This window comes from Pleurodeles waltl, chromosome 1_2 (genome assembly GCF_031143425.1).
Source record: "Pleurodeles waltl isolate 20211129_DDA chromosome 1_2, aPleWal1.hap1.20221129, whole genome shotgun sequence".
Classification (NCBI taxonomy): domain Eukaryota; kingdom Metazoa; phylum Chordata; class Amphibia; order Caudata; family Salamandridae; genus Pleurodeles; species Pleurodeles waltl.
In genome coordinates this window covers 451,952,067-453,105,499 of record NC_090437.1, presented here as the reverse complement: position 1 = coordinate 453,105,499, position 1,153,433 = coordinate 451,952,067, and positions in this window count along the sequence as shown.

Sequence of the window (1,153,433 nt, the reverse complement as noted above, 5' to 3'; positions counted from 1 at the left end):
TCTATGGGCTCAATTATTCCCTGATCAACCATATCCTGTAACTACTGTTTGACCTCTTGTCCAGCGAAGATTGGCACTTTGCGCTTTTATGTTGAATTGGTATGCCCCCTGGTTTGACCATTATCTTTTGAACATATTTTTTAAGCTCTCCCACCTCACTGGAGAACACTTTAGCAGCTCCACTCATTATCTCATCCACTGTGATTTCATCCACCACTGTAACTTGATTCAGAGCTCTAGGATTGATAATTATGTGTAAGTCATACTGGCTTTCCCATCCTATTTTCGGGGAACCACTTTCAGCAACATAACTTTTCCCACTTACACATCTCTCTTGTAACTCAATTCCTGTCGACATATATCCTATTATGTCGATCTTCTTCCTTTGGTACCCTCTCAAGTTAATGTCCTTGGGAAGAAAGCGTACTTTAGGCCAGTGTAGTACAAACATTTCTTTAGGTATGATTGTATATAGTGATTCCAAATCCACCATAAAATGAACTACCTTCTCTTTAATTTTAAATGCAGCCTTTGGTCTACATCATCTTCCTACACTGTCTCGGCCATCAGATATACATAGACTTCTGTCTACATCTTGTTCATCTTCTCCATTTCCTTGTACTGCTCCTACCTTAAACTTGGTATTTGACTTGCACATGCAGGCAAAATGGCCCTGATGGCCACACTGCACTCTTTTCCAATAGTATAACAGTGTTGAATATCCCCATTATGAAAACTACTCCCTCACCTTGTACACTTTTTTCTGCCTCTTTGGAATTACTTACAGCATTATTTACATTCTGTTTACTAACTGCACCCTTCTTGGTGCCTTTAACATACCCTTTGTCGATGCTGCGTTCCTCTGTATTAACTTGTTCAACACAAGAGACACTAGTGTTACCTTCCTTTTTCTCCATTTCTTTAATGCTTCAATCAGATTGCTCGACCACCTTTGCAATCTCAATTGCATCCTTCAATGAAGGATTTATTGCTGCCCTTAACCTCTCCTACATCTTCTTACTTCTACATCATACTATTAGCTGGTCAAGGATTAATTCATCTCTCATTGCTCCAAACTGACATTTGGCAGATAATTCACGTAACCTCCCCACAAATTTGTCTACTGTCTCATCTCCTTTTTGTGGTTAGGTATAAAACCGGTGTTTACACATAACTATATTGATGTCTCTGGCAAACCGCTTCTCCAAACTTGCCTTAGCCTCTACATATACATTTTTAATTGGTTGTCCATCATTTTCCACAGAGACTGGTAAATATTTAAAGACATGCTGGCCGTCCTTACCCAATGTACTCAACAGGAGTGATATTTCCTTGAAGCTCGGCACTCTCTTCCATCTATTACTGCTAAATAATTCCACCCATTCTGCCCATTTAATAGGTGGGCTTCCTGGTTTAGAAAGAAATAGTGGGGCCAGTATTATTGCCGCATCCATTATATTATTATTGAATACCACTACACATATGCCTGCAATATCTCTGCAAAACACTGCTTAACAAATACGTCAGATAAATACCAATATATCAATGTTCTTAAAGTGTTGTTCAACTGGTGCGTGCATGGACAATAAACTGTTCTTTGTTGTTGTATGCCTGCTTGGCTACTATGAGTAGTCTCTCTCACCAGATATTTCATGATAGCAGTACTCAAAAATTAGGTTGTAGTCCTCTGTGACATTGTTTGTCCATCACTGTTAAAGCAAAATCCAACATTAGACAAACACTTCCAAGATTTGCCATTTTCTAATAAATATCTTCTTTGTCTCCGCAGATTTCATTGATCGTCACGAAAAAATATGTGCTGTATAAACAAATATCGTATCCTTCTTTGTGTTCAATCTGCGGTGACCAATCTCACAAGATGGCTGAAGCAATGTTGCATTGTGTTATGTTCCATGGGCAGTTGGGCTTGTTTTGTTGAAACACAACGTCAGTGTGGTGTGCTGCTCCACGTCTGTCTATGTCAGTTTGTCTTGCAGCCCTGTACAAGCTTCACCTTGTGTCCTTGCATGACCAGTAGACAATGGCATGCTATACCACAGAGTCTTGACCAGGTACACAATGAGGTACAAGCTCTCCCTCTTGTGCATTGACCATTACACCACTGCACCGCTATGATCAGATGTCACATCACACCAGGTTAGTCGTTAGATGCACTCTTCCTTACACGTGTATTACAATTTAGACAAAAAATATACAATCCTAAATTGACTGTCCTAGCCACACAAATAAATTATCCTTGGGGATCTCACCTGGTTTGGGCGCGCAGGATCAGTCTTACCAAAGTATGGTCAAGCTCAACATAGTAGGTCCTCATCCAACTACCTGTTGGGTCTTCACACCATTCATGTTGTTCCTGTGGTTGGAACTCGTCGCCATTCTTGTGATACACCTTCAGGAGACAGTAGATAGTTTTGACACACAAGTGTAATAGCACAAAGGTGACTGAAGCTGTTGCTTTCTCTCAAGCCAGCCAACAAATGCCTTTCAAGAGAACTCAGCCAATTCATAGAACTTGAACTGTAGAAGTGTACTAGAACAAGAGTTCATTAACATTCCACCACTGTGTTTAAAGGTACAATTATTTTGTATTTGTAATTTATTGTTTCAGTTCATTAAAACCATAACAATTATACAGTTTACATAATAAAAAGAAGACCTTACACTAAAATGTAAAAGTTTCCTACCAGAGAGGTCTCCAGTTCATGAGAATCCGAAAGTGCAATGCATAGCCAAAAGGAATCATTTGTTAATTACCTAAAAAACAAATTGGGTTCGTACCCTAAGAGCCTACTACATCTTCGAAGTATTCAAAAATATAAAGCCAGCTAATATGCTTGAATTAACTGAACCCCCAACATGTAAAGAGCAACATCTCATGCTTTTGGAGTCTTTAATTTAAGACTGAAAAGTGCCTATGGTACTCTGTGCGTTCTGCTATGGTCTTTGTGCATGTCCAAAGTGCGATTGCTGTAGCCTCAAGATATGCTCTGAAGATTAAGGGTTATGCTATTTTTGTGATCCCATTCAATTTGACTATAAACTTGTAGGACCCTTTTGTTGCATCTCTGATACCAAAAACTTGACAAACCTACAGTATAGTTGGGGGCCATGCAGATTGAAGCAGGCTACTAGAGCTTCTCTACAAGTCTGAATGCCTCTATCTTTGAACATACTTCTGAGAAGCCTCCTTCAAAGATCTTACAGGCCTGGGCAAATACAGATTATTTGAATGAGCTCTTCCTTACGACATGTGCAGTGCCTGCAGGGCTCCTGACTTGCGTTCCTCCATAATGGAGCAGTCGCTAAGGTGGGCAGATTGCCCAGACACATTACCATTAGCCGGTGTTTCATTTGTGGCGCATAGGGTATGGAAAGATAGGCAGCAGGCTCTAGTTTTAGGAAGTGCCTTATGATCATCCACGCATGGGTGCGAGCACTGAATTTGGCTTATTCATGGGTTAATCATGAGGCCTTACTGACACCTCTCGTAAATGAATTATATATTGGTGCTGCCTCCCACAGGTCTTACAGATGTAGTTGGCTGATGGATGAGCGTAGATACTTGTAATAAGCTGACTACTGGTCAGTTTCTAGAGCCAGCCAGAGGGTACAATTCAATTTGTCAGGTGAGCGGCTAATTGTATACCAGGTTTTCGCTACCTCAGCCTTTGCTGCCAGGTCTTGCAGTAATAACCCAAATTCTAGGCAAAGCTGCACTGGCGAGACTGACTGGGGTAATTAAAAAACTTGCCTAAAAGCCTTAAGCTGAATTTTGTCTATAAGAGGTGCTTCCAAGCCACAAATACCCACTCTAGAATAAGTAAGTGGAGGAAGCAGTTTGGAGGCAATAACAGTTAGCAGTGGATGAAATGAAGGGCCTCTAGCCATTTTGTCAAAAGAGAGTAGGCATAAATTAATGCTGATGCTCTTTGAACTATATATCTCCTCTGCTGGCTAAATGTGCCTTGGGCATCTAGGTTTACTCCTAGTTATTTGTAGTGTGGCACCACTTCTAGCAAGACATTATTTAAGGTCATCCTAAATGTAGAAAATTGCGTGTGGCCTACCCCCATTATTTTGGATTTTGACACATTAATTTCTTGTTGGTTGAAGTAAACATAGTTGTTCAAAATTTTAGGGATCTTTGTTGGCCAATCTCAGTACAGCAAATCAAGACCAGATTGTCTGCATATAGTAAGTGTGTCAATGAGATCCATCCCACGAGGGGTGGGTGCACATTTTCCACGTGTAAGGCTGCGTAAAGATCTGCCTTAAACAGATTGAACAAATGTGGGGCAAGCACACAACCTTGCTTCAATCCAACAGTTGTAGGAATTTCCCTTGAGAGCCTTGTGCCGTCCCTGATTTTTATTTGTGCCCATGTATCAGAATATGGGGAGATTATTGCATTCAGGAGGAATGCCAGGAGACCCCATCGTTTTAGTTTACTCCAGAGCAGCTGTCTGTTCACTCTATAAAAGGCGGCCTTGAAATCTACATAACCAAGGTGTAACTTGCTGTACCACCATTTGCTCTGTTCTACAAGGAAGGAGGTTATTAGAATATTCGTTGTGGTGCCCACCCCTTTTCTAAAATCGTTTTGATCAGAGGAGATGATATTGTGTTTTTCTGACCAGGCTGTTAATTCGGCTAGAAGTAAGGAGGCATATTTTTTGCCTCTACATCAATAAGGGCAATTAGCCTGTAATTAGCTGGGCGCTCTCTATTGCCTCCCTTGAAGATTGGATTAATTATAGAGCCTCGTCATCTCTTTGGAATTGCTCCCTCAGGTCTGACTTCCTGATATAAGGAACTCTGCACCTCAGATTAAAAGGTGGCCTCTTCCCTAAAGATAGCTTGTGGAAGGCAATTAGGCCCTGGGACTCCTTCTCAGTGGGCTTTGAGAAGAGTTCTATATGTTCTATCGACTGATAGAGTGGAGTCGACTATCTCTTCGTTCATTACTGGAAGGATATGTCCCCTGCTTGATGACCATGATGTTATTGGGGGACTATTTCCACAAGGTTGGTCGTTTATTGAGGAAATTGACTTAAGATAGCTTGCCCAGTCATTGTCAGTTATGTTTGGGTTGTTAATTACATTTCCTTGATTATTTAGGCGATTTATGATTTTCCAGATTTCCCTGGGTTTCCTTTCTTTAGCAGCATGCATCAGTTTTAACCAAAAGAGGCATTGCCTTCAGCTTTTTCCTTCTTTATTTGCCTTTTATATTTATTTTTAATATTGTTTAGTTGTGCCCAGAGTTTCTGGTTACCTGGGCATGCCTTCAAACATCTTGCCTGCTTCCTTTGAACTTTTTTAAGAAGATTGCTTGATTTTGAGAGACGGGCGGGAATGTTTTCGGTAGCTCATCGAGAAGGCCATGGTAGATTAAGGGAGGAGAGCTGATCATGCATTCACTTTCCAAAATTTTCCCAGGCTGTCAATATATGACCGTGGGACTTAAGACCGTCCAGCATGATCTGCTTGGCAGATGATAATAGGGCTACTATTGTTCCGGATGGCCAATGTAATCTCCTCAAATTTGTTGACTCTGTGGTGCCCACCTGTACCGGAGCTTGAGGGTGAACAGGTGAACAAGACCCTATGGTGAATATTTGGAAGGAGTGTTCACTGGATGTACTATATTTCATTTTAAATTGCTGCACCAAGGAAATCAGGGGAAATGTAGCAAAAGTATAGTCTAATATGGACCGTGAGTTATGGCCATGGTAAGTATAGCTTGGTGAAGAATCTCCTGCGAATCTTCTACTATTAATAAACTAGGTACAAAAGTACAACAGTGCAGTACAGTATACTGCATGGGACAGTGGGTCAAACCACTTAAGCCATTTGCTAATTTCACTCATGAATGACAGTATTCTCCTTTCACAAGGAGCACATCTACACAAAAAGTAGTTCAGTTTCATGCCACACTTTGGAATGGTAGCGTGCTCTTTGAGACCAAAAAATATTCTTGTTTTTAGCCATTTTTTTTTTTACATTGGTGAGGTCATAGAAGCTCCCCAATGATAATGTTTTACTAAAACCATGAAAAAGCAAAACAAGCATCAACAAAGAACAAAGACTGGAAACCAACACCAGACCTACTGGCTTTCGTAGTGCTTGTTTATTTTTTCATTATAGCAGTGAGCAATAATCACAATGGCTATTTTCTGGAAAAGCAGGGTTTGGAAGGTAAGCAAACCTAGGGGATTGTCAGAAATGCCTAGCAACATGCATTGAATCCTGTTTCATATACAAAATATAGATTTTTGTGCATTCACATTTTTTTTAACAGTCCTTCCTCAGCTTATTTGAGCAGCAAACTAACACTATAACGTATGCCATAGCCATGCACTGCTAATGACCCCACAAATTACAGCACTCATGACATCTTTGATAATATCAATGTAATATTTGCAGTCAAATTTATGCATAAAAAATTGTGCATGGCTAAAGTGTGAGTTATAGTTACCGGGAAGCGTCCTAAACAACGACTCCTGAACAACGAAGTCGTGGAAAACAAAAGCGGAACAACACTTTCGTTTTCCACGCTTCCTTGTTCAGGGCCTCAACCACGCATGTGCTGACAATGGTTAAGGCACAGAAGAAGGGAGTCGGCTGAGGAGAACGACACGATCAAGGAGGAGGTAAGTTGGGCTGGGTCTGGGGCTGTTTTAAGGGCAGGGCGTCGGGGTATTTTTTGTTTTAGGGGGAGGGGTGAGGCTGGGGTGGTTTATAGGCAGGGGGCGGGGTGGGGAGTCGGGGTAATTTTAGTTTTAGGGGCGGGATGGGAAGTCGGGGTATTATTAGTTTTTAGGGGTGGGGTGGGGGCTCGGGTGATTAAGGTTTAGGGGCAGCGGAGGGGGGTCAGGGCATTTTTAGTTTTAGGGGCGGGGGTGGGGGGTAGGGGTATTTTTAGTTTTTGGGGGTGGGGTTGGGGTGGTTTAGGTTTAGGGACGGGGTGGGGGGTCCGTGGCATTTTTAGTTTTAGGGGCGTGGGTGGGGGTGGGAGGGTCATTGTATTTTTAGTATTTGAGGGTGGGGGTTGGGGTGCTTTAGGTTTTAGGGGTTGGGGTACTTTAGGTTTTAGGGGTAGGGGTTGGGGGTGGTTTTAGGTTTTAGGGGTGGGGTGAGGGGTTGCAGTAATGTTATGGGTGGGGGTTGGGGTGGTTGTGGGGGTGAGGGGTTCACAGTAATTTTTAGGGGTGGGGTGGGGGGCCAGGGGGGACGCATGCTGGAACCACGCATGCAGTTCACTAATGCCTTTACCAGGAATGCCTTTACAATGAAAAATCGTTGTTAAGGCATTCGTGGTAAAGGCATTAGTGGTAACAACAAGGTCATTGTTCCGACCTCGTTGTTCAGGCATGCGTGGTTCCAGCATGCGTTGTTCTGACGTATAACCATAGTTACCTTATGGCAGAACTTACAGTTACATGAGGTAATTAATCTGACCACTGCCGTGAACGGCCTTTGGCTGTTCACGGCGGCGGTTGGCCACAGAGCCTGGCTAGGTCTATTATCAATTATGGAAGGACAGTTGTGTAAGATTCAAATGTTTAGAGGGGCTTATCATGCTTATAAAGATCCCCAAGAAATATGCTGTTCCAGAAAAATGGTGAAATGACACTGAGTAAATTGTCCATGTCAAAGTCATCGCCCTAGGTCTTGCTTCCATAGAACATGGTATAAAAGTGCCTGCATTGCAGGTAGGATTGTTTTTGTGCAGGGACGAATACCTTCCTGCACAAAAAACAATCCTTTGAGCTTTTTTCCTCTTTCTATGTGCGCTGCAGAATGCAGCACACCAAGAAAGAGGAAAAACTAGGGGAAATGGAGGTATTTCTACTGGCTATGCCGCCCCTTCGAGAGGAGTAGCATTTTGGTGCATTCCGAGGTCTACCACTCATGGTAAATCTGAGACTATACCAAAACCCATTAATGGATACATGAGAACACCCATGGAACACCTTCCTGGGGCAGAGTAACACAAGGCGGCGACTTGCACTGCCTTCTGTTACTCCAGATTTACCAAACGCCACAGGGCCATCCAGGGTGGCCTTGCGTGGCTTGGTAAATTTCATCTAGGTTTTGCGTTACCCTTGCGTTACCTTGCATGGTGCAATAGAGACGTAAAACATTGATAAATATGGCCCCATGCTTTTTCACATTATCCTTAAGCACTTGCATTGGAAAACAATCTTTGTTGCGCATAAATCGCTGCCTCAGCCAGGAAGGGATTCTCATTTCTGCTCTGGTTCCATCTTTATTCAGAAGAAAATGCTTCCTTGTCTGCAGTTTACATTTACAAATACAGCTGCCTGGTGACAATACAATTATGTTATTAAAAACTCGGAGGATAGAATAGTGGTGGTTTATGCAAGAATATATAACCATTTCACATTTTTGATGTTGAAAAACAACAACTATCAATTCCAGTCCTGCAACTAATGCTGCCTGGAAGTTTTAAATCGTGTAATATTCTGGGGCAAGGCATACATTGAAGAATTTGTAAAACAAAATATTTCCACAGAACATGATTTGAGGAAAATAAACTATAGGCTGCTGGGAAAAAGAAATAAACATGAGCAAGAAAATTAGTTTTCTAAGTTTGCCACAGCCTAATATAAATCACATAAGCTATGCAACTGGAGAAAGTGAAAATAACGGACATGCACCAAACCATATATCCATTGCTGCCAATAAAGGGTTACTATGCAGCCAACTAAAATATGTCAGTTAGACAATGTAAAAATGAAATACTTTTATCACGCTAATTTCCTGCCACCTGTGCTGCTGTCATTCGCAATGGCCAGAGCTCATCTTAAATTTATTTACACTTCTCCCTAACCAGCTATTTTTCTTGTCGAGAGGGACCTATCCAGGAAGTAGAAGGTGGCAGAGGAGGCTGCTTGGATTACTCAAGCATTCTTATTGGCAAAGTGAGGTGTAAGGTCTTTTCCAAACCTTTCGATTGTCCTAATGAAAACTCCTCGTGATTTAAACTGATTTCGGTTTCAGTGCACCTCCCCAATAGGGTCTGGAATGGATAATGATGATGATCACAGCATGAGGTATGACAAATTGTTTTTTTATGTGTTTTAGTCTGCTCTCCTTTAACCATCCAAACCTTCATGAACTCAAGAGAAATGTTGAGAGAATAAGCCAAAAACTGACAAACAAATCTATAGATTTGTGGGAAACGCTATCCAGACTGCTCATTGTTAAAAGATTACAGTGAGTCACTACATTTCCCACAAAGCGTTAAGATGCTTGACAATATAGGCTATCACACAAACACCACTTTATCAAGAGTTATTACATTCATTGATGATACGAAAATATACTTAACTCAATAGGTTTTAACAGTAACACAGCATAAAACATTGTCCTAAAGATTTGCTGTCTCTGTGCCTAAATTCTTATTCCTAAAGTGACTCTTTGGCCCCATGATTTGGAAGGTTTATTGTGCTGTGAGTGTCACATTAATGTCTGCAGATTCACAGTTGGTGGAGTGTTCGAATTGAGGGTCGGTGTTTTTTTGACAAATATAATACATGTGTAGCTTGTTATTACATATAAAATGGTTTTAACTCTTATTTCTAAAGGGTAATTGCGAGGAAATGTGTTTATTACATGGTGTACTGTGCGACCTCACAGAATATTAAAGGTATGAATCCATAATATGTGGAGTCAGGTTTGTTTGAAAAACCCTAGCTCAACTCTGGGTAGCTGTGGCTCTGAGAAGACAGACCTTATCAAAGGACCAAGTGTAAAGCATTAGGAAGTACCAAAACAGTCGAATAAGAAGAACATGTGACACAATAAAAATCCAACATCAATTTATAAATATAGGTTACATCCCTATCTGTAAATAGACACCTCAACAACAAAAATCCACCAGAAAATTCTGGAGATATGAATAAAAAAAAGAACAATGAATCACATATTTTCACTCAGTTCAATAAATCATGGTAATCTACTGCGACTTACATTATAGGGCTAGCCACAACAAGTAACTTGGAAAAAGCTATAAAGGCTCTTTTGTGGTGATCAGCTGCAGCAGGGAGCCAGTCATTGGGACATATAAGGTCGAGTAAAACAGTTACATTGCAAAGAAGTCTCTAGACCAGCTCCAGGTTCTTTGGGTGAACTGCCATGGACTTTCATTGAGTGTTTGTGATGCAAGGGATGAAGGATGCTGAAGATTCTCAAAGATGCAGCGGATGCTGAGCCGGTGACGGGGTCTTCCTGGGGCTACCCTTTGTTCCACGAAGATGGTGGGGCAACCTTGGCTATAGAGGCAATGTCCCTCAAAGTTCAGGTGAAGTCCAGCCAAAAAACAGTTGCCACAGGTCTACTGGTCTCCGGTTACAGCAAAACCAGCAGCACACCTGAACTGGTGGTAATTTCCTTGATGGACAACCAAAATACGTTCTGAAGACTCTACTGGGTCCAGCTGACTTGAGTGCAACTTTTAAAGGCCGGAACTCGGTCTCCCAGGTTGCACTTCAGCAGTCAATGGTGGTCAAACATTCCTGGCTACCAACTCTTCAAGGCAGGCTTCTCAGATTTTATGGCAGAGTAACTATAATTTAAAGTCAGCCAACTAACTTTTTTTTAGATACTGTCAAGAATCATGTGCGTACATGTAGTTAGTCACTATCCTGTTCTTTTCACAATATGATATGAATATTTTAGTCACTAATCATGTTGCTCTCATATATCTGTATGTATATATTTGATCTTACGTGTGTTCAAGTCCTAGTTGATGGGTGGTACAATTGTTATGTGGGTGATTCATACAAAAAAAAAAAGCCAAAGACACCCACTCAAATCTTCCAACATGAGTCATCTAGAAACGTGCCAAAGACACTCATTCGAATCATCCTCATGAGCCATATGCCTTCCTGCATGACTCATCCCACTGCAGCAAAGGTGGGCTATTGAAACTCTCAAACCAGCTGACAGTGCTTTGTGTTGAGTCATCAGAGTCCTGCAAAGCTGTCGGAGTCTGAGAGAAGATATTAGAACCCCGCAGTTCCAGAAGCTCTCATTTACCTCTGGATCTTTCCAGCCTTCCTCGCTCCCTCAGTCTCCAGAATCTGCGAGGTTCCTGTAAAAGAAGAAAAAGATAAGTAAGGTAAAGCAGATCAGCAGTGCTGCACAGCGATCTGTGAACGGAAACAATGCGCACAACAGATCCTACAAGTCATGCACATCATTTCTTGAACTAATTTAATTGTGTAAGTCGTGCACTTCAATTCTTGAACTAATTTCATTGTGGAAATATTGTTATAGAGAAAACGAATACCAACCCAGGAATTTGAAGATTTTATTTCTGGAAACTGTTGTTGTTAAGACATTATGGACACTGCTGACCAAAAAGACATTGAACTGATATGTTTTCGGCAGTATGTAGAGACATTTGATTATGATACTGTATTAAGGAACTGACGTAACTTCCCAAAATAAAAAAAAATAAAAAATCCAGGGAAGTGAAAGTGTATGTAAATCTGGTTACTTCATATATTTAATGTGAACAATAACAAAGTAAAGTGATTGCTAACACTTCGGAACATATTTATACTTTTTGACGCAAAACTGCGCCAACGGACAGGGGGAAGACATATGTCACGGCTAGTGAAATTCACCCTCACAGTCAGAAGAGGAAATGGAACACTGCTAGGACCATCAGTGCAATCCAATGTAGCACACATTCCCCAACATCAACATTACACACTACCAATGCTGACATATGTAGTGTTCGATGCCAATGCTGTACATACTACATGCTAGGTCTCAGCAACATATAGCTGGATGGGAAATATCTGAGACTGGGGCAGTTCCAGATTGTGAAGTGTGGTGCAAGTGCCTTCAGAACAACCACAGCCAGTGCAAGGCCTCACCATGAGAATGCAAGTAGACGGAGGGTTGAGTAGGACAAGAAGGTGGCATTTCACCATTTGGCCAGAACCAACACCTAGAGGATGTGATGCTGCCAAGTCCCCAAACTGACCACAATACATGTGGCACGCAAGTGGGGCATAGGCCATGGGAGAATGCTAATATGAAAGACAGGAGTAATGAACAGGAACCAAGATCACAATGTGCAACAAATAGGAAGGCAGGCATGTCACATTTCAAATGCCAGAAAACAGACACACTAATTGTACAATATCTCATTGCAGAGGACGATGGCTCTCCTGGGGATATTCCTGTCCTGAACTTCCCTGATGACATGGATGACGAGCTGACATACATCAGCCAGCAGACCCTCCAAGATGTCCTTGGGACCCTCCAGACCACACCTTCATTCGCAAGGAGGAGCACAGATACATCAGCCATCACAGAGGACCCACCCACCACCCCAATTGTACGACCTGCCATCTCCAACCCAGCTGAGGACTCTGATGACACTGGCACCAGCTTTGAGAGAACTGTAGTTGGAGTACAGCGGGAGCTGGCCAAGGAGGTGCGGTGGGGATGGAAAATAAGGTAGCCAGCCTAGAGGGGGTGCGTTGGTGCATGATGTCAACTGCAGAACAGGCAGCAGCCATGCAAGGGCGAATATCAATCTTGCAGGAACTTGAAAAAAGTTTGAAGGAAATCAGCACAGCTGTAAGAGAGTTGACACAACACCTCCATCAACAAACTTTTCAATGTGTGCACGAATGCAATATTGACCACCTCAGGGCCGACCTGGCTGCCTACCACAGTGATGTGGCTGCTCTTCTTAAGAACCAGCAGCTCCTCCTTGCTGCAGTACTGCCCTTAATAGCCCCACAGGTGGCAGTTACCGGGATGTCTGACTCCACGTCTTCAAACATTGAGGTATGTGTTACTCCGTCACACCAACCACCACCAAGGGCAGAGCAGACAACACACACATCAGAAGATGAAGACGTGGAACAGATCACCTTCACCCGTAAGAGTACCCGGTAGCACTAGTCCCTGCCATCTGGCACTTATAACCAAGGTCCTGTGCTTTGTAATATTCCAGTCTTGCAACAGCTGCTCACAAGCACTGTTCTCCATCCCACTGTTTATCTTGTCACCCTGCCCTGATTGTCTCTCACTAACTCATTGGCAAATCCTGTCCCTCTGCACTGTCTGACACTTCACCCTTGCATGTCCAATGACATGTCCTTTTGCACTTGTGTAGGATCACAATGGAAGCTGTCACACTAATGGACTCACAATCATGGACAATGTACATGTAGCACTACAGCACTTTAAAATAAATAGCACTTACACAACAACTTTGTCTCTGTGCAATGTGACACATCAGCCCTGATGGAGATCAGTTATGTTTACCTCAGGTCAATGATTATAGATTGTCAATACAACTGCCCTGAAAGAATGTGGCTGATAACTATGCACTGTGGTCTGGATTGTACCATCATCTGCCCTTCCTGAGGGTTAATTATGAGGGAAATAGATACTATACAGCATAATGATGTGTTGGACAGAATACCGCTTCCTCAAGGGATGTCTAAGCCAAAAATTCAAATATTTCTTCAAGCCAATCTTTACATATGTGACATTTGACCCAAATTTTTCCTGAGACACACCATACAGCATGAATGGATGTGTATGAGTGTACGTACAAAGATGTAACCTGGCTGAACAATGTAACAAATGATAGGTGTGAGTTATGTATACCATACTACATGAGATCATACTACCACTCACCTTATAAGGATTCACTTGAACATCAGGCTGCAGGCAGACTTCACACAGTGTCCTCAATACCAAATCTGGTCCCAAAGTATGTGAGATTGAAAAACATACATCAAACATTAACAACACTTTGGGATCCATAGTAACCTTGAGTGATGGGTTCAATGGATGGCAGATTCTTGGCAAAGTAGCTCTGATGTAGTTGCCAATGTAACAGCTCAATTGGGATTTGGTTGCAGGATGGGACACAAATGCAAATACTAAAGAGACACTGTTCACCCATGCCAAGGCCCTGATCCCCAAGCATGTGACACATACTGTAAAGGATTACCTAAATATTTATTTAACAGTAAAAAAAGGTAGCTAAAACCTGGGGAAACACCTTACCTAACCTAACCTATCCTAAGTTCACATTACCCACAACCGGCCCTAACTAACCTAAGCTAAACTTATTTATCACATTTAACGAAATTATCTAAACATAAACCCCCCACCCCCCTTATAAGACGGGACACATGGAGGACAACATATACTAACCTAAACACATACTATCTTATACTAAACAAATATATATATTTTTTTTTGTTGGGATTTTTATATTTTACATATATATATATATATATATATATATATATATATATATATATATATATATATATATATTATTTTTTTTACACCAAAACCCCAACATCATCAACACATACAATAAAAAACAGATATTAAAAGTATCATACCCCTCCACCCACTACTACTAACTAAATTAACAGCCTATTTTAACCTAACACTAAGCCCCCTAAACCCACTAATTGAAAGAACCAGGAAAGAGGAGGGAGGGGAGGGAATCATGCCTGAGGGTAAATTGTTTACAAGTTCGCCCCCCGCAGGGTCTTCTTTATGGCATGCACCCTCCTATTAACTTGTGCCACCTCCTGCTGCAGCCTGTTAATTTTCCTCAACATACATTCAATGTCACATTGCATCTGTTGAAAATCTGCAGGGTCAATGACTGCAGCAGGGGTGGTCTGGGTGCCAGTTGAAGATGTATGTTCCGTTGTCGGTGCCATATGTGTAGGAGGAGGTGCAGGTGGTGCTGTGATAGGTCTGGGAGCAGTGGAGGTTGACGGTCCTGCAGTGGTGCCTGCTATGGTTGGTGCCACCTGGGTGGTAGTGGTGGTGCTGGTGGTGGTGGCTGTGGTGGACACCGAAGGGTCCCCTTCAGCAAATGCCCTCCACACTCCAGAGGCTCTTTAATGGCGATAACGCTGTGCCATGTTGCGGAACCCAGACTCCACATCCAGAATGTGGCAGTAACGCATCGCCCGGCGCTGAAACCCCCGAATCTGGATGGGATTCATATTGGCTGCTGTTAAAAAAAAGATGAAACCAAACATTAGGTACTTCATTGTGTGATATGGCTCCTGAAGTAAAACAGACAGTACATCCAATGTACCAGATACAGGCCATATCATCATACAGATCACAGAGTGTCCCTGAGGAAGTACATGCCAATGCAGCCTACACATGTCCTATCTAACAGCACAGCAATGCTCTAAAAGATGTGTAACAACTTAAATGACCTATGCATCATAGTTCAGCCATTTGTCACGTAAAAAATGCTGCAAGTCCTCCACATGTGACAGGCCAACTAATGACTAACTTCTGGATGACAATCAAAGGCCACAAGATCTGTTATTTGGAAATGGAATTGCCAGGATAGAATGCGGTTGCTAATCATGAGTGGGTATCCTAGTTTTGGACAAGTGATTTACAGATTTACAAGTCTGTGTACTAAACTTGGATCATCAGTCATAGGTACACATTTCATAACCCTACGCCTGTGCCTGGGGGGGGATGGACAAGCAACAAATACTTTCCAACATCTAGGACACCCAGGAAGCTTTGGACAGCTGTACATGGGATTGGGCAGTCCACCACAGGTAAGGAGGATGTCCAACTAGGATACACCCAAACCTTGGACAATCCCATCCACATTTATGTTTGGAAATGCAGACAATTGTCAACATCATTTCATACCAGTAATACATGACTTACAACAAGCAGATAGATGCAAGCACACATCTGGCCATGAGCTGCATGCACACCTATGACATTGTACTCAAGTGCCACATACACGTAGCACAACATGTGGAGCTACATGCTGCTAGGAAGTCAAACATACAGTCAAGCATGTTGATCAGGGAGGCTCAAGTCTGTGGGTAAGACTTTGGCATCCCTATTCTGTGAGATTCAGGGTCTGACTTGCTGACTAAATCATAAATATGGTCCTCAGCTAAATTTTCTTAATAAAAGTTTTATCAACAAATGTCACCCTATTCACACGTCCATGCCTACAGGGCGGCACTACAATCCCAAAATATGACTAGACTCTAATGATTGTCCAACTCAAAGAAGGAAAACAAAATGATACTCCACTCAAGTAACATATCCGATCATTTACCAGTGCATCATACCTTGCTGTGTGTCCAACACACAGGAGTCAATCACACAACAGCAGCAAACACAACACAGAACAGAAATATCAACACTTACTGGAGATGTCTGGGTCCGCAAATTGAGCCACCTCTCCGATTGTGTAGGGAGCTGGTCCACCTGTAAAGCATGGAAGGGAGAAATGTGCTCAATGTCTGTGCACTGTACAAGACTTCCAAATACAATTACTGTGTGTAAGATTAACTCTGAAAGTCCAGCCTCTCAGGCATGATGATACTGCAACCGACATACCACTGCAAACATGTACAGACCCGGTCACTCCAGTGAGTGATACACACATATCTGCACACATGCAGTGGCCCTAACTATCATGTTGTGGCAAAGATGCTCCATCATTTGTTTGCAGACTCATTTATGGAGTGTACTCCTCTCATCATGTGTATCAATGAGAGACATGCAAAGCCACTTTCCTGGAGCACTGCAATACCAGTCACTCAGGTATTGTGGCTTGGGCATCAAAGGTCAATCCTTTACTGTGTGTCACACCTCTAGGTTGAATTAAGGTCATGATTTATCATGCTTTCTATGGCCCCTTACATGTAGGGCCTGTGTTGTGTCTAGGTTACATATGCTACATTAACAGGGTACCGTGAACCACATATGCCCCCTATTACACCATAATGGCAGGGATCCTTTGCATTATTTGGTGACAGTTTGAGGCTAGCCATGGATTGACCAGTTTTCGTATTCAGATACAACAAGGAGATAAATGTTGACAGTGTATTTTGTAGTCATCCATGATAGACTGCATGGGCACAGGTGTAGTCATTGCACCTGAAATGTGTCTCTCATTGCCCTGTGTCCCCAATATGGGTTTAGGAAATCACAGATGAGCCACATTCATCATCTTACATTTGCCAATTTGGTTGATCAGTGGATATATAGCAAACTGACACTGTGATATTATTAATACATGGTTTAGCAAATGTACCAGTGTGTCAATCATGATGATGTAGGTTTCAATTTGTATGTACCTTCGGAATGACATCAGTCGCAGGAATGCTGGTCTTCTGATCTTAGCATACACCCATGTCAGTGATAACCTCCATACTGGGAGGTTAGTTATTAAACACATGCTGCACTTGATCAGCATGGATGTGCCAAACTAAACTAGCTAAGTATTAGTCAACTTTATATGTATGATGGAATTGGTCAGTGGTCCCTTGCATGACATCATGCACTTAATCCATTGTGATCATGCATTCCCCAACGTCATGTATCCCATGATGATCGCATAACTTATGAGAAGTACATGGCAATAGAGTAACACAGATGGCAAATGCTTTAGTTCGGGCCAGCTATTGTGACTAAGACCAATGTAAAACACACAGGTACAATAAACAGAGGGCAATGGATAGTTGTTACCCCTCAATTTGTATCATTTGCTTCATTTTATGTGCCACAGCTATGGTAAATTGCACAACACATTTTGATATGAACCCGTGTATATTACTTTTGGCATCCATCCCTAATTTAATTGCGGCACAACCAATTCCAACTATCAGCCTAAGATGTTATCTGAGGTCAGAAATAACTTTATCAGAAATAATTGGGGGACACATTATTTCTTAAAAATATCTGGATTAAAAAACATGTCTTTCCTGGTACACTCACAGACCATATATAAAACATATGTTAGAGCCACATTTGCATCATCGATTGACGTGAAGGTAGAAATAATTTACAGGCTCCAGTTGTGTTTTGTAAGTTAGAGCAGTTGTTGCATCAACAAATGATGGTAATGTGTAGGAATTATTGTATCACTCAAGGCAAATGTATGTTTAACTTGCATTCCACATGTCCAAAAACATTGCCTGCAGCATATGAACAAATCTGCTACTGTCACTACAGAGCATTTAAATGTGCACATTACTCTGTATTGCACTCACCAACAGGGCCACCAATCACAATCCCCAGGTGGTCCAGCAGGTCTTGCTCCATGGCAACCAGGTCAGCCCAACGGTGTTTTAGCTGGTGGTCGTTGCGCAGTGTGCTGTATATTCTTTTAAGATGATACAGGACCTTTGCCCACCGGAGCCTCCTTTCCTCTGTGTGATACCGCTGTATCACACGGCCACCTGCTTCAATCATTAATGGGAGGCACACCAGCCAAATAAATCCCCCCAGCTCCTCCTCTCCCATCCTACCAAGACGTGGCCTACATGCTTGTAAAAAAAGAAATAATTAAGGGGTACAGATGATGATGAAGGGAAAGGAGGAGAGAGAAATGAAAACTAAGTAACAGTAAAACAGCCCAACTATCCCCAAACTAACACTACCCACAACAGATTCCCAACAGTTCAAAGACAAAATTAGACACCACAAATGACAAAAATACACTTACACAGGATAACACAGACACTTAGAAAACACCAAAAGACAATATAAAGAGCACACAGGAGACAAATTCACAATATGCACAGAGACAAGTCCAAACACAGCCACACAGTCAAGAAAAATCACAGACTGCAAAGTGAAAGTGAAAGTACACCCACTGTACCAATTCTGCGTTTTTATTCTTATGTGTAAAAATATTATAACGCTTACAGTCTGTGTGTCATTTTTTTTTACGCACATGCTTAGAAATTACCCTGTATCTATATTTTCAATTATTTTTCATAGTTAACCAATTTCATGGGTACAATATGGGAATTACCACTCAGGGCCAATGGATGTATCATGGCAGTTAGCATCATTTTTCAATGCATATGCAGCATTTTTATACACATGCGCGTCTTTTTTGACATTCATGCATCAACATTTCTGTCTTTTACTGGGTTTGGGTCATTTCTCATGACAGGTGTGACTATACAGAGATACGCTGTTTGCACCTACATTGTGCATCCCGGTGTATGGGTACATGTGGCAGATCATACTACTGCCGACCATGATCCTCTAGTTGTTGTACTGGATTAGCATTCTTCACTGACGCAATAGATGCCCAAACTTGTGGAATACAAATTGGTATTACCCAGTTTTAGCATGTTGTGCGTCAATAGAGGATAGCAAGGCTACGAAACTCAATACAGTAACTCATTGCCTGTGTGTCAATGTGTGTGAATTGGCTCTTACTAATGTAGTTGTCCCACTGTGTGAACATCACAAGACGTGTTTTCTTAAATGTGCTTGTATGCATGTGTTCTCAATGTGGCCAACCATCAGATGTATTCAGTGTGGAAATGAGAAAGGAAATGTGTTTGTCATACACGTAGCAACAAATGCTGTGTGAACTTCCCATGTTTTTTGGGACATAAGCATCTCCAATGACAAACCATGCACAGGATAGATAGAAGACGGTTGATCAAGGCAAAGTTCCAAGACTAGGCCATCGCATGTCCTGGAATGTTGGATACCACTTCCTGTTTGTATACTACCCATGAGTCAGGCATTGGAAAATGCTATGTGGGTACGGTGGTTGTGATACCAAGTCCCAAAACCAATCCACAAATGTAATGTCACACCACAGCTTGAGTCATATAAATGACCTATGTTTCTCCTGTGGCAGTGGAGGACCAGCAGACCAAGCAGCACGTGTTCACATATTTTCAGTGGTTAATTGCACAATGGTGTCCAGTTCAATTGTGTGGGCCAATGTTTAGCCTGTATCATTATTGGGGTCCATGTTGTCACAGTTACGTGCAGGTCTAGTCATGAGTCTGTGGAGCCATTCCCTGCATTAACAAAGTATCCTTCACAGCTGAATTGAATGAAAGCCGAATAGAAAACACACATGGGGATAGTCCAGCTATGGAACAGCTATGGCACAGCAGAAGTTTTATGAGACTGACAACAAGGCAACCTTGGTGTCCTCACAAAGTTAATGAATCAGTAATTTTTAACCGGCAGGTTTCCTCACAACATTTGTACACAGGGTGGCCTCTAAAAAATTCCCACTGCATCCGGGAACATCAGTGCCTCTGTGCTGATTAATCTCACAGCTATTCACCACGCAAGCCCCATCAATATGTTTGGGGCAATGTGAATTAGTGTGTGGACCGTCAGGGTACAAACATGTGTTTACATTTCATGCACATTATCTAAAGTTGTTTTTTGTGCTCGAGGCACCATTCCCAATCCATGCATACAGCCATGGTACACTGTCACTATTTGTCACTCATGCATACATGAAACCCAGACAAGGGATGGGCCATGATTACGCTATTTGAAGACAAGTTCCACCACATGATACGATAAGTAAACTGATTACGCTATACAATGTGTTTGAGTATTCATTGTAGACCTACCTGACACAATACCCCAGGAGGAGAGTGAGGGCATGGAAAGCAACTATGAGACAAATGTAGCCACAGGGAACCTTTATGGTAACGCAAAGACAGGAACCAGTCAGGCTAACAGGATGCAGGGTCAATCAGGAACAAAAATTAACAAGGCAAATACACGGTGAGCAGACTGAGACTGGTCAAAGCTGGAACAACACTGTGGAAAATGAAAACTGTAATTGTCCTGTGTGTTGCAACGTTACACAATAACCTAAGTCCTGTGTTACCCAAGTGATTTATACGGCAATGCATAACAGTGATATACATATAATAGCAGTTTCTATGCCGCTTCAGGCAGCTGCAAGGGCAGTGCATGTTCAAATGGCTGGTCTGCATGGAGGTGCACACAGGTGTGTGCAGCTTCAGTCTCTCACACGTCCTGTAGGTGAGAATCAAGTTTAAAGGCCCAACAGTGCTTTTCACATGGGAAGCAAAGGACTGGTGATTACAGGTCCTACAGACTACTAGGCAGTGCATCATCCGACCAGAAGTCCATGCAGACAGAAGAACAATGACTATGGCATACATACTAAAGAGGGAAGCACACTGGAGTCAGAATGTGAGTCTGGGTGTGTGTAGATGACGGATTATCTGGGTACAAATAGTCCATTTCCAGGGCCCCCTCGAGAAGGGTGGGGTGAGACAGAGAACATGGCAGTGACAGGACTTATGACCCTGGATGGTATGTGCAGGGGATGTCTTGTGAGCAATGCTAGTCATACCTGGAGCACTCGTGTTATACATTTGCTGCTTACATGCTTACTTGAATTTCTTGTCACACATACCCCTTGCAAAGATAGCTGATGTCACACTTACTGCTGTCAAGGGTCTGGTCATACCTTCTTGTTACCAATGCTATAGCACATCCACTGCCCCATGCATGAGGCATTTTTTCCTTACTGAATGATGGTGTCTTAGTTGTGTGCCATATGCTGCAATGAACCCTGTTGCCAACATGTATGTGTGAAATAGCTGTGGTCCTCTGCTATTGCCCTTTACATGTGAAATGGACAAGATATATGTCATTTACAGTGTATGTGAAGTTGGGTGTACATTCATACCCATCAAATGTGATGTGGATTTTTCAGTATCCTAATATGTATTTCTGCAATGCTCCATGAGGCTATACTCTGATTATGATTCTTAGGAATAATGTGATGCAAAAATGATTACCCAGACAAAGATATAGGGGGTCATTACGACCCTGGCGGCCGGCGGTATGTTGGCGGTAACATTTACGAGCCGGCTGCAATGTTGATGTGACATTTCCGCTGGGCCAGCGGAAATGTCATAATAGGGAGACAGGAATACCGCCGGCAATGGTGGTATTCTGTCTCCTGCGGCCTCGGCGGTCTTCTCAAAACCTCAGTGTCTTCTTGGCCACGTGTCAATGTATTGGTGAATGTGCTGTTTGTCCTGGAGGGTTGCTGTGCAGTGTGTATATAACTGGGTTTCTGTACTTACCAACAAGTACGCCATTGCTATATCGTCCATCCTGGAAGTGTTGATTGATGGTGCAGTGGCGGAAGATGAATGAATCATGTACACTCCCAGGATACTTTGCCACTATGTTGGTGATCAATCCCCGGTGATCGACAATGGCCTGCACATTGATGGAGTGTGTGTGCTTCCTGTTGTGGTATTTATGCTCGGTTGCAGCAGGTGGCACAATGCATCCATGTGTGCAGTCAATGGCACCAGGCATGTGTGGGAAGCTGTTGATTTGGTAGAAGCACTGTTTGGTCTCCTGCTGCTTCTGCTGTGTGTTGGGGAAGCTGATGTAGCGGGGTGTGAGGGAGATGATGGCATCCAATGCCTTAGGCAGGAAGGCAGAGAATGAGGGCTGTGAGATCCCTGCAACCAGGGCACCAGTGGCTTGAAAGGAGCCACTTGCCAACATGTGGAGCACAGCTAGCAGCTTGGTTTCTGGTGGAATGGTGTGGGGTTTCTGTAAGCTGGGTGCCAACTGTGGCTCAATGTTGCGCAGCAGCTGCTGAATGGCTTGCCCGTTGAGTCTGTACCTCTAGATGATGTCTTGTTGCCGGAGTCCCAGAAGGGTTGTCCTTGTGCAGAATATCCTCTCCTGCCTTCTGCATTGCCTTTGGGGTCCCTGCTGGTGTTGTAGAAGCTGCTGTTGTTGGTCCTGTGCTCTGCGTCGGTGTGCATGCTGGATGAAAAGCACCTCCATGTCTTCTTTATGGAGCTCTGCTGTTGCTTCAGTGTGTTTTCCCTAAGTACTGGTGTGTTTGCCCCATTTTAACGCCTGCCCTGACCCAGGCATTATTTTTTTACGCAAATCAGGCTGTGTGTCATTTTTTCGACTACCCCTCCCGTTCGTGCTGGATTTTTGCGCGGTAGCATAAATATGGCGAACGGGTGTTTAAGTCATTTTTTGGACGGGAATGCCTACCTTGCATGTCATTAACGCAAGGCAGTTTCCCGCATCCAGAAAATGATGCACACGGTGGACTTTTGGCGTTCGCGGGCTCAGGTGTCATTGTATAAATATGGTGCAAGGTTTGCGCCAAATGTGCGTCAAACATTTTGACGCACATTCGGCGCAGACAGAGTATAAATATGCCCCTTGGTGTTTGTTTATGTTTAGAGAGTGTCAGGGACCTCCAGTGCATTCATTTAACACAGGCATCCCCCTCTAGTGCAAATTACTTCCCTTACAAGGAGGCCTTCCAGTCGTTCGCAGGTACAAAATCTCAAGGGGCTTCTAGAGCAGGGTGGCGTACAAGAAATTGGGGAATCGAATAAGGGGTGAGAGATTGTAGAAACAAGCATAGCTAATTCCCCAGAATTTCCCAGAATTACAAGCATCCCAGGTGATAGGTAGGGAGTTGGCAGGTGGGTCCCTGTCATCCTGTAACACAATGGCACTTCTCTCGAGGTAGGAGTGTCCGACCATACCTTGTTAGAATGTGAAGACCACAAACACAAAAAGCTACCTCGACGATATGAATCCACAAGTCACCCTGCAGGATTTGGCTGCCATGTTACCTGCTATTCAAGCAGAAAACTCAGCCATGAAGCAAGAAATGGCCTACATACAATCCCAGTTAGCACAAAGGGCAAACTTGCTGGTTCAGGGGGAACTCCAGCTCCCCAGGGAGCTGCAGCTTCTCCATCTCCTACACAACTCCAGGTTATTATTACTCAAATTCCAGTATCATTAGCCCACCCCACCAAACACTTTAACGGGGATAGAAAAAAATAAAATTTTGAATATTTATGAATCAATGCCATTTGCCTTTCATGGTAAGACCAACCTCATTTTCAGACAGTGTTTCTAAGGGGGCTTTTGTCCTTTCCTACCTAGAATACGATGAGGCCTTGTGGTCTATAACATTAGTGGAACAGGATGGTCCTCCGTTATTTAATGATCAATGTTTTATAGAAGTAATGAGAAAATTATTTGCTCGTCATGCCCTTTAGCAGTCTGCTGGGAACAAATTAATAAATCTCAAACAGGAATCCTCAGGTTTACTGCATTATAAAATCACTTTTAACCTGTTAGTCATAGAAGCACAATGGCCTGAAGATAAAAGGGTGTCCTTTTTCTATCGGGGTCTTAGGGAGGAACTAAAGGATCTACTTTCGCAACTCCTGGAAGTTGATTGTGCAGAGTTTATTTACCTGGTGGTCAAACGTAATCACAGGCTTCAGGAAAGAAAATCAGAAAGAGGGACGGGTCTTGATCATAAAATAGTTTCAAAATGAAAACAAAAGAGATGTTCAAATCAAACAGTCTAGTAATACAGGGGAGCCTATTCAAATAGGGTCAGTGAGAAGCCCTTTTTCTAAGGAGGAGAAAGAGGAACAGAGACAATTAAATCAATGCCTATGTTGCAGGAAAACTGCATACTTCATTAAAGAGTTTCCAACTGATCCACAAAAGAAAAAGAGTACCATGATAAATTCTTCTGCATTGCTAATACAGTCCCCAGAACCATCAGAAAACAAAGACACTCAGTAGGTGAAGGGGTCCATCTATCAAGGATAACCACTCAAAAGACCTATTTTGTTCGTCCTTGTTCAGCTTACCATCATTTCACAATTACAATAAAACTATATTCACAGTCGTGTAGATCTAGGAACACAGAAGGGTTAATAGATTGCAGAGCTACAGGCAATTTTATTGATATTCAGTTTAATGAAAATTTAGGTATGCAGGTTATAAACAAAACACAACCCAAAATCACCTGGACAGTTGATGGTAAAGAACACACCTCCAGCCTAGTACAATTTATGAGAGAAACTCTTACTATGAAATGTGATAATAATCATGAGGAACAATTTTTGGGGGATATAATCAATGCACCACAGTTCTGACTCATCCTTGGGTTAACATGATCAGTGAAACATAATCCTCACATCGATTGGCATACGCAAGTCATAACTGTGGGGTCTCTTTTCTACATTCAGCACTGCTACAATTCCACAGTACAAGGTTTCCCAAAAATTCAGGCCAAGAACAAGGTGAAAAATGTATCAAGTATTTCACAAGTTGACAGTTTACCAGATGTTTACGCTGATTTAGCTGACGTTTTTGATTTTAAAAAAAGGCAAATACCTTGCCTCCCAATTGGGAGTTTGACAGCAGAATAGATTTAGTGCCAGGTGCCAAGCTAACTTGCAGTTAAATATACACCCTCACAGAATGAGAGAAGGAAAATCTTCACCAATATTTGGATGAATATTTAGGAAAAGGCTTTCTCAGCCACTCTAAATCTCCAGTGTCGTTGCCTCTTTTTTGTTCATCAAAAGGGGGGAGAACTGCGCTCTTGTGTTGATAACTGTGCACTCAATGACATCACCATTAAAAATAGATATCCACTCCCACTAATTCTGGAATTAATAGACCAGGTGAGGGTCTCAGTGATCTATACCAAACTAGACGTTAGGGGAGCATACCATCTAGTAAGTGTAAGTCTAGGAGACGAACGGAAGACAGTCTCTCGGACTAAGCTTGGTTTATTTGAGCACCAAGCCCTTTGGGCTTTGTAACACCCCAGCCTCTTTTCAGTTCTTTATTAACGAAGTCCTACGAGATTTATAAATATCTGTTGCATAGTGTATATAGATTGTATCCTAATATACTCTAAAACAGATAATGAACATGTAAAACAAGTAAAAACCATTCTTCAACAGCTGCAAAACACCAGCTTTATGTGAAACTGGAAAAAATTGTATTTAACAAAACATAAGCAGATTTCTTGGGATACGTTCTAGGCCCGTGGTGTCACGGTTTCGGGCGGGTCTGATCAGGACTTTGGTTGGGACACCCCTTGAGGTCACCGAATATCCTAAAGAGGTAGTACACTGGGGCAGAGGAGCAGCTAAAGGCATACACGGAAAGGACAGATATGGATAGGCACAGGAAACAGGAAAGTAAAAGCAGAGCAACCCTTGTGCGAACAAACAGGAAACAGATTACCAGTGGACAAACACGCTGGGGTTGTACACAGAGTAAGGCGCAGAACCTCCCACAGTGACAGGGAATCTCAATGCCTCTGTGCAGTTTGCTCTTACAGATAGTCACCCTGCCAGCCTCATAGAAAGGAGGCAGCAGAAGTGATTCTGTCTCTGGACCCTAGAGCACAAACAAGAATAGTACTTACATACACAGGACACGCTCTTGTGGGTCCAGCTGGAAACACAGTGGCGATTCCTGAGAAAACAGCAATAGCACACTGTCACTGTTAGGCACGAAATACAACGTATAACACTGGACAAGGATGGGGGCTGGAATTGCCTCCTGGAAACCAGGAGCCAACCCCAGTATACAGGAGGACACGTATACACTGGTGAAGACTGATAGAACACTTACCAGACACAAAGAACCAAGAAGAAACAGAAACAGAAGGGAACAAACAAAGAGGCAGAGGCAAGAACTAGGAACAGGCTCAGGCTGAAGCAAAGGCAGGACTAGGACTTGAAAACAGGGCGCAAACTTCTGTCTGGGACAGACAGAGACAGGACTGGGAAACTGAGAACAGGCTCTGGCTGGAACAGGCAAGGACAGGACTGGAATACAGGGAGTAGGAAATGAGCAGTAAACAGGACTGGGAAACAGAGAGAAGGTTCAGGCTGAAACAAGGCAGGAGCAGGGCAGAGAAACAGGGAGCAGGCTTTGGAAGAAACAAACAGGTACAAGGCTAAGAAATAGGGAGAAGACTCTGGCTGGAACAATCAGGAGCAGGGCAGAGAAACAGGAAAAAGGATCAGGCTGGAACAGGAACAAAACTGGAACACCATCCGACAAGGGGTCTGTAACACAAAGGAATTGAAGTCCGATGCACGACGGGGAGCTTGAGGAAATGGCTGCTTATAAGCAGTTCCAAGCTGGGCTGCACAGGAGAGGTTTCAGGTGGGTGTGGTTTCGGACACTTGCAAGTCCTGGAGGAGAGGATCCAGTGAAAAGGAGCAACTGGACTTCTCCCATTGAAAACAATGGGAAACAGAATCCGGGTTTTCCTGACTACCAAGCTGTGCATTATGGGATTTGCAGTCCCAAGAAGCAAATGTAGTCCTACACAAGTGTACCATGGAGAAAAGAGAAACAAACAGGAGTCAGCAAGGGACTCTAGATAGGTGTTCAAGGTGATTCCCAGGCTTCTGACAGTCCCCTTACAGTGCCCCCTGGAAATGGGACGACCGAGTTGTAACAGTATACCCCCTCCCACCAGTCTGCTCAAGAAGAGAAGGCGATCCTTTGGCTGAAAAAAGTTGAAGAGGAACAGCCACAGCAAGAAAATCCAACACCAACCTTGGTGGATAAGTTTACAGTCCTGCCATAGGTGAAACTTCCAATGAGCAAAGCATGTATTAATACCCATATGGGCTCCGATGTCTTTCCTCTCTATTGTTCGATTGATATGGGAGAAGTGCATAGAGTTGGTTTCTGGTGAAGTAGATTCAGGAGCAAGGAGATCTGGAATGGCATTACGGGCAGTTATCTTTATGACATTAGTTTCCTGTTCAATACTTTCCTCTTTGGAGGAGCTGATTGGTGTATTAGTAACTGTCAGGTCTGTAACACCTTCTGACAAGCAGGATTTGTCTGTTTCTGCAGCAGTATTTGCATCGATTGTGGTCTGAGGCTTGCAAAGCATAGAGACTTGGGAGACATGGGTAACTGGTGTTCTCAAGGTAAACATGAAAAAGTCAGAATTTTCTTTCATCTTGGATGAATTCGGAGTATCAAATTCAGGAGGAACAAGAGTTTTCATGTCTTTAGAAACTGGATTAACATCTGAAAATGTAGAAGTTCCACAAACTAATTCTTTAGGGTGATCTTCAGACAAGACTGGGATTTCTTCATTGCAAGTGCTCTGTGGCGTGTTCGTGGTATCAGAAATGGTTTCTTTGCAAGGTGTTTCTACTACAGGTAGTTGATCTTCAACTCTGTTAACATTGAAAGGTTGTTCTTTGGAAAGAAATAGAACTGGAGTCTCTTCAGAAATCACCTTTACACTGTTACCTAAATTTTCAGCTCTAGCCTTTGAATTGATGATGGTTTCTTGCAATAAAACACTAAGAACAGTACTTATCATCAGATCTTCGAATACAAGATTCAAATTCAAGTCTTTAGTTTTAGTGGGACATATTATATCTTTCAGTACTTGAGCTTCGGTTTCAGATTGCTGGTTTTCAGGAGTCTTTAATTTCAGAGACACAGCAGGTGGCATTGGTGTGGCTGATTTTACATCAAAATCAGATACCGGTAGATCAGAGATCTGTTCTTCACTAACTGTTGAACTGGAAACAGGAAACGCAGTGGCAGGGAAAAGCAACTCAGAATCAGTGGTTGAGGCTGCAACTGTGTCCTGTTCTAGGAGAAGGCTCTCATTTCTTATGGCAGGCTGTTCAGTTTCAGATTGCTGGCTTTCTTCCTTGTCTGAAATCTCCACGGTTTGCTTTGACACAGAAGAGATTTTTAAACTTTCTGAGAAGTCCATTACATTCTTAGTAATTGCGGGTATTTCTTCACGGTCAGAAAAATACATTAATTCACTTGAAACAGAAACTGTCTCTTCATTATCTGAAAATTCTATGATATTGTTTGAAAGGGCAGGAGTATCCCCACAATCTGAAAATTCTGGTGTGTGCGCCATTTGAACAGCACTATCTGCAGGTTTGTTCACAGCAAGGCAGGAACCACTGTCATCACTAGATTCAGATTCTTCAACACTGTTGCACAACTTGCCATTAATCTCCAGAAAAGTCATATCTTGGTTTCTTAAGGTGCAGCTATTGTAGTCTGTATCAGAACTCTCTTCTTCCTTTGGCTTTATTTGTTCTGATAGAGGGGCTGAGACACTTCCTTCTGAAGACTCTGATCCATCCTTTGAATCAAGAGGTGTCAAATCTCTCAGAGATGTCAGAGATTCAGTCAACTGTACAGGAATTTTCACTGGAGAACTACAGGCTGAGAGAGAGTCTGAGGAAGAGGCTGATATATTTATAACTGGAGCTGTCTTTTGACTGTCATAAATAGAAGGGACAATCTGCTCGATAGAAGTCTTTGGAGAGGCACACAAAGTAGCATACTGTTCTTTAAGCCAAAGCTGGTGATCATTTTCTTTTTTCAGGTTTTCAAATTGCCTTGCAGTAGTTTCCATCAGCTGCTCTGTTACTTCTTCTACCTTACAGATAAACAGAATGTCTGGTTCTGCCAACAGTGAAATATGCATTGATGAAAAGAGCCCATGTGCAAGATTTCTTGTGTATGTTACAACATATTCATCATAGAAGTCTGATATCTGCCTTTTAATCTGCCAAAACTGCTCTTTTAGTGTGTGTATGTCCATATTGTTATCAAACCCACTCAGAATAGAAAAGGGTTTAGCAGAGCGTTTAGGGATTGAGACTGGTATATTATCATCCAGTTTGGGAAGAGCACAAGCTTTTTGAATTGAACTAAGGAATCCCACAGTCTTTACTGTTCCCTTTGATACAGGTTCTATCCTGCTCACTTGAAAGCACTGAGGGACTGGTAGATCTTTACACGAGTCAGCACAACACTTAGGAATTGAGACTGATGTACTTTCATCCAATTTGGGAGGAGCACAAGCCATTTGAGTTGAACTAAGGAATCCCACAGTTTTTACTGATCCCTTAGATACAGGGTCTAGCCTGCTGACTTGAAAACTCTGAGGGACTGATAGGTCTTTATAAGAGTCAGCACTGCACTTTGAATTCTGAGAAATTGGCCTAGATGGGCTGAAGCACTCAACAGAAAACAAGGGAATCGGTAGTGTGGCTTCTTGAACAGTGTCAGGGTTCTTTGTTTTGGCAGAATGCTGGAAGTGAATCTGGGATGCACTAGCATGAGGCAAGGAATTAACCAGGTTTTCTTGAGAGTAAATGTCTTGTGCAGAAGTAGCAAAAGCACTTTCACTGTTAGGAACATTCTCCCCTGTTTGAGGTAATAGAACCTCCAAAAACTCATTATTACTTTGTAATTCTTCTACAGACAGGGATTGGGGGTCATAATCACATATATTATAATAGCTGAACATTGAGGAATCAGCAAGCCACGCAATGTAGTACTGCATTTGCAATCTTTGATTTTCTTTAACAAGTCTATCCTTTAAACTAAGGCCTTTTTTAGAGGTCTTCTGAGAAAGTCTAGGTTTAGAAAGGGGTGTCTTAACATGATAGGAAAGCATTTTAGGTTTGTGTGTGCCTTTACTGCCAGGAGAGCTTGAAATGTTTGGTTCGTGCATTCTGTCACGGTTTCGGGCAGGGCTGATCAGGACTTTGGTTGGGACACCCCTTGAGGTCACCGAATATCTTAAAGAGGTAGTACACTGGGGCAGAGGAGCAGCTAAAGGCATACACGGAAAGGACAGATATGGATAGGCACAGGAAACAGGAAAGTAAAAGCAGAGCAACCCTTGTGCGAACAAACAGGAAACAGATTACCAGTGGACAAACACGCTGGGGTTGTACACAGAGTAAGGCACAGAACCTCCCACAGTGACAGGGAATCTCAATGCCTCTGTGCAGTTTGCTCTTACAGATAGTCACCCTGCCAGCCTCATAGAAAGGAGGCAGCAGAAGTGATTCTGTCTCTGGACCCTAGAGCACAAACAAGGATAGTACTTACATACACAGGACACGCTCTTGTGGGTCCAGCTGGAAACACAGTGGCGATTCCTGAGAAAACAGCAATAGCACACTGTCACTGTTAGGCACGAAATACAACGTATAACACTGGACAAGGATGGGGGCTGGAATTGCCTCCTGGAAACCAGGAGCCAACCCCAGTATACAGGAGGACACGTATACACTGGTGAAGACTGATAGAACACTTACCAGACACAAAGAACCAAGAATAAAACAGAAACAGAAGGGAACAAACAAAGAGGCAGAGGCAAGAACTAGGAACAGGCTCAGGCTGAAGCAAAGGCAGGACTAGGACTTGAAAACAGGGCGCAAACTTCTGTCTGGGACAGACAGAGACAGGACTGGGAAACTGAGAACAGGCTCTGGCTGGAACAGGCAAGGACAGGACTGGAATACAGGGAGTAGGAAATGAGCAGTAAACAGGACTGGGAAACAGAGAGAAGGTTCAGGCTGAAACAAGGCAGGAGCAGGGCAGAGAAACAGGGAGCAGGCTTTGGAAGAAACAAACAGGTACAAGGCTAAGAAATAGGGAGAAGACTCTGGCTGGAACAATCAGGAGCAGGGCAGAGAAACAGGAAAAAGGATCAGGCTGGAACAGGAACAAAACTGGAACACCATCCGACAAGGGGTCTGTAACACAAAGGAATTGAAGTCCGATGCACGACGGGGAGCTTGAGGAAATGGCTGCTTATAAGCAGTTCCAAGCTGGGCTGCACAGGAGAGGTTTCAGGTGGGTGTGGTTTCGGACACTTGCAAGTCCTGGAGGAGAGGATCCAGTGAAAAGGAGCAACTGGACTTCTCCCATTGAAAACAATGGGAAACAGAATCCGGGTTTTCCTGACTACCAAGCTGTGCATTATGGGATTTGCAGTCCCAAGAAGCAAATGTAGTCCTACTCAAGTGTACCATGGAGAAAAGAGAAACAAACAGGAGTCAGCAAGGGACTCTAGATAGGTGTTCAAGGTGATTCCCAGGCTTCTGACAGTCCCCTTACAGCGCCCCCTGGAAATGGGACGACCGAGTTGTAACACGTGGCATGAAAATGGACAGTAAAAAGATATATGCAGTGTTAAATTGGCCATCATCCACATCCATAAAACAGGTCCAAAACCTTTTAGGTTTTGCAATTCTGAGATTGTCCAGCCCATTCATTACATGCCTCTTACATAAAAATGTGCCCTTTCACTGGTCTAAAAAGGCTGAAAAAGCCTTTTGGTTGTTAAAACATATGTTTACTGAGGCCCCAATTTTAGCACATCAAGACACAAGATTACCTTTTATAGTTGAAGCCGATGCCTCCCAAAATGCCTCAGAAGGAATCTTGTCTCAAGATAACAACGTCACAGAGAAATACATCCAGTTGCATATTATTCTAGAAAACTACTCCCCCGTGAGCAAAATTATCCCATCACAGATCAAGAACTCTTGGCAATTAAAGCAGTTTTTAAAGAATGGAAATTTACTTGTTAGGCGCCCAACATCCTGTAACCATGTACTGATCACCGGAATCTTCAGTTCCTACTCTCAGCTCTCATGGCTAGACAACTAAGGTGGACCTTATTCTTTAATGATTATGATTTCATAATAATGACTATGGACTTTGTTGTAGAACTTCTTAAGTCTTCTACAGGCCACACGATCATTCTAATGATTGTAGAATGTTAGACCTGACAGCCTTAGGGTGGTCACCCCTAACTTTTTGCTTGCCTCCCTCCACTTTTTAGATACTGTTTTTGCTGGTTTTAAGACTCTGCACACTTTACCACTGCCAACCAGTGCTAAAGTACATATGCTGTCTCCCTTTAAACATGGTAACATTGGATCATACCCAATTGGACTATTTAATTTACTTATAAGTCTCTAGTAGAGTGCACTATATGTGCCCAGGGCCTGTAGAGTAAATGCTACTAGTGGGCCTGCAGCACTGATTGTGCCCCTTAACCTTGTCTCAGGCTTGCCATTGCAAGGCCTGTGTGTGCAGTTTCACTGCCAGTTCGATTTGGCATTTAAAAGTACTTGCCAAGCCTAAAACTCCCCTTTTTCTACATATAAGAAACCCCTAAGGTATGCCCAAGGTAACCCATAGGGCAGAGTGCTGTGTAGGCAAAAGGCAGGACATGTACCTGTGTAGTTTACATGTCCTTGTAGTGTAAAAATCCTAAATTTGTTTTTACACTGCTGTGAGGCCTGCTCCCTTCATAGGCTAACATTGGGGCTGCCCTCATACATTGTTTGAGTGGTAGCTGTTGATCTGAAAGCGTAGGAAGGGTATATTTAGTATGACCAGAATGGTGATACAAAATCCTGCTGACTGGTGAAGTTGGATTTAATATTACTATTTTAGAAATGCCACTTTTACAAAGTGAGCATCTCTCTGCAGTTAAATCTTTCTGTGCCTTACAATCCATGTCTGGCTGGGTTTAGTTGACAGCTCCTTGTGCATTCACTCAGACACACCACAAACACATGATACTCAGCCTCACTTGCATACATCTGCATTTTGAATGGGTCTTCCTGGGCTGGAAAGGCCTGACACTTACATGTCAAAGAACAGTAGCCTGCTCTCACACAAAGGACTGCCACTCCCCGTACTGGTATCCTGGCAGACAGGATTGAACAGAAAAAGGACCTAGTGCACTTCTAAATCACTCTTTGAAGTCTCCCCCACTTCTAAGGCCCATTTGAGTATATAACAGGGCCTCTTCCCCTACCAACTCAGACACTTCCTGGAGAAGAAACTTGAACCAGAACCTGCATCCTGCCAATAAGAACTGCCTAGCTGCCCAAAGGACTCACCTGTCTGCTTTCTGTGAAGGATTGCTGCTGTGCTGTTGCCCTGCTGCATTGCTGCTCTCTGGCTGAGGTGAATAAATGCTCTCCAAGGGTCTGGATAAAACTTGCCTCCTGTTCTCTGAAGTCTCAGGACCAAAAAGACTCTACAAGAAAGACTCCTTGTGCAGCGAAATTCGATGCACAGCGTGCCAGAAACGACGCACAGCCTGCACCACAGTCAGAAATTCACTGCACGCCGATCCAGAACGACGAAGCCCAACTGTGCATCGAGAAGATCGATGCACCGCCAGCATAGCGACCGAAAACTCGACACATGGCCCACCGAATCAATGCACAGCCGAGCCAGAACGAAGCAGCTCGACTTCCAGAGAGGAATCAACACAGCACCTGCCGTGCTGTAGAAAATACGACGCAACGCCTACTGAATTGATGCAGCTCCTGTGACTTTGTCCTGCCAGTGCAGGAAATCCACGCATCGTCCCCGGGGTGTCCGAAAACCCTGCAACCAGAAGAGGATCCACGACCGAGCACCTGAAATTGACGCACAGCCGTCCCTGCGTGAAAACTAAATGACACCTTGCCGTGTGTGGCCCGAGAAATTGACGCACACCCCCTTTGTTTCCACGCATCTCCTCCTCTGTGGTTCTTTGCAGAGATTTTGCACGTGAACCAGGTACTTTGTGCTTGAAAGAGACTTTGATTGCTTTTAAAAGACTTAAGACACTTTACATCACTTTCACAGTGATATCTGTACACATACTTATTGCATTTAATCGTTTTGACCGGCATTTATCCAGATAAATATTACTTATTTTTCTAAACACTGTGTGGTGTATTTTTGTGGTGCTATATGGTGTTATTGTATGACTTATTGCACAAATACTTTACACATTGCTTTCTAAGTTAAGCCTGACTGCTCAGTGCCAAGCTACCAGAGGGTTGGCACAGGATAATTTGGATTGTGTGTGACTTACTCTGACTAGAGTGAGGGTCCTTGCTTGGAACAGGGGGTAACCTGACTGCAAAGCAAAAACCCCATTTCTAACATAGATCATCTTTCAAAAGCAGTGCATTTTGTGCCCTTGGAGAAACTCCCCAGTGCTCAGGAATTCACACAAAAATGTCTACAAAATGTAGAACGATTACATGGTTTGCCTTCAATACTTATTATTGATCATGGCTCCCAATTTATCTCCAAATCTGGGTCAGCCATGTGTACTTCCTTCTCTTAAACAGTAATATGGGAATAACATGCTTAGTGACTAAAATATTCATACAATATTGTGAAAAGAACATGATAGTGACCAGTGTTTAATTTGTAAATAAAGAGGTGCCTCTTTATTTACAAATTAAACACTGGTCACAAGCATGTTATTCCCATATTACTGTATGTATATATTTGATTTTATGTGTGTTCAAGCCTCAGTTGATCTGTGGTATAATCCTTATGCGGGTGATTCATACTCAAAAAACGTGCCAAAGACATCCTCTCAAATCATCCAGCATGAGTCATCTAGGAACATGCCAAAGACACTCACTTGAATGATCCGCATGAGCCATGTGCATTCCTGCATGACTCATCCCAATGCAGCAAAGGTAGGGTATTTAAAGCCCTCCCAAACCAGCTGACAGTGCTTCTCGTCGAGTCACCAGAGTCCTGCCAAACTGTTGGAGTCTCAGAGAAGACATCAGAGCCCCCAGAGTTCCACAATGTCTCACTTACCTGTGGATCATTCCAGCCTTCATCTCTCCCTCAGCCTTCCGAATCTGCAAGGTACCTGTAAAAGAAGAAGAAACATTAGTAACGTAAAACAGAGTGACAGCACTGAGCAGCGATCTGCTAAAGGAAACAATACGAACAATAGACCCTATAAGTCACACGCCTCATTTCTTAAACTAATTTCGTTGTGGAAATTTTGTAATAGAGAATACGAATACCAACCCAGGAATATGAAGATATTATTTTTGGAACCTGTTATTGTTAAGAGGTCACGGGCACTGCTGACCAAAAAGACATAGAACTGATATACTTTTGGCAGTATGTAGCGACATTTGAATACAATACTGTACTAAGGAAGTGAACTGCCTTCCCAACTTATAAAAAAATCCAGGAAAGTGAAAGTGTATTTAAATCTGGTTTGAGTCTAGATATTCAACGTGAACAATAATGGAGTAAAGTCATTTCTAACACTTTATGTTTGTTTATATTTAGAGAGCGTGAACTCTCCAGCTGCAGCCTGTCCTTTAGGGTGGATGGGCCATGCCTCCCACCTTTTGCCCCTCATGAAGAGTACCTGTCAGGCTGAGCAAAGGTCAGCCTGACAGACACTCTTCATATTCAGATCAGGCAGCCAGGAGTGAGACATACGCGATTTGTGCAAACTCCTGACTGCCTGAGCTGAACTTTGCTGGGCTAAAGAGATCACAGCTCCTATGGGCGTGACCTCTGAGGCTCAGCAAAGGTGCCTCGAGGCCCTTCCCCTTGGTGACGAGGGAAGCGTCACCCATTGACTTCGACCTGGGAGCTTCAGGTTTAAGCCCTGAAGCGCCCAGGGCGAGTGTCAATCAGTGACACCATGTCACAGAGTGGGGAGGGTTCAGCAGTTTCACTGACCCCATCCCACTCTGTGACGAAGTTGGGACTGCAGCCTTCCCCCACTAGTTGACCACATGTCAGCCAGTGAGGGAAGGCAACAGTCCCAACCCTCCTGGGACCTCCAAGGCTGAAGGTAAGTATGTGTGTGTGTGTATGTGTGTGTGTGTCTGTGAGAAGGTAAGTGTGTGTGTTATTTAAATGAATGTTTGGTGCATGTGTGTATGTTTGAATGTTGATGAGTGTTGTGAATGGATGTGCGTGCGTGCATGTGTGAATGAATGAGTGTGAGTATGCTGCCCGCCTCCCTCCCTCCTAAAATTACCTGCCGCCACTGGAACTCTCCTGAACCTCCAGTGCATTCCTTCAATCAGGCATCCCCCTGAGGTGCAAATTAACCAAGACTTTGTCTCCAAGGAGGCCTTCCAGCCATTTGCAGGCACAAGGGGCTTCTAGAGCAGGGCAGGCCACGAGACATTGATGAATGGGATATGGGGTGAGAGACTTTAGAAACAAGTATAGCTAAAAGAGCTTTTCATTACCTTTTAAAAGGTCGACAATCGGATGAGGTGCTGAGAGGACATCTTCCTGCAAGGCCCTCCTCCCAGAGTCTTATCTATTTTCCAGAATAACAATCATCCCAGGTGATAGGTAGGAAGTTGGCCCCTATTGTCCCTGCAATGAAGTGGTGCTTCTCTCCAGGTGGGAGTGACCCACAATACCTTGCCAGATACTTTCCCTGCCTGGCACTTGGGACAACTTTTCCTTGAGCGGTATGCCACAGACACAGTACCTTCTTTACTAGCTCAAGGTGCAGCATGTGCATTCCAACCTTTGGTGCAGGTTCTCTCCTTAGGGTCCTAGGAACAGAAGGAGAGTCCTTTCTCCAGTGCACACACGATCTGTAGTCTGGGCCCTGGGGTGCCATTTCTATACCCAGTTTGTGTCCCCCGGTGGATGTGTCATCTACTAACCAATGTCCTACCAGGTTCCTTCCTGCCTAGTGATAACTTCCTGTGAAATGTGGCATTTACAGACATTCCGTCCACTCACAATAGGGACAAACCCTTCTCTTGGTGTGTGGTGTTCCCTCGCTCATCCTAGATGTGTGGCTATATGGGGGCATGTATGTACAACATCCTGACTTAGGGTTCACTAGACCTGACTCAAAGATGACTTATATATTAAAAAGGAAGTTTGGGCTTTGCCATTACTTCAAATGGCAAAGTTGAGTTACCAGTTTAAAACTGCTTTGCCAGTCAGCAATGGCAGCTGGAAGTCATGCTTTGGTTTTCAAACTCGCTGGGGCGCAATAAGTAACTCAGTCAACAAGGGACACTTTAACTTTCAGGCCCTGGGTACCCTTCGTACCATATACTAGGCACTTATAAGTAAGGTAACCTATGCCAATTGTGGGTGAGCCAGTTAGACATACACTTTTAAAAGGTCAGAGCACCAGCAGTAAGGCCTGTTTGGCAAGGTTTAGTGCTCTTTGAGTAAAGAAAACAGCATCCCAAATACCAAAACATGGGGGTGATCATACAAAAAGAGGCATTTCCTTACAGCAATTGAATAAGTTATTGATGCAAAAATGTTATTACCAGGAATGACATAATTCCCCTGAATTAAATATACATCTTGCAAGGCTATTTTTTTATATTTTATATATTTATATATATATATATATTTTGCAACTCTATATATTGGTTATTTTAAACTGTACAAAAATATATAACTAAAGTGCGAAAAATAACATCATTCAGTACTCTGATTTAAGAGGCTTGTGACATTTACACACACATACAAGTTCCCATTTTCGAAATTCAGAAGCAGAAAAAAATAGATGATAAAAAAGCTAATGGCGTATCTGTAAAATATTGTGATTTCCCCAACTACCAGTACAACAAATAACTAAGACAGTCCTGTTTTGCAACTTTACATTTCACACTCTATGGCATGCAGTACAACTGACAATTAAGCAGCTTGTCAAAAAATGCCGCTCAGGAGATGGGGAAGAAGATATAGGCCATTTGAATAGGATAATAATAGAAGTGAGGGTTATTTTATGAAACATAAAATCTTTTTCTATTGGAAGGGAAAGATTACTGCTAAAACATGCCAAACAATCTTAGAAGATATACGAAAAAAATTAAAAAGTAGTTCGAGAACAGATAGGAAAAGAACATTTAATTAAAAATAGGCATGTCTCTCAAATGTGCCAACCATTCACTCCTCCTTCAGGCTATCATGACCACAATTTGATCCAAGCAACAATGCTTCTGGAAATCATGATCTACCGCCTCTCCAGGCTCTTGCTCAGGCATATGTCTCACTCCATATAACAGTGTGCACATCATACAGTGATTCATCATTGTGAGCCTCTTAAAAATAATTTTGTCATAACACTCTCATATTTTCTTTCTTCTCACAAATTGCATTTGACTGTCTGGCTACATTTCCACACATAGGACCACATTTTGCTTTGATTTAGGGCCTAATTTAGATCTTGGCGGAGGGGTTACTTGTTCACAACTGTGACAGATATCCCATCTGCAAAATATAAATGCCCTTGTTTTCTATGATATTTCAATTTCGGCAGACAGGATATCAGTAACCGTTGCAAGGGAGTAACCTCTCCAAAGAGACCTAAATCAAGCACTTAGGCCCTCATTCTGACCCTGGCGGTTTGAAACCGCCAGGGCAGAGGGCAGAGGAAGCACTGCCAACAGGCTGGCGGTGCTTCCTGGCCAATTCTGACCACGGCGGTAAAGCCGCAGTCAGAAAAGGGGAACCGGCGGTTTCCCGCCGGTTTTCCCCTGGCCAAAGGAATTCTCCATGGGGATTCCGACCCCCTTCCCGCCAGCCTGTTCCTGGCGGTTTACACCGCCAGGAAGAGGCTGGCGGGAACGGGTGTCGTGGGGCCCCTGGGGGGCCCTGCACTGCCAATGCCACTGGCATGGGCAGTGCAGGGGCCCCCTAACAGGGCCCCATAAAGATTTTCAGTGTCTGCTTGGCAGACACTGAAAATCGCGACGGGTGCCACTGCACCCGTCGCACCGCAGCAAATCCGCCGGCTCCATTCGAAGCCGGCTTCATCTTTGCTGGGGCTTTCCCGCTGGGCCGGCGGGCGATCTTTTGCAGATCGCCCGCCGGCCCAGCGGGAAAGTCGGAATGTCCCCCGTGGTCATCTGACTTAATCTTTAGCAGATTTGGCTTCATCTCAATTACAGGAGAGCAATATGTAGTCTTGATTCCACCTCATGCCTCCTTAATCCACCACAAGACACTCTGTGCCTCGTTATCTCACTCATACAAGTTAGTTTTAGCTCTGCTTTCTCCCTTTGTCACTGTTTTTCTATCTTTTGCTTCCCTCCCTCTTTCCCTCCTTTGTGTTTTGCTAATTTTTGCTTTGGCTCTGTTGAGGAAACATAAGTGCCAGTCCACACACTGAGTGCTGGTGGGCACTACCTGTAACCAATGGCTCAAATTAAGCAATGCCTAGAGCTCCGTGCTGCCTTGGGGACCAAGAGCAAGTTCAGTATCATCTCACTCGTTACAATAGTCCCTGGGGAAAGCCTTCCCTTTGGGGACACTGAAGAGTGGAAGAACTCCTGTGCTCTCATTCCAGAAGTCCCATGGGATGCCCTACCATGGGACACAGGTGAGCATGAGCACTGTGGAGCTATCCATGCCACTCTCAGGGATGCCCAAGATGAGAACACCTTAGCACACCACCCCAAACGCCTCCCTGTTTAGTGGGAGTAGGAAGGCAGAATTAGGACATATAGGCCCTCATTACAACCCTGGCGATCAGTGATAAAGCGGCGGTAATACCGCCAACAGGCCGGCGGTAAAAAAAAATGGAATTACGACCATGGCGGAAACCGCCAACACAGACAGCCACTTTAACACTCCGATTGCCACAGCGATAGAAACAAACACGGCGGCGGTAACCGCCAACAGACAGGCAGAACACAATGTACCGCCCACACTATTACAAGGCACCAATCCGCCAGCTTATTCGGGGCGGTACCAATGCCATCAAAAGCACGGTGGAAACAGTACACAGAAGGGAAACCACTCACCTCTCGACACTCAACGAACAACCAGGATGCCATGCAGCCCGAGTTACAGGTCCTGCCGATGCTGGTCTACCTCCTCATCTACCAGGAGCATCAAAGACGGCGGCGATGACCACAGTGAGTACTGCACCTAGCACACCGGGGAGGGGAGGAGGGAAAAGAGAGTGACACACGCACGCAACACCCGCACCCCCTACCCACAACAACACTCACACACACATATCTAATCACATCACAGATCCACCCCGTCACCCCCTGGAAGAACGCAAGGACCAAACGAAATGAGGTTAACAAGTGTAATATTAGAACAATCAGATCGCTCAAGATAACTTTAAATCATCAGTCTATACAAATATTTACAGCAAGTACACAAGTCCGTACACTGTCCCAATACATGTCCGTGGACCATTGGTCCCAAAAAGCATGGGCGAAGCCCACACATGACACCTACCTCAAAATGGAGAGAACACTGCAGGGGCATCAGGTCGGGAAAAAAACAGGCACCTCAGGGAGAAGGGGAGAGGGGCACCTCAGCCGGATGATGGGACGACGCCACTGCTCCTCGAGGGGGCTCCATGCCCACTGCTTGCTCCTGGGGAGTGCAAAGCCACAGTCTCTCAAGTCTTCAAGTGGGTGGTTTGCCCACTGCTTGGTCCTGGGGAGTGCAAAGCCATAGTCTCTCAAGTCTCCCACGTGGGTGGTTTGCCCACTGCTTGATCCTGGGGAGTGCAAAGCCACAGTCTCTCAAGTCTCCCAAGTGGGTGGTTTGCCCACTGCTTGGTACTGGGAGTTCAAAGCCACAGTCTCTCAAGTGGGTGGCGTCTTCCACTGGTTCTGGAGGGGGCTTTGGGCCCAGAGTGCTTCATCCTGCAAAGGACTGTGTTAGTGGATGCTTTTCTCCACTGGGGGCTTGGTGACCAGAGTGCTTCATCCTGCCAAGGACTGTGTTAGTGGATGCTTTTCTCCACTGGTTTTGGAGGGGGCTTGGTGCCCAGAGTGTTTCATCCTGCCAAGGACTGTGTTAGTGGATGCATTTCTCCACTGGTTCTGGAGGGGTCTTAGTGCCCAGAGAGCTTCATCCTGCCAAGGACTGGGCTAGTGGATGCTTTTCTCTACTGGTTCTGGAGGAGGCTTGGTGCCCAGAGTGCTTCATCTTGCCAAGGACTGTGTTAGTGGATGCTTTTCTCCACTGGTTCTGGAGGGAGCTTTGTGCCCAGAGTGCTTCATTCTGCCAAGGACTGTGTTACTGGATGCTTTTCTCCACTGGTTCTGGAGGGGTCTTGGTGCCCAGAGTGCCTCATCCTGCCAAGGACTGTGTTAGTGGATGCTTTTCTCCACTGGTTCTGGAGGGGGCTTGGTTCCCAGAGTGCTTCATCCTGCCAAGGACTGTGTTAGTGGATGCTTTTCTCTACTGGTTCTGGAGGGGGCTTGGTGCCCAGTGATGCTGCACCAGGGTTGTGGCAGCTCCCATTCCCTCACCTGGGTGTCTAAGCAACGAGATTTTCCAGTAACAGGTAGCATGATCCTCCATGGAGGCAGAGCCACACTCCACCTTGTGACGAGTTAGCCTGCTAACTGCTGGTAGTGCCAGTGTTGGTAGTGTGTGCAGGGTCCAGGACGTCTTCTGCAGCCTCAGACGGCTGCCCACTGGGTATGCTGCTGATGTCCGCTGTAGTGGCACTGGCTGGGCACGTCGCAGGGCAGGTGGCGGTGGCTGCAGCAGTGTCTGCGGCGGAGATGCTGCCGGTGCTGCCCCTGGTGCAGGTGTCTGTAGCAGTGGAGGGAGACACCAGGCGGTCTCCTGCAGCCTCGGAAGGCTGCCCACTGGGGATGATGCTGGTGACTGTAGTTGTGGCAGCTGCCGTGCATGTGGCGGTGCAGGTGGCGGTCGTTGCGGCGGAGCTTACCGCGGTACAGGTTGCTGGCCTGTCTTGAAAAATGGGGGTCACCAGTCCCTCACCGGAGGTTCCGTGCCCTGAGGTGACTTTCCTTTGCTCTTGTGTCTCTTCTCCACCTTGGACGTTACTGCTGGGACCTTGGCACTGTTCTCCTTGGTTCTGGATGAGGCCTTGCTGGGTGGGTGTTGCAGCTTTTCTCTTCTGCATGCTGGCCCCTTCTTTACCTTGGCAGGTGGCGGAATAGGGTGGTCCTTGGCTTCAGTAGGTGGCACACTGGTAGCCCTGATGGGTGCCCCCTTCGAATCTCCCGGACTTGCAGGGACCACAGTGGACGACGATTCGGTGGCTGAGGTGCTGATCTGGGCTCTAGACAACCTGGCCTTAGGGGAAGGACGGGGGGAGGTGTAGAGAAGAGGTCAATGGTAGCCAGGAAAAGTTTTTTATACACACTGGGACGGGAAGATAGAGGGGGTTTGGGAGTGAAGGAAGAGGTAGTAGTTGTAGGAGGTGTACGTCTGCTGAGTTTGGGTGAAGGTGCATGAGTTGGAGGCTTTTGTCAGGTTGATGGCTGTTGAGTGGGTGTGTGCCGGCTTTTGTGTACTTTGGGAGGAGGGCTCATAGACACACTGGGGGAGGACACAGGGGACATGTGAATGGTAGTGGGGGTGGTGATTGCACATGAGCGGTGTGTAGTGATAGGCGTGCTGGTGATGGAGGTAGTGGCTGAGGATGTAGTGCATGCAGGTGTGAGTGTAGACAAGACTGGGAGGGAGGTGGAGAAGGGGGTCACAGTGGAGGCAGTGGATGTTGGTGTGTCTGCATAGGGATGGTGCTTGTGTGAGTGCATGTGGGATGTGTGGTGCTTATGTTTGCCTGAGCCACTTTTGTGTGTTGATGTGTGTGCATGCTGGTCTGATGGTGTGCTTGGGATAGGGTGAGGTAGAGGGGATTGGGTCTGGGTAGTGGATGTTGGAGTGGGGAGGCTAGACACAGGGACAATGGCTGCCATCAGTGCTGAGGCCAGAGCCTGAAATGCTCTCTATTGGGCTGCCACGCCAGAATGAATGCCCTCCAGGTATGCATTTGTTTGCTGCAAATGCCTCTCGACACCCTGGATGGCATTCAAAATGGTTGATTGCCCAACAGTGAGGGATCTCAGGAGGTCAATAGCCTCCTCACTGAGGGCAGCAGGGATGACTGGGGTAGGGCCTGAGGTGCCTGGGGCGAAGGAGATGCCTAACCTCCTGGGTGAGTGGGCACGGGAAACACGCTGAGGGGCTGCTGGGAGGGCGGTACTGGTAGGGGGGTGGCAGCTGTACCTGTTGTTCCGGTGGGCACAGGGGTGCCCGCCACCGCAAGGGAGCTCCCATCAGAGGAGGAGTCACTGTCACTGGTGTCCCCTCCTGTCCCCGTCGTGGAGCTCCCCTCGCCCTCCGTCCCACTGGTGCCTTCAGACTCCGTACAGTCACCCTCCTGGGCCATGTGGGATTCAGCTCCCTCCTGCTCTGGTGCCTCTGCTCCTCCGCCAGATGATGCTAATGCACACAATGACAGGGTGACAAAACAAAAAGGGGGGGGAGACAGAGGAGACACATGGTCAATGCCAGCAACACCACTACCATTGGGGGACAGAACACACAGGGAGCAGCCCTATGCGCTAGGTCATGCACTAACAGTTCGTAGGAAAATCACCTGCCCATGGAGGACTGTGCCTAACCCCATTTGCTGTACACCTGGAACCCACAGGAGCCTGACTAGTTGTAGATAGCCACTACCACTATTGGGGTTGGAGTGCCACAGAGCCTGCGTAACAAAGGGACCTACCCTACCAAGTTCGCCCTGGCCTAGGAGAACCCACAGGCCACATCCCCCACCCAGACACCTCATAAAGCGTGCAGAGTCAGCTGAGTGAGACTGTACTCACCCCCTCGTGGCTGCTGTGATGCCCTCAAGCGCCCATCCAACTCCAGATATGCCACCGCCAGGATCCGGAACATCAGGGGTGGTCATGGTGCGACGGGCACCCCTTCCATGTTGGAAGGCCATCCCCAGCTGGGCCTCCGCCGTCTTCTTGCTCCAGCGGCACAAGTACTCCCATCTCTTGCGGCAGTGGGTGCTCCATCTATGATAGACCCCCAGGGTCCGCAGTTCCTTGGCGATGGCACGCCAAATACCCTTCTTCTGGTGGGCGTTGACCTAGAGGAAAGGTAAAGTATGAAAGTTACTCCCCCGTCTGGTTTGTCATACTCATTGGCCACCAGTTCCCACCCATGCCCTGACACACATACACTCACCATCCTCACACGCAGGTCTCAGCCCTCCCCTAAACAAGTATCTTCCATCCACACCACTCCATACATTCATGTCCCACGCATCATGCTCACAGTTTACTCACCTGTTTGTCTGGAGGACCGTAGAGTAGCGTGTACTGGGGGAGGACACCATCCACTAGTCTCTCCAACTCCTCCGCAGTGAAGGCAGGGGCCCTTTCCCCTGACACTCAAGCCATTGTCACTTCCAGACTGAGGTCACAGCAGCACTTGCAGTGTAGGTCCCCTCCTGTTGAAGGTCAGGTATCAAGTGAGTGAACAGATAGAAAATGGTGATCACGTCCGCGGCGGTGCGTACCGTCATCGCCGGCATAGATCGTCATTGGCTCCTGGAACCCATAGGGCCCAATGATAACCAATGCTAAATTGCGCGGCAGTCTTCAACAGTCTACCGCGACGCTGCACAACGCCAGCGCAGTTACCTCATTTCCCCTTGTCCCTCCTTACAGGTCAGGCAGCCGCCATTTCAGGGTGGCACATGGCAGGGCCCCTAACAGTGTCACAGCACATTTGGGCACAAATACAGACAGACAATGCCACACACAAATTTAATTACATTAGTGCAAAAACCTTTGTGCATCCTATGTGGTACATGACCCTCTGCTCACCATTCTCCTCCACAGGGCACATCTGCCATCTGCATATGGCATCATCCTCCGGTGTACAGACCCCTGGTGGACCTGTCGACAATGGAAGACAGACACATCATTATCACCTACAGACTTGATTGTGCCACAATCCAAGAACTGTGTGCCCAATTGGAGTCAGACCTGATGTCAGCTATCCGCCCATCCCACAGGTATTCCCCCTCTAGTGCAGGTCCTGTCAGTGCTCCATTTCCTGGCCAGTGGTTGCTTTCAAACAACAGTGGCCATGGCTTCAGGGATGTCTCAGCCAGTGTTCTCTAACGTGTTGTCCAGAGTGTTATCTGCCCTGCTGAAACACATGCGCAGCTACATCGTTTTCCCCCAGGTGGAGGATTTGCCCACAGTGAAAGCTGACTTATTCCCAACGTCATTGGTGCCATTGATGGTACACATGTGGCATTTGTCCCCCCCCGCAGGAAGGAACAGGTGTAAGGAATCGTAAAAGCTACCATTCAATGAATGTGCAGATGGTGTGTTTGGCAGACCAGTACATCTCTCATGTGAATGGCAAGTATCCTGGCTCTGTGCATGATGCTTTCATTTTGAGGAATAGCAGCATCCCTTATGTGATGGGCGAACTCCAGAGGCACCGTGTGTGGCTAATAGGTGAGCCCAAGGTCCCCACACAGTATGAATAGGTGTCTGGGTATGGGGTATGGGGTAGTCCCTAAGGGTTGGTGTATGTCTAACAGATATCCCTCGACATTTACAGGTGACTCTGGTTACCCCAACCTCTCATGGCTACTGACCCCAGTGAGGAATGCCAGGAAAAGGGCAGAGGAATGCTACAATGAGGCACATGGGCGAACTAGGAGGATTATTGAGCGGACTTTCGGCCTCCTGAAGGCCAGATTCCGTTGCCTCCATCTAACAGGTGGCTCCTTGTACTACTCACCGAAGAAGGTGTGTCAGATCATCGTGGCATGCTGTATGTTGCACAACCTGGCTTTGCGACACCAGGTGCCTTTTCTGCAAGAGGATGGCCCTGATGTTGGTCTTGTGGCAGCAGTTGAGCCTGTGGATAGTGAAGAAGAGGAGGCAGAGGAAGAAGATATTGACAACCAAAACAACATCATCATGCAGTACTTCCAGTGAGGCACAGGTAAGAGACTGGCACTGCTCATCTCATATCTGACTACTGTAGGACATTCTGTAAGTCAGCCTTTTTACCTCTGTGTATGGACCCTGACAGTTCACTTTGGCTTTCCTTTTCACAGATCTGGGTACCACATTCTGTCTTCTGCTATATTTACTGCTGCCCAACAACTGTCATACTTTGGTATGTGCAAATGAACATTTACATTGATATTTGTCTAATAGGTTGTAATAATACATTTGTGAAAGTACAGACTGACTTCAGATTGTTTTGTGACTCAAGGGTGTTTATTTAAGTGCTGATAAGTAGAGGAGGATGTGCAATAGGTTGGGGGTGATGGTGGAGGAATATCCATGTTAGAGTCCAGTCTCTTTGTATCACAGGTGCATTGTCCAATGGGGCATGGGAAGTAGAGCAATGGCAGTTCAAGGTGGTCAGGGTGACATCGTGGGACAGAAGGGTGACAATCAGGAGAGTCTTATTTCCTGTCAGTGGTCTTGGCAATGTTTTCTCTGTCTTGTGCCTGGATCGCAGGGACTGTTTGCGGGGTGGTTCTCCTTCTGCAGATGGTGGAGGGCTGGTGGTCTGTTGATCCTGTGGCGGGACCTCCTGTCCACTAGCGCACATAGAAGGATGTTCATTGTTCGGGCTCGAGTCAGGGGCCTGGTGGTATGCCACTGTCTGTCTCCCTCATGGTGTTGGCCATGTCTACCAGCACCCCTGCAATGGTGACCAGGGTGGTGTTAATGGACTTCAAGTCCTCCCTGATCCCCAGGTACTGTTCCTCCTGCAGCCACTGGGCTCCTGAAACTTGGCCAGTACCGTGCCCATTGTCTCCTGGGAATGGTGGTATGCTCCCAGGATGTTTGAGAGTGCCTTGTGGAGAGTGGGTTCCCTGCGCCTGTCCTCCCCCTGTCTCACAGCAGTCCTCCTAGCTTCCCTGTTGCCCTGTGCCTCTGTCTCCTGAACCGTGTGCCCAATGCCACTGACCCCAGGTCCCTGATGGGTTTGCCTGGGGTCCCTGTAGTGGTGGACACACTGCTGATTGACGTGTCCTGGGGACAGTGGCATGGGCCCGCTGGGTGGGTGCTGTGGTGGTGTTTCCTGAGGGGGGAGGATCTGTGGTGGTTTGGGACTGTGGCAGGGGAACAGACTTTCCAGAGGTCCATGATGGGCCGGGCTGGTCTTCTTGATCCAGGCGTGCAGAGCTGTTGTCGTCACTGTGGGCCTCTTCTGTGGGGGGACTGGATATGGCTGGCACCTCCTGTCCGGTGATGTTGTGTAGGGGTCCTGTTGGGGTGTAAATGCATTGTTATTGTATCTGTGTGTGCCATCTTGTGCAATGGGTGTGTTTCCCGCTACAACTGTGCTTGCATTATCGCCTTGGCCCTTGTGTGAGTGGTGATTGTGTGCCCTGTGTGAGTCTCTCCCTTGGACATGCTGTGGTGATGGGTGTCCATGCAGGTCTGTGATGGGTGTCCATGCATTTTTGTCACATGCAGGGCTTGGTATTAGGATGTGTGGGTTGTGATAGTGGAGTATCTGTGAGGTGTTGGGGTGATGGGTGTGAGGGTAGGGGTAGAAGTTTGTGATGGCATGCAGGTAGGCTGGGGGATATAGTAGTAAAGTTTTGCCTTACCAGAATCCAGTCCTCCTGCTACTCCTGCGAGGCCCTCCGGATGCATGATCGCCAAGACTTGCTAATCCCATGTTGTTAGTTGTGAGGGAGGAGGTAAGGGTCCACCGCCAGTCCTCTGTACGGCTACCTGGTGTCTGGATACCACGGAACTTACCTTTCCCCATAGGTCATTCCACCTCTTCCTGATGTCATCCCGTGTTCTGGAGTGCTGTCCCACTGTGTTGACCCTGTCAACAATTCTCTACCATAGCTCCATCTTCCTTGCAATGGACGTCTGCTGCACCTGTGATCCGAATAGCTGTGGCTCTACCCAGATGATTTCCTCCACCATGACCCTGAGCTCCTCCTCAGAAAACCTGGGGTGTCTTTGAGGTGCCATGATGTGGTGTGGGTGATGTGTGAGGTGATGGTTGATGTGATGTGTTGGGTGATGTGGTGGGGTGTGTCTTTTGAGGTGCGTGGATGGTGTATGAGTGATGGTGTTGTGTGCCTCTGGATGCTGGTGTTGTCATAGCTCTTCTGTCTCTCTGCTTCTTCCAAAAATGTCGTTGTTAGGGGTTGTGGATAATGTGGGTGGGTGTTTTATAGTGGTGTGAGTGTGTGGGTGTGGTGTGTGTATGTGTATCAAGTGTGTGTATTTTGGATTGTCCAATGTGGTTGTGTTTTGTAAATGTGTGTGTATTTTGAGCGCAGCGGTGTGTACCGCCAATGGATTACCGCTGTTGAATGACCACCATGTTGATTCGTGGGTCGTGATACTGTGGGCATATTCCTGTTGGCATAACGGTGTGGGTTTTGGTACTGCCAGTTTATCACTGACTCTTGGTGTGGCAGACTTGTTTGGGTGTCTGTCTTGTGGAGGATTTCTAAGTGTGGGTCATAATACCCATAGCGGATTTCCGCTGTGGACACGGTATGTTGGCGGCCATCAGCACAACGGTCAGCAGACTTTACCGCCAGGGTTGTAGTCAGGGCCATAGTACCCAGCTCTGTCTCAGCTCTTGAGTACTGTGCTAGGCAGGGACCGCATGGGGTATGGGGCTCTACCTGTGATCCCCAGTGTGGACAGTATCAGATGCACCATCAAAGGTGCCTGATTAGAGAATAAAAGGAAAAAATGTGTTGCTGTCCGAGACCACAGTTCTAAAAAAAATTAAAGCCCAAAGCAAAGGAATGCCCCAGCAGGCACTGGGGCTGCCTAATTAACATACCTTGCATTCAGTGCCGGAGAGGGCAGGGGAAAAAAAGAACAAGTTATTTATATAAATCTCTGTCTACATGTGCGATGTAAGTAGTAGTAACTTTACACTCATAAGTTCTTTTGTAGAAGGTGGTAGTGCCTGTTTTGAAATCTGCATCTGGGAGTAAATCTACACCCCAAAATGGGGACTAATAAAAAATGTGTAAAGTTACACCTACATGTAGTAATAACTTTACAAGGGCCTCATTCACAAAGGTAAATTTACATCAGTAGATTTACCCACATGTAAATGTAACACTACATCTAGGTGTAACTCTACACTTTTTTGTTAATCAGCATTTCAAAAGGTAGATTTATGTTGTAAATGAAGTTACCACTCATGTAGGCATGAAGTCAGATAGCTAGTCACAAAGTTAAAAGATGTAGGTTATTTAAGATAAAGGACCTGATTATGACATTGGCGGTCTGAGGACAGCAAATGCAGCCTTGGCAGTTGGACTGCAACATCACGAGGGTTGCTTGCAGACCTGCCAACCTACTGCCATCCCTGCCAGGATCATCGATCAACCCGGAAACACCCATCTGCCAAACTCCCCGTGGGGTGGTCACCCCTCTGCTGGCGACCTCCCCACTGGCCCCATTATGACTTTCCCACTGGGCTGACTGGCATAGACCAAGGTATCCATCGCTCATACTAATGGGTACGCTGAGGCAGCATTGTCGCGGGCTCATAATAGAGCCTGCGGCAATGCTGCCAGAGGCAGGGGGCAGTAGAACCCTTGGAATGCGCAATGTCTGCAGAGTAGACAGTGTGCATTTCAAGGGTGCTGGGTAAGGTGACAGGCATGAGCAGTGTAGGGGCCCCGTGTCCCGCTGCACCTGTTCTCCACCAGCCTTTTCATGGCAGTGATAGTGCCATGAAAAGGCTGGCAGAGAACAAGGTTGTAATCAGCAGGGCGGCGCTGACTTTGGGATCAAAGATCCTGGCGGGCTTGCAGTAGGTTGACGGGCCTTCCCGCCAACCTTGTAAAGTGACGGTCGGACCACTGCATCTGCCACCGTGGCATTGCCTGTCCTCGGACCATCAATGTCGTTATCAGGCCCAAAGTCTCTTAGGTTAGAAGTTACAAATAATTAAGTAAATGGGTAAATGCCCCACCAGGAGCAGCATCCTACTGCTCAGCCCACTCTCACCAACTAACACTCCTTCCACTCAAGCACTCATCAACATTCCATTACATCAATTTCCTTACATCACACACACTGGCTGAGCAGCAGGGAACTATGTAACCATGGAGAGGATGCATTACAACAACATCAGGTTACAACACATCCCCTCTCCTTAGAAAACAAATAAAAATACAACAGGACAAAAGATGGAAATCCTGAAAATATTCAAACACATAAATTATCAAGCAAGGAAATACACTTTCAGATTAACATGACAGATAAATGCATGACAAGACAATGGACAAGCACCCTTTACTGCACCTACTGATCCTTAACCCATAGGGAAAGGCTAATACTACATCAGGGTGCAGAACACAAATCCCCTTCTGCTTAGGGGTAAATAACCACTTCACTCTTTACTCCATACTTATCACTACACACAGGCCATCTTGTAAGAATTAAACAATGGGTGTCTTTCAACCCAACCAATGGGTCTCTTCCAACCCTTACACATTCCCACACATAGGGAATCTTCGCAATGAGTGTCTTTCAACTCACACATCGTCACACATGGGGCATCTCTGCAATGGGCATCTTTCAACTCTCACACATCCCCACCCACAGGGAATTTGCACAATGGGTGTCTTTTCAACCCTCACACATCCCCATACACAGGGAATCTTCGCAGTGGGTATGTTTTCAACCCTCACACATCGCCACACATAGAAACTCTTCGCAATTGGTATCTTTCAATCCTCACTCATCACCACACATAGGGCATCTCTGCAATGGGTATCTTTTCAACCCTACACTCATCCAAATGTATGCACACATAACAAAAGCACAAAACACAAGTATACCCTACAAGAGCATTTTCACTAAACATTTACAAAAATAGAAATAAATAAAAAACACTTAATGGCATATGTAAAGAAAACAGCATGAAGAGCTATTCACTGGAAGAAAAAGTCTTCCACCTCAGTGAGCGACTTCTCACCTGAACATACAACCCGGAACACAGACTGCAAATCCAATTAACACAACGTGAGGATAAGCTGTTTAAAAAATTGAGAAATAGTTTTCTAGAAGGCTGGCAGAGCCCAAACACTGTATGTGCGTCAAAATTCAGTTTGCTTTGTTCTGGGACACATGCTGCAATACATCCCAAAAAACAGCTCAATGATTTGCCACTCTCACACGTGTATAAATTCCTGGCTGAAATTGTTCCTGTTTTCCATTAGATATCTTACACAATGTTCTTCCACCATGAGTCCTTGCTGGTTAAATTCTACTTTAGTGTTCACAGCCAAAGTGTAATAAAGCTGTAGTCCTTCCTCATTTTCCACAACTTATCCTCCAGAGTAACTTCCTGCACAACGTAACTCTCATCAAGCAGAACAGCTGCTCTCAGGAACCTTCCCCACTAATGTCAGGCCTGCTGATGCGTGCTTTTCCAGGGGTGCACATGCCAAAATTGTCATGTGCTGCCTTGTCTGATGAAGCACGCTGCACTTCTCACCCGAACACTTTACCACAGAGCCATCTACACTGGTGAGTGACACCTCACCCGAATCTTCTCTTAGTACACTTGTATGCTATTTGTAAATTAAATTAGTTTAAGGGCCCACACACCACTCAATCTCTGCCTTAAATCTCCGAAGTCCCTTAAAGCGCAGCTCACCTTTCTTTGATCTTTTTTTTTAAAACACTGTATGCTACATTCACTGTAAAACTAACCCCAGCACACTCACGTAGTAGAAAAATGTAGAATTATTAGGATAAAAGCCCTCATTTTAACTTTGGTGCTAAAAACCGCCTACCGCCGCAGCAAAGGCCACCAAAAGACCGTTTCTGCAGCTATCAGCTGTCCGCCATATAATGACCACAGCCAGATTTCCGCCACAAGAATGGCGGAAATCCGCCTGTGGCCAATGTCATAATATGGCAGTCAGTACCGCCAGCCTGTTGGCGACACTTACCGCCACATTATCGCCGACCGCCGGAGTCGTAATGACCCCCAAAAAGGTGTCTTGGGTTACAAGTTACAACTAATTAAGTAAATAAATGAGTAAATGCCTGTGAGAGAATAGGGCTGATTGCAGAGGCCCCCTAACTTTTTGCCCCCCTTTTCCACTTTTTGCTGGTGTTTTCTTGACTCTGATGGTGCTCTGGGTACTGCTAACCAGTCCCAGGGCCTGTGCTCTGTATAAAATCAGTATGCAAATTAGGCTAATTATAATTGGCAAAATTAACCTACCTATAAGTCCCTAGAATATGGAAGGGCATGGAGGTTTAGGGACCCCAGCATAGGTAGTGCCTCCATAGGTGCACTGCTGAGGTAACCCATTGTCATTTTAAAGGCAGGCCCGCCTTTCTGGCTGCTTTTAAATTAAAGTTACATGCAAATTCGACTTTGGAATTAAAAGTAGTTCCAAAGTCTTAAACTACCTTATTTGTACATATAAGTCACCCCTAAGGTGTGCCCTATGTGCCCCTATTGCTGGGTGCCATGTAACTATAAGCAGGGACCTTATAAAAATTGTTTTATAAGCCCTGGTGAGGTAAAACAGCCACATTCGTTTTTCATTTTCATTATAGTGAATGGCCTCCATAGGCTAGAATGGGGAGACTTTATTTTAATTTTAAAAGTCCCCTTAAGTAACAGATACCAGAAGTTTGGTATCAAATTAGTTGTTATAATAAATCCCACAACTTCCAGTTGTTGGATTTAATATAACTTGTTCAGGTAAAGAGTTTTAAACTTTACCTGAAACGTTGCCAACTTCAGCCCTGCAGTGTTTTTGCTGCTGTGCTCTGATTGGCCAGCCTCTGGCAGCCTGGCCCGGCTGCCTTGATGAGGTGTGAAGTGGCCTGCCTCCACACAAAGAGATGTGCCTGAGGGAGGAGATCTCCCCTCAGCAGTTGGTGAAGCAGGAAGGGGGAGGGCTGCCAAACTGGTCTTCAAAGGCAGAGAAGGACATTTGGAGCAACCCAGCAACTCCCTCACATCCTGCAAACCCAGACAATTAGGTGCCCCGTGATTAGATTAGGAGAGGGCAGGAGAAGGGTGCTTTTAGGATTTTTAGCCACACTAGTGGGTGGGCTCAGCCACATGTGACCTCCAAAAATCACTTTCAGCCATGATGAATTTTTGAGGAATGTTGCTCTCCGGGATTGATTTTTGCCACACTTCCCAGGAAGTGGTCATCACAGGGGGAAGGACCCTGCCCCTGATTGGAGAACCAGGACCCCCCTGTTTTTCACCCAGGAGCAAAGATAAAACTGGCAGACCTGCACCCACACCTCAGTTCCCTACCAGATCCACATCAGATTCCAACAAGGAAGAACTACAGAAGAAGGAGGACTGCCATGCCGGACCCCTGGCCTGCACCTGGACCCTGCACTCTGAAGGACTGCACCAGCTGCACACTTGGGCTTCACCACAAGAAGGACTTTGCTGGGCTTCAACTGGTTCAAGGAGGGACTCCTTGTTTGCTATAGGTGAAAACTTGCTAACCAGAGTCTCCTGCACCAACTCCTGAAGAAACCAACCAGCTGACCACTGTCCAGTGGCTAAAAAGGAGTTTGTGCCAGGTGCATTCTGGGAGTTGTAGTCCACACCCCCTAGAGCATCTCAGAGCTTCTGGAACCTTGGGATGAGCTGTGGACCCCAAATGAACCTTAAAAGAACATCTGGAAGAAGATCCAGAACTTTGGAGAACTTTGGAGAACTTTTGGATAAAAGCTCCATATAGGGACCGACCCGCTGCGGCAACTCTAGCCGGCTTGCCTCAACCGCGACCCGTTCTGACTTGCAGGTTCGTCCCGGTGAAGAAAATCTCCAAAAAGAGACTAGGTCCGAACGTAGGAAGTTGACCGGGAGCTCCCAGCCAGCGTATCCGAGAAGGGCTCCAAGGACGACGGATCAAGATCCAGGTTTGCATTGGTCGAAGGATTTTCACCTCGAAAAAACAACTAGGTCCGAAGGTAAAAATCTCCACCGAGGGCTCCCTCTATGCGTATCTGAGGAAGAATTCCAGGAGGTCGGATTGGACTGGCAGGTCCGCTGAAGAAAATCTTCGGAAAAACAACTAAGTCCTACGGTAAACTTTTGATCGAGGCCTCCTGTGGCCTGTAGCCGAGCCAGACTCCATCGCGGTCGACCTTAAACTTTGACTTTGCCCCTGGCGAGGTGCGACCAGATGACCATTTGGCGCTTTTTGTTTCTATGCGCTAGAAAGTAATAATTCTTTAAAAATTCATATCTCTGGTTCCCCTTATCCGATTTTGTCTGTTTTTGTGTCATTTTAAAGCTAAAAATATTTCCTATTGTTCATAAATTGATTTTGGATTTTTAAACTGTTTCCTGTGTTTTATTTAATTGCTGTTTTGTGATATTTGAATGCCTTACGCTTTGTCTCCTAAGTTAAGCCTTGTCGCTCATTGCCAAGCTACCAAGGGTTGAGCTGGGTTTAATTTACTGAGACCTAGCTGGACCTAAGTGGAGGTTGGTGGCCTATTGCTAAGTGTAGGTACTCACCTGCCCTTACCAATAACCCATTTTCCAACAATGCCCCACCAGGAGCAACCCACTCTCACTAACTGATACTGTCTCCATTCAAGCACTCATCAACATCCCATTCCATCACACTTATTGACGTAGCCTTCCAGGGAACTACATACCATGGAAAAGATGAATTACAACAACATCAGGTTACAATAATTTACACCAAGGTGTAGACATACATGTCTCCTCACCCCCCCCCCCCCCCATCTGGTGGATCCTGCCTCAACAGGATTTACAAGTCTACTTGTACCTTTTCTATTACTACTAGCATCTTTTCTCATGTAGGTGGAGATCTCAGCCATTATGGCAAGCAATATATTAAGGTGTATTATTCATTTTAAAAATGTTTGTTTTAATACAAAATATAAATGCAAAACAATCTAAAATATTATATTTATTATATTTATATTTATTATAAACCTAGAACTCATAAAATAAATTGTTACAGAACATTAACTCACTAAATCAAATGCAGTTATATACTTACACTAAATTATAATTGCTTATACTATAAATAATAGTTCTTAACAAATACATTTTTTTAAATCCCACCCATTTAAAAAATTAATTTTTATTTAGCATGCATTAAATTTAATTAAATGTTATGAGTAGAATTAGTTGATAAATTTTACTTATTTAGCAATATTTTTTATGGTTTGTTATTTTACGTCTGTGCCTCTATTATTTTCTGTGTGAGAGTGTGTTGTGCTACCCTGAGAAGCCACATGTGGTGCTTTATTTACTCCAAGGCTGTTCTTGACTACAGTTACTACTGCTTTGTCACCTTTAGGATGGTAGTAACTTAGAAGTGTAGTTTGTGAATAACAATGGGCTCATTGCTTTGCGTGTGGGGATTTGTAGTACTTTGTCCCTCTCTAGTGCCTCCTTTAGTTTTTCTTACACCACCCCCTCTAGATAGCATTTTCCATTTTCCAGTCACTCCCTTTTGCCTTTCTCACATTTACTACTAAAAAGTAGGGTTACGAGTACGGAGAGTTCCACCACCGTGGTGGAGATCTCTACATTGACAGGATGGAAAAGGTGGAAATGAAGGTCTTATTGTCTTTTTCACTTGCCACCACATGTCCAATATAGTGTTGACATTTCATAAACCATTTGGGATCCTAGTTCTCACGTAATGTACAAAATCAAAAGAACACGAAGTGGGAACATTTATTGGACTGGCAGTAGAAACCCTTCCTCAAAAACCATTAATGTTTTCCCTGAAAACAATGGTGGCATATGAAAAGACAATCAACTATATGTCACACCAGGGTGCATCTAGTGTGCCTGTACTATGCTTAGATGTCACAGGCAGACATAAACAGCATTTGAGTTTCTGTAAACGATTTTTAAAAACCTGACAACACTACATAACTTAATCGTAGAGCTAAGTTTTTTAAAATCCTACTTTACAAAATGTGCACAGTTTAAATATCACCACCTTCTTTTCTCCGTTCATTGGTGATGGATAGCCAAGCTCATTCATTAGCTTCGCAATCACCTTTGCCTCGAGCACCTATGGCTCTCCGTTACATACTATTTGTCGCACCAAGGTGGTCCTTGAGAATGCAGTGACATGTATACTGTCCACAAAAATGATCCTAAAAAGATTCTCCTTTGACAAGGAAAGTACTAATACTAACAAAGTTAGAACAAGAACAGGCAGGTAGCATCAGTGGTTGTGCTGGGGATGAGGCTGTCAGAGTGGAGCATGGCTGTGTGCAATCCTGGCTGCTTCTGCCAATCTAGTCATGCTCGGGGCCTCATTTCCATTGTGACAGTACTGCCCTAGAGAGGTCATACATCACGGCGTGATTGACAGTAAACTCAAGCCTTGCCCCGTCCATCACGGTGTATGTATGATGTAAGGTCTGTGTATCCCACATTATGTGCACTGTGGAAAACCAGGTTGTGATGAGGCAGTCAGTTCCTAGAGGGAATCATCCCGGGAGTGGTATTAAAAATGTCTGCAAGGCTGCATGTCTGTCTGTCTGTTTGTGACCACCTGACAGTGCCCGCCCCTGATAAAATTCTGTTCCTCGAAAAACTGCATGTCAAATAAATAATAAAAGAAACGTTTGGCCTCCTGAAGCTTGTATTGCAGCTACCATAACGGCAGCTTTATATATGATGAAGATTTTTGGGATTTGTAAAGCTAGATCAGGCGGATGCAGCTGCTGTTGTTGTAGTCCCATGTTGTGGAACTCTTTACCATATCTTCTGCGCTCAGAAGTATCTTTGATGGAGTTTAGACGGGCTTTACAACCTGGTTGTTCGGTTAAACTTTCCCGTAAACCTTAGGGTGTCATCCGTACTACGGCACAGCTCACTCACTCGTTTAGAGACCCCCAGTGAAAGTGTGCAATATAAATACCAAACAAATAAATAATTACATAAACAAAGACATAAGTAAATGAATAAAAAATAAATAAAATACGTGGCTTTTATTTTTTAATGTAATGCTTATATTGCTATTCATTTGTTACTCTTGCTACTGAAATAACAAAAGAATTGTAGAGTTTCAGACTGTTACTCACAGGAGGTACGAGGACGCATTTGATTCCTATATTTTAGTTAGGTGCTGATTTGTCTTCTTGTTTTAGTATAATCAACAATATCTCTGTAGAAGATTTTAATCTTATATTCCATGTGGGTTTGGAAGAAAGCGTTTGTTTAAACATTGTGTCAAGGCCTGCCCTAGAGAAAGCATGCAATGAAATAGCAAATGCCCATCCCCTCTTTCAAGAGATGCTGGCCCGAGATCACACAATACTAACTCAAGGTGACTTAGTAGTCGGGCGAAATCACACAGTTCTGTCAAAGTCCATGAAGTTCTGATTCCAGGTCTCACAGAATCAAGACAAGAACACATACTGCTGGACATTAATTACTTAGCATGTGCCCTAGATCATACAATACTTGCCCAAGATCACCCAGTCAAAGTGAGGCAGTATCAATCAGCGCTGGCCCCGCACCAGCGCTGGTCCAAAGTCTTTCAGTTCTGGCCCAATACTATATAGGACTTACCACTGTACATAGCTTCCAGTTTGTAGTGATACTGGGGCGACAATTAACCACCATAACAGCTTCTAAATGCAATGGATTTCATAAATATTTCAGAGACTCACAACTGGTTATTTATTTTCTGAAAATAAGACTCAGTCTTTTCAAATGTCAGTTATTTGAAAAATGATCTGCAGAATACTACATGCATATGGTCTTGGGGTTTCCTTAATTTATATTTCAGATGAAATGCTGATATATTGATTGCAGAGAAATTGAAAGGCCCAAGAGCATAAAGGCAGGCGCAGGTCTCACAGGAATTTGGGATGGTCTGCTTCTGCTTCCTGGCCAATAATTCTACACATGAAATCCTACAACATTATCACCTCTACCTTACAATGCAGTAAGTTCTTTATATTAAGACTCTACACATTACCTCCTCGTACATCTTTATGAAGAAGGCCTTAACATTGAGAAATCTCTTTCCAACAGCATTTATTCCCTAACTAACAAAAAATAGTTCCCCGAATATGGCTAGCATTACCCATCAGCCCCTAAACGGTAGGAACTTACTCCAACACTTCCAACACTTCCTGTTTTTTTTCTTTTCTGCAGACAGGACGTCCCCTAGCTGACGAGAACGAAGTTGCTTAGAACCCCACCTGAAACAAGAAGCTTGCTGGCAGTTCCTTCTGTACGATTTGATTTGGAGGACAAAAAGGCCTGATTAAGAAACATTTCCCACAGTTGCGCGCCTTTCTTTTGGTGCAGGTGTTTGGAGAATTTCTGTTGCATGGAGAAACCGTTAGATGAGGCGGCAAACTCTTCCTCAATTTTTCCAACCTTACAGCAGATAATTGATGCAGAGTGGAGGCTGCCTTCAAGACAAAGGAAAATCTACCTCCTCCTAAGGTCCCTAGAGCAAAGGACACTGATGATTCAGTCACGGATCCTGATGAAGAGGAGAGACTGGGCCGTTTCATTCAGGGCCCTGAGCTTGCGGGGATTCTGAAACACTTGCATGATAAGTTAAGTCTGCCAGTTGCTGTTCCTTCCCCAGACGAGGATGATTTCTTCATGTATTACCACCAATTAGACCCAGACCCAGACCCAGAATCTGTCCTAGTGCATGGGGCTAATCTACGCGTGCTCTCCCATGAGTGGAAGGAGGTGGACAAAACCACTTTTCCTAGATTCTTGTCCCAGTGCTATCCTGTAGACAAGTTTGCAGATGAATTCCCTGCAATTGAGAAAATGGACAACCTCATGGCTTCCCTGCCTCCAAAGGGTACCATAATATCCAAAGCTACCTTAACTCCAATTTCTGTTGACAAAAAAAGATTGAGAGTGTGATAAAGAGATTGCATTCTGCCTCCATCCTGTTCGCAAGATGAAACACATATACAATCTCTAGCATGCAATCTCTACTCAGAGATGTCCAAACCCAGTTGAACAGTTGAATGAGGGATTAGATTGTTCTGCAGTTTTGGCTCTCATGGAGCAACAGGTCTGTTTCCTTTAGGACATATAGGGGGTCATTCCAACCCTGGCGGTCATTGACCGCCAGGGTGGAGGACCACGGAAGCACCGCCAACAGGCTGGCGGTGCTTCCCTGCCCATTCTGACTGTGGCGGTAAAGCCGTGGTCAGAAAAGGCGATCCGGCGGTTTCCCGCCAGATTTCCCCTGTCTGGGCTGAATCTCCATGGCGGCGCTGCTGATTACTGGGCTGAATCTCCATGGCGGCGCTGCTGATTACCGGCTTTTTACTGCCAGGAACAGGATGGCGGGAACGGGTGTCGTGGGGCCCCTGGGGGCCATGGGCAGTGCAGGGGCCCCCTAACAGGGCCCCAGCATGATTTTCACTGTCTGCATAGCAGACAGTGAAAATCGCGACGGGTGCAACTGCACCCGTCACAATCTTGCAGCACCGCCGGCTCCATTCGGAGCCGGCTTCTATGTTGCAGGGCCTTTCCCACCGGCCCAGCGGGAAAGCTAGAATGGCCTCCGCGGTCTTTTGACCGCGGAGCAGCCGAATGGCGGTGACCGCATGGCGGGCGGCTACCGCCGGCCGCCGTGGTCAGAATGACCGCCATAGTTTGATAACGTCTGTGTATCTGCAGCATCATCAGGAGCAGCGATTGCAGTACATCGTCACCTGTGGATGCATTCCTGGAAGGCTGATTATGCACAAAAGACAATTATGATGGGATTGCCTTTTGAGTGATCCAAGCTCTTTGGGCAGCAACTCGAGGAAATGGTAAACAAATCAGCAGAGAATAAAAGCTCCTGCCTGACCCTTCTTGAGAGGAAGGGGGATTGAATACAGAAGAACGCTTCCACTTGGATCTTCACAGAGTCATTTTCACCCTTACAAGGAAGGGGTGTCATGGCTGGTGGGCCCCAATTCCAGCCAAGTCCCAGTTTCCACCCGCCTCAACTTCTAAAATCATGTTTACCTGGAAGAGTGCCAGTGGGAGGTCACATGCTTCTGTTGCAGGACATTTGATAGGATTCATTGGCAGATGCTTGGGCTTTGGAAGTAGTATCAATGGGTTATTGAATAGAGTTTACAGAGACTCCAGCCTGATTTTTAAGACAAACTCCTCTCCCAGGGGATCTGCTTTGTCAACCAGCCCTTTTAGTGGAGATCTAGTCACTGATCCAGTGACCATAATTCACTATAATTTCTGCCCCTTTTGACAAACAGTTCCAAGGATTTTACTCAATACTTTTTCTTGTTCAGAAGACCTCAGGAGATTTCCGTCTAGTCCTAGAAATCACGGCAGTGAATCAGTGCTGGACCTGTCAGCCTTAGGGTGGTCTTCCTCAAACGTTTTGTCTTCCTCCTCCATTTTACTGACCTAATTCTTGTTGGTCTTAGGACTGCTAACCAGTGCTAAAGTGCTTGTGTTCTCTCCTCTAAACATGGCAATATTGGCTTATCCCAAATTGAGATATTTATTTACTTATAAGTCCCTAGTAAAGTGGCACAATATGTACCCCTGGCCTGTAAAATACATTTTACTAGTGGGCCTGCAGCACAGTTTGTACCACCCACTTAAGTAACATGTCTCAGACCTGTCCTTGCAGAACCTGTGGGTGCAGTTCTAAACTGTTAATTTGACCTGTCAAAATAAACCTTTTGTCAGGCCCACACCTTCCTTTTTCTTACATATATCACCCCAGGGTAGGTCCTGGACAGCCCAGAGGTCTTGTAATGCAATGCATTTAAAAAGCAGGACATGTACTTTTAAGTTTTACATGCCCTGGTAGTGAAAAACTCTTAAAGTTGTTTTTTATTACTATAAGTATAGGCGTTGCTTTATTACATTTTATAAGTGTAGTTTCCAAATGGAAGGGATTACCAGTTCATGTTTTGTCTCTATATTCACAATTTAAAGTCATAACTTGTGGTGAAGACGGATTTTAAATTGCAATTCTGGAAATGCCACTTTTAACCAGTTAGCATTTTTTTGCATTCGCCATTTAGTACCTGTAGCCTGTCTCTGGTCACCTGACTGGATGTAGCTGATGTCTGAACTTTGTGTATTCCTCTTAGACAGCCACACATAATAGGGAGCTTAGGTGTGCCGGGATGGGCCGTCACTGGCAGGATGGGAGGGAGGCATTTGGCACAGCCCCACTTACCCCTAAATAGGCTGTGTCCTGCCTTCACACAAAGGGATGCATAACCCTTGTAATTAGCTTGGAGCCAGGCAGAGTAGGTATGATGCCTGGGGACTTCAAAGGTAAACCTGTAGAGGCTTATCCCCAACTTCAAAGACACACCCAGCTATAAGTACTAGACCTCAGACACCAACTCTTCAGAGCACTTCTGCACCTGAGAATACTCTGCCAGGAAGAAGGACTGCTGTGCTGATGAGGAACTGGCATTCTGCTGGACTCCTGCTTTGCTGGGCAACCTGCTTTCTGCTCTCCTCTTGCCTAAGTTAGAAGGACTGAACCTGCATCTCTTGCACCCAGAATCTGAAGTGACTACATGGGCTAGATGGCTGGCCTCCTGATCTGAAGCCTCAGGGACATAAGGCTTCCAAACAAATTTGCATCTGCACCTGGACTCTGCTATCTGTGAGTCTACCCTGCCAAGTGGTGCCACTCCAGTCCTAGACACTTAGAAGTGGGCTTAATGTGCTTTGCTAGCTTCTGTGGATCCAGCAGAACTGGTGCATCTCCTCTGCCTTGCAGTACAACCCCAAGCAGAAGCGATGCATCTCCACTGCTGCGTAGATTGGACGTGTTGCAAAGACTCGCATTGCCGCCATAGCCCACATCACATTTTGAACCATCGCTACACAACACATCCTCGCCGCTGGCCCTTGCATCTCTTGTTGATGGCAGCCTCGACAACGACACCAAACTCCACATCTTAGCCTTGCCGTTCCCTCGGAACCAGCTTATCAACCTTACTGTGCAGTGCGTCCCCCACCCTGGAATTCGTACTGCAAGCCCTTGTTGAAGGGACTCTTGACACAACAGGACTTCGCACACAGCCCTGTGGCGTCTCGGAACGACACATCCAAACAATACTCCGCAAACCAGGATTTTGGGTACTCTGTTCAGTGGGTTCTACTGGGTCCCCGTAGGTGCCCACACTCCATCGTTGTTGGCCTGAACATGTGACTTTGTCCCAGTGCAGCATGACGGAGTACATGGTGGTATTTTCTCCAAAAAAAAATACGTTTTTTCCCCAGTTCTACTAATTGGATTTTTTTTGTTTTGGTCTTGTTTTTTTTAAATCACTCTATTTTTCTAATACTGTTGTGAGATTCTTTTGTGGTGTGTTTTCAGTATTACTGTTTAAAATGCTGCACAAGTACTTTACACATTGCCTCTAAGTTAAGCTTGACTGCTCTGTGTCAAGCTACCAGGGGGTTGAGCACAGGTTAATTTGGGGTTTGCTTGTGCCTTATCCTGCTAAGACTTGTAGTTGCAGCTTGACCAGGGCTCAAACCCCAGTCAACCAGTAAACCAATTTCTTATAATCAGTTTATTTGTCATCAAACTTTCAAAGTGGTAACTCTTCAAAACATCTTTCCATTGATGCAGAAGAGAAATTATCTAGCAACCTTCAACAAGTTGGATGCACATGCATCTCTTCATGTACCAATGCATGCAACCCACCAGAAGTGCCTGTGATTTGTGGTAGAGGATCAGCACTACAATTTTTGGGTTCTTCCACTTGGTCTGGCTTCAACACCTAGAGTTTCACAAAGCTCTTGGCCTCACTGGTGGGTATCCTTCATGCTAAAGGAATTCAGATGTCTCCCTATCTCAATGACTGGCTTCTGCAAGATCACGGGCTCCTTAAGAACCAGAAGAAATCTAAACTTCTTCCATCTCAGTCCCTCCAGTTCATTGGGGCACACTTCTGCATGGACAAATGATAGGTTTTCCTGAACTCTAAAAGAAGGGACAGACTAATTGCTCACCTATCGTATCTGTTGGGAAATGCAGCAGTCTCAATGAGAGTTTGGCTCTAGAGTTAGGGGTAGATGGCTTTAACTCTGTCAGTTCATCTGCTTCATCTCTATCCAATCGTATACCATATCCTCTAGCACTGGGATCTGACATCCTAGGATTACGAGGCCTTGATTCCTGTGACTCTTTGTATTTGTCTAGGTCTTCAGTGGTGGCTCAGTTCAGCCATCCTGGACCGAGGTCATGAAGAAGTGTTTCCACCTCTGGGGACCACCTCTACAAATGCCAGCAAAGTGGGGTGGGGTTCAGTTCTATGAACTGCCCAGGTGCAGAGTAAATGGGGCAGCAGAGAATTCCACAACTCATCCAAATGGAAGGAACTAGGGTTTGTTCGGGAGCCATGTTCAATTCTTCTTCCCTGATTAGGAGTCAAGCAGGCTATGTGCAAACAGACAATTAGGTGCTGAGAGCTCTGCTGAACCGCCAATGAGGTCTCTTTCTTCTTCTAAGCTAAACAACATCTTCCGTATCCTTGTGCTTCTCCTACCACATGTTCAGGAGGTCTTTCAGAGATTTAGTCATTCCTGGTTGGCCACAGTTGAGGAGTAAAATATACACACTCCTGATCTGCACAGAGCCTGATCCATTAATCGGATAGAAATTCCTCATTTAGGAAGATAGACTTTTTCTTTATTGTCTTTGGTTTTCCCCATACAGGTACTCACCCATCTACATCAATTATTTCAATATGGATCAAATCCACCATCATCAAGAGTTATAAGATTCCAATCTCAGAGTTAACCAATCAGTACAGGCGAGATCAAAAGGGGAATGGCAGCCTCATGGGTGTTCTTCAAGGGTGCCTTTTTGAGAGACCTATGTTATGCAGTAACATGGAAATCCCCTCATTCTTTCCTTTCCCTTTATCATTTACAATTGGTTGTGTGTTTGCATCCAACTTTGGGGATCAGGTGCGATCTTTTATATCTGACGTGTACAATTTTCTAAAAAGTACCGAAGATTTCAGTTAAAATACAAAAAAAGAAATATGTGATATGATAAAGAATTTTGATTTGAATCACGAGTGTTGCAGTAAATATGATGGCTCTTTTTTTAATATGGTAGTTTGCAAAATAAAATATTCAATCGTTTTCTGCTTGGGCATGGTCTCAACATGTAAGGACTGCCTTGTGAAAGACAGGCGGCGAGGTAATGGCCTGGTTACTTATTGGCCATCTTCAATACTCCAAGTCCAGATCTTCCTCGATACAGTCCTGAAAACCTTCCCCCTTCTAGGGCATGGAGATCGATTATTGTTTTCTTCGATTAGGTTTAAGAGCTTGAGAATCAACAGGAAGTGTTGGAGTAAGTTCCTCCCTTTTAGGAGCTGGTGTGTAACAGTAGCCGTACTGGGAAACTATTTTCTGTTAGGTAGAGAATAACTTCTGTTAGTAACTCTCAATGTGTAAGGACTGTATCGGGTAAGACCTGCACTCGAAATAATGCAGATTACTGGTAAGTAATTGGGCCAGTATTGGCATCTGCAAAGTCAGACGCTGTGCAGTTAGACAAGAATTTTGTGATTCCTAAAACATTTTGTTGTCTAACCTCTGCAGTTTGTGAAAGTGATGAAAGATATAGTACAAAGCCTCCCTGGTGTAGTTTGTATACATGTATCCATCCATCTCATAGATGGACTGCTTACTCTAGAAGAAAAGAGAATGTGAGTTCAAAACGAAGGCAACCTTGCAATAATGGGCACCGCTAGGGCTCACTTGAAGTTTTGGCTGCTCCTAACAAAAAACATGTTTTGTGCTACTGGATACAAGTTGCTCAGGATGAGTGCAGCCAGTCATTTTACCTAATTAAAGCAGAATTATGTTTGTTGCCAAAATGTGACCTTTGCACAAGCTCCTAGAGTAAATACACTGAGAAAAACACTACACTGAGTGGTGCGTATATGTTGAGAGTTTGGTGCATCATTTTTGTGAAAATAGTTTGATTCTATTTCAATCGCACAAATATCTAAAGGACTTTTTGTCAAGGTTTGGGAGATTTCTGATAGGTGTCCATTGGGGCAGCACACTGTCAGGGGCCAGGAACTTCCACCTACCCTTAGAGATCACTTAGATTTTGATGGTAGGTATCATATTCTCAATGCACATATTTTAGTAGTTTTTAGCTAACTTGTGCCCTCCATCATATTATTAAATATTGCTATTGTATTAAATCTTAGTGAATTGGCTTACGGAGTAAAAGAGGACTGTGTTTTAAAGCAGCTGCCACTGACAGCCAATGAATAAAATAGAAAATCCTAAAGATGTTACACAGACTAACATAGAGACATGGTAGTTTATTATTCTGCTTCTTTCTTAAATTGCCCACCAGTAAACGCGATTGGGCATTACGTCAATATTCGAAAGTCTTTCATTTACCATGTGTGCTGAGGTAATCGGCACTTGTGAAATTTGAAATAGAATGTTTAATGCGTTCTTTTAAACACGTTTTGATAAAAGGAGTTTACATGAAATAAATATCTTTGTATTTACATGCCTGCATCCAAGTCCGCCTATAATCCCACATGTAGCCCCACCCCAAAGCCACCCCACTCAAGAGGCAATGATTGATATTCTATTGAAAATTGATAATTGAAAATCGTAAGAAGAGCTACTCTTGTACGTCCTATAGGCCCCTGTCACTGATAAGTAATGATACCAAAATTCTCACTAAAATTATAGCCTATCATCTTGTTGCATATGCCAGACATTGCACTGTCTGACAGAGCTGGGTTCATTACATCAGTGGTGAATAGCTTATGCACCTTCTTTGCAATGGTAGATCTGCGCTATTAAGATGTTCAAGCTGCGGTGGCATTTTTAGATGCAGAGAAAATGTCATTTAGTGGGAACACATAATTGCTCTCCTAAGTAGGATGGCAGTGGGGGTGGCTTGTTGTCCTGGATCTCTCTACTCTGTAGGAATTTCACACCAGGATTAGAGTCAATAGATTGGTGCCTGATCCCTATGGGTTGTCCATTATTTCCATCACTATATATACGCCTACAACTACAACAGAAGCACTACCATGTCCTATTCACAAGTTGTATGCCCTGAGGATTATACTCTTTTCTGGGCACTGAATGACGATTTCGCCTTACACAGATGACATTCTCATTTATGTTGTGACCAAGACGAATTTATCATCTGTCCTGCAAAACATCTCAGTCCTTCAGATTAGCTGGGGTAAATTGATTATTTTCATGCTGACATAGAGCACCTAACAGTGAAGAATGGAATTCTGCCACATTTTGACGGAGGAACCTGTCCATTATCTAGCTTCCAAAGTACATTGTAGTGAAAAGGTTGTTTTGAAAGATATCTATGACAGCACTGAGCAAGACTGGACACAGTTGAAAGGTGGATTGGACTACCTCTCTTTCTGATAGGGCATTTTGTCCTCATCAAAACAAGGATCTCCTCGGGTACCTAAACGTATTCACAAATAACCCTATAATTCTGCAGAGAGCCTTCGTGATGATAAAACCTGTATAAGCCGCATAAACAAACTCAGATTTGTATTAATTCATCAAGTTATTTATTGCAGATTTATATGGCACATACGAGACCTAACGGGGTGTTACAGGGCTTTACATCATTAAGCAAATATGGAAAACAAATGCAAAGGGTTATAGAGTAATTATGCCTTCCAGGAGTTCTCTCTTGCTTCCTTGATTTTGGTGAGCGAAAAACAGAGAATGTCAGAGTGAAAAATAGTCATGAATGGAAGATGTGAGAAAAAGAAAGAATTTAAGTTCTTTCTTGAAAAAGGTGTGAGATGGGTTAGTTCTTAGGAGTATTGTGAGAAAGTTTCAGATCTTTGGCAAGTTGCCTGTGAAGTACTGGTTCAATATGCAGGACTTTTTAAAAGTGGGGTTTTGCTACAAAAGAAGTTTGAGCTTTGGAATTCTCAGGATCCACCCAAGATGGCTAGTTTTCAGGCAGCTAATTTGGTGTCCCTCGGTGAAAAGCCTTGTGGATAATGCAAGTTAATTTTAATTGGCTTCTGGTTTCCAGGGGAAAATAATTGTGGGGGATCAGTATGGGTGACACTATATCACAATGTAGTAACAGTCTACAAACCAGATACCTGTTTTATCACTCATTGACTTTACAGTGGATTTTGATCATGTACAGTGCTCCACTGCCTTTTGGCTATGTTTGTGCTATAGAAATAGCATTTATATTCATACATACATTGATTTTTTTAGATCTAATGACTCCTAAAACCCAGTCCAGAAAAACTGGTGAATTACAGTGGGAAGCAAAACACAATGTACATATACTGTTACAAAATTGTGTCTTTTGCATCGTTACAAATGTACTGTAGTCTTTAATGCAGGACTTGGTTCCTGATGTGTGCACATGTGTGTGTGTGTTCGCGAATACTGTTTGTTGCAGGAATTATCATGCCAGATACAGATGCTGTATGGACATCATAAAGATATACATTGACAAGAGGAGGCCCACCAACTAGGGTTTCAGTGGCAACTGTGTGACTAAGCATTCAGGGACTGATTCAGAAACGTTAACTTACACGTTATGACTGCTGAGACTTCGCCTAAAGGGCAGAGATTCAGTCTTGAGTGTTGAAACTCCCAAGTTATAAAGATACACTCATTAACGCCTCAATGAATAGCCAAAAATTGGAAACTTATAGAAAAGTGTAAACTTACCCTTATGGATCAGGCTTGTAGAATTTAGCATCTGGTAATCTGTGCACATCGCAATGACATACAAATAGCATATGTTGTTGGAAAGATTGTGCCACTGAGTAATTTGTTAAAAGAATTTGTGCACACCATAGAATTACAAAAATCAAAAGTCTTATTAAATAAATATCACTCCACATTAGAATAAATACCATACCTCACAAGACAGTTCCACCAGTGTGAACATTTTTTGCAGATTAAAGATCAAAACGACCTTGAAATATGTGTTACAGAAAGACCGAAAATAAACTGAAACATCCATTAACAGAATTTGGCACTTCACATGAACCAATTTTCAGGAGCCGAGGCAGAGTCCACTGTGAGCAGAGTCAACTCATCAAGAGTGGGCTCACCGTGTTAGAGTGCCCACCCAGTGTAGTGTTGAGACAGCAATGAAGACAGCATGGGTGCAATCAAGTCCTGAGCGAGCCTGGCTGCAGCTACACCATAACAGGACATCTGAGGGGCATACCTAGGGCCGGATTTAAGAAGGCCTAGCGCCTCCTTGTGCCACATTAGTGGCATTTTTTATGCTAATGTGGCTTAAGGAGGCAAGTTTCATTGTGTCATATTGACAAAGTGGTGCAATGCATGAGTCAGGCATAATGTATGCAAGGGGGGCGTTCAGGCATTAGAAGGCATTCAAAAATGTGCAGTGAAATCTAGAAGATTACACTGCACCATTTTGGTGTCATTTTTAATGCCTGCTCCAGGGCAGGCGTTAACATGCTCACCCATTGTAATCAATGGGCCTCCGTGCACTTTGCTACAATAGCGTCAACATTTTTGACGTTAGTGTAGCAAAGTGCCACAATGGCATAAAAAATATTGACGCTATTGTCCTAACTACCGCCATGGTGTGCCATATGTTAAATATGGCAAAACCATGGTGTCATTCGGTGCCGGTAGGGGGGGGCGCTGAAAAAGTGACACATCAGAGCTGATGTGCCACTTTTTTCATAAATCTGGGCCTTAGTAACCCATAATCCTGATAGCAATCACTGCTATAAAAGTCATTGAGTGATTTCAAGTAAATCGTATTTTAGGCAACGACCATAGTTTGATGAACAGTTCAAGTATGTTGTTTTTCGGCAAAGCCACTCACATATATGTCTATTTGTATGTGAAATAATTTAAAACAAACGTCCAAGCCCCGAGAAACAGTGTACTACCGAATACATCCTTAGAATGTGCTAAATCACAGCTGTGGGCAAAACATATACATAGTCGTTTCGCCAGAGAACGCAATAATTTCCAGATTCCAGGAAATACAACAAAGGCAAGTGTAGATGAAAGTATGAGGGTGTGTGGAAAGATGATGCCGCAGTGCAATGCTTTGAAAACGTTCCAGATTTAAGATTGCATTGAATTTCTTTCAGATCTGTGGGAGGATTAATGGCACAGAGGTCAATATATATTATTGTTGCCATTTTACTTTTACATCATGAGATGAGAGTCAATTCAAATGCACACAATTACTCTACAAAACAGCAGGTGGTTTCTGAAATGATCCATCGAAGTCGGCTTAATGGCTGTGTTTTTGTCTGATGCCTGATAATGTTTAATATTGAAATATGTTTCAAAGGATTCAGCGAACCTCGCCTTCTCCCTTCAGCTGCTTTCCATCCCCAGACTGTTTTATCACATGTTTCTATCATTGTTTTATTTGACAGGAAATTTTAAGTTTTAGTTGTCTTGGTAACCTGTGTTTCTTTTTCTACTATTAGATATAGCAGGAGAGCAGAACGTAAAATTGTTTTTCGTCCAATAGATGAAATATTTAACGAGTGCAAAATGTGAAGATCTGAACAAAAAATCTGTCAGGAGCTTTTTGACATCTTAGGGGCTCGTGTAGGCTGAGATGACTGTAGTCTGGAAAAGGCCAGTTTGTAAAAACTGGAAATTGACTCTTCTATTGATTTATGTGTTTGTGTCTTTTAATGGTCAGCACTGAAGCATGGAGTGTGGTTAATATGGACAGCTCCTTACTTACTCTTATTTTTGAGAATACAAAATTATAGCTATTCTAGTCTCCATGAGGTTTAGACAAGCAGACACCTTTAGATATCAGGGAATTAAGTAGGTCAGCATCTGAACCCTGTGGATAGAGAACCGGTAACATCCTTATAATGTCACTATTGTTTGAAAGTCTGAATACTACAAGATGTTGATACTGTAAGGCCACAATTACAAGATGGCAGGATGTATGTGCGATGGCATAGTGCAGCCATAAATACAGTTTCTCTCCTGTGCTCAGACATAAATGAAGCTATTATAAGTATTTCGCCAGGGCATGGAGAATAACATACGAACCCGGAATTATTGGATCCAAATCAGTATGGGGTGACCCCATCACGGGAACAAACAAAGTTTAAATTTAACACGTTTTCAGTGTGGTGTGGGCGAGAAGGGGGCCAGGGTATAGCAGAGGCTGTGGGTAGCCAGGGGGGAGAGTGCTGTTCTCCCCATGCAATAGGAACGGGTCAGGCAGGGGTGGAGAGTCTGGGTCAAAGTTCGGTGGTGGTTGCAGCCCGAACCTCATGTAATTTTACTATCTATATCTTCCGGTTGTTCGAATCGGGTCTGGTGTACTTGATGGTAATTAATCTCCCAGTTGTTGGGTGCTTTAAAATTCCAATATCGATGGCCTGGCAGGGCTGGATCCTGGTGGCAGCACGTATTAGATTTGATGTTGTTTGAAGGTGTGGTTGGCAGATTCTAGGTTGTGAGTTAGACCGTAGAATGGCAGGGTGTCAGAGAGATAGTTCAGGGCCAGGATACTTTCTGATTTTACTATCCTTATTTTAGCATACGTTGCCCACTACTTGATTGTGTGCAAGAGTCGGATAAAGGTATGTGGATGTGTGTGCCTTGCTGCGTTGCTGTGCGCCATTTCTTTGTAAATATGCCCACAGTTAAAAACCAGGCAGGGAAGATATAGGATCATCATATTATAAATAAGTTAGGTATAGTAGTGTCCCGGCTACCACAAAAGACCCCAACATTTATTTTAAATTGTTTGTTAAAAAACCAATGTACGGACCCTAAACGTTTCTTTGTTGAAAGAACAAGGACATTATGTTTTTGATACGTGATAACATTTCACAGCATTGAAGAAATCTACTGAGCATGCGCAGGTTTAAGTGATTGTTTTGTCCTCCCCTCAAAACATGAGGCGATATCCATAAAGTCACACATCGAACAATGCAAATTCTTGTTAAATGCGATTCATGGCGTGTCTTCAATCACCGCGTAATGACGAACTGTTTGTTAATGCAAATAGAATTGTGTGAAAGCCTTTCAAATTAAACTCAGATCTCTGATTGATGTCAAAATAACAGCAATCAGTTTCCCATTGGTATGCGCGTAGGGAATATTGTTGTGCAATGTTTAATGCACAATGCAGATAGCAGAGAACATTATTCATTTACGCTTTATCCAACTGCCTGGTGCCCTTGAGATGGTCAATATTTCTGTATCTGCTTCTTTTTTAGTATTGGGTTAGAAGGTATTTGCATTTGTTTAACAGTGCATGATTTCAAATGTTTGGCAATTTGGCAAATCACTAGGGGAATCAGAACATACTTGCAGGCACTGCTTCACAAACATACAAAGATAAGTGGTGCTTTGATGTAGTGATATACAATTTGCAGCCCCTCTCTTCGTTAATTTCGCAAACGGCTTCCAGGCGCCATACAAGTGTATCCCATACATGCAGTTATATGAGGAAGATATGAAAGCCGCACCCATATGGTCTTGGTGCTGTGTGGCTAAATCGACATGATTTCATTGGAAACTCCATTCAAACTTTGAAAGCGTTGATTTACTTTGTCTTGTTGCTGATCCTTTACCTATTGCTTACACTTTGCCGATCGTATTAAATTCCTACAAAATAATATTTTTCAGTAACACACAAGACCAGCAGAGACATCACTGCTGAACGAAGGTGTGCACTGTACAATGTCATATGTATCATTACTTATTTTGCACACATCTGTATTGGATGTAGAGTGACCAACAAGAATGGGTGCACATTCAGGATATTGATTGTAACATTCAGGACAAAGGGTCAAAATTCAGTACAAATATTCAAGACAGAAGGTCAAAGTTCAGGACAAAAGGTAAGTTTTATAGACACATCAGAAAAGGTCATGCAATAATATATAAGTAAGTAAATAGTACAAGTCAAAATAAGCTTATATTAGGTTAAGACAACCTTGCACTTCATGTTTTTTTGGTATGCGTGCAGCTTTGAGCAACTGTGCAGGGCTTTTTGTGTATTTCATATGATCATAATCTACTTATATGGTTACTTCACTGGGTTGTCCAGTCTGATATTTTGTTTACAGTTCGTGGTCCTGAGCAGGCATGTTTGTTGAGAGAAGTAGTCCAGAAGGTCTGCTCGTATGGACTTTGTTACTAGCATCTCATATCTGAGTGCCATTGTGAGATGCAAAGCAGCATGCATCGAATGCAGCTAATTGTTACCTGCAGTACTGGTCAACAGTGCAGTCCTCCGAATGGCCAGCTTTATGTGTCAGATCGCTTCTGGTATTCCATGTCTGTTCAGCTGGTGATGAGTGGCTTAGGGGCTGTTACAGTACTGAGTGATGGACCCATAGCAGACAGGTCTTGTGTGAGCGTAAGAGCATTATGCGGGAAAAAGGAGTTCTTAACTGTTAGAAATTAGGGGGCATATTTTTACTCTGTCTGAGCCGACCATTGTTGACGCAAATTCAGCACAAACCTTACACCATATTTATACTTTGATGCCCGAGCACGCAAATGTAAAAATTCAGCAGTGTGCATCATTTTCTGGATGCGGGAACCGCCTTGCGTTAATGACATGCAAGGTAGGCGTTCCTGTCCCAAAAATGACTTAAACACCCGTGCGCCTTATTTATACTCCTGCGTCATTTTGACCCACAGGAGGGGGCGGGCCTTAAAAAATGGCGCACAGCCTGATGTGCGCTGTTTTTTAACGCCTTGGTCAGGGCAGGCGTTAAGGGACCTGTGGGCTAATTTCCATTGTCTCTGACCATGGAAGCAGTCCACAGGTGCCATTTCCTGCCCCCAGGGACACCCCTCACACCCCTGGAGGACACCAATGGAGAGGGGGATCCATCCCAGGTAAGTACAGGTAAGTTGAGGTAAGTATTTATTTTTATTTTTTTAAAGTGGCATGGGGGGGCCTAACTTGGGCCCCCCTACATGCCACTGTGCCCATTGGCCATGCCCAGGGGACAGAAGTCCCCTGGGAAGGGGGGCATGACTCCTGTCTTTGCTAAGACAGGAGTCATTTGAATGGGGGTTGTGCTTCAAAAAATGGCGCAAGTCCGGTTAGAGCCATGATTTTTTACTCTAACCTGACTTGCACCATTTTTTGATGCACAACCCCCATTCTTCCCTATGACTGCGCTGCTCAGTTAGAGTTATTTTTATATACTCTAACCAGCCCGCACCGTCGCCTAACGTCTATCCATAAATAAGGCACCCGCTTGGCATGTTGGAATGTCGTTAGCCGGCGGTAATTGTTTTGATGCAAACCAGCGCCAGTGCTGGTTTGCATCAAAAAGTATAAATATGGTCTCTAGTTGGCAGAGGTATACACCCTTGTCCAAGTAGGGACCACAATCCTAATCATGGTAAGTCACAACACAATCCAAATTATCCTGTGCTCACCCTCTGGTAGCTTGGCACAGAGCAGGCAGGCTTAGCTTTGAAGGCAATGTGTAAAATATTTGTGCAATAACTGATACAGTAACACAGTGAAAACAGCACAAACAGTTCTCCACACCAGTTTAGGAAAATAGAAAATATTTATCTGAATAAAATAAGACAAAAACAACAAACATCCAATATGCACAAGTCAAGATATCACTTTTTAAAGGTTTAAATGTCTCTCCATCCTTAAGAATCAGTGTTTGAATCCTTGTAAAACACATTACCTGGGATGCTTAAAAAATAACAACACATGGGGTCGCAGAGGGGGAAATGTGTAAAAAAAAGTGCCTCTTCAGATTTTCCGGTGCAGCACAGGCAATGCGTTGTTTCTTTCCACGCTGCAAAGGGATGCGTTGATTTACAGGAGTGCAGTCTTGGTTCCTCACTGCAATGCAGGGATACTTTGACGCCCAGGAACAATAAGTTGAAAGTCCTTGAAGTGCTAGTAAGAAGGTACAGGTGCTCCATTGATCCGGTAGGTGATGTGGTGATTTTTCAGCCACAAGGCAGGTGCTGCGTCAATTTCTGCAGACGTTGCATCGATTTTCCAATACAAGGGGATTTTCTTATCTTTTGTGAAGTCTTAATGGCCCTGAGACATCAGAACAGGAGGCAAGCTCAATCCAAGCACTTGGAGAGCACCTGTGGGGAGGGCACAAGCAAGGCAGCAGCCCTTTGCAGTAATCAGTCCAGATGGGGCATTTAGACAGCCATGCAGTCCCTCTGACAGAGTCTGGATGTAGATCGAGAAGTGTCTGTTTTGGTGGGGTCAGAGACTCAGTATATATGCCTCAAAAATGCCTTTGTAGTGGGAACATCTTCAAAGAGTGGTTTTGAAGTGCACTAGCTCCCATTTTAACCCAGCCCTAACTGTCAGGATCCCTGTGGGGGGTTATCAGCCCTTTGTGTGAGGGCAGGCCACTGGCCTTTGAAGTGTAAGAGATAGCCCCTCCACTCTTCCTGCCCAGAGAGACCCAATCAGTATGCAGATGAATGCAGATGTGAATGAGTGTTCTGAGTTTATGGCTGTCTGGGTGGAATACGCAAGGTGACCTGTCAACCAGCACTGCCCAGAAGTGGATTGGAGACAGGCTGTAAGGCACAAATGGCAGTAAGTACAGAGAAATGCCCACTTTTTATAAGTGGCATTTCTAAAATAATAATATTAAATCCAACTTCACCATTAAGCAGGATGTTCTATTACCATTCTGGACATATTAAACATAACAGGGCTACTCCTTTCAGATCAGAATCTACCACTTAAAAGTATGTATGGGCAGTTCTAATGCTGGCTTATGAAAGGAGCAGGCCTCACAGTAGTGGAAAACAAACTTTTGAGTTTTTCACTACCAGGACATGTAAAACACATAGGTACATGTCTTGCCTTTTACTTACACAGCATACTGCCATATGTGTTACCTAGGGCCTATCTTAGGGGCAACCTATATGTAGAGAAAGGGGAGTTTCGGCTTGGCAAGTAGTTATAAATGCCATGACGAAGTGACAGTGAAACTGCACACACAGGTCTTGCAATGGCAGGTCTGAGACATGGTTAAGTGTCTACTTATGTAGGTGGCACAATCACTGCTGCAGGTCTACTGTAAACATTTCGGGCCATATGTACAAAGACATTTTCTCACAGACATAGAATGGGTAAAATCCTTTGATACATCTGGCCCTGCATTTGTTAGCCCTAGGAGCCTCTAGTGCATGTTACTAGGAGCTTACAGGTAAATCAAATATGCCAATTGGGTAGTGTAGAAGCCAATGTTACCATGTTTAGGGGAGAGCGCACATGCACTTTAGCACTGGTCAGCAGTGGTAAACTGTACAGAGTCCTAAAACCAGCAACAACAGGGTCAGAAAAGTGGAGGGAGGCAGGCAAAAAAGTTGGGAGATGACCACCCGAAGGCTGTCAGGTCTAACATTAACTAGCCTGCATGAGCTGTAATTGACTGTACACTGCTGAGTGAATGAATTAACAATTGAATAAGGTATTGTACAGTTGATTAAAGCCATTACAAAAGCATGCATTTTATCACAATAAGAAGACATTATTTCTAATTTTCATAAAAATACAGTTCATAAAATTGTAAAACAGATCCAAGCATATAAACCTGAAATGTCCATCAATTTGTTAAACCTTTATCTATATAACTTTACATTTGTTCAAAGTGCAGTAATGCAATATTTAAAAACAAACTTACATACATATATATCTCACAAATAAATTAATTTTCTTACTGTTTTGCACTTGCACCGAATAGGTAAAATGAAGCTCTCAATTCACTATTGTTCAATACTGGAGAAGTCTACACATCTACCAAATCAATCCAGTCTCTTAATATATTGCACTATCAGTCTTATTCACTAAACACACTGCAGCTGAAGAAGGTTACTTTCCATTTGCCCACATCATATTACTGACATCTTGCAGAGCCATTTTCTTTTCAGCCAGTTTTAAGAATTTTGCCATGCAAGAGTTTGATATTGGATCTATTAGTTTGAGACATGCTATCACTGCTTGCCTAAATGTCCTTATGCCGCGTTGATTAAAATCTGGCTTTATCAAAAATCTTCTTTCCTGCGCTACAACTGGACAGATACATCGGATGTGTATAAGATTCCGCTTTCCATTTTTATATAGCCTACAACTCTCCATCAATGTCTCCTTGTTACTTGTTTCACCCAGCAGCTTTCCCAGACAGAAATAGAAGAAGGCTAAAGAGTGAGACCATCCGGTTCCAAAATACGACTGGGGGGAAGGATCTTATAATCATTTAGGACCCCCCACACATGAGACCTTTTTGATAATATTTCTTTATCCTTCAATAATGATAACCTCTTCATGTTACTGTTTACTACTCTCTTAATACATGCCTCTGATGGGACACTTTCCCAAATACCATACAGACCCAAATCACACTGCTGAGTGTTTTGGTATTATTGTGGGCCAGAACAATTAGATAGGGGTTGACATTATTATATAATGCCCTGGCTAGCCATATATCAGCCCTCCTTATTTTGCCTATATATGGGAAATAGTATGCTGACTGGGATGTTTCATTTCTGTGAGCTGTACACTGCAGCTTCTTATTGATGCACAAAAGTGTGCTACGGATTAGAAACTGTATACGTTGTTGAGGCATTATTGTAGGTCAGAAGGAGGCACCGTCTTTAACATACAGGACATTATCCATTGAAATGTAAGAAAAATGCCAACATGCAGTTTTACTGATAATACTGTATAGCACACAAATAATGTGTGGGAATTTGGTTTCAGCAAAATGCATCATTTGAACATCACCAAGTAAAATGTCTTGGTTGTTTTGATTCTATGACAACTCTGTTTTCAGCACTCTTCTGAATTACAAACAAATGGTCCATTTGTGGTTTCCTAACTGCTAATATGTTTTGAAACATTTGCACATTTCATTTACAGGTATTTAAAAGGTGGTGTGTTACAAAAAAACTCACAGCTTAAAAGCCTTTGTTTTCACGTGCCCTTTACCACCACAACAAGACTGCCAACTAGTCCACTTTACTATTCTGTCTTTGACTGCAAAGTTAGAGGATTTTGTAAACACCAATCCACATGGTGAAGGGATAAGAAGACATTTGTCAGACAACACAGGCTGACATTTGCCCTCTATTCTTGAACACATAGCACTTGTGGCAAGCTCAAAAGAAAATGTAATGGCATCTTCATTTCCTATTCACCTTCTAAACTCAAACTCATAAGACTGGGTGGTATGTGTGACAGTTTGCTAGACTTTGTGCTCTTGGACCTAGGCTGGTTGAGCAAGGGTGTAAAGTTCATAGAGTTAGGGTGCTCTTGTGGGTGATGCTATAGAGAAAATGCATGATGTTCTTTTGCTCATTATCTCATTAATTCTGATAAAGAGGAACATTTTGCCATTATGGGTACCTCATTTTTTTACGTAAAAAAGGTGAAGGCTAAAGGCAGCATTAACGGGATTGATACACATCTTATATTGCGATTCTGTGAAATAGGTACATGGTGGCAGAGATGGACATACCAGATGAAAGCATCCTACCAAGATTATGGCCCTCATTTCAACATTGGCGGTATTGACCGCCTACCGCCACGGCTACCAGCCGTCTACCGGTATCGTGACTGCCAACGGTATTCTGCCAGAATGCTGGAGGAACACCGCCGACGGTCATGGCGGCGGACGGCAGTAAGGGGCCGCTGCTGACAGTAGCACCGCCACGCCAGCAAAACACAGCCGACCGTATCAGGAGCAATGATACGGCCTGGTGGTGTTTTGTAGATGGACGCTGCTGCTGACAGCAGCGGACCATCTCCAGACGGAGGACCCCCTGCAAGCATGTAAGGCGGGGGTTGGGGGGTGCTGTATGTATGTGTGGGGGTGTGTGTGTATGTATTGGTATGCGTGCATCTGGGTGAGAGTCATGTAGGATGCATGTGTGAATGAGTGTTTGTGAGTGTTGTGTGTTGTTAATGCATGTGTCTGACAAGGTATGTTGGTGTGTGTTGCGGTGTGTGGGTATGTATGTGTGCATGCAGGGGTGGTGGTGGGTATGCGTGTGTGCATGTGTGTATATGGGTGCACATGTGGGTGTGTATATGTACGGGGTCAGGAGCGGGTTTGGGAGGGTGGGGGAGGACTCAGGTGAGAGGGTGGGGGCCAGGGGAGACCCCTATCAGTGCCAGGGAAGAAATTCCCTGGCACTGATAGTGCCTACTGCCATGGTTTCCATGGTGGTAAGTTTGGCACGTAGGCCGGGTCATAATCCCGAGGGTGGGATTGTGGTGGCCGCCGGTCTGGAGACAGAAGTCTCAAGCCCAGCGGCCAATATCACCCTGGCAGTCGGTGTGTTAAAGTGGTGGTTTTGGATGGCGGTAACTGCCATGGTCCAAATCCCACTTTTGTACTGCTGGCCTGTTGGCGGTATCACCACTGCTTTAACACCGACCGCCAGGGTTGTAATGAGGGCCTATATGCCTTTGTAAAAAAAAAAAATATATATATATATATATAAATATATATGTTGGCTTGTCTCAAATGGGCCTATAGGTGAATCACAACTTTGGCATCTAACATTAAGGGCATTACCCATCACCTGTTAGAAAGTGAGGAGTGAATTTCTGATCTGCCACATATGTCCAATTTAAACAATCAGACACCTTGTTTCCAAACTGTATAAAGTTCCTCCCATTATACAATCATGTTTGAATGGGAAAGTAAAGTGGTTTAAACCTGGGGTGATTAGCACAGACACTGCAAGTTATTTTGATATGAAAGATGGTTAAGACATCTGTGTAGTAGGCTCTGTCTTCAGATCACAATGGGGTCTGATTCACAAAGGTAAACTTATACTGTTGGTCTAAGTTTAGACCAAAAGTCTAATGCCCAAATTTATACTCAGTTTGCGCTGAATTATCGTCATTTTATTTGACGCTAATTCAGTGCAAACTTAACTCCATATTTATATTTTGATGCTGGACTGGTCTAGAGTCAAAATGTAGCAGCTAACGTCACTTTTTTGAAGCGTGAAACCACCTTGGGTAATGAGATGCAAGGTAGGCGTTCCCATCCAAAAGATGACTCTATGCCCCTAGCGCCATATTTAACCACCTGTGCAGAAATGACGCACGGGTGGGAGGCGGGCCCAAAAAATGACTTAAAACCCCAATTTGTGTCAAATTTTAATGCCTGGGTCAGACCAGGTGTTAAAATGAGGCCCACACACCACTACTTAAGGAAAACACCCAGAAGCAACTTTGGCAACCCACAGGACAAGATGGAAGTCTTCCTGCTCCAACTTGGGACAACTACAACAGCAACCGCCACCACTACTGCAACAACAACAACCACCACTACGGCACCCACAAAGGCAACACAGAAGGCAGGAGAGGATATTCTGGAACAGGACAACCCTCCTTGGCCTCAGGGAACAAGACCTCATTAGAACTTACCCTCTCAACCACAAGCCGTGCTATGCCTGCTGCACCATTCCAGACAACGAGTGCACTGATTGCTGGTGTGTCACAGCCGTCTTTCTCGGTCTTCCTGCCTAAGGTATTAGACGCAATCATCTCCCTGACACCCTGCCACATCAGCTTCCCCAATACCCAGGAAATGTAGCAGGAGATAAAACAAGGCTTTTACCAATGTGCTGGCTTTCTGCATGTGCTGGGTGCAATAGACTGCACCCATTATGACTTGTCCAACCTGCAGCAATAGAACATTTGTACAGGAACCGGAAACATACGCATTCCATAAATGTGCAGGCCATAGTGGACCACCGTGGACTATTTACAAACATTTTAGCCAAGTATCCTGGTAGTGTCCATGACGTCTACATATTCAGGCACAGCAGGATCAATGAACACTTCTAGGATGACCAATATGGTAATGGCCTACTTGTGGGTAAGTCATCAAATTCAGAACGATACACACAACACACCAACCCTGTAGGACACACAAGACATACACCACTCCAAAAACACATGGCCAGGGCAACACAGATGTGCAGGTAACAATACATATGCACCATGCTGTAGTACAGCACAATCAGTGGACAGCACAAACACATACACCCAAATCCTAACACACCCACAACTTGACAGACACACCATGTGAAGGACAGGTGGAGTTATGGACCCTTTGCTAAGAGAAGATATCCACAAACCACTACAAGTGCCCACAGGTTAGCTACTAAATACACTTCACACACACATTACACCAAACAAAGAATAGCACAGCAATGTCAATTGCACACACCATGGTCATGTAGGAAAAGTCACACATAGGCACAGACCCCTTAAATTATGCTGGGCAAGTAACATACATCAAATGCCAGACAACTGGTGCCAATACCAACTACATCTCATCAACACATACCTGACTTACCTGTAATGAGCAAATACATCTGCCTGATGCATTGGGTCACACACATAGGAATACCAAATTAACAGCCATTACATACTGTATGCCAGATTTGTGAGAAGTGGCACCACACCTACTGTAGTGCTGCCTCACATGCACCAATTACTGACCCACAACACCATCATGTCTGTACCGTAAAAGATAAATGGCCCACCGTGGGGCAGAGTCACTGTTAGACAGTGCAGATCATGAATGCTTTAGTGGGACCCTTTAGGAGTATTTAGGACATCACTGACCTTACATGCACTGTGCTAATGGACACATTTGTAAAGTAGCTGTGCCCCATCCCATAGCCTGCACTGTGCACGTGTTGACAGTATAAATGCTGATTCATGTATTGGAAGATAGGAGAAACACTGGTAGTAATGTTGCTCATCCTGAATGGGATACACACCCTTGGACACCTGATGGCTGGCATAAACATCAGCTGCCACTCAAGATCACTAAGGGACATATGTGAGAGCCCCTAGTGCCATCGTCATGCCCTGCACTGTATGTACAAGTTGTCGGATGACCACTCTTTTGTGACTTGATGCCACATTGTAAATAAAGCCCCCTCCCACGCAGCACTTTGAGTGTAAGAGGCGTGCAATGTGTGTAGCCCTAGGTGTGTCACCGCAAGATACATAGCATGATGACGTTGACTCAGATGTAGGTGTCACCTAAAACCCGAGGCAGTGCCAAACATCAAACACCACCCCAGGGCTGGCGTTTGCAGGTTGCAATCAGGAAATAGACTGTGATTTGACCTCATATGAATGTGCAACCTACGTGTGCTGCATACTGCTGCACATACAGAAAGAGCAAATTGCCCTTGAAAATAGTATATGTATAGGAAGGTGTCCCTTCCTACACAGATTTATCCACCTCCAAAGGGCAGCCAACCAAGCACCCTGGTGCAAGGTTGGCAGTGTTTGTGCATGGCTGCATATTTGGTGTTGGCGCAAAGTACCACAAAGGGTTGCCTTGTAACATTTTACACATGGTGCATTCCTGCATAGTGAAAATGATGCAGCACAACACTGACAATTTTGGTCATTTACTCTTCAAAATAGGCCTAAGTTTTGCACTTCATCTGTACTAACACATGTCAAAATGGTAGGGATGTCCAGGCTTTGTAGGGCTACCATGTTGTCACTACATCTGACTCCATTGTGTTGCAAGGATGTGTCACATCTCCTGTAGTGAGAGCACACTGCTACAAAGATGCACTACAGAACACATAGTACATACATACTGAGCATCAGTTAGGAATCCAAATTATATGTCCCAGGTCCTTGAACCAATACCCAAGATTGTCATGTCCAACAGCACAGTGCTAGTAAAACTTAGCAAAAGGCCAGGAACTCACACCATACCACAAACATGTCTGAGTTACAACCAACGCCAACTAACAACTGCCATGCTAGATACTAAACCTGTTGCAAACTTTAACAACAACTTACATCTTTTACCTTTGCAGAGGATCAGGGTTACGTCATACAGCCTTGGGTGATGACCCCATTTGCGAACCATAACACAGCAACAGAGCGTGCCTACAATGAGGGACACAGTCAGACATGCAATGTGGTTGAAAGGACATTTGGCATTCTTAAATCCAGATTCAGATGCCTGGACCTGACAGGAGGCAGCCTCCTCTATGCCCCACACATTGTGTGTAAAATAATCCTCACATGTGCCATCCTGCACAACGTATGTGTGCGAATGAACGTGCCATTGTACGGCCAGGTTGCTGACCTGCCTGAGGAGGAGGAGAAGGATGGTGCTGACGATATGGAGGGGGACCAGCACAACACAGCAGAACTACAGAACTACAGAAATCACCATGTAAAATTTGTAAATAAATTGTTCACATTTTCCACCAATCCTGCTTTGGTTTATTCAAACTCCACTACATATACCTTAGGAATGTGACTCTAACATCAGGGAGCATGTAACAAACACTAAACTGACAAGTATTGTAGCAACATCATATGTGATGTGTTAGATCATACTGCCACCATCACACATATCACTTACAGTCTTATCACTGGTATGTGACAACTGAAGGACAATCTATGGACCACAATATATTTTGTACATTCACGTTGCCAACTTTCTAATCAATAGCCCATCACACCCAACTACATCATATCCTAATAGGATGTTTGCAAGGGGCCCACACATGAGGTAGGGGATGTCAAACAAATTAAATTAAGTAATGTTGGAACTGAACACTGTCACAACTCAGTGTAAGTGTTGCAATGGCTGCATGGAACATGTGTGATGAGGAGGGACTTCATCGATAACTATGGTTATCATGATTTGGCCAGGGATAGTAACCAATGGAAGAAGTTGAGCCTGCGCAGTTTATCCATGATCAACTGTCCTGCCACTGCCATGGGGCACAACCTCGACACAGGGTAAACATGATCTCACTCATTGCACATGTCTGTGGAATGCACATTAGTATGGATGAGTGTACATGCAGCTAGGGCAGCAGGTTCACAATACTAAAACAACAACTATTGGTAAATACAATGAGTTAAATCAAAAATGTGTGATCAAACCATATTCTGGGTGGAATGTAGACAGAGTGTGTCATACACACTATGTACCAAAGATGTACACGTCAGACAAATATGCTGTCTTCACACTTGTCTCCAGAAACTCTAAATCTAAATACAGAGACAGATGTTGGGTTATATTTCCTAGTTAGCAAAAGTTCACCCATCATCAACAATGCCTGACCTGTGTATGCAGCTTTAAATAGTATGATCTGTATGACAACATCACACATCACATACCAAAACACAATACACAATGACAATTGCATGGTACTAAATGTTAAAATGATTTCCCATACATGTTATGGACTTCAAAAGCACAATCTGGAGTCTGTGCACTGCTATGTTTGCAATGTCCAATACGATCAGATATCCAACATCACATTGAGTCCGAGTACACCTAGCCATGTATTTAGGTTGTTCCAAGAGATGAATACAGACCTGAGATAATTTCTAACCGTTACATCATACAGTCATGGTTAGAGTCAGCTCGGTTGTGGGATGCTGGAAGGATTGCATGACCATGTTCAAAGGAGGGTGTGGATGGACAGCTCAGAGATACCAACTCATAGTTCCAAATAGCACATGCCATGTCACCTGAAGACCACACAAGTGCTGTGCCATAAGTCAAGATATGTGTGTGTGGCACTCATTACATCTCACAAATACCACCAATGGTATGGGGACTAACAAGTTGCCAGTAGGAGGAGGAGGCAACATCCCAATATCACACAAGTCATATGTTGGATTCTGTTCCCACATCACCACACAATGTAGTTGTAGAAGATGCGTACAAAGCAGTAGCTGCCAATTATCTGTGATTGACGGAGGACATCATACATAACTTCATAGTAATGCCAGACAATAATAGGGGAAATGAACAGAGATACTCCAAAACAGAGAGTGCAACACATCAATGATTGCAGGTATATCCTTCACATATGTATATTGAGGCTGGCCAGGTACATACATTACCCAGACATCTTTTACACTACCACAACATGACAATTGGCCTACACCTGGCACCGTGACATGAGCATATTACATGGAACACCATCTGTACCATGCCATTAGTTGATCGTTGAGACAACTACACACATCCAAACCCTACACATGCTGCAAATGGAAACAGATGAGGAGTCCCATGAATGTGACATGTCCTACATGTGCAAGCATCTGAGCACTGTACCTGAGAAGGGAAGGCCTGACATCAAGTGCTGCATAGCAAAGCAGCACATCCTGGTATGTATGAACACATTTGTGCATGTGTAGAACCACTGCAGAGTCAGCAAAGGCTGCTGAGTTGCAATCATTAATGGCCAAGATCCCAGCTTTGTTACTCCACAGACCACTGTCCTGACTACATCAACATATGACATAGTCAGGGGCCTGTTGTAGCTGCACAGGGGCAAGAAAAAGGTGGAGCACCAGGGACTTGCAGTCTCCCAAACAAACATGTGTTTCTATTGCCATTCATAGCAACACAGTGATGATGTGGAGTAGCCCTGAAAACTGTGCCACACTGCAACAGTGGTACCTTGTGGTACAGCAGAGTATATGACAGTAAGGATAAACATGAAGGAGACTAATCTGAAAGTCCATTTGGAGGCTAGCACGTACAACATATCACTGCACACTTTCACCCATAATGGCCCTAGCATTGTAACATGTCAGGATTCAGGACAGTGAACAACCTATCAGTGCTATGATGGCATAGGTAGCAAAACACTTGTGACATCCATATATGATCTCCAAATGTGTACCCAAATACATATTGAATAAGTGCCAGAGATGTGACTGCATATGTAATAGTCACATTCCAATATCTACCCATGCTGTAAGATTGATATGTGGCCTTGAACAGCCCCTTCATACACCAGTCTCATTTGTATTACCAAAATGCACTTACACTTGTTTCTACACCCACAGGGCATATCACACGTATGTCACAAATACTGGTATACATTACATCACCAGCAACTGAGATGCATGGGTAACCACATGACGCATGTGTACCTGAGCAACAAGATGGAACATACAACTACAAACCACAGAGTCAACACACAATGCCACGTAACTCATTAGTGGAAATGTGATGTTAAAGCAGGACAAGTACACTGCACACTCTGAGTCCAAATTGCAATGGCAGACACATGACAGAGCATGTGTTGGAGTCAGGCCATCTAATATCATCAGTCATGGGTATGTCTAAACACTATTGTCACATAGTTTACTATGTGGTACACCCACACATTCAGAGACCTACACATATCTAAATATCACACATGTGCCAAATATCTGTTGACACACTGTTGTTACACATACATATACAACGTGCAAATGATTGCATGCTGTTGACTCCGTAACACACTAATTGGTGGAACCAACCAATCACACCCTTATCACATTGCTGCATGAACTTCCACATGCAGCCATATCCTATATGCCACATTGCAGCACAGTCCATGTCATATGTATCATATGTAAGGTGAATCAGGGTACACTCAAGGACAATGGAAAAAAACATGCAATCAAGAAATGAGGGACAAAAATATGACGCAAATGCGTCAAAAGCATCCGCAAATGTTAAGAAAATGACATACAGGCCTTTAGTGTGAATTCTACGTTACTACTCCTCTTAATGCAGCCTTCTGTGAAATAGATGCATAACCGTCATGCATCAATGTAAATGACACACGTGCATTATGCGTCTAAAATAAACTACACATATGCCAAATGCATCAAATAAAAACACGCATAACTGAAAAACGGGACGCACACGCCAGGAAGTGATATAATAGGAAATCCTGACTACAACCATGGTACAGTGGTTGTAGTTTCACTTTCTCTTTACAGTCTGTGCCTTTGTGACTGTGTGTGGTTGAGTATTGGAGCTGGTGGTGGATTGTTGGTTGTAATTGGAAGTTTGTGGTGTCCCTTGTACCGTGACCTGTGAAATTTTGTGCGCATTTTCGTCCTAGAAGTTGTGGTTTTGTGTAGTTTTCATCCACTTTTGTAATTGTACTGTGGGGTGTCGGTCCAGGGTTGTTAATTAGTTGAGATAGAGTTGGTTAATATAGTGGGGTTAAGTTTCCTTTTATTTTGCATCATAATTTATTGGGGTGAACTCTGAACATCTGTCGACATGTCTGGCAAGGGGAGGATGATCAGAATGTCAGCGGGTGAGCTTGGAGGATTCATTTGGCTAGTTGCACACTACCTTCCAATGTTACTAAAAATGGGTGGCGGGCGATCCTCGGCTACCGGACAGAGGCCAGGCAGCTGCGGTGGGGCAAGGTGCTCCACCACCTAGGACGTGTATATCAAACAGGCCGGAATGACCACCAGATGAAGCATTGCTGGCAGATCTGGTAGCCAGGGAGCAGGATCAGCTAGATAACCTGGGGATCAAGATCAGCTGAACTGTTGGTAAGTCTCCCATTGTCATACTATTGACTGTTTACTGCTTTTGAATGACAGTAGCAGATAAGTTGGAATGCTGCATGCAATGCTTGCCAACAGGTTTTGTGCAACCGGTATGAAGAGTATCTACGTCAGATCAGGCCTGGAGTTCACATGTTCAGCAATGATACAAATGCAGGTCAGATGTTTGATGAGTCCTACACAACCATCACGAAGGCATGCATTTCAGAGCCCGTAGCGTCACCTTTCCACCGGCATAGTGTCATGTATGTAACACCAAGGCACTGCCAGCCTACCATTTTTTCTAGGATTGTGTCAACAAAGTGGCGCAATGCATGCGTAGCTCAACTTTGTCAACATTTCACACATATGAGCCCTGCCCCAGCCATTATGTGTGCAAAGAGGGCTTACCCGCGTTAAGGGGGCAATGAATATGGCACATTTGATTCCATGAGACAACCTTGACACATCAGTCATGAAATCAACGCATAATCATTGCAAACTTTTAATAGAGCCGCATTTCAATTACAAAGCGCCTTTGGGTGTCTTGCAGGACTAGCTTAAGTACTTGAGTTGTAAGTCTTCCAAAGCTCCAGGTTAGTGTCATGTATTTAGTACACAACTCCCCCTTACAAAATGTTGCGCTGTTTTGTATAGGGGACCACACATGGTGTGGTCAGGGGTGTGCTGGGGGCAAACATCATGTGAGGCAGCACTAGGGGCCAGATTCATGAGAGGTTAGCACCGCCCTTGCATCATTGTGTGATGCATTAGCAGCCCAAAATTAACATCAAACACATGATTTGTAATTTAGCGTTGCTTTTGTGTCGGAAAATGACACAAAGGGGGCGCTCACTTTTCATTACTCAATTCCAAGGTGCTGCGCCACTGTTGTTCTATTGTCCCCTTTGTATCATTAGGCAAAGCTATTTAAGGGAGATTGAACATGAATTGGGAAGAGAATACTGGCAGTTCCATGTTCCAGTTCATGTTCTGTCACGGACAGCCTCTACTGCCCCCCATACCACACACATGGGCAGAGTTCACTGGCCTACAACTCCTCAATGACAGTGTGAAGCTGCCCTGCATCAGCTCCATCTCTACCACATCACTCACTAACCGGCAACTCCATATGCATCCTCTGACCACAGAGCATGTGTATCTGTGTTGAGCGCTATTTCTATGCCCATGTACTTCTCCCTCACTGGATTGACAATATTGTACATGGCAACAATGGCAGGCCACCCACTATTTGCAATATATACATGTCACAATGCAGTCAATGTGCAGGTAGGTAAAGCAACTGCACATGAGTCCACAGCCATAGCAATTCCTTAAGTGTGTCTTGCTTGTGATGGCATGGCACACATTTAACTGTGCTCATTGCAGGGCATAATCCCGAGAGTAGGATTGTGGTGGCTGCCGGCCTGGAGACCGAAGTCTCTAGCCCAGCGGCCGTTACCACCCTGGCGGTCAGTGTGTTAAAATGGCAGTTTGGGATGACGGTAACCACCCTGGTCCAAATTATTATTTTTTTCCCGCCGGCCTTTTGGCTTTATTACTGCCACTTTAACACCGACCGCCAGGGTTGTAATGAGGGGTATAGTTGTTTCCCATATCTGTTGCAGGCAGAAATGCCATGGGTGTGACAATGGTCCTGCCACTGCTACAACCATAGCATGGCCCTCAGATGGAAAATACAAGATCTAACAGTCCCATTTGGCAATGGAGGTGCTGTGTCCACAGACAGCTGCATGACAATGCCATGTATAAATATTGCAGGGTGTAGCACCACAGGAATCTCTGGCCCAGTGCTAGTGTTCGGATTTGTGGCTCTAACTCACCTGAGTGTATGTGTCATTGTGTGATCTTAGTAGTGTGTCTTTTGCACTGATTGGCACTAGGATAACTAGCTCACTCCTCTTAACTAGTTCACACTGAAATTTGTTGCCCACTTGCAGTGATTATGATATGACACTAGCATGGTTTACCATTCATGTCTTACAGGTGGACCAGCCCCCTACACAATTGTGAAGTGGCGTGTTTTGAAGACCCTGATGCATCCAGTACATGTGAGAATGTGTGTCCTCGGAAGTAATCCAGGGTTTGGTGTGAATGAGTCGTGTGTGTTGAATACAATGCCAGATGTGATAAACTGTCCAAAGATCAGATATCAAATAGGCTGTATGGTGATATCATGGCCCATTTTAAAGAGCCCCAAGCACCTCCAGAGAGTCACGTCTTGTGAGGCTCGTGGTGCGCAGTGACCAGCATTGTGTATACGAGGTGGTGACAAGCCACATGTAGGGCCATATGTAACTAAGAATGACAGTGTGCAACGGGCTGAGAAAATTGGCAGTGACACAATCTGTCTTTTTCACAACACAGGGATGCGCTGTATTTAATTGTATACAGTGCACATCTGTGTTGTCCCCTGTGTTGTTGCTAAATTTGCAGCTAAGCCCCAACGCAGCCACCCTTGTGCCATGGTGCACGGATGGCTGTGTTGAGAGGGGGGTTAGTTGTTGTGCAGGAGGGTGTATTATCTACATATGTGATTTGCTCTTACTCTGCGTGTTGCACGCATAGAAAGAGCAATGAACAAGGGGATATGCCAAGTTTTCTCCTTATTGCACCCTGCTAATGTCACCACTGGCATGGGTTTAGCCAAATTTGCTCTGACTGAGGTGTGAGTAGACTTCAATGTCTGGGCAGCGTGATAAGCTGCAATGGGTGTTGCTGTTGCACAACTACAGCAACACCCGTTGCATTTATACACAGTCCCAGATTAACAGATTTGCTCACACCAGAGTCAGTGCCAAATTCAGCACACACCCCAAGGGGGGGCCTTAGCAATGCGCAATAAGGATGAATATTCTCATGTATCCTCTGATTGGGATCTTTCAATGACTGATGCATTAGGCAGCAAACATTTATTGTATATCCTCTTTCTCTGTTACTGAAATGTGTTGGAAGGTGTCCCTTCCGGCACATAATCAAACTCCTCCTCAATGCAGCCAACTATGCACCACGGGGCAAGGCTCCCTGGATTGACATATGTTAGCAAAAAGAGCCCAGGCATAGGTGACAACACAGCGGTGCACCATATTGATCCTAATTTAGAGCATCCCTGTATTGTCATGAAGGTGGAGAACTGGGCTGGCAATTGTCCCTCAGAATGGCACTCTATCTCTTGCACTCCATGTATGTTTCATTTTTGTGGAATGCCATTGGCTGGCATGCAGGTCAAGGCCCAATGTGTGCTGGCATGGAACTGTGTGAAAGGAATAGTTATGGCAAATCCTGTATTGATAGGTGTCTACACCTGGACACATGAATGTAGATGTGATTGACATATGGATACCAGCTTTTTAGTTGGCAGCCCTCCTAACATATGGTCCACTCCTTGAATCCATGTATGAGTGGTCAGGCCTTGGTGGATGACCAGGACTGTTCAGATGATGGATAGCATGGCCATCCCCCTTAGGCTCAGGGGGAGAGGAATACCAAATTTGTAGGGAGATGTGATGCTCACAGTGTAGGTGACAGCTATGTTGATCAGGCTTGCATGTATACCTATCAGCTCTGACCCCTTATGGTTACCAACAGCATCCCATACTGCCAATGACATGTCCAAGTTACTGGTGAAGTATGGTTGGAATTAGACACAGATGAGGATGAGATTTGGGCCTGATCAATGTAAAGTTAGTGCCACCTTTGCATCATTTTTTTATGCAAAAGCGGTGCAAACTTACAAAATATAAGTTTAGATTGTACGTTTGTGTCACTTTATTGTAAAAAATGTGATGCAAATGCAGAGTTGACGTTACATTTATTAGGGCCTTTGTCTTTTCTGGAATGTGATTTGGAGTGCATGTGTAATTAGATGTAGCAGTGTAAGCTAGTAATCTGTACAGACTCCACACAATGCTGACACTGATGGTTTCTTGTCTCCATATTAAAGCTGCCAACATGACAAATGAGGAGAGGCGTGAGTTTCAGAAGATGGCATCCTGGCAGTGGAGTCTGGGTACAGACGTATGGGTCGCCGTTTTCAGGCAGAGAAGGCTACAGGGGAATGGCGGGCATTCCCACATGGGGCCCCCACACTGCCTAAAAAGGCTCAGCAAGCTTCAGGCTCCTCAGCAGTGCAGGGAGGCACAGCTAGCACCACACCAATGACATTGGCTGCAGCAGTCACCACACCAGAGCAACAGCCCACACCACCTGCTGCCATTGTAACACAGTTGTTGCAGGATCTGCAGAGGGACGTGTCCCTCGTTCTCAAACGTTTGGACAGATTGGAGGAAGGAGTTGCAGGAAATAACAAGATCTTGAAATACATCAAAAAGAAACTGAAAAAGGCAAAAGTTTGACTGCAATGTGATTTGCCATTTCCAAGTTCAGTCCCTTCCCTTACGATGTTCTTTGATATTTTATGGTGGGTTTTAGAGGTTTAGTGTTAGGGTAGGTTAATAGATTAGTTAGGATATGTGTAGTTGGGGGATGTTTTTTTTTCTTCTTATGTGTTTATCTGTGGGTGGTTGGCTGGGGGGGTCATGTTGGAGTATCTATGTGTTTTATTAAACAAAATAATGGAGAAAAATAAACTTACAAAAAACATGTATTTGTTTAGGATTAGTAAGTAAATGTGTAGTATTAGTATTTGTTGTCCTGCATGTGTCTTGTAACTTAAGGAGAGTGGGGGGCCTATGTTTATAGTGTGGTGTTCAATGTGTAAGTTAAGGTTAGCATAGGGTAGACAGCTTTAGTTGTTGGATAAGTATAGTTAGAATAGGTTGGTTTATGATAGGGTAGGTTTTAGTTTTTTTAGGTTACTGGAATTTTAATTAAAAATGTTTGCATTCTCCCATTCAATGTGTGTTATATGCTTGAGTCTCAGGGTCTTCCCATGAGTGCACAGGGCAAATTGGGGGTTGGCCTAGGGATTCTGTCCTGCCTCCAAATACCTCTCTTGACATGTGTGTCACCTATTGAAAACTGAGCTGTCACATTGTCAGCAACATCACATCTACTAGTCCACACATCTGCCATCTAGTGTACCTACCACTCATGGCGACTATGTTTACTTTGTATTGGACAGGTAGGTCTGGTACTTCAGCTGTCAGTGTTGGGGTCATGTGCAGGAATTTCAGGAACTGTGGCACATCTGTCAACAGCCTAAATTAGAACTCTATTCTGCAGAGTTGACCCCTGGCAATCACTAATGAGATTAGCTACCTCTGTATCACACCAATGAGTTCTACTGGTACTCCCAGTTGACGATATTGCCCTAGACTTGCTTTAAAGCCTTCCTGCTGTACATAGTGAGGGAAGCATAGATGTGTTCTTCATTTGTGACATACTCAATGAATTGCTTGTAGGTGATGAGGCCAGCATACACATTTGTCATGTTAGTGACCTTCTGTGTAGCTTTGTGCCCCCACAGTCCTGCACTCTTGTACTGATATTCTGTGACCAATGACATGGATTCACACATAACAATTATTTAGCTAAGTCATTTGATTACAATAAACGTAGACATGCTGATTGTGTAGAAGGTGTTTATTTACAAGTGGAAGTGTTGTAGTGAGATGTTTACAATTTCCAGTTCAATTACCCCATTTGTGAAATCCATACATTTGTGACACAACACAAGTCCAGGGTTGAGGGACATGCCATGGGACATGCTTGAGAAAAGTGTTGTTAAGTGCGGAGGAGCAATAATTCCTAATTGGTAAGTGAGAGACAATGAAAGTCCACAGCAGGCAGGTCAACAGTGTGTGGGTGAAGAGTACACATACCTAACAGTGCTAACACTGGCATGATCTCAAGCACAGGACAAAGGAGAACACTGCCCATGTGGCATAGGCTGGTGCTACTGGGAACTCTTATGGTAAAGCTGATCCGTTCCACCTCTTAATCGTCCGATGTGTGTGGTGTCTCCTCTGCCCTTGATGGTAGTGGTGGGGACCACACACACTTCAGTGGTTGAAGATGAGGAATCTCAATTCCCTGTAGCTGCCATTTGTGGAACAACATATGGCATTACTGCAGCAAGGAGGAGCTGCTGATTTTTCAAGATAGCAGCAACTTCCTGGTGAGAGGCAGCCATGTCTGCCCTGAGGGCAGCCGCTTCCAGCTGCATGGAGTCCCGCTTGTTCTCAATCATGCTGCTGCTAGTTTGGGAGGGCAGTTGCTGTGACCTCTCCCTCATGGCAGCAGCTATGTCCCTCAGACACTGCTGGATTCTATGCAGTGGGAGTGTGTGCCTCATTTGGCAGCTGTATGTTCATTGGGCATCACAAGACATGTGTGCATTTTCTTTAGGCTGGCTGCCACAGTCTCCATTCCAACCTGCACCTGCTTGGCCTGCTCCCGCTGGACTCCTACTACTGTCCTCTCGAAGCTTGTCCATGGGTCCTCGGAGTCCTCAGCTGTGTCGGTGCTGGCAGGTTGTACTATTGGGGTGTTGGGTGGGGCATCTGGGATGGCTGTTACATTAAATGTCCTCCCTGCAACTGCAGGTGGTGTCTGGAGGGATACAGGACATCTTGGAGGGTCTCTTGGCTGATGGTTGTCAGCTCGTCATCCAGGTCAACAGGGAACTCCAGGGCGGGCAGATCAGCAGGCGAGCCATCATCCTCTGCAATGAGATGGTGTAAAATCAATCTTTCTATGTTTTGACAGTTGACACGTCATGTCACTGACTTGCTATTGGAGGCTCAGTGACAACTTACAGCCCAAACATTGTTCCTATACATCATAGACGCAATCTAGCAGCCCTTTTCCCCACCTGAGTGTCACATAAAGGGAGGCTCAGGTGGCACAATTGGCTGCGTCATATGTACTAGGTGTGATGTATTTCCTTTTGGTGGCTTGACACCATCTTGTTATTGTGGACCCTTTGTATGCATCCATTTGCATGGTAGGGCCTTGCAATGGGTGTTGCAGTGGTCAAGCCACAGCTATAAACATTGCAATATGCCCCAGTCTCAGTTTTACATGTTTTACATACACCAGGGCGGTACTGAAACCTTACACCACCCAAGGGATGGCACTACCAGGGTGCTATGTTGTTGTTTCCTTTGATTGCTCCTCATGTTGATGTATGTGTGCAATTGTACAACACACATTGACCTAGCAGATTGCCTTTTTAGTGTCTGGTTGTGCTGGAAGGTGTTCCTTCCTACACAACTATGATCTCCCCCTCAATGCAACCATCCTTACACTATGGTGCAAGAAATGGAACATTGTGACAGTGCAGTAAATTGAACACAGGCACAGGAGTGAACCTGGATATGGCCATCACGGGTATCATTTGTTGATGTGTACATCATTTTCTACATGACAATGCCTGATGCCACAAAATAATAGACATAGCCAGTTGACTAAAGTTTAACTTAGATCAGGGCCTCGAGCCAGTTTGATGGAGATTTTGCAGGTGGTTGTACTGGTGCATACATGGACCCTCATTACAAGTCCGGCAGTCCTATGACCACCAGACTGCCATTGTCAATATGACCACCGCCAACAGTGCAGGTTGAAGTGGCACATGTTGTTCATGGGGAATGTCCCATGGCTCAATGGCCTGGCACTGGGAGGTTGCCGGCGGCTTACAGACTGGCAATGCCACCTGTCTTGTGACACCAGACCAGTATTATAATCAGCGCTACCCTACAGGTATGTTTCTCCTTTTCCACCAGCCTTTGCATGGCAGTGAAATCCCCATACAAAGGTTGGTGGTAGTGTGGTGTGCCCCTGCACAGCCCATGCACCTGGCATGGGCTGTGTAGACGGCCCCATGCGCAGGCCCTTTGCGCTTTCCACTGCCTGATACGCAGTGCTAAGAGCAGCGTGCCCTGTCACACCCAATGCACCCCAAGATTGGCAATGACTCTAATTGATCCATAATCAATGTAGTTGTAAGTGCCCCACAGAGTTGACATGAGCAGACAGGTTTCCACCCGCCATCCCAGAGTGTAACTTATACTGCCAACCGCAACGAGTACACTGCACTAGCAGTCTTACCAACACCAGACTTTCCCATGCACCATTCCCCACCCGTCAATGTGTCATTGTACACCATGATGTTCACAGACATACACCATGTATTGTGTTTATGTGGTTATTTCCCTATTCCTATGTGTGTCTCACATGGCTGTGCCAGAGTAGTTGTGGGCTCAGCCTGTATGTGTTGTGACCTACAGATTGCAATCTGTAGTACATATTTTCTCTAGTAGCACAGCTCTGATCAGCGTCAATATGTGTGGCTCCACAGTACTCCAGTTTAGTTACACTGGGTAGTGCCATGTTTCCTGTGAAACAGGACCACCCTGCAATTCCCACAGGGGCTGCCCAGATTACTTTTCCCTGCACCCAGAGAGGCATCCTTACTGTATGACGGAGAAGTGGCTGCCTTATCAGGATGTGTTGCTTATGTGTGGGGTGGTGGTGCTTCCGGCACATGTCTGAGTAATGCTGGCTAAGGTTGCATTTTATTGTGTGCTGTAAGATGCAGCACACGTGTTTTTGCAATGGACCAAAGCAGTTGCAAGGTGTTTCTGCAAGGGACACCACCATGACGTAACCCTAGGAATGGTATTGACTGACTTCCTAGTCTTGGATGTCTTGGTCGTGTTGGTAGGGTTTGTTTGACTATATGCAAGGGATGTTGGATGGCACAACCACAGGCACAGTAATTAGACATGCCTTGCATCCTATGTGCTGCATATGCACATGTTGGTATGTAGCCCTGGTGATTAACATATGTCCAGGTTGTGTATGTGTTGTGCTGCAAGGCACAACCAAGGCATATGTACATGTGTTGCTTACATTTGAATGGTGCAACTTGATTCATGTGCAATGTGTCCCTCTGCACTCCATTCACATGCATTAAGTGTGTCCTATGTGCCTCCACCTTCTTGTATTTGACAATTTTGCATTAATTTCCCCCACAGAACTTACCCTGCGTTTGTGGTGGTTCCTGGTAGTCTGTGCTGTCCTATCCCCCGATTCCAGTGACCAGTTTCTTCGAGATGACCACTGCAACCATCTCCTCCATCTCGTCCAGGTCCACTTGTGGTGCTGGACTTCCACCTCCAGTTTGCAGTGCTGCCTTCCTGTTCCTTGCCATTTTCTCCTTTGTCCTTCTCTTACAATCATGCCAGCGTTTCTTGCACTCGGTTACAGTTCTCCTCACCTCTGCCACACTGTTGATCTTGTCAACTATCTGCTGCCATATTGCCTCTCTCGTGCCAATTGGCAATTTGGAGGTGACAAATAGTTGCTGCTGGTGCTCCATCACCTCTCTCACAAGGATTTCATGCTCCTCTGCACTAAAACAACACTTGTGCCTTTTCTTCTCCCTCCCCTGGGACTTGTGTGTGTACTCCTGACTGGTCCCTGGTTGAATGGGGTCTCTCCTGGCTTGATGGGTCAATCTTGCCTCTCCTTTGCAATGTTTTCTGCATTAGCGTCTGAAGTTGATGCTAATGCAGTTTAGAATGGTGCATATCCATTTTGCGACATATTTACGTGCCGTAAAACTGGTTAGATTAATTTTTGCAGCATTAACATCATTTTGTCTTACGACAAGGAGCAAGGGTTAACGTCAACATGTTTGACTCTAACCAGTTTTTACTGCCACTGTGCGTCATGATATAACTATGACGCCCAGATGACGCTACAAAATGGCACAAGCCAGTGCTAAACGTTTTGATGCAAAACTGCATTTGGGCAGTTTTGCGTCAAAAATTATAAATATGGGCAATGTTTACGACTGTTTGGTGTTCACAAAGGTAAGTTAAGAGAGCTATCTTTACGTCCGTACTTGGGTCTGATCATCTGAACTTGGGACGGATCATCCGCACTCAGGACAGATCATCTGAACTCGGGGGGGTCATCTGCACTTGGCCCAGAATCATTGTAATTACATGCACCTGTACATTATTAATGCCACGTGCAACCCTGCAGTAAAAACCAGATTTAAGCAGCCCACAAGCAAAGTTCAGGTTGCTCCACAACAACACTGTGCCTGACTGCTCTGCATCTACAGAGGTCATGTTACCTACAAGGAGGAAGAAGAACTACATGGATGAGGAGAGCACCATGATCTTCCAATAGATCATCAGGAACTACAAGAGAATGCATGGTCTCCCACCCTACAGCAGCAGTTCCACACAAAAGGCAGCCCTATGGCAGCAGTTTGCTACAGTGGTCACTGCATTGGGGGAGGAGATAAAACAGTCACTGACATCAAAAAGAAGTGGCAGGATGAGAAGAGGAGGGTGAATGAAAAGTGCACCAGGATAGAGGTGGCTAGAGGTCTCCCTGGTGTATCAACTGGAGCCCGCCTCCAACTCACCCCACTTGAGAGAGATGTCCTCTCCACCATAGAACCCCTACCTGCTCCATGGCCTGCCTGTTAGTGATCACCTCAATGTGGTACCAGGTAAAATGTGATGATACTAACAATAATTCTAAATAAGCAATGGCAGTGATACTCCACAAATGTGACCCCAACGAATGTTATCCCAAGTATGTGCAATCTGCATGGTGAGTCAGACCCTCATGTGTCTCATCTGGTCCAGTGCACTGCAAGTCTCAGAATCCTTTGTGATGGTAAGTGAAAAATCCAATTCCCTAGTCCCAAACTGGCCCATCACTGTTGCCTCATGCATTAAACATTGGTAAATGGCAATAGATAATGTCCCTCATTCACTTACCACTGCTGTTGGCATGTAGATGCAATGAATTATAAATGTAACAGGTTGCACATATTCAAATAACTTGGTTGTATCTGATGACCTTTCCCTCTTGTTGCCACATACAGCCAGAGTACAGTCACACACTGGAGAAGAGCTCCCTGCACCATCAGGGAGGCAATGTCACAGAGCACATCAACCAATACCATCAGCACAAACTGGTATGTAGAGTTTGCCAGGAGAGGGCAGTGACTCCTACTTTGAGATCAGTTAAGTCATAGATAAATTACATGGAATCTATAAACTGTGACAAACAGATGAAATGAACTAGTCAATGTTGTATATCACATGTGTCAACCAGAATGTAAACTGAAAACAAGCATATCATTATAGGCCCTGTGACCTTCTCCAGAAAGACACAGCCTGCATTGACCTCTGCAACATGTATGGGTGTGACATCTGGTCAGGCACAACACACTGGGCGGATGTCAGACACTGGTATGGATATATACAAAGAAGTATCCTGAATGCTCATGCTCTTGAACTGTGGTTTACATGTCAGCAGCATGTGTTGTGTGTCTAATATCACCGTTGTCACTCATTTCCACATCTTCACATATGACTCAAAAGAGTCAGCGATTTTACAGACCCCATCCATTCTGGTGAATGAGGGTGCTGGACCTTCGGGTCCCACCAAGGAAGAATGGGATAAACTGTCCTCACTGAAACGAGATTTGGTTAAAACAGTTTTACATGGGACAATCATGACAGAATACCTGAGAGCCAACATAGCCCCCAATGGACTACTTGTGTCCAACATGCCTAGGATTTTCCTACAAGACTTGGGGGCATATTTATACTCTGTTTGCGCCGGATTTGCGTCGTTTTTTTTTTACACAAATCCGACGCAAAACTAACTCCATCTTTATACTTTGGCGTTAGACCCGTCTAGCGCCAAAGATCTTGGAGTTTGCATCATTTTTTAGCGTGGACACCTTCCTTGCGTTAATGATATGCAAGGTAGGCGTTCCCGTCTAAAAACTGACTCCGAGGCATGTGCGCTGTATTTACACTCCTGGGCAAAAATGACGCCCGGGAGTGGGCGGGTCCAAAAAAATGACATCCAGCCGCTTTAGCGTAATTTTTTAACGCCTGGTCAGGGCAGGCGTTAAGGGACCTGTGGGCTCGGAAGGAGCCCAGAGGTGCCCTCCCATGCCCCCAGGGACACCCCCTGCCACCCCTGCCCACCCCAGGAGGACGCCCATGGATGGAGGGACCCATTCCAGGGAACTGAAGGTAAGTTCAGGTAATGATTATTATTTTTATTTTTTTGGGTGGCATAGGGGGGCCTGATTTGTGCCCCCCTACATACCACTATGCCCAATGACCATGCCCAGGGGACATAAGTCCCCTGGGCATGGCCATTGGGCAAGGGGGCATGACTCCTGTCTTTGCTAAGACAGGAGTCATTTAAATGGGGGTTGGGAGTCAAAAATAATGGCGCTAATCGGGTTGAGGTGAAAATTTTGCCTCAGCCTGACTTGCCCCATTTTTTGGCGCCCAAGCTCCATTTTCCCTTACGCCGGCGCTGCCTGGTGTAAGTCATTTTTTTTTACGCACACCAGGCAGCTCCGCCGGCTAACGTCATTCCATAAATAAGGCGCTCGCATGGCGCTTTGGAATGGCAGTTGTGCGCCAAAAAGTATAAATACGGCCCTTGGTCTTTAGGAAAGACTGGGCACAGATCGCCTGGAAATGCACCCATGACTGGCTGGAACTTATCATCAATACTTCCTGACGATTAGCAGAATCCATGGCCATACAGATTACCTTTATGGAAAACACACTGAAAACCACAGTTTCCATTTCAGCATTCAAGAGTCGATTAGCGGAAATCATTTCTGACCTTAATGAGTCAAAAGAGTTTTTGACTCAGCAAAAAATCACTAAACTACAGAAAGATATCAGCAAATTTAATAGAGAAAAAGTCTATCCCTACATCAAGGAAGACTACACTACTGATACTCAATCCGTCTCCTCAGATGAATCTTCTACCTCACTTAGAAGACCTCGCAAATACAGCCACAGCTCTTCATCTGATGGGTGGAGTACGGATGACGAAAGACCGCAACCGTATTTCAATTTCCCTCAATATCACCCTGGTCAGCCCCTTGGGTGGAAACAACCCATCCCCTTCTATCAACCCCGTCCCATGTTACCATATATGCCTTTTTTAGGCCACGGCAGGGGCAGGGGAAGAGGCAGAAGGAGAGGAAGAGGCAGAAGAGACCACTGGGCCCAGGAGGAACCGCAGATGATCACTCAGAGCCAGGGCAAAGTCCAGCAACCAAAGACTTAGTTGTCAATTTGTCTGCTAGACCCCTCTCCCCTGATGTGATTAAGGTTCTCAATAGAGGTTTGGGTTTTGTACCAACTCCCAGAGAAGACTTTTTCCGCCTCCAATGTGAACTTTCACAATTCTTTAGGAAAATCAGACTACAGGCCTTTTTTAGAGACAAACCCACTGACATTGCACCATCAGATTCGGGCCTTAAAAAAACGTCTAAATTCATGCCACCCACAGCCTCAATACCTTGTGAGGTCATGGCATTTGAAAAGGCAGTCACCACTGACATTACTAATCTGCGACCAAAACAGAGTTTCATCAATATACCCAAAGTTGAGAGCGACGCTCTTAAGAGGCTGGCAGCTGATAACAGCATCATCATAAAACCAGCAGATAAAGGTGGGGCTATAGTCATAATGAATACAGTAGACTACAGGCAAGAATGCCTTCGCCTCCTTGGTGACTCTACGTATTATGCTCGAATTGATCATGACCCGACAGCCAGAATCCAATCTGAGATTAGAGGAATGATAGAGGAATCTTGTGGGAATGCGTGGATTTCACAGAAAGAAGCAGAATTTCTGGACACTGTGAATCCGAGAACACCATAGTTTTATGGTCTCCTGAAAATTCACAAAGGTAAGACCCCTCCTCCGGGTCGCCCAATAGTTTCAGGGATAGGATCTATCCGTGAACCCTTATCCACATTTTGTGATCATTTTTTGCAACCCCTTGTACAGCAGTCTACTACATATTTGAGGGATACTAAAGATGTCCTCAATCTCATAGAATCTATCAATTCTACAGTTGAAGTTCATGCACTGATCACCTTAGATGTCGAAGCATTATATACTAATATCCCACAACAAGCGACTTTGACAGTAGTCGAGACATCCCTTCTATCTGCCAGACTTGATTCAGCCACCCCTGTGCACTTTATAATGCACTGTGCCAGTCTAGCCATGACAGGGAACATTTTCCAATTCGAAGACCTACTCTTCCATCAAATTCGAGGGACTTCGATGGGGAGCACCTTTGCCCCTAGCCTAGCGTGCCTTTATATGTATGATTTTGAGAAACGATTTATACTACCTGATTCCAATCCTTTTTTTGATAATATCAAATTATGGTGTCGATATATTGATGACATTTTGGTTATTTGGCAGGGTCCCATCACCGAGGTGGAAGCTTTTACAACTTGGGTCAATGACCTCGATCCTTTTTTTAAATTCACCTCTTCGGTCTCGACCACTAAGATTCCTTTTTTGGATCTGGTGATTAGTATTGATGGAGGTAAATTGAAGACCTGTACACATCAGAAAACCACAGACCGTAATAGTTTATTACTATACGACAGTCACCACCCGAAAGCGCTCAGAGACAATTTGCCTTATGGCCACTTTCTGCGGTTGCGCCGTAATTGTAGTAACATTCGTTCATTTGACACACAAGCTTTAGAATTGAAAGATAAACTATGCGATCATCACTATCCCAAGAGAGTGATCAATACCGCCTACAAACGAGCTAAGTATAGTGACAGAGATACATTACTACAGACGGCACCTAGGTGTTCAGAGACTAAACTGACTTGTGTGTCTACCTTCACACCACTATCTAATACCATCAAGAAGATCATTAACAAGAGATGGGACATTCTCTGTAGTGGAGGTGAGAATGTTTCTAAACCAATGTTTGCTTTTAAAAGTACCACCAATTTAAAAGACATGTTGATCCACACCCGGCCCAGATCCCGGGTTGTTTCCAGTAGACAAGGGTCCCTGTGGGATCTTCCACCAGTCACTGGTCATTTCCCTTGTGGGAACTGTAATGTATGTTCACTCACCAAACGCACAGATTCATTAGAATTAGAACCTATCGGGAATTAGCGGCTACTCAAACATACCAATTGTAATACCCGCAATTGTGTGTATTTGATTACCTGCCCCTGTGGTCTATAATATGTAGGGGTGACTACAAGAGCGGTCAAATTAAAAATCAATGAGCACCGCAGCAATATTCGCTGTGGTCGAACCTCGACTAAATTAAGCATTCACTACATAGAAGTGCAACATAGCCCTGAAGACATGTGGTGGGTTGTACTGCTCTCAGAAAGGAACGGAACATCTTTTTGAACTAGAGCAATGTTGGGTATTTAAACTTGGCACACATCGCAAAGGCTTGAATGATGATATTCCTTGGACTAATTTCTCGTCCTGATGCATCCTTGCAGTGTAAGGAGTATCATCCGAGGTGGTCCACCGTATATATGAGTAATTCTGAGATCACTTGACCACACACCCACTTCTAATACAATGAATGACTACCAACTTTTTCATATTTATGACAATAATTGGGTGAATAACGTTGATTCATGACTAGCCATGACTGGTTTTCTTTTTCTTTCTTCTCCTTTATTACATATTGTTAAGGAACGTTTATCGTCCATTTACTTATCTTTTTTTACTATTATTAGCCCTGTATAACATTACTCCATGATGGCCGCCGTTTTAGCCTGTGTAGAGACAGGAGCGACGTGAGCCCTTTATCTATTTCCATTTTTTACCGCTGTTGGGCTCGGCACTCACTGCCATTGCCGAGCAACGCGCGCGTCAGTCGCTTTTGCTGACTTCCGGGCGCAGGAGTATTTCTTCCCCAGGGTTCGCGTCTCCCATTCACCTATGGGAGAGCAACCAGGGGTAGGTTACTGTTCCCGCCCCCATGATCTGCCAAGTAAGTGTCCCGGGTGTGAGCTTTTGGTCCCTTTACGGCTTGGGATATTTCATGTCCACTGACCGAGTTGAGGAGTTTGAAACGCGGCAACTTGTTGTGTGCATGCGCGATCTGAAGTTTTGAGTGCATGCCCCTTTTGCCGGTCCTTCTCAGATGATCGTTTGGGTGAATGAGAACCGCCTCTACATATGTTTGAGAACTAATCTGCTCGACACCTCCTGTCCTTTGCTGATTTGTTTTTCCTTCCTGTCAACCTTGATCGTAGATACTACCAGCTGTTATACAATAAGTAGCAACATGCCCTAGGCCATACGATTTCCCCTCCATGTTTGATAACGACGTGTCATAGTATATTGATGCAAGTTGATTACTACAGTCACATTGAATAGAGGGAAATGACCCCTTTATATTTGTTTCCCATTGCTGCTGAACATGTTTAACATTTTTTCTATTTTATGGTTTGAGTTTTGATACTATAACATTGGTGTTTGCCCCCTTGCTATGTCTTTTTTCCATATGACAAGTAGTGTGTTTGTGAGCCTGGATTACGGCCTGCGTGATCCCATGAAGCCCTGTCTCAATTTGGGAGGGTAAGCATATCTTTGTCTATTTATTTGGCATGGGTGTGTTATCACCGACACCATCACCGTGTGCTACACAGTTTATCATGTGTTTAGGGTCTTTTGATTGAAAAAAGGGTATTTGGTATATAACCTATGTATTGATACCTTTTATACATCTCCAGGGTGACGAATAGGAACGGAAACCCGGGTCAGATTGGACTCGCGTAAGTGACTGACAATACTTTTTGACTGTCAGCTATGGTGTGCAAGAGCCAATTTAGTTTATAGTTGGAGAAGTTCAGAATACATTAGGTCCTGAAGAAGCGTCATTGGATCCTTGTGGACCACGGAGACGCGAAACATGTCGACCCTATTCTGAGGTGGGTCTTGTTGTTAGATATAGTGTTAGAGAGTGGTCGAGCATCATCTCTATCTCACTCTCCTGTTAATTGTTTTAATCTTGGCCATCACCCCACACAGACAAATAAACATAGTACTTAGTGGGGGTCCTGAGCCAATTTTACTCTATTTCTTTGAACTCTCCCCCCTCTTTTTCTCCTTACTCACTTGCGGGATAGTGTGGCATCATCGAGAAAAGATCTCCGGCAAAGAGCCCTCCCGATGGGAGGTGCCCGTCAGACATTGCAGCGCGGGTCTGACGAGGAGCTCGTCCGATGATGAAGCATGACACCCAACTGGGTGTGTGAGGACTCTTGCTCCTAATAAATAGGACTCCCTAGTACTCACCCTTCTTCCTCTTTTTTACTTTCTTTTTGGAACAGTGTATTGCATTATTAAGTAACTTTCATTGGAGGGTATACACGGGACCATTAATCCTCCGAATCCCCCTCTTGTTTTGATGTCATAAGAGTATACCACATCCTAAGATGCTGGCCAATGTAAGCTCAACTCAAAATGTATGTGTATAGTACCTACCTAAGGGTTCATATTGGCCCTCATGTAGATGGGTTTTGCGTAGGTCAGTGCAGCAAGTCTATATGTTACAAGCCATCATTATTCACCTCACTAACGTGTTATTGCTCATCAGGTGTACATGGTTTTGTCACTCTGGGAAAGTATCACAATCCATAGGTGTTGTGTGGTAACACCCTGCATCCCCATGATAGAATACCACTCAAGCGCAGAGAAAGGCAACACAGTGATTTGTCCAGCCTTAACACACTTCATAACTAGGAGGCCATTCCAAATCATGCAAAGTGGTTTTGCGTAGCCTCATAGACATGATGTACTAGTGTGGGAGCTGGAGTCTACAAAGAGTGAGACTCCTGTGCCTTGAGGGGCTCATAATTATGTTCCCAAGTCTCTCATTGAGAGGAGTAGTCTTGTTTGTAAGTCTATGACATGAATAATAGCTGACAAAATCCCACAAACCAACATCTAAAGTAATGATGTGGTTGAGGGGTGCGCTGATACCAGTAGACTTGCATTTGTTGAGTGGGGCTGTGGCTGGCAAGGTGGTGTAGAGGAGCCAAAGCCTGTACATCTAATGGGTGAACTGCACAACATGAAATAAGTAAAGGTGAGGATCAGCCCAGCTTCTCCACTTGAACAAATTGTGTGATCCCAGACAAAAGTTTATTTCACTTTGCCTCTCCCTCCCCATAAACACAAATGAGTAAACCGTAGAATACAGGACTTCAGAAAGTGTGCTGTACATAACCGTATCCAATGTCAGTTAAAATACACCATGATGTTCACGTACATTGAGAGCACAGACCAGAAGAAGAGTGCAGAGCAGAAATGGGTGACCTCACAGTCTACAATGGGCAAAGTTGGCCTGTTGGGGAGGGAGTAGAATGATTGCAAGCAATGCCTTGGTTGATAATTTAGTATCTCAAACATGTACTCTTTAATGCACTGACATAACCTAATGCGAAAAGATGAACCAGCTCTGCATGTTGTGGAAGACTCCTTTACAAATTAGCAGATACCACATCATACGTAGGATGCATGTTGCCCCTAAAAATGAAGGGGTTTCCAAAGTTAGGCAGTGGAAGATACCCTAGTTGTTTCCGTTCTGTAGTTCTCAGTAACCTCCAAATACATGCTTGCCTGTAAGTGTAATATCTGTTTGATATAAGTACTACCTGTAACTTGTAGTATATGTAGAATCATCACCATCATCTTTTGCACTTAGGTACGGAATTGGATGTTACATCACAGCTGCTGCCAGGAGTACTTCAGTGATACGGATGACACCATCCAGGGGAATTGGAGACATCCTGGCTGCAGCAGTCAAAACCACTACCATCCATCAGGTAATTGTGCTATATAGTGTTGTAGATTATTGATTCCCTACCCATGTACAGTAACCAAATCCATGTGGAAGGGGATGTGTAGATATTGCTACTTCATAATTACATCTGAAGTTGATGTGTCAAATGTACCCAACAAAATCAGTGATATGTGTGTGTGTCAAGTGTGCATTTTCACATGTCAATCATGCAGGACATTAACTATGGTGTCACTTCTTCCACAAGCTGCTGGATCAAGGACTGTATGTTCTGCCACACACTCAAGGAGCCCAGTCCAGCTGCTGTCATCAAAGGGGACCTCAATGCCACACAAAGCTGTGTTTGGAACTGGTGAGTTTGCTTTTGCATTTCACATCTGCATTGACCACCTCAATGCCACAGTGTGAGCTTTCACGTGTAGGTGTACACAAACCAGGTCACATGTGGAACATCCATTGATGTGAAGATGTTTTGACTTAATTCCTGTGTTCCACCACATGATGTTGTAAGGCAAATAATTAGCCAATTGCAAACTCTGTCTCACGGATGGTGAGGAGGATGACTTGAGTCCGGAGGAAAGACCGCCAACCAGTGACAGGCACCAGGCAGTCAGAGGTGAGAACCCACTCCTCTTCCAAGCTGCCTTGCCAGCTGCCAGAACAGGGCCTGATTCTAACAGATGTGGAGGCCGATCCCCTCAGTACTATTATTGACCAATGGAGCATACCATCAAAGCCTACATCTGGTCTGGTCTGGTCAGCATGGTGCATCCTCATAGATCTCTAAGGATTGCCCATTACTCACTCACCACCAAACAACCATCACCTCCTCACAGCCTTCACATCCAAGTCAGACGTGTTGGTTCCCCTACACACTCCTACTCTGACAGTGTCTCCCAGGCCTTCTCTCCAACATCTGAGGTAGATGCCAGCCCTGGTGAGGAGCAGGTAGCCCCTAGGCAAAAATGTCATCCTCACAACCACCTTCTTGCCACACCCCCTGCTGATAGATCTGCCGGTCACATCCGAGGCCGTCCCAGGCAGAGAGGGTTGGCAGGCATTAATGGTGGAGAGTGGGAGGAGGATTTCTTCCAACAGCAGTCAGATGTGAGGTGGGACATTTGTGATGTAGGGGAATACTGTTTGACATGTCTGCCTCACTACCGGACATTCACCAACTCCCACAGTTGGTTCACATAATGACCCAGGTGTTGGAGAGGAGGGATACATCCTGGAAAGATATTGGGAAGAGGCTGAATGACACAATGGCCATGCAGAAGGAAGAAAGTGCAAAACACCATGCATTGGCTATGAAGTTGATGGAGGGAATACTTAAAATGATACCAGATCAGCCTTCACAGTCAATGTTTGAAGGGGAGCAAACTCATCTACCTGCACCACAGCACCCCCAGGCCCTGCTTATGACACTTGCACAAGGCCCCCATCAATCTATGACAGAAACACTCTCCTTGTACATGCCCCCCACTGCAAAGTCATGCCCTCTCTCTTGTACATGCACTACCCCTCTCTGTACAGGAACAACCACCCCCTGTCCAGGATGCTCTGCCTGCCCAGGAATCATCACCTCCTATCAGGATGCACCTGAACAGGACCCACCATTCCCTGTCTAGGATGCACCCCCTGTCCAGGAACCATTACCCCCTATCCAGGATGCAGCCCCCTGCACAGGACGCACCACTCCCTATCTAGGATCTACCCCCTGGACAAGACCCACCTGCCCCTGTTCAGGATGCATCCCACCTGTACAGGACCCACCACCCCCTGTCCAGGATGCACCCCCCATACAGGACCCACCACACCCTGTCCAGATTGCACCCCTGTATAGGACTCACCTGCTCCTGTCCAGGATGAACCACACTCACCTGCACCTCTGAAACCCAGGAAATGCCCAACCTCACAACATTCCTCACCACCAAAATTGAGAAGGCGCAAACAAGATCCCCATTGAGCAATGTAAATATGTTTGCACAGAACAATCTAAATAAAATAACTATTCCCCATTTAAATTGAGTTGATTACTAGTTGATGATGGTCAACTGCTTAATGTGGTTGTAGGCCATATGTGTGGAGAAAACTGGCTAAGACATGTCTATTTGCAAAGGCATCTGTATTATGTTGAAGGCACAGCTAAACAACTCCAGACATATACTTCCATACTTTGATTCCAGAAAATACAATGAACTACACAACTCAGTGCTCTTTCTTTTTTTATGAATATGATTCAAGTTAAAATAAAATAATACCACCCATTGGGAAGGGAGAAACAAAAAAAGTAATGCACTTCATTCAGAATGGGCAGAAGATTTGAAGGGGGTTCGACAAAATAAATAAAACATGTCAGGGAAATGTCAGGGGAATCAGTCAATGTACAAGGGGAAAAAGAAATGTCCAGTCATCATAAAATGTACAGTCAAATGTCATTCTGGTTATCCTCCTTTTTCACCACAGCAAGTTCCTCTACCTCTGTGGCCTCTTCATGGCTGGCCAGTGGAGGACCTGACACCCCACGGGAATGAGAAGCACAAAGGGTACGGGGAAAAGAGAGTTGGAGACAAACAGAGAGACACATGAAGGGTGGTAGGGGAAGGATGCTGGGACAGGACAGAAATCATGGCTGCACCTAAGAAAGCAAGGGTGGCCATAGCAATGACCTGCTGTAGGAGCCGAGAGGAAATGCAATGCTCCCCCTTAGATGGCACCATGCCTTCTTGGGATGCAGCCACAGGGGTGATGTAACAGGGAGGGGTTTGTGTAGAATACAAGGGATGTGGCGTGTCGGGGTCAGGGATGCTTCTTGGGGCACTGGGGCAGGCACTTGGAGGGGGACTAGTGGCAGGGGGTGCAGCTGTGGCCCCTGATGGTCTAGGGGCCTCAAGATGAAAGGAGGGGTCTGTGGCAGGCCCAGGCGTTGATACGGCCTGCCATGGGGACACATCTGGCAGATCAGGTTCTTCTGTGTCAGGGAGAGGGTAAGAATCCTCCACTCCAGTCAGAGGTGTCTACTTCATTGCCTCCCTGCAGTGTCTGCAGCCCCCAACCAGTCTGTGGCTGATGTAGTGTCCGTCTGGGTAGGTGCACTAGAGCTGCCTGAAGATGTTTCTGGTCCCTCCTCCTCCTTTTCCGCTTCTGTCGATTAAATAGGCTGTGCCCGCTGATGTTTCAAGGACACTCTTCACCATCCGTGGTCCTCTCCTTGGTCTTCCTGGCCATCAGTATCTACTGAAATGGAAGTGAAAACATGATGTAGCTGTTGTAGCAATCAGGGCACAGCACATAAGTACATGAAGCAAGTGCTGACTTTGTTCTCCTTTGATATCACTAACCTTCTATGGGTGACTTAGATCCCAAATGTATCTGTACTATCACTGCAATGTCCTGACATTACTCACTCATTGACATCTGACATCTGACACAATTGTGGGGTGTAAACACTCCTGTGGTGACGAAGCCGTACCCTCAGCATTATTGCAATACTGAGGCCCAATTCACAAAGGTAAACTTAGCTCAAATGTCTGAGTTTACCTTTGTAAATTGGGCCCAGTGTCTCCTGTCTTTGCTACTTAGTCATCTTCCAAAGTCAGTCTACAAGTGGAGATGGGACACAGTATGGATGGATCGGTCCACACCAAAGCATGTATCTATGATCATTCTGTAATGTGCAGACTGGAGAGTCTTACACTGACTACCACTTGTCAAATGATGTGTGGCATGGTCTGATTCCACAGAATGCTTGAATGGGTGTACATATACAAACATTGCCTTGGTTATGACCTGTGCTTGGGTCTATGTGTTGGAAGGTCCCTGACAACATCAGTCGATCTGTATGGCAGGTGCCACATTTGGCATTCCAAGACTGCCTGTTGGTGCTGTGAACCAGTTGGCATGTGTGCATAGTTGATACAGCTAGCTAGACACTACATGTGACATGCAAGTCACTGTTGTGGAGATGAGTGCATTTGCTTTCCTTTGGAAATGTTGGTATCATTTTGTGTGAGACAAGTATCCCAAAGTCATGATATGATACTTTACACTGACAAAACACACAAAAAGCATGCATGATACCATATCCGACACCCAGAATCTTTACCCTACACTGGACATTGCCTGGCTCATCCCTTTGCCCTTGCACCCAGCAGTGATAAGGCACTTGGATCAACATTCGTGGTGTTGGCATTGCTTTTCATCCTCCGAATGCACAAGTGAGCCCCATTTCCCCAGTAGTATTCAGAACACTACAAGACCCAGGATGCACCCTGGTATGTGCATCCAATGGGCTCCAATGAGACATAGCCTTATGACTGCTGCAGCAGTTGCTGGGATTAAGTGAAAGGAGACATGAGAGACACACAAAAAGCATGCATGATACCACATCCAAAACCCCAAAATAGATCTTGACACCACTGTGGTCATTGTATGGCCCATCTCTTTGTCTTTGCACCCAGCAGTGATAAGGCCCTTAGATCACCAGTCATGTTGCTGGTGTTGCATTTCTTCCTCTGAATGCACAAGTGAGCCCCATTTCCCCAGCAGTGTTCAGAAAAATACAAGTCCCATGATGCACCCTGGTATGTGCATCCAATGGGCTCCAATGAGATATTGGCCTTATGACTACTGCAGCAGTTGCTGGGATTACGTGAAAGGAGACATGAGAAACACACAAAAAGCATGCACGATACCACATCCAACACCCCAAAATAGATCTTGATCCCACACTGGGCATTTTCTGGCCCATCCCTGTGCCCTTGCACCCAGCAGTGATCAGGCCCTTGGATCACCAGTCAGAATGTGAGCATTGAATTTCCTCCTCAGAATGCACAGGTGAGCCCTTTTTCCCCAGTAGTGTTCAGAACACTAGTAGTCCCAGGATGCACCCTGGTATGGGCATCCAATATGCTCCAATTAGATATTGGCCTTATGACTGCTAAAGCAGTTGCTGGGATTAAGTGAAAGAAGACATGGGAGACACACAAAAAGCATGCATGATACCACATCCAACACTCAAAAATAGATCTTGACTCCACACTGGACAATGTCTGCCCCATCCCTTTGTTCTTACACCCAGCAGTGATAAGGTCCTGTGATCACTGGTCCTGGTGCTGGCATTTCATTTCTTCTTCCAAATGCACAAGTGAGCCCCATTTGCCCAGTAGTGTTCAGAACACTACAAATCCCAGGATGCACCCTGGTATGTGTAGCCAATGGGCCTCAATGAGATATTGGCCTTATGACTACTGCAGCAGTTGCTGGAATTACCTAGAAGGAGACACGAGAGACACAGAAAAAGCATGCATGATACCACATCTGACACCCAAAATTAAATCTTGATACCACACTGGACATTTTCTGGCCCATCCCTTTGCCATTGCACCCAGCAGTGAAGAGGCCCTTGGATCAACAGTCATAGCATAGCAGTTAGCATTGACTTTCTTCCTCGGAATGCACAGATGAGCCCCTTTCCCCAGTAGTGGTCAGAACACTAGTAGTCCCAGTATGCACCCTGGTATGTGCTTGCAATGGGCGCCAATGAGACATTGGCCTTATGACCACTGCAGCAATTTCTCAGATTGTGCATACCGTGACATGAGACACATGATGGCACAGCTCAGTCACCACTCAATTCATACTGACAGACATATCATGCAGCCCATGCACTTAGCAGGTCTCTGCTGCTCCAACTCCTCCAGCTGGGTTTGGAGGAGGGTCAGCCAGCGTGCCCTCAGGACCCTCCTGTACAGTGGAGTAAGGCGGGGCTGGTGCACATGGGACTGGGAGGACTGGCACAAAAAGTTCCTAGGCCCTCAGTCGGGCCCAGCATTTAAGTTCCACCCAGCGCTTACGACATGTCCTGGCCAACCAGTGGTACACGACCACTGCACTGAAATACTGTGCAATTTCGGCCCAGAGTAGAGTTCAAGCTGCATTTCTCAGCTGGTTCATGGGGCCCCCATAAAGCTGAGAGTAATTGTCCAGCCCCCCCCCAGTTGAAATGTCCAATTCTTGTTCGCTGAAGGGGGGTTCCTCTCATCAACTCCCTCAGCCATGTTCGGGGCAGTCAGGATATAGAGAACAGCAGGAAGGCAGAGAATGCTATCTGTAGGTAGGGATGACTCAGAATGACAATAAAATGGCTGCCAGCAACTTCCTGTCATGAACTTCCTGCCTTGCATTTGCTCTGTGTCATTTCCTGGAGAAATTCATTAGGTTCTGGCCTGTCTTCATATTCTACGCCCCGAGTTTGGATTATCCGCACCTGGAGAGTACTCTACTCACTCAGGTGTAATCTACGTATTCGGTGCGTGGGCGGTGCATTCGGAGAGTAGAATCTGTACTCAGGGCAGTAGACAAGGTCAAACGAGTGTAACATATGCAAACAGGTGTAAAAAGGGCAGGAAGTTAAATTGAGGAATAGAAAAGTATGTAGATACACGCCACACTACATTAATGGTCAGCACAGTTTGGCCCTTTGCATTATGGTTCTTGTGGTAAACATATGGAACTTAAATCAGAGTAGACTGGAGCATATCACCAATCTAGGTGCAGGTAGTGGTGCTCATCCCTGTACACATGAGGCCAGCTTCACACAGGGCCAGAAGGTGAGAGCAGGACTGGTGATTTATGGCAGCATGATCAAGTATATCAGACCAGCCCCCACATAGAGACAGGAAATTCAAATGTGTAGATCATGCAGGAGTGCTGCCTTGTTACTGGGGGAACCCATTGCGGCACCAGTTCAGAACCAACACACATCGACAAAACCAGGACACACCCCTCCAGGACCCCAGGGAAATGTCACATTCCCCACCTGGCCAGTATGGCCCTACATAAGCCTGCGCACCAGTGGCAGAGGTCCCTCAGTATTTACACTTAGGACAGAAGGTCCACAATGAGACTTCCAAGTGTGGGGGCCCATTGTGTGTTTGGCTCATATATATGGTCTGTAGTTTCTCAGAACAACAGCAGTAAGCAGCATTCCAAACCCCCTTCAATATTTTGAGGGGCTGACATCCATTTATTGGTCATTCAGAGCCAGCCTCACCTCCAAACAAGATCATCTGCCATCCTGTTGTATTGTTGAACCCACCTCATTCAACATGACTAAGTGGCCTGTGGACACGGCCCCCACACATCCAGTGATGCTGATATGGACATACGCACTGAGGGGGTGATTGATAGGTAGTCTCAGAATTATGTGGGACTAAAGAAACAGAAGCATGCAGCTGTCCACATTGGTAACTGGGACCACATTACACATGAGACACACTTTCTCTGTTTGCACCATGATGGAGCTTAAAAAAGGTGCAGAGCAGAAAAGTGTGCCCCAATAGATTGAATGCATTCCCCCCAGGGCAGAAACACACTTGCGCTGGCCTAGGGGTAGTGAAGTGGAAAAAAGAGCTGTATTAAAGCAGTTGCTCCACATAGCACTGCGCAGACGTCAACCGGTATACACATTTGAGGGGGATTAGTGACACCTTTGCAGGCAAATGCAGTGAGTGACTACACCCACCTGCAAGGGTCTGTAGGACCTCCTGTCTTCCCTACAGAGGGCTCCCATCAGGCTATGCATTAACAGTGCCCCACCTTTTATGTGGCACACTCTAAGTGCATTACCTGACAGTTTCTTTGCCTCTGCACTAGCATCTAATCTGTTGTGCGGATGCACTGGCAAAGGGATTCCATAATTTACATGGGGTTATGCCCCCATGCATATGAGTGAACATCTTCTGGTGCAAGTACAGGCACTTTGCCCCTGATTTATACTTTTTGACGCTAACCTGCGTTAGCGCAGGTTTGCGTCAAAAAGTATACCGCCGGCTAGCGCCATTCCTGGATGCCAGCTGGGCATCACATTTAAGCTATGATACTAGCCAGCGGTAAAGCCCAGTTAGCATCAAAATTATTGAAGCTAACCGGGTGGGAGAGGCGTAGGGGAAACTGGAGGTTGAGCGTGAAAGAATGGCGCTAGTCAGGTTAGAGTAAAAAAGAGTTAAAAAAATAACTTCAACCTGATTGGCGTCATTATTTTCAGGCACAACCCCATGGACATGACTCCTGTCTAAGTAAAGACAGAAGTCATGCCCCCCAGCCCAACGTCCATGCCCAGGGAACTTAAGTCCCCTGGGCATGGCCATTGGACACAGTGTAATGTAGGGGGGGCCAAGTTAGGCCCCCTCAAATAGCACTTTGCAAAAAAATATATATATACTTACCTGGACTTACCTGGGATGGGTCCCCCCATCCTTAGGTGACCTCCAGGTGTGGGCGCGGGTGGGTGGGGGTGTCCCTGGGGGCAGGGAAGGGCACCTGTGGGCTGTTGCCATGGTCTGTGACCATGAAATAAGGCCCACAGGTCCCCTAATGCCTGCCCTGACCCAGGCATTAAATAATGGTGCTAAGCAGGCTTAGCGCCATTATTTAAGGCCCACCTCCTCCTGTGCATGATTTTTGCACAGGAGGATAAATAAGACGCTAGGCTCTTTGAGTCATTTTGAGCCCAGGAACGCCTACCTTGCATCTCATTGACGCAAGGCAGTTTTCCACAGGCAAAAAATATCCTTAACTCCAATATTTTGGCGCTAGACATGTCTAGCATCAAAATATAAATATGAAGTTAAGTTTGCGCCGGATTTGCGTAAACAAATGATGCAAATCTGGCGCAAACAGAGTATAAATATGTCCCTATATGTACACCAGCAATATCCGTATTTCAGTAAGGGCTTCAAGAGTGTCTGCTGCCCTTTCTGTACTACAGAAGTGCCTTGGGGTAGCACAGAGTGGGTTTACATTTACAAGTGCGTACTTGGGACTCTTTGTAGAAAATGGCATATGGAGTTAGTTTACTGTGTGCGGCAGGGTAGTGTGTCTTTGTATCTGTGATAGGCCTAGGCTTTACATTTGGAGTAGAGTGTGTGTGTTAGAATAGCATTACCTAATCAGATTGTGGCAGCCATTCCATGTCATTTGTCATTCAAGGTACCTGTAGAGTAGACAAGAAACAGTGACCTATCATCATAGGGGTACAAGAGACCTGCATGTGTGATGCGTTATCCCTTACAATAGTAAAGGGCTACACATTATGAATGTGACCAATGGGTGTTAGTATGATTAGTGAGCAAGCCCATTTGTGATCATGGAGCCCTTCTAAATTTCCCAGGTCCATTCTTGATATGCTGATCCAGGCCAGATTACGATGCATTCTGTGTCTTGTAGTCTCTTTCTTTCCATAATGTAACAGGAACAAAGGTCCCAGTCTCCACTATGATTAACCACAGGCCTGGAGTGGCACATCCCATGAGCAGTTGCCAAACACGACAGCTATGAGCACAGATTATCCATGTCTCTACACTGGTCAGCTTGTTCCATGGTGTACAATTGTCAGACATATGGCTGCACTGCCACATGATTTGCCACACACACCTACAAGGGACCTGGGTCACAAAGGGCCTGTGCCCTTATGTCAGAGCCACACAGTTGTGGGTGAGTCACCACTCTTGGGCCAGGATCACTACACTGTGAACACCCATGGCAGCAATTTCCTCTTGTGTCCAATGACACACCCTCTAAAGTAGCACCTTCACCCCGAAGGGAGAGACCCTTTGTGAAGAAGACCCCTCGTGTGAAACTGTCCAGGTAGGTCTGACACATACAAACATTTATTCCCCAGAGTCAATGAAGCCCTCAGAGACGCTGTCCATGCTAATCCCTGACATGAGCACATAACATATTGCACGGCCAATCTTTTGATTCTCAACAACAGTTGTTTACAGACATCATGTATGGCTTACAAAGTTGTTTTAGGATGGAATATATGAACACAGTGCCAAAAGTCCAACTATCATCCTTGACAACAGACTGCACCACATGAATGCCATGGCGCAAGAATTTGCTCAGGTGAAGAAAGTGTCAACCAGTTTGTCACGCACCTGCATACCCTGCCCTCTGTTTTGTACAATGGCCTGATTGGCCAGATTCAAACCTAGATGAGGGTCCAGAGGTATGTATAAGCCATGATTTAATGCTATGTTGTGCAAAACAAAACAGGCTACTATAATCTTGCACACAACTTTAGGTGAGTACAGCAACACACCCCTGTATGGTTGAGACATCTGACTTTAGGAGACCAAAAGTGCTCTTGGTGATGCCTCGTGTACATCTGTGTGCTCTATTGTACCGCTGCTGAGGTACAGTGGTTGCATGTCTGTATGGTTTGAGGAGATTAGGGGAGAGTGCATATACAGCATCATCTGAGGAGGGAAATGGAGTGATATCTGTAAATGTCCCTCTTGCATTAGTATCATATATGATGTATGGAATGGTACATACTGTGTCTGTTGGGGGCATGTATGTGGCATGAGAACTGGTGTTATTTAATGGTGTGCATCTTAAAAAACAATAACACATGTCATATTTGTGTGGTGCTTGGTACTTACCCAGTAGCCACATGTTGCCAAATTCTCCCGCGCCAATCTGACAGGCAAGAGCTGAATACGTAGCTATCATGGGTACTGCTTGGGAACACTGCATGCATATCAGTGAAGCTACCACTGGCATCACAGACACCCTGCATGTTGATGGGGTGCTAGTGGTGTCTGTTGTGGAAGATGTGTGCATTATGGTTAGGTGACTGAAGAACCACATGAGTGCAATCAATAGCACCCAGCACACATGGGAAGTGGGACATGAGGCAGAAATCCCTAGCTAACCCTTGCCTTCTGGCCAGCGTATGGTGATGTGCTCCTCTATTGATGCATTTCAGTACCTGAGGCAGGCATCGGGACTGGGTTGTATGGGAGATGGCCACAAGATTACCAGAGATCCTCTGGAAAGACCCCATAGCAAAAAAATGGAGAGTTGCTAGGATCGTGATGTAGGCTGGGATGGCAAGGAAGTGGCAGGTCAGAGTCAAGATAAGATCCTGCTCCCGCTCACAAACCATCTCTAAGATGATATCAGGGTAAAAATGGTCTCTGACAATGACATCTTGGCTGGACATCCCAAATAGGTTGATGCTTTGACTGAAGATCCTCTCAACTCTCCTCCTCCTCTTTCTTCTCATATGCTGCTGTTGCATGGCAAGAGCCAAACCAACAAACACATGCAGAAGCATGTTGAAAGGTCTGAAAAGGTTTGTTTGTTGCAGCTCTGCGTTTGTGTGTGCAGCAAGGCTGGGATTGGGTGAGGGCTGAGGACTTTCAGCTGGAGCTGGGTGGCAGGCACTGACACAGGTGTGCCATATGCAGGGTTACCTCCTCCAGCCCGAGTACGGGGAATTCGCCTGAATGCAGATGATCTACCACGAGTGCGGATGATCCTCCTCAAGTGCGGATGTGAAGATATTTCTCTTAACCCCTTCGCTGCCAGGCCTTTTCCCCCTTCTGTGCCGAGCCTTTTTTGGCTATTTGGGGCAGTTTGCGCATAGGCCCTCATAACTTTTTGTTCACATAAGCTACCCACGCCAAATTTGCGTCCTTTTTTTCCAACATCCTAGGGATTCTAGATGTACCCAGACTTTGTGGGTTCCCCTGAAGGAGACCAAGAAATCAGCCAAAATACAGTGAAAATGTAGTTTTTTCCCTGAAAATGGCATCAACAAAGGGTTTGCGGTGGCAAGATCACCATCTTCCCAGCTTTCAGGAACAGGCAGACTGGAATTGGAGAACCCAATTTTTCAATAAAAGTTTGACATTTTACTGGGACATACCCCATTTTTACTATTTTTTGTGCTTTCAGCCTCCTTCCAGTTAGTGGCCAAAATGGGTGAGAAACCAATGCTGGATCCCAGAAAGCTAAACATTTCTGAAAAGTAGACAAAATTCTGACTTCAGCAAGGGGTCATTTGTGTAGATCCTACAAGTGTTTCCTGCAGAAAATAACAGCTGAAATAAAAACATATTGAAATTGAGGTGAAAAAAACTGCCATTTTTCTCCACGTTTTACTCTGTAACTTTTTCCTGCAATGTCAGATTTTTGAAAGCAATATACTGTTACGTCAGTTGGACTCTTTTGGATGCAGGGTTATATAGGGCTTGTAGGTTCATCAAGAACTATAGGTACCCAGAGCCAATAAATGGGCTGCACCTTGCAATGGGTTTTTATTCTATACAGGGTATACAGCAATTAATTTGCTGAAATATAAAAAGTGAAAAATAGGTATCAAGAAAACCTTTGTATTTCCAAAATGGCCACAAGATAAGGTGTTGAGAAGCAGTGGTTATTTGCACATCTCTGAATTCCGGGGTGCCCATACTAGCATGTAAATTACAGGGCATTTCTCAAATAGACGTCTTTTTTATACACTGCCTTACATTTGGAAGGAAAAAATTTAGAGAAAGACAAGGGGCAATAACACTTGTTTTGCTATTCTAAGTCCTCCGATAAAAATGGTACCTCAGTGGTGGGGGTAGGCCTAGCACTCACAAAAGGAAATGGCCCAAAACACAACGTGGACACATCACATTTTTTCACAGAAAACAGAGGTGTTTTTTACAAAGTGCCTACCTGTGGATTTTGGCCTCTAGCTCAGCCGGCACCTGGGGAAACCTAGCAAACCAGCACATTTTTGAAAACTAGACACCTATGGAAATCCAAGATGGGGTGACTTGTGGAGCTCGGACCAGGTTCTGTTACACAGAATCCTTTGCAAACCTCAAAATTTGACCAAAAAAACACTTTTCCCTCGCATTTCGGTGACAGAAAGTTCTGGAATCTGAGAGGAGCCACAAATTCCCTTCCACCCAGCGTTCCTCCAAGTCTCCCGATAACAATGGTACCTCACTTGTGTGGGTAGGCCTAGCGCCCATGAAAGGAAGTGGCCCAAAACACAACGTGGACACATCACATTTTTTCACAGAAAACAAAGGTGTTTTTTATAAAGGGCCTACCTGTGGATTTTGGCCTCTAGCTCAGCCGGCACCTAGGGAAACCTAACAAACCAGCACATTTTTAAAAACTGGAAACCTAGGGGAATCCAAGATGGGGTGACTTGTGGGGCTCTAACCAGGTTCTATTACCCAGAATCCTTTGCAAACGTCAAAATGTGGCCAAAAAAACACTTTTTCCTCTCATTTCGGTGACAGAATGTTCTGGAATCTGAGAGGAGCCACAAATTTCCTTCCACCCAGCATTCCCCCAAGTCTCCCGATAAAAATGGTACCTCACTTGTGTGGGTAGGTCTAGCGCCCACGAAAGGATATGGCCCAAAACACAACGTGTACACATCAAATTTTTCACAGAAAACAGAGGTGTTTTTTACAAAGTGCCTACCTGTGGATTTTGGCCTCTAGCTCGACCTGCACCTGGGGAAACCTAGCAAACCAGAACATTTTTGAAAACTAGACACCTAGGGGAATCCAAGATGGGGTGACTTGTGGGGCTCTGACCAGGTTCTGTTACCCAGAATCCTTTGCAAACCTCACAATTTGGCCAAAAAAACACTTTTTCCTCTAATTTCGGTGACAGAAAGTTCTGAAATCTGAGAGAAGACACAAATTTCCTTCCATCCAGCGGTCCCCCAATTCTCCTGATAAAAATGGTACCTCACTTGTGTGGGTAGGCCCAGCGCCCACGAAAGGAAATGGCCCAAAACACAACGTGGACACATCACATTTTGTCACATAAAACAGAGGTGTTTTTTACAAAGTGCCTACCTGTGGATTTTGTCCTCTAGCTCAGCCGGCACCTGGGGAAACCTAGCAAACCAGCCATCTTTGAATACTAGACACATAGGGGAATCCAAGATGAGGTGACTTGTGGGGCTCTGACCAGGTTCTGTTACCCAGAATCCTTTGCAAACCTCACAATTTGACCCAAAAAACACTTTTTCCTCTAATTTCGGTGACAGAAAGTTCTGGAATCTGAGAGGAGCCACAAATTTCCTTCCACCCAGCCTTCCCCCAAGTCTCCCAATAAAAATAGTACCTCACTTGTGTGGGTAGGCCTATCGCCCACAAAAGGAAATGCCCCAAAACACTATCTGGACACATCAAAATTATCAAATACAAAACTACCTGTTTTTGCAGGGGGGCACCTGCGTTTTTAGTCCTGGGCTAAGCAGCCTTCTAGGAAAACCTACCAAACCCAGACATTTCTGAAAACTAGACACCGAGGGAGTCCAGTGAGGTGTGACTTGCGTGGATCCCCCAATGTTTTCTTACCCAGAATCCTCAGCAAACCTCACATTTAGCTAAGAAATCAATTTTTTTCCCACATTTCTGTGTGGGATCACCGCACTGGGACACATTTCATACCATTCAATGTTCCCCTCAGTCTCCCGGTAAAAATGATACCTCATTTGTGTAGGTGGGCCAAGTGCTTGTGAAAGGGAAGAGCCAAAAACCTGTCGATATTGATGGGGAAGAAAAGGGGTCCAAAAGGGCAGTTTGCAAAAAACAAATTTTTAGGCTGACAAGTGCAGCAGAATTATTATCGGTATAAATGAGACAATGCTGGGTGGTAGGATTTGTGGATTCCTGCAGATTCCGGAAGGTTCCATCACAAAAACGTGGGAAAAATGTGTGATTTCCAGCAAAGTTGGAGGTCTGCAGGGGATTGTGGGTACAAAAGTGGTGGGGGTGCATGAGAAACACACCACCCTGGAATCACCCAGATGTTTTGTTTTCAGGTGTATCTAGGTCTTGTGGATTTTTCTACATGGCAGCGTCCCAAAGTCCATAAAGTGCAGCCCTCACCATTCCAAGTGGGACGATTTTGAGAGTAAGCCAAGTTCTCGTGGCCCAAATGTAAAACTAAAACCCCAAATAATCAAATGTCTTCTTGCTTGCTGTGGGACAAAATGTTTTAGAGTGGGGGGTAGAGCTGAAAGACTGTTATCCCCTTCAGTTGAGGTGGGGGCATAACCAGGTCCATACTGGTTGGTAGCCACCACCCCAATATTTTTTGTTTTTTTAAAATTCCCTGGCATCTAGTAGACTTTCTACCCCCCCCGGGGTGTGGATCAGGGGTAATTGCCCCATCTGCCCACTGGTGGGCAGAACAACTTTGCTCCCATTTATTTGGGGTGGGGGTATGGCCATACCCCCACCCTCTTATTTTTGAAAAAAAAACTTCCCTTTCCTCTGGTGGGCTTTCTGCCCCCCACCCTTGGGGGCAGATGGGCCTTCCAAAATTAGGCCCATCTGCCCCCAATGGAGGGCAGATATGGCCAACAGTAATGTGCCCCCATGGGGAGCGACCCTTACCCAAGGGGCTGCCCCCCTAAAGAAAACACACGCATACACACACATCAATCATTGGTGCCTGAGTGGTTTCTGCCCCCATGGGGGCAGATTGGCCTAACAAAAATCAGCCGATCTGCCCCAAGGGGAGCAGAAATGGTCTAAATACAATTTGGACCCCAGGGGAGCGACCCTTGCCTAATGGGTCGCTCCCCATCTCTAAAAAAAAAAAAAAAAAAAAAATGTGCGTTGGCACCTAGAGGTTTCCACCCCCCTAGGGGCAGATCGGCCTAATAACAATAGGATGATCTGCCCCCCGGGGGGGCAGAAATGGCCTAAAATAAATTTGCCCCCTCAAGCCCCCTTTTGGAGCGACCCTTGCCTACGGGGTCGCTCCCCTTGCGTGACATTGGCGCAAAAAAAAATCCCTGGTTGTTTCTGCCCCCCTGAGGGCAGATAGGCCTAATAACAACAGAAATGGCCTAAAATAAATTTACCCCCCCCCCCGGGGAGCGACCCTTGCCTAGGGGGTCGCTCCCCTTGCGTGACATTGCTGCAAAAAAAAAGATCCCTGGTGTCTCGTGGTAGATTGGCGTAGCAAAAATCGCCCGATCTGCCCCCAAAGGGGGCAGAAATGGCCTAAATTCAATTTGCCCCCCCCAGGGGAGCGACCCTTGCCTAATGGGTCGCTCCCCGTCTGTAAAACAACAACAACAAAAAAATCCCTGGTGCCTAGTGGTTTCTGCCCCCCTTGGGGGCATATCGGCCTAATTAAAATAGGCTGATCTGCCCCCCAGGGGGGCAGAAATGGCCTAAAATAAACTTGCCCCCTAGGGGAACGACCCTTGCCTAAGGGGTCGCTCCCCTTGCATGAAATTCACAAAAGAAAAACTCCCTTGTGTCTAATGGTTTCTTGTCTAAGGGGTCGCTCCCCACCTCTAAAAACAAAAATAAAAAAAATGATCCCTGGTGCCTAGAGGTTTCTGCCCCCCCGGGGGCAGATAAGGCCTTAAAAAAAAGCCCCCCCTGGGTGCGACCCTTGCCCAAGGGGTCGCTCCCTCATGCCAATTTCATAAAAATAAATAAATCCCTGGTGTCTAGTGGGCATTTTAGCAGCCGGATTGCTTGCAATCCGGCTGCTAAAACGCTCAGAGAGACTTCAAAGGGAAGGAATTTCCTTTCCTTCCCTTTGAAGCCTCTCCGGCCTCCTCCACATGATCGCGATGGGAGGAGGCCTCTGTGACAAACAGAACGCTGACATGACAGGGGGGGTTGGGGGTGGAAGGGGAAGGGCTTCCCCTTCCATCCCTGCCAGGAGCACTGTGCCTCAGGATGTAACCATTACGTCCTGAGCACAGAAGGGGTTAAGAACACAGTGCTGTCATAGGCAAATAATAGCTAGCTAGAGAGAAATTAAAGAAAGACCACTAATGTAGAAATACTTAAAATAATAAACAAATCTGAATAAAATATATCCAGGTTAATGTGCACAGCGGCAGGCCAAGTTCGCTAAAATAACGTGTATGAAGCTATTACTAAAATGGCTACACAACAGAAATGCTAGTACAACCATCAGGAGGGCCGACTCCTGTCTGTGGTGGCAAAGGCTCACAAGAGCCTGCCAAAACAGCAGAGAGCTTGGTAACACGGTGCCACCCTGGCCCATGCTATTAAATCCTGAGCATGGGCATTATGTTCAGGGTTCAAAAGCAAGATGTTTGATAACAAACACGAGTGTCATCAGCCAGGCCATCACGGAGCTGGACATGTTATCCTATCAATCGCTGATTACTTGTGGTAGCATTGCATTTCAAATGCTATCACAGGGTCATGAATGCTTATGCATATAGGCCCTCACTCATAGTACTGTGCACCCTGCCTCCTGGGCTAGAGGAGGCCTGCCTTAGTGGTTACTGATCCATACAATGGTCAGCAAAGGGATTCTGCCTGCAACTGGTGCGGAAAGAGTCGCACTCGTGCAGCATGCTGCTCGTGCAGGCTGACATGGCAGCTCTGCAATCTCACTGTCACTCGGGTCACACAGGGGGGCACAATTAGTGCTGCGGCCCTGGTGACCCCTTTACCACCATTGCCCTGGGTACCACTGGTACCAACTACTAGGTACTTACAGGGGTGGTAAAGCCCTTGTCACTTGGCCTATGTAATTCAATACACTAACAGGTCAAAAACAACAGCATCAAGCAACAAAAAGTGGGGGGGTGACAATCCAAAAAGGGCACTTTACAACACTTAGCCAATATTCAGTAGACAACATGAATACTGTGTTTTTAAAGCAATAATTCTAACAATGTTATTAAAACTATAGGTTTTTAGGCTAACCTATATTTACAACTGCTAACTTTCAAATCACATCATAGGAAACATCTTCTGGAGTTTTATAGCAGAAAGCTGTGTATTTGCAGGTTCATGCAATAACTGTTTTGTTTTCAATGCTCAAAAAGATTGAAAATGTGGAATTTCAGACACCTAGGCTTTGCTCTAAGTTTGGAGCCACTATTGACCTCAGCTGTGTTAGTGCTGGTCTGACGCCTAGCGAGTTAACACTCCCTCTTGTCATCTTTTCCAAACTGCAGGTAAAGACTTTGAATCCTGGCAGAGCTTTCTCACCCTTCCAAGGCTGATGAAACAGGATTCATAAAATTACAATGAATAATAGTAATGCTTGGTATTTAAGGCATTTAGGGCCATATGTATTAACACTTTTTCCCATAGGCACAGAATGGGTAAAAACCTTTGCTACATCTGGCCCTTAGAGACCGGAAACTCGTGTGAAGCGCTATATGAAAACAATTTAATATAATTATTATGGGAGGAACATTATCACTGCTAAAACACTAAAAAAAAATGCCATAAATATGTGATTTAAATGCCTTTCTCAACTAAATGCACAACCTCTGCGTGCTCTCACCAATCCCGCAGAACAATGAGGAAATGGGCCTGTTTTTTACTTTGTATTTCGCTAATTCATATCACTAGAAGAAAATAACATTAGGATTTAATGAACACATTTCAGATACGATAGCTGGAATAAATTAGACTCCAGTAATGATAAGGAAAAAGCTATGAAATGAAGTGTCCGTGCTCCCTTCAAACAAATGCGCGATTTTTTCTCAAATTACAATTTCATTGATTTCTAGATTTGCTGCGAAGAATAGCCCCTTTGTCGTCACTCTCGCCGTGAAAATAGGATCAGCACATTAGCTTCGTAATTAGCTCATTGAACTCTTAGAGATGCGATTAATATTGCATGGGTGTGGGAGGTCAGGAGGTTGTTATTTGAAAGGTCTTTACGTTCGCACTGCAATGTAACTATGTGAACATTTTCCACTACTGAGAATCGCACCGATTTTTAGCTTAACATGTCAAAATACAAACGTGTTTTTGTTAAAAGGAAAATGGCGTGGTATCGTAATGGTTGCCTCCTTACACGCGGGTGATACAATGGACAATACTCCTCTGAAGATTTTGCTTTAAAACGCTTCACTTACAAGTGTTCTTTACAGTAAATGCTGAATTGTTAATAAGATACAATACAAGGTATGAAACCAAGAAAGTTCCCGCTCCAAGTTTTATGGTTATTGCCACACAGCACCCCACTGAGAGTCAAGCGTGTTTCCACTGGGACCTGGATCAAACCTACCTTGACCAATGTTAAAAGTTCCTAATCCCAAAAGACATGAGAGTGCATTAAACAGTCAGATAGTCCATATCCCGCACCCCATGTGGAATGTGGTACTATCCTGTGGTTGCACCTAACACTTGCTTTGCATTACTGATTGTTAACTGATAAGTACGATTAAGGTGTGTGTGATGTTTGCGCGTCAAGAGAACAGCGCGTGCTATCTCCGTGGTGATCGGAGAGAGCGCGAGGTTCTCGAGACGCGAGACCGAGGAGAGGAGAGTTGGACGGTTGAGGAGGCGGATGGCTGGGGCGACAGGAAATAAAGAAGATAATTGAAATCCAGCATTGCCTTGCACATTTATTTGACGAAGGAACGGATCTTCACAGTGTGCACCTAACTAAGCAACTCATTAGGAGCATGCCTTATCCATGACTGTCGTGTGGTTGGAGCAAGTGGAAACAGTCATCATAGTTTTTATTTAGCCTAGGGATTCTCTTTGAATCCACAACCAGTAGATTGTTTACCCCAAACTTATTTTAAATATATATTTTTCAACGTAAAAATTGCACCTAAATATGTATTTTGTTTATACATTTTATTACCTTGTAACGCACTTGCTTGTGACCAAAAGCAGCATGTAACACTGGTGGCATTGTAGAAGGGCCATTCTCAAGTTGATCAAAACTATGTGAAACCTTGCCTGTGTGTAGTCAGGCTCTCATGTGGTTAGTCAGACACAAGACTCCTTTGTGCTTGAACTCCCTTCATGGGGACCATGTCCTTTTCAGAAGGGTGCAAGGGGTAGTTTGGCAATATTACAAAGGTGTCATCTTGTGGTTTGGAAATAGATCCTGCAAGAAATTTAGGCCAGTGCCCTCAGAAGTTTTCAAAATGGTACTGGGAATTTTAAACGTTAGTCTTTGTGCCACGGAGAGTCAATGAAGGGCTTGAAGCTGATTTATTTAAGTTAAGACAGAGTCTAGTTGCATGACTTGGTCTTGAATTTCACATAAATTTTCACTGAGGCTCCGCATAGACTTTGTTGGAGTACTTCTATTTTGATACCACCATGGTCATGCTCAATTCGAAACATTGTAATAATTGGAGCAACAGGAGAAATTTTCTCAGCACTATGGTATAGTCTTCTTCTCTTTTTAAGTCTTTATCAGGTTTACAGAAGAAAATTGGTATTTTTAACTACTGTTGAGATTGATGGACAAATGATTATTTTGTATTCCTCTCTGTTAGCGCGTCAAACCTTAAAAAGTAAACTTACAAGGGGACGCGAATAGGTCGATGAACCATTTGACTCGCAATTAAGATGTTCCCACCGTAACTCAAGTGCATGCAGATCAATAATCAATAATTATTCAATAACATTAATGATCAATGATAATCAATAGCATTGGTAATCAATGGAGTCAGTAATTGTCACACAGCATGACCCTTTAGTTCTTTAGTAAAAGTTAGAATATTTATTTCTCTATTTAAACAATGCTAATGTCATGTAAAACAATCTCAAATTCAAATAATACACACACAGAAACATCACTGCCTGTCCAAAGCAGCAAAAGAAGTGTAATCTAATCAAAGCTTGAGCCACTTCACATTCTAAAGTTACAGGGTAATTTGATTAACAAGAACGTTTTGTGCAACTGATATCACATACATTTATTTTCAGCAAAGAATATACCATTAAAAGTTACGCTCTATAGTATAATTCATTAATGAAGAATCCTTATCTAACACAAGATTAGCATCAGCATGTTGGGCTTCATGCAAAATAATTTAGTAAACACAAATTTGAAAAACATCTAACTGTGGTTCTATCAAAATAGTGTTGTTGATATCTAGAAAGAAAAAGCAAACAGTCTTAAGAAACACATCAGTAATAGTATACCTCTCCTCTAATGGATAGGCAAGCTAAGATAGTCTTCAAAAGATCAGTTCATTCAGCAAGACATCAGGATTCAGCATCAAAGTTCATAAAACGCAAAGTCTTTAAGCAGTAAAGTTAAGCACGTCTCTTGTCAAGACGCTCAAGAAAGTAACGGTGGTGGCAAAAGCACAATGGCAACTTCTTCTCAGTGTAGTCCGGCTAAGTTAGATTTCCTAAACTACTTCCCAAGTCCCTATTTGTCAAGGGATCACATGTTCACACTTTGTCCAATAAAACAAAAATATTAAATCTATACTTTCTACTAGTACTCGGTTCACATGTCGCTGATTGGCTCCTCTTGTAATGCCCTCATCATCCGGCTCGTCAGGTAACAATGTTGTTGCAGTTTATACTCCAGTCAGTGTCTCCATTGTTCTTCTCCTGAGAAAGTCAGTCTTACACACATTACATTCATATTGTTACATTTAGCAAGAACAGCATCTTCTAACAATCGGTTTTTCATGAGAAAATACTTTTAGCTACGATCACATTTGGTCAGCACAGTTGAAAATCACAACTTAATTCTCCAAGAAAACGTTTCATTAATCAGTTTAGAAATACAGCCTGACATGAGGCCGTGCAACTAGGCCAGGACCTCTGCTAAATTAAAGCCTACAGTTAACCACTTCGCTGCCAGGCCTTTTCCCCCTCCTGTGCCAGGCCTTTTTTTGCCTATTTGGGGCAGTTCGCGCTTAGGCCCTCATAACTTTTTGTCCACATAAGCTAACCAAGCCAAATTTGCGTCCTTTTTTTCCAACATCCTAGCGATTCTAAAGGTACCCAGACTTTGTGGGTTCCCCTGAAGGAGGCCAAGAAATTGGCCAAAATACAGTGAAAATTTCGTTTTTTTCAAAAAAATTGGAAAAAGGGGCTGCAGAAGAAGGCTTGTGGTTTTTCCCCTGAAAATGGCATCAACAAAGGGTTTGCGGTGCTAAACTCAGCAGCTTCCCAGCTTTCAGGAACAGGCAGACTTGAATCCGAAAACCCAATTTTTCAACACAATTTTGGCATTGTACTGGGGCATACCCCATTTGTACAATTTTTTGTGCTTTCAGCCTCCTTCCAGTCAGTGACCGGAATGGTCATGAAACCAATGCTGGATCCCAGAAACCTAAACATTTCTGAAAAGTAGACAAAATTCTGAATTCATCAAGGGGTCATTTGTGTAGATCCTACAAGGGTTTCCTACAGAAAATAACAGCTGAAAAAGAAAAATATTGAAATTGAGGTGAAAAAAACATAAATTTTTCTCTACTTTTTACTCTGTAACTTTTCCCTGCAATGTCAGATTATCGAAAGCAATATACCGTTACGTCTGCTGGACTCCTCTGGTTGCGGGGATATATAGGGTTTGTAGGTTCATCAAGAACCCGAGGAACCCAGAGCCAATAAATGAGCTGCACCCTGCAGTGCGTTTTCATTCTATACCGGGTATACAGCAATTCATTTGCTGAAATATAAGGAGTAAAAAATTGCTATCAAGAAAACCTTTGCATTTCCAAAAAGGGCACAAGATAAGGTGTTGAGGAGCAGTGGTTATTTGCACATCTCTGAATTCCGGGGTGACCATAGTAGCACGTGAATTACAGGGAATTTCTCAAATAGATGTCTTTTTTACACACACTCCTATATTTGGAAGGAAAAAATGTAGAGAAAGACAAGGGGCAATAGAACTTGTTTTGCTAATCTATGTTCCCCCAAGTCTCCCGATAAAAATGGTACCTCACTTGTGTGGGTAGGCCTAGCACCCGCGACAGGATATGCCCCAAAACACAACGTGGACACATCACAGAAAACAGAGCTGTTTTTAGCAAAGTGACTACCTGTAGATTTTGGCCTCTAGCTCAGCCGCCACCTAGGGAAACCTACCAAACCTGTGCATTTCTGAAAACTAGAGACCTAGGGGAATCCAAGGAGGGGTGACTTGTGTGGCTCGGACCAGGTTCTGTTACCCAGAATCCTTTGCAAACCTCAAAATTTGGCTAAAAAAACACATGTTCCTCACATTTCTGTGGCAGAAAGTTCTGGAATCTGAGAGGAGCCACAAATTTCCTTCCACCTAGCGTTCCCCCACGTATCCCGATAAAAATGATACCTCACTTGTGTGGGTAGGCCTAGCGCCCGCGACAGGATATGCCCCAAAACACAACGTGGACAAATCACAGAAAACAGAGCTGTTTTTAGCAAAGTGACTACCTGTAGATTTTGGCCTCTAGCTCAGCCGCCACCTAGGGAAACCTACCAAACCTGTGCATTTCTGAAAACTAGAGACCTAGGGGGATCCAAGGAGGGGTGACTTGCGGGGCTCGGACCAGGTTCTGTTACCCAGAATCCTTTGCAAACCTCAAAATTTGGCTAAAAAAACACATGTTCCTCACATTTCTGTGGCAGAAAGTTCTGGAATCTGAGAGGAGCCACAAATTTCCTTCCACCCAGCGTTCCCCCACGTCTCCCGATAAAAATGATACCTCACTTGTGTGGGTAGGCCTAGCGCCCGCGACAGGATATGCCCCAAAACACAACGTGGACATATCACAGAAAACAGAGCTGTTTTTAGCAAAGTGACTACCTGTAGATTTTGGCCTCTAGCTCAGCCGCCACCTAGGGAAACCTACCAAACCTATGCATTTCTGAAAACTAGAGACCTAGGGGAATCCAAGGAGGGGTGACTTGTGTGGCTCGGACGAGGTTCTGTTACCCAGAATCCTTTGCAAACCTCAAAATTTGGCTAAAAAAACACATGTTCCTCACATTTCTGTGGCAGAAAGTTCTGGAATCTGAGAGGAGCTACAAATTTCCTTCCACCCAGTGTTCCCCCAAGTCTCCCGATAAAAATGATACCTCACTTGCGTGGGTAAGCCTAGCGCCGGCGACAGGAAACACCCCAAAGCGCAACGTGGACACATCCTAAATTTTGGAAAAAAACAGAGGTGTTTTTTGCGAAGTGCCTACCTGTAGATTTTGGCCTCTAGCTCAGCCGGCACCTAGGGAAACCTACCAAACCTGTGCATTTCTGAAAACTAGAGACCTAGGGGAATCCAAGGAGGGGTGACTTGCGGGGCTCGGACCAGGTTCTGTTACCCAGAATCCTTTGCAAACATCACAATTTGGCTAAAAAAACACATGTTCCTCACATTTCTGTGGCAGAAAGTTCTGGAATCTGAGAGGAGCTACAAATTTCCTTCCACCCAGCGTTCCCCCACGTCTCCCGATAAAAATGATACCTCACTTGTGTGGGTAGGCCTAGCGCCCGCGACAGGATATGCCCCAAAACACAACGTGGACATATCACAGAAAACAGAGCTGTTTTTAGCAAAGTGACTACCTGTAGATTTTGGCCTCTAGCTCAGCCGCCACCTAGGGAAACCTACCAAACCTGTGCATTTCTGAAAACTAGAGACCTAGGGGGATCCAAGGAGGGGTGACTTGCGGGGCTCGGACCAGGTTCTGTTACCCAGAATCCTTTGCAAACCTCAAAATTTGGCTAAAAAAACACATGTTCCTCACATTTCTGTGGCAGAAAGTTCTGGAATCTGAGAGGAGCTACAAATTTCCTTCCACCCAGCGTTCCCCCACGTCTCCCGATAAAAATGATACCTCACTTGTGTGGGTAGGCCTAGCGCCCGCGACAGGATATGCCCCAAAACACAACGTGGACATATCACAGAAAACAGAGCTGTTTTTAGCAAAGTGACTACCTGTAGATTTTGGCCTCTAGCTCAGCCGCCACCTAGGGAAACCTACCAAACCTGTGCATTTCTGAAAACTAGAGACCTAGGGGGATCCAAGGAGGGGTGACTTGCGGGGCTCGGACCAGGTTCTGATACTCAGAATCCTTTGCAAACCTCAAAATTTGGCTAAAAAAACACATGTTCCTCACATTTCTGTGGCAGAAAGTTCTGGAATCTGAGAGGAGCCACAAATTTCCTTCCACCCAGCGTTCCCCCACGTCTCCCGATAAAAATGATACCTGACTTGTGTGGGTAGGCCTAGCGCCCGCGACAGGATATGCCCCAAAACACAACGTGGACATATCACAGAAAACAGAGCTGTTTTTAGCAAAGTGACTACCAGTAGATTTTGGCCTCTAGCTCAGCCGCCACCTAGGGAAACCTACCAAACATGTGCATTTCTGAAAACTAGAGACCTAGGGGGATCCAAGGAGGGGTGACTTGCGGGGCTCGGACCAGGTTCTGTTACCCAGAATCCTTTGCAAACCTCAAAATTTGGCTAAAAAAACACATGTCCCTCACATTTCTGTGGCAGAAAGTTCTGGAATCTGAGAGGAGCTACAAATTTCCTTCCACCCAGCGTTCCCCCAAGTCTCCCGATAAAAATGATACCTCACTTGCGTGGGTAGGCCTAGCGCCGGCGACAGGAAACACCCCAAAGGGCAACGTGGACACATCCTAAATTTTGGAAAAAAACAGAGGTGTTTTTTGCGAAGTGCCTACCTGTAGATTTTGGCCTCTAGCTCAGCCGCCACCTAGGGAAACCTACCAAACCTGTGCATTTCTGAAAACTAGAGACCTAGGGGAATCCAAGGAGGGGTGACTTGCGGGGCTCGGACCAGGTTCTGTTACCCAGAATCCTTTGCAAACCTCAAAATTTGGCTAAAATAACACATGTTCCTCACATTTCTGTGGCAGAAAGTTCTGGAATCTGAGAGGAGCTACAAATTTCCTTCCACCCAGCGTTCCCCCACGTCTCCCGATAAAAATGATACCTCACTTGTGTGGGTAGGCCTAGCGCCCGCGACAGGATATGCCCCAAAACACAACGTGGACATATCACAGAAAACAGAGCTGTTTTTAGCAAAGTGACTACCTGTAGATTTTGGCCTCTAGCTCAGCCGCCACCTAGGGAAACCTACCAAACCTGTGCATTTCTGAAAACTAGAGACCTAGGGGGATCCAAGGAGGGGTGACTTGCGGGGCTCGGACCAGGTTCTGTTACCCAGAATCCTTTGCAAACCTCAAAATTTGGCTAAAAAAACACATGTTCCTCACATTTCTGTGGCAGAAAGTTCTGGAATCTGAGAGGAGCCACAAATTTCCTTCCACCCAGCGTTCCCCCACGTCTCCCGATAAAAATGATACCTCACTTGTGTGGGTAGGCCTAGCGCCCGCGACACGATATGCCCCAAAACACAACGTGGACATATCACAGAAAACAGAGCTGTTTTTAGCAAAGTGACTACCTGTAGATTTTGGCCTCTAGCTCAGCCGCCACCTAGGGAAACCTACCAAACCTGTGCATTTCTGAAAACTAGAGACCTAGGGGGATCCAAGGAGGGGTGACTTGCGGGGCTCGGACCAGGTTCTGTTACCCAGAATCCTTTGCAAACCTCAAAATTTGGCTTAAAAAACACATGTTCCTCACATTTCTGTGGCAGAAAGTTCTGGAATCTGAGAGGAGCCACAAATTTCCTTCCACCCAGCATTCCCCCACGTCTCCCGATAAAAATGATACCTCACTTGTGTGGGTAGGCCTAGCGCCCGCGACAGGATATGCCCCAAAACACAACGTGGACATATCACAGAAAACAGAGCTGTTTTTAGCAAAGTGACTACCTGTAGATTTTGGCCTCTAGCTCAGCCGCCACCTAGGGAAACCTACCAAACCTGTGCATTTCTGAAAACTAGAGACCTAGGGGGATCCAAGGAGGGGTGACTTGCGGGGCTCGGACCAGGTTCTGTTACCCAGAATCCTTTGCAAACTTCAAAATTTGGCTAAAAAAACACATGTCCCTCACATTTCTGTGGCAGAAAGTTCTGGAATCTGAGAGGAGCTACAAATTTCCTTCCACCCAGCGTTCCCCCAAGTCTCCCGATAAAAATGATACCTCACTTGCGTGGGTAGGCCTAGCGCCTGCGACAGGAAACACCCCAAAGCGCAACGTGGACACATCCACAATTTTGGGAGAAAACAGTGCCTACCTGCGGATTTTGGCCTGTAGCTCACCCGGCGCCTAGGGAAACCTACCAAACCAGTGCATTTCTGAAAACTAGAGACCTAGGGGAATCCAAGGAGGGGTGACTTGCGGGGCTCGGACCAGGTTCTGTTACCCAGAATCCTTTGCAAACCTCAAAATTTGGCTAAAAAAACACATGTTCCTCACATTTCTGTGGCAGAAAGTTCTGGAATCTGATAGGAGCCACAAATTTCCTTCCACCCAGCGTTCCCCCAAGTCTCCCGATAAAAATGATACCTCACTTGTGTGGGTGGCCCAGGTGCCTGCAACATAATAAGGCCCAAAACCTGAAGGGATAGAAGGGATAGCACAGCAAGTTTATAAGGGCATATTCATTTATACATCTTTAGACGGACTCTGCTTTGGGGACCCACATAAGTGAGGTGTCATTTTACTTGGGAGACTGAGGGGAAAACTGGGGAGTAGGAATTTTGTGCTGGAGCGGTGATCCTACTAAGAAAAATCAGGAAAATATGCTTTTTTATGCAAATTGTGAGGTTTACAGAGGAGTCTGGGTAAGAAAATGTTGGGGGAGCCACACAAGCCACACCTCCCTAGACTCCTTGGGGTGCCTAGTTTTAAAAAGTTTCTGGGTTTTGTAGGTTTCCCTACATGACGGCCGCACCCAGGACCAAAAACATAGGTGGGCCCTCCCCCCCAAACACAGGTATTTTTGGAATATATCACTTTGATGTGTGCACATACGTCCGTGATGTGCCAAACACTAAAATTGTGAAAAGAAACACACTTAGGTTATGTGAAGAAGACCCCTCACCCACCAACCAAGTTGGTGGCATGCTTCATCATCGGGGTCCCACCTGAGGCACCTAGCGTGTCTCAAGTGTGCTGCGACGCCTGATTACAGCGGAGCAGGTTTTGTCATTTGTACCACACATACTGGTTGGATTTGGCACGAGGGTGAGTGATGGTTCAGTAGATCAAATTTTATTAACAAGAGATTTCACAAAAGTGAAATGCACTGGTAATAACTGAAAGGCCAAAAAACTGAACCAATGACTCACAGCTAGTGAGCTGTAAAGCCACGACAAGGCACCAACCGCTTTACAGTCCATTCACACACCTTTCATACATGACATGCACTAGACCATTCACGCCGCCAGCCACGGGCCCAGCACATTACAAGACTCGCATCCACAGACAGCGCCAGTCAAGGGCCCATCACTTTCATACGCCCACATGCCTGATACAGCAATCACACCAGCTGATGAGTGTGTGGACTGGCGTTTGGCCGGCACTGCCAGCCAAGCGCCACCCCACCCACACCACCAGCCAAGCGCCACCCCACACACACCGCCAGCCCAGCACCACCCCACACACACCGCCAGCCCAGCGCCACCCCACACACACCGCCAGCCAAGCGCCACCCCACACACACCGCCAGCCAAGCGCCACCCCACACACACCGCCAGCCAAGCGCCACCACACCCACGCCGCCAGCCAAGCGCCACTCTACACATGCCATCCCCTTTTTTTTGTTTTTAAACAACAAAGAAACCACTAATCATAAATTAGTACAATACTACAAACACAAAAGCTCTAACTGAATACATGACTAATGCCAACCGTGAAACCGAACATATAAAAATATAAAACACCAGTTTACGCTCACGGAATTTCCCAATAATTCTTCTGTGTGTGGTAGCTCCTGAAACAGCCACCCACACACAGCCCAGGCTTTGAAGGACAATCAGGGCAGTACATCCTAGTCTCCTTCCTGATACCTCTTCGAGCACAGACTCTACATCTCTTAGCAGGAAAGTGTTTTTTGGCCGTGGGAGGAATGTGCTCAGCAAAGTGACGATCTTTCAATCTAGCCACATCCTCCACCACTGCTTCTCTAGGAACTCTTGCCTGTTCCAGCACAACAAGGCTAGCTATGATAGACTCCTGAAATTTCACAAATGTCATCCTTGACTCTGGAGAACTATCCTTAAACACAACAAAAGCATTAAAAGTTGCCAAGTGGAACAAGTGAAGCGCTAATTTCTTATACCACACATAAGACTTACGAGCAGCAGTGTAAGGTTCTAACCTCTGATCTACTCTATCAACACCACCCATGTGCTTATTATAGTCTAAGATGCACACAGGTTTGCGCACTTCGGCAACCTGACCCCAAACAGCCACAGGTGAAGTACTCTCATCATGGATGGTGCTTAGCATGTATACATCCCTCTTGTCTACAAATTTCAGAGCTAGCAGCTCATCATTCCGCAAGGCACTGCACTGTCCCTTCTCAAGTTTTTTACAGACAAGCTCTTTTGGATAGCCTTTCCGATTAGAGCGGATTGTGCCACAAGCAACAGTGTCCACTCTGAACAACTCCTTGAACAACCGAACTCCAGTGTAGAAGTTATCTACATATAAATGGTGACTTTGTTAAACAGTCGTCTACCAAGTTCTCACACAATTTTCTCACTAACTCCAAAAGTGGGAGGACAACCAGGGGGGTCAATATTGGAATCCCTACCAGTGTAGACCCGGAAATTATAAACATATCCTGTACTACTTTCTGACAGCATATACAATTTAATTCCATACCGTGCCCTCTTGCTAGGAATGTACTGCCTAAAAACCAAACGACCCTTGAACAGGACCAAAGACTCATCTACAGATATTTCTTTCCCTGGAACATAGATCTCTGAAAACCGATCTACCAAATGATCAAGGACAGGTCTAATCTTAAAAAGACGGTCAGAATCAGGATGATCTCGTGGCAAGGCTAAAGCATTATCTACAAAATGCAACATCCGAAGAAGAAGCTCATACCGGTTACGACTCATGATGGCAGGAAATATAGCAGTTGCCATCAAGGGACTAGTAGACCAATATGAAGACAGCGACGGCTTCCTTATCAGCCCCATCAAAAAAGTTAAACCCAAGAACTTTTTCAACTCTTCCAGATTTGTGGGAATCCACCGGCTAGCTCTAGAGTGTGGCCTAAGTCTGGCAGCGTTGTCCCTCAAAAACTGCTCTGCATACAAATTAGTCTGCTCAACAATCTCTTCCAAAAATATATCGTCCATAAACAACTCAAAAAAGTTGACGGGCAAAAAGTTTTCCGTATTAACTCGACACCCTGGAAAACCAGTAAACGCAGGCAACTGTGGCTGCTCCATGTTTGGTGCAACCCATGCGTCAGGTCTTCCAATGGGAAGCCTTTCAGCCGCTGGCTCCTGCACCATTGGCACATCACTGTCCTCCTCTAAAACAGGCCCTTCATCAGCACTGAGAGTGGCTTCATCATCAGATGATTCATCTCTGACAGAAAATTCACTTCCAGAATCCTGCACTTCCTCCTCTGCCTCAGATGCAGAGTCAGTCTCATATTCATGGTCAGAAGATGACTCAAAAAGCACACTAACAACCTGCTGAGCGGTCATCCTACGGCTGGCCATGATCCTTCCTACTAAAATTAACTGGACAAATACACCACCAACAACCAGCATTGTGGAAGATAAGTAACAAAGTATAGGTTTATCACTAAGAATTATAAACTCAAAAACTATACTGCTCACTTGCCTGAAAAAGCTTGACTCACCAGCAACTACTCTGCACAGCCACAGCAATCACCAACGATATCCCACTAAAAAGAGAAAAAAAAAAGCAAATTAGACATAAGACAACACAATAATCATTGTGCATAACTCTAAGGACAATTTCACACACAATCCTGCATTCAGTACACCACCTACAAACATGTCATTCATGCATTGCAACAATACTCACTTGGAGTAAATTTATTTACTTACCTAAAACATGCAACTACGCAAACCGCAGGACAACTACTGCCAAAACTGCAACAAGCCACAGCAAAGTCAGCAAAAGCTTTGAACTAAAACAAAAAGGAGAAAAACTGTTATTATCATAAAAGTAAATACTTCGCCAGTTGACAAACACTCCGCCACTAACCATTTTTTCATTTTCCCGTGTCTAGTCTTCTCTGCTTGGGGGAAGATGGGCCTAAAAAAAAAATAGGCCAATCTACCCCCAAGGGGAGGGGGCAGAAATCACCGAGATTACATTGCACCATTTGGGGGGGGGCGACCCTTGCCCAAGGTGCCACACCCCCACACAAAGCACACACACACATACATAGTATCCCTGGCGCTATGGGGATTCTGCCCCCCTTGGGGACAGAAAGGCCTAAAAAATAGGCATATCTGCCCCCTAGGGGGGCAGAACTGCCCAAAAATACATGTGGGCCCCTGGGGGCGACCCTTGCCCAAGGGGCCACCCCCCAACACAAAAAATAAAAATCAACAATAAAATCCCTGGTGTCTAGTGGCTTTCTGCCCCCCTTGGGGGCAGATCGGCCTAAAAATAGGGCCAATCTGCCCCCAAGGGGGGCAGAAACGACAATAAATACATTGCGCCCCTGGGGGGAGCGACCCTTGCCCAAGGGGCCACCCCCCAACACAAAGCACACATACATACATACTATTTCTGGCGCTATTGGGATTCTGCCCCCCTTGGGGGCAGAAAGGCCTAAAAAAAATAGGCCTCTCTGCCCCCAAGGGGGGCAGAACTGCCCAAAAATACATGAGGGCCCCTGGGGGCGACCCTTGCCCAAGGGGCCGCCCCCCAACACAAAAAATACACATCAACAATAAAATCCCTGGTGTCTAGTGGCTTTCTGCCCCCCTTGGGGGCAGATCGGCCTAAAAATAGGGCCAATCTGCCCCCAGGGGGGGCAGAAACGACGTAAAATACATTTGCCCCCAAAGGGGAGCGACCCTTGCCCAAGGGGCCGCCCCCCAACACAAAAAATACATATCAACAATAAAATCCCTGGTGTCTAGTGGCTTTCTGCCCCCCTTGGGGGCAGATCGGCCTAAAAATAGGGCCAATCTGCCCCCAGGGGGGGCAGAAACGACGTAAAATACATGTGCCCCCAAAGGGGAGCGACCCTTGCCCAAGGGGCCGCCCCCCAACACAAAAAATACACAGCAACAATAAAATCCCTGGTGTCTAGTGGCTTTCTGCCCCCCTTGGGGGCAGATCGGCCTAAAAATAGGGCCAATCTGCCCCCAGGGGGGGCAGAAACGACGTAAAAAGCATGTGCCCCCAAAGGGGAGCGACCCTTGCCCAAGGGGTCGCTCCCCTACACTAATATTCACTCACACACACACATACAGAAATCCCTGGTGTCTAGTGGGCATTCCTGCTGCCCGATCGCATCGCGATCGGGCAGCAGGAATGCTCAAAGAGACATCGAGGGAAAGGAAAACCCTTTCCTTTCCCTCGATGCCTCTCTGAGAGCACCCCCACCCCGCACGAAGGTGAAATACTCACCTTCTCCCTTGACGCGCTGGAAGCAAATGGCTTCCAGCGCGTCATTCCCCGTTTCCATGAAATCAGCGCGCGATCGCGCGCTGACGTCATGGGGGGGGCGGGTGGGGTGGGCGTGAAAGGGGAAGGGATTCCCCTTTCAGCCCTGGCCTGGGGGTGTTGGGGGGCGGCCCTCGGGGGAAGCGCTAGCGCTTCCCCCGACTGCCAGTCCCTGGACGTAATGGTTACGTCCATGGCGCCACACGGGCGCTGCCATGGACGTAACCATTACGTCCGTGGCGGGGAAGGGGTTAATAAAGCTAATACATTATGCATAACCCTCAATATGATGTATTACTACATTAATCAAACAAAAGCTCCATATTTCATATTAATAAGCCATTAATAAGTATACTGTGTGAACATTGACGGCCACTCACGTGGACACATTTTCAGATGTGTGCATTGTTTTTCTCTATATTATTACATTCTCTATGCAAATCCATTACTCAGAATACATGAATACTCATCAATAATTTTTATTAAATTACCTGCTTTAGCATCCACTCTCCAAGGATTTTTGTTGTTTATCGGGGCAAGGGTGACTCCTAATTCTTCCTGCCATTTGAATGGTAGGTTATCATCTGACGTTTCTAAGGGCCATATGTACACACACTTTTTCCCATAGACACAGAATGGGTAAAAACCTTTGCTACATCTGGCCCTAAATCTCTGAGCATTTTAATTTGTTTTACGATTGTGGGTGTGCCAGACGTTATTCGCGTTTATATTATTATGATAAGGTGATACATAAGGGGTAAGTCATCTATTACCCTCAGAGGTCGACTCGGACCTTTTGACTCAGACAGGAGTGTCTAACCATCCAAACCATCAAAAAGAGCATCAAATAATCAACATAATAAATTGGAGTCAGTAATGTAAACACACCTTGACCTATGTGGCCATGAATCACTACACCAGTTTAGTAAAGTTTAAACATTTAGATTAACAATGCTAAGATCATGTAAATCATGCACAACACCAAATGATAGAAATACAGAAACATCACAGGCTGTCCAAAATTCCTGAAAAATCTCAATCTAATAAAGAAATTCAACATTAGATTCTCCAAAAGAATAATGCTGAGTAGCAAAAGAATCAAGTGAAATAGAGAAACAGCATACATTCAATTTGTGCAGTTGTTACCAACAACAATTATTAAGCAGTCAAATTTAGACATAAAGTCAGGCATCCCTAACTAGCACTCTAATTAGAAAGAATGTGTGGTCTTCATGCAAAAAGAAAAATAAGACAAAAAATTATTTGGAAAACATGTATTGTGCTCACCAAAATAAGCGGTTGGATTTTCTAAAGAGAAAACCTGCAAAGAAAACACAAATGCACATTGGTTATACTTCTCTTTAATGGATCAACAAACAGAAGAAACTTTTCAGCAGAGCATAGGAACACAAGGTCTTCATTATTCAGCATCAGGACATTAGAGGGGAACAGTTCAGGAAAGTTGGACCTAATATAACTGAACTGTTAGAATCATAAGCAAAGATAGAAACACATCTAACTCAGAATAAAACTGGAACAGAACTAGCTCACATCACCTGAAACATTGCTATATTAAAGTCACAAAAGTTACCAACCAAGCTTCTATTGAACATGACTATGGGGTGTTTTAGTTTGCAGCCAATGATCTTTTCCTGCGCATCAGATGTATCTCTTCATGTTTTCTGCAGCAAGGATTTGATTAATGCTGTGACTCCTCTCTCCTCTCCAGACAGCAACTTTCATGATTAATTACAATGTAAAACTATGTAGAAACATAAAGGCCCTCATTACAACCCTGGCGGTAAATGCCGCCTACCGCCGTGCCGACGACCGCCAACATACCGTGACAGCGGCGGTAATCCGCAACAGGCTTTATGACCCACACAGAGAATTCCGCTACAATAAAGACACCCACACAAGTCCGCCACACCAAAGGTCAGTGATAAACTGGCGATAGCAAAAACAACACCGTTACACCAACAGGAATACGCCCACAGTATCACGACCCACAAATCAATGCAGCGGTCTTTCAACCGTGGTAAACTATTGGTGGTACAAACCGCTGCGCTCAAAATGCACACACACTCACAAAACCACACTACATTGGACAATAAAAAATACACACACCTGACACACATACACACACCACACCCTCACACTCATACCACTATAAAACAGACACCCACATTACCCACAACCACTTACAACAAAAAAAGAGACAAAGCACAGAGAGACAAGCAAAGAGCACCCAATCAATCAGAGGCACAGAACACAATCGCCCATACACCATCCAAGAACATCACAGTATACACCCCAACACATCACCCAACACATCCTCACACATATCACTCACACCACATCCATGGCACCCCAAAGACACCCCAGATTTTCTGAGGAGGAGCTAAAGGTCACGGTGGAGGAAATTATCCGGGTAGAACCACAGCTATTCGGGTCACAGGTGCAGCAGACGTCCATTGCTAGGAAGATGGAACTACGGCAGAGAATCGTGGACAGGGTCAACGCTGTGGGACAGCACCCAAGAACAAGGGATGACATCAGGAAGAGGTGGAACGACCTACGGGGAAAGGTGCGTTCCGTGGTTTCAATACACCAGATTGCTGTACAGAGGACTGGCAGTGGACCCCCGCCTCCTCCCCCACAACTAACAACATGGGAGGAGCAAGTCTTGGCGATAATGCATCCTAAGGCCTCGCAGGAGTAGCAGGAGGACTGGACTCTGGTAAGGCAAATCTCTATTACTATATCCCTCACCCTACCTGCATGCCATCACATATCCCCTCCCTAACCCTCACTCCCATCACTCCACCAACTAACATATATCCCACTCTCACAACCCACCCATCCCATTACCAAGCCCTGCATGCAACAACAATGCATGGACACCACTCACAGACCTGCATGGGCACCCATCACCCCAGCATGCCCAATAGAGAGACTCACCCAGCCCACAAAATCACCACTCACACAAGGCCAAGCCGACAGGGAAAGCACAATCATACAGGGAAACACACTCATGCACAAGATGGCACACACAGATACATTAACAATGCATTTGCATCCCAACAGGACCCCTACCCAACGTCACTGGAGAGGAGGTGCCAGCTACATCCAGCCCCCCCCATAAGAGGGCCACAGTGATGACAGCAGCTCTGCACGCCTGGATCATGATGACCAACCTGGCCCATCAGGGACCTCTGGACAGTTGGTTCCCCTGCCAAAGTCCCAAACCACCACAGACCCTCCCCCCTCAGGAAACACCACCACAGCACCCACCCAACGGGCCCATATCTCTGTTTCCAGGACACGTCAATCAGCAGTGTGTCCGCCACTACAGGGACCCCAGGCAACCCCACAAACCCAGGACCATCAGGGACCTGGGGTCAGTGGCAGATGGCACACGGTTCAGGAGACAGAGGCACAAGACAACAAGGAAGCTGGGAGGACTGCTGTGTGACAGGGGGAGGACAGGCCCAGGGAACCAGCCCTCCACGAGGCACTCTCAAACATCATGGGAGCATACCACCATTCCTAGGAGACCATGGGTGAGGTACTGGCCAAGTTACAGGAGACCCAGCGGCTGCAGGAGGGACAGTACTTGGGGATCAGGGAGGCCCTAACCAAAATATATACCATCCTGGTCACCATTGCAGGGGTGCTGGCTGACATGGGCAAGACCATGAGGGGTGCAGTGGCACAACAAAGGGCCCCTGATACTAGCCAAACCGAGGAACAGCCTTCCACCACTGCCAGCGCTAGTGGACAGGAGGCCCCGCCACAGGACCAACAGGCCACCAGCACCCCACCCCTTGCAGAAGGAGAACCACCCCGCAAACGGTCCCTGTGATCCAGGCAGAAGACAGAGAACATTGCCAATACCCCTGCCAGGAAATAAGACTCTCCTGATTGTCACCCTTCTGTCCCACTATGTCACCCTGTCCACCTTGAACTGCCATTGTTCCACTTCCTATGCCCCCTTGGACAATGCACCTGTGATACCAATAGACTGGAGTCTAACTGGACATTCCTCCACCATCACCCCAGCCCCTTGCACTTACCCCCATACTTATTTGAACAAAAATAAACACCCTTGAAACATAAACCATACTGGAGTCAGTGTAATGATTAGAAACATTTATTATCACAATATTATCAAAGCATTGCAATGTCTATGTTCAGTGAAATATACTACAGGATGACCTTTGGTGGGCAGCAGTACATATAGCAGGACCCAGAATGGGGTACACAGATGTGAAAATATAGAATCCAAAGGGAACAGTCAGTGTCCATAGACAGAGGGTAAGAGACTACCATGTACAATGTCCAAAAGATTACTGTAATGTAAAGTTGAGTTACAGTCTCTTACCTGTGTGTCACTGGAAGTACTGCTGTATAATGTTTGTTCTGTTGTCCACATCTTCTTCATCTGCCTCCTCTTCCTCACTGTCCACAGGCTCCACCGCTGCCACAAGGCCATCTCCAGGCTCATCCTCCTGCAGAAAAGGCACCTGGCGTCTCAAGGCCAGGTTGTGCAACATACAGCATGCCACGATGATCTGGCACACCTTCTTGGGTGAGTAGTATGTGGATCCACCTGTCAGATGGAGGCACTGGTACCTGGCCTTCAGGAAGCCAAAGGTTCTCTCAATAATCCTCCTTGTACACCCATGTGCCTCATTGTAACATTCCTCTCCCCTTGTCCTGGGATTCCTCACTAGGGTCAGTAGCCATGAGAGGTTGGGGTAACCAGAGTCACCTGCAAATATCGGGGGACAACTGTTAGACACACACTAACCCTTAGGGATAACCCCATAATCATACAATTAGACCATGTGGGGACCCTGGGCTCACCTATTAGCCACATCCGGTGCCTCTGGAGTTGTCCCATCACATATGGGATGCTGCTATTCCTCAAGATATACACGTCATGCATAGAGCCAGATATTTGGCATTCACATGGGAGATGTACTGGCCCGCCAAACGCACTATTTGCACATTCATCGAGTGATAGCTTTTTCTATTCCTGTAAACCTGTTAAATTCTTCGTGGGGGGGGGCAAATGCCACATGTGTACCATCAATGGCACCAATGATGTTGGGATATGTCCCAGGGCATAGAAGTCAGCTTTCACTGTGGCCAAATCATCCACCTGGGGGAAAACAATGTAGCTGCGCATGTGTTTCAGCAGGGCAGACAACACTCTGGTCAACACATTGGAGAACATTGGCTGAGACATTCCTGATGCCATGGCCACTGTAGTTTGAAAGGAACCACTTGTCAGGAAATGGAGCACTGACAGAACCTGCACTAGAGGGGGTATTCCTGTGGGCTGACTGATAGCTGACATCAGGTCTGGCTCCGATTGGGCACACAGTTCTTGGATTGTGGCACGATCAAGTCTGTATGTGATGATAATGTGTCTGTCCTCCATTGTCGACAGGTCCACCAGGGGTCTGTACACCGGAGGATGCTGCCATCTCATCATCTGCCTCAGCGGTTGTGGCCTATGGAGGAGAACTGGGAGCAGGAGGTCATATTTCCACATAGATGGCACAACTGTTGTTGAATTTATGTCACAGAAGCAGTGTGTGAAGTTGAGAGTCAGTTGATGTGGCAATGTCTGCTGTGACACAGTTAGGTGCCATGCCATGTGCCCCCCTGAAATGGCGGCTGCCTGACCTGTGAGGAGGGACAAGGGGAAATGAGGTAAGTGCGCTGGCATTGTGCTGCATCGTGGTAGGTGGTTGATGAGCACCACGCAACTTCGCATTGGTTATCATCGGGCCCTATGGGTCCCAGGAGCCAATGGCAATGTACGCTGGTGGTGACGGTATGCACCGCCGAGGACTTCACCGCCATTTTCTAGTGATTCACTCACTTGCTACCTGACCATCAACAGAAGACCTACATCGCATGTGCTGCTGTGACCTGAGTCTAGAAGCAACTATGACTAGAGTGTCTGGGGAAAGGGCCCCTGCCTTCACTGCAGAGGAGTTGGAGAAACTGGTGGATGGGGTCCTACCCAGTACACGTTACTCTACGGTCCTCCAGACAAACAGGTGAGTACACTGTGAGCATGATGTGTTGGCAATGCATGTTTGCAGTGGTGTGGATGTAAGCCACATGTTGGGGGGTGCAAAGGCGTCCTAGCCTGAGTGCTGCATGAGAGGTGGTCAGTGTATGTGTGTCAGGGCATGGGTGGGAACTGGTGGGCAATGAGTATGACAGTCCGGACGGGTGAGTAATTTCCTTTTCAGCTGTCTTTTCCCTCTAGGTCAGTGCCCACCAGAAAAAGGGTATTTGGTATGCCATCGCCAAGGAGGTGCGGACCCCGCGTGTCTATCACAGGCAGAGCACCCACTGCCGCAAGAGATGGGAGGACCTGCGCCGCTGGACCAAGAAAACGGTGGAGGCCCAGCTGGGGCTGGCCTCCCAACCTGGAAGGGGTGCCCGTTGCACCATGACCCCTCTGATGTTCCGCATCCTGGCGGTGGCCTTTCCAGAGTTGGATGGGTACTTGAGGGCATCACAGCAGTCAAAAGAGGGTGAATACAGATTCTGAAAGCTGACTTTACGCGCTTTAGGAGCTAGCAGGGTGGGGGATGGGGTGGTGGTTGCCCCTAGGCCAGGGCAATCATGGCAGGGTAGGTCCCTTGTGTGCAGGCTCTGAAGCACTCCAAACCCAATGGTGTTAGTGGGCAACTACTACTGGGCGGGGTCCTGTGGGTGTCAGGTGTGCAGATGCTGGTGTTAGGCATTGTACCCCGTGGGCTTGTGACTAACTTAGTGACTGGTTGGGCATGGCCTAATGCATAGGGCAGCTTCCTGTGTGTTGTGTATGCCAACTGTAGTGTTGTTGCTGGCACTGACCAAGTGTATTCTCTGTTTCTCCCTCCCTTTTTGTTTTGTCACCCTGTGTGCATTAGCATCATCTGGCGGAGGAGCAGAGGCACCGGCGACGGAGGGAGCTGCATCCCACATGGGCCTAGAGGCTGAATCCACCGAGGGTGAAGGCACCAGTGAGACGGAGGGCGAGGGGAGCTCCACAACAGCGACAGGAGGGGAGACCAGTGACAGCGATTCCTCCTCCGATGGAAGCTCCCTGGCGGTGGTGGACACCTCTGTGCCCACCCCAACAACAGGTACAGCTGCCACCCCCCCTACCAGCACCGCCCTCCCAGCAGCCCCTCAGCGTGTTTCCCGTGCCCGCTCACCCAGGAGGGTGGGCATCTCCTTCGCCCCAGGCACCTCAGGCTCTGCCACAGTCAGCCCTGCTGCCCTCAGTGAGGAGACTATTGACCTCCTGAGATCCGTCACTGTTGGGCAGTCAACCATTCTGCAGGCCATCCAGGGTGTCAAGAGGCATTTGCAACAAACAAATGCATACCTGGAGGGAATTCATTCTGGCGTGGCGGCCCAACAGAGAGCATTTCAGGCTCTGGCCGCAGCACTGATGCCAGCAATTGTCCCTGTGTCCAGCCTCCCCCCTCCAACTTCCACTACCCAGACCCAATCCCCTCTACCTCACCCTATCCCAAGCACACCTTCAGACCAGCATGCACACAAATCAACACACAAAAGTGGATAAGGAAAACATAAGCACCACACATCATCTCACATGCCCTCACACAAGCACCATACCTATGTAAACATACCAACATCCACTGCCTCCACTGTGTCCCCCTACTCCTCCTCGTCCACCTCCCTCCCAGTAGCGTCTCCACTCACACCTGCATGCACTACATCATCATCCACTACCTCCATCACCAGCACGCCCATCACTACACACCCCTCATGAGCAGTCACCACCCCCACAACCATGCACACATCCCCTGTGTCCTCTTGCAGTGTGTCTGTGACCCCTCCTCCCAAAGTACATAAACGCAAGCACCTACCCACCCAACAGCCATCCACCTCACAACAGCATCCAGCAATGCACCTTCACCCAAACTCAGCAGATGTACACCTCCTACAACCACTCCCTCTTCCTCCACTCCCAAACCCTCTCCATCTTCCCGTTCCAGTGTGTCTAAAAAGATTTCCTGGGCTAACATTGACCTCTTCCCCACGCCTCCCCCATCCTTCCCCCAGGGCCAGGGTGTCAAGATCCCAGGCCAGCACCTCAGCCACCGACTCAGCGTCCGCTGTGGTACATGCAAGTCCCAGAGGATCAAAGGGGCACCCGTCAGGGCTGGCAGTGTGCCACCGACCAATGCAAAGAACCAACCGATTCTGCCACTTGGCAAGGTAAAGAAGGGGCCAGCATGCAGCACGGCCAAGAAGCACGACCCACCCAGCAAGGCCTCCTCCAAAACTGCATCTGCCAGTGCCAAGGTCCCAGCAGCGTCTGCCAAGGTGGGGAAGGGCAAGAAAACCCAAGGCAAGGCACTTTAGGCCTCGGAGGCTCCAGGTGAGGGACTGGTGCCCACCTTTAGTCCTGACAGCCCAGCAACCTGTACTGCGGAAAACACTGTCCCAGGCACCGCCACCTGCACCGCCATCTGCACCGCCACCTGCACCATCGCTGCCACAACAACAGTCAGCAGCATCATCCCCAGTGGGCAGCCTTCCGAGGTTGCAGGAGACGGCCTGGTGTCTCCCTCCACTATTACCAGCACCTGCACCACATCCAGCACCGGCAGCACCTCTACCGCAGACACCGCGGCAGGCACCGCCACCTACACCGCCATATGCACCGCCACATTAGCAGCCAGTGCCACTACATCTGTCTTCAGCAGCATCCCCAGTGGACAGCCTTCCGAGGCTGCAGGAGACGGCCTGGACCCTCCACCCACCACTTGAATCACCACCACCAGCACCGGCACTACAGTTTGCAGCCTAATTCGATGCAGGATGGAGTCTGGCTCTGCCTCCATGGAGTATCATGCTACCTGTTCCCTGCACATCTCGTGCCTCAGACACCCAGGTGAGGGAATGAGAATTTTCACACCACAGGTGCAGCATCACTGGGCACAAGGCCCCCTCCAGAACCAGTGGAGATATGCATCCACTAGCACTATCCTTGGTAGGATGAAGCAGATTGGGCACAAGGCCCCCTCCAGAACCAGTGGAGATATGCATCCACTCACCCTATCCTTGGCAGGATGAAGCAGACTGGGCACAAAGCCCCCTCCAGAACCAGTGGAGATATGCATCCACTCACCTTATCCTTGGCAGGATGAAGTAGACTGGGCACAAGGCCCCCTCCAGAACAAGTGGAGATATGCATCCACTATCACTATCCTTGGCAGGATGAAGCAGACTGGGCACAAGCCCCCCTTCAGAACCAGTGAAGATATGCAACCACTATCACTATCCTTGGCAGGATGAAGCAGACTGGGCACAAGGCTCCCTCCAGAACCAGTGGAACATGTCACTCACTTGTGGTACTGTGGCTTTGCACTCCCCAGGAGCAAGCAGTGGGCAACCCAACCACTTGAGAGACTTGAGAGACTGTGGCTTTGCACTCCCCAGGACCAAGCAGTGGGCAAATCACCCACTTGAGAGACTGTGGCTTTGCACTCCCCAGGACCAAGCAGTGGGCAAACCACCCACTTGAGAGACTGTGGCTTTGCACTCCCCAGGACATCGCTGTGGGCATGTTGCCCCCTCCAGGAGCAGGTGCGTAGTACCATCTTCCGGCTGAGGTGAACCCCCTCTCCTTCCCCCTGAGGTGCCTGTGTGTTTTTGACCTGATGTCCCTGCAGTGTTCTCTCCGTTTTGAGGCAGGAATCAAGTGTGGGCTTCGCCTATGTTTTTAGGCCCACTGAGCACCGGACATTTGCAAAGGACAGTGTTCGGCCTTCTGTACATATTGTAAATATTTGTATATACTGCTGTTTACAATCGTTATCTTTATCTGCATATTTCTAAATATCACTTATTTCACTTAATTCTTTTTGTCCTTGCTTTCTTCCAGGGGGTTACGGGGTGTGAATGTCATGTTGCTGCATGTATTTGTGTGTATGGTGTTGTGGGTGGAGGTGGGGGTGTTGTGTGTGGCGTGTGTATGTCACTCTCTTTTTCCTCCCCTCTCCCCTGTGTGCTAGGTGCAGTACTCACCATGGTTGTCTCCACCGCCTTCTTTGACATTCCTGGTGTATTAGCAGATACACCAGCATGGGCAGGACCTGTAGTTCGGGCTCCATGGTGTCCTGGTTCTTTGATGAGTGTCAAAAGGTGAGTGGTTCCCCTTCAGATTACTGTTTCTGCCGTGCTTTTGATGTCGTTATTATCGCCCCGGAAAAGCTGGCAGATTGGTGCCTTGTAATAGAGTGGGCGGTACATTGTCTTCCGCCTGTCTGTTGGCGTTTACAACCGCAGTGTTTGTTCCACCATGGTCATGATCCCATTTTTGTTACCGCCGGCCTGTTGCCGGAATTAACGCCACTTTATCACCGACCTCCAGGGTTGTACTGAGGGCCAAAATGTGCTTCCTGCCAAAAATGAAACTCGAGCAGGAATAAAATATGTTACATCAAAAACACAACATTGTGCACTGAGGTCTATTGTTCAGTTTGAACGTTATTATCTCATCTCAGGAAATAAAACTGGTACACGCAAAGCACATAACTTTTCCACCATGTATAAGTCACACAGGATGCCTGTAAACATTATTTTTGCAAAGCTAGCATTCTTTTTAAAATGTGCTTCTGGAAAATTACTAAAACTCATTTTGTCAGTATACTTAAGCATGATTAAAACAAAATATATTTTCATTAATCATTATATAATTTCATGTCAAACTACACTGTGTCTTACACCAGATTAGGCATATTTCAAAGTGCACAGTTTTCAGTTAAGCCTTTAAACACACGTTCAGTTTATTATTGTGTTATATGTTTTAGTGACACATTTTTATTAATTATGTTCGCTGTCTAACAATCCCTCCTCTGATGACTATATATGTTGTCACAAAAGAATATATTTATTAATACTTGTATTAATACTGAGACAATTCAAAACTTTGGGCCAGATGTATTAAACCATTTTGCATTCGCAAACGGTGCGAATCGCAAAATTTGGCCGTTTGAGAATGCAAAAACGTGGTCTGCGGTGCATGAAAGATATTCACAGACCAAAAATAAGGAATCGCAAAAATTTTGATTTTTTTTGCGTTGCGACATGGTTTTGCGTTTCGCATTGTGCGTCTTGCAATTTGCGACATGAAATACCGAATCGCTATTAGCGATTTGGTATTTCAAGTCGGAAATTGCGAGACGCAAAATGTGACACGCAAAACCATGTCGCAATTCGATGCATCAAAAATTTGCAAATTGCGAATTTTCGCAGAATGGCCTTTTGCACATGCAAATTACCACTAGGTGAAACCAGGTGGTAACCCGGTGCAACCTATATAAAGAGGCCCAGAATGCCTCAGACTCTTTTCCACAATGGCTGCACTCTACGTGTGATATGCAATGCCTCCTACATCATAAGTGATCTTGTGGCCAGGTACCCAGGGAGCACACATGATTCATACATCTTTCGTCACAGCGGTATTCACACAAGACTGCTAGCTGGGGAATTTGGTGAAGGATATCTACTATGTATTTTCCCTCTGTACACTGGTGCATTGATGGCGTTGTGACATCAGATGGCTCACTTACTCACCCTCTGTTCCTTCCAGGAGACAGTGCCTACGCAGTGCGCACCTATATGATGACGCCCTACCTCAATCTTACAACACCAGCAGAACGGAGATACAATTCAGCACACAGGGCAACCCGCAATGTTGTGGAGCGCACCTTTGGGCTGCTGAAGAGTCGCTTCCGGTGCATCCACAAAAGTGGAGGGGCACTACAGTACAGCCCGGACGCGACCTGTAGAATAGTGGCTACATGTGCAATCCTGCACAATATAGCTACCACCAGGGGCATACCTGTGGAAATATCTGATTCAGACTCAGATGAGGATGATGATCCCATACCCCCCCTACAGCCAGCAGACAGGACCAGTGCAGCAGAGGGCAGGCAAAGGCGTGCAGACATCACGCATAACCATTTCAGATGTAAGTAATAACATCACAACTTCACTGACATGTGTACTGGTAGTTAGAACCTTTATTACCTTAACGTCAGGTAATATAAGTGTCACTAGCAAAAAAAAACAAAAAACATGTGTCATAAAATAAGCAGTTAACAGTGTCTCAATATTTATCCATAGTTTACTGTATAACTAAAGAAGCATACAGCCCCCTGTGGCCAATACAGTCACTTCCTACGGCCACGCAAGCCACTCGAGTGCGCAGTGGTCTCACTGGCACCTCTGGTATCTGCCTCAGTGGCAGTGCTGTACCTGGCACTGCGATGCCTAGGATCAGTGGTGGGCACTTCTACGCTGCTGAGGTTAGATGAGTCCTCAGTCTCCCCTAGTCCAAGTTCACTGGGTGTAGCAGAGCGGTTACCCAGCACAGTATCTAGCACATTAGTTATCTGGACCAGTCCCTGTGCTACATCCCTACTGCTGTGCGCTGCCTCCACCTGTGCAGCCACAGCACGCCGCAATATGAGGGCAGTTGATGTTGCAAGGCGATTGACCGATCAACAGAATCCACCAAACATGCCCATAAATCGCCTCTCCTGCCTGCGGTGGCTGACTCTGTCGTGCCTTGGCTCTGTGCAGAGTTCCCTCACTTCAATTGTCAGCTCCCTGGTGTTCTCAGAAGCTGTGATCTGTCCCTCATGCAGCTTTGAAATGTTAGAATTAAGGCACTCCAACTGCCGATGCAGCCTCCCCATGTTGGCATTGTGTGCCTGCATCTGCCTATGCATTGCCATTATTTTCCTGTTTTGCAGGCGCTGCAGTTTCAGCATAACGGATTCCAGGCCACCGAAGACTGATGGGCCCTCTCCTGCTTCCATGTGCTGTGTGCCTGCCTACTGAGGCCTCCTGCGGGGTGTTGAGTTACGCTGGGGCTGGGAATCCTGCATTACAGTGGATCTGCCGTCTGGGGAAGGAGTGTGGCCGTCATCCCACATGTCGCCTGAGTCCTGGCTCAATTCGGGGAGTGGTACAGCCATTGCCCTGCGTCTGATAGGCGCAATATTAAGTGACTCACTGGTGTTGGAGTCTGATGGAGGGTGGGTTTCAGCATCCCCCACAACGGCACATGCTGATGCTGCTGGGCCTGGGCCATCTGCAACGACAATGTGCAGCATGTCGTTTATGTATGTATCACCAAAGGTTACACAAAGGTAATAAATGTACAGTTACATCATATCACTATGCAGTGGGTGTTGTGTTCTTCTGGGTGTCGCTCTGCTTAATTACATTCTATGTGCTACTTTCAGCTCTGGGTTGTGGACTACCACTCCCATAAGGCATTGTTGTGCCGCTTCTAAAATGTGGAATGGACTACTTATCACAATGCTTTGCACTACTTGCTAATTCCTAAGGGGCATTTGTACATACACATATGGGGTTACATTTTGATATTGCACTTACCTTTACTGGTGCTTGGTGTGCCGGATGTGTCTATGTCAGTGATCCCACTGACAGCTTCTAGGAGGAGTGTCGACTCAACTAGGTCTTCCATCGGGGTGGAGGGCGTCTCGGTGGATGGTCCGCCTCCTGTGCTCCTTGCCTTCTGTAGTCTTGTTGCCACCCTCTCCTTGGCACGGGAATGCAGGTCGTACCACCTCTTTTTGATCTCCTCCACTGAGCGCTGCGCAACCCCCACAGTGCAGATTTTTGTTTGTATGTCCACCCAGAGTTTGCACTTCTCACTCTCAGGGACCTGGAGTGAGCTCTTCCCGAACAGCCGGTCACAGCTCCTCACCACCTCCTCAGTGAGCACCTCCAGTTCCTGCTCACTGAACTTGAGTTTCCTTTTCCTCTCTCCCTTCTCCTTTCCATGTGCAGAGTTGTCCATGGTGATGTGCAGTCCTGCCTTGTTCATAGACTTGCTCCCTGTGGCTGGGCTGTGTCTCTCTCACTGCTCCTTTGGGTGTGGCACCTGCAAACTGCCTGGGATGACTCACTTCCTGCTTGTGATGTCACCAGGCTCTGCCAGGTGTGCGTTCTCGCAATTTGCGATTTTCAATTACCGAATCGCAAACTTTTTGAGATTCGGTATTTGGGCCTCGCAAACTGCAAATAGCGATTTTTAAGAAATCGCTAATTCCGAATCACAAATATGTTACATAGCATATTGCGACTCAGAAATAGCGATTTCTTAAAAATCGCTATTTGCGATTCGCAGAGGGCTTTGTTCATACATCTGGCCCTTAGTTTGTTTAATATACTGTATATATTGTTTCTCAGTTTTCTCCAAGTTTCAGAATTTCTCAAATCATGAAAGTATTTGCTTCTCATCATTTCCATTTTCATTTCTTTCCTTCTCTGTTCATTTTTCATCTTTTGTCTTTGTATGAATCTATACAATTTGTAAAATCCGATTATGCAAATGACACATACAACCTCTATTCATAATGGCTTCAGTATTATTCCCACAACACCCTGACCAAGGTTTCCCAACCAATTTTTCACTTATTTTCCCACACACTTGGCTCATTCAAATCTTTTAAGTCAGAATTTAGATCTGTCAAATTCTTAATGAAATTTCAAATTCATTTACTGTTATCAGGAATGAATGTGCAGGAATGCTTTGTTTTAAGCATCCAACAGACTCCGTCTTCCTTTTCTAAAAGGGTGTCTAACACAAGATGGTTGTGAAGAACCATCGAACCTACAGCCACCATACCAGTATCCATCAATATGATTTCTCCAGAAAAATATGTTTGCATTTTATCTACAATAGTAGAAAGCTTTCTAATTTTCATGTCATTCAGAACAACTCCTACAGAAGGAATAATTGCTCAAAATATATCTCCAACTATTTCTAAATAACTTGACCTTTTTGATCTTGATCTCAGGTTTTCATGTGTTTTTTCTACATTGTCAACATGGTAAATTTAAGGGAAAACCACTCCCAAGTAGCAAGTACTATACCATCTCTTAGGGAGATGATAAAAATCACTTTTTCCACAGATGTAATAAACCCCAGGAATCACAGGATCTTGTCCATTCGGCATAGAGTCCCATTTATTCTTAAAAAGAAATACGTGTCTGCACTCACTCATTCCCACAAACTTAGGGCCATATTTATACTATTTGACGCACAACTGCGCCAATGCAGTTGTGCGTCAAAAATTTTACCGCCGGCTAAAGCCATTCCAATGCACCATGCGGGCGCCTTATTTATGGAATGACGTTAGCCGGCACAGCGGACTGGTCTCAGTCAAAAAAAATGACTCACACCAGGCAGCGCCGGCATAGGGGAAAATGGGGGCTGTGCGTCAAATAATGGTGCAAGTCAGGTCTGAGGCAAAAATCAGGCCTCAAACCGGACTTGTGCCATTTGTTTTGATGCTCAATCCCCATTGACATGACTCCTGTCTTAGCAAAGACAGGAGTCATGCCCCCTTGCCCAATGGCCATGCCCAGGGGACTTCTGTCCCCTGGGCATGGCCATTGGGCATAGTGGCATGTAGGGGGCCCAAATTAGGCCCCCCAATGCCACTTAAAAAAAACGATAAAAAATACTTACCTGAACTTACCTTTACTTCCCTGGGATGGGTAAGCCCCACTCATGGGTGTCCTCCAGGGGTGGGCAAGGGTGGCAGGGTGTGTCCCTGGGGGCAAGGGAGGGCACCTCTGGACTCCTTCCGAGCCCACAGATCCCTTAACGCCTGCCCTGACCCCGGCATTAAAAAACGGCACACAACAGGTTGTGTGCCGTTTTTTTAAGGCCCACCCCCTCCTGTGCATCAAAATGACACTGGGGTATAAATAAGGTGCACAGACCTTAAAGTTATTTTTTGGAAGGGAACGCCTACCTTGCATATCATTAACGCAAGGCAGTTTCCCACTTCCCAAAAAATGACGCACATGGTGGAATTTTGACGTCCGCGGGGTCGGGCGTCAAAGTTTAAATATGGGTCGTTGTTTGCGCTGAATGTGCATCAACATTTTTGACGCACATTCGGCGCAAACAGAGTATAAGTATGCCCCTTAGTATCAGTTCTGGATTGGGGTCTGTATATTCAAAGCCTTCCTACATGGTGATGGTCTAAAGCAAGCTTCTGTTGTGTGTTAGTTACACTATTTGCATAATCATTCTTATAAGTGCATTTCAGTAAACCCTTCTGTATCTTCTCCTTCAATTCCTTTCTTCTGTCATCAGTCTGATCCAGGAAAGTTTTCTGAGTTTGTGAAAGTGTACATGTGAGGTTGTCCCTGTGCACGTAAGCTATATCAATTATTAGTTTAGGCTCAAAGAAACCTCCTACAATGTCAATGTTCTTAGCTCTAGCAATGTTACTGAAATGTTGGTTATTTGGAACAAATGAAAAAACAACATCCATGTTCCAGTAAAAATATTGGGTGTATTCTTGGTTATAGAATCTTGTTAATAGAAGACTGCAACTAATTCCATATGTTAGTGGTAAGCTATGACATGTAATTCCTTCTTGCACTGATGAAGGAATTTGTCCGCACACATAACACTCTCGCACATCCGTTGTCTCAACATATTCATACAATAAATTATAGACAACATTAGAAGCAAAATCTCCTTGTGCGTTGTCTAAATGTAAGTATTTTTCATCTCTTTTAAACTTCTCTAATTTAGAAAGTGTAGTAGTCTCTGAGGAGGTGTATACTTCATCTCAGCTTTGTTAGAAACACTAATACTTACAATCAATAACAAACGTATCAACACACATAAAATTGCTAATCCAACACACATACACTTACAACATCTATTGTTTTTAATGTGATTGTGATTAGTTCCCATGACCTGTAAAGAAAATCAGAATCACTTCACCTTATTATTTGGCATTTAAGGGGTGTGTTCATACCATATTGTAGATGTTTGCTGGGGCATTGGGACATCCAAAGCATGTGGGGCTGGGGAGGAGACATGCCAAGTACAGATCATTAGGGTTGAGATAGATGCAGTGAAGGTAGTATGCTTGCCCTCATCTTAACTTAGAGCCATCCTAGCGTCTCACCAGTCATCCTCTCCTAAGAGTCCGACTCATTCTTCCCATTGGGATTGCAGCAGCTCAAATTTGTCTGGGCATTAGTGATCAAGGAGTGATAGATTTGTGAGATTCCCCCATTATGCAGTGCAACTATCAGGTTCAAGGAGACTTTGTTCAGGGAGGCCTGTGCCTGAAGAGATGTGCACCCCCAATGCATGCCGCAATTGAAGGTATTTGTTAAACTGCGTGGATAATGAAGAATAGTTCAATTGGAGCTCTTTAAAGGAATGTATATAGCAGCCAGACCACACATCCCCCAGTACAGAGCTACCTATCATGCCCGATTGGATAAAGCCTTCCTGACCAGCTCACGCAGCTCACGCAGCTCACGCAGCCAGGTCCCTCTCAATAAGGGGGTCTGCATTGTAAGTTTAGAGTCTCAACCTATATATCGAAGTACTGCATGCCAGCAATGAAGGACCCATTTGGGAGCATTGGGGAATGAGGGTACCATAGATCATCCCTAGCACGGCCTCAAAGTCCATTGAGGTCAGCTCTACTCTGTAAGTTGGTTCCAACCAGCTACCAGTAAACCAATCAATGATGATCAGGGTCTCCGCCACCAAGTAGTACAAGTAGACATTGGTCATACCCAAGCCCCCATCATGAGAGGCCTGTTGGCATTTAGCTAAGGCAATTCTTGGTCTGGATTTTTGCCAGAGAAACATTTTCGCCAAGGAGTCCATCTCCTTGAACAATTGTTTGAGCACCACTCAAGTCAAATTCGGAAATTGGTACAAAAAGCGAGGTAGAATCCTCATTTTATAGAGTGTGACTCTCCCCATGGCATTAAAAGGCAGGGCACACCATTTCTTCAAGTTGGGTTTTCACCTTCTGGACCAGTGTCGTGAAGTGAACTCTCCACTTCAACTAGGGAAGAAGATGTCTGTCACTCAGTGCATTCCAGATAAGGATGGATCGGACCCAACACTGACTTAGCATGGTTATCCGATAGGCCAGAGGCCTCCTCATAGAGCTGAAGCATTTGGAGGCAGCGCTGGTCTGTCACTGGTGGGTTAGACAAATATAAGAGAATGTCATCTACGTGGGAAGCAATGCAGTCTTTGTAGCCCATCTCCCACCTCCAGCCCTGAACTTGTGCTTCACAACAGATGAGTTTTGCCTGTGGCAAAGATGAAGAAAAGGGAAACGAGGGCAACCCTGTCTCGTTCCCCTACAAATAGGCATCGGGTCAGAGATCATACTGTCAATTTGTGCCTATGCAGAGGGTTCTGAATATAGCAGTCAAACTTAGCAGCAAAAGCGGGGGCCCTGTCCCTACATGCATAGAACCTGGAACAGAAAAGACCAGGTTACAGAATCAAACAGTTTTGTTTTTCAACATTAATTAGCAATAGGGCACTTGGAGGTCTCAGTAGGTGTTGGCGTCATAAGGCTACGTGCAGTCTCTGGAGACAGTACCTTGTACCTCAAGCCGGCATAAAGCTTCATTGGCCCTAATGGATATGGGTGGGTAGGGCAGTCTTTAACCGAGTAGCCAGTATCTAGGTGAATACTTCATTTCACCATTGATCAAGGAGATGGGCCGGTAGGCAGCATAGGTGTTGGGTGCAGGGCTTGTTGTGGGAATGACCACTACGGTGGGAAATGGCCTGCTTTAGTGGCTTCATTGTAAAGCACAAGTAGGTATAGAGAAAGGATGTCTCTATATGCGCCTTAAAACTCTATAGAATAGTACAGCAAGGGTAGAGGGGGTTGTAGGGTCTGGGGTGTTATCGATATGTAACTGTTTGCCTGTTTCATTCTGTAATGTATACCAACAAACCAATAAAAATTATACCAAAAAAACCTCTCTAGGATAGCCATCAGAGCCAGGTGTTTCCCAATGGGCAGGTCAATGATGGCTGACAGTATCTTCTTGGTTGTAATCAGTTGGTCTAACTCTTGCTGTAGTGCCCAAGACACCTTGGGTAAAGAAATATTGTTCAGCATATGGTGTGTCTTGTTCAGCCTCTGGCATCCCTTGTTGGTAGAAGCTGTCGAAGGCTTTTGCAGTTGCTGGGATGGTACCAAGGGGTTCACCCTCAGCATCCAGAATTTCAGGGATTAGGCAGGATGCCAGGGGTCTAGTGGCCAGCCAGTATAACTATTTGACATTTTTATCTCTGTGTTCATAAACCTTTGCTGTAGTGGTGTACCACACTTGTGCCTTCTCCAACTATATCTGCTGTATCTCGGCATACGCCATGACAAGTTGATGAGAGGCCTTGTCTTGGGGGTCACCAGTAAGATGCATCTCCAAAGGCAGCATCTGAACTTCCAGCAGGGTCATGAGGTTTAAATCTTTCTTTTTCTTTCTTTAGTTTAAAGCTTTTGGTGTGCCCTCTGATGGTGGCTTTACACACAGCCCACAGGATGCAAGCCGACTCTACCAAGTCTTGGTTAACCTGAAAGTATATTTTCAATTCATTAGATAGTGCACAAAAAAAGATCTCATCTTAAAGGTGCCACAAGTTGAGGCACCAGGTGGGTCAATAGTAGGGGGCCCTAGAATTCAGGCAGAGAAGCAAGGAAGAATGATGTGAAATTCCTCTGGGAAAAATCAGTATCTCTAAGATGTGCAAGCAGTCTGCAGCTGGCATGAGTATAAGATCTATGCACGTGTGAGTGTAGTGGGCCACTGAAGTGTGTGTGTGTTTTGTCATTGGCGCGGATGCCATAGCCTCCACGTTTTTCAAAAACCAAGGGTGTCCACACAGTAGGACAATTGTCGGGTTCCAGGGCACCTGTGTCTGGAGGGAGTACTTGCGAAGTGAACATGGGGATCTAGGAGAGCCTTAAAGCCCCATCACCAGGGCAGCAAGTGGGAATGCTAAGATGAGATTTGTTAAGGTTTGGAGAAAGGGTTCACCAGCCAGGGGTGGGGTGTAGATGGATAGCAGATTCAGACCTTGCCCCTCCACTGTACTCTCTAGAGTGAGATATCTGCCCTGGGTGTCAGGGAGGACTTGGGTGACCATGGGAAAGGAGAGGTGAAGGAGGATTGCCACCCCCTAGGAGCTCCTCGCAGAGCTGGCATTAAAAGTCCTATTATACCCATAGCGGAGCAGGAAGAAGCACTGAGTGCCTAGCAAGTGCGTTTATGGAAGCATCAGGGAGAATGCAGTGAGCATAGCGCATGACTGTGGACCACTTAACATGGTCCAACAACCTGTTAACGTTCTAGGACAAGACCTGGAAATCTGTCAGTGCAAGCATTGAAAATTGGTTAAAGCCAACAAGAGGGGGCCCCCACATTTGCTAAGGATGGCAGGGGCCTTGGATAGTCATTGCTGTGTAAGCAGGTGTGGGCTTTCCCTGGTTAATGTTGATGTGGCTTGGTGGCATTTATCTAACACCCTCATAATTAAACAAAACAAACCCCCCAATAAACCCAAACCTCATACTTCCACCCCTGAAGCATCTGTCAACCATCTAACTATAACAGAACCCCTAAAAACCATGCAGTTGAGACGTGGAGTTGTGGACCCTCTCCTGGAATGACCTCTAGTGAGTTATTGTGCAGTATAAGTTGAGTTTGGTGTCATTTCAAGCGTATCTTCCTAGTTATGTAGGGAGTTGGGTAAGCCCCTGGTAGGACCATGAGGCAACATCAGCCTTTGGTGAAATCACTGTCAGGCGGTATGGGGAGCGGGTCCCCTGAGGCTGCTGCATGTGTTGTGGGATAGGGCGATGCAGAATCTTTCTGTGATGCCTGAGGCATAGCATTCAATTGCAGCATTGCTGTGTCTAATCTCAAGGAATGTGACCTGGTGCACCCTGGCTCCAACCTTTGCAGGAGCAGATCCGGATCCTTTGTTATAGCAGAGCACTGGTCAGTCTGTCTTTTGGAGGGGGCCATTTCTGTAGGTCCACGCAGTTTGAGTCGGGCACCGGATATGTCTCTCCTCAGTTAGCCAGTCCCAGTTAGCCTCAGTGTGTCAAAAACGATGCTCTTACTAAAAAAGATGCTCTTACCATCAAAAATCATCTTTATGCATGTGGGAAACAAGAGCATGTAGGACAAATTCATGGCTTTTAGTTTCTGCTCGACCTCAGTGTAGGATCTCCTTTTGTTGGCACCACTCTGGTACAATGAGGGAACACCATTATTTTTGAGTTTTGGTAGTGCAGTTCCTTGGCTATTCAGTCCTCACAAAGGATGGAGTCTCTGTCATGAACGTTTAGGATGCAGATGATAATGGGTCAGTGTGGGGCTCTTGGAAGTGGTTTGAGTGCCAGAGCTCTGTGCACCTGCTCCACGAAAAAACAAGTTGATAATTTATCCTTTGGCATCCAGGATTTGAGACATGGTTCCAAAAACTCTATTGTATTCGACTTCTCCGAATCCTCAGGGAAGCAAACCAGTCTGAGCTTGTTGCATTGGGACTGGTTTTTGACATCTTCAGCCCACCCTCCCAGCTCTGCGTTTTGAGACATCAGTACGGAGACCTTCGTTTTCAGTTCAGAAATGTCATGTACTACTATGAATATGTGAGCTTCAGCCTTTGAGGCTCTGCTGACTATGTTGTACAAATCTTGACGTAGCAGTGCCACATCAATATGAACTTCAGCAGTCTTACTTTCTACTGCAGCCTGTGACACATGAATGGCCTGGAGGATTGTGGAACGATCTCTGTAATCTGGGCTTGAGCAGGCCCCAGAGGACTCTCCAGATGCTGTAGATCCTCCCACTGGGCCAATGGTGAATTTGTCACTGCATGGTTGGGAGGAGTGTGCTTGGTGGGTCTTGTCTTTCCTAATAACCACAGCTGTAGCTATGTTTGGTAAGTCATTGTATGTGGCATTTGGCTTGCTTTCTCCATTGCCATGCAGAGAATGGGTGGTATAAGTCCAGTGGTCTTGCAAGGTAGATTTAAGTAGGTGGAAGAAGAATCCCTAGCCGTTCCCTCTGTTGACCTGGTCTGGGCCAACCGACAGTCCCCTTTGGAGCCCGACAAGGGCCCCTTCACAGTAAAGGCAAAGAAACACAAAAAGGGGGAACTGCAGTTGCCACCTTCACTCCAAGTGTCTACTACAACACCAACCATCCAGTGTTTGATTGCCCCTCCTGCCCACATTAAGGTTGTATGTCCAAAGTTCAGCTGTTATGTGTGTGTGGGGGAGAGGCCAGAAAAAAAGAAAGCATCCTTGTTGTTAAGTCGAAGATGGACCTGTCACAGGCAACACGGTTATTAGACCATGAGTGGGCAAAGTCCCTTTGTGCTCACCTTGAAGGCCTCCCAGGCCGATGATCAAGTGCCTGCTCATTTGCTGAAGAAAGGAACGGGAGGCCAGCATGTTGCTATAGGTATTGTAAAGGCCAAGATTGGGCCGCCGAGTCCAGCCAGGCAATACGGCCGTGGTAGGCCTGTGGAATGCAGACAATGTTGACCTCTACAGAAGCCTCAGGAGAGTCTCTATAGCAAGGCTCCGTGGCACAGAGCTAAGGGGAGGGTTGAAAACAATGGAGGGTTCTTGTCTGGAAGAATCCTTGTTGGGCCAGGAGCTCATTGGTCACAGCCAGTACCCGCTCCAGAACCGGGATTATGGTCCGAAGCCACAAGGGAGGGTGAGGCGGCTAGTGGGCACTTCAATCAGGGGCAACTAACTCCCACCAATCTCCAACAACAAGGAGCTACCGTGGGGGCGCTTGAGGATGGCAGCTTATAGCAGCAGATGACAGGGGTATGGCGCACTCTTAGAGTGCAACTGCCTTCTTGATACTCAAAGCCACGGTCCCACCACAGACAAATCTTAACATTGCAGGAAAGTTCCTGACATTGTTTTTTACCAAGTTTTTCAGTTTTAAAAGACAAACTCACAAGCGCAGTTTTCTCCTATGATTTTGGGGCAATTTTGTTTCACTATCCCTCACCACCAAATTTTACCTGGTGTTGAGGAACACCAAAAAATGTGATCCAGTGCTACTTCAAATTGAGTAGGCAGTTGGATGGCTAACAACCTATGGCCCGTACTCCATCAAGCTATTGGAGAAGTGTATCAGAGTCGATGTAGGATCTGTCATTGACATACTTAAGGTCGTCCTTTCAGTTTGCCCAGTTTCAGTACGGAAGATCAGGTCTTTCCTGATACATGCTATTAATGTTTATGTCCTCCCATAATACAACTTTGTCATCTGTCATGACAAGTGTTATTTAATTCTATGAACTCTTGATGCTTGCATGTTACATCACCCTCCAAGATGCTGGCAATAAAGTATAGCATTTAAAATGATTCATTAGTTTAAAAATTGCAGTGGAGTTGTCACTGGTTTCTTTAACAAGGAAGTAAATAATGCTTGAGCGCTATGTAGTGGTCATTGTTTTAGTAAGTTACATATAATTCCTTTTACTTCCTAAAGATGTCAAAGTTATCTTTTATTGTGATATTCAAACTAGACTTGATCAGTATTTTTGAGGCTTCTGCCTATTGGCTGACTTGGACACACTTGTTCAAGACTCAATTCTGTAAAAGATAAAAACAAATTTGGAGGCCCTTACCAAGGACAACGTTTCCAACTTCTCTATCCAGGGTGTTCACCATTAGATTGTTTGAGGTATTTTAGGGGTCACAAAGTGAGTCTTTATGCGGGCTTCAAGTCTTTGTCAGCTATTAATTTGCTTTCCCTTAAACACTTCCAATTTTCAGAGCATTCTTTTAATATAGGTTTGATCTGAGCTGGGACATTTACTAACAACTTTTAAGCTGAGTTTAGTTTGAGTTACAATGGGGCCAAAGCAGCAAGCGTCGTGGGTAGTTTGTGGAGGAGGTAGATGATGAGAACCCCTGAGCCCAACTGTGATAGATACACAGTGCTACATACTTTGTAAAACCTGACTTTATGTGGTTACGTTTAGATTTTGTGAATATGGTAAATAGCACAATGTCAGTCTATTATTTAGGATAGTCGGTTTTCTGTAAGGTGTTGACGCTGTATGTAAAACTATGTCTAGAGTGAGTCCTGGTGAGTAAGTGGGGGATAGAGTGTTTAGGTAGGGAAACAGCCATTACAACGCAGTCATTACCACACATTATCATTACCACGGAGCAATTACCATGCATATTCCTTTACCACACATGCCTTTACCACAAATATACCTTTACCACACATTCCTTTAGATGAATTTTGTTGTAAAGGCATGCATGTTAAAGGCCTATGCGTGGTAAAGGATTTAAAGGTAAGTATTATAATTTTTTTATTTGCAGAGGCATGAATGGTAAAGGTGTATGCATGGTAAAGGTTTTGCAGGTAAGTACAGGTGAGTATTAAGTGTATATATATATGTGTATATATATATATATATATATATATATATATATATTTGTATATATTTACTGAAAAAAACAAAAGTTACAGCGATGGTAAAACGTTAAAAGTTAGGAAATAGAATTAACCTTAGAAATTCACTGAAAACAACAAAGGTCACATGGAGGTTATAGCTAGGTTCTGAATTTACTCGTACAAAACCATTGAAATTCAGCAGTTATAGTTAGAGTTCTTTCAAGTAACTATAACTCGCACCCTGTGGTAAATATAACTCATGCCCCCACCCCCATATATATAGGGTTTAGGGTGGGCACTGTTTTTTGTGTGGTAAGGGCGATTCTAGAGTTTAGAGTGGGTATAGGTTTTTGGGTGGTAAAGGCATTTTTGGGTTTTCAGGTGGGTATGGGATTTTGGGTGGTACAGGCATTTTTAGGTTTTAAGGTGGATATGGATTTTTGGGGGTAAGGGATTTTTAGGGTGGATGTGGATATGCAATTTAGGGTGGTAAGTGTTTTTTAGCTTTTACAGTTGGGTGTGGGTTTTTTGAGCAGTAAGGGTTTTTAGGTTTTAGGGTGGGTATGGGATTTAGGGTGGTAAGAAGTTTTTAGGTTTTAGGGAGGGCATGAGCTTTTAAGGTGGTAAGGGCATTTTTAAGTTGTATGGTCAGTATGGGTATTTGGGTAGTAAGGGCATATTTAGGTTTTAGGGTGGGCATGGGATTTAGCATACTAAAAGTTTTTGGGTTTGACGGTGGGTATGGGTTTTTGGGTGGTAAAGGCATGTTCAGGTTTTAGAGAGACAGTGCAATTTAAAAAGAGCATTTACGTGACTTTTCTTTCTCTAATAGCATAACCCTTGGATTTAAATTATGTCATTCATGCCTGTGTTTCAGGTTTGAGGAATTTGCTTTTGAAGGGTTTTTCACACACACAGTGAAACCAAACCAAACTGTGCCACCCTAACTGTTTAAACCCAGAGTGGGCATTTGTATTTCTTGGATTGTTTTTGTTCCTTTTAGTTTAACCCTATGCATGCAGGAAAGTTATATGTGATATAATGAATGCCCTTGTTTGTCTTTCTTGTGCATGATAAGTGCAACCAGTGTTCTAATTGTAGTGTGCAACAGTGAATCTCTGTGAAGCCAGCCCTAGTGTTGCAGTACTTATTGTTATAGTACTCACTTTGGGTTTTTGGTAATGCAGTGTTAGTAATTGTGCCAACAGTTATTATTATCCAAGAAAAGTGCTGGAGCATCCCGGTGTTCTTCTACCACTCCCGTGCCCATATCAGAAAGAGAGATTCAGTTTCAAGGAAGTTGAGTGCACTAACTCTACTATCACTCTGTCAACAACGATCTGCCCCCCGAAGATACAGGGTGCCTGGCTGGACCGGCAAGATGTGGCAGTGTTTTGTCTGTTTCTCTTCCACTCCCCCTTTCCTTTTGGGACACCTGCCGGGGTTTCTGTGTCCACCAGGAAGTGCTGAGAGGTGTTCCCGGAGGTCGGGGGCATGCCATCGCCCCTGCAGACATCCTGCTTTTCAGGTGAGTGGCCCCATCTCGACAGGTATGGATTTTAGGGTGGTAAGGGTATTTGTAGGTTTCAGGGTTGGTAGGGTTTTTGTTCATAGATATATACATATATATGTGTGTGTGTATATATATATATTTTTTTCACTTAAGAAAACAAAGGTTACAGGGACGTTATAGTTAGGCTCACATTTTAATTATACGAAACCATAGAAATTCACCTGTTATAGTTAGTTATCTCAAGTAACTATAACTTTTATTCTAAGGTAACTATAACTTATAACTCGTAGTCCCGCCATGCACAGTTTTTTCGTCAAAAATGTTACTGCAAATATTTCATTGATAATATCAGTAATGTTATCAAAGATGTCATGAGTAGTGTAATGTGTGGGTTAATTAGCAGTGCATGGAGATGGAACAAGTTACAGTTGCCTTAGCGCATGAGTTATAGTTCCTTGAGGTAACTCTAACTTTAACAGGTGAATTTCCATGGTTTCATACATTTTAAATGTGATCCTAATTATAACATTCCTTCAATCTTTGGTTTTTTAAAGTGAATTTCTATGTTCTTTTAAATTCTATATCCTAACTATAACATTCCTGTAACCTTTGTTGTTTTCAGTGGACTTCCATGGTTTTTCTAGTGTAAAGAAATGTTCATTACCACACGTTTAGCCAAGTCCCAACATGGCTGCCTTCTGTGGCTTGTTTTTGCCCAGGAAGTCTACCCAGAAGTTACAGTCTCCCATGAGAATAATTCTATGTAACAGCTGTTGCTGCAAGATTTCACAGATGAGAGATTGCATCCTTGTATGCAGTATATTAATATACTTTCAACCAAAAGGTACAGATAGTAGAAGTCAGATAAAATACCATGTCTGTTAGGAAAACACAGAGAAATTAGATCATACAGGAAATAACTTCTTCTGGAATAGAAAAGCAAATACTATCCTTCAATACATTTTTAAAGCAAATAATGATGGGAAAAGCCAGATTATGAGGGGAAGAAAGCTCCACAGCCTGATTCCTAGCAAAGTACCTAAGCATAAAGGGAGCACGGGCAGGAAAGGCAATCTTACCTGCTGAACTCAAATTATAAGTGGATTGAGAGAGAGAGAGATTTTCTATTATATAAAAATAGGTATGGCATTTAGTACCTTTAAAAACAATGCATAAGTAACGAAATTGAAAGTGAGTCAAAAAAGATAGTCAAAATAAATATGATATGTGAGGAGTGGTGTGAGCAGACTTAGAAAAATCAGAAAGTATACAGCCAGAAGAATAAAGAAAGGATTGAAATGGAAACAAATAATTTTGTGGAAGGTGCACATGCAAGGTGCAAAAGTAATCTAACTGCGATAAAACTAGGAATTTGCAAGGAGTTTAGTCTGAGAGAACATAAGAAATAATGGGGTATTTTTTACATTGGACAGCTTGAAATGTCAAACCAACAAAACAAAGTATGTTTGTAAAGATAATGGTAGAATCAAAAGTAATGCCTAGATTGTGCTCAGGATAAGGTGGCGTACAAGAATACAAAAAGAAAACAAGGGAGGAAAAGAGGTCCGGTGGAGGATAGAATAAGATTTTGGTTGCTGAAGGATTGAGACAGAGAAAGTGAGAGGTCAACCATGGTTCACTGACAGGGAAACACACAGGGAGTCCTGGCTGTCATCTGCATAGAAATGAGCAGGAACCCCAATATGCACATAATAAATGACAGTGGGGTGGTAAAGGGAGCAATTAAATCTGTGCTGTAACATTTGTAAATGAATTGCAAGTTGGGGTTGCAGTTTCAGATCAAACTAGTGACTCATAGTGGATGATCACCAATCCATCTCCTTCCATTGGCTGTTCTTCCTAAGAATTATAAATCTTGATTGAAGAGGAATATTGTGGATCATAGCTATGTGGGGCTGAGGCCCTATAATTTACGGAACCCCAATAATGTATGCATCTCAATGTTTACCTTAAGCAATCCAGCTCTGTTTTTCTTATTGATCTAATGCCAAGAGACACCCCAAACATTATATCTACCAATTAGCAGAAACAAATGTGAATACTAACAGGGACTCAATAGCTGAGTTCTAGCTTGAAAATAAGTTTAAAAGGTTTTTTACATGATTCTTAATATCAACAACACAGAGAAATGCATAATTTGCCACAAGACTCACATACAAAACACAAAATCAGAAAACAGAGAAAGACTCTCTAATTTAAGCACTTAAATCCCTTCAGATTCTGAGTGTCAAACTCGTAAAGAGTGCTTACAGCATTCAAATTGAGAAGAAAGTCTCAAATAAATCTCACAGAGCCTCGGGAGGAAAATGAGAAGTAGCCCCTGAATCTGCAAAACTGGAAGTTGTATGCAAATTCTATACATAAGCAACTAGCAAAACTGCAGATTCAGCATGACATGATCATGGTTAGGTTGCATTGAAAAATCAAAAGCAACTTTGGAATAATTAAGACTCTTAGCCCTAAGGTAAAAGGAAATCTTCCATTTGCCTCTTCAGAAACTACACACTGGAGATGTACAATACAATATGAAACATTTCTCAAACAAACACTCAAAGAATTATGTTCTTCTACAGACCTACATTGGAAATTCCAGTGGACGTCCTTTCTATTGACACATAGAGTAGACAGTGGAAAGTTTTATGCACAATACACACTTTCTAAAGGCAATAAGCACTTATGTCATAGCACTCTGTGCTTCATGGAAACTGTAACGTAAAAGGTCTTGCAGCAGGTTTCTGAATAGGAGGAGGAATGAGCACGAGCAAGGTGAGCAGAGCCCCAGAAACTTCATTCATTTAATAAAATGGATTCTTGCACAAACATGTGGCCTAACTACACTATATTATTAATCACTCTTCTAAACAATATAACCAAGTTGTTTCAAGTACATTATCATTAGTTCACTGGTTACAACCATATGCATCATTAATATTGCCAATTCACACAAATTGTTTGTCACCCAACATTTTACAAAAAAAACGCTTTAACAACCTCCCTGCTCTGATTAGTTTTGATTAATCACTAACAATCTCATTAGTAAACTTTATTAATGAGCCATTAGTTAGTAAACATCTTCATCTTCTTAGATAGTCAAACGTTTTCTTCCATCATCTTTAATCGTTGATGCACCTGATCTTTGTAGTCTTCAATTTCCAAGACCATTGTTTCTTCCCTCTTTCTCAATTTATTATTACTTCTAGCCCTACGTATATCTACTAATAATTACACACTCCAACAACTTTCATAAAAGAAATAGAACAATTGCACAAATCATTACTAATATTATTGGTGTTAGGACTGATTGAAGAACACCACCACCAATATTATCCAACCATTCACCTACTTTACCAAAACTTCTCTCTAACTCCCTCATCCAGGATCCTTCAGCTTCCCCTAGACCTGGGGCCATATGTATGAAAACTGGAGCTTGCGAATCGCAAATAGCGATTTTTAAGAAATCGCTATTTCCGAGTCGCAATTGGCCATGTAACAAAATTGCGATTCGGAAATAGCGATTTCTTAAAAATCGCTATTTGTGGTTTGCGAGGCCCATTTACCGAATCGCAAATTGCATTATCGCAAATTGCGATTTTTTTGCGATTCGGTAATAAATCGCAAATTGCGAGAAAGTTCGAGAATGCACACCTGGAGGAGCCTGATGACATCACCAGCAGGAAATGAGTCATCCCAGGCAGTTTCAGGTGCCACACCCAAACCAGCATCCTGAGAGAGAGCAGCCTAGCCACCCTGAGCAGCACTTAGAAGGAGCAAGAACACCTGAGCCAGGATGGACACCCCAGGCCAAGCACAGGAGAAGGCTGAAAGGAAGCGCAAGCTGAAATTCAGCAAACAGGAGCTTGAGGTACTAACTGAGGAGGTGGTGAGGAGCCATGACCGCCTGTTTGGAAAAAGCTCACTCCAGGTGCCTGAGAGTGAAAAGAGGAGACTATGGCTGGACATACAGTCCAAAATCTGCACCATTGGAGTGGCACAGCGCTCCATCGAAGAGATCAAAAAAAGGTGGTATGACCTGCGGTCCTGTGCAAAGGAGAGGGTGGCAAGGAGACTTGCGGAGGCCAGGGGTACAGGTGGCGGTCCACCAACAGAGGCACCATCAACACCATTGGAGGACCTAGTGGAGTCCACACTCCTCCCTGAAGCTGTGACTGGGGTCACAGACATCGACACCTCCGGCACACCGAGTACCAGCCAAGGTAGGTGCAATATTGTATATGTATATGCACAAAAGCCCCTTAGGAATTAGCATGTAATGTGAAACAGTGTGTGAAGTAGTCCAGTCCACATCTTAGAAGCAGCACTACAATGCATTATGGGAGTGGCAGTCCACAACCTAGAACTGAAAGTAGCACAACAATGTAATTAAGTATAGTGACACCCAAAGTAACACAACACACACAACACCGTGTAGAGCAGTACCTGTACCTTTATTGCCATCGTCTGACAGATAATGCAACATACAGAGCTGACATGCTGCATATTGTTGTTGCAGGTGGGCCAGGCCCAGCAGCCACACCATCTGCATGTGTAGGAGAGACAGACACCCATCTGCCCTCAGATTCCAACACCAGTGGGTCGCTCCACATGTCAACTGGACTACGCAGGCCCAGGGCACTGCCACTGCCAGAGCTCAGCAACGACTCTGATGAGCAGCAGGAAGGGCCAAGCACACCATCAGCACCAGACAGGCACAGCCAGATTCCAGAGGGCAGGGGTCAGCCAACCACAGCCCCACGCAGGATTGCGACGGAGTCCCGGGCACAACAGCATGAGGCAGGTGAGGTCCCTCCTTATTCGGGGGCCTTGAAGCTGCTATGTTGCAAAATAAGCGGATCCTTGTTTTAGACCGAAACCTGCACAAACACAACCGCAACATGATGGGTCTGCATTGCCAACTTGACGCACTCAATGGTAATATTGTACAGCTGCGTGAGGGACAGGTGCAGGCTTCACAGGACACCAGGGACCTTACAAGTGCTGTCCATGAACTGTTCCAGGAGTTGCGCCATGAGAGGGTGAGCCGGCGCAGACAGGAGCGCAGATTCCGGTCAATGTTTGGCAGCTACTGCCGGTCCCCTAACAGGATGGCAAATTCGACTGCATTGATTACCCGTCGCGCAGTGGCTGCGCAAGTGGAGGCTGCACATAGCAGCAGGGACGTTGTCCAGGGACTTGCTCATATCACAAATGTGATCGAACACATCATGGGACCACGATCAGCCACTCTAAGTGAGCTAGCACTGGGGGACACTGAGGACAGTTCCAGCCTCAGCAGTGTTGCCGTACCAGCAGCAGACACCAGACGGCGCAGTGCCAGGCACAGCACTGCCACTGAAGGTGACAATAGAGGTGCCAGTGATATAACTGGGCACCCGAGTGGTGTGCGTGGTAGAAACAAATGACTCTTGCTGCCATTAGACTGCTGTTGCCACTATGAGGAAATAGTGCATTACTCTGGTTATTTGTTGTTTTGCGTTTGTCACATCACCTGTTTCATTTATTACTCACTCGTACATTACCTGACGTAAGGTAATAAATTTATATCACTACAGGTACAGTTGTCAGTGGATTTGTGTCATTAATACTCACGTCTGAAATGGTTGTGTGTGATGTCGGCACGCCTTTGCCTTCCCTCTGCTGCACTGGTCCTGTCTGCTGGCTGTAGAAGTGGTATGGGATCGTCATCCTCATCTGATTGAGTATCACTGATTTCTACAGGTATGCCCCTGGTTGTAGCTATATTGTGCAAGATTGCACAAGTAGCCACTATTCTACATATTATCTCTGGACCGTACTGTAGTGCCCCTCCGCTTTTGTGGAGGCACCGGAAGCGACTCTTCGGCAGTCCAAATGTGCCCTCCACCACGTTGTGGGTTGCCCTGTGTGCTGCATTGTATCTCTGTTCAGCTGGTGTTGTAGGACTGGGGTAGGGCGTCATCATGTAGGTGCACACTGCATAGGCACTGTCACCTGGAAGGGAAGGGACAGAGGGTGTGATGAATAACTGTGCCATCTGACATGGGTTCGCCATCTATGCACCAGTGTACAGAGTGACATTACCTAGTAGATATCATTCACCAAACTCCCCGGCTAGCAGTCTTGTGTGAATGCCGCTGTGGCGAAAGATGTACGAGTCATGTGTGCTCCCTGGGTACCTGGCCACGAGAAAAGTTATGATATAGGAGGCATTGCATATCACCTGAATATTCATAGAATGTTGGTATTTACGGTTTCCGTACACAGACCCTGTGGCTGATGGTGGACATATTGCCACATGTGTGCCATCTATGGCACCTAGGACATGGGGGAACTGTGCTATCTGGTAAAACTCTATTTTTGTCTGCTGTATTTCCTGTAGAGTGTGGGGGAATCTGATGTACTGTTGTAGTTTGCTCAGCATGGCGTTGATGAAAGAATTAAAAAATCTGGAGAGGGAACTCTGTGATACCCCTCCAGCTGCTGCTATGACCCCTTGATAGCTCCCTGAGGCGAGTAGGTGTAGGGAGCATAATACCTGCACATGGGAGGGTATGCTATGACTCCTATGTGTTGCGCACTGTAGTATGGCTGAGTTCAACCTATACCTCTCATTTATTTCCTCCCCTGTCAGGTCAAAAAGAGTTATGCACACTCTGAAAATGCGCTCCTATCTCCTCCTCCCTCTCCTCATCCTCCTCGCCATGACGTAGAGTGCAGCCATTGTGGAAAAGAGTCTGAGGTATTCTGGGCCTCTTTATATAAGTTGCACCTGGTTACCACCTGGTTTCAGTTCATGGTATTTTGCATGTGCAAAATGCCACTCTGCGAAAAATCGCAATTTGCGATTTTTTGATGCATCTCTTTGCGACTTGGATTTTGCAAATCGGATTTTGCACCTCGCATTTTCCTACTGTAAATACCGAATCGCAAAATGCGACTCGCAAAACCAGGTTGCAACGCAAAAAATCGCAAAAATTGCGATTTCTTATTTTTGGTCTGCGAATGCCTTTCATGCATCGCAGACCACGTTTTTGCACTCGCAAACGGCCGATTTTTGTGATTTGCACCGTTTGCAAGTGCTAAATTGCTTGATACATCTGGCCCCTGGTTCCTCTAAAAATCTAATCTCATTAGTTAAATTTGTTATGTTAGTAATGAAGGAATCAATAGCCACTATATAATCAGGAATATGGGTACCACACCTCTTAGTCTTTTTTTTTTATAAACAACTTTATTTGTTTTGCATAAGGACACACGCAAAATAGGTCACATCCCCACCCCACAAGACAAGGCACCGAACGGTGCCTCACAAAGGACAAAGGTATAAGATTGACATAGGTCGAAAGAATCTGCAGCATAGCACCCCACAGCAAGACACCTGCGACCCGATCCCCAAATCTCCTCCCCAGGTGGCCGCCCACTTCCCCCACACTCTCTCATACTTAGCTGGGTACCCTCGTGCTTCATACACAAGTTTTTAACGCTGGGCGCACCAATCCACTCCGCCACGCCACTTCACAATCGCTGGTGCGGCCCCCGCCTTCCAGCCCGCAACAATGTCTCTTTTAGCTACCAGACAGGCCACCCCCACAAAGGTCCGATCAGCTCTGTTAGACCCCACTCCATCCATGACCCCCAGCAGAAGCACTAATGGGGTCATCTCCACCTCCACCTGCAAGACCCTGGATATTTCAGTCACCACCGCCTACCAGTAGGAAGCAATGCGCGGGCAAGCCCACACCATAGGTAAAAGTCAGCATCAGGGTTGGCACAGCGAGGACAATCTGCGTGGGGCTGGAGGCCCGCCTTGTATAACCTGAAGGGCGTGAGATATGCTGTATGTAAGTAGTATGCCTGTACTATGCAGAGACGGGCGGCCATGGTCAGGGCTCCAGGGACCATCAGTGCATCCCTCCAGTCCTCCTCCTCCTCCTCCTCCATGGGGCCCAACCATCCCTCCCACCGCTGCCGGAGCTTGTCCAACGTCTTGGTTGTGTTTGTGACCAGGAAGCGGTAGATCTGTGACACACCCCATCTGCCCAGGCCACACATCAGCACCTTAGCCTCCATGGGACCGAACTCATGGAGGGCCACGCCGGTTCGGACATGCACCTGCAGCGCGTGTCGGAGCTGCAGGTATTTGTGGAACTGGGTCTTGTTGAGTGAGTATTGCTGCTGAAGCTCCTCCAAGGTCCGCATGTGTGACCCCCCCCAGACATCCCCTAACTGTGAGATGCCTATGAGGTCCCATTTTTGAAACCCCTCTAAGGCAGAGACCTCCCCCAGCCACCCCCCCACCACAGCTGTGTCTGCTGGGTGAGACGGTGCCACCAACCTGACACCCTCTGCGCCTCTCTCCAACCTGTCAGCACCACCCTGGTCACCCCTGGGACTGTGCGCGGCAGGGGGTTACCGTATAGCACCCCAAGCAGATCAGAGAAGCCTATAGTCAGGAGTTCTAGTTGGTACGCAGGGTCGGACCAGCCCCCCATCCAGTCATTTATCACCAGTGGATGCATTGCTAGATGATAAAGGTAAATATTGGACATCCCCAAACCTCCTTCGTACACATCTCTTTGACAGGTGTGGAAAGCCAACAAGGGCTGGGTGCCACTCCATAAAAACTGTCGCGCTATGGCATCCACCTCCCTAAATCACCATCTAGGCACGGGGTAGGGGTAATTCTGGAGCAGATAGAGGAACCTGTGCAATACCATCATTTTGTAGAGAGCTATTCTGGCCAGTATGTTGAGGAGCAGGGTCTGCCATCTCTGTAGGTCATGTTTGACTTTTCAAGTAATGGGGACAACGTTAAGTGCCCCGACCAGCTCGGGCAGCAGGGCCACTGTCCCTCCCAGAGACTGGTGGCTATTACGTCTGATAGGGATGACCTGCTGCCAACCGAATCAGAACCTTGCGGGATGCAGCAGCACCAGCAGGGATTTACTAGGATTAACTGTCAGGTTGGAGGCCTCTGAAAACAGTCATAAGATCTGTAGCACCCAGGGCCCACTACGAGCTGGATTAGCCAAATATAAGAGACGTCATTCGCGTAGAGGGCCACACGGTCCTCTCGTCCAGTGGGCCAAGACCAACCTTCAATCAGGGGGTCCTCCCATATAAGCTTTGCTAGAGATTCCATTGCAAGCGCTAAGAAGAGCAGGGATAGAGGACACCCCTGATGGGTTCCCCGGCAGATGGGGAACGGGTCAGACACCACCCTGTTGACTTGCACCCGCGCCGTGGGATTAGAATAAAGGAGTTTCGCGACGCCACAAAATTTGGGACCAAACCCGGTGCCCAACAGCACTTAGGCCCTCATTCCGACCCTGGCGGTTTCAAACCGCCAGGGTGGAGGGCAGAGGAAGCACCGCCAACAGGCTGGCGGTGCTTCCCGGGCCATTCTGACCGCGGCGGTAAAGCCGCGGTCAGAAAAGGGGAACCGGCGGTTTCCCGCCGGTTTTCCCCTGGCCCAGGGAATCCTCCATGGCGGCGCTGCTTGCAGCGCCGCCATGGGGATTCCGACCCCCTTCCCGCCAGCCTGAAGAGGCTGCCGGGAACGGGTGTCGTGGGGACCCTGGGGGCCCCTGCACTGCCCATGCCACAGGCATGGGCAGTGCAGGGGCCCCCTAACAGGGCCCCACAAAGATTTTCAGTGTCTGCTTGGCAGACATTGAAAATCGCGACAGGTGCCACTGCATCCGTCGCACCCCTGCAAATCCGCCGGGTCCATTCGGAGCCGGCTTCCTCTTTGCAGGGGCTTTCCCGCTGGGCCGGCGGGCGATCTTTTGGAGATCGCCCGCCGGCCCAGCGGGAAAGTTGTAATGACCCCCACGGTCATTTGACCCCGGTGCGGTCTTTTGGAGGTTTCCGCCGGCGGGCGGCGGGTCGGAATGACCCCCTTAGTCTAGGAAAGTCCAGTCCACTGTGTCGAAGGCCTTTTCAAAATCTAGCAGAAGGAGTGCCAGAGGAGAGGTTAAAAGGCCCCGATGAGCCAATGCCACGTGTAAGCGCCTAATGCAGTGCCTGGTACTTCTTGCAGGCAAAAAGGCGCACTGATCTGGATGTATCAGCGTGGGCAAAACCCTCTTCAGCCTGGAGGCAAGGATCGTGGATAGTATCTTAATCTCAGAATTGAGAAGCAAAATGGGGTGGTAGGCAGAGCATTGTCGTGACAGGGGTTAGTCTTGGGAATCACCACTATGGTGGCTTGGTCTAGACCCGGTGGAAAACAACCCGTCTTTTCTGCCTCCTCAAACATGGCAAACAGGTGGGGGGCTAGGATGTCACTGCACTTGCTGTAGAGATCTGCCGGGAAGCCATCCAGGCCCAGTGTCTTACCTGGGGCCAATAACGAAATAGCATCCCTGACCTCTTCGAGACCTACGGGCTCATCAAGGGCCTGCCTGTCCCTCATCAAGAGTCCAGAGAGAGATATCTCCCCAACAAGGGGGGTATCCCTCTCCACCTGTGGTCTGGGCCGCTCCTCATAGAGTCTCGCGTAGTATGTGGCAAAACTCCGTGTAATTTCACAGGGTGTCGTGGAGAGGACCCAAGACTCATCAACCACTTCGGGGATAACCCTATTCCCCAACGGCCGGGATACTAGCCAGTGTAGGACCTTTCTATTCTTATCCCCCCAGCCATCTACACGGGCCGCTGAAGCCCGCCACATATATTTCGCCGTTTCAAGAACAGAATGTCTAATCTCCTCTCTAATTATGGTTAATTGCCTTGTTAAGGACGCGTGCATGGAGACAGCATGCTGACGCTCAAGCCTTTCTGCCCTGGCCCGAGCCCTGACATTTTGAGATTATATGCGCGCTCACGCACATGCAGGAGATGCTTAGCCTGTCCCTTGAGGGTGGCTTTACAGGCTGCCCAAAGCATGCCAGGTGACTGCACGGACCCCAAATTATGATCAAAGTATTGGGTGAGCTGGTCCCTTATGGCCTGAGTATATTCCCTGTCCTGCAGGCACGAGTCGTTCAGCCGCCACACTGGGCGTCGAGTGGGGTCATTGTCGCCCTGGCGGATTAGTAATGGCGCATGATCCGAGACCCCGTGTGGCAATATCTCTGCCCCCGTGACCCATGATCCGAGACCCCATGTGGCAATATCTCTGCCCCGTGACCCTGGAAATGTCTAGTGCTGGCATAAAGAGGAGATCTATTCTGGCGTGAGTGTGGTGAGCCGCAGAGGTGTGAGTGTACTGCTGAGTTCTAGGATGCCATATACGCCACACGTCGCAGAGACCAAGGCTCTCGGCCAATCGGCCCAAACCAGATGCACGGCAGGAACGACTCACGTACAAAAGACCGGAGATGTCCAGCGCTGGACTCATGACGGAATTGAAGTCCCCACACAGCAGGGTCAAGCCCGGAGGGAGCCCCAACAAGAAGTCCCGGAGAGTAAGAAAAAAGTGTTCAAACGCACCAAGAGGAGCTTAGGTGCTCAGGATATTTATCGGTTGCCCCCAAGTGTGCCAGACACCACCACATAGCGCCACTGTGGGTCCGACTGGGTAGCGGTTATCACAACGGGCAGAGAGCAATGTAGCAGAACAGCCACCCCCCTAGAGCCCCTGTAGAAACCTATGTGATAGACCCTGTTGTATCCCCCGCACGAGCATGGGGCAATGACTACCTAGTAAATGGGTCTCCTGGAGGAGGACCACGGAGTGAGTGAATCTGTGGAGGGTGCTAAAGACCGCGGGTCGCTTAATTTTATCTAGGAGCCCATTAACGTTCCATGAAAGTACCTGTGTCAGGGGATACTGCGCATGAGGGAAATCAGTATGAACATATGTAGAGTGCCAGCCATTGGGCCTGGATGTGACCACTGAACGGAAGAAAAATTAAAGGAACTGCAACACAACCGCAGTGAATGGTAGAACTGCTGTAAAGTTAATAACTCCCCACCCCCCACCCCATATTTCCACCCCTGAAGCATCTGTCGCCCAGGAACCCAACCAAAACCATAAACACAGAAAGTCTGTCATTAGTGTGGAGTGGTGGACCCCTCCATTCAGTAGGAAATTTGCAATACTGCCACGGCTCCTCCACCCGTGCCCAGTGTCAGTCAAGAAAACTCATCTCCTGGTCGCCAACTGTGGAAGTCTGAACTTAATGCCCTTCAGGAGAGCGAAGGAGTTTGGCTGAGGTGGTCCTTGTCCACGACCCGTGCAGGCCTATTCTCCTCCGGGACGCCCGCGGTGGGACCCCACCACAAGCCCCCAGCCAGCCGGGCTACCACTCCGTTTCCTTCAGCGGGACCGGGTACGTCTACGTCCCCCCTGTGTGCCCGGGGTCCACTTTGGCTGGGGCCTCCGGAGCTCCCCCCGGCCGGGGGGACCCCTCCGAGCCAGACAGTTTTCTTCAGTCAGCCAGTCCCACACCACATCAGGTGCATCAAAGAAGAAGGACTTCCCGTCCATGAGGACTTTAAGGCGTGCGGGGAAAAGGAGCATATAGGTTAACTGCATTGCCCTGCACTTTTGCTTAACTCCTTCAAGGAGCGGTGCTTGGTCTCCACCTCCTGGGTGTAGTCTGGGAATATTAAGATCCGATGATTATCCCAACGGAGATCCAGGCATGCTCTAGCTTCTTGAAGGATGGTGTCACGGTCCTTGAAGTTTAGGAATCGTGCAATCATTGGCCTCCTGGGTCCCCCAGGCGGAGGTCTGGGCGCGAGCACCCTGTGGGCACGCTCAATTGCAAACCAGGGGGAGAGATGCTTCTCCGATTCCCAGGATTTAATCCAGCTCTCCAAAAACTCAATCGCCCGGCCCACCTCCGCTCCCTCAGGGAAGCCAACGAAATACAGGTTATTGCACCTGGAGCGGTTCTCTGCATCTCCGGCCCGATGATGCAACTCGCCTGTGCGGGTCATCAGCTGAGCGACTTTAGTTTTGAGTTCTGCAAGGACATCCTCTGCCTGAGAGACCCGGTCCACTGCCGTCCGTAGATCCTGCCGCAACAGCTCCACGTCCTCATGCACCTCGCCGATCTTCGTCTCAACAGCCAGTTGTGAGGACTTGATGGCCTGGAGGATTGCGCTCACCCCCTCCACAGCAGAGCCTCCAAATGCCGGATCGCTCACTCCTGGGGGGGCACCTGTGTGGTGAACTGATCGATGCGCGGCTAGGATGCGGGAGGCTGTTTAATGGCCTTGTCCTTCCCCATGTTGTCTTGCCAGGGTATCCCAACGCCTCCTCCGGCGCGGTGCCCACTTCACCCAGGGTCTCCTCACCGACCCACAAGCAGTGCCGCACCACGGTGACAGGAAATTCGAGGGGAACTACGCCACCTCAGGCTACACCCCAACGCTCACATCTCTTAGTCTTAATAACCTTACAAACTCTGTCTGCTTTCATCCAAAGAATATCTAAAGCACGTTGATTCTGCATAACCATAGCTCTCACTCTACTGATTCTACATTTGCTAACTTAAAATACCCCATTGTATCTACAACAAGTCTATCTACTATTGTAGACAAAATCTAATTTTCACATCATTCATTGTCACACCCATAAAAGGCATTGTGTCTATTAAAAAATCTAAATCTACATGTCCAAAATGTTGTTTCACTCTCCTCAAACTATATTTATCACTCATCTATGTGATAAATTCTAGTAAAACGAAAGCAAAATAACATGAAACCAATTTCTCTGAAGGGTCAAATGAATAGTCTTCCCACAGACATAATAGATTCCCCTCATAATTAGCTTCCCTCCAGACAAACAATTTCCACTAACTTTGTAAGATTTGTCACATACACTCACACACACTCTCACCTACAAACTCTACTTTATTCTTTTCCATAGAACTATGCTTTACCGTCCACATTTCACCTTTTCTTTCCTGTTCCATTTTCAATTTACGATGTTAACGTAAAAGGGACAGACAAACAACAGTTAGAATTAACAATTCACAATTTGCAAAAAAAGCGACTCACTAATTTTGAGTCACTAAATCTAATGTGTGTACAAAACTGCCCACCAAACACCGACTCACAAACGAGTCACATTGCTGTTACTGATTTCACAAAATGCAAGCCAGTTTAAAAAATCCTCAGTTCTCTTCCTTCAACAGCTGAAGGACCCCAGAACAGGAAGTGGTGTCCCTGGACAATTCTGCTCAGCAGTCAGAGCACATTGGAAAGTCCTGCAGCCCAGACCTACAGTGCATCCAGGCTTCAAATAAAACACTGCAGTGGCCAGACATCAAAGTGAGAAGGCAGCAGGGGAACGCCGCTGCAAACTAAAGTTTTCTGAGAAGGAATTGAATATCCTCACAGTAAAATGCCGCAATAACCACAAGGAGCTATTTTGGCATCAATCTCACACTGTCAGAGAGTCTGAGAAGAGACAAATATGGAAGGAGATGCAGCTGCGAATCAATGGCCTCGGTGTGGCAGACAGGTCCATAGAGGATATTGAAAAACAGGCGGTATGACCTGCACTTTTGGGCCAAGAAGAGGGTTGCAGTATGGCTGCAGAATGCCCAGGGAACTGGGGGAGGTCCATCTAATGTCCCCCACCCCCATTGGTGGAGGCAATAGTGGAAACAGCACTGGAGCCAGAGGCACTGTGGGGCTTTGGGTCCCTCAACACATCTGCACCCCCACCAGCCACTGGTTAGTGCAATATTTCTACTAGGCCAACATTCCTGCCAAAACCCTGTTGTCCACATGCATGCAACCTACCCTCAAACAGATATACCTGGAGGGTCCATATAGATTATCAAAATTTCACACCTGGTGCATTATGGGACAAGTAGTCATATACATAAATAGTGCGGTTACTGTCAGACATAAGCTGAATAACGTTCTATAATCAATGAGCCAGTGTTTCACAGATGCATTTTTTTCATCTCCCCATTTACCACAGAGGGAAACCGGGTGAATGACAGGAAAGGGATGATGATGAGGGAGAATACTAGGACCAGTCCCAGATGGATGAAGGGCAGGGTGAGGTGCCCGTTAGTCTGCTGAGTACTTCCCATGTCGAGGCCAGTGCTGCGTCCAGCTCCCCACATCCAGCTGCAATTGAGGTCCTAGAAGTCCAACAGCCAGCCACTCTTCAATGCATTCCGGTCACCAGGGTCTGGCTGCTGGGCCGAACTCAGTAAACACGTAGGTGTCAGCAGGCTAGGCAGGCCTCTTGCTTCCAAGCAGGATCCAGCAACCAGGTGGAGTTTGGTGGCCTAGAACAGGCCATACTGCAGGTTCCGTTGCCTGCAGGAGAAACAGATCAAGTTGTTAAACCCCAAACTAACACAGGGATTCACCAACTTTACCCAGTAGCCTTCCTGGATGCAAAACTTGATTTTCTTATAGGAGCTATTGGGCAACTCTGCACAGAGCTGGCAGAGGACCGACACTAGCAAAGGTGCTGGGAGCATAGCAGAGCTACCAGTTTGGAGGCAATGACCAGGGCAATTGGGAGGCTAGTACAGGCTACCACTCAGCACACCAGAGGCATTCAGGCCCTGCAGGTAGAGATGGACCACTAAAGAAGTGACATGGCATGAGGCCGCAACAGATAACTGCAGCCATGGAGGCATTCCAGACAGCCAGCATTGCCAGTGGGGCTACTGGTGAAGCACCAAACAGTGAGGTGTCAAACCTAAGTAGTGTTTCTGCTGCAAATGCACCTGTGCTTCATAGCAGCAGTAGTCGTCAACCTGCACCTTCGACTGGCAGCACCCCCCATGCTGGACATACATCAAGAAAATAACTGCACACTGGCAGTGCGGTGTTCACATTTTTGTTTGTTTTTGCAGTGGAGTAACTTCAAAACATGTGCGCCAATTTAAGTCATGCTTCTTATGACAGACAGGGTGTCCATCAATGTTATGTTATTGTGTACCTTGACATTAAAGGGTTGACTTGTTTTGAAAATCAAATAGTTGTTTTGTCATTTATGGAGAGTATTGTGTAAATGGAGATTTACTACTGTGCAAAGTAAAGTCTTGCTATGTGGTCCGTGTGCCTTCTCCTCTCTGCTGCTCTGCTTTTCTCGACTAGTTGTTGGGCATGTGGACCAGGGTTATCATCCTCCGAGTCTGATCCAGATACCTCTATGGGTAAGCCTTGCTTGAAGGCAATGTTGTGGAGTATTGCACAGGTTGCCTTAGTCTTGCACACAGTCTCAGGCGCGTACTGCAAGGCTCCCCCACTCTTGTGAAGTCACCAGAAGCACGATTTCATGAGGCAAAACATATGTTCTATCACAGTCTTGATGCACCTATGTGCCATGTTGTAGCACCTTTCATGGGGGTTGTTGGGAGACAGATACGGTGTCAGGATCCATGGCCACAGGGCGTATGCACCGTCATCAAAGAGACACATACAGGTGAGTCTGCATACAGAGAGTAATGATTGTGCCAAAACATTTTATTGTGAACATTACATTCTAGTATCTAGTAGGTATCTTTCATCAAATTCTCCTCTTTCCAGTCGCTGGTATGTGCCATTATGCCTGAATATATAGGAGTCATGTATGCTCCCACGATATTTTGTCACAATGTCTGTGTATTGCCGACAACTTGAATGTTCATGGAATGGGTGTTTTTTTCAGTTCCAGGATGTGTATTCCGGCGGGATGGGGGACATATGGGCAAATGAGTCCAGTCTATGCAACCAATGACCTGAGGGAATCTGGCTGTCTGGTAGAATTGTGTTTTTGTATTTTCCATTTTCAAATCAACCCCGGACAGGTAGATGTTTTGGTGTATGTCATAGAGCATGGCATCTGGGAAGTTGTGAAAAAAATGCAACAGCGCACTCTTCAACACACCTCCAAGTCACTGCTATGACATGTTGGTAATTACCACTGGCCAATAAGTGGAAGGAGCACAAGACCTGGACATGGGTGTGGCTCTCAATGTGTGGCTTTAAGGTGGCTATTAGCTCCAGCATCACATTGATATTCAGTTTGTATTGCTCAAAAATCTCCTCCTCTGTCTTCTCAAACAGGGTCAGCCTGACTTTGAATATCCTATCCTGCCTCCGCCTCCTCTGCTGAGCAGCCAGTATTCACATCCTCCTTGCTATCAGGTACTGGGCAGCCATTGTGGAATTCCCTGATGCATTCTGGGGCTGTTTTTATAGGGTGGACCCAGTTACCACCTGTTTTGAATTGGTGATAAATTACATGTGCAAACAGGACATTTTGTGAATAATCACAAATTATGACTCGCTGGTACATGTAGTTTTGCGACTCGCAATTAGGGATTCTATAATTGCAACTTGCAATATCAGCTCACTATTTTTTGTCAGTCACAAATGGCTCACTATTTCAGTTTTGGGAATGCTTGTTGTACATTGTGTACAGACGTTTTTGCATTCGCAAAATGGATTGCGCCTGATTTGAGACTCGCAAAACAGTCGTATATTGGGTCCTAAATTCTTCAGCAACACACAAAGATGATGTATGGAGTGCTGAAACTTTTCAAACATTCACCCCTAGTCACAGATCTGGTTTAAATCCTTTGTTCTTTTGCTCACCACACCATCCCAGTTTGGACCCAGCCACATGCAAATTAGTCTTGCCACTGCTCCACATTGAAACAGTCCAGCCCGAACTGCCAGGCCAGTTCTTGCCTGGACCGGAAACAAGCATCCTGGTACTGGTTTCAGGGTATCACCCCTCATCAGCCAGGCTAGCTTGAATCCAGTGACACAGTGTGCAAGGGAGCCACGTCTCTGTATACCCCGGCCACTTAGGGCAACTTTCGCAACACAAAAGGATGATGGACAGAGTGCTGAAACTTTTCAAACACTCATCCCCACTCACAGTTCTGGGTTAAATCCATTGTTCTTTTGCTCACCATGTCATGCCAGTTTGGACCCAGCCATATGCAAATCAGTCTTGACCCTGGAAAAGTCTAAACTGAACTGCCAGGCCAGAACTTACCTGGACCGTAACAAAACAATTCTTCACTGTCCTTCATTTCCTCTCAGGCAATTCTCTGCTCCTATAAATTCTTCAGTAGTTTCACTCTTCTTTCATTGAATTCCCTAATAAAATAATTATTTTCATTAGTCAAGACACAAGTAGTTTCTATTCAAGAAAGTATCATATCTGGTTTATGCAATTACTCTCAAATACTAACTATACTTATTTTCTCTATTATTTTAATTAAAAAGAAAATTCTGTACAGACACATTACAGGATTAAAGGTCACAATGGAAACACTACATGATTAATAAGACTCACAGTTTTCTGTTTTTACTGAATTTTACAGATAAATACAGGCAGAACATGATGTGTTTCTTGTCTGTATTTATTTTAAAAGCAGAAAAATACTAAAAAATATTCTTCTTTTGAGTGACTCTCCATGCTATCTTTTATGAGTTCTAGGCCGACAGTTAAGCAGATAGACATCATGAAGAGGTAAAAAATCAACATTAAATTTCTTTAAATACAGACATATGTTACTTGTATTTAGTGTTAATATTTACCTGTGAGCGTAGTGGTTTGTTATATTTGGATTGTCAATTGCTTAAAACATAATAGGTAGCAAAGTATGAATGCTTATTAATTAAATTGTTGCCTCATTCACTTGATGAGAGACAGATTTCATAATTTTGCAATAATCTAGCACAGTGCCATCAGATACTGAACTAGTGCTGCTGAAGGTACAAATGCAAGCCTCTTTGGTTTGACCACAATGACCTCATATGAAGATATACCAATCATTTTGTTGGTAGAGCGATTCAAATTCAGCAGAAAAAGAGAAAAGCATATGGCCAATTCAGACAAGTTGAAGCAAAAACTTTCACCAGTTTAGTTTTGAGAGTGCCATTGAACTTGAGGATTGTGGTCCATAATTGCATTGAAATTGCTGATTGATCTCAAAAGCTGTGCACATTATCTACACATTATTTGCAAATTATCTGCAGTTCTTTGTTCTTGAAGTGTGTGTCACAATCAGTCTCAATAGAAGTTGGGAGGTCAAATTGAGGTATTAACTCCCTTAGCAACAATTTGGTAAGGCTTTCTTCTTCCCTTGTTGGAAACGCTTCTGCACATTTGCAGAATAGGCGGATGTTAGAAATTGGGTTTCTGGTTGGAAGAGGTATCTACCCTGCCAAGCAGAAATCACAATCCTAATCAGGATAAGCCAAATATACAACACACATTAACCTTTGCTCACCCTCTGGTAGTTTCGAACATACCAGGCAGGCTTAACTTAGGAGGCAACACTTAAAACAGTGAACACACTACACAAAAATTATCCAAACCAGGTTAGAACAATTATACCTTAATTTAATGAACAAAACAAGACCAAAACAACAAAAATCCAAATATTAGAAGTTGAGGTATGACTTTTTAAAGAATAAATGAAACTGTAGTGCTTAGCATCTTAAAGCACCAAGCAGGGCTATCTGGTCGCACTAGACCTGGTCAAACCTGAAAAATTAAGACAATCATGATGGAGCTTGTGTTGGATACAGGGTCCAACCTTTTCCCACTGAAAAAGGATCTTTGGATGGAGGATGGGTCGATGTCGAAGGCTGGTAGTGTGGAGCAGAGGATGCGATGCATTGCTATTCATCCATTTGGATGTAGGTGATGTGTCAGTTCTGATCAGCACAGTCGAAGATGCATCATTGGTGAGCCCTCTGCAATGGTGGCGCCATCGCCAGCCATGCAGGCAGTGATGTGAAGTCCTTGAGCAGCGATGCAGCGGCGTCAAAGGACATGCATTGGTTCCGACCAGCGCAAGTGTGGTGATGTGTGGATTTTCTGGTTCAGCACAGGAAAACCTACTTCCAATGACCCAGGACTGGATTGGCACCACTTGGCAGGGGAGGACTAACAGATGGCAGAGTCCAGGTGCGCTGTGATAGGGTTTCTGGAAGTCTTTGATGTCTTTGAAATTTCAGAACAGGAGGCAAACAAAGAAGCCCTCTCTGAGTCACTCTGGGTTCAGGTGGTGTAGGTCCAGTCCTTCTCCCCCAGGTAGAGAGGTCAGTAGGCAGATCAGAACAGCAGAAAACAGTTGTTCCAGAGTAGTAGTCCAGCAGTGTCACAGTTCTTTCAGTAGCACAGCAGTCATTCTTCCTGGCAGAGTATCCACAGGCCCAGAAGCGTACTGATTAGTCAGGGTCAGATGTCCATTTTTTACACCATGTGGTGCCTTTGAAGTGGACAGAGGTCCTCCCTTGCTGCCCTGGCTTCAGACTCACTACAAGGGGTTAAGCAGCCCTTTGTGTTGGAGCAGGACACTGCCTATTCAGATGTGTCAGCTCTTCCCTCCCATCCTACCCAGAATGACCCATCAGCATCCAGATAGCCACCCAGTCACACCTACCCTTCCTTTGTGTGAGGCTGTCTAGAGGGAATGCATGAAACCAGCTGTCGTCTTAGCCCAGATGTGTATTGGATACAGGCTGCAGGCTCACAGGGCTAAAAGCACGAAAATGCCAACTTTCTAAAAGTGGCATTTTCAAAATTGTAATAGTAAATCCGACTTTACCATTAAAGAGGGCTTATCATTACAATGCCATAGGTAATTAACATTACAGGTCTACTCCTTCTCAATCAGGAATTACGCTTTGTTAAAGGTAATAAGGAATCCCCAATGTTAACCTATGAGAGGGGAATTCTTCCTAGTAGTGAAAAGTGAATTTGGGAGTTTTTCACAACTACGACATGCAAACATAAAGTATATGTCCTGCCTTTTAATTACATAGCACCCTGCCCTTTGGGCCACTTTCGGCCTACCTTAGGGGTGATTTACGTAATAAAAGGGGAGTATAAGGCTTATCAAGGGGTTTTAAAAGCCAAGTCAACATGGAAGTCAGACTGCACACACAGGCTATGCAGTGGCAGGTCTGACACATGTTTAAAGGGCTACATAATTGGGCAGCACAATCAGTGCTGCAGGCCAACTAGTAGCATTTAATTTACGGGCCCTGGGCACATATACTGCACTTTACTAGGGACTTATCAATAAATTAAATATGAAATAGGTGGATACAACAATGTTACCGTGTTTTATGGGGGTGATCACATGCACTTTTGCACCTGTTAGCAGTGGGAAAGTGCCCAGAATCCTATGGTCAACAAAAACAGATCAGCAGAAGTATGGCACTGTAGGTAAAAAGTCTGAAGAAAGACCACCCTAATGCTGATAGTGGGGAGAGCTACCCTACCTCTTGGGAGATTTCATCACTAAGGCGAAAGAACCTAGAGAGATCATTAGCATCAGTGTTCTACCGTAAAATCCATTCCCTCTAGGGAGATAGTTCACCTCAACAATTTTGGGTTCTCACCACTCATCTGCATTAGCCACCTGAGAGATTTGTGATCTGTCTGAATCCAAAAGTGAGTCTCAAACAGTTATGGTCTCAACTTTTCCAGTGCTCGGACCACAGCACAGGCTTCTCTTTCAATAGCACTCCAACTCTGTTCCCGGGCTAGTGGCCTCCTGGAGATCAAAGCTCCAAGTTGCTCTAGGCCCTCTTCATTAATCTGTGATAGTACTGCCCCATGCCATGCTCTGAGGAGTAAGTTTGAATTATGAATTCTTTGAAAAAGTCAGGAGCCTTGAGCATCAATGCCGTGAACAGGGCCTACTTCAGGGAGTCATATGCTTTTTGGCATGCCTCTGTTGAAATCACTTTTCTCAGTTGTTTCTTTGATGTCAGTTTGGTCAAGGGGCAACAAAGGTGCCATACCCTTTGATAAACCTCCTGAAGTATACTGTGAGGGCTAAGAAGACTCTCACCTCTGTATGAGTCTTTGGGGGCTCCGAGACCATGATGGTTTCTATCTTGGTCTGTAGGGGTTGCACCTCATCCCTGACCACCAGGTGTCCCAAGTACACCACAGACCCCTGCTCTATCTGGCACATGCTTGCCTTGATAGTCAGACCTGCATTACGCAGGGCCTGAAGCACTTCCTGGAGGTGAAAAAGGTGGCCCTTCAAACTACTACTAAAGATAGCTATGTCATCCCAGTGAGCAGCACTGAAGGCCTCCATACCAGTCAAAACCTGCTTCACCAGCCTTTAGAAGTTGGCAGGTGCAGTCTTGAGCCCCATTAAATTGATAGTGGCCCTCTAAAGTAGAGAAACCTGACCTCTCCTTGGCTCCTTCAGTTAGGGCAATCTGCCAGTATCCTGAAGTAAGGTCGAAAGTACTCAGGAACTGAACAGCCCCTAATTTGTCAAACAGCTCATCTGCCATGAAGATGAGCATCAGTCTTGGTGACTGAATTGAGCCTCCTGTAATCTATACAGGACCTGAGTTCAGGTGCAGTGCCCTTAGGGGCAGCTTTTGGAACCAGAACCACAGGGCTGGACCAGGGGCTACTGGAAGGTTTGATCTCTCTTAATTCCAGCATTATGGAAACTTCCTCCTTAATGCTGGCCCTCACTTTGTTGGGTAGCCTATAGACTTTATTCTTGACAGGAAGGATGTCACATGTATCAATATCATGGGAGCACACATGTGTAACTCCTGGAGTGAGGTAAAACAGAGAAGAGAACTGTCCCAACAATTGGTGACAGTCCTTCTGCTGTTCAGGAGTCAGGGTAAGGGAAAAGTTCACACCTTTCACTGTCTCATCCTAATCTTTGGAGGTCAGGCAGAGGTTCACTCTCCTCCTCCTCCCCTCCATCTGTCACCAACAACATGATGACATTAGACCTTTCAAAGTGTGATTTGAAACAGTTGAGGTGGAGAACCCTTAGGGGATGCCTGGGAGTCTTAAGGTCCACCAAGTAGATGGCCTCTCCTTTCCGCTCAACACTCTTATGGTGCCCAATCCAATGGTCTTTGGGGGCTCCTGGCTCCACAAGCTCCATCACCCACATGTGTTGCCCAGGTTGCAATTCCAAAGGGGCAGATGTTTGGTCAAACCACTGCTTCATCACTTTCTGGCAGGCCTCTAAGTTGTGTGAAGCTTTCTTCCACAACTTGACCATCTGGCTTCTGAAGGCCAGCATGTAGCTAAATACATCCTGGGGAAATTTCCCGGGAGATTGCTCCCACTCTTCTTTAACCAGTCTGAGAGGTCCACCGACAGGGGGCCTGTACAGGAGCTCAAAGGGACTAAACCCTTCTTTGTAAGCAATCAGTAGGTGTGACCTGTGGATTGTAGGGGGTGGAGAACTTATAGATATATCTCCCACTCCTTCCACATTGACTGCATGTAAGCAGACATAAAGTTGGTGCCCCTGTCAGACACCACATCCTTGGGAAAACCGACTCGGCTAAAAATCCCCATCAGGGCCCTAGCCACAGCGGGTGCAGTAGTAGATCTCTGCTGTATGGGTACCTAACCACCACCAGAACCAGGATACACCATTGTCTGTGGATCTATGATCTCAACAATGCTGATGCCCACCCTCTAAAAGGGAGTGCCAACAACAGTTAAGGGAGGCAGGGGAGCTTTTGCCCTGTCTTCTCACTGGTCTGGTAGGTCAAGCATGAACATGCCTACAGGAGGCATCTCAATAGACCTTTATCGGTGCCAGTAAAAGTGGGGGGCAAGCCTGGCAAAGTTCTCGTCTTAGCCCAGATGTCCTGCCAGGGGTATTTAGTGAGCCAGCCCCAGGAGGAAGGCCCTGTGGCATTTGGGGACCACCAGGGTTTAACAGCAGACAATTATTAAAACATATTTCAAGCCATTACAATGTGGCATCTCAATAAAGTATGCCTGCAATCTCATAAATTGGTCTTCTGATTTTCCAGTGTGATTCGTGACTGTGACAGTTTTCTTACCCTGATTATTCAAATGACATTTTAAGCAATGGGTGCATCATTAGCAACATGTTGAAATCCTGTGTTTTCCCAACGTTTTTTTTTAATTTGTAACCAAACTATCTCTTCCTGCATGATTCTGATTTTGCAGATATTAACACATGGGCTGCAACATGGTTGGTAGCGCATTGTAAATTTGAGAGAACTTTATGTGAAAAAGTCATCCTTTTAGCCCTTTTCACCCTCATTTTTTGGACTGGTACTGGTGGTAACTGACTCTGACCGTGCCCTGGGCTCTGCTAACCAAGTCCAAGGCCAGAGCTCTGATTAAAAAATGTAAATGGTAAATAGGTATAATTACAATTGGCAATGAAAAACCCCCATAAATCCCTAGTACATAATAAGGAAAGGGGAATTTAAACTACTTGTAGGTCCCTAGTATATAATCAGACAAAGAGGTTTAGAGGCCCAGTAGATATCCTGCACTGAAATGTGCACTGCAGTGTTGCTTGCTGTACTTTTTAAAGGCAGCCCTGCTTTGCAGACTGTCTTTAAAAGCAAAATATATGCAAATTCAACTTTTGAATTGAAGGTACTTCCAAAGTGGTAATCTACCTTACTTTTCCATATAAGTCAGTAGAATACCGGGGCACCTTTACCCATCAAACTCAACACTGACAGGTGCCCTGCCCTGGAAGTGATGTCATCAGTGACTGAGAGCCCTCCCCAGAACTGACCAAGGTGTGGGTGGGTTCACGTGGGTTGTGTCATCATTTGAACAAGTGTTAGTCACATGTCAGAGTTCTACCACATGGTGAGGTTTATCTGCCAGCCCTCAATGAATCAGAGTTCCCCTGGGGGGCAGGTGTCCGTGATGTGCTATAGAGGAGTACTCCTTTTTTGATCCGTAGAATGCATATAAGGAGCCTCCTAAGCTGCCTATGCCAAACCCAGGAGCCCTATCCTGAAAGAGTTCGCTCTGTCATTATGAAGAGATTCAACGCCCTCATCAAAAAGGCGGTCTTCGATGGTGGATTGAAAAATATCAACAGATATTTAAAAATTCTAACACCATCGGTATGGGATGAGAACGTGCAGCATGGTGCCCCTAAAGATGGGGGTTATGACGTTGTGGGTGTTCAAGAGGACCTCTGCCATTGCTGGTATTCCCAGTTAAGGCCAACAGCAGCAACAGCAAGGCCTCATGCATCAAATTAAATGATGGAAATAATTTCACCGACAGAAAAGATGTTAAAGAATATATAGCCCCTCCTAATTCACCGGTCTATGAATATATGGGGTTTTTGGAGGAAACTGCTCTGAAAGCTGTCGTCGTGTAGCAGCTGCATGTAGACTCTGATGCTAGTTATGCACTGATGGACCTATGCGACTCTGAAGATTTCAGAGCTGCCGCAGAGTGCCATGAAAATGACAAGGTTAGTTAAAAGAAAACTGCTATAGACACTTAACCAATATATGCAGATATTTTATGTTAAACTAATAGCTTGTCTTTCTTTCTTTTTTAAACCATAGAAAGCAGCAACAAAAAGAACCATGGTAAAGGGGCCGCCGTCAAAGGTTAACAACATTACTTTTTACTGCTTATGCTGTTCAAAACAGTCTTAAAGTTCCACAAGCCAAAACAAAGAGCCTCATAAAAATTGTGTTTGTACTTATAATAGCATTGATTTTGACAAGGAAACTCCAGGGGACCCCTACAATGCCATACGGCCTGTTAAAGGTTTTGCTGTGACGTGTGAAAACATGTGTCAAACAGGACTATTATTACCTTTGTGTATGGTCATAAAATTATTGAGCCACAGCAGGAGGCTCACATGTCTATACGACTCATACACATCAAGAACAATCCGCCATATATGTAGGCTAGACTCATACAAGGTATATAAGCTGTTCTGTTAAGGGTGGTGTATGGGCTGTCTGAGGAAAATAAATATGTCCACCCTGATATGATTAAGGTCTTGTCAACAATGCTCAAAGAGATCCAATACTCGAGCGAACCAGGCTCAAAACCCGAGCGTATGCAAGAGAGGTGTACGTATTCTGATAGAAGGATGATAGAGAAAGGGTCATAGAAAGACGTATGTGCGATATTAATTTTAAAAATAGCAAAAACTGGTCTTTAGCCCCCCCGAAGATCGTTTAAAAAAATTCTAGGTCCAACAGTAGCAGGTCATCACTGTGCTATTTAATATTACATACTTACTCACTTTTAGGAAGAGCATCAGAATGTAGCTGTGTAAGATGCCTCCGAGTTACACCCCGTAAACATATGTATTGCCAGATTGATATATGTGCTGGTTAAAGAAAGAATAGCTGAAATACACCCTGTAACTCTGCATTATCCGAAGTTTTGTGAGGTGCCCACAGCTATGTAGTGCAACACTCCTGAGTGTAATGCCAAATGGTGTATGAACACATGGCTACTTACAACGGATGAATACTGGAGTGCGTACAAATGTCGTATGATGGAGTTAAGAATATCGCCGACGACCAGGTTACGCAATGCCATAGAATTTCTGACCGAATATTATTTCAGAAATAAAGGTTTTGTCACAACCTATTCGTAGCCTGTATCTGTGGCCCATAGGAAATGTGGCGAGGTTCTTTTTCTTGTAGGTTCTGCCTTGGCCCAAATAGGGGCAACCCTTTCTGGTAGCCACAGTGCAGCTGACGGAGGGAAAGTCAAGGCAGTCCGTGCCCTCCAGAAGGAGTCCCCGAAGGAAAAAAAACCAAAAAGGGGAAAAAACCTCAAAAGGGAACTCCTGAAAAAAAACTAAGGTAAAAGAAAATCAGAACAAAAAGGAAAAATGACCAGGAAAAAACTGGAACAAGATCAGAGAATCAATATCTGACGCAGAAGAACAGGAGCGAAGATCACCACCCAAAGGAAGTGTTGCAGCGCAAAGAGAAAAGGAAGCACACACCTTATATACCCAAAGAACAGGAAGTGACCGACAGGAAGTAAAAAGTATCCATATTGAATTGGGATCAAGTCTTAGAATACTATAGAAAAAACACCATAGTGAATAGGGATCCAGTGCATGCAGGGATAAAGGAAGGCATGCTGGGAAGGAGAAAGGAAACATGGGTAGGAAAGAAAAGTATAAATTCAGAAGAAAACAAGGATGACAGAAAAGAAGACAAAGAATATAGAAGGTGAGTGGGGGATGCAGGATCTAATGGGGGAGCGCCGCGCCAATGTAGAAACGAGGCCCCAGGCCCAATTTGGGGTCTCGATAAAGATAAGAAAGGCTCAGGGTGCGGCGTCTCCCACTGCCACGCCGCATCCCGAGCCGAACATTTGGCTCGCGCAGCGGCACGCTGCATGACAGTAGGTCCACCCCCCCCTGGAGCCCCTGGTTTGTTCGGATACAACTGGAAAAATTGACAAATCAGAAGAGGGGCGTGAACAGAAGAGGCATCTTCCCAAGAACATTCACTAAGAGGATAGCCTTTCCAATGAATCAGATACTGAAGACGGTTCCGGAATATACGAGAGTCACATATTTCCTGTACTTCATATTCAGGTTCACCATCCACCAACAAAGGGGGCGGACATGTATAATGTTGAGAAAAAGGATCAGGTATATAGGGTTTCAACCGGGAGACATGAAAGACTGGATGGATTTTCCAAGTTTGAGGTAAACGGAGACGGAAAGTGACAGGATTAACTTTCTGTTGAATACAAAAGGGTCCATAGTACTGAGGTTTGAACTTATTTTGGGAAAGACGTAGGGGCAAAAATTTTGAAGATAGCAAGACTTTATCTTGGATGTGATTCGCTGGAGCCTCACTGCATTTCTTATTAGCCAGTCTTTTCATATATCTTTTGGTGACTAATAAATTAGATTGAATCAGTCTTTGAATCCTTTGTAGTCGTTTGGAAAGAAAGGTGATAGCGGGAAGAGTAGAGGAAGTCTTAGGAGTAGTAGGAAAAGAAGTAGGATGGAATCCATATGAACAGAAAAAAGGAGTGACCATGGAGGCACTATGGACGGTATTATTGTAAGAAAATTCTGCAATGGGAAGATAAGTGCTCCAGTTACTCTGAGTGGAGTTACAGAAACAACGAAGATATTGCTCAAGTTCCTGGTTGAGACGTTAGGTTTGCCCATTGGTTTGACGATGAAATCCAGATGATAACGCTACATTGATGTTCAAGATCTTACAGAAGTGTTTCCAGAACCGTGAAATGTATTGAGGTCCCCTGTCTGACACAATACTTTGGGGGAGACCAGGGAGGCAAAAAATGTGTTGAATAAAGATCTGACTTAATTCTTGTGAGATGGGTAACTTCTTTAAGGCGGTAAAATGAGACATTTTAGTAAAGTAATTTACTGCTACCATTATAACCCAGTTTCTAGCTGATAGAGGTAATGAACACATAAAGTCAGTTGATATTGTGTGCCAAGGGGCTGGTGGAACTGGTAATGGTTGAAGTAATCCTACAGGCCTTGTACGGTGTACTTTTGTTTGAGCACAAATAGGGCAAGATTTCACGTATCTTTCAGTGTCTTGTTTCAATGTAGGCCACCAGAAGGATCGAAGAAGTAATTCCTGGGTGGCTTTAATACCTCGATGGCCAGCCACTGGGGAATCATGTGACATCTGAAGTGCCTTTTCTTGCACTTTCTTAGAAGGAAGAAATAAGGTGTCCTTGTGACAGTAGTATCCTTTATGTTCGCGTACCTTGGGATGCAGATCCTTTAGCTCTTGTTCTGGAAGGGCTGAATATTCAGATTGTACTTCATCTAGGAATGACTGAACTACACCTGTGATCTTGTCTGGTTCAAGTAGATATGGTGACTGGGTATGAACACTATCGGGATAAAGGCGAGATAGGGCATCGGCCAGAATGTTCTGAGATCCTGGAATATAGGTAACACAGAAGTCGTACTGACCAAAGAAAAAGGCCCAACGAGCCCGACGACTGTTTCGGCATTGAAAATTGTGTAAGCATTGCAGATTTTGATGATCCGTTCTTACTTCAAAAGGCTCCTTAGAACCCATGAGAAATTGTCTCCACTCTTGGCAGGCAGTCTTTAGAGCCAACAGTTCCCTTTCCAATACTGAATAATGTTGTTCGGAATCAGAGAGCACATGGGATAGGTAAAAGATGGGATGTTCTAAACCATCATCGTCTTGTTGTTGTAGTAATACTTCCACAGAGGCTCTTTCAGAAGCGTCCGTTACAACAATAAATTGTTTATTGGTGTCTGGATGTCTCAGTATGGGTGCTTGGTAAAGGCCAGTTTTAGGTTTTGAAAAGCCACCTCAGCCGTGTCTGTCCAGATGAACCCGTTTCGCAGATTCTCTTTTTTGAGAGTTTGTGAAATGTGACTGGTTTGTTTCGCAAAGTCCAGGATAAATTGACAGTAGAAATTGGCCAGTCCTAAGAAACATTGAGTTTCCTTGATTGATGAAGGGAATGGCCAATCTAGAATAGATTGTACCTTTTACGGATCCATAGAGATACCTATTGGACTGATATGATAACCCAAATACTTCACCTCAGTTTTATCAAATTCGCACTTCTCCAGTTTACAGTAAAGTTGATGTTGCCTGAGTCTAGTTAAGACTTGCTTAACATGTGTGGAATGAAGTTCAGGACATCTGGAATATATGAGGATATCGTCCAAATAGATCACTACTGTGTGGTTTAACAAATCGGAGAATATGGAATCCATAAATCTTTGAAACACTGAGGGGGCGTTAGTTAAGCCAAAAGGCATTACCTTATTTTCATAATGTCTAAAAGGAGTCCGAAAGGCAGTTTTCCACTCATCACCCTCATTAATACGCAAGAGATGATACTCTCTGCGCAGGTCTAACTTTGTAAACCTTTGTGCCCCTCTGACGGCCTCCAGACTCTCTTTGATTAGAGGTAGGGGATAACAATCCTTTATGGAGAGTTTATTTAATCCACGGTAGTCTATGAAGGGGCAAAGATCTTTCGTCTTTTTAGGTACGAAGAAAAGGGGAGCTCCTGCCGGAGAAGAAGATGGTATAATAAGACCACTGTGTAGATTTTCTTGAAGATAATCCTTGAGGACCTTTCTTTCTTGTTTGGTGAGAGAATACATTCTCCCAAAATGAACAATTGCTCCAGGTTCCAGAGGGATGGCACGATCATAGTCTCTGTGTGGAGGCAATATGGGCTTAGATGGTTTTTGAAATACGTCTTGAAATTCCAAATATTGGCTTGGTACCTCCTGGACTGCATTTATGGAAAGCCCTACATTTGGGTCCGAGGTTATTATCTTTTTGGGAGACCAATAGGTGTCCGAGGCATAACAATGATTGTGACAGAACTGAGAAGACAAAGAGATGGTTCTGGTTTCCCAGTTAATACACTGATTGTGTCTTATGAACCATGAAATCCCTATGAATATGGAATGATTGGGGGAGGAAATTAAATCAAAGAAGACATGTTCCTGATGTTTCCCAAATTGTAAAACTAAACTCAAGGTGGTAGTTATAACAGGACTGGAGGATAGTAAGGATCCATCTACAGTGTGCCCTTGTTCGGGAACCTCTTTAGGCAGTGTTGGAATTTGTAGTGTTTTAGCCCAGGTCATATCCATATATATGCCACTAGCTCCACAATCTAACAATGCCAGGGTTCTTTCTTCACGACCATCAGGTAATTGCAGGATAACAGGTAACATAAATAAAATAGTGGCATTTTCCTTGGAAGAACTGATGGAAGGTATTACAGATGATCCCGTCCCCTCCCTTCTCACAGAGGACGGGAAGTAGAATTTCCCGAAGACTTCATGGGACGAATTGGACAAGTACGGAGCAGATGACCAGAAGAACCACAATAAAGACACAATCCTCTTCGTCGTCTATCTTCACGTTCGCTGGTTGAGAGTGGACCACGAGCAGTGTCTACCTGCATAGGTTCTCCTTCAGGCTCTCTAGATATAGGTTGAGGTTCTTCAGGACGATGTGCAAAAACACGTGAGGAGCTTGGCTGGGAAGGTCCTCGGTTCTTTCTTTTCTCCAAGCGAAGTTCTTGGAGATGATATTCTATAGAGAGGGCTAATTCCATCAGACCTCGAAGATCATCTACTCAGGTAGAGTATACTTGTTCATCTTTGATTTATTCTCGCAACCCTCTACGAAACAGAGTTACCAGAGTACGCTCGACCCATGTTGTCTCAGCCACTAATAGTCTGAAGCATGTGATGTATTGTAGAACATCTTGAGTGCCTTTTTGAATATCGTAGAGTGCTTCTTCGGCTGATGCTTCCAATCCTGGGTGTTCAAACATTTGTTTGAATCTGTTCACAAAGGCTGAGTAATCAGACAACACCGGGTCGTTGGAGGCTATTATCAGGGTCGCCAAGGCAGGGCCTGGTAATGCACTGATGAGATAAAACACCTTCGTCTTATCTTGTGAAAATTGCATGGGTCTGAAAGCAAAGTAGACAGTCAGAGCGTCCAGAAATTCTCGCAGCTCATGTGGGTCTCCTGAAAACCGAGGAGTTGTAGTAGAGACAGTAGGAACATCAGTACTCTGGATGCCAAGGCTTGTCGTAAAGCCACATTTTAGTTTCTTAATTGTTGCAGTTCCTGGGCATGTTGCTGAATAGTTATGAGTAGGGACTGGTCAGGGTCTGCAGCCGCTGTTACAGTATGTTCCATTCCGCTTGAGGAGGTCTGGTTTGTATGGCACTGCAACATGTCACGACCTACTCGTAGTCTGTATCTGTGGCCCCACGGAAAGTGTGGCGAGGTTCTTGTTCTTGTAGGTTCTGCCTTGGCCCAAACAGGGGCAACCCTTTCTGGTAGCCACAGTGCTGCTGACGGAGGGAACGCCAAGGCAGTCCATGCCCTCCAGAAGGAGTCCCCAAGGGAAAAAAAAAAAAAAAAGGGGAAAAACCTCAAAAGGGAACTCGTGAAACAAAAACAAAGGTAAAAGAAAATGAGAACAAAAAGGAAAAATGACCAGTAAAAAACTGGAACAAGATCAGAGAATCAATATCTGACGCAGAAGAACAGGAGCGAAGATCACCACCCAAAGGAAGTGTTGCAGCGCAAAGAGAAAAGGAAGCACACATCTTATATACCCAAAGAACAGGAAGTGACTGACAGGAAGTAAAAAGTCGCCATATTGAATTGGGATCAAGTCTTAGAATTCTATAGAAAAAACACAATAGTGAATAGGGATCCAGTACATGCAGGGAAAAAGGAAGGCATGCTGGGAAGGAGAAAGGAAAAATGGGTAGGAAAGGAAAGTATAAGTTCAGAAGAAAAGAAGGATGACAGAAAAGAAGAAAAAGAATACAGAAGGTGAGGGGGGATGCAGGATCTAACGAGGGAGCGCTGCGCCAAAGTAGAAACGAGGCCCCATGCCCAATTTGGGGCCTTGATAAAGATAAAAAAGGTTCGGGCGCGGCGTGTCCCACTGCTGCGCACCGCGCCCCGTCCTGAGCCGAACATTCGGCTCGTTCAGCGGCACGCTGCGCGACAGGTTTCATATTGTCTGGCCTAGAATTTAGAAACTTTTGTATCCTGAGTGTACAAAGTTATAGGAGGAGTGAACAGGAAGTCGTGTCTAGAGCCATTGAGTGTATATCTGTAAAAATATCAAAACTTTTGACACTGAGGCTGATTAGCAGCCTGTGCCCTAGTGATATAAGTAGAATGTTTCATACTATGTATATGTAGTAAAAAGACAGCAAACTGTCCAACAGCAACGATAAGATGTGTACCAAGAAACTGTATAGAATGCTGTGTTTAGCTTTTGCTAACATTCTTTATTTTTAATAAAATGTTCTTACCCAAAACAATTGATTTTCATTTCATGGGTTGTAGCGGCTGATAACATGTCGGTGGACAGGTTAAGGAAGGTTCCTTGTGATACTATAAGGGTCAGTAGCTTCGGAAGCATCTAGGAGAGAGCATAGGTGAACACTTGGCTGTCTGGGGAAGAAGAATATTCACTCCACAAGCCTACGATGAGGCGCTTTAAGAGGAGACCTACCATTGTTAATGTGCAAATAGATTATAAATGGCAGGCTGCCATAATCAGTCTTCAAGATTTAGCAAAGCATAATAACAGAGCTCGATATCTATTAATGGTCATAAATGTATTGTCCAAGTACGCCTTTGCAGAAGCGCTAAGCGATAAAAGTGGGACTAGCGTCACCAAGGCCTTTAAAGATATCTTCAGGAAAGGTTGAACCCCTCAAAAACTACAAGCAGACGCAGAAAAATCATTTTTAAACAATTTGTTTCAGAAATTATTAAAACAGCACGCTGTTCATGATTTTGTAACTGACACAGAGGTAAAAGCAGCTGTTGTAAAGCGTTTTACCATAACTTTAAATTCTAGGATTCTAGGATGTGGAGATATTTCACAGCCTACAACACCTATCGATATGTGGATGTTCTACAGGCTTTTATAGATGTTTATAACGCCAGTTACCACAGAACCATCAAAACGTTTCCCATAGAGGTAACACCAGATAATTTATTAAAGGTCTCGAGAATGGTGTACGACAACCTGTTCACTACAGGTGTAAAGAAGCCTCTTTTAAGAGAAAGTGACCAGGTTAGGGTTTTAGAGTTGAAAGGGGTCTTTACGAAGGGTTACCATCAGACTTTTAGCAACAAGATATTTAGAGTGGAAAATTTGGAGCTTGAAGAGGATGAATATATTTACAGGTTAAAGGACTATGACCGGGAACAAGTGTTGGGAGTCTTTTACAAGGAGGAGTTACCTCAGGTACCTGACGATCGGCAGAGGGTGTACAGGGTTGAAAAGATTCTGAAAAGGAAAAGTAGCGGGGCTAACAGGCAGGCCTTTGTTGAATGGATGGGATGGCCTGAGAAATTTAACTGTTGGGGTTTGGCCAGCTCCCTGCAGAGTGTGTGAGTATGTGGAGGTCTCACTGTAGGACTCAAGATAGAGACAACTGTATTTTATATTACTCTGCAGTCCAACGCCTTAAAGGACATGTTCCCCAACAATCACGTTTCTAATTATACTGTGAAACTAGCTAAACCTGTAGACCTGAAAGGGGACTAGACGGTAGCCCTGACAGAAATCCAATATCCTAGAACATTAAATACTTTTTCACAGCTCAAGGCCAAATTTACTATAAAGCATGCTCAGGGCCCTTTGATCATTCAAGCAGGTTTTTCTCGTGGCTATTACCTATCCGTTGCTGCGGTGGTCGAAGCCATCAACAAATCAATAGCCAGCATTGAGACGTATACGAATATCCAGCTATTGTTAGATAACGTTAGAAGGAAGGTGTTTCCTAAAGCTCCAAATTGTGATACCGTGTTTAGCAGTACAGGTAAATTAAGAAGGGTTTAGGGACAGCACAACATATAAAAAGCATGTATGTGTGTTGCACTGTACAGCCTACATTTAGAAGGAAAAGTTGTAAAGGATATTGTTTGTGCTGGATGGATTACCTTCCAGTACAAAATCCATGCTTGAAAGGACCCTCATTTCCTTGTTCTAAGGTCAGATCCCCTTCTAGTACAAAATATATGCTTGAAAGAACCCTCATTTCCTTGTGCTGCTGGAATTATGCTAGGCCATGGCCTTTTCGGCGTAACTATGGATTTGCCACATGTTCCACATAATCCATCACCTGCTGTATAATCTGCAGATTTTAACCCCTCAAAATAGTTTCTGGCTCGAATGGCTCAAAAGTTACTATAACCATGACTACATGTCTTGCTGCAAAGTAGAAGACCATTCACAAAAGTTGACTGGTCACCTTTCTGTTGCTAATTGCTGTATTTGGGTTTTAAACTGGTACTAATGAGGTGTAACCAATGCCCAGGCAGTGTTAAAAAAGTGTAAAAATGACAATCTAATGAAATATTACAATCATGAAATGTTCCACATTCTGTTGCATATTTTGTCTTTTCTTGTTGCATAAATAAACCCTGACACATGATTTGGTCCTCTCCTGCCACATTATTCTAGGGTCCCCTCCTATGATGCATGGTACAGGTGGGCGAGCCAACAAATTAACAGGGAACGCTGAGCCAAGGGTCGGTTCTAGCTCTTAAGAGCCAATGCACACGCCAAGCCTTGCAAATATGTGCCATGTCAATCATGCAGCACAGATCATGTAAGAATATGGTAAAGTGTCTTCAAAATTAAAAAAATGTAAACGTGCAGTTGTTTCTCCTTAGTCAGGGCCACTGGAATTATGCAATTCTGCAGCCATTCCTTTTTTCTCACAGTTATGGATTATCTGCGTTTGCCACGTAATCCATCATCTGCTGCATAATCTGCAGATTTTAACCATAAATATTGTTTCGTGCTGAAATGAATCAAAAGTTACTAAAAATGTGGCTACATGTGTTGGCACACAACGGAAGGCTCTCCATAAAAGTTAACTGGTAACTTGATAGTTAAACTGGTAGTAATGAGGTGAAATATTTGCACAGACTGTATTACCATATGCAAAATTGTGTAACAATTACAAAACAATGTAGTAATACTATCACAAAATGTGCCGCAACATGCAGCATAATTTGTCTTTTCTAGCCACATAATGTAGTCAACACTGCCACATAATTTGGTGCTTCCTTGCAGCATAATTGCAGTGGCCCGGACCTTAGCACATCAGATTATGTGCTAAGTATTTATTAAAAGTCTGAGTTTTTATACTTCAGTGAGAAATGTTCCTGACCTCCATATGCTAATTCTATTGGTGAACTAAAAGGCAAGTCATGGATCATTTGAACCCTACATGTGGACTAAATTCTCATTATAGATGGAGCAACTTAATAGGCTAATATATCAAATGCAAGAGATGTATGGCACAGCCCGAGCTCACGTATTTGAAGGTGCCCTCGTATGTGAAGAGAAACAAAAAGGAGTAAGGTTAAAAAGTAGTTGCAGTTTTGTATAACAAACGGCACCAAAAGGTATTACAGCACTTTATCTGAGCATTGAGACTTAAACCTGTTTTCTCAGTTCCAAAAAGCCAGCTGCTGTGGCAGTAATTCCAAGTATTCCACTCCTATCAAAGTGTGAAACAGTCTCACATCTTTATTCCATATGGCCTCCTGCCAGCCTCCTGAAACACTCCAAACTCAAACAAGAACCATTTTTGTCATTAATGGTCCTGCTGGGCCTCCTGGTGCACCTGCCACGAAAAAGAGACAACAGGAGTTTTGACACCTCCCTTTTACGTCTCTTAGGCAGGGGGGTGGCGAGCACACTCCCTGATAGAGTCTGGGTGCTTGAAGAAGCAAGGATGCATGCGCGTATGCACGCAGCGTCAGGGAACGCAGCCGCTGGGGATTTCCATTATGTCTCAACTTCACTTACCAAGGCAAAAGAGTGGCAGCCCACACAGCAGAGGAGGCACGTGGGGCTCTCAGAATGCCCCAGCCATGGGATGCTGAAGCTTCTCAGGACAGGCTAACACTTTCACTGGTTGATCAGGGGGAGGATGGCGATTTTATGTGACTAATTCAACAAAAAAGAAAGCGCGCAAACAAAAGCATCACACTACATAGGTCCAAAGACATGCTTCCTCCGACGATGACGTACCAGCTTGACCACCCAAGCCATTGATGGGCCACAGGTTCAAGCGTATTTGATGGACAAAAGGGCACATGCACGAGACTCTACAATTTTAGTTCCACTACTATTATCTAGATACCACACAAGAATTCAGGGGGAAGCGGGGAGCAAAGTTCTACATAAAAGCTCCCCCTCTCAACCCTCTGACTAGTAATCTATGTCTCATGACATGTTATCCTATGTTGAGGTGATCCACACAATCCCTCCTTGGGGAGGGTGCAGTCTGGACTTTCTGTGCACTTCTGGCACTTTAGTTTGGTTATTTGACATTGTTCTGCATGTTTATTTTACATTGTTTGACACACTAGCAGAGTATCTTAACTGAGGGATGGGAGGAGGGATGCATGTCCTCAGTGCTTTCCTAGGATTGGCGTTCACCCCCACAAAAACCCAAATGACTCTTCATATTACCACATTAAATGGCCAGGGTCTCAATTCCACCATCAAGTGCAGGACACTAACTAATTGGCTATGTAGGTACATCTTGTCCTCTTACAAGAAACATATTTTCACAGAGAAGAAGCCAAGTGTTTACACTACTATTGATATCCCACACAATACTAAAACACAGGGGACGGCGATTCTACTCCACAGAAACCTTCTGTTTAAGCACAACTGTACTCACAGAGATAGTGAGGGCCAAGTGATGGGCATCAGAGGAATCCTGGGTTCCTCACCAAAGTCAATTTTCTCTGCCTATGGACCTAACAATGAAGGTGAGGCTTTTTAAACAGACCTCTTTTTGAAAATCTCCTTCTTTGTGAGGGGCAACATACTCTTAGGTAGAGATCTTAACGTCATCCTTGATCCTAGCACTGATCACTCCCATTCTAGGCAATGAGAGCCCCATCCACCTCTGCCCTTGATTCAGGGCATCCCAGACCTTTCATTAGTGGATGCCTGGTGGCATTTACACCTCCGCAGATGAGATTACACATTCTATTCTAATGTTTATAAGACTTCTTCCTGTTTCCCACACCATGCTCCCTCACCTGTTAGATTCTAGGATCACGATTAAGGTTCTATCAGACCATGCTCCAGTAAGCCTAGAGGTGGGCCCCAACCCCCCCCCCAACCCCCATTTCCAAAACCATGGGTTTTAAATGAGGTTGCCTTTCACGACCAGACCCTCAGCAAATGCATAAAAGATACTCTAGAACACTATTTTTCAGTCAACAATACCAATGAGGTGTTCCCAGTGACTCTATGGGACGGGGCAAAATGGTCTTCAGGGGGAAACTGATATCGCACACAGTGACGTTGAAGAGGACAGCCAAGCTCCGTAGACAGGAGCTCAAAACCTAACATTCACAAGCAGAATCCAGTCGTAAAGAAAGCGCACACAGCAGACATGAGAGACCTATGCCACATACAGGGGTGCTAGAAAATCTCTTGAAAGAGGCAGACAAGAAACTCCTCTATGTAGGCCAAACTTACTAAAAATGGGGGGATAAGGCTGTCAGATTATTGGCCCATAAATTACGTCTGCATTCTACTCGCAATCACATCCACAAAATTAATGGTGATGATAGACACAACACTAGATATAACATCCGTCTTTCATGACTATTACTGTGCTTTATATAGAGCCCAAGCCCTGGACAAACATCTTCAAAATGAATATCTGGAAGGCTACACTCCCCCAGACTGTAGAGAAGAGATGACCCAGCTCAAGGTGGACATTAGTCCAGGCCAGGTTAGAACAATCATAAGCAATCTTTTATAAAGCTTTCACTCATTTACTAGCCAAAACCCTAGCATGGGTATTTACATATTTTTTAATAACGGGCTTTGTTACCAACACGATGTTAGAATCTCACAGAACACTACTCCTTAAACCCCACAAACCCCTGACCAATTGTTCTTCATACCATCCTATAGCACTCCTAAATTGTGATGATAAAATCTTCATGTGTATCCTTGTGAAGCGTCTATGACATATCTTGCTAACAATCATAGCGCCTCAGCAATCAGGCTTTCTCCTTAGCAGGCAGGAAAATTATAACACCCTCTAGGCAGTAGTCTTCATGGAAGTAGCGGAACACAACCACCAACGCTTGGTCCTCCTCTCCCTGGACACTGAAAAAGCATTTGATAGGGTAAATTGAAAATACCTATCTAAAATCCTGATCAAAATTCACATGGGCCCCAAGATGAAGGCTTACATTCAAGCTAACTTTCAAAAGCCTGCAGCGAAGCTGATGATCAACAGAATTCTTTCCCCTTCTATCACCCTTTCGAGGGGGACTCGTCAGAGATGCCAGCTATCTCTTTCACTTTTTGTATTATCCATGGAAACCTTGGTCCCAAAAATTCAAAGCAACCCGCAAATCCAGGGACTACAAATCTGTGTGAGAGAGCACAAATTAGCTCTCTTAGCAGACAATATACTGTGTTACCTCACTAACACAGATTCTTCCATCCCAGCCTTGATGAGAGAAATAGATTTATTCTCCAAAACCTCAGTCTTCAGAGTGAACTTTACCAAATGATGGGGCATAAGGTTGGCTGACCCACATGATAGCTTTGAGGCACCTGTTCGGCGGACCTTCTTCCAATGGTCCAACTCCAAAATCACTTATTTGGGTAATCACCTCACATCACGCTCCAAAGATTTATATCAAGACAACAGTCCCCCACTGCCTACCACTCTATTCAAATACCTCTATCGCTGGAGTAAGCTAGAAATCGCTTGGATGAGCCGGCTTAATTGCCTCAAGATAAACCTCTTGCCGCGTATCCTATACACTCTCCCGCTATTGAGACGTAAATCAATGCAGACACACATTTGCACCAAAATGCTCAATTTTGTCTGGGATGACAAATCCCCACGAGTGGCCAGGGCAACCATGTATCGTGCCATGGCAGGAGGCGGACTTGGGTTTCCAGACAAATCCACCTATATTCTAGCGACACAACTCTGGCCCTTCTTGGATTGGAACTATAACCCAGACAACAAACCATGGGTGCAGGTACAGGAGGCTTTCTCCTCAGCCCCAATTTTGCTAACATATTGGCATGAGGTACAAGCCAGAAGACTATTCCCCTCTTACCCTTTCTCCCTCACTCCTTTAGCACCCAATAGCGATTTCCCACTGGCAAAACTCCACCAAGACTCTTTTGGCTGGGATCAGGGTAAGGCCCTCAAATTGTGAGCCTTCTATGATGAGGTCGCATAGTAATGAGTCTATGAGGGAGCGATTTGCCCTGCTCCAACATACTGCATACTGAAAAGGACAAGCCTTACACTGGGATGGGCTCCCAAAGGCCCGCTTGGCCATGGAAAGACAGGAAACATCCATCAAATCACTATACCACTCAAACACTAGGCACAAAGGCATCTCATGGCTCTACCGTTACATACTCAATCTGAACCCCTCAAAGAACCAGGCGTACGTGGTGCAATGTGAAAGAGAATTAGGAACAGAAGTCTCTGAGGAAACGTGGGGGGCAATTTAGGACCAAGCATCTTAATCTCCAGTTTGCCTTCACCATAAAGAAAACTCCTATAAATTACTTACACAATTGTATTTTACTTCACTTCTGTTCCACAGAATGTTTGAGAGCACAAACTCTTGCTGGAAAGGGTGTGGGGAACGGGACAGGTTCTTGTATATCTGATGGACTTGCCCGAAGATACAATCCATTTGGGAGGAGGTTCTACTTAACATATGCAGTATAACCAATGTCACACTTCCACAAGATACCTTGCTGGTCCTTCTGGATGATCCAGGAATAGAGAGAGCTCTTCCCACAACAACTCCAAGGGAACGGTTTCTGTCTCACCTCCACCTCGTGGCACAATTATGCATAGCAGAAATGTGGAAACAGCACCACGCTCCCACTCTAAATTTGTGGTGCGCTAACTATGGAACTTATGTGCCATGGAAAAGCTTACTGCAATCACTAGGGATAGAGTGGCTAAATTCGAAGCCTTATGGCACCCCTTTGTTACGCATATGAAGCGCAGCAGGCATACATCTTACTATGTCCAAGGCGTTAAAATCTTCAGATATTTGGGTCTTCTCTTCAGACTCTGCATATGACTCTTCTTGACTTGTCCACTTTTAGACCCCAATTCATTTGTGCTCCCACATTATCGGGGGTACAGAAACATCCATGTTGGGTATGATTGCTGTTTTTGCAACAAGGGTCCACTTATGTTTCTGGCGGGAGACAGATGGAAATAAAAGGCTTGCAAAGTATTTTTGGACTCCTGTGGGGACTTTTTTTGAAGTTACACTATTTTAACCCTTGGGGAAACTGAGGGGCAGTTTCCTCTCTTCTATCCTCTTGGCTTGTACATTGTGTATCTGACGAGGCTGTTAAGGGTCTTTTTTTTTTTTTTTTTTCATTTAAAATGCTAAATAAAGTTGTTCAAAAGAAAGAAGTGTGCTCATTGATATGTTTTAATTAGGTCACAATTTAGTGAAAACTGGTGTATTGGTTTAATGGACGTTTCTGTGTCTTCCTTCTTGCATTCACTCATCCCATCAGGTCTCTCTGTGTCTCGTCTGTCCTCACAGGCATCAAAGAGTAGGAACCAGAATTATATCGTTCAGTGTTTTTCAAAATGTGAATGTAACTTGAATGGACTTTCTGGTGTTTGGAAAGCTGCATTCGTCCTTTTGGGTGAGCACCAATGTACTGGTGTATAGCCCATTGTTTGAGAAATGTTGCATTTAAGTTGAAATTCCTATGACAGTGTGTTTCTGAAGTTGCTTGAAGCTTAGTTGGAAATGGGTTAGTGCTAGAATTATGTGTATGATGCTGAACCCTCTGATGTGTCCAATATTAATTACTTTTTGTCATGCCATACTGAATCTGCGCCTTAGCTTGTTATGCAAAAACTGTGTATAACAACCACTTGCTTTTGTGGGTGAGCCCGATTTTTAGATGACTTTACTTTTACACCAGAGTCTCTGGCCAATTAGATTTTTTTAGAGACTTTTATTTTTCTTCCTGGATGATGACCAATTTTATTGCTATAAAAGTTCATTTAAGATCTAGAATGATTGAGTGTTGACCATTCTGTATAACTCTACAATTATGCGCCTTAATGACATTTATCTGCACCACTTGACACAGAGATTCTTGTAATAAAACTCTTTAACTTTCCTTAATTTAGAACTAAGTTATTTAGTGATCTTCATGACTTATTGTTATTCTGCTAAACTGATATTAGTGGTATGTTCTCTCATGCTCAATCAAATCGGAAGTGGAACCACCTGAAGTAAATGGTGAATTTTTTAAATGTTGGGGATCAGTATTGATTATTGGGTAAGGGATTTCTTTCTTACATGATTGAATGGAGTAAATCTAGAAATGTTTCTGGATGAGAATGGGAAAATTTACACATACCAGCATATTCACTTGTGGTGTTCCGAATCTTTGTTCCTAATCTATCAACGTCATGTAACTCCTACGCTAGTGGAGAAGTTTTACTCATTCATAATATTATGTCATATTTGTGTAATGTTACTCAGGATGAAATTCCTTTGCGAGTGCAGATTTTTGTTTTGTCTATCACAAAAGTAAATTTAAACTTGCAGGTACGGATGAGCAGAACTCGTGGAGTTTTACAGTGTGGATTTCCACAGAGTTACCTAAAAACTGCAAGATTTCTCAGAATTCCACGAGCAGCGGAATTCCACTCCATCGCGCTGGTAAACAACTTGCAGTGCACACTTGAGAAGTGCATTTTTAATCCCTTCGCTGCCAGGCCTTTTCCCCCTCAGGTGCCAAGCCTTTTTTTGGCTATTTTGGGCAGTTCACGCTTAGGCCCTCATAACTTTTTGTCCACATAAGCTACCCACACCAAATGTGCGTCCTTTTTTTCCAACATCCTAGGAATTCTAGAGGTACACAGACTTTGTGGGTTCCCTTGAAGGAGACAAAGAAATTAGCCAAAATACAGTGAAAATTGAGTTTTTTCAAAAAAAATGAGAAAAAAGGGCTGCAGACGAAGGCTTGTGGTTTTTTCCCTGAAAATGGCATCAATAAAGGGTTTGTGGTGCTAAAATCACCAGCTTCCCAGCTTTCAAGAACAGGCAGACTTGAATCAGAAAACCCAATTTTTCAACACAATTTTGACATTTTACTGGGACAACCCCCATTTTTACTGTTTTTTGTGCTTTCAGCCTCCTTCCAGTTCGTGACAGAAGTGGGTGAGAAACCAATGCTGGGTCCCAGAAAGCTAAACATTTCTGAAAAGTAGATACAATTCTGAATTCAGCAAGGGGTCATTCGTGTAGATCCTACAAGTGTTTACTACAGAAAATAACATCTGAAATAAAAGGTTATTGAAATTCAAGTGAAAAAAAACAGCAATTTTTCTTCACGTTTTACTCTGTAACTTTTTCAAGCGATGTCAGATTTTTTAAACCAATATACCGTCTGCTGGACTCTTCTGGTTGCGGGGATATATAGGGCTTGTAGGTTCATCAAGAAACCTAGGTACCCAGAGCCAATAAATGAGCTGCACCTTGCAATGGGTTTTCATTGTATACCAGGTATACAGCAATTAATTTGCTGAAATATAAAAAGTGAAAAATAGGTATCAAGAAAACCTTTCTATTTCCAAAATGGGCACAAGATAAGGTGTCGAGAAGCAGTGGTTATTTGCACATCTCTGAATTCCGGGGTGCCTATACTACCATGTGAATTACAGGGCATTTCTCCAATAGACGTATTTTTTACACACTGTCTTACATTTGGAAGGAAAAAATTTAGAGAAAGACAAGGGACAATAACACTTGTTTTGCTATTCTGTGTTCCCCCAAGTCTCCCGATAAAATGGTACCTCACTTGCGTGGTTAGGCCTACTGCTTGCGACAAAAAACACTAAATGGACACATCACATTTTTACATTGAAATCTGACATGTTTTTTGGAAAGTGCCTAGCTGTAGATTTCGGCCTCTAGCTCAGCCGGCACCTGCACATTTTTTAAAACTAGACGCCTAGGGGAATCCAAGATGGGGTGACTTGTGGGGCTCTGACCAGGTTCTGTTACCCAGAATCCTTTGCAAACCTAAAAATTTGGCCAAAAAAACACTTTTTCCTCTCATTTCGGTGACAGAAAGTTCTGGAATCTGAGAGGAGACACAAATCTCCTTCCACATAGCGTTCCCCAAAGTCTCCCGATAAAAATGGTACCTCACTTGTGTGGGTAGGCCTAGCTCCCGCGAAAGGAAATGCCCCGAACACAACGTGGACACATCACATTTTCACAAAGAAAACAGAGCTGTTTTTTACAAAGTGCCTAGCTGTGGATTTTGGCCTCTAGCTCAGCCGGCACCTAGGGAAACCTACCAAATCTGTACATTTTTTAAAACTAGACGCGTAGGGGAATCAAAGATGGGGTGACTTGTGGGGCTCTAACCAGGTTCTGTTACCCAGAATCCTTTGCAAACCTCAAAATTTGGCCAAAAAAAAAACTTTTTCCTGACATTTCGGTGACAGAAAGTTCTGGAACCTGAGAGGAGCCACGCATTTCCTTTCACCCAGCGTCCCCCCAAGTCTCCCGATAAAAATGGTACCTCACTTGTGTGGGTAGGCCTAGCGCCCGTGAAAGGAAATGCCCCCAAACACAACATGGACACATCACATTTTCACAAAGAAAACAGCTGTTTTTTTACAAAGTGCCTAGCTCTGGATTTTGGCATCTAGCTCAGCAGGCACCTGGGGAAACCTAGCAAACCTGCACATTTTTGAAAACTAGGCACCTAGGGGAATCCAAGATGGGGTGACTTGTGGGTCTCTGACCAGGTTCTGTTACCCAGAATCCTTAGCAAACCTCAAAATGTGGGCAAAAAAAACACTTTTTCATCCCATTTCGGTGACAGAAAGTTCTGTAATCTGAGAGGAGCCACAAATTTCCTTCCACCCAGCGTTCTCCCAAGTATCCCGATAAAAATGGTACCTCACTTGTGTGGGTAGGCCTAGCGCCGGCGAAAACAAGTGCCCCACATTACAACACTTGCATCAACAGACAGTGCCACTCAAGGGCCCATCACTTTCATACACCCACATGCCTGATACAGCAATCACAGCAGCTGATGAGTGTGTGGACTGGCGTTTGTCTGGCAACGCCAGCCAAGCGCCAGCCCACGCACACCGCCAGCCAAGCGCCACCCCTGCACACCGCCAGCCAAGCGCCACCCCACGCACACTGCCAGCCAAGTGCCAACCCACTCACACTGCCAGCCAAGCACCACCCCACTCGCCCCGCCAGCCAAGCGCCACCCCACTCACACCGCCACCGAACACACACCGCCAGCCAAGCGCCACCCCACGCACACCGCCAGCCAAGCGCCACCCCACACACACCACTATCACTTTTTTTTTTGTTTTTTTGTTTTTAAATAAATAAGTACAAAACTATAGACACAAAAGCTCTAACTGAATACATGACTAATGCCAACCGTGAAACTGAACATATAAAAAATTAAAACAGCAGTTTACAATCACAGAATTTCCCAATAATTCTTCTGTGTGTGGTAGCTCCTGAAACTGACACCCACACACAGCCCAGGCTTTGAAGGACAATCAGGGTAGTACATCCTAGTCTCCTTCCTGATACGTCTTCGAGCACAGACTCTACATCTCTTAGCAGGAAAGTTTTTTTGGGCCGTGGGAGGAATGTGCTCAGCAAAGTGACGATCTTTCAATCTAGCCACATCCTCCACCACTGCTTCTCTAGGAACTCTTGCCTGTTCCAGCACAACAAGGCTAGCTATGATAGACTTCTGAAATTTTACAAATGTCATTCTTGACTCTGGAGAACTATCCTTGAACACAACATAAGCATTAAAAGTTGCCAAGTGGAACAAGTGAACCGGTAATTTCTTATACCAAACATAAGACTTACGAGCAGCAGTGTAAGGTTCCAACCTCTGGTCTACTCTATCAACACCACAGGTTTGCGCACTTCGGCAACCTAACCTCAAACAGTCACAGGTGAAGTACTCTCATCATGGATGGTACTTAGCATGTACACATCCCTCTTGTCTACAAATTTCAGAGCTAGCAGCTCATCATTCCACAGGGCACTGCACTGTCCCTTCTCAAGTTTTTTACAGACAAGCTCTCTTGGATAGCCTTTCCGATTAGAGTGGATTGTGCCACAAGCAACAGTGTCCACTCTGAACAACTCCTTGAACAACTGAACTCCAGTGTAGAAGTTATCTACATATAAATGGTGACCTTTGTCAAACAGTTGTCTACCAAGTTCCCACACAATTTTCTCACTAACTCCAAAAGTGGGTGGACAACCAGGGGGGTCAGTAATGGAATCCCTACCAGTGAGACCCGGAAATTATAAACATATCCTGTACTACTTTCAGACAGAATGTACAACTGAATTCCATACCATGCCCTCTTGCTAGGCATGTACTGCCTAAACACCAAACGACCCTTGAACAGGACCAAAGACTCATCTACAGATATTTCTTTGCCTGGAACATAGATCTTTGAAAAACGATCTACCAAATGATCAAGGACAGGTCTAATCTTAAAAAGACGGTCAGAATCAGGGTGATCTCGTGGCAAGGCTAAAGCATTATCTACAAAATGCAACATCCGAAGAAAAAGCTCATACCGGTTACGACTCATGATGGCAGGAAATATAGCAGTTGCCATCAAGGGACTAGTAGACCAATATGAAGACAGTGATGGCTTCCTTATCAGCCCCATCAAAAAAGTTAAACCCAAGAACTTTTTCAACTCTTCCAGATTTGTGGGAATCCACCGGCTAGCTCTAAAGTGTGGCCTAAGTCTGGCAGTGTTGTCCCTCAAAAACTGCTTGCCATACAAATTAGTCTGCTCAACAATCTCTTCCAAAAATATATTGTCCATAAACAACTAAAAAAAGTTGACGGGCAAAAAGTTTTGCGTATTAACTCGACACCCTGGAAAACCAGTAATCGCAGGCAACGGTGGCTGCTCCATGTTTGTTGCAACCCACGTGTCAGGTCTCCCAATGGGAAGCCTTTCAGCTGCTGGCTCCTGCACCATCGGCACATCAGTGTCCTTCTCTAAAACAGGCCCTTCATCAGCACTGAGAGTGGCTTCATCATAAGATGATTCCTCTCTGACAGAAAATTCTTCCAGAATCTTGCACTTCCTCCTCGGCCTCAGATGCAGAGTCAGTCTCATAATCATGGTCAGAAGATGACTCAAAAAGCACACCAACAACCTGCTGAGCGGTCATCCTACGGCTAGCCATGATCCTTCCTACAAAAATTAACTGGACAAATGCACCACGAACAACCAGCACTGTGTAAGATAAGTAACAAACAAAGTGTAGCTTTATCACTAAGGATTATAAACTCCAAAACTGTACCGCTCACTTGCCTGAAAAAGCTTGACTCACCAGCAACTACTCAGCACAGCCACAGCAATCACCAATGATATTCCACTGAAAAGAGAAAAAAAAGCAAATTAGACATAAGATAACACAATATTCATTGTGCATAAATCTAAAGACAATTTCACACGCAATCCTGCATTCAGTAGACCACCTACAAACATGTCATTCATGCATGGCAACAATACTCCTTTGGAGTAAATTTATTTACTTACCTAAAACATGCAACTACGCATACCGCAGGACAACCACTGCCACAACTGCAACAAGCCACAGCAAAGGAAGCAAAAGCTTTGAACTAGAACAAAAAGAAGAAATAAACTGTTGTCATAAATGCAAATACTTCGCCAGTTGACAAACACCCCGCCACCAAACATTTTTTAATGTTCCCTTGTATCTAGTGTTCTCTTATTGGGGGCAGATGGGCTAAAAAAAATAGGCCAATCTGCCCCAAAGGGGGGCAGAAATGCCATAGAATATATTGCACCCTTTGGAGGCCGACCCTTGCCAAAGGGGCCACCCCCTCACACAAAACACACACATGATCCCTGGCGCAAAGTGGATTCTGCCCCCCTTGAGATCAAATGGGTCTGAAAAAAAAAAAGGCCAACTGCCCAATAGTGCTTCTTGCCCCTTGAGGGCGACCCCCAACACAAAAAACAAAAAAAAACAAAAGAAAATAATTCCCTGGCGTCTTCATGGTTTCTGCACCCCCCCCCGAGGGCAGAAGGGCCTAAAAAAATAGGCCTATCTGCCCCCAAAGGGGGCAGAACTGCCCAACAGTGCATTTGGGCCCATGGGGGCGACTCTTGCCCAAGGGGCCGCCCCCCAACACAAAAAAACTAAAAACAAAAAACTGGTGTCTAGTGGCTTTCTAACCCCCTTGGGGGCAGATCAGCCTAAAAATAAGGCCAATCTGCCCACAAGGGGGGCAGAAATGGCCCAAAAAGTTATTACCTCCTAAAGGAGAGCCACCCTTGCCCAAGGGGTCACTCTCCAAAACAAAGAAACACACACACACACACTAATTCCCTGGTGTCTAGTGGGCATTCCTGCTGCCCGATCCATGCTCAAAGAGACATTGAGGGAAAGGAAAACCCTTTCCTTTCCCTCAGTGCCTCTTTTACAGGCATTCCCCCCCGGGGGTAAAAACCTACCTCCTTGCTTGAAGACGCGCTGGAAGCAAATGGCTTCCACGCGTCTTTCCTCCCTTTCATGATATCAGTGCACGATCACGCGCTGATGTCATGGAGGGGTGGGGGTTGGAAGGGGAAGGGATTCCCCTTCCAGCCCTGGCCTGAAGGGGTGGGAGGGCGGCCCTCGGGAGGAGCGCTAGGGCTTCTCCTGAGGGCTGTGCATTGGACGTAATGGTTACGCCCATGGCTCCTCAGAGGCGCAGCCATGGATGTAACCATTACGTCTATGGCAATCAAGGGGTTAAGGAGACTGCTGCAAATTAGCAAAGGGTAAAATAAAAGTACGCAAGTGGAGTAAAAAATAATGGCGAGAATGTGTGAGGGCTACATAACAAAATGGAAAGAGGTATGGATTATGCCAGGGGATGATCTTGAGGATTAAGATGGCCGGATGCATTTTTAGTACAGGGCAAAGGGTCGGACAGGGAGGTGTGAATGTATGAACACTATGGAGAAAAGGGGACAGAGTGCTATGGGGCACTACAAGGAGGCAGGAAGAAGAAAGTACTTGAGTTCAGCTGTTGTAGTTGGGTGGAGAGTAAGCCAGTTCTTAGGGCTGAACCATGAAACTTTCCTTTCAATTCCCATCTCTCCCACCGGCCCGCAATCACATTATTTCCAGTGCCTGGAAGTGGTGATGAACAGCTCTGGCGGACTGCTACTTGGCCCCGCACACACAGCACCACATGCAAAAATCCCAATCCCGCTTGTAGCTCACACATGAGCGCAACGTCACAGACCATGACAACTTTATGCTGCGCACTCAGCTGTCTGTCCTAGTGCACTGAGGGTTTGAGCAGGGTGCTAATGAAAAAAGAAAACAGACACAAGCAGGCTCAAATCAAAATGCAGATTTAATGTGGAGACTGCACGTTCTGCCTCTCAAATGAGCGTTTTGGGATTTTATTTGCTCAGAACAGAACTTCATGACTGCCAGATGTCTAACGTCGGAGTCAAAACCTGAGCACTACTGGCCAGTGGCGGCCAGCAGCTTTAGGAGGGAGGGAGACGGGTGGGAAGCACACACACACACTCATTCTTTCACACACACGCACGCACTTCCATTAACAACACTCATAACATTCAAACATGCATGCACGCACCAAACATTCAATTTAAAAGATAACACACACACACTTACCTTCAGCCTCAGAGGTCCCAGGAGGGTTGGGAGTGCTGCCTTCCCTCAGTCAGCCAATGAAGGAAGGCAGCAGTCCCAGCCTCGTCCCAGAGTGGGATGGGGTCAGTGAGACTGCTGACCCCACCCCACTCTGTGACGAAGTGTCACTGATTGGCACTCGCCCTGGGCGCTTCAGGGCTTAAACCTGAAGTGCCCAGCTCAAAGTCAATGGGTGACACTTTCCTCATCACCCAGGGGAGGGCCTCGAGGCACCTTCGCTGAGCTGAGGAGGTCAGGCCCATAGGAGCTGTGACCTCCTCAGTCCCGCAAAGTTCATCTCAGGCAGCCAGGAGTCTGCGCAAATCGCTCATGTCTGCTCCTGGCTCCCTGACCTGAACATGAAGAGTGTCTGTCAGGCTGACCTTTGTTCAGCCTGACAGACACTCTTCATGAGGGGCAAAAGGTGGGGGTTTGTGGCCCCTCCACCCTAACGGATTGCCGCGCCTTTTACTGGCAGAGCGCAATGTGTGTCCACCACCACCCACTCTACACTGCATGTGACCCCTATGTACTAGCTGACCAGAGATATTCCAAAGCTCTGCCAACCCTGCACACTGCCTTCCTGTGGGCTGCCAGCACTTTCAGTAGTCTTGCACTCCTTAAACCTGCACTCTGCCATTGTGCACTGCCAACACTGAAAGTAGACCTGGACACAGCCAGCCTGCACACATTCTGCCACCCAAACAGATCATCAGTGCTGCAAACAGCCTTTCGCTCTATCAGCCATGTACTTACTCTGCCACAGCACTAAAAACAAACTTGCAAACAGCCAGCCTGCATACACTCCGCCAGTCGAGGACACAGCCAGCACTGAAACTCCAGAGGAGCGCGCATTGGAAACACACTATGAAATCCTTCGGCGGAGCGGAGTTTACTACCCTAAAATACACACAAACAGCTTTGTGAATCGGGCCACTTCTGTTCCTCTCTACATGTAATCCCTTAGAGTTAAGACTTTGACAAGTGGAAGGCAGCTGCCTTTTTGCCTAGGTCCCACACTTACTGAGGGTCCGCGCCCATGTCACAACGTGTACTTACAGTATTTACGTAATTGAAAGCTGGCCTAACCTCTTCATTCAGGATGCATCTAATGCAACAAGGCCCCTAGGAGGCACCAAATATTGTGTTTAGCTTTCCTCAGCGTAATTTACATGCTTCAACTTGGAGAGGAAAAGAATTAGGGCCCAACAAAAGTACTGGCCCCACAGTCCCACCGTAACGTCTGACATGCCTGCTTAGAATCTTCTACAGTTCCTGTGGGACAACAGAATACTACAGCCTTGCCTCTGATAAAGCTTTCATTGCACAGTGCTGCCTATTGCTTAAATTTACTTTTGTATTAATATACATCATGTTTGCTTGTAGGCGACGTGATTTCCTTTGATGTGCAAACACTGCAGACTTTGCTAGAGGCATACTTTAGGCGTTGTAATTTCAAAGCATTTAATTAACGTTTTGGGGCCTCTTTTCTTTTGCTTTGTTTACATTTTAGATGGAACTTAATAGATTTGGGGTTTGACTGATTACATTCCATACACTATATTTAATAACTGCTTGATCCCCCATTATGTGCTGAGTTTTCAAATGTTACACTTGTAATTGGTTTGCGTTTTTTTTCAGAGTGATCATCAATCACGGCCTCTTCATTGCTAACTTTGTTTCTTTTAACTTCATCATTTAATCTGATTTGTTTTGTGTTCTTTCATCCTATTAATTTAGCTATTCACTACTGTTCAGATTTTGTTTGAGTGTGGGTGTTTAGATAGGCTTATGATATTTCCAAACTTTGACTCTGTGTTTGACGGTTGTTTGGTGTTACAGGGCGGGTGATGTTAAACCTTTAGACCAACTACTGTAGTTAAATTAATGAAGTTACTGGGAGCGTGATTGACAGAACCTTATGGGACTGCAGGGCGCAAATGAATTCATTGAACTCTGAATCAGCGCTTTATTTGCAGATAGTACAGCTAGGAAACTGTGAGCAAGGTTTGACTCTTTCTGTCCTGAACTGTGCACTGAGATAACTATCTGGTTAAATGCAGGACTAGGAAACCAAAAGCAGTCCTGGCGAAATGTTCATGCCAGCCTCGCTCCCTTCATCTTCTTGCGCAAGCTCCCTCTTTCCATCTATCAATAGTCTCCCTATCCTTCCCTCCTCTCTCGCTTCTACCTTTATCATGGCTTTCTCTCTACATCCCCCTCCCTCTTGCTCTCTCCCCTGAAGCCTCCCAGTGCCTGCAGCAATTGAACGCAGAGAGCTGGGTAAAGTGACAGAGGCACCAGGAGCAGCTGTGGGCTTTCAAAACCGGTCTCCCGGGCACCAGCCTACCAGGAAAATGCCCGGTGGAATAAAAGGTCTGTCCTACCCTTGTTAAATGAATTCACTTCATGCCCTGCATGCTCATAAAACAGGTGCTTCTCTCAGCACTATGTTAGAAAAGCAGTTATAATGTGGCCCCAGGTGCGAGTACATCTTGCACATGTGCATATCCATAGAGGAAATAAAAGCACAGTGCCAAATATGAATGCTAAGAATGTTCGAAATGCCAAAGATGACCATAAGCTTTAATAAGTAATTGCAAATTAAAGACATTGAGACTCAGGATCAGTGAATTGAAGATGAAGACTGAACCTAAAGCCAAAGATTATCTGTGATTTGACAGTAAATGTGAGGATAAAAGGGCATTCCTGTGGTCATTAAAATTTTTGGTGAGACCCTCAACATACATAAATCTACACACATCATCAAACTAGGTCTTCACTGCATAGATATAAACATGTTTTGAGATTCAGGCAGCTCCCAAAGAAAATTGTAAATTTAATTGGTTTACTTCTACATTTGGAGAAAATGTAATTGTTCATAGTTCACAACAATTCGGGGCGTAATCATAGGAAGCTGCAACAATTTCTACATTCCAGAGTATTCACATGCATAAGTATTTATATGAGTAATAATTTAGCAAATATGCATTGATGGCTGTATAAACACCCTGCAAGAGCGCATACATCCCAACAAACCGTGGCCTGTGTGTTGCACAGGGGCTTGCATGGCTCTGCTCAGATTTGCACAGCACTCGAATGCCTTTATAAATGTGAAGTAATGTGTCTCGTTGTGCCACAGGAGCACCAGCACAAAATATTAGTAAATAATCTCCTTTTATCTCACTAGGGAAAGCTTTACTCCCGTGTGAAAGACGTCCACACTTACACCCCTGCTAATTCTGTGAATGTTCCTTTCCCTTTGAAATCTGGTTTGGGGGTTACACGCCTCCTCTACAGGAATGTGACTTACAAATGCTTGTGAACTCCCACAAATTCGTCAGTGGTCACCAATATTTCATGTTTTGTAACTACGGTGAAAACATTCACAATTGCAATACAGGTCGATTGTTCAGCTAGCCTAATCCGTGGTGCACAAATATTTCTGTGAAGTGGCACTCTGTTACTTCAGAATCACATCTCCACAAGCGACAATAGGGTAGTCCAGTCTTAGCTGCAATAATATTCTCCTGTTGTGTCAGGATTCTGCAGTGCATACAAACTATTTCTATACAGTAAAGTAGCAGATGGTATCAAACATTTAGTACTTTATTAATAGGAGCCAAAACTCAATTTAAAAGCATACCCACTCACCAAATCTTGTAAAGTAATGAGAGCAGGAGCTCAGCTTTAAGTTATTGATCTTATAGGACATGGAGCTCAAGAACCACAAATTAATGCTACTTGATATTTTTAGTATTTTATAGCTGGGTAATTCAATGCAAGAGAATGGACCGGTCTCAAGAAATAGTGATCCCAAGCGCAACCACTGAAAAGCTCTTTTATTTCTAGCTGTGATCTTATTGTTCGAGCTGATGATACTCTAGGGTCCTCACATTTGGTTGACAGCAGGTTGAGGTGAATCCTCACTCTTAGAGAAACATCAGCAGGAGTGTGGAAAGCACATAGCATTTTTAGGTGCAAAATCACACTTAGCCGAAGAAATTACTTTTAGGTGGCGTTACTTCTATGCACAAAGTAAGCAAAGTTGTGGTGTGTCATTTATGAACAAAATGATACTCAGGTGCAATATTAAATTTGGACGCATACTCAGGTGCAATATTTTCAATTTGGACGCAAAATCACACTTGGTGCAACATCGTCAGAATTATGGAAATACTTTTAACAGCACATATCTCTTTTTGGAACACAGGTTGTACAATAAAGTGCAAAATTACATTCAGGCAAAGAAATCGCTGTGGTGCCTTATCAAGAGATCGCACAATATATATTTTGGATTAAAAATCACATTTAGGTGCAAACACATTTGGGTATAAAATCACTATTTGGTCAATTTCAAAATCACCCCAGGTAGAGCATGAGCAGGAATATGGAAACAGTTAAGATGCAAACCAAATACATCCAAAACCACAGTTAGATGCAAAATTGACCTTGGTACAGCGTCAAGTAGTGTGTAGGGACACTTTTAGGTGCACTGATGCGTTTAGCATCAAAAATCACTTTTAGTTGCACAAACACAACTAGGTGCAAAATCACCTTTGATGCAAAGACAGTAAGAGTGTGGTATCACATTTAGGTGTATGCATCACTCGGCACACGTAGAAAATGAGGTTGTAAATGTCACATTAGTGGTCAAATCTATGCATTAGTATGGCATAACCTATGATGGTTAGCAAACAGTAGTGTGAACGGACAGTTGGTGCAACATCAGCATGAGTGCAGAAAACCGCTATGAGTACGCATTTAGGTGTAAGATCACATTTAGGTACAATATTACTTTTAGGTGCAACGTTTCCTTTGGTGTAGAGTAACAAATCACTTAAAAGAGCAATTCTTTGTTTTAACATTAACAGGAGGTTGAAAACATCTGTCAGATCTCAAATTACATTTAGGTGCATAGTCACTGTTGAGGCAATATCACCAGTAGCGTGGAAACACTTTTAGAAGCACAAACTTGCCTCTTCACATTGCAGTGAGTCACTTCACAGTCTCCGACAAGTGGACTAACACACTTAGGGGCATATTTACACACAGCGCAGTGCCACTTTTCCTGCGCCCCTTAGCGCCCCTCTAACGCCACCATGAGTGCACCATAATTAAAATACGGCGCACCATGGCTGTAGTTAGGGGACTAGCATCTAAAATCTTTACGCTAGTCCAGAGCTTTGCAGGATTAGTGTAAAAAATTCTGATGCTAATACTGCAAAGTACCCAGAGGCCCATTGTAAGCAAAAGAAACCTCCTTTTAATGCCCGCTCTGTGGCTGTCACTTTTTTGTAAGAAATGGCTGAAGCGGGTCCTTCCAAAGTCTCTCTGTTTATGTCTTTGGTGGTGGTGGCAGATGGCTAACACTGTCTGTCAGAGCTAAGAAGGCCCTATGAAAAACAAAGTTATGAGCGCTGTATTACATATTACATGGCTTCTCTTTCCCTGTATATAATTTTGGCAAACTCAGAGGATTTAAAGCAAATAGTAAAAAGCGTGCTTGTTATCTATATTGTGGAGCAGGACTAACACAAAATCAATAATTAACTAAATAAAATAACTATTGAGCCAAAGGAATGACATTTTTCACCTTCTCTTGCACTCTGGTCACTACATATTATCTTAAGTGGCCAAAGAAAGCTAAGTTGAATTCATTCCAGGCTGATAGAAAATTGATTCAATTTCTTTAAGTGAACATTAGTAGTTCTTATCTCCCATAACGTCCACTCTTATTATTACAGTGAGGCCATAGGTAGTCAAACCCTACTGAAAAACAGACGGTGGCAACCAACAATGCTTACAATCTCATTATTTTCTCTAATAGTTGCAAATCACTTTTATTAGTTTATGGTGGAATTTGTCTAGCAGTCCACATTTAAATCATGGTTTCGGTGCCAGCTGTAATGGACAGGGCAGTACACCTTAATAACTGCCATGTGCAGGTAGACTGCTGGATCTTTAGAGATGCAACAATTTCTCAAATTCACAACTATAAAAATCTTGTCTTTTAGTTCGTGTAGTGTATTTAGGGCTTTAACATACTCGATGATTCTCATGTTTGCTTTTTACGTTAGATATTTGTTCGGCACAACAATTAGCTGGTCGACAGAAAACTCACTTGCAGCACTCAGAGGTCCGGATTTACAAACACTTTGCACCGTTATTGCATTACACAAGTGACACATACCAGCGTTGTTTTGGGGATTTATTTTCTAGAGCAAAAGTTGTTTTTATTAAATGATGTTGGTGTGGGGTACATGACGTCAGTACATATGGTTGGTCATGCCCTGCTGTTAAAGTATATATCCATAAGCATGCATTCTACATCTTTCTTTAAATTCTGCCCCATAAGGGCCAAATGCAGAACCTTTTGTTTTGCGACTCATAATTTGCGATCCGTTTGGGAATTGCAAGTTGCGAGTCGCAAAACAAAATGTACAACAGTGTAAAGTACACTGTTTGTGGTCGCAAATGACCTACCTGATTCATGGGAATAGCCGCACTCACAGGGATGGTGGCCTATTGGGGACAGTAGACCACCATATCTGTAAATGTTTTTTAAATAAAGCAGTTTTTTTTTTTTTAATGCAGCTCATTTTCCTTACAGGAAAACAGGATTTCATAAAGAAAATTGAAAAGTTCTGTTTTAGGCAGTGGTCCGTGAGAAAAAATATTTTCGCTAATTTTCACAAAAGGTAAGCGGTTCCTTGGGGACCCCTTCCCATTTGCAAATGGGTAACGGAGCTAAAGCATAATAACCATTATCTGCCTCTCACGGACTAACTTGGACACATAGAGTGCCTTATCATCTTCACTCTTCGTCACAATAATGGGGGCTATTATAAAACAGAACTATTTTTCTCAAACGATACCAAAATAATTTTTTAGCATGGGGCCTGTGCTGGTGCACGCACACTACAAAATATATCAGCAAATTATGGTAACTTGCACATCTACTCTTTCAGCATGCAAAACATTATCAGACAAATCATTGCATTTTATGACCTCTTGATGCTGCTTCTCTTTTGCTCCTATAGATTGCACTTATGCGGTCAAGAAAATGGAAAGTTGAAATTATCTTCACACAATAAACAGCTTTTCTGGTGCAATGTTTTGCCGCTGAACAATGAAGACAAACCAAATAGACAATCAGTCCACCGCAAAACGTAATTTATGCTCAATGGCCAGCCCAGCAGGCGTTTGGGAATCTGCAACTAGACAAGTTTCCAAATGGTCTCCAAGTAACTGGTCATCTCGCTGATTTCCAGCTCGTCCCGAGCCTTGAATTCACCATTGGTACACTTTCCCCTACCGATATCACGGGACTTATGGGCATCAAAGGCAGGATGCAGCAGCAGACGAGAAGCAACTTTTCAGGGTGATTTGGCAACTATCAAGGAAGGCCAGCTCACACCCAGTCTTCCTACTACCAGGAAAGTCACAAGGAGCGGCAATGGTAGGCAGGTTTGCTATTGCCCTATGTTTTCCAGTGTAGATGTGTACAACAAAGTTGCATACATGATCACTGGCAATAAAAGGAAGTTTTGTGGCAAACTGTCCCAACCCTGGTCAGCAGGTTGTGTCCAAGAAAGGCTCAGGCACACAAAAAAAAGACTCTTGTCACAGGAAACAAGATAGATCTTGAAATTCCACAGTTCCTTCAAGCTCACTGGCCCGGACACACTGCAAGCAGAGATTACAGTGCTTGTTTTTTAGCCTAAAACCTAAACTCTCCATCAAAACACTTTTACAACTAGGCGATATCTTGACCATTGTAGGAAATTTGCTTCCATCAATACCTACGGTGGTGAAGCTAAGAAGCTATTGCATGTGTCCCACAAATGCAAACATCCTGCCCTGAGGAAGACTTTTGTTAAAAAAAACTTCCTTAGGCTGAAACGTGTCAGCGTACATAGATAAGTGGCCAGGAGTCTTATTTCCAAAGGCAAGTAGAGTCACTGGAAGGTCCTGAGGGTATTAACACCCTTGAAGACCGAAAGATTTCTATTCCGATCATCAGGGGCCAGATGGTTTCTAGGGGAGATCCCTAGAACTTTGAATTTCCCATAATTTAGTGGGTATTGTTGAACATTATTAAATGTGAATATATATATATGTTGTACATTTGTATATTGTTATACTTTTCATCCTTGGTGGGGTCTCCCTTAAATTTTTGCCTCTGTTTCCCAGGTTGTTGATGTGTGCTGGACTCTGATTTTGCTGTTTTTGTTACTCTGGGCACTTTACCACTGCTAACCAGTGCTAAAGTGCAAGTGTTCCTTTACAAAATGGGTATGTAATTGGCTTATCCATGATTGGCATATTTGATTTACTAGTAAGACCCCAGTAAATTGCAGTAGAGGTGCCAGGGCCTGTAAATCAAATGCTACTAGTGGGCCTGCAGCACTGGTTGTGCCACCCACATAAGTAGCTCTGTAATCATGTCTCAGACCTGCCATTGCAGTGTCTGTGTGTGCAGTTTTAACTGTAAATTCAACTTGGCAAGTGTACCCACTAGCCAGGCCTAAACCTTCCCTTTTCTTACATGTCAGACACCCCTAAAGTAGGCCCTAGGTAGCCCCAAGGGCAGGGTGCAGTGTATGGTTAAGGTAGGACATATAGTAATGTGTTTTATATGTCCTGGCAGTGAAATATTGCTAAATTCATTTTTCACTCTTGCAAGGCCTGTCCCTCTCATAGGTCAACATGGGGGCTACCTTTAAATATGATTAAAGTGTAGATTCCCTCTGGGAGAGGACAGACATGTGGAGATTGGGGTCTCTGAGCTCAAAATTCAAAAATGCATCTTTTAGTAAAGTTGATTTTAAGACTGTGTGTTTGAAAATGCCACTTTTAGAAAGTGAGTATTTTCTTTCTTCTACCATTTCTGTGACTCTGCCTGTTTGTGGATTCCCTGTCTGGGTCAGTTTGACAGTTGGGCTGGTTGCACCTCACACTAGACAGTAACACAAAGGGAGCTGGGGTGTAGTCTGCATTTCCTGATGAGCCATCTGTGCTAGGAGGGAGGGGAGGAGTGGTCACTCACAACTGAAAGGGCTGTGCCTGCCCTCACACAATGCAGACTCCAACCCCCTAGTGAGTGTCTGGGGCCCGACGCAAGGTCCCACTCATGAGTGGAATCGCTGCATCACAAGCCCTTTTTGACGCACACTCGCCCGTGTGGGGTTATTTTTGACGCACCCAAGGTACATTTTTACGCTAACAGTGTTAGTGTGTGTTTTAAACTACATAAAGACTCTGGGGGTCATTACAACCCTGGCAGTCAAAGACCGCCAGGGCTGTTTTGGCGATTGCACCGCCAACCGTCTGGCGGTGCAATCCTGGGTATTTTGACCGGGCCAACACATTTGCCCCGGCGGTGATAATCCGCCTGGGCACCGACCGCCAGCCTTTTCCTGGCGGTTTGAACCGCCGGGAAAAGGCTGGCGGTACGGGGAGTCGCAGGGCCCCTGGGCACTGGCAACTGCACCCGTCACACGCCCGCAACACCGCCGGCTCCATTTGGAGACCGCTCCTATGTTGCGGCCGAGATCCCCGCCGGCCCAGCAGGGATCTCATAATGATTGCGGCGGGAGTGCGGCTGCATTGACGGCCGCCCGGCGGACAGATCTTGGCGGGCGGCTGAAGCCGCCCGCCAAGGTCATAATGAGGGCCTCTTTTTGCTTTTTAATTGATAACTTGACTTGTGTATTGTGGATTTTTGTCGTTTTGGTCTTGTATTGTTTAGATAAATATTTCCTATTTTTCTAAACCTGTGTTGTGTCATTTTGTAGTGTTTTCATTAAGTTACTGTATGTGTTGGTACAAATACTTTACACCTAGCATTCTGAAGTTAAGCCTACTGCTCTGCTGAGCTACCAAGGGGGTAAGCAGGGGTTAGCTGAGGGTGATTCTCTTTTATCCTGACTAGAGTGAGGGTCCTTGCTTGAACAAGGGGAAACCAGACTGTCAACCAAAGACCCCATTTCTAACATATATGTAAAGATTAGTCATTATATTGTAGTATGCAGTATTGTTGTATTAAATATATGTGATGGATTTTATTGTTCTGTTTTGTATATTTTATTTGTGGTGAGTTTGAAGTAAAGATACCCCAAGAAAGCAGCATGGGTAACTATTTAATCTATGTATTTGGGGTATACACATGTCCCTTTTTTCTTGAACATGAAAAACTATTGTTTAATGCCATAGGTGTATAAGGTAAAGCATCATGTACAAATGAGACAAGAAGCATTAACATGGTCTCCCATGAATTAGAGGAATTTGAATTTATTGTGTGGGGGGCACATATATTTCTGGTACATACGTCTGATCCTAGTCCCCTATTACCTCAACTGGATCACTCCCCGTCACAATGTGCACTTTAAAGAAGTTGGCATTTTTTTCTGCCTTTTAGTGCCTATATCCTGTCCCTGGGTCACATGACTGTGTGCAGCTGACAGTTGGGCTTTGTGTAGTCCTCCTAGACAGCCACACGCATTAGAGAGGTTAGGTGTGCCTGGATAGGCAAACACTGGCAGGATGGGAGGGAAGGCTGAGCCAGCCTTACTTACATGTGAATAGGCTGTGCTTGCCTCCACACAAAGAGCTGCATATCCCCTGTATTTAGTCTGGAGCCAGGACAGGGAAGGTATGCTGCCTGGGTACTCCAAAGGGATTCCTCTAGAAGCTTCTCCCTCACATCAAAGGCACAACTGGGTATGTATATGGGACGTCAGCCACCAAATCTTGAGTACACTTCTGGACATGTGGATACTCTGCCAGGAAGAAGGACTACTGTGCTGCTGAAGTACTGCCACTCTGTGGGACTGCTGCCCTGCTGCACTACTGTTGTGCTGGACTGCTACCTTGCTGTGCTGACGTGCTGCCTGCTACCCTCTTGCCTGGGTGAGAAGGACTGAACCTGCATCTCTTGAACCCAAAGTGACTCCAAGGGCTAGTTGGCTGGCCTCATGATCTGAAGACTCAGGGACACAACAGGCTTCCAATAACCTTGCACCTGACCCTGAACTCTGCGATGATTGGAAGTGGGCTTAAGGAACTTTGCAGCCTCTGTAGATATAGCAGAGCAGATGCATCTCCTCTGCTGTGCAGTGCAACCCAGAGTAAAACCAAAGCATCACCACTGCTGCGGAGGTCGGAATTGCTGCAAAGACCCTCTTTGCATTGCAGTCCATTGCCTCATTGGAACCGCCACTGTGCAATGCATCCTTCGAGCAGGCCTTTGGATTCTTTGTTGGCTGCAGCCTCTATAATGACACCAGACTCTGCATTTAGCCTCACAGTTCCTCAGAACCAACCCATTTACCCAGCGGCATGACACATCCTCAATGTCAAACTTTGCATGGCTAGCCTTCGTTGACGGGATCCCAGATGATGCTGCAGGACCTCACACCACAGCCTCGCCACATCTAGGAACCGATCATCACTTCAGCTGCACGACACATCTTCAACGAGGTACTCTGTTCAGCAGGCCTAACTTGGTTCCTGTAGCTGGCCCACAGTCCATTGCAGTTGGCCTGAACTTCCAACTTTTTCTTGGTCCGGCACAACCAGATATCCACAGTCAGTGATATTTTTACTCAAATCTTTAAAATCGAATATCTCCGGTTCAGCTCATTAGATTTTTGTCAATTTGGTCTTGTTTCATTTCTAAAAAAACACTCTATTGTTCTAAGACTATTGTGGGATCCTTTCATAGTGTGTTTCACTGTATTACTGTTTGAAGTATTGCACAAATACTTTACACATTGTCTCCGAGGGTTGAGCACAGTTTAATTTAAGGTTTGCTTGTGACTTCACCCTGAGAAGAATTGTGGTTTCTGCTTTCACCCCTCTCAACTAGGGGTGGATGGTGAGCTCCACTCCGCTCGCTGAGTTTGCAGAGTTTTTCCCACTTAGAGCGTCGAATTCTGAAAAAAACGGTATAGCGTGGCAGAGTTTTTTTCTCATTCGTAAGCAAGGAAAATCTTACTCCAGACCTCCTCGCAGCGAGATTTCTCAATGGGGGCAGTCGCGGGTGGTCGCTACCGCTCGCAGCGAGAAACCTTCTATTCGCATTGAGGAAGATGCTGCTTGAGTAGAAAATCTACTCACACGGCAGAAAAGAAGCAGTGCCCTCTTGAACTTCGCGTGGTGCCGTTCATGCTGATTTTTCAGCACGGGACAAACACCCGGTGCTAAAAATCAGCACAAAAGATGTGACCTAACGCACTCTGCTTTCTGGTCACTTCACGGAGTTCCACATAGCGGAACTCCACAACATCCGCCCAGGCCTACTCTCTACCCGTACCCCAGTTTCTTACAATGACATTTGGTAAGAAAATCCATCTTTCAGAATGAGGGAAATGGTGAGAATAATGAGAAAAAACTCACAGACTTCATAGCAAATCCCAAGCTCAAAGATGACAAAGTGCTTTAAGAAGGCATTTAATAGCGCTCAACATATGTTAAAACGTGGAATTGGAAGACGGGTTAGTTTAAACAAGCACTGGCACCTTAAATATGTGTTTTGTTTGCTGTCTTAGCTTGTACAGCCTACTGAGTTAGTTTACTAAATGTTAGAGAGAATAAATTATGAATTATTGTTTGCATAATTTTAAAAAAGTTTTCAAAGAATGTGTGATTGAATGGGTGTGGAGGTGAAGGCATATGCTGAAAAGAAGAACAAACATCTTTCTTTTAACCTCCTCTGTGTGGAGGACAGCTTCGAGCTGTTCTCTGCCATGGTGAGCATTCAAATCTTTTCATCTAATGTGTATCCTTGTCCTGTTTGTATAATTTGTTTTGACTACTGTACTAATGTTTGAATTGTAGCTTTTTGTGTGATTGATTTTCAAAGTAAGGTATTGATTTGTGCACGTTCTTTACTGCGTTGTGATACGTGTACATTTTTTTTAGATTTTTCCTTTCCAGTGGAAATTATTTTGTGCTTGATGTGTCTGTGCAGATTGGGTGCAGTTGATCCTCCGTCTCGCTGTGTTTGGCAAATTAGTAGTATTGTTTTTGAGTATATAGGTATTTGTGTGCTTTGTATTGATTGGCTTTTCCTTCCAGATCACTATATGTCAGTAGTTTTACTTCCTGTTTGATAAAACTACAGTTTGGTTATTACTTATTGTATAGAGTGTTGGTTATTGTGGAGCAATTTGTTGTGTTACTTTTATTAGTAAGGATTATGGCTAACCGCAGGACTACTATTCAACAGTTTTGTTGGTTTGCTTTTTGAATCTTCCTCGGACCATGGTTCTGAGACTGACTCTGCATCTGAGGCAGAGGAGGAAGAACAAAATTCTGACAGTGAATTTTCTGTCTGAGAGGAATCATCTGATGATGTAGCTACTCTCAGTGTGGAGGAAGTGCCTCTTTAAGACGAGGACACTGATATGCTGATAAGTCTGGGTTGCCCCAAACATGGTGCAGCCTGTGTTGACTGCCTTTAGTTGTATCACAGGGTGTAGAGAAAATACTGAAAAAGTTTTGCCCATAAATGTCTTTCAGTTGTGTCTGGACGATTTATTTGTGGATGAGATTGTTGACCAGACTAATTTGTATGCTGAACAGTATTTGAGGGACAATAGTGACAGACCTAAGCCCCACTCTAGAGCTAGCCAATGGCCTGCCTTGATGGCAACTGCTATATTTCCTGCAACCATGAGTTGTGATCGATATTTGCTTCTGCTTCGGAAGCTGCATTTTGTTGATAATGCGTTAACATTGCAACGGGATCAACCTGATCGTGACTGTCTTTCCAAGATTCAGCCTGTCCTTGATCATTTTACAGATCGCTATTCAGAGATCTATACTCCAGGGAAAGAAATAGCTGTGATGAGTTTTTGGTTCTGTTCAAGAGCTATTTTTTTTTTAGGCAGTACATTCCTAGCAAGAGGGCACATTATGGAATTAAGATGTATATGCTGTCTTAGAGTAGAGCTGGATATGTCTGTGGTATCATGGTGTACACTGGTCGTGATTGTTCTATTGATCCCCCTTATGTCCGTTCACTTTTGAAGTAGTCATGAAATTGTTGGGGAACATAGTGAATTTTAGCAAAGGTCACTATTGTACTTAGATAACTTCTACAGTGGTGTGCAGTTGTTCAATAATTTGTTCAAAGTGGGCACTGTTGCTTGTAGCAAAATCCACCCTAAAGAGATTATCTGTAAAAAACTTTACAGGGGACAGAGCAGTGCCTTAAATAGTGATGAACTTCTATCTGTGAACAGTTCGGACTGGAGAGATGTCCATATGCTGACAATCATTTGTGATGAAGGTGCTTCACCTGTGACTGTTTGGGGTCAGGTTGCTGAAGTGAGCAAACCTGTGTGTATTTTAGAGTACAATAAGCACATGAATGGTGTAGATAGAGTGGATCAGAGGTTATAGCCTTACACCACTGTTTGTAAGTCATACATTTGGTATGAGATGTTGGCTGTCCATGTGTTTTATTTAGCAACCTTCAATGCTTGTATCCAATGTTGTATCCAAGGGTTGTTCTCCAGGTTCAAAGATGGCTTTTTAAAGTTTCAACAGTCTGTGATAAGCAGCCTTGTTGTAGTGGAGCAGGCAAGTGTTCCTAGAGTTGGAGTGGGGGAAGATGTGATTACATTGAAAGACCACCTTATTAGATTCCTACCACACCCAAAAAGACTTTCCCTGTAAGAGATGTATAATCTGTATCCAAAGAGATATGCGGAAGGAGAGTTGTATGCACTGCCCCAAGTGTCCTCCTGATCCTGGGCTATGTGTGCCCACATGTTTTAAATTGTACAACACAAAACTGAAGTATTGAGAGTACCATAAGCGTAAAAGTAAACTGACTAGTATGTGTCATTTTATATATTTTTTTCAATTTCACAGTTGGCAGCAGTTTGATGTATTTAGTTAGACCTGTTCTGTTTGTAGTCACAGTTGGTTTTTCATCTCACTCAAATTGGTTTGTGTTTTCTTTTTTGTTAAACAAAAAAGTGATGACAGTATGTGTGGACTGGCACCTGGCTGTAGTGTGTGTGGATTGGTGCTTGGATGATGGTGTGTGTGGACTCGTGCCTGGATGGCATTGTGTTTGGGCTGGTGCTTGAGTGACAGTGTGTATGGACTGATGCTTGCATGGCTTTGTGCATGAACTGGCACTTCGCTGGTGAAGTGTGTGGACTGGCACTTGGCTGGTGGTGTGTATGTATTGACTTGTTACTGGTCACTACACACACATTGCCAGCCAAACGCCAGTTCACACACTCCGTCAGATGCCAGGCAGTGTAATTGCTGTGTCAGTCCTGAGGGTGTCTGAAAGTGATGTGCCCTTGAATGGTGCTGTTTGTTGATGTGAGTGTTGTAATGTGCTTGGGCCCATGGTTGACGATGTGAATGGTTTTGTGTGTGTCTTGCATGAAAGGGGTTTGAATGGCCTGTAAAGCAGTTGGTGCCTTGTCATGGCTTTACAGCTCACAGGCTATAAGTCATTGATTCAGTTTTTTGAACTTTCAAATATTAAAAATGTATTACATTTTTGTGAAATCTCTTGTTAATAAAATTTACATTTTGAACCTTTTACTCATCCTCGTGCCAAATCCAACCAGTATGGGTATGTATTTGAGGGGTAGATGGTTGTTTCCAATATTTGTCCTTTCTGTCTTTCTCTGCCAGGGTGTACAATGTCTCTAGGAAAAATCTACCAACTCTATATATTTTTGTAAACGATACACCAGGGGAACTCCAGGGTGGCTCTTGTGGGTCCCTCAAAGTACTGAAATCTGGTATGAGCTTCAATCTTCCTGCCACTCAGAGTTTCCACATATCTCTTGATGAAAATGGTACATCACATGTGTGGGTGTGACTTGTGCCTGCAAAAGTGCTTCATCCAAGACGCAATATGGCAACATCAACAAAAGGAGAAACCACAGTTTTTGGGCCTTGGTTTGGTGGCCACCCAGGAAAACCAACCAAACCCAAGCATTTCTGAAAACTAGACTACCAAGGAAATACACAGCAGAGTGCCCCTTGTGAATACTGTTGGAAATGGGGTCTTTGGTTGGCAGTCAGGTTACCCCCTGTCCAAGCAAGGACCCTCACTCTAGCCAGCGTAAAAGAGAATCACCCTCAGCTAACCCCTGCTTACCCCCTTGGTAGCTTGGCACGAGCAGTAGGCTTAACTTCAGAGTGCCAGGTGTAAAGTATTTGTACCAACACACACAGTAACTTAATGAATACACTACAAAATGACACAACACAGGTTTAGAAGAATAGAAAATATTTATCTAAACAAAACAAGACCAAAACGACAAAAATCCACACTACATAAGTCAAGCTATCAAGTAAAAAGCTAAAAGAGTCTTCATGTAGTTTTAAACACACACTAACACTGTTAGCATGAAAATGTACCTTGGGTGCGTCAAAAATTACCTCACACAGGCGAGTGTGTGTCAAAAAGGGCTTGTGATATGTCGATTCCACTCACAAGATGGACCTTGCATCGTTTCTCCTTTCGTCGGTTTGGGCGCGTCGTTTCTTCTCTCCACAGGAGAACAATGCTTTGATCCGGTCAGCACTCTTGAGTCCGGGCAGACCTTGCGTTGTTTTTACATGCCCAGCGGTACTTGCGTCGGAAATCCAGCGCACGATGATCCGAAAACCACGCAGTGCGGGTTGCAATCTCACCAGCCTCCGTCAGCGATGTTGTGTGTCTTCTCCAGCCCCAGGTGTCGATCTTCGGGTCGCATTGCAGGCAAGCGTAAATTTTCAGCCGCGAAGCCGGCGGCCCGTCGATTTTTAGGCCACAGATCGGAGTTGCGTCGATCTTTTCCTCGCACGGCGTTCTGTGAGCAGATTTCTTCCTGTTAGGCTGCCAGCTTTTCCTTTCAGGGTCCCATGAACTGGATGGGCACAACTTGGCAGAGTGGGATTCTCTCCAGAGACTCCAGGTGCTGGCAGAGAGAAGTCTTAGCTGTCCCTGAGACCTCAAACAACAGGAGGCAAGTTCTAAATCAAGCCCTTGGAGATCTTAACAAGAAGGAAGGCAACACAAAGTCCAGTCTTTGCCCTAATACTCTGGCAGAAGCAGCAACTGTAGGATAGCTCCACAAAGCACAGTTACAGGCAGGGCAGCTCTTCTTTCTCCAGGCAGAGGTTCCTCTTGGTTTCCAGAAGTGTTCTAAATTCTGTGGTTTTGGGTGCCCTTCTTATACCCAATTTCTCCTTTTAAGTAGGCCTACTTTAAAGTCAAGTCTCTCTTGAATGTGAAATCCTGCCTTCCACAGGCCAGGCCGCAGACACTCACCAGGGGTTTGGAGACTGCATTGTGTGAGGGCAGGCAAAGCCCTTTCAGGTATGAGTGACCACTCCTCCCCTCCCTCCCAGAACAGATGGCTCATCAGGCAATGCAGACTACACCCCATCTCCCTTTGTGTCACTGTCTAGTGTGAGGTGCAACCAGCACAACTGTCAAACTGACACAGACAGGGAATCCACAAACAGGCAGAGTAACAGAAATGGTATAAGCAAGAAAATGCTCACTTTATAAAAGTGGCATTTTCAAACACACAATCTCAAAATCAACTTTACTAAAATATGTATTTTTAAATTGTGAGCTCAGGGACCCCAAGCTCCACATGTCCATCCGCTCCCAAAGGGAATCTACACTTTAATAATATTTAAAGGTAGCCCCCATGTTAACCTATGAGAGGGACAGGCCTTGCAACAGTGAAAAACAAATTTAGCAATATTTCACTGTCAGGGCATATAAAACACATTACTATATGTCCTACCTTAACCATACAGTGCACCCTTCCCTTGGGGCTAGCTAGGGCCTACCTTAGGGGTGCCTTACATGTAAGAAAATGGAAGGTTTAGGCCTGGCAAGTGGGTACACTTGCCAAGTCGAATTTACAGTTAAAACTGCACACACAGACACTGCAGTGGCAGGTCTGAGACATGATTACAGGGCTACTTATATGGGTGGCACAACCAGTGCTGCAGGCCCACTAGTAGCATTTGATTTACAGGCCCTGGGCACCTCTAGTGCACTGTACTAGGGACTTACTAATAAATCAAATATGTCAATCATGGATAAGCCAATTACATACACATTTTGTAAAGGAGCACTTGCACGTTAGCACTGGTTAGCAGTGGTGAAGTGCCCAGAGTAACAAAAACAGCAAAATCAGAGTCCAGCGCACATCAACAACCTGGGAAAGAGAGGCACAAAGTTAAGGGAGACCACGCCAAGGATGAAAAGTCTAACAGATACCATACAATTGTCTTACCCATAATGCCCTGCAAACTTCAAACATTGATTTGATTAAAATTACACATTTTCCATAAATTTCTGAGCCATATCCTTCCAGAATCAGAAACAATTCACGAAATTCCTACCCACTTGTTTTTCCTCTCTTGTCCAATAAAAATGTTGCCCCACTTGTGTGGCTGGGCCTATCACCCACAACAGGAACAGATCAAACTAACTGAGAGTTCTCACAAAGTGACAATCATTGACCTTGTTTTAATCTGTTCTGTCAGGGCCACTTAACCTAGTCGCACAAGTGGGGCAGTATTTTTATTGTGATGTGGGAGAATGCTAGGTGGAAGGAATTTTGTGGATTCCTGCTGGTTTCAGAAGTCTACGTCACAGAATTCCAAGGAAAATGCACATGATTAGTCAAAGCTTGAGGTTTGCAAGGGATTCTGGGTAACACAATGTGGTGAGAGCCATGTAAGTCAGCCCACCCTGGATACTCCTCGGTGTCTAGTTTTAAAAAATGTACAAATTGGCTAGGTTTCCCTAGGTGTCAGCTGAGCTAGGGTCCAAAAGTTAGAGCTACCCAGATCAGGAAAGAGGGTCAGTTTCCGATGGAAAAATGTGCTTCGTCCATGATGCGTTTTAGACCATTTCCTTTTGTGGGTACTAGGTCTACCCACACAATTGAAGTGCCATTTCTATCAGGAGACTTGGGGGAATGCTGGGTGAAAGAAAGTTTGTGACACACCGCAGATTCCAGAACTTTCCGTCACCGAAATATGAGGAAGATGTATTTTTTAGACAAAGTTTAAGGTTTGTAAAGGATTCTGGGTAACACAGCATAGAGAGATCCACACATATTACTCCATTCTGGATTCCCCTATGTGTCTAGTTTAAAAAAATATGCAGGTTTGCTAGGTTTTTCTAGTTGCCAGTTGAGCTAGGACCCAAAATACACAGCTAAGCACATTGCAAAAAAGGTTCAGTTTTCAATGGAAAAGTGTGTTGCATCTATGTTGCGTTTTGGGACCTTTCTTGTGGAGAGTACTAGCCCTACCCACACAAGCATGGTACAGTTTTTATCAAAAGATGTAGGGAAATAAAGAATGGTAGAACAAGTGTTATCACAAATTGCATTTCTCTGCATTTATGCCTTCCAAATGGAAGCCAGTGTGTAAGAAAGAAGACATTTTGAGAACTGTAATTTACATGCTAGTATGAGTACCCACAAATATAGAGATGTGCAATTAGCCACTGCTTATAAAATCTGTATCATGTGCCCATGTTTGAAATACATGAGTTTCCTTGATACCTGTTTTTCACTCTTTCTATTTTACCATTTGAATTGTTTTATACCCAGTACACAATGAAAAACTATTGCAAGGGACAGCTCAGTTATTGGCTCTGGGTACGTAGAGTTCTTGGAAAACCCTTAATATTCCGGCAACCAGAAGGGTCTAGCAGATGTAATGGTTTAAGTTTTTTGTAAATTGGCTTACGTAACGAGAAGTTATATGTAGTTTTCAGAAATGTATAGCTTTACATGAACCACCATTGGTTTTACACCTGTTTCCACCACAAACTGGAAGGTGGTTGAAAGCACAAAAAAAATAAGAAAAATGGGCTATCTCCCAGTAAAATGTGAAAACTGTGGTAAATAATGTGGTTTTCGGAATTAAGTCTGCCTGTTCCTGAAAGCTGGGAGGATGGTGATTTTAGCACCACAAACCTTTTGTTGATTCCAGGAAAAAAACAGACACTTTCTTCTGCAGCGCTTTTTTCCCATATTTCTAAAAAAAAAAACCTTGGCTATATTTTGGCTACTTTCTCGGTCCCCTCTAGAGGAATCCACAAACCCTGGAAACTATAGGACCTCCAGCATTTCAGAAAAAAAGCATATGGACATTTGGCATAGATAGCTTATATGGACAAAATGTTATGGAGGCCTTAGCACAAACTACCCCGAATATTCAAGAAAAGTCTTAGAACTTGAGGGGGGAAGACCTAGAGACGAAAGGGTTAAAACATGTTTAGCAAGAGAATGTTAAATTGTTTGAATTGTAAGGAATGGCTTGTAAAATGTCGTGTATCAGGGACTTACATCAGTTTAGCAGCTAATTGCTTCATTTGCTGCTGTTATAGTGGTGTTGCATACATTCTAAAGCAGCAATAGCTTCCACAATCCAACCCAGTTGTGCCTTACAAACTGAGAATCATGCCTGCAAGACAGTCACACTTCACTCTTTTTTTGCAGCATAAAAAGGGAAACTTTGCATTTAAATGTTTCAAAGAATAAAAAGGATGCCCTTTCCTTCACTGTTTCTTTGAAGTAATGTTCTGTATGCTAAAAGAACAAACATGTCAGAAGTATATCTTTTGCAATGTATTTATAGTGTGAAGGAAAGAAAAAGAGTGCATCATCAAAGGAAGAGTTAAGTGGACATTTTTAACACTACAGAGCAGACAGAGATTGGAGGAGTATACCACATGATGGAGCGTTGTATCAGCAAATTAACATGAGGTAATAACAGGCTGTGGTATGTAGGGGCAAGAGGAGCAGAAGGAGGAAAAGAGAAGAAAGAGAAATATGTGGGTGTCCAAAATTGATGAAGGAGTGCAGATCATTTGAAAAGAAACAGGAAATTTGGGTGGAAGTTGAGGTTCAAGCTAAAGTACGTTAGTGGTGACAGTGCACTAATTTGAGGCAGCAGTTGTAGGTGAGGCCTACCAACATTCATGTTTGGGAGCTAGGCACTTTTTGTTCATCAGACTTTGACCCAGGGTATGAGAGAGAAAAACACAAAAGGCAGAAAGAGGGAAGAAGGGAAAGACAGGAAAACTGTGGTAAAGGGGAAAAGAGCAGTGAAAAAGAACCCACATAATTGAGATAAATAGTCAGGAAGTACCTAGTGAAGAGTGAAAGAGGCAAGAGGTGGAAACAAAACTAGGCAGCCTTGGAATTCAGCACCACTGACATTCTATAGAGCCTGCCGTAGGCTTTGGAAGAAAGCTTTGAGCCCCTACACTTATACTTTCTCAAATTAAGCCCTGAGTGGCAGGAAACATCAAAGCAAACAGTATTCCGGAAATTCAAATTGAAGGCATAAATACCTGAAAAGCAATGCAAAAGCAAAGGTACTAATTGTATTCAAAGGAATGAAAGAGCAAAAAAGGGGTGTAGTTAACTGTAACTGTGAATGTAAGTTTCATAGAAGCAAACAGCAAATAAAAACCGCAGGCAATCATTGGCAAAGCTAATAGGTCTCAACTATGCAAGAGTTATTGGCATTGCTAATGTTTTATGACATGTTGTATACCATCGTGGCTGCTGTTCAGTGTGACTAAATGTTAGTAGGGAGAGGAGAATAATATGGTGTGGAGTGGAGTGGCACATATTGGAGTAGAGTGGCGTAGAGTGGAGTGATATTGCCTAGCTGGAGTGGAGTGTTGTGGAGTGGCATAGAGTGGCATAGAGTTTTGTGGAGTGTAATAGAGTGCCGTAGAGTGTGGTGAAGTGGAGTGTCATGCAGTAGAGTGGGGTAGAGTGGAGTGGTGTAGAGTGGAATGAAGTAGTGTGGCATAGAGTGGAGAGGCATAGAGTGAAGAGGTGTAGAGTGGAGTAGAGTGCTGTAGAGTGTCATAGAGTGGAGTGGCAAAGAGTGAAGTTGAGTGTTGTAGAGAGGAGAGGCATAGAGTGGAGTATATTGTCGTAGAGTGGAGTGGCATAGAGTGGCATAAAAAGGAGTTAACACAAAAAGAGGGACTGGGAGAGTTGTTGGTCCAGTGTACAGTCTCCCTGTGATAATAACTATGTATAGGTACACTGTTCCACAAAGAAAAAGAAGAAGGAAGCAGGGAAGCACCTGTACTCTCAGGAGCGCGAGCCCTCATGCATCACTAAGGATGACTGGCATCATCATCGGGAATCGCTCCTCACTAGGCCGGCACTGCAATGCCTAGTGGGCACCCCGTAGTGGGGGCTCTCTGCCGAGTTCTGAGATAGTGACTTAAAAATTCAAAAGTCCACAACAAAGGTGCTAAAAGTCACCATCGAAAAGAAAAGAGGGATTTAAAATTGGTTAGTCATCCATAAACTTCATCATTTAATCGGTCAAATATAGTAAGGATGAAGACCAAGGTTAAAAACAATGTTGAAAGTAGAGTTGAGGATTATGCTCACACAGCTTTCAAAAAATATAAACAAAAATTAGAGTGTCCTAAAAATTATAAGGCACTTCTATGATCTGGTCGACATGTTTCGCGTCTATTGGTCTATACCGATCCACCGACGCTTCATCAGGACCCATATACCTAAATAACAGACCTCTTTAGAAATATATAGAAACCAGTCACTTACTCAGGTTGACTGGTAAACCAGGTACCCTGCAACACATAGAGAAACGAAAAAGCCAGAAGGCAATAAAACAAATGTCACTGTTATAATGTAACGCAGAAAATCTGATAGAAAATGACGCAACCACATTTTGGTTAATAGCAGTGAATGGGATATCACAAAGAAAAATGCTTACCACCCCCTACTTGAGAACAGGTTCCAAGGGGAAGGCGTCTCTAGGACTCGTAGTGACACTGATAGTGAATAAAGGTAAACAAGTAAATGGCAGATGACTGTCCAAAGATAACATAAACTGTCCAAAGATAACATAAAGGAATCAAATGTCTGCAATCAAGTGCTGCAGATAACGTTGTAGGTGCTTAGAAATAGATGTACAAGCAAACACAAGCAAATATAATGTTGAGAAGTCTCCCAAAGAAACAGTATGCTTATTGTTGTTGTTCACCGTAACCTTGGGGAGGATTGTGACCAAGAAGGTACATAAATAGTTAATAAAGGAAAGATGTGGAAAGTCGGATAATTATCACACATAATCTCTATCTAGTGTTCATGTAGAAAAAGGTTAGCACACTATCGTATTGCCAGAGGTAGTGACAGAGTTAAAAAAACAGTATCAGGTGAGACCGACCTGACGTTCTTAGTCGAATGTCGGGCCCTGTACTTACATAATCGGTCACCAGGTCCTACATTCGGACCTATCCTCCGGAGACTGCCGCCCGACGAACAACCGGGTCGGGAGCCCTCCTGATCCTTAAATGGACGCCGGGGGATTCCGCGCGTCAGTGCTCAGCGCGTCTTTTGCGCGAAACAGAAAAAGGACTAAAAACATCCGGAGCGGATCAAAGGTCGAAGGGGGACTACAAGTAGGGGAGCACTTGTAGTTCAGGACCTAGAAACGCTGTGGAAGACAGTAAATGAAATCGCCACTGTATATATTGTTAAATTCGGACACAGAGGAAATAAATGAATAGAAAATAGTTGGAAGGGTGGGAAAAGTGCCATAGGAGTGTCATAGAGTAAGGTGTCGTAGAGTGGAGTGGAGTGTTGTAGAGAGTTGTACAGTGGAGGGTTGTAGAGTGCAGTGATGTAGAGTGTCATGGAGTGTCAGAGACTGAAGTAGAGTGTAGTAAAGTGGCATAGAGTGGAGTGTTATAGAGTAGAGTAGCCTAGCCTGGAGTGTCATAGAGCAGAGTAGAGTGGAATGGACTGGAGTACAGTGTTGTAGAGTGGCTTTTCCATGGTTGGCATATTTGATTTACTAGTATGTTCCTAGTAAAGTACACTAGAGGTGCCCAGGGCCTGTAAATCAAATACTAATAGTGGGCCTGCAGCACTGATTGTGCCTCCCACACAAGTAGCCCTGTAAACATTGCTCAGACCTGTCACTGCAGTGTCTGTGTGTGTAGTTTTAAACTGCCAATTCGACCTGGCAAGTGTACCCACTTACCAGGCCCAAACCTTCTCTTTTTATACATGTAAAGCACCTCTAAGGTAGGCCCTAGGTAGCCCCATGGGCAGGGTGCAGTGTATGTGAAAGGTGAGACATCTAGTGGTGTGTTTTACATGTCCTACCAGTGAAATACTGTTGAATTTGTTTTTCACTGGTGCAAGGCCTATCTCTCTCATAGGTTTACACGGGGGATGCCTTTAAATAACTTTTAAGTTAAGTTTCCCCTTGGGAGCAGATAGAGAGGTGGAGTTTGGTGTCTCTGAACTCACAATTTAAAAATACAACTTTTGGTAAAGTTTGGTTTTACGTTTCAAAACGCCACTTTTCGAAAGTGGGCATTTTCTTGCTTAAACCATTCTGTGACTCTGCCTGCATGTGTATTTCCTGTCTTGGTCAGACTGACAGTTGGGCTGTTATGAATCTCCACTAGACAGTGACACAAAGAGCGCTGGGGTGTAGAGATGGGTCATCTGGGCTAGAGGGGAGGCAGGAGTGGTCACTTACACTTGAAAAGGCTGCACGTGCCCTAAGACAATGCAATCTCCAACCCTCTGGTGTGTGTCCCGGGCCAGGCCTGGGCAAGGCAGGATATTGTGAACAACAGAGACTTTCCCTTGAAGTTCCCTACTTCAAAGGCAGAAAGGGGTATAAGTATAGGATCCAAAACCCCAGATTTCTAGATGACTTCTGTATTCAAGAGGAACATCTGCCAGGAGAAGAGCTGAAGAGCTGGAGGAGAAGTACTGCCCCTTTGCCTGTGACTGTGCTTTGCTGGGTTGGCCTGCAGTTGCTGTTTCTGCCTGTAAGAGGACAAAGACTGGACTTTGTGGTATTTTCGTGCTTTGGAAGTGTCTCCAAGGGCTTGGATTGAGCTTGCTTCCTGTTTTGAAGTCTCAGGGCCGTCAAAGATTTTCTCTGCCAGCACTTGGACTCTCTGCTGAGACTCCTGCCCTGCCAAGTGGTACCCTATCCAGTCCCTGGGCCTGGAGAGATGAAGCTGGTAGAACAAGGACTAAAATCCATACACAGTAAGCTGTGCGGGAAACATTTTGATACACCACCTGCAACACAGCTGTAAAAATGACGCGCCACTTGCCTCACATCTGAAATCGATGCACCACCTGCATCGCAGCTGGGAAATCGATGCATCACCTGCATCGCCGCTGGAAAAACGACTTAACACCCACTTGCAGCTGCCGAAAAAAGACGCAAACCCCAAATAGCATCACCGTGCAGCAGGATTTCTCATGCATCATTGCTGAGCGTCAAAATCAACGTGAACCTGCGAGGATCTGAGGTGCCCCGTCTGAAAATTGATGCATCACTCTCTTGTGGGAGAGAAAAACGATGCATCGCCTACCCAACCTGAGAAGAAATGATGCACGGGCTCACTTGAAAGTAAGGAATCCACGCATCATTGACTTTTCCGATGCACGCTGGCCCTTGCGGGTTTATTTTTTACACAAACAAGGTACTTTGTGTAACAACAATGTTTCCATTGTTTTCTATTGAGTAAGATTCTATTATTTAAAAAAAATCATATCTTGGCTTGTGTATGTTGGACTTTTGTCGTTTGGTCTAGGGAAATGTTGCCTATTTTGTCTAAACTTGTGTGGTGTCCATTTTGTAGTGCTTTCACTGTATTATTGTGTGTGATGGTACAAATACTTTACACATTGCCTTTGAGGTAGGCCTGACTGCTTGTGCCAAGATACCAAGGGGGTGAGCAGGGGTTGTCTTAGGAGTGTAACTCCCATACCCTGACTAAAGTAAGGGTCCTCGCTTGAACAGAGTACAAACTGACTGCCACCAAGAGACCCCATTTCAAACAGTGGCATAGAGTAGAGTGGCATAGAATGTCATGGTTAAAATAGTGTCATAGAGTGGAATTGCTTAGAGTGGAGTACAGTGTCATTGAGTGTAATGGAGTGAAATGGAGTGGATTGGATTGGAGTGGTTTAGAGTGGAGTGGCATGTTATAGAGTGGGGTGTCATAGGATGGAAAGGTGTAGAGTGGATTATAGTGGCCTAGAATGAAATGGCATAGAGTGGCATAAAATGTCTTAGAGTGCCATGGAGTGGCATAGAATGGAGTAGAATGTTGTAGAGTGGAGTGGGGTAGAAAGTTGCAGAGTGGAGTGGCATAGAGTGGTGTAGAGTGTTGTAGAGCTTCATAGAATGGAGTGGAGTGGAGTGGAATAGAGTGGCAAGGAATGGAGTGGCATAGAGTGGAGTGGCATAGACCAGACTGTCATAGAGTGCAGTAGATTGGAGTGGAGTGGAGTAGAGTTGAGTGGCACAGAGTAGAGTAGAGTTGAGTCACGTAGAGTTGAGTAGAGTGTCCTGGAGAGGTGTTGTGTGTTATAGAGTGGTGTGGCATAGAGTGACATAGAGCAGAGTAACTTAGCATAGAGGTGAGTAGAGTGTTATAGAGTATCTTGCGTTAGAGGGTGTGGCAGTGCACTGCCATTACAGACAAGACATTTTCAATTAAAATGTCCATTGCATTTGCACAGGCATACAGTTTTACTGATAAAACTATTAGGCTCTGGCGAAAAATATATTCTACTTGCAGAGTTGGCGGAATTGAGGTAACTATGTGCTTTGCATCTAACAAGAAGTTCCTGTGTAATTCCGCCATCGGGTGCATGGCGGAATTATTTCCCATTGACACACTTGAGGCTCCGTTGTCGCATGCAAGGCTTCATTATTGCATGTAAGGATCTGTTATTGTACGCTTGAGAGCGTGAACAAGATTCCCCCCCGCTAGCTTGGCTTCCAGTCACAATGGAGCATTCCGGCACTGTTTTGTAATGCCCGCAACCGCAAGCAGTCGTGTCTCTGCTTCTCAAGTAGATTTTCAACTGGGAAACAATATTTTGTGTCTAACTTATGCAGCCCCAGCATTTATTCACATGTATAACCAGATTGGAGTTGGACCAGTGTGCAGTGACTGAGCCTCCCCATTCCCTTCAAGGACATTTGAGACAGTGCCTCCCTCTGTCCCATCACTATCCTTTTTTTCAATCACTAGCAGGATTGCCCTAATAAATATAATTTACTTCACAAGATTGCTAATGTCTTGCGTCCATGGAAAAAGAGGAGATACACAACAATTGTGTGCCACCGCGTTTGGATTGGAACAGATAAATATTGCACCAGTGAGTGACATATTATTGAGTGAGTGTGAGTAATGATAATTGATGATTCATATGGTGGGATATAGTAGGAGAGGAAGTTCAAATAATTTATAAACTTGATTTTGTTGATTTGCAATGTTTGGGAGATCATGGGGGATTTTGCATGAAGGTGATTGGCCTTTTCACACTTGGTTAGATTTATTTGCATGGCCCACTCATTCCTGTACTTTTTTTGGTTCTTAAGAGACCAGACCAGTCACTTTAGGTAACAAGCCCAAAATACTCAAGTTCGTTTTCTCTTCTTCTTCATCAACAGCAGGGCATTACAGGTCTATCTCTCTCAATCTCATTTGGGTTGGGAGTAATACTGATTTGTTACTCAATGTCAGGACTCTGGGCAGGACTACCTTAACAGCCAGAAGACGGAAGTTATCTACTTCAAAGGGAAACCAACATGATGATGACTTTAAGAGGCCTACTCAGCTCGTAGGATTGGATGGAGGTGTGTTGATTTGAGAAATGCAGAGTACTGTGATGTCAAAAAAATATAAAAATCCTCTATTATGTGGTTGTGGCTGGGGGGATGTAACTGGAGACAGACATGTGGATGTCAGGCACATCATCACATTATGGATGCACTCAGCTAAATGTTATGACAGTTGTGAGATTGATCAGCCAAGTTGAAGCTTACCCTTTGTTCTTCTCCTTGACTTTACAATATTGTTACTGTTTTACAATCCACAGTACTTGTCTTCTCCGGCACAAAAAATGAAAGCTCCATAACACTCCTGCTTACCTTACCGGACCAGTTCAGCCGGGCACCAAACACAGACATTCTGAGAACTATGTTGGTTCACTCCTCCATAATTTGTATTTTTCACACCAAGGTGACAGAACATTTAGACTTAGGTCTCTGGGTCAGAAGGACTATTTTCAATGCATTTAACTGAACTGTGTCATTACTTAATTTCCTTCCACAACAGATTTGATGATGATGTGCTGTTAATTACAGTGATGAATATTGCTGCTGTGTAATATTTGCCTTTGTCGCACCTTTCCTCAACTCCCTGTTCCTACCCAGTCATCAACTCCCTAACCTTCTTCCCCCAGGCTGTGTGATATATTAAATTGTGACTTATGAATTTACACTATAAATAAATAACACAGTTGGTGGGGCAGATGTGGTTAAAGCAACACCAACTCACTGCAGGATTTTCTCTTACCTGAGCAATAGCCCAACCCAGCCCCACTTACCACCCATGCATAATAGTCACCTATAACAGCATTTGTCATCATCATTCAGGCCTTGTGTTGCGTATGAGCTTAACCATCTCCTGTTCTAAGTCCACTCCTGAATAGAGGATTTTCATACGTTTATGTTTAATTGTTTTCATAAATTAATTACATAGCTCCCTGTTGCTCAAAGCTACTACTGCTGGTTTTATAACAGGTTTTCCTTGAGTTATGATGGTAGTCTGCTCACAGTCTTTAATACGCTATGCTAAATTAACTCACTGACTCTGTGTTTTCTTTCAATCCAGTTACCTGTGATGAATAATCCTTCTGATTAATTCTTCAGTTTGAGTTCACATAGGAGGGAGTGGGACCTCACTTGTGATGGCTTGTCTTCCCTGTTAGCATTGTAGCCTGCTACTACTACCACCACCATTAAGAAGGCATCCTGGGAAACCCTGCAAATGTTTCAGGAGATTGAGGAAGGTAGCAGCAATCACTTAATCTATTTAGGTAAGTGAACTAAGAAGTGAAGTGTACTAGTTTAGTTAGCAAATAGTGACTTCTACTGAAGAAACGACTTTTATATGTATGTAACTTGTCACAAGGCAATATACCCATAGGCATGCTCCACTAGTGGTCAATTGAGTTACAGAGGGTAGTAGGACAAGGGTATAACTAACTGGTATACACTTCGATAAGTGGATTAAAAAAACTGGCTGCACTAAAAGGAAGTAGCACAAAGTAAAACACAGAAGATAGATTTCTGGCATAAACAATTTCCCTTTAAGTTTTTTAACAATACAAAACAGGCCCACCCCTCACCACCCACAACAGGACCATCCCTCTCCCAAAACAAATGAATAAATCACCTCAACCAATGTCCAAAGAAAGAATAAACTAAAGTCCAAAGTCCAACTGACCTTCCCAAATCCCACACTCTCAACCCACAACAAAAGTCCCTCCCACCAGAGCAAACAACAAAAAAGAGCATCAGAGGGCATCATCAATCTGGGCATAAAGGTGTGCCGCCTCTCAGCGAAACAGCACCAGTTCACATAGGATGCAGTGTTGGATGTGGTCTGGGTATAATGATGAGGAGAGCGGTAACAGTGGTGGATCCCAGCATCAGTTGGTTCTGCAGATGGTATGGCTGGGATTGAGGCATTGGCAGCCGGCTGGAGGTGCCGACGCCCAGGGCAGTGGTATATGCTCCCACCTCCTTCTCCTCCAGATCCACCAGTCAGAGATATTCAGCCTGGATGGCATCCATTCATTGCCACAGCAGCGGGGCAGCTACCTCCTGCAGAGATTGTATTGACGAGCAGGAGAAGCTATTAACCAAGAAAAAAATAAAAAAGACAAATTGTAAATAATGCAGACACCTGTTTATATAGAGACACAGTAGCAGTACATTGCTGGTCCCCTAGGGTCATTGGAATTTTGGTGATTAATCACAAAGCCAAGTTTTCCCCATACATGAGTCACATAAAAGCACTGACTGGCTGCAAGAAATTAAGCCAGAATACCACCAGATTAAAACTAGGTGTTTTTTTTTTTTTCTTTTAAAGGATTTCCTCGTCAAAAAACTAAACATTGTGTGTAAAAAAAATAATATTAATTACCTCTCCTTAACAGGTAAGGCATTATGCAGCACAACTAACAGTATTCTTATTGTGCAACAATAATGGAGGCATGCTAGCATTGTGTACTCTGCTGCTGTCTGCAGCTGGGGCAACTCTCATGGACAATGTATTATCCTACTTTAATTCCAACAACTCTGCCCTTCTCCAACTGCCTTTCAGTTTTACCCTGAGTCTAAAGAGGCAGATGAATAATAATAATACTGCCTCACATATGTCACTTATAAAACGTGGATATCCTGTTGCCATAAGTAGAAAAAAATGATACACTGTAGTACAGGGAAAGGAATGGGATATAGATTTTTTTGGGCACATTCGTCACAGAGTATCCCACCTTGGCAGTAATAAAAGGGATAAGGATAAGTAGAGGTTTTGCTATAGAATAGTGGGGTGTCACTGCCCATTATGTGCGAAGCTTTGGCTGAATCAGTCACTATAGTTGGCAAATGATGAAAGGGACAGAACGTAGGAAAGAATAATGGACTGAAGTATCAGTAGGCAGTGACTGAGTGGACACTGGGAAATACCTTGTTTTCTGTTTTTAATGCATTGAAAATGTCTTAATGCCACATTAACTAAAGCAGACTCACATTGCACAGCCAACAATGCAGTGCAGAACTGAACCATGCTTCAGTTAGATCATGGGTGATGAAATGCCATGGGCAGGGGGTGATGAATGATTATAGCTGGGATATCTGCCTCACTTAACAGATATAGTGTACTCATTTTGTCAATAAGCAAGCCATGTTGCTTACCACCAGCCATCCTTGCCACCTCTGGGACTCCCCCTCCAGCTGCCTCTGTTGCATTGGCCTGCCAATTATGCCAGCTTCGGCATTGGTGGTATGTGCGTCTAGAAATAAATAGCTAATTTCAGATGGCAGATTCACATTCTAAGTAATTATTATTATTTTTGAACAACCACAATACCTTACTACAGTTCTTCTAATGAAAATATCACTTTCGGAGGTTTGTTGGTTGACAATGTTAGAAAAGTCAGGTAGTCAAGCCAACAAACATTTTTTCATAGTGAACGGGCAGAGCAATGATGACTTTGAGTCATTAAAGCTCAATAAAGGGGTAAAATGGTCAATGAAGGACATCTGGTCTTGGTTGACAACTGCAAAGAGATTACATACTCTTCTGCTATTCTGCACTGTCATGGAAACTGTTGGTACACTGTACAAATGAATTGATTACACAACATTGGAGGGGTCAATTACCTTAGCCATTCTCTCATTTTGACTGTTTGATGATGAGCAAGAAAGCCTTCTCAACCAACATGAATAATAGCTTACTTGGCCTACAATCTTCACGGTACTAAAAATCTGTTTTCCTATTCTTACAGTACCACAAGATAAATAAGGAGAGAAGGAAACCTAACCAACAATGCAGAATAAAGCTAAAGAATACAGGAGGAAGTCAGCTACAGAAACATCAAATATACAAAAAAGGGATAGCAAGAATTTAACAAACCTTAGACAGGGGACTTGAAAAAAGGAGATTGCATAAAAAAAGGCAAAATTAGTCTAATAGTGAGGAGAGGTAAAAGTTAGGTAAACAATAATAATGACAGACTTCCTGTGACCAGTGGCCGCGGTGCTGGTGTTGGTGGTTCCACCCACTGCAGCACTGGTGGTGGCAGCCCCTTAACCTGCCTGTGATGCCCTCTTCCACTTGGGAGTTGATGTTAGAAGTAAAGAAGATAAAAACCTAACTTAGTGATACAGTTAATCTCCCCAAAAATATATTGACAGGCAGACACAGTAGCAATGAATTTTTCTAAACCAGATCGCCTGTAGTACTAGTATTGAGTTGACCTATTCCTAATTTCCTTTTTTGAACTATAAATGCATAATTTCCTATAAATGATCTTTGCTTCTAAACCCTCTTTGATGGGCCAACTCAGTCTCCCTTTCCAGTGCATAGATACAACACATCACTGGGAGACTGGGACTGATTTAGCTACATAAAGACACACAGAGAGCTAATTCACTGATATGCTACCACAATTTTAGTGACAGGACAGAGGAATGCTGTGTGACTTCATAAATATAAATAATCAGCCTAATCGAGGGCCAACGAGTACAAGTGGGTAGCACCAACCACCTGGCTGGCTCAAGCTGGATCAGATATTATTTGTGACATAAACTTAACTTACCTCTGAGTGTGAGCAGCATGCTATTTAAAAAAAAAAAAAGGATTTTTAGAAAACAAACAAAAAAATAATTACTCACCCAGATCTGCAATATTGACACCCACCAGGTTGGGTAGATTCTGTTCATGGTCTAGCAGGTCCCCCCAGGGGGGTGTCAGCTGCTGTGTCATGTGCTGCACCCCAGTGCTACAGCACATGCACCAGTGCACTCTCCATCACATCAGCTGACACTCCCACAGGGAGCACCCCCTCCCAGGCCTACCACTTGCTGCCAGCATGGAGGGGAGGCGGTGCTGCACAAAAAAAACAAATGTGGTCACATCCGCTTCAGAAAAATGGGTGGGGCTGCACCTCTTGGCAGTGTTAGCAACTGGTCCCCTGGTTGCCCTGATGACGGTGACGGGAGGCAGTCCACAGGGCAGGAGCCCTTTAAACTCATTTCGCGCTCCCGCCGTCGCGGGAAGCGCATTGCTGGTGCCCTGGTTGCCCTGGTGACGGGAGGTGGTCCACAGGGCAGGAGCCCTTTAAACTCATTTCGCGCTCCCGCCGTCGCGGGAAGCGCATTGCTGGTGCCCTGGTTGCCCTGGTGACGGTGACGGGAGGCGGTCCACAGGGCAGGAGCCCTTTAAACTCATTTTGCGCTCCTGCCGTCGCGGGAAGCGCATTGCTGGTGCCCTGGTTGCCCTGGTGACGGTGACGGGAGGCGGTCCACAGGGCAGGAGCCCTTTAAACTCATTTCGCGCTCCCGCTGTTGCGGGAAGCGCGCGGGCGAAGCCCGGGCCAAGGGTGGGCCCATTTTTCACCCGTCAGCGCCCGGAAGAGGCTGGGCTGGGCCCCCCCTCTTTCATCTGCATTGTGGTTGCTGCAGGTTTGCCAGTGCCTGGTCAGTGCCGCCAGTCTCAGGTACCCTTGTTCTTTTCCCATACCCAGGGGATCCGTGTGGGCTGGGTCATTATTATTTAATTGTCCCCTTGCCTTCGTCCTTGGGGGATCCAGCCCTTGGATTGGACACACTGTAGCAAACAATGGGGAAGCGTAAGGCAGACGATGTCAATGCGCCACCTTCCGGCGCCAAAAAACACAGGAAACGAGTGGGTTGGAAACCTGATGACCCTTCTAAACCCGTTAGGAATCAATTTTCAAGCCATTGACTCCCTGTTTGAGGAAGTAGAGGCAATTTTGAGGAGCCCATCTGTCATCGCTCCGTTCATTCCTGCTACTTCGACTATTAGAAAGATCCCGGATCTATTTACCAAAAAACTACGGTCATCCATTTTGTCTGTAGAAGCGGACCTCCACCCCTCCCCTTTATCTGAGGCTGCAATTCCCTCACCTTCAATGAGGCTTACTTAAAGTACCAAAGTTGCAGAATGTATTCAACGTAGGGACTCTCCGAACTTGGGTTCTCAGTCTGTAGTTTCCAGTGACATTCTCTGCTCCACTAGATTTCAACTCCTATCTACTTCTAGTGAGAGCCCAGGCCGCTCTCAGCCCTTAATTTCTGTGGAACCTGATACAGAGGAACTGGTCCGGCAGGCTCAACGCAAGATGTCACTCGAACTGGAGAATGTCTCGCAGAAGTTGGACAATTTAAAATCCTTGGTAATGGTTATTTTGGGTAAAATTTCAGGACTATCCGAGACAAAGGTATTGTGTAATTGTAATTCATTTAGCATGAATGACCACCCTCCTGAGTCTATTGGAGGGCCTATTGGGTTAGCTTCATTAGATACTGGGGACAACTTAGCCTCTCACCCTAAATATTTTAAGCAGGGGGCCAAGCCTACGAATATGGCAACAAACAAAAAGGGGAGTCACCTCTTTTTATCCAATAACAACTCCATCGACTCCGTTCATATGCCTATTTCCACCCCAACCAACTACGATTTATGTCCTCCCTGCACAAATTCTGTGTCCTTGGGAGCTGTGGTTGGGAAGGATGTACGAGTGCCCGTAAGCCCACCCAGATTCTCAAGTCAAGGTCAATCCAAATTCTTTCAGGCGACAGTTCCCAAGGGGAGAAATGATCAGAGTAGGAGGGATGCACATATCTACATCACAAGGGTCCCTAGGTTATCTGCTGGGCAGAGAGAGCCTCATGATTCTCTCATTAATAAGGTTGTCTACTGGTTTCGTATTCAGAGGAAATGTTTGTCTGTTATTCGCTCTGATATATGGGAGGCACATAGACATGCTAACCAGATTCAGACTTTGATTATATTTCAATCCTCTTTTTTGACACCTCTATGGTAGAGAACCTTATGGCTTTCAACCTCCGGACCCTTCCTCTGATATCTGGTAGAAACATCGGAATTGGCCTCTGCGTGTTTTCTCCGGGGGGGGAGCCACGAAGGACCGATAGACATTTCAATACTCACGAGGGAACGGCTCTGGGTCCACTAAATAGCAACCGACCAGTCTTGACCCAGACTCGCTCCCCCCGGTTATCTGATTTGGATTGACTAAACATCATCTCTCCCCCAATACTCCCCACCTCAGATGCTATGGTTTATAGAGACAAACGACCCAGGGTTCTGAACCCAACCACATCCCCGAGAGCTAGTCCTACACTTGTGTCCTCTGCACTTAATATTGTATCTTGGAATGTAGCCGGAATAAGGAAAAAGTTGGGAGATCCTGGGTGGGTAAATTTTATCTCTAAGCAAGACTTATGCCTTTTCCAGGAGACCTGGGCGGAAGAACCAATACATGTTGAGGGGTTTACAACTCACTTTGTTGCTGCCAAGCCTGCCTCAGGAGGATTTGGTAGGCCTATGGGTGGGCTCATGCTCCTAGTGAACAAGAAACTACAGTGTGATCACCTCGTCCTACCCCTTAACTCATTAGATCTATTGGGTGTGAGACTTATATTTCATCCTGGTTTCACAATGACCCTGGTCAACGTGTATGCGAGGTTCGTTCCCCCAAATATGGAATCTAGAACACTCGCCCAGCTAGTCGAGCACATGGAATTCTTGCATCCTTCTAACCATCTGGTGATAGGGGGCAATATAAATTGTTCCTTTGTATTCAAGAACATTGTGGGTAATCTAACATCTGAAGAGGATGACTCCTGGGGAATTCCCAAAGTGAAGGATGATTCTCCTAGTATTGGTTCTTGTGCGGCTACGCAGATGGCCTCCCTTTGCCTACGCCATGGACTCAGGGAATGTAATGGTCGGACCAGATCTGATCTTAATCGTGCCCCCACTTTCAAGCGGGGATGTTCATACAGCACTATTGATTATTTCTTTGTTGACATCAGGTTTTGGTCACACGCTCTGGACATGAAGGTTGAACTCCGTTATGACAGCGATCACTATCCTCTATGTCTTACTCTTTTTAACAAAGCATTTGGGAGAACTCAACATCTAGAGACCACTGATGTTCCGTTCCCTTCCATAAACTCCAGGCAAACTCGTGTTAGTTGGCCAAAAGTTTCTTCTAACCCACTTTTGGTTAAACAAATTTATTCTTCCTTTCTACAGTTGTTCTCCGGTATTGAAAAGCAAGAGGTCGATAGTCTACCAATCATGGAACTACATGCTGAATTGATAAAATCCCTACAGGAGGTTTTTTATTAAAAAAAAACTGTGAGACACACTCCAGATGTTATTCGATCCAGGGAATGGTTCAACAATAACTGCAACCTTGCTAGGCTAAATCTTAAATTGGCCCTCCGCATGCATTCACAGGAGGAGATCAGGACCGCTAGAGTTAGTTACACTAAGGCCCTGAATCTAGCGAAGAAAAATTGGGAATTTGAGATCTGGCAGAAGCTGCTGGAGGCAGTAGAAAATCGCGACGAGAGTTCCTTTTGGAGGTTGCTGCCTCACAGGCAACGAGAGGGTAATGTTATTCCTAATTTTCACATCCAGCCTGAAAGATGGGTGTCTCATTTTTCAGAGATCTATGCCTCTTTTGAGCAATTACATCATGAGACCTATGAGGGTGGTAAATGTAGATCCCTAATCGAGGGTCCCCTGGAGGACATTGTTTTTACAATTGCTGAAACCACGGCAACTATTAATTCCCTGAAACCTGCTAAGGCCCCCGGACCGGACAAGATACCGGGGGACCTGTTTAAGTCTGAACCCGTCATTTGGGCGTGGTACATTAATACTTTATCAAATGCCATCGCAGCAGGTAGCCCCATTCCGGACTCGTGGCTCGGAGCCGAAATGATCCCTATTCACAAAAAAGGAGATGTGGGTCTGCCAGCCAATTATCGCCCAATTAGCCTCATTGACAATCTTCAAAAGATTTTCTCTAAGCAAGTTCTTGATAGGTTAATGGACTGGGTCCAAGCTAACCAGGTTCTTTCCCCCCTTCAGGCTGGGTTTCGTCTAAAAATTAGCACTATGGACCAAGTCTTTAGATTCTTTTTGTTACTTTGGAAATACGCTACCCTGGCCAAACAAAATTTGTATGTTGCTTTTGTTGACCTTAAGTCCGCGTTTGATCTTGTTCCAAGGCAAAAATTGTGGGAAGTCCTAAAGAAAACTGGCGTCCCGCTGAACCTGGTGCATCTAATCCAAAGATTACACAAGAACACCTATGCTCGAGTAAGATGGGGCAGCCAGGGGGAACTCACTGATCGTATTAACATCAGGCGGGGAGTACGCCAGGGCTGTATCCTGGCTCCTACCCTCTTCTCGCTGTTTATTAATGAAGTAGTGCAAGTTGTAACTGACTGTCGAAACAACGCCCCTACTTTGAATAATACAAAAGTTCCAATCCTTTTATTTGCAGATGACTCCCTCCTGATCTCTAAAACTCCTATGGGCCTCCAGGCCCTCCTGGATAGGTTTAGTGTGTTTTGTGCAGATCATGGATTGGAACTTAACTCCAGCAAAACAAAACTTATGATCTTTGGCCCTGGTAGCTCAAAGCGATGCAACATTTTGTATAATAAGGTTCCCTTGAGTAAGGTATGCTCTATCGATTACTTAGGGGTAAGAATCAGTAATGATATGAACTGGCAGGCCCAGGTAGGGAAAAGCTCAGCCCTCTTAGCACATAGGGCAGGGGCAATTTTGCGTTTTCAAATGTCTAATATTGAGAAAGTTGTTTCCCCTGCTATTAAAATTTATTTAGCTAAGGCTCAGAGTGCCGCGGTCTATGGTGCTAAGGTCACTCTTGGCATGTCCTCGTAGTACGCCCCTGGTCCCAGTGTTTTTGGATCTAGGGTCCCCTCGCATTTCCGATGTAATAGCCTTAAGGCCTTTAATTTGTTGGGTTCGTATTTGGACTACCCCCGAACTAGACACTTACAAGGAATCCTTGCAAGACTTATTGGACAGACCAAATGTACTCTCTATCCCCTGGTTCAAGCACATTTCAGAATGGTTCCATACTTTGGGACTCAGTCACTTTTGGAGCCAGCCCAATAAGTTAAGGAGGGCTCACAAGGACCACCTGAAATCTGCTTACTGGTCCCATGTTAGGGAAAAATATCTGCTCTGCACTTCACATGGTAGACTGACATCGCTCTTCCTCGAATACAAGTGGTTTCCCCAGTTCGAACCCTTTCTGGACCTAATTACTGATCAACTAAGCAAAAGTTTGTTTGTTCGACTTAGGTATGGATGTCTCCCTCTGAAGTCTTTTTCCAGTTCATGGAGCTCCAGCCTGCTATCCGACAAATGTCTGTGTTGTAATGACTCTGTGGAAACAGTAGTGCACTTTTTGTTCATTTGTCCTGCCTATGGAACTGCCCGGCGGAAATGGCTTTGTCCCGTTTGTAGAAACATGGGGTTGAGAACATGTAAAGACGCCCTTAGGCTGATGTTGAGAGATTGCTCCTCTCCTTTAATTTGTGCGGTCAGCAAGTTCCTTGCGTCCGCTTGGTATATACGTACATACTTTTTAAAATAAAATAGGACTATAAGTGATTTGTTATTAATTGTTTTCTGATTTTACCTTATCTCACTTATTTGTTTTATAAATGTACTTTTTATAAATTACCGTTGTGGAAGCTAAAAGCAGTCAATCAAAGGATCTTTTACATTTCCCTTTTATTTACATGCCGGGGCATATATGTGAAGATATATCTGACTTCTTTTTCTCTTTGTATACTCGCAGATTCCTCATTTTCCATTATTCTTATCCCTCTTTTATCACCTATTTTTTAACTTTGGTGTTATATATTTATTATGTATAGATCTTGATTTTACTGTTGTAAATTATTGCTTTGATGGTTATTTAGACAAAAATAAAGCTTGTTTTGATGATGAACTGCAAGGTGTGAGGCATGTTGCAGCCACACTGGTGCTGTCACTTGCTGCCTGGTGTTGAGACATGACGCTGGGATAAAAAAAAAGAACTAAGAAAAAGAAAACAGTAAAGCAGAAAGGAAGAACTAAAGGAAGTAGAGCACAAGGACGAAAGAAAAAACTAAAAAGATTAAAAAGTCACAGAAAAAGTAAAAAAAGACAAAAACGTGAAAAACACTTAAAGATGCACACTGATTAACAAGGTAAATGAGGGGTGGACTAATCGGATAAGTAGAGGATTAGGATAGATTAAAACTATATTCAAAAAGGAAACGTGGCCTTAACCACGACTCCCTAACAACGAAGTTGTGGACAACGAAAGTGGAACAACGCTTTTGTTAACCACGACTTCCTTGTTTGGTGCCCTAACCACACATGTGCTGAACCACACACATGCGTGGTTAAGGCACAGAAGAAGGGAGTCGGCTGAGGAGGACGACGTGATCAGGTAAGTGGGGCTATTTTAGGGGTGGGTGGTCGGATATTTTTAGTTTTAGGGGCGGGGTGGGGGGTTGGGGTATTTTTACTTTTAGTGGGTGGGGTCGGGTGGTTTAGGTTTAGGGGTGGGGAGGGGGGTTGGGGTATTTTTAGTTTTAGGTGTGGGGAATCGGGGTGGTTTTGGTTTAGGGGCAAGGAGTGGAGGGGGTTGTGGCATTTTTTCGTTTTAGGGGTGGGGTGAGGGGTCGGGGTATTTTTAGATTTTTGGGGTGGGGGTTGGGTGGTTTAGGTTTTAGGGGCAGGGTGGGGGTTGGGGTAGTTTTAGGGGCAGGGGTGGGGGGTTGGGGTGGTTTTAGGTTTTAGGGGCAGGGGTGGGGTTGGGGTGGTTTTAGGTCTTAGGGGCAAGGGCCGCAGGTATTTTAGGTGCGGAGGTGGGGGTTGGGGTGGTTTTAGGCTTTAGGGGTGGGGGTCGGGTAATTTTAGGGGCGAGGGTGGGGGTTCGAGTGGTTTTAGGTTTTAGGTTTGAGGGGTGGGGGTGGGGCAGTCAGTGTAATTTTAGGGGCGGGGTGGGGGTGCGGCAGTCAGTGTAATTTTAGGGGCGGGGTGGGGGTTGGGGTGGTTTTAGGTTTTGGGAGGTGTAGGGGCTGGGGTAGTTTTAGGTTTTAGGGGGGTGAGGTGTCGCAGTAATTTTAGGGGCAGGTTGGGGTGGTTTTAGGGGCAGGAGTGGGGGTTGGGGTGGTTTTAGGATTTAGGGGTGGGGTTGTGGTTATTTTAGGTGCAGGGGTGGGGGGGTTGGGGTGGTTTTAGGGGCGGGTTGAGGGGTTGGGGTAATTTTAGGGGTGGGGTGTGGGTTGGGGTGGTTTTAGGCTTTAGTGGTGGTGTGGGGGTTGGGATAATTTTAGGGGGGTTGGGGTGATTTTGGTTTAGGTTTGGGGTGGGGGAGGGGAAGGGGGTTTGGGACATTTTTAATTTTAGGGGCAGGGGTGGGGGGGTTGGGGTATTTTTTTGTTTTTGGGGGTGGGGGTCGGGTGGTTTAGGTTTTAGGGGCGGGGTTGGGGATTGGGGTGGTTTTAAGTTTTAAGGGCGGGGTGGGGGTTGGGGTAGTTTAGGTTTTAGGGATGGGGTGGGGGTTGTTTTAGGTTTTAGGGGTGGGTGTTCGGGTTGTTTTAGGTTTTAGGGGCGGGGTAGGGGTTGCGGTAATTTTAGGGGTAGCGTGGGGGTTGGGTTAGTTTAAGGGGCAGGGGTGGTTTTAGGTTTTAGGGGTGGAGGTGGGGGGTCACTTTCCTGATTCTAATATATTCTGAAATTTTACCACAGTTCATTTACAGATCTTTAAATTTAGTTGTGTGCTATAAAAATTAACATTGTACAGCCTTCCTACAGCACACTATCAGTACCCAGCTTGATTATCACATAAATCCTCTAACTTTAAAGTCAGAGAAAAGAAGTAAATGCCAACCTCTCTTGGAAGACAGTCACCTACATTTCACGTCTGTCTTTGAATGGGCAGCAAATGTGACAAGATAAGAACAACATTTAAAGGCTTGTTTACAAGTGTGGGTAGTTGTGAAAGAATACAGCAAACAAGTGCTAAAGGGGTCCTATTGGGAATGCCAATCATTTATAATTTTCCTTCAACCGGAAACATGAAGTTTCCGCACGCCATTGGGCCCAAGAGGCTGGACCTTGGAGACAGATAGAAATGAATCGGGAACTGCAACTCAAACACTCATTCAGAATTTAAATATCATTTGTATTTGTTGGGAGTCAATAATGAGAGTTTGATTATGTTTTAAAGTCTTTATTAGCTTTTTAGTAATTGAATTCTTTATTAGCAATTCAATATATTTGCACTACAATTACAGAACAAAGCATGAAGTGTGTGCCATAAAATCTAATCTCTATTCTAAGCTAATTGAGAGTGACGAAAAGCATCAACAGAATTCATCAAGAGCAGTGACCCTGTGTCACGATTCCTCTGCTTCGATTGTAGGCCAGCCAACAGCCATTATTTCATTCTTGTACAAATCGGTGAGAGTGTACATTACAGGACAATGGTGGTAAGTATTGGCTGTGTTGCAGACTCATTTTACAGGGTTAATGGTTATAGGCTATTGATCATTACAGTGTTGATCATATTCCTTCCCAGTTTAACTGTAGCAATCAGTTACATTTGCCAAGTCTTGTTGAACTTATCAGTAATACTTGTGTCCTTCCTTAGTTTCCATAGAAGCTTCCATAGCCATCTCTGAGGTTATAAGACTATCCCCACCCTGATAACACTTGTGGGTTATTCACGGCAGAGACGGAGGTCTGGTGTTGTCTCTGGGATGCTCTTCATTCCAGACCCCAGAGAGTCAGAGCCAGTGTGTCATCGCGCATTGCAATCTGAATTCCCCGAAGGTTTTCTGTCACCATCAGGTAGGCGAACAACGGTTATATATAGGATCGAAAGAGTGGGAATCCAGCAACAAGTTCAAGTGTTTAAGGTTTGGGTTTTTGAGTGTCTGTGGCAGGGTGAATAGCCCGTGAACTCTTGTAAAGTTTTAAACCAGTGAAATCAAAGTCTTAGCAAACAATATTAACATATTGATGATGTTCATGATTTCATGATGTTCTCATAAAGCGAGAAACAAAATCAAAAGTGAACTTTTGTCAAGTGTTGAAGCAGTGAAATCAAAGTTGTAACGAACAGTATTATTATATCGATGACTTTCGTAATTCCATGATCTTCTCATAAAGCGAGAAACCAAATCGAAATTTAACTTTTGTTAAGTGTTAAATCAGCAAAATCAAAATTGTAGCGAACAATCTTTATATTCCGTTGATTGTTTAATGATGTTCACCTAAAACAGGAGACAAAACTGAAAGTGAACTTTGGTCAAGTATTAAAACATAAAAGACAGTGTTATAATGAACATTAATATATATCAATGATCGTTATAATATTCATGATCTTCACATAAAGCCTGAAGTGAAACCGAAAGTAAAAAGACACACAATCGGAAATACGAGAAGAATGTAAAATTAACAAATTCTTATAGTTTGATGGTGGTTTGAGAATATTTAATGAAGACTTCCAGGTAAAACAAATACTGAGAGCCTTCAAGTATTACTAGGAGCATTCTAATCAACCCTAAGACGATAGAAGTTCACAGTATTCGCAGGTATTAGTGACTATGCTTTTGAACCTTGATATTATATTTACTTAGAGAGAACAGACAAGATTTTAACTCTCATATTCTGCTTCCAGGTCTCCCTCCCGCAGTACCCTCCCTAATTCTCTTCCCCTTGTCTGGCCATTCTGAATCTTTGTATATACATACAATCAGAGTCGGAGCTGCCGGAAGGTGGGCCTCTTGAGGGTAATGCTCCTGAGAACCAATCAAATGAACCTTGACACCCTGAGATGTGAATGCATAAAATCTGCAATAGAACTTCTCATAAAGATTTGAGAAATGACATATATTTAAGTAGGAGTAACATTTTCTCCCAGAATGAAGCAGGGATGAAGCAGCAAAGAGTCTAGGTCAGAATGTATCTGAGTCAAAGTACTCTCAAGAAAGTCTGCAAAAGGGACACTCAAGGAGTCTAGAAAAAGTCTCTTCTAATTCTTTGTCTAGAAACATGCATTTCTACATTTTCAAAAAGCAACATTCTGCAATTCTCATGAAGATAGACTCTGGTCTCCACCAATAGAATGCTGATGTCTTCATGGGAACAGGATGGCTTCCATTGATTTAGCAAGTAAAATAAAGAATATCATAAACACAAGATGCATTTTATTATTCTCTGCAACATATTCAATATTTCTCTCTTTTCTCCCAACATTATACTCTATAAGACAAAAACAAGTCATGGTAAGTACAATATATTCTATAATGAGATAATTTCAATTCTCCTACACCTTCAGGGACAGAACCTGTTCATAAAGAGACAGCTTTCTAAGATTAAGCTAACGTGGTAGTAATTTTTACGGAGATCAAAAGGGTAAGAAAGCTAAGACCTTACATTCTCTCTATTCATTCTATTGTTACAATAAGACATTTGTATAATGAAAAGATATACACTTATGACCATGACATGGGGCAGAACTAACAAAGAGGAAAAGAAGAGGAGAGAAAAATTGAGCAGTATGCATTTGTCGGTAGTTTAATCTAAAGAAACTTCTCTGTCCACCTTCAGATGCAAAGCCATTTGTAAATGCAGTGTTTAATTGAAGCCTTCAAAATATCTCATACAGGTTAATGATTATTAATGTTAAATTAGTAAAAACACTTTCATATAGGTTATGTTCCACATAATAGACAAAGACATGCTGGACAGCCTAAAAAAATAAAGCAAGCAAATATAAAACAGGGGCCTGTGAGTAACAAAACACAACGCCAATGGTAAGAAATGGGTGGAATGCATTTCCATGGAAACTTTCTGAATGTCCCCAAGAAATCTTTCCAAACCAGACATCTGTGCTGTCTGGTAGGATTTGACCTAAAAATGAGACTTCATGAAAAAGTATGTGAAAATAAACAGCTGGTGGTCACTGTGGTCTCTTTCCCATTTCTAGTGTGGCCCTAGATGATGAAGCAACATGAATATGGGTAATAGATGAAAGGAAAAGTTATAAAGAAAAGTGCAAGGGTAACAGGGAGGGTAGAGAGGCAGTACAAACGCAACCTGAAAGAAGGAAAAAGTTGCCTTTTCATACATAAAACGGTGGACAGGGATGAAAGAGAAATGGGTGGGGATGAAAAATCAAGAAACATAGAGACGTGTCGTTGGGCGTAAAGTGGCAGTAAGGGAGTACCTTTCCAAATTAGAGAAAGTATTAAAAAAATAGGAGGGAAGAGAATGAGTGAAGGCAAAGTAAAAAGTGGTGGGGATCAGGGTGTCAGCAACTGATTAAAGACAGTAAAATAAACTGAAAACAGGGAAACATTAGAGCAGTGAGTGGGTGGTTAGAAAACATTAAAATAAATTAATATTTATTATCTTCTGCAAAAAAACAGCAAAGGATATTCACCATGCTAGTAAATGCCATTTGTCTTAGAAAGTTCCAAAACTCTGAGTATAAAACATTGGTTGTTTACATTGGAATTCAGTATTTCTTTTTTTTCTTGAAAATCACTTACATTCACTCTATATTTATACAATACTGTTTTCAGACATTGAAGCTTTTTTCACCAGCCATTTTGTCCTCAGCCCTTTGCATCTGGAGGTCAGGTGGGCTGGTTATGCCATGCTAAAAGCAGATTTTTTGACTTTCTAGTACCATCTATCAGTACAGCGACACGAAGGGCCATATGACAGCAGACCTATTGTATGGAGAAGTTCTATTACTTTTCAGTTATTGCTCTAATCACTGCAGGTCCTTAACTAAAATTCTTTAGCTGACTTCTTTAGTCATGGTGTGTGTGTGTGTGTTCCTCGCCAGCATTGGGTTCCCGCATTGGTATACTTCATTGGTAATGGTTAGGATGAGGAAGATTGATGTAGCGGTGACTGATGACCCACACTGTTTGCAGCACACAACATCCAGTGAAAGCTTGGTTATTTCCTGGCGATGCTTGGAATTCTACCTCCTTTCATGGTACCAGGTCTAATTAGATGCACAGAGAAACTCATGGATGGTCCTCAATCAAAAGGGAAATTAGGCCTTAAAATGTTTAGGTATCTGAGGGTTAATCTTTTATTTACTTACTCTTTTTAATAACAAGTCAAGATTAACAAGATTTTATTAATATGGTTAGACTGTCAGTCCTAGCCAGCATTTAATGCCGACTTGGGCACAAACAGGATGTTGTGCCTGCACTGGCAGACAAATCATGTGCAAATGTTGCATGATTTGGGTCACCATGTCATTTTGCAAGATATAATTTGTGTGGAGAAAATAACAATATTTCTAGTATTGCAGGCAGCAAAAAATGGGGGAGGAAATATGCAGTTTAACTATGTTTTGACTCCTTCTGATCTATAGAATTCATTGTGGGGAGGTAATACTGGCCGGGGTTGGGGGGAAAGCACACAGCAGAATCCTTGGACCCACTGGTGTTTTCCTTGAAAAAGCTAGTTTCAGGAGGGTGTAGTACAATAAAATTCTAACTGAGCCAAATCCTAAACTATTAATATTGTGGAAAAATAAGTCTAATTTGCTTTCAAACATGGAGAGCTTTGACGATTCCACAAATGGGTGGTATCTATCAATTATTATGGCTTCATCTTTTCATATTTGACCCCATTTTCAGGCTTCAGGTAGCTCAGACAGGCCTACAATGTGGAGCAACCCAGCTCACATGCTCTGACATCTGCATTGTATCACACCAGATGAGAACCAGTCTGTGTGAGAATGTGCACTGTGTGCCACCAGCATGGAGCCAGTGTATGTGTTTCGAGGGTCTACACTGCACAGGTGAACAACTATTTGTGTGTTTAGCGGTTGTGCACTGGGTACCATCAGAATGGAATCAGTGTTTGTGTGTCCATCGGGTGTGTAATGGGTACAATCAGAATGGAACCATTGTTTGTGTGTTCAGAGGGTATGCACTTGGTACCATCACAATGGAACCAATGTTTGTGTTTGAAGGATCTGCACTGAGCACTACCTGACTGAAACCAGTTAGTGTGTTCTGCTGGCACGGGGCTTGCTCAGTTCAAATCTTGGTTTACTGCTATCACCCCTGCTGTCTATTCTTCTCAGAGTGATGGATCTTTGGCGTGGATAGAGATTAATCAGGAGCTATACATCACATTAGATTATCATAACAATTTCTAACTTCTATTTCAGTCAACAAAGAGAGTGTAGTTTGAGTTAAAGGGTTTATTATTCAAATCCTTTTCAGTAGTTCATCTTTATTAGAGTCACAAGATAAACCTTACTCATCTCAATCATTAGAGTTTTGTTAGAAATCAATAATCAAATGAGTAATCAATAAATCACAATCACGTAGGTTCTCATTATGCTAATGAGGCTATTGGATTTGGGTGGCAGAACCGCATAGACCTTGTGATACTAAGTAAAATTACACACCATGTGACGTCTGTCGGCCTAATCCGGGTTTTCCGGCTAACTAGCAGAGCCTCATCTCCACCCAATAGCAGGGATGATTATGGCAACCGGGCACATGACAAGAAAGACTCCTCATGGGAATCGTGGTAGATCAGATGTTATCCCTTTATCTCAGATGACTTAGTCTTATGCGGGTCAAAGACAACAGAGGTAAAATATAGTTAAATACAGATTTATTGAAGCAAATGCATCTTAAGTAAAATGGCATGTATTGCAATAACTAGGATGATGAAACACAATAAAAGCAATAAGGTGACGAGGAGAGTGAAACACAAAAATAGTCCCACCATATTGTCACTCAGAGGAAGATATAGTTCTCCTACCTATACTATGTCAGGGCACAGCATAATAAGCCTAATGCGCCCTTCAGATTTCCCCCTCGGAAAACATCATCCCTCATATCTTAGTAAGGAAGCCTGTATTCTAGAGAGACACCACCCCCATGTAGATCAGAAGTTTGGCATTCTAAGCAAGCAGCTGCAGCGAGGCAATCAGCAGTCAGCATGCAGTCGTGGTCATCTGGCTGGAATCTCCCTCTAATGTGTTTGGGACAAAGGAGTGTTTTTATAATAAAACAGATGACATTCTAAGCAATGGTCCTCATGTATTAGTGTGTATGTTTCTGTGAATGTTGGAGACACAGTGTACCACTTTTACCGGCAACCTATCTAACTGTAGCCTTGACGAAGTACAAGTGAAATGAATGTCCTACTGAGAACGTATTGCTTTCCTAGGCAAAAGAACAATTAGGTTGAGAGAAATAAAACAACACAACAAATGTGGCTATTGTTAGAAAAATAAACAATGGTTGAACTGAGCTAAAGTGCACAACAGCAGGCTAAAATAGCTATACAACACCCTCCCCTTGCCGGTTTAAAGGTGGCTTAAAAGCTTGAACTAAAATAAAACCTAACATAATCAAATAGAATCCTATCAATAAAAGCATATAAGCATAAATGTCAATAGTGACAAGTTAAAAGACAGTTGAGCAGGAATAAAAAGGACAATTTAAAACTTCAATAAGAAAATTGAAACCAGGAAATGTTCTACTTCAGCAGGTGGAAAAATATCCAGATAATTTCCAAGGCAAACCATAGAGCACTTGTGTTCCAAAGCCTGAGCTCCAGCTGAGGCAGCAGCATACAGTGTTGTGCCTAATGTTGAGTTAAGAGTTGCATTATCCACAAAGGGCAACTCATAAACAGCTTCCCGTAGCAAACACGCCCTCAATGCGCATGTCTGATAATGAGCCCTCAGTGAGAACATCAGCAGATCAGCATCCACTGAAAGTAGCACTGCCTAGAAAGACAGAGTTTCAGGGCACATTCAAAAAGGCACCACTGGCACCGAAACACAGGCAGCACACAATCCAAAACCGGTTGGAATGACAGGGACCAGTCACACTCCAGTTTTTCCTGAAATGGTGCACCGAAATATATTGCATCATGCGTTCACAACACAGTTGTGCTGGTGGAAGCGCTTTCAGTCCTCCTTGAGTCTGCGAAAGGACAGCCATTGCGCAGAAAAAGTAGCAACAGCAAGATGCCACCTATTATAGGCAAAGTAATCGGAAACCCCCCGAAAACACTTGAAAATATTGAGTGTATGGCTGACGGTATTAAGTCAAATATAGAGGAAAAGGTGTGAACGAAACCAGAACCAACAGCCTTAAAGAAATGGGCGATTCCAATAGCACTGGAGGCATTGAATATTCCTGCCATGAGTCCAGCAAAGTGTCTCAGAAAATATGTGCTTAAAAGGAACTGAATCTCTGCTGATGACCTCGCCACCTGAACCACATAGGTCTCGCATGCAGATGTAAGTGCCACATGTTTTTGAAACAATAAAACCTTCAGTCTGCTCAGCTTGTCAAAATTCACATCAGACATAGCAAAATTAGGCCAAATGTCTGTTCCTCCTTTCAGTTGCGTAGGGAGAAAAAGGACATTCCCGCAACATGTAACAATTTGGGAGATCAAAACGACATAAGCTATTCCGGCTCGCATTCCACAACAGCTCTCACTGTTAAGGAGCACATAGCTACCATTAGAGAGCACCTGGAATGCAGGTCTAATCAAGGAGACTAGAACTCCCTTCAGAAAACAGGCCAAATTTACCGCAAAGGCATTACATGCCCCGTGCAAGGGCAGCTGTTTACAAACCATCAAATGGCTTACAGAAGTATTGCATTCACTACCACTAAGAAAGACCTCTTTCATGCCATTGAAACATTTTACGAAAAGGGAAGCTCCCACACCTCGTGTATATAGCTATCTCCCAGCCTTTCATATCTGACCACTGAAATGTGCTTCAAACAGGATGTGAATTGAAGTGTTGAAGTAGGCAGATTTATAACCCCATGTATTAGCCATTCAGCAGATGGTATTTCAGTCACAGCAAAAGGCAACTTTTCTAATTTTTCGATGGTTAGCATAATGTATGATTTTTCCTTCTTAGCCATTATTTGTTGTTGTTGAGTTAAATTGAATGTTGAGAAAATATCCCTTGCGCTAATGTTTTGCCATGGAACGCGACCTGCTTTCAGGGTTTGTAGTGCCCAACCCAACTGCATAATGGACTTTGGCTGACTTGGTCCATGGTATAAAGATGTCATGTCACTCTGTACTATATCTATTGCAGAGGATAAAATGTTATTTAAAGTGTATATCCAGTCGTTCAAGGTATTAATCACATTCTCTACAACGGCTTATGCTTTCTGTAAATGTTCCTGATCAATTTGCCTTAATCAGGCAGCTGCTTCTTTTTGGGAAAGTTTCCAAATTTCATTATACACTGCATATCAGAAGTGTTTTCTGCGAGGTTTTCTGGGGCCTAACAGGAAATCTTGTAAATCAGTTTCGTTGGACAGGAGAATGAGGTGTTATTTAACAGCATCTAGTGAGGAACCTTTCGACCATTGTTGGCATAATTTCCCTACACTATATGTTGTTACTATACCCGAGTGTTCTGAGGACACATAGCGAGGGTCCGGCCTATTTGTTCTAAAACCCCCTGTGGAGATTACAAAACGTGCATGGCACCTATTGGTGTCTACTGGCCCCAATAACCACCCACCTGGACGTGAAAGTGATGTGTTAAAAGTTCCATTCTGGACTCTTTCATCAAGCTGTTGTTCAGATATATTTATATACTTTAGCCATTTGTAAAATTTTGCAGGTGTAGGAATACTGGGCACATTCAATTCCTTAATTTTTGCTTATCCTAAACAAGCTTGTCTGTTGTACTGTTTCATTTAAAAATATCATTGGAACAGGTATCAGTCATGCTCTAAATAAAGCTTCCTTTCCCCTTATTTGCTTTTTTTTTGTTCCCCACACACTTTTCAAGTCTATCGACTTCATCCAATAATCATAGCCTTCTATGACTAACCTGGAAACAAAGGAATCAGAATACATGAATTTTGTGTCTGTCAATAAAATATTTTGACTTTCCATCACTGGCAATCTGAAATAACACAACTCAGCATTTTTTACATTGTGCCCAGAAAAATATGCAAACTTTTCATCATACGTTTTGGGACTCCCCACTGGTGGAGTCAAACAATGATCCCACTGTACAAAATTAAAAATAGTCTTTGGGGTACTTGCTCTGTGAATGAAAGATGTCCATAATAGTTATAACAGAACCTATCACCATGATTTTCTTTGGATTGGTACACATCTTCATTTTCAAATACTGTATAATACTGTAAATCAGATATCATGGAATCAAAGTTTTCACATCCCACTTATCAGAAACTACTTCGGGTGTAATTACATAGTTCATAGAAAGTTTGAATACATGTGAAATTTGAATGAACTGCATCAGACCATATATATCAAATAATACTTTATCCCAAACAATTCCATCAGGAATTGGTATGGCAGACATGTTCACTAGGGACAAGTCTCTGCAGAATTTGTGTGATAAAAAATGTGGTTTCATGATTTCATCCACCAGTTCAGCTGTAGAGCTTTAAGGAAGGTAATGACCATGTATGAGTAAAAAGAAAACAATGACAAACCAAATCCAAAGGACAAGGGCAAGTGCAGTCAGTAAGAACCATAGGTAGTTCCAAGAAAAAATAAATTAGTTAATTTTTAGCCTATTTATAAGCATACATGCTCTTGACAGTTTTGTTGCAGTAGAGGCAGATGAGTCAGTGAAAGTGTCATTGATGTCGGCAAAATACCCAGAAGCGGTTTGTGCAAAAACTGGAGCCGTGTTCAGAAATGGACAACTTGCAGAAGACTCCCTCGGTGGTTCATAGTGGACTATGCCATCCGTTTGTGTAGAATTTGAATACAATCGCTCAATATTATCGGTGTTATTTGTAGTAGTAGAAGTTGGTGGAACCAATGAAAGCTCATTTTCCACCGCCCCAAGCTCTGAGAGGTGTCAGCATTGCTGCTGAGAACCTGTATAGGAGTATCCTGGTCTGTAGTGAGAGGGATTCAGGTACTACCTAGGAGTCCCCTAGGTCTGCTGTGCAGGATCGGCCACATGGTGTAGCTTGACATTGTCATTGGAGACAAAGTGATATCCTTTAGAAGCAGGCAGCGGTGGTAGAATGACAGTTCTGGTACTGTGTATTCCCAGGACTGGAACCAGTGCACGACCAGTGCATTGACCCAAGGGTAGGTCGCTCCCCCTGCCGCTGCAGCTCCTCCAAGTTCCCGAGTTCCTGTGTTCCTGAGACCCACCTAACTGTAAGTACCCCCCTCCTCCCAGCCCCTCGCCCTGCCCCGCGCCACTCACCTTCTCTCCTGCTCCTGCTTCTTTTCCTCCTCTCTGTCTCTTCCTCCTCGCTCCCCCTCTGCAATCTTCTTCTGTGTTCTTCTGTTCTTCTCTTCTGTTCTTCTGTTCTTCCCTTCTGTTCTTCTGTGTTCTTCCGGTCTTCTGTGTTCTTCTTCTCTGTTCTTCTCGGTGCTTCTGTGTTGTTCTTCTCTGTTCTTCTCTGTTCTTCTCTGTTCTTCCGTTCTTCTGTTCTTCTGTTCTTCTGTTCTTCTGTTCTTCTGTTCTTCTGTTCTTCTGTTCTTCTGTTCTTCCGGTCTTCTGTTCTTCCGGTCTTCTGTTCTCCTGTCTTCTGTTCTCCTGTCTTCGGCTCTTCTACCTCCTCCGTCTTCTTCCCCCGAGCCTGCCCTCCTGCTCCTTCCTCATCCCCCTCCCTCACTCGCCTCCCCCTCTCTCACCCCTAGCTAACCCGTTCGCTATCTACCTCCCTCACTCCTCCTATCTTCCTATCTCTCTAGCTCCCTATCTCACTATCTAACTCCCCCACTCTCCACCTCCTCCTACCTACCTATCTGTCTATCTATCTATTTCCCTATCTATCGACTTCTCTATCTATTTTCTCTATCTATTTCTCTATCTCTCCCCCCCTCCCGCCACCCCCTCTACTACCTATCTCCCTATCCTCTCACTCTACCTCTCTCCCTCACCCACCCCTACAACCCCCCCTCCCCTATCTTCACAACCCTACTCCTATCTCTCTCCCTAATCTCCAAACCTCCTAACACTCACCCTCCTCCACCCTAAACCCCCTCCCCCAGCTCCTCTCACTCTACCTGTCCCCCCCCTCCCTCGCGCTTTCCCGCCGCGACCTCCTGCACGCCCCCGCCCCCCAGCTCCCATTCGCCCCCAGCTGACCCCTCCCCCCCCTCCTACCTCTTATGGCGGCCGCTGCGCGACAGTGGTAGCGACCCTTGACCCAAGGGTAGGTCGCTCCCCCTGCCGCTGCAGCTCCTCCAAGTTCCCGAGTTCCTGTGTTCCTGAGACCCACCTAACTGTAAGTACCCCCCTCCTCCCAGCCCCTCGCCCTGCCCCGCGCCACTCACCTTCTCTCCTGCTCCTGCTTCTTTTCCTCCTCTCTGTCTCTTCCTCCTCGCTCCCCCTCTGCAATCTTCTTCTGTGTTCTTCTGTTCTTCTCTTCTGTTCTTCTGTTCTTCCCTTCTGTTCTTCTGTGTTCTTCCGGTCTTCTGTGTTCTTCTTCTCTGTTCTTCTCGGTGCTTCTGTGTTGTTCTTCTCTGTTCTTCTCTGTTCTTCTCTGTTCTTCTCTGTTCTTCTCTGTTCTTCTGTTCTTCTGTTCTTCTGGTCTTCCGGTCTTCCGGTCTTCTGTTCTTCCTGTCTTCTGTTCTCCTGTCTTCTGTTCTCCTGTCTTCGGCTCTTCTACCTCCTCCGTCTTCTTCCCCCGAGCCTGCCCTCCTGCTCCTTCCTCATCCCCCTCCCTCACTCGCCTCCCCCTCTCTCACCCCTAGCTAACCCGTTCGCTATCTACCTCCCTCACTCCTCCTATCTTCCTATCTCTCTAGCTCCCTATCTCACTATCTAACTCCCCCACTCTCCACCTCCTCCTACCTACCTATCTGTCTATCTATCTATTTCCCTATCTATCGACTTCTCTATCTATTTTCTCTATCTATTTCTCTATCTCTCCCCCCCTCCCGCCACCCCCTCTACTACCTATCTCCCTATCCTCTCACTCTACCTCTCTCCCTCACCCACCCCTACAACCCCCCCTCCCCTATCTTCACAACCCTACTCCTATCTCTCTCCCTAATCTCCAAACCTCCTAACACTCACCCTCCTCCACCCTAAACCCCCTCCCCCAGCTCCTCTCACTCTACCTGTCCCCCCCCTCCCTCGCGCATTCCCGCCGCGACCTCCTGCACGCCCCCGCCCCCCAGCTCCCATTCGCCCCCAGCTGACCCCTCCCCCCCCTCCTACCTCTTATGGCGGCCGCTGCGCGACAGTGGTAGCGACCCTTGACCCAAGGGTAGGTCGCTCCCCCTGCCGCTGCAGCTCCTCCAAGTTCCCGAGTTCCTGTGTTCCTGAGACCCACCTAACTGTGAGTACCCCCCTCCTCCCAGCCCCTCGCCCTGCCCCGCGCCACTCACCTTCTCTCCTGCTCCTGCTTCTTTTCCTCCTCTCTGTCTCTTCCTCCTCGCTCCCCCTCTGCAATCTTCTTCTGTGTTCTTCTGTTCTTCTCTTCTGTTCTTCTGTTCTTCCCTTCTGTTCTTCTGTGTTCTTCCGGTCTTCTGTGTTCTTCTTCTCTGTTCTTCTCGGTGCTTCTGTGTTGTTCTTCTCTGTTCTTCTCTGTTCTTCTCTGTTCTTCTCTGTTCTTCTGTTCTTCCGATCTTCTGTTCTTCTGTTCTTCTGTTCTTCTGTTCTTCTGTTCTTCTGTTCTTCCGGTCTTCTGTTCTTCCTGTCTTCTGTTCTCCTGTCTTCTGTTCTCCTGTCTTCGGCTCTTCTACCTCCTCCGTCTTCTTCCCCCGAGCCTGCCCTCCTGCTCCTTCCTCATCCCCCTCCCTCACTCGCCTCCCCCTCTCTCACCCCTAGCTAACCCGTTCGCTATCTACCTCCCTCACTCCTCCTATCTTCCTATCTCTCTAGCTCCCTATCTCACTATCTAACTCCCCCACTCTCCACCTCCTCCTACCTACCTATCTGTCTATCTATCTATTTCCCTATCTATCGACTTCTCTATCTATTTTCTCTATCTATTTCTCTATCTCTCCCCCCCTCCCGCCACCCCCTCTACTACCTATCTCCCTATCCTCTCACTCTACCTCTCTCCCTCACCCACCCCTACAACCCCCCCTCCCCTATCTTCACAACCCTACTCCTATCTCTCTCCCTAATCTCCAAACCTCCTAACACTCACCCTCCTCCACCCTAAACCCCCTCCCCCAGCTCCTCTCACTCTACCTGTCCCCCCCTCCCTCGCGCTTTCCCGCCGCGACCTCCTGCACGCCCCCGCCCCCCAGCTCCCATTCGCCCCCAGCTGACCCCTCCCCCCCCTCCTACCTCTTATGGCGGCCGCTGCGCGACTGCGCAGCGGGCACGCCGCTGGCGCGCCGGAGGCGCGCCAGAGGCAAGCCCGTCTGCGCCCGTCCGCGCCTGGCCCGCGCCCAGCGCCACGACCCCTGGTCCCCAGCTCCCCCAAGCCCCGCTGATCCGCTACGACCCCACCACCCTCCACGCCCTCAACCCAGGGCGCTCCAAAACCTGCTTCCTAGCTCACCCCAAACGCACCCATGGACCCTTCGCCTGCAACTCCTGCAAACGCATCTTCCACCACGCAACTACCACGACCACAAGCCCACGCGCCATCAACCACCTCAAGTGCATCCTGATCAACGCTCGTTCCGTCCACAAGCACGCCGTTGAACTTTGGGACCTCCTGGACTCCACAGCCCCGGACGTCGCCTTCATCACGGAGACATGGATGAACGCCTCCTCTGCTCCAGACATCGCTACCGCCATCCCCGAAGGCTACAAGATCTCCAGAAAAGACCGCACCAACCAAGTAGGAGGAGGTGTCGCCATCATCTTCAAAGACTCCATCAGCGTCACCACCTCCACCGAAGACCCCCCCCTCGCCGCTGAACACCTGCATTTTCAGATTCGCACCGACCCAAGGACCACCCTCAGAGGATCCCTCGTCTACCGTCCTCCCGGACCTCGCGCCTCTTTCAGCGACGCCATCGCCGACTTCATCTCCCCGCACGCCCTCGCCTCACCGGACTACATCCTCCTAGGCGACCTCAACTTCCATCTGGAACAAAACAACGACCCCAACACCACCACCCTGCTCGACAACCTCGCCAACCTCGGCCTCAAACAACTGGTGAACACCGCCACCCACATCGCCGGACACACGCTCGACCCCATCTTCTCCGCCAGCAAACACGTCTTCTTCAGCCACACCTCTGCCCTACACTGGACCGACCACAGCTGCGTCCACTTCACATTCCGACGCGAGACATCCCACCTCCGCACTCAACCCATCCCTCGTCGACAGTGGAACAAGATCCCTGAAGAGCAACTCTTCTCCGCTCTCGCCGCCAACCAACCCACCCTCACCACCGACCCCAACGACGCAGCTCTCAACCTCACAAACTGGATCTCCAACTGCGCTGACAACCTTGCTCCCCTCAAACGCACGCATCGACAGACCAACACCAAAAAACCTCTCTGGTTCTCTGACACCCTCAAAGAATCAAAGAAAACTTGTCGTGCCCTTGAGAAGGCCTGGCGCAAGGACCACACCGCGGACAACATGACCGCCCTCAAGAACGCTACACGCGAACACCACCACCTGATCCGCACTGCCAAAAGGAACTTTTTCACCGACAGACTAGACAAAAACAGCCACAACAGCAGAGAACTCTTCAGCATCGTCAAAGAGTTCTCCAACCCCAGCGCCAGCGCCAACGCCGTCACGCCCTCACAGGATTTGTGCGAATCCCTCGCCACTTTCTTCCATCGCAAGATCAGCGACCTCCACGACAGCTTCGGACACCAGACCCAACCATACACCACTGAACCCGCTTCCCCGGACATCACCCTCAACAACTGGACCCACATCAACACGGAAGAAACCAAATCCATCATGAACTCTATCCACTCCGGCGCCCCTTCGGACCCCTGCCCGCACTTCATCTTTAACAAAGCCGACGACATCATCGCCCCGCACCTCCAGACCGTCATCAACTCTTCTTTTTCTTCTGCTACCTTCCCCGAATGCTGGAAGCACGCTGAAGTCAACGCCCTACTAAAGAAACCTACGGCTGACCCAAGCGACCTGAAAAACTTCCGCCCCATCTCCCTTCTACCTTTCCCAGCCAAGGTAATAGAAAAGACCGTCAACAAACAGCTGACCACCTTCCTGGAAGACAACAACCTGCTCGACCCTTCACAAACCGGATTCCGAACCAACCACAGCACGGAAACCGCCCTCATCTCAGTCACAGACGACATCAGAACCCTGATGGACAACGGTGAAACAGTCGCCCTCATTCTCCTCGACCTCTCGGCTGCCTTTGACACCGTCTGTCACCGCACCCTAATCACCCGCCTACGCTCCACCGGGATCCAAGGCCAGGCCCTGGACTGGATCGCCTCCTTCCTCGCTAACCGCTCCCAAAGAGTTTACCTCCCTCCGTTTCGCTCAGAACCCACCAAGATCATCTGCGGCGTACCTCAAGGCTCATCGCTCAGCCCGACACTCTTCAATGTCTACATGAGCCCCCTCGCCGACATCGTACGCAAGCACGACATCATCATCACCTCCTACGCCGACGACACCCAACTTGTACTCTCCCTCACCAAGGACCCCGCCAGCGCCAAGACCAACCTACAAGAGGGTATGAAGGACGTCGCAGATTGGATGAGGCTCAGCCGCCTAAAGCTGAACTCTGAAAAAACGGAAGTCCTCATCCTCGGCAACACCCCGTCCGCCTGGGACGACTCCTGGTGGCCCACGGCCCTCGGCACCGCACCGACCCCCGCAGACCACGCCCGCAACCTCAGCTTCATCTTGGACCCTCTTCTCACCATGACCAAGCAAGTCAACGCCGTGTCCTCCGCCTGCTTCCTCACTCTCCGCATGCTCCGCAAGATCTTCCGCTGGATCCCCGCCGACACCAGAAAAACCGTGACCCACGCCCTTGTCACGAGTCGCCTGGACTACGGCAACACCCTCTACGCCGGGACCACCGCCAAACTCCAAAACCGCCTGCAACGCATCCAAAACGCCTCGGCCCGCCTCATCCTCGACGTACCCCGCAACAGCCACATCTCCGCACACCTGAGACACCTGCATTGGCTCCCAGTCAGCAAAAGGATCACCTTCCGTCTTCTCACCCACGCACACAAAGCCCTCCACAACAAGGGACCGGAATACCTCAACAGACGCCTCAGCTTCTACGTCCCCACCCGCCCCCTCCGCTCCGCTGGCCTCGCACTTGCTGCCGTCCCTCGCACCCGCCGCTCCACGGCGGGTGGGAGATCTTTCTCCTTCCTGGCGGCCAAGACCTGGAACTCCCTCCCCACCAGCCTCAGGACCACCCAGGACCACTCCGCTTTCCGGAGACTCCTAAAGACTTGGCTGTTCGAGCAGCGATAACCCCCCCTTTCCCCCCTAGCGCCTTGAGACCCGCACGGGTGAGTAGCGCGCTTTATAAATGTTAATGATTTGATTTGATTTGATAAGAAGGACCAAACTCCTTTTTCACAACAATCTTTTAACACACTAGAGCCTCAAGTTTTGGAATCCAGCCGGTAGATGTTACTGGTACATCTCTTATTCCCAAGGAGGCAGCACTGGCAGATACATTGCTGTCACGGAACTGTGGTAAGTCCTGCAAGACAGTGACATGTTCATTTATGTCAAAGGGTGTTTCTGCCACCTGCACACCAGTACCATCAAGATCTGGAACATACATTTCTGTCCCAAACAGACATTCAAATGAAGTATGCCCCACCAGGGACCGTCTGGGCAGATTGTTAAGTGCTCTCTGGACTCCATACAGGTATGTAAGTCAACTACCACCCGTACCTAATACTCTGGCTGTTAAGGATTGCTTTAAATCTCAGTTTCGCCATTCCACAATACTATTTCTCTCGGGATGAAATGGAGTTGAGTAATGCAGTTGGGCCAGTAACAAAGCCATGGCATCCCTGAAAGCCCATGAGGCAAAAGCAGGGTCTTGGTCCGAGTGGAAAGCCGCAAAAGCATATGTGCAGATAAAGGCTTGCAAATCTTGAAAAACAGTTAGAGCATCAGCCGAGCGTTCTGGCCAAACCTATAGAAATCTGGAGCATGAGTCAACACCGACTAAGATGTATTTGTATGCACTATGGTTTATTAGATTTAAGGAGGGGTGTCTGCAGTGGGCATTTGACAGTGGATCCTTTAATTTCCTGGCAGATGTCACCACAAAGGACATACTGCTTGGTCTGTTTAAGGAGACCTGGCCAGCAGTAATGTACTTGCAAAAATGAAATTGTAGCCACCACACCATCTGGCTTTCCTCGTGGTTGGAATTATGGCCAGGTTAGCTGAGGAGGATCTAAGTGGCCTAGCTGGAATATAAGCCTGGGCCAGGGTTTTCAGCATTTCAGGTCCCTTATCAAATATGGATCTATGAAAATGGCACAGGGTCTTGAACTGAATCCTTTCAGCTACCGGGAGCCAGTGTAGGGAAACAATTCCCGGCCGTATTGAATATTGTTTAGGAATATTCAATAGCAGACGAGCCGCTGCATTTTGTACCCTTTGCAATCTCTGAATTACATATTTCGGGGAACCAATAAACAAAGCGTTACCATAGTCAATCCGAGCACCAATCAGTGCCTGGACAACCACTCTTCTAGCTGGGAAAGGTAAAATAGTTAGAACCTTCCTCAGGGTCCTTAGCAGAGCAAAAGCAGTTCCTGCTATTCTATTCGCATGTTGGGCCATTGAGAGAAGAGGGTCCAGCCAAACCCCTAGGCTTTTAATGAGGCCTTTAGGGGGGGGAGGGTCGATATTCCTCTCAATAGGCTGGAGTTTAAAGGAGGAATTTTGTTTCCAAAAAACATAACCTCAGTTTTGTCATCATTAAGCTTTAGTTTACTATCAGCCATCCAGCTTGCAACTGCTTTCATACACGGACCTAGAGCTGAGCCCATATCTGGGTGGGAATTAGAAAAGGAGACTATCAGCTGCGTATCATCTGCATATGAAACTAGGTTCAATCCGAAAGGCTCAACTATGCCTGCTAATGGCCTCATGTAGATGTTGAAAAGTAATGGACTTAAGGCCGAGCCCTGAGGAACACCACAACTACTGAAGGTGCTCCTAGAAATATACTCTCTATCGAGTACCTGAAATGACCTGCCATATAAAAAGGAGCCATTCCAGTCTAACGCGGAACCGGCAATTCCACATCCTTGTACCCTTTCTATGAGGATTTTTAAGTCAACTGTATCAAAGGCCGCACTTAGGTCAAGGAGGATAATCGCGGTTTCCATACCTATATCCATCCTCTTCCTTGCCTCTTCTGTTATGGCGATCAGAGCAGTTTCTGTACCATGTTTAGGTCTAAAACCCATCTGGGTAGGATGTATAAGATTCTTTTCTTCCAGGAATGTGGATAACTGAGCGTGTACATGTTTCTCCGCCAGTTTGGCAATTAGGGGCAGTAATGAGATTGGTCTATAGTTGCTCAGGATCTTGGGATCTAGGCTGGTTTTCTTCAAGAGTGGCTTGACAATGGCTTGTTTCCAATGGTCAGGCACTATGCCGTCCCTCAGAGAGGTATTAATAAGATTCTTTATTATCGGCCCTACTACTGAAATTCCCAAGGATAGAATTTGGGGGGGGGCAGGGTCTAGTGGGGAGCCCGATTTTGTTGACCTCAATAGATTGGTAACTCTGTCCAAACTGATGGAAGTAAAGTTTGTAAAAAGGGTTGCCTGCCCAACCTCTTGGCTTATTCTCTTCTGCCCTTTATTAGGGGAATTAGGAAAGGCTAGGTAAATATTCTGGATTTTATCCAGAAAAAAACTAGCCAGATCATCTACATGTTGTTGGGGGGGAATCCCTAGTTTCTACTTCCTCTCTTGGATGGATCAGATCTTTTAGGGCATTAAAGATCTCCTTGGGTGAGTTGGCCGCTGCTTCAATTTTTCCTGAGTAATAGGTCGCCTGAGTTTTTCTAATTTCCAGATGATAATCTCGAATTAAATTTTTATAATCCCTTTTCATGGATTCATCTTTGGCGCAGCGCCACCTCCTCTCTAGTTTCCTACACTCTCTTTTCTTCTCTAATAAGTCAGCATTGTACCATGGAGCCGACTTCTTACGCGTGGTGCTTTTGAACGAGGAGAGGGGTATAGTCTCCTCTAGACTGTTCTCTATCCATTTATTAACAGAAAGCGAAAAATCTGTTATATTATTTGTATTTATACTTCCTGGTCTATTTTTCTCCAGAGCGGAGACAAATTCTGAGGATTTTAATCTGTGCCATTTCCATCTGCGTGAGAGTGCCCCCATATATGGGACCTTGTAGTGCGTAAGATGTAATTCCATATCTACAAGGAAGTGATCCGACCATGCTAGCGGGGAGGATGATAAAAATGTTATATTAGGGTTATTAGAAAAAGCCAAATCAAGTGTATGACCCTTAACTTGGGTGGGGCCATTAATAAGTTGTTTTAAATCACATGCATTCATCTCTGCTATCAGCATCTTAGAAGATGCATTATCTGTGTTCTCCGCATGAAGGTTAAAGTCACCCAACACTAAAAAGTTGGATTTAGTGTGTATCACTTGTGAAGTGTGTTCTGCTAGTGACATTATAAAATCTCCCATGGGACCAGGTGGGCGATAGATCAGAACACCCGAAAGTGTGTAATGCGGGTTTACGTTGATGGCGAACGACATACTCTTGCAGCCTTTGATTAGAGTAGGGGCGGAATTGATCTTACATGTGTCTCTAATAATGACTGCAATGCCTCCCCCTCTACTAGGTCTGTCCACTCTACTGATCTTATAGCCTGTGGGAAGGGCCATAACAATATCTGGTTTAACAGTTCACATAAATTTTAAAATTCATTTAAGCAGTATTTCGCCGTTTCAACTAAGCGTGGGAGAGGCACAGGGAACCTCTGCCTACCTTCAGCTGCGCGCCGCGCTCATAGTGTGGCTAAAATAGCCCTCCAGCACTAGAAGCTAGAGTGCTAACCCCCCAAAATGGCGGCAATAAAAACGAAATAAGTTTCTATTAAAAAACGAGCGTCTCGCTCCTTCAAATACACAAGTGCAAAGTGCAGTTTCAGTTCGATTGCAAATTCCTCAATTCAAATTCAGGTTTAACAGTTCACATAAATTTTAAAATTCATTTAAGCAGTATTTCGCCATTTCAACTAAGCGTGGGAGAGGCACAGGGAACCTCTGCCTACCTTCAGCTGCGCACCGCGCTCATAGTGTGGCTAAAATAGCCCTCCAGCACAAGAAGCTAGAGTGCTAACCCCCCAAAATGGCGGCAATAAAAACAAAATAAGTTTCTATTAAAAAACGAGCGTCTCGCTCCTTCAAATACACAAGTGCAAAGTGCAGTTTCAGTTCGATTGCAAATTCCTCAATTCAAATTCAGGTTTAACAGTTCACATACATTTTAAAATTCATTTAAGCAGTATTTCGCTGTTTCAACTAAGCGTGCGAGAGGCACAGGGAACCTCTGCCTACCTTTAGCTGCGCACCGCGCTCATAGTGTGGCTAAAATAGCCTTCCAGCACTAGAAGCTAGAGTGCTAACCCCCCAAAATGGCGGCAATAAAAACGAAATAAGTTTCTATTAAAAAACGAGCGTCTCGCTCCTTCAAATACACAAGTGCAAAGTGCAGTTTCAGTTCGATTGCAAATTCCTCAATTCAAATTCAGGTTTAACAGTTCACATAAATTTTAAAATTCATTTAAGCAGAATTTCGCCGTTTCAACTAAGCGTGGGAGAGGCACAGGGAACCTCTGCCTACCTTCAGCTGCGCGCCGCGCTCGTAGTGTGGCTAAAATAGCCCTCTAGCACTAGAAGCTAGAGTGCTAACCCCCCAAAATGGCGGCAATAAAAACGAAATAAGTTTCTATTAAAAAACTAGCGTCTCGCTCCTTCAAATACACAAGTGCAAAGTGCAGTTTCAGTTCGATTGCAAATTCCTCAATTCAAATTCAGGTTTAACAGTTCACATACATTTTAAAATTCATTTAAGCAGTATTTCGCCGTTTCAACTAAGCGTGGGAGAGGCACCTGGCCAGCAGTAATGTACTTGCAAAAATGAAATTGGAGCCACCACACCAGCATGGGCAGAACCAACTCCCTCATGCCCTGCTTTAATCAATTCTGGTCATTGGTCTTTATTGGGAATCACAAGATTTCCCACCCATGGTATCTCTACTAAGGCTGTATTGAAGCATGAACTGGAGTAGGGGAATTTAGCAGGATATCCTTTTGGTAAAAGCGTGCCATTAGCCAATGCTTTCACAGCTGCCAGTGTTTCATCATCCAATTTTATTCTAGAACAAGTTACTGCAGCAACAGAAGCTGTATCTACTGCTGATTTGGCTGCTTCATCAGCCAAAGTATTGCCTGCAACGTGTATTCCAACACGCTGGTGTCCTAGTGTATGTACAACATGGATGTTGGGTAGCGTTTCCTTCAGATCAGCTACTTTCCCCCACAGAAGTTTGTGTTTAATGGTGTGTCCTTTTGAATCTGTGAACCCATTCTGGTACCAGTAATGCAGATATTCATTGAAGAAATGGACAAAATAGTTCAAATCACAGACAATCAGCGTCATCTGCTCCGTATCCATATATGCCAGTGCCATCACCAGAGCCTTGAGCTCTGCAAGTTGTGCTGTGTAGTCCCCTAGAGTCTGCTTGTAAATATTTTGTGGATTGAACTTGCCATCCTTGATGTAGCCACTCACAACTGCGCAAGTGGCAGAATATTGATATTTGGTGTAAAATAGATGTAACACAAGCTGAGAACAGTCCTGGACTGTTATTATACTTTTGTGGGAGTCAGCAGATTTTTTTCTGAGAGCCTAAAGCGCTCAAACTTGTTAAGTCCCTACTTTCAGGTGTTTTGTTTTGGCAGAAAAACCCATTGGAAATATCCAGGGCCGTTTTGAATTTTTTGCATGCTATATTGTTCATAAGTGCTGTGCTATGTGCATTTGTATCGCAAATGTGCGTGTGTGACAGTTTAAATGTCTGTATGGTCGGGTTTAGTGACCGGAAACAATAGATTGTTCATTGGCGAAACACAGGGTTCAATTACACCCTGGTACTCTAATTGTTTGAGGAATTCCCTCACAGGTGCTTAAGCTTCATACTTTATTGAATATTGGGGTTGAGGTTAAGGTTAGGATTTAATTGATATTACATGATAAGGAGAATCTTTTTCCCACCCTACGTGATTGCGGTATAACGCAGGTGCCTGTGCCACTGCCCAATCAATGGCGTGTATTTCAACTAGCTTTCTGGGAACAAGGGGTGAAAAGGAGTTCTTAATAACCTCTTCTCCATAAGGGAGACGCAGACAAATTCTGGCGGCTAATCTTTTTCGGCCAATAGAATATCATAAATGGTGACAACGTGATCCCAAAAGATAGCATTGATCATGTGTTCGATGTCTCCCTCTAACTGTATAGCTACTCTATACACCCTGTTGGGCGTGGAGACACGCCTGTCCGCAGTCTCAACTTGTAAGAAGTCATCAGTTGCTTTCATCTCCAGATTCTCTTGAAGATCCTGATGAACTATTGTGACCTCTGCTACACTGTCTAGCAGTGCCAGTGCCCACTTCCTGTTCTTCAGTAAAGCCCTCTTCCTGAGTGGCATGTTGTATCGCAACTGCTGCCACCTTTTTCTTTTTAAACTGGGGTTTTTGTTGGGGAAGTTTCTCTTCTTTCTTAACAGAAACTTCAGACAAGCGTTGTGAGTTCTTTCTCGGTTTCACGTACTCTGTGCGCTGCTCTGACCGCCCATCTCTCTCACTGCGTTTTTCCAGTGAGTCCTGAAAGGAACGAGATTGGCGTGTATGAATATATTGATATCTGTCAGGCGTTTTCACATTATCTCTTTTTCTGAGACTATATGTATTCTGTGGGGTCTCCGAATGCTGTGATTTTGCCCCTTCTCTTTTAGGTGTTTGTTGTTTTTTTATCCCAGTGTTTTTTAGAACCTTGAGGTGCTTGCTTAGTAGAATATTTTTTAGATCTACCTTGAAATTGTGGTTTAATTGGTCTGGCCCCCAGACTATCTCAACCACACTAGAGTAGGTCTCAGCGATAATCCATGGCAGCTCACGTTCTTGGTCCTGTACAGGAAAGTCCTGGAGCCGCATGCGCACTGCTAATGCAACTGCTTCCTCTTTAAGATTAAGTCCTCTCATATTAGGGACTTTCACAGTTTTTAATGTATTGACATCACCACCTTGCTGAACAACACCATCCTGCACCATCAACGGACACTCCCGCTTCCAGAGTCCCACATTTCCGCACAGATGACACAGTAACTTCTTTTTCATCCGTGGCACATAATTCTGAACCACTACAGTACTTAAATCCGGACCACGAGTCATATTCACTTCACAACCCCTACCTCTCACTTGAGGTTGGAACATGACAGTTCCCTGTTGTTGAGGCATCTGTTGCACTAAAGCTCCTTGCACTCCATTTTGAGCTGCCTTAATTTGCATCGCTATTGATTTCTCTTTCAACTTTTTCTGCTTTAACTCAATCTCATCACTACAGTAATTTGCATACTGCAATACCTCATCAATCGGTTTTGCTTGCCAACAAATCAAATTACTCTTAATCATCTGACCTATTTCAGGTCTCAATCCTTCTAAGAACCTGAACACAAAATGCGACATGTCTTTCGGCTCAATAGCTTCCTTACCACTGAACACCTTGAACGCTTTCAGCAATCTCTCATGGTAGGTATGTATAGACTCCTTTACTTCCTGCACTGCCCTGTCAATTCTCTGACAATCAATATTTTTGGGCAAAATTCTCATCTTCAGGAACACATTCACCTTATATTAATGTTTCATTACTTCAGGTGTTGGCGCATCTGTAACTCTATCCCTTTCTGGTTCACTCGTTGGCCAATCTACTGCTCTCCTGCTCTCAACCCACAAATCAGCTGGAACCACTATCTCCAATAGATTGTTCATTTCTTGCCACAGACGTTTTGAAAGCTTCACAAATCTATCTGTCTGCTGGTACCACTCAACTGGTTTCTCTCTCAAATTTGGATAATCATTTGTGAACGACAAAATATCCCTCCTGTGCCAAGGTACATGAACAAATTGCCCTCCTGGAATTTCTCTCAATGGTAACATTTTTACTTGATCCATTTCCTTCTGAGCACTCTCAGACCCTTCTTGTGAATCTTGTTTCCGTTTATCCTATTTCTTTGCCCATCTGCCTTCCCACTTCTCTAATGCTCCCCAAATCTGAGCACTCTGCAGGAATTCTCTGAGATGCGCTTTCATCCCTGATGACGTCATGTGTTCAAAATCTTTTGCCTCGAAATCTAACCGGTAGCTTTGTTTCAAGTGCTTCGTTTTCTCAATTTCTATGTCATGTTTATCTGCCAGATCTTCCAATTTCTGATGTATCTTACCTACTTCTCTCGTAATTCTCAGACACAAGTATCTCAGCTCTTCTTCTGTAAAGGATTCTAACCTATTCACTCCCATCGTTCCTTCAACTAGCTGCGTTATCTCTGTAGCCAGCCTTACACAGTTAATCTGCTCTTTTCCTGTGCTTCGTTTTCTCAATTTCTATGTCATGTTTATCTTCCAGATCTGCCAATTTCTGATGTACATTACCCACTTCTCTCGTAATTCTCAGACACAAGTATCTCAGCTCTTCTTCTGTATAGGATTCTAACCTATTCACTCCCATCGTTCCTTCAACTAGCTGCATTATCTCTGTAGCCAGCCTTACACGGTTAATCTGCTCTTCACCCTTGGATGTGTGTTCGAGGAGTATTCAAACTATCCAACCACTCATTCAATTGCTGTGCTGTCAATTCCTGTAATGAGATGTTACTTGCATTTGGCAATGGCACCTGTAGTACTAATGCACCTGGAGTTTGCGGTGTCAAAAGCTTCAAGCTCTGAATTGCACTCGGTGCAATTACCACATTTGGGTGTGCAACAAGTGGACTAAGAGCCATTAATGGTCTAGAGTCATCAAAGGTCTGACCCATAGATGATATTACCTGCACATGATCTCTCAACCCCCTCCTCATGAGGCTTTGTGACATTTCACCCTGTTCTCCTGCAATTGGCTTGTTCTGCGCAAACAATGGTACCGCTGGACCAACAGTAATTGGCAACAATATTGCATCTGGTGCCGCTCTAACACCTGCATTTTCTGGAAGGGCTACTCCCATGCTTCGATTCATCACTGGTGTCACATCTGACTGTGTCCCTGTCATTGGTGTGAACTTCGGCAAACCCTGTGGCTGTGCCTGAGGCAACAACATTGGCGTCGGATCAGTCTGAACTAGCATTGGCCTCGGAACCACTTGCTCCGTCGGTACCACTAAGTTCGAGGTTGTCTCGAGTATCGATATCTCTGGACAAATTCTCTGTATCAGTGGTGGGTGCATCTGTGCTTGAACCACCGAAGTACTCACTGTATTAGGAGTACTCTGTACTACCCCTTGCACCTGTCTATTATCTATCTGTACTGGTCCTGCTGTCCATGACATTTGGGCTGGGGCAGTTGGAGCAGAACTAGTACTTGGACCCCCCTTCTGCACCGCATATGGTGGAAGTAGGTCCCCTCAACTCCTGCGTGATGAGATCCTAATATCTTCTTCTTCTTCTTCCACATAAGTCTTTTTCTTTTTCTTACCCCCAGAACTCTTTCCACTTTAACTAGCATCCTCTTTCTCTTCTGTCTCATCTTCTTCTGTAATTGCAGGAAATAACTTAACCCCTTGCAATGTCTCAATTCTCCACTTTTTCTGTTCCCAATCCCATCTTGCCTCTGCTAGTGACTTCTCTACCTTCCTCATTCTCCTCGGGTGAAGCAGGTGAAAGGAATCTTGGGAGTAAAAGTCATTTCCTTATTGAATCGAATAAATACAAAAGAAAATATTACGTTTTTCAAAGCGTTTAGGAGTGCCATGAAGGGCAATAGTTACATTAAGGCAATAGTGGGGAGCTGATCCCACTGGAAAATTTGCCAGCATTTACTGTGAAGGAGGAGCGATGCCAGGGAGCTTTAGCGTTTCCAGAACATGGAACGTTCAATTTGAGAATTTTGGATCAGTTACAAATGACATTATTTGAAATGAAGCCACTTCCGAGACCAGCACAGTTTGAGGCTCTATTGGTTTGGGAGCTTATAGCAAGACAACAGCAAGAAATGAAATCCCAGAAGAGAATGAGGAAGGTAGAGAAGTCACTAGCAGAGGCTAGTTAGGTAGGTAAGGTAAGGTATGGGTATGGGTTAGGTAAGGTATTCTTTGGGTGACCCTGACAGTGACAAATGATTGACGAACTGATTGCTGAACTCTGCTATTAATGTCAATATATTCATCTTTGATTAGTTATGCTGAAGCATTAGATCATATGTTTTCTCAAGTTCTGATTAGATTATGTTATTGGTGGTCATTAATGAACTGATTCTGAGCTGATTGAATAAAGTTTGAATTAACCTTATGACTAAGTATTGTAACTAATAGAGAAATAAAATTGATAAAACATATAATTGAGTTGTGGTTATTCACAAAATGTTGATATATCGTCTCGTGCTTAATGACTCTCTTAGTGGTTATTGATTGATTGCATTGATAATTGATGTTCATCGATTACTACATAGCAGGATACTCCATGCAATCCAAAAGGTTCATCGGCCTATACGCGTCCCCTTGTAAGTTTACTTACTAAAGACCAGACGCACTAGCAGTGGAAAAGTTGCCTATTAATTGCATCCCCAAATCCAGGGGCAGCACTGTATTCATCTTGAATTTGTTTTAACACCTTTGGAAGATTGGCAAGTGTTGGTGTACCGGGTGAGGTAGTGTAGAGTGAGGTAAATACAGTGCCCCATGTGTTGCAGTTATCTATTGTGGGAACCATTCCAAATGGCAAGCACATAGTTAGTGTTCTATGTTTGTCCTGAGGACCCATATGGGTAAAGACAGCTTTCAGTGTGTTTATTTGTTGAGCTAACCAAAACGGAGTTTCTTCCCTCTTAGCGGGTGCTTTACCCATGATCGAATGCACAGTTGCTGAGTTAATACCTGGCGTAACTGCATGTGGTTGCGCTGGGGCAGCTCGCGCTGGGTTAGTATTTAGTGTTTTCATTACAAACTGTACTAACGGTCTGTATATCCCAGTGAGCTCTTTATATAATCGACGGACCTCAGCTACCACCGAGGTTGCTGCATCAGGGTGTGGTGTATATGTGGCCAATAAAGGCCAGGTCAGGCCATCGTTACCCAGAGGACCTAACCTAACATGTAATATTGAATGTGGCAGTACACCATCAAGCCAATTGTTATGGTCTTGATAAGATAAAGGTATTTCTAAGTATGCATAAGCTCTATATTGTGCAGGTATGTTAGCATGTTTATAATGATGAAATGTGTTTGTGTTCCCATCAACTCCTGGAAAGGTAATCCAAGAATAAAACATTACTGTTCTGTAGACGGGATGAGCCTCAACAACAAATGTAACTGGACCTCCCTGGGCCGTTAGGCCATTTTCCAACAAGTGCGCAGTAAGGGGTGGTCTCATATTTACTACAATTACAACACGTTGTGGGTTTGCCATGTTAATGGTAAATTTGTGATCAGAGATAAGGACACCAACTAGGGAGTAATCCTTTTAAGGTTCAAGCTTAAACAACCTACAGCTTTAGATAGGTACCACCTATTCAGCTGAGGAGGAAATCCTCAACACCATGGACGTCTCGGTATGTAGTATTGAGGTGTCTTTAGCCTTTAGTGAGACAGAGATACTTTGGAGGTTACAAAAATGAGTGCCTGACCAAACATTCGTGGCACCATGTCACGTAGGTTCTCATTATGCTAATGAGGCTACTGGATTTGGGTGGCAGAACCGCATAGACTTCCTCACCATGTGACGCCTGTCGGCCTAATCCGGGTTTTCCGGTTAATTAGCAGCACCTCATCCCCACCCAATAGTAGGGATGATTGTCGCAACCGGGCGCATTCCTCCTCAGGGGAATTGTGGTCGATCAGATCATATCCCTTTACCTCAGCTACCTTAGTCTCATGCAGGCAAAGGCAACAGAGGCAGACTATAGTTCAATAAGTGTTTATTGAAGAAACTGCATATTAGATAAAATGGCATGTATTGCAATAACTAGGATGATAAAACACAATAAAAGCAATAGGGTGACGAGGAGAGTGAAACACAAAAATAGTCCCACCATATTGTCATTAGGAGGAAGCTATAGTTCTCCTATCTACGCTATGTTAGAGCAGGGCATAATAAGCCTAATCTGCCCTTCAGGTTTCCCCCCTGGGAAAACATCATCCCTCATACCTTAGTAAGGAAGCATGTAGTATAGAAAGACACCGTCCCCATGTAGATCAGAGGTTCTGCAGTCTAAGCAAGCAGCTGTAGCGAGGCAATCAGCAGTCAGCATGCAGACATGGTCATCTGACTAGAATCTCCCTCTAATGGATATGGGACAAAGGAGTGTTTTTATAATAAAACAGATGACATTCTAAGAAATGGTCCTCACGTATGAGTGTGTATGTTTCTGTGGATGTTGGAGACACAGCATACCACTTTTACCGACAACCTGTCTAGCTGTAACCTTGAAGAAAGCAAAACTTGAAATGAATGTCCTACTGAGAATGTATTGCTTTCCTAGGCGAAATAATAATTAGATACAGAGAAATAAAACAACACCACAAATGTGGCTATTGCTAGAAAAGTACAGTGATGCTTGAAGTGGGCTAAAGTGCACAATGGCAGGCTAAAATAATGTGACTAAAATATGGCTAAAATAGCTATACAACAAAAATGCATTAAGTGTGTTCCATAAAGGAAAGAATCCTTACCCATGGAGTAAGAAGAACAAGGTGTCAGTCCAGACACCCATACAGAGTTCTGAACTGGAGAGAAATCATGAAACATAAAGCTTCAGCGTCAGAGGACAGCTCAACAGTACAATAATTAATAAAACAGACCTTCTCATGAAGGGAAGTTCAAGAAACTAAGTAGATTTTTTAAACAACATGCTAACATGAAAATGATCATAAGTAGAATGGGATAACCTACTCTAAACCTCAGACAGCAACGTCTAAGGCTGCAACTATGTCTTATCATGTAATTAGTTGTCTAGTTTCTCATGATTCATCCTCCCATTCAAGGCCGCATCCACATGTGTGAACTTTCATGTCTATCATTCTAAATGACAAGTCTATTCATTAGCTAACAGTAGTATTTTTAGAAATAGAAGCATCTGTATAAACAAGAAGAAAAACCGTTTGCTCAACAATTATTCATACTGAAAACCAAGACATCCAACGGGTCAAGTTCAAGCCTTGTGCTGATTCTACACTTCTTTTAATTTAGTTAACTATAATATGGCAATGTCTAAGTGTTTCAGGCCTAGCACGTTTAAGTGTGATTGCCTACTATAACTTTGCATTGGACACAGTTTTTTTTCAACATCAAAGCCAAAATACTTTATTGTTCAGTTAATTAAAACTTACAATATTAAAACACTAAAAATCTTTAAATATGATAACTCTAATGAATAACATCATAAAAACAAAGCTATTTGTCATTTCGCTGGGTACCCTATTTTTTCTAAATCATCTTACAACTCAACCCACATAGGAATAAAAGGCTTTAACGTTAGTCATATGACATGTAATACCAAACCAATTCTTAGCCCGCCAGCTATAAATTATATACACATGCACATTGGACCAAACTTATTAAAAACCAATGTGCTTTAGCCGGCATTGAACTTATTCCAATATTATTTAGCAGCATTTGAGGACCTCCCACCAATATCGTAATTACCATGAAAGTCTATTCAGTGCAACAAGGGCCAAGAAATGGTGCTGTGTGCGTGTCCTAAAAAAGTGATGTGTGCATATAAGAAACACCACTTATAACTATTTGTTAATTCCTAATTACAAGGTTTGTCGCATGACTTGATAATCAAAAATTACCATAAATTTGTGCCATTAAGATCTTGTATAATAAAATGTATGTATTTAGTTTAGTCCCCTATGCTTATTATCAAATTGTATATGACACAACTGAAATCATCTTCACAAATATTATTGCTGCCTTTAAGAACTAATCAGTACAGCATAGCAAAAGAAATAACTTTTTTTATTCCAGCTTAATAGGCCATTTCCCTTTTGGAAGGGTCAATTACTTACATACCTGAATGGGAATACAAGACCCACAGCTGGATTACCAATATCACTCCTGCTCCTTAATCAACATAAACTTTAAAAATCTGCCACAGAACATTGGATCTTCCCCTTGGAAGCACACTTATACTGCTTGCCTGCATGTATGAATTGAGTTTCTTATAAGGAACTGTCTCAACAGCCCTTTGTGTTCACATATTAGGTTGGACAGGTGCAAACAATACGACTCTGCTGTCCAAACTGGAGCGTTAAGACGCATTTGCAAGTCTCCAAACTGAAGGAGCAGCAACTTTAATTTTGCCTGTAGGTCATACAAACATCCTGAGTATGTTTGAGCTTCAAGGGGGCCGTAAGTACCTATAAGCAACAATGCATCGGATCTTTTTGCCAACACCACTTTATCCATTAGGGATGATTCTTTTTTTTCCCCTGATGCATCGATGGCTCTGTTAAATGCAAGTTGTGAGATGGCTTGGCCCCAGAGCTCCTTGCCTTAAAGGTTTGAAAGGCCACACTGAAATTGTTGTGAGCCATATTATTCCTCAGGTCCCTTATTGCTTCCCACACGATAGAACCTAATGTAGATCTTGCGTCACTTCTTGGTTTGTAACAACATTTCAAATAAGCACCCAGGCTACCTATCCACTGCCTCCTAAGTCCAAACTCTAAGCGAATTTGGGCTGGCAAGGCATGGCGTGGGTGATTAAACAGGAGTTGATAAGTTCCTACAATAGCATTGTCAACTATTTTATCCGCTCTTCCTCTCAAGGCCTCAACTCCATAAGTGAGAGAGGGAGCATGTTTACCTGCCATTACTTGTAATGCTGGCTGAAGGGACAGGCCTTTTAAAAAGGACATTTATGTTAAAAAAGCAGTAAATAATGTATTATTTCTTCTTTGAATTGCACAACACTGTTCCTTAAATGCACCTCTGGAATCAAAAATCACTCTCTGATATATATACTCAGGGTCTGATTACGACCTTGTCGGATGGGATACTCCGTTACAAATATGACGGATATCCCATCCGCCATATAACAAGATCCATTTTATCCTATGGGACTTGTAAAACGGCGGGCGGGATATCTGTCACGTTTGTGAAGGAGTATCCCAACTGCCACAGTTGTAATCAAGCCCTCAGACACAATTTCTAGAGCTGACCCACTGATATAGAATGTGGCTGGTGATAATCTTCTCCTTGTTACTATCATGGTTTTTGTTTTGTTGAGATTGACTCTTAACCTGTGTACTGCAGCATACTCAGCAGTTGTAATAATTAAATGCTGCAGGCCACCCTTTGTGTAACTAATCAACTAATCATTGTCTGCATGCAGCATATGTGTTGCATTAAAGCCTGCCACTGTCGGCAAGTGGCAGTTGACCCTATATAGGGCAGATTACATTTCCGCAAGATACAAATTTAAGAAAAGTGGAGCCAATAAACAGCCTTGCTTTAGGCCGTTTCTCGTTGAAAGTTTTTTAGATATCATCATGCCTTTTCCCAGCCTGACCCTTGTCCAGGTATCTGTGAACAGTAATTGGATAGCTTTCAAAAGGAGAGGAGACTAACCCAACTCCAAAGCTTGGTCCACAGAATATTTCACTGCACTGTATCAAAAGCTGTGCGAAAATCCACATAGCATAGATGGACATTTAAAGAACAGAGTCTTGCCTGTTAGATTAATAAGGCCAGCAGATGAATGTTGGTATTTGTACCAATTCCCTTGATAATCCCCATCTGGTTCAATGGCACCAGTGAACTCCTATCAGCCCAATCTGTCAGGTCAGAAAGCAAACATTTTGCAAAGTATTTTGCTTCCCCATCCATTGAAGCTGTAAACCTGTAATTGGAAGGTACAACAGACTCTCTAGCTTAATAAATTGGAACAAGAATAGACCCACAAAAGCTATTAGGAATTTCCTGGTTAGTAAAGACATGATTGAATAAGGAAACCAGTTTCTTCACCCCATATTGTGAGTTTTGTATAAATATCACCTGCTGAAATCCATTGGGGCCAGGTGCCTCATCTCGGTGACTCCTGGTAATTATTTTCTCCACTTCTCCTATTGAAACTGCTTTTAATGAAGCTTCCCCCCTCCAAATTTAAGGCCACTGCTCTTGATGGACTCTTTGCTACTTCTGCACTGCCATACATTTCTTCTATGTAGACTGACTAGGAAGCTCCCGAAATATTTGAAGTTGATTGCAGCATCTTCGGCCCAGCCGCTCTATTCACCAACTACCAAAATTCCCTGGCATCATTTTGTCTTATAGCTGAATAAATTTTACACCATTATAAGTCAGCCTCGGATTTAGCTGAATCTCATACAGCTTTTTAAAAAAACAATCTTACTTTTGGGAGGCTCTCTTTACATGTACTTGAATTTAGATTGTTTCTAAGAACCCGTAGAGTTTGATTCAGCTTTTTTTTGCTAGTAAAAGTTGAGCAGACAATCTTCAAGGTCATGCTTGTGCCCCAGCCAAGGCAGTTACCATCTTGTGGACACCATCCAGATGCTCCAGAAGTTGCTTTGGGAATTTGATCCCACAGGACCACTGGGTTGAGAGTTGTTTCACTTAACTTTTCCCATTGGAGTCTGGCTGTCTATTCCACTTTTTCGATGGACTCAATAAACTTCTGCAACTTCCTATAATTAGTCATGGAGACTATACCAATCTCAGGCTGGACATGATTGTGCAAAGAAACATATACATTTATTTGAATCATCTGCGGTTGTTGGTCACTTTCCAGCCAGCTTCCCAACTCATAACGAGACACCGCATGAAATAGAGAAAGTGGGAAGTCACTGAGTGATGAGTCAGATGTGCTGCTATGTCAGGTTCAATGCCACCATTCAGGACTCTTAGACCCAGGTGCTCCATGTTACTTATAAATAGTCACCCACTCGAGTCCTTCCTCTACTTGTTTGGATGAGACAAGGGGATAGGCCAAATCTGATCTAGAGTTTCCACTATTTGATCCCTGGGTACCACCTGTAGCAAATTCATATTAGAATCATCTGTCATTAAGATATATATCACTGGATTTACTGTTAGTTGAGTGGTCAGAAAATCCAGTAAGATGTCAATGGATTCTTTCTTTTTTGCCGGCGAGAGGTGGATATAAACATTTAATATAAGCATGGGTAATTTGTTTGTTGAAGAATACTCTCAAACCTTTACTGCTTGCAAATTCGGATGGTCTATATTGATCTCCCCTATCCTGGCATTAAGTTCAGCCACAGCATATACAGTAAGACCTCCAGCACGGCCCTGCCCACTGAATTTGTTTCCTAAGGCACAAATAAGCTGGAAGATCATTTACTTCTTGGGCCCAAGTTTCTTGTAGGATCACCACATTAAAGGTTTTAACTAAAGCTAAAAAGTCCTCACCCTCAATTTTCCCCAACAGACCTTCTATTTTCCAGACACAGAGTGAAAGACTCTCACTGAGGGGCTATCAAAATAGTGTTTATTTTGTCAATTGATCCGACTCCTATGTGGAACTGATGGAAGGGTACTCAGAAGTCAAGTCCAATCCGTTGCCTCATGTCGTAAATGTTGTTGAGGCTGAACCTTATTATCATGACCATTTATTTTGACCACCGGGTTGTTTATTCCTGTGAGCGATTGGCTCCAGGCCCCTCTCAAAATTAAAACAGGCTGAGTCTGCACTTTGTCATCAAGTCCTTTACTTTGACCCTGTGCACCCTCTCTCCACACAAGGCCTGTAAGAGTGCTTCGTCCCCCAGGGCTACGAAATATGAGAAACTAGGGGTAGGGTTCTTCAACTTCATGGGAGATTTCAATTTTCCATTTTACAAAAGCCTGTTTCTCCTCCCACACCTGTTCCCCGAGCGAATTAGTTGCCCAAGCTATAACAGTTGATTCTTCACCACCAGACATTGAAGCACTTATAAAAGTAACTAAATGACTGTCAAATGACTTAATATATCTCAGTGAAGGGATTTCTTGTGACATACAGATCATAGTCCCTCTGTTGATTTTGTCAAAATGCCCCCTCGATTTGTATTTTGTTATAAAATTCACATTACAAAGTTTATTGGGAGAGCAGACTATATTCAATGCGCTTAGGTTTGAACATTATTTCAGCATTATTTCTCAACATTTTAAAACGCGTACCCAAACCCCCATTGATGGTCCCATTTTCTTCATAAATTAACCTTTAAAGTTTACTCTTATCCTCAGTTGAGTATTTTATCTTTCTTTTCTAAGTTGCAGTTCCTTTCAATATTTTGAATACTAATCTAAGCTCCTTTTAATTCTAATTCTTTCGTTTTGTTTGTTACTCTCTCTGCTCTTTTTCTTATCAAAATAAGATCTACACACTTTAAATAAAGCAAACAAAGTTAATAGGCAAAAGCCAACCATTAGTCCTGGCACACAGAAAGCTCTGAAAACTCCTCCTGCAGTGGTAGCAAACCAGTTGCAAATTGCAGAAACTCCTTTCCCTTCGATTCTAACTTGGGTTTGCAGTCAGAAATGTTCTTTGTGAATTCTAAAATGTTCTTACTTTAATCCAGTATATATGAACAGCAATGCAAAATCTTCAGCATCTTGCAGACTCCGCCTTTTTCTGCAAGCAGAATATCTAAAAGTAATCAAATTTGTAAAACCATTGATCTAACAGCTACTAGTTCTGTGTTGACAACTAATAAAGCTTCAGAAGTACCGGTTGCCAATTTATCCACTACGGTTGAAAGCTTTTTGATTTTCTTGCCAATTAAAACAACTCCCACTGGTGGAAAGATTGTCTCCAACTTAACCCTTATTCTCCCACTGATTACAAGGGGAAGGGGGAAAGGGATAAACAAGAAAAGATGAACTTGTGTCACTTAAGGGAACTGCTCTGCTGACTTGTGTACTGCCTAGTAGGACTGGGATGTACTGGACCTCACTATCCCCTTGCAGGTGTGGAACACTAAAAACAACAAGAGGCAAAGTTACCCAAATGTTCTCAATTTCAAATGATCCATCACTAGTTTACACTATATGTACACTTACAGACTTCATCATCAATATTGCATGAGTGAGAGCAGAAACCATTTCAAGAATAAACTGGATATTTTCTGGCACTCCAGAACATACAAGGTTCAGATTCAAAACTCGGACACAACTTCAGGCTCTAGAAGTTTCTCCCAAAATATAGATACAACTTGTCAAGAAAACAGTGACAATCTTTCATTTCAGATACAATAAACTTCAGAGTGTTGTAATGAAAGAGTCCATAGTGCTGGGCCTTATGGGGTTTAATACTCAAACAATGTTTAAAGTCCAGAACATGCTCCTGCCTTCATAGGAAACAGTCTTAGAATGATATGCTAACCTATGGATTGGTGCGCACTAACCTGAGAGGAAAGGACCTAGCCATGTATAGTATTTAACTGGAATACGAGGATGACAGGAAACTCAATGCAAGAAGCTCAAGACGAGGCAGAATCATAGATCATGTGGGAAGACACTGGAAGCGTCACAGACGCTAGGATCACGGGATCATCGTGAAGGCTTGGAACACTAGAGTGGTGGAAGTTCGGGGTGACTCAGAAGTGCAGGGACAATGCTTACGCAAGACTGGAATGAGGCCAAGCCCTGATGCTGATTCAGAGGAGGTATTTCTGCTGAAGGAAAAGAGTGTTCAAGAGTGCATGTGCCCCACGTGAAAGCGTGGAATATTACAATGAACCTGAGGAGGATCACGTGTTACATACAATTAATATGAGGCCTTGCAGGTGGCAAGTGCAAACAGTAATTGGCAACAGTTAACTAGAATAACAGAAGCCCAAGCCCATTATGGTACAATTCAATGGGTAACAGTGAATAGCATAGCGTATCCTAAAAGACACATGATAATCTGCAGATGTGAAATAGACTAAACTTGCTTAGCAACAGAACAGGAGGGTCAGTGCTTCATGCTTCCTGGGAAGGCGGCCATGGAGTACTCAAGACAAGAGGGCACCATGCTAGAAGGATGACTTGGAGTGCTCTGGACAGGGAGGTGCCAGAATAGAATGGTGGCATAAGCCTGGTGAGTAAAACACACAGCACATAAGGCACAAGATGGGATTGTGACATATGTGATTGTGGCATTGTCAAAGTATCTATATTATTTACAGGATACATATTAGGCAACAATAAAGCTTAGTAGCAAATATCCTCTCAATTATTTGGTAATTGAAAATAAGTATTATCTCCACAAATGAAAGAAACTCCTGGATTGACTGTCACTTCTCCTTGTAAAATTTTCCATGAACCTCCCAAAATTGTAATCGTATGTGCAGCTACTAATTCCTGCAGGTCATTTACTAAATAGTTTCTTGTTTTGTAAACTCTTTTGTCATCTGTCTGATTTCAGTTTAGGAAAGATCATTTTCTTTCTGTGTTTATCTTCTTCCTTCTTCGAAATATTTTAAAAAATGTCTTCCTCTTTGTTTTTACTATTGAAGATGTATACCCTCCTTTTTTCTAATGCCAAGATAAAACAAGTTAAATTGTTTTCATATGCACTAGCAGTGTCTATAGGTGTGGATGGTCTAAAGTAATATCAAGGTGTGTCCATAACCTTTGCCTGTGGAAGAAGATTCATACTCTTCTGTAAAGGAATTTTTGAAAGAATCATGTGGTAATTAAAATAATAATATTCAAATATTCAAAGTGTTCTTGCCTATATACTAAACAAAGTAAAATACTATGGCCCTCATTACAACCCTGGCAGTCAAAGACCGCCAGGGCTGTTCTGGAGTTTGTACCGCCAACAGGCTGGCAGTACAAACTCCGGCATTACGACCGTGGTGGAAGCGCTGCGGTCGCACCGCCGGGACCGGCAGTTTCCCGCCACTTTTGTCCCGGTGGTTTCCCACCACTTTTGTTCCGGTGGTTTCCCGCCACTTTTGTCCAGGTGGCTGTAATCCCCAGGGCAGTGCTGCTTGCAGCGCTGCCCAGGTGATTATGAGTCCCCCTCCCGCCAGCCTTTTCATGGCGGTATGAACCACCATGAAAAGGCTGGCGGAAAGGGGAGTCGTGGGGCCTGTGGGGGCCTGTGCACTGCCCATGCCACTGGCATGGGCAGTGGGGCCCCTGCCATGGCCCCATGGAGCTTTTCACTGTCTGCATAGCAGACAGTGAAAAGTGCGACGGGTGCAACTGCACCCGTCGCACTGCTGCAACACCGCCGGCTCGATTCAGAGTTTGTACCGCAACAGGCTGGCAGTACAAACTTGGGCATTACGACCGCGGTGGAAGCGCCGCGGTCGCACCGTCGGGACCAGCGGTTTCCCGCCACTTTTGTCCCGGCGGTTTCCCACCACTTTTGTCCCGGTGGTTTCCCGCCACTTTTGTCCCGGCGGTTGTAATCCCCCAGGGCAGCGCTGCTTGCAGCGCTGCCCAGGTGATTACGAGTCCCCCTCCCGCCAGCCTTTTCATGGCAGTATGAACCGCCATAAAAAGGCTGGAGGAAAGGGGAGTAGTGGGGGCCCCTGCACTTCCCATGCCACTGGCAAGGGCAGTGCAGGCGCCCCCTGCCACGGCCCCACGGAGCTTTTCACTGTCTGCATAGCAGACAGTGAAAAGCGCGATGGGTGCAACTGCACCTGTCGCACCGCCGCAACACCACCGGCTCCATTCAGAGCCGGCTCCCGTGCTGCGGCCGACATCCCCACTGGGAAACCAGGTTTCCGCCTGCCGGCCCAGCGGGGATCTCCAAATGGCCTCCGCGGGAGTGCGGCTGCATTGGCGGCCGCCCGGCGGATACAATTTGGCAGACGTGGTTGCCGCCCACCAATGTTGTAATGAGGGCCTATGTGTGATTGTGTAAGACAAAGGTATGTGATGTTATGTCAACTCCTCTTCAGCTGACGAAGGTAAGTGTGCACAGACTTAGCAGTCTTTTCTATTTAATGTCTGTGTGCATTCCTGAACTAATCTAGAATAAGCATTGGTTGTGTAATCTTCTTTCATGTAATCTACAAATGAGGCCTTCAATTTTGCCTCATCTATTGTGTGTGTGGATGTCACAGGATTAAGTGTAGAGATAGGTTTCTCCATCTACGGTGTTAAATAAATCCTTACTAACACTGTTATGACTACTAATGCTGCTACTAAACATGTGCTACTAAAAATGTAATGCCCATAACACATTTGTATCTAGCTTTGGTTAAGAAACATATGTTTGTCTGTAGTCAGATCGTTAAATGAACTATGGCAGCAGCTAAAGTCAATAGTCCACTTTCAGATTGTTACACAAAATAGCTTCTTGGATTTTATTTTTTTTGCAGTTAGTTCTTCCAGTTTTATTTATAGCTGTCTTCATATTGTCATCCCTAATCTTACTCTGTTTTCTTCTAAATGAGTTATCCCTACTCTTCTACTGCAGCGTTGGGCCAGGGGAAATCTTCTTAATTGTTTTTATTTAACAACTTTTGCAGTTTTTATTATCAGCCTTTATTTCAGTCTTTTTCATTCAATAGTATCTCTCAAACTTTTCTTTCTTTTTTTAGCAGCTTTTTCTAATACTCTTTTTAGTTTGATATTAAGGTGGATCAAATATTTCTGATCTCAAGTCAATCAAATTCAGCACTCATGCATTTAGTACTTGATTTATGTAGTAGGTCCATTCAGGTGCACAATACCTTCAACAAGGCACCCTCTCTTTTTTGACCTTCTTGACATCTGTTGATCTTCTTCTCCTGTGTCACTTACACCGCTTGATTCTGTTTCCTCAATAATAGTGATATCCATTCAACTGACATATTTGAACTCAATTTCTTCCTGAAAATAGTTTTGTGGCCATTCAGCAACACGAGTGAGACTTCTTGACCCGGTGCTTGTCTCTTCACCTGGATCATCTACTTGTTCCGGTGTGTCTTAACTGTTGTCTTACACTGAGCTCCCGTTTCTTCTTTTTTAGGAACTTTCACTCCACTTTGTGATATTACAGGAGCTTGGACTGGTGTAGCAGTCTGAGATTTCTCACCCTTCTCTGATCCTAGCAATGGCACTTTTTACAATGGTGCAGTCACAGGTGCCCTCGCTTCTGCTTCATTGAACATTATTTCTGAATAGTGACACCTTACTTTCTGAGTATGTGATGCATATACCCAATTCGGTATTCCAGTGCACTTAACAGCAGTGCTCATTATCAAGATGATTTGGAATGGCCTCTTTCATCTCGGTATCAAACAAGACTTTCACTCATGCTTCTTTATCAACACACAGTCATGAGGATTGAGGTAGCGGTACTGTTCTATAGACTGTCATTTCTTTGTTGTGGGTAGGTTTCCATCCATCGAGAGAAAATAAATATTATAACCAGGGCGTATCTCAGCCTGTTACAAACAGGCATCTCAATTAAGTCCATTTGCATTTGTTGAAAGGACTGCCTGATCTTTCTATGTGAATCAATGTTACTTGTGTTCTTTAACCCTGCATTCATCTGTTGGCATGTCAAGATTGGTGGAACAATTACTTTGCAAGCATCCTAAAGCTGGGATTAAACCCATTTTGTCTAAATATTCTCATCATTGCCTCACTCCCAACGTGTGTAGGGCCATGAAAGTGTTGTGTCATGGAAAACAGTTTACTGTCTGGCAACACTGGTCTTACATCTGCTGAAATCCAAATGTGAACTGCATTTCTACCACATCCTGCTCCGATCCAATCCTGCTGTTCTGCTTCCAAAATCTCTTCTTGCAATCTCATTAGCTCTTCCCAAATATCAGCCACAGATAACATCAGATTAATTTGCATATGCTTTATTAAATGTTCAGCCCACAAGTGTACAATATCATGCAACTTCATTAGCAAATCTGTTTCCAACTGTGATGTAGTCATTCCCACTTCTGTGAGCGGCACATTTAACCACAGCAATCTCTGAAGTCATTTCCAAGGCATCAAGCAGCCTTTTTACATGTTTGTCATTTCTTATAGGCGAGCTGGATGAGGTCATGAAACCTCTCTGTGACCATAAATGTCCAAAGTTATGGACCACACTGAAGCATACTGACTATCTGTAAATAATCATAAGAGCAATCAATTATTTCACTTGTGCTGAGGTAACACATCGGTGTCATGAAATTTTCACAACTTCTTGAATCCTACAAACAGCGTAGGTTGCTCTCAAGGTACCTTCATTGTTTCTCATTTATGAGTTGTCCACAAAAAGTATTAATTATAAGGTTGACGTTTTATGTCTGGCTTTGGCTTGGTGCTTAAATCTGTGACATCTAGACAATATTGTTAAACTTCATCATCAATTGCATTTTCAGTTACAAGAAGTAATGTTGTTGGATACAAAATTTGGCAGCGCTTCTGGATAACATTTTCAGGTGTGAGAATCTGCTGTTCATAGTTTGTTAGTCTGCTGTTTGTCATATACTGTGTTTTTGTTCTACTGAGCAGTTCAGTTAACAGTTAAAGGATGTCCCATCACTATGTCCTCACATCTCTCGATACTGACACCAACTATCAGAACCGCTTTAAGGCAGTCGGGCAATCCTGTGGCTATAAGTTCAAGGGTAGTCAAAAAATATGCCTCAGGTCTCAGTGAATCTTCATGCATCTGAGTAAGCATTGAGAGAGTACAGCCCTCCCTCTCACTGTAAAACAATGTGAACATGTTACTGTAATCAGGCATTCCTAGTGCTGGGGCACAACAGAGACCTTCTCTCAGCTCTAGTAAAGCATTTAAGCAATCACTGTCCCATGTAAGGAAATCAGACACAACTTTGTGTGTTAGCTTCAGTAAAGGCTTGGCCACTAGGGAAGCATTTGGTATCTACTGTCTACAGTAGCCAATCATTCCCAGAAACATCCTGACTTCTCTGTGTTCTTGGATGATTCATCTTAAAGATAGTCTCCACCCTTTCTTGTGACACCTTTCTTGCTCCCTTCTCAGTGATATGTCACAAGTATTGGACTTCTTTTAGACAATATTGTAGTTTTCTTGGGACAGCCTTATGTCCATTCTCAGCTAAGTGATTTACCAAGTCAAATGTAGCCTATCTGCAAGCTTCTCCTTCAGTTGATGCCACTAGCTTGTCATCAAAGTTCTGCATGAGAAGAGATCTGTAAGGTATCTGCAAAGACTCAAGATTCTTTTTCAAAATCTGATTAAACATTGATGGACTCGTTGTATACCCTTGTGGAACTCAGCACCATACCAAAATTCTAACTCTAAACACGAATGACAACAAGAACTGTCTGTCTTCATTCAATGGAATAGAAAAGAAGGCCTGGCACAAGTCCACAACAGTAAACCATTCTGCAGTGAACGGGATCTGAAAAAGTATTGTAGCTGGATTCAATACCACTGGACAACTTGGAACAACAATATTGTTTATCTTTCAATGATCTTTCACAATCAAACATTTACCGTTCAACTTCTGTAAGACCATGATTTGAGAGTTACAAGGGCTTCCAACAATTTTGTTTAAAATTCCTTTCCTCAACATGTCTTCAATTGCTGGTGCTATTACTGCCACTGTCTCTAGGGTCAAATTATATGGTGGTGATACACAGCATTAGGTTTCACTGTAATTTGGACTGGTTCTAGACCTTTAATTAGTCCAATATTCTTTCCCGTAAATCTTAATGTTTTGGGTTTATAGTCTCTGTTAAATCAGGAGGTAAATCCTCTACCGTTCTCTCTGGATACAATCCTATAGCTGCTCCATGTCGGGCCATTTTAAATTCAGCATCTACATCATGCATTTGAAACTTAACACCATCCAGAGTACAATAATTTATGCAATTTAACTTGCACACAGGCCTCTAATAACAGATTTATTTGACTCAAATCACTAAGAACAAATTGATGATTTTCCTCAAATGAACCTATTTGTACAAGAACTTTCTATAAAACTGGATTTCCTAGCTGTTTATCTGGACTCTTGCAACCTGGACCGTCTTTCCTGAGAGGGGTAGGTCTGGGATCTTTTGCGGTTCTAACAGTGGATCTGGTAGCTCCAGTGTAAATCAGGAGTGTCACTTGGTGGCCATTAACTTCTTCTACAAATGGTCCACGCTGGTCTATCTCAAAGATTGTGCAAAGTACTCACTCTTCCCCCTACCTCAGGCACTATCACCTGGAATTGTTTGAACCAAAACTATCAGTGTCCAACTTGGGGTACTGATGAAATGGGTTTTGATTCTGATACGTAGTCGGATTTGCTCTCGGCATCTGATTCACATTAAATCTAGAGGTTCCCATATTCTGTGGGACCATTGGAGCTCACGGGACTTGCATCACTGAAAATGGAGACTGCAACGGCACTTACATTTGCTGAGCTTTTATGTCATAGCTGCACTTGATTTTCTCCTTGCATGGTCATCTCCACTCATTCTATTTGTATTCTACCTACACTCCCTCTTCCAATGCCTAATTCTCTGACAGAAATGACAAGGGGTCAATGTCTTCAATGTTGTAATAGCTATGCCAGAATTTAGATTCAGAAGGTATAAACCAATACCTTTCATTCCATTTTGATTTCCTGTAAATGGCCGATTCTGAAAACCCCCCTGAGCCAACCTCATTTGTGCAACCATAAATTTTTCATTGTCCTTTTTGTGCCATCTCTTGTTCATTACTACAGTATTTTGCAGACCTCAGGATCTTATCTAAAGGTTTTGCCTCCAAGCAAATCACATTCTACTGTATATGCATACTAATCTCTGGTCTCAACCCAAGAACAAACTGTGACACAAAGAACCACATATCATTCATTACAGGATTTTCTTGTCCACTGGGTTGTTTCAACACCTGCAGCAATTACTCGTAATAAGCATGCACTGACTCTTTTGCCTCTTGCGCACTTTCATTAATCTTCAACCAGTCACTATCTTTGGCTGGAAGTTTGTCTTTCAGGAAACTTATCACCTCATCATATTTCGCCATTATTACAGGAGACAGTGCATGAGTACGAGCATCTCTCGGAGGTGAACAACCTGGACACTGTGAGAAAAGGCCTCTTATGTCATGGTGGCCCCCACTTTTTGCCTGGTATTTAATGTACTCATTAGTGCCCAGGTCCCCTGCTAACCAGTATCCCTGGGTCAGATCTCTTTCCCTAAGTGAGAGAGGGCCTCTATTTGACATGATGATCCCCCACATGTTTGCCTAATGTCGATGTGTCCTAGAAATTGTAGTGCCCAGGGCCCCTGCTAACCAGGTTCCCTGGGCCAGAGATCTTTCCCTACATCTGTTGCCCAAAAAAGAACTAAGGCACGAGAACTGTGGACCTGCTACACAAGAAAAAGGAGCCAAACCCTGCATGCTGCACCTAGGACCTGACAATTGCCACTGCAGAGGAGCTGGACAACTGGACTGACCTCAAAAAACCCAAGGACCTCCAGGCTTCACAAATCACCCAACATCTCCCTTCTGATACCACTCTGCAACCAACTAAGAACCAGCAACACTGTGAGGGTCAATTCACTGACTGGCAAATATCTCCCGAACCAGACGTTTCAGCCAGACCTAACAGCACACTGACAATTTTCAGGACAACCCCTGAAAGTGTGGCAAGTTTGGTGGCACTGTGCTCTCTGGTGGCCGTGCCGTACCAATACCCTGGGTACTGATCAGCTGACATTGGACAATAAGAAAACCAGCACCCACAGAACTAAAAAAAAAGATCAGGAGGAAGCCCCTGTTGAGGGACTTCAGGAACATCCTGGACCCCCAACCAGAGTACCCCCGTTGTCCTGTGAGCAGCCCTCAAAGAGACTTACCTCCAGTTCCAAAGGACTCAGTTGCGCACAGCTCCTAGATCACCAACTCACCCTGCACCCCGCCAAATGGGCGCCCTCCAACAAGGAACCAGCTGTTCCCCCAGAGTCCATCACCCCTTGCAACATAGAAACCACAAGGGTACCTCAAGGCACCACCTTTAAATCTCCAAGAACCACCCTTTTCCAAGTTGTCCCTCTAAGTGGCCCTGCACCTGCTCCAAGAGACTTTTCAGCACTGCTCCCGCCGGAACCGAGACTCACCCGAGCCTCTCCAGCTGGCACAGTGTGCCCACTGACGACCTCGACCAACCTGCAAAAGCAGAACCTGGTAACACAACTGTGCAGTTTTATGTGCATTTTTAAAAGTGACTGCCTATTGATTCCTGTGGTGCGTAATCATGCACAGAAAGACTGCATTTATTAAAATTTCAAAAATTCATATCTCAAAATGTACTTAACCAATTTTGATGCTCTTGGTCTTGAAATTTACATAAAAATCTGAAGTATTTTATAAATCGGGCTTGAGTTATTCCTTCAAATGTGTGAGATGCATGATTGATACTGTGAGTACAACAAATGCTTTTCACCTCTCCAAGATTAGCCTAACTGCTCGACCAAGCTACCTAAAAAATAAGAGCGTTAGGTGATCTAGTTTTTGTCTCTGGAAACCAATGTGTGGTTGCCTGGACCCCCTGCACAGTGTGCCTAATTTTGCACGCTACATAGAGGGCCAGCCTCCTTCATTTGGTGGATCACTGGTGGGATAAAGGCTTTGCATTTACTGATACCACTTTGTCAATTTTGTGAGCACATGGATAACTTTCCAAATTGTCTTTAGTTAATTATTTTTGATTTTTAATTGACTAAATATATTTTGCAAATTTGTAAAATAATTGTTAGGGCCTTGGCTAGGTCCCTACAACGCTAGCAAAATGTTTTTAAAAGTCTTTACTTTAGTTGGCCTATCCAAAAAGGGCATTCTAAACTGCTAAAAGGTCCCACCTTTGGAAAAGTAAAAATGTCAGAAGTAGAGTCCAAGACCCAGGAGTTCGACCCTGAACCTTATGAGTCATATGGTTATGACCAATTGGAGACTCCGCAGGCTGTACCAAATCCGTACTGGTATGAGCCCCGGTGAGGAGAAACTTGAGTTTCTGGTAGCCAGGTATGAAAGTGATAACTCCCCCCCCCCCAGAAGAAGATGATGATGAATCTGTAGTGGGTGAAGATCCTGTGGGAAATGGGATGAGGGTGGCTCCTTTTCATCCAGAAGCTCTAAAGCACCCACAGAGACAGACCTAGACATTGCCAGGCTGACCAAGAGACTGGCCTTAGAGCGCCAGCTCTAGAAAAACAAAGAAAAGAGTTGGGCTTAGGACCCATCTCTGGTGGCAGCATACAAGCAATGAAGAAAACAGCTTTCAACATCAAACTCCCAAAATGCCTCTGGTCAACCTGCAGTAAATGCTGTTGCCAATATCCGGATGGGGCCAGAGGTGTGACCTGACCATGTCAGTGTCCCCAATGAGGCAACATTAGTCAGAGAGGGTGGGGTAGAATTATCCTGTGCTGCCTGACCAAGTAATATGCAAAAATACAGGCAGCACTCTTTGATTAATGGGAAGAAAACAGAAGCATTGAGGGCACAGGAGCTAGTATCACCATGGTAACTCAGATCCTGGCCCACTCAAATCAGTTCCTGGTAGGGAAGTCTTATCCTGTCACCAACGCTGACAATGAGACAAAGTTCCATCCCATGGCCCTGGTAACCTCTGAATGGGGGAGGGGAGAAGTAGTAGTGCAAAAGGAAGTGGTTGTGTCCTCATTCATCCCTGTAGATTGGCTGCTTGGTAATGACCTGAAGCATTCCCCCTGGGCTGAAGTAGAACTGAAGAGCCATGCAGCAATGCTAGAGATCCTTTAGTAGGCATGTGTCAAGACAAGGGCACAGATTAAACTTCAGAGAGAAAAAGGAGCGCTGGATCCTGAAATAGTGGACCAGACTCCCAAGAGAAAAGGCAAGAAGACTGAGGGAGCAGCTTCAAAACAGATCACAAGACATGACCCCTCTTCTCAGGACGTGGAATCACCCACCTTAAAGGAAACGGAGCCTGAAGAGCTAGGGCCTTACCACCCAGAGCTCTTGGGCACAGGGGGGCCCTCCAGGGAAGATCTGTGACAGGGGCAGAAAACCTGCCCACTCTTGAAGGCCTGAGGCAGCAAGCTGCCCAAGAAGAGCTAGGAAATGTCAATGGTACCTACAGGGTCTATTGGGACAAGGGGCTCCTGTACACTGAGGACAGAGACCTCATTCCTGGTGCAACCAGGAGGGTGGTGGTACCTCTACACACTACACTTGCCTAGGTGGGAGACCGACTTTCACATTCCACTATTTTAGTATATGGTTTATGTTCCCCCTGGCTCCATTGCAACCTATAGTGATTTTCACTATTTGCACTGTTCTACAGCTATTTCTGCATTCTAGTGTATATACTGTGTATATTACTTACCTCCTAAGGGAGTATAGACTCTAAGGTATTTTTGGCATTGTGTCACTAAAATTAAAGTACCTTTATTTTTGTAACACTGAGTATTTTCTTTCATGTGTGTGAGTACCGTGTGACTACATTTGTATTGTAAGAGCTTTGCATGTCTCCTAGATAAGCCTTGGCTGCTCAGCTACCGCTACCCTAGACAGACTGGCTTCTAGACACTGACTACCTTTCACTAATAAGGGATAACTGAACCTGGTATAAGGTGTAAGTACCTTTGGTACCCATTACAAACCAGGCCAGCCCCCTACACTAGCTAAACATAGTATTTTTAGAAATAAAATCATCTGTATAAAGGAGAAACTATTCATTGTGAAAAACAAGTCTTTTAAAAGATCAAGATCAAGCCTTGTGTTGATTCTATAATTCTTTTAGTTTAGTTAACTTTTATATGGCAGAGTCTAAGGGCCAGATGTAGGTAGGTGAAAATTTGCGAATTGGAAATAACGACTCCCTGCGAATCGCTATTTCCGACTTGAAAAACCAAATGCAATAAAGACTTGCGATACCAAATTGCGAGTCGCAGATGTGTCGCACCGCATTTTGCGACCTCTCTTTTTAGCGATGTCACAATTTGCGACCTCGCTAAAAGCGCAAAAGGTGTGGTCCGATGTCGCAAATTGGGACTGCCTCGCAAATTGCCTGCAGGTGCAACATCACAGTTGGGAAACCCACTTCCTGGCTCTTGGTGATGACATCAGAACTAGGAAGTCACCAAATAGAACTGGGAGGAGGGAGCAGCACACCCAGCCCAAACTGCAGAGCCACACCCATGTGAGAGGAGCTGCAGCAACCATGGAGGAGACAGGCAGTGCTGGCAGGAGGAGAAAACTAAAATTCTCAGACAAGGAGTTGGAGGTCCTAACGGAAGAGTGCTGCCTGCACAATGACCAACTCTTCGGCAAGGCAGCCATGATTGTCCCTGACACTCAGAAGAGAAGAATTTGGCAAGAAATTCAAGAAAAAATCAATGCCATTGGGGTAAGCCACCGCACCCTAGAGGAAATCCAGAAAAGGTGGTATGACCTTCGCTCCAGGACCAAGGAGAGGGTTGTGGAGCGATGAGGGAGATGAGGGGCACCGGAGGAGGCCCATCCACCGTTCCACCACTTACAGCCCTGGAAACCATGGTGGAGACGACATTGGAGTGGATAGTTCAGCGCCTGGAACATCAAAAAGTGAGTACCATGATATATGCTTTGACACCCACAAATGCAGTATACACACTATCCCAGTACACAGCAGCAGGCATCACCAGACTAGCTCCATTCCAGTCTAGCAACCTCTAGAATAGTGCATTATGGGCAATGTAGTACAGTGGTTCAAATATGGGCAAATGTTTATTATGAGGCATAAAACAGATGTGCGAGACTGACAGTGTATCCCCTATGTCCCACAGATCTCCCACAAGGCACCCCCATCAGCGAACACATGCAGGGAGAGGAACATGGGCCAGACCCACAGAAGGAGGCTGCCAGTGACACAGCAGGGCCCAGCAGGAAGCCACCACCAATGGAAATGCCACCAGAGTCCATGGAAGATCCTGCGCAGGATATGGAGGCAGCAGGTTTAGCACCAGGGCCCAGCCCCACAGAGAGGCACACACAGCCAGCAGCAGTAGCAGTGCGCAGACGTTGGCGCAGAGTGCAGTCTGTGCACAGGTATGATGTTGCAGACGTTGAGTTTGCGGGACTGGAGGCATCACTGGTACAGGGTCAGCGCCTGCAAAACAGACAGTTGTGGTCAATAAACGGAAACCTTAATAGACTGCAGACCACTATGACCCATGGGATGGCAAATGTGAACAGTCAGTTCCAACACATTAACACACATCTGGGGAACCTGAGACAGGCCATTGAAAATTTGGTCAGGGAACTTGTGGCAGACAGGGCACAGGCACGGCGCAGGGAGCGCAACACTGCCGCCCGGTTTTACAGACTTGCAGCATCCATTGGGTGCCTGGCTACAAACACCACCTGCCTGTCAAGGCGTACTGTCAGCCTGCAGGTTGAACTAGGTCATTTCGCAGGGGATGTGGCACGGGGACTTTGCCGCATCAACCATGCGGTAGACATAATGGAGACCAGGCAGGCTACAAGGGGCACAGGGGATATCCCGCAGGACAGCGAGGAGGGCTCGACCATCAGCAGTGTGTCTGCCACTGATTCCCGTGTGCTGCGGAGTAGCAGTGCACGGCAGGGGTCAGGGGACCCACCAGGAGTGAGCCATGGTGGCCGCAGTAGGAGGAGGCTGCGAGCCACCAAAATGTACTATTACTAAGGCACATGCAATTAATGTGTCTGATATTACTTTTTACAATTCAAGACTGTGGCATACAGCACAATTCTAATTTTTTCATAGTTTAGAAATAAAAAGGTTTTGTTTGTTTGACTACACAACTGGGCTATGTGTGTCTGACATTAGTGAGTGTGGTCACGGTTGCCACGTACCTGCCAAAGTATTGGGTTGCAATGTGGTTCCGTCTCTGTCTGCCCTCATTTGCGATGCTTCTATACCCAGGATGTCGGTGTGGCAGCTCTTGCTCCTCATCCTCCGTGTCTGTGTCTTTATGGGTGAGATGTAGCCCACGTCTGGTGGCAATGTTGTGTAGGATGGCACAGGCGGCCACTATCTTGCATGCTGTTTCTGGAGCATACTGGAGTGCACCTCCACTTTTGTGGAGGCATCTGAATCTTGCCTTTAACAAGCCAAAGGTCCTCTCAACTACAGTTCTGGTCCGCCGATGTGCACTGTTATATCGCCTCTCATTCTGATTGCCAGGTGTTAGGTACGGGGTGAGTATCCATGGTCTCAGGGCATATGCACTGTCACCAGTTTGACAAAAAAGGCAAATTTTGCAGGGCATCAATGGGTTACACAGTGACCTGTATGTATGGCTTCAGAGTGTAGTCAGCAATACCTAATAGATATCCGTCTCCAAACTCCCCACGTTCTTGGCGTTGGTGTATCCCACTGTGCCTGAATATGTATGAGTCATGTGTACTCCCTGGATATTTAGCTACAATGTCAGTAATGACATTATGGGCGTCACATACCACCTGGATGTTTAGTGAGTGGGTACATTTCCTATTGCGGAACACATATTCCAGATTTGCAGGTGGGCAAATTTGTATATGTGTCCCGTCCACACACCCTATTACATGGGGGAAGTTGGCAATTCTGTAGAAGTCCAACTTGGTGCTGCCTTCTGAGTCTCCTTTCATACTTTGGTTCTGGTTACCACCTGCTCTGAATCAGTGGTAATCTGGATGTGCAAAACGGGCTTTTTGCGACTAGTCGCAATTTGCGACTGGCTTTTGCATATGGTTTGTGATTCGCAATCTGCGACTTCCTGTTTGCGGTTCGCAAAATCAGGTTGCGATTGTTGCGAGTCGGTGCTCTGTCGCATCGCTATTTGCTATTCGGAAATGGGATTTTTGCATCCCATTTGCAGATTTTGCGAGGTCGCAAATAGCGATTCGGGCCATTTGCGACTCGCAGAACTTTGCTACATCTGGCCCCTGGTGTTTCAGGCCTAGCACATTTAGCTGTCCTTGCCTACTACAGTTTTGCATTTAATACACATTTTAAACATTATTAGCTTTGCATGTTATTCAACATTATTTCTTGACATTTTAAAATGCGTCCCCAGTTCAAAGGGTCTGCACCACACAGAGGGTCTATGCCACCTGACTGAAAGCAGCTTGCCTGTTCAGAGGGAAACACTGCAATAATCCTTCACTCCCCACTGAATGGTGTACATGATATCATGTTTTCTGCATCCAGTGGGTGTTTTTCAAGCTGGCAGGCTAGGTTATTAATCAAAAGAGTTGAAATTAAACCCTGGCATGCGTATGGTTTATAATGAGTGTGGAAATTGCTTATTTATTTCTATGCTGTTACAGAAGGAAATAAATTGACTCTAAATGGCTTTGTGGTGTGAAGCAATTAACTAAATTATGTGTGCCCTTGAGCCAGGATCATTTTCTATTACCAGTTAACTCTACCAACTCATGAAGGCAGGCAGAGTATTTGTTTTCCTAACAGGTTTTATTTCGCTTTAAATGATAATACAGCACAGTCGGCAAGTGACCACTCCGACCGCTAGCAATCTAAGCCATCATCCTATCTTGTAACAAATCTCTGACCTGGGAGCAAGTTTATAAACTAGCTGATGCAAGAATCCTATGCTTTCTTTGCGAATGTATTAAGACACACATATAATCCGTAACCAGAAACGACGACCTCTGCTTAAAATAATCAGATGATAAATTAATTTGTCTTCTCTACTAACACTGTAATTTCTGCAGCATAAAATATGTTGCTAATTAGATAGTAATGCTCCTGTCGTTAACCTTCCCGTTAACCTATCGGTTTAACCAAAACACTTTCGACTGGTGCGATCAGTCCTTAGATGTAAGGCACTGTTTAGTGCACACACCTTTTGAAACCGCATGAATGACGAAAACAGATTTGTGAAAGTGATATTGTGTGGCAAATAAATCTGTGCGTGTTTGTTGTACTGCACAGTTTGTTAAGATGTTGATGTGGTGTGTTGTTTCTTGAGGGGTTGTAGTCTTGTGCTGCAGTACTGCATGGTGCTGTTGCTGGATTATTGTGCTGTGTTCTGTTTTGACTGTTTTAGTTGTGTTGTGCCGTGAGTTTGAATTCTGGCCTGGCAAGGCAGGAAATCCTGTGACATCACCTAACACCCCTATAACCAACATTTAAGTATGTGAAAGATGATATAATTATTTAATTCATATACCTAATGAATATAAATATGGGCCAGGGATGCAAGGTCAGACCATGCGTGGGGGAATGGTAAAGGGGACGTGCGTTTCATAAAGATGTCGTCATAGTTAATAAAAGATGTGCTGACCCACTGAGAAGAGGCAGTGTATAGTGAGAACTACCACCAGTGTCAGTGTGTTTTATGACTGCAGGCCTAGGCCAACAACATAACAATGATGTACACGATTTTATAGTATCCCTACCCCAGCAGTATGAGGTGCTCCCTTGCTTCACACCTTGGTTGGCGCTACTTACATACAATACATATATGTAAGAGCAAAGCGGTTTTTTATTCTGAAATGCGTGTTTCCTCTCCGAACTTTGCAAAGCATAAATTAAGTAGTGCAGTTGTTTCCCAGGAATGGGGGGGTGTTAATGTCAAAATGCACAAACTTGATATAGAAATATATTTTTTTCTTCTTTATAGTTATAAAACAAACATTACCGTCTCAAAGTCAAGGAGGACATATAGGGGCATATTTACAAGAAAGTGGCTGCGATGGGCCACTTTTTTAACACCCCCCCCCACATCATCATGGTAGCACTTTATTTTACAATACAGTTCAGCATGGCGCACGTTAGCATAATAGTGTCAGCATTTTTGATACTATTGTGGTGCATTGGTTGATTAGAGCCAATAATTATGGCGCTAAATCAGCAATCCATGGGGAGGCCCATTGGAAACAATGGGAATGTCACTTTAATGCCTGCCTTGGGCAGCCGTTAAAAATGATGGGAAAAATGGCACAGTGAAATCTCGTAAATTTTACTGCACCATTTTTGTGGGTCTCCTAGCAGAGGAACACCCCCTTTGCATACATTATGCCTGGAGCAGGCACAATGTGCGCAAGGGGTTACAAAGTGGTGCAATGAAATCTGGCACAGGGAAAAGGCCTCCTTGACAACGCGCCATAACGTAAAAAAAATGACTGGGGCAGTGCAAGGAGGCGCTAGGGGCTTGTAAATATGCCCCATACTATTTTCCCTATAAAAATGTTTACAGGACGTTAAAGAACTTACAGTACTACATCTGTGGGCATTTTTTAAGTGCACCTGAAATCAGTAAAGCAAGCTTATATCCATCAAAATTGAATTTCATACTTTCAATAACGTCTAATTATGTTTCCTTTATAAAAATAGAGTAATACAATGTCAGACGAGCCAAAATACCAGGGATAGGCTATGAGGGATGCCTGATTGCTTTTTTGACCATTTGTTCCTTAAATATGTCTGTGCTTTTGTGTGGGATTCTAATCACTCCCAGTTAGTTGAGCCCTGCAAATCTCCCTGTTTTACCAGCTTTTTATGAAAGGGCATCTAAATGCTAACCGGTGCATCTCCAAGAGAGCTGTGTTTATATGCTATCAAAAGAAAGGTGCATAATGTTTTTTTTCTTAACACATATATGCTATTTTGCTCTGAGTAAACACGTGCGACACTCTTGGTGGCAGACATCAGCATGGTAATAGGTCTTCCAGCATGCCGATGTCATATTGTGCCAGGTGGCCACCTGGTCAAGCTTTAATGTGATACCTCATAGAATAGGACTAAGGGTACCCCTGTGCCTGTGAAATTCTTGTGATTTAGCCCAAAATACTGTGCATTGGGCCCAGGTGGAATTTTTTATTATGCTTGCATAATAGGAGAAATTTGGCACCACTGCGTTACTGTTGTCACACGGAGTTCCCACCAAATTCTGACAATCACTGCATGACAGAATTTGTTTCCCCATTTAGCAACACAATGACAACCCAAACAATGCAAGGCTTCAGAATGGCAGCTGCTGAGCAAGATTTGGCAACCCCAGGGCAATTTCCGGTAGAACACTTTCTGCAACATTTTCTAATGTGGGCGGTCACAAGGGGTAGCAGTCAGAGGGCTCCTTCCAGAGTACATACTTCTACTTAAGTGGCAGCAAATCAGCTCAAAAATAGTGTGGCACCATTTATGCTGATTTTTCAGCATGGAATCCACTACCAACAATAAATCACATTATGAGCATTGTGATATGCATTTTCCAGCCAGTAGGTGAAACTCTCTGGAATCTCAAGGAGTTTCTATATAAGTCTGTGGAATTTTATGGATTGAAATTCCACAAGTTCCACAGGGGCCTGCTCTTCATACCATAATATGGCAGAAGCTGTGGGGGAGTACCCTTGTGGTCCTAAGGCCATTAGCAACCACCCGGAAAGAACAATAGAGAATTTCCCTAGGCTATATCGTGTACACATGATGTCAATTCCTCATGTTCCCTCACAGCTAGGTGGTGTGCATGCAGTTGGGGGAAAGTAACCTATTTGATTTTTCATGTTCTCAGGGGATATATAAACCTTTGTTCTTCCATGGTTGAATTGACCACAGTGTTCCTGATTCAGCCTGAGGGGCATGTACAGCTAGCCTTGAAAGGAACCACCAACACAACTTGCTGCTGTGGATTTCAGAGCACAAGTCGCAAGTTGCTGGGGTTCTTTTGGAGTAGCTGAGTCAAGGGTAGAGGTATACAGAGTAAACTGCCAATGCTAGGCTGTTTGTACTCACCACATTCTTTCTTCAACCTGTAGTTAGAATCAGGCAGTAGGTGCTGCCACCCAAGTTGTGGAGGTGTAATTAGTAATTCTGGCAACAGCTTGCCAAGATCCACATCTTTGAAGTGGGCTCAGAGGTTTGCAGAAAGAATCACTAATATTCTGTAACTCAGCTGGAAACTAAGAGGGCTTACCCTGTCATCTATGTCTTGAATCTGTAATGCTTTTTTGTTACCATTTCCTGCCGCAAGGGGCAGGAGGTACCAATAATGGCACCAGATGGATTTCTTTTCAACATAACAGTACCATCATTTAGCTATGTAGAAATGACCTACTGTTACACCTACCAGCCTTAAGGTGGTCTTCCTCAAACTTTTTTTCCTTCTCCCCTCCTATATGTCTGAATTTGTTTTTGTTTGATCTAGGACTCAGTGCACTTTACCACTGCTAAGAAGTGCTAAAGAGTTTGTGCTCACTCCCTAAAGCATGGTTATATTGGCTAACACCTGAACAGCACTGGCCCTTTAAGTTTGTGGAGCTAACCCCAAGACAGCCACCTCCACCTTGTGAGGCCAGCTTCTCCAGGCACTAAACAGCCCAGTGAGCAAGAGTCAAAGAAGATGGTAGGAACACAGACTTTCTGTGTATTCTTGGAGTTTTTAAAAAGTGTTTTTCTCCTACCTGCGTATGTTTACATTTGCCTCTTTATTTTTCTGTAAACTTGGTATTTGTAACCCCTTAGCTGCTGGGCCTTTTCCCCCCCAGTGCTGAGCCCTTTTTTGGCTATTTGGGGTAGTTCGCGCTTAGGCCTTCATAACTTTTTGTCCACATAAGCCAACCACGCCAAATTTGCGTCCTTTTTTTCCAACATCCTAGGGATTCTAATGGTACCCAGAGTTTGTGGTTTCCCCTGGAGGAGACCAAGAAAATAGCCAAAATACAGTGAAAATTTCTTTTTTTCCAAAAAAATGGGAAAAAGGGCTGCCGAAGAAGGCTTGTGGTTTTTTCCCTGAAAATGCCATCAACAAAGGGTTTCTGGTGCTGAAATCGCTATCTTCCCACCTTTCAGGAACGGGCAGACTTGAATCAGAAAACCACATTTTTCAACACAAATTTGGCATTTTACTGGGACATACCCCATTTTTACTATTTTTGGTGCTTTCAGCCTCCTTCCAGTTAGTGACAGGAATGGGTGTGAAACAAATGCTGGATCCCGGAATGCTAAACATTTCTGAAAACTAGATAAAATTCTGAATTCAGCAAGGGGTCATTTGTGTAGATCCTACAAGGTTTTCCTACAGAAAATAACAGCTGAAATAAATAAATATTGAAATTGGGCTGAAAACAACAGCCATTTTTCTTTATGTTTTACTCTGTAACTTTTTCCTGCGATGTCAGATTTCCAAAAGCAATATACCGTTTTGTCTGCTGGACTCTTCTGGTTGCGGGGATATAAAGGGCTTGTAGGTTCATCAGGAACCCTAGGTACCCAGAGCCAATAAATGAGCTGCACCCTGCAGTTGGTTTTCATTCTATACTGGGTATACAGCAATTCATTTGCTGAAATATGAAGAGTGAAAAATAGGTATCAAGAAAACCTTTGCATTTCCAAAATGGGCTCAAGATAAGGTTTTGAGCAGCAGTGGTTATTTGCACATCTCTGAATTCCGCGGTGCCCATACTAGCATGTGAATTGCAGGGCATTTCTCAAATAGACGTCTTTTTTACACACTCTCTTATATTTGGAAGGAAAAAATGCAGAGAAAGATAAGGGGCAATAACACTTGTTTTGCTATTCTATGTTCCCCCAAGTCTCCCGATAAAAATGATACCTCACTTGTGTGGGTAGGCCTAGCGCCCGCGACAGGAAATGCCCCAAAACACAACGTGGACACATCACATTTTTTGACAGAATACAGAGCTGTTTTTTGCAAAGTGCCTAGCTGTGGATTTTGACCTCTAGCTCAGCCGGCACCTAGGGAAACCTACCAACCCTATGCATTTTGGAAAACTAGAGACCTAGGGGAATCCAAGATGGGGTGACTTGTGGGGCTCTGACCAGGTTCTGTTACCCAGAATCCTTTGCAAACCTCAAAAAGTGGCTAAAAAAACAAGTTTTCCTCACATTTCGGTGACAGAAAGTTCTGGCATCTGAGAGGAGCCACATATTTCCTTCCACCCAGCGTTCCCCCCAAGTCTCCCGATAAAAATGATACCTCACTTGTGTGGGTAGGCCTAGTGCCAGCGACAGGAAATGCCCCAAAACACAACGTGGACACATCCCATTTTTTGACAGAAAACACAGCAGTTTTTTCCAAAGTGCCTACCTGTAGGTTTTGGCCTCTAGCTCAGCCGGCACATAGGGAAACCTACCAAACCTGTGCATTTTTAAAAACTAGGGACCTAGGGGAATCCAAGATGGGGTGACTTGTGGGGCTCTGACCAGGTTCTGTTACCCAGAATCCTTTGCAAACCTCAAAACGTGGCTAAAAAAACAAGTTTTCCTCTCATTTCGGTGACAGAAAGTTCTGGAATCTGAGAGGAGCCACATATTTCCTTCCACCCAGCGTTCCCCCAAGTCTCCCGATAAAAATGATACCTCACTTGTGTGGGTAGGCCAAGCGCCCGCGACAGGAAATGCCCCAAAACACAACGTGGACACATCACATTTTTTGACAGAATACAGAGCTGTTTTTTGCAAAGTGCCTACCTGTAGATTTTGGCCTCTAGCTCAGCCGACACATAGGGAAACCTACCAAACCTGTGCATTTTTTAAAACTAGAGACCTAAGGAAATCCAAGATGGGGTGACTTGTGGGGCTCTGACCAGGTTCTGTTACCCAGAATCCTTTGCAAACCTCAAAAAGTGGCTAAAAAAACAAGTTTTCCTCACATTTCGGTGACAGAAAGTTCTGGAATCTGAGAGGAGCCACAAATTTCCTTCCACCCAGAGTTCCCCCAAGTCTCATGATAAAAATGATACCTCACTTGTGTGGGTAGGCCTAGCGCCCGCGACAGGAAATGCCCCAAAACACAACGTGGACACATCAAATTTTTTCATAGAAAACAGTGCCTACCTGTGGATTTTGGCCTCTAGCTCAGCCGGCACCTGGGGAAACCTAGCAAACCAGCGCCTTTTTGAAAACTAGAAACCCAGGGGAATCCAAGATGAGGTGACTTGTGGGGCTCTGACCAGGTTCTGTTACCCAGAATCCTTTGCAAACCTCAAAATGTGGCTAAAATAACAAGTTTTCCTCACATTTCGGTGACAGAAAGTTCTGGAATCTGAGAGGAGCCACAAATTTCCTTCCACCCAGCGTTCCCCCAAGTCTCCCGATAAATATGATACCTCACTTGTGTGGGTAGGCCTGGTGCCCGCGACAGGAATAGATCACACAACGGTCAATGTTGGTCCCTACGTGAGGCAGCTGTTGACCCTGGGGTGATCCATTCCTGACGCAGGCACTAGGTGTAGGCACTCAAGTGGGGTAGTGTTTTTATCAGGACAGGTGAGGAGTCACTGGGTGGTAGGAATTTTGTGGATCCCAGCATATTCCTGTAGTTTGTGTGACAGAAATGCGAGAAAAATAGAGTTTTTATTCAACATTTCAGCTTTGCAGGGTATTCTGGGTAAGAAAACTTTGGGGAATCCACACAAGTCATACCTCTGTGGACTCCCTGAATGTCTAGTTTCCAGAAGCGTTTGGGTTTAGTATGTTTCTCTATATGGCCGCCGAACCCAGGACCAAAAACACAGGTGCCTGCCTTACAAAACCAGTTTGTTTTGCCATAGATAATTTTGATGTCTCCACAATACGATTTGGGTGGTGGAATTTGGGGCTGAACTAAATTGGGGAGCTCCCAAGAGAGCACTCTCTCTCTCTCTGCTTGCCGCCGCATTCACTTGCTCTCTAGGTTGGGCTAACCCACTATTACCCAGTTGCACAAACAGCTTGCGAATGGACAGCAGGACTGTCCTCATCACCTCCCTCATAATGTACTGGAAGAGGAGTTATCGAATGGGACTCCTCCGACTGAAAAATCACTCCCAGAGTCTGCGCCATTGTCCTATCCCTCAGATGCTGTCTCAGTATCTGATGTCTCAGTCTCTGATCCTATGTCAGAGCGGTCCTCTATAACCCGAGTGCAGGCAGCAGTCATCCATCAAGATGCCATCTCTGCTATTGGCTAAACTGTTGCTCTAAAACACTAGCCTACGTAGACAGTCACAAAATCGATGGTGTGTGTGAGATACGTGCAACAGTAGAGGCCACCTTACCTGCGCTTCTTCCCTCAATCAGCACGTTCTTTCAAGACACTCAAAAAACACCTTGTCACATACAATTCGTCACAGTCTTCAGCACCTCCTGCGCCCAGTCCAACAATCACTATTGGTGCTCCCACTCCCTCCTCCTAGGATTCCCTCATTACCACCCAGCAAAAGTGCCCTTCATCTCTCCATAGCCGCCCTCCACCCCGCACATACATTTCATTGGTATTATAGCGCAGGTAATGGCTGACTTTACTAATGTACTCAGCTATTTACATAAAATACAGATTTGCTCTTTGCAGTAGGCATATAAACCTTCTGCGCTTCTTTATGGCACTAAAACTGCCACTAGACAAGTCTGACCCTTTTCCCCCCAGGGAAACCACACACATATTGACAAAAGTGATATATATATATGACAGCCAACCACCTGAAACTCAACTCAAGCAAAACCGAAATAATCCTCTTTGGCCCACACAAAAACACCTGGGACCCCTCATGGTGGCCCACCACGCTAGGCCCTGCACCCACCCCCGCCAACCACGCACGCAACCTCGGCATCATCCTAGACTCCTCCCTCTCGATGACCCAACAAATCAACGCTCTCACCTCTTCATGCTTCAACACACTCCGTATACTGAAAAAAACATTCAAATGGATCCCCACAGAGACCAGAAAAACTGTCACTCACGCACTCATCATCAGCAGACTTGATTACGGAAACGCCCTCTACGCCGGCACCACTCTAAAACTCAAGCGCAAACTACACGCATCCAGAACTCAGTAGCACGACTCATCCTCGACCTCCCCGGACACGAACACATCTCTCCACACCTCAAATCCCTCCACTGGCTCCCCATTGACAAAAGGATCACCTTCAAGATCCTCATCCTCGCACACAAATCACTCCACAACACAGGCCCTGCCTACCTCAACGAGAGTCACCTTCCACACCCCTACACGAAACCTCCGCTCAGCTGACCTCTCTCTCGCCTCTGTCCCCCGCATCAAACACACCACCACCGGGGGCAGATCCTTCTCCTACCTTGCACCCAAAACCTGGAACGCCCTCCCAACCCACCTTCGCAAGACCCAAAACCTACTTCTTTTCAGGAAGGGCCTCAAAACCTGGCTTTTCGAACAGTGAACCTCCCAGCCCCTTTTCCTCCCTCCCCCCCCCCAGCGCCTTGAGACCCTCACGGGTGAGTAGCGCGCTTTATAAATCTCTTTGATTGATTGATATATATAGATCTATATATGTAGATCTACATAGATATACCTATATCTATAGATATATCCGTGTACATAGATATATCTACATAGATATATCTATATTTATATATAGATCTATATATAGTTTTATTTTTTTTTAGTTGTTGTATGGTTCCTTGGGGGCCAAAATGGCCCCCAGGGAAACCCTACAACATCAACAAAAAAAATTGCCCCCACAGGGGGTGACCCTGCCCACAGACGACCCCCTGTCTTTTTATTTTATTTTATTCATTTAAAAAAAAAAAAAATGATCGCGCCCCCCACCTACCTTTTTTTTTGTTTTGTTTTAAATATGCCCCGGGGGGGGGGGGGCGACCACCCCAAGGGAAATCCCTGGCATCTAGTGGTGTTTCCTGGCCCCCGATCACAGCACAGCTGCGATCGGGGGCCAGGAAACAGTTTCAGAAGGCCTCGTAAGAAAGGGGAGAGTCTCCCCTTTCTTATGAGGCCTTTTGAAAGTTTTCCTGACCCCCCGATCGCAGCTGTGCTGCGATCGGGAGGCCAGGAAACCTGAAAGTGTTTCCTGGCCCCCGATCACAGCACAGCTGCGATCAGGGGCCAGGAAACAATTTCAGGAAGGCCTCGTAAGAAAGGGGAGACTCTCCCCTTTCTTACGAGGCCTTCCCGAACGTGGGGAAGGCCGTTTTCCCCATCAAAGCAGGAAGCGGCCGCAAGGATGATGGGGAAAACAACTTTGTAACGTCAGCGCGCCTCGCGGTGCGCTGACGTCACAAAGGGGCGGGTGGGGGGGAGACACGGAAGCTTCCGTGTCTCCCGTGGAAAGGGAATAAAAAATAAAAAATCCTCAGGTGCGTATTAATACCCTTCCTGGTGTCGGCCACTGGTCGTGACCCGCACCAGGGAAGGCCAGTGGCCGACGCCCGCACCAAAAAGGTTAACCTCATTGGTGCGGGTCGTGACCAGTGGCAGACACCAGGGAGGGGGTTAGAAAATCCTTCAGTGTAATGCACCGGAGGATTTTTTTTTATGGCAGCACACCGCAAGACGTGCTGACTAAACTAAGAAACACTGTAAAAACACCATATTAACACTAACTTTGTCAGGTTATTTTAAGGAACCAAGTTAACGATTCAAGAAACGGTATGTACGTTTCTTAATGGCTACCTAAAAGTTGCGGCATGTTTGAAACAAACAACTTCTGATTCAACCTACAAAAGTAAGCAGAATACTCATGGGACATGCAACCGGAGAGACTCTGAGCCCACAATATTGTGCGACACGTTTGTAATCCCAGTCTACTATTCAGCACATTCTTCCCAACAGGAGCAGCTGAGTAGCAGGTTAGCGTCCTCTTCCCGCTCTGGTGGTACAAAAAGGCCAAAACGGCCTCCCGAGCTGCCAGGGAGGCATTGATGGAAAGGGGAGAGTCAATATGTTGGGGTTTCCCCCCCCCAGATTCTGAAAAAACATATTTTTTTTGTTTGAAAAAACAAAACAAAATGGCGGGGTCAGCACTTCCTACACGGGCCGACCCTTGGAGGAATATAAGGAATATGGTTATCCCTGGGGGGGGGGCGATCGCACACCCCAAGTGTATATTTATTGAAAAAAAGGAAAATGTTGGGGTCAGCCCAAGGGCTGACCTTCTACGGGAGCATTTTTTTACATACATGTGTGCTTTGCAATGGGGTCATGATCGGCCCCAGGGAAAGCACAAATGTATTTTTTTTTAAATTGCTGATGCAGAGAGTCAGTCTCTCTCTCTCTGTATATATAATATATATATATACTTTTTTTGTGGAGACAGCGTTGTTTTGATTACTATTAATATTATGTCTTTTGTCTAGTGGTGGTTTTAGCACCATAAAGTAGCGCAGATGGTTTATATGCCTGCTACAAAGGATATACATGTATTTAGCTGAGTGGATTAGTAAAGCCAGATATTACCCGCACTTTACAACAAATTAAATGTATGTGGAAGGGATCTATGGAGGTATGAGGGGCACTTTTTCTGGGTGGTACTGTGGGAATTAGAAGAGGAGGTCATGGGAGGCAGAGTACCAAAAATGACTGTTGCACTGGGTGCCACCAGCGCTAAAGGCTGTGATGATGGGTATGTGGTAAGGTGAAGTAATAGTGTCTTTTTTTGTTTTTTTCAGTGTCTACAAAGAATCTGCAGAATCAGAGAAGAAGCTAAGGTACGTAACAACGTTTACTATTGAACACATCACACACACCCACGAGCAATTTTGTGACTCTATCTGCCTTCTACGTTCTAACTCAGGTTATGGAGGATAGCTCTGAGGCAGGATCAGAGACTGAGACAGCATCTGAGGGAGAGGACAATGGGGCAGAATCTGGGAGTGATTTTTCAGCTGGTGGAGTCCCATCTGATGACACCTCTTTCAGTGATTCTGAGGGAGACAATGACAACAGTCATGCTGTCCCTTCGCAAGCACAGTATGTGCAGTGGGACAACAGCAGGTTAGCCGAACCCAGAGAGCATGTGTGTGCGGCTGCAAGCACACAGAGAGTGCCGCTGGATGTCAAGTCGATACAGCCAACTTTTTGCCAGTCGACTAAGTCCATCTATATTTTAATGTTGACTTCCTTCAGGAAAATGTGCAGCAAAAAAATTGTGTGCAGACCAATTTCTGAGGGAGCATGGAGGCACACCAGTGGACTCCCACTTTGCTGGCGGAGTTGAAGATATTTATGGGCCTTACACTCAAAATGGGGTTAGTGCAGAAACCCACCTTACAGTCCTACTGGACGACTCGCACGGTTTGGGTAACCCCCATCTTCACACCATACTTGAGCAGAGATAATTTTTTGCTACTGCAGCACATGCTGCATTTCAATGACAATTTTGCTGCATTGCCCTGGGACCATCCAGACATGACAGGTTGTTCAAAATGCAGCCTTTTTTGTGGAACATTTGTCTGCCAGGTTTCCAGAGATCTATACTTCTGGAAAGGATATAGCAGTCAATGAGTCCTTGATCCTGTACAAAGGACTGCTGCTGTTCAGAGAGTACATTGCCAGCAAAAGAGCTGTAAAGTGTGCTCAAAGCATAGCAAGGGGCAGGAGAGTCGGTATTACTGTCTCCAGTGCCCATCTCAACCAGGCCTATGTGTCCCTACTTGCTTTACGTTGTATCATACTAAAGCAAAGTTCTGGGAAATCTACTGAGATGGGGCTGCCACTGGGTAATCCTTTCAGTGGCTGTCCATGGATACCGAACATGCATGGGCCACTGCTTCATTAGGCAAGCAGACACAGAATTTTGCTTCATCTACTTCAGGAAATCATAGACTCCCTTATGGCCTGCTTGAGACGTATATCCACTGTCAGAATGTGGTAGGTGCTCTGCTCAATTAACCTGCATTATAGTCCCCATACTGCACATGTTAGTGGACAGAACAGATGCCACATTGTCACAGAATACCCTGTGTGTCAAAATTGTAAAAGCATGACTGAATTTTGAAGTGCTTGTTAGGGAACTTATGTATGGTACACAAGGACCACCATGATTGCCAACGAGAACCAGAGAAAGTGTAATTAGTCAAACAAATGTCCTGCAAACATATTCACCAACATTTCTACTGTTTTGAAAATGTGCAAACTCAATTTGTAGCTTTACTTTCAAAGCAAAAGTAGAAGTGTTGGTGAATGAGTCCCACAGGATACTTGTTTGACTTTTCAAATTAGAGACGTTAGGATTTCTTCACCAGAATGTCTGCCTTAATTTCAATGGTACATATGCTCGCTCAGTTTGAGGAATGGGCCTCCCAAGGCATACTCGGACACCTCCAACTTGCATCTACAAACTAGTATAGGTTTACTTGGCAATTATACAGAATTAGTCAGGACTCTGATGAGAACAGAGACATGAATGGGTAAGGAAGGATTATGGTAGGTGTGCCTTCACAGGGATATTGCACAGGTAGAAGGCAGATAGTAAAGATAGTACAGATGTACATCATCTACACCTATGGATTCAAACCCATTCGTGTCATCCCAGCACTGAAGGACAATGACATGTATGGGTCAGTGTTTGGCCTGCTTTTCATGCTCATCCTCCATCATAACTTAGTAGATGTTCAATTTGCTGTATGATAAGTGCATTACAGTCACAGCACTACACATAATGTTGGCTGGGACATATGCTACATTCTCATGGACTCCCCTGTGTGCCAAACACTACCCTTATTCATAGCGTATGACCTTCTCTTTAGGGAACATCATGAGAATTCCCCAGCATGTCTGCCTTAGTTTCAAAGGTAGATATGCTCACTCTGTTCAAGGAATCGCTTTGTAGAGCATACTCGGACACTCCCAACTTGCATCCACAAACTGGAAGGAGTTGGATTTAGCACACTGAGTGCCCTGAAGGTGCATGAAAAAACATGTGTTCCTGATCCTCGGATGGCAGTCGTGGGAGTCATCAGTAAAGGTTTGTTACGCATGCCTTCGGTAATGTTCAGGAAGAAGGAGGCAGTTACTTGACAAGTGGTAAAATGTAGTCCAACGAATCCCGTCCTGTGCCGTATGAATGCGATGGGCCCTTGTCTGGCAGCGGTAAGTTAATGTGAGTGGAGTGATTGGTTGGATTGGGCCCATGGCCGGCGGTATGAAAGGGTTGTTTGTTAAATGTGAATGGTGTATGAATGGACCATAAAGAGGTTGGTATCTGGATGTGGCTTTATGGCACACCTTCAGAAGGCTTGGTTTCAATATTCATGGTTTGAAACCATAATTTCTGGATGTGCTAAAACTAACCAGTGTGAGTGGTGGATTAACTTTAACATACTAGTACAGGGGAGTCCAAGGGTGCAGGACTTGCGTGGCTCTCACCAGTTTTCCTTCACCCAAAATCTCCTTGAAATCACAAAATTTGCTCAAAAAACAATATTGTCTTGTATTTCAGTGAGTGGAAGTCCTGGAATCTGCAGGCAGCCACAAATCTTCTACCACCCAGCATTACAATAAGTCTCCAGAGAAAAATATTGCCTCACTTTAGTGGGTGGGCAAGTTACTGCAACAAGGAAGTACCCAGAACAGATTGTGGAGACATCAAAATTACCTACTGCAAAACAGCCTCGTTTTGTAAGACAGTCACTTGAGTATTTGGTCCTGGGCTCAGCAGCCATATAGGGAAACCTACCAAACCCAGACATTTCTAAAACTAGATACTCTAGGCAGTCCACGGAAGTGTGGCATGTTTGGATTTCACAAAGTTTTCCAACCCAGAATACCCTGCAAAGGGAAACATTGATTAAAAACACTACCTTTCCTTGCTTTTTAATCACATAAACGACCGGAATGTGCAGGGATTCACAACATTCCTACCAGCCAGTGTTTCTTCACTTGTCCTGATAAAAACACAACCCAATTTGTGTGCCTGTGCCTAGTGCCTGCTTCAAGAATGGATCACTCCAGGATTAACAGTAGCCCTCATGCAAGGACTACCATTGACCCTTGTGTGATCCGTTCCTGTGGCAGCACTATCCTACCCACAAAAGTGAGGTACCATTTTTATCGGGAGACTTGGGGGTATGCCGGATGGAAGGAAGTTTGTGGCTCCCCTCAGATTCCAGAACTTTGCAGCACCGATATCTGAGGAAAAAGTGTTTTGCAAAGGATTCTGGGTAACAGATCCTGGCGAGAGCCCCACAAGTCACCCCATTCTGAATTCCACTAGGTGTCTAGTTTTCCGATTTGTCCAGGTTTGCTAGGTTTTCCTAAGTGCCAGCTGAGCTAGAGGTCAAAATCCACAGCTAGGCACTTTGCAAAAAAACAGCTCAGTTTTCTTTGAGAAAATGTGATGTGTCCATGTTGTTTTTTGGTACATTTCCTGTTGCGGGTACTAGGCCTACCCACACAAGTGAGGTATTATTTTTATCAGAAGACCTGGGTGAACGCTGTGTAGAAGGAAGTTTGTGGCTCCCCTCGGATTCCAGAGCTTTCCATCACCGAAATGTGAAGAAAAAGTATGTTTTTTGCCAAATTTTGAGGTTTGCAAAGGATTCTGGGTAACAGTACCTGATGAGAGCCCCACAAGTCACCCCATTCTGAATCCCCCTAGGTGTCTAGTTTTCAGATTTGTCCAGGTTTGCTATGTTTTGTGTTAGAAATGGGGTCTTTGGTTGACAGTCAGGTTACCCCCTGTTCAAGCAAGGACCCTCACTTAAGTCACGGTAAAAGAGAATCACCCTCAACTAACCCCGGTTTACCCCCTTGGTAGCTTGGCAGAGCAGTAGGCTTAACTTCAGAATGCGAGGTGTAAAGTATTTGTACCAACACACACAGTAACTTAATGAAAACACTACCAAATGACACAATACCAGTTTAGAGAAATAGGAAATATGTATCTAAACAAAACAAGACCAAATTGACAAACATCCGACATACACAAGTCAAGTTAGGAATTTTTAAAAATGAAACTCAAAAATAGCACTTAGAAACACAAAATGCTTCAATGAGGTGTTAACACAGCGTCGTGACGGAGTCGTTCCCAACAAGCCGACACCAGCGGCACTGGACACGGAGTCGCGCAGACCCCCAAGTACAGTACCTTTGGTGAAGAGTGAGAACAAGTCGAAGCACGCAGTCGGGGCTCACGGCATCTGTGCGAAACGTTGAACCCGCGCACTTCGAGCGGTGTCGGTCATGATGTGGTGCGGCAACTTCCACGGAGTCATGGACGTCAGTGGGGCTGCAGCGGCGTCGGGCCTGTGGAGGTCGTCGCGTTCCAGCGAAGATCACAGAGTCGGTTGCAGGCGGCATCACCGGATTCAGCAGCGGCATCGGTCCGAAGTCGTCCGAAGTTGATTTACTTTGATTTCTACCAGCTTTCCTCTCAAGGGCCCAGGGCCTGGATGGGGCACCACTTGTCAGAGCAGGAGTCCCTCCAGAGACTCCAGGTGCTGGCAGAGAGAAGTCTTTGCTGTCCCTGAGACTTCAAACAACAGGAGGCAAGCTCGAAATCAAGCCCTTGGAGATTTCTTCACAAGATGGAAGGCACACAAGGTCCAGTCTTTACCCTCTTACTCTGGCAGAAGCAGCAACTGCAGGATAGCTCCACAAAGCACAGTCACAGGCAGGGCAGCACTTCTCCTCAGCTCCTCAGCTCTTCTCCAGGAAGAGGTTCCTCTTGATGTCCAGAAGTGATCTAAAGTCTGTGGTTTTGGGTGCCCTTCTTATACCCAATTTCTCCTTTGAAGTAGGCCTACTTCAAAGTAAAGTCTCTTTTGAATGTGAAATCCTGCCTTGCCCAGGCCAGGCCCCAGACACTCACCAGGGGGTCGGAGACTGCATTGTGTGAAGACAGGCACAGTCCTTTCAGGTGTAAGTGACCACTCATCCCCTCCCTCCTAGCACTGATAGCTCATCAGGAAATGCAGACTACACCCCATCTCCTTTTGTGTCACTGTCTAGTGTGAGGTGCAACCAGCCCACCTGTCAAACTGACCCAGACAGGGAATCAACAAACAGGCAGAGTCACAGAAATGGGATAAGAAAGAAAATGCTCACTTTCTAAAAGTGGCATTTTCAAACACACAATCTTAAAATCAACTTTACTAAAAGATGTATTTTTAAATTGAGATTGGAGATGACCCTGCATAAGCATAAAATTTCCAACACGTTGTCCAGGTTTGCTATGTTTTCCTAAGTGCCAGCTGAGCTAGAGACCAAAATCCACAGCTAGGCACTTTGCAAAAAACAGCTCAGTTTTCTTTGGGAAAATGTGAAGTGTCCATATTGTGTTTTGGGAGATTTCCTGTCCTGGGTACTAGGCCTAGCCACACAAGTGAGGTACCATTTGTATCGGGAGAGATGGGGGAACGCTGGGTAGAGGGAAGTGTGTGGCTCCCCTCAGATTCCGTAACTTTCCATCACCAAAATGTGAGGAAAAAGTGTTTTTTTTGTTGCCAAATGTTGAGGTTTGCAAAGTATTCTGGGTAACAGAAACTGATGAGATCCCCACAACTCACCCTATTCTAAATTCCCCTAGGTGTCTAATTCTCAAAAATGTATAGGTTTTCTAGGTTTCCCTAGAAGCAGGCTGAGCTAGAGGCCAAAATCCACGGCTAGACACTTTGCGAAAAACAGGTCAGTTTTCTTTCGGAAAATGTGACGTGTCCATGTTGTGTTTTGGGGCATTTCCTGTCATGGGCACAAGGCCTACCCACACAAGTGAGGTACCATTTTTATCGGAAGACTTGGGGAAATGCTGGGTGGAGGGAAATTTGTGACTCCCCTTAGATTCCAGAACTTTCCATCACTGAAATGTGAGGAAAAAGTATTTCTTTTGCCAAATTTTGAGGTTTGTAAAGGACTCTGGGTAATAGAACCTGGTGAGAGCCACACAAGTCACCCCATTCTGGATTACCCTAGGTGTCTACTTTCCATAAATGTATAGGCTTGCCAGGTTTCCATAGGTTTCGGCTGAGCTAGAGGCCAAATTCCACAGCTAATCTCTATGCAAAAGATAGGTCAGTTTTCTTTTGGAAAATGTGATGTGTCCATGTTGTGTTTTCAGGCATTTCCTGTAACGGGCACTAGGCCTACCCACACAGGTGAGTTACCATTTTTATTGAGAGACTTGGGGGAATGCTGGGTGGGGTCCTATTTCTGGCTCCTCTTCAATTTCAGAACTTTCCATCACAGAAATGTGAGGAAAAAGTGTTTTTTTTTGCCAAATTTAGAGGTTTGCAAAGGATTCTGGGTGATTGAAACTGGTGAGAGCCCCACAAGTCATCCCATTCTGGATTCCCCTAAGTGTATATTTTCCATAAATGTATAGGTTTGCCAGGGTCCCCCTAGGTGCCAGCTAAGCTAGAGGCCAAAATCCACAGCTAGGCACTGTGCAAAAAGCACGTCAGATTTCAATGTAAAAATGTGATGTGTCCATGTTGCTTTTTGAGGCCTTTCCTGTCGCGGGAACTAGGCCTACCACACAAGTGAGGTACCATTTTTATCAGGAGACACGGGGAACACAGAATAGAGGAACACGTGTTACTGCCCATTGTCTTTCTCTACATTTTCTCCTTCCAAATGTAAGACAGTGTGTGATAATGAAGTGTATTTGAGAAATGCCCTGTAATTCATATTCCAGTATGGGGACCCCGAATTCAGAGATGTGCAAATATCCACTGCTTTTCAACACCTCATCTTGTGCCGATTTTGGAAATTCAAAAGTTTCCTTGATACCTATTTTTCACTCTTCATATTTCACCAAATGAATTGGCGTATGCCCGGTATACAATGAAAACCGATTGCAAGGTGCAGCTCATTTATTGGCTCTGGGTACCTAGGGTTCTTAATGAACCTACAAGCCTTATATATCCCCACAACCAGAAGATTCCAGCAGATGAAACCAGGTATTTGAAAATCTTACATCGCAGGAAAACGTTACAGAGTAAAACGTGGAGATAAATGGCTGTTTTTTTTCACCTGAATTTCAATATTATTTTATTTCAGCTGTTATTTTCTGTAAGAATATCTTGTAGGATTTACACAAATTACCCCTTGCTGAATTTAAAATGTTGTCTACTTTTCAGAAATGTTTAGCTGTCTGGGATCCAGCATTGGTTTCACATCCATTTCTGTCACTAACTGGAAGGAGGCTAAAAAGCACAAAAAATAGTAAAAATGGGGTATGTCCCAGTAAAATGCCCAAGTTGTGTTGAAAAATGTGGTTTTCTGATTCAAGTCTGTCTGTCCCTGAAAGCTGGGAAGCTGGGGATTTTAGCACCATAAAGCCTTTGTTGATGCCATTTTCAGTGAAAAAACCACATGCTTTCTTCTGCACACCTTTTTTCCAATTTTTCTGAAATTAACAAAATGTTCACTGTATTTTGGCTAATTTCTTGGTCTCCTCCAGGGGAACCCACAAGCTCTGTGTACCTTTAGAATTCCTAGGATGTCGGAAACAAAGGACGCAAATTTGGCATGGATAGTGTATGTGAACAAAAAGTTATGAAGGCCTAAGCGCATACTACCCCATATAGCAAAAAAAGGGCTCAGCACTGGGGAGGATGCCCAGCAGCTAAGGGGTTAAACTGCTGTTTTATTCAACCTGTGCCCTGTATGAATATACATCTTGATTTTCTGCAAACTAGGTCCGTTTAAACTGCTGTTTTATTCTGTCTCTGACTGTCTGAATTTACCTCTTGTCTATCAGTAAACGTGGTATATTTAAACTGCTGTTTTGTTCTACCTGTGACTGTATGAATTTCCTTCCTACCTTTTTCCAAAGACTGTATTACGCCTGCCCGACAAGGTTTAAAAAAGGCAAAATACTCCTCCGTGGCTAACAGACTGTGTTTAGGATACTGCTTAGGCTGCTTTATGGTTTTAAACTGTGCTTGGAAATTGTATGCAGCACTCATTCATGCCTTGAAAAAGTGATTAGTTTAAGTGCACAAAAAGCAGTATTTCAGCGGCTTCAAAATTGTCCCTTACCTGAAAAGTAGAATCTGAAAGCTAGTAAGTGTGGATTGTGCCTCTCTGTATCCTCTGAATAGAGGAGTTTCTCCATGCTCCCTGCCACAGCACACTTGGCTTAAGGTCACTTGCCTCTTCTATAAGTTTCTATTGGTTGTTGCATCTGTTGCTGTGCAAGGGCTAGTATTTCTATAAGACTAAGAGCTTAGGGTTCTGATTGGCTACTAAGGCTACAGTTTTCACTGAATTAAAGGTTTAGGGTTTGAGTTCTGATTAGCTGTTAGTGCTAGGGTTCTGATTGGCTACTAGGTGTGGGGTTTCTACTGGCCTAAGGATTTAGGGTTACAGTTCTGATTGGCTGTCAGGGCTAGGGTTCTGATTGGTTACTAGGGCTATGGTTCCAATTGGACTTCGAGCTTACGTTTTTCTTGGCTTTTAGGGCTAAGGCTGTCATTGGTTAATAGTGCCAGGTCTCCCATTGGCTCTAGGGTTTAGGGTTAGGGTTCTGATTAATTAGGCTTAGGGTTCCCATTGGCCAATAGGTCTATTTAAGCTTAGGGCTATGGGCGCTTCAGTCCAGGTGTTGATGCTAAGGGCAGAGAGGACAAGGGCCGTTGCCTGTTTGGGCCTCCTCAGGCCAGGTCTAGTCTAGTGCCAGAGATGCTGCCCAATTTTTACTTACCAGCTGCCACCTTAAGCCCTCCACATCCACCACATCCAAACACAATATCAACAATAGCATTTTACTCATGCACCATAAACAAAACTGATACAGATTTCAATGTCTCAACAAACACTACAAAATCCCATAAACCACACCTATACATAATTCTACCCCAACAACAACACTATGGCTTCTTCATTCTCACAAAAAATTGAACTCTGTCATATACCACTAACTCATCCACATTTCACCAACACAACACCACATTATACATAACTTTAATGCTTCCAGACACATACCCCCTATTCATACAAAAAATCTCTATCCTCTACTTGCTCCTAACAGACCCCTTTTATATCATGACAAAACCTATAGTCAGTCTTCCATCACACCATGCACCAACACCCTGCTTCTCTTTTTACCAATTAGACACAACCATACAATCCTTATGTTCCACTCCACCACACGTTGCACCTCTTCCAGTGTTCAAATCTAACATAAGCACTCATAACTCTTGTCCATCCCCTCTTACACACCACATACACTTTTCTCCAAAACACACCACCACTATGACCTACTCACTGACACACTGTCGCGTAGGCTCTCATTATTCTCATGAGACTACTGGATTAGAGCAGCAGAATCACCTGCGGTGTGGGGGACTGAGTCTAACCTTCTACAGGTGACACTGGTCGGCCTAATCCGGGTTTTGCTCTGGCTAACTAGCAGTGCCTCATCTCCATGCAAGAGCAGGGGTGATTGGGCAGTTGAGCGCATGAAGCAATTGACTGCTCAGGGAAATTGTGGTCACATAGATTGCATCTATTTCTCTCAGTTACATTAGTCTTACATATACAAGGACAAACAGAGGCAGTACATCTTTCAATAAGGTTTTAATGAAGCATCTGCATCTTGGATACTGCAATACCCTGGACTATGAAGCATGACAGGATTAAAATTGTGACAGGGAGAGTAAAGCATAAAAATAAAGCTACCATATTGTCACTAGAATCAGTAAAGTAATTCCTACCTAGGCTATGTTAGAGCACAGCATGTTAAGCTCTAGTTCTGCCCTTCAGGTTCCCCTGGGAAGACATCATCCCTCATACCTGAGCAAAAGGCCTGTAGCCCACAGAAGCAGCTGTAGCGAAGCATTTAGCAATCAGCATACAGTTGTGGACATATGGCTGGAATCTCCCTCTAACGTGTATGGGACAGAGAAGTGTATTTATAATAAAACAGCTGATGTTCTGAGAAAATGTCCCTACGTAAGGATGTGTATGTTTCTATGAATACTAGAGACAAAGCGTTACCACGTTAACCGGCAACCTATCTTATTGCAGCCTTGAGAAAGCACAGAGTGAAAGAAATGTCTTGTTTAAGAACGCAGTGCTGGCCTAGGCAAAGAACAGCTAGATAGAGAGAAATAAAACAAGACCGCAAATGTGGCTATTGTTAAAATAATAAACAAAGCTGAATAAAATATATCTAGGTTAAAGTGCATAGTGGCAGGCCTGGTTTTGCCAAAATGCCGTGTATGGAGCTATACCCAAAATGGCTACACAACAACAGAACCTGACTTACTCTTCATAACTAAATCATGGTTGGGAGAGGAAATGGCCCCAGTGTTGCATGAAACAATTCCTCCAGGCTATCACACAAAACCATATAAGCAAAAGAGGAGGTGGACTAGCTGTTATATTCAAGCAAACAAGAAATCTCAGCAAAACGGATGACATTTCCATGCAAGGTTTTGAGGCCCTCATCACCAGATGCAAGCCGACATCAACTTCCTCCTGTAACTTCCTCCTCCATTACAGACCACCACCTAGTAATCCAACATTCCCAGAGACACATTCCTAGACACAGTTTCAAACCTTATAGCACTATACTCCAACCAGTGCATTTTGGGGGAAATAAACATTTGGTTTGACAAACCCAATAGGCCCAATCCAAAAGCTATCATCACTGGCCTAGTCAAGTTGAACCTACGTCAGATTATACACAATCCCACACACATCGCTGGACACATCCTAAATGTCATTTTTGAAAACCCAGAACTAGTTACCATTCAAGGCATCACACCAGTCACATGTTCAGGTGACCATTTGGTAGTTTTCCAACTTAAAATACCTCAAAACAACATACCCACGATAACATTACCTATAAAACAAAGGAAAACCACCAGCACCAACCCGTTTCCAAAACTCCCCTCCAAGTGTAAGCCAACCCAGCCTCTGCACTCCTTCAAACAGATATCATAAAGTGAATTTTATGGATCTGGTCAAAGCAAGCAAGCTTTCTGGCTGCCCTTCTGACCCTTGTCCACCACACACCTTCAAGAAAATTCTTGTATCTACCTCTGATGCCACACCAGTAAGAATAATCATCAATACTTCTTTAACGACGGGAATCTTTCCGGAATACCTTAAAAAGGCATACATATGCCCATTATTAAAGAAAACAAAGCTAGACCCGCATGACCCCAGCAACCACAGACCAATTACAAATGGACCTTTCCTGGGCAAACTGGGAATCGCCCAGATATCACAATTAATTGAAGATAACTCCATACCTTCAGACTGCCAAACTGGATTCCACCAAGGAAGAGGCACTGAATCTGCCCTCAACGCTATCTGGGATGATCTTAAAAACAGAGTAGACCTCAATGGAGTTGCTGTACTACTTCTCTTGGAGCTCTCAGCCTTTGACACAGCTGACCATGCCATTGTTATACAAAGACTCGATGAAGCTGGCATAGAGGGGAGTGCTCTCGACTGGATCACATCCTATCTTCAGAATATAACCAATGTCACCAATACTCTGTCTTTCTCATCCACACCCTACTTCAAAAAAGCAGGGGTCCCTCAAGGCTCAATCATCTCACCCATGATTTCCAACATCTACATGAAGTCATTAACAGCAATGATCAATGAATTTCAACTCACATTCTACAATGATGCAGATGACACAAAAATACTCCTTAAGCTAGAACACCCCAAAGACATTGGAAACTCACAAGTCTTCAGTTGCTTCTGAGCCATTGATCATTGGATGACATGGAGCCATTTCAAACTGAATGCTTCCAAAACAGAAATACTCACATGTGGCGATTGGGAGATTATGACCCTCCATGAGCCTGGTCTGACGATTTGGGACCACATCCTAAAGAATCTAAGGAAGTTATAGACCATGGAATTACCATGGACTCCAAGTTAACAATGAATGCCCAAGTGGACAAATTAGCAAGATCAAGCTTCATCAGCATGAAAACTCTGCAACGCATCTTCCCCCACCTTGGATTTCCACACAAAGTCCAGACTACTAGCTCTTTTGTACCGTCTAAACTGGATTATGCCAATGGTCTCTACCATGGATCACCTCTATCTACTATGAAAAAACTAAAACACATTCCGAACTCAGCTGCCAGACCACTCTTACATGTAAAGCCACAGCCCACATTTCCTCAGCCTTGAGGACTTTACATTGGTTACCGGTTGACAGAAGGCCTTCAAGCTGCTTTGTATCACAAACAAAGCAATACATGGAACAGGGCCACTTTTTAATCAGGAATAAAATCACCAAATATATTCAGCAAAGAAACCACTGCTCAAGATCAGCAGCCCATCTCAAAACCCCACTATACAAGAAAAAGATAATAGGAAGTACATCTTTCTCTGTTCGAGCAGCCAAACTATTGAATTCATTACCCCAAATATAGAAGATTATCTTCAGAAGACTACTCAAGAGTTGGCTCTTTACTACATAACCACCACACTCAAACTGCAATGGGCTGCATATCCCTGGGTATGTAAACATATATAATGTGATTACATGTATATATGTAGATATGTGTATTTCTTTGTGCAAATATGTATAATAACTATTTTATCTTAAAATATATACATACATACTCTTTAGGCCTGTTTAACAAATGTATATATTACTTATGGTTAATTGTATGTTTGTGTGTATATATATATATATATATATATATATATATATATATATATAATATATATATATATATATATATATATATATTTACATATATACTTATATGTGTATTTATGTATATATGTATATTTATGTGTACATTATTCTACTCTTAACATGTTCATAAGTCATTGAATAGTTCTATATATGTTCTTTGATTAGATGCTTATGAGTCTCTGTTTAAGTTGAGCCTGGGCAGCGCGCATGCGCTGTCTGCAAGACATGGCGTATTCATTCAATGGGCTTTTAACCACACCACTATTGCCATTTGTTTTTTGTTGTGCTGTTCAGAAATGCTATGTTTTTATTGGTGCATTGGTTCTGATTCTCCTGCCTTTGGATGCTTGGTTCACACCGAGGCGATTTCACTGATTGTTCTTTTGTGTTGCCCAGCCCAACACTTCCACGGTTCCTCCTCGTTGACCATTGCAACCCATGGTTAGCAGATGGCTCCACACATCACTTACTCTCCCTGTGGGGTCCCCTCACCCCTCCCACAACACTGCTTGTTTTCTTTGATTTGGTCCCATCCCGTTTATTGTACGTGTTAACCTAATCCTGCAGGCGTTAGCGTGAAGGAGACCTGATCCTGTAGGCGTTTGCGTGAAGGATGTTCAACCATTGCAGACAATCGACATTTGTAAGACATTTGTAATTTTGTTTCTGTCTGTATTTTGTTTTGATTCGCCATCGACATTTGTAAGACATTTGTAATTTTGTTTCTGTCCCTATTTTGTTTTGATTTGCCAAGTTTAATTTTATTTGTTCTGATTGGCATATTTTGGTTGGCACAGAGAGAGACGTTGCTAAGACTTGAACCTAGTTCCTCAGGCCCATAGTTGATAGCTTTGTATGTTACACCACGTCCTTTCAGGTTGCTAACTTGAAAAGCAAACTTGCTCTTGTCTGTCTCGCTCTCTTCTCCCTTCCCTCATTTACAGAGGTACCCCGTCTGCCCCTTCCATCCCCCAACCTTGGTGATGTGAATTCTGCTTACTACAGTTTGTAATGTTCTGTAGCTCTCTGGGAAACTGGGCATCCCTGTCGGCTCTGGATCGAGCCAAAGTGGCCTGCTGATATTGTATTTGGTTACTTTCCAGGCTGTTTAAAAATTTGTCACTGTGGTCTTTGGTCGGTGAGGTGAGCATAGACTGCAATCTGGACAGTGGTCGGCCAGGTTCTGATGTGGGTCAGTGTAGCACATTATGTGTACGGACGCGTGCACTGAAAGGCCACTCACGCGTGTTATGAGGCAGAAATTTGCTCCAAGGACAGTTTTCTCATGGCTTGGATCTAAACATGCAGTGGCAGCGCGTCTATTAGGAACTAAAACAGGATTACAGGATCTCGGACCTGATGGAATCCTCCTCCCCCGATTATCTCCTGCTTGCTGTCTGCCAGCGTCACCCTACAACTAGAAAAGCATGTGCAATCATCTGCTTAACAATGGAAACAACGCAGAATTCTACCAAAGACTTCAGCACTGACTTTTAAACTCAAGAAGCGCCTTTCCATTACCCGCGCCACCCTTTGGATGTTTTAAACCTACTTAGTGAACGACCTATGGTTCAGTGCGTTATTCAATTCACTGCAGAGAAAAATTGCAGCTGCAAGAGCTCTAGGATAACACAACTATCCGCAAGCACTTGTTATTTTGCTGACTGCTAATACTCTCGGGAGCATCGCCTACTGAGGCCTGGGAATGGTAAACCTTTAAAATTGCTAATGCATGCTCTGTAATTATAGTGCCGGTCAACTTCTTTTCATTGCTGCATCCCGAAGGTGGGGAACATTAGGATTTGTACCGCACACCTGAATGTTTATTTCTATTCTTCCTGCCAAATGTCTCCCCTGCCCGGCTCGTGACTTTCCATGGCTTGTGGCAAGTACAGCAGACAAATCAGACCACCTCAATTTACAGCATGTGTTTAATTCTATTAGTCCTTGTTTACCACCAGTTGGACACTAAACACCCCTGGCCTCAGCGCGTTGCCCCTCAAATTTTCAAATCAGAGGTGTGCACAGCATATTCATAAGTAGGCAGCTGGCATTGTGCTGCTGAGAGTTGTGTGGAGGGCAGCCCAACTGAATAGTGTAAGTGTCGACACGTGTGCCAAAAATGTAAACAAATTGGAAACCCACGAACCAAGACGCAATCGACATGGAAGGACACATCTTAAGAAAAGACAGTAACAGAGGCAAGGATGACTGTTAAGAGATTCACCTTAGAGATCGCTGATCTCTGACTAGTTCTCAATCCCAGACCATTGCTCCTTTCAGGATCTTGCCTCGACTGATAGAAAATACCACTCTAGGTGGGCCTCATTCACAGTAGTTTTTTTTTTTTTTCTGGCAGCAAATGTTGCTTACTGCAGAGATTTGATGTTATGCTTGAGTTTCACCGAACTACTAGAAAAAATACTTTGAGAAGTGTTTGGCCCGTACAGTAATATTGCCTTTAAGAAGCCACCAGCAGTATAGGCGACCTCTTCAAGAAGGCTGCCCTTCAGAGCTACTCATCGATACTGTAGTTGTCCTACTTTCTTGCTGCACCCCATCCCTGCATGCCTTATGCATTCAGCCGGCATTACTGTGCGTAGCTTCCTTTTCACAGCGCTGTGAGGGGAAGCCCAGCCCATTTATTCACTGTAGCATATGCGCCTGGTCCATAGCAAGGGACATTAAGGTAAATGCTAAAATTAGGTGGGGGCTTAAACTCTTTGCAAAGCAAATGAATTCCGGAAACATACAGTCTTAGTGTTCGGAAAAGCAGCCTGACCACCGACTGCCTCAAATTTGCAAATTTTCCTTGCAATCTCCTTATGAAAATAGGAACATTTATTAATGTGGCTGAGGTTTTTCATTGCTGCTGAGGGACGCAATTTGAGCTGGGGCCGGCAGGTGGTGCGATTTTGTAGTGACATCAACTGATTCCCATTGCCTTCCTTCTTCTCCCGGGGACATACCCCTGTGCTGCAGTATCCTGTGGCAAAGCAGTGATCAATGAAGGAGGCGCAGACAACAGCTCTTCACCAGCACCCAGGACCATGCTGCAGGAAGTCTTCCGACACCAGCTGAGAACAGGTAAACGGGACATTTTGTTTTATTTTTGCAGGTGTTCTCCATATCGTCCAGCTGAGTTTTGTTGGGAAAGGGATAGTCACATTTTGTGCCGCAAATAAATGGCAAAATTGTATTTCCCTTTGGTGAAGTGCATCAGTTTTGCCCGAATTGCATTTCGAGTCTCTCTCTCTCTTCAGGTCCCCTCCCTGCCACCACTCACGACTTGACACACAGGACATTGCTTACCTCCTTTACTGGGGCCATAAATCTCAGGCTGCTCTGCTCTTTGAAATGTGAGGCAAAAATGCTTGCAAGACTTTTCATTCTGTTAAAATAAAAAGAAAATACTTTTCCAGCTTTATTTTCCAATTTCTGTTGAGACATTTACACAACATTTCTCATCTCTCCTCAAGGGTTGCGATTTCTGATGTCAGTAGCTGCTAGTGACCACCAAAGCATGGCAGGAAAAACCAAAATTATGAGACAGGGTTGACAAATTTATGTGGCAAGAAAAGTCCAGTTTGAATTTACAATGCCAATAGCTATAACTCCAGAAAAGGCAAGACCTATTGTATTGCAAATGCTTGTTTTATTTTTATCTATCACAATAGGTACATATTATCTTGACTATCTACAAGCATTTCACTGTTGAAATATTGAGGAAAGATAACATAATGTTATAAAAGTACACACATAAATTAAACTTAGAGCCCTTAAACCTACTGTTCAGTTTACTTCTGGACATATGAAAGGACTCTCAAAGGGTTGCAGGTGGCCTGCTGCGTAGTTCAGAGGACTGCCTTGCTTCACTAAGAAATACAACCCTGCTGTTTGAAGCCTGCTCTGTGCCCTCAGAAGACTGTCCGGCTTGAGTCCTACTTTTCTGTTTAGCCAAGGGCTTCCAGAATGACACCAAAGGCTATTTGGCTGCCTTCTGGTCAAAGTTTCAGGGACAGAAAAGTCTCAAACCATCTTGAACCTGCACTTGGATCCAGCCTGAGTGACTCTTGACCCTCTTAGAATTGCCCCTTCAGTCCTGGACCATTGGAAATGGTGCTAAAGGTCCTCAGATATCCCAGATTGAAAGCTTGGGACATTTTCAACCAAAAAGGTCTCTATGAACTGAGAAGAAACCAGGACCTTCCTGCTCATCAATCTGCCCAAGGTACATTGCCCATTAGCCTGATTTCACAGCAGCCCTGCTATGTTCTTCTCCACAGCAACAAATCCTGTTCAGAGGCTTCTTGCAGAAAGAATATCTGGCCTTGTAGAACCCTTGTTAGCTACACCCTGCAGCTTTGTCCGACAGAAGATTTTCAACTTCCAAAAAAGAGACTTAGGCCCTAATTATGAGTTTGGCGGTCCCACTGCATCACCACCGAACTCTTGGGGAGGACACCACCACCATGGCGGTGTTGTCCCCTTCGAGCATATTACAATGTTCCTGCCAGGCTAACTGGCCAGGACATTGTAGTATGCTGTTCCTGCTGGGATGCCCGGTGGGACAGTGCTGCGATATTGGTCTTATCTCCCTTAAGGGAGCCGAGGCCAATACCGTAGCAGTCCAACACCCGCAGAATGCGCACTGTCAAATCAGACAGTGAGCTTTCTTAATGTGCTGGCAAGGGGGCCCCTGCACTGCCATGCCATGGGCATGGGCATTGCAGGGGTCCCTCTGTGGCCCCCAGCACTGGCTTTACACCAGCCTTTCCATTGTGGGGTCCCCGCCATGGAAAGACTGGCAGAAAGCTGAGTTGTAATTAACCATGTGGTGCTGAGTTCATGTCTGCCCCAGGTTAGTACAACTCATGCCCCAGCCACCTTGTCAGGAACCAAGTTCCTGGCGGCGACGGCGGACTTTAGTCAGGTCCTCCAACCAAGGTTGTAATGTGGCAGTCGGACTGCCTGGAGTGTGGCAGTCCAAAAGTCACTGGGAGTGTGGCGGTCCTCAGACCACCACACTCGTAATGAGTGCCTTAGTGCAAAAGGAGAAATCCTCACCACAACTTCATCCTGCGGCTCCCCCAGCAATGATGCCTCCTCCTCCTCATATGCTGCAGGCTGCCTTACAGCACTGAACTATAACTCTCGCAGACATTTTCCTTCACAGTTTCTATCACGTTCGAAGGTAAGTGGCGATCAGGCCCAGTCCACTCCGTGTGTCCCACCAGCGCTCCATCGTGGGTGGCCATTGTTTTCAACTATGCCCCCGGTCTTGTTCAACCTGATGCTTTGATCTTTTAGGCACTATTGTGCTCCTCAAAATTAAAAAATTCATTATTCTGGTTCTACAGATTGGATTTTTGTCATTTTGGTGTCAAATCAGTTATTCAAAGTACTCTATTTTCCTAAGTTGGTGTGATATTTTTCTTATGGTGTATTTTTACTTTATTTGTGTTTGAGAGCTACATAAATACTTTGCACATCGCCTCTAAGTTAGGTCTAACTGCTTTTGTGCCAAGCTACCAAAGGGTTAAGCTCAAGTTAATTTAATTATTTTTTGTGGTTCACCCCGGCAAGGACTGTGGTGGCTGTTGCTTGAATAGGGTTTTACTCCCCTCAATCAACAACCCAGTTTTTCACACATACCACATCTTCAGGGCTTCACAGGAGTCAAATTTCATTTAACAGGACATTAAAAACTGATATCAAAGGTGTGAGTGAGTAAGTGCAGAACATTTTTTATAGAGTAAACCATCTCATATCACTGCTCCGTGTAGCAGACAACATCCTGAAAGTAAGAAAAGCCAAGGGTAAAGCTGCCACGAAGTGCCAAGGTTGTACCATGGCCAGGCAATCAGGTGCGCAGTTCTGTTTATACTGATTTCCAAATATTCCTCTGTGATTTTTCACAATAAATAATATATATCACCACCCACATTTGTGCTCCCGAAACTGTGCTATTGCAATAATATCAGTACACATTTTGAGAAGCCCATGCAATAATATCTATAAGGTGAAGGAAACCTACACCAATATGTGGGACAAGGGCTGGGTCTTGATAACTGATCTTTGCTGCTTAGCCAGCATTGTAGAAAAATCTATAACTGGTGACCAATACGCATGTGATGAGCCTCAGCTATTATTGGTGCATTTCACTTATTACTATCTATTATCAAGATGTCGAGGAACCAATGTGGATGCAAAATATCAATGCTCGGCACCAGGCATAGCAAGGCTACTAAGGGCCCGAGTGGAAGCAATGAAAATGCTCCTTCGCCCATTTTTAGAGTAAAAGGTAAATGGGGTATTCACTGTCAAGGGGCCTCATGCCAATGAACCTACTGCACTAAAGATAGCTACACTTCTGCTCCAAACATCTCAACTGGGGGATGAAGGCACAGTTCAAATATAGTCCATAAATTCCAGCTTTGCTAAAGTGTGACAGGTGCAGTACAGCCACATCAGTGAAGCAAAATAATGGGCATTGGGTGTAAGGAATCCCATCAGACTGTACGGTATCCATGAGATTTGAGCATCATTTGACCTTTTTGTTGAACTATTTATGCCTGCTGCAGTCAACTTGCATCTAAACGTCTATGTGAATTTTCTGTTAGTCTCAGAAAGGAAACGTTACACAGAATAAATTGTCTGCAAAACCATATTGCTAGCAGTGACGTTGAGCTTGTGTGTGAAGCACCCCACGACACTCCAATTACATTCATATCGACACTTGCCTACACTTACTTATCGCAGTGTTTTATCGTCCGAGACACTGTCTTTATATAGTGCAGGAGAATGGGGTGTCGCTCTCACAGCTCTGGTAAGTCAACTGAGACTTTATCACAATCCAGTGATAACACTTTGCATAGAATGCTATTTCATTTATAGGATCTGCCCTGTGTGAACATAGATATGCATATATACATACCATAGTGTCCCAATTTGCCTGTTGCAAAAAACATTTCATATACTTACTCAATGTTGGATAAATATATTAATCTTTCAATGAGCTTCGTTGTCACCCCTGCATATAATACCGGTCCTACCTTGGTCACGCTAGCTTTCGTGTATTTCAAAATATTTATGTAATCATATATCAGCATAACAATGCATCTTTGCACCGTTAATGAATTGTTTCCTGTACCTATTTCGCGGGTATGTATTTATTTACTCACTAGATTGTTTGTTTGAGAACTTTGAATCTTTGTTGCAAGCGAACTGGGATTCTCAGAAAGAAAAGTTAAACAAAACTCAATCTACAAATCCCATTAATTAAAGGAAAAGACAGCACAGCAGTTCATAACAAACCTGATTCCAGTCTACAAGTCACCATTCTCCATTCCACAGATCCTATGACTAAAGCTCATTTTTTGCCGCTGAAATTTAGATTAATACCTCGTTATCTTCGTGTTTTGGTTGTTATAGGCAACAGTAATGTGTTGTTTTTTTCACACAAGGCTGGCAGCTATGATTACAGGCGACAGACACATAACGAACGCAGCCAGCGATGCGCTATGGATTTGCTCGAACATGCAAATCTTCTTTAAAGGAGGATGTGTCAGCAGCATCTGGTACCACAAGCAGCAACTTTTCAAGGGTTATCTTGTGGCTTCTCAGTTGGTTAGAGTACTTAAAGTAGCAACAGTTTGACATAGCATCTACCACCAGTTAGGAGAGTTGGTTCCCTGAACAAAAGAAAGGGGTCTCTATATCTGCTTGTGAGTGAACCATTAAATGGCACAGTATCATTGGTCTGAATTTGGGATCACGCCCTTTCTGCATTTCATGGGTCTCTGAAATTAAAGCAGTCAACAAAGAGTGAAGATGTTGGAAGTTAGAGTGAACACTACCAGGTAGGCAATGACTGGCTGGGGAGGGAGTCTTAGGCCTCATTATGAGTGTGGCAGTCCGAGGACCGCCACACTGGGGCTGGTGGTGGGACCGCTGCACTGCTGGTGGTCCAACCGCTTAATTACAATCCTGGTGGGTGGACCCACCAGGGTTCTGCCATCCCCGCCAGGACCATGGTTTCCCACTGCATGACAGCAGTCAGAGTCAGTGCCGCCTGGCTGATAACAACTCCCATTACCACCAGCCTTTCCATGGCGCTCTGACCAGCATGGAAAGCCTGGTGGTAAGGATGTGCTGGGGGACACATGAGGAGTGCCTGAAATGCCCATGCCCATGGCATGGGCAGTGCAGACCCCCCTGCCGAGACAGTGTGTATTCCAAGGGTGCTGGTCAGCCTCCTCCGTGCTACTCGGTCCCCCTCTTAAGGGAGCCAAGTCCTATATCGTAACACTGTTCCAGCTGGACTTACCAGTGGGAACACTCTATTACAAAGATCCCGCCGGTAACATTGTAATAGGGTGGAGGCGGTGGCGCCCTCCCCGCGTCATTGGCAGTCCCATAGTGGGATAGCTAATCTTGTAATAGCGGCCTTAGTTTTTTGTCCTGTTTGATAAATAAATGTACAGCAAGTGGGACAGGAAGAATAATGGGATTAGGCATTGTGGCAGGTAATGTTCTGTTACAATGGGCTCAGGTTGATGAAGCCCTGTTAGAAATGGGGTCTCTGGCTGGCAGTCAGTTTGCACTCTGTCCAAGCAGGGACTCTCAATCTAGTCAAGGTAAGGGAGATACACACTTAGGACAACCTCTGCTGACACCCTTGGTAGCTTGGCACAAGAAATCAGGCATATGTCAAAGGCAATATGTAAAGTATTTGTACCAACACACAGCAATACAGTGAAAACACTACAAAATGGACACCACACCATTTTAGAAAAATAGCCAATATTTATCTAAATCAAACAAGACCAAAACAACAAAAATCAAACATACACAAGCAAAGTTATGATATTTTAAATTTAAAAGAGTCTTACTCCAAAGAAAACAACGGATGCGTTAATGCTACACAAAGTACCTGGTTTGTGTCAAATATAAAAAGCGCACAGGCAAGTGTGCATTGGAAAAGTCAGCGATGCGCCAATTCCTTACATGCAAGTGAGGCTGTGCGTTGTTTCTTCTCTGGTCAGGTAGGTGATGTGTCGTTTTTCTCTCCCCCAAGAGAGCGTTGCATGGATTTCTGAAAGGGCACCTTGGGTCTGGGCAGGTTCATAGATTTTGACACCCAGTGACAGGGTGTGCAAACTCCAGCCATCCGGTGATGAGGAACCATGCTGCGTGGGGCTTGAGTCGATTTCAGCAGGCAGCTGCAAGCGGGTGTTGTATCATTTCTCCAGCTGCAATGCAAGTGATGCATGGATTTCCCAGCTGCGATGCGGGTGGTGTGTTGATTTCTCAGCCGCGAGGCAGGTGGTGTGTCGTTTTTACAGCTGCATTGCATGTGGTGCATCAAATTGTTCCATGCACAGTTCCTGCACATGGATTTCCTCCTTGGTTCCACCAGCTTCACCTTTCAAGGGCCCAGGGACTGGAGCGGGCACCACTTGGCAGGGTAGGAGTTTCAGCAGATAGTCCAGGTGCTGGCAGAGGAAGTCTTTGATGGCCCTGAGACTTCAGAACAGGAGGCAAGCTCAGTCCAAGTCCTTGGACACTCTTCACAAGCAGGAATATACCACAAAGTCCAGTCTTTGTCCTCTTTCAGGCAGAAGCATAAAGTTGTCATGAGGGTGAAATAATCAAGCTCCAGGTGAAATCGTCAAGGTCCATGAAATAAACAATATGCTTAACCTATTTTGCGCTGAGGCTGTGTTATAGTGCCATGTCTCAGAAGTAGCTATGGTATATATCAACTATGCTCCTGTGCCTTCATTCAAGAAGTGTCTTATGTGACAGCCTTTGTCCTGATTGGATAGCTTTGATCATGAATGGCACATTTTTTAGTAAATCCAGAAGAACATAGACCAATATGATGAAGCTATGTTACCCTTGTTTCAATTTTCTGCATGATCAAAAATAGTTGCAGTTCAATGTATGCAAGCTTTTGAGGCATGGAATGTAAAGTAACGTTTAATTGTTCACATATTTATTTAGTTGAGAAAGTTCATTTGCTTCTCCAGCAACATGAATGAGGTGAACTGTGCAGCAATCAGTCATTGATAAGTTTCATTTTGTTGCTCATTTGAATAGAAGAATAATGGCCTTCAAAGGACTTTCATTCCTATTTGCTAACATTTGACAGGTGGACGAAGGAGAATGGTTTGCAATATAATGCTGGAAAGATAGAGTGGCAACTGGCTCAATGTTTGATCAGAGGATTGATGCCTACTATCAAAGGGAGAATTGCCTGAAAACCGAGGTTTCATATTTAACAGTAATCTCTCTTTAAAATCAATATGTTGTCTTCTTCCTAGTTCATGAAACTATATAATGTGAGGGTGAATGTATCTATTCGACCCCCGTGTATAGAGAAACTATAGTGCGAACTGTCTAATATCATGCTCGAACTAAAGGAATGCACTTTACTTGGGCCCCCATAAGCACCAATGTAGGAAACTTCAAGTCAAGAATTCATAGCCATCCAAACTCTAATTTTGGGAAAATGCATATGAGGATTTGCTCTAAACCTGTGTGATGGATCTAACAGGAGCAATGCTATTTTCTGTCTCTCAGTGCCTCCAGCAGAGACTAAAAATATGGGGATATCAGGGCCAGAGGTAGAAGGGGGAAAGGGGAATAGGGGAAGGGGGGAAATAGACAGTACTCCGTCCGTCTACCTCATCACTTCTGTTAGTCAAGGAGGTTTGCTGGGTGAAGTGGATCTCTACAAGACAGACTTACACAACATGTCATCAATAATGCAGAGCGTTACTAATAGTAATTCTTGAAGATTACATTTACAAAAAATATGTACCTCAGAAATATATATGCACTGGCACTTCTCCCCATTTTTTGAATAACTGGTTCCCAAGATCGTTCTTTAGTCATTAACTTATGTACCTCATATTTATTTCAGTATTTATTTTAGGACGTTAAATGAACAGACATGGGTTGTGAAGCATGAAGTGATTTTTGCAGGTGAGTTGGTTTCAACAAAGGAACATGAATAACAGACTGGATTTCAAAAGATTGAGACAGTTTCAATCTTACATTAACCAAACTCACAACCCGTCTTTTCAGAAACAAAACCACAAAGTTAAGGTTCAATGTAAAAGTTTTTTTCAAACGCTCTTATCTTGTAGAAAACCAGACCTTCCCATCTACAACATACTAAGGTGCAGTACTTCTTTTACAGTTAGCATAAAATGTATAAGCAGCTTTTCATGCTAAAATAATCAGTACTTTTCAAGTGTATTTCCTTCTTTCACTAAGCCTCTTTATCAATAGATAGACTTTATGTATGTACTGTGGTCAAACACTATTAAACAACATTAGCTGAAGCAATGTAATGCTCACACAAAACCTTTGAAGACAAAATTAATGGGTGCATTCAGTCACTTGATTGTCACCATTCAATTAATCTTGTTGCCTCAAAATCACTTTAGGAGAAAAGTTAATCTGAGTTGCTTAAGGGTGCTTTTTTCTCATACAAATCACTAAATTCTTGACAATACAGGGTAAAATAGATAGGACATCTAACAGCCGGCAAAATTCTCACTTCTACAATTACCTCAGGAGGATGATTTTCACTGAATGTACAGGAAATCAGACTATTCTAAGATAGTGGGAAATCAGGTGAACTGTCCTAGTGCCCAAAATTACATTGAACTGAAGATAATCTATCAAGTCAAAACAAAGTTTCTCTTGATAGCCTCCAAAGACACCAAAGCAATACACATATGAGATTCTGCTAAACCTTAGAATAAGTTAGAACCATCTACAGCTTTAATATCTTCAGGAGTAATTTTCTTAATGACTCAAATTTGCAGATTATGCAAACTTTCTATCTATTTAATTCACAGGATCTCCGGAATCTAAGGGACCCAAAGTCACATATTCTTAAACTTCTGACAAAATAATATTCATGCTCATTGTCATATGAGCCACTTGATAAGGCATCACCAGATGTATCATATGATCTTGCAAAACAGAGCAAAATAGCAGGGAGCACTGGGTAGTTACCACACTTTAGATGGAGAGCAGCTCCTTTGTAAGGAACATTCTACTACACAAACAGCACTCCAAAAGGTCTATATTTCGAGCATAGCTTTTAAGCATACTCGTACCACAGCGCCATTCAGGCTGAGCTAGAAAGTAACAAAGCCTTTCGCATTTTTACAGCAAGTTCTTTAAGCATAGGATTAGCAAATGCCATCCACGAAGAGCTGAAAAATGACAAATGCCTTTTACTACTCCAGTCACAGTGTCACAGCTTTGGATTGGTAACACATCATCAAAGTCAACCTGGAATAAATAAAAGCAACCCCTTACACATGTGTTACGCTCTGATTAGAGTACCTCAGAGACATATAGTTTTATCTGGACACAAAGAAGCAAACTTAGGAACTACCTACGGTTCCCTGCAAATTGTTACTGCAAATTTGTGGAGGATCTATACTAAAAATATTTTTAGAATGCGCTTGAAATAAATACCCCGGGGTGGTCCATAGCCTGGGGGTAGTGCAATGTATTTTATAGGGGAAAGGGGCGTGCAGACTCCCTCCCTGAGCCTCTTTGAGGTCCTGAGGATCACATGACCCTGGGCTGATATGTTAATTAAAAGGGGGAGCATGCAGCCTCTCTTCCTGGGCCATTTCCATGCCACATGAACCCCATCTTCCAGGGACTATTCATGTAATAATGAAAGGGGGTGTTTGGTCCCCTCCCTGAGACTCCATGATGCCCCAAGGACACCATTCTCAGGCAGATTTCTTAATTCTGGGAAGAGGACATGCAACCCCTCATCATCAAGCCTTCTTGAGGCCCAGGGGACTCCATCCCAAGTGTCATTTAAGCTTTGCTGGGGAGGCGCAGAGTGGCCCCCTTTCCTGAGCAATTGTATGTCCCCTGGGACCTCATCCATGAGTCCAGGTCTTGGACAGTGTCCTGGGGACTTCAACCTTCCAGGACACTGCTGTTTCGTGGGCAGGGATGTTTTACGTGCTTCTAGCCAGTGGTAGCTGAAAGATGCTCCTGCTGGGCGGGAACACATAAGTTTCTTCCTGCCCTCGCTTTTGCGGGCAGGGAAACATAGTGAGAAATCCCACAAGGTGAGAGCAATACTGGCTCCCACTGCAGCTTGGCAGACTATGGGGCCCTAAAAACTCCCCCAGCAACCCCCAATATTCAAAATGATGTAGGGTGTTTATACTTTATAAAAAAACATGTTGGTAACTCCTGCATGGCCCATGGGTACTATAACTCGGGCCCTCGCCAACGCTGCTAATTAACTACCATTTTACATTACTCATGACCTGTTTCTATGACATCTTTGGTAACATCACTGCAAAATCTGAAAGTAGATGATTGATAACAACACTGTACATTGCAGTGGCACGGGCTATAGTTCATATAGAGCACAAGTTAAAGTTAAGTGAGATAACTTTAACTGATTAATTTTGATTTCAGTGAGGGTTTGCTTTTATGCATTACATTTTGGCTTGGTTTGTATTTTACCAACACAAAGCAGTAACACTGTGCCTGGAGTAGTAAAAAGGTTCTGTCATTTTCCTTCCCGGCATGGATGGCACTTGCTAATTCTGTGCTTAAACAGTTAAGAGTTTGCTGTAAAAATGAAAAAAATGCTTTGTCACTCTCTAGCTTGACATGGGTGGCACTGGGCTAATCCTATGCCTACAAACTCTGTTACAGAAACAGACATTTGAGGTGAGCAGATTGAGAGTGTTGGTGTTGTTGCAGGGTGCTCAATAGTAAAGAGATGCTCTCAACCTAGGAAACTACCCAGGGATACCAGCTTCCTTTTTTCATAATTTATGCCACACTCTCAACCTGACAGGGTATTGATTTGTTGACTTGAGATATATATATATGTGTGTGTGTGTCTGTGTAAAATACATATTCCATGAAAAAAACTGACAAATTATAGCTACAAAATTTTTTATTTATGCGTTCCATACAAATCATACTTAAACTACAAAAACATTACACATTCTAAAGTTATAGTTATAATTTAATTAACAGTGCACACACTTCCTTCACATTACTATGCTGACCACATGCGTACCCAGTGTTACTTATAACCTACATTTTAACTTACCACGCCACCTTGAAATTATTAAAGTCATGCAGCTTCGTCCACAGTTCTCTCACATTACTCATCATACTACATAAACTATAACTTGCACCTTCTTAATGAACTGGTTACACCTTTGCATATGACATTACTTATACTATGTGAACACATAGCTTTTCATAACAACACTTATGACATCTCAATTGGGATGATTTTTTAGAACATAGTGCATGGTAGAGTTGTGAATATTAGATTGTTTTAGAGTAAAGTGGCATGGAGTGGATTATAGTGCACTTGTGTAGTGTATAGTTGAGTAAACTCTTAGAAATTGGAATGGTGGTCCAGTAGAGTGAGTGGCATTATTGTGCAATATTGGAAAAGTTATTTAGTGGAAAAAAGCATTGTGCAATGGAGTGCATAGGCATAGATTAGAGTGTGTTGTTAAAAAGTAGAGTGTACTAAGTTATAATGAAGTGGAGTTGAGTACAGTGCCATAAAGTGCAATATACTTTTCTAGAGTGCAATTCTAGAGCAAAATGTCATACAGTGAAGCTGCATAGAGGGCAGTGGCATATACTGTAGTGGCGTACAGTGGAGTACTATATAGCAGAATGGTGTACAGTGGAATATCGTACAGTCTAATAGTGTACAGTAGAGTGTAAAAGAGTGGATTGGCAGAAAGTCAAACAGCGCACGCAGTGGAGTAGTGCACGGTGCATTGGTGTACAGTGGCACAGCCTAGCCCGGAGTAGTGTGATAAGGTGAAATACCATATAGTGGAGTGGCATACAAAGGAGTGGTGTCCGAGAAAAAAGCTTATAATGGAGTGTCGTAAAATGGTTTGGCATACAGTGGAGTGTCATACAGTGGAATGGCATAGAGTGCTGTGGCATACAGTAATGTGCCATCCAATAGAATAGAGCATAGCTGAGTATCATACAGTGGAGTGGGGAGCAGTGGAGTGGCATAGACTGGATTGCATCCAGTGTAGTGTGTACATTGGAGTTGCCTTCAGGGAAGTCGCAAATACTGCAGTCTTACAGTGGAGTGGGCTAGAGTGGAATAGCATGTAGTAGAGTGTCGCAGAGTGGAGTATCGTCCAAGGGACTAGCATAGAACGGAATGGCATACAGTTGAGTGACATAGAGTGGAGTGGTCTACAGTACTGTGGCAAGCACTGGAGTGCTGTACAGTGACATAGTGTAGAATGGAGTGGCATATAATGAAATAGCATAGAGTGGAGTGGCATAGAGTGGAGTGGTGTACAGTGGAATTGTGGCCATTAAAGTGCCATACAGTGTAATAGCTTTTAGTGGAATAGTATATGGTGGAGTGCCGTAGAGTGGATGAGTGGAATAGCATATACTGGAGTCACGTATAGTGGACTTGCGTACAGTGGAATGGTGTACAGTGCAGTGGTGTGGAGTGGAATAGCATAAAGTTGAGTGGTGTATAGTGTAATGCCATACAGTGTAGTGGGGTATGAATGTAGTTGAAATTTTGAAAGACTGTAGCTTATGGTGTGCACTGTAGTGCAAAGCAGCGACTTTCACTGCATTGTGTTTCTGCCCATGAACAAAGCAAAGCAGGGTGACATATGGTGGTTTTGAGTAGCTTTGTAAATGTTACATAACTATTCTGCTGCCCTTATGACACTATGGTGGTCATTCCAACCTCGGTGGTAAAAGGCGCTTACCGCTGTTCAGAAGACTGCCATAACACCGCCGAGGCCACGTTAAACCGCCACGGTCATTCTGACCCACAACAGGTAAACCACCAAAATACAGACATCCACAAAAGTCCGCCACACCAAAGGTCAGCGAGAAACTGGCGATGACCAAACCTCCACCGTCACGCCAACAGAAATACGCCCACACTATCACGACACACGAATCCACGCGGCGGTCTTTCAACCGCGGTATTCCATTGGCGGTACACACTGCCGCGCTCAAAATACACACACTCTTACTAAACACAGCCACATTGGATAAACTGAAATACACACACCTGAGACACATACACACACCACTCCCACACACCCAATACAATATAAAACACACACCCACATCACCCACAAACCCCTACTCCTAGAGATTCGTGAACACGCACAGAGATAAGAGACCCGAGCACCCAGACGCGCAATTCACTGTCACCCAGCAATATTACCACGCACTTCAAACTATACACCAATACACATCACCACACTCAGCACCACACAATCCACCCCACACATCACCCAAACCACCCCATGGCACCGCAAAGACACCCCAGGTTTTCTGACGATGAACTCAGGGTCATGGTGGAGGAAATTGTACGGGTAGAGCCACAGCTCTTCGGGACACAGGTGCAGCACACCACCATTGCCAGGAAGATGGAGCTATGGAGCACAATAGTGGACAGGGTCAACGCTGTGGGACAGCACCCAAGAAATAGGGACAACATCAGGAAGCGGTGGAACGACCTACGGGGGAAGGTGCGTTCCATGGTATCCAGGCACAACATCGCGGTGCAGAAGACTGGCGGCGGACCCCCACCTCATCCCCCAGAATTTACAACATGGGAGGAGCAGGTCTTGGCGATCCTGCATCCTGAGGGCCTCGCAGGAGTAGGCGGAGGAATGGACTCTGGTAAGTCAAATCTCAACTACTTCATCCCCTCAACCACACCAGCATGCCAACTCATACCCCCACCCCCATCACACCTACTCCTTGCAAATGTCTCACCCTCACAACCCACCCATCCCAACACCAAGCCCTGCATGCAACCACAAAGCATGGACACCCATCACCTAAGCATGCCCACTGCACCTACACATCCCCCCCCCAAACCACCATCACAAAAGCCCCCACACAGGAATGCAAGCACAGGGCTACACGGGCACCCACCCATTGCACGCTATGGCATACACAGAAGCAATAATCATACATTTATACCCCTGTAGGACCCGAACGGCACGTCACCGCGCAGGAGGGTCCACAAATGTCCACTCCACCCCCAGAAAAAGCCCACAGTGATGACAGCACCTCTGGCTCCCTGGATCTAGATGACCAGCCCGGCCCATCGGGGACCTCTGGACAGTCGGTTCCCCTCAGACAGCCACAGGCCACAGCAGACCTTCCCCCCTCTGGGAACACCAGCACAGCACCCACCCAGCGGGCCCATATCTCTGTCCCCAGGACACGTCAATCAGCGGTGTGTCCACCCCTACAGGGCACCCAGGTTAACCCACCACCCCAACAACAACAGGGACCTGGGGGCAGTGGTAGTGGGCACACAGTCCAGGGGACAGAGGCACAGGGAAACAGGGGAACTGGGAGGGCTGCTGTGCGACAGGGGGGGGACAGGCCCAGGGAACCCACCCTCCATGAGGCTCTCTCCTCCATCATGGGAGCATACCACCACTCCCAGGAGACGATGGCCACGGTCCTGGCACGGTTTCAGGAGATCCAGCTTCTGTCGGAGCAACAGTATTTGGGGTTCAGGGAGGAACTACGAAACATCAGTTCTGCCCTGGCCACCATTGTAAGGGCTCTGAATCAGGTAGTCACCACATTGCGGGACACTGTGGCAGGACAAAGGGCCCCTGACACTAGCATGGACCAAGAACTGCCTACCACCTCCGCCGGCGCTAGTGGACAGGAGGCCCGACACAAGACCAACAGGCCACCAGAACCCCACCCCCTGCAGAAGGAGAACCACCCCGCAAGCGGGCCCTGAGATCCAGGAAGAAGACAGAGTAAGAGGCCAAGACCCCCGCCAGCAAAGGATACCTCCCTGATTGTCATCACACTGTCCCACATTGACACCCTGTCCAACCTTACACTGCCCCTGCTCCACTTTCCACAGGCATCTGGACAATGCACCTGTGATACTGATAGTCTGGACTCTGCCATGGACAATCCTCCACCATCACACCTCAATGATTTGCAACCACCCACCAATTTTGAGCACTGTAATAAACACACTTATTGCATAAAACAATCTGGAGTCTGGCTGGGATTTTGTACAAATGTATTAGACATTACCGTGCCAAATGGCATATACACATTGTGATGCCAACATACCAATGTCACACAGCTGTAGTCCATGGGGAAATAAAGCAGATGTCACGCAGTGGGGCCCACATCTCTGAAATCAGAAGGGAAAGTCACAACTGGGGGAAAAGGACAGACAGTAGAGAGATAGTAGGGGTTAAGTATATGTAATATGCCGGTGTGGATTCTTACCTGTGTGTCATTGAAAATACTGGTGTATTACTGTGTTCCTGTTGTCTATGTCGTCCTCTTCGCCTTCCTCCTCTTCACTCTCCACAGGCTTCACAGCTGCTACAACACCACCATCTGGACCATCCTCCTGCAGAAAAGGCACCTGGCGTCGCAAAGCCAGGTTGTGAAGCATACAGCAGGCCACGATGATCTGGCACACCTTCTTTGGTGAGTACATTAGGGATCCACCAGTCATATGGAGGCACCTAAACCTGGCCTTCAGGAGGCCGAAGGTCCGCTCTATCACCCTCCTAGTTCGCCCATGGGCCTCATTGTACCGTTCCTCTGCCCTTGTCCTGGGATTCCTCACTGGGGTCAGTAGCCATGACAGGTTGGGGTAACCAGAGTCTCCTAATAGCCACACACGGTGCCTCTGGAGTTGACCCATCACGTAAGGGATGCTGCTATTCCGCATGATGTACGCGTCATGCACTGAGCCAGGGAACTTGGCATTAACATGGGAGATGTACTGGTCAGCCAAACACACCATCTGGACATTCATCGAATGATAACTCTTCCTGTTCCTGTACACCTGTTCACTCCGGCTGGGGGGGACAAAAGCAACATGTGTCCCATCAATGGCACCAATGATGTTGGGTATATGTCCAAGGGCAGAGAAATCAGCCTTCACTGTAGCCAAGTCCCCCACCTCAGGGAAGACGATGTAGCTCCGCTTGTGTTTGAGCAGGGCAGACAACACTCTGGACAACACCTTGGAAAACATGGGCTGGGACATCCCTGATGATATGGCCACTGTTGTTTGAAATGACCCACTTGCTAGGAAATGGATTACTGACAGCACCTGCACTAGAGGGGGGATCCCTGTGGGTTGGCGGATTGGTGACATCAGGTCTGGTTCCAACTGGGTACATAGTTCCTGTATAGTGGCTCGGTCAAGCCTGTATGTCAGTATGACATGTCTTTCCTCCATTGTCGACAGGTCCACCAGCGGTCTGTACACGGGAAGATTTCTCCATCTCCTCGCATGTCCCAGCGGACGGTGCCTATGAAGGACAACAGCGAGCACAGAGTCAAACAACCCACAGGTATGTAACCACAGCTTGTACATAACACGATTCCCAATGCAATCAATGGCTTGTATGAGTGTCGATGCAAGGCCTAGGTATGTGTGACGCAGTATAAAATAAGGCATGTGGGCCCTTGAAATGGCGGCTGCCTGACCTGTGAAGTGCGACAATGGGATGTGAGGTCAATGCGCTGGCGTGGGACACCGTGGCGGTAGGCGGTCGAAGACCGCGGCACAAAGCTGCATTGGTTAACATTGAAGCCTATGGGTCTCAGGAGCCAATGACGATGTGCGCCGGCGGTCGCGGTACGCACCGCCGCGGGCGTAACTGCCATTTTCCATCTGCTTAATCACTCGATACCTGATCTTCCACAGTAAAGGACCTACACTGCAAGTGCTGCTGTGACCACGGTCTGGAAGAGACAATGGCTCATGCGACTGGGGAAAGGGCCCCTGCCTTCACTGCTTAGGAGTTGGAGAAACTCGTGGATGGGGTCCTCCCCCAGTATGCGCTACTCTACGGTCCTCCAGACCAACAGGTAAGTACACTGGGACCATGCTTTGTGGCCAATGCCTGTGTTGAGTGGGGTGGATGAAAGATGGTGGGGAGGGGAGCGATTGAGGCATGCATCAAACGACGGATGAGAGCATGTGCCACATGGCAAGGGTGGGGATGGGGGGGCCACTCAAATCGAGCATGCAGAAGGTGATGATTATTCTTCTCTCCCTGTACATGTCACATAGGTCAGCGCCCATCAGAAAATCGCTATTTGGCGTGCCATCGCCAAGGACGTCCGGTCCCTGGGGGTCCACCAGAGACGGGGCACCCACTGCAGGAGGAGATGGGAGGACATCCGACGCTGGAGCAGGAAGACGGCGGAGGCTCAGCTGGGGATGGCCTCCCAATGTGGGAGGGGTGCCAGTCGTACTTTGACCCCCCTGATGTCCCGGATCCTGGCGGTGGCCTACCCCGATTTGGATGGGCGCGTGAGGACATCACAGCAGACACAAGGGGGTGAGTACACTCAAATCCTGGTGACTTTGCGCGCAGTGGAGGTGTCTGGTTGGGGGAGGAGGGCTGTGGGTATCCCTAGGCCAGGGCAATATCTGTAGGCTAGGCCCCTCCGTAAGGCATGGCCCTGTGCCCCCGCCCACCACCTCTGTAGGGTGCCAAGTGCAGCTATTCATTGCCCTGTGTCATGTATGAGAGCAGAGTTCGCCCATAGGCTTGTAGGCCATGTCCCATGGATTGCGTAGTGGACCCCAAGTGCGCGGTGTAGTGCAGGGGGCTTCTGTGTCTGTCCTGTCCGCCAGCGGTGTCGCCAATGCATGCACTCAACATTTCTTTATTTTTCCCCACCCCCTTATTTTTGTTGTCTTCCTGTTCATTTGTGCATTAGCATCATCAGGCGGAGGAGAAGTGGCATCGGAGCACGAGGGAGCTGCATCTCACATGGCCATGGCGGGCCATGCAACTGACACGGATTTCACCAGTGAGACGGTGGGCGAGGGGAGCTCCACATTGGGGACTCGTGCGGATGTCAGTGACAGCGATTCGTCCTCTGAAGGGAGCTCCCTTGTGGTGGCGGCAACATCCGTGCCCCCCCCTACAACAGGTACAGCCGCCACCCAGCGCACCAGCACCGCCCTCCCAGCAGCCCCTCAGCACTGATGGCAGCAATTGTCCCTGTCTCTAACCTCCCCCCTACAACTTCCTCCACCCAGACCCAATCCCCTGTACCTCTGCCTATCCCAGACACACCATCAGACCAGCCTGCACACACCTCAACACCCAAGGGAAGCTCATCCAGACATAAGCACCACACATCACACAAGCATTCACACAAGCAACATCCACATACAGACATACCAACACCCACTGCCTCCACTGTGTCCCCCTCCTCCTCCTCTCCCTCCTCCCTCCCTGTCACGTCTCCACTCACACCTGCATGCACAACATCTTCAGCCACTACGTCCATCACCAGCACACCCACCAGAAGCCCCCGCACACGTGCAGTCACCACCCCCACTACCATTCACACGTCCCCTGTGTCCTCTCCCAGTGTGTCTGTCACCCCCTATTCCAAGATACACAAATGCAGGCAGCCACCCACCCAACAGCCATCCACCTCAGAACAGCCTCCAGCCCAAGCACCTGGACCCAAAGACACCAGACTTCAAACTCCTACAACCACAACCTCTTCCTCCACTCCCATACCTACTACACCTACCTGTCCCTCTCTTACTAAACTTATTTTCCTTTCCAAACTTGACCTCTTCCCAACAACTCCCCCACCCCGTCCATCTAAAAAGGCTCCAGTCAGCACCTCAGCCACCACAACAGCGGGCCCTGTGAAGACAGTCTGCCATGGACTGTGGAGTCCCCCACCCTCAAGGGCAGACAGCTCAGTAGGTAGCCGAGGCACGGTCAGCCCACCGCCGCGAAAACATGCGAAGATTGTCAGTGCCCGGCGCGAGAGGCCTAAAACACCTGGGACCAAAATCCCTACCATGGCTCCGGCAGGGAGTGTGGTGCCACCTGGCACACTGCCAAAGGTGGGAAGGGCCACAGGCGGCCAGGGAAGGCTGGGAAGGGCAGCACGCCCGACAAGACCGCCAGCAGCCCAGCTGTGCAGGAGGGCCCCGCATGCCCCATCCCAGGTGGGCAGGAGGACACCGACAGGCCCGGTACTGCAGCCCAGGAGGGCCCCACCAGGCCCATCCCAGGTGGGCAGGAAGGTGCAGCCAGCCACAGGTCAGGTGGCGAATGACCTCCACGCCATGGGCTGATCCGCTGAACTGGGCACCGCCGTCTCAAGCACCGCTGAACTGGGCCCTTCATCTCAAGCACCGCTCCGCTGGGCCCTTCATCTCAAGCACCGCTCCGCTGGGCCCTTCATCTCAAGCACCGCTCCGCTGGGCACCGCCGTCTCAAGCACCGCTGAACTGGGCCCTTCATCTCAAGCACCGCTCCGCTGGGCCCTTCATCTCAAGCACCGCTCCGCTGGGCACCGCCGTCTCAAGCACCGCTGAACTGGGCCTTTCATCTCAAGCACCGCTCCGCTGGGCACCGCCATCTCAACCACCGCTGAACTGGGCCCTTCATCTCAAGCACCGCTCCGCTGGGCACCGCCTTCTCAAGCACCGCCTTGCTGGGCCCTTCATCTCAAGCACCGCTCCGCTGGGCCCTTCATCTCAAGCACCGCTCCGCTGGGCACCGCCGTCTCAAGCACCGCTGAACTGGGCCCTTCATCTCAGGCACCACTGGCCCATTGGCGGAAGGGGCAGGCCCGCATCTGTGTCGGGCAGGGCTGCACGAAGCACTCTAGGCACTAGTCCCCCTCCAGTAGCAGTGGAGACTGATATTGACTTGAGAGACTGTGGCTTTGCACTCCCCAGGATGGCACAGTGGGCAAGCCACCCACTGGAGAGACTTGAGAGACTGTGGCTTTGCACTCCCCAGGATGGCACAGTGGGCAAGCCACCCACTGGAGAGACTTGAGAGACTGTGGCTTTGCACTCCCCAGGATGGAACAGTGGGCATGGAGGCCCCTGGTGGATCTGGCGTCGTGGACTCATCTGGCTGAGGTGCCCCCCCCTTCCCTTCCCCCTGAGGTGCCTGTAGTTTTCCTATCTGATGCCCCTGCAGTGTTCTCTCCGTTGGAGTCAGGTATCCTGTATGGGCTTTGTCCATGTGATTTGGGCCCAGTGGCCCTCGAACAATGCCTGATACACATATCGGACTTGACAATTTATGTATATAAAGTTTTAGATGTGTGATATATTTTATACTCAGTCATACAATATATTCCAAAGTTTATAATCATTTCCTTTTGTCTTTGCATTCTTCCGGGGGGCTTGGGGGGGTAACTGTGATGTGTTGCTATGCATTGATGTGTGTGTTGTAGTGGGTGAGGGTGATGGTGGGTGTGTCGCATATGTGTGTCCCCGTAATTTCTTGCCTCCCCCCTCCCCTGTGTCGTAGGTGCAGTACTCACCGTTGTCTTCTGCGCCAGCGTTCGTGCTCCTGGTAGAGGAGCAGGAAGACAATCGCTGGGAGGATGTGGAGTTCGGGTTCCATGCTGTCCAGATTCCTCGTGGGGTGTATGGAGGTGAGCGTTTTCCGTTTGAAATGGCTGTTTCCGCCGTGTTTTTATCGGCGGGGCTAACGCCCCGGAAAAGGTGGCGGATTGGTGAGTTGTAATAGGGTGGGCTGTACATTGTCTCCCGCCTGTCTGTTGGCTGTGACCGCCGCACTGTTTGTTTGTCCCGCCGTGGCGGGCGGTGTGGTAATGTGGCGGTCTCTGTTGGCGGTTTCCGCCAGGGTCGGAATTCCATTTTTTTTCCCGCCAGCCTGTTTGCGGTTTGGCCGCTGGTTTAACACCGACCGCCATGGTTGGAATGACCCCCATTGTGCCATGGTATGCTGTGGTAAGTTAGTGATATACCATGGTATATAGCGATAACAATGCAGTGTATAATAAGCTAATGTCTGTCTTTTTACATTTAAAAGGCAGATCTAATCCTTTTAATTGACTTTTGAATTGTTGTGGCTTAGAGCCTTAATCATAAGTAAGCAGTAGTTTTTATTGCTGTTCCCAACCTAACACAATCTTCGTAAAGTGGAAATTTTAGAATAATGTCCTATATAATTATTTAACCAGTTTACGCAGTACTGCTGTCCTGCTTACACCTACTGTGTTTTTTACCAAATGCTCATTTTTAAGTTATTTTTTTAAAGCAACCCGGTAAATTTTAGGTATTACTGTGGTAATGCATAGTCTTTTTTGACATAATTAAATATGTAAAAAATTCTAAAGACACTTTAGTACACAATATTTGTGAAATATTTTGTATGAAGGTGTTCAAACTCAAGGCCTCCCGCACAGTCACACCCCATTTAAAAAAATTTTTTTGGCCCTTTACAGGTTATCTATGACCGCAGGGGAGCCTTAAAGCCCCCCAATCGGTCTCCACAGATTTGTTTTTTATTTTTCACCCTTTACGAGCTCTCTGGGACCGCTAGGGGAGCCTCAAAGCCTCTCCCACATTTCTATATATTTTGCCCTTTACAGGATTTCTGGGGACACGGGGGGAGCCTCAAGGCCTCCTCCATGGTCCCATGGTTTCATCCAGCAAGGAGCTCCTTTAATAACGGCTCCCTGGTTGCTGCAGCAATGTTTTTATCTCTCTTCCATACATGCACATCTGCATGCAGGAAAGACAGATGAAAACTCCACTTTCTGACAGCAGAGTTATGTTTGCTGTGACCTGGTTGTTGATGTAAAAGCTTCAGCCAAGCCACAGCAAACACTTATGTCCCGGGGTGGGCACCTAGGGACATAGCAAGAGCTGGCCTTGGGGCGTGGCGGTCTCCAGGGCCATCAGTGGCTCCTCGAGGGGGGCTGCGCGGGCCCCTCAAAGGTGGAAGTTGCTCTAGGAAGTTGGTGGTCCCATGGGCTTGAGGGTCTGAAACAGACCCCCTTTACATATATTACTACAATGGCCCAGGGAGGTGGTGTTCCCGGGGACTGCAGGGGGACACCCGCACCTTATTAGTTAAATACCCCAGGGAGGTTGTGGTCCCTGAAGCTGTGGGGGGACCCCCTAGGCTCCTGCACCATATTACATAAATGCCCCAGGGAGGTGGTGGTCGCAAGGGCTGAGGGGAGGCCATTGGGCCTCCCCCACATGAAAAAATAATTTTGCCTCAGGAGGTGGTGGTCCCCGGGGTGGGGGGATGTGCGCCCGCACCATAATACATAGATGCCCCAGGGAGGTGGTGGTCCCCGGACCTGTGGTGGAGGCTTTCGGCCCTCCCCCAAATAAAAACAATATTTTCCCCAGGGAGGTGGTGACCCCCCAGGCATGGGGAGGCCAGGAGGCTCCCCTATTAAATAAAAAAAACAATGTCTCCAGGACCTGGCCCGGGGTTATTAAAAAAACAAGCAACGGAGCCAGTACTTAAAAAAAAATATTTATCGCAAATTCACAGTGTTGCGATTTTGCGGTAAAATGTTTCAGAAAAAGCTTTTTGGGACCCCAGCACCAGAGCTAAGGGGTCAGGGTGACTCTACCCTGGCCCCTTGTCTTTTTTTACACATTTTCTCTGTGCTGCCAACACTTCCTGGTTTTAAGTGTTGGCAGCCAATCAGAGCTTTGCATTTTCATGCACAAGCTTGTATTTGCAGGCAAAGTCTTTGCGATCACAGATATACAAATTTGGATTTCCTTTAATTTCTCAAAAACTATTGAAGGGATTTACACCAAATAAATGAAAGCGCAATCTGGCTGCCGAAAGCCAGCTTTCTGCCAGATTTGGTGTAATTCCATCCAGAGGTTCGGGCTGTACAGTAGTTGTGTCTAAAGATCCTATGGGAATTAACATGGGAAACGCTACTTTATTACCCCCCACCCTTTTTCTAGGCCCTCGCTTGACAGATCACCCCTAAACTTTCCAAGCACAACAAGAATCACCAGGGCACCTTTTTTGAAGAAATTTTGTGAATATTCGTCAAATGGTGTTACAGATATAGGCATGTCAAAAAACATGGCCCTAACTATAAGTACCTAGTAGCAACCGCCACTAGGTGTTACATACACACACATATATATATATATATATATATATATATATATATATATATATATATATATATATATATGTATATATATATATGTGTATATATATATATAGATATATATATATATATATATATATATATATATATATATATATATATATATATGTATGTGTATATATATATATATATAGATATATATATATATATATATCAACACTTCCTCCTCCCAGTAAATGAGCAGACACTTTCTCTTCTGTTGCTTTGTTGCTTACAGTAGAGTGGGAATAGTAAACTTGAACCCTCTGAAGTGCAGCGTTTGTCCTACTGTTACTGAGACTGGAGTAGAAATAGTAAATTGTAAATAGAAATGTAACTCCTTCAAAGTCCAACAATTCCCCTACTGTTTCTCAGACTGGTGTGGGAATAGTACATCTAACCCCTCCAATGTCCTACACTTTCTCTACTGTGTCTTAGACTGTAGTAAAGTAGTACTAGTAAATGTAACCTCTCTGAAGTCAAACACATTTCCCACTTTTGCTTAAATAGAGTGAAAATACTACACCTAGGGCCAGATGTAGCAACTTCCGCATTTGCGATTCGGAAATGGCAAGTCTGTGCGACTCGCAATTTCCGAGTCGCAAATGCGGATGCAGAACGGTGTCTCAGACTCGCTATGGGGTCGCAAAGACCCACCTCATAAATATTAATGAGGTGGGTCGCATTTTGCGACCCCATAGCGAGTCCCTGCACTCACAGGGATGGTGGCCTGCTGAAATCAGCAGACCTCCATGTCTGTGACTGCTTTTTAAATAAAGCTGTTTATTTTTATTTATTTTGCAGCCCGTTGTCCTTAAAGGAAAACGAGTTGCAAAATAAAAAAAATAACGAAACCATTTGGTTTCGTTTTTTCAGAGTAGGCAGTGGTCCATTGGACCACTGCCTGCTCTGAAAAAACCTTTGGGGCAACATTGACAAAGGGGAAGGGGTCCCATAGGGACCCCTTCCCTTTTGCAAATGAGTTGCCACCAGTGTGACACTGGTGGTAACTGTGAATTGCTTTGCGACTGCATTCGCAATCACAAAGCAATTCTGCATTGCGATGCGAGTCGCAAATAGGAAGGGAACATCCCTTCCTATTTGCGAGTCGCATTCACAATTTGCGAGTCAGTACCGACTCGCAAATTGTGAATGTGCGACGCAGAAGGCTGTTTGCATGGCGCAAACTGCGATTTTCGCAGTTTGCACCATGCAAACAGCTTACTACATCTGGCCCCTAATTTTTGCAAAGTCCAAAGTTTTTCCTTATAATGATGAAATAGAATTTGCATTATTATTTCTTATATTTAATATTGTTTTTTTTACTTTTTAACGTTTTATCTGTATATTGGTTACATTATTTTTTTATTAAATTATTTATATATTTTTACATTGTTTTTTTACTTCTGTAAAATAAATATATACATGCAAAATGATGGGGTTCCACTCATCATACAGCTGCACCACAGCTAAAATCCACAGCTTCCGTCATAAAACAGGAAAGGCTGCTGATATTCATATTTGTCGATAATCTTGTTTTTTATTACTAATATTGTGCTGCTCCCAGACAAGAGTAAGGCCCTCATTATGACACTGGTGGTAAATCCCATTTATCGCCATACTGACAGCCGCCAACTTAGCGCTGTGGTGGCGGATATCCGTTCATCATATTATGACACACACACCAATCCAACAGAATACAGCCAGATTTACAAATCCGCCAGACCAAAGGTCAGTGATAAAGTGGTGGTCCCAAAACCCACACCGTTACGCCAACAGAACAACACCCATCACATTATGACCCACGAATCGCCACGGCGGACATTCAACGGCGGTAAACCATTGGCGGCATGCAGCCGTGATTACAATGGACACCCACATACAAAACAACACCACATTGGACAATTCAAACAACACACTCATGACACCCATACACACACCACACTCACACACCACACCCACACCACTATAAAACACCCACCCACATTACCCACAACCCATTACGAATACAAATCATTGGCACAAGACTGACACCAAGACCACTGTGACAACTAGAGCCACACACCACTCACACCCACACACCCCTCACGCACTTCACACACCCCATTCACATTACCCAACACACCCTCACCAACACACATCAAACAACACCCATGGCATCACTAAGGCACCCCTGTTTCACTGAGGAGGAGTTAAGGGTCATGGTGGAGGAAATCATCAGGGTAGAGCCAAAGCTATTTGGAGCATAGGTGCAGCAAATATTAATAGCTAGGAAGATGCAGCTATGGCGGAGAATCGTGGTCAGGGTCAATGCCATGGGACAGCACCCCAGAACAAGGGACGACATCAGGAAGAGGTTGAATGACCTACGGGGAAGGTAGGTTCCATAGCAGCAAGACACCAGCTCGCTATACAGAGGACTGGCTGTGGACCCCCACCTGCACCCCAACAACTCACAGCATGGGAGGAGCAAGTCTTGGCAATACTGAATCCTGAGGGCCTGTCCGTAGTCTTAGGAGGACTGGACTCTGGTAAGTCAACTTTCAACAATTATCACCCCCATACCTGCATGGCATCAAATACCCTGACTTCCATAACTCCACTCCATCCCACACACTCAACCATCACATCGCACTAATCCCAATGCCAAGCCCTGCATGCTGTACTGATGCTTGGACACCTGTCACAGCCCTGCATGGACATTCATCAATAAAGCATGCACAGCATAGGGAAACTAACAATCCTACCACACACCAACATACACAAGTAAAAGCTGGCAGGGCAACACCAACCATAAATGGAAAGCCAGGGATGTACAATATGTCATACACATCAAGCATAATACACCATTTACATCCCCACAGGTACCCCTGACAAAGTCACTGGAGAGGAGGTGCCATCACTATCCATTCCCCCAACAGAAGCGGTCCACAGTGATGACAGTAACTCTGGTCTTCAGGATCTGGACGATCTACCTGGCCCATCAGGGACCACTGGACAGCCAGTCCCCCAAGCCCAGTCACAGACCGACCACAGAGCTCCCCCATCAGGAACCAACATCACAGCACCCACCTAGCATCCCCCAACCTCTGTCCCCAAGACACGTCAATCAGCAGTGTGCCCACCTGTACAGGGACCCCAGGCTACACCTCACACACAAGACAATCAGGGACCTGGGGTCAGTGGCAGTGGGCACACCGTTCAGGGGACAGAGGCACGGGCCACCAGGCACCCTGGGAGAACTGTTGTGCGCCATGGGAAGACAGGAGCAGAGAACGACTCCCCGGGAGGTGGTCTCCGAGATCCAGGGAGCCTATTAACATTCCGAGGACACGAGGGCCAGATCCTAGACAACGTACAGAAGAACAGGTGGCTGCAGGAGGGACAGGATAAGGGAGGACTTGCAGGCCATCAACAACACCCTGATCTCCAAAGCAGGGGTGCTGGCAGACATGGCCAACATTATGAGGGAGGCAGTGTCAAACCAGTGGGGCCCCTGCCACTAGCCAGTCATCTGAACAGCCCTCCACTTTTGCTGCCGCCCTTCCACCGGACCCACAGGCCACCAGCACCCCTCCCCCTGCAGAAGCTGAACCATCCTGCAAACATTCCCTGCAACAAATGCTAGAAACACTTGCCAAGACCACCGCCAGGAAATTAGACTCTCCTGATTGTCCCCCTTGTGTCCCACTCAGTCACCTTGTCCACCTTGAACTGCTATTGCTCCTCTTCCTATGTCCCCTTGGACAATGCACGTGTGCTATGAACAGAATGGAACAATACCCTAGACTTTCCTTCATCATCACCCTGTCCCATTGCACTTTCTCCTCTATATATTAGCACTACAATAAACACCCTTTCATAAAAATAGACTTCAAGTATGTCATGTATTTCACATATGTATTGATTGAAACAGCTACAACCATTGCCAATGAACTGTACATAGAATGAGCATAGAATTAATGACCTGTAGCTGGCTGTTGTGATCACACCGGGAGTATTTGTCAAATCATGAACATCTGTAAAATGAATATCCAGAGGTAACAGTAAGTGGGCAAAGAAGTGGGAAATACCAGCATGCCAATGCCACACAGAATACAACCAAAATAATTGAAATGTAAAGTTACACTGTCTAACCTGTTTGTCATTGGAAGTACTGACGGATCACAGATGTTCTGTTGTCCACATCCTCATCCTCTGCCTCCTCATCCTCACTGTCCACAGGGTCCACTGCTGCAACAGGGGCATCTCCAGTCTCCTCCTCCTGCAGAAAAGGTACATGGCTTCTGAGGGCCAGATTGTGCAACATGCAGCAGGCCACTACTATCTGGCAGACCTTCTTGGGTGAGTAGCACAGGGATCCACCTGTCAGATGGAGGCACCGGAACCTGGCCTCAAGGAGGCCAGAGGTCCTTTCATTGATCCTTCTGGTTTGCCCATGTGCCTCATTATAACATTCTTCTGTCCTTGTCCTGGCATTTCTCCTAGGGGTCAGCAGGCATGATAGGGGTTAGGTAACCAGAGTCACCTGCAAATATTGAGGGACAACATGTAGCCACACACTATCCTATATGGCCAACACTATAGGCATACACCAAAATATACTGGGTGGTAACCAGGGCTCACTTATTAGCCACACCCTGTGCTTCTGTAGTTGGGACATCACATTTGGGATGCTGCTATTCCTCAGGACAAAATCATCATGCACCAACCCAGGATACTTAGCATTGACGTGAGAGATGTACTGGTCCGCCAAGCACACCATCTTCACATTCATGGAGTGAAAACTCTTACGATTCCTGAACACCTGTTGATTCTGGCAGGGGACAAATTCAATATGCATTCCGTCAATTTCACTAATTATATTGGGGATATGTCCCATTGCATAGAATCCGGCCTTCATAGTGGCCAAATCCTCAACCTTGGGAAATGGAATGTAGCTGCACATGTGTTTCATCAGGGCAGACAACACTTTTGTCAGCACTATTGAGAACATTGGCTGTGACATTTCTGCTGCCAAGCCCACTGTCACTTGGAATGAACCAGTTGCCAGGAAATGGAGAACAGATAGCACTTGTACTAGAGGGGGGATGCCAGTGGGGTGATGGATAGCAGATATCAGGTCAGGCTCCAATTGGGCACACAGCTCTGCAATTGTGGCCCTGTCCAGTCTATAGGTGAGGAGAATGTGCCTGTCCTCCAGTGTAGCCAAGTCCACCAGGGGTCTGTACATGGGGGTATGTCTCCATCTCCTATTCATCTGCAGATGTAGTTATCTAAGGGACAAAAGAGTGAGGAGACTGTCACAAACCGAACAATGGAGCCACAACAGCAGTCTGCAATCTGCAAACATGTCATGGCACAGTGTAATTTGTGAAGCATGTGCCTATTTATCTTGTGTCTCAGCATTAATCAATAGGCCTGCCCCCCCCCCCCCCGAAATGGCGTCCGCCTGTCCTGTGTGGTTGGACAGGTGGAAGTGAGGTAATGCCGCTAACGTTGTGTGCCGTGGTGGTAGGCGGTCGGTAACCGCCGTGCAATTCCTCATTGCTTATAATTAGATCCTATGAGGTACAGTGGCCAATGGTGATCTATGCCGGCAGTGACGATATGCACCACTGAAGATGTGACCACCATTTTCTATCATATTCATCACTTGTTTCCTGACCTTCCATAGGAGAGGGCCTACACTGCATGTGCTGCTGTGACCTGTGTCTGGAACCTATCATGGCCCATGTGACCGGGGAAAGGGCCCCAGCCTTCACTTCTGAGGAGTTGGAGCGACTGGTGGATGGGGTCCTACCCCAGTACAGACTTCTGTATGGGCCACCAGACCAACAGGTGAGTACACTGTGGGCACGATGCATGTGGCATGAATGCATGGAGTTGTGTGTGTGAAGTCCTCATGTAAGGGGGGTGGGTGAATGTTCTCTTGGCTGTATACACGTTTTGTGCTGGGCTATGTGTGTGCCAATGGGGATGGAAACGGGTATGGTGGGCCATTTGTGTTACTTGCTTGACAGTTTGTCTATTGGTGTTCTCCTGTCTGTATTGCCTTTGCAGGTCAGCACCCATCAAAGGTTATATCTCGAGTGCTTCAAGCACCCATGGCTCAACAACAAGTTCGGAACAACAAACTCGTTGGTATCACTAATGCCTTTACCAGGAATGCCTTTACAATGAATTTTCATTGTAAAGGCATTCCTGGTAAAGGCATTAGGGATCAGCATGCACGGTTCCAGCATGCTTCCCCCCTAGCCCCAACCCCTAAAAATGACCGCGCCCCTCCACCCCCACAACCACCCCAACCCCCACCCCCAAAATTACCACAACTCCAACCCCCTCCCCTAAAACCTAAAGCACCCTAACCACCCACCCCCAAAACCTAAACCCTGACCCCCTCCCCCTAAACCCTAATCATCCCAAGCCCCCCACCCCACCCCCAAAAACTAAAATACCCCAAGTCCCCACCCCGCCCCTAAAACCTAAACCCTGATCCCACTTCCCCAAACCCTAATCACCCCGAGCCCCCCACCACACCCTACCCCAAAAAAAAGCCCCAGTCCCAGCCCAACTTACCTCCTCCTTCAACACATCGACTCCCTTCTTCTGTGCCTTAACCACGCATGTACGTGGTTTACACATGCGTGGTTAAGGCACGAAAACCAGGAAGTCGTGGAAAACAAAACCGTTGTTTCTCTTTCGTTTTCCACAACTTCGTGGTTAAGGAGTCGTTGTTCCGGGCGTTTCCCCCATCAAAAGAAGGGTATATGGTGTGCCATCGCCAAGGACATGTGGACCCTGGGGGTCTATGGCAGGCAGAGCACCCACTGCTGCAAATGGTGGGAGCACTTGACACGCTGATAACAGTAGACCTTGGAGGCCCAGCTGGTGATGGCCACCCAACGAGGAAGCGGTGCCCGTCAGACCCTGACCCCCCTGATGGCCTGCATACTGGCAGTGGCCTATCCAGAGCTGGATGGGTGCTTGAGGGCATCACAGCAGCCACAAGGGGGTGAGTACAGTGGCCATACTTGAAGCTTGCGGCTGGAGGGGTGGTATCTGGGTGGTGGTTGTGTGTCAGTGGGTGCCCCTAGGCCAGGCCAGACATAGCAGTGTAGATCCTCTGGTAGCTAAGGGTCTGAAGGGGAAATACTGCTTACGTAGCTTGTAAGTATTCACTACTGGTCAGGGCTGCGTGGGTCCCAGGTGTGCAGCAGTTGGCATTGTGCACCCCTCCTCATTTCATGTTGAGGATCCATGTCACTGGTAGTGCAATGCATAGTGCGTAGGCTTGTTACCTGTGTGTGAGGGTGCTGTGTACACCAACGGTGGTGTTGGTGCAGTCATTGACCCAGTGTATCCTTTGTCTCTCTCCCTCCCTTTCTTGTTTTGTCATCCTGTCCTTATGTGCATTAGCATCATCTGGCGAAGGAGCAGAGGCACCGGTGACAGAGGGAGCTGCATCCCACAGGGCCCTGGAAGCAGAGTCCACCGACACTGAAGGCACCAGTGGGACGGAGGGTGGGGGGGCACCACAATGGAGACTGGAGGGGACAACACAGACTCTGATACCTCCTCCGATGGGAGCGCCCTGGTGGTGGCGGACACCTCTGTGACCACCCCAGCTACAGGTACAGCCGCCACCCCTGTACCAGCACCGCCCTCCCAGTAGCTCCTCAGTGAGTTGCCCGTGCCCGCTCACCCAGGAGGGTGGGCATCTCATTCGCCCCAGGCACCTCAGGCCCTGCCCCAGTGAGCCCTGCTGCCCTGAGTGAGGAGACTATTGCCCTCCTGAGATTCATCTCTGTAGGGCAGTCAACCATTGTGAATGCCATCCAGGGGCTGGCCGCCCAGATGCAGCAATGTAATGCATTACTGGAGGGCATTCACGATCGATTGGCGGCCCAACAGAGATCGATTCATGCTCTGGCCTCCTCTCTGATGGCAGCCATTGTCCCTGTTTCAACATCCCCCCTCAAACGTTCACTTCCCAGTCCCATTCTCCTCAATCCCAACTCATCCCAAGCCTCCAGCTAGATGAGCATGCACACAAGACAACACCCAAGAGTGTCACAGGCAAACACAAGCACCACACTTCATCCCACAGGCACTCACACAAACACCATTAATTTGCAGACACAACAACATCCACTATTTCCACTGTCTCCCCTTCCTCCTTCTCCACGTCCCACCGAGTTACGTCCACACTCACACCTGCATGCCCTACACCATCATCCACTACCAGCATCATCACCACACCAAGCAGAACACACACCTCACTGGCAGACACCTCCACAACATCCTTGCACACTTCCCCTGTATCGTCACCCACTGTGTCTGTCCTCCCCTCCTAAAGTACACAAACGCAATCAGACACCCAACAGCCATCCACCTCACAACAGCATACAGCCCATGCACCTGCACCCAAATCCAGCAGACAAACACCTCCAGCAACCACTCCCTCATCCTCCACTCCCATTACTCTTCCCTCTTCCCGCCTCAATGTCCCTAAAAAGCTTTTCCTTTCGCAAATTGACCTGTTCCCTACCCCTCCACCCCCCATCCTGCACGTAAGGGCAGGGTAGCAAGGACCCAGCCAAGCACCTCAGCCAAACAGTTCACAGGCCCAGTGGTAGAAACACCTACTCGTGGTGGAAAGGATTCCAGTCCACAAATAAGGGGAAGGAGCCTGCACCAGCAGCTGTCATGGAGCCCCCACATCCAGCCGTGGTTGTGCAGCCATCAGAGAGTGCAAGGGCCGAGCAGGAGCCTCCCCCAACCACCACCATCGTGCAGCCATCAGAGGGTGCAGGGGCTGAGCAGGAGCCTCCCACAACCACCACCACAGTGCAGCCATCGGAGGGTTCAGGGGCTGAGCAGGAGCCTCCCACAACCACCACCACAGTGCAGCCATCGGAGGCTGCAGGGGCTAAGCAGGAGCCTCCCACAACAATCACCAAAGTGCAGCTATCACTGCCGGCGGATGCCATATAGTCAAGCCTCCATGGGCTGCTTTGCGGCTTGCCCCCTCCAGAACCAGTAGGGTATTCACCCACCTGATACACTGCGGCCTTGCACTCCCTAGGACAAAGCACAGGGCATGTTGCCCCCTCCCGAACCACTGGACAAGTCACCCACCTGAAAGACTGTGGCCTTGCACTCCCCAGGACCAAGCACAGGGCATGTTGCCCCCTCCAGAACTAGTGGGCAAATCACCCACTCGAGAGACTGTGGCCTTGCACTCCCCAGGACCAACCACAGGGCATGTTGCTCCCTCCAGAACCAGTGGGCAAGTCACGCACCTGATGGACTGTGGCCTTGTACTCCCCAGGATCAAGCACAGGGCATGTTGCCCCTTCCAGAACCAGTGGGGTATTCACCCACTCTAGAGACTGTGACCTTGCACTCCCTAGGGCCAAGCACAGGGCAAGTCACCCACTCGAGAGACTGTTGCATTGCACTCCCCAGGACCAAGCACAGGGCATGTTGCCCCCTCCAGAACCAGTGGGCAAGTCACCTACCTGATAGACTGTGGCCTTGCACACAGTGCAGCCATCGGAGGGTGCAGGGGCTGAGCAAGAGCCTCCCACAACCACCACCACAGTGCAGCCATCGGAAGGTGCAGGGGCTGAGTAGGAGCCTCCCACAATCACCACCACTGTGCAGTCATCGGAGGATGCAGGGACTAAGCAGGAGCCACCCACAACAACCACTACAGTGCAGCCATCACCGCCAGTGGACGCCATATAGTCCAGCCAGGGACTGCAGTGCAGCCTACCCCCTCCAGAACCAGTAGGGTATTCATCCGCTCAAGAGACTGTGGCCTTGCACTCCCCAGAACCAAGCACAGGGCATGTTGCCCCCTCCAGAACCAGTGGGCAAATCACCCACTCGAGAGACTGTGGCCTTGCACTCCCCAGGACCAAGCACAGGGCATGTTGCTCCCTCCAGAACCAGTGGGCAAGTCACCCACCTGATAAACTGTGGCCTTGCACTCCCCAGGACCAAGCACAGGGCATGTTGCCCCTTCCAGAACCAGTGGGGTATTCACCCACTCTAGAGACTGTGGCCTTGCGCTCCCTAGGGCCAAGCCCAGGGCAAGTCACCCAATCGAGAGACTGTGGCCTTGCACTCCCCAGGACCAAGCACAGGGCATGTTGCCCCCTCCAGAACCAGTGGGCAAGTCACCTACCTGATAGACTGTTGCCTTGCACACAGTGCAGCCATCGGAGGGTGCAGGGGCTGAGCAGGAGCCTCCCACAACCACCACCACAGTGCAGCCATCAGAAGGTGCAGGGGCTGAGCAGGAGCCTCCCACAATCACCACCACAGTGCAGTCATTGGATGGTGCAGGGGCTAAGCAGGAGCCTCCCACAACAACCACAACAGTGCAGCCATCACCGCCGGCGGACGCCATATAGTCCTGCCAAGGAATGCTGTGCGGCCTGCCCCCTCCAGAACCAGTAGGGTATTCATCCACTCAAGAGACGGTGGCCTTGCACTCCCCAGAACCAAGCACAGGGCATGTTGCCCCCTCCAGAACCAGTGGGCTTGTTTCTGTATCCGGCTGAGGTGTCCCTCCACCTCCCTGAGGTGCCTGCCTATTTACCAACTGATGTCCCTGCAGTGCTCCCTCCGTATTTGGGCAGGATTTGAGTGGTGCCTTGGACTTTGCCATGTGGACCCTGTGAACTATGGACTGGGCAGTGTCCCTTTTTTGTACACGTGTACAGATCTGTTTAAAGTGTAAATCGAATTGTTTAATTTATTGTAGTACTGATTACAATCCTTTTATTACATTACTGTTGCCTTTGCATTATTCTGCAGATTTTCGTGATCAAATTGTTTTTGTAATGCATATGGTTGTGTGTATGGTGTGTGTGTGTCAGGTGTGGGTGTTGTGCGTGTGTGTGTCACTCTCTTTTTCCTCCCCCCTCCCTTGTGTGCTAGGTGGCTGTACTCACTGTTGTCGTCTTTGCCGGCATTGGTGTTCCAGGTGGAGCATAACGTAGAAGATCATCGAGAAAACTTGCAGTTCAGGGTCCATGGTGTTGTGGTTCTTCCCTGTGTCACCAATGGTGAGTCCTTTGACTTGTGCTCTGTTTCCGCCAGGCTTTTGATGGCGTTGGTACCGCCCCGGAAAAGGTGGCAGATTGCAGGGTCTTAATATGGTGGGCAGGACTTTGGCCCTCATTACAACATTGGCGGTAAAAGCCGCTTACCGCCGTGCAGAAGACCGCCAACACTCCACTGCGGCTGCGGAAAACCGCCACAGCTATTATGACCCACATTTCGGAATCCGCCAAAATTCAGGCACCCACACAAGTCCGCCACACCAAAGGTCAGTGATAAACTGGCAAAAACAAAACCTCCACCGTCACGCCAACCGAAATACGCCCACACTATCACGACACACGAATCCACGCGGCGGTCTTTCAACCGCAGTATTCAATTGGCAGTACATACCGCCGCGCTCAAAATACACATACATTTACAAAACACTACCACATTGGCCAAATCGAAATACACACACCTGATACACATACACACACCACTCCCACACACCCATTACAATATAAAACACACACCCACATCACCCACAAACCCCCACGACAAAATATTCAGAGAGAAGGCCAGAGAGAGACACCACCAGCAAGAACAACAGCATCCACAGGCACACAACACCATCACCCACACAACTTCCACGCACCTCACACAACACTCCACTACATATCACCACACACTCCACCCCACACATCACCTACATCACCCCATGGCACGGCAAAGACACCCCAGGTTCTCGGAGGAGGAGCTCAGGGTCATGGTGGAGGAAATCGTCCGGGTAGAGCCACAGCTATTTGGATAACAGGTGTAGCACACCTCAATTGCAAGGAAGATGGAGCTATGGCGAAGAATAGTGGACAGGGTCAACGCAGTGGGACAGCACCCAAGAAATCGGGAGGACATCAGGAAGAGGTGGAACGACCTACGGGGAAGGTGCGTTCTGTGGTCTCAAGACACCACCAGGCGGTTCATGCGGACTGGCGGTGGACCCCCACCTCCTCATCCACAACTAACAACATGGGAGGAGCAGGTCTTGGCGATTCTGCATCCTGACGGCCTCGCAGGAGTAGGTGGAGGAATGGACTCTGGCAAGTCAAATCTTAAATATTACATCACCCACCCTACCTGCATGCTATCACATATCCCTACCCTCACCCCCAGCACCCCAACTCCTCACATATGTCCCAACATCACAAACCACCCATCCCAACACCAAGCCCTGCATGCAACATCAAAGCATGGACACCCATCACCAAAGCATGCCCACTGCACATACCCATACAACCCCCTAAACCACCATCACACAAGCACCCACACAGGAATGCAAGCACTGGGGTACACGGTCACCCACCCATTGCACACCATGACACATACAGATGTAATAACCATCCTTTTATACCCCTGCAGGACCCCTACCCAACGTCACCAGACAGGAGGGTCCACACATGTCCACACCACCAACAGAAGAGGCCCACAGTGATGATAGCACCTCTGTCCAACTGGATCTAGATGACCAGCCCGGCCCATCGGGGACCTCGGGACAGTCGGTTCCCCTCACACTGGCACAGGCCATCACAGACCTTCCCCCCTCTGGAAACACCAGCACAGCACCCACCCAGCGGGCCCATACCTCCATCCACAGGACACGCCAATCAGCTGTGTGTCCACCACTACAGGGAACCCAGGATAACCCACCACCCCAACAACAACAGGGACCTGGGGGCAGTGGCAGTGGGCACACAGTCCAGGGGATGGAGGCCCAGGAACACAGGGGAACTGGGAGGGCTGGTGTGCGACAGGGGGCGGACAGGCCAAGGGAACCTACTCTCCACGAGGCCCTCTCCTCCATCATGGGAGCCTACCACCACTCCCAGGAGACAATGGCAATGGTACTGGCCAAGTTTCAGGAGACCCAGCACCTACAGGAGGAACAGTATATGGGCTTCAGGGAGGAACCCAGAACCATCAGCTCCACCCTGGGCACCATCGTAGGGGTGCTGAAGGAAGTACTCAACACCAGGAGGGACACTGTGGCACTACAAGGGGCCCCTGACACTAGCATGGACGATGAACTGCCCACCACCTCCGCCGGTGCTAGTGGACAAGAGGCACCGACACAGAACCACCACACCAGCACCCCACCCCCTGCAGAGGGAGAACCACCCCGCAAACGGTCCCTGAGATCCAGGACAAAGACAGACCCCGATGCCAAGACCCCCACCATGAAATGAGACCACCCTGATTGTCATCCTACTGTCCCACTTTGTCACCCTGTCCATACTTAAACTGCCCCAGTTCTACTTCCTATGCCCGTTTGGGCAATGCACCTGTGAGACTAATAGACTGGACTCTGCCATGGACATTCCTCCGCCATCATCCTTTACCATTTTGCTACCCCCTCCAATATTGAGCACTTAAATAAACACACTTAAAACACAAAACAATTTGGAGTCTGTCTGTGATTTCGAAATAGTGTATTAGCAATTAGTGACAAAATGCTCTTTCAATTGTAATTTCAACATACCTATGTCACACAGCTCTAGTCCATGAGGAATCAAAGCAGATGTCACACAGTGGGACCCACATCTGTGAAATCGTAAGGGAAAGTGACAACTCAGTGACCATACACTGGGTGAAAACGACAGACAGTAGAGAGGTAGTAGTGTTTAAGTACATGTGGTAGGCAGGTCTGTACACATACCTGTGTCTCACTGGAAATATTGCTGGATCACTGAGTCCCTGTTGTTCATGTCTTCTTCCTCTGCTTCCTCGTCTTCACTATCCACAGGCCCCACAGCTGCAACAACACCGCCATCTGGACCATCCTCCTGCAGAAAAGGCACCTGTCATCGCAATGCCAAGTTATGAAGCATGATCTGGCACACCTTCTTTGGTGAGTAGAATAGGGATCCACCTGTCATATGGAGGCACCGGAACATTGCCTTCAGGAGGCCGAAGGTCCGCTCGATCACCCTCCTAGTTTGCCCATTTGCCTCATTGTAGCGTTCCTCTACCCTTGTCCTGGGATTCCTCACTGGGGTCAGGAGCCATGATAGGTTGGGGTAACCAGAGTCACCTGCAAATGGTGAGGGACAACTGTTAGACACGCACAAACCTGGAGGGATATCCCCAGACCCAAACAACCATTCCCACTGACTTGCTTCCAGGTGTTCACCTAATAGCCACACACGGTGCCTCTGGAGTTGCCCCATCACATAAGGGATGCTGCTATTCCGCAGGATGTAGGTGTCATGCACTGAGCCAGGGAAGTTGGCATTCACATGGGAGATGTACTGGTCTGCCAAACATACCATCTGTACATTCATAGAATAATAACTCTTCCGGTTTCTGTACACCTGTTCACTCCTGTGGGGGGGGGGGACCAAAGCCACATGGGTCCCATCAATGGCACCTATGATGTTGGGGATATGTCCCAGGGCATAGAAATCACCTTTCACTGTAGGCAAATCCTCCACCTGAGGGAAAACGATGTAGCTCCGCATGTGTTTCAGAAGGTCAGACAACACTCTGGACAATACGTTGGAAAACATAGGCTGGGACATCCCTGATGCTATGGCCACTGTTGTTTGAAATGACCCACTTGCAAGGAAATGGAGCACTGACAGCACCTGCACTTGCAGGGGGATTCCTGTGGGATGGCGGATTGCTGACATCAGGTCTGGCTCCAACTGGGTACACAGTTCCTGGATTGTGGCACGGTCAAGCCTGTATGTGATTATGACATGTCGCTCATCCATTGTCGACAGGTCCACCAACGGTCGGTACACCGGAGGATGCCGCCATCTCCTCACATGTCCCAGCCTATGAAGGACAACAGTGAGCACAGAGTCAACAAACTCAGAGGTACGTACCCACAGTTTACCCAGAACACCAATAATACACAAAAGGTGGCCTGTATGTGTGTTGAGTGTAGGCCTAGGTATGTGTGATGCAGTTGGAAATGAAGCCATGTGGGCCCCTGAAATGGCGGCTGCCTGACCTCTAAAGTGGGACAATGGGATGTGAGGTAACTGCACTGGCGTTGTACACCGTCGTGGTAGGCGGTCGAAAACCGCGGCGCAATGCTGCATTGGTTAACATTGGACCCTATGGGTCACAGGAGCCAATGACGATGTGCGCCGGCGGTGACAGTAGGCACCACCGCGGACGTGACCTCCATTTTCTAACTGTTCACTCACTTGCTCCCTGACCTTCAACAGGAGAGGACCTACACTGCAAGTGCTGCTGTGACCTCGGTCTGGAAGAGACAATGGCTCGAGTGTCTGGGGAAAGGGCCCCTGCCTTCACATCGGAGGAGTTGGAGAAGCTTGTGGATGGGGTCCTCCCCCAGTACACGCTACTCTACGGTCCTCCAGACAAACAGGTATGTACACAGGGAGCATGTTGTATGGGCTATGCCAGTGTGGAGAGGGCTGGATGTAAGAAGGAAGGGGGGAGAGTGCTGCGTGCATGAAAGACGGTGAATGCATGTGCCACATGGCAAGGGTAGGGATGGGGGCCAATCACTTTGACGGTGCAGTTGGTAATAACTTCTCTTTTTCCCCTGTACATTTCATGTAGGTCAGCGCCCACCAGAAAAAAATATTTGGCATGCCATCACCAAGGACGTCCAGGCCCTGGGGGTCTACCACAGACGGAGCACCCACTGCTGTAAAAGATGGGAGGACATTCGCTGCTGGAGCAAGAAGATGGCAGAGGCTCAGCTGGGGATGGCCTCCCAATGTGGGAGGGGTGCCCGTCGCACCATGACCCCCCTGATGTTCCGGATCCTGGCGGTGGCCTACCCGGAGTTGGATGGGCGTTTGAGGGCATCACAGCAGACACAAGGGGGTGAGTACACTCTCATTCTGCTGACTTTGCGCGCAGTGGCGGTGTCTGGGTGGGGTGGTGGTCTGTGGGTTTCCCTAGGCCAGGGCGAGTTCCGTAGGCAAGGCCCCTCCGTAAGGCAGGCCATGTGGCACCCTAGCCCACCTCTGTAGAGTACCAAGTACACCTAGTCATGCCCCTGTGTCATCTATGTGTGCAGATGTCGTCCATAGCCTTGTAGGCCATTTCCCAGGAATTGAACAGTGGAGCCCAAGAGCGCAGCGTAGTGCAGGGGGCTTCTGTGTCTGTCGTGTCTGCCAACGGTAGCGGTAATGCATGCACTCAACAAGTCTCTCTGCTGTCCCCCCCCCTTTTTGTGGTCTCCCTGTTCTTGTGTGCATTAGCATCATCAGGCGGAGGAGCAGTGGCACCGGAGCAGGAGGGAGCTGCATCCCACATGGTCCTGGAGGGCAACACTACTGAGTCTGAATTCACCAGTGGGACGGAGGGTGAGGGGAGCTCCACAGCGGGGACAGGAGCTGAGACCAGCGACACAGACTCGTCCTCTGATGGGAGCTCCACTGTGGTGGCGGCAACATCTGTGCCCACCGCATCTACAGGTACAGCCGCCACCCCCCCTACCAGCACTGCCCTCCCAGCAGCCCCTCAGCCTTTGCCCCGTGCCCGCTCACCCAGGAGGGTAGGCATCACCTTCGCCCCACGCACCTCAGGCCCTGCCCCAGTCACCCCTGCTGCCCTCAGTGAGGAGGCCATTGACCTCCTCAGGTCCCTCACTGTTGGGCAGTCTACCATTTTGAATGCCATCCAGGGTGTAGAGAGGCAGTTGCAACAAACAAATGCATTCCTGGAGGGCATTCATTCTGGTCAGGCAGCCCTTCAGCGAGCTTTTCAGACTCTGGCCTCAGCACTAATGGCAGCCATTGTCCCCGTCTCTAGCCTCCCCCCTCCAACTTCCTCCACCCCGACCCAATCCCCTGTACCTCAGCCTATCCCAAGCACACCTACAGACCAACATGCACACATGTCAACACCCAAGGGTAGCTCAGGCAAACATAAGCATCACACATCCCACAGGCACTCACGCAAGCATCACACGCATGCAGACACACCAACATCCACTGCCTCCACTGTGTCCCCCTCCTCCTCATCTCCCTCCTCCCTCCCAGTCTCGTCTACACTCACACCTGCATGCACTACATCTACAGCCACTACGTCCCTCTCCAGCACATCCACCACCACACCCCGCTCACGTGCAGTCACCACCCCCACTACCATTCAGACGTCCCCTGTGTCCTCTCACAGTGTGTCTGTGACGCCCCCTCCCAAGATACACAAACGCAGTCACACACCCACCCAACAGCCATCCACCTCACGACAGCCTACAGCGCACGCACCTTCACCCACAGTCACCAAATGAACACCTCCTACAACCACAACCTCTTCCTCCACTCCCAAACCCCCTCCAGCTGTCCGTCCCAGTGTGTCTAAAAACCTTTTCCTGTCCACCCTTGACCTCTTTCCCACACCTCCCCCACCCTGTCCATCTCATAGGTCCCGAACTAGCACCTCATCCACAACATCTCCGGGACCAGTGGTGCCTGTAGTCACCGGAATCTGGAGTGCACCGGCCACCAGGGCAGCCAGTGTGGCACGGAGCCACTGCACAGACAGTCCCCCACCTGTGAAGCATCAGAAGTTGGCCAGTGCCCAGCGGGAGAGGGGGAAGACTCCAGCCACCAAAGCCACTCCCAGGGGTCCGGGTGGGAATGTGGAGTCAGCTGTGACACCTTCCAAGGTGGGGAAGGGCCACAAGAAACCCGGCAAGTCTGGGAAGAGCAGCACGGCGAAGAAGACCTCCATCATCCCCGCTGCCCAGGAGGCCACCACCAGTACCACCCCAGCTGCCCAGGAGACCACCGCCAGCACCAGCACAGCTGCCCAGGAGGCCACCGCCAGCACCAGCCCAGCTGCCCAGGAGGCCACTGCCGCCAGCACCATCCCAGCTGCTCATGAGGCCACCGTCAGCACCAGCCCAGCTGCCAAGGAAGCCACCACCAGCACCAGCACAGCTTCCCAGGAGGCCACTACCAGCACCAGCCCAGCTGCCAGACTACCTCTGTCCTTAGCAGGATGAAGCACTCTGGGCACCATGACCCCTTCAGAACCAGTGGAGTGATACATCCACTATCTCAGTCCTTAGCAGGATGAAGCACTCTGGGCACAAAGCCCCCTCCAGAACCAGTGGAGAAAGGCATCCACTACCTCTGCCCTTAGCAGGATGAAGCACCCTGGGCACCATGCCCCCTCCAGAACAAGTGGAGTGATACATCCACTATCTCTGTCCTTAGCAGGATGAAGCACTCTGGGCACAAAGCCCCCTCCAGAACCAGTGGAGAAAGGCATCCACTACCTCTGGCCTTAGCAGGATGAAGCACTCTGGGCACCATGCCCCCTCCAGAACCAGTGGAGAAATGCATCCACTACCTCTGTCCTCAGCAGGATGAAGCACTCTGGGCAAACCACCCACTGTAGAGACTTGAGAGACTGTGGCTTTGCACTCCCCAGGATGGAACAGTGGGCAACCCACCCACTGTAGAGACTTGAGAGACTGTGACTTTGCACTCCCCAGGATTGTACAGTGGGCAACCCACCCACTGTAGAGACTTGAGAGACTGTGGCTTTGCACTCCCCAGGATGGAACAGTGGGCAAGCCACCCACTGTAGAGACTTGAGAGACTGTGGCTTTGCACTCCCCAGGATGGAACAGTGGGCAAGCCACCCACTGTAGAGACTTGAGAGACTGTGACTTTGCACTCCCCAGTGTGGAACAGTGGGCATGTGGCCCCCTCGTGGATTTGGTGTCGTGCACTCAAGCGGCTGAGGTGCCCCCCCTTTTCCTCCCCCTGAGGTGCCTGTTTAGTAGCTCTATGATGCCCCTGCAGTGTTCTCTCCGTCATGGTCGGGGATCTTGTGTGGGCCTCGCCCATACCGTGTGGTCCCAGTGTTCCACGGGCTTTCTTAGAACACTACCTGGACTACTATGCTTGGTATATATAATGTACATGGTGTATATATATATATTTCTTCCTACTTGCTTTTAATATATTACAATGGTTACACTAATTTTCTATTGTCTTTGCATTCTTCCGGGGGGTTTAGGGGGTGTAACTGATGTATTGATATGCATTAGTGTGTGTGTTGTAGTGGGTGAGGGTGAGGGTGGGGGTGGGGGTGGGGGTGTTGCGTGTGTGTGTCCCTGTTTTTTGCCTCCCCCTCCCCTGTGTCATAGGTACTCACCGTGGTCTTCGCCGCCGGCGTTCGTGCTCCTGGTAGAGGAGCAGGAAGACTATTGCAGGAAGAATTTGGAGTTCCGGGTCCATGGCGTCCTCGTGGGGTGTGTAGAGGTGAGCGTTTTCCCTTTGGGATTCCTGTTTCCGCCGTGTTTTTATCCGCGGTGAATCCGCCCCGAAAAAGGTGGCGGATTGGCCTGTCATAATAGTGTGGCCGGTACATTGTCTCCCGCCTGTCTGTTGGCGGTGACCGCCGCGCTGTTGGTTTGTACCGCCGTGGCGGTCGGAGTGTTAAAGTGGCTGTCTTTGTTGGCGGTTTCCGCCACGGTTGTGATTCCAAATATTTTACCGCTGGCCTGTTGGCGGTCTTACCGCCGCTTTAACACCGACCGCCAGGGTTGTAATGACGACCTTTGTCTTTCGCCTGGCTGGAGGTGGCCACCGCCGTGGTGCCTGTTGTTTCCGCCCTGCTGGTCGGTGTGGTATATTGCCTCTCTATCGGAGATATCACCGCCGTGGTCATAATTTGGCAGTAGTTACCGCCAGCCTGTTGACAGTATTACCTCCACTTTAGCACTGACCGCCAGGGTCGTAATGAGGGCCTAAGTGTCAACATATTTACTGGACACTCCCCACATCATCAGAGCTACCTCAAATACTGCAATAGTCCTCTCTCTATTGTTGTACCTACATGCATAAGACTTCTGGTGCCGCCATCTTGTTGTGTGAGAAATATAAGGTTGACAATCATCACGTTCCAAGTCCTCTGGTATTCCTGATGGTCCCATTAATTTAAATACATATGTATTATTTAACAGTACAAGTCATTAATATCACATTCAAGGATAAAAGTCATAAGCCTAATACAGTTTCTTCAATCAGTGATACATATATTCAAATTTATCCAATTATACAGATTAATTTTCCTTGCATTATATGTATGCGTACATATGCTACTCTATTAAAATAAAGTGACGTGTGCATACATGTATTTTTATAAGTCTGAAATGTTATGACCATTACAATTGGACCATATATTTTTTTGATTTATAAACATTTAAGCAGAAACACATACACAAGTACGGATTAATTTGCCCTGCATACTTGTGCAACAACTTATCAAAGTTTCTGTATTGGAAGTGGATATGTATCAATTCTCACTCTACTGTACATATAAAGTTAGAATAAAGTGCATGTGCACTCATGTTCTGAAATGCTAAAACCAATCCGATTTATTTGCAAACTGCACGAAAAGTCCTAAAGTACACTTGACAGGTAAACTTATTGATGGATATTAGACTTATAGATCTCCTAACCAGTACTCCAAGGCATATAGTCAAATAATACATAAGTAATATACAACCTATTTGCCTTGAAAATGTATATGCCCCAACTGTAATTCTAGAAATAGCATTTGAATTAAGTGACACCATGCATGTAGTCATGATTCAAAGTAATTAACCCAATCAAACTGAAACTAAGACTTCTATTGATGCGTAGATGGGACACCAATCAATAACATGGTGTCCTGATTGTGAATCAGGAGACACATGCTAATTAATACAGACCATCATGTAATGGGTGATCCATATGGGTGATAGTGCCATCATGGTTCTAAGTATTGTCAATATGAAATGCCTAGAGGGACCCGTATTGTATGCATGATAAGTAGGGCCAGAAAAGTATGAATCACACATATTTGCATAGTTTCACATCCCTGCAATGATAGCTGATATCCAATAGACAGATCACTGATGGCAATAAGGTCTGAGACGTCATTGATCTTGATTCCCAAATATACGATGTTATGGTCTTCCTACAATGGTTTCTCGGGGAGAGTTTTAGGTGCATAGTATTTCATCAAGCGCAGTTTCCGCACAAATTTATCTATTTCAATACGTGTTTTTGCATAGTCCCGATCAACAGTTGGACAGACGCTTAGACCTAAATTCAAAATTTTCTCTGGATTCGGCGTCAATGTCATCTGTGAGATATTCACGATCTTTGTGTTTGTCTTGAGATGGGTCAATGAGTCAGGAAGTTTGTCTAATCCTTGTGCCTCTGCGGCTGGCTGCCTGGCTAGATGGGTAGGTTACATCTTTACCCTCACAAACAGGGATGCAGTGAAGCACTATACAAACAGACTTTTATCTTTGCATGAATTGTAAAGCTTGCAACTGTGGAAGCCAGGTAACTGAGTATAAAGTCCCAGGAAAGTCTCAAAGAAATAGGATCAGACAATAACTTTATTGTAATTCTGATTACTCTGTGTACTGTCTGCTATGTCCATATATTAAGTAATATATTGGAAGCACGGCCTTCCATACTCAATAGCGCAGCTTACACCATATGCGAGCCATCAACAACAAAAATTTTACCTACTCATTGCTAGACATTTTCAGGCCTTTCATGCTAGTAATTTGAATCTAATGAGATTCTTCTGCCTTGACTGTGTATTACCTCAGGAAAGGGGAGGAGATAGGGCCATGATGTTATGTAGACTTGAGAAAGTACATCATTACTCTTTAGACCAAAATTCTGGATGGGCTCAATAGTGGGAAAATACATGTGCAACTGTTTTTAGACATTACGGCTAATAAGAGTGGTTATATGCAGGGGCGGCTCCTCCACGATGGTAGGGGAGCATCGCCCCTCAGGCCAAGAGCCAGGAGATAAAAAATAAAACATTATTTTAATATTGTTTTATATTCATCTGCTGGCTCAGCTAGCAGTACAGGGAGGGGCAGACTGGGCCACAGGAGGTGAGAGGGAGAAGGAGGGTAGAGTGCACCTAAGTGTGCACGTATGTTTGGCTTGCCAAACACACATTCAATTAGGTTTCTCCAGCCGGGCTGGAGAAAGTACAGCCGGGCTGGAGAAAGTGCATAGACCCCAGGGCTGTGTCTGAGTGTTAGCCACTGCCACTCCGACCAATCCTGCCACTGCTTTCATGCTAGATTTAGCATGAAAACAGCACCAGGGTTGCTGGGGAGCCTGTTCTGGTGTCCCAGAGAATGCTGGGACACCAGAAGAGGAGCGACAAGCGAGGCAGCAGGAGACAACAGGTGGAGGCGATGAAACCGTAAGTATTTTATTTTATTTGTTTCCCTGTTCCAGCCCCCTCCCCACCACCCCCATTCCCCTCTCCCCCAGTCCCCTCTTTGACACTTGCAGCTGCCACTGCTGGTTATATGATAAGACACCGTAAATACATTAGGATATGGGGAGGAACAATATAAATCATGCCCATTAGCCCATTGGGGTGGAATTCTGCTTATTTTACAGCAAGGGATAATATATCTATGATAAGAATAGTTATAAAGCAATTCAATTGTTTGTTATACGAATGTTGAATAATAATGTGCCAATAAACCCTGAATGTAGAGATTATTTGATGAATTATACTTCTGAAAGCAAGCAGTCGATAATACCGATATGTTTTCTTTATTTATGAGCATTTTTAACAATGCTTAGCTTCCATTTTCAGTGTTTAATTTGGAAGTTTTTTTATAGTTCATGTTTTATGAGTCACAAATTCGCACTGGTTCTTATAAGACTAGGATACATTTACGCACTTTATCAGACAATAATGTCATTTTATATGGTGTTCTTTGATTTGCAAAGATGTGAGAACAGTTCAAAATGGCCGGCAAATTTCCACCTCTGCCCTACGATCCATGAGGCCCTTTTATATTTTAATGTTTATTATTAGTTTGTTTCTATGTCGTTGAACTGTACTTGTGGGGTATTTTGGGAGGAGGAAATTATCATGCAGTGACACAGTGATCAAGGCTTTGGCCGAAATGTGTCCGTCTTCTGCCGTGTTACCATTAAAATAGCGCTTTTTTATATCCTGTGAATGCCCATCTTGCATATCATGATCTGCATCCCTTCATTAATGAGGTTGGCTAACTCCTGACTGAAGAGGTGCCACGATATTCACAATTTGAAGGACAAAACCGCCCAAAGCTAAACCGAAAGATAGCATTATATTTCTGGCTCTGTTTCCCAAACTCTGATAAGGTTACAGATACTCTGAATTATCGATTGCCACTGTGATTTCTTTCTTTCAGCTTATTTTCAGCATCCACATAAGTATTGTAAAGTAAATGTTTGCAAAGAATTTATAAAGTGAACATTGCTTGAACCATTTAAAAGTTCTAATAACTGCATTCTTATTGTGCTTTATATTATTTACTTTCAGTAGTGTGGAGGTTTTTAACATCAGTAATTGATCGTGAATAGGTTAGCGTGGAATAGCCTTGGATCCTCATTTTACTGCTATATTGCATTGCTTTACAATATATGTATTTGGTAATTACCACTTTTTGATTCCTATTTGTACTGAAAATATATGTGTGTGTTTATATACCGAGAGATGCTGGAAAGTACTGTGTGCTCACAACTGGGGATAAACATTCAAGTCTTTTTTTACTACTTTGAAAAATGTGTTGTTTGTACCCCATCTCGCCCTACGTCAACCAGAGAAGTTGTGTCTTGACAGCTCATTCTCGTTGACCTGGAAATTCAAGAAGGTGTAGGAGGACCTCCAGCCTCACAGTGATGGTCGGATCACTGCAACAGTGGTGGTCCGACCACTACATTACAAACCTGGTGGGAGGACCCGCCAGGGAACTGCCATCTCCGCCCACGGCGTGTCAATTGTACTCAGCCACAACGGCGCTGAGTTCAGCTGCCTGGCTGATTTCAACTCAGCTTTCCTCCAACCTTCTCATGGCAGTGTCCCCACTGGCGAAAAGCCAGTGCTGGAGGCCACAGGGGGACCCTACACAGCCCATGCCCATGGCACGGGCAATGCAGAGGCCCCCCTGCCCAGCACCTTCAACATGCACACTGTTTGTCTGTATGCAGACAGTGCACATTCCGAGGGTGCTGTGTGCTACGGTATTGGCCTCTGCTCACTTAAGGGAGCCAAGACCAATACCGTAGCACTGTTCACCCTGGGAAGCCCAGCAAGAACCGCATACTACAATGTTTGGGTTGGTCAGCCCTGCGGGAACATTGTAATATGCTCAGGGGGATGCCACATCCATGACAGTGGCGTCCTCCACGTGAGTTTGGTAGTCTTGCGGTTGGACCGCAAAACTCATAATAAGGCCCTAAGGCTGTTGACTGAAGAGGGCTTGACCTGTGGAGAATGTCAACAAGAGGGTGCTAGTAGCTGTTACTTGCATCACTCTTCATTTGTGGTGTGTCCCCATAATACTAAAATAGAAATCTCGACAGCCCTCAAATAGTATGGATACAATTTTGAAAGTTAAGTAAGTATAGATTTTCTTTACCTAACTCCACTTATACCTATCTGGATGATACATATATATGTTTGTGGTGCTTAGATATGGAGTTAAGAATGGTAAACCTATACTTCCTCTATGTGAACTCACCTTTCGATATTTTGTCCCTCGTTACTCTGTCTATGACATTAGTATATCTCAATATTTATAGCTTCAATATTCCATAGTATGGTCGTCATATGTACCTATTAAAGAGTTAATTTACACATGGCAGTTAATAACAGGAGTAAAAATACAGTGGTGAAATTAGCATTGATGTTGTTTGCTCCAGGTGTTTTGCATCTGATTCACAGAGAAGGACTAAATTGTGAAATAACATGCGCAAACGTTATTTGCACCCATTTTGCCTGTGTTACTAGCCATAAGGATGTGATTTGCATGGTGGATAAGTAGTGTTGCATAGGACCTGAGGCTGTAATTATGATGGGCTGCTTGGCTCAGTGCAGAGCAGAGAACCTGTTTTGATACTCCTGCAGTGCATAAAGCGAATTCATTTAACCCAGTATTACTTTGAGTTAGTGTGTTTTTTTAGACAATACAGGTCGGTATCAGAAAGAGGAAAACCCTGCTCACGGATTCCAAGCTGCACTCTCTGAAAATGAGAATCTAACTTGGAAATATATCAGTGTATGAATTGGCTTTACGTAGTGCAGGTGCATACAACAGGTGCTCAGTTCTGTAGCCTCGGAGCCTATATCCAGGTGGTATTCTGTGTTTATTTTCTAATCCAACTACTAACCAACAACTAAACTGCCTAGAACTGCGTTCATGCCCACTGTAGCCTCAGTACATATGTCTAAAGAGCATTTAGAGCATTTAGTCACCACCCGTGGAGTCCAGTGTATACCCTATTAAAATGCGAGCCACAGCAATAACTATGTGATGTTCAGACACAGCAAGCTGAATATATTGAAAACAGCTGGCACACAAAAGAGCATTCACACAGGATTGCTCTGTCTGCATCATGATACCGCTTTCTCCTTTATAAAACACAGAGGAGCTGGGACAACTTTGCTGTTGCCATAGTTTCATTGCTGCCTTGGATGAGCAGCATTTCAAGATAAGATATTATCAGGGCATGCTTGAGAAGAAAGCCAGGGGACACTGTTTTAAGACATTCAATAAAACATAGCGAAATCGAATTTTCCCATTGCATCAGGATTCACGTTGCAACCAAGAAAAATTATAAATTGCATCATTAGAAAAGACGCATAAAAATAATTCAATCGTCATTTATTACATTTTTGCCATTTATTCACTACCCTCTCTTGGCAGTATTGCTGCATTCGTAGATCCAAAGCCGTCTTTGATAAAGCATATTTATTTCGAACACCATGGCCCTCATTCTGACCTTGGCGGTCTTTTTGCAAGACCGCTGAGTTACCGCCGCGGTGAAGACCGCCGACCGCGGCGGTGTGCCGCTGTGCGCATTCTGACCGCTGGGAGCGTTCCGCCGGAAAACCGCCAGCAGCCACACTGGCGGTCGGCGGGAAAGTGGAGACTGGTCAACCTCCACCGCCACGCCAGCAGAACACCGCCCACAGAATTACGACCCACATTTCTGTGTGGCGGTCTTCTGTTGGCGGTCTTCTGTTGGCGTTCACGTCCCTATGGCTCCCGTCGCCTCCCGGAGGACCAACGCACAAGGTAAGTTGATCGTCCGTGAGGGGAGGGGGTGGGGGGGTGTTGTGTGATGTGGGCGTGCATGGGGGTGTGCGTGTGAGTGTGTAGAGGGGGTGTGTGAGTGCGTGTATGCGGGCGGGGGGTGCTGCTGTGTCTATGGGTAATGTGTGCTGTTCGGCAGGTGCGCATGTCGGCATGTATGTGTGCGGGTATGTGTCCCCGTTGTGTATGTGTGTGTAGGGGGTGTGTATATGTGCATGTTGGGGGTGTGTGCATGTCGGGGTGCGTGTATGTGCATGTCGGGGTGTGGGTGGGGAGGGGGTTCGTACCACCTCTGGGGGGTGGCAGGGGGGTGGAGGGTGTGGGGGGAGGACTCGGGTGGGTAGTGGGGGGTGGGGGAGACCCCTATCAGTGCCAGGGAAGGAATTCCCTGGCCCCGATAGTGCTTACCGCCATGGTTCGCACGGCGGTTCCCGCCCGCAAGAAACTGCGGCGGTAGGCAGGGTCATAATACCCTTGGCGGTCTTGGGACGACCGCCGGGCCGGAGTGCGCAAACTCCAGCCCCGCGGTCATGACCGCCGTGGCGGTCGGAGTGGAGAAGTAGCGGTCGGTCGCGGCGGGGACCGCCACGGTCAGAATGCCATTTTTAATACCGCCGGTCTGTTCGCGGTCCGACCGCCGTCTCTCCGCCGACCGCCAGGGTCAGAATGAGGGCCCATATCTTCTATTTGTAATATGTGTGACTGTTGTCCTCCTCAGTGATGTCTTCGAAGACTAATCTACGAGGTGTTCACTCGATCGAAAGAGAGAAACTAAATACAAAGTTTTATAGAAGCAGACGGTTTAATGGAAACGAGTATGAAAAAATAGAGGTGAAAGAGGACTGTGATGAACATGTGTTTTTAAATAAAAAAATAGTTTGAACAGAATGGCAGTAAGGGAGACATCTTGTTTTGTGTTGGTATTAATGAGAGAGAGGAAGATGGAGGCACACAATCACTGAGAAATGAAAGATCATAGCTGATCTAATAGCAGCTGAAATAACACATTGATGCGGAAAAGTTTTTGAAGATTAAGGCCAAGTTGGGTGAAATTCAATGTGGATACCCAGCACCTAGAATTACCATTACTGGACCCTCTCTCTGCAAGGAATTAGGCCTGTCATGATTAAGACCCAGAAGATGGAGGAATTACTGTGTGGGAATGGAATCACTGGGGGGAATTCTACATAGGGCTCTCTTTTCAGAAGGGTTTAATGCACACATTTATCTTCCTGCTCTGAGCCAATGGAAAATGTGTGAGATATTCTGTGCAGGGCAGTTGTGGAGGGTTAGGAGAATAAGAGAGGAAAAGGGAAGGATATTCCTGACGCGGAACACTATGTCGATTTTTAGTTCCTTTGAAGCTAAGAATCCCCAAAACATGTAATATAAAAAACAAAAAATAATTGGTAACTTATGATATCATCCTATATTGCAATCTTGTAGTTCTCATGACATATATAAAGCATTTGGCCGTTGGCCTCGTAGTTCACGATATCGTCAGAACCCCTGGGAGCAATATTGCACCATATATGTTACATATAATACTATATTATATTATATTATATTATATTATATTATATTATATTATATGTGTTCCTAAGTTTAGGTGGAGAGCAGCTCCTGGATAGAGCACCCTACAACACCAGCAACACTCTAAATTTTCTCACCTCAAATGTCTGTTTTTCTAGCAAACATTTTTAAGCATTGGATGGATTAGCACAGTGCCACACACATGAGCTAGAAAGGTACACAGTTTTTTGCCATTTCTTCAGCAAATTCTTCAAGCTTTAAAATGGCAAAAGCCTGTTCCCACTCCAGACACAGTATCGCAGCTTTGGAAAGATAAAATACCATCCAAGCCAATCTGGAATAAATAAAAGCAACCTGACACTTGTTTTGCCATTATTATAGCTCCTCATAGAGGTTTAGTTTTGTCCAGACACAAGGGAGAATGCTGTATGTGTCAAAATTATACCCTTTCAGTCTTAGAGTGCCACATAAATTATGAAAAGAAAACGGAGAATGCTCAGGTGGTTTAGGTGGTGAGCAGCTCCTGTCTGGAACACCCTACAACACCAGAAATACTCTACATTTTCTAACCTTAAATGTCTGTTTTTCTAGCAAAGTTTTAAGCACTGTATTAGCACAGTGCCATCCATGCAGAATTAGAAAGGGACACTGGAGGTCATTACAACATCGGCGGTAAAAGCCGCTTACCCCCGTGCAGAAGACCGCCAATACACCGCCGCGGCTGCGGAATTCCGCCACAGCTATTATGACCCACATCTCGGAATCCGCCGAAATTCAGACACCCACACAACTCCGCCACACCAAAGGTTAGCGATAAACTGGCGAAAACAAATCCTCCACCGTCACGCCAACAGAAACACACCCATGCTATCACGACACACAAATCCACGCGGCGGTCTTTCAACCGCGGTTTTCCATTGGCGGTACACACCGCCGCGCTCAAAATACACACACATCTCCAAAACACCGCCACATTGGACAATTAAAAATACACACACCTGATACACATACAAACAACACTCCCACACACCCAACCCAATATAAAACACACACCCACATCACCCACAAACCCCTACGACCAAAAAATAGAGACGAAGGCGACAGAGAGAGCACAGCAATAAGACAACCCCACCACACAGAGGCACACAACACCATCACCAACACAACATCCATGCACAAAACATCACACACCACCACACATCACCACACTCATCACCACATACACCACCCCACACATCACCTACACCACCCCATGGCACGCCAAAGACACCCCAGGTTTTCGGAGGAGGAGCTCAGGGTAATGGTGGAGGAAATCGTACGGGTAGAGCCACAGCTATTTGGATCACAGGTGCAGCACACCTCTATAGCTAGAAAGATGGAGCTATGGCGGAGAATCGTCGACAGGGTCAACGCAGTGGGACAGCACCCAAGAAATCGGGAGGACATCAGGAAGAGGTGGAACGATCCACGGGGGAAGGTGCGTTCCGTGGTCTCCAGGCACAACATCGCGATTCAGCGGACTGGCGGCGTACCCCCACCTCCTCCCCCACAACTAACAACATGGGAGGAGCAGGTCTTGACCATCATGCATCCAGAGGGCCTCGGAGGAGTCGGTGGAGGAATGGGCACTGGTAAGTCTAATCTTAACTATCATATCCCCCACCCTACCTGCATGCTATCACACACCCCCACCCTCACCCCCTCCCCTATCACTCCAACTCCTCACTAATGTACTAATAACACAAACCACACATCCCAACACCAAGCCCTGCATGACACAACAAAGCATGGACACCCATCACTAAAGCATGCCCACTGCACATACCCATAACAAACCCTAAAAATCATCACACAAACCCCCACACAGGAAAGCTAGCACTGGAGTACACGCTCACCCACCCATTGCATACCATGACACACACACATGCAATAATCATGCTTTTATACCCCTGCAGGACCACTACCTAACGTCACCAGACAGGAGGGTCCAGACATCTCTACCCCACCCACAGAAGAGGCCCACAGTGATGACAGCAGCTCTGGCCAACTGGATCAAGATGACCAGCTCGGACCATCGTGGGCCTCGGGACAGTCGGTTCCCCTCGCACAGGCACAGCCCAACACTGACCTTCCACCCTCTGGTAACACCAGCACAGCACCCACCCAGCGGGCCCGTACCTCCGTTCCCAGGACACGTCAATCAGCTGTGTGTCCACCACTACAAGGAACCCAGGATAACCCACCACCCCAACAACAACAGGGACCTTGGGGCAGTGGCAGTGGGCATACGGTCCAGGGGACGGAGGCACAGGAACGCAGGGGAACTGGGAGGGCTGCTGTGCGACAGGGGATGGACAGGCCAAGGGAACCCACTCTCCACAAGGCCCTCTCATCCATCATGGGAGCATACCACCACTCCCAGGAGACGAAGGCGACGGTCCTGGCCAAGTTTCAGGAGACCCAGCGCATGCAGGACGAACTGTATTTGGGGTTCAGGGAGGAGCTCAGAACCATCAGCTCCGCCCTGGGCACCGTAGTAGGGGTGCTGAAGGATACACAGAAGACCATGAGGGACACCGTGGCACTCCAAGGGGCCCCTGACACTAGCCTGGACAATGAACTGCCCACCACCTCCGCCGGCGCTAGTGGACAGGACGCCCCACCACCGGACCACCACACCAGCACCCCACCCTCTGCAGACGGAGAACCACCCCCCAAGCGGGCCCTGAGATCCAGGAACAGGACAGAGCAAGATGGCAAGACCCCGCCAGGAAATGAGACCACCCTGATTGTCATCCCACTGTCCCACTTTGTGACCCTGTCCAGATTGGAACTGTTCCAGCTCCACTTCCTTATGCCCATATGGGCAGGGCACCTGTGAGACTAATAGACTGGACTCAGCCATGGACATTTCTCCACCATCACCCATCACCATTTAGCCACCACCTCCAATAATTAGCACTTCATTAAACACCCTTGAACCACAAAACAATCTGGAGTCAGTGTGTGATTTATAAAATGTGTATTAGCTACGACAATGACAAAATCCGTTAGAAAATGTAATGTCAACACACCTATGTCACACATCACAAGCTCATGAAGGATGCAAGCAGATGACAGACGTTGGTAACCACACCTGTGAAACCGTAATGGAAATGTACCACTCAGTTAGCATATACTGCTTCAAATTGACAGACAGGATAGAGGTAGAAGTGTGAAAGTAAATGTAATAGTAAAAAAATGTGTTCTCACCTGTGTGTCACTGGAAATATTGCTGTATGACAGAGTTCCTGTTATCAATGTCTTCTTCCTCTGCTTCCTCCTCATCACTGTCCACAGGCTCCACAGCTGCAACAACACCGTCATCTGGACCATCCTCCTGCAGAAAAGGCACCTGGTGTCGCAAAGCAAGATTGTGAAGCATAGAGCAGGCGATGATGATCTGGCACACCTTCTTTGGTGGGTAGAATAGGGAACCACCTGTCAAATGGAGGCACCTGAACCTGGCCTTCAGGAGGCTGAAGGTGCGTTTGATCACCCTCCTAGTCCGCCCATGGGCCTCATTGTAGCGTTCCTCGGCCCTGGTCCTGGGATTCCTCACTGGGGTCAATAGCCATGACAGGTTGGGGTAACCAGAGTCTCCTAATAGCCACACACGGTGCCTCTGGAGTTGACCCATCACATACGGGATGCTGCTATTCCGGAGGATGTAGGCGTCATGCACTGACCCAAGCAACATAGCATTTACCTGCGAGATGTACTGGTCTGCCAAACATACCATCTGTACATTCATTGAATGATAACTCTTCCGGTTCCTGTACACCTGTTCACTCCTGTGGGGGGGGGACCAAAGCCACATGGGTCCCATCAATGGCACCTATGATGTTAGGGATATGTCCCAGGGCATAGAAGTCACCTTTAACTGTAGCCAAATCCTCCACCTGAGGGAAAACGATGTAGCTCCTCACGTGTTTCAGCAGGGCAGACAACACTCTGGACAACACGTTGGAAAACATAGGCTGGGACATCCCTGATGCCATGGCCACTGTTGTTTGAAATGACCCACTTGCAAGGAAATGGAGCACTGACAGCACTTGCACTTGAGGGGGGATTCCTGTGGGATGGCGGATTGGTGATGTCAGATCTGGCTCCAACTGTGTACACAGTTCCTGGATTGTGGCACGGTCAAACCTGTAGGTGATGATTAAATGTCGCTCCTCCATTGTCAACAGGTCCACCAGCGGTGGGTACACCGGAGGATTCCGCCATCTCCTCACATGTCCCAGCTGACGGTGCCTAGGAAGGACAACAGTGACCACAGAGTCAAGCAACTCAGAGGTATGTACCCACAGCTACACAGTACACGAAACATAATCCAAAAAGTTGTCTGTAAGTGTGTTGAGTCCAGGCCTAGGTATGTGTGACGCAGTTGTAAATGAAGCCATGTGGGCCCCTGAAATGGCGGCTGCCTGACCTCTAAACTGGGACAATTGGATGTGAGGTAACTGCGCTGGCGTTGTACACCGTCGCGGTAGGTGGTCGAAGACCGCGGCGCAATGCTGCATTGGTTAACATTGGACCCTATGGGTCCCAGGAGCCAATGAGGAAGTGCGCCAGCGGTGATGATACGCACCGCCGCGGACGTCACCGCCGCGGACGTGACCGCCATTTTCTATCTGTTCAATCACTCGATACCTGATCATCACAGGAGAGGACCTACACTGCAAGTGCTGCTGTGACCTCGGTCTGGAAGAGACAATGGCACGTGCGTCTGGGGAAAGGGCCCCTGCCTTCACTGCACAGGAGTTGGAGAAGCTCGTGGACGGGGTCCTCCCCCAGTACACGCTACTCTACGGTCCTCCAGACCAACAGGTGAGTACATAGGATGCAAGTTGTATGGCCTATGCCTGGGTGGAGAGGGCTGGATGTAAGTAGGAAGGGGGCAGAGTTATGCGAGCATGAAGGAGTGTGAATGCATGCGCCACATGGCAAGGGCAGGGATGTGGGCCACTCACTTTGACGGTGCTGTTGCTAATGACTTCTCTTCTTCCCCTGTACATGTCATGTAGGTCAGCACCCACCAGAAGAAGGATATTTGCATGCCATCGCCAAGGAAGTCCGAACCCTGGGGGTCCACCAGAGACGGAGCACCCACTGCCGTAAAAGATGGGAGGACATTCGCCGCTGGAGCAAGAAGACGGCGGAGGCTCAGCTTGGGATGGCCTCCCAACGTGGGAGGGGTGCCCGTCGCACCATGACCCCCCTGATGTTCCGGATCCCAGCGGTGGCCTACCCTGAGTTGGATGGGCGCTTGAGGGCATCACAGCAGACACAAGGGGGTGAGTACACTCACATTCTGATAACTTTGCGCGCAGTGGAGGGGTCTGGGTGGTGGAGGAGGGCTATGGGTTTCCCTAGGCCAGGGTGAGTTCCGTAGGCTAGGCCCCTCCGTAATGCAGGCCATGTGCCACTCCACGCCACCTCTGTAGAGTGCCAAGTACAGGTATACATGCCCCTGTGTCATCTATGTGGACAGATGACACTCATAGCCATGTAGGCCATATCCCAGGAACTGCATCTGTAGAGGCCAAGAGCACGGCGTAGTGCAGGGGGCTGCTGTGTCTGTATTGTCGCCAACGGTAGCAGTAAGCCATGCACTCAACCTGTCTTTCTTCTGTTTCCCCCCCTTTTTGTGCTCTCCCTGTTCTTTTGTGCATCAGCATCATCAGGCGAAGGGACAGTGGCACCGGAGCACAAGGGAGCTGCATCCCACATGGCCATGGAGGGCCACACCACAGACTCCGAATACACCAGTGGGACGGAGGGCGAGGGGAGCTTCACGTCGGTCACCGTATCAGCAGACAGTGACACGGACTCGTCCTCCGATGGGAGCTCCCTTGTGGTGGCGGCACCATCTGTGCCCCCCGCTTCTACAGGTACAGCCGCAACCCCCCCTACCAGCACCGCCCTCCCAGCAGCCCCTCAGCCTTCGCTCCGTGCCCGCTCACCCAGGAGGGTGGGCATCACCTTTGCCCCAGACACCTCAGCCCCTACCCCTGTCACCCCTGCTGCCCTCAGTGAGGAGGCCATTGACCTCCTCAGGTCACTCACTGTTGGGCAGTCTACCATTGTGAATGCCATCCAGGGTGTAGAAAGGGAGTTGCAACACAGTAATGCATTCCTGGAGGGCATTCATTCTGGTCAGGCTGCCCTTCATCGAACCCTGCAATCTCTGGCCTCAGCACTGATGGCAGCCATTGTCCCTGTGTCTAGCCTCCCCCCTCCAACTTCTTCCACCCAGACCCAATCCCCTGTACCCCAGCCTATCCCAACCACACCATCAGACCAGCATGCACACACCTCAACACACAAAAGTGGCTCTGGCAAACATAGGCACCACACATCCCACAGGCACTCACACAAGCATCACCCACATACAGACACAGCAACATCCACTGCCTCCACTGTGTCCCCCTCCTCGTCGTCTCCCCCCTCCCTCCCAGTGTCGTCTACACTCTCACCTGCATGCACTACATCTACAGCCCCTAGGACTCGCACCAGAACACCCAGCACCACACCCCGCTCACCTGCACTCACCACCCCCACTACCATTTATACCTCCCCTGTGTCCACTCCCAGTGTGTCTGTGATGCCCGCTCCCAAAGTACACAAACGCGGGCACCCACACACCCAACATCCATCCACCTCACGATAGCCTCCAGTACCTGCACCTGCACCCAAATCACCTTAAGTTACACCTCCTACAACCACCTCATCTTCCTCCACTCCCAGACCCCCTCCAGCTACCCATCCCAGTGTTCGTCAGAAACTCTTCCTCAGCAATGTTGACCTCTTTCCCACCACCCCCACCCCTCCAATTCATAGGTCCCATAGTAGCACCTCAGCCAAAAAAAGTCCGGTACCAGTGGTGCGTGTTAAAGGTCTGTGGAGTGCACCGGCCACCAGGGCAGCCAGTGTGACACGAAGCCAAAGCACTGCCAGTCCACCCCCTTTAAAGCACCTTAAGTTGGAAAGTGGCCGATGGGAGAGGGTGAAGACTTCTGCCGGCAAAGCAGCTCACAAGGGTCCCGGGGGGAGTGCCGAGTCAGCTGTGAAACCTCCCAAGGTGGTGAAGGGGCAGAAGAAGTCTCCAAAGTCTGGTAAGAGCAGCACGGCGGAGAAGGCCGCCATCCTCCCCGCAGGCCAGGATGCCACCGCCAGCACTGTCGTCACTGGTCCGGAGACCACCGGCAGAGTCAGTGCCCTGGAGGGCACCACTATCGTCACTGGTCCGGAGACCACCGCCAGAGTTAGTGCCCTGGAGGGCAGCAGTATCGTCACTGGTCCAGAGACCACCGCCACAGTCAGTGCCTTGGAGGGCACCACTGTCGTCACTGGTCCGGAGACCAAAGCCAGAGTCAGTGCCCTGGAGGGCAACACTGTCATCACTGGTCCGGAGACCACCGCCAGAGTCAGTGCCCTGGAGGGCAGCAATATCGTCACTGGTCCGGAGACCACCGCCAGAGTCAGTGCCCTGGAGGGCAGCAGTATCGTCACTGGTCCCGAGACCACCGCCAGAGTCAGTGCCCAGGAGGGCAGCAGTATCGTCACTGGTCCGGAGACCACCGCCAGAGTCAGTGCCCTGGAGGGCCCAGGCAGCCACAGCCCCGCTGGGCACTGAGGGACCGTCATGTCACACACCGCTGCACAGGTCAGAGACAGCAAAGGCAAGCACCACTGAACAGGGCAAAGACCGCCATGGCAAAGCACCGCTGAACAGGTCAGAGACAGCAAAGGCAAGCACCGCTGAACAGGGCAAAGACCGCCATGGTGAAGACCGCTGAACAGGGCAAAGACCGCCATCGCAAAGCACCGCTGAACAGGTCAGAGACAGCAAAGGCAAACACTGCTGAACAGGGCAAAGACCGCCATGGTGAAGACCGCTGAACAGGGCAAAGACCGTCATGCCACACACCGCTGCACAGGTCAGAGACAGGAAAGGCAAGCACCGCTGAACAGGGCAAAGACCGCCATGGTGAAGACCGCTGAACAGGGCAAAGACCGCCAAATCAAGCATCGTTAGCCCATGTGCAGCTGGGACAGTGACGGAACTGGGACCGTCACGAGGAGCGTGATGCACTCTGGGCACCATTCCCCCTCCAGAACCACTGGAGACCTGCATCCACTCCGTCTGTCCTGCACAGGATGAAGCACTCTGGGCACCATTCCCCCTCCAGAACCAGTGGAGTCCTGCATCCACTCCGTCTGTCCTTCACAGGATGAAGCACTCTGGGCACCATTCCCCCTCCAGAACCAGTGGAGACTGTTATCCACTTGAGAGACTGTGGCTTTGCACTCCCCAGGATGGTACAGTGGGCAAACCACCCACTGTAGAGACTTGAGAGACTGTGGCTTTGCACTCCGCAGGATAAAGCAGTGGGCAAACCACCCACTGTAGAGACTTGAGAGACTGTGGCTTTGCACTCCCCAGGATAAAGCAGTGGGCAACCCACCCACTGGAGTGACTTGAGAGACTGTGGTTTTGCACTCCCCAGGATGGTACAGTGGGCAAACCACCCACTGTAGAGACTTGAGAGACTGTGGCTTTGCACTCCCCAGGATAAAGCAGTTGGCAAACCACCCACTGGAGAGACTTGAGAGACTGTGGCTTTGCACTCCCCAGGATAAAGCAGTGGGCAACCCACCCACTGGAGTGACTTGAGAGACTGTGGCTTTGCACTCCCCAGGATGGTACAGTGGGCAAACCACCAACTGTAGAGACTTGAGAGACTGTGGCTTTGCACTCCCCAGGATAAAGCAGTGGGCAAACCACCCACTGTAGAGACTTGAGAGACTGTGGCTTTGCACTCCCCAGGATAAAGCAGTGGGCAAACCACCCACTGGAGTGACTTGAGAGACTGTGGCTTTGCACTCCCCAGGATGGTACAGTGGGCAACCCACCCTCTGGAGAGACTTGAGAGACTGTGGCTTTGCACTCCCCAGGATACATCAATGGGCATGGAGCCCCGTCGTGGATCTGGCGTGGTGCTGTAATCCGGCTGAGGTGCCCCCTCTTCCCTTTCCCTGTTGTATTTCTATCTGATGCCCCTGCAGTGTTCTCTCCGTTTGTGGACAGGTATCTAGTGTGGGCCTCGCCCATGCATTGTGGGCCCAGTGGTCCACAGACATTGATATGTGCATACCTGCTCTACTAATCGTGATGTATGATTTTCGAATGTGTATATAGATCTGTATATATTTGGTTACAGTATTTTGATACATTACAATGGTTGAACTCATTTCCTTTTGTCTTTGCATTCTTCCGGGGGGGTTGGGGGTTGTTACTTTGCTGTTTGGAAATGCATTGGTGTGTGTGTTGTAGTGGGTGAGGGTCGGGTTGGGGGTGGGGGTGTTGCGTGTGTGTGTCCCTGACTTTTGCCTCCCCCTCCCCTATGTCGTAGGTGCAGTACTCACCGTTGTCTTCGGCGCATACGTTGCTGGTGTTCGTAGAGGAGCAGGAAGACAAGCGCAGGGAGTATTTGTAGTTCGGGCTCCATGGTGGCCTCCTTCCTCGTGGAGTGTGTTGAGGTGAGCGTTTTCCCATTGCAAAAGCTGTTTCTGCCGTGTTTTTATCCCCTGTGAATCCGCCCCGGAAAAGGTGGCGGATTGGCGGGTTGTGATACTGTGGGCGGTACATTGTCTTCCGCCTGTCTGTTGGCGGTGACCGCCGCGCTGCTTGTCTGTACCGCCGTGGCGGTCGGAGTGTTAAAGTGGCTGTCTATGTTGGCGGTTTACGCCACGGTCATAATTCCCTTTTTTTGTCCGCCGGCCTGTTTGCGGTATTACCGCAGCTTTAACACCGTCCGCCAGGGTTGTAATGACCCCCTATATGTCTTACCTTAACCATACACTGCACCCTGCCCTTGGGGCTACCTAGGGCCTCACTTAGGGGTGTCTTACATGTAAGAAAAGGGAAGGTTTAGGCCTGGCAAGTGGGTGCACTTGCCAAGTCGAATTTACAGTTAAAAACTGCACACACAAACACTGCAGTGGCAGGTCTGAGACATTATTACAGAGCTACTTATGTGGGTGGCACAACCAGTGCTGCAGGCCCACTAGTAGCATTTGATTTACAGGCCCTGGCACCTCTAGTGCACTTTACTAGGGACTTACTAGTAAATCAAATATGCCAATCATGGATAACCCAATTACATACAATTTACACAGAGAGCATATGCACTTTAGCACTGGTTAGCCGTGGTAAAGTGCTCAGAGTTAAAAAGCCAACAGCAAACAGGTCAGGAAAAATAGGAGGCAGGAGGCAAAAAGACTGGGGATGACCCTGCATAAGCAAAAAAAGTCCAACATATATATATATATATATATATATATATATACATATATTCCTGTGTGTGTGTGTGTATGTGTGTGTGTGTGTGTTTGCAGATGTGACAATGGGCATCTTGGCAAGATTAGTGCAGACCCATGCAGATACAAACTACTCTATGCCAAGAATTCCATATCTACTGCTTTGACAATACAAAATGGTGGTTGCACTCTGAAAGAATTTTCACTGCCTTTATTCATCAATCTGCCTGCAAGCTTTGCATGTTTTAACCTCACATACCTTTTTCACTATGAGTAGCTTTTTTGTTTTAACCATTGTTAGAAATGGGGTTTCTGATTGGGTATGCACCTCAGCCACGCAGAACCCACCACTCCAGTCAGGGCGAGGGAGTTACACACTCAAGATAACCCCTGCTCACCACCCTGGCAGATTGGCACGAGCAGTCAGGCTTATCCCAGAGGCAATATGTAAAGTGATTGCACAACACACACAACACATGTGACATAATAAATACACCACAAAGGAAACACAACAACAAGTTATAAAAAAATAAACTGTATTGCAGAAAACATAATTAGACAAAAAGCAACATGTATCAGTAAGATTCTGCTACCCAAGCAGTTGTCAGAACTTCACATAGGTTACTAGTACCCTGCGTAACTAAGCAGTAGTCAGGTAAACATATAAGTCACTGGTTATCTGCAACACAAGCAGTAGTCAGGTTATCATTACCACCAAAAAATACCAAGCCAGAATAATCAGATTATCAGGAGTGTCAAGACATCTCCATGAATTTATATAAAATGAAACATTCCCAGAAGAGTCCATTGGAGGAAATATCCCCCTATGTCATATACCATCACTCCACTCAACACAGGTCCTCATTGTTACCAACAATGCACATTGTGTAATAAACACATTCTCAGCAATACCAAGAAACCATCATGAATGCACATAAGAGGAACAATTCCCATGAGGTACATGTCAGCATAAACACAGTAGCATGATGGCCGTGACATCATCCTGAAGACAATGAGAAGAAAAACATTCCCCAAATGGCAGATGTTAGACCTGACAGCCTTAGCGTGGTCATCATCCAACTTTTTGCCTGCCTCCCTCCACCCCTCTGACACTGTTTTTTGCTGGCTTTAGGACTCTGCGCAATTTACCACTGCTAACCAATACTAAAGTGCATATGCTCTCTCCCTTATATATGGTAACATTGGCTCATACCCAACTGGCATGTTTAATTTAACTATAAGTCCCTACTAAAGTGCACTTCATGTGCCCAAGGCCTGTAAATTAAATTCTACTAGTGGGCCTGCAGCACTGATGGTGCCACCCACACAAGTAGCCCCTTAACCATGTCTCAGGCCTGCCATCGCAGGACCTGTGTGTGCAGTTTCACTGCCACTTTGTCTTTGCATTTAAAAGTACTTGGTAAGCCTTAAACTCCCCTTTTTTCTACATATAGGTCACCCCTAAGGTAGGCCCTAGGTAATCCATAGGGCAGGGTGCTATGTAGACAAAAGGCAGGCCATGTGCCTGTGTGTTTAACATGTCCTGGTAGTGGAAAACTCCTAAATTCATTTTCCAATACTGTGAGGCCTGCTCTTTTCATAGGCTAACATTAGGGCTACCCTCATATACTGTTTGAGTGCTAGATTCTGATCAGAAAAGGGTAAGCTTACATTTCAAGGCTAGTGGCTTACCCTCACACAATGGACTGCCAAACACCCTACTGGGACCCTGGCAGACAGGATTGTACTGAAAGGGGAACTTGTCCACTTCAAAACCACACTTTGAAGTCTCCCCCACTTCAAAGACGTCTTTGGGTATATAAACTGGGTCTCTGACCCCACCAACTCCGACACTTCCTGGAACTGACCCTGCATCTGGACCTGAGGTACTGCCTGGTTACCCAAAGGACTCATCTGGCCTGCTTTGTTGTGAAGGACTGCTGCCCTGCTGCCTTGCTGACCTCTGCTGAGAAGTGCTCTCCAAGGGCTTGGATTGAGCTTACCTCCTGTTTCATGAAGTCTCAGGGCCAAAAAGACTTCAATAACTACCAAGACTCCTTGTGTGCCGACAATCGATGCACGGCCTGCCAGAAAAGCCACACAGCCTGCTTTACGGCTGAGAAATCACTGCACAGACGACCCGGAACAATGCAGCCCGGTCTCCTGAGTGGAGCTCCAATGCAGCGCCTGCTTTGCGATTGAAGATTCGAGGCACAGCCCTACCAGAACGACGCACAGCTGAGCCGGAATGACGCAACCCAATTCCCCGACTGGAACATCAATGAAGTGCCTGCCTCGCAACAGAAAGTTTGCTGCATCGCCTCACCAGATCGATGCAAGCACCTGTGCCTTCTCCAGCGCGTCAAGGATTTCCCTTCATCGTCCCGGGGCATCAAAGAAGAACTCCGCACCACAGTGAGGAACTCGGACTGCGCACTGAAAATCAACGCAAACCCCATGCTGTGGGAAGAGGAACAACGCAACATCTGTGCCGTGCTGGAAAAACCGACGTACACCCTATCTTTTCCACACATCTCCTCCTCTGCAATCCTCATGTATGTAATATTTGACTCACACCAGGTATTTTGTGAAACCAAGCATTAACTATTTATTTTCTTGAAAAGAGACTATTCTACAACTTCTGAAATTCACATTTCAACTTGTACTTATTGGATCTTTATCATTTTGACCTAAATTTAACAAGATAAATATCTTATATTTTCCAAACCTATGTGGTGTATTTTTATGGTGTTTTCACTGTGTTACTGTGCGAGGTATTTCACAAATACTTTACACATTGCCTTCTAGGTTAGGCCTGACTGCTCAGTGCCAAGCTACCCAGAGGGTGAGCACAGGATAATTTGGATTGTGTGTGACTTACCCTGACTAGTATTGTGGGCTCTATTTGGACAAGGGTGTATACCTCTGCCAACTAGAGACCCCATTTCTAACATTGGCGCTCAGCAGTGAGATAGGACTTGTGTTTGTGCAGCTGGCATACAATAGCTATGTGTACACTACCTACCCACAGTTAAAGGTCAACTTGAATGTTTCTCTTTTTGCCGCAATTTTTCCTGCTTGGCATTTTATTCTGTTGCGTGGGCTCTCATTATCCTAAGTGAGACTACTTGATTTCTAGGTAGCAGGATCGTTAACGGTGTGGGGGACTGAGTCTGACCCACTTGGAAGGACCTCTGTCACCCTAAATCTGGTTTTGCTCCGGCTAACTAGCAGTGCCTCATCTCTCCCAAGGGGAAGGGATGATTGGGCAGCCGAGCGCATGACATCTTTGGAACTTCTCAGGGAAGTCGTGGTCACTCAGATCCAAACCAGCTCTCTCATTTACAGTATGATCTCATATACAAATGACAAAGGCAGTTTGAGTTTTATAGATTGTTTTAATAAAACGACTGCATTTTAGATATTAAGGCGTGAGCCGCAATAACCAGAACCATACAACACAGTAGGATTGAAATAGACACGAGGAGAGTGAAACATAAGAATAACGATATCATGGTGTTAATAATTTCTACTCTCTCTCTCTGCTAGTTCTATTTCGAGCACAGCATGTTAAGCTTCTAACTTGCCTTTCAGATTCTCTGGGAAGCCATCAACCCTCATACCTGAGCAAAGGCCTGTGATCTGGTTCAGCATCTGCAGCGAGGCAGTCAGCGTCTAGTTGTGGTTCCCTGGTCAGAATCTCCCTCTTCCCTGTATTAGGACAAGGAAGTGTTTTTATAACTAACATGTCAGTGTGATCACAAAATGTCCCTACGCAAGAATGCCAAAAGACTAAACTCCTACCACGTCTATCGGCAATGTACCAGACTGTATCCTTGACTGAAGCACAGAGTGAACAAGAATGTGTTATTGAGAACTCCAGTGCTGAAGTAGGCTAAACAGTGTGATATAAAAAATGAAACAAGACCGTAGAACTGGTTATTTGAAAAATAACAGTACGAAGCCGAATAAAAAGTATTTAGAGCAAAGTGCACAGAGGCTCTAAGCTGCGAGCAAAGGAATAAAATACATCCAGGGCAAAGTGCACAAAGGCCTAAAGCCTTAGGCTAACGCGCAAAGGATACATAAAACTGACCACACTACAATTCTATTCCTAAATCATCATGTCTCTGGCTGAATCTCAAGAAGGAGCAGGAGAGTTCGACCTAGCCAAGCTGGACACATACAGTGTCAGCCAGCTGAATGGGTTCTGCAAGGGGATACCTGAAGGGGGTAGGGGTCAGTCCCTTTGAGTTTCTCTATGGGTACCCTGCCAGGGGACCCTTAAGTATTGTCAAGGAGGAGTGGGATAAAGCTTCCTAGGCACCTCGTTAGGATGTGGTCAGCTACATGCTGGCCCTCCGCAACCAGATGCACCACTTATGGAACACGGCCAAAAGTAACCATGAGGCAAGTCAAGAGGTAATGAAATGCTGGTATGACCAGAAGACCACCCTGGTGGAGTTTCAACCTGGAGACAAAGTGTGGGTAATGGAGCCAGTAGAGCCCAGAGCTCTCCTGGACCGCTGGTCTGGGCCATTTGAAGTCAAGGTGCAGAAAGGGGAGGCCACTTACTTAGTGGACCTCCAATCCCCTAGGAACCCCATAAGGGTGCTCCATGTCAACCGACTGAAGCCTCATTTTGAGAGGATGGAGGTCAACATGCTTCTGGTGACAGATGAGGGTGTGAAGGAGGAGAGTGAACCTCTCTGCGACCTACTCTCTGCCAAGGAAGGTGATGGGTCAGTGGAGGGTGTTAATCTCTCTGACTCCCTGGCCCTGGACCAGCGAGGGGTACTGCTATCAGTTACTGGAGCAGTACTCCTCTCTGTTTTCCCTCAACCCTGGACTCACACACTTGTGTTTCCACGATATTCACACGAGCGACAGTCCCCCTGTAAAGAACAAAATTTACAGGTTGTCAGACAGGGTGAAGGCCAGCATCAAGGAGGAAGTTGCCAAGATGCTGGCTCTGGGGATGATTGAGGAGTCCAGGAGTCCCTGGACCAGCCCTGTGGTGCTGGTAACCAAGACTGCTGTACCTGGTGCCAAGCCAGAACTTAGGTTCTGCATGGACTACAGGGGACTCAACTCAGTCACACAGACTGATGCTCACCCCATCCCCTGAGCTGATGAGCTCGTAGGCAGGCTAGGGGCTGCCAAATTCCTCAGTACTTTTAATCTCACATCAGGGTATAGGCAGATCATCTTGACTGAGGGGGCTAAAGAGAGATCAGCTTTTTCAGCTCCTGAGGGACATTACCAGTTCCGGGTGATGCCCTTTGGACTGAAAAATGCCCCACTACCTTCCAACGGTTGGTTAACAGGGTCCTGGCTGGTAAGGATACATTCTGCGCAGCCTGCCTAGACGACATTGCCGTCTACAGTTCCAGCTGGGAGGAACACCTGCTTCACCTCCAAGAGGTGCTTCAGGCCCTGCCTGACAATCAAGGCCAGTGAGTGCCAGATTGGGCAGGGTTCCGTGGTGTACTTGGGACACCTAGTAGGTGGTGGCAAGGTGCACCCACTCACAGCAAAGATTGAGACAATCACAGCCTGGCAACCTCCTAGAACCCAGACAGAGGTGAGAGCCTTCTTGGGCCTCACTGGGTATTACCGCAGATTCAATAAGGGTTATGGCATCATGGAGCAGAACTCACTTCAAAGAAGCAACCTAGGTTGGTGAATTGGACAGAGGGTTGCAAGAAAGCCTTTGACTCCCTAAATGAAGCCAGTGGACAGCACCCATTCTCAGGGCCCCTGACTACTCAAAGGAGTTCATTGTGCAGACAGACACTTCAGAGCATGGCATAGGGGCAGTTGTAGCACAGCTGAATGAGGAGGGACTATACCAACCAGTAGTCATTCTTAGCAGAAGACGATTACCACGGAAACAGAGGTGGAGTGCCATAGAAAGAGAAGCATTTGCTGTGGTCTGGGCACTGAAGAAGCTGAGACCCTATCTGTTTGGGACTCACTTCCGGGTTCAGACAGACCACAGGCCCTTCAGATGGCTCATGCAGATGAAGAGTAAAAATCCTAAACCCTTGAGGTGGTCCATTTCCCTACAGGGGATGGACTTTATGGTAGAGCATTACCCAGGGAATGAGCACGCCAATGCTGATGGTCTCTCCAGATACTTCCACCTTAGTGATGAGGGCTCCCAAGGGGTTGGGTAGCTCTCCCTGCTTTCTGCTGGGGGGGACACAAGTTAGACTTAATAGCCTTAGAGTGGTCATCCCCCAACGTTTTGCCTGCCTCCCTCCACTTCTCTGACACTCTTTTTGCTGGCTGTACGACTCTGCGCACTTTACCACTGCTAACAAGTGCTAAAGTGCATATGCTCTCTCCCTTAAATATGGTAACATTGGCTCAGACCCAACTGGCATATTTCATTTTAACCAGATAAATATCTTATATTTTTCTAAACCTGTGTGGTGTATTTTTGTGGTGTTTTCACTGTGTTACTGTATGAGTTTTTGCACCGATACTTTACACATTGCCTTCTAAGTTAAGCCTGACTGCTCTGTGCCAGGCTACCAGAGGGTTGGCACAGGATAATTTGGATTGTGTGTGACTTACCCTGACTAGGATTGTGGTCTCTATTTGGACAAGAGTGTATACCTGTGCCAACTAGAGACCCCATTTCTAACAGCAGATCACAGGCAAACCTTCCTAATGTATACCAAACAGGCCCTGAAAGTATGCATATTGTCCCCCAGTGGAGCATGCAGGACAGATAGCCTGGATCAGGTCATGAAAAGCATGACAGCTTCTCTAACAAGGGCAAAACACAAATGGAGATTCAGAGTATACGGTGATTATCCCAGAACTTCCTCTGCCCAAGATCACAGTACCTCCTAAAGAGCTTCTTTTAGTGATTATACGGTAGGTAGCAGAGCCCACTACCTCCATCTCAGGAGCTCCTGTGCTCCTAACAGAGCTCTTAAGGAAATTGTCAACACTCAAGGCGGGCTCTCGAAGTTAACTCATCCCCATTTCTCTAACCACTCTGAGGAGACAAGGAGTGGCCATTGTCAATACACAATGTTATCCTTGGGGCTAGCCGCTGTCTTGGATATCAGTCCCTGGCATGGAATGTTTGAGGTTAGTGAACCGGTAATCAGGGTCCTCCAGGCTAGCGGCTGCACCCACAGGAACCACACCTGCCAAAAAGACAGACGGTGCCACTACGCAGTCTTTCCTAATGTCAGCAAGGGCTGATGCCTGGACCTTCCAGGTACGTGGGTCTCGTGCAGGGACCCACACCTGCAGAATGGCAATTACGTTGTTCTTCCTCTGTAGTCCTGAGGCGGAGCCAGACAGTTCTCTCTTTTGTTGCTGGGAAACCCTCTGGTTTCGTTCTGGCCGCGTCTCTTGGGCCTGAGGCATGGGGCCATGTCAAGGAAGCTTCCTGCTTCTTCGGTGGGTGGCACAGGGGGTATAACTACGCGCTACTTTCTTTTTGCCCCACACACATTCCTGAGTCAAGCGCCTGGGCACATACAAGTACTCACCACGTGCTTAAGGAAAATGAAGCAGTAGCACTCAACATGCACTGCTTTCAACAATAAAGTGCTCCTCATGCGCTGGTCTCAATGATAAAGCGCTCCCCCCAAACTGGAAGTGGTAAAACAAAAAGCACTCTAATCATGCTCTCCTCTTCACTGGGGCTAGAAAGGAAGCTCTCCTTAGGTGCTATGCCTGTAGAAACCAGGAGCAAAACCACCACCCTCCACCCACTAGGCTTCCTAAGAGAAGACTGGGGTGCACAGGGTCAGGTAGGCCGCAGGCAAAAAGAAGAGGCCAGTACCCTGAAGGCAGGTGGGGCAGTTCCTCATAGTAGTCCTGCCATGCCCAGAGGAGTCCAAGTCAGAAAGCAGCTGGCTTGCAGGGCAATAAGCAGAAAAGCAATCCAGATGAGTCCTTTGGCCACCCAGAAGACACTAGACAGCAGGGAAACTAACAGACAAGCAGTCCAGATGAGTCCTTTATGCAGCCGAGCAACCCCTCTGACAGAGGTTCAATTCCAGTCCCAAAAGTGCTCTCCCATGTGGGGGAAAAACCCCTGTACTTGTAGTCATTTTGCACAGCCTCCACAAAAGGGGGAGAAGGGGTTCCAACCAGTACTAACTGGTTCCAGGCGTGTCCCCTTTCTCCTCCAGCAGTGGCTCCAGACATCAGTGGGGGAAAAGGAGCCCTTCGTGTGAGGCCCGGGCACAGCCTTTACAAATGCAGGTGTGCTTCGCCTCCACCTCTTCCAGCCCAGGAAGACTATTCAATATGCAGGTGTACCTTGTGACACCTCCATTGCCCAAAGTCCTGCTGTCACTCTGCCCCAGACGTGGATTGAAGTCAAGCTACGGAACCCCAGAGTCATAAACACAGAGAAATGCCCACTTTCTAAAAGTGGCATTTCTACAGTGGTGATATAAAATCTGCCTACACCAGTAAGCAGCATTTATCATTATCATTACAACCATACCAAACATGCCTACGCCACCCCTCATAGATCAGACATTACCACTTAGGGCATTTCCAATGCAAACCTGTGAGAGGGGCAGCACTCACAGTAGTGAGAAACCAAATAGCCTGTTCGTCACTACAAGGACATGTAGTACATAAAGACATATGTCCTACCTTTTACATACACAGTGTTGGAAAATGGGTTATTGGTAAGGGCAGGTAAGTACCTACACTTAGAAATAGGCCACTAACCTCCACTTAGGTCCAGTTAGGTCTCAGTAAATTAAACCTAGCTCAACCCTGGGTAGCTTGGCAATGAGCGACAAGGATTAATTTAGGAGGCAAAGCGTAAAGCATTCAAATATCACAAAACAGTAATTAAATAAAACACAGGAAACAGTATAAAAATCCACAATCAGTTTATAAAACTAGGAAATATTTTTAGCTTTAAAATGACACCAAAACGAATACAATCGGATAAGAAGAAACGGAGATATGAATTTCTAAAGAATTAATGCTTTCTAGCGCATAGAAACAAATAGCACCAATCTGGTCATCTGGTCGCACCTCGACTGGGGCAAAGTCAAAGTTTAAGGCCGACCACGATGGAGCCCGGGTCGGCTACAGCCCGCGGGAGGCCTCGGTCAAATGTTTACCTTAGGACTTAGTGGTTTTTCTGGGGATTTTCTTCAGTGGGATGAACCTGCCAGTCCAATCCGACCTCCTGGAACTCTTCCTTGGATATGCGTCGCGGGAGCCTTCGTGGAGATTTTTACCTTTGGACGTAGTCGTTTTTTCGAGGTGAAAATCCTTCAACCGGGGCAAACCTGAATCTTGATCTGACGTCCTTGGAGCCCTCTTCGGATACGCTGTCTGGGAGATCCTGGTCAACTTCCTACATTCGGGCATAATCTCTTTTTTGGAGATTGTCTTCGCTGGGATGAATCTGCGAGTCACTCCTTGAACCAGTTGAAGCCAGGCAAAGTCCTTCTTGTGGTGAAGCCCAAGTGTGCAGCTGGTGCAGTCCTCCAGAATGCAGTGTCCAGGTGCAGGCCAGGGGTCCAGCAGGGCAGTCCTTCTTCTTCTGTGGTTCTTCCTTGTTGGAATTTGATAGGGATCTGGTAGGGAACTGAGGTGTGGGTGCAGGTCTGACAGTTTTATCATTGCTCCTAGGTGAAAAACAGCGGGGTCCTGGTTCTCCAATCAGGGGCAGGGTCCTTCCCCCTGTGATGACCACTTCCTGGGAAGTGTCGCAAAAATCAATCCCAGAGAGCAACATTCCTCAAAAAGCCATCATGACTGAAAGTGATTTTTGGAGGTTACATCTGGCTGAGCCCAACCACTGGTTTGGCTAAAAATCCTAAACACACCCCTCTCCTGCCCTCTCCTAATCTAATCCAGGGGGCACCTAATCGTCTGGGTTTGCAGGATGTGAGGGTGTTGCTGGGTTGCTCTAAATGTCCTTCCCTGCCTTTGAAAGGCAGTTTGGCACCCCCCCCTTCCTGCTTCCCCATCTGCTGAGTGGAGATCTCCTCCCCTAGGCACATCGCTTTGTGTTGAGCCAGGCAACTTCACAGCTCATCAAGGCAGCCTGGCCAGGCTGCCATAGGCTGGCCAATCAGAGCAAAGCAGCAAAAACACTGCTGGGATGAAGTTGGCAACTTTTCAGGTAAAGTTTAAAACTCCTTACCTGAACAAGTTATATTAAATCCCACAACTGGAAGTTGTGGGATTTATTATAACAATTACTTTGATACCAAACTTGTGGTATCTGTTACTTAAGGGGACTTTTAAAATTAAACTAAAGTCTCCTCATTCTAGCCTATGGGGGCCATTCACTACAATGAGGGAAAAACTAATTTGGCTGTTTTACCTCACCAGGGCTTATAAAACTATTTTTATAAGGTCCCTGTTTATAGTTACATGGCACCCAGCCCTAGGGGTACATAGGACACACCTTAGGGGTGACCTATATGTAAAAATAAGGCAGTTCAAGACTTTGGAACTACTTTTAATTCCAAAGTCGAATTTGTATGTAACTTTAATTTAAAAGCAACCAACAAGGCAGGCCTGCCTTTAAAATGACACTGGGCACCTCAGCAGTGCACCTATGGGGGCACTACCTATGCTGGGGTCCCTAAACCTCCATGATCTACTATATACTAGGGACTTATAGGTAGGTTAATTTTGCCAATTATAATTAGCCCAATTTGCATATCCACTCTACACAGAGTACTGGCCCTGAGACTGGTTAACAGATCCAGGGCACCATCAGAGTCAGCAAAAAGTGAAAAATGGGGGGAAAAAGTTAGGGGGCCTCTGCAATCAGCCCTGTTCTCTCACACACAGCACCCTGCCAATAGGGCTAGCTAGGGCCTACCTTTGGGGTGTCTTATATGGAAGTAAAAGAGGAGCTCAAGGCCGAGCAAGTAAATTTAGATGCCAGGTCCCTGTGGTAGTAAACTGAACATGCAGGCCCTACGGTAGTAAACTGAACATGCAGGCCCTGCATTAGTAGGTCTGAGACAGGTTTGAAAGGCTACTTCTGTGGGTGGCACAAACTGCGCTGCAGTCCCACTAGTAGTATTTAATTTACAGGCCCTGGGTATAGGGATACCACTGTACAAGGGCCTTACAGGTAAATTAGATGTGCCAATGAGGTGTAAGCCAATTATACCAAGTTTAGAAGGGAGAGCACATGCACTTTAGCACTGAACAGCAGTGGTAAAGTGCCCAGAGTCCTAAAGTCAACATAAAGGGTCAGAAAAAATAGGAGGAGGAAGGCAAAAAGTTTGGAGATAACCATATAAAAAGGGCCAGGTCCAACAACCATTATAAACAAATCCTTACCCACATCATCCAATAACATGATACTTACAGATGCAAACAAACTAGTGCAATCTATAGTTGATATAGCAATAATCTTGTACCATCTATAATATGTTCATGTTTTCTGAAAAAAATATAAAATCTAGGCATATTCCATTGAAATGGTGCATTTCAAATAATGTTCAACCTACCACAGCAAATCATAAATATAAAAATAACATAAAAGTTTTACCTCTCAATGATACTTTGCATTTCTGTTATTCTCGTTTTTTGATCATTTTTAGTGTCTCCTGAAATGATAAGAGCAAGGTTTCAAATGTGTCACCCTTCCTCATTTTTCTTCTTTATTTCCTGATTTCATTGTATATTCAAGCAGTGTATCAGGGCCATCGCAATAATTGTCTGTACAATATATATATGTTTGTTTAGGTATGTACCTAGCCTTCAATAATATTTTTTCTGAAGTGAAAAATTGAATATTGCCCTATGGACAGTGTCTGACAATTCTGCTAAAAAAATAGAAATAGTGGCATTAAACACATTACGATGAATGTTTGGAAGTTTCTTAATACCCCCTCTTCCTATTAGTCCTGTAGATTGGGCAGTGCTGCAAGCAGACTCATTTGGGTTTTCCTTGACATATGCTGAATGGAGTTTTATGGAAGACACTGGATTTAATTTATGGTCTGGCTGGTGGAATTTCTATCACCCATTGTCACTAAAATGTGTCTTCTTTCCAAGCCATTGGAGAAACATCCACCATATTTTGAGTTCTCCTCAGTGCGGGAAAAGTTGCTATGCCAATTTGAATGTAACTGTCACACCAGCCAATTTGCTGAAAAATCTTTGATTTTCATTTACTAGAAGTACTCTCTTGTCTTATATAGAGAACCATATGCAGGATTTATGGATATATGCAGGAGCCTCGGCCTTGCATCCACTCCTGGTTCAAACCTAGTTTTGGGGGTTCTAGGTACAGCTCACCCACATCTCGGTCACTAGTAGCTCCAATTATCTTAATTAGTTACTATGCTCCCTTTTCATTGTACCGACCTGTTGGAAACCTAAACTATGCTTATCGCATTAAAAAATAGTGAACCTGATATTTCATTAAAGAAAGGTGTACAAAACAGTGCCTGTACAAATGTTCTGTAAGCAAAAAATGGTATGCAACAGTCATGTGTATTAGAATGGGATCCTTTGAAAGAATAAGAGGAAGGCTCAACCTATACTCAAGTAATAGATTAGATGAGGCAGAGGATTGATTGCAGGGGTTGATATTTACTGGAAGCTCAGTAATAAAGAGCTATAAAAACCTTTTCATAAATGACCACATATTTCTTTTTCTACGAAACTCATGTATTTCGCTAGTAAATATTTCAATTCTGAAGCTGAAAAAGCTTCAATATATATCCTGTAAAGTTAGGGCAATCCTTTGCTCTTAGTGTGGAACCCTTAGTGCAACAAATTCCAGGACAATCCTAATATCGAAGGCCTACCCATCAGAGACATGCAACTCAAAATTGTGCTGTTCGCCGATTTTGTTTCCTAACCAACCCTTCTAGTTCCTTAGTGGTCCTGAAAGATGAACTTCACAGTTTCCAATTAGTGTCAGGGTTAAAGATAAAGTGTGAGAAATCAAAAGGAATAAGGGTATAGGAAGGGCTTGAGAGGAGACCAAGAACATAGTCCAAGAGGGAAGCTATGACTTGGACCCCTCATTGTAGTTAATCCTACTTCGTTTTAATGGGATAACAGGAGTTAGCTTAGCCTTTGGCTTGCAGATTCGTGCCCCCGTCACCTAGTGACTTTTAACCTACTTAGCTTGCTCTGGCTTAGCACATTTAATTATTTATTTCTTCTAAAATGGCTGCCTTGTTTAGAGTTAGGCCACGTGTTATGAGTTACATTATCAGTGTCACCGCGCTAAGACGTCAAGATCAAGCACCGAAGACAAACAAACAGTAGGTGTTCACACTTAAGGTTTTTCCCTCTCTATACTTTCGAGGGATTGTTTATATTAATTGCCGTCCCAAGCATGTCTGTTATCTATTGTTTGGGAACACACCTATGTCAGGGGTCCTTGAAGATATGTATAAATATATTGCACTTTAGACAGATAATCAGAGGGATTCCGACCAGAGGGCTTTGCCACCATCGCTGATATCGATGCTGCAGCCGTCTTGACGCTGACCCAGTCTTCGTGTCCCTGCGGAGTCTGAGATAGAGACCTCATTCCAAGGTAAGGAACGTTCGGGGCTCCTCTCATGTACATGGCATTGGCAGATTAGGTTTAACAAACCCAGCTCTCCTTTAGGTAGGAGGTTAGGCCTTTCACATTAGGGTTTTAGGGCACATTACATCTCGTATGTCTTTTCTAGGCACTGCAAGATGGTGGGGGTCTTTGTAATAATGACTCTCGTCTTCACAATTCTGTTTCTTATATTATTCATTATCCTAATCATTGCAGCCCATGCAACTTACTGCAAATTGCAGTTATGTTGAATAAAAACGATTGAAACTTTACAGCATTTTTTCATTGCCTGTGTTTGTATGAGACATGATATATCTGTGAGAAAGGGGTAATCTCCGTTTAACCACGACACTCCCTGAGATGTCTTACTCTTGAGTCCATGCGTAAAGGCTGACACAAATCACCTTTTACTATTGTGTTTCTGGTGAGGTGCTGCTAGTGAGCCTGTAAGGTTGGGACAACAGTTGCGACTTCTTGTATGAAAGACGTAGTCGACTACAAACAAAAGTACTGTCATCCTTTAACCAGCAGTCTTGCCTAGAGCAAGAGTCCAAACTACGACATGGCGCCGCCAACAATGGTGTTTAGGCACTAATTTACAGATACCCGACTATCACTGTCTTACAGACAACAGGTACCCTAAGTACCATTATACGGAGACGTCCTTGGTCTTTGGGAAAATCCTCCTCAGTTGAAAAGGTAACACCTGATTAAGCTGTAGGTTGTTCGAGCTCGAACTCATAAAAGGACTTTGCTCCCCATTTTGGTGTTCCGTTTTTCGAAGCAAATATGGCTAACGCCATTGACATTCCTGAAAATGCTAGACAAGCACTAACAACATTTATTAATGCATGGCCTTACAGATGAGGGCGGGGATGTTACTCTTATAATAGAAGCTAATGAAGCATACCAAACAGAAACATTTTACTTTTGGGTCGCCTTTCCTGAGGTCGACCAAAGAACACATACATTCCACACATATGAAATTGCGAACGTACCTCAGCGGTACCGATCATAACAGTATCATGAAATATCGCTCACATACCAAGAGCATCAGAACTGGTTTGAAGGTGCCCTACCACATGTACTACAAAGAGTGAGGTTTGGTCCTTTAAGTAACGACTGACCTACATGGCCTATGTTTGCCACATACACACCTCACCCAGGCATACAGAATATGCCACTAGCAGATCTGCGAGATTTATATAATGAATTAGTGACATTATATAGACGATTAGTTATTTCTTTAATTTACTTTATTCGGTGCAAAAAGACCATAAAAGACATAAAATAAATAAATAACATACAGAATTTCCAGTCATAAAAAAATTCTAAAAACATTGTTAATACATTTTCCGAACACCAAAAGCAGCATGTATAAAATTTAGCACAGCCTGGATTAGGTCCATATTTCCCAAATCGTGTAAGTGGGAGTAAGCAAGTTGGCTAGTTCTAATACTGTTAGTCTGAAATAGCGGACGTAAAAACCTTTTTCTTTGAATAGTATATAAAGTGCAGAAAAGCATAAAGTGTAATGTACTTTGAGATGTCTTTCCATCGCAGCAACAGGGAGGGAGGATCTTAAACCAGGTTCCAGCAGCTGGGAATGCTACCAGATAATGTAAGGTGTTTAGACGTAGTCTTGTGAGTAAAAACCTTTGTCGCTCATGGTTGATGATGGTCAAGTACAACTTCGGTTGAAGTTGTTGTTTCTCTAATCTTGTCCGTTGGCTCATTAAACAAGAGGCTGGGTCCATATCCTGGTTTTTCTGCCAGAATATGTCTTTGACCTTCTTAATGTCTTGTCTTGTTAAGGTATCTGGTTTAAGGAAAAAATCTCCTAATCCTAATGATAGGAGAGAAAGATAAACATATCTAAGCCAGGGTATATCTAGAAATCGTGACAGAAGCAGACAGTCCTGTATCACCTTTCTACATAGAAGCGTTTCAGGCTTAGTTCAGATTTTTATCCACAATATGAGAGGTTGAAGTTTTATATAGCTAGATATGTATCTTAGACCTACTTCTTTGTGGCAGAACTTTATTGGTGTAGATTGGGGGACTGATAATAGCCTTCTTAGAAATTTGTTTTCTATAATTTGGAGCCCTGTGCATTCTGCGTGCCTACAGACCCCAGCTCCAAATGTCGCGACAGAGAGGCATTTAGAAGTAAAGACAGTCATCATTTCCTTAACAGGTTTATGTCGTAGTCTTCTTGCAAATCTAAAAACAGCTTCAATGGTTTTTTGGAACTGTATTGAGCGTGTATTAACTAAAAACTTCCAGTTAAAATGTACATCAATAGGGACCCCCAGATACATAAAATGTGGGACCTTAAGTATCTCATGCCCATTTAAAGTAAATTTTTTCGTTTTTGCTAACTTAGGACCACACTTCATGACAAATGACTTAGTTCTATTAACTTTAAGACCAAGGTTCCTCATAAAGGTATTAAAAGCATTCAATAAAATCTGGAGGCCATTCGCTGTCCTTGAAATTAATACTGCATCATCTGCACATAAAAGTACAGGGATTGAGGAGTTATTAATAACTGCGGAGTCTTTTCCTAGATCGCAAAGAGATTTTTCCAACCCATTTATATATAAGAGAAAGAGAAAAGGGGCAAGAACACAACCCTGTCTGACCCCTTTTTGTGAGGGGAATTTCTCTGTCAGGCCTCCCTCCCGAGAGTAACGGACCCGAGCCTCTGTGCAGGCTTGAAGTTTACTGAGTAATATAACTATGTGTTTATCCACGCCCATACCCAGCATTACCTTCCACAATTTCTCCCTGCTGACTGTATCAAAGGCGCAGGAGAGATCCATAAATGCTAAGTGTATACAGCCCCTTTTGGCTTTAGTATATTTCTGGACTATAAGTGTCAAATTAAGGGTTTGTTCGACTGTGCCCACCCCTGGGCGAAAGCCAAATTGTACCTCTGAGAGGGAGTGGGTATCAGTCGCCCATTCTTCTAGCTTATTTAAAATTACCCGGCCCAAAATTTTGACTGAACTGTCCAGCAAAGAGATTGGGCGATAGCATAGAGGGTCTGCCCTATCTCCCTTCTTGAAAATCGGGACGATGATCGCTTCTTTCCAAGAGTCTACTAAAGGGCCTACCACAGCCGACCTCATGACATTGGTTAGCAATGGGCCCCAGAAGTCTGGAAGTGCTTCATATAGGTCAGCAGGAATTCTGTCTGGGCCCGGGGCTTTCTCAGATGGACTATCTTGGATTGCCTGTTTAACATCGTCTACACTTATAGTGTTACTAAAAGCCAAACTTAGCTGATCATTTCCTGCAGGTTTTAAACAGTTTAGCATTTCTGATTGGGTGTTTGTCTCTATGGCAAAGGTTTTTTAAAAATAGTCCACCCAGGTCTTGGCTGGAATGACAGTGTCCATGGGCGTCTCATAGTTATTGCTAAATAATGAAGAGTTAATCACACGCCAGAATGCAGTTGTATCTTTGAGTTTGCTTGTAGTCATCAGTTCCTTCCACGCAGATTCACTTAGATCAACTTTCCTTTTGGCAAGAACTTCTTTATAGTTTTTTAATCTTGATTGCTTGTAGATCTTTGGGAGATGCATTGATTGTCTTTTTTAGCTTGCTTAAAGACGAGGTACATGCGTGGTTTAACCATCTTGGGCCACGGACTTTATTGGCTTGTTGGGGCTGTAGTTTCTCCGCCATGTAATTTGTCAGGGAGGAGAATGCCCGAATAATTTTGTGTGGGGCCTTATTTTCGTCCAGGGATGTCATAACATCTGGCCATTTATTCAAGAAAACATCTCTAAAAAATGTTTTGTTGTTTATCTTTCCCCATTTGATTGTAAGCCCTTTTTGGGATGAGAGCTTCATGGGATTGTGTCGCTTCCCTCTTCTTGGATCATTTGTCAGATCTAAATTAATCATAATGGATAAGGGGTTATGATCACTAAAACAGGTCGGGGTAACCCTGAATTGACCTATAATAGGGGACAATTCTCTAGAATAAATAATATAATCAATAGTGGTGTGAGTGTCCCCCCTTACAAATGTTGGTATTCCTCGGGTAGCGGGTGTGGGAAAGGAAAGAGAGTTTACTGTTATCAGAGAGTTGAGGGCGTTCCCATACAGGGAGTGTTTGAAGTGTTGAATGGGAGTGTCATTCTCGTCCAGGAGTACACAAGAGTCGAGGAGTTCTGGCTCGCAGAGATGGGCATAAAATCACCAACCCAGACTATTCTTATGTCCTTTTTACTAGATACTGTTACCTTATGTATTAGGGTCTCCAAGCTACTGACCACGCTAGTGTCTGAGTTGTCAAAGGTGTTGTTATAATAGTTGATCAGTAGTATATCGTATGATTCTTCTAGTTTCAGAGATAGGGCCAGAAAGAAAGGCGATTTACCTACAACACGTGCTTCCATCCCTCCAGCCTCCACAGATAAAAAGAAAGCCAGACCGCCCTTAGCTCTACCTGTCTGGGCCTTGGTTGCAGGGACATAATATGTGGTATAGCCATTAATATGTGGTGATTCTGTGAGCCAGGTCTCCTGACAGCAAATAATAAGATTTCCCATCACTAAATCTATCCAATCAGCGTTTCCAATTTTTGATTTTAGACCTGCAACATTCCATGAAATGATCCCTAGGGGTGTCGTACCCTGTATATCACGTATATTAGGGACTCCTTTAAATTCTAGGGGGGACTGTGACAGTACGTTTGTCTCCAGAGGATACAGAATATGCCACTAGCAGATCTGCAAGATTTATATAATGAATTAGTGACATTATATAGACGATTAGTTCAGTTCATAATGCGAACATTAAACACCACACCAGCGCGTCCAGCGCCGCCAGCACCTGGTCGTTATCAATTGGCTACTGGGATTAATCCACAAATGCTACATACTATTATGGGTAAAGTACCCGCGGAATGGGAAAAAATACCGTTCTGGATTGCCCAGAAAACTAATCAGCTGGAAGCTGTATTTCCCCATATGGGACCACAAGAAAAACATAGACTGCTCACTATGTGCTTGCCTTTTAGGATGGTTCCCTCGGTGGATGACTGTGCCACATGGGGTACAGTCTTCGCTGCCATATATACTACCACACATGGTACCCAGACACTTGCCAATTTACCAGAAGTGTTAAAACAAATACAAAATGAGCATGGGGCTACACCAGCCCTGAATTTGGGGATGAAATTAATGCGTAACTTTGACGCCATATCCTCAATAATACTCAGTAACATTAAAGGGGAAGCGGTAGCACTGGCAATTCGCCAGCGTCTCTGGGAAACTCCGCACCAGGAACAAGAGAGACAGCCACCGAAAATTATTTCCGATACCTATACCAGTATAGGACGGGATAGTTTGGGAGCCAAACCAAAGAAATTGCAATTACAAGGTACCGCCCATAAGGAGGGTACAAAGCAGGCACAAGAGGGCTCAAAGAAGCGCTGGGACAAACAAAAAGATTTTAAAGAGAGAAGGAATAAGAGAGCTGATTCCCCACATCCGGAGAACTCCGAAAGGAGATATAGGGGATCATTCTGACCTCGGTGGTAAAAGGCGCTTACCGCCGGTCAGAAGACCGCCATAACACTGCTGCGGCCGCAGTAAACCGCCGCGGTCATACTGACCCGCAACTGGCAAACCGCCAAAAACCCGACATCCACAAAAGTCCGCCACACCAAAGGTCAGCAAAAAAATGGCGATGACCAAACCTCCACCGTCACGCCAACAGAAATACGCCCATACCATTCCGACCCACAAATCCACGCGGCGGTCTTTCAAACGAGGTATTCCATTGGCGGTACACACCGCCGCGGTCAAAATACACACACACATAGAAAACTCCGCCACATTGGTCAGTTTGAAATACACACACCTGATACACATACTAACACCACTCCCACACACCCAACACAATATAAAACACACACCCACATCACCCACAAGCCCCTACGACCCGAAATCATTGACGAAGGCTAGAGAGAGAGCACAGAATAGACAATCCCACAACACAGAGGCACACAACACCATCACCCACACAGAATCCACGCACCAAACACCACACACCACCACACGCACTACACTCATCACCACAAACGCCACCCCACACCTCAACCACACCACCCCATGGCACCCCAAAGACACCCCAGGTTCAGTGACGCCGAACTCAGGGTCATGGTGGAGGAAATAGTCCGTGTAGAACCCCAGCTCTTCGGGGCACAGGTGCAGCACACCACAATTGCCAGGAAGATGGAGCTATGGCAAAGGATAGTGGACAGGGTTAACGCGGTGGGACAGCATCCACACAATCGGGAGGACATCAGGAAGAGATGGAACGACCTACGGGGGAAGGTGCGTTCCATGGTATCAAGGCACAACATTGCGGTGCAGATGATCCACCTACTCCCCCAGAATTTACCGCGTGGGAGGAGGAAGTCTTGCACATCCTGCATCCTGAGGGCCTCGCAGGAGTAGGCGGAGGAATGGACTCTGGTAAGGCAAATCTTCACTACTGCTTCCCACCCCCACCCCACCTGCATTCCAAATCATACCCCCACCCTCACCCCCTCCCCAATCACACCAACCCCTAGCAAAAGGCTCACCATCACAACCCACCCATCCCAACACCAAGCCCTGCATGCGACCACAAAGCATGGACACCCATCACCAAAGCATGCCCACTGCACACACACATCACCCCCACAAGCCACCCTCACAAATGCCCCCACAAGGAAATGCCTGCACATGGGTACACGGACATGCCACATACAGAAGCAATAACCATACCTTTATACCCCTGCAGGACCCGAATGCCACCACACCGCCACGGAGGGTCCAGAGATGTCCATCCCACCCCCAGAAGGGGCCCCCAGCGATGACAGCAGCTCTGTCTCCCTGGAGCCAGACGATCAGCCCGGCCCATCAGGGACCTCTGGACAGTCGGTTCCCCACAGACAGCCACAGGCTACACCAGACCCAACCCCCTCTGGGAACACCAGCACAGCTCCCACCCAGCGGGCCAATGCCTCTGTCTCCAGGACACGTAAATCAGCGGTGTGTCCACCACTACAGGGCACCCAGGTTGACCCACCACCCCAACAACAACAGGGACCTGGGGGCAGTGGTAGTGGGCACACCGTCCAGGGGACAGAGGCCCTGGAACACAGGGGAACTGGGAGGGCTGCTGTGCGACAGGGGGGGGACAGGCCTGGGGAACCGACTCTCCAAGAGGCCCTCTCCTCCATCATGGGAGCATACCACCGCTCCCAGGAGACGATGGCGACGTTACTGGCCCGGTTCCAGGAGATCCAGGAACTGCAGGAGGAACGGTACATGGGGTTCAGGGAGGAACTGAGGAACATCGGTTCCGCAATGGGGACCATCGCCGTGGCCCTTACCCAGATCGTCACCACATTGTGGGACCATGTGGCACCCCAAAGGGCCCCTGTCACTAGCCCAGGCCAGGAACAGCCTACCACCTCCGCCGGCGCTAGTGGACAGGAGGCCCCCACACAACGACAGGCCACCAGAACCCCACCTCCTGCAGAAGAAGAACCACCCCGCAAGCGGAACCTGAGATCTCACAAGAAGACAGAGTAGGATTGCAAGACCCCCGCCAGCCTAAGATACCCCCTGATGTCATCCCACTGTCCCACATTGTCACCCTGTCCAACCTTGAACTGCCCCTGCTCCATCCTTCCCCAGGCATATGGACAATGCACCTGTGCGACTGAGAACTGGACTCTGCCATGGACATTACTCCACCCCCACCCATCACTGTTTCCCAATCATGTACCTATATGTAGCACTTAAAATAAATCACTTATTCCACTTAAAAAAACAGGAGTCTGCTTGTATTCTTAACAAATGTATTACACATAACTGTGCTATAATGTCCAGTTACTTTGTGATGACAACATACCAATTTCAATAAGCTTTAGTCCATGGGCAAACAAAGCTGAAGTCAGGCAGTGGGTCATACAGCTCTGAAAAGGGAAGGGAAAGTCACAAATCAGTTAACAGGAACTGGGGGGAAACACAGACAGTGGAGACGCATGAGGCCTTAAGTAAATGTAAAATGGGGTGGCTGATTCTTACCTGTGTGCTACTGAAAGTATTGTTGTATGACTGTCTCCCTGTTGTCCGTGTCGTCCCCGTCGTCTTCCTCCTCTTCACTCTCCACAGGCTCCACAGCTGCTACAACACCACCATCTGGACCATCCTCCTGCAGAAAAGGCACCTGGCGTCGCAATGCAAGATTGTGAAGCATACAGCAGGCCACAATGATCTGGCACACCTTCTTTGGTGAGTACATGAGGGATCCCCCTGTCATATGCAGGCACCTAAACCTGGCCTTCAGGACCCCGAAGGTCCTTTCTATGATCCTCCTAGATCGCCCATGGGCCTCATTGTACCGTTCCTCTGCCCTGGTCCGGGGATTCCTCACTGGGGTCAGTAGCCACGACAGGTTGGGGTAACCAGAGTCACCAATTAGCCACACACGGTGTCTCTGTAGCTGTTCCATCACATAAGGGATGCTGCTATTTCGCATGACATACGCGTCATGCACTGACCCAGGGAACTTGGCATTTACATGGGAGATGTATTGGTCAGCCAAACAGACCACCTAGACATTCATCGAATGATAACTTTTTCTGTTTCAGTACACCTGCTCACTTTCTTTGGGGGGAACCAAAGCCACATGGGTCCCATCAATGGCACCAATGATGTTGGGGATATGTCCAAGGGCATAGAAATCACCCTTCACTGTAGCCAAATCGCCCACCTCAGGGAAAATAATGTAGCTCCGCATGTATTTCATCAGGGCAGACAACACTCTGGACAAAACCTTAGAAAACATAGGCTGAGACATCCCAGATGATATGGCCACTGTTGTCTGAAAAGACCCACTTGCCAAAAAATGGAGTACTGACAGAACCTGCACCAGAGGGGGAATCCCTGTGGGTTGGCGGATGGGGGACATCAGGTCTGGCTCCAGCTGGGCACATAGTTCATGTACAGTTGCTCTGTCAAGCCGGTATGTAAGTATGATATGTCGTTCTTCCATTGTCGACAGGTCCACCAGCGGTCGGTACACGGGAGGATTCATCCTTCTCCTCGCAAGTCCCAGCGGACGGTGCCTAGGAAGGACAACATGGAGCACACAGTCAAGCAACCCACAGGTTCGTTCACACAGCTTGCACAGTACACGAATCGCTATGCATTGAATGGCTTGTATGAGTGGCAATGCAAGGCCTAGGCCTGTGTGACGCAGTAGAAATCATACCATGTGGGCCATTGAAATGGCGGCTGCCTGACCTGTGAAGTGTGACAGTGGGATGTGAGGTCACTGCGCTGGCGTGGCACACCGTGGCGGTAGGCGGTCGAAGACCGCGGCGCAAAGCAGCATTGGTTAACATTGAACCCTATGGGTCTCAGGAGCCAATGACGATGTGCGCCGGCGGTCGCGGTACGCACCGCTGCGGTACGCACCGCCGCGGGCGTGACCACCATTTTCTATCTGATTAATCACTCGAGACCTGATCATCCACAGGAGAGGACCTATACTGCAAGTGCTGCTGTGACCTCGGTCTGGGAGATACAATGGCTGCTGCGACTGGGGAAAGGGCCTCTGCCTTCTCTTCCGAAGAATTGGAGAAACTTGTTGATGGGGTCCTCCCCCAGTATGCGCTACTCTACGGTCCTCCAGACCAACAGGTTAGTACACAGGGTGCACGTTGAATGGGCTATGCCTGTGTTGAGTGGGGTGTATGTAAGATGGTGGGGAGGGGAGCGAATGAGGAGTGCAACGCACAAAAGATGAGAGCATGTGCCACATGGCAAGGTTGGGGAGGGGGGGGCCACTCACATTGACCAGGCAGAAAACTGATGCGATTTCCTTTACCACCCTGTACATGTCACATAGGTCAGCGCCCATCAGAAGATTGACATTTGGCGTGCCATCGCCAAGGATGTCCGGGCCCTGGGGGTCCACAACAGATGGGGCACCCACTGCCGAAAGAGGTGGGAGGACATCCGCCGCGGGACCAGAAAGACCGCCGAGTCTCTGCTGGGGATGGCCTCCCAACGTAGGAGGGGTGCCAGCCGCCAATTGACCCCCCTGATGTCCCGGATCCTGGCGGTGGCCTACCCCGATTTGGATGGGCGCGTGAGGACATCACAGCAGACACAAGGGGGTGAGTATCAGCACATTCTGCTATCTTTGCGCGCAGTGAAGGTGTCTGGGTGGGGGAGGAGGGCTGTGGCTATCTCCAGGCCAGGGCGCATTCTGTAGGCTAGGCCCCTCCGTTAGACACGGCCCTGTGCCCCCACCCCCCACCTCTGTAGGGTGCCAAGTACAGCTATCCATGGTCCGGCCTCACCCATGTGTGCATTTGTCGTCCATAGACCTGTAGGCCTAGTCACAATAACTGAGTAGTGTACCCCCATTGCGAGGCCTAGTTCAGGGGGCTTCTGTGTCTGTCCTTTCCGACAACGGTGTTGCCAATGCATGCACTCAACCTGTCTTCATTTCTCCCCCCCCCTTTTCTTTGTCTTCCTGTTCATGTGTGCATTAGCATCATCAGGCGGAGGAGAAGTGGCATCGGCGCACGAGGGAGCTGCATCTCACATGGCCCCGGAGGGCCGTACAACAGACTCCGAGTACACCAGTGAGACGGAGGGCGAGTGGAGCTCCACAACGGGGACCCGTGGAGACGTCAGCGACACCAACACGTCCTCGGAAGGGAGTTCCCTAGCGGTGGCGGCAACATCCGTGCCCACCGCCACAAAAGGTACAGCTGCCACCCAGCGCACCAGCCCCGCCCTCCCAGCAGCCCCTCAGCCTTCGCTCCGTGCCCGCTCGCCCAGGAAGGCGGGCATCTCCTTCGCCCCAGGCACCTCAGGCCCTGCCCCAGTTACCCCTGCTGCCCTCAGTGAGGAGGTCATTGACCTCCTCAGGACACTCATTGTTGGGCAGTCTACCCTTTTGAATGCCATCCAGGGTGTAGAAAGGGAGGTGCATCGGAGCAATGCATACCTGGAGGGCATTCATTCGGGTCAGGCTGCCCATCAGCGATCGTTCAACGCTCTGGCCTCAGCACTGACGGCAGCCATTGTCCCTGTCTCCAGCCTCCCTCTTCTGACTCCCTCCACTCAGTCCCAGTCTCCTGTTCCTCTGCCTATCCCATCCACACCATCAGACCAGCCTGCACACACCTCTACACCCAAGGGCAGCTCATCCAGACATAAGCACCACAGATCCCACAAGCATTCACCCAAGCAACATCCAGATGCAGACATGCCAACAGTCACTACCACCTCTGTGTCCCCCACCTCCTCATCTCCCTCCTCCCTCCCTGTGACGTCTCCACTCACACCTGCATGCACACCACCATCAGCCAGTACTTCCATCACCAGCACACCCTCCATTACAGTCCGCACACGTGCAGTTACCACCCCCACTGCCATTTACACGTCCCCTGTGTCCTCTCCCAGTGTGTCTGTCACCCCTTCTTCCAAAGCACACAAACGCAGGCAACCACCCACCCAACAGCCATCCACCTCACGACAGCCTCCGTCACAGGCACCTGCACCCAAAGACAGCACACTTGACTCTCCTACAACCACATCCTCTTCCTCCACTCCCAAACCCACTACACCTACCCGTCCCTGTCCTTCCAAAGTCCTTTTCCTTTCCAACCTTGAGCTCGTTCCAATCACTGACCCACCCCCTCCATCTGGTAAGAGTAAAAAAAGCACCTCAGCCACCACCAGCCCTGCATCTACTGTGACCAAAGTGCAGTGCTATTGGAGTCCACCAGATCCTAGGGCAGGAACATCGGCCAGCAGCAAGGGGACAGCCAGCCCACCCCCTGGGAAGAGGACAAAAAAGAAAAAGGCCCGGCGCGACAAGACTGAGACGGCTGCCACCAAGGACAGTAGCCTTGCCCCATCACCTGCCACATCATCCAAGGGAGGCAAGGGCCACAGAGCTTCAGCGAAGGAGGGCAAGGGCAGCAGGGCGGAGAAGTCAGGCAGGAGGCGAGCTGCCCAGGAGGGCCCCACCAGCCCCATTCCGGGTGTGACGGACGACACCCACGGGCCCAGGACTCCATCACAGGAGGGCGCCGCGACCGCAAGTTCGGATGGTGAATGAGCGGGAAGTCTTGCCCAGGTCTGGCTCCCTAGACACACAGGACAAGCACCGCTGAACAGGGCCCCGCCGGGAGGAGCACCGCTGAACAGGGCCCCGCCGGAACAAGAACCACTGAACAGGGCCCCGCCGGGACAAGAACCGCTGAACAGGGCCCCGCCGGGACAAGAACCGCTGAACGGGCCCCGCCGGGAGGAGCACCGCTGAACGGGCCCCGCCAGGACAAGAACCGCTGAACGGGCCCCGCCGGGACAAGAACCGCTGAACGGGCCCCGCCGGGAGGAGCACCGCTGAACGGGCCCCACCGGGACAAGAACCGCTGAATGGGCCCCGCCGGGACAAGAACCGCTGAACGGGCCCCGCCGGGAGGAGCACCGCTGAACGGGCCCTGCCGGGACCAGAACCGCTGAACAGGCCCCGCCGGGAGGAGCACCGCTGAACGGGCCCCGCCGGGACAAGAACCGCTGAACGGGCCCCGCCTGGACAAGAACTGCTGAACGGGCCCCGCCGGGAGGAGCACCGCTGAACGGGCCCCGCCGGGACAAGCACCGCTGAACAGGGGCCCTTCCTGTCAAGCACCGCTCCGCTGGGCCCTTCATCTCAAGCACCGCTGGGCCCTTCCTGTCAAGCACCGCTCCGCTGGGCCCTTCATCTCAAGCACCGCTCCGCTGGGGCCTTCATCTCAAGCACCGCTCCGCTGGGCCCTTCATCTCAAGCACCGCTCCGCTGGGCCCTTCCTGTCAAGCACCGCTCCGCTGGGCCCTTCCTGTCAAGCACCGCTCCGCTGGGCCCTTCATCTCAAGCACCGCTCTGCGGGGCCCTTCATCTCAAGCACCGCTCCGCTGGGCCCTTCATCTCAAGCACCGCTCCGCTGGGCCCTTCATCTCAAGCACCGCTCCGCTGGGGCCTTCATCTCAAGCACCGCTCCGCCGGGCCCTTCATCTCAAGCACCGCTCCGCTGGCCACCGCCGTCTCAAGCACCGCTCCGCTGGGCCCTTCCCGTCAAGCACCGCTCCGCTGGGCCCTTCCTGTCAAGCACCGCTCCGCTGGCCACCGCCGTCTCAAGCACCGCTCCGCTGGGCCCTTCATCCCAAGCACCGCTCCGCTGGGCCCTTCCTGTCAAGCACCGCTCCGCTGGGCAACGCCGTCTCAAGCACCGCTGGCCCATTGACAGTGCCGGTTCTGTGTCGAGCAGGGCTTCACGAAGAACTCTGGGCACCATGCCTCCTCCATTAACAGTGGAGTCGGTAATCCATCTGATGGACTGTGGCTTGGCACTTCCCAGGATGGAACAGTGGGCAAGCCACCCACTGTAGAGACTTGAGAGACTGTGGCTTTGCACTCCCCAGGATGGCACAGTGGGCAAGCCACCCACTGTAGAGACTTGTGAGACTGTGGCTTTGCACTCCCCAGGATGGGACAGTGGGCATGGAGGCCCCTCGTGGATCTGGCGTCGTGGACTCATGTGGCTGAGGTGCCCCCCCTTCCCTTCCCCCTGAGGTGCCTGTAGTTTTATCATCTGATGCCCCAGCAGTGTTCTCTCCAATGGTATCTGGTCTCCTGTGTGGGCTTTGCCCATGTGTTTGTGCACATTGGCCCACGGACTATGGAACTTTGACGGAATGTGCAGGACTTTTTGCCTATGTATATATTGTTGAATATGTTCATTCCTTATTTTTGTATCTTTCATATTGCATATTTCCCATACCTTCAATGGAGCTATTTATACATATATTTTGTAGATCATTTTAATTGTGTCTTTGCATTATTCCGGGGGGTTTGTGTGGTGTCACTCTGACTTGTTGCTCGGCATTGGGGTGTAGGTAGTTGTGGTGGGGGGGCGGGTGTATGGCGCATGTGTTTGCCCGTAAGCTTTCCTCCTCCCCCCTCGCCTGTGTCATAGGTGCAGTACTCACCATTGTCAGCTGCGCCGGCGTTCGTACTCCTGGTAGATGAGCAGGTAGACAATAGCTGGTAGGATGTGTAATTCGGGTTCCATGCTGTCCTCCTTCCTCGTGGAGTGTGCATAGGTGAGCGTTTTCCCGTTCGTAGTCTGTTTCCGCCGTGTTTTTATCGGCGGGGCTCCCGCCCCGGAAAAGGTGGCGGATTGGTGAGTTGTGATAGGGTGGGCGGTACATTGTCTGCCACCTGCCTGTTGGCGGTGACCGCCGCGATGTTTGTCTGTCCCGCCGTGGCGGTCGGAGTGTTAAAGTGGCGGGCTGTGTTGGCGGTTCCCGCCAGGGTCAGAATTCCATTTTTTTGACCGCCTGCCTGTTGGTGGGTTGGCCGCCGCTTTATCACCGACCGCCAGGGTCAGAATGACCCCCATAATCTTAGAAATAGGGAGAACATTAAAACTACAGACAGATATACTGATTCATGTCCCTCTCGTTCCTTTCAGGACGCACCGGATAGACGTAGCGAGAGAGGGGGCCGTCAAGATCGACATCCTGAATATTTGAAAGAAAGGAAAGACTCTCCGCAGTCCACCATTAAAAAAGAAGAAAAGACTCCTCAGCAAAAGCCACAGTTTAAAAAGAAGAAGGTGGCAGCACTGACAGCTAAGAATGCCAGTATACTTGAGAACACTGTTGAGGAACAAGACGTGGGCACTGACTCTGTTAGATAGCGCAGCAGAGGTCACAAGATGCAACAGCAACTAGTGATTTCATCGCAGTTGAAACAGCGAATGGCCGCGTACTCCCCCGATAGGATTTATGATTTAAAAATTCAGATAGATGGAGACGTTGAGCACATTATTAGTGTGATATTTTGGGATGAACTTACAAGTGATATCCTATTGGCCGAAAGAGACTGGCCACCTGAACACGTCCGCAAGCTCCCGCATGGGGAAGATGTCATTTTGCCTTCTTTCTCCGATCTTGTTCCGGAAGCAGACAAAGAAGCCTATGCTTCTGAATGGGCTTTAGCGCAAGAACCTGCGTTATACCGCAATCATGTAGGTTGGGACAAGGAGTCTCCTTGTCATGTTATTCCCGTTAGGTCTACACCCCAACCGCAGCCACAATATTCTGTTAAACATGAAGCGAAAGCTCTGGTGAGGGAAATACGCACCCAACTTGAGTACCAGGGAGTGATTGAGCCCTGGACATCTGCAATGAATAATCCGTTATTCCCCGTTGCAAAGCCAGACCATTCATATCGAATAGTCATTTATTATAGACACTTAAATAGTCATACATGTACATATGCTATACAGAATTCACACAGCACGGCACTAATAAATAATATAGTGCGTAAAAACTATAAAACAATATTAGACATTTCTAATGGATTCTTCTGCCAGAATTTAGCACATGAAAGTCGGGACCTGAGCGCATTCTCATTTGGCTCTCAGAACGCTTTTGTCGTATACCTCAAGGCTATAAGAATAGCCCAGGGCTATTTTCAGCCCGTGTAACATCAATACTACACGATATCGATTCTGAGGCGTTATCTTATGTGGATGACATATATCTCACAGACGACGTCCTCGACATTCATCTTGCGAGGGTCGATCGGATCATTTTGGGATTTTCAGATCTCGGTTACAAATTAAATTTTAAGAAAAGCAAGATAGCCTTTCTAAGTGTATTATTCCTGGGATATGAGCTATCAAACGAGGGAAAGAGCCTGGCCCCGCACTTTCTAGAAAAATTTGCTCAACTGCACCCTCCTAACTCGCTAAAGAAACTCCAGTCATTACTAGAGAGGACACTTGCCCAGGGGAAACGTATTACTGTTGTATCCCCGGTGCCTGCCTTAGAGGCTGTCACCAAAGCAAGCGTTCCCCGCGCTAAAGCATTACATCCACGTTGGATTCAATGGGCAACGTCTCTGACCGCCACTGATGTCGATTACATTTTTTATCCAAAACTTCAGACACAAGAATTTCTCCAGTACGAACAAGAGTACCCCGCTCATCTAAATATTTTGCCACTAGACAACTACCATACTGTCATATACACTGATGGTTCAGCACAGCCGGCTGTAGGTACTAAACATCAATACTCTGCAGCTTGCGCAGCCATGAGTGGAGTGATGGAAGATGGAGTTTTCCACCCTCACAATACCTACACGCAGACTTTAGGCGACTGCACAGCCCAGTTGGCTGAGCTTAAAGCTGTTATTCTAGCACTAGAACATACTGAGCCAGGTTGCCAGACTTTAATCGTCTGTGACTCTTACTACTGCATCCAGTCATACTATGACTATCTCAATTTTTGGAAACTGAATGGGTTTACAGATTCTAAAGGGAACACCATTAAACACAAAATACTGTCAGGAGGGTGGCTGATCTTAAGGATAAGCTGCCGTGTGTCCATGTAGTCCATACATTGGGACACCAAAGTGTAGGAGTACACGTTGCCGGTAATACATTGGCTGATGAAGAGGCCAAAGCAGCAGTAGCTACGGCTTCAGTGGCTGCAGTGACTCGTTCTCAGACGAGATTGGATAATGAAATATTGACTGCTGTTAAAGCTTCAGCTGCAGGCAAGCACCTTCCTAAAGGGTACCCTACGAACTATACTTACCATATCAGTGTTCAGAATGTTGCTTACACAACTATCCCTGGGGTTGGAGATCGAGTGATTCCCAATGAAGACCAGAGATTAGATCTAATTAAAGCAGCGCATGAGGGTGTCGCTTCTGCACATGCTGGTATACAGGCCACAATAACATTCCTACAGAAACGCTTCTGGTAGCCTGGTCTATGCAGACGAACAAAGGAGTATGTCCTTTGCTATGACATTTGCCAGCAGATCAAGAGTTCTAACATCAAACGCCCACCGCAGACATCCCTCTGTCAGTGTCCAACAGGCCACTACAGTGTGTGTACCTGGACGATTGTGGTCCCTTACAAGCCTGATGGTGCATACAAATACATTTTAGTTGCTGTAGATTCTTGTTCTAGATTCCTGTAGGTATGGCCACATCGGTCGGCTGACGCCCGGACTGTTATAAAAGACTTGCTGATCATTATCGGTACATATGCGGTTGCAGCATTCCATTCGGACCAGGGCCCTGCATTTGCCTCTAAGGCATTCAGGGATACCATGGGACGATGGGTGCTGAACTCCATTACTCCTCATTATACCATCCCGAGGGAAATTTGGTCGTAGAGAGGCGGAATCGTGATCTAAAGCAGTCGTTAACAGCTTGAGTATTAGGTTCAGGCCGCAGTTGGTTACATCACCTGTATGGGGTACAGAGAGCACTGAATAATCTGCCAAGACGGTCCTTGGGGGGACGTACTCCTTATGAGGTTCTCTTTGGGATACCTATGTATGCCCCAGATCTCGATGCCCCTGGTATGGTGGCAGCAGAAACACCATTTGACATAAATGAACGTCTCACTGTTTTACAGGAGCTTCAGCAATTTTGTGATGATAAATCATCTGCAAATGCTGCCACCTTAGGAATAAGGGATTTAGCGAAAAATTCGACTGGCTGGATTCCTAAAGTTGGGGATCTGGTTTGTGAGAAGATCGCAGTGAAGAAGGAGTTAGGTCCATCATACAGAACACCTGTACTAGTCTTGGGAATTCGAGGCATCAGGACTTTTATCTTACCACCACTGTCTGGTTCTAAGACAAACAGATTCATCTCCATTGATGACATCAAACTACACCATGTGGCCAATCCTTCACAGTAGACCAAGAGGTCCCTTGGGTGGTTCCCGATCCCCTCTCACTACCCAACAGGACATACATCTACATAGTAGGATGAACATCACTACTACAGACTATGCAACAATGTCAACTGCTGTTCCAGACGCCCCCTTGACCATGGGGAGGGCGGAAAATGAACTTTTGTTGGTTCCAGTCACTACTTCAGTGACCACCCCAGTTCAAGATCTAGCTGTTTTTTACACAAACACATCGCAGACTAACAAACGTGTCTATCAAGAGCCCCCACGTGAAGTGGACCAAAGTATGGATGGTGCACCGGCTCCCGTGTTTGCATAGACTGCCTCTGGCTACTTCATTGACATTGATGATTTTTCTTCAAAATCATCCACTACTGTGATTGACAATGTTTCAAAAAGTAATAAGCTGTATCAATGGCTTAAAAAGAACTATCTGAAATACCCATGCAACTACTAATGGTTCTGTTTGACATTTTTTGCATTATTTTTATGGATTGGTTTTGTGACTGTTTTCTTTTTGCTTATAAACGGTCACTATATTCCTGATCGCTCCTATGTGGAGCCTGTTGATGAAGTTTTAACACCACATTATTCGTCACATAAGGTCCGGAGAGATTTGTCCCCTGTAAATATTACAGCAATACTGATTTCTGATGGGATTGTGTGGGACAAAGTTCCATTCGATATATATGGGCCTACTGAAATTATTCAAATACCATACATGTTAAAAATTTCAATGACTGATGTAATTACACCTGATGTTGTCTCTGATAATTGAGCTGTCCAACCAGTTGATTCCATGCTAACTGAAATGAAGGACTATTCCGCTTTTGAAAGTGATGATGTATATGAATATACAATGAATTATGGGGAAATGTTCTGCTATAACAACTGGGGACATTACTACCTACACCGTGCCACTAGATACAGGCCAGTATTAAACTACACACAGTGGGAACACTGCTCTACACCACCAGTGGGGAGACCACAGTATTATAGTGATAAATTTACATACTTTTCTGGGCATGACGCAAGAAAAGCAGAGTCATATTATTTTAAGATACCTCCGGCACAAATTAGGAAAATTTTGCTAACTGACACAAAACTGATTTATTCAGATCCTTTTGTTTCGCAGGGCTCGCAGTTGAAGGTTACGAATACTGGAAGAGCACTATTGATTTGAAAAGTGTATGGGGAACACAAGATTGGCAGATACAGGGTAGGGAGGCTTTATTCCGAACCTGCCTGATTCCTGTAAAAATGATTTTCTTAAATGACACGATTCATCGGACATCCTGTCTGGGGTTAGCAAAAATTAAAGACTTAAATACTCCCAGTATCCCCACCCCGGCAAAGTTTAAAGATTGGCAATACTTCCTCAAAATCACAGAGGACAAGCTAGATGCAATGGTTAAGGCTGGTACTTATAATTCTTCACTTTCCAGTCCCGGGGGGTGGTTAATATGGCCCACTAACACAAATGAGTGTCAAGCGCATTTTTTGAACTCTTCAGGGGTTTTTTCAATTAACAGGCCAGACCCTCGCTTTGTATCGGGCCAACATACAGTTATACTTACGACATACAGGGGGTCATTCTGACCCCCGCGGGCGGCGGGCGCCGCCCGCCTGGAGGGAGCCGCCATATGGCCGCTCCGCGGTCGAAAGACCGCGGAGGCCATTCTGGCTTTCCCGCTGGGCTGGCGGGCGACCACCAGAAGGCCGCCCGCCAGCCCAGCGGGAAACCCCTCCCCACGAGGAAGCCGGCTCCGAATGGAGCCGGTGGAGTGGGTATGTGCGACGGGTGCAGAGGCACCCGTCGCGTATTTCAGTGTCTGCAAAGCAGACACTGAAATACAAAGTGGGGCCCTCTTACGAGGGCCCCTGCAGTGCCCATGCCATTGGCATGGGCACTGCAGGGGCCCCCAGGGCCCCACAACACCCCATACCGCCATCCAGTTCCTGGCGGGTGACCCGCCAGGAACAGGATGGCGGTATGGGGTGTCAGAATCCCCCATGGCAGCGCAGCAAGCTGCGCCGCCATGGGGGATTCCCAGGGCAGCGGAAAACCGGCGGGAGACCGCCGGTTTTCCTTGTCTGACCGCGGCCAAACCGTCGCGGTCAGAATGCCCTGCGGGGCACCGCCAGCCTGTTGGCGGTGCTCCCGCTTCCCCGGCCCCGGCGGTCCTTGACCGCCGGGGTCGGAATGACCCCCACAGTGTGGGTAAGCTGTGCCAGCAATGGGTACAGACCAACACATTAGTCGCAGTTAAAAAAACATCTGAACACTCTTTCTGAAGATATAGACTTGCAGGATTTTCTGCTGGGTCCCTGGAAACCGCACTCGAAAAGGTTTTTATATGCTATGTACAATGAAATTTGGAAACTTTCCCAGTTTGAGGCTGCTGCGCGTTTAAGGCAATTGGATAAAGAAAATTTAGAAAAAGCATTAGCTGTTGTCGACAACAGCATGAATACGCTGTCCAACAGGATATATTCATTATCAAATATAGTGTCGTCTGCTATTGATATCACTCAGACAGACTTGTCCCGGTTATATCATGGGCAAACACAGCTACGTTCCATCATGCAGCTGGGTTGGACACTAGACACACTGAAAAATGGCCGCATTCCATGGAAGTAAATTAACGGGAGTGAATTCTTCACTGCTTTTAATTTTTCCAAGGAACAACTGACAATGTCTAAAAGGGAGGCTTGTTTCACCATGCTTCGAGTAGAAAAGTTAGATAAATTGCCCTTCACGGTAGCAGAGAGTCCTTCAACTATCTGGTTCTTACATGGCATAATTAATTTGCCGATTTCGACCTTTCGTTTCTCGAGCTGCCTGAAACATCTTGCAGTGGGACGGTACGAGCAACTAGGAGATAGCTATATTAGGAAGAGTGGGAGTTGCCCTTTGACTACAGATGTCTGAACAGCGAAACAGAGTTCTTTCTTAGCAGAAGCAAATGTGAGACTGCTGTTCGTCATTCGATGATATGCAAGCAGGTGTCTCTTCACGGTCTTTGCAATGCGGGGTCGCGAATTTGGCCTGCTTGTTGAGAAGTACTCCCGTCCGTTTGATTCGCCCGGTATTTCATGTACTTTCCAATGGAAGTTATGTGGTACTGAACGATCAAAGTTGTTGCGGCATGCGACCAGGAATTGCCTATGCAATCTCGGTCTCGAAGGTCGTTACGTGTTGTGGACACGTTTTGTTTCCCCCCACACGAGAGATAAAAGTATCTGACATGTGGCCCCACATAGATACTATTAATGTGAATAATGACAAGCTGAGCAGGCTAAAGGCACTATTGTTTCAAAAACAGGTCGCCATGACATCCGCAAAAGAGACGTATGCTCCCCAGATTGCGAGATCATCAGCCGAGATACAATCCCTATTAAATACTAACTTCCCCAAGCACTTTGGCGAACTGGTATCCAGAATATTCAATGCTTCAAGCACTACTGGGATTGTTCACTTCTTTAAGGCTGTCGGGTCTGGTTTCATATCCATCTTCCAGACTGTCCTCGGAGTCATCCCGTCAGCCATGCACTCGCTCTTTTCAAGTGTGTTTGGTAGCTTTACAATTATTTTGGCTTTGATTGGCGGACTACTACTGCTATTTCTTCTGATTCGCAGTGGTTGTTTCTTTCCAGCAACACAGAGCAATGGAGCCGCTCCCACCAACTCCACTGTGCCGTGAGCGCCTGGTTCGGATCTTCGGTGCACCCTTGCTGGTGGAATTGGAGCATGACTGGTCGTTGTCATTTCGGCCCATTCTCTGGTGCGTACAACCAGTCTTCCGCTGCATATGGTGTCTCTTTGAACATTTGCCTATGGTATGTTTGCTGTTGCACCGACATCTCCTGTGGACCACGCACTGCTGATGTCCCCGATGAGGGTTCATACACGGTCATGCCCCTTGAGTCTGAGGTTGCTTCGTGAGGCCACCTATCAGCCTTCCGTTTTGAGATGTACCACGGATGAGGACACTGAAACGGATAACGTTACACCAGGAAATACTGCTCACTACTGCTCTGTGGATCCGTTTGTCCGCCCAGCACTCGATTTTACATCAGATGATGTTGACTCATTTTTTAGGTCCTCGGTTGGTGACTTCGATGAAACTCTTCAAGATCATGCGTACAGCACATAATTTGATGATTTGATTTGCTATTCCCGTTTTAAAATTGTACACTTCAATTAACTTGCTTTGGCACGCTGTGCTTGTCATGGTTGACATTAACATCTCTGTATGTGTTTTAGTGACATTGTTATTATTATCTTTTTAACACATTTTAAAGATTTTTTAGCTGATTTGTTTATGCTTTTAGCTTTTAGTTCAGAGCAATTTTAGCGTTTGGTTTCCTATACCTTTGTCATACCTGTTACGGCAATGGGGAGGGTGTAGTGAATCCTACTTTGTTTTAATGGGATAACAGGAGTTAGCTTAGCCGTTGGCTTGCAGACTCGTGCCCCCGTCACCTAGTGACTTTTAACCTACTTAGCTTGCTCTGTCTTAGCCCATTTAATTATTTATTTCTTCTAAAATGGCTGCCTTGTTTAGAGTTAGGCCACTTGTTAAGAGTTACCGTATCAGTGTTACCGCACTAAGGCGTCAAGATCAAGCACCAAAGAAAAACAAACAGTAGGTGTTCACACTTAGGAATTTTCCCTCTCTATACTTTCGAGGGATTGTTTATATTAATTGCCATTCCAAGCATGTCTGTTATCTATTGTTTGGAAACACACCAACGTCAGGGGTCCTTGAAGATCTGTATAAATATATCACACTTTAGACAGATAATCAGAGGGATTCCGACCAGAGGGCATCGCCACCATCGCTGATATCGATGCTGCAGTAGTCTTGACGCTGACCCAGTCTTCGTGTCCCTGCAGAGTCTGAGATAGAGACCTCATTCCAAGGTAACAAGGGTTGGGGGCTCCTCTCATGGACATGGCATTGGCAGATTAGGTTTAACAAACCCAGCTCTCCTTTAGGTAGGCGGTTAGGCCTTTCACATTAGGGTATTAGGGCATTTTACAGCTCGTATGTCTTTTCTATGCATTGCAAGATGGTGGTGGTCTTTGTAATAATGACTCTCGTCTTCACAATTGTGTTTCTTGCATTATTCATTATCCTAATCATTGCAGCCCATGCAACTTATCGCAAATTGCAGTTACGTTGAATAAAAACTATTGAAACTTTACTGCATCTTTGTCATTGCCTGTGTTTGTATGAGACATGATATATCTGTGAGAAAGGGGTAATCTCCGTTTAACCACGACACTCCCTGAGATGTCATACTCTCGAGTCCATACCTAAAGGCTGCCACAGATCACCTTTTACTGTTGTGTTTCTGGTGAGGTGCTGCTAGTGAGCCGGTAAGGTTGGGACAACAGTTGCGACTTGTTGTAGGAAAGACGTAGTCGACTACAAACAAAAGTACTGTCATCCTTTAACCAGCAGTCTTGCCTAGAGCAAGAGTCCAAACTACGACAACATAGTTTCAAATATCCAGGTACTGAGCTTCCTTCCGATCCTCATAGCCTTTATGAGTGTAATTATATCCCTCCACTACTCAATATTCTTTACAAAGACCTTTACCATTGGGGCCATCTAATGATCTTCTAGATTGGAAGACTCAGTTGTCTGAAGATGAACTTTATGCCATGATTGCTTTCTACAGTTAGAGTGTTACCAATGAGGGAGGTTATTAAAAATATCCAAAAAAAGACGTGGGCCTTCATTTGTAACAATAAAGTGCTAAGGTTTCTAGGTCAGTACTTTACAGGTCACCACTTGAAGGTGGACTAGGAGCCCCCAACATTAATAGATATATTTTGGCAGCCCAGATCGCTCCCAACCTAGTATGGGTCTCCTCTGTCATCAAGCCTTGGGCGCATATGGCACAAACAGTGTGGAAACTTCCACCAAAACATCTTCCCTTGCTATCCTCCATTCTAAAAAATTACTGGGTCTTTGATATCAGTATACTTTAACTAGGCCACATAATTGGCGCATAGCCGCCCAATCCAATGTATACCCTTTCAATATACACCTATAATCAGAAACCTAAACTTGTTGCCAGCTACACTAGAAAGACAATTTTCACCGCAGATTGATGGCCCTAACCTAACACTAGAAGATCTCTTACTTGACAGTGAGCATAAATCTCGTGACTAATGTGCTCTTGACTTCCAACTCAATAGGGCAGACTTATTTAGAGTGACCAAGCTGCTCCACTGGTCACGACAATCCGACATTCACTAAGGTAGGACTAGGTAACCATCTAAACTCAAAGAACTTCTTGTGAAGGGAGATCAGACCAAAGCTATCTTGAGTATTGATGGGGCTCTAGAACAATCCCCTACACTTTGCTCAATACAACGACACAAAATGGATGCAATCACCTGACCACCATGATATCGTAAAAACAGAGGATTATGATTTGTCATAGAGCTGCCAAAATGTCCATCTTTGCACAGTACAAAGAAAGTATTTTCAAAGTACTTCTTGGATGGTATCTAACTGTTTGCCACATTTGCAGGGGCATGATGGTAAAAGACGGAGAGGATGTGCCAATCGCAGTACTTGATATGTACATGTGGTGGGCCTGCACGGAAATAAATTGCTTTTGGGAAATGGTATTAGCACAGATCCATTAAGTTGGAGATGTCCCCTTTGTTCTTTTGAGCGCTGCCGATGATGATGTCCTACACTCCAGTCTTAACTCCAAGACGGTAAAACATATTTCCCAACTATTTCTAGCAGCAAATTGTTGATCACACTTGAGTGGAAAGGCCCTGAAAAATCCACTCTCTCTATCCGGTGGAAAAGAATACAAAACTTATGTACAATGGATTGAATGATAGCAAATGTACATGATAAACTGGGATGTGTACATGATAAACTCAGATGTTTTGAAATTATACGGACTGCGTTCCTTACATTTGCCAAACAGAAGGCTGCAGTGAGCATGGGCATATTGCTGCTAGCTTGCTGAGCCCTGCAGGACTCCTGGCTTCGCCTTAGATGATCTTGTGGATTGAACAGGTGGGCATAACTCAGGGAGAATATTATGTGATTGATCCTAAGTGCTGCATGGGGGAAGGGCTCTGGATGGTTTGTGAATAGGCATCACTTAGAAGCTATAATGCCAGCATTTTAGTTGTTTTTATAACATGACACCTCTGTACTTATTTATTACAATGTGATTGTCTCCTTCCGATCACTGCTATTGATTAGATATAGATAAAATTGTTAAAAGGTCATGGGAATCTTTGTCCTTCCAACATCTTGCTAAATACGTCTAATGATCCCTGTAATAAAACAAATGAAAATATGTAATTGTTTGTTGCTTACTTCAATGTTTTTGACTAAACTAAACAAAACTGTTAAAGTAAGTGCCAAAGGGACTTCTAAACATTTTTCACAAAAAATGTGTGAATTGTCACCATAGATCATTAATACTTTGGCAAGAAAAAACATATGCACCTGATCAATGTTAGTTTCTCCATTATTAATAAATACATTGATTGTATGAAAACATGTTTGATTTTTGTTTTTTTAATAGTCAAATAAATATGGTGAATCATCAAATAATATTGGTGATGATATTTGATGTTAGTATAAGCATTTTTAATTAGTATCAAACTTTTATCCCAGTGATCCTCTTCAATTACTATCTCTTCCTTACCTCCACTTGGATTTTAGTCATAAATACAGAAAAATTAAATGCATCAAGAACAGGATGGTTGGGAGTAGAATGATGTTCTCAATAAAAGAAAAGGTATTGAACTGTAGATATTGAAACTTTTTTGGTTGCTGCGAAAGTTGATCAGAAGACTTTGGACCTGATTACGAGTTTGGCAGTCTGAGGACTGCCAAACCTGCGGTGACGGTTGGACCACCGCACTCCTGGCGGTCCGACTGCCAGATTAGGATCCTGACGAGTTGGGGTCTGATTCGTGGTCAGCCGTGGCGGTGCCGAGTTCTGATCATGACTCCACTTTCCACCAGCCTTTTCATGGCGGTTGTACCGAGATGACAAGGCTGGTGGAATGCCAGTGCTGGGGGCCACAGGAGGGCCCCTGCACTGCCCATGACTATGTCATGGGCGGTGCACGGTCCACCCTGCCTGCACCCTTGGAATGTGCACTGTCCACTCTGCAGGCAGTACGCTTTCCGAGGGTGACGGTTTGCAACGGCATTGGCCTCGGTTCCCTAAGGGAGCTGAAACCAATGCCTCCGTACCGTTTCTACCGGGCTGACTGGTGAAAATATCATATTATAATGTTTCGCTGGCCAGTCTGGTGGAAACATTATAATACAATGGGGTGAGGGCATCAGTATGACGATGGCCTCATCCCCGCAGGTTTGGCAATCCGACGGTCGAACCGCCAAACTCATAATCAGCCCATTTATCTGCTTATAATTATCAAACAACATCCCCCATACACAGTAACATCTCTGATAACTGTGTGTTGCCAGGAATCCTTAAACCTGGAAACACTAAGTTGTTCCAGATGACTGTATATTTTCATATCTTAGGGCTTTTTCATGCTTGTTGAACATCTTACCATATATGCATTGTATTCTGTGACTTTAATGACAAATTAGGAGATGCTGGGTTGTGGACAGAATTTCTAACACTATGGTTGTCAATTGAAAAATACTCTTTACAGTGAGGGTACATTGCTCAATTCTCCCTTACATAATGGTGGTCTATCCCCGTAGGCTGAGGACAATATATTAATATTCCTGTGAAAGTCCATGGTGGTCTTTCATAGATGTTACTCCATTAGGAATCATATTAGATCGGCTAGCAGTGACTGAGAATTATCGTTGGTTGGATATGCATTATTTATTAAAAAAAATCAGCATTATTAATCCCAACTGTGGGGCACACAGGTGAACCTACTGTTTTTTGGTGGAATTATCAATGTCACCATTCACCACACTGGGCCCAATTTGAGAAAAAAAACATTTTCATACTGGTATGGATTTTTAAAAGTGAAAAGATGGAGAAAAGTACATAATGTCATGAATGTGTATGCATTGTTGATCCCAAAGTGCTGATAAAGAATTAGGTGGCAGAGGAGTCAACTGAAAGAGTGTGATGCCTGCCCATGTCTATTGTCTTAACTGCACATCTATGTAACTCATATATATTTTCAAAGATAAATTTTTATGTTTGGTTAAGTACAGTAAACCTTTACCTACCTAGATATTCTTTCTGATAATTCAGGTAGTCAATTTGCAGATTTGCAGGATATTATTAAATTCACATTAGTCTCATACCGGACCAAAAGTAGTATCTCCAAGGTAGCATTTTTTGCTGGGGTTACAAAGATAACAGATTATCTAGTTTAATATATTGCCATAGACCCCCAATCAAATCATTTAACCTGGTCTGCAATGTGATGGTCTACATATATCATACAGGATGAGTTAAAAATAGTGAAATTGCACTTACCTTTATCTACCCAACCTCACAATATTGTGGTACTCAATATTAAGACAGGCGATATTTTTGCAGGACAATATTTGTTATACAGTAGTCTGGTAGAATACCCCACTTGGAGCAGATTTCAACCAATCCACATGCCGTGTGACGTCATCATGGGTTGTGCTTCTACAATAATTATATGAACAATCATAAGAAAAATAAAGCATCCACCCAATTACAAAAAACAGGGCAATCGACCTCATATGAAATTTGGCTGATGAACACCAGATCAGCTGGTGTAATAGAGGAAACATCTTCGCAACATCTGCTGTGAAGCATCAGTCATATTTTGAGGATCCTAAGTTAGCTTCTGCCTTTCTGCTGGGAGCTGTTTCAACTAAGCTTCTCTGTGGTAACGTCCTCTATGTCATAGCAGCATGGTTGCACTGTTGTCACTAATGTTAGCACTCAACATATTCAAAAGTACCACTGCAAAATGTCCCTGATGTGCTAGAAGCTTTCTCCTGCTTACCTGAGATATTGTGAGACTTTCCCATGCATGACTGGTGTATGTTACATAGTGATCTTGCTCAAAAGGAACATGGCTGAAAATAGGGGTGGGTTAGCCAATCTCCATTAGGGATCTGGTCAAAGGCCAGATCCAACATTTACATCCACTACATCAGGTTTCACCATGTTGGAGCTGGCAGTTCCTCTGCCATTAGGAACGCTGCTTGACTCACATTCAAAATGAAGCAGAGTAGTGCAGAAGAGGACAGATGCGATACCTTATTTCATGGCAGAAGTGATTTTACTCCTCATCTCTAAATTAGGCCTGGAATATTTTCTTCTCTGCAAAGTATTTCTGTTCTTATTAAAGCTGTGACACTCGCTAAGAATTCAACAACTTAGAGGAATAGTGGAAGGTGCACTCAAAGCAAGGCAGCCACCAACAGGAGTCAACTTTGAACATATAGGGAGGTTATTAGCAAGTATTCCAGTGTACAACAAAGTTTCAAGTGATCTTCATTTAACAACCATTGGTAAAGCCAATCTGTCTTGCCTTTATTGGGCTGTAGGTATTGCCAGTGTTTGTCTGTTAAAGTGTTGTTTCAAGAAATGAAAGAAAATATGAAGATGCTGAAGGAAATACACATATATCTTATGGTGTCTCAAAACTACATTTAATTCAATGTGTTCAATCTTTTGAAATGGCATGGTTCATTTTTTAAATACTTTTCACTCATGAGACTTAATAGAATTTAAAAAGAATAGGGGAGTATCAGATGGTAAAGATGAAGACTTGCCTCAGCTTAACTTAATTCCCTCAGGTTTTTGTCATTAGGTAATCTGTATTAGGCCAGGGAGTAGATTTATTGGCATCCACGAGAAGTGTCATGATAAGTACACTTTCTGCCTCAGACACCAGTGGAGTGAGTGCAGAAGATAGTACTTCCCCCAGCACCATAAAAGCCTGTGTGTGCCAAAGCTCGTGCTTTCATGCAATATGTGAAAAGAAAAAAGATAAACTAAAAACAATATTTTAAGTCTGAGCTTAAGCTACACCCAAGGAAAAATACCCCTGTTGTTGTGTTTTTATAGATAAGATGTGAGGGATGAAAGCAGCACATTGTTAATTATTAAAATGTTTTGTGCAGCGCATAGCTACTATTAGAGTGTCCCGGCACTAGGCACAGAGCTGTCAAAAGAAGGAGTGACATCATTTATTTTTTAAACAGATGGTTTTTCAATTGTTTCTGAAACGTATTCTTCTCTGGGATGATTTGAGAAAAAAAGGAAGCTCATTTCAGTATTTGACGGCTAATACAGAGCAAGTAGAGCCGCCCCACTTCTTCCTTTTGGTGAGGGGTATATTCAGAAGACAATCCGACCGAGAGCCTAGGGATCCACGAGGGCAGTAAACAGTTAACCGTTTGTGCAAGTATGAGGGTCCAGTTTTACAGAACGCAGCGTGTGCTATGGTTAAAGCTTTAAAAATAATAATTTTCTTTACCGGTTACAGTACAGAGACATTGAGTCATGCTTAGGCAAGTTAAATAAAAGGCATATCACCAAGTTCTGAAGCTTTTGCAACCTATTAGTAAAGTAGTCTGGAAGTCCTATACATAGGACATTGGCATTGTCCAGTCGTGACAGGATTAAGGCTTGAGCCACAGTTTTCTGGGCTCCCAATCTAGGAATGAAATGAGAGTCAATAAAAAACACTAAGGTGGTCATTCTGAGTTTGGCGATCTTTTCGGAAGATCGCCGAGCTGACGGCCGCCAAAATACTGCCAGTGATGGTGGTATCCAGACTGCCATATCATGAGTCACATACTGAAGACTGCCTCAAAACAGCCACAACTTTGACACCGCCAGGCCATCCGAGGGCAGGAGAGAGGCGATTCCACCACCAGCCCGCCATGCCGATAACATCCCGCCCTCCATATTACGACCCAAAAATCAGCACAGTGGTCATTGCATGGCAGAAAACCATTGATGGTGTGAACCGCCGAGGTCAAAATGTCCCCTTCACCAGAACCCAACCCCACATTGGACAGTATGAATACCACACACCTGACACACATACTCAGACTACACACACCCACACTCACCACTATAAAGCACACCCCACCCAACCCACAATCCTTTGCAACTACAACAACAGACATACAGCGAGGACCCACAAGCCCATCACTTGCCACTGATACACCGTAAGGCACATATACACTTCACACGCAGCACACACCTCACAACTGCACCATCAACACTAAACACACAGCACAACTGCACACATACAACACAACACACCAGCACACCCAACTAAGCACCCCCCACACCCTATCAAGCCCCAAACTCCCTACCTGTGCGCACAACACCCCCCAAGCCACTTCACTACTACCATGTCCCTCCAAAGCCCCCACAATTAACAGACAAAGAGTTGAGGGTCATGGTCGATTAAATTGTCAGGGTAAAGCCACAACTGTTGGGAGCAGCAAACATCCATAGCCAGGAAAACGGAGTTATGGCGGAGGATAGTTGACAGGTTCAAGTCAGTGGGCACCCATCCACGCACAAGGGAGGACATAAGGAAGAGGTGGGACGACCTACAGGGGGAGGTGCATTCCATGGCTTCACAACACCAGCTTGCCATCAACAAGACTGGCGGTGGACCATCACCTCCTCCCCCAGAGTTCGCATCATGGGAGGAGAAGGTCTTGGACATCATGCATCCAGAGCGCCTGAGTGGAATAATTGAAGGACTGGACTCTGGTAAGTCAACAACACTCCCCTGGCAGCAACAACTCCTGTACAACATGCATCCCCACCATCCTATCACTCCCCAATTCACCCCATCTCACACTTCTGCCCCCCTACCCCCAATCACCTGATGCCCCTCCCCTGTATGCTACACCACGTGACTCCCACTATCCCCACACAGTCCCTCCCTAGTAAACGGATAGCACTCACAAAGGCAAGCACCACAACTCCCACAATGCATTACTCCCTATACATGAAAAATGCCATTCCCACCTGACAGAGGAACACCTGCATGTAAAACCATTGCACATGCTATACATGCTGGATGTTTCAACTGCATACTACTACATGGCAATGCCAGTAATGCTATCCACTATCCACTACCCTCAAAGGAACATGGAAACAAGGTCACAATCCATCTCCCACAAACAATGTCTTCAGTGCTACTTCTGCCTTTGCCATAACTAGGAAGCAAGTCAAGCCTCTGTATGCATCAGACTATGAAACTAACAAGTACACCTTCACAATGTAACTCTCTCCCTCTCCACCCACAGGTCCCCCTGCCACTGCCAACCTACAGAGGATGCCAGATACAGACAGCCATCCCCAGGATGAAGGCCCCAGTGGCCGTCTGGACACTGAAAACTTACCTGGCCCATCTAGGACAAATGGTCAGTTCACCACCCCCAGCCCCACCCTGCGCACATCTGAGTCCCTTGCCCCAATGGCAACAACAGCTCAGCCAACCCCTTGTCCCCAACTCTGTGTTCCAAGGATTGTACAATCAGCAGTGTGCCCCACAGTACAGGGACCTGAGTCAACCCCTCACTCCCACGACAATAAAGGTCCTGGTGTAACTAAGAGTAGGCACGCTGTGCCAGAGGCACAGTCACGGGGGGCTAGGGGCAGTGGGAGGGCACCTGTGTACCCAGGGTTGTATCCCCCAAGGGAAAGGACTGGCCAGGAGGCCATCTCCCAAGTCCTGGGAGCATACCAGCAATCCCAGGACAGGACGGGCCAGATCCTCCCAACCTTACAGGAGAACCAGAGGCTGCAGAGGGAATACCACCAGAAGGCCATGCAGCAGTGGCAGGCTCGCAATGCCACCATGGCCTCCATTGCAGGGGTGCTGAAGGAACTTACTACCATCCTGCGTGCATCCTCCACCCACCAGCAGGCTCCTTCCACTAGCCACATACCAACTGAGCCATCCACTTCTGCCATAGCTAGTGGAATGGAGGCCCTGTCAGAGGACCCACAGACCACCATCATCCCTCCCTCCATAGCTGAGGAACCCCCAAGCAAACAAGGTTGTCCATCCAGACACCCTGCAGGACCTGATGCAAGACCAAAACCACTGCCAGGAACTGACCCTGTTCTGAACATTCTCCCTTGTGTGCCACTGAGACACCCTGTTGACTATCCACTGTCATGTCTTATTTTTCCCATGGTCCCTTGGATACTGGACCTGTACTACCTACAGCTGTTCCTACTACTCTGATGATTTCATCCACCATGACCCCACTCATCACCCATTGCACTTGTGAATCATAATAAACACCATTAGCACAGCTACCGCTTACCTGTCTTTATTGTAAGATTTCCTTATGTACAATATGTAATTACAATTAGCCCACTGACCATTAAAAGTCTGAGAGATAAACAGAAGAGGCAGCGACTATGACAGTGGAACACACATAGGGGGTCATTACAACCCTGGCGGTCTTTTGACCGCTAGGGCTGCTTTGACTGAAGCACCGCCAACAGGCTGGCGGTGCTTCCTGGGGCATTACGACCACGACACAAGCGCCGCGGCCCCTGGGGGCCCCATGCAGCTTTTCACTGTCTGCATAGCAGACAGTGAAATGCGCGACGGGTGCAACTGCACCCGTCGCACAGCCGCAACACCGCCGGCTCCATTTGGAGCCGGCTCCCATGTTTCAGCCGAGATCCCCGCTGGGCCGGCCCGCGGAAACCAGGTTTCTGACCGCCAGCCCAGCGGGGATCTCAAAATAGACCCCGCGGGAGTGCGGCCGCATTGGCGGCGGCCCAGCGGTTCCACCTTGGCGGGCAGCCTCTGCCACCCGCCAAGGTTGTAATGAGGGCCACAGTCTGAAACCATGTATCAAGGGAGCTACCAGTCAACCCAGCAACCAGAGTTCCACCACCCAACTGACCTGGAAATAGACCAAGACAGGGACAACCGTCACAATAGGAATCAATGTTGCCCACTCAACACACATGCAGTACATTGTCGACCTCCTTAGTGCGAATTGGCAAGTGGAATGTTAACACATATTACCATGGCAGACCCACACTTTCCAGGCATGCATTCCCAGTGGTCCATCCCTCAAAGCTGACGTAACTCTACTAAAGGCAAGTTCCACTGTCAGTAAAAGTTACGTTCCATAATCATCCATTGTTTAGTGAGGATAGGTAGCAATACAGATAACACTAATATGTTTGGCAGTCCTATTGCAGTTGACATAGCAGTACAGGAAACACACAACATACCCATGCCCTGTAAAAAATAGCTCTGACATTAGAACAGTAACACCTCCCCTGATGGCCAATATGTTTCCCCAAACCCTCAAAGAGGGATAGCTGCACTTAACATCTCCACTGATGGCACACACCAGAAGGAGCAATGTCACAAGGCAGACAGCAGTACAGTTCACATACAACACACTTAACACATACCTGCATTTCTTGGAAGTATTGTTAGATCAACTCTGTTCTAGAGTCAGCTGCATCCTCATCATCTGCCTCCTCATCACTATCTATGTCACCATCATCAGTCACTGGTCCAGCTGGCACCTCCTCAACATCCAGTAATGGGATGTGACTTCTCATGGCTAGATTGTGTAGCATGCAGCAGTCAACAACGATCTGTCAGACTTTTAGTGATGTGTAGATCAGGGCACCTCCTGAGTTGTGCAGACACCGGAATCTGGCCTTCAGTAGCCCAAAGGTCCTCTCGATGACACGCCTCATCCTGCCGTGGGCCTCATTGAAACAGTGTTCCCCATCTGTGGTCAGGTATCTCACTGGTATCAGGAGCCACGGTAGGTTAGGATAGCCAGATTCACCTGTGTGCACAAAGGTTTGACCCATCACAAAGTGGGTAGAAACATACGGCAGCTTGTGAAGAGCGGTAAGATAATAGATGCACACATACTAGCCGATACATACGAATAAGCCACGTCTCTCTCTCTGTAATTGTGCCATCACGTGTGGGACATTGATGGCACAGAATGTAGGAGTCATGCACAGAACTGGGAAAATTGGCGGTCATCTGGGAGATATATTGGTCAACAAGACACACCACCTGGACATTGATGGAGGAAAAGTTTTTCCTGTTCCTGTACACTTGTTTATGGGCCCTGGGAGGAAGCAAGGATATGTGGGTGCCATCTATGGCCCCTATCACATGAGGGAGAGGTGCCATATCATAGACGTCAGCTTTAACAGTGGGCAAATCTGCACGTTGGGGGAACCTGATATAGCTGCCAGATGTTTCAGTAAAGCACACAGTGCATCCTTCAACACATGACTGAACATGGGCTGTAACATCCCTGCTGCCAAGTCCACTATAATCTGGAACGAGCCTGAGGTAAGGAAGTGTAGCACAGACAACACTTGTACTGTTTGAGGTATGGCATAGGGATTACGTATGGCAGCCAAGAGATCCAGCTCCAACTGGGTACACAGTTCCATGATGGTCTGACGGTTCAGAAGATAGGTCTGGATGATGTGTCTCTCTTCCAGGGTAGCAATGTTGACTAGGGTCAGATACTCCGGTGCATGTCTCATTCTCACAATTGCATGTATGTAGGAATAGGAGAGAGGAATAGCCATAAGTTGATGTCGACAGTTCATAAGCCACTGATCACTATACATGTAGCACACAAGAGTACTGTGGAGTTAACGCAGAAGTACATTCAATCCATTTGGGCATGTAGACTGACTGCATATGCCATTGTTGACGACAGTTTCATCTACACACAGCCAGCTAGGCACACACAAGACATTTGACACTTCAATGTAACAAAACCCTATTCCCACAGGTAATAAGGTGTATGTGACATTCGAACATATAGATATGGTTACCCCCTCTATGAGCCAACAAGTGACTGCACATGTCGGGTGATAGTATTGAATGCCACGTGTGTGAACCTTGCTTTGATGTGTGAACATAGTAAATCAATGCACATCACTAAAAATCATCCATGACACACTTATCATTCACTTACAATATACTACCTACATGTAAAATGGCAGCCGCCTGTCTTGCAAGCACAAGACAGATGGAAATAGCCTAATTCTGCTGGCATTAGTCATCATGGCAGTAGGCGGTCTCAGCAACCGTGCAACTCCTCAGTAGCTAACATTGTTGCCTATGGGAGACTAGGGCCAATGATGATCACTGCCGGCGGTAACGGTCATGTACGTGGCGGCCGTGACTGCCATTCTCTGTTCCATAGCTCACTTGACTCCTGACACTTGTACAACAAGCAAGATCTCCACTAGGTGAGCTGCTGTGTTCTGTCTCTGGGATCCATAATGCCACATCCTGCAGGATATAGGGCCCCTGGCTTCACCCAGGAGAAGCTGGAGAAGCTAGTCGATGGGGTCCTATCCCTGTATGGACAGCATTATGGGGCACCAGAGCAGCAGGTGAGTCCAATGTTCCTGTCCTGTCTGATAGTGATGTGTGTGGGGTTGAAAGACATTGAGACATTGCACACGGAGTAGATACATGCAGATGGCAAAGGAGTTGGTGTGTTAGTACCGTAAAGACAAGTTTGTGTGGTCATAGGATGTGTCTGTTGTGTGAAGTCCACTGCTGTCCCTGTGATGCCACTCTACATGACTTTCTCCTTCTGTCTGTGTCACACATGCAGGTCAGCACCATTCAGAAGAAGGGGATTTGGTGTGCCATCACAAAGCAAGTGCGGACCCTGAGGGTCCATGCCCAGAAGAGCTCCCACTGCAGAAAACAGTGGGAGGACCTGAGACGCTGTGCCTGTGAGACCACTGAGGCCAAGCTGGGGATGTCCTCCCAATGAGGGAGGGGTGCCCTTCGGACCCTGACCACCCTAATGGCCCGCATTTTGGCAGTGGCCTACCCTGAGGTGAATGGGTGCTTGAGGACAGCACAGCAGCCACAAGGGGGTAAGTACACACTCACACCCCGCTAATGGTAGGCATGTATGGTTTTGGGTAGCCTACTAGTGGGAAGATGTAGTGTAGATTATTGGTAGTTGCACATCAGCTATGGGTATGAGCCACCCTGGCAAGATTTGTCTTGATTACATGTGCTAATACCATGCAGACAGTGACTCATGGGGGGACGTAGGGGCATATTTATACTCTGTTTGTGCCAAATTTGCGTCTTTTGTTTTACGCAAGTCTGGCGCAAACTTAACTCCATATTTATATTTTGACGCTAGACCCGCCTAGCGGCAAAATATTGGAGTTAACATCATTTTTTGCCTGTGGAAAACTACCTTGCAAGGTAGGTGTTCCTAGGCAAAAAATGACTCTGCGCCCTAGCGTCTTATTTGTCCTCCCATACAAAAATCATGCAAAGGAGGGGCAGTGCCTTAAATAATGGCACTACGCCTGCTTAGCTCCATTATTTAACGCCAGGGTCAGGGCAGGCGTTAGGGGACCTGTGGGCCATTTTCCATGGTCATAGACAATGGAAACATCCCACAGGTGCCCTCCCCTGCACCCAGGGACAACCCCATCCACACCTGGAGGACACCTAAGGATGAGGGGACCCATCCCTGGTAAGTCCAGGTAAGTTTTTTGTTTTTTATTTTAAAAGTGCCATAGGGGGATCTAACTTGGGCCCCCCTACATGGCACTGTGCCCAATGGCCAGGCCCAGGGCACATATATCCCCTGGGCATGGCCATTGAGCAGGGGGGCATGACTCCTGTCTTTACTAAGATAGGAGTCATGTCCATGGGGGTTGTGCCTCAAAAAATTACGCTAGTCAGGTTAGAGTCAGCTTTCTGACTCCAACCTGACTAGCACCATTCTTTGACGCACAACCTCCTGTTTCCCCTATGCCTCCCCCACCCGGTTAGCATAATTTATTTTGACGCCAATCAGGCCGGCTAGTGTCATTCCTTAAATATGATGCCCGGCTGGCAACCAGGAATAGCGCTAGCCGGCAGCAAACTTTTTGACGCAAATCTGCGCTAACGCAAGTTTGCTTCAAAAATTATAAACCAGGGCCTTACTTCCTTGTTTGAGTTTGTCTGGACACATTTCACATCTTTTGAGTGACCAGCTCTTTCCATCAGCATCAGTATAACTGATGTGTCAGGGCATTGCCATCAGTAATAATCTGCCACTATGACAGAGGTAATTGATGAGTTCTCAATCAGCTGCCTCAAACTGTAGGTGTAGATGGCTGCAGGGCCAAGATATTACTGGCCACATTGTTACTGGATTTGTTGGCATGCTACCTTGCCATGGCATGCAGGAATCAGTTGAATAAGGAGTACAGGGTATGTCTATGTAAGCGACCATGGGAGTGTGCCAAGTACTGTGCTACTGTGCATTGTATGACCCATCATCAAGTCAAAGAGTATCAATGTTCCCACATTAGTAGGTTTTAGCTTTTGTTTCCCCTATGATTTCCCACAGTTGTGCATGTCAATGTAAAGGCATGCAATGCCATGGCATATCAGCAGAATATGAGGTTGTTACTCTGTGTGAATGATGGGTAGATATTGACCCATTGTACCCCTTCTTTCTCTCCAACCCTCCCTCCCACTCCTCCTCTGTCTTTTTGTGCATCATCAGGTGAAGGATAAGGAGCACCGGCGAGTGGGGAAGCTGCAGCCCCTTGGACCCAGGAGGCTGAAACCAGTGGAGCTGAGGGGACCAGTGGGAGGGGAGGGCGAGAGGAGTGCCACTGGGGAGAACGGATCTACAACATCCTCTTCAGATTCCTTCTCCGATGGACACTCCCTGGCGGGTGTGGTCCCATCTGGGACCGGCCCAGCACGATCTTTGTCCACCACCCCCTTACCAGCACTGCCCTCCCTATAGCTCCCCACCCAGTTGCCCGCTCACCCAGGAGGGTGGGCATCTCCTTCACCGCAGGCACCTCTGCACCTGCCCCAGTCAGCCCAGCTGCCCTCAATGAGGAAGCTATTGACCTCTCGAGGTCCATCTCTGTGGGACAGTCAACCATTGTGAATGTCATCCAGGGACTGGCATCACAGATGCAACAGACAAATGCCTACCTGGAAGGCATTCACGGTGCCATGACTGCCCTGCAGAGATTCTTTCAGGCTCTGGCCTCCTCCTTTTATCTTCTGTCCCCCTCCAGCTACTTGCGCCCTATCCCACACACAGCTCTCCACACCCATCCAGAGTACATAGTCAGACCACCATTCATCCACCTCGACAGTCACAATTTGCAAAGACAAACACAGGCACCACAAGTCCCACCACTGCCATGCACACAGACAACAGACACATGCAGGCACAACAACATCCACTCCCTAAACAGACTCCCCCACCACCTCCTCCCTCACAGACAAAGCACCACTCAAACCTGATATCACCACACCAACACTCCCAGATCCACCCACAAGTCCCCTCATTCCCAGGTTACCACCATAGCATACCCCTATACATTCACCCCATGTGCCACATGTGCACTCAAAATGACTACCAACACACCCACATGCAGCACATCCACACCACCCCAACAGACACTCACACATCCTCCCCTCTCCTCCCAGTACACCTGAATGGCCACACTCACCCACCCAACAGACACCCAGCACACACATGGCATCCACCCACGCACCAGCACCCAAGGCACATACACGTACACACCTCTCAAGCACTCCCTCTCCCTCCACTCCCAAACATTTTTCCCATGACCGCCCTTGTGTCCATAAAAAAGGATTCCTTTATGAGTTTGCCCTTTTCCCTGCCACTGACCCTGTTTCTCCCAAGTGCCCTGATACGCTCCCCAAACCCAATCCTTCCACCATTCAGTCCTCCCACGGCCCCCCTGGTACTGCCAATGACCCTCCCCTGGGACTGCCCATGACCTTCACCCAGAAAAGATTTTGACCCCCACAAAAAACAAAGGTACCCCTCCCCAACCCAAAACCAAGGGCCCTCCCACAAAGGCTAAGACTAAGGGCAACCCCCCATACCCAAACAAAAGGACCCCCCTCCCAAGCACCCACCGTGGCTCCCCCATAATCCCTGAGGGGATTGCCTGCCTCATTGATGCTCCTGCCATGTGGAGGCCACTTTGCAATCAGGAGTCAAGTTGGGCCCAGAGACATTGCCCAGTGTGCCTGGGGCACTATGAACAGTAGGTCAGTAGGCCCATGTTGTACATAGGGCATATTTATAAGCTCCTAGCGCCACCTTGCGCCACCTTGCACCACATTAGTGTCATTTCTTTACGCTAATGTGGCCCAACGAATCCAAAATCCGTGCACCATGTTTACAAAGTGGTGCAATGCATGCATTGCGCCACTTTGTAACCCTTTGTGCTACAATATGCCTGCGCCAGGCATAATGTATGCAGAGGGGGCATTCTAACGTTAGGGGGATGAAAAAATGGTGCAAGGAAATCTAACAGATTTCCTTGCATCATTTTTTACTGCACATTTAAAGCCTGCTCAGAGCAGGCATTAAAAGGGGGCTTCCATTATTTATAATGGGCTCCTGTGTACTCTGCAAGAGTAGCGCCAATATTTTGGCACTATTCCTGCAGAGTACATCAATAGCGTCATGAAAAATTAAGGTATTGCCCACTACCTGCACCATGGTGTCCTCTGTTTTAAATACGGCGCACACACGGTGGCGGTAGCGGGGCAATAAAGGGCGCATGAAAAGTGGCACTGCACATAGTGCAGTGCACCTTTTCTGAAATATGCCGCATAGTTTTTTGTTCGTCATATTATTTATATATTTATTATATCTGCACCAGTGAACCACTGGTGTTGAGGGTTACAAACTTGCCCTATCTTTCCTTCCACATGTATGTGTTGTATATGTGCAATTTGGTGTGTGTCTTCTATGTATGTTATGTGTTTGTGTAGCAGTATGAGTTGTGTGGGTGAGTTGTGCTATAGACTTGTTGTGATGTGTTGTGTGGCATTGTGCAGCAGTGGTGTGTGTGTTGTGATGCATCTGCAATGTACTTTGGGGGTCATTCTAAGTCTGGCGGGCGGCGGAGGCCGCCCGCCAGACTTCCCCCACCAAAATACCGCTCCGCGGTCGAAAGACCGCTGAGGGTATTTTGGGATTTGCCCTGGGCTGGCGGGCGACCGCCAAAAGGCCGCCCGCCAGCCCAGGGCAAATCATCCTTCCCACGAGGACGCCGGCTCAGAATTGAGCCGGCGGAGTGGGAAGGTGCGACGGGTGCAGTGGCACCCGTCGCGTATTTCAGTGTCTGCATAGCAGACACTGAAATACAAAGTGGGGCCCCCAGGGGCCCCGCGGCACCCCCTACCGCCATCTTGTTCCTGGCAGGAGACCCGCCAGGAACAGGATGGCGGTAGGGGGTGTCAGAATCCCCATGGCGGCGGAGCGCGCTCCGCCGCCATGGAGGATTCACAAGGGCAGCGGAAAACCGGCGGGAGACCGCCGGTTTTCCGCATCTGACCGCGGCCGAACCGCCGCGGTCAGAATGCCCTGCGGGGCACCGCCGGCCTGTCGGCGGTGCTCCCGCCGACCCTGGCCCCGGCGGTCAGAATCACCCCCTTTGTGTGTTGGGTGGACGTGGCGTGTGATCTAACACATTGTTTGGCAGTGTTATTGTTTGTATTGGTTGTGTGCTGTTGTTACATGTTGCTGCAAGTATGTGTTTTCCTGTGGAGATGTGCGGTGTGCCTCTCTGCTAATGCATTTGTGTGGTTACGATGGTGTTGTCGTTGTGTGACTCAGTGGTTTTGTGTGTTGATGTGTTTGACAGTGGTGGTGGTGTGTGCAGTGTGGTGTGTGTATGGCACATGAATGTTGCCCATGGTGTGCGTTGTTTGTGTGTGAGTGTGTGTATGTAGATATGTTTGTGTGTTGGTACAGGTGTATGTTTGCTTATGTGTGTGGCAGTGGCTAGCCGTCCCGGGTGTGTACTAATCGCCTTTCCTCAACTGTGTACTAGGTGGTGTACTTACGTGATTGTCTTAGTCTCTGGTTCTGGAGTTGTATTGCCATCAGGAGCAGTGGCAAGACTTCAAGTTTGGGTTCCATGGCTGCTGTGGACGTGTCTGTGTTCCTGAAGGTGAGCGCCTCCTTCTATGTTGTTCATTTCCACCAGGTTTTTCATGGCAGTGTGTAACCTCATAATATGGTCGACAGAGATGCCTGCAGCGGCACTCCGTCTGTACTGGCAGTGTATTGGCTGTGTTCTGTTGAGAACACCACCATGCTCATAATATGGTGGTCTTCTCCGCCAGGCTGCCAGCAGTACAACCACCATTGTCACTGTGGCAGGCCTAGGACCACCAAACTTGTAATGAGGTCCTAAGTTCCTAGCCAACTTGGTAGGAGGGGTAAGTGTAGTACAGCTGAATGGCCATGCCCCTAACCATCCAGGTAATGGGTCAACTTTAAAAAGCAGGATCCCCTTTGTTCCTGGGTTACACTGTAAGAAATGATTTTGAAGCCACCCCATGACTTCTGTCAGACAAGCTGTCAATTTATTTTTTGTCTCCGGATCAATATTTTGATAAGTCAGCAGTAGTTGGGTGTCATTGGGGCAGGAGGCAACCTGAATGTCAAAAGACTTGATGAGGTTAAGTTAAGTAGATATTGAAGAGTGTGGTGCTCAGTGTAGAGCCCTGAGGCACCCCATGCTTGATGAGTTTAGCTTCAGAAAATAATGGCTTCAGCCAGACAGCTTGTTCCCTTTGTTCTAAAAGGACCCTAACCAGGCCAGTGCCTTCCCCTCCACTCCAAAGTGGGCCAGGCAATATAACAGGATTTTATGAGAGATTGTATCAAATGCTATGAGAGATCTAATAAAATTATGGCAGCATTTTAACCCGCATCCAAAGCGAACTTAATGGAGTCTGTAATCTTCATCTGTCTCTGTACTGTGTCGACCCCTAAAACCCAAATGAGATGAGTGGAGGAGTTTAGAGGATTCCAAGCAGGACATGAGCTGGGTGTTGGTAATTTTTTCAATAATCTTAAAGAGCACAGGGAGCAGAGACATAGATCTAAAATTGGAACGTGTGTTTGGTTCTGCCTTGGGGGTTTTTTCAATAAGGGAATAATGTTAGCCCTTTTCCAAGAAGGAGGTACTATCCCAGAGTACAGTTAGGTTGCAAAGAACTCCTGATAATTAGGAGCCAGACTATTCCCAACCAATCTCATGATGGGTGGGGGAAAGGGACCCAGCAGGAAGCCAGATTTACTTATTCAGAAAAAACATTCTAATTCATTCATTGGGGGGGAGTAAACTGCAATAATTTATTCTGAGCTCTAGGGACTAGCTGCCTCTCATTGTTCAAGGGAGTCGAATCTAATGTTTCTCACATTGTCCTGACTTTTTTGGATTTTATGCTAAAAAAAGGGCTCAATTCAGAACATCGAAGAGCCCTAGGGGGTGATTCTGACCTCGGCGGTAAAATGCCCTTACCGCCGGTCAGAAGACCGCCATAACACCGCCGCGGCCGCAGTCAACCGCCACGGTCATTCTGACCCATAACGGCCAAACCTCCAAAAATCTGTCCTCCACTGCAGCCCGCCACATCGGCGGGCAGCGATAAACTGGAGATGACCAAACCTCCACCGTCACGCCAACAGAAATACGCCCATGCCATTACGACCCACGAATCCACACGGCGGTCATTCAAACGCGGTATTCCATTGGCGCTACACACCGCCGCGGTCAGAATACACACACATCACCAAAACACAGCCACATTGGACAATTTGAAAAACACACACCTGATACACATACACACACCACTCCCACACAATCAACCAACTATAAAACACACACCCACATCACCCACAAACCCCTGCGACCCCAAATACTGAGAGAAGGAGAGAGAGACACAGCAGACAATCCAAAGGAAGACACACTGAGGCACACTACACCATCACACACACCACATAGTAGCACAAAGCACCACTCACCAACACACTCCTCATCACATACACCACCCCACACCTCACCCACACCACCCCATGGCACCCCAAAGGCATCCACGATTTTCGGACCAAGAACTCCGGGTCATGGTGGAGGAAATCCTAAGAGTGGAACCCCAGCTCTTCGGCTCGCAGGTGCAGCACACCAGTATAGCCAGGAAGGCGGAGCTATGGCAGCGGATCGTGGACAGGGTCAACGCGGTGGGACAGCATCCCAGGAATAGGGAGGACATCCGCAAAAGATGGAACGACCTACGGGGGAAGGTCCGGTCGATGGTCTCGAGGCACAACATCGCGGTCCAGAAGACTGGCGGCGGACCCCCACCCACCCCTCCTGAATTTACATCGTGGGAACAAGACGTCTTGACCATCCTGCATCCTCAGGGCCTCGCAGGAGTAGCCGGAGGAATGGACTCTGGTAAGTCCCATCTCAACTACTATATCCCCCACACGCCACCAGCATGCCAACCCACACCCCCACCCTCACCCCCAACCCCCCAGCACACATCCTTCCTGACAATGTCTCACCAGCACAACCCACCCATCCCAACACCAACTCCTGCATGCCAACACAAACCATGGGCACCCATCACCTAAGCATGACCACTGCACTAACCCCTCCCCCCCACTAAATACCCTCACAACACCTCCCTCCAGGGAATGCCTGCACTGGGGGACAAGGGCACTCACAACACGCATGCTATTGCACACACAGAAACAATAACCAAACTCTCTTACCCCATGCAGGACCCGAACGACAACACACCAGCCAGGAGGGTCCAGAAGTGTCCATCCCACCACCGGAACAGGCCCACACTGAGGATAGCAGCTCTGTCGACAGTGAACCTGATGACCAGCCCGGACCATCGGGGACCTCTGGGCAGTCGGTTCCCCTCACCCAGACACAGGCCACACCAGACCCGACCCCCTCTGCCGACACCAGCACAGCTCCCACCCAGCGGGCCCATGCCTCTGTCTCTAGGACAGCTCAATCAGCGGTGTGTCTGCCACTACAGGGCACCCAGGCTAACCCGACACCCCAACAACAACAGGGACCTGGGGGCAGTGGGAGCGGGCACACCGGCCAGGGGACAGAGGCCGGGGGAAACCGGGCAGCTCGGAGGGCTGCTGTGCGACAGGGGGGGGAGGAGAGGCCCAGGGAACCCACTCTCCAAGAGGCCCTCACCACCCTCATGGGGGCCTACCACCACTCCCAAGAAACGATGGCGACGGTACTGGCCAGGTTCACTGAGATCCAGGCACAGCAGGAGGAACGCTACATGGGCTTCAGGGAGGAGCTGAGAATCATCGGGACCGCAATGGGGACCATCGTCCTGGCCCTCCACAGGATAGAGGACGCGTTGCGGGACCATGGTGCACCACACAGGGCCCCTGTCACTAGGCCGGACCAGGAACAGCCTACCACCTCCGCCGGCGCTAGTGGACAGGAGGTCCCAACACCTCGACAGCCCCCCAGAACCCCACCTCCTGCTGAAGAACAACCACCCCGTAAGAGGAGCCTGAGACCAAAGAAAAAGACAGAGTAGGATGTCAAGACCCCCGCCAGCAGGACATACCCCCTCAAGTCTTCCCACTGTCCCACATTGCCACCCTGTCCAACCATGAACTGCCTATGCTCCATCCTTCCACAGGCAAAAGAACAATGCACCTGTGAGACTGAGAACTGGACTCTGCCATGGATATTCCTCCACCCCCACCCATCACCCTTAGAATCACATGTACCGGTATCTAGCACTGTAAATAAATCACTTTTTGCACACAAACCTGTTTTGAGTCATGCTGTATTATTAACAAAGGGATAACATATTACTGTTCAATTTCTGTCCTGTCAATTAGTCATGACAACATACCAATGTCAATACGCTGTATTTCATGGGTGAACCAAGCAGAAGTCAGGTACTGAGTCAGACAGCACTGAGAATGGAAGGGAAAGGCATAAATTAATAAAAAACATCTGTGGGGAACTACAGAAAGTATAGATGCAGGAGGCTAGAAGCAATTGTGAAATGGCGTGGGTGATTCTTACCTGGGTGTTACTGGAAATACTGTTGTATCACTCTGTCCCTATTGTCTGTGTCGTCCTCAGAGTCTTCCTCCTCTTCACTCTCCACAGGCTCCACGGCTTCTACAACACCACCATCTGGACCATCCTCCTGCAGGAAATGCACCTGGCGTCGCAAAGCCAGGTTGTGAAGCATACAGCACGCCACGATGATATGGCACACCTTCTTTGGTGAGTACATTAGGGATCCACCAGTCATATGCAGGCACCTAAACCTGGCCTTCAGGAGGCCAAAGGTTCGCTCAATCACCCTCCTTGTACGCCCATGGGCCTCATTGTAGCGTTCCTCTGCCCTTGTCCGGGGATTCCTTACTGGGGTCAGTAGCCACGGCAGGTTGGGGTAACCAGAGTCACCTATTAGCCACACACGTTGTCTCTGTAGCTGCTCCATCACATAGGGGATGCTGCTATTTCGCATCACATACGCGTCATGCACTGACCCTGGGAACTTGGCATTTACATGGGAGATGTACTGGTCAGCCAAACAGACCACCTGGACATTCATCAAATGATAATTCTTTCTGTTTCGGTACACCTGCTCATCGTCTTTTGGGGGTACCAAAGCCACATGGGTCCCATCAATGGCACCAATGATGTTGGGGATATGTCCAAGGGCATAGAAATCACCCTTCACTGTGGGCAAGTCACCCTCCTCGGGGAAAATGATGTAGCTCCGCATGAGTTTCATCAGGGCAGACAACACTCTGCTCAAAATCTTAGAAAACATAGGCTGAGACATTCCAGATGACATGGCCACTGTGGTCTAGAATGACCCACTGGCCAAAAAATGGAGGACTGACAAAACCTGCACCAGAGGGGGAATCCCTGTGGGTTGGCGGATGGGGGACATCAGGGCTGGCTCCAGCTGGGCACACAGTTCATGGATAGTGGCACGGTCAAGTCGGTATCGAAGGATTATATGGCGTTCTTCCATTGTCGACAGGTCCACCAGCGGTCGGTACACGCGAGGATTCCTCCTTCTCATCCCAAGTCCCAGCGGACGGTGCCTAGGAAGGACAACATGGAGCACAGAGTCAGCCAAACCACAGGTACGTACAGACAGCTTGCACAGTTAAAGAATGGCAATGGGTTGAAAGGCGTGTATGTGTGGCAATGCAAGGCCTAGGCCTGTGTGTCGCAGTCAAAATTAAGCCATGTGGGCCCTTGAAATGGCGGCTGCCTGACCTGTGAAGTGGGACAATGGGATGTGAGGTCACTGCGCTGGCGGGGCACACCGTGGCGGTAGGCGGTCGAAGACCGCGGCGCAAAGCCGCATTGGTTAACATTGAAGCCTATGGGTTTCAGGAGCCAATAACGAAGTGCGCCGGCGGTCGCGGTACGCACCGCCGCGGACGTGACCGCCATTTTCTATCTGCTTAATCACTCGAGACCTGATCATCCACAGGAGAGGACCTATACTGCAAGTGCTGCTGTGACCTCGGTCTGGAAGATACAATGGCTGCTGTGACTGGGGAAAGGGCCCCTGCCTTCACGTCTGAAGAATTGGACAAGCTCGTGGATGGGGTCCTCCCCCAGTATGCGCTACTCTACGGTCCTCCAGACCAACAAGTGAGTACCCCGGGTGCTAATGGAATGGGCTATGCCTGTGTGGATTGGGGTGGATGTAAGTTGGTGGGGTGGGGTGGGGGGCGAATGAGGAGTGCAACGCCCGACAGATGAGAGCATGTGCCAGATGGCAAAGTGGGTGGGGGGGGGGCCAATTACATCTAACATGCAGGCCCTTGATGATTTCCTCCTTTCCACCCTGTACATGTCTAATAGGTCAGCGCCCATCAGAAGATCGAGATTTGGCGTGCCATCTCCAAGGAAGTCCGGACCTTGGGGGTCCACAACAGACGGGGCACTCACTGCCTCAAGAGGTAGGAGGACATCCGCCGCGGGACAAGGAAGACCGCAGAAACACTGCTGGGGATGGCCTCCCAACCTAGGAGGGGTGCCAGTCGCACCATGACCCCCCTGATGTCCCGGATCCTGGCGGTGGCCTACCCTGAATTGGATGGGCGCTTTAAGACATCACAGCAGACACAAGGGGGTGAGTATCAGCACATTCTCCTATCTTTCTGCGCAGTGGAGGCGTCTGGGTGGGGGAGGAGGGCTGTGGGTGACATTAGGCCAGGGCGCTTTCTGTAGTGTAGACCTCTCCCTTAGGCATGGCCCTGTGCCCCCGGCCCCCACCTCTGTAGGGTGACAAGTACAGCCATTGAAGGTCCAGCATCTCCCATGTGCGCGTTTGACGTCTCTTGGCCTGTTGTCTTAGTCAGTAGTACTGAGTAGTGTACCCCGAATGCGCGGCTTAGTGCATTAGGCACCTGTGTCTGTCCTCTCCGCCAACGGTGTTGACATTGCATGCACTCAACCTGGTCTTCTTTTTTCTCCCACCACCCTTTCTCTTCATCTTCTTGTGCATGTGTGCATTAGCATCATCAGGCGGAGGAGATATGGCATCGGAGCACGAGGGAGCTGCAGGACACAAGGCCCCGGTGGGCCCAGGAACAGACACCGAGGGCACCAGTGATCCGGAGGGCGAGGGGAGCACCACGACGGGGACCACTGGTGAGAGCAGCGAAAGCGACACGTCCTCGGATGGGAGCTCCCTAGGGGTGGCGGCAACATCCGTGCCCCCCGCCTCTACAGGTACAGCCGCCACCCAGCGCACCAGCCCCGCCCTCCCAGCAGCCCCTCAGTCTTCGCTCCGTGCCGCTTCGCCCAGGAAGGCACGCGTCTCCTTCGCCCCAGGCACCTCAGCCCCTGCCCCTGTTGCCCCTGCTGCCCTCAGTGCGGAGCTCATTGACCTGGTAAGGACGCTCATTGTTGGGCAGACGACCCTTCTGAATGCCATCCAGGGTGTGCAAAGGGAGGTGCAACAGAGCAATGCGTACCTGGAGGGCATTCATTCGGGTCAGGCTGCCCATCAACGAGCGTTCACTGCTCTGGCCTCAGCACTGACGGCAGCCATTGTCCCTGTTTCCAGCCTCCCTCTTCTGACTGCCTCCAGCCTGTCTCTGTCTCCTGTTCCTCAGCCTATCCCATCCACACCATCAGACCAGCCTGCACACACCTCAACACCCAAGAGCAGCTCATCCAAACACAAGCACCACAGATCCCGCAAACACTCACCCGAGCAACACCCAGATGCAGACATGCCAACAGCCACTGCCACCCCTGTGTCCCCCTCCTCCTCGTCTCCCTCCTCCCTCCCTGTGACGTCTACACTCACACCTGCATGCACCCCAACATCAGCCAGTGCTTCCATCACCACCTCACCCTCCAGTACAGTCCACACTCGTGCAGTCACCACCCCCACTGCCATGTACACGTCCCCTGTGTCCTCTCCCACTGTGTCTGTCACCCCCTCTTCCAAGACACACAAACGCAGGCAGCCACCCACCCAACAGCCATCCACCTCACGACAGCCTACAGCACCAGCACCTTCACCCAATGACAGCACACCTGACTCTCCTACAACCACCTCCTCTACCTCCACTTCCATCTCCACTACTCCTACCCTTTACCTTGGCCCTAAAAAACTTTTCCTGGCTAACCTTAACCTCTTTCCCCCCGATGACCCCCCTATCCATCTTCAAAGAGTCCCAAGAGCACCGCAGCCACCACCAGCCCAGCTTCGGGTGTCACTGTTGTGCCTGGGTTCTGGAGCCCACCCTTTGCCAGCAGTGACACATCGAGCTGCAGCAAGGACACGTCCAGCCCCCCCCCCTGGCAAGAGGACCCGCAAAACCAAGGACCGCCGTGCGAGGACTGACAGGGCTGCCCCCAAGGAGCAATGTGCGGCCACTTCACCACCCACACCATCTGGGGGAGGCAAGGGCCCGAGAGCCCGATCAAAGGAGCGGAAGGGCAGCAGGAGCGCGGAGAAGGTGGACCCCACATGCCACATCCCAGCTGGGAAGGAGGACACTAAGGAGGCCAGGAGTCCGTCCCCGAAGGGTCCAGATACGTCACGGTCCGAGGGCGACTGAACAGGGAGTCCAGGCCAGGTCTGGCTCCCTTGACCTGCTGGATGGGCACCGCTGAACAGGGCCCGCGGTGCAGACGAGCACCGCTGAACAGGGCCCCGCCGTGGAGATAGGCACCGCTGAACAGGGCCCGCGGTGCAGAAGAGCACCGCTGAACAGGGCCCCGCCGTGGAGATAGGCACCGCTGAACAGGGCCCGCGGTGCAGAAGAGCACCGCTGAACAGGGCCCCGCCGTGGAGATAGGCACCGCTGAACAGGGCCCGCGGTGCAGAAGAGCACCGCTGAACAGGGCCCCGCCGTCTCAAGCACCGCTCCGCTGGGCCCTTCCTCTCAAGCACCGCTCCACTGGGTCCTTCCTCTCAAGCACCGCTCCGCTGGGCCCCGCTGTCTCAAGCACCGCTCCGCTGGGCCCCGCCGTCTCAAGCACCGCTCCGCTGGGCCCTTCCTCTCAAGCACCGCTCCGCTGGGCCCCGCCGGGCCCCGCCGTCTCAAGCACCGCTCCGCTGGGCCCCGCCGTCTCAAGCACCGCTCCGCTGGGCCCTTCCTCTCAAGCACCGCTCCGCTGGGCCCTTCCTCTCAAGCACCGCTCCGCTGGGCCCTTCCTCTCAAGCACCGCTCCGCTGGGCCCCGCCGTCTCAAGCACCGCTCCGCTGGGCCCCGCCGTCTCAAGCACCGCTCCGCTGGGCCCTTCCTCTCAAGCACCGCTCCGCTGGGCCCTTCCTCTCAAGCACCGCTCCGCTGGGCCCCGCCGTCTCAAGCACCGCTCCGCTGGGCCCTTCCTCTCAAGCACCGCTCCGCTGGGCCCCGCCGTCTCAAGCACCGTTGATGGTTCATTGTGCCCACCATGCCTCCTCCTTGACCAGTGGAGACTGTCATCCACATGATGGACTGTGGCTTTGCACTCCCCAGGATGGTCCAGTGGGCAATCCACCCACTGCAGAGACTTGAGAGACTGTGGCTTTGCACTCCCCAGGATGGCACAGTGGGCAGCCCACCAACTGTAGAGACATTGAGAGACTGTGGCTTTGCACTCCCCAGGATGGCACAGTGGGCAGCCCACCCACTGTAGAGACATTGAGAGACTGTGGCTTTGCACTCCCCAGGTTGGTCCAGTGGGCAGGCCACACACTGTAGAGACATTGAGAGACTGTGGCTTTGCACTCCCCAGGATGGTCCAGTGGGCAATCCACCCACTGCAGAGACTTGAGAGACTGTGGCTTTGCACTCCCCAGGATGGCACAGTGGGCAGCCCACCAACTGTAGAGACATTGAGAGACTGTGGCTTTGCACTCCCCAGGATGGCACAGTGGGCAGCCCACCAACTGTAGAGACATTGAGAGACTGTGGCTTTGACCTCCCCAGGATGGCACAGTGGGCAGCCCACCCACTGTAGAGACATTGAGAGACTGTGGCTTTGCACTCCCCAGGATTGAACAGTGGGCAGCCCACCCACTGTAGAGACATTGAGAGACTGTGGCTTTGCACTCCCCAGGATTGAACAGTGGGCAGCCCACCCACTGTAGAGACATTGAGAGACTGTGGCTTTGCACTCCCCAGGATTGAACAGTGGGCAGCCCACCCACTGTAGAGACATTGAGAGACTGTGGCTTTGCACTCCCCAGGATTGAACAGTGGGCAGCCCACCCACTGTAGAGACATTGAGAGACTGTGGCTTTGCACTCCCCAGGATTGAACAGTGGGCAGGCCACGCACTGTAGAGACATTGAGAGACTGTGGCTTTGCACTCCCCAGGATTGAACAGTGGGCAGCCCACCCACTGTAGAGACATTGAGAGACTGTGGCTTTGCACTCCCTAGGATTGAACAGTGGGCAGCCCACCCACTGTAGAGACATTGAGAGACTGTGGCTTTGCACTCCCCAGGATTGAAAGGTGGGCATGGTGGCTCCTCGTGGATCTGGCGTCGTGGACTCATGTGGCTGTGGTGCCCCCCCCTTCCCTTCCCCCTGAGGTGCCTGTAGTTTTTACATCTGATGCCCCTGCAGTGTTCTCTCCAAAGGACTCAGGTCTCCTGTGTGGGCTTTGCCCTTGTTTCTCAAGACTTTGGCCCACGGACATGCTGAATTGGTAGGATGTGCAGGACTTGGTACTTCAGTCATACACTGATGTGTATGTCATTAGTTTTGTTGTGGATATCTTTCATGGTTGTACGCTAATTTTCTGGAGCTTTTTGGTACATAAATATTTATTCCAAATATGATTATGTCCTAGCATTTTTCAGGGGTGTTTGGGTTGTGTCACTGTGACTTGGTGCTCTGCATTGGTGAGTACATGATTGGGGGGGGGGGGTCGCATATGTGTGTGCCCGTAACCTTTCGTCCTCCCCCTCCCGTGTGTCGTAGGTGCAGTACTCACCGTTGTCGTCTGCGCCGGACTTCGTACTCGTGGTAGATGAGAAGGTAGACGAGAGCAGGTATGATGTTCAATTCGGGTTCCATGCTGTCCTCCGTCCTCGTGGAGTGTGTAGAGGTGAGCGTTTTCCCGTTCGTAGTCTGTTTCCGCCGTGTTTTTATCGGCGGTGCTCCCGCCCCGGAAAAGGTGGCGGATTGGTGAGTTATGATAGTGTGGGCGGTACATTGTCTGCCGCCTGCCTGTTGGCGGTGACCGCCGCGCTGTTTGTCTGTACCGCCGCGGCGGTCGGAGTGTTAAGTTGGCGGGCTGTGTTGGCGGTTCCCGCCAGGGTCAGAATTCCATTTTTTGGACCGCCAGCCTGTTGGCGGGTTGGCCGCCGCTTTAACACCGACCGCCAGGGTTAGAATCACCCCCCTAGTCTCCAAAGGTGGTGTAACGCCTGATGGAGCAGTAAAGTCTGATACAATTTAAAAAATGTTCAAGGTATTGTTATTGGGTTAATGAATTACATTTGAGTAATACACATGTCATGTGTATGCCAGGTGTATGGTAAAACCCCAGAGCTGCTTTATACTGGCTTTTGACAGAGTTGTCATATTTTCCGCCAAATGAGTTCTAACCTTTTGCAGCACTTTCTTTCAGCTGCTAGTTCACTTTTGAACCAGTGGGTGGACTGTAGTTGTCTGGTTGCTCCTACTTTGGCAAACGGAGCAGCTATAGAGGCAGCCACAGAAAGCCAATTATTTACTTTACCCTCAGGCTTTTGACGGAGTTGTCATATTTTTTCCTCCAAATGAGTTCTAACCTTTTTTAGCACTTTCTTCAGCTGCTAGTTCACTTGTGAAACAGTGGGTGGACTGTAGTTGTCTACTTGCTCCTACTTTGGAAAACAGAGCAGCTATAGAGGCAGCCACAGAAAGCCAATTATTTACTTTACCCTCATCTGGGCTTGGTGAGGTCAAGAGTGTTAACTTGGTGAACTTCAATAGTGTTGTGTCCACCTTGTTCCAGGCATGGTATGACTTAGTGTTTCTAATCCTTCCAAGAATTTTTGGGATCGACCAAAATCATGAAAAAGGAAGAAGGAAGTAGTCCGACCAAAAACTTTCATTGGCATGGCAATCTCCATCTTTGTGTTAGAGAGAATTGCGTCAATGCTATGGCCTGCCTTATGTCAAGGACCCAATACTGTCTTAGAAAGATGCATATCAGCAAATGAGTCATGTAGTTTTGACATCAGATTATTAGTAGAATTATATGAGGAAGGGAAGGGGGTGCTTGAGGGGGAAAGCAACAAGGCAGAGAGCTAGAAAGCACATTCACTGTCATGGAGTGCTGAATAAAAAGTGAAAAAGTAGTTCTCGAAATGAAAGTAGTGGAAGCATGCGATTCAGTCAATCAAAATGCTATGCTCTAGGAGAGGGACAAACATAAAAAGAGGAAGGCACACCATCACATAAGCAGCAAGTAAATGGAAATGACAATAAAACCAACCAATGGTAAGCAATGGGCAGACTGTAAGCCCTCTGTTTAGTTTGCAAAAGGTATTTCACATCCACACAGCTTTCGTTGTCTGGTAGTCCAGACCTAAAAACCATAGGGAATCATGAGGCACAAGAACCCCGCCCTCTGTTTTCACACATGTATTGGTGTATAGTCTATGTGCTTGAAAATCAACCACTCTTCAGTCTGGACAATCGAGACATTTGTCTCCTTTACAACTAGCAGCCTTCTTTCAGTATAAATATTAATTCCAGGGGCTTTGTGTGGTGTCTACTTTTCTGCATATAGTCTGGATATGTGTGTGTGTGTGTGAGCCTTAAGTTATGATGATGTCTTATGAATATGGTGTGTAAAAACTCTGAACTCAATGGTGTATGCTTGGATCAAGTAATCTATGTTTCAGTAACTTCATTCATTCATCCCTTGCGCACTGCAGCCTGAGGAATGCAGTTCTTTGAACCACCCACCGTTCCTCGAGAGATTCTTGCAGTTTTATTGGTACTTAAAATTATACTTAAGTAAAATGATCATGACATATTGATGCTTGCGATGCTGAACTCGTAGGGTAGGATTGTAGCGGGACAGGGATGAGGGAAATTAAATAATTAAAAGAAGTAAAAGAAATATACCTGTTCCTGCTGCCACCGTCGCGGACCAGCACAGACTCCCAATGCAATCCTCGTGCTGCACTCTTGCTATACCTAGCTGAAAGCAGCACCAGAATTGGTATGAGCGGCTTGGCCTGCCACTCAGGCAGTGCACTGGAGTCTGTGGAGTTTCTCCAACCTGGCTGTGCAGCACAGCTGGGTTGGAGAAACCTAAGTGCGCATGTCAGTTTGGTCAGCCTAAAACGGCCGGCCAAACTGACATGCACACTTAGTGCTCTCACTCAACTCCTCATCCTCCCCCTCCCATGACCAAACCTCACCCCTCCCTGCACATGCTGGCTGATCCAGCAGCTGAAAAATAAAACAATAGTAAAATATTGTTTTTTTCCAGCTGCTGGCACTTATTCAGTGGGGCAACACTCCTTTCGCGATCCTGAAGGAGCCGCCCCTGCTTGAGGGGTACCATCTTTATCATTAGTAACTTGAAATTGTTGTGCGAAGTGGCATTGTTGACTGCAACATCAAAGACATGAACACAGATTTTGGCAGCACTCAAACAATGAAGCACAAATCTTTTCACAAGAGTGAGCCTTCAGTAATGTTGCATTCGGTAGGGCCTTTTTATGTTGTAGCTTTTACATCCCTTACTTCATTCATGTCATTTTTCGATCTCCTTTCAGTAGTAAAGTACTGATCAACTTCAGTGAGATAATCTTTCATTTAAATAAGTAGTACATTTGAGTTTTCACTGAGATAATCTCCTAACATCATGACACTTTGCTTTTTTTTAACACTTTTCAGAAGAGCTTAACCTTGCCAGGTTGTAATGGCTTTGAGTACATTACAATTTTCATTTTTTTTTTCAATGTTTAAATAAAGCAATATTACCAGACTTGTAAATGAAAATGTAAATGAAGAGGAAATATAGGATTCAATGACTATATGTAACACAGTGCTATAGGGCCTTACTCAAGGATGCCTTACTGGAGGCACAGACCTGTAAAAGGAACTGGTACCACAATCTATGTTTATATTAAGGTATTTTTGTTGTTTTTCTTCTCAACAATACTGAAAACACCTAGAAAACGTTGGTCTGGGCTTGGACCTTCCCTAAGGAAATAATATTTATGTGGTCACCACTGTTCCTATTGACTGCAGAAGTCTGGTTTATGGGCGTTATCTGTTGTACCGGCACTATTCATTATTGATTCCTAGAGCCTGCCACTGTTTGCTTTTTACAAAGAATGTGTGGTTTAGTATTTGTGGTTCAACATTTACCATTTGCAACAATGTGATACATGCAGTCACCTGCATCATCAATGAACAAGTGACACGATTACATCACACTTACCATGACAGACCTACATTGACTCTTCCTGCAGGTGCAGAGCACTTTAAGGAACTTCTGCTGCAAAGTGGTGATAGCAAACTCACTAATTTGCCTAGCAGAGAAAGCTGCCATAGGAGCAGTGTGGAGTGGTTGTAAGGTAACATAGTAATCCTACATAAAACTACAATTTAACAACTACATATATGTTTGGTGCCCAAGGCAACAACAAAACCCAAAGCATCACTAAGTGTATGCTATGATTTAGAGTTTTGTGATAATAAAAATATTTCTAACTAAAGTGTTGTGGCTTGAGGAGAATCCATTGGCTGAATTTCTTATACCACACTCCTCTCGATTTAGCATTTCCTTTTAAAATTAGGAGATTTACAGCTAGGACCGGCCCCTAAATAAGGCTCTTACACATCAGTAGAGAGAGAAACCTTGGAAACAGGTGTTTCCTCAGACATTTTGCCTTCACTCCCCTACTTTTTGCTAAATTCATTACTGTTGACATGAGGAGACTGTGCAGTATCCCTCTGCTAACCAGTGTTAAGACATTGATGCTTTCTCTGTTAAACATGGGAAACTTGTCCCACACCTAATTGGCATATTTAAATAAAATATAAGTCCCTGGTAAATGGTGAAACATGTATACAGGGTCTGTAAAGTATGTGCTTAAAGTGGAAGCAGCACTCCTTCTACCACGAACAAAAGAGCACTATAAAATATGTCTCAGGGTTGCCACTGCCTCCTGTAGTGCAGTTACAAACTGCCATTTCGACCTGGCATAATAATCCTTCGTTCCAAATACTTGTAAATCACCCATAACGTAGGCCCTAAAGGTTAATTGGGGAGGATGTATGGCATTTAAAAAAGAGGACAAATGTACTTACGTTTTACATGTCCTGAAAGTGAAAAATTAAACTAAAAAACTCCTGGTTGTTTTTCACTGTGGCAAGGTCATCACTCCAAAAACAAACACTGGGTTACGTTATTACATTTATTGCGGATAACTTCAGTATAGCACTCATTGAATTGTAATTTAGGCCCTCATTACAACCCTGGCGGTCGGTGTTAAAGCGGCGGTAATACCGCAAACAGGCCGGCGGAAAAAAAAATGGGATTATGACCGTTGTGGAAACCACCAACATAGACAGCCACTTTAACACTCCAACCGCCACGGCGGTAGAAACAAACAGTGCGGCGGACACCACCAACAGACAGGCGGAAGACAAAGTACCGCCCACTGTATTACAAGAGGCCTATCCACCACATTTTCCGGAGCGGAACCAACGCGACCAAAGGCACGGCGGAAACAGTACACAGAAGGGAAAACACTCACCCCTCAACTCCGAACAAGGAAACAGGATGCCATGAAGCCCGAACTTCACGTCCTGCCCATGTTGGCTTACCTCCTCTTCTACCAGGAGTACGAACGGCAGAAGCGGCGACCACGGTGAGTACTGCACCTACAACAAAGGGGAGGAGGGAGGAAAGAGAGTGACACACACACACACGCAACACGCAACACCCCCACCCTCACCCTCACACACAACAACATACACACAAATACATGCAGCAACATTACATATACACCCCCCCACCCCCTGGAAGAACGCAAGGACAAAAGGAAATCATTGTAACGATTGCAATCATTAAAAATACATTAGTCAAAAGTCAAAATATGTACACCAACTACCCAAGTCCGGATAGTGTACTATTCATTGTCCGTGGACCACTGGGCCCAAAATGCATGGGTGAGGCCCACACATGATACCTGAGTGGAAACGGAGAGAACACTGCAGGGGCATCAAATCGAAAATATACAGGCACCTCAAGTGGAGGGGGTGCACCTCAGCTGGATGAACGTATGATGCCACCACTGCACGAGGGGGCTCCATGCCCATTGATGTATCCTGGGGAGTGCAAAGCCACAGTCTCTCAAGTCTCTCAAGTGGGTGGTTTTCCCACTGCTTTATCCTGGGGAGTGCAAAGCCACAGTCTCTCAAGTCTTACAAGTGGGTGGTTTGCCCACTGCTTTATCCTGGGGAGTGCAAAGCCACAGTCTCTCAAGTGGGTGGTTTGCCCACTGCTTTATCCTGGGCAGTGCAAAGCCACAGTCTCTCAAGTCTCTCAAGTGGGTGGGTTGCCCACTGCTTTATCCTGGGGAGTGCAAAGCCACAGTCTCTCAAGTCTTACAAGTGGGTGGTTTGCCCACTGTTTTATCCTGGGGAGTGCAAAGCCACAGTCTCTCAAGTCTCTCAAGAGGGTGGTTTGCCCACTGCTTTATCCTGGGGAGTGCAAAGCCACAGTCTCTCAAGTGGATAACAGTCTCCACTGGTTCTGGAGGGGGCTTTGTGCCCAGAGTGCTTCATCCTGCCAAGGACAGAGGTAGCAGATGTGATACTCCACTGGTTCTGGGGGGGGGGGGCTTTGTGCCCAGAGTGCTTCATCCTGCCAAAGACAGAGGTAGCGGATGTGATACTCCACTGGTTCTGGAAGGGGCTTTGTGCCCAGAGTGCTTCATCCTGCCAAGGACAGAAGTAGCAGATGTGATACTCCACTGGTTCTGGAGAGGGCATTGTGCCCAGAGTGCTTCATCCTGCCAAGAACAGAGGTAGTGGATGTGACACTCCACTGGTTCTGGAGGGGACTTTGTGCCCAGAGTGCTTCATCCTGCCAAGGACAGAGATAGTGGCTGTGATACTCCACTGGTTCAGGAGCGGGCTTTGTGCCCAGAGTGCTTCATCCTGCTAAAGACAGAGGTAGTGTATGTGATACTCCACTGGTTCTGGAGGGGGCATTGTGCCCAGAGTGCTTCATCCTGCCAAGGACTGGGGTTGTGGATGCTTTTCTCCACTGGTTCTGGAGGGGGCTTTGTGCCCAGAGTACTCCACGTGCAGTGTGGCCGGTACAATTCCTTCACCTGGGTGTATGTGCCACAAGATTTGCGAGGTTCAGGTAGCATGATACGTCATGGAGGCAGCGACATACCCCACACTGCTGCGGCTGCACCTTCCACCTGCAGGTGCAAACAGTGGTGGAAGAAATGCCTCTTGGAAGCTGCCCAGGGTCCAGGAACTCTTCTCCAGCCTCAGATGACTGACCACTGGGGATGATAGCCATGTCAGCGGTGGTGCCTGTGTCCGAGGACGCCGCGGGGCCGGTGGTGGTGCTTGCAGCGGTGTCTGTTGCAGCGGTGCTGCCGGCGGTGCATGGGTCAGCACCTGCTGCGGGACACAGCAGGACGTCTCCTGCAGCCTCGGATGGCTGCCCACTGGGGAAGAGGCTGGGGACTGTCACTGAGGCGGTAGACGTGCCGGGGGCGGTGCAGGTGGCGGTGTCTGTCGCGGTGGTGCTTGCGACGTTGTGTGTTGTGGTGGTGCTGGCGGCGGTGCTGCCGGTGGTGCATGGCTCAGCACCTGCTGAGGGACACAGTAGGACGTCTCCTGCAGCCTCGGAGGGCTGCCCACTGGGGAAGAGGCTGGGGACTGTCGTTGAGGCTGTAGATGTGTCAGGGGCGGTGCAGGTGGCGATGCAGTTGGCGGTGCAGGTGGCAGTGCAGGTTGTGGTGGCAGGGCAGCTAGCGGTGTTTGCCGCCGTACAGGTTGGCGTGGTCATGGACAGAAAGTTTGACACTGGTACCTCAGTCGGTGCCACCATGCCCTCTCCTGACCTGCTCTTCAGCTTTTGGCCCTTCCCCAGCTTTGATGGTGCCGCAGTTGCCTTGTCACTATCCCCTTTCTTTTTTGCTGAGCCCTTGGTGGCTGGTACATTCGGCTTCTCCTTCCAGGATGTGGGCACCTTTTTCACCTTGGCAGGTGACGGAATGTCCTTGCCCTTGCTACGTGGCACACTGGCAGCCCTGATGTGTGGCGAACTCGATGACCCTGCAGTTGCTGGCACCACTGTGCCTGGGGATTTGGTGACTGAGGTGCTGGGCTGGGACCCTAGGGGAAGGACAGGGGGGGAGGTGAAGGGAAGAGGTCAAGGTTTGCGAGGAAAAGTTTTTTAGACACCCTGGGACGGGAAGATGGAGGGGGTTTGGGAGTGGTGGTAGAAGAAGTGGTTGTAGGAGGTGTACGTCTGCGAATTTGGGTGAAGGTGCATGGGCCAGAGGCTGTTGTGAGGTGGATGGCTGTTGGGTGGGTGTGTGCCTGCATTTGTGTACTTTGGGAGGAGGGCTCATTGACACACTGGGAGAGGACACTGGGGATGTGTGAATGGTAGTGGGGGTGGTGAGTGCATGTGAGCGGTGTGTGGTGATGGGCGTGCTGGTGATGGAGGCAGTGGCTGAGGATGTAGTACATGCAGGTGTGAGTGGAGATGAGACAGGGAGGGAGGAGGAGGACGTGGAGGAGGGGGACACAGTGGAGGCAGTGGATGTTGCTGTGTCTGCATGGGGATGGTGCTTGTGTGAGTGCCTGTGGAATGTGTGGTGCTTATGTTTGCCTGAGCCACTCTTGTGTGTTGATGAGTGTGCATGCTGGTCTGATGGTGTGCTTGGGATAGGCTGAGGTACAGGGGATTGGGTCTGGGTGGAGGAAGTTGGAGGGGGGAGACTGTACAAAGGGACAATGGCTGCCATCAGTGCAGAGGCCAGAGCCTGAAATGCTGTCTGCCCAGAATGAATGCCCTCCAGGTATGCATTTGTTTGTTGCAAATGCCTCTCTACACCCTGGATGGCATTCACAATGGTAGATTGCCCAACAGTGAGGGATCTCAGGAGGTCAATAGCCTCCTCACTGAGGGCAGCAGGGCTGGCTGGGGCAGGGCCTGAGGTGCCTGGGGCGAAGGAGATGCCCACCCTACTGGGTGAGCGGGCACAGGACACACGCTGAGGGGCTGCTGGGAGGGCGGTGCTGGTAGGGGGGGGTGGCGGCTGTACCTGTTGATGCGTTGGGCACAGAGGTGCCCGCCACAGCAAGGGAGCCCCCATCAGAGGAGGAGTCACTGTCACTGCTGTCTGCTCCTGTCCCCGCCGTGGAGCTCCCCTCGCCCTCCGTCCCACTGGTGGCTTCAGACTCTGTTGTTTCGCCCCCCAGGGCCAAGTGGGTTGGATCTCCCTCCTGCTCCGGTGCCAATGCTCCTTCGTCTGATGATACTATTGCACACAAGAGCAGGGAGACCACAAAAAGGGGGGGGGAGACAGAAGAAAGACATGTTCAGTGCATGCAACACCACTACCGTTGGCGGACACAAAACACAGGGAGCAGTCCTCAGCACTGCGCCATGCACTGACAGTTCTTAGAAATTTCAGCTGACCATGGGTTACGAGGCCTAAGACCAATTGCTGCACACCTGGAAGTCACAGGCGCCTGACTAGGTGTAGATGGCTATTACTATTGGGTTTCGTGTGCCACATGGCCTTCCTCACAAGGGACCTTACCTACCAAGTTTGCCCTGGCCTAGGGGAATCCACTACCCACCTCCCCCACCCAGACACCTCGTAATACGCACAGAGTCAGCTGAATGAGAGTGTACTCACCCCCTTGTGGCTGCTGTGATGCCCTCAACCGCCCATCCAACTCCGGATACGCCACCGCCAGGATACGGAACATCAGGGGGGTCATGGTGCGACGGGCACCCCTCCCACGTTGGGAGTTCATCCCCAGCTGGGCCTCTGCCGTCTTCTTGCTTCAGAGGCGCAGGTCCTCCCATCTTTTCCGGCAGTGGGTGTTCCGTCTGTGGTAGACCCCCAGGGTCCGAAATTCCATGGTGATAGCACACCAAATACCCTTCTTCTGGTGGGCGCTGACCTAGAGGAATGGTACAGGGGGAAAGGAAATTACTTACCCCTCAGGACCGTCATACTCATTGCCCCCCAGTTCCCACCCTTGCCCTGATGCACAGACACTCACCATCTGCACATGCAGGCCTCAGCCCCCCCCATGTATCTTCCATCCACACCACTCAAAACAGGCATTGCCCATGCAGCATGCCCCCAGTGTACTCACCTGTTTGTCTGAAGGACCGTACAGTTGTGTGTACTGGGGGAGGACCCCATCCACTAGTTTCTCCAACTCCTCCGAAGTGAAGGCAGGGGCCCTTTCCCCAGACACATGAGCCATCATCCCTTCCCGACACAGGTCACAGCAGCACTTGCAGTGTAGGTCCTCTCCTGTTGAAGGTCAGGTATCAAGTGAGTGAACAGACAGAAAATGGCAGTCACGTCCGCGGCGGTGCGTACCGTCACCGCCGGCGTACATCGTCATTGGCTCCTGGGACTCATAGGACACAATGTTAACCAATGCAGAATTGCGCCACGGTCTTCGACCACCCACCTCGACGATGTAGAAAGCCAGCGTAGTTACCTCATATCCCCTTGTCCGACCTTACAGGTCAGGCAGCCGCCATTTCAAGAGGCCACATGGGATGGATGTTAACTGCGTCACACCTATCTAGGCCGGGAATATAGACAGATACCAGCACATTGACGGATTAATAACGTTTCTGCAAATAACACATTGTGATACCTCTGTGTTGGATGACTCTCTGCTCGCTCTTCTCCTCCATAGGGATGGAGATGGCGGTATCCTCCGGTGTACAGACACCTGGTGGACCTGTCGACAATGGAAGAGAGACACATCCTAGTCACCTACAGACTTGATCGTGCAACAATCCAGGAACTGTGTGCCCAGTTAGAGCCGGACCTGATGTCAGCTATCTGCCATCCCACAGGAAACCCCCTCTAGTGCAAGTCCTGTCTGTACTCCATTTACTGGCCATTGGGTCTTTTCAAACAACAGTGGCCATGGTTGTCCAGAGTGTTGTCTGCCTTGCTGAAACACATGAGCAGCTACATCGTGTTCCCTCAGGTAGAGGATTTGCCCACAGTGAAAGTGGACTTTTATGCCCTGGGACATATCTCCAATATCATTGGTGCCATTGATGGTACACATGTGGCATTTGTACCCCCCGCAGGAATTAACAGGTGTACAGAAACCGGAAGAGCTACCATTCTATGAATGTGCAGATGGTGTGTTTGGCAGACCAGTACATCTCCCATGTGAATGCCAAGTATCCTGGCTCAGTCCATGCCGCTTACATTTTGGGGAATAGCAGCATCCCTTATGTGATAGGGCAACTCCAGAGGCTCCGTGTGTGGCTAATAGGTGAGCCTAAAGTCCCCACACAGTTTCATTTGCTTTCTGGGTCTGGGGCTGTCCCTGAGGGTTAGTGTGTGTCTAACAGTTGTCCCTCGACATTTGCAGGTGACTCTGGTTACCCCAACCTCTCATGGCTACTGACCCCAGTGAGGAATCCCAGGATAAGGGCAGAGGAACGCTACAAAGAGACACATGGTCGAACTAGGAGGGTGATCGAATGCACCTTTGGCCTCCTGAAGACCAGATTCAGATGCCTCCATCTGACAGGTGGCTCCCTATACTACTCACTGAAGAAGGTGTGCCAGATAATCTTGGCCTGCTGTATGCTGCACAACCTGGCTTTGCAACGCCAGGTGCCTTTTCTGCAGGAGGATGGGCCAGATGGTGGTCTTGTGGCAGCCAGCTGTGGAGCCTGTGGACAGTGAAGAAGAGGAGGGAGAAGAAGAGGATATTGACAACCAAAACAACATCATCATGCAATACTTCCAGTGAGACACAGGTAAGAAGATGCCACTGCTTCCCACATCTCATTCTATTGTTGGAACTAGCATAAGTCTGTCATTTTCATTTAGTGTATGGACCCTGACTTGTCACTTTGACTTTCCATTTCATAGATCTGGGTCCCACTTTGTGCCCTCTGCCATGTTTACTGCTGGCCTACAGCTGTGTTACATTGGTATGTGAACAAGTAAATTGACATTGCTATATTCCATAGTTATTGCAATTACACATTTGTGAAAGCACAGACTGACTCCAGATTGTTTTGTGATTAAAGTGTGTTTATTCCAGTGCTAATATGTGGAGGGGGTTGTAAAATGGGCTGGGGGTATGGTGGAGGAATGTCCATGGCAGAGTCCAATCTATTTGTTTCACAGTTGCATTGTCCAAAGGGGCATAGGAAGTGGAGCAATTGCAGTTTAAGGATGGACAGGGTGACATAGTGGGACAGAAGGGTGACATTCAGAGGGGTCTCATTTCCTGGCAGGGGTCTTGGCAATGTTCTCTGTCTTGTTCCTGGATCTCAGGGACCGTTTGCGGGGTGGTTCTCCATCTGCAGGGGGTGGGGTGCTGGTGTCCTGTTGTTCCAGTGGCGGTGCCTCCTGTCCACTAGCACCAGCGGAGGTGGAGGGCTGTTCCTCGTCCAGGCTTGTGTCAGGGGCCCCTTGTTGTGCCACTGTGTCCCTCCTGGTGTTGACAAGGTCTGCCAGCAATGGTGACCAAGGTGGTGTTAATGGACTTCAAGTCCTCCCTGATCCCAAGGTAGTGTTCCTCCTGCAGCCGCTGGGTCTCCTGAAACGTGGCCAGTACCGTTGCCATCGTCTCCTGGGAATGATGGTAAGCTCCCATGATGTTGGAGAGTGCCTCGTGGAGAGTGGGTTCCCTGGGCCTGTCCTCCCCCTGTCGTACAGCAGTCCTCCCAGTTTCCCTGTTATCCTGTGCCTCTGTCCCCTGAACCGTGTGCCCACTGCCCCTAGGTCCCTGATTTTCTTGGGTTGGTGGGTTTGCCTGGGTTCCCTGTAGTGGTGGACACACTGCTGATTGACATGTCCTGAGGACAGAGGGATGGGCCCACTGGGTGGGTGCTGTGCTGGTGTTTCCTGAGGGGGAAGGCTCTGTGGTGGCTTATGACAGTGTCAGAGGAACCGACTGTCCCGAGGTCCCAGATGGGCCAGGCTGGTCCGCTTGATCCAATTGTGCAGAGCTGCTGTCATCACTGTGGGCCTCTTCTGTGGGAGGACTGGATATGTCTGGCACCTCCTGTCCGTGACATTGGGTAGGGGTCCTGTTGGGGTGTAAATGCATAGTTATTGTATCTGTGTGTGCCATTGTGTGCAATGGGTGGTTGACCCTCTACTCCAGTGCTTGCATTATTGGCTTGGTCCTTGTGTGATAGGTGATTTTGGGGCATGAGTGAGTGTCTGTAGTGGACATGCTTGGGTGATGGGTGTCCATGGATTGGTGTTACATGCAGGGCTTGGTTTTGGGATGTGTGGGTTGTGTTGGTGGGGTATCTGTGGGTTGTTGGGGTGATGGGTGTGAGGGTAAGGGTAAGGGTGGGAGTATGTGATGGCATGCAGGTGAGGTGGGGGGGATAAGGTAGTAAAGATTTTCCTTACCCGAGTCCAGTCCTCCTGCTACTCCTGCAAGGCCCTCTAGATGCAGTATTGCCAAGACTTGCTCCTCCCATGTTGTTAGTTGTAGGGGAGGAGGTGGGGGTGCACCGCCAGTCCTCTGTACAGCAATCTGGTGTCTGGAGACCATGGAACGCACCTTCCCCCGTAGGTCGTTCCACCTCTTTCTGATGTCATCCTGTGTTCTTGGATGCTGTCCCACTGCGTTGACCCTGTCGACAATTATTCACCATAGCTCCATCTTCCTAGCAATGGAGGTCTGCTGCACCTGTGATCCGAATAGCTGTGGCTCTACCCGGATGACTTCCTCCACCATGACCCTGAGCTCCTCCTCAGAAAACCTGGGGTGTCGTTGAGGTGCCATGATGTGGTGTGGGTGATGTGTGAGGTTTTGTCTGTTGTGATGTGTGAGGGTGTGTGTTAGTGTGTGTTGTTTGAGGTGCGTGGCTGTTGTGTAAGTGATGGTGTTGTGTGTCTGTGGATGCTGGTGTTGTTTTAGGTAGTGTCTCTCTGTGGCCTGCTTTCAAAATTCTGGTAGTAAGGGTTTGTGGGTAATGTAGGTGGGTGCTTTATATTGGATTGGGTGTGTGGGTGTGGTGTTTGTATGTGTATCAGGTGTGTGTATTTCGATTTGTCCAATGTGGTTGTGTTTTGTAAGTGTGTGTGTATTTTGAGCGCAGCGGTGTGTGCCGCCAATGGATTACCGCAGTTGAAAGACCGCTGCGTTGATTCGTGGGTCGTGATAGTGTGGGCGTACTCTTGTTGGTGTGACGGTGTCGGTTTTGTTATCGCCAGTTTATCACTAACCTTTGGTGTGGCGGACTTGTGTGGGTGTCTGTATTGTGGCAGATTCCGGGCTGTGGGTCGTAATACCTGTAGCGGAATTCAGCGGCCGCAGTGGTATGTTGGCGGTCTTCTTCACTACGGTAATTGGGATTTACCGCCAGGGTTGTAATGAGGGCCTTCATATGCTCTTTAGTAGGAAAGTCAGGTTTTGAGATACCATGCTAAAACCATCACTTTTAGAAATTTGGCATTTTCTGCCTAAACCAAATCTGCTTTTCTAATAGTGTCAGGGTCAAATGACTGTGAATGGCTTCCTTGAGGTGTGTTGTGTATTCCCCTTCCAGACATGGGGGCAAAAGGGGCCTGGATGTAGACGGAGTGGGTGTTCCTGACCGAATGGCTGGGTTGAGTTGTGCTCTGCCCTGATTACACTTGAAAGGACCCTGTCTGCAGCACACACATTAAGGATCTTGACACCAGTCCTGCCCTTGCCTTTGTTACCGTACACAACTTCATGCCAAACCCAGGAGAAGGGAAACAACTGACCTGAAACAGTTTGGGAGTTTGGGAGTAGGGCAGGAATTTTTGCTCTTACAAAGCCTGGAATTAGGAAGAAATGTGGCACCATTAGAACCTCTCATTAGAACATTCCTGGACTTGTGGACGATTCTGAAGAAGGACTGCTCTGCTGTCTGAAGAAGTAACATTGGAACTCCTTGTCATAATCCCAGGATCCCCAGAAATGATTCTTGGGGTCAGTTGGGCAACGTCATGTTTGTGCTACAGAGACACATCATGCTTCCAGGGGCCTCCCCTGCATCTGCCCAGCTGACCAACTCCACCTTGACCTGTCTGAGCCCTGGTGCTGGTCTCTGTTGTAGTGAGTCCTGATCTCAAATAGATGCCCTCTTCATGCCCTGGACCCTTGGGTGGCATCAGAGTGTAATCCTACGAACTCAAGGTGAAAATCCAGATATTGTGGCCATCCTTGCAACTGTGAGCAGACCCTTCGCACCACAGAACCGCCATACGTGACACCCACCATTGCAAAGCTTCAGCAAGACATACTCTTCTCACCAAACAACTACCTCATGCATAAAACACCTATGTGACACTGGAGGGGGACCCACTCCTCTCTGCTAACAATGATCTCCTCAAAGCCCCTACCAACACAAAGCTCCAGCCAAGACTGTTCATTTTGACTTGGACTTTGAAAAGGTAAATTCTTCACTGGGGCAAGCCAGGCCCATGTATCCGACGAATTCTTCATCGTGGGTGGTCTGAACTTGTGACTTTGACCCAGTCCGTCCAGTAACCTGCGAGTGACATTTTGTTCTTTGGGTGCTATTTTTCACCTAAAAGTTTAAATAACTCCAGTTCTACTGATAGGACTTCTGTTGTTATGGTGTCATTGTGTTTATTAAAATCAACTCTATGGCGGTCATTACAACATTGGCGGTAAAAGACGCTTACCGCCGTGCAGAAGACCGCCAACACACCGCCGCGGCCGTGGAATTCCGCCACAGCTATTATGACCCACAGTTCGGAATCTGCCAAAATTCAGACACCCACACAAGTCCGCCACACCAAAGGTCAGTGATAAACTGGCGAAAACAAATCCTCCACCGTCACCCCAACAGAAATACGCCCACACTATCAGCTACACTAATCCACGCGGCGGTCTTTCAACCGCGGTATTCTATTGGCGGTACACACCGCCGCGCTCAAAATACACACACATTTACAAAACACTACCACATTGGTCAATTCCAAATACACACACCTGATACACATACACACACAACTCCCACACACCCAATACAATATAAAACACACACCCACAACACCCACAAACCCCCACGACAAAAAATTCCGAAAGAAGACCACAGAAAGAGCACCAGCAAGAACAACAGCAACCACAGGCACAGGCACATAACACCATCACCCACAGAACTTCCACGCACCTCACACAACACACCACTACATATCAGCACACATATCATCACACACTCTACCCCACACATCACCTACACCACCCCATGGCACGGCAAAGACACCCCAGGTTCTCGGAGGAGGAGCTCAGGGTCATGGTGGAGGAAATCATCCGGGTAGAGCCACAGCTATTCGGATCACAGGTGCAGCACACCTCCATTGCAAGGAAGATGGAGCTATGGCGAAGAATAGTGGACAGGGTCAACGCAGTGGGACAGCACCCAAGAAATCGGGAGGACATCAGGAAAAGGTGGAACGACCTACGGGGAAGGTGTGTTCCGTGGTCTCAAGACACCACCTGGCGGTTCAGCGGACTGGCGGCGGCCCCCCACCTCCTCCCCCACAACTAACAACATGGGAGGAGCAGGTCTTGGAGATTCTGCATCCTGAAGGCCTCGCAGGAGTCGGTGGAGGAATGGACTCTGGTAAGTCAAACCTTAACTATTACAACCCCCACCCTACCTGCATGCTATCACATACCCCCACCCTCACCCTCACCCCCAGCACCCCAACTCCTCACAAATGTCCCAATATCACAAACCACCCATCCCAACACCAAGCCTTGCATGCAACAACAAAGCATGGACACCCATCACTAAAGCATGGCCACTGCACATACCCATGCAACCCCCTAAACCATCCTCACACAAGGTCTCACACAGGAATGCAAGCACTGGGGTACACAGTCACCCAACCATTGCACACCATGACACACACAGATGTAATACCCATCCTTTTATACCCCGGCAGGACCCCTACCCAACGTCACCGGACAGGAGGGTCCACACATGTCCACACCACCAACAGAAGAGGCCCGCAGTGATGACAGCACCTCTGTCCAACTGGATCTAGATGACCAGCCCGGCCCATCGGGGACCTCGGGACAGTCAGTTCCCATCACCCAGTCACAGGCCACTACAGACCTTCCACCCTCTGGAAACACCAGCACAGCACCCACCCAGCGGGCCCATACCTCTGTCCCCAGGACACGTCAATCAGCTGTGTCGCCACCACTACAGGGAACCCAGGATAACCCACCACCCCAACAACAAAAGGGACCTGGGGGCAGTGGTAGTGGGCACACGGTCCAGGGGACGGAGGCCCAGGAACACAGGGGAACTGGGAGGGCGGACAGGCCAAGGGAACCCACTCTCCACGAGGCCCTCTCCTCCATCATTGGAGCCTACCACCACTCCCAGGACACGATGGCAACGGTACTGGCCAAGTTTCAGGAGACCCAGCGCCTGCAGGAGGAACAGTATATGGGCTTCAGGGAGGAACTCAGAACCATTAGATCCACCCTGGGCACCATCGTAGGGGTGCTGAAGGAACTTGTGAACACCAGGAGGGACACTGTGGCACTATAAGGGGCCCCTGACACTAGCATTGGACGATGAACTGCCCACCACCTCCGCCGGCGCTAGTGGACAGGACGCCCCGCCACAGGACCACCACGCCAGCACCCCACCCCCTGCAGAGGGAGAACCACCCCGCAAACAGTCCCTGAGATCCAGGACAAAGACAGAGCACGATGCCAAGACCCCCGCCAAGAAATGAGACCAGCCTGATTGTCATCCTACTGTCCCACTTTGTCACCCTGTCCATACTGAAACTGCCCCAGCTCCACTTCCTATGCCCATATGGGCAATGCACCTGTGAGACTAATAGACTGGACTCTGCCATGGACGTTCCTCCGCCATCACCCCTCACCATTTCACTACCCCCTCCAATATTGAGCACTTAAATAAACACACTTAAAGCACACAACAATCTGGAGTCTGTCTGTGATTTCGAAATAGTGTATTAGCAATTACAGTGACAAAATGCTCTCTCAAGTTTAATGTCAACATACCTATGTCACACAGCTCTAGTCCATGAGGAATCTAAGCAGATGTCACATAGTGGGACCCACATCTGTGAAATCGTAAGGGAAAGTGACAACTCAGTGACCATACACTGGGTGAAAACGACACACAGTAGAGAGATAGTAGTGTTAAAGTACATGTAGTAGGCAGGTTTGTATTCTTACCTGTGTCTCACTGGAAATATTGCTGGATCACTGAGTCCCTGTTGTGCACGTCTTCTTCCCCTGCTTCCTCGTCTTCACTGTCCACAGACTCCACAGCTGCAACAACACCGCCATCTGGACCATCCTCCTGCAGAAAAGGCACCTGTCGTCGCAAAGTTATGAAGCACACAGCAGGCCACAATGATCTGGCACACCTTCTTTGGTGAGTAGAATAGGGATCCACCTGTCATATGGAGGCACCGGAACCTGGCCTTCAGGAGGCCGAAGGTCCGCTCGATCACCCTCCTAGTGCACCCATGGGCCTCATTGTAGCGTTCCTCTGCCCTTGTCCTGGGATTCCTCACTGGGGTCAGGAGCCATTATAGGTTGGGGTAACCAGAGTCACCTGCAAATGGTGATTGACAACTGTTAGACACGCACTAACCTGGAGGGATATCCCCAGACCCAGACAACCATTCCCACTGACTTGCTTCCAGGTACTCACCTAATAGCCACACACTGTGCCTCTGGAGTTGACCCATCACATAAGGGATGCTGCTATTCTGCAGGAAAACAGACAAACAGGTAACTACAAACCCCAGCCATAACAAAAGAGTCCTCACAGTCATAAAAAGCCACAGATAGTTCCAAGGAACAACAAAATATGTGTTTTTGAGCCAACACAGCAGCCTACGTGGACCCAGGGCTGGTGTTGAAGAGGACGAGGAGTCCGACACAGTATCATCAGTGGTGTTGAAGCAGCCAGAGGCAGTTCTCGCAAAAGGTGCAACCGTAAACAAAGAAGCAGATGGTGGCTCTCGCCTTGGCACGCTATAAACCACATGTTCAGTAATATCAGTAGAACTTACAGCAACTTGATCAAAAGATTCCAAATTATTCGCCGTCAGTGGAACAATCGCAAGATCAGCTTCCATCCTCCCCAAGCTCGGAGAGAAAATAGCGTCGGTGCAAATCACCTGCAGCGGAACTTCTTCCCCAGTAGTGAGAGGGATTCCGGAACTACTGGGTGTCCCTCTTGGTCTGCTGTGCAGAATCGGCCACATGTTGTAACTTGACATTATCAATGGAAACAAAGCGATTTCCTTTGGCACCTTGCAACGATGGCAAAATTACAGTTCTTGTGCCGCGGATCCCTAGCACCGAGACAGGCACCCGATAGGAAGGACCAAATTCTTTTTTCACTGCGACCTTTTCATGCACAAGATCCCCAATCCTGGGAATCCAACCAGTAGGCGTTACTGGTTCATCCTTTATTCCTGTGGAGGCAGCACTGGCAGAAGAGTTATCTTCACGGAATTGTTGTAAATCCTGCAAAACAGTGACACAATCATTTATGTCAAAGGGCGTATCTGCCGTCTCCACACCAGGACCATCTAGATCAGGAACATACATTCGTGTTCCAAACAGGCACTCATATGAAGTACGACCCCCAGGGACCTTCTAGGCAAGTTATTAAGTGCTCTCTGTACTCCATACAGGTGGGCTAGCCAACTATGACCCGTACCTATAACTCTGGCCGTTAAGGATTGCTTTAAATCGCAATTTAAACGCTCCACGACAGAATTTCCCTCGGGATGAAATGGAGATGAGAACTGGAGCTGGACCCCCAACGAAGCCATGGTGTCCCTGAATGCTTTAGAGGCAAAAGCAGGGCCCTGGTCAGAATGAAAAGCCGCAACTGCATATGTATCGACAAAGATGCACAAATCTTTAATAACAGTTCCAGCGTCAGCCGAGCGCTGTGGCCAGACCCACACAACTCTGGAGCACAAATCTACAGCAACCAATATATATTTGTATGCACTATCAGGTGTCAGCGGACCACAATGATCCAAGTACACACACTGCAAAGGTTTTGATATTAGAAGAGGCGTCTGCTGCGGGCGTCTAGCCGTGGAAACTTTAATTTGTTGGCAGACATCACAACAAAGGACATACTGCTTCGTCTCTTTATAGGGACCAGGCCACCAATAACGAGCCTGTAACAATGAAATGGTGGCAGCCACACTGGCATGTGCAGATGCCGCCCCCTCATGTGCTGCAGAAATCAATCGAGGTCACTCAGTTTTATTGGGCATTTCACGTACACCAACGCCTGGGATTTTAACTACAGCGGAATCCTTTAGGAAATGGCGTGCCATCAGCCGTAGCCTTTATGGCAGCCAAAATCTCTGTGTCTGGTTTGGAACTAGAACGAGTTACTGCGGCTACAGTGGCAACTGCCACTGCCGATTCTGCGGCTTCATCAGCCAATGTATTCCCAGCAACGTGTATACCAACGCGCTGGTGTCCAAGTGTATGCACAACATGGACTTTAGGAAGCGTTTCCTTCAGATCCGCAACCTTCCCCCACAGCAATTTGTGTTTAATGGTGTTACCTTTGGAATCTCTGAACCCATTCAACTTCCAGTAGTGTAAATATTCATTGAAAGACTGAACACATTAATAGGAATCACAAACCAGCAATATAAATATCGCCGGATCCGCATGTTCCAAGGCTAACAACAGAGCTTTCAGCTCAGCCAACTGTGCCGTACAATCTCCCAAGGTCTGTGTATAAGTATGTCGGGGGCAGAACACTTCCCCCTCCATATAGCCGCTCACCACCGCACATGCAGCAGAATACTGTTGTCTAGTCCCAACCACTGGTTGCGCAGAGCCATCGGTATACATGCCACCTGATATTGGACAATAGGCAATGTGCCAGCGGGAACTGGGTACTCCATTTCATATTGAAGAAATTCTTGAGACTGCAGCTTAGGGTCAAATATGTAATCTACATCAGTGGCTGTCAAAGACGTCGCCCATTGTATCCATCGCGGGTGTAAAGCTTTCGAATTAGGAACACTCGCTTTTGTAACAGCCTCTAAGGCTGGAATTGGGGAAACGACAATGATGCGTTGGCCCTGGGCAAGAGGTCTTTCTTTAATCACAGCCATCTGTACAGCAGTGAGTATCTTTTCAGTTTGTGCAAAACGCTGTTCTGCAGCCGAATACAAGTGGGACTTGTATGCTATCGGGACTGTCTCACCCTCATTAAAGGTGACATACGTAAACCCAACGGCACCAGGTATTACCCTGATGACCAGATGCGTTTTATTGTCCCGGGTATGTAATGTTTTACTGCTAAGAGATCAGTTTGCAAATCTCGAAGAATATGTGTATGCTCATTCGTCCAAAATCTACATGAAAAATTGGGGCGAATCAACTCGTATAATGGTTTTATACGTGTAGCGTAATCAGGAATGTAAGTTCTGCCAAAATTCTGAAACCCCAATAACGACTGGAGTTTCCGAACCGTATTAGGAGGTTGCAACTGAGCACATTTCTCCAAAAGGTTTAGCGCAAAGCTCTTGCCCTCATTCGATAACTCATACCCCAGGAAAATGACACTGAGGAAGGCAATCTTCGATTTTTAAAAATTAAATTTGTAGCCAATTTCAGCAAATCCCACAACAATGCGCGTTACCCGCCTTAAATGTTGCAGCAATTCATCGTGCGTCAGATATATATCATCAACATATGATAAAGCTTCAGGGTCCAACTCGTGCAGAATTTCAGTCACACGACCCGAAAATAGTCCTGGGCTATTCTTATACCCCTGAGGCAAATGACAAAACTTTTTTTGAGAGCCAAACGCACTAAAGCTTGTATAGTCCCTACTTTCGGGCGCTATATTTTGGCAGAAGAATCCATTCGAGATGTCTAATGTTGTTTTGTATTTTCTACGCACTATATTATTCATGAGCGCTGCGCTGTGTGAATTCTGTATTGCATATGTGCATGTATGTCCGTTTAAATGTCTGTAATCCACTAGTATCCTATAAGAATGGTCCGGTTTAACTACTGGAAATAAGGGATTATTCATCGGCGAGACACAGGGTTCAATTACCCCCTGGTACTCCAATTGTGTAAGTATTTTCCTTACCGATGCCCTCGCTTCAAATTTTATAGGATATTGCGATTGCGGCTGAGGTTCGCCCTTTATCGGAATTACATGATAACGTGAATTTCTATCCCACCCCACATTATTTCTATATAGGGCGGGAGCCTGTGCTAGAGCCCATGTTTTACTATAGGACTTTACTAGTTCTCCCGGAACAAGTGGTGAGAATGAAGGTGTAATGACCTCCTCCCCAACTGGACAGTCACGAACAAAGTCAGGCGACCAATCCTGTTCGGCCAGCAGAATGTCATACAATTTGACCACACGGTCCCAAAAGATGGCTTTTATAGTGCGCTCAATGTCCCCTTCTAATTGTAAAGTTACTGTATAAACTCTATCGGGATCAGAGACACGCATATCTGCTGTTTCGACTTGTATGAAGTCATCAGTTGCTGTCACCTCCAGATACTCTAGAAGATTCCGGCGAACTATTGTGACCTCTGCCGTGCTGTCTAACAGTGCTAACGCCCATGTCTTGTTCTTCAAGAGAACTCTCTTCTTGAGTGGCGTGTCTAACTGAGACCGCCGCCACCTTCTTCTTTTTAAAATGCTGCTTTTGTTGGACCGGTTTCTCTTCTTTTTTTACAGAAACCTCCATTGAGCGTTGTGATTCCTATCTCGGTTTCACGTACTCTGTTCGCCGCTCTGACCGCCCACCTCTCTCATTTCTCTTTTCCGATGAGTCCTGAAAGGAACGAGATTGGCGTGTATCAGTATATTGATATCTATCAGGCGTCTTCAAATTATCCCTATTCCTTAGATTATACCTATTCTGCGGGGTCTCCGGTTGCGGAGATTGTCCCCTTTCTTTTTTAGGTGTCTGTTGTTTCTTCTCCCAGCGCTTTTTAGTACCCTCAGGTTGCTGTTGTTTAATAGTATCTTTACTATTCTTACCCTGTAACTGGGGTTTTTGCGGTCTAGCCCCAAGGCTACCACGACCAATACTTGAATATGTTTCTGCTATTATTCTCGGCAGCTCCCGTTCTTGATTAAGTTGCGGGACGTCTCGAAGACACATACGCACTGCTAGCGCTACCGCCTCTCCTTTGAGATTACTCAAAATAATAGAAGAAACTGCAGCAAAATTGCCCATTAGCTGCATCCCTAAATCTAAGGCTGGGGCAGCCCCATATTCATCTTGAATTTGTTTAAGCACTTCCGGTAAATTAGCCAATGTCGGTGTACCGTGTGCTGTAGTGTAGAGCGTGGCAAACACCGTGCCCCATGTATTACAATGGTCCACAGTAGGAACCATACCAAACGGTAAACACATCGTCAATATTCTATGTTTATCCTGAGGTCCCGTATGGGGAAATACTGCTTCCAGCGTATTAATTTTTGGCGCCAGCCAAAACGGAGTCTCCTCTCGTTTTGCCGGTACTTTACCCATAACTGAGTGTACAGTGGCCGGATTGATACCCGGAACCACTGCATATGGTTGAGCCGGAGCAGCACGCGCTGGGTTTGTGTTCAGTGTCTGTATCACAAATTGAACTAAGCGTCTATAGGTAGCTGTTAATTCCGTATATAAACGACAAACTTCAGCCACTGCCAATTGAGCAACCGCAGGATGTGGTGTATATGTAGCCAATAAAGGCCAGGTAGGACCATCATTACTCAGTGGACCTAACCTCACTTGTGCTATGGTGTGTGGGAGAGCGCCATCAAGCCAATTATGGTGTTCTTGATAAGATAAAGGTATCTCTAAGTATGCATATGCCCTGTATTGTCCAGGGACATTCGCAATAGTGTATTCATGAAAAGTGTTTGTACCCCCATCAACTGCAGGAAACACGACCCAAGAATAAAAAAGCTCTGTTCTATAAGCTGCATGGGCGTCCACCACAAACGTGACCGGACCCCCCTGGTTCGTCAGACCATGTGCTATCAGATGCCCTGTGAGCAGTTGTCGCATATTAACTGCATTGTTCATTACTTGGGGATTCGCCATTATGAAAACAACGCTGGTTCAGAGAAGGCACACCAATATCGGGGTTTTCCTTTCAAAGTTCAAGCTTGAACAACCGCCCACTAAGTAATAGGATGTACCTATCTCGTGGTGGCAGAAATCCTCAGCCCCACGGACGTCTCCGTTAACGGAACCAAGTAGTCAATATATATATGAGACCGAGAGAGTCAGCCGGACCCGAAAATTAGAGCCGGACCAATCGTTGGCGGCGCAATTCCAGCAGTGCTGGATGCATTAAATATACGTCCCACGAGTTCACCAAAGTGACTCGGAAAGTTAGTATTTAAAAGGGACTGTATTTCCGCTGATGACCTGGCCACCTGAAGTGCGTAGGTCTCGCTAACAGATGTAAGGGCCACATGCTTTTGAAACAATAGAGCTTTCAGTCGACTCAACTTGTCGAAATTCACCTTGGAAGTAGCAATATGAGGCCAGATGTCCGCTACCTCCCTAATTTGAGTGGGGGGAAACAACACATTCCCGCAGCACGTAACGGCCTTGGTGACATCGACCACGTAAACTATTCCGGCATGCATGCCACAACAGGGTTCACTGTTAAGAAGGACGTAGCTGCCGTTTGAAAGCACCTGGAAAGTGTTTTTAATTACCGGGACTGGAACTCCCTTAAGATAACAAGCTAAGTTAGCAATCGAGGCATTACACGCCCCGTGCAAAGACAGCTGTTTACAAACCATCGAATGGCTGACAGACGTTTCGCATTCGCTACCGCTAAGAAAAACCTCCCTCATTCCATTAAGACATCTGTATAGAAAGGGAAGCTCCCACACCTCATGTATGTAACTGTCTCCCAACCGTTCATATCTACCCACCGGAATGTGCTTTAAACAAGAAGTAAATTGCAGAGTGGAGATAGGCAAATTAATAACCCCATGAATCAACCACTCAGCTGACGGAATCTCAGCCACAGTAAAAGGCAATTTCTCCAACTTTTCAATATTTAACATAACATATATTGCTTCCTTCTTAGCCATCAGCTGTTGTTGACGTGTCAAATTAAAGGAAATAAATATCTACCTGGCACGAATGTGCTGCCTTCAAGGTCTGTAGAGTCCAACCCAACTGCATGATGGACCGCGTTTGACTCTGCCCATTATATAAAGAAGACATATCAGATTTAATAATGTCTATAGCAGAGGATACAATGTTGTCAATTGTGTATACACGGTCTGAAAGGGTATGCATCCCATTATCCACAACAGACAAAGCCTGTATCAAATTTTCCTGATCAATTTGCCTCAACCGGGCTGCTGCCTCTTGTTGTGAAACCTTCCAAATCTCATTATATACTTCATACAAAAAACGTTTCTTCCGTGGTATTCTCGGTCCTGACAAAAAATCTTGCAAGTCAGTATCATTAGACAGTAACGTGAGATGTGTCTTAACTGCATCCAGCGTGGATGACTTCAACCATTGTTGACAAAGTTTCCCCACGCTGTATGTAGTAATGATATCAGCATGTTCTGGTGATATGTAGCGAGGGTCTGCCCTACTAGTCCTGAACCCCCCTGAAGAGGTGACAAAACGCTGATGACACTCATCAGTGTCTATGGGCCACAATAACCACCCGCCCGGACGTATCAATGAAGTGTTGAGCGTACCATTCTGGACCCAGTCTGTAAGCTCACTAAACGTGACATTAAGATACTGCTGCCAATTTTTCAATTTGGAAGGGACAGGTATACTAGGCAAATTCAAGTCTCTAATTGTCGCTAAGCCCAAACAGCTAGTCTGTTGTACAGTGTCATTCAGGAAAATCATTTGGACAGGAATAATACATGCCCTAAACAATGTGTCCCTGCCCCGCATTTGCCAATTTTTCGTACCCCAGACACTTTTCAAATCAACAGTTTTGGACCAGTATTCATGCCCCTCAACTGAAAGTTTAGATACAAACAAATTTGAATACAGTAATTTAGTATCAGTCAATAACATTTGATTATTAGTATGCGGAGTAACCTTATAATAGTAAGACTTAGCACCCTGTTGATGATGCCCAGAAAAATATGCAAATTTATCAGAATACGTTTTAGAACTCCCCTGTGGAGGAGTCGGGCAATGTTCCCATTGCATATATTCAAATATCGATTTAGGGCTACTAGCTTTTGAATAAAGTGATGTCCATAATAATTGTAGCAAAACATGTCACCATAATTATCTCTAAATAGGTAAGCATCTTCATTTTCATAGACAGTATAATATTGCAATTCCGTCAAAATAGAATCCACTGTCTTTACATCCAATCATCAGAAACAATGCCTGGTATAACAATATCATTCATTGACAATTTGAGAACATACAGTATTTGAATTATTTCAGTGGGACCATATATATCAAACATCACTCTATCCCACACAATCCCATCTGGAATCGGCACTGCAGAAATGTTCACAAAGGACAAGTCCCTTCAAACCATATGTGATGAAAAATGTGGTTTCAAAACCGTCTCAACATGCTCAATGTCAGATCGTTCAGGAAGAAAATGACCATGTATCACCAGAATATCCTGTTACCTTTTTTCATCATGCACTGAGCCAGGGAACTTGGCATTCACATGGGAGATGTACTGGTCTGCCAAACATACCATCTGTACATTCATAGAATGATAACTCTTCTGGTTTCTGTACACCTGTTCACTCCTGTGGGGGGTACCAAAGCCACATGTGGACCATCAATGGCACCTATGATGTTGGGGATGTGTCCCAGGGCATAGAAATCCCCTTTCACTGTGGGCAAATCCTCCACCTGAGGGAAAACAATGTAGCTCTGCATGTGTTTCAGAAGGGCAGACAACACTCTGGACAATACGTTGGAAAACATAGGCTGGGACATCCCTGATGCCATGGCCACTGTTGTCTGAAAGGAACCACTTGCAAGGAAATGGAGCACTGACAGCACCTGCACTTGAGGGGGGATTCCTGTGGGATGGCGGATTGCTGACATCAGGTCTGGCTCCAACTGGGTACACAGTTCCTGGATTGTGGAACGGTCAAGCCTGTAGGTGATAATCAAATGTCGCTCCTCCATTGTCGACAGGTCCACCAACGGTCAGTACACCGGAGGATGCCGATATCTCCTCACATGTCCCAGCGGACGGTGCCTATGAAGGACAACAACGAGCACAGAGTCAAACAACTCTGAGTTACGTACCCACAGTTTACAGAGAACACCTATCATTCACAAAAGGTGGCCTCTATGTGTGTTGAGTCTAGGCCTAAGTATGAGTGACGCAGTTGGAAATGAAGCCATGTGGGCCCCTGAAATGGTGGCTGCCTGACCTGTAAAGTGGGACAATGGGATGTGAGGTAACTGCACTGGCGTTGTACACCGTCGCGGTAGGCGGTCGAAGACCGCGGCGCAATGCTGCATTGGTTAACATTGGACCCTATGGGTCCCATGAACAAATGGCGATGTACGCCGACGGTGACGGTACGCACCGCCGCGGACGTGACCGCCATTTTCCATCACTTCAATCACTTGATACCTGATCTTCGACAGGAGAGGACCTACACTGGAAGTGCTGCTGTGACCTCGATCTGGAAGAGACAATGGCTCTAGTGTCTGGGAAAAGGGCCCCTGCCTTCACATCGGAGGAGTTGGAGAAACTCGTGGATGGGGTCCTCCCCCAGTACACGCTACTCTACGGTCCGCCAAACAAACAGGTATGTACACTGGGAGCATGCTGTATGGGCTATGCCTGTGTGGAGTGGGGTGGATGAAAGATGGGGGGGAGAGTGCTGCGTGCATGAAAGACGGTGAATGCATGTGCCACATGGCATGGGTAGGGATGGGGGCCAATCACTTTAACGGTGCAGTTGGTAATAACTTTTCTTTTTCCCAGGTACATTTCATGTAGGTCAGCGCCCACCACAAGAAAGATATTTGGCGGCCATCGCCAAGGACGTCCGGACCCTGGGGGTCTACCACAGACGGAGCACCCACTGCCGGAAAGGATGGAAGACATTCGCCGCTGGAGCAAGAAGACGGTGGAGGCTCAGCTGGGGATGGCCTCCCAACGTGGGAGGGGTGCCCGTCGCATCATGACCCCCCTGATGTTCAGGATCCTGGCGGTGGCCTACCCGGAGTTGGATGGGCACTTGAGGGCATCACAGCAGCCACAAGGGGGTGAGTACACTCTCATTCTGCTGACTTTGCACGCAGTGGAGGTGTCTGGGTGGGGGAGGAGGGCTGTGGGTTTCCCTAGGCCAGGGCGAGTTCCGTAGGCAAGGCCCCTCCGTATGTCAGGCCATGTGGCACCCCAGCCCACCTCTGTAGAGTGACAAGTACAGCTAGTCATGCCCCTGTGTCATCTATGTGTGCAGATGTCGTCCATAGCCTTGTAGGCCATTTCCCATAAATTGAATAGTGGAGCCCAAGAGCGTGGCGTAGTGCAGGGGGCTTCTGTGTCTGTCGTATCCGCCAATGGTAGCGGTAATGCATGCTCTCAACATGTCTTTCTTCTGTCATTCCCCCCCTTTTTGTGGTCTCCCTGTTCTTGTGTGCATTAGCATCATCAGGCGGAGGAGCAGTGGCAACGGAGCACAAGGGAGCTGCATCCCACATGGCCCAGGAGGGCGACACTACGGAGTCTGAATTCACCACTGGGACGGAGGGCGAGGGGAGCTCCACGGCGGGGACAGGAGCTGAGACCAGTGACACGGACTCGTCCTCTGATGGGAGCTCCCTTGTGGTGGCGGCAACATCTGTGCCCCCCGCATCTACAGGTACAGCCGCCACCCCCCCTACCAGCACCGCCCTCCCAGCAGCCCCTCAGCCTTTGTCCCGTGCCCGCTCACCCAGGAGGGTGGGCATCACCTTTGCCCCAGGCACCTCAGGCCCTGCCCCAGTCACCCCTGCTGCCCTCAGTGAGGAGGCCATTGACCTCCTCAGGTTCCTCACTGTTGGGCAGTCTACCATTTTGAATGCCATCCAGGGTGTAGAGAGGCAGCTGCAACAAACAAATGCATTCCTGGAGGGCATTAATTCTGGTCAGGCGGCCCTTCACCAAGCTATTCAGACTCTGGTCTCAGCACTGATGGCAGCCATTGTCCCCGTCTCTAGCCTTCCCCCTCCAACTTCCTCATCCCCGACCCAGTCCCCTGTACCTCAGCCTATCCCAAGCACACCTACAGACCAACATGCACACACTTCAACACCCAAGGGAAGCTCAGGCAAACATAAGCACCACACATACCACAGGCACTCACGCAAGCATCACACCGATGCAGACACACCAACATCCACTGCCTCCACTGTGTCCCCCTCCTCCTCGTCTCCCTCCTCCCTCCCAGTCTCGTCTACACTCACACCTGCATGCACTACCTCTACAGCCACTACGTCCCTTTCCAGCACACCCACCACCACACCCCGCTCACGTGCAGTCACCACCCCCACTACCATTCACACGGTCCCTGTGTCCTCTCCCAGTGTGTCTGTGACGCCCCCTCCCAAGATACACACACAAAGGCACACACCCACCCAACAGTCATCCACCTCACGACAGCCTCCAGCGCATGCACCTTCACCCAAAGTCACCAAACGTACACCTCCTACAACCACCACCTCTTCCTCCACTCCCAAACCCCCTCCAGCTACCCGTCCCAGTGTGTCCAAAAAACTTTTCCTGTCCAACCTTGACCTCTTTCACACACCTCCCCCACCCCGTCCATCTCATAGGTCCCGAACTAGCACCTCAGCCACAACATCTCCGAGACCAATGGTGCCTGTAGTCACCGGAATCTGGAGTGCACCGGCCACCAGGGCAGCCAGTGTGGCACGGAGCCACAGCACACACAGTCCCCCACCTGTGAAGCATCAGAAGTTGGCCAGTGCCCGGCGGGAGAGGGTGAAGACTCCAGCCACCAAAGCCTCTCCCAGGGGTCCCGTTGGGAGTGTTGAGTCAACTGTGACACCTTCCAAGGTGGGGAAGGGCCACAAGAAACCCGGCAAGTCTGGGAAGAGCTGCACGGCGGAGAAGACCGCCATCATCCCCGCTGCCCAGGAGGCCACCGCCAGCACCAGCCCAGCTGCCCAGGAGGCCAGCACCAGCCCATCTGCTCAGGAGGCCACCGCCAGCACAAGCCCAGCTGGGCCATGAAGGACTGCCAGCAGCTGAGACCCTGCAATGGAGACCGCCATCTGAAGCACCGCTGAACAGGGCACTGCCATCTGAAGCACCGCTGAACAGGGCACTGCCATCTGAAGCACCGCTGAACAGGGCACCGCCATCTGAAGCACCGCTAGACCATGAGCGGCAGGGGCACTGACGCAACTGAGTCCGTCACGGGGTGAATGATGCACTCTGGGCACCATGCCCCCTCCAGAACCAGTGGAGACTGACATCCACTACCTCTGTCCTTAATAGGATGAAGCACTCTGGGCACCATGCCCCCTCCAGAACCAGTGGAGACTGGCATCCACTACCTCTGTCCTTAACAGGATGAAGCACTCTGGGCACCATGCCCCCTCCAGAACCAGTGGAGACTGACATCCACTACCTCTGTCCTTAACAAGATGAAGCACTCTGGGCACCATGCCCCCTCCCTAACCAGTGGAGACTGTCATCCACTACCTCTGTCCTTAACAGGATGAAGCACTCTGGGCACCATGCCCCCTCCAGAACCAGTGGGGACTGACATCCACTTGAGAGACTGTGGCTTTGCACTCCCCAGGATTGAACAGTGGGCAGACCACCCACTGTAGAGACTTGAGAGACTGTGGCTTTGCACTCCCCAGGATTGAACAGTGGGCAGACCACCCACTGTAGAGACTTGAGAGACTGTGGCTTTGCACTCCCCAGGATGGAACAGTGGGCATGTGGCCCCCTCGTGGATTTGGTGTTGTGCACTCAAGCGGCTGAGGTGCCCCTCTTTCCCTCCCCCTGAGGTGCCTGCTTTCTTGGTATCTGATGCCCCTGCAGTGTTCTCTCCGTCATGGTCGGGGATCTTTTGTGGGCCTCGCCCATACCGTGTGGTTCCAGTGTTCCACAGACTATCTTACTGCACTACCTGGACTACTGTGCTTGGTATTTATTTTGTACATGTTGTATACATATATTTCTGCCTACTTGTTTTTAATATATTACAATGGTTACACTAATTTTCTATTCTCTTTGCATTCTTCCGGGGGGTTTGGTGGGTGCAACTGTGATGTATTAATATGCATTAGTGTGTGTGTTGTCATGGGTGAGGGTGGGGGTGTTGCGTGTGTGTGTCCCTGTTTTTTGCCTCCCCCCTCCACTGTGTCGTAGGTGCAGTACTCACCATGGTCTTCTCCGCCGGCGTTCGTGCTCCTGGTAGGGGAGCAGGAAGACTATCGCAGGGAGAATTTGGAGTTCAGGGTCCATGGTGTCCTCGTTCCTCGTGGAGTGTGTAGAGGTGAGCGTTTTCCCTTTGAAATTCCTATTTCTGCCGTGTTTTTATCTGCAGTGAATCCGCCCCGGAAAAGGTGGCGGATTGGCCTGGCATAATAGTGTGGGCGGTACATTGTCTCCCGCCTGTCTGTTGGCGGTGACCGCCGCGCTGTTTGTTTGTACCGCCGTGGCGGTCGGAGTGTTAAAGTGGCTGTCTTTGTTGGTGGTTTCCGCCACGGTCGTAATTGCTATTTTTTTACCGCCGGCCTGTTGGCGGTTTTACTGCCGCTTTAACACCGTCCGCCAGGGTTGTAATGACCACCTATGTTTTTAAATTGGTTTGGAATTTAGCCAGACATTTTGATCTTGGCGGGATAGCCTGCCGCCAACCATACTGATGGTCAACGGAAGACCGCCAGTGGCGGCAGCAGGCATCCCACCAGATAATGACGCCTGGAGCCTCACCGCCATTCATGGCAGTGAGGGCCCCCAGACGCCATGCTGGTGGTCGGTGGCAGGGGTGAATGCTGCTCCACCCTCACTGCCACGTCAGTCCAGACACCGTCATGCCTATAATGATACAATCATAGGCGTGGCGGTGTATGGAGATGCAGTGATGCTGGCGAAGCAGCACCCTAGGAGCCCGTTCCCTCCCAAAGCAGCGCCATGGAACAGGCAAGTGCTGGCCGAGAGGGCAGGAGGACGGGGACGGGGGCATTGGGTGTGTGTTGAGTGAGTGAGTGCGTGCATGGGGATGTGCATGTGTGTTTGTGAAGGGGATGTGTGTCTGCATGTATAAATGCGTGTGTGTATGTCAATATATGAGTGCATGTGTATGTGGGGTTGGGGGGGACCTGAACGGAGGTGCGGGGTGGGGGATGGTGAGGGGGGGTTGTGGAGGGCCAACAGGGAGATTTGAGGGAGGAGGGATGGGGGTCGATATTCAGGGTTCAGGGGGTGGGGGCAGGTCTAGAGGCTTCAGGGTGGGAGGGGGTTGTGGCAGGGTGGAGGCCTGGCGTGACACATACTGGTGACAGGAATGAGAATTTCTGTCACCTGTATGCTTTCCGCCAGGGATTATCCCGCCAGGAAATCCCTGGTGGAAATAGGATCACTATCCCACCGGCGGTCTGGCCTCCACGGCTGGGTCCAAAGTGGCTACTGTCGGCCCGGCGATTGATTCTGCCTTGGCGGTGGGTAGTAGTGAACTGGCTGCTTTGCAGCCAGTTCACTACTGTTATCTTTATATGTCGGTCTGCACCGCCATGCCGTCGGTGGTAAATACCACCACTGCCGGCAGTGCGGTCATTACTGCCAACATCATAATGACCACCTTAGTCTTGTGTTCTGGTTTCACTTTATGACTGTCTAAGTACTGCATAAATATGCCTCTAAGTTAAGCCTGAGTGCTTCTGTGCCAAGACACCAGAGGGCTAAGCACAGGTTTATGTAGTGACTTTTGTGGTTCATCCTGACAAGAACTGTGTGAACTACTAGATTTGGGTGGAGGATGTGGAGTTCTGCTACATGGAATTCCTCAGAGTGCCCCAAAAACTCTGTGAGAACTCAATTCATGAAGAGGGGGAGTTGTGCCCGGTAGTCCGCACTGATTGGTGTGAGTACTGCACTCTGAGTTGCAGAGTGAGCACAAACAGCACCACACAGTCGCATGTGCAAGTGGCAATTTTGCTTTTCCTATTCTGTGAATTGTGCTGGGCCTACTTTTTAACCCAGTCTCTATCTTTGCAATCCTTACCTTATTCCACTTATCTCCCCCTGACTTACATTTATTACACTAGTGTGTGTATTTGTGTCTGTATATTTTACTTTTTTGTCTTTTTTTATTTTTTTTTTGTCCCTTTTTTTGTTTTCCCTTAACTTCCTTGTTTCTCCCTTTCTATTCCTTCTTTTTCCTGTCTTTCGTTTTTCTTCCCACCCAGTGCCTTGGCAGAACATGGACAAGACTGCTCCAGTGCTGAGAATGCAGTTAACTGCGCACCTTGCATTTGCCGGTTGCCAGTGAGGTGCTGCCATGAGGTGCAGCCCTACACCATTGTCTGTGAGGAGGTGACTGCACTGTATTTTTTGTGCAGTGCCATCTCCCCTCAATGCTGGCAGCAGGGCCATGAATGTCTTTCCCTCTCCCCTAACTTATATACCCTGTGGACTGGTACTGTAAACTAGGACAATTGATTAGTTACTCTATTGTGAAGATTGTAGAGTTTGTAAACCAATGCAAGCTATAATGTGCTTGTTTGTTGAGAAGGTATTCTATTTCTTGTTCATGCTCAAATTAGAGTGGACGTGGTCATGATGACCCCTCCCAAGGTTGTGTTGTATGTATTTTTCTATATCCCAGCAGTTTCAATGACAGTGCACAATGAAAGGAAAGTAGTATGAGGATGGCCCCATTGCATCACACAACCAAAACCATATGTCTTTCATTGACATATGTATTCTACCCCTTAATTGTGCTTCAAATGACTCACAATCATCATACCTCTGCCACTATTGACTTGTCTACTGGCTTTTCTATAATTGTACACCAACAAAATGCCCAAAGTGATATTTTAGATGGGAGAGAAGATACTGCAAACCAAACTGTAGTCATGTATTGCGGTTGTATTTTGGTTAAAAAAAGGGGGGGAGGTATTTGGCGACTAAACTGTGTAATGTTTTTTCTAGTCTCACAGACCACCAGTGCCAGGGCAAGAACCAGTGTGCCATATGATGCAGCAGTTGAAGGGGGAGTCTCTGAAGCGGCAAGGACTAACAATGGTAAGTCACATTGCTTGGCTAGTGACAATTACTAGTATACCCATTACATTTGTTAAGGGAGGCAGATTCCACCCATCATCATCCATGGCCTTTTTGTCATTGGCATTTTGTGACCCATGGGCCATGACCCCACCTAACTGCAGCATGGTTCAATTTGGCACTGCAGTGTTGGCTGTTCAATTGCGTCTGCTTCCTTTAATGCAGCATTTACAAAGCTTTCAATGGATTGCAAACCAAAACGTATACAAGGTGTCTTTCCCTTCCGTCCCAGTACCCATTCAGTCACTGCCTAGTACTGTGCTCCTTTATTCATTCCTAAGCTCTGTCCCAGCCTCCCAAATGAATTGGAAAAAAATCTTTGGCATGTGCCACATGTTACGGGACAAGTGGTTCATATGGCTTCCATAATGGATGTACACCTGTTCAAAATGTTCCCTTTTGATATTCACCAACTTTCAGTTGCAACTTCAGTGATTGACTAAGCCTAAGCTTAGCCACATGATCAGTGACCCCCACTATTCTATAGCAAAATATCTGCCATACATACTGTTAGAAATGGGGTCTTTGGTTGGCAGTCAGGTTACCCCCTGTACAAGCAAGGACCCACACTCTTTACAGGGTAAGTCACACACAATCCAAATTATTCTTTTCCCACCCTCTGGTAGCTTGGCACTGAGCAGTCAGGCTTAACTTAGAAGGCAATGTGTAAAGTATTTGTGCAATAAATCATGCATTAACACAGTATAACACCACAAAAATACACCACGCAGTGTTTAGAGAAATATAGAACATTTATCTTGTGAAATGCAGGTACAATAATCAAGATTTGATAAGTACACCTTGGAATATCACTTTAGAGAATGATAAAAACAGTCTTTAGTCTTTAAAAAGCAACAAGTGTCTCTTGCAAGCACAAAGTACCTGGTTTGCGTCGACATTATTAGCAAGGGGCTGCAGAGGAGGAGATGTGTGGAAAATGGGGAGGTGTGTCTTGGTTTCTGGGCATGCAGGATGAAGTCACAGGAGCTGCGTCGATTCAGTGGGCAATACGGGGAAAATTCTGTCACACGGCAGGTGCTGCGTCAATTCTTCTTGCAGGAAGTCAGGCTGCGTCATTCCGGCTCGGCTATGTGTCGATCCAGTAGGCTATGTGTCAAAGTTCCAGTTGCAACGCTGGCACTGCATCGATCTCCTCTCGGGGAGCCGGGCTGCGTCGTTCTGGTTCGGTGTGCGTGAGTTTCTCACCACGATGCAGGCTGCGTATCATTTCTTGCAGGCTTTGCATCAAATTTTCGCCACACAAGTAGTTCTTTGCAGGATGAAGTCTTTTTGAACCTGAAACTTCAAGTAACAGGAGGCAAGCTCTATCCAAGCCCTTGGAGAGCACTTCTCAGCAGAGCCAGAGGGCAGCAAGGCAGCAGGGCAACAGCAGGGCAGCAGTCCTTTGCAGAAAAGCAGTCAGGTGTGTCCTTTGCGCAGCCAGGCAGTTCCTCTTGGCAAGTTGCAGGTTCTGGATCAGAGTTTCTTCACCAGTGGTATCTTGTCCAGAAGTGTCTGAGTTGGTAGGGTCAGTGGCCCTGTTTAAATACCCAGATGTGCCTTTGAAGTGGGGGAGACTTCAAAGAGTGGCTTAGAAGTGCACCAGGTCCTCTTGTAGTTCCATCCTGTCTGCCAGGGACCCAGCAGGGGGTTTGGCAGTCCATTGTGTGAGGGCAGGCCACTGTCCTTTCAAATGTAAGTGTCAGGCCCTCCACCCTCCCAGCCCAGGAAGACCCATTTAGTATGCAGATGTGTGCAGGTGTGACTGAGAGTCCTGTGTTTGGGGTTGTCTGAGTGAAATGCACAAGGGAGCTGTCAACTAACCTAGCCAGACGTGGATTGTAAGGCACAGAAGGATTTAAGTGCAGAGAAATGTTCACTTTCAAAAAGTGGCATTTCTAAAATAGTAATACTAAATCCAACTTCACCAGTCAGCAGGATTTTGTATTACCATTCTGGCCATACTAAATATGACCTTGTTACTCCTTTCAGATCAGAATCTACCACTCAAACATTATATGAGGGTAGCCCTAATGTTAGCCTCTGAAAGGAGCAGGCCTCACAGCAGTGTAAAATTTATTTAGGAGTTCTACACTACCAGGACATATAAACTACACAGGTATATGTCCTGCCTTTTATCTACATAGCACCCTGTCCTATGGGTTACCTGTGGCCTACATTAGGGGTTACTTATATGTAGAAAAAGGGGGGGTTTTAAGTACTTGGCAAGTCCTTTTAAATGCCAAGTTGAATTAGCAGTGAAACTGCACACAAAGGCCTTGAGGTGGCAGGCCTGAGGCATGGTTAAGGGGCTACTTATGTGGGTGGCACAATCAGTGCTGCAGGCCCCCTAGTAGCATTTAATCTACACGCCTTGGGCACATATAGTTCACTTTACTGGGGACTTACATGTAGATTAAATAATCCAATTGGGTAGGAACCAATGTCACCATGTTTTCAGGGAGAGAGCATATGCACTTTAGCACTTGTTAGCAGTGGTAAAGTGCGCAGAATCCTAAAACCAGCAAAAACAGTGTCCAAAAAGTGGAGGGAGGCAGGCAAAAAGTTAGGGGTGACCACCCTAAGGCTATCAGGTATAACACCTACCCAGCCTTTTCCCTGTAACTTGCCCTGCAGCAGACTGAGGGCCTGATTTCGAGTTTGGTGAATGGGGTACTCAGTCACAACGGTGACAGATATCCCAGTCATTGAAATCTAAATTCCATTGCATCCAATGGGATTTAGATTTCGGCAGAGGGGATATCCGTCACTGTTGTGACAGAGTAATGAGTTCGCCAATATTTAAATCAGGCCCTTAGTCAAGCTTCCCTCCCTTATTGCCAAGCAAATGTGTTTGATTAAGAAATTTGTGTTTGAGGGCAAAGCCAGGAAGTAAAGAGGGATTAAGGGGCAGATTTATGGAAAGTGGCGCTGCACCGAGTGCAGCGGCACTTTCCCGGTGCCCCATAGCACCCCCCCGACCGCCACAGTGTGCGCGCCGTATTTAAAATACGGCGCACCATGGTGCAGGGTAGGGGGCAATAGCATAATTTCTCATGACGCTATTGATGTACTCTGCAGAAGTAGCGCCAAAACATTGGCACTACTCCTGCAGAGTACCTAGGGCCCCATTCTAAAGAATGGAAGCACCTTTTAATGCTTGCTCTTGAAAAATGGCGCAAAGAAATCTCGTAGATTTTCTTATGCCATTTTTCCGTCTTCCCTAACGGAGGAACGCTCCCTTTGCATACCTTATGCTGGCGCAGGCATCATGCTGTGCAAAGGGTTAAAGAGTGGCACATTGCATGTATTAGGCCACTCTGCAAATACGGCACAGGGTTTTCGGCCTTGTTGGGCCACATTAACGTCAAAAATAATGACGTTAGTGTGGTGCAATGTGGCTCTAGGGCATTATAAATATTCCCCTAATTATCTGTGATTTCATGTTTTGCAGACAGGATACTCGGTGACAAACGTGTCCAATAAAATCAATATATCCCGCTCCTTTCCCTGTACTGCAGTGTATTGATTTTTCCACATCAACTTATGATAGACAGGATGTCTATTATTCACCTGTTATACATGATATGTGTGACATATATTATTAATGTACCTCATCGAGTCAGGGTAGAATTGGAAGGCATTTGGAGAAGAGCAGCACAATTGGAATCAAAGATAATTAATGGTCCACAACAGCTGCCCCAGCTGCAGACTGCAGAGAGTAGCAAATTTGTACCCAATGTGCTAGCTAGCACACCTCCAGTAATTTAGCACAAAATGAATAGAATACTTGTACTCCATATTGAATGATGCCTTACTCATTAATCAGAATTTATATTTGTCCACATAAAGTGTTTGTGTGGTTTACTTTTTTTAGGAAATCCTCTACAAGAATAAAATCACTCATTTTTGTAATCTAGGGTTATGCGGCTTCCTTTCAGTCAGTGCTTTTATGTGAGGCATGTGTTGGTAGGATCATCTCAATGTGACACTCCTAATTACATCAAAATTTCAAATGGACCTAGGGGGCATCAATGTACTGCCACTGTACCACTATATAGTTTTAAAGGAGTGTTTGAATGGAGCATTCTTTGAAATTTGCCTTTTTTTCTTTTTTTTTCCTTTCTTGGCATAGCTACCCCTGCTGGTCCACCACTGATCCAGCAGGAGATAGCATATTGGCTCTGGCGGCAGAGGTTGGTGGCCATGCTGGCACAATACCAATGGCTGGTGGACAAGGAGGGTGAGGCACATGCCCTTGGCCCCAATTCCGCCAGCCAACTACCTGCACATCCAACCTCCAGGCCAACCCAGCACCAGCACCTCAGTCAGCTTGAAGCTGCCCGTCCCCATACTACCATTGTTGCCCCCCTTCAAACCGGCTACTCATCAAAAAGTGCTGTGTGAACTGGCACCCTTGGGCCATAGGATGGCATGCCTTAAGGCCCAGCTGTAACACCTACTGAGCCCCTTCTAAATCCCTTTTTTAATTTTTTGTTTTGGTGTGAGGGAGTTTTGTGGAGGATGGAGAGGTTGGGAATTGGACAGGGCTTCTTTAGACTTTTGGGCATTCATATTCATTTTTTATGTTGGTTAGGGATGGGAAGCTATTGTGGGAGAGGTAGTGGTGGGCCTGTTGTAGGTGAAGAGTGTGGGTTTAGTTTTTAATGGGCTTTTTTTAGCAAAGGGAAAAACTTTGCATTCTACTTTATGTCTGAATTTTTGTGTGTGTTTTGCTTTAACTTTTTACTGGCAACTTTTTGCGCAGCCTGCCTTTTTAATCTACTCCTCAAAGTGAATGGCAGTTAGTTAGAGTTAGTTAAACCCATGTCAATACCACCCTTTGCAATGATATTCACCACTAGGAAGGTATGCTGCCAATCCTTATATTGCCTACAGAAACCTAGTAAAACAATAAATTATCTCATCGGCAGTAGGAGTTAGTTACATACTAACTATACTAGTTCACTTAACCTCATAGTTCTCCTACTTGCATAGATGAAGTGATGACTGCTCCATCTGTCAATCTTCCAAAACCTTACTGAAGGGCTTCCCAATTTGCCTTCTTTATGGTAGTGGTAATGCGCTAACACGGAAGGCATCACAACAAGTGAGGTCCCACTCCCTCCTAGGTAATCTCCAACTCTAGGATTAATCAAAAGAATTATCCATCACAGGCAACTAACTTGATAGAAAAAACTCATAGTTAGAGTGTTATACTTATACATTTATATTATAGCTTTAGAAAGATTGAGGACAGACTACTACCACCATGACACATCAACCACATATTATAACAAAAACTAGAAACAGTAACATGTTCTGTGCAATGTTGAGCATGGAATTTAATGAGAACCAAAGTTATGAAATCTTCAAGTCGGTAAAAGTGTCCTCAAAGTCTGTAGTTGATAAGGTTAAGCATTTAAGCATAACAAAGACCTGAATGATGATGTTGACATTGATGTTCTCATGCATGGATGGGTAAGTGAGGCTGGTGTGGGCTATTGCTCAGGTAATAGAAGAGACTGCAGTGAGTTGGTGTCACATTTAACCATATCTACCCTACCAATGGTGTGATCCATTTGGCGTAAATTAAGTTGCACCTCAATAAATCCCACAGCCCAGGGGAAGAGGGTTAGGAGTTTGATTAATGGATGGGAAAGGGGTTTTGGGGAAAGGTGTGACAAAGACAAACACAACACAAGAACAAAATTCATCCTTGCGATGAGCAGCACATCATCATCAATCTATTGTGGAAGGAAATGAATGAATAAGTATTACACAGTTCAGTTAAATGACTTGAAGACAATCCTTCTGCCCCAGAGACCCAAGTTATTAGATATACAAATATTCTGTCATCTAGGGTTGAAAAAATCAAAGTATGGAGGATTGAATTGTACCCACCCAGTTCTAAGAATATGATTCTTAAAAATAAATGATACAGTATTGCCAAACTGGGCTGTGCATCTGCAATCTCCTTGGGAATGTCCAAACCTCTTGGGTGCCTGTCTGAACCGGTCCAGTAGGTAAGCAGCAGTGTTAAGCTCAGCTTTCACCTTTTATTCATGCAGGAGAGGTGAAGGCCTATAGATTGTAAAACAGAAACGGTATTATAGAGTCAAGGAGAAGGGCAGAAGGAAGGAAAGCTCATGAGTAGTGTACCAAGAAGTCTCAGATGCAGAGCAAAAACAAGAGGCATTTCACATTTGCAGGCAGTGCAGCACACACTCTCAACAGCATTTCCCAAATCAACTCAGTTCTCTCCATTTCACATAGTTGAGTACTAGGCCTTGGAGTCCTCATCATCATAGTTGCCCTTCGAAGTTGATAATTTTCTTCTTCTAAATGTAGAGGGAGTCCATCCTAGAGTCCTTCCAACCTCCTTCTGACTCCGAGTAACTCTGTCTCAGTCCTGACCCAAGTGAGATAGACCTGTAGTGCACTGCTGTTGAACAACACGTAGAGAAACAGAATTGCAGTATTTTGTGAAGATTTGTATTTGTTAATTAAAGTGACTGGTCTGGTCTCTGAAGAACAAGAAACTGGAGTGGACCCTGCAGGTAAATGTTCTCTAAGTTTGAAAGGACCAATCACCTTCTGGAAAAATTATCACACATGAGGCACCAACCAATGCAATTAATTGAAATCAAGTTGATTAATTAGTTGAACACCCTCCCTCACTGTCTGCCCCCATATAAATCACCAATCACCAATCACAATCACTCAATGATATATCACCACTCAATGGTGCAATAGTTGTAGTTAACTCTTCTAATCCAAGCACGGTGGTAGGTACACAATTGCATCTTTCATGCAAGCAACACATTGGAATTTGACATTGGCAGGCTTGTAAATCAATGATCTTCTGAGGCAGTCCTGCTAGTTGCTGCAAAAACAGGATAGGAATGTGAGGGAGGCAGGCATTGTCTCCAATGTCCAGAAGGAATTGTGAAGGCTACTTCACTGCACACTGGTCCAACTCCAATTCAGCCATACATATGGCTAAAAATGGTGGGGCAGAATAAATCAGACACAAACATATTATTCCACTAGTTACTTTTTTGGGCAAAGAAAGAATGATAAATAATTAAAACAGTCTATGGTGGCATACTCAGTCAGGTAAGTAGAGTTTGTCCTCAAACTCAGTTGGTTGGTCCAGAAGTTTGTCATCTAACACACATGAGTCTGACCAATCAGCCTGCTCCTTCTCCTGTGCTGTTTACGGAACAGTTTAATTGTGTGGTATGAAGTGTTGGTTCATTTTGATCATGGTCAACCTCTCCATGTTTTGAAGCGACAGACTGGTCCTTCTCACAGTGACAACTCCACCAGCTGCCCTGAACACATGTTCAGCAGAAACACTGGCTACAGGATAAGCTAGATATTTTATTGCCAGCCTGCTGAGCTCTGGCCTTTGGCACATGCCAATGGGTATTGGTCCACATAGATCTCTTTTGGGTCATTCAGATACTCCTGGAACATCTTGTGAATGTCCATTGGTGCTGCCACTTGCTTGACCTCTTTTGCCTTTGCCTCTGCACTGGACTTAAGACCTGCCTCTTGAAATTAAACCAATGAAGAAGTTGGGGCCAATTCTTCTGTTCCGGTTGTTGCCAGTGTTCTTGTTGCTAGTGTTGGCTGCTCTGAGATAAGACTTCCCTCTCTGAAAGTTGAAGGTTGTATCCCCCGAACTTCGGAGTGGGACTCTAATTTCCAGCTGTTCTTCTTCCAGGTCTCCGGCTTGCTCAACAACCCACCTTGTGTATTTTGAAACATCCCTTCAAAAAAAAGGAATGAAAGTGGACAGGAACTTTTTGTACTGTGGATCAAGTAGTGTGGCACAGATATACTCTTTGGACAATGTGATGTAATTTTGCAGCCTTGTATTACAAGCCAAGCAAAAGATTAAGCTCTCAACTAAGGCATGCGCTTCTGGGTTTTTGTTCACACCTGCAACTTCGGACCTTTCAGACACCTTCTTTAGCTGGTTCTGTAGCAGATGCAATAACAGGATAGCGTGGCTATCGTACTGTTCTTCTTGCTAACTTCCCATGTGTAAACCTCAAATGAGAGTACCATCTATATCTGCCATTTGACTATGCCCCATTTGTTCATGTCCATAGTCATAGCTTTTTCAATTGTATCCCCTCCTCTTTGAAAGACATAGGGGGTCATTCTGACCCCCGCCGGCGGCGGAAGCCGCCGGCCTGGCGGGAACCGCCAGAAAATCTCAATGGGGCCCTGTAAGGGGGCCCCTGCAGTGCCCATGCCAGTGGCATGGGCACTGCAGGGGCCCCCAGGGGCCCCACGACACCCGTTCCCGCCATCCTGTTTCTGGCGGTGAAAAACGCCAGAAACAGGATGGCGGGAAGGGGGTCGGAATCCCCATGGCGGCGCTGCTTGCAGCGCCGCAGTGGAGGATTCCCTGGGGCAGCGGGAAACCGGTGGGAAACCGCAGGTTTCCCTTTTCTGACCGCGGCCTTACCGCCGCGGTCAGAATTGCCCCAGAAGCACCGCCAGCCTGTTGGCGGTGCTTCCGCGGCACTCTGCCCTGGCGGTTTCCAACCGCCAGGGTCAGAATGACCGCCATAGTCACTGATCTGTCTGTATTGCTCATATGTTGCAACATGTAATGGGTTGAGTGCCAGTGTGTTGGCACATCCTGTATGAGAGCTTTAACTGGTACTCTGTTAGCACTCTGAATAAGTCGCAACTGCTTCTGGGCTTTAGGAAAATTCCTGAAATTAGTGCAGATTCCTCTGCAGGTATTCAGTATGATGCTGACTATGTTTCATTTTTTGAGAAGCTCCTGCACAACCAGGTTGATGCACAGTGCCAAACACAGGACCTTGATATAGCCACTGTCTGCCCTGGTATTGACTGTATTACTGCCATCAGCCATGGCAACAAATCCAGTTCTGAGACCTCTGGGTCGCAGTCATTCAGACACCTTGCTGTTAAATTCATCCAAGGTGTTTGCAGCTGTATGTGATTTCTTCAGGGCTACTGTTGCATGCGTTAAATGATCTTAAATCTTTCTTCAGGGCTAAGACCTGTAGATAGTTGCTGTCTTACTCAGACAAAAGAGATCCAGTGCTGCACATGTAATCAGTTGTCTGACAACTGGTCCACATGTCTGTCGTCAATGAATAGTGTGAACAGCACTTTGGTGCAAAGTTAGTCGAACCAATTCCAGCACATTGTAATGGAGTGCTGAAACTGCAACTCTAGCAAAATAGGTCCGACTTGGAACCTTCCATTTTGAGTAGATGGCCACCACAAATTCTTAAAATCTTACTCCTTAAGCAAAAGAAAAAGGGAGGCAGTCCAGCTCTAACATTTTAGCAGGCTTCCCATTCTACAAACGTGCCGAAGGATGGTTGCAGTCGGAGGGCCCCTCCTACCTAAACATGACCGTAATAGTAGCCTGTATCTTCTTTTCTGTTCCCACTGATGCACAAGACTTCTGAGAAGTAGGAGGTGATAGGCTCAATGTGCTTCTTGGGGAATCACTGTATGCCATGGTCTCTACATCTGACTCTGAATCTTGTGCCATTTTGAGGTTGCAGAGGTGGGTGATGCTGGTGCACTGCCCGGGACAGGGCTGCTTTACGTAAAATGTCACCCTCTTCTTTATCATGACCTCCCACCATGGTTGGACTTGAAGCTGATGTTTCCTGGCTCTCCTCACCTTCACCACAACAACGTTCAGCAATTGTTTTATGGTGCTCCTCCCACCGAATTGTATGATGTTTTTCATACAGGGCATCTGGCCTCCAGAACCATAGTGTGAACCAGGCTTAATTTGACAAATACTCACGTGGCAAATGCAATGTTCGCCTCCTGCTTGGTAACCCAAAAAAAGTCCCAAACTGGGGAGGTGTACTTTCTTAGTGGGCCGGTGCCAATGCCTGAAGAAGAATTGGAGGTGGGGGGTGTCATTGATTGCCTCTCTGCAGTGCATACTTCAACTGGGGTAGGGGTTGGTTCATGTCTGGGGCTTTACAAATATGGGAGCTGGTGGTGGTATCTGTGCCAGATCCCTCAGAGCAGGTTGACTAGGAGGGTAATGTCGGACTCCTCTGTGCCAGCTTTCATAACAATGACTGGCTCCTCATCGTCATCTTCCTCATCATCCCCTTTCATAACTCTAGGGTTTTCAGGAACTTTTCCTTCCCCCTGCTTCTCCTGGTGTCTCTCAGACTCTGCTGGAGTTCAATCCATGACCAGATCATCACCATCAGAATGGGAGCGTGGAAAATATGGTGGAGATGTACCCTTCCTTTTTCATGCCTGAGATCTGGCAGCCAATTAGTCTGAAAGAGGAGGTTCTTGCTCAGCAGGAAGCTAAACCTCCTCTTCTGCTCAAACTTCAGGAAGATCTACTAATACTGGCTGCTGCTGTTGTCTATCTTGCTCTATTTCCTGAAACAACTGGATACTACTTTGTGAAAGGGACAAATCCATTTCAACATCACTGCTCTTTGGTGTTGCCATGATTCCAGTGGCTGCCTCGTGGACAGACATAGGCTTGGGCTTAGGTTGGGGTGGTGCTGTTGATGCAGGAGTGCTGCTCTCGGGTTTGTCCCCAGAGGATGGTGAAGCAGACACACATCTCCCAAAAAAGGTTGTGGTCGGCACGCCAGTGATGGAAAGCTGCTTCTTCTAGCAGGCCAGTTTCTTTGCAGTACCTTTCTGTGGGGCCATCTTAAAGCTGTCAGATTGCATGGCACTAAGCTGCACTACTGGAAGAGATTGGAGGACTGACGTCATATGTTTTTTGTACAGGTCTTCTGTTTGGCAGTACGGGGGTGATGTCCCTTCTTCTCTTGTGCACCTAAAAGCAAACAAGCAAGAAAAACATTTAATGAAATATGGCATTGTCGCAGTTTGAATTTGTACAAAGAAAGGCAATATAATTTAGTGTGGTTGGTCACTTAGGTATTAATTAACAACAATGTATCCAACCATTTTAAAGTCAAACCACACCACCATACCATATAATTTAACTTCTAATCAGGAAAACACAACATATAGATATAGGTCTTTGCTTTATGTGCATCTATTCTAAGGGAGACACCTGTGGCAGTTAGGGAGGTGCATGGGTAAATGTAATAATCCTTTAAAAAATGAAGGTTAGTGTGCGCCTATGGCAGGCAAGGTGGTCCAAGCAGAAATGGAATAATCATTAAAAAATGAATGATGCTGATATGTCTGCCGTGCACTTACTCTATGACAGGCAGGGTGTCCAGGAGGACATGCAATTATACCCAAAAAAATGAATGCAGTTGTGCGGCTGTGCACCTTGATGGATGGAACGAGGCAAAATACAAAAAAAGATGAATAGAAAAAACAAAAATTAAAATAAAATCAAAAAGTAAAATCGAAAAATTAAAATAGACAAAATAGAAAAAAGATTAAATACTTTTATTAAACTTAAAATAATATAACAATTAAAGTAAAAAATTAAAATTAAAACTTAAAATTAAAAATACCTAAATTAAAAAAAGGATAATCATTGGCTGATGTCTGTATGGGAATATGAGAAACCTATTGTGAGGCAAAGACACGCAGATGAAAAATGCAAAAAAATGCATGTAATATAAAGAACTGTTCATCATAATTATATTCAACATATACATGTACTAAAATGATGCTCAAGCATATAACTAAACTGATATCACATCCATGCAAGGCTGTGGCAAAAGCACACTGGCTCTATGCACAAAATGGTCACCAGTCACACGGTCAAACAACAACAGTGAACAAGGAGGCATGGACAACAAAGAACACATGCAAGCCTATGGTAAAAGCACACTGACTGGATGCACAAAATTGTCACCAACCACATGGTTAAACAACAACAGTGAGCAAGGAGGCATGGAGAACATAGAACACATGCAAGCCTATGGCAAAAGCACACTGGCTGGATACACAAAATGAACACCAGCCACATGGTCAAACAACATCAGCAAACAAGGAGGAATAAAGAACAAAGAACACATGCAAACATATGACAAAAGTTCAGTGACGGTCTGCACAAAATGCCCACTAGACACATGGTCAAACAACAACAATGAGCAAGGTGGCATGGAGGACAAAAACACATTCGTGGACATAGACTATATAAAATGGCCCCTGGCACTGTGTCCTGCAGAACAAAGACAAATGGTGGACGATGGAAAAACACACTCACATACACACTGGCCAGACAAAGGAGGCATGGTAATACTGAAGAAAACACTACCATTAATTCAGCAATGCAAAAGATGAAAATGAACTGAGCTAAAAAAAAATTGCAAAACACATCCTCCTATGCATCAAATATTACCCTACATACACACTTTGGCAGGAAAAAATTAAATGCAAACTATAGCTAACATTTTTAATTTAATTCAATGCCTTCCCTGCCCTAAATGCTGTTTTAAAAACATATGCCACAGAAACATTTCTTTCATGCACTGATGACTAGTACTCGGCCCACTGACTGGATGGCTCTTTGGAAAACTAGGCCACATAGTAAAATAAATAAATATTGCCCATGTTACAAGCATGAAGAAAAGGTACAGAACTGTGCAAAATGTTTTCTTTACAAAAGGTGCAAAATTAAATTTAAAAAAAAATAACTAGGCCTCTACTGAAACTCTAGGCTGCCCACCACAATAAAATTTGAAAATCAAATAAAAGTGCAAAGAAATACTGGTGAATGCCCTATCAAACAAAAATACCCTTATACAATAGTTTTTAACTTACTTGTGTGATATCACAAAAACTAAGAGCCAGATGTAGCAAAGGTTTTTACCCATTCTATGTCTATGGGAAAAAGTGTTCGTACATATGGCCCTAAGTGCTCTATTAGGAGATGGGTGGTTGAACCATCACAACTCTAATACGGCAGTGGTGAGGCTGCCGTCAAAGCAGGGACCTCATCCCCATTGTATTACGATGTTTCCACCAGACTTACTAGCAGAAACTTTCATATTATGACATTTTCGCTGGTCAGCCCAGTGGAAACAGTGCAGTGACATTGGCCTCCGCTCCCTGTGGGAGCCGAGGCCAAAGTCGAGGCTAGTGCTGCTGCACACAGCACCCTCAGAATGTGCACTGTCTGCATGGCAGACAGTGCGAATTCCGAGAGTGTTGGCATGGGGGCCCCCGCACTGCCCACAACATTGTTGTAGGCAGTGCAGGGACCCCCTGTGGCCCCCAGCGCTGCCTTTCTGCCAGCCTTTTCATGACAGGGACCCTGCCATGAAAAGGCTGGCAGAAAGGGAAGTTGTGATCAGCACAGCAATGCTGAACTTGGCACCACCATGGCTGACCACGACTTCGACTGCCGCCAACCCATCGGGATCTCTGATCCCGGTGGAGGTGGCAGTCTCCTGGCAGTCCGACCACCAGATTTATAATCTGGTGGTACGGATGCCAGGAGTGCAGTGGTCGAACCGCCACCACGAGTTTGGCAGTCTCAAGACCTCCAAACTTGTCATTAGGCCCCAAGTCCTTAAATTCAAGGTATATATCCAGAAGACAAAGAGAGTGATCCTTCTGCTTCATTCACTGTGGGGGCCTGTGTTCATCCACATGGTCACAGTTTCAAACCCTGGTGGGTCCACTCAGCCTTTCATCCTTCTGAGGTCAATAAAATGAGTTCCATTGAGTTGAGTAACAATAATCATCTGTTATCTGGGTGAACATGTGCTTTACAAATATGCATGCACTTTTACATACCAATCCCCTGTGTTCCCCAGTTCGTTGTCCTACTCATTCATATTTATGTGTAAAATAAGACCAGACGAGGGGAAGCCTATTGTTCCTCTGACCATCTGTCACCTGTTTTGCACCAGGCCAGTGGGAGTGCCCTCAAGACCAGTTTGATATAGTGAAAGAGAAGGAGAAGGGAACTGCTAATTTCCCTCAACACACCTCTGGCTCGTTTGCTTGTCGGACAGTAAATCTAGCCCTATATCCCTTCTATAGGAACACTTATGTTTCCACTCAAAACCACTTACTTTTGACAGCAGAAAATCTGCCACAAGTATGGAGTTGCCATTGTAGAGAGCAGTACTATTGATAAAAACAAAGGCAAATCAGCGTTATACTTGTCTAATCACAAATCCATTTTTGTGCATGCTCGATGCACGAGCTTTATCAGTACTTTGTCGTATAATGGTTAAGTGCTACATAAATGCACAGTCTTTCTCTCTGTGACTCTCGCTTTCTTTTTTAATCTTGATATACTCTGCATGTGAAGAGAATAGTGCGGGGAACCTGTGTGTGCATCCTGGAAGTGCTATGGATTCAATGGCACGAATAAAAGTGAAATACTCTCTCAACTGGCACCTAAATATAACATTCCTAGCATACTCAAATTATTCTACTTCATAATTATTTCAGATGTTCTATGTCACGCAGGCTGAAAAGGACACCGTCATAAAAAAGGGCAGTCAGTATTGCTGATTGGACAAGATGGCGGTAAGTGTCAGATGTGGTTTGACATATGGATGTGTTCATGCCATATAAATTAGAAACAAATTTAATCATTGCCTTTTTTATCGCATTAAATCGGTGTACTGATTTGAAATATGTTAACATAATTTAAGCGACTGTGAAACCTGCACTGGTTGAAATGAATGCGTAGGCATAAATATCCTTTCCATTACCTTTACCCATGTTTTATAAAGCTGCTGATGTCCCCTGTGACCTGATATGCTGCAGACGAGTTACTGTTTTAATTCAAGCGCACAGGTCACAACAGACGGCCTTTATTGTATATCCACCTGAGTGTTACTGCAAAGAATCATGATACTTCAGAAAATTATACAAGTGATGGGCGGTTTCAAAATGTATTGTTATCTTTGCATCATCAGAAAATGTATATTTTGTCCATCTCTGAAAGTTTGTCAAGACTCACTCAAATTCACCAAGTAGAAAAACAAATTTTCTTTTCCAAATCTCAACTTAACAACAGGCATACATAAGTAACATCAGAATACACTAGCAGATTAGGTATTCATATAGTGCAAGCCCACTGAGCAACAGAGCACTGTACAAGCAGCACTAGTTAAAGCCAAAGAAGCTGTAGAGTAAGTTCTACAAACCTTGGGCATAAGCCCTATACCATGTGGGGGCTTGGTTGGGTGTATTGGTGTGGACTGGGACAATCGGCCTTCCACAGTTTTCCTCTAGCAAAATGTCCATGGTGAACCACAGACTCCCGCACAACCTTACACTGGCACAAAGACAGGGTTTCTGGCTGCCAGGTGATGGAAATGCCTGGTGATGGCTGAAAGCTTCTATTTGTGAATGGTTGGTGCTGCAGATGAATTCAAAGTATAAAAGCCAACAAAAACTTGAATAATGTGCAGTGGTTCTCATTTCAGTGCATCCAAAACTGATCATTTTATGCACTGTTTTTCTCTGTTGGGATTTTGTTGGAATGGTCGAGGGTCATTTCACCCTTGACACAGTGGGCACCTCACAAAAGTGGTAGAAGTTGCCAGCAGCTGCTTAGGAATTACTCCTCAGTTTCTTGTGTCTACGTGGCTCAGCCTGAGTGTCTATTAAAGAACGATCACATCCAAGATCATTGGTGGTCTGTGATAGCAGATTTACACACACATATCACAGTTCATACTAGAGATCTTCCACTTAAGTGCTATGGTGGATGGGGGATTGCTTCCTCCATTGTCCTGATGAAGACCCAGACAAAATTAATTTAAAATGTTGAAACGTCAACATGATAAGATGTTGACTAGAAAAGCGTTGTTGTGATTGAACTATACTTGAATTTTAGTCTTTCCCAAGGAAATGTTACACTGTGAAAGTCACAATTGTTAATAGATTTTTCATGTTAAATAATCACCAGCACACTGTACTGAACTATGTCACCTGTCACTTTCACCGCGCCATTCATTGGAGCACCTATTGTAAATGTTTTGTTTGACCCTTTATGAGCATAAAAGTGATTACAGTATCCTACTTTTCTGTCCAGGGAATCATTTCTTCATAAAAAAAGGTTCTGGGCATCTCCGCTTTATTTCTTTACACATTAAGCACTGCACAGGCCACACATAAACTTAGATGGAAGGGACTGTACAAATAAGCAGAGGGCTACTGGATAAATGTAAAGGCAAATGGATGGGTGTGTTTTCAATCTGGAGCTTGGGAGATGAAAGCTTCCACTCCCATTAATTCTATTGCCACCTCTGTTGTATTATACAATGTATGTTCCTATGGGGCTTCTATATTCAGCTTAGCTATTCTATTTTATGTTATTGTGGGTAGATGATTGTGTGGGGAGAAGTTGGGGGGAAGTAGTGATGCAGAAGCAGCAGCTACGCCTGTCAATAAAGATTTGCTTACACCAGCGCTTGTATGGTAGTGATATGTGATTTACCCGCCAGCCCCCGCACCCCCCCCCCCCTCCCACCCTCAGAGAGGACATTATATTTGAGTCCCTGTGGCAGAAGTGAGGGGGTGGCAAAGAACATTTATTCCTTTGGCTCCTCTTACAAAATTCACCTCTACTAGATGATGGACGATATCAGACTTCATTGTATCCAAACCTCTCCCTCTTTATGAAAGCCACACATAGTCAATAACACAATGCAAATCCCTTGCGCCTCTTTAGGACAAGCACGCATTTATAGCACTGTGCCTCAGTACAAGCATCACATTAGTACTAAAATGATTAGGAGGGAAGGCGTTATTTATCGCACCTGATAAATAACAATACCACGGGGTATGTTATTTATCCAGTGTGAGAAGTAACACCTATTACGAGTTAATGGGAAATAACATGCACATGTTTTGTGTTTAATGCACCAAAATATTCATGATAGCTAATTACAGTTTGTTTCCCCTGTTTAACTTCAGCTGGTTTGACCTGCCAAATTTTAATGAAGGAGTGAGTTATTTAACGCATTCTATATTCATCCTATAATCATCCGATGCGATAACCACCTTCAAACTTGTGTTTGCGACCCATGCGTTCACCGGAGTTTACACACGGATCCAAATATTACGAGGAACTCGCAATCAGGCCCTTAGTGTCGCCAGATTATCTGATATTCATCAAACAACAAGTATCCACTAGTTTATAAATCATTAGTAGCGCAAACACGGTAATGCACTACTTCACACTTTCTCTCGAGTTAGCCAATGTTAGCGTTTACGCCTGTTATTTGTGCACAGTGACAACTGGCCAAAAAAAGCTGGGATGTCTCTGGGCAGCGTCAGGTTTTTGGGCTTGAGTTGTCAAACGTCCATGCCTATAACTTGGAAATTTTCTGACTTAAATCACGGCCTTTGGAAGGCACAAATCGGAAATAGGTAGACCCAATCCCCGCTCACTCTTCTCGACGATTGCGGTCTGTATTTAATGCATTATTTGAAAAAAATCCGATTTATGTTTTAACTTTAGATCTCTCAGAGGCGAAAAAAACAGACGTTCAACGCTGCGCCGAGGCAGTGAAGCACTGCAAGCGCAAGGATGCTGGGGTATGTCACCGCTCATTTGCATTTTTTTTTAAATAAAGTGGCAAACACGTCTATATTTAGTTGTCCCTTTCTTGTTCGTATGACATTCCTGTTTTTAATCAATATTTGGTTGGAATACCTGGTGTAAAGGGAAATGAAGCCCCATAATGACTGCTGCTTTAGAGCGATGTGCTACACAATTGAAAAGGATTCTTTATGATTCTGTATGTGCCACAAGCAAAATAAATGTGGTAACAGATGTGCGAGTGGTCAACTGAACAACACTGTGAGAAGGAAGTCTTCAAGGTGTAATGGTGTGTGTAATGACTTTAAGACGATTCAGTGCCTGACTAAATGACAATGAAATACTGTGGCAAGGGTGACACGCTGCTTCAGACCCATGAGAGCTTTGTCACCTACAATTCAGTATATGTCATATGTGAGCCCAGAATTACTAAAAGTTTGCAGTCCTTCGTGAAAATCTGAAGGGCTGTATTATACAAAGAGTAAACACTTGTGCAGCACAAAGAGAAATGGCGCCAGCATTTGCCTGGCACAAAAAGTGCAACATTAGTGCAACGCAAAGAGTTGCACCACGGCACAAAGGCAAGTCACCAGGGTCTTACATGACATTTGCACTTAATGTATTGCCTTCAGTGCATACTAGTTTGCAGAGACAGCCACTCAAGAGTAAATGACATAAAATGATTAATTTTGAGGAAATCATACAGTACTCCTGGGAATATCTTTTGATATTCTGTTTGCCTACTGTTTGCACTCAGTAACATTTGGAGGCAGGACTTTGCACACATCCAGGTCATGCTATTTTAGCAAATCTGGCTTTGGATGAAAACCATTACTCCTTCTTCGCTTTCAGATTCAGGGCTTTGGGATCGCACAGTGCAAAGCCATTTGGCGTTACACTCATGTCAACTTTTCAATTCGAAACATATTTTGCATTGAAAAGCTGATGGATGATGCCATTATGCTGCTTTGTGAGTACCCACAAAAATGCTAATAAATCTTTGCTGTAATTTAATAGTTTAATGAAACGTAATTGCAAGACATGGCGAAATTAATGCAAGGACTATTACATGGTATCATGTACAATATACATGGAAATCCCAACATGGGTATGTCAGGGTGTGCCAACTCTCTCGTGACAATAGAGAATTAATTTGCCAAAGCAGTCCTGACTGTACGCTGGTCTATAATTCATACTTTGCCTATAATTTATACAACTTTGTTTTTTTATCACATTCTTGCACTAGATTGCATTGGAAACACATAGGTCCTTTGATTTAGTTAAAAGATTTTATCTTAGGAGTATCGTTGTTGATTTACGCCAGTCTCTGTTCTGAATTTGCCACTGACTGTCTTCTTTCATGTTGCAAATCCTTTTGCAAGTCTTCTTGCTTTCCAGAAAATAAGAAACGTTGCTTCTTATGGGGTCTTCTCTGTTTGGACCCGTTAGGGCACACAGATAATGTCTTTGGCAAAACCTCTGCAGCAACAGCCACTCACAGGTGTGTGAGTTGGGGGAAGAGGATTGAACACCATCCCTGCTGAAGTGAGGAGATGGGAACATTTTGGATTTGGTGGACAAGAGCATAATAAGGCATGTATTCTATGGGTACTGCTATTTAGTGATGACTTCAGAGGGGATAGCAGTACACAGTTATTCCTAATTGAAAGGGGCTTATTTGACAAGTTATGAAAGGGGAATAAGGGAATGGTAAAATTTTCAATGGTTAGAGACAATAGAATGTATGTCAGAACAATGCTTGCTGGAACCACGCATGCCTGAACAATGCAGTCGGAACAATGACCACGTTGTCACCACTAATGCCTTTACCACGAATGCCTTAACAACGATGTTTCATTGGATAGGTATTCCTGTTAAAGGCATGAGTGGAATGGCATGCATGGTTACAGCATGCGATCCCCCAGGCCCCCCACCTCACCCCTAAAGCCTAAAACTACCCCAACCCGCCACCCCTGCCCCTGAGACTACTGTGACCCCCCCACCCCAACCCTAAAACTTAAAACTACCCTGACCCCCTCACCCCACCCTTAGAACCTAAAATACCCCAACCCCCCACCCCTGCCCCTAAAACCTAAAATTTCCCCAACCCCAAAATAACAGCAACCTCTCACCCCTGCCCCTAAGAGCTAAAACCACCCCAACCCCGCCCTTAAAATTACCATGACCCCCCACTCCCACCATTAAAACCTAAAACAACCCCAAACCCCCGCCCGCCCCTAAAACCTAAACTACCCCAGCCCCCACCCCCAAAAGTACAGCAACCCCCACCCTGTTAGAAATGGGGTCTTTGGTTGACAGTCAGGTTAACCCCTGTTCAAGCAAGGACCCTCACTCAAGTCAGGGTAAAAGAGAATCACCCTCAGCTAACCCCTGCTTACCCCCTTAGTAGCTTGGCAGAGCTGTAGGCTTAACTTCAGAGTGCTAGGTGTAAAGTATTTGTACCAACACACACAGAAACTTAATGAAAACACTACAAAATGACACAACACAGATTTAGAAAAATAGGAAATATTTATCTAAACAAAACAAGACCAAAATGACAAAAATCCACAATACACAAGTCAAGTTATGAATTTTTAAAGATTAAACTAAAAAATAGCGCTTAGAAACACAAAATGCTTCGATGAGGTGTTACCACGGTCTCGTAACGGAGTCGTTCCCAACAATCCGACACCAGCGGACGCGGAGTCACGTAGTCCCCCAGGTACAGGACCTTTGCTGAAGAGTGAAAACAAGCTGATGCACAAAGTCAGGGATCGCGGCGTCTGTGCGAAACGTTGAATCTGCGCACTTCGAGCGGCGTCAGTCACGACGTGGTGCAGCGACTTCCACAAAGTTGCGGACTTCGGCAGGGCTGCAGCAATGTCGGGCCTGCAAAGGTCGTCGCGTTCCAGCAAAGATCACGGAGTCGGTTGCAGGCGGAGTCACCGGATTCAGCAGCGGCGTCTGTCCGAAGTCGTCCGAAGTTGGTTTCCTTGGATTTTCACCAGCTTTCCTTTCAAGGGCACAGGGACTGGATAGAGCACCACTCGTCAGAGCAGGAGTCTCTCCAAAGACTCCAGGTGCTGGCAGAGAGAAGTCTTTGCTGTCAATGAGACTTCAAAAAACAGGAGGCAAGCTCTAAATCAAGCCCTTGGAGATTTCTTCACAAGATGGAAGGCACACAAAGTCCAGTCTTTGCCCTCTTTCTCTGGCAGAAGTAGCAACTGCAGGATAGCTCACAAAGTACAGTCACAGGCAGGACAGCTCTTCTTCCTCAGCTCTTCTCCAGGCAGAGGTTCCTCTTGTTTCCAGAAGTGTTTCTAAAGTCTGTGGTTTTGGGTGCCCTTCTTATACACAATTTCTCATTTGAAGTAGGCCTACTGCAAAGTAAAGTCTCTTTTGAATGTGAAATCCTGCCTTGCCCAGGCCAGGCCCCAGACACTCACCAGGGGGTCGGAGACTGCATTGTGTGAGGACAGGCACAGCCCTTTCAGGTGTGAGTGACCACTTCCCCCCTCCCTCCTAGCACAAATGGCTCCTCATGAAATGCAGACTACACCCCAGCTCCCTTTGTGTCACTGTCTAGTGTGAGGTGCAACCAGCCCAACTGTCAAACTGACCCAGACAGGGAATCCACAAACAGGCAGAGTCACAGAAATGGTATAAGCAAGAAAATGCTCACTTTCTAAAAGTGCCATTTTCAAACACATAAACTTAAAATCAACTTTCCTAAAAGACGTATTCTTAAATTGTGAGCTCAGAGACCCCAAACTCCACATGTCCATCCTCTCCGAAAGGGAATCTACACTTTAACCAGATATAAAGGTAACCCCCATGTTAACCTATGAGGAGGACAGGCCTTGCAAAATTGAAAAACAAATTTAGCAATATTTCACTGTCAGGACATATAAAACATATTACTATATGTCCTACCTTAACCATACACTGCACCCTGCCCTTGGGGCTACATAGGGCCTACCTTAGGGGTGCCTCACATGTAAGAAAAGGGAAGGTTTAGGCCTGGCTGGTGGGTACACTTGCCAAGTCGAATTTACAGTTAAAACTGCACACACAGACACTGCAGTGGCAGGTCTTAGACATGATTGAAAGCTACTTATGTGGGTGGCACAACCAGTGCTGCAGGCCTACTAGTAGCATTTGATTTACAGGCCCCAGAACCTCCAGTGCACTTTACTAGGGACTCACTAGTAAATCAAATATGCCAATCATGGACAAGCCAATCACATACACATTTTTTAAAGGAGCACTTGCACTTTAGCAATGGTTGGCAGTGGTAAAGTGCCCAGAGTAACAAAAACAGCAAAATCAGAGTCCAGCACACATCAACAACCTAGGGAACAGAGGCAAAAAGTTAAGGGAGACCACGCCAAGGATGAAAATTCTAACACACCCCAAAACCTAAAACCACTCCAACCCCCACCCCTAAAATTACGGCGACCCCCCACCCCGCCCCTTAAACCTAAAACTACCTCAACCCCCACCCCGCCCCTAAAATTACCACAACCCCCCCACCCCCACTCCTAAAACCTAATACCACCCCAAACCCCCACCCCTGCCACTAAAAACTTAAGTACCCCAATCCCCACCCCGCCCCTAAAACTACCGCAACCCCCACCGCCCCTAAAACCTAAAACCACCCCAACCCCCACCCTACCCCACCCCTGAAATTACTGTGACCTCCACCTCGCCCCAAAACCTAAAACCACCCCAAACCCCCACCCCTAAAATTACTGTGACCCCCCACCCTGCCCCTAAAACCTAAAATCACCCCAACCCCTCAAAAACTTAAACTACACCAACCCCACCCCTAAAATTACCGTGACCCCCACCTCTGCCCCTAAAACCTAAAGCCACCCCAAGCCCCCAGCCCTAAAATTACCACGACCTCTCACCCTTAAAACTTAAAACCATCCCAACCCCTCACCCCGCCCCTAAAACTACTGCGACTCCCCACCCCATCCCTAAAACCTAAAATTACGTCCGCCCCTAAAACTACACCCGACCCTACCCCAGTCCCACAGACATGATCGCGTCCTCTCCGATCCCAAGTCTGTTTTCCTCTGCCTTAACCACGCATGTTTGTCGTTCTGGATATGCGTGGTTAAGGCAGAGGAAAACAGGGTCATTGTTCAGAAAAGCGTTGTTCTGCTTTCATGGACAACGACCCTTGTGTTCCGCAGTTGTGGTTTAGGCTGCTTCCCGAGTCAATGATATGATGTTGTTTGATGTTGAGGAGATGTAAGCCTGTTTCCTTTATTTTCATGTCAAATGATTATCCAAGAAGGTTAAAGTCTGTAAGCAAGGTGTTATCAGATTAGGAAATGGATTTTGTGGTGATGAGGTTTGTGGTTTCATCAATTCGTTTTTTATTGCGCGCAGACATAGTTCTGTGAGATAGAGACGGTCTGTTCTGGGTGGGGTGGTGCTGTGAATTAAGGGTCATGCCTGCCAGGGTAGGAGAACTGATGAACACAAAATGATAACTTGGCTGAGGCACAAGGGGAGCCAGAGGAGACCACTATTAATGACTACCTTCAAGTAGACTTAAAATAGATGCCTCACCCACTAGTTGCTTCATGCTTCATCATTGGCGTTTATCCACACCCTCGTAGGATGATACCACCAGGGCAGACACAACCAGAATTGGGAGTTCTTAGATAAAGTAACTTACTGGATAAAGCAGGGATCCAGAATTGAAAAAGGAGAACTGTCAAAAATACCTCCTAGTATACCCAAGGGAATATCCTCTTCATTTGGGGTACCAAGGGTATGGATAAAAACATACATTTAGTTTTCCTGAGGGAATTAGTGTCCCAAAAAAACTACATTCAAGCCAACATGTTTTGGCTCTCGCATAGAGCCCACCCGGGTCCGGGGCCTTCATCAGGGCTGTCAAACTGTCCCTGCCTAACTACGCATGTGCTTCATGTTTATTTGTGAAGCCTACTGCTCTCACCTGAGCTAGATGAAACTTTACATTCGGAAGTACCCAGAAGGAAACACAATACATCACATAATAAGAGGTGATCATTTAATAGTGGTGGAAGCACTCTCAAGAAAGTTGAAAATACTCTCATAATCACCAAATTTACTATTGGTCATGACAGCATGTGGATACTTAAAAAAGGAATCAACGTTGAATATCTAACTATGTTTTATGGTAAAATTACCTTAACAAATGATATGGCTAATCTGGCCAAACTAATAGACACCTATTTGGGAACATAGGCCCCAGAAATACAGGGTGAGAACTCCAGGGAACTATAAGCCATGTGTACGAACACTTTTTCTCATAGACACAGAGTGGGTAAAAACCTTTGCTACATCTGGCCCTATGTTCCTATCCACTAAAATATTAACCAAGTACTGGAAAGGCCATATCGTGTACGACGGATAAGAATAGCTGTAAAGTCACTGCCAGTCCACATGTTTTATGTGCTAACTAGCTGTGAAGCCATCAAGAACTCACAATCCTGGTTAAGTCCTTCCTGGTGGTAGCATCCTACCAGGGTGAGGATAGGTGCCAATGATGAAGCATGCCACGACTAGTGGGTGAGACGCCTACTCCAATTCTGTTTGAAGGTTTAAGGTAGACCTTAATAGTGGTTTCCTCTAGTTAGCCTTCAGTCTAAGCCTAGTTACACTTTTGGGTTTATCAGTTTTTATGCTGGAGAATTTAATCAGGTGAATTTCCCTTGTCTCTGTATGTGATGTGAGGGCAGGTGAACTTGCAGAGGACCGTAAAGTAGCATAGATTCATAAGTATTCATCTAACACGTTATATGCTGAAAACTGTTGAGCTGGTGATATTTTGAGGTAGAGTAAAAAACATCTTAGCCTTGATGTTTTAAGTCAACTGGCATGTCTTAATTTTGTTTGATAAGTCTGTGTCATGATGTACTACACAATTAGAATTGAATATGATATGCATCATTTTATCATTGCTTCAGCTATGGGTAGTGGTGAGTGGCATAAGTGTCAAATTGCTCTGAGATGAGATGTTCTGTGAACTAAGTGGATGATATGCTAGTGTGTACATAGGAAGATGGGCATTTTGCAAGGGAACGGTAAAATCAGGCATTTGGTGGAAACTTACTTGTGGCAGAGAGAATGGCCTTATGACCTATTAGGCCCAGACAGATCCAAACAGTATTCACATTGTCTTCTTCTTCTTCCCTTTGTTTCAAACGCTTGCTGAGAATGTTCTCAGGTTCCTCCTGAAACAGGGCTTAAGAGGGGAGGGAAGCACCGCTGTGACTGAGTGTCTCGAGAAGGTGAGTTAGGCCTTCACACGCAGAGATTCAACCCCACATTCTGAATGGCCTACTGAGACGGCACGTCATTACTTGTTTCAAACAAATTTGAAACAGGCAGGGCTCGGGGATATGATTAGTGAACTGGGGCCAGTGAGCAGGAAAGTAATGGAATTGCTGATACAATGTTCTCATTGCAAGAATACACCTTTTAAATTATTCATTCTCAAAGTCTTCAAAATCAGAGAGCTGAAGCTCTCATCCTAAACCGAAAACACCCTGTAAAGAACTATGGGGGTATTGTTTTTCTTTCTACAGACCAGCTAATATACCTCCCTCAAACTATATTGTCCCTCAAGTTGCCACGTTACACACTTCTGATATACTGATATGCTAAATGAAATATTCAGCCCTTTGAAATAATGTCCCTCAAGGGTGACAATGAATCTTTAGGTACCTACACCACAATTAATCTAAACTGGCTCAAGAATTTAAATCTCAAGTTCATTCATTTTAAAAATGTAAAAACAGGAAAGCTAAGGTTTTTGACCTGAAAATACGCCATTTTAAGTGATGTGCAAGGACCAGATGGAACTAACTGTAGCAAATTGTTTTTGCAAACGAATGGATGTGCATTGAGCCATGGCTGACTCCCACTACTCGCCACTAACATTTATTATAAACATTTACTAAGCGAAGCATTGCCATTTGGTGTCCACTATACATTTACATGAAAAAGAGGGACCTTGTTTTGTTGTATAAAAAAGACCCATTTTTATTTTCCGCATTTCTATCTCGACTGGAGAGTAAGTAGGAAATAGATATGTGGGAAAACATTAAATGGCTGCCCGTGTAGACTCTGGTCCCCGCTATTCCTCTTAAATGATCATTCTGTTCTCATGACAAGTTGCCTAGGTTTTAATCTTGGACTGAAAATGTTAACCAATCAGAAAAGGCTTATTTTGTCATCGCTAGTATGTCGGTGGAATACTAAATGATATCCCAGTGCGCGTGTTGCACTATAAAATGGAGCTCTCCGAGAAAAGGATTTAAATTTCTTTTCTCTGCCGGGTCATAAATCATCTGTGGAGCCTTCTGAAGGCTCGCTCGGGAGCCTTTTCGCTTATTTTACTGTCCAGTCTGTCATATTTTTGCCCATCATTTTCCTCGCATGTATTTTAATCAGGGTGGGAGGTGCCCTGGGTAAGAAAAGTGTCGGCGTGTTCCTTTTCAAGAAAATCTATGCTCCTTTTCGTGAAATGACGCAGACAATTATTTCTCCAACTCCAACAAACAGCAATCTCAATATGTCTTTTAATTTAAAAATATTCAGATTGCATGGAGTTTCTCTGATTAGGAAATATCATGTTTTGGTGAGGTTTCTTAGAAGAACCGGGTAGAAGGAATTGGCAAAGCCTCAGTGAATTCCGGGCATTTCTGTAGGGGCTCAGGTTCGACCTAATGTCTTCCAAGTGCATGCGTATCTGAGGGGACATGCTAAGCAGTAGCAGCGTTCAGTGGATTATATTTAGAGATGTTTAGTCAGAAGATGGCCTTGGAGCCGCGTGAAACATGGAAAACAGGTTCTTTCTAGGGTGTAAATGGCGCTTGCTCCAAAGGTACTGTTTCTTTATTAGAAACTTTGCAGTGGTCCTCTTGATTTTCAGAAAAGCACACATTTTTTAGCAATGCCTTTACTGTGCAGGTTAAAGTGTCTTCGCGGTAATACGCAATGGACTTGAAAATATGCATCCAGCCTAATAAACAATTGCCCTTGCCAAACCAGTGGTTGCTTCTCATCGAATATGGTGATTGGCTTTCAAAATTGTCACTACATCAAGTCAGCGTCATCTTATAGATTTTGGGGATCCCAGGCAAGACATACTCTAGAGTCCCCTGTTCTGAACAACTTTTTATTTTATTGTCCATTTTCTTTTCACTCAGACCCTATAGTGCCAAACAATATGGAATAATATGTTAAAAGTTGAAGGGGAGAAATGGCCAGAAAGGATGGAAGCTAGAGAAAAAGATCACTTTCTCAGCCTCCCCTTGGAAGGTGGGGCCCTGGGCAAATGCTCACTTTGCCCATTCTAAACACGTCTCTGCCATATGTTACACCTTGCATTTTGTGAGCTGTAGAAGAAGGGACATTTATTGATGTATGCAATGCAAATGTATACTGTAATTTCATTGTCAATTACATGTGATCCACATATTTCACTTGAAAAAAAAAATGTTTATGAGATAATCGTGGCTGTGGTTGCTGCTGGTCTGGGCAGCGCTCCTTCCCAGCATCATTTCTACATGAGCATTTGACTGGCTCGATTACACAACTGTTTTTTCAGGAGACACTGGTTACCTTAGAGGTGCCCCCTGCAAAAGCTAACTCTCCTGGCATGATTGTTTACTGGCCTATTCATGAATCTAGATATTATATGATATTCTCATGCCAATAAAAGGCACTGCCGGATCATTGGTCAGCTGTCTGTTCTGGTTGCTGACTGTTTCCAGCCAGCCTGCCACATCCAGACAGCCAACACACAAACCTTGGGGGAAGAGCCCTGGCTCTCTGGTTGTAAAAAAATGCCCTTCCTGGGTGGAGGAGCTCACACCCCCTCCCTCAAGAATGTGCACTGTCTGGGCTACAACGGATGCTCTGGTAGTGAGCTTCAAAGTGCTACCGCCCTTGTAACTCAATCCCCTGGCCTGCTGTTAGCAGCAGATGGCCTCCCCCTTTGCAAACCCCCACTTCTGGAGGGAGCAAAGGCGGAAAACCACAGAAAGGGTAGGATTGGCTTCACCTAGCACGCACCACCCCTAAGGTGTTGCTTGCGAAGTGGACCCTCAAATTCAGTTTCCTCCATCTTGGAATGGAGGAAAATAACCAATTATGTTTAGGACAGTGACCCTTTCCACAGGAAGTGGTCACTATAGTGGGTGTAGCCACCCAAAGGTAAGTGTCCCATTGGACACTACCAGGATCCCCCTAAAACACCAACTAAATACAGTATTTAGAGGGCACCTGTTAGAAATGGAGTTTCTGGTTGGCTAGGGTATGCACCTCAGCCAGGCAGAACCTACCCACTCTAGTTAGGGCAAGGGAGTTACAGGTCCAAGATAACCCCTGCTCACCCCCTTGGTAGCTTGGCACGAGCAGTCAGGCCTAACCCAGAGGCAATGTGTAAAGCGTTTGCACAACACACACAACACATGTGACGCAAAATGTACACCACAAAGTAAACACAACACTGAGCTATGTAAAAATAATCTGTATTGCACAAAACATAATTAGACCAACATTACATGTAAGTTATACCCTGCTACCTTAGCAGTTGTCAGAATGTTACACAAGTTACTAATACTCTGCAAGAATACGCAGTTGTCACATTAGAACACATAAGTACTCAGGATTCTGCAACATAAGCAGTAGTCAGGAATTACAGTAAAAGTTATATGCACTTGTCATGAACCATTCCTAAATACCCATACAAGGAACATTAGAGAATATCTCACAATTCATAAAGATACATATCAGCTAGACCTGCCCAAAAGGAACAGTAGCACATATATGTAAGAGTAGAAAAACAGGTAGGAAATCTAACAATCCCCAAAAGTCTATACTAGGCTCCTGGAGCCCAGATTCCCTAGAAAGTACCAGATTTCTGATGAAGAGGCACTCCCAGTGCCAAAAAGACAAACAATGGGGCCCCCGGTGCTCCTATGCGCAAAACGGGGGCCTCTGAGGTCTCTTGGGGGAGAGGGGCGGTCTGCACCCCCTCTACAATAAAAAGAACGGGTCTCTCTGGGGACCTGTGATCCTTGTGGGGCCCCCCTGGCCTCTAATGGCCCTCTCCGAAAGGGGGGGCCCAAGAGCCACAAAGAATCAGTGATTTGGGGCGATCGCGCCCCTAGCGCAGTGACCGGGGTAAAGGGAAATCCCTTCCTACCCCGTGTCCTGCTTAGGAGTAGGCAGCCGCCCTCGGTGTGGCTGCCAAAAAGGGGAGAAAAGACGGCAGGGGCCTCTGATGAGGCTTCCTTCCTGCTCGACCAGCGGCCGTACCCGATTTGGTGCGCGAGCCGCTTCCTAGCTAGACTAGGGCTGGTGGGCCCAGCTGCAGGCCAGCACAAGGGGTGCAGATGGTGGCAGTTCCTCCTAGTGCCTAGGCAGGTCACAGGTCAGCACAACAGCAGCAGTCCAAGGTGGTTTCCTGGTGAGTCCATTCATCAGCGTTCTGTGTCCAGTTTCCAGTTCCAAGAATGTTCAAATTGTGGGGAAAATTCCCCTGCACTTATATTGGGTTTACAGTGTGTCATACAATGGCAGGGAGAGGAGGTTCCAGCCAGTTACAACTGGTTCTGGGAGTGCCCCCCCCTCTCTCCTTTCAGCACAGGCTCCAAACATCAGTGGGGCTTTAACGACCCTATTGTGTGAGGCCAGGGCACAGTCTTTACAAATGTAGGTGTGCCCCGCCTCTCCCTTCTCTCAGCCCAGGAAGGCTTTGCAATATGTAGATGCACCTCTGTGACACCTCCACCCTCCCTGTGTCTAGGCTGTCTGAGAAGTATGCACAAAGCCCCAACTGTCAGTCTTCCCAGACGTGGATTGGAGGCAAGCTGCAAAACACCAAAGTCATAAGCACAGATAAATGCGCACTTTCTAGAAGTGGCATTTCTGTGATAGTAATAACAAATACACCTACACCAGTAAGCAGCATTTCTCACCACTATCACAACCATACCAAACATGCCTACGCTACCCCTCATAAATCAGACAATACCCCTTACACATAAGGCAGGGCATTCCCAATGCAATCATATGGGGAGGCAGCACTCACAGCAGTGAGACACCAAGTTAGGCTGTTTGTCACTACCAGGACAGGCCACGCATCAGGGCACATGTCCTTCCTTCTACATACATGGCACCCTGCCCAAAGGGCTATCTAGGGCGTTCCTTAGGGGTGACTTACATGTAGTAAAAGGGGAGTTCTGTGCCTGGCAAGTAAATTTAGATGCCAGGTCCCTGTGGCAGAAAACTGCACACACAGGCTCTGTGCTAGCAGGCCTTAGATAGGTTTGACAGGCTACTTCAGTGGGTGGCGCAAGCAGCGCTGCAGGCCCACTAGTAGCATTTAATATACAGGCCCTGGGTATAGGGATACCACTTTACAAGGGTCTTATAGGTAAATTAAATATGCCAATTAGGTATAATCCAATCATACCAATTTTGTAAGGGAGAGCACATGCACTTTAGCACTGGTTAGCAGTGAAAAAGTGCTCAGAGTCAAAACGTCAGCCAACAAAGGTCAGAAAAATAGGGGGGCAAAAAGCAAAAAGTCTGGGGAATGACCCTGTAAAAGGGCCAGGTCCAACAGCACCCCTAGACCAAGAATTTAGATTTGAAAGGAAAAAGAAATCCAGCCCCAAAGAAGATCCAAAGCAAGAGAACTGTGGACAAGCTGCACAAGAAAAGGAACCAAACCCTGCCTACTACACCCAGGATCTGAAAATCGCCACTGCGGAGGAGCTGGACACTGGACTGATCCCAAGAAAACCAGGGGACCTCCAGGCTTCACTAATCATCACAGATCTCCCTTCTGAGTGGAGGCACAACTCAACAACCAAGCAAGAACCAACAAGCCTGTGAGGGTTACTTCACTGACTGGCTGATATCGCCACAATTGGAAGCTGCAGCCAGACCCGACAATACACCAACGATGGCCTGGATGTGATCTACATGTGTGCCAAGTTTGGTGGCACTGCACCCTCCAGTAGCTGAGTTGTGCCAATACCCTGAGTACTGGTCAGCTGACAACCAGAAAAACAGCTTCCTTGGAGCTAAAAAAGAATCAGGAGGAAGCCCCAGTCGAAGGACTTCAGGAACACCCTGGACCTCCACGAGACTGCCCCCATTGTCCTGTAAATAGCCCTCAAAGAGGCTCACCTCCAGCTCCCAAGGTCTCCATTGCACACAGCTCCTGGATCACCAACTCACCCTGCATCCAGCTGCCCTGCGCCTTTCAACGAGGAACCAGCTATGCTTCACAAGTCCCTAAACCCTGTGACCTAGACAGCCCAAGGGGCCCTCAAGGCACCACCTTTAAATCTGCAAACCATCTCCTTTTCCAGGTGCCCCCCCCCTCAAGTGGTACTGTGCCTGTGCCAACAGACTTTCCAGCTCTGCTCTCGCCGGAACCAGGAGACGCCCAAGGCTTTCCAGCTGGCAAAAGGTGCCCACTGACTGCTTCAACCATCCTGCAAAAGAAGAGAGTGGTAACCCAACTGTACGATTTGTTTAAAGTGACTGCCCATTATTTCCTATGGAGCGTAATTACGCACAAAAAGACTAACGTTAATAAAACTTTTGAAAGTGACTGCCTATTGATTCCCGTGGTGTGTAATTGCGCACAGAAAGACTAACTTTATTAAAACTTAGAAAAATCATAACTCAAAAGTACTTAACGTATCGTAACCATTTAGGTCTTAAAAATTACATAAAAATCTCAGGTATTTTTTATAAATTCTGCCCTCGAGTTATTCTTTGAGTGTGTGTGGTGCATGATTGATACTGTGAGAACAACAAATGCTTAGCACATCTCCTGGATTAGCTTAACTGCTTGACCAGCTAACTCAAAAATTTGAGTATTAGGTGATCTGATTTTTACCTCTAGAAACCAACGTGTGGTTGCCTGGACCCCCTGCACAGTGTGCCTAGTTTTGCACGCTACATAGTCGGCCAGCCTCCTACAGTTATGATTAGTTTTCTCTTTCTTCTTCAGGACTAGACCAGTATAAAATCTCCTACACCACCTACTCTCAGTTCTATACTTCTATACTTGCTCATAAAGGAGTCTAATAGAGATTACTTTGCCTCTGGGCCCACTCAGCTATCCCCACTCTCACTTCCCATAGCCAGGGATATGGTAACAAGCACCACCTTCACTCCTCCGATTGATTACCTTACCAGCCTGCTCCCTGCATCTGACTCCATCCAATCAGGGTCTAAGAAGTCAGCCTACCCACATCCTTAAATATAAACAGCCTTCCCACATCCTTAAGTATACACACCATTCCAACACCTTACTCACAAAGTCTTCTATCATACCCACTCAAACTAACCTACAAACCATCCAAACTAAACTATGTCAATCACTCCTACCTTGTTTCCCCAAATCCTACCTGATCTCACCAGTCCTACCTTGCTTAGTTGCTCAGGGCAACGTGGAAAGCCGTCCACTATGTACGATTCTAAAACCCAACTGATCCCACCCTACCCAATGGGATACCACCAATCCAGTCTTGAAGCCGCTCACCCAAAATCTCTTGTTTAAAATTGGGACTGCCTAAGCCCCGTACCCCAAGCCCACACTCCAAATCTCCATTGTACCCCTGGTATATCTAATAAAATTGCAAGCTACTCTTGTATGTCCTACTGTTTAAATTTCAAAAGTGTCAGTACTGATTGATTTCACGGAAATACACATTGTCTTTCTACTTTACATTCCCACAGTCCACAAACACACTCTGGCTGTAGTTAGTTTTTAACATATCATTTTCTTTAAAATTATAATTTCTCTTTCCTAAACTGCCATTTTCAACCTATTTTTCTTCCATTGTAATATAGTTCTTCCAGACCTTTCCGAGCAAACCTTGCATCCTCCGTCCACACACACATTGACCTTGACCAGCAGCGGGTGAATGCACTGTTCAGGAGTTCTTCATGTGATTTCAAGGAAGTTTTTACAATTACATGCTCGGATTGACCCATTGTGCATGCGTTACTTTGTGCACAAGACTGCAGTGAACCGAAGAGATGAAACCTACCAAAAATAGGGCGCTGACTCTTCACCTGATGGGGTCCAGAGCATCAGAACAAATGATCTGGATTATCGGTTCAATAAAGGAAAATACATTGAGACGTTCCCTGTGCCCTTTTAACTCCGTGACTGCACAATGCGAATCCCACAATGTCACAAATATGTGGTTTGCAACCATGGTGCCTTTCTTTTGTTTGTCACGCTGTCACGCAAAACAAATTTAAAAGCGCATTTTCGGCTTGAAGTCCTCATATGAGAGCAAACACCTGTTCGTCTCGCTCTTTTTGACCAGTCTGTCTTTAGGAGACAAAACTTTATTTCTAATAACCCCTAAAGCTGCATAATGCTTGGAGCATGACCGTGCCAAAAGGTCACTTGGTGAAATAAAGTAGAGGTAAATCCTCTGTGGATCCTGCCGGGGCAGAAAATAGTGTATTTCTCAAAATGAAAGAACCTAATCCCTAGGAAATAGCCTCCGAATTAAGTCTTGAAAAATAACAAAAAACTGTTCTTTTTCGAAACAGCAGTTTGACCGTGGGGTTAGAATAGAGACAGACGGAGCACTTTTTAAGTTGCATCGGGGCACACCGTTTATATTTGTTCGCATACATTACCTAACAAAATGTAAAATATGTTGCGCTTTTAAAGAGACAATTTAGAAAATATATCCAAACTTCCTGGGCCTGATGTCATAAAAATACAGAAATCTACGCATCACAGTCGCCTACCTACAATCTGTGTAGAGTTCTAATGTTGCGGGCGGTACGCAAGAGCATAAACTCTGAACTCTAAGCAAGCTGCAGATTTTCAAGTGTATTCCTACTCCCATATACTGATTCCAGTGGATTGTCTGCAGAACAGAATCCACAGTAGCAAATACGTCACAATTTATTTAAATACTTCCTTTTTTCCTGTTTTCCTCACCATTGGAATGTACCCCCAATTTATTGAGGCGGTCTTAATTAGTACATTGCCTGCAGCTCAAGGACCTGGCTAAGTCACAGCACAGGTGCTGCATAAACACAGCGCTAATTGTAATTGTAATAGTATTTATATAGCTCTTACTACCCCTGACGAGGCGTCGAATGCAATGCAATGCGTTGGCTAGTCTGGTCGTAGAATCTGCCATTTGCTCTCACAGGTGATACGTTTGTGTATCTGAGTAAAAATTATGCGCAAAAACATTTTGTAAATAGGTTTCCTCGCTTGTGTGCTATTTGATCTACTTGTTCAGGGAGACTCAGGCATCTAGTATAAAGCTGTTTTTTTAAGAGATTAGTGTGGGACAGTTTCCATCTCGTGCAGCCAGAGGATGTTCACCTGCAGTTATCGCTACCCCACCTACAGTCACTCCCTTTCCTTTAGCTGAGATGCATTTTGATTAACAGTTGCACGTCCAGCTCCGCATGCGCGCACGAAACTGTGAAATGGTCTTTCCCAAGACCCCTCCTGGTTGGAAGAGTGCCTGGACATATCCAGTGTATATGTCAGAATTCAAAGCTGCGGAGTAGATTAGGGAGGTCAGACGATAATGTTTAAAAAGTGGTGACATAGAGGACTCCTGGGCAGTTTCGTGCATAAGGGCATTGGAGATTTGTCCAACCTTAATTGATGTTTGTTTAATATTTAATGTAAGTAAAACACGTTAAAAGTATACTTAGTTCATGCCTTACCTCCTGACTCTCACCCAGTGAGACAGGCACTTTCATGGGGTCCACTGCACATGTGAGAGTGCTGCAGTGTTGACAGGGCTTACTTACGCATAGGCCTTGTACCTGACCTTAGAAGAAGAGGCCTGCCCTCCTTTCCCAGTCTCCTTATCCAAGCAGCAGTGTTAAAATCAGCATCAGGCATTTTTGCTTCCATCCCGGATGTACGAGGCTGAATGTCAAGTCAGAAGCAGTCATCACAGTAAAACTAACTACCTAAAATTAAATCAAACAAAAGAATAGTGGGTCTGGAGATTCCAATGTTTCAGGACGAACAGCCTCACTCACCTACCAGGGAGCATGCTTCATCCTCAAGCCCTTCCCTTTCACTGGAAAAAAAAAATCCAGTGACAGCTACTACTCACTTGATTGATGGGGAGATTTTTCAGTGATGTATTTGTTAATGAAGAATTATTGCAAGAGGGTGTAGTGATTATTTTTTGTTATAAGTAATAGCGTGCAACCCATGTGTGACTGATCATGCTGTATCCCAAACAGAGCCTGCTAAGCCTCGGAAATCAGCTACTGAAATGACGTCAGCAATGACGCTTGATCTTTAACCCAAAGTTTACCGACCACCACTTGTATGCATCTTGGGAATCGTGTGCAGGACAGATGATAACTTGGGTTCAAATTTTGCTCCAATCATCAGAAGCAAACTGAACCCAACCACACCATCTTCTTAGTGGGTTAGGAAGTATATGACGAGCACTCGACCACTGGCTATTTGGCCCCACTTTCAAAGATGAAAGTAGGATGCACTGGTTGTGAGCCAGGCACTAAATATAACATCATTACACCAAAATCCACCGTTATATCAGGACAGCAAATTACAGTTTCTTCTCCGTCAATTCCATTGACGCAGGTAACATTGGCGCTAAAAAAGTGAACACAACTAGTCCTCTCGAGAAAAAATCAAGTGAGACTGGTCCAGGAGAATGATGTTCAGTGGCATCTCGGTGTTCTACATAGTGATAAAACTTTGTAGATGTACTTGATGCTGACCTTGAATTTAAGAAAACACGATGCTCCGAAAACACTTCTGAAGACTCATTTGATATTTTAAATAGGACTGGTATAATGCTCCTAAAGTTAGCACCAAGGAACATAATTATACTCCATTTATGCCAAATTGGCGTAATTTTTTGTAACACAAATTCGGCTGAAAAAAACTCCATATTTCTATTTTGACATTAGACATGTCTAACGTCAAAATATTGGAGTTTGCACCATTTTGTGGATGCGTGAACCTAACTTGCATTAATGAGATGCAGGTAGGCGTTCCAATTTAAACAATGGTTCTAACCCCATAGCCCCATATTTATCCCCTTGTTCTAAAATGACGCACGGATAGGAGGAGGGGCTAAATAATGGTGCAAAGCTTGCTTTGCACCATTTCTTAACGCCTGGGTCAGACCAGGCTTTAGGGGACTTGTGGACCCATTTCCATGGTTAAACGCCATGGAATGGGTCCACAGGTGCCATCCTCAAGCCCCAGGAACACCCCACACACACCAGAGGGACACCGGAGGATGGGGGACCCCATCCAAGGTAAGTAGGGTAAGTATAGGTAAGTATTTTTTTTGTTAAATTAAAGTGTCATTGGGGCCCAACTTGGGGCCGACTGCATGGCACAGGGTGCAATGGCCATGCCCAGGGGACACTGGTCACCTGTGCTGGCCATTGGAGTTATGGGCATGACTCCTGTCTTTTCTAAGACAGGAGTCATGTGGTATGGATGGTTTCGCATCAGAAAATGACGCTAGGCTGGTTAGAGGCATTTTTTTTGCCTCTAACCAGCCTAACCTCATTTTTTGGTGCAGAACCCCCTTCTCCCATATCGCCACCCCTACCCGGCGAACATAATTTTTTTTACGCTATCCCACCCTTTGCACCGGCTTGCGCTGTTCCAAAAATATGGCTCTCGGCTGGTGCTAAGGAATGGCGCAAGCCAGTGCTAAACCTTTTGTTGCAAAACTGCGTTAGTGCAGTTTTGCATCAAAAAGTATAAATATGCCCCCAAGTTTTATTCATCTAAACAGTAACAACATCCTATCAATTGCTTTCAAACATCCTTCAGGGAATACGTTGAGAATATCAACAGAGGTGACGTGGGCTAACCCCTCAATAGCGACCCCATTACATCTGACTAAGATCCTTTTCCAAGACTGCAACAGTAAAATCTCTAAATAGAACAGAGAATGATACCCTTTTGAGCTTTTGGTGAAAACAGGGCCAGCTTTAGCGCTGGTGGCGCCCTCTGCGACAGTCTCTGTTGATGCCCCCTCACCCTATTACCACGTCCTAGGATTCCCTCACTACCACCCAGAAACTGTGCCCCTCATCTCCCCATAGCCTCCCTTTCACATACATTCATTTGTTTTAAAGCGCTTGTAAAGGCTGGCTTTTACTAATCCGCTCAGCTATCCACATAAAATATAAGTCTTTTCTTTGCAGCAGGCATATTAACACTCTACACTACTTTATGGTGAGTCAAAGCTGCACTAGACTAAACACCCATCTCTCCCCCTAGCAGGAACATGAATCACAAGAGGTATCTTGACATTTTAACTGCTTCCTGAAGGCTGGACGCACCAAGAAACTTTTCAGGAGGTGCTTTTAATCGCAAGTTTCTAAATTATTGCTAAACACAGCGCTCCCGTGAGATCAGCGCCCTCCAAGCCAGGTCAGCACCCGGTGCAGCTGCACCACTCGCACTGCCCTAAAGCTGGCCCAGGGTGGATAGTATCTTGCATAGGGTTCGAGGGTAGTAGTACTAGATATCTAGTAAGCTAGAGATATGAATTTACGAGCTGCAAGAGGATCCATCAATATTAGGAAATCCGTTTACCCCAATATCATAATACACTGAAAAAGTGTGAGAGGTCGCAACTGTAAACTGAATCAAGCTCAGGAGAATTTTTCTGACTGGACCTTAATGTTAGCCACGCTGGCAAGTCGCTCCTTGAAACAAAGTACAAGATTGCGGGTCAACATATGGAATACTACTCAAAACAAATAATATTACTATTTGCCCTTGGAATATACATGGGATTTAGTAACTACATGAAGATATTGATCTCCTGTAGTTCATGAGCTACATTAAAAAAAATTCTACAGGAGGCATGGGCTTTATCAGACTATGCAATAGATAGTACTTGTGAGTAGTATCCTACTGCAATATGAAACAGAAAAAAAGGCCATGAGTCAGGTTTAATACATTTATACTTTTAATAATTTTACCATCAAAATTACATTGTTACATTTGGATCAGACCTAGCATGTGGTGGTCAAACTGGAATTATTGTCTGCTTCAGTTCACTCCTTAAACACAGCTGTATATTGTATAATATAATATATACATTAGTCCCTCAAAAGCTGTGGACAATTAATAAGAACATTGCCTAATATCACTGGGATTAAAATGGAGCATTGTGAGGCCCCTGTCGCCTGGACAAGAGACTTTAATTTACACCTGTCATGATGTTAACGACGACTGATTGTCCAGTGTGGATAGCCAGTGGAATATTCCAATATGCTGCATCCCCAAGTAGAGGACAAATATACTGCAACAAGATCTATTGTCTGCTCTCCGCAGCATTGGTCTATGCTTATTAAATGTCTGTTTACCAAAAGATAAGCCACGCTACTAAATGCGTTTTTCCTTCATACAGACACTAAGGGGCAGATTTACTATTCTTTCACGCAACTCGGCAGCAAGCAAAGTTGCTCTGCTGCATTGCGTGAAAGGAAGAGAGCAGAAATGCTCCATATTTACAAAGATATGGAGCATTTTTGCTCTCTCCTTGGGCTGGCACACTCTGTACTGCATAGAGCTAATACAAGCACCCTTGCACTGCAGGATTGTTTTTGTGCAGGAAGGGACACCTTCCTGTACAAAACAGTCCTTAGAAGCATTTTCCTCTTACAGTGTGTGCTGCAGATTGCAGCACACTTGGAAATAGGAACTAAGAGAAATAAAGATATTTCTCCTTGTTATGCTTCACTGAGGAAGGTGTAAAATTTTGATGCATTCTCAGGGTTAATACCTTAAGTAAATCTGGAAAGCACCAAAATCCATGAGTGGATGATGCTCCGTCTATGGGATGCCTCCGAAACTGAAATGTAACATAACGCAAAACAAGCAGATACCTTGCATTACATTTCTTTATAAGTCACACAAGGCAACACAAATCAGGCATCACCTTGTGCGATGCAAGGGCAACTCCTAGGCTTGGCACATCTATGGTTGTCCATTGGACTAATGCTTTGTGACAGTAGAAATGTTGGAATACATTTGAAATTATGCAATTATAATCAGCAAGTACTGAGCATTACTCTCAGTGGCGGTCATGGAGACAATTCATGTAATGAGTTAATATCCTGGGCAGGGACTCTCATTGGTACTGACAAACTAAAGAGAATAAAATGGTCAGAGACCTAGAAAGACTGACTGTGGATCTGTCTGGTTAACAAGACAAAAACTAAAGAGGACACATACATGGCTTTAATAGTGATTATCCCTGTAAAGTGTCACATTTTTTGGTCTAGCAGAGTTGTGGACTTGTGTAATTGGCTATAAGCTATCCTTCACAAAAACAGATTTAAAGGATGAGCAGAATGTAGGTGTAGAGAAGGTTGGCACACCAAGGAATTGAAGGAAAGCGAGAGTACTCTAAATAAAACTCGTAGGGAAGCAAATGAAAACCCAACAAATGCATGAATTAAGGGTTAAGCGAGAACTATGAAAGTCCCCCACACAAAAACCCTCTGGCAAGCAACTCACCTTAGAGTTAAAATGGTGCCTTCTGGTACTGGAAGTATGGAAAGAGAGGGATTCAGGCAAGGTTTGGAATGTTGCTATTTGTTTACCAATAAAGGGTTAAGTCCTGCCCTCAACAAAGTCTCCCATCTGTAGTGGAGCAGGTATGTGAAAATATTATGTGGCTCCAATAACCTTGTGTTGGAGAAGCCTGGTGGTGGAGATAAGTGAGGAAAAGATGTAGGTAATCCCACAGCGTTTGTATTTTGCTTTGCATTTGCCGCCCTAAGTGCGCCGGGTATGCCCAGACGTGGGTCCCGGGCTCACTGTGCCACTGGATTCAAGCTAGCCTGGCTGAGGAGGGGTGAAACCCCGAAACCGGTCCCAGGATGCTTGATTCCGGTCCAGGGAGAACCTGGCCTGGCAGTTCGGGCTGGACTGTTCCCATGTGGAACAGGGTCAAGACTGATTTGCATATGGCTGGGTTCAAACTGGGGTGGCATGGTGAGCAAAATAATGGATGGATTAAACTCAGATCTGTGACTGGGGGTGAATGTTTGATTGGTTCCGCATTCCATCCATCCAGTTACGCTATCCCACAGCGTTTGTATTTTGCTTTGCATTTGCCGCCCTAAGTGCGCTGGGTATGCCCAAACGTGGGTCCCGGGCTCACTGTGCCACTGGATTCAAGCTAGCCTGGCTGAGGAGGGGTGAAACCCCGAAACCGGTCCCAGGATGCTTGATTCCGGTCCAGGGAGAACCTGGCCTGGCAGTTCGGGCTGGACTGTTCCCATGTGGAACAGGGTCAAGACTGATTTGCATATGGCTGGGTTCAAACTGGGGTGGCATGGTGAGCAAAATAATGGATGGATTAAACCCAGATCTGTGACTGGGGGTGAATGTTTGATTGGTTCCGCATTCCGTCCATCCAGTTACGCTATCCCACAGCGTTTGTATTTTGCCTTGGTAAAATATTAGCTGCCATCTGTTCAAGCTGTACCCAAGGTCCAAATGTCCTACCATCTGTAGTTTTCAAACACAATATTAAATTTAGAATAGCAAGTTAACACATCTCTAGACACATTTTGTATCTACAACCCTCTCCTCGAGAGCTGGAAGGGTTTCATTCTGTTCTCAATATTTTCAAAGTTCACATACCTTGCCACCAAAACATGGTCTCATTTTTCTTCTGGGTCTTGAAGGGAAATGTGATGCGAAGACTTTATTGCAAGAGCGGGAGACCTGGGTCACCAGGAATAACCATGACCCATACTATCAATCTGGCTTCGAACAGAAAGCCAGCTTGGACAACTTACTTAAACTAACAGCACTGATTTATTACCAGATCATAAAGGTAACTTTTATCACTTTAAGCAGCATTTACTGATTTCATAATGTATTTGATGGTGTGGATTGAGGACCACTCTAGTCTAAACTAGCCACCTGGGGCATCCCACACCAATTGGTGAATGCAATTATTACTCTTTATTTTAACAGGGTAAACATTAAGCTACAGTCTACAGCAGCCACTTCTGAAACAGGTTACTCCAACGAAGGGTTAACGCAGGGAGGTACAGGCCCTGTTATTTAAACTACACATAGAAGATAGAGGTTTGGCTTTGAACAAAGTGAATATGTTCCCCACAAATTTGGTGAACAACATCTACTTATATTCCAGTATACATGTAATGCTATACTCCAGTGCGGACCTAGCGCTTGGCTGGGGACAATGAAACAATGCCTCAATTTATTACTTATAATTAACAAATACACTGTAGAAAAACAAGGGTCTATCTTTCTAGTGTTCATGTACCTTCCCTGCGCCTTTGATAGCAGGCTGAGGTCCAGATTGTGTACTAAGCTGTACCGTCTAGGGATCGATAAGGGCCTCAGAGAGTTCTTGAGGGCCTACATTATGATCTCTTCTCTACAGTCAGGTTTGGACCTGGTGGTGAATGCACCAATCTTTTTGTTATGGGCTGAGGGGTGAGTCAAGGGTGCATCTTTCCCCAGATATTTTTCCTTTTGTATGTTAGTGACCTAGAGGTGGCACTTGTGGCCAAGGGAGCAGACATTCCAATGATCAAGAATACACCATCTCTGCCTTTACGTATGCAGATGATGCAGTGATACTTGCCAGAACTCCCAAGGACTTGACATTGTTACTAAAAGGCTATATCGATTTTATGGCCTCTTTGAAGTTGGTAGTGCCTCCTACTATGACCCTTGTAATGGCCTCCGGACCAAGGAATTTTAGAATGTTGACTTTGACCATAGATGGCAAACCAATAATAAGAGTTAATGAATTTTCCTATATTAAGGTTGTAGGAAGTTGGCTCTGTTTGTACTATTTCAAAGTAAGAATTAGCATTCACAGAGTCCAAGGGTTCCCCTTAGAGGTAAGATAGTGGCAAAAAGAGATAATTCTAATGCTCTATTTTGTGGTAGTGTGGTCGAGCAGTAGGCTTATCAGAGGGTAGTGTTAAGCATTTGTTGTACACACACAGGCAATAAATGAGGAACACACACTCAAAGACAATTCCAGGCCAATAGGTTTATATATAGAAAAATATATTTTCTTAGTTTATTTTAAGAACCACAGGTTCAAGATTTACAATCAATACTTCAAATGAAAGTTACTTCACTTAGGTATCATAGGAACTTTGAATCAGCAAAATAGCATGTACAGTTTTGGCAAAAATGGCAATAAGCTATTTTAAAACTAGACACTGCAAATTTCAACAGTTCCTGGGGGAGGTAAGTATTTGTTAGTTTTGCAGGTAAGTAAACTACCTACAGGGTTCAAAGTTGGGTCCAAGGTAGCCCACCGTTGGGGGTTCAGGGCAACCCCAAAGTTACCACAACAGCAGCTCAGGGCCGGTCAGATGCAGAGGTCAAAGTGGTGCCCAAAACGCATAGGCTTCAATGGAGAAGGGGGTGTCCCGGTTCCAGTCTGCCAGCAGGTAAGTACCCGCGACTTCGGAGGGCAGACCAGGGGGGTTTTGTAGGGCACCGGGGGGGACACAAGTCAGCACAAAAAGTACACCCTCAGCGGCACGGGGTCAGCCGGGTGCAGAGTGCAAACAGGCGTCGGGTTTGTAATTGGTTTCAATGGGAGACCCAGGGGTCTCTTCAGCGAAGCAGGCAGGCAAGGGGGGGCTACTCGGGGTAGCCACCACCTGGGCAAGGGAGAGGGCCACCTGGGGGTCGCTCCTGCACTGGAGGTCAGATCCTTCAGGTCCCGCGGGCTGCGGGTGCAGTGTCTTTACCAGGGGTCGGGTTCTTGGAAACAGGCAGTCGCGGTCAGGGGGAGCCTCTGGATTCCCTCTGCAGGCGTCGCTGGGGGACCTCAGGGGGGGTCAACTCTGGCTACTCACAGGTTCGCAGTCGCCAGGGAGTCCTCCCTGTAGTGTTGTTTCTCCGCAGGTCGAGCCGGGGGCGGCAGGTGCAGAGTGGAAAGTCTCACGCTTCAGGCGGGAAACGTGGAGTCCTTTTAAAGTTGTTTCTTTGTTGCAAGTTTTGGTTTCTTTGGAACAGGGCCGCTATCCTCTGGAGTTCTTGGTCCTTTTAGATGCAGGGTAGTCCTCTGAGGCTTCAGAGGTCGCTGGACCCTGGGAAGCGCGTCCCTGTTGCAGTTTCTCTTGAAGTGGGAGACAGGCCGGTAGGGCAGGGGCCAAAGCAGTTGGTGTCTCCGTCTTCTCTGCAGGGATTCAGGTCAGCAGTCCTTCTTCATCTTAGGTTGCAGGAATCTGGTTTCCTAGGTTCTGGGGAGCCCCTAAATACTGAATTTAGGGGTGTGTTTAGGTCTGGGAGGGCAGTAGCCAATGGCTACTGTCCTTGAGGGTGGCTACACCCTCTTTGTGCCTCCTCCCTGAGGGGAGGGGGGCACAACCCTATTCCTATTGGGGGAATCCTCCAAAATCAAGATGGAGGATTTCTAAAGGCAGGGGTCACCTCAGCTCAGGACACCTTAGGGGCTGTCCTGACTGGTGGGTGACTCCTCCTTGTTTTTCTCATTATCTCCCCTGGACTTGCCGCCAAAAGTGGGGGCTGTGTCCAGGGGGCGGGCATCTCCACTAGCTGGAGTGCCCTGGAGCATTGTAACACGAAGCCTGAGCCTTTGAGGCTCACTGCTAGGTGTTACAGTTCCTGCAGGGGGGAGGTGTGAAGCACCTCCACCAAGAGCAGGCTTTTGTTTCTGTCCTCAGAGAGCACAAAGGCCCTCACCACATGGGGTCAGAAACTCGGCTCTCAGCAGCAGGCTGACACAGACCAGTCACTCCTGCACTGAACAATTGGGTAAAATACAGGGGGCATCTCTAAGATGCCCTCTGTGTGCATTTTTTAATAAATCCAACACTGGCATCAGTGTGGGTTTATTATTCTGAGAAGTTTGATACCAAACTTCCCAGTATTCAGTGTAGCCATTATGGAGCTGTGGAGTTCGTTTTTGACAAACTCCCAGACCATATACTTAATATGGCCACACTGTACTTACAATGTCTAAGAATAGACTTAGACACTGTAGGGGCATATTGCTCATGCAGCTATGCCCTCACCTGTGATATAGTGCACCCTGCTTTAGGACTGTAAGGCCTACTAGAGGGGTGACTTACTTATGCCACAGGCAGCATTTTGTGTGCATGGCTTCCTGAGGGGGATGTCATGTCGACTTTGCCTTTTTCTCCCAACCAACACACACAGGCCCTCATTCCTACTCTGGCGGGCGGCGGTCGCCGCCCGCCAGGCGGGAACCGCCATATGGCCGCTCATCAGTCGAAAGAACGCTGGGGCCATTCCGACCTTCCCGCTGGGCCGGCGGGCGCTAACATTGTTAGCGCCCGCCGACCCAGCGGGAAGGCGGCCTGCAACACTGAAGCCGGCTCCGAATGGAGCCGGCAGTGTTGCAGGTGTGCGACGGGTGTAGTTGCACCCGTCGCGCTTTTCACTGTCTGCTAAGCAGACAGTGAAAAGCATGCTGGGGCCCTGTTAGGGGGCCCCTGCACTGCCCATGCCAGTGGCATGGGCAGTGCAGGGGCCCCCAGGGGCCCCAGGACACCCGTTCCCGCCATCCTCTTCCTGGTGGTGAAAACCGCCAGAAACAGGTTGGCGGGAAGGGGGTCGGAATCCCCATGGCGGCGCTGCTTGCAGCGCCGCCATGGAGGATTAGCCCAGCCGGGGGAAATGCGTCGGGAAACCGCCGGACCCAGTTTTCCGACCGCGGCTTTACCGCCGCGGTCGGAATGGGCTTTGAAGCACCGCCTGCCTGTTGGCGGTGCTTCAGTCATCCGCGACCCACCAGGGTCAGAATGACCCCCACAATCTGCAATGGCAGTGTGAATGTGTTAGGTGAGGGGTCCCTTAGGGTGGCACAACCTATGCTGCAGCCCTTAGGGACCTTCCCTGGTCACAGGGCCCTTGGTACCACTGGTACCTTTTACAAGGGACTTATCTGTGTGAAAGGGGTGTGCCAATTGTGGAAACAATGGTACATTTTAGGTGAAAGAACACTGGTGCTGGGGCCTGGTTAGCAGGGTCCCAACACACTTCTCAGTCAAGTCAGCATCAGTATCAGGCAAAAAGTGGGGGGTAACTGCAACAGGGAGCCATTTCCTTACAAAGGTCACTTCTGACTCAAAGGTTTCCTGGTTTGCATCTGTATCCAGGGTTAGAATAACATTTCTTAATTGTCTAGAGTACATTTCTAACCTAGCTTCTTTTATTGGTAAGAATCCTATTGCCCCTTATTTAGAAGTTTATAGGAGGAAATGTCTCCTGTTTGTAGCTAAAGGTTCAAGCATGTGGGGCTGTCTAGCCTCCAAGCAGAAGAAAACAGAGCATTCAGAAGGCTTTTAGGCCTCCAAGTTTTATGTTGCAGGAGGAGCGTTGTTTGGAGCATGTTGAGGATCACATGAATCTGGCCCCACTGCTGCTGTAGTGCATAATATGAGCAATCCTCAAGCCCTACTTAATAAGGATATTATTGAGGACTCTTTATCTAGCAGCATCAAGCAGATGTGTTGTCTATTGGGTGAGCCAAATTGCTTCCTTTGTCTGTAAGGGCTAGGCAAGGACAACAGGTCCCAGTTGAAACAATTGTTACTCGAAATGAGACAGGGAGAAACTAGAAGCAGGAGAATCAACAAAAATACAGAATGAGAATTGCATTTTAATCAAAGCCATCCTACGGCTCAAGTCATATCTGAAGTCTGTGACTAGCATTGGGGACAGGGAGGGTTCTTTTAACTAGATTCAGGATTGGGTATATTAGATGGCAGCTGTGTTTTCCCCTTGGGCAATATGAATCCTCTTCCATCCTTGTTTTCCAATTGCAATTAAAGTTCTCCACAGAGTTTATTGCATTTTGTGTTTTTTGTAGATTTTATTCCTGTTTTACAAGACACTCTTTAATCCCAGCATTGAGGGGCTCAGGGCTAACTAAACGTAGGCCTTCCCTATTATACTTACAGATATTGAGCTCACCATTGGTTTGTTTTAGCGTTAACTCATTTCTTTAAATCTCTTTTCGTGTTAGGAGTCTTACAGTCTTTTGAATCAAAGATGTAATATGGCCGGGATTTTAATGTAATGCATTTGAAACTAAGTTTTATTATTATTATGTATTTGCTTTTATTATCATATTTAATGTTCAAATAAAGCTATTGATTGATTGATTGATTGACATGTAATAATAGTAGATTAGATTAGACTATGGGTGGTCTTCAAAGACCTATTTTTCACTCTGGAAGCATACCGCCTGTTAAAAATGGAGTTTCTAGTTGGGGTCAGTTTACACCCTGTTCAAGTATGGACCCTCACTCTAGTCAGGATAAGGGAGATACCCAGCTCAGATAACCCCGGCTTACTCCCTTGGTACCTTGGCACGAGAAGTCTGACTTATCTCAGAAGAAATGTGTAAAGCACTTGCACATAACACACAGTAATACAGTGAAAACACTACAAAAGGGCACCACACCCATTGTAGACAAATAGCCAATATTTATCTGTGTAAAACAAGACCAAAATGAGAACAATCCAACATACAGTAATAAAGATTTGAGTTTTGCAAGAATTACTTAAAACTACAGTTCCTTGAAGTCAGTACCTCCGTCTGGGGCTATCACAGCGTCATGAACAACAAATCCAACAATTCAGGCTGATGGCGGGGTCGCAGAACAGCTACGCTGTTGGGATGACACGCAAACAGTACCTTATAAATGGAGGGCGTTGTGTGTCAACACCAGGACAGTAAGCGCTCTACGGGCAACATAATGCAAAATGACAAACTTTATGAAATGTAATAATTCATGCATTGTGTGCTGATATTGCATATTGACTTTTTGCATTACAGGTATTTATCTTGAAATGTCATTAATGATGTTTGTAATGTATTGTTCATTTTCAAGCTTGTTCATTTGCAAGCCTTTCCTGCAGCTTGGCTGGGTGTGGCATGTGGGCGGGGCCTGGGTCTATTTAAGGAAACCAGCCCAGCTCCACTGGCTCACTATTCAGAGGTCCAGGTGCAGAGCAGCAGCATTTTCCAGGGCTCCTGTTCCGGAGGCCTACTTGGACATTTCCTGGCCCTGTCCTCATTATCTTGCTGATCTTCAAGCAGGGCGGTAAGGCGGAGTTCGGGATAGGCCTCAACTCCATTTTCTGGAAACTTTTGAGTATTTGGCTTTGTGATTTACAGTGTGTGCAATTTACTCTTGGCACTTAAACCTTGCAGTTCGGATTGGCAGAGTGCGCGATCATTTTGAGGCATTTGAATCTTGATGGTTGAATCGGCAACAGTGTGCGCGATTCATTCTTGGCAATTAACCCTTGTAGTTCGGATCGGCAGAATGCGCAATCATTTCAAGGCATTTGAATCTTAATGGTTGAATCGGCAACAGTGTACACAATTCATTCTTGGCAATTAAACCTTGCAGTTCGGATCGGCAGAGTGTGCGATCATTTCCAGGCATTTGAATCTTGATGGTTGAATCGGCAACAGTGTGCGCGATTCATTCTTGGCAATTAACCCTTGTAATTCGGATCGGCAGAGTGCGCGATCATTTCAAGGCATTTGAATCTTGATGGTTGAATCGGCAACAGTGTGCGTGATTCATTCTTAGCAATTAACCCTTGCCGTTCAGATCGGCAGAGTGCGCAATCATTTCCAGTCATTTGAATCTTGATGGTTGAATCGGCAACAGTGTGGGCGATTCATTCTTGGCAATTAACCCTTGCAGTTCAGATCGGCAGAGCGCGCAATCATTCCAGGTACTTGAGTCTTGATGCGCAGTCTGGCAATAAGGTGTACAATCACTTCTGGGCAATGGAATCTTGTAATTTAGATCAAACAGAGTGCGATCTTTCTAGACAAAACAAGTTTAGTCAGTTTGCCAATTCTACAGTATCATTCATGAATCATTTAGCAGTTAATTCTTTGGGATCTAATGTACTCATTGACTCTTGTTGTGATGTAATTGGTATTTTAAGGATTAACTTGAGAAAGTTCAATGTTCAGAGTATATGATTATAAAAAGGTCACGTTATTGAAAAGTTCTTGATCTCTCATGTTTTTAGAGTATAAAGGGTTAAAACAAAGTTCATGAAGATTAATGTGAATGACCTTGCTATTGTGTTCTTAACTCTTGCTTCCACAGGTCTCCTTCCCCGCTCTTCCCAACCTAAACCCCATCCCCTGCTTAGCCATTCTTGACCTCTGTGCTATAATGGCTAGTAGGGTTTGGAGCTGCCAAGAGGTAGACATATTGGGAACAGGCGCAAACCCAGAGGATCCGGTCTCGCTGACAGTTGTGATCCTGGCAAGGAGATCCAGAGTGCTGCGTTGCTGGCGTCGGCAGGTGTTGAAAGAAGTTGTTTCCAGAGGTCGGGGCAGGGTCGTCGGGCCCCTGAAGTCACATGCATTGCAGATCGAACTACAGGCTGATGACCAAGTCAGGAGCACTGGTGCTGATGGCATCAGGGCTGCAGTGCGAAGCAGGACGATGCGACGTGCGGTGCCCACAGGTCATGGTGCAGGCAGTGAACTCGGTGACGGCATCCTGCGGCATTGGTGAGACCACGGCTGCGGGGTGAAGTGGTGTGGGGCGACATAGGGTGTCTCCAGGCTGCGGTGCAGGTGACAGCATCATCGTGGCTGAAGCGCTGTTGTCAGTAGGCCCAAGTCGGTGGAACAACGTGGGGAGGGCTCCGTGCAGTGACCACGCGTCATGGTGCAGACTGTGGCATCTGTGATGATGTTGGAGTCGATGGCGCTGGCATTGGTGGACCGGAGCTGCGGTGCGCAATGGGACTGTGCTCACGAGCAATGTCTTCAGGCCACAGTGCAGGCAGTGGCGTCGATTTCAGCGCAGAGCGGCAGCTTCAGGGACACCAAGGCTTGGAGTGTGGGGCCCACAAGTAATGGTGCAAGCTGCGGCTCGGTGATGGCATCAGGTGACACGTCAGTGAGACCAGGGTTGCAGTGCAAAGCGGGGCACGGCTCTGTGCATTGTCGTCAGGTCATGGTGCAGGCAGCGGCATTGTTGACGGAATTATGTGGTTTTTCTTCCATTTCAGCACAAAACACACAGCTCCTAGAGCTGTGGCAGATGAACCTGAAGTTTTTGACATCCCTGAGACTTCCAACAGGAGTCAAGCTCTACCTCAAGCCCTTGGACAAACTTCAGAAGCAGGATACACAGCAAAGTCCAGTCTTTGTCTTCTTTAAGGCAAAAGCAGCAACTGCAGGCCAACCCAGGAAACAACATGCAGCAAAGGGTCAGTACTCCTCCTCCAACTCTTCAGGTCTTCTCCTTGGCAGAGGTTCCTCTTGATCCAGAAGTGTTCTAAAAGTCTGGATTTTTGGGTCCACTACTTGTAGGCAAACTTCAGAGGAAGGTCTCTATTGTTCATAAGATTCTGCCTTGCCTGGCTCCAGACAAACTCCTGGGGGTCGGAGACAGCATTGTGTGAGGAAAAGCACAGCCCTTTCAGGTGCAGGTGTCAGCTACTCCCTCCAACTCTAGCTCAGGAAGACCCAGCAGGATGTCGGCTACACCTCAGCTCTCTTTGTGTCACTGTGTAGAGTGAATTCATAAACAGCCCAACTGTCGATCTGACTTAAATGTGGGTTCAGCAGCCAAGCAGAGGCACAGACTGGTAAAGCAAGAAAATGCCCACTTTCTAAAAGACAATCTAAAAACCAACTTCACTAAAAGATGTATTTTTAAATTGTGAGTTCAGAGATCCCAAACTCCACATGTCAATCTGCTCCCAATGGGAAATTATACTTAAGAGGAATTGAAATGCAATCCCCATGTTAACCTATAAGAAGGATAGGCCTTGCAATAGTGAAAAACAAATTTGGCAGTATTTCACCATCAGGACATGTAAAATACAACAGTACGTGTCCTACCTTTTAAATACACTGCACCCGGCCCAGGGAGCTACCTAGGGCCTGCCTTAGGGGTGCCTTGCATGTACAAAAGGGAAGGGTTGGGCCTGGCAAGTGGGTACACTTGCCAGGTCGAATTGTCAGTTTACAACTGCACACACAGACACCGCAGTGGCAGGTCTGAGACATGTTTACAGGGCTACTCATGGGGGCGGTACAATCTGTGCTGCAGGCCCACTTGTAGCATTTGCTTTATGGACATAGTGAACTTTACTGGGGAATTAACTAGTAAATCAAATATGCCAATCATGGAAAACCAATCAGAAATACAATTTAGACAGCGTGCATGTGCACTTTACACTGGCTAGCAGTTGTTATGTGCCCAGAGTCCAAAAGTCAGTCATAAAAAATAGAAGGAAGGAGGCAAAAGGTTTGGGGATGACCCTGCAAAAAGGGCCAGGTCCAACACCGGCTATTCAACAAATTAGTAATCAATAAAGAGAAGACAATTTTAGTGTTTGGCAAGAACATTGTGAAAAGGGAAAGTGGTTCCTAGGTGATACTGAGTTTGAATTTCTTACTACATGCATGTAATTATGTCTTTGGTTTGATGAAAAAGGGTATCAATGCTACATCATGTATCCTTAAGATCCAAGACTTTAGCTTTAAACTACTTCTTTGTGCAATATCTGTGCATGTTTTCCATCAAACACAACAGAGTCATAATTCAAAGGTAGCATGAGTTTAGCTGACATAATGTGAAGGGTTGGGCATAGGTCAGTCAAATCCTATGTAATCAACACTGTACAATTGATCAATTATAGAAATTGGGTCTCTAGTTGGCAGAAGTATGCACCCTGTCCAAGTAGTGACCACAATCCTGGTCAGGGTAAGTCACAACACAACCTACATTATCCTGATCTCACCCTCCTGTAGTTTGGAACAGAGCAGGCAGGCTTAACTTACAAGGCAATGTGTAAAGTATTTGTGTAAGAACTCATACAGTAACACAGTGAGAATAGCACAAAAGTACTCTACACCATGTAGGAAGTTGGCTCTGTATGCACTATTTCAAAGTAAGGAATAGTATGCACAGAGTCCAAGGGTTCCCCTTAGAGGTAAGATAGTGGCAAAAAGAGATAATACTAATGCTCTATTTTGTGGTAGTGTGGTCGAGCAGTAGGCTTATCAAAGGAGTAGTGTTAAGCATTTGTTGTACATACACACAGGCAATAAATGAGGAACACACACTCAGAGACAAATCCAGCCAATAGGTTTTGTTATAGAAAAATATATTTTCTTAGTTTATTTTAAGAACCACAGGTTCAAATTCTACATCTAATATCTCATTTGAAAGGTATTGCAGGCAAGTACTTTAGGAACTTTGAATCATTACATTAGCATGTATACCTTTTACATAAAACACAATAAGCTGTTTTAAAAGTGGACACTGCAATTTTCACAGTTCCTGGGGGAGGTAAAGTATTGTTAGTTTTGTCAGGTAAGTAAATCACTTACAAGTCTCAGGTTTGGGTCCAAGGTAGCCCACCGTTGGGGGTTCAGAGCAACCCCAAAGTTACCACACCAGCAGCTCAGGGCCGGTCAGGTGCAGAGGTCAAAGAGGTGCCCAAAACGCATAGGCTTCAATGGAGAGAAGGGGGTGCCCCGGTTCCGGTCTGCAAGCAGGTAAGTACCCGCGTCTTCGGAGGGCAGACCAGGGGGGTTTTGTAGGGCACCGGGGGGGACACAAGTCCACACAAAAAGTACACCCTCAGCGGCACTGGGGCGGCCGGGTGCAGTGTAGAAACAAGCATCGGGTTTTCAATGGAAATCAATGAGAGATCAAGGGATCTCTTCAGCGTTGCAGGCAGGCAAGGGGGGGGCTCCTCGGGGTAGCCACCACCTGGGCAAGGGAGAGGGCTTCCTGGGGGTCACTCCTGCACAGGAGTTCCGTTCCTTTAGGTGCTGGGGGCTGCGGGTGCAGGGTCTTTTCCAGCCGTCGGGAAATGGAGTTCAGGCAGTCGCGGTCAGGGGGAGCCTCGGGATTCCCTCTGCAGGCGTCGCTGTGGGGGCTCAGGGGGGACAACTTTGGTTACTCACGGACTCGGAGTCGCCGGAGGGTCCTCCCTGAGGTGTTGGTTCTCCACCAGTCGAGTCGGGGTCGCCGGGTGCAGTGTTGCAAGTCTCACGCTTCTTGCGGGGAGTTGCAGGGGTCTTTAAATCTGCTCCTTGAAACAAAGTCGCAGTTCTTTTGGAGCAGTGCCGCTGTCCTCGGGAGTTTCTTGGTCTCTTGGAAGCAGGACAGTCCTCTGAGGATTCAGAGGTCGCTGGTCCTGGAGAAAGCGTCGCTGGAGCAGGGTTCTTTAGAAGGCAGGAGACAGGCCGGTAGGACTGGGGCCAAAGCAGTTGGTGTCTTCTTTCTTCTTCTGCAGGGGTTTTCAGCTCAGCAGTCTTCTTTTTCGGTAAGTTGCAGGAATCTAAATTCTTAGGTTCAGGGGCGCCCTTAAATACTAAATTTAAGGGCGTGTTTAGGTCTGGGGGGTTAGTAGCCAATGGCTACTAGCCCTGAGGGTGAGTACACCCTCTTTGTGCCTCCTCCCAAGGGGAGGGGGTCACATCCCTAATCCTATTGGGGGAATCCTCCATCTGCAAGATGGAGGATTCCTAAAAGTTGGAGTCACTTCAGCTCAGGACACCTTAGGGGCTGTCCTGACTGGCCAGTGACTCCTCCTTGTTTTTCTCATTATTTTCTCCGGCCTTGCCGCCAAAAGTGGGGGCCGGGGCCGGAGGGGGCGGGCAACTCCACTAGATCGAGTGTCCTGCGGTGCTGGCACAAAGGGGTGAGCCTTTGAGGCTCACCGCCAGGTGTGACAGCTCCTGCCTGGGGGAGGTGTTAGCATCTCCACCCAGTGCAGGCTTTGTTACTGGCCTCAGAGGGACAAAGACACTCTCCCCATGGGGCCAGCAACATGTCTCTAGTGTGGCAGGCTGCTGGAACCAGTCAGCCTACACAGATAGTCGGTTAAGGTTTCAGGGGGCACCTCTAAGGTGCCCTCTGGGGTGTAGTTTACAATCAAATGTACACTGGCATCAGTGTGCATTTATTGTGCTGAGAAGTTTGATACCAAACTTCCCAGTTTTCAGTGTAGCCATTATGGTGCTGTGGAGTTCGTGTAAAACAGACTCCCAGACCATATACTCTTATGGCTACCCTGCACTTACAATGTCTAAGGTATTGCTTAGACACTGTAGGGGCACAGTGCTCCTGCACTGGTGCCCTCACCTATGGTATAGTGCACCCTGCCTTAGGGCTGTAAGGCCTACTAGAGGGGTGACTTATCTATACCTGCATAGGCAGTGAGAGGCTGGCATGGCACCCTGAGGGGAGTGCCATGTTGACTTACTCGTTTTGTTCTCACCAGCACACACAAGCTGGCAAGCAGTGTGTCTGTGCTGAGTGAGGGGTCTCCAGGGTGGCATAAGACATGCTGCAGCCCTTAGAGACCTTCCTTGGCATCAGGGTCCTTGGTACCAGGGGTACCACTTACAAGGGACTTATCTGGATGCCAGGGTGGGCCAATTGTGGAATCAAAAGTACAGGTTAGGGAAAGAACACTGGTGCTGGGGCCTGGTTAGCAGGCCTCAGCACACTTTCAATTCAAAACATAGCATCAGCAAAGGCAAAAAGTCAGGGGGTAACCATGCCAAGGAGGCATTTCCTTACACAACCCCCCCCAAACGAAAGAGGATGAGACTAACCTCTCCCACGTCTTGGTTTGTCCCAAATGCCCAGCAAGGGGAATATCATGGGCTAAGGTCAGAATGAACTCTCTGAAACCCTGAGGCACTACCACTCTCCTAGTGGCACCAGGTTTGGGATCTCTTGCCTCAGTGTACAGGAGTCCATCTTCCCAATAGACCCTATGTGTTCCATTTTTCTTGCCTTTGGACTCTTCAGCAGCTTGCTGCCTAAGGCCTTCAAGAGAGGGACAGGTTTCTTGTCCCTTACACAGCTCTTCCCTTGAGGGTCCCCCTGGGCCTAAGAGCTCAACCTGATAAGGTTCCAGCTCCATAGGCTCAGTTCCCTCAGAGGGCAGAACTTCTTCCTGAGAAGAGAGGTTCTCTTTTTCTTGCTGTGTTGCAGCTGGTTTCCCAGCTGACTTTCCTTTTCTCTTGGTAGGCTGGGCCTTTCTTCCAGACTCCAGCTCTACTTTTTCACCCTGTGCCTTGCACTGTGCCCTTGTCTTGACACACACCAGTTCAGGGATACCCAGCATGGCTGCATGGGTTTTCAGTTCTACCTCAGCCCATGCTGAGGACTCCAGGTCATTTCCAAGCAAACAGTCTACTGGGATATTTGAGGAGACCACCACCTGTTTCAGGCCATTGACCCCTCCCTACTCTAAAGTTACCATTGCCATGGGATGTACTTTAGTCTGATTGTCAGCGTTGGTGACTGGATAAGTTTGTCCAGCCAGGTATTGGCCAGGGGAAACCAGTTTTTCTGTCACCATGGTGACACTGGCACCTGTATCCCTCAGGCCCTCTACACTTGTCCCATTAATTAAGAGCAGCTGCCTGTATTTTTGCATGTTAGGGGGCCAGGCAGCCAGTGTGGCTAAATCCACCCCACCCTCAGAGACTAATGTAGCTTCAGTGTGACACCTGATTTGCTCTGGGCACACTGTTGATCCCACTTGGAGACTGGCCATTCCAGTTTTAGCTGGAGTGGAGTTAGAAGTGGTATCTTTCTTGGGACAGGCCTTGTCTCCAGTTTGGTGTCCTGACTGATTACAGTTACGACACCAGGCCTTTTTGGGATCAAAGTTTTTACCCTTGTACCCAGAATTGTTTTGTGAAGAGGCTCTGGGCCCACCCTCCTGTGCAGGTTTTTGGAGGCCTGTAGAAGACTCTTTACTATTTTTGTTTTTGGCTGTCTCACCACCCTTCCCCTGGGGAGGTTTTGTGACCCCTTTCTTTTGGTCACCCCCTGTGGAAGTTTTGGACACCCTCGTCTTGACCCAATGGTCCGCCTTCTTTCCCAATTCTTGGGGAGAAATTGGTCCTAGGTCTACCAGATGCTGATGCAGTTTGTCATTGAAACAATTACTTAACAGGTGTTCTTTCACAAATAAATTGTACAGCCCATCATAATTACTTACACCACTGCCTTGAATCCAACCATCTAGTGTTTTTACTGAGTAGTCTACAAAGTCAACCCAGGTCTGGCTCGAGGATTTTTGAGCCCCCCTGAATCTAATCCTATACTCCTCTGTGGAGAACCCAAAGCCCTCAATCAGGGGGCCCTTCATGAGGTCATAAGATTCTGCATCTTTTCCAGAGAGTGTGAGGAGTCTATCCCTACACTTTCCTGTGAACATTTCCCAAAGGAGAGCACCCCAGTGAGATTTGTTCACTTTTCTGGTTACACAAGCCCTCTCTAAAGCTGTGAACCATTTGGTGATGTCATCACCATCTTCATATTTAGTTACAATCCCTTTAGGGATTTTCAACATGTCAGGAGAATCTCTGACCCTATTTATGTTGCTGCCACCATTGATGGGTCCTAGGCCCATCTCTTGTCTTTCCCTTTCTATGGCTAGGATCTGTCTTTCCAAAGCCAATCTTTTGGCCATCCTGGCTAACTGGATGTCCTCTTCACTGGAGTTATCCTCAGTGATTTCAGAGTTGTTGGCCCCTCCTGTGAGGGAACCAGCATCTCTGACTATTATTTGCAGAGTCAGGGCTTGAGAGGCCCTGTTCTCCCTAGATAGGACTGGTGGGGGGGAATCACCCTCCAAGTCACTATCATCATCCTCTGAGTTGCCATCCTCAGAGGGGTTGGCTCTCTCAAACTCTGCCAACAGCTCCTGGAGCTGTAGTTTGGAAGGTCTGGAGCCCATTGCTATTTTCTTTAGTTTACAGAGTGACCTTAGCTCTCTCATCTGTAGATGGAGGTAAGGTGTGGTGTCGAGTTCCACCACATTCACATCTGTAGTAGACATTATGCTTCTAAAAGTTGGAATACTTTTTAAGAAACTAAAACTAGTTCTAGGATCTAATTCAAACTTTTACCAGACTTTTAAGCTCTAAAAGGAAATGCTAACAGGGACTAACACAAGGCCCTAGCAGGTCTTTTAAGAATTTAGAAAAATAGTTCAAATTGCAAAAATCAATTTCTAATGACAATTTTTGGAATTTGTCGTGTGATCAGGTATTGGCTGAGTAGTCCAGCAAATGCAAAGTCTTGTACCCCACCGCTGATCCACCAATGTAGGAAGTTGGCTCTGTATGCACTATTTCAAAGTAAGGAATAGTATGCACAGAGTCCAAGGGTTCCCCTTAGAGGTAAGATAGTGGCAAAAAGAGATAATACTAATGCTCTATTTTGTGGTAGTGTGGTCGAGCAGTAGGCTTATCAAAGGAGTAGTGTTAAGCATTTGTTGTACATACACACAGGCAATAAATGAGGAACACACACTCAGAGACAAATCCAGCCAATAGGTTTTGTTCTAGAAAAATATATTTTCTTAGTTTATTTTAAGAACCACAGGTTCAAATTCTACATGTAATATCTCATTTGAAAGGTATTGCAGGTAAGTACTTTAGGGACTTTGAATCATTACATTAGCTTGTATACTTTTTACATAAAACACAATAAGCTGTTTTAAAAGTGGACACAGTGCAATTTTCACAGTTCCTGGGGGAGGTAAAGTATTGTTAGTTTTGTCAGGTAAGTAAATCACTTACAAGTCTCAGGTTTGGGTCCAAGGTAGCCCACCGTTGGGGGTTCAGAGCAACCCCAAAGTTACCACACCAGCAGCTCAGGGCCGGTCAGGTGCAGAGGTCAAAGAGGTGCCCAAAACGCATAGGCTTCAATGGAGAGAAGGGGGTGCCCCGGTTCCGGTCTGCCAGCAGGTAAGTACCCGCGTCTTCGGAGGGCAGACCAAGGGGGTTTTGTAGGGCACCGGGGGGGACACAAGTCCACACAAAAAGTACACCCTCAGCGGCACTGGGGCGGCCGGGTGCAGTGTAGAAACAAGCGTCGGGTTTTCAATGGAAATCAATGAGAGATCAAGGGATCTCTTCAGCGTTGCAGGCAGGCAAGGGGGGGGGCTCCTCGGGGTAGCCACCACCTGGGCAAGGGAGAGGGCTTCCTGGGGGTCACTCCTGCACAGGAGTTCCGTTCCTTTAGGTGCTGGGGGCTGCGGGTGCAGGGTCTTTTCCAGCCGTCGGGAAATGGAGTTCAGGCAGTCGCGGTCAGGGGGAGCCTCGGGATTCCCTCTGCAGGCGTCGCTGTGGGGGCTCAGGGATGACAACTTTGGTTACTCACGGACTCGGAGTCGCCGGAGGGTCCTCCCTGAGGTGTTGGTTCTCCACCAGTCGCGTCGGGGTCGCCGGGTGCAGTGTTGCAAGTCTCACGCTTCTTGCGGGGAGTTGCAGGGGTCTTTAAATCTGCTCCTTGAAACAAAGTCGCAGTTCTTTTGGAGCAGTGCCGCTGTCCTCTGGAGTTTCTTGGTCTCTTGGAAGCAGGACAGTCCTCTGAGGATTCAGAGGTCGCTGGTCCTGAAGAAAGCGTCGCTGGAGCAGGGTTCTTTAGAAGGCAGGAGACAGGCCGGTAGGACTGGGGCCAAAGCAGTTGGTGTCTTCTTTCTTCTTCTGCAGGGGTTTTCAGCTCAGCAGTCTTCTTCTTCGGTAAGTTGCAGGACTCTAAATTCTTAGGTTCAGGGGAGCCCTTAAATACTAAATTTAAGGGCGTGTTTAGGTCTGGGGGGTTAGTAGCCAATGGCTACTAGCCCTGAGGGTGAGTACACCCTCTTTGTGCCTCCTCCCAAGGGGAGGGGGTCACATCCCTAATCCTATTGGGAGAATCCTCCATCTGCAAGATGGAGGATTCCTAAAAGTTGGAGTCACTTCAGCTCAGGACACCTTAGGGGCTGTCCTGACTGGCCAGTGACTCCTCCTTGTTTTTCTCATTATTTTCTCCGGCCTTGCCGCCAAAAGTGGGGGCCGGTGCCGGAGGGGGCGGGCAACTCCACTAGCTGGAGTGTCCTGCAGTGCTGGCACAAAGGGGTGAGCCTTTGAGGCTCACCGCCAGGTGTGACAGCTCCTGCCTGGGGGAGGTGTTAGCATCTCCACCCAGTGCAGGCTTTGTTACTGGCCTCAGAGTGACAAAGGCACTCTCCCCATGGGGCCAGCAACATGTCTCTAGTGTGGCAGGCTGCTGGAACCAGTCAGCCTACACAGATAGTCGGTTAAGGTTTCAGGGGGCACCTCTAAGGTGCCCTCTGGGGTGTAGTTTACAATAAAATGTACACTGGCATCAGTGTGCATTTATTTTGCTGAGAAGTTTGATACCAAACTTCCCAGTTTTCAGTGTAGCCATTATGGTGCTGTGGAGTTCGTGTAAAACAGACTCCCAGACCATATACTCTTATGGCTACCCTGCACTTACAATGTCTAAGGTATTGCTTAGACACTGTAGGGGCACAGTGCTCATGCACTGGTGCCCTCACCTATGGTATAGTGCACCCTGCCTTAGGGCTGTAAGGCCTACTAGAAGGGTGACTTATCTATACCTGCATAGGCAGTGAGAGGCTGGCATGGCACCCTGAGGGGAGTGCCATGTCGACTTACTCGTTTTGTTCTCACCAGCACACACAAGCTGGCAAGCAGTGTGTCTGTGCTGAGTGAGGGGTCTCCAGGGTGGCATAAGACATGCTGCAGCCCTTAGAGACCTTCCTTGGCATCAGGGCCCTTGGTACCAGGGGTACCACTTACAAGGGACTTATCTGGATGCCAGAGTGTGCCAATTGTGGAATCAAAAGTACAGGTTAGGGAAAGAACACTGGTGCTGGGGCCTGGTTAGCAGGCCTCAGCACACTTTCAATTCAAAACATAGCATCAGCAAAGGCAAAAAGTCAGGGGGTAACCATGCCAAGGAGGCATTTCCTTACACGCCAGTTTAGAAAAATAGATAATATTTATCTGAATAAAAAAAGACCAAAACAACAAAGGTCCAATATACATCCATGGGATCTGATCTATGCATCTCTTTAGCACAAACTACCTGGAATGCATCAAAAACAAAGACGATGCAGGCTGAGGTGCCGGAAAGCAAGCAATACGTTGATTCCTTACTGCGCAGAGGAGGTGATGCATTGGTTCTTCCCTCGCAGGAAAAGCCATGCTTCGATTTCAGGACACGCAGCCTCGGTTCCTTACTGTGGTGCAGTGTTGATGACAAATTGATGCCCAAGGATGATGCATGGAAATTCCAGATGCGCTGTGATGATGGAACTGCAGTGAAATAGGAGCTGCACTGATTTTGTAGGTGCTGCGTTGATTCTGCAGGTGTTGCATCCGTTTTTCAGCCTCGAGACAGGCACTGTGTCACTTTTTCTGGCTCAGCGCAATTAGGCATGGATTTTTTCTTTTAGGTGAAGTCTTTGGTGGCCCTGGGACTTCTTAACAGGAGGCCAGCTGACACGCCCTTGAAGTCCACTTGCAGTGGGAAGGTAAACTCCTTCCAGCAGAGTCAGGGAGCAGCAGGCAACAGGGAGGCAGGCAGAAGAGCAGTACTTCTAGAAAAGCAGTCCAGTTTAGTCCTTTGGGCAGCACTGCAGTCCTTCTGACAGAGTTCAGTTGTAGGTCCAGAAGTGTCTGAATTTAGGAGGTCATAGACACAGTATATAGAATTAGATGCACCTTTTGAGTGGAGGAGACTTCAAAGGCTGGTTTTTAAGTGCACCAGTTCCCCTTTCAGCCCAGTCCTATCTGCTAGGAGATCATCTGTGGAAGGTTATGAGGCTTTTTGTGGGGTCAGGCTGCTAGCATTTGAAGTGTAAGTGAGAAACCCTCCATCTTTCCTGCCCAGAAAGTCAGTATGCATATTAATGGAGATACAGCTGAGTGTCCTGTGTTAATGACTGTCTGGGAGGAAAGCACAAGGGAATCTGTTACCCAGCACAGACCGAATGTGGATTGTAGACAGGCTGTAAGGCACAGAAAGCAGTAAATACAGATAAATGCCCACTTTCTAAAAGCATAATTTCTAAAATAGTAATGTTAAATTCATCTTCACGAGTGAGCAGGATTTCTCACTACCATTCCAAACATGACAAAGCCACTCCTTTCAGATCGGAAATTACTACTTATAGGTATATAAGATAATTTCCAATGCTGGCCTATAAGAGGAGCAGGCTTCACCATAGTGAAAAACTACTTTAGGAGGTTTTCACTACCAGGACATGTAAAACTTACACATTCATGCCCTGCTTTTACTTCCATAGCACCCTGCCCTATGGGCTACCTAGGGCCTGCCTTTGGGGTGACATATATGTAATAAAAGGGGAGTTTAGGGCTTGGCAAGTTGTTTTAAATGGCAAGTTGACATGGTAGTGAAACTGCCCTCAAAGGCCTTGCAATGGCAGGCTCGCGACATGGCTAAGGGGCTACTTATGTGACTGGCACAATCAGTGTGGCAGGCCCACTAGCAGCATTGAATTTTCAGGCCCTGGATACATATAGTGCATTTTACTAGGGACTTATAAGTAAATTAAATATGCCAATTGGTTAGGAGGCAATGTTACCATGTTTAGAGAAGAGAGCACAAGCACTTTAACACTGACCAGCAGTGGTAAAGTGTGCAGAGTCCTAAAACCAGCAAAAACAAGATCAGAAAAATGGCGGAAGGCAGACAAAAAGTTAGGGGAAGACTACCCTGAGGCTGTCAGGTCTAATGATAAATAAATCTTTAGGGGTTGTGTTAGACTTGACAGTCTTACAGTCATCTTCCCCCCAACCTTGTGACTGTCTCCTTCTATTTTCTGACCTTGTTTTTACTGTCTTTAAAACGCTGTGCAATTTACCACTGCTAATCATTGTTTGTGCTCTCTCCCATAAATCATGGTAACAGAGGCACATCCCCATGTAGCATTTTTAATTTACTTATCAGTCCTCAGTAAAGTGCACTACATGTGCACTGCATGTGCCCAGGGCCTGTAAGTTAAGTGCTAGTAGTTGGCCTGTAGCACTGATTGTGCCACCCACCTAAGTAGCCCCTTAACCACGTCTCAGGCCTGCCATTGCAGAGCCTGTGTGTGTGGAGTTTTAAACGGCCATGTCGACCTGGCAAGTTAAAACTCCTGCCAGACCAAAGCCTTTCCTGTTTTTACAAATGTCACCCCTAAAGTAGGCCCTATATGACCCATTGCAGGGTGCAATGTTTTTAAAAGGCAGGACACATACTTCTACGTTTTATATGCCCTGCTAGTGAAAAACTCTCACATTCGATTTCACTACTGCAAGGCATATCTGTCCCTTAGGATAACATTGGGATTACCTTATGATATCTTACTAGTGTAAATCCCAAACTGGAAGAGATTAATCTGTCCAGTTTCTTGTCTCTGACCTCACAATTTAAAATCACAATTTATAGTAAAGTCATTTTTTAAATTGTAGTTCTGAAAATGACACTATTAGGAAGTTGGCATTTTCTTACTTCAGCCACTTGATGACTACTGCTTCTCCCCAGTATACATATCGGGGTGGGTTGACAGCTGGGATTGTGCATTCCCTCTAGTCAGCCGCACACAAAGGAAGTGTAGGTGTGACTGATAAGCCATCAACATTCTGATGGGCCACCTTGGGCAGGATGAGTGAGAGGGGCTGATACACCTGAAATGGCAGTGTCCTGCCACACACAAAGAGCTAAATACCCCCCTGTAGTGAGTCTGAAGCCAGGGCAGGAATGGAGGGCCTGGGTGCACTTCAAATACTCTTCTTTGAAGTCTCCATCACTTCAAAGGCACAACTGGGTATAAGTATAGGCCCTCTGAAACCACCAAATCAGTACACTTCTGGACCTGTAGATACTCTGCCAGGAAGAAGGACTGCTGTGCTGCCACTCTGCTGAGCTGCTACTCTGCTGGACTCCTGCTTTGCTGAGCAGACCTGACACCTGCTGCCTGCTTCCTGTTGCCCTTCTGCCTGAGAGTGAGAAGGACTGGACCTGCATCTCTCCATCCGAGAACCAAAGTGACTCCAAGGGCTTCCTGGTTTGTCTCCTGCTCTGAAGTTTCAGGGATGTTAAAGACTTCCCTTCCAGCTCCAAACAACACCTGGACTTTACTTGCTGTAAGTCTTTCTGTGCCATGTGATGCTGACCCAGTCCAGGACCCTTGGAAGTGAGTGTAAAGTGCTCCATCTTCCAGAAACTGCAGGTTCAACGCATCACCACCGCTGCAGGGACCAGGCTGGTGCATCACACTCAGAGTCACCATTTCAGAACCAACGCATTGTGGCCACTGTGTGGAGAAGACCAATGCATCACCCCTTCAGCATGGACTGACCAGGCCATCTCATTCGGAACCACCACTCCCAGAACCACTCCTGGAACCGGCACATCACCACCACTGCGTGGAGAATTCCAGCGCAACATCCTAATTACGTGGGGATCATCAAGGCATCTCGTGCTGCGACAAGCGTTAAGGCACTATTGCTCAGCAGACCTTTAGTGGGTCCTGTAGCCAGCCTGAACTCCATCACGGGCACCCTGAACCACTGACTTTGTCCTGCTCCAGTGCAAACAGATATCCAAATAGGTGCTTCTTGCTTCTAAGCACTACTTGCACATTTAGGCCCTCATTATGAACATGGCGGCTCATACCGTCATGTCGGCGGTGTCAGAAAATACCGCCACTTGCATGGCGGTCTGAACCGCCATATTCTGAACAATGGAGGGCCGCCACAGGTGGCCCTCTGCCACTGCCAGGCTACTGCCGACAGGCAGCCTGACGATGGTGGATTACTTTATCCGACAGGGCAGCGCTGCCCTCCAGATAAACAACTCTTGTTTCACCAGCTTTTCTCTTCTGCGTTCCCCTGCCAGGGAAAGGCTGGTGGAAGGGGTGCTCCAGGGCCCCCCTGGGGGCCCTGCACTGCCCATGCACTTGGCATGGGCAGTGCAGGGGCCCCCGTGCAGTGCCCCATCACACAGGTCACTGCCCTATTTACGGGCAGGGATATGCGTGACAAGTGCTGCTGCAACCACTGCACAGTGGCATTGACGACAGCTCCATGTGGAGCCGTCGGCAATGTCCCGGCCCAGCAGAATGTATATTATTCGGCCATCAGGGTCTCAAGGGGGCTGGCGGTCAGTGATAAGACTCCCAGCATGAACACGGAGGGGTTTCCGGCTGTGTTCATAATGACCCCCTTAATCTTTAAAAATTCATAGTTTGACTATTTATTAGATTTTTGTCATTTTTGTCTTGTATTGTTCATTAAACTAAACTCTATTTTTCTAACCTAGTGTGGATTATTTTTGTGTGGTGTGTTAACTGTTTTACTTTTTGAAGTGTTGCACAAATACTTTACACATGGTGTCTAAATATAAGTCTGCCTGCTCTGTAGCAAGATATCAGAGGGTGAACACAGGTTAACTTTTAGTGTGTATCTCACTTACCCTGACTAGGATTGTGGTTCCTACTTGGACAGGGTGCACACCTCCGTCAATGAGAAACCCACTTTCTAACAGGTTGTCTGACAGTATAGAACAGGCTCAAGTTCATTCATCTCCAGCCGCGGCCAGTCCATTGGGGTTGAGGGGCCATACCCCCTCACCCGTTGCCCCTCAGGAAGAGTTTCTGTCAGGCTGAGCAAAGGTCAGTTTAACAGACACACCTCACTTTCAGGTCAAGCAGCCAGGAGCTATACATGCACTAAATGAGCAGGCTCCTAGCTTCCTGAGCTGAACTTTGCTGGACTTAGCATCTCACAGCTCCTATGGGCATGACCCCCTGAGCTTAGCAAAGTTACTCAAGGCCCTCCCTCTCTGTGATGAGAAGTAGCATCACTCTTTGCCGCGAACCTGGGCACTTCATTTTTAAGCCCTGAAGCACCCGAAGCCGAGTGTCACTCAGTGACACTTCATCACATAGTGGGGTGGGATTAGCAGTCTCACTTACCCAAACTCACTCTTTGACTGGGTTGGGACTGCTGCCTTAGGTCAGCCAATGAGGAAAGGCAGCAGTCCCAGCTCTCCTGGGACCTTCGAGGTAGAACTGCAGGTAAGTGTGTGTCTTTTTTTAAATAATGTTTGGTTTGTGTATGAATGTATGTTTGAATATTTGGTAATGAGTGTTGTGAATGTATGTGTGTGTGCATGCATGTGTGTGGCTGAATGGGTGTAAACGAGTACATACGTGTGCATGTGTGCTCCGTCCACCCCATCCCTCCTAAAATTACTGGCTGCCACTGTTTATCTCTACAGACAATCTCATATTCATGAGGCCCATTCACTGAAATTGAGATGCACCCTTAGGTTATTTGAAAAATTAAATCTGTAAAGAATTGTTTAACTCTACCCAGTAGTCTGATAACTCCTGGGAGGATTATTTGGATAATCAGTCAGCTATTTGTTTCTTAAAGGTATATAAGATGCCCAGCTCCCTCGAGCCCAAGTTAAACCACTAATAATGAAACAGGTGAATTAATATATTTCATAGAAGACTACTCACAAGTAGAGAATGGAAGACCTGAGTGGATAACTATAGTCTTATATAAACAAGTTTACATTTAGAGATATCCGAGTCTTCCAATGTCTTTGCAATAGAAGTGCAAGCTTATCTTTGTTTCAGATCTGGTTGGAAGGGCATTGGCGGAAATCTCCTTTGCTGAATATGTTCTGTGAGCCTGAAGTTCATATGCTATTTGCCAGGGTGTTATCGATGAGTGCAAGAGGTTACCGACTGAAACCTGTGACTATTCTTTTGGAAATTAGGAAGTGTTCTCAAGCCCTGATTGCTTGTTTAAGTAGTATTGACCCTCAACTAACGTAGAAAATGTTCAACTGTGCAGATATTGCGCACAGTGGCTCCTGTAATTGGTGAAATCTAGCTGCCAGGCACTGATATAGGTCTGAGTATCAAAGCGATCTGAACTAGGTCTCTCGTATCAGTTGAAAGTCAATTAACTGTGGAGTGTGTGTCTTTATGCAATTTAGATATCTGTATTTTAAAATGTTTTACGTGCTGTAAATTTATAGAATTTTGCATGACTAACACCATTTTAGCTTCAGTAAACTAGGCCCATGGCAGCGGTTAGTCCAAATGTCTCTTAAGTGTAATGCACGTGTTTATCCAGACAATATACACATGAATGAAAAATATATTTGCTCTCATCTTGTTAGTTTATCATAATAAATGTACACAATGACCAGTAGGAATTCAATGCGCATTATGAACATCACCATGCTTAGTTTGTTCAATATCCTGCTGTTTATAATAGCATAAATAATCCTTATGGGTTCAATTTTGGTTTGCTAGATGGGTTCCCAGTTCATTAGCTATTTCGTGTCCTGCCTAACAATTATAGAGACCCACTTCACTCTTGTGAGCCTTTTTACTGGAAGTGTTTGCAATAACATCGTGGTAGCACTTTTGGAAAAAATGTAATGCCTGTTGAGCCCCATGTTATGATGGCATCCCAGATGGAATTGTTTTTGCTTCACATAAGCAATTTCCTTATGCAGGGGGTTGCTTCTGGGTAACAAAATTGCACTGACAAGGGCGTCATTGTTATATTTCCTGGGCAGAAATAGTCAATGTTGCAAGGCCTTCTCTAAGTTAGGTGGACCTTCCAATATACCCCTCAATAGCCTCCTCTTTGACAGTTGGGGGTTAGTGGAAGGGGGACTTGTAAATACTACAGACAGCAAACATGGCTGCCAAAGCCCTGTTTACTTTATGGTCCTACTTGTCCCCATAGCCTTAAAAAGTAGCTGTAACATTGGCCATGACTGAGTCAGTGGGGAGTGCTCTTAGTTGCCTGAAGTCATCATGGTGCTAGGATGGTGGTAAAGGGAAATGAAAATGAGTTAAAGATCCTCGTGATGCCATTGTTAGTGATGACTACTTTTGGGTTCCCTTATTGCTGCCCATGGATGTACAATCCGGAGCTGTTACTCCGAGAACATTCATTTCAGCAGTGAGTAATGGCTGCTCTGTGGGGCCTGAGACTTTAGGCCACAACTTTATCTTAATGTACTCTCATTCCTAATTCAGCATTTGCATACATTAAGCAAGAAGATAAGAAGGATCGAAGCACTACCTCTGTAGATCACTTATAGCTTGAAGTGCCTCTGTGATCGCGGGGCAGCGGGGCACTACACAGCCTGTAAATACAATACGCTTTAATGCATGGGCTGTGACTGCAACGAATGAGCTGCGCAGTTATTTGTCTCCAGCTCAGTTTGATTCCTTTATGACCATCAGATGCTGCTACTGTCACTCTGTCTTATCTGTGTCAATACTCATGCAATATGCACAATGACTAAATGGCCGTGAGATAAGTAACTGCCCCGGCATGTTAATGAACCAGTAACAAACACGATGTATGTTTCCGCAGATAGTCCATGGCTGAAATGGCCACATACATTCGAAATATCATCTTTAGTATCGAAAATGTTACAAAGTCTACAAAAAATATTTGGATTTCCCTGTGTATACACTGAAAATACAAGAAGGTTATGACACGTGACATAAAGCAATCAGTGCTTGGCTAGGGAGACTGTCATTGCCTTGACTGTCCCTGTTCGCAAATATCGAAGTAAAAGTCTGAGCTGCTACGGGTGTTTCAGCTCTGTAATCGTTTGCAGACCACGTGACCCTAAAGCCGAGGGTGTGACGCAGGCCCTTGCAGCCCCCCGCTATGCAAGGGACCACAGCATGTCAAGGAGCCTCTATTCTGCTCAGGGCTTATGAAAATGTGAGAGACATAGGAGTCTTGGGCCCCTCGCCACATTCTGCGATGAGTGGGGGAGGCTGCATTGGATAGTATGGCATGGCCTAAGGTGCTGTCCACCACTGTACCAGGCCCTAAAGAAGAACATTAACAAATCGATTTAGCATAACTGAATCACTTACCTGGCAGCTTAGGTGAATGAAGCGACTTGTCTCAGCGTAGAGAAAGTGAAAAGCAAGAGGTCGGCAAGGGGCTTTGGGTAGAGCCTCTTTATGCCAAAGGTGATGGAGGAAAACAAAAAGAAACAGATGCTTTATATTTTAAGGGAAGCCCCCTTTTTAGGGTCGAGCGCACAAGCGCTCCGTCGCTGTTGTAATCTCTCTTTGGGCTTTTAACCATGCCCATGTCACACCTCTCACTTTTATTGGTTTGTGGACTTGGCTTTTAAAATCTGCTTGATTTCTTTAGCAAAAGGCATGCTCACGTTATGCCTTTTCTGGTGTTCAGCCTTCCTCAAGCGCACCGGCCAGCCACTCCACGTTTTTAGCCCAGTTTCTACACTACTTTATCTTTTTATTTTCCCTGCAGCGCGATCAGTCTGGGTTTTACATAGTGAGATCGCATTCGGTTTTTTTTTCAACCTATGTGCCAAGAAAAGTCAGGATAGGAGTTAACAATGCTAATAGCTCTAACTGGAGCAAATGCGAGACCGGTTGCATTGCAAATGCTTTTTATGGTCGAGCGCACAGGTGCTCCGTCCCTGTTGTAATTTCTCTTTGGGCTTTTAACCACGCCCATGTCACGCCTGTCACTTTTATTGGTTTGTGGGCTTTCCTTTTAAAATCCGCTTGATTAGTGAAAGGCAGGCATACGTGAGACGTTTTCCGGTGTTTAGCCCTCCTCCAGCACACCGGCCAACTACCGAAAACATACAAGGCTCCATGTTTACAGTATGGTTTCTGCACTACTTTATCTTTTTATTTTCCACGAAGCGCGATCGCTCAGGGTTTTACATAGCGTGATCGCTCTTGTTTTTTTTTTTCAATCCATGTGGCAAGAAAAGTCCAGTTCGGGGTTTATAAAGATAATAGCTCTAACTCGAGCAAATACGAGACCCGTTGCATTGCAAATGCTTGTTTTAGGGAGGCGCCAATTTACCTTACGCTAGTTCAGCATTTTTGGTTGACAGCGTTGTAACAACAATGGTGGAGGCTGTCCTGTGGTATCTCTGGCAATGTGTACCACCACTGTCCTGTTTGCTCTCAGCTTGTGAACTTTGCTACTGACAGGTGAGTGCATAGTCTATTAAACCGTTGAACTGTAGGCTTTAGAGCTGCAGGGCATGTCCCTTGCCACTTTACAATCACCTTCCTGCAGACGATCACATGCTTCCATATTAGCATCACAAAGATAAATGCTTTAGCTATTTGGCGCCCCCGATGGGAAGGTTCTCACAGAAACTGTGTCACTTACCTTAAACCCCCTGATTGGGTGTAACACTGGTCACGACATCTAATGAGATGGTAGGAGGGGAAGAAATGGCGTAAAAACCAACCTCCTCCTACTCCTTTTACTCCATATTTGCCTTGCACATGTTGCCAAATGGATTACTGAGCATTTTGAGAGCACACCTTTTTTGTTCATACTGCACCCGGCGCCCCTCTCGCTAGGTTGGTGCTATGAAACTGCCTACACCTTGTAGTGCTTCTACCTCCAGTGACCATCAAACTTGCCTACCTATAACACAAATCATCTAGGCAAACACATGATTTTTCCCCTTGCCTCTTGCATAATAGAATCCATGAATTATAACATGAGACCTGCAGAGCAATATTTTTAGCCTTCAAGTTAAAATTAGATTTTATGGGTCTATCTTTTACAACACTGTTCCAACCAATCACTCTTCCAAGGTGTATTATATAGCAACCCACAATGGGGTATGAAGCGCTATTTGAATGCTACAATAAAATCAAAAATATAACATTAAATTCCTGTTGGCGTGGACAGAGGTAATACCCTTACAGGGAGTGGCCAGCAGGTAATGTTTAAAAGAGAACAGTGGGTCTGCTACATTTGTAATATATATGCTGTCGGGGAAGGAAGGGGCAGAGAGATGCAGCATCACAACAATGATGAAATAGCTACACAAAAACCTCAATTTAATACTTCAGGACTGAGAACCAAAAGCAGCCATTGCAAAATATAATACTAGTCCCACATGTGCAAAGGATACTGACTCTGTGCAATGGAATCTTTAGTGGAGTTAGTCCAAGCGGTGCATTTTACTGCACATTGACACGAGAGCCACAGACTTTAAAGGTAAATCTGAAGGGGAGCTATTAATTTACTCTGTTTCTTCAGAGTTTACCACCGTACCCTGAAGCAGCATTTCACCATAGCAGTAAATCATAAGTAAGCCTGTGAGAAATCTGTGCACCTGATACAGAACAGAGGGCGCACAGCCAGTGGAGTAGCTAAGTTGCCATGGGTCCGACTGCAAGCAAAGTAACTGGGTCCCCTCACATCTCAGTCTGTCCAGTCGGTCAGCTGCCGCCAATACTCTTCAACCTCCTTCGACAGAGTTTGCATCTGCCATATCAAAACACACAACCCTTCTCATACACTCACTATTGTATTTCCACTCTCTGCACTGCACTTCTGCAAGTCAAAGCCATAATCCTAAAAAGCATTATCAAAGCCAATAGGTTTGGCCCTTGAAAGAGCATGCACACTAAGACATAATATGCAGGGACCCCACACTCACACCACTGCCATCACATAGGTACATCCGTCATGCTGCAGTCATACAGGCATTTCCCTCACTCTGCACTCATACAGTCACAACTTTCAACATATAGACCACTTACCCTGCGCTCAGAAATGGCATTGGTAATCCTGCATTCATACAGGCACATCCCTCACAACGCACTCATAAAATATAGTGGCTGTCCAGCAGTCACACAAGCACACTACTCACATACATGTACACTGCCCACTAGGAAGGCAAGAGCTTGGACAGGAGGTGGCATAGGAGGCACAGGTTGATTATCTGGTGCATATGTCTACTAGTGTCATTCAATCTTCTAGTAGAAAGCTACTCTGAAGCCTGAATGCCCACTTCGGTTGTCTAATCTCCCATCAGTCACACTTAGGCCAGCACAGAAAACGGTGAGCCTGCTCCTTGTGGACTTTTGAAGGGAATAGTTTTGCCATCAAAACATTTTCACTTGCCTTTTAAAAATGAGAGTAGGCAGTATATCAATAAGATAATAAGATGGTGGCATGAATTTGAAACTTGCAACAATGATGCCTGGAGCACTGAATAAGAAAAGTATAGTCCAGTAGCAGTAGAGTTGCAGATACTTTCATTACTCAATTAGCACTAGTCTGCATATACAGGTGAGATGCTAGGGGATGCACTATAGGCAATATCTCCTGAGGTTGGACTTCTCTGTATGCAGAGTAATACAGAGTAAGTAGGCAAATCATGTTACTCAGACTACCTGACATCCTAAAAACCAGCAGTTGTTTACTAGGCAGAGCAAAGACATGGGCAACTAAACCAATGGCTGAAGAGGGATGATCCACTGCCCAATTTTATTTATGCTGTTCTGAAGGGCTAAACTAATATGTGAATGGCACTCTGTCTTATGAATAACTGAAGTGGGCTTAAAGACCATTTCTTTTAAGCAAGATAATATATTATTTATGAGACAACATGGTGCTGGAAATCAATCTAAAACATTCTTTTGGTCAGACCAAAAATCACAGAAAAAGATAGAGCAAAGAGAGCAGGAGAATAGGGATTTCTTGGTTCACACGCAAAAGATATATAGCACCGGTTAAGAAAACCACAATCTTTGCTGAAAAGCATGGAACAAGAGCAGTGCTGCAGACCCAGTGGAAGTTTCCTTTAAAGACATGGAACAAGTGCAGTGCTGTGGTAAACCAACTCCAACCAAAAGAAGAGTCACCCTTAATTGCTGAAAAAGGGAAGCAGTATTTTACAACTAATCAGAAATGATTTCCCTTTTGTGGTTCCTTATCTTTATAAACCTACATTGAACACATCAACACTATTACTAAATAAGGTACACATTTTGGGCAATATACAACAGCATTATTAAAAAAACACAGTCTCTGTACTATATTTCAAGGAATTATCATTTACTATATAATTAAAAATATATCCCACTTATAAATACTTAAAAATTCATTTGTTAGTTAAAAAGACTTCATACATATACATGACCTTCAATAACATATATCATTTGTTATTTTCAACAATTACACTACATTAAAATAAAAAAATATCAAAAGAAAATCTGTCACTGGGGCATTTCGGTGGAAATCTAAATGGTTCACACCACCTTTATCAGGACACATGATTGATTGATTGAATTTCCTTTATTTCGATTATAAAAAATAATCATAAATGTACAAAGCATTACAATTTACATAAATCATATGATGAACAATCAGATATGTTAAAAAACCATGAAACATTGAAAATAAACATAGCCATAATTCGACCATGGGTTTTTAAATAAAAAACATATATTCTGTCTCCAGAAGCCATAAAAATATAAGGCCTAAAGTTCATAATCTTGTTCCAAAGCAAGGTATTTAAAAAAAACAGTTAGAAACTACCACTGCAACCATGGAATCATTCAGCAGTTGTAAATATAAGAAAGCAGGGCGATATTGGTAAAAACCTTTGGTTTTAAGAATGGGCAGAAGAAATCTTCTTCAAAGTGATTCATAAAAATTACAGAACAAGACCAAGTGTTCTAAGGTGTGGAGCGAAGCGTTGTCACAGGGGCAAATTTTTATCGCAGAGGGCTCATATTAACCAGACGGGAAGCATAAGTTGCAACGGATAGAACCTAGTCTGAACCTGGTGAGAAGGACTCTTTCCAATGGGTTTCTAACAAAGGAAAGATAGGGTTCTGGGCCAAGAATAGTATTTAAAATCATCATGGCCCTGGCTGACTTACTGCCCAAGGCAGCGTTTTCTCTACTTTCACTCAGCTGCATTAATAGCAGTTCCTTCATGGTCTTTTTGTCAGCCTGTTTCAACACTTCAGGATTAAAAAATAATTCTGGGTGCAATGCTGATAAAGCTAAAGATCTAATATAGTTAAGGCCTAAGTCACAACTGAGGCAGTCCTCAATGATTTCCCTGTAAAACATTGTCATTTCCCCACTTCAGACAGAGATCCACAACCACATAGGCGCAATCTTTGCATGATCTCCCGTAAAGACCAGACCCAACGCCTATGCATAAACCGGCTTGGACTAGCCGGTCCCACCCCTAATAGCTTTCTGCAAAATGATTTTCTTCGCGCTTAATAGATATACAGTTAGAGTACCCCCAGATTCCAGTGCCATATAATAGTAAAGGTAAACATTTTGTCTTGTTGACCTGCAGCAATGGTATAATAGGCTTGCTCCCAACTAAATGAGCAAATCTAAAGAGCGCCCCCACATGACTGGTCAAAGCGCATACAGCAATTTGCGAGACATTTGGTCCACGTACAGTGCTTATCAAAGGTGACACCCTTGTTATCACCTGATCCTTAATTAAGATCGGTCTAAGTTTCGGGTTCCACTCCCCACAAACCATAAAATGTTTTTTAGAAGTGTTAACATCCAGTTGCAGGTCACCCATAAAATCAACAAACAGATCCACCAGAACTTTAAGACCATTCGGTGTGCGAGAAAGGATGACAGCATCATCTGCATATAATAAAGAGGGGACATGATCATTTTTGACTTTAAAAAAAATCTTTGCCATGGGTAACTAGATGTGGATTCAGGCCACTGATATATAATAAAAATAGGATTGGCGCCGTAACGCATTCCTGCCTGACCTCCATTGCTAGTTTAAAGACATCAGAGCATTCCCCTGCCTTTCCAAATCTAACTGAGGCATTAACATCTTGGTGGTGCACCCTAAGGAAACTAATCAAAGGTTGGGGAAGCTCAAGACCTTCCAGGATTGACCATAGCTTTGATCAAACAACCCTATCAAAGGCACGGGTCAGGTCCTTAAAGGCCAGGTAGACAGCGCCCTTCTTGACTACCACTTATTTACCCACCAATAGATTAAGACTAAGGCTCTGTTCCATTGTCCAAATGCCCTCTCTAAAACCATATTGGGCCGGGCAGATAATATTATTTGCTTGCATCCATTCTTTGATACAAAGAAGGACAATATGTCCCACTATCTTAACCGTGGAGTCCAGCAAGGAGATGGGGCGGTAACACGCTGGGTCCTGTCTACACCCTTTTTAAAAAACAGGCACTATTACTGCTGACTTCCATGAGCTAGGGATACCAGTTTGCAATGCAGCGTTAAGAACATTTGTCAGTAGCCGAGCACAGAGGGTAGCGTTTTCCTTATACAAGTCCATAGGGACGCCATCCGGGCCGGGGGCTTTATTGGAAGGGCTTCCAATGAAGGCAAACTCAACTTCCTCCAATTTAAAGTTTAAGCGCAACGGAGAGGGAATAGCACGTCCACCTCCACCAATTGCTCTACACTATCCACCGAGAAGACCCTTACAAAGTGGGCAACCCATTTTTGCACAGGTATTGTGGTCCCTGCAATGTCAGGGGATGCTTGATAAGCAGGCTTACCATTCACTATACGCCAGAAGGACCTTACATCCTCAAGCTTACAAGCACCCACTAACTGCTCCCACCTCTCTTCTTTGAGACATTGCTTCCTGAGTTTTATTGCCTCCTTGTAAGCAGCCCTAGCTTCACTGATAGAGTGGTGGTTCCTTGGGTGGTCCTTAAGGACTTTGTGGCAATACGGCAATTCTTATCAAACCATCCATATTCATGGTCTTTTAATGGTCCTTGAAGATCCAACATAATGGATCTGAGACTGCTATTCGGAGACTGAAAATCAGCCAGAATAGCTTCAGGTGGGGCCTCAAATAGTAAGAGGGTGCTAGAAAACACATTCCTGCATCTCTTAACAACCTCCACTAATAGGATGGGGATCAAAACTTTCCACCAGCTAAGCCTCCTACCTTGGCCTTTTGGAATCAGCCCAAACACACCTGGAGTCAAGTTCACAGTCCCAGAAGCAGGAGCAACCATTCTAGCTTCAATGGCATTACGGTCACTAAACAGTTGGTTGTGGATCAGCCCCTTGGTAAAACACTCAGCAGAATTATAAGAAATATAAATATAATGAATTATAGTCCCTTTTCGCAACCCAAAAAAAGTGGGTTTGAGTAAGTTACAGCTTGCCACTCTCTCCAGCATATTACAGAGACCGGCATGTCTCACTTCAGTCACCAGCAGCTTGCCTCTAGGGTTCGGGGTTCTGCGGGCGATACCCATTCTTCCATGAGGAGGGGATCTACACCCAGAGGGGCCGTTCCTATCTTGGCATTAAAGTCTCCCTCTAAAAGGACATTAAAACAACCCAAATTAGTGGCCATCCTCTCTTCCAGGATCAGAAGTGCTTGGAATAGAGACCTGATGTGACACCCCAATTAAGAAACTGAGTTATAAAAATTTACAAGATATCTGTATACCACTGTGCCTAGGAGGGATTGGAACAACTCGCAACTGTGCAGTTACTCGGAATAATAGAGCCAAACCACCACTAGCTCTTGACCCTTGTGAAGGAGATGCTAATACACCATGGGTCTCAAAACCTTCTACAGAAAACAGCTCCTATGCCCATGTTTCTTGAAGTAATATGATGTCATATTGAGAGATGAACGTAATCCACTGAGGGTCAGAGATTTTATTCCCCAGACCCGCACAGTTCCATGAATGGAAACTTAGGCCCTCATTACAACCCTGGCGGACGGTGGTAAAGCAGCGGTAATACCGCCAACAGGCCAGCGGAAAACAACATGGAATCATGAGAATGGAAACCACCAACAGACAAGCGGAACACAAGGTTACGCCCACTGTATTACAAGAGGCCTATCCGCCACCTTTTCCGGGGCGGAACCAACGCTATCAAAAGCACGGCGGAAACAGTACACAGAAGGGAAACCACTCACCTCTCAAACACCCAACGAGGAACCAGGACGCCATTGAGCCTGAGTTACACGTACTGCCCATGCTGGTCTTCCTCCTGCTCTATGAGGAGCAGGACATACGCCGTCGATGACCACGGTGAGTACTGCACCTACAACACAGGGGAGGGGGGAGGGAAAAGAGAGTGACACACACACATGCAACACTCCCACCCCCACCCTCACCCACAACACCATACACACAAATACATGCAGCAACATAACATACACCCCCCCCACACACCCTGGAAGAACGCAAGGACAAAATTAAATGATTGTAACGATTGTAATCATGAATAATCAGATAGTGAAAGTTAAAAAATCAGTATATACAAATATGTACACCAACTACACAAGTCCGGATAGTGTACCAATCATTGTCCGTGGACCAGTGGTCCCAAAATGCATGGGCAAAGCCCACACAAGATACCTGACTCGAAACGGAGAGAACACTGCTGGGGCATCAGATCGAAAATAAACAGGCACCTCAGGGGGAAGGGGAGGGGGGCACCTCAGCCGGATGAACGCACAACGCCACTGCTCCTCGAGGGGGCTCCATGCCCATTGCTGTATCCTGGGGAGTGCAAAGCCACAGTCTCCCAAGTCTTTCCAGTGGGTGGTTTGCTCACTGCTTTATCCTGGGGAGTGCAAAGCTACAGTCTCTCAAGTCTTAACAGTGGGTGGTTTGCCCACTGCTTTATCCTGGGGAGTGCAAAGCCACAGTCTCTCAAGTCTTTCCAGTGGGTGGTTTGCCCACTGCTTGTTCCTGGGGAGTGCAAAGCCACAGTCTCACAAGTCTTTCCAGTGGGTGGTTTGCCCACTGCTTTATCCTGGGGAGTGCAAAACCACAGTCTCTCAAGTCTTTACAGTGGGTGGTTTGCCCATTACTTGTTCCTGGGGAGTGCAAAGCCACAGTCTCTCAAGTGGATAACAGTCTCCACTGGTTCTGGAGGGGGCTTGGTGCCCAGAGTGCTTCATCCTGCCAAGGACTGAGGTAGTGGATGTGATTCTCCACTGGTTCTGTAGGGGGCCTTGTGCGCAGAGTGCTTCATTCTGCCAAGGACTGAGGTAGTGGATGTGATTCTCTACTGGTTCTGGAGGGGGCTTGGTGCCCAGAGTGCCCCACATGCAGTGTGGCCTGTCCCATTCCCTCACCTGGGTGTATGTGCCACGAGATTGCCTAGGAACAGGTAGCATGATGCGCCATGGAGGCAGAGACATACCCCACCCTGCTGCGGCTTCGCCTGCCACCTGCAGGTGCAAACAGTGATGAAAGTCATGTCTCATGGAAGCTGGGCAGGGTCCAGGAAGTCTCCTCCAGCCTCTGACGGCTGCCCACTGGTGATGGTAGCCATGTCAGCTGTGGTGCCACTGTCCGAGCACGTCGCGGGGCTGGTGGCGGTGCTTGCGGTGGTTTCTGTGGCGGCGATGCTGGCAGTGGTGCATGTGTCAGCACCTGTTGAGGGACACAGCAGAACGTCTCCTGCAGCCTCGGATGGCTGCCCACTGGGGAAGATGCTGGGGACTGTTGCTGAGGCTGCAGACATGCAGGTGGCGGTGCTGGTGGCAGTGCAGGTGGTGGGGCAGGTTGTGGTATTCGCTGCCATACAGGTTGGTGTAGTTGTTGACAGAAGGGGTGACACTAGTCCCTCAGTCGGTGCCACCGTGCCCTGTGCTGACCTGCTCTTCTGCTTTTGTCCCTTCCCCACCTTTGATGGTGCCGCAGGTGTCTTGCCACTGTCCCCTTTTGTTTTGGCGGAGCTCTTGGTGGCTGGTAGGTGCGGCTTCTCCCTCCGGGATGTGGGCCCCTTCTTCACCTTGACAGGTGGCGGAATGTCCCTGGCCTCGCAAGGTGGCACAATGGTAGCCCTGATGGCCCCGCAGTTGCTGGCACCACTGTGCATGGGGATTTGGTGGCTGAGGTGCTGGGCTGGGACCTGGAAAGCCTGGCCCTAGGGGAAGGATGGGGGGTGAAGGGAAGAGTTCAAAGTTAGCCAGGAAAAGCTTCTTAGAGACACTGGGATGGGAAGATGGAGGGGGTTTGGGAGTGGAGGAAGAGGTAGTGGTTGTAGGAGGTGTATGTTTGCTGAATTTGGGTGAAGGTGCATGGGCTGGAGGCTGTTGTGAGGTGAATGGCTGTTGGGTGGGTGTGTGCCTGCGTTTGTGTACTTTGGGAGGAGGGCTCACAGACACACTGGGAGAGGACACAGGGGATGTGTGCATGGTAGTGGGAGTGGTGATTGCACATGAGCGGTGTGTGGTGATGGGCGTGCTGGTGATGGAGGTAGTGGCTGAGGATGTAGTGCATGCAGGTGTGAGTGGAGACGAGACAGGGAGGGAGGAGGAGGACGTGGAGGAGGGGGACACAGTGGAGGCAGTGGATGTTGGTGTGTCTGCATGGGGATGGTGCTTGTGTGAGTGCCTGTGGGATGTGTGGTGCTTATGTTTGCCATGTCCACTCTTGTGTGTTGAGGAGTGTGCATGCTGGTCTGATGGTGTGCTTGGGATAGGCTGAGGTACAGGGGATTGGGTCTGGGTGGAGGAAGTTGGAAGGGGGAGGCTGGAAACAGGAACAATGGCTGCCATCAGTGCTGAGGCCAAAGCCTGAAATGCTCTCTGTTGGGCTGCCTGCACAGAATGAATGCCCTCCAGGTATTTATTTGTTGCAAATGCCTCTCAACACCCTGGATGGTATTCAAAATGGTAGATTGCCCAACAGTGAGGGATCTCAGGAGGTCAATAGCCTCCTCACTGAGGGCAGCAGGGCTGACTGGGGCAGGGGCTGAGGTGCCTGGGGCGAAGGAGATGCCCACCCTCCTGGGTGAGCAGGCACGGAACACACGCTGAGGGGCTGCTGGGAGGGTGGTGCTGGTAGGGGGGTGGCGGCTCTACCTGTTGATGTGGTGGGCACAGAGGTGCCCACCACCGCTTAGGAGCTCCCATCAGAGGAGGAGTCACTGTCGCTGGTGTATGCTCCTGTCCCCGTTGTGGAGCTCCCCTCGCCCTCCATCCCACTGGTGGCTTCAGACTCCGTTGCTTCACCCTCCAGGGCCAAGTGGGTTGCAACTCCCTCCTGCTCTGGTGCCACTGCTCCTCCCCCAGATTATGTTATTGCATGCAAGAACAGGGAGACAAAACAAAAAGGGGGGGGAAAGACAGAAAAAACACATGTTCAGTGCATGCAACACCACTACCGTTGGCGGACACAACACACAGGGAGCAGCCCTATGCACTAAGCCATGCACTAACAGTTCCTAGCAAATTCACATGCCCATGGGGGACGGGGCCTAAGCCCAATTGTAGCACACCTGGAAGTCACAGGAGCCTGACTAGGTGTAGATGGCTATTACCAGTAGTGGGGTTGGGGTGCCACAGAACCTGCCTAACATGGGACCTAGCCTACCAAGTTCGCCCTGGCCTCGGGGAACCCACAGCCCACTTTGACCACCCAGACTCCTCGTAAAGTGCGGAGAGTCAGGTGAATTAGAGTGTACTCACCCCCTTGTGGCTGCTGTGATGCCCTCAAGCACCCATCCAACTCCGGATAGGCCACCGCCAGGATCCAGTACATCATGGTGCGACGGGCACCCCTTCCACGTTGGGAGGCCATCCCCAGCTGGGCCTCCGCCATCTTCTTGCTCCAGTGGCGCAGGTCCTCCCATCTTTTACGGCAGTGGATGCTCCATCTATGGTAGACAACCAGGGTCCGGACGTCCTTGGCGATGGCACGCCAAATACTCTTCTTCTGGTGGGCGCTGACCTAGAGTAAAAGTGAAGTAAAAATGGATGTTGCTAGCCCGTACATTTCATCACACGCATTGCCAAACACCTCCCACCCTGGCCCAGACATACATACACACACAATCCTGACATGCTGGCCTGTCCCCCTCCCCACCCTCTTCCATCCACGACACTCCATACACTCAGGGGTCATCCACCATGCTCACAGTGTACTCACCTATTTGTCTGGAGGACCATACAGTTGCGTGAACTGGGGGAGGACCCCATCCACCAGTTTCTCCAACTCCTCCGAAGTGAAGGCAGGGGCCCTTTCCTCAGACAATGTAGCCATCCTCGCTTCCAGACACAGGTCACAACAGAACTTGCAGTGTAGGTCCTCTCCTGTTGAAGGTCAGGTATCAAGTGAGGGACCAGTAAGAAAATGGCAGCCACGTCCGCGGCGGTGCATACCATCACCGCCGGCGTACATCGTCATTGGCTCCTGGGACCCACAGGGCCCAATGTTAACCAATGCTGAATTGCGCAGCGGACTTCGACCGCCCACCGCAACGTTGAACAACGCCAGCGCAGTTACCTCATTTCCCCTTGCCCCACCTTACAGGTCAGGCAGCTGCCATTTCAGGGGGCCAGATGGGATGGGAAAAAACTGCGTCCCACCTATCTAGGCCTGGAATACTGACAGATACCGGCACGTTGCGATTTTCCAACGTTTTAGCAAATTACACATTGTGATACCTAAGTGTTGGATGACCCTCTGCTATCTGTTCTCCTCCATAGGGCACATCTGCTGTGGCAGGTGATGAGATGGCGGCATCCTCCGGTGTACAGACCCCTGGTGGACCTGTTCGACAATGGAAGTGACTGTGTCAGGGGAACTGACTGTCCCGAGGTCCCTGATGGCCGGGCTGGTCATCTTGATCCAGGCGTGCAGAGCTGCTGTCATCACGGTGGGCCTTTTCTGGGGGGACTGGATATGTCTGGCACCTCCTGTCTGGTGACGTTGGGTAGGGGTCCTGTTGGGGTGTAAATGCATAGTTATTGTATCTGTGTGTGCCATCTTGGGCAATGGGTGAGTTACCCTCTACTCCTGTGCTTGCATTATTGCTGTGGCCCTTGTGTGATTGGTGATTTTGGGGCATGAGTGAGTCTCTCTACTGGACATGCTTTGGTGATGGGTGTCCATGCATTGGTGTTACAAGGATGGTTGGATTTTGGGATGTGTGGGTTGTGTTAGTGGGGTATCTGTGGGTTGTTGGGGTGATAGGTGTGAGGGTGGGAGTATGTGATGGCATGCAGGTGGGGTGGGGGATAAAGTAGTAAAGATTTGACTTACCAGAGTCCAGTCCTCCTGCTACTCCTGGCCCTCAGGATGCATTATTGCCAAGACTTGCTCCTCCCATGTTGTTAGTTGTGGGGGAGCCGGGGGGGGGTCCACCACCAGTCCTCTGTACAGCAATCTGGTGTCTGGATACCACAGAACGTACCTTCCCCCGTAGGTCGTTCCACCTCTTCCTGATGTCATCCTGTGTTCTTGGATGCTGTCCCACTGTGGTGACCCTGTCGACAAATCTCCGCCATAGCTCCATCTTCCTTGCAATGGATGTCTGCTGCACCTGTGATCTGAATAGCTGTAACTCTACCCGGACGATTTCTTCCACCATGACCCTGAGCTCCTCCTCAGAGAACCTGGGGTGTCTTTGAGGTGTCATGATGTGGTGTGGGTGATGTGTGAGGTGGTGCCTGTTGTGATGTGTGAGGGGATGTGTTGGGGTGTGTTGTCTGAGGTGCGTGGATGTTGTATAAGTGATGGTGTTGTGGGTCTGTGCATGCTGGTGTTGTGTTAGGTAGTCTCTCTGGCCTTCTTTCTGAATTTTGTTTGTAAAGGTTTGTGGGTGATGTGGTTGTGTGCTTTACATTGGATTGGGTGTGTGGGTGTGGTGTGTGTATGTGTGTCAGGTGTGTGTATTTTGAATTGTCCAATGTGGTTGTGTTTTGTAAATGTGTTTGTATTTTAAGCGCAGCGGTGTGTACCACCAATGGATTACCGCGGTTGAAAGACCGCTGCGTTGATTCGTGGGTCGTGATACTGTGGGCGTATTCCTGTTGGCGTGACGGTGTAGGTTTTAGTATCACCAGTTTATCACTGACCTTTAGTGTGGCAGACTTGTGTGGGTGTCTGTATTGTGGCGGATTCCAAGCTGTGAGTCGTAATACCTGTAGCAGAATTCCGCTGCTGCAATGGTATGTTGGCGGTCTTCTGCACAGCGGAAAGCGGGATTTACCGTCAGGGTTGTAATGAGGGCCTTAGTTTCCTAAGTGCGTATGCGGGAATACCCTCCTGAGGGGCGCAAACATCTGGCATAACCCTAGCCGGAACCCCCATAGGCACAGTGATAGTTTGTCATTCTAATTCACCAATATCAGATAGGGGGGATGTATTTTTGGTGGGTATCGTGGAAGCAGGACACAGCCCTAATCTCTGCTATGGATAATTAAAACCCCTAGCTACCGACGGGGTGGTGTCCTGATGCTAGGTGCCATCATAGAAGGTTGCCTGACAGTGAAAATCAACCTCCCCACCATATCCGGGGTTCTACAATTAATCACCATGCTGTCACCCTCCATGGACTTATTTGTAGGTCCAATCCACTCAACTCTTCGCACAAATAGTGTATTCCTAGATTCCATGGGGAGAAAAGTAGTGTTTTGGCTCAGCCAGTGACAAACCTTGTTCTGCAGGATTTAAGTTGACTCACCGTGGGGAAACTCAAAAGGGGGAGACACCAACTAATACTGCCACGTATGGGCAGCACTCAGGCAGCAGATTCAGACAGGGCAGTCTTCTGGATGGCGCAAATCGAGCAACCTTACCCCTGTTATTTCTAGGGAACCCCTCTGTGGATTGCTCCTGATTCACCATTTCCCTCCCAACTTCACAAAACAAGGGGTCCCTTATATCACCTATTGAGGAGGCTGCAGCATGAGATTGTGAGGGTTGAACATTTGAAGGAGCTGAAGGCAGAACTCCTGAAAGAGGACGCCCCCCCTCCTTAAACTCTGGATTACTGACAGCTTCTCCCTGCAGGCGACTATCCTCACATCTTCTTTCCTTCAGGACCGGGGACTCATGAGTGATCAAAGCGGGATCTGGCCTATTCAAAGTGGAGATCAATGTCTCCAATTTGGATAACCTTTCCAGGACTGGAGCCAGACACTGCTCGACAATGTTTTTAAATGTATCCAGTACATGATCCCACTCAGGGCTGCCATCTGGGACCCCCACCATGCTGCTGATAAAACCTCTTCTCTCTGGTTGCTTGGGCTGTTGCTTCCCTTTTACTGTCAGAGCACTCTTTTTGGTTATAGATGGGATCTGCACTAAAGAGTCCACCAGCTACTACCTCTCTTGAGTGGGTGTCACCAGGGGGTCCCAAGGGCGACCCTATGAAGTAGTGGAGGGAACGTGAGACCATGGAAGGACCCTCAAGTGGCCTGCCACTTGGACCCTCCCCGGGCTCCAAAGATAACCTCCTTTCAGCCAAATCAATTTCTTTTGCAATCAAGCCAATAGCCCGGGTTAGGAAGGAGTCAATTGTAGATCCCTTTTGATGTTTTGGGGATGCTACTTTACTCTACTGCAGTTTGCGTCTTCCCATATTGTGACCCTAGGGCTCTAAAATCCTCTATACACCTCTATGTAAATAAGAATTAGTTTATGGGGAGGGCAGGCCAACCTATTTGATTATACCTCACAACAAAACATACATGATAAAATTAGGCGGGAGCCAAAACCAAGAGGACAGGCCCAGCCCAGCCTCCTTCATGCTCTGACGGGCGTGGGTGGGCCTGCCGTTGGTCCAGGCTTTGCCCGGGCATGCACTGCACACTTCCCACGCAGCGGTGTGCTCCCTTGCGCTTTACAGCACTCGTTGGAAATGGCAAGTGAGAGCAGGTGATGTCAAAAATGGCCGCCTCCTGGGGCCATAAAGCAGTCTGGGATATGTAGTCCTTTGTAGCAGAGTGTAAAGCTTCCCGCGCAGTGGTGTGCCCCCTCGCGCTTTATAGCCCTAGTTGGAAATGGCAAGTGGGAGCAGGTGATGACAAAAATGGCTGCCTCCTGGGGCCACAAAACAGTCTGGGATATGTAGTCCCTTGTAGTAGAATTTAGCACTTCCTGTGCAGCGGTGTGCCCCCTTGCGCTTTATAGCCCTAGTTCGAAATGGCAACAGGGAGCAGGTGATGTCAAAAATGGCTGCCTCCTGGGGCCACAAAGCAGTCTGGGATACATAGTCCCTTGTAGCACAGTTTAGCGCATCAGGATATACATTTAGAACCAAAAACTATAGGAGGCAGAGAAATATTAATTATTCAGTGCATCAATATCTAATATCACACCATTTACATCAATAATTATTAAATGCCATATGCCCTAATTACTTGTATATCTAAAAAATGCATTTCAGATTACATATTTATTCATGAATGATGAGTGTGTTCACTCCAGGTGCACAAATAATTATTGCCCATTACCGACCCTCATTGGATCAAACATTTAGTAATAAAATGACAACATCTTTGATTCACACTCTTCTATATTCATTGTTCATTATCCCTCAGAGTTTAGTTTCACCCTATTGAGGAACCCTGTGTCTTGGTTATTACACGCTTATTATTCTAGCACACTGATTAAGGCCCTCAAAACAACCCTGGTGGTCAAAGACCACCAGGGCTGTTTCGATGGTTGCACCGCCAACAGGCTGGCAGTGCAATCCTTGGAATTACGACCGCGGCAGCAGCACCGCGGTCGCACCGCCGGGAGTGGCGGTTTACCGCCACGTTGGTCCCAGCAGTTGTAATCATCCAGGGCAGCGCTGCTTGCAGTGCTGCCCAGGGGATTACGAGTCCCCCTCCCGCCAGCCTTTTCATGGCGGTAGGAACCGCCATGAAAAGGCTGGCGGAAAGGGGAGTCGCGGGGCCCCCTGCCACAGCCCCATGGAGCTTTTCACTGTCTGCCTAGCAGACAGTGAAAAGCGCGATGGGTGCAACAGCACCCGTTGCACCGCCACAACACCGACGGCTCCATTTGGAGCTGCCACCCGTGTTGCGTCCGACATCCACCCCGGCCCAGCGGGGATGTTGTAATGGCCACCGCGGAAGTGCGGCCGCATTGGCGGCCGCGCAGCGGTTACAACTTGGCGGGCGGCGATTGCTACCTGCCAAAGTAGTAATGAGGGCCTAAGTGTCCAAACAGAAGACTAAAATACCCTGTATCCTTATGCTATATTCACAATGTACCTTATAGCTGTCCTCCACCCGGAATGAATACAATCAGCCAGTGCAAGTGTCCTTCAAAGACATGGCACAAGTGTGGCACTGCAGGGTCACTGCAAACTTCCTTCAATGACATGGAAAAAGTGTGTCATGTGGCAGCACCATTTGACACCTCCCTTAGTTAAAACGAACAAGCAGCACTTCAGAATTGGTACATGTGTTAGGAACAGTACTGGGGTGTATTACTTCAAGTTAAATTCACACCAATAGCAAGAGTTCCACACACAAAAGAGGTACACCAGCAGGCAAGAGTACATGGTTCCCCCACAGCATTAGAACACACACCAATGCAGTCACGAAAAATGCAAGCTTCCTCACTCCTGTACAGAACATGGAAATCTGTGGCAGTCAAATCCAGCTTGTATACACACTCACAAGCTTTGCAGCATTCGGCAGCAATGTAAGTTCCCCTCACATGCAGCACAAGGATAAGATGGACATCAGCAGTACAAGCTAGGATATCCTCACATACAAAGCAGGTATAACACTGGTAGTGACATCTAAGCCTATTTCAAGCATCTAATACCCAGCCTGAGTGTAAAAGTGGGTGAGTCACTGAAGACTCAAGCTAGATGCTAGGCTATGGTTCAGCTCAAGGTCCTTTTGAAATTTCAAGCCCAAAATGAACAGAGTTTCTTGTGGATTCAATCAATCAATCAATCAATCAATCACAATATTTATAAAGCGCGATACGTAGCCGTAAGGGTTTCAAGGCGCTGTGGGGGGGGGGGCTGCTGCTATTGTTCGGAGAGCCAGGTCTTGAGGAGTCTCCTGAAGGTGAGTAGGTCCTGGCTCTGTCGTAGGGGGGTCGGGAGGGAGTTCCAGGTTTTGGCGGCGAGGTAGGAGAAGGATCTGCCGCTGGATGTCTTGCGTTGGAAGCGGGGAACGATAGCGAGGGAGAGGCTGGCAGAGCGGAGTTGGCGGGAGGGGACGTAGAAGTTGAGTCTGTTGTTCAGGTAGGTGGGTCCGGTGTTGTGGAGTGCCTTGTGAGCGTGGGTGAGGAGCTTGAAGGTGATCCTCTTGTCCACGGGGAGCCAGTGGAGGTCCTTCAGGTGGTGGGAGATGTGGCATCGGCAGGGTACGTCGTGGACCAGTCGGGCGGAGGCGTTTTGGATGCGTTGGAGTCGTCGGATGTCTTTTGCGGGGATGCCTGTGTAGAGTGCGTTGCCGTAGTCTAGTCGGCTACTGACGAGGGCCTGAGTCACTATTTTTCTGGTTTCCGTTGGGATCCATTTGTAGATTCTGCGGAGCATGTGGAGGGTGTTGTAGCAGGAGGAGGAAACTGCGTTGACCTGTTTGGACATGGTGAGGGCGGAGTCGAGGACGAAACCGAGGTTGCGTGCGTGGTTGGCTGGCGTTGGAGGGGGTCCCAGCGCGGTGGGCCACCAGGAGTCGTCCCAGGCCGAGGGGGTGCGTCCGAGGATGAGGACCTCCGTCTTGTCGGAGTTCAATTTCAGGCGGCTATTTCTCATCCACTCGGCGATGGACTTCAATCCCTCGTGGAGGTTGGCTTTGGCGGTGTGAGGGTCTTTGGTGAGGGAGAGGATGAGCTGGGTGTCATCGGCGTAGGTGAGAATGGTGAAGTTGTGCTGACGGGCCAGTTGTGCGAGGGGGGCCATGTAGACGTTGAACAGCTTGGGCTCAGAGAGGAGCCTTGGGGTATGCCGCAGATGATGTTGGTGGCTTCGGAGCGGAAGGGTGAGAGTCGGACTCTCTGGGTTCTGCCGGAGAGGAATGAGGAGATCCATTTGAGGGCTTTTGCCTCCTAGCCATGCTCTAACCTCATGCACCAAGCATGAAAGGTAAAATATTAAACTTTGATGTCAACCAGGAGAAAGAAAAGGACACTAATCTAGTGGCTGAATTACCAAATGTGAGACCAGAAAACCTAGGATCAGATCCGGCTAGGCCACTTGACCAAATTTTGTGACCCTGGGCAATTATTTCATTATATTGTGCTTCCTATTATTTCATTATTGTATGTGAGAAAACCTTGCAACGCAATCAGATGTGTGCTGTACAAACTGTTCTTATGTGTTTGACTTAATGGACTATAATGTTGCACTGTGTAAAATAAGAAGGTAGTCCACTTATAATTTGCACATGACAAATGACTTGCCTCTGAGTGCTTTTGCCGTTCAAGTGGGCTTAGGGGGCATGAAGGTGTCATCACTATCACTTTTAACAAATGCCTATCAATGCAGTGATATAATCAGATGTAGTAAGGTGAAAAGCTGTCAAAGAAATATGGTTTGTTGAATTTTGAAGACCCTTTAACATATTCTTGCATAATATTTGTTACAAGATGTCCATGCCAAATGTTTCTATGGCTCAGCTTGTGACTGGACTCTTAGAGTCAAGACAGGCTCCTGGGGCCAAGACAAACACTCTACATGGCTCTTCCTGTTAACTTGTTGGCTCTGCCACCGCTACTATAGTATTGTGTATAAACGTTCCACCATTCTTAGTATCTCTCTCTAGGGAGCAACATCTTGTGTTCTGAGATTCTGTTCAATTTCCACAGGTCTCAAAAGGTTAACTAGTCATACATTTGGTTTAATATGAAATAATCGTGCATTAAGAAGTTGTTTAAAGTTACCTGCACATTAGATTAGCATAAAATGAAACAAAGAATGCTCAAATCATTAATTTCTCCAGTTTCCAGCACACTGTTTTAAGGAAGCCTGTGTTCTTTTAGTAATAGCCATCGTCTACCTTCCTCCTATCTGGCTGAAGGCACTGATTGCTGTATCTGTCTTGTCTTTCTTCAGTACCCACTCCAGCAGCAAGTGAATAACTTCATCCTTGAGCTCTGCTGGTATCTGGCAGTCAGAGTCGCATGGCGCACTCTGCATTAACAAGAGTGCATGTGCACTGTTCAGCCATTCAGTGTGTGCACAATGAGTCCTTCAAAGTGCCCCTGCAGGTGCTTCAGCAGATTCTATTGCTCAGAATGTGACTCCTGTAGCTGAGAGAATCGGACAGAGCAAACAGGAAGCTCTCAGCGTGCCTGTGGCCCTCGTAGCCAGTGATGCTGGAATAATTATCAGACTAGTGGTGCAGCACATCACTGAACTTAAAGGGAGTTTGAAAAATCCAGGCATCAAACAAAGAATAAGAGGCACAAATGAGCCACACACATTCAGCAGGAGAGTGGAAAAGGTGTAGTATAGCTGATTTTGTATTTGGGAGCACAATGTCACAAATATATTATTAAAGCATGGAGTGATAGCTCCTGTCATTTGCAGACTGCATATTTTCCATTGAAATGATAACTACATTTGCACAGACATGCAATTTTACTGATAAATCTATATAGCGCATAAACTATAATGTGTCAGTGAATATTTGCCTTGATATGTTTTAATGACATTAAAATATTTTTCCATCACAGTTTAAAATTAGAAAACATTGCTCATTTGGGCTTTCCCGTTTATTTATTTTGAAATATACCGTTTAATTATAGGTATATTTATATGTTGTTGTGTGTTAGGAACAAAACAAAGTCATACAGACTTTCCTGTCACACCAGCACGATTTTTACATAGTTCAACTTACAAAATTCACACACTTTGCAGTTAGCAAAATAAAAGTAAACACCAGTCTCCATATCAAAAGAAGAAGCAGCAATTTGACAGAAGATTAGACTGACATTGGACCTCTGTCTTTGAACGTGCAGCAAGTGTTCCAAAATAAAAACAAAATATAAGATCTGCTGCAGTTAGCTTCCCAACTCCAGGATGGTTATTTAAGGGCCCGCCCAAGGGGCTGCTGTATTTGGGCCCCTTCCCAGCTCTAGGTCCTGGTGCATTGCACCAAGTACTCAACTGGTAGGCACGGCCCTGAGCACAGTAGGCAAACATGTCAGTGACAAAGAAAAAGCATTGCCAGTGTGATACACTGTGTCTCACTCAATAAATTGGAAAGCAACATCTGTTACTGGGGTAACAACTGCAGAATTAAGTCTTGTAGCTTGGCCCTAATGGCTATCATTGTGCCAGTTAATATTCCATCAACATGTTGGCATCAAGGAATTGAATACCTCTAGGTTTGATGCCCTGAACCGACATAAATCAAAAATATACCAATTACTTACACACTCTTAGAGGCCAATTGTGCAATTAATAATGTGATGCTAAACGTGTTGGTGTGTTAAGGTACCAGTATGCAATTTGCCCAAGTTCTGCTTAATGTGTTAGCCTGGCAGTGCTGTTCATTGTTTCTACTTTGACAGTGTATGACATCTTCCATAGTATCAATGTATGCACAGCTCATATTCATCTGGCATTTACCACATTGCTTTCTCTGCACCATCATCATGTACATAAAGAATAAATTAGTATGTTACCAAAGCCATTAACACATGTTGCTGCATCAGTTTCTGTGCTGCATATATAGTCTATGGATTTTTGTATAGCGCATGGTCTACCCGAAGGCCCCCTAGAGCTGAAACAGGAACAAACAACAGGCTCATTTCACCTTCAGCACTTGAAGCAGGTGGGTTGTTAAATATCTGCATGCTCTACCTGGGATGTAAGGGGAAACCAATGGTTTCAATAGAGTGGGACCTGAGTTATGATAAGACCTGTGCTGGATGCAAAGTGCTTTAAATTGGATTCGCTAGTCAACTGGCAACCAATAAAGGTCTTTCAAAGCTCGCCTAGCAGATTGCCTCCTTGGGAATCGAGCAGCCACATTCTGAATTGTTTGAAGTTTTTTAACTCAAATCAGGGAAAGCTGAGGTAAAGGGCATTACCATAATCCAAGCGAGAGATGACTAAGACATGGAAAATAAGCCTCCTTGATAAAAAAGGCAGTAGAATTTAAAACCATTCTTAGGAGACTTAGAACACCAAAACAAGTGGCAGATAGTTTGTTTATTTGGTGCTCCATAGTCAGGGTAGAATCCAGCCACACACCCAGACTCTTTATAGCCTCTTTAGAAGGAGGAAGTCCTGTCAAACAGTCAAAATGAAGGGCACATGTCACCCTGCTGACATTATTGCCCAATACCATGACCTCAACCTTATCCTCATTGAGAGTAAGATTACATTTAGCCATCCAGCTAGCAACTTCTTGTAGACAGGGGGAAAAGTTGAAAGAGTAAGAGCTGAAATCAGGAGTAATAGAGATCACCAGCTGGGTGTCATCTGCATATGAAACCAGAGACAACCCAAATGAGTGGACAATTTCAGCCAGGGGGAGCATATAAAGACTGAAAAGAGTGGGACTCAAGGAGGAGCCCTGTGGCACCCCACAACTCAAAGGAAGAGTATCAGGACTGATGGAGCACCTGAAAGGTCCTATTTTCAAAAAATGAAAAAAGCCATTTTAAGGCCAGGCCTTCAATTCCCACTTTAGAAATCCTTTGAATCAGTGTGGAGTGATCGACCGTATCAAAGGCTGCACTTATATCTAATAAAATAATTGCAGTTGCGCCTCCTTGGTCCAAGATGGTTTTTAGTTTCCCAACAATTGCCATCAAATATGTTTCCATACTGTGTTTGAGTCTAAGCCCCAAATGGGTGAGGTGCAGGATATCATGGGACTCCAGGAAGGCAGAAATGTGGTTACTGGCATGTTTCTCCGGAAGTTTAACCAGTCCAGGGAGGAGTGATATATAAGCCTGTAGGTACTGAGGCAGAGTGAGTCAAGTCCTGTTTTTTTAGAAAAGGTTTCATAATTGCAGGTTTCCATACCAGCAGGACTTCTCCACTGAAAAGGAAGAGATTTAGCAACTCAAGCAAAGTTGGGGCAATACAGTTCCAGCCCTGACGGATAATTTGGAGAGAAGCAGGGTCGACAGGGGTGCCTGATTTCACTTTGGCTAAAAGATCCTTCAGCGAGTTCATCATGAGCAAGGGGAAGGTTGTGAGTGGAGATCACAAGGCTTTTTGCCTCAAAAGGACATTCAACATCAGGAAAGGAAAAAGATAAATATATCTAAGACCTTTTTTTGCAAGAATGATGCCAGCTTGTTACTAAATTCAGAGGAGGCTTCTAGAAACATGTCCTCAGTATTAGGTTCAGTGATGGTTTTCAGTATGCGGAATATCGTGCTGGGTGAGTTTGCTGAATGTTCAGTATTCATAGGGAAGTATGTTGATTGAGCAGATTTTACAGCAGCATGATAGCATCTTCGCCTTAGACTAGTCTGCTTTTCTTTGAGCTTGTACTTTAGTGCACCATTGTGGGCCGCACACCAAGGGGGTGATTCTAAGTCCGGCGGGCGGCGGAGGCCGCCCGCCAGACTTCCCCCACCAAAATACCGCTCCGCGGTCGTAAGACCGCTGAGGGTATTTTGGGATTTGCCCTGGGCTGGCGGGCGACCACCAAAAGGCCGCCCGCCAGCCCAGGGCAAATCAACCTTCCCACGAGGACGCCGGCTCAGAATTGAGCCGGCGTAGTGGGAAGGTGCGATGGGTGCAGTGGCACCCGTCACGTATTTCAGTGTCTGCAATGCAGACACTGAAATACTTTGTGGGGCCCTCTTACGGGGGCCCCTGCAGTGCCCATGCCATTAGCATGGGCACTGCAGGGGCCCCCAGGGGCCCCGCGGCACCCCCTACCGCCATCCTGTTCCTGGCGGGAGACCCGCCAGGAACAGGATGGCGGTAGGGGGTGTCAGAATCCCCATGGCGGCGGAGCGCGCTCCGCCGCCATGGAGGATTCTGTAGGGCAGCGGAAAACCAGCGGGAGACCGCCGGTTTTCCTAGTCTGACCGCGGCCGAACCGCCGCGGTCAGAATGCCCTGCGGGGCACCGCCGGTCTGTCGGCGGTGCTCCCTCCGACCCTGGCCCCGGCGGTCTGAGACCGCAGGGGTCAGAATGACCCCCCAAGTGTGGTACATAAGTGCCGATTGCGGGTGTAATGTACACAAGCTAGGAAACCATTATTTCCTGAAAAGAGAAAAGAGAAATATAATTAGGTCTTAGATCATTTTCACCTCACTGTTTGGCGATACGAACGGAAGAGATTCCTATCCGCGTGTCTGTTGTGCTTCAAAAATAACGTTGAATAAATAAATAGGTTTTAAAGGTTCTCTAGAATGAAGACTGGCAGGTAAATACTAAGTACTGACATGGGCAACACACCTTCACACAGGATCGTCAAAATGCAGGGACCCTGTATCGGAGTTGTATAGAACTTCATGTCGGCGACGATAATGGTCTCCCTTGTTTTGGCAGAGTAGCTCACATCGTCTCAGTGAGAACTGCCATGTCAACCAGAGCTCCTTCCCAAAGAACCAGAGAGATTCTTCTTAAGCGAACTCGAGAACGCACCCATGGGTGCAACCAGTGCACGAGTCAGATCTCATGCAGTGTCGTGAAAAAAAAATGGACATATTGTTTATTTAGCTGTTCTAACTGTAACATCACCGTGGAGGTGCCCTGCTGGAAACAATGGACGGAAAGCAGCTTTCACCGACCTCCAACCGTGGCTCGCCAGCTTGGGTACCTAGTACAGATTTGCATGGTTCCAATAAACCGCCCTATCTGAGCATTAAGAATGACGTCCCCAAAGGAGGTGTTGGGGAAGTAGGGTGAGCTCACCAGGCTACAATTCTAACCTTTGGACGGCATTTGGTGTGCATAAAAGGGCTTATAAAAGGACGGTTGCCAGAGAAAAGGTGTTTCCTTTTGGAACAACAACTGGATGTATAAACAATTCACTGCTTAAGACAACAATATGCGGCTTGTCTGTAAATCAACCACAACTCTTTAAAACTGACATATTTTCTGAACAGTGACACATTCCTACTCAGTAGAGGGCAACACATCTTCATAAGCCTGCGATGGAAACCTTGGAATCATTTGGAAAGACATCACTGGACTAACAAAAGCGCTGTGAAGCCACGCAGGTGGCAGACAATGCCCAAACAAATATGTAAAAGAATAAAGAGGGCTCCCACCCTAGAGAAACAAGATTTTCTCTCTGGCATGAGGTCTTCAGTCCTGTACAGTTCAATACAGTCACATGCTTATACAAGAATGCTTTTCTCTGTACCTGCATATATCCTTGTCCCATTCATTTATGCACAGTTGTGTGGACACTCATGAAGCCTAGTGCACGGGAGGAAATAGTTGTTTTTGTGTAAAGCCAGGTCAGCACACCAGTAGTTGTCAAAATGAGTGTAGGGAGATGTTTTAGGACAATTTGCCCAGACTTGACTGGGGTCAGCAGGAGGCTACTCTTCAGTAAAAGAAAGGGATGCAAGAAACTACCTGAGAGGAACACAGTAGTCATTGCCAATAAGGATCTAGTTGCATGGGGATGTTCTACTGGTATGACACAGCGCATCTCGTTCATTTTTCCCCTAAGACGAGAGCACTGTTGAAGTAAACAGCCAACTGCATGTGACTCGGGTGACGCAACAGGGATCTAGGTTAAACGTCTACATTTTTTAAATAAAAAAAGGTCCACGATACTGCATGCTTGTGGTGTGCAAAAGAGAGATGTTATTAGGTTGCGATAGAGACATACGTTAGTTTGTTTCTCTGCCTACACATTCATATTTCACACGACCTTTGTTAAAAATTGCACAAACTATATTCTTGGGTGTGGCTGAAGACAAATGTTTACACCATGGCGAAGAGAACTGGCTACCTTAGTCAATAAGTACTCGGATGTTGTAAAGTGTGTGGTATAGACACCTACAGACCCAATCGAGGCATGTGAAAAGGAACTGTGAGCGCTTTAACGACAATGACAGTAACAGAATACAAGCATTTGCAATACAACGGGTCTCACATTTGCTCGAGTTAGAGCAATTAGCATTGTAAACTCCTAACTGGACTTTTCTTGTCACACAAATTAGAAGAAAAAAAAACACAGCGCTATTGCGCTATGTAAAATGCAGCGCAATCGCGCTGAAATTGAAAATCGAAAAACTGAGCGCAATTGCACTATGTAAACCCCAGTGCGATCACGCTGCATGGAAAATAAACAGATAAAGTAGTCCGGAAACCACGCTAAAAACATCGAGCCATGAATGGTTTCAGTAGTTTACCGGTGCTGTGTAGGTGGGCCAAACACCGGAAAAGGCATGACGTATGAATGCCTTTCACAGATGAAAGCAAGCGGATTTTAAAAGGCAAGCCCACAAACCAATGAAAGTGACTGACGTGACATGGGCGTGGTTAGAAGCCCAAAGAGAGATTACAGCATGGGACGGAGCGGTTTGCACTCACCCATAAAAATGGCAGCCAAAACAAAAATCCAAGGCCTATATGTATACTTTTTTAGCACCGCATTTGCGTCATTTTTTGATGCAAAAGTGCCGGAAACTAACAAAATATATATATAGGGGCATATTTATCCTCTGTTTGCGACGAATGTGCGTCAAAAATGTTGATGCACAATCAGCGCAAACCGTGCACCATATTTAAACTTTGACACCGAGCCCGCAAACGCCAAAATCCCGCCGTGTGCGTCATTTTCTGGATGCAGGAAACCGCCTTGCGTTAATGACATGCAAGGTAGGCGTTCCCGTCCAAAAAATGACTTAAACACCAGTGCGCCTTATTTATGCTACCGCGCAAAAATGGCGGAGGCGGAAAATGACGCACAACTTGATTTGCCTCCAAAATAATGCCTAGGTCAGGGCAGGCATTAAAATGGGGCAAACACACCTGTGCTTAATGAAAACACACAGAAGCAACAGCAGAGCTCCAGAAGGAAGACATGGAGGTGTTTTTCATCCAGCATGCACACAGACGCAGAGTACAGGACCAACAACAGCAGCTTCCACAACACCAGCAGGGACCCCAAAGGCAACTCAGAAGGCAGGAGAGGATATTTCGCACCAGGACAACCCTTATGGAACTCCGTCAACAAGATATCATTCAGAGGTACAGGCTTAACTGGCAAGCCATTTAGCAGCTGCTGCGCAACATTGAGCCACAGTTGGCACCCATCTTGCAGACACCCTGCACCATTCCACCAGAAATCAAGCTGCTAGCTGTACTACACATGTTGGCAAGTGGCTCCTTTCAAACCACTGGCGCCCTTGATGCTGGGATCTCACAGCTATCATTCTCTGCCTTCCTGCCCAAGGTACTGTATGCCATCATCTCACTCACACCCCGCCACATCAGCTTCCCCAACACACAGCTCAAGTAGCAGGAGACAAAACAGGAGTTTTACCAAATAAATGGCTTCCCACACCTCCTTGGTGCCATTGACTGCACACATGTACGCATTGTGCCACCTGCTGCAACTGAACATCTATACAGCAACAGGAAGCACACACACTCCATTAATGTGCAGGCCAATGTCGATCACCAGGGTTTGATCACCAACATCGTGGCAAAGTATCCTGGGAGTGTACATGATTCATTCATCTTCCATCAGTGCACCATCAATCAACACTTCCAGGATGGCCAATATGGCAATGGCCTACTTGTTGGTAAGTACAGAAACCTACTTATATACACACTGCACAGCAACCCTCTAGGACACATACACCACAACATCGACACGTGGACAGGAACACACTGAGATTGTGACACCGCTAGGCATGTTTGATATCCTCACCCAATGGGAGACACACCTAGGGACAAATGACAGTTTCAAATAACAACAGATGCCACTCCACAGACACAAGGGAACAATTTAAAACAACACAATGACAAACACATGGCCCCAACTGGCAGTACATCTGGGAAGATTAATCTTTCAATATCACATCAATAACACTCAATCCAACACCCTTCAAACCAATATGTACTGTGTAAGGGGTGTGTAATGTGTTTTGCTGCAGGTCAAACACCATGCACATAGCACGATGATGACTACAATGAAGGTCACATGCAATCATTGAGGCTGTACCAATATCTCACATCACTCCTGCTCTCACATTGCCCACTACCAAGAAGCAAGTGGACTGTGCGAAGAACACATCTTGATGGGACAATATTGAAAGTGCACTTTCCTACACATACGCATTGCGACAAATTAACACACACACAACAGATGTACTGGCATACGGACCTTCTGAAACTTTAAATGACAACCTCACAACCAAGTTAGCCATCTGACCCTGAACATGTTCAGTAGTAAAGGTACACCTTACAGCCTGAGTCGACTTGGCAAGGGCAGAGAAATAGGTCTGCAGTGAATTTGTCACACATGTGAAATTAGTGCATAGTCAATTGTTAACACGTCAGTGCTCACAACATACGGAGATGTTTTGCACATTGTCACCTTGCCAAATCTAAGGGTCTCACTGATGGTTAAATAAATCTATTGCATATGTCAAATTGTATGGGATGTCCAGGGTACATAGATGCAACCGTGTTGCCACCACTGTCGAACTGATTCTGTGTATGGAAGTATCATCTCACCCCCAGTTAAGACACAGGGACACCTATTTCACAAGTCACAATGCGAGGGAGTACAAACTGTACTGCAACTCTACAAAAATACTGCTGACATCCGGTCAACAGCCAAACACCCGTTCAGATAAGGAAACAACCCAATGCTGATGGTACATCCTAGAAGCCTAGGAATCCACACAATAACACAAACACCAATGAGTCACAGACAACACAAGAGAACAACTGTCATGCAAAGTGATATTTATGGTACAAGCTACATCAACATGTTCTCACTCATTTTCTCTTTCAGCTGATCAGGGGTATGGGATCCAGCCATGGATCATGACCCCATTTGCAAACCCAAGCACTGCAGCTGAGCGTGCCTATAAGGAGGCACATAGGAGGACACGCACCATAGTCGAGAGGACCTTTGGCATCCTGAAGTCAAGATTCAGGTGCCTCGACATCACCGGAGGTAGCCCCATATACTCACCAGAAATGGTGTGCAAAATAATTTTGACCTGTGCCATCCTGCACAACCTATGTGTAAGAAGGAACATTCCCCTATATGAACCCAACCCACAAATTCCTGAAGAAGAGGAAGAGGTGGATGCTGTCCATCAACATGAGGGGGACCATCCAAACACAGCTGCAGGATTGCGTCGGAGACAACATATTGACCCAGATTTCTTTTAACTCTACTCACCCATCACCACTGTCTTACCATATGTAAATAAACACCTATACTAATCACCATATCATGGTCTGGATAATAATTTTTGCATAACATTATCTCTAACTATCAGAATCAGAGTGTAGCCTCATGGAGCATTGCTGAAATACCGATTAGGACACAGAACATTCCTAAACTAGTTTGATGCGTATGAATGTACAGCCTATTACTCACACAGTAAATGACATATATCCTGTCCATTTCACATTTGAAGGGCAATAGCAAAGGACCACACCTATTTCACACATACATGTTGGCAACATGGTTCATCGCAGCATATGGCACACAACTAAGACACCATCAGTCAATAAGGGAAAAAAATGCCTCATACATGAGGCAGTGGATGTGCTATTTCATTGGTAACAGGAATGTATGACCAGACCCTTGACAGAAGTAAGTCGTACATCACCTATCTTTGCAAGCACTATGTGTGACTAGATTTCCACATAAGCAGCAAATTCATAGCACAAGTGCCCCAGGTATGACTAGCATTGCTCACATGGCAGCCCACTTCCTAAGTCTTGACACACCCGTGTTCCCGGTCTCACCCCACCCTTCTTCAGAGGTTCCTGGAATGGTAATATGTGTCCCCAGATAATCCCTCCTCTACACACTCCCAGACTCACAATGTAAATCCAATGTGCTACCCTCTTTAGTATGGTATGCCATAGTAAGTTTACTTCTGTCTGCATGGACGTCAGGTTTAGTAATGCACTGGCTTGTAGTCTCTAAGCCCTGTTATCACCTGTACATTGCTTCCCATGTGAAAGCTACTGTTGGCCATTTGAACTTGAATCTCACCTACAGGACTTGTGAGAGACTGATGCTGCACACACCTGTGAGCACCTCCATGGAGACCAGCCATTTGAACATGCACTGCCCTTGCAGCTGCTTGGACAGCATAGAAGCAGCCATTTCATCTATAACACTGTTATGCCTTGCCGTATAAATCAGCTGTGTAACCCAGCCCTTGGGTTAATGTATTACGTTCCAACACACAGGACAAACACACTTTTGCGTTTCCACTGTCTTGTTCCTCCTTTGACCACTCTCAATCTGACCACTGTGTATTTACCTTGTGAAATGTTTGGTTCCTGATTGACCCTGCATCCTGTTAGCCTGACTGGCTCCTGTCTTAGCATTACCCTAAAGATTTCTTGGGCCTACATTTGTATCATAGTTGGTTTCCCAACCCTCATATCCCTCCTGGGGTATTGTGTCAGGTGGGTCTACAATGCATACTCAAATACATTGTATAGCATAATCAGTTTATTTATTGCACCATGGGGAGGAACTTGACTCCAAATAGCCGAATCATGGCCTATCCCTTGTCTGGGTCTCATGTATGCATGAGTGACAAATTGTGACAGTGTACCATGGCTGTCTGCATGGATTGGGTATGGTGCCTCCATCACAACAAACAACGTCAGATAATGTGCATGAAATGTCTACACATGTTAGGACCCTGACAGTCCACACACTGATTCACATTGCTCCCAACATATTGATGGGGCTTGTGTGGTGAATAGCTGTGAGAGTAATCAGCACAGAGGCACTGATGTTCCCAGATGCTGTGGGAACTTTAAAGGCCAACCTGTGTACAAATGTTGTGAGGAAACCTGCCGGTATAAGAATCCTGAGACATTAACTTGGTCAGCACACCAAGGTTGCCCTGTTGACAGTCTCATAACACGTCTGCAGTGACAGGGTTGGACCATCCCCATGTGTGTTCTCAAATCCCCATTGGCTTTCCTTCTATTGATCTGCGAAGGATACTTTGTAGATACAGGAAATAGCTCCACATACTCATGACTAGACCTGCATGTAACTGTGACAACATAGACCCCAATAATTATACAGGTTAAACATTGGCCCACACACATGAACCAGACACCTCTTTGCATTTTACCACTGGAAATATGTGAACACGTGCTGCTTGGTCTGCTGGTCCTCTACTGCCACATGAGAGACATGGCTCTGTTATATGACTCCAACTGTGGCGTAACATTACAATTGTGTAATATATTTGGGACTCCGTGTCATAAACACGGTACCCACATAGTATGATCCCATGCCTGACTCATGGTGGGTTAACAAACAAGTGCCTAGGAAGTAGTATCCACATTCCAGGACATGTGATGGCTTGGTTTTGTAACATTGACATGAACAACCATCTGCTATCTATCAAGTGCATGCTTTGTCATTGGTGGTGTTTATGTTTAAAAAAATCTAGGAAGTGCACACAGCAGTTGCTGCTATGTGTATGACTAACACATGTCCTCTCTCATTTCCACACTGACTTGCATCTGAGGGTTGGACACATTGACTCCACATGCATACAAGAAGATTAGCAATAATGCATCTCGGAATGTTCACACTGTGGGTCAACAACAATAGTAGTAGCCAAATCACACACATTGACCCATAGGCATTGAGTTATTGTAGTGAGTTGTGTCGCCTTGCTATCCTCTCTTGACGCAAAACATGCCCAATCTGGGTAATACATAATTGTATCCCACACGTTTGGCCATCTATTGCGTCAGTGAAGCGTGAAAATTTGCTTCACCAAGTAGAGAATCATGATCCACAGTAGTATGATCTGTCACATGTGCCCATACACCGTAATGCCCAATGTGGGTGCAATCAACCTGTCTCTGTATGTTCACAACTGTCATGCCCCATTCAAAATGAGAAATGACCCAAACCCTGTTAATGACAGAAAGTTTGATGCATATGCGTCAAAAAAAGACACACATGCATCTAAAAATGACGCATATGCTTCGAAATATGACGCACAATGCCCTGAAACATCCATTGGCCCTGAACGGTAATTCCCACACTGTCCCCCTGGAAATTGGTTAAGTATAATACATATTTAACAATATGGATGCGGGGTTATTTCTTATCATGTGCGTAAAAAAAAATGACGCACAGACTGTAAGCGTCATTATATTTTGACGCATAACAATAAAAACGCACCGCATTTGAGGCAGGAAGTGATGTAATAGTATAACCTGTTTACAGATTTGGCGGGTGTAATTTCTCTTTCACTTTGCAGTCTGTGATATTTCCTGACTGTGTGGCTGTGCATAGACTTGTCTCTTTGTGCATTTTGTGATTTTGTCTCCAGTGTGTTCTTTAAATTGTCTTTTTGTGTATAATAACTGTCTGTGGTATCCTGTCTGAGTGTTTTTGTGATCATTTGTGTTGTCAACATTTGTCTTTGTTGTGCTGGGAGTCTGTTGTGGGTAGTTTGGGTATAGTTGGGCTGTGTTTGTAGTTATTTTGCATTTTCCTGTCCTACTTTCCCTCTATTCTCCTTTGTTCCCCTTTATCCCCTCTTTATTTTTGGTGCAATAATGTTGGGTAGGCCTCGTCTTGGCAGGATGGGAGAGGAGGAGCTGGGTAGGTTTATTTGGCTGGTGTGCCACTTCCTACCCCTGATGATAGAGGCAGGTGGTTGTGTGATCCAAGGCTATCACACAGAGGCAAGGAGGCTCCGGTGGGCAAAGGTGTTGTACCATCTGCAGAGAATATACAACACACCGCGAAATGACCACCAGCTGAAGCACCGCTGGGCTGACCTTGTTGCCAGGGAGCAAGATCTGCTGGACCACCTGGGGATTGTGATTGGTGGTCCTGTTGGTGAGTACAAATCAGAGTAATGAGCACGTTTAAATGCTCTGTAGTGACAGTAGCTGATTTTTTCATATTCTGCCTGCAATGTTTTTGAACATGTAGAATGCTAGTGAAACATACGGGCCATATTTCTACTTTGTTTGCACCGCAATTGCGACCTGTTTTGAAGCAAGAGTGGCGCAAACTTACAAAATACAATTGTATTTTGTAAGTTTGCGCCGCCTTTGTGTCAAACAGCAACACAAATGCAGTGCAAAATATGTATAGATATGGTCCACAGTTACCTTTGAGGTATACACATTTCCTACACATTACCGTCATTTGTTGACGCAGCAGCTAGACTAACTTTCTAAACACAACAGGAGCCTGAAAATTAGTGCTGGCTTCACGTCAATTGATGATGGCAATGTGGCTCAAACATATGTATCATGTGTAGTCGTTGAGTGTATCAGGAAACATATCTTGGAAATCCAGAAATTTTCCTGAAATATTGTGTCCCTCAATTGTTTTCAGATGCATGTCTGAACTGGATTCTGACACATATGTAACAAGTTATAGCTTAACTCAGGTAACATCTTAGACTGATATATTGAGTTTGCAGTGCCACATTTCAATTAGGGATGGCTGGCAAAATGTATGCACACAGGTTCATATCTCTATGGTTGGTGCAACTCACTATAACTGTGGCACATCAAATGAAGAAAATGATACACATTGAGGGCTAACAACTGTCTCTGGCCCTCTGTACATTGTACCTGTGTGTCTAAAATTGGTCTTAGTCACAATGTTTGGGTGACTGGTATTGCAGTCCTTACAGAAAGTGGCTTTGGATGTCTCTCTTGGATACACATGATGAGAGGTATACACTCCATGATTTTGTCTGCTCACTAATGAAGGAGCATGTTTGCCACCACTGAAAGTTAGGGCCACTACATGTGTGTGGATATGTGTGTATCACTCACTGGAGTCCCCGGGTCTGTACATGTTTGCAGTGGTATGTAGGATGCAGTATCATCATGTCTGAGAGGCTTTACTTTCTGAGTTAATATTCCATATAGTGTTTGTATACTGAAGTGTTGTACAGTGCACAGACATTGAGCACATTTCCCCCTCCCATGCCTTACAGGTGGACCTGCACCCTACACTATTGGAAAGGTGGCTCGATTTGCGGACCCAGACATCTCCAGTAAGTGTTGATATTTCTGTTCTGTGTTGTGTTTGCTGATGATGTGTAATTGACTCCTGTGTGTTGGACACATAGCAAGGTGTGATGCGCTGGTCAATCATTTGTTTTGTTCCTTGAGTGAAGTATCATTTTAGCACCATCTTTGAGTTGGCCAATCCTTATCGTATTGTCATATTTTGGGATTCTAGGTCAGTCCTGTAGGCATGGCAATGTGAATAGGGATGAGGTCTGTGGATAAAACTTGAAATCAGAAAATGTAGCATTGGACCATATTACTTTATAAGTCAGCCAGTCGGACCCTGATTCTCCCAGAATAGGGATGCCAAAGTCTTACCCACAGACTTCAGCTTCCTTATTCACTAATGAACATGTTGGACTGTATGTTTAACTTCCTAGCAGCATGAAGCTCCACATGTTGTGCTACGAGTATGAGGCACTTGAGTACAATGGCCTAGGTGTGCATGCAGCTCATGGCCAGAGGTGTGCTTGCATCAATCTGTTTGTTGTAAGTCATGGCTTACTGGTAGGAAATGTTATAGACAATGGTCTGCATTTCCAAAGATAAGTGTTGATGGGATTGTCCAAGGTTTGGGTGTATCCTATTTGGAGTTCCTCCTTACCTGTGGTGTGCTGGCCAAACCCATGTACAGCTTTCCAAAGCCTCCTGGGTGTCCTTGTTGTTAGAAATTATTAGTTGCTTGTCCACCCCCCCTCAGACACAGGCGTAGGGTTGTGAATAGTGTACCTAGGACTGATGATCCAAGTTTGGTACACAGAAATGTAAATCAGTAAATCACTTGTCCATACCTAGGATACCCTCTCATGATTAGCACATGCATTCTATACTGGCAAGTCCATTTACAACTCGCAGATCTTGTGACCCTAGATTGCCATCCAGAACATAGAAATTTGTTGGCCTGTCAGTGGTGGAGGATATTCAGCACGATGTCTACCTGACAACTGGCAGAACTATGATGCCAAAGTAATTCCAGTTGTTACCCATCTTGTAGGGTTTGGATGTGCTATTTAATGATAGGACATTTGTAGGCTGGCTTGCCATGTACTTACTCAGGGACTATCAGTGATCAGTATGATGATATGGGCTGTTACAGGTACATTAGTTGTATTGTCTAATTTATTTCTTGAGCCATTTCACACAATGCAGTACCTAATGTTTGGTTTTCTATTTGTCTTAACAGCTGCCAATATGACTCCCATCCAGCTTCAAGAGTTTCAACGCAGGGCAAAGCGTTACCACCACATTCTGGATGTGGAGTCTGGGTACCACAACATGGCAAGACGATATCGCCATGAAAGAGCCTCCGCAGTGTGGAGGACATTTGCACAAGGGGGCCCTTCCGTGTCCACCACAGCCACCATGACCAGCACCACCACTACCGCCCAGGTGGCACCAACAGCAGCTGGGACCTTTGCTGGACCATCTACATCAACAGCTCCAGGACCAGTCACAGCATCACCTGCACCTCAGCCTACGTACATGGCACCGACAAGGCCCCATACTTCATCGACTGGCACCCAGACCACCCCTGCTGCAGACATAGACCCTGCAGCTTTTACCCAGATACAAAGGAACTTGGACTGTGTCCTACGGAAAATGGCCAGACTACAGCAGGAGGTGGCACAAGTTAACTGGAGGGTGAGTGCCATTAAAAAGACCCTGAGGAGGGCCAACTTGTAGGCTTCTACTCAAACATGATTCCCTCCCCTCCTTCCTCTTTCCTGGTTCTTTAACTTAGTGGGTTTAGGGGGCTTAGTGTTAGGTTAGTATAGTATAGGCTGTTAGTTTAGTTAGTAGTAGTGGGTGGGGAGGTGGGGGTTTCATACTTTTTTCAACAGTTTTTTATTATGTGTGGGCAATATTGGGGTTTTGGTGTTTTAAAAATTGGGAAAAAAAAAAAAATATATATATATATATATATATATGTGTTTAGTTATTAGATAGTATGTGTCTAGGTTAGTATCTGTTGTCCTCCATGTGTCCCGTCTTATAAGGAGGGTGGGGGATTGATGTTTAGATCATTTCGTTAAATGTAATAAGTTTAGCTTAGGTTAGTTAGGGACAGTTGTGGGTAATAGGTTAGGTTAGGTGTTTCCCATGGTTTTAGCTTCTGTTTTTACTGTTTAATAAATATCTAGGTAACCCTTAACGGTATCTGTCACATGCTTGTAGATCAGGGCCTTGCCATGAGTGAACAGTGTCCCTTTTGCATTAGCTTTTGTGTCCCATGCTGCAACCATATCCCAATTGAGCTGTTACATTGGCAGCTACACCAAAGCTACTTAGCTAAGATTCGGCCATCCATTGCACCCACCACTCACGGTTACTATGGATCCCAAAGTGTGGTTATTTTGTGCAGTATGTTTTCAATGTTGCATACTTTGCTACCAGATTTGGTATTGGGGACACTGTGTAAAGTCTGCCTGCAGCCTGATGTCCAAGCAAATCCTTATAAGGTGAGTGGTAGTATGCTCTCATGTAGTATGGTATACATATCTCACACATATAATTTGTTACAATGTTCAGCACAGTTACTTATTTGTATGGAAACTCATACACATCCCTTCATGCTGTTTGGTGTGTGTGTTAGGTAAAAATTGTCACATACATAAGTTTTGACTTTCAGTAACAATTGAAGGCACCATTTTCTGGCTTAGATATCCCTGGAGGAGGCGTTATTCTCTACAACACAGCATTTTGGTAAATAGTTAATATTTTTCTCAGAAATAACCCTCAGGGAGGGCAGATGATGGTACAATCCAGGCCACTGTGCATAGTTATCAGCCAAGAATCGTTCAGGTCAGGTGTATAGACAATCAATGATCCTGGAGCTGAGGTTAACATCACTGATAGCCATCATGGTTGATGTGTCACATTACACAGAGACAAAGTTGTTGTGTAAGTGCTATTTATTTAAAAGTGCTGTAGTGCTATTTGTACATTGTCCATGTCCATGATTGTGAGTCCATTAGTGTGACATCTTCCATTGTGATGCTACACAAGTGCAAAAGGACATGTCATTGGACATGCTGGGTGAAATGTCAGACAGTGCAGAGGGACAGGATTTGCCAAGACAATGTGAGAGACAATCACAGGACAGGCTGGCAAGATAAACAGTGGGTTGAAGAACAGTGCTTGAGTACAGTTGTTGCAAGACTGGCACGTTACAAAGCACAGGACCTTGGTGATAGTTGGCCATGTGGCAGGGACTAGTGCTCCCGGGTACTCTTACGGGTGAAGGTGATCTGCTCCACGTCTTCATGTTCTGATGTGTGTGTAGTCTCCTCTGCCCTTGGTGGTGGTGGATGTGAAGGGGGCAACACACACCTCAGTGTTTGAAGACGTGGAGTCAGACATCCCGGTAGCTGCTAACTGTGGGGGTCATAAGGGCAGTACTGCAGCAAGGAGGAGCTGCTGAATCTTAGGAATAGCAGCCACATCACGGTGGTAGGCAGCCAGGTCAGCCCTGAGGGGTTAAATATTGCATTTGTGCACGCGTTGACAGGATTGTTGTTATAGGTGTTGGGTCAACTCTATTACAGCTGTGCTGATTTCCTTCAACCTTTTTTCAACTTCCTGCAAGATTGTTGTTCGCCCCCTTGCATAGCTGCTGCCTGTTCTTCAGTTTACATCACGTATGAACGCACCCCCTCTAGGCTGGCTGCCATAGCTTGCATCCCCACCCGCACCTCCTTGGCCAGCTTCCGCTGTACTCCAACTAGTTTGCTCAAAGCTGGTGCCAGGGTTGTCAGAGTCCTCAGCTGTGTAGGAGCTGGCAGTTCATATAATTGGGGTGGTGGGTGGGTCCTCTATGATGGCTGCTGTATCTGTGCTCCTCCTTGTGACAAAGATTGGCAACTTTGAGGTGACAAACAGTTGGTGCTGGTGTTCCGTCACCTCTTTCACCAGAATTTCCTGCTCCTCTGCACTGAAGCGACACTTTCTTTTCTTCTTCTCCTTGTCCTGGGTCTTGTGTGGGTCCTCCTGGCTGGTTCCTGGTCTGTTGTCGTCTTCCTGGGGTCTCTGCAAGCATCTGGAATCCATTTTGGCTCTCCTGTGCACATTTTGCTGTGCTGTTGTGTTTGCGGCAATTGCATCAAAAAACGGCACGTATCCGGTTTGCGGCCTCATAAACTGGCTCACAGTCATTTTCGCCGCGTTGACATAATTTTCCTTTACGATGTGACGCAGTGGTTTGAGTAAAAAAAAGACTCACACCTGTGGTTTGCGCCGCCGTGTATCAAAGTATAAATGTTGTTTGCGGCACTTTTGCATAAAAAAATTACGCAAATGCGGTGCTAAAAAAGTATAAATATGGGCCCAAGTTTAAACATCCCCCCCCCCCTTAAGAACAGCAACCCCTTAAAAAACACACTTTAAACTCTGCACAACAGTAAGCCAAATAAAATTGAGCTTGAATACCCTGAGCTGGGACCTGTTAGGCGCGAGTCTGCATAGCGACCTTCATTTATAGAAGGTTCGTTGTAAGACTAGAGCACGGGAGCAGCATTAAAATTTGGCATCTTTAATTTGCAGCACATTTGATACAAGGAGCTGTATTTAAAAAAATATATATATAATTATTAGTGGTATATACAGAAAAATCCATATACTGCTTTAGCTACTGTCCCATAGGTAAAGCCAAGCTTTACCGTCAAAGATATACATTTTGACTTGATTTTTTTATGTAAAGCTCACATCGCCACCAACTGTCAATTTTTGGTTTGACAGCACCCGAGGCAGAATGTAGATTATCACCTACTCGCGCAATGTTGAACATTTGGGTGAGATTTACTCCCACACAAATCTTTTGCTGGAAAGCAAGTATATATTGAGAGGCTGTGCATTGCTTTAGGCAGTTTGCTTGTACATCTGACGAGGATGACATCAGCAGTAGGCCAACCTGTGTATATGCGTCACTGCACTGTTTTCCTCCTCGCACATTGTAGAAAAGCAGATTTGAATGCTGAGCTGCGTTGCATGAAAAATAACTAAATCTGGGTATTAGACGCTGGCTTGAATCACACCAGCATGCTGTTTATGTGATAGGTGTTTCAGAGGTTACAGGTGTCTGGCAGAAGTGCCTTGCATTTTGTATGAGTTGTCTGTGTTTGTGTTTATGTGGGAGTGTGTCTCTTGTTGAAGTGTGGGTGTCCGTCATTCCTGGCACTTAACGAACCAGAAGAGACAACCCCCACTGCCTCTCCCTATTTGCGGGAAGTGACTCTGTGTTAGGGTCAGTGTAAAACATGACCATCAGAGTATGGGGATCGTCCACTGCAGCAGGGTATGACTGGCACGCTGGGTGGGCAATGACTCTTGTAGTAGGTGTGACTAGCACTGTGTGTGGGGAGTATCTCCTTTCACAAGGCGAGTGCTAGGAGTGACTAGCACTCTATGTGGCAAGTTGCTCAAGGCTTGGTGAATGCAGAAACGATGGCCCTGTGGCTGGGTAGTGAACCCCGTGGCATGATGAGCAGGAGGTATGACTAGCGCACTATTTGTAGGAGCATCTCTTTTCGTCAGGGTGAATCACAGAACTGATTGACACTTTGCAACAATCTATCAAGTCTTTATTGTTTCAGCTTAAAAAGCCAGACAACATAAAAAAACATGTTGGATATGTACAAAAAATCATTTGGATTATAGTCTGAGAAAGGATTTTAGTTGTCACTTTTAGTCTTTTACCCTACGGTTTGTAGTTTACTGGTCTTGTGGCTTTCCATGCTGTAAATATGTAAGATGGTACGCACAACTAGATGGCTTGAAGTCTGTTCGTCAGCATAGGGACAGTGCCTCCATGCAATGTCTTGCAAAAATGCAATCTTCTTGCAAAAATCGACTTCCCGCACAGAAGCATAAAATGCATAACGGTTTTATCTTCTCCCATAGTCGAATTGCACAAGCTTACAGTGCTTGAAACTTTAGTCCAGATTTTAGCACATGTCGGAACAGGATGAATTCCCAGTTTAGAAATCACGCATAGTGTCATGTTTGCTTCGGGAAATATAGAATCACAATATGGTTCATAGAATGTTCCAGATTTTATTGCTGAGTGCAACTCCAATACTGTTCCTTGATGGGCCTTAGTCTTGCTTAAATCATTGAATCAGTCTTCCTGACAAACTATTTCCGTGACTATTTTAGCCACATGCTTAAAACATGGTCACAGCTGCCAAGGTTACCGATAGCTTATATGTGACATTTGCATAATTTTAGTGAAATTATGAGTGACATTAAACGACTATGAGTGACACTTTAATGCAAATACAATCAAACAATGAGGAAGAGGCGAGCATATAAATATCCGAAATTACACCCATTTGAGCAACAAGAAACTCTAAGAAAAGCTTAAAACTGCTACAAAGCGCCAGAAATGGAACGGCCCTGTGGGACCAAACTGTACCAAACAGGAAATGAGAGGACCCAGTGCAGATCATTTCATGTGCCTGCTAATAAACTTTCCTATTTACTCAGAGTCCTACAGTCAGCTGACTCCTGAAGTCGGGGCGTTGCCCAGCCCACAGCATCGGACAAGCCTCAGGAGAGTGAGAAGATGAGACACCCAATAATCATTAAAAACAAGAATTGTCAATGCAACGGGTCTCGCATTTGCTCGAGTTACAGCTATTAGCATTGTAAACTCCTAAGCGGACTTTTTTGCCACACAAATTAAAATAAAAAAAATGCTGTACGATCGCACTATGTAAAAAGCAGCCCAATTGGGCTGAAATTGAAAACGGAAAAACCGAGCGCGATTGTGCTGCATAGAAAATAAACAGATAAAGTAGTCCGGAAACCATGCTGAAAACATCGAGCCTTGTGTGAATTTAGTAGTTTACCAGTGCTGTGTAGGTGGGCTAAACAGCGGAAAAGGCATGATGGATGCATGCCTTTCACAAATGAAAGCAAGCAGATTTTAAAACGCAAGCCCACTAACCAATAAAAGTGATTGACGTGACATGGGCGTGGTTAGAAGCCCAAAGAGAGATTACTACAGGGGACGCAGCGCTTTGCGCTCGCCCCTAAAAAGACTCTAGTTCAGCTGCTAGCTCTCTAAAATAGTAAAAATTAGTTTTACTGTATGCAATAGGCCCGATCAGTTTATTATGAAAAGCTATGCAGAAACACGAGGTCCGATGTATTTATGGATCAAATCTGTTTATTGTTTTCAAGTTATTAACATGTCAAGTACAACTCTTCACAGTAAGGCAATCACAATGCAGCGGTACTAGTCTGGAAGTACTGGACGGCCCATAAGAATCCTCTCCTGCTCAGCCATGTCCGAGAGGGCCTCCTCCTCGCCTCCTCTCTGTACTCCCACCCCTAAGAGGGTCACCCACCTTCATATGCTGCACTGTGAGGCGAACTCCACTCATGGTAATATACAACATAGAAATGATTAGTAAAACACCAACATTGTTTCCCTGAAAAGGCCCGGCCTCCACCAGTCTCTCGAGTCCCCCGCCCAACCCCTGCATGGTCCCGGTTCTCCCGAGAATCTCTCCAGCAAACACACTCCCAGAAGCTCAGGTCAAACCCAACACTCTCAAGGAGGCCGGACATGTCAACTCAGTGAACTCAGTGGACAAGATCTGCAAGAATGGTTGCCACAAGTCCCTGAAATCACCCCCCTGCTGCTGTGAAGCCAGAGTAAGCTTCTCCATAGCCAGAATAAACCACAGCTTATGAAGCCATGATGTGTATGTTGGTATCCTGTCAGTACCCCACATCGCTAATATCAGCTGCAACGCCGCATTGAGGGCCAGGGCCATCTGCCGCCCTTTTAATGATCTCAGGGGGAAGGTGAGCGGGTTGGGCAGACCCAACAAGGTATACGATGGGAATCTGGGGATCTGAGTACCAAACGCTGCATCAATAGTGTCTATAACACTCTCCCAGTATCTATGAAGCTTGGGACAATGCCAGAGTAGATGCACAAGCATACCCCTGCCCCCACACCCCCTCCAGCAGAGGCTAGACTTAGTGGGATCCCACGCGTGAATCCTTGCTGGGGTGAAGTACCAATAGGAGGCCACCTTACATGCTGTCTCTGTGCCTGCCGCGTTGTAAGCCGTGTGGTGTGCCCTATAAAAGATGTTATCCCAATCTTCGTCAGACAGCTCCCTTTCCAACTCCCTCTCCCATCGCAGCTGACCCTTAGACTTAGGAGGGCGACCCTCCCCCTGCAGTATTCCGTAAAGCTCTGAGATCACTCGTTTATCATCCTTCTTCACTAGGAGCCATTTCTCAAACGGCGTTAGCGGTCTATCTATTAATGCTCTATTAGCTGGCAACAGGGCCCAATGCCGTATTTGATAGTACATCATCCTGTCTGCCTCCGTTAAGCCATATGTCTCCCTCATCTGGTCAAAGGAGATCACTCCCTGCTCATCAAAGAGACACCCCACCCTTTTACAGCCCCCTTCATACCATCGGCGCAACGCTTCCACTTGTAGCCCCGGTTCAAAGTCAGGGTTCGCACCAGTGGGGTCATTGGGGATGGGAACGTCGTCAGCCCCAATCAACCGGCCACCGCATCCCATACACGCAACGTTGCCTCCGTAACCGGGGATGAATAAAGACCGCTCGCCCTTTGCCGACGACGGAGCCAGGGCTCCTTCCATATATGGGAGTCCACCACCGCTTGGTCCAAAAAGCACCAATGTTTCTCAGTAGACGGGCGACTCCACTCTAAAAAAAAACGCAACTGCGCCCCCTGAAAATATTGTAAGAGGCAGGGAACCGCCAATCCCCCCATCCTCTTGGGGCGGTACAGAAACCGTCGTGGAAGACGCGTCGCTCTACCCTCCCAGATGAATCTCAGAACCGCCATTTGAAGGGTTGCAATCGTTCGGGGCGGAGGCATCAAGGGAAGCGCCTGGAACACATACAGGACAAGTGGAAGGATAGTCATCTTCACCGCCGCAACTCTGCCCAACCAGGACAGCTTGAGTCTCCCCCAGGTCTCTAGATCTCGCTGCACCTCCCGAACCAATTTCGTGTAGTTCAGAGTCGCCGTTCTAGCAACGGAAGGTGCCAAATCAATCCCTAAATAAGGAAGCCGCGAGGACGACCATATAAAATGGAATCGGGCCCTCAGGTCGTTTTCATGCTCAGCGCTAAGAAACCGGCTCAGGGCCTGTGACTTCTGCATATTCATCCGGAATCCCGAGACCCGGCCAAATTAATCAAGTATCCCCATAAGCGCAGGCAGCGAGGTCATTGGCTCTGCCAGGGTAAGAATCACATCATCCGCATACAGGGAAATGAGATGGTCATCGCCCCCCAATTTCACACCAGTGATCTGAGGACTATCACGCAGATGCTGCGCCAGGGGCTCCATGTAAAGCGCAAACAGGAGAGGAGAGAGCGGACACCCCTGCCGAGTCCCTCATCGGATTGGGAACGGCAATGATAGTGTCCCATTAACCCGGACAGCAGCACAAGGCGCCTGGTAGATACAACGGATCCATGCCATAAAGCCCGGGCCCAGCCCAAAGCGTTCAAGCACCCTGAACAGATATGGCCAATGGACTCTATCAAATGCCTTTTCCGCGTCAATAGAAAGAAAAAACGCCTCCCGGCAGGAACGATCCGTTTTGTCTAGCAGATGAAGCAATCGCTTTGTGTTATCGCTGCACTGCCTGTGCGGTATAAAACCTGCTTGGTCAGGATCCACAAGACCCGGCACGTAGTAATTAAGACGATGGGCAAGTATTCCTGCAAATAATTTGGCATCAATATTCAAGAGCGAGATCGGTCTAAAGGAGGCGCATTCCTCGGGGTCTTTCCCCGGCTTATGTATAAGCACAATAGTGGCATCCAACATACTAGCTGTTAGAACTCCCGACGCCCGGAAGGAGTTGAAAAGCCGCACTAGTATCGGTACCAGTTCCACACAGAAGGTCTTATAAAAAAGTGCAGTGAAACCATCTGGGCCAGGGGACTTCCCCACCTGCAGACGCAAAATTGCTGATATGACTTCTTCCGCCCTTATAGGTTGATCTAATGAAGCAGCCTCCCTCTCGCCCAAGGGAATAATTGCAATACCCTCTAAAAATGCATCAGGAACCACATTGACCCGATCATCCGCCTCATACAATCCATGATAGAACTCCGCAAACGCCTCCGCAATTTGGTCGCTCGTTCGCGCTTCCGCTCCCGAGGGAGAACGGACCAGCTTTATCGTCGACGCTGCGCGTTGCGCTCGTAACCGGTGTGCCAAAAGCTTCCCACATCTATTACTCCCAATGTAATACTTGTGCTTAAGGCGTGCCACCGCATACTCTGCCCTGTCCCAATCTAGCCGTTTCAGCTGCTTCCTTACCTTCTCCAGCTCCCGCCAAATTCTAGGGGCACCCGTATGTTTATGGGAGCGTTCCAATACCGCCACCCTCTGTTCCAGCTCCTCCCTCATCAGTCTCCTTGCTTTATTATCCCTAGCGGACAACGAAATCAAATCTCCTCTCACCACCGCCTTCAATGCCTCCCACAGCATCCCCAAACAGGTGCTCCCATAGTCATTAAAACTAAGGTAGTCCGCTATTGCACGTCGGATCGACTCCACCGTTGCGACATTCTGAAGCATCGAGTCCCAGAATCGCCACCCCGATGCCCCCACCCGCTCCATGCTCATAGCAACCTCTACAGTGACGGGAGCATGGTCTGACAGGGCCCGAGGCTCAATCGCAGACTCCCTAACTCTGGAGAGGAACTCTTGCGAAGCCAAGAAAAGGTTGAGCCGAGCATATGTCTTGGTCGCTGCTGAGTAAAAGGAATAATCCCTAAGCGTGTGATGCACCCTCCTCCACACGTCCTCCAAGCCACACTCAACCAGCCACTGACGGCCTGCCGCTGTCAAGGACCCCGTCTGCCCATGGCGATGACCGGAGCGGTCCAGATCATTATCCATCACCAGGTTAAAATCTCCCCCCACCCAAATGGCGCCATCCGGCGAGTGCAACATCGGGGTCAGAGCCTGCTTCAGGAAGACTTCCTGCTGAGTATTAGCAGCATATAGTGAAGCAATAGTAAAAGAAAAGGCCCCCAACCTCATCCTTATGGCCAAAAACCTTCCTTGCACCTCATGTAATTTTGCCACCACTTCCCCGGGGAATGAGCGCGCTAATAATATCGCAACCCCTGCACGCTTCGAGGAAGCTGAAGACCAGAATTGCCTAGGGAACCAGTTAGAACGCATGCGGCAAATGTCCTTCTGAACGAGGTGTGTCTCCTGCAACAGGCAGATATGACTCCCCGACCTCTCTAGGGCCGACAGGATGGCCAAACTCTTAGTCGGACTATTAAGTCCTCGAACATTCAAGCTTATACATTTAATATTCATACCTCAGGATGAGTAAGGCGATCAAGAAGGGAGAAACCTCACGGGAAAACCACACCCCAGACCAAACCATCAACCACTCCGAACACTGGGGCCAGACCACACCTCCACACAAAAGCCAGCATCTCAGGGAAACACGCCAACATACCACCAGTACGCACAACAGGTGTTCACAACCAAAAAGTCCTCGCACATACATCTCCACGAGGTAAAGTCTCCACAGGGCTGTAGAACCACTCCAGTTCATCGTGCCAGGTCCATCGACCCCGCCGCCCTGACCCCTCTTCAGCGGCCACCCGTGCCGTAAATGGTGGGACCCTCAGCAGTCCAGCTCTCCACGGCCACCGCTCCTTTAGGCGTTTGTCCCAGCGGCCACACTACTCAAGACAGATTCCCGCTCCGACCTCAGCTCCGAAGCCGTAGGACGTTGTAGTTTCCTCCTTTTCTCCTTCCGCCACCAGCGTGGGTGCTCCCCGCCAGCCAAGCCCACCTTATCGCCCGGATCCTGGCTGGCATTCTCCAAGCGCAGGATCCGGTTTGCCTCCGATATGGACCTCACCTGCCGGAGCTGATCCTCCCACCGGAAGACAAGGCGGAACGGGTGGCCCCAAGAGTAAGACACATCATGCGCTCGGAGATGCTCCGTAATGTGCTTAAATTCTCGTCGCCGCTGCAGGGTCCGCACCGAGAGGTCCTGGAATAATTGGAGCTCATGGCCTCTGAAATGCACCTGCTGAAGATTGCGGGCCCGCTGCAAGATGTTCTCTTTAAGCCCATAGTTGTGAGCACAGGCTAAAATATCCGGTGGTCGGTCTCCAGCCCCACCGGCGCGGCCCACTCGATGGACTCTGTCCAAGGTAATCTCCTGGGTCTCATCCAGGCCAAGTAATGAGCGAAACAGACCCACCACGAAGTCTCCAATGTCCTCCTTCTCAGCCCCCGCCGGGACCCCTCTGATGCGGATATTATGCCTCCTCGAGCGATTTTCTAAGTCCTCCACCGCTATCTGGAGGAGGTCCTGCTGTTCCCGGAGGCGGACGACCTCCTGCTGCAGGCCCGCCACCTCCTCGCCGCGAGAGATCTCGTCGTCTTCCATCTGTGCTACTCGCTCCCCCAGGGATGTGACCTCACCTCACAGCTCTCTCACCTCTTGTGAAATGTCCCTACGGAGATCCTGAATATCACTCCGGAGCGAGTCAAACAAGGAGGTTAGGAAGCCCTTTGTGACCGGGGAGCCCTCGTCCAGCTCCGTCTCCGCCCGCTTCTCTGGGGACTTCGTTGCTGGCGGTTCCTCAACCGCGCCACCCGGTGCCGGACGGGCCCCCGTCAACATTTCTCTAACTGAGCGCTCCCGCTTAGATTTGGACGTCGCCATGGCACTTGTGTGTTATCACAATCGTGCAGGCTGCCCTCCTGGGCCCCTTCTCAGGCTCCCTCTGGGGTCAGACCACCACAAGCCCCCCGAGCCCGGGACAGCTACTGGGCTTGCGCTCTTGTGCTTCCTCTTACAAGTCGTGGCCCCACTATGTCGCCAGAACCATCACTCAGGGGCCCAGCCCTGTCTCTCCGCCCTGCGTCTTCCTACTTCACAGTCAGGGAGACCAAATGCACCCCCGTACCTCTGCCACCACCTCCAGGCCTCACGTCCACCAAGGAAAGTCCAGCAGGGAGGGTGCCTCCACCCGTCCACCCAGGGAAGTCCAGCAGGGAGGGCGCTTCCACCTCACAGGGACGTCCGCTCCGCTCAGCTCCTTGGGCCTCCAGCACAGTCCTCACCGCATTCTGAGCCCAGCACCGTCCTCCTGGGCCTCTGCCTCAGCGTCTCCCACGTCCAAGGGAGCAGCCGGATCGGGGCCCACCACGCGGCTCGGGCCGCCGCGTAGAGCACACGTCGGCCTCAGGCGCGGGCCAAGGGCTACTCGCACCCGCTTCGCGGTGCCACGGGCTCCCCCGGTCTCCACGGGGGGCCCTCTGGTCCGTGGCACCACTCACTGCCCTTGGGCACCTCGGCCATCCCCCTGCTGGGCCCCGCGTCAAGGTTCTGGGGCCAGGGCGGCGGAGCTCGGATGAACACGTCCACTCACGCCGCCATCTTGGCCACCGTCGGACCTATGTATTTATTGTAAAAAGTATACATTAAAAGTGACAAGGGATATAATGTAGGTGGAATGCTATTACACCACATTAAAGCATCACAGAGCAGTATTTTGTTACCCATAATCTCACATATTACCAAAGTACACTCATATTTGCGGTAGTGATCGTTTTTTGTAATAACAATGGTCTCAATGAAATAGTCTGTAATTGGTGTGAGGTTACTCAAGCCAGTTTCTGCTACAGATTTTATGATACCAAGGACCTGTGGTTTAAGGTTACTCTTTTGTCCAAAACAAAAATATGTTACTTAAAAAGCTATGTACAAATTGTGTGGATCAAAATCAAATTCTCCCCTTGGTTTTATTGAGCATTGTATGAATTCAGAAGTGCCATAGATGGCATAAACAGAATTGTTCCTTTTACAGCATGAAAACATGAGTTAGCAAAAGAGAAGGAGTTAGTTAACACGTCTTTCTTCTGGTGCTTGATATGGAAAGAAGAGGTGATTCTAAAGGGATATAGGGTGTGCTACCAGAAGCTTTGAGAAGAAAATTGTGAAGGCAGCTACTGGATGAGAGAGTGGCGTGACCTGTATCCACAAACGGGTACTTCTATGATTGGAATGGAAGGCCAAGAAAAGCAGAACTCCTCAGTGAGTGAGCATTTGCTGTCTGATTGTAACACAAGAGCATGGATTTAAAAAAAAAACATTTGCAACAAGCCACAGGTCACCTCCTCAGATGTTGAGCAATGCTATTAACCAGGGGCGACTCCTCCACAATAGGGACGTCACCCCACTGGCTAAGAGCCAGCAGCTGTAAAATAAAATGATATTTCATTATCCTTTTATTTTACTGCTGATGGCTCAGCCAGCAGGATGTGCGGGGAGGGTCAGGACTATGTCACGGGAGGGTGAGAGGGGAGGAGGAATGGAGTCTATGCAGTAAGTGCGCAAGTGTGTTTGGCTGGTCATCTCAGGCTGGCCAAACACACATGTGCATTTAGGTTTCTCCAACCTGGCTGTGTTACACAGACAGGCTGGGGAAACTGCACAGGCTCCAGTGTGCTGTCTGAGTGGCAGACCAAGCCTCTCAGACCAATCCTGGTGCTGATTTCATGTTAGGTTTAGCATGAGAGCAGCACCAGGATTGTGGTGGAGCCTGTGCTCATGTCCCAGGGAATGCTGCGACACCAGAGAGAAGAAGAGCAAAGCGGCCACATCAGGGGTAAGTTTTTTTCCCCCCATCCCCATCGTCCCCCCACCTCCTCATGAGATTTGCAGCACCAACCACTCCCACTAACACCCTCTAAACACAGGTTTCCCAAACTGTGAAATCTTTAATGTCTTCAGAGAAGTGTAACATTACAATTACATAAGTGCCCCACAAACACAGGAAAGAATGTAAGATAGCAAGTGAAACATTAAGCATGCAGCACTGAAGATTTGTGTGCCCAAAGTTAAAGAAATTATCATAGAACGTGCCTCACACTGCCATGCCATTGCACTTTGTTGGGTCCTGATACAGTTATTAGCACATGCTGCAGATATCAAATGAGCACAAGGCAGAGTTTGTGACTAACCTGACTGCTGCCATTCCACAAGTGTCTCTTGAGTGTTTCCTGCCTCAAAGCTGAGTGATAGGGTTTTTACATTCATAAAACTAGAGGACTATGCACAAGTGCCATCTAAAATTTCCAAGCAATCACTTGTACCTATGACGAAAGCATATAAACATTGGAAATGTAAAGTATGTAGGTGAATCCGGTCCTCAAGAGAATGCTGGGAATCAGCATTTCTTAAACTCCTTCCCAACAGAGGCACAGAGATCTTCAAGTTGTGCCCCCACCTTACCCGCCTTCAGATCCAGTGCAGTATCTGGCCCATTGCTTACCACAGACTGCTGTGACTAGTAGTATGGCAAAAGCTTCACACACTGGCCCTTTTGCAAGCAAGGGTAAGGGCCCAATTGCCTTTAACTGTGGGTGGAACGTTAGTGCAACAAGAGCACTTTCAGATGTACACAAACACACATGTAAGTGCTCATAGCTGGGATGTGTCTCAGGCTTCGGCTGGGCTGGGGAGGGCGGCAGTAAGTTGCAGCTGGAAGCAGTTGTTCAAAGTGTCATAGGGAACAGAGTCACAGCCAACCCTCTTTACCTTGCTATGGAGTGTCTTACTATGAATGGCCAGAGGTATTTGAGGCTTTCAATGCTTAAGGGCTGGTCCGCATGCAAGTCTGTAAGAAGTGGTAAAAATCTGCTTTCACAACAGTGTGCGCGCCTGACAAAGTAAGAACTGTCCCTCATAGACTTAGAATTTAGATGCCCTGCCCGCACGCTTGCAAATGGGCTAGATTGCCTTATGGGCAGTATGGCAATGAGCTGATTAAGCCCTGTTTGCGATGCTGCTTTTTAGAGTGCATTGTGATCAACAAAGCTGTCAGAGAGCTCTGTAAGCATTGCTAAGCATTTTAGTGAAGTGATGTGAACACCAATACAAATTGCATTAGTCTAACGCCTGATGCGTTTTACTTGACAGGGATGCATGGTAACTATATGTGCTATTATATCCCTCGTAGATCCTGTGAAGGTTTCTGAAAAGTCAACAATTAAGGATTCATCCACAGGCGTCTCCAGTATGTGTCAGGTTGGAGCACAATACACGCTTCAATTTTAGACATACTCAATTCAGCTCTTACAATAGTCATTGGTGTTCCTGGGCCAAGAAAGTTGTTGTAGAAAGTTGTTTTCAAGTACTTGCACACATGGGGCCGTAAAATGGAAAATGCCCCAGGGGCTTAACGGGCATGTGCACCCACTTTGTGTGTCCTGGGGCACTTTAGTATTACAGAAAGGGCCGCAGATGCTTGTGCAGTCCTTGCTGTAGTACAGAAAGTGCTGGCGCACATACAGCACCAGATTTATCACCAGAGGGGGTTCTGTTGGGGCGTGGCCCATGCAACTGAGGTAATCCCTTTGCCTCTGCACCTGCATGGTATTATAGACGTGGGCTCAGAGCCAAAGAAGCTGTCAGGAGGTGCACTGACAGTGAGCCCCCCGATGGCAGCCCCCTGGAGAGCGGAAAAGGGGTCCTATGGACCCCAAGGCATCCCCTTGCAGGTGGGTACAGTTACTCACTGCACCCACCTGCAAGGGGATCTCTAATCCCCCTTAAAAGTGCAGGCAGGTTGCTGCCTGCACAAAGAAAAAAGGAGCAGCTTTAAAGCAGCTGTCCCATTTTTCACTTGAATGCGCTGCTCCTAGGGCAGCATGAGTTCGCGGCTTCCCTGGGGGAAGCAATTCAAGGTAATATGGCTCACTTTCTCTGTTTGTGCATGGTGCACCTGTTGAATGAAACCGAGATCTGCGACTGGAGGTGAGTGCTTGAAAAGTTTCAACACTCCACCCATCATTCTTTTGTGTTGCTAAAGTCACCCTAAGTGGGAAGGGTATGGCCAGACAGGGGTCCTTTGCTCACTGTGCCATTGGACTCAAGCTAGTCTGGCTGATGAAGGGTGATACCCTGAAACCGGTCCCAGGATGCTTGTTTCCAGGCCAAGGAGGACCTGGCCTGGCAGTTCGGGCTGCACTGTTCCCATGAGAAACCGGGGCAAGACTGATTTGCATATGGTTGGGTCCAAACTGGGGTGGCATGGTGAGCAAAAGAACAATGGATTAAACCCAGATCTGTGACTGAGGATGAGTGTTTGCATTGTTCAGCACTCCGTCCATCATCCTTTTATGTTGCTAAAGTTGCCCTAGGTGGGAAGGGTATGCCAGACGTGGGTCCTGTGCTCACTGTGCCAGTGGATTCAAGCGAGCCTGGCTGAGGAAGGGTGATGCTCTGAAACCGGTCCCAGGATGCTTGTTTCCAGTCCAGGGAGGACCTGGCCTGGCAGTTCAGGCTGGACTGTTCCCATGAGGAACAGTGTCAAGACTAATTTGCATATAGTTGGGTCCAAACTCGGGTGGCATGGTGAGCAAAAAAATGATGGCTTAAACCTAGATCTGTGATTGGGGGTGAGTGTTTGAAAAGTTTCAACACTCCACCCATCATCTTTTTGTGTTGCTAAAGTGGTCGTAAATGAGAAGAGTATGCCCAGACTGGGGTCCCTTGCTCACTGTGCCACTGGATTCAAGCTAGCCTGGCGGATGAAGGGTGATACCCTGAATCCAGTCCCAGGATGCTTGTTTCCAGTCGAGGGAGGGCCTGGCCTGGCAGTTCGGGCTGGACTGTTCCCATGGGGACAGGGTCAAGACTGATTTGCATATGTCTGGATCCAAACTGGGGTGGCATGGTGAGCAAAAGAAGGATGGATTAACCCAGAACTGTGACTGGGAGTGAGTGTTTCAAAGGTTTTAACACTCCGTCCATCATCCTTTTGTGTTGCACCTGTTTTAAGGCAGATGTTTGATTCCAGATTTTTGGCTGGGCACTCATATCCCCATGTTACCAAGTTCTAAAAATGTCTTGTGTGTTTTTTTCTTTAAGCATTGCCTGAAGGGCTTTGCATTCTTTTTGTTGTAATTCGTCCTTCTTGAAACTGATTTCATTTAGGGGTCACCAGGGGTCGCTGCTTTGACCCCTAGCCTCCCCCTTGCAACCACTGTCATTGTCATTCTGGCATTACCTTTTCTACCCCTGGCCTCAGAGGTAGTAAGGTCAGTGCCAAGAACTCAGGGGTGACTTGCATTTTCAGAATCAGGTTTCAACCTCGTTTTTATTGCATTAATAGTGAATAATAGCTTATTATTTTATATTAGTGTAATAAACGTAGAGCAGCAACATCTCGAACAAGACCTTCACTGGCAGATTAGGTGAGAAAAATAAAATTACTTTTAATGTATACTGGGTTTGTGCATGTGGGCAAGAGTGAGTTTGTGTGAGAGAGAATATGTAAATGTGAGCCTCTTTGTATGTGGGATTGTTTGTGCGTGTGTGTGTGTGTGTATGTGTGAAATGAGCAAGTATAAGTAAGTTAGATTAAAAGTGAGTGAGGGAGTGAACATATGAGTGAATCACAGTAAGATTGAGAGTAAGAGACTGAATGAAAATTAATGAGTGCAAGTGAGTGCCTATGAGTGAATGAGTGTAAGTGAATGTAAGTAAGCATAAGCGAGAATGTGTTTTTATGCTTGCAAATCTACTGTTGGAGCTGGAACGCATTTTGGCTTATGAAAGCACCCTTGGTAAAATGATGAATCTGGCATACTAGAGACAATCCTTGCATATGGGATACCAATGGCAAAATGCTATTGCTGGCACACTGTAGGAAAATTTTGGCATGAAGCACCCGCAAAAAATGCTGGTGCTGCCATAGTGAATAAAAGTCTTGGTATAGATAGCATCTGTGGCAAATTGCTAGTGCTGGCATACTGGAGGAAATTCTTCACATATGGGAGGACAACAGAGGCAATGTCTTGGGGGCATCCATGACAAATTGTGGTCCTCGAGATATTAGACATAACTTTTGACATAAGGGTCCTTCGTGGTACACCAGGAAAGGTCTTGAATATTTAGTAAGTGTGTTTTTCAGAGCCTATGGCATTTTAGCAAATCTATTTGTAAATTGTGTGTTAAATTGCATTGAGACCATTTAAAAAAAACATTTGCCCAGGGGAAAGAAACCCCCCAACCTTTAATCTCCTCTAGAAGATGTCAGACTCACTTTGCTTTCTTATTACAGTTCAGGTGACTGTTCACTTGACATATCATGTCCACACCTTTGTATAGATGATCTCTTAATTAGACATTTGTGTTTTTACATTAGTTATTTAAGTGCAGCAATGTTAAATATTGTGATGTCATAAAGGTTAAAGTTTTGTGTCATCAAGTTTCTGGCTTAAAGTTTACATGATGTCACATCCTGTTTCATCATTATCAAAGGGTATATTATGTCACTTCAGCTACCCCTGACATTCTGGTGAATGGACATCCATCTATTAACTGCTTGTATTCTTTCCTTAGATTCTTTTAAGAGCTCTTCCACCTCCTGGCTGATATGCCTGTTTTTATTGGAATTGCTAGAATTTGTTCAAGTTCATAGCATTGCAGATCAAACCGTTCCAACTGTATTCATTTATATAAACAGTACTAGCATTTGTTAGTGAGTTTCTTTATGTTACACCTTGTTTTAACAGCATCTCCAATGTATTAATTGCATTTCAATCTGACTGTTCCTTTACTTGCATTAGGTTTGATTATAGGCAATTCCAGTATTTGCTTGTTGATGAAATTCCGGGGCACATAAGACAATGCTTTATTCTTTATTTTTGTCAAGATCAACCTATCAGATTCTAGATGAATTTGTTTTGCCTGGATAAATGTTAAAGGATACGATTGTGGAACAAAGATTAGACAGTGACCATAATCCACTGCTACTAACAATATCCTCACTTCGTGGATGCCCATTCATCTAGATACTTTGCTTTGGGAATGGCCTGAGCCACAGAATAAATTGGTTGGGGCACTGGGGACTGTGGGTTTCTCAATCAGCTCAGCTCTGTCAAGTGTATTAAGCCTCTGTTAATGCCATAGCCTTTAACTTGTGAGGACCCTGTACTGAGAAAACTATTGATTGCTGTGCTTCTCCAAAATGCAGGATGAGGCAGTGTAGGAAGTTGGCTCTGTATGTGCTATTTCAAAGTAAGGAATAGCATGCACAGAGTCCAAGGGTTCCCCTTAGAGGTAAAATAGTGGTAAAAAGAGATAATACTAATGCTCTATTTTGTGGTAGTGTGGTCGAGCAGTAGGCTTATCCAAGGAGTAGTGTTAAGCATTTGTTGTACATACACATAGACAATAAATGAGGTACACATACTCAGAGACAAATCCAGCCAATAGGTTTTGTTATAGAAAAATATATTTTCTTAGTTTATTTTAAGAACCACTGGTTCAAATTTAACATGTAATATCTTGTTTGAAAGGTATTGCAGGTAAGTACATTAGGAACTTTGAATCATTTCAATTGCATGTATACTTTTCAAGTTATTCAAGTTTTCAAGTTATTCACAAATAGCTACTTTAAAAGTGGACACAGTGCAATTTTCACAGTTCCTGGGGGAGGTAAGTTTTTGTTAGTTTTACCAGGTAAGTAAGACACTTACAGGGTTCAGTTCTTGATCCAAGGTAGCCCACCGTTGGGGGTTCAGAGCAACCCCAAAGTTACCACACCAGCAGCTCAGGGCCGGTCAGGTGCAGAGTTCAAAGTGGTGCCCAAAACGCATAGGCTAGAATGGAGAGAAGGGGGGTGCCCCGGTTCCGGTCTGCTTGCAGGTAAGTACCCGCGTCTTCGGAGGGCAGACCAGGTGGGTTTTGTAGGGCACCGGGGGGGACACAAGCCCACACAGAAATTTCACCCTCAGCGGCGCGGGGGCGGCCGGGTGCAGTGTTAGAACAAGCGTCGGGTTCGCAATGGAAGTCAATGAGAGATCAAGGGATCTCTTCAGCGCTGCAGGCAGGCAAGGGGGGGCTTCCTCGGGGAAACCTCCACTTGGGCAAGGGAGAGGGACTCCTGGGGGTCACTTCTGCAGTGAAAGTCCGGTCCTTCAGGTCCTGGGGGCTGCGGGTGCAGGGTCTTTTCCAGGCGTCGGGACTTAGGTTTCAGAGAGTCGCGGTCAGGGGAAGCCTCGGGATTCCCTCTGCAGGCGGCGCTGTGGGGACTCAGGGGGGACAGGTTTTGGTACTCACAGTCGTAGAGTAGTCCGGGGGTCCTCCCTGAGGTGTTGGTTCTCCACCAGCCGAGTCGGGGTCGCCGGGTGCAGTGTTGCAAGTCTCACGCTTCTTGCGGGGAGTTGCAGGGTTCTTTAAAGCTGCTTCTTGAAACAAAGTTGCAGTCTTTTTGGAGCAGGTCCGCTGTCCTCGGGAGTTTCTTGTCGTCGTCGAAGCAGGGCAGTCCTCAGAGGATTCAGAGGTCGCTGGTCCCTTTGGAAGGCGTCGCTGGAGCAGAGTTCTTTGGAAGGCAGGAGACAGGCCGGTGAGTTTCTGGAGCCAAGGCATTTGTTGTCTTCTGGTCTTCCTCTGCAGGGGTTTTCAGCTAGGCAGTCCTTCTTCTTGTTGTTGCAGGAATCTAATTTTCTAGGGTTCAGGGTGGCCCTTAAATACTAAATTTAAGGGCGTGTTTAGGTCTGGGGGGTTAGTAGCCAATGGCTACTAGCCCTGAGGGTGGGTACACCCTCTTTGTGCCTCCTCCCAAGGGGAGGGGGTCACAATCCTAACCCTATTGGGGGAATCCTCCATCTGCAAGATGGAGGATTTCTAAAAGTTAGAGTCACCTCAGCTCAGGACACCTTAGGGGGGCTGTCCTGACTGGCCAGTGACTCCTCCTTGTTATTCTCATTATTTTCTCCGGCCTTGCCGCCAAAAGTGGGGGCCGGGCCGGAGGGGGCGGGCAACTCCACTAGCTGGAGTGTCCTGCGGTGCTGTGACAAAGGGGTGAGCCTTTGAGGCTCACCGCCAGGTGTTACAGCTCCTGCCTGGGGGAGGTGTTAGCATCTCCACCCAGTGCAGGCTTTGTTACTGGCCTCAGAGTGACAAAGGCACTCTCCCCATGGGGCCAGCAACATGTCTCTAGTGTGGCAGGCTGCTGGAACTAGTCAGCCTACACAGATAGTCGGTTAAGTTTCAGGGGGCACCTCTAAGGTGCCCTCTGGGGTGTATTTTGCAATAAAATGTACACTGGCATCAGTGTGCATTTATTGTGCTGAGAAGTTTGATACCAAACTTCCCAGTTTTCAGTGTAGCCATTATGGTGCTGTGGAGTTCGTGTTTGACAAACTCCCAGACCATATACTCTTATGGCTACCCTGCACTTACAATGTCTAAGGTTTTGTTTAGACACTGTAGGGGTACCATGCTCATGCACTGGTACCCTCACCTATGGTATAGTGCACCCTGCCTTAGGGCTGTAAGGCCTGCTAGAGGGGTGACTGACCTATACTTGCATAGGCAGTGAGAGGCTGGCATGGCACCCTGAGGGGAGTGCCATGTCGACTTACTCGTTTTGTCCTCACTAGCACACACAAGCTGGCAAGCAGTGTGTCTGCGCTGAGTGAGAGGTCTCTAGGGTGGCATAAGACATGCTGCAGCCCTTAGAGACCTTCCTTGGCATCAGGGCCCTTGGTACTAGAAGTACCAGTTACAAGGGACTTATCTGGATGCCAGGGTCTGCCAATTGTGGATACAAAAGTACAGGTTAGGGAAAGAACACTGGTGCTGGGGCCTGGTTAGCAGGCCTCGGCACACTTTCAATTGTAAACATAGCATCAGCAAAGGCAAAAAGTCAGGGGGCAACCATGCCAAGGAGGCATTTCCTTACACAACCCCCCCCCCCAAACGAAAGAGGATGAGACTAACCTTTCCCAAGAGAGTCTTCATTTTCTAAGTGGAAGAACCTGGAAAGGCCATCTGCATTGGCATGGGCAGTCCCAGGTCTGTGTTCCACTATAAAGTCCATTCCCTGTAGGGAGATGGACCACCTCAACAGTTTAGGATTTTCACCTTTCATTTGCATCAGCCATTTGAGAGGTCTGTGGTCAGTTTGAACTAGGAAGTGAGTCCCAAAGAGGTATGGTCTCAGCTTCTTCAGGGACCAAACCACAGCAAAGGCCTCCCTCTCAATGGCACTCCAACGCTACTCCCTGGGGAGTAACCTCCTGCTAATGAAAGCAACAGGCTGGTCAAGGCCATCATCATTTGTTTGGGACAAAACTGCCCCTATCCCATGTTCAGAGGCATCTGTCTGCACAATGAACTGCTTAGAATAATCTGGAGCTTTTAGAACTGGTGCTGAGCACATTGCTTGTTTCAGGGTGTCAAAGGCCTGTTGGCATTCCACAGTCCAGTTCACTTTCTTGGGCATTTTCTTGGAGGTGAGTTCAGTGAGGGCTGTCACAATGGATCCATATCCCTTCACAAACCTCCTGTAATACCCAGTCAAGCCAAGGAATGCCCTGACTTGAGTCTGGGTTTTTGGAGCTACCCAGTCCAGGATAGTCTGGATCTTGGGTTGGAGTGGCTGAACTTGGCCTCCACCTACAAGGTGGCCTAAGTAAACCACAGTTCCCTGCCCTATCTGGCATTTGGATGCCTTGATAGAGAGGCCTGCAGATTGCAGAGCCTTCAAAACCTTCTTCAGGTGGACCAGGTGATCCTGCCAGGTGGAGCTAAAGACAGCAATATCATCAAGATAAGCTGTGCTAAAGGACTCCAAGCCAGCAAGGACTTGATTCACCAACCTTTGGAATGTGGCAGGGGCATTCTTTAAACAAAGGGCATAACAGTAAACTGATAATGCCCATCAGGTGTGGAGAATGCTGTTTTCTCTTTTGCTCCAGGTGCCATTTTTATTTGCCAGTACCCTGCTGTCAAGTCAAAGGTACTTAAGAATTTGGCAGCACCTAATTTGTCTATGAGCTCATCAGCTCTAGGAATGGGATGAGCATCTGTCTTGGTGACAGAGTTGAGCCCTCTGTAGTCCACACAAAACCTCATCTCTTTCTTTCCATCTTTGGTGTGAGGTTTGGGGACTAAGACCACTGGGCTAGCCCAGGGGCTGTCAGAGCGCTCAATTACTCCCAATTCCAGCATCTTGTGGACTTCCACCTTGATGCTTTCCTTAACATGGTCAGACTGTCTAAAGATTTTGTTTTTGACAGGCATGCTGTCTCCTGTGTCCACATCATGGGTACACAGGTGTGTCTGACCAGGGGTTAAGGAGAAGAGTTCAGGAAACTGTTGTAGGACTCTCCTACAATCAGCTTGCTGTTGGCCAGAGAGGGTGTCTGAGTAGATCACTCCATCTACTGAGCCATCTTTTGGGTCTGATGACAGAAGATCAGGGAGAGGTTCACTCTCTGCCTCCTGATCCTCATCTGTTACCATCAACAGATTTACATCAGCCCTGTCATGGAAGAGCTTAATGCGGTTCACATGGATCACCCTCTTGGGGCTCCTGCTTGTGCCCAGGTCCACCAGGTAGGTGACCTGACTCTTCCTTTCTAGCACTGGGTAAGGGCCACTCCATTTGTCCTGGAGTGCCCTGGGAGCCACAGGCTCCAGAACCCAGACTTTCTGCCCTGGTTGGAACTCAACCATTGCAGCCTTTTGGTCATACCAAAACTTCTGGAGCTGTTGGCTGGCCTCAAGGTTTTTGGTTGCCTTTTCCATGTACTCTGCCATTCTAGAGCGAAGGCCAAGTACATAGTCCACTATGTCTTGTTTAGGCTCATGAAGAGGTCTCTCCCAGCCTTCTTTAACAAGAGCAAGTGGTCCCCTTACAGGGTGACCAAACAGAAGTTCAAAGGGTGAGAATCCTACTCCCTTCTGTGGCACCTCTCTGTAAGCAAAAAGCAGACATGGCAAGAGGACATCCCATCTCCTTTTGAGTTTTTCTGGGAGCCCCATGATCATGCCTTTTAATGTCTTGTTGAATCTCTCAACTAAGCCATTAGTTTGTGGATGGTATGGTGTAGTGAATTTGTAAGTCACTCCACACTCATTCCACATGTGTTTTAGGTATGCTGACATGAAGTTGGTACCTCTGTCAGACACCACCTCCTTAGGGAAACCCACTCTGGTAAAGATACCAATGAGGGCCTTGGCTACTGCAGGGGCAGTAGTTGACCTAAGGGGAATAGCTTCAGGATACCTAGTAGCATGATCCACTACTACTAGGATGTACATATTTCCTGAGGCTGTGGGAGGTTCCAGTGGACCAACTATGTCCACACCCACTCTTTCAAAGGGGACCCCCACCACTGGAAGTGGAATGAGGGGGGCCTTTGGGTGCCCACCTGTCTTACCACTGGATTGACAGGTGGGGCAGGAGAGGCAAAACTCCTTAACCTTCTGGGACATATTGGGCCAGTAGAAGTGGTTGACTAACCTCTCCCACGTCTTGGTTTGTCCCAAATGCCCAGCAAGGGGAATATCATGGGCTAAGGTCAGAATAAACTCTCTGAACGACTGAGGCACTACCACTCTCCTAGTGGCACCAGGTTTGGGGTCTCTGGCCTCAGTGTACTGGAGTCCATCTTCCCAATAGTGTTCCATTTTTCTTGCCCTTGGACTCTTCAGCAGCTTGCTGCCTAAGGCCTTCAAGAGAGGGACAGGTTTCTTGTCCCTTACACAGCTCCTCCCTTGAGGGTCCCCCTGGGCCTAAGAGCTCAACCTGATAAGGTTCAAGCTCCAAAGGCTCAGTTCCCTCAGAGGGCAGAACTTCTTCCTGAGAAGAGAGGTTCTCTTTTTCTGACTGTGTTGCAGTTGGTTTCCCAACTGACTTTCCTTTTCTCTTGGTAGGCTGGGCCATTTTTCCAGACTCCAGCTCTACTTTTTCACCCTGTGCCTTGCATTGTGCTCTTGTTTTTACACACACCAGTTCAGGGATACCCAGCATGGCTGCATGTGTTTTTAGTTCTACCTCAGCCCATGCTGAGGACTCCAGGTCATTTCCAAGCAGACAGTCTACTGGGATGTTTGAGGAGACCACCACCTGTTTCAGGCCATTGACCCCTCCCCATTCTAAAGTTACCATTGCCATGGGATGTGCTTTAGTCTGATTGTCAGCATTGGTGACTGTATAAGTTTTTCCAGTCAGGTATTGGCCAGGGGAAACCAGTTTCTCTGTCACCATGGTGACACTGGCACCTGTATCCCTCAGGCCCTCTACACTTGTCCCATTAATAAAGAGCTGCTGCCTGTATTTTTGCATGTTAGGGGGCCAGGCAGCTAGTGTGGCTAAATCCACCCCACCCTCAGAGACTAGAGTAGCTTCAATGTGGACCCTGATTTGCTCTGGGCACACTGTTGATCCCACTTGGAGACTAGCCATTCCAGTGTTACCTGGATTGGGGTTTGGAGTGGAACTTTTCTTGGGACAGGCCTTGTCTCCAGTTTGGTGTCCAGACTGACTACAGTTTCGACACCAGGCCTTTTTGGGATCAAAGTTTTTACCCTTGTACCCAGGATTGTTTTGTGAAGAGGCTCTGGGCCCACCCTCCTGTGCAGGTTTTTGGGGGCCTGTAGAAGACTCTTGACTATTTTTATTTTTGGCTGTCTCACCACCCTTCCCCTGGGGAGGTTTTGTGACCCCTTTCTTTTGGTCACCCCCTGTGGAAGTTTTGGACACCCTTGTCTTGACCCAATGGTCCGCCTTCTTTCCCAATTCTTGGGGAGAAATTGGTCCTAGGTCTACCAGATGCTGATGCAGTTTATCAGTGAAACAATTACTTAACAGGTGTTCTTTCACAAATAAATTGTACAGCCCATCATAATTACTTACACCACTGCCTTGAATCCAACCATCTAGTGTTTTGACTGAGTAGTCTACAAAGTCAACCCAGGTCTGGCTCGAGGATTTTTGAGCCCCCCTGAATCTAATCCTATACTCCTCAGTGGAGAATCCAAAGCCCTCAATCAGGGTACCCTTCATGAGGTCATAAGATTCTGCATCTTTTCCAGAGAGTGTGAGGAGTCTATCCCTACACTTTCCTGTGAACATTTCCCAAAGGAGAGCACCCCAGTGAGATTTGTTCACTTTTCTGGTTACACAAGCCCTCTCAAAAGCTGTGAACCATTTGGTGATGTCATCACCATCTTCATATTTAGTTACAATCCCTTTAGGGATTTTCAACATGTCAGGAGAATCTCTGACCCTATTTATGTTGCTGCCACCATTGATGGGTCCTAGGCCCATCTCTTGTCTTTCCCTCTCTATGGCTAGGATCTGTCTTTCCAAAGCCAATCTTTTGGCCATCCTGGCTAACTGGATGTCCTCTTCACTGGAGTTATCCTCAGTGATTTCAGAGTTGTTGGTCCCTCCTGTGAGGGAACCCGCATCTCTGACTATTATTTGTGGAGTCAGGGCTTGAGAAGCCCTGCTCTCCCTAAGTAGGACTGGAGGGGGGGAATTTCCCTCCAAGTCACTATCTTCATCCTCTGAGTTGCCACCCTCAGAGGGGTTGGCCTTTTCAAACTCTGCCAAAAGCTCCTGGAGCTGTATTTTGGTAGGTTTGGGGCCCATTGCTATTTTCTTTAGTTTACAGAGTGACCTTAGCTCTCTCATCTGTAGATGGAGGTAAGGTGTGGTGTCGAGTTCCACCACAGTCACATCTGTGCTAGACATTTTGCTTCTAAAAGTTGGAATACTTTTTAAGAATCTAAAACTGGTTCTAGAATCTAATTCAAACTTTTAACAAACTTTTAAACTCTAAAAGAAATGCTAAACAGGATCTAACACAAGGCCCTAGCAGGTCTTTTAAGAATTTAGAACATTTTTCAAATTGCAAAAATCAATTTCTAATGACAATTTTGGAATTTGTCGTGTGATCAGGTATTGGCTGAGTAGTCCAGCAAATGCAAAGTCTTGTACCCCACCGCTGATCCACCAATGTAGGAAGTTGGCTCTGTATGTGCTATTTCAAAGTAAGGAATAGCATGCACAGAGTCCAAGGGTTCCCCTTAGAGGTAAAATAGTGGTAAAAAGAGATAATACTAATGCTCTATTTTGTGGTAGTGTGGTCGAGCAGTAGGCTTATCCAAGGAGTAGTGTTAAGCATTTGTTGTACATACACATAGACAATAAATGAGGTACACACACTCAGAGACAAATCCAGCCAATAGGTTTTGTTATAGAAAAATATCTTTTCTTAGTTTATTTTAAGAACCACTGGTTCAAATTTAACATGTAATATCTTGTTTGAAAGGTATTGCAGGTAAGTACATTAGGAACTTTGAATCATTTCAATTGCATGTATACTTTTCAAGTTATTCACAAATAGCTACTTTAAAAGTGGACACAGTGCAATTTTCACAGTTCCTGGGGGAGGTAAGTTTTTGTTAGTTTTACCAGGTAAGTAAGACACTTACAGGGTTCAGTTCTTGATCCAAGGTAGCCCACCGTTGGGGGTTCAGAGCAACCCCAAAGTTACCACACCAGCAGCTCAGGGCCGGTCAGGTGCAGAGTTCAAAGTGGTGCCCAAAACGCATAGGCTAGAATGGAGAGAAGGGGGGTGCCCCGGTTCCGGTCTGCTTGCAGGTAAGTACCCGCTTCTTCGGAGGGCAGACCAGGGGGGTTTTGTAGGGCACCGGGGGGGACACAAGCCCACACAGAAATTTCACCCTCAGCGGCGCGGGGGCGGCCGGGTGCAGTGTTAGAACAAGCGTCGGGTTCGCAATGGAAGTCAATGAGAGATCAAGGGATCTCTTCAGCGCTGCAGGCAGGCAAGGGGGGCTTCCTCTGGGAAACCTCCACTTGGGCAAGGGAGAGGGACTCCTGGGGGTCACTTCTGCAGTGAAAGTCCGGTCCTTCAGGTCCTGGGGGCTGCGGGTGCAGGGTCTTTTCCAGGCGTCGGGACTTAGGTTTCAGAGAGTCGCGGTCAGGGGAAGCCTCGGGATTCCCTCTGCAGGCGGCGCTGTGGGGACTCAGGGGGGACAGGTTTTGGTACTCACAGTCGTAGAGTAGTCCGGGGGTCCTCCCTGAGGTGTTGGTTCTCCACCAGCCGAGTAGGGGTCGCCGGGTGCAGTGTTGCAAGTCTCACGCTTCTTGCGGGGAGTTGCAGGGTTTTTTAAAGCTGCTTCTTGAAACAAAGTTGCAGTCTTTTTGGAGCAGGTCCGCTGTCCTCGGGAGTTTCTTGTCGTCGTCGAAGCAGGGCAGTCCTCAGAGGATTCAGAGGTCGCTGGTCCCTTTGGAAGGCGTCGCTGGAGCAGAGTTCTTTGGAAGGCAGGAGACAGGCCGGTGAGTTTCTGGAGCCAAGGCAGTTGTTGTCTTCTGGTCTTCCTCTGCAGGGGTTTTCAGCTAGGCAGTCCTTCTTCTTGTTGTTGCAGGAATCTAATTTTCTAGGGTTCAGGGTGGCCCTTAAATACTAAATTTAAGGGCGTGTTTAGGTCTGGGGGGTTAGTAGCCAATGGCTACTAGCCCTGAGGGTGGGTACACCCTCTTTGTGCCTCCTCCCAAGGGGAGGGGGTCACAATCCTAACCCTATTGGGGGAATCCTCCATCTGCAAGATGGAGGATTTCTAAAAGTTAGAGTCACCTCAGCTCAGGACACCTTAGGGGCTGTCCTGACTTGCCAGTGACTCCTCCTTGTTATTCTCATTATTTTCTCCGGCCTTGCCGCCAAAAGTGGGGGCCGGGCCGGAGGGGGCGGGCAACTCCACTAGCTGGAGTGTCCTGCGGTGCTGTGACAAAGGGGTGAGCCTTTGAGGCTCACCGCCAGGTGTTACAGCTCCTGCCTGGGGGAGGTGTTAGCATCTCCACCCAGTGCAGGCTTTGTTACTGGCCTCAGAGTGACAAAGGCACTCTCCCCATGGGGCCAGCAACATGTCTCTAGTGTGGCAGGCTGCTGGAACTAGTCAGCCTACACAGATAGTCGGTTAAGTTTCAGGGGGCACCTCTAAGGTGCCCTCTGGGGTGTATTTTGCAATAAAATGTACACTGGCATCAGTGTGCATTTATTGTGCTGAGAAGTTTGATACCAAACTTCCCAGTTTTCAGTGTAGCCATTATGGTGCTGTGGAGTTCGTGTTTGACAAACTCCCAGACCATATACTCTTATGGCTACCCTGCACTTACAATGTCTAAGGTTTTGTTTAGACACTGTAGGGGTACCATGCTCATGCACTGGTACCCTCACCTATGGTATAGTGCACCCTGCCTTAGGGCTGTAAGGCCTGCTAGAGGGGTGACTGACCTATACTTACATAGGCAGTGAGAGGCTGGCATGGCACCCTGAGGGGAGTGCCATGTCGACTTACTCGTTTTGTCCTCACTAGCACACACAAGCTGGCAAGCAGTGTGTCTGCGCTGAGTGAGAGGTCTCTAGGGTGGCATAAGACATGCTGCAGCCCTTAGAGACCTTCCTTGGCATCAGGGCCCTTGGTACTAGAAGTACCAGTTACAAGGGACTTATCTGGATGCCAGGGTCTGCCAATTGTGGATACAAAAGTACAGGTTAGGGAAAGAACACTGGTGCTGGGGCCTGGTTAGCAGGCCTCAACACACTTTCAATTGTAAACATAGCATCAGCAAAGGCAAAAAGTCAGGGGGCAACCATGCCAAGGAGGCATTTCCTTACAGGCAGCTTGGGCTCAGACTGGAAAGGCAATAAGATAGTGTTATTGGTGACATGGTAAACCGAGAAGTCTTGGGAAAGTGCTTAGCTGGATTTCAATTTTATGTGTCAGTGAGAAGTGACGTATTATCAACAGAAAGTATGTGTTTAACTATATCAAATTAGTTATGCAGCTCTTCCTAAATAGATTAACTTGTCTTTAAGCACACTTACTAACTCCTAATGGTGGCACATGGGAAATGAGGCACAAGGAAATAAAGTAATTTGCCCATGATTACACAAGCCAGGAAAACAGTATTGGATCCAAGGTTGTACCCTAGCCTTTAAACCAGGGCTGCACTTAGCCGTTAGACCACATCTCCACCCTCTCTTGTTCATTGAGCAAAGATGACAGTGTTGCAGCCCCTTTTTTACCTGTTCACAGTAAAAAGGAAAGCTTGTGCTGCTGTTTCTCAAAACGTGCCTGTTCACTGGAGTAAGAGATGCTTGTGATAGGGGCTTGCTAATACTTCTCTGTCACTCTGAATCTATCCATGCCTCTTTAAGTAGTTCTAGTGTATTGGTTGAGTATCACTCTGAGAAATTTGGTTGTTGGTTGACTCAGGTGTGAGCCCTGGTCAAGCAGCAATAACAATTCTTGTTGAGGAAAGGCAAAAGCAAACCCCAAATTAACCTGTGTTCACCCTTTGGTAGCTTGGCACAGAGCAGTCAGGATTAACTTGAAGGTAAAGTGTAAAGTATTTTTGCAACACTTCTGAAAACACCACACAAAAAGGATTGCACATTATGTTAGAAAAATAGAACTTAACTTAATAAATAAAACAAGACAAAAATGACAAAAAATGCAAGAACTACAACTTCAGTTAAGAATATTTAAAGAATAAGTGTAAAATAGCTCTTAGAAGTCAAAAGCTTCAACCGGGAATATCTGGTCACACTGGACCAGGACAAAGTCAAAATTTCAGGCCGACCATGATCGAATGAGGTAACAGAACAGGATGCAGCAAGCCCAAAGAGAACGCATCAATCCCTATTCGTGCCCAGTAAATCTCGATGTATACAATTCAGACTGGTTTATTCAGACTGTTATGGTGTGCAACTCCACTACGGCCTCTGCTGCAAGAAAAGGCCAGAGGGGCAAGAGGACACCCCAACAATACAACAACAATTAGGGGGTGCACCACTCCAAAACACTCAATGAAACATGATGAGTATAACAAAGTCCAATGCTATTAAGCAAATAATGGCGCGAAGCTTCTATTAGTTTCTTCCCGAAGGCTTTAATTGGTAAAAGAAGCTTGTTACAACATGAATTTCATGAAAAGAAGCAGCCCACGCGTTTCGCCCTATACAAATTGGCTTCTTCAGGGCTGCAAAGTAACATATAATGGTAAGGTGATATAATGACATACGTGAAGTAACAAGGAAAACAAGACATATTGACATACAAAGTGTTACTTTACATACATGCGATAAGCAACAAAGTTACTTAGTGAAGGTACGACAATATTTCAAAAAAAGCAAAAAATGTATAAACACAGTCATAGTCTAGACCAATGGCAAGTCAAGTGTAATTGACAGAACCAGCAAGGAGAAATAATCAGAAATAAAAGTCAGAAATGAAATTCAAGTAATGCACCGTGAAAACGTGCACAGAAACATAATAAAGTGAATTCCTTATAAAAAGCCAGTGCGCAAAATGATAATGGAAACTCGAAAGAGAGGTATTCCTCTGCCAGTGAGTATAAAGTCCCATTAGTGACAAAAGAACAGCATGAGGTAGCAAAAAGTTGCTTCAGGTCAAAAAGGCACACATACCAAAGGTAGTACTCCAAATGAAGCGAAATTTGTAGTTCGCGATGTGCGCATACAGTGAGGCATATGGAGATTCTAATCAGAGAGAAAAACGAAGAAGAGGAAAAAGGAGAACCATGACGATCTATGTAGTCAGGGGCAGAGGTCACTAGCTACATTGCAAATGAGCCAAGAAAATTGCATTGTAGAGTCAGAGGCAACCTCAACAGTAGGTTCGAAGGTTCTGAGTTAGCCGCGCTCGTTTAGAAAGGCTGTCATAGCCTTATCTGAAGGGAAGTGTAACGAATCGTGGCTATGCGGGGATCCAAATAGTAACAAAGGCCGGTAGCAAAAAGTACAGGCGGGCCCGGCCGTATTCCGCCCATCCAGTGGATTGTGTAAATGTTCGGCGTTGAGATATGCAGGGTTTTAAAGAGAAGAACACCGGAAGTAACAAGTCACGCCGTGACCGGGAAAGAAAATATATAAACAAAGACGACGGACTGTACGTAACAGTTGTGGTTCTGGAGTTTACTGATTGTCATGTGCGGCGGCCATATTGGAATAGGAAAGTCATATAAATAGGAGTACAACCCAGTATATTTTAAAGAACCGAATCCAAAATTTCAAACGATAAAAAAGTGTGTCACTAGTACTCAGAAAACATGTATTAAAAAAACATATAACATGATGCAGAGAGGAAAGGGGACGAGGAGAAAGGGAGTGGAAGGGAGTGGAAGGGAATAAGGAACCGTGAACAATGGTGACAAGCCCAAATAGAGAAAGATACCGAAATATAAACAAATGGTAAGTGAAAAAGTCTGTGTCAGGCCGGAAAGGGGTGAAAAAGTAATTACAAGGTGTATGAAAAACAAGACAGTAAAGAGAGTAGAGCGATATGCGGTACCATTAACAGTACAATCTCAAGTTGTCATCAAGAGAAATTATTTACATAATTGCTTGCGTAAGTGTGAAAAAATGCGAAAACATAAAGAATACATTTGACATATTTAGAAAAAAGCCCTATGCATGTACACAGATACAGGACTTTTTGACCTGAAACAACTTTTTGCTACCTTATGCTGTTCTTTTGTCACTAATGGGACTTTATACTCATTGGCAGAGGGATACCTCTCTTTCGAGTTTCCATTATCATTTTGCACACTGGCTTTTTATAAGGAATTCACTTTATTATGTTTCTGTGCACATGTTTTCACGGTGCATTACTTGAATTTCATTTCTGACTTTTATTTCTGATTATTTCTCCTTGCTGGGTCTGCCAATTACACTTGACTTGCCATTGGTCTAGGCTATGACTGTGTTTATACATTTTTTGCTTTTTTTGAAATATTGTCGTACCTTCACTAAGTAACTTTGTTGCTTATCGCATGTATGTAAAGTAACACTTTGTATGTCAATATGTCTTGTTTTCCTTGTTACTTCATGTATGTCATTATATCACCTTACCATTATATGTTACTTTGCAGCCCTGAAGAAGCCCATTTGTATAGGGCGAAACGCGCTGGCTGCTCCTTTTCATGAAATTCATGTTGTAACAAGCTTCCTTTACCAATTAAAGCCTTCGGGAAGAAAATAATAGAAGCTTTGCGTCATTATTTGCTTAATAGCATTGGACTTTGTTATACTCATCATGTTTCATTGAGTGTTTTAGAGTGGTGCACCCCCTAATTGTTGTTGCATGATCGAATGAGGGCCGACTACAGGGACCCGGTTGAGTTTGCCGAACCAAAGTACCCTAAAACTAGGTTGCAAAGTGATGCATCGGTTCTGAACCGCACAATAGAGGGAAAGCATCACTCTTTTTCATGCAACAGCGGCAATGCGTCAGTTTCAAGATGTAGTGAGGCTGCGGTGTGAGTTCCCAGTTCGTCAACATTAAGGATGCATTGGGCAGTTGAGTTGATGTGCTGGTTCCGATGAGCGCAGAGGCTGCAATGCAGAATTTCGGTGTCGATGTTTAGGCTGCCATCAACGGGGATGTGAGGACCTTGCACCGAGAAAGACTCCACAGTGTTGGTTCAGAAGGTGATGCGCTGGTTTTGAGATGCAAGGTACAGTGGTGATATAATTCAGGTTGTGCCAGTTCCAAACCATGCAGTAGAGGTGATGTGCAGATTTTCCTCACCCACCAGCGGTGAGGCGGCAATCCTACTCCCAGAGCAGAAGATGCATCGGTTCCCCTGGAGCAAGCACATTAGGCCAATTCCAAGAGCCAGGGCTGGGGTTGTACCCTTGCAGGACAGACTTGCAGATGGCAGAGTCCAGATGCAAGAGCAGGGTGGATGGAAGTATGTTATCTCCCTGAGACTTCAACCCAGGAAGCCAGCCAACTAGCCTTTGAGGCACTCTGGGTTCTGAGTTGGAGAGATTCAAGTCCAGTCCTTCTCATTCCCAGGCAAGAGGACAGCAGGCACAGGTCAGCACAGCAGAGCACAAGTTCAGTAAACAGCAGTCCAGCAGAGTGGCAGTCCATTAGCACCATAGCAGTCCTTCTTCCTGGCAGAGTATCCACAGGTCACGAAGTGTACTGAAGTGGTGGTGTCAGAGGTCCAGTTCTTATACCCAGTGGTGCCTTTAAAGTGGGTAGGATTCAAAAAGATACTTTTGAAGTGCACTGACATCCTGTCCTTTCTGCCATGGCTCCAGACTCAAAACAGGGTGGTATGCAGCCCTTTGTGTATAGACAGGACCCAGCCTAATTAGGTGTAAGTGTGAATGTGTCCAGCTCCGCTCTCCCATCCTGCTCACGATAGCCCTTCGGGACACAGATGGCCATCAAACCACAACCAATCTCCCTTTGTGCGTGTCTGTCTAGGGGAAATAAACAAACCCCAGCTGTCCCATACCCCAGACATGTGATCAGAGGCAGGCAGCAGGCACTGAATGGCTAAAGCAAGAAAATGCCAACTTTCTAAAAGTGGCATTTTCAGAATTGCAATTTAAAATCTGACTTCACTGTAAGTTATGATTTTAAATTGTGATTCCAGAGACACCAAACTCTAAAAGTCTATCTCTTCCAAGTTGTGAATTACATTTATAAGATGTCATAATGGAAATCCCAATGTTAACCTGTCGGAGAGATAGGCCTTGAAGTAGTGAAAAACAAATTAAGAGTTATTCCCCACCAGAACATGTAAAACTTAAAAGTACATGTCCAACTTTTTAAATACACTGGACACTGCCCTTGGGGTTGTCCAGGGCGTACCTTATGGGTGACTTGTATGTATTAAAAAAAATAGGTTTGGGCCTGGCAAAAGGTTTACTTTGCCAGGTTGACTTAGCAGTTCAAAACTGCACTCACAGGCTCTGTAGTGGAAGGCCTGAAACAAGTTTAAAGGGTCCTTAAGTGGGTGGCACAACCAGTGCTGCAGGCCCATTGGTGGCATTTAATGTTCAGGCCTTTGGCACATTTAATGCACTTTACTAGGGACTTATATGTAAATTAAATATGCTAACTGGGTATATGCCAATTCAACCATGTTATAAGGAGAGAGCACTTTATCACTGTTTAATAGGGGTAAAGTGCCCAGAGCCCTAAAGACACCAAAAACACTGAGCAAAAAGGGGAGAACAAAGGCAAAATGTCTTGGGTTGACCCTGCAGTAAGAGCCATTTCCAACAATCACCTTTGGAAGTGAGCAGCACTACTGGCCTGATACATGGATTTGCCCTGGCGTATTTGTGTACCAACTCTGACATGTTAGCTTTTTGAGGGTTATTTAAATAGTAGCACCCTGTAATGTCTAGGAAATTCTATGAATTGCCTGATCAACGGCTATATGTTTTGGAATTACTGTGACATATGATAATATGCCATTACATTTAGTTATAGTGATAGGATGGCAATATTTCTGATTTGTGTATACAGATTTTGATGGGCATATCAGCAATAAAAAGCATACTGTGAGATAGGCATTGTTTTTCGTGCAGCACAAATGCTACATTGTGGTAAACCCCAGGTTTTACATACTCTTTTGACAGGCACATGCATGATATACTCCAGCAAAATACCATTCCAAGGTCACCCTGGACAGACACTGCTATACGCACAGGAGCAGACACTGAAATATTGAAACATTTCAAAAGTTCTACTTCAGAGCTTTCCATACACCTACAGCATTTTAGCAAACTTCTTTGGAAAGTATTTTTCTGAAATGCAAAGCCTGGCCCCATTAAATATAATCTTAATGAGAGAGCCCATGGGTACTTCACATGCTTGGTTCAATGTGGAGTGGAGATATTATCTCCCACCTGTCTCAAAGTTCATCCCTCACCACTGATCAGTACTCGTCTGATGGTGGTGTACTACACCAGGGAGATAAAAAGGCAGTCTTACTGTGAAGAGAAGCCAGAACTTACTAGGCTACCATTTAATGAGGTTGCATGCAAAAATCTCTGTAGGTTTAGCAGAAATTCACAATTGGACCACTTGATGGGGACAGATGAGTCAATGTTAAGTTGCAAACAGCTTAATAATGTTCAAACTTGAGACAGCTAGGACAGGCCAGTGAACAGTATGAAAAACCTAGCCCCAAGGTCAACATAATGGTGATCCAATTTTTCAGGTTACGTGAACTCTGACCTCTTGCTCTTCTCTAAGAAATCTGTATTGACTGGCACACCTGCAGTGTTCCACTTTGCTGAATGTGTTGCCCTGTAACTGTGTATGTTATGATTTGAGCCTCTCAATTAGTTCCCCACTTGAATTGCTTTGGAGATGAAATTACTTGTGGTGGGTGAAGCTGGTGATTTCAAAAGCTGGCATTAATACTGTGAACAAATAATCATGACATGAACATCCCAAGAATCAGAAGAAAATAGACTTTAAACGAGTGCATGAGCTAAAGTAGGCAAATGTTCAGCAAATGTCCATGACTGGTGGATAGCAGACCTCAAAGCCACAGGTCAATCTCTTGAGGCATTGCAATTTCTCCTAGCATTCATTGTTAGTTTAATTGAAGGGGAAATAGCTTCTAAACCTGCAGGGCTCAAGAACTGGAATAAATCGCGTTTTATGTTGTTTGCAGGGCTCAGATTACTTCAAAATCTTGAGCTGTGTTCTTCCACATGACTGAATTAAGGTTTCTTCTTTCTTTTTTATTTGCAAATAATCAAGCACTTTTTCGTCTACTGCAAATTATGGCCCATAATTATACTTTTTTAGCGCCGCATTTGCGCCGTTTTTTAACGCAAAATTGGCGTTAACTTACAAAATAAAATTGTATTTTGCAAGTTTGCGCGGCTTTTGTGTAAACAAATGACGCAAATGTGGCGCTAAAAAGTATAAATATGGGCCTATATCTCTCCGGTGAGTTTCCCTTGCCTTCACACAACATATAACAAACACAGCAAAAACAGCATGCACTATAGACAGACACATATACAAAGATACATAAAGATAAAAGGGTTTTGGACAGTTCCTTTTTACCTATTTGCTACAATTGTTTAACTTTAACTGGGTTTCTGCACTGGCTGAAAAGGCTGTCCGGCCCCATTAGTATCATCACCTGGTACTTTGCGGATGCGAACAACTAAAAATGCTGCCTCCTTATGTCACACACACCAGCAGTATTGTGGTGTTTGTACCCCGTGCGCCTCCTCTCTCAGAAATTTCTCTTCCCTTGCTGCTGTATCGTGCTCTCATGCCCAGCCCTTTCGGCTCCAGTACTAATCCGCTGTCTAAGCCTTCATGCACTTAGGATAACTTTGTCATTGCTTGCTCTATCGTCGTTTGGGGGTTGGAGGTACTCTTCCTTCACAGAGAGTTTCCGGATACTTCTGTATAGTGAATGAGATGAGATTAAATGCCCCCTCCAACACACACCTCGGGTGCACAACTGGCCTCCCTGAGAGCCCATTTCTTTTCCTGATGTTTATTTTTTGCTTTGTTTCTGTTGACATTGGTCACGCACCCCGTTGATGGCCTTTCTCACCTACTGCCCACGAAGTGATTTTCATGTCGAGATGAGGACAAAAAAGCCTTCAGGTCATTCGACATCACTTCCTGTGCCATTTGCAAGAGGTTTGGGGAAGGACCAATGGGAAATTTACTGTAAGGCAGCGTAGGAACAGCATGCAAAAAAACAAGTTCCCCTTGTGGTAGAAATCAATGTAATAGAGATGGTAAATACAATCCAGAACAGAAGGAGGCTACCTGAATCTGCGTTCTCTGTTTCCTGTGCTTCTTAGAAAATAAAAGTCATATATAGGACTGCTGTTCTGAGCAGACTGCTGTCTCGCCTAGAAGAAGTAGAAATCTGCACAACACACCCAGTGGAAGTGTACTGGGGAGGGGAGTCTAACCAAGGAATGCTGGAGTGGCTCTTTAAGTAGGAAAACCCTTGAATGGAAGATATGAAAGTTGTTACTTGTGCTCTTAAAGAAAAGACAGAAGAATTGCTACCAATTTGCACTGGTTTGTGACACAAACTAGTGCAAACTATTCTTTTAAGATTAACTTTTCTCTGTAAACCATGATTTACATTGTAAAGTAGCCCTAAAGTAATGTAGAGTAGAGTTTAGTACTACATTGCAGTACTTTGCATCAACAGGGCATTTCGTGAGTAGAACATGGGCATTCCCATTAACTACCCATGGCTTTTGAAACAAAGACCTATCCAGTAAAAAGGTAGAAAAGGCTTTGCACAAAAAAGTTAATGCCTCCTCAAGGGAGATGTAAAGTTTGAGAAAACGTTTCCAACTTCCCTGTATAGCATACACACAAAGTGGAAAATGATAATCTATGTCTGAGCATAGTGTTTTATCGTGGAAGGCTATCCTTCCAGTACAAAACCTGTGCTTGACATTACCAACATACCCTTGCATTATGGGGCAAGGGTGAGTATGTTGGTGCAAGGCTGCCAAAAGTGCACCAGCACAGGGGGAGAGAGAAACTGTGCCCTATTGTGAAAAATATGGCGCTGTTCTGCTCTCTCTCTTTCATGTGATGTAGCAGAAATGTTATTGCTACCCCTGACATCACATTGATCATCTGTATGTAACATTCCATGCACTTTGTTAATCGAAGCACTAATATGTTCATTGTAAAGTGGTGCACTGAAAGCCTATATAAATGTGCATTCACTGTAGAATAGCAATTCTAAAGTGTGTTGATGTAGCCTTTAAACTTTATGTATAATCAATGAATTCATTTTATGTTAATCTATATAATGTTAATTAATAATTTGCACTAAAATTATAAAAGATTTCAAGAAAGTATTGTTTGAAATATTGCAAGCAAAAGTTGAAGATTGCAGTTCTGCATTATACCTAAGGTAATGTATTAACTGAGTTATTTTGTTTGAAATCTACTGTAACATGAACGCTGTCAAAGCATATTAATGATGAATTTATAATTTTGAATGCTAAATGCGCCTTATGTTGGATAATTGAATGTGCCATCTTAACTCACTTTACTTAGTCTAACTGAGGCCTGCAAGGCCGTTTCCTGACTGTGCAGAAAATGTTTAGTCATTCTTGCTAACCCGACTTCTTTTCAGACTTCATTCCCATGAAATGCTAGCTTGCTAACAGATGCTCTATTCTTTCATCTCAAAAGTAGGGGGGACCAGGAGCGCTTACAAGTCCAGCATACGTGATCCTAAACAATCAATGATATATAACCAGGGTATGCAGTTCCTTCCAGACAGAACAAAGGGGTAGAAAAGAAGGTAGGCTGTCGGATCAACTCCACAGGAGCAGAAGAGTATCTGTTCCTATAGGAAGGTGAGCCCTCACATGCTCAAATGGGTATCATGCTTCATCATAGGGCCTGCTCCTCGTCAGTCTGGCGTTGCAATGCCTGACAGGCACCATCAAGGGGGGTCTGTTTTGGAGATCTTTTTTCCAAAGCCATATGTGAAGTATGTGTGTAGGACCTCTAGAGTAGATTGGTGTGTCAGTGAAAAATGTGCAAATAAAAGTGATCTAAAATTGGCAAGGCAGTCCTCTTAATGGGGTTTTAATTGATGAGTCTACTTGTCCAGTTAAAAAACGTGAAGACTATCACCAGACACAATGATCTATGATAGCTATTAAAAAGGACAACATATTTATTGCCTGAAGTAAGTCAATAATGATCATTTGGCAATTCGTAAGGACCGATATTTTCCTAATCTCCACAGTGGTTGTACTCTGGGTAACACTAATTAGTGTCAAATCCCAAATGACCTAATTGTAATGTCACACCTAATACATCTGACCTGCAGGGAGATGTAAAGATAAATAACAAATTGAAAACCACCTATGTGTCACTGATAAGGTGATTTGTGAAATCTTTTGCATGCAGCATGCGTCACAACTCCACTGAGTGCTGCAATCAGTGCAAGGTACCAGTAGCACAAAAAAGCATACCATACAATTAGACACAAAACATGCATAAAAACACTGATTTCACACACTGTGTTGGCAGCCACTACCTAGCAGAGGTATGGATCCTTTATAACAACCTTTGCATATCACAAATAGTACTCACATAGTCATAATGAGGAGTCCACAAGGCGACCTACCCCAGCTCTGCTGCCTATGGAGTGGATGGGTAGAGTTCTAGGTTGATTTAAATCACTCCGAACAATGATTTACTGATGTGGTGATTATTGTCCATGGCAATGCTAGGCCGTGCGTTCCCAAGTAAGTTGTCGACGCCATATTGGGAGAATTAATATATACCCCGTAGTGCTGCCGGTGGCTCTATACTCATAAGTGGCATAGGCAGCAGGTCAGAGGTGGCGTCATGTTAGCGTGGTGCCATCTTTTCATGTAGTTTCAATATCACGGATGCCTGATACACAAGAGAGGATTGACCCCAGAAATAGGAAGTATGGAAACCATAAAAATAACTAAATATTTACAGTTCGTGTCTCCTCAAAGCCTCCGGTAGACTAACAACCAAAAGAATCCTCCCAACAGCCTGTCCCAACAGCCTGTCGCTCATGCACAAATGTATAGGCACAGCTAGTCGGAAACAGCTTTACCTTATTTTTCTGCCTTCTTCAAGTAGCACTCAGTCGCTTCCGTGCATTTCAATGGCAGACTCATAATATTGAGTTCTGGTTTACTTTCATGCAACAGTTAATAATTCACTCTTTACTGATTGTGACTCCTCACAGCCCCCGGTCATCTGACTGCTGAAGGAATCCCCTCAGCGGCCAGTCACACATGTGCATTGGCGCGGCTGGTCAGGAACAGCATAAACTTACCTGTCTGTCATCTTTAAGTAACACTTCCTTCAATTTTTCAACCCCACTTCTTTAGGCAGAGGTTGGGGAAGAAGAAGAGGACGAAAAAGAGGAGGTCGGAAACATATCTATCGGCAGGAACTACCGCAACAGAAAATGCAGACCCAGAGTCAGACAGGGAAGAAATATTTATAGTGAATTAGTCCCATAGGGTACTTACAAAGACAGAAATCAGAGTCTTGAAAAAAGGCCTAGCCTTTGTACCCACACTCAAGATCGATAGGTTGTGAGATAATTGTGAACTCCAGTATTTCTTTAGGAAAATAGGCCTAAGGGTGTTTTTTTCATGAGAGACCGAGTCCTGAACAGATATACTCTGGCCTATGGAATCCTTTCAAAATCTTCCCCTCTGCAAACATGGTACCCAATGAACTCCTGACATATGAGCAGATGGTTCTGAAGAATGTAGCCAAAGGTCCACGGGGATCAGGTTTCCACAATATGTCCAATCCAGTGTATTAGATGCAGTAAAATCCTTGGCTAACAATACCCAAATCACTATCAAACAGGCAGACAAAGGGGGCGCAGTTGTGATTATGTCCAACACCGACTACGACACTGAGTGCAAACGACAACTGGCAAATAGAAATGACTATACTCCCATCAACCAGGACCCCACTATCGCCTGACTCCCCATATCACGTCACTTGTGGCCTCTGCTGAGGCAGATGGGTGGATCTCCAAAAATGAAGTTGATTTTCTGGTTAACAATACACCAAGTATACCTTATTTTTACATTCTGCCTAACATCTACAAGGGCCTACAGCCACCCCCAGAAAGACTAATTGTGTAAGGAATTGGTTACCTTCTGGAGCCTCTCTCGAAATTCTGTGACTATTTTCTACAGCCCTTAATTAAGGAAATACCATCTTTTTACAGGACACCAGAGATGTCCTGAAACTGGTTAAGGACATAAACGATACATACCACATTGATTTACTAGTTACTCTTGATGTAGAGGCACTCTACACCAACATCCAACAGGCAGCAACCCTGGAGGTAGTAGGGAGTTCTTTACATCTTCTACCCCTGTGAGTTTTATCATGGAATGGGCCACTTTGACTGAAAACTTTTGTTCAATATGGTGAGCAATTGTATCATCAAACGCAGGGGACATCTATGGGGAGTACATTCATCCCCAGTCTGCCATGTCTGTACATGGCTGCATTTGAGAAAGACAAGATCTTTTATGAGTCTAATCCCTTGAGTGCCAACACATCTTTGTGGCACAGATAAATTGATGATATCCTAATTTTATGGAAAGGGGATAGACTGACATGTGACAACTTTTGCAACTGGATAAACACTTTGAATCCCTACTTATGTTTTTCAAGCAACATCCCTGAAGAAAAAACTGCCCTTCCTTGACCTTATGATCAGCCAAATAGGGAACACACTGCAAACAACAACCTTCGACAAACCCAATGACTGTAACAGTCTTCTTATGTACAGCCGCCAGCACCCAAAATATCTCAAGGACAATTTGCCCTATGGGGGCAACAGGGCCATAACTGTAGAACTACACAGGATTTTCATACATTGGCACTACAGCTATAAAAAAACTTGGAGGCAAGAGAATACACACGACATCGGGTTAGAACTGAGAAAAAACGTGCCAGAAACTCTAATAGTGACACTTTGTTGGAAACACACCTAAGACCACAAGACAATGTAATTCAATGACTACTTTTACACCTGACTCCAAAAGGATATGGAGAATATATAGGAAAGCACTGGCTATCTTATGAATAGGCGACTTGGCACTGCCACCCCACGTTGTGCCTTTTAGCGCACCTCCAATTTAAAAGATATGCTGGTACACACGACCATGCAAACCCACCAGAGCTGAACAGAGACCATTGTGGGACTTGCTTCAGGTGACAGGACATTTATCTTGTGGACATCCCATGGAGCAAAATGAATAGCTAATCACTCTGGGTTATTTGTTCCTTGCCTTACTACCGCATTGTTTGACACCAAACCTAGTATGAGCCAGATCTCACCAAAGAGTATTAAAGGTGTTGGCCTTCTCTTAAAAAGACGTACCTTGCATAGCATGCCCCCTGTCTAACAACTGTGATGTCTCACATTGTACATACTATGTTAGCATTGGTTAAAGTACACCAGAGAGGATGTGCCCTCTATTAGATTCATGCAGCCACCTGACTGTCTATTGGCATAAGGCCCGACATTACAGTACTTAGATAAGGGTGGTGGGTGGTCCCCCGTTTTCGGATCCCAGTCCCTGTTAGGAGCGCTGAGAAAGATGATTGCCAATAACGACATTGGTACATTACATTGCTGTACTGCCTCACAATGACATTGGTAGACCTATGTGGGACTAAAGGCACTTTGGGGCATATTTACAAGTACTTAGCGCAGCAATTACACTATTTATTTTACGCAATGATGGCGCTAACCCTGCGGCATATTTACAAAGTGACACTAGACTTGTCTAGCACTACTTTTCAAGGGTAGCACCATTTTTTAAGAGCGCTTCCCCACCTTGTGTCATTTACTGACAATGATATGCAAGGTAGGCGTTCCCTCGTAAAAACTTACGCAAGCCTGTTAGAGTCATATTTACAAGCCTCACGAAAAAAAATGTTCACTAAGAAAAAATGACACTAGCTCACAGTAGCAAAAATATTCTAAAGCCTGGTCAGACCAGGCATGAAGATTATGCTAAAGCCAGGTATATAATGAGAACAAGCACAAAACACTCTGTCAACCTACAGGACACCATGGACCTGCTACTGCTCCAAATTGTGTCCTGCAGACGACACCAGCGATGATGCTAGGCATCACCAGCACCACCAGCGCCACAGCATCACTTACCATCACCACCACAGCAACTAGAAAGGCTTTGCAGGAGGAGGGAGCGTATATATTGGCCAAGAAAAACAATTTTTGGGGGTGGAGAAGAAGATATCATAAGATATCACTGTTTGAAGCTAGAGTCAATCATCCGGCTGGTCCAAGAAATTCCACCCACTGTCATGGCAAGAGCAGAAAGGCATACCAACATTCCACCCCTCACAAAGCTCCTTGCTGTGCTGCACATGCTGGCCTCTGGCTCTATCCAAACAACTGCAGCACAAGTGGGGGGAATATCCCAGCCCTCCTTTATTGCCGACTGTACTGGATGGCATCATCCGTCTAACTCCCCACCACATCCTCTTACCCATCACCTAACAACTGCAGAAGGAGATCAAAGAAGGGTTCAATGCCATTGCTGGGTTTCCTCATGTTTTGGGTGCCATGGACTGACCACATGTGCAACTTGTCCCTCCTGCTGCTACGGAACCCCTGTGCTGCAAGAGGAAACATACCCATTCAATAAACGTGGAGGCCACTGTTGACCATCGGGCCTCTTTACAAATGTCCTAGCAAAATATCTTGGAAGTGTTCATGATGCCTTCATCTTCAGGCACTCAATCATCAATCAAATATTCCAGGATGGACAATATGGAAATGGCTTGCTTGTAGGTAACCCGGCAGACACTACATAACATATACAACATATAAGACACATATGCCAAACAATGCACACACCGCACTCTGCACTTATTGATAGTCATTCATAGATGACTGCTCATCAACAGATATGCAACAATCCACACATGCAGTGTACATCACCCACATTTAGGGCCCTATGTACAAGAACCTTGCACCACTCAAGCATTACTTTTAATGATGCTCTGGTGGAGCAATGCCCACTCACCATTTACAAGGCGGTTACGTGCCACTTTCTGTCCTATTAACGCTGTCTTGTAAATGCTGCATCTTCAGACACATCACTTAGGGGCATATATACATGCCCCTTGTGCTGTCTTAGCACCTTCTTAGTCTCAAGTCTATGATGCTAAGATGGCATTAAGGAGACTATTCACCTGTGTCATGTAACGAAGGAGCGATATGCATGCATTGTACCACTTTGCAAACTCTTGCACCATATCATGACTGCGTCGGGCATAGCGTATGCAAGTGGGGCATTCCCACACAGGGATTCCTGAAAAAATGGTGCAGTCAAATTCACAATATCTCACTCTGTAATTTTTACCCTGAGTTCAAATGCCTGCTCTGGGCAGGCTGAAAAGTGATGCCCTCATCATAATCTGTGGGTCTCCCAGACCTTAGCTGCACTAGCATTAATGTATCTTCACACTAGTCCAGCAATACGCCATGACTTCGTCAAACAATGTGACTCTGTTGTGGTAATGACAGCCATGTTGCGCCAGATAGTAAATACCCATAGTGTTGTCAGGAGGGTCGAAGGGGACGCATGAATACAGGCGCATTGGGATCAATCCACCACTTCCTAATAATATGACCCTTAGTGCCTGATTACAAGTTTGGAGGAGGGTGTTAATCCGTCCCAAATGTGACGGATATCCTGCCCACTGTATTACGAGTTCCATAGGATATAATGGACTCGTAATACGGCGGGTGGTATATCTGTCACATTTGGGACGGATTAACACCCTCCTCCAAAGTTATAATCAGGCCCTTAGTGTGGAAGATGTGTGCCATGTGTGTTGCTGTGTGTTGCCCGTTGGGTTCTGGCATAGCCCCACATTTACAGAAAAAGGGCACCCCAATGCAGCATCTAAAAGGTAAATGCCACCCTATGGGTAGCAGTACCATGGTGCAACCAGGAAAAATACCTGATTTTATAAAAGTAATTCCCATCTTCCTATGTTTGATGATTCTGCAGCAGACATAGGGAGACAAAATGTCCATCATTGATTGGTCATGTGCAGGAAGGGACATCTTCCTGCACATAATCAATCATAGCCACAACACAGGCATCTGTGCACCATGGTGCAATGGTGCCCATGTTGCAGTTTGGCAACTGACTCTGTGCTAGTCCAGGAGCTGAGGATAGAAATGCACAGTATTTGGTGGATATGGCACATTGCTGGCTTTTCACGATGGTGCAGGGTGGCACAGCAACACATTTCTTGCTCTGTCTTGTGCCACAGTGCCTTGTACATCAGCCACAGACATCACAGTAGATCTTAAGTCACAATGCCACACTTTGCATGATGACTAAGCATACACATTCATGTCTGCTAGGAAGTATGGATAAAAGTTCTGTGTGCAAAGGAGGTGTGCAATGTCCACGAAGGGACATGCTACATGCAGGGCATATCACCTGTCTCATGGCACACATACCACGAACTAGAGAGAACTCACACAACATGTCTCATTGGCATGTCGAGTAAGCCTCAGCAAGGTCTACTAGTGCAAGGGGTTCACCCTTCTCTGCACAAAGTCCTCAGACCATATAGGAAGAAGTTGGCACAGAAACTGAAATAAAAGACAAAGGTGGTCATTACAACCCTGGCGGACGGTGTTAAAGCGGCGGTAAGACCGCCAACAGGCCGGCGGTAAAAAGTTTGGAATTACGACCGTGGCGGAAACCGCCAACAAAGACAGCCACTTTAACACTCCGACCGCCACGGCGGTACAAACAAACAGTGCGACGGTCACAGCCAACAGACAGGCAGAGGACAATGTACCACCCACACTATTATGACAGGCCAATCCGCCACCTTTTCCGGGGCGGATACACTGCGGATAAAAACACGGCGGAAACAGGAATTTCAAAGGGAAACGCTCACCTCTACACACTCCACAAGGAAGGAGGACACCATGGACCTGGAACTCCAAATCCTTCCAGCGATAGTCTTCCTGCTCATGTACCAGGAGCACCAATGCCGGCGGCGAAGACCACGGTGAGTACTGCACCTACGACACAGGGGAGGGGGGAGGGAAAAAACAGGGACACACACACGCAACACCCCCACCCCCACCCTCACCCACTACAACACACACACTAATACATATCTATACATTATAGTTACACCCCCAACCCCCCCAGAAGAATGCAAAGACAAAAGGAAATGAGTGTAACCATTGTAATATATCAAAATGCAGTACGCAAAAATATACATATATACACTATCAACAAAATATACACCAAGAATAGTAGTCCAGGTATTGCACCACTCATAGTCCGTGGACCACTGGGCCCAAAATGCATGGGCGAGGCCCACACACGATACCAGATCAAAACAGAGAGAACACTGCAGGGGCATCAGATAGAAATACAACAGGCACCTCAGGGGCAAAGGAAGGGGGGGCATCTCAGCCGGATGAGTGCACGACGCCAGATCAACGAGGGGGCTCCATGCCCATTGATGTATCCTGGGGAGTGCAAAGCCACAGTCTCTCAAGTCTCTACAATGGGTGGTTTGCCCACTGTTCCATCCTGGGGAGTGCAAAGCCACAATCTCTCAAGTCTCTACAGTGGGTGGGTTGCCCACTGTTCAATCCTGGGGAGTGCAAAGCCACAGTCTCTCAAGTCTCTACAGTGGGTGGTTTGCCCACTGTTCCATCCTGGGGAATGCAAAGCCACAGTCTCTCAAGTCTATACAGTGGGTGGTTTTCCCACTGTTCCATCCTGGGGAGTGCAAAGCCACAGTCTCTCAAGTCTCTACAGTGGGTGGTTTGCCCACTGTTCAATCCTGGGGAGTGCAAAGCCACAGTCTCACAAGTGGATGACAGTACTCACTGGTTCAGGAGGGGGCATGGTGCCCAGAGTGCTTCATCCTGTGAAGGACAGAGGTAGTGGATGCATGTCTCCACTGGTTCTGGAGGGGGACTGGTGCCCAGAGTGCTTCATCCTGTGAAGGACAGAGGTAGTGGATGCATGTCTCCACTGGTTCTGGAGGGGGACTGGTGCCCAGAGTGCTTCATCCTGTGAAGGACAGAGGTAGTGGATGACAGTCTCCACTGGTTCTGGAGGGGGCATGGTGCCCAGAGTGCTTCATCCTGTGAAGGATAGAGGTAGTGGATGCATGTCTCCACTGGTTCTGGAGGGGGACTGGTGCCCAGAGTGCTTCATCCTGTGAGGGACAGAGGTAGTGGATGCATGTCTCCACTGGTTCTGGAGGGGGACTGGTGCCCAGAGTGCATCACGCACCCCGTCACGGTCCCAGTTGCATCAGTGCCTCTGCCGCTCATGGGCTAGCGGTGCTTGAGTTGGCGGTGCCTTGTTCAGCGGTGCTTGAGTTGGCGGTGCCCTGTTCAGCGGTGCTTGAGTTGGCGGTGCCTTGTTCAGCGGTGCTTGAGTTGGCGGTGCCTTCATTGCCTAGCTGGGCTGGGGCTGGCGGTCCTTCATTGGGCAGCTGGGCTGTGGCTGGCGGGGCCCTCCTCAGCGAAGATGGGGCTGGCAGTGGCCTCCTGTGCAGCGAGGATGGGGCTGGCGGGGCCCTCCTGGGCAGCGAGGATGGGGCTGGCGGTGGCATTCTGGGCAGCGAGGATGGGGCTGGCGGTGGCCTCCTGTGCAGCGAGGATGGGGGTCGCGGGGCCCTCCTGGGCAGCGAGGATGGGGCTAGCGGTGGCCTCCTGTGCAGCGAGGATGGGGCTGGCGGTGGCCTCCTGTGCAGCGAGGATGGGGCTGGCGGGGCCCTCCTGAGCAGCGAGGATGGGGCTGGAGGGACCCTCCTGGGCAGCGGGGATGATGGCGGGCTTCTCCGCCGTGCTGCTCCTCCCAGACTTGCCGGGTTTCTTGTGCCCCTTCCCCACCTTGGGAGGAGTCACAGCTGAGTCCACACTCCCACCGGGACCCCTGGGAGCGGCTTGGGTGGCGGGAGTCTTCCCCCTCTCCCGCCAGGCACTGGCCAACTTCTGGTGCTTCACAGGGGGGAGACTGGCTGTGCTGTGGCTCCGTGCCACACTGGCTGTCCTGGTGGCCGGTGCACTCCTCATACCTGTGACAACAGGCACCACTGGTCCCGGAGATGTTGTGGCTGAGGTGCTACTTCGGGACCTATGAGTTAGACGGTCGGGGTGGGAAATAGGTTAAGGCTGGACAGCAAAAGTTTTTTGGACACACTGGGAGGGGTAGCTGGAGGGGGTTTGGGAGTGGAGGAAGAGGTGGTGGTTGTAGGAGGTGTACGTTTAGTGGATTTGGGTGAAGGTGCATGCGCTGGAGGCTGTCGTGAGGTGGATGGCTGTTGGGTGGGTGTGTGCCTGCGTTTGTGTATCTTGGGAGGGGGCGTCACAGACACACTGGGAGAGGACACAGGGGACGTGTGTATGGTAGTGGGGGTGGTGACTGCACGTGAGTGGGGTGTGCTGGTGGGTGTGCTGGTGAGGGACGTAGTGGCTGTAGAGGTAGTGCACGCAGGTGTGAGTGTAGACGAGACTGGGAGGGAGGAGGGAGACGAGGAGGAGGGGGACACAGTGGAGGCAGTGGATGTTGGTGTGTCTGTATGTGTGTGATGCTTGAGTGAGTGCCTGTGGGATGTGTGGTGCTTATGTTTGCCCGAGCATCCCTTGTGTGGTGAGGTGTGTGCAGGCTGGTCTGATAGTGTGCTTGGGATAGGAAGAGGTACAGGGGATTGGGTCTGGGTGGAGGAAGTTGGAGGGGGGAGGCTAGACACAGGGACAATGGCTGCCATCAGTGCTGAGGCCAGAGTTTGAAAGGCTCTGTGAAGGGCCGCCTGACCAGAAAGAATGCCCTCCAGGAATGCATTTGTTTGTTGCAACTGCCTTTCTACACCCTGGATGGCATTCAAAATGGTAGACTGCCCAACAGTGAGTGACCTGAGGAGGTCAATGGCCTCCTCACTGAGGGCAGCAGGGGTGACTGGGGCAGGGCCTGAGGTGCCTGGGGCGAAGGTGATGCCCACCCTCCTGGGTGACTGGGCACGGGGCGAAGGCTGAGGGGCTGCTGGGAGGGCAGTGCTGGTAGGGGGATGGCGGCTGTACCTGTAGATGCGGGGGAACAGATGTTGCCACCACCACAAGGGAGCTCCCATCAGAGGAAAAGTCCGTGTCGCTGGTGTCAGCTCCTGTCCCCGCTGTGGTGCTCCCCTCGCCCTCCGTCCCACTGGTGAATTCTGAGTCCGTAGTGTGGCCCTCCATGGCCATGTGGGATTCAGCTCCCTCGTGCTCCGGTGCCACTGCTCCTCTGCCTGATGATGCTAATGCACACAAGAACAGGGAGACCACAAAAAAGGGGGGGGGGGGGGACAGAAGAAAGACATGTTGAGTGCATGGATTACCGCTACTGCTGGCGGACAAGGCAGACACAGAAGCCCCCTGCACTACGTGGCGCTCTTGGGCTCTAAAGTGCAATTCCTGGGAAATGGCCTACAAGGCTATGGATGACATCTGCACACATAGATGACACAGGTGCATGAATAGCTGTACTTGGCACTCTACAGAGGTGGGGTGGGGGGGCCACAGGGCCATGCCTTATGGAGGGGCCTAGCCTACGGAACTCGCCCTGGCCTAGGGAAACCCACAGCCCTCTTCCCCCACCCAGACACCTCCACTGCGCGCAAAGTCAGCTGAATGAGAGTGTACTCACCCCCTTGTGTCTGCTGTGATGCCCTCAAGCGCCCATCCAACTCTGGGTAGGCCACCGCCAGGATCCTGAACATCAGGGGGGTCATGGTTCAACGGGCACCCCTCCCACGTTGGGAGGCCATCCCCAGCTGAGCCTCTACCGTCTTCTTGCTCCAGCGGCGAATGTCCTCCCATCTTTTTCGGCAGTGGGTGCTCCGACTGTGGTGGACCCCAGGGTCCGGACGTCCTTGGCGATGGCACGCCAAATATCCTTCTTCTGGTGGGCGCTGACCTACATGAAATGTACAGGGGAAGAAGAGAAGTCATTACCAACTGCGCCGTCAATGAGAGTGGCCCCCATCCCTACCCTTGCCATGTGGCACATGCACCCACCATCTTTCATGCACGCAGAACTCTGCCCCCTTCCTTCTTACAACCAGCCCTCTCCACACAGGCATAGCCCATACAACATGCTCCCTGTGTACTTACCTGTTGGTCTGGAGGACCATAGAGTAGCGTGTACTGGGGGAGGACCCCATCGACGAGCTTCTCCAACTCCTCCGATGTGAAGGCAGGGCCCTTTCCCCAGACGCACGAGCCATTGTCTCTTCCAGACCGAGGTCACAGCAGCACTTGCAGTGTAGGTCCTCTCCTGTCAAAGATCAGGTATCGAGTGATTATACAGATAGAAAATGGCGGTCACGTCCGCGGCGGTCACGTCCGCGGCGGTGCGTACATCGTCATTGCCTCCTGGGACCCTTAGGCTCCAATGTTAACCAATGCAGCATTGCGCCGCAGTCTTCGACCGCCTACCGCGACGGTGTACAACGCCAGCGCAGTTACCTCACATCCCATTGTCCCACTTTAGAGGTCAGGCAGCCGCCATTTCAGGGGCCCACATGGCCTAATTTCCAACTGAGTCACACATACCTTGGCCTAGTCTCACCACACATACAGGCCACATTTTGTGCATGATTGGTGTTCTGTGTAAACTGTGGGTACATACCTCTGAGTTGTTTGACTCTGTGGTCGCTGTTGTCCTTCATAGGCACCGTCCGCTGGGACATGTGAGGAGATGGCGGAATCCTCCGGTGTACCGACCGCTGGTGGACCTGTCGACAATGGAGGAAAGAAATTTGATTATCACCTACAGGTTTGACCGTGCCACAATCCAGGAACTGTGTACACAGTTGGAGCCTGATCTGATGTCAGCAATCCGCCATCCCACAGGAATCCCCCCTCAAGTGCAGGTGCTATCAGTGCTCCATTTCCTTGCAAGTGGGTCTTTTCAAACAACTGTGGCCATGGCATCAGGGATGTCCCAGCCTATGTTTTCCAACGTGTTGTCCAGAGTGTTGTCTGCCCTGCTGAAACACATGCGGAGCTACATCGTTTTCCCTCAGGTGGAGGATTTGCCTACAGTGAAAGGTGACTTCTATGCCCTTGGACATATCCCCAACATCATAGGTGCCATTGATGGGACCCATGTGGCTTTGGTCTCCCCCCACAGGAGTGAACCGGTGTACAGAAACTGGAAGAGTTATCATTCCATGAATGTACAGATGGTATGTTTGGCAGACCAGTACATCTCCCATGTGAATGCCATGTTCCCTGGCTCAGTGCATGACGCCTACATCCTGCGGAATAGCAGCATCCCTTATGTGATGGGTCAACTCCAGAGGCACCGTGTGTGGCTAATAGGTGACTCTGGTTACCCCAACCTGTCATGGCTACTGACCCCAGTGAGGAATCCCAGGACAAGGGCAGAGGAACGCTACAATGAGGCCCATGGGTGAACTAGGAGGGTGATCGAGCGGACCTTCGGCCTCCTGAAGGCCAGGTTCAGGTGTCTGCATATGACAGGTGGATCCCTATTCTACTCACCAAAGAAGGTGTGCCAGCTCATCGTGGCCTGCTGTATGCTTCACAACTTGGCTTTGCGAAGGCAGGTGCCTTTTCTGCAGGAGGATGGTCCAGATGGCGGTGTTGTTGCAGCTGTGGAGCCTGTGGACAGTGATGAGGAGGAAGCAGAGGAAGAAGACATGCAGAACAGGGACTCAGTGATCCAGCAATATTTCCAGTGAAACACAGGTGAGAATACATTCCTGCTTACTTCATGTACTTTTACACTTCTACCTCTATCCTGTATGCCGTTTTCACCCAATGTATGGTCACTGAGTTGTCACTTTCCCTTACGATTTCACAGATGTGGGTCCCACTGTGTGACATCTGCTTAGATTCCTCATGGACTAGAGCTGTGTGACATAGGTATGTTGACATTACTATTTCAAGATCACTTTGTCACTGTAATTGCAAATACACTATTTCGAAATCACAGACAGACTCCAGATCTTTTTGTGCTTTCGGTGTGTTTATTTAAATACAAAATATTGGAGGGGTAAGTTAAATGGTGAGGGGTGATGGTGGAGGAGTGTCCATGGCAGAGTCTAGTCTTTTAGTCTCACAGGTGCATTGCCCATATGGGCATAGGAAGTGGAGCTGGGGCAGTTTCAATATGGACAGGGTGACAAAGTGGGACAGTGGGATGACAATCAGGGTGGTCTCATTTCTTGGCGGGGGTCTTGGCATCGTGCTCTGTCTTGTTCCTGGATCTCAGGGACCGTTTGCAGGGTTGTTTTCCGTCTGCAGGAGGTGGGGTGCTGGTGTGGTGGTCCTGTGGCGGTGCCTCCTGTCCACTCTCGCCGGCGGAGGTGGTGGGCAGTTCATCGTCCATGCTAGTGTCAGGGGCCCCTTGTAGTGCCACAGTGTCCCTCCTGGTGTTGAGTACTTCCTTCAGCACCCCTACGATGGTGCCCAGGGTGGAGCTGATGGTTCTGAGTTCCTCCCTGAACCCCAAATACTGTTCCTCCTGCATCCGCTGGGTCTCCTGAAACTTGGCCAGTACTGTTGCCATTGTCTCCTGGGAGTGGTGGTAGGCTCCCATGATGGAGGAGAGGGCCTCGTGGAGAGTGGGTTCCCTTGGCCTGTCTGCCCCCTGTCGCACAGCAGCCCTCCCAGTTCCCCTGTGTTCCTGGGCCTCCGTCCCCTGGACCGTGTGCCCACTGCCACTGCCCCCAGGTCCCTGTTGTTGTTGGGGTGGTGGGTTATCCTGGGTTCCCTGTAGTTGTGGACACACAGCTGATTGACGTGTCCTGGGGACCGAGGTATGGGCCCGCTGGGTGGGTGCTGTGCTGGTGGTTCCTGAGGGGGGAAGGTCTGTGGTGGACTGTCCCGAGGCCCCCAATGGTCCGGGCTGGTCATCTAGATCCAGGTGGACAGAGGTGCTGTCATCACTGTGGGCCTCTTCTGTGGGTTGAGTGGACATGTCTGGACCCTCCTGTCTGGTGACATTGGGTAGTGGTCCTGCAGGGGTGGAAAGGCATGATTATTGCATCTGTGTGTGTCATGGTGTGCAATGGGTGGATGACGATGTACCCAAGTGCTGGCATTCCTGTGTGTGAGCTTGTGTGATGATGGTTTAGGGGGGTCTATGGGTATGTGCAGTGGGCATGCTTTAGTGATGGGTGTCCATGTGTTGTTGTTGCATGCAGGGCTTGGTGTTGGGATGTGTGGTTTGTGATATTGGTACATTTGTGAGGAGTTGGAGTGATAGGGGTGAGGGCGAGGGTGGGGGTATGTGATGGCATGCAGGTAGGGTGGGGGTTGTAATAATTAAGATGTGACTTACCAGAGTCCATTCCTCCACTGACTCCTGCGAGGCCCTCAGGATGCAGAATCGCCAAGACCTGCTCCTCCCCTGTTGTTAGTTGTGGGTGAGGAGGTGGGGGTCCGCCGCCAGTCCGCTGAACCGCCTGGTGGTGTCTAGAGACCACGGAACGCACTTTCCCTCATAGGTCGTTCCACCTTTTCCTGATGTCCTCCCGATTTCTTGGGTGTTGTCCCACTGCGTTGACCCTGTCGACTATTCTTCGCCATAGCTCCATCTTCCTTGCAATTGAGGTGTGCTGCACCTGTGATCCAAATAGCTGTGGCTCTACCCAGACGATTTCCTCCACCATGACCCTGAGCTACTCCTCCGAGAACCTGGGGTGTCCTTGCCGTGCCATGGGGTGGTGTAGGTGATGTGTGGCGTGGAGTATGTGGTGATAAGTGTGGTGATATGTAGTGGTGTGTTGTGTGACGTGCGTGGAAGTTGTGTGGGTGATGGTGTTGTGTGCCTGTGGATGCTAGTTTGTTGATGGTGGTGTGTCTCTCTGGCCTTCGGTCGTGAATTGTGGTCGTAGGGGTTTGTGGTTGATGTGGGTGTGTGTTTTATATTGTAATGGGTGTGTGGGAGTGGTGTGTGTATGTGTATCAGGTGTGTGTATTTCAAATTGTCCAATGTGGCTGTGTTTTGTATATGTGTGTGTAATTTGAGTGCGGCGGTGTGTACCGCCAATGGAATACCGCGGTTGAAAGACCGCCGCGTGGATTCGTGTGTCGTGATAGTGTGGGCGTATTTCTGTTGGCGTGATGGTAGAGGTTTTGTTTTCGACAGTTTATCACTGACCTTTGGTGTGGCGGACTTGTGTGGGTGTCTGAATTTTGGCAGATTAAGATTTGTGGGTCATAATAGCTGTGGCGGAATTCCGCGGCCGCGGCGGTGTGTTGGCGGTCTTCTGCACGGCGGTAATCGGCTTTTACCGCCAATGTTGGAATGACCCCCAAAGTTTATTAAACCTCATGAGGTGGCACTACAGTTCAAACAGCACCCTTCGGTAATGTTTGAAGTAGCACACTGAACTAAGAGAGTATGGTCCTTTTATACCCACGCAGGGGCTAAAAGAAGGTGGTACAATTATAGAAGCAAGACTTATATACATATAAGGTCATATGGAAATGCACAGTCGACAGGTAGGAGGAGCTAACAGTTTTCAAGGACTAGTAGACACATTACTGTTGATTACTAATTACTAACAGCTGCAAACCTTACTGGGCATGTGCAAAGTGGAAGATGCTAAATATAACTTGTCACTAGACAGATTTTCAAGAGTAGTTAACAGGAAGATAGGACAGAGCACATGGCGAGCACATGGCAGCATGTGGCAGAGAAAATGGCTGCCATGAATACAAATGGATTCCGCGAAATGTTCACAATAGTTGCTAAATACAAGATGTCTTCTGCTAATGCTTAATCTAATCGCTACTAAATTACAACAGACGACCCTTTCAGCATTAGCTGAAGACATTAGTCTTTCTGGGATAATCTAAATATTCATCTTGTATATTTATGCTCATCATTTCAGCTATTTCCTCATCTAACATGTGTTGTGCTTTCATTTCTGTAATATCTCTTTTGGTAGGCATACAAGCAGTAATACACATGGAGTAGAACATTGGACCACACTGAATACAGATACAGCATGTGAAAAATATTGCAATCATTGCACACAGGATAGTCAGTAGTTTCCAGCCCCAAGCGGAAACAAGAGCCCAAAACCATCTAGAAAAAGTCCAAGTACCAGTCTCTGTGTGAATTTCTGCAGCAATTTTATGCAATTTAGATATTGCATCATATACTGAAGGTGAGTGATCTGGAATGAAAACGCAGCAACTACTACCGATGATGCGACATGCACTACCTTGATCAGCTAATATCACATCTAGTACCATACGATTTTGGAGCGATACAATCCTCGCAATTTGGAGCTCCTCAGTAATATTCCCAAGTGCCAGAGCTGCCTGATTGGTAACAGCTTCCACAACCCTAGTCAATCGTTTCACTTTCCTACTGTTTAACGCAGCACCCACAAAGGAGAACAACCCTAAATTAAAATCAACATATTGTTGCAGGCTAGTGTCCGTTTGGTCTACCTCGTTTGTACTTATTGTCCTTTTATATCTATTTTTAATGATGTCATTGAACAGTTTAAAATCTCGGTGATATGACGCAGGTGCCAAAAACACAGGGGGTAATAGAAAAGATACATAACACACACCTGACCACCCAACAGGTAGTTGGTAATATCCATAGTTACCACAAACAAAATATGTATTATGTGAAGCTGTGAAAACTACTATTATTTACACCCTCGATAGTTAAAATCAAGGTACAATCGCTTGTCCCCACTGGAATTCGCCCAATGCTACGTATACATAAATCTGCTTTAGTTTTTGGAACAGAAATCACAAATTGTTCTTTCTTGTCAGAGTCTCTTATATTTGTGAAGACATATGGTATTGAAACATTGTCCGGTTGATACTCTTCCCATTCAGTTCCTTTGGCTTGGGGATACCCATCTTTGTCTTGGTAGCATACTTTATTAAGGCGAAAAAGAAGTCCCCCCTCTGTACGTTTTCCAGATGCAAACAAAAGCGTATACCAAGCTTGACAAGAACCATTGTGTGAAAAAGGAAGAGGAATGAAAGGTGTTCGTCCTTTCTTTTGATGCGCAGGTATCATTCCACATACCCAACAGTTAGTAGTATTTGTAGCATTATGAGTATGATGCAACATCTGAATGAAAGTATTATTGAAGTACGATTGAGGGTGCTTCTGCTCATGATAGGGAAGCGTAAAGCAGTAGTGATCCTCTGGTACTGGAGTAGTGGCAACAAAAAACTCACGAGCAGGAGCCATCTTTTCAACAAACCAGGTGATTATTGCCATAACCACCAAAACAACAACAAACTCCATAGTACTAATGATCACTTTGTTATTCATTTTAGCAACAGTGATAATCGACCCTTCCAGAAATTAATTAAAAACAATCGTTGGAGCTCTTATCCCTGGGCAGCCACTGATTTCTTCACCATGGGCCAAGACGGGTGTCACTACTCTAATGCATGGCTGATTCTGCCCCCTTGCCACATTGGCTCTCCGTTTCACTAACGCAGGGCGGTAGCTCAACCAGTTTTCTCCAGCACTACAGATTCTTTCCTCGGTCTCAAATTATATCGCAATACTCCAGAAATCGTATGGTCCGGGAGGAACTCCATAGATTCGTCAGGTGATATAGCACGGCCTTTCTCCGTAGTCAAGATCTCTCGATGATCAGTCAGCACAGCAGGTTCCACCAAGGTAGGTAGCACTCTCTTGCAGTGAGTACTATGGACCCAATTCTTTCAGTTCGTCACTCGAACTGCTGTCCTTGTCGCAAGGAGCACCTGTTCTGGGCCTCGCCACCTTGGTTCCAAGCTGCTTGATCTTTCAAAGGACTTAATCATCACCTGGTCACCAGGTCGGAGTTCATAGCCTTCACCTGTAGATCTGTCAGGAAGTGCTTCTCCAACCTGTTGATGAATAGAAACCAAATTGTCGGTTAACTGTGTCAAATAATAATTCATCAGGACACAAGGTACATCATATACAGAATTTGGCTTAGGAACTCCCCAAATGTTCATTGGCCTTCCAAATACTATTTCATAGGAGGTAAGGCCTGTTCAAGAGTGTGGCACTGACCTAATAGACAATAATGCCAACGGCAATGCATCTGGCCAAGTTAAAGATGTGGAAGCCTGTATCTTCGCTAACTTCAGCTTCAAAGTAGCATTATACCTTTCCACCAACCTTGCTGATTGTGGGTCGAAAACCGCATGGAACTTCTGTTTGATCCCTAATCCTTTCAGGACATACTTAATAACTTTCCCAACAAAATGAGGTCCGTTATCATTCCATAAAAGTCTGCAAACACCAAACCAAGAGAAACATTCTTTCAAAAGCACCTTCGCTGTGGTAATGGCAGTATTATCCTTTGTGGGGTACGCCTCTATCCAATTACTAAAGGAACATACCACCAACAAGACATACTTTAAATTGTTGCAGCGTTCAAGCTGAATATAATCCATTTGTGGAACTTCGAAAGGTGCAGTTGGTGTAGCAAACCCTCCCGCAGGAGATTGTGTCCCTTTTCCAGGATTGTATTGTAAACAGATCAAACAAGACTGTACTACTCTCTTAGCTGTACTGGAAATTTCTGGATGCTCCCAAACTTGTGTAAGCAACTTCGTTATTGTTGATGCTCCAACATGTGCCAGCCCATGTGCCATCTGAACCACAGGTTGTACAAAAGCTATAGGCAATTTCCATTTATCCATCTGCTTATTCCGCACACAGGCCTCATCATCCAATTCTCCTTCTTCACACCATTGCTCACAGAAGCATATTTCTGTATATCTAAGACGTCTTGTCTAGCATTATGCCAACATTCAGCTTGTGACTTCACTACATACATAGAAGTAGTACTTCGCTGCATCGCAGTCTCACGTGCTACGCGGTCCGCAAGGGCATTACCTTGCCCTATCTTATCGTTCACTCTCTTGTGTGCACTACATTTCACAATAGCTATTTTCTTTGGATATGTCAATGCAGTCAAGAGGTTATGCACTAATTCTCCGTGCATTATCTGCATCCCGTGGGATGTGAGAAAGCCTCTCTCCTTCCAAAGCAAACCAAAATCATGAGCCACTCCAAAAGCATAGCAGCTGTCTGTATAAATGTTCACACATAAGTCAGTACTAAGCTCACATGCTCGTGTCAAAGCTATTAGTTCAGCTGCTTGAGCTGACTTCTGTGGTATACGAGCTGTCTCCACTATCGTGTGTATTGTGGTGATTGCATATGCAGCTGAGGTCGTACCGTCTGGCAACTTCAAACAAGACCCATCAACCCACAATTCCCCATCTACATCTGGAAGGGGCCTATCTTGCAAATCAATATGACCCTTTGTCTGTTCTTTGGTAAGGAATATACAATCATGTGTTTCTTGTGACTGAGGCTGAGTCACCGGTTATGGCAACAAAGTGGCTGGATTTAGTGTTGCACATCTCTTCAGTGTAATGTGAGGAGCCAGCAATGTCAATTCATATCCTGTCAGGCGAGCGCTAGTTAAATGTTGCGTTTTTGTTTGATTTAAAAGAGCAACAACTGCATGGGGTACTAACACCCACAGCTTATGTGACAAAACTATCCCTTCACTCTGACGTATTGACACAGCTGTTGCCGCAACTGAACGAAAACACCCAGGTAACGCTCGAGCGACAGGATCAAGTACTGCTGAAAAATATGCACAGGGACGCTGCTTATCGCCATGTGTCTGTACTAAAACTGACAATGCACATCCATCTTTCTCATGTACGTAAAGTGCAAAAGGCTTCGTGTAATCTGGAGTACCTAACACTGGTGCTAACAAGGGGCTTGTCGTAGCTGCCGGAAAGCAGTCTCACATTCATCTGTCCACGGGAGGGGCATTGGAGTATCTTTAGTCAAAAGTGCTAGCAAAGGTTTGACAATGTGTGAAAACCCTAATATCCATTGCCTACAAAAAGAAGTAAGACCAAGGAATGCACGAACATCTTTCTGAGTAGAGGGTACTGGTGTGTCTAAAATTGCTTGAATACGATCTGATGTAAGTGCACGGACCTCCTTAGACAAAAGGTGACCTAAATAGGTTACCTTTGGTCTACAATATTGCAATTTATTTCGTGACACTTTATGATGGTGTGAAGCAAGAAAAGAAAGTAAGGACAAAGTGCACTTTTCACATTGCTCAGGGGTATCAGCTGCCAACAAAATACCATCAACATATTGTATGAGAGCCACACCTTCAGGCAAAACAAAAGAATCAAGTTGTCATTTTCACGCTTGACTATAAATACTAGGACTCTCAGTATAGCCTTGAGGCACTCCTCAAAATCTAAACGATTGTTTATTCAAAGTAAAACCAAACAAATATCGGCTGTCAGGATGAATAGGAATGGAAAAGAAAGCATTCTTCAAGTCTATGACAGAGAACGTAGTTGCTGTTGGGGGAACTAAAGTAAAAAAATCTTGTGATGTCAGATACCACAGGATATTGTGGTACCACAATCTTATTCACTTCTCATAAATCAATAATGAATCAGTAAATCCTAGTATCAGCATCCTTTTTCAGAATAGGAAGAATCAGACTGTTACAAACATTATACAGAACTTTCTCAACAACTCCAACTACAATAAGATCATGCACAATTTGTGTGAGTGCTTCTTCGCCCTCCTGTGAAATGTTGTATTGGGGCAAACGTGGAAATACAGCTCCCTCCTTGACACTAATGTGTACCGGTGGAATAATCATTTGTCCCACATCAGTATCTGAAGTAGCCCACAAAGTAGAGACAACGCTACGAATTGCTTTACGAGCAATAGATCTAAGCTCAGACGCACGGTCAGCAGGCAATATAGAGCGACTGCCTCATATCTCCTGTTGCTCCGAACCGGAGACCTCAGCTAACTCATGAGGGGCAGAAGGAACGACATACGGAGGTGGAGGGTGATCTAGTAACAAAAAATCATCGTGCGGTTTATTAAGGATAGGATAGAGAGGTTGCTGAACAGTGTATTGGCCAGTTACCTGTAATTTACATTCTTTCTCTTCTATCTCCTTTAAATCGTTTCTTTCTTTCTTTCTCATTTCCAATGCTTTCACATATGCATTCTTCTGCTGTTCTTTCTCAAGCAAGGCTTGCTCACGCTTCACTCGTCCACACACTTCTTTCTCCCACATTCATACACAGTCAAACATATCTTGCCTAGACCTTCGCTTACACATACATTGTTCCACATACTCAATTTTTCGCAAATCAAATGACCCATGTATAGGCCAACGTAACTCAGGATCCGCACAAGTGTATTTATTCCATAATGCGCTGTACATTATAGAAGAAAGACCATGTTTAACATACATATCTCTATTGGGCGTCCCCTCTGGGGGTGCCGGATGCGATTCTTCCAGTCTCAAATTGGTACCATTACAAAAGCAACATATCCTACGAAGTGAGCTAAAAACAGGTGTAGCCGGGTGACGGACTCCCCGGCTACATGGTGTACCGATCCCAAATCGGAATGGCACCCGGCAGGTCCCAAAGAAAATGAAACCATTGAAAACGGGAATCCGGACATCCAGATTCCCATCAACTCACCGGGGTAAGAATGGGAATCGCGACGCCTGAGAAGGGAAATGACGTCGGAGCCGGGAACCCGGACTGTGCGCAGCGCGCACAGTAGAGGAAGAGGAAGCCGAGAAGGAAAGAGCAGAGATTGCAGGCAGCGCGGACAGCGGAGGAGACGAGAAAGACAGCAACCCACACCTTGGGGAAAAAGAACCAGAGAGCGATCGAGAGACCCCACGGAGGGACAGGATAGTCCCGGGAAGCTCGAACTCGGCAGGCAGGTACTGCTTGATGAATAAATTACGATATATGGTTGGAAGGGAGGAGGGTGGGGGAGAGGAGTAGAGGGAGGAGGAGGAAAGGGGGGAGTTTGGAAAGGGGAAAAACCACAAGCAAAAGAAGCACCAACCACTGAGCACGGGGACAGAGTGGTTTTATAGATTTTAAAGGAGACTGTGTCCACAGAGGTGTAGGGATGTGGTCCTATAGCCATCACCATTAAATCCTACCTCCTTTCTTTTTTTTTTTCATCTTCTATTGGGAGAAGATACTTATCCCCTATTCACTCACTTACTCTATCTCTCTCTCTCTCTCTCTCTACACACCCTCCCTGCACGTTACAAAATACAAACTCACGTGCGGAGACACTACTTACCTGCCTTTCGTTCCTCTTTTTCCAGTCCTCCTGACAATACCACCACCGGGGAACCATCTTCAGTCACCGGGAAACCTGAGGGAGAAGAAACAGAGGAAATCATCCATCTTAAAACCCACAGATAGTGACTGTTATAAAGATACTGTTGAAGCACAATAAAATCACAAAAATTCACCCTTTCACCTGAGTGTCGTTTTACTCCCTATCGCTATACCCTAGTCCACAACAGGCATGCCAAAAATAGTGCAGAATATGCAGTATTATAATCAAAGTAGCACTTAAAGTACCTCTAGTACGATGTGCCGTTCAAAACAAAATTAAATTGGAGAAAATTCTCCTCATTACCTGCCTATATAAATTGCAATTTACATATCAATTCAAAGGACACAAATTGACTAGTCACCCAAAAGAGCCACAGTAAGTGGTGAAACAAAGGCATCAAAACCCACAGCAAGTGCCGTAAAACAGCTCTTACCAATCACAGGGCGTCCAGGTTCCAACTGCCAAGTTCTAAAATCGACCAAATGGTCACTGCACGACGAATGAACAAAAAGGATCTCAGTCGAGGACCGGCGCCACCTGGATGGTCAAATCAGAAAGAAGGGAAAAACGCCGTGGTTGCAAGACTTGGGTCTCCTCAGGCATTGATCATCCACAGCGAGATCCCAATCCTTTGTCGCGACCAATCCGTCGGGCGTCCGAGTTGCCGATGAGTCCGCGTTCGGGCGCCAATTTGTCGAAGTGAGCCTCAGCAAGGCCTACTAGTGCAAGGGGTTCGCCCTTCTCTGCACAAAGTCCTCAGACCATTTAGGAAGAAGTTGGCACAGAAACTGAAATAAAAGACAAAGTTTATTAAACCTCATGAGGTGGTACTACAGTTCAAACTGCACCCTTCGGTAATGTTTGAAGTAGCACACTGAACTAAGAGAGCATGGTCCTTTTATACCCACGCAGGGGATAAAAGAAGGTGGTACAATTATAGAAGCAAGACTTATATACATATAAGGTCATATGGAAATGCACATTCGACAGGTAGGAGGGGCTAACACTTTTCAAGGACTAGTAGACACATTACTGTTGGTTACTAATTACTAACATCTGCAGACCTTACTGGGCATGTGCAAAGTGGGAGATGCTAAATATAACTTGTCACTAGACAGATTTTCAAGAGTAGTTAACAGGAAGGTAGGACAGAGCACACGGCAGCATGTGGCAGAGAAAATGGCTGCCATGAATACAAATGGATTCCGCGAAATGTTCACAATAGTTGCTAAATGCAAGATGTCTTCTGCTAATGCTTAATCTAATCACTACTAAATGACAACAGGCAGGTCTCATAGTATTGAACACACGTACAAGCATCTGCATCATCAAACACATCCTGCATGGGTAAACTGTCATGCCACACAAATCACACTATCACCAATCCCCTATGCTTGTATCCGTGACTGGAAGGTGCACCATCACACACAACTACACTCATGCATGCAGACTGGACACCACACAATGCCGGATGCAAGTCTGCATCTCTACTTCACAAATAAATACTATGCAAGGCCAGTTGATACAAAGCATAAGGGCAAGGCTGACACTGTCTCTCCTCTTCCATTGCAGGTGACCAAGGTCATGGCATCTAGCCCTGGGTGATGACACCCTATGTAAATCTACAGAGTGATAGTGGGAAGGCCTACAGTGTGGCTGTAGTCTGCAGGAACGTAGTAGAGGATACATTGGGCATCCTCAAATCAAGATTCTGATGCCTTGATGTCTCAAGGGGGAAACTGCTATGCTCACATCCACTGATGTGTAAGATGATTGTTGTCTATGTAATTTTGCACAACATATGTGTGTGGGCTAATGTACATTGGGAGGAAAAGGTGGAGGACTCTAGGGAGGAGGATGAGGACAATGGTGCCCCACTTCAGGATCGGGAATGACAATATATCACTGCTGGGTCACCAGGCATGCACACATTGTTGATAATTTCTTCAAATTATTATATTTGCAAATAAATCAGTTAATCACACAATTGTCTTGGAGTATCTGTCACATGCAAATGCAACAGCAAATCATACACATTTAGGAAAGCAAGACTAAGCCAAAACAGTGGGAAAACAAGTAGGAAAATACTCTGCAACACCATACAACTACACACAAAACAATGAGAATTGAATGTGTGGGTGTCATGTTTGTATTGACATTGTAACATATATGGCTCCTTGAAATATATATATCACACAAGTCTGTTGGGTTGAAATTTGACATCAGTCACAATGTTACTCCTTGTGAGGAATGTTATCCAGATGTCAGTCCCTAGCAGGACAACATTAGTCAGCACCCACAACAGTGGGTCAATGTCAGCTATGTGACAACACAGTTCTTTCATGTCCCAATCACAGGTGAAAATGACCTCACATATCCCTTAGTAACACCCACATGCCTGACAAATAGTGTTTGATATACAGAGGACACAGCACCAGTATGTGTAGGCCTGTCCCACTCAAATAATCACTCATCTCCCGTGTATGTAAAACAGTGTCATTGTATCTTTCAATCCCCTGCCAAAATCCATGTGTCAGTCTGGACACAGACATATTTACACATGCATGTATGTACCATAGCTGTCAGGACAACATGTACAATCCATCCACACTCATTGTGCATCTGACAAAGGATGTTGGCAGCAGCAGCTGTGTCTGAGTGCCCATGATAAACACACACATATTGAAGGCCAGCTGAGACACTCCTGTACTGAACTGGCACAGACACTTTGTGGAGGGGACTCACAGACTAGACAAGTGCTGCAGCAGGAGTCCAGAGATGTGTGGATGTTAGTCACCCATCTTGCATACAATGGACTAGTAGAAGTTATAATCGCTTGCCCTGTAGCAAACTCAAGGTTCATTGGCAAATATCACATGGACAAGATACAGTGACATTCATGAAGGACTAGACAGTTAGGATGAGGAAGATGAAGAGTAAACTCTAATTGTCCAGACAGTGCAAGCAATGTGGCGATTGAGACTTACAGTACACTGTCTGGTTTGTACAGGTGGGAATGTCTCAACATTTCCATTATATCAATCCACAATGCAATGTTGTACATACGTAAGACCATAAACATCAGCACACACATTGTGTAGGCTACTTAACATCCCAGTCACACTGTCAGCAAGTCCAGCACAAACAAGTATGAGTGATATATGTGTAAAATTACAATATCTGTACCCGGGGTCTAACGAGATGTCCATGTCCCACTATCTACCTATAGAGTTTCAATGCAATAAAGACTCAAATACATTTCTAAACCACAGACTCTTCTAATTTTCATGAGATAAGAGTCCAAGGCTGACAGAAATCCCCTGTAAGTCCCTAGTAGATAATAGGGCAAGGCTGACATCAACATCCTGCAAGTCCATAGTAGATAAGTGCCTAAGGCGGACTGAAAACTCCTGTTAGTCCCTAGTAGATAATATGGCAAGGCAGACAGAAATCCCCTGTGAGTCCGTAGTGGATGATAGGGCAAGGCTGATATCAACAACCTGTAAGTCCCCAGTAGATAAGAGTCCAAGGTTGACTGAAATCTCCTGTAAGTCCTTAGTAGATAATAGGGCAAGGCTGACATCAACATCCTGCAAGTCCCTAGTAGATAATAGTGCAGGGGAGTGTAGACATACAATTGGGAACCTGCAGTTCAATGTGCACTGATGTGTAGCCTGCAATCCCTGTCTGATTGCAACTCTGCCGTCCACAGTGTGTGTTAGAAGGAAATTCTGTGCACAACAATGTGGTGAGGAGTTGTACTGTCAAAGTTTACCTTGTGAAAACATTGTCAAAATATGCAACCTCAATGTCTCCCCTAGGTGCACCAGGCTCTGTGTGGCCTAATGTTGTGAGCATTGACTAATGCTAAGTATCATCATAGCCAAATTTGTGTTGGTAAAACACCTACTAACACTTACAAACAGTAGTGATGTTCCTACAGAGGGTAACATGACAGTCACTGACATGAAAGAAGATATCTATGTAGTCAAATCCCAAGACTGCATGTACCCCCACATATGTACACTTATTGAAAATCATTGTACACATGGGTACACAGAAAGGTATGAATCCTGTCAAGCAAGTGGCACGCCAATTAGATCACCACACCTGACATCACCACTTAACTTGAAAACCAGCACCCCTTGCATGACAACCTGCTGTCTGTACATTGGGATAAAGCACTTATTGTCTGACATGTGTGCAGTCCTACATGTGGGTGTATGGGCCACATTCCACAGTTAGTCCATGGCAACTCTGAGTGTCAACTGATCAATGGTTCGAGGTGACTACACATAGGGGCACATTCACAAGAATTTGAAGCATTGGCTGTGACGCACAAGTTTCATCGGATTTCCCTGTGCTCCCTTAATGACACCATGGTAGCACAGTACTCAATGTCACTTGTTAGCACAACTGTGTCAAAAAAATAAGCGCAATTGTGGTGCTTTGCTGGGCTGTTACTGGACACTGTTGCACTAGGCAATGGAAGTTCAGGGAGACCCATAAAACATAATCTAGTGTCAGCCTAACGTCTGCTGTGGGCAGCCGTGAGAAATGATGCAAGAATGGTGCAAGGACATCTTGTAACTTCTCCAGTGCAATGGCTATCAGGCCACTCGGTGGGGGTATGCCCATCTTGTACACATCTTACCTTCTGCAGGTATGATGTGTTGCAATGGCTTTACAATGTGGTGTAATGGTGGCATTGTGCCACTTTGCACAAATATGACGCATGGTGAGGGCCTGTTTAGTGGTACCCTACTGTTAAATTTTATGACACTACAGAGGCACAAAGGTGCACAAGGTCCTTTTTAAATGTGTCCCATTGTTGGCACATAAGGAAAGCACATGAAGTTGCCATTGAGATGACTCAGGGGAAATTTGGCCTATGTACTGTACGGTTCTTGTAAGGAATGTACCATCACACATGTACACCTACAGGACATACCTCAAATACATGGAAAGAGAGCAGGATGTTGATCTGAAATATCCACAGGTAACACAACACTACACATGACTGATCACATGTTAAAAACAAAATGTTCCCTAGGACACCATACATTTTAGTATTTTCAACATGACTTGCATCACGGTTTTCAGCTATGCGTGTTTTTGGATACCATTGCGTACACAGGGTAGGTGGCTTTATCTGGCAGATGCTACATTACCTGCCCAATATGGTGGCCATGGGTGGTCAAGTGATCCAGGGCTACCAGACGGAGGTGAGGAAACGCTAGTGGGGGAAGGTTCTCTTGCAGATGAATCAGTTATTTAAGGTGAAGAAGACTGCCCGGCAACTCAAACATCACTGGGTAGACATTGTGGACAGGGAGCAGGACTTTCTGGACCACATTGGGATTGAGGTTGGAGGAACTGTGGGCGAATACACATGCTTTGTGGTTGACTCATGTTTTACAATTGCTGGTACATGTCTGTCGGCCACTGGGCCTCCTCTACAAAGTTAAGGCAAAGGGCAGAGTTGTAAGTATTGTGTTGGTGCAAAAAACACCCTTGACAATGACAACACTGTACCATTAAGGAGACAAAATTCTCAGTCCTGTCCTTGTCCCTGGGTTCTGCCACTAAATTCAGATGTACAAAAATGCAGATATAACTGTGTCATGTGGAAGGATATATAGTTACCAGGAACATGTGTCCATGTTTACTGAGGCCCTCATTCTGACCTCGGCGGTAAAAGGTGCCTACCGCCGGTCAGAAATCCTCCATAATCCCGCCGCGGTCGCGGAAACCCGCCACGGTCATTCTGACCCGCAGAAGGCAAACCTCCGAAAATCCGACCGCCACAACAGACCGCCAGACCAGCGGTCGGCGGAAAGGTGGAGGTGACCAAACCTCCACCGCCACGCCAACAGAAATACGCCCATCCCATTACGACCCACGAATCCACGCGGCGGTCATTCAAACGCGGTATTCCATTGGCGGGACACACCGGCGCGGTCAGAATACACACCAACGAACAAAACTCACCCACATTGGACGATTTGAATCCCACACACCTGATACACATACACACACCACTCCCACACACACAATACAATATAAAACACCCACCCACATCACCCACAAACCCCTACGCTTACAAAATCGTAAAGAAGGCAAGAGCGAGACACCAGCATCCAAAACATAACAGCCACAGCCACTCAACACCATCACCCACACACTATCCACACACAAAACAACACACACCACCACACTCAACTCACTTAAATACACATACTCCACCCCACACATCATACACACCACCCCATGGCACCCCAAAGACAACCCCGCTTCACAGACGAAGAACTCAGGGTTATGGTGGAGGAAATCGTTCGTGTAGAGCCCCAGCTGTTCGGCACACAGGTCCAATACACCAGCATTGCCCGGAGGACGGAGCTATGGCAGAGGATTGTCGACAGGGTGAACGCAGTGGGACAGCACCCCAGAAATCGGGAAGACATCAGGAAGCGATGGAACGACCTACGGGGGAAGGTGCGTTCCATGGTATCCAGGCACAACATCGCCGTGCAGAAGACTGGCGGAGGACCCCCACCTCAACCCCCACAATTCACATCATGGGAGGAGGAAGTCTTGAACATCCTGCATCCTGACGGCCTCGCAGGAGTCGGCGGAGGAATGGATACTGGTAAGTTGAAGCTTCAATACTGCTTCCCCTCCACCTGCATGCCAAATCAGACCCCAACCCTCACCCCCATCCTCGAACCCCACCCTCACCCCCACCCTCACCCCCACCCTCACCCCCACCCTCACCCCCACCACCATCCTCACCCCCACCACCATCCTCACCCCCACCCCCACCACACCTATTCCCCGCCAATGTCTCACCATCACAACCCACTCATCCCAAAACCTAGGCCTGCATGCGTCCACTAAGCATGGACACCCATCACCAAAGCATGCCCAATGCATATACACATCCCCCCCACAAGCCACCCTCACCAAAGCCCCCACACACGAATGCCAGCACTTGGGGACACGAGAACCCACAGATACACCCATATGCGACACATTGAAACTATAACCATACCTCTATACCCCTGCAGGACCCGACCGTCAACACACCGCGGCGGAGGGGCCAGAATTATCCACACCCCCCACCCAAGAGGCCGTCAGCGATGACAGCAGCTCTGTCGATCTGGACACCGATGACCAGCCCGGACCATCGGGGACCTCTGGACAGTCGGTTCCCCTCACACAGGCACAGGCCACTATAGACCCTAACCCCTCTGGGAACACCAGCACAGCTCCCACCCAGCGGGCCCATGCCTCTGTCTCCAGGGCGCGTCAATCTGCGGTGTGTCTACCACTACAGGGCACCCAGGATAACCCACCACCCCAACAACAACAGGGACCTGGGGGCAGTGGTAGTGGGCACACCGGCCAGGGGGCAGAGGCCCAGGGAAACAGGGCAACTCGGCGGGCAGCTGTGCGACAGGGGGGGGAGGAGAGGCCCAGGGAACCCACTCTCCACGAGGTCCTCACCACCATCATGGGAGCATACAACCGCTCCCAGGAGACGATGGCGACGGTACTGGCCCGGTTCCAGGAGATCCAGGTGCTGCAGGAGGAACACTATCGGGGGTACAGGGAGGACATCCGAGCCATCAACACCACCCTGGTTACCATGGTAGGGCTGCTGCAGGACCTCGTAAACAGCAGGGCGGACACTGAACAACACCCAAGGGCCCCTGCCACTAGCCGGGACCAAGAACAGCCATCCACCTCCGCCGGCGCTAGTGGACAGGAGGCCCCCGCACAGCAGCAGCCCACCAGACCCCCACCTCCTGCAGGAGAAGAACCACCCCGCAAGAGGGCCCTGAGATCTCGCAAGACAGAGTAGGATGTCAAGACCCCCGCCAGCAATGGATACCACCTGATGTCATCCCACTGTCCCACATTGTCACCCTGTCCATCCTCGAACTGCCCATGCTCCATCTCTCCACAGGCCTCTGGACAATGCACCTGTGTGACTGTTACTCTGGACTCTGCCATGGACATTCCTTCACCATAGCCCCCACCCACTTGAAACCACCCATCCCATTTTGAGCACTTCAATAAACACCTATTTTGCACCAAAATATCAGGAGTCTGGCTGTGATTTCAATAGATTGTAATTGACATGACAGTGCAAATATGTCCTTGTACATGGTGAAGTCAACAAACAGCTGCCACAAAGCTGTAGTCCATGGGGAAACGAAGCACAGGACTCGTAGTGGGGACCCCAGATCTGAAATAGGGAGGGAAAAGCCAAAACTCAGTCATCATACACTGGGGCAAATAGACAGGCAGCAGAGATGCTGGAGAGTAGTTAACTTTTACTAAATTATCTTTGAAATGTTACCTGTGTCCTATTGGAAGTACTGTTCAATGATTCTGTCCCTGTTGTCTGTTTCAGCCCCGTCGTCTTCCTCCTCGTCACTCTCCTCAGGTTCCACCGCTGCCACAACACCACCGTCTCGACCATCCTCCTGCAGGAAAGGCACCTGGCGGCGCAAAGCCAGGTTGTGAAGCATGCAGCAGGCCACGATGATGTGACACACCTTCTTAGGTGAGTACATTAGGGATCCACCGGTCAAATGCAGGCAGCGAAACCTGGCCTTTAGGAGGCCAAAGGTGCGTTCGATCACCCTCCTAGTACGCCCATGGGCCTCATTGTACCGTTCCTCTGCCCTGGTCCGGGGATTCCTTACTGGGGTCAGTAGCCACGACAGGTTGGGGTACCCAGAGTCCCCCACTAGCCATACACGGTGTCTCTGTAGCTGTTCCATCACGTAAGGGATGCTGCTATTCCTGAGGATGTAGGCGTCATGCACTGACCCTGGGAATTTGGCATTTACATGCGAGATGTACTGGTCAGCCAAACACACCACCTGGATGTTCATTGAATGGTAACTTTTTCTGTTCCTGTACACCTGCTCCCTGTCTCTTGGGGGAACCAAAGCCACATGGGTCCCATCAATGGCACCAATTACGTTGGGAATATGTCCAAGGGCGTAGAAATCACCCTTCACTGTAGCCAGTTCGCCCACCTCAGGGAAAATGATGTAGTTCCTCACGGATTTCATCAGGGCAGACAACACTCTGGATAACACCTTTGAAAACATGGGCTGAGACATCCCAGAAGCAATTCCCACGGTTGTCTGAAATGACCCACTTGCCAAGAAATGGAGTACTGACATGACCTGCACCAGAGGGGGAATCCCTGTGGGTTGGCGGATGGGGGACATCAGGTCGGGCTCCAGCCGGGCACACAGTTCATGGATAGTGGCACGGTTAAGACGGTAGGTCAGGATAATGTGGCGTTCTTCCATTGTCGACAGGTCCACCAGCGGTCGGTACACGGGAGGATTCATCCGTCTCCTCGCCCAACCCAGCGGACGGTGCCTAGGAAGGACAACATGGAGCACACAGTCAGGCAACCCACAGGTACGTACTCACAGCTAGCACAGTATACGATTCTCTATGCAGTGAATGGCGTGTATGAGTGGCTATGCAAGGCCTAGGCCTGTGTGACGCAGTTGAAATTGAGCCATGTGGGCCCTGGAAATGGCGGCTGCCTGACCTGTGAAGTGTGACAATGGGATGTGAGGTCAATGCGCTGGCGTGGCACACCGCGGCGGGCGGCGGGCCAAGACCGCGGCGCGAAGCCGCATTGGTTAACATTGAAGCCTATGGGTTTCAGGAGCCAATGGCGAAGGGCGCCGGCGGTGGCGGGACACACCGCCGCGGTACGCACCGCCGCGGACGTGACCGCCATTTTCTATCTACTTATCCACTTGCGACTTGAACTTTCACAGGAGAGGACCTATACTGCAAGTGTTGCTGTGACCTCGGTCTGGAAGGGACAATGGCTGCTGCGACTGGGGAAAGGGCCCCTGCCTTCACTGGAGAGGAGTTGGAGAAACTTGTGGATGGGGTCCTCCCCCAGTATGCGCTACTCTACGGTCCTCCAGACCAACAAGTGAGTTTAATTCTATCTGGATTTGGGGCCACTGGCTGGCTTGGGGGCCTGGCGGGGATGGGGGGCATGTTGGGCCTGGCGGGGGGCCTGGCGGGGGGCCTGGCGGGGATGGGGTGCATGTTGGGGCTGGCGGGGGGCCTGGCGGGGATGGGGTGCATGGTGGGGCCTGGCGGGGGGCCTGGCGGGGATGGGGGGCATGTTGGGGCTGGCGGGGGGCCTGGCGGGGATGGGGGGCATGTTGGGGCTGGCGGGGGGCATGGCGGGGGGCCTGGCGGGGGGCCTGGCGGGGATGGGGTGCATGTTGGGGCTGGCGGGGGGCCTGGCGGGGATGGGGTGCATGGTGGGGCCTGGCGGGGGGCCTGGCGGGGATGGGGGGCATGTTGGGGCTGGCGGGGGGCCTGGCGGGGGGCCTGGCGGGGATGGGGGGCATGTTGGGGCTGGCGGGGGGCCTGGCGGGGATGGGGGGCATGTTGGGCATGACGGGGGGCCTGGCGGGGATGGGGGGCGTTGGGCCACTGGAAAGGAAAATGCTGAGTAACTTGAACGTGGTATTTCTCCCTCCCTGTACGTGTCACATAGGTCCGCGCCCATGAGAAGATCGGGATTTGGCGTGCCATCGCCAAGGAAGTCCGGGCCCTGGGGGTCCACCATCGACGGGGCACCCACTGCCGCAAGAGGTGGGAGGACATCCGCCGCGGGACCAAGAAGACCGCCGAGTCTCTGCTGGGGATGGCCTCCCAACGTAGGCGGGGTGCCTGCCGTCAACTGAGCCCCCTGATGTTCCGGATCCTGGCGGTGGCCTACCCTGATTTGGATGGGCGCGTGAGGGCAGCACAGCAGACACAAGGGGGTGAGTACAAGCATCATCTACTCTGTTGTCGTGCAGTGGAGGTGTCTGGGTGGGGGAGGAGGGCTGTGGGTCCCCCTAGGCCAGGGCGATATCTGTAGGCTGGGCACCCCCGTAAGCCCCTGTGTCCCCAGCCACCACCCTCAGTAGTGTGTCAGTACAGCCATCCCTGGGCCGTGTCATCCATGGGTGCAGTTGACAACTCTAGGCGTGTAGGGCATGTTCCACGGAATGCGTAGCGGACCCCAAGTGCGCAACTTAGTGCAGGGGGCATCTGTGTCTGTCATGTCCGCTAACTGTACCGGAGATCCATGTACTCAATATCCCTTTATTTCTCTCTCCCCCCCCCTTTTTGTTTGTCTTTCTGTGCTTGTGTGCATCAGCATCATCAGGCGGAGGAGAAGTGGCATCGGGGCAGGAGGGAGCTGCATCTCACATGGCCCAGGAGGGCCATGCCACAGAGTCAGACTGGACCAGTGAGACGGAGGGCGAGGGGAGCTCCACGACGGGGACGACTGGAGCCTGCAGCGACACGGACACGTCCTCGGAAGGGGGCTCCCTTGCGGGGGTGGCACCATCCGTGCCCCCCGCCATTACAGGTACAGCCGCCACCCAGCGCACCATCTCCGCCCTCCCAGCAGCCCCTCCGCGTTCGCCCCGTGCCCGCTCTGCCAGGAAGCCGGGCATCTCCTTCGCCCCAGGCACCTCAGGCCCTGCCCCTGTTACCCCCGCTGCCCTCAGTGAGGAGGTCATTGACCTCCTCCGAACGCTCATTGTTGGGCAGACTACCCTTTTGAATGCCATCCAGGGGGTGGAGAGGGAGGTTCATCGCAGCAATGCGTACCTGGAGGGCATTCATTCGGGTCAGGCTGCCCATCAGCGATCGTTCCAGGCTCTGGCCTCAGCACTGACGGCAGCCATTGTCCCTGTCTCCTGCCTGCCTCTACTAACTCCCTCCTCCCAGTCTCCTGTTCCTCTGCCTGTCCCACCCACACCATCAGACCAGCCTGCACACACCTCAACACCCAAGAGAAGCTCATCCAAACATAAGCACCACAGATCACGCAGACATTCACACACGCAACATTCCGATGCAGACATGCCAACAGTCACTACCACCTCTGTGACCCCCACCTCCTCGTCTCCCTCCTCCCTCCCTGTGACGTCTACACTCACACCTCCATTCACCTCACCATCAGCCAGTGTTTCCATCACCAGCACACCCTCCACTCCAGTCCGCACACGTGCAGTCACCACCCCCACTGCCATTTACACGTCCCCTGTGTCCTCTCCCACTGTGTCTGTCACCCCCTCTTCCACACCACACAAACGCAGCCACCCACCCACCCAACAGCCATCCACCTCACGACAGCCTATCCCTCCTGCACCTGCACCCAAAGACAGCAAACGTGACTCACCTACAACCACATCCTCTCCCTCCACTCCCATTCCCACTGTACCTACCACTCTCCATTGTCCCAAGAAGCTCTTCCTCGCCACTACTAACTTCTTTCCTGACCCTGAGCCCCCCCCTCCTTCTCGTCGGGGTAAGAAGAGCACCTCAGCCACCACCAGCCCTGCAGCCCCCTTGACAAGGGTGCAGGGGTATTGGAGCCCACCAGCCCGCATGTCTGGATCTTCGCCCAGCAGCAAGGGGACAGCCAGCCCACCCCCTGGGAAGAGGAGCAGAAGGCGGAAGGGGCGCCGCAGGAGCCCGCCTTCTACATCCCCCCCGGACACCACCCAGAGACAGTCACCTGCCACAGCTCCAAAGGGAGGAAAGGGCCACAGGCCGACGACTAAGGAGGGCAAGGGCAGCAAGTTGGAGAGGTCAGGCAGCAGGCCTGCTGCCCAGGAGGAGCCCACAACCCCCATAGCCGCTGCCCCGGGAGGAACCGGCACAGCTGCCCCGGGAGAGCCCACCACCCCCATAGCCGCTGCCCAGGGAGGACCCAGCCCAGCTGGCCAGGAGGGCCCCACCACCCACAGCCCAGGTGGGCAGTGAAGGAGCACCATCCCCGCTGCCCAGGAGGGCACCACCAGGCATTTAGCAGTTGGCCATAGACCGTCCGCCGTCTCAAGAACCGCTGAACTGGGCCCTTCAAGGCAAGAACCGCTGAACTGGGCCCCGCCGTCTCAAGAACCGCTGAACTGGGCCCTTCAAGGCAAGAACCGCTGAACTGTGCCCCGCCGTCTCAAGAACCGCTGAACTGGGCCCTTCAAGGCAAGAACCGCTGAACTGGGCCCTTCAAGGCAAGAACCGCTGAACTGGGCCCTTCAAGGCAAGAACCGCTGAACTGGGCCCCGCCGTCTCAAGAACCGCTGAACTGGGCCCTTCAAGGCAAGAACCGCTGAACTGGGCCCCGCCGTCTCAAGAACCGCTGAACTGGGCCCTTCAAGGCAAGAACCGCTGAACTGGGCCCTTCAAGGCAAGAACCGCTGAACTGGGCCCTTCAAGGCAAGAACCGCTGAACTGGGCCCTTCAAGGCAAGAACCGCTGAACTGGGCCCTTCAAGGCAAGAACCACTGAACTGGGCCCTTCAAGGCAAGAACCGCTGAACTGGGCACTGCCGTCTCAAGAACCGCTGAACTGGGCCCTTCAAGGCAAGAACCGCTGAACTGGGCCCTTCAAGGCAAGAACCGCTGAACTGGACCCCGCCGTCTCAAGAACCGCTGAACTGGGCCCTTCAAGGCAAGAACCGCTGAACTGGGCCCCGCCGTCTCAAGAACCGCTGAACTGGGCCCTTCAAGGCAAGAACCGCTGAACTGGGCCCTTCAAGGCAAGAACCGCTGAACTGGGCCCTTCAAGGCAAGAACCGCTGAACTGGGCCCTTCAAGGCAAGAACCGCTGAACTGGGCCCTTCAAGGCAAGAACCGCTGAACTGGGCCCTTCAAGGCAAGAACCGCTGAACTGGGCCCTTCAAGGCAAGAACCGCTGAACTGGGCCCCGCCGTCTCAAGAACCGCTGAACTGGGCCCTTCAAGGCAAGAACCGCTGAACTGGGCCCTTCAAGGCAAGAACCGCTGAACTGGGCCCTTCAAGGCAAGAACCGCTGAACTGGGCCCTTCAAGGCAAGAACCGCTGAACTGGGCCCGCCGTCTCAAGAACCGCTGAACTGGGCCCTTCAAGGCAAGAACCGCTGGCCCTTTGGCAGACGTGGCAGGGCAGGATCTATCTCGGGCAGGGCTGCAGGATGTCCTCTGGCCAACTTGCCTCCTCCAGTGGCAGTGGGGTCTGTTATGGACTGTTTGGACTGTGGCTTTGCTCTCCCCAGGATGGCCCAGTGGGCAGGCCACCCACTGTATGGACTGTATGGACTGTGGCTTTGCTCTCCCCAGGATGGCCCAGTGGGCAGGCCACCCACTGTATGGACTGTTTGGACTGTGGCTTTGCTCTCCCCAGGATGGCCCAGTGGGCAGGCCACCCACTGTATGGACTGTATGGACTGTGGCTTTGCTCTCCCCAGGATGGCCCAGTGGGCAGGCCACCCACTGTATGGACTGTTTGGACTGTGGCTTTGCTCTCCCCAGGATGGCCCAGTGGTCATGGAGTCCCCTCGTGGATCTGGCGTCGTGTACTCAAGTGGCTGAGGTGCCCCCCCTTCCCTTCCCCCTGAGGTGCCTGTCCTATTTTCTTTCTGATGCCCCTGCAGTGTTCTCTCCGTGGAGTTCTTGTCGTGGGACTGGGCCTTGCCCCTTTGCACAGGACCCCTGTGATCCACGGACAGTGGTTGGACTACATTTAGTAGCTGTATATATTTTGTACATAGTTTATTTATTTATTGGGATTAATGGCGTACATATTTCAATATATCTGCCCGTTTCTGATCTCTTCTTTTGGTCTTTGCATTATTTCGGAGGGGGGTGGTTTGTGGGTTGTGACAGTGATCTGTGGGAATGCATTGATGTGTGTGTTGTAGTGGGTGTGGGTGGGTGGGTGTGTGCCGGTAATCTTTTCCCTCCCCTGTGTCGTAGGTGCAGTACTCACCGATGTCTTCCGCGCCGCCGGGCGTGCTCCTGGTATATGAGGAGGAATAGGAGTGCGGGGATGACCTGTAACTCTGGCTCCATACTGCCGGAATCTCGCGTGGAGTGCGTAGAGGTGAGCTTTTTCCCGTTCGTAGTCTGTTTCCGCCGTGTTCTTATCGGCGGTGCTCCCGCCCCGGAAAAGGTGGCAGATTGGTGGGTCTTAATAGGGTGGGCGGTACTTTGTCTGCCGCCGGGCTGTTGGCGGGAACCGCCGCGCTGTTTGTTTGTACCGCTGTGGCGGTCGGAGTGTTAAGTTGGCGGGCTGTGTTGGCGGTTCCCGCCAGGGTCAGAATGCCATTTTTAATACCGCCGGTCTGTTCGCGGTCCGACCGCCGCCTCTCCGCCGACCGCCAAGGTCAGAATGAGGGCCTAAGTGCCTAACTACTGTTGTATGTTGCATAGTAATGTACATGTGACATAAGGAATTACACAGGGGAAAAGGCAGTCATGGCTGAGTGTGTCCTGTGAGTCATGTAAGTGCTGAATGACATGACAGTTACCAATGTTTGAAATATATTGCAGAATGCAGTCATCTGCAATTACTTATCAATGTACATGTGACATTTCTGTTAGGTTCCAGCACTTGTGTGTTTATGTCAGACTACCCTACCGATATATGTCACTGAGACATGTATGGTGCAATTACTGAGGGCTAATCAACATGGGTATACAATGGTTATCGGATAATGATGTCAGATGTGCAATAGTTGTTCATAGTGTTCATTGTGCCTCATTCCCAATGCCATGTCTCATGTTCCCTCTTACAGGTGAACTGCAACCATACACTATCGAACAGGTGGCAAGCTTCAATGACCCGATGCAACCAGTGAGTAATAAACTGTATGTTTACTGGGTCGTGCAAGTGTTGTGTGTGCAGTTGTATGTTGTATGCAATGCCATGTACCAAGTGCATGTATGCTACCACAAACATAGTAGGCTAAACCAGGAAGTGTAATGTATGGTTGCAGCTGTGCGTAGGATGTGCATCCCATGAAATTATATCACTGGTGGCAACATGTGTAGCAAAGGCCTTGGAAATGTTGATCATGGGTCCCATAACAGTGATGACAGTATGGACATGTGGCCAATGTCAAGGGTCAAACACATGTGTCCAGGGTTGCAAGATGTTGTAGACTATACATGTAACTGATCTGTATGCCAACGTAGCACTGAGTAACTCAGCTCATGGTGTGATGCATTACCATGTGCTTAGCCACCTACTATTAGCAGGTCATTGATCAACGTATCATATTTGATATGTCCAATGTTAGAAATGGGGACTTTGGATGGCAGTCAGGTTACCCCCTGTCCAAGCAAGGACCCTCACTCTAATCAGGGTAAAGGAGAATCACACTCATTTAACCCCCACTCACCCTCTTGGTAGCTTGGCACAAGCTGGCAGGCTTAACTTCAGAGACAATGTGTAAAGTATTTGTACCAACACACACAGTAGTGCAGTACAAACACTACAAAACAACTCAGCACCAGGTTAGAAAATAGTCAATACTTATCTGAACATAACAAGATCAAAACAACAAAAATCCACCATACACAAGTCAAGTTATGAATTTTTAAAGATTAAACTCAACAATAGTGCTTAGAAACATAAATGCTTTGATGAGGTGATATCACGGCATCATGACTGAGTTGTTCCTAACAATTTGACACCAATGGCACCGGTCACGGAGTCACGCAGACCACCAGGTACAGTACCTTAGTAAAATGTGGAAACAAGCCGATGCATGGAGTCTGGGATCGTTGAGTTGCTGGAGGCATTGGCGTCCATTCCAGTGCTGTGGAGCGAAGGAGCAGAGGCGTCACAAAGAGGCATCGGGTCCTTGCTGCGGAGTGGTGGAGGTGAGGCGGCGTTGGCACAAAGCGGTGGATCTGTGTACTTCGGGCAGAAATGATATCCTGCGGTCACGACATGGTGCGGCGACTTCCACGGAGTTATGGACTTTGGCGGACCTGCAGGGGTGTCGGGCCTGCGAGGGTCGTCGCACTCCAACGAGGACAACGGCTTCTGTTGCAGGCGGCATCACGGGATTCAGCAGAGGCATTGTTCCAAAGTCGTCCAAAGTTGGTTTTCTTCGATTTTCACCAGCTTCTCCTTTCAAGAGCCAGGGACTTGATTAGGCACTACTTGGCAGGGCCGGGGTATCAGTAGAGAGTCCAGGTGCTGGCAGAGGAAGTGTTTGGTGGTCCTGAGACTTCAGATCGGGGGCAAGCTCAGTCCAAGCCCTTGGAGATTCTTCTCAAGCAGGAATATGCCAAAAAGTCCAGTCTTTGTTCCCTTTCACAGGCAGAAACAGCAACTGCAGGATAGCCCAACAAAGCACAGTCACAGGCAGGGGTATCACTTCTCCTCAGCTCTTCAGCTGTTCTCCTTGGCAGAGGTTCCTCTTGAAACCAGAAGTGATCTTGAAATAATCTAAACTCTTGGGTTTTGAGTCCACTACTTATACCTCTTTCTGCCTTTGAAGTAGGCAAACTTCAAAGAAAAGTCTCTCTTGTTTCTAAGATCCTGCCTTGCCGAGGCAAGGCCCAAGACATACACCAGGGGGTTGGAGACTGCTTGTGTGAGGGCAGGCACAGCCCTTTCAGGTGTGAGTGACCACTTCTTCCCTCCCCTCTAGTGCAAATGGCTCATTAGGGGGTACAGGCTACACCCCAGATCCCTTTGTCACTGTTTAGAGGAGAGTTGCAAATAGCCCAGGTGTCAAACTGACCCAGACAGGGAATCCACAAACAGGCAGAGTCACAGAATGGTTTAAGCAAGAAAATGGCTACTTTCTAAAAGTGACATTTTCAAACACACAATCTAAAAACAAACTTTACTAAAAATGTATTTCTAAGTTGTGAGTTCAGAGACCCTAAACTCTATATTTCTATCTGCTCCCAAAGGGAATCTGCAGTTTAATAATATTTAAAGGCAGCCCCCATCTTAACCTATGAGAGAGACATGCCTTGCACAGTGAAACCCGAATTTGGCAGTATTTCACTGTTAGGACATATAAAACACATTATTATATGGCCTACCTTAAACATACACTGCACCCTGCCCATGGGGCTACCTAGGGCCTATCTTAGGGGGGTTCCTTACATGTAAAAAAAGGGAAGGTTTAGGCCTGGAAAGTGGGTACACTTGCCAAGTCCAATTGGCAGTTTAAAACTGCACACACAGACAGTACAGTGTCAGGTCTGAGCCATGTTTACAGGGATACTCATGTAGGTGGCACAACCAGTGCTCCAGGTCCACAAGTAGCTTTTGATTTACAGGACCTGAGCACCTCTAGTGCACTGTACTAGGGACTTACTAGTAAATCAAATATGCCAATCATGGAAAGCCAATTCCACATACATTTTACATAGGAGCACTTTAGCACTGGATAGCAGTGGTAGAGTGCCCAGAGTATCAAAAATAGCAAAAACAAAGTCCAGCACACATCAACAAACCAGGCAAACAGAGGCAAAAAGTTAGGGGAGACCACGCAGAGGATGCCAAGTCTAACACCCATATTTCAATCACCATTGTGGTGTGATGCCCCCATTATCTAAGTTGTGGTTTGGAACATTTCTAGCCCATTTCATGCTTACTTATCTTGTCATGTATGTTTGGCCAGAGGGATATTCATACTACATTGACATACAACATGCCATAAACCACAGCATCATGTACTCGTGGTGATCCAGATGTTGTCCAGGATGTGATTTATATACAAATGATACACAATGTACAGCATTAGCCAGTGCTGTTACCAGATTCCGGTGCAGATGTGGTGTAATGCATGCATTCACCCACATACGAGGTGGTAGTGCTGAGTGCTGTTATGCAACATGCTGATTATAGTTTGGGACACATATGCAACCAATGGCTAGCATAGTGTGAGGAAATAAGTTACTCTGGGACTATGCAAGTCATGGCACAGCTCACCAGGTACAGACCAGTGTCAATATGAGAGCAGTGTCATCATCTTCTGTGTGACATGAGTGACTGCACCACCCTACAATTTCACATATGAATCCTGTCATGCTCCATTTAGTACTTAATAATGTGCCCTAACATCTGTTCTTGCCATATGTGGTTTAGTTGTGAGGCCACATATTGCTTGCAGTCCTTCCTCAGATGAGTTTGTTAAATGCCAACAGATCTGAGTTCACTTGTGCAAGCATGAGGGACATTGATGAGCAAACCACCATGATGAGTATGACGTTGCTTGGTCACATGGCTGATTTGTATGACAAACTTAGTCAATGGTGACAAAGTCCTTATATGACTTTTCCAAGCTGGATCAATGTTATTGTGCTACAATAGCTTATCTCAATACCAAGGACATAGGCAATGTGGAGTTGACGGTTGGTGTGCAGATATGTGTCTCCCCTGACCATCAGGATGTTATGGTGATTTGTGCTGGCCAATGTGTTACAGCTGCAGATGGTGTGTTCATTGCATGCATGTTGTACATTTGCTAACATTTTCAACTGGCTGACATGTCCAAATCATTTGTCAGCTGCAAATACGTGAGCATCCCATAGGCAACAATTTGCAAAGAGAGCTGAGAAGTACCGCCACATCATACAAGTTCCCAAAGTCAGAGGAGATACAACTGGGAGCATGTATTTGGGGCCTGGAAGGCCTTCACTCAAGGGGGCCGGCATTAGGAATATCCACCACACCCACCTGCGCAGCAGCAAGGCCTGTGGCTGCAGGCAGTGCCATTTCTCCTGGGGCAGGACCTTTGATCTCGGCTCCATCCACTAGTACTGCAATGGCCACAATTGCAGCACCAGCCAACGTGGAGCCCCCCTACCTACAGAAGTTTTGAGCAGAGTTGGCAGGTCAGAAGTACTGTATTGCCCAGTTGGAGCACCCGAATAGGCAGATTTTGTCATTGCTGCGCGAAATCAAAGCACATATTTTGAAGTGCTGAGGAGACACTTGCACAAAGAATCAGCACGTCCCTTCCATTTGTATGTATGTGCATCTATATGGTTGGGGTAAATCTTTAATTAGGGTTTGGTAAGTTAGCATAGTGTATATTAGCTTGTAGTACTTAGTGATAGTTTTTTCTTAGGGGTGGGGGTAGGGTATTTCTCGTATTTACTTGTTTGGGGAGGGGAGGGTGACTTTTAGGGTATGTGTACTAAAATATCAAAAATAAAAAAAATGTTAATTAAAAATCTACAACAAAAATATATAATTGTTTAAGACATTTGTTTAGTTAGTCAATGCTAAGCTTTAGTTACTGTTGTCCTTGTTGTTAGATGTATATTAAGGGGGTTAAGGAGTTGATGTTTATCATGTGGCATCATATGTTTAGGATTAGTTGAGATAAGTTAAGTCTGTTTTAAGAATTAGGTAGGCTAAGGGAGTGTAGTATAGGTTAGTGTAGGTAGCTTAGTTAGTTTAGGATTTTTAGGCTTAGTTTAGTTGAATAAATCATTTTAATATTCATAATATTTGACCTCCATTCTGGTTTACTACTTCGGTGGTAGCATGTATGCAGACGTCATGTTAGGCACAGGCCTTTCCAAGTTGTAGTTAGTTTATATGTATCCCCTGTGTTCAAGTTCCTGTCAGGTTGGCAATGGTGTCACATCTGCAATTCCAGACATCTTTCAGCAATGTATGTGACACTCTCGATGTGCATGAATACACACCCCAAAACAGGTATTCATACAGCATTTCTTTGTATTGTGAACTATTGTGACTTGAAATGTCTTTATGTTGTTGTCATTGCAGTCCCCCTAAATCTAGATTTCATGACTGAGACACTCATGACTGCCCCTCACACTCGTATACATGCACAATTCATCTAAGACATCAATGGTTTCCTTGTAACTACCATTCTTGCTAGGCCCAGCCACTTGTGTAGTGATTGCTGTCAGCTGTCACAATACATCCATGCTAACTGTCAAATGGCATGCTTGGGATACTCTTGTTCAACTGGCTTGTTCACATAGCTGTCAGTCACCTCGGTCATGTTGCACTCAATGTGTATGACTTTGTGTCTATCCCTTTCACAGGTACTCAGGGGTATAGTGACAAGCCCAAAGCACCACCCAAGCATCTCTTTGTGTGATACTCCAGTGGCATGGTGCCCGTTCACATATTTTCATGGTGGCATAAAGCCACTTTGGGTGGCTTAACACCGCATTCTATACCTGGCTGCCCCCAACACCAATATTTGCGGCAGAGAGGCATGAAATGGGTGCTGCTATGGGCTTAGCCATTGCATTTAGATTTACAATGGAATGTAGACCTGAGGCAGAGTACAAACAATGACGTTAGCCCAGGGGGGAGGTTTGCATGGCACAACAGGGAGACAGACAAATCTTTTGCCTGTCTTTTGCTTCTTTTATATGTGCTGCACTTTACCACGTACATAGTAGGGGCAAGGAACTTTTACTGTTTGTGTATGTGCAGGGAGGAAGGCTTCCTCTACGTAAACATCTAAACCCTGCAATGCAGACACCCTTACAATAATGTGCAAGTGTACCTGCATTGGCTCTAGACAGCTGCATCTGCACTAGCACTAGAGAATTAACATGGTTGGACATTAACCTATTGCATACAGTACTTACCTACATTTTATTTATTATGCAGCTCAGCACAGCTACATTGCTTGCAGCACCATGCTGCCCAATTTGTTTTGGTACGTAGGACCTTCAGTGTATAGACTTCACACATTGCACACAGTTCACACACATCCATGCCTCAGACACAGATTCAAAACAATTGATGTTTAGGGTAGATTTATTAGGATGTGAAATGAAGATATTGGTTGTACTGTACAGTACACAGGAGACTAACCCCATGAGAGATCCCAAACCACTGGAAGTCCAGACAGAGTCCAAGGAGAGGCAGCATGTCATGAGACATGTGTAGGAGAGGAGTGCATCAGTGAGGAGGTGATCATATTGCCAATATGTAGGAATTGGCCACAATGACAGTTCACATGTGTGATTGGTCAACATTGGGAGAGTAAAGGGTGGACATTGATAGATGTTGTATCTTTGGCATGATCTTCAGGACAGAACAAAAGAGAAACTCTCCATGTGCCACAGACTGTAGCTATCAGGTGGTTTTTCGGGTGAATTATGTTCCTTCCACATCTTCTTCCTCTGATGTGTGCGGTGCCTCCCGTGCTATGGGGAGTGCTGGTGTTGAAGTGGAGGGAGACACACATACATCAGGGGCTGGAGATGTGGATTCAAAGGTCCCTGCAGCTGTTGTATGTGGATAGACGAAAGGCATCACTGCAGCAAGGAGATACTGCTGGTTTGACAACACAGCAGCTACATCACAGTGGTAGGCAGCCAGGTTCTCACTGAGGGAGTTCAGAATCCGCAGCATAGACTCCAAGACAGGTTGGATAGCCGCTAGCCTTTTGTCAATCATGCTGGTGCCACCTGGGGGGGCAATTGTTCAAGCCTCTGCCTCAGTACAGCAGCTATGTTGACCAGGGAATGCTGGAGTCCCCGTAGCGGAGAGTAGGTGCCTCTGATGGCAGCAGAGGTATCCTAATTCAGACTGAGGCACCACTGGACTTCCGCTAGGCTTCCCTCCATGGTCTCCATCCCCACCCGCATTTGCTGTACCCTGGACTCCTACTGCTGCATTTTGGAAGATGATATCTGGTTCTGGGAGTTCAGGGTTGTCGATGAGGTGGCTGGCAGTGTGTGTTGTCTGTTTGGTGGTTCAATTGGAAACCTTGCAACGCTTGGTATCTTCCTCGCAACAGGAGATGGTGTCAGTATGGCACCCAGGATCTGTTGGAGAGCGTTGGAATTGATGCTTTGCAGCTGGTCATCGCCATCATCAGTGAAGTCCACAGATAGCTGGCCGTGAAGTATGGCATCATCCTCTGCACGGAGATGTAGATGTGCCAATATTAATTGGTGTTAGCTGTTCACATGAGTCATTAGGTTGTTAATCATGGTGCTTTGCTTACATAACACAGATACCCGCATCAGGCCCCTCATTTATGGGGCCCTAGCAGCACATTGTGCCACCAGGGTGTCATTTGTTGCAATGCTCCATTGGCACAATATGCCAGTCCACATTTCCAAGTCCAATCCAAGCTATTTTGTGTGTAGCCCCTTTTATGCATTATATTGCATGGCAATTGTGTGGCATGGGTGTTGCTTGGAGTGTTCCCAGGCAAAACCCATGGAAACATACAGAGGCGGTCATTCTGACCGTGGCGGGCGGCGGTAGCCGCCCACCATGAGGTTACCGCCATATGGCCGCTCCGCGGTCAAAAGACCGGGGGCGGCCATTCTGGCTTTCCCGCTGGCCCGGCGGGCGACCGCCAAAAGAGCGCCCGCCGGCCCAGTGGGAAAGGCCCTGCAACAAGGAAGCCGGCTCCGAATAGAGCCGGCGGAGTTGCAGGGGTGCGGCGGGTACAGTTGCACCCGTCGCGATTTTCACTGTCTGCTAAGCAGACAGTGAAAATCTTTATGGGGCCCTGTTAGGGGGCCCCTGCACTGCCCATGCCCGTGGCATGGGCAGTGCAGGGCCCCCCAGGGGCCCCACGACACCCGTTCCCACCATCCTGTTCCTGGCGGTAAAAACCGCCAGAAACAGGATGGCGGGAAGGGGGTCGGAATCTCCATGCGCCGCCATGGAGATTCAGCCCATGCAGGGGAAATCCGGTGGGAAACCGCCGGATCCCCTTTTCTGACCGCGGCTTTACCGCTGCGGTCAGAATGGGCTGGGAAGCACCGCCAGCCTGTTGGCGGTGCTTCCGTGGTCCCCGGCCCTGGCGGTCTCGCGTGGGCTCTCATTATTCTAAATGAGACTACTGGATTTCTAGGTAGCAGGATCTATAATGGTGTGGGGGACTGAGTCTGACCCACGTGTAAAGAACTCTGTCACCCTAAATCCGGTTTTTGCTCCGGCGAACTAGCAGTGCCTCATTTCTCCCATGTGGAAGGAATGATTTGGCAGCCGAGCGCATGACATCTTTGGAACTTCTCAGGGAAGTCGTGGTTACTCAGATCCAAACCAACTCTCTTATTTCCAATATGATCTCATATACAAATGACAAAGACAGTATAAGTTTTATATAATGTTTTAATAAAACGACTGTATTTTAGATAGTAAGGCGTGAGCCGCAATAACCAGAACGATACAACACAGTAGGACTGTAATAGTTACCAGGAGAGTAAAACATAAAAACAAAGCTATCATATTGTCAAACAGTTTCTACTCTCCCTCTGCTTGTTCTATCTAGAGCACAGCATGTTAAGCTTCTAGCTTGCCTATTAGAATCACTGTGGAGACATCAGCCCTCATACCTGAGCAAAGACCTGTGATCTTGGTTCAGCATCTGCAACGAGGCAGTCAGCGTCAAGTTGTGGTTCCCTGGTCAGAATCTCCCTCTTGCGTGTATTGGGACAAGGAAGTGATTTTATAACTAACATGTCATCGTGATCACAAAATGTCCCTACGCAGGAATGCCAAGTCTAAACTCTTACCACGTCTATCGGCAATGTACCAGACTGTATCCTTGACTGAAGCACAGAGTAAATATGTTATGGAGAACTCCAGTGCTGAAGTAGGCAAACCAGTGTGATATGAATAAAAAACAACACCGTAGAACTGGCTATTTGAAAAATAACAGTACGTAGCCTAATAATAATCATGTAGAGCAAAGTACACAGAGGCTCTAAGCTGTCAGCAAATGAATAAAATATATTCAGGGCAAAGTGCACAAAGGCCTAAAGCCTGAAGCTAAAGCGCAATGAATACGTAAAACTAACCACACTACACCCTCCCCTTGTCGGTAGCAAGTGGTTCCAATAATATAAAAGGATGCCCTAAATATAAACAATACCTAAAAAAAAATTATTTCGACAAGGTGAGAAGACAACAAAGTCATAAATTTAGGTAACATGTGATCATAAAGCCAAATTCAATATAGTGTCAATTTCGTAAAAAATCCAATCGTCAGATAGAAGCAATAGAACGCAGGAGGTCCTCCACTTCGATATATGTCAATATCGGAAGATCCACGCCTCAAAGTACCATGGAGCAGGTGTGATCCAAAGCCCCAAAACCATTCAGGGCGGCACCCCGTGCAGGGCCTATGAAAGAGACAATACCATCTTCCTCCAGGAAGGGAATCTCATAAACTGCCTCACGAATCAAACGCATCCGTAGTGCACAAGTCTGGGAATGAGCCCTAATCGGGAACATCAACAGATCAGTATCGACCATTGGAGGGCGCTGCAATGAGAGACGGAGAGCCAGTGCATGTTCAAACGAGTACCAAAGGCATGGAAACACGGGTTGCACACAATCCAAAACCGGTCTGAATGACAGAGACCAGTCGCACTCCAAATGTCCCAGGAGTGTCGCTCCAAAATGCTGCATCATGCGTTCACGACACAGCTGCGCTGATGGGAGCAGCAATACAGGATCTCGTCGTGACGGGACAGGCATTGCGAAAAAATAGCAACAACAGTAAGACTCCAGCCAATAAAGCCAAAGTAATCGGGAAACCCCCAAAAATGCTTCCGAAAACAGAATGTATAGCCGAAGGTATCAAACCGAATATGGAAGAGAAGGTATGAGCAAAACCAACACCAACGACTTTGAAAAAAATGGGCAATACCAGCAGTGCTGGATGCATTAAATATACGTCCCACAAGTTCACTGAAGTGATTTGGAAAGTTAGTATTCAAAAGGGACTGTATCTCCGCCGATGACCTTGCCACCTGAAGTGCGTAGGTCTCGCTAGCAGATGTAAGGGCCACATGCTTTTGAAACAATAAAGCTTTTAGCCGACTCAACTTGTCGAAATCAACCTTGGAAGTAGCAATATGAGGCTAGATGTCCGCTACCTCCCTAAATTGAGTGGGGGGAAACAACACATTCCCGCAGCACGTAACGGCCTTGTTGACAACGACGATGTAAACTATTCCGGCACGCATGCCACAGCAGCGTTCGCTGTTAAGAACAATGTAACTGCCGTTAGAAAGCACCTGGAAAGTGTTTTTAATAACCGGGACTGGAACTCCCTTCAGATAACAAGCTAAGTTAGCAATCGAAGCGTTACACGCCCGTGCAAGGACAGCTGTTTACAAACCATTGAATGGCTGACAGAAGCTTCGCATTCGCTGCCGCTAAGAAAAACCTCCTTCAAACCATTAACACATCTGTACTGAAAGGGAAGGTCCCACACCTTGTGTATTTAACTGTCTCCCAATAGTTCATATCTACCCACTGGAATGTGCTTCAAACACGAAGTAAATTGCAAAGTAGAGATAGGCAAATTAATAACCCCATGGATCAACCATTCAGCTGACGGAATCTCAGCTACCGTGAAAGGCAGTTTCTCTAATTTCTCAATATTTAACATAACATATGTCGCTTCCTTTTTAGCCATCAGTTGTTGTTGACGAGTCAAATTAAAAGAGATAAAAATCTCTCTGGCACGAACGTGCTGCCATGGAACGCGACCCGCCTTTAAGGTCTGAAGAGTCCAACCCAGCTGCATGATGGACCGCGTCTGACTCTGCCCATGATATAAAGAAGACATGTCCGATTTAATAATGTCAATGGCAGAGGAAACAATGCTGTCAATCGTGTAAACACGTTCAGAAAGGGTATGCATGCCATTATCAACAACAGACAAAGTCTGCATCAGATTTTCTTGATCAATCTGCCTCAACCGGGCTGCAGCCTCTTGTTGTGAAAGCTTCCAAATCTCATTATAAACCTCGTATAAGAACCTTTTCTTCTGTGGTACTTTGGGACCTGACAAAAAATCTTGTAAATCAGTATTATTAGACAGTAACATGAGATGTGACTTAACTGCATCCAGCATGGATGACTTCAACCATTGCTGACAAAGCTTCCCCACACTGTATGTAGTTATAATATCAGCATGTTCTGGTGAAACGTAACAAGGGTCTGCCCTACTAGTCCTGAACCCCCCTGAAGAGGTGACAAAACATTGATGACACATATTAGTGTCTACAGGCCATAATAACCACCTGCCTGGATGTAACGATGAAGTGTTAAGCGTACCATTCTGGACCCAATGTGTAAAGTCACTGAAAGTAGCATTCACATAGTGCTGCCAATTTTTTAATTTAGAAGGAACAGGTATACTAGGCAAAGTCAACTCCCTAATCGTCGCTAAGCCCAAACAGCTAGGAAAATCATCTGCACAGGGATAATACATGCTCTAAATAACGTGTCCCTGCCTTGCATTTGCCAATTTTTCGTACCCCAAACACTTTTCAAGTCAACAGTTTTGAACCAGTATTCATATCCCTCGACCGACAGTTTAGATACAAACAAATTGGAATACAGTAATTTAGCATCGGTCAATAACATTTGCTTATTAGAATCCGGTGTAACTTTAAAATAGTAGGACCTAGCATTACGTGGATCATGCCCAGCAAAATATGCAAATTTTTCATAATACGTTTTTGAACTCCCTTGTGGAGGAGTCGAGCAATGTTCCCATTGCACATAATTAAACATGGGCTTAGGGCTACTAGCTTTATGAATAAAGTGGTGTCCATAATAGTTGTAACAAAACATGTCACCATGATTATCTCTAAACTGGTAAGCATCTTCATCGTCATAGACAGTATAATATTGCAAATCCGTTAGCATAGAATCTACTGTCTTCACATCCCAATCATCAGAAACAATGCCAGGTATAACAATATCATTCATTGATAATTTGAGGACATACGGTATTTGAATCAATTCAGTGGGACCATATATATCAAACATTACTTTATCCCACACAATTCCATCCGGAACTGGTATAGCAGAAATGTTCACTGTGGACAAGTCTCTTCGAACCATATGAGACGGAAAATGCGGTTTTAACACAGTCTCCACGTGCTCAATGTCAGATCGATCAGGAAGAAAATGACCATGTATTATCAGAAAAAAAGTAACCACAAATCCCAACCATAATAAAATAGTCATCACGGCCAAAAACAGCCAAAAATAGTTCCAAGGAAAAACAAAATATGTTCGTTTAAGCCATCCCAGCAGCCGTAGTGGACCGTGGACAGAAGACATCGAGGACAAGGAGCCGGACCCATCATTATCAGCGTCGTTAAAGCAGCCAGAAGCAGTTCTAGCAAAAGGTGCAACTGTGAACGAAGAAGCAGATGGAGGCTCTTGCCGTGGCACGCTATAAACCACATGTTCAGAAACGTCAGTAGAACGTACAGCAATTTGATCACAAGATTCCATATTAATCGCCGTCGGTGGAACAATCGCAAGATCATCATCCACCCTCCCCAAGCTCGGAGAGGAAACAGTGTTGGTGAAAATCACCTGCAGCGGGACCTCTTCCCCAGTAGTGAGAGGGATTCCGGAACTACTGGGTGTCCCTCTTGGTCTGCTGTGCAGAATCGGCCACGGCCACATGAGCAAAGAGCTCTCCGACCCGGACGCAGAAAACAACCCTATTCCCCCCTCACAGGACCTCTGCGACTCCCTCGCAACCTTCTTCCACCACAAGATCATCGACATATAGAACAGCTTCCCGACCGCCAACGCAAACCCCCACCCGGAACCCGCCACCGACATCACCACCATCCTCACCTGGAGCCCTACCACCACCAAGGAGACCACCCGCGTCATGAACTCGATCCACTCCGGATCCCCATCAGACCCCTGCCCGCACCACATCTACAACAAGGCCGACAACATCATCGCACCGCACCTCCGAGACGTCATCAACGCCTCCCTCACCGCCGCCACCTTCCCGGAGAGCTGGAAACACGCAGAGCTCAACGCCCTCCTAAAGAAACCTACAGCAGACCCCACCGAACTCAAAAACTTCCGGCCCATCTCTCTCCTACCATTCCCGCCAAAGTGATTGAGAAAATCGTCAACGCTCAACTCACCACCGCCCTGGAAACCAACGACTCCCTCGACCCCACACAGTTCGGTTTCAGGGCCAACCACAGCACCGAAACCGCCCTCATCGCAGCCACGGACGACATCCGAGCCCTGACCGACAAGGGAGAAACCGTGGCCCTCATACTCCTGGACCTCTCTGCAGCCTTCGACACGGTCTGCCACCGCACCCTGATACACCGCCTCAGCAACGCCGGCATCAGAGGCAAGGCCCTGGAATGGATCGTCTCCTTCCTCTCCGGAAGGACTCAGAGAGTCCGCCTGCCCCCCTTCAGATCCACAGCCACGGAGATCATCTGCGGCGTACCCCAAGGATCCTCCCTCAGCCCCACTCTCTTCAACGTCTACATGACCCCCCTGGCGAACATCGCACGCAAACACGGACTCGACCTCATATCCTACGCCTTCGACACCCAGCTCATCTTATCCCTCACAAACAACCCCACCTCAGCTAGGACCAGACTACATGAAGGAATGAAGGAAGTAGCGAACTGGATGACAGACAGCCGGCTGAAACTGAACACAGATAAGACGGAGGTCCTCATCCTCGGCCCTACTCCCGCCGCATGGGACGACTCCTGGTGGCCCCCCGCCCTAGGCAGCACTCCCCAACCCACCGACCACGCACACAACCTCGGCTTCATCCTGGACTCATCCCTCTCCATGACCAGACAGGTCAACTCGGTGACCTCGGCATGCTTCAACACCCTCCGCATGCTCCGCAAGATCTTCTGCTGGATCCCCACCGACACCAGGAAGACCGTCACCCACGCCCTTGTCACCAGCCGCCTGGACTACGGGAACACCCTATACGTCGGCATCACCACCAAGCTGCAGAGGAAACTACAACGGATCCAGAACGCTGCCGCACGACTCATCCTGGACATACCCCGCCACCACCACATTTCCGGACACCTGAAGAGACTTCATTGGCTCCCAGTCAACAAGAGGATCACTTTCCGACTCCTCACCCACGCACACAAAGCCCTCCACGACCTCGGACCCAAAATCATCAACAACCGCGTCTCCTTCTACACCCCTCCGCGCACTCTACGCTCGACCGGACAGGCCCTGGCAGCCGTACCCCGCATCTGCAAAGCCACCACCGGAGGAAGATCCTTCTCTTTCCTAGCAGTGAAAACCTGGAACTCTCTGCCCAGCCACCTTCGCGCCATACCTGACCACCTCTCCTTCAGAAGGCAGCTCAAGACCTGGCTCTTCGAGAACTGACCCCCCCCCCCTCCAGCGCCTTGAGACCCTTTATGGGTGAGTAGCGCGCTTTATAAATGCGATTGATTGATTGATTGATGTTGTAACTTGACATTATCAATGGAAACAAAGCGATTTCCTTTGGCCCCTCGCAGCGGCGGTAAAATCACAGTTCTCGTGCCGCTTACCCCTAACACAGGGACAGGTTCTCGATAAGAAGGACCAAATTCTTTTTGAACTGCGACCTTTTCACGCACTAGATCCCCAATCCTGGGTATCCAACCAGTAGGTGTTACTGGCTCATCCTTAATTCCTGAGGAGGCAGCACTGGCAGAAGAGTTATCTTCACGGAATTGTTGTAAATCCTGCAAAACAGTGACACAATCATTTATGTCAAAGGGCGTATCTGCCGCCTCCACACCAGGACCATCTAGATCAGGAACATACATTTGTGTTCCAAACAGGCACTCATATGAAGTACGATCCCCCAGTGACCTTCTAGGCAAGTTATTAAGTGCTCTCTGTACTCCATATAGGTGGGCTAGCCAACCACGACCCGTACCTATAACTCTGGCCGTTAAGGACTGCTTTAAATCACGATTTAAACGCTCCACGACAGAATTTCCCTCGGGATGAAATGGAGACGAGAATTGGAGTTGGACCCCCAACGAAGCCATGGTGTCCCTGAATGCCTTAGAGGCAAAAGCAGGGCCCTGGTCCGAATGAAAAGCCGCAACTGCAAATATATCGACAAAGATGTGCAAATCTTTAATAACAGTGCGAGCGTCAGCCGAGCGTTGTGGCCATACCCATACAAATCTGGAGCACGAATCTACAGCAACCAATATATATTTGTGTGCACTATTTGGCGTCAGCGGACCACAATGATCCAAGTACACACACTGTAATGGTTTATTTGAAATCAGAAGGGGCGTCTGCTGCGGGCGTCTAGCCGACGACGCTTTAATTTGTTGACAAACGTCACAACAAAGGACATATTGCTTCGTCTCTTTATAGAGACCAGGCCACCAGTAACGAGCCTGTAAAAGTGAAATCGTGGCAGCCACCCCAGCATGTGCAGAAGCCACCCCCTCATGTGCTGCAGAAATCAATCGAGGTCTCTCAATCTTATTGGGAATTTCACGTACACCAATGCCTGGAATTGTAACAGTAGCATTTAGCGCACATTCAAGCAGTAACTATATTTTGAAGGAAATCCTTTAGGAAAGGGCGTGCCATCAGCCGTAGCCTTTATGGCAGCCGAAATGTCTGTGTCTGGTTTGGAACTCGAACGAGTCACTGCGGCCACAGTGGCGACAGCCACTGCCGATTTCGCGGCTTCATCAGCCAAAGTATTCCCAGCAACGTGTATTCCAACGCGCTGGTGTCCAAGTGTATGTACAACATGGACATTAGGAAGCATTTCCTTCAGATCCGCAACCTTACCCCACAACATTTTATGTTTAATGGAGTTGCCTTTAGAATCTCTGAACCCATTCATCTTCCAATAGTGTAAATATTCGTTGAAAGACTGCACACAGTAGTAGGAGTCACAGACCAGCAAGGTTAAAAGTGCCGGATCCGCGTGCTCCAACGCTAACAATAGAGCTTTGAGCTCAGCCAGCTGTGCCGTGCAATCTCCCAATGTTTTAGTATAAGTATGTCGGGGGCAGAACACTTCCCCCTCCATAGTGCCGCTCACCACCGCACATGCAGCAGAATACTGTTGTTTAGTCCCAACCGCTGGTTGCGCAGAGCCATCAGTATACATGACCACTTCATATTGGTCAATAGGCAATGTACCAGCAGGAACAGGGTATTCTATTTCGTATTGAAGAAATTCTTGAGTCTGCAGTTTAGGGTCAAATACATAATCTACATCAGTGGCTGTCAAAGACGTAGCCCATTGTATCCATCGCGGGTGTAAAGCTTTCGAATTAGGAACACTCGCTTTTGTAACAGCCTCTAAGGCCGGAACCGGGGAAACGACAACAATGCGTTGACCCTGGGCCAGCGGTCTTTCTTTAATAACAGCCATCTGTACTGCAGTGAGAATTTTCTCAGTTTGTGCAAAACATTGCTCTGCAGCAGAATACAAGTGAGACTTGTATGCAATCGGGACAGTCTCCCCTTCATTAAAGGTGACATAAGTAAACCCAACAGCCCCAAGTATCACCCTGATCACTAAATGTGTCTTATTGTCCCGTGTGTGTAAGTGTTTAACTGCTAAGAGATCACTCTGTAATTCTCGCAGCATGTGTGTATGATCAATCGTCCAAAATTTACTTGAAAAATTTGGGCGAATCAATTCGTATAAGGGTTTTATACGCGTTGCATAATCAGGAACGTAAGTTCTGCCAAAATTCAGAAACCCCAACAATGACTGGAGCTTCCGAACCGTATTAGGAGGCTGCAATAAAGCACATTTCTCCCAAAAATGTGGCGCTAGCCTCTTGCCCTCACTCGACAACTCATATCCCAGGAAAATGACACTGAGGAAGGCAATCTTTGATTTCTTAAAATTAAACTTATAGCCAATATCAGCAAACCCCACAACAATGCGCGATACGCGCCTTAGATGTTGCAGAATCTCATCATCTGTCAGATATATGTCATCAACATATGATAATGCTTCAGGGTCGAACTCATGCAGCATCTCAGTTACACGAGCCGAAAACAGTCCTGGGCTATTCTAATACCCCTGAGGCAAATGACAAAAAAAATTCTGAGAGCCAAACGCACTGAAACTGGTATAGTCCCGACTCTCGGGCGCTATATTCTGGCAGAAAAATCCATTCGAGATATCTAATGTTGTCTTATATTTTTTACGCACTATATTATTCATAAGCGCTGCGCTGTGTGAATTCTGTATTGCATATGTGCGTGTATGACTATTCAAATGTCGGTAATCCACCACTATCCTATATGATTGGTCCGGTTTAGTAACCGGAAACAAGGGATTATTCATCGGCGAGACACAGGGCTCAATTACACCCTGATACTCCAATTGTGTAAGAATTTTTCTAACCGATGCCCTAGCTTCAAATTTGATAGGATATTGCGGTTGTGGCTGAGGTTCGTCTTTTATTGGAATTACATGATAAGGTGATTGTCTGTCCTGCCCCACGTTGGGCGCCATGTCGCGTGGGCTCTCATTATTCTAAATGAGACTACTGGATTTCTAGGTAGCAGGATCTATAACGGTGTGGGGGACTGAGTCTGACCCACGTGTAAAGAACTCTGTCACCCTAAATCCGGTTTTTGCTCCGGCTAATTAGCAGTGCCTCATTTCTCCCATGTGGAAGGATTGATTTGGCAGCCGAGCGCATGACATCTTTGGAACTTCTCAGGGAAGTCGTGGTTACTCAGATCCAAACCAACTCTCTTATTTCCAATATGATCTCATATACAAATGACAAAGACAGTATAAGTTTTATATAATGTTTTAATAAAACGACTGTATTTTAGATAGTAAGGCGTGAGCCGCAATAACCAGAACGATACAACACAGTAGGATTGTAATAGTTACCAGGAGAGTAAAACATAAAAACAAAGCTATCATATTGTCGAACAGTTTCTACTCTCCCTCTGCTTGTTCTATCTAGAGCACAGCATGTTAAGCTTCTAGCTTGCCTATTAGAATCACTGTGGAGACATCAGCCCTCATACCTGAGCAAAGACCTGTGATCTTGGTTCAGCATCTGCAACGAGGCAGTCAGCGTCAAGTTGTGGTTCCCTGGTCGGAATCTCCCTCTTGCGTGTATTGGGACAAGGAAGTGATTTTATAACTAACATGTCATTGTGATCACAAAATGTCCCTACGCAGGAATGCCAAGTCTAAACTCTTACCACGTCTATCGGCAATGTACCAGACTGTATCCTTGACTGAAGCACAGAGTAAATATGTTATGGAGAACTCCAGTGCTGAAGTAGGCAAAACAGTGTGATATGAATAAAAAACAACACCGTAGAACTGGCTATTTGAAAAATAACAGTACAAAGCCTAATAAAAAGCATGTAGAGCAAAGTACACAGAGGCTCTAAGCTGTCAGCAAATGAATAAAATATATTCAGGGCAAAGTGCACAAAGGCCTAAAGCCTGAAGCTAAAGCGCAATGAATACGTAAAACTAACCACACTACACTATCACTTTTTGAATGTGTCACGATCTTCTGCTGTTGTAACAGTGATGCAACGGTGAGAACTGTCCACATGCATTTTCCTTGTCACCAATTATCATGTGAGCTGTATCCTGAGCCACCCATAGTAAGAAGCAATTACCTCTTATGTAGGTGATTGCATGGGAAGGTGTCCCTTAAGGCACCTCCTCATTATGTGGAGGGATGGATGAGCGAATCATCTTGCACTTTGAACATTAATATACTGTTCCCCAACCGGATTTGCAGCAGTCTTCTCTCCCTTCCCTTTTGGAGCAGGCCCTTGGACTCTGAGAGGTACAGTCCTCTCTACCCTTGGCCTTTATTCCAATGCTTTGCTGAAATTTAGAATTTTTCCCTGACCCCAAGAAAACTGTTGATCAAGCTTCTGACATTCTGACATGTTCCCTTTTACTGACTTTCTGACAATTTTGGTTAGTCACCTTTTGCCCTAGATGACACTTTTCAAAATTCATCTTGTCATTGTCCTTTTTGCCCACATGTGCTTTTGCCCAGCACATGTTAACTTTGGACTTGCTCATTTGTAGGGATTTCCCTTGCCCTAGCTAGCTAAGCTTAGATGACTTTTAAATTGTCTTAATGCTTAAAAGAACTGAAAAGTGTTTTTTTTTTCTGCACATCAGATCATTCTTCTGATGTTTTGTATTGCTTTTGATGAATTATTGGTCCTTTTGATGTTAGTTTGTTTGAATCTTTCCTGTTGCCTGATTTTGTATCTTTATAACTTTGCTTTGAGAATTGTCTACATCTCTTTGAGTCTGAGTTTGTAATACAATCCTTCACCTTATTTCTGACTGCATTGTTCCTTGTATGACTCATGTGATCATAGGATTATTCTAATTTGACTTGTTGTGGAATTTTGATACTTTATGCCTCCACACCTTTATGCTGTGTGAAAAGATTTATTGACCTCGTTTAAGGCAGAATCCTGAGTAGGAAAATGCTTCAGCACATGCATTGTGTGAAAACTTAATAAAACTAAATCTTCCCCAAAATCTTCTACATAGACAGTGGCTAAAGCTGTCACAAACCAGGAAAACCTGCACGTCTCATCTTTGGGCTGAGGTAACAAGAACAGTCGAGTAATGTGCAACCGGACCTTCCTTGCATGCCCTACTGAGTGCACCACAAAGGCCAGCTGACAGTTTGACAGCCAAATAGTCTTAAGGCTTCACAACTTTATTAGGAGTCTTCTTTATCTTCTATTAGAGGGTAAAATTTTGTAACCAAATACCGTAATGTTTGTTTTGTTTACATTTATTTTCGCATAGTGAACTCCACTGTCATACTGAAAGGCAGTTAATCGATGTTAGCGGGATGGTGGTCTGTCGATTCGGACAAGAAAGTCTGCATGCTCTATGGTTTTTGTATAGCACTTACTACAGCTAAAAGGTGCTGTTGAGCTTACTGCAGATACTTTTAGGGGGGCCAAATCTCAGACGAAAACAGTGGAGTGAATGAAAAAAATCAAAAAGAGCTTTTTTTGAATCCATTGAAGGTATTAATATCATCGAAATATTGGATTCTTTTCCAACTTGTATTCGAATCCAAGTTTTAATGTAAACATGTGGTTTGTCAAAACAAAACATTACATTACATCATTTTACATTTACTGCACCTGTCTTCATCTGAGTCCTCTCTGTTCGCCTTTCGGGTCCTGGAGAGAAAAAAGAGACAACAGGTTAGTGGTCCCTTTGGGGTCCCTGCGGGGGGCGGCCCCTTCATGTTTCGTCGTTGCTGTCGTCGTCCGATCCATCCAGTGCTGCGTAGTCACGCAGGAGGCTGTGGATGATCTTCCGGCAGCCCAGGGTCGATGTCTCCTTCTTCCCTACTACCAGGCGGCTTCTGGAAAATAGAAGAACATCTTTAAAGCAGCAGAGGAGCCCCCAGCAGCCCTGGAGGTCTCAGAGTGCGTGGGAACCGGAGAACAAACCAAACATTACCGAGTCTGCAGTGATGCATGGTGTTGGTATTTAAGCCCCAAGCTCCGTGCTTAGGGCCTTCAGAAGGTCCTGGGCGTAGGCGCATTCCCAGAAGAGATGGTAGATCGTCTCATCTGCTGTGCATCCTCTTGGGCAGGACTTGTATCGGTTGAGCCCCCTTGCGTGCATGAAGGCTCTCACTGGCAGGCCTCCCTGGATGGCCATCCACGCAATGTCCTTGATTTGGTTGGTTAGGCCTTTTTTTGGCTACGTTTCCCCAGATGTGGTCCGCTGTGGCAGAGGTGAGCACACCAATTGGCTCGCTGACATCCCTCGACGGATCTGTCGTTGGACGATCTTTGGAGTCCGCTGCGCCGGGGCGGTAGCCACCAGACCGTGCTCGTTTATGAACTTCTCCACTTCTTTGTAAAACCATGGGGTTTCCCAGTTGTAGGGAAAAATGTGCCATCAGGAAGCCGACATGGCTTTCGTCTTCTGACCTCAGGGTGTTCCTCACGCAGTGGCATACAAAGGTTCCCCTCAGGATGGTGGCGATGTCCGGCACTCCTTTGCCTCCCTTGTCGTGGGTTTTGAACATCACCTCCCTCTTCACTGTATCCATCTTGGAGTTCCAAATGAAATAGAAGATCATTCTCGTGATGGCCTTAGCCGTTCGATGCTGCACTGACCACACTTGTGCAACGTACTGGAGCACTGGTAGGTTCTCGTTCCACAGGACCAAAGACTTCCCTTCGATTGTCAGCGTCCAGAGGCTCCAGTGTCAAAGCTTCTGTTTCATCTTCGCCAGTCTTTCTTCCCATGATTTCACCGCCGCGCCTTCTCCGCCGAACCAGACTCCAAGGATCTTCAGGAAGTCCTGCTTGATGGGGAATGGAAATGGGTCTCTGGTGGGGGTCCAGTGGCTGAGCAGTAGGGTTTCTGATTTGGCTCTGTTTATCTTTGATCCTGACACCTTCCCAGCCTCGATACAGGTCTTCTCCAGTTCTTTTATGGAGCGCCCGTACGCGCAGAATACTGAGACGTCGTCCATGTAGAGAGAGCACTTTACTTTGCCCTTCCCTTTGCTTCCTGGCACTGTCACTCCTCTGATTCCTGTTCTGTCTGATGCGTTCGGCGAGGAGCTCTATAACACAAATGAACAGAAGGTGTGAGAGTGGACAACCCTGCCTAACACCTGACAGGACGGGGAAGGGGTCGGTTTTCCATCCATTGACCAACGCTGTGCTAGAGGTGTCTCTATATTTGCGGTCACCACATCAGTGAAGAAGTTGCCCAGTCCCAGCGCTCTGAGTGTCCGGTCCATGAACTCATGGGAGACGCAGTCAAAGGCCTTTTCCTGGTCCAGACTGACCAAGGCCATCAGAACCTTTCGGCTCTTGACGTACTCAATCGTGTCTCGAACCAGGGCCAGGCTGCCCGCGATCCGTCGACCCAGTATCCCACAGGTCTGGTCAGGGTGGACTATCTTCTCTATTACTTTCTTTAGGCAGTTGGCCATTGCCTTCGCTACGAGTTTGCCTTCGCTACAAGTTTGTAGTCCATATTGAGGAGAGAGATGGGCCTACAGTTCTTGAGGTCCTCCTTCTCTCCCTTCTGTTTGCACAAAAGCGTTATCATGCCTTCACGCAGGGATTGTGGCATACTGCCCTTATCCACCACTTACCCGTAGAGGTCCAGCAAGTCTGGCCCGATCAGGTCCCACAGTTCGACATAAAGTTCCACTGGGAGACCATCACTTCTGGGGGTCTTGCCTCTCTTGAAGGTCGTGGCAGCCAAGTAATCTCTTCCAGGGTGAAGGACGCATTCAGGCCCTCTCTCTCTTCCGGACTCAGTGTCTTTGAGATGCCCTTTAGGAAACTGTCCACCTGGGATCTCTCTGATGACTTCGGTGAGTAAAGCTCACCATAAAAGTGGGTAACGAAACCCATGACGTGCTCTTTCCCACTCTGGAGGTTTCCCTCCAAGACCTGAAGCTCTACCAGCTGGGTGTGGGCCGAGTGAAGTTTCTTGAAGAAGAACGAGTTGCATTTCTCGTCCTTCTTGAGGTTCTCGGTTCTGGTCCGGAAGATGATTTTCCTGGATTCCTCCCTGAAGTGCTCTGTGAGCCCTTTTCGGGTTTCCTCCAGTTCGTCATCCACATCCCATCCCCTGAGCTCGAGTTCAAACAGGCGCTGCACTTTGCTTTGCAGCTGTCTGAAATCACTCTTCTTTTCCCCTGCAGCAGCTCTGCTTGCATCCTGGAAGAACTTCCCTCATGTCCCTCCACTCTACATATGCAACTCTGAGGTTCGCCTCTAACTCCTCGTTTTCCAGCAGTGAGCAGTTCAGTTTCCATGATCCGGGGCCAGCAAGGAACTTCCCTGTAAGTTTCCCCTCGAAACTGACTGCTCTTTGGTCCTAGAAGTGGACGCGACCATGGAGTTCCGCCCAGGCTTTACCGTTGGGGAGGTGAAGAGGAAGTCGATCCATGAACACATGGACCCATCTGGCTTACTCCAGGAATAATTCCTGGCGTTCGGCCCCATACTTCCCACTACATCCCGCAGGGATGCCTCACCTGTCATCTCCACCAACAGCCTGGACATCACGTCCATCCCTGCAGAGTCTGACCCAGTGCGTCCATCTAACTCTACTGTGCAGTTGAAATCACCACCCATCAGGATGGTCCTGGAGGTCACAAGCTGCATCCTTAGCACCCTGAACATCTCGAGCCGATCATTCTTCTCCGGGGGGGCGTAGACATTGATGAACCTAATGGGCTCACCTGACCACGAGCCGTCCATGACTAGCACTCTGCCGCTGACCTGCTCCGTGACCCTGTCGGTGGTGAAATGCCTCCCCTTGATCAGAATGGTGACTCCAGATGATTTGCAGTTGTTTCCTCCGGACCAAAACGATAGCCTGTGCGTCCACTGCAGTTCAAGCCGGCTGTACGACTGGGTGTACGGATTCCGCATTCTTGCAGAAAGCAGACATCATGGTTCTGGGTGGCCAGGAAGGACAACGTGCCTACTCACCTAACCTCGTCCTTTACACTCCTGACGTTTAGGTTGAACAATGATATGGACATTGTCTCAGCGCTAGCTGTCAGTGTCTGGGTAAGGGAGAACCGCTACTGGGTTGGGGCCCTAAGCTGTTCTACTGGGGGTGCTGGGACTCCTGTTGGTCCTCCTTTCCCTTGCCCTCTTCCTCGCTGTCATCCAAAATTACTATTTTGGCTCCTGCCTCTGGGACTTTCGTCCACTGGGTCTGTTCTCTTGGGGCCCCGGTGGTGTCTATCAGGGCTAGCTGTTTGTGTAGCTCCTGGAGTACCGTCTGTACAGTATGGACTGGTTTTGTTCGCCCGGGGTGCCTCCTGGGCCCTCTGTATTCTCCTCGTCGGTGTCGAGGGTGGTGCAGCAATCGTTTTGGTCCTCGGTTTGGGAAGTGATGTGCTTCTTCTTTGTGGTGTAGAAGTCTTCCTTCCTTTGCCTCTTTCTTCCTGATTTTTGGGGGGTTTGGTTTACTACCTCATCCCTCTCCATCTCTTCATCTTGCAGGGGTTCCGTCTGTGGTTCTTCTCGTGGCGGTACCTGTTTCCCTTTGGTCCAGACCCGCCTCCTTTCCTCTTTCTCTTTCCTGCACTTTTCTCACAGCCTCTGGGACTGTTCTTGTTTCTAGGCCTTCTCTATCTCCTCTTCGTCCCCGCTGCTGCCGTCCACCTTCTTCTTGGGGTGTTTGTTTTTCTTCTTTGCTTTTGCAGGGGCTTGGGTTGGGGTTGGGGTCCTGGCGGCAGCCATAGACTCCTTTCCCTCCTTGGCCCCAGTTTCTGGTGTTTGTTCCGGCTCCCCTTGGGCCTCCGGTGGTGGTGCGTCGGTTGGCGCTCCCTTCTCGGGGGTTCCTTCGGTGTGGGCGGGTTCCACTGAGACTGCGGTCTCCAGTGGGGGTGCCGGATCAGTCGCTGGGGTTGGTTCCACTGTGGGTTCGCGCTTTTCGTTTTGGGGATTTGTGGTCCTGCGGGCCAGTCCCTTCGAGTTGCTTCTCCAGGTTGGCTCAGGTATCTTCTGGGCTTCTTCCCTAGACGCATTCAGGAGGGCGTTCACCTTTGCATTGGCAGTAGGGTCCAGCTTTGGTCTGGTGGTCTTCTGGGCTGAGGTTCCTGCAGCTGCCGCTGCGTAGGTTCTGGGTCTGTCAGACTTTGGGCACTGATAATAGGTGTGGCCTTCTCCTCCACAGAGGTTGCACACTTTTTTCCCTGTGCATCTGCTCGCCTCGTGTCCGGTTTGTCTGCAGATCCTGCAGTACTTCTCGGGGCAGTCCATTCCTTTGTGTCCCACGGCTTGACACTTCCTGCAGGTAAAAGGTTGGCCCGGGTAACAGATCCTACCCTCGTCAGCTCCTAAGTAGAAGCTTGCCGGGGGGTGCCTCAGTCCGTCTCTTCCTGCTGGGTCCTTGTGGAGGTTGATGATGGCCTGCCAAGTCGTGTTCCACATGCCTCTTTTGTCTCTGACTTTGGTGGGTCCTTTTGCAATTGTGCCGTACCTCTGGAGTAGCGATGCGATGTCACGGTCTGGGATGTGGGGGTTCGTCATCTCCACCGTGATCCTCTTCTCCGTCGATGCTGGCTCCCATCCTGTCAATATATTAAAGGAGTTAAATGGCTTCTCCCCTTTCTTCCCTTGGAAGAACTCCCAATATTTCCTGTATAAGGTGTGAGTGATGAAACTCAAGAGGAAAATCCACCCAGATGCTGATGTTTGGCAGCTGAGCACCTCCTCCCCTGGGATCCCTTCTGGTTTGATGACCTTATCTAAGAAGAGGTCCCTATCTAGCTTGGGTCCCGTCCTATCTTTCACCTCCCATCGCATGACTTGGGCGTTCCTACGGGTGAGGTTGTACCCATTAAAGGGTTCAGGGGCTGTCCCCTCTTCACTTTTCACTTCACCACCTGGTTTGGCAGCTGTGGTGTTTTCAGGGTTCCCCTGCTTTGGCCCTGGGGCTTTCTGCTCACCAGCCTTCCCAGTGCTGGTGCCTGCTATTAGGGGGTCCGCCTTACTTGCCACCTTGCTTGCCACTCCTGGGGGTTGGGATATCCACTGGGGGATGCCGTTTTCTATGGGCCCAGAGGCACCAGTATCTATCTCTTCAAGGATGGATGCCGTGGGTTCCACCTTCAGCTACCAATCTCTCTGGGTCACCACTGGTTCCAGTGTGCCTCTGGGTATCACCTGTCCTGTGCCAAAAAAACAGACAGAAAACTGCCTGTAATGCAAAAAACACTGCACAGTCACTCCAAAGAACTAAGGTGAGGGTTATAGATGTTACCACCTAAGCATGGATCCCCTCTCCAGAGATCTGAGAGCTGGCAGGCCTGTGAAGGATGTTAGGAGGGGTTTTAAGCCTCCAGCATTAGTCCACCCAAACGCCAGAAAAGATAGAGTGAGTGGGGAGCGCAAAAGTTACCGAGCTCTAAGAGCTGACCACGCGGTCCTTGGGGGTTCTATTTTGTGCCCCTAATAGGCAAACTGACACCAGCACGCTGGTGTCCTTCCTCTCTCTCCTTAGAGACGAGTGGGCCTTGTCTGGTTAATTTGCATACATTTGCATAGATGATGCAAATTTATTTCACTTCCAAGTCGAAGTCGTAGACCCAGTAAATTTCAAAATTACTTATTCTTCACTCACACTGCAGGCAGCAACTCGACCTGCTTTACAAAGAGGTACAGCGTCCTCAGAGAGGCGGGTAGAGTGCAATGAGTGACTGCACCCACCTACAGAGGGTTGTATTAGGGCTCCATGGATCCTTATTTTCCACCTTTCAGAAGATGCTCTGGAGGCGCACTAAATGTGTGCCACCTCTTTTTGGTCAGATAATTTGCCGCAAGTGCAGAGGAAACCTGCTTTCTCATTTGTATGAAGCCATGACCCCATGCAAATGAGACAACACCCCCTCAGGATCATGCTAGCACTATAGGGGCGCTGCCGTGATCTGGACTACATAACAGGCCCCTCCAAGCGTCTGCTGACACTTGTGTAATAAATACCAAAGGATATACTTGTTACACCTCCTGGACACTTTATGTAATACAGCGGTATTCGTGCTTTGTGATTTCAGCAGACTTGTCAGCATATGAACTTAAGGAAAGTTTGGAAATATTATCCGACTTGGCTTGACACAGAAAGACCACAGAAAGACCACGAATAAACTGAGGATTTGTTGTGTTTAGAACATGACTGTTTATATGAGCCTAAGAAATGTAATTGCGTTTATAGTTGTGTATTTAGGAGACAACAGAGTTTATAATTCATTTACTTCTGGAGATTCGATAGCTTGCTACGTGTTAAAAGGAGGGGCATGTCTTCCTGCTTTCTTTGCTGAATTTTGGTGTTACAAAACGGGACGGTCGAGATAGAAAAGTCCTCTGCGTGGGAAAGACATAAGTCCCTGCCTTGAGGGCCCAACAGTATGGTTTTATGAATCCCTAATGCTATTTTTTTTAAATAGGTGAACATGGATCATGCATGTGCACCATGACATAGGCCTTTCTCGCAAATTGCAGTCTTTTTGAACCATGAGGTGCGCCCAAAGGGCAGCCCTCATAGTGGTAGAATGCTACCACTTTCACCAGGAGCTAAGGAGCACAAGCCTGATGGTGGCAGCATACTGTGTAGTGATCAGTAGTAGTGAACAGGATCTTTTTGCCCTGTGTCACTGCTGTGTGCTTAATTTACCCTTAGCCTACATCAGGTAGATGTGGAGTGACTATGCAGTGGTTATTTGTCTACCTGGCAAGGGTACCATACAGGGATAGAGTAGTACTGTGTGGTACACGTGTGGTTAGTAGATGTGCTGGGCGTATGTATGCCTGAGAAGAATACATTACATGAGAGATGCAGTGCTGTGCACTGTGTGTGCAGGGAAAGCATTTGCTGGCTGTATGTGCGCAAGTGTGAAGTACAATACATGCAGGGTGAAGTGTTGTGCAGTGCACACATAGTGATCATGTGTGCTGGCAGTGTGTTTTAAAATAGTTTTAAAATAAGTACACCCTGGTTGGACAAAGGAAAGCTTCAGTACTGAACAGTACGCGCAGACTAAGGCACAAATTTAAGAAAAGTGGTGCAGCATTATATGCAGCACAACTTTTCTTGAGCCCCGTTAGCGCCCCCCTAATGCCACCATGTGTGCACCGTATTTAACATACAGCCCACCATTCCACAGGTTAGGGACAATAGTGTACATTTTTTACACTATTGTAGTGCATTGCAGGATTAGCACCAAAATTATTGGTGCTAATCCTGCAAAGTACATAAGAGCCCATTAAGAATAATGGTGTGCCTAACTGTAATGCCTGCTCTGTGCAGGTATTAAAAATAGCTGCTATAAATGATGCAGTGGAATGTCATAGATTCCACTGTGCTTTTTTGTGTTCTCCCCAACCGGGGAACGCCTCCTTTGCATACATTATGCCTGGCGCAAGCATAATGTGGCGCAAGGGGTTTCAAAGTGGCTCAATGCATGCATTGCGCCAATTTGTCAATCTGGCACGGCAAATTTGGCCTTACTGAACAACATTAGCATCATTAAAAAATGGCACTAATTTGGCGCAAGGAGGTGCTAGGCCTTCTTAAATCTGGGCCTAAGAGTGTGTCCTGAATGGATGTGCACATGACAGGGCACAATGTATAGAGCAGGCTTCTCCAATAATTAGCTCATAAGCTACTGCTAGCTCTCCAGGTACCTGTATGTAGCTCACCTGTGTTGAGCCCACCCTACTAAATTAGAAGCTTTTGCTTGATTGAATTAATATATCTGTCCCAAAATAGAAGCTTAGCTGATGTTTGAAGACAAACGGCTGGATTTCTAAAATATATTTAAAGCTGATTGGTAAATCATGAAGGTTGGCAAGACATATTACCTAAATTATTACCTTAGTGCCAATGGCACTGCAGCGATAGCTGTGGTGCATTAACTCTGTAGATGCATTCCAAAGTAATAAAGCCATTTTCAAATTACTGTGGGCAATATTGCCTGATGCACTGGTAATTCTGCATAGGGTGGCAACTAATGTAATCTTGTCTGGTCACTAATACCACACTAATGATATTACTAGCTCAATATGATTTCCAGTGAAAATAAATAGCTCTTAGAAAAGGCTGGAGACCCCTGGCATAGAGATAATAGTGCTGGACGGTAAGTGTGCTTTGAGTGCACCCTGAGTAAATATGCCTGGAAGGGTGCATTATACAGATGACCCTGGGTTCCATTTTGGGAAGCCCAGGCCTGCCTGGTGAAGACACGAGGAGGCAAGGATTAGCCCCAGGCTGATTTGTGAATTGCTGCATTCCTGTGAGCAGCGAGTGACACCAATTGAAAGGAAAAGACTCCCTTTGCGCTTCAAAAAGACTGCTCTGATTCAGCGATATATCACAAGGAGGGGGCTGGACACATATCAGGAATGGATATGGGGCTGATAAGGAAATCATAAATATTAGGGCTGGGAGTCTGGGATTAACCTTTTGATGCACATATCACTGTGGCTGATACCCAGGTGTGAACTCTGGTCACCCCCATGATTCATGTTGTGGGTCAATCAGCTTTGCATTCTTCCCTACTGTGACAGACATCTTTCATGAGGAAAGAAGAAAGAGACAAGTGACCACACAGGCAAAAAGCAGAACCCAACATAAAATCTTCAGAGATTGAGACCCTAAATCATATTTGGTATCTGGAGAAAGACTAGAAGAAGGGGAGGTTGGGTTACAAAAAATGTGTCATCTGCCAAGCAGCCAGGCAGGCTGCGTGAGACGGGGAAGCTCTGCAAGACCTCTGTGACCTAGGATTGGGGACAAAGGCCTGCTATTCTTCCTGCTGGGCGATGAGACATCACCCATGAAACCAAGATCACCTTCTCTGGAGCAGCATTGCCTGCCTACTTCCCAAGACCAGTGTGCCCTGTGGGGAGAGGAGAGAATTGGAGAGAGCAAGGTACAGTAGGGAGCCCTGCACAAGGATTCCCTGAGTGAGGTGTGAGGCTGTGTACCGATCAGGCCATTGCCGGTGCGCAGTATCGGCTCTGTGGCCCTTCTATGCCAGGAGAGGACTGCATTATTCTGAGCTGTAGTGATCCTAGTTTGTTTTAATGGGATACAGAAGTTAGCTTAGCCTTTGGCTTGCAGACTCGTGCCCCTGTCACCTGGTGACTTTTACCCTTCTTAGCTTGCTCTGTTTTAGTGCATTTATTTAATTAAATCTTTTAAGATGGCTCATTTGTCTTTAGTTAGGCCCATGTTTTAGTTTTGTGTTATCAGTGCCACCGCGCTAAGGCATCCATATCAAGCGACAAAGATAAACAAACTGGGTGTTCATATTAGGTATTTTCTCTCTTCATGCTTTCAAGGAAATTGTTTCTATAAATTATTGTCCCAAGCATGTCTTGTTATCTATTGTTTGGAAACAGACCTATGTCAGGGGTCCAAACAAACCTGGACAAATACTCCTCACTTAAACAGATAGTCAGAGGGATTCCGACCAGATGCCATCGCTGCTATCAATGCTGCACATCGCCTTGATGCTGACTCAGTCTTCTTGTCGCTGTGGAGTCTGAGCTAGAGACCTCATTCCAAGGTAACAAGGGTTGGGGGGCTCTTCTCATGGACATGGCATTGGCAGATCAGGTTTAACATAGCTAGCTCTCTTTTAGGTTAGAGGTTAGACTCATCATGCTGTTGTATTAGGACATATTACACACTTTGTCATTCCATGTTATTGCAAGATGGTGGGGGTCTTTGTATTAATGACTCTTCTCTTTACCATTCTGTTTCTTGCACTGCTCATTATCCCAATCATTGCAGCCCATGCAACTTATCGCACATTGCAGTTTTACTAAATAAAACCTATTGAAACTTTACTTCAACTTCTTCATTGCCTGTGTTTGTTTGAGACATGGTAGTTACATGAGAAAGGGGTACTCTCCTTTTAACCACGACACTCAGAGAGATGTCACACTGTTGAGTCCATGCGTAAAGGCTGCCACAAATCACCTTTTTCTGTTTGGGTTTTTGGTGAGGTGCTGCTTGTGAGCCGGGAGGGTTGGGACGACCCTTGTGATATTGAAGGACTGGCATAGTCGCTTACAAACATAAGTACTGCCATCCTTAAACCAGCACTCTTGCCTAGAGCAAGAGTCAAACTACGACATGGATATACCAAAAATGGTGTTTAGGCACTAATTTACAGATATCCTGACTATCACTGTCTCACATACAACAGGTACCATAAGTACCATTATACAGAGACGTCTGTGGTCCTGGGGAAGATCCTCCTCAGCTAAACAAGGAGCACCTAATTAGGCTGTAGGTTGTTCGAGCTTGAACTCATAAAAGGACTTTGCTCCCCATTTGGTGTTCCATCTCTTATACCCATTATACAATATGGCTAACGCCATAGACATTCCTACGAATGCTAGACAAGCATTAACACTACACCTAGTAGTGCATGGCTTAAGAGATGAGGGCGGGGATGTTACATTCATAGTAGAAGCTAGGGAAGCTTACCAAACAGAAACATTCTATTTTTGGGTCACTTTTCCTGATGAAGACCAAAGATAATTTATATTCCACACATCCAGAATTGCAAATGTACCTCAAGGGTACCAAGCATCCCAGTATCTTGAGAATCTGATTACTTATCAGGAACACCAGAACTGGTTTAATGGCGCCCTACCACATGTAATACAACCCATGAGATTAGGTCCCTTAAGTAATGATGGACCAACGTGGCCTATGTTTACCACATACACACCTCACCCAGGTATACAAAATATGCAGGCAGCAGACCCGCGAAAATTATATCTTGAACTAGTAACACTCTACAGACGACTTGTTCAGTTCGTAATGCGAACTTTGAACTCTACACAAGTGCGTCCGGCTCCACCAGCAACTGCTGGATATCAATTGGCCACTGAGATTAATCCACAAACAGTACATACTATCATGGGTAAGGTACCCACAAAATGAGGGAAAATACCGTTCTCGATAGCCCAGAAACCAAATCCGCTATGAGCTGTGGGACCACAGGAGAAACATAGAATTCTCACAATGTGCTTGCCCTTCAGGATGGTTCCCTCAGTGGATGACTGTGCCACATGGGGTACAGTCTTCGCTGCAATTTATACTACCACACATGGTACTCTGACATTTGTCAATTTACCGCAAGTGTTAAAAGAAATACAGAAAGAGCACGGGGCTGCACCAGCCCTAGATTTGGGGATGAAGTTAATGCGTAACTTCGATGCAGTCTCCTCAATCATACTCAGTAATATCAAAGGAGAAGCGGGAGAAAAAGCGACTGAAAATTATTTCCGATACCTATACCATTATAGGAAGGGACTGTTTGGGAGCCAAGCCGTAGAAGCTTGAATTACAGAGTGCCACCCCTAAGGAAGGTACTGAACAAGCACAGGAGCATTCTAAGAAGCGCTGGGATAAACAAAAGCAATTTAAAGATAGATGAAATCAGAGAGCAGATTCTCCACACCCAGAGAACTCCAAAAGGAGATACACTCTCAGAGCTAGAGCAAATAAAAAAGCTTTTGACAGATATACTGATTCAGGTCCCTCTCGTTCCTTTCAGAGGAACCAGATAGGCGCAGCGAGATAGGGGGCTGTCCTGATCGACGTCCTGAATATGTGAAACAGAAGAAAGACTCTCCACAGTCTTCAGACAAAAAAGAAAAATCCCCACAACAAAAGCCACAGTTTAAAAAGAAAAAGGTGACAGCACTGTAAATTAAAAATGCCAGTACACTTGAGAACATTGCTGAAGAACAAGACATGGACAGTGACACTGTTAAACAGCGCAACAGAGGTCGCGATATGTCACCAGAGTCTGAAAGACCATTTGGATGCAACAGCAACTACCGATTTCATTGCAGTTGAGACTGCGGATGGCCACGTTCTCCCACCCGATAGGGTTTATGATTTAAATATCCAAATTGAGGGAGATGTAGAGCACACCATTGGTGTGATATTTTGGGATGAACTTAGTTGCGATATCCTGCTGGCCGAAAGGAATTGGCTACCAGAGCACGTCCATAGGCTCCCACATGGGGAATATGTCATTTTGCCTTCTTTCTCTGATCTTGATCCAGAAGCGGTAAAACGAGCCTACGCTGTCAATTGGGCTTTAGCGCAGGCACCTGCGGTGTACCGCAAACATGTAGGTTGGGAGAAGGATTCTCCTTGTCATGTAATACCTAGCAGGTCTACACCCTAACCTCAGACACAATATCCTGCTAAACATGAAGCAAAAGCTCCAGTGAGGGAGATCCTCACTCAGTTTGTGTACCAGGGAGTAATTGAGTCCTGCGTCTCTGCAATGAATAACCCATTACTTCTGTTGCAAAACCCGACCATTCCTATAGAATAGTCTTAGATTACAGACATTTAAACAGTCATACACGTACATGCGCTATACAAAATTCACATAGCACAGCACTAATTAACAATATAATGCATAAAAAATACAAAAGAATGTTGAGTATTTCCAATGGGTTTTTCTGCCAGAATTTAGCACATGAAAGCCGGAACCTGAGTGCATTCTCATTTGGCTCACAGCAACGCTTCTGCCGTTTGACCCAAGGCTACAAGAACATCCCAGGGCTGTTCTCTGCCCGAGTAACATCAATATTGCATGATATTGATCCCGAGGCATCGTCCTACGTGGATGACATCTATCTCACAGATGATGACCTCAACATTCATTTTGCCAGGGTCGAACAGATCGTCTTCAGATTCGCAGCCCTTGGCTACAAATTCAATTTTAGAAAAACTAAAATAGTCTTTCTCAGTGTACTGTTCCTGGGATACGAGCTATCAAACAAGGGGAAGATCCTGGCCCCGCATTTTCAAAAGAAATGTGCTCAACTCCACCCACCTAACACTCTCAAGAAACTATAGTATTTACTTGGTTTCTTCACCTTTAGCAGAACATACATTCCTGACTATGCAAAACGTATCAAGCCACTCTTTGACTTAATACGCCCTGTATTCTCTAGCAGACACTGGACAGTTGAACTCACATGCATCCTTAGGAATTTGCAACAGGACATGCTAGAGGCAAAACACTTGCACACACGTAACAACAAAACAAATTTGGTCATTAGAATAATTGCTGGTGCCATTGGGTTCACTTATGTCACCTTTAACGAAGGTGACACAGTGCTCATAGCATATACATCACATTTATACTCAAATGCAGAACACCATTTTGCACCCACAGACAAAATTCTAACTGCAGTTCAGATGGCTGTCATGAAGGAGAGGCCACTTGCCCAAGAGAAATGCATCATTGTCGTTACCCTGGTGCCAGCCTTAGAGGCTGTCACCAAAGCAAGCGTTCCTAATGCTAAAGCATTACTTCCACGCTGCATTCAGTGTGCAACCTCCCTGACTGCCACCGATGTTGAGTACATATTTGATCCAAAACTTCAGACACAAGAATTTCTCCAATATGAACAGGAGTACCCCGCTCCTCTAGATCTTTTGCCCCTTGACAGATAATATACTGTTCAGCACAACCACCTGTAGCTACCAAACATCAATATTCAGCCGCTTGCGCAGCCATGAGTGGAGTGATAAAGGATGGGGTTTTCCACCCTCACAATACCTACACGCAGACCTTAGAGGACTGCACAGCTCAGCTGGCTGAACTCAAAGCCCTTATTCAAGTGCTAGAGCACACAGAGCCAGGATTGCTGACTTTAATTGTCTGTGACTCAGACTACTGCATCCAGTTCTGCAATGATTATCGTAATCATTGGAAGCTGAACAGGTTTACAGATTCCAAAGAGAACACCATAAAACACACGGCAACACTTTGGTTGATGAAGCAGCCAAATCAGCAGTAGCTACTGCTTCTGTGACTGCAGTGACTTGTTCTCAGACGAGATTGTATGATGAAATTATGACTGCTGTGAAAGCTTCGGCTGAAGGCAAGTCTCTCCCAAAAGCGTACCCTACACAATATTCTTACCACATCAGTGCGCAGAATGTTGCTTATGCAATACTTCCTGGGGTTGCAGATCGAGAGATCCCCAACGAAGACCAGAGATTAGATCTAATAAAAGCAGCGCATGAGGGTGTCGCTTCTGCTCATGCTGGTATTCCTGCCACAGTAACACCCTTACAGAAAAGCTTTTGGTGGCCAGGTCTATACAAACAGTCAAAATAATATGTCCTTTGTTGTGACATTTGCCAGCAAATAAAAGGCTCAAACATCAAATGCCCACCGCAGACATTCCTCTTAGTGTCCAGCAGGCCACTACAATGTGTGTCTCTGGACCATTGCAGTCCACTTCAAACTGATGGTGCATTCAAATACATCTTAGTCGCTGTAGATTCCTGTTCTAGAGGCAGAACCATGATCTAAAGCAGTCCTTAACAGCTAGAGTATTAGGTTCTGGCCACAGCTGGCTTCATCACCTATTTGGGGTCCAGAGAGCACTGAATAATCTGCCAAGACGGTCCTTGGGGACACACACTCCCTATGAGTTTCTCTTTGGGATACCTATGTATGTCCTAGATCTTGATGGCCCTGGTTTGGTGGCAGTAGACACACCTTTTGACATAAATGAACATCTCACTGTCTTACAGGAGCTTCAGCAATTTTGTGATGATAAATCATCCACCAGTGCTGCCACTGTAGGAATAAGGGAATTACCAACAACTTTAATTGGCTGGATTCCTAAAGTCAGAGATCTGGTTCGTGAGAAGATCACTGGTCGCAGTCCTGGGTGTACAAGGAATCAGAACTGTCATCCTACCACCGCTTCCTGGTTTCCAAGGAAACAGATTCATTTCCATTGATGACGTCAAACTACACTATGTAGCCGATCCTACACAGTAGACCGAGAGGTCCCTTGGGTAGTTCCCGGGTCTTTTCACTACCCAACAGGATATACCTCTTCAAAGTAGAAATAACAACACTATTTCGGACTGCACAACAAAGTCCAATGAAGCTACAAATACCTCCTTTATCGTGGGGAGGGCAGAAAATGAGCTCTTGCTGATTCCAGTTACCACTTCAACGACAGCACCTGTCCAAGATTTGGCTGTTTTCTACACCAACACTACACAGACTGACGACACTGTCTACTATGAACCTCCACGCAACGTGGATCCATCCACCAGTAATAAACCTGCTCCTGCATTTGCAGAGACTGCTTCTGGTTACTTCATCAACACTGATGACTTTTCTTCAGACTCATCCACTCCAGCAATTGAAAATGTTTCAAAGACATGTAAGCTGTACCTATGGCTTAAAAATAACTACTTAATACACCGAAGAGACTTGTCCCTTGTAAACATTTTAGCTGTACCAATTTCTGATGAGATTGTATGGTACAACGTTCCATTTGATATATACGGACCTACTGAGGTCATTCAAATTCCACATGTCTTCAAAATTTCTATGACTGATGTAATTACACCTGGTGTTGTTTCTGATGATTGGGATGTCCAGACAGTTGATTCTATGCTAACTGAAATGAAGGACTATTCAGTATTTAAAATTGATGATGTATATAGACATACAATGAACTATGGGGAAATGTTCTGCTACAATAACTGGGGACATTACTACCTGCACCGCGCCACTAGGCACAGGCCAGTACTTAACTACACACAGTGGGAACATTATTCAGCACAACCTGTTTGGAGCCCATAACGTTATACAGATAAATGTACTTATTTTTCTGGACATGACACAAAACATCCAGTCATACTATTTCAAATTACCTCCTTCAAAAATTAGGAAAAGTTTGCTAACTGACACAACGCTGATTTATTCAGATTCCTTTGTTTCCCGTCTTGTAGTTGAAGATCACCGACCTACACAACAGCTTCGGACACCAGACCCCGCCGTCCACCACTGACCCAACAGCCCCAGCCACTACCCTCAACGCCTGGACCCCCATCAGCTCCGAAGAGACCAGAATCACCATGAACACCATCCACTCCGGCTCCCCCTCGGACCCATGCCCCCATCACATCTTCAACAAAGCAGACTCCATCATCGCCCCCTATCTCCAGAGCATCATCAACAGCTCGTTCGCATCTGCCACCTTCCCCGAGAGCTGGAAACACGCGGAAGTCAACGCTCTCCTGAAAAAACCCACGGCTGACCCCAACGACCTGAAGAACTTCTGCCCCATCTCTCTTCTCCCCTTCCCAGCCAAGGTCATCGAGAAGTCCGTCAACAAGCAACTGACCAACTTTCTTGAAGCTAACAACCTGCTCGACCCCTCCCAATCAGGTTTTCGTGCCAACCACAGCACGGAACCGCCCTCATCGCAGTCACCGACGACAACAGAACCCTGATGGACAACGGAGAAACTACCGCCCTCATCCACCTGGACCTCTCGGCTGCCTTTGACACCGTATGCCATCACACCCTAATAACCCGCCTCCGCTCCACCAGAATCCTAGGACAGGCCCTGGACTGGATCATCTCGTTCCTCTCGAACCAAACCCAAAGAGTCTACCTCCCGCCCTTCCGCTCAGAACCCACCGAGATCATCTGCGGCGTACCACAAGGCTCTTCGCTCAGCCCTAACCTCTTCAATATCTACATGAGCCCCCTCGCCAACATCGCTCGCAAACACATCAACATCATCTCTTACGCTGACGACACCCAGCTGGTACTCTCCCTCACCAAAGACCCAACCACCGCCAAAACTAACCTACAGGAAGGAATGAAAGACGTCGCAGAATGGATGAGGCTCAGCCGCCTGAAGCTGAACTCAGACAAGACGGAGGTCCTCATCCTCGGACATTCCCCGTCCGCCTGGGACGACTCCTGGTGGCCCACGGCTCTGGGCACCGCACCAAGCCCAACAGACCACGCACGCAACCTCGGATTCATCCTGGACCCCCTCCTCACTATGACCAAGCAAGTCAACGCCGTCTCGTCTTCTTGCTTCCACACCCTTCGCATGCTCCGAAAAATCTTCTGATGGATCCCCGCCGAAACTAGAAAAACAGTCACCCACACCCTCGTCACAAGCCGCCTGGACTACGGAAACACCCTATACGCAGGAACCTCCGCAAAGCTACAGAAACGTCTTCAACGCATACAGAACGCCTCCGCACGCCTCATCCTCGACATACCGCGCCACAGCCACATATCCGCCCACCTGAAACACCTGCACTGGCTCCCCATCAACAAAAGGATCACCTTCAGGCTCCTCACCCATGCACACAAAGCCCGAATTCCTCAACGGACGCCTCTCGTTCTACACGCCACCCGTCAGCTTCGCACAGCCAGCCTCGCCGTCGCCGACGTCCCACGTATCTGCAGAACCACCGCTGGAGGTAAATCCTTCTCCTACCTGGCAGCCAAAACATGGATCTCACTCCTGTCCACCTAAGAACTACCCAGGACCACCTCGCCTTCAGGAAGCACCCCAAGACATGGCTTTTTGATCAGCAGTAACCATCCCCCCCCCCCCTAGCGCCTTGAGACCCTTACGGGTGAGTAGCGTGCTCTATAAATGCCTTGATTGATTGAAGGTTACGAATACTGGAGGAACACTGTTGATTTGAAGAGGGTATGGGAAACACAAGATTGGCAAATGCAGGGTAGGGAAGCTTTATTTAGAGCATGCCTGGTTTCTGTGCAAATGATCTTTTTAAATGACACGATTCAACAGACATCCTGTTTGGGATTAGCAAAAATAAAAGAAATTAATTTGTCCAGTATCCCCACACCGGCAGAGTTTAATGATTGGCAATTCTTCCTGAATGTCACAGAGGAAGAGCTGGATGCAAAGGTTCAGGCTGGTACCTATAACTCTTCACTTCCCAGTCCTGGCGTGTGGTTGATTTGCCCAATAGACACCAATGGATGTCAGGCACGTTTTTTGAATTCCTATGAGGGTTTCAAGATTAGCTGGCCAGACCGTCACTTTGCCTTGAGTCATCACACGGGTATAGTTACAACACACAGTGTGGGTAAACTGTGCCAACAATGGGTACAGTCTAACACGTCAGCCGCAGTTAAAGAACATCTTAACACTTTTTCTTTGGCTATAGACTTGCAGGACTTTTTGCTAGGTCCTAGGAAGCCATGCTCGAAAAGATTAATCTATGCTATGTATAATGAGATCTGGAAGCATTCTCAGATAGAAGCTGCTGCGCGTTCAAGGCAAATAGACAAGGAAAACTTAGAAAAGTCTTAAGCTGTTGTCGATAACGGCATGAACACTCTGTCCAACAGGATTTATTCCCTAACAAACATAGTGTTGTCTGCGATTGATATTATTCAGACAGACATGTCCCTTTTATATCATGGACAAAGTCAGCTGTGTTCCATCATGCCGTTAGGTTGGACATTACAGACTTTGAAAAATGGCCGAATTCCATGGAAGTACATTAACTGTAGTGAATTGTTCACCGCCTTTAATTTATCCAGGGAACAATGGACAATGGCTAAAAAGGAAGCGTGTTGCACCATGCTTCACATAGAAAAGTTAGAAAAGTTGTCTTACACAGTTGCAGAAAGTCCTTCAACAGTATGGCTCCTACATGGCATCATTAATCTGCCCATTTCCACGTTTCGTTTTTCGAAATGCCTGAAACATCTTGCCGTGGGCAAGTACGAGCAACTAGGCGATAGCTATGTTAAAGACGAGTGGGAGATGCCCTTTGATTACAAATGTCTGAACGGCGAAACAGAGGTCTTTCTCAGCGGAAGCGAATGCAAGACTACTGTTAGTCATTCAATGATCTGCAAGCAGGTGTCCCTTCACGGCCTTTGCAATGTGGGGGTCACAAATTTGGCATGTTTTCTGAAGGGCACTCCCATCCCTTTGATTTGACCAGCATTTCATGTACTTTCGAATGGACTTTATGTGGTGCTGAGCGACTAAAGCTGTTGCGGTATGCGACCAGGAATTGCCTATGCAATTTCAGTCTCTAAGGTCATTACGTGTTGTTGACAAGTTTTATTCTCCCCCACACACGAGAGATAAAAATATCAGAAAAGTGGCCTCACATTGATGCTGTTAATGTAACTTTTGACAAGCCGAGCAGACTAAAGGCGCTACTGTTTCAAAAACAGGTCACGTTGACATCAGCTAGAGAGACGCATGCTCTCCAGATTGTGAGATCATCAGCCGAGATACAATTGCTATTAAATACCAACTTCCCCAAGCACTTTGGAGAGCTGGTATCTAGAATTTTCAACACCTCATGCACTACTGGGATTGTCCACTTCTTTAAGGCTGTTGGGTCAGGATTTGTGTCCATCTTCCAGTCTCTCTTTGGAGTAATTCCGTCGGCTATCCATTCACTCTTTTCAAGTGTGTTTGGCGGCTTTCCTATAATTTGGCATTGAGTGGCAGAATACGACTGCTATTTCTTCTGAATCGCAGTGGTTGTATCCTTCCAGCTACGCAAAGCAATGGAGCCTCTGCTACCAGCTCAACTGTGCTGTGAGGGCATGGTTCAGGTCTTCGATGCTTCCTTGCTGGAGGAATTGGAGCATGATTGGTCATTGTCATTCCGACCACTCCTATGGTACGTGCAACCAGTCTTTCTCTGCGTATGGTGCCGGCAGTGTGTCTTGCTGTTACGCCAGTGCCTCCTGTGGACCAAGCACTGCTGATGTCCCCGATGAGGGTTCATTCACAGTCGTGCCCCTTGAGACTAAGGCTGATTTGCGAGGCCACCTATGAGCCACCCTTAATGACAATTTGGCTGTTTTTGGCACTATGGAGGATGCCACTCCTGCAGGTGGATCTGCACAAGAGACTACTGCTCACTACTGCTCCGTGGATCTGTCTCCCTATCCTGTGATCAATCTAACATCTGACGATGTGGCCTCTTTCCTGAAGTCCTTTCCATTTGATGGCTTCAAAGATGCTCTTCAAGATCATGACTATTGTTAGAAAATTCGATGATTGGCTCATGATACCAAGGGGCACATGTACGTACCAGTTTTCCTGTTGCAAACGTCCCGCTTTGCAGAATCGGACCGTTTGCGACAGGAAAAAAGCATTTTGGTATGTACAAAGCCTATTTTGCGGTTCGGTAATCTATTTACCGAATCGCTAAATAGGTTTGCGAGTCGCAATTATGTAGGGGCATTACCTTCCAAATTGCGAGTCGCAGTGTGATGTAGAATTGCTTTGTTACTGTGAATGCGGTCACAAAACAATCGCAGTTAGCACCAGTTTCAAACTGGTGCCATCCCATTCGCAAACTGGAATGCTTTGTGAATGGCAGCGAAAATATTTTTTCAGAGGAGGCAGTGGTCCCACAGACCACCGCCTGCTCTGAAAAAATTTTAAAAAACTTTTCATTTTTGTTTTTGAAATGCATCTCGTTTTCCTTTAAGGAAAAGGGGCTGCATTTAAAAAAAAAATTGCTTTATTTAAAAGCAGTCACAGACATGGTGGTCTGCTGTCCCCAGCAGGCCACCATCCCTGTGAGGGCGCACATTCCCAATGGGGTCGCAAATTGTGACCTACCTCATGAATATTCATGAGGTAGAAACCAGAAGAAGGGGGACAGGGAGATTTTATAAGGTCCAGTGTACAACCTCCCAAATCACAAAGACATTAAAAAAAAAAGACATCAAATACTGAATCTTATAGACCAGATTAATGAGACCGAACAAATCCAGGTCTTGATCAGTTTGGACGTTGAGTCTCTATACACCAGGAAACTATAGCTATATGCTATATGTAGCAGGAAACTACTTTACAGGTCACTGAAGATTTTCTGTTAAGACAGACATCTACTTTTTCAACCCCTATTTCATTTATCATGCAATGCGCTTCTCTTGCTCTGACTGAAAATTACTTCATATTTTAAGATCAACTCTATCACCAGATACAAGGGACTTCAATGGGCAGCACTTTTGCCCCGAGTTTAGCTTGTCTCTACATGTATCACTTTGAAGAGTCACACATACTGAACGATTTAAATCCATACATGAGCAACATCTAACTCCGGCGTCGCTATATCCATGATATTCTCATCATTTGGCATGGCACCTGTGATTTAGTCAACGACTTTGTGACATGGATCAACACTCAGGATCCTTTTCTGAGATTCTCTTCCACCGTATCCACCCAACAGCTTCCTTTTTTAGATCTTTTAATTACGATCAACAACAGCAAGTTGCAGACTACCACCTATCATAAACCAACAGACAGAAACAATCTATTGCTATATGACAGCCACCACCCAGAAGCATTGATGGATAATTAACCTTTTGGGCAGTTCCTTAGACTCCGTCGCAGTTGTAGTACACTGTCTAACTTTGAGCACAAGCTGACGAACTGACCCATAAATTACTTGACAGACACTATCCCCCACATATCATCAATTCTGCCCGTAAACGGGCTCGGAATAACCACAGAGAAAACCTTCTTAGACCTCCAACCAAGCAACCTAATTGATATCTTACATGTGTTTCGACTTTCACCCCCATGTCAAACATCATTTAGAAGTTAATTATGAAACAATGGTCGATACTCAGAAGTGGTGGAATCGATGTCCCTAAACCTCTATTTGCGTTTAAACGTACTAAAAACATCAAGGTTGTCAATCCCAGAAAAAAGACAAACTACCTTGTGGCAATTGCCACCAGTGAAGGGCCACCATCCCTGTGGTAATTGCAACATGTGTACTCTAACAACATCTATTGAGGTGTTAGATTTACCTCCATTTGAACAGTGGCATCTTAAGAAACATACAAATTGTAATACCAAGAACTGCATCTATATGATTAAGTGTCCCTGTGAATTAATATATATAGGGATGACGACACGTCCGGTTAAGATCAGGATAAATGAACATCGCAGTAACATCAGATGTAGACGCACCACCACAAAGCTCAGCACTCACTATTGCGAGGCTAAACATACCCCAGATGACTTATGGTGGGTGATACTGGACTCAGACAATAACCCCCAGTGCCTTTTTGAGAAGGAACAGCGTTGGGTGTTTAGGTTGGAAACCTATGTCCAGGGGCTAAATGATGAAATACCGTGGACTTTTTTTTTTCAGAATTAGCTTCTGCCCTCTGGCATCACCTTGCGCTCCTTATATAGAGATATGATTATGCACTCATGAGCCAGTTTCTCTATTTTTGGTTGTCTTGTAGTGCTTCATGAATTTTTGAACTTTTCTCCTTCACTTCATTTTTTTTCTAAGAGAGCCGTGGCCTTTCTGTTTGGTCCACGTGACTTCTGGGACCTTTATCAGAAACGTTTCCATCCCAACAAAATACTTCCTGGATTATCGTACGCCGGACAGGTCCACAACATTGGATTACACACTACTGTAAGTAGGGGCAGTATGTTTGTTTTTTTGTTCAAGTTTTGGCCCCCTGAACTACTCACATTTTTTCGGGAGCCGCATCCTCGCTACAACCGGCAGGATAGAGTTCACGTTAACATGCAATTTCCTTTACTGGGCGCAGCGGGGACAGACCATCGGTCCACCCCTTCACTATTCAATTACTACGGTTTGGACATATTTCTTTATATGTAACTGGATTCCGGAGTGTACTTTCCCTCGCTTATATCAGTGGTCATCTTCTTTTCTTCTGCGTTATTGCATATTGATACATGTTACTCCAGTTTGGAGTTTAGTTTCTCTTGTTTATAAATGTTATGCTTTTTTACTTACTTATCAATACTATCTGTTACTAAATTTAGGACTGCATGAATTCATATCACGATGTATCAAGCATTTCCAAAATGTTATTGCTGATATTTATGGTCATGACTTTATTTCGGAGTCCTCGATCTCTTTTGTAATATAGTAGTTAGTGGTGCCATCACAATTAACACCCCATTTTTACTTTTTACTTTTTTCCTTGTTTCTCGTAAGAAAAGAGCAGACATAGTGGTAGAGAAGATGGTGCTCCCTTCTTTCGTCAACAATGCTGAATTTAGATTTTGTGGTTTTGCCAATAACAGTCGTATGTTTTCCATCTTTGCTGACACGATTTTTTACATTGCTAGTTGTTTCTCTTACCCAATGCAATTTTGAGAATTTTCGGTCATTTCCTTTACCAGTAGACTAGAGGTGGAACTTTTACCTAGTCAAGTGATATACTCTTTTTATAAATCTGTGTTTCCTGTTTATTGTATCTACGGTCACGTGAGTCTAATCGTACATTTGATCCCAAGGAACTCATTCCCGAGGATGGGAGGGTAAGGAGTTATATTGGATATTTATTAATGTATGGGTCTAATTGGGAACACTGTTTTTTGCACTGAGTTTCACCACACAAATAGGTGTTGTGTTTAGTTTGGTCATTTCTTCACGCTCTTCAGATAATTATTACTTTTTCTTCACACAGGTTCGCTAACTCAGACAATTGACTAAGCCAAGTCTAAGTAAGCAATTTTGACTCTTCAGATGATTTATTTAAGTTTTTTGGCATAGCAGAAAGAGTGTTATATCTATTGGTACTGACGAAGCGCCATACGATCTGTAGGAACAACAAGGGCGCGGAACAGGTTGACCACATATATAATTATGTACTGAAGCTATAGGGGAGATGACCCCTATTTTCTTCTTCTTTTTGATGAGTAGAGGACCCTTATTCCTTTTCCACTCATGATGTGTTTTTAACCTTGACCAAGGCCCTCCTCTTCAATAAAATCTACAGTTACGAGGTTCTTGAGCCAATTTTTATCTGTTTTTTCTTCTGCTTCTTTACAAGCATGGGTTTGAATTCTTTCCCAACCTTGGTTTTTGGTATATGCTGTCACTGAAGATCTCCGGCTGAGTGCCCCCTCTTTTTATGGGGGCCCGCCAGATATTGCAGTGCCGGTCTGGCATAGTGCGGGCCCTATGATGAAGCATGACATCCAATGGATGTGTGAGGGTTTTGCATTCTTAAATATTATGAGTACCGGAGCTGAACCTGTGTCCACATAACTTTTCTTAGGAACAGTGTACCTTTTTTTTATGTATTCAATAGGTAGGTCATTTGCGACCCCATTGGGAATTGTAAACAGTGTAAAGTACACTGTTGTACATTCGGTTTTGCGACTAGCAAATTGGGAGTCGCTGATACTCGCAGTTTCGAGTTGCAAAACCGGATCTTTGAACATGTGGCCCCCAAATTCAGTATTTGCATTCCTTGCCCTTACTTTGACCTGTTGTGCTTGTCATGTTCAACATTATGGGGGTCATTCCAACCCTGGCGGTCATCGACCGCCAGGGTGGAGGACCACGGAAGCACCGCCAACAGGCTGGCGGTGCTTCCCTGCCCATTCTGACCGCGGCGGTAAAGCCGCGGTCAGAAAAGGGGATCCGGCGGTTTCCCGCCAGATTTCCCCTGTCTGGGCTGAATCTCCATGGCGGCGCTGCAAGCAGCGCCGCCATGGAGATTCCGACCCCCTTCCCGCCACCCTGTTTCTGGCGGTGTTTACCGCGAGGAACAGGATGGCGGGAACGGGTGTCGTGGGGCCACTGGCATGGGCAGTGCAGGGGCCCCCTAACAGGGCCCCAGCATGATTTTCACTGTCTGCGTAGCAGACAGTGAAAATCGCGACGGGTGCAACTGCACCCGTCGCACACCTTCAGTGTTGCAGGTCCCTTTCCCGCTGGGCCGGCGGGCACTAACTTGGCTAGCGCCCGCCGGCCCAGCGGGAAAGTTGAAATGGCCCCAGCGGTCTTTTGAGTATTGGGCTGGGCATTGATTTATTGTGTGCATTGTTAACATTTTGATTTATGATTCACGTTTCCTGACCTATTACCCCACTCCCTAAAGGAAGGAAGCCTTGACTGCTGGACCACTACTAACATTGAGAGTCAAGTGCAGAAGTGGTATTTGGCCCTGTTGCTCAGGACTGTAGTAGGCCAGATCACTGGGACATCAGAAGTACAAAGCCTCAACCACCACGGTTGGGCCCAGGCTCTGCAAGGGGTTCTGACAGGGGTCATGCAAGCACCTTCTGTAATATAGACTGTGTTGTGCTACATGTGTTGGCAGCACAACATCAAATGAGATTTTCCTCATTTACATGAGGTCATGATCCCATGCAAATGAGGGAAAACTTTGCCTCTTTATCCGTACCGTTTATGTATGTTGGAAAAGAGCAAAGGAGCTGTTTTCGGGGGAGCGTTTGGCAGATGGGTTACTCCATCACAAATGTGACGGATATCCTTTCCGCCGTATTATGATGTCCATAGAATATAATGGATAATACGGTGGATGGGATATCTGTCATGTTTGTGAAGGAGTAACCCCATCTGCCAAACTCTAAATCAGGCCCATAGTCTCATTCAATCAGGCAAAATGATATGAGGAGGTCCCGCTTTGCCAAAACTAGTGTTAGCGCATCTGACCTTAATGAGTAAACTTACAAGGGGACGCAAATAGGTCGATGAACCTTTGGACTCACAATTAAGATGATCACACCATAACTCCCGTACATGCAGATCAATAATCTATAATCAACAATAATCAATGACATAGAGTCAGTAATTGTCACACACCATGACCTTTCAGTCATGATTAACCACACCTTTTTAGTAAAAGTTAGAATATTTATTTTCCTATATTAACAATGCTAAAGTCATGTTAATTAATCTCAAAATCAAATGATAAACATACAGAAACAACACTGACTGTCCAAAGCGACATAAGAAACGTAATCTAATCAAAGCTTGAACTACGACACATTCTAAGGTTACAGTACAAATTAATAACAAGAACAATTGCGCAAACGAGATCACATACATTTAGATTCAGAAGAGAAATTCATCAAGCATTATTCCCTATTAGCAGAGTAAGGAACCTTAATTAACACCAGATTAGCATCAGCACATTGGGCTTCATGTAAAACAATTTAGTAACACAAATTTGGAAAACATCTAACTATGGCTCTATCAGGGCAGTGCGGCTGGTACCTAGAAAGAAAAAGCAAATAGGCATAACAAACACCTGGGTACAATAATACCTCTCCTCAATTGGATCGGCAAGCTAAAATAGTCTTTGTCATCAGGACATCAGTTGATCAGCAAGGCATCAGGATTCAACATAAAAGTTCAGAAAACGCAAAGTCTTTAAGCATTAAAGTTAAGCATGTCTCTTGTCCAGATGGAAAATGGGCAAAAATGGGCTGTATTCTCTCGGTGCAATCTCCTTAAGTTAAATTCCCTAAAACTACTTCCCAAATCCCTGTTGGTCAAGGGATCGCATGCTCCCACTTTGTCCAATAAAACTAAAACTCCAAATCTATGAATTCTACCACTACTCCATTCATATGTCGCTGATTGGTTTCTCATACAATGTTCTCATCATCCGGCTCGTCAGGTAACAATATTGTTGCAGCTTATACTCCAGTCAGTATCTCCAGTGTTCTCCTCCTGAGAAAGTCAGTCTCACACAAATTACACACTAGCAAGAACAGCATCCTCTAGCAGTCCGTTCTCATGAGAAAAGAATCTCAGCTACGAGCACATTTACACAATACAATGGCAAATCACAGTTTAACTCTCTAGGACAGCCATTTACTGAACAAGAAATACAGCTTGACATGAGGACTAGAAACTAGGCCAAGACCCTTGATAAGTTAAGGCCTGCAATTAATAAGGCTAATACATAAAGCATAACCCTTAATATGACATTTTACTACATTAATCAAACATATGCTAAACATTTCATATTAATGAGCCCTCAGTAAATATACTTTGTGAATAATGGCAGCCACTCATCATGATCACATTTTCAAATGTGTGTATTATTTTTCTGCGTTATTATATTTCCTACACAAATCCATTACTCAAAATACATGAACACTAATTAATTAATATTTGTATTAAAACACCTGCGCTAGCACTAGTAACAAATGGCAAGTCAATAGTTAAAGGGCAGAAAATGTGGAGCCAGAGGATTTAATTGTTTCTTTAAAAATACACATCTAACAGAAGGCCATCACCTTATTCAATGACTACTCCTTGAAATATTGTTTGTATTTAGACACTGAACATTTTCCTATAATACTCTTTGTGAAAAGCCTTTCCTTTCAAATAGCAATAAAACTTAGCAGAAGAAAAATATTTTAGATTGGTTAGATGACAGGAACAACAGGAGCAATAAGATGTGGGATTTTGGGACTACAAGAGAAATGGAACAGTAGAGCAGCTCAAGACAGAACGCTTTTTTAGAGAAAAATAGCAAATATTTCTAGAAACGTAGATCATTTATGATCAATGACCACCTTCAATTCAAGGTGAATCCTAATCTACCAATCATGTATTTTTCTCAGAACTTATCAAAGACTTCAGAGCGCTTTTTGCTCAGAAAACTTGTCACTGATAAAGGCCTCCAATCCCACAAGCCTTATTTGGGACTTAACTGCAGGTGTGGGGGACGCTACACGGCTTGCCTCTCACCTCCGCATAAAAGCCATATTGCTCGACTACAATTCTCAAGATAGAAGTTGTCAACTCACAAATGGGACCGAGAAAACACAAGATAATGGAAGCAAGATCCGTGACAGCTAGCCTTTTTGTTTGATAGTGGAACAAATACGGAATGAGAAAAAAAACACCTTGACTCGCGGAAAGCGGCACAACTAAGAGAAGCTGAAATGGTTGTCTTTTGAGAGTCACGTAGCTGTTGGCAGAACAAGAACTGCATTCCAATTTTTCTCGCGTGTCAAAATGTAACTATTGGCACTCCATCTTCCTGCAGAAATGACTGTTTTTAAACAATTTTTCTTCTCTACCATGCGAGTGGTAGTTGATCACTGCAAATGACTTTGCCATCAGGATTTTACCTTTGATATGATTTTCTTCTCTTTTTTTCTCAAAATTCATACCTCTTTGGAAAGTTATGCGTTCAGATGCGCATAAGTCAATAAGGGATTATTAATTCCAACTCTACCTGCTGTAGATGCATAGTCCTACGCTTGGTGCGGGTCGCCGCATCCTTTATGGCGATGATTATCAGACATAAAGATATATAACACCGACTGAATTGTTATCGAGTATTCACTCCTCATTTATTAACGTCACCATGGCAGTGCGTTCTGAAAGGATAAAATACACAGCTAGAGAAAAAAGTTAAATGGAAGGCTAATGCCCTGTCTTGGGAGGAAGTAGGACTCTGGATCAGCCCTCTAGTACTCTGCAGTGTAGGTAGATTTGCACTGTAATTGCCCCCCATAAACATACAAACATAACAAAGTAAAAGAAAAAATATGAGAAAAATAAATTCTAAAATAGAAAAAAATTCTAACAAGAAAGGCAGTGGTCAAAACTAGTTATGGCCAGATACATTCTGAGTATCCAAATTAAAAAAATAAATGGACATATATCTGGAAAATGTGCCAGGAAAGTAAATTTTACAGAAAGCAGGAATAACACACTCGCAGGAGCTACTGCAAAAAGGATGAAGGGACGAGAGTGGCAAACAAAACACACTATCAGCTTTTGCCATCATTCAGAATATGTAATTCAACCCATACATTCTGGGGCATATATTATAACGGGGTTGTGCCACTCTTGCACCACGCAACATGGTGAATGCACAATGCCAGCCAAAAATGTGAATCATGAAGCCACAGAAGGCCACTTTGCATGGCTCTGAGTGGCTTCATTCATCTGGAGTAAAGCAACGCAGCGCAAATCGCTGTTACGTTATCCTGCCCCAGAGCATTCTGCAGAAATGCCTAAGGAGATTGTTTTTGTACAGGAAGGTACCCCTCCCTGCACAAAAACCATCCTCCTTCCAGGCAGACACCCGTGCACCATGATACAAGGGTGCCTGCTTTGGCACTTGCCAGCCAAAACAGTGCAAGCACAGAAACAAAGGCAGGAATATGCCATATTCTTTTAAATACAGCACATTCCTGCCCTTGTCAAGCAGCACAACACAGAACAGTGCAGCAAGGTGGCTTGTTGCGCTGTGCCACTTGACCATAAATATGGCCCTGAACAGAAAAACCACATTTATTACACAGCACAGAAGTCTCCAGTCAATCATTGGAAACAAAGCTTTCATTTCCACAACTAACCTTTACAATATAGGAGAAGAGTTCTTTGAATTGCATGACTTGTCCTCTTCACACAGTGTTTTGAATACAGCCTTGTAAACTTAAGACACTGCTATTGTGTGCATCAAAAACATCGTAAAAGTTAACAGCCAATCACACAGTTCAATTCTATTCTCACACTTCTATTGGTGCTCACTTTTTATCCCGTTGGCGCTCTGCCCCATATTATCCCAAAGAATATCAATAATACATTGTAACTCCAAGGAAAAAGATGTAAAATACAGACTAACAAAAATGAGAAAGTTTTTCTTTCAGAATGGAAGAGGAAAGTGATTTATGAGAGGAATACATCATTATATCCAAGTTTAAGAGGGGCAGTCTAATATGTAGGTTGTTAACCTTAAAAGTTGGGCAATTATGTGTTGAGACAGTTATATCAAGACCACTGCCTGAGACTGGCATCAACTTCCCATTATGTTAGTCCTGAGACGTAGTTAAGTTATAAGGCAACTCCCGTCACTTTGCCTTTTATATCAGCATCAAAGATGTTATTGCAGAGAAATCCTAGCTATATTTTAGACAGAATAGCGGATTTCACACAGTAGGTCGATTAACTGAACTAAATTTGTTTTGAGAGGATGTCATTCAGAATACGTCATAAGCATCACAAATAACATATGGAAATCAGTTCAACCACACCAGTTTATTAAGAAGTTAACCATTTATTCCCTTATATTTACAACGCTAAAGTCACAAAAATAATGATCAAACACAAATGATACATATGGAGAAACAATAAAGGCTGATCCGGATATATCTGAGTTTAATCAACGCCAAAAGACAAATTATCTCAATGGTTATAACACAAAACCATAGCTATAGAATCTGAGCAAGAGAAATTGAATACATCTGAATAATGACAAGACAAAAGAAAATATCAAAGACAAATCAGGAGCATGTGAATAACACCTCACACACCACTAATTAGCATTTACATGTAAAAGGTTTAGTAACACAAAGTTAAAAAACATCTAGCTAGGGTATTATCAAAAATATGCAGCAATAAATAAGCAATTGCAGCTGGTACCTGAAAAACAAAAGACAAATAACAATTTGCAGTTATACATTACCAAACTACTACAGTAATCAGCAACAATGTCTACTTCATCAGTGGGACAGCAATATCAGGCACCAATCATCAGGATAGGAACAGAATAAGGACGGGGTAATGTTTTAGAATTTGGACTATAAAATACACTTAACAATCTAAGCATTAAGTTTTCAGAAAGCACTAGAATCTCTAGATCTCAGGATACCCGAGAATCCCAAAGGAGAATCACCCAAAGAATGACCGAAGGAAAATGACCCCGAACAATGGTGACTGTACATTAAATAAATTAAACTTGTTAAATGAAAACGATTGGATAAAGCATGAGGTGAGAAAGTTATGACCAATCAGAACATTAACAGATATCAAAGTTGTACAAGTAGTTTACTCCAAGCTCTTCTATTTGCTGTTATTCCATTGACGAAAAATAAACTAATACATTTTATAATCTAGGCTTCCTTTTCTTCGGCCTCATCTGTGGATCCTTTGTTTCCACTCCACCAAAATACGATGTCACAGGAAGAACGATTACAAAATATGTTATTTCATCCATCTCTTTACCCTCAAAGAAAGACATACAAGTTAGAAACATATATTTAAACAATGAAGTCAGTCAGGCTACGGAACACAATAGAAACATTTTATACAGCGTTCATTACACAACAACCTTGCATCTGCTTCTACACTAGTCCAGCAGAGGCCACTAAATACACATTTATTTCTATTATTTGTTTTAGTTAAGAATCACACTCTCTTGTAAAGACAAAATAATTTCATCAGCTTAAGTTAATATGAACAGAGACAGATGGCGTCAGCGTAGACGCGTCACGCTGTGCCACGCCCATCTCCAGTGCCGGCCCGTGCGAAGGTGGGGAGCGGGTTGAGGACGCTCCTCAGCCCGGAGCGAAAATGCTGTCCCTTTTCGCCAAAGCCGCACTGAAGTCAGGCGGCTTGGGCTTTTTCTCGGAGCGAGCGAGTGCGGTCACAGGGATGCAGCCGCCTCGCCGCTCCGCTCGTACCTGGAATCTCTGTGTACGCGGAGATTGCTGAGACCGAGCTGCGCTTAGCATTTGGCGTGCATTGCAGTCAGCGTGTTTGGACTGGAGCCTCTTTTTTTCTCTTCTTCTCTCCCCCAAGTGGCTTCCTCTGCTTTACTGAACTATTGCCACTGGTTGGGGCCCCTAAGCCTCCCTCATGCCGGGAATGCAGGAAGAAGCAATAGCAGACAATAGGAGGCAAGAATCTTCATGGAAGGACTCAAAGCGGCCGGAAACAACACAATATAACCAGGTACTGGGTCTGTGGCAGTGTTTTTTTTTCTTTCTTTTTCTGAGGCTGCATTACGCTATATGGGGATTTTCTCTTTGGGACAGTGCTAAAAAAAAAGTAACTGATTGTAGATCACACCTATAGGAGCTATATTTTTGAAGTACCCAGATTGGGGGGGAAAAAGAAATTGTGCTCAGAAATTTAATTGGATCGGACACTAGGATATGTACAGCCAAGCCTATTTGAAAATTTAGGATTTTTGTTCCTTTAAAACTGTTGGCGCACTGCTGTTGAACGCACAAACTGGATTGGTACGGTTGGAGAGAACTTGTGATTTAATTATTTACAACCTTATGGTCATCATGGCACCCAAAACCAGTCGAACCCTTGGGGAGAAAGGAGAAGGGACACGAGCTGCCCGGGATAACAAATCTGGTGGCGAAATGGCCACTGGTAATAAAAGACCAACTTTTTCGCTTGGGAAAATGAATGGGAATCAGGTTAAAGACATAAAAAATGCCCCTCTGAAGTCCCCCCCTGGGGGGGGGAAACACAACCTATAATTACTGCTTTTGGAAGGGAGGCATACAAGAGGGCGATCTTGCGCACTCCCCCCCCCCCCTCAAACAGGAACACAATCAACTGTAGGCATGAAACAGGGGGAGAATAGAGAAGTGAAAACGCCTCCGGAGGGTGGAAGTCAAGAAAAAGGCCTCCCTTTGTATTGGGAACAAACTCCTATGTTTTTGAAAGCCGTTGACAGTGCAGTACTCAAGGGGGGAGAGGCGGCCGTAAGGCCAAAGGATGCAGAGACATATATGGCCCAAGAAGGGAGCTTTCAATTAGGACCCAGAGAACAGGGAAATTGTGTGATACCTCAAGTTATTCAAGAAGGTATTTATACGACAAAGGAGGTTGTAAAGGTGCCAGTAGTATCCAAAGATGGAGGAGATAAATTCTACTCTTTGACAGAGGACTCAGACTCTACTAACAGCAATCTAGGGACAAGTGAAAGTAGAGATAGCATCTCTTCTGAATCTGCTAGCTTTTTGTCCCCTGCAGAATCCACAGTACGGAGGTGGAGGAGAACCAAGGGGTTGGTCCCCAGTAGTAAAGATAATGCAGAATCATTAGCCCAGACCCAGAAAGCTCTTAAGTGGGACTATTCTGGTACAGATCTTATGAGCACAGTAGAGACCCATTCCTCTCAGAACACAACCAAGTTGATTGATGAATCAGCATGTGGCCCAATCCATGCAATGGATAATCGACATATAGACTCTGAAATGCTACATTCTATATATATTTCAATAAAGGAATTACAGACTGAGACAAGAGCAGAAAGCCGCAGGGCACGGTTGGCTACGAAACAGTTACAAGGAACAGTGCGTAAGGTGGTCAAGTCCTGCACAGAAATTGAGGGGAAACTAAGCTCAATTGAAGAGAGGACATCGGTCGTTGAAGGAGAGATCGAGGCTCTGAGAGTGCAAACTACAATGCATGATGGGCAATTAACTGATATAATGTGGAAGCTAGAGGATCAGGAAAATAGACAAAGGAGGAATAATCTGTGCTTTCTCTGGATCAAAGAGGAAGCAGAAGGCAGTAATATTAGGGCCTATATGATCAAAGTACTGCAGGAAGCATTTCCAGAGCTCTCCAAATGGGATTGGGAAGCAGAAGCCCAGAGGGTGCATAGGTACCCACTAATACGCCGGGAAGGCCGCAGAGAAGAGACTAAGGGGCATATTTATACTCTGTTTGCGTCGGAATTGCGTTGTTTTTTTTTACGCAATTCTGACGCAAAACTAACTCCATATTTATACTTTGGCGTTAGACGCGTCTAGCGCCAAAGTCCATGGAGTTTGCATCATTTTTTAGCGTGGACACCTACTTTGCGTTAATGATATGCAAGGTAGGCGTTCCCGTCTAAAAAAGTGACTCTGTGGCATGTGTGCCGTATTTACACTCCCGGGCAAAATTCACGCCCGGGAGTGGGCGGGTCATAAAAAATGACGTCCAGCCGCTTTTGCGCCGTTTTTTAGCGCCTGGACAAGGCAGGCGTTAAGGGACCTGTGGGCTCGGAAGGAGCCCAGAGGTGACCTCCCATGCCCCCAGGGACCCCCCCTGTCACCCTTGCCCACCCCAGGAGGACACCCAAGGATGGAGGGACCCATCCCAGGGACATTAAGGTAAGTTCAGGTAAGTATTTTTTTTTATTTCTTTTGTGGCATAGGGGGGCCTGATTTGTGCCCCCCTACATGCCACTATGCCCAATGACCATGCCCAGGGGACAGAAGTCCCCTGGGCATGGCCATTGGGCAAGGGGGCATGACTCCTGTCTTTGCTAAGACAGGAGTCATTTCAATGGGGGTTGGGAGTCGAAATAAATGACGCAAATCGGGTTGAGGCGATAATTTTGCCTCAGCCTGACTTGCCCCATTTTTTGGCGCCCAAGCTCCATATTCCCCTACGCCGGCGCTGCCTGGTGTACGTAATTTTTTTTCACGCACACCAGGCAGCGCCCGCGGCTAACGCCGGCTAACGTCATTGAATAAATACGGCGCCCGCATGGTGCTTCAGAATGGCGTTAGCCGGCGCTAATTTTTTTGACGCAAAACTGCGTTAGCGCAGTTTTACGTCAAAAAGTATAAATATGGCCCTTAACATCCCAGAGCCATTCTGGTCTATTTCGGGAACTACCTTTTGAGACAATCTATATATGAAAAAGCACGTCCTGATGCTCTGCGTAGTGGTGGGGGAGCAACTTTTTTTACTCGACCTGATTTCTGTCACGCTACAGTGGAGCCAAGGTGGAGACTGCGGCAGCTGATTAAACCCTTTCAGGACAAGGGGGGAGAAGCGTATTTACTCGCTCCCGCTCGTCTTAAAACTGTGGTTAACGGGAAAACTAGAGTATTTAATTCTGAAGTTCAGGCTAAAGAGTATCTGCTTGGGTTGTAATTCCATATGATGTAAGGAATTCATGTAGTTTTTGGTATTTTTGAGGGGAGTATGAGAGGCCGGTTATCTAAGGGGTGGGGGTGGTGGGCGGCAGGAGGCACCTAGGCGACACCAACATTCAGGCCAACGGAGGTCTGGCTGTCTCAGGGGGGGGTGGGGGAGGTAGAGGGAATGGGGGCTTTCTGGGGGGGAGGGGTGATGGGGGTGTCAGGGGGGGCTTGCGGGAGGGGGGGAAGGGGGTGGGGGCAAGCTCAGCATGGGGCTGGGTCGAGGGAGGATAGGGGGGAAAAACGTGTACCCAAAAAGATGTGTAATGTTATGTATGGATCTACCAATGTAAGATGGTTACTGGTTAGATTTAAGGTTAAACCACTCAAGCTAGTTCAGAATTCCCAATTGAGACAGTGTATATGTCAACTATAAGGATAGCAACCATTAATATATGTGGGTTAAATACCCCCCGGAAGAGGAGAAAAACTGCAGATGATTTGAGAATGTTAAAAGCTGATATTTACTGCCTGCAAGAGACACATGTTGAAAAGGCAGATAGGAAGATGTTATAAAGCTTGGGCCTGCGGTTATTAGGGTGTACCGAACAGATGACCAAAACAAAGGGTGTTGCGATCATGGCGGATAATACTAGCTGCATTGTCAATCGACAGAAGGTAGATACAATTGGTAGGTGAGTAATAATGGAATGTGTAGTAGCCAATGCTAGATTTACGTTATGTTCATTATACGGATCAGTGGAAGATGATCCCTCATTATTTGATTTTATATCTGCAGAACTTATACTATGGCCTGCACCATACATTATCTGCGGGGATTTGAACTTTAATGGGTCATGGGATGGGGCACAGAACTTAAGAGATGTTAGAAGGAATCAATATCCAGGGCGGAAGCCTAGAGTGTTTCAGGCTCTTAAGAATATGCAAAGGGAGGTTGGATTAATAGATGCAAGGCTAGCTCTGGAAGGTCCTCAACCGGGATATACTTATTTTTCTGCACCACATAGGAAATTTGCCAGATTGGACTACTTTTTAGTCTCTCCAATATTTTTAGATGAATTAAAGATTAAGTTATACATTTGCTTTATGGCGGATCATAATCCATTGGTGTTAGGGATTAAGGATAAAGAATGCCAGAGAGTTCAGAAGAATTGGACATTTGAGCGGGGCTTGTTGAAAGACCCATTGTACATTCAGCACATGAGTGTGCGGCTAAGGGAGTTCTTAGACTTCAATATTGGAACAGCCCCAATAGAAATAGTTTGGGATACATTGAAGGCAGTCTTACGGGGGGAAACTATGGGGTATAGTATAAAGAGACAGAAGCAGGCAACAACACAACTTCAGATACATATGGGGAATTTACAGATAGCAGAAGAGCAGCTTGTCCAGCCCGTTAGGAATGATGTTGGGGTTGAGGATGCTATAAGTCGGGTTTCAATCGAGAAAATGGCCATTGGGAAATATTCAACCAAGAGGTTAGTGGGAAAAATAGCAATGAAGCGAAGTGAGTGTTATGAATGTAGTGAAAGAGTAGGGCATATATTAGCCATGCAGACCCGTCAGAGGGCAACCTCAGGTATGATTATGCAAGTACAGAATAAGGCAGGGCTGACAGTAACAAGACCTGATTCTATTAGGGAAGCCTTTCGTGAATACTATACAGAATTATATGGCACGGCTAATATGGGACAAGTGCACACTGATAGTTACTGGCAGACGTCGACCAGATATAGTCAGATTACAGTAGACGAGCAAAAAGAACTGGAACAGGAGGTGACAGCTGAGGAAGTGTTGGATGCTCTCGAGGCACTCCCAAGTGGGAAAGCTGTGGGGCCAGGTGGTATCCCTCTAGAGTTATATAAGCATTTCAAGAAGATACTCTTATCAGTTTTGCTGGAATTGATGATTCATGTGCAGATGGGAGGTAATCCCCCTCCGTCCTGGGGATCAGCTAATATTGTGGTGTTTTTGAAGAAAGGGAGAAACCCAGATAGTTTAAGCTCATACCGCCCTATTACCTTGATGAATAGTGATGCAAAAATGTATTCTAAAATATTAGCGACTCGACTGTCTGGCTGCATCTGAAAGCTGGTTAGCTGTAATCAACATGGTTTTGTTCCCGGTAGGGACACAACTGATCACATAAGGAGGGTTATAGCATTATTTGATGCTACATATGTGGCAGCAGAGCCTATGGCCATGATTTTATTAGATGCAGAGAAGGCATTTGATAGAGTTAACTGGGAGTATCTATGGGACATATTAAGGGTATATGGCTTAGGAGAGAGATTTACTAAAGCCATTAAAGGGCTATATAAGGAACCGAGTGCTAGCATACGAATTGGGGGGGAATGCTCCCATCCCTTTAGGAACAGACGGGGTACAAGGCAAGGATGCCCATGATCACCATTATTATTTGCACTATACTTAGATCCCTTTCTATGATTTTTGGAAAAGAATTTGTACATTCAGCCGGTTATTCGCTATGGGTGGTCAACAAAAATTCTGGCTTATGCAGATGATGTGGCAGTTATAACTGCAAACCCTGATTTGGCCTTGAAAGAAATTGAGCACACAGCAGGAAAGTTTGGGGCAGCTTCTGGCTACCTTCTTAACAGAGATAAGACGCAAATAGTTATGAACGAGTATTGTAGGTCGACAGATACACGGAAAGTGGAGCACGCAGTGTATTTAGGGATTGATATTCGACCTCAGGTAGAGGAGATTGTCCGGTATAACCTTTCGCCCATTATAGAAAAGGCCAGATATAACTTTAGCAGATGGAATAATTTGCATATGGCGATCATGGGGCGGTGCAATCTGATCAAGATGACGTTTCTGCCGAAAATACTATATTTATTTCGTGCAATCCCATTGGAACATGAGAAAGCTTGGTTTAGGAAATTAGATCAATTAATCATGCGGTATGTTTGGTCATATGGTAAAATACGCAGGGCAAGTAAATACATGACGCTTTCAAGGGGGAAGGGTGGATGGTCTCTTCCCAACTTCATATCAGGCGGCAGCTGCGATGCAGTATATGCAATCATTGTTTATAAAGGGAATCCTAGTAAATGACAAGGAATATGTCTCTAGTATTTCTGAGGTATTAATTGGTCCGGAGGCAAATGGGTCAATGGTTAAGTTTCTGGAACCAAGTTATTTTAAGAAAACTCTGTTCTTCAGGCAGCCTTTAAAATTTGGGGTTCATGGTGAAAGAAAATTGGGATGAGAAGATATAATTATTACACTCTGATCAAAGAGAACATGTTCCTCCCTGGGATTTTTCATTATAGTATTATGGAGCAGTGGAATCAACAGGGTATACAAAGACTTGGGGATTTTATTGAGGATTCTACAATCATGACCTTTGAAAGTTTACGGGGAAGATTTGAACTAGCCCAAACAAGTTTTTTCAAATACCTACAGATAAGAGATTTTATCTCACGAAAGGCTGGCGGACCAGTAGGGGTTGTTAGGAATTCTTTATTAGAAAAGATGATTTCACGTGATAAGAATACGATAAGACTATTATATGGGGAACTGACATATAATCTCCCTGATGACCTGGTGAAGCATAGTCAAAAATTGAGTTTTATGCTAAATGTGGAAGAGGAAGACTTCTACGAGTCTCTAGAATTAGGATGTACCTCCCTGTTGTCAGCATCTCTCCAGGCACAACATTATAAAACAATATTTGATTTGTACATTACCCCTGGGAAATTAGCACAATGGGGGCGGGAACAAGGGGTACACTGTCCAAGATGTCAGCAATACGGGGTGGATATAATCCATATGTTTGCGACTTGTGTAAAATGAGCGAATCTTCAAGAGAAATTGGACCAATTTGTCAAAGATGTTGTAGGATTAGAAATTGAGCTATCACCGGGGGTGATTATATTAGGAGTTACTGAACAAAGGAAGCCCACTGTCAGAAGATTTCTCTTTATGATTATGTCAGTATATCGACTCTGTATTTCATCGATATGGTTGGATCAAACACCTCCTACTTATCAGAATTGGTTAGATCGTCTCCTTGCAGTATACCAGTTGGAAAAAGCCCTGTATGAGCGAAAAGGGAGAAGAGGAAGGCAAAAAGGTCAAGAAATATAGGGGGTGCTGGGTGAATGGCTTGCCAACAAGTGATGAATATATTATATAAGATATGCTATTTGTGTTTAGACGATTGCTGATTCATTGTTGTGATTTTGTTTTGTTTTTTCTTTTGGTAACTATACATAAGTGTATGTATGGTCGTTATGGGTACTAATAAAAATAAAGGAAAAAAAAAAAGTTAGCATGAACAAAATATAGGCCTTACATAAGATGGTGGCCATTCAATTAGTCACATTTTCATCAACATATTATTATCTAATTAATCCACACATTAATCTGTAAGTATGATTACATGAAGACTAAACATTTTATCAGTGAAATCTCTGCTTCCAAACAGATGGCATCATGTTTCTTCACCAGGCCATTCTTGCATCTTCTCCATTGTATCTGATCTTAAATATTCATGCACAATCACTCACCACAGCATACTTCATCCCAACTGCACCAGGTTTGTCAAGAGCAATTCTGCCAATCTCTGCCACAGAGGCCAAAGATTGCCAGTGCAGGACCACTGCCCTCAACCAACAAGGTTACACAGTCTTCCAAAACCTCACTGTAATCTTTCAATATGATTATCTCTCGGTCAACATGCAAGTAAAAACTGTGTGCATCTTTTCTTGCGCAAAACCTTCATCTTTCATTAGCATGCATTGTGATGGAAAATGAGAGACATTGATGGATAAGATCCCTGCTTTGTTTGAATAATACAGGAATTTAAAGGCAGTTTGATACAATACTACATAATATGCTCATTGAGAAAACTTAAGGAATTAGGGACTTTGATGGCATGAAAGGATTGTGTTTTTCTTGAACATTTGTGGAGGAAGGTCTCACATTTTACAATGAAAGAGACTTATAATTCCTTTTGTACCCCTTCTAAGAGAAGAAAAATACAGGGCAAATGGCCTTTTCAATCAATACAATCAGAGTCTGAAACAGCATATTTTTATCCATCAGAACCACAGGACCTCTCCTTTCATTTAAGAAAGAGCTGAAAACACCTCTCTTTAAAGAACACCACATGACTCTACAGTACCAATCCACTTCTGCTCTCACACCTGTCTTGTCATCTACTGACTGAATCTTTGACATTCATCCTGTACAGTGCTCCTTCGACTTTCAGCTATGTTCACACTAAACAAAAATCACATACATGTGTACTATTGGGTTTAGCCCTTTCTACATGTGTACTGTTGGATTTAGCCCGTTTTTGTTGTTTTTTAGGACTCTGTTTACTTCACCATTGCTAACCAGTGCTAAAACGCTTGTGCTCTTTCCTTTAAAATAGTGAAAGTGGCTAACACCCAATTGCCACAGTTAATGTACTTGCAAGTCCCTAGAAAAGTGGTAGTAGATGCACCCATAGCCTGTAAATTAAATGCTAATAGTGGGCCTGCAGCATTGATTGCACCGTACCCTAAAGTCGTTTTTTTAACAGATTTCTGGGGCATGGCTTGGACAAAAATAACATAGGATGCAGTTCGTTGAATCTCCCTTCTCCGGTGGGTCCTAAATCGATCACCAACTTACATACCGGCCTGAAATCACTAACGGCAGTACCAGGGCACAGCCCTCCTTGGAGATCAGCAGGCAGTCTCCAGCCTCTGCAAGACAACCGTGCTGCCTTCAGCTCCATGCTGGGGTATGGTGCCATCTTGTATCAGCTTGCCCGGGTGTGCTGCACCCGCGGAGGAGAACCGCAAGCTGCTGGCAGTGCCTGGGGTCTTTTAGGCCCACTCTCCAGCCCCTCTGTCTCGGGGCCTGCCACCTGGTGGGGCCAATCAGGCTCCAGGACTGGTGGGGTACATCCCTTGACCTGGGCTCCTGATACTGCCCGGTCCTCGAGTAGAGGCACCTTCCTTCCTCCCCAGAGGCCTTGATCGGGGTCACTGCTGCCAGGGGATTGGGCCCTCTGCCTCATGGCGTCGCATTCGAGGCTCCTCTTTGGTTGCGCCTCACCGATGTGAGGCCCACTAACTGCTATGGGCCTGGGAGCAGCTGGGGACACAACTTTTGTATCTGCAGACCCTGCAATAATTGGCCTTCCTCCCATAAAGACCCAAGGACCGCACTGCAGACCTGACAGGTCGAGATCCGGAGGCAGTTGCAGGCCCTGCTACCACACCTGAACTCTTCTTGGGATCCTGGAGAAATAGGTGCCCCCCGCAAGAGGCTGCGCATGGCCTTCCGGCCTACCTGGGACCCCAGCACCTACACATCATGGCCCCTGCTGCACCACACTGGCATCCTGCGAGGTAGTGGGAACAGCGGGCAGGAGTTTTCTGCTGACATGGAATAGCAGGTACGGGGCACTCCCCCAAGTTGATTTGGGGGCGGTGCTGGGCTGGGCCCCGAGAGACTCTCCTGATGGAGCTGGACCCTGCCTGGCCACTGACTGCAACACACATCTGGAAGCTACTGAGCTACTGTTGTCCCTCCTTATGCTTTCACTTTAGCACAGCTCCGGCTGCTCAAAGTGAACTAACAAACTGTATGTGTGCCATGTGGGTCCCCACACTGGCCCGATTAGGCAGTACCAAACATTTTTCAAGACCTAGTGTCCCTCATGAACAGACCCAGTTTCTACCCAGGTCCCCTGGTTGCAGAATGCGGGGGCTAGTGCATTCACTGTGTAAACAGATACTAACCACACGCACAAGCCTTGACCGGAACCTCCTGGTGCTGGCCCTTACAACCTTGAGAGGGACATAATCTCTGCATCAGTCTTTGGCTCCCCAGCTTTGCCCCCCCTTGGCTTGTGGGTGGACACCACCCATCTTCTACATTCATCACAAGGCAGATCCACCCTCTCTGCTTTTGATCTTCTTTGCCTTGGACAGTGGTGGAGATCAACCAGTTTCCCTGTGCCCCCCACCCTTTGAAACTCACTTACTTGAAACTAACTGCACTGCTGCCTCGCCTATTATGCCCAGGGACAAAACCTTCAGAGACAGCTCGGTAGCCTCCCTTTGGGCTAAAGTACCCACATCAGGCATAAGTGGCAAAAAGGACCCGCATGCACAGGCCCCTGCATCCTCAGCACTCTCCATTACGCAGGATTACATGAAGAAATTCTTGGTGAGCATACGCTAGAAGATCATCTCTGTAAAGATTGACTTCAGGAGATGTCTCAGTGATTTTCGCAAGGACATGGCAGCTGTGGGAGAGAGGGTAGATGATTTAGAATGCATGGTGGACTCCTGAGCGGAGGACCAAGAGGAGCTGTGGAGACGACAACACGCTGGAAGAACAATCGAGCTCCAGGCTAAACAGGAAGATTTGAAGAAGCGGGGACGCTGCAACACCCTGCATCTCAGAGGCATCCCACGTGGAACGGAGGCAGAGGACATCATGTCCTTCACTAGGGACCTCCTGTGGATCATTCTCAGGGTACATCGAAGGGGGGAACCTCTGATCCTCAACAGGGCACATAGAGCCGCAGCCTCACCTGGACAGCCTGACATGCCACAACATTCTGACCAGGGTCCGTTTATTTCAGGGCAAAGAGGCAGTGCTCAAAGCAGCAAGACAGAAAGCAGATTTGGTCTTCCACGGGCACGAAGTACAGACCTACCAAGACCTCTCCCCCTTGACCCTGACAAAAGAGGAACAATTTCAAGCCTGTAACTAAACACTTGCATGCCAAGGGAGCCAAAAATCAATGGATCCACCCCCTCGGCCTGCTGTTCACATGGAATAAAATAACAACGCTTGGCTTGTTCCCGTGCTGAGGCCAGGCTAGTCCTTGGCCTACTGGGGGACCAACCCAGCATAAACACTTCACCTCCCCCTCGAGCCCAGACACTTGACAAACTAAATGGAACATGGTCTAACGGCACGGCCGACATCACAATTACAAAGCCACCCAGTCCTCCTACACAGCAGAAGCTGAGATTAAGCTCATCTCCAAAAGATGAAGAATGAACCTTCACACTTCTCGGTTGAAGGAAACTAACAAATGCAAACTGAACATTGACTCCATTTTGGGGCTATCACTGGCTCCCATGGACTCATTTCTGCCTCACATCCTCAGCAGGGCTCACCACCTGGAGGTTGGACTATCGAGACATGTTTGGTACTACTTGTAATTTGTCTTATTATCTCTCCAGAGTTTGTTCATCCCTCAGAGAACGCATTTGGGCTGCCCCGGCTCTCAAACTCCCAGATTGGGTTTATCCTTGATTGAGGACAACACCTCTATAGGATCAAGCGATTTTCCCTGAACCTTTATGAAGCGGTCGGGCCTTGTTGCCAATTTTTATTTCCCCATCACCCACACTACACCACTCCCTCCATGCTGGGTCTCTGCACTGCTAACACACCCCCTTCATGAGCGAAACCTCGATGGTGAAGGCTCCACCCCAACCACCCATTTAGGGGACCAACATACACCTCCTCCAACACGAGCAGCCCTTTCTACTTTTCTCATGGGCACTACACATGACTTGAAGGTATTGCCACTTAATGTTTGTGGGCTCAACTCCCCCAGCAACCTGCAACAAATTTGGCATTACCTTACATCCTAGGAACCAGACATAGGGGGTCATTCCGACTCCCGCCGGCGGCGGTAACCGCACGCCCGGCGGGAGCCGCCGAATGACCGCACCGCGGTCAAATGACCGCGGCGGCCATTCTGGCTTTCCCGCTGGGCTGGCGGGCGACCGCCAGAAGGCCGCCCGCCGGCCCAGCGGGAAAGCGCCTTCAACGAGGAAGCCGGCTCCGAAAGGAGCCGGCGGAGTTGAAGGCGTGCGACGGGTGCAGTGGCACCCGTCGCGATTTTCAGTGTCTGCTTGGCAGACACTGAAAATCAATGTGGGGCCCTGTTAGGGGGCCCCTGCAGTGCCCATGCCATTGGCATGGGCACTGCAGGGGCCCCCAGGGGCCCCACGTCACCCATTACCGCCATCCTGTTCCCGGCGGTGAAAACCGCCAGGAACAGGATGGCGGTAAGGGGGTCGGAATCCCCATGGCGGCGCTGCAAGCAGCGCCGCCGTGGAGGATTCCCTGGGGCAGCGGGAAACCAGCGGGACACCGCCGGTTTCCCGTTTCTGACCGCGGCTGTACCGCCGCGGTCAGAATGCCCATGGAAGCACCGCCAGCCTGTTGGCCGTGCTTCCGCGGTCGGGTCAGAATTACCCCCATAATCTTCCTGCAGGAAACACACCTACTTAGATCTGACTGCCACCGTATGACACACCCCAAATACCCACACCAACACTGGACACATACCAACTCTAAGACACTGGGGGGCATAGTTATACTCTGTCTGCGCCGAATGTGCATCAAAAATTTTGATGCACATTCAGCGTAAACCTTGCTCCATATTTATACAATGACGCCCGACCCCGCGAACGTCAAAATCCCTCTGTGTGCGTCATTTTCTGTATGCGGGAAACCGCCTTGCGTTAATGACATGCAAGGTAGACGTTCCCATCCAAAAAATGACTTTAAGGCCTGCGTTCCTTATTTATACTCCTACGTCATTTTGACACACAGGAGGGGGCGGGCCTTAAAAAATGGCGCACAGCCTGATGTGCGACATTGTTTTATGCCTGGGTGAGAGCAGGCGTTAAGGGACACGTGGAACCACTTCCATGGTCTCTGACCATGGAAGCAGTCCACAGGTGCTCTCCCCTACCCCCAGGGACACCCCCTGCCACCCTCGCCCACCCCTGGAGGACACCCATTGATGGGGGGACCCATCACAGGTAGGTACAGGTAAGCTGGGGTAAGTATTATTTTTTTATTTTTTTAAAGTGGCATGGGGGGCCTAACTTGGGCCCCCCTTCATACCACTGTGCTAAATGGGCATGCCCAAGGGACAGACGTCCCCTGGGCATGGCCATTGGGCAAGAGGGTATGACTCCAGTCTTTGCTAAGACAGGAGTCATTACAATGTGGGTTGTGCGTCAAAAAATGGTGCAAGTCCGGTCTGAGCCATGATTTTTGACTCAAACCTGACTTGCCCCATTTTTTGGCGCACAACCCCCATTTTTCCCTAAACCTGTCTGGTTTGAGTCATTTTTTTTTTTACTCTGACCAGCCCGCAGCGCCGGCTAACGTCAAAACTCAAATAAGGCGCCCGCCTGGTGTGTAGGAATGGCATTAGCCGACGGAAAATTGACTGGCGCTGGTATGCGTCAAAAAGTATAAATATGGGCCTGGGTGTAGCTATCCTTTGCAAAAGGGGCTTGTATACGAAAGCTGTCAAAGAAATCAGGGACCCTGGTAGACATTTCCTTACCTTGATGGTCGAAAGGGGCAGAGACAAGCTGACACTCCTCAACCATTATGCTGCAAACCAAGCACAGGACACATTCATACGACAGACACTCACTGAACAGTTGCGATCAGTTGAGGGGATATCATTGTGGGGGGTGACTTTAACTTGGTCTGGGACCCTGTCCTGGAAAGAAACATAGCACATGCACAAGGTACAAGAGTTATGTCTAAGCTGCTTAAGAAAGAGTCTAGTTGACACTTGGCAATACCTGCACTCTGACACAAAGGATTATTCTTTCTACTCACATGTGTACCTTCCCTATTCCCACATTGACTACCTCTTTATCACCTCTTCCCTGCTGCAAAACTTAATGTGGGTGCGCATCGGACCTCACACACTTAGAGCTACAATGGATACCACATGCTAGCACAACACATGCTCCCCTGCACTCGCGCCTTCTCCCCCCAACTGCTAAGGGACCTAGTGGATAGGGCTTGGGAGGTGTGCCTGTTTGAGGTGAAACTTACTGAGGGCATCCTCACCCTAGAGCGCTCCAACAAACAATACCCTACACTATAAAACAAGCGGCAGCTGGACATATTGCAGGGGAAGCTCCAGGCACATAGAGTTAACAAGGCAGAGCGGCCCCTCTTATAGCTTAAGCAAAAATAGTATGAGAGGGGTGACAAAGTGAGTTTCTTTCTGGCATGTAGGCTATGCTAACAGCATGCCAGATCACACATTGCTAATCTTCAAACAGACAATTCCGGCTGGGCTGTCAAGGAATCGGACAAGCAGGATGCCTTCCTGACCTTCTACCTGCAACTTTACACCTCAGGGGGAGAAGACCAAACCACAATAGATTCCTATCTCCCGAGCTGCCCCGGGCAGCCGCTATTCCCAAGTTTGGTTAAAGACCTGGAGGAACCCTTTTCCAAAGCTGAACTACGCAAAGCACTTAAGGAGCTCCCCAAGGGCAAATCCCCAGGCCTGGTGGCCTTACTTCAGCATTTAATATGGTTTTCACATTGCAACTTCAAGACCATTTGCTCAATCTTTACAACTCTTTCGCCCACGCCACAGGCCTTTCACCAACTATGTCCAATGCAGAAATCACACTCATCCCTAAACCCGGTAAAGAGCCCATGCTTTGCTTTTCCCACCCCTGATGGGACTACTGAACACTGACAAAAATGTACACGAAAATGCTGGCCAACCACTTAGAATCCCTACTATATCTCGTCTGGCACCTCCACCCGAGTGAAAGGCCAGATGACCCGCTCTTTCCAATTGTCCAGGAGTACTCGACAGGGCTGCCCCTGTTGGTCACCCTCGCAGTGGAGCTACTTGCTGTTCACCTTAGACAATCCTCCAGCATCAGGGGTATCCCGTTCGGGGAACAAAACCACAAGGTCCTCATGTATGTGGACGACCTCCACCTTGCTTTGACAGATACTGACACCTCCCTCCCTGCGGTGGTCAAAGTACTCGAAACCTATGAGCACATATCAGGGTATAAGATCAATCTAGCCAAGTGCCAAGCGCTCAATCTCAGGCTACCAGCTCAACACCTTCATTGTTTACAGACACTCCACCCCTTCCTATGGTCCTCCCACTCCATGCAGTACTTAGGCCTCACAATTAAGTATTCTTTAGCTAGGTGGACGAGGGCTAATTAGCCATGCTACCGTAAGGCAATACTTGAAGACCTTTGGTGCTGGAGACCACTTCAGATTTCATGATTGGGCCATACTGACATAGTGAAAATGAACATACTCCCCTGACTACTCTGTCTCTTTCAATCACTACCTACCCCTATCCCCTCAGACAAGATCAAACAGTTGCTGGGGGACCTTTGCTCCTTCCTTTGGAAGGAGATGCAACCCCAGGTTTCCACTGCACTGATTACGCTTCCAAGAAACCAGGGTGGTCTTGCTTGTCCCAACAGCAAGGAGTACTACTGGGAGCTACATCTCCCAGAGGGTAGTGAGAAAGAGCGAAAAACATTGGGTACACATGGATAGGGCTGTCACCTGCCACTCACTCTGGGACCTTATGTGGCTCCCACGCAGGCTTCACCCCACCCTAGTGCTCATAAAGCTACCCCACTGTGCACGGTTTTGGACATATGGGATAAGCTGGTGTTGATGCGGGGATTGGCCACGTTCCCATCCCCAACTGCCTCCATTGTGCCTAATCCCAACTTCTCAATAGCTCTCCCTCAAGACTCTATTACTGATTGGGTGAATACAGAATGTAAAATTTTACAGGATTTATTTCAGGGGAAAGCTATAAACCTTTTGACTGGTGTAAAATGGAATCCTCCCTTCCTGAAACCTCCTGCCACCAATACCTCCAGCTAAGACACTGGGCCCTCCACACCTACCCAATGTACTAGCTGCTACACATACACTCACCCCTTTCAAAACATTTGTTCACATATTTGGTTAGTTGTTTTCTAGCATCTCTCAATTATCCATTTAACACTGCTTGAACGAAGTATCACATCCTTTAACCAGAATTTAATTGCCTTACTTCTAGCGGCACATTGGTAAAAGACAGCTCATATCCTTGCCCTCCCCCCTATGACAGCTATAACTTTCAACTGTGTATATAATGTTCTGTTTTATTCATTGTGTTGTCCAAGAAATGTGTATATTAACCAATGCTCCATTCTTCAGGACTCCTTTCAGAGATGCACATTTAAAAACAAATCGTAGTAAACAGATTTTGAGTAAAAAGATATTTCCGGCCCGTCCGTACATCCTTGGTGTGCAGTCTAAACTGTCATTTGGACCCAGAAAAATATCCCTTTTGCCAGGCCCAAACCTTCCTTTTATAATACATAAAAGTCAGCCCTAGGGTAGCTAACCAAAGGTAGCTCTTAGGGCTTCTAGGCAGAATTTATTTTTTGATAACCAACTTTTATTGATTTATGTACGTAACAGCATGTCGCATGCAGGAAGACACATTTAATTATCTCGGTATCACATTCAGGTACAGATTCATAGGTCAACAGGTCCATTTGTTTCATGGGTCAAATAGAGTGTTCATGTTCAGGTAGGGCCCAGACATGCATCCCAGATCTTATGATATTTACCCTCACATCCCCTTGCCTGGTAGACAGGTCGTTACATTTGGGTGCAACAATCCATCCCCCTCCTCCATTTCTGTAACGAGGGGGGGGCCTTGGATGCCAAGTGCCCTACAATGTCCCTTTTTTGCAATAAGTAGGGCAGTACCCACAAGTGTGCAGGTCACCCAGGAGCTCCCAATGTCCTCCATCAACCCAGAAGGGCCACTTTAAGGGAGGGCTCAAGGGTGAGATTCAGCAGTGTGGAGAGCTAATTTAGGATGTGTGTCCAGTATAGTTGGATATTGGGGAAAGACCATGCTACATGAAAGAAGTCTGCCAGTGAGTAAGAGCATCTGTTGCATTGGGAGTTCGGTCTGAGCCTGGTGCTGAAGAGTCGGTTTGTGGTCAGATAGCCACAGTGTAGGTAGTACATTTGCACCATACGCAGTCTGGCTGGGATTGCGAGGACACGCGGCGCCATCAATGCGTCCCGCCAGTCTTCCTCGCCTACGGGGCCAATCCAAGTTTCCCAGTGGGCCTGTAGAGGCTGGAGAGGTGGTGAAGCATTCAGTGCAAGGGAGCAATGTAAGGAAATGCCTCCTTGGCATGGTTGCCCCCTGACTTTTTGCCTTTGCTGATGCTATGTTTACAATTGAAAGTGTGCTGAGGCCTGCTAACCAGGCCCCAGCACCAGTGTTCTTTCCCTAACCTGTACTTTTGTATCCACAATTGGCAGACCCTGGCATCCAGATAAGTCCCTTGTAACTGGTACTTCTAGTACCAAGGGCCCTGATGCCAAGGAAGGTCTCTAAGGGCTGCAGCATGTCTTATGCCACCCTGGAGACCTCTCACTCAGCACAGACACACTGCTTGCCAGCTTGTGTGTGCTAGTGAGAACAAAACGAGTAAGTCGACATGGCACTCCCCTCAGGGTGCCATGCCAGCCTCTCACTGCCTATGCAAGTATAGGTCAGTCACCCCTCTAGCAGGCCTTACAGCCCTAAGGCAGGGTGCACTATACCATAGGTGAGGGTACCAGTGCATGAGCATGGTACCCCTACAGTGTCTAAACAAAACCTTAGACATTGTAAGTGCAGGGTAGCCATAAGAGTATATGGTCTGGGAGTTTGTCAAACACGAACTCCACAGCACCATAATGGCTACACTGAAAACTGGGAAGTTTGGTATCAAACTTCTCAGCACAATAAATGCACACTGATGCCAGTGTACATTTTATTGCAAAATACACCCCAGAGGGCACCTTAGAGGTGCCCCCTGAAACTTAACCGACTGTCTGTGTAGGCTGACTAGTTCCAGCAGCCTGCCACACTAGAGACATGTTGCTGGCCCCATGGGGAGAGTGCCTTTGTCACTCTGAGGCCAGTAACAAAGCCTGCACTGGGTGGAGATGCTAACACCTCCCCCAGGCAGGAGCTGTAACACCTGGCGGTGAGCCTCAAAGGCTCACCCCTTTGTCACAGCCCAGCAGGGCACTCCAGCTTAGTGGAGTTGCCCGCCCCCTCCGGCCACGGCCCCCACTTTTGGTGGCAAGGCTGGAGGGAACAAAGAAAGCAACAAGGAGGAGTCACTGGCCAGTCAGGACAGCCCCTAAGGTGTCCTGAGCTGAGGTGACTCTAACTTTTAGAAATCCTCCATCTTGCAGATGGAGGATTCCCCCAATAGGATTAGGGATGTGACCCCCTCCCCTTGGGAGGAGGCACAAAGAGGGTGTACCCACCCTCAGGGCTAGTAGCCATTGGCTACTAACCCCCAGACCTAAACACGCCCTTAAATTTAGTATTTAAGGGCTACCCTGAACCCTAGAAAATTAGATTCCTGCAACAACAAGAAGAAGGACTGCCTAGCTGAAAACCCCTGCAGAGGAAGACCAGAAGACAACAACTGCCTTGGCTCCAGAAACTCACCGGCCTGTCTCCTGCCTTCCAAAGAACTCTGCTCCAGCGACGCCTTCCAAAGGGACCAGCGACCTCTGAATCCTCTGAGGACTGCCCTGCTTCGACGACGACAAGAAACTCCCGAGGGCAGCGGACCTGCTCCAAAAAGACTGCAACTTTGTTTCAAGAAGCAGCTTTAAAGAACCCTACAACTCCCCGCAAGAAGCGTGAGACTTGCAACACTGCACCCGGCGACCCCGACTCGGCTGGTGGAGAACCAACACCTCAGGGAGGACCCCCGGACTACTCTACGACTGTGAGTACCAAAACCTGTCCCCCCTGAGCCCACACAGCGCCGCCTGCAGAGGGAATCCCGAGGCTTCCCCTGACCGCGACTCTCTGAAACCTAAGTCCCGACGCCTGGAAAAGACCCTGCACCCGCAGCCCCCAGGACCTGAAGGACCGGACATTCACTGCAGAAGTGACCCCCAGGAGTCCCTCTCCCTTGCCCAAGTGGAGGTTTCCCCGAGGAAGCCCCCCCTTGCCTGCCTGCAGCGCTGAAGAGATCCCTTGATCTCTCATTGACTTACATTGCGAACCCGACGCTTGTTCTAACACTGCACCCGGCTGCCCCCGCGCCGCTGAGGGTGAAATTTCTGTGTGGGCTTGTGTCCCCCCCGGTGCCCTACAAAACCCCCCTGGTCTGCCCTCCGAAGACGCGGGTACTTACCTGCAAGCAGACCGAAACCGGGGCACCCCCTTCTCTCCATTGAAGCCTATGCGTTTTGGGCACCACTTTGAACTCTGCACCTGACCGGCCCTGAGCTGCTGGTGTGGTGACTTTGGGGTTGCTCTGAACCCCCAACGGTGGGCTACCTTGGACCAAGAACTGAACCCTGTAAGTGTCTTACTTACCTGGTAAAACTAACAAAAACTTACCTCCCCCAGGAACTGCGAAAATTGCACTGTGTCCACTTTTGAAATAGCTATTTGTGAATAACTTGAAAAGTATACATGCAATTGAAATGATTCAAAGTTCCTAATGTACCTACCTGCAATACCTTTCAAACAAGATATTACATGTTAAATTTGAACCTGTGGTTCTTAAAATAAACTAAGAAAAGATATTCCTCTATAACAAAACCTATTGGCTGGATTTGTCTCTGAGTGTGTGTACCTCATTTATTGTCTATGTGTGTGTACAACAAATGCTTAACACTACTCCTTGGATAAGCCTACTGCTCGACCACACTACCACAAAATAGAGCATTAGTATTATCTCTTTTTACCACTATTTTACCTCTAAGGGGAACCCTTGGACTCTGTGCATGCTATTCCTTACTTTGAAATAGCACATACAGAGCCAACTTCCTACATTGGTGGATCAGCGGTGGGGTACAAGACTTTGCATTTGCTGGACTACTCAGCCAATACCTGATCACACGACAAATTCCAAAATTGTCATTAGAAATTGATTTTTGCAATTTGAAAAGTTTTCTAAATTCTTAAAAGACCTGCTAGGGCCTTGTGTTAGATCCTGTTTAGCATTTCTTTTAGAGTTTAAAAGTTTGTAAAAGTTTGAATTAGATTCTAGAACCAGTTTTAGATTCTTAAAAAGTATTCCAACTTTTAGAAGCAAAATGTCTAGCACAGATGTGACTGTGGTGGAACTCGACACCACACCTTACCTCCATCTACAGATGAGAGAGCTAAGGTCACTCTGTAAACTAAAGAAAATAGCAATGGGCCCCAAACCTACCAAAGTACAGCTCCAGGAGCTTTTGGCAGAGTTTGAAAAGGCCAACCCCTCTGAGGATGGCAACTCAGAGGATGAAGATAGTGACTTGGAGGGAAATTCCCCCCCTCCAGTCCTACTTAGGGAGAGCAGGGCTTCTCAAGCCCTGACTCCACAAATAATAGTCAGAGATGCTGGTTCCCTCACAGGAGGGACCAACAACTCTGAAATCACTGAGGATAACCCCAGTGAAGAGGACATCCAGTTAGCCAGGATGGCCAAAAGATTGGCTTTGGAAAGACAGATCCTAGCCATAGAGAGGGAAAGACAAGAGATGGGCCTAGGACCCATCAATGGTGGCAGCAACATAAATAGGGTCAGAGATTCTCCTGACATGTTGAAAATCCCAAAAGGGATTGTAACTAAATATGAAGATGGTGATGACATCACCAAATGTTTCACAGCTTTTGAGAGGGCTTGTGTAACCAGAAAAGTGAACAGATCTCACTGGGGTGCTCTCCTTTGGGAAATGTTCACAGGAAAGTGTAGGGATAGACTCCTCACACTCTCCGGAAAAGATGCAGAATCTTATGACCTCATGAAGGGTACCCTGATTGAGGGCTTTGGATTCTCCACTGAGGAGTATAGGATTAGATTCAGGGGGGCTTAAAAATCCTCGAGCCAGACCTGGGTTGACTTTGTAGACTACTCAGTAAAAACACTAGATGGTTGGATTCAAGGCAGTGGTGTAAGTAATTATGATGGGCTGTACAATTTATTTGTGAAAGAACACCTGTTAAGTAATTGTTTCAATGATAAACTGCATCAGCATCTGGTAGACCTAGGACCAATTTCTCCCCAAGAATTGGGAAAGAAGGCGGACCATTGGGTCAAGACAAGGGTGTCCAAAACTTCCACAGGGGGTGACCAAAAGAAAGGGGTCACAAAACCTCCCCAGGGGAAAGGTGGTGAGACAGCCAAAAATAAAAATAGTAAAGAGTCTTCTACAGGCCCCCAAAAACCTGCACAGGAGGGTGGGCCCAGAGCCTCTTCACAAAACAATCCTGGGTACAAGGGTAAAAACATTGATCCCAAAAAGGCCTGGTGTCGAAACTGTAGTCAGTCTGGACACCAAACTGGAGACAAGGCCTGTCCCAAGAAAAATTCCACTCCAAACTCCAATCCAGGTAACACTGGAATGGCTAGTCTCCAAGTGGGATCAACAGTGTGCCCAGAGCAAATCAGGGTCCACACTGAAGCTACTCTAGTCTCTGAGGGTGGGGTGGATTTAGCCACACTAGCTGCCTGGCCGCCTAACATGCAAAAATACAGGCAGCAGCTCTTTATTAATGGGACAAGTGTAGAGGGCCTGAGGGATACAGGTGCCAGTGTCACCATGGTGACAGAGAAACTGGTTTCCCCTGGCCAATACCTGACTGGAAAAACTTATACAGTCACCAACGCTGACAATCAGACTAAAGCACATCCCATGGCAATGGTAACTTTAGAATGGGGAGGGGTCAATGGCCTGAAACAGGTGGTGGTCTCCTCAAACATCCCAGTAGACTGTCTGCTTGGAAATGACCTGGAGTCCTCAGCATGGGCTGAGGTAGAACTAAAAACCCATGCAGCCATGCTGGGTATCCCTGAACTGGTGTGTGTAAAAACAAGAGCACAATGCAAGGCACAGGGTGAAAAAGTAGAGCTGGAGTCTGAAAAAATGGCCCAGCCTACCAAGAGAAAAGGAAAGTCAGTTGGGAAACCAACTGCAACACAGTCAGAAAAAGAGAACCTCTCTTCTCAGGAAGAAGTTCTGCCCTCTGAGGGAACTGAGCCTTTGGAGCTTGAACCTTATCAGGTTGAGCTCTTAGGCCCAGGGGGACCCTCAAGGGAGGAGCTGTGTAAGGGACAAGAAACCTGTCCCTCTCTTGAAGGCCTTAGGCAGCAAGCTGCTGAAGAGTCCAAGGGCAAGAAAAATGGAACACATAGGGTCTATTGGGAAGATGGACTCCTGTACACTGAGGCCAGAGACCCCAAACCTGCTGCCACTAGGAGAGTGGTAGTGCCTCAGTCGTTCAGAGAGTTTATCCTGACCTTAGCCCATGATATTCCCCTTGCTGGGCATTTGGGACAAACCAAGACGTGGGAGAGGTTAGTCAACCACTTCTACTGGCCCAATATGTCCCAGAAGGTTAAGGAGTTTTGCCTCTCCTGCCCCACCTGTCAATCCAGTGGTAAGACAGGTGGGCACCCAAAGGCCCCCCTCATTCCACTTCCAGTGGTGGGGGTCCCCTTTGAAAGAGTGGGTGTGGACATAGTTGGTCCACTGGAACCTCCCACAGCCTCAGGAAATATGTACATCCTAGTAGTAGTGGATCATGCTACTAGGTATCCTGAAGCTATTCCCCTTAGGTCGACTACTGCCCCTGCAGTAGCCAAGGCCCTCATTGGTATCTTTACCAGAGTGGGTTTCCCTAAGGAGGTGGTGTCTGACAGAGGTACCAACTTCATGTCAGCATACCTAAAACACACGTGGAATGAGTGTGGAGTGACTTACAAATGCACTACACCATACCATCCACAAACTAATGGCTTAGTTGAGAGATTCAACAAGACATTAAAAGGCATGATCATGGGACTCCCAGAAAAACTCAAAAGGAGATGGGATGTCCTCTTGCCATGTCTGCTTTTTGCTTACAGAGAGGTGCCACAGAAGGGAGTAGGATTCTCACCCTTTGAACTTCTGTTTGGTCACCCTGTAAGGGGACCCCTTGCTCTTGTTAAAGAAGGCTGGGAGAGACCTCTTCATGAGCCTAAACAAGACATAGTGGACTATGTACTTGGCCTTCGCTCTAGAATGGCAGAGTACATGGAAAAGGCAACCAAAAACCTTGAGGCCAGCCAACAGCTCCAGAAGTTTTGGTATGACCAAAAGGCTGCAATGGTTGAGTTCCAACCAGGGCAGAAAGTCTGGGTTCTGGAGCCTGTGGCTCCCAGGGCACTCCAGGACAAATGGAGTGGCCCTTACCCAGTGCTAGAAAGGAAGAGTCAGGTCACCTACCTGGTGGACCTGGGCACAAGCAGGAGCCCCAAGAGGGTGATCCATGTGAACCGCCTTAAGCTCTTCCATGACAGGGCTGATGTAAATCTGTTGATGGTAACAGATGAGGATCAGGAGGCAGAGAGTGAACCCCTCCCTGATCTTCTGTCATCAGACCCAAAAGATGGCTCAGTAGATGGAGTGATCTACTCAGACACCCTCTCTGGCCAACAGCAAGCTGATTGTAGGAGAGTCCTACAGCAGTTTCCTGAACTCTTCTCCCTAACCCCTGGTCAGACACACCTGTGTACCCATGATGTGGACACAGGAGACAGCATGCCTGTCAAAAACAAATTTTTTAGACAGTCTGACCATGTTAAGGAAAGCATCAAGGTGGAAGTCCACAAGATGCTGGAATTGGGAGTAATTGAGCGCTCTGACAGCCCCTGGGCTAGCCCAGTGGTCTTAGTCCCCAAACCTCACACCAAAGATGGAAAGAAAGAGATGAGGTTTTGTGTGGACTACAGAGGGCTCAACTCTGTCACCAAGACAGATGCTCATCCCATTCCTAGAGCTGATGAGCTCATAGACAAATTAGGTGCTGCCAAATTCTTAAGTACCTTTGACTTGACAGCAGGGTACTGGCAAATAAAAATGGCACCTGGAGCAAAAGAGAAAACAGCATTCTCCACACCTGATGGGCATTATCAGTTTACTGTTATGCCCTTTGGTTTAAAGAATGCCCCTGCCACCTTCCAAAGGGTGGTGAATCAAGTCCTTGCTGGTTTGGAGGCCTTTAGCACAGCTTATCTTGATGATATTGCTGTCTTTAGCTCCACCTGGCAGGATCACCTGGTCCACCTGAAGAAGGTCTTGAAGGCTCTGCAATCAGCAGGCCTCTCTATCAAGGCATCCAAATGCCAGATAGGGCAGGGAACTGTGGTTTACTTGGGCCACCTTGTAGGTGGAGGCCAAGTTCAGCCACTCCAACCCAAGATCCAGACTATTCTGGACTGGGTAGCTCCAAAAACCCAGACTCAAGTCAGGGCATTCCTTGGCTTGACTGGGTATTACAGGAGGTTTGTGAAGGGATATGGATCCATTGTGACAGCCCTCACTGAACTCACCTCCAAGAAAATGCCCAAGAAAGTGAACTGGACTGTGGAATGCCAACAGGCCTTTGACACCCTGAAACAAGCAATGTGCTCAGCACCAGTTCTAAAAGCTCCAGATTATTCTAAGCAGTTCATTGTGCAGACAGATGCCTCTGAACATGGGATAGGGGCAGTTTTGTCCCAAACAAATGATGATGGCCTTGACCAGCCTGTTGCTTTCATTAGCAGGATGTTACTCCCCAGGGAGCAGCGTTGGAGTGCCATTGAGAGGGAGGCCTTTGCTGTGGTTTGGTCCCTGAAGAAGCTGAGACCATACCTCTTTGGGACTCACTTCCTAGTTCAAACTGACCACAGACCTCTCAAATGGCTGATGCAAATGAAAGGTGAAAATCCTAAACTGTTGAGGTGGTCCATCTCCCTACAGGGAATGGACTTTATAGTGGAACACAGACCTGGGACTGCCCATGCCAATGCAGATGGCCTTTCCAGGTTCTTCCACTTAGAAAATGAAGACTCTCTTGGGAAAGGTTAGTCTCATCCTCTTTCGTTTGGGGGGGGGTTGTGTAAGGAAATGCCTCCTTGGCATGGTTGCCCCCTGACTTTTTGCCTTTGCTGATGCTATGTTTACAATTGAAAGTGTGCTGAGGCCTGCTAACCAGGCCCCAGCACCAGTGTTCTTTCCCTAACCTGTACTTTTGTATCCACAATTGGCAGACCCTGGCATCCAGATAAGTCCCTTGTAACTGGTACTTCTAGTACCAAGGGCCCTGATGCCAAGGAAGGTCTCTAAGGGCTGCAGCATGTCTTATGCCACCCTGGAGACCTCTCACTCAGCACAGACACACTGCTTGCCAGCTTGTGTGTGCTAGTGAGAACAAAACGAGTAAGTCGACATGGCACTCCCCTCAGGGTGCCATGCCAGCCTCTCACTGCCTATGCAAGTATAGGTCAGTCACCCCTCTAGCAGGCCTTACAGCCCTAAGGCAGGGTGCACTATACCATAGGTGAGGGTACCAGTGCATGAGCATGGTACCCCTACAGTGTCTAAACAAAACCTTAGACATTGTAAGTGCAGGGTAGCCATAAGAGTATATGGTCTGGGAGTTTGTCAAACACGAACTCCACAGCACCATAATGGCTACACTGAAAACTGGGAAGTTTGGTATCAAACTTCTCAGCACAATAAATGCACACTGATGCCAGTGTACATTTTATTGCAAAATACACCCCAGAGGGCACCTTAGAGGTGCCCCCTGAAACTTAACCGACTGTCTGTGTAGGCTGACTAGTTCCAGCAGCCTGCCACACTAGAGACATGTTGCTGGCCCCATGGGGAGAGTGCCTTTGTCACTCTGAGGCCAGTAACAAAGCCTGCACTGGGTGGAGATGCTAACACCTCCCCCAGGCAGGAGCTGTAACACCTGGCGGTGAGCCTCAAAGGCTCACCCCTTTGTCACAGCCCAGCAGGGCACTCCAGCTTAGTGGAGTTGCCCGCCCCCTCCGGCCACGGCCCCCACTTTTGGCGGCAAGGCTGGAGGGAACAAAGAAAGCAACAAGGAGGAGTCACTGGCCAGTCAGGACAGCCCCTAAGGTGTCCTGAGCTGAGGTGACTCTAACTTTTAGAAATCCTCCATCTTGCAGATGGAGGATTCCCCCAATAGGATTAGGGATGTGACCCCCTCCCCTTGGGAGGAGGCACAAAGAGGGTGTACCCACCCTCAGGGCTAGTAGCCATTGGCTACTAACCCCCCAGACCTAAACACGCCCTTAAATTTAGTATTTAAGGGCTACCCTGAACCCTAGAAAATTAGATTCCTGCAACAACAACAAGAAGGACTGCCTAGCTGAAAACCCCTGCAGAGGAAGACCAGAAGACAACAACTGCCTTGGCTCCAGAAACTCACCGGCCTGTCTCCTGCCTTCCAAAGAACTCTGCTCCAGCGACGCCTTCCAAAGGGACCAGCGACCTCTGAATCCTCTGAGGACTGCCCTGCTTCGACGACGACAAGAAACGCCTGAGGACAGCGGACCTGCTCCAAAAAGACTGCAACTTTGTTTCAAGAAGCAGCTTTAAAGAACCCTACAACTCCCCGCAAGAAGCGTGAGACTTGCAACACTGCACCCGGCGACCCCGACTCGGCTGGTGGAGAACCAACACCTCAGGGAGGACCCCCGGACTACTCTACGACTGTGAGTACCAAAACCTGTCCCCCCTGAGCCCCCACAGCGCCGCCTGCAGAGGGAATCCCGAGGCTTCCCCTGACCGCGACTCTCTGAAACCTAAGTCCCGACGCCTGGAAAAGACCCTGCACCCGCAGCCCCCAGGACCTGAAGGACCGGACTTTCACTGCAGAAGTGACCCCCAGGAGTCCCTCTCCCTTGCCCAAGTGGAGGTTTCCCCGAGGAAGCCCCCCCTTGCCTGCCTGCAGCGCTGAAGAGATCCCTTGATCTCTCATTGACTTACATTGCGAACCCGACGCTTGTTCTAACACTGCACCCGGCTGCCCCCGCGCCGCTGAGGGTGAAATTTCTGTGTGGGCTTGTGTCCCCCCCGGTGCCCTACAAAACCCCCCTAGTCTGCCCTCCGAAGACACGGGTACTTACCTGCAAGCAGACCGGAACCGGGCACCCCCTTCTCTCCATTGAAGCCTATGCGTTTTGGGCACCACTTTGAACTCTGCACCTGACCGGCCCTGAGCTGCTGGTGTGGTGACTTTGGGGTTGCTCTGAACCCCCAACGGTGGGATACCTTGGACCAAGAACTGAACCCTGTAAGTGTCTTACTTACCTGGTAAAACTAACAAAAACTTACCTCCCCCAGGAACTGTGAAAATTGCACTGTGTCCACTTTTGAAATAGCTATTTGTGAATAACTTGAAAAGTATACATGCAATTGAAATGATTCAAAGTTCCTAATGTACTTACCTGCAATACCTTTCAAACAAGATATTACATGTTAAATTTGAACCTGTGGTTCTTAAAATAAACTAAGAAAAGATATTTCTCTATAACAAAACCTATTGGCTGGATTTGTCTCTGAGTGTGTGTACCTCATTTATTGTCTATGTGTGTGTACAACAAATGCTTAACACTACTCCTTGGATAAGCCTACTGCTCGACCACACTACCACAAAATAGAGCATTAGTATTATCTCTTTTTACCACTATTTTACCTCTAAGGGGAACCCTTGGACTCTGTGCATGCTATTCCTTACTTTGAAATAGCACATACAGAGCCAACTTCCTACAAGCAATAAATCTGCAAGATCCCTCCTGTACCCAGAGCCCCCATCCTTACATTTGCCTCCATAGGGCTAAATTTGGGTAAATGAGCATCATTGATAACATGGGCACGCAACGCATGTCTTAGCTGTAAAAACTTGTAGAATTGTGTCTGGGTCAGTGTGTATGTTTCTTGGAGTTTGTTGAAAAGACAGCATGTGTGTGCCCTCCCAGACATCTCCCACTACCGTGATGCGAATGGCATCCTATTGTGTAAAACCTTCTAGATTTCCAACCTCTCATAACCATTTTCCCCGTTATAGAGGGGTGTGCTGGGTGACCCGGCTCCATCACCCGGTCTGTCTTTGAACCGCCCGCCAACCATACAGGACCTGGCTGGTGACTTCTGGTGTTACCTTGGGAATGGGACTTCCTTAGAGCACGTCCATAAGATGTGAGAACCCCACTGTGGACAGTTCTAAGCAATATGTTGGATTGTCCCATCCCCCTGTGAGCCATTCATTGAAAGTGAGTATCTGCGCTGCCAAATAATAAAGGTATAAGTTAGACATAGCTAGACCGCCGTCATATACACCGTCCTGGCAAGTGTCCCAGGATAGGCGCCATCGGCCCTTTCGCCATATGAAGGAGCGAGCCGTAACGTCCATCTCCTGAAACCAATGTCGGGGGTGCCAGAGGGGGAGATTTTGGAGGACATACAGGAAGCGGGGCAGGACAAGCATTTTATAGAGTGCTATGCGACCCATGACGTTTAGCGGCAGGGTCTAACATTTTCCCAGTTCCTCTTTCACCTTGCGGGCAAGAGAGGTCTGGTTGAGGGCCCAGGTCATTGACAGGTCAAGTGCCACCTTCATGCCAAGGTACGTAAAGCTTAAACGTCGGATAGGAATAGTCATTTGCAAATCAACCAGAGACTCCGACAGTGGGATCAATAGAGATTTCTTGGAATTCATCTGAAGGCCAGAGGCCTCTCCGAAAATTTGCAGCAATTGGAGACACCTAGGGCTGCTTATCTCTGGTTGTGATAGATAAAGCAGTACAACTGCAGCATGGAGCGTGAAGCTATCCTCCTCCCCTCCTCCCCTCCTACCCTCTTCCCCTCCTTCCCATCACCAGCCTTCTGAGAAGGCATCTTGACAAACCATCTGCGCAAACGGGTCTATGAAGAGGGCGAAAAGGAGAGGGGACAGGGGTCAACCCTGTCTAGCGCCCCTCCTGAGGGGGAAGACCTCCGACAGCATCCCAATTTACCAAGACACGGTTTGGTATAGTAGCTGAACCATGCGTCAGAATAGGCACCCCAAGCCCGCTTTCCAAAGGACCAAGACCAGATAACCCCAGTCCACCGTATTGAATGCTTTTTCAAATTCGATTAGGAGGAGGGCCAGTGGGGAAGGGAGCGCGTGTCTGTGTGCCAGAGCAACATGGAGCCTTCGCAGGCAATGTCTGGTGCTGCGGGCTGGCATAAAGCTGCATTGGTCAGGATAGATCAAGTGGCATAGAACCGGCCTTAGATGAGTAGACAGTATATTGGCATAAGTTTTAAGTTCCCTGTTAATTAATGATATCAGACGGTAATCTGCGCTGGACACAGAGGGGGGCTTGGACTTAGGCAGAACCACTATTGTGGCCTGGTCCAAGTCATGAGGGAAGGCGCCCCTCTCCAGGGCCTCAGTATAGAGACCGTGGAACTGGGTCAATAGTATGTCCCGGAATTTAGAATAATATTCTGCTGGGTACCCATCTTGGCCGGGGTTTTCCCAGGTCTCAGTTTTGTGCTGGCTTCCCCAATTTCCTCTATGGTTATGGGGTCATCAAGACTTCTGCTGACGGGGGCTGAGAGGGTCGGCATGTCTATTTCATTTAACAGTGGTATCTGCTGTTCGATAGTGGGTATGGGTGCTGCAGTGTATAGGGTGGTATAGTACCGAAAAAATATCTTGGCTATATCTCGGGGGTCGTGTGAGTCATCCCAGAGTCATCTATTATCTCGGGGATCACCCGTCCCATCATTGGTCTGGTTGACAGCCAGTAAAGGAGCTTACTGTTCTTGTCCCCCCAGCCATAGGTTTGAGCTTGTGATGCCTGCCAGATTTGTCTAGGGAGTATTTTTACTTAAAAGTTTGAAATTACATATCTTCAGTTCTACTGATTTGATTTTTTTTAATTGTCCTCCCTGTGGCGGTTTCTACTTCTATCTCTTGCTCTTCTTCTATATTTCACGCTACCCCTCTGCCCTGATCTTCCCCACCCCTCAGTCTCTCCAGAGTGTGTATATGGGGGGTATAACTAACTTGTTCCTCGAAGTAAAAATGTATTTTGTTCTCTTGGAAAATGCTTTAAAGTGGAACCGTGTGTTTGCTTTACGTTTACTAATTCATATATGTGCATCTGTGACATAAATGTGTGCATACCTATCTATGCCCGCTAGTACCTTTCGAATTTTCAGTAGATTCCAAAAAACTGAAATTCACACCAAGCCTATGCTTTCATGTAAGGCAGTACATTTGACACATTTTTGAATATTGAAGCCCTAAATAAGGCAGAACTGGTTGCCACTTGTTTGAAGACTTCAAAACTCACAGATGAGCGGAATTACTATGTCCAACATCCAAGAGCTTAGTGCCCCACATAAGAGGTAGTTACCGCTATATACATTTTACAGCGCAATACAATGAGTCCAGTATTTTCATAAGGTTCAGGAGTGTTCCTTTTGAGACGGCACCCCTAAAACTGTTTGTACAAATTGTAGCACATAGTCGCAATCGCTTCTACTTCTGAATTTAGCCACTTCCAGAAAAAAAACATGAAACTAAATTTATTTTTTTAATCATAGCTATGAAAGGATAACATCACAAAAGACCTGACCTGACTTTTTGTCTTTCAGATGCAATGTATATGCTTTGTAATTTTCATCTCACCATCCAGATCAGCAGTGTGGTTATCTTGCCTAAGTGGATGGCATTGATTTGTGGAGGGCAATCATTTCTCTTTAACGGCTCACGGTGTCTCTAGTTTTACTGTTCGCCATCAGTGAGGTCTATTTGTAAAACATGCCTTTAGCTCAAAACAGTTTATTGCCCAATAAAAATGTTGACAGCAGAAAGATAAACATGCCCGCCCCTGCCCACACATCTTTTCGTGTGTTCTGTTTCATAAATTTTCAATGAATATGTATAATGGTGAATGCTGTGGGAGTAGCTAAATACAATGGCAAGTATTGTGTTGTGGTGACATACCGACAGTTGTGATTGAGGTTTCTTCACCCACTTAACCTCCACACAAACACACAGTCAGGGTGGAGACACTGTTCATTTCCTATGATGCATCTCCCTTTTCGGGCATAACAACCTATTCCTGTTAAAATCTAAGCAACCTCCAGCTACCAGTTTTGGTTTGTCTACTTTTCTTCAAAGGTTATCAGTTTTGAAAGAATTCTGATAGTATCCAATACATACTACTAAGATTCCCTTTTTGATCATTTAACGTTTTTTTAGTTCTTTAGTACAAAAAGTGACAAGGATTTTGTTAAAAAACCTGGCCAACATTGTTCATTATTAGCAGTGGTTTAAACATGGTGACTGGAATGGCACTGGATGGAAAGCTGCATTTAAAGTTAGATAGCCGTGTTAGTGTTTACTACAAAGGCTACACTGGAAATCACAGAACCATGTAATAATAAAAATACTTAAATTATATATATATGGGAAGGCAATGGTCTTCCCCTCACCCGCTCCCCCTCTGACCTCCACTCTCATTTTCCTGCTTGTAAAAAACATCAAACTCGTGAATATCCCAAACTCACTTTCACCTGCTCCCCGCATAAACATGTGTCAAGGGTTGCCACCCTGACATACATCCCCGTTATCACCACTCTCAACCTCAACACAAGTGACAATGTGCAGCCCCCACAAACATCTCGATCAACAACACAATCGCTATCCAATAACGGGCATGTTTGCACCAGTCAATGGATAGCCAGTGACCCCTTTATTACCAAGAAATATAGAAATGTTATTTTTCCTATTACACCAAATATGTGATGGTCTCTGCACCTCTGACTTGTACCATCCCCACCGTTTCTTTCCCCTTTGTCTCTGCAAGCTCCATATCTTTCCCGTTTTTGGCAATAGTTTGAGAGGCCTCTCATCCTGAAGAACTACTTTTGTCTTGGCCCTGGTTCATGACAGCAGCAATATGCTCTAGGATGCAGAAGCTGTACGCAGGGGTGCTGCGTGCCATCCTGCGAACCCTCTGTATTTCCTCCTTCTTCTCCAGGGGTATGTTCACGGGATAGGCTGAACCGGCCAAGAGAACACCCATTCAGCATGCCAAGACAAACACAGCTCTACAACGAGCTGCTCATCACAAAGGACACACGGTAACCTATGTTGTCTACTAAAACCAGAGGAGAAGAGAATAAGCTGTGGTTCTCACTATTCCCCATTGGACTGGCAAATTATTCTCCTTAGTTCCACTCGGAAAAACCTATCGGGAGCTGCCCTGTGAAATGAACATAGGAAAAGGAGTGACACCGATGGTATTCGGACCTTGTGCTGCGCAGTTCTTGCCGACGGGTATTTTGCCACCTGCACTTAGCACCTAATTAAACAGAAGAGCAGCTGTAGGCAGTGAAATGCACATTAGTGGCAGGGTAGTAAGAGGAGCAGGGGATGGGGGACGCATGTAAACAAAAGAAAATAATGCAGCATTCACAGCGGGGAAAAGATCAGTGTTGAGAGTGCGTCAGGGTTTGTCCCCTTGTCAAATGTCCACAAATTGACGCCGGTTGGTTACCCCATATCCTCCATAGAAATTGTGATGGAGAACATTACTCAGAATAGAAATGTATTTCTGTTTTAAGGGCAGAACGGTAATATTGAATTCACCGATTAATGAACCGATGAATGATGTTACTTTTGACATTCAGTACCGATCCATACTAGATACTGAAAGATTCACTAGGACTCTCCTCTACACAGGTAAGTCACATTCCCTGATCCCACCTTGTTGCCAGTACATTCGTTTATTGACTGAGCTGTAATAGCTGGGATTTGTGCTTACATAAGAAAACGTTCATCTCACTCCCCCGACTGATATGCAACCCTGTAGACCCTGTCTATTGGACCACAGGCTTAAAACATTAAGGCCCTCATTGCAACTGTGGCAGTCGTTGTTAAAGCGGCAGTAATACCGCCAACAGGCCGGTGGTAAAAAAAATGGGATCACAACCACGGTGGAAACCGCCAACACAGACAGCCACTTTAACACTCCGACAGCCACGGCGGTAGCAACACAAACACCGCGGCAGTAACCGCCAACAGACAGGCAGAACACAATGTACTCACCACCCCATCACAACCCGCCAATCTGCCAGCTTTTCCGGGGTGGTACCAACACCATCAAAAGCACATTGGAAACAGAACACTGAAGAGAAAACACTCACCTCTCAATACTCAGCGGAGAACCAGGACGCCATGGAGCCCGAGTTACAGGTCCTGCCCATGCTGGTCTACCTCCTCATCTACCAGGAATACGAAAGGCGGCGGCAACAACCACGGTGAGTACTGCACCTAGTACACAGGGGAGGTGGGGAGGAAAAAGAGAGTGACACACACACGCAACACCCCCACCCTCACCCACAACACCAAACACACAAACACATGCAACAACATTACATTTACACCCCGTAACCCCCTGGAAGAATGCAAGGACAAAAGGAATTGAGTTAAATCAGTGATATATTAGAAATACAGTATTTACAAAAATATACAAAATGTACATAAGACCGTACATTGTCCGTTCCAAATGTCCGTGGGCCACTGGGCCTATAATCATGGGCCAAGCCCACACTTGACTCCTGCCTCAATACGGAGAGAACACTGCAGGAGCATCAGGTCAAAACACACAGGCACCTCAGGGAGATGGGGAAGGGGGGGGCACCTCAGCCGGAAGATGGAATAACGCCACTGCTCCTCGGGGGGGCTCCATGCCCACAGCGATGTCCTGGGGAGTGCACGGCCACATTCTCTCAAGTGGGTGGGTTGCCCACAGCGATGTCCTGGGGAGTGCAAAGCCACAGTCTCTCTAGTGGGTGGTTTGCCTACTGCTTGATCATGGGGAGTACAAGGCCACAGTCCCTCGAGTGGATGTCTTCTTCCACTGGTTCTGCCGGGGGCTTTGTGCCCAGTGTGCTTCATCCTGCCAAGGATTGGATGAGTGGATGCACATCTCCACTGGTTCTAGAGGGGGCTTTGTGCCCAGTGTGCTTCATCCTGCCAAGGATAGGGTGACTGGATGCCTTCTTCCACTGGTTCTGGAGCGGGCTTTCTGCTCAGTGTGCTTCATCCTGCCAAGGATTGGGTGAGTGGATGCCTTCTTCCACTGGTTCTGGAGGGGGCTTTCTGCCCAGTGTGCTTCATCCTGCCAAGGATAGGGTGAGTGGATGCATATATCCACTGGTTTTGGAGGGGGCTTTGTGCCCAGTGTGCTTCATCCTGCCAAGGATAGGGTGAGTGGATGCACACCCCCACTGGTTCTGGAGGGGGCTTTGTGCCCAGTGTGCGTCATCCTGCCAAGGATTGGGTGAGTGGATGCATATCTCCACTGGTTCTGGAGGGGGCTTTCTGCCCAGTGTGCTTCATCCTGCCAAGGATTGGGTGAGTGGATGCCTTCTTCCACTGGTTCTGGAGGGGGCTTTGTGCCCAGTGTGCTTCATCCTGCCAAGGATAGGGTGAGTAGATGCATATCTCCACTGGTTCTGGAGGGGGCTTTGTGCCCAGTGATGCAACACTTGGGGAGTGGCAGTTCACAGTCCCTCACCTGGGTGTCTGAGGCACGAGATTTGCAGGGACCAGGTTGCATGATAGTCCATGGAGGCAGGGCTAGACTCCATCCGGCGACCGCTACGGCTGCAAACTGGTGGTAGTGCCGGAGCTGGTGGGGGTGCTGCCAGTGGTGGAGGGAGGCTCCAGCCCTTCTCCTGCCGCCTCGGACAGCTGCCCACTCGGGCTGCTGCTGCTGGTAGTGGTGCTACTGTCAGCGGTGCAAGTGGCGGTGCTTGCGGCGGGGCCTGTGGCGGTGCTACCAGCGGTGCTAGTGGTGCTGTAGGTGGCAGTGCTGGCCATGGTGCAGGTGCCGGTGCTGCCAGTGGTGGAGGGAGTCTCCAGCCCTTCTCCTGCAGCTTTGTACGGCTGCCCACTGGGGATGCTGCTGCTGACAGTAGTGGCGGTGCTTGCAGTGGGGCTGCTGGCGGTGCTGCCCGTGGTGCATGTGGCGGGGCAGGCGGTTGTGCTGGTGGGCACCAGCCCTTCACCTGCAGCCTCTGATGGCTGAAGTGCCTTGCCTGGTGTTTTCTATCCCTTCCTCACCTTGGCAAATGTTGTTGTGACCTTGGCTCTGGCAGCTGGAGTTTTGGAGGAGGCCTTGCTGGGTGGTTCGTGCTCCTTGCCCTTGCTGCATGCTGTCACCTTCTCACCTTGGCAGGTGGCGGAATGGTTTTGTCCTTTGCAGGGGTTGGTGGCACACTGGCTGGGCTGACGGTTGCCCCCTTTGAGCCTTTGTGAGTTCCCGGTGCCATAGCGGACACCGACTTGGTGGCTGAGGTGCTGGCCTGTTTTCTGGACACCCTGGCCCGAGGGGATGGACGGGGGAGGGGTAGGGAAGAGGTCAAAGTTTGCCAGGATAAGCTTTTTAGACACACTGGGGTGGAAAGAGGGAGAGGGTTTGGGAGTGGAGGAAGAGGGAGTGGTTGTAGGAGGTGTCTGTCTGCTGAGTTTGGGTGAAGGTGCATGGGGTGGATGCTGTTGTGAGGTGGGTGGCTGTTGGGTGGGTGGGTGCTTGGCTTTGTGTTCTTTGGGAGGAGGGGTCACAGACACACTGGGAGAGGACACAGGGGACGTGTGCATGGATGTGGGGGTGGTGACTGCCAGTGAGGGGTGAGTAGTGATGGACGTGCTGTTGATGGAGGTAGTGGATGAGGCTGTAGTGCATGCAGGTGTGAGTGGAGACGCTACTGAGAGGGAGGTGGACGACGCAAAGGAGGGGGACACAGTGAAGGCAGTGGATGTTGGTGTGTCTGCATTGGGACGGTGTTTGTGTGAGTGCCAGTAGGATGATGTGTGGTGCTTGTGTTTGCCAGAGCCATTTCTGTGTGTTGATTTGGGTGACTGCTGGTCTGAAGGTGTCCTTTGGATAGGTTGGGATTAAGGGGATTGGGACTGGGTAGAGGAAAATGGAGGGAGAGGCTGAAATGCTCTCTGTTGGGCCACCACGCCATAGTGAATGCCCTCCAGGTATGCATCTGTTTGTTGAAAATACCCTGCTAGACCCTGAATGACATTCAGAATGGTTGACTGCCCAACAGTGAGGGATCTCAGGAGGTCAATAGCCTCCTCACTGAGGGCAGCAGGGCTGACTGGTGCAGAGCCTCAGGTGCCTGGGGAAAAGGAGATGCCCACCCTCCTGGGTGAGCGGGCATGAGAAACATGCTAAGGGGCTGCTGGGAGGGCGGTGCTGGTAGGGGGGTGGCAGCTGTACCTGTTGTTGGGGTGGGCACAGAGGTGTCCACAACCGCCAGGGAGCTTCCATCTAAGGAGGAGTCGCTGTCTGTGATCTACTCTCCTGTCCCTGTCGTGGTGCTCCCCTCGCCCTCCGTCCCATTGGTGCCCTCACCCTCGGTGGATTCAGCCTCCAGGCCCATGTGGGATGCAGCTCCCTCCGTTGTCGGTGCCTCTGCTCCTCTGCCAGATGATGTTAATGCACCACACAAGGACAGGGTGACAAAACAAAAAAGGGGGGGAGATGCAGAGGATACACTTGGTCAATGCCAGCAACAACACTACGGTTGGCGTACACAACACACAGGGAGTAGCCCTATGCAGTAGGCTGTGCACTACCAGTTACTAAGACAGTCATCAGCCCATGGGGTACAATGCCTAATTGTAGGAGGCTGTCCTGGCTTATAGTGGGTACCTTGTGGTATTTACACCCTGTGCCAGGTCCATTTATCCCTTACTAGTAGAATAGAGGTGTTTCTAGCAGCTTAGGCTGATAGAAGGTAGCTATGGCAAAGCGGCTTAGGCTGAACTAGGAGACATGCAATGCTCCTACTATACCACTTATATCATATAGCACAATATCACAAGAAAACATAGTACTCTGAGTTACTAGAAATAAAGGTACTTTATTTTAGTGACAATATGTCAAAAGTATCTCAGAGAATACCCTCACTTAGGAGGTAAGTAATATACACAAGTTATATGTACACAAACCCAAAACAGGTAAGTAACAGTAAGAAAAGTAGTGCAAACAATGTAGAATCACAATAGGATGCAGTAGGTAAACATAGGTCTAGGGGCAACTCAAACCATATACTCCAAAAGTGGAATGCGAATCACGAATGGACCCCAGACCTATGGGAGATTGTAGAGGGTCACTGGGACTGTGAGAAAACAGTAGGGGTGTCCAAAATACCCCACCCCAAGACCCTAGAAAGTAGGAGTAAAGTTACCCTACTACCCCAGAAAGACACAGTAGTTGTGATAGGGGGATTCTGCAAGAACCACAAGCACCAGCAAAACACTGAAGACGGATTCCTGGACCTGAGGACCTGAAAAGGAAGTGGACCAAGTCCAAGAGTCACGATGAAGGTGCAAAAGGGCTGAGTCCGGGCTGAAGAAGCCAAAGATTCTGCAACAATGAAAAGGGCTAGGAACTTCTCCTTTGGATGGAAGATGTCCCATGGCATGCTAAATGTTGCAGAAGTGTTTCCAGGCAAATACCGCAAACAAGCCTTGCTAGCTGCAAGAGTCACGGTTGAGGATTTTGGGTGCTGCTGGGGACCAGGAAGGACCACAATGTTGCCCCTTGGAGGCGGAGACACAGGGGGCGTTCAGCAAGCACTGCAGGACAGAGTGCTGGGGACCCAGGCTAGGCTGTGCACAAAAGAATCCTTGGAGAAGTGCACAGAAGCCGGAGCAGCTTCAAATCACGCAGAACACAGGTTTGCTGTCTGGTGTGGGGAGGCAAGGACTTACCTCCACCAAATTTGGACAGAAGGGCCACTGGACTGTGGGAGACACTTGGACCCAGCTCCTGTGTTCCAGGGACCACGCTCATCAAGATAAGAGGGGACCCAGAGGACCAGTGATGCAGTCTTTTGGTGCCTGCGTTAGCAGGGGGAAGATTCCGTTGACCCATGGGAGATTTCTTCTTGGCTTCCAGTGCATGGTGAAGGCAGACAGCCTTCACAGCATGCAGCACCAGGAAACAGTCGAGAAAGCCGGCAGGATGAGGCGCTACAATGTTGCTGGTAGTCGTCTTGCTACTTTGTTGCGGTTTTGCAGGCGTCCTGGAGCAGTCAGCGGTCGATCCTTGGCAGAAGTCGAAGACGGAAGTGCAGAGGAACTCTGGTGAGCTCTTGCATTTGTTATCTGAGGAATAGCCCAGAGGAGAAACCCTAAATAGCCAGAAAAGGAGGTTTGGCTACCAAGAAAGGAGGTTTGACTACCAAGAGAGGTAAGCACCTATCAGGAGGGGTCTCTGACGTCACCTGCTGGCACTGGCTACTCAGAGCATTCCATTGTGCCCCAACACCTCTGAATCCAAGATGGCAGAGGTCTGGGACACACTGGAGGAGCTCTGGGCACCTCCCCTGGGAGGTGCAGGTCAGGGGAGTGGTCACTCCCCTTTCCTTTGTCCATTTTCGAGCCAGAACAGGGCTGGGGGATCCCTGAACCGATGTACACTGGCTTATGCAGAGATGGGCACCGTCTGTGCCCATCAAAGCATTTCCAGAGGCTGGGGGAGGCTACTCCTCCCCAGCCCTTCACACCTATTTCCAAAGGGAGAGGGTGTAACACCCTCCCTCAGAGGAAATCCTTTGTTCTGCCTTCCTGGGACTGGGCTTCCCAGACCCCAGGAGGGCAGAATCCTGGCTGAGGGGTTGGCAGCAGCAGCAGCTGCAGTGGAAACCCCCGGAAAGGCAGTTTGGCAGTACCCGGGTTCTGTGCTAGAGACCCGGGGGATCATGGAATTGTCCCCCCAATACCACACAATTCCATGATCTTAGACATGTTACATGGCCATGTTCGGAGTTACCATTGTGACGCTACACATAGGTAGTGACCTATGTGTAGTGCACGCGTGTAATGCTGTCCCCGCACTCACAAAGTTCGAGGAATTTGCCCTGAACAATGTGGGGGCACCCTGGCTAGTGCCAAGGTGCCCACACACTAAGTAACTTGGCACCTAACCTTCACCAAGTGAGGGTTAGACATATAGGTGACTTATAAGTTACTTATGTGCAGTGAAAATGGCTGTGAAATAACATGGATGTTATTTCACTCAGGCTGCAGTGGCAGTCCTATGTAAGAATTGTCAGAGCTCTCTATGGGTGGCAAAAGAAATGCTGCAGCCCATAGGGATCTCCTGGAACGCCAATACCCTGGGTACCTAGGTACCATATACAATGGAATTATATGGGTGTATCAGTGTGCCAATGAGAATTGGTAAAATTAGTCACTAGCCTGCAGTGACAATTTTAGAAAGCAGAGAGAGCATAAACAATGAGGTTCTGGTTAGCAGAGCCTCAGTGATACAGTTAGGCACCACACAGGGAACACATACAGGGCATACATTATGAGCACTGGGGTCCTGCCTAGCAGGATCCCAGTGACATATGGGCAAAAACAAACATACATACAGTGAAAATGGGGGTAACATGCCAGGCAAGATGGTACTTTCCTACACAAATGCCATTAGCTGCACACCTGATACCCACAGGACCCTGCCCAGTAGTAGATACGCACTAACACTATTGGGGTTGGAGTGCTTCAGAGCATGACCAACAAGGGACCTACCCTGCTATCTTCGCCCTGGCCTAGGGACACCCATAGCCCACATCCCCCACCCAGGTACCTCTTAACGCACGCAAAGTCATGATTCAGAATCTGTACTCACCCCCTTTTGGCTGCTGTGATGCCTTCAAGCACCCATCCAACTCCGGATAGGCCACCGTCAGGATGCGGAACATCAGGGGGGTTATGGTGCAATGGGCACCCCTTCCTCGTTGGGAGGCCAGCCTCAGCTGGGTCTCCGCTGTCTTCTTTGCCCAGCGGCACAGGTCCTCCCACCTTTTGCAGCAGTGGGTGCTCCGCCTGTGAAAGACACCCAGGGTCCGCACCTCCTTGGCGATGGTACGCCAAATACCCTTTTACTGGTGGGCGCTGACCTGCATGTAAAAGGCAGCAGAAAAGGGAATTAGTCAACCGTCCAGACCATCACACTCATGGCCCACCATATCCCTCCCATTCCCAGACACACATACATTGACCACCTTAGATGCAGCACTCTGGCAAGAACACTTCTGCCCCCCCTACATGTGGCTTACACACACACAGCAATCCGTACATCCATGGCCCATGCATCATGCTCACAGTGTACTCACTTGTTTGTCTGGAGGACCATAGAGTAACGTGTAATGGGGTGGGACCCCATCCACCTGTTTCTCCAACTCCTCCGCAGTGAAGGCAGGGGCCCTTTCCCCAGACACATGAGCCATTGTCGCTTCCAGACAGAGGTCACAGCTGCACTTGAAGTGTAGGTCCTCTCCTGTTGAAGGTCAGGTAGCAAGTGAGGGAACAGAGAGAAAATGGCAGTGATGTCCGCAGCAGTGCGTACCGACACCGCCGGCGTACATAGCCATTGGCTCCTGGAACCCATAGGGCCCAATGATAACCAATGCGAAGTTGCGCTGTGGTCTTCGACCGCCTACCGCGACGGCGCACAACACCAGCAGAATTATCTCATTTCCACTTGTCCCTCCTCACAGGTCAGGCAGCCACCATTTCAGGGGGGCACAGGGCATGACACCTAACTGCGTCACAGCAGACACTGGCACAGCAACTGATTGTCGGATTCACATCTTCTTTCTGTAAAGTAAACAAATCATCATTAGTGCAATAGAAGTGTGAATATGACCCTCTGCTCACCGTTTTCTTCCATAGGCTTCAACCGCTGAGGCTGAATATGAGATGGCGGCATCCTCCGGTGTACAGACCCCTGGTGGACCTTGCGACAATAGATGACAGACACACTATCATAACCTACAGATTTGATCGTGCCACAATCCTAGAACTGTGTTCCCAATTGGAGCCAGACCTGATGTCAGCTATCCGCCTGCCCACAGGTATCCCCCCTCTAGTGCAGGTCCTGTCAGTGCTCCATTTCCTAGCAAGTGGTTCCTTTCAAACAACAGTGGCCATGGCTTCAGGGATGTCCCAGCCAATGTTCTCCAACGTGTTGACCAGAGTGTTGTCAGCCCTGCTGAAACACATGCGCAGCTACATTGTGTTCCCCCAGGTGGAGGATTCAGCCACAGTGAAAGCTGAGTTTTATGCACTGGGACATATCCCCAACATCATTGGTGCCATTGATGGTACAAATGTGGCATTTGTCCCTCCCCTGGAAAAATGAACAGGTTTTCAGAAATTGAAAAAGCTATCACTCTATGAATGTGCAGATGGTGTGTTTGGCGGACCAGTACCTCTCCCATGTGAATGCCAAATATCCTGGCTCTGTGCATGATGCATTTATCTTGAGGAATAGCGGCATCCCATATGTGATGGGCCAACTCCAGAGGCACCGGGTGTGGCTAATAGGTGAGCCCAAGGTCCCCACACAGTATGAGTTGGTGTCTGGGTATGGGGTTGTCCCTAAGGGTGAGTGCGTGTTTAACAGTTCTCCCTCGATTTTCTCAGGTGAAGCTGGTTAACCCAACCTCTCATGGCTACTGATCCCAGTGAGGAATCCCAGGACAATGGCAGAGGAACGTTACAATGAGGCACATGTGCGTACAAGAAGAATTATTGAAATGACCTTTGGCCTCCTGAAGGTCAGGTTCCGGTGCCTCCATCTGACAGGTGGCTCCCTGTACTACTCACCCAAGAAGGTGTGCCAGATCATCGTTGCATGTTGCATGTTGCACAACCTGGCCTTGAGACGCAAGGTGCCTTTTCTGCAGGAGGATGTGCCTGGAGATGGTCTTGTGGCAGCGGTGGAGCCTGTGGACAGTGAGGAAGAGGAGGCAGAGGAAGAAGATGTTGACAACAGAAGCAATATAATTCAGCAGTACTTCCAGTGACACACAAGTAAGAGACTGTAACTTCACTTAACATTTCAGTTTTCTGTTGGACATTGTACATGGCAGCCTGTTTCCCTATGTCTATGACCACTGACTATACCCTTTGGCATCTCTATTTTCAGATCTCTGTGCCCCACTCTGGCTCCTGCTATGTGTACTGCTGCCCACCAAAGGTCATTCAAAAGTATATTTCACTGTACATTTGACTTGCAATGCTTGATAATGTTGAACTGATACATATGTGAATCATTTGACAGACTCCAGATTAGTATTTGTTCCAAGGGTGTTTATTTAAGTGCTCATAAGTAGAGGAGGATGTGCAATGGGCTGGGCTGATGGTGGAGGAAAGTCCATGGTAGAGTCCAGTCTCTTGGTATCACAGGTGCACTGTCCAATGTGGCATAGGAAGGGGAGTAATGGAAGTTCAAGGTGGACAGGGTGACAGAGTGGGACAGTCTTATTTCCTGGTGGGCATCTTGGCAATGTTCTCTGGCTTCTGCCTGGATTTGTTTGCGGGGTGGTTCTCCTTCTGCAGGGGGTGGGGTGCTGGTGGCCTGTTGTTCCTGTGGCAGGGCCTCCTGTCCACTAGCGCCGGCGGAGGTGGAAGGATGTTCATCGGTTTGGCTAATGTCAGGGGCCCGTTTTTGTGCCACTGCCTCCCTCACGGTCTTGCCCATGTCAGCCAGAACCCCTGCAATGGTGACCGGGATGGTGTAGATGTTTTTTAGGTCATCCCTGATCCCCGGGTACTGTCCCTCCTGCAGCCACTGGGTCTCCTGCAATTTGGCCAGTATCTGGCCCATCGTCTCCTGGGAATGGTGGTATGTTCCCAGGATGTTGGAGAGTGCCTCCTGGAGAGGGGGTTCCCTGGGCCTGTCCTCCCCCTGTCGCACAGCAGCCCTCCCAGCTTCCCTGTTGTCCTTTGCCTCTATCCCCTGAACCGTGTGCCCACTGCCACTGACCCCAGGTCCCTGATCGTCCTGTGTTTGTGGGGTTGCCTGAGGTCCCTGTAGTGGTAGACACTCTGCTGATTGACGTGTCCTGGGGACAGTGGTATGGGCCCACTGGGTGGGTGCTGTGCTGGTGTTTCCTGAGGGGCGAGGCTCTGTGGTGGGTTGGGACTATGGCAGGGGAACTGACTGTCCAGAGGTCCCGGATGGGCCAGGTTGGTCATCCTGATCCAGGTGCCCAGAGCTGCTGTCATCACTGTGGGCCTCTTCAGGGGGGGACTGGATGTAGCTGGCACCTCCTCTCTGGTGACGTTGAGTATGGGTCCTGTGGGGATGCAAATGCAGTGTTAATGTATCTGCTTGTGCCATCTTGTGCATGGGTGTGTTTCCCTGTATGATTGTGATTTCTCTGTCAGCATGGCCCTGTGTGAGTAGTGATTTTGTGGGCTGGGTGAGTCTCTCTACTGGGCATGCTGTGGTGATGGGTGTCCATGCAGGTCTGTGTTGGGGGTCCATGCATTTGTGCTACCTGCAGGGCTTGGTATTGGGATGGGTGGGTTGTGATGGTGGGGTATGTGTGAGGTGGTGGAGTGATGGGGGTGAGGGTAGGGGTAGGAGTTTGTGATGGCATGCAGGTAGGGTGGGGGGATAAAATAGTAAAGATTTGACTTACCAGAGTCCAGTCCTCCTGCTAATCCTGCGAGGCCCTCAGGATGCATTATTGCCAAGTCTTTCTCCTCCCATGTTGTTAGTTGTGGGGGAGGAGGTGGGTATTCACCACCAGTCCTCTGTACTTCTACCTGGTGTCTTGCAACCACGGAACATACCTTCCCACGTAGATCGTTCCACCTCTTCCTTATGTCATCCCTTGTTCTGGGGTACTGTTCCACGACGTTGACTCTGTCCACTATTCTCCGCCATAGCTCCATCTTCCTTGCAATGGACGTCTGCTGCACCTGTGATCCTAATAGCTGTGGCTCTACCCGGATGATTTCCTCCACCATGACCCTTAGCTCCTGCTCTGAAAACCTGGGGTGTCTTTGGGGTGCCATGGATGTGGTGTGAGTGATATGTGTGAGGATGTGTGGGGTGATGTGTGGGGTGATGTGTGGGGTGATGTGTTGTGGTGTATGCTGTGATGTGCATGGATGGTGTTTGGGTGATGGTGTCCTGTGGCTCAGATTGAGTGGGTGCTCCTGGCTTGTGTCTCTGTGGTGTGAGTGTGTGGGTGTGGTGTGTGTATATGTGTCAGGTGTGTGTAGTTTGAATTGTCCAATGTGGTGGTGTTTTGTAAACGTGTGTGTATTTTGAGTGCAACGGTGTGTACCGCCAATGGTTTACCGTGTTTAAAAGATTGCTGCGGTGATTCCTGGGTTGTGATACTGTGGGCATATTCCTGTTGGCATAACGGTGTGGGTTTTGCTATCGCCAGTTTACAACTGACCTTTGGGCTGGCGGACTTGTGTGGGTGTCTGTATAGTGGGGGTTTTCTCAGTGTGGGTCATAATACCTGTAGCGGAAAACCGCTGTGGTCACAGTATGTTGGCGGCCGTCAGCACAGCGGTAGGCGGCATTTACCGCCACGGTTGTAATGAGGGTCTAAGGCTGCTGCATTTTTGTCACTGGTATACTAGTGCCTGGTGTTATCTAAAGTAGTACTTTAAGAAATGTGTGTACAAAAGTAAAGTAATTATTTGTGTGAAATATCTATACTTTAAAGGCAATGGTACAAGCCTTGATCAGGAGACTGGATTTGTGAATCCTGGTGGTGTCATGAAACCCACACATTAGCAGCTAAGGTGGGATTGCCACTAGGCTCAATGTGTTTTTAAGCTGAGACCCACTGACTAGCTTTTTCTGGATCTCTTCATTTTCCATGGAAAAACCTCAAAAATAACTGTAAGGGTTAACAGGTGAGGAGGTCAGCAGTGTAAGCAGATGATTGGCAAATGAGACGAGTACAGGAAAGGGGATAGAGAAAGGATGACAATAGGGGTAAAGGGCAGAGAGAGAAGCAAATAGAACAAAAACGAGTGTGAGAGAGGGAAGAAAACGTCAAAAGACAGAAAGGAAATGAACATGTTTAGACAGAGGAAAATAAAGGAGAGAGGAGCATAAAAGGTACGAAGGAATGGAGGAAGTGAGGAAGGCAAGAAGGAAGGGAAGAATTGTGGAAGGATTGGAGAAAAGTGTCAAGAAGGAAGGTTGAAAGGAAGGATAAATGGTAGAAGAGCGAAAGAAGGGATGATGGAAAGATGAAAATATCTGAAGGAGACAGAATGGGTGGATGGAAGCATGGAAGTGTGGGTGGCTGTGTTGAAAGCATGCAAGGAAGAGATAGATGAATGGAAGAGTGGATGGATTAATCTAATGGGGATATATGGATATTTAGACATAAGTGTGAGAAAAGACCTCTTTTGTCATGGTCAGACCACACTTTTTGCCTAGTATTTGATGTGGTCTCAAAGTTCTTAGTGCCCAGGGCCCCTGCTAACTGGGTTCCCTGGGCCAGATCTCTTTCCCAAAACTGTTGTGGGAAATTGCCAACACCTTTAGCTGCCACTATAAGTCCTTAGTAAATGGTACTTGGGTACCCAGGGCATGGGGTACTAAAGGTAGGCCCTGAGGGCAGCAACACAGATTGTGCTACCCTCATGGGTCATGCATCCAGATGCACCCAGCACTGCCATAATGCAAACTCGACATGGCACACAGCCTGTGTGCCCTGTCCACCACACACTGCATGCAATATAGATAGACAGGTCACCCCTCTGGCAGACCTTAAAAGCCCTAAGGCCGGGTGCACACTACTGTCATTTTAAATGCATGTGCTGGACACTGGTCAATACGCGTTTCCTAACTACAGTATGGCTCCTCTGAACACGGGGTTGTTTAGTGAAAAAACAACTCAGAATGATAAATCCAATCAGGTACCGGTATTGGATATAGTGCAAAATGTACCAAAGGGCCACCTTAGAGGTGACCCCTGCATTAACACTGGCATGGTTGCTGGCCAGTCACAACCAGTCTGCCACTGCCAAACAAGATTCTGGAACCCTGGGGTGAGAGCTCATGCTCTCTGGCTCCCAGAACAAAGCCCTCCCGGGGTGGAGGAGTCCCACTTCCCTCCTCAGGAATGTGTGCTGCCCTGCTAGCGAGCTTCAGAGAGCTTACCGCTTTTGAAACTCGACCCCCAGGCATGCTGCTAGCAACAGATGGCAGTTACCATTGCAAACCCCCACTTTTGGGGAGCAATGGAAGGAAAACACACAAAGGACAGGAGGAGTAGTACCACCAGCTTGCACCGCTCCTAAGTTGTTGCATGTGAGGTGACCCCCGCATTTCATTTTCCTCCATCTTGCATGGTAGGAAAATAGCCAACCAGGTATAGGGAAGTGACCTCTGCTCACAGGAAGTGGTCACTTAGTGGGTGTAACCACCGTAAGCTAGATGACCTATTGGTCACTGCTAGGTACTCCCCTTACTGCCCACTAAATACCAGTGGCGGCTGCCACTGAACAGGGGTGGCAGGCGGATAAAACATGTTCATCTTTTCCGTCCTCGTCCTGAGCAGCCTCGTCCTCTTCTGGGAAGCACACAGGCTCCCACACTCCCCGCAACCAATCACAACGCCTCTGTCATCAGCATGACAGCAGCGTCATGATTGGTGTGAACAGCTTGGTTTGACGCTCACACACCGAGTGGGACCCTGTGCACAGTCTCGTCCCGGCTGTGCAATACAGCCGGCGGAGAAATGCTAAGTGAGCATGTCTGTTTAGTTAGCGCAACACAGCCAGCTAAACAGATATGCGCACTTATGGTGCTTATGGTGCTTATGGTGCACATACCTTTCCTCCTCCAGCCCATCTCCAGCCCACTCCCCTGCCCTAACCTGGCTCCAGATAAAAATAAAATGATAATAAATTTCAGTTGTGATCATTTTATTTTTTCCTTCTCCTGAAAGCCTTAGCCGAGGAGCCGCTTCTGCTAAATACAGTATTTAGTGGTCACCCTTGACCAGAGATTCAGATTCTAAGGACACAAGAAGACCAGCAGCAAAGCAGACCAAATGCTCAAGAACTGAAGTTCTACTGCATCAAGAAAAAGGTGCCAAACTCTGCCTGCTGCACCCAGGACTAGACAATCGCCGCTGAGGGGTTGCTCAGACATTGGAAGGACTCTACAAATCCCCAGAGGACCTCCACTCTTCCAAAAATCACCAAAATTCTCCCTCCAGAGTGAAGGCATCACCCTCCTGCAACCAAGACCAAAAGACCATTGAAGTCCAGTTCACTGACTGGCTGCTGACCAAGGAACCAGACGCTGCAGCCAGAATGAATTTCATTCAATGGATCATGAGGAAAAAATCTGAAAGTGTGCCAAGTTTGGTGGCACTGCGACGTCCAGTGGCTGAACCGTGCAATAAACCCAGGTACTGCTCTCTCAACATCGGACACCATGAAGGAAAGTCCACTCCGAACTCCAGAAGGACCAGAAGGAATCCCCAGTAAAGAGATTTCAGAAACGATAAGAACCACTCACCAGAGTGGCCCTGCTGACCAGCAAGTGACCCTCAAAGTGACTTCCCTCCTGCTTCCAAGGGCACCTTTGTGCACAGCTCTTGACTCACTGATTCACTCTGCACCCACCCCCGTGCACTGCACTGAAGATCTAGCTGTGCCCTAATGGTCTCCCACCCCTTGTGACCTCGACATTCCAAGGGGACCCACCGGATTCACCTTTAAGTTTACCTGTACAGTGCTTTTCTCAGTGGTCCCCCGCAGTGGCCTTGCACCAGCTCCAAAGATTTTCTGCAGCTGCTCCTGCCGAAACTGGGAGCCACCCAAACTTCTCCAGCTGACCCATAGGGCCCACCAACAACCTCGGCCTACAACTGAAAGGCGACATTGGTAAACACATTGCCTGATATTATATGCATTTTTAAAGTATTTCTTCATTGATTCCTATGGTGAGTAAGTACACACCGAACTGAGTCATTTTCTAAACTTTGAAAATTCAAAGCTTAATACGTACCTACCTTATTTTGATGATCTTGGTCTTAAAAATGTTATAAAAATCCGAAGTCTTTTTGTAAATTGGTCTCAAGTTATTCTTTTGAGTGTGTGTCTTGCTTTATTGATACTGTGAGTACAACAAATGCTTTGCACTTCTACAAGATTAGCCTAACTGCTTGACCAAGCTACCAAAAAAATTTGAGCATTTGGTGGTGTATTGTTTACCTCTGTAAACTAACGTGTGGTCGCCCGGACCCTCTGCACAGTGTACAATGTTTTGCACACTACATAGAGGGCCAGTCTCCTACAATAAGGTTGAAGTGATCTATTACAGGGCATGTCAAGCATGCTTGCTACTCTGACTCATTGCCATTATTTGTCTCATCTAAAGTGCGGGATGGGAATATTTTAATTTACTGGTTTCTCTCACTGGTCAGGATGCTGCAAGGGGAAACCACAGCAGGTGAACAAACTACTGTTGGGACTGACAATACCGGTGAGAGCTATGTGCTTCTGTGAAAGAGTTTCTCAAAATAACATTCTAAATAGAACATGGAAACAGCGCTCAGCAAAACATTAAGAAAAATCATAATACAAATTACTGAAAATAGAGACGGGAAGTTGACAGACTTTATTAACTGCCACAGCTTTCCATGTGGATAGAGCACAAAAGTAGAACAACTCTGAGTATCATTTAAAAAGGAGTATAAAATGAGCTACAGTAAATTTGCTTTTGTCTCTGTACAAAAAAGGCCTTAGAGGGTCTCTGAGTTTTAAAACACACAAGGTGCAACCCAGAGATACTAAGGGACCAGGTGCAAGTATTTTATAAAGGAACAAGGGTCCCTTGGATAAAAGGACTATAGATTTAAATGCCACATAGAATCACGATGAAGTCTATGGAAAACATACAATAAATCAGTATACCTTTTCCAAACGAAAGTAAGAAAACACTGTAGTGGGAAAACAAAAATGTCTTGGAAACCATTAATCATACTTGCTCAGGCATACCCAGTGTGACAGAAAGCACAGTTAAAGTCACAGTTTTACAGTACTCTAGGTTATGTTGAAACATATATTACTGTACAGAGTCCAAGTACTAAATGTCGACGACGTTTCTAGCCCTTATTTGATTGCTGGGATCATCATCAGGACATAATAATTATGCCTGAGATGCACATAAGCAGTCACGAGACCTGTTAAAAGCAAGGGAAGAAAAAAAGGAGGAAAAGAAAAAAGATTAAGAGAGAAAAAAGAAATAAAGGAATAGATTAAATATTGCTATATGTCAAAAATATAATATAAATGTGCTGCCACACCATACATCACATGCATCAGGGTCTCATACTGTACCAACACTCGGATCAGGATGATAATTGAAGCTAGTAAACCACTGAATGTGTCCTAGAACAGTAAGGAATCAGGACCAATGTATATAGTCACTGGTGTCACAAAAATTGTGAGCCTAATCAATGCTTACACAAACCAATCACTTTTTGTTCTGTGAGTACACCAATGCAAGGTTATCACTGTTGTCAAGCCACCAGAGAGGGACGCTGATTTGGGTGTGCTTCTCAACAAGGAGGAACTAAAATGAATACTATGCACCAATAGTCTACATTTTGGTTTGAATAAAATGGAGGACTGAACTGCACTCATTTGAGACTTGTGAACTTGCCAGACACAGTGACTCTGAGTCTGTGAACTAATCAGCTCATTTGGTTGTGACTTACCTTGCTATGGTGTACCACCTTAATGGTTGGTACCTTCTAAATTGTTCATTGTAAGTATGTTATAGGTCTCTGTATAAATATACAATTGGGAATTGTTTTCGGGTTATAGCTGCCTGTGGCAGTATTAGATCTGTAAGATGTCAAACACGGTATTCACCATTTTTCTTACTAATCACTTATGCTATTTCCATTTAATGCAGTTGGCATTCCTTTGTATTTTTAGCATTTCTTGCTTTGAAATATTCTGTACGGGTGATGCCGTCCTACTGTATTCCTGGGGTTCTAAGGAATTGTCATCTCAGGCATAATTTTTAGGTCCTGATGATGATCCCAACAATCAAATAAGGGATCAAAACTTGGTGACATTTAGTACTTGTACTCTGTAAAATAACATATGTTTTGACATGAGCAAGAGTACTGTAAAATTGTGACTTTAACGGTGCTCTCTGTCACATGGGGTATGCCTGAGCAATTATGATTTATGGTTTCCAAGCCGATTTTGTTTTCCCACTACACTGTATTCTTTCTTTCGTTTGGAAGAAATATAATGATTTATTGCATGTTTTCCATAGACTTCATTGTGATTCTATGTGATATTTAAAACAAACAATAGTCCTTTTATCTAAGGGACCCTTGTTCCTTTATAAAATTAGAGGGTCACCGAGGCACAATAATACTAAAGCTTTGCACAGTCACAAAGTGATGCAAAATGAAGAACATACATATCTTCGGCCCTTGAATAGTCATCCTGTTAGCATTCACACTTGCATAACCAGAGGGAGAAATTGTGTTATTATGGGATCAGTCCAACTATATTATTTTTTTTATATTTCTGCATGACAAAACTGTATAGCAAACAAAGACTCCTTGAAAATTTTGATTTACTATGAGGTAACAAACCATAACAATTTGTGTTTGGCTGATCTTGGCATCTGTTAATAAAATAATCATGAAAAACAATTTAGCGCTATCGGCAGATCTTATAAAACAGTCCCGACTGGAGTGGAAGAGGTTAATTAGACAAACTCCCTGTCGTAACGAAAGAGCTGCGGACTTGTTGACATTACTGCATAAATATCGTTATGCACATCGAATAATGGAGTCACACTCTAAAATACAAAACAAGAAAATTTAGCCTCGATTTTGAATCCAGGATGCAAGCTAAAATACATGAGGTATGTTTCCTGTTGACACCATAAGCTCAAATTGAGGGGTCATGGAACACTAACTGCTCACCATCAAAGGCTTGACGTTTGTGTGACTTTAAAGAGGGGTCAATTGACCCCTTAATTTTTCTATGTTCTAGTTTATTAGATATATGAAAGAAATATTTAAATAATGCACTCAACTTAATTAACTGTTGATCTGTCAAACAGGGTGTTGCCTACTGTTTTTCTACAACAGATTGTCAATTTATTGGGAAATTAACTACAGTTTTAGATTTTGCTTATTGTCGTCTTAAGGAAGTGTGACTGAAATGCTGGTTCTATGGAATATTTGTAAATAGATTTGTGATTTTTAAAAATATATTTAATGTATTTATTATTGTGTTGAATGTGCTAATATATTTAATACAATAAAGACATTAATTCAGTTAATTTGAAATTATTGTCACTGTAACTTATGTAGGGCACGGCGGTCTAATACAGTTGCAACCCTTCAATGCCCTCACACAAAAACTTAATATGCTTATGGTACCAGAATGCAAATGGAAACGTATATTTGAGCTTAGAATGAATTTCATACAATAATGACCCATGTTTTTATGTAAGTGTTTTTCCCAGGTGATCTTTGCTTTCATCGACATAGGCCCTAATTACGACCCTGGCAGTGGGTGATAAAGTGGTGGTAATACCGCCAACAGGCTGGCCAAATAATGACCATGGCGGTGATATCTCCGATAGACAGCCAATGTACCACACCCACCGCCAGGGCGGAAATAACAGTAACCACAGCGGTAGCAGCCTACAGCCAGACGGAAGACAAAGTTCCGCCCACCATATTAAGACCCTGCAAACCGCCACCTTTTCTGGGGTGGTACCAACACCAACAAAAGCCTGGCAGAATTAGAGCACAAAAGTGAAAGGACTCATCATTGGAGACACAGGGAAGAACCAGGCCGCCATGGAACCCGAACTGCAAGTTTTCCCGATGATCTTCTACGTTGTGCTCCACCTGTAACACCAACGCTGGCGAAGACAACAATGGTGAGTACAGCCGCCTAGCACACAAGGGAGGGTGGGAGGAAAAAGAGAGTGACACGCACATGCACAACACACACCCGACACACACAAACCATACACACAACCAGCTGCATTACAAAAACAATTTGACCCTGAAAATCTGCAGAATAATGCAAGGACAACAGGAATTTGTGAAAGTGATTGTAATCAGTTCAACATCAAAATTAATAATCCGATTTGACCATGAAACAGATATGTACACTTGTATAAAAAAGGGACACTGCCCAGTCCATAGTTCAAAGGGCCCACATGGCCACGGGGCACAGTCAAAGGCCCAACTCGAATCCTGCACCAATCCAGATAGAACACTGCAGGGGCATCAGTTGTTAAATAGGCAGGCACCTCAGGGGCAGGGGGGCACCTCAGCCAGATGCGGAACAAGCCCACTGGTTCTGGAGGGGGCAACATGCCCTGTGCTTTGTCATGGGGAGTGCAAGGCCACTGTCTCTTGAGTGGGTGTCTTGCCCACTGGTTCTGGAGGGGGCAACATGCCCTGTGCTTTATCCTGGGGAGTGCAAGGCCACAGTTCCTGGAGTGGGTGTCTTGCCCACTGGTTCTAGAGGGGGCAACATGCCTTGTGCTTTGTCCTGGGGAGTGCAAGGCCATAGTCTCTCGAGCGGGTGTCTTGCCCCCTGATTCTGGAGGGGGCAGCCTGCACAGTAGCCCCTGGAGGGTGGACTGCGTGGCTTCCACCGGCGATAATGGCTGCATGCTGGTGGTGGTTGGGGGAGGCTCCTGGGCAGTCCCTGCACTCTGTGATGGCTGCATGCTGGTGGTGGGTGGGGGAGGCTCCTGGGAAGCCTTTGCACTCTGTGATGGCAGCACATCCACAGCTGGCGGTGGGGGCCCTGTGACAGCTGGTGGTGATGGCGGTGTTTGGCTGACAGCTTCTTCTGGCGTAGAGTGCCTCTTCTCCTCCTGGTCATGGATTGGGGCTCCCTTAACCTTCCTGGCAGGGGTGGATGGGCTCTTCCCCCCTCTGCCTGGTGGTGCAGGCTCCTTCCCCTTCTTCCCAGCTGGTGCAAGCTTCATCCCCATCTTCCCAGCTGGTGCAGGCTCCTTCCCCTTCCCCACAGCTGGTGCTGGACTCTTCCCTTTCATCCCAGGTTGTGCTGCCTCCTTCTCCTTCAGTGTTGTTGTTCTGGTATCCATAGCACCACTAGTAGGTGGAGCTACCACTGTCCCTGTGGACTGTTTGGCTGAGGTGCTGGGCTGTGCCCTTGCTACCCTGCCCATATGCGCAGGTTGGGGGAGGAGAGCAAGGAAAGTGGTCAAGTTGAGCAAGGAAAAGCTTTTTAGGGACGTTGGGGCGGGAGGAGTAATGGGAGTGGAGGATGAGGGAGTGGTCGCCGGAGGTGTATGTCTGCTGGATTTGGGTGCAGGTGCATCTGCTGTATGCTGTTATGAGGTGGATAGCTGTTTGATGTCTGAGTGCTTGCGTATGTGTCCTTTGGGCGGGGACAGACACAGTGGGAGAGGACACAGGGGACACATGCATGGATGTTGTGGAGGTGTCTGCCAGTGAGGTGTGTGTTTTGCTTGGTGTGGTGATGATGCTGGTAGTGGATATTGATGTAGTGCATGCAGGTGAGAGTGTGGACGTAACTGGGTGAGAGGTGGGGGAGGAGGATGAGGGAGAGACAGTGGAGACAGTGGATGTTGTTGTGTCTGCAACTGAATGGTGTTTGTGTGAGTACCTATGGGATGAAGTGTAGTGCTTGTGTTTGCCTGTGCCACTCTTGGGTGTTGTCTTGTGTGCATGCTCATCTGTCTGTGTGCTTGGGATGGGTTGGGGTTGGGGAGAATAGGACTGGGAAGTGGAAGTTGGAGGTGGGAAAGTAGAAACAGGGACAATAGCTGCCATCAGAGAGGAGGCCAGAGCCTGAATCGATCTCTGTTTGGCCACCAATCCACCATGAATGCCCTCCAGGAATGCATTGCATTGCTGCATCTGGGCTGCCAGCCCCTCAATGGCATTCACAATGGTTGATTGCCCTACAGAGATGGATCTCAGGAGGTCAATAGCCTTCTCACTCAGGGCAGCAGGGCTCACTGGGGCAGGGCCTGAGGTGCCTGGGGAGAAGGAGATGCCCACCCTCCTGGGTGAGCAGGCACGGGCAACTCACTGAACTACTGGGAGGGTGGTGCTGGCACAGGGGGTGGCGGTTGTACCTGCAGCTGGAGTGGTCACAGAGGTGTCCGCCACCACCAGGGAGCTCCCATTGGAGAAGGTATCAGAGTCTGTGATGCCCCCTCCAGTCTCCATCGTGGTGCTCCCCTTGCCCTTCGTCCCACTGGTTCCCTCAGCAACTGTGGACTCTGCCTCCAGGGTCCTGTGGGATGCAGAGGGGATGCAACTCCCTCTGTTGCCGGTGCCTCTGGTCCTCTGCCAGATGATGCTAATGCACACAAGGACAGGATGACAAAACAAGAAATAGGGGAGAAAGAGACAAAGGATACACCGGGTCAATGACTGCACCAACACCACCGTTGGCGTACACAGCACCCTCACACAAGTGGAACAGGCCTACGCACTATGCATTGCACTACCAGTGAAATGGCTAGTCATTAAGGACTGAGGAGGGGGACACACCGCCAACGGCAGAACACTTGGGACCCACGCAGCCCTGCCCAGGAGTTAATACTAACAAGCTAGGTAAGCACTATTTTACATTCAAACCCTTAGCCACCAGAGGACCTATGCTGCTATGTCTGGCCTGGCCTGGGGCACCCAAGGACACACAACCACCACCCGGATACCACCCCACCAGCCGTAAGTTGTAATAATAGCCACTGTACTCACCCCCTTGTGCCCTCAAGCGCCCATCCAGCTCAGGGTAATCCACTGCCAGTATGCGGGCCATCAGGGGGTCAGGGTCCGTCGGGCACCACTTCCTCGTAGGGAGGCCATCCCCAGCTGGGCCCACCACACCTGATCCAATCACCATTGGCACACACATAGCCTAACGTACAACATGTACATCACCAAGAGGACATCCACCCACCCTCTTACACAATGCCTTTACACACAACTCTATGCATGCATGCCACATGCATGCACAGTGTACTCACCTGTTGGTCTGGAGGCCCATACAGCAGTCCGTACTGGGGTAGGACCCCATCCACCAGTCGCTCCAACTCCTTAGAAGTGAAGCCTGGGCCCCTTTACCCTGTCACACGGGCCATGGTAGGTTCCACACACAGGTCAAAGCAGCTCATGCAGTGTAGGTCCTCTCCTATGGAAGGTCAGGAAACCGCCGGCATAGATCCCCATTGGCCACTGTCCCCCATAGGGCCCAATATAAACCAATGAGGAATTGCACGGCGGTACACGACCACCTACCACCACGGTGCACAACGTCAGCGGAATTAACTCACATCCACCTGTCCCTCCACATAGGACAGGCGGTCGCTATTTCATGGTGGGATGAAGAGGCCTATCAATTATTCATGCGTCACAGGATATAGGCACATACTTTTAAATTACACTGTCCCTAAACATGTTTGCACGATGTGGACTGCTGTTGTGGTATAGTTGTTCAAAATGTGACAGCCTACTCACTCCTGTGTCCCTTAAATACCTACCGCTGCGGATGAATAGAAGATGGAGACATACCCCCATATACAGACCTCAGGTGGACTTGGCTACGCTGGAGGACAGGCACATTATCCTCACCTATAGAGTGGACAGGGCCACAATCACAGAGCTGTGTGCCAAGTTGTAACCTGACCTGATCTCAGCTATCCGTCATCCGACTGGGATCCCCCTCTTGTGCAAGTTTATCAGTGCTTCATTTCCTGGCAACTGGTTCTTTCCAAGTGACAGTGGGCTTGGCAGCAGGAATGTCACAGCCAATGTTCTCAATCGTGCTGGCAAGAGTCTTGTCTGCCCTGATAAAACACATGTGTAGCTACATTACATTCCCACAGATGGAGGATTTGCCCACTGTAAAGGCAGGGTTTTATACAATGGGACATATCCCCAATATAATTGGGGCAATTGATGGAACACATATTGCATTTGCCCCCCCCGGCAAAATGAACAAGTGTTCAGGAATCGTAAGAGTTTCCACTCCATGAATGTGCAGATGGTGTGCCTGGCAGACCAGTACATCTCCCACGTCAGTGCTAAGTAACCTGATTCTGTAAATGATGCCTTTGTCCTAAGGAATAGCAGCATCCCAAATGTTATGGCCCAACTACAGAGGCACAGGGTATGGCTAATAGGTGGGCCTTGGTCCCCACCTAGTATATGTTGGTGTATGCCTATGCTGTTGGCCATATGGGATAGTGTGTGGCTAAATGTTGTTCCTCAATATTTGCATGTGACTCTGGTTACCCAAACCTTTCATGGCTGCTGACCCCTGTGAGAAATGTCAGGACAAGGACAGAAGAACGTTATAATGAGGCACATGGACAAACCAGAAGGACCATTGAGAGGACCTCTGGCCTCCTTGAGGCCATGCTCAGGTGACTCCATCTGACAGGTCGATCCCTTTGCTACTCACCCGAGAAGGTCTGCCACATAGTAGTGGCATGCTGCATTTTGCACAACCTGGTCCTCAGACGCCATGTACATTTTCTGCAGGAGGAGGAGACTGGAGATGCCCCTGTGGTAGCAGTGGACCCTGAGGACAGTGAGAATGAGGAGGCAGAGGATGAGGATGTGGACAACAGATCATTGGTGATACTTCAGTACTTCCAATGACACACAGGTGAGACAATGCACCTTAATACTTCAATGACTATTGTTGTATCCTGTCTGGCATTAGCATGCTGGCATTAACCACTTCTTTCCCCTACTTACTGTTACCTATAGATATTAATTTGACAGATGTTGGTGATATAACAACATTGTCCTGACATGATCACAACAGCCAGCAACAGGTCATTCATTCTATGCTGATTCTATGTACAGTTCATTTGCAATGGTTGTAGCTGTTTGAATGAATACAAATTTGCAATACATGAAATACTAGAGGTTGTGTTTTATCCAAGGGTGTTTATTGTTGTGCTATAATATATCAAATCAAATCAAATCATTAAAATTTATAAAGCGCGCTACTCACCCGTGCGGGTCTCAAGGCGCTAGGGGGGAAAGGGGGGGTTATCGCTGCTCGAACAGCCAAGTCTTTAGGAGTCTCCGGAAAGCGGAGTGGTCCTGGGTGGTCCTGAGGCTGGTGGGGAGGGAGTTCCAGGTCTTGGCCGCCAGGAAGGAGAAGGATCTCCCACCCGCCGTGGAGCGGCGGGTGCGAGGGACGGCAGCAAGTGCGAGGCCAGCGGAGCGGAGGGGGCGGGTGGGGACGTAGAAGCTGAGGCGTCTGTTGAGGTATTCCGGTCCCTTGTTGTGGAGGGCTTTGTGTGCGTGGGTGAGAAGACGGAAGGTGATCCTTTTGCTGACTGGGAGCCAATGCAGGTGTCTCAGGTGTGCGGAGATGTGGCTGTTGCGGGGTACGTCGAGGATGAGGCGGGCCGAGGCGTTTTGGATGCGTTGCAGGCGGTTTTGGAGTTTGGCGGTGGTCCCGGCGTAGAGGGTGTTGCCGTAGTCCAGGCGACTCGTGACAAGGGCGTGGGTCACGGTTTTTCTGGTGTCGGCGGGGATCCAGCGGAAGATCTTGCGGAGCATGCGGAGAGTGAGGAAGCAGGCGGAGGACACGGCGTTGACTTGCTTGGTCATGGTGAGAAGAGGGTCCAAGATGAAGCCGAGGTTGCGGGCGTGGTCTGCGGGGGTCGGTGCGGTGCCGAGGGCCGTGGGCCACCAGGAGTCGTCCCAGGCGGACGGGGTGTTGCCGAGGATGAGGACTTCCGTTTTTTCAGAGTTCAGCTTTAGGCGGCTGAGCCTCATCCAGTCTGCGACGTCCTTCATACCCTCTTGTAGGTTGGTCTTGGCGCTGGCGGGGTCCTTGGTGAGGGAGAGTACAAGTTGGGTGTCGTCGGCGTAGGAGGTGATGATGATGTCGTGCTTGCGTACGATGTCGGCGAGGGGGCTCATGTAGACATTGAAGAGTGTCGGGCTGAGCGATGAGCCTTGAGGTACACCGCAGATGATCTTGGTGGGTTCTGAGCGAAACGGAGGGAGGTAAACTCTTTGGGAGCGGTTAGCGAGGAAGGAGGCGATCCAGTCCAGGGCCTGGCCTTGGATCCCGGTGGAGCGTAGGCGGGTGATTAGGGTGCGGTGACAGACGGTGTCAAAGGCAGCCGAGAGGTCGAGGAGAATGAGGGCGACTGTTTCACCGTTGTCCATCAGGGTTCTGATGTCGTCTGTGACTGAGATGAGGGCGGTTTCCGTGCTGTGGTTGGTTCGGAATCCGGTTTGTGAAGGGTCGAGCAGGTTGTTGTCTTCCAGGAAGGTGGTCAGCTGTTTGTTGACGGTCTTTTCTATTACCTTGGCTGGGAAAGGTAGAAGAGAGATGGGGCGGAAGTTTTTCAGGTCGCTTGGGTCAGCCGTAGGTTTCTTTAGTAGGGCGTTGACTTCAGCGTGCTTCCAGCATTCGGGGAAGGTAGCAGAAGAAAAAGAAGAGTTGATGACGGTCTGGAGGTGCGGGGCGATGATGTCGTCGGCTTTGTTAAAGATCAAGTGCGGGCAGGGGTCCGAAGGGGCGCCGGAGTGGATAGAGTTCATGATGGATTTGGTTTCTTCCGTGTTGATGTGGGTCCAGTTGTTGAGGGTGATGTCCGGGGAAGCGGGTTCAGTGGTGTATGGTTGGGTCTGGTGTCCGAAGCTGTCGTGGAGGTCGCTGATCTTGCGATGGAAGAAAGTGGCGAGGGATTCGCACAAATCCTGTGAGGGCGTGACGGCGTTGGCGCTGGCGCTGGGGTTGGAGAACTCTTTGACGATGCTGAAGAGTTCTCTGCTGTTGTGGCTGTTTTTGTCTAGTCTGTCGGTGAAAAAGTTCCTTTTGGCAGTGCGGATCAGGTGGTGGTGTTCGCGTGTAGCGTTCTTGAGGGCGGTCATGTTGTCAGCGGTGTGGTCCTTGCGCCAGGCCTTCTCAAGGGCACGACAAGTTTTCTTTGATTCTTTGAGGGTGTCAGAGAACCAGAGAGGTTTTTTGGTGTTGGTCTGTCGATGCGTGCGTTTGAGGGGAGCAAGGTTGTCAGCGCAGTTGGAGATCCAGTTTGTGAGGTTGAGAGCTGCGTCGTTGGGGTCGGTGGTGAGGGTGGGTTGGTTGGCGGCGAGAGCGGAGAAGAGTTGCTCTTCAGGGATCTTGTTCCACTGTCGATGAGGGATGGGTTGAGTGCGGAGGTGGGAGGTCTCGCGTCGGAATGTGAAGTGGACGCAGCTGTGGTCGGTCCAGTGTAGGGCAGAGGTGTGGCTGAAGAAGACGTGTTTGCTGGCGGAGAAGATAGGGTCGAGCGTGTGTCCGGCGAGCAGGGTGGTGGTGTTGGGGTCGTTGTTTTGTTCCAGATGGAAGTTGAGGTCGCCTAGAAGGATGTAGTCCGGTGAGGCAAGGGCGTGCGGGGAGATGAAGTCGGCGATGGCGTCGCTGAAAGAGGCGCGAGGTCCGGGAGGACGGTAGACGAGGGATCCTCTGAGGGTGGTCCTTGGGTCTGTGCGAATCTGAAAATGCAGGTGTTCAGCGGCGAGGGGGGGGTCTTCGGTGGAGGTGGTGACGCTGATGGAGTCTTTGAAGATGATGGCGACACCTCCTCCTACTTGGTTGGTGCGGTCTTTTCTGGAGATCTTGTAGCCTTCGGGGATGGCGGTAGCGATGTCTGGAGCAGAGGAGGCGTTCATCCATGTCTCCGTGATGAAGGCGACGTCCGGGGCTGTGGAGTCCAGGAGGTCCCAAAGTTCAACGGCGTGCTTGTGGAAGGAACGAGCGTTGATCAGGATGCACTTGAGGTGGTTGATGGCGCGTGGGCTTGTGGTCGTGGTAGTTGCGTGGTGGAAGATGCGTTTGCAGGAGTTGCAGGCGAAGGGTCCATGGGTGCGTTTGGGGTGAGCTAGGAAGCAGGTTTTGGAGCGCCCTGAGTTGAGGGCGTGGAGGGTGGTGGGGTCGTAGCGGATCAGCGGGGCTTGGGGGAGCTGGGGACCAGGGGTCGTGGCGCTGGGCGCGGGCCAGGCGCGGACGGGCGCAGACGGGCTTGCCTCTGGCGCGCCTCCGGCGCGCCAGCGGCGCAGTCGCGCAGCGGCCGCCATAAGAGGTAGGAGGGGGGGGAGGGGTCAGCTGGGGGCGAATGGGAGCTGGGGGCGGGGCGTGCAGGAGGTCGCGGCGGGAAAGCGCGAGGGAGGGGGGGACAGGTAGAGTGAGAGGAGCTGGGGGAGGGGGTTTAGGGTGGAGGAGGGTGAGTGTTAGGAGGTTTGGAGATTAGGGAGAGAGATAGGAGTAGGGTTGTGAAGATAGGGGAGGGGGGTTGTAGAGGTGGGTGAGGGAGAGAGGTAGAGTGAGAGGATAGGGAGATAGGTAGTAGAGGGGGTGGCGGGAGGGGGGGAGAGATAGAGAAATAGATAGAGAAAATAGATAGAGAAGTCGATAGATAGGGAAATAGATAGATAGACAGATAGGTAGGTAGGAGGAGGTGGAGAGTGGGGGAGTTAGATAGTGAGATAGGGAGCTAGAGAGATAGGAAGATAGGAGGAGTGAGGGAGGTAGATAGCGAACGGGTTAGCTAGGGGTGAGAGAGGGGGAGGCGAGTGAGGGAGGGGGATGAGGAAGGAGCAGGAGGGCAGGCTCGGGGGAAGAAGACGGAGGAGGTAGAAGAGCCGAAGACAGGAGAACAGAAGACAGAAGAACAGAAGACAGAAGAACAGAAGACCGGAAGAGCAGAAGACAGAAGAACAGAAGACAGAAGAACAGAAGAACAGAAGATCGGAAGAGCAGAAGAACAGAGAAGAACAGAGAAGAACAGGGAAGAACACAGAAGAACCGAGAAGAAGAACACAGAAGCACCGAGAAGAACAGAGAAGAAGAACACAGAAGACCGGAAGAACACAGAAGAACAGAAGGGAAGAACAGAAGAACAGAAGAGAAGAACAGAAGAACACAGAAGAAGATTGCAGAGGGGGAGCGAGGAGGAAGAGACAGAGAGGAGGAAAAGAAGCAGGAGCAGGAGAGAAGGTGAGTGGCGCGGGGCAGGGCGAGGGGCTGGGAGGAGGGGGGTACTTACAGTTAGGTGGGTCTCAGGAACTCGGGAACTTGGAGGAGCTGCAGCGGCAGGGGGAGCGACCTACCCTTGGGTCAAGGGTCGCTACCACTGTCACGCAGCGGCCGCCATAAGAGGTAGGAGGGGGGGGAGGGGTCAGCTGGGGGCGAATGGGAGCTGGGGGGCGGGGGCGTGCAGGAGGTCGCGGCGGGAAAGCGCGAGGGAGGGGGGGGACAGGTAGAGTGAGAGGAGCTGGGGGAGGGGGTTTAGGGTGGAGGAGGGTGAGTGTTAGGAGGTTTGGAGATTAGGGAGAGAGATAGGAGTAGGGTTGTGAAGATAGGGGAGTGGGGGTTGTAGAGGTGGGTGAGGGAGAGAGGTAGAGTGAGAGGATAGGGAGATAGGTAGTAGAGGGGGTGGCGGGAGGGGGGGAGAGATAGAGAAATAGATAGAGAAAATAGATAGAGAAGTCGATAGATAGGGAAATAGATAGATTGACAGATAGGTAGGTAGGAGGAGGTGGAGAGTGGGGGAGTTAGATAGTGAGATAGGGAGCTAGAGAGATAGGAAGATAGGAGGAGTGAGGGAGGTAGATAGCAAACGGGTTAGCTAGGGGTGAGAGAGGGGGAGGCGAGTGAGGGAGGGGGATGAGGAAGGAGCAGGAGGGCAGGCTCGGGGGAAGAAGACGGAGGAGGTAGAAGAGCCGAAGACAGGAGAACAGAAGACAGAAGAACAGAAGACAGAAGAACAGAAGACCGGAAGAGCAGAAGACAGAAGAACAGAAGAACAGAAGACAGAAGCACAGAAGATCGGAAGAGCAGAAGAACAGAGAAGAACAGAGAAGAACAGGGAAGAACACAGAAGAACCGAGAAGAAGAACACAGAAGCACCGAGAAGAACAGAGAAGAAGAACACAGAAGACCGGAAGAACACAGAAGAACAGAAGGGAAGAACAGAAGAACAGAAGAGAAGAACAGAAGAACACAGAAGAAGATTGCAGAGGGGGAGCGAGGAGGAAGAGACAGAGAGGAGGAAAAGAAGCAGGAGCAGGAGAGAAGGTGAGTGGCGCGGGGCAGGGCGAGGGGCTGGGAGGAGGGGGGTACTTACAGTTAGGTGGGTCTCAGGAACTCGGGAACTTGGAGGAGCTGCAGCGGCAGGGGGAGCGACCTACCCTTGGGTCAAGGGTCGCTACCACTGTCGCGCAGCGGCCGCCATAAGAGGTAGGAGGGGGGGGAGGGGTCAGCTGGGGGCGAATGGGAGCTGGGGGGCGGGGGCGTGCAGGAGGTCGCGGCGGGAAAGCGCGAGGGAGGGGGGGGACAGGTAGAGTGAGAGGAGCTGGGGGAGGGGGTTTAGGGTGGAGGAGGGTGAGTGTTAGGAGGTTTGGAGATTAGGGAGAGAGATAGGAGTAGGGTTGTGAAGATAGGGGAGGGGGGGTTGTAGAGGTGGGTGAGGGAGAGAGGTAGAGTGAGAGGATAGGGAGATAGGTAGTAGAGGGGGTGGCGGGAGGGGGGGAGAGATAGAGAAATAGATAGAGAAAATAGATGGAGAAGTCGATAGATAGGGAAATAGATAGATAGACAGATAGGTAGGTAGGAGGAGGTGGAGAGTGGGGGAGTTAGATAGTGAGATAGGGAGCTAGAGAGATAGGAAGATAGGAGGAGTGAGGGAGGTAGATAGCGAACGGGTTAGCTAGGGGTGAGAGAGGGGGAGGCGAGTGAGGGAGGGGGATGAGGAAGGAGCAGGAGGGCAGGCTCGGGGGAAGAAGACGGAGGAGGTAGAAGAGCCGAAGACAGGAGAACAGAAGACAGAAGAACAGAAGACAGAAGAACAGAAGACCGGAAGAGCAGAAGACAGAAGAACAGAAGAACAGAGAAGAACAGAGAAGAACACAGAAGAACACAGAAGAACCGAGAAGAAGAACACAGAAGCACCGAGAAGAACAGAGAAGAAGAACACAGAAGACCGGAAGAACACAGAAGAACAGAAGGGAAGAACAGAAGAACAGAAGAGAAGAACAGAAGAACACAGAAGAAGATTGCAGAGGGGGAGCGAGGAGGAAGAGACAGAGAGGAGGAAAAGAAGCAGGAGCAGGAGAGAAGGTGAGTGGCGCGGGGCAGGGCGAGGGGCTGGGAGGAGGGGGGTACTTACAGTTAGGTGGGTCTCAGGAACACAGGAACTCGGGAACTTGGAGGAGCTGCAGCGGCAGGGGGAGCGACCTACCCTTGGGTCAAGGGTCGCTACCACTGTCGCGCAGCGGCCGCCATAAGAGGTAGGAGGGGGGGGGAGGGGTCAGCTGGGGGCGAATGGGAGCTGGGGGGCGGGGGCGTGCAGGAGGTCGCGGCGGGAAAGCGCGAGGGAGGGGGGGACAGGTAGAGTGAGAGGAGCTGGGGGAGGGGGTTTAGGGTGGAGGAGGGTGAGTGTTAGGAGGTTTGGAGATTAGGGAGAGAGATAGGAGTAGGGTTGTGAAGATAGGGGAGGGGGGGTTGTAGAGGTGGGTGAGGGAGAGAGGTAGAGTGAGAGGATAGGGAGATAGGTAGTAGAGGGGGTGGCGGGAGGGGGGGAGAGATAGAGAAATAGATAGAGAAAATAGATAGAGAAGTCGATAGATAGGGAAATAGATAGATAGACAGATAGGTAGGTAGGAGGAGGTGGAGAGTGGGGGAGTTAGATAGTGAGATAGGGAGCTAGAGAGATAGGAAGATAGGAGGAGTGAGGGAGGTAGATAGCGAACGGGTTAGCTAGGGGTGAGAGAGGGGGAGGCGAGTGAGGGAGGGGGATGAGGAAGGAGCAGGAGGGCAGGCTCGGGGGAAGAAGACGGAGGAGGTAGAAGAGCCGAAGACAGGAGAACAGAAGACAGAAGAACAGAAGACAGAAGAACAGAAGACCGGAAGAGCAGAAGACAGAAGAACAGAAGAACAGAGAAGAACAGAGAAGAACACAGAAGAACACAGAAGAACCGAGAAGAAGAACACAGAAGCACCGAGAAGAACAGAGAAGAAGAACACAGAAGACCGGAAGAACACAGAAGAACAGAAGGGAAGAACAGAAGAACAGAAGAGAAGAACAGAAGAACACAGAAGAAGATTGCAGAGGGGGAGCGAGGAGGAAGAGACAGAGAGGAGGAAAAGAAGCAGGAGCAGGAGAGAAGGTGAGTGGCGCGGGGCAGGGCGAGGGGCTGGGAGGAGGGGGGTACTTACAGTTAGGTGGGTCTCAGGAACACAGGAACTCGGGAACTTGGAGGAGCTGCAGCGGCAGGGGGAGCGACCTACCCTTGGAGGGAAAGTGCAATGGGATGGGGTGATGATGGAGGGAAGTCCAGGGTATTGTTTGAGTCTGTTTGTAGCACAGGTGCAGTGTCTATTGGGACATAGGAGGGGGAGCAATGGCAGTTCAAGGTGGACAAGGTGACCATAATGAGGGTCATAATCTGTAAAATATAAAGCCTGAGAAATAGGACAAGGCAGAAGTAAATGAACCATGACACTTTCATGATTCTGACATTCACAAGAGTTAAAAAAGATTTCATTTTCTGCTAGTAGGATGATTTTCCCTTCATTTTATTCAAATATATTTACCTATGTCACATTAACTTGTTCACATTTCTGATAGTTGACTCCTGTAAGTACTTTAAATAAATGTACCAGCAATCTAGAACTCCTCAGTCGAACACCTGGTTAGTGCTGTGCAATTGGGCTCTTAGGGGGTCATTACAAGCTTGGCGGGCGGCTAGCGCCGCCCGGCAAGCGGTAACCGCCGGGCAGCCGCCAATGCAGGCGCACGCCCGCGGACCCCATTACAACATCCCCGCTGGGCCGGCGGGCGCAAACCTAGTTTACGCCCGCCGGCCCAGCGAGGACGCGGCCGTAACATAGGAGCCGGCTCCTAATGGAGCCGGCCGTGTTGCGGCCGTGCGACTGGTGCAGTAGCACCCGTCTCGCCTTTCACTGTCTGCTATGCAGACTGTGAAAAGCTGCATGGTGCCAGTGTTAGGGGGCCCAAGGACTCCCCTTACCGCCAGCCTCTTCCTGGCGGTGCAAACCGCCAGAAACAGGCCGGCGGTAGGGGAGTCATAATCCCCAGGGCAGCACTGCTTGCAGCGCTGCCCTGGCGGATTATCACCGCCGGGGCTAAAACGGCGTGAAACCATCGGCCCCGGCGGTGCGACCGCGCCGCATCTGCCACGTTCGGAATACGGGTCTCTGTACCGCCAGCCTGTTGGCGGTACAGACGCCACATTACCCCAGTTGGTCGGAGACCGCCAGGGTCGTAATGACCCCCTTAGTCTGCTAAGGCCTCAGTTTTAGTGCTTTCTCTGCAGAGTGATTGCTGAACGCTTTTCGAATACTCAATATTTTTATGATATTTTGTGGCCAGTACAAATAGAGCAACTTCCAGTTATTCTCAATAATTTCTGAAAAATGTAAGCCAGAACCTGTGGGACCACAGTATCGAGTTTATAATGTTGTTCTGCAGGAATATCAAGTGCAGAACAGTGACTACAATATGGGTTGAACAAAGCAGTATCCCAGGGTAGTTACTGCTCCATGTAACTTCGACCTTCCCAGTGTGTTCGAGCCTGGAATGATCGACTCAATAAAAACTGGGCAAATAACTCCACACCAGAGATGGGTGTTCCATCAGTCGCGTAACGAAAGTTGAGGGGGGCCCCATGCAAAGTAGCTGGAGGGGACCCCCTCACCCTCTAGACCCAGTCAGTGTACTGCCACCCATGCACATTGTACTGTGCTAAGGGGGTCCCCTGGAGTTCGAGGGGCCCTCTGGAGCTTGAGGGCCCCCCGAGCCATGGGGGCTGCGGGGTCCTTTGTTATGCCACTGGGCTCCATACTTTTTAGCAGAGTGGGAGGGGTTACAGTCACTTGTTGCTATAAACCCCCTTTCACCTTTGAACTTCAGCATGGGAGACCTCACAAAACTCTCCCCACCTGAAAATAATACCATCTGTTCTTGCACCACATTTCTAAATTCCAGTGGCCAAGGGAATGCTCCCATACATATATTATCTTCTCCAAGCAGGTGGAATATATATGAGGAATTGGACCTGTCATACAGCGGGAAGGGTGGAAAACACAACGAAGTGGGTGTGGTATTCCTGCATATGTGTTATTGCCTCTGAATCCAATTAACTAATGGGGAAATAACACCTGGACCCATTAATTTTGGCCCTGGTATTTCCACACGAAGTTAATGGCGAAGTTATAATGTGGCCTTATATCAATCAGATAAGTATAGATTTACAAATATCCACATCCATGTAACCAACTATATATAGTTATAGATGGGACAATTGTTACACCTATCAGATCTTGGCGTGGTTTCCCCTGCCTTTTTGCTTCTGACATCCTGGTTTTTGATCCTACGCTGAAATTAGTTTTTGCCAGTTTTAGGACTCTGGACACTTTACCACTGCTGACTGGTGCTAAAAGTGCAAGTGCTCCATTTCTAAATTGTACTGGTGACTGGTTTATCCATGATTGGCATATTTGATTTATTTTAAGTCCCTAGTGAAGTGCACTAGGTGTGCAGAGAGCCTGTAAATCAAATGCCACTAGTGTGCCTGCAGCACTGATTGTGCTACCCACATGATTAGCCCTGTAAACATGTCTCAGACCCACCACTTCAGTGTCTGTGTGGGCAGTATTAAACCACCAGTTCAACCTGGCAAGCACACCCACTTGCCAGGCCCAGACCTTCCCTTTTACTAAATGTAGGTCACCCATAAGGTGGTCCCAAGGCAGTCCCATGCGCAGGGTGCAGTGTATTTAAAATGTAGGCCATGTACCGGTGTGTTTTACATGTCCTGATAGTGAAGACTGCTAATGCCATTTTTCACTATTACAAGGACTATCTCTCCCATAGGGGGATTGCCTTGAACTATCTTTTAAGTGTGATTTCTCATTGGGAGCCGATAGAGATATGAAATTTGGGATCTCTGAACAATTTAAAAATGTGTCATTTGGCGAAGTTGGTTTTCAAATTGTAAGTTTAAAAATGCCACTTTTAGAAAGTGGGCATTTTCTTGCTTAACCATTCTGTGCCTCTGCTTGTCTGTGGAAAACACGTCTGGGTCAGGATTACAGGTGGGGTGTTTGTGAATTCACTCTAGAGAGTCACACAAAGGGGGCTGAGGTGTGCCCTGCATATCACAATGGGTCTTCTTGAGCTAGAGTGGTAGGAGGAGCTGAAACTTACACCTGAATGGGGCTGTGCCTGTCCTTACGTAAAGCAGTCTCCAACCCCCTGAAGTGTGTCTGGGCTAGGGTAGGGAAAGGTAGGGTATTGCGCACTACAAAGACTTCTCTTTGAAGTTTGCCTATTTCAAAGGCAGAAATTGGTAGGAGTACTCTTCCTCTGACCATACAAACATGGAATCCTTCTGGGCTGAGGACATTCTGCCAGGCAGAAGAGATGGATGCTGTAGGAGAGAATGCCACTCTACCTGTTGTTTTGTTGTGCTGGCGTGCTGCTTGCTGCTTCTGTCCTGGGAGTGAAAGAACTGGACTTTGGTTTTTACATCCTACTTTTCAAGGTTCTCCAAGGGCTTGAACTGAGCTTGCCTCCTGTTAAGATGTCTCAAAGACAGAATTCATCTACCAGTGCCTGGACTCTTCTGCTGAGAGTCTTGACTTGCCAACTCCAGTCCCTAAGCCCTTGGAACTGGAAACTGGAGAAAATCCACACACTGACGCACCACAGCAAAAGAATTATGCAGTACTTGTTCTGCTGCTGAAGAATCAATGCAGCGCCGGTATCACAGCTGCAAAATCGATGCAGTACATGTTTGTTCATGATTCCATCTACTCAGCGCATCTGGATTTTCCACCCATCATCCCTGGGTGTCAATCTCTCATTAACCCCGCATCACAGTAAGGAACGAGGCTGCATATCCGGAAATCGATGCATCGCCTTTCCTGCGAGGAAAGAATCGACACATCACCTCCCCTGCGCAGTAAGGTACCAATGCATTGCTTTGCTTTTCCACTGCCTCACCTCTACTGTGGCCGATATCGTCTTTGATTTTGCTACATCCCAGGTACTGTATGTTGAAGAAAACAACCACTGATTCCTATGGATTTAGTCTCATTTAACCCTTTAAAAAGTGCTATCTTTATTAGTGTATGTTGGATTTTTGTCATTTTGGTCTTGTTTTGCTCAGATAAATACCGGCTATTTTTCTAAACTGGTGTGGACTACTTTTGTGGTGTTCTCACTGTGTTAGTGTGTGTGTGTATGTGTGTATATATACAAATACTTCAGACATTGCCTCTGAGATAATCCTGACTGCTTGAGCCAAGCTGCCCAGAGGTTGAGCAGGGTTTATCTTAGCTGTGTGGCTCCCTTACCCTGACTAGAGTGAGGGTACCTACTTGGACAGGGTGCAAACCACTGCCTACTAGAGACCCCAGTTCTAACAACAATGTTTCCATGTGAAGTTCACTGCCATACCTCGGTTATGACAGAGGGATTGTTTCATGTGTTTATAACATTTACAGTTGGTTGTGCATACCAGAGCGTGTAAAGATATGCAATACTAGAGGGGAACTTAGATGGTGCCCCAATATCAATCATCTGTCTTTATGCCCCCGACTCTAACCAGGCCATATTCTAACAATCACTCACCACAGCCCTCTTGCACAATATGACAATATGACAGCGCCATGCTACTGGGGGGAGGCTAAAACAGTGTCCCAGATACAGAATTGGACTGTTTACGCCTGCCAGTGTCTGGTCCCCAATCTATGTCCATCACACAACATCTGCGCCAGTGGGCAACCCACAACCAACTCTGTGATGCATGGAGGGGACTACATCCCAACACATGTGAATATTCATATTACTCAGGACTGCCCAATTTACACACCAGAATAGACCCAAGGCATTGTTGAAGATTACCAATGATGAATATCTAGGTCGCACACTGTCATATCACTCTCCCCTACGAATATGGCTAAAGTGGAACCGAAATCCCCTGAGCCTACCCATGTGGAGACTCCCCGTAACAACCCTACAAGATGGAGCATTCAGGGACTCCATCAGAGGGCACATTATAACTTATTTTGAGACAAACACGGGTTCAGCATCCAACGTGGGGATTGAGTGAGATGCATTAAAAGTAGTTCTTTGGGGGCATGCGATAAAAATGAACTACAGAGCCAGATTAACTTTATGCAGGGAACTACAGGAACTAGAGTCCAAACTGCGACATTATGAGCAACTTTTTCCAACAGAGGAGGCTACGGCCTCCCCTCTAGCGAATACACACCTTGCATATAAGGAGGCCATAGATAGGCTTGGTAAGCTGCATTACAAAGAACACCAAGTACGGAAACACGCTGAGGGGATAAAGCGGGCAAACTCCTGGCCTGGCACCTGAGCTCAGATGCCACTCGAGTTCCAATCAGTGCTTTTCAAGACGGGGTTGGACAGATACTTAACCCGCAGGTGGCTATTAACTATACACTGCTCCTGAGGCAGACACGGAGGATGACCAGATTGGAAAATTTCTAAATGGCATTCGCGTAACACGCATGGCACTAGTGGACAATGATGCTCGGGAGACTCCTTTGCAAATCTCAGAAATAAAAGAGGCAATCAAACACACGGCCCAAGGCAAAACGCCTGGCATCGATGGTGGGCGATCAAATTTTATGCCACATACCAAACATTATTATGCTCCAGACTGTTAACAACATACGTTACAGCATACACAAAGGGGATCCTACCCACGTCCTTGCACGAGGTGACATTGGTAGTGTTACTCAAACTGGTTGGAGACCCTTTATTGATGGGGTCTTATCGCCCACTGTCCCTGCTCAACTCGGACTATAAAATACTTGGTTGTGTATTGGTGAATAGGTTAACACCAATAATCAAAGGGTTGATCCACCCTGACCAGAATGGATTCATTCCGGGCAGAAACACTTTTCTGACTCTCCGTCGCTTGCTCTCACTCATGAGCTGCGCAAAAAGTGAAGGGGTTAAGGCCTGGATTGTGTCACTTGACATAGAAAAAGCATTTGATACACTGGGCTGGGTATTATCTGATGTCGGTATTAAAAACAATGGGCATTGACCCTTGCATCCTCAGGTGGATCACCTTCCTTCACAACACACCACTGGCATGAGTGAAGATGGGCAACTTGATATCAGACCCTTTCATCATTGAATGAGGGACCCGCCAGGGATGCTCCCTCTCGCCACTGCTCTTTGCATTGGTGATGGTGCCTCTGGTGCACACCTTTCGGATGTGTGCACTCGACTGGGGCCTATGGGTAGGTGATAGCTGGCACATTATTTCACTGTACGCGGATGATGCTCTAGTATACCTCCTCGATGACCCAACTGATGACACTATTACACCATTTTGACAGTGCATCTGGCCTGAAAATAAACTGGGAGAAATCCTGTCTGTTCCCCCTAATACCTCTGACAGAAGACCAGCGGTAACAATTACCCCCACTCCTCTGACGTGGGCCTGTGACACCATCAAATACCTGGGGGTCAGAATATATCATGCGGAAAGGGACCTCATAGACGCAAACATTGGCAGAGCTCTAACGGATGTGAGGTCCTCACTGCAGTTTTGGATATCCCTCCCTCTTTCCCCAATGGGCAGAATCACCATCTCCAAAATAGTACTGCTTCCTGGTCTATTATATTACTTCTCAGCCATCCCCGCCTTACTCCCACACAAAATGTTTGCTGAAATGCACTCCATACTCATAACATTGGTATTGGGAAAGGGAAGAAGACTGCTGTCAATAGACAAGCTATACATACCGCTATCGAGGGGGGGTCTTGGCGCACCAAATTACGAACACCACTATGCTGCAATGGCTCATGCACTGGCTGGCAATACACAACCTTCAAGAATTAGGTAGCAGCTACAGGCACTGACCCCCCCACCAAGATACTGAGGTGGATCATGAAATATGGCCCAGACACGCCAGGGGACAATACTAACATTCTGATGAGAACTGCCAAAAAATGCTAGAACACCTACACACGTATAAAACACCAAACATTCCCATATGCCCTGAGACTGCTGCTGTGAGTTCTGACAGAATGCGCGGACATGCACTCTGGACCGACTGCAGCCACCTGGGAGACAGCAAGACAGCAAGCATAACAGAGTGGGGAGACCTATTTGAGGACCAGATTATAGTCACGTTTGTTAGCTTAGTCACTGAATACTGCATACCACCGGGCACCTTCCTGACATATGCCTCGCTAACACGATACATCAAGCAATACTGGGACAGAACACAAGGGGAACCACCCACTTCCGCACTGCTCCAGATTTTATTATCCTAGGGAGGTACAAAACAAACTGTCACAAACATATACAGCGCGATAAGTATGGACAGAGGACAATCCCTTCAGGTGCTCAGGAACTATTGGGAATCCGCTCTCAACACACCACTCACAGATAAACAATGGTCGCAGGCCCTCTTAATACCAAAGATCATATCCACGAATGCCCGATACAAATACACACAATTTAATTACCTGCACCATAGTTACCTCACCCCCAAGAGACTGGCGAGCATGTACCCGGGAGTGGATTATACATGCCTGAGATGTCAATGGCACAATGCAGATTTTTTGCATATGGTATGGACGTGCGCCCATGTGACCAACTAATGGGAGCCCATAACTGAAATGTTAAACATGATCACAGGAGGGAACTTACATCAGGAAGGGATACACTACATATTGGGGATCATGAACCGTACACCACAGTGAAAATCTACTAAAAAAGTTATAGGCCTCGCACAGATCCTGTGAAAACGTCACCTAGCAATGTGCTGAAAATCTAGCGCAACACCACCTACGAATAGGGTGGTTGTGTGACCTACGAACAGGGATACTTGCTGAGCAGCAATTAGTGTATAAAGCTGGCACACATCATAAACCCCCCCCCGGCCAGACCACCAGACTGACAAAGACTACTAGAAGAAGTCGAAAGACTATTGAACATGCAAGGGAACCAGATGAACACACTACAAAGAAGACCCAATACAACATGAGCCGGCTCTCCTACCGCCTGCAATGAATCGCACTACCCTACATGTAGTATTAATTACCTGTGCCCCCCTCACACACACACTCTAAAGTTTCAGGTTGCATCTATTGGTTACATAGGATGTTCAAGGGAGTAGGGCATGCAGAGAGAACTGTCTAGTATCTAATTAATCTTAGTGCAACTGACAAGTAATTTATCAAGTGCTACTACTCCATGATACCTTACACTGATAATGCATATATCTCTTACTAAACATCACTTGGACCTTACTGCTCAGTATGTAACCCAACGTTAAAAATGGTGAAACATAATAGAAACCTTTCTGTTTCTTCACAAGGAATTCAAATGCAAAAGACTAGGGGCCTCATTTACAAGAGGCCTGCGCTGCCGGTGCATCACTGTTTATGACATTCCGATAGTGTAGCCTCTCAATCATATCTATGCGACCCACAATCACCCTGCGTGGCTTTGGATGACCCCACATTATGTCAAAAAGGTGTTCCATGGGGGGTGCAGTGGGTTTTCCCACGCAAGACTCATAGGTTTTGACATGTTCCAAGATTTACAACAATCTGTAAACCTGAGAATGCATCAAAACTGTGTGCCTCCTCTGAGACATAACTCAAGGAGTAGGCGTAACTAGGAGAAATAACTTTATTTCTCCTGTTTGTTTCTCTTTCTATGTGTGCTGCAATTAGCAGCACACCTAGAAAGGGAGAAACACCTCTATTGATTGTTTTTGTGCAGGAAGATGGCCCTTGTTTAGCTACAACTATTCATCGTGATTGTCTCTATCTGCAGGGCAATTTTTTGCCTTTTTCCCTCCACGTTTTGCTGAATGAATTTTTGTTGGTCTTAGTACTATGTGCACTTTACTACTGCTAGCCATTGCTAAAGTGAATGTGCTCTCTCCCCAAAACATGATTGGCATATACCCAATTGACATATTCAATTTACCTATAAGTCCCTAGTAAAGTGTACTACATGTGCCCATGGCCTGTAAATTAAATGCTACTAGTGAGATCACAGCACTGCCTGTGCCACCCACTTAAGTAGCACTTTAAAACATGTCCCAGGCCTGCCATTGCAGCCTGAATGCAGTGTTATACTGCCATGTAGACTTGGCTTTCAAAACCCTCGTCAAGCCTTAAACTTCCCCTTTATTGCATATGTCACCCGTAAGGTAGACCCTAGGAAGCCCACAGGCCAGCGTGTTGTGTAATTAAAGTGAAGGAAATATACTCTTAACTTTTACATGTCCTGGTAGTGAAAAACTTCCAAATTCGTTTTTTCATTAAATGAGGCATACCCCTCTCTTAGGATAACACCTAGAATGCCTAACTACATTTAAAAAGCTGTAATTCCTGATTGGGAAGGGGTAGTGTAAGGAAAGGCCTATTTTTGACATGGTTAGCCCCCACGTTTTGCCTGGTAAGTTATGTAGTCTAAAATTTGTTAGTGTCCAGGGCCCCTGCTAACCAGGTTCCCTGGGCGAGAGTTCTTTCCCAAAACTGTTGTGATGCATTGGCACAATTGGAGACACCTTTAGCTGCCCCATAAGTACCTAGTAAAGGGTACTTCAGTACCCAGGGATGGAGGTACTAAGGGTAGGCACCTGAGGGCAGCAGCACTGATTGTGCCACTCTCTAGGGCCCTGCATCCAGTTGCACCCAGCACTGCTATTGCACACTGAGTACCCTGATGGAAACCCGACATACAAACTCGACATGGCACACTGCTGTGTGCCTGTCCACTTCACACTGTATACACTATGGGTAAGACACCCCTCTGGCAGGCCTTCCGGCCCTAAGGCAGGGTGCACCATACTGTATGTGAGGGCATAGCTGCATGAGCAATATGCCCCCACTGTGTCCTTGCCAAACCTGGGACATACTGAATGAAAAGAGCAGCCATTTTAATACATGTACTGGACACTGCCCAGCGTGAGTTTCCCAGCTACATGATGGCCACTAGAACCCTGAGTTGTTTGGTATCAAGCAACTCAGGATGATAAATCTAAACTGGTACTAGTATTGAATTTATTACCAAATTTACCCAGAGGCCACCTTATAGGTACCCCCTGCAAAAGCTAACTACCCTGACATGGTTGCTGACTGGTTCTATCCAGCCTGGCACCACCAGACATCAATTTACAACCTTTCGGTGAGAGGCCCTTCTCTCTGGGTTGCAGAACAAAGCCCTTCCTGGTTGGAGGTGATAACACCCCGCCTTCAGGAGTGTGCACTGCCCTGGTGGCGAGCTTCAAAGGGTTTACCTCCTTTGAAACTCGACCCGCAGTCGCTAGCAGCAGATGACCACTCGAGTTGCAAACCCCCACTTTTGGCAGGAGCAAAGGCGGGAAATTCAAACAAAGGACGGAAGGAGTGGTCCCATTTGGCAGGCACCACCCTTGAGGTGTTGCGTACGAGCTGGACCCTCCATTTAATTTTTCTCCATCTTGGATTGAAGGAAAACAGCCAAGCAGGTGTAGGAAAGTGACCCCTTCCCACTGGAAGTAGTCACTTAGTGGGGGTGGCCACCCTAAGGTAGATGACCCATTGTTCACTACCAGGTTCCCCCTAAAACCTTCACTAAATACAGTATTTAGTGGGCATCCCTAGACCGAGAAATCAGATTTGATGGACAGAAGAAGACCAGCACCAAGAAGATCTAAGGCACGAGAACTGTGGACTTGCTGCCACAAGGAAAAGGCGCCAATCCCTGCCTGCTGCACCCAGGACCCTACAATCACCGATGAGGAGCTGCTGGACAACTGGACAGCTCTACAAAAACCCCAGAGGACCTCCAGGTTTCACAAATTGCCAGAGCACTCCCTCCAGAGTTGAGGTACCACTCTAAAACCACAAGGAATCAACAAGTCAGTGAGGTCCACTTCACTGACTGGCCGTTAACTCCAGAACCAGATGCTTCAGCCAGGTCAAACATCACACCAATGACTGCAATGACAAACCCTGCTAGTGTGTCAAGTTTGGTGGAATTGAGCTCTCTAGTGGCTGAATCATACCAATACCCTGGTTGTCGTCATTTTACTTCAGACACAAGGCAAAACAGTCCATCTGGGACTGAGAAAGGACCAGGAGGAAGCCTAAGTCAAGGGACTTCAGAAACAACCTGGACCTCCCACCAGAGTGCCCCTTGTTGTCCTGTAAGCGACCCTTGAACCGACCTACCTCCTGTTTCTGAGGGCATCCTTGCGCACAGCTCCTGGCTCACTGATTCGCACTGCACCCGGCTGCCCTGTGTCCTGCACCGAAGAACCAGCTGTGCCCTAAAGGTACCCTACCCCTTGGGAACTCGACACTCCAAGGATACCCCCAGGATTCACCTTTAAACTTACCTGTGCAGTGCTTTTCCAAGTTCTCCCTCGCAGTGGCCCTGCACCAGCTCCAGAGGTCTTCTCCCGCTGCTCCCACCGGAACCAGGAGCCGCCCGAACTTCTCCAGCTGGCACAGTGTGCCAACCGATGACCTCAACCAACCTGCCAAAGAAGAACTTGGTAAACCAACTGTGTGATTTTATATGTATTTTTAAAGGTTTTCCTCCATTGGTTCCTATGGTGCGTAATTATGCACAAAAATACTATTTTTATTAAACTTCAAAAATTCATATCTCGAAAAGTACTTAACCAATATTGATGATCTTGGCCTTAAAAATTACATAAAAATCTGAACTACTGTATTGTTATAAATTGGTCTTGCGTTAATCCTTTGAGTGTGTGAGTCACAAGATTGATGCTGTGAGTAGAACAAATGCTTCTCACTTCTCCAAGATTGCCCTAACTGCTCGGCCAAGCTCCCTAAAAAATTAGAGCTTTAGGTGATTTGGTTTTCACCCCTGTAAACCAACGTGTGGGTGCCTGGACCCCCTGCACAATGTGCCTAGCTTTGTACACTACATAAAGGACCAACCTCCTACTGGTAGAGATGTCATGTTTAGTACCTATGGAATTGTAATGAAAAGTCCTTTTTAATGGTAAAGCTGGTCTTATTGTTACAATTTTGAAAATGCCACTTTTAGAAATTTGCAATTTTCCTGCTCTTAGACTTGTATGCCTGCAGTCTGTCACCAATACATGTCTCTGCTAGAGTGACAGCTAGGATTGTGCACTCCCTCTAGACAGCCACACACAAAGGACTCTTAGGTGTGACTGATGGGCCATCAGCATCCTGATGGGTCATCCTGAGCAGGATGGGAGGGAGGGTCTGATACTTACACATGAATAGGCTGCATCCTACTTCAACACAAAGGGCTGCATACCTCCCTGTAGTGAGCCTTGAGCTAGGGCAGAAATAAGGGACCTCTGTGCACTTCAAAGACCACTTCAAAGGCACAGCTGGGTATAAGTACTGGATCTCTGACCCTACCAACTCAGTATACTGCTGAACCTGTGAAAAACTCTGCCAGGAAGAAAGACCGCTGTGCTTCTACAAGGACTGCCTCTCTGGAATGCTGCTCTGGAAGAATTGTTTTTCCGCTGTGCTGAACTGCTGCATCTGCCCAGCTGAGGAAGAACTGCACCCATCTCACTTGAACCCAGAGTGACTCCAAGGGCTTGCTGGCTTGTCTCCTGTTCTTTAGAAATCTCAGGGACACAAAGGACTTCCAACTCATCTCCCACAGCACCTGGACTTTGCTTGCTGCAAGTCTTGCCCTATCAAGTTGTGCCAATCTAGTCATGGGCCCTCGGAAGAGGATATAAAGTGCTGCTCCAGTCCAAACTGCACACATCAATGCGGTTCGGAGCCAGTGCATCTTCAACTATGCTGATGCATTGCCGCTGCTGTGAGGTTTGAGGACACTACATCGCCATGGACACTGATGAATCGCCGCTGGAGTGAGAATCAGGAACACTGCATTGCCGACTGCTCAGCGCACTGCCTCCATTCCCGACACATTCCCAGCTTTGCATGCCTCGGAACCGACACATCGCCTACATCTCCATGATTGACGGCAATGCATCGCCTCCTTTACTCCTCGCATCTACCTCTCTACGTCGATGCAACTCCAAACCAAAGTACTATTTCAGCAGGCCAGGGTTGGTCCCTGTACCCAACCCATGCTCCATTGCGGTTGGCCTGACTTTTCAAATTTGACCCGGTCTAGCATGACCAGGTGGCTCCGGTTGGTGCTTAATGCTTTTAAGCACTACAACTAAGTTTGTTGTTTAAAAATTCTTTTCTGACTTCTACTTCTTGGATTTAAGCCGTTTTGGTCTTGTTTTGTTATTTAAATTGAGATCTATTTTTCCAACCATATCTTTTTGTGTGGTGTTTTGTGTGCTGTTTTACTGTTTGAAGTGTTTCACAAATACTTTACAGATTGCCTCTTAAGTTAAGCCTGCCTGCTCTGTGTCAAGCTACCGGGGGTGAGCACAGGTAATTTAGGGTGTGTTTGTGATTTACCGTGACTAGTATTGGGTTGCTGCTTGGATATGGTTCATACCTCTGCCAACCAGAAACCCAATTTTTAATAGTGATCAACTTACAGTACTCTTACTTCCTGTGCTCAGTCTAGAGGAGTAAAGTAAAATGATGGGGCCCCGTGCAGAAAAAAGTACGGAAAGCTTGAGAGTCCCATATATCATAGAAATTCATAGGCCTTAAGCTGGATGGTGTCCCCTTGGAGTGTGGGGGCCCAATGTGGTGCAGGGGCTGGATGAGCCTATGCACCTGGCTCAATCTCCTTATGTTCACACTATCCTCTTGGCCCTCTCCAATGGAGCATCCTTCTTCTACAGTTCAGGGCATTTCCCACACTCCGTACTTTCACTGTCTCTTTAAAAGACATATAAATCACGACTCCCATGACACAATGCGTTACAGCACCATTTGGAGCTATTGTGTTTCTAAACGCTTTATTGAGATTTAAACTTCAAAAATGTATATTTTTGCATGTGTAAGTTGGGTTTTTTCGTTTTGGTATTGTTTTACTTAAATATATATTGGCTATTTTTCTAAACTGGTGTGGTGTCCATTTGTAGTATTTTCACTGTGTTAATGAGTGTGTGTGTACAAATACTTAACACATTGCCTCTGAGATAAGCCTGACTGCTCGTGCCAAGCTACCAAGGGGATAAACAGAGGTTATCATAGAAGTGTGACTCCCATACTCTGACTCGAGTGAAGGTCCCTAATTTGACAGGGTGTAAACTCACTGCCAACTAGAGTCCCACTGCCAACATTGATGATCAGCGGTGACCACAGGACTTGTGCTTGTACCTGACATACAGTGATTGGTGTACTCTACTGCATTGTACAGACCATTATGCAACTGCATACTGCCTTTTGATCTTTTTATGTTTTTGATAACCCTTGGTGTTATCCACAAATCATGTCTTTGTCTGGTGAACCACAAGTGAGGTTGCAGAGGTTGTGTTTGAGAAAGAGAAGTTGAAATCCTACGCTGTGTTTTGACTAAAACAGTTCTGCTAGGATTTTAATTTTAATTGTCCTGTGAAGAGTTTCTCTAGGAACGAGGAGCTGCAAAAGGCACTGAGGGCTTGGTGGGCAGCAAGAGAAGCTGGTGAGACTGAGAAAGAGATGTGGAGGTACAAAACCAACAAGGGGAATTTGGGGCATATTTATAGGTCCCTAGCACCACCATGCGCCACATTAACATCATATATTTTGACGTTAATGTGGCCCAACGAGGCAAAAATCCTCACGTTGTATTTACAGAGTGACACAATGCATGCATTGCACCACTCTGTAACCCTTTGCACTACATTATGCCTGTGCCAGGCATACTGTATGTAAAGGGGGCATTCTCCCGTTATGGGAGCCGGAAAAATGGCGTAAGGAAATCTGTGAGATTACGCCATTTTTTTCCAGCACTGTTAACACCTGCTCAAGAGAAGGCATTAAAAGACGTCTTTCATTCTTTGTAAGGGGGCCCTATGTACTCTGCAGGAGTAGTGCCAATATTTTAGCATTACTTCTGCAGAGTACATCAATAGCGTCATGCTATTGCCCCCTACCCTGCGCCATGGTGCACCGTATTTTAAATACGGCGCACACATGGTGGCAGTAGGGGGGTGCTAAGGGGTGCAGGGAAAGTGGTGCTGTACTTTCCATAAATCTGCCCCTTTGTGCCTCAGGATCTGCCTGCAGGGAGAGTAGCCTCCAGGAGTGGCAGCAGTGTGTCATCGAGAGGTTTGTCCCCAGGGCAGCTGGAGGACAGGAGACAGGCCAGAGAGCATGAGCTGGGAATAGAGAAGCTCAGGTTGAACTATAGCAACAAGAGAGGGAAAGAGCCCTTGCTCTGGAGGAACAGAAATTGCTTTTGGCTCATGAGTTGAGTATGAGGGAGCTGGACCTCATGGCCAAGCAGGCCAGATCCAGCACGAATGGCGTGAGCATACTTCTAGTGCAGTCTGAGAGGAGTGTGCACATTTCTAAAGATCTAGTGAAGAATTATAAGAGGAAGGACTATATGCACTTGTGGTTTAAGGGGGGGGGGTGAGTCAGCTCTCCACATGAATGGGGTCCTTGAGGTACACTGGGGCAGGTCTGTGGATGCTCTTTGAGGCAGAGTGAAGGGATACCTTGACAGCCCTAGGGGATCCCGCGGGGCCACACCTACTCTACCATGAAGGATGCATAATTCACCAAGTATGGTCTCACCTCAAAGCACCACAAGGAAAAGTTTAGGTCCTACAAGAAGTCAGATTCCCAAACTTGGCTAGAATGTGTTGGTTATTTTTGCAGAGCACTGGATGGATGGTGAATGGCAGCAAGGTAACACCTTATCAGGGGCTGTACAATTTGTTTGCATGGAAACACTCGCATAGTCTTTGTTTTCAAGGGCTGCACCAGCATCTGATTGAAGCAACCTGACTGACCCCAGGAAGCTTGCCCAGGAAGCAGGCCTCTGGGAGAGTACCAGGGTCCACCAGAGGTATCGGGGAGACTCTGCCAAGGGTGAGCAGGGTCCCCATCAAAGGAAGTAGGGGAGCAAGGGTCCCAACCTAGTTCCCAGGGTAAGGATTCCCATCCCCCAGGTAAGAGGACTCCTTGCAATCTCTACAGGGAAGCCTGTGGCGAAGAGTCCTTGCAAGTGTTATGCATGTGATCAGGAGGGTCATATGAGGGGGACCAAAAGTGTCCCAAGTGGACATAGGCACCGACTGGTGCATAGTCACGGGTTGGCCAGTGTAGTGCTTGGGGAAGAGTTGGTTCCAAGAGAAGGGTGGAATCCAGTTATGATGACCCTTGTCTCACTAGGGGACAGTGAGATTGTCCAGAGAACCCTGGTGCCTGAGAACACTAAGAAGTACATTCAGTGGGCGGCCATCAATGGACTGAGGGTGGAGGCCTCTGAGAGACACAAGAGCCAGTGTTACTACTGCCAGGTGTCACCTGGTGTCTGAAGAGCAGGTGGTCCCCAATTTGTTTCACCAAGTAGTTGCTGTGGACAACTCTCAGCCCCAGTACAAGGTGGCGTGGGTTCCCTTTGAATGGCGGGGGATCTCAGGTTCCATGAGGGTAGCTGAGAGTCCAGCCATGCCTGATGATTATCTGGTGGGTAACGACCTGGAGGATTCCCCTTGGTGTGAAGTGGAAAGCATGTCACATTTGGAGATGGGGAGTCTGCCTGTGTGGACATGTGTGACCACTCGGTCTATAGCAGCCAGTAAGGGTGATCAGGAGGACCTGGAGCCTGAAGGAGTGGCCCATGTGCCTTACAGAAAGAGGAGGAGCAGGGGTATGGGATACCCACCCCAGAAGTACCCAGGGTCCGGGAGGAGGCTGAACCGGAGGGGGACACTCCAGAGCCTACAGAGGAGCAGGTTGCTGAGCTGGGGGATGTGTCTGAGGTGACCCATTAGCAATAAGAAGGGGGCCCCACCAGGGAGGAGTTCTGTGAGGCGCAGAAGACATGTCCTTCCCTTGAGGGTCTGTGGCGACCTGAGGTGCAGGACGCTGGGCAGAGTTGGGCAGCAGTGCCAGTTCTGGAGTCTTCCAGAGTCGGTATGCCTAGCTCTTCTGCCAGACTTCACTCCCAAGGGCCCAGGAACTGGAGTGAGCACTTCTTGGCACGTCAGAGCCCTCAAAAAGAGAACCCAGAGGCTGGCAGGTGACATATTTGATGTCCCTGAGACTTCTTAACAGGAGGCAAGCTCAGTCCAAGCTGTTGGAGAAACTTTACCAGCAGGATACATCACACTGTCCAGTCGTTGTCCTCTCCAAAGCAGAAGCAGCAACTGCAGGGCAACCCAGCAAAGCACACACAACAAAGGAGTAGTACTTCTGCTTCCAACTCTTCAGCTCTTTTCCTTGGCAGAGCCTCCTGTGATCTAGAAGTGTTCTAAAAGTCTGGGGTTTTGGGCCCAATACTTATCCTCATTTCTGTATTAGAATTAGACAAACTTTAAAGGAAAGTCTGTGTAGTGCACAAGGCCCTGCCTTTGCTGTCCTGTTTCCAGACACACTCTAGGTGGTTGGAGACTGTATTATGTAAGGACTGGCACAGCCCTACTCAGGTGCAAGTGTCAGCTCCTCCCATCACTCTAGCCCAAGAAGACTCATCGGGATATGCAGGGCACACTTATCAGCTCCCTTTGTGTGTCTGTCTACAGTGAATTCACAACCAGCCCAACTGTCATCCTGACCCAGACATGTATTCCACAGCCAGGCATAGAATGGTTAAGCAAGAAAATGCCCACTTTCTAAAAGTGGCATTTTCAAACATGCAATTGGAAAACCACCTTCACTAAAAGATGTATTTTAAAATTGTGAGTTCAGAGACCCCAAGTTTCATATCCGTATCTGCTTCCTATGGGAAATTACACTTGACAGATATTTCAAGGCAATCCCCATATTAACCTATGGGAGAGATAGGCCTTGAAATAGTGAAAACCAAATTTAGCAGTATTTCACTATCAGGACATGTAAGACACAGCAGTACATGTCCTAGCTTTTAAATACACTGCACCGTGCCCAGGGGGCTGCCTTGGGCCCAACTTAAGGATGCCTTACTTGCACTAAAAGGGAAGGTTTGGGCATGGCAAGTGGGTGCACTTACCAGGTCGTCATGGCAGTTTAAACGTGCACGCACAGACACTGCAATAACAGGTGCGAGACATGTTTACAGGGCTACTTATGTGGCTGGCACAATCACTGCTGCAGGCCCACTAGTAGCATTTGATTTACAGGCCCTGGGCACACATGGTGCAATATGCAAGGGACTTACTAGTAAATCAACTATGCCAATCATGGATAACCAAGCATAACCACAAACACAGGGAGCACTTGCACTTTAGCACTGATCAGCGGGGGAAAAGTGCCCAGAGTACCAAAACCAGCAAAAACTGAATTCAGCACAAGTCAAACATACAGTGGCAGGGGCAAAAAGGCAGTTGAATTCACGTCACGGATGCCAGGACTAATAATTAGCAAAATCAGGATAGTGGCATAACCGAACCCCTGATGTAAGACAACTCCAAGGAAATCAGAGGACAAGGTTTAACAGTGCATACATACCAGTCAAAAGTGTTGCTTTCACAGCTACTGTCATTTTCTTTCCCTGTTCTGTTAACTGTATGCATAAACACCAGAAGCACCTGGTGCAAACACAACTTGTGGCAGTTTATTTTGCAGCCGATTTTATCAGTCTTAATCTGAACCAGTATTCTGAATGACCCAGCCAGTGCAACAAATAATATTCCCCTAATTAATTCATGTCGGGGGAATGTGACTATTTCCTGCCCTCAAATCTCCCATAAGGAACTGTCTTCTAAATTTTGTATCTCTTCCACAGATGATTTGGGCTATCGTCACTCGCCTTCTTTATCCTCTCTATACTCTTTCCTGTCAGCCACTAATTGCTTCTCTCTGACTTTTCTTATTCCATCGTTTATTCTGCTTTCCCTCGCCTTTTCTTACTCCTGTGCTCGCTATCATTTTTTCTCATTTGCCCCTTTTCATTATGTGCTCTCCCATGCTCTATAATACCTCTCTTAACCACATTCTCCCATGGGTTTGTCTGCATCTCTCATAGTTTCTCTGTCCCTTTAGACTATTACATCCCTCTCTTCCAAAGATGTTAATATCGACACATGGCCAGAGGACGTAGGAGACACACCTATACACCAGGTTTACTGAAGTGGGAAAGACTATTTCTATGTGATGAAGTGAATTCTCTCTTTAATGTTGGACCCAAATTCCTAAACTTTGCTACATTCAAAAATGTTTAAAATACTACTAACATAACAGACTTGAAAGATTTGTGCGAATCAGAAATAACAAAGATGAACAGATCTTAGGGGGGGGTTAACATTATGAACCATTGTGAATACTTTTTTGATTAGAGTCAGCCACAAAACTTCAGAAGGTAATTGAACGACCTGTGTACTTTCACCATTGTGCTGCGACAATTTGTCTAAAGTTCTTTGAACCTGGTTTTCATGGTGTTTGTGCACTGTAAGCCAAATTGTTTAATTGCTTCATAAACCCTTGGTGTCCTGTATTGATTGTGCATACTGATAACAATTGAACTGATACACAAGTTGTCAATCTCAAAGCAGACTTCCTTGGAGCCAGCTCCAACATAAATACCTTTAGAATTGCATTCTGAATATTTTACTTTCAAACCATGTGATAAGTTACTATTAATGTTGAGAATAATATAATTTGCTTTGTTTCCCATTCTTTATAAACTTGTCGTTTACTTCACATGGCATAGTATAGTTTATTGTTCATTTGAGGATTAACAGATAAAGCATATTAAATACAAGGATTTCACTTTTAAGCTTCTACAAACATTAGTGAAAGAATCAAAGAGTTAAGGTGCACTAGTAGTTGAATTAATGTGAATGACACATCAGCTTCACACAACACAGAAACCGAATCACCTGTGATGACCTAATCGCGAGAATGCATATATTGTTGAGGCATCAGGTTTATCAGATGATATTTCTTTTGTGCCACCATGTAAACTCTTGCCATTTCCCATATACTTTGAGAGAGCTATAATAACATCCTGGTGCTTAGTGCACCAGCAGAGCTGGAGAGCAGGTGGCTTCACTGGGCTACCTTACACCGTGGTGGATTAGGTTGACAAAATCAAGGAGTAAAAAAGGCACGAAAAAGGTAACGTGTGAAGTGTCTCGTTTAGAAGAGAAAAAAACAGAGACAATGGTCAATAAGGAGGATGTCACATCTGCCCTTCTCTGTGCCCCCGGCCGCATTTAGTAAATTGTGAAGGGAGTTTTTCCAACGGGACGGGAGAGCCTTCACCAGCTGAGCCATTTGGGCAACCACTTGGCGTCCATGACTTTAAGACGGCCATCCGATTTAGACCTGCCCAACCAGCGCTATTTGTGCTGCTGTGCATTCTGCTTGGGAACAGCAAATCACCCAAAATAAAAAAGTGATGCCTACTTGCTAGTCGAAAACTTACAGGAACAGACCCGGTATAGGGAGCAGACCGTGGCAAGAAGGGAAGAGCCCAGAGGCAGAGTCAAGAGGTATCGAAGTAGGTTAGAATAATGGGCCCCAGAGAGGCAAAGTCAAGGCGCAAGAGCGCTGTCAAGAGGCAAAATAGAGATGTGGAGTAGGTAGGACACATCACTTGCCACACAGTTTCTCATTTGTGTTGTGCGTGAAAAATCTCAAGGCACTTGAAACTAGTTCTTCATTCCTTGTGAACAGCAGAAAATAGCAAGCTGGCACACTTCTTTAGGGTAAAGTGACTAGCAATCTTTCAAAAACAGAGAAAAAAAATCAAATATTTACTACTAGTGAGATGCACATATCGCAAATAAGACAAACACAATTGGAAACAAATTGGGTAAAAAATACAATCACATTAAAAGAACATGTTGATTAAGAGTCAGTTAAATTTTAAGTGGAAACATTGCATTGCTAAACTCTCAAAATCACGTCACGTACGCTGGTAAAATGGTATTTTGCTTATTTACTCTTACCTCACCTATTATTTACTTGCATTTGTCAACATACGCAGCCTAAGCGCAGATGATCCAACATGTTTCTTTTAAATATACACAGAACTTGAGCCCAGATTTACTATGATTTTATGTCAGGGTTGCATTACATTTTTAATCCTGACTACATGTAAAATCTAGATTGGTATTTATAAACCAGCACAGAGGGTGAATTGCATTAGTTTGTAACCAACTGTAACGCAATGCAGAGCAATGCATTACTTTACATTAAGGGTGCGTTCCAAAAGTGGTGCGTTGGTGTTCCTGTCCCCCCACCCATGTTTTTAACACAAATCCATATCTAGAAAGAATTGTAGACATGCATTTGAACCAAAGGCTGCCATAACAAGGATAATTTTTTTTTAATTTGTCCTCGTTTTTTCTTCTTTGAAGTGAATTGTCTTAAAGCATAGCTTTTGTACAAGAAGGGACTCCCTACTGAACAAAATCTTTGCTGACCAGAAGAGCAAGGGTGTCTGGTTGGCACATGACTGTAGCAAGTGCCCCAGTGCAGGGAGAGAGAACAGAATTGAGCCACTTCTTTGTGGATAGGGTGCACTTCTGCTCTCTCTAGTTCACGCAACACGGTGCAGCAGTTTTGGTTGTTACCCTGCTTTGCATCAATTCTCTGTAAATCTTAGCCTGGAAATCTTAAATGGAGGGTATATTTTAAGCTGGGTAATTGAAATGTCATTCTAAAAATATAGAAAAATTAGCAAAATAGTCTTGTGGTAATCTTCCATTCACGAACTGTGTGAACACAAAAATAATCAAAAATCTGACTTTACAAAACATACAGTGTTTCAGCAATCCAACGCATGTTGGCTTTACATTTCACTCATAACAATGTATGCATCATTGTGTTATCTAACAAATATGTATTCTTTTTTGAGAAATGCGCAACTTAAAAAATATCCAGTGGGATGTTTCGTATCACACTATGGGGGTCATTCCGACCCCGGCGGTCAAGGACCGCCGGGGCCGGGGATGCGGGAGCACCGCCAACAGGCTGGCGGTGCCCCGCAGGGCATTCTGACCGCGGCGGTTTGGCCGCGGTCAGACAAGGAAAACCGGCGGTCTCCCGCCGGTTTTCCACTGCCCTGGGAATCCCCCATCTGCGCCGCCATGGGGGATTCCGACCCCCTCACCGCCAGGATGGCGGTGAGGGGTGTCGTGGGGCCCCCGTAAGAGGGCCCCACTTTGTATTTCAGTGTCTGCTTTGCAGACACTGAAATACGCGACGGGTGCCACTGCACCCGTCGCACCTACCCACTCCGCCGGCTCCATTCGGAGCCGGCTTCCTCGTGGGGAGGGGTTTCCCGCTGGGCTGGCGGGCGGCCTTCTGGTGGTCGCCCGCCAGCCCAGCGGGAAAGCCAGAATGGCCTCCGCGGTCTTTTGACCGCGGAGCGGCCATATGGCGGCTCCCTCCAGGCGGGCGGCTCCCGCCGCCCGCGGGGGTCAGAATGACCCCCTATGTTTGGTCTAGTATTTAAACCCATAAACAAACAAGTGCTATATCAAATATATGGATCAATGATGCAACTGGACTAACTAATGCTGACTTCACAGAAGTGGTATCTAGAAGCAATAGATTTTTTTAAAAATAATCAAGCACAGACAATATCTCCAATAATCTGAAACACATATAAAGCATCTCTTCTTGGTCTAATCACATAGCAGTCAATATTTACTTCTAAAATAAGCAGAATGCAAAATAATATCACTTGAATGAAAGCTGATCATTAGGCGAAATCGATGTATTACTGATATAGAGAGAGAGAGACAGCTCACAATTAACAGTAACAAGAACATTGTAAACCTATGTTTATACCCACGCTAACAAATGTATACAAGGATGCATAGAAAACATGTAGGAAATTGATTGCTTTTCAAACCCATCAACAAAGGACAATAGATGAGGATTAACAGACACAGGTAGCGAGAAGTGTACTAAAATGAAGGATGACTATTTGTAGCTATTTCTCCTCACATTATGAAGAACATATTAAGATGACTCATGAGGAATGCATCGCTTTATGGCAGATTGTTGGAAGACCAGATGCCTGTCTTCCAGGCTTTTACAAGACAAATGGACCAATCGACGGGCCGGGAGTTACTGAACAATCAGTGGACACAGGTGCTAGAGTAAGTGTGAGGTATTTCCAAGAATGCCTGCCAGAATTATATCCAGTTTAAATTCTTCCACCAGACCTACTTGATCCCTTGTGTGTCTGCACCACATTTTCCTGGGTGTCCCCCGCGATACCACTGTTGGCCCTGTATGGAGGCTAATTTCTATCATATGATTTGGACATGCCTGGTGAGGGAGGAAGCAATTCAATCATTATCTGAAGTCTGCAGTATGACCTGTTTCCATGCCTTCTGGTTTTGACTACCCGACTGCGCAAGCATACATACATGGTCAGATTCACAGACTTGGCATTTGTCCTCCAGAAGCGCTGTTGCAATGTTACTGTCACTCTGGCTGAAGGATCTTTCTAAATGGAACTCTGCCGAATTAACGACATGACGATCGCTGCTATTCACACAGGGAAGGGCACCTTTGCTGGATGCCTGGGACATATACATGTTTGAGTTGTTGGCCAAAACGAATGGACAACCTCTCTGAAGAGCTGGGGGTTTTCTACTCAAAGGCTACCATGTGGTGGCAGGTATGGTGACCGTCTACACATGGCTATTCTTAACACCATATATTCTTAATACCTTGACCTTGGAATTAAATAGAGTAAGTCTACACTTCCCTAGATATACTTACCTTGACAATAGAGTGGTAGCCAATATTCTTGAGTCAATATTGTTGCAGTTCAATATTTTTATCTTAATAGTCTGACATACACGGTGAGGACACATCTAAAAACATAAAAGGTAAAAGGTTGAAACATCTAGAAAACAACAACAAAGCTAAACTTAGTACTTTGATGGCTGAGGTACAATATGAAACACCTACAACAAATATAAGGTTTCTGTCCTTAAGTTAATTAGTTAATTGAACTCAGTCTAAGCAACATACTACATGCAATTTATTAATTTACATTTTCAGTTAATGAAACTTTACTAATCTGGAGTTGAGAGACCATGATGGTTGTCTAAGAAAAGAGAAAAATAAACGAATATAATCATCATTTAGAGCGCGCTCTTCGATGGAACTGAATATAAAATAGTGACAAAGATTTTAGTCCCACGATTAAACAGTGAAAAAAAAGAAAAGGGTAATGTAAAAATCAAAGTGTACTCAGTCAAAACTTTATTGCATAATTACTTAAAAGCATTGCAAAAACATCATTCACAAGTATAAAACAGGATAAAAAGAAAATGCAATGTAGTTAAATGCACACTCACAGTGCATATAATATTTTCAAGTCATGTGCTAGCAAATATAAAACAATTGTCAAATACAGTACTCTAATGGGCAGTCAAGCTTCATCAGCCCGTGAGCTCACCAGTAATGTTGACAGAATACATGGTCAGAATGCTTACAGTCATGCAGATCTTCTACTGGTATAAGACAGTATTGTTGGAGTGCGCAGTCAACGTCCTTATAATAGTTTCAAAGCATATACTGGCGAAAATAATTCTGGGATAAAAATACACTCTTTCATGAGCTATTAAACTTCATCCACCAGAGCACTCACAAGTGCTTGCAATACTTGCAGAAAATCTACTGGCTATAATGAGACAGAAGTTAAGAGCACTACTATCGTACGTAGTGTGCCCTACCCTTGTAAGCTTTACCTCATTGGCTAGTTACCTAATAATGACTAGCACTGTGGATATCCCAGAATTTCGTGTTCGAGGATTGTCAATTTTCTGTTTAAAGCAGAGCTCATCATACGTGAAACTAGCTATTTACTAGTTAAAACCCTGCTTACAGGAGTTGGAGCCCCCAATCTCTGACGCTTACAGACCCTGCCTCCAGTAGGACCCTGTCTGCTTCAGCAAAATATTTCTCAAAGCAGGCAAGTTCCAATGGGACCACCACTGTAAACATGTACATCAGTGCCTCTGTATATGTTCTCAGCCCATGTTTCAGAAATAGAGGGTTTAGGAGTTAACGACTCTGCAGTAAAAGACCCGTTCAGAAACATACGAGGCGAATTACCGATTCTGTGTGATATTCACACAATCTACAGTGTTTCTGAGTACCGTGAGAGGACTACCAATGGCGTCTATACTCCCATGCAGGAAGGGTTAAGAGCATCACTGGCATTGTTTCTAAATGCACTGCCACCAATTGCCACCCTTATATAAGGTTGGCAACGAGTAGCCGCGTGGGACCCCACAAGGCCATCTGAGCCACTAACGTCCCTGAGGCAAGCAATGTCACCTTCCCTTGAGGCCCTCACCCAATGCCCTTTTAGGATCTTCTTAACAGAGTCATTGTTATGAGGGGATCTTGCACATATGTTGGTTCGAGGTCAAAGGATACCGCTGCGCTCCTTAACTACTTGGCCCAATTGCCCGTATTGTCTGTAAAAATAGCTTTCAAAGTCCCTCTAGATTCACTAGGTTCATCCTAACACTCAATGGTAGAATTTAATAATATCCATTTTACATTCTGTCTCCATCCTTACCAAATTGAATTCCAGTCATATCACTATATGCCTTGTAGATTTTGGGATCTGGAATATTTTCTTGTAAGCTTTTAGGTTACAACTCTCAAAGAGCACAGCAAGCATGCCTGGATATGCACGATGAATTTAGCAAATTTTTGGTAATAATTTGGCCTTGATGACTCTCCAGATTGCCTCTGCAGTGGAAGATTTAAGCCTGTGGTAGAGTTTAGACAGTGCATAGTTGATTCTCTCTGCTTAATTTATCAGCCAAGCTGACTGGTGGGTGGTTTTGTCTGTACCTGATATCCATACCCCATGCTAGTTATCTTTGCTTGCCATCTCTACTTTTAATGGGCCTAAAATCCATTTAATCATTTTTTTCTGGTTGGCGACCAAAGATCAAGACCTGGGTTTTAGCAACATTGGCCTGCAGAGCATCCTTTGAGTTATACCAGTGCAGTATTTCCAGGCCCCTTTTCAGCCCTATTCAAGTCTGAGCGAACAGGACCAAGTCATCTGCATACTGTAAAAGGGGGAGGATTGTTTGGCCCAATTTTGGGGGAATGTATTCACCTTAAGCAGTTCCACACCCAGAGAAGCAGTATGCAAATTAAAAAAGATGGGGGCAATAACGCAGCCTTGTTTTAGGCCTCTATTGGCTGTTGAATGCATGTGTGTTATCTTAATTCGCACCCAGTTGTCCGTATGTTGGGCAATTATGGCTGCGCTAATTTTTCCAGAGGCTATTGCGTCAACTTCCTCAAAAGCTGCACTATGATCTATGAAGCAAGCATAAAGTGGAGGCGACGATGTTTTCTGTGCCCTAGCGCTCAAATATGACAAAGCAGGAACATTGTCTATTGTAGAAGAATTGTCTCTGAAATCAGTCTGGTACATAGGTATGATGTTATTTACTGTTATCTAGGTTTCAAGCTCTTGTAAGAGAACTTTTGCAAATGCCTTGCCATTCACATCCAGTAGCGCTATTAGTCTATAGTTTTTGTGTCGAGTAACATCCCCCCTCTTATGAATCAGATGTGGGATTGACCCCTTCCATACTTCCCGCACCACAGACAAATGTAGGCATTAGTTAAACAGGGTAGTCATGGAAACAGCCTAGAAATCCTAGTCAGCCTTGAAGATACTCCCCTGAAGACCATTTGGTACAGGTGCCCCATCACAACGGAGGCTCCTAAGAATGTTTCGTACAGACTCAGCTGCAACATTTAGAGTACGATTGTCAAGGCAATCTAATACATGTTGCGGCCAGGATGTACTGTGGGCATCTATGTTGTCAGAATCCAAATATAGGTTTTTCACATGGATCTCCCAATCACAGTCCGACACCACACTATCCTTACTAGTTGAAGAGTGAATCAAGATATTATTATGACCCCAGAATTCTATGCACTTACTTGACGACAGCAATGCATATATGGGTTTTCAGCATTCTTCTATTTCCTTAAACTTCAGTTCCGAGGTTACTTTCCTATGTTCTTTCCTTGCCTGCTTCATGTTGGCTTCCGTGAGGGCTGTTTTCTTTTTCCTGTGCAGTAGTTTGGCCTGGAGGCATACTTTTTTGCTCTGTTGATGCTCCCAGTACGGAGGAAGTAAGTGAGCTTCTCTTCTCTTCACCTTTGGTTGCTGGTGCTGACCATTACTAATAAGTGCCTTGTGGAGCAAGCTGGTCCCCCTTGCAAGAATTGGAAAACCGTGGCCCAGTTTCAATTGTACATAGTTAGAGAAGTAGACTGATCCCCATTTAACCCGTTTTATTAATGGGACTAGCTTAGTAGGTAGCAGCTTTCTACTAGCTATATATGTTTGAAGCCTCAATGCTCTAAGATTGATCTCAATTACCAAAGGATTGTGATCACTTTCCGGTCTACAGATAACCTGATGGCTTAGGCACGTAGCCCACAAGGGTGTGTTTACAAAAATGTAGCCTAAGGTAGAGATTTTTTAAAGGTTAGTATAAGTATGCCGACTATGATTTTATTTTGGTTGGTCACTCTTAGGCCATACTCCTCAAGGAATTTTCCTACAGCCATTGTTATGGGATCCCCTGAGGCTCTGTCTGCTTGACGTAGGTTTTGAAGATTAAAGTCTCCTGCCACCATGGTTCGGTTGCTCATAGAGGAATTCCTTTAACAGAGATATGATGTATTCAATGTTTGACAGTTTTTTTTATCTGGTGGCGGTTAATATACTGATTTATAATTAAAACCGGGGTTAACTTATCACTAAATACTAGGATGTATATGCTCACTACATGCAGGTCCCAGGATGGTCTCTCCTAGACTTTCACCTTAACATGTAGATCTAATTTTACATATGTTGCAAGGCCACCCATGCATCTGCCAAACAGGTGTTTCTTTTGTGCAGGAGCCTGGGTTGTTAAAAAGCCAGGAATTGGTAGTGACTCAGTCAACCATATTTCCTGCAGACACAAAATATCTGCATTGTTTGAAAACTCCCTGGTAGTGGTGCTCGGGATGAGGGAAGACAGGCCTGTCATGTTTCAATTGACTAGCAAAATCGCATGTTTGGAGCCTGCCCCTTTGTGGCTAAAGATGCGGTCTTCCCTTACTAGATAAAGCTGCGGGAAGCCAAGACCAATTCTGGGATCCTTGATCACTATGTACTATTGGCGCATCAATGCATTTAGTGTGCATGTAACCCTTGACAGTTGTATAGTGATTCTTTTATCCATGGTCCCAGGGCTTATAAAGGGAGATCCTCTCAAAATGTTGATTGCTTCTTTATCTGTATGCAATTAATGTTTTCCCATTGTTAATTTTCTTTCATTGGTTTGCTAATTAATATACCCTAGCTTTTCAACTGATCTGAGTTTTCGACAATCCCTTCAACAATACTCTGGTCAGACCATGTTATCAATGTAGATTCTCTCTGGCTGATCCAAGCGTAGAAAATAAAGTTTACCGAAATCAAATGCCTTGAGGTAACATTAGAGAGAGATGGTATGTTGTACAACAGACACAGGATATTGGACTTGTTAAAGATGCCCCAGGGCCCCACGTGGAATATTACGGGGTAAATAGTAGGGCAGGCATTTCAATTTCTTCTCAGGGAATTTATGTTATCGAAGCAATCCTGCCAACTTAATTTTCTATGGTGCGCCTGCGTAGAGCCAGGACCATAGGTGCACGGATGCTCAAAATTGGATGTGCAATCTGGTGGCTAATTGGTTGAGGACATTGTCCTTACATTTAATTAGTTCCTTAAGCCTCAATCTTGCTCATTTTCCACCAATATGACCCCCCTCAGGAGAGTTTCCTCCTGCATCCTGTATGACTCTTCGTTCTATGATGGCCAGCTCATAATGCCTCTTACTTAAATGGGTAATTGTTGGATTTATATAGCGTAGTTCCTTATTTAACATCAACATATCGCAGCTAAGCCTTATGTCAGCTGGTAAGTCTACACTGCATGTCTGAGTACTTGACTGATAAGCCTCAAGCTGATCTTTATTGGAGCACGTCATCTCCACACCAGCTGTTTGCAGTGCTGGTTGCTTTCTTTTTTTTTTTTTTTTTCTTAAGTTTCAAAAGTTTTATTAAGAATATATAAGGCGGTACATACAGCATATAAACAAACTGTTTAGCTTTCAAAACATTGTTTTTGTTCTTTTACCACAATTATTTCCATTGTGAGCATATATGCATGTACTGTCAGGCAAGTAAAAATTCCCAGTTGCATAGTTGAGTTTTGTACCCTTATTTTGAAGAAAAAAGGAAAACAGGTGGGGGGGGGGGTGGTAAGGGGAGGAGGAGCGAGGATAGGGTTGTGTGGGGGGGGTTGATCTTGGTATAGGGGAGAGACGAAATAGTCATATGAAATGGGGAGGGGGAGAGAAGGGTAAGAAAGAGGAAGAAAGAGGAAGGGTAATTGCGGGGAGATGTAAGATGAAGAGACTCGGGGTAGGCAGGGGGTCTTTGTATTCTGAGACTAGCTTGTTCAGGCCGAAGAGTAAATCGTTCTGTACTTCTCCGTCTGTAGCAAGTTATTATCTAGGGGTAGATAGTATGTATGTTAGATATGGTGAGGTCGGTTAGAGAGTGTCTACGTCTTATATGAGTTGATTTCTCCGTCCTTGTTTGTGTTAGGAAGCGACTTGTATTACTATGTTGGGTAGTTCAGGGTCTCGGGCATATGTCAAAATTAGAGGCCTGTGGATTGATAGAGAGAGAGAAAAAGAGAGAAAGGGGAGAGGAGAGCGTAGCTAGGGACAAAGAGAAGGGACAGTAGGAGATTAAATGTGTTTCCGGGGTCTAGGATTCTCAGAGGGTGATTGGTAATTGATATTCCCTAATCATTGATCATTGAACATTGGTCATCCTTGGTCATCCACCAGCCGCTTCATGGTCTCTTCAAGAATGGGCGCCAGACCTCCGCAAATTGTTCTGCTTGGTCCTGTAGGTTATAAATCACTCGTTCATGGGTAGCCGTTTGATACATGGCCGTCATCCATTCTATGGGTGTGGGGGCAATGCTAGATCTCCAGTGCCGGAGTATGCATATTTTGGCCGTGGCAAGCGCCGTGTGGATTAATCGTTTATGTGCCCGGGATAGGGAGGGATACGGGCGAATGTCATGTAGAATGATTAATGCTGGTGGGGTCGGTTTTGGTATCTGTATGAAGTCCGATAAGGCGAGGCGTACCGCGTCCCATAGTGACTGTACCGTTGGGCAGTGGCATAGAATATGGAGTTGGTCACAATATGGCTCTGTGCATCTCCAACAGTTCGCGTGCGGTATCAACCCTGCCCTGAAGAGTTTAACGGGGGTCCAGTACCACCCCTGAAGGATTTTAAATAGGCAAAATTTCAGGCGTGCTTCACGTACGCCCCCGTCGATGGCTTATAGTATGTCTGGCCATTCTTCGTCCGTGTAGGTTATCTCTAGTATATCCTGCCACTTTAAGCGTAGTCGTTCAAGTAAAGGCTGAGAGTAAAGGTGGTTAGTTAATTCAGCATAGAGGCCAGCCAAGACGCCTTTTTGTCGGCCCCATTTCTGAAGATAGGTGACGATGGGTGAGGTTTTGAGCATCCACTGGGGGGTTCCTAATGTTCTTTGAGCAGTAGATATCGCCACTCCTGGTTACTTTGGATACCGAATTCTTCCTGGAGGGAGGCGAATGTGCGGAAGCTATCTCCATCTATTATGTGAGATATATTGTGGATACCTGCCTCGGACCATTGGGGCCATCTGAGAATATTCCCTCCTATTTTAATGCTTTTATTCCCTGCTATGGGAGCCTGAGTATGCAGGGAGGGGTGTACTCCTAGTAGTTGATGGGCTCTGCACCACGCTGTGTTTGTAGCCTTGAGGATGGGGTTAGCTAAGGGAACATGGTCGGCGTATGTTCCTCCCATCTCCGTATACTGTCCATATAGGAGTTTCTCTGTGATCACCCATTGCGGTGGATCGGCTATATCCGGAAGTGTATATATTAGCTGTGAGAGTTGTAGGGCCAGAGAGTATTGTTCTACTGAGGGTAGTCCTAATCCTCCGTAGGGCCGTCGTGCCAGTATTGTTGCAGGTTTCAGTCTTGGGCGTGAGGAGCCCCAGACGAAGGCCCTTATGGATGCGTCTATTAATCGGAGTGAGGAAAGAGGTATCTGTAGGGGGAGCATGCCTAGCACGTATGTGAAGCGTGGTAAGGTGACCATTCTGACCGCCTGTGTCCTGCCCCACATGGACAGGCCTAGTAGGGACCATTTGGCAAAGTCTTGTTTCATTTTAGATATAAGGGGGTCTATGTTGTCCCTGACCATATGTTCTAGACCTCAGTTAATGACAGTTCCTAAATATTTAAGGCGGGTCGGGGTCCATTTGAATTGGAGGCCATGTATCACTGCCCTCGTCGTTATGCGGGATAATGGTAGTGCCTCACTTTTATCCCAGTTTACCCGATATCCGTATAGGGATGCGAAGTCTTCTATAGTGGAAAGTAGTGCTGGGAGCGAGGTTTCTAGATCGGACATTGTTAACAGAATGTTGTCTGCGTAGAGATAGATTTTGGATATGCCCCGGTGATATGGATCCCTTTTATTTGGTGAGAATTTTGTATGGTGGCAGCTAGGGGTTCCATGGCCAATAGAAATAGAAGTGGCGACAAGGGGCATCCCTGGCGTGTACCCCTTCCAATAGGGAATGGGTCTGACATGATGCCCCCACAGTTAACCTGTGCTGTGGGGTGGTCATATAATAAACGTACTTTAGAGATAAATTGTTCCCCCAGGCCAAAATGCTTCATGGTTGTGAATAGGTAGGACCACTCAATGCGGTCGAATGCTTTCTCCGCGTCTAGGGACAGGGCTTCGTCAGGTAATTGTATGGATTCTAACAGTGTATGGCAAAGAGTTCGCATATGATTTCTGGAGGTACGGCCTGGTACAAATCCTACTTGGGTATTGTGAATCAATGATGGTATCACCTTGCGGAGCCGCGCTGCTAGAACACTGGCTAGGAGTTTGACATCCCCATTCAAAAGGGAGATAGGACGGTAACTGCCGCAGAGAAGGGGGTCTCTCCCTGGCTTAGGCAAGATGACAATCGTGGCTTTATTGGATAGAGCACCCAGGGAGCTTTCTTGACATGCTTCCGTCAGTGCTTCATGTACTGCGGTTATTGCCTCCTCCCCAGCCCATTTATAGAATTCCGCAGGGAATCCGTCCTCTCCTGGAGATTTATGGTAGGGGAGGCTTGTTATAACTTGGGTTATCTCTTCTTTGCTTATGTTACCGTCCAAGAGGGCCCTGCCTGCCTCAGACAGACGGGGTAGATTGGCCGCGGTAAGGAATATCTCCATTTGTGTTTGATCTGTCGCTGTTTCAGGAGTGTACAAATGTCGGTAGTACTTGGCGAACTCGTTTACAATGTCTTGTGGGCGAGTTAGCACTGCTCCTGAAGAAGATGTTATGGCCGCAATGGCAGAGGCTGCCTCTCTTTGTCGGAGCTGCGCCGCTAGGAGGTGACCTGCTTTTTCCCCTTGTTCGTAATGGCGGCCTCGCAATTTTTGCAGTGCGTATTCCGCCTGAGATGTATAGAGTTCGTTGTGTGCCATGCGGGCCTGTTCTAAGGCGTGTCGCAGCCTAGGGGATGGTTGGGCGGTATAATGTTTAGTGAGGTCCTGTATCGTGGTCTCTAAGGTGGTTTGGCGGGCTATTCTGTCTTTGTTGGCCAGTGCTGCGTCTCGCATCATATTCCCTCTTAGGGTTGCTTTTGCTGCCGCCCATAGGATCCTTTTTGAGGATACAGTGCCTGTATTCTCGGCCATGTATGTAGCTACATGAGCTTTTAATTGTTCCTTCCCTTGGGGAGAGCGGTATCTGTATACAGCCAATCGCCATGGTTTTCGACCAGAGAAGGAGAGTCCCACCTGGATCCGGATTAGTATTGGGGAGTGATCTGAGAGCCCGCTGTCTAGGATGCAGGTGTCTTGTATATGAGGGATTACAGTGTGTGATACTAAGAAATAATCCAGACGCGATTGGGTGCCATGGACGGTGGATAGGAAAGTATGGGCCAGATGTAGCAAAGGATTTGCGCCTCGCAAACGGCGAAAATCGCCGTTTGCGAGGCGCAAATGCCTCTTTGCTATGCAGAAATGCATATTGCGAGTTGGGACCGACTCGCAATCTGCATTTCAGAATCACAAATAGGAAGGGGTGTTCCCTTCCTATTTGCGATTCTGAGTGGTATGCAATAACATTTTCGACCGCCTACGCGGTTGCAAATGGTGTCGCAGTTACCATCCACTTCAAGTGGATGGTAACCCACTCGCAAATTGGAAGGGGTCCCCATGGGACCCCTTCCACTTTGTGAATGGACCCAAAACAATTTTTTCAGGGTAGGTAGTGGTCCAAGGGACCACTACCTGCCCTGAAAAAAAACCGAAACTAAAGGTTTCGGTTGTTTTTTTTAAGTGCAGCTCGTTTTCCTTTAAGGAAAACGGGCTACACTTAAAAAAAAAAAAACTGCTTTATTGAAAGCAGTCACGAACATGGAGGTCTGCTGACGACAGCAGGCCTCCATGTTTGCGAGTGCCTATACTCGCTATGGGGCCACAATTTGCGACCCACCTCATGAATATTCATGAGGTGGGTCATTGCGACCCCATAGCGAGTCGCAGTCGGTGTCTGAGACACCGTACTGCATACCAATTTGCGAGTTGCAAATTGCGAGTCGCATGGACTCGCACTTTGCGACTCGCAAATTTTGTATTTGCTACATCTGGCCCTATATTCCTTATCTTTCGGGTGTTGTATTCTCCAGCAGTCCACTAGACCAACGTCGGTGGTCAGGTCTGTCAGAAGCGCTCTGTCGTGATTGTTACATATATCAACAGGGCCTGTCCTATCCATTATGGCGTCTTGGACGAGATTCCAGTCTCCCCCGATTATGTATCGAGTAGTTCCGATTTCTGTCAGGAGGCGATTTAGCTGTAGAAGGAATGGGCGTTTTGGGCAGGTTGGTGCGTAAATGGATCCCACGCATAAAACAGTGTCCCCTAGTTTTAGTTTAGCAAATATATACCTTCCTTCCGTATCATTCCAGGTTTTAATGATAGTGACCGGGAGGGATTTACGCACTAGTATCGCCACTCCACATTTGCGGGGCCCGTTACTTCCAGATTCCTGACTCGTTGGACGGCAGCTGAAGGCAACCCTCCCTACCCAATCCTGTTTAAGTTTACTGGATTCCAGGGTGTCAAGGTGAGTCTCTTGAATCAGAGCTATATCTGTTTTTTTGGGATTGAAGATAGGACAGTATCTTTTTCCGCTTAACATAGCTCGTCATGCCGTGTACATTCCAAGAGAGTATACGTAATGGTCGCGTCGCTTGAGGGTGGGACTTCGACATCTTGGATAATTGTGAGTAAGCACCCTCGTTCCGGGGTTGGTGTTGGTGGGGGGGGAGGGAGGGTGGGAGATATTGACTTAGTTGTTAGAGTGGGAGTTGTGTTTCGATATGATACAGTGTTTTATTTTATACGGGGGTTAGCAGCTGGTGGAGGCCAAGGGAGTCCTCTGGAGAAGAAAAAGAAGAGAGAGGAGAGGGTGAAGGAAGAGAGGCAATATAAGTAGGACGAGAGCCAGATGGAGGGGAAATATGAGGGGAAAAGAAGACAAGGAGAAATTAGAGGGAGAAGAAAAGAGGGAGAAGGAGGGGGAAGGGATGGATGCGTGTGCTGAAGTTGAAATTGAGAGTATAGCAAGAGAGCGTGCAATTGGGGGGAAGAAGTGGAGAAGGATAGGGATGAGGGAGGTTAGGAGTCCAACCTCCTATGTTCGTTAGGTCTGTAAACGGCGGGACCGATTTCTCTCGGAGCTCACGTGCCGTCGGGCGATCTCGATCGGGGGGGGCGAGGGGGGAAACAACAGACAGCCAGTTATCGATATGTCGGTGATAAGGAGGGGTGGGGGGTACACAGCAGTGCTTTTGTTTATGTATCGAGAAGTGGGTCTGTTCATCGGTGGTTAGTGGCTAGTGTATTAGTTATATAACTAAAGTGGATATTGGCAGAAGTAATGGTCGGTTAATAACTATAGTACCTGGGCGGCGCTGGAGAGGAGGGGGGGTGTCGGGTGTTGATGGGGTATGGTGTTTGGGATGTTGTGCCTAGTACTTGATGTTGTATGGTATCGTAGGGTGTTTAGGAGTTCATAAGATAGGGTCGTAAATTAAAGTAGGGACTGGGCAGACAGAAAGACCGAGACCGGCTGGCGAGGGGGGGGGGCAGGGCGAAGGAGGGGGGAAAGAGCTCAAACAGAGTATTACAGTTCTCGCGTATGTAAGGGTACATAAAGATACCAATATACAATATAATATAATACTTCCTGAGCATTTCTTTTCAACTATAACACTGCCTTGTCTCGTCTCGCCTTACAACGTTTCAATTACATATTAGGTTGATCAACATAACATATCCTGGTATCTTATCACATTATCATGTTAGGAGCCATTATGCCAAGCGTCTCTCTATTAATCGTAGGATAGGTAATGAGTGTAGCTGAGCCCCGGGTTACGCGAGGATAATGCATATCTCATCCTATTACAAACTCCTTGCCGTGTATTATTACATCATAATACTGACCTACTAAGGTCTTACTTGGTATGTGCCACCATCATAGTCGTTCTGTTGTAGATGATAGTTTAAGATAGTAATAATGATTAGGATGAGGGTAGGTACGAACATCCGGGGAAAGGAATAGCTAATAGTTTATAATTTACATTGTGATGTTATAATGTGGTGTGGTGTGGCAGTGTAGGATGTCATATTATTTCGCTTTGTTATGCGGTATTATGTTGTATTATGTCCTTGTGTTCTATTTTGTTTTTCCCATTTTCTTATTGTAGAATAAAATAAAGTCAAGTAATGGGAGCTTTGATATGTCTCAGGTTATATCGTATTGTGTGTCTCTGTATTGGAATTAATTTATCTTTACGTGGTCTAGTCCCATCCCTTGGGGTGATAATGGGGGCTTAAGGGTTCTAATGTCAGCGCTGGTCGAGTGTGGTGTGTATTAGGAAGATTTCACATACTTTGTTGTTTACTACCGTGAGATATTTTGTAGTGTGTGGAATATAAGGTAAGTTCCATGATAGTTAGTTAGTGTTTATTTTTTGTTATCTGTTTAATGTCCCTGTTACCTTGTTACCTTGTTATAGGGTTATAGGGTCGGGACCGGGCCCTTATTCAACATACAGGGAGTTGGTGGGGTCTGATCCCTGTTCTAGTAATCATCATCTGTCGTGTACTGAGGGCAAATAACGATTTACTGGTAGTTTTCCATTATAGGTCCTCGGCTCTAGTCATAAAGAACATAGATTTTTCATATATCTGGTTTTAACATTGATACTAGCAGTCTTAGACAATTACAATAGTAATACACATATGATCTGGAAAGGTACTCATCCTTCCGCAGAGTCTATAGTTGTTATTTTTGACTCTCTAGCGATAGTCCCACAAGTCGTCTTGTCGCGTTACCTTCTCAAGAAGATCCAGTTGTAGGCTTTAAAGGGGAGCGGGATTTGTCTCTCTCCGATAGTTGGGTGTGGGTTACTACTGCGTGTAAAATCTGACCCCTGTCATCATATGATCTGGTTAGTCTCTCCATGTCTCTACCTCTATGACTGGCTCTGGTGTCGTGTAGAGCCGTCTTCGCCTTTTCCATTCCCGAGCGGGGGGTTTCGGCCCTATCACTGCCTCCTACAATGTCATGCTCACTGTCTGTGTTGAGAGAGTCCATAGGCTGGGATTGGAAAGAGTCAAGGAAGAGTCTCAATTCGTCGGGGTTATAAAAGTCCTTGGATACTCCATTTTTGGTAACCCACATTCTTGCAGGGTCAAAGAGACCGTATTTCATCTCTAGTTTGCGAAGCCGGGGTCGTAGGGCTAGGAAAGCCTTTCTACGTTCGTTGGTTTCCTTGGAGTAATCGGCGGTTATTCGGATCTCGTGCTGGTCTATTCGGAAAGGGCTGTGGTTGCGTTCTACTTGGAGTATTTGTCGGGTTTGATTATGCCACAGCAAGCATGCGATGATTGGGCGGGGCCTTGAGGAGTTGTCAGAGCGTTTTGGGCCTATCCTGTGTGCCCGTTGGAATTCTAGCGGCGGGTCAAAGTCCAATGAAATCATTTTTGGAAGAGTGGAGGTCAGAAAAGCCTGCATATCCGAGCCTTCTTCGTTTTCTGGGATCCCAAGTACGCGGATATTGTCTCTCCGGCTCCTGTCCTCCATGTCCGTTAGTTTGCTCCTGAGGTAGAGGAAGTCTTGTTCTCGCTCCTGAGACGTCTTGATCTGCGTCTCTAGTGATCCCATGCGTTGCTCTAGCCCTGTCACTCTAGATTGAAAGCCTGCAATGTCAGATCGCATGGATTTGGTTTCTAGTGTCAATGAAGTTATAGAGGCGTCCATCCCCTCTATGCGGCGGCTGACGGTGGTGATCTCTTGTAGTATCCTGTCCATAGTTGTGGGTTGATCTTTATCAGACATCGTGGTGGACTCGTTAAAGGTGGCGATGTTTGAGGGTTTATCTTTGTGGGGGTTAGGCGTTTGTGTTGTAGTGCTTCTGAGAATAATAGTTGTCGTGCAGGCTTGCTGACAGGTTTATGGTTCGGTTTGTTGCCGGGCATCGCCTCAATTGTCTGCAGAGTCTGGCCACGTGGGGCCCGAGTCTCCCTCCGTGGATTCCGATAAGGATATAGATGTTCTGTGCCAGCCTGGTCTCGAATTTATATTGTCTCTTCTCGTTTTTCTGGGTCTTTGGTTGCTGGTGATAGACTTGACTTCCCCCTCTTTCTTTAACTCCTCCTGTCTCCCCGTCCACTTATTTATTGTTCTCCGTATATCTTGTTTGCCCTCATTCTCTGTAGTGTATCCTCCTAGCGTTTTTTGTAAATGTCAGAGGCCTGTCAATGTCAATGTCTATGTCTATGGGGCAGAGAAGGTTATATTCAAGGAGTTGCCATGGGGTCGTTGTAGAGCCTACATTGACCCTTATTGTTGGAAAGCTGTGACTTGTGTCTGCCAAGGTTGATTCTTCAGTGGTTGACGTTGAATAGCTGAGGGGGGGGGGGAAGGGGCTGATTTACTTTCCTCCAGGTCTTTCTGAGCAGGGGTATGTGTGGCTCTTCGGCTGTCCCCGTCAGTAGCCCGCGTTAAGTATAAGTATAAGTATAAGTATAAGGGGCGATGAAGGCTTTGATTTCTTACACTGGTGCCAGTCCTCTCCCTTCTCCTGTATCTCTGTTCTCTTGGCTCCCTCTGGCTCTCCTCATCTCCGATGCCCCTCCAGTCGCTCACCCCTCTCGTCTCTTTGCCTCCACGTGCCTCCCGTCGTGCCCCTCTGCCCTCCTCAGTATTAGCTGTCTGGAGGGGGGGCGAGGGTTTATTATCCCAGTGGGAGGGTTTTGTTGTCCCTCTGTGATGGAAAAGAGGGGAGAAGTCGTGCCTCTGCCTCCGGTGATGCCGTTCTTATTTTGAAGAGACTCGATCCTACCTCTCTGGCCGGGTTTCTCTCCCGGCTGTCGAAGGGGCCGCACCCTTTTGCTGCGTCTCCCCGTCTCCCTGTGGGGGGTCGAAGGTCCGCGGGTGTTTGTTGGCGTTGTAGGGAGATGGATGCGGGTCGTCACGGCTCCCGCAGTCCCTGCGGCCTGTTCAGCTTGCTCCTTGCCGCTGCAGGCACGCCGTCCCTGGTCTTCCGAAGACGCGACTCCGCCCCTTTTGCCAGGCCTTATCGGCCTGGGGCGAGTCGCGAGTTTCCTGCCTTGCGTCCCGCTCCTACGGGGTCCCCGGACATGATTCCGTGTCGCCGCTGTTGTAGGGGTGGAGGGGCACCGGACCCGGCTGTCTTCTCGCCCCCGTCGCCCCTCCGGGATCGCCTCGGCATGGAGCTCTCGCTCTAAGCGGCCATCTTGTTTCGTGGCCCGGCCACGCCCCCCCTGGTGGCTTTCTTGTTCATGAGAGGCACTCAATGGGCTTAGCACTTCTTTGAACCTCAGGACATACCACCTGAGCATACATAATTATCTGGGCATTATATACAACAAGCGTTAATCACTGGATGTCATGGCTGCTTTCCCCATTACAATTTTCCATGAGGTTTGAACCATCAGGGTTAGTCTGCCCTTCTGCTGTATCAGCCACAGCATTTGGTTGAGGGGCAGAATTAGATGCAGTGCATGAGGAGGGTTTTTGATGGACATTTGGGTAAATCTCAAGCCGCGCAGCATTGTCCCCAGGAACATGAAGCCCCTACTTGTCAGAGAGGTATGGCTTGGTATGTTCATTTTGCCCATTGGGACTCAATCTAGTCTTTCTTTTGGAATTTTTGAGTAGCTTCTTTAACTTTTTCTTCTGGGGCTTGATGAATGTGTCTGTCAGTTATTTTCAGAGACCTGCCCACCAACCAGAGGATTAGCGGCTTCTATCACCTGCCCAGTTGTGCCATCTTCTGCTCTGTCCTCTACAGGGAGGATTGTCGACCTTGTTTGTTCTTTAGTTTGGGGAAAGATGCTTAAAGCCAAATCTGTTCCTTCTTCATTGGGCTTATTTTGTTTTTCTGTTATCTCTGTAGCTGCTGATTCCCCTGACTTCTCATCAACCATCAGACAGCAGTGTTTCCTAATCTCTACAAGGGTGGTTTTACAGTAACTTATGAGAGTGGCTAGTACATCAGGCAAAGTAGCTAATTTATCAATTATTGCACTTCTGGCTGCCAACATTTCTTCCTTCCATTTGTTCACCCAGTTACCCAGCTTTCCAATTAGCATATCATCCGGATTCTGTGGCAACCACAGCGGCCCTCATCCTCCTGGACCTCTCGGCCGCATTCAACACTGTCTGCCACCACACCCTACGCTCACGCCTCAGCAATGCTGGAATCTGCGACAGAGCCCGGGACTGGGTCAGCTCCTTTCTCACCGACAGAACCCAGAGAGTCCGCCTCTCCCCATTCCGCTCATAGGCCACCAAAATAATCTGTGGCATACCCCGGGGTTCGTCCCTCAGCCCGACCCTCTTCAGCGTCTACATGACCCTACTCGCTAACATCGCCCAATCCCACAACCTGAACATCATCTCATATGCCGGCGACACCCAGCTGATCCTCTCCCTCACCAAGGACTCCGCCAAGACCTACCTCCACGAAGGAATGAAGGCTATCACCGAATGGATGAAGAGCAGCTGCCTCAAACTCAATTCAGACAAGACAGAAGTCCTTATCTTTGGCTCCACCCCCTCCGCATGGGATGACTCCTGGTGGCCTACCACTCTCGGAACCGCTCCGACTCCCACCGACCACGCACGCAACCTAGAATTAATCTTGGACCCCTCACTATCCATGACCCAGCAAGTCAATGGCATCTCCTCCTCCTGCTTCAACAACCTCCGCATGCTCCGAAAGATCTACAAATGGATACCCACCGAAACCAGAAGAACAGTCACCCAAGCCCTCGTGCGCAGCAAACTGGACTACGGCAAAGCCCTCTACGCAGGAACCACAGCTAAACTCCAAAAGAGGCTGCAACGCATCCAGAACGCCTCCGCACGCCTCATCCTGGACATCCCCTGCCACTCAGAGATCACAGACCACCTGAAAAACCTGAACTGACTCTCAGTCAACAAGAGAATCACCTTCAAACTCCTCTCCCACGCTCACAAAGCACTGCACAACACCGGACCAGAATACCTCAACAGACAACTCACCTTATACACCCTGGCCCGGCATCTCCGCTGACCTCGCCCTCGCAACCGTCCCACGCGTCCGCAGAACTACAACCGGCAGTAGATCATTTTCACACCTCGCCGCAAAAACGTGGAACACTCTTCCCACACACCTGCGCCAGACCAAAGACATTCTTACCTTCAGGAAACTTCTCAAGACCTGGCTGTTCAAGCAGTATCAGCACTTCGTCTCCCCCACCTTCTACCCCTCCCCTCCTCAGCACCTTGAGACCCTCACGGGTGAGTAGTGCTCTTTACAAATCCATGATTGATTGATGCTTCCTGTCAATCATAAGCACAGTTTGTGCTTCCACGTGCGTTAATTCCAAATGTATCTCTAATTTATGCGACTGCCGGGGGAGGGCTTTAACAGCAGCTAAGAGGGAAGCATTTATTGTATTTATAATACAGTCAGGGCTTTCCCCACCAGCTTCACCCATGCTGGACGAATGTTCCTTTACGTTATCATGGCCAAAATCATCCCCCATCTCTGCTTCCCGGCTAGATACCTAATTTCCGTACTCTCGTAATGGTGGTGCAGTGATCGTGTCCCAAAGCCCCTGCACTGGTTTCCCTAAAGGTCTGGAGCAAGTCTCACTGTTGACAATGGCACCCTGTGCATAGAGGTCATCTAATTGGGAGGAGGCCGGTTGATGTATTAATGCTTCGACTAATCGCTTATTTTCACCTGGTGGGATGTCATAGTTGGTCACTGACAGCCAGCCTCTGCAGATCTTAAAATTCTTTTGGAGAATAGCCCTTCTGTGACATTATCCACACCGGGCCCCCTCTAGTATCTCCTAGGTTCAATGTTAAGGAAATCTTGATTACCTCATGGACGTTGTTTGCCACCAAGGTGCTAGTCAGTGAACAAGGACTGATGTTATGAATACTTCTGTTTTTCCCTAAGTCTGTCTCTGCAAGTTCTACCAATTCTGGAGCTTAAGGAACCCTTTATTACACATGACCCAGGCCTTGGCTGTGGATTTGATCGACTTGATTCAGGGATCCACTGTGTATCTGGGCCAACCAAGTATTTAGTATCTTCACCTATCTCCCCTCTTGCTCTAGTTAAGTAATTGTAAATACATTTTTTGGTATTTGTCTGTCCTGGACTATGGAGCCCTTGATCTTGGAGTTTATCTTAACATCCTTACGGGGCTTAACCCCCTGTGGCTGGGCCATCCCAACTCCGTTTTCATTTTCATTGTGGGGACCCATTTTCTCCATTTTGTTTCACGTGTGACATTGCCCTCTTCACACTTATCAACAGACTTATGTCTTCTTTTTTATCTGCTTCTGTAGTTCTAGATGACCAAGTTCCACCAGCACCCTTGGCCCGTGTGTGGTTGTGCCTCACTGCTGTTGGCAGCCTCCAGGTGCTTCTGAGGTCCCTGTGTGCAACAAAAATTCAATGGGCAACCTTCCACTTTCCCCCAAAAAACAGAAAAACCCTCTGTATTTTTTGTGACTTAGGTAATGGTCTCAATGGTCCCACCATTTTCAGTAGGCTCAGTACACTTGATGGAACTAGAGGGAGTTCTAGGCAGAGCCGTTGCTCCTGGGTTAATATATGCCTACCACCAGGCTTTAGAGGATGATAAAAAAATTATACATATATATATATATATATATATATATATATATATATATATATATATATATATATATATATATATATATATATATTTATATATATATATATATATATGTGTATATATATATATATATATATAGATGTATATATATATTTATATAGAGATAGATAGATAGATAGATAGATAGATAGATAGATAGATAGATAGATAGATAGATAGATAAAATGCTTCAGGCACAAACAGACTGCTCTCCTGGGTTGTTTGCTTCGAGTAGAGTAACTTCAAATCACAACACCACTGAGCACTGCCACACCGCACAGCCCTAGCCCTTTAAACCGGGGGGCCACGAGCACGCTAAAAGTTCCTTCGCACCTTTGCATCTTTGCCTGGAGATGGATTGGAAGCACACAGTCTGCAAGCCAATGTAAGGGAAGGAAGCCAGGAGCACATGGCCATTGGATCGCCACCTCATCCCCCTCCCTCTCCAGATTGCCTTTGTCAAGAGGGGCACGAGCACGCTCTACTTGCAGAACCCCAGGGATCAAAAGACCCGGATGTCCTGGGGTCTAGGCCTGCTGAGTACGCTGTGGTGGGCAGAGGTGGACAGACTATGGCCAACTGAGGTGATCTGGGGAAGCTTAGTGGCGTGGAGGATGTACTAACGTGTGGTGGTAGTACGTAGAGCGGTCCTGCTGCAGGGCCAAATTGCACCAGCCTAACGCTGCCCACTTCCGCTCCACCAGCCGGAACCATGGCTCTGAGCCTTCTACCCCCTACTCCTGTCCCTGCTGGCTATGGGTTAGATCCCAATTATGGCTCTGCACCAGGCCCACCTCAGGCTCACCTCATTTGCCGCCCTGGTTACAGTGGTGAAGTGGTGGGGAGAAAGTTGAAGAAGGCACCAAGACTTCCATTCCATGGAAGGGGAGGGGCCCCTCTCCTCCCTCCCACCACCAGCCCCGTCTCCCTTCACCAGCACGGCTCGACCTGACTGCCTGAGCTGCATGCCAGCCCTTGCCGAGGCCCCTGCAGTGGTGTCCGACGAGATCTGGGTGCACCGGTTCTCAAGTGAGCAGGTCGCAGGAGCAGAGCGAGGGGGGGCACAGAAACAGGATCTGCTGTGGGGGGCTGTGGGCTCTGGGTACTCCAGGTGCTGAACTCCACTACACACCAATGCTCCGATGCACCTCCTCCAACGCACCTCCTCCTCCTTCACGTACATTACATCAACGTGTCATTCCACAGAGAACCAGGGACAAAATCAAAGTATTCCCATTAGGACCGCCTCCAAAATGTCATGAAAGAGTAATGACCTAGGCATGTGGCTGGTGCTAAAAAGAGCCATATTCATTGGCAGAGGAAATCTTTTTATCACTTCGTTGAAACTACTTATAGGCACTTATCACAGAGCATAGATGTAATGGGCAAATTCTAGCAACAAACCAGGATGCATATTGTCAGTGAGATTTGTAAATAAAAAATAATCTTCAAATTAGCATTAATCAGAAAATTAGCATGAAAATATATATCCATCATAGAACCAGGCAAGATTACCATCAATGATATTTGCTTTGCAAAAATAACCATTTCGTCAAGCGATATCGAATGATTCACAAGCTGTGTGGTCATTGATTAAGGCCAACAATACTTGAAAAACTGAATAAATTAAGGCCAACGTCAGTTTTCAAATAGCATAGATGAAAAACATACTAATCCACCTAAATTGTGATCCATCCAATGTCTTTAAATATACACCAATGAAAGCTATCTTACTATTAATATTTCACTGCCTATGGATGTTTTCTATTCTTTAAGCTTTCTCACAGCTCTGAATGAAATATAAATTGTTTCATATTTAAATCAGAACGATTGACAATTAAGAACACTATTTTCTCAAACTGGCTATGATCCTTATACTCTGTTTCAGGCATGTACAAGTTTAATACTGGAAAAAAATCCTAAAATTTAGATTAAACAAATCCTAAAATTTTAGATTTAAATGTTATCTAGAATTTGAACCGACAAACGTCTAAAATAATCGCAACAATAATTTCAGACTAGAGACAACATAAGCAGACACAATACTGTCATACTTGGTTTCCTTTTCACATTTGTTTTAATAATTTCTCACAACTGAGAAGAAACAACTTCAAGTATCAACAAAAGGAAATTGATCCTGAAAGCCTATCATATTTCTTCTTTATTATAATTTATCTACATTGCTTGAACATGCGTGCTTAAAACTGGTAAGGGATACTTATAAGATATTGTTATAAATTTGCAAAGCATGAAAGATCATATTTTTTGGTATAACCCCCCCCTGTGAAATAAGGAAGTATCCCTTAACAAATTTCTAAAATATAAATTCAAGAAATACCCCGATAGCTAAAAGGACCATAATTGTGATTTGTTTTCATAAAAGGAAGTATTGAAGCCATAAACAAAATCAAAAGAAAGTACAGTAAGATAGGATCTTAGTTGAAAAGATAGTCTGCTATATATTTCACAACAATCCATTATCAAATACTATATATAGTTTATGCTTTACATGGGGGCACCTAAACGCTATTGCAAGACAACAAATGATAATGCCATCAATGCTCTTCACAAAATTATGAGACAACGCACGTTTGCTTTTTGCCCTAAATTGGAACATTTCCGGCTAAAAACCCTCTTCTTTCGGGAATCGAAATTAACCAACATTACACTCCCTGAAGACAGACTCATTATTTCGGATTGCAATGGGTAACTACAAGATTTCCTGATACAACGAATATTTACTTACAGCTATTAACACAATATTCATAGCAATAGCATATAATTGGACAAACACAAACGGCCCCTCATACCAAGAACGGCAAAATAAAAGTAGAAAACTGGCAACATTGGAATGCAAAGTGAAAAATGGAGATGATGGTAAAAATGCGGATTCTTTTTTTTTAATAGATTCTTCAATGAAGAGAAGGATGCAAATATTTGATAAAATAAAAAACGGACTAAGGCCATGCATAGTAAAACCTCTCAAAGCAGCCAGCTACCCACATATTTGACTAAATGTTGAATAGATTTGCAGTATTACTGTTAAAAAAAAAAAATCCATAACTAATATATATTTGTGCACTATGTTCGGCCCTGGGGTGAGCCAAAGTAGAGTCTAAATTAAATTAATTAAATTCAAAAACTGATTTTTAAAAGAAGAATATAATATCCTAGTCTCCTGCGAGTGCCTCTCCCAAACTGGTGGGGGTCATAATGGCCTTAGCAGTATTAACTGCTAAGACTGTCAAACTGTTATTGTTCAACCCCAATTCTGGATTAGTGTTTGAGAACTCAAAGAAAGACAATTCACTAAGGGCCAGATGTAGGAAAATCCTGCATTGCGACTCGCAAATTGCGAGCCTGAGCGACTCGCAATTTGCGAGTCACAATGCAGGATGCAGGATGGTGTCCCTGACACCATCTGCGAGTTGCAAGGGGCTCGCAAAGGCCCACCTCATTAACATTAATGAGGTGGGTCGTAATTTGCGACCCCCTTGCGACTCGCAGCACTCACAGGAATGGTGGCCTGCTGGAGACAGCAGACCACCATGTCTGTGACTGCTTTTAAATAAAGCAGTTTTTTTTTTGTAATGCAGCCAGTTTTCCTTAAAGGAAAACGTGCTGCATTACAAAATGAAAAAATTAAACGTGTCCATAGGACCACTGCCTGCTCTGAAAAAATGTTTTCATTGCCATTCACTTTTGCGAATGGGTTACCACCAGTGTGACACTGGTGGTAACTGCGATTGCTTTGCGACCGCGTTTGCAGTCACGAAGCAATCCTGCATCGTGCTACGACTCGCAAATAGGAAGGGGAGCACCCCTTCCTATTTGCGACTCGCAGTCCCGTTTTGCGAGTCGGTAACAAGGTTATAATAGGAATAGGGCATTGCGATGTAGGTTTTGCGCATCGCAAACAGCGAAAATCGCTGTTTGGGACACGTAAAACAGTTGGTACATCTGGCCCTAAATTCCTTGAAAGGAGAAAATAGCAGAATTATGTATCACAATTGTGGTTGGGGGGTCTTCTAGTCGTCAGGTGGTACAAAAATCATGATTTACCAACAGAAAATGTAGAGCATATCTATTTTGTTAGTTACTGGACCAAGGGTTGCTCCTTATGTCTAGAGGTCTATTAGGTGTTAGATGAAAGTGTTCTCTCATCGAAAGAGTGCCACATGCTGTATCAAACATATAACTAAGATTTGCCTATTTCTCTCCTGGCATCTAGTAGTCTAGTATCCAAATTTGTATGCTTTAGGAAACAAAATATTAATGCCTGTACTCCTTGTTGTAAATAAATCTGCATTTCCTTTGCGCTCCACACCCTTCTGAACTTCCTTAAGCCCTTACCTGGGCTTAAACATGTTTGTTTTTTTCGAATGATCAAAGTTGTAGATGTTTCACCACAAACATAATCACTACATTTTAATCAGTAAGAATACCACATTGAGAAAGAACCCAAAATAATAGGTAAGTTTAAAAGTAGGCCCTTATTTATCAAGGTTTTGCGTTGCCCTAGCACCATGGATGGGAGAGCAATGCAAAAACGAAATGAGATTTAATAAGCTGACCTGTGTGGCTTGATAAATCAAGAGTAATGCAAGGCAGTGCAAATTGCTGCCTTTTGGAATTCTGTGGCAGGGAGGCATTCCGTTGGTGGAGCATGGGTGTTTCCACGCATCCACCCATGGATTCTGACACATTCCTGGGTTTACCAACACTTGTAGACTTGGAATGCATGAGAATTGTATGCCTCCTCACCATAGGCACAACAAGGAGAAATATCTTTATTTTTCTTAATTGTTCCCTCTTTCCAAGTGTGCTGTATTCTTCAGCACACTTAGAAAGAGGAAAATCCCTTTAAGGATTATTTTTGTGAATGAAGGTGCCCCTTCCTGCACAAAAACTATACTGACTGCAATGCAGGCACCCTTGCAACCTGGCACAAGAGTGCCTGCACTGATGCTAGGTAGTCAAAAGTACATCAGCGCCAGGAAAGGGGAGGAATGAGCTGCATAATGGTAAATACAGTTCATACCTGCCCTTTTGCTTTCATGCAGTGAAGCAAAATGTCTTGCTGTATTGTGTAAATTTTTTGATAAATATGGGCCATACTATGGACTGTGATCCCAAATCACACAAGGAATGCATATAGTGTACACCTGTAGTACTATAACCTATTGTAGGAATAAATATGCATGTTATGTTATGTTGCTCCGCAGCAGAGTTCTAGGCTCTGCTGGACCACAGGGGTCCTCTCAAAATGGAACATCTTTCAACATAAGTGACTCCCATCATCATAAAAAAGAAATTACATGATAAATATATTGTGACACCGGATCTATAGACATGGAGTACAAGTATTTTTATCTACAACCCAAATTGTTACAATCCTTATAGTCAGTCATAACTGGGCCTTCTCACTCCTCATAAATGTAGGAAATGTGAATTGGGTCTAAATTTATGATAAGTGGACTTTTGTTATTTGGTAATCTCACTGAGGGTATGGAGTTCTAGTTCTGTTGATAGCTTTCAAAGGTCTGGTTCATAGTAAGTATTCAGTTTTCTCTCTCTTTCCCCCATCACTGCAGCACCCTTTATTACAAAATTTTGAGATAGTGAAGAGTTACATCCCATTGAATTGAGCTAGAAATATTTTGGATCCACCTTTCTTGAATCAAGCTAGTTCCAGTTGGTCAGCCTGTTGCCTTGAAGAAGAGATGCTGAACAAAGGAGCCCTTCTCTCAGCTTTTTATTTACGTTTGGTACCTGAAGATGATAATCCTTAAAGCCGTGACTGCTGCCCTTTTTGTCCCTCTCTGGAAGACCTGTGTAGAGTCTGGAACTGCTGAATTGTGACAATTAGATGTGTGATGCTCCTCATGCTTGCCCACTCAATGTGTAATACTGAGCAGCAAATGTGCCTGCATCAGCCAAATGATGAATTTGCCAGGGCAACAAAACTCAACCTTGGCAAAACAAACAACACCACAAATCAGAAGTGTGAGAAATTGGGTTGTTGGTTTAGTGGAGTATTAACCCTGCTCAAGCAACAGCCAAATTCATGGCAGGAAGAACCACAAAGATCACCAAAGAAACCTGTGCTCAACCCTCTGGTAGCTGCGTACAAAAGCAGACAACTCAGAGGCAATGTGTAAAGTACTTATGTACCGTACAAACAGTAATAAAGCAAAATACACAAGAATAATCCCACATCAATTTAAAAAAATAGAGTAAATTTGAATAAATGTATTTGGCATCAAAACAACAAATATTGAATGAGTAAAACCGTAGTAATGCATTTTTAAAGTTTAAGGTAAAAACTAGCACCTAAATGATCAAAGCACCAACCACAGACATCTAGTCACATGAGAAAGGGTCAAAGTAAAAAAAATATGGCCAACCACGATGAAGCACGAGTCGGATACAAAAAGTGGATTATGCCCGATCGGTGTTTAACTTTAGATTAAGTTGAAATTTCCACAAAAATTTTCTGAGCAGGTAAAGTTCTGCAGGGCAAGACTGCAGGCAGTGTCCGAGGAGGTGACATCATCACCGGGGAGCTGCTGGATAAAGTCAAAGTGAAGTTTTCCTCATTCGTACTTGGGCCTGATTTAGAAGTCGGTGGAGGGAATACTCTGTCACAAATGTGAATGATATTTTGTCTGCCATTTTACGATCTCCACAGGATGGAATGGAAATGTAATATGGTGACCAGGATATCTGCCACGTTTGTGGCAGAGTATTCCCCTTTGCCAACTTCTAAATCAGACCCAGAGTCTCTTTTTTGGAAGTCAAAAATCTTCAGCTGGGCAAAGCTGGAGGATGTAGCTAACATGAGCTCCACAAGGCCTGATACCCCTTTATCGAAGGACCGCTGAACAGAATTTGCTGCTGCAGGGACGAACGTAGCAGGTGCTGCCACAAAGTCAGGCCAACTGGTGATGCACCTTGAGCAGATAGGAGAGCAGGTTAGTCTTGGTCTCCCCTCGGTTCTTCAAACAGTTTTTAGCCCAAAAAATGTTAAGTCCCAAATTTTGGATTGTGGCTATCTGGGCATGTATGTTCATGACCACCAAATGTCTAGGACTGGAGGGGCACCACGTTTGGGGTTAGGCTTCAGTCAGGCTGGGTCGAGGTATGGCTTCAAGATGGTTGGAGACTTCTCTGTCCCTTAGGCTCTGATCAGTAGGCCAGTCAACTAGCCCTTGGAGTCACTCTGGTAGCCTTGGGATCAGCAGTGAACAGGGCACAAGCAGCATGGCAGGCCTCTGAGGGCTCAAGGCAGTCTTCAGGCAGCAAAGCAGTCTTTCCAGGCTCAAGAAAGCAGTCTACTGAAGTACAGAGACTGCCACAGCAGCAGGCAGTCCTCTGAGAGTTCTTCATCAGGTCCAGAAAGTGAACTGAAGCATGGGTCTGGGGATTTTATTTTTATACTTGGTGCATCTTTTAAAGTAGGTAAAGTTGTTAGAGTATTCCTTTTCAGGTTCTTGAAGTTTCCTGCTTCACCTGCCATAGCTCCACACTTTCTGTATGAACAATGCAGGGGTGGGAGGTATTTTGTGTGAAGACAGAGCACGATGCATTCACTTGCAATGAGGGTTTTGCCCAGCTCCGCCCCCTTCCTGCTACTTGTGGCCCATCCAGGCACGCCTAATCCCTCTATCATGTGGGTATCTGGGAGGAATAAACACAGACTACCTGCCAACTACACCCGATCATTCAGTCCAGGAAAAGGCTGCAGCACTGAACAAGTAGGGCAGGAAAATGCCAACTTTCTAAAAGTGGCATTTTCAAAATTATATATTAAAATCTGACAAATCCAACTTTACATTTAAAGAATGCTTTTAGACTACAATTTCCTAAATTTCTAACTTGAACAGTTTACCTGTTTCCAATCAAAAGTTGATACTTCTTAAATGTAATAAGGCCAATCAATGTTATCCCAGGGGAGTGGTAGATCTCACAGTAGTGAAAAACAAATGTGGACGTTTTTCACTACCAGGAAATGTAAAACTTAAAAGTACATGCCTAACTTTTTAACTACAATGGGCTATGTTGGAAATGGCCTTTCTGCAGGGTCACCCTCAAACTTTTTGCCTTCCTCCTCTTCTTTTTCTGACCTCATTTCTGCTGGCTAAAGGACTCTGCACACTTTACCACTGCTAACCAGTGCTAAAGGATATATGGTCTCTCCTTAAAACATGGTGACAATGGCTCATACCCAATTGGCTTATTTAATGTACTTGTAAGTACCTAGTGAAGTGCACTACATGTGCCCAAGGCCTGTAAATTAAATGCTACTATTGGGCTGCAGAACTGGTTGTGCCACCCACATAAGTAGCCCCCTAACCATGTCTCAGGCTTGCCTCTGCAGTGCCTGTGTGTGCAGTTCCACTGCCACTTCGACTTGGCATTTGAAAGTACTTGCCAAGCCTTAAACTCCCCTTTTTCTACATATAAGTCACCCCTAAGGTAGGCCCTAGGTAACCCATAGGGCAGGGTGCTATGTAGGTAAAAGGCCGGACATGAACATGTGTGTTCTATATGTCCTTGTAGTGTAAAACTCCTAAATTCATTTTTACACTGCTGTGAGGCCTGCTCCTTTCATAGGATATCTTTAGGTCTACCCTCATATACTGTTTGAGTGTTAGATCCTGATCTGAAAGGGGTAGCCAGGTCATGTTTAGTATGGCCAGAATGGTAATACAAAATCCTGCTTAATGGTGGAGTTGGATTTTATATTACTGTTTTAGAAATGCTACTTTTAGAAAGTGAGCATTTCTCTACAGTCAAATCCTTCTGTGCCTTTCAATCCACGCCTGGCTATGTTTAGATGACAGCTCCCGTGTGCATTCACTCAGACAACCCCAAACACAGGATTCTCAGTCACACTTGCATGCATCTGCATATTGAATGGGTCTTCCTGGGCTGGGAGGGTGGAGGGCCTGACACTTACATGTCAAAGGACAGTAGCCTGCCCTCACACAAAGGACTGTCACACCCCCTACTGGGACCCTGGCAGACAGGGTGGAACTGAAAGGGGACCTTGTGCACTTCTAAGTCACTATTTGAAGTCTCCCCCACTTCAAAGGCACATGTGGGTATTTAAACAGGGCCTCTGCCCTACCAACTCAGACACTTCCTGGAGAAGAACCTGAACCAGAACCTGCAACCTGCCAAGGAGAACTGCCTGGCTGCCAAAGGACTCACCTGACTGCTTTCTGAGAAGGACTGCTGCCTTGCTGTTGCCCTGCTGCCTTGCTCTGTGGCGGTGCTAAAGAAGTGCTCTCCAAGGGCTTGGATAGAGCTTGCCTCCTGTTTCCTGAAGTCTCAGGACCAAAAAGACTTCATTCTTGCAAGAAGAACTCCCTGTGCGGCAAAAATCGACACACAGCCTGAATCACAGCGAGAAAATCACTGCACACCGAACCGGAATGATGCAGCCCGACTTCGCAAGGAGAAGATCGACGCAGCGCCATCGTAGTGACTGGAAATTCAACACAAGGCCCACTGGATCGACGCAAAGCTGAGCCGGAACGCTGCAGCCCGACATCCTGAGAGGAATCAACACAGTGCCTGCCGTGCGGTAGTAATATCCACAAAACACCCACCGGATCGACGCAGCCCCTGTGACTTCGTCCTGCAAGTGCCGGATTTCAATGCATTGTTTCCAGGGCAGCCGAAAAGCCTGCAACCCAAAGAGGATGCCAGTCTACACGCCAGAAATCGATGCAAAGCCTGCCCTGTGTGAAAACTCGACAACACATTGCCTGTGTGCGCTCTAAAAATCGACGCACACCTTGTCTCCTCTGCGGTTCCTTGCGGAGAATTTGAACGCAAACCAGGTACTTTGTGCTTGCAAAAGACATTTGTTGCTTTTAAGAGACTAAGGCCCTCATTACAACCTTGGCAGTAAATGCCACCCACCGCTGTGCTGACAGCCGCCAAGATATCGTGACCGCGGCAGTATACCGTTACGAGTTTTATGACCCACACAGAGAAATCGGCCACTATACAGACACACACACAAGTCCGCCAGACCAAAGGTCAGTGATAAATTGGCGGTACCAAAACCCACACCGTTACGCCAACAGAAATACACCCACAGTATCAGGACCCACGAACCACCACGGTGGACTTTCAACCGCAGTAAACCATTGGCGGTACACACCGCCACGCTCAAAATACACACACACTAACAAAACTGCACCTGTTGGAAAATGGGTTATTGGTAAGGGCAGGTAGGTACCTACACCTAGCAACAAGCCACTAACCTCCACCTAGGTACAGTTAGGTCTCAGTAAATTAATCCCAGCTCAACCCTTGGTAGCTTGGCAACGAGCGTCAAGGCTTAACTTAGGAGACAGTGTGTAAAGCATTCAAATATCACAAAACAGTAATTAAATAAAACACAGGAAACAGTTTAAAAATCCAAAACCAATTTATAAAAATAGTTTATATTTTTATCTTTAAAATGACACAAAAACTAATAAAATCGGATAAAGGGAACCGGAGATATGATTTTTTTAAGAATTATTATTTTTATAGCGCTTAGAAACAAAAAGCGCCAATCGGGTCATCTGGTTGCACCTCGACCGGGGCAAAGTCAAAGTTTCAGGCCGACCGCGATGGAGCCCTGCTCGGCTACAAGTCGCGGGAGGCCTCGGTTAAAAAGTTACCTTCTGACTTAGTCTTTATTTTGAAGTTTTTCTTCACCGGGACGAACCTGCCAGTTGAATCCGACCTCCTGGAGCCCTTGTCCGGATACGCGATGTGGGTTTTCCTCGGTAGAGACTTTTACCTTCGTACTTAGTCGTTTTTTCGAGATGAAAATCCTTCGACCGGGGTAAACCTGGATCTTGATCCGACGTCCGTGGAGCCCTTCTCGGATACGATGGCTGGGAGGTCCCGGTCAACTTTTTACCTTCGGACTTAGTCTCTTTTTCTGAGGTTTTTCTTTACCGGGACGAACCACCAAGTCAGGCCGGGTCGCGGGTGAGGCAAGCCGGCTAGAATTTCCGCGGCGGGTCGGTCCCTCTCTGGAGCTTTTTAAAAAAAAATCTCAAATCTTTTCCAAACTTCTGGGGCTTCACCCAGATGTTCTTTTAAGGTTCTTATGGGGTCCACAGCTCACCCCAAGGGTCCAGAAGTTCTGTGGTGGTCCTTGGGGGGTGCAGACTTCAACTCCCAGAATGCACCTGGCGCAAACTCCTTTTTGCCACTGGACAGTGGTCAGCTGGTCACTTTTCAGGAGTTGGTGCAGGGGGACTCTGGATAGCAATTTTTCACCTGTAGCAAACAGGGAGTCCCTCCTTGAACCAGTTGAAGCCAGGCAAAGTCCTTCTTGTGGTGAAGCCCAAGTGTGCAGCTGGTGCAGTCCTTCTGGGTGCAGGTTCCAGGTGCAGGCCAGGGGTCCAGCAGGGCAGTCCTTCTTCTCCTTTAGTTCTTTTCTTCTTGAAATCTGGCGGGGATCTGAGGTGTGGGGGCAGGTCTGCCAGTTTTATCCTTGCTCCTGGGTGAAAAGCAGGGGGGTCCTGGTCCTCCAATCAGGTACAGGGTCGTCCCCCTGTGATGACCACTTCCTGGGAAGTGTGGCAAAAATCCATCCCAAAAGGCAACAGTCTCTAAAAATCCAACATGGCTGAATCTGATTTTTGGAGGTTACATCTGGCTGAGCCCACCCACTGGTGTGGCTAGAAATCATAAACACACCCCTCTCCTGCCCTCTCCTAATCTAATCAAGGGGGCACCTAGTTGTCTGGGGTTGTAGGATGTGGGGGTGTTGCTGGGTGCTCCAGATGTCCTTCTCTGCCTTTGAAGACCAGTTTGGCAGCCCTCCCCCTTCCTGCCTCACCATCTGTTGAGGGGAGATTCACTCCCCCAAGCACATTCCTTTGTGTGAAGCCAGGCCACTTCACACCTCATCAAGGCAGCCTGGCAAAAGCTGCTGCAGGCTGGCCAATCAGAGCACAGCAGCAAAAACAATGCAGAGCTGAAATTGGCAACTTTTTAGGTAAAGTCTAAACTTTTTACCTGAACAAGTTATATTAAATCCAACAACTTTAAAATAAAGTCTCCCCATTCTAGCCTATGAAGGCCATTTACTTCAATGAGGGAAAAACGAATTTGGCTGTTTTTACCTCACCAGGGCTTATAAATCTATTTTTATAAAGTCCCTACTTATAGTTACATGGCACCCAGCCCTAGGGGCACATAGGGCACACCTTAGGGGCGACTTATATGTAAAAATAAGGTAGTTTAAGACTTTGGAAGTACTTTTAATTCCAAAGTCGAATTTGCATATAACTTTAATTTAAAAGCAGCCAGCAAGGCAGGCTTGCTTTTAAAATGACACTGGGCACTGCAGCAGTGCACCTAGGTGTGCACCACCTATGCTGTGGTCCCTTAACCTACATGCCCTACCATATACTAGGGACTTATAGGTAGGTTAACTTAGCCAATTATAATTAGCCTAATTTGCATATCCATTTTACACAGAGAACTGGCCCTGGGACTGGTAAGCAGTACCCAGGGCACAGCCAAGAGTCAGTAACCACCAGTACCTATCCAAAAAGTGTGGGGGTGATCAGGCAAAAAAGGAGGACTTTCCTACAGCACCACATTGGACAATTCAAACTACACACACCTGGCACACATACACACACCTCACCCACACCACTATAAAACACACACCCACATTACCCACAACCATTTCAATGAAAAAAAGATTGCTAACTAAGAGAGAGACAAGCCAGGAGCACCCACTCAATCTGAGTCATAGAACACCATCACCCATACACCATCCATGCACCTCACAGCACACACCCCAACACAGCACCCCACACACCCTCACACATACCACTCACACCACATCCATGGCACCTCAAAGACACCCCAGGTTTTCAGAGGAGGAGCTAAGGGTCATGGTGGAGGAAATCATTTAGGTAGAGCCACAGCTATTCGGATCACAGGTGCAGCAGACGTCCATTGCAAGGAAGATGGAGCTATGGCAGAGAGTCGTGGGCAGGGTCAATGCCATGGGACAGCACCCCAGAACCAGGGATGACATCAGGAAGAGGTGGAACGACCTACGGGGGAAGGTGCGTGCCATGGTTGCAAGCCACCAGGTAGTTGTACAGAGGACTGGCCGTGGACCCCCACCTCCTCCCCCACAACTAACAACATGGGAGTAGCAAGTCTTGGCAATCATGCATCCTGATGGCCTTGCAAGAGTAGCAGGAGGACTGGACTCTGGTACGTCAAATCTTTACTATTATATCTCCCACCCTACCTGCATGCCATCACAAATTCCTACCCTACCCTCACCCCCATCACTCCACCACCTCACATATACCCCACTATCACAACCCACCCATCCCAAAATCAAGCTTTGCATGCCACACCAATGCATGGACACCCATCACAGACCTGCATAGACACCCATCATTAAAGCATGCACATTAGAGACAATCACCTAGACCACAAAATCACCACTCATACAAGGCAAAGCAGACAGGGCAATCACAACCATAAAGGGAAACATACCCATGCACAAGATGGCACAAGCAGATACAATAACACTGCATTTACATCCCCACAGGACCCCCACTCAACGTCACTGGAGAGGAGGTGCCACCAACATCCAGTCCCTCCCCAGAAGAGGCCCACAGTGATGACAGCAGCTCTGCACGCCTGGATCACAATGACCAACCAGGCCCATCAGGGACCTCTGGACAGTCGGTTACCCTGCCACAGTCCCAACCCACCACAGAGCCTCCCCCTCAGGAAACACCACCATAGCACCCACCCAGCGGGCCCATACCTCTGTCCCCAGGACACGTCAATCAGCAGTGTGTCCACCACTACAGGGACCCCAGGCAACCCCACAAACCCAAGACAATCAGAGACCTGGGGTCAGTGGCAGTGGGCACACGGTTCAGGGGACAGAGGCACAGGACATCAGGGAAGCTGGGAGGACTGCTGTGCGACAAGGGGAGGACAGGCCCAGGGACACCACTCTCCACGAGGGACTTGCAGGGATCCTGGGAGCATACCACCATTTCTAGGAGACCTTGGGCCAGTTACTGACCAAGTTGCAGGAGACCCAGCGGCTGCACGAGGGACAGTACCAGGCTCATCTTCCTGCAGAAAAGGCACCTGGCGTCTCAAGGCCGGGCTATGCAACATGCAACGATGATCTGGCACACCTTCTTGGGTGAGTAGTACAGGGATCCACCTATCAGATGGAGGCACCAGAACCTGGTTCTTTCAATTATCCTCCTTTTTCGCCCATGTGCCTCATTGTAACGTTCCTCTGCCCTTGTCCTGGCATTCCTCACTGGGGTCAGTAGCCATGAGAGGTTGGGGTAACCAGAGTCACCTGCAAATATCGAGGTATACCTTTTAGATATACATTTACCCTTAGGGACAACCCCACACCCATATACCTACATCAACTGGGTGGGGAACATGGGCTCGCCTATTAGCCACACACCTTGTGCCTCTGGAGTTGAGACATCACATATGGAATGCTGCTATTCCTCAAGATAAAGGCATCATGCACAGAGCCAGGGTACTTGGCATTCACATGGGAGATGTACTGGTCCGCCAAACACACCATCTGCACATTCAGAGAGTGATAGCTTTTTCTATTCCTGAACACTTGTTCATTCCTCCAGGGGGGGACAAATGCTACATGTGTAGCAACAATGGCACCAATGATGTTGGGGATATGTCCCAGGGCATAGAAGTCAGCTTTCACTGGGGCCAAATCCTCCACCTGGGGGAATACGATGAAGTTGTGCATGTATTTCAGCAGGGCAGACAACACTCTGGTCAACACGTTTGAGAACATAGGCTGTGACATCCCTGATGCCATGGCCACTGTCGCTTGGAATGAACCACTTGCCAGGAAATGGAGCACTGAGAGGACCTGCACAAGAGGCGGGATACCTGTGGGCTGGTGGATAGCTGAAATCAGGTCTGGCGCCAATTAGGCACACAGTTCTTGGATTGTGGCCCTATCAAGTCTGTCGGTTAGGATAATGTGTCTATCCTCCATTGTCGCCAGGTCCACCAGGGGTCTGTACACAGGAGGATGTCTCCATCTCATATTCATCCTCAGCGATTGAAGTCTAGGGAGAAAAACGGTGAGCAGAGGGTCATATTCACACATCTATTGAAATAATGATGCATCTCTTCCTTTTCAGAAACAGTATGTGAATTCGAGAGTCAGTTGATGTGCCAAAGTCTGCTGTGACGCAGTTAGTTGCCATGCCCGGTGCCCACCTGAAATGGTGGCTGCCTGACCTCTGTGGAGAGACAAGTGGAAATGAGGTAATTCCGCTGGCGTTGTGCGCCGTAGCAGTCGGCGATCGACGACCGCCGCACAACTTCACATTGGTTAACATTGGCCCTACGGGTTCCAGGAGCCAATGGCGTGAACTCCATTTTCTAACTGTTCACTCACTTGCTACCTGACCTTCAACAGGAGAGGACCTACACTGCAAGTGCTTCTGTGCCCTGTGTCTGGAAGCAACAATGGCTCATGTGTCTGGGGAAAGGGTCCCTGCCTTCACTTCGGAGGAGTTGGAGAGACTGCTGGATGGGGTCCTACCCCACACTTTATGGTCCTCCAGACAAACAGGTGAGTACACTGTGACCATGATGCGTGGGCCATGAATGTATGAAGTGCTGTGTGTGTAAGCCACATGTAGGGGGGCCTGAGGGGTCCTGGGCAGAGTGCTGCATGTATGGTGGTCAATGTATGTGCGTAAGAGGATGGGAGGGATATGGTGGGCCGGACGGTCTGACTAATCCCTTTTCTGTTCTCTTTTTCCTGTAGGTCAGTGCCCATCAGAAAAAGGGTATTTGGCGTGCCATCACCAAGGAGGTGCGGACCCAGGGGTCTTTGACAGGTGGAGTACCCACTGCCGCAAATGGTGGGAGGACCTGTGCCATTGGGCAAGGAAGACGGTGGAGGCCCAGCTGGGGCTGGCCTCACAACGAGGAAGGGGTGCCCATCGTATCCTGACCTCCCTGATGTTCCGCATCCTGGCAGTGGCCTATCCGGAGTTGAATGGGTGCTTGAGGGCATCACAGCAGCCACAAGGGGGTGAGTACAGATTCAGAATCATGACTTTGTGCACGTTAAGGTTTCACCTGGGTGGGGGATGTGGACTGTGGGTGCCTCTAGGCCAGGGTGAACATGGCAGGGTAGGTCCCTTGTTGGTCAGGCTCTGTAGCACTCCAACCCCAATGGTGTTAGTGGGCATCTACTACTGGGCAGGGCCCTGTTTGTTTCAGGTGTGCAGCTGATGGCGTTATGCTATGTACCCCATGGGCTGGTGACTATCTTTGTAACTGGTAGTGCATGGCCTAGTGCATAGGGCTGCTCCCTGTGTGTTGTGTACACCAACGGTAGTGTTGTTCCTGGCATTGACCAAGTGTATCCTCTGTCTCTCCCCCCCTTTTTGTTTTGTCACCCTGTCCTTGTGTGCATTAGCATCATCTGGCGGAGGAACAGATGCACCAGCGACGGAGGGAGCTGCATCCCACATGGCCCATAAGGGTGAATCCACTGAGGGTGAAGGCACCAGTGGGATGGAGGGCGAGGGGAGCACCACGACGGTGACAGGAGGGGAGACCAGTGACAGCGGCTCCTCCTCCGATTGAAGCTCCCTGGTGGTGGTGGACACCTCTGTGCCCACCCCAACAACAGGTACAGCCGCCAACCCCCCTACCAGCACTGCCCTCCCAGCAGCCCTTCAGCGTGTTTCCCGTGCCCGTTCACCCAGGAGGGTGGGCATCTCCTTCGCCCCAGGCACCCAGGCCCTGCCCCAGTCAGCCCTGCTGCCCTCAGTGAGGAGGCTATTGACCTCTTGAGATCCCTCACTGTTGGACAGTCAACCATACTGAATGCCATCCAGGGTGTCGAGAGGCATTTGCACCAAACAAATGCATACCTGGAGGGCATTCACTCTGGCGTGGCAGCCCAACAGAGAGCATTTCAGGCTCTGGCCTCCGCACTGATGCCAGCCATTGTCCCTGTCTCCAGCCTCCCCCTCCAACTTCCTCTACCCAGTCCCAATCCCCTCAACCCCAGCCAATCCCAAGCACACCTTCAGGCCAGCATTCACCCATATCAACACACAGAAGTGGCTCAGACAAACACAGACACCACATTTCATCTCACAGGCACTCACACAAGCACCATCCCCATTCAGACACATCAACATCCACTGCCTCCACTGTGTCCCCCTCCTCCTCCTCGTCCACCTCCCTCCCGGTAGCGTCTCCACTCACACCTGCATGCACTACATCCTCATCCACTACCTCCATCACCAGCACGTCCATCACTACACACCCCTCACTGGCAGTCACCACCCCACATCCATGCACATGTCCCCTGTGTCCTCTCCCACTGTGTCTGTGCCCCCTCCTCCCAAAGTACACAAACGCAAGCACACCCACACCCAACAGCCATCCACCTCACAACGGCATCCAACCCATGCACCTGCACCCAAACACAGCAGACTGACACCACCTACAACCACTCCCTCTTCCTCCACTCCCAAACCTTCACCCTCTTCCCGCCCCAATGTCCCTAAGAAGCTTTTCCTAGCCAACATTGACCTCTTCCCTACCTCCTATCCCATCCTTCACCTTGGGCCAGGGTGGCCAGAACCCAGACTAGCACCTCAGCTACCAAGTCCACCTCCGCTGTGGTTTCTGCAGCTGTCAGAGGCTCCGAGGGGTCACCCGTCAGCCCAGCCAGTGTGCCACCAACCCCTGCCAAGGCCAAGAAGATTCCGGCACCTGTTAAGGTCAAGAAGGGGACAGCATCCAGCAACGAGAAGGAGCCACAGCCACCGAGAAAGGACACGTCAAAGTCTCCAGCTGCCAGACCCAAGGTGACACCACCATCTGCCAAGGGCAGGAAGGGGCACAGAACACAGCCAAAGCACTTCAGCCATCCAAGCCTGCAGGTGAAGGCCTGGTAGCTACCAGCACAACTGCCAGCACCGCCACCTGCACCGCAGCCAGCACTGCCACCTGCACCGCTGCAAGCACCCCCACCTGCACCGCCATCTGCACCGCTGAAAGCACCACTACTGTCAGCAGCAGCAGCCCCAGTGGGCAGCCATCCGAGGCTGCAGGGGAAGGGCTGAAGCCTCCCCCCACCACTGGCAGCACCCCCACCAGCACCGGCACTACCACCACTGTAGCCCTGCCTCCATGTAGTATCATGCATCCTGGCCACTGCAAATCTCGTGGCTCTGACACCCAGGTGAGGGACTGTGACCTGGCACCCCCCAAGTGCTGCATCACTGGGCACAAAGCCCCCTCCAGAACCAGTGGAAGAAGGCATCCACTCATCCTATCCTTAGCAGGATGAAGCACACTGGGCCCAAAGCCCCCCCCCAGAACCAGTGGAGGAGCCACCCACTTGAGAGATTGTGGCTTTGCACTCCCCAGGACCAAGCAGTGGGCAAACCACCCACTTGAGCCACTATGGCCTTGCATTCCCCAGGACCAAGCAGTGGGCAAGCCACCCACTTGAGAGACTGTGGCTTTGTACTCCCCAGGACCAAGCAGTGGGCAAACCACCCACTTGAGAGACTGTGGCTTTGCACTCCCCAGGACCAAGCAGTGGGCAAACCACCCACTTGAGAGACTGTGGCTTTGCACTCTCCGGGTCCAAGCAGTGGGCATGGAGCCCCCTCCAGGAGCAGTGGCGTAGTACCCCATTCCCCGGCCCTCTGAGGTGCCTGTGTGTTTTCGACCTGATGCCCCTGCAGTGTTCTCTCCATTTTAAGGCAGGAGTCAAGTGTGGGCTTGGCCTATGTGTTTTGTTCTAGTGGGCCACGGACTATTTTTGTGTGGACATTGTCCCTCATTTTGTATATATTGTATATATTGTACATACTGTTCATTTATTTACGTACGTATTTCTAAGAATTTCTAATATTACACTCATTTGACTCCATTCCTTTTGTCCTTGCGTTATTCCAGAGGGCTACGGGGTGTATATGTAATGTAATGTTGTTGCATGTGTTTGTGTGTATGGTGTTGGGGGTGAGGGTGAGGGTGAGGGTGGGAGTGTTGCGTGTTGCATGTGTTTGTCACACTCTTTTTCCTCCCCCCCTCCCTTGTGTGCTAGGTGCAGTACTCACCGTGGTCGTCGTCGCCGGTGTTAGTACACCTGGTATGTGAGCAGATACACCAGCATGGGGAGGACCTGCAGCTCGGGCTCCGTGGCGTCCTGGCTCTTCCTTGAGTGTTGAGAGGTGAGTGGTTTCCCTTCAAAGTACTCTTTCCGCTGTGATTTTGATGGCATTGGTACCGCCCCGGAAAAGCTGGCGGATGGGCGGGTTGTAATTCTGTGGGCGGTACATTGTCTTCCGCCTGGCTGTTGGCTGTTGGCTGTTACCGCCACGGTGATTGTTGCTACCGCCGTAGCGGTCAGAGTGTTAAAGTGGCTGTCTGTGTTGGCGGTTTCTGCTGTGGTCATGATTCCATTTTTATTACCGCCGGCCTGTTGACGGTACTACCGCTGCTTTAACACCGACCGCCAGGGTTGTAATGAGGGCCTAAATGCACTTTATATCATTTTTAGAGTGATATTTCCTGTTGCAAACCCAAAAGACAAATTCGACATGGCACGCAGCCTGTGTGCCCTGTCCACCATATACTGATTGCCCTGTAGGTAAGTCGCCCATCTGGCAGTCCTTCTAGTCCTAAGGCAGGGTGCAGGTGCACTATATGGTATATATGGGCAGGAATGACCAGTCCAGGCTTGCACCACCCCTAATGTGTTGCATGCAAGGTGACCTCTCCATTTAATTTTCTTCCATTTTGCATGAAAGGTAAACAGCCAATCAGGTGTAGAGAAGTGAACTCTGCCCACAGGACGTGGTCACTTATTGGGTGTAGCCACATTAAGATGATCCATTGGTCACTACTATGTTCCCCTCTAAAATGCCCACTAAATACAGTATGTAGTGGACATCCCTAAGCCAAGAAACCAGTTTCTAAGGAAGAAAGAAGACCAGCAACAAAGAAGACCCAAAGCTCAAGAACTGAATACCTGCTGCTCCAAGAAAAGGCACCAAACCCTGCCTTCTGCACCCAGGACTCGATAATCGCCACTGAGGAGTTGCTTGGACATCAGATGGACTCTACAAACCCCCAGAAGATCTCCACTCTTCGCAAATCACCAAAGATCTCCCAGCAGAGCGAAGGCATCACCTTGCAACCCCAAGGAATCAAAGACCCAGTGAAGGCCACTTCACTGACCGGCTGCTGTTGAAGAAACCAGACATCCAAGTTTGATGGCACTACAACCTCCAATGGCCAGACCGTGTAATAGCCCCAGTTGCTGATCGCCTCACATAGGACACTAAGGCCCAGATTTATACTTTTTTGCGCCACTCCAAAGTAAGTAGATACCTAGGGCCTAGTGGTTAAGGTCTTAGACTGTTACACTGAGGGTAGTGGACCACAGTCTAGGTGTGTCTATGGTCATTTTCCGACTTCAGTTTCTTTTCAGCTTCAAATATTTAGGTACGCATCGAAAAGGGATCCCACTCTTCTTACTTGAGAAATGCATTTTTCTTTTCAATTTCTCTGAAAATATCTCATTCTAAGTATATCATTAATCAAAGCCTAAAAAAATCTCTCTCTCTCTCTCTCTCTCTCTCTCTCTCTCTCTCTCTCTCTCTCTCTCTCTCTCTTTCTCAATTTCTTTCAATATCTTTCTATAAATCTCTCTCTCTCTCAAGCTCTCACTTTCTATCTCTGTACCCATTTTTTGGGGGGTGGGCATTGTCATGCCCATTCTGGATAGCCCCTACCCCTACACTTGGAATAAAAATAATTCCCTCTTGCCTAGTGGGCTTTCTGCCCCCCTAGGGGCCAGATCAGGGGCTATTGCTCCAATGAGCTCCCCAAGAGGGGGAAGAAAGACTCCACCCCATTTTTTTGGGGGTGGGGACTGACCATGTTGGGCCTGATAGTACCCCCCAAAAACACTGAATATATTCCCCGGTGGGCTAGTGGGCTTCCTGTCCCCTTAGAGGGCAGATCAGGGGCTATTGCCCAAATCTGCCCCCAGCGAGCAGAGAAAGGCTGAATTATGCCCAAATAAAAAGGGAGAGCAAAAGACCTTGATCAAGGGGCTGCTCCCCATACCTGGTTTCTAGTGGAGTGAATCCCTGCTAGGGGATCGCCCTCCTTGGGTGATTCCCCAAGCAGAGATCCACTTGGGAAAGACAATATTGGAAAGGAGAGAGTCGCCCCTTTCCAACAATACCTTTCTCGCCTGGATTGATGCTCGATGGTCTGAGATAGCCCCACCCCAACTGATGCACCCACCCCAAACATTCGGTTCCAGTGAAATGAAGTTAGCCTGCTAAGAATGCAGATCGTCATTTCACTAAAACAAAAGAGACAGCCTTGCGAAAAAGGAGAAGCTTTTCCTCGTCTCCTGAGGCTGTTTCTTTGGAAGGCAATTATTCTGGTGTCCGCACCAGAGGGATTTCCAGTGCCTAGTGTGCAAAATGTGCAGGAGCAGTCCAATGCACACAAGCACCGTTATGTTGGACGACTCTTGGCCATCTGACACACCGAAGTAGTTAAACTTTCCAAGTGGTCATCAAAATCTTTGGGTGCAGAGGTTGCCTTGCAGCTGTGAATCATGGGACTGGTCATGCCAAAGATGCTTTGCTGCTCCTCTCGAAGTTGCCTCCTTCAGGATGCAGGATCTCAGGAGTGGGGGTTGTTGCCAACATCGGGGAACTGCTCTGGTTTCAGCAATGTCCGTAAGGTGAAAGTAGCGGCTCAAAACTTGGTGAGAGCCTCTCTACCGCTCCTGGGTCACCGACTTTCTCTCAAGAAGGGCCCGACGGGTTGCACTTCTTGTGATGCTGAACGACGATTCTTCTGCAGATATCAGGTGACTAGTTCCAACAATCATGGGAGTCTGCTTTAGCTTCTGTTGTCCACTGGAGTCCGTCTTGCTGGGAGCAAGGAGTTTTCACCACTGGCACATGTCAATCACATAGTATATCGTCTTCTTAGGGCACTTAAGTGTCCTCTCTTTGCAAGGCGATGGAGTTCCAAGTCATGTTGTTGGTGATGCCATCTTCTTTGTGTCTCTTCTCCTGAGGTTCTGGCGCCAGTGTACCCCTTAAATCCTGGTTTAGGGGATTGTTAAGGGTATGAGGGACAGTGCCCAATGGGCTACCAGTACCTGTGGCTAGCCTGCCCTGAAATGATGTCTTCCATTATGAGTGCATCACTTTTCTACCCAGAACCCACTATTTCTAAGATTTGCCAAGATGGCAGATCTTTTCCTCAGCTGTACAGATCTCTTAACCCACTCTAAAGTTGTGGCTAGCCTTTTGAGGGTGTTCACTTCCTGAAAAACTAATTTTCCCACTTGTAAGACTGGACATGATGGGAAGGGCTTTGTCCTCAAGTGGGGGACAAGAGATTACATGTCAAGGGCAGACTTTGAGGCTCACTGTCTTGATTGCTGTAAACACTAACCATCCTGGGAAGGAGGAGGCGTGAACTCCTTCTTGCTCAGGTCCTTTGTTTCCATCCTGGGGGAAGTATTAGCATGACCAGAAGGAGGGCAGACTCTTGCCTTGTCAGAAAATGTCTCAGCAGAGCCCGCAAAGACAAGAGAAAGCTGGTATATTAGTGGGAACCCTCTAAGAACGCCACCAGGGTACGTACATACTAACTAATCCTCGGCACAAGAATCATGCTCAGGAATAAAAAGCACAGTGTTTGATACCAAACATGGGGGAAAACAGCCAGGCCACCATGGATCTAGACATCTGGGAACTGCCTGAGTGCCAACCCATGTTGTCTTAGAGACCGCTGGTCACTTGTGGTAGCAATATGTTTTAAATGTTATCACAGGGTCATATATGCTCAATCATATAAGTCCACAATCATAACACAGTACACCCTGCCTACTGGGCTGTAGGAGGCCTGCCTTAGGGGGTGACGGACCTGTGCTATGTGCAGGGAAGGGACTGAACTTGGTGTGGGCAGAGTCGAGCTCTAGCAGGCATGCTGCTCATGCAGGTTTACCTGGTAGCTCTGCAGGCTCTGCCTTTACTTGGGTCACACAGGGTGGAACAATCAGTGCTTCTGTACTTGTGACTCCCTTTACATCCCTGTCCTGGGTACCACTTGTACCATTTTCTGGGGCTCTACAGGGGTAGTAAAGCCCTTGCCAATGGGGTTTGCAAAATCTCAGTGAGGAAATAACACTGGTACTGGGATCTGGTTAGCAGGCCACAGTACACTTTCAGGTCAAAAGCAACAGCATTCAGCAGCAAGAAGTGGAGGGTGGCCATCCAAAAAGGGAACTTTGTCATAACCCTCCCCCAGGCGAAACAAGTTGAGCACTAACCTCCCTTCCGTTAGTTCTCATCTTCTAAGTGGAAGAACCTGGAAAAGCCATCTTCACTGGCATGGTCAGTCCCTGGTTCCACTACAAAGTCCATCCCCCATAGGAAAATGGACCACCTCAACAGTTTAGGGTTCTCTCCTCTCATCTGCATCAACCACCTGAGAGGCCAGTGGTTGGTTTGAACTTTGAAGTGAGTCCAAAACAGGTAGAGTCTCACCTTCTTCAGGGACTAAGCCACAGCAAAGGTTTTCCGCTCAGTGGCACTCCAACGCTGTTCTCTGGAGAGATATTGCCTGCTAATGTAAGCTGCTGGCTGATTCTGACCCTAATGTTGGTTTGTGACAACACTGTCCCAATTCCATGTTCAGAAGACTCTGTCTGAACAATGAACTGTTTCCTATAGTCTAATGCATAAAGACAGTTGCTGAGCACATGTCTGCTTTTAAGGTATCAAAGGCATTTTCATTTTGACAAGCTGTACTCCAAATGACCTTCTTTTGCTGTTTCATTGAGGTTAACTCCAGGAGAGGGGCACAATGGTGCCACATCCTTTCAAAATCCTCCTGTAGTACCCTGTCAGGCCCAGAAAGTCTGTGACTTGGGTCTGAGTCTTGAGAGGCTCCCAATCCAGAATGGTCTGGATTTTGGGTTGGAGAGGTCTAATTTAGCCTCCACCTACTAAGTGGCCCAAGTAGACTACAGAACTCTGCCCTATCTGGTACTTACTTGCCTTAATAGTGAGGCCTGCCTGTTGCAGGGCCTGCATAACTTCTCTCAGGTGGACCAAGTACTTCTTCCAGGTGGAACTAAAGACAGCTATGTCATCCAGATATGCTGCACTAAAGTTTTCCAAGGCTGATAGAACTTGATTCACCAACCTTTGGAAAGTGATTGATGTATTCTTTAATCCAAAGGGCATCACCTTGAATTGAAAGTGGCCCTCTGGGGTGAAGAATGCAGATCTCTCCTTGGCTCCCTAGGTCAGACCAACTTGCCACTACTCTGATGTCAAATCAAAGGTACTAAGAAACTTGGCTGCCCCTAGCTTATCAATAAGCTTGTCTGCCCTTGGTATGGGGTGTTCATCTGTCTTAGTGTCTGCATTCAGCATCCTATAGTCCACACAAAATCTCATCTTAAGTTTCCCACCCACTTTTTGAGTGAGGTTTGGGGACTGAAAAAAAAAAACTAAAAGCACCATGTATTCCATTCAGTATACAGAAGATGAATTAAGAGTCCCGGGGTATGTTCCAAATTCTTCTTCTTTATTATTTCTTCACTTTCGCTCCAGCCAAGTCAGCACGTGTTTCATCTGGGTTATATCTCCCCTTGACTTCCTCAGGACTTTTAAGGCTGTCAACAGTATATACAAAAATATACAAAAATATCCATTATATCTCTTCTTATTCTCTATTTCTATTTCGTACATAAGTACAAATGTAAAACTACACAATAGTACATACAATCTAATTACATAGTGCCTGGTGGAAATCATACAAACTAGTGATCAACACAAATTACTGTGAAAACCTTATTATTCTCCAATATACTAAGATCAAAGTCCTCAGTGACATGTCGAAACTCCATGTGTTCCAAAACATGCACACACAGGTGAAGTCCCTCAACCCAAACTATTTAGTGTAACAGTGCTAACAACACCCTTGGACTGCACCTCAGAGGGGAACGCCTTGGGGCAAATTGCATCACCCTTCTTGTGCCATGCCTGGTGTCAGTCAAATAATGCCCCAGCCCTCTTGGGGATCCCAGTTTTTACCCAGATACATCTTTCCTTTGGACTGGGAAGAGTCTCGGACCCACCCTTCTTAAAGTTCTTTTGGGGGGGCTGGAGAGGACTCTTTCTTTTTACCCTTGTCAGTGATACCCCCTTCTCCCTATTGGGAAATCTGAGCATCCTTCTTGGAGTTACCTCCACTATGAGCCTTGTTCTGAGAACCCTAGACCTGACCCATTTGTCAGCTGTCTTCCCAGCTCTCTGGGAGAAGATAACTCAGAATCCACTAGATGCTTTCGTAATTTCTCTCTATGGCAGTTGGTTAAGATGTGCTCTTTCATCAAAAGATTATGTAGCCTTTCATATATGCATGATTGCCATTTATGTAGCGTTTTGGTGCCTTGACTGAGGAGCCATCAAAGTCTACCCAAGTTTGGTCTTGACCTTTTCGAGTATCCCTAAACTTGTCTCTGCTTCCCCTGTGGTGAGTCCAAACCCTTCTATGAGGTTCTCTTTCCTATGAGGATAGGACTCAGCCACTTTCTCATAAAGGGTCAGAAGTCTATCTCTAGCTTTAGCTGGGAATATCTCCCAAACTAGAGAGCCCTAGAGCTGTGGACGTGCCTTCCTCATTCTGCAACATCTTTCAAATTCTGCAAACCATTTGCCAATCTCATCTCCTGCACTGTATATGGGGACAATCCCTTTGGGGATCTTAGGGTCACAAGAGCCTTCACTTTCCTTGTCTATTTTGCTGCCACTATCCTTGGGAACTAGTCCCAATCTACCCCTTCTGTCTTCTTAGGCTAGTCTGCTCTCAAGAGTCCTACTCGTCCTTCCAGTGTGGGTGCTTATAGAGTGACTTTGAACGCTTCCCACTGGTGAAGGAGGTCATCTGGCGAAGGGTGGAGAATTCAGGTCCTCACCACCTTCCACTTCACTTAGTGAGTCCAGGGTTTCATCCTCTACCCCAACAGGTTCTCCTTCTGAAGAGGAAGCCTCTTCCCTATGCTTGTCTTCCTCAAATAACTTCTACAAGGTATTCTCTTTTATTGCAGGAGCCCTAAATCTAATGCCTCTAGCTTTGCACATGGCCCTCAGATCACTGATCTTGAGGATGGACAGTATAGGCTGATCCAGGGTCAGGATATTCTCCATTGTGTGCTTGTTTATCGAAGGAGTTGGGTACTTTTTTAAACTGTTTAAAAATACTTTTACCTAACTACCTAGATACTCTTTAAAAACATTTGACCTATTGGAATGGGATGTAACACAGGGCTCTAAACATTACAATTTATCTTTATTTTTAACAAAAATCTAAAAAATACTTTTTGGGTGTTGTGTACCCAAACATATACTTATGTCTAAGTGGTGAGGTGAAACACATGTTCATGATCCAAGTCACTGTAACACCAATGTAGCAATGTGGTAGTATTATGTGGTATGACTGAGGAGTCTTACCATGTAATGCTAGCAAATTAACCACAAGTATTCCTCTGGTTCATACCAGTAAACCTTAGCTCAGTCCTGGTAGTGTGGCAAAGAGCAGTCAGGCTACTTAGGGGATCATGTGTAAAGCATTTCACAACACCCACGTGGGCGATAAGTAAATACCATGAGTCAAAAGAAATGCAATCCAATTTGGAAAAATAAAGATGAGTTGTATCCTAATTTAGACACCAAATCAAACTTTTTATCTCACATACAACCGGAGTTATGAATTTTTAAAACGTTGAAAAAATACAGTGTGCAATCGGTCACTTGTAGGGTAAATACCGGGGAACCCACTTGGAGTTAAAATCTTGCCAGTCCATAGACCAAGCCTCAACAGTCAGATTTTTGTTACAGAATCATAGATGGGTGGGTAGGATGAGAAAGGACTCACCCCTGACTTTTGTTTAGCCTATGTGTACTGACCCTGGGTTGAGGGACCAGTTTCAGGATGCTACCACTGAACTGGAGGGCAGGAGAGTGGAGAAAGGGTGCCTATCAAATGGGAATACTGCCCCCGCTCTGAGAAACCTCAGAGGTCAGAGACCCTAGGGATGACTAGGGTCCGGCTCTTGACACTGACAGCTGTCAGTGGACTCTCTTGGTTCTTTCCTTGTGGACAGAGTTTTCCTTGAGTTAGGGACAGAAGTCAGACACAAGGGGTGGAGCGGGCCACATCACTTTGTCATCCATGGTGGTAAAGCATGCCCACTGGGATGCATCTGTGAGCAAATTCAGGTCAGGTGCCGCACAGATGGAGTCCACAGGTGAGGAGAAGTGCCTGAATTTATTTGCATTTTTTAAATATTTCTTCATTGATTGTTATGGTGCGTAATTACACACAGACGATTTTTATTAAACTTCAAAAATCCATAACTTAAACGGTACTGACTCAATTTTGTTGATCTTTGTCTCAAACATTTGATAAAAATCTGAAGTATTTTTGTAAATTGGCCTTGAGTTATTCTTTTGAGTGTGTTTCTTGCTTATTGATACTGTGAGTGCAACAAATGCTTTGCACTTCTCCAAGATTAGCCTAACTGCTCAACCATTCTACCATAGAAATTAGAGCTTTAGGTGGTCTAGTTCTTACCTCTGTAAACCAATGTGTGGCTGCCTGGACTCTCTGCACAGTATGCCTAGCTTTGCACAGTACATAGAGAGCCAGCCTCCTACACCCCCAAACTTTTTGCCTTCTTCCTTCTACTTTTTGCTGGATTTTTGTGTGTTGGCCTTAGGACTCTGTGCACTTTACCACTGTTGACCAGTGCAAAGTGCATGTACTCACTCCCCTAAACATGGTTTGATTGGCATATACATGACTGGCATATTTAATTAACATGTAAATCTCTTGTAGAATGGTATACCATATACCCAGGGCCTGTAAATTAAATGCTACCAGTGGGCCAGCAGCACCTAATTGTGTCACCTACTTAACTAGCACCTTACAACTTGTCCCAGACCTGCCATTGCAGCTTGAAGGCAGTGTCCTACTGCCATGTCGACTTTGAATTTAAAGCCCCTTGCTAAGCCTTAAACTCCCCTTTCATTACATATAAGTCACCCCTAAGGTAGGCCATAGGTAGCCCATATGGCAGGATGCTGTGCAATTCAAAGTTATAACATGTACTTTTTAGTTTTACATGTCATAGTAGTGGAAAACTCCTACAATTATTTTCTCACTACTGGTAGGTCTACCTCTCCCATAGGGTAACATTGGGGATTCCTTATTGAAATGAGTAAATTGTAATTCCTAAACCAGAGGGGATAGATATCTCATGTTTGGTATCTATGAACTTGTAATCATAATCCCCCTTTAATGGTAAAGTCAGATTTATTATTAAAAGTTTGAAAATGCCACTTTTAGAAAGTCGGCATTTTCCTGCCCTTTGCCCTCTGTGCCTGTAACCTGCCTTAAGTCACATGACTGGGTGTAACTGACAATTGGGACTTCACCCAGACAGTCACACAACAGGGGGATTAGCATTGCCTGAATTCCCAATTAGCTAACTTGATGGGGGGTGCAAAGCACAGCCCCACTTTCAACTGAATAGACAGGACTCTGCCTCTACAGAATAGGCTGAACAACACTGTATTGGCAGTGCAGCCAGCTAGGAGCCAGGGAAAGGGAGGCAGGAAATTCCTAGAACTTCAGAAAATCTTTCTGGAAACTTCACTCAACTTCTAGGAGCAGGGCAACATGATATAAGAATAGGGCTCTCAGACATGCTCCTCATTTCACTACAGGACCGGCGTATGGACTCTCAGGGGCCTGTGGAAGGACTCTCAGAAGACTGCCTGCTGCTGTGACCTGCTGTGTACTCTGCTAGACTGCTGCTGTACCTGGAAGGACTGCTTTGCTGCCTGGAGCCTCGAACTTTCAGAGGCCAGGTCTGCTGCAGAGCCCTGCATCACCACCTCGTCCCAGGACTTCAGAAGTGACTCCAAATAAATGGCGCAAGCCGGCCCTAAGCTTGGGCTAGCGTAAAAAAAAATACGCTAGCCGGATGGGGTTGGCAGTATGGGAATAGGAGGTTGTGCCTTTGGAAATGAAGCAAGGCTGGTTAGCAGCAAACAAAAATGCTGCTAACCTGCCTTGTGTCATATCCAGATGCACAACCATCCTAAAACATGACTCCTGTCTAAGAAAAGACAGGAGTCATGCCCGCCACCCCAATGGCCAGCACAGGGGACCAATGTCCCCTGGGCATGACCATTCCACCCAGTGCCAAGCAGAGGTCCCATGTTAGGGCCCCCAATGGCATAAAAAAAGAAAAAATATTTACCCTACTTACCTCTGGTGTGTGGGGTAGTGTTCCTGGGGCTTCGGTTGGTACATGTGGGTCCATTCCAAGGTGTTTGACCATGGAAATGGGTCCATAGGTCCCCTAATGCCTGTCTTACCCAGGCGTTAAATAATGGCACTAAGCAAGCTTAGCGCCATTATTTGGGGCCGTATCCCACCCGTGTGTCATATCTGCACGGGGACAAATATGGCACTATGGGATAGTGCCATTTTTTGGGTGGGAACACCTACCTTGCATCTTATTGATGCAAAGTAAGTTCACACATCTAAAAAAAAGGTGCAAACTCCAATATTTTGGTGCCAGGCGTGTCTAGCGTCATAATATAAATATAGAGTTAAGTTTGCGCAGCATATGTATAAAAAAATATTACGCAAATGTGGCGCAAACAGAGTATAAATATGCCCCTTAGTATTTCAAGAGCAACTCAAGGCTCACAAGTCAGGCAATTCCCCTGCTAATCTTAATAAAGCAACCTTCAAACCTTGAAACATAAATAGTTAAAATACACTTGCTCTAGAGTTGCCTAATGTTCTACTCAGCTCAACTAATCACAACAATGTTAACATGTCAATTGTCCTCAAACCTCCCATTCCGGGTTCACTACATAAATGGATTAATATTAATATTATCCTCTAGTTTGTACCTTAGCAGCAGCATGCACCAATTTTACAGTTGCATTTTTAAGCTCTGTCTATGATGCTACTGCTCGAATACTGTATATATTGAGCACTTCGGTCAAGGCTATCTAAGACTGCAGTCTAGGCATTGACTTACTGGGCTTTCGATGATCCAATTTGCACGTTCTATTTCAGGCCAAATATTTATCAAGCACTTTCTCTTTGGCAAATTCTGTCATCATCATCCCTGCAACGCTTTTTGCTCTTGTAATTCTAAGTTGAAAATTTGGATTTAAAGCTTCCCAAATGTGCTGGGAAAAGGTTATAATCTAGCCTACCAGACCCCTGAACTTCCTAACAGGTAAAGTTTAAGATGGAACTAGCAATCTTAAATTATGGAAAGCCTTGGGAATCTGCCTTTTCACACGGGATTCTGAACAAAGAAATACGATCTGATTGCTGTGTAGAGACTTTTGAATGTTAATTCACCCAATAAAGGCATATAACCCACCAAAAAATACATGTGATTTGAAGCCATACATTGAAGTGGAAACCTACTACGTTATAAAAACATTTAGTAAACCTCACATTTCTGTTCTGATATACATTTCTTAAATTCTTAATTAAAATCTATCTTGAACTATGATTAAAGAAAGAATGTCGCACTCTAAGCCCTTGACCTTGCTGGACACCTTTTTTTAGATGGTTGGAGAAGGAATGCACCAGCAGGGCCATGCAGGCTGGTGGATATGAAATCTCTGCTAAAAAAAACTGTAGATTTCACACCTGCCAAATCTGCACTCCTTTCTCCCTCATTTAGAGGTGAGGAAACTGAAAGGTATGCAACTTCAGCACCTAGTTGGCTCCACCATCGGATAGCCTTGATCTGATGGCACATCGACCACAAAGCCACCAAGTGAGACAAGGATCGCAGAGTAATAAAATGTTGAAATATAATGGGATTACTGCGTACAGTGCCAGCCCTACTTGAAATAGTAGTTATGACAGAGAAATGTGCATTATATAATAATTTTACATTATGCAAATTACGTGAAATTTCATGTTAAGCAATTTTGTTTACGTTTTTGCACGCTAGAGGTTTGTTTGCATGGAAAATGTCTGATTTGAACAGAAAATGTCTCTCAGCAAGTCTTCTCCCATCTCATGAGAATATTTTACACATCCTGCATGCTCGCGCAAAAGGTCACTCAAACCACGGGGCATTTTTATAGGCCCCTAGCACCAACTTGCGCCACATTAACATCATTTATTTTGGCGTTAATGTTGCCCAACGAGGCCATAATCCCCACCATGTATTTACAGAGTGGCGCAATGTATGCATTGCACCACTCTGCAACCATTTGCGCTACATTATTCCTGTCACTGGTGGAAAATAAGCAAAGATGCATAAAATGTCCATTAGTAAACAATAGCAGTGATCTAATATGCATGTCTGTCAGGTTTAGCATTAATTTAAACTATTTACCGTTAACTCTCATTTTTTATTGTACCTCGAAATGATATGCAGCAGTTGTGTGTATTCATGATTTTTATATTTATTTTTTCAAATAAAATGTGCAAACACTTTTGCTTTACATGTGCCACCCAGTTATTAGATCCAAACTCAACTTATGAATTTCAGCTGATTGATTCTATCTCCCTCAATTTTTATTTGGGGCAGTGCTTTAAATTGAAATGTAGAAGTGCAGGTATTCACTGTTTAGGTACCTGTTTACTCCTGAGAACTGCGGGTACTCTCCCAGTAAAATTATACAGCACTACTGAGATATGCAGATAATGTCCCTTTCGAAATAAAGAAGTGCAGGTACTAAGTACCAGACAGTACCTACCCATTTAAAGCACTGTATCAGGGGCATAACTAGACCCAAACTGCTATGTGGTTGACACTTCACCAAGAAAAATGTTTCTGTGAAGCTACAAACTATGTGAGATTACTTACTAAGGCACAGATTCATACTTTTTCACGCAAAACGTGAAAAAATTTACTGGGGGCTAGCGCCATTCCAAGCTACCGGCCGGGCATCTTATTTATGGAATGACACAATACGGCACAAAGGGTGGGCTAATGTCAAGGAAAAGGACGTTAGCCGGGTGGGGGTGGCAGTAAGGGAGAAGTGGGTTTTGCACAGAAAAGTGACGTTAGACTGGTTAGAGTAAAAAAAGATGACTCTAACCAGCCTAACTTCATTTCTTGATGCAAAACCTACCATACCACATGACTCCTGTCTTATTAAAGACAGGAGTCATGCCCACCACCCCAATGGCCATTACAGGGGACAAGGGTCCCCTGGGCATGGCCATTGTACCCAGCGCCATGTAGAGGGGCCCATTTCAGGGCCCCCAATAGCACTTAAAATATAAAAAAATACTTACCTATACTTACCCTACTTATCTGGGATGGGATCCCCCATCCTCCGGTGTCCCTCTGGTGTGGGTGGGGGTGTCCCTGGGGCCTGGGGAGGGCACCTGTGGACTTATTCCATGGTGTTCCACCATGGAAATGGGCCCACAGGTCCCCTAACGCCTGCCCTGACCTAGGCGTTAAATAATGGCGCTAAGCAGGCTTAGCACCATAATTTAGGCCCTCCGCCCTCCCACGCACCATTTTTGCATGGGAGGATAAATAAGGCGCTAGGGTCTTAGAGTCGTATTTTTCTACGGGAACACCTACCTTGCATCTCATTGACGCAAGGTGGATTCACACCCATCCAAAAAATGACTTTAACTTCAATATGTTGACGTTAGACTAGACTAGCGTCAAAATATAAATATGGAGTTAAGTTTGCGCTGAATTAATGTAAAAAATGACGCTAATTCATCGCAAACAGAATATAAATCTGGGCCTTAGGGTTTTCATGGGTGCTCGTGTGGCGAAAGTAACGCAAAGTATTGAATCGATGTACTTGCAGTTATAAAAGCCTGTAGACGCAGAACACAATTGACCAGCGCCGCACAAATGTCCATGTAACTCTTAGAAAATAATCCCTTGTGTGTTTAACACTTCTTGAGTGGAGGGTCTGAGAGGTCCACAAAGGTGTGCTGGGTGTTTTATATGAGGAGTTAATGTCTTTCTGAAGGGAAGTAAATGATTCTCTTTGGTGCAGTGTAGTCTCCATATGAAGATGAGTGGTTTTAATTTTGTATTATATATGCTAAAACATAAACCCTTCCTAAATAGCACATTTATGAGTGACTCGTTAAAATTTATTTGCATGCTTGTTCAACAGAAACTATGGGTTGTATTTAACAGCAAGTATAAAATTAAATTATTAAATGGCACGTTTAGCACCTCTCCTGACTGAGACAAATGCAATGCTCTTTCATTTTAATTAGTCTCCCTATTCAGAAAAGTGTGTCTAAATGGATCCTGCCTGTTTTTATATAGTAATGGAAAGATGCAATTGCATTATATTGATTGATATGCACAAACAAATACAATGTCAAGATTATGTATGAAATCTTTAATGTAATAGTACTCCCATAAAAAACATAGAATGCCATGTATATATTTTTTAAGAGTTTGTTATTGGCTCTCGTAGGAAGTTGGTTGAAGGGAGTGGAAGCTTAATTCTGTGGTAGCCTGACACAAAGCAGTCAGACTTAACTCAGAGGCAATGTGTAAGGTATTTATGCAGCACACAAACAGTAATAAAGTGAAAAAACAACACAAGAAAAATTCCAAACCAATTTAGAAATATAGAGTAAATTTTATTAAATAAAATGATACAAGAACAAAAACAACTTCAGGTCAGGCATCGTGAATAGTTGTCTCTGTAGTGCCGTGAGCTGGTCGAGTGTCAGGGACTGTCATTGATGTGGCTTCCTGTTGGTGGTCAATGTGGGCTGTTGTTGCTGTCACAGAAAGTAGAAGCGTGAAGAGCATGATGGTGCCAGCTAATGGCCCAGGACTTGGGGGGCACCTCTTGAGGATCAGGACTCATTCCACCAGAAGCCAACAGTGGGGCTCCAGATCCAATTAGTATACAGAACAGTGATGGATGGAATGCTTAAACTAAACTCAGCTACTGGTAATCACTCGGGCCACATATAAATCCATGGCTATTTTGCACACCATGTCACTTCAGTCTGGAACCAGCTACATGCAAATCAGTCTTCACCCTGCTCTAATCGGGACAGTCCAGCCCAAACTGTCAAGCCAGGTCCCCCCTGATTCAAAGCACAAGGAACCAAGGACCGGTTTTACCCTAGTTATGGGCTCATCAGCCAGGTATATCTTGGTTCCAGTGACACAGTGTGCATGGGACTCACGTCTGGACATACCCATCCCACTTAGGGCAGCACAATTAATATACACAACAGTGATGGATGGAATGCCTGAATTAATCTCAGTCACTGGTAATCACTTGAGTAGCATCCCAATCCATCATTATTTTGCACAACATGCCACCTCAGCTAGGATCTAGCCATATGCAGATCAGGCTTGACCCTGCTCCAATTAGGGAGGTCCAGCCCAAACTGCAAAGCCAGGTTTCCTTGAATCAGAACAAAAGTAACCCAGGACCAGTATCACCCTAGTTATGGGCTCATGTGCAACTAGCAAATATCTTTAGACAGCTAGCAGTTACTAACGTGCAAACAGCGATTTTATAAAATGCATGAAAGTATTCTGAAAAATAGAGTGGACGACATACCAAAAAGTCTCCCTTGTCTGTTGGCCTTTCCTTGTATTTCCTCACTCTGAAATGGTGGAGGGATTCATTTTGTTAAGTGCAAGATTATATTTTTGCATGGAAGATGTTAGATACTGAGGGCCGTATTTATAATTTTTGGCGCACAACTGCGGCAACGCAGTTGTGCGTCAAAAATTTTAACGCCGGCTAACGCCATTCCAAAGCGCCATGCGGGCGCCTTATTTATGGAATGACGTTAGCCGGCGGAGCTGCCTGGTGTGTGTAAAAAAAAAGACTTACACCAGGCAGCGCCGGCGTAGGGGGAAATGGAGCTTGGGCGCCAAAAAATGGGGCAAGTCAGGCTGAGGAAAAATTTTCGCCTCAACCCGATTAGCGCCATTATTTTTGACTCCCAACCCCCATTGAAATGACTCCTGTCTTAGCAAAGACAGGAGTCATGCCCCCTTGCCCAATGGCCATGCCCAGGGGACTTATGTCCCCTGGGCATGGTCATTGGGCATAGTGGCATGTAGGGGGGCACAAATCAGGCCCCCCTATGCCACAAAAAATAAAAAATACTTACCTGAACTTATCTTAAGTTCCCTGGGATGGGTCCCTCCATCCTTGGGTGTCCTCCTGGGGTGGACAAGGGTGGCAGGGGGTGTCCCTGGGGGCATGGGAGGGCACCTCTGGGCTCCTTCCGAGCCCACAGGTCCTTTAACGCCTGCCCTGACCAGGTGTTAAAAAATGACGCTAAAACGGCTGGATGTCATTTTTTTTGACCCGCCCACTCCCGGGCGTCATTTTTGCCCGGGAGTGTAAATACGGCGCACATGCCTCGGAGTCATTTTTTAGACGGGAACGCCTACCTTGCATATCATTAACGCAAGGTAGGTGTCCACGCTAAAAAATTACGCAAACTCCAAGATCTTTGGCGCTAGACGGGTCTAACGCCAAAGTATAAATATGGAGTTAGTTTTGCGTCAGATTTGCGTCCAAAAAAACTACGCAATTCCGGCCCAAACAGAGTATAAATATGCCCCTGAGTCTCTAGTTGGCAGGTGTATGAACCCTGTCCAAGTAGGTATCACAGTCCTAGTCAGGGTAAGTCAGATTCACGCCCTAAATTAACCTGTGCTCACCCTCTTGTAGCTTGGCACAGAGCAGTCAGGCTTAACTTAAGAAGCAATGTACAAAGTATTTGTGTAACACACACAGTAACACAGTTAAAACACCACAAAAAGACTCCACAGAGGTTTAGAAAAAGAGAGAGTATTTATCTGTGTAAAAAACAAGACCAAAATGGCAAACATCCAATCAGTATGAGTCAAAATATGGATTTTTTAAAATTAAGGGGCATATTTACAAGCCCCTACCGCCACCTTGCACCACCATTAAGCCATTTTATTATAACACTAAGATGTCGCTAAGGTGGCTTTTCCCCCACGCCGTATTTAAAAAGTGACCCAATGCTTGCATTGTGCCACTTTGCAACCCCTTGTGCCACATGATGCCTGAGCCAGGCATAATGTGTGCAAAGGGGGGGGGCATTCCGAGGCAGGGAGGCCCAAAAAAAGGTGCACTGAAATTTACATTTCACTGAGCAATTTTTTCCATCATTCTTAACACCTGCTCAGAGCAGGTGTTAAAATGACTAACCCATTTTAATCAATGGGCCTCCCTGTGCTTTGCTGCACCACCATCAAAAGTTTTTACGCTAGTGCAGCGAAGCGCCACAATAGAGTCAAACTTTTTGGTGCTATTGTCTTAACGACCTCCATGGTGCGCCGCATTGTAAATATGGTGCAACCATGGTGTCGTTAGGTGGGGTAGGGGCGATGCCAGTAAATGAACCATGGCTGGGTAAATTAAGCTGAGGCTTCTAAAGGAAGCAAGTCAGAAAGGAATACAGCCAGGCCTGCCCTCAAGAAGATTTGAAGATTTGGAGGAAGTTGTCATGCCTCTGGGTGGCAACCTCTAGTTCATTCGACAAGGATGCCACTTACTGTCCCCCCAGGATGATTGGATAAAAGTGGCTGATCCGCTGCCTGAAACCACAAGAAGAAGGACTGCCCTGCTGGAACCCTAGTCTGCCATCCAGAGGACTACACACTGAAGTTCTGCTCCTGTTGCACCCTGGAACCATAGCCCAAAGGACTTTGCCTTGCTTCAAGAAGGACTCAGGAGTGGACTCCCTGAAAGCAACAGGTTAAAAGTGCTTCCCTGCACCAACTCCCACTAAAGTCCCCAACCCTGAGTGCGTCCAGTGGACTCTTAAGGATTTGGCCAGGTGCACTGTGGCAATTGTGGCCCTAAACTTCAAAGGACCATCTCAGAGCTTCCAGACCCTTTGATGTGTGTTTTGAACACTTTTAACCCTCAAGAGGAACTTATGGAAGACGTTCCAGAAATTTGCAGAAACTGTTGCAGCCATATGTTGTCTGGCTCAACATCATGAGTCAAGCAAAAGACCTTTTAACCGCGGCCCAGCCACGATATCAGGTTCAACCCACTGAACACTCTAAAGCTCCAGACTGCTAGGCTTTGACCGGGTCCTCAGGAAAGAAGCAATCCAAAGATGTGGCATTGAAGTCAGCTTGCTAAGGAGGAGCACAAGACACCAAGGGAGAAAAGCTCCAGAAAAGTTTCTAAGTGCAAAGGTAACATTTTGACCAAGGCCTCCGGCTCAGTGTATCCGAGCAGGGTTCCATTGCGGTCAATCTCAAACTCTGACTTTGTCCGGGTCAACTACGACCAGATGTCTCTGGTTGGCACTATTGATTTCTAAGCATTAGAAAGCACATTTCTTTTTATTTAATCTCTAAAAAGGCATATCTCCGGTTCCCTATATTAGATTTTTGTAGTTTTGATCATTTTAGAGATAGAAATATTTCCTATTTTCCTAAATTGATGTGGCCTTTTTATTGTCTGTTGTGTCTTATTTATTTACTGAATTTGTGTATTTAAATGTTTTACACAACTGTTCCCTAAGTTAAGCCTGCCTGCTTGTTGCCAAGCTACCAGGGGTTGAGCCAGGGGCTGATGTTTTGAGACCTTGACTGGAGCTAACACTGTCTGCGGACATTATTGCTAGTGGTAGGTGCATACTTACCTCTACTAATAACCAGCCTCCAACAGTAACCTAAATAGTTGAGGTTGAAAAGAAATTGAAGTAGGGAAATTACCACAGATGCACCTAGACTGGAGCCTACAACCTTCAGTGTGACTGTGAGAGACCTTTACCATCTGGCCAAAGGTGACTTGTTACTTTCCAGTGTCCAGACATAACTATGACATACAAACCAAATATTTTCATGGCAAAAAACGTACATGTTCTATTACTAGGGATGTTTAACATTCACAACACAAGTAAATAAACAGCCAACTACCATCAAACACAAGGATATGAACTTTCAAACAGATCTGTAACAGTCCTACAGCTTTACCAGTGGGCCACAAGTGACTATATTGTGGTGCGCATCAAAACATAGCTATAACATTCACAACCAAACATCTTGCTAGTTTGACGCTTTGAAGTCATTAAATTGGATACCATTGAAATAACAATGTCTCTCTATCTCTCTTCCATCCCATTATGGGATGGTAGAGAGAGAGAGAGAGAGTGTGTGAGAGATTGAGAGCAAGAGATTTAGAGAACGATATGTACAGAGGGGAATTGAGAAAGAAAAAGAGAAACTGCTTTTTTAGACTTTGGTAAATGATATACTCAAAATGAGATATTTTTAGACAATTAGCGAAGAAAAATGCATTTGTCAAGTTAGAAGGGTGAGATCACCTTTTAGTATGTACCTTAAATAATTTCAGTTGTAAAGAAATTGAAGCAGGGAAATGACCACAGACACAGCTAAACTGGAATCTGCAAAATTCTGTGCGACTGTTCAAGATCTTAGCCACTAGGCCATAAACAACTTCTTACAAAAATATCCAGACATTACTGTGACATTCAACCTAAAGGTTTGATGGGAAAAACGTATATGTTCCATCACTAGGAATAATTAACATTCAAAACAGTAGTGTAAAGAAATGGCTCCCTGTTGCAGTTACCCCCCACTTTTTGCCTGATACTGATGCTGACTTGACTGAGAAGTGTGCTGGGACCCTGCTAACCAGGCCCCAGCACCAGTGTTCTTTCACCTAAAATGTACCATTGATCCCACAATTGGCACACCCTGGCATCCAGATAAGTCCCTTGTAACTGGTACCTCGGGTACCAAGGGCCCTGATGCCAGGGAAGGTCTCTAAGGGCTGCAGCATGCATTATGCCACCCTAGAGACCCCTCACTCAGCACAGCCACACTGCTTACAAGCCTGTGTGTGCTAGTGAGAACAAAATGAGTAAGTCGACATGGCACTCCCCTCAGGGTGCCATGCCAGCCTCTCACTGCCTATGCAGTATAGATAAGACACCCCTCTAGCAGGCCTTACAGCCCTAAGGCAGGGTGCACTATACCATAGGTGAGGGTACCAGTGCATGAGCACTGTGCCCCTACAGTGTCTAAGCAAAACCTTAGACATTGTAAGTGCAGGGTAGCCATAAGAGTATATGGTCTGGGAGTCTGTTTTACACGAACTCCACAGCACCATAATGGCTACACTGAAAACTGGGAAGTTTGGTATCAAACTTCTCAGCACAATAAATGCACACTGATGCCAGTGTACATTTTATTGTAAAATACACCACAGAGGGCACCTTAGAGGTGCCCCCTGAAACTTAACCGACTGTCTGTGTAGGCTGACTAGTTCTAGCAGCCTGCCACAAACCGAGACATGTTGCTGGCCCCATGGGGAGAGTGCCTTTGTCACTCTGAGGCCAGTAACAAAGCCTGCACTGGGTGGAGATGCTAACACCTCCCCCAGGCAGGAATTGTCACACCTGGCGGTGAGCCTCAAAGGCTCACCTCCTTTGTGCCAACCCAGCAGGACACTCCAGCTAGTGGAGTTGCCCGCCCCCTCCGGCCAGGCCCCCACTTTTGGCGGCAAGGCCGGAGAAGATAATGAGAAAAACAAGGAGGAGTCACTGGCCAGTCAGGACAGCCCCTAAGGTGTCCTGAGCTGAGGTGGCTCTAACTTTTAGAAATCCTCCATCTTGCAGATGGAGGATTCCCCCAATAGGGTTAGGATTGTGTCCCCCTCCCCTTGGGAGGAGGCACAAAGAGGGTGTACCCACCCTCAGGGCTAGTAGCCATTGGCTACTAACCCCCCAGACCTAAACACGCCCTTAAATTTAGTATTTAAGGGCTACCCTGAACCCTAGAAAATTAGATTCCTGCAACTACAAGAAGAAGGACTGCCCAGCTGAAAACCCCTGCAGCGGAAGACCAGAAGACGACAACTGCCTTGGCTCCAGAAACTCACCGGCCTGTCTCCTGCCTTCCAAAGATCCTGCTCCAGCGACGCCTTCCAAAGGGACCAGCGACCTCGACATCCTCTGAGGACTGCCCCTGCTTCGAAAAGACAAGAAACTCCCGAGGACAGCGGACCTGCTCCAAGAAAAGCTGCAACTTTGTTTCCAGCAACGTTAAAGAACCCTGCAAGCTCCCCGCAAGAAGCGTGAGACTTGCAACACTGCACCCGGCGACCCCGACTCGGCTGGTGGCGATCCAACACCTCAGGAGGGACCCCAGGACTACTCTGATACTGTGAGTACCAAAACCTGTCCCCCCTGAGCCCCCACAGCGCCGCCTGCAGAGGGAATCCCGAGGCTTCCCCTGACCGCGACTCTTTGAACCTAAAGTCCCGACGCCTGGGAGAGACCCTGCACCCGCAGCCCCCAGGACCTGAAGGACCGGACTTTCACTGGAGAAGTGACCCCCAGGAGTCCCTCTCCCTTGCCCAAGTGGAGGTTTCCCCGAGGAATCCCCCCCTTGCCTGCCTGCAGCGCTGAAGAGATCCCGAGATCTCTCATAGACTAACATTGCGAACCCGACGCTTGTTTCTACACTGCACCCGGCCGCCCCCGCGCCGCTGAGGGTGAAATTTCTGTGTGGACTTGTGTCCCCCCCGGTGCCCTACAAAACCCCCCTGGTCTGCCCTCCGAAGACGCGGGTACTTACCTGCAAGCAGACCGGAACCGGGGCACCCCCTTCTCTCCATTCTAGCCTATGTGTTTTGGGCACCACTTTGAACTCTGCACCTGACCGGCCCTGAGCTGCTGGTGTGGTGACTTTGGGGTTGCTCTGAACCCCCAACGGTGGGCTACCTTGGACCAAGAACTGAACCCTGTAAGTGTCTTACTTACCTGGTAAAACTAACAAATACTTACCTCCCCTAGGAACTGTGAAAATTGCACTAAGTGTCCACTTTTAAAACAGCTATTTGTGAATAACTTGAAAAGTATACATGCAATTTTGATGATTTGAAGTTCCTAAAGTACTTACCTGCAATACCTTTCGAATGAGCTATTACATGTAGAATTTGAACCTGTGGTTCTTAAAATAAACTAAGAAAAGATATTTTTCTATATAAAAACCTATTGGCTGGATTTGTCTCTGAGTGTGTGTACCTCATTTATTGTCTATGTGTATGTACAACAAATGCTTAACACTACTCCTTGGATAAGCCTACTGCTCGACCACACTACCACAAAATAGAGCATTAGTATTATCTATTTTTACCGCTATTTTACCTCTAAGGGGAACCCTTGGACTCTGTGCATGCTATTCCTTACTTTGAAATAGCACATACAGAGCCAACTTCCTACATTGGTGGATCAGCGGTGGGGTACAAGACTTTGCATTTGCTGGACTACTCAGCCAATACCTGATCACACGACAAATTCCAAAATTGTCATTAGAAATTGATTTTTGCAATTTGAAAAGTTTTCTAAATTCTTAAAAGACCTGCTAGGGCCTTGTGTTAGATCCTGTTTAGCATTTCTTTTAGAGTTTAAAAGTTTGTAAAAGTTTGAATTAGATTCTAGAACCAGTTGTAGATTCTTAAAAAGTATTCCAACTTTTAGAAGCAAAATGTCTAGCACAGATGTGACTGTGGTGGAACTCGACACCACACCTTACCTCCATCTTAAAATGAGGGAGCTAAGGTCACTCTGTAAAATAAAGAAAATAACAATGGGCCCCAAACCTACCAAAATACAGCTCCAGGAGCTTTTGGCAGAGTTTGAAAAGGCCAACCCCTCTGAGGGTGGCAACTCAGAGGAAGAGGATAGTGACTTGGAGGACAATTCCCCCCTACCAGTCCTATCTAGGGAGAACAGGGTCCCTCAAACCCTGACTCCAAAAATAATAGTCAGAGATGCTGGTTCCCTCACAGGAGAGACCAACACCTCTGAAATCACTGAGGATAACTCCAGTGAAGATGACCCCCTGTTAGCCAGGATGGTCAAAAGATTGGCTTTGGAAAAGCAGCTCCTAGCCATAGAAAGGGAAAGAAAAGAGATGGGCCTAGGTCCCATCAATGGTGGCAGCAACTTAAATAGGGTCAGAGATTCTCCTGACATCCTAAAAATCCCCAAAGGGATTGTAACAAAATATGAAGATGGTGACGACATCACCAAATGGTTCACAGCTTTTGAGAGGGCTTGTGTAACCAGAAAAGTAAACAGATCTCACTGGGGTGCTCTCCTTTGGGAAATGTTCACTGGAAAGTGTAGGGATAGACTCCTCACACTCTCTGGAAAAGATGCAGAATCTTATGACCTCATGAAGGGTACCCTGATTGAGGGCTTTGGATTCTCCACTGAGGAGTATAGAATTAGATTCAGGGGGGCTCAAAAATCCTCGAGCCAGACCTGGGTTGATTTTGTAGACTACTCAGTAAAAACACTAGATGGTTGGTTAACTGGAAATGAAGTGTGTGACTATGTTGGGCTTTATAATTTGTTTATGAAAGAACACATTTTAAGTAACTGCTTCAATGAAAAGTTGCATCAGTATCTGGTAGACCTAGGTCCAATTTCTCCCCAAGAATTGGGAAAGAAGGCAGACCACTGGGTCAAGACTAGGGTAACCAAAACTTCCACTGGGGGTGACCAAAAGAAAGGGGTTACAAAAACTCCCCAGGAGAAAGTGGGTGACACTAGAAACAAAGAAAAAGAGTCCTCTGTAGGCCCCCAAAAACCAGAACAGGTGGGTGGGCCCCAAGACACAACCCAAAACAAAGGTGGGTACCAGGGTAAGAACTGGGATGCCACTAAGGCATGGTGCCACAACTGTAAACAGTCTGGGCACCACACCAAGGACACTTCTTGTCCCAAAAACAAACCCCAGAACAAAATTCCAGGGGTAACCAGTGTAGCCATGGGAGATGACTCCTCAGATGAGGAGGTCTTCATAGCCTTCAACTGGAAACAGGGCCCAACAGGTGAGTTGGAGATTCCAGAGGGAAGTAGACACTTCCACCACCTACTGGTGAATGGAATCCCAACCACTGCCCTGAGAGACACTTGTGCCAGTCACACTATTGTGCATGACAGGCTGGTGCTCTCAAACCAGTACATCCCAGGTGAGACTGCCAGGGTAAGAGTTAGCCTAGACAGGGTCACTAAGAGGCCTGTGGCTTTAGTACCCATCGAAGTGGGTGGCACTCTTAGCTGGAGAAGGGTAGTAGTCAGTACAGACCTCCCCCTTGATTGTCTCCTTGGAAATGACTACCCAGAGGTTAGTCAGAGCCCAAGAGAGGAACTGGTCCAGTGCCAGTCCTCTCCCAAGGATTCTGGAAGTCCTGCCTCTGCAGTAAATGCAAGCAGGCCCCATAAGAAGAAGAAAAGAAAACAGAGTAGGAAGGGTGGACAACCTTTAGCCAAGGTTACAGCAAGCCAAGGAGATTCTGCTCCAGTAGGGGAGAACTCCAAAAATGGCCCTGATAAAGTCCAACCTGACCCACAAGAAGTCCTGGCTAGTCAGGCAACTGTTAAGCCTGAGTGGGTGGCTCCTCAGCTAACAGAAGAAAGAGTGGAAGAAGGGTGTTTACTACAAGATGTGGTAACCCCCCACTCTAATACAGCAGACAGGCAACCTGAACCCAAAGAAGCCTGTAACTTAGCCCCTTCCCTTTTAGGTGAAGAGCTAAAGGTGTGGTTCTGGGCACTGACAGCTGTCAGTGGCCTCTGCTGGGTGTTAGCCTTTATGGCTGCACTATCCTTAGCATGGTGGTCTGACCCCATGCCAAATAGCAAGTTAGGCCCCCTGACCCTATTGGTCATGGTGGGGTTACTCCAGCTCTGGGTAACCTCTTTGGGTAAGCTAGGGGTAACCCTGGACAAGATAAGGTTAGCAGAGGTGGATACCTCTAAGACCAAAATAGAAAGAATGGGTGGAGACATTGAAGAGGCAGACAAGAGGCAGTTCAGACTAGGTCCTATCACTGTGGAAGTGGGTCAGTTCCCCAGAGGGAATGACCTGAACAGGAGGATGTAAGGCAGAGTAGGCCCTGCAACAAACCAGCCATTTCCTCTACTCTTCCTCGCCTGACAGACTAGGAAGACTCTTCCAGCGTTGGCTGAGTCTCCTGGCCTGTGGGCTGGGGGGGGCTTGTGTAAAGAAATGGCTCCCTGTTGCAGTTACCCCCCACTTTTTGCCTGATACTGATGCTGACTTGACTGAGAAGTGTGCTGGGACCCTGCTAACCAGGCCCCAGCACCAGTGTTCTTTCACCTAAAATGTACCATTGATCCCACAATTGGCACACCCTGGCATCCAGATAAGTCCCTTGTAACTGGTACCTCGGGTACCAAGGGCCCTGATGCCAGGGAAGGTCTCTAAGGGCTGCAGCATGCATTATGCCACCCTAGAGACCCCTCACTCAGCACAGCCACACTGCTTACAAGCCTGTGTGTGCTAGTGAGAACAAAATGAGTAAGTCGACATGGCACTCCCCTCAGGGTGCCATGCCAGCCTCTCACTGCCTATGCAGTATAGATAAGACACCCCTCTAGCAGGCCTTACAGCCCTAAGGCAGGGTGCACTATACCATAGGTGAGGGTACCAGTGCATGAGCACTGTGCCCCTACAGTGTCTAAGCAAAACCTTAGACATTGTAAGTGCAGGGTAGCCATAAGAGTATATGGTCTGGGAGTCTGTTTTACACGAACTCCACAGCACCATAATGGCTACACTGAAAACTGGGAAGTTTGGTATCAAACTTCTCAGCACAATAAATGCACACTGATGCCAGTGTACATTTTATTGTAAAATACACCACAGAGGGCACCTTAGAGGTGCCCCCTGAAACTTAACCGACTGTCTGTGTAGGCTGACTAGTTCTAGCAGCCTGCCACAAACCGAGACATGTTGCTGGCCCCATGGGGAGAGTGCCTTTGTCACTCTGAGGCCAGTAACAAAGCCTGCACTGGGTGGAGATGCTAACACCTCCCCCAGGCAGGAATTGTCACACCTGGCGGTGAGCCTCAAAGGCTCACCTCCTTTGTGCCAACCCAGCAGGACACTCCAGCTAGTGGAGTTGCCCGCCCCCTCCGGCCAGGCCCCCACTTTTGGCGGCAAGGCCGGAGAAGATAATGAGAAAAACAAGGAGGAGTCACTGGCCAGTCAGGACAGCCCCTAAGGTGTCCTGAGCTGAGGTGGCTCTAACTTTTAGAAATCCTCCATCTTGCAGATGGAGGATTCCCCCAATAGGGTTAGGATTGTGTCCCCCTCCCCTTGGGAGGAGGCACAAAGAGGGTGTACCCACCCTCAGGGCTAGTAGCCATTGGCTACTAACCCCCCAGACCTAAACACGCCCTTAAATTTAGTATTTAAGGGCTACCCTGAACCCTAGAAAATTAGATTCCTGCAACTACAAGAAGAAGGACTGCCCAGCTGAAAACCCCTGCAGCGGAAGACCAGAAGACGACAACTGCCTTGGCTCCAGAAACTCACCGGCCTGTCTCCTGCCTTCCAAAGATCCTGCTCCAGCGACGCCTTCCAAAGGGACCAGCGACCTCGACATCCTCTGAGGACTGCCCCTGCTTCGAAAAGACAAGAAACTCCCGAGGACAGCGGACCTGCTCCAAGAAAAGCTGCAACTTTGTTTCCAGCAACGTTAAAGAACCCTGCAAGCTCCCCGCAAGAAGCGTGAGACTTGCAACACTGCACCCGGCGACCCCGACTCGGCTGGTGGCGATCCAACACCTCAGGAGGGACCCCAGGACTACTCTGATACTGTGAGTACCAAAACCTGTCCCCCCTGAGCCCCCACAGCGCCGCTTGCAGAGGGAATCCCGAGGCTTCCCCTGACCGCGACTCTTTGAACCTAAAGTCCCGACGCCTGGGAGAGACCCTGCACCCGCAGCCCCCAGGACCTGAAGGACCGGACTTTCACTGGAGAAGTGACCCCCAGGAGTCCCTCTCCCTTGCCCAAGTGGAGGTTTCCCCGAGGAATCCCCCCCTTGCCTGCCTGCAGCGCTGAAGAGATCCCGAGATCTCTCATAGACTAACATTGCGAACCCGACGCTTGTTTCTACACTGCACCCGGCCGCCCCCGCGCCGCTGAGGGTGAAATTTCTGTGTGGACTTGTGTCCCCCCCGGTGCCCTACAAAACCCCCCTGGTCTGCCCTCCGAAGACGCGGGTACTTACCTGCAAGCAGACCGGAACCGGGGCACCCCCTTCTCTCCATTCTAGCCTATGTGTTTTGGGCACCACTTTGAACTCTGCACCTGACCGGCCCTGAGCTGCTGGTGTGGTGACTTTGGGGTTGCTCTGAACCCCCAACGGTGGGCTACCTTGGACCAAGAACTGAACCCTGTAAGTGTCTTACTTACCTGGTAAAACTAACAAATACTTACCTCCCCTAGGAACTGTGAAAATTGCACTGTGTCCACTTTTAAAACAGCTATTTGTGAATAACTTGAAAAGTATACATGCAATTTTGATGATTTGAAGTTCCTAAAGTACTTACCTGCAATACCTTTCGAATGAGCTATTACATGTAGAATTTGAACCTGTGGTTCTTAAAATAAACTAAGAAAAGATATTTTTCTATATAAAAACCTATTGGCTGGATTTGTCTCTGAGTGTGTGTACCTCATTTATTGTCTATGTGTATGTACAACAAATGCTTAACACTACTCCTTGGATAAGCCTACTGCTCGACCACACTACCACAAAATAGAGCATTAGTATTATCTATTTTTACCGCTATTTTACCTCTAAGGGGAACCCTTGGACTCTGTGCATGCTATTCCTTACTTTGAAATAGCACATACAGAGCCAACTTCCTACAAGTAGTAAGTAAACATGAAGTACCAGGACTTGAACCTTCAATGTTTTGCAAGACAGCCCAAGAGCATTACCAGTATGCCACAAGTGAACTTACTCTACCATGTATCATAACTGTAACATTTGTAAACAAATATCTTGCTAGTGTGATGCTTTGAAGTCACTGTATGGTACCAGCAGTCAGGGGAGTCTGCCTTGATTTCTCGGTGTCCACTGGGGTTTCTCTTGCTGGGACCAATGAGTTTTCACCACAGACACAAGTCAGTCACACACTTACAGGAGTAGTTTCCTCAGGGCACTTAAGTGCTCTCTCTTTGCACAGCGGCTGAGTCCTAGGTCCTGTTCTTGGTGACGGCATCTCCTTTGTGCCTCTTCTCGGTCACAAGTCAGAACTGGGTGTCTGGTGTCAGGGGTCTTTAAGGGTGTGGGAGATAGTGGTAAATGTGCTACTGGTCCCTGTGGCTAGCCCGCCCCTGAAGTGAGGACTTCCTGTAGAAGTACTTCACTTTTCTACACAGAACCAACTATTTCTAAGGCTTGTCAATATTGCAGAACCTTCCCTCAGCTGTACAGACCTCCTAGCCCACCCTAAAAGTATGGATAGCCTTTTATAGGTGCATGCCTCCTGCAAAGCTAATTTGTCCACCTTTCAATCTGGACAAGGACGAAAAGGGCTTTGTCCTTGAGTGGAAGCCAAGATTTTATACCTCTGTAACCCAGACCCCCTGGGCAAAGTAACTAAACACTGACTGTTGAAGCTTGGTCTAGGGACTCACCTGACCTTAACTCTAAGTGGATTCCCCGGAGCTCATGCTGCAAGTGACCGACTGCACACTGATTTTCCCCTTTGACTTTAATGCAAGTTGTTTGGCCATTATAATTACTCTATTTTTCAATGCTTTAAAAATTCACAACTTGATGTATGTAAGACAAAAAGTTCATTTTGATGTCTAAATTAAGATAAAAACCTGCTTTATTTGCTTTAATTGGTGTTGGATTTTTTTTGAGTTGTGTCATATACTTTTAGTCCAAGTGGATTTTGTGAAATGCTTTACACATCTTCCTCTAAGTAGCCTGACTGCTCTTTGCCACCCTACTAGAACTGAGCCTAGGTCCTCTTCTGGGTAACGTGCTAGTATTACCTGGTATGACTCCCCAGTCATACCACATAATACTGCCACTTTACTATATGCTGGTAACGTGAGCTAGCCCTGTGATCTTGGCACTGATTTAGCCACCTCTGAGGCCAGGGGTCGCAAAGAGTCACAGTTGGGGCCCCCTAAATGACATCCATACCTTAGACTAGAACCCACAACTTTCACTATGACTGGTCTGCGACCTTAACCATTAGGTCATAAGTGACATTTTACTCTGGAGTGTCCTGACATAACTTTATTCCAAAAAGGCTCGGAACTTTTAGCATTCAAAGTAGTAGTAAATGAACAGGCAAACTACCATGAGATACCACAATTTGAACCTCCAAGCTACTAAGAGACAATCCAAGAGCAATACCAGTGGGCAACAAGGGACCCCCTGCTACTGTGCATCAAAACATAACTATAACATTTGCAACCACACATTATGCTTGTGTGATGCTTTGAAGTCACTGTATGGATTACAGGATGAAAGAGAAAGAGAGGGGGGAGAGAGAGAGAAAGAAATTGAGAGAGCGAGAGAGGTATAGAGAAAGATATTGACAGAAAGAAATTGAGAGAGAGAGCTTTTTTAGGCTTTGATGAATGATTTACTTTGAATAAGACCAGACAAATCAGAAAGATAAATGCATTTGCCAAGTAGGAAGAGTGGGATCACCTTTTGGTATGTACCTTAAATACTTGAAGTTCAAAAGAAATTTAAGCAGGGGGAATTACCACAGACACACCTAGACTGGAATCCACAACCTTCAGTGTGACAGTCTGAGCACATTAAACACCAGACTACAGATTACTCAATGCTCTGGATTGTCCTAACATATCTTTGACATTCAACCCACAAATATTGATGGGAGAAAGACATAAATGTTTCATCGCAAGGAAAGTTTAGCAATCAAAATGCTATCAAATAAACAAATAAATTGCCATGAGATACCACGATTTATATCTCCTACCTACTGAGAGACACTCCAAAAAGCATTACAATAGGCCACAAGTAACCAAACCCCTTGCTAGTGTGACACTTTAAAGTCACTGTATGGCATCATTCAAATAACAATCCCTCTCTCGCTTTCTCTCTTCCGTCCCATTATAGGATAGAGAGAGAGATAGATAGAAAGTGAGAGATTGAGAAGACAGAGAGAGAAAGATATTGCCAGAGAGAAATTGAGGAAGAGAGAACTTTTTTGTGCTTTGATGAATGATGTGCTTAGAAGGTGGTATTTTCAGACAAATTCAGACAAATTTCACACAAAGAAAAATGTATTTGTCTTGTAAGAAGAGTGAGATCACCTTTTGGTGTGTACCTTAAATATTTGAAGTTATAAAGAAAGCGAAGTAGGGACACATCCACAGACAAATCTAGACTAGAACCCACAACTTTCAGTATAACACTTTGAGACCTTAAGCACCAGTCTACAGATGATGCAATACCCTGCATTGTCCAGACATTTCTACAACATTCAAAACATTCAAGATTTTGATGTCAAAATGTAATCGCTGTTCCATCACTAAAAAATGTTTAACATTCAAATTGCAGTTAAATGAACAACCTACCATGCAATACCAGGATTTGAACCTCAAACCTACAGAGAGACAGTCCAAACCAGTAGGCCACAAGTGAATCTTTTCTTCAGGACTTCAAAACATAAATGTAACATTCACAACCAAACATCACGCTAGTATGACTCTTTGAAGTCACTGTATGGAGAGACCATTGAAATAACAATCTCTCTTGCTCTTCCATCCCAATATGGGATGGAAGAGCGAGAGAGCGATAGAAAGTGAGAGACTGAGAGAGAGAGACAGAGATTTAGAGAGAGAAAGAGAGGGGGAGCTTTTTAGGCTTTGATGAATGATATACTTAGAGTGAGATATTTTCAGACAAATTGAAAAGGAAAATGCATTTGTCAAAAAAGAGTGAGATCATCTTTTGGTATGTACTTGTTGAAGTTCAAAAGCTATTAAAGCAGAAAAATGACACTGAAACACCTAGATCAGCACACTCAACATGATAGTCTGAGACCTTATTCCCCATCCCACAGGTAACTCTTTATTCTGTAGTGTCCAGACATAACTATGATGTTTCACCCACAGATTTTGATGGCACAAAGACATATGTTCCATCACTAGGAATATTAACATTTAAAACTCTAGTGAATAAATAAACAAACAAACAAAGTACTATGAAAGGATTTGAACTTCCAACCTATTGAGAAACTGCCCAACAGCCATTACCTGAAGCCAACAAGTGACTCTCTTGTGCTGTTTCACAAAACATAACTATAAAAATTGCAACCAAACATCTTGCTAATGTGATGCTCAGAAGTCATTGTCTGGCGAGACCATTAAAATAACAAGCTCTCTCTCGCTTCCATGCCAAAATGGGATGGAAGCGAGAGAGAGCTTGTTATTTTAAAGAGAGAGACTTTTAGAGAAAGATATTGACAGAGAGAAATTACGGGAGGGAGGGAGAGAGAAAGAGAGAGAGAAAGGGAAAGAGAGAAAGTGAGAGAGAGAAAGATGTTTTAGTCTTTAATGAATGGTATACGTAGAATGAGATATTTTCAGACAAATGTTTAAAAAATGAATTTGTCGAGTGAGATCACCTTTCGGTATGTACCTTAAATACTTGGAGTTGAAGTAGGGAAATTACCACAGTCAAACCTACATCAGAACCCTGAACCTTCAGTATAAGACCTTGCCCACTAGGCCATAGGAACTCTGACACGGCAATGTCCAGACATTGCTATGTTTTTCAACCCACAGATTTCTATGGTGAAAAGACTTACATGTTCCATTACTAGGAATGTTTAACATTCAAAATGCTAGTAAATAAACAAACAGACTTAAAGGGTTTTGCTGTTAAGAAATATATATGAAACTATGGCCCTCATTCCAACCCTGACGGTTGGTGATAAAGCGACGGTATCAGCAAGCACCACAGCGGCAACCGCCAACAGCCAGGCGGAAGACAATGTACTGTCCACACTACTATGACAGGCCTTTCCTCCACCATTTCTGGGGCGGTACCAACGACATCAAAAGCACGGCGGAAACAGAACACAGAAGTCAAAGGTCTCACCTGTGGAGACTCAGGGAACAACCACGATGCCATGGAGCCCGAGCTGCACATATTTCCCATGCTTGTCTACATTTTCCTGCATTATGAATACCAACGCCGGCGAAGACGACCACAGTGAGTACTGCCACCTAGCACACAAGGGAGGGGGGGAGGAAAAAGAGAGTGACACACACACACGCAACACCCCCTACCCCCAACACCACGCACACAACCAGATGCAGTAACATTACATATCCACCCCGTACCCCTCAGGATTAATGCAAGGACAAAATGATTTGAAGAAAGTGAGTGTAATACGATAAAATAACATGAATAAGTATATCAAAATATAAAAGTATATACATATTTACAAATGTAGGGACACTGCCCAGTCCTCAATGTCCATGGGCCACAGGGCCACATCACATAGGCCAAGGCCCCAGCTCACTCCTGCAACAACTTGGAGAGAAAACTGCAGGGGCGAAAATACACAGGCACCTCAGGGGGACGGGGAATGGGGGGGCACCTTAGCCGGAAGATGGTACAACACCACTGGTCCTGGAGGGGGCTACATGCCCTGTGCGCTGTCCTGGGGAGTGCAAGGCCACAGTCTCTCTAGTGGGTGGTTTGCCCATTGCTTGGTCCTGGGGAGTGCAAGGCCACAGTCTCTCAAGTGGATGGTTTCTTCCACTGGTTCTGGAGGGCGCCTTGTGAACAGTGTGCTTCATCCTGGGAAAAATGGGGTGAGTGAATGGCTTCTTCCACTGGTTATGGAGGGGGCATAGTGCCCAGTGTGCTTCATCCTGGGAAGGATGGGGTGAGTGGATGGCTTCTTCCACTGGTTCTGGAGGGGGCCTTGTGCCCAGTGTGCTTCAACCTGGGAAGGATGGGGTGAGTGGATGGCATCTCCACTGGTTCTGGAGGGGGCATTGTTCCCTGTGATGCAGATCTTGGAGAATGCAAGGTCACAGTCTCCCACCTGGGTGTCAGACCCACAGGATTTGCAGGTGCCAGGAAGCACAACAGCCAATGGAGGCAGGACTACACACTGTCCGCCGGCGGTGACGGCTGCTCAGTGGTGGCAGTGGCGCGGCTGGTGTCGGTGCTGGCAGTGGTGGGGGAGGCTCCAGCCCTTTCCCTTGTAGCCTCGGACGTCTGACCACTGTGGCTGCTACTGCTGACAGTGGTGCTGATGGAGGTGCTGGCAGTGGTGGGGGGAGGCTGCAGTCCTTCCCTGCAGCCTTGGACGGCTGCCCACTGGGGCTGCTGCTGGTGGCAGTGGTGCTGGTTGCGGTGCTGGCAGTGGTGGGGGGAGGCTCCAGCCCATCCCCTGCAGCCTCAGACAGCTACCCACTGGGGCTGCTGCTGCTGGCAGTGGTGCTTGTGGCGGTGCTGGTGGCAGTGCTGGTGGCAGTGCTGGCAGTGTTGGGGGGAGGCTCCAGCCCTTCCCCTGCAGCCTCGGACTGCTGCCCACTGGGGCTGCTGCTGGTGGCAGTGGTGCAGGTTGCGGTGCTGGCAGTGGTGAGGGGAGGCTCTAGCCCATCCCCTGCAGGCCTCCGATGGCTGCCCACTGGAGCTGCTGCTGATGGCAGTGGTGCTGGTGGCGGCTCTGGTGGCGGCGCTGGTGGCGGTGCTGGTGCTGTCAGTGGTGGAGGAGGCTCCAGCCCTTCCCCTGCAGCCTCGGACGGCTGAACCACCATGGTTGGTGGTGGGGGCTCAGAATGAGTCCCAGCACCAGGCCTCCCGTCCTTTTTGCCTGCTGGTGGTGCCTCCTTGCCCTTCCCTGTCGCAGCTGGTGGTGCCTCCTTGCCCTTCCTTGATGCACCTGGTACAGGCACCCTGTCAATGTTACTCCCTGGTGCCCAGGATCCTCTCCCTCCTGCAGTAGCTGTCGACACTACTGTGGCCGTGGACTGGGTGGCTGAGGTGCTCGCCTGGGTTCCGACCACCCTGGCCTGACGAGAAGGACGGGGAGAGTGGTAGGCAAGAGGTCAAAGGTGGAGAGGAAAATCCTATTAGGGACAATGGGGTGGGAAGAGGGTGAAGGTTTGGGAGTGAAGGAAGAGGAAGTGGTTGTAGGAGGTGTCTGTCGGCTGTGTTTGGATGCAGGTGCATGGGCTGGATGCTGTTGTGAGGTGGATGGCTGTTGGGTGGTTGAGTGCTTTCATTTGTGTACTTTGGAAGGAGGGGGCACAGACACAATGGGAGAGGACACAGGGGACGTGTGCATGGATGTAGGGGTGGTGACTGCCAGTGATGGGCGTGTAGTGATAGGCGTGATGGCAGTGGATGAGGATGTAGTGCATGCAGGTGTGAGTGGAGACGCTACTGCGAGGGAGGTGGATGACGAGGAGGAGGGGGACACAGTGGAGGCAGTGGATGTTGATATGCCTGCATCTGGATGGTGTTTGTGTGAGTGCCTGTAGGATGATGTGTGGTGCTTGTGTTTGCCTGAACCACTCCTGTGTGTTGTCCTGGGTGCATGCTGGTCTGCCTGTGTGCTTGGAATAGGTTGGAGTTGAGGGGAATGGGATTGGGATTGGGCAGAGGAGGTTGGAGGGGGGAGGCTGGAAACAGGGACAATGGCTGCCATCAGGGAGGAGGCCAGAGCCTGGATTGATCGCTGTTGGGCCGCCATGCCAGAATGAATGCCCTCCAGGAATGCATTTGTTTGTAGCAAATGGGCTGCCAGCCCATTGATGGCATTCACAATAGTTGATTGCCCAACAGAGATGGATCGCAGGAGGTCAATAGCCTCCTCACTCAGGGCAGCAGGGTAACTGGGGCAGGGCCTAAGTTGCCTGGGTCGGAGGAGATGCCTACCACCACTGGAAACACACTGAGGGGCTGCTGGAAGGGAGATGCTGGTACGGGGGTGGCGGCTGTACCTGTAGTTGGGGTGGGCACAGAGGTGTCCACCACCACCAGGGAGCTTCCATTGGAGGAGGTATCACTGTCAGAACTGTCCCCTCCAGTCTCCGCCATGGTGCTCCCCTCGCTCTCCATCCCAATGGTGCCCTCACCGTCGGTGGATTCAGCCTCTTGGGCCCTGTGGGATGCAGCTCTCCCTGTCGCCGGTGCCTCTGCTCCTCCGCTAAATAATGCTAACGCACATAAGGACAGGGTGACAGAACAAAAAGGAGGGGGAGAGACAAAGGATACCCTTGGTCAATGGTGGCAACAACAGCACCGTTGGCGTACTCAGCACACACACACACACACAGTGAACAGCCCTACGCATTAGGCAATGCACTAACAGTCACAATGCTAGTTACCAGCCCATGGACAGGGATTCCTAACGCCAATTGCAGCATACCTGAACCCCACAGACACCTGCCCAGTAGTGGATGCCTACTAGTTTGGTTGGAGGAAGTTGACATCAGAACTAGCCCAACATGGCCCTACCCTGCAATGTCCGGCCTGGCCTAGGGGCACCCACAGGCCCACATCCTCCACCCAGATGCCACCCTACCATGCGCAAGTACTATATTGGTGCACTGTACTCACCCCCTTGTGGCTGCTGTGATGCCCCCAAGCGCCCATCCAGCTCCGGATAGGCCACCGCCAGTATGCAGGCCATCAGTGGGGTCAGGGTTTGACGGACACCCTTTCCTCATTGGGAGGCCATCCCCAGCTGGGCCCCCGCCGTCTTCCGTGCCCAGCATCTCAGGTCCTCCCACTGTTTCCGACAGTGGGTGCTCCGCCTGCCGTAGATCCCCAGGGTCTGCACTTCCTTGGCAATGGCATGACATATACCCTTTTTTTGATGGGCGCTGACCTGCAGAGAAATACACATAGGAAAAGGTATCAGTCAGACCGACCTGTCATGGCCCACCATAGCCCTCACATCCCCTTGCGAACAGACATTGCCCACCATACATGCAGTACACTACCCAGGGTCCACCCACCAACTCCCCTCTACACGAGGCCCTCACACACAGCACTCCATGCATTCATACCCCATGCATCGTGCTCACAGTGTACTCACCTGTTGGTCTGGAGGCCCACACAGCATTTGGTACTGAGGTAGGACCCCATCCACCAGTCTCTCCAACTCTACAGCGGTGAAGGCAGGGGCCTTTTCCCCAGTGACACGAGCCATGGTCGGTTCCAGACACAGGTCACAGCAGCACTTGCAGTGTAGGTCCTCTCCTGTTGAAGGTCAGGTAGCAAGTGAGTGAACAGATAGAAAATGGTGGTCACGTCCGCGGTGGTCACCACCAGCGTACATCACCATTGGCCACTGTAACCCATAGGGCCCAATAGTATCCAATGAGGAGCTGCACGGCGGTTCTCGACCGCCTCCTGCAATGGCGCACAATGGCAGCGGAATTACCTCATTTCCACATGTTCCTCCATACAGGACAGGCGGATGTCATTTCAGGGGAGAGGGGGGCAGGCCATGGCACCTAACTGGGTCACAGTACACATTAGCACCATTTGGGCCTATTCAACAATACACTGTTACAGTCACAATATGCAATGCAGTGTAGTGTTTGGAAATATGGAATACTGACCAGCTGCTCACCGTTTGACCCCTAGCTTGCAATCGCGAGGGTGAATAGGAGATGGAGACATCCCCCCTGTACAGGCCCCTGGTGGACTTGGCAACAATGGAGGACAGGCACATTATCCTCACCTAGAGACTGGACAGGGCCACAATCACAGAGCCATGTGCCCAATTGGAACCTGACCTGAAATCTGCTATCCGTCAGCCCACCGGGCCCACCGGGCATCCTCTTGTGCAAGTCCTATCAATGCTCCATTTCCTGGCAACTGGCTCCTTCCAAGTGACAGTGGGCTTGGCAGCAGGAATGTCTCAGCCAATGTTCTCAATAGTGCTGACCAGAGTATTGTCTGCCCTGATTAAACACATGCGCAGCTACATCGTTTTCCCCCAGGTGGAAGATTTGGCCACAGTGAAAGCTGATTTCTATGCAATGGGACATATCCCCAACATTATTGGGGCAATAGATGGTACACATATTGCATTCTCCCCCCCCCCCGGAGAAATGAACAGGTGTTCAGAAATCGAAAGAGCTTTCCTGGCGGACCAGTACATCTCCCATGTCAATGCAAAGTATCCTGGGTTTGTGCATGATGCCTTTATCCTGAGGAATAGCAGCATCCCATATGTGATGGCTCAACTCCAGAGGCACCAGGTGTGGCTAATAGGTGAGCCCTGGTTCACACCCAGCAGGTGTTGGTGATTGGGTATGATGTGGGCCCTAAGGGTTACTGTGTGTCTAACAGTTGTCCCTCGATATTTGAAGGTGACTCTGGTTACCCCAACCTCTCATGGCTACTGACCCCAGTGAAGAATCCCAGGACAAGGGCAGAGGAACGTTACAATGAGGCACATGGGCAAACAAGAATAATAATAGAAAGGACATTCGGCCTCCTGAAGGCCAAATTTCGTTGCCTCCACCTAACAGGTGGATCCCTGTACTACTCACCCAAGAAGGTGTGCCAGATCATCGTGGCATGCTGTATGTTGCACAACCTTGCCTTAAGTCACCAGGTGCCTTTTCTGCAGGAGGATGAGGCTAGAGATGGCGTGTGGCAGCAGTGGACCCTGCGGACAGTGAGGATGAGGAGGCAGAGGATGAGGATGAGGTCAACAGAAGTGCAATTATACAACAATACTTCCAATGAAACACAGGTAAGACACTGTAATTTCACTTTATTTTGACAGTTTTGTGTTTGACATTGTCACTGGCAGGCTGATTTTTCCACTTCTATGGCCACTTACTTTACCCTTTGGCGTCTCTATTTTCAGATATTTGTGCCCCACTATTGCTCCTGGTGTGCTGACTGCAGCCAACTACAGGTCATTCCTATGTATACATTACTGTACAGTTGTATTGCAGTGTTTAAAGCGCGTTAAAGGAATACATAGTTCAATCATTTGACAGACTCCATACTTGTATTTATTCAAATGGTGTTTATTTAAGTGCTAATAAGTAGAGGGGGATGTGCAATGGGCTGGGGTGATGGTGGAGGAATGTCCAGGATAGAGTCCAGTCTATTTGTATCACAGGTGCATTGTCCAAGGGGTCATAGGAAGTGGAGGAATGGCAGTTTAAGGTGGACAGGGTGACAGAGTGGGACACAAGGGTGACAATCAGGATAGTCTTATTTCCTGGCGGGGGTCTCGGCAATAGTCTCTGGCTTCTGCCTTGATCGCAGGGACCATTTGCGGGGTGGTTCTCCTTCTGCAGGGGGTGGGGTACTGGAGGCCTGTTCTTCCTATGGTGCGACCTTCCGTCCACTAGCGGCAGCGGAGGTGGAATGCTGTTCATTGTTTTGGCTAGTGTCAGGGGCCCGCTGGTGTGCCACTGCCTCTCTCATGGTGTTGGCCATGTCTACCAGCACCCCTGTAATGGAGACCAGGGTGATGTTGATGTCCTTCAAGTCCTCCCTGATCCCCAGGTACTGTCCCTCCTGCAGCCGTTGGGTCTCCTATAACTTGTCCAGTATCTGGCCCATCATCTCCTGGGAATGGTGGTATGCTCCCAGGATGTTGGTGAGTGCCTCCTGGAGAGTCGGTTTCCTTGTCCTGTCCTCCCCTTGTCACACAGCAGTCCTCCCAGCTTCCCTGTTGTCCTGCGTCTCTTTCCCCTGAACCGTGTGCCCATTCCCACTGAGCCCAGGTCCCTGATCGTCCTGTGTTTGTGGGGTGGCCTGGGGTCCCTGTAGTGGTGGGCACACTGCTAATTGACGTGTCCTGGGGACAGAGGTATGGGCCAGCTGGGTGGGTACTGTGCTGGTGTTTATGGAGGGAGGAGGCTCTGTGGTGGTATGGGACTGTGTCTGTGTTACCGACTGTTCGGAGATCCCTGATGGGCCAGGTTGGCCATCCAGATCCAGGCATCCAGAGCTGCTGTCATCACTGTGGGCCTCTTCTGGGGGTGGAGTTGATGTTGCTGGCACCTCCTCTCCAGTGACGATGGGTAGGGGACCTGTGGGGATGTAAATACAGGGTCATTGTTTCTGTGTGTGTCATCTTGTGCCCTGTATGGTTGTTATTGCCCTGTCAGCTTTGCCTTGTGTGAGTTGTTATTTGGTGGGCTAGGTGATTCTCTCTAGTGTAAATGTTTATTGATGGGTGTCCATGCAGGTCTGTGATGGGGGTCCATGCATTGGTGTTACATGCAGGGCTTGGTATTGGGAGGGGTGGGTTGTGATGGTTGGATGTGTCTGAGGTGGTGAAGTGATGGGAGTGAGGGAACGGGTGGGGGTTTGTGATGGCATGCAGGTAGGGGGCTGATAGTAATAGAGATTTGACTTACTGGAGTCCAGTCCTCCTCCTACTCCTGCCAGGCCCTCAGGATGCATGATTGCCAAGACTTATTCCTCCCATGTTCTTAGTTGTGAGGAAGGAGGTGGGGGTCCACTGACAGTCCTTTGTACAGCTATTTGGTGTCTTGCTGCTGTGGAATGCACCTTCCCCCGTAGGTCGTTCCACCTCTTCCTGATGTCATCCCTTGTTCTGGGGTGTTGACCCTGTCCACGATTCTCCGCCATAGCTCCATCTTCCTAGCAATGGATATCTGCTGCACCTGTGATCCAAATAGTTGAGGCTCTACCCGGATGATTTCCTCCACCATGACCCTTAGCTCCTCCTCTGAGAACCTGGGGTGTCGTTGTGGTGGCATGGGTGTAGTGTGAGTAGTGTGGGTGAGGGTGTGCAGGGTGCTTGTTGGGGTTTGTGATGTAAGGTGCGTGGATGGTGTATAGGTGATGGTGGTGTGTGGGTATGGTCTTGTCTGTGGTCTTGCTATCTCTCTTGTGGCAACTGTTTGTAGTCATAAAGGGTTCTGGGTAATGTGGGTGTGTGTTTTATAGTGGTGTTGGTGTGTGAGTGTGGTGTGTGTATGTGTGTCAGGTGAGTATTATTCAAATTGTCCAATGTGGTGTTGTTTTGTTAGATTGTGTGTATTTTGAGGGTGGCAGTATGTACTGCCAATGGTTTAGCGCCATTGAATGTCTGCTGTGGTGATTCGTGGGTCATAATGCTGTGGGCGTAGTTCTGTTGGGGTAACGGTGTGGGTTTTGCTACTGCCAGTTTATCACTGACCTTTGGACTGGCGGACTTGTGTGTGTGGCTGTATAGTGACGGATTGCTATGTGTGTGTCATAATATGGTTTGTGGTAATCCGCTGCGGCGGCGGTATGTTGGTGGCAGTCAGCATGGCGGTAAGCAGTACTTACCGCCAATGTCATAATGAGGGCCTATATGCCTTGATTAATAATATATAGGTTCCTGCCAGGTGCCATATGCTAGAGATTTATAAGTAAATCAGTATTTGCCAATTGGGCATATATGCAATTCAACATATACTTTGTAATGGGTCAGGACACTAGCACTGAGGTTTAGTCGGCAGGCCTCAGTGCTCTCTTAAAGTCAAAAGACCAGTAGCTAATAATTCAAATAGGTACAAAAATTGGGGGAAAACCTGCAAAAAGCCTGTTTTCATACAGGAGGAGCTTGCTTTAAAGTTTTGTTGGGAAGGGATCAGGAAGCTGTGTAAGCTAGGGTGGAGTCGAGGCTCCCTGGAAAGCCCTTTTCTTTCCACAGACAGCGTAAAGTAACTATATTGGGCTGTCCTAGAAAGCTGAGCAGGAAAATTGGGATGGGGTAAAGTGGTGATGTGGTACCCTAGGATTGGTCAGGTGTCCCTAGCTTCTAGAACTTTCCACCACAACAACCTCTGGACAAAAGACAGATGAGAAGACGCTGGGCTTGGAAGTGATGATGGTGTAAGAATGTCCAATTTGGAGAAGCCCCCTGATGCCCTGCAAGGATTGATTTTGGGATTTTGATTCCAGCTGCACCTCAGGACTAGGGCAAGTCTCTCCAGGCCAGTGGTACTAGCCCCATTATGCCTGTTGAGAAACGGTTTGGGTGATATAAAAGCTGGGGGACCCTGGAGGGTTTTCCTGGGACTTCTGTGGAGTTGTGCTTGACTCCGCTGGCACACAGATGTCCTTCAAAAAGCCAGGAGGTTCTGGGACCTAGGAAGTGTGGCAAGCAGGGTGTTCTCCTGGCTGGAGGTTAAAAGAATCTGGAAGATGCCCCCGAAGCAGAAGAGAGCACAAGGAGCCCAGATAGAAGACGAGTCTGGTGTATAGACCAATAAAAAAATCAGGCCTCCATGAAAAGCACCCCAGGAAGCTTGACTAAAAGACTCCAAGTGGCTAGGGATGACCACCAGGAACAGAATATGCCCAGGATTGTAGAAACTGACCCTATGTGGCTGGAGAAAATGGAGGACAAAGTCTGGTGCTCTGGGAGCATTGGGCAGGGAATGAAGCGTTTTGTGCTTTGCAGTGATTTCAAGAAAACCCTGGGGTTGATGCAATAAGAGTAATTTACTGTTAATGGGGAGGGGCCATGTGTGGGGCCACTCCCTGAGCACAGTTTTGCCCCTGCTGCTCCCCACCAGCATTAATCCTTGCACACTGCACCACACTAAAGAGACTGTTCTGGAGATCTCATCTCCTGTGGCAAATGTACCAGGGCTGAGCACGTTGCATACCCTATGCCTGTGTCTGTGGGGGGGCACAACTATCAAGACACACAGCCAGCTATACCCCCTTGCTGACAACCCAGCATGCAAAGAGCAGGATCAAGATGCCGGCTTGGCAGGGCTCACAAAGGCTGTGTCATGGAAGGAGGCTGCCCGGGCCACTGGGGATTTAGGGCTTCCAACAGAACAAAAGGGTTTGGGTGTTCTGATTGTGACTGCAGCACCAAACATAAAAGAAAAAGGAAAAGAAAAAAGCTGAACGGCACGAGGCCACATGAAAGAGAAGAGCAGCTTTTGTTGTTCAGTCAGTATTCAAGCCCAGGGCCAAGGTGAACCCCATTTGCCCTCATAAAGGCATACCTTTGCATTTTTGCTTTCGTGTGGTGTCCCTAATGATGGGCAGAAGTACCACCAATGGTTCTTTGGGGCATTAAGGAGGCTGCAAGAAGTGTAGCAGCACCCAAGGAAGGTTTATCAAGGAAAGACATCCTTAGACTCCCAGTGGCTGGATAGAAGAATGTGGGAGAGCTTTTATTTGATTTCTCAGCCTTCTGTAGCTGGAGCTTCTGAACCTGGGCTCAGGAGGGCTCGTACTTCTAGTGGCTGGTCCTGAAGCCATAGTAGCAGCCTATTAAAGTAGATAAAGAACTCTAGGACACATATTTATCAGTTCAATACTTTATTGATATGGCAGGTGATTGACAATGCAAAGTTGTACATTTTGCTTTTGAATGTTGGTACAATCTCCACTGACTTCAATGGAATTTAAAAACATGTAAGGTACATTGCTACTGTCCCCATTTATTTCAGAACTGTTACATTTGTGAAATATAAAATGTGGCTGCTTTTACTGATGTGGTGACATTCTGACAAAGCCAGTAGGCCTGCCTTATTGGTAATGACACCCCATTACATTGTGATGTTGCATCTACTATAGGTAAGTTATATTTTAGTTATAGGTTTGAGGATCCATTAGGAATGTAACCTGATATGAGGATCGTATATATTTGTAATTTATTATGTAGCATTTAGTTTTGTGTGTGTTGGTGTGTGTCTGCGTGTGTGTGGGCGTGTGCATGTTTGTAGTAAAAGTATTTCTCTTATTAAAAGATAAAGTACTGCCTGGACAATTATTTATTTATGTTGTTGTTACATACCGGCAAGCAGGGGTTACTGGTCCACACCATCTCCCTTGAGCAGGCCTTGGACTGCTTTGCTTCCCTACCCTGGGAGGTTTTAGTACTAAAATTGGGTACTTGGTTTCCTGTAAAAAGACAATTGAGGATTATTACTTGCAAAGGAGTCAAATCTTTCACAAAGAATAACACAATTTCTTACATAGGTATGGATGAAGCCCCTTCCCAATCCCTCCTCTCCTGAGAGCTTGTGCTTCTCTTACCAGAGTTCACTTGACTCTTTTCTTCCTATTGAACCCAAGCCAAGATCATCATTGGCTACCCTTGCAACATTCCCATAGTATTAGTCAGAGCTGTTCTGAAATGAATAAAAGGTTACATGTTGGCGCTCGTCAGATCTCCTTGCTAAATAGCTCATTGATAATATCGCTGATCTCAATCATGATTTAAAATGTTGTCATTAGGCTGTTGCTTCAAGAACATCTCTGAATGTTCTCATCATATGAACATTATTGTCCACTTAACAATATACTAGCATAATGCAGTGCGTTAGGCTTATCAAACATGCTACCAAAGATGTGCATCATTGAGACGCTTTCTTAAAACAAAAAGTCTGCGTGGCAGCAATATAAAATTCCTCAGGAGCAGATGGGCACTGTACAATTCTGATTTCTAGGCATCCTCGCGAGGCTGCCTTCTCACAGCCAGAAACCATGGTGATGGATGCCTCTGTGCTTTTGCGTGCACAGGAAGTCACCCGATTTCCGGAAACAAATCAAAAACACAGCTATGAATCACTTCATCCTGGCTCAGGCTTATAGTTTTTCTTTTCTTACAGCTCCCCTGAAAGAGGAAACTGCTCACACTCAGAATAAACAAGCTGCAAGTTATCGAGCTGGTGTTTCTGCCCTGTAGACTACAGGCAGACTCGTGTTCCCTTCCCAGCAGGCAGCAGTGTAGAATTTGTGAGGATCAAATTAAATAGGTATTTTACAATTATTAGCAATGCTTTACAGGCAATTCCAGTGGGGATTGTTTTGTCTTTTTAAAAATAAGTGTTATCAGAATCAGCAGTCCATGCAAAAGCCGAATTAAATAAAGCTTGTTTTTTACTAATGATTCGGAGTGCTTTTTTAAAGCCTGAATTGTAATTGTATTTATAAAGCACTTACTACACCTGATGAGGCATTGCAGAGCTTGTGTTAGCTCGTCTGACCTTAATAAGTAAACTTATAAGGGGGCGTGAATAGGTCGATGAACATTTTGACTCGCAATTAGGATGTTCCCACCATAACTCCAGTGCATGCAGATCAATAATCAATAATTAATAAATATCATCAATAATCAATGATAATCAATAGCATTAATAATCAAGGGGGTCAGTAATTGTCACACACCATGGCTTCTCAGTCATGAATAACCACACCTTTAGTAACAGTCAGAATACTTATTTCCCTATATTAACAATGCTAATGTCTCATAAAATAATCTCAAAATCAAATGATATGCAAACAGAAACAACACGGGATGCCCAAAACGACGACGCAATCTAATCAAAGCTTGTACTATTATACACTCTAAGGTTACAGTGCAAATCAATAACAAGAATAATTGTGCAAACTATATCACATACATTTAGATTTCAGCAAAGGAAATACATCAAACGTAATTCACTATAACAGATTTTTATTAATGATAATCCTTAACTAACACCAGATTAGCATCAGCATGTTGGGCTTCATGCAAAACAATTTGGAAAACACAAATTTGGAAAACATCTAACTATGGCTCTATTAAAACAGTGCGGTAGGTACCTAGAAAGAAAAAGCAAACATACATTGCAAGTCACATTTAGAAATTCATATACCTAGATAGGCTTCGTCAGCAGGACACCAGTTCGGGCAGCAAGGCATCCGTATTCAGCACCAAAGTTCAGAAAACGCAATCTTTAAGCAATAAAGTTAAGCATGTCTCTTGTCAAGACGCTCAAGAAAATAATGACGGTGGCAAAAGGGAAAAGCACAATGCTGGTTTCTTCTCAGTGCAGTCCTGTTAAGTTAAATTTCCTAAAACTACTTCCCAAGTCCCTATTGGTCAAGGGGTCGCATGTTCACACTTTGTCCAATAAAACTAAAACTTCAAATCTATGATTTCTACTACTACTCGGTTCACATGTCGCTGATTGGCTTCTCTTGTAATGTCCTCATCTTCCGGCTCGTCGGGTAACAATATTGTTGCAGCTTATACTCCAGTCAGTGTCTCCATTGTTCTCTTCCTGAGAATGTCGGTCTTACACATATTACACTCATAATGTTACATTTAGCAAGAACAACATCGTCTAGAAATCGGTTCTCATGAGAAAGACTTTTAGCTACAACCACATTTAGACAGCACAATGGAAAATAACAATTTATTCTCTGAACAGCCATTTTATTAAATGTTAAGAAATACAGCTTGACATGAGGCAGTGCAAATAGGCCAGGACCTCCGCTAAGTTAGGCCTACAATTAAAAAAGCTAATACATAATGCATAACCCTTAATACGACATATTACTACATTAATCAAAGATATACTCAATATTTCATATTAATAAACCATTAATAAGTATACTTCATGAACACTGATGGCCACTCATCGTGATCACATTTTCAAATGTGTGCATTATTTTCTATGTTATTACATTTTGTACACAAATCCATTACTCATAGTACAAGAACACTCATTAATAATTTTTATTAAAACACCTGCGCTAGCAATCCCTCCTCTGATGATTAAATGTGTCATCACTCCAAACTATCACTCACAAATTTTTGCATCAACTAAAATTCTGTCATTTCAATCCCTTCATACTTTTGCTCCCTCTTTGAATTTTCGCTAAATAATTTTTCCCTATTCTTTTCTTCCCTCCTTTGATTATTCTTTGACTTCTTCAGTTGTATTCTTTTACACAATTTACATATTCCCTATATTCCAATTAGGCAAACCATGAGAATTAATATCCCCTGTATAATTTTCAATAGAATGCCATTCAAAATGTTGCTGAGCCAATTTCCCACTAAAGCAAAACCTTTGCCAACCTTTTCCCACACGCCTGCTTCTTTCAATTCTTTCAAGTCAGCACTTTTATTAGTCAGATTGGTAAATAAGCCTTTAATTTCTTTACAAATATCAGGGATGAACAAACAATAATGTCTAGAATTAAGCATTCTACAAACTCTGCCTTCCTTTGCTAAAAGAATGTCTAAAGTAAGGCAATTCTGAAGAGTCATAGCTCTTTCAGCAGCTAATTCAGTATCCATCAGGAGTATAGCTCCTGAAAAACTTGTCAGCATGTTATCCACAATAGTGGATAACTTTCAAATCTTTATTGAATTCAGAACAACTCTCACTGAAGGAATCATTGCTCCAAATATATCTCCCACTATACCAGAAGGAGACTCCCTCCTCTGTCTCATATGATGTAATTTAGTCACTTTCAATAACTTCTTTAAGTCATCTGTTTAAAAAATATTTGGGAAAACTATTCCCAAATAACATGTGCCGTACCATCTTCATGGAAGACGATAATAAGCATTTGGACCACAGATAGAATTTATCCCAGGAATCACCCGATCGGGTCCATCCAGCATAAATGTAAATTTACTCTGAAACAAAAACACGTCTACATTCACTAGTTCCCACAAATAAAGTATCAGTACGTGATTTAGGCCTATATATACAAAGTTTCCCTATGTGTTGCGCATCTAGGAACAGTTTCCCTTCTGTTTTAATTGAACTATAAGCATAATCATTCTTGTAAGACCTTCTCTTTAAGCCTTTTTCTAACTTTTCCTTCAACGTCTTTCTTCTGTCATCTGTGTTATCTACAAAGCTATTCTCTAAAGGTGTAAGCAAGCATGTCAGATTATTGCGGTGTGCATAAGCTGTGCCAAATGTCAACGTAGGTTCAAAGAAAGCTCTAATTCATACTATGTCATTTTCTTTAGCTACTCTACGCAAATACATAATTATAGGGACAAATGAAAACACCATATCATAATTGGAGTAGAAATACTGAATGTACTCCTGGTTATAAAGCCTGGTTAGTAACACACTACAACTTATTCCATATGTTAAAGGCAAACAATGATAGGTAACTCCTTCTTCAACTGATGAAGAAATCTGCGTACACACATAATAATTCTTTGCATCTACTGTCTCAACATACTCACTCAGCAAGCGATAGAAAACATTAGCAGAAAGTTCTGCTTACACATTAGCACCCTCATGCAAATACTTCTCATCTAACCTAAACTTCTCTATTGTTGTTAGTGCAATGGTCGTTTCAAAAGCAGTAGTGCGGTTGGCCTCACTCTTATCAAGAACAGACATACCGACAATCAATACCACAAACAATATCCCACTTAACATCACCAAATCAATACTCATATATTTACAGCATCTATCCTTCCTACCCGGCTGGCTAATGTTACTCATGATCTGTAAAGAATCAGAAAGCAGAAGAGAAATTTAGAAAAATTGCAGCAAAAATCAAAAACAAAACTGTTAGAAATGGGGTTTTTGGTTGGCAGTCAGGTTACCCTCTGTCCAAGCAAGAACCCTCACTCTAGTCAGGGTAAGTCACACACAATCCAAGATTATCCTGTGCCCACCCTCTGGTAGCTTGGCACGAGCAATCAGGCTTAACTTAGAAGGCAATGTGGAAAGTAGTTGTGCAATAAATCATACAATAACACCATATAGCACCACAAAAATACACCACACAGTGTTTAGAAAAATATATAATATTTATCAGGATAATTGTAGGTCAAAATGAATAAAGATGCAAAGTGAAATTGTAGAGATATCACTGAAAAGTGATATAAAGTGTCTTAAGTCTTAAAAAAGCAAACAAAGTCTCTTTCAAGCACAAAGTACCTGGTTTGGAGTGGAAAATCTCTGCAAAGGGCCGCAGAAGAAGAGATACGTGGAAAAATGGTGTGTGTGTCGATTTCTCCCCAGCACATACGGACTTGCGTCATAATTTTTCACGCGGGGAAGTCGTGCATAATTTTCCGGTGCGCGGACAGTCTCTTTCTGTGGGTCGCGGGGATTACCAGATGTCCCGGGTCTATGCGTGGATTCTCCTGCTGGTTTTCTGGCTGTGCGTCGTTCCGCGGGGCTGTGCGTCGAAGTTTCGCTCTCACGGCAGGCGTCGCGTTGATTTCCCCTCTGGAAGTCAGGCGGCGCTGTCCTTGCGAGGCCGTGAGTCGAAGTTCCAGTCGCCCCGAAGGCGTTGCGTCGATCAGCGTCGGTGTGCGGCGTTTTTCTCGCCGCGGAACAAGCTGTGCGTCGAAATTTTAGGCGCACGAAGAGTCCGAATGAAAAAGAGAAGTCTTTTTGGTCCTGAGACTTCAGGGAACAGGAGGCAAGCTCTATCCAAGCCCTTGGAGAGCACTTTTACAGCCAGACAAGAGTTCAGCAAGGCAGCAGGGCAACAGCAAGGCAGCAGTCCTTTGTAGAAAGCAGTCAGGTGAGTCCTTTAGGCAGCCAGGCAGTTCTTCTTGGCAGGATGCAGGTTCTGGTTCAGGTTTCTTCTCCAGAAAGTGTCTGATGAGGTAGGGCAGAGGCCCTGTTTTATACCCAAATGTGCCTTTGAAGTGGGGGAGTCTTCAAAGAGTGGCTAAGAAGTGCACCAGGTCCCCTTTCAGTTCAATCCTGTCTGCCAGGGTCCCAGTAGGGGGTGTGGCAGTCCTTTGTGTGAGAGCAGGCCCTTCACCCTCCCAGCCCAGGAAGACCCATTCAAAATGCAGATGTATGCAAGTGAGGCTGAGTACCCTGTGTTTGGGGTGTGTCTGAGTGAATGCACAAGGAGCTGTCAACTAAGCCCAGCCAGACGTGGATTGCAAGGCACAGAAAGATTTAAGTGCAAAGAAATGCTCACTTTCTAAAAGTGGCATTTCTAGAATAGTAATATTAAGTCCAACTTCACCAGTCAGCAGGATTTTGTATTACCATTCTGGCCATACTAAATATGACCTTCCTACTCCTTTCAGATCAGCAGCTACCACTTCAATACTGTATGAGGACAGCCCCAATGTTAGCCTATGAAGGGAGCAGGCCTCACAGTAGTGCAAAAACTAATTTAGGAGTTTTACACTACCAGGACATGTAAACTACACAGGTACATGTCCTGCCTTTCACCCACACAGCACCCTGCTCTAGGGGTTACCTAGGGCACACATTAGAAGTGACTTATATGTGGAGAAAGGGGAGGTTTAGGCTTGGCAAGTACTTTTAAATGCCAAGCGAGGTGACAGTGAAACTGCACACACAGGCCTTGCAATGGCAGGCCTGAGACAAGGAAAAGGGGCTACTTAAGTGGGTGGCACAACCAGTGCTGCAGGTCCACTAGTAGCATTTAATCTACAGGCCCTAGGCACATAGATTGCACATTACTAGGGACTTATAAGTAAATTAAATAGTCCAATCAGGTATGATTCAAGGTTACCATGTTTTAAAGGGAGAGAGCATATGCACTTTAGCACTGGTTAGCAGTGCTAAAGTGTGCAGAGTCTAAAAGCCAGCAAACACAGTGTCCAAAAAGTGGAGGGAGGCAGGCAAAATGTTAGGGGTGACCACCCTAAGGCTGTCAGGTCTAATAAAAACAAATTCTTCTTTTAGCAGTTATTTACAGCTTTCAGACTCACTTCCAGGATCTCTTGTCAAAAGAGGTAAGCAGCTTGTCAAAATCAGGTTTCAAAAAGTCAAATCAGGTTATCAAAGTCTTTTCCGGTTACTTTCAGCAGTCTGTTTCTCAAAAGTGTTATCAGATTTGTTTCAACAGTTCAGTTCATCCGCTTCCTTCAAGTGCCAAAATATTGACCCGGAATGTCTCTATCAAATCAAAAAAACTAAAATTCTTACTGCCATTCACTTGTAGTTGCATACGCCCATTCAGGACCTGTATACCTTTGACTTGATATTCTCTTTCTTTTCAATTTTCGATCACCATTCAATTCGTCTTTACTTAGATCTTCTCTCCTTGTTGCATCCACTTCTTCTTCGATTGCTGGTTTCGACAGCCACTTCCTTTCCCCTTTTCTTGTGATTCTGGCCACTTATCTCCTTTCAGTGAACCTTTTGTCAGTGCTCTCTTCAGTGTTGTACTTGTGACTTCTTCTTGCTCTGAGGTGTTTTCTCTTGACGGACCTGCAACTGGTTCAGGAAGAATCGGATCACAGTGACTTTGTTCTGCCTCAACTCCTTCCCCCTCGGGGTCTGGCAATTGCTCTGTTTGTCTCTCAAAATCATCTGCTTCTGGGAAAGCCCTCCTCTCACTAGGCTCTCCTGCTGTCTCTATTGAGATAGGCTCTCCGTCACCCTCCTGGAGGTCTTCTTCTTCATCTCTCACAGGAGTGACTGAACCGTTCTCAACCGGCTCAGATCTGGTCTCAGTTGCCTTTTGTTCTGCTTCCGGCACCTGAGACTAGTCCTATCGTTGTTGGTACTCTCAACAACTCATTTTCATTTTCCAGAGGGCATGCCACTTTCTTCATGTGGCTGGCGTGGATCCAGTTCGGAACTCCAGCACGCTTCACAGCTGTGGCAGTTGTGAGAACTACCTGGAAAGGTCCTTTCCAGCAAAGCTTCATACACGTTTTCCTCACATGCTTCTGGACCACAACCCAGTTCCCGAGCCCTCAGATTGTGCTGTGGGTCATCCATCTGTGGCAGTGTGGTAGCCTCCACCTGCTGAGAGAAATAGCGAACCACATCAGCCAGACCCTTGCAGTAGTCCAACACCATATCATCTGTAGTGTTGACAAGTGCATTTGCAGGCACCCCTGGCAACCTCATGGCTCGGCCCATAAGGATCTCATGCTGCGACAATCCTGTCTTCCTGTCAGGTGTGTTTCTCATTGTCATCAGAACTAAAGGCAGTGATTCAGACCATTTCAGATTCGTGAACGCACACATCTTTGCAACTCTAGACTTCAAGGTACTGTTTATTTGTTCCACTAGTCCTGATGCTTCAGGGCAGAAACTACAATGCAACTTCTGCTCAATGTTCAGTGCTGCACACAGTAATTTAATTACTTCACTGTTGAAGTGACTTCCCCTATCTGATTCTTAAGAGATCGGAAACCCATAACGAGGTATCAGTTCCCTATGTAGTAGTTTCTCTACTGTGAGACTGTCATTTCTTCGTGTAAGATAAGCTTCAATCCAGTGTCTAAAGATGCAAACAATCACCAACACATATCTCAAACCTCCACACAAAGGCATCTCAATAAAATACATCTGCATTCTGCTGAATGGACCTTCTGCTCTTCCAATATGGCTCAAATTAACCACTGTCCCTTTTCCCGCATTCATTTGTTGGCAAATGACACAATGATAGCAAACTGCCTCAGCAACCTGTCTAAACCTTGGGTTGAACCAATCATGTTGAAACAACCCAATCATGGCATCCCTCCCAAAATGTGCTTGACCATGATAATACCTAGCAACATCACAAAACAAAATAAAATGATGGACGGAGTGTTGAAACTTTTCAAACACTCACCCCCAGTCACAGATCTGGGTTTAATCCATCGTTATTTTGCTCGCCACATCACCCCAGTGTGGACCCAGCCATATGCAAATCAGTCTTGACCCTGTTCTCCATGGGAACAGTCTAGCCTGAACTGCTAGGCCAGGTACTCCCTGGACAGGAAACAAGCATCCTGTGATGGGTTTCAGGGTATCACCCTTCATCAGGCAGGCTAGCTGTCCAAAGCGATAAAAGAAATTCAATCTAATCAAACTTGTACTATTATACACTCTAAGGTTACAGTGCAAATCAATAACAAAAATAATTGCGCAAACGATATCACATACATTTAGATTTCAGCAAAGGAAAGGCATCAAACGTTATTCCCTATAACAGATTTTCATTAATGAGAATCCTTAACTAACACCAGATTAGCATTGGCATGTTGGGCTTCATGCAAAACAATTTGGTAAACACAAATTTGGAAAACATCTAACTATGGCTCTATTAAAACAGTGCGGTAGGTACCTAGAAAGAAAAAGCAAACATACATTGCAAGTCACATTTAGAAATTCATATACCTGTCCTCAATTTGGATCAGCAAGCTAAGCTAGTCTCCGTCAGCAGGACACCAGTTCGGTCAGCAAGGCATCAGTTTTCAGCACCAAAGTTCAGAAAACGCAATCTTTAAGCAATAAAGTTAAGCATGTCTCTTGTCAAGACGCTCAAGAAAATAATGACGGTGGCAAAAGGGAAAAGCACAATGCTGGTTTCTTCTCAGTGCAGTCCTGTTAAGTTAAATTTCCTAAAACTACTTCCCAAGTCCCTATTGGTCAAGGGATCGCATGTTCACACTTTGTCCAATAAAACTAAAACTTCAAATCTATGATTTCTACTACTACTCGGTTCACATGTCGCTGATTGGCTTCTCTTGTAATGTCCTCATCATCCGGCTTGTCGGGTAACAATATTGTTGCAGCTTATACTCCATTCAGTGTCTCCATTGTTCTCTTCCTGAGAATGTCGGTCTTACACATATTACACTCATAATGTTACATTTAGCAAGAACAGCGTCTTCTAGAAATCAGTTCTCATGAGAAAGACTTTTAGCTACAACCACATTTAGACAGCACAATGGAACATCACAATTTATTCTCTGAACAGCCATTTTATTAAACGTTAAGAAATACAGCTTGACATGAGGCAGTGCAACTAAGGCAGGACCTCCGCTAAGTTAGGCCTACAATTAAAAAAGCTAATACATAATGCATAACCCTTAATACGACATATTACTACATTAATCAAATATATATATTCAACATTTCATATTAATAAACCATTAATAAGTATACTTCATGAACACTGATGGCCACTCATCGTGATCACATTTTCAAATGCTTGCATTATTTTCTATGTTATTACATTTTCTACACAAATCCATTACTCATAGTACAAGAACACTCATTAATAATTTTTATTAAAACACCTGCGCTAGCAATCCCTACTCTGATGATTAAATGCGTCATCACTCCAAACTATCACTCACAATTTTTTTGCATCAACTAAAATTCTGTCATTTCAATCTCTTCATACTTTTGCTCCCTCTTCGAATTTTCCCTAAATAATTTTTCCCTATTCTTTTCTTCCCTCCTTTGATTATTCTTTGACTTCTTCAGTTGTATTCTTTTACACAATTTACATATTCCCTATATTCCAACTAGGCAAACCATGAGAATTAATACCCTCCGTATAATTTTCAATAGAATTCCATTCAAAATGTTGCTGAGCCAATTTCCCACTAAAGCAAAACCTTTGCCAACCTTTTCCCACACACCTGCTTCTTTCAATTCTTTCAAGTCAGCACTTTTATTATCAGATTAGTAAATAAGCCTTTAATTTCTTTACTAATATCAGGGATGAACAAACAATAATGTATAGAATTAAGCGTTCTACAAACTCTGCCATACTTTGCTAAAAGAATGTCTAAAGTAAGGCAATTCTGAAGAGTCATAGCTCTTTCAGCAGCTAATTCAGTATCCATCAGGAGTATAGCTCCTGAAAAACTTGTCAGCATGTTATCCACAATAGTAGACAACGTTCAAATCTTTATTGAATTCAAAACAACTCACACTGAAGGAATCATTGCTCCCAATATATCTCCCACTATACCAGAAGGAAACTCCCTCCTCTGCCTCATATGATGTAATTCAGTCACTTTCAATAACTTCTTTAAGTCATCTGTTTAAAAAATATTTGGGAAAACTATTCCCAAATAACATGTGCCGTACCATCTTCTTGGAAGAGGATAATAAGCATTTGGACCACAGATAGAATTTATCCCAGGAATCACCCAATCCTGTCCATCCAGCATAAATATCAATTTTCTCTGAAACAAAAACACATCTACATTCACTAGTTCCCACAAATAAAGTATAAGTGCGTGATTTAGGCCTATATATACAAAGTTTCCCTATGTGTTGCGCAGCTAGAGATAATTTCCCTTGTGTTTTAATTGAACAATAAGCATAATCATTCTTGTAAGACCTTCTCTTTAAGCCTTTTTCTAACTTTTCCTTCAACGTCTTTCTTCTGTCATCTGTGTTATCTACAAAGCTTTTCTCTAAAGGTGTAAGCAAGCATGTCAGATTATTGCAGTGTGCATAAGCTGTGCCAAATGTCAACGTAGGTTCAAAGAAAGCTCTAATTAATACTATGTCATTTTCTTTAGCTACTCTACGCAAATACATAATTATAGGGACAAATGAAAACACCATATCATAATTGGAGTAGAAATACTGAATGTACTCCTGGTTATAAAGCCTGGTTAGTAACACACTACAACTTATTCCATATATTAAAGGTAAACAATGAGAGGTAACTCCTTCTTCAACTGATGAAGAAATCTGCGTACACACATAACAATTCTTCGCATCTATTGTCTCAACATACTCAGCAAGCGATAGAAAACATTAGCAGAAAGTTCTCCTTGCGCATTAGCACCCTCATGCAAATACTTCTCATCTAACCTAAACGTTTCTATTGTTGTTAGTGCAATGGTCGTTTCAAAAGCAGTAGTACGGTTGGCTTCACTCTTATCAAGAACAGACATACCGACAATCAATACCACAAACAATATCCCACTTAAAATCACCAAATCAATACTCATATATTTACAACATCTATTCTTCCTACCCTGCTGGCTAATGTTACTCATAATCTGTAAAGAATCAGAAAGTAGAAGAGAAATTTAGAAAAACTGCAGCAAAAATCAAAAACAAAACAAATTCTTCTTTCAGCAGTTATTTACAGCTTTCAGACTCACTTCCAGGATCTCTTGTCAAAATCGGTAAGCAGCTTGTCAAAATCAGGTTTCAAAAAGTCAAAACAGGTTATCAAAGTCTTTTCCGGTTACTTTCAACAGTCTGTTTCTCAAAAGTGTTCTCAGATTTGTTTCAACAGTTCAGTTCATCCGCTTCCTTCAAGTGGCAAAATATTGACCCGGAATGTCTCTATCAAATCAAAAAAACAAAAAATCTTACTGCCATTCACTTGTAGTTGCATACGCCCATTCAGGACCTGCATACCTTTGACTTCATATTCTCTTTCTTTTCAATTTTTTATCACCATTCAATTCTTCTTCACTTAGATCTTCTCTCCTTGTTGTATCCACTTCTTCGATTGCTGTTTCGATAGCCACTTCCTTTCCCCTTTTCTTGTGATTCTGGCCACTTATCTCCTTTCAGTGAACCTTTTATCAGTGCTCTCTTCAGTGTTGTACTTGTGACTTCTTCTTGCTCTGAGGTGTTTTCTCTTGACGGATCTGCAACTGGTTCAGGAGGAATCGGATCACAGTGACTTTGTTCTGCCTCAACTCCTTTCCCCTCGGGGTCTGGCAATTGCTCTGTTTGTCTCTCAAAATCATCTGCTTCTGGGAAAGCCCTCCTCTCACTAGGCTCTCCTGCTGCCTCTATTGAGATAGGCTCTCCGTAACCCTCCTGGAGGTCTTCTTCTTCATCTTTCACAGGAGTGACTGAACCGTCCTCAACGGGCTCAGATCCGGTCTCAGGTCCCTTTTGTTCGGCTTCCGGCACCTGAGACTGGTCCTATCGTTGTTGATACTCTCGACAACTCATTTTCATTTTCCAGAGGACATGCCACTTTCTTCTTGTGGCTGGCGTGGATCCAGTTCGGAACTCCAGCACACTTCACAGCTGTGGCAGTTGTGGGAACTACCTGGAAAGGTCCTTTCCAACAAGACTTCATACACGTTTTCCTCACATGCTTCTGGACCACAACCCAGTTCCCGGCCCTCAGATTGTGCTGTGGGTCATCCATCTGTGGCAGTGTGGTAGCCTCCACCTGCTGAGAGAAATAGCGAACCACATCAGCCAGACCCTTGCAGTAGTCCAACACCATATCATCTGTAGTGTTGACAAGTGCAGTTGCAGGCACCCCGGGCAACCTCATGGCTCGGCCCATAAGGATCTCATGCGGCGACAATCCTGTCTTCCTGTCACGTGTGTTTCTCATTGTCATTAGAACTAAAGGCAGTGATTCAGGCCATTTCAGATTCGTGAACGCACACATCTTTGCAACTCTAGACTTCAAGGTACTGTTCATTTGTTCCACTAGTCCTGATGCTTCAGGGCAGAAACTACAATGCAACTTCTGCTCAATGTTCAGTGCTACACACAGTAATTTAATTACTTCATTGTTGAAGTGACTTCCCCTATCTGATTCTTAAGAGATCGGAAACCCAAAACGAGGTATCAGTTCCCTATGTAGTAGTTTCTCTACTGTGAGACTGTCATTTCTTCGTGTAAGATAAGCTTCAATCCAGTGTCTAAAGATGCAAACAATCACCAGCACATATCTCAAACCTCCACACAAAGGCATCTCAATAAAATCCATCTGCATTCTGCTGAATGGACCTCCTGCTCTTCCAATATGGCTCAAATTAACCACTGTCCCTTTTCCCGCATTCATTTGTTGGCAAATGACACAATGATAGCAAACTGCTTTAGCAACCTGTCTAAACCTTGGGTTGAACGAATCATGTTGAAACAACCGAATCATGGGATCCCTCCCAACATATGCTTGACCATGATAATACCTAGCAACATCACAAAACAAAATAAAATGATGGACGGAGTGTTGAAACTTTTCAAACACTCACCCCCAGTCACAGATCTGGGTTTAATCCATCGTTATTTTGCTCGCCACATCACCCCAGTGTGGACCCAGCCATATGCAAATCAGTCTTGACCCTGTTCCCCATGGGAACAGTCCAGCCCGAACTGCTAGGCTAAGTACTCCCTGGACAGGAAACAAACATCCTGGGACCGGTTTCAGGGTATCACCCTTCATCAGCCAGGCTAGCTTTAATCCAGTGCGCAGCGAGCAAGGGACCCATGTCTGGGCATACCCCTGCCACTTTGGACACACAAAGCAACATCACAAAACAAAATAAAATGGTGGACAGAGTTTTGAAACTTTTCAAACACTCACCCCCGTCACAGATCTGGGTTTAATCCATCGTTATTTTGCTTGACACACCACCCCAGTTTGGACCCAGCTATATGCAAATCAGTCTTGACCCTGTTCCCCATGGGAACAGTCCAGCCCGAACTGCTAGGCCAGGTACTCTCTGGACAGGAAACAAGCATCCTGGGACCAGTTTCAGAGTATCACCCTTAATCTACCAGGCTAGCTTGAATACAGTGACGCAGTGAGCAAGGGACCCACATCTGGGCATACCCCTGTCACTTAGAGCACACAAAGCAACATCACAAAACAAAATAAAATGATGGACGGAGTGTTGAAACTTTTCAAACACTCACCCTCCGTCACAGATCTGGGTTTAATCCATCGTTATTTTGCTCGCCAAGTCACCCCATTTTGGACCCAGCCATATGCAAATCAGTCTTGACCCTGTTCCCCACGGGAACAGTCCAGCCCGAACTGCTAGGCCAGGTACTCCCTGGACAGGAAACAAGCATCCTGTGATTGGTTTCAGGGTATCACCCTTCATCAGCCAGGCTAGCTGTCCAAAGCGATAAAAGAAATTCAATCTAATCAAAGCTTGTACTATTATACACTCGAAGGTTACAGTGCAAATCAATAACAAGGATAATTGCGCAAACGATATCACATTCATTTAGATTTCAGCAAAGGAAAGACATCAAACGTTATTCCCTATAACAGATTTTCATTAATGAGAATCCTTAACTAACACCAGATTAGCATCAGCATGTTGGGCTTAATGCAAAACAATTTCGTAAACACAAATTTGATAAACATCTAACTATGGCTCTATCAAAACAGTGCAGTTGGTACCTAGAAAGAAAAAGCAAACATACATTGCAAGTCACATTTAGAAATTCATATAACTTTCCTCAATTTGGATCGGCAAGCTAAGATAGGCTTCATCAGCAGGACATCAGTTCGGTCAGCAAGGCATCAGTATTCAGCATCGAAGTTCAGAAATCGCAAAGTCTTTAAGCAATAAAGTTAAGCATGTCTCTTGTCAAGACCCTCAAGAAAATAATGACGGTGGCAAAAGGGAAAAGCACAATGCCGGTTTGTTCTCAGTGCAGTCCTGTTAAGTTACATTTCCTAAAGCTACTTCCCAAGTCCCTGTTGGTCAAAGAATCACATGTCCAATAAAACTAAAACTTCAAATCTATGATTTTTACTACTACTCAGTTCACTTGTTGCTGATTAGATTCTCTTGTAATGTCCTCATCATCCGGCTCGTTAGGTAACAATATTGTTGCAGCTTATACTCCAGTCAGTGTCTCCATTGTTCTCTTCCTGAGAAAGTCAGTCTTACACATATTACACTCATAATGATGTATTTAGCAAGAACAGCATCTTCTAGCAATTGGTTCATTCAGACAGCACAATGGAAGATCACTATTTATTTTCTCAACAGTCATTTTACCAAATGTTAAGAAATACAGCTTGACATGAGGCCAGGCAACTAGGCGGGACTTCTGCTAAGTTAGGCCTACAATCAATGAAGTTAATACATAATGCATAACTCCTAATGTAACATATTACTACATTAATCAAACATATACTCAACCATTAATAACCTATACTTCATGAACATTGGCGGCGACTCATCGTGATCACATTTTCAAATGCGTGCAATATTTTCTATGTTATTACATTTTCTACACAAATCCATTACTCATAGTACAAGAACACTCATGAATAATTTTTATTAAAACACCTGTGCTAGCAATTGTCAGCGAGTTGCTTTTTACTCCTGGACCCAAAAGTGGATTAGTAGAGGGAAATTTAAATAGTTTGGGGAGGGGTGTGAGCGGTAGATATGAGTCTGTAGTTTGGATGAAAGGATTGATAGAGAAGGGGAGAATTTAAAAAGGATTAATTGGGTGTGCATAGTAGTAAAAGAGGTTTGGGGTGAGTCAGAGAACCTGTTAGTTGGATGAATAGCATAAAGAATGGATAGAGGAGGGAAGAGTCTGGAAAGAGTTATTTTGGTGTTGATAGTAGTAAAAGAGGTTTGGGATGAGTCAGAATAGAGGTAGGAAATATGGAATAAGATGAGTCAGAGAGTGGTGGTTTGCTGAGTGTTGGGGAGATTAGTTAACTTTTTTCCCCTCAGTGGTAGGAAAATATATAAATATATAGATACATAACCACACATAAGAGGTATACATACATAGAGAATTTAACATGATACACATATGGAAAATAATCAGGAGATCTAAAATTGTACGATTTAGCACAGAAGCCGCAGCACTCAAAACAATGTTCATAATAAAGATGTCCTCCAGTTGAGTTGGTTGTAGTTTAATTAGTAGCCAAGGGCATCAAAAAAGTTTGGTTGAGCATTGATCCATAAATACAGCCAAGTAGTCAGTTGAGCATAGTTCCATATACACAGCCAACACGTGTTTCGTCACAACAGGTGACTTTTTCAAGGATATGTGATGACACAGTAAGTAGGGAAGTAAGTAAGGTCATTCACTAGAAAAATGAACAGGGTGAAGGGTAAACCCTGCTGACTGAGACCATGGTAAGTCTTGTTCCTGGTCTAACTCTACCACATCTATACAGGAAATGGAGTCGGACCTACCGTATGCTCTTGGCTAGTGGAGCATCTTACCACATAACAACATAACCCACCCCATAGCACCATAACCCACCCCACGTTTGCATGATTTTCGACATGAACTACTATTGACTATATTTGCTCAACGTGTGGGAAGTGCACCCCTTTCTACCACCACTACCCACCCCCTTTCTTGTATAAAATTGTGCTAGATAAAGTCCCATATGTACATGCATGGATACCTATTTATAAATTCAGGTTTTACATTTTTGTTGCAAATTATGTTTGTTTTACGTGTGTGTTTTATTTTCAATAGTTAAATACTTATGGATACAATTGCTAAAACCATATTTACACATTGTGGCTGATATGTGTTATAATAGGAAAGTATACACTCATCACCTTATATGTTATTGATGTATTGTTCTACTTATATATGGATATAATATTAAAGTTATACATTTGTGTATACCTATATTTAATATTTCCCTTTTTATTATTTTATTTCGTTGTTTTTTTAAATATATTTATTTATATACATATATTTCATTCCTCAAATATAAATTATAAATATGAAGATACATACCCATATTATTGTTGTCTATTTTGTCCCATTAATTATTTAGTATCATTTGTTTTTTATTATTTAATTATTTTTGATTTATGTATGGTATGAATGATACAGGAGCTGTTTTGACTCTCTAGAAAAGTGCTCGTTCTGTCAGAGAGACATACAGAGAAAAAATATAGCTGTCATTCTCTAGTAGTGCACTACTATTTTCAAAAGGTGTGTCCCCTTTACTTTTGAAGATATGTATAGCCATATGTACTCATTACCTGCAACATGTTAAAAAACAAGTCGCTTTGATTTCAGCTTTTGCACTTCAGTTAATGTGTTCATGCTTGTTTAACTGAATTAGCCCAGAAGATAGCTTGAATACAAAATATGAGTAAACCTATCATTATGTGCGTGAAAATCCACTTTTTATTTTAACTAAGGCATTTACAGTTAAGTGAATGATATGGTTTCCAAAACCATAATGTGTCAGATGAGAACGTACATATATTTTTGCCCTATCACGTTTGATATAAAGAGAAGTCACGTGAAAAAGAATCCTTTCTGACACACATAAAAACAATATGGGCCTCTTTGCCCATCGATGCCTTGAAATTAGACGAGAATGCTGTGCCTGGAGTTCCTGGATCCGGCAGGTACCTGCCCCCAATTACCGGGCATCACAAGTTTGCAGCGTCTGACAGGAGGATAACATGCTGGACCCGGATTCACTGTTTCCATTGCAGCGTGAGATTCCAAGTCTGGAGCCATTTTCAAGCACATTATACATCTGCTTACTCAGGAGGAAAATGTGCATGAAAACGCATTGGGTTTTACCGACTGCATTGTAGCACCAAGTAAAACCTGTAATCAGATTGGATTGTAGCCTTCAAGAAAAGTGCTCCACACGACTCGTAATTAATGTAATGTATTAACAGAAGGCACGTGCTTCAAGGCACACTATCATCTTCTAAATGGAGCCCACCAGGTGCCAACAGTTTTTTATGATTGTAAACGTCTGATACTAAAGAGGAATCACTTTTTGTGCAGAAATTCTTTTTGGAAATGGGAAAAAGGCATAGATTTCCACTACTTTTCTACTCATGCAGCACATTTACAAATTGGCTTTCTCTAGAGATTCCATGATTTAAGCACGAAAAGCATTACAGTGCCCGCGTTTTCCTACGATGCATTTATGCAAACATTTAGGGACCTATTCACAAAGACATTCTGGAGTATGTGAAATAGTACTCCTGCAGTACTCGTTTACATAATCTTGCCCACCCTTGTGATTTGGCAGCAAAAATCTCTACAATGAGAATAAACTGGGAATATTCATATACAATTAGTACAAATAGCAATGACTGTCTTCTTTGAACGTTCACCAATGGGGAATTGGACGTTTCGGGGAGGATTTACAAAGGCACGTACGAGTACTAAAAATACTACCATTTCCTATACTCATAAATGCTTTTGAGAATCGGTCCCCATTTACAGCAGGTATGACCAAACTAAGAGTTTTTAAACTTGCTTAAAACAGTAATTAAGAATATATATTTTCTCAGCTTGTACTTTGGAGACTCGTTTTCTAGATTTAATAATTGAACATAAAGATGGAGATTGCTATTCGGCTTGTTCAGACATATTAGGACAGATGGTATGTTACATTAAACCAGGCACAGCCAGATAGTTTAAGTTAAGATTTGACAGTTCGACCCCTCTCCCAGAATAAAAAAGATTATGACAATCACTCTAAAATCATGGCCAGTAAAGCAACAAATTGAAACTTTCCAAAATGATTGATTAGAAAGACAAAAAGAGAAAATGGTAGGCTTAGAGAGCATCTCATGGGGTCTAAGCAAAAGGAAAATAACACTGACTACCTGATGTACATTAAAACCCTTTTCGCATCTCAGTAATCCACTAAAACGGATGATAAGCTTTGGTACATGGTCGTTGCTAAGGCGAATTCCCTCTCAAAAACGAAATATTTGGCTAAAACAGAATATAGTGATCACATGTTTATTTCCTACATCTTTCAATACTGGTATCCCAGAATATTGGGCTCTTCTAACCAGTGTATGGTACTTTTCCTTTGGTAAATGCATCATTGTCAGTTTACAGCAGCTATGAAAATCCTGTGTAAAGGGAGTTGGTAACCTGAAGAAAATGAGCTTCACCCACAAAACACACATCCTGTTTCTGCTTGGAGTTTGCCTTTTGACAAAACTACATTAAACAATTCACTGCATGGACGAAATAGAGTGAGTAGTTGTATTGAAGTGTTGTTGAAGGAAAAAAATGAGTTTGCGCAATATGTGAGGATGCACCCCTTAGTAAAGCTTCACAGGCATTGGGCTATGTAGTTTTCATAAGCACACTGATTGACAGTTGGCTCGAATTGTTGAGTAGTGCTCATAGGTGAGCCAGATATGAGCAAATGGTTCTATGTTGTTAAATGAGATGTGATAGAGAAAAAAAAATAATGTTTAAAATACATTAGCTTTTGCCAACTGTAATATCAACAAGCATTGGGAAAGCCAAAAGAAGAGGAATTGGCCACCAGCCATTTAGCTTTGCCAGTGCTTGTTGTGGTGTGGTATTTTTGAGGACAATCATCAATCTAAAATATTAGTTTAAAGCCAGGTGCGTAGCTACAAGTAGTGCGGCTGGTGCAATGCACGGGGGCTCAGAGGTGGGAGGGTGTCCAACGACAACAGCACCCTGATCCCTGAGAGGGCACATAAATAACCATCCACAGCTGAAAGAGCATTAAAGATGCCTTTGAATTTTGTTTTTGTCTTGTAACATTTGAGGTGTGCTCAAAGGCTGAAGTCAACTGCCAGTCTATTTTCTGACAAATTCTTATTCTTTTAACACGGAGATTGGTGATTACTTTTCTTTCTCTAACTGCAAAGTGTGTGGATTTTGTAAAGTGAACTATGTGAAAATCTTTTTGGCATGAAATGAAAGGCTGTATGATGTTGTTTTCTTCTTACACACAATAAAAATGTAAAAACATATAAATGAATTATGCAAGTATTTTAAAATAAACAGGAAAGCACAAATTAAGCACTTTTTTCAAATTCTAAAGCGTGATGGAAAAATAAATAGGGTCAAAATAAATCAAGACACTTAACTTGGTGATGAACAAATGACAAATATTCACTGACACACATTATCGTTATGTGTGCTGTATAGTTTTATTACTTGTGCAAATGTAGTACTGATTGATGGAAGCACCGCTAGTCTAACAATTGTCACAGCATTGCCTCCTACTAGGGCCACAGGAACTGTTAAATGACTGTGAGCTTGCTGTTGGCTCTGTCAATACCCTCAGCTGCAGAAGTTAGATTCCAAGCAGCAGAATCTACTGCAGCACTTGCAAGGTCACTACCAAGGACTCCTTGTGCACGCACTGAATGACTGAGCACCAGCCGAGGTCAAAGAAGAAGACAAGACAGTCACTGTAATTACTGCGTTCAACCTGATGAGTGGAGGGCAGACAATGGCAGACAATGGCATTTAGTAAAAGAGCATAGACTTACTTTGGACAGGGTGCTGGTACTGGGAAAATGATTCATATGAGAACTGTCTGTTTTTATGCTAAAAATTCATAGGTAACTTTCAACAACTTCTTGGAGTTGCTAATGCACAATGTGTCCCTTTTAAAACCAAAAGTAGGAATAGTATTCCTTCTGAAGCCCATAGTAAATGACCAGAATCTCAGAAAACAAGATGTTTCTCCCCAGAACGAGATGCTGAGAGAAGTAGAACTTGAGTAACTGGTATAAGCGGTACTGTAGTAGAGGTGGGTGAGCCATCAATTTAACAGGGAGAGATGAGTTAAGTGTCTGTCTTAGCCCTAGGAGCCCCTCTTTGCTCAAAGAGCCCAAGCAGGCACTGAGCCTTGGGAACATTAAGCATGGAAATCATGCAACACATATTATGCAAAAATAAGCTAAATGTTTTCAAAATTCAATAAAATATATTTATTTGAAAAACGTTTCTCCTTAGTACATCACAGTATACCACTACATTCAGAGGCATTTATTAAGTTATTAAGAGTGATCATTTTTAAACCTTTATGTTTGCACCCCCACTCCAACATCAACTCAGATGCAAGTCAGTTGTCATGTGCACTCTACATGTGGGTTACATTCTTATTTTACATGGAGCAGTGTTATAGTCCGTGAAGTCAAACACCAGAGAATTTTTGTTCAGCACACATACTCGCATACTACAAGGTTTTCTTATGTGAAATAATGAAAAAATAGGAGACCCAATAAAATAATTACCAAGGATCACACATGCCTGGATTGATCCCAGGCTTTCTGGTCTCGTATTGGGTAAGTAAGACAATAGATTGGTATCCCTTTCTCACTCCTGTTTGATGTCACTGTTTGATGGTGTTCCTTTCATTCTTGGTGCATGAGCATAGAGTGTGAGTAGTATGAAGAAGCCACAAGAAAGCTAAGCTCATGTTGGGCTTGAGGGCACAGAAGGTCCTCAAGCTGAACCAGAGCCTAGCATCTGGCTTGAGCCTTCAGTGGCTCACCCACTTCTATATTTTACTCTGGGTATTCTGTGCCTCAGATAAGCTTGAATGCTGCTGCCAGTGTTTTACCTGCTGTGAATGGGAGGATATCTTAGCTTGCGCTGCTAATGATCATCTTGTACCTGTGCTGTGTGTGAGGGGAGCATATATTGCTGCTAAATGTTCCATATTGTGTGTGTAAGATGCTGTCCATGTTTTGTGCATGTGAGGGAAGCTTGCATTGTTTCTGCTCATATCAATATGTGTTCTATGGGACTGAGGAAAGAGTGGAATCCTTTCTGGTGTTGTACCTGGCTTTTTGGGGGGAAATCTTGCTATGTGTGTTAGTCAAGTGTGAGGCATCTTTTTGGAAACAACGCCTTTACGGACTATTAGGATATAAGGGTCCTGTGCCACTACTGAGACAAAGAGGTGAGATTATTTAGGTAATTAATGTATATTATTAAGAACTGCACATTAAAAATATAACATACATTCAATTTAGTGTGATTGGAGTCCATAATGAGAGTTTGGTTTCTATTTTCAAGGTTTTATTAAAACATTAGTTCATCAACATCTTTAATAGCAAATCATTTAAAATTAATGCAAATTACAGAACAGAGCATACGGTGTGTGCCATAAAGATCTAATCCCTAATCTAATCTACTTGTGGTGAAATAAAATTCCGCAGAACCCTTAAGGAGTTCTTGTCTCAGATGTGAAAGCATGTCATTTCTAGTCAAGCATCTCACTGAAAACATTCATTAGAATCTCTCAGCATTAGGTTCAGGCAAGGTAAAGTTAGTCTCACAATGAATCCAAGACATCAGCAAAGAGAATATGACAAAATGTGTCAGAGTCTGAGTGTTCTCTCTCAGAAGTTGACTAAAGAGTCTAGCAAGTATGATGAGTCTAGTCTCTCTCCTTAGTAGGATCACACTCTTATAAAATTATACACTGGAACAAATTATGAAGCTTGAGTAGATAATCTTCGGCTCCAGCCAATCAGCGCTTCAAGTCTTCATGTGAACAGGACAGCTTCTATAGAGATGGCAAGTTTTAACAAAGAACATTCTAAATACACAATACATTTAATCTAAACATTAATGAAACAAGTGAGTTTCTTCCCATCTGTCAATGTCTATAAGAAAAAGAACAGTTAAGTGAGAATAATACATTTTTGAATGATTTAATTTCCCTTCTCACATATTTTTCTAGCATATCCTATCCATGAAGTAACAGTTTTGGAACTACCCTAACACTGAAGAAAATCTTCTCATAGTTTAAATAGTCATGAAACAAAGCACCAACACTTCCTCTATTTATTTGTTTGTTTCCATGGAACAAATGTCATGAAATATTATACTTATTACCATGACACAGCTGAAAACTGACAAAGAGGTAAGAAGAAGAGAAAAAGAAAGAAAAAGGAATTTGTCCTTGTTAGCATCTAAACTAAGTACATGTTGTTGTGCAGTCTTTAAATGAAAAAAAACATGTTTAAATGCAGTATTTGATTAAGGCCTACAAGATTCTTCTGTACAGGTTAATAACATAATGTTATCTATTCTAATGAAGGATTCTCTCTCACAAGCTTGCACTCATACACCTTAGTGCTGTTCCTTACCCTTGCACCAAATCTGAAATGATGCTTCTTTCTTGTGTCTAAGGAGGCATTACATTTAAATGGTGCTGGCCAGTGCCATACGTTTTCATGTCTTTGAAGGAAGCTTGCACTGGCACTGCAATACTACACTTTTTCCATGACTTTGAAGGAAGCTTACACTGGCCCTGAGTACCACATTTGTCAGTAAAATATTTTTGAAGGAAGCTTGTACTGACTCGCCCTGCAGTAGCATATATGTGACATGACTTTGAAGGAAGCTTGCACAGGCTGGCACTGCTGTACCACACTTGTTCCATGTCTTTAAAGGAAGCTTGTACTGGTCCTGCAGTATCACCTTTGTTTCATGTCTTTCAGTGAAGATTGTAGTGCTATTGACCAGTGCTTCATGTCTTTTGCATGTGAATCAAGGACTACCAGCACTCCTGCTCCCTATGCTCCATCTTTTTCATTGTGTTTCAGGTCTGATCTAAAAGACTGGTTTAGATGTCCCCACAGCCTCATGTTATTCTAAAAAGTAATACATAATCTTGCATAGAGAAAATGGTCTTTAGGTAAACCCCCTTCAGTTATTTATCGGACAGAGATCCCTTTAAAACAGCATACATACAATTCGGTAGTGGATCAGACCTCTTCAGTCACTGACTTTGTTGCCAATGTTTGGCTCTGGCTCGTAGACAACCAGTGGTGTTTAGGATCTCAGATAGTCTGAATAACTGCATTTTGCCTGTTTACTCTGTGTTATTCTGGACCTCAGGAGATATGTGCTTTAGGTCATCCTTCACCACCTCAACTGCAAATGCAGACTAGTAATAATTGAATAATAAGAGAGCCAGCAGCTCTGCTGCCACTGGGCCACAGCTTTCTGATGCAGAGTACAAGGCAGAGCACCAGGCACTGCTGTTGCAAGCTTCAAAACATGTGTCATGGCCTGTAAGCAGGGCTAGCCATGTCTTATCCCCCCCTTATGAGTGATATCCAACATGTTGTTATTTTCTTTTCAACACAGTACTAATTTGAATCATGTTATGCCTTTGAAACCTTGTGTAACTTGGGAAATCAGTTATTAATATAATGGCAATGTTTAAAGCAGATCTAGACCAATGCTTGTTGTCAAGATAACTTCTGAACATCCCGGCCTCAACCAGGTAATCCAGGAAGCACATGTCAACTGTCTACAACCACCTGGGCCTCACCCAGGTTATCCAGGAAGCACATGTCAACTGTCTACTACTGCTGGTCCTTTAATTGATCCTCCTAATGGAAAAAAGGCAGTTGAGAAACATGTGCAATTACAATAATAACTAACGAGTTTCTCTGTTTTCTTTTTGGAAGACTTCCCTTCGCAGCGGCAGTCCTCTCTTCGCAACGGCATCCGTACCTTCACAGGAACAGACTTCTCCTCGCAGTGAGGTGCTTCCTGAGCTCCGACCTAGTATTTCCGATCTTCCCTGCAGTTACAAGAGTACCTGTAATAGGCAGGCATCTTGTAATTCATCTCTTGCATAGCACTTTCTTGCACTGGCAAAAAGACAGAAATCATCCCAAATAAGATAACACAAGTTTTTTTTTAAATTTGGAATCTTGCTCAGCGCTGATTAATCAAACTTATCTAAAGCCAGCAATAATTTTCAGATCAATCTGGTAACTGAAACGACATTAAAGAAAAGTCGTATTTCTTGTAATAGCTGCCCCTTCCTATATCTTGTGCTCATGGTTGGTTTTCTCGATCAGAATCTGATGTTTGTGTTCTAAAGACTTTTGAGATAATTGAAAACTATAATCTGATTGCCATTGTATATTTGCATGTGAACCTTGAGCTCTTGGGACTCTTGAACTACTGAAGAATTTGAAGTAGTTTTGTTATGATTAACCCAGTTATTTTCTGTACACGATAATTCCAATAATTCTTAAATAATTCTTGAATCACACTGGGGAGTGTTTCGAATGTGAATTATTGGGAAATCCAAGTCCGGATCCTTGTATTGTAATAATCTGATTGACAGTATCCTGAAACCAGAACCAGAATCCAGATATCCCTGAGCCCAGCAGTGCCCAGAGTAGAGAAATTTGAATATGCAGAATTCCTGGTATTTCTCTCTTTCTCTCTCATCCCAACCCACTTCCCCTTGGAAACTCCTAGGGGCTTGTGTCCTTCATTGCTTCCCTGTTAGTTCATATTTAGTAGGTATTTTTTTTATTTTGTTTTTCTTTATTTCTATCTTTTTTATTTTAGCATATGCTCCCACTACAAAGAAAACTCCTTGTTGTTTTTTCAAAGGCGAGTGGGATTTGTTTATGTCAAGACTCTTTCTGATAAATGTCTACAAAGGTTAGACTCACATAGTATGCAGTGCTGATCCAAGTATAACTGATGGGAAAATAAGTAACCTCAGTGGACATTTAGGTTTCAGTGTAGCTCACTTCAAGAGCTTAGGATTACACTATTTGACCGATGCACCAGATACTCAACCTGTATCTCCTATGCCACCATCTGAACAAATTCCGTTCCTTCCTATTGAGCAGCGCACCTTTTCAGTGAGAAGTGTGCTTGTGTGAGTGTCTGTGAATTCCCTTTCCAAGGGCCAATACCATTGGCTTTGGTCATGCTTTTTAGGATTATTACTTTGACCTGCAGAAATGCAGTGCAGGGAGTGGAAATACAATAGTGTGTGGGTGTGAGAGTGGTGGTGAGTTTTGCTATGACACATGCAGTGCCTGTCGCAAGAGGATAAGGAGGTTCAGGGGCAGCTAACAGACAGAGATGTCACTCTAGTGATGGGGGACAGTTAATTTACGTGCACTAGGGCCCATGGCAATGCAGCAATGTCACTGATAAAAGCAATCCTTTTGGTCTCTATAGTGCCATTTATCACTTAAGGAAACTTATTTGTGAGTGGATATCTTCCTTGTGAAAGGGCAGTATTTTGTCACTCATAATGAAGTTAATAGATGCTGAAGTGGGTTGACCCATTATCCCATGTTGAGGCTGTAGTAAGTGGAAGAAAAATGTGAATGACACAATAGCAGACAAATGGACGTAAAGGGCAGGCTGCAATCCCCTATAAGTAATTATATTATACACTTGTTAGCAAAATCAACAGGTCTTGGCCAACACCATACCTACAAAAGTGGTTTGTGTAGTATTAGGGTAAGCAATATTCATATTAGAATGAATATCAAAACAATCATTGAAATAATGTAAAATTCATAAGGACAGGCCAAATGTTATTAGAAAATACTCCACAAAAGCTTCTGTTGAACAGTAAAGGTCCCTGTAATTAGCTTTAATGATTTGACATAACACATTGGTCACCCTAACTAAGGGGAGACTGTCTTATGGCACATGTTTTAAGAACAGAACAATGAATGAAATTCAATCTTGACATCGTCATGCAACAACATTACAACAAGATCCTCATGCTGGAAACATCCCTTTGGAATATGATGAGAGCAAGTATATTGTGGTGCTGCAACCAATTCAAATAGCTATATTCTCTCATAACTATTGAGCATATGAGTATATGTTAGCTTTTTTAATGAAATATGTTTTTAAATTAGCATATGTTACTTTAAACAGCAGAAGCAGAATATGTTGAGTAGGGTACTGCCATCTGCGACAATGTGGTTTGAAATAATGGCAGATTCAACTGTACTATGAATATTTCAGAATTTAAAACATTAATAATAATAATAATAAAATAGCTTACTTCAAAATGTAAAAAAACTGGTACACATTTCGAAAAACAAACAAAAGCTTTGTGGTACACTACAAATGTTGGACCTAAAAAGTGGAAGGAAACTGCCTTTTGGTTGGACAAAATTGGACAAAATTGTCAAAGGCAGCCTACAGCAAGGTGATGAGTATCTCTTTCACATTAGCTCTTCAGCAAACGTTAGTGGTCCACAGTATTAAGGGGCATATGTTACACCTGACAGCCTTAGGGTGGTCCCCCTTAAATTTTTGCCTGTCTCCCTCCACTTTTTAGATACTGTTTTTGCTGGTTTTTAGACTCTGCACACTTTACCACTGCTAACCAGTGCTACAGTGCATATGCTCTCTCCCTTTAAACATGGTAACATTGGATCATGCCCAATTGGACTATTTAATTTACTTATAAGTCCCTAGTAGAGTGCAATTTGTATGCCCCGGGCCTGAAGATTAAATGCTACTAGTGGGCCTGCAGCACTGGTTGTGCCACCCACTTACGTAGCCCCTTAACCTTGTCTCAGGCCTGCCATTGCAAGGCTTGTGTGTGCAGTTTCACTGCCAATTCGACTTGGCATTTAAAAGTACTTGCCAAGCCTAAACTACCCTTTTTCTACATATAAGTCACCTGTAAAGTGTGCCCTGGGTAACCCCTAGGCCATGGTGCTATGTAGGCAAAAGGCAGGTCATGTACCTATGTAGTCTACATGTCCTGGTAGTGTAAAACTCCTAAATTTATTTTTACATTGCTGTGAGGGCTGCTCCCTTCATAGGCTAACATTGGGGCTCCCCTCATACATTGTTTGAGTGGTAGCTGCTGATCTGAAAGGAGTAGGAAGGTCATATTAAGTATGGCCAGAATGGTGATACAAAATCCTGCTGACTGTTGAAGTTGCATTTAATATTACTATTTTAGAAATGCCACTTTTAGAAAGTGAGCATTTCTCTGCACTTACATTCTTCTGTGCCTTACAATCCACGTCTGGCTGGGTTTAGTTGACAGCTCCCCTGTGCGTTCACTCAGACACACCCAAACACAGGATACTCAGCCTCACTTGCATACACCTGCATTGTGAATGGGTCTTCCTGGGCTGGGAGGGTGGAGGGCCTGACACTTACATGTCAAAGGACTGTAGCTTGGCCTCACAAAAAGGTCTGCCACACCCCCTACTGGGACCCTGGCAGACAGGATTGAACTGAAAGGGGACCTTGTGCACTTCTAAGCCACTCTTTGAAGTCTCCCCCACTTCAAAGGCACATTTGGGTATTTAAATAGGGCCTCTGCCCCTACCAACTCAGACACTTCCTGGAGAAGAGAACCTGAACCAGAGCCTGCATCCTGCCAAGAAGACCTGCCTGGCTGCCTAAATGACTCATCTGACTTCTTTCTGTGAAGGACTGCTTCCTTGCTGCTCTCTAGCTGTTGTGAGAAGTGCTCTCCAAGGGCTTAGATAGAGCTTGCCTCCTGTTCCCTGAAGTCTCAGGCCCAAAAAGACTTAGGGGGTTATTCTAACTTTGGAGGAGTGTTAATCCGTCCCAAAAGTGACAGTAAAGTGACGGATATACCACCAGCCGTATTATGAGTTCCATAGGATATAATGGACTCGTAATACGGCTGGTGGTAAATCCGTCACTTTTCCGTCACTTTTGGGACGGATTAACACCTCCTCCAAAGTTAGAATAACCCCCTTAATCTCTACAAGAAGGACTCCTTGTGCAGCAAAAATCGACACACAGCCTGCCAGAAACGACGCACAGCCTGTTTCGCAGTGAAAAATTCACCACATGCCAAACCAGAAAGACGCAGCCCGACTTCGCACTGAGAAGATCGACTCAATGCCAGCGTAGCGACCGGAAATTCGATGCATGGCCCACCGGATCGATGCACAGCCGAGCAGGAATGACGCAGCCCTACTTCCAGAGAGGACTCGACGCAGCGCCTGCCGTGCGGTAGAAATTTCGATGCAATGTCCACCGAATTGCTCTTGTGACTTTGTCCTGCCAGCGCAGGAAATCCACGCATTGTCCTTGGGGCATCCAAAAACCCAGCAGTCTGAAGAGTATCCACGACGAGCGCCGGAAAATGACGCACAGCCGTCCCTGCGTGAAAACGAAATGACCAATCGCTGTGTGCGGCCCGAGAAATCTACGCACACCCCTTTGTTTCCACCCATCTCCTCCTTTGTGGTTCTTTGCAAAGATTTGCATGGGAACTAGGTACTTTGTGCTTGAAAGAGACATTTAATGCTTTTAAAAGATTAAAGACACTTTATATCACTTTTACAGTGATATCTCAACGTATACTTATTGCATTTTAATCGTTTTGACCTGCATTTATCCAGATAAATATTATATATTGTTCTAAACACTGTGTGGTGTATTTTTGTGGTGCTATACTGTGTTATTGCATGATATATTGCACAAATACTTTACACATTACCTTCTATGTTAAGCCTGACTGCTCAGTGCCAAGCTACCAGAGGGTGGGCATAGGATAATTTGGATTGTGTGTGACTTACCCTGACTAGAGTGAGGGTCCTTGCTTGGACAGGGATAACCTGACTTCCAACCAAAGACCCCATTGCTAATAGCATATTTATGAAAATATCACACATTGCAGCAAGTCACCTTGATAGAGAAAGGGAAAAGGCGCTGTACTTAACAATATATGGTGCATTACTGTTACTTCCCAGCGCTGGTGCACAATGTGCAGCCTAATACCAATGCAGGCACTCTTGCACTATGGTGCATGGGTCCCTACGTTGTAAGGATTGTTTGAGTATAGGAAGGGGCACCATAGTTATCCTTGTTACACCTCACCTCTGGAGTTTTGGTACATTCCCAGGTCTGCTACTTATGGTAAATCTGGGAATGTGTCAACTTCCATGGGTGTTGCATGGAACACACATGCACCACCCATGTAACACCTCCCTTGGGCAGAGTAATGCAACACAGTGCTTTGTGCTGTGTTGCGTTACTCCAGATTTATAAAGCCACTGAGGGCCACACTACAGTAGGTGGCATTGTGTGGCATGATAAATTGCACTTAGTAGTTGCGTTGCTAGCACCCCATTCAAGTGCAAGTGGGATGCAACTACATAATAAATATGGCCCTAAACATCTTGCATTTTATAATGTGTCTGTGAACGTGTGAGTGCTAAGAGCTGGAAACATTTTAGGGCAGGGCTTATATTTCCTAATGAGGGGTAGAATAGGATTTTTCTTTAAAAAGTCCAGCACAGCCACAACTGAAGTTTTTCAAGAATTGAAGAAGAAGAGTTTGTGGTACTCCTGTGGACACAATAATTGGGGCTCTATACAAAACCAACCAGTGGAATTATCTTACTGAAAAGGACACATAATTGCTCTGTAAATTTTCAGCTCCCTGAGCAGAGAAAATATGGAAATTAAATCCTGTGTCTGCTCTAGACACTTTGGGGGTCATTATGACCTCAGCGGTCTTTTCGCAAGACCACCGAGGTACCACCGTGCTGAAGACCGCCAGTGGTGGCGGTCTTCCGCTCGGCGTATTATGACCGTTGGCAGCCTGCCGTCCTTGTTCCGACGGAGAGCCGCCAACAGCCATACTGGCGGAAGGCGGGGAAGTGGAGGTTGCTCCACCGCCACGCCAATAGAACACCACCCAGCGAATCACGTCCTGTGCTTCACCGTGGCGGTGTTCTGTTGGCGGTGTGGTGTTGGCAGAGCTGCCCCCATGGCTCCCGTCCCCACCCGGAGGATCGTCGGACCAGGTAAGTCGATCGTCCGTGAGGGGAGGGAGGTGGGGGGTGTTGTGTGTTGTGTGGGTGCATGGGGGTGTGCGTGTGTGTATGTAGAGGGGGAGTGTGAGTGCGTGTATGTCTGTGGGTATGTCTGTATGGATGTGTGCGTGTATGACTGTGTGTGTGGACGTAGGCATGTATGTCGGCGTGTGTGCGTGTAAGTATGTAAGTATGTAGGTGGTGCCTGCGTGCGTGTCGTGTGGGTATGGGTGCAGTGATGTTGGGGGTCGGGGTGGGGAGGGGGGCCCTGCCACCTTTGGGGGGTGGCAGGGGTGGTGGGGGGGTAGGGGAGGGAGTCGGGGTGGGGGAGACCCCTATCAGTGCCAGGGAACGAATTCCCTGGCACTGATAGTGCTTACCGCCATGGTTTTCATGGCGGTTCAGACCGCTGGAAAACCGCGGCGGTAAGCCGGGTCAAAATACCGCCGGCGGTATAGTGACGGACGCCAGGCTGGAGACCCAGGTCTCCAGCCCGGCAGTCGTCTCCGCCCTGGAGGGCGGAACGGAGAACCGGCGGATGACCATGGCGGTAACCGCCATGGTCATAATACGCTGGGGAAAGACCGCCAGCCTGTTGGCGGTCTTACCACCGGTTCTCCGCCTTCCGCCAGGGTTGTAATGACCCCCTTTGTCTTCTGTGGATCTACTGGTTCTATGAGCGTTAAGTCTGAGAGATTCTTTTAATTCCAAAATAAGCTGATGGCCTACATGTGATCTTCTATTCAAGTGTACTGCTAGAGCCCTAGGTCAACCAATACTTTCTAAAACAAGAGATGTAGTGGGATCTCTCTGTACATATTTCATGAAGTGGACAGGGTCACTGTCTGCATACCTATCTTGAAGATAATTGTTAAGGAAAAATTAGTTTTGCCCCACTTTTCATTTTCAAATAATCAAACAAACTATATTTTGAACCAGGTGTTGGTACTACAACCAACAAAAAGTGATGGGGAAATGCTTGGAAAAGTCTCAGCCACTGGAGATTACATTGGGCTGAACATTCAAACTTATTATGCCAATCCAGACTGGAACCATCCTTATGCAAGTCAGACTTGATCTTTTTCATCAGTTCCCTCTGTCAGAAACGCGTAAGGTTTTTGGGAACAAACAAGCGAATTACCTTTGCAGACTGTTGGGGTGAGGGAGAAACTTCAGTGCAAAAGGTGAAGGCACATGTATATGAGGAATCCCATTTAAGGGAGAGAACCTGCTGTGGAGCCAGAGGAGAAGCTTCATGAGTGCCAGAAGATTAATTAACTCCTTCTAGCCTGAGGATGGACCGGTTTCGTCCTCAACCATGGTGGGTGCGTGCTGAGGACAGAGCCATTCCATCCTCTGCACACAACTACCAAACCCCTTTATTGGTCACAACAGTGGGATTTTCTTTATTGTTTTTCACCCTCAGGACCTGGGGGAGAGCTTCTCCAGCTGCCCAAGGCTTTTTTTTCAATGTAATGACAATTGCGCACATGGTGCGCTGACGGCATTACATTGAAAGTGAAAGTGAAGTGAGCCAATCAGCTCATTTCACTTTCACTGTTTTTCTCCTCTGGGGGTATTTCAGCCCCCCTGAGCACCAAAGCACACAGGAGCGGTATCTTTGGAAATGGGAGAATCTTTCCTTTCCAATGGTACCTTTCCCAAGTAGATCCCTGCTTGGGGATTGCTGGGACAAGCAGGGATGCTCCGGGGGCGGCAGAAAGCCCACTAGACACCAGGGATTATTATTTTTTATTTTTATCAGTGGGGACTGCCCAGCATTGCCATGGCCTTGACCCAACATACCCCACCCCCTACAAAATATGGGAAACAGTCTTTCTGTCCCCTGGGAGGCAGAAATCCCACTGGGCACCAGGTATTACTTTTTTTTTACTTGTATCGATGGGGGCTGCACAACATGGACATGTCCAAGCCCTCTACACAAAAATGGGAAACAGTCTTTCCGCCTCCGGGTAGCAGATGGGGAGAATTACCCCATCTGCCCCCAAGGGGGCAGAAAGCCACCTACACACCAGGGATTACTTTATTTTGTATGAGTGGGGGCTGCCCAGTATGGCCTTGGCCATGTCCCCAACCCCTCAAAAATAGGAAAAAAGTATTTCTGCTCCCCTGTGGACTTAAGCATCTCATCCCAATGGCAAGCAAGAGGATATTTGATTCTTTTCGTTGTTGTTTTTACAAATGTGCCAGGATAGTTTGGTTCACTTCCAGTATGATCCCACTTGCAATGGTGAAAACCTGCACTTGTTGGGCTTGGTTAGGCTGCCACCTGGAAAACCCTACTAAACCCAGATAGTTCGGAAACTAGACTTCTGGGAGAGTCCAGGATGGTGTGCTTTGCATCCATCCCACACCCTTTTCTTACCCCCAAAGCCTTGTAAAACTCAAACGTTGACTAAAAGCACACATTTTTCCTCACATTTCTGTGACGAAAACTTCCGGAATTCACAGAAATCCCAAAAATGTCTACCACCCAGCATTGCCCCACTTCTACTGATACAAATGCTGCATCACATGTGTGGTTGAGCCTAGTGCTAAGAATAGGAATGTATCCAAGCAATGTCATTAGGAGTCCCCACACAAGGGCTCCCATTGTCCTTATTTTGATAAGTTCCTCTTACTGATACTAGGCCCAGCCACACAAGTGGCACAGCATTTTTATTGGCGCAAGGAGACAATGATGGGGGGCAGGAATTTTGCAGATTCTTGTGGATCCATCAAAGAAATGTAAGGAAAATGTGTCATTTCAGGCGAAGTTTGAGGTTTGCAGGGCATTGTGGGCAAAGAAACCTAATGGGATCCATGCAAGTCACCCCATTCAGGATTCCCCTATGTGTCTATTTTAAAAAAAATTACAGGTTTGCTAGGCTCCCCTTGGTGCCTGCTGAGCTAGGGCCTAAAACCACAGCTATCTGGATTTAGTTGGTTTTTCCAGGTAGCAGCCTACCCAGCTACCCACTTTGCAAAAAACAGGTCAGTATTGCGTAGAACATTTTATATATCCATGTCGCATTTTGGGCCATTTCCTATTGCAGGCACCAGGCCTACCCACACAAGTAAGGTACAATTTTCATTGGGAGACTTAGAAGAATGCTGAGTGGAAAGAAGTTTATGGCTCTTGGCAGATTCCAGAACTATCACAGAAATATGAGGAAAATGTGTTTTTAACCAAAGTTTTGTAGGGGATTCTGGGAACAACAACTTGGTGAGTGTCACAGGAACTAAGCCTAACCACACAAATAAAGTACCATTTTGTTGGGAGACCTAGGAGAGTGATGGGTGGAAGGACGTTTTTGACGATGTGCAGATTCCAAAATTTTCCATCACAGACATGTGTGGAAAATGTGTTTTTTAGTCAAAGTTTGAGGTTTGCAAGCTGTTCTTGGTAATACAACTAGGTGAGAGCCATGAAAGCCACCCTGGAGCCCTTAGTGTTTAGTTTTAAAAAATGTACAGGTTTGCTAAGTTTCCCTACCTGCCAGCTGAGCTAGGACCCAAAAACCACAGCTATCCACGTTGCAAAAAACAGGTCAGTTTTGAGTGGAATTTTTTTATGTATCCATGTTGCATACTGGGCTGTTTTCTGTTGCGGTCACTAGGCCTACCCACACAAGTGAGGTGCCATGTTTATTGGGAGGTTTAGGAAAATGATGGATGGAAGGAAGTGTGTGGCTCTGTGCAGATTCCAGAACTTTCCATGACAGAAATGTGAGAAAAATTAGTTTTTTAGTCAACGTTTGAGGTTTTCAAGGAATTCTGGGTAAAACAATGTAGTGAGAGCCATGCAAGTCACCCCATCCTAGATTCTCCTAAGTGTTTAGTTTTAGAAAATGTACAGGTTTGCTAGGTTTCCCTAGTTGCCAGCTGAGCTAGGGCCCGAAAACCACGGCTGCCCACTTTGCAAAAAACTGGCCCATTTTGCATGGAAAAATTTGATGTATCCTTGTGTTTTGACCTATTTCCTGTCACAGGAACTAGGCCTACTCACACAAATGAGGAGATTCCTGGGTGGAAAGAAGTGTTTGGCACTGTGCAAATTCCAGAACTTTCCATCACAGAAATGTGAGAAAAATGTTTTTTATTGTAAAAGTTTGAGGTTTGCTAAAGATTCTTGGTAAAACAACCTGGTGAGAGCCACGCTGGTCACTTCATGCTGGATTCCTCTAGTTGTCTAGTTTTCAAAAATGTACAGGTTTGCTAGGTTTTTCTAGATAACTATTGAGCTTGTGCCCAAAAACGACAGCTACTCACTGTACAAAATATGGGTCAGTTTTGCCTAGAAAAATTTGATGTATACATGTTGTGTTTTGGTTAGTTTCCTGTCGTGATAGGTTTCCATGATACCTATTTTTCACTATTTACAGTTTACTATATGAATTACTCTTTTTTCCTACTAATTGTTAATAATGTTTCATTTCAACACTTGGCTTCTTTGTGAAAAACGTTAAGGATTTACACAAATGGACCCTTGCTGAATTCAACATTTTGTCTGGTTTTCAGAAATGTATAGCTTTCTGAGATCCACCATGGGTTTCACACCTGTTTGCACTACAAACTGGAAGAAGGTTGAAAGCACAAAAAATGGGGAAAATGGGCTACCTCTCAGTAAAATGCCAAAACTGTGTTAGAACATTTTGCTTTCTGAATCTAGTCTGTCTTCCTGAAAGTTTGGAAGATGGTGATTTTAGTACCATAAACCTTTTGTTGATGCCATTTGCAGTAAAAAAAAAAAACAGGCACTTTCTTCTGCAGCACTTTTTTCAAATTTTTCTGAAAAATACTCACGTTTTGCTATATTTTGGTTAATTTCTTGGTCCCCTCCACAGGAATCCAGAAACTCTGGGCACCTTTGGAATCCACAGAATGCTGAAAAAAAGAACACAAACTTGACGTGAATAGCTTCTGTGGACAAAATGTTATAGAGGCCTAACCGCAAACAACCCTAAAATAGCCACAAAAAGGCTTAGCTTGGGGGAGGCCCAGCAGCAAAGGGAATAAGAAGGAAAGAAGCACAGTAGGAAAGGAGGAAAGGTGCATGGACTGCAAGTAAACTCTAATGCTTGAACAGCAGGCTCACCAACCCGAGGTTTCTATTGCATGTCTATATATGTTAGTAGGGCCCAGTGATTTTTGAATGGTAGTATATGTTTCATCAGCTTCCACATTGTGGAAGTTGTGTCTTGGGAGATGATTCCACTCAATCTGAAAAATATACTCTTCTTATGATAATAGTTGAAAGGTAATACAGCAATTTGCAAAATGCTTGTCAGGCACCACCATCTCTATCATCGTGCCCATTCCCCATCCCTGGGGAATTGACCTGCCAGTGCCTGCCCTCAAGGAAGGATCATACAGCGGGTCAACTGAGAGGACAAAAAAACGCACTGAACTTACACCAAATTAAGTTTAGAACTATCTAGTCTATGCAGCCATCTTGCAACAACTAACCACCAGTTCTACCACAGCCTTACACCAGCAATATCACTCCCAAGCGCTAGAGATCATATAGCTTGTGGTGCTTAGCTCCCCCTTACCTATGAGCTGTTCTGATCCCGTTGTTACTTGGTTATTGCAAGGCTTGACAGAGAATTCCCGAAAGTTCGGGTACTGGTGAATTAAAAACGAGAAAAAGGAAAGGCTACGAAAATAATTAAAGTCAATTAGGACAACTTGGACAATGGCAAGCAAGAAAAGAATAGTTATGTGATCATAGAACTTGTACAATGGGTACTCAGAAAGTCTTCTAGTGACAGAGGGGATACCAGGAACTTGCAAGGCAAAACACGATTTCAAAAAAGAACAGTGTGTTATACCAAAAGACATTTTTAGACTAGATATTACCCAAGTGAAAGGTTTTTCTCACTCTGTGTGCAAAGCAAACAAGGAGTATCCCAACCCACTACCCTGTTTGACAGCCACGCCTTCCAGATACTTATTGGGAAGGATGTGTTTTTACACACTATCATCTGTGTTAACTAAATTGCTTTCTGCTAGGTACTAACTAATTGTGCACTGGAACATGAGAAAACGTGTCTCCTTCTGTGTTCAGTGTGTGCTACCTGAAAAAAACGGTGCACGTTCTCAATTTACTGAAATTTGCTAGGACAGATCTTGGAAAACGGAGACTGTCCTGGCAAGTCTAGGCACTAGTGGGCACCAGTCTCTGGAGTCATTAATCAACTTGGCGCTGATGGCCGTTGGCTACTTTGTGAACAAGGCACCCAAAACATTGGCAAATGCCCCCAAAACAGCTCTAGTTCTGCAGCCTAAGTGTGCATTGACCTTTAACATCAATTCACATACTGGACATGCGTAAATGGGTGCGATGGAACACCTCTACAGTGACTAATCTAGAATAAAGTTAGGATTGATGGTAGAAGGCATTCCCCACAGCTGAGGTTTTTAGCAGCCGAGTTATGCTTAGCTATTCGGATGGGCCAGACATCACTACTGAGGCCAACCCTCATCAAGAATCTGAACCAAAAGTTCTTTCCATATTTGATTGTGTTAAAGACAGAAAGATGACCTGTTGGGGAAGCAATCCTTTTTCATTCAAATAAGGAAATCTATTTTCTGTAAAATGTAGGGTATAGTAGGCAAGAATGAAAAAGGCTTATGTTAGGTAGTTCTTTGACACCGTGTTTTTAAGGATGGAGTGTTGCTTTGTTTTAACGTCCCTTGTATTACTGTATTGGTGGAACGATTTGATTTAATTCTGGTCTGCCTCGACTTCAGCCTAGTTTGGAATCTGTAGGTTTTTAGGTGTTGAAACTGATATATGAAATTGATACATGGAATATGTGTGGCTGATTAAGGAAGAGTCAGTGACTACGACGAAGGAGGAGGATGAATGTGTAATTTGAGGAGGAAATGAGGTTTGAGATGTATAGACAATGTGATGCAGGCACAGCTGATCAGGGCAGAATTTCAGTAAAACATTCCCAGGACACAGTAATCCCAGCCAGTGCACACGCCTCTGCTCCCCAAGTTTTTGCTTCTAGAACGTTACTAACTTGCACACACCAAGAAAAAGATTTATCTCAGTGGTGAAAACTGAAATAAGGTAAATTGTAAAACAGAAGGTTTGAGGAGCTATCCACTTACATGTGTATTGCTGAGTCCTGTGGAAAGAATTCTGAGTCAGTTTTGGACATCCTTGTAGTACATTCCCCACTTTCGTGCATAAACCTCAGTGCAATTTTTTATTGAAATACTCTCTTGATCATACTTTTAATACTGCCACACAGACTTTAAATTGCATGCAAAAAAAGTTAATCATTTCAGATGAATAAACAATGGGATATTAGGGACAGCATGATGGCACAAGCACCTATGTCATGTCATAAATCTATTTTTAAATTAGATGTATAACATATTCCTGAGTGACTATCAGAAGGGACTCTCTCTGTGCTGTCTTAGAGAGTAAGCTTTACACAATAGAACATTAGGAATTTATACGATCCTTTAATATCACCCCTTTTGGCTGTTGGCATCATATCAGACATGTGTAACCCCAGTAAACAATCACAAATCATTGACACGTTTCGGTGTGAGTCCCCAGGGAGGTAGGCTGCCCCTTTCATGCTCACTTTTTCTTATTACTCGCAATGTTTGTCCCTTTAAGACTCGTAATAATCTCCTTAGTGCATTGCAAATCTACTTATTTGCAGTCCGCTTGCAATTTAATGCACAGCAGCCCGTGTGACTGCAACAGTATTTGACCCATCAGGTCAAAAGTTTGTATGTGTTTTCTCTTGCAAGGATTTTTAAAGACTTTCATGAACAAACAATTAATTGAAAACTTTTCAAAACAAAAAGCGCGAAATATTTTATTTCATTGTTATATCTATTTTTTTTTTGTCAGAGTAGGTCTGTAGGTGTGTAGGTCACTCTGCCCCTATTCTACATGATCGCTGTTTTAGATATTGGAAAATAGGAAAAAGTAGGATGTCCAGGGTTCACAAGATAAATGAGAAACGTGATTAGTTTATAAATGTATCCTGTGTGTTCTTACATACTATTTGTATTTTGACTTTTTTGATAACGGTTACCTGTCAAGGTTTATGTCGCACCGACATATTTAATCGTCATATCAAAACGTTCTATTTAGATACTTAAAATGTGTATACCGTTTATTAACTGTTTGCTATTATGCTCTTATGTACTTTTTCCAGTTCCCAACCAGGTGTGTAATTTAAACGAGTGGGATTTTAGGACTAGAAAGAAGTCCGAGTGATCAAAGGTTTGCTAATACAAAATTGAAATGCATTAAAAAATAAGACCAGAATTCATTAGCAACATAATGTCATTGTATTAACACCTTAAATAAAAAATGTAACGATTTCCACTTTGTTTGAACAGATAACAGTACCATTTTGAAAAACAGACTGTAAACTAATTTGTGATTTGGATTGAGATGAGAAAAAAATGAGCAAAAGCAACTGCATTGGTGAGAGGGATAAAATTAAAGCAGGCTCAGAAGGCATTTTTATAAAGAACATTCACGTTAAACACAGGCTGGGTTAAAGTGAACGTAGCCAATAAAACTATGTGCCTTCGAAAATGACTTGTAAGTGGGTGGGGTGAGATCTTTGGTTTATTTTTCAGTGTCTAGAAGGAATCATTTAAAGGGTGACTGCAACTCATAAAACTTGGGGTGCCTCAAATCTGCCTCCAGAGTGCTCCATCCTCCACACGAGTAAGATACTTGCAGAAGTCCTATTGAACTGGTTCATCTCCTCCCGGTTCTAATCCTTGAAGTGGGATAAACCAGGCCTCGTGAAGACATTGATTCCAAACGTGAAAATAGTGAGCAAATGCTCCAATGGAATTGTATTGAGTGTGGAAACAAAGTGGATGTGACCAAAACATCCAAAAGGCCTTTTGGGGGAATAGGGAGCATTGTATGTATGCATCTTGACATGCTCTATCATTTAAAATACAGGAAGCATCTGCCTTAATTTCTAATTCGTCTTTCCTTTCATTTTCCCACCCTGACTCCTCCGAGCATGCTATAATTCACATATTAAGAATGAAAATGTACTTTGAAAGGATCTGGATGAGACAAATAAAGTTGCACGGATATCACAGCTTTAGAACTTAGACAACAGAGCTATCTAATCATGTTAGATAGAACTTAGAGACTGAAACAGCAGAGCTAAGATACATGTGTTCAATTCCTAGACCTCCCATATATTCGTTAATTATAATGACTGGACGGTAGTTTCTCACATCTATTTAGAGAGGTCCAAGATCTGTTCTTTCACCTTGTAAAAATAGAGCTTTGTCAACTTATCTTAAAGGGGCGGAAGACAGTTTGACCAATGTCTGCCAGTCTATGTACCCTGTCAAACAAAGCATCATCCATCTGTACATAATGTACAACAATAATGAACACGTCTTTAATGCATAATACGAGCCAAGTACCCACATCTATCTTTACAGTTTTATCATAATGTTGTTTTAAGAGGACACTTTTCCTGAAAGTCACACTGATTCATGTAGTTGTGCTAATGTGGCCCCACCACTTGGAGACATAAGATTTTGAGAGGGACTTCAAACGTAAGGTTCTATATCTCTAATTCCAAGATATAAGTACACACACTTATGGCAGCACTATCTGTATGCACCTGGTCCAAGCTTCATGGGTGATCACATTGTAATGCTTTAATATATTTTATCAGCTCTGATGAAATACCCAAGCAACTGAAAGGGCTTGTTTCACAAATGTGAATTCGGTTGTAAAATTGCAAGTTTATTCTCATCCTGTAAAAATATTTTGATTCTCCTTATATGAATAATGATAGCACATGTGGAGGAGTCAGATTCTGCGAGTAATCCACATATGATTGTTAGAAATGGGGTCTTTGGTTGGCAGTCAGGTTGCCCCTTATCCAAGCAAGGACCCTCACTCTAGTCATGGTAAATCACACACATTCCAAATTATCCTGTGCCCACCCTCTGGTAGCTTGGCACTGAGTCGGGCTTAATTTATAAGGCAATGTGTAAAGTATTTGTACAATAAATCATACAATAACATAGTATAGCACCACAAAAATGACCACACAGGTTTTTAGAAATATATATAATAGTTACCTGGTAAGAAGCAGGTCAAAACGATTAAGATTCAATAGGTACACATTGAAATATCACTTAGAAAATGATATAAAGAGTCTTTAGTTCTTAAAAAGCAACAATTGTCTCTTGCCAGCACAAAGTACCTGGTTTGTGTTCATGAAATTCTCCGCAAGGGATCGCAGAGGATGGTTTGGGGGGAGGTGTGCATCGATTTTTCCGGCGCACACAGACGATGCGTCCTTGAGTTTTCATGCAGGGCAGGTGTTGTGTTGATTTCCGGCATGTAGACTAGGATCCTCTTTGGGTTGCGGGGTTTTCAGATGCCCCGGGGATGATGCATTGAAATCCGTCGCTCGCAGGACAATGTCACAGGGGCTGCGTCGATCCAGTGGGCGATGCGTGGAAATTTCTGCCCCACTGTAGGCGCTGCATTGATTTCTCTCAGGAAGTCGGCTGTGTTGTTCCGGATCAGCTTTGCGTTGATCTAGTGGGCCGTGCGTCGAATTTCGGGTCGCAACGCTGGCGCTGCGTTGATCTTCTCCTTGCGAAGTTGGGCTGCATCGTTCATCGTTCTGGTTCAGCGTGCAGTGATTTTCTCACCGCGATGCAGGCTGAGCGCCATTTCTTTCAGGCAGTGCATCGATTTTTGCAGCACAAGGAGTTCTTTTGCAGAGATGAAGTCTTTTCAGTCCTGAGACTTCAGGAAACAGGAGGCAAGTTCTATCCAAGCCCTTGGAGAGCACTTCTCAGCACAGCCAGAGAGCAACAAGGCAGCAGGGCAACAGCAAGGCAACAGTCCTTCTCAGGAAAGCAGTCCAGTTGAGTCCTTTGGGCAGCCAGGCAGTTCTTCTTGGCAGGTTGCAGGTTCTGGTTCAGGGTTTCTTCTTCAGGAAGTGTCTGATGAAGTAGAAGTGTCTACCTCAGAAGTGTCTGAGTTGGTAGGGTCAGAGACCCTGCTTAAATACACAAATGTGCTTTTGAAGTAAGGGAGACTACAAAGAGTGGCTTAGAAGTGAACAAGGTCCCCTTTCAGTGCCATCCCGTCTGCCAGGGCCCCAGTAGGGGGTGTGGCAGTCCTTTGACATGCAATTGTCAGGGCCTCCCCCCTCCCAGCCCAGGAAGACCCATCCAATATGCAGAAGTGTGCAAGTGTGACTGAGCACCTTGTGCTTGGGGTTGTCTGAGTGAATGCATAAGGAAGCTGTCAACTAAACCTAGCCAGACGTGGATTGTAAGGCGCAGAAGGATTTGAGTGTAGAGAAATGCTCACTTTCTAAAAGTAGCATTTCTAAAATAGCAATATAAAATCCAACTTCACCATTAAGCAGGATTTTGTATCACCATTCTGCCCATACTAAATATGACTTGGCTGCTCCTTTCTTATCAGGACCTACCACTCAAATAGTCTATGAGGGTAGCCCTAACGCTATCCTATGAAAGGAGCAGGCCTCAAAGCAGTGTAAAATGAATTTAGGAGTTATTTATACTACCAGGACATATAGAACACACATGTTCATGTCCTGCCTTTTACCTACATAGCACCTTGCCCTATGGGCTACCTAGGGCCTACCTTAGGGGTGACTTATATGTAGAAAAAGGGGAGTTTAAGGCTTGGCAATTAATTTTACATGCCAAGTCGAAGTGGCAGTGAAACTGCACACACAGGCACTGCAGAGACAGACCTGAGAAATGGTTAGGGGGCTACTTATGTGGGTGGCACAACCAGTGCTGCAGCCCTCTAGTAGCATTTAATTTTGTCCCAGGGCACATGTAGTGCACTTGACTAGGGACTTACAAGTAAATTAAATAAGCCAATTGGGTAAGAGCCAATGTCACCATATTTTAAGGAGAGAGCATATGCACTTTGGCACTGGTTAGCAGTGGTAAAGTGTGCAAAGTCCTCAGACCAGTAAAAGCAGGGTCAGTAAAATAGGGGGAGGTAGGTAAAAATTTGGGGGATGACCACCCTAAGGCTGTCAGGTCTGGTTGGGGATGACCCTGCAGAAAAGCAATTTCCAACAGGGATTTCTAGCAAGTGTAATTGCATTTAAGATTGTGGAATCATCTGCATAAGTACGGAGAAATACCACTTGCAAATACCACTTATGTGATGGGAAGGGGGCAGTCCTAAGGTGTGGCCTGGCTTTTGGGGGTTAGAAATGCACACAAATATGTATTTTTAGGACATTTCCAAACAGCAATCTGGCTCATTTACACCCTAAAAGAGGTCTGGAGTAACTAACCTTTCAGTTTGAAAGAGAACAGATCATCCTCACGTGTTATAGGGGTGTAGGCTCAGGGCATTCTCCATTGGGAAAACAATTTTTCCCTGCAGAGAAATAAAAGAAAAAATGTGTGCTTGCACAGGGAGCTCTATTACTCCTGCAGGACTTCTCTGCTGTACAGAACTCCGTAAATAGGAGAATAGGAACCTTTGGGAACAGTCACATGAAATTTTAAAAAATGCACATGCAAAACTGCACCTGGGTTAGCTTTCCAGGCATTTATCAGTGAATGTTTGAGAATTTAAAAAAGTAGTAAGTCTATGGCCCAGTTTGCAAAGGTGTCATATACAATGCAGCACAGCACCCAAAGGTACTGCGTTGCGTGGCAGAGCGAGTACAGGAGAGCATCATATCTACAGAAATATGGCACTCTTCTCCCCTCTCACTAGGGCTGGCAGAGAATTTTGGTGCCAATTGCCAAGCACACACCTTTGGGCCATAGTTTAAGGGTGTGTGCATTAATCTAGCATGGGTTTTCTATTGGAAGGGTGCCCTCCCAGTACAAAATACAATGACTAGACAAGTTTAAAAAAAAATCCTACTTTGTAAGTGTGCTGTACATTGCAGCACACATGCAAAGTGGGAAAAGGAAGGAAAAATTAAAACATTTCTCTTTTTAACGCCTGCTTTCTAGCAGTGTTATTTTTTAATGCAGTTACGCAAAATTTTGCTTCAAAAAGCATGGGTGGTTGAATTGCTTTTCCTTACAAACCAAAGCAAATACCAATTGGCGTTGGTTTGTAAGGCCCCAAAAATGTTTTGCGTCAGGTTTGTGTTAAAAAAGTAATGCAAACCTGACACAAAACATTTGTAAATCTAGGCCTATGGGTGCAAATGTACTCCTTGTTAATGAATCAAGCGCAAAGTCTTTATTGATGGAAATGTCCCACAACAGTGTGTGATGTGTGCGACCTTTGAGGACTCTTCCATTGGTATGCAGGCCCCATTATTCCTCCATACAATGGCCGCCACAAGGTGTGAAGAGTATCAGATAAAAGTGTGCAAGCGGCATGTAGAAATGTATTGATCTCTGCTGAAACAGTTATCCATCATGGCCAAAGTTTGAGTTTTGTTTACACTGACAAATGATTGATTTGGTACTGCGTCGGTCCATGGCGATTTTTTAAATTCTTGCTCACACAGGAAAGGGAGCTCTTCAATCCCTCACTGCTCTTTAAATAAAATGCTGAGGGACCGGGGGCAAACAATAAGTCATAAAGCAGAGACAATAATTCAAACAGTAATCTATGGGCATATATATCATCTCGCGACGGCACATTAATCACTACTCTTAACGACAGGGCGAGAGTGATGACGCTTTTCCAATTGTGTCCCCTGCAACTCAGCTGCATTTTAAAGTTTTTAATCTGAGACATTACATCAAACTGTAATAACTGCTCTTTAATCTGGAAATGCTTTCTGTTCACCCCGCCCCTTCAGGATTGGAAAAAAGTCACACGAAAGTGGAGGTGACTTTGAAATTCAGCAGAAAAAGACACAAGTTAAGCACAGAATATTAGACCATCTGTTTTAGTGCTAGAAGCCGGGTGAAGAGAAGATGAAAGAGCCGAATTTTCTGCTGTGAAAGCCAGGGGAGAGCTCCAGCCCGGTGTCATTGAGTGACTAATTTACTAAGGTGTTGTGGTGTTCCTCTGTGTATGCTTATCAAGCTAAATTATACAAAAATGTCAAATTTTGTATGCATTTTATCCGAGACATATGCTCAGCGATTAGGAAAATAAACACGATACTTAACGTTTGAGTGTACCAAAAGGAAAGCATATAAAAATTAATCTATTTTTGGTATCTGGGAGGGCAATTAAATGTGTATCTTTGAGGAACATACAAATTTGGCTAACTGTCGGGAACTGCACATGACCCATGAGATGAGAGTGAGTGCTGTTAACAGAGATTATTCGAAAGGTCAGTTCATAACTTAACCTTTTGATAGTAGGTCTTCACTTCTAACTAACGAATTCATGTCAAAAGGATATCTTGAGTCCAGTTCTGGACTTTCCTTTGACAGCCAATTGTTTTAGGTGTGATAGTACAATGTATACAACTGACTTAAATTGACACTACACGTGCATTAAGGTTGTAAATCAAAGCCTAGCACTGGGAATAAGGTGCTGCTGCAACATGGATTAAAATGATACATTTTTGACCCCTCAGTGTCTATTTCAAATAAACGTATCTACACTGACTTACCGGCATTAAGCACCAAAAACATAACTAAAATCATGTTGCTATTCATGCTATTAAAGAATCATTACTTGGAATATCCAACAAAATAAAGTACATTGCATGATCAACTGAAGGTCTTTCTTGATTTAAGTGATTAGAAGGGCAAGTAGCAGTGTAATAATTATGCATCCATTAAATAAATTAGTTCAGAACTCAGTGAATGAAAGGCTCCGGTGGGGGATTTGGACCTCTGTTTGTGTTGAATCTCTAAAGCATGGATACTCGCAAGCATTTTCCAAAGGGCCAAAGAGTTTGGTCTGTGGTGTGACCGAAGGTCGCATTGATGCCCGTAGGGTGGTAGTGGGGGGAGAGGGTGATTGTGGATGCTGGGGACTGTAAGGTGGGTGTAGTGGAAGTGAAGCAAATACATCTAGTGGCTGAACTGCACAATGTGAAACCAGAAAACCTGGGATCAATCCTGGGTTCCCTACTTGACCAAACTGTGTGAATCTAGGCAATTGTTTTATTTCACTTTTCCTCCTTTTTCTTCACTAGCACATATGAGAGGACTTTGAAATACATGACTTCATGGTGTGCGTTGTAGAAAACCTTATCCTGTGTATGATTTAATAAACTATACTGCTGTCAACGTATAATAGCAACCCAGGCCAACCAAAGAGTGCACATAACAAGTGACTTGCCTCTTAGTTTACTTTTGCAATTGTAATCAGTGTGGGTGTAAGGAAGCATGAATGTTTCTTCAATTCATGTTTAAAAATATATCTTTATACATAAAAATACCTCTCTATGCACTGATATAATATGATGTACTAAAGTGAAATGGTTCTGCTTGTTAATGAATTGCACTTTTTGAATTTTGAAGAGACTTTATTATATTTTCATATTTTTGTTGGAACATGTCTTAAAAAATGAAAGTGTTCCAAAATTAAGTGGTGCAGGAAGCCTTAGTTACTTCATTTATTTAACTTGAATTAACCTGAAAACAAATACTTTCCCATTTATTTAATTTATTTTTAAATTAGGGCTGACTCAAGTAAACAGCAGTGCAGTGCTGCTGTTGACCAGGGGGCCACATCTAAAGGTCAGGAGGGCCGCATGCGCCCCCCGGGCCGTACTTTGAGTATCACTGCTCTAAAGGATTGTTCTATACATTGGCAAAATCCCTCATCCCTGTAGGAACCCTGACGGCATTGTGACTGCAGCCTAGTATTAGATAGACTTGCTAACAGAAGCAGTTTTAAAAGTGTGCCTGTGTGAGTAGATCATAAGACAAAGTCAAGCATGTGTTACATTAAAAATACACGTTAACAAGTATTCTTTCTTTCCCAACTGAGCTGACCATCTTTGACTTTGGCACTGCAAGGTCATGTGACACATTGATGCCCACATTCCTTGTTTGTGATAAACCTCAGGCTTAGTTAATTTTCAAGATCTCCTAAGTGGGAGGCCATACATCCACCCAACCTGATATGTGTATATGTATATGTTAACTGAAAAATACAAAGTTTAAAGTGAGGTGAAGATGTCAGTTAAAACACGCTGTTTAAAATGTACAAAAGCACTGAAATTCACCAGTTATAGTTACCTCAAGTAACTCTAACTCGTGACCAAAGATAACTATATCTTGCATCCCCCATTGCACAATTTTCTCAACAATAATTTCATTGCGAGTGTTGCAGTGAAAATATAAAAAATATTTGAGGTGATTAGCAATGTATCTTCACCCACCTATAATGTCACTTTAACCTTTGTATTTTTTTAGTGACTTTCTAGGGTCTTTTTTCAAATTAAAGTAAAATATAACTACAATTCGTAACTGAAAAGTCACTTTAACCTTTGGTTTTTCCAACTTCTAGTTTTTTCATGGCAAAGTAATATTTTATTTTCATAAACAAAGCCAATCCACCATGGCACACAGCCTTTTGCCCTGCGGCCAACCCCCCCACAGCAGCCAACCCCCGCAGTGTAAGACCTTTGGCCAGCCCCCTGTGTGTGGTTGCCTGCAGGGTCTGACCTTTCAGGAGCCAGCCCTATGGCACGCACAGCCTTCTGCAGAACCAAGATATAAAAAGTGAGCCTTTTGGAAGTAGGTCCTTGTGCCAGCTCCCCCTGCCTCAGGTCTCCTGACATTGCCCTGGCTTTGCTTCTTTTGCCTGCATTCCCACATCGCTGTTTGCTGCTATTCTGTTTCTATTTCGTGTCTTCTGGTTCTGTTTTCTTTACTCTGCACTATATTGTCTTTTCTCTTTCACTTTACTCTGCTTATCACTCTTTCTTCACTGCTTACTGCACTAGGCACCAAATTGTCTCCTCACTTTCACTTTACTGTTCTCATCATTCTTTCTTTACTGCTTACTGCACTCTGCATTCTACTGTCGCCTTACTCTGCATACCACTGTTCTTCACTCTAATCCACTAATCTGTACTCCAAATCCTCTATGCTTCCTTTTTGTTTCCTTTGTGTTGCCATTCCTTGCTGCACTCTCCCGGCCACATTCTACATGCTTCCAGCCCGATTTCCCACCCACTTCCTACCGGTTCACTCTGCCTGCTTCTCGCCAACCAGCACCCAGCCCTCCCAGGACCTACTTCATGGAGGCCACAGCGTGACCCCATTAAGCAGGTCCTTGTGCCAGCTCCCCCTGTGTCAGGTCTCCTGACATTGCCCTGACTTTGCCACTTTTGACCGCATTACTGCTTTGCTATTTGCCGCTGTTCTCTGCTGTCTGTTTCTTTTTATGGTCTCCTGGTTCTGTTTTCTTTACTCTGCACTATGTTGTCTCTTCTCTTTCATTTTACTCTGCTTATCACTCTTTCTTCACTGCTTAATGCACTCCACACAATATTGTCTTTTCACTTTAACTTTACTCTGCTCATCAATTGTTCTTTACTGTTTACCCTTTAATCTGTACTCCAAATCCTCTGTGCTTCCTTCATGTTGCCTTCGTGTTGCATTTCGTCGCTGCTCTCTCTCACTAGCTTCCCGTCCAATTTCTCATGCGTTTCCCGTCGGTTCACTCTGTCCACCTCCTGCCACCCAGCAACCTCCCTCCCCCCAGGACCTACTCAATGGAAGGCACAGTGCGCAGTGGGCACACTGCCTGTGTGCTAAGGGCAAGCCCGTCTGCACCAGTCGGTGCTTGGACCGCACCCAGTGCTAGCAACCCTGGCCCTTCCACCACCCACTGATACACCACCAAGGAGCTCCTGGCCATGGACCCCGGACACTGACACTGCAACTGCTACACCTCATCCCCTAGAGTAACCAAAGGACCCTTCACCATCCTACACTGCCGCTTCTCCTGCAATACAGGACTGCCAACCCACACAGGATCCCATGACATGCCTACCTGGAAGACCACAAACAACCCAGAACCACTCCAATGCATCCTGCTCAACGCCCATTCTTTCTGCAAACACAGCACAGAAATCTGGAACAGTATCACCACCCTCTCCCCTGACATAGCCTTCATCAGAAAAATCTGGGTTCGCTCTTGCTCAAACTCCGACATTGCCTCAGCAACACCCAATGGCTACAAAATGATACACTGAGACTGCACCAACAAACACGGCAGATACATCAGCATCATCACCAAGAAAAACATTCTATGATTCACCACCGACAATGATCCCACATCGCTCATGAAGCACCTCAACTTCCAACTACTGATCAATGCAGAGAAAATGGTAAGAAGCACCCTCATATACAAACCCCCGAGACCTCGACCAGCCTTCTGCGACACCGTCTCTAACCTCATCGCCCCCCTAGCCATCTGCTCTAATCACTACATCCTACTTAGCGACCTTAATTTTCACCTTGACAAACCCGACAACGCCAACTCCACCACTCTCCTGGAAAACATGAACAACATTGCCCTCACCCAACTGGTCACCGAACCCACGCACAAAGCTGGACACACTTGACCCCATCTTCACCTCCAGCGACAGAGTCAAATTCAGCCACATCACAGAGCTCACATGGTCTGACCACATCATTGCTCACTTCACCATCTCTGGCGCACAGCATACCATCACCAAGCACCACATCTTCACCCACTGCAACTGGGGCAAGGTAACAGAGATACAGTGGACTCAGGCCCTCTGCACCACCCAATCCAAGGCCTCATCAGACCTAGAATAGGCCGTCCAGAACTTCTCTACTTGCATCACTGAATGCATCAACAGAGTCGCCCTGATGAAGCCAGCGAGAACCAACAAAACCTCAAGAAAAGCCAGCTGGTACATCCCAGAGCTCAGAACCACCAAGCCCAATTGCTACCAACACAAGTAACGATGACGGTCCACCAGGAATCCCTCCGACAGAGCTGCTCACAAAGTAGCCCTCAGCAACTACCTCCTTCAAATCAAGGAATTAAAGAGAGCAGCCATCACAGCCTGCATCGATACAGCAACTATCCACATGAAAGAACTATTCAAAATAGTTAACAAATACTCCAACCCGATAGCCACAGAGAAAACAGTCCACCCTTCACAAGAACTCTGCAACACCCTCTCAGATTATTTCCACAGTAAGATTGCCACATTCTACAACAACTTTGACCCTCCAACCCACAGTTTTCAACCTCAACAGCCTCAACTAACCAACCCACAACAGCAGTACGATCACCATCTGCCCACCACAAAGACCACCACGGCCATCATGTCGTCCATCCACTCTGGAGCACCCACGGTGTGCCCCCACCATTTTTGGAACCAATAAAATCGGCACAGACTTTACCAGCATCCCCAACACCTTCATTACCACAGCATCCTTCCCAGACAGAAGGAAACATGTAGAGATCAGATCCCTCCTAAGGAAACCTTCCGCCAACCCCAGCAAACTAAAAAATTACCAACCAATCTTCCTGCTCCCCTGCCCTGTCAAAGTACTTCGGAAGGACATGAACCAACAGCTCACAGAATACCTGGAACATAACAACCGCTTTACGCCTCACAATCAGGATTCCGAGCCAACCACAGCAAGGAAACAGCTTTGATCACAGCCATGATCCTTTTTAACCTCTCAGCTGCTTTCAACATCATATTCCACCACACCCTCATCAGCAGACTCCACAGCATCGGTATACAGGAAAATGTCCTCAAGTGGATCGCCTCCTCCCTCACAGGATGCATGCAGAGCATCTGTCTGCCTCCTTTCACCTACAAGCCCAAGAATATCATCTGCAGTGTACCCCAAGGATCATCCCTCAGCCCCTTGCTGTTCAACACCTACATGACCCCGCTTGTGGACCTTGTCAGATCCCACGGTCTCAACATCATATCCTACGCAGATGACACACAACTCCTTCTCTCACTCACCGAAGACCCCCTCCCACCACCAGAACAAAATTCTGCAACACCATGCCAAATGCATGGGCAGTGTAAGGGCCCCCTGCACCCATTCCCCCCAGCCTGGTGGTCGGACCACCATGCGAAGGCTGGCAGAAAGGGGACTCATAATCCCTAGGGCAGTGCTGCCCTGGCGGATTGCGACTGCTGAGACAGCCAGGCTGTTGAGTGGCGGCAACCTGGTGGAGCTGGCGGTCAGACCGTGACAGCTCTGCCACGGTCAATACATGGAGGTCAGACCGCTGCTAGGGCAGCGGTCCAACCTCCATCGCGAGTCTGGCGGTCCCAGGACCACTAGACTCGTAATGACCACCTGGGTGTTGAAGTAAAGTTTAACCAGGGAAGTGATGTGATTGGTTTAGCATTAAACTGTTCAACATTTTTCAATAAAATAGCAATAGGAAAGTGTTTTTGTAATCCTTTTCTATTAAGAAATGAACAGATCTAAGTGGAAGAGGGAGCTTTGTGCACCCATTGTCCAATTTGGGATCATAGACATGAGTGTTGGGATTGTCTGACTGCAACAGAAAACTTTCTCTTGCAGGCATTATTATAGGGTGTGGGGCATGGTCTTGCATCCTGAAAAAATGTATGAAAGGCCACATCAGGGGACTATGGTGCCATCATGAAATTAGCAAATTCATGATCTTGTGTTGGAGGTCATAGACTGGGGTACCATCTTAGGTGTGTTGAGTCCATAGACTATGGCCGCCTTCTTCGGTGTGTCGACTCTTTGGACTTGAAAAATGGTTTGCGAATTACTGACACATTTGGGGACTGCACTAAATTAAAAATCCACCTTTCCCCTCTTACAATTACCCACTTACATGTGCCCTGACACCAGATTCAATATGTATGTGTTCAGTTATACTGATCTCATGTTCTGTTTTACTGTGTTGTATCTGTACCCTTTCTCACAAGACTGTGAGCCTGGCACAACTTGCAACAAGGACAGGGCATGCTGCATAGTATGTGGACTTCATGCCTAGTCTGCAGAATATTTCATATTTTAAAGGGCATTCTGAGCTTTGCATTGGCTGAAAGCTTAGGTATTCTTCGAACATATGGACATTTTCTTTCCCTTGCCATAGGAGGCACAGCAAACCATATATTAAAAAGCAGGAAACTTGAGCAAGTGCTACTGTGGCTCAGTGTTCCATTGTGAAAAGCAATGGCAGAGGAAGGCCAAGAAGCTATTCCTGCACCATCCTATGCAGCTCCTTGACAGGTAGAAGTACTTATCTGCCATGGGGAGACTTAAGAGGCAGAGAAAGACACCAAGGACTCTGTCATCTAAGTGTTCTTTCTCCCATCTGCCTGGAGGAAGATTGTCACAAAAGAGGTTAAAAAATAAATTTAAATTAAAATGTAAAAACAAAACACCCTCCTTCCTACAAAAATCAGTTCTTTTGAGTCCCACCAACTAAAATCAACCAAAAAGCTTATCTCTTTTAACGTTTCAGCTTGGCACAGCCGCCTGTGGTGGATGGCATACGGGCCAGGCCCTGTGCCCAACCCCAGTGCACATGATCAGAAGTGGGGTTGTTTGCAGGCAACTATAACCAAACTGTCCTCAACTTCACTTTAACTGTGAATATTAAGATATTTTTTTAGGTTTTTCCAAACAGATCAATAGGTGTTATATAAAAAACAACAAATATTCACTGTAAAAAGATGTTAAAGTGAAGTTGCAGTTATAAATGAATTTCAAAATCCCACAGAAATTCACAAGTTTTGGTTAGTACTGAAATCCATAACTCACACAACACTCGTACAAGCCATAACTTGCAGAACAAATCCAATGTTTACAACTTCACATTTTTGTTTCATGAAATAATAATGTTTAAAAGAACAACGTTCATCTGTAAGATCATTTTGCATCTTTCAGATCACGGGCAAGACCATGAGCATTACATTTGGTGTATGGGTTACGGCGAGCATGACTATTGTGGGGGGTTCTGGGTTGCATTATTTAAAATTGGAGTTGACCTTGATTGATTTCATATATTTGCAGGTAGATAGCATGAGATAAGTCTAAGTGTAGGCCACTGATTAATGTCCAGAAAAATATCTTACATCACCTGGATATCCTGCTTTTCTCCATGTTGAAGGGGTTACATTTCTTAGAGGGGTGTTTGTTACATACATGCACTAGGTAAGTTATTTGTAAATGTCTGCCCTTATTCTCTTTTAAAATGTAGTGAACTATTGTGGCTGGACAGCATCTTTACTTCTTAGACTATTTAACGGTATTGGTTATGCCTCTTAGTCTAATCCCTTCTGGGGGTATTTTGTTGTAGTTTTCGAAAGCCAGAATAACACATCGTATTCTGGGATTTCAGAGACAAATTTGTGTCAAAATCAATACTGTCTTACAACCTTGGTAGACTCAGATACCACGTATTGATGCCAATCCCACTTTTCTCCCTTATAGGGTAAGCAACCTCCTGTATAGCTTCCCTAAAATAGTGAAAGAAACTTAGAACCGGGGGAAAAAGGTGGAGATAAGAGAAAGAATCCTCTTGCCAGCAGGTAGGATGGTAGGAGACCTGAACTGGACTAGAGGAAGTACTGCTACACATATTATCCAGTGACCTGCGGAGTCCCACAGCAACTAATTCCAAGCCAAACTGGAAACTTGCCTCAGAACTGAACAGGAATAAACTACAGAGGACCAAGCAGGATGAGCAAGGCAGGACAACCAGGACAAAGGAGTGAAGTCAATTGTACAACACATAATGCAGACAACCAGGAACGAAACATCACAGGATAGTCAAGGACACTGTAACGAGAAGGGGCCGAGGCAATTAGGGAATGAGAAGAAGAAAACAGTAAATATGTAAGAACTAAAATTGGTGGAGGTGATGTGAAATTGAAAGAGTAGGTGCAACCGCTGTAGCCAGTCATCCACTCTCAGTTCAGAGTATTATAGGGCTCTACTTATTGTGCCACGTAAGTGCTTCTGATCTCTCCCAGCCCTAGAGCAGCTAGAGCAGCATTCATGTCCTACTGACCTTGTAGTATCTGTCCCGAACAACTGTAGTCCCATTGACCGGTCCACCACCGCCTCCATGTCTGAAGCTTCCTCAGCCTTTTTGGTGCTGTGTTTTTCAGAGATCTGACAAACTGTCCATAAATCTGACATTGTGGTTGATCAGATTTTTTAGTGCATTTGTATTCCTGAATGTCATACTGCACTATCAGCATACAGCGGGACAGGAATGGTCTGACTGTCAAAACTCATGGTACCCTTCCCTCGGTTCCTCCAGCAACTCTCCATTGAGTAGTATTCTCTTTCATTTAACTGTACTTGATTTTAGCAAAGTTGGCTAATTTGTTATGTGGACATTTGCACCTTATCTCAAGACAATGGATATTCATAGTTTAACTATGCTTATTGTGCAGTTAGTCTGTTTAGTTTGATTTTTTCAATAACTTTCAGCCAACTTGTCTTTCCTTAATTATTTAACCGTAGTCTGTGGCATTCTGGCCATCTCAAGTGAAAGTGGCACTCAGCAATTTGTGAGTTACCATTGTTCTTTCAAATTTCATAAATAATAGTTGTTCATTTTAACCGCACGTTCTGCAGTTACTCATTGAATTATATTTGAAGTGCACGTGTGTCTGTCTTCACATGAATTATTATTTTTATTGTATTGACTTTTTTTTCTTTCGCTCCGCCTTTCTATGCAGCATGCACTTTAATTGTGATCTGCTACCATGAATGGCTAGCAGTGATGGCTCGCTCAGGTTGGATCGTGCTTTCCACACAAACAAAGTAAATGAAGACAGTGCAGGAGAAAAATGTTTTCTCTCTGTTATTGTACAAAACACCATTTCCAACCCTAGGTTTGTGTGTCAATGCCTTTTGAGCAGTTGTAGACTGAGGACATTTCCAATCAGCACTGCATGTCAGTGCCAGTGGCATCTGTTGCATAGCTGAAGGTGAGCCTAATGGCACTCAGTGGTACTCAAACAAGGTGCCACTTGTTATGGCAACACTTCTTCAACTCTTTCTTTGTACATAGGAAGTCTTTCCTCTAGTACTGGCATCTGATCGTATTCCAACACTGTATCTGGTGTTTCTGTGGACAATCATTAGCTTAGCACTCTTGCTTCTATATCTGTGGAGATTGGCATTGTATCAGGGGAGGTGTTATAAACGTTTGCAGAAATACACTTTCCAGCTTAAGCACCATTATCATCAAGATTTCCTTTTGTGGTAATGCCCAGCACACATTGGTGTTTCAAATGACTACCCCAAGCCCTGCCTGTTAGCCCGGCAGGCAGCTCCTCTGCTGGTTAAAGATAAAAGAGTGCTTTCCCCAGAGCAACTCTGACATGCATTTCTCTTTATTAAATATTTCTATTTCGCTTATTAAATGCACTTTGGTCAACTGATCGTTGGCGCGTCAGATACAAACACGCATCTGCTGGAAGCAAAAATGTATTGAAAAGGAAGAGAAAGGAATGAAAAAAGGGAGCACTGTGTGCACAATAAATACATTTTTAAATGAAAATATAATAGGCTGCAATAGTAAGAAGGAACAGAAAATAGTTCCTTGCTTCTAACCGTACATCTAGGGGTATATTATGAGAATGTATGGCTCACTCATAATAAGTTCTACACCCTGGGTCTGATGGCTGGGTTCATTGCTAGAGCAAAGACAACTGTGGTTTTCTTCAGTGCTTATATTTTTTAATAGAAAGTGTTTGCATCATATACATTTTGCAAATTGCTGTAGCCCCAGGAAATCAGTTTAGATCATTTGTCAAATTCCTATTCAGGTCACAATCTTCCTCTTAGTCTACAATAACTCGTTATTCTTCCTGTGGGTATTTTGGCAATTTTTCCTAGTAATCTCAATAGCTTATCCTGGGTAGTTGATTGGGAAATTGAGTGCAGTTCTGTTACTTTAACATGATAGTGTCTTGTTGAAGCCTATGCTTGCTTTCAGCAGTGAAGTGGCAGATTGCATAAAAGTGGCATATACACCAACAGTAGAAATAGTCTGTGGATAGCAAGCATGATCCACTGTTCCATTCAGACCAGGAGTAGGTGGTGGTGTCTTGGAAAAGTATCCTTTCTTTTTTGGAGACTGACTGCAAGGTTATGGGGTGTGTGCATCATGACAACTTTGCTGCCTGCCCCTTGCAGTGAGACCTCTTGGTATTGGTCATGGTGTGAGTCCAAGGAATTCACTGGCCCATTGGAGTACTTCATTAGCTGAAGCATCAGTGCCTAATATGACTCTGGCATTGAGACTCTGGCTGAAATAATGTATTTTTTCATTTGTAGGTTATCTGGTTAACAATCCCTTTTCCTCCCAAAGCGCCCATGGATTGATGATGAGCTACATTAATTTGGGCCTTCAACTTCTTTGTGCACTTCAGCCTGAAGTTATAAAAAATGATGGAATTTGAGAACTCATAAATCTAAAAATTAAATGTTTATCCTAATAAACTGCAATGGACCACTTGTGATTCCAGCACTTTGTTCAGCACAGCCACAACAAGGATCGTACACCAAGAGATTTGTTTTATATTTTACTTTCAATGCCATGAATGAAGGTTCCTCCCTACCAAGTCATAAAGTAAGATATTATCTTCGTAATTGTGTTTAAATGTGTTGCTTTTATCTCACAATGTAGCAGAGACCAACATAACCCCCCACCATATAATTTCATGTGCATTGACTCTATGCCATTATTAAGGTTTGTCACCTGTATTGCCTGTCATACCTTCTCCCTCCATTCTCCATCCATCTTCGTAAGCCCCTTTTGCCAGGTAAGCCTGTATATTACACCTACATCTGTTCAGCACAGTGTTGCTTTGTAGCTATGTTCACGCTGCATAAATCTCCTACATCCTTACTAAAAGAACCAAAAACCACTTTTTGTCATTCTGTGATATATTTATGTTTCTACTGCCTTAAAACAGCAAAAGTCGTTTTTGAAGAATAAAAAACACAATGCAAACATCACTTATGGAATGAAAACGTCCTCTAGCTCTAACTAACTCATGATTTGCCGGTTGTGACTTTACCTGTTCAGAATTTAGTCGCAGAAATGCGTTTGTCTTATGCCAGGACAAGCTGACCTGGAGAAGGCGAGGCAGCCCAATTTCATACTCTGTTTGGCTCTCCCAGTGGAATGCAAATGGAGCTCGAAACTCTATGAATTCAATTTTCTGCTTTGTGTACTTCTATTAAGCAAGATGTAGGTCACTTCTACGTTCAAGTGTTCACCACAGCTCTATCGCCCATTGCGTCTGAAAGTTTTACTTTCGCAAATTATACCTTTGCGGCAGAGTAAAGCGACAAAATGAATCACATTGATGTGGCGAACCCCACAGTAGCATCCTTAGTCCTACTGCTACGTTTTACTAGTTACCACCCCACTGAAAATGTAAGTCTTACAATATGTTTTCAAGAATTGCGCTTTGTAAGACTCAAATGACACTGGTACACGCTAGGCGATGGGGAAAAAATGTTACCAATTAAATAGTTCATGGAGCACTTACTCAGACTGCCAAGCGGGAAAAAAAATCACAAAATTTGGTCTCAAGTCGTTTCCAGAAATAAAATATTTCTGAGGAATTCAGTGTTTCATCACTGCAACCTCAACTGCTCTCTCTGCACAGTGCTCTCGCCCACCCTTATATGTACAGATAAAGGATAGTCACGTTTGCACGTGCCCACAGTCAGCACGGTACATACCGCCGCACTAAACTCAATTTCATCCTCCAGTGACTAGCGAACAATTCCGACAGGTTTCCTCAAGGCTAGAAGCCCTTTTGAACATGTCTTTGTAAGAAAACACATTCATTTATCCCAAGTGAATTACCAAAGCCAGAGAGCTTTCCCAGCACACACTATCAGCAGGACATATTGGTGTGATGTATTGACAGCTCACTTACCACTTACCATCCCGCGTTCTCTAAAATAGATGTGACTAAGTGACATGATACCCATCATCAGGAGGGTTATTAAATCTAGGTTGCAAAGAAAATACGGAATAAGTTTGCCATCTCACATATCTGTTATAGATGAATTACAAATTAACTGCTTCCAGGAAGGAGTAATACCACCACTTTTTAGCCAAGAACAAAATGGGTGTTTGCTACGTCATCAGAAAAATGAATAACAATATATATATGTCATGTAAGGAATGTTAGATTTGCATTACCGGATTCTATTCAGCAACAGACATAGGTGTGTAATCCCTGGGGAGGCAATTGTGGCATTAGCACTGGCTTGTTGTGTTGCCGGGCGAGGCGTGCTGCAATAACAATGGTACAGAGATCACAGAGAGTTAGTCACTGAAGTGAGGGCCTGAGCACCTACCTCCATTTTATTCACCTAGTCACATGGCTCACGGCACGGGCGTGTGCAGGTGTGAGTGCCAGCCCACTAAGCATTCCTCCAAAAGAGAAGATAAAGAGCTCCACAAATTAAAACATACACTTAGAGTCTGTTATTTTTTCAGCTGCAAAGTCGTGGGCAGTGATGGACACTGAATGAATGATATCGGCTACAAATGGACATAGTCACTCGCCTTACTCGTTTGGTGCCTCGGGTTACAAATAATGGTTGCACTTTTCCCTTTTATTGACCACAGGTTCTGATGCCCTGTGAAATACACAGCAGAGCAACGTCTGCAGAACTCAGGGCCACCCACTCTGCTGATGCCTGTGGTACCTCATGGTTAATGAGCACACGCCCATCTCCGGTATCAGTAGCCTAGGTGTTTGAAAAAGTGCACCCAATATACTCTTGTGTTTTTTTTTTTAACCCTCCTTTGCTGGGAAGAGCTCAGGTACCCACATGGCCTTTATGCTAGCCAGGTCGAGATAGCTAAAAGAAAGGCCCTGTATGGCCATGGTGTGTGCCCTTGTGCCCTTGTTCCCGTGGCTCACCCCATTACACTGACTCTTTCGTGATGGAAAGTCAGCGGCCCAGTGTTGCTAGGCAGTCCCCTGGCAACAAACTGATAAAGCTAACTCTCTTAAGGGTTCTCAAATAGGAAGAACAAAATATATATTGCGGGTCAATTCCATTAAAGAGTTTCTGCCAAACTTTCCGCATGTCAATATCTCGGCAGTCCAGCCCGAACGGCGCATATCCAGCCTCCTTGATAACAAACTGTTTGGGAGGCCCTGAAGAAGAGGATCACACCTCGAAACACCTGTTTGCTGTCTATGATGATTTCAATACAGATTTATTCTATTGGAGAATTACGCTTTGGATTTGACTGGATTTGATATTATCATGCAACAACTCTATTTCAGTTATTAGATGTGAGAAACATTAAGATAAATACTTACCTCCAAATAGGGTGTTATAAACTATTTGAACTCAAAACCGTGGGGTTCAGTCTGGGAGGAAATAGCACCAGGCCAAACATCCCCTTCACCCTGAAATACTCTGTTTGCCATTATATTTTTGAACTACTTGAGAACATTAGAGTTAACCCACAATGCATAAACCAAAATAACGTGAATACACTCGAGTGTATGAATACGTTATGTGTCCTCACAATTACTTGTTTTAATGATGATTCATCTTTAACATAAGGTTGTTGAACAAATGTATCCAGCAATGTGTTTTAAATAGAAAAAAGTGTTTTAAAAATGCTTTAAAACCAAACTATTTGGGGGGCGCAGTTACCGGTGTCAAGATGGCAGTCGCACTCTAGGAGTGCTCCAGAAACCCTCCGTCATCCGCCGGTGTGAAGCCCGCTGCCCCGGCGCTCCCTGCCTGCCGCAGACTCCCGGAGGCTGGAGAGGTGACGGAGCGGCGGGGGGCCCGATTATGGGCAGAAAATTGGCAGCGGAGGGGAGGACGGGCTCTGGGGCCGGGGCCGCGGACCTTGGCGCAGCCGCATGAGCAGAGCGGGCCATGACGGGGCCTTGGGGTTGCTGTGGGTGGCCGAGACTTCAGGAGTGGCCCGCCTAGGCCTGGGGCAGCCCCTCCGAGTGGGTGAGTGAGCCGCGCCTGCGGCAGGAAGAGGAGCCTCGGCGACCAAGCCCCTCCGGGCGGCTGCGTGTGGTTCGAGCAGCGGCCTGGAATGGAGGTGGGGCAGAGCGCAGAGGAATATTTGGCAGCAGTGGGGGCAATGGAAGAGGGGCCCCACAGATCTGAAGGCAACTGCAGTGACTGACGAAAAGCTGAAACAGACGTGGCCCGCTGGGAGGCGACAAAGAGACGCAGGCCAGGAGGGGCCCCATGAAGGTGATGGTTGGTCAGTGAGGGGCTGGCAGCGTGGGATCGACGGTTTGGAGTGCCCGATTGGGAACCTCTGTGGACGTTTGGGGGTGACCCGAGACCCCCCCTTTTCTCTGCCCCCCCAGGAGGAGATCAGGGTCACGCGCAGTTGGTGGCCGCCCTTGGGGGAGCTCCGGCTCTGAGGCAGAGATTCTGGATGTGAGAGGTGTGCGGCGGACGGTTTCTGGACCAGCCTGTGGTGTGGAGGGGCGTAAGGCTTTCGAGCCTAGAGAGGCGGATGAGTGCACTTGGGCCCTGGACTGCGGCTGCAGAGCTGGTATTCGGGGCTGAGCCGGCACCCCCCCAGGGGTGAGGTACTGTGTTCTGTCCGCCGGCCCCGAGAAACCCTTGGAGATTGGATGGAGCTGCTGGAGACCTGGTTCAGAACTCTTTTGCGACCACGCTGACGTAGGCGGCCAGACGCTGTGGCGCGGCCCTGACCCCGCAGCCGAGATGGGGAGAGACAAGGCGGGCAAGCAGCCACTGGTGTCACAGCAGCGTATAGACCAGTTTACTACACAGGGCTCCTCTAGGGCGACGGGAGAGCCGGAGACTGAGGTGGCGGCCGGGGCAGTGAACACGATCCTTCAGGCCATCCGGGCCTCGCAGTTAGCGGTGAAAGCCAAGGTCGGTGAAGTGAAGGAAGATGTGGGCCTCCTGCATCAGGACCTGCGAAAGGCGGTGGGTCACATCAAGGAGGTTAAGGACCGTGTCTCACAGACTGAGGACGAGATTGCAGACCTTAAAATTAGGGTCGCCCAACTGCAGACCCGTACCGGTGAACTACACCGAAGAGCTGAAAATGCAGAAAACCGCTCCAGACGTAATAATCTGCGGTTTGTGGGCTTCCCGGAGGGGGCGGAGACAAGCTCCGCGATTGAATTCCTGGAGCGTTGGATTGGATCGTGGGTCCCGGACCAGCGGCTCTCCCCGTGGTTTGCCATAGAGCGTGCCCATAGGGCCCTGACGCCGCTGCCGCCTCCGGGTGGCCCGCGGCGGCCGATGATAGCACGATTCTTGAACTTCAAAGACCGGGATGTTGTCCTTCGAGAGGCAAGAGCTCAGTCGGATCACCTCTGGGACAACCACAGGATCCTCATATTCCCGGACTATACCCGTAAGGTGCAGGCCAGGCGCCGTTCGTATGAAGGAGTGAAGCAGAAACTTTCCGCTATGCAGCTGACATACATGCTCCTCTTCCTCGCGAGGCTGAAAATCATAATGGACAGGAAATCCTTCTTCTTTGACTTGCCGGAGGCTGCATGGGAATGGCTCACGGAGGAGCGCCACGTGACTCGGGGGGCCACCTGAGCCGAGGAGCAGTCTTCCGGAGACGGACCGGGCAGGCCCCCCGGGAGAGCGGGGGGCCGCAGGCGCACACTGTCTCGTCAGAGAGGGAGGAGCAGCCTGCGTTGAGCCTACGAGGGGGATGTACGGCACGACCAGGCCCCCGATAGCAGAGGGGCTGTGGCAGATGGCCCTAAGGAGAAGAGGCTGACTCGAGCTGTGGTGGGGGAATGCCTGAGCCAATCTCCCTTGCTCTCCTGACTTTGACTCCTGGAACTGTGAGTATCTGGGAGGGGCGGGGCGGGCGCTCCGCCATGGAGGCGAGGTGAGGGACAGTGATGGCCGCATTGCAGAACTCCGACTCAGATGGAGGGGTCCACCATTCCACGCTCACTGTAGACATTCTATATCTACTGTTTGAGGCGACAGATGCTTCTGGGGTGGAAGTATGGGGAAGGGGCGGGAGGGGGCAGTTGGGGGGAGTTCAGGGGTTGTTTAACAGTTCTGTGCTAAAGTTGATGCAAGATTCTTTTTTTCAGGGTTGGCTTGACAGGTCACGATGGAAGGGTGGGGTGGGCACAGAAAATGCACTGTTCTTGTTCTTTTGTCCATGTCAGAGTCTGCCATGCGAGTAATATCCTAGAATGTCAACGGACTCCTAGATAAAATTAAGTGGTCAGCGGTGTTCAGCACCCTCTGTCATTTTGCACCATCCGTGGTCCTGTTGCAGGAGACACACCTGCTTGGTACTCGATGCCCTGTGCTGCTGAGAGGGGGTATGACAGAGTTTATCATGCAGGCTTTGCCAGGGGCTCACGGGGTACAGCCATTCTATTGCACCGCTCACTGGCCATGGTGGTGGCTACCGCTTGCACGGACACGCAGGCGCGTTACGTGGTGGTCTCCAGGTTGGTGGGGGGTGCCCAATCAACATGCTTAGTGTTGATGCCCCCCCTGGGGCGTTACAGAGCTTTCTTGTGACCCTTGGGGAGGGGGTGGCAGGGTTCCCCCCGGGACTGACTATTCTGGGGGGACTTCAATTTGGTGCTGAACCCAGAATTAGACATGATGGGACCCTTGTCCTCGAGTTGGGCGGTCAGGGTTTCGGGGCTGCGCAGCTGGGTGGAGGGTCTCAGTCTCTGTGATGTCTGGCGGACCTGGCATCCCCGGTTGCGGTGGTACACCCACATGTCGGCAGCGCGCCACACTCACACCAGGATAGACCTCTTTCTTGTTCCAGCCCTTGATGCATCTCAGGTTGCGGGGTGGAAATGCTCCCACATGGGGTCTCGGATCATGCACCGCTCATGCTACAACTAGATGATGTTGAAGCGGGTTGATGCCCGGTGTGGCGGCTTAATGCATGGTTCTTACAGGATGATGACTATGTGCATGCCCTAGGCGAACGCCTGTCAGAGTACTTCTCTATTAACCTTGGTTCGGTGTTGTCCATGGGTATACTTTGGGCTGCCTGTCTGGCCTTCCTTCGGAGTCACGCAAAGCACTTTCTTGGTGTGAAGGAGCAGGCACGTAGTCAAGCGGTGTCAGTGTTGGAAGCTCAAGCGGTGCGCCTGGAGGGCTGCCTTGGGGAGGCTGACAATGAAGTACTTACGAGGCAGCTCCTCCTCATTCGGTGGGAGATCAAGCACGCCACTCTTGAGACAGCTAAACATATGTGGCAAGCTTCTGTGGCCTGGGTTTACGGGTGGGGATGGTCGTCTTGGAGATCGTTACCGAGTCAGGGGCAGTGTCCGGGTCGCCTTATGAGAATGTGAGGAGCTTCGCCACCTATTATGAGAGATTATATGAGGAGCGCCCCAGGCCGCTGGCAGAGAGAAAGGACCCCCTATTATATGAGGGGTCCTTCCCTAAGATTTCAGTGGCTGACAGAAAAGACCTGGACGAACCGGTGAGTGTAGAAGAAGTGGGAGCTGCCATTGCCGAGTTAGCAGCGGGTAAGACTCCTGGTAAGGACGGGTTTCTGGCCGAGCTCTATAATACATTTTGAGATGTACTCTCCCCACATCTGCTAGCCATGTTTGAGGAGGCAGAAAAGACTGGGGATTTCCGCCAGAGACTGACCAGGCAACTATTGTAGTAATCCCCAAGACGAAGCCACCGTCGTGGTACTGCTCTGAGTATCGACCCATCTCACTCCTTAACACAGAGGTTAAGATATTTTCTACAATTCTCGTGGCCAGATTGCGGAAGGTGTTGCCCTCACTAATCGGACCCTCCTGACCTCCCCACTCGCTCTCTTCCTGGTGGACATCGAGAAAGCGTTCGGCACGGTGGATTGGTCCTATCTCCGGGGGGTGCTGGAAAGGGCAGGGTTTGGCCCACGAGACCAGGCCCTGGTGAGGCCCCTCTACTCTAACCCTACAGCCCGAGTGCAGGTGAACGGGGTGGTGTCAGATTTGTCCCCCATCCGAAGGGGAGCTCGTCAAGGTTGCCCTCTCTCTCTGCTTTTATTTGCTCTAGCGATGGAGTTGTTGGCGAAGCCGGTTCAGGAGGACCCCTTGATTGATGGGTGGGCCTGGCTCACTGGGCTGGAGGATCACATTGCGCTGTATGCGGATGATGTACTGGTGTTCTTAGCTAACCTGGCCAGGAGCGGGCCGTGGGTATTGCAACTCTTAGGACTCTTCGTGGACGCGTCAGGTTTGGTGGTAAATCCCAGTAAGTCCCCCTTGGTCCCACTGAGCCCAGCCAGAGATAGCTATGATTAGCAGCAGGGTAGTCCCATCTGCCGCAATAACTTCCGGTATCTTGGGATACATGTGGTACTCTTACCCTAGCTGGCGTGGTCCCTCAATGTAACACCCTTGACTCGAAGAGTCAGGAAGGATCTTCAGCACTGGCGGTCGCTGCCCCTCAACATTTTGGGCCGAATTGCACTGTATAAAATGATGGTGCTCCCTCGGCTCCTCTACGTGCTTCAAAATTTTCTGCACCATATTCCTAGGAAGTGGTTTAGCGAGATGGAGCAATGGCGCGACGATTCTTATGGCATGCTGCGCGCCCCTGCCTAGCGCTCCGTACCTGTCAAGGGGACGTTTATGAAGGGGGACAGGGAATGTCCAACCTCTACATATACTACTTAGCTATGCATTTATTGGTCATCCATGACTGGTTAGGAGGGGGATGTTCGGACCCGGTGTATCAACTAGAACTCTAGACGATGGGCTTTTCCGTCTTGCTTGGGAAGTTCTACGGTGATCCCCTGCCGCGTATTGTTCCTGAGGTGACTGGGGTAGTGTTGGCGTGGTGGAGGACTGCGCAGTGGACAACTAGGTGGTGGCGCCGCCTTACCCAGCAGACGCATTGTGACAGGGACGGTGGCTGAGGGAGGTCTCGGCGCTTCAGGGATTCAATAAATGGGACCTTATAGGCATCTCTCAGCTGGGTGTCATCTGGACCGGCTCCCGCATGCGGTCATTTTAGGAGCTCCAGGAAAGCTTTGAAAAGTCCCAGTTCCACAAGTTCCTGCAGCTTAGGCATGCATTGCAGGCGCACATTCAAGCAGGGACAGAATTCCTGGAATTCCGCCCCATAGAGGCCAAAGTTATGATGGGCGCACTAGGCGGGGGAGTGTCATGCATTTACCGCTCATTCGTCAGTAACACCACCCAGGCACTTGACAAGCTCCGGAAGCGATGGGAGCAAAGGGTGGGTCCGATAGATGAGGGAGACTGGAGGGAGGCATTGATGGCTTCACGATCCCTAGTTACGACCTCCCGCCTTCGGGTGGTGCAGATTTACTTTCTTCACACGGCATACCTCACCCCCGACCAGATGTGTAAAGCGGGTCTGCAGCCCCAAGCAGACTGTCCGCGGTGTGCAATCCCAAACGCAGACTTCTTCCATATGGTATGGACCTGCCCCCAGATAACTAGTTATTGGAGTGAGGTGCTGGGAGAGATCTCAAGAGTTATATAGGGGGAAGTTGAAGTGGCTCCATTGCTAGCTCTCCTGGGGGTGTTCGATGGAGTGGGATCCAGCAGAGCGCAGCGAACATTTGTGGGGGTGGCCTGCTTGGTGGCTAAAAGAGACATTGCAGTGAACTGGAAGGCCAAGGCCACTTCCTCGATCACAAAATGGCGTCAGGGGGTGGACTGGTGTGCACATCAGGAGAAGATGGTCTGTGAAGTACGAGGGCGTCTGGCCAAGTACACAGAGGTGTGGGGGAGATGGAATGGGGCAAGATGCCTGGGTTCATTGTAAGGGGATGTGGGCAATCTGACATATGGAGCAGTGGTTCCTGTTTGTACATTAGAGTATCATGCGATGGATCGATATGGTGTACTACTTTACCTGTGCTGATTGTATCTGTGACCTGTCGGACTGTCAAGCTGTTTCACAGAAAACTAATAAAAATGAGTTATCAAAAAAAAAAAACTATTTAGTGCTTTGAGAGAGCAAAGGAGCTCACGCACATATAGCATTAAAATTAAAAATAAGTGTCCTACCACTCAAATATGAACATGCTAAGATATATTCTCCAGCATAAAGAGGGTGTTAGTTGGCCATAGGCCTAGATCACCACTGCATGTGAAAAATATTCATTAATTTACACAGAATCCATTCTACAGCTGGTTAGGCCTTGCACACATGATAGTGAATCAAAAAGAAAGCGGAGTATGACATTCCTTCCCTAGAAGAAGAACAGTAGGACATACACTTCCATTGTATGTACAAAGCCAATTCATGAAATTGGGCTCTGAAATGGAGAGTCAGCAGCTAGTGTGTCGAACACAGGACTTTGAAGCCAATGTAAACATAAGGACACAGAAGATGTCTGGCCAGAAAATCTTGAATGCCAGGAGAGGAGTTAGTATGGTTTGGAGTTGACAGTGGACAGGGGCAGTTGCATATGGAGCAGAGTTGCAGGCAGTTGGAATCATCCCTGGGGGAAAGAGGCCCTGAAGCACACAAGGGGGAAAGGATGACACCTTAGCCTCCCCACAGACTGGGCCTTGACCGGACAGAAAGAGAACATCCCTAGAACATAGATTGGGCAATTATCTATCAAACCAATGCAGAAAATTAAATGTTAATGTCAAATGCATTGTTATTCCTTTTACATTGTACAATGCAAGGTTTCCTCTGGGAGGGGACATCATTTTTAAAAGTCTTTAATATGAGCATCAGAGAATAGGAAAACTTACCAGTACCACACACTATTGTAAAACAGATATATACATGGAAGGTTCACCCGTAGAAATGTATGAAATGTATAGCCAAGCACTTTAAATGAACATTGGTTAAGAATGCACAGTAGTCCAAAAATACCTCATGGTCTTTTGTGTTGTCATGTGCAATTGTGTGAATTTAAATAATTCTAAAAATATAGATTTGCACCGCAGAAGATAAGGAGAAAAAGATAATGAAGGCAGCTAAATTCCAGCATGAGAGAGAAATACATTGCAACATGCGGTTCCATTTAAGGTGCAGAAGGATTTGTTGTTGATAATTTTAAGAGAGATTTTTTTTGCCCAACATGGAAGTGGTAGAGTTGAATTAAAAGCAATGTGTATATTTTTATAAAGCACTATATCCCGAAGAAATAGGATGACCTTTTTCTGAATTTCGTTAAAGATACGTACTGTGTGATTGAATGTTTGCTGTTTTGGTTTGAGGGAGGCTAAGAGAAGGAATGTTAGGTAACAGATTATTTGTACTAACGAGAAGTATATTTTAATAGGCTGTGAGAAATTGAGCAGGTAAAACATCACTCAAGCACCAGCCACAATCCATGTCAGGGTAAACCACAATAAGTCACTAAATTAACCTGTGCCTGGGCTTAACCCTCTTGAAGCTTGACACAAAAGCAGTCATGCTTCACTTAAAGGCAGCATGTAAAGTATCTGTGCAGCACACAAACAGTAATAAAGTAGAAACACAACACAAGAAAAATCCCACACTAATTTAGAAAAATAAAGTGAAATTTAGTAAACTAATTGACAAATGACATAAATTCAATCAGTAGAACTGGGGATATACAATTTCAAAGATTTAAGGTAAGTATAGCACCTAAAAGAGCAATCTAAATGGGGAAGTACAGTTAGTGTTACCTGCCTAAGCTGTGATAGTACAAGAGCAGACTTATGCCATGTGTTTTTTAGCTGTGAAAGGCTTGTAGCATTTGAAACAGATATTTCCAAGTTTTTGAAACTGTTTTGTACCAGGAAGTATGTTTATCGCCTCCACTTGTATTATTAGGGATTGATGAAGAGGTGTGTACGGGTCAATCTCAATGTTTCATGGTTTTGGCTATGGCCGTGATGCAGGGCTGTATTGCATCAGATTGGCTAAAGCCTGATCCCCCAACTTATTATCAGTGGTTGGCTTAAATACTTTCAATGTATTATTTGGAGAGTAGCTTGTATGCGTGTAAGGGTAAGGCTGGCAGAAAGAGGGGGGTAAAATTTGGATCCAGCTGTCACAATGGTTAATGAATTAGGAGTTGGAAGTGTGCTGAAGGAATTGAATTTGAAATTAATTGATATGTAATGATTGTATTGTATGGATTAAAATGATTAATCCTGACATCTAGGACCTAACAGTTGCACGAGTGTGGTTGCGTAAACGGGTTTAAATATGGATTAGGTATGTGTTCCCTTATAATCATGTGAATAGTTCTTATGTTGTTCTTTCTTGGGTCTATTGTACATATTCTGTTCTCTTTTTCAGCTGTTCCGTGTTATTTATGTTGTCCTGATGAGACCTTATAATTAATTGAGGTTCGAAACCTCATTGACTAAGCCTGAAACAAACCTATAGACAGTGGTCCATTGACTACCATTGGGTTTCTACAAATGGACTTGAATTGATTTAGGTCGTTTATGGCTCCTTTCAAAATGTTTTTTGGTGTAATATATGAACGTACTTTTGAATTGATTCATATAGGTTTCTTGTTTATTTTGGGGTTCTCTCACAATTTAAATGCACACTCTGCACTAACGTATGATGGTTCTAGCACTGATTATTGCTATGTATTAATGTGGCTGTTCTTCCCCCTACATTGCTCCTACTAGGCATAATATCAATAAAATTGTGTTTGGTTATTGTAAGGGAATGCCTCCTTGGCATGGTTACCCCCTGACTTTTTGCCTTTGCTGATGCCAAGTTATGATTTGAAAGTGTGCTGAGGCCTGCTAACCAGGCCCCAGCACCAGTGTTCTTTCCCTAAACTGTACCTTTGTCTCCACAATTGGCACAACCCTGGCACCCAGGTAAGTCCCTTGTAACTGGTACCCCTAGTACCAAGGGCCCTGATGCCAGGGAGGGTCTCTAAGGGCTGCAGCATGTCTTATGCCACCCTGGGGACCCCTCACTCAGCACATACACACTGCTTACCAGCTTGTGTGTGCTGGTGGGGAGAAAATGACTAAGTCGACATGGCACTCCCCTTAGAGTACCATGCCAACCTCACACTGCCTATGGCATAGATAAGTCACCCCTCTAGTAGGCCTTACAGCCCTAAGGCAGGGTGCACTACACCACAGGTGAGGACATAGGTGCATGAGCATTATGCCCCTACAGTGTCTAAGCAAAACCTTAGACATTGTAAGTGCAGGGTAGCCATAAGAGTATATGGTCTGGGAGTCTGTCAAACACGAACTCCACAGCACCATAATGGCTACACTGAAAACTGTGAAGTTTGGTATCAAACGTCTCAGCACAATAAATGCACACTGATGCCAGTGTGCACTTCATTGTAAAAATACACCAAGGGGGCATCTTTGCCCCCTGAAAACATACCCGACTTCCAGTGTGGGCTGACTGGTTTTGCCAGCCTGCCACACACCAGACATGTTGCCTGCCACATGGGGAGAGTGCCTTTGTCACTCTGTGGCCAGGAACAAAGCCTGTACTGGGTGGAGGAGCTTCTCACCTCCCCCTGCAGGAACTGTAATGCCTGGCGGTGAGCCTCAAAGGCTCACCCCCTTTGTTACAGCGCCACAGGGCATCCCAGCTAGTGGAGATGCCTGCCCCTCCGGCCACTGCCCCCACATTTTGGCAGCAAGGCTGGAGGAGATAATGAGAAAAACAATGAGGAGTCACTCCCCAGTCAGGACAGCCCCTAAGGTGTCCTGAGCTGAGGTGACTCTGACTTTTAGAAATCCTCCATCTTGCAGATGGAGGATTTCCCCAATAGGATTAGGGATGTGCCCCCCTCCCCACAGGGAGGAGGCACAAAGAGGGTGTAGCCACCCCCAGGGGCTAGTAGCCATTGGCTACTATCCTCCCAGACCTAAACACACCCCTAAATTGAGTATTTAGGGGCACCCCAGAACCTAGGAAACTAGATTCCTGCAACCTGAAGATGAAGAAGGACTGCTGACCTGAAGTCCTGCAGAGAAGACGGAGACAACAACTGCTTTGGCCCCAGCCCTACCGGCCTGTCTCCCAACTTCAATAAAAACTGCAACAGTGACGCATCCCACAGGGTCCAGCGACCTCTGAAGCCTCAGAGGGCTACCCTGCATCTAAAAGGACCAAGAAGCTCCCGAGAACAGCGACCCTGTTCAACAAAACTGCAACTTTGCAACAAAGAAGCAACTTTTAAAAACCACACGTTTCCCGCCAGAAGCGTGGGACTTTCCACTCTGCACCCGACGCCCCCGGCTCGACCTGCGGAAAACCAACACTACAGGGAGGACTCCCCGGTGACTGCGAGCACGTGAGTAGCCAGAGTTGACCCCCGTCAGCCCCCACAGCGACACCTGCAGAGGAAATCCAGAGGCTCCCCCTGACCGCGACTGCCTGCTTCAAGGAACCCGATGCCTGGAAACCACACTGTACCCGCAGCCCCCAGGACCTGAAGGAACCGAACTCCAGTGCAGGAGCGACCCCCAGGCGACCCTCTGCCTAGCCCAGGTGGTGGCTATCCCGAGGAGCCCCCCCTGTGCCTGCCTGCATTGTTGAAGAGACCCCCAGGTCTCCCCATTGATCTCTATTGAAAACCCGATGCCTGTTTGCACTCTGCACCTGGCCGCCCCTGTGCCGATGAGGGTGTACTTTCTGTGCCTGCTTGTGTCCCCCCTAGTGCCCTACATAACCCCCATGGTCTGCCCTCCGAAGTCGTAGGTACTTACCTGCTGGCAGACTGGAACCGGGGCACCCCTATTTCTATTGAAGCCTATGTGTTTTGGGCACCACTTTGACCTCTGCACCTGACCGGCCCTGAGCTGCTGGTGTGGTAACTTTGGGGTTGCCTTGAGCCCCCAACGGTGGGCTACCTTGGACCCAACTTTGAACCCTGTAAGTGTTTTACTTACCTGTGAACTTAACATTTACTTACCTCCCCCAGGAACTGTTGATTTTTGCAGTGTCCACTTTTAAAATAGCTTATTGCCATTTGTTCCAAAACTGTACATGCTATTGTGATAATTCAAAGTTCCTAAGATACCTGAGTGAAATACCTTTCATTTACAGTATTGTTTGTAAATCTTGAACCTGTGGTTCTTAAAATAAGCTAAGAAAAGTGATTTTTCTGTATAAAAACCTATTGGCCTGGAATTGTCTTTGAGTGTGTGTTCCTCATTTATTGCCTGTGTGTGTACAACAAATGCTTAACACTACCCTCTGATAAGCCTACTGCTCGACCACACTACCACAAAATAGAGCATTAGAATTATCTCTTTTTGCCACTATCTTACCTCTAAGGGGAACCCTTGGACTCTGCGCATGCTATTTCTTACTTTGAAATAGTACATACAGAGCCAACTTCCTACAGGTATCATTATTAACCAATCATATCCCTATGGGAACCATTGTCTTCAGAAAATACAGGCACAGCCAAGGTTCTGGTAGGTAGGGCCTCCTTTGTGAGTTAGACGGGGAAAAAATCTTTCTAAAAGTGACAAATTGTGACTAAAAGTACAAACTTTATTATTAAAGAGCCTTTAAATTACAGTTCCTTAGACACCAAACATGCTATTCCCATCTGCTCCCAAACAAAAGTTATCACTTATTAAATACAATAAGGTAAACCAATGTTATCCTATGCGAGAGGTGGGACTCACAGTAGTGAAAATGAAATTTAGAAGTTTTTCACAACCAGGACATGAAAAACGTTGAAGTACATGTCCAACTTTTTAAATACAGCGCTCCCTGCCCTCTGGGCTGTCACTCTAGGAGTAACTTATATGTACTAAAGCAAAGATTAGGCCTGGCAAAAACTCTATTTTGCCAGATCAAAATGGCAGTTTAAAACTGCACATAGATGCCGCAATGCCAGGCCTAAGAAAGGTTTTAAAGGGCTACTAAATGGGTGGCAAAAATAAGTGCTCCAGACCCAACTTAACATTTAATTTAGCAGCCTTGGGTATATGGTATACCACTTTACTTGTGACCTATAAGTAAATTTAAATATGTCATTTGGGTGTAAGCCAATTTTAACCTGTTTACAGGCGTGAGCACAAACACTTCAGCACTAGTTAGCAGCTTTAAAGTACACAGAGCCCTAAATGCCAACAAAAACTGATTCACAAAACAGAAGGTGTGAAGGCAAAACTTTGAGGGTGGCTCTGTGGAGGGGACAATGTCCAACATATGCCTTAAGGCTTATGGTGAGGAATTCTTGTTTTATGCAGACCTGTTCTATTAAAGTGGTCTTTTGCACTGTACAACTAGTATGTTCTAGAGTAAATGAAGCCTACAACCATGTTTCAAGCCCCTTAAAATCACCTTCGCAGTTTTGTACCCCACCAACTAACCAAAGAAAAAAAATAGCAACAAATAAATTCCATAGTAGATCAAATAAATTAACTTTTTAATTTGCCTTCATGTCCTTCATGTTTACTGCAACGCTAATGTTGTGGGTAATTGTTCCATTGCACTGGTCTGATTTTTTGTTTTTCCATGGGTATAGAAGGGCAGGGCCGGACTGGCCTACTTTTTCTGCTGGGCATTTCCCCAGTGGAGCCCTTGGAGGCTGGTTTTAATGCCCACGGCCCCTCTTGGTCCCTCTATCACTTTCCTTCAGCTCCCCGAGGTTAACTGCAATAGGTATGGAGAGTTCAAGAGTGAGGGGGGGCAGAAAGAGAGAAAGAGTTAGAGAGATAATGAATAATGGGTGGAAAATAAAATAGCTCGAGGAGATGAAGGGAGCTGGGCTTGAGGCAAAAATGGGAATTATATGCCGGAAAAAGATTTAACGGATTTATTACAGGCCACAAATATTGTAATACCCAGCAGTCCGTGCATTTTCTGTTCATGGCACGAGTATAAAGAGAAACAGGAAAGTTTGCTCGTGTTCTCCGAAGGCGCGGCACATAATTTCAGCAAGGATGCACGCGCCACTCTCCTTTATGACGAATTCTTATGTAGTGGTCATTGTGCTCAGCCATGTGGGTGGCTTCTTTTGGTTCTTACTGCGAGCATAATGGAATCCCGTTGAGCTTCCGTGATTAATTTTCCCTTCACTACTCTTGAGTGCAGACCTTTGCATCGGCCCCTTGTCAGAGGAAGATGAAAGCGCTGAACCCTGAGAAGAAATCATTTGAGTTGACCACTCCAATACAGACAGTAAAAACTGCAGAGCAGAAGTATAATCATGTTCTCTTTGGATCTGTGGAGACCCCTATAGATTTCATCTACCAACCACCGAAGGGTCAGGATATTGTACAGCTAAGCTGCAAAGAACGAGTCAAAAGCAGGTATGTATCATTTACAGAATGCTAATAAGGGACTTCTTTAACATTCGACCGATTTTTACATGAAAGAAATAAACAGCTGATTGACACTAGATGATTCCTTATAATTTCCAGGGTTTTGCCAAACATGATAGTTTTACTAAGATATGTTTTGTCTGGCAGAAATTATGGGAAGAGCAAAGCCAGATCTAAATCTTAGGCTTGGTCCTAAAAGCCAATGCACGAACCGAGCCCTCAAAAAAATTTAGCTTGTGAATCGTGTAACAGATGTCATGTAAAAAGGCGGTCAAGACTCTTCAACTTTCAAAAAGCTGTTTCAAGTGGACGTGCTGACTGCACTACTGCGTCGTGTGGCATTTCTTAGAAATTATAGTTTCTAAACATGGATATTGAAACAGTCACGAACCAACCCTTACTCTGACCTAATGACACTGCCATTACTGAACCAAGAGGGAAGTTACTTGTCATCTGCACCGTATGGACGGCTTTTCTGATTATTATAGCTGGAGCAACATAATAGTCCTCTAAATCATATACAAAAGGGAATTTGCATGGAACTGGTGGTGGTGGTTCATGGTGTTATCGAATCTGATTAGTAAGGAAAAGGGGGCACAGTGAAGAAAAGTAATTGCCTTGAATCACACAATTTTGTCAAGCAGGGGAGCTGAGACTGAGCTCAGGTTTGTAGGCTTTCGGTTGTGCATTTAAGCCACTAGACAGGTCGATTTTTCTCTCTCCCATTTTACAGCAATAATCAATGCTTGGCGTATTGATTTAGTTCCGCGGAAAATTGAACACTGTTCATTAAATACATGCATTACAAGCTGACACCAGAAGTCTTTTTGGAAGAAAAGTACCAAGTTAAGATATGACAGAACACTCTGTTTTCATAATATGTGTAATATCCTTCACTGACATGTTGAACCTCCCCTGCAATGGGGCTCTTTGATGAGTCAGGGGAAACTGGTGGTAGCAGCTTAAAATAAAGAGGTGTCTGAGTGAGGAACTGCAACCACGTGCGATCTCTGACACAAGTGAAGTACAGAGCTCAGATGCAGACAGACTTTTATGTAACATGTGTGACTGAATGCTTTTTGCATTTCATTTTTTATTACCCCCTTGTTGGGTTGGACAGTAGTTCAGATGGGCTGATGGTGAAGATGCTGTGAAAGTGCTCAGAGAGGGAAATTATGCTAATGATTTTTCAAATCGTAAGATCAGACAGCAGATTGTTAAAACAATTACTAGCATAATGTCCCTCTCGCATAGGGATAGACAGACCTTCTCTTCCACCTGGCATTTGGCTTGTGGGCTGAGGTCATTGGGCCGGTTTTGAAAGCCCAGGACTACCCCTGGTGCCTTTGTCTCTTTCCACCCTCCCCAAAGTTAATTGCAATAGGCACGTGAGCCTTCAAGAGAGACAGAAAGAGGGGGAGGTAAAAGGTCAAGAGGAAGCAACTAGAGAGGTAGAGAAAGAGAGGAGACAGAATGGCTGTCTGGACGGAAAGTGAAAGTTAGCACAAGAAGACAAAATGATCAGGGCTGTTTGAAGATTTTTGCCAGGACTGATTATGGTTCCCCAGCCTAGGCCTTCTGCCCCAACATCTAAAATGAAAAATATAGTAGTACTGGCCAGAAGCTGTTTTGCTCCAAGGAAAAGTTTGGAGAATGAGGCGAGAGTGCATGGTAGTAGCCACATGAAAGCTTGGTTCATTTTTGTTCATGGATCCTAGAGGACCTTGGGCCAAGGCACAACCTTAAATAGCCTGTCCAGCTCTAAAGTCTAGCTAACTATAGCCCACACCTTGATCAGTATTTAATTATATTTATTTTGAAATTCAGATTTTAAAAACAGTTGCAGTCCCCTCACTAATCTGTACTAGGTTGCTAAAAGTTTGATGAAACTGGTTAAACTGATTATTCCTGGAATTTCTATTTTTCACCACCCAGGGACATTAATATTTTGTGATTATTTTATGAAATGGCAAACATAGACCAATATGTGTCCTCTGGCATAGATTCAAGGCTGTTGGAATTTTGCTATAGATGGTGGAACAGATGGTAGCTGTTGCAAATTCATATTTACCCAGAAAAACACAACCACACAACTCTGTTATTCCAGTGGCCCCGCCTACACATTACTCAGGTTACTCTAAAGCACTAGTCTGGCCCAGCATTTGCTTGTATTTTAAGTCTGGCATGAAAAATCTTTAGCACTCACGCTCACAAAATCTCTTTATCTTGGATGACAAGCCCCAATCTAATTTGAAAGACAAAGTAATACCATGGAACCCCAAGTGACGCTGTCACCACCAGCAGGTGGAGTTTGGACCAAGGGCCCAAGAAAAAGAAAAGGGAGTGATAGAAGTGAAGCAGCAAACAGAGAATTCCCTAACAAGCCTGCACCATGACAGCAAAAAGAAAAAAAAATGTACTGGTGGGCCTGGTATGCCAGACTTTGACTGTCTCGCTGAGGTAGCTGTCATGCACTTGTGTTGTTTTTCTCATTTAGCACTTTTTTCTGTCTAGCCCCATCAAACTGCTTCTAGCTTTGTCTTGCAGGTTGTCCGTTACCTCATTGGGCTTATTTACCCTTAATGACGTACCTAGACCTGAAACAAGGTCTTACTATCTTCCTTAGGCTGTTTCTCATCGGATCACAGTACTCTGTGGAGATTTGGTTGGTTTGTCTACACTCAACACCACAGTTTCTTAATCTAAGCTCGGCAGGTTGCATTCTAGCATCCACACATGTGGTACCTTTAAATTCTGGCCTTCGGGAGTGCTCCCTGTTTCTGGCAGCTTCCTGTCCTTACGATTTGTGGAGAGCTGTTTGAGTTGGTTGAACTAAGTGGGTGAGTCTCTAACTGGAGCCTGGCCTTTGAAGCATAATAAATAACCATTTGTGAGAGGCATGGACAATATCTAGAGGGGAATTGGAATGCACGTGACCTAGAATTACTTCTGGTTATCGCTAAGAAACAGACCCATTGGTGTTTTTGGCATGTCAACCTTCATTTAAGTAGCAGCCTTAGTGAAATAGATGCATCTCTAGCTGAGCAATCTCCTGTTCTTCTCCACATGTCATGAAAGAGGTCGTATCCAATGGATTGCATCAGACAGAGTATATTTTTATCTCACATAAGTCTGTGATTCTCATTGACCATGCAGTGGATATTAGAATCCCAAAGATTCCTGCTTGTTATTTTAGGTGGCATTACTGTTGTAGTCATTTCAGAAATGTTCATCCTTTTATCCGAAGATTCTGTCAGCGTATCTGACCTTAATAAGTAAACTTACAAGGGGAAACGAATAGGTCAATTAACCTTTTGACTCATAATTAAGATGTTCCCAACCTAGATCCAGTACATGGGTGATCAATAATCAATAATTAATAGATAACATCAACAAGCAATGATAATCAATAGCATTAATAATCAATGGAGTCAATAATTGTCACACACCATGACCTCTCAGTCATGAATAACCACACCTTTATATAAAAGTTAGAATATTTATTTCCCTATATTAACAATGCTAATGTCACATAAATTAATCTCAAAATCAATGATACACATACAGAAACAACACTGGCTGTCCAAAGTGACAGAAGACGCAATCTAATCAAAGCTTGAACTACTACACATTCTAATGTTATAGTGCAAATTAATAAGAAGAACAATTGCACAAATTATATCACATACATTTAGATTCAGCAAAGAAATACATCAAACGTTATTCCCTCTCACAGACTTTCATTAATGAGAATCCTTAACTAACACCAGATTAGCATTGGCATGTTGGGCTTCATGCAAAACAATTTAGTAAACACTAATTTAGAAAACATCTAAGTAGGGCTCTATCAAAACAGTGCGGTTGGTACCTAGAAAGAAAAAGCAAATAGGCATAACAAACACATGGGTAAAAGAATACCTCTCATCAATTGGATCTGCAAGCTAAGATAGTCTTCATCATCAGGACATCAGTTCAGTCAGCAAGGCATCAGGATTCAGCATCAAAGTTCAGATCATGCAAAGTCTTTAAACAACTCGAAAGAATAGAGGTGAACCCTCGAGAAGAAGAGAAAGAAAAACTTGTCTTCTCTTGGTGCAGTCCTGTTAAGTTAAATTCCCCAAAACTATTTCCCAAGTGCCTATTGGTCTAGGGATCTCATTTTCTCACTTTGTCCTATAAAACAAAAATTTCAAATCTATGAATTCTACCACTACTCCGTTCACATGTTGCTGATTGGTTTCTCCTGCAATGTGCTCATCATACAGCTCATCAGGTAACAGTATTGTTGCAGCTTATACTGCAGTCAGTGTCTCCATTGTTCTCCTCCTGAGAAAGTCAGTCTTTCACACATTACACTCATAATGTTACATTTAGCAAGAACGGCATCTTCTAGCAGTCGGTTCTCATGAGAAAGACTTTTAGGTACGAGCACATTTAGACAGTACAATGGAAATTCACAGTTTAATTCTCTGAAGAGCCCCAGCTTACAGCTTGACATGAGGCCGGGCAGTTGGGCCAAGACCTTTGCTAAGTTAAGGCCTACAATTAATTAATTATTACATTATGCATAACCGTTAACATGACATATTACTACATTAGTCAAACATATACTCAACATTTCATATCAGTAAACCATAAATAAGTATACTTCATGAACCTTGGCAGCCACTCATCGTGATCACATTTTCAAATGTGTGCATTATTTTTCTAGTTTATTACATTTTCTACACAAATCCATGACTCAGAATACATGAACTCTCATTAATAATTTGTATTAAAACACCTACGTTAGCAATTCCATAGTCAGTTCTTGGATTGCTTGGGCAGTTTATCAAACTTAATTAAGCCCTTTATTCATGCAATAGAACAGAACAGAATACACAGATAGATTCAGCATTTAGTTAAAGAAATTACGCTAGAACAGGTGAAGTTTCAGACTACATCCTTCCTTCTTCCTGCAGTTTACTGTTTGCTGTAGTTAGCCTTAAGCCAATTCCTATCTCTTCAACCTTTCTTTCTCCTAACATTGGTTTATCTTACAAAAGTTTTTTTCTTATTTCCCCTGCGAGTGTTGTACGTGGTTCATCTCCTTGGAGAAGGGGTCTACCACTGATATAGTTTGTCTCTCTGTCATCACGCTAAAACCATTCAGTCATGCAAAAATAGTTTGTTTCAGCAGTGGTGGAGCTGCAAGGGTGTGACGTCGCCTCTCAGATCCTTCTAAATCTTCTAATTTTGAGGTCAGCTATTACTGTTGCATTACAAAAGAGTGAGATGAGGAACAGTGATAAGATGGCAGCAAATTATTGACCGTCAGGGGCATATTTACAAGAAAGTGGTGCATCTGTCCCAATGCGTCACTTTTCTTGCGCTCTCCTCCATCCCCCCTAAAGACACAATGGTTGCTCCATATTTGCAGTATGGCAGACCATGGCAGGTGTTACCACAACAGCGTCTCCATTTTTGACACTATTGTGGCGTCTTGCTGAACTAGCACCAACCATTTTGGTGCTAGTGCCTCAAAGCGCAGGGAGGCCCATGGGCCAATACAGGAGTATCACTAATGGCGCAGTGAAATCTTGTAAATTGTGCTGCGCTATTTTTAGTGCCTCTTTGTGGGGGAAAGCCCCCCTTGCATACTTTATGCCTGGCACAGGCATAATGTTGCACAAGGGGTTGCAAAGTGGTGGAATGAATGCATTGTGCTACTTTGTACATATAGCACAAGGGAATGGCCTGCTTAGCGCCGCCTTAGCGTAAAAAAAGTGAGGCTAAGGTGGCGCTAAGAGGCACTAGGGGCTTGTAAATCTGTCCTTTAGTCTTCAGTACGCAAGCTTTATTTCTCCTAGTAGTTCTTAGAACCGTTCATCATAACTCCCTTTCCCAACCCTCATCTTTGCGAGTTTCAACCTTTTTACAGGAAATGCTTTGGAAAATATATAACTGAAACCAGACTACCTTCCCTCAACTTATACCTAAAGGCAGTCTATATCTGGATAAAATATGTGAAAATCAGATGGATTTTTAAAAACATTCTGCAGGAAAAAGGTCAAATTTGCATAGCTAATGATAGAAATATTTTATTAATGTTTCTTATACCAATGTGAAAAATGAGAGGAGTGCAACAGATAGATTTATTGAGATATAAAGGTTTCTGCCATGTCACACTCATCTCTCATCAGTCACTGTCTTCGTGTTCTGCTGTTAAGGTTTCTGTCTGCCTAACGCGTGTTCCTCAACCCAGAACACATTGGTCTGCTGCCTTTCCATGTATTAATGCCAAGATATATGTATATGTCACACCTTTCTTCTAGACCCCCTTCAGTGCATTCAGTAATGAAGACCTGGAAACATGGCAACACATGAGCACCAAGGTGAAAAGTCACTTTTTGCCTTAACCCTCATGTTTTCTGATCCCGCTGTTGGCTTTTAGGAATCTGCACACTTTACCACATCTTACCAGTGCTAAAGTGCTTGTGCTCTCTCCTTACAACATTATACAATTGGCTTAGACCAATTGGCCTAATTAATTTACCTGTAAGTCCCCAGTAAAGTAAAGGTGTGCAAGGCATGTAACCTTAATGCCAGTAGTGGGCCTGAAGCACTGATCGTGCCGTCCAATTAAGTAGCCCTATAAACATGTCTCATTCCTGCTGTTGCAACCTGTGTGTGCAGTTTGTAACTGTCAATGGGCCTGTCTAGAAACACCTCTTGCTATGCCCAAATCTTCCTTTTCAATACCTATAAGTCACTATATGGGCAGGCCCTGAACAGCCCAGCAGGCAGGGTGCAGATAATTTAACACGCTGAACGAGTGCTTTAAGCTTTCCATGTCCTGCTAGTGAAAAGCTCCTAAATTCGTTGTTCACTACTGCAAGGCCAACGTGGGAAAGGGTTCTATCACAAGCTTCCAAGAAAGCAATTCTGTATTGTCATACAGAGCTCAAATAGATTTTAGGAGTAAAGAAGAACCAAAAGCCAATAAGGTCTGCCTAATTCAGTTTGTGCTGTAGCACTATAGATCTCCAGCTCCTTTTTTTATTGTGGCGCCTGTCTTTGACAACAATTGGTGCTATTAGAATTATACTTGAGTAACTCGCATAATTCCGTGTAGTGTAATCACGTGGAATTACCTGGCAATTCCACAAGGTAAGGCTTGAATTATGCAAGAAGAGTAATTCTGTTTTTAGCGCTATTTGTTAGTGCACAAATGCCTCAGAACTTCCTAAAATGGGTGCAAGGATGCATTTTGCGCTAGGAAATAGCACTAAATGCAACACAACATAAAAAGCAAGCACGAGCAGACATTCTCTAAACGTGCTCTTGGGGTATGATTTTTCCCCAAATTACTAACAGTATTTAGCGCTATTTTCTTGACACAAAATGCACCGTTGTGTCCAAAATTGACTCAAGGATGCATTTTGTGCTAAGAAACAGTGCGAAAGGCAGTAGAACACAATTTGACAATATTTTTATTGCAAATAGCTGCCTTACGCAATATTGTCACATAATTTAATTTATGTATGTTTTCGGTTAATACATATTTTCACTATAATCATCAGAAAGCCTGCCGCTTTAGGTTTGACTCCGTGTTTAAGCAGTAAATCTCTTTGATATAAATTATTGACTGCATAGTTTTCTACAGACACAGGAGCTTGGGTTGCATCATGTACACACATTTCAATTTTAGGGCTATACATCAGGGAGCATGGACGTTCTAGAGGTAAGCATGAACTTCCACTTTAAAGTGTTGTTACTGTACATCAAATCTAAGATATCAGTTGAGTCATTATGGCGGATGGAAAGCAACAGAAGTTCAAATATGTAAACAAGAAATGAGAACTCCGTTTTGCCGTGCAGCATCTGGGTTTTCAAAGGCAAAGCAAGGACAAAATCCTCCAAGAGAGAAAGAAATTTAATTTTCCAAAGTGAATGCGATCTACAAAGAGCCGAGTTAATTATTCAAAGCAGAGGTCCATGAATTCTTTCAATGTAGTTATCCCATGCTGACACTGCTCGGGTCCGGTATACTGCTTCTTATCACAAAGGCTGTGATAATTGGCCGCGACATATCAAATAAACTTTCTGGAGAATTCGGTAGCAAGCAGGTATGACATTCTAATAGGTGGTTTATTAGGCATTTCTCTGTGCAGTCCCGTATTCGCAATCACTGTGACATTTTCTGCTCTAAGGGAATTCAGCCAGGCTCTCGTTTCTTTTTACACTTGCTGTGAAATAAATGCATTCGTGGATCAGATCTAATCTAATATTCTACCTCGGTTTCTGAAACATTTGCCAGTTCGGAATTAATGGAAAGTGACAGTGTACATCATGAAAGAAAATGCACTGTTTTCAACCAGGCATACTGGATGGCAACTGTGCCTTCCAATCCATGGGCAATGAGGACGTTTTCAGCTCTACTAAGCAACCTAAAACATGCGGGTCCGGAGGGTATAGTGGCAACGGGCCAACTTTCTAGAGCAGGAAAAATCAAATATTTCACCATACAACTAGAAATCTAAATTGGTATTTTTTAGCGGCAGTGGTGACATTTTGTCACACAGTTACACTTTAAAATTTATGTTTTTTGTTGTGAATAGAAAATGCCTTTAAGCTAGCCTAGGTAACACAAATAAGGTTAAAATGTAATCACCGGAATTTCGTAGTGCTTCCAGTTATGAAGAACTAGTGAACTGTGCTGCGCTTCGAGTCAATCAATCAAAAAATTATTTTATTTGGCATAAGCCTTAAAAGTATAAAAACAATAAAAAATACAAATTTGTTAAAAATGTCTATTACATATTACATTCACAAACAAAGTTCTTGAATCATTTTAATTCTTGTTAACCAGCTCTACTTACATTGTTCATTACATTATCCCAACCTTACACCAATTTCATTTCCCTACTAATTCTGCCAAACACATCATGTCAGTCAAATTATCCCATATACAATTCTTAACGAGGTTCAAGTTCTTACAGTTTCATAAAGTGCAACGTGCCAACCAAATTACAACGAGGTTCAAGTTCTTACAGTTTCATAAAGTGCAACGTGCCAACCAAATTATCCCACCTACAGTTCTGATTAGACTCAGGTTCTTATACTCTCATAAAGTACAATTTCCAATATAAAGTGCTCTGCATTTTATTTCATGCCTCGTTATAACGTGGCAAAATTATCTAAAGTACCATCAACCAATGTGATTTTAGAATAGTCAATTATGGTATTTAAATCTCTTCATTCCTCTTTATTTCCTACCTTATAGCGGACCTTACAAGTCCAGTTAAAACCCCTCTTAGGCCATTTAAAAATAGGCCCAGTGCACAGGTTACATTTAAAAATCTCATATCAATAAGTAACCTAAGCGCTTGGTCCCGGTTAGCAATATTATATTCCTTAAAAATTGGTTCTAAAAACTTCTTACGCACTTCTACAAACCAGTGACAATCCAAAAGTAGGTGTTGCATGGTATATTTCTGCTATAAGTCGCATTTACATAGGCCCTGGGTATCCTTAAGAAATGCTTTTACTTTGGGATCCCTGTAGCCTGGGTTCCACCCAATTCAAAACTGTAGTACTGAGTCTCTTCATCTTGGGTTGGGTAGAGCCTCTATATATGGGAAGTTTTCCGGATTCCTCCCTCCTACTACCATAGCCTGAGTTGATATTCTACTCTCTAAGTACTTCAGATCTATTTCTCTTGCTCTTTCCTTCACCATTATTCGTAGATTGAGTTTCGGAATTTGTGAACCACACCACTGATTGCCGGGTAAGCCTAAGAGGGCACAGATCTTTTCAAACCATCCTCTCATTTGTAACGCCCAATGAAACTCCCTTATTGTTATTTCTTTTTTTCACAATCTTGCGATCTTACTAATCCCTTAATCTCTTTTACTTAGCCAGAACTTCAGTGCAGCTTGTAGTCCCTGGTAAGTCCACACCGTCATTTGACATTCTGCTCTTATAGCTGGTAGCATACTTGAGGGGGGCACTGAGAGCATGCGCTTTACGCAAATGCTTTCTTCTGTCTCCCAATTTAATTTCCCAGAAAATGTTAAAACTTCCACCCTATATTGGAACTGGGGACGTAGCATGGCATTAAAGGCAGAAATAACCGGCTGGAGGGAAGGACCCCCATATTTACTGGTGAATTGTTTCAAGCCCCAAACTGATGATTGAGCTTTATTTTTTAGGGCTTCAGTGTAAGCTTTCCATCTCAAATGTGAGTCAAACCACATGCCTAGATAGTTATATTTTTTTACCTTCTCTATTTTTTCTCCTCCTAGAAGGTAAGTGAATGCACTTTTCTCTTTCCCAATAGACATTATTTTTGTTTTCTCCATATTTAATACACTTTTTTTCCTTTGACAGTAGGAGTAAAACACCTCCAATTTCCTTTGTAGCCCTAACTCCATCATATCCATTATCACTAGATCGTCAGCATATAATAAGCAGGAAACATGCACACCATCCATTTTTGGGCTTCGGCCTTTAACCTCCTGCAACAACCCAGGCAGGTCTGACAGAAATACTGTGAATAATAATGGGGCCAACACACAACCTTGGCGAAGACCATTCTTTATGGGGATCCTTTTTGAAAGTGAGCCACTTGTGTCTAAAATTACTCGGGTCCAATTTTGTAGATGCAGACCCTGATGGAGAAATAATAAATCCAAATCAATCCTTATCTGTTTTAGCATATCCCATAGTAATTTCCTATCTACCAAATCAAATGTAGCACGAAAATCGCCGAAACAGCAAAATAGGCTTCCTCGCATTTCAACAGATTTTTTTGCTAATGCCCACAAACTAAAGCAATGGTCATTTGTCGAGTGCTTTTCTTTAAAACCACCTTGTTCTACTGATATCAAATCTTTATTGTCTGCCCGTTCTCTGATTAACCCCAGCACTAGCTTTGTAAATACCTTTTCACCTACGTCTAATAGGCATATCAACCGGTAGTTTTTTGGTTGGGTTGGGTCCTCCTTTTTGTGAATCGGTCTTATCATGGCACCCTTCTAACTCTGGAAAACGGCCGTAATCACGGATTTTTCAAAACGTAGCATGAAAAAATTTAGTCCACCAATCGATATTCTTTTTTATAATTATTGCTGAGAGATTGTCTGGACCTGCCGCTTTAGTTAATTTCAATGCTGCAATAGTTTCTTTTATGTTTTGTGGGACAAAAGCTAATCTCGTATTCTCACCAAGCTTCCTAGTAACACCATAACTTTCCTCATCATCGGTACCTTTATATATAGAAAACAAATATTTATACCAGTCCTCTTCTCCAACCAAACACCGCATAGTTCCTACCTTTTTCCCCTCCCTTACCAACTGCCAGAAGCCCCTAATATTCCGTGTTCTTATCACCTTAATCATTGTATCCCAGTTTTATTAACATATTCTCGTTTCCTCTGTCTTATCAATGTTTTATAACATTGTTTTGCTTGCTGGAGCTTCTCTTCTGTATCAGCGGAGGGTCTTCTCATATATTCCATTTCTAATCTTCGCTTCATTCGTTTTTTACGCCTACATTCCCAGTTAAACCATATTTTGCTATTATTCATCTTATATGGTTCTCCCTTAATCTTTTCTTTTGCAGTATTTTTAATTTGGTTTTTAAGCAGTTAACCATTAACGCAATGCCCCTATTATAATCCTTGAATATATCTTTTGGATCATCTTCCATACTAAGGTTTGGATAGTTTATGATCAGATTATTAAGTGCTGATAGTAAACTAATCTCTGTAAGTCGAGTAGTTATCCTACGGGGATACTCAACTAGCGCTATCAATGCCTTTTCTCTTTCTTTTTGGGTTTTATCGGCTGATCGTATTGTTAAACGGAGTGGCCAATGATCACTGCCCTCTATATGCTCAACTTCAAAGTCTAGTACTTCTCCAAAGGAGCAGGTATTTACAAACGCATAATCAATAGGGCATACCTGATTGCCTACTCGAAAAGTCTGTTTTGCCGGGCGATCCATCTTCATACGCCCATTTAGACAGAACATACCTAGATATCATATGGTTCTTACTAAGGACAAATCACTGGCAGAACATTCTACATTGGGAAAGATGCTATTAGGGATTTGTGCAGCTACCAATATTATACAAATTATCACTACTGTTAGGGTCAAGTTTATGATTAAAATCTCCCAGCATTAGAGTCAAATATCCTGCTTTGCCAATACATAGTAGTTCCAGATCTTCCTCAAACAGACCCTGCTGGATATTATAGTCATACATGTTCCCCGGTTGTATATAAACATTAATTTTAAAAAACTGTTTAGCACCTCCAATTACATTGTAGAGATCTACCTGACCTGCCAATAACCAGCGACATTTGGCTTTTATATCTGTGATCTTGTTTGCTATTCTTGTTGAGGCTAGGGTTATTAGGCCCCCTGATGGGCGTCCTAACCCTTGCCTTGTTGCTCCCCTAAAAAGCATCATAAAACCATCTACTGGTTCGGGTTTGTCGCACAGCCAAGTTTTCTGGAAGCACATTACATCATACTTTTCAATCTCCCCTTTAAATAGCTCTTGTTTTAAATGTTTATTGTAACCTCCCAAGTTCCATGATAAAACTGGATAGCTGTATGCAGGGCTTAATTCCTAATCCACATCACTCAATTCTCCCCTACTATACATATCACGGGGGTTTACAATAGGTTAAAAACAATTCCTCCACTGTGGGTCGTTATACCCTGAGACTACAGTCACACTTAGACTACCATTGTTTCCATCCACGCACCTTCTGCGATTTTCATTATATAACAGATTGCACTGCACTTGATTTGGGAACAACCCTGCATGGCACATGAGAGCTCGCCTATCTTGTGTCTCATCCTCTGACACATTCCCCTGCACTAACCTTATACCCTCTTTCATTAGCTCCGCCTCTGCTTGTAGTACCAATCGTCTAATGCAGCCAGAATTAAAGAGTGCTTTAGTCACCTCTTCCCCCTCCGGGCTTAATATAAATCCTATTTGCTTTATATCATCTGACTCAATCTCACATAGGCTTGGGCACAAGGCCATAACTTCTAAAAGACAGGTACGGTTCAAAGGTTTTAACTTCCTTCGCCATTTCCTCCCAATCTCTCTTCCCCAAGGCTCCAAATATATCTACCTACCTTTACTCCCACTGGGACTTTCCCGCTCCTTCTTGTTCTCAGGGCCTTTAGGAGAGAACGAAACCCCGCTCTTCGCTGGGCAAATTGGGTTAACTAAATCACTGCATCCCCTGCTTCTTCCTGATCTCCTAATAATATTCTCTCCCTCCAAGCCACTACTTTCGTCTCTGTCTTCTGTTTCCTCCAATGTTTCTGTTTCCACTTCCACTCCATGCCTGCCCTTCTTTCTTTTCCCTTGCTGACTAACTTCTCTTTGGAGTATACTAGATACTTTTTGCTACATGGCCCCTTGCTCTACGGCTATTGCTTCCCCCCTTGGCCACGGCCGATCCTTAAGGTGTTGTGCTGAGCTGCCTGCGCTATCTTTCCCTTATTCCCTTCTGATGTTTTGCTCCCAGCGTTACCTTGCCTACTTTGCTTCCTACATTTCGGTTTGTAGGGGATACTATGCAGACCATAACCCTTTCTCCCCGTCTGCGATTCCTCTTTATCACCAGCATTGGTTGTTTGGAAACATATACTGATGGTTGAATTGTTGCCTGAAATATAGCCATTTCCCCTCCTCCTTTATTTTGTTTGGGCATGTCGAGGGTATCTGTTTCTTGATCCCTTTTTTCCAATACAGGTCGCACTAGGGCTGGCATACTACTATTGATACATTTCAACTCCTCGGTTATCCCATGTAATTCATTTTTATGTACTTTTCCCAACCTATTGTTTGCCGTCAGCACTTCTAAGATTGCCTGCAGGGTCTTTTGCATTAGAAACATCACATCTAGTAGTGACTCAGCGGGTACGGCAGTGGCATCCAATGCATAGACAGGCAGGGGGGAAGATGGCAAAAGTGCGCCCATTTTGCTCTCCTCTCTGACAAGCCCCCCCAATCCTCCTATGAGACCCTCCCTTTCTCTCTGAGTCAGGGCTGGGCAGGGAACCCTCTTCTGGTTTTATACTACCCCTAGCTTGTGGTGGAAAGCATGGGGATGAGGATTGCCTAGGCTCCAATGAGACCTTACGCCCACCTGCCTCCTCAAACTCCTCCCCTAGGAATAAATCCTCTATCTGCAGTGAGTCTGAAACTTGAGAGACATTCCCCATGGGATGATCTATTTCACTCTGGTTAAAGTCAAACATGTTGTTACCCTATGACACCTGTGACATGTAATGAGTAATTTTAAAATATTTCCCAACAAACTCTCGGATTGATACCCCTAGGGGAGTCCCTGAGGGTTTTTCACCGCTGTCACCATTATCTCTCCGAGTGTCCTCCTGGTCCAACAACTGGAGTATATTTCCTCCATCACCTTCTTCATGATTCCCATGTAATGCCTCTGAAAGCTGATGCACCCCCAAAGTCTCCTTTGATTTCGAGCCTGTCTTTGGACCCTTTTTTATGCTGCGCACTCGAGCTTTGCTCACCAGCATACTGTGCCCTGTGTACTGTATACTATATACTATATACCAGGTTTTATACTAGGTAACATGTAGTAGGTAGGTAGTAGGTAGGGTCCATGATAGATTGCAATACTCCACACTGCAAGGACTTCAAAGACTTCACTGAGAGACTTCCTTTAGTTCCTAATCTGGCGCCGAAGGGGAGCAAACCACACTGGCCTAGTACCGGCCTATTCTACACCGCCACCGGGGGCTAGCAGCTACTAGCTCTATTTCCTTTTACACTCCAAAGTTTCCCAGGGCTCTCCAGCTGGGGTCAAAAGGCCTGTGCTATCCACAAACCGCTCGCCCGGATCCACTGAGCAGCAGAAGCTGACCAAATGCACCACAATACACAGTACACAATATCCAAGGGTTTCCTTATATATTCAGAAGGGATCAGGACAGACTCCTTCTCTCTTTTACCCCTTGCAGGTAGTGTTCCTCACCTCTAATATTCCACTTCCTACGACTCTAGATGGTGATGAAGGAGTGGAAGGGTGAGACAAGAGGTAAGTTGGGAGGGAGCTCGGCAGATTTCCCTTGAGCACAAGCCGCACCGGCCTAACGTTGGCAGCTTCCGTGCAGAAGGTAACTGTGGCTAGAGCACCTGAATTACGCTCATGTATACTCTCACTCTCACTCTCTCTGCATATTTGCTAACCCCGCTGTTGAACTGGATCGCGCTTGCACAGCGGGTGCTAAATGTTAATCATAGGTCCTGGCCCCTAATCTGGGGCCCTGGTACTGGTCCTGATCCTGGAAGTGCAGTGCTGCAGTGCCGATAGAAGGTGGTAGAGGAACTTGGAATACCACTTATCCTTGACCCCCTCCACCAGCTGCCACTCCACTCACCCGAAAAGTGGACAAGTATTGTCTGTTCCCACTAAGATCTCCGGGGCCACTTTAGTCCACTTGAGTCCAATCTTGAGTTCAGGGGCCAGAGTCCAAAGTTCTGTGCTAAATTGTTCTAAGGATTAGGGCTAAGGCTGGGGTAGAGGCCGGGGCTCTGGTGTGGTGATCTACAGGGTCACAGGGTCAGCAGCAGTCTCACTTAGGCTCACGCTCACGCCGCCTCGCTGTCTCGCTGCCTGCTTTACCTGCTTTGCCTCTTGTTTCCCTCGCTCGCTCGGCCAAGACATTGTGCCGTCTCCCTCCCGGCCGTAGCAGCACCACTTACTTTCCTTACCGCTGCCGCCAAGCGTCCTTGGTTCGTTTCGGATCAGTTCACGCTCGTTTTCCCGTAGGCGCTTCAGTGCGCTGGGGCGGGAACCTGCGTCTTCTTCCTGCCGCCTGTTAGGTGTGTTCTGGTGCACCTCGGATGCGTGGGGCAGTGCTGCTATACCGGGGCAAAACCGGGGGCAAAAACAGCTGTAGTAGATCCAGTCCTGGACTTCAGCTGCCCCCCGAGGTTTCTCTTGAAGGGGACGTGCCACTGTTACCACCGACCCCTGCTCCGCTTCTGCCAGGTCCGCTTTCCCGCGGCACAGCTGCCACCTCGCCTTGCCTTGCCTGCCTCGCCGAGCTAGCTCCGTCGTTCTAATTCCCGAAGAGCTTCCTAGCATCTGCTGCTGGTGCTGACTCTGCCACTTCTGACCTGAGCCTGCCGCCTTCGAGTCTGGGGTGTTTTGATAGCTAGTTCTGCCTTCTCAAGGTTACAAGGACCAAAAACAGTTTTTTCGTTTACATATACTGGTGTGAATGCTAATTAACAAATCAACACTTAAAGACCATCTTAAATGTATTTCAATCTAATGGTGGACATACAGCAAAAGTCTTCAAACTGCGGGTGCATGGGGATCTCTGAATTGACTCAGGGTGGTGTGGGGGAGGGAGGGCAAGCACTGCCCTAGAGAAGCATCATGCTGAAAAATTGCTGTAGTTTTAGTGGCACTGAGCCGTTCTGTAACAAGTCTTTTTTTTATTTTATTTATTTTCGTTGCAGGTACAACTATTACAAAAAATACAACTGCAACTATACTTAAGTAGTATTCAGCAATAGCAAGCAATTTCCTATGGCTGGTTACTTCACAATACCCTCCTCTAATCCCTTCACATTTCTCGATCAGTTGTGTTTATAGAAAATGTTTGCGATATTTCCCTTGACTGTAGAATCCACAAAACACTCAGAACAACCCTTTGATCACTTCGCAATTTATAAACACATCCTAATTTCAATGTTTTTGTGTAGAGTTAACATACTATTAACAAACCAGTCTTACTTGGACTCCCAATATTCCTACTGGTTACATAGCCTTACTTGGCTTACTATTCCACTAAATACTCTCACATAGCTGTAGACATTTTTATGCTCCCAACACGTTTTGAGTAGGCTTCCTCATATTTCTTGGTTCTTACCATCTTATCCCATCAGTTCTGCAGTGTAGAAATATTTTGAGTCCACCAAAACTGCAACATCAATGATCTAGCTACTGCAAAAACAGTCACAATGAAGTATTGTTGATTGCTGGCGTGTTTGCTTAGATACTCCAAACAGAACTAAACTTGGCTCTATCTCAATACTTATGTTAGAGCTGTAGTTTATAACCTTCTTTATCTCCAACCAAAAAATAGTTAATTTGGGATACTCTAAAAATATATGTAGCCAATTCCCCTGTACCTCCTGATGGCAGCAAAAACATTGATCAGAACTTGATGGAAAAATGTTATGTATCATCTCAGGGGTGTAATAAGCCATCCATCTGGAGAGGAAAGACATTCTTTTATAGTTAGCTGCCCTCAAAGATTCGTCCCCAACTTTCAAAATAATTCTCCAATATTCACTAGAAATTACACATTGTGTTGTTCTGAAAGTAATATCCCTGAAGTCTGTAATTAATTCAGAGGTGGATTGTCCAATTAACAATCTGTACCAATTTCCTGTCCAAACTACTTTACTCTTGGTTAGAGCACCCCCTATCGGGTGTTCTTGGGTAATTGCCATGGGTATAGTAGTACCAAAACAAAGGGAGATCCGAAAAAAACTCAAAAAGAGTCTCGTTGCCATATTCTCCAATCTTATTGCTACCTCCTCCCAAGTGATGTATCTGCCTCTAAGAAGAAAATCCCCGATCTCTTTGAACCCTTTGTTATTCCATTGAGCTATCACTGTTTCTGGAAGCTGTAGGACAAAATATTTGCACTCCTGTAGCTGCAAATAAATATAACCTGATATTATCTGATGTGTTTTACCTAGAATCTCTGCTCTTTTACTAAGATCACAAATATATCGAGTTTTTTGGGAAGTTTAGTGGTTTTAAAAAATGCTGGGAGAGTTATTGCTGATTCTGCGACCATCCTAGTGATCAAGAATGTTTCCAGGGTTTCTCTGCTATCCAAATATTGTTCCAGTGTGTCCTGCAATGCAGCCTGATAATAAACTTGAAAATTAGGAAGTGCCAAGCCCCCTTGGTTTTTATTGAGCTGCACAATTAAAAGCCTGACCTTTGTTTTTTTTTCCTCCATATAAAACTTTGTTTCATGGAATCCAATTCACAAAAATAGGAACTAATTATTCTTATTGGCACATTATTGAATAAAGAAAGAAAAAGCAGAACAGACATCTTGATTAAGGAGATTCTCCCTATCAGAGTCAACGGAAGAACTATCCATCTGTCCAAAAGTGCTTGCACTTTTTCAAGCCTCCTGCATAGTTAAGGTTAAATAAATGACCATAGTTCTTCGTGACATATATTCACAAATACTTGATGGGTTCAGACGATTTAGCCTACTGTTGCAAATCAGGAGGAAGATGCTCTGTTCCTGCGCTAAATAGGAGCTGTTTTATTTTCATTAATTTTATATCCCCCAATTTGAGTAAACTCATTTTTTCTATCCAGGACCCTTTGCACGCTACAGATCTCTGGTTTTAAGTATTAAACGATGTCGTCAGCAAAGAGCTTAATTTTTGGCATAGCTGCTATTGGCAACATAATTTTGCTCGACCTGCGCATTATGGGAGCCAGAGGTTCGATAAAAAAAGCAAACAGTATAGGGGAAGGAGGACAGCCCTGTCTATTGCCTCTTTTAATCTGAATGGTGCCTCTGACCTTTGAATTGATAACAATTCTGGCATAGGCACCCTGATACAGTTGCCTTATCATTGACGTTAATTGCGAGGGAAAGCCAAATTTGGACAGACTGTATAGCAAGGCCTCCCAGTTCACTAGATCGAAGGCTTTCTCTGCATCTAACATTATCATTGCCACAGGGATAGCATTGACTGAAAAAAACTCGACTGCCTGTTTTAGAAAATTTGTATTAGATGCCATCAGTTTGCCGGCAACAAAGCCGTTTTGATCTTTATGTATTCGTTTTTGCACTATCATTGTAATCTTGGTAGCCCAAACCTTTAAGTTTTTATAATCTGCGTGAAGCAGGCTGATTGGGTGATATGCATCTGGTTTCAGCAGATTTTTTAAGAAACTGACTATTATTGATTCTTTGAATGTTGAAGGTATTTCTGCACCCTCGAATATTGCATTGCATAAATGCGTTAGGAATGGTACTAGCTCCTCGCAGAAGGCTTTATAGAATTCTATTGGAAAGCCATCTCCACCACAAGCTTTTGCACTTGGCATTTTCTGAATAGCTCCCTCAATCTCAGAGGGACTAATCTTCTGTGCTATATCATTGTGGACATATAATGGCATCTTTGGTAGCGTGATTGGCTTGTAATACTGGTCTATCTGGTCAGGCAAAACTGCATAATTGATGTCATAAATTCTAGACTAATGTGACATAGATACCAGGGCAATATCCTTCTCATGAGTAGCGACTGCGCTTATCTCATGATCCTGAATTTGATGTATTGTCTGCCTTTCTTGTTTTATAAGGGCAGTCCAAGCCAGGTATTTCTCTGTTTGTTGACTTTCTTCATAAACCTGCTGCTGGTATGCCCTTTAGCTGGCTACTTCTTCAAAGACAAAGAAATCTTTTAACTTTGCTTTCGTTGGATTGAGATTACATCTTGACGCTTTCTGCCCCCCTGAATACAATCGTCTGTACCCTTATCTATAGCCATCTGAAGTCTTTTAATTTCAAGCTCTCGCTGTCGAGTCTGTGATGCTTTAAAGGAAATAATCTGAACCCTAGCTGTAGCGTTAAATGCTTCCCATATGTTGAACAAGGAATTCTGATTACGCTGAAAAAACTCCTGTATGAATTTTCTCATAGCTGTGACCCACTCCTGATTAATAAATAAGAAAGGATCTGTCGAGCTGCCATCTGGGCCTTTCCTTGCTAACTACCTCTAATTATGACGTCACCATGACCGCTGAGTGGTCAGAAAAAGCGCTTCGCCCATATGTGTGAGCAAACCTCCTTCAGTGTACGTAAAGCTAGAATAAAATCTATCCGCGAAGCTGTTTTATAACGGTTTGAAAAGCAGGTATATTGAGTGGTGTTAGAAATGGGGTCTTTGGTTGGCAGTCAGGTTACCCCCGTCCAAGCAAGGACCCTCACTCTAGTCAGGGTAAGTCACACACAACCCAAATTATCCTGTGCCCACCCTCTAATAGCTTGGAACTGAGCAGTCAGGCTCAACTTAGAAGGCAATGTGTAAAAAAGTATTTGTGCAATAAATCATGCAATAACACCATATAGCACCACACAAATACACCACACAGTGTTTAGAAAATAATATCATATTTATCTGGATAAATGCAGGTCAAAACAATTAAAATGCAAGTATATGTTCAGATATTACTGTAAACGTGATATAAAGTGTCTTACTTCTTTTAAAAGCAAATAAAGTCTCTTTCAAGCACAAAGTACCTGGTTTGCGTGCAAAATTTCCGTAAAGAACCACAGAGGAGGAGATATGTTGAAAAAAGGGGGTGTGCGTCCATTTCCCGGGCCGCACACGGTGATGCGTTGTTTAATTTTCATGCAGGGACAGCTGTGCGTTGATTTCTGGTGCTCGGTTGTGGATCCTCTTTGGGGTGCGGGGTTAACGGACGCCCCGGGGACAATGCGTGGATTTCCTGTGCTGGCAGAACGAAGTCACAGGAGCTGCGTCGATTCGGTGGGCATTGCGTCAAACCTTTGACCGCACAACAGGCGCTGCATTGATTCTTCTCTGGGAGTCGGGCTGCGTTGTTCCGGCTCGGCTGTGCGTTGATCCAGTGGGCCGTGTGTCGAATTTCCGGTCGCTACGCTGAAGCTGCATCGATCTCCTCAATGCGAAGTCGGGCAGTGTCATTCCGGTTCAGCGTGCAGTGAAATTTTCACTGCGGTGCAGGCTGTGCGACGTTTCTGGCAGGCTGTGCGTCGAATTTCACCACACAAGGAGTCCTTCTTGTAGAGGTGAAGTCTTTTGGTCCTGAGACTTCAGGGAACAGGAGGCAAGCTCTGTCCAAGCCCTTGAAGAGCACTTCTTCACCACAGCAAGAGGGAAGCAAGGCAGCAGGGCAACAGCAAGGCAGAGGTCCCTCACAGAAAGCAGACAGGTGAGTCCTTTGAGCAGCCAGGCAGATCTTCTTGGAAGGATGCAGGTTCTGGTTCAGGTTTCTTCTCCAGGAAGTGTCTGTGAGGTAGAGTGTCTACCCCAAGAAGTGTCTAAAGTCTGTAGGTTTGGGTGCTCTTCTTATACCCATTTTGGCCTTTGAAGTAGGCTTACTTCAAAGGAAAGTCTCACTTGTTCGTGAAACCCTGCATGGCCAGGCAAGACCTCAGACACACACCAGGGGGTTGGAGACTGCATTGAGTGAGGGCAGGCACAGACCTTTCAGGTGCGAGTGACCACTTCTTCCCTCCTTCCCAGCACAGATGGCTCATCAGAACACGCTGGCTACACCCCAGCTCCCTTTGTGTCACTGTCTGGGGAGAGGTGCAAACAGCCCAACTGTCAAACTAACCCAGACAGGGAATCCACAAAAAGGCAAAGTCACAAAAATGTTTCAAGCAAGAAAATGCCCACTTTCTAAAAGTGGTATTTTCAAACACACAATCTTAAAACCAACTTCACTAAAAGATATATTTTTAAATTGTGAGTTCAGAGGTCCCAAACTCCACATGTCTCTCTGCTCCCAAAGAGAATCTACACTTTAATTATGTTTAAAGGCAGCCCCCAGGTTAACCTATGAGAGAGATAGGCCTTGCAATAGTGAAAAACGAATTTAGCAGTATTTCACTGTTAGGACATATAAAACTCAATAGTATATGTCCTATCTTAACCATACACTACACCCTGCCCATGGGGCTACCTAGGGCCTACCTTAGGGGTGTCTTACATGTAGGAAAAGGGAAGGGTTAGGCCTTGCAAGTGGGTACACTTGCCAAGTCGAACTTACAGTTTGAAACTGCACACACAGACACTGCAGTGGCAGGTCTGAGACATGATTACAGGGCTACTTATGTGGGTGGCACAATCAGTGCTGCAGGCCCACTAGTAGCATTTGATTTACAGGTCCTGGGCCCCTCTAGTGCACTTTACTTGAGACTTACTAGTAAATCAAATATGCCAATCACGGATAAAACCAATTAACAGTGAAATTTACACAGAGAACATATGCACTTTAGCACTGGTTAGCAGTGGTAAAGTGCTCAGAGTTCAAAAGCCAACAAAAACAGGTAAGGAAAAATAGGAGGAAGGAAGCAAAAGTTTGGGGATGACCCTGCAAAAATGGCCAGGTCCAACATGACCCCCCACCAGCCTAAAGCCAGGGGAGAACAATCACTATCCTGATGTACTTCCCTGATTGAGGCGATAGAACAAGGACCCAGGCCCACAACAGCAGGGGCGTGTTCCAGTTCTACGTCTTCCTGACTCCAGTTGGATCCCTCTGTCCATACTCTCAGGACCCACTAAGCTAACCTATGGGGAACCATTCTCCTCTCCTGCAAATACCATCTGTGCAGCACCTAACCTTACCTTGCCCACAGATGTATCCCAGGGGCCGGATAGTACCACCACGGCCAACATAGTGGTGTTGCCCACTCCACCCCTGGAGTGTGACTCTTGCCCCCCCCCAGGGGCAACTCTGTCCACCAGGACAGCAAGCCACAGTGGCCACTGACAGCTGTCAGGGATGAGAGCCAGGCCCCAGGCCTCTCAAGCCCTCTAACCACTGTGACTGTGGAGAGTGAGGCAGTAGCCCCAGGTGCCTGGCACTCTTTGACCACTCTCCCTTCCACCAGGTCAGGGATGACAGCCTGACCCTGGTCCTCTCATCTGGGGCTCTGTACCCTTCCTCCTGCAGCGGCACCCCCAGAGTCCAAAATTGTCAGGGTGCTTATAGAAGCAGTCCTGCACAATTCTACGACCAGTGCAGGGATATTAACCGGCACCTGGTCTGCCAACCTGGGGTCTGTACCTTCAGGTCGTACTAGGGTCAGGGGTGAGGCTTCCCTCCCCCTGCTCTCCCTTCTGGGGTCCTGCACCTCCCAACTAGGAGTGCCACCCACAAGACAACATGGTAGGGCCACTGTTAGCAGTAGCCCCTCCCTCCAGGCCAGGGGGGAAACCCTGAACCTGGCCTTCCAATCCAGGATCTGTACCCTTAGATTGAACTAGGGTCAGGGGTGAGTCTCTCTCTCCACTGCCACTACTCCCAGGGTTCTGCACCCCCCCTCAGGGAGAGTGCCCCTAGAAATCACACTGAGGGGTGATTGGGCAAACCACCCCCCCCCCTTTCAGGTCAGGGTTTATCCCCTGTACCTGATCCTCCAGTTCAGGGTCTGTACCCTGGGACTGGACCACTGCCTGGCAACCCAGGACTTCCTGGGGGGCACACCTACCCCCCACCAGGTCAGAGTTTACCCTCTGAACCTGGTCCTTCAAACCAGAGGCACCACCCTGAGGTTGAACCATTGACTGGCACGCCAGGACTTCCTGGAGGGCACACTCACCCCCCACATGTGACACACCGTCCCCAAGGGTCACACAAGAGCCTGGTTGGCGCAGGTCTCCTGACCCCTGCCCATGTGGCAGAGTCTGGATCCTCCACAACCCATAAATAGTCTCACTAAGGTCATTCCTGCGGGCTCTGCTCTCAGAGCTGACCCCTGACCCTCCAGGTCCTCCACTGGGGTCCGCAACCCCCCTCAACCCTTTTGTCTGGACTTCTGCATCCCCTCACTAGGAGTGGGCCTGCCAGACACCAGAACTGGTGAGGTGCTGGCTACAGCCAGCCCTCCAAGTTCTCCTGACACTGAGGCGTCTCCCTCAACAGATGGCCCTACGGTACAGACTAGCCACCCCTCCTGGTGTTCCCTCATGGAACTCTCCAGAACCTGGGACTGGATCTGGGGCACCCTGGGCCTCAGCCATCCCCATTCCCTCTCCTCTGAGACTGGGCATGGGGTCCCTCACCCATACCACTACACTGGGACCTACCTGGGACACTGCAATCCTTTCCCACCTCACCTGGTTGGGAAAGACCTAGACCACTCCCTTCAGGAGCACCCCCAAATGCCTCTTCAGACTCTCTGGTACTCACCCAGAGGTCTACCTCCAGTGAGAGCTCCATGGGGTCTGAGAACTCACACTCCACCTTGTTTTGGCATAGCTCAGGAAAATAAGGACTAGACATATGCTCTCCAGCAATTACATCACTCAGCCCCTCACATGAATTAACCAAACTACCCTTCACTCAACCATCCAGTGACTCAGCTTTGAAAAAGCACCCCACATCACCCTCCTGAGACTGGTGAGACAGTACCTGACTGTCCCTGACACTCAGCCCACACTCTTCTGGGATGTCTCCACACTCCATAACCAGGACTTCTACCTGGGGGGAACCCTCTTCCCTGTCACTCTCACCTAGAGTCAGTAAAGTGTCCCTCCTCTCATTAGAAATATGACTCCCTGTGCCAGTTCCCCAATCCACCTCTGGGGCCCTGTGCATTACGGGAGCTACCTCAAACTCCTGAACCTCCTGGTGTGTGTCAACTCCCTCCTTCAAGTAGGGCACCACATCTCTGGGCATGTGCACTTCTCCAGCAGTACTGGATACAAGATTTTTGCAGCCACCATCTGAACTGGACTTAGCCCTCATGGCTTCCAGTTTCAGCTCTTCACAGCTCAGCTCCTGAGCTGCAATCCTTTCTTTTTCCCGGGCTAAGGCTCTCTCCTCCTCAGCTATCTCAATGTCTGCAACTAGCTTTCCATCCACCGCTCCTGAGCTAGGAGCCATTCATCTTTCTCTTGTTCCCTTTCCTCATCCGAGTAGTCCTCCTCCTTGGACGCATCTGTTAGTGTTGCCTGCCAGCGTTTCAACTTATCCTGAAACAGGACTGACTCAAGATCCTCCCTTCTGGATTTCCTCTGTACAGCCAGTCCCCTTTCCTTGCAGAATGCTCTTAGTTCCTTCTCTTTATAGATGAATAAGCCAGGTCCAACAAGCGGCTACTGGATATTCTTCTCCCCAAGGATCCATTATCTGAAAATCACTTTTTATTGTATTCAAAATTTTCTTAGTGTTGGGTTTTAGTTGTCTTTTCCCCCTATTAGAGGTATTTACTATAATATCTTAAATATCATTAAAATACACCCCAATAATAGAGGGGCCTATGGCATTCATTGCTATATTATAAAGCAGTACTAATGGTTCAACTTCATCCATGAGTGGCGCGTAGAAATTGACCAGATTAATTTGAATTCCTGATAGCATAACTTTTAACCAGAGCCATCTCCCCTTAGGGTCTCTAATAACCTCTTTTATGATCCATTCAACTCTGTTACTTAAGTATATGTCCACCCCTCTTACTGCCAGCCCCAAGGAAGCGAACAGAGCTGCTGAGTACTGTTTTGGGATATATACTTTGGGGTTATTACTTTTTAGATGGGTTTCTTGAAAATAAATGACTTTGGGGTTAAATGATATCAACCATTTTAGCATTGCCTTATATTTCTGCCTATTCGAGATTCCATTTGCATTGCAGGAAATAATGTTAAGTTTCACCAAATCTTTTAATCGTTGATAGTAGGCTTTTTCCAGCCGTACCTAGTGTCTACTACTTTGTGAAAAAAAACTGAATTTCCTCAAGCTTTTAATACCCCCCACATGCAGCCCCTCACTCTGCCCCTGACCCTCCTCCATCGCCCCACTCCCTCCCTGGGTGCTCTGGGCTTGAGGCCATCCTATCTTGGAACTCTCAGAGCACTCCCCTTCCTCTACCTTGATCCCACCCACTGATCCTGCCTTGGTTCTACTAGTCCATTGTGCTGTCCCCTCCCATTACCCTTACTGTGGTGCCTTGGCATAGCACCATTCATGCCGAAACAACCGGGAGGCATCGTAGTCTTTCCCCTTTCAGACGCTCACCAAAACAAAAAATTTTTTGCCTGATTACCCTTCATCAATACATTCCCACTCATAATCCCCGTGCCACAGAACATTCGGAATTTTCCCTCAATATTACACCAAGAATGTTCTCCGTCTAGCCCCTCCAATCCCCCCAAACGCTGCCTCACAGCCCCATATGTGCACGCAGGTAGCTTCTGACATATAGATTTAATCCTCTGTACAATGTTTGGTACAACCCTCTTCTGTCTGCACTCCGAATAGAATTCAGAAGAGTTTGTGCAGCCTCTACCGTACGAAATATATTAGCCCATCCTTTATATAAAACTTTCAGTTTTGATTGCTGGACTAGGCCAGCTGGTGCCCCTATTTTCTGGAAAACCGGAATTAGCTCTTTGAACTCTTGGCATCTACGTGCTGCAAGTGCAGTCATATCCGAGAAGATTTTAAATGAGTATTCTCCCGACATTACAAAGACCCTTGCTTTGATGGCCAATGAAAGAATTCCTTTTTTAACGTGATAGTCTCCAAGGTTGACCACTATCGTCCGTGGATATTTTGCGCTGAGGACTGGCCTGCTGGAACTCAATGGTCGGGTGTAATGGTAAGATCTGTCTTACTGTAAGCTGGCTCCTTTAGAACATGCTGTTTGATCAGATCTGAGATTAATAAACCAACCGTTTGACCAGTCTCTCTCACTTCTGAAATCCCTGTGAACCTTAGGTTGGAGGGGGGGAGCGATTCTCAGCATCGTCGACCCGGATCTGCAAATCGGCCAATTCAGCTTGATGTCTGGCAATTGATGCTTCCATGTGTGATCCACCATCTTCTAAGTCTGATACCATTGTTAGACTTCTTTAACACAAGTGCTCAATTGCTGTATGTTATTGTTTATGAGACTGAGTTGAACTTCTGTCTTACGATTTGCTTCCTCTTTTGATAGTTTTAGAGCCTTAAGTTCAGTAAGGCCCTGGAGAAGCATAGTCTCTGTTGCTGAGGAACCTTCACCGATTTGTCCCCCTTCTACCTGCCCAGGATGCCCAGGACCAGAGCTCCTATTTTCAACTATTTTTTTTTCTGAAATCTTTTTATTGTTATTTCAGCTATATCATAACATTTGGACTTTACATCAACATCAATACAGTAGACATTTATAATCGTTAGGCATACTGCATAGTTATAAAAATGAACAGCAGGTGTCAAGACATACTAAATGATGACAATCAGAGCTCTGGATGGAGCTCACAAACATGTTTTGCTAGGTCCTACATTCATTAGGGTATGCCTACGTCTAGTACGGATGGTCTATGCAAAGAAGGATTGGGCTCTGGCGTGAAGTGCAGGGTAACAGATATCTCAGCCCCCCCCGGGCCCTCACTCAAAGGTCTATGCACTCTTATGGAGATACACATATAGGTGCTGGTCCTGGAGCTAACAACAAGTAACAATAGTAACATTTATAAACAATGGTGTGCTATATCTTCAAATGATTGATAATTGTATAATCGTGTCTTCATGTGTGTGGAGGCCCCTCAGTGCCTCATGTGTGTGCTATCATGTATTGGGCCTATTCCTAAGCGCCAGCTGTCTGATGCCCATGCCGACCACGTCCACATCATTGAGATGAAAGCCTGACAAGCAACAGGCGCTCAGCCGTACTCCATCACACACTGCCATCTTTGGATTGGGGCAAGTCCATCTCGATTACTAATCTGACTCCTCCGAACCAGAGCCTGCGCCTGGGTTCTGTAAGTGCATCAACATCACCTCCCAGCTGTCTGATAATGAATATTTGTGCAGCCCAAGTGCATCTTTCTGCCTCAATGCCACCCCCTCCGCACTTGCCCAAATCAGAAATTATTGCTGCCAAGCCAGATCAGTAGGCGCCTCTGCAGACTTCCATCTGCGTGTTATCAGCCCTCTAGCCATCACTAAGCCCAAATCTAAAAATCTTGTGGTAGCCTTGTGGCGCGTACTCCTAGGAAATAGACCCAGCACGCAGACCTCCCATGTAAACGATACTGTACGTGTCGTGCATGCTGATAAACAGTCTACTACGGCTCTCCAATAACAGTGTAAGGAGGAACAGGACCATAACATGTGGATCAGATCTGCATTGGGATGTTGACAGCGGGGGCAAACTGCATCGCAACAGGAGAAGTATCTGTTAATGCGAGCTGGCGTAAGATATGCCCTGTGAATGATATAGAATTGTATAAGTCGAAATCTGGAGTTGCGAGGTACATCAGTGTAGCTAGAGAGAACAGAATTCCACTGCTAGTCTGTGAAAGGGGCAGCCAATTGGTGTTCCCAGGCCGCACGCAGTGTAGTGTACTCTTGGGTCGTGTGAATTCGCAGCGCATTCGTGAACCACCTGATCAGGTGCCGTCTCTGCCCCATCACTTGTATGTATTGTATTAGTAAATGGGTCGAAGGAGCCGTCGACAGGTCTCCCCATTTAGCTGATAAGGATTGCAACAGCGAATTGTATAGCAGGATCTGTCCTGCTGGAAGGCCCGCCTCCTGAACCAGATCGGAGAACAAGATCAGCCTACCGTCAATGTACAGATCGCCCAACGTGCACAGCTCCCCTGCATGCCATTCACGTAATTCAGTTCCCGGCGTGACTTTCGAGCCGCGAGGAGTACCCAGCAGGGCCAGGGCAAATGGAACAGTCTCCCTCGTGTGGCGCAGAGACCTTCGGTAGCAGCTGTGAGCCACCTTGAGCAAAATCTGCTCCTGCGACACCAAGCGCGTGAGAAGGTGAAACAAATGTGCCACCTGCATAAGGGACCGGGCCTGCCACGGTCACCGTGTCAGGAAGATGAGGGCCTGCAAGCCATTTGGTCACCCACTTGAGCTGGGAGGCCAAATAATAATGTTCCAAATTAGGGGCCGATAGACCACCCCGCTCCAATGGCATTTAGAGTTTCCTGAGCGCGACTCTGCAGCGCTCCTTATTCCAGATAAATTCTCCCAGCGTGGGCTCCAGGTCCCTGAAAAAACTGACCGGTATGTAGTGTGGAAGGTTAGAAAAATAGTATGATAAGCGAGGTAGAACAATCATTTTCAGTAAGGCAATCCTACCCGCCACCGACAGTGGCAGCATTTGCCAGAAAGCCATTTGGGATCTAATGGAGGACACCACCCTCTTAAGGTTCCCATCAAATAAGTCATCTTTATGGTGGTAAATATGAATGCCTAGATATCTAAACGTGTAGAGGTTGCCAAGGAACAGCAGTTCCAGATAGATGTAGTTCTGGGTTTGGAAGTGTAGGATCAAAGGGTAAGAGGCATGACTTAGTCCAATTAACCCTTAGTCCAGAGAGCAAGGCGAACTGCTGCAGAAGTGTCCTGACTTCTGAAGGAACCCGCGTGATGTCTCTAAAATACAGTAAGAGATCATCGGCATATAGCGACACCACATGCAGGCCGTCTCATAGGGCAATTCCCTAACAGGAGCCCCTATCACATAGTACCGCAGCCAAGGGCTCCATGGCAAGGGAAAACAGCAACAGGGAAAGTGGGCAACCCTGCCTCGTGCCTCTGCACACAACTATCGGCTCCGAAATGTTCCCCCCCACCTTGACCTGGACCTGGGGATTAGTGTATAGTAGTCTAACCATGCGAAGAAAGCGAGGCCCGATGCCAAACCGCTGCAGGACCTCAAAAAGGAATGGTCACTCTAAAGAATCAAAATCTTTCTCGAGATCGAGGACCAGGCATCCTGCCAAAGGCCAATCCCGCCTCGAATAGTGCATAACATGGAACAGCCGCCTAATGTTGTGCGGTGCATCTCGCGCAGGTACAAATCCGTTCTGATCCGGGTGTACCAGGTCCAGCACCATGGGCGCCAGATGCGACGCTAGAGACCTGGCCAATATTTTATAGTCTGTGTTGAGCATTGGCAGTGGGTGGTATGAGCCCAGCTCCTCAGGGTCCTTGCTAGGTTTGGGGAGGGATACTAGCATCGCCTCATTCTGGGAGGCCGACAAAAATCCACTCTGCACAGATTCTTCGTATATGCAAAGGAGTTGGGGTGCAAGGATCGAGGAGGATGCCTTGTAGAAATCAGCCGGGTGACCGTCGGGGCCCGGTGTCTTACCGGCGGATAGCTCGAGGATACTAGCTTGGATCTCAGTGAGGTCAGGAGGCTCCTCCAATGCATTCCCCTGAGCAGCCGTCAGACGAGGGAGTGCAGTCTCCGAAAGGAATTCTGCACAGGCCCGTCAGTGGGGAGTTGCAGCCGAGGCATATAGAGTCCTATAGTGTCGAGTTAACTCGGAGTGTATTTCCAAGGGCGCATGAACTAGGTTTTCAGCCTCCGAATGAACCTCCAGGATTGGGTCATGGTCTCGTTCATTCCTGGTCAGCCAGGCCAAGAGTCTGCCCGACTTGTCTGCGGAGGCATGCGTGCACGCCGAGTGGGCGGCATAGTTTAAGCGACGTAACCACTCAAGAAGGGTTAAGCACTCGAACCTTTGATAGCAGGGCTATCTCAGTGGGACTTTGAGCGATTTCCTGTTCAGGGCGCAGCAAGCTCCGCTCCATGTAGGCAAGTTTGCGCTCCACCGAGCGACGCAGATTCCATTGCGTCCCCATACAATGGCCCCTAATAAAAACCTTAAAGGCGTCCCATTCCATCAGGCATAAAGAGGCAGTACCGTCATTATGTTCAAAGTATTCAGGAATTGCCGCAGCTATCGATGCTTTAAATGCTGCATCTTCCAGGAGCTCAGGTCGAAGTTTCCAAGTGGGAACGGCTGGAGGGGAGACGTCCCAACCCAAGTGCACAAATTGTGGATTGTGGTCGGAGTGTGTGCAACCCCCCGAATCCCTATCTATGACTGCAGAGTATAAATTTTGTGTACATAGTATTCTGTTAAGTCGCACATGTAGAGTGTGGTGCAGAGTAATATGAGTAAATTCTATCTGTGGCATTACGGTGTCTCCATACATCGAGCAGGCGCCTGTTATTGGTCCAGGTGGCCAACGCGCACGCAGCCAACACAGTGGGCGATATAGACAGAGGGGGGAAGGAGCGGTCCAAGTCTGTATCTAGCACGCTGTTAAAGTCTCCTCCCAGTAACCAAGGATAATCACTCCACCCTGACAGCTGATAAGACAATGTGTGTAGGAAAGAGGCCTGATTCACATTCAGGCGTATATGGAGCCCCGCATTATTGCCTTGCCCGCAAGTCGCCCTCGCACCAATGCAAATCTCCCCTGAGCATCTATGATGTGATCTTCTGCTACAAAGGGGATGCCCACCCTGATCCAGACCAGGGCCCCCCTGGCGTAAGTGGAGTGACCCGTGGCATATAATTGACCCCTCCAGCGCCGCTGCAAGCGGGGGATCGCTGGGAGGGACAAATGGGTTTCTTGCAGAAAGACGATGTGCGCAGAGTGCCTTTTTAGGTATGAGTATATGGAATACCTATGATTAGGTGTTTGTATGCCACGCACATTCCACATAAGAGCGATGTATGAGTTCATGGCAGTGTTTGGTTGGTGAGGCTGTAAGCTATCCACTCGGCACATAAGCGCAGGGTTGTGCATGCAATGACGGGGCTCCAACATACAGACAGGCATTTCATGTATAGACTCCAAACTAACAATAACAAACCAAATACCATTGGAGCAGAGGAACAACCGGTTTCCGCCCAAACCAAACAGCCCATAAGGGCAAAAAAATTGTTATACATATTAGTTCTCCACTAGTAGGAGAATGGGATAGGCGGTATGACGTAAGAGCGAGCTTGTGGCAAGGTGTGCCCCCCGGCTTGTGTGAATAACGGAATGGGGGGGGCCAGTGAATAGCAATGCCCATGAATAACTGAAGTACTAGCGCAACCGCACAGCTTACCCACCAATCACCCCGCAAGCCTACCAGTGCCCCCAGGTGACATTTACAATATTACATAGCGCCTCCATGAGCAAGGCGCGCAGCGTGTACTGTGGAAAGGATCGCTGGGCCACGGGCCGCCCAGACAGGCGCCAAAGGGTCCTAGAACAAGTCATCTGCCGTGCCAGGGGTCACCCCCAATCGCACCGGGGAGCTCGACCCAGAAAGCTGGTCCGGTGTAGTAGGTCGGTCACTGGGAGGGTGAGAAATTTCGGCTTCTGCTTCCGATGCCGACGGAGAGGCGCTAACGGCCGCCGCCGACTGCAGTGCTTCACGCCGCTCCTGAATTATTTGTTCCATATCAGGAGCATGCTTCGCATTCTCGGCGGTCGCCCCACCGACTCTGCGGCCGCGCCTCATACGGGTGTGCCCACTCCTCGGCGCAGGTGGGTTTCCCTCCACATCTCGGCCTTTGATACGGCCCATTGACTCCAGCCATTTCCACGCCGCTTCAGGCGTGGCAAAGAAGTGGGATTTGTTCTCAGTTATGATTCGGAGCTGGCCAAAAATAAAAGAGAGTACTCAAGATGCAGTGTCCGGAGCTTGCGTTTCAAGGGTAAGTAGGAGGCACGGTCTCTCTGCACCGCCAATGTGTAATCCGGGAACAGCATTATCTGCGCATCATCGACTCGAGGTGGTGGGGAAGATCTCATGGACCTGAGAATAATATCCCTGTCCGCATAATGAAGCAAACGGATTATAAAGGGGTCGGGCCACTCCCGGGAGGTCTTGGTCACGTAGGAATCCTATGCGCTCGCTCCACTGAGAAGAAAGGAGTCAGGGTTCCCTCTGGTACCAATCTCCGGAGCCAGATTTCAGAATAGGCCATAGCATTGCGACCCTCTGCGCCTTCGGGCAGGCCAATCACCCTTATGTTGTTTCTTCGGGTGCGGCCTTCCGCATCCTCAGCGCGTCGCTCCAACTCTCCTATGCAGGCCAATGTGTCTCCCATTTTGGTCCCTAGGCGGGATATCGTTGGCGCCAACTCATCGATCCGCGCCTCAATTGTGCCTGTCTTGTCTGCCAAGTTGCGCTGATCCACGTGCAGCAACACAAGGTCACTATCAACCTTGTCTATTTTGGTTTCCAGGGATGTGCGGGCCCGTTCCAGCGAGTCACCGATGCGTTCCACTGCAGCCAGAACAGCGTCACGTTTTGGTCTGTCTTGTGTAGCAGTGTCCTGTGACTGTTTAGCACCAGCCCCAGAGCGGAGGTGGCCAGTCCCCGCCATGTCCAGAATCTTTAGGGACACCAATAGGTGTCTCGCCGCCAGCCCGCGGCACACAGGGCTCCGTCCCATGGGGGCCCACCGGCGCACTCAGCCAGACCAGGAAAACTAGGTAGGGAAGGCCAATTTAGTAAGCACCTCAGCCACACAGCAGGGCGGGCCCACCAAGTCAAACTCTGCTGTCTTCCCAGATGGCCAAGCCGAGCGGCCCAGTCTCTCACCCCACAATCCAACAAGGGCCAGCTCCTCACCACTAGCACACAAAAAAAAAATTCAGGGGCAAGGCCACCCCCAAGTCACTCCAGCCGCCAACTGCACGGGCACTCGGTCGCTCCAATTAGGGCTGGGCCCGCTTGCTTGCGCCCCCAGGACGACGACGCGCAGCAACACGAGCAGCCCAGCCAGCAGTGCCCCCGCAGGCTCTTCTCCCCGCTGTCCTCCAGGCTTCGGACGTTATGTATTATGTCCCCTGGGTGCCCCGGACCGGCCCGCGACCAAGCGCATCCAAAGCCGCACCTCCTCCAATCTGCACGGGGGCAGGCCCAGGCCCCCCTGCAACTCTGGCAGTATCGCGCCAGGGAGCCCGGCCCGCCCGATGCATCTCAAGGTGCCCCAGGCGGCGCCACAGCTCACCCGCCACGGGCGGATGCCCGCCGCCACTACTCCACAGGTCCCGGCAGCCGGCTCATCCCGATACGGCAACCGCACTCTCCGCCGGCGCAGCACCCTCCATGTGCCGCGGTCTCACTGGCCGTGGCTCTCCTCTGCGCACGGCCTGCTCCAGCCCGGCACAGCCCCGGAGATAACGGCCAGTGGCCCCCACAGTCCTGGGTGACCCAACACCGCGGTGCACCGGTTTTGCAGGTGCCACCGGCCCCGTAAATCTCGGATGTTGACAGATAATCCGGGGCTAGGACACGGAGCTCTATCGGCTCGTGTCCGCCATCTCAGCTGGCTTGGCCATGCCCCCTCCTCCTATTTTCAACTACTTTAACAACTTCCTGGAGCACTGCTGCAGCCCCCATATGAATTGAGTCTGGCGTCAGCAAATAGTTTATTGACCCAGGAGAAAAAAGGGTCTGAGCGTCTCTGGATATTCGAAAAGTTATAGGGAGATGAAGGCTGCTGAATAGGTACTGAATTACCTCTGGCCTGCCCCCCCTCCTCAAAATGTCCTACTGGGAATGATAGTTTAGATGGTTCTTTGAACTCTTTAGATCAGGCCACGGAAAATAGTGGATACGTCTGTAGTTGTTTGTTGCTATTTTGTAGGATGGTAGTCTGACCTTGCTCTGTATGTACGAAAAGGATGCTGGTCTTGTGGATCTGCAAGTTGCCCTCTTTCCGGCTACCAATTACATGTTCATTGCCCTCGGATTCCATAATTGCACCTTTTGCTTTAGAATTGGTTTGGGAGGTGAAGGAGGGGAGTAATGCTTGAGATAGGAGTTGCAGAACTGGAGAGGTTGAGCCTGGGCTAGAGATTCTTTTCCTTGAAGCAGGGCATTTAGTTTTTTAATTTTGTGCCACCTTCATGTTTTTGCCTGTTGTGCATGCCTTCAACCAGATTTCCGAGGTAATCCTTTTCATAATGTTGGCTATTGTTTCTTTCAAGGTGTAGCAGGCCCTCCTCCCTTAGCTTATCTGCACCAGCTTAGTTGCAACAAACCTTACCCACACCTAAGTCGGTCGCTTCCATAGAGCCAAGCTGGAGCTGATCCTGAAAGAGAGCCGAGTGCCATCCTCACTGGCGCCGGGGGATTTTATGCATCATTTAAAATGCCGCATCCTCCCTCCACTGCACTGTTGCGCCACTTCCCGTTCTGTGCCCTCATGTACTGTATCACTGTCCGTGTCTGCGCAGCTTTTGGTGGCCTTCGAATTTCGTCTTTAATGTCTCCGTCTGCTAAAAGTAGGTGCTGCGAAATAGATACAGGTGATAACCAAAGAACACATAGAATCCGCGAGAAAGCAATTGGGAGAGCGCGGAACCTGCGCAGGTAATATCTGTAAAATAGTTTAGTAGATTGAGCGCCTGCTGCAGTAAGCTGATGTGCCAAATGCAGTCAAATTGATTTAATGTGCCACAATGCAATAAAGTGCAGTCTAAGGAATCCATTTTCTATTGAGTTGCCCAATCCTTGTTGATTAATAGCACAGGCACGACAGGGTTGAAAAAGAGAATCTGTAGGTTTTTTTTCTTTTTCACTCACCTCAGGCCTCTACACCATCCATAGCCATAACCATGCTGCTGTTTCCCTGCTGTCCGAACCTATAAATCACTTCCCTTGGTCTTGAGTGAGCTCGAGCTCTAACTTCAGGGATAAGGAGGAAAGGGGGGCTTCATGGGCTTGACGAGATCCTCTAGGTGTCTCCGAACCGCGATTATTCTATTATGGCGGGTAATTGTGCTCGTGGAACTGCTGTTTGTCGGCTTGAAACTGCTGAGCGGCATCGTTTCCGCGTCCTCTGATGCCATGGTGCTTCCTGAAGCCTCCATCGCTACAGCATTAGCCGCGGAGCATGACCTGGGCTCCTGATGCGGCTCCCTCTTTTATGTAACGAGTCATTAGCACAATCTTTTGTCACTAATGTCCTGCTGGGAGTAGGTGTCAAAGTGGAACGTTTCTAAATAACCCTAAAAGTTCACAAGTTACCCCCACACTAGCCTCATTTCTAATAAAGGATCCCACTGTGGAAACGATTCCGCATTAGGAAGACCAGGCTGGGAAGCATGTTGGCAGTCATGTATTTGATTGCAATTTTAAAAAGGACAAATGAACATAACAGCAACGTCTGATTTTTTAAATTTATTTAGAGCTGACGATTTTGTAGAATAATTGTGAAGAAAGAAAATGGTATTTCTGGGGGGCTTGATTACATTTTTGTATGCAAGGAGGAATGGCATTAAAAAGTTTGAGGCCTTTCTGTAGGTCATTGGTTTTAAAATAGCTTTGGAATCAAGATGACATCCTCAGTCAGCAGATCAAGAAGGAAAGAGTAAAATGCTCCTGTCTCTCACAGGCTGGCAATAGAGGTGCTTTAGGGGTGCCCATGGAATAGTGAGTGTTAAGGGACAGGGTGGTCTCTTGGTGATCTAGGCACATTCAAATCCAGGTGAAGGAGATATTTTGGGTTTGGTGATGACTTGCTGGCTGCTGATTCTCATGGCTCCAGGGCAGGCCGAGTTTCCTGATTTGCCCTCATTACTAATCCAGAAAGAGGCCTTCTCAAATCCTTCAAGATAAGATGTTTTTTTCCCAGAGCTTTACAACTCGAATCTTTTCTGTTGACCTGGTCTTGGTCCTAGCTTCGATGTTAAGATGGTAACACCATCTAGCTAATGTGTGCTCTAGGACAGATATGCCCAGGGTTGAAACCTACATAGACAAAGAGTTTGGTGAGCCTTGCATACACTTTTCTGCTAAGTTCACCATAGGGAGGTCTTGCAATTCCTTGGCTGCCCAGCTAGTGTGACCGAGGCAGGAACAACATAATAATGTATGGCAAAATCACTTAATCCAGACTTCAAAAAGGGCAAAGTAAGAGGTGAAGCAGCTGTTGGTGGTGGCTAATAATCAGTATCAGCATGAGAATCACTAAGCCATGTTATCCCACCCCAATCGCAAGGTCATCTATAGGGGTTGAAATTTCCCATTCACTGACCCCCAGCCAGTGGCAATATTTCTGAGGTCCTAACCTGGAGATGTCAGAAAGGCAAATCAAGATTTCAGGCAGTAGACTAACAGATATCCATTTTTTTGAGTCTGCCATGGTTCTCACCCCAACCTATTGTTTCTCAGTGTGACCTTCCTAAAATAAATAGATCTGAGGAAATGGGAAACATGTCTATTGTTCACAGGTGGTTAACTCCTGAGTTTCAGACTGTTGGACCTGACCTGACCCTCTCTGAAGGGTCACCCCTGACTTTACAAGTGTTAGAGTACTTGTGCTCTCTTCTTAAAACAATGTAAATTGGCTTACAGCCAATTGGTGAAATTAATTTACTTTATTTTTGAGTCCCAAGTAAAGTGGCACTACATGTACCCTCGCCTGTAAATTAAATGCTACTAGTACACCTGCAGTAGTTATTATGGCATCCACTTAAGTAGCCTTTTTAAACATGTCTCAGGCCTGCCATTGCAGCCTATTTGTGCAGTTTTAAACAGCCATTTCAACCTGGCTTAATAAACACTTTTCCAGGCTTAACCCTTTCTTCTTAATATATTTAAGTCACACCAAGAGCAGGACCTAAACAGCCAACAGGGCAGGGTGTGTTGTATTTAAAATGTTGGACATGTACTTATAAGTTTTGCATGTCATGTTAGTGAAAACCTCCCAAATGTGCTTTTCACTACTGCAAGGCATACCTCTCCAATAGGATAATATTATGTTAGCTTACTACAAATAATAAATGATAACTTTTTTCTGGGAGCACCATCATGTTTGGTGTCTGAGTGTTAGAGCTGGGATTTCTGGTTGTCATAGTATGTACCTTGTACAAGCAGGAACCACCACTTCTAGTCAGGGTAAGCCAGATACATACTTAGAGATGACCTGTGCTCACCCTCTGACAGCTTGGCACAGGGCAGACAGGCTTATATAAAGAGGCAATGTATAAAGGATTTGTGTAACACTGTCGCGCACACAGTAACACAATAATAACATCACAAAAAGATTTCATGCAGGTTTCCAAAAAAAGAGAATATTTATCTGAGTAAAACAAGACCAATATGACAAAAAGTCCAGATATCAATTTTTAAAGATTAAAATAGTGCTTAGAAGTCACTAGTGGTTAAAAGGTTGGTTGAGGTTGCGAGGGACCAGTGCAAATCCAAAGCTTAGGCTGACCACGATGGAGGGTAGTCCAGCTACAGAACCCACGCAGGGTCTGCTGAAATAGTAACATAAAGTAACATAATTGGAGTAACTCTGGGGGAGAAAATGCAAAGGCGATGATATTTCCTAAAGAAAGGAGGGACTGGGAGTATTATGGTCCAGTGTACGTTCTCCCTAAATGTAAACCTAAAAATGAAATGAGTACACTGTTCCAGAAGAGACTGTCTATAAGGATGAAAAGAGTCAGTACTATGGTAGGAGTGCCCTCAAGCATCAATTAAGACGCTGAGCATCATCATTGGGCTAACTCCTCGCCAGACCGGCACTGCAACGTCTGACGGCCCACCACACAAGTGGTGGTGGCACTCAACCGAAGATGGTATTGCAGATCCAGTGGAGTCCGCAGTACAGACTGACAAGGAAAAGGAAGGAGAGTGAAAGATGTGTTAAAATTTGCTCTAGAACCCCAGTATCTCAATTTAATAACTCGAAATGAGGATCAGGCCAAGATTAAAAAATAAACGAGGGAGTAATTGTAGGACGTGTAGGGAATAATGTCCCCCTGTACTCCTGAAACAGGGGAAGGAGAAGATGTACTCTATCCTACCACTAAGGGGTCGACATGTTTCGCGCCTCGACGGTCAGAAATTGATCCAACGGCGCTTCATCAGGACCGTGAATTGTGAATTCTCCTATAACAACCAAACAGTAAGTGCTAGAAAGTCACTTAGTGTACGTGGACTAATTGTCACTGTCAGTCGGTTGGTAGGTCGCCCTGTGTAAGAGACAAAAAGACATATATTGGTGTCAGAGAGAAAAGGTATAAACCATAATGAACGTGATAGACATCATAGCCCCGATAACATAGTCTGGCACATTGAACATGACATAGAAGGCTTACCATCCCGTGTGGAGAAAAAGGCATCTTAGGGACGCGTAAACCTCAGACCAAAGGAGAGTTTACTACATGTAAAAGAATGGCAGTAAAGTATATTGTCGAAGTGCATAGTAACAGTTGGTGTCTAAGAGCATGTATTAGTAATCACTCAGTTATGTTCCAGAACAAACTCCAAAGCAATCGGAATTGGTCAAATGTCACTATGTGCAGAGAAAGAAAAAAAATTCCATTAGTATATAAGATATCGAACACCACCAAGCACATCTGATGATTATAGTATCAAATGTATGTAAAAAAAAAGGCATTGTAAGTAAACCACAGGTGTGCAAGAATGTCATTAATCTTGAATACATGAGACTAAACTATAAGTAATGAAATATATCAGCTTTGGCTTACGTCAACAATTAGCTCGGTGATTGTCAAGTAAAAATCAAGACATGCGGAAATTGGGAAATCACATGTCACGGTACTTAGGCGTTATATTCTAGTTAACCGCTAACAATTCACTCGGTGTTGGTCAAGTAAAAATAAAGAACATGCGGAAATTAGGCAATCACATGACACGGTGCATAGTCATTATATTGTGGTTAACCGTAGGCAGAAATACGAGCTCACACCTCCCCATAAGCGCTTGCCGATAAATAATGGCAGCGCGTATACGGGAGAAGGATTGGTGTCAGAAAAATAAATTACTGCCATCTGGCAGACCAGACCGTCTAATGAAGTAAGGTCCAAACACGAAAGATCAAATAGATAAAAAGCCGGCTGCGGGACTTACTTGACAGCTTCCTAGGGTCCCACCACACACCTACCCGAGGTCGCGTGCCTGGAGACAAAGGCACTGTGCACCCGGGAGGTTATAAGTAGTCTTGAGATAATTGCCCAAGACATGGAACAGCAGTGTCTGCAGTAAGTAAACATAGAAGACGGGCTAACAAGGAGAGTAATACTGATGGAAAAACGGCAGCCATCTTGGAATAAGATACAGCAGTTCCACCATATATAGACAATGGTCACAGATGGAAATCCCTGTGACAGAATCAATTAATAAACGCAAAAAATCAAATCAAGACGCAAGGTAAAGTAGAACATAGAATATAACCCTGTGATAATGGTCAGTAGCATATATAATGATAAAAGAGACCTGTATACAGACAGTGGGAACAAAGCCCAGACAAATATCACTGGCATAGTTCTGACAGCGGAGAAAAGGATGCAGTGAAAATTGGACCTATAATAGTGCACATTGCAAAAAAAGGTGTGGAGTGTCCCCAGACTTAATAAAGGGGGTCAAAAGTGGACTAAGGTGATAGGGTCCACCAAGGAATATCATCATTCAGACCCTCGCTGGATGTCTTAAGTTTAAAGATCCAACGTTGTTCAGTCTTGAACAGGTTTTTAGGGTCATTATCATTGTATTGAGGCACCTATAGGACTATCCACCACAGATCATTAGGACTGTGGTTGGCTTCCAGGAAGTGCTAACTCAATTTAGTGGTGATAAGGGAACATCTGATATTACTCCGATGCTCGTTGATTCTCTCCTTCACGGGTCTAGTTGTCATACCAATGTATTGTAAGTTGCAAGGACACGTAATCATGTAGATACAGTGTGGTGTATTACAGGTCAAACGTCAGGTTCTAACATGTTTCAGATCAAGTTCATCAACCCGTTTGGTCAAAGGGCAGACGTTGCAGGAACCACAAGGGTAATGTCCGGAAACCGGGGGTAAATTCCATAAGGTGGACTGGTTTTGAGAGTCACCTTGTCTGCGCGACCATGTATGGACAACCAGGTCCCTAATGTTGGGGGATCTCTTAAAAGCAAACAAAGGTCTGGTAATCTGCGAACCTCCACTCAGTAGAATGTTCCACCTTTTATTGATAAGTTTTTTAATGGTGTTTGACATGGGAGTGTAAGTAGATACCCATGTCAACCGTACTTCTTCTTCCCGCATAGTTGGTGTTAAGAGATCTTCTCTATGGTTGTTCCGAGCTCTCTTATAGGCTGGATTGATAATCCTGGTCGGATAATGTCAGTGCTGTAATTTATCTTTCAAATCGCGTGCCTGAACTTCAAATGCTTGGATAGTAGAACAGTTGCGACGTAGCCTAAAAAACTGGCCGAATGGAAGGTTATCACGTAGGGCCTTGGGATGGTGATTGTCATACAGAAGCAAACTATTCCGATCAGTGTTTTTATGATAGGTATCAGTGACTAGTTTACCATTAACAATCTGGATCATTAGGTCCAAAAACGAAACATGTGTAGTGGAGATGTGAGCTGTGAATCTCAAAAAGGGATCCAACGTATTGATCCAGTTGGTAAACAGGTCGACAGTCTGGAGGGATCCTTGCCAGATGATGAGGATATCATCTATATACCGACGCCATAATTTACTGTTGTCAAAAAAAGGATTAGATGTTGGTAGGATGAACAGTTTTTCAAACTGATACATATACAGGCATGCCAAACTGGGAGCAAAAGTGTTGCCCATAGACGTCCCCCGAATCTGATAGTACAAAGATTCCTCAAATTGAAAAAAGTTCTGTGTCATGGCCAAAGTGGCACAATGCATCATGAACTGTACTGGAGTCGGGGAAGTCCATGAGCGCTGGAAAAGAGCGGACCTAACGACCTGCAGAGTGGCTTCCTGGGGAATATTAGTGTACAGAGACTCAACATCTAAAGTAATCAATGCCTCGACTTGAATTGTAGAATTGATAACCTCAATTAAATTAAGGACGTCTTTAGTATCTTTGAGATAGGTACTAGAACTCTTCACTAGAGGTTGAAGAAATGAGTCACAAAAAATCGACTGTGGTTCCAGAACCGAACCAATGCCAGACACAATAGGACGCCCAGGTGGAGGGAGAGTACCCTTATGGATTTTTGGTAAGCAGTAAAAATACGGAGTACGAGGATGTGTGGTCTCCAAAAATTCTGCCTCCCTTGAAGTGATCCAAGCATTACCCTTAGCCTCTTCAACCATGCTTTTAATCTGAGATTGTAACAGGTTGGTAGGGTCCCGGGTCAGGGGTGCATAATAGGTGGTGTCACTCAGAAGGCAGAGGCATTCTTGCCTATAGTCAGCTGAGTCCATAATGACTATAGCTCCTCCTTTATCAGCTGGTTTTATAACTATGGACAGATCATTGCACAGAGTCTTGAGTGCCTCTCGTTCAAGGGCAGGTAAATTGATAAAAGGTCGTTTAGGAATGGTCTGATCAAGGTCTGCAAGAACGGCTTTTTCAAAAGCTGGAACCTCACAGGGAAGAGAGTGGGCTGGAGGCATGAAGGTAGAGGTTTTTTTTAAACCTGTGTCGTTTATAGTGGAAGGTTCAGGTCGGTCTTTAAAGAAAAAGTGTAGATGGATTTTTCCAAATGGTTTATTGGTTTCCAATGTGCCTAGGATCTTCCTGCAGGATTTGGCCTTTAGGAAAGACTGGGCAGAGATTGCATGGAAATGCACTCGTGATTGGCTTGTACTAATCATCAACACTTCGAAACGTCTAGCTGAATCTATCACTATACAGATCAATTGTGTTGAGAGCTCAATTAAAACGACAGTCACTGTAGGAGGCTGGACTGGCTTGTAGTGGGTACCAAGGGGTACTTACACCTTGCACCAGGCCCAGGTATCCCTTATTAGTGTAGAGGGGTGTCTAGCAGCTTATGCTGATAGAAAAGGTAGCTTAGCAGAGCAGCTTAGGCTGAACTAGGAGACGAGTGAAGCTCCTACAGTACCACTAGTGTCATATGCACAATATCATAAGAAAACACAATACACAGATATACTAAAAATAAAGGTACTTTATTTTTATGACAATATGCCAAAGTATCTCAGTGAGTACCCTCAGTATGAGGATAGGAAATATACACAAGATATATGTACACAATACCAAAATCTGCAGTAATAGCAATAGAAAACAGTGCAAACAATGTATAGTCACAATAGAATGCAATGGGGGCACATAGGGATAGGGGCAACACAAACCATATACTCTAAAAGTGGAATGCGAACCACGAATGGACCCCAAACCTATGTGACCTTGTAGAGGGTCGCTGGGACTGTAAGAAAACAGTGAGGGTTAGAAAAATAGCCCACCCCAAGACCCTCAAAAGTGGGTGTAAAGTGCACCTAAGTTCCCCAAAGAGCACAAAAGTCGTGATAGGGGAATTCTGCAAGGAAGACCAACACCAGCAATGCAACAACGATGGATTTCCTGACGAGAGTACCTGTGGAACAAAGGGACCAAGTCCAAGAGTCACGATCAAGTCGGGAGTGGGCAGATGCCCAGGAAATGCCAGCTGTGGGTGCAAAGAAGCTGCCACTGGATGGTAGAAGCTGTGGATTCTGCAAGAACGACAAGGGCTAGAAACTTCCCCTTAGGAGGATGGATGTCCCACATCGTGAAGAGTCATGCAAAGGTGTTTCCGTGCAGAAAGACCGCAAACAAGCCTTGCTAGCTGCAAGGGTCGCGGTTAGGGTTTTTGGAGGCTGCTGTGGCCCAGGAGGGACCAGGATGTCGCCAATTGCGTGAGGAGACAGAGGGGGCACCCAGCAAGACAAGAAGCCCACTCAGAAGCAAGCAGCACCCGCAGAAGTGCCGGAACAGGCACTACAAAGTGGAGTGAACCGGAGCTCACCCGAACTCACAAAGGAGGGTCCCACGACGCCGGAGGACAACTCAGGAGGTTGTGCACTGCAGGTTAGAGTGCCGGGGACCCAGGCTTGGCTGTGCACAAAGGAAATCCTGAAAGAGTGCACAGGAGCCGGAGTAGTTGCAAAACACGCGGTTCCCAGCAATGCAGTCTAGCGTGGGTAGGCAAGGACTTACCTCCACCAAACTTGGACTGAAGTGTCACTGGACTGTGGGAGTCACTTGGACAGAGTTGCTGAGTTCAAGGGACCTCGCTCGTCGTGCTGAGAGGAGACCCAGAGTACCGGTGATGCAGTTCTTTGGTGCCTGCGGTTGCAGGGGGAAGATTCCGTCGACCCACGGGAGATTTCTTCGGAGCTTCTAGTGCAGAGAGGAGGCAGACTACCCCCACAGCATGCACCACCAGGAAAACAGTCGAAAAGGCAGCTGGGTCAGCGTTACAAGGTCGCAGTAGTCGTCTTTGCTACTTTGTTGCAGTTTTGCATGCTTCCAGCGCGGTCAGCAGTTGATTCCTTGGCAGAAGGTGAAGAGAGAGATACAGAGGAACTCTGATGAGCTCTTGCATTCGTTATCTAAAGAATTCCCCAAAGCAGAGACCCTAAATAGCCAGAAAAGGAGGTTTGGCTACCTAGGAGAGAGGATAGGCTAGCAACACCTGAAGGAGCCTATCAGAAGGAGTCTCTGACGTCACCTGCTGGCACTGGCCACTCAGAGCAGTCCAGTGTGCCAGCAGCACCTCTGTTTCCAAGATGGCAGAGGTCTGGAGCACACTGGAGGAGCTCTGGGCACCTCCCAGGGGAGGTGCAGGTCAGGGGAGTGGTCACTCCCCTTTCCTTTGTCCAGTTTCGCGCCAGAGCAGGGCTGAGGGATCCCTGAACCGGTGCAGACTGGCATATGCAAAGATGGGCACCATCTGTGCCCATCAAAGCATTTCCAGAGGCTGGGGGAGGCTACTCCTCCCCAGCCCTGACACCTTTTTCCAAAGGGAGAGGGTGTAACACCCTCTCTCTGAGGAAGTCCTTTGTTCTGCCTTCCTGGGCCAAGCCTGGCTGGACCCCAGGAGGGCAGAAACCTGTCTGAGGGTCTGGCAGCAGCAGCAGCTGCAGTGAAACCCCGGGAAAGGTAGTTTGGCAGTACCCGGGTCTGAGCTAGAGACTCGGGGATCATGGAATTGTCTCCCCAATGCCAGAATGGCATTGGGGTGACAATTCCATGATCTTAGACATGTTACAAGGCCATGTTCGGAGTTACCATTGTGACGCTATACATATGTCGTAACATATGTATAGTGCACGCGTGTAATGGTGTCCCCGCACTCACAAAGTCCGGGGAATTTGCCCTGGACAATGTGGGAGCACCTTGGCTAGTGCCAGGGTGCCCACACACTAAGTAACTTAGCACCCAACCTTTACCAGGTAAAGGTTAGACATATAGGTGACTTAAAAGTTACTTAAGTGCAGTGGTAAATGGCTGTGAAATAACGTGGACGTTATTTCACTCAGGCTGCACTGGCAGGCCTGTGTAAGAATTGTCAGATCTCCCTATGGGTGGCACAAGAATTGCTGCAGCCCATAGGGATCTCCTGGAACCCCAATACCCTGGGTACCTCAGTACCATATACTAGGGAATTATAAGGGTGTTCCAGTATGCCAATGTAAATTGGTGAAATTGGTCACTAGCCTGTTAGTGACAATTTGGAAAGAAAGTGAGAGAGCATAACCACTGAGGTTCTGGATAGCAGAGCCTCAGTGAGACAGTTAGTCATAACACACGTAACACATACAGGGCACACTTATGAGCACTGGGGCCCTGGCTGGCAGGGTCTCAGTGACACATACACTAAAACAACATATATACAGTGAAATATGGGGGTAACATGCCAGGCAAGATGGTACTTTCCTACACAACCCCCCCCCAAACGAAGGACAATAAGACTAGCCATGACCTGATGAGTCTTCATTGTCTAAGTGGAAATATCTGGAGAGTCCATCTGCATTGGAGTGGGTACTCCCAGGTCTATGTTCCACTGTATAGTCCATTCCCTGTAGGGATATGGACCACCTCAACAATTTAGGGTTTTCACCTTTCATTTGTTTTAGCCAAAGTAGAGGTTTGTGGTCTGTCTGAACAATGAAGTAAGTGCCAAACAGGTATGGCCTCAACGTCTTCAGTGCCCAGACCACAGCAAAGGCCTCCCTCTCTATGGCAGACCAACGCTTTTCTCTAGGGGTCAACCTCCTGCTGATAAAAGCAACAGGTTGATCCTGGCCCTCAGAATTAAGTTGTGATAAGACTGCCCCTACCCCTAATTCATATGCATCAGTTTGGACAATGAATTTTTTTGAGTAACAGGGGCTTTTCAGGACAGGTGCAGAGCACATGGCCTGCTTCAGCTCCTCAAAAGCTTTCTGACAGTTTGCTGTCCAAAATACCTTTTTAGGCATTTTTTTAGATGTGAGGTCATTAAGAGGGGCTGCAATGGAGCCATAGTTCTTTATGAACCTCCTGTAGTACCCAGTGAGGCCTAAAAAGGCTCTCACCTGAGTCTGAATTGTAGGGGGAACCCAATCAATAATAGTTAGGATTTTCCCCTGAAGTGGTGCAGTCTGTTCTCCACCTACAAGGTGTCCCAGATAAACCACTTTACCCTGCCCTATCTGGCACTTTGAAGCCTTGATAGTGAGGCCTGCCTTTTGCAGGGCCTCCAAAACTTTCCATAGGTGGACCAGGTGATCATCCCAGCTGGAGCTAAAGACAGCTATATCATCTAGATATGCTGCACTAAAAGCTTCCAGCCCTTGCAGGACTGTGTTCACCAACCTCTGAAAAGTGGTAGGTGCATTTTTCAATCCAAAAGGCATTACTGTAAATTGGTAGTGCCCTCCAATGGTTGAAAATGCTGTTTTTGCTTTTGCATCCTCTGATAACTTGATCTGCCAATACCCTGCAGTCAAATCAAAGGTGCTTAGATACTTGGCAGATGCCAGTGTATCTATTAGTTCATCTGCCCTGGGTATAGGGTGAGCATCAGTTTTGGTTACCTGGTTGAGACCTCTGTAGTCAACACAAAATCTCATTTCCCTTTTACCATCTTTGGAATGAGGTTTTGGTACAAGTACCACAGGAGAGGCCCATGGACTTTCAGAGTGCTCAACCACTCCCAGTTCAAGCATTTTCTGCACCTCTTGTTTTATGCAGTCTGTGACATGGTCAGGCTGCCTATAGATCTTACTTTTGACAGGCAAGCTGTCTCCAGTATCTATAGTGTGCTCACACCAAGAAGTGGTGCCTGGCACAGTAGAAAAGAGTTCAGAAAACTGACCCAGGAGATTTATGCAGTGGTCTTTCTGCTCAGCAGTAAGACAATTTGCCAGTACTACACCTTCCACTAGAGCATCTTGTTCTGTGGAAGGGAAGAGATCAGGGAGAGGGTCACTCTCTTCTTCCTGTCCTTCATCTGTTGCCATGAGCAGGGTGAGATCAGCCCTGTCATAGTAGGGTTTTAGGCGATTGACATGGAGCACCCTAAGCGGACTCCTGGCAGTGACTAAGTCAACTAAGTAGGTGACTTCACCCGTTTTCTCAACAATAATGTGGGGTCCACTCCATTTGTCTTGGAGTGCTCTTGGGGCCACAGGCTCCAAGGCCCACACTTTCTGCCCTGGTTGTTACTGAACCAAAACAGCCTTCTGGTCATGCCATTGCTTTTGGAGCTCTTGGCTGGCCTGAAGGTTTTTACTGCCCTTTTTCATGTACTCAGCCATCCTAGATCTTAGGCCAAGTACATAGTCCACTATGTCTTGCTTTGGAGCTTTTAAAGGTTGTTCCCAACCCTCCTTCACAAGTGTTAGAGGACCTCTTACAGGGTGTCCAAATAGGAGTTCAAAGGGGCTGAAGCCCACTCCTTTTTGGGGTACCTCCCTGTAAGCAAAAAGGAGGCAAGGTAACAGGATATCCCATCTCCTGCAGAGTTTTTCAGGGAGTCCCATTATCATTCCTTTGAGAGTTTTATTAAACCTCTCAACCAGTCCATTTGTTTGTGGATGATAGGGTCTGGTGAACTTGTATGTAACACCACATTCCTTCCACATGGCCTTTAAGTAAGCAGACATGAAATTGCTTCCCCTGTCTGATACCACCTCTTTTGGGAAGCCCACCCTGGAAAAGATTCTCAGGAGGGCCTTTGCCACTGCAGGAGCTGTAGTGGTCCTTAGAGGAATTGCTTCAGGATATCTGGTTGCATGGTCCAATACCACCAAGATAAACCAATTGCCTGAAGCAGTAGGAGGGCCAAGGGGGCCAACTATGTCAACCCCTACCCTTTCAAAGGGAACCCCAACCACAGGCAGTGGAATAAGGGGTGCCTTTGGGGTGCCACCTGTCTTGCCACTGGCTTGACAGGTTTCACAGGACTTACAAAATTCCTTTGTGTCCTCTGACATTCTAGGCCAATGAAACAAGGGGACAAGCCTGTCCCAGTTTTCATTTGCCCCAAATGTCCAGCTAAGGGAATGTCGTGGGCTAGAGTTAGGAGGAACTTTCTGTATTCCTGAGGAATCACCAATCTCCTGGCAGCTCCAGGTTTTCGATCCCTTGCTTCAGTATACAAACGTTGTCCTCCCAGTAAACCCTGTGAGAGTCACTGACATCCCCATTTGCTTGTTTGACAGCTTGCTGCCTTAGACCCTCTAGTGTGGGACAGGTATGCTGTGCCACACTCAGCTCCTCCCTGGCAGGCCCCCCTTCACCCAAAAGCTCAGCAGTGTCTGCTTCCAGCTCCTCTGGTGTAGGTTCTGCACAGGGTGGAAATTCTTCTTCCTCAGAAGTTGAATCCACTGTAGAGGGACGGATAGTAGGTAGTGTTCTAACCCTAGCTTTAGGGAGCACTTGGTCCATTCTTCCAGGATCCAAGTCACCCTGTCCTTTTTGCTTTTTGGCCTGAGCCCTGGTCAAAGCAAAAATATGCCCTGGAATGCCCAGCATTGCTGCATGAGCCTCCAACTCCACTTCTGCCCAAGCTGATGTCTCTAAATCGTTCCCTAGTAGACAGTCTACAGGTAAATCTAAGGCAACCACAACTTTCTTTGGACCTGTAACCCCCCCCCCCCCAGTTGAGATTCACAACAGCCATGGGGTGGCTAAGAGTGTTGTTATGAGCATCAGTCACTTGGTACTGGTGACCAAGTAGGTGATGTTCAGGGTAGACCAGTTTCTCTATTACCATGGTAACACTGGCACCTGTGTCCCTGTTGGCCTGAACCTCAACACCATTTATTAGGGGAAGTTGCTTGTACTTATCCATATTAAGGGGACAAGCAACCAAGGTGGCCAAATCAATGGCCCCCTCAGAGACTAACACAGCCTCTGTGGTCTCCCTAACAAGACCAACCCCAACTAAGTTACCAAAAGTGAGCCCAGCTACTCCCTTGGATTGGCTATTAGTAGGTTTGCTCCCACCACCACTGCTATTACTAGGGGCACTAGGTGTAGCAGCAGGGGTTGTAGTGGTAGGATGCTTGGTGCTTTTCTTTGGGCAACTGGGGTCAGTTGTCCAATGGCCTTTTATTTTACATAAATAGCACCATGGTTTATTTTCTTTGTTTTGATTTGAAGAGGATTTGGGCCCACCACCCCCACCAGAGTGTTTTTGTGGGCCTGATGAAGACTCATTTTTAGATTTGTCCCCACCCTTGTCAGAAGACTTACCATCCTTCTTCTTGCCATCCTTGTCACCCCCTGTATGAACTTTTCTGTTCACCCTAGTTCTGACCCATTTGTCTGCCTTCTTTCCCAATTCTTGGGGAGAAGTCAGATCAGAGTCTACCAGGTACTGGTGTAACAAATCAGACAAACAATTGTTAAGAATATGCTCTCTCAGGATTAAGTTATACAGGCTTTCATAGTCAGAAACTTTACTGCCATGTAACCACCCCTCCAAGGCCTTCACTGAATGGTCAACAAAGTCTACCCAGTCTTGTAAAGACTCCTTTTTGGTTTCTCTGAACGTCATCCTGTACTGTTCAGTGGTTAGGCCATAACCATCAAGGAGTACATTCTTAAGAACTGTAAAATTATTGGCATCACTTTCCTTAACAGTAAGGAGCCTATCCCTACCTTTTCCACTGAAAGATAGCCATAGGATAGCAGCCCACTGCCTTTGAGGGACCTCCTGTACAACACAGGCCCTCTCAAGTGCAGCAAACCACTTGTTAATGTCATCCCCCTCCTTGTAAGGGGGAACTATCTTGTGCAGATTCCTAGAATCATGCTCTTTTGCAGGATGACTATTTGGAATACTGCTGCTGCCACCATGGGGTCCTAACTCCAACCTCTGTCTTTCTTTTTCTAAATCAAAGGCTTGCCTATCTAAATCCAGCTGTTGCTTCTTCAGCTTCAGCCTGGATTCTTCCACTCTCAATCTATTGAGCTCCCTTTCTAACACTCTGTCATCAGGGTGGGTGCGTTGGGCATGCCTTGACACAGAAGAATGGTGAGAATGAACAGAGGGAGACCCTTCCCTAACAGATGGCACTCTAACATTCTGGCCTTCAGAAGTAACACTCCTACTGTGATGTGAAGTCACATTAGTACCAGCTATGCTAGGTGGCCTGCTAAGGGTCAGGTTGGGAAGGTTCCCTTCCAAATCTTTCACTGGTGGTGCCCCAGAATCAGAGTGGGAACCATCAGCTAATTTCTCACCAGAAGTGCCAACTAAGGTCTTATCTTGTTCAATGAGCATATTAACTAATAGTTGTCTTGAGGGATTCTTCCCTACCCCTAAACATCTATCTATGCAGAGACTCCTTGCTTCCTTCCAGCTAAGGTTGTCATAAGCTATGCTGGCCAGATCAAGAGTTTGGCCTGTACCAGGCATGATAGACAAGAGTTTTAAGGGACAGAAAAAGAAAGAAAAAGTTTCAGAACTTTTTAAAGAACAGAAAAAAAACTTTTTAAACTTTTTAAGAACTTTTTGAAAGTTTTAGAGGTACTTTTCAGCACTTAGGCCCTCATTCTGACCTTGGCGGGCGGCGGAGGCCGCCCGCCAAAGTCCCGCCGTCAGGTTACCGTTCCGCGGTCGAAAGACCGCGGCGGTAATTCTGACTTTCCCGCTGGGCTGGCGGGCGGTCGCCTTCAGGCCGCCCGCCAGCCCAGCGGGAAAGAGGCTTCCACGATGAAGCCGGCTCGGAATCGAGCCGGCGGAGTGGAAGCTGTGCGACGGGTGCAGTTGCACCCGTCGCGTATTTCACTGTCTGCGCAGCAGACAGTGAAATACATTTAGGGGCCCTCTTACGGGGGCCCCTGCAATGCCCATGCCAGTGGCATGGGCACTGCAGGGGCCCCCAGGGGCCCCGCGACCCCCCCTACCGCCATCCGGATCCCGGCGGTCGGACCGCCGGGATCTGGATGGCGGGAGGGGGGGTCGGAATCCCCTCGGCGGCGCAGCAAGCTGCGCCGCCTTGGAGGATTCAATGGGGCGGCGGTACACTGGCGGGAGCCCGCCAGTGTTGCCGGTCCGACCGCGGCTTTACCGCCGCGGTCAGAATCCCCATTGGAGCACCGCCGGCCTGTCGGCGGTGCTCCCGCGGTCCTCCGCCCTGGCGGTCTTTGACCGCCAGGGTCAGAATGACCGCCTTAGTAAAGAAGTGAGAGGAGAAAATAAAAAACTTTTTGGTTAGGTGTACATACGCTGAACTTGTTTTGTATATTTTTCTCTTATGAAAAGTACAATATGACAAAGTGGTAAGTAGTTGCAAGTACTTATCCCACCGCTGCACAACCAATGTAGGAGGCTGGACTGGCTTGTAGTGGGTACCAAGGGGTACTTACACCTTGCACCAGGCCCAGGTATCCCTTATTAGTGTAGAGGGGTGTCTAGCAGCTTATGCTGATAGAAAAGGTAGCTTAGCAGAGCAGCTTAGGCTGAACTAGGAGACGAGTGAAGCTCCTACAGTACCACTAGTGTCATATGCACAATATCATAAGAAAACACAATACACAGATATACTAAAAATAAAGGTACTTTATTTTTATGACAATATGCCAAAGTATCTCAGTGAGTACCCTCAGTATGAGGATAGGAAATATACACAAGATATATGTACACAATACCAAAATCTGCAGTAATAGCAATAGAAAACAGTGCAAACAATGTATAGTCACAATAGAATGCAATGGGGGCACATAGGGATAGGGGCAACACAAACCATATACTCTAGAAGTGGAATGCGAACCACGAATGGACCCCAAACATATGTGACCTTGTAGAGGGTCGCTGGGACTGTAAGAAAACAGTGAGGGTTAGAAAAATTGCCCACCCCAAGACCCTAAAAAGTGGGTGCAAAGTGCACCTAAGTTCCCCAAAGAGCACAGAAGTCGTGATAGGGGAATTCTGCAAGGAAGACCAACACCAGCAATGCAACAACGATGGATTTCCTGACGAGAGTACCTGTGGAACAAGGGGACTAAGTCCAGGAGTCACGATCAAGTCGGGAGTGGGCAGATGCCCAGGAAATGCCAGCTGTGGGTGCAAAGAAGCTGCAACTGGATGGTAGAAGCTTTGGATTCTGCAAGAACGACAAGGGCTAGAAATTTGCCCTTTGGAGGATGGATGTCCCACGTCGTGAAGAGTCGTGCAGAGGTGATTCTGTGCAGAAAGACTGCAAACAAGCCTTGCTAGCTGCAAGGGTCACGGTTAGGGTTTTTGGATGCTGCTGTGGCCCAGGAGGGACCAGGATGTCACCAATTACGTGAGGAGACAGAGGGGGCACCCAGCAAGACAAAGAGCCCACTCAGAAGCAAGCAGAACCCGCAGAAGTGCCGGAACAGGCACTACAAAGTGGAGTGAACCGGAGCTCACCCGAACTCACAAAGGAGGGTCCCACGATGCCGGAGGACAACTCAGGAGGTCCTGCACTGCAGGTTAGAGTGCCGGGGACCCAGGCTTGGCTGTGCACAAAGGAAATCCTGGAAGAGTGCACAGGAGCCGGAGTAGTTGCAAAACACGTGGTTCCCAGAAATGCAGTCTAGCGTGGGGAGGCAAGGACTTACCTCTACCAAACTTGGACTGAAGAGTCACTGGACTGTGGGAGTTACTTGGACAGAGTTGCTGAGTTCAAGGGACCTCGCTCGTTGTGCTGAGAGGAGACCCAGAGGACCGGTGATGCAGTTCTTTGGTGCCTGCGGTTGCAGGGGGAAGATTCCGTCGACCCACAGGAGATTTCTTCTGAGCTTCTAGTGCAGAGAGGAGGCAGACTACCCCCACAGCATGCACCACCAGGAAAACAGTTGAGAAGGCGGCAGGATCAGCGTTACAAGGTCGCAGTAGTCGTCTTTGCTACTTTGTTGCAGTTTTGCAGGCTTCCAGCGCGGTCAACAGTCGATTCCTTGCAGAAGGTGAAGAGAGAGATGCAGAGGAACTCTGATGAGCTCTTGCATTCGTTATCTAAAGAATTCCCCAAAGCAGAGACCCTAAATAGCCAGAAAAGGAGGTTTGGCTACCTAGGAGAGAGGATAGGCTAGCAACACCTGAAGGAGCCTATCAGAAGGAGTCTCTGACGTCACCTGCTGGCACTGGCCACTCAGAGCAGTCCAGTGTGCCAGCAGCACCTCTGTTTCCAAGATGGCAGAGGTCTAGAGCACACTGGAGGAGCTCTGGGCACCTCCCAGGGGAGGTGCAGGTCAGGGGAGTGGTCACTCCCATTTCCTTTGTCCAGTTTCGCGCCAGAGCAGGGCTGAGGGATCCCTGAACCGGTGCAGACTGGCTTATGCAGAGATGGGCACCTTCTGTGCCCATCAAAGCATTTCCAGGGGCTGGGGGAGGCTACTCCTCCCCAGCCCTGACACCTTTTTCCAAAAGGAGAGGGTGTAACACCCTCTCTCTGAGGAAGTCCTTTGTTCTGCCTTCTTGGGCCAAGCCTGGCTGGACCCCAGGAGGGCAGAAACCTGTCTGAGGGGCTGGCAGCAGCAGCAGCTGCAGTGAAACCCCGGGAAAGGTAGTTTGGCAGTACCCGGGTCTGAGCTAGAGACTCGGGTGATCATGGAATTGTCTCCCCAATGCCAGAATGGCATTGGGGTGACAATTCCATGATCTTAGACATGTTACATGGCCATGTTCGGAGTTACCATTGTGACGCTATACATATGTCGTGACATATGTATGTTGCACGCGTGTAATGGTGTCCCCGCACTCACAAAGTCCGGGGAATTTGCCCTGGACAATGTGGGAGCACCTTGGCTAGTGCCAGGGTGCCCACACACTAAGTAACTTAGCACCCAACCTTTACCAGGTAAAGGTTAGACATATAGGTGACTTATAAGTTACTTAAGTGCAGTGGTAAATGGCTGTGAAATAACGTGGACGTTATTTCACTCAGGCTGCACTGGCAGGCCTGTGTAAGAATTGTCAGATCTCCCTATGGGTGGCAAAAGAATTGCTGCAGCCCATAGGGATCTCCTGGAACCCCAATACCCTGGGTACCTCAGTACCATATACTAGGGAATTATAAGGGTGTTCCAGTATGCCAATGTAAATTGGTGAAATTGGTCACTAGCCTGTTAGTGACAATTTGGAAAGAAAATGAGAGAGCATAACCACTGAGGTTCTGGATAGCAGAGCCTCAGTGAGACAGTTAGTCATAACACAGGTAACACATACAGGGCACACTTATGAGCACTGGGGCCCTGGCTGGCAGGGTCTCAGTGACACATACACTAAAACAACATATATACAGTGAAATATGGGGGTAACATGCCAGGCAAGATGGTACTTTCCTACAGTCACTTTAGCGGCATTTAAGAGCCGCCTTTTGGAAATTAATGCGGAACTCAATGAAACTAAAGAGTTCCTTACACAACAAAAAATCTCTAAATTACAAAAAGATATTGGCAAGTTTGAACGGGAAAAGGTCTACCCGTATATTAAGGAAGATTTTGAGGATGACAAACAATCTCGGTCGTCAGATGAGTCTGTAGTATCTAACAAGAAGTCGCGGAATTACAGCAGTAGCTCCTCCTCCGACGGATGGAGCACTGATGAGAGCATGCCCCAACCTTTCTATAACTTTCCTCAATATCCTCATAATCAACCACTCTTCTGGCAACCTCCTTATCCATTTTTTCAACCTCGCCCTATGCCACCATACGGTCCTTTTTTAGGCCGCGGCCCGGGCAGAGGAAGAGGCAGAAGGAGAGGAAGAGGCAGGAGAGTAAATTGGGGCCGAGAAGAACCACAGATGGTCACCAGGAGCCAGAACAAGATCGCTCCCCTGAGTACCTAGTGGTGAATTTGTCCAACAGGCAATTGTCTGTACATGAATCTAGAGCCCTGAACAGAGGCCTAGGTTTTGTCCCTATGCCTCCTGAGGACCTATTCCGCTTAAATTGTGAGTTGTCCCAATTTTTTAGAAAAATCCGTCTACACTTTTTCTTTAAAGACCGACCTGAACCTTCCACTATAAACGACACAGGTTTAAAAAAAAACTCTACCTTCATGCCTCCAGCCCACTCTCTTCCCTGTGAGGTTCTAGCTTTTGAAAAAGCTGTTCTTGCAGACCTTGATCAGACCATTCCTAAACGACCCTTTATCAATTTACCTGCCCTTGAACGAGAGGCACTCAAGACTCTGTCCAATGATCTGTCCATAGTTATAAAACCAGCTGATAAAGGAGGAGCTATAGTCATTATGGACTCAGCTGACTATAGTCAAGAATGCCTCCGCCTTCTGAGTGACACCACCTATTATGCACCCCTGACCCAGGACCCTACCAACCTGTTACAATCTCAGATTAAAAGCATGGTTGAAGAGGCTAAGGGTAATGCTTGGATCACTTCAAGGGAGGCAGAATTTTTGGAGACCACACATCCTCGTACTCTGGATTTTTACTGCCTACCGAAAATCCATAAGAGTGCTCTCCCTCCACCTGGGCGTCCTATTGTGTCTGGCATTGGTTCGGTTCTGGAACCACTGTCGATTTTTTGTGACTCATTTCTTCAACCTCTAGTGAAGAGTTCCAGTACCTATCTCAAAGATACTAAAGATGTCCTTAATTTAATTGAGGTTATCAATTCTACAATTCAAGTCAAGGCATTGATTACTTTAGATGTTGAGTCTCTGTACACTAATATTCCCCAGGAAGCCACTCTGCAGGTTGTTGAGTCCACTCTTCTCCAGCGCTCATGGACTTCCCCGACTCCAGTACATTTCGTGATGCATTGTGCCACTTTGGCCATGACACAGAACTTTTTTCAATTTGATGAATCTTTGTACCATCAGATTCGGGGGACGTCTATAGGCAGCACTTTTGCTCCCAGTTTGGCATGCCTGTATATGTATCAGTTTGAAAAGCTGTTCATCCCACCAACATCTAATCCTTTTTTTGACAACATTAAATGATGGCGTCGGTATATAGATGATATCCTTATCATCTGGCAAGGATCCCTCCAGACTGTCGACCTGTTTACCAACTAGATCAATACGTTGGATCCCTTTTTGAGATTCACAGCTCACATCTCCACTACACATGTTTAGTTTTTGGACTTAATGATCCAGATTGTTAATGGTAAACTAGTCACTGATACCTACCATAAAAACACCGATCGGAATAGTTTGCTTCTGTATGACAGTCACCATCCCAAGGCCCTACGTGATAACCTTCCATTTGGCCAATTTTTGAGGCTACGTCGCAACTGTTCTACTATCCGAGCATTTGAAGTTCAGGCACGCAATTTGAAAGATAAATTACAGCACCGACATTATCCGACCAGGATTATCAATCCAGCCTATAAGAGAGCTCGGAACAACCATAGAGAAGCTCTCTTAACACCAACTATGCAGGAAGAACAAGTACGGTGGACATGTGTATCTACTTACACTCCCATGTCAAACACCGTTAAAAAACTTATCAATAAAAGGTGGAACATTCTACTGAGTGGTGGTTCGCAGATTACCAGACCTTTGTTTGCTTTTAAGAGATCCCCCAACATTAGGGACCTGGTTGTCCATACACGGCCGCGCAGACAAGGTGACTCTCAAAAACAGTCCACCTTATGGAATTTACCCCCGGTTTCCGGACATTACCCTTGTGGTTCCTGCAACGTCTGCCCTTTGACCAAACGGGTAGATAAACTTGATCTGAAACATGTTGGAACCTGGCGTTTGACCAGACACACAAACTGTAATACACCACACTGTATCTACATGATTACGTGTCCTTGCAACTTACAATACATTGGTATGACAACTAGACCCGTGAAGCAGAGAATCAACGAGCATCGGAGTAATATCAGATGTTCCTGTATCACCACTAAATTGAGTTCGCACTTCCTGGAAGCCAACCACAGTCCTAATGATCTGTGATGGATAGTCCTACAGGTGCCTCAGTACAATGATAATGACCCTAAATACCTGTTCAAGACTGAACAACGTTGGATCTTTCAACTTAAGACATCCAGCGAGGGTCTGAATGATGATATTCCTTGGTGGACCCTATCACCTTAGTCCACTTTTGAAGCCCTTTATTAAGACTGGGGACACTCCACACCTTTTTGTTGCAATGTGCACTATTATAGGTCCAATTTTCACTGCGTCCTTTTCTCCACTGTCAGAACTATGCCAGTGATATTTGTCTGGGCTTTGTTCCCACTGTCTGTATACAGGTCTATTTTATCATTATATATCCTAGTGACCATTATCATAGGGTTATATTCTGTGTTTTACTTCACCTTACGCCTTGATTTCATTTTTTGCGTTTATTAATTGATTCTGTCACAGGGATTTCCATCTGTGACCATCGTCTATATGTGGTGGAACTGCTGTATCTTATTCCAAGATGGCCGCCGTTTTTCCATCATTATTACTCTCCTTGTTAGCCCGTCTTCTATGTTTACTTACTGCAGACACTGGTGTTCCATGTCTTGGGCAATTATCTCAAGACTACTTATAACCTCCCGGGTGCACAGTGCCTTTGTCTCCAGGCACGCGACCTCGGGTAGGTGTGTGGCGGGACCCTAGAAAGCTGTCAAGTAAGTCCCGCAGCCGGCTTTTTATCTATTTGATCTTTCGTGTTTGGACCTTACTTCATTAGACGGTCTGGACTGCCAGATGGCAGTAATTTATTTTTCTGACACGAATCCTTCTCCCGTATACACGCTGCCATTATTTATCGGCAAGCGCTTACGGGGAGGTGTGAGCTCGTATTTCTGCCTACGGTTAACCACAATATAATGCCTATGCACCGTGACATGTGATTGCCTAATTTCCGCATGTTCTTTATTTTTACTTGACCAACACTGAGTGAATTGTTAGCGGTTAACTAGAATATAACGCCTAAGTACCGTGACATGTGATTTCCCAATTTCCGCATGTCTTGATTTTTACTTGACAATCACCGAGCTAATTGTTGACGTTAGCCAAAGCTGATATATTTCATTACTTATAGTTTAGTCTCATGTATTCAAGATTAATGACATTCTTCCACACCTGTGGTTTACTTACAATGCCTTTTTTTTTACATACATTTGATACTATAATCATCAGATGTGCTTGGTGGTGTTTGATATCTTATATACTAAAGGAATTTTTTTTCTTTCTCTGCACATAGTGACATTTAACCAATTCCGATTGCTTTGGAGTTTGTTGTGGAACACAACTGAGTGATTACTAATACATGCTCTTAGACACCAACTGTTACTATGCACTTCGACAATATACTTTACTGCCATTCTTTTACATGAAGTGAACTCTCCTTTGGTCTGAGGTTTATGCGTCCCTAAGATGCCTTTTCTCCACACGGGATGGTAAGCCTTCTATGTCATGTTCAATGTGCCAGACTTCTATGTCATGTTCAATGTGCCAGACTATGTTATCGGGGCTATGATGTCTATCACGTTCGTTATGGTTTATACCTTTTCTCTCTGACACCAATATATGTCTTTTTGTTTCTGTCTCTTGCACAGGGCGACCTACCAACCGACTGACAGTGACAATTAGTCCACGTACAGTAAGTGACTTTCTAGCACTTACCGTTTGGTTGTTATAGGAGAAGTCACAATTCACGGTCCTGATGAAGCGCCGTTGGATCAATTTCTGACCGTCGAGGTGCGAAACATGTCGACCCCTTAGTGGTAGGATAGAGTACATCTCCTCCTTCCCCTGTTTCAGGAGTACAGGGGGACATTATTCCCTACATGTACTCCCTCGTTTATTTTTTAATCTTGGCCTGATCCTCATTTTGAGTTATTAAATTGAGATACTGGGGGTCCAGAGCCAATTTTAACACATCTTTCACTCTCCTTCCTTTTCCTTGTCAGTCTGTACTGTGGACTCCACTGGATCTGCAATACCATCTTTGGTTGAGTGCCACCACCACTTGTGTGGTGGCCCGTCAGACGTTGCAGTGCCGGTCTGGTGAGGAGTTAGCCCAATGATGATGCTCAGCATCTTAATTGATGCTTGAGGGCAATCCTACCATAGTACTGACTCTTTTCGTCCTTATAGAAAGTCTCTTCTGGAACAGTGTACTCATTTCATTTTTAGGATGATATTTCCTATGCAGTTGGGTCACTGCGTCATCATCAAGCCTCGCAACTGGGCCCTGGGTTGGCATCAAACTCCATAGAGATGAATGCAATGCATCATTGTCAAACCGTACCAAGCGTCATCATCAGGCCATGCAGGCTGTGGATCCGTTGTCATCAAACACCCTCTTGGTCAGCATTGAAGAGGCGATGTATCTGATCTGACTGATGCAGTGGTGAAGATGCATCAGATTTTTGCAGAAAGCAGCTGCAAAATCCACTTCAGAGGCCCAGGACTGGAGGGGGCATCTAACGCAAGAATAGGACTCTCAGATGGCAGAGTTCATCAGCACCAGGTGAGTTGCAGGCAGTCCCTGATGTCCCTGAGGCTCCAGAAGAACAAGGGGCAAGCCAGCAAGCCCTAGAGGTCATTTTGGGTCAAGTGAGATGGGCCCATTCCTTGTCTTCAGCGGGACAGAGATCAGCAGGCAGCAGGGCAGCTCAGAAAAGCAGAGAAGCAGTTAATTAGAACAGTGAGCCAGGCATAGTGGTAATCCTCACAGCACAGCAGGCTTTACTCCAGCAGAGTTCTTCCCAGGTCCAGTAGTGCACCGATTTGGTAGGGTTAGATCCCCAGTACTTATACCCAAATGTGCCTTTGAAGTACAGGTGCCTTCAAAGCAGCTCCTTGAAGTTCACTGGTCCCCCTTTCATCCCAGCCCTGACTGTGGCCTATCAGTAGGGGGTAATAATCCATTTGTGTGGTAACAGGCACTTCCCTATTCATGTGTAAGTGTCCACTCCCTTCCACCCTTCCTGCCCAGGAAGGCCCATCAAGATCCAAATGAATGCAGATGGGTGCTCAGATACACCTAACCTTTTTGTTGCTGTGGCTGTCTAAAGGCAATGCACAAAGTGTAGCTGTCACCTAACCCAGACGTGTATTGGAGACAGGCTGTAAAGCATACAGAGCAGAAAGCGCAGAGAAATGCCCCCTTTACCATTAAAAAGGATTTATCATTACAGATATGAAACATGACTGGACTGCTCCTTTCTGATCAGGAGCTATAATTTACAAGTATACTAAGGAATTCCCAATGCTTACCTATGAGAGGAGTAGACCCCACAATACAGTACTGAAAAACAACTTTGAGAGTTTTTCACTACCAGGACATGTAAAATGTAAAGCTATATGTCCTGTCTTTTACTTACATAGCACCCTGCCCTTCGATCTAACCTAGGGCCTACCTTTGGGTGACTAATTTGTAATTAAAGGGAGTTTAAGGCTCGGCAAGAAGTTTTAAATGCCTACTCGAAGTGCCAGTGAACAGCACACACAGACCCTTCAATGGCAGGCCTGAGTCAGGTTTGAAAGGCTACCAGTGTGAGTGGCACAATTATTGCTGTATGCCCACTAATATCATTTAATTTACAGGCCCTGGGTATATGGTATACCTCTTTCCAAGGGACTTACAAGTAAATTGAATATTCCAATTTCATATTCAGCAATGTTACCAAGTGTTAGGACAGGAGTGCATGCACTTAAGCACTGATCAGCAGTGGTAAATTGCTCAGAATCCTAAGGCCAATAAAAAGATACAGCACAAATGTGAGGCAAACAGATTGGGGGAAGACCACCCTAAGCCTATCAGGTCTAGCACTAAGGAATCGTAATGTAAAACCCTCTTTCAAGGTAAGTTGGATTTTGGAAATGCCACTTTTAGAAAGCTAGAATTTTCTTGTCTTAATTATTTGGTGTCTGCAGCCTGTATCCTGGGTCACATGACTATGTGTATTTGTGTATTCCTCCCTTACAGCCACATAAAGGAGTCTAGGTGTAGGATGGGCCATGCTCACTTGCTGAGGGGGGGGCAGAGCTGTCAACTGTCACACTTGCACTTCAAAGACTCTGCCATAGTTCACACACAAAAGGACTTTAAACTAGCCCATTGTGTCTGCAGACAGAATTGGACCAGGACAAGGAGAGGGGAAATTCAAGACACGTCTGAATGGGAAGTCTCCAGAAGTTTCATCCATTTCAAAGGGGACCTTCTGTACCCTCCTTGATCTAAGGATACTACAGAAGGAGGACTGCCCTCTTACCAGAGGACTGCCTTGCTGCTTGAGGCCTGCCCTGCTGTCTGGAGGACTGGACCTACACCTTTCACATTGCCACCCAGGCTGAAGTGACTCCTGTTCTGAGCTACAGGGACACAACACGCTCCAGAGGTCTCCCTGCAGTTGGTCAGCTGACCTGCTGCATTGGACCAGCTAGACTTGCAACTGGACCTTCCTCGGCCCTGGGGGCCCTTCTAGAGTGAGGTCCTGGTCACCAAAAGGTACCTTCTAGGTCTTGGACCCTTAGTGTGCCATCAATGAGCTCTTCCTAAAAGAAAAGGAGAAATCCTGAAAATCTGGACTCTTCACAATGAAGAATGGACCTGTTCACACCAATATTTTGACATCCATGCCAACCTCCAACGTGAAGTTCTGGTAAACCAGACTGTTCCTGCTACAGTGACCATAAGCCACAACTGACAATATGAGATCTGCATTTTGTGCTACAGCATTGTCACCCCATGGTGACCGCCAACGTGACATCAACAGGATCTTTGCACTACAGCAATGAACATCTGCAATACCCAGCCTGCTCTTTGTGCTACAGCAACAACCACCCACAAACCTTTGCCTGCTCTTCACTACCTTCTCCACAGTGAACAGAACTCTTTGTGCTGAACTTTAGAAATTAACTTTTTCAGCCAAATTTATCAGGTCACTGTATCCAACCCATGCTCCATCACAATTGGCCTAAACTTGTGACTTTCACTTGGTCTGGCACGACCAGGTAATTGTGGATGTAGTTTTGTGCTTTTAGGCACTATGGGGGGTCATTACGACCTTGGCGGTAACCGCCGTGCGGCCGCCAATGCGGCCGCACTCACACGGCCCGCATTATGACATTCCCGCTGGGCCGGCGGGCGCAAACCAAGTTTGGGATGAGGCCGCAACATAGGAGCCGGCGGTGTTGCGGCCGTGCGACGGGTGCAGTTGCACCCGTCGCGCTTTTCACTGTCTGCTATGCAGACAGTGAAAAGCTGGCCGGGGCCCTGTTAGGGGGCCCCTGCACTGCCCATGCCAGTGGCATGGGCAGTGCAGGGGCCCCCAGGGGCCCCAGGACACCCCTTACCGCCAGCCTCTTCCTGGCGGTGCAAACCGCCAGAAACAGGCTGGCAGTAGGGGTGTCATAATCCCCAGGGCAGCGCTGCTTGCAACGCTGCCCTGGCGGATTATCACCGCCGGGGCTAAAACGGCGGGAAACCGCCAGCCCCGGCGGTGCGACCGCGGCGCTACCGCTGCGGTCGTAATAAGGGCCTCCGTACCGCCAGCCTGTTGGCAGTACGGACGCCACATTACCCCTGGCGGTCTCTGACCGCCAGGGTCGTAATGACCACCTATATCCACTTTAAATCTTTGAAAATGCATATCTCTGGCTCTTCTAATTAGATTTTTGTCATTTTGGTGGCAAATCATTTATAAAATTTTACTATATGCTTGTAAATTGGTGAGGGATTTTTCTTGTGTTGTGTTTTCACTTTATTGCTATTTGTGTGCTACATAAATACTTTAACATTGCTGCTAAGTTAAGGTTGACTGCTTTTGTGCCACGCTACTACAGTGTTAAGTACAACTTAACTTAGTCACTGTTTGTAGTACACCCTGACAAGGATTGTGGCTGTTGCTTGAAAAGTCAATTGCAAAACCAACAAGGTGATGAACCGAATGCTTGAATTAATCTCAGCCCCTGGAAATCACTTGTAGCCGCATCCAAATTCATTGATTTTCACCCATCATGCCACCCCAGTTTGAACTGAGACATATGCAAATCATTCTTGACCCTTTAACTCACGGGAACAGTCCAGCCCAAACTACCAGGCATAGTCCTCCCTGAACCAGAACACAAGTAGCCCAGGACCAGTTTTGCTCATATTTGGGCTCCTCAGCCAGGTATATCTTGGTTCCAGTGGCACAGTGAGCCCGGGACCCACATCTGGACATACCCAGCACACTTTAGACATCAAATGCAAAAACAACAAGGTGGTGAATAGAATGCTTTAAATAATCTCAGCCACTAGCGCTCACTCGGGCCTCACCCCAATCCATAATTTTTCACCCACCATGCCACATAAATTTGGACCCGGCCATGTACAAATCATTCCTGATCCTGCTCTGCATGGGAACAGTCTGGCTGAAACTTTCAGGCACGGTCCTCCCTGAACCAGAACGCGAGCAACCAAGGACTGGTTTCGCCCTTATTAAGGCTCTTCAGGCAGGTATTGCTTATTTCCAATGGTATTTTAACACAGGGGCCCATTTACAAGTGAGTGATAAATGTACTGTTACTGCCTATATGGGTATTATGCCTAAATCGCATGTGAAATTATTGCTAACCTAGTAATACCAGTGATTCAGCCTGCAAAGTTAGTATGGGTCATACCGGAGGTAAATTCACCATCACGGCTGGAAAGGAGCACTTTTAGAAGGGGGCATGAATTCCAAAATAGCATCATCTCCCACTTTGATTTTATTTTGCTGCACGATGGGAATGTTCGTTTGCAAGTCATTACTCTGCTAGTAGTCAACACTGATTAATTATCGCAGAGTTACCCAGCAATTAATTTCTTCCCTCAAAAACACCCCTTCAAGATGAAAGAGGTAAGTGGCTGATATAAGATCCTCTTGAACAGTAACAAATGATTCACTTCAGAAGAGTAATATGCCAGCCACTTGACTCAAGCTCAGCATTTGTTGGGTATCCATTGCAAAGGTGCAGACGCTGTTAAGACGTTTATTGATGCAAAGTGACGAGGAGCATATTTAGGGTCCCGTGGCATGGCAATTTTTGGGGTCTCTGCGCAGAGCATTATTTCGAAACTTTGAAGTTTAAATTTATTATTACCCATTTTCAGCCAATTCAAGCTCTTTTTAAGCCAAACAATACTGCAACGCAGATTTAGGTACAGCCTGGAGTGCAGTACAGTGCAGTGTAACACTACCGCCACCGTAGTGTTACGCTGGCAGCACTACTACGTTAAAATGATACCCCCCCCCGAAACAATTTCAGCGGGCGCCCATGCAATATATTAACCTTTCAGAAGCTCAAACTGCCCATCATTTGTCAGCTAAATAGTGCCTAAATAAATCTTCAACTAGCATTGATTTCATTTTGTGCTTGGATTTACATTTTCTTATGTTGCAACAACAATATTTTACATTGAATTCAGTGTCTATCAGGACTGTTCCTCTCAGAGTAGAATAGACCTGGTAGGGTAACTGAGTGGCTGTTTAGTAGACTAGTGCATAATATTAACATGAAACATCCCTATATAGTGGTTAGAACGTAGCTTTAATTGACAGATATTCATAATTACAAATAAAAAGGCCTGGGCAAAATTCACATATTTTCAGCTGACGAAATTACACAAAATGTCAAAAAAGGTTATGTGAAATTACCCATTATCATGCAAATTTCCACTCAGGCACTTTGCAACAATATTTAGGGTGAAATCCATCTTCACATCAATTTTGAACGCGCGGCCTCGTTTCACACAAAAAAACTGCAGAACATCACACATGATATGAGCAACAGTCACCCGATCTGTTAATTTTGATTCTGTTATCCTGCAATAGGGTTTTCACTCCAACAATATGTCCGTTACATGATCTGGCATAATGAAATTATCTAAGGCATTGTGTGCAACAAGCATAACATGAAATGCTGGAAATTACCCAAGATTATGCTGGTTTCAAAGAAATTTCACCTGGACCCAAATATATGCCCCTTCAAAACAAACATTTTTACTGCTAGTGAAAATAAAAACACTGGTCTGAGAATGTTCACCTTTCTATCAGGTGGAATCTAATATGTGTACACTTCTCTGACTAGACACTGACCCCAAACTTAACTCACTAAGAAATGTGCAAGGGGATGGGAGAGAGGAGATGGACTTAAAGGGGTAAAAAGAATGAGATAGCAAGGAAGATGAAGTGTAGGAAGAAAGGAGTTACATATAAGGATGAGATAAGGACAGCCACAAGGCAATGAGAGTCAAAATGTAAAGACAGAAATATGAGGCTGCAGAAAAAAATATACAGAGAGGCAGAATGATGACAAGGTGGGTTATGGAAGACGGTAGATACCCAAGCAAAGTTTTAGAGTGTGGTAGAGAGAGAGGTGAGATACAACAAGAATGAGATGGTAGAGCAGTAAGTAGAAACAATAGGTGAATTAGTGGCAGGCTAGTGAAGAGTGAGGTAGGTTGAGGGGTGAGGTAGTGAGGGAAGTATAGGGAGATGCAACTTCGAGAAAGACTACTGCAACTGAGAGAGGAGCAAAATGAGAAGTGGTTTCAAAAGGCAGGTCAGGCAAAGAGAGTAGTGAGGCAGAGAGAAAGTTAGAGATGAGGTAGAGATAGATCGGGTGGTTGATGCCAATGTAGAGAGAGTTGTGTGGGAGAGCGAGCTGAGAAGCAGATAGAGAGTTGAGGCAGGACAGGTAAAAATTATGTATAAAAATAGACAGGTGGAGAGAGAGGGGCGGGATGAAAAAGGTAAGCTGTAATAGAGATAAGGTGCAGACATAAAATGAGGTCATGACAGGTAAAGAAAAAAGAGGTAAAAGTAGCAAGAAAGGTCATTTGTAAGTTAGTGGAACAGGTGACAGAGGTAGAAAGAGAGAGAGGGAGGAGAGGCGAGGTACCAGAATTATGGTTAGGTAAATTAAGAGGTTAAGTATGGAAAGAGGTAGGGATGAGAAAGATGAAGTAGTGAATAATGTGAGGTAAGAACAAAACTGAGGTAGAAGGGTGAGGAAGGGAATGGTGAGGTAGAGAAGGCTGAAAGGGGTAGCAAGAGGTGAGGTATAGAGAAACAAATGAATGTGAAGTAAAGCAAGAGATGAGGTTGTGAGTGGTGAGGTAGATGCAGGAGTAATACAGGTAAGTGGAATGGAAATATCAATGAGAGCAGATGTTGTTGAAGAGAGAAAGGGTAGAGAGACAGAGATGTAGAGATAGGCACAGAAATGGTAGTGCTGGCATGTTGTGTCGGGAAGAATTTCCCCCGCTTCGGGTTCAGAAACCACAAACATGCAGGTGAGACACCATCCCTATTCTCACCTATAGAGGTCAACTAAATCTTTGGACTTGATGAAAAGTGTAGTAGTATTATTCAATCACAAATAATGACATTATACCATAAACAATTCGAAACACCATAAATAATTCAACCCGTTCTGTGCCGAGGACGTAACCACTACGTCCTCGGCACACAGCCCAGAGGGAGCGCTCTCGCTCCCTCTGTGTGCTTCCCCCCACCCCCCGAAGTCAGGGATGGAAGGGGAGCCCTTCCCCTTCCACCCCGACCTCCCCACACCCCATAATGACGCCAGCGCGCGATCGCGCGCTGACTTCATTATGGGGTTCTCGCCGCACAGGAAGCCATTCGCTTCCTGTGCGTCGAGAAAGGAAGAGGTGAGTTTCTCTTCCCGGTGGGTGGGGGGTTTTGCCGAAAGAGGCACCGGGGGAAAGGAAAGGCTTTTCCTTTCCCCCGGTGTCTCTTTGAGCATTACTGCTGCCCGATCGCATTGCGATCGGGCAGCAGGAATGCCCACCAGACACCAGGGATTTTTTTTTCTTTATTTCCTTAGTATTTCTGGCTTGCGGGGAGCGGCCCCTTGGGCAAGTGTCGCTCCCCTTTTGGGGGCAATTAGTTACGGCCATTTCTGCCCCCCTTGGGGGCAGATTGGCCTACTATTTTAGGCGGATCTGCCCCCAAGGGGGGCAGAAACCACTGGATCACCAGGGATGTAGTTTTATTAGTGTTTTTATGTGGGGGGGGTGCCCCCTTGGGAAAGGGGCGCCCACCCCAAGGGGTCATAGAACTGTTGGCCTTTTCTGCCCCCCTTGGGGGCAGATCGGCCTATTTTTTTAGGTCCATCTGCCCCCAAGGGGGGCAGAAGCCACTTAGGCACCAGGGATTGTGTGTGTAGTGGATGGGGGGGTGACCCCTTGGGCAAGGGTCGCTCCCCTTTGGGGGGCATGTCTCTTAGGGGCATTTCTGCCCCCCTTGGGGTCAGATCAACCTATTATTTTTAGGCTGATCTGCCCCAAGGGGGGCAGAAACCACTACAACGCCAGGGATTTTTTTGATTTGTTTATGTTTCTGGGGGGGCGTCCCCTTGGGCACAGGGCGCCACCCCAAGGGGGGCATTGACCTGTTGGCCATTTCTGCCCCACCTGGGGGCAGATGGGCCTATTCTTTTAGGCCCACCTGCCCCCAAAGGTGGCAGAAGCCACTTAGACACCAGGGATAGTGTGTGTGTGTTAGTGGATGGGGGGGGCCTTGGGCAAGGGTCGCCCCCCACTTTGGGGGCACATGTACAGAGGCCATTTCTGCACCCCTTGGAGACAGACCAGCCTATTATTTTTAGGCTGATCTGCCCCCAAGGGGGGCAGAAACCACTAGAACGCCAGGGATTCTTTTTATTTGTTTATTTTTGTGGGGGGGCGTCCCCTTGGGCACGGGGTGGTCCCCCCAAGGGGCCATTGACCTTTTGGCCATTTCTGCCCCCTCTGGCGGCAGATGGGCCTATTTGTTTCGGCCCACCTACCCCCAAGGGGGGCAGAAGCCACTTAGACACCAGGGATAGTGTGTGTGTGTGTTAGTAGAGGAGGGGGGACCTTGGGCAAGGGTCGCCCCCCCACTTTGGGGACACATGTACCGAGGCCATTTCTGCACCCCTTGGACACAGATCAGCCTATTATTTTTAAAGCCACTTAGGCACCAGGGATAGTGTTGTGTGTGTTTTTTTGTTTTTTTTGTTTGAGGGCTGTCCCCTTTGGCAAGGGTCGCTCCCCATGGGGACACACTACTAAAGGTATTTTCTGGCCTCCTTGGGGCAGACAGGCCTATTTTTTTAGTAGGCCCATCTGCCCCTATAGCAGAATCCACTTAGGCACCAATTTCTAAATGTTTAATGGTGGGGTGTTTGTCAACTGATGAAGTATTTGCATTTGTGATAAAAATGTTTTCCTCCTTTTTGTTCTAGTTCTAAGCTTTTGCTTTATTTGCTGTGGCTCCTTGCGGTTTTGGCAGTGGTTGACCTGCAGTTTGCACAGTTGCATGTTTTAGGTAAGTAAAAACAATTTACTCCAAAAGAGTATTGTTGCCATGCATGAATGACATGTTTGTAGGGGGTGTACTAAATGCAGGATTGTGTGTGAAATTGTCCTTAGATTTGTGCACAATGATATTTGTTTTGTCTTATTTCTAATTTGCCTTTCATTCTTTCTTTTTAGTGGGATATCATTGGTGATTGCTGTGTCTGTGCAGAGTAGTTGCTGGTGAATCAAGCTTTTTCAGGCAAGTGAGCGGTATAGTTTTTGAGTTTATAACTCTTACTAACAAAGCTACACTTTGTTACTTGTCTTACACAGTGCTGGTTGTTGGTGGTGAATTTGTCCAGTTAATTTTAGTAGGAGAGATCATGGCTAGCCGCAGGATGACCGCTCAGCAGGTGGTTGGTGTGCTTTTTGAGTCACAGTCTGATCATGATTATGAGACGGACTCTTCATCTGAGGCCGAGGAGGAAGTGAGAGATTCTGGCAGTGATGTATCTGTTGGAGGGGAATCTTCTGATGATGAAGCCACACTCAGTGCAGATGAAGGGCCTATTTTAGAGGAGGACACTGATGTGCCAATAGTGCAGCAACCTGGGGCTGAAAGGTTTCCCGTTATAAGACCTGATGTCTGGGTTGCCCCAAACATGGAGCAGCCAGAGTTGCCTGCCTTTACTGGTCTCCCGGGGTGTAACGCCAATACAGAGAACTTTTTGCCTATCAATTTCTTTGAGTTATTCATGGATGATGTGTTTTTGGTAGAGATTGTTGAGCAGACTAATTTGTATGCGGAGCAGCATTTGAGGGACAACGCTGCTAGACTTAGGCCACACTCTAGAGCTGCCCAGTGGATTCCCACAAATTTGGAGGAGATAAAAAAGTTTTTGGGTTTGACTTTTTTGATGGGATTGATAAGGAAGCCGTCTCTGGCTTCTTATTGGTCTACTAGTCCCTTGATGGCAACAGCTATATTTCCTGCGACCATGAGTCGTAAGCGGTATTTGCTACTTCTTAGGATGCTGCATTTTGTTGACAATGCATTAGCCTTGCCACAAGATCACCCAGATTCTGACCGTCTTTTTAAGATTAGACCTGTCCTTGATCATTTTGTAGATCGGTTTTCGGAGGTCTATGTTCCAGGCAAAGAGATAAGTGTGGACGAGTCTTTGGTTCTCTTCAAAGGTCGTTTGGTTTTTAGGTAGTACATTCCTAGCAAAAGGGCACGATATGGAATTAAATTGTATATGCTGTCTGAAAGTAGGACAGGATATGTGTATAGTTTCCGTGTCTACACTGGTAGGGATTCCAAAATTGACCCCCCTGGTTGTCCTCCCACTTTTGGAGTTACTGAGAAAATTGTGTGGGATCTTGGTAGACGACTGTTCAACAAAGGTCACTATTTGTATGTAGATAACTTCTACACTGGAGTGCAGTTGTTCAAGGAATTGTTTAGAGTGGACACTGTTGCTTGTGGCACAATCTGTTCTAACCGGAAAGGCTATCCAAGGGAGCTTGTCTGTAAAAAACTTGAGAGGGGACAGTGCTGTGCCTTGCGGAATGAGGAGCTGCTAGCTTTGAAAGTTTCAGACAAGAGGGATGTATACATGCTAAGTACCATCCATGATGAGAGTACTTCCCCCGTGACTGTTTGGGGCCAGGTTGCTGAAGTGCGCAAACCTGTGTGCATTTTATATTATAATAAGCACATGGGAGGTGTAGATAGAGTTGATCAGAGGTTAGAACCTTATACTGCTATTCGTAAGTCTTACGTTTGGTATAAGAAGTTAGCAATTCACCTCTTCCACTTAGCAACCTTCAATGCTTTTATTGTGTTTAGGGATAGGTCTCCAGAGTCAAAGATGACGTTTGTGAAATTTCAGGAGTCAGTGATAGGGAGCCTTATTGTGGTGGAACAGGCCAGAGTTCCTAGAGAAGCAGTGGGGAGGATGTGGCTAGATTGAAAGATCGCCACTTTGCTGAGCACATTCCTCCCACACCCAAAAAAGACTTTCCAGCTAAGAAATGTAGAGTGTGTTTTCGAAGAGGTATCCGGAGGGAGACTCAAATGTATTGCCCAGATTGTCCTTCAAAGCCTGGGCTGTGTGTCGGTGGTTGTTTTAAGAATTACCACACCCAGAAGAATTTCTGGGAACAACCATGAGTGTAAACTCATGTCTGTTTTGTATTTTCATGTGTTCAGTTTCATGGTTAGCATTTCTGTCATGTACTTAGTTAGAGCTTTTGTGTTTGTAGTTTTGTAATTCTTTCTACTTAGTTAGGGGTTCCTCTGTTAAAAAAAAAAAAAAAAATGATGCCATTGTGTGTGGAGTGGGGCTTGGCTGAGAGTGTACATATTGACTTGCTGTTGGCTACTGCAACACACTGCCAGCCAAACACCAGTCCACACACTCCCATCAGCTGGTATGATTGTTGTATCAGGCATGTGGGCGTATGTAAGTGATGGGCCCATGAGTGGCGCTGTCTGTCGATGTGAGTGTTGTAATGTGCTGGGCCCGTGGCTGGCGGTGTGAATGGTCTTGTGTGTGTCATGTATGAAAGTTGTGTGAATGGACTGTAAAGCGGTTGGTGCCTTGTCGCGGCTTTACAGCTCACGAGCTGTGAGTCATTGGTTCAGTTTTTTGCCTTTCAGTTATTAACAGTGCATTTCATTTTTGTGAAAGCTCTTGTTAGTAAAATTTGATCCACTGAACCATCACTCACCCTTGTGCCAAATCCAACCAGTATGTGTGGTAAAAATGACAACACCTGCTCCGCTGTAATCAGGTGTCGCAGCACACCTGTGGCACGCTAGGTGCCTCAGGTGGGACCCCGATGATGAAGCATGCCACCAACTTGGTTGGTGGGTGAGGGGTCTTTTTCACATAACCTAAGTGCGTTTCTTTTCACAATTTTAGTGTTTGGCACATCACGGACGTATGTGGACACATCAAAACAATATATTACAAAACTACCTGTGTTTGGGGGGGAGAGGGCACCTATGTTTTTGGTCCTGGGTGCGGCCTTCATCTAGGGAAACCTACCAAACCCAGACATTTTTTTAAACTAGACACCCCAAGGAGTCCAGGGAGGTGTGGCTTGCGTGGATCCCCCAACATTTTCTTACCCAGACTCCTCTGTAAACCTCAAAATTTGCTTAAAAAAACATATTTTCCTGACTTTTCTTCGTAGGATCACCGCTCCAGCACAAAATTCCTACTCCCCAGTGTTCCCCTCAGTCTCCCAAGTAAAATGACACCTCACTTATGTGGGTCCCCAAAGCAGAGTCAGTCTAAAGATGTATAAAAGAATATGTCCTTATAAACTCGCTGTGCTATCCCCTCTATCTCTACAAGTTTTGGGCCTTATTCTGTTGCAGGCACCTGGCCCACCCACACAAGTGAGGTATCATTTTTATCGGGAGACTTGGGGGAGCGCTGGGTGGAAGGAAATTTGTGGCTCCTCTCAGATTCCAGAACTTTCTGTCACCAAAATGTGAGGAAAATGTGTTTTTTTAGCCAAAATTTGAGGTTTGCAAAGGATTCTGGGTAACAGAAACTGGTCAGAGCCCCACAAGTCACCCCATCTTGGATTCCCATAGATCTCTAATTTCCAACAATGCACAGGTTTGGTAGGTTTCCCTAGGTGCCGGCTGAGCTAGAGGCCAAAATCTACAGGTAGGCACTTTGCAAAAAACAGCTCTGTTTTCTTTCTAAAAATGGGATGTGTCCATGTTGCGTTTTGGGGTGTCTCCTGTCACGGGCGCTAGGCCTACCCACACAAGTGAGGTATCATTTTTATCGGGAGACTTGGGGGAACGCTGGGTGGAAGGAAATTTGTGGCTCCTCTCAGATTCCAGAACTTTCTGTCACCGAAATGTGAGGAAAATGCGTTTCTTTAGACAAAATTTGAGGTTTGCAAAGGATTCTGGGTAACAGTACCTGGTCAGAGCCCCACAAGTCACCCCATCTTGGATTCCCCTAGGTCTCTAGTTTTCACAAATGCACAGGTTTGGTAGGTTTCCCTAGGTGCCGGCTGAGCTAGAGGCCAAAATCTACAGGTAGGCACTTTGCAAAAAACAGCTCTGTTTTCTTTCAAAAAATGGGATGTGTCCACGTTGCGTTTTGGGACGTTTCCTGTTGCGGGCGCTAAGCATACCCACATAAGTGAGGTATCATTTTTATCGAGAAACTTGGGGGAACTTTGGGTGGAAGGAAATTTGTGGCTCCTCTCAGATTCCAGAACTTTCTGTCACCGAAATGTGAGGAAAATGCATTTTTTTAGCCAAAATTTGAGGTTTGCAAAGGATTCTGGGTAACAGAACCTGGTCAGAGCCCCACAAGTCACCCCATCTTGGATTACCCTAGGTCTCTAGTGTTAAAAAATGCACAGGTTTGGTAGGTTTCCCTGGTGCCGGCTGAGCTAGAGGCCAAAATCTACAGGTAGGCACTTTGCAAAAAACAGCTCTGTTTCCTTTCAAAAAATGGGATGTGTCCACGTTGCGTTTTGGGGCATCTCCTGTCGCGGGCGTTAGGCTTACCCACACAAGTGAGGTATCATTTTTATCGGGAGACTTGGGGGAACGCTGGGTGGAAGGAAATTTGTGGCTCCTCTCAGATTCCAGAACTTTCTGTCACCGAAATGTGAGGAAAATGCGTTTCTTTAGACAAAATTTGAGGTTTGCAAAGGGTTCTGGGTAACAGAACCTGGTCAGAGCCCCACAAGTCACCCCATCTTGGATTCCCCTAGGTCTCTAGTTTTAAACAATGTACAGGTTTGGTAGGTTTCCCTAGGTGCCGGCTGAGCTAGAGGCCAAAATCTACAGGTAGGCACTTTGCAAAAAACAGCTCTGTTTTCTTTCAAAAAATGGGATGTGTCCACGTTGCGTTTTGGGGCGTCTCCTGTCGCGGGCGCTGGGTCTACCCACACAAGTGAGGTATCATTTTTATCGGGAGACTTGGGGGAACGCTGGGTGGAAGGAAATTTGTGGCTCCTCTCAGATTCCAGAACTTTCTGTCACCAAAATGTGAGGAAAATGCATTTTTTTAGCCATAATTTGAGGTTTGCAAAGGATTCTGGGTAACAGAACCTGGTCAGAGCCCCACAAGTCACCCCATCTTGGATTCCCCTAGGTCTCTAGTTTTCAAACATGCACAGGTTTGGTAGGTTTCCCTAGGTGCCGGCTGAGCTAGAGGCCAAAATCTACAGGTAGGCACTTTGCAAAAAACAGCTCTGTTTTCTTTCAAAAAATGGGATGTGTCCACGTTGTGTTTTGGGGCGTCTCCTGTCGCGGGCGCTAGGCCTACCCACACAAGTGAGGTATCATTTTTATCAGGAGACTTTGGGAAACGCTGGGTGGAAGGAAATTTGTGGCTCCTCTCAGATTCCAGAACTTTCTGTCACCGAAATGTGAGGAAAATGCATTTTTATAGCCAAAATTTGAGGTTTGCAAAGGATTCTGGGTAACAGAACCTGGTCAGAGCCCCACAAGTCACCCCATCTTGGATTCCCCTAGGTCTATAGTTTTCAAAAATGCACAGGTTTGGTAGGTTTCCCTAGGTGCCGGCTGAGCTAGAGGCCAAAATCTACAGGTAGGCACTTTGCAAGAAACAGCTCTGTTTTCTTTCAAAAAATGGGATGTGTCCACGTTGTGTTTTGGGACATTTCCTGTCGCGGGCGCTAGGACTACCCACACAAGTGAGGTATCATTTTTATCGTGAGACTTGGGGGAAAGCTGGGTGAAAATAAATTTGTGGCTCCTCTCAGATTCCAGAACTTTCTGTCACCAAAATGTGAGGAAAATGTGTTTTTTTAGCCAAATTTTGAGGTTTGCAAAGGATTCTGGGTAACAGAACCTGGTCAGAGCCCCACAAGTCACCCCATCTTGGATTCCCCTAGGTCTCTAGTTTTCAAACATGCACAGGTTTGGTAGGTTGCCCTAGGTGCCGGCTGAGCTAGACGCCAAAATCTACAGGTAGGCACTTTGCAAAAAACAGCTCTGTTTTCTGTGATGTGTCCATGTTGTGTTTTGGTGCATATCCTGTCGCGGGCGCTAGGTCTATCCACACAAGTGAGGCATCATTTTTATTGGGAGACTTGGGGGAACATAGAATAGCAAAACAAGTGTTATTGCCCCTTGTCTTTCTCTACATTTTTCCCTTCCAAATGTAAGACAGTGTGTAAAAAAGACGTCTATTTGAGAAATGCCCTGTAATCCACATGCTAGTATGGGCACCCCGGAATCCAGAGATGTGCAAATAACCACTGCTTCTCAACACCTTATCTTGTGCCCATTTTGGAAATACAAAGGTTTTCTTGATAGCTATTTTTTACTCTTTATATTTCAGCAAATTAAGTGCTGTATACCCGGTATAGAATGAAAACCCACTGCAGGGTGCAGGTCATTTATTGGCTCTGGGTACCTGGAGTTCTTGATGAACCTACAAGCCCTATATATCCCCGCAACCAGAAGAGTCCAGTCGACGTAACGGTATATTGCTTTCGAAAATCTGACATTGGAGGAAAAAGTTACAGAGTAAAACGTAGAGAAAAATTGATGTTTTTTTCACCTCAATTTCAATATTTTTCTTTTTCAGTTGTTATTTTCTGTAGGAAGCCCTTGTAGGATCTACACAAGTTACCCCTTGCTGAATTCAGAATTTTGTCTACTTTTCGGAAATGTTGCGGTTTCTGGGATCCAGCGTTGGTTTCATGCCCATTTCTGTCACTGACTGGAACGAGGCTGAAAGCACAAAAAATCGTAAAAATGGGGTATGTCCCAGTAAAATGCCAAAATTGTGTTGAAAAATTAGGTTTTCTGATTCAAGTCTGCCTGTTCCTGAAAGCTGGGAAGCTGGTGATTTTAGCACCATAAACCCTTTGTTGATGCCCTTTTCAGGGAAAAAAACACAAGCCTTCTTCTGCAGCCCCTTTTTCCCATTTTTTTGAAAAAAACGAAATTTTCACTGTATTTTGACTAATTTCTTGGCCTTCTTCTGGGGAACCCACAAAGTCTGGGTACCTCTAGAATCCCTAGGATGTTGGAAAAAAAGGATGCAACTTTGGCGTAGGTAGCTTATGTGAACAAAAAGTTATGTGGGCCTAAGCGCGAACTGCTCCAAATAGCCAAAAAAAGGCTCAGCACAGGAGGGGGAAAAGGCCTGGCTGCGAAGGGGTTAACACTAAATCAAACTCCAAACTGATTAAACTTTCAAAGCTTTATTACAATCCCAAAATCAATGTCACATATATGGTGCACAAAACTAAGTTCTAAACATACATGAAAACCATAGGCTGACCAAAACGTCTGAAAATATTTAACCTACTAAACATTAATACTGTTAAACACTCCAAAAGAACCATATAGATTAGCAACAACATAATATGCATATCATTAACAGATTTCAAAGCACATGATGATGATATGAGTAAATCATCAAAATACAATTGTAATAATCAGTTTCAGATTTCAGGGCTCAGGGGGTCATTCTTGTCGCTAACACGAATTAGACTTGCATGTGTGAGAACGGGTTAACACATGCGGACAAAAGCAAAAATTAAAGAAACACAAAATTAATTTGGAAAAATCATCTAACTAGGGCAACTCACTATAAAAATCATGCTGGTATAATTATCTAAACTGAAACGAAAGCAAGAAACCATATTTTTGTTATGCCTCTCCTAATGGGACAGCAGAGTAATGTTCATTGGCAAGAGCGGTCACCTTCTTCCGGCGTCAGTTAACAGCAGCATCAGGACAGTGCAGAACACAGGCTGCACATAAGACAATCAGCAGCTCAGAATTAGTTGGACATATACTGAACTGCATAACAGAATGGGACAATTAGACTCAGATGAGAAAACTCATCTGGGGACCTGAAGAATCAGAGGGTGACAGCAGACTTACTCCAGCAGAGTTCTGGAAACATTGAGGCAGGGGAGAAGACTGACTTCAAGTTCCCAAGTTTCTCACTAATTTGAAAAAGGCACAATCCATTCATTGTCCTTCAGATGGTCTCACTTCATGCACCAACTTCAGTGTCCAATGGATGTCGATGGCACCACTAAATTTGCAACTACTCTGGATTTTCTCAGCAAAAGCGCATTGTAATTTCAACGATTTCATACAGTTCTGACATAATACATTCTTAAAAGTTTTGCAACATCAGATTCTTCTCTCAAGGTACACTAATACAATTTCATGGGAATCACAAATGTCCTGTCTTGTTCGGCAGCTGGAACAAATAATGAACATTGTTAATAACAAACATGTTTTTTGCCTTCGATACAATAGGCCAATCAACATTACATTAACATCATAGGGAAAAAAATTAAGGTCAGAGAGAACAGAATACACAAGTGATTTTCCATTATTGCTGCAACATGAATCTTTCAAGCTTAGTGAAGATAAGAAGCCTAAATACACATTAATAAATTCAATACATTAATAAACATATTGTACACTTTACAATTAAATTCAAATATGTAAAGCAAATTGTTTAATTTCCATCATTATTTATGACATGTCAGAAGTAATTTAAAAATACATTTATTTTTCTGCACATGTAACTTATGATAATAAAATTAATTTAATCAATATAACTACATTTAATTCATTTCCATTCAATATTTAATTTCCTAGAAACATATATTTGTATACTATCTCATATCAGTAATTCACTCAAATATAAGTGCACAATGTCTTCGTGTTAAACGTGATATCAAACTACGAATGGCAGCCACATGATCTACTATAATTAAAATGTGCACATTTTACATTTACATGTTAATTGCTGTGTTAGGTCTTAAAATGTAGGTTTATTGGTCACCATATGCTAACTTTTATGCCACTAATTTATTAATAAAATTTGATATCTTCAGTAGGGATAGATAAGATTGTGAGAGAAATAGAAAGAAGTCAGGTAGAAAGAAGTGTATTGAGAATGGTGTGGGAGATATGGGCGAGGTAGAGAGTTGGTATGAGGGGTAAATAAGAAATGTATAGATAGAGAGAGAGAGAGAGAGAGAGAGAGAGAGAGAGAGAGAGAGAGAGACAGATAAATCTGTCCCCATTAAACTTCCAGTGGCTCTTAAACATGGCTATTACATTCCATTTTACTGTTTTGTGCCATGCAAGTCTCAACGTACTGTTGTAATATGCAGAGCTGTCTCTCAAATCAATGGTTGCCTTTGGGGTTGGCAAGTAAAAATTCAAGCAAGGGCACTATCACCAACTTTGCCCTACTCCGAATTCTATAGTGTGAAAACAAATCTCTGATCAGTCACCTGCAATCTTCTTTCTGGATCTCACTTTCTCATGTCGCAGTCTTAAGAGTGTGAGTCCACTACCGGAGACAAATCATATACAGGAAGCTTTGCAGATTCACGACTCTGCACAGCTCTGGCACATTGCCTCTGACATGGCATGGTAATGGGCAAGTGGTGCACTGCATGTTGGGCATCATACCAATGCTGGCCAGTATGTGTCATGGAAATCACATAGGCTGGTGATGTGAACACTACTTTCACAGAAACATATTGAATCATCTTAGAGGGGTAGGAGGGGAAGGTAACACAAAAGACTACCAGAACAGCTCTTCCATTGAAGTGGAGATCACAAAAAGGGATCCCGGGAACTGAAACCATTCACTCCCAGAGCCTACTCAAACATTTGTTAGTATCCTAGCAGGAAGAAAATTGGTTCCAGCACCGGGACAGAGCAAAGTCTCTCATTTAAATAAGGATGCTTCTGAAAATAAATATGAGGCTCTATGGCGAAGGAAGGCAAAGGCCATCTTGAATGACACATTTCGCAAAGAAACTGCTGCAGATCTTTCCAAAATTACTGCAAAAGAGGTGAAAGAAATTCCTACATTCGATTCTGACAACTTTCCTGCCAAAGTCGAAATACTGGCTAATTGGTGCACAGGATAAGACTGGCACCTCGTTACCACTTTCTCACAACAATCCTGGGCCTGAAAGAAAATGTGGAAAAAGAATGAAGTGCCACCTGACTGCTGAGGAAAGAAGACCAAGGGGCTCCTGACTACTGTTGGCACCCAAGGACTGGAGTTTGTTTTCACCAGTCATATGTTGACCTCCTGTTGTTACTAAACGGACGCAAATGGCAGAAAAGTTCCATGCTCTTTATAAAACGTCTCAGCTGACAACTTAGAACTGGACCCTGGAAGGGCCCTGGATGGAGAAAATCTGATGCACAAACTCCTGCCATTATGGCTAGAGGGCTGTATGAGAGACCAGGATGATCTTTTTTAGCATCAAAATATTTTGGGACTCAGTCATGTTTTTTCGATTTCCTGAGAACAGTGATGAGGTAACTAACTTTGTAGTTACTGAAAAAATCAAATTAATGCATGTTTCAAATGTGGTTTTACTAGCACTCTCCAGTCAAAAATCACCAATTAAATCTCACAATAAAATATATTAAACACAGCAGGAGATATAGCTCGCAGCTAGGAAAATAAACCATCTAAAACATATGTTTTAGAAGCGATGCAACAAATATTCCTGATTTATGCTTCCAGTGTGCACACTCTTAATGACTGTGGCTCCCTGCTCAACTGCACAGTTTACGTGCCAGAGCAGGGACAGGCCGATTTGGAAAGAAAAAATGCGTTTTATAAACTGCAGCAATTGTGGCCTTCTGCATGGTGCCATCCGAGTCACACATGCTCCAATTGAAAAATATCACCGTTTTAGAGTAAAAACAATAGAGTGAACTTTCCAAGAAGAAGCAGTTCCCAACAATACATTTTGCCTCAAAAATACTAGCCCTGTTCACGTTTGTAAGTCAAACATGCCTGTCACCTCACATAAAAATGTAAGTTATGTGTTAAGATAGTGACTGTATCCTTTCAAGTTCATTTACGATTCATGTTTTTAACAAATGCCTAGATACTATAGATCGTGCAGTTGTGAGTGTATCCATGCTAAAGGCTGCTGGCTGGGGGCTGTACAAGAGAAATGTCTCATTTCAAACATTTTACAGGTAAGTATTTGACTAAGCAGTCTGACACAGTCGTGTAGCATCGTGCCTAAAGTGGTTCCTCAGGGGCTGCAGCACTAAGGCTTTGAATATCTATGAGGTGTCTTTTGAAAAAGTTTATGTCCTGGACAAAATTTGGTGTTGCGCTCTTATGGTGTTCATGCTAAGAATGGCGCATGGAGATTTCTATCTCTTAATTGAATGCTCCCCTCAACTACCTATATGGCCTACTTATGTGGAGGTACTTGTCCGATATGAGTGTATCTTTCCCCGCTCTTATCTGCCCTTTCCTTGCTATGTTCTGGCCATGCCCACAGAAAGCAGGGTTCGTTGATCAGCTAGACTACTTGTTCTTAACCTTTGAACATCTGTGGACCCACACCTAATAATTGCTGGAATCTGGGAACCCCCTCTGAATCACTATTGGAATCCATAGACCCTCACTGAGTCATTAATGGAAGCCGGGGAGTGCAGTTTAAGCAATTTCAATTATTTGAACTTCAAAACTATACACAAAAATACAGAAGCAAGCATTGACCAAACAAATACACACTTACACAAATGCTGAAATATTGCATTTAATCCACAAATATCAAATAAATCCATACATATAATTTTAAAAGAAAGGTTGGGACTTTTCTAAATTCAAAGGAGGCTACCCATCACCCTCACAATATTCTGTTTCATTCTTTTGCACTGCTCGCACGTATCAATCTGAGGGCACTATCTTAATTTTCATTTTCGAATTCCTTCACATTTATGGAACTTGTTAAACTTTTCAATCTTAAGTTTTGCTTCTTTATTTCGGTATACTTTCTTAATCCGTTAATATTATTTAATTTCCTATGCAGACCCCCTTAGTAGGCTTCATAGTTCTCCAGGGGTCCCCGAACCACAGGAAAGAACCACTGAGCTAAACTGTTGACCTCTATGAAGTTACTTGGCACAGAGTCAATTAATCCAGCAACATGACAGATCTTATAATTTTACGTCACCTAATTGTATTGACAAATACTAGTAGTATCTTAAGTCGCTGCATAAGACTAGCATAGATTCATCTTACTACATGCATTGGCATAGCCAACAGTCCTGGAGTTGGCTGCTAGCTTTCTGACTTTGTCAGTGCTTGTTTTCCTTGACCTAGTTTTAGCTGAACATTATTGTTAAGGAAGATGCCAGACCCTTGTCGAGGTAAAAACAATATATATTATTGCTTTTATATAATGTTTTTGACTCAAAAAGTACTAATTTCCATAGTAGTTTCCGACACTGAACTGACCTTTTTAGGATGAGCGTATATGTTCGACTTGGTGTTTACTTAAGTATACTTGGTCGAGCGTAGGCGTTCAGCCTGATGTATACTTAAGTATATTTATACTGTGGAAGGAAGCAGTTTCATTTTTTGGCTGCAGTGTCCTTTAAAAAGTATTTCTCGCTAGTGGTCAGTTCTGCCGGTTTCTCCCTCCTTTTTCTGTTTCAGAGCACTGACCTTCTACTGTATAGTTCCACTTTGTTTTCTCTATCTGTTGCTGTGACTGACTTTTTTTTTCCATTTCGTTGGTGGTCTCCTTTCACTGTGGGTGTTTAGGCTAATAGCTGCCTGCGTTTTATTGCAGCATTCCATTCCTCCCATCTCCTCTCATGTTGCTGACATATGCTTTGGCTTTATTCCAGTGCTGTCCTTGTAGGCTCCTAAAAATAAGCTTATTTTATTTAACAAAAAACATAGGCCCATGTATTGCATCCCAGAGAGTCTCTTTGTCCAGGGCCCCTCCCTCTTAGCACTCAACATCGCACACATGGCATTGTTAATCTTTATTGGGCCCATAACTCTTCTCTGGCTGCTCCACTGACTTCATTGAGCTTTGTTCAAATGTGAAGCAAAAAAGCTTGTATTTGCAAGCAGGGGATCTGAAATAAAGAGCCCTGGTTTATTATTTATGTGTGTTTTTTTAAACCATGGGTGTTTCTCTGCTGTGCGGTTTTGCTGTCTTGTGACATACCTCAGTCAACAGGATGCTTGTGCCTTGCTTATCTGTCCATTATTCTAAACAGTGGCAGATCCTCTTTTTATGATATTTATGACAGGAGCGCTTGTTTCACCTTGATAACGAATTGGTTACAGGTACTGGTTTATTTTGACATTTGTAAGGCTATAATTCTTAATTTACTAAGAGTGGCGATGCACCAATTGCAGCTACTGTTGTTTTTAACAAAGATATAAATTATATATATATATATAATATGCGTTTTATTATATATATATATATATATATATATATGTATATATATATATATATATATATATGTATATATATATATATATATATATAATATGCGTTGTTTTATATATATATAATATGCGTTGTTTTGATTGTAGTCTCTGCCTATGAGTCTGCACACCTTGATCAAAACAGATCAGATTACTCAATCGCCCGTCCGTGTTTTAGCCAGTGGTGTTTTTTTTTTTGCATTTCATGTTTTTTATATCTTTGGGAAACGTGGAGCAGTATTAGCTTAACCATACATTCTTCGTTTGTGGAATGGCCATAAACTGAGCGTTAGCTTATCTATAATCTTTTAACCACACCCCTTTGGTTTTCTCTGTGCGATACATGTTTTCAGTGTATGTGTGTCGCAGGTGTGCTACATGGAAGTCGTGCAGTCAGCCGCTCCAGTGTTGGCGACTCACAAGGTGAGTGAGGCAGTGGCAGCCGGCAGGTTTAGGAGGGAGGGGGGCGGGCGGGATGCACATTCACACTTTCACACACACACGCACGCACGCATATCCATTAACATTCAAACATGCATGTATGCACCAAACATTCATTTAAAAAAATCACACACACTCACCTTCACCCTCAGAGGTTCCAGGAGGGTTGGGACTGCTCCCTTCCCTCACTGGCTGACCTTAGGTCAGCCACTGAGGGAAGGCAGCAGTCCCAACTTTGTCACAGAGTGGGATGCAGTCAGTGAGACTGCTGACCCCACCCCCACTCTGTGACGAGGTGTCACTGATTGACACTCGCCCTGGGCGCTTGAGGGCTTAAACCTGAAGCGCCCAGGTTGAAGTCAATGGGTGACGCTTCCCCTCATCACCCAAGGGGAAGGGCCTCGAGGCACCTTTGCTGAGCTGAGGAAGTCACGCCCACAGGAGCTGTGACCTCTTCAGCTCAGCAAAGTTCACCTCAGGCAGCCTGGAGCCTGCACAATCATGCATGTCTGCTCCTGGCTGCCTGACCTGAACATGAAGAGTGTCTGTCAGGCTGACCTTTGTTCAGCCTGACCAGCACTCTTCATGAGGGGCAAGAGGTTGGGGGGCGTGGTTCCCCTGTCCTAAAAGACGGGCTGTGCCTGGAGCGAGGGTATGTGTGTACCCTTCATGCATGATTCCAACACTCAATTTGGCATTCGTCGGCGCCAGAACAGCCGGCACGATTTGAATGTAAACAAACCCAAGGCCATGGCAAATTATACTCCCCGCTGAAAAGCAGAGGGATGTGGGCTCATTGGGGATAGTATAGCAACAAAACCCAGGAAAGCACCTCAAGTATTTAAAAGAGGCACCTATGTACAAACAGTCAATAAAACCCATCTAATGTTTCTCGTGTTAGTGGAACTGAAGATTTGTTGAAGCATGTCGCGAGTGTGCATTGGTGAAGCATTACCGGAGTTCTGATTTTGATAGCAGCACCGAGAACAGCCATTGTATTTGTATTCTGTTTATAGTTCTGCTGTGGCATCTCATAATGCCTACAGTGGCAGGGCTCTTCACTTGTGCACCTTTCGATAAAACAAGGATAAAAATACATGGAAAACGATATTTAAAGGAAACCCTTCGAAAGGTTATTAATACTTTCAGATTAAAGTGAATCTACTATTTTGAGGAGGAAGCAGTATGTACACAAAGGCTTTGGAACTCAGGACCAATAATTCTCAAATATGCGTAAGACTGGTGTGTTTATCAAAACACATTCCCTGGTCCCACTTGTTTAGTGGGAGTGGCATACCTTAGCCGCTAAGGCTTAGCGACGTCTTGGCAGTCCGAGCCACCCGGTTGGCTTTATTGGAATTTCACTGGTGTACAGTTATTTCTCTTTCTTGAGCGCTAAATTTTGGTCAAACCCCTTACAGTCCAATTTTCGTACACTTTTGGGCAGAAATCATTTCTCTAAGACAAAACATTTTGCATTGATTGACAGCAGTGGCAGTGAAAAACCTGCACGGCTTTCACATGTAGGCAGCGTATTTCTTGTGCTTTTGCTTTGTTTGTGCTGATGTCTTCGCAGTTGTCAGTTTTCACAGGGAGCACGTTCTATTTAAAGAAAAAGGTGCGGGAACTCGGCTTCACCAATAGTTGTAATGCTTAAATGATCCGCGGTCAGTTCACTGCCACACGTATGGTCTCTAACATTTTGACTGTGAATATTAGTCAAGATATTCGAAAAATGCATACCTTTCAACAACGTTTCCTCTTTTCCCCTGGTGGTATTATTTTTTTCTAATGGTTGTCAGTGGTGGTTTAAGGCCTCCGAGACTGCAGAACACAAATATTTACCAGTATCCGTCCCGCGGTTTTGTACCGCGGAGTGTACACTCTTTCTTCGGACGTCTTGGTTCCGGTGATGTTAATGAAGGGGTACTGACAGGGCGTTCGGTTTCCCGCTAACATCGGGCGCGCCTGTCGCTCCTGTCTGACAGCCACTCTATCCTTGGCCATGTACTCCAGCTCCCATATGTGGTGTCAGTCCTGGGGGTCGAGCATGCTCGTAAACTCCTGCTCTCATGTGCGTGTCATTCCTTGGAGTCCTATATTGCCGTCAGTACACTCTCCCTGCGAAGGGTCCTATCAGTCCGTTCACTTATAAATAGCCTTCTCACAGACTCCATGTATACTGGTCTCATCAGCGAGGGTACTCTCCACTGGTCTTGGCAGCCAGTTCCTCTTTACCCCCGCCCCACTGGGATTCGCGGGTGGTGTGTTTTGTCGCCTGTGCTGTTTTCTAGCCTCTCTCTCTGACTTTACCTTTCTCCAGTGGGTGGCTCCCTACCCTTAGAGTCTCAGGTGTCCCGTGAACCTAGGACTCGACTGCAGGTGAGGCGTCTTCCAGCGCCTCTCTCAGTAGGGGATCAGAGTCCGAGACCTCCTGTTTGTGTGGGGACAGTGGGAGTGATGGGTGGCACTTGGGTGTAGATTGTCGGTGCTTGGCGGTCTCACTCGGGCTCCAGGAGAAAGATATGCGGCTGTGTCCCACTTGCGTTTCTAAGTTTACCCCCGTAGAATGTGCTGCTTTTGTGGAGTATCCTAACCCCAGGTAAACGTAACGAGCACAAAATGCCAACTTCAACACTCAAGTATTTCATCCAGTCAGTTGTTTTCCTTTGGTATTCTGACGCTTATACAAATCTCAACATAAAATGTAAATGCAAAAAAGCCAGGAGCGGACGTAGACTCTGGATGACCCACTGGTGCTTGGGTTGAAATATAAGAGACGGCGATGGCCGAGGTTCGCGCTCTGCCCTGAAGGAGAATATCAAAATAAGACGCTGATTTAAAGCCACAGCGGGCCCCACTCCGGCTCTAAGTCTTTCTGATGATTGCAAACAGAGCGCTATAGGAATAGGCAACATGAGCTTCTTTTATTTACAGAGACAGAAATTGAAGAAAACGCTCTTTAAAATGTGATTAAGAGCTAAGTAAATACCAGATGCATGACTTACTGAATGAAATAGGTGGAACATATACCCATGTAAGTTACACTGCTGTGTGAGTTACACCTGTTTCTATGTCATTTATGCTCATTTCCTACTCTGATTGGTGTCATTTATGCTGGGGCGTAGCTTGGTCAGTATTCTTGGGGGTAGGGGAGTCGGGGGAGCTTCAAATTTTCAAACAATCACGCTTCCACATCCTATTAAAACACATTATAGGAGAAGCATGACAATATGGGGTCTTAGAGGAAAGGGAGAAGGGTGTGGATTGTTAGGGGCACTTAAAACACATAGGCCCTCATTATGACTTTGGCGGTCTACAACCTAGACCACTGACGTCCCGCCAGCCACAAGACCGCCAGTGATGGCGGTCATCACACCGTCATTTTATGACTGCTGGCGGCTCTTCACCATAAATTGGGCGGTGAGCCGCCAGCAGCCATTCTAGCAGTTGGTGGTGCAGTGGAGGTTGCTCCGCTGGCACCGCCATGTCAACCCAACACCGCCATGCCTATTACAACTTAGTAATAGGCGTGGCGGTGTTGTCTTGGCAGGGCACTGGCAACGGAGCAAGCGCCATGGACTCCGATCCCTCCCGGATGACCACCGCAACCATCAGGTAAGATGATCGACCGACAGGGGAAGGGGAGGGGGAAAAGGGGTGTTGAGTGTTGTATGCGTGACCCGGGGGGTGTGTTTGTGTGAATAGAGGGGGGTGGGGGGTGTTGTGTGTGTTTGTGTGCGTGTGTATGCAAGTGTATGGGTGTATGTATGAATGTGTGTATGCGGGGGGTGGGAGTGTTTTGTGGCCATGTGTGCATGTGTGTATGAATGAGTGTGCGTGTATGTGTGCATGTATGTCTGTATGTATGTGTAATGCGTGCCTGCGTGGATGTACGAGTGGTGGGGGGTTCTGAACGGGATCAGGCGGGGGGTTCTGAATGGGGATCAGGGAGAGGGGGTGCCACTGTTTGGGGGGTGGGTGGTCTTCTGATGGGGGAGGGGGTCCTACATGGAGGGGGGTTTGGGGAGTCCTGCAGTGGTGACAGGAATGAGCATTCCTGTTGCCAGTATCATTACCACCAGGGATTCCGTGGCGAGGCTGTCGCCACAGAATCCCTGGTGGTAAGGATACTCACAATACCGTGGGTGGTGTCAGGTGGACCGCCGGGTCGAAGGTGGTCCACCTTTGGCCAGGCAGTCCTACCCCCCTGGCGGTTCAGGTGGTGAACATGCTGCAATACAGCCAGTTCACTTCCATTTTCATAATTTGGCAGTCCTGCACCGCCACACTGTCGGCCGTCTGTCCGCCAGCAGGACCGCCAGGGTCATAATGACCCCCATAGTTCTTCAGAACAATCACTCTTCATGTTTTATGGACTTCAAAACACAGACAAGAGCGTGTGTGATTTTTTTGTAAGTGTGGACATTTAAAATCCCAGGTGAAATCCAACAGACACTTCGCATTACTTGACCGAAAGCCCTTGTACCCAACTATTTACTACAGAATACATTATTAAAGGGGGTGTAACACCCCTTCCCCGGAGCTACAACCTTGCATTCATGCATGTAGTAAGGAATGCGCAAACATGAATGATATTAATAAATAAAGAGCTCATAGACTCCTCTTCCTACGCCTACGTCTTTAATTTGAAGGAATTTGAAAAATACTTATTTTGACCATATATTCAATTCAACACATGTACCCAAAATGACTGCCTTTCTTTCAACCCTCTCAAAATCACAGCACTGGGGTTTCTTACCTACACTTAAAGCACACATGCCCCCACAGGTGTGAGGAATGGCGATACATGCTTTACATCCATTACTTTCTCCCATTCTTTTTTATGTGTTTATGCTCTCTGAGGGCTGACTGTATGGTAACATGACCATGTTTCTTCCAAATGCTATTTTTATTGTGGTGTCCTCTTAGGGGCTGCTCTGAGCAGTGCAGTCGACATACTTGCAGGGCATTACTCTTACAAAACATTTTTGTTCATAAGTCTAGGAAAATGGGACCACCTTTGAAACTCTCTGTCTACATCATCTCTGGGTCCCCACTCTAGGTTGGGGGAGGGGCAAAATAATAACCCCTTCCACTATTTAGTGTCCTTTAAGCTTTTTCATGGCTAGAACTTTTGTTTAACAGCTGGGAAAGGTTTTTAAAGGCCCTGCTTGTAATTTCATTGCATTAGGCCTGCTAGCCCTAAAGACACCCTCTAGAGGCCAAGTATATAGTTACACTGCATTACTTTTTCCTGTTTTTGTCCCATTGGGTTGTGCCCTCTAGGGGCTAACAATATGGATACATGACCATTTTTCTTACAAATTATATTTTTGTTATAGTGTTCCCCAGGGGCAGTTTGAGTATTTCAGTCTAATGCCAAAAGTTTATTTCTGATAAAGGTTTATATGATAATTGTGAATGTATTATTCTTCTTTCCTTATTACAATTATGACCATGATTCAGGCCGACTTAACATCCTTATTATACTATGACTGTTTTAACACTCCATGGCCCTCATTCTGACCTTGGCGGGCGGCGGAGGCCGCCCGCCAAAGTCCCGCCGTCAGGTTACCGTTCCGCGGTCGAAAGACCGCGGCGGTAATTCTGACTTTCCCGCTGGGCTGGCGGGCGGTCGCCTTCAGACCGCCAGCCAGCCCAGCGGGAAAGAGGCTTCCACGATGAAGCCGGCTCGGAATCGAGCCGGCGGAGTGGAAGCTGTGCGACGGGTGCAGTTGCACCCGTCGCGTATTTCACTGTCTGCGCAGCAGACAGTGAAATACATGTAGGGGCCCTCTTACGGGGGCCCCTGCAATGCCCATGCCAGTGGCATGGGCACTGCAGGGGCCCCCAGGGGCCCCGCGACCCCCCCTACCGCCATCCGGATCTCAGCGGTCCGACCGCCGGGATCTGGATGGCGGTAGGGGGGGTCGTAATCCCCGCGGCGGTGCAGCAAGCTGCGCCGCCGCGGAGGATTCAATGGGGCGGCGGTACACTGGCGGGACCCCGCCAGTGGTGCCGGTCCGACCGCGGCTTTACCGCCGCGGTCGGAATCCCCATTGGAGCACCGCCGGCCTGTCGGCGGTGCTCCCGCGGTCCTCCGCCCTGGCGGTCAAAGACCGCCAGGGTCAGAATGACCACCCATGTGTTTAGGTGACCCTTCTAGTTTATTTCTCCTCTCTGGCAGTCTTGTGTCTTTTTTAGGGGGAATTGTGTTAGCCAGCCAGCAAATCTGATGGTTGGGTGGTGAAAGTGGTATTCTATTGGAATTACCATGGCAGATTTAAATGAGGATGCTAAATGGCAACATTTTCATTTTTTGCTGCAGATAGAGGAAGAAGGTAAATGGAAGAGCTTTAGTTATATGCAGGGCACTGGAATTATATGGCAGGAAAAGACGACATTGTGTGGCAGGGTTGACTAATTTATGAGGCAAGAAAAGTCCAGTTATGAATTTACAATGCCAATTGCTCTAACTCAAGGAAATGTGAGACAAATTGAATTGCAAATGCTTGTTTTCACAATGTCTCTACTCTTTTACGTGGGGGGTGTTGTGTGTGTTTGTGTGCGTGTGTATGCTAGAAGAGTACGAAGAGCACATCCACACACATCCACACACACTTAACCAATGGCTAAAGTGAGTGACCCCTTGCCCCATGCTGTATGATGTAGAGGGCGGAATAAAAGTAGAAATGACAGCACAACAAAGTAATGGTTAAAGAGGGCTGGCTCAACCCTACAACAATAGCGTTCAAAAGTATGCACCTCACACTTGCCGACAGAGCTGAAATATGCAAAAGTTGAATCATTTAAAGAGGAATTGTAGTTTGAACCAGAATGACTGCAGCACTGGCAATAACGCAATAAATTGCCATGTGGTTTCTATGGTAACACTCTGCTTTTTGGACAGGGGCATAAAAGCATGTGCGTTCCAAGCGAAAGAGATATTCGAACTGTTCTCTGGTAATAATGACCAGTTAACGACTGATGCGAAAATTTCATTCGTTTACAGATATGCGGGCATTTCACGCTGCATGACAATGAAGTCATTTCTGAATATAAGCTGGATTAGAGAAGGTCAGTATAAATATTTAATGATTTAACAAGATTGCAGAGGCGGCTTATTCAAATACAATTATATTTAGAGCTTACTCTCTTAAATGAGGTTCTTCCGTTTTTTTTTTTTTTTAAATCTTCAGGAGGTGTCACGCAGAGGTATGCTCCACTTTTTGTTCTTTGATCCAGCTGGTAAAGGAAGTGAGCATGTGTTTTTAACAACACCAATTTGGATCAACAGGAAGAAACCTACACTATGCAGGGAAAGAGATGGATAAAATGGGCATCGGAAATAGCCACATGGAGAAAACTAGGAAGAAAAATAAACTTATGAAAGAATGGGGAGAAAGGAAATTGTGGAAGAACTATGAGCCTGATTCAAACTTTTTTAGCGCCACATTTGCATTATTTTTTTACGCAAAAGCGGAGCAAACTCACAAAATTAAATCATGGCCCATATTTATACTTGTTGACGAAAACCAGCGCTGGTTCTGGTTTGCATCAAAAAAATTACCGCCGGCTAACGCCATTCCAACGCACCAGGTAGGCACCTTATTTATGGATTGACGTTAGCCAGCTGCGGGCTGGTCAGAGTAAAATAAATGACTCTAACCAGGCAGCGCCGGCGTAGGGGAAAATGGGGGTTCTGCATCAAAAAATGGTGCAAGTCAGGTAAGAGTAAAAAATCATGGCTCTGACCGGACTTGCGCCATTTTTTGACCCACAACCTCCATGGAAATGACTTGTGTCTTAGCAAAGACAGGAGTCATGCCCTGGTGCGCAATGGCCATGCCCAGGGGACTTCTGTCCCCTGGGCATGGCCATTAGGCACAGTGGCATGTGGGGGGGCCCAAGTTAGGCGCCCCTATGCCACTAAACTTTTTTTTACAAAAATACTCACCTCAACCTACCTGTACTTACCTGGGAAGGGTCCCCCCATCCATGGGTGTCCTCCAGGGGTGGGTGGGGGTGGCAGGGGGTGTCCCTGGGGGCAGGGAAGGGCACCTGTGGACTGCTTCCACGGTCAGAGACCATGGACATGAGCCCACAGGTCCATTAATGCCTGCCCTCACCCAGGCATTAAACAACGGCGCACAGCAGTCTGGGCGCTGTTTTTTAAGGCCCGCCCCCTCCTGTGCGTCAAAATGACGCGGGAGTATAAATAAGGCGCACAGGCCTTAAAGTCATTTTTTGCACAGGAACACCTAGCTTGCATGTCATTAACGCACGGCGATTTCCCGCATCCAGAAAATGACACACACGGAGGATTTTTGACGTTCGCGGTGTCGGGCGTCATAGTATAAATATGGTGCAAGGTTTGCACTGAATGTGCGTCAAAATTTTTGACGCACATTCGCCGCAAACAGAATATAAATATGCCCCTATATTCTGTAAGTTTGCGCCGCTTTTGCGTCAAAAAATGACGTGAATGCAGCGCTAAAAAAGTATAAATGAGGCTCTATATGTGCTCAAGAGTGGTGAAAACGGGAGGCCTTTTTCTGTATGGCACAAGTTCTTTCTTGCAGCTCTGCATATTGTCCTTATGTACTGCGCAGAGGTCCAAGGCTCTTTTATATGTTGCTTACCGATGTCATGTTAAAGTATAGGTATAAGTCCTAGTTTTGTCATGTTTTTAACATATATTATATAGTTATATAGGCTCCACAAATAAACTCTGCAAAAAAACCACACACACATGGGGCCATCATGTGGTGGATTCCAATAAATATGTGCCAGTGTTTACAAATAAGCGCCAGTGTCGAACACCGGCAAACACCAGCACAAATTAGGCACTACATACAGACATCTCATGTGGAAATATTTAATGGACAGCCTGCCCCCTACAGACGGTTCACTTAAGTACAGTCACACTTCTGCAAGGGCAGAGCACTTTATGAAGGCACATAGCACTACCTGTAGTGTATTTTGTGGCCACTAAAGTTTTTATCTTGTGTGTGCCTGGCCTTGTCTCATGACTAAATTTGTTTACTGTTTCCCAGTGGGACAGCGTAGTAGAGCAAACCGTGGGTCCGATTCACAGAGGGACTTACAACTCGTTAAGTTGCGTGTGTGGAATCTCCGCACTCGTGGTGGAATCTCCGCTCTCGGTGCGGAATCTCCACACGGCATTGTGTGCGGAGATTCTGCCACGAGAGTTGATACTTCGAACTCGGTACTTTAAGTCATAAGTCCCTTTGTGAATCCTGGAAGAGGGCAGAGTGTTCTATAGAGAAACTGAGAAACTGGTAATTGCTGGGGCGGAGTAGAGGCGAATCACAGAAGGAAATGAGAGTAAGCAGAAGAGAGACAAGTAGTAAAACAGTAGAGAGAGAAAAGAAAAGAAGATAGGGAGGACGGCAGTAGAACAGAAGGAGGATGATCATAAGCGAAAGAAAAGAAAGAGAAAGCAAGAGGAAGAAAATGAGATTGGAAGGAGATATTTTGGTAATAGAGAGATGGGAGGAGAAAAAAAAAAGAGAAGATAAGGCAGAGAATAGAAGGGAATCAAAGGAACGGGAGAGGGAGAGAATGGAAGGAAATCACTAGCATGGAAGAGGGACAGAGAAAGGAAGAAAAGCAAAGTAATGCGAGAGTAATAGAGAAAAGATATGAAGTAAAGAATGGAAACTATAGAGATGAGGGAAGAGAGAGAGGCGATGGACGAGAGAAGGAGAGAGAGAAGAAGGGAATAATAGCCAGTAATATTTGATAAAGGCAAGGAAAGTGGCAGAAATAATGTTGGAGAGAACAGGAGGAAGACGGAGAACGAAGACAAGATATAGATATGAAAAACAAAAGAGGTAAGGTAGATATAGTTAAGGTAAAGACAGGGCAGGGAATTTTTAAATTAAATTCAGTTTGAGGAGAGAGAAAGACAAGACTCAAAAGGGAGATGGGGAGAAAAGAGGGAGAGGCAGAAAGGAATAAAAACAAGGTCAACAAGAGCAAGGAAATTAGAAACAAAAACGAGATAGGAAGAGGACGAAGGAGATAGACAGTAGAAGGTGACAGGGAGCAGAGAGTATAAAAGGGGTAAATCGATGAGAGAGACTGAGGCAGAGAGGAGAGGTCAAAGACAAGTAGGATAAGAAGATCAGACACTCCTGCAATTGCTTATTCATCATTAGAGCAGTATGTGCTGTGCAATTGGTTCTCGGGGGTTTAATGGGCTCACTGCACCTCAGGGGTGGCTGTTTTTTAATGCTGACTGGTGGGAGGCTAAAAGGGCCTATTTTTTTTGCTTACATTAGGTCCCATCATGCCCTTCCTACACCACCGAGTCTGCTATTATCCATCAACCAGGAAAACGTTCCTGCTCTTAAATCCGGATCTATAAAAGAGCCTGCATGCAAGTAGGGCCAATCTGTCAAAGCTAGGGTGGCACAGCCCAGCCATCTAGCAGTGGGCACTGCACCTACTGCTTTACCATACGTTGGCACCCTGAGCTACATGGAGGATGAGTGTGGGCCTGATGATGATAGCAGGTCTTTGGCCCCCATCCCCGATGGTGGAGGTAGAACAGAATACTTGTACACTTTATAAGGGATAGACATTAATTCACCGAAATTCCTTAAATCCTCTAGCTCCTAGTGGCAGGGGTCAAAATGTAGATGGGGCCACAATATGTCCACTGTGTGCATCATCGCTTCCTCTGCCTGACACTGGCACAAGACTCAGGCTGTTCCAGGCGATGGACAGCACCAACTGAGGCACCTGGCACGAGTCTACCAGTTTTCGGGGCTCACCTTCGCGCACCACTTCCAGTGCATAATTTGAACCAGTTGTTGTAGATGGGGTCCACTGGCATTCATTTTTGAGGACCAGCACTTATTTTTCCTCACTACACTTCGACCCAGAGCCAAAGAGAAAGAAACAGAAAAGAAGGACTAGATGAGGAACAGAAAGACAAAAAAAACAGTGGAAGAAAGCATGGGTGAAAAAGAACCCGCAAAAGTTACATAAAGGGAGAGAGAGCGTAGTGGTGGAAGAAAGAAGCATGAGGTGGAATCAAGGCTAAGCAGCAGTGGTCTTTTGCAATCCTAACACTTGCTAGCACTGGCTGCTGGCGTCTGAGAAAAAAGTTGGACAGGGCACTTATTATTTTACAAATGAAGAACAAGGTCCGCTTCCTTTTTAACCCCTGTGTCACCTCTCAGCAAAAAGTTGGCTTTTTGTTTTCTCAGTGTAGAAACGAGATTTGGAAATACAGGTTCGGATTCTGTACCTATTTTTTCTGATACTCAGGAATGGGGAGGAAGCTGAGAAATGAGTGGGATGATTGTCTTATGACACAGTGCACCACTGTGCTAATGAAAATAGGAATATTTACTTTTTTTTAACTTTTTTACTGAAAAATCTTTAAATAGTTCACTGTTCACTTTATTGACCATCTTATCACAAAGAGAAAGAGTGAGTGGGATTGGCTATCATGGATGAGCTGCAGTAAATTTCCTGACCATCAATTCCCTGTATTCCTGCCCTCATGCGCCTCTGCCATATGGATGAGAGACCTAGTTTAGACGATAGAAGCCTAATTCCCCGTTAAAAGTGTTTCTTGACCATGAATATCACATTTACATTACCTTGAAGTATAGTTTAAGGCATTCTCAAATAGGGAAAGCCAAGACACTGAACAATGACAGTCCGAGCTTGCACGAATGCGGAAGCATTGCAAAAAGTTAGTTGGGAGGCAAAGCAATCGGTGAACATGTGGAAATGGGCTTTCTTGGCTGAGGCCATCAGGTCGGACAAAACCTCAGAATTTTGGAGATGGGTGAATTTCCTCACTACGTCATACAATCCTCCCTGGCACAATCAATTGGATATCAGCACATGGGAGAACTATGTATCCGGTCTATATAATACCAAGCCAATAGCCCTATATTCCATTTCGGCATCCTGCACAGAGTATCTCAATGACGCTTCCAGTGAGTGTTCCATCCTCCGACAGAACCCTCAAGGTAATGCCCTTGGCAGGTTGAGAAGATCATCTCAAAGGGGGAACCAAATGAGCACCAGGGCCTAATGGCTTGCCTAACGCAATGTTTAAAATCAAGCCTCATTTTTAGCGTAACTCAATCAGCAATCTCTCTAACAATATGCTAATAACTAATGTAGTACCACTACAGGGGCATATATAGTCCATATCCACAAAAAAAGGAGGAGGGATGACCAAGAGAATTAAAGGCTGAGAGCCATGGTGGATGTGGACGCAGAGCTAGAGGAATGGGCTGCATCATCAAACATAATTCCCTTGTTTCCAGACAGGCTTCTACACAAATGCCAGGACCATAGACAATGTAATGGCCATTGCTTTCCTAAGCCATAAAACCATCAGCATTAAGCGCTCTTTCCATGCATGTATTATTGATTGCAAAAAGGTATTTGATGATGTCAAAGCAGAAATTAAATATCTTAGGGCTTTCGGCAAAAATATTAAAACCAATAATTGCTCTATACTCCAAAACCTGGGTCCAAATCAGACAAAGCAATGAAGGCACACTGTCTAGGAGACTTTGTAGAGACACAGGTCTCATATATGTATATATACTTCTGTCACTGAAAACAAACTATCCAATATCCAAATTATGATAATTGTCTCAGACTTCTCTGACCAAATAAACAAAGCAATGCAAGAGCATACATTATAAAATTGCACAATTAATTCTTACATTCATTCGAATACATTTATAAAAAACAATTTTAAAACAATACTTTGAAATTACCAATACGTTAGTGAACACACCTTAGTCCAGCATTGTCATATTCAACCCTTCTTGCGATGTTATTTTAATTACTGTTTAGTACATTGTGTTAAAAGTTATGTTTAAAATATTTTACATATATATCATTATACATATTATCAATAATAGATCTATTTATCGATATTTTTATTTTATTTTCCTGCTTCCATTATTTTCTTTGGGATTGTGTTGCATTCTGTTGTAACCATACAATTTATGTATGTCTCGTGGTTCATATTAACCTGTATTATAGTAATTAGTTTATTGTCAAAATGGATAAACGACAATTTCAGTGTATAATTTGAAAACTCACAGATTAGTATTTATTTCGATTAGTGGTATAGTCCAGAAGCTCCTAAGAATGTTGGGCATTGGAATGCCCTGGAGCTTGCATTAGAATGTTGGTGAAGGACTGTTGGAGAGCTGGAGTTGGAGAGACGATGTCTGAGGAGCTTAGTGATTATATAGCATAATATAACTAAATCTTACCTGGTTATTTCATTATTTAAGCAACGCTAACTTGCGGAACATAACACATTCCTAGTGGGTGGCCATGTAGGTGCTTGACTTACTCTAAAGCTGGTCTGGGATAGATTGCTTACTGTTTTGTGACATTTTTAAGGCTGTAGTAACTTAAGACTTATTGTTGGTGAACATCAATGGTATTACACTTTTGTGAGTGTTTGTATTTGCATGTCCCTCCAGAGTAGTAGTAGATAATTCCCATTTTCCCACTGCTCACTAGGTCACTCTTATATTCACTACTAAAACACTGACCCACATGTATGAAGATCTCTTACCCCTTAATGGGGATCTCTGTACAGAAAGGATGAGAGAGGTAAAGGTGCACACCAAATGCAGTTTGTGAATCTGGTTCACAGTACCTGCAACAAGAAGAGTCAGTTTTCAAATTGAATTCATGAATCTTTAGAGGAGTTCAAAAATATTGCTTGACAATCTTTATTTGAGTGAAAATGGTCCCAGAATTCAGACTAATATTTGGATAAGATATTAATGGCTAGCTCTTTTTCCTAATCTATTCTGTTAGTTTTAAAGACTATAGACCTCATTTTCAAGACCCTTGTCATATTTGTTTACTCTCCGGTGGCGCAGTGTGCCAGTCCATGCTTACTAGGCTACGCAAAGCCACCTTGCATGGATTTTCATGGCCTTGTACATATGAGCCCCTTTTACGCATAACTCTGCATGAAAGAGGCGTTCCTTGGGTGTTGTTGTGTGTGTTCCCAGGCAACACCCATTGAGCACTGACATTTACACAAATCGACAGCATGTAGAAGATTGATTTTTTAATCCCTGGTCACAGAACAGCCTACACTGTTAGTCAGTTGGCTTACTACTTTTGATACCTGTGAAATACTTTAATTGAAACCTATCACTAATATGTCAAATTTATTCACTTTGTTTCCGGATGGTACTATTGCCCGTAGTTGTCCCCATGGTGCTTGGAAGGTATGCTAACAGCCTGAATCACTATGTGTTAGACTTGGCATCCTGGGCGTGGTCTCCCCTAACTTTTTGCCTCTGTTCCATTCCCCAGGTTGTTGATTTGTGCTGGACTCTGTTTTCGGCTGTTTTTGATACTCTGGGCACTTTACACTGCTATCCAGTGCTAAAGTGCAAGTGTTCCTATGTAAATTGTATGTGTAATTGGCTTTCCATGATTGGCATATTTGATTTACAAGTAAGTCCTAGTACAGTGCACTAGAGGTGCCCATGACCTGTAGATCAAATGCTACTAGTGGGCCTGCAGCACTGATTGTGCCACCACATAAGTAGCCCTGTAAACATCTTAGACCTGCCACTGCAGTGTCTGTGTATGCAGTCTTGCACTGCCAATTCCACTTGCCAGGCTTAAACCTTTCCTTTTTATACATGTAATGCGCCCCTAAGCTAGACCCTAGTTAGCCCCATGGCCGGGATGCAGTGTATGTTAAAGGTGGGACATGTACATCTGTTTTACATGTCCTGACGGTGAAATACTGCGAAATTCATTTTTCACTGTTGCAAGGCCTATCTGTCTCATAGGTTAACACAGGGGTTGCCTTTAAAAATGATTAAAGAACAGATTCCCTTTGGGAGCAGATAGAAATTAGGAGTTTAGGGTCTCTGAGCTCACAATTTTAAAATACAGCTAATTAGTGAAGTTGGTTTGTAGATTGTGTGTTTTAAAATACCACTTTTAGAAAGTAGTCATTTTCTTGCTTAAACCATTCTGTGACTCTGCCTGTTTTTGGATTCCCTGTCTGGCCCAGTTTGACAGTTGGGCTTTTTGCACCTCTCTCTAGACAGTGACACAAGGGGGGCTTGGGTATAGCCCACATATCCTGATGAGCCATCTGTGCTGGAAGGGAGGGGAGTAGTGGTCACTCACTCCTGAATGGGCTTTGCCTGCTCTCACACAATGCAGTCTCCAACCCCCTGGTGTGTGGTTGGGACCTGGCCTGGAAAAGAAAGGATCTTGCAAACACTTGAGACTTTACTTTGAAGTTTGCCAACTTCAAAGGCAGAAAGGGGTATAAGTATTGGACGCAAAACTCCAGACTTTAGATTACTTCAAGGATTCAAGAGGAACCTCTGCCTGGAGAAGGGCTGAGGAGAGGTGCTGCCCTGGCCTGTGACTGTGCCCTGTTGGGCTATCCTGCAGCTGCTGCTTCTGCCTGTGCAAGGGAACAGAGACTGGACTTTGTTGCATTCCTGCTTGAGAAGGGACTCCAAGGGCTTGGAGTAGAGCTTGCCTCCTATTTGAAGCCTCAGAGACAACAAAGGCTTCACCAACCAGACCTGAGTCTACTTGCCGTGGACTCTAGCTTGTCAGAGGGTGCCATTCCAGTTCCTGGCCCCCTGGAAATTAATTCCTGGAGAAAAACAAGTCTAACAATGTCAGACGACGCCGTGCAACTTCGCAAAGGATGCTGCTGCCCAGAACCGCGACACTGCATGCCCTGAGGCTGTGGACCTCACTGAGTGCGACAAATCTGACCACCCTGTGAGCTGATGCCACCTGACCCGAGGCCGTGACCTCATAGAAGTCTGACAACCCTGTAGGCTTCGTGTCGCAGCCGCTGCTAATTCCGCCCAACTTTGTTGACACCGGAGTGTCGTAAGTCCAACTTCCATGACTACCCGACGCCATCACTGCACCTGCGGCCCTGTGATGTCATCGCGACCCCGTGAGGTTGCCCCGCAGCATTGTGACGCATCGCATCTGCTGGAACCAAGGGACCGACTTCTCATCTGACGCCACTTCACCTCCACCACGCTGTAGTGAGGACCCGATGTCGCTGCACGACACCACTGTCCTTCTGCGCCGTGGCACTGGAACCGATGCCACATCGGACCCAGCGACACGGTTCTCCCAGACCATTCTAACCCGGGGGTTAACTGAGTGTGATTCTCCTTTGCCCTGACTAGAGTGGGAGTCCTTGCTTGGACAGGGGGTAACCTGACTGCCAACCAAAGACCCCATTTCTAACACTATGATGTGAATATGTATGTCCCAAGGAGCTTCCTAAAGCTAGACACATTGTTTTGATGCCTTACATTTACAGGAAGAGAAATTGGTTTGCTACCTAAAAGACAGAGGAAAGGCATTCTTGATGTTATTTTGTAGCTCTGAGATTGATAAACTGATGAGGATTGAAGCTGGTGGGATAGTAACATATTCTTGATAGAATCCGGGCAAGAACAATGCAAAGTTTTTCAGCGATCCAAGGGGCAAACAAGCTGCCCAAATCTATACAATTTGAATTCTATATAGTGCGTAAGACGACAGGTCAAGAAAGAAGGCATTAGCACAATCTTGCCGAGCTCCTACCAGTGCTTGTATGATGGGAAGTTCACATATTTCAGGATAAAGGAAACATTTTCCTTACGCTCTTTAGGTATCAAAAAGGGGAGGCAGAAACTTTCTCGATGTGTGGTAGAAAAGAGGGATTGCTGTCACAGATTATCATTAGATGCATCATTGTCTGAACTGATGTCAGGCATTGTCCAAGCACATGTGGCCACCAACCAGAAGTCCATTAAGAGGGCAAAGTACTAATACTTTGTTTTTTGCTGTATTAAGTTTTAAACAGTTTACAGCAATACAGCCAGTAACCGTTTTAGGAATGTGCAGGCAGTTAGCATGTGCATTGTCACGCTGATTATCCAAACTTAAAATAATTTGGGTATCTTCCGTGTGGTTCATTGAAGATAACTGAAAGTTTGCAATCAGTTTTGCGAGAGAAGCCGTGTTCAGATTAAACAAAGTAGGGCTCATGGATTACCCTTGCGGCACTCTGCATGATACAGGTATAATGAGGGCTTTCTTGGCTCAGGCCTGTAAGGAAGGAGCACACCCAGTCCAAGGCAACTCCTCTGATCACAGCTTTCTCCAGCCTGTCCGCCAGAATAGAGTGACAAAGTATGCCAAGGGCAGGATAAAGGCTGTCTGGTCTAGAATCATCCTCAACTCATTTTGAACTGCAATAAGAGCATTCTCTATACCATGAAAAGGGAGAAAGCCTGGCTGTGCAGAACTAAGCAGGGAATTGTTAGGGATGAACTGTGATAATTGCAGATTTTCTCCCCTCTCTGCAACCTTAGCACAAACGGGAGAAGGAAATAAAGTGATAATTACCAGGAACAAAAGGGTTTTCTTAAGGGTTATTTGATCAGGGGTACAACATATGCATGTTTCCATTTGGTCAGCAAATTACTGGACTCAAAGGAAGAATCAGTAAGCTGACTCTATGGAGAGCCAGCAATTGGTGTAGTCAAACGAAAAATGCTTGCCGGACAAGGATCATCAGGAGACTCAGGGGGTTATTCTAACTTTGGAGGAGTGTTAATCCGTCCCAAAAGTGACGGATATACCACCAGCTGTATTACGAGTTCCATAGGATATAATGGACTCGTAATACGGCTGGTGGTAAATCCGTCACTTTTCCGTCACTTTTGGGACAGATTAACACCTCCTCCAAAGTTAGAATAACCCCCTCAGTCTTGATGGTTTGTATAGTTTGCAATTTAACACCAAGTGTTACTTGAATAAATTATGTTGAAGAAAAGGCCGAACCCAAAGTTGATTTAGAATATCTGATGTAGGAGCTGCGGTACTAGCTATGGGTTGTTAAATTATATGAACAGGAGCTGGGAGAACAGAAAAGCTTTACTACCTAATTGCACGGCTGGTGAATAATTGTGTCACAGTCTGTCTTTATTATGGCATTCTAAGTTGATAAAAATACGGGTAAGGTTGTCTGCCACAGCCTGTGACCTTCAGCTAGGTTGTTTGTATAGCACGTCTCATTTGAATCTACCAAGGAAAGCTGAAGGTGTCTCTCCTCCCAAATGCTTCAGATTGAAATACCGCTTTCCTTCTGTCATTTCTAGTCACTTTATTATGCAAGATGTAAACATGGCATTTAGCTCTATATTTTAGTGGGAAATTCTTCAGTGCGTCCATTTTGTTTGTGAGGGTGCATCTCTAAATGACTGATGGATGAAAAACCTAGGCAAAAGCTTTGTGCTTAAGGTGACTATGCAGCATGCTAAAAACACAAAATATTAATCCAAAAGAGACTACAAAACATAAAAGATGACAACAGATGGATATATAGATCAACAACAGCAGCCACTGATTGTCTTTCTTAAGCTTCACTGAGTTCATTTCCTTCTGAAACTGATGGCAGACATTGAAACTTTCAAATCTGCAGCATTAAGATGAGTTTAATTTGCATCATAGGAAGATGGAGATGTTGGAACTAGTTGAAACTAGTAGTTTGCCAACTGTAGATGATGGTGAAGCCAGTGAGGGAGCATAGCACTTATACTCAAAATTAACATGAAAATGTTTATGAACTAATGCGTAATAATGCAGCATAGAAAATGTATTGATATGTTTTTGATAAACGTGCGCTTGAAATGTGCCCAAGGAGAGTGGCCGTCAAAATATACGGGGATTAATGAAACTGACTAATAATAATGATTATAAGATGGTAAAATATGATTTTACACTAATATTAAGAGTTATACATAAGGATTTGCTTATAAATCATAAGACTTTAGTTAGCATGTGTCGAGGCCTAGCTGCCCGGTTTTCATATTAAATGTGTTTTTCTAACGTGCAGTGTGCTGACTTGCTGAAGGACGTTTACTTGTATGTTTCCAAAGCTAAAGGATGAGTGTAACCGTGGTAGATCCATTCCCATGAAATTCGACTTGCTCAGAGAAACATTTTTGCCGAATGCAACAGTGTAGACTAGAAACAGGTACAAGGTCACCTAAAGCGGTACAGACAATGGACCTACTGACTGAAGATGCGAGAGGACCACGAGAGTATGAAATCATACCTGACATTCTGCCCGCTGGAGACGTCAGTAATAAGAACCAATAAACTACGTGAGAACTGTTATGGGGTGACAATTTTGATGAAATCACTGGAAACTCATTGGATGGAGATAGTGGGGTGGCAACCCCACCCAATCAAAAATGAGGTGATTGTACAACAGAAAAGGGATAAAAACCTTTGACACGAGGAGCCATTGGGGAGATGCCGTTGCAAACTTTTGCTATGACCCAGACACTTTGTCACTCTGCTTAGAGACTTTGCTGTTTGGTTCTTCAAACCATCCTTGCCCTTATCTTGTCCGTTCTATATTTTTTCCTCCTTATGAGGGAAGTGTCCCTTCTTACCCGTCTTGCTGAATTCCCTGTCTGATGGCGAATCACCTGATGCCCTGAGGACGAAAATTTACCCTGTATGCTGACCCAATACGGAGGGTAACTATATGATGATGAAATTGTAATTGTCTGTTTGCCTTTCCTTTCTAGGTACCAACTGCTTCTTTTGACAGAGACCCTAGTTAGATGTTTTCCAAATTAGTGTTACCAAATTATTTTGCATGAAGCCCAACATGCCAATGTTAATTTGAGGTTAGTTAAGGGGTTCACTTAACGGACGCAAATAGACAAATGACTGATCCAATGCTTTGTTGAATAATGTGCTAATGATACTCTGCTAAGGTTAGCCCATGTTGACGTCGTGCTATGTTCGAATGTTTGTGATCTTGGCGTTAATGAAATCTTATTTGAGTTGCCATATTATGACAATGCTGATGTGTTTCATGGTTATGAGACTAATAAACTCGCTAGTAGAATTGTAATCAATAGGGAATAAATATCACAAAATCGTACTAAACTGGTTTGGTTATTCATGACAGAAAGGTTATGGTGGTTTCAGGGTCTTATTGATGAAGTTGTTGACATATTGATTGACATGTTGATCAGTTATCTCGTCCTAAGGTGTCTTCAATCAGGGTCAAAAGATTCATTGGCCTAAAACCAGTCCCAGAGTGAATAAATTAACTAGAAAGGGACGCGTTAGCAGTTCTGGTAGCAGAGCGACGGTTTAGGCCCTTTGGGAGCCCTAGGACAAGGGACCATTGTTTAAAGGTGTTTTTTTAAATAATGCAAATTGGAGGTATGATGTGTTTCTGAATTCCCCATGACTTTCCCAGAATCTCGGAGCTTGCCTAAGTGAGTTGGGTATGTTCTCTGCGGTTTAGCATGTGTGATGTAGAATTTGCACTTGCTCAGCTTATGCATATTGCAGGTGATTGGTGAAGTTTGTGTGGATTTAGGCCAGGTAATGTTGTTTTAGTAGGGGTGGGTGTACTTCGCAGTATGAGAGTAGGGAAGTCGGCAAACTTCATGTGAGTGTGGCGCTTTGTGCTAAAAAATTGTCCAAGTGGTTGTTGGTGATGTACGGACCCGTCGTGGTCTAAGACTCCGGAGTATATTGACAAGTGAAGGAGACACTTGGTTTATGTTGTAATTTTTGCGGTTTAATAGGTCAATCGGGCGTGGTTGACAAGTCGAGTTTGAGTCAAATTGTGTGATTGAAACCTTCGATGGAGATTTGGCAAGTTCTAAAGTGCACTAGAACAAACCATTGACAAGTCGAGAGTAGGATTTGCGGGTCGAATTCTGCTTGCGAGTGCAGGAGCTGAGAAGGAGAGAGTAGCGGCCGAGGCTTAAAGTGAAATCTCTGTAAAGTTCTGAAGCGATTGTGTTACCTTTCCTGTAGTAAACCAGCAAATTAGCATTTTTTGTATTAAAGGTGCTCGCAATATATTGCATTAGTTTTGTGTGAGGAGGACAAGCCGCAAGACTTTGTCAGCCGCAGTGTGTGTGAGTGTGACATCATTGGAGCCGCGCTGGTATAGGTCAGTTGCTGAGAAGGGGTCGCGCACGGATTGGCAGCCGTCCGTGAGAGGCAATTAGTTGAGAAGGTAGGCGAAGAGTGTTCTGGGAATTAAAGTCACTTCCTGATTAGATTCTAAACAAATTAAAAGACGCAAAAAATGAAGTTTTTCAAGGCTCTAAAGGGTGCTTTGAGGGAAGATACATACATTACAGCGAGTGTGGGGTAGCCTACACCGCCAGAGGGTACTCCAGCTTATATCGTAATGGAGGAGAAGGGAGTCGCACCATGTCTTTGGTTAAAGCAGTTGTGCAAATTGACAGAGAAGGAGGTATGTTTGGCGTTTCCAGAACAGGGAACGTTTAATATAAGAATTTTGGAAAATTTGCGATTGATGTTAAGTGTGCAAAAACCGCACCCAAGACCAGCTCAGTATGAGGCATTATCGGTCTGGGATTTAATGGCCATACAACAGAGGCAGCAGAAATTTATAAGGAGAATGAAAAGAGCAGAAAAGACTTTAGCGGAAGCTAAATGGGATAATGAGACCAAGATGTGGAGAAGGGGAATAGTTGATGGAATTAAGATGTTTCCGGCAATAACCCAAGAAGACGAGACACAGGGAAAGAAGTCTACTTGTAAGACTGACAAAGGATCTAGTAAACCAAAGGAGACTCAGAGGTCTTGGGCAGACGCAGATGATTCAGACGATGAAGAGTTTCTTAATCAGTTGTTACATGATCGCCTGCCACCACATGCCATAAATGATAATGTACAGAGCACTAGTGTGGGTTCTGAAGACCCGGAGCAAAATAAGGGAATCACGGGTACAGTGTGGACAAGTGATACAGTTTTGATACAGAATGGTGTCAGTGTATCCACTGTGCCAGATACACAGATACAGTTGCAGCCACCACAGATTCAGAGGCTCTATCCTGATGTTCCAGTATTAGAGACAACCAGGAGTTTGATGGTGCCGCCTGATCGAGTATACACGAAATCAAAGTTAGTGCAGATTGAGCCAACTCCGCAATTGCTGCCTCAGCCGCAGCAACAGGTGGTTCAGAGTTACACTTCTGTTGAAGGACCGCAGTCAGTAGCCACAGTACCCATGATGAATCAAGCTATGGGAGTTAATGCTCCACAGGGTTTGGGAGTTGGTCAGCCACCAGCTGCTATATCATTGCCAATTACTGTTGGTCCACTAGTACCGCTGTATACGCAAGGTAAGCCTGGCATATGTGACCAGGGAGTAATGACCCAAGAAGCAATAAGAGGAGGGTCTACCGGAAACTTGCAGGGAATGACACAGAGAGGACAGACAACTGAAAGGTCTAGATCCTTGTTGGACTTTAGTCCGATTGGCGTTCCTTTGGAGACGATGAGGCAAGCAGGGTTGGGAACACTAACCCCACAGGTAATGAGTACAAATATGACACAGACACCAATGATGCAGTCTGGAAATGTCTCATTGCAAGGCTTAACAGCGCAACAATTGAAAGAGTGGTTAGATAAGCTCAACACTCCGCAGACTACTATAGTGACCGCAGAGAGGTCAGAAAGGGAAGAATACCTGAATTTTGTGAGACTGGGTATAGAAGCCACAGAACTAGTGGAAGGAACAATGGGGGTGAACAGATTAGAATCATACACGGAAGCAAAATTGAGGTATCTGTGCCCCAAAATAACCAAGGAAGTGAGCAAGGTGCATCAGAGGTTGGCAAACCTGGCGGACAAATATGGCATAGACATAGAAAATACTAAACATTTGAAGAGGAGCTATAGGTTAGACTTTGAACCTAAAGACTTCTATCATATGAGATCTACTGGAATGAACGCACATCTCAAAGAGATACTGCAGAGTGCTCACATTTGGGGAGCGTTAGAGAAATGGGAAGGCAGATGGGCAAAGAAGAGAGATAAAGAGAAAGGTGATGGCCCGGAACCAAAGTAGGCGAAAGCTGCACCAGACACGGGGACAAAAAAGATGTTACCAATGAGAGAGACAGCTGGAGGGGTTTTAGTCCATGTACCGTGGTCTAGAGGTGACATCCTGTCATTCACAAATGATTATCCCAGGTTGAGGGCGAAGCCGATAGAGAGGTACCAGTAGACGGACAGGTGTGTGAAGCTTGCGAAATGTCTCTGGGAAGACTTGAATATCCTGTTTGAGATTATAGTTCCAGCTGACTTATGGCTTGAGTGCAAGAGGGGTGTGGATTGGCCGACAGAGGAACTGGCAAGGGACAAGGTTACTCGAGCACCGTCTTCTGAAGTGATGAGGTATTATCACAAAGTGATTGAGTTTTTTAAGCAGAAAGTGTCGCCAAAGGTGACTGATTGGCAGAAAATTGATCGAACATCACAGGAGGGCAAAGAGTCAATACAAGCTTACTATGAGAGGTTGTTGAAGGCATTCAAACACTACAGCGGCACTGAGGTGATGCCGAAAGAACCGAAAGACATGAATCACCTTGTGTTCAGGTTTGTCGAAGGGCTGAGACCAGAGATTAGCCAGATGATTAAGAATCATTTGATCTGTTGGCAAGCAAAGCCGATTGATGAGGTGTTGCAGTATGCGAAATACTGTAGTGACAAGATTGAATTGAAGCAGAGAAAGTTGAAGGTGATGGTGATGCAAATTAAGGCAGCGCAAGCAGGGATGCAGGGAAATGGAATACAGCAGATGGTACAGCAGCAACCGCAGGGAACTGGAGTGTTTCAGGCACAACCAAGAGGTTGAGGTGGTTTTGTGAACCGTGGTCCAGATATTAATACAGTCTTGGTTCAAAATGATGTCCAAGGGATGAAAAAGGTGTCACCATGTCATGCGTGCGGGGGTGTGGGGCACTGGAAGAGGGATTGCCCGATGGTAGTGCAGGATGGTGTTGTTCAACAAAGCAATGATGTGAGGGGTCCAAAAGTGAGGGGTCAGAATCCAAACTTTCAGAATAACATGGTGCAGATACAGGGTCTTCAACCCGTGCAGCAAATGCAAATGCTGCGTGTTCAAACAGTACAAATGCAGCAGGTACAACAGCAGATTCCCATGGTACCTAGACAGCAAATGCAGATACCATTAGCTCCAATGGGACAGAAACAGGTGATGCTTCCTCAGCAGGTCACAGGTCAAGCAATGAGTCAAAATAACACAGTACAGCAATTCCCATTACGTGGTGAGGATGAAATAAACAATGAATGGTCGGATGATTGTTCAGATAGTGAGGAGTGTAGGCTTGCAGCATCCCTAGAAGTAGATCAGAGGGGTCCTTATGTTGAAGGAAAGGTGATGGGTCACAAAGTTTAGTTTCTAGTTGATACAGGAGCTACACGCTCTGCAGTTAGAAGTGCAGAGGTTCCGAAATTGCTACTTTTGGGACGCACCATAAGGGTGGTAGGAGTGGCAAATCAGTTCCTGACAAATCCGATTACAGATCCGGTCCAAGTGGAGATTGGTACCTTCCAGGGATTACATAGATTTGTAGTCTGTGACCCGAGTCCCATATCCCTACTGGGAAGAGACTTACTGTGCAAAACGAGGTGTTCGATTTCCCTTTCCAATGAAGGGATTGAGGTGCAAACAAACAGTGATGATGAGGGGGACGATGGTCAGATCTCAGAGTCAGAGATAGAAACTGCAAATGATGAGTACCCTTTGATAACCTTATTTCCGATGTTCACAGTGGCTGATTTACCAGCCGAATTACAGAGAACAGTGACAGAAAAGGTGTGGGACCTGACAGGAAAAGAAGTTGGACTAATAAAAGGAGCAGAACCGGTCAAGGTAGAGGTAAAGCCAAATGCAGTGTTTCCCCAGGGACCGCAGTACCACATTGCACAAGATGTCCTTATACAGGTGACGCAGATAATTGCAGACTTTATAAAGCAAGGCGTTCTAAAGGAAGTGAGGAGCAGTCCGTGTAATTCACCAATAATGGGTCTGAAAAAGCCTTGTGGGAAGGTTCGAATTGTTCAAGACTTGAGGAAAATCAATGAAATTGTGGTAAAATGTTGCCAAATAGTGCCAAATCCAGCCGTGATCATGTTTCAGGTTCCGTGTGATGCAGAGTGGTTCACAGTTGTGGACCTGTCTCAAGCATTCTTTTCAGTGCCTCTTCATGAGGACAGCCAATTTCTTTTTAGTTTCAAATTCCTGGACAAGGTTTACAGTTGGTGTAGAATTCCACAAAGGTTTTCTGAATCACCTTCCATCTTCAATCAGATATTGAAGAAGGATTTGGAATCATTAGAACTGCCTTTCAGTTCGACACTAGTACAGTACATTGATGATTTGTTGATTGCATCCATAACAAAAAGATGACTGCAGGTATGACAATATTGCCTTACTGAATCATTTGGGAAAGAATGGACATAAAGTGTCCCCAAAGAAGCTGCAATACTGTCAGAAAGAGGTGAAGTACTTAGGTCACCTTATTGAAAAAGGGTTGAGAAAAATATCCAAAGAAAGGGTGACAGCCATATCACAGATGAATCCCCCGACAACTAAGAGAGACATTGGGATGTTTTTGGGAATGGTGGGCTACTGTCATCAGTGGATTCCCAACTTCTCGATTATCTCTAAACCTTTGGTGAGATTGACTGTTAAGGAAATTCAGGATGGCCCGGGTGCCATAACCATGTCCGAGAAAGAGATGAAGACATTCAAGGAACTGAGGGAAAGCATGTGGAGGGCACCAGCTTTAGGTATGCCTGATCACACAAAGCCTTTTATACTGTTTTGTCATGAACGTGATGCTTGTTCTTTGTCTGTCCTGACACAGGTCCATAGAGGTGCAAACCACCTAGTAGCATATTTTTCATCTACTTTGGACCCAGTCGCAGCAGCCTTACCGGGTTGTTTGCGTGCAGTTGCAGCAGTTGGGCAAATCCTCACTCAGTGCAAAGGTATAGTGATGGGACATCCTTTAACAGTAATGGTCCCACATTCAGTTGAAATCCTGTTGACCGAACCAAGATGCAGCATATAACAAATGCACGCCTAACTAAATACGAAACAATTATACTGGGGTCACCGAATGTATCCTTAAAAAGGTGCACTGTGTTAAACCCGGCAACTTTGCTTCCTATTGAAAATGCAGACATTGATGATGCAGAGGAGGTAGAACATGATTGTCTTGAGGTAACAGATCTGTGCACCAAACCAAACCGAGAAACTGGAAGAAAATGATTACATTATCTTTGTTGATGGTTCATGCCTGAGAGACTCAGTAGGAGTGCTGAGAGCTGGATATGCTGTGTGTACAATCACTGGTATCTTAGAAGCTTCCTGGCTCGAAAGAGTATACTCTGCTCAAGTGGCTGAATTAATTGCTCTTACTAGGGCATGCCACGCAGCTGAAAACCTGAAAGTCACTATCTATACTGACAGCAGATATGGATTTGGAAATGTACATGATTTTGGCCAGTTGTGGTCACAGAGGGGTTTCCTGACCTCTTCTGGTTCACCAGTGAAAAATGGTGAGAAAATTAAGGACTTGTTGCATGAGATTCAGTTACCTCTTGAAATTGCTGTGGTGAAATGCAATGCTCATGTTAAGTCACAAGACTTTGTGTCAATGGGAAATGGATATGCAGATCAAGTCGCAAGGTTTTGTGCATTGAACTGTATACTGTTTCAAGACCAATGGGAGTCGTTACCTGAAACTGAATATGAAACATGCTCACATTATGCATTAAGGGTGGTTGACACACTAGATGAGTTAAAATCATTACAGGGACGTGCTAGCAAAGAGGAGAAACGCTCCTGGCAGAGAATGTAATGTGTACAGAGATCTGATGATTTATGGGTTTCAGAGGAGGGGAAAATGGTTTTGCCAAACAGTCTTTTGTCACAATTTGCAAGGTTTTACCATGGTCAAGCACATGGTGGGAGATACGCAATGATCAGGTTATTCAAAATCGATTGGTTCAATCCAAAGTTCAGACAAGCTGCGGAAGTTATTTGTCACAGGTGCATTATCTGTCAGTAGATGAACGGCGGGGAAAGGGACCGTGGTGAATTTGAGCCATGTTGGGAGAGCAGGAGGACCATTTAGCAGAATGCAGATGGATTTTATTTAGATGCCTGTGTGTGGAGGTCTGAGATGCACGTTGGTGATTGTGTGCATTTTCAGTAATTGGATTGAAGCTTACCCTACACGTAGGAATGACAGTCTCACAGTAGCGAAGCTGCTGCTTAGGAAGTTGATACCACGTTTCAGGTTTCCGATCTCTTTAGAATCAGATAGGGGAAGACACTTCGACAATGAGGTGATTAAGCTCTTGTGTGCTGCATTGAACATTGAACAGAAGTGGCATTGTAGCTATCGCCTTGAAGCATCAGGACTAGTGAAGCAGATGAATGGTACCTTGAAGTCGAGAATGGCAAAAATGTGCGCAGCTACTAATTTGAAATGGCCAGATGCATTGCCCTTAGTGCTGATGTCAATGAGAAACACACCCGACAAGAAAACAGGACTGTCTCCTCATGAGATTCTTATGGGCCGAGCTATGAGATTGCCTGCAGTGCCTGCAAATGCTCTTGTAAATATCACAGATGATATGGTGTTGGACTACTGCAAGGGTCTGGCTGACGTAGTCCGCTCTTTCTCTCACCAGGTGGAAGCTACTACATTGCCACCGATAAGTGATACAGGTCACACCCTGATAGCCGGTGACTGGGTTGTTGTCAAGAAAGACATGAGGAAGTCATGCTTGGAGCCACATTGGAAGGGGCCATATCAAGTAATACTGATAACTACTACTGCTGTGAAATGTGCAGGTCTTCCAAATTGGATACATGCCAGTCACACAAAGAAGGTGACGCGTCCAACTGAAGAGGAACTTGAATTGTCCAAAACAACATCTGTAGAGAAGGAAGTCTCAGGGCCGGAGAGTAATCAAAGGGGAACTGAGACTGAAGGAGAGCCCGCTGAGGACAGCTTAATCACTCAAACAGTAAACAAGATCCAGAGGGGTGACAGTGAGCCTATCTCAGCTGAGGCAACAGGAGAACCGACACAAAGAGAAGTTCTCCCAGAAACAGAAGGATACAGGTTTGAAGTCGAGCCTATAACAGACCATGAAGGCGAAGGAGGTGAGGTGGAAGGAGGTCAAAGTGTTCTGACTCCTCCTGAGCCGCTTGCAGATCCAGCAAGAGAAAACACCATAGTACAAGAGGAGGGCACTGTTCAACATCCTGAAAGACCGAGCGGAAAGGAAACACATAAAGGAGATAACTGGCCAGAGCCACAAGCTGCAAAGGAGAAAGTGATCCCTAACGAAACAATAGAGGAAGAAGTTGATACAACCAGGAAAGACAATCTCAGTGAAGGAGAATTGCAGGGTGATCGCAAATTGAAAAGAAAGAGAGTTGCAAACAGAAGATACACAGGTCCTGAATGGGCGTATGCAACATCAGCTGAATGGCAACAAGAATTCTTGTCATTCTGTTTTGATCGAGAAATTCCAGGTCAATACTACGGCACCTGAATTCAACCATAGAAAGAGACTGTGTTAAATTTGAAAAACTGAATAAAGAAAGAAATCTGAGAAAAGAGACTGATAAATTACCGGATGTGAGACTGATAACCTGAATTGACTCTGAAAAACCGATTATGACAAACTGCTAACCTGATTTGACAAAGGGTCCTGGGAGTGAGTGAAACACTGTAAATACTTGCTAAGAAAAAGAGACTTTGCACAAAGTGAAAAAAAAAAAAAGAGCTTTGGTCTATCTCAAAGTTGACTGTTTGTTTTATCCTATTCTGCTCTCTGATTCTTTATAGATCAGTGGTTCCCAACCTGTGGTCCGGGGACCCCTGGGGGTCTGCGAAGCCACCTCAGGGGGTCTGCGACAGCTTAGAAAATTAAATAATATTAAAAGATTTGTTCCCCAGCTTTCAATATTCACTCAGTGAGGGGTCCCCGGATTCCAGTAATAATTAATTGGGGGGTCCCCGGGTTCCAGTAATGATAAAGTGGGGGTCCACAGAAGTCAAAAGGTTGGGAACCACTGTTATAGATCATGAGTAACACTAGAGATAATGATAGGGGTAGGATGTGTGGTTGGTTGAGTGTTATTTTGGGTATTGTGTGTGCAATAATAATTATAGGTGTGATTGTGGGAATGCCATTGGTGGATAAGAGTCCGATTAACAATGCTTCAACTCCTGAGACTGCTACACTAACACCATGGGAGAGATTTGAGCAGGATACAAAGTACTTGCATGAGGGAACTAATTCCAAAAGGGAACTATCTACTGTCTTCTATGGCTTGGTGAATGAGTATGTTGACACAATGGTTGCAAAGAATTGCTATGTGTGCACAAAGATTCCTTTGTCAGTACAAGAAGGGGTTACTTACCATAGTCTGCCACTAAAATATGGAATAAGCTGTAGTTTGCTATTAACGAGTTTCTATGATCAAGAACATGTTCGATACTTCTATTCTAATCTAGATGTAGTGTTTTCTTTTGTGCCTGTGATCGAGTTTCTAAATAAATTAGCTAAAGAACATAACCTAAAAATAGTTAGGGGTTTCTTTGTGCCGACACTGACATTTGGAACAGCTTATGCGCACCGCAACAATCTAACCTGCTTATTAACGCCTGTAGAAAAGAGCTTCTTAGATCACACTGATGATAGACGAAAGGCATTAAAGGAAAGGCTAGAAAAGGGATTAGAAAAACGAACGTTTGCAAATGATTATGCTTATAGTGCAATAAAGACACAGGGCAAGTTAGCTATAGATGCATTACACGTAGGAAGGCTTTGCATATATAGGCCAAGATCTGATCATGACACTTTATTTTATTTATGTGTTTTTGTTTCAGAGTAAATGGACGTTCATGTTAAATGGACAGGATCCAGCGATATTTGGGATCTATTACATATGTGGGCTTAATGCTTATTACCGTCTTCCAAAGGGATGGCATGGGACATGTTATTTGGCAATAGTTTTCCCAAAGATCTACCAAATTGATGACTTAAAGCAACTTCCTAAAATGTCTGAATTACATCATACTAGACAAAAGAGAGAGACAGCGGCTGCTGTCGTAGGTGACATATTTGGAGCCATAAATCCTTCAGTGGGGGTTATCTTAAACTCCATAAAGATTCGAAAGTTGTCTACTATTGTGGATAACATGCTGACAAACTTCACAGGGGCTATACTCCTGATGGATACTGAACTTGCTGGGGAGAGGGCATGACTCTTTAAAACCGGCTTGCTTTAGACATTCTTTTAGCGAAGAGTGGCGGAGTCTGTAAGATGCTTAATGAGTGCCACTGTTGTGCATTTATTCCAGATAGTAGCAAAAAGATTAGAGGTATGCTTACTAACCTAACGAGAGACAGTACAGATTTGAAGGAGATGAAGGAACCTGGAGTTTGGGAAAGGGTTGGAAAAGGAATTACTAAAGTAGGGAATTGGTTTAGTAGTATTTGGAATGGGGTAATTGCAAAAATATTAGGGGGTATATTGATTGTTCTAACTTGTTTATTCGGACTATGGTTATCATGCAAAATTAGTAAAAGAATTAAAAGAAAATTGGCAAAACGCAGTAAAAGAAAAGAGGAAAAGAAAAAGGAGAAAATGTTCAAAGAAATTTGGGAAAAATCACACGGGGAAGAAATTGAAATGCATGGTCTAAGGAAGTGAAAGGTTGTGAAGGGAAAGGTTTTGTGTGATGACAAGTGTCATCAGAGGAGGGACTGAGGGAGCGTAGCACTTATACTCAAAATTAACATGAAAATGTTTATAAACTAATGCGTAATAATGCTGCATAGAAAATGTATTAATGTGTTTTTGATAAACGTGCGCTTGAAATGTGCCCACAGGGAGTGGCCGTCAATATATACGGGCATTAATGAAACTGACGTAATAATAATGAATATAAGATGTTAAAGTATGATTTTACACTAATATTAAGAGTTATACATAAGGATTTGCTAATAAATCATTAGACTTTAGTTAGCATGAGTCGAGGCCTAGCTGCCTGGTTTTCATATTAAATGTGTTTTTCTAACGTGCAGTGTGCTGACTTGCTGAAATACATTTACTTGTATTTTTCCAAAGCTAAAGGATGAGTGTAACTGTAGTAGATCCGTTCCCATGAAATTCAACTTGCTCAGAGAAACATTTTTGACGAATGCAACAGTGTAAACTAGAAACAGGTATAAGGTCGCCTATACCGGTACAGACAATGGACCTACTGACTGAAGATGCGAGAGGACCACGAGAGTATGAAATCATACCGGACATTCTGCCCGCTGGAGACGTCAATCATAAGAACCAATAAACTACGTGAGAACTGTTATGTGGTGACAATTTTGATGAAATCACTGGAAGCTCATTGGATGGAGATAGTGTGGTGCCAACCCTACCCAATCAAAAAGGAGGGGATTGTACAACAGAAAAGGGATAAAAACCTTTGACACGAGGAGCCATTGGGGAGATGCCGTTGCAAACTTTTGCTATGACCCAGATACTTTGTCACTCTGCTTAGAGACTTTGCTGTTTGGTTCTTCAAACCATCCTTGCCCTTATCTTGCCCGTTCTATATTTTTTCCTCTTTATGAGGGAAGTGTCCCTTCTTACCCGTCTTGCTGAATTCCCTGTCTGATGGCGAATCAACTGATGTCCTGAGGACGAAGATTGACCCTGTGTGCTGACCCAATACAGAGGGTAACTATATGATGATGAAATTGTAATTGTCTGTTTGCCTTTCCTTTCTAGGTACCAACTGCTTCTTTTGACAGAGACCATAGTTAGATGTTTTTCAAATTAGTGTTAACAAATTATTTTGCATGAAGCCCAACATGCCAATGCTAATTTGAGGTTAGTTAAGGGGTTCACTTAATGGACGCAAATAGACAAATTACTGATCCAATGCTTTGTTGAATAATGTGCTAATTATACTCTGCTAAGGTTAGCCCATATTGACGTTGTGCTATGTTCGAATGTTTGTGATCTTGGCGTTGATGAAATCTTATTCAAGTTGCCATATTATGACAATGCTGATGTGTTTCATGGTTATGAGACTAATAAACTTGCTAGTAGAATTGTAATCAATAGGGTATAAATATCACAAAATCGTACTAAACTGGTGTGGTTATTAATGACTGAAAGGTCATGGTGGTTTCTGAGTCTTATTGATGACGTTGTTGACAAATTGATTGACATGTTGATCAGTAATCTCATCCTAAATGTGTCTTCAATCAGGGCCAAAACATTCATTGGCCTAAAACGAGTCCCAGAGTGAATAAATTAACTAGAAAGGGACGTGTTAGCACCATGATGCCACGACTGTAGCTGTAGAAGCCACAAGTGAGTATGGATCAAAGGTGAAGTCGAAGCTGAAGCACATCTGAAAATTTGTGATCGGCAGTCCCACAAACGTCAGTTGCAGCACATTTCATCACAAGTGATGATTTGAAAGAAGCAACTATGATAATGGGCAATTGCAGTGCATTGAAAACACCTGATGCTAATTGATTTGTTGAATCAATTACCAACAATCAACACGAAGCTCTGTTTATTATTCTAGGAGAATGTTCACAATGACTGTCTGATAACAGTTTAAGCAAAGAAACATTGGTGTAACATGAGAAAGTTGAAATTTGCAGGAATACAGAGCCCAATTCATATTTAGACGAGAAAGTAAATCTCCATTGAAATAGGTAGCAACATCTTTTCAGCACTACTATTCAGTCATACATGGTATATTATTGTTCACTTTAGCAGAAGAAAAATGAAGAAAAATCACTCCATAATGAAAACAGTTGTTACTATTTCACCAAACAAGCTTAAAAACAAAGAAACAAAAAAGGTAGAACTATTTCCAAAAACTGAGTTAGAGCCAGTCAGAAAGCCAAGTTCAATAGTTTTAAATACATCCACAATGACAGTTAGGTTCGAAGTATGGAATACAGTGTGTAGCAGATCAATAAAGTGAGTCGTAAACTGGTCGTAAACTGGATACACAAAAGCTGTTATATCTCAGAGACACAATGAGATGTTTGGAAAGCAAATGTTTCTTCTGCAGTGGTCAATGGTACCTCTTTTTTTATGTTGGATTTGCTATAAACTCACTTAATTTGTTGCTTTATCTCCTGTATCAATCTTTACCAAGAAATACTTTCAGAAACCTTTACCAAGGGGAATAAAATATAATTCTGTAGCTTTTTATTATTTTCTGAGCAATCAAGAAATACACATAATTCTAGACTATACCATAACTGGAATAATGTGTTTGAATCACATAGCTTCCATTATTGAGCAAAGTATAGCAGGATTGAGTGAAGGATGCATGTGTTTAATTGTTTAATGTAATTTTAATCACTTTACATGAGGTATTAAAGCAGTAATTATTTTTTAGAATTTGTTTTCCAACTTATTTGCAACAAAGACAGTAGGTGCAGGCACTCCACAAGTGCACAAACAGTGCATTATCCTTTGTGGATGGCTCTGTTATGGCTCTGAAATAACCCTTGTTCACACAGGTGCTCTAGTGTTGGTAAATCATATTGATTTATTTACTCTTCTTAGATTTAATAATTATTCTTAACTAATATGCAGCATGGCCTTTGCATTTGTCATTTATTGTATTTGTATAACCATTTTTCTAACTTCTCCTTTACATACATTAGTGTCCCTTAACACTGCACACCTCCTAGTGTTTCAGTTAATATTATCTTCTTTTGCTGCTGACTACTTGTTTGTGTCTCTTCAGCTTTCCCTCTTCGTCTCCCTTTTTACTTACTGTATCAGTAAATTCTCCCTTGCTTGTCTTTTACATTTCCCCTAACCATTCCCTTCTCCTTCTTTTGACCATCGTTTTCCTGACCCTTTCCCAGCTATTTTCACCCAATATTAAAACTTTGTTTTACAGCATTGGATTGTTGACTATTTGTTTTTTTTTAATGTAGATGTAAACTTTCCAAACTTTCGCTATCAATAATTTAACATTTGGTGGTACTTGTTTTACCTTTAGATAGTCACTGTCATAAGAGAATTTGTATTGTACCTAGCATCTGGGCCATTTACCAATGGACCTTCAGCTCTTTACAGAAACCTGTATATAAACATGTTAGTGTTTTTTGGCCAAAAGTCCATCCTATCAGGACATGCAATGTCATATTTTATCATATTAGTGCTGTTCTGAACCATGCCATTCAAACCACTATCAGTGATATTTTCACATTTCCAATCTGCAAAATGCACCAAATTAATTTCTGCAATTGATGATATCGTCAATGCTGCAAGAAAGGCAACACTCACACAAGTAGTTTGCTCTAACGTTTATTTCAAAAAGATCATGGGGGTCATTACAACCCTGGCGGACGGTGTTAAAGAGGCGGTAATACCGCAAACAGGCCGCCGGAACAAAAAAGGGAATTATGACTGTGGTGGAAACCGCCAACATAGACAGTCACTTTAACACTCCGACCGCCATGGCGGTACAGACAAGCAGCGCGGCGGTCACCGCCAACAGTCAGGCGGAAGACAAAATACCGCCCACAGTATTACAACAGGCCAATCCGCCACCTTTTCCAGGGCGGATTCACAGTGGATAAAAACACGGCGGAAACAGCTTTTGCAATGGGAAAACGCTCACCTTAACACACTCCACGAGGAAGGAGGGCACCATACTCCCTGCGATAGTGTTCCTGCTCCTCTACGAACATCAGCAACGGTGGCGCCGAAGACAACGGTGAGTACTGCACCTACGACATAGGGGAGGGGGCAGGCAAAAGTCAGGGACACACACACGCAACACCCCCACCCCCACCCCGACCCTCGCACACTACAACACACACACCAATGCATTTCCAAACATCAAAGGAACAACCCCCCCGAAAGAATGTAAAGACAAAGGGGAATTCAGAACAACCATTGTAATGTATCAAAATACAGTAAGCTCATATATACATAAATATATACACATTCCAAATATATACATCACGATTAGTAGTGCAGGTATGCACATTTCAATGTCCGTGGACCACTGGGCCCAAAATGCATGGGCGAGGCCCACACACGATACCTGTCCAGAAACGGAGAGAACACTGCAGGGGCATCAGATAGAAATACAACAGGCACCTCAGGGGGAAAGGAAGGGGGGGCACCTCAGCCGGATGACAGCACCACGCCAGATCCACGACGGGGCACCATGCCCATTGATGTATCCTGGGGAGTGCAAAGCCACAGTCTCACAAGTCTTTGCAGTGGGTGGTTTGGCCACTGTACCATCCTCGGGAGTGCAAAGCCACAGTCTCACAAGTCTTTGCAGTGGGTGGTTTGCCCACTGTACCATCCTGGGGAGTGCAAAGCCACAGACTCTCAAGTGGATAACAGTCTCCATTGGTTCTGGAGGGGGACTGGTGCCCAGAGTGCTTCATCCTGTTAAGGACTCAGGTAGTGGATGCTGTTCTCCACTGGTTCTGGAGCGGGACTGGTGCCCAAAGTGCTTGATCCTGGTAAGGGCTCAGGTAGTGGATGCTGTTCTCCACTGGTTCTGGAAGGGGACTGGTTCCCAGAGTGCATCACGCTCCCCGTGACGGCCCCAGTTCCGTCACTGCCCCTGCCGCACATGGGCTAACGATGCTTGAGTTGGCGGTGCTTGCCCTGTTCAGCGGTGCTTGCCATGGCGGTCTTTGCCCTGTTCAGCGGTGCTTGCCCTGTTCAGCGGTTCTTGCGGTCTTTGCCCTGTTCAGCGGTGCTTGCCCTTTTCAGCGGTGCTTGCCCTCTTCAGTGGTGCTTGCCATGGCGGTCTTTGCCCTGTTCAGCGGTGCTTGCCCTGTTCAGCGGTGCTTGCCCTGTTCAGCTGTGCTTGCCATGGCGGTCTTTGCCCTGTTCAGCGGTGCTTGCCCTGTTCAGCGGGGCTAGCCCTGTTCAGTGGTGCTTGCCATGGCGGTCTTTGCCCTGTTCAGCGGTGCTTGCCCTGTTCAGCAGGGCTTGACTTTGCTATCTTTGACCTGTGCAGCGGTGTGTGCCATGGCGGTCCCTCATTGCCCAGCGGGGCTGTGGCTGCCGGGGCCCTCCTGGGCACTGACTCTGGCGGTGGTCTCCGGACCAGTGATGATTGTGCTGCCCTCCTGGGCACTGGCTCTGGCGGTGGTCTCCGGACCAGTGACGATGGGGCTGGCGGTGGCATCGTGGGCAGCGGGGAGGATGGCGGCCTTCTCCGCCGTGCTGCTCTTCCCAGACATTGGTGACTTCTTCTGCCCCTTCCTCACCTTGGAAGGAGTCACAGCTGACTCAACACTCCCCCTAGGACCCTTGTGAGCGGCGGCTCTCCTGTTGGGCACTGTCCAACTTCTGGTGCTTCACAGGGGGTGGACTGGCATTGCTTTGGCTCCGTGTCACACTGGCTGCCCTGGTGCCCGGTGCACTCCACATACCTCTAACAGGCACCACTGGTACCGGACTTTTTTTGGCTGAGGTGCTAGTACGGGACCTATGAATTGGAGGGGGGGTGGTGGGACAGAGGTCAAGGTTGCTCAGGAAAAGTTTCTGACGAACACTGGGACGGGTAGCTGGAGGGGGCCTGGGAGTTGAGGAAGAGGATGTGGTTGTAGGAGGTGTAACTTTTGATGCTTTGGGTGCAGGTGCATGTTCTGGAGGCTGTCGTGAGGTGGATGGATGTTGGGTGTGTGTGTGCCCGCGTTTGTGTACTTTGGGAGGGGGCATCACAGACACACTGGGAAAGGACACAGGGGACGTGTAAATGGTAGTGGGGGTGGTGAGTGCAGGTGAGCGGGGTGTGGTGCTGGGTGTTCTGGTGCGAGTCCTAGTGGCTGTAGTGGTAGTGCATGCAGGTGAGAGTGTAGACGACACTGGGAGGGAGGAGAGAGACGACGAGGAGGGGGACACAGTGGAGGCAGTGGATGTTGCTGTGTCTGTATGTGGGTGATGCTTGTGTGAGTGCCTGTGGGATGTGTGGTGCCTATGTTTGTCTGAGCTTCCCTTGTGTGTTGAGGTGTGTGCAGGCTGGTCTGATGATGTGCTTGGGATAGGCTGAGGTACAGGGGATTGGGTCTGGGTGGAGGAAGTTGGAGGGGGGAGGCTAGACACAGGGACAATGGCTGCCATCAGTGCTGAGGCCAGAGATTGCAGGGTTCGATGATGGGCAGCCTGACCAGAATGAATGCCCTCCAGGAATGCATTAGTGTGTTGCAACTCCCTTTCTACACCCTGGATGGCATTCACAATGGTAGACTGCCCAACAGTGAGTGACCTGAGGAGGTCAATGGCCTCCTCACTGAGGGCAGCAGGGGTGACAGGGGCAGGGGCTGAGGTGCCTGTGGCGAAGGTGATGCCCACCCTCCTGGATGAGCGGGCATGGGGCGAAGGCTGAGGGGCTGCTGGGAGGGCGGTGCTGGTGGGGGGGTGGCGGCTGTACCTGTAGAAGTGGGGGGCACAGATGGTGCCGCCACCACAAGAGAGCTCCCATCGGAGGACGAGTCCGTGTCGCTGGTTGCTGATCCGGGTGACAGCCGTGAAGCTCCCCTCGCCCTCCGTCCCACTGGTGTATTCAGAGTCCGTGGTGTGGCCCTCCATGGCCATGTGGGATGCAGCCCCCTCGTGCTCCAGTGCCCCTGTACCTCCGCCTGATGATGCTGATGCACAAAAGAACAGGGAGAGCACAAAAAGGGGTGGGGAAACAGAAGAAAGACAGGTTGAGTGCATGGCTTACCGCTACCGTTGGCGGACAATACAGACACAGCAGCCCCCTGCACTACGCCGCGCTCTTGGGCTCTACACATGCAGTTCTTGGGATATGGCCTACATGGCTATGGTGGACATCTGCACACATAGATGACACAGGGGCATGTATACCTGTACTTGGCACTCTACAGATGTGGGGTGGAGTGCCACATGGCCTGCATTACGGAGGGGCCTAGCCTACGGAACTCGCCCTGGCCTAGGGAAACCCACAGCCCTCCTCCCCCACCCAGATCCCTCCACTGCACGCAAAGTCAGCAGAATGAGAGTGTACTCACCCCCTTGTGTCTGCTGTGATGCCCTCAAGCACCCATCCAACTCAGGGTAGGCCACCGCCAGGATCCTGAACATCAGGGGGGTCATGGTGCGACGGGCACCCCTCCCACGTTGGGAGGCCATCCCCAGCTGAGCCTCCGCCGTCTTCTTGCTCCAGCGGCGAATGTCCTCCCATCTTTTACGGCAGTGGGTGCCCCGTCTCTGGTGGACCCCCAGGGTCCGGACGTCCTTGGCGATGGCACGCCAAATATCCTTCTTCTGGTGGGCGCTGACCTACATGACATGTACAGGGGAAGAAGAGAAGTCATTACCAACTGCACCGTCGAAGTGAGTGGCCCACATCCCTAGCCTTGCCATGTGGCACATGCATTCACACTCCTTCATGCTCGCAAAACTCTGCCCCCTTCATTCTTACATCCAGCCCTCTCCACCCAGGCATAGCCCATACAACTTGCACCCTATGTACTCACCTGTTGGTCTGGAGGACCGTAGAGTAGCGTGTACTGGGGGAGGACCCTGTCCACAAGCTTCTCCAACTCCTGTGCAGTGAAGGCAGGGGCCCTTTCCCTAGACGCACGTGCCATTGTCTCTTCCAGACCGAGGTCACAGCAGCACTTGCAGTGTAGGTCCTATCCTGTCGAAGATCAGTATCGAGTGATTGACAGATAGAAAATGTCGGTCACGTCCGCGGCGGTGCGTATCATCACTGCCGGTGCACTTCGTCATTGGCTCCTGGGACCTATAGGGTCCAATGTTAACCAATGCAGCATTGCGCCGCGGTCTTCGACCGCCTACCGCGACGGTGTACAACGCCAGCGCAGTTACCTCACATCCCATTGTCCCAGTTTAGAGGTCAGGCAGCCGCCATTTCAGGGGCCCACATGGCTTCATTTTCTACTGCGTCACACATACCTAGGCCTGGACTCAACACACATACAGACAACCTTTTAGATTTTGTTTTGTGTTCTGTGTAGCTGTGGGTACATACCTCTGAGTTGCTTGACTCTGTGGTCACAGTTGTCCTTCCTAGGCACTGTCAGCTGGGACATGTGAGGAGATGGCGGAATCCTCCGGTGTACCGACCTCTGGTGGACCTGTTGACAATGGAGGAGCGACATTTAATCATCACCTACAGGTTTTACTGTGCCACAATCCAGGAACTGGGTACGCAGTTGGAGCCAGACCTTATGTCACCAATCCACCATCCCACAGGAATCCCCCCTCAAGTGCATGTGCTATCAGTGCTCCATTTCCTAGCAAGTGGGTCATTTCAAACAACAGTGGCCTTGGCATCAGGGATGTCCCAGCCTATGTTTTCCAACGTGTTGGCCAGAGTATTGTCTGCCCTGCTGAAACACATGAGGAGCTACATCGTTTTCCCTCAGGTGGAGGATTTGGCTACAGTTAAAGGTGACTTCTATGCCCTGGGACATATCCCTAACATCATAGGTACCATTGATGGGACCCATGTAGCTCTGGTCCCCCCCCACAGGAGTGAACAGGTATACAGGAACCGGAAGAGTTATCATTTGATGAATGTACAGATGGTATGTTTGGCAGACCAGTACATCTCGCAGGTAAATGCTATGTTCCCTGGCTCAGTGCATGACGCCTACATCCTGCGGAATAGCAGCATCCCTTATGTGATGGGTCAACTCCAGAGGCACCTGGTGTGGCTATTAGGGGACTCTGGTTACCCCAACCTGTCATGGCTACTGACCCCAGTGAGGAATCCCAGGACAAGGGTAGAGGAATGCTACAATGAGGCCCATGGACGGACTAGGAGGGTGAGCAAACGCACCTTCGGCCTCCTGAAGGCTAGGTTCAGGTGCTTGCATATGACAGGTGCTTCCCTATTCTACTCACCAAGGAAGGTGTGCCAGATCATCACCGCCTGCTCTATGCTTCACAATCTTGCTTTGCAACGCCAGGTGCCTTTTCTGCAGGAGGATGGTCCAGATGACGGTGTTGTGGCAGCTGTGGAGCCTGTGGACAGTGATGAGGATGAAGCTGAGGAAGAAGACATTGACAACAGGGACTCTGTCATACAGCAATATTTCCAGTGACACACAGGTGAGAACAATTTCTTTACTAGTACATTTACTTTCACACTTCTACCTCTATCCTGTCTGTCAATTTGAAGCAGTATTTGGTAACTGAGCTGTACATTTCCATTACAGTTTCACAGGTGTGGTTACCAACGTGTGTCATCTGCTTGCATCCTTCATGGACTTGTGATGTGTGACATAGGTATGTTGACATTACATTTTCGAAAGGATTTTGTCATTGTCATAGATAATACACATTTTAAAAATCACAGACTGACTCCAGATTGTTTTGTGATTTAAGGGTGTTTATTGAAGTGCTAATTATTGGAGGGGTGGAAAAATGGTGATGGGTGATGGTGGAGGAATGTCCATGGCAGAGTCCAGTCTATTAGTCTCACAGGTGCACTGCCCATATGGGCATAGGAAGTGGAGCTGGGGCAGTTCGGATATGGACAGGGTAACAAAGTGGGACAGTAGGATGACAATCAGGGTGGTCTCATTTCTTGGCGGGGGTCTTGCCATCGTGCTCTGTCCTGTTCCTGGATCTCAGGGACCGCTTGAGGGGTGGTTCTCCGTCTGCAGGGGGTGGGGGGCTGGTGTGGTGGTCCTGTGGCGGGGCGTCCTGTCCATTAGTGCCGGCGGAGGTGGTGGGCAGTTCATCGTCCAGGCTAGTGTCAGGGGCCCCTTGGAGTGCCACGGTGTCCCTCATGGTCTTCTGTATGTCCTTCAGCACCCCTACGATGGTGCCCAGGGTGGAGCTGATGGTTCTGAGCTCCTCCCTGAACCCCAAATACTGTTTCTCCTCCATGCGCTGGGTCTCCTAAAACTTGGCCAGGACCGTAGCCATCGTCTCCTGGGAGTGGTCGTATGCTCCCATGATGGAGGAGAGGGCCTCGTGGAGAGTGGGTTCCCTTGGCCTGTCCGCCCCCTGTCGCACAGCAGCCCTCCCAGTTCCCCTGTGTTCCTGGGCCTCCGTCCCCTGGACCGTGTGCCCACTACCACTGCCCCCAGGTCCCTGTTGTTGTTGGGGTGGTGGGTTCTCCTGGGTTCCCTGTAGTGGTGGACACACAGCTGACTGACGTGTCCTGGGTACAGAGGTATGGGCCCGCTGGGTGGGTGCTGTGCTGGTGTTACCAGAGGGTGGAAGGTCAGTGTTGGGCTGTGCCTGTGCGAGGGGAACCGACTGTACCGAGGCCCATGATGGTCCGGGCTGGTCATCTGGATCCAGTTGGCCAGAGCTGCTGTCATCACTGTGGGCCTCTTCTGTGGGTGGGGTAGAGATGTCTGGAGCCTCCTGTCTGGTGACGTTAGGTAGTGGTCCTGCAGGGGTATAAAAGCATGATTATTGCATCTGTGTGTGTCATGGTGTGCAATGGGTGGGTGAGCGTGTACCCCAGTGCTAGCATTCCTGTGTGGGGGCTTGTGTGATGATGGTTATGGGGTGTTATGGGTATGTGCAGTGGGCATGCTTTAGTGATGGGTGTCCATGCTTTGTTGTGTCATGCAGGGCTTGGTGTTGGGATGTGTGGTTTGTGTTATTAGTACATTAGTGAGGAGTTGGAGTGATAGGGGAGGGGGTGAGGGTGGGGGGTGTGATAGCATGCAGGTGGGGTGGGGGATATGATAGGTAAGATTTGACTTACCAGTGTCCTTTCCTCCACCGACTCCTCTGAGGCCCTCTGAATGCATAATGGTCAAGACTTGCTCCTCCCATGTTGTTAGTTGTGGGGGAGGAGGTGGGGGTCCGCCGCCAGTCCGCTGAACCGCGATGTTGTGCCTGGAGACCACGAAACGCACCTTCCCCCGTAGGTCGTTCCACCTCTTCCTGATGTCCTCCCGATTTCTTGGGTGCTGTCCCACTGCGTTGACCCTGTCCACGATTCTTCGCCATAGCTCCATCTTCCTAGCTATAGAGGTGTGCTGCACCAGTGATCCAAATAGCTGTAGCTCTGCCCGTACGATTTCCTCCACCATAACCCTGAGCTCCTCCTCCGAAAACCTGGGGTGTCTTTGGTGTGCCATGGGGTGGTGTAGGTGATGTGTGGGGTGGTGTATGTGGTGATGAGTGTGGTGATGTGTAGTGGTGTGGGGTGTTTTGTGCGTGGATGTTGTGTGGGTGATGGTGTTGTGTGCCTCTGTGTGGTGGGGTTGTCTATTGATGTGCTCTCTCTCTGTTGCCTTCGTCTCTAATTTTTGGTCGTAGGGGTTTGTGGGTGATGTGGGTGTATGTTTTATATTGTGTTGGGTGTGTGGGAGTGGTGTTTGTATGTGTATCAGGTGTGTGTATTTTTAATTGTCCAATGTGTCGGTGTTTTGGAGATGTGTGTGTATTTTGAGCGCGGCGGTGTGTACCGCCAATGGAATACCGCGGTTGAAAGACCGCCGCGTGGATTCGTGGGTCGTAAAAGCATGGGCTTGTTTCTGTTGGCGTGACAGTGGAGGATTTGTTTTCGCCAGTTTATCACTGACCTTTGGTGTGGCGGACTTGTGTGGGTGTCTGAATTTCGGCGGATTCCGAGATGTGGGTCATAATAGCTGTGGCGGAATTCCGCGGCCGCGGCGGTGTATTGGCGGTAAGCAGCTTTTACCACCAATGTTGTAATGACCCCCTATTTCTCTAAGATTCATACATGCTGGAAGTAAGGTGGCAGTCCCATAAACTTTACAATGTGTATTTCCCCTATACTCATCAGTATTCTCCTTTCAGTATATATATGGCCTAAGAAACTAATGTATAAACTGTGGTGAATATCTGCCCCTTGATTAGGTCCAAATCTTTTTAAACTTTTCAGTTTCATTTCAATAATAAAATGCAGATGAGTCTGATCTGTTTTCATTAATAAAAGATGAAAGCCTTTTTTGAAAAGTTTTAGTACTGTTGATTGGCGGAGTTCCACAGTCCCCCAACTGTGTGGACTTTTATACTTCCCTTTGAGTGTTTATTCTATAAATGCAGTTGTGCCCATAATGATGAAAACAGAACAGTACCTGATGGTCAGCTACATCAAGACAAGGATTTTTATTATCCTATGAACCATATGAACTTAAATGAACATGCAGTTGTTTAACAGCATTGGTGTCCCATGTACGTGCAAATGGACTTGGTGTGACATCATTCAATAACATTCTCAAAACTGTAGGGGAACTGATTCATTTCTGTAGGGCCTAGAATAGGTAGATAGTAAACATGCATTGATGTTAGCAGCATGAATGTCTCTTTTATCTCTGTGCGATAAGATAGTGCCCATGTACCATTAAAATTAAAAATATGATAATTAGTATGGTAGTACACAGAAATTATGATTTTCTGGCAAATATCCATAAATAGGACCATAATGGCCCAATAGACCTGTCACTAACCCAACAACAGGGGAGAATCCATCAGTAACATCAAATAATTGTAGGAGTTAACGTTTCTCATATGGCTTGGAGAGACAGAAGAAAAACAGATACCATTTTGTGATATGGATTGGACTCATTCCACAATAATGTGATATTTTACATCTATGTCATTTCAATTGATGGAGATTATTTCTATGGTGCACAAAAGGATGTGATTGTAGCAATAATAGTTGATTTTGCAGCAGGTTCAATTGTTAAAGATGTTTCTAACACCACATCCAGGTAAGAACTTGATGATGGGTGTAAAGCTGAAGATGCATTTGGCTCCTCAGTCCAATAAATTGGATCAGATTGTTGACTATTTGATTTTTAAAATGTAGTTGTAACCTTTCTAAACTTTTGCTGGCAATAATTTCACATTTGTTAGGTGTTGTGTTTCAGCTTGTTCAAATTCTGTGGTTGGTGGTGATATTAGTAAGTAACTATCTTCTGCTTTTGACTAGAATCTACTCAGGCCCACACTGTGGAGGAGGACCAGGTCCAGGACTAACCAGTGGAGGGGGAACAGGCAGATGTAGCAGCTGCTGGGGCGGTGATGGTAGGTGAATTTTCTGGAAGTTGTGGGATTTATTACAACAATTAATTTGATACCAAATTCTTGGTATGTAACATTTAAGGAGACTTTAAAATTTAAAATAAAGTCTGCCCATTCTAGCCTATGAAGGCCATTTACTTCAATAAGGGAAAAACGAATTTGGCTGTTTTTACCTCACCAGGGCTTATAAATCTATTTTTATAAAGTCCCTGCTTATAGTTACATGGCACCCAGCCCTAGGGGCACATAGGGCACACCTTAGGGGTGACTTATATGTAAAAATAAGGTAGTTTAAGACTTTGGAAGTAGCTTTAATTCCAAAGTCGAATTTGCATATAACTTTAATTTAAAAGCAGCCAGCAAGGCAGGCTTGCTTTTAAAATGACACTGGGCACCTCAGCAGTGCACCTAGGTGTGCACCACCTATGCTGTGGTCCCTAAACCTACATGCCCTACCATATACTAGGGACTTATAGGTAGGTTAACTTAGCCAATTATAATTAGCCTAATTTGCATATCCATTTTACACAGAGCACAGGCCCTGGGACTGGTTAGCAGTACCCAAGGCACAGCCAAGAGTCAGTAACCACCAGTACCTATCCAAAAAGAGTGGGGGTGATCAGGCAAAAAAGGAGGACTTTCCTACACTAAGGCTGTCAGTGTATCCCTCCCCTCTACCTCAAAGTGCTTCCACAGACCCGCCCCTAATGAGCTTCAGGGACCAGATTCATGTGGAGAGAAGACTCATACCCTTTGAACCACAAGTATATGTCATCCTCCCTCATGTAATCTTTCACAAGGTCTTTAGGAATGTGCACCCTCCTCTCAGGCTGCACTGTATGGTTGCTGCCACCATCTCTACTGGACTGGCTTCTATGATTTATCTCTTTCAAGCTAAGCTCATGAGCCATCGCTAACTTCCTCTCCTCAAGGGCTAGCCTTCTCTGCTCCAATTGGTACTCCCTTTCTGCCTGTCTGTCCTATAGCTCTCCAGGTGTCAGACCCTTAGATGAGACACTGCTACCTGCCCTGGAGACCTTCTCCCTGGACACAACGGGCCCACCCACAATATCATTGTGTACTGAACACTCTTCCTCCTCATCTCCCTCATCCTCTGTGTGCCCTTCAGTGCTCTTGGCTGTCACCCAGGCCCTCAGCGCCTTTTGCAGCTCCTCCTTCCTGGATGAGCTCTTAATAGGACAGTCAAAACTTTTACAGAACTGCTTCAACTGAGCTTTGGTATAACCCTCCAATTTCTCAAGCGCAAAGTCAGCTCCAACTGATGCATCTCCAGCTTGGGACATGATGAAGATTCAAAAACAAGTGCAAAGTTCCCAAGGCAGAAAAATAAGTTCCCAAATGAAGTTCCAAAGAAAGTCAATCAAGGAATCAGCGAAAAAAAATGGAGTAGAACGAAAACAGTCCCAAAGAGAAAAATCAAAGGATCACCAAACAAGTAGTATGTGGTCACGTAGTGGTCTGCACTCAAAACAGTAGTGTACACTTAATTACTGTATGTCAAGTACAAATACAAGTCCAAATCCGACCCGCTGATCACCAATGTTAGAAATGGGGTCTTTAGTTGACAGTCAGGTTACCCCCTGTTCAAGCAAGGACCCTCACTCTAGACAGGGTAAAAGAGAATCACCCTCAGCTAACCCCTGCTTACCCCCTTGGTAGCTTGGCAGAGCAGTAGGCTTAACTTCAGAGTGCTAGGTGTAAAGTATTTGTACCAACACACACAGTAACTTAATGAAAACACTACAAAATGACACAACACCAGTTTAGAAAAATAGGAAATATTTATCTAAACAAAACAAGACCAAAACGACAAAAATCCAACATACACAAGTCGAGTCATGAATTTTTAAAGATTAAACTCAAAAATAGCGCTTAAAAACACAAAATGCTTCGATGAGGTGTTAACACGGCGTCGTGACGGAGTCGTTCTCAACAAGTCGACACCAGCGGCGCCAGACACAGAGTCGCGTAGACCCCCAAGTACAGTACCTTTGGTGAAGAGTGAAAACAAGTCAATGCGCAAAGTCGGGGATTGCGGCGTCAGTGCGAAATGTTGAATCCGCGCACTTCGAGCGGTGTCGGTCACGACGTGGTGCGGCGACTTCCACGGAGTCGCGGACTTCAGTAGGGCTGCAGCGGCATCGGGCCTGCGAAGATCGTCGCGTTCCAGCGAAGGTCACGGCATTGAATGCAGGCAGCGTCACCAGATTCAGCAGCGGCGTCAGTCCGAAGTCATCCGAAGTTGATTTCCTTGGATTTCCACCAGCTTTCCTTTCAAGGGCCCAGCGACTGGATAGGGCACCGCTTGTCAAAGCAGGAGTCTCTCCAGAGACTCCAGGTGCTGGCAGAGAGAAGTCTTTGCTGTCCCTGAGACATCAAACAACAGGAGGCAAGCTCTAAATCAAGCCCTTGGAGATTTCTTCACAAGATGGAAGGCACACAAAGTCCAGTTTTTTCCCTCTTACTCTGGCAGAAGCATCAACTGCGGGATAGCTCCACAAAGCACAGTCACAGGCAGGGCAGCACTTCTCCTCGGCTCTTCAGCTCTTCAGCTCTTCTCTAGGCAGAGGTTCCTCTTGTTTCCAGAAGTGTTCTAAAGTCTGTGGTTTTGGGTGCCCTTCTTATACACAGTTTCTCCTTTGAAGTAGGCCTACTTCAAAGTAAAGTCTCTTTGGAATGTGAAATCCTGCCTTGCCCAGGCCAGGCCCTAGACACTCACCAGTGGGTTGGAGACTGCATTGTGTGAGGGCAGGCACAGCCCTTTCAGGCGCGAGTGGCCACTCCACCCCTCCCTCCTAGCACAGATGGCTCATCAGGATATGCAGGCTACAATCCAGCTCCCTTTGTGTCATTGTCTAGTGTGAGGTGCAACCAGCCCAACTGTCAAACTGACCCAGACAGGGAATCCACAAACAGGCAGAGTCACAGAAGTGGTATAAGCAAGAAAATGCTCACTGTCTAAAAGTGGCATTTTCAAACACACAATCTTAAAATCAACTTTTCTAAAAAAAAATATTTTTAAATTGTGAGCTCAGAGACCCCAAACTCCAGATGTCCATCCGCTCCCAAAGGGAATCTACACTTTAATCAGATTTAAAGGTAGCCCCCATGTTAACCTATGAGAGGGACAGGCCTTGCAACAGTGAAAAACGAATTTAGCAATATTTCACTGCCAGGACATATAAAACACATTACTATGTGCCCAACCTTAACCATACACTGCACCCTGCCCTTGGGGCTACCTAGGGCCTACCTTAGGGGTGTCTGACATGTTATAAAAGGGAAGTTTTAGGCCTGGCAAGTGGGTACACTTGCCAAGTCGAATTTACAGGTAAAACTGCACACACAGACACTGCAATGGCAGGTCTGAGTCATGATTACAGAGCTATTTCTGTGGGTGGCACAACCAGTGCTGCAGGCCCACTAGTAGCATTTGATTTACAGGCCCTGGCACCTCTAGTGCACTTTACTAGGGACTTACTAGTAAATCAAATATGCCAATCATGGATAAACCAATCACATACACATTTTGTAAAGGATCACTTGCACTTTAGCACTGGTTAGCAGTGGTAAAGTGCCCAGAGTAACACAAACAGCAAAATCAGAGTCCAGCACACATCAACAACCTGGGGAAGAGAGGCAAAAAGTTAAGGGAGACCACGCCAAGGATGAAAAGTCTGACACACATGGTATTAAAACTTTGAATGGTTGTCTATACACTATAGTTGTGCACTATATTAATGACCCCTTTTTTCCTTACATTATTTTCTTTCCTTTTTAGGTGCATAGACAGAAGACCTTAGTACTGATAGGACCCATCAATGCCTGTCGAGTTTAAACATCAACAACCCATCCTGATTATACATTGATTGACTCATTGAGGATACCCTTAAAAACTTTCAACAGAATCTTGGTTGTTCAGAAGTGTTAGAACAACAGTGGATGCAAATTATTTTTTAATGTGATTTTTGCATATATTATACCACTTCTTAGAGCACTGTGTCATCTGCCCGTTAATCACTTTGTGTACAGCACCACTAAAATTGACTGGAAGCTATGGGCCAGATGTACCAAGTGTTTTTCCTGTTTCCAAATGGACCGATTTGCAGAATTGAGCCATTTGCGGCCAAAAAAAGACAATTTTAAATGTACAAAACCCTATTTTGCGATTTGGTAATCCATTACCGAATTGCAAAAAAGGTCGCGATTCAGTATGAGGAAGGGGCGTGTAAGGGCATCCATTCTTAACAGTGAGCCGCACTGGTATGTAGGAATGTTTTGCAACCGGAATGCGGTTGCAAAACATTTGAGTTATCACCGACTTCAAGTTAGTGGTAAGCCATTCGCAAACAGGAAGGAGTCTCAAAGGGACCCCTTCCTCTTTGTGAATGGGGGTGCAAACATTTTTTAAGAGTAGCCAGTGGTGCAAAGGACCACTACCTACTGTTAAAAATTGAAAACAAATCTTTGCATCTTTCTTTTTGTAATGCGTCCTGTTTTCTTTTAAGGAAAATGGGCTGCATTGCAAAAAAAAGTTGCTTTATTGAAAAAGCAGTCACAGACTTGCTGGTCTGCTGACCCCATCAGACCACCATCCCCACGATTGTAGCCATTCACAATGGGTCGCAAATTGCGACCTGCCACATGAATATTGATGAGGCAGGTACATTTGCGACCCACTGCTAATTGCTATCAGCGTCAAAAACACTGTTGTACATCGCAGTTTGGAATTTCCTAATAGCGAATCGCTAAAATTCGCTTTTAGGAAATTGCAAACATGCAATTTCATGCATCTGGCCCCATATCTCTGTCAAAAAGAAAAAGGACGCTCATGCAGTCATTTTTTAATACAATGAACTGTTGTCACATTTTAATGCTGGGTTGATTGATTTTATTACCCAAGATTTTACCTAGTGGTACTTAGCTCAATGAGTCCTGTGTGATGATGCTTATCATTGAAAAGTCAGCACCAGTGACAGTCAGAATACTTTGTGAAGGCACAGGAAGATGCTTGGGTGAGTGCCTGCCTCTTTGCCACTGTAGCGTTGTGCAAAAACCAACATAAACATAAGAAGCAGTGAACAGGAACAATACTTTAATTCAACGAATTTGCACCGATCAGCAGCCGGCTGCGCCGGTAGCAGATCTGGCATCACTTGAAGAAGTAAGGTTTCGCACATGGTAATACTACTCCAGCCAGAGTTCTATCTTTGCTACAGATCGAGGTAAATGATTTTACACAGGCATTAGGTCCGCATTGTATGCTCAGCTTACATTTCGTAGAAGAAAGTGTCATTTTCACGAAGCCAGGGTGAGACTGGTAACCAAAAGCAGCCCGAGAAAATTCTGTGTCCAGCCGCCATACTGCATGTAGCAAGCGAGCACAGCGAGCAAGCCCAACCACTGCAAGAGGAGTGTGGGGGGAGTTTGGAGGAGTTCTCCCCATAAAACATTTAAAACAAAATGTGAATATGGTGTGCTTTACAACACATATTTCTTAGTATCTAACCTCCTTCAATCATTGAATGAATGGATGGAAACTAGAGACGGGTGGTGTGGCTCAATGATTGAATAGTTGATGGGGAGGAGCGGCTGGATGAATTAATTTTAATATGGAAGACAATGAATAAGGACTTTTAGCTATGTGGAGCAAATTGCCTCAATGCACCGACCAAAAGTGGGTGCTCTGGTTTTCATTTTAGCTTCCACATTAAAACATCACCTTCCTCAAACACTACTGCCACCAATCATTTTGCAATGTGCTTTGCCTGGATGTTTTTAACACTGTGCACTGATTTAGCAACTTAGAGAATTAAACATAAATCATTAAAATGGAAGAGAGAATGAGATAAGAATGTAGTGGCTGAATTGCACAACAACTTTGCACCAATCCCAACTTCCACTTGGACCACATGTGTGACCCTAGGCAAGTACTCTTTCCACAGTGCCTTCTTTTCTTCATCATTACCTGAGACTGCCTTGAGATACATCAGTTTAGGGTGTGGGTAGCACAAAAGCAAAAGACTGAAATATTACCCCATCTATAATAACACTCTAGGCCACGCATAGGGAGGGGGACAAACGATAGCTTTCCTCTTAGTTCACTAATTGCATCGTCATCAGAGAAATACACTCCTGAATTTTGAAGGAACTTTATCATATAGGTATTGGACTCTCTGACCCAAACAACAGCAGGTCCCTCCCACTGTTCTCCTCCCTAAGCCATAAAGGTCAGCACTGCTCGTGGTAACACAGTAGGTGACAAGATCCACCCAAATGCAAAAACAAATGTTTTTGAAGTATGTTTTAAAATCATTTGTTTTTCATTGTTTTTCATTCTTACTGAGCCGAAAATCGCAAGGCAATAAACACAGCCAGCCCGTCCACAGCACCAAAACAGGCCCCAGCACCTGGTAAACTGGACCCTTCTCTGCAAGCCCACCAAGGAAACGCTTGGTACCCAGTAGGGCCAATCCAGGCCTGCACAAAGTAACACTTATTAGGGTAGAAATAAAAAAGCAAGTTGACATATTCCTGGCAAAGTCCCTCTGTATGATGGGATTACTGAAGAAAAGCATTTTGGAAGGGAGAGTAAGGTAGGCTGTATGAAATGCAATATGCACACAGAAGAGGGGCTAAGTAGTTGAGTCTTCAAAATGGAATTAGGCACATTGTTCATCCTATTTCCAGTGGCAGTGACAAACGACTGTGCTGTTTTCTCACTTTCTTCTCCATAAAGACTTTGTCATGAGTATAAACCAGTGAAATTTACCATAATTTCTAGGATTTCCCGTTACACTTGCTATGTCAAAATCCTGAAATTGTAGTGTTACACCAGGTCATGTCATTTTAAATCTGTTCAGGAAAATACCTATCGCGGGAGCAAGGGTAAAAACAAATGAAGAGAGGGTGAGGGATTATTGTTGTCTTTTTAGCGGCAATGCGACCTAACATCCAAAATGGACCCTACATTTGACACTAAAATATAGCTGAATATGCCAGATTTGTATTTCCAGTAATTTCACATAATTTGTTTGACATTTGGCGTAATTATTCCAAAGGAAATTGTGTTAATTTTGCACACACCCTAGTAATTGAGGAGGAAGTCATAAAAAGGAAAGAAAGGAAACTGCTGTAAAAACTGCAGTATTTTTTTGCATTCCATTTAAGATGGTTACAATGTTGTCGAATCTATTCATATCCTAATTAAGGTACACTCTCTAAGAGCAGGACTGACATAATTTAACACATTTAAATTGTTCAAATGGGGCCTTTACGGGCATAGACTGTGATCGAATTTTTTTACCGGTGGTTGAAAGGCTCCTGGAGCCCTGGTGGCCCTATCGTGAACTGGGTTTTTGTTTCCGAGGATTGCTGTCTGCAGTTCATGCACTAAATCTAAGAAACTCCGAGGGAAATGCATGTGCTTTAGACAATGTAATGTATGTTATATTATGTTGTGTTACGGTACGTCGCGTTATATGTTTATTTCTAAAGGGTGTTATACGAGGTAGGAGAACGTCCTGGCGCCGAGCAGGCGTGAGTCTAGCCTTGCATAACCTGGGTGGAAGGTCCCCGTTCAAGGCTTTAGGAGCGAAATCTCATAAATTCGCATGCGAGCTGTTCATGATATGCCCATTAATTGAACATCAACACATATCTTTCACAGATAAATAGGACAAGTCCCCTGGGAAGGATTGTGTTTATTATGAAACTAACGCTTACACTAGACGATATAGGCAAGTGTCTTGGGGTGCCAGTATTATATGGCACCAAACTGCAGGCCACAAAATTGTCTTTTTTGGGACACTGAGGGGCATATTTATACTCCGTTTGCGCCGAATGTGCGTCAAAAAATTTTAAGGAATTTCAGCGCAAACGTTGCCCCATATTTAAACCCTGACGCCCGATCCGGCGCACCAGGAAAATGGCGCTATGTGCGCCAGTTTTTGGAAGCGGCACCCCGCCCTGCGTTAATGACATGCAGGGTAGGCGTTCCCGTCCAAAAACAGACGCACATAGCGGTGCGTGGTATTTATGCTCCAGGGCATTAATCACTCCCGCGCGGCAGGCGGCGCAAAAAAATGGCGCAAAGCACGAATAGCGTGAAAGTTTAACGCCTGGGTCAGGGCAGGCGTTAAAATGGGGCAAACACACCTGTCCTTAATCAGAACACACAGAACAAACAACAGAGCAGCAGAGCAGCAGAGCAGCAACAGGGAGACATGGAGGTGCTTTTTCTTCAACGTGCACGTAGACGCAGAGCCCTGCAGCAACAACAGCAGCCACAACAACAACAGCAGGGACCCCAAAGACAGCGCAGAAGGCAGGAGAGGATATTCCGCCCAAGAACAACCCTGCATGGCCTCAGGGAACGAGACATCATCCAGAGGTACCAGTTGAACTGGCAGGCCATTCAGCAGCTGCTGACAAATATTGAACAGCAATTGGCCCCCACTTTAGTGACTCCACGCACTATCCCAACGAAACAAAGCTGCTTGCCGTACTTCACCTGCTGGCAAGTGGCTCGTTTCAGACAACTGGTGCCCTGGTTGGTGGAATCTCACAACCATCTTTCTCCACATTCCTGCCTAAAGTACTGGATGCCATCATTGGACTGACACCCCGCCACATCTGCTTCCCTAACACAGTGCAGAAGCAGCAGGAAACAAAACAGGGGTTCTACGCCATCAGTGGCTTTCCGCACGTCCTTAGTGCAATTGACTGCACACACGTACGCCTTGTGCCACCTGCTGCGAGTGAACACCTCTACCGCAACAGGAAGCACACACATTCCATCAACGTGCAGGCCATAGTCGATCACCAAGGACTGATCAGCAACATTGTGGCTAAATATCCTGGGAGTGTACATGACGCATTCATCTTCCGTCACTGCACCATCAACCAACACTTCCAGGATGGACGGTATGGCAATGGACTACTTGTTGGTAAGGACAAAAATCTACTTATATACTCACTGCACAGAAACCCTCTAGGATAAACAACACATACACCACAATAGCAACACCTAGACAGGAACACACTGAGGTACTCACATCACTAGCCATGTGTCACAAGTCACCATTGAACCTCTCACACATTTTAATTTACTCCACAGCTTAGTGTGAAGACATTCATGACTGTGGTTGCCTAAATGTCACCTTGCAAATTGGAAGTCTCACAATAACCTGTACACTAATACAATGCATAACTTTTAAGGGATGGGATGGCCTGGGTATGTTCATATGAACGTTTCTAATACCCTTTCATGTTTCAACTCTGCATGGAACTATCATCACACCCCCAGTGAGGACACACGGACACCTGTGTCACAAGTCACAATGCAAGGGAGGGCACACTGTACGTGAGAAACCAATACATCCTGCTGACAAACAGACAACAAACACTTGCTCAGCCAAGGAAAAAAAACAATGCCAAAGTTTCCACCAACAACCATAGGTTGTCACATTAGTACACAAAATAGTCACAGACAACACAACACCACTACTGCCATCAAAGATACGTACAACAGTGCCTCCTACATCTAATTGATACCATTCTGTGTTTCTCTTTCAGCTGATCAGGGGTATGGCATCCAGCCTTGGCTAATGACACCATATGGGAACCCAAATACTGCTGCTGAGCGGGCATACAATGACGCCCACAAGAGGACACGCAGCATTGTGGAGAGGACCTTTGGGATCCTAAAGTCAAGGTTCCGCTGCCTTGACATCACTGGCGGAAGCCTACTATACTCCCCAGAGATGGTCTGCAAGATCATACTCACTTGTGCCATATTACACAATATTTGTGTAAAAAGGAACATTCCCCTCCTTGAACCGGACCCAGACATGCCTGAGGATGATGATGAGGAGGATGCTGGCCTGCAACAGGAGGGGGAACAACCTAACACCGCAGCAGGAGTGCGTAGGCGCCAACAGCTTGTGAACAATTTTTTTACTTAAGTTATTATAATCACTTGTATTCCACACTTGTAAATAAACACAGATAACAAACACCACATCATGCTTTGGCCTATTCATTTCTGACCACCTTTAGTTTGAAATAGCTGAAGATGAATGTCGTCTCATTGATCAAGAATGCCATTAAAATTCATCACACCAAAAATAAACATCACAACTGTATGCACAGAGGGTAGGATGTGACATTTTACATTACCATACACAGAGCCCAACAAGAGTACAAATGTGACAATTACACATGCCGGATCCAAACAACTGAAACAGTCTCTCATCCAGCCCAAAATTGGAGATCATTTGAAAGTCACATCACACGTGTTCAGAGACAGGGTGGGACCATCCATGTGTACGTGAACATGTCATCAATGGCTTCTCTCAAGTGTATGATGTGAGCAATAAACAATTGCAACAACATCAGCTGCCACTAACTCAGGAGGAGACCTTGAAGTTACAGTGACAACATACACACAGACAGGTCATACTGGATCCACATTCCCACACACATGTACACATATGTCATACAACCAACCTAATATTTGAAAGTAGACCATCACAGTTGTGTCCCAGTTTGAACCTAGCAGGAAGATTGTAACATGACACTAAACCAGTTTATGCAGAAAGGGACACAGACAAGCAAAAAAATCTTCGCATTATCACATCGTGAACGCTGAGAGTCTTGCAAACTTAGTCATATGAAAATGGTATGCAACTTAGCTCCAAATCATCATTACTGCAAACGTCAAATGGGCTAATGAGATGAATGAATGGTCAACAGTCATTCATACCATATGGCCTTACATTCGCCCGCTGCTGCAGGTTTGCCATGATATGATAAAAATACTCCATGGATACAGTAGCTATTCTGGATGGTCAAATCCTAGGGTGCTGGGGGCCTAACTCCACCTCTACCACCCCCAAAACATACAAGAATCATGTACTTATGAACTAAACACATGCATAAGGCACATGTGTGGCCTCCATGTCACAAGTCCTACACAAATATGAAACACAAAATCATAATGGGACATGGTCAGCCCCATAAAAACTGAAAGTGACTCTCCCACTCCCTGTTAGGACTACAGATAAAAGCATCCCCATCATAAAGGTGGGCACATTTTGGAGACGGAATACATAATGGTATCAAAAACATCATTTCAAAATAGCCATCAGCAATTACACCAAATATGTTGTCAAATATGGTCAATACATTAGTTAACGTATCCCAAACATCACAGTGTGAAGGCCGTCTATACATAAAAGTACGGACATTTGTCATATACAAACACAAATGTGTCTCACATCGCACCGTTTGACCATGACAAATCACCTTTCCAAAGCTAAACACATGAAGACATTTGGATAAATTTGCTCCATATTCTACACATACAGCATGGCCGTCATAATTTGTTCACGTACATGAGTGCACACAATGCAGAGTCAGATACAAATGTATCCAAAAGTGTCTTGATATTTCGCCTTCAAAATATTATTTACATCCACAATAATTCTGACTCTGCATCATGTGCACTACTGTACGTGTAAAAAAAAACACGCCCATGATGTATGCGTGGTGAAATTGACGCTACATGCACAATATGTTGGTCATTTCATGTACAGTATTAATTATTAATATTCATAACATATTTTTTCACTCCGCATCATGTGCACCACTGTACGTGTAAAAAAAACGACGCCCATGATGTATGCGTGGTGAAATTGACGCTACATGCACAATATATTGGTCATTTCATGTACAGTATTAATTATTAATATTCATATCATATTTTTTCACTCCGCATCATGTGCACCACTGTACGTGTAAAAAAAACGACGCCCATGATGTATGCGTGGTGAAATTGACGCTACATGCACAATATGTTGGTCATTTCATGTACAGTATTAATTATTAATATTCATAACATATTTTTTCACTCCGCATCATGTGCACCACTGTACGTGTAAAAAAAACGACGCCCATGATGTATGCGTGGTGAAATTGACGCTACATGCACAATATGTTGGTCATTTCATGTACAGTATAAATTATTAATATTCATAACATATTTTTTCACTCCGCATCATGTGCACCACTGTACGTGTAAAAAAAACGACGCCCATGATGTATGCGTGGTGAAATTGACGCTACATGCACAACATATTCGTCATTTCATGTACAATATTAATTATTAATATTCATATCATATTTTTTCACTCCGCATCATGTGCACTGTAATGCATCATAAAAAATTGACGCACAACTGTGTATGCGTGAAAATATGACGCATAACGGGAAAATAAAAACGGCGGCCATTTTATGCAGGAAGTGATGTAATAGGATATCCTGTTTACAAAATCTGTACTGGGAGGTAACTTTCACTTTCACTTTGCAGTCTCAGATTTCTCTAGACTGTGTGGTTGTGTGAAAGGTGTTGTCGTGTGTTTTACTGCTCTAGTGTCCTGTGTGCCTTGTATTTTGTCTTAGTGTCAATCTATTATTGTTGTATCACATTGTCTCAGTCTGTTTAGTGTTATTTTGTCTATACCTGTGATAGTTTGTATTGTCTGTGGGAGTCTGTTGTGGGTAGCATAGTTTGGGGGGTTAGTTGGGCTATTTTTCTACTTCTCCTTTTTCTTTCACACCTCTACCTTTCCCCATTTCCCCCTTTATATTTTATATTTTGTTGGTACATTCTTATCCCTCTCAATATGTCAGGTAGGCCTCGCCTGTCCAGGATGGGGGAAGACGAATTGGGGGGGTTCATATGGCTCGTAAGCCATTTCCTCCCACTAATGCTGGAAGCTGGGGGCCGTGTGATACAGGGGTATCACACGGAGGCCAGGAAAATCCGGTGGGAGAAGGTGCGCCATCACCTGGTCCGGGTCTATGGGAGTCTCAGGAATGTACACCAACTCAAGCACCGCTGGGCAGATCTGATCACCAGGGAACAGGACCTGCTGGACCACCTGGGACTCCAGATTGGTGGCCATGTTGGTGAGTAAAAAACAATTACATGGGAATGACAGAAATCGGTGTGTGAACATGTGATGATTGTTAGCGAATCTGCAAAATAAGTAGCTGAGTGTGTGTAATGCCAGGGAAACCTAGGCCCATGGTTATACACATTAATCCCCATTCTTGCAACACATGTACACGCAATGACAGCTTTATAAATTCAACATCTATTTGTATTATGCTAAGTCGACCCCTCTCTGCGTCCCAAAATGTTTCAAATGCTGCGCTACAAAGGTATACATATGTGTCCTAATGTGTATTTGTTGCAGAATGTGTATGAAGACCTATGCTACCAGTCCGATGGATCATTTTTGCAACACATACCAGATGCCTGTAGCTGCATGTAATGTAGTGTTGCCTTTGTGTCAGAAAAGCAACACGTGAACGGCTCCATTTGTACTCCACTGGTCATAATGGCCAGTGAGTACGTCATGTAGAAACAACATACCTACATATGCAGACGCCATAGCTAGACAGAAAATTGGAAACACATGGTGATGCTATACATGTGTGTTGCCGTCACGTCACATGAAGTTAGTCATGTTATTCACACATATGTCACATGTGTGTCTGTTTGCTGTCTGTTGACCCTGTCCAAATAGCCTGTTTAATTGTGAGTGGTCATGCAGTCCTCATGGAACCAGTTTTGGAATGTCTCTCGGGGATGCACATGCTGAGATGTATGGATAACATTATTGTTGGGGCATACTAATGGAGGATTAACTTGGACGACACCTGACTGTCCTGACCACTGCATGAGTGTAGTAGGGTGTGACACTGGAGCAGGAGACTCATCCAATGTTAATGTTGAATACAAAGTGATCCATGCAGGATGAGCATGAGTGAAAGTCTATCATTACCATGTCATTTTCACACAGTGTCATTGTAAAAGAAATCTTTTGTCCGTTCACCCAGTCTGAGTATAATCTTTGTTTCATGCTTTACAGGTGGACCAGCCCCGTACACCGTGGGAGAGGTGGCCCATTTTGACGACCCCGATACCTACAGTGAGTGTCGCCTGAGTGCTATTTACATTGTTTGGTAATGACGCATGATGGATTACTGTGTGTTCAAGAGAATTCATGATTTATGTGCTGGCCGTTCATTGGCTTTGTTCTTTTAGTGTGATATCAAATTAGAATTATGTTTCTGCAAAGCAATACGTAGTCATCTCTCAGATTGAGGGGCTGTAGCCCATTCAATTATGGCGGCAATTGGGAATGGTATGACTCATTTCGAATAGACTGGTCAATGTTAGACTTGGTCAGGGACTTGCCATGAACTGAGTCTGCATATCAGACTGACAGTCTCCCAGATAGCTTAGGCACATGGCATTGATGACAAGTGCTTCTTCCTAGTTGAGGATGGACTGTGTACACTGTAGGTTGGATCTTCCATGGGCATGTACTTCCACAAGGTGAACTCGAAGTGTGTGTGACTTGAGTGCAATGCCCTAGGTGTTCAGTTGAATCATGTGAATGGGTGTACTACCTCCCCTGTGTGTGTTGTTAAACATGCCTCACTAATAGTATGTTATGTTGGGCTAAGTCATAACATTTTGACATGTGTGGACCTGGGATGTGACAAGGTTGGGCTGACTACAACGTGTTGCTAGCCCTTCATAGGTGTTGTGTGTGAAGGCACATAATAGTTGCACTTTCTGTACACTCCTGGGTGTGCATTGAACATGGGATTGTTGGTTGTTCTTCCCACACCACCCACAAAGACTGGGATGTTACTGTGAAACAGGGTACCTAGGACTGTAGCAACCAGTATGTTACACGTACTTAACACCTTTTGTGATTTGAGTTAGTATCTTGGGCCAGAGTGAGAAAAATGTCTACACGTTGCAAATGGCATAAATATCTGTGTGGGATTTGCAAACGTCTGTTTCCTAATCCAAAATGTCTTTGGTGGTCATGTACATATGAGTAAAATGCTTTTCAAAATTGATATAATGAAGGGTTTTACCAGACCTACTTGCAAATCACAGTGGTTGGCAATCCCATTTGCAACCGAGTACGTGGTTGCAAAGTGAGTAGCTGTTATCATCCACTTGAAGTGGATGGTAACCACCTTGCTGACTGGAAGGGGTCCTCATTGTAAAGCTTCAGCCTTTGTGAGTGGACTAAAAAAATCCTGCGCAAAAAAGCCAGTGGTCTAAGGGACCAATAATTACCGTGAAAATTTCCAATTACAATTGTTGTGATTTAAAAATAATTGCTGCTCATTTTTCTTTCCGGTAAACGGCCTACACTTGGGGAGAAATAACTTGCTTAATTTAAAAACAGTCACATCTATGGAGTTCTGCTGGTCCCAGCAGGCCACCATCCCCGTGAGTGCCCATGTTGCTAAGGTGGGGCAACTTGGAACCCACATCATTGATGTTCATGAGGTGGGTTTTAGGGACCCCATAGCGACTCGCAGACGGTGTCAGAGACACCGTTCTGCTTTGCAATTTGCTAGTTGATTTTCCTAAATTCCTACATCTGACACCTAGTGTGGACACATGATTCTGGGCCAGGGGTTCAATCTTAGCACACAACTAATTAAAAATGCTATTGAGTGAGGAGTGTGAGTGTAATCACATAGAATGACATATGTACTGAAGTCAGTATGCGGAAGAGCTGGTGCCATAATGTCAAATGCCTTAGGTATGATTTGGATGAGTAGTTTAGGGTGATGTCATCCATCATGTAGAGACATGGATATGCTAGGTGTGATATGACCTTAGGGATGCATGATTCACATGTACTTCCTCTGAGCATTTCCGTGAACTATGTTGTAACAATTGCTGCATACAATATATTTCTAGTAATGGACAAATGAGCCATTGTGGGATTCAACCCACTGTAAATTCAATGCTCAATATTTCCCTTTTCTCTTCACAGCTGCAAACCTGAGTGCCGCAGAGCGCAACCATTTTGAGCACAGGGCAATGAGGTACAGGCACATCCTGCAGGTGCAGTGTGGGTATCGGAGGATGGCCCGCAGATACAATTCCGATCGGGCCTCCGGGGCGTGGTATGCCACACCACAGGCTCCACCAACGGTGCCACCTACAACCACCAGGTCTGCCCAAGGGGACCCAGCGACGGACCAGCCATCTTCCTCAAGACCTGGACCCAGCCGTGTGTTGGGAGCAGGGCTGTCCCGTGGCCACTCCACTCCAGCGACAATCTCCACCTCCACCGGCACGCAGACCAGCAGTGACCCTCCAATTGACCCTGCAGCCTTCCAGGCATTGTCTAGGAAACTGGACAGGTTAATTCAAAAGGTGGACAACCTGACGGAGGACATGGCGGAGGTTAAAAAGAAGGTGCGCTCCATCCGGCGCACACTTCAGAGGGCAAATCTTTAGTTATTTTGCCCTCCTGAACTTTTACCCCTCCCCTCTCCCCTCTTTCCTCTTTTCATACTGTTAGTTGGGTTTGGGGGGTTAGTTGTAGGATAAGTATAGGTAATTAGCTTAGTTAGTGTTAGGTAAGAGGGTGGGGGGTCCTTATACTTTCTATCTAATATTTGTGTGTGGGTGGGTGGGTTGGGGTATAATGTTGGTATTCCTGTTTAATAAAAAAAAAAAAAATATATATATATATGTTTGTTTAGGTTAGTATAGTATGTGTGTAGGTTAGTAAGTGTTGTCCTGCATGTGTCTTGTCTCTTAATGGTGGGTGGGGGGTTGATGTTTAGATCGTTTCGTTACATGTGTAGAGTAAGTTTAGCTTAGGTTAGTTAGGGACAGTTGTGGGTTAGTAGTAGTCAGGTTAGATTAGTGTAGGTTTACCTTTCCCTTAGTTGCCTCTTTTATTACTACTTTTAAATAAAAAATTTGTTAACCCTTTACCTGATGCGTTAGGTGCTACCTTTTCATGGCCTTGACATCAGTGTAGCAGAAATGTTAAGTATGACATTTGTGTTCCATGCTCCCTATCCCCAGGCTTATGAGGTTTAACATGCCAGCTACCCGTGTGCTAACTTGGTAAGTATCCACCATGTTGGAGAGCCACCATTGGTAGTGTGCATTGATCATCAAGGTTTGGGGTTGGTATGTATCCTACTTCACAAAGAGTGCTTCCAGACTTGTTATTGTAGGTAAATAGATAGGTCGGACAGCATTGTGAAGTTCAGGGAGAGCTTTATAGATGATGATTTGTTCACACTCTTGTCTTGTTGCTATCATTGCTGACCTACATCATGTGTGTACTGATTCAGCATGACTTTCCTTCATGGAAGTATACGCCGTAAGGGTGATTGATGCAGTGTAATTTGTTTATCATTCCTTTCATTCTACAGCATAATTTCAAATTTTAGTATTGCATGGTGCCTACATTTCTCAGCCACCATTAGTTGTGTAGAATAGCTATAGATGGTGCATCATTCTGTCCAACACAGCATGATTGTGTGTGCTTAGTCCCTTCATCAGTTATTTTCCTCCGTATAGTAAAGCTATGATGCAATCCTGGCCACTGCACAGATGATTCAGTATACATGAAATCAGGACAGTAGTATAGAGAATCGACATGGTTTCCACACAGCCACTTTGGAGTTATCTACTGCACAGTTGAATTTTGAAATGACACAGAGACACAATAGGTGTGCAAGTGATATTTATTTATAAGTGGTGTTGTGCAAAATGTCCATTCACCATGTTTGCTGACTCCTTTCTGGTGCATTATTACATGGTGATCCTACAGAAGGGGTGTGGATGATGCTCCTGACATGCTGGGGTGATGTCACAGACAGTGCAGAGGAACATGAAATGCCAAATGGTAGGAGAGAAACATTCACTGGCAAGGTGGACAAGTCAGACAGTGGATTGCCGAACAGTCATTGAGGTTAGTTGTAGTGAGACTGGCATGTGTCAAAACGTAGGACCTTGGTCAGAGTAGGGCATGGTGCAGGGACTAGGGCTTCCGGGTACTCTTGCGTGTGAATGTTATCTGTTCCATGTCTTCTTCTTCTGATGTGTGTGTTGCCTGGTGTGTCCTTGTTGTTGTTGGTTGTGAAGGGGCAACACACACCTCAGTGTTAGAAGACATGGAGGCAGACATCCCGGGGGCTGATCCCTGTTGAGTAAGGAAGGGCAGTACTGCAGCAAGGAGGGCCTGCTGGTTTTTCAGAATGGCAGCCACATCCCGATGGTAGGCAGCCAGGTCGGCCCTGAGGGGTTCTATGTTGCATTCGTGCACACGTTGAGTGGCTTGCAGTTTGAGTTGTTGTGTCAACTGGATGACAGCTGTGCCAATTTCCTTCAGTGTTTTTGAAATGTCCTCCAAGAGAAAATTTCTGGCTTGCATTGCAGCTGCCTGATCAGCAGTTGACAACATGCACGAACGCACCCCCTCAAGGCTGGCTGCCATATTTTGCATCCCCACCCGCACCTCCTTGGCCAGCTCCCGCTGGACCCCAACGACAGTTCTTTCGAAGCTGGTGCCAGTGTCGTCAGAGTCCTCAGCTGTGTTGGAGCTGGCAGGTCTTACAATTGGGGTGGCGGGTGGTTCTACTGTGGTGGCTGCTTCTTCTGTGCTCCTCCTTGTGACTGAAGGTGGGGTTTGGAGGCTTTCAAGGACCATGTCAATGGTCTCTTGTGGGAGGTTGATGGTGTCGTCATCCATGTCATCAGGGAACTCATGGACAGGCAGATCAGCAGGAGATCCGTGTTCCTCTGCAATGAAACAGGGTACAATTAGTGTGTCTGTGTTGTGACAATTTTGCAGTAAGATACAAGCCTTTGGATGCCTTAACATTGTACTCTGTGTTTGTCTAGGTATCTCCTGTCCGTCATAGGGCATTGTTGTAGGCCTATGGCCCACCTGTGTGTCACATGTTTGATATGGATCTTTCAGACATGTCTGCCAGGTCGCCTCTAGGTGTTGCTTTGTAATTATTTAGGAATAGGTGTTTTTTTCTCCAACTCCTCACTCGGTGTTTCACTATTGTTATGGAGGGACATTTTGTAGGGTGGGCTCTCATTATCCAACATGTGATTCTTGGCTTTCTAGGCAGCAGGATAGCTAATGGTGTGGGGGACTAAGTTTGACCCACTTGAAAATAACTCTGTCACCCAGATATTCAATTTAGCTAAGACTAACTAGCAGTGCCTCTGGTCTCCCACATCAAAGGAATGTTTAGACATCCGAGCGCATGACATCTTTGGAACTTCTCAGGGAAGTGGTGGTCACTCAGGTCCTACACATTTGTATCTTTTCCAGTAGGTTCCCATACACAAATGACATAGACAATATTAGTTTGATATGAAGTTTCATTGTACAACTGACTTGTAGGAATTTAGGTGTGAGCCCCATTTGCACAAACAATACACACTGTTAGAATTGAAATAGTCCGCAGGAGAGTAATACATTAGTACACAGCTTTCATGGTGCCTAACTGTTTCTACCCTCCCCCTGCATGTTCTATGTATAGCACAGCTTGTTAAGTTTGGAGGTTGCCTGTCAGAATCACAGGGGAGACATCATCCCTCATATCAGAGGAATGGGCTAGGATCTGGTTGTGCATCAGCAGCAAGGCAGGCAGCATCTAGTTGTTATTTTCTGTTTGGAAACTCCCCCATGCGTGTCTTGGGACAAGGGAGTGAATGTAAAAGACATATGTCATGGTGATGACAAAGTTTCCCTACGCAGGAATGCCAAACCTTGACCCCTACCACATCTATCAGCAACGTACCAGACGGTATCCTTGACTGGGGCACAGAGTGAATATGTTCTTGCAAACTCCAGTGCAGAAGTAGGCAAAACAGTGTGATTTGACTAATTGACAACACCTTAGGACTGACTATTTGCTACATTAACTGATAGGAAGGGCAATGAGAATCATTTAGTGCAAATTGCTCTGAGGCACTTAGATGTGAGCAAATGAGTATAAGTACATTCAGGGTAAGATGCACAAAGGCCTCCAGCCTGAGGCTAATGCGCAAAGTATACGTTTCACTTGCCACACTACACTTTGACTGACTGTGGGTGTTGTGACTGCCCTGCCAGCACACTTGCCTCTCAGGCCCTGCCCCATACACTTTTTATTCACATTGCATGATATGTACATGTAACGTGGCATTACCTATGCATGTCAATGTTAGGATGTGGTATGGATGTAAACATTCTTGATGTTTTGAGATGATGTTGGGTGATGTGTTTTGAATTGGATTGCCCTGTTTATCGTATGAATGTCCTATTTGTTTGTCCGACTTTGCAGGTGTGTTTCAGTGACCAGTTGCCTGTGTCCCCTCCTCAATGTTGTTGTCTGAGCAGTATGACATTAGTGATGTAGCCTTGTTAGCCAGGCACGTGAGGGACCCTGACGTATGCAGCATGTGTGTATCGTTAGTGCTGTGTGGCTCCTATTGCTGTTTACTTAGGCTTATGTATGTGTCAGTTATGGACATTCGGCATTTGAGTGTACTGGTACCTTTGTCTTATTTCTAGGAGTAATTGCAGATGTCACCCTCACCCCCTAATTTAGGTATGTATGTTCCAGGGTGGGGTTTCTGCCATTTGGTACTATAGCTGCACAGAGATGAGAGGTGTTATTGTCAACTGTGTTTGCAGTTAAGTTACAGTTGTTGTATTTGCTACTGCATTACAGATAGGGACCTAGTTGATGTAGAATAGATTTTGCAATACAAGTGCCTGAATGTGGATTTGAGGTAGTGTCCTTCCCACCTGTCACAGCTTTCCCTTGGCTCTCTTGTTGTAATTACAGGATGTCCCCGTGGGACTGTTGTGGTTGCTGTATTTTGTTGTGCCCCAGCTTCGGTCAGTACTGGGCATGCCCCCCTGCCGTGCCCCTTTCCCCATGCCACTTCATATATGTGCTGACTTACATGCATTGTGTAGTAGGTATCCCCCCCCTGCTTACAGTCCCCATTATTGTATTAGGATTCCCCATGCGACTTACCCTGCATGTGCGTAGTGTCGTGGTAGTCTGCGCTGTCCTGTCCTTGAATCCCTGTGACGATCTCCTCCGGGATGACGGCTGCGACCATCTCCTCCATGTGGTCCAGGGCCTCCTGTTGTGCTGGACTCCCCCCTCCAGTCTGCATTGCTGCCTTCCTGTTCCTGGCCATTTTCTCTTTGGTCCTACGTTTGCAGTCATGCCAGCGTTTCTTACACTCGGTGACTGTCCGGCGTTCTTCAGCCACACTGTTAATCTTGTCCACAATTTGTTTCCAGATGGCCTCTCTCCTACTGAGTGGCAATTTGGAGGTGATGAAAAGTTGATGCTGGTGTTCCGTCACCTCTTTCACCAGGATTTCCTGCTCCTCTGCACTGAAGCGACACTTTCTTTTTTTTTTTTAAATGTCCTGGTTCCTGTATGCTTCCTCCTGGCTGGTTCCTGGTCTGCTCTCATCCTCCTGGGGTCTGTTGGGGCATCTAGGATCCATTTTGGGTCTCCTCTCCTGAAAGGGCAGTTTTCGCGCAAAAATGTGACGCAATTGCGTGAAAAAAAACGGCGTTTTCACGATTGCGCTGTCGTAAATCGACCCACAGTGATGTGCGTCGCATTTACGTTGGTTTCCTTTACGACAGACCGACGCTGTCTGCGTCACGAAATAATGACTCCCACCTGTTGGTTGCACCGCCATACGTCAAAGTATAAATTTGACGCCCGCATGGCGCATCCAAATGGCGTTAGACGGCGCAAATTTTTTTGACGCAAAATTGCGTTAGCGCAATTTTGCGTCAAAAAGTATAAATATGGCCCTGAGGGGCATATTTATACTCCGTTTGCGCCGAATGTGCGTCAAAAATTTTGACGCACTTTCAGCGCAAACGTTGCCCCATATTTAAACCCTGACGCCCGATCCGGCGCACCAGGAAAATGGCGCTATGTGCGCCAGTTTTTGGAAGCGGCACCCCGCCCTGCGTTAATGACATGCAGGGTAGGCGTTCCCGTCCAAAAACAGACGCACATAGCGGTGCGTGGTATTTATGCTCCAGGGCAAAAATCCCTCCTGCGCGGCAGGCGGTGCAAAAAAATGGCGCAAAGCACGAATAGCGTGAAATGTTAACGCCTGGGTCAGGGCAGGCGTTAAAATGGGGCAAACACACCTGTACTTAATCAGAACACACAGAACAAACAACAGAGCAGCAGAGCAGCAGAGCAGCAACAGGGAGACATGGAGGTGCTTTTTCTTCAACGTGCACGTAGACGCAGAGCCCTGCAGCAACAACAGCAGCCACAACAACAACAGCAGGGACCCCAAAGACAGCGCAGAAGGCAGGAGAGGATATTCCGCCCAAGAACAACCCTGCATGGCCTCAGGGAACGAGACATCATCCAGAGGTACCGGTTGAACTGGCAGGCCATTCAGCAGCTGCTGACAAATATTGAACAGCAATTGGCCCCCACTTTAGTGACTCCACGCACTATCCCAACCGAAACAAAGCTGCTTGCCGTACATCACCTGCTGGCAAGTGGCTCGTTTCAGACAACTGGTGCCCTGGTTGGTGGAATCTCACAACCATCTTTCTCCGCATTCCTGCCTAAAGTACTGGATGCCCTCATTGGACTGACACCCCGCCACATCTGCTTCCCTAACACAGTGCAGAAGCAGCAGGAAACAAAACAGGGGTTCTACGCCATCAGTGGCTTTCCGCACGTCCTTGGTGCAATCGACTGCACACACGTACGCCTTGTGCCACCTGCTGCGAGTGAACACCTCTACCGCAACAGGAAGCACACACATTCCATCAACGTGCAGGCCATAGTCGATCACCAAGGACTGATCAGCAACATTGTGGCTAAATATCCTGGGAGTGTACATGACGCATTCATCTTCCGTCACTGCACCATCAACCAACACTTCCAGGATGGACGGTATGGCAATGGACTACTTGTTGGCAAGGACAAAAATCTACTTATATACTCACTGCACAGAAACCCGCTAGGATAAACAACACATACACCACAATAGCAACACCTAGACAGGAACACACTGAGGTACTCACATCACTAGCCATGTGTCACAAGTCACCATTGAACCTCTCACATATTTTAATTTACTCCACAGCTTAGTGTGAAGACATTCATGACTGTGGTTGCCTAAATGTCACCTTGCAAATTGGAAGTCTCACAATAACCTGTACACTAATACAGTGCATCACTTTTAAGGGATGGGATGGCCTGGGTATGTTCATATGAACGTTTCTAATACCCTTTCATGTTTCAACTCTGCATGGAACTATCATCACACCCCCAGTGAGGACACACGGACACCTGTGTCACAAGTCACAATGCAAGGGAGGGCACACTGTACGTGAGAAACCAATACATCCTGCTGACAAACAGTTAGACAACAAACACTTGCTTAGCCAAGGAAAAAAAACAATGCCAAAGTTTCCACCAACAACCATAGGTTGTCACATTAGTACACAAAATAGTCACAGACAACACAACACAACTACTGCCATCAAAGATACGTACAACAGTGCCTCCTACATCTAATTGATACCATTCTGTGTTTCTCTTTCAGCTGATCAGGGGTATGGCATCCAGCCTTGGCTAATGACACCATATGGGAACCCAAATACTGCTGCTGAGCGGGCATACAATGACGCCCACAAGAGGACACGCAGCATTGTGGAGAGGACCTTTGGGATCCTAAAGTCAAGGTTCCGCTGCCTTGACATCACTGGCGGAAGCCTACTATACTCCCCAGAGATGGTCTGCAAGATCATACTCACTTGTGCCATATTACACAATATTTGTGTAAAAAGGAACATTCCCCTCCTTGAACCGGACCCAGACATGCCTGAGGATGATGATGAGGAGGATGCTGGCCTGCAACAGGAGGGGGAACAACCTAACACCGCAGCAGGAGTGCGTAGGCGCCAACAGCTTGTGAACAATTTTTTTACTTAAGTTATTATAATCACTTGTATTCCACACTTGTAAATAAACACAGATAACAAACACCACATCATGCTTTGGCCTATTCATTTCTGACCACCTTTAGTTTGAAATAGCTGAAGATGAATGTCGTCTCATTGATCAAGAATGCCATTAAAATTCATCACACCAAAAATAAACATCACAACTGTAGGCACAGAGGGTAGGATGTGACATGTTACATTACCATACACAGAGCCCAACAAGAGTACAAATGTGACAATTACACATGCCGGATCCAAACAACTGAAACAGTCTCTCATCCAGCCCAAAATTGGAGATCATTTGAAAGTCACATCACACGTGTTCAGAGACAGGGTGGGACCATCCATGTGTACGTGAACATGTCATCAATGGCTTCTCTCAAGTGTATGATGTGAGCAATACACAATTGCAACAACATCAGCTGCCACTAACTCAGGAGGAGACCTTGAAGTTACAGTGACAACATACACACAGACAGGTCATACTGGATCCACATTACCACACACATGTACACATATGTCATACAACCAACCTAATATTTGAAAGTAGACCATCACAGTTGTGTCCCAGTTTGAACCTAGCAGGAAGATTGTAACATGACACTAAACCAGTTTATGCAGAAAGGGACACAGACAAGCAAAAAAATCTTCGCATTATCACATCGTGAACGCTGAGAGTCTTGCAAACTTAGTCATATGAAAATGGTATGCAACTTAGCTCCAAATCATCATTACTGCAAACGTCAAATGGGCTAATGAGATGAATGAATGGTCAACAGTCATTCATACCATATGGCCTTACATTCGCCCGCTGCTGCAGGTTTGCCATGATATGATAAAAATACTCCATGGATACAGTAGCTATTCTGGATGGTCAAATCCTAGGGTGCTGGGGGCCTAACTCCACCTCTACCACCCCCAAAACATACAAGAATCATGTACTTGTGAACTAAACACATGCATAAGGCACATGTGTGGCCTCCATGTCACAAGTCCTACACAAATATGAAACACAAAATCATAATGGGACATGGTCAGCCCCATAAAAACTGAAAGTGACTCTCCCACTCCCTGTTAGGACTACAGATAAAAGCATCCCCATCATAAAGGTGGGCACATTTTGGAGACGGAATACATAATGGTATCAAAAACATCATTTCAAAATAGCCATCAGCAATTACACCAAATATGTTGTCAAATATGGTCAATACATTAGTTAACGTATCCCAAACATCACAGTGTGAAGGCCGTCTATACATAAAAGTACGGACATTTGTCATATACAAACACAAATGTGTCTCACATCGCACCGTTTGACCATGACAAATCACCTTTCCAAAGCTAAACACATGAAGACATTTGGATAAATTTGCTCCATATTCTACGCATACAGCATGGCCGTCATAATTTGTTCACGTACATGAGTGCACACAATGCAGAGTCAGATACAAATGTATCCAAAAGTGTCTTGATATTTCGCCTTCAAAATATTATTTACATCCACAATAATTCTGACTCTGCATCATGTGCACTACTGTACGTGTAAAAAAAAACACGCCCATGATGTATGCGTGGTGAAATTGACGCTACATGCACAATATGTTGGTCATTTCATGTACAGTATTAATTATTAATATTCATAACATATTTTTTCACTCCGCATCATGTGCACCACTGTACGTGTAAAAAAAACGACGCCCATGATGTATGCGTGGTGAAATTGACGCTACATGCACAATATATTGGTCATTTCATGTACAGTATTAATTATTAATATTCATATCATATTTTTTCACTCCGCATCATGTGCACCACTGTACGTGTAAAAAAAACGACGCCCATGATGTATGCGTGGTGAAATTGACGCTACATGCACAATATGTTGGTCATTTCATGTACAGTATTAATTATTAATATTCATAACATATTTTTTCACTCCGCATCATGTGCACCACTGTACGTGTAAAAAAAACGACGCCCATGATGTATGCGTGGTGAAATTGACGCTACATGCACAATATGTTGGTCATTTCATGTACAGTATAAATTATTATTATTCATAACATATTTTTTCACTCCGCATCATGTGCACCACTGTACGTGTAAAAAAAACGACGCCCATGATGTATGCGTGGTGAAATTGACGCTACATGCACAATATATTGGTCATTTCATGTACAGTATTAATTATTAATATTCATATCATATTTTTTCACTCCGCATCATGTGCACTGTAATGCGTCATAAAAAATTGACGCACAACTGTGTATGCGTGAAAATATGACGCATAACAGGAAAATAAAAACGGCGGCCATTTTATGCAGGAAGTGATGTAATAGGATATCATGTTTACAAAATCTGTACTGGGAGGTAACTTTCACTTTCACTTTGCAGTCTCAGATTTCTCTAGACTGTGTGGTTGTGTGAAAGGTGTTGTCGTGTGTTTTACTGCTCTAGTGTCCTGTGTGCCTTGTATTTTGTCTTAGTGTCAATCTATTATTGTTGTATCACATTGTCTCAGTCTGTTTAGTGTTATTTTGTCTATACCTGTGATAGTTTGTATTGTCTGTGGGAGTCTGTTGTGGGTAGCATAGTTTGGGGGGTTAGTTGGGCTATTTTTCTACTTCTCCTTTTTCTTTCACACCTCTACCTTTCCCCATTTCCGCCTTTATATTTTATATTTTGTTGGTACATTCTTATCCCTCTCAATATGTCAGGTAGGCCTCGCCTGTCCAGGATGGGGGAAGATGAATTGGGGGGTTCATATGGCTCGTAAGCCATTTCCTCCCACTAATGCTGGAAGCTGGGGGCCGTGTGATACAGGGGTATCACACGGAGGCCAGGAAAATCCGGTGGGAGAAGGTGCGCCATCACCTGGTCCGGGTCTATGGGAGTCTCAGGAATGTACACCAACTCAAGCACCGCTGGGCAGATCTGATCACCAGGGAACAGGACCTGCTGGACCACCTGGGACTCCAGATTGGTGGCCATGTTGATGAGTAAAAAACAATTACATGGGAATGACAGAAATCGGTGTGTGAACATGTGATGATTGTTAGCGAATCTGCAAAATAAGTAGCTGAGTGTGTGTAATGCCAGGGAAACCTAGGCCCATGGTTATACACATTAATCCCCATTCTTGCAACACATGTACACGCAATGACAGCTTTATAAATTCAAAATCTATTTGTATTATGCTAAGTCGCCCCCTCTCTGCGTCCCAAAATGTTTCAAATGCTGCGCTACAAAGGTATACATATGTGTCCTAATGTGTATTTGTTGCAGAATGTGTATGAAGACCTATGCTACCAGTCCGATGGATCATTTTTGCAACACATACCAGATGCCTGTAGCTGCATGTAATGTAGTGTTGCCTTTGTGTCAGAAAAGCAACACGTGAACGGCTCCATTTGTACTCCACTGGTCATAATGGCCAGTGAGTACGTCATGTAGAAACAACATACCTACATATGCAGACGCCATAGCTAGACAGAAAATTGGAATCACATGATGATGCTATACATGTGTGTTGCCATCACGTCACATGAAGTTAGTCATGTTGTTCACACATATGTCACATGTGTGTCTGTTTGCTGTCTGTTGACCCTGTCCAAATAGCCTGTTTAATTGTGAGTGGTCATGCAGTCCTCATGGAACCAGTTTTGGAATGTCTCTCGGGGATGCACATGCTGAGATGTATGGATAACATTATTGTTGGGGCATACTAATGGAGGATTAACTTGGACGACACCTGACTGTCCTGACCACTGCATGAGTGTAGTAGGGTGTGACACTGGAGCAGGAGACTCATCCAATGTTAATGTTGAATACAAAGTGATCCATGCAGGATGAGCATGTGTGAAAGTCTATCATTACCATGTCATTTTCACACAGTGTCATTGTAACAGAAATCTTTTGTCCGTTCACCCAGTCTGAGTATAATCTTTGTTTCATGCTTTACAGGTGGACCAGCCCCGTACACCGTGGGAGAGGTGGCCCATTTTGACGACCCCGATACCTACAGTGAGTGTCGCCTGAGTGCTATTTACATTGTTTGGTAATGACGCATGATGGATTACTGTGTGTTCAAGAGAATTCATGATTTGATGTGCTGGCCGTTCATTAGCTTTGTTCTTTTAGTGTGATATCAAATTAGAATTATGTTTCTGCAAAGCAATACGTAGTCATCTCTCAGATTGAGGGGCTGTAGCCCATTCAATTATGGCGGCAATTGGGAATGGTATGACTCATTTCGAATAGACTGGTCAATGTTAGACTTGGTCAGGGACTTGCCATGAACTGAGTCTGCATATCAGACTGACAGTCTCCCAGATAGCTTAGGCACAAGGTATTGATGACAAGTGCTTCTTCCTAGTTGAGGATGGACTGTGTACACTGTAGGTTGGATCTTCCATGGGCATGTACTTCCACAAGGTGAACTCGAAGTGTGTGTGACTTGAGTGCAATGCCCTAGGTGTTCAGTTGAATCATGTGAATGGGTGTACTACCTCCCCTGTGTGTGTTGTTAAACATGCCTCACTAATAGTATGTTATGTTGGGCTAAGTCATAACATTTTGACATGTGTGGACCTGGGATGTGACAAGGTTGGGCTGACTACAACGTGTTGCTAGCCCTTCATAGGTGTTGTGTGTGAAGGCACATAATTGTTGCACTTTCTGTACACTCCTGGGTGTGCATTGAACATGGGATTGTTGGTTGTTCTTCCCACACCACCCACAAAGACTGGGATGTTACTGTGAAACAGGGTACCTAGGACTGTAGCAACCAGTATGTTACACGTACTTAACACCTTTTGTGACTTGAGTTAGTACCTTGGGCCAGAGTGAGAAAAATGTCTACACGTTGCAAATGGCATAAATATCTGTGTGGGATTTGCAAACGTCTGTTTCCTAATCCAAAATGTCTTTGGTGGTCATGTACATATGAGTAAAATGCTTTTCAAAATTGATATAATGAAGGGTTTTACCAGACCTACTTGCAAATCACAGTGGTAGGCAATCCCATTTGCAACCGAGTACGTGGTTGCAAAGTGAGTAGCTGTTATCATCCACTTGAAGTGGATGGTAACCACCTTGCTGACTGGAAGGGGTCCTCATTGTAAAGCTTCAGCCTTTGTGAGTGGACTAAAAAAATCCTGCGCAAAAAAGCCAGTGGTCTAAGGGACCAATAATTACCGTGAAAATTTCCAATTACAATTGTTGTGATTTAAAAATAATTGCAGCTCATTTTTCTTTCCGGTAAACGGCCTACACTTGGGGAGAAATAACTTGCTTAATTTAAAAACAGTCACGTCTATGGAGTTCTGCTGGTCCCAGCAGGCCACCATCCCCGTGAGTGCCCATGTTGCTAAGGTGGGGCAACTTGGAACCCACATCATTGATGTTCATGAGGTGGGTTTTAGGGACCCCATAGCGACTCGCAGACAGTGTCAGAGACACCGTTCTGCTTTGCAATTTGCTAGTTGATTTTCCTAAATTCCTACATCTGACACCTAGTGTGGACACATGATTCTGGGCCAGGGGTTCAATCTTAGCACACAACTAATTAAAAATGCTATTGAGTGAGGAGTGTGAGTGTAATCACATAGAATGACATATGTACTGAAGTCAGTATGCGGAAGAGCTGGTGCCATAATGTCAAATGCCTTAGGTATGATTTGGATGAGTAGTTTAGGGTGATGTCATCCATCATGTAGAGACATGGATATGCTAGGTGTGATATGACCTTAGGGATGCATGATTCACATGTACTTCCTCTGAGCATTTCCGTGAACTATGTTGTAACAATTGCTGCATACAATATATTTCTAGTAATGGACAAATGAGCCATTGTGGGATTCAACCCACTGTAAATTCAATGCTCAATATTTCCCTTTTCTCTTCACAGCTGCAAACCTGAGTGCCGCAGAGCGCAACCATTTTGAGCACAGGGCAATGAGGTACAGGCACATCCTGCAGGTGCAGTGTGGGTATCGGAGGATGGCCCGCAGATACAATTCCGATCGGGCCTCCGGGGCGTGGTATGCCACACCACAGGCTCCACCAACGGTGCCACCTACAACCACCAGGTCTGCCCAAGGGGACCCAGCGACGGACCAGCCATCTTCCTCAAGACCTGGACCCAGCCGTATGTTGGGAGAAGGGCTGTCCCGTGGCCACTCCACTCCAGCGACAATCTCCACCTCCACCGCCATGCAGACCAGCAGTGACCCTCCAATTGACCCTGCAGCCTTCCAGGCATTGTCTAGGAAACTGGACAGGTTAATTCAAAAGGTGGACAACCTGACGGAGGACATGGCGGAGGTTAAAAAGAAGGTGCGCTCCATCCGGCGCACACTTCAGAGGGCAAATCTTTAGTTATTTTGCCCTCCTGAACTTTTACCCCTCCCCTCTCCCCTCTTTCCTCTTTTCATACTGTTAGTTGGGTTTGGGCGGTTAGTTGTAGGATAAGTATAGGTAATTAGCTTAGTTAGTGTTAGGTAGGAGGGTGGGGGGTCCTTATACTTTCTATCTAATATTTTTGTGTGTTGGGGGCAATGTTGGGATTCCTGTTTAATAAAAAATAAAAAAATTATAAAAAAATATATAAAAAATAAAAAATACAAAAAAATATATGTTTGTTTAGGATAGTATAGTATGTGTGTAGGTTAGTAAGTGTTGTCCTGCATGTGTCTTGTCTCTTAATGGTGGGTGGGGGGTTGATGTTTAGATCGTTTCGTTACATGTGTAGAGTAAGTTTAGCTTAGGTTAGTTAGGGACAGTTGTGGGTTAGTAGTAGTCAGGTTAGATTAGTGTAGGTTTACCTTTCCCTTAGTTGCCTCTTTTATTACTACTTTTAAATAAAAAAATTGTTAACCCTTTACCTGATGCATTAGGTGCTACCTTTTCATGGCCTTGACATCAGTGTAGCAGAAATGTTAAGTATGACATTTGTGTTCCATGCTCCCTATCCCCAGGCTTATGAGGTTTAACATGCCAGCTACCCGTGTGCTAACTTGGTAAGTATCCACCATGTTGGAGAGCCACCATTGGTAGTGTGCATTGATCATCAAGGTTTGGGGTTGGTATGTATCCTACTTCACAAAGAGTGCTTCCAGACTTGTTATTGTAGGTAAATAGATAGGTCGGACAGCATTGTGAAGTTCAGGGAGAGCTTTATAGATGATGATTTGTTCACACTCTTGTCTTGTTGCTATCATTGCTGACCTACATCATGTGTGTACTGATTCAGCATGACTTTCCTTCATGGAAGTATACGCCATAAGGGTGATTGATGCAGTGTAATTTGTTTATCATTCCTTTCATTCTACAGCATAATTTCAAATTTTAGTATTGCATGGTGCCTACATTTCTCAGCCACCATTAGTTGTGTAGAATAGCTATAGATGGTGCATCATTCTGTCCAACACAGCATGATTGTGTGTGCTTAGTCCCTTCATCAGTTATTTTCCTCAGTATAGTAAAGCTATGATGCAATCCTGGCCACTGCACAGATGATTCAGTATACATGAAATCAGGACAGTAGTATAGAGAATCGACATGGTTTCCACACAGCCACTTTGGAGTTATCTACTGCACAGTTGAATTTTGAAATGACACAGAGACACAATAGGTGTGCAAGTGATATTTATTTATAAGTGGTGTTGTGCAAAATGTCCATTCACCATGTTTGCTGACTCCTTTCTGGTGCATTATTACATGGTGATCCTACAGAAGGGGTGTGGATGATGCTCCTGACATGCTGGGGTGATGTCACAGACAGTGCAGAGGAACATGAAATGCCAAATGGTAGGAGAGAAACATTCACTGGCAAGGTGGACAAGTCAGACAGTGGATTGCCGAACAGTCATTGAGGTTAGTTGTAGTGAGACTGGCATGTGTCAAAACGTAGGACCTTGGTCAGAGTAGGGCATGGTGCAGGGACTAGGGCTTCCGGGTACTCTTGCGTGTGAATGTTATCTGTTCCATGTCTTCTTCTTCTGATGTGTGTGTTGCCTGGTGTGTCCTTGTTGTTGTTGGTTGTGAAGGGGCAACACACACCTCAGTGTTAGAAGACATGGAGGCAGACATCCCGGGGGCTGATCCCTGTTGAGTATGGAAGGGCAGTACTGCAGCAAGGAGGGCCTGCTGGTTTTTCAGAATGGCAGCCACATCCCGATGGTAGGCAGCCAGGTCGGCCCTGAGGGGTTCTATGTTGCATTCGTGCACACGTTGAGTGGCTTGCAGTTTGAGTTGTTGTGTCAACTGGATGACAGCTGTGCCAATTTCCTTCAGTGTTTTTGAAATGTCCTCCAAGAGAAAATTTCTGGCTTGCATTGCAGCTGCCTGATCAGCAGTTGACAACATGCACGAACGCACCCCCTCAAGGCTGGCTGCCATATTTTGCATCCCCACCCGCACCTCCTTGGCCAGCTCCCGCTGGACCCCAACGACAGTTCTTTCGAAGCTGGTGCCAGTGTCGTCAGAGTCCTCAGCTGTGTTGGAGCTGGCAGGTCTTACAATTGGGGTGGCGGGTGGTTCTACTGTGGTGGCTGCTTCTTCTGTGCTCCTCCTTGTGACTGAAGGTGGGGTTTGGAGGCTTTCAAGGACCATGTCAATGGTCTCTTGTGGGAGGTTGATGGTGTCGTCATCCATGTCATCAGGGAACTCATGGACAGGCAGATCAGCAGGAGATCCGTGTTCCTCTGCAATGAAACAGGGTACAATTAGTGTGTCTGTGTTGTGACAATTTTGCAGTAAGATACAAGCCTTTGGATGCCTTAACATTGTACTCTGTGTTTGTCTAGGTATCTGCTGTCCGTCATAGGGCATTGTTGTAGGCCTATGGCCCACCTGTGTGTCACATGTTTGATATGGATCTTTCAGACATGTCCGCCAGGTCGCCTCTAGGTGTTGCTTTGTAATTATTTAGGAATAGGTGTTTTTTTTCTCCAACTCCTCACTCGGTGTTTCACTATTGTTATGGAGGGACATTTTGTAGGGTGGGCTCTCATTATCCAACATGTGATTCTTGGCTTTCTAGGCAGCAGGATAGCTGTGTGGGGGACTAAGTTTGACCCACTTGAAAATAACTCTGTCACCCAGATATTCAATTTAGCTAAGACTAACTAGCAGTGCCTCTGGTCTCCCACATCAAAGGAATGTTTAGACATCCGAGCGCATGACATCTTTGGAACTTCTCAGGGAAGTGGTGGTCACTCAGGTCCTACACATTTGTATCTTTTCCGGTAGGTTCCCATACACAAATGACATAGACAGTATTAGTTTGATATGAAGTTTCATTGTACAACTGACTTGTAGGAATTTAGGTGTGAGCCCCATTTACACAAACAATACACACTGTTAGAATTGAAATAGTCCGCAGGAGAGTAATACATTAGTACACAGCTTTCATGGTGCCTAACTGTTTCTACTCTCCCCCTGCATGTTCTATGTATAGCACAGCTTGTTAAGTTTGGAGGTTGCCTGTCAGAATCACAGGGGAGACATCATCCCTCATAGCAGAGGAATGGGCTAGGATCTGGTTGTGCATCAGCAGCAAGGCAGGCAGCATCTAGTTGTTATTTTCTGTTTGGAAACTCCCCCATGCGTGTCTTGGGACAAGGGAGTGAATGTAAAAGACATATGTCATGGTGATGACAAAGTTTCCCTACGCAGGAATGCCAAACCTTGACCCCTACCACATCTATCAGCAACGTACCAGACGGTATCCTTGACTGGGGCACAGAGTGAATATGTTCTGGCAAACTCCAGTGCAGAAGTAGGCAAAACAGTGTGATTTGACTAATTGACAACACCTTAGGACTGACTATTTGCTACATTAACTGATAGGAAGGGCAATGAGAATCATTTAGTGCAAATTGCTCTGAGGCACTTAGATGTGAGCAAATGAGTATAAGTACATTCAGGGTAAGATTCACAAAGGCCTCCAGCCTGAGGCTAATGCGCAAAGTATACGTTTCACTTGCCACACTACACTTTGACTGACTGTGGGTGTTGTGACTGCCCTGCCAGCACACTTGCCTCTCAGGCCCTGCCCCATACACTTTTTATTCACATTGCATGATCTGTACATGTAACGTGGCATTACCTATGCATGTCAATGTTAGGATGTGGTATGGATGTAAACATTCTTGATGTTTTGAGATGATGTTGGGTGATGTGTTTTGAATTGGATTGGCCTGTTTATCGTATGAATGTCCTATTTGTTTGTCCGACTTTGCAGGTGTGTTTCAGTGACCAGTTGCCTGTGTCCCCTCCTCAATGTTGTTGTCTGAGCAGTATGACATTAGTGATGTAGCCTTGTTAGCCAGGCACGTGAGGGACCCTGACGTATGCAGCATGTGTGTATCGTTAGTGCTGTGTGGCTCCTATTGCTGTTTACTTAGGCTTATGTATGTGTCAGTTATGGACATTCGGCATTTGAGTGTACTGGTACCTTTGTCTTATTTCTAGGAGTAATTGCAGATGTCACCCTCACCCCCTAATTTAGGTATGTATGTTCCAGGGTGGGGTTTCTGCCATTTGGTACTATAGCTGCACAGAGATGAGAGGTGTTATTGTCAACTGTGTTTGCAGTTAAGTTACAGTTGTTGTATTTGCTACTGCATTACAGATAGGGACCTAGTTGATGTAGAATAGATTTTGCAATACAAGTGCCTGAATGTGGATTTGAGGTAGTGTCCTTCCCACCTGTCACAGCTTTCCCTTGGCTCTCTTGTTGTAATTACAGGATGTCCCCGTGGGACTGTTGTGGTTGCTGTATTTTGTCGTGCCCCAGCTTCGGTCAGTACTGGGCATGCCCCCCTGCCGTGCCCCTTTCCCCATGCCACTTCATATATGTGCTGACTTACATGCATTGTGTAGTAGGTATCCCCCCCCTGCTTACAGTCCCCATTATTGTATTAGGATTCCCCATGCGACTTACCCTGCATGTGCGTAGTGTCGTGGTAGTCTGCGCTGTCCTGTCCTTGAATCCCTGTGACGATCTCCTCCGGGATGACGGCTGCGACCATCTCCTCCATGTGGTCCAGGGCCTCCTGTTGTGCTGGACTCCCCCCTCCAGTCTGCATTGCTGCCTTCCTGTTCCTGGCCATTTTCTCTTTGGTCCTACGTTTGCAGTCATGCCAGCGTTTCTTACACTCGGTGACTGTCCGGCGTTCTTCAGCCACACTGTTAATCTTGTCCACAATTTGTTTCCAGATGGCCTCTCTCCTACTGAGTGGCAATTTGGAGGTGATGAAAAGTTGGTGCTGGTGTTCCGTCACCTCTTTCACCAGGATTTCCTGCTCCTCTGCACTGAAGCGACACTTTCTTTTTTTTTTTTAAATGTCCTGGTTCCTGTATGCTTCCTCCTGGCTGGTTCCTGGTCTGCTCTCATCCTCCTGGGGTCTGTTGGGGCATCTAGGATCCATTTTGGGTCTCCTCTCCTGAAAGGGCAGTTTTCGCGCAAAAATGTGACGCAATTGCGTGAAAAAAAACGGCGTTTTCACGATTGCGCTGTCGTAAATCGACCCACAGTGATGTGCGTCGCATTTACGTTGGTTTCCTTTACGACAGACCGACGCTGTCTGCGTCACGAAATAATGACTCCCACCTGTTGGTTGCGCCGCCGTACGTCAAAGTATAAATTTGACGCCCGCATGGCGCATCCAAATGGCGTTAGACGGCGCAATTTTTTTTGACGCAAAATTGCGTTAGCGCAATTTTGCGTCAAAAAGTAGAAATATGGCCCTGAGTACTTTAACAGCGCAATTATATTTTTCTGGCTTAATGACAATAGACTTAGGCCCTCATTCTGACCTTGGCGGTCTTTTCGCAAGACCGCCGAGTTACCGCCGCGGTAAAGACCGCCGACCGCGGCGGTATGCCGCTGCGCGTATTCCGACCGCTGGGAGCGTTCCGCCGGAATACCGCCAGCAGCCACACTGGCGGTCGGCGGGAAAGTGGAGACTGGTCAACCTCCACCGCCACGCCAGCAGAACACCGCCCCCAGAATTACGACCCACATTTCTGTGTGGCGGTCTTCTGTTGGCGGTCTTCTGTTGGCGGTCACGTCTCTATGGCTCCCGTCGCCTCCCGGAGGACCAACGCACAAGGTAAGTTGATCGTCCGTGAGGGGAGGGGGTGGGGGGGTGTTGTGTGATGTGTGCGTGCATGGGGGTGTGCGTGTGAGTGTGTAGAGGGGGTGTGTGAGTGCGTGCATGCGGGCGGGGAGTGCTGCTGTGCCTATGGGCAATGTGTTTAGTTCGGCGGGTGTGCATGTCGGCATGTATGTGTGCGGGTATGTGTCCCCGTTGTGTATGTGTGTGTAGGGGGTGTGTATATGTGCATGTTGGGGGTGTGTGCATGTCGGGGTGCATGTATGTGCATGTCGGGGTGGGGGTGGGGAGGGGGTTCGTACCACCTCTGGGGGGTGGCAGGGGGGTGGAGGGTGTGGGGGGAGGACTCGGGTGGGTAGTGGGGGGTGGGGGAGACCCCTATCAGTGCCAGGGAAGGAATTCCCTGGCCCCGATAGTGCTTACCGCCATGGTTCGCACGGCGGTTCCCGCCCGCAAGAAACCGCGGCGGTAGGCAGGGTCATAATACCCTTGGCGGTCTTGGGACGGCCGCCGGGCCGGAGTGCGCAAACTCCAGCCCCGCGGTCATGACCGCCGCGGCGGTCGGAGTGGAGAAGTGGCGGTCGGTCGCGGCGGGGACCGCCGCGGTCAGAATGCCATTTTTAATACCGCCGGTCTGTTCGCGGTCCGACCGCCGTCTCTCCGCCGACCGCCAGGGTCAGAATGAGGGCCTTAGTGTTCCTGTACAATCTATACAAGTTGCATGATTGTCTGAATATTTTCACTTCCTCATTATTAAAAGCAAATCCATTTATAAAGCGTGGAAAAGATGGATACATGACATGTATTTCCCTTGATATCAAGATAACGCTCAAAAATAGTCTGGCGGACCGGGTGGAATAGCACGAAGATGTGACAAAGTGATTCATAAGGTTATTTGCTGCATGCTTTCTAGTACCTTTGAGACTATTAGGATATTAATGGGGTCTCGCTACCTGTCATCACTTATTTCAAAGATAGACGCAGACATGCTTACCCATGAGCTGAATTCATTTGTAGAATATGTTAATTGTCACTCATTATTCAGCTGTACCAACTATTTTCCATTACAAATTAGATTTTGCAAATCGACCTACCTATGCAAGTTTACAATACGTATTTTAAAATATTTGTGTCATTATTAAATCGGATGCTATTACACTTGTCTCTGTGGTGTGCTCTGTGTGCGGTCATACTATAACTTCATCAATAATTGAAAACTTGGGGCCCAAATCACAAACTCTTTAGGTGCAACTATGTGCACCAAACATGCACAAAGATTTTGCTTTGACTTACTCTTGCAATATTACTAGCTTATTCCTAAATTGCATGAGTAAGCCAAGAGTACTTTTGGCACACACCTACAATTCAGGAGCATGCCCGTGGTACTATAAGAGTAAATCACACCTACTGATAGCAAAATATTTGTGATTCTGGCCCATTGTATCCAACCTTACAAACATCCGTAAAACTACGCTTCTAAAAAGCAGAAGTAATTGCTCTTATAGGATATGAAAAGGAGGAAAATGCCCCCGTGTTATATGCGGTTGGGATACTCCAGAAAGAAAATATTTTTTTCCTCATGAGAAAGAATTAGGGTAAAAATGAGTAACTACACTAACTACACATTTTTACCATACACACCTCAGCAGATATGCACCCTCTGTCTGGAGCAGTTATGCACAGGGACATCTGTAAGTTAGGTTTTCATTCAGTTTAGTAAATCTAAGATCCAGGCACATCTGACTTCTCTAAAACAGTTCATGAGTTGAACCTTAAGAGTCACGTATAGCATTGAAGTGTGGAGTATCATCGCCACATACCGTTAATACACACCTATTATGCAAAGCCTTGTAATTTATAAATCATTGGTTCTAATACAATACTAATGTCCCAGAGTGAGGGTCGGGAGAGCTCAGTGGTTACAACTGGTCGTTTGTTCTTGAAAGGTTCCTAGACTCAGGTTCGCGGACAGTCCACGTACTCGAACTGAAAAAACTAACATTATTGGATGAAGGAGCTTTTTCTCTTGTCGTTCATTTTGGATGTGTGGAATCAAATTGTAGTTTGCTGATCTGACCTTTCCGATTGGCTAGCCAAGGCTCCAAACTTTCTATTGTGGTTGTATTTGCAGGACGAAAAACACAGTCCCCTAGCACCCCAAAAAAAGCCGTGTGAATGGGCAGACTGGGATTACAATGACACTTAGGTCCATGTGAGGGCAGGACCTCGCAAGAGCCTGAAAAAGGATGAACTGGTTTTCACGTGGAATTCATGGACCATGCGGCCAGGTTTGCAAACCTAGAAGCAAGTTTGGGGAATTTGTTCAACTGGAACTTGGGTTAGGGATCCTTGTTTGAAGAATGATGGGCCTGATGCAGCCCCCTTTTGAATACATCACATGTAGCTGTACCCTTAGTTAAGAACTTGTGACCTGGTTTGTGCCACCCCTTTTGATCCACAAACATGGTCACTAATCCTGTTTGAGCCCCACAGTCACAGACTCAAAACAGAGGGGCATAATTACAATTCTGACATCAAGGTCACCGCTATGGAAACAGCATTGTTCTCCCTGACCACCAAATTGGCGGTTCACCCACCCAATTATGAGTTAAGCAAGTGCACATAGGAAAGAGAGCTGCAGCACTGCCGTCACTGCCAGGAAATACAGATGCCAGTGGTGGAGCCCAATACGTCTGTTGGAGGGGGGACCGCCAGCCCCACCTGCTGGTCCAATCACGATGCATGTTGCAAACCAGCACACCTGACCTGGTAAAAATGAAGGGATGAAAGGCAGACGCTCACCTTCACTCACTGCACGTCCTGCTGCTGCTGCTGGATGACTGCCAAAACCCTCATCATTGTGGACACAACCGATGGTAAGTGCTCATCTGACTCGTTTACATTTGCTTTCCACTTCACAGATGCACAGATAGGTGCAACATAAGGTCCAGGGTGGCCTTCAGTCAAAAAACATTTGCATGTCCCTGGCCGGACCAGCCAAAAATGTTTGCACCTAAATCACCTCTCTGATGCCCTCTTTGGCCTGCTCACTGACACAGCACGAGAACACTCCCAGTATCAAAATGTGTATCTCAATAAGCCACAGCCCACTTTTTCAATGCCCCTAAATGTCTCTGTGCACAGGCCCCTAAGGCTTAAATTATAGCAGGGACATACAACAGCATCACCAAGTGCCATGTATATTTGAGCAATGTGGAAGTGCAAGATATTTGAAGAAACACATCAATAACTGCATTCCTCACATACAACTAGAGTAGGTGTAAACTACACACAAAACAATGGACACATGTCACAAAAAGAAGACAAAAAGGCAAGACAACCAACCACCCTACAGGTGTGGGGAAAAGATGACTAACTTGTACACAGTCAACACACATCCAACATACATCATAGGGAGAAGTGCAAGTTAAATGAGAGTGACAATGCACAATACGAGCTGAACACTTTACCATTTGAAATACCACACAAAACAATGTCAGGCCCAATTTGGATACATCACACATAAACATCCATGCAACAGTGTCTCTGAACCTATGTAAGTCCTGTATTGGTCACAAAAAGTAAAACAATATACAAGCCTGATCACATTGATCACCATTAAGGGGGAAAATAACACACCTGCAGTTCTACACTCCAATGTTACAAAGCACAGAAATTAGGTGGGGCAAGTGCTCTCCACCATGATGAATGCCTGCCTGGAAAAGTATACACCCAACACATTTATCACAATTGTGCATGTACATAACAAAGTACACCATAAACATATGAGAAGCATAACCTCCCATAATGTGCAGACCCAATGACATTGTGTCACATGAACAATATACAAACATTTGGATGTTCACAGAAGTAGCTAGGGAAAAGCAAAACAAGGACCAAGGTGTACAAGACGAAGAAAACTCTTTATATATCTCAAAGAATGTCCAAACAAAAATCAAAGGCCAATGGCCAGTCCAATTTATATTTAGCATGCACAGTGTTGTGCCACAAAACTAGCCTCTTCAGACACTGAAAGGTAATCTCCTCACAAAGGGCTATCCATTGGGCAGGGCAGGGACCTCTGGGGCTTTATTTGGGTGGGGGACATTTAGGTTTGGGGGACTAGACTTAAGATTGGAAGTGGTAGGTTTGGAAGAGGAAGGGGTGGGTCGATGCTTAGCAGGGGGGTCGGGAAGTGTAAGGGGTTGACAGTCTCTTGGAAGAGGTAGCTAGGGACCTGGAAGTGGTGGGTGCAGGGATATTAGAGGTGGGTTGGGAGATGGGAGAGGTGGTCTTGGGTGTGATCTTTATTTGTAGTTGAGGTAGGAGGTTTGGGAGGGTTCATAGGCAGGAAAAATAATGGGTCCTCTACAGGGAACTTAGCAGTGGGTTTGGGAAGGGGTGTGGTTTTAGAGGGAGAGGGAGTGACTGTGACTGATGTGCCTGACAGTGTTGGCGCAGGAGTGTCTAGTGAATGTACTGCAAATATGGGTGTGTTAACTAAAGGTAGGGTGTGTTGTGTGCTTGCTTGTGTGCTTCTGTGTTTTGTGGGTGTGTGTGAGCCTGTATGTGGTGTCAGTGCTGCTTGCTGATGTGGAAGTGGTGGGATTGGCTTTCGTGGTGACTGTGGGTGTGGGAGCAGTTTTGTCAGTACTGGATGTGGTGGTGGGTGTATGTTGTCTGCATGGGCGTGTAGTGTCTGTGCTGTGTGTGAATGTGATGGGAAGTGGTGTGTGTAAGTGGATGTTGTGTTGTCTGTGGTGGGCATGAATGTGATGCATGTGATGGAGTCTGTGGTGGTGGTGGGTGTAGCGTCAGCAAGTTTGAATGCATGCCTGTTTTTTCTTGTGTTTCTGCCTAAGTGTGGATGTGCTGCTTGGGTCTGTACGGGTGTATGAGTGGAAATATGTGCATGTGCTTTGGACAGATGGGGGAACAGGGTATTGGTATGGAAGTGGGTGGGGGAGAGACACTAGGTGGGGGATGGGAGGCTGCAGAGAGGGAGGAGGCCAGAGTCTGAAAGGATCTCTGTAGGTCAGACATAGCACTATGAATGCCTAACAGGTAGGCCACCATCTGTTGCAGATGGCTGCCTTGCCCTTGGGTGGAATTCAAAATGACAGTCTGAACCACAGAGATGGACCTCAGGAGGTCAATAGCCTCTTCACTCTGTGCAGCTGGTGGGACAGGGGCAGGGGCTGGGGTGCCTGGAGCAAAGGAGACTGGCCCTCTCTTAGGAGAGTGGGTCTGACCAACTGACTGAGGAGCTACAGGGAGGATGCTGATGGAACTGGTGGTACCAGGCAAAGATGAAGATGGTACTGATCCTGTGGGGTCTGCCACCACTCTGGAGTGTCCACTGGAGGAAGACTCAGAAGAGGACGAACCTGAGCTGACACCCTCTGTGGCACTCCCCGCACCCTCACGGCTACTGAGTCTGTCGCTTTCCTGCGACTCATAGCCAGAACCACTGTGGCTAGAATCTTCCCCAACAGCGTTGGCACTGTCTCCTTTGCTTGCCCTAGATGTATCTGAAATTACACATTGAAAAGTGTTGAATGCATCTGCATAAACACACCTGTCCATCAGATTCAAGCACAAAATATCATAGGAGGGCACAGACTACTACATCTGCTTGGCTCAGTATCTGTCACCTAACGTTAGCAGTAGCACATGCATGCATGCTGGACTATCAAAAAATAGTTGGGCACAGTCATGTCGCATCCCCCCAACCTAGACCAGATTTTTCGTTGTGAACGCTCCCTCATCATCTATGTTGTCAGACAGTTGCACACCTTGTATACATTGGTCCTTGTAGCATACACTGCTGAACCAATGGCACAAGATATGATGCCTAGCTACAGAACATCCTTACAGTGTCCACACAAGCCCCAAATTTCTCCAATTATCATTTTCCAGGAAAAACATCATGATGTGATGACGGGCAAGTCATTCAGCAAGACAGATGCAATAAATGATGTGGCAGGGATCATGTCACATGCACATGCACAGTTCACACTGATTACATTTATCTGGTGATACTGCTCCATATGACTTGTTTGAAGATAGTACAATGAAAGCTGTACAGAGGTAGCTCGACTACCTATCTCATGTAGCGTAGAAAAGTGGGCTGGAAAGAATCATGGCCAGACAATGGGAGATACCTACTACAAATGCACACATCATATTAGTCTGTATGGCACCAGTAACATCACCAACGCCACTCTCAACTTCGTTTTCTAGAAGCCCATATACCTTTGCTGTCTGTTGTATGTCAGTGAATGGCAATGGCTTGAAGAGGTGGACGCACATCAGTTTTGATGGGAAGACACAATGGTGCACCATTTGGGGCATGAAACAGTAATGGCCCTGTAAAAATGAGTGCAGGCACTCACATATGAAACTAACATTATCACATATCAATACCAGATGCATGTCACCAGTCAATTAATGTACCTTTAAACAGTATTGCAGATGAAACAACTCTAGGGAAAGGCACATTGTGTTACATGGAGCCACTACAGCTGATGCCACCAGTGATATTTGCATACTCATGTCAATGGAAACTGTACTTACCAATGAGAAGTACAGGTCAGTTATTGCAGGCAAAGTGCACTGTATGCACTGGCACATGTAATATGGGTTCGAGACCTTCAAGCACAGTAGTGAGGGAGAATCCCTCCTAACACAATGAAGACAAGTGGTCTGTCTGGTACAACCTTCTCCCAGAACATCAAACAACATGATGTGATCATGGCCTTACTCAGCCATGTGTCTGTGCAAAACAGACAATTGTCAGTGGACTCTGCTGCCTCTTGGTCCTAAAAAAAAGAAGGCAAAAAAAGCACCATGCACCCACTACAAGACCTACACAATCTAGAACTCTTCCTGTGTTTTGGACGTGGCACACCCACAATGTTTATGGGCAAATGGCTCCCTGAAAAAGAAACCAGTTTATGAGGTATCATGGACAACTTTTGCCAGTACTCACCCCTTTGAAGCTGCTGTTGGGCCCTCAACTGCCCATCCAGCTCTAGATAGGCCACCCCAAGAATGTGGGCCTTTAGGAGGATCAGCAGCCAGCACGCACCCTGTCCCCGTTTGGGGGACTTCTCCAGCTGGGCCTCTGTGTTCTTCTGGGTCCAGCGCCTCAGGTCCTCCCACCACTTTCTACAGTCGATGCTACGCTGATGATAGACCCCCCAGGGTCTGCACCTTCCAGGCTATGGCTTTCCATATAGTCCGCTTCTGATGGTCATTGCCCTGTAGGGATACAAGAAATGAAAAAAATGTATGTCAATGCAAAGATGTGGCTATTGTTATTGGTTGCAACTCAATTTGTCTACAACTAACACAAGTTAAAATCAACAATGAACACATGACAAGTTTGTCTTACATAGGTTGGGCACTTGCAAGACATGTAGATACACTTGTGGTGTGATCTTCTAGCCAACCTTATCCCTGGTCATGTCCTACACTGACTAAGCCAACACACTGCCATCATGTTGCCCAGGGCCACATACATATCCTGTGCTGCATTACACAAAAACAAATGGCACACCATTCAGAATTTCATAACAGCACACTATTTGTGCTTTATTGTACAAACACCTATACAGCCAGGTCAATTTATTTGAAGCATACGATCTATACAGCTTGGAAGCAGAATACAAACTTGGACACTTTTGACAGCCCTCCCATCATAATCAGTGACAGCTTCCTCAATACTGATGTGTGGAAATGTGGACAACTTAACGTTATGTCTTACTACGTCTGTTAGAGTATGTGCAGTATGTACCAATTGTCAGGAACTACAGTCTGAGCATCGTCTCCTACGCTGATGTCACCCAGCTGATCATCTCCCTGACTGAAAACCCCTCCATGGCCAAGAAGAACTTCAAAGACGGGATGGAAGCAGTCGCTGCCTGGATGAAGGAGAGCTGCCTTGAGCTGAACTCTGACAAGACGGAGATCCTCATCCTGGGAATATCCTCCTCAGCCTGGGATGACTCCTGGTGGTCCTCAACACTTGGCAGCCCCCACACTCCCACAGACCACGCAAGAAACCTGGGCTTCGTCCTTGACTCAACAGTCACCATGACAAGCCTGGTCAATTCCATCACTTTCACCTGCTTCCACACCCTCAGACTCCTACAGAAGATCCTCAGATGGATCCCTAGTGACTGCCTCAAAACCATGACACACGCCCTGATCACAAGCAGACTTGACTACGGCAATGTCCTCTATGCCAGAACCACCAAGAAGAACCTGAGCAAGCTGCAACAAATCCAGAACGACACCGCCAGACTCCTCCTGAACATCCCCTGCCAAGAACACATCACAAAACACCTGAGACACCTCCACTGGCTCCCCGTCGAGAAGACGATCAGTTTCAAACTCCTCGTACAAGCATATAAGGCCCTCCACAATCTTGGACCCAGCTACCTCAACCACAGCATCACCTGGTACTCCCCTGCCAGACCTCTCTGCTCCTCCCAGCAGTCACTCGCCACTGTACCCTGCATAAAGAAGTCCTCGGCTGGAGGAACATCATTCACCTACCTTGCAGTAAAATGTTTGAACACCTTACCTCCCAACCTCAAACCTCGCCATTGCTACCTCAATTGAGGAAGGACTTCAAAACCTGGCTCTTCGACTGAACCCTGAGGACATACCCCACAGCGCCTTAAGACCCTGTGGGTGAGTAGCACACTCTAAAAATGACTGATTGATTGATTGATATCTACATTCCATAGTTGTCATTGGTGTAGATAGATATTAACAAATTGTTGCAACTTACTCAAAAGCACTTGTGAAACAAATAATACCTACACTGAAACTATGTAACATGGGCACTAGGCCTGTTTTGGTAAATCATAACATCTCTAATAATTGGAATCCAGATATGTAGTTGTAAGTGGCCTGTCAACATGAAATGGGACACATTGGCAGTGTGGTGCAAATTAATGAGTCAAAGTCAAAGAGGTGAACTCTGTCATCATTCCAAATGTATTTCCTGTAAAACTAAACCTGGCTAATAATGTGTGTTCAAATTCTTTCAGTGCTCATCTAGGGTTCATAGATCTACAGGGACAATACACTTGGCCTCAGTTGTAGTGCCACATAACTCCAGCCCCAGCCTGGCCCATGGTAATGATTGGGTACGACTCAATCTCATGTCTTGTTAACTGCTGGCAGAGCATACCAGTCCAGGGTGAACCTTATGTTTCATGCATTTCAAAATTATAATATGCAACTTTAGGTAATTCCATATGTGTGGTCATGCATGTTTCATGCATTTCAAAATTACAATATGCAACTTTAGGTAATTCCATATGTGTGGTCAAGGCTGTGTGGCACTCAGAAGGTGTCTGTGATTTATTGCTAGTTCACAGACAATATATTTTTGGAGACATGAACTACACTGAGTGATAGTTGGTAAATTGCACCTACTTAACCTCATTCACAAGAGGTCATTCTAGGATACATTCACAGCTCATGCAGTAAGGGCCAGACATAGCAGAGTTAGCATGTTCTGAATGCCACATTACTCCCAGTTCCCAAGGAAAGCTATGAATGCATGCATATATGGGTACAAACCCTCCAATGAAAGAGAGGGCGTTCCACACTGCACACATCACAATGATGATGTTCAGTACACAATGTAGAGTTCTGCCCAATCCCAGCCATCGTTAGGCTATGTAAGGGCTACATTGCTGTAACCCAGTAATCGGAGGGAACATTAAGCAACAGAGGCACAAAGTTACCGATGGGAAGGAACATTATGGATTATAACTGAGTGACATATGCATGTGAGAGAGTTGCCTGTTCCTCTGGTGAGCCGCAGAGCTGGCCATATAGGGAGAGGACCTAATTTGCCAGCATCTCTAGCTCTCTGCTGAGAAGGCAAAGGCCCTCTCACCTGCTTGGGTGGGCATGATTGCTCCCAGAGGTCCCAAACACCAGCTAAAATGGAGGAGGTCTTGATAGGAGCAGTGTCAGGAGGCAAGTGAGCTTTTTTCAAAACCGCAGCGTAAAGTACACAATGTACGCAGTCAGTGTCGGCACACATAGCAATTGGTCTGCATATGCCCAATCAACAATGTTAGCCTATGGCCCTCATTCTGACCCTGGCGGTCGGTGATAAAGCGGCGGCCAAGCCGCCAACAGGCCGGCGGTCTAAAATATGCAATTCTGACCCTGGCGGGAACCGCCAACACAGCCCGCCAACTTAACACTCCGCCCGCCACAGCGGTACAAACAAACAGCGCGGCGGTTCCCGCCAACAGCCAGGCGGCAGACAATGTACCGCCCACCCTATTACGACCCACCAATCTGCCACCTTTTCCGGGGCGGGAGCACCGCCGATAAGAACACGGCGGAAACAGACTACGAACGGGAAAACGCTCACCTCTACGCACTCCACGCGAGATTCCAGAAGCATGGAACCAGAGTTGCAGGTCATCCCCGCACTCCTATTCCTGCTCATATACCAGGAGCACGCCCGGCGGCGCGGAAGACATCGGTGAGTACTGCACCTACGACACAGGGGAGGGAAAAGATTACCGGCACACACCCACCCACCCACACCCACTACAACACACACATCAATGCATTCCCACAGATCACTGTCACAACCCACAAACCACCCCCCTCCGAAATAATGCAAAGACCAAAAGAAGAGATCATAAACGGGCAGATATATTGAAATATGGACACCAGTAATCCCAATAAATAAATAAACTATATACAAAATATATACAGCTACTAAATGTAGTCCAACCACTGTCCGTGGATCACAGGGGTCCTGTGCAAAGGGGCAAGGCCCAGTCCCACGACAAGAACTCCACGGAGAGAACACTGCAGGGGCATCAGAAAGAAAATAGGACAGGCACCTCAGGGGGAAGGGAAGGGGGGGCACCTCAGCCACTTGAGTACACGATGCCAGATCCACGAGGGGACTCCATGACCACTGGCCCATCCTGGGGAGAGCAAAGCCACAGTCCAAACAGTCCATACAGTGGGTGGCCTGCCCACTGGGCCATCCTGGGGAGAGCAAAGCCACAGTCCAAACAGTCCATACAGTGGGTGGCCTGCCCACTGGGCCATCCTGGGGAGAGCAAAGCCACAGTCCATACAGTCCATACAGTGGGTGGCCTGCCCACTGGGCCATCCTGGGGAGAGCAAAGCCACAGTCCATACAGTGGGTGGCCTGCCCACTGGGCCATCCTGGGGAGAGCAAAGCCACAGTCCAAACAGTCCATACAGTGGGTGGCCTGCCCACTGGGCCATCCTGGGGAGAGCAAAGCCACAGTCCAAACAGTCCATACAGTGGGTGGCCTGCCCACTGGGCCATCCTGGGGAGAGCAAAGCCACAGTCCATACAGTCCATACAGTGGGTGGCCTGCCCACTGGGCCATCCTGGGGAGAGCAAAGCCACAGTCCAAACAGTCCATACAGTGGGTGGCCTGCCCACTGGGCCATCCTGGGGAGAGCAAAGCCACAGTCCAAACAGTCCATACAGTGGGTGGCCTGCCCACTGGGCCATCCTGGGGAGAGCAAAGCCACAGTCCATACAGTCCATACAGTGGGTGGCCTGCCCACTGGGCCATCCTGGGGAGAGCAAAGCCACAGTCCAAACAGTCCATACAGTGGGTGGCCTGCCCACTGGGCCATCCTGGGGAGAGCAAAGCCACAGTCCAAACAGTCCATACAGTGGGTGGCCTGCCCACTGGGCCATCCTGGGGAGAGCAAAGCCACAGTCCATACAGTCCATACAGTGGGTGGCCTGCCCACTGGGCCATCCTGGGGAGAGCAAAGCCACAGTCCATACAGTCCATACAGTGGGTGGCCTGCCCACTGGGCCATCCTGGGGAGAGCAAAGCCACAGTCCATACAGTCCATAACAGACCCCACTGCCACTGGAGGAGGCAAGTTGGCCAGAGGACATCCTGCAGCCCTGCCCGAGATAGATCCTGCCCTGCCACGTCTGCCAAAGGGCCAGCGGTTCTTGCCTTGAAGGGCCCAGTTCAGCGGTTCCTGAGACGGCGGGGCCCAGTTCAGCGGTCCTTGCCCTGAAGGGCCCAGTTCAGCGGTTCCTGAGACGGCGGGGCCCAGTTCAGCGGTCCTTGCCCTGAAGGGCCCAGTTAAGCGGTTCTTGAGACGGCGGGGCCCAGCGGAGCGGTGCGTGAGACGGCGGGGCCCAGCGGAGCGGTTCTTGAGACGGCGGGGCCCAGTTCAGCGGTCCTTGCCTTGAAGGGCCCAGTTCAGCGGTGCTTGAGACGGCGGGGCCCAGCGGAGCGGTGCTTGAGACGTCGGGGCCCAGTTCAGCGGTCCTTGAGACGGCGGGGCCCAGCGGAGCGGTTCTTGAGACGGCGGGGCCCAGCGGAGCGGTGCTTGAGACGGCGGGGCCCAGTTCAGCGCTCCTTGCCTTGAAGGGCCCAGTTCAGCGGTGCTTGAGACGGCGGGGCCCAGCGGAGCGGTGCTTGAGACGGCAGGGCCCAGTTCAGCGGTCCTTGAGACAGCGGGGCCCAGCGGAGCGGTTCTTGAGACGGCGGGGCCCAGCGGAGCGGTGCTTGAGACGGCGGGGCCCAGTTCAGGGCTCCTTGCCTTGAAGGGCCCAGTTCAGCGGTGCTTGAGACGGCGGGGCCCAGTTCAGCGGTCCTTGCCCTGAAGGGCCCAGTTCAGCGGTTCCTGAGACGGCGGGGCCCAGTTCAGCGGTCCTTGCCCTGAAGGGCCCAGTTCAGCGGTTCTTGAGACGGCGGACGGTCTATGGCCAACTGCTAATTGCCTGGTGGTGCCCTCCTGGGCAGCGGGGATGGTGCTCCTTCACTGCCCACCTGGGCTGTGGGTGGTGGGGCCCTCCTGGCCAGCTGGGCTGGGTCCTCCCTGGGCAGCGGCTATGGGGGTGGTGGGCTCTCCCGGGGCAGCTGTGCCGGTTCCTCCCGGGGCAGCGGCTATGGGGGTTGTGGGCTCCTCCTGGGCAGCAGGCCTGCTGCCTGACCTCTCCGACTTGCTGCCCTTGCCCTCCTTAGTCGTGGGCCTGTGGCCCTTTCCTCCCTTTGGAGCTGTGGCTGGTGACTGTCTCTGGGTGGTGTCCGGGGGGGATGTAGAAGGCGGGCTCCTGCGGCGCCCCTTCCGCCTTCTGCTCCTCTTCCCAGGGGGTGGGCTGGCTGTCCCCTTGCTGCTGGGCGAAGATCCAGACATGCGGGCTGGCGGGCTCCAATACCCCTGCACCCTTGTCAAGGGGGCTGCAGGGCTGGTGGTGGCTGAGGTGCTCTTCTTACCCCGACGAGAAGGAGGGGGGGGCTCAGGGTCAGGAAAGAAGTTAGTAGTGGCGAGGAAGAGCTTCTTGGGACAATGGAGAGTGGTAGGTACAGTGGGAATGGGAGTGGAGGGAGAGGATGTGGTTGTAGGTGAGTCACGTTTGCTGTCTTTGGGTGCAGGTGCAGGAGGGATAGGCTGTCGTGAGGTGGATGGCTGTTGGGTGGGTGGGTGGCTGCGTTTGTGTGGTGTGGAAGAGGGGGTGACAGACACAGTGGGAGAGGACACAGGGGACGTGTAAATGGCAGTGGGGGTGGTGACTGCACGTGTGCGGACTGGAGTGGAGGGTGTGCTGGTGATGGAAACACTGGCTGATGGTGAGGTGAATGGAGGTGTGAGTGTAGACGTCACAGGGAGGGAGGAGGGAGACGAGGAGGTGGGGGTCACAGAGGTGGTAGTGACTGTTGGCATGTCTGCATCGGAATGTTGCGTGTGTGAATGTCTGCGTGATCTGTGGTGCTTATGTTTGGATGAGCTTCTCTTGGGTGTTGAGGTGTGTGCAGGCTGGTCTGATGGTGTGGGTGGGACAGGCAGAGGAACAGGAGACTGGGAGGAGGGAGTTAGTAGAGGCAGGCAGGAGACAGGGACAATGGCTGCCGTCAGTGCTGAGGCCAGAGCCTGGAACGATCGCTGATGGGCAGCCTGACCCGAATGAATGCCCTCCAGGTACGCATTGCTGCGATGAACCTCCCTCTCCACCCCCTGGATGGCATTCAAAAGGGTAGTCTGCCCAACAATGAGCGTTCGGAGGAGGTCAATGACCTCCTCACTGAGGGCAGCGGGGGTAACAGGGGCAGGGCCTGAGGTGCCTGGGGCGAAGGAGATGCCCGGCTTCCTGGCAGAGCGGGCACGGGGCGAACGCTGAGGGGCTGCTGGGAGGGCGGAGATGGTGCGCTGGGTGGCGGCTGTACCTGTAATGGCGGGGGGCACGGATGGTGCCACCCCCGCAAGGGAGCCCCCTTCCGAGGACGTGTCCGTGTCGCTGCAGGGTCCAGTCGTCCCCGTCGTGGAGCTCCCCTCGCCCTCCGTCTCACTGCTCCAGTCTGACTCTGTGGCATGGCCCTCCTGGGCCATGTGAGATGCAGCTCCCTCCTGCCCCGATGCCACTTCTCCTCCGCCTGATGATGCTGATGCACACAAGCACAGAAAGACAAACAAAAAGGGGGGGGAGAGAGAAATAAAGGGATATTGAGTACATGGATCTCCGGTACAGTTAGCGGACATGACAGACACAGATGCCCCCTGCACTAAGTTGCGCACTTGGGGTCCGCTACGCATTCCGTGGAACATGCCCTACACGCCTAGAGTTGACAACTGCACCCATGGATGACACGGCCCAGGGATGGCTGTACTGACAAACTACTGAGGGTGGTGGCTGGGGACACAGGGGCTTACGGGGGTGCCCAGCCTACAGATATCGCCCTGGCCTAGGGGGACCCCCAGCCCTCCTCCCCCAACCAGACACCTCCACTGCGCGACAACAGAGTAGATAATGCTTGTACTCACCCCCTTGTGTCTGCTGTGCTGCCCTCACGCGCCCATCCAATTCAGGGTAGGCCACCGCCAGGATCCGGAACATCAGGGGGCTCAGTTGACGGCAGGCACCCCGCCTACGTTGGGAGGCCATCCCCAGCAGAGACTCGGCTGTCTTCTTGGTCCCGCGGCGGATGTCCTCCCACCTCTTGCGGCAGTGGGTGCCCCGTCGATGGTGGACCCCCAGGGTCCGGACTTCCTTGGCGATGGCACGCCAAATCCCGATCTTCTCATGGGCGCGGACCTATGTGACACGTACAGGGAGGGAGAAATACCACGTTCAAGTTTGTCAGCATTTTCCTTTCCAGTGGCCCAACGCCCCCCATCCCCGCCAGGCCCCCCGCCATGCCCCCCGCCAGGCCCAACATGCCCCCCATCCCCGCCAGGCCCCCCGCCAGGACCCCCGCCAGGCCCAACATGCCCCCCATCCCCGCCAGGCCCCCCGCCAGGCCCAACATGCCCCCCATCCCCGCCAGGCCCCCCGCCATGCCCCCCGCCATGCCCAACATGCCCCCCATCCCCGCCAGGCCCCCCGCCAGGCCCCCCGCCAGGCCCAACATGCCCCCCATCCCCGCCAGGCCCCCCGCCATGCCCCCCGCCAGGCCCAACATGCCCCCCATCCCCGCCAGGCCCCCCGCCAGGCCCAACATGCCCCCCATCCCCGCCAGGCCCCCCGCCATGCCCCCCGCCAGGCCCAACATGCCCCCCATCCCCGCCAGGCCCCCCGCCATGCCCCCAAGCCAGCCAGTGGCCCCAAATCCAGATTGAATTAAACTCACTTGTTGGTCTGGAGGACCGTAGAGTAGCGCATACTGGGGGAGGACCCCATCCACGAGTTTCTCCAACTCCTCTCCAGTGAAGGCAGGGGCCCTTTCCCCAGGTGCAGCAGCCATTGTCCCTTCCAGACCGAGGTCACAGCAACACTTGCAGTATAGGTCCTCTCCTGTGAAAGTTCAAGTCGCAAGTGGATAAGTAGATAGAAAATGGCGGTCACGTCCGCGGCGGTGCGTACCGCGGCGGTGCGTCCCGCCACCGCCGGCGCCCTTCGCCATTGGCTCCTGAAACCCATAGGCTTCAATGTTAACCAATGCGGCTTTGCGCCGCGGTCTTCGCCCGCCGCCCGCCGCGGTGTGCCACGCCAGCGCATTGACCTCACATCCCATTGTCACACTTCACAGGTCAGGCAGCCGCCATTTCCAGGGCCCACATGGCTCAATTTCAACTGCGTCACACAGGCCTAGGCCTTGCATAGCCACTCAGACACGCCATTCACTGCATAGAGAATCGTATACTGTGCTAGCTGTGAGTACGTACCTGTGGGTTGCTTGACTGTGTGCTCCATGTTGTCCTTCCTAGGCACCGTCCGCTGGGTTGGGCGAGGAGACGGATGAATCCTCCCGTGTACCGACCGCTGGTGGACCTGTCGACAATGGAAGAACGCCACATTATCCTGACCTACCGTCTTAACCGTGCCACTATCCATGAACTGTGTGCCCAGCTGGAGCCCGACCTGATGTCCCCCATCCGCCAACCCACAGGGATTCCCCCTCTGGTGCAGGTCATGTCAGTACTCCATTTCTTGGCAAGTGGGTCATTTCAGACAACCGTGGGAATTGCTTCTGGGATGTCTCAGCCCATGTTTTCGAAGGTGTTATCCAGAGTGTTGTCTGCCCTGATGAAATACGTGAGGAGCTACATCATTTTCCCTGAGGTGGGCGAATTGGCTACAGTGAAGGGTGATTTCTACACCCTTGGACATATTCCCAACGTAATTGGTGCCATTGATGGGACCCATGTGGCTTTGGTTCCCCCAAGAGACAGGGAGCAGGTGTACAGGAACAGAAAAAATTACCATTCAATGAACATCCAGGTGGTGTGTTTGGCTGACCAGTACATCTCGCATGTAAATGCCAAATTCCCAGGGTCAGTGCATGACGCCTACATCCTAAGGAATAGCAGCATCCCTTACGTGATGGAACAGCTACAGAGACACCGTGTATGGCTAGTGGGGGACTCTGGGTACCCCAACCTGTCGTGGCTACTGACCCCAGTAAGGAATCCCCGGACCAGGGCAGAGGAACGGTACAATGAGGCCCATGGGCGTACTAGGAGGGTGATCGAACGCACCTTTGGCCTCCTAAAGGCCAGGTTTCGGTGCCTGCATATGACAGGTGGATCCCTAATGTACTCACCTAAGAAGGTGTGTCACATCATCGTGGCCTGCTGCATGCTTCACAACCTGGCTTTGCGCCGCCAGGTGCCTTTCCTGCAGGAGGATGGTCGAGACGGTGGTGTTGTGGCAGCGGTGGAACCTGAGGAGAGTGACGAGGAGGAAGACGACGGGGCTGAAACAGACAACAGGGACAGAATCATTGAACAGTACTTCCAATAGGACACAGGTAACATTTCAAAGATAATTTAGTAAATGTTAACTACTCTCCAGCATCTCTGCTGCCTGTCTATTTGCCCCAGTGTATGATGACTGAGTTTTGGCTTTTCCCTCCCTATTTCAGATCTGGGGTCCCCACTACGAGTCCTGTGCTTCGTTTCCCCATGGACTACAGCTTTGTGGCAGCTGTTTGTTGACTTCACCATGTACAAGGACATATTTGCACTGTCATGTCAATTACAATCTATTGAAATCACAGCCAGACTCCAGATATTTTGGTGCAAAATAGGTGTTTATTGAAGTGCTCAAAATGGGATGGGTGGTTTCAAGTGGGTGGGGGCTATGGTGAAGGAATGTCCATGGCAGAGTCCAGAGTAACAGTCACACAGGTGCATTGTCCAGAGGCCTGTGGAGAGATGGAGCATGGGCAGTTCAAGGATGGACAGGGTGACAATGTGGGACAGTGGGATGACATCAGGTGGTATCCATTGCTGGCGGGGGTCTTGACATCCTACTCTGTCTTCTTGCGAGATCTCAGGGCCCTCTTGCGGGGTGGTTCTTCTCCTGCAGGAGGTGGGGGTCTGGTGGGCTGCTGCTGTGCGGGGGCCTCCTGTCCACTAGCGCCGGCGGAGGTGGTTGGCTGTTCTTGGTCCAGGCTAGTGGCAGGGGCCCTTGGGTGTTGTTCAGTGTCCGCCCTGGTGTTTACGAGGTCCTGCAGCAGCCCTACCATGGTAACCAGGGTGGTGTTGATGGCTCTGATGTCCTCCCTGTACCCCCGATAGTGTTCCTCCTGCAGTGCCTGGATCTCCTGGAACCGGGCCAGTACCGTCGCCATCGTCTCCTGGGAGCGGTTGTATGCTCCCATGATGGTGGTGAGGACCTCGTGGAGAGTGGGTTCCCTGGGCCTCTCCTCCCCCCCTGTCGCACAGCTGCCCTCCGAGTTCCCCTGTTTCCCTGGGCCTCTGCCCCCTGGCCGGTGTGCCCACTACCACTGCCCCCAGGTCCCTGTTGTTGTTGGGGTGGTGGGTTATCCTGGGTGCCCTGTAGTGGTAGACACACCGCAGATTGACGCGCCCTGGAGACAGAGGCATGGGCCCGCTGGGTGGGAGCTGTGCTGGTGTTCCCAGAGGGGTTAGGGTCTGTAGTGGCCTGGGCCTGTGTGAGGGGAACCGACTGTCCAGAGGTCCCCGATGGTCCGGGCTGGTCATCGGTGTCCAGGTCGACAGAGCTGCTGTCATCGCTGACGGCCTCTTGGGTGGGGGGGGTGGAGAATTCTGGCCCCTCCGCCGCGGTGTGTTGACGGTCGGGTCCTGCAGGGGTATAGAGGTATGGTTATAGTTTCAATGAGTGGCATATGGGTGTATCTGTGGGTTCTCGTGTCCCCAAGTGCTGGCATTCGTGTGTGGGGGCTTTGGTGAGGGTGGCTTGTGGGGGGGATGTGTATATGCATTGGGCATGCTTTGGTGATGGGTGTCCATGCTTAGTGGACGCATGCAGGCCTAGGTTTTGGGATGTGTGGGTTGTGATGGTGAGACATTGGCGGGGAATAGGTGTGCTGGGGGTGGGGGTGAGGATGGTGGTGGGGGTGAGGATGGTGGTGGGGGTGAGGGTGGGGGTGAGGATGGGGGTGGGGGTGAGGGTGGGGTTCGAGGATGGGGGTGAGGGTTGGGGTCTGATTTGGCATGCAGGTGGGGGGGAAGCAGTATTGAAGCTTCAACTTACCAGTATCCATTCCTCCGCCGACTCCTGCGAGGCCGTCAGGATGCAGGATGTTCAAGACTTCCTCCTCCCATGATGTGAATTGTGGGGGTTGAGGTGGGGGTCCTCCGCCAGTCTTCTGCACGGCGATGTTGTGCCTGGATACCATGGAACGCACCTTCCCCCGTAGGTCGTTCCATCGCTTCCTGATGTCTTCCCGATTTCTGGGGTGCTGTCCCAATGCGTTCACTCTGTCGACAATCCTCTGCCATAGCTCCGTCCTCCGGGCAATGCTGGTGTATTGTATCTGTGTGCCGAACAGCTGGGGCTCTACCCGAACGATTTCCTCCACCATGACCCTGAGTTCTTCGTCTGTGAAGCGGGGTTGTCTTTGGGGTGCCATGGGGTGGTGTGTATGATGTGTGGGGTGGAGTATGTGTATTTAAGTGAGTTGAGTGTGGTGGTGTGTGTTGTTTTGTGTGTGGATAGTGTGTGGGTGATGGTGTTGAGTGGCTGTTATTTTTTGGATGCTGGTGTCTCGCTCTTGCCTTCTTTACGAATTTTTTAGCGTAGGGGTTTGTGGGTGATGTGGGTGTGTGTTTTATATTGTATTGTGTGTGTGGGAGTGGTGTGTGTATGTGTATCAAGTGTGTGGGATTCAAATCGTCCAATGTGGCTGAGTTTTGTTCGTTTGTGTGTATTTTGACCGCGGCGGTGTGTCCCGCCAATGGAATACCGCGTTTGAATGACCGCCGCGTGGATTCGTGGGTCGTAATGGCATGGGCGTATTTCTGTTGGCGTGACGGTGGAGGTTTTGTCACCTCCACCTTTCCGCCGACCGCTGGTCTGGCGGTCTGTTGTGGCGGTCGGATTTTCGGAGGTTTGCCTTCTGCGGGTCAGAATGACCATGGCGGGTTTCCGCGACCGCGGCGGGATTATGGAGGATTTCTGACCGGCGGTAGGCGCCTTTTACCGCCGAGGTCAGAATGACCCCCTATGTCTGTGTCCATCGTGCACTCATCTGCCTACTGCACAGTCAACTTCCACCAGTGGCGTCTGACACACAATGTCACAACACGCGGGGGTAGGCAGTTGCCATTTCAGCAGCTGATAGTGATGTAATGGAGATTGTTGTCTGCATTACCACCACTACAAATGACCTGTTACATCTGTAATCCTGTAAATTACTTTTGAAAAGGATTTCAATTAACCCTTTCATGTGTCTGGTATGGTAGGCTGCATGTTGGTTTGATTAGCACAGTGCACTGTACACCATTGTTGACGGTATCCTCCCCATTCCAAAACATATGGCACATATTTTTTTAAATTTACATGCAGTGTTGTACATTTTGCTCATCAAAGGGCAAATGCATGTCAGGGCAACAATAGGGACTGTTAATGGAAATAGCGCAATATACAATTCAGATGAAAATGTATTTAAAAAAAATTGAAAGTGTTCTATACTGTCACATGATTTTTCACTTCCTATTCATATACGTTACTGTGGACAAAGGGAGCAACCTTCATACACTGTTTTCGATTCACACCTTGGTACACTGAGAGAGGGAGAGGACCAACAGCCTCCTGTGTGCTGCCCATTCCCAGACCTTCACACAATGGTAGAAAGGGACATCATCTGCAAGTTTCGATTGAATAGTCAAACCATACTGGACCTATGTCATCAGTTGGGGCCTGATCTCCTGCCACAAAACACAAACCCCACATGTTTGGCACCAATCGTGAAAGTGATGGCAGTTTTGCATTTCCTGGCGGCGTTCTTTGCTGCGCGTCCCCGGTCTCTGTTTCTTTGCTGAGTCGGGGCTCCAGAGAGGGGGCTCCTGCAGAGACAACAGGGGTGTGCTTTGGTCAAGCAGTTTTGATGACGTCCAGCCGCATTAATCGGGGGAAAATCTCGGACACAGGTGCTGCTAAAGGGATGCGCCTCCAACATAAGAAAATTAAAGGTAAGGAGGGGGCAACTCTAAAATCACTCTGGTGGGGGGACCGTTTGGTGAAGCAGGGGAGCCACAGTCTTGTGATTGCCCGAAAGGACGGGCCCGAGAGGAAAAGCCCCCCCAAACTGTGATGCCTATGTTCTCCCTTTTTAAGGCAGGGATCGGAAATTTGGATATGACTCAAGCAGATAAAGCCCATTTTAATGGAGGCAAGGATTAGGAGGTTAATATTAGTTTTGGTGGAGGTGGGTCTTTTGAAGACACGCGGGAACCTTCTTCTGCCATTTCTTCCGCCTCGGTTGGAGACTCCTTTCAGTCTGTGTTTTGCCAGAATCGTCATCAAGCGTGGCACCATTTGGTACATAGGCACAGTCTTTTATACCAGGACCATCGGCAGTTTTAGGTACGCCTGTTGCGATAATACAGTCCAGGGGCCCGAGACCCATAATACTACTGATTACAATATTACTGACCTCCTTAATACTTTGTCTGAAGAGATCAGAGAGAAAATACAGATTTCTGAGCAGAACCAAGCTCGAACAACTTGCGAAACAATGGAGGCTAAAATAAACAAACTAGCAGACAAAATGGGAGCCCTAGAAAGTGCAGTGAAGGAGATAGATGTGCAAGTAACTCATAACAAACAAGAGATCCAGCAGATTAAGTTAGAAGATAAAGAGCTACGGGATAGGCTTGAGAATTTAGAAAATAATATGAGACGGAACAATCTCAGACTTCTGAATGTCCCAGAAGATGCGGAAGGGCAGGACGTTAAAGCTTTTGTTATTGCTCTGTTTAAGGAATTTTTCCCGGACTTGCAGCAAGTGAACCTGGAGGAAGACATTCAACGTGTTCATCGAGATCACTATAGGAAAATTTTAAACAGGAAGAATCCTAGGAAATGTTTTATAAACTTTAGGTCATATTCAATAAAAGAAAGAAAACTAACAGCAGCTTTAAAAATGGACAGGTTTCTTAAAGGGGACTGGTTCTTCCATATCAGGTCAGATATTTCATGGGAAACTCAGGACAGGCAATGGGAGTTGGGGAAACATATGCAGGAGTTCCGAGCGTTAGGGGCTCCTGTTCAGAGGAGATTTCCTGCAGCTCTTAGAATTATGTGGAAGAATAAAATGTACAATATTAGAGAGCCGAGCGAAGTTTGTTCTTTTTTGGAGCAGATGCGGGGGACAGAGTAGTTTTCTTTTTCCCTTGAACTTTGGTTCAGAAGGCCGTGAGTTTCTGGTAGGTCCAACAAGGAGGTTTTTTTCACTCCAATGGATGTTCCTCAGGGGTGGGGGGAGTTATGGGTTTGACAATTGTGGAAGTCTTTTTGTTATTTTGTTCGCGGGGTGTGGGAGCATTTGGGAAAAAATCACAAAAATGTGTTAGTCCTCATAAACTTGATGGAACGGATGTGTGGGATTAGATTACTTTAGGGCAGTTAGGAGAGGTTGGGGGTTTTGGATATGTAACATGTATAGAGATAAGAGTATGCAATTGAAGATCGTATCTTGGAATGTTAATGGCCTTAGGGTTAAGAGACGAAGGTGGAAGATCTTGGAACTTTTACAAGTTATGGAGGAAGAAGTAATCATCCTTCAGGAGACACACTTATTGTGGGAGGAGTGGCAGGATATTCTTAAACATTTGAAATGGGTAGATCAGTGCGTGTGTACCACCCAACTCTGTGCAGTAAAAGGAGTTGCAGTTCTGTTTAAAAGGTCAACTAAGGCGGTATTGGGTGAGGTTAATGTAGATCCTAGAGGAAGATGGCTGGTGGTTGAGGCTAGGCTACATGGTTCATGGTTTATGGTAGCTGGTTATTACGGCCCTAATATAGACGATCCCGAACCATTTCAAGTTTTGTACAACCAGTTGCTATCCTCAAAATACCCGGTTCTAGTGGGAGGAGATTTTAATGTTTTATCGGATCCCGTTCTAGACAGGTCCACCCCGAGGGGAACTGGGAACACGCCTAAAACCAGAGCCAGGGTGAGACAAGCAATGGTAGACTTGGGCCTAGTTGATATATGGCGGCTGAAGGGGGGGAATGGCTCGAGGTATACCTTTTATAACAAAAAATATGTCCACCATTCCAGGATAGACCTTTTTTAATACATAATAATCTGGTGGGAGGGGTTGGTTATGTTGGGCATGTCTCTGAACATTTATCAGACCACTCAGCAGTGAAGCTACATCTGAAGCTTGAGCAATACCCTCCCCATTTTAGGTGGACGGTTAATCGTGCTCTATTAACAGATGAGATGGTGGTGGAAGGATTAAAGCAAGATACCAGAAGCTTTTTTGATTTAAATCATGGGTCAACTACTTTACAGGTGGTTTGGGATGTGTATAAGGCATATATAAGAGGAAGCCTTGTGAACGCAGCCGCCTATAGAAAGATAGAGATCTTGTTAAAAAATTTGAGGAGGATATAGTTACTATAGAAGAGCGTTATTTTAATGCTCGCCACTCTAGAGATGAAATCTCCCTAAATACTTTGGGTGTTCAGCTGAAGGAAAAAAGGGGTGAGCTGGAGGCTTTCCTAGAATATAGAAATAGGAAAAGGTGGGAGACTAGTAGATTTGCTCACTACGAGTATGGAGAGGGTTGTGGAAAACTTTTGGCATGGAAAACCAAAGTTCATCAGACAAGGAATAGGATCATTTCAATTAGAAACAAAGCTACAGGAGTGCTCTGGACAAAGGAGACCAATTTAGAAGGTGCTTTTATCCCTTTCTTTCAAAAATTATTTACTGAAGACTCAGAGGCTTCAGAGTCTCAGAATGAGGCCTTCGTAGTTGATTTGTACCTTCCCATCCTGGATAACACACTAAAGCAGGAATTGGAGGCTAAGATTAGCAGGGAAGAGGTAAATAAGTCCATAAAGGGGTTGCAATTAGGGAAAGCACCAGGTCCTGATAGTCTACCAAATAACCTTTATAGAGCAGTAGTGGAGGAGCTCACTCCAGTTATGCTGGAACTTTTTAATTATGTTTTTGTAAATCGTTGGATGAGGCTACAATCAGTTTGATTTTGAAGTCTGCTAAAGACCCAGCTAGCTGTGACTATATCGGCCTATTTCAATGTTGAACTCTGACTACAAGATTTATACACACATTCTTTCTAAGAGGCTCAAAAGAATGATGGGTACTTTGATGCTCAATGACCAAAAGGGTTTTATTAAGGGGAGGCAACTCCATGAGTTACCTCATGATTTATTAGGTTCTATTTATCTGGCTTTACAGGATGAGTCCCCCCTGGCAGTTTTTACATTTGACGCCGCCAAGACCTTTGATTGAGTCCGTTGGTCTTTTTTACATTTGACTATGGGGGCCTTTGGGTTTGGGGACCTTTTTTCTAAGGCAGTAAAATCTATATACAAAAATCCAGCGGCTAGGATTTTGATCAACAGCAACCTTTCACAGTCTTTTAAGATAGGCTGTGGCACTCATCAGGGATGTCCACTCTCCCCGCTCCTCTTTAACTTGTACATTGAACCATTGGCCACAATGATTAGAAGGAATGTGAGGATTGAATCAGTTTTGTGTCGAGCCTGGGAAAAGAAAGTGGCTCTATATGCGGACGATCTAATGATATATACTCGGAATATAGTTGGGTCATTGCCTAGCATTTTATTATCATTAGAAGAGTTTGGGAAGGTATCTGGTTATTCTATAAATCAAGAAAAGACAGAAATTACGTGTTGGAACACCAGTTATACAAGTTCTCTAGTTAAGCAGGAAATAAGATATTTAGGGGTCCGGATTACGAACAATTTATAAGAGGTTGCAAGGATCAATTTCAATAAAGTTTGGAAAGAGACAAGGAAACTGCTGAAGATATTGGCGGTCTCCCGCTGTCCTTAATTGTTAGATCAAATATGGTAAAAATGATCATTCTACCCAAATATACTTTAGTTTTTAACACAATCACCCTGGAGTTTAAGGCAGAATGGTTTAAAAAACTACAGGGAGACCTATCTGCTTTCATATGGGGAGTTCACATTTCATGGAAGAAGTTAAGCTAGAAAAAAGAGAATGGAGGGATAGTAATTCCTGATTTTTGGAAATATGGTCTTGTTTTTCAATTAAAGAACTTCAGGGGTTTACTGAACAAACGGTGTAGCTTTCCCCCGCTTTTTAAGGTTATGGTTGATTCTACCTTGGAGGCGGGGGACTATTTTCTGTTTAAGTTTGGCCACCCTAATTTTTTTTTAAAGGTTCGGCTTAAGACTTTGACAGCAGCATCCAAAATCTGGATTGAGGTTCGACGTGTTTTAGGGTTGCCATACTATAGCAGTATGGCTCCAATTTGGAACTCTCCTGGCACCCCGGAATGTCTTAAGAATAAACTCTCTGCTCTTTTGCAGGAAAATGGGTTTGTAAGATGGGGGCAAAATATGGAAGACTATACGTTAGTGCCATGGTCTACATTCTGGGAACATGCAGATGGCTCAATTTTTAAATTTAAATACTATCAATTAGTCAGCTGGGTAGGCTCGCTCTCGAAGGAAGGGAAAGGGGAGAGTATTTGGGAGAATACTGTTACTGCAGAGATCTCCCTTCCATAAGGAAATCGCACTTCGGTATTGGATGTTAATGGAAGAAGAGGCCTTTACTCTTCCAGGGAAAAAGTGGGGTGTGTCCTTACCGACCCTGGACGTTGCTCATCTTTGGCGAACTTCAGCATTGACACTTTGGCACACGGCTAAATCAGCCTCTTTGAAGAAGAATCATCTATTTACTCTGCACAGGGCTTGTTGGTCTCCGGCCTTGGGAAACGCCAGAAAAACTTGTCCTCGCTGTGGTGACGAAGAGGCTGACGATTTACATATGTTCTGCTACTGTTCTAGGTTTGATGTGTTTTGGCAAGAAGTGGGGAAGGTGGTACTTGACGTGGTCAGCCTAGCGGTGGAACTAGGTCCGTCCTTGATTATCTTTTGGGTACCGTCAGAGAAGCTCACTAGACAGTGGCGGCCCGTCCTTTAGGGCGGAGGGGCCACGCCCCCCCCACCCCATGAAGAGTGTCTGTCAGGCTGAACAAAGGTCAGCCTGACAGACACTCTTCATGTTCAGGTCAGGCAGCCAGGAGCACACATGCACGATTTGCGCAGACTCCTGGCTGCCTGAGCTGAACTTTGCTGGGCTGAGGAGATCACGACCCTTATGGGCGTGACCTCCTCGGCCCAGCAAAGGTGCCTCAAGGCCCTCCCCTGGGTGACGAGGAAAGCGTCACCCATTGACACTCTCCCTGGGCGCTTCAGGTTTAAGCCCTGAAGTGCCCAGGGCGAGTGTCAATCAGTGACACTTCGTCACAGAGTGGGGTGGGGTCAGCAGTCTCACTGACCCCATCCCACTCTGTGACGAGGCTGGGACTGCTGCCTTCCCTCATTGGCTGACCTCAGGTCAGCCAGTGAGGGAAGGCAGCAGTCCCAACCCTCCTGGGACCCGGAGGCTAAAGGTAAGTGTGTGTGTGTGTGTGTGTGTATATATGTATGTGTGTAATGTTTTACATTGAATGTTTGGTGCGTGCGTGCATGTTTGAGTGTTATGAGTGTTGTTAATGGATGTGAGTGCGTGCGTGTGTGAGTGAAAGAATGAATGCGTGTGATCTTGTAAAATGAATGTTTGGTGCGTGCGTGTATGTTTGAATGGAATGAGTGTTGTTAATGGATGAGCGTGCGTGCGTGCGTGTCTGTGTGTGAAAGAATGAACCTGTGTGTGTGTGTGTGTTTGTTTGTGTGTTTGTGTGTGTGCCCCGCCCGCCCCCCTCCCAAAGCTGCCGGCCGCCACTGTCACTAGACACTAAAGTAATTTGTTATTCGTGTTAATTCTATTAGCCACACGAGAGATTTGCCTGAAATGGGTTTCTTTGGTGGCTCCATCTGGACAAGAGTGGCTGACTACAGTTAAAAACCTATACCACTTGGAAAAGATTGCCCACCCTAGTAAGAGAACTACATTTTGGGAGCTCTGGGAACCTGCCTTTCAAGTTTAGCTCAAGTGCGCATCCACCTACTGAATGAACTAATTTAAGTGGGAGTATGGTCTTCACCCTGTCCAATGATTAAGAAGTCCCCTCCAAGGCTTTTTGGGGCAGCGAGACTTGAGCGTTGTGGTTCGATACACCTATTAGCTATGTCTTGAACACGATGGTCGATGTAGAAGCCGCTGCCTTGGATGAAAAGGGCTGGTGGACTTTGAGCTTGGTTTGAGGGGGGCTTAAGCCCTTTTGATGGGACCGCCCTGTCTCGGCCAGGTTCAGCTCGTCCCGGTGCCTAAGTGGAACATTTATGAGGACACAAAAAAAAAGGTACTAAAATGAACCCACAACACACTGCTGCTCTAAAAACGATTTCACTTAATCGTAACACACAGTACCATGCCTTTCCTTTTACATTACGATAATGCCAACAATGATATGAGAAACATTTTTATGCAGTAGAAAACATTCTCAGATTAACTCAAAGCAACATGTAGATGATTGATGGAGCATTAAATCATTTCCTTAAAATTCACACAAATCCACACAATGCACTGTGAATGCCACAACTCAAACCTGCCATCAGACTACACACATTTACCTAACATATAGCTTGCAACATATCATTATTACTAGCTGAAATAAAATCCAAAACTAACAGTCACTGTACCTAAAAAATAGCCATTGACTTAAAGTAAGCAATGATTACTACCATTTTAGACATATAGGACCTCATTACAAGTTTGGCAATTGGACCGCCAGACTGCCATGTTGGCAGTCTTTCAGACCACCATATTACGAGTAATACAGACAGGACTGCTGACCAGCAACCAAAAAATGTAGTCAGGCAGCAGCGAGACGGCCCAGAAATAGACATCCAACCTCCAGCCCCAACAGCACAGCGACCAAACACTGACTGTATTATAAGCCCAAAGACGCAGTGGCAGGCACCCATGGTGGTCAGCCAATGGCAGTCTGAACCAGGCTAGTCCGCGGTCACCAAAGTAATACACAACGGCAAATTGGATGGATTTGAAAACAACACAGCTGAGACACATTGCCACACTGGGCACACCTGCAAAGACCACAATAAAACTCATCCCTTCACACACCATAATAATTTGCATTCACACTGCAACACACAGAAGCCGAAGCCAATAATTCTACTCAGCAGCACAGATACTAGGCACAGCTTTTTTCTAACTATTTCTTTTCACAACGAGCACACATTTTTGTCCAGTCACACCATTTTTCACTTCTCCCTTTAGGAAGTCACTGTTACATTTTTATTTTCAATTCCACCATGTCGTGTTTTATAAATCCACTTTTTTCCGAGGCTGGTTTGAGAGTCATGGTGGAAGAAATCATAAGAGTAGAGCCACATTTGTTTGTAACCCAAGTCTAGCACAATCCTCTCAGTAGGAAAATGGAAATGTGGGATAGTCAATAGAGTCAATGCTGTAGGCAAACCCTGTGCACAAAGGAGGTCATCAGGACGGGGGGAATGCCTTCAGGGTCAAGGTCCGTTCCCCAGTCTCCAGGCACCAGCTGCAGGCCAAGAAGACTGGTGGTGACCCTCCCAGTGCCCAATTACATCTCTTTCCATTGCAGGAGAAGGTCTTGGCCATCCTGCATCCTGACAGCCTGACAGAAATACCTGGGGGAGTGGCCTGTGGTAAGTCACAATAATAAACATATAACAAAAATGCCATAATGCATGCTCACATCTCACCTTTTGCCACCTTTACTGTCACTCCACTCACCATCCCAGTATCCACCAGTCCAAAGACCCCTGTTTGGCAACTCACAATTGAAGTGTACTCACCTTGAGGGGAGAACTTTTGTATATAGTGTGTGTACAACAGGGAGTTACATGATTACAACTCCCAGTAACACTGTTCTGCAAATCCAAACACCAGACCAGTGTTTCCTCCTCAAATACCCTTGTTTGTTAACTCCCAATTGAAGGGTACTAACCGGGGAGGATAACATTTGCATAGTCTGTATACTAGATAGAGTGACACGATTGCTAATGCCAGGAGGCCCTGTATCTATAACTCCAAACACCAGCACAGTGGTCACTTGCCTACGTACCCCAGTTTGTCAGCTCACACATGACATATACTCATCTGGTGGGAGGGCGCACTGGAAATGTGTGTGAACTAGATGGAATAACCTGACTGCAACTCACACGAGGTACTGTTTCTGCAACTCAAAACACAAGACCAGTGTTTTCTTCTCCAAAGACTACTGTGTCTTATCTCTCTATTGAAGTGTACCCACCTGGGAGGATGATATTTGTATAATTTATATAGTACAGGGAGTTATGTGACTGCAAATCCCAGGAGGGTCTGTTACTGTCACTTCAAACACCACTTCAGTGTTCCCATCTCCAAATGCCCTTGTTTGGTAACTCATAAATGAAATGTGCTTACCTGGAGGTTAAAATTTATTAAGTGTGTGCAGTAGAGGGAGTGATATGACTGCTAAGTCCAAGAGGCCCTGATTCAGTAACTTCAAACACCAGCACAGTGTTCTCTTGTCCAAATACCCTTGTTTCTCAAATCACAAATGAAGTTTACTCACCTGGGGAGATAATATTTGTCAGGTACTGGGGAGTAGTGAAAGTGAGCTGACTTTCAACTTTCATAAGGCACTGTGGGGGTCATTACAACCCTGGCGGACGGTGTTAAAGCGGCGGTAAGACCGCAAACAGGCCGGCGGAAAGAAAATGGGAATTATGACCGTGCCAGAAACCGCCAACAAAGACAGCCACTTTAACACTCCGACCGCCACGGCGGTACAGACAAACAGCGCGGCGGTCACCGCCAACAGACAGGCGGAAGACAAAGTACCAGCCACAGTATCACAACCTACCAATCCGCCACCTTTTCCGGAGCGGATTCACCGTGGATAAAAACACGGCGGAAACAGCCATTTCAATGGGAAAACGCTCACCTCTACACACTCCACGAGGAAGGAGGACACCATGGAACCGGAACTCCAAATACTCCCTGCGATAGTCTTCCTGCTCCTGTACGACCATTATCAACGCCGGCGCCGAAGACAATGGGGAGTACTGCACCTATGATATAGGGGAGGGGGGAGGCAAAAGTCACGGACACACACACGCAACACCCCCACCCCCACCCCGACCCTCACCCACTACAACACACACACCAATGCATATCCAAACATTACAGTAACAACCCCCAAACCCCCTGGAAGAATGCAAAGACAAAAGGAAATTCATTCAACCATTGTAATATATCAAAATACAGTAACCAAATATATACAGATATAATTTCACATTCAACAAAATATACATCACGATTAGTAGTGCAGGTAATGCACCATTCAATGTCCGTGGACCAATGGGCCCAAAATGCATGGGCGAGGCCCACACACGATACCTGAGCAAAACGGAGAGAACACTGCTGGGGCTTCAGATAGAAATATAACAGGCACCTCAGGGGGAAGGGAAGGGGGGGCACCTCAGCCGGACGAGTGCAGCAGGCCAGATCCACGAGGGGGCTCCATGCCCATTGATGTATCCTGGGGAGTGCAAAGGCACAGTCTCTCAAGTCTCTACAGTGGGTGGGTTGCCCACTGTTCAATCCTGGGGAGTGCAAAGCCACAGTCTCTCAAGTCTCTACAGTGGGTGGGTTGCCCGCTGTACCATCTTGGGGAGTGCAAAGCCACAGTCTCTCAAGTCGATAACAGTCTCCACTGGTTCTGGAGGGGGACTGGTGCCCAGAGTGCATCACTCTCCCCGTGACGGTCCCAGTTCTGTCACTGCCCCTGCCGCCCATGGGCTAGCGGTGCTTGACTTTGCTGTCTATGCCCTGTTCAGCGGTGCTTGCCCTGTTCAGCGGTGCTTGACTTTGCTGTCTATGCCCTGTTCAGCGGTGCTTGCCATGGCGGTCTTTGCCCTGTTCAGCGGTGCTTGCCCTGTTCAGGGGTGCTTGCCATGCGGTCTTTGGCTGTTCAGCGGTGCTTGCCCTGTTCAGCGGTGCTTGACTTTGCTGTCTATGCCCTGTTCAGCGGTGCTTGCCATGGCGGTCTTTGCCCTGTTCAGCGGTGCTTGCCCTGTTCAGCGGTGCTTGCCATGGCGGTCTTTGCCCTGTTCAGCGGTGCTTGCCCTGTTCAGCAGTGCTTGACTTTGCTGTCTATGACCTGTTCAGTGGTGTTTGCCATGGCGGTCCTTCATTGCCCAGCGGGGCTGTGGCTGCTGGGGCCCTCCTGGGAACTGACTCTGGGGGGAGG